This window comes from Natator depressus, chromosome 7, assembly GCF_965152275.1.
Source record: "Natator depressus isolate rNatDep1 chromosome 7, rNatDep2.hap1, whole genome shotgun sequence".
NCBI lineage: Eukaryota > Metazoa > Chordata > Testudines > Cheloniidae > Natator > Natator depressus.
Genome location: NC_134240.1, coordinates 44774392 through 45927824, shown reverse-complemented (window position 1 = coordinate 45927824; position 1153433 = coordinate 44774392). Strand labels below are relative to the sequence as shown.

Below are 1153433 nucleotides of genomic sequence, written 5' to 3'. Positions count from 1 at the left end.
GAAATTGGCCTGTGCCAACACCAGGCCTGCTTCCCATCTTCTCTGCACATATTTCCAGTCTGTGATATCTTGTCTCCCTGTCTCCAGCCCTGCCTCTCTCCTGTCCACTCCCTTGCATGCTCCCTGCCCTCCCTCCTCTTCAGTCTGGTTTCCTCCTTCCTTGCTCTGCTCCTCTCCCATGCTCCCATGCGTGGGCACACTGGACAGTGCTGCTCCTCTTTGCCTCTGCCATGGGGCCAGGTCCTGCACCAGGGCTCCCCCCGCTGGCCTCACTCTGCTTCCAGCAACCCACGTCCCCTCTCAGGGATGGGGAGTGACGCTGCACCTGGAGGAGAAGGCGGGGGCTGAGTGGAGAGCGGACTCCGCAGAGGAGGAGCTGGGGCCAGCAGCTGCAGCAGGATGGCTCCACAGGAATTGACAGTGTGTCCCATGGGAAACATTTAGCTGCAAGAGCTGGGGGAAGGGAAGGCAGCTTAGCGGTGTGCTGTCCTATGCTTCCTACAAGGGTGTCGGAGAATAAAAGCCCCCAAGTCTCTTTCAATGCCAGAAATCCAAGTCACAAGAGAAACCAGTCATACAAAACAGCCACTGTAACTTTCCAAAGTGCCCCCCGATCATCCATGACAAGGAACCCAGGCCTCAGCTGTTATATTTTCCATTTTGGTATCACATCTGCTGGTATCCTATCCAGAATTAGGATGGTGATTTTGCGGTGTGCACCGAGTATTAAGGACAAGTTTTATCTCAGTAAGGAAATTCTTTTCCCTTCCCAACACCTACATCTAAACAAGCCTGGTACATCGATAAATTTAAACCTGGGACATATAAAATCAATGTTTAAATACAGCTATAACAAGGTTTTCATTTCAGGCCAAAATAAGCGAACTCCTCTAACAGCTCTGTCAATATCTTCACGCGTGACAAGCCCTCACACTAAAATCGCTTGTCTTAGATCTTCAAGGCGCTCAACTCAGGCTACTTTTGGGACCTCATTTCCAAAACCTGGCCTCTGTTTGCACACATGCAGCCATTTACATAGTGTCTGTCTGTGAATGATTGAATGAAAGCTCGTTTGTGCTCCCAAAGGCACTGCAAGTGGATTTGGCATCCAGCAGTTCTACTGCGCACGTCCAATCAATTTGGAGCCTACATAGAATTTGCATTCATAGAACTCCCCCAAGACAAACACAGATGAGTTTTGGGCATGCAAAGCCTGTTGCTGCTGCACCTCCCAGTGCCCAAAACGGGCTGTGGGAGTGACTGGCATGTGCAGACCACACAAATATGGAAGCTGGTGAGATGCGGCTTTTAACCAGACCAGAGGTGGACGATCTAAATGACTTGGCCAGTGGAAACTTTTGTTTTCTTCCTATTTATCAAACACACCCAAGTCATTCTCCCTAGGCCTTCCCTGGAGGCTTGTTCTGCAGAGCTTCACGGTCAAAGAAGGGAGAAAGGAACTCTGGATTTTCAAAACCAGGCATGCAGAAGGGAGCATGCCAACCATATGTGCCCGGTTCACTGCTGTGCACCATCTGAGGCAAGAGTGAGTCTGGATATGTGCCCCCACGTACCCATATGTGCCTGCTCACCTGAGCTGTTCTGGGCACTGCAAGCCACTCTAGAGATCTAGGCCTCTGTGAGAGCCATTCAGAGCGTCATATTTGTACTGCTCCACTCACCCTTTGTTCTTAGGACAAGAGGGATGTTGCCAATCCAGAACTGAGCACTGTGGGGTGGTGGTGTTTGGAGAGAGGTATTTGAATCAGCCTGGTCAGAGATGTGGAGACAGGTGCAAAGGAGGGGATCAGGTCTGAACTTCCCCAAAGTCCAGGGGTCTTTGGAGCTCACCGGTTCAGGCCCAGTTCTACTTATGCCACTATCAACCAGGGCATTCTTACACCCACTCCCTTCTCCTCCACCCATGGCTTGCCTGTAGTGCCCTGCACTATCACAGGGGCCCGTTTCAGAAAAGAGCTCGGCTCCAAACTAGGGGCCACCTGAAGGGAGTTCCAAGGACCCCAGTGTGAAAGTGGCAGCTCCCTCCATGGACCTGAGATCCAGTGCCCAGGTCCCTTTCCCAGAGAAAAGGCACAGCGTGGAGCAGGTGGTACCACAGCGACCAGGCCTGACTCTGGGGTGGGTCTGGGCCCCATTTAGGGGAGACTCACCACTGCAGGAGGCGGTGGGGAGAGAGAGGAGAGCCCTTGCAGCTCACCCACTGGGGTTCAACAGAAACAAGCCACCCGCAGGGACAATTTGTTTTGTTCAAAGCTATTTCTGCCAGGGACAAAATTCTTCCTTTATACAAATCCCTTGGCTTCAATAGAGTTACCCCCAGAGGGGCATCTGGCCTCAGGACTTTATTTGTGCTCAGCCTTTGCTGCCTGAAAGTCCAGTGCAACGAGCCCATGTTGGCTGGCTCTGCAATCCCAGATTTTTACCCTGGCCCTGCTTTGCTTCAGGCCCCATTGGTGCTTCAAAGTAGAGCAACACCCACAGTTACAGCCCAGCATTCGCTTCAGTCTGAACTGGGCTCTGGTGTTGCCAAGGGGCCAGGCAGACAGCAATGGCAGAGTCAGGCAGGGTGCCATGACACGTTCCTTACTGCATCTTCCCCCGACAAGCAGCACCCAGGCTCCCATCCGGTTTAGCCTATGCACTTGTGTCTCTCCTAAACAGAGACCAGCCACCGTGGCCAGTTGTGCCTTGGTTATGGCTAAGATGGGTCCAAGCCATTTGGTGTTAGTTGGGGCCCAACCAGAACCAGAGGCCAGAGAGGAAAGGCTTATGCATTAGCTGCTTGTGCACCTAGCTCCCACCTTCCCCACTCCCCATCACCGCAGTCCCCAGAGAAGGAGCTGCCATGCCATGCACAGCACCACCAGACCACCTTAGAGCGAGACTGCAACAAAATGAATTTCCCCGGCTTTTCACAATGCCTTCTCCGCCTCACTCCCCAGCAGGCAGAATGGTGCTCAGGAGCCAGAGGCAGATGTGGCCTGGAGTCATCAGGAGTCATTGCTCACCCCAAGGTCTCCCAGGGACACGCGTTCACAGGGGCTGAGCCACCCATTGCGGGCAGCTGCAGGGAGTTAACAATCCAGACCTGCCATGCAGCAGGGAGGGGTGTGCTCTGGACCCCTGTATTAGACAGAGAGCTGGAGAGTTAGGAGGAATGTGTGGAGCGAATAGCTTTGCACTGGGAATTTACCCCTCTCTAGCCACGTGGAGGCCTCTGGCAGCATGGGAAATGCTATGCTGGGAGGTCACCATGGCAGATCGTTCCAAGGGATGTGAGGATGTACCAGAAGGAGTTCTCTTCCTTTCTTTCCATTCGGACCCAGCGGATCAGGGAGCCATCACTTCCCTCTCCAGGGTGGGGCTGTTAGCACAGACGGCAGTGGTTTTATTAGGGCAGTGTTTTTCAAAGTTCGGGTCGCGACCCAGTACTGGGTTGCGGCATGTAAGGCACTGGGTCGCCTTGCTCAGCACCTAGAGACCCTAGTGGCTCTGGTCAGCACCGCCAACCGTTGGCAGTGCTGCCCAGCTAAGATAGGCTAGTGCCTATCTGTTTTGACACCGCGCTGCACCCTGGAAGCAGTCAGCAGCAGGTCCAACTCCTAGGCAGGGGGGCCATCGGGCTCCATACGTTGGCCAGGAGGTAAGTGGGCCCCAACCCCACGCCCCAATCCCCTGCTGCAGCCCTGAGCCCCCCCAAACCTGGAACCCCTTCCTGTACCCCAAGCCCCTCATTCCGGGCCCCACCCCAGAGCCTGCACCCCCAGCCCAGAGCCCTGACCCCCTCCAGCACTCCAACCCCCTGCTCCAGACCACAGCCCCCTCCCACACCCTGAACCCCTCATTCCCGGCCCCACCCCACAGCCCTCACCCCTGCACCCCAACCCTCTGCCCCAGCCCTGAGCCCCTCCCACACCCCAAACCCCTCATCCCCAGCTCCATTGCGTTGCAGGCATCAACAATTTTCTTCAACTGGGTCCCCAGAAAAAAGTTTGAAAACCACTGAATAAGGGGACTGGCTCTCTCATCCCCTTCAGGTGCCTGCACTCTATCCCAAAAGAGACAGGTTTGCCTGGTCCAGGGGAAGGGGTGGTATTAGGAGGGACTGAGTGTCTCCACCTACCCCTCCTGGCCAGTGGTCTCGGGGGGAAGGCGGTTCAGAGCCAGGGAATGGTGCCTGGAGTCCAGCACAGCGTGGCCCCTCGCTGGGGATAGCTGATGGCTCCACTCATTGGCCTTCGCGTTTTAAACCCCGGTGAAAGCGCTGGGGCTGCAGCAGGAGGGTGGTGACTGTGCCCACTGTCTACAAACGAGTCCTGGAGGCCATGGGCTGCCAGAGGAGAATGCCCCAGGGGCCCATGCCAGCATGCCCCATCTCGCTCATGATCCCCGATACCCTGCAGCAACAGGGCAGCTCCTCTCACGCTGCTCACACGCAGCCTGGCCAAGTGGGAGATGCCTCGGCACAAAGGTTCAGCCCCGCTTTGCCTGACACATGGACCTAGCCACATGGATGGGCAAACACTTATACCCACCTGGACCAATCCAGGCACACACCGAACAGCCCAGACTCATGCACACCCAAACTCCTGGCCACACACACCCACCCATCTACACATACTCAGCCATGCACTCCTACAGCCAGGGACGTGTGTCCATGCCCACACACAGTGCCCTTACACACACACACATACACACAAAGGGGAGTCCTTGCACCCATATGTGCACATGCAGAGTCCATGCATATAGGGAGGGGTGCACACACACATACAGTGTCCGTGCATATAGGGAGAGGTGTGCACAGACACACATACACACAGAGTCCATGCATATAGGGAAGGGTGTACACAGACATACATATACACAGTGTCCATGCAAACAGGAAGGGGCATCTAAACACACACACACAGTGTCCATGCCTATAGGGAAGGATGTACACAGACACACATATACACAGAGTCTGTGCATATAGGGAGGGGTGTTTACACACACACACACACACACACTCACACAGAGTCCATGCATATAGGGAGGGGTGTGTACACACACACAATGGCTATGCATATAGGGAGGGCTGAACACAGACACACACATAGTTTTAAAGCAATAAACTCAAACAACATGGGATTTGTTTTTAAATGGCAAATGGAAAGCCCCAACACTGACAGCTCTTCCCCCCTCACAGCAGGGTTCACAAATAAGCAGCAGATACTGTGAAATGGAGCAAAATTACTTTTTTCTTTAAAAAACAATATAACAGTGCTGCAGAGAGGGGATAATATTTCCATATGTCAGCAAAATCTGGGGGGAAGGACAGTGCATTTTCTATTGACACTCCTGCTGCTCCTTCCTCTGCACACGTACATGCCCCCACAGACCCAGAGAAACAGGTACACATCCCTGCATCCAAGCACACACACATGCACCTATACACACAGACATGCACATACGCCTGCATCCAGGCATCCAGACATGCATGTGTACACCCAGACATGCACACATGCCTGCATACAGGGACCCAGATATACACGTGTACACCCATACATGCACATACACCTGCATACAGGCACTCAGATATACATGTGTACACTCACACATGCACACATGCCTGCATACTGGCACCCAGACATGCACGTGTACACTCAGACATGCACACATACATGCATACAGGAAAAGACAGGTACACACAGATACAAACACACAGCCTTTGGAAACGGCGGATGCTTCATGAGTAAAATCTTCCCTCAGAGCTGGCACCACTGAGGATCTGCTCTTTGATGCCCCAACTGATGCCCAGGGGATGCCACTGCATGCCAAGCAGCAGCAGCTGGTGATGTTCAAGTAAATCCAGGGGCACCATCAGCCACTGCTATGTCACAAGGAACCAACTGAGCACAGCCAGCTGCAGTGAGATCCAGGTGGTCCCATACACCCTAGGACCTGCCACCAATAGCTGGGGCATTGGGCATGGTGATGCCACTTAGGAAAACCCTAACCCCCAACCCAAGGGGTTAATCCCCAGCCAACTGTCTATATTCAGAGGACGTGTCTGCTCCAGCTTCTAGATGCTATGACCTTTGTGGGAGGGGGCAGGCAAAGCGACCTCCCAAAGCAAGGTGCTGCCCACTGCCTGTGTTGAGCACTAGCTCTCATACACACCTCCAGCACTGGGATAGATTTACAGTGGTGCCAAGAGCAGCAACAGCACAGAGGAATCAAGATGCAAAGGGGAGGGCTGGGCGAGGGAGCAGAGCTGCTAGGCAGACCCGCCAGGGCAACGGGGATGGCTCTGATAATTGCATCCCCACTGATTTCCCCCCAGGCTGAGTCGATGCTGAGGAACAAGGCAAGCCTGATGCTCTGCTGAGTGCTGAACTCCATTCACGCAGTATGGATCCAGGTCCATTAACAAATGCGGAGCGAGACATTGATCCAAGACCCCCGCAAGCAGGACGTGAGCAAAAGGAGCAGCAGCACTGTGGGGAAGATCAACCCTTTCAAACCCCCTCCTCTCTCCCTCCCTGTTCTCAGTGCCTTCACTAAGTCACAGCCATAGAGCTCTGAAAACTCACAGCTCTTCTCTCACGGATCCCAGACTCCAAGCCGTCTCCACTGTATCTCCGTGGGCTTCAGGAGGGCTTCCATCCCTTACACCAGGGATGGATCTGGGCCAGAGCTTCATTTTAGATCCTTGAGGCAGATGTGTTAGACCCACCCCAATCTACAGGTTATGTCACCAGCAACAGATGGGCATCATGGAGTCTCCACTCCACCATGAGGACTCTAAGATTTAGGGTTTTGCAGCTAGCACAAGGGCAGAACGAATAGTACAACTCACAGTTGTTAAACACGGTTTCTGCTACAACACAACATCAAGGAAAAGCTAATGAGACCAAAGTAGAGCAATAACAGCATCCAGGAATCTCCAGCACCCAGACACCAGCTCCCCTCAACTACAGCACCTAAGAATCTGCAATACTGGGATATCCCTGCACCCCCTGGGCTGCACCGAATACTTCCCGTCTGTGCCACCAGGCTAAGGCATCTGAGAACCACCAGCACTTAGCCCCAGCTGCACTGACTCTCCTGGCTTCCTGCCCCCAGAACCCTGCCCTTGCACTAGCTCCGATACAGATCCAGCACTGGCATGCTGCCCCCTGAGATTGAAGTAGGTCCAGGTGCCAGAACAGCCGCTCCCAGTTTTGCCAATTAAGGAGGGGACAGCACCTGAGTGCTATAAAGAACGAGGGAGAATCTGAGGGGAGGAGACCTGGTGACAGAAAGACCTGGGAGTGAGGAGACAGGAAGAGGTCTTTGGGGAAAGCCACAGAGAAGCTCCCTGCAGGCTGCCCCTGGAAAGAGTGAAAAATTAGCAGGGAGCCTGTGGAGGGGCTGAGGAGCCAGAGCACCATGGCCAGAGAAGAAAAGAGAGGGCTGAAGATTGAGACCAGTAGCTTGAGATGCCTGCTGTAAGCCAGGCCAGGCTGAGAATGCAGCATGGTGAGGAATACTTGAGCCATACTCAAGAGCCGGGGACTAGCAAGGCATGACAGAGCCGTACCGGAGCGCCAGAGCATGGTGAGGGAGCCGTACTGGAGAGCCAGGGCATGGCAAGAGAGGAGGGAGCTGTATCAGAGAGCCCCGCGGGGCATGGCGAGGGAGAAAAGAGCCGTACCGGAGAGCTGGGACATGGCGAAGGAGCCGTACTGGAGAGCCGGGGCATGGCGAGGGAGGAAGGAGCCGTACCGGAGAGCCAGCGCATGGCGAGGGAGGAAGGAGCCGTACCGGAGAGCTGGGGCATGGTGAGGGAGGAAGGAGCTGTACTGGAGAGCTGGGGAAAGGAAAGGAACACCAGGGCCCTGTTTGATATACTGTCTGAACTATGGTGTTGGGACTGGTTTTGTTAGGGTTTCTGCACACAGGGCTTTCTTTTTTAATCAATTAACCCCACCACAGCCATTAGTCCTCAGAAGACTGTTTGGATATTTCTGGGGATTCTGAAGGAGGGAAACTGAGTCACACTGTGCCTTGACTTGCTGCAGGAGGGCGTCTCATGTGGGAGGCACCTTGTGACAGACGCCATTGCATGACTTCTGCTCTACCACATCCAGCCACCCTTCCTGCACAGACGCTTCTATAACACAGCACAACACCCAGGAATCTGTAACCTAACCCAGGAAAGGACTTTATTCCCCAAATCTATCACAAAGAATAACACGGACCAGCTCCCTGCCCACCCCAATCCCCTCCACAAAGGAATATGTCCATTGAAAATACTCAAGGAGGCTGCAATAGATGATGCAAGAGTGTCTTTAGATATGTCAAGCCTGGGACATGGTCTGGCTGGAAACAGGGCGGGAAAGGAGATGGTGGGAACAGGCAGAGCAGGCAGCTGGCTGGATCAGACTTCATCTTTGGAGACGAGGATTTGAGTGACAAGTTGAGAGGTTTTATTCTAAGTGACTTTTAAGGGGACTGGAGTCAGACCGGCAACCCTAGACCCTGAAGTTCTCTACCATGGCACAGGGGCAGCAATGCTGGCTTCCCTTTGCTGCCTCTGCCAATATGCCTTTCCCCGACCTGGAAGGAGCATTTTGGGCCCTCAGGGAGTTTGGTGTCCATGGCCTTCACTCCTGGCCTCTCTGTTCAAACTGCTATGCAGGAGGCCGAGTTCCAGCAATGATGGTGATTTCAGTGATGGGGACATCTGCTCCCCAAGGTCTGGATGGCGTGGCCCCCACTGCATTTCACACAGCCCAGGCAAGCCGCTAAGAAACTTCAAACTCGGATCAGCTGGGAGCACCACTTTTGTTTCAAAAATCACTTGGAAACAGCGCAAGTGCCAAGCATGTGGCTTGCTCAGCTCTCCAAGGACAGGGGTAACAGACGAGCCCATGTGTTAAAGGACAGAATCACAAAACCCTCCCCTTGAGCCCTCACACCTCAGAGGAAAAGCATTTGCTTTATTACAGATCCCAAAAGCTTAACATCTGTTTCAGGAGGACGATTTTACATTGTATATTTCCACTTCCCATGGAATAAAACCACTGTCGGTTCTTTGGTGCCAGTCAATGTGTCTCTATACAGTGGAGAACCAGGCTGCCTTGAGGAGATGGAGGGATGGAGCAGGGAGACAGGCAGAGGGAGAACATGTGTTACACACACACACATCCACAGCTCATGCAGAGAGCTCACCACGCATTTATACACACGCAGCCTAGAAGAACATTTTACTGCTCATCAAACAGACTGCACCCCCAGCTCTCTGCTACAGCACACAAGTGGGTGGAAGGCTCCTGGGGAACAGCTCCTAGCTACGTTCCCCCTTAGTGTAGCTGTCCTTCTTTATAACAATCGGAACATCTGTCTTCAGAGGAGAAGGGAGCGGGGCTCAATGGGAATCGGTGACTGAAATCTCTTGGCTAGAGAGAAAGAAAACAGGACAGATCAGTTCCTCCCAACTAAAGGGGAGGAAGCTGGAAGGACTCTGGTTTATTCTTCACCCTTCTCTTTCTCCAGAGCAGTGGGCTCCTTAGCCCACTTGGCCTTTGTGGTCTCCGGCTCTTCGGCATAGCTCAGGTCAGAAGGCTGCCCTGCCGACCCATCGCCGTTGCCTTCCAGATCCAGCTCCTCGAAGGAGGAGCCGCTGGCCCCTGACTCGCTGTAGCTGTGCTCGCTGCGATTGTCCGCCTCATCCCGCCCGCGGCCAGCTGTGAAGGGGGACAGGATGGAGGTGGCCACTGAAGTCTCTCTGCTGTCGGTCGTGGCCTCCAGGCTGATGGAGCTCGTCTCGCTCAGGGTGTCAGCCCCTTTTGAAGAGAAGAGGAGCAGGTTAACATGGAGGGGAAGGAGAGAGCAAGGCAGAGCTGGTAGAGTGCAGGGCTGAGCACAGCAGCGAAGAGAAGGCTGTTGCTACATCTCTATCTTTGAAGACCTCATTCACCTTGTTGCTCCATTGCCCATCCCCCCACTGAAGAAACTTCCCAGACAGAGATCCCCATCAGTAAGAGATCTGCCAATCAGATTAACCCCAGAAAAACTATGCGACTCCTCTAGTCTTTCCCCCAGGGAGGGGCAGGGCAAAGGAATCATGCGAAAGGAATCAATAACTGTCTCAGCTGCAGAAAACACCAGAGAGTGTACATTGCTATATTATCACCCCACTCGGCTCCATCCCAAACTCCTGGGGACTGGGTGGTAGGTTATGACTGGTATGTGGCTTCCAGAGGCCATCTCCATTGTATTCTGGTGTTTCTATTGTACTCATTCCAGACTGGACCATTAGGAGAACAAACTAGAGATAAAAGGTTCTAACCCACCTGAACTGTCCCCTGTGAAGTCCTTCGGCCCATCAACACTCACTATAAAGCACCAAAATATAGAGTGTGCATGGTAGTAACCAGCTACAAAGTCCAGTGCTGATGTATGAGCTCACATTCCCAGAGTAGCATTAATTTGCACACAGTGAACATGCTGGACAAGGTACATTTAACCCTTAGAGCTTCAGGAAGAGACCAGTGACCTGTGATAACTTGTTCTAGTCTTTCTCCTTCACTACGTCCTGCTCCAGCCCAAGCTCCATCCCTCCTCCTTCCCTGTTCCAAATGATATCCCCATTCAACATCCTAGCCTCTCCTATGCCCCCTCCTCCCTACCAGCATCAAGAGAGCCCTTCTGCCTCCTTCCCAGGCAAGCAGAGCCTTCTGCTCTTTAGACTCCTTCTTACACAGGCCAGCCTCGGAGCTGGATACTGCTGCCCTGGCTCTAGGCTAGCATGCCCCTGATGTGAGCTCCCTGCCCCATGCAGGTTCCTCAGTGGGATTGAGGCGAGGAAAAGCAGGGCTGGCTAGCATGGACGGGAGGCATCACAGTGTAGGACATGCTCCACCTTAGCGAGTTGAGCAGGCCCCTCCCTTTTCTCAGCCACAGACTCCTCCCCCTCCTTGGCACAGGACCCCTAACACCTCACCTCTCAGGAAACTGGCCACACTGCAGATGCAAAACACCTCAGGACTATCCCATAAGGGTTAACAATCGAATTGGGAAGCCCCAAAACCACGCCAGTGCAGAGCCATGAGTAGGCATTCCTAGGAGAACCTGAACTTTGGCTTTTCTTTGAACCACTCTGTGTTTACATCAGCCATCACAATGTTGCATTAACATAGTTGTTTGCATTTCATTTCCCTGGATTTTTTTAAGCCAAAAAGGAAATGACAACATTGCTGTGGCATTATGGGCGTGCTTTCTAGAGCTCCATTCTCTGCACCCTTAGATGAGATGCACATGACCCACAACTGGGGAGAAGCAACAGTTATGCTTTTCCACATGGTAAGCAACAGCCCTGTCTGCAGAGACAGGGCTAGCCCTCCCTGTGTCCCCATGGATGCTGCAGTGCAGAGTGAAATGACTGCACCGCAGAGGAACACACCTAAATGCCAGCTGAGACACTGTATGCTGCCGGGGCATGAATGCAAATGTGGAACTTCTCAGAACTTCATCCTCTTCAAAATGAGTGAAAGTCACTCTCATTGGATGGCTGGGTGACAGAACAGTGTGAAGAGTGATCTGGATCTCAGGCCTTGTCTACTTGGGGAAACTGACCAGTGTAGCTACTGCAGAATAAGCTAGTCTGGAACAGCTGCCTGTCTGAACACACTAGTCCAGAATAAAAGTGATTTCATAGTTACTCCAGAAGAGCTAAAGCTGGTCAATTTCCCCATATGGACAAGGCCTCAGCCTAGTCCGGAGTAGGCAGGTGCCCACATCACCAAAACCATGGCATTGATTGTTGCTCTTGTAGGAATATCTAAGAGGAGTTAGAACAGCCTCAACACTTCCAACCCTGCAGCATGGACTCTCCCAGGTCCACCCATGACCCAGGCTTTGTAAAATGTCTGCTCCCAAGGACTCATCAAAGGAAAGCATATTTCTATCACCCTCTACTGCCCGGAATGTGTCAGCACAGCTCCCTTCTACTTTCTCACTTCCCTCCCCTAACTGAGGTGATGCAACTGCTTCTTAGATGTCTGTATACTAATGCGAGAAGTAGGGGGAATAAGCAGGAAGAACTCGAAATGCTAGTAAATAACACAGCTATAACATAGTTGGCATCACAGAGACTTGGTGGGATAATATGCATGACTGGAATATTGGTATAGAAGGATACAGCTTGCTCAGGAAGGACAGGCAGGGGGAAAAGGGAGGAGGTGTTGCCTTATATAGTAAAAATGTACACACTTGGACTGAGGTTGAGATAGAAATAAGAGACAGACTTGTTGAAAGTCTCTGGGTAAGGATAAAAGGGGTAAAAGCAAGGGTGATGTCATGGTACGGGTCTACTACAGACCACCAAACCAGGAAGAAGAGGTGGATGAGGCTTTTTTTAAACTACTAACAAAATCACCCAAATCACAAGCCTTGGTGGTGATGGGCAACTTCAACTACCCAGACATCTGTTGGGAAAATAACACAGCAGGGCACAGATTATCCAACAAGTTCTTAGAATGCATTGGAGACAATTTTTTATTTCAGAAGCTGAAGGAAACTACTAGGGGGGAGGCAGTTCTAGATTTGATTTTGACAAATAGGGAGAAACTGGTTGAGAATTTGAAAGGGGAAGGCAACTTGGGCGAAAGTGATCATGAAATGGTAGAGTTCATGATTCTAAGGAATGGTAGGAGAAAGAACATCACAATAAAGACAATGGATTTCAAGAAGGCAGACGTTAGCAAACTCAGAGAGTTGGTAGGTAAAATCCCATGGGAAGCAAGTCTAAAGGGAAAAACAATTGAAGACAGTTGGCAGTTTTTCAAAGAGACATTATTAAGGGCGCAAGATGAAACTATCCCACTGCGTAGGAAAGATAGGAAGTATGACAAGAGACCACCCTGGATTGGCTTAACCAGGAGATCTTCAATGATCTAACACTCAAAAAAGAGCTCTACAAAAAGTGGAAACTCTGTCAAATTACAAAGGATGAATATAAACAAATAACACAAGTATGTAGGGACAAAATTAGAAAAGCCAAGGCACAAAATGAGATCAAACTAGCTAGGGACATAAAAGGAAACAAGAAAACATTCAACAAATACATTAGAAGCAAGAGGAAGACCAAGGATAGAGTAGGCCCATTACTCAATGAGGGGGAAAGACAATAACAGAAAATGTGGAAAAGGCAGAGGTGCTTAATGACTTCTTTGTTTCGGTTTTTACCAAGAAGGTTGGTGGCAATTGGATGTCTAACACAGTGAATGCCAGTGAAAATGAGGCAGGATCATTGTCTAAAATAGGGAAAGAACAAGTCAAATATTACTTAGACAAGTTAGAGATCTTCAAGTCACCAGGGCCTGATGAAATGCATCCCAGAATACTCAAGGAGCTGACTGAGGAGATATCTGAGCCATTAGCAATTATCTTTGAAATGTCATGGAAGACGGGAGACATTCCGGAAGACTGGAAAAGGGCAAATATAGTGCCCATCTATAAAAAGGGAAGTAAGGACAACCTGGGGAATTACAGACCAGTCAGCTTAACTTCTATACCCAGAAAGATAATGGAGCAAATAATTAAGCAATCAATTTGCAAACACCTAGAAGATAATAAGGTGATAAATAATAATTAGCATGGATTCGTCACGAACAAATCGTGTCAAACCAACCTGATAGCTTTCTTTGACAGGGTAACAAGCCTTGTAGATTGGGCGGGGAGTGGTAGATGTGGTATATCTTGACTTTAATAAGGTTTTTGATACTGTCTCTCATGACCTCCTCATAAACAAATTAGGGAAATACAACCTAGATGGAGCTACTATAAGATAGGTGCATAACTTGTTGGAAAATTCTTCCCAGAGAGTAGTTATCAGTGGTTCACAGTCATGCTGGAAGGGCATAATGAGTGGGGTCCCACAGGGATCGGTTCTGTGTCCAGTTCAATATCTCCATCAGTGATTTAGATAATGGTATAGAGAGTACACTTATAAAGTTTGCGGACGATACCAAGCTTGGAGGGGTTGCAAGTGCTTTGGAGGATAGGATTAAAATTCAAAATGATCTGGACAAACTGGAGAAATGGTCTGAAGTAAATAGGATGAAATTCAATAAGGATAAATACAAAGTACTCCACTTAAGAAGGAACAATCAATTGCACACATACAAAATGGGAAACGACTGCCTAGGAAGGAGTACTGCATAAAGGGATCTGGGGGTCATAGTGGACCACAAGCTAAATATGAGTCAAGAGTGTAACGCTGTTGCAAAAATAGCAAACATCATTCTGGGATGTATTAGCAGGAGTATTGTAAGCAAGACACGAGAAGTAATTCTTCCGCTCTACTCCGCACTGATTAGGCCTCAACTGGAGTATTGTGTCCCGTTCTGGGCACCACATTTCAGGAAATATGTGGAGAAATTGGAGAAAGTCCAGAGAAGAGCAACAAAAATTATTAAAAGTCTAGAAAACATGACCTCTGAGGGAAGATTGAAAAAATTGGGTTTGTTTAGTCTGGAGAAGAGAAGACTGAGAGGGGACATGATAGCAGTTTTCAAGTACATAAAAGTTTGTTACAAGGAGGAGGGAGAAAAACTGTTCTTCTTAACCTCTGAGGATAGGACAAGAAGCAATGGGCTTAAATTGCAGCAAGGGTATTTTAGGTTGAACATTAGGAAAAACTTCCTAACTGTCAGAGTGGTTAAACACCGGAATAAATTGCCTATGGAGGTTGTGGAATTTCCATCATTGGGGATTTTTAAGAGCAGGTTTCAAACACCTGTCAGGGATGGTCTAGAGAATACTTAGTCCTGCCTTGAGTGCAGGGGACTGGACTAGATGACCTCTCAAGGTCCCTTCCAGTTCTATGATTCTTCAGCTGACTGGTCAGAGGACTAGTGTTTGAAGCAGCAGATCACAACCAATCAAAAGCACCATAGTTGGCACTGCTATCTAAGGCACTCTGCAAGCTTTAGTTAAACCTCGCAATATCCCGGGGGGTGAGGTGGGGTGTGTGGAGGCACCAAGGGGGGAAATGACTTGCCCAGGACCCTAGAGTAAGTCAGTGGCAGAGCTAGGAGTGGAGTCCAGGCTACCTGGCACCCACTGCTCTGTTCCGCCACAAGACCTTGCTTCTCCCACAAGCTCTGTTCTTGATGCCCCATCTGTGTGACCAGCTGACAAGCCTGGTGCGTGCAAGGTCACTAACTGATGCAGCTGGGCACTGCACAGAGTGTGGAAATATACCCATCACTATGCACTGAGCACGGGGTGAGGCCGGCCAGTCCTCAGGACACAGTGTATTGGCCTGAGTGTGTGTGCCCCACTGCCCTTGACTGGAGGGAATTTGCCTGGCTAAGCTACTGATGCTGCTCCTTGGGCTCTGTTCCCAGAGGTGGGAAGCCCTGTGCTTGGCTCCTCACGTTACATAGGTCGTCTGTGGATCTTGACTGATTTTCTAGGGGAGGCCAGCTGTGCAGCTGGTGTTCAGGGTTGGTTTGAAAGACCGGCACAGGAGGTCACCTCTTCCTTCTCGAAACACAGCTTGAACACCTTAGTGAAATGAACAGTGATCTCACTGAAATCCCTAGCATTCATCCATGCAGCTGCTGCTAGATCTGTCATGGGCTGCCCACACAGCCCTGCCAACGCCCCTCAATCTCACTGCAGCCTCTCCCACCCCAGCTATTCAACCCTGGGGCCCCCCAAGCCAGAAATCTTGGCAGCGCAGACTTAGGCTCCTGTGAGGTGGCAGTAATTCTGAGTTACTGGGCTTGGCAGCTCCCTTCTCCCTCTCCAGCTTGCACAAAGAGACGCTGCTGTAGGAACAGAAAGCTCCCACCTGCCCTGGAGCCGTGAGCACTTTCAAAGGCTCCGTTCATTCCTGGGATGCATATCCGCATTAGGTCCGGCTCCCCGCACTTCCACTAAAGCAGGCTCCCTCCTCTCCCCCGTGCAGGGGACAGCGCCATTTGTATTTCGGTAACCCAGTGTGCCTAATGCTTTCCCCGTCTCTGGGCAGTCCGAAGAGGACAATAACGGTTTCATGGTACTGCTGCCCTCTCCTTTCGCTCCAGTTCTCTAAGTGCAGGCCCTTTCAGCCATGGCGCCGCCCTTGGAGAAGAATCCTGCACGTGCACATCCATGGGGCACTGTGATGCCTGCCCCAGATGGCGTCCTGCCCCCATATCAGGATGCTATGCCTTGCCATACAGAAGGGGCAAAAAGGGAAGGTATAAAGGAATAGATCAGGTGTGTGGGGGGGCACTGCATGACTTCTAGTATTCCAGGGCACATCCGTTAGTGCAGACAGACGTGGGGAGAGTTTTGGGGGGCAGCCGGGGGCATACTCATACTACAGTCTACATACTCATCCGGGCCTTGATGCCCATTGCTGACAGCAATAATTATATACAACAAAACTATGTTCAAAATCTATTATTAAGGTGATAAAGTCAAGCGCTTAAGAGCTGGGAAATAGGAAAGTGTCAGAGTGCCCTCCTTGTGTTGACTTTATGATAGTCTTTAATCACAGGATTACACACACTTTTCCTGCAGGACCTCACCTCCTTTGTTGCAGGTGTTGGAAGGTGTGCAGTGAATGAGGCAAGGGACGGTATCTCAAACTGGGTACCTAACCATCGAGGCACCCCAAATTAGGGGGCATGTCTACAAATTCTAGCCTCAGTCTCTGTGCCTCATTTTCCCAGCTATAAAGGTATGGGGGGGGATGATAATCATACTTTTCTATCACACACATGAGTCGGGAAAATAAATTCATTAATGTTTGCGAGGCCCTCAGATATTAGAGTGCTGAGCTCCAGAGAGAAGCCCATGAGAAATGAATAATCACAGATTGTATGTGGATGGTGTGTAAGAAGGAAGATAAAGGGCCACTCATTGCATGAGGAGGGTAAAAAGAAACTGGGATCCTGTGGAAAAAATAGAATGTGATCAAGTAAGTAAAGACTGTAGTATATGCACAAGGGGCAGAGTTAAGGGTACATGGGCAACCTTAGTTCTGGCAATTCCCTATTTTTGAGTGCTTGATTTTGTAACCTTAACATTCTTTTAACACAATTTTGTTGAATGCTATTTTTTACACACACACCCCCATACACCCATTCCAGAATGTACCAATATGTATATTAGTTTGAGGGGATCTCAGGGCAGAAGCTCAGCATATATAGAGTAAATGTGAAAGTTATAAAAGCAAAGATTGGGTAAAATTGACAACTCTGCCATGTGTCTGGGTCAAGTGGGCTGCTCTCTGCTGGTCTGCTCCTATCAGCATCCACAGCCAGACATAGTCCCACATCCTCTTCTCCCCCTCCAACTCTGCAGCCATGAACCTGCTCAGCCCATCCTGCTGCAGTCACCTAAGAACCCCCAGCCATTTCCCCAGCTAATACTTCCCCCATGACGCCAAGCTAGAAGCATGAGGGCTCTGGCACCAGGAGCAGGAAGAGACATGGATCCTTAAAGAGTCTCCCCAGCCTGGGCCGCTTTCTCTACATTGAGCAGGCACTGTCGATGCAGGATCAATTAAACGAATGGACTCAGAGATCATGGCTTGGTCTGGGGCCACCTGAGGGGCTCGGAGAAATTCAGCCCCTCTCACAGGCCCAATGAGTCTGGACAATGCTTCCCTTTTGTTTCCTTCCTTCAGCTCCACTCACGCCAAGTTCCCCTGGCAGCAGGGAGGCGGGAGACCATGCAACCCCCACTCTATGCTGCTCCTTTGGTCAATTGAGGGGGATGATGTCCTGGGTCACTGGCAAATGGCTAGGTATGTCATGCCACCTGAACTGCCAGAGAGCTGGGGGCTGTGCACAGGATACGCCACCACCAAGGGCTCATTACACCCTCCTCTTTTGACTAAGCATAAAGTTTCCTATTCCCCGTTACTCCTCCCAGTGGGGCTCACGGGACAGCTCTGGCCCCTTCCCAGCACAGATTGCCACTGTTTGCTGGATTCCCGAGCACCCAGCTTGGAGCAAGGCTGGGAATCCAAACAAGGAGGCTGCCCATGAGCCCTCAGCAATTATCAAAATCTTGGTCCTGACTTTTAGCTTAAAACCCCAGAAAAATCTGCAGTAAAATCTCGGGGGTGAGCACACGCCTGCCTCTGAGGCCTGCGGGCATGGCTTGGCACAGGGCACAAAAGAGAAGAAGTGTAGCAGGCTCTAAGTAGAGTCCATATTAAAAAACAACAACAACCACCCTGTGCAATTGGCAGATTCAGTTTAGGGCAGGAATAACAGGGGGGCTGTACGTCAGGATAGAGTGGCACTGGCAGAGCTGTGCGGGGAGCCCAGAACCAGAGCAGCGGGCAGTCGAAGGGCAGGGCTGAGTGGCACTGGCAGAGCTGTGCGGGGAGCCCAGAACCAGAGCAGCGGGCAGTCGAAGGGCAGGGCTGAGGGGCAGGGGCCGAGCTGTGCGGGGAGCCCGGGACCGGAGCAGCAGGCAGGCGAAGGGCAGGGCCTAGGGCCACTGGCAGAGCTGTGTGGGGAGCCCAGGACTGGACCAGCGAGGCTGAGGGTGCAGAGTTCAGGTCAAGACTGCAGTGCATTGACACAGCTGTAGCGGGAAGCTTGCATAGAGCCTGTCTTTTCTTTGCCAGTCTCCAGGCAGAGCTAGTAGCGTCTCACAGCCACAAGCACAGCACCGACTCGTCTTAAAATGCTGTTTTGCTTTGCACGTCTGTCATGTGAAGCCAGCAATGTTCTTTCCAAATGAAATTCCACAGGTAATTGCTGCCCAAGGAGACTGGTGCCCGCTGGAAAACTACAGAGAGGCAAGGGGAGGGAGGGAGCTATTAGGACAGCAGAGTACTGAGCGCAGGAAATACATGTCCCCAATTCCTGGGAGAGAGCTGTGAGCACAAGCAGCAACGTATCTCCTTTCCTGGGGCAGGGGTGTCTGCCAAGCCCTGGAAGTACAAAAATACTTAGCAACAAACACACTCTAGGAGATGGGACCCTGAGAGATTCATGCTTGTAGGACTCTCAAGCAGGCACTTGGAGAGGGGCTGAGACCCAGCAGAACTCATTTCATATGGAAGCCCAGGGCAGTCAGCCAACTAGCCGCTCGGAGATGCGCTGAGAGGCAGTAAAATCCTCGACACAGAAGCGAGCAGTCTGCCAGGAGGAGAAGGGCTGAGACAATGTGGGCAGACGATTAATTTTGCCAATTAATTTTGCCAATTTCCACCAAGAAGAAAAAGTTACAACAAAAATCATCACCACAATCGAGCCCTTATGGGTCCCTTTGCCTCTGAATAGCATGCTGGCTCTAGTCCATTGCCATCAGGCCCCGAATGACACTTGAGAACTCTTAGCCTTCTCTGATTCTGAGCCGCATCCCCAGATTACTGTCTCCACAATCGCGCGGCCTCATCCCCAGATCGCCATCTCTACCATGTGTCCCCTTCCCCAGCCCTCCGTCTCCACCATCTGCATCTCCAGTCCCTCCCACCTCCATCTCCATGATCTGTGTCCCCATCTCCAGGTTGCCACCTCTGCATCCCAAATCCCAGTCCCTGGATCACTTTCTCAGTCGTTTGGACAACACCATTAAAAAGCTGAGAAAGACACAAGTATGTCAGGCTGAAAACAGACTTAGTGCTGTCACCAGGCTGGATGACAAAACCTGTCTGGAAAAAAATCAATCATTGTTAATTATGACATCAGTCTGAGTTGTGACAACAGCATCCAACAGGGGCCTATAGGGAAGGGGCAGACTGCTGTGTACTAGAGCAATCCCGTGTAGATTTCTCCATTTTAGAGTCTATCCCGCTTCTTCACTTTGAGGAACCTTCCTCCAAGGGACTCCTGAACCAACACTGACACTCCATCAACAACCACAAACCTAGAGCTCTTCCTCCAAGCTGGTCTTGTGACTAAGCCTAGGGGCTTTCCCAGCTCTGCCACAGCCTCAACATGTGACCTTGGAGAAGTCATTTTGTCAGCTGCAAAATGGGGATAATAATATACATAACCTAAGAGGGGGCATGAGACTTAATTCATTAATTTTTATAAAGTGCTTTGAGATCCTCAGATGGAAGGCACGAGAGCAGCGCTATGTGTGATCCTAAACTCTCCTTAGACTGTAATGCACAGATCCTCAAAGGTATTTAGGCTCCTAACTCCCTTGGAAATCAATGGAGGTTAGGCACCTAAATCCTTTTGAGGAGCTGCTGGAGCATGGACCATTGGCCCTGACTCTCCTCACGTTTACACCAGTTTTACTCCAATGTAAATCCACCAAGTTCAGTGAAGCTACTCCTGATTTACTTGGCAAGAGAGGAGAACCAGGCCCGTGTGTGTGTGTGTGTCAAGCGCCATGCACATTGATGGTGTTGTCAATAACATTACTGAGGATGGCAATGATCCCTGGCAGTTGTTAACATCCACTCCGGCTCCCTCTTCTCCAAGCAGAGCAAAGAACAGTCCAAGGCGCATGTGTAAACCTCGGTGCATAGCGACTCCAGCAAGGAGGAAGGAAACTAATGGAGATCTCTCTCCCTGTATGCACACTAACCCCCCGGGCTGGAAATGCCGCTGTCGTGATGATCTGATAGATATACAGCCTCTCCCAAGGCTCCCAGTGTTTTACAGGATTACAGTCTATATCCACCCAAGGATCACCGCACATCACCCACCTCCAGGCTGGGATGGAGCAGGTGCTTAGCAGCACCCAGCCACACCACACTGCAATTTAGGGAAAGGAAGGGAAGTAGCTCATCAAATTCAAGTAGCAGAGAGAGTTTAAGGAAGCAGAATGCAGTTACTCAAACTGCAAATGTGCAAGGGGCAAGACTGGAAATATTACTGATCACGACTTATCAGCACTTAGCACCAAAGCAGAGTGCCCCACATGCACTGGCTCAGGAGTGACTAAAAGGGCAGAGCGCCACCTACTGCATTGCCACCACTGCTGCCTGCAGCAGCCTCACTTTCCTTGAGGATCTCCCACCAGCCCCTGCCATGAGCCGGGAGAACCTGCAGTATCTGAAGAGATCGCAGCCCAAGGTGGCCTGGCTGCAGGTGTGGATTTAAAAATAATAATCGAGGGGGGGGGGGGGAGGGGGGAAGAGAACTGGCAGATGGTTCAAAGAAGGGATGAAAATCAGCTGAAATTGATTTTTCTTTTTTCCAGCTGAAAGACAGGGGCTGAGCAGCTGCGGAAGAGGGTGGCGTAATCGAATATTTTTCCAAAAACTCCACTAAACTGTCATACGCTCTTGCAGTTTTCCCTTTCCCATGTCTGCTGATTACCAAGGGAATCACATGGCAGCTTCTGATCAGCCTCCTCCCCATTCATGCAGTGAGGGAAGTGGTGCAGATGGGACTGAGTGCCAGGCCCAGGAGAAGGTTTCCTGACCCAGTTCCGTGCTCAGTCCTGTTCCCGCTAATCAAGAGATTCCTGCTTTGAACAAGGAACTGGCATCACGACTACAGAGCGCTGAGGAGACCTGTGGGACTGGGGTCTCTCTCTTTGCTAACGTGTTCTTGCTGCAGATCTCCTTCCTTTAGTCCATGCTCCCTCCCCATTCAGTGGCCAGCCTGCCAAAGGCATCGTGCCTCTGTCTTCTGGGAGGGGTACGACTGACCTACTGACCTGTGTCGGGTCACTGATATAGCAGAGAGGACCTACGCTTCCCCTATTCTCAGGCCCTGTCTGCTTCGCTCGCCATCCTCCCTCCCCCACAACACACCCACAATCTCCTCCCGTGAGCCAGACGGCGCTGAAGTTGCGAGATTATTTCCTGACGAACAACATGTTTTTTAACTGAGCGGAAATGTAGTTTCTGTGTCGAGATGACTTGATCTTGTAGGAAAAGCATTACACCTGTCTGGGTTTTCCCCCTTGAATGAATGAATGTTTATCAGGCACTTCTCATTCTGGGATCTCTCAGCACTTTGCAGCTTCTGTCTGGCTCAGTGCACATTCACCTGCTGAAATGGAAACACCTCTGAGGTGTTCTACCCCTCTCTTCTGCTTTGGGGAAGGGGGAGGAGGGGAGAGGGGAAGAAGAGTGAGGGCTTCTTTTCCCAGAATTATGCCTGGGATGGGAGATCCAGGCTGAGACCTAGCAGAACTCATTTCACACCAGGTGTTCTGGGCAGCTAAATGCCTAATAGAAAAGAGACTGAGGTCACCACAAACTCATTTCATGCAGAGTTAAAACAAGGATTGATCTAATAGCCCGGGTGTTAAGATGTCCCCATTGCCTCCGTGTGAATTTGTTGCTGGCAGGAATCTTTCTACAGGTCTGAGCACAGAACTGGTTCAAGAAGCTTTCTCCTGGGCCTGGAGCTCATTGTGCAGCCAGGATCAATGAAGGTCACAGCATCTCAGCACCTTGACTTAAAGAGGTCCTTGATGAGGAAACACCACAAATGCCCTAGTCCTGGAATGATCAAACTAGACGGATTGCTCTACTGCAGCGGTTATCACACGCTGGGCCATGTAGCACTGGTGGTAGCAGGCTGCAGGTAGACAGTAGGCAGGTTGGTTTGAAGTACAGGGTCGTGCCCAGAATCCATTCTCACTGCACTGATTACCATGACCAAGGTAGCATGCCAAGGACTTCTAAGTTTTAGGTGAGAGAAATGAGGTCTCTCAGTCTGAGAGCTGCTGCTCTACAGGGTCCTGTGTGGCCGAGCGTCCTGATTCTGGTCTCAGTGAACTTGGGAACCACTTTGTCTGCAGGGCTCCTGATACTGGACTGGCTGGTCAGATTCTTCACCGGCCGTGTGGCCTTCTTCAATTCCAAGAAAGGGAAGAACAATGAAAGGAAAAAGCAAGAAAAAACGTCCTAGTTCTCTGAGGTCAGCAGTGCTGTGTTTCACAGAGTGCTGTAGACTAGCGGAGGGTCAGACCTGCACCCACCGCTCTCTGCACTGAATACCCTGTCACTGCACACCAGGTGCAGGCTCCCTGGAATCACGGATGACAAGTTCCCAAGGGAGAATCTCTCAGAGTCCTCCCTGGGGACCAGCTGGGGCAGCGGGATGAGAGGATGAGCCTGGGCTGGCACATGCAGAATTAACACAGCTCTCCTCTGAAAGGCTCACATCCCAATGTCCGCCTGTTCCCTTTGGCTTTGTGGCTGATTATGAATTTTCATGCTCTCTGTGTGAATGGGCAGGACTTGGAAAGGCCGATTTGGTTACTTTAATAGTATCTGCAAAATGAGCGTGTCCCCACAGGCTTGAGATAGAGAGGGACTGTGCCAGTTTCTCAGCCCAGCAGTCTCCAAATGCACTTCTCTCCTGCCCTCCCAGTCCTGGGCCCCTGCACAGCACTGCCAATGCCCCTCATTCCTGCTCACCCAGTGCTGGGCCTGGCCTTATCAGATAGAGCCAACCACTCAAACTGCTTTATAGGCTTGGGATTTCCACGAATTTCCACTCTGGATTAGCCTGGGGTGCCTGGCTCATTTCACTTGTTAATTTATCCAGATGTCAACCGGGGGGGGCTCTCCCCTGTTGTATGAAATCCATTGCATAACCAAGAGGAGCGTTTACTTTGCTCAGGGAGCGGTTGTGTAAGCAGCCACCATGAACTAAAGGAAGAAAAGAGGAGAGAGAAAGTGCCAGCCTCAGAAGGGAAAAGCATTAATAAAGTTTACCCAAGGTTTCAGGCTCCAATGTGCTGCTCCACCGTTCCGTAACCCCCAGCAGCCGCATCTCTCTGTTCCATACCGAGGGCGACAGGAAATAGCTTCACGTCCCCTATAGCCAGGCATTTACTTTTCCAGCTCTCTATCGCTTCCAATCATGTTTGAACAGACTCAGCCAGCCACTCCGGCAGACTCCTCCCCTTCTGTGGAGGGCTCTACATGTGCCGCCTGCTGCCCCGAGTGAAGAGAGACAGCGACAGAAAAGCCCAAGGGTGGGCAGGGGATGGGCCATTGGGTTGCTGTGGGATCCCCGCAACAGTGGGGCAGTTGCTGTGAACCTGGGCAGGTGACCCCTGGAGGAATCACTCCAGTGGATTTACAGCAGGAGGGTCGGCTAGAACGTAGCTATCACGGAACTAGTGGATGGGGGTTGGTTGAGGCAGGATGACCAGTCTCTTTGGAAGTCCAGGCTTCTTCTGGGAGTGGCAGAATCTTCCCTCATTTCACTGGTACCAAGATTTTAGTGCTCAGCACATCTTCTGCCCAGGGTATTCAATCCCCAGACACCTTCGAATCTGTAACAAACACCCAATCAACTCAGGTACCACCCATGGTACCACCATCTCCTGCTTGAGTCAGACAGCCTCAATCAACAATTCCTCCTAGCCCTGCAAGGACTTTGCTGCAGCCTAACATTCTCTCTACTGCCCTCCTGACTCTCTCTGCCCTCTTTGCTATGCCCCACATACCCGCCCCCCGGCTAGTGCAAGGACACCTCCTCTGCAACTCCAGGCTTGCATCAGCTCTTTGCTTCCTCAACTTTCCATCTCATTTGTGAAGCGTTATTTGCCTCCTACATCACTGCCTGTTAATCTCTCTCCTTCTGTCACTATTGCATTTAACTCCAGAAAGCATACAGAGTTTGCATGAGAGAGGCTGGACCAAATAAAGCCGAGTAGTGTTGTGGTACTGGCACTCGACCCGTGGCAGTTGCTGATCAGCAAGCACTCCAGCCTGGACCTCAGCAGAACACAAGCTCCAAAAGAGACAGGCGGAGGAGGTGGTGAGAAGCACAGAGTAAGGGGATCTTGATGCCCTCGGCTGCTCACTGTAAAGAGCTGATAGTTCCGTACCAGGTCTTCTGGCCAGGCCCCTGGCACAAAAGCCCCTTTCCTACTCCCAAGGTTCCCTCAAGTGCATGCAGTTCCTCTTGGGGAGCCAAGCTTGTCAGCTAACCTCAGAACATCCCAAATGGGAGAGTGGCAATTTTCCTGCCTCCATCTCACCTCCACAAATGATGCCATCAGGTCTCTCAGCTCCTGTCCCCACTAAGTGCAGAAAGGGGCTAACCGGAGAGTGCACCCGCCCAGAGGTACTGACCAGCATTTCATCACCTGGGGCAGGGCTGGAAAACTTCCCCTCATGCCTCAGCCTGAGGCCTAAGCTCACTAGTCAGCATGAAACATTCTAGTGACACTACCGGCCTACAAACACGAAGGCCATCCGCCCACCCCAAACCACACCCCCTGACAATGAAAGGAATAAATAGTTGAGCAGTGTTTATTGTGGATATAACTGGATATAACTGTGATGTTAATCAGCTTTCTAAGAGTCTCAGGTTGGGCACCAATAATGCAGCCACCCACAAACTGTAGCCACTTACCCAAATCTTGGTTAAAATTTTTTTTTAAATGAAAGCTTAAGCTCTGCAGAAGGTGACACCACTCTCCAGGGACCGCTTCCTACTCACTCAGCTGGGGAAGTGTTTGAAGCCCTGACCTGGGTCATCATACTTGGGTCTGACACTGACATCCATGGGAGATGTTTGCTTCCCATGGAAAGTAGCGTATCTATCCCCTAGGTCCCACTAGAGGCTCCCTGAAAAGTGTGTCAGGTACTGTACCACCTTTGAACAACCAACAGACGCTCTCTGACAGCTCCTATAAAATTGCTATATGGAATCCACTCTTAAGAATACTCTAGCCAGCCATTATACTGGGGATACACACACGGATACATCTGCCTATATCTGCAGATGCTGGGATGCACACAGACTGACTTATAGTTACTCTGTATGTGTGTGTGTGTGTGTGTGGTCAGAGTCAAGGAGGAGAGCTGGACACACCCCAGGGTGTTGCTGTCTGAATGTGTCTTGCACAAGATCTCTTCAACCTCGTCTTGTCTAACGTACCTGCCTCCTGACGTGATAGGGTGAATCCCCGTGTGTCTCACTCTTCGGCGCTTTCCCCAGCTCCAGCTGTGACGCAGTCACTGAAGCAGCTACAGGCAGGGTGCGAAAGTTTTATCTGCAAAATGTGGCGGTTTTGGATGTGGAGATGCAACCAAGTGAAAACCAGACACGCTGTTATTTATTCTGCTTCTCCAAAGACAACTGAAACCAGAGATGTGGCATCACACCAACAGGCCACAGTGGTGCCCAGCTGTGCCACTACAGCGGACACACAAACCAAGAACTTGGCACCAAAAGAAGATTTTCTTATTTAAAAAGAGAGAGAGTTTCAGACCAGCTTGGTGTAAACTTAGTGATGGATCTCTTCTGACTACGAAGGGATCTCCAGGCTGTGGTCACTGGGAACCTCGGAGACCCAAGGAGACATGGGTAATTATTATAACAAGTTTATACTACAGTAATATTAGAAGTGGGTCTGAGCCGCAAAGCTTGGATCTGGATCACCACATTTCAGAGATGCCTGGGTTTGATCTGCCCAATGATAAAGATAAGGATCAGCCACGATGTTAGAACCTGGATCTGAACCCTCCAAAGTTAATTTCCAATTTATAGAATTGGATGCCCAAGCTCTTTACAACCCAACGTAGAGGTAATGCTTTGCACAGCCCTAAGCTGCAGTCAGCTCTGGGGTGCAATATGGCAATCACTCTGCACCAGCTACACTCTCCAGCATTTGTTGGCAGAGGAAGTGAAGGATAAGTTCTCTTTTGAAATTATCGAGTGAGTGAGGGTGTTTGGGATGCCAGAGTAATTATTTAATTGCAATTTGGCTAGGACAAAAAAATCAACACTCTTACTCTTGCCAAAAGTGGCATGGATATTTTAATGGGTCTCCAAGTTTTACGTGTCCTCCAAAAGACGACACTCCCCCATCTGCCTGTATCCATCTGTCATCTCTTGTCTTACGCTCAGACTGTAAGCTCCTTGGAACAGGGGCCATCTTTTTGTTCTGTGTTGACACAGTGCCTAGCACAATGGGCTCCTGGTCTGTGTCTAGTAATCCTAGCCACTTCGGTAACACAAACAAACAACGATGCTTCCAGGAGCACGGCACCCCTACCACCACACTGGACGCTAGCTCAGTACAGATCCTGAGGGAAGCATGCTTCCTACCGGGTCACCCTCACTACACCCTGCAGCACCCAAGCTGCAGTTGGTGCTCAGCCATCCAAGTACTGACCAAATCTGTCACATCTCACAGATATAATGGTATCTAAGAATACCCTTAGGAACTGCAGCACATCCCGTGTGTGTGTCCTGCATAGGTACAACAGGGAATCTGCAATGTTTTTAACTCCTGGGCTATCACTGGTTCACCTCCACTAGTGCTAGCAACGGAGGGCATAAACCAGTGTAGAATGGACAAGACAGAGCACAGGTGTTCTTACCAATGTGGGATCATGGTGATGAAATTCCCACACCCTGTTTACACTAGTGCGTCACTACAGCTACCACCACTGGTGCAACGATTGGAAAGTGCTGGAGGAGATGAGGGCTAAGATGCCAGCAGAGAGGATGCCCTATTACTGTGCTCTGCCAGTGCAGCCAATGCTGCAGGTTCCTTTCCCCTGCCTAGGATGTTTGACTATAAGGGGGGTTCTTTCCTGGGATGGAGGATCTCCCCTAAGTAAGCTGTGCTGTGCGGGAGATTTGCACAGCACTGAGTGAAGCAGGTTTGACAGAGAAGCATTTTCCTGAACCTCCCTGGCTGATGTGGGGCTGAGACAGCTCTCAGCAGAAGGAAAACACTGTACGGCTTCTAAAGGGTATGACAAAGCTCTGTCCTTGTCTCCATGGGTCCCGCGTTTCCTGGCTAGCCTCAGAGGCTCACTGTGACCCTCCACGTAACCCTTCTCTCTCTAGAGACAAGGGTCACAGTCTACTGAGTCATTTTAATCATAAGCCAGTGAGGGAGGTGAGGAGAAGCTATCCTCCCTTGCACAGTCTCTGTTGTCTCCCAGTCTCAGTGATTAATCGCGCGGCAGTGGGGGGGGGGGGGGAAGGGGCGGGGGGAGGAGATGGGAGGAGCCCAGGCCCACCCTCTACTCCGGGCTCCAGCCCAGGGACCCTAATAGTATCAGCTATGGTAGCTGACCTTTTAGAAACATGACACGTACAATTCCCTGGGCTACTTCCCCACAGCAGCCCCCACTTCCTCAAGCTCCACTTCACCCTTACCTCAGGGCCGCCTTCCTTGTGCCTGATATGGTGTGTACTGCTCATTCTGTCCAACAGCACAACTTCCTCCCACAGCTCCTAACATCCACGCACACCTGACTAACTGGGAGGTTTTTAACTAGTTTCAGCCAGTCCCTGATTGGCTTCAGATGTCCCAATCAACCTAGCGTTCTCCCTGCCTTCTGGAAAGGTCTTAATTGGCCTCAGGTGTCTTATTTGACCTGGAGCAGCTGCCATTTAACTTATCCTGGTATCAGGGATTTGTTTAGCCTGGAGCTAATATATCTATCTCCCACTACTTTTCTATAGCCATCTGGCCTTGCCCCGTCGCAAAGGGGAAAGGAAAAGGGAACGGCCAGTGTTTTGCCATGGACGCTGTCAGATTCTGACAGGGAGCCACCCCTTGAACACTTCCCTCCAAGAGACACAGGGCCTGGGTTTAGTTCTTAGCAGAGGAGCAGCAGCCCGCAGAAAGCCCTGCTGCAGTGACACTAATTGCCAAGCGAGCAGAGAGGCCAAGGACTGCATGGTCCAGGGAGACTGAACTTCACTGTCAGCAGCACAGGTGGGCCCTTCACGTCAGGACTGAGGCCCGTCGCTGCGGGGAGTTTACACTGTTGTTGCCCAGCCTGTACGTGTCCAGGAGAAAAACAGAGAGCTTCACTTGCTGGGGCCCTCAATCTGGCACCTTCTGCCGGCAAGAAACACTCTCTCTCTCCCGTACATGCACACTAAACAGACAACAACAACGTCCCCCTTGGCAGCAGATTTGGTGCTGATGGACACTATGAAAGCAGTCTACAGGCCAGAACCATCCCACCGTGAAGGTGACGCGGAAGACAGAGATCATTCTAGGGACTGGGGAGACAGAGATCGAGAGCGGGGATAGAAAAAAGGGGAAATGGGCTCCTGGTCTGTGTCTAGTAATCCTAGCCACTTCAGTAACACAAACAAACAACGATGCTTCCAGGAGCACGGCACCCCTACCACCACACTGGATGTTAGCTCAGTACAGATCCCGAGGGAAGAGTGCCTCCTACCGGGTCACCCTCACTACACCCTGTAGCACCCAAGCTGCAGTTGGTGCTCAGCCATCCACGTACTGACCAAATCTGTCATACCTCATAGATATAACGGTACCTAAGAATCCCCTTAGGAACTGCAGCACATCCCGTGTGTGTGTCCTGCATGGGTACAACAGGGAATCTGCAATGTTTTTAACTCCTGGGCTATCACTGGTTCACCTCCACTAGTGCTAGTGGAAACTCTCCTCATTTCTTTGGCTGTTTCGTTAGGAGGAAAGGGGAGCTTGTTATAAGTCATAAACACACCAACATTTGTTATCCGTGCAGAATAAGCAGGCAGAGAAGGGAAAGGTCCAACAGGTCCCATCTCGTCCTTCTCCCTGCCGTGGTCTCTACGGGGATGGAATTAAGATCGACTAGTCTGAGGGAGAGGCAGGAGTCTTGCTGTTGCCACCTAACTGTAACCGCCTCCAGCTGCCATCGCCTCGTGCCTGCGTCACAGGAATCTCTCCCTCTTTTAAGAGCTCACTGGCCCGGAGAGAGGGGACCGCCACTGACTGCACCGAGCAGCTAGAGGGGCATGCAAGTGCCGGAACATCCAAAAGGCCTGTGCCACTCTGAGCAAGCGAGGGTTAAAAAGTGAAGCACAGCTCCGTGCATCCCACCTGGGAGCTGAGAGGATTCACCCAGCTTCAGCGGCCTCCCGCTGTGGCACAAGAACCTAATCCATAATTCTTCCTTTCAGCGAGCTGGCCCTCTCCCCACAGCCAGGCTCTGAGCCCTATGAAATATTCATTGCATCTCGTGCTAAATAATAGATCAATGTAATAACAGGCGAGTCGCAGCTAATCACAGCTTTTCACACCCCGCACAAAAGGCACCAGGAGATGGGCAGGGGCAGGCGGAGCAGCAGGGGTGCCCGCAGCCCAGCCTGTCAGGCTGAAATGGTGGCACACGGTATTGGAAATGGTAGTCCAGGCCTTGCCCGGGCCCCTCCCCAACAGGAGCTGCAGCTGCAGCCCGCCTCTAAAGACGATGTATTGTGACACCGGCGGGGCACCAAGCGGGTTCCTCTGGCACCAGGGGCTGGGTGGAGAGATGCTGGAGAGCTCTCTGGAAAGAGAAAGGGAAGATATAGGAAGGAATGATCCTGAGGGGCTGGGTGGCAGACGTAGTGCCACAGCCAGGGCTGGTGTTCAAACCCTGCCTCGGGTCAAGGAAACACGAGAAGATTTGGCTGGTTCCAGTTTAACTCCCTGGACACACCACGAAGCCTCCAAGCAATCGAGTCTATTGCCAGTCTCTGCTTAAGGGAAGCCAAGGACTGGCATAGCAGGGGGTGCTGCAGGTCAGGACTGGGGAGTAGCAGCAGACAGTGTGGGGGAGCCTAAGACTGGAACAGCAGGGCAGGAGGGGGCAGGTCAGGATTGAGGGGCGTTGGCAGAGCCATGCTGTACCATCACGGCTTCCATCTTAGAAGTGAGTTCCCTGAAAGTGGTGACTCCCCACCAGGGGACATCACAGGATGCCCTGGATCGCCCGTCACTCTGGCTAGATAAGCAGCAGGTATGACTGTAGAGATGCAGCTGGATCACAGGCAGCATCTGAGCTCATCAGCAGAGCCTACCAACAAGAATCAGTCTCTAGTCACTCCAGAAAGCACAGCCTTCCTTTCACCCACAGCAAGGGGGTACTTTTGTTTGCTTTGACCTTCTGTTCATTCCTGTGGCAACAGGCTCACGTCAGAGAGTGTCCCGCTGAAGGCAAGGCTGGAGTGAGGGCTCTGAGGGCCAATAGCTGGTGCTAAAGCCCTTGAAAATAATTAAGCAAAAGCAAAGCTAATTGTGACTGACACTGGCCCCTGGAGAGTCATCAATCTCATTCCGTCTTTCCAATGACCTTGATGACTGCAGAGCAGGGAAGGGAATGGTGCTGAACCACATAGATGCCTGAGCACCCCAATTCCTCCCAGTATGCTCAATGTATATGCTGAGCGCTTCAGTCCTCAGAGAGGAAGGCAGAGTCTTTACCAGTGTGTAGACAGATTAAATAGACACATTGTGCCAAATCCAGTGAGCTCCCAAGCACCCGCCACTGTTATTGATGTCAGTCAGTGTGGAGGGCACTCAGCACCTCAGAGATCAGCTCGATAAGGAGGAAAGATGATAGACAGCTGTGATTTTTTTTTTCAAGGTCACAGGATCACCGCTCAACTTCAAAACCCCAAGCTCTTGCTGCACATCTACAGGTCGTTGGGTTTTGAATGATACCGTTCGCATCAAAAGTCAGTGGGGAAATGGCAGAGCCTTCTGCTGGAAATTCACAAATGAAATCATTAATTCAAACAGACGTGGGAATTTTTAATACAGCTGTTTGTAAAGAGCTAGGAGAACTGAAGACAAAAGGTGCTGTAACAGGGCAGGGTATTATTAAGTATTATTGCTGTTCTGAAATCAAAGTAGGTTTAAAAAAAGATACTCTGCGAATTTCCTTTTGCCTAATTCTGAATGACATGGTTTTTTAAACACCCAGGAGGAGGGTTGGAAGGAGGGTATGTTAAAATCTTGCTGTCTGTTAATTGCTTTGGACCAGATGATCCCATGATCCAGAAGTGACTGGCCTTAGAATCGCAGCTGAATGAGAAGAGGGAAGGGAAGGAGAGGGTGATGAGAAAGGGTCCAACCCTGCTCAGTGCTGAGCACCCTCAATTTCCATTTGCCTCAGTGAGAATAGGAGGGGCACACCACCACTCAGGCAATGCTCAGAATCTCACAGAATTGGGCCCAAAGGAAAGGGCACTGACCGTGCTCATCCTGTGGTCAGCTACCACCTGATATACATACAACACAACCAAGGATAACTAGGTATAAAGCGATATACACACGACAGTTACACTGATTTACACCCACTGAGAATCTGGCCCGAGAAGTGAGGTCCCCTGCAGGGAACAGGCCGCCAGCTGATCCCTTCGACATGCACCGCTCTACAGAGACCTTTACAAAATTAGGCGGATCGAGAGAGCAATCTGAGGGTCAAGTGCTGATCCAACCCATGTGAGTGTGAGAAAACAAAGTTGTGGGTCAGAACTGGGCCACTGTGGCTTCCCCACAACACCCACATGACCAGAATATAGGTAGCAGAAATCAAGAGAAAATGAATAAAGAAACATTGGGAGCTGGTGGTCATTATATTCCTGACCCCTCCAGGGTGTGTGGTTGAAGAAGCCATGACTTGGGATGAACTTGCTCTGAACAGCTTGCGGGGGGGAGGGAGGGAGAACATTTTTTAAAAAAGCAAAAAGAAACCTTTCTATTCAACTCACAGGCGAGGCCTGACTTTAACTCAGCTGTGAGTAGAACAGAGAGAGTGCCAGGGATGTCCCGCTCCCTGGATCCAAATGCAATGTTAATAGCCAGCGGGCAGCGCCACAGGGAGACCTGAGAATTGCCTATTTGGGGTTTATTTCTTTCTATACGTTCATGCTGCTGACAGGTGATGTATTGGCAGCTCAGGTCACTCCATCTCCACAACAGGAACAGCATGGTCAATGGCAGTTTGGGCGCCCCCATGAATGGGCCCCAAACCACACCTGGGGAGACCCCTTCAAGGAGTGAGCTAGTTGTTCAATCCCCATAGCCCATTCAGTCCTTGGGCTCTCTACTGTGACTGCCAACAAGCAGGCCACATGTGCTGGGGGTTGTTTGATGTGGTCACCTGCCCACTAGAAACTGGCCTAAAATCAACAATTCATTTCACACTGGGCACTGAACAGCCATCAACGAGAAACCATTTTTGGTCGCTGCTTACCAGGACTGGATGCCACGCAGCAAGCTAGAGATAAAAGTCTCTCCACGCCACTAGCATTCCTCCCTGAAGAGGTGTTTTCTATCCAGCTGCTACTTGCATGGCCCCATTACTCTAGTAGCTGACTTAAGAGTTTGACTTCAAGGCAGTTATGCTAACATTGGTGAGACGGTGACATCAGAGAGATGTGTGGTGGGGTTATGACCTCGGTGGTAACTCAGCCAACCATCATGCAGTTGGTCTGCTCTTATTCACACACTGAAATCCTACTGGTTAAAATGGTGTCACAGTTGCTTTGGGTTTCTTTGACATTATAGAATCACATGGAACAGGGCTGAAAAGGGCTCGGAATGGGTGTGAAAGGGGCATGGCTACACAGGGCCCCCACAATATAGCACAGCTCCACCCACAGTCCCACTATTGTTTATGATCAAATGATCAGCAGTGAAGTAAACAGTGACATTTACATTCAAGGCAATTTAAACCTCTCAAGGCCGTTGTTTCAGGCTGGCTCTCTGCAGACTTGGGCGGACAGCATTGCATCGTAACTCACATATGGACAATCCAAATGTCTCATGACATGAAATCTGCAAAATAACTTCCTTCTCGCCCAGTCACTAGCCAGCAAGAGGAATTTTAACCATCTCTGGGGAACATTCTCTCTCATTTTCCCTCTCTTTACATAAAGAGATCTCTATTTTTCTATAGCTATATCAAAGCTAGGCCCACCACATATAATACGGATCAAAACCCATGTTAAATTAAAGTCAGGTAATTCAGAGAGAAGGCTCTGAACACCTTAACTCTGCCCCTTGGGTCTATGCATTAGAGTTTTTCTCCACATTATCTCACCAAGTTAATACAGACCCCAATTTTTGAAACTATATTGACAAAAATGCTCACATGTAACCACAGCAAACTTAAATGTGCACAAAAATGTGTCTGTTTATAAAAATCTGACCGGTCCAATGCTGTGCACACGCACCTAAAGTTATAGAAAAGAGTGCCAGTCCAGTGCAACAAAATACTGCATTGGTCCAAACAGCATGTGACATTACAGCGTCATGTGATCAGATCACGGATGAGCCCATTGTAAAGCTACACGAAATGGGGAAGAGTTGAGAGCACTGTGCAAGAGCCAGGACTCTGACCGGCCTGATATTGGTACTGCTGAATGAACAAAGATCTCAGAAAACAGCTTCCCCTTTTCATGTTTACGGTACACGTGATTACAAATGAAAGAAATTCAAAATTAAAGAAGTGCAAAAGAAAAATATCATAAGTCTGTCCATGTGGAAAAGACGTGTATATGACATATACATAAAGAGTATGTCACATTTTTAAATGCTATTACATAAGTATATCTGACCTGAAATGTGCAAAAGGGGCTGCTTTCACAGTATTTCACAAGACAGTGTATCATCTAATGTATGTCCCAGATGTAAAATATTTGCAGCTTATAGAGAGCAATTATGAGTCACATATATTTTGGTTCCACTAAAGTGTGAGCACATGGGGTGAGCAACTAGCATTCTGAGTTATAACAGCAGTAGTGCCATGATAGGAGAGCGTAGCACTGCTGTCACGCCCCTACAATCACTTCCTTTCTAGATACACAGAGACTTCAGCAGATCTCGTTAAGCAGGTGCCATTGGATAATTCAAGTGCTGGCTCTAGAAAGTTGTTGTTTAAATTACTTAGGACTCCAAACACGACAGATGCACAAGAGCTCAAGACAGAGCTATGTGAGGACAAAAAGTGACTACGACTAAGTTGCAGTAATCCAAGTAATGCTATTATAAGTAGGGCAGTAGCACCACAATAGTTCAAATTGAGACTAGCTTACTGTTTATTTGATATTATAAGTATGACCATGTACTATGCAAGATGTGGCCTATACCCCAGGGGTCAAGTGGGTGACAAGATCAACACTTATTTCAATCTAAGGGATAGGAGGTGACTTGTTTGAAATCAGGAGTAATTGTGTTACAGGCTCTGGGCGCTGCTGGAACTTAATGGAAGTTGCTCCTTTAAAGAAACAAGATGCTTCAATTACAGCTGCTCAGTGAATGGAGGGGTAAAATCACCAGCCTCCCCCTCCACTGTGTCTGCTTTGTCCATATAGCATCACTGCCTCAGAGGGGCCTGGGGACACCTGCATCCAGACAACTCTGGAAAGCACTGACTTCAACAGGAAAGCAAGAGAAACATGCATGTGCCCTACGGGTACCTGTGATATCTGTCTGTGCATCGTCTGTCTCTGCTGCTCTGCTCTTCCACTCCATCTCTTTAATTTCCGGCACATAGAAGTCCCCTTGGCGTGCCAGGGGGCACACGAAATAGATGCGGTCTCCTTTGTAGATCTCCAGCCTGGGATGGGCGCACAGCTTCCTCTCCTGAAAGAAAGCACAGGCACAAGTTATCCATGCATCCTATCACTCTGCAAGCACCATGACATCACAGGGCCATCTCTCAGTGTGATTCTCTTGACCAGCAGTTCCCAGTCAGTGGCTTGTAACACTCAAGGGAGCTGTGACTCTACTTCTACCCTTGGTCTCAGGCCAAAATCCAGTCATTTGGACCTTGTCCACCTCAGACACCAGGGCCTGAACCAGTGAGATGCTGAAAGGTGCTGACGCCCCTCAACTTGGCACTTAGATATCACAAGAGGTGCCTTAGAAATACCATGGACAGCACAGGGTAGAGGACAGAGAAGACAGTCAAAGGAATAGAGGATGCTCATCTCATCACAGGACTGGGCTCCTGGAGTTACCACCCAAACCACCGTGCCCATTTCCACATTCTTCTCTCAAACATCACAAGAGCATGCAAAGGACTGTGGGAGTCATCTGAGGAGAAGAATTTCAGTGAGTGGCTGCACAGGGAGGCCATGGTATGAAAAGAGGCTGAGGATCTCTGCTCTGGACCCATGGAGAGGCCGCAAGGTTCAGAGCAGCCTGTTCATCGTATAGTGCCCTACCTGTGTTCTCCTTGGGATGGAATGGGGATGCATTCTACTTTGAACTGACAGTGAGTTGTGGCCCTGCAGCTGTGCAAATTTAACCCCAGAGCATTTCCGGTTAGATGACAAAATCAATCCTCAAAAAGAAAAGGAGTACTTGTGGCACCTTAGAGACTAACCAATTTATTTGAGCATAAGCTTTCGTGAGCTACAGCTCAGTTCATCGGATGCTCAAATAAATTGGTTAGTCTCTAAGGTGCCACAAGTACTCCTTTTCTTTTTGCGAATACAGACTAACACGGCTGTTACTCTGAAAAAAATCAATCCTAGTTTTCAGTACGAGTGTTTCAGAACACACTGATTCCTCAGAGGGTAACCATCCGGGGGGGCTAGTTATGGGACAGGGCCAACCTTCGCTGGCTCAATGTGCTCAGCTGAGCAAAGATAGAGGATGCTGCATTTGGGGAGAATGCTAGATTCCCGTGGGTTGCGCTGCAGATCTTTCAAGTCAATCCCCAAATGACATTAGCTAGGGTTCCATTAGGAGGCTTTCCCCAGAGCTGCCAGTACACTGGGTTATGCTACATCACACCCTGCCAACCTACATCAGCACAGCTTAACACCTGATGAGCTGCTACCAATGTCAATGGAGCCCACCCCACTTACCCCGTTCCGACAGTTACATCTGTCCTATGCACAGAGGCTGTGTCGTCACCAGGAAAAAAGTTGTATTTGTAACCCATGTTAAGCTAGCACATGTTACAATCCCAGTGAGGACAAGGCATGTTAGCTAGTCCAGGTAAACCCTCGGGCTTTAACCTGTGTAGCCTGTCCTGCCATGAAGCCAATGAAATAGACTCTCTCTGCGACAGCCGGCATCCAAAGGGTTAAAGCAATCTTTCCGAGGAAGGGAAGCCAAAGCAAATCAAACCCTCTTCAACAGGACAAGCTGAAACTTGTGCAGAAGCCTCAAGGACTCAGCTCCATGCCTGGCAGAGAATTGGCCTCCTCTCCCACCAGCCTAGAGATGGGGTAAAATTAAATCCTGGTGTGAACCCCGCTGCGTTCAATGGATTTGCCGCAGGGATGAACCTGGGCCAGTGTCTGTGTTTCATTCGCAGGGCCCTGAAAAGCAGATGTTCCTCTGCTGTTGTTACTGAAGCACTTGGTAACTGACACGAGCAAGGGGGGCTCCGCAGAGGCCCGGCTACTGCTCCGGCCAGGGACCTGCTGAGCCTGAAAGCCCACCCCTCAGCACGGCTGTGAGAGTCCTCAGCACATGCTCAGCGCTTCTTGGAGTGATTCAGATAATCCAGAAAAGACAGATCAAGCAGCTCCTTCCAGAAATGCAAGGGAAGGGGAGTTTGAGGCTACTTCATGAGATTTCAGACAACTTTCCCACCCCTGCTACTCCCCTCACCCTTGGCCACAGTCCCCCGTCCCTCCCTCCTCACTAGCCCACTGTAAGGCTTTCAGCGATCCAATGAGTCCAGCTCTGCACCAGCTGCTGGAAGAGGCAGTCTCGCTGAAGCATGCCTTTCTGAACCCGCAGGTGCCAGCTGAGCTGGACTGGGGGCGGGAGGAGGGCACGAACAGGAGAAGACTCACACTGGTACCATGCAGGATCAAACCAGCAAGGCTCAGGGGACTTGAGGGGATGGACTCCACATTGAAAGAACAGCTGGACACTCTGACTAACACCCACACCTCGCCCGCCCAGCAGCTGTGTAGTTTGACATCTCTTACGGTTTGCCTGGCAGAGGGGGCTGACTGTTGATGGCAATGCTGCGATTTGGGGGTGGAGACGGCAGGCGGGTTGTTTTTTCTTTTAAAATAACCGGTAACTTTATTTTGGGATGCGCAGCACAGGCTCAAACCCATGTCCCCAAATAGCCCAATGCCGAGACAGCCTCTGCCAACTCGCTGCAGCATGATCCCTGCTCTGTAGCTGCAGGGCCTGGAAAGCAGAAGGGACGAAGGACACAAGCTGTATTAACAGAACAGCAAGAAAGGGTGACGGTGCTGGAAAGGGGACTTTAAACAGCAAGAGGAGATAAAGGAATGAACAGTGCAAGGGATGGGATACAGACACTCCTACATCACTAGCTCATATCCACTGTAAAGTCCTGATTGACAGCTGTGACCACAGACAGTGTGCAGCCAGTTTGGGGGGTCTCAGTCTAGCAGACAGGTTTCCGTCCTCACTAGCTGCCTCAAGAAGCCTCTCTGCTAAGCAAATGGGCCATGGAGAATAAACTCCCTGAGAGAGTCTCTCTGCAGCACTGTCACTGCCTCTCGTGGCTGGATTTTATCCCTCCCCCTCTGAGGTAGGGAGGTATCAACTCCCATTTTGCTGATGGGGGAAGTGAGGCACGGGGCGGTTAAGTGACTTGCCCAGGGTCCCACGGGGAGCATGTGGTGGAGCAAGGAACTGAACTCCGATCTCCCGAGGCCAGTGCTCTGTCCACAAGTCCATCCCCTCTTCTACTGCTCCGTTAATCCCATGACTATCACAAGCACGAAGGTAACATTTCTGTGTTTGAACGGCAGGGAGCAGAGCGGCACACTAGACAGAGCAGAGAACAGCCCTGCCGGCTCTTGAAAACCTTGGCCTGGCCCGAAATCCCACACCTCCCAGGGAGGGCAGCTCTGGGCGGCCTTGCCCCTGGCACAGCATCATTATGAACAAACACCAATGTTTAAAGCCCGGAAGGTTCACGCCAAGGGGGCCAGACCTGCGTGAGTCTTTAGCCTTCTTGATTCCTGACCCAGAACTGGCTGCTTGGTCTAATAATGAAATGGGGGATACTGTGCAGGGCTCCCCAGCTGAGGAGCAGGTGGCTGAGCCAGGCTAGCAAAACCCAGGTGGTCAATAGCAACAGCAGGGCAACCTTTTTCAAACAATGATTCCTAGAGGAACCACAGTGAAGTGAGGGACAGTGTGTGAAGCTGCTGCACAAAGCCCAGGTAAATGGTTTTTGCCTGGGTGCCAGACACAGGGGTCCTCATCGTGCCCCATGACCTGTACAGCATTTACAGCGCCACTCCCCACCCACAGCTAGAGTGCACAGGCCACATCACTGCCACAGACACCTGGCCCCCCAGTACACACGCCCACATGGCTGCTCATAGAGCTGGCACGAAGCATGTCCCAGGACTGGAGATTCCCCCACACATCCCCTCTACAACTCACCCCACACCATGCAGCGGAACTGCGATATGCATTGCATCTTAGCTTTGCGTGTCTAGGGGAGACGGGCTCTGGGGGAAATGTTTCTTCTCCCCACAAAAGGAGCTTTAGACAGCCTTGGCTGCTGCTATGGGAGCTTTTTCTCCCACAGCTCTGCTGATCCATCTGTCTTGATCTGGAGCACTCCCTGCAATTGCAGTCCTGGGAACCCACATGGTTCTGTCCTCAACCTTGACTGCAGCAGCCCCTGCTACTCAAGTGCAGAGCTCCCCACGCCACTTGATCCTGCCCTGCAACCACCTCTAGTACTGCACAAAAGGAAATGGGAGTGAACGGGGTGTGATATTAGCTCTGCAGGGAAATCTGCCTCTATCTGATTCATAAAACCAAGAGCTGATGAACTTCCCTCGGTGCCTGAGCTAGTGAAATCACGGACAATACCACACAGCAAACGTCAGAAGCCACAGTGCCACTGCTGATGGCCACTGACTGCTGCCTTCCCCCCTTTCACACATGCAGTGGTATGGCAGCAGCCAGCTCCCTGTCACCTCTCACTTAACAGCTGGTGAAAGCTCAACACCCTTCCAGGATGCTCCAAGAAAGCTGCCAGTTCAGACGCTGCATCAAAGCCATGCTAAAAACAGCTCCAAGAGCAGGCTGCTTGCTATATGAGAGGCGGGTGTTATTCCAATTCTACAGAGAGGGAAGCTGAGCCACAAAGAGGTTACGGACAACATTTTTCGGAAAGGGCCACACCCAAGGCCTGATTTGTGGAAGCACCCGAGACTCAAGATGAAATCAGGGGATTCTCCAGGTGCTCAGCACCTCTGAAAAACCAGACCCAAAATATTTCAGGTTGGGCCTCTGAAAATTAATCCAAAATTCAATGGCCACTTCTGGAAATGTTGGTGTTAAGCTTTCCGTGGCTCAATTTCCCCATCAGTGAAATGGAGATAATGGAGGAAATCAATTTCTTGTTCCAGTCTCTTCTTTGTCTGTTGCAGGAGAGCCGAAACCAGTCCCTCTAGCATAACGTTGCTACCCACAGAGCAGGCAATATCTGGCGTGATTCAGTGGAGTGTACCACTGTAAAGAAATCACATTTCTGACAAGGACACTGGTCCCTTCAAGAGGCTAGAGGGAACACGGACAACCTTCCAATCCATTTGAAGCATCTACAGCTCCTACTTGAAGGCAGGTGAAACAATATCATACACAGATCAAAAACGGTATTAAATAAAAAGGGTTAGAGTTGTTTTTAAAGGCAGACCAGAGACAGCTCTCATCTCTCTTGGTTTTTTAAAATTACAAACCAAACAAGAACCCTCCCTGCTGTTGTGTCCCTTGGGCCTTTAACTCAACTCCATCAGGAAACTGAAGGTCAATAAGTTATTTTAGATTATTGCAACAAAGCCCAGAGAATGAACTTTCAAAGCTTTACAGCCTGCAGGAGACATGTCCAACTGGAACTCCAGCACCAAGAGTGGGCATCAAAACAACAAAACGGGATTTCAAACAGGAGGCACCCAACAAGGAGATGTTCCCAGGGCATCTGCATTGGAGAGTCTACGCTCAGGCTCATCATCTGCCCCCAACACATCCAAACTCAATGTTCTGCCCCCCTCCATGATTTGACACTACCCATCCCAGTATTTATACTCTGCCCATCACCATGATATCAGAATGCTTAATGTATATAAAAGATCAACACAAGGTCGTAGTCTTTTCTTCTCTTCACATTCAGAAGAGGATAGGGCTGGCTAGAATTTAGCTTCTCTTGCTGCATATTCTCCCCCACTTGTAAAGAAAGACAGAGTAGAGGAGTTTCTGTATTTTTACGTAGTAATGTACGTCACCACAGTAATGTTTACTGGCAGACTATGAAACAGAGGTGACTCTTGCCTGTGGTCCTGCAGGCAGACAGGTTTGTGGTCATCCTCGTCTCTCGTGGAAGGCCACTGAACAGACATGGCTCTGTCTCCAGCTCCTGCCAGCCTTTCCCGATCCGGTAAGAACTGCATTGCACTTGATGACTGCAGGTCTCTCAGGAGTTTGTGGTCATGAAGGAGAAACAGTCTCTGGGTTGTTATTATGACCTAATAAGAGCTCTGAAGACCAAACCTAGGAATTCAAACTAACTTTGACATCCTATGGAGCCAACTCACGGGTCACTTTGACCAGGTTGTGCTTGACAGGATGGGATGAAGTCTCCTAGCCAGCTTGAGGGGGAAGAGGATAGTTGCTATTTGGCCACCTAGAATCTGGAAGGAGGCCAGGAGAACTCTTAGGTTGCATATTGTGTTGACACTAGTGTGGCAAATGCTTTCTGTTGAGAGTGATGGTTTGGCTTTTGGCTAACTCTCAAGTGCTTCTCTCTACCTAATAGCATCACTTCTTTCTTCCCTGGGTTTAATTTTAGCCAGCTGCTCCTCATCTAAGATCAGACCTCATTCAGGCACCAAGATAGTAGGGTAGTGGTACGGTTTGTTCTTGAGATAAAAGATTTGTAGAGATGGGCATCATCAATGTATTGCTAGCATTTAAAGAGCGCAGGTGAAAAAACAGTTACCTACCTCTTGTAACTGATGTTCTTCAAGATGCGTTACTCATGTCCATTCCAATAGGTGGGCGTGCACTGCGTGCACGATCGTTGGAAGGTTTTTCCCCTAGCTGTACCCGTTGGGTCAGCTGTGGAGACCCCTGATGTGGCGCCTTTATGGCAGTGTATATAGGTCCCTGCCAACTCACCGCCTGCTCAGTTCCTTCTTGCCTGAATACTCTGACAGAGGGGAGGCGGGTGGGATTTGGAATGGACATGAGCAACATTTCTTGAAGAACAACAGTTACGAGAGGTAGGTAACCATTTTTTCTTCTTCAAGTGATTGCTCATGTGCATTCCAATAGGTGACTTCCAAGCAGTTTCCCTGGGGGAGGGGTCGGAGATCACCTGGTTGCTGAGTGCAGGACTGCCCAGCCAAAGACTGCATCGTCCCTTGCCTGCTGGGTAATGGCATAGTGTGACGTGAAGGTGTGGATGGAAGACCACGTTGCTGCCTTGCATATGTCCTGGATAAGGACCTGCGCCAGGAATCCTGCGGACGACGCCTGCGCTCTCGTGGAGTGTGCCGTAAGCAGAGGGGCTGGAATTTTTGCCAGATCGTAGCAAGTCCTGATACAGGATGTGATCCATGACGAAATGCACTGGGATGAGATCAGGAGCCCCCTCATCCTTTCTGTGATTGCAATAGAGCTGTGGTGACTTACGAAATGGCTTTGTGCACTAAATGTAGAATGCTAGGGCACATCTAACGTCCAGGGAATGGAACATGCGCTCTCTGTTATTGGCATGGGGCTTAGGGAAGAACACAGGTAAAAATATGTCTTAGTGCACAGGAAACTGGGAGACTACCTTTGGCAGAAATGCAGGGTGAGGGCGTAGCTGCACCTTTTCTTTATAAAAGGCCATATAGGGGGGCTTGGAAGTCAGAGCTCTGAGCTCGGAGACCCTTCTGGCCAAGGTTATGGCCACCAGAAAGGCCAACTTCCAGGAAAGGTAGGACAGAGGGCAGGTTTCCATGGGCTCGAAAGGGGGCCCCATGAGTGCAGACAGGACCAGACTGAGGTCCCACTGGGGAACAGGCCATCGTACCTGGGGATAAAGTATGTCTAAGCCCTTGAGAAACCTGCCCACCATGGGATTACCAAAGACTGACCCACCCGCTGCCCCCAGGTGAAAGGCCAAAATGGCAGCAAGGTCTACACTGAGAGATGATATTGCTAAACCCTGCTGCTTAAGGTATAACAGGTAGTCCAAAATAAGGGGAATTGGCGCTAGCTGTGGTTCGGTTCCCCTTTGCCGAGACCAAATGGAAAAACACTTCCACTTTGCCAGGTATGTGGCACGAGTAGAGGGTTTCCTACTTCCCAGCAGGACCTCCCTCACTGGGTCCGCACACTGAAGCTCAAGAAGGTTCATCCATGGAGTTTCCATGTCATGAGGTGGAGGGGCTCCAGATTGCGGTGTTGCAGACAGCCGTGGTCCTGTGTGATTAGGGTCGGGCACACAGGAAGCGTCACCAATCTGTCCACTGAGAGGTTCAACAGCATGGTGAACCAGTGCTGGCGGGGCCACACTGGCACTATGAGGATCAAGGAAGCACCGTCCCGGCGAGTCTTGAGGAGGACTTTGTGTATGAGAGGGAAGGGCAGGAACGCATACAGCAGGTGACTCATCCATGAAAGGTGAAAGGCATCTGCAATGGAGCCTGGGCTGTGGTTCAGGAAAGAGCAGAACCTCAGGCACTTCCTGTTGCTCCGCGTCGCGAACAGGTCTATGTGGGGAGAGCCCCACCTCTGGAAAATTGAGTGTGCGATGTCCGGCCTGTGGGACCATTCGTGACAGTGAAATGAGCAGCTGAGGTGATCAGCTAGCTCCTTTTTCGCTCCTGGAAGGTGCGACGCCTCTAAGTGTATCGAGTGGGCAATGCAAAAATCCCACAGCTCGAGGGTTTCCTGGCACAGGGGAGAGGAGCGAGCACCACCCTGTTTGTTTATATAGAACATTGGTGCAGTGTTGTCCATCAGCACCGACACACATGCACCCTGCAGGCGGGCCTGGAACGCTTGGCATGCCAGACAAACAGCCCTCAGCTCCCTTACGTTGATATGCCGCGATAGTTCTGTGTAGGACCACAGGCCTTGGGTTCTGATATTGCCCAGGTGCGCTCCCCAACCGAGCGCTGAGGCATCTGTGACTAGGGATAGCGTAGGCTGGGGTTTGGCAAAGGCACAGACAACTTGTGGTTGCAGCCACAAGTGGAGAGACTCGAGGATGCGAGGGGGGAGGGTAACTATTGTGTCCAGCGGGTCCCTACCCAGCCTGTGCACCTGCGCCAACCATGCCTGGAGGGGCCGAAGGTGTAACCTGGCGGCTGGACCACTTATGTGCAAGCTGCCATATGCCCTAATAGTTTCATGCAATTTCTGGCCGTGGTTGTGGGAAACAAGCGAAAGTTTTCGATAATGTCCTTGAGTGCTTGGAAGTGCAGCTCGGGCAGGAACGCCCTGGCTTGCATGGAGTCCAAGAGAGCCCCTATGAATTCTATTCTCTGCATCTAGGCCAGTGTGGATTTGGGCACATTCAATATGAGGCCCAGCCTGTGGAATATGGCCCTGGCCAGGGACACATGCTCTGCAGCCCGTGCTTGGGACTCGGACTTGATGAGCCAGTCGTCTAGGTACGGGAATACTTGCACCTGACGTTTGCGGAGGAAGGCTGCCACGACCGCCATACGCTTGGTGAATACCCAGGGGGCCGCCGAGAGCTGATAGTGCTGGCCACTGATCACGAATCTCAGGAATCGTCTGTTGGCCGGGATAATGGATATATGGAAGTAGACATCTTTCAAGTCGAGGGCAGCGTACCAGTCCCCCGGATCCAGGGGAGGAATGATGGTGGCCAGAGAGATCATGCGAAACTTCACTTTCCTTATGAATGTTTTGAGGTCTCGCAAATCCAGGATAGGCCGGATCCCACCCTTGGCCTTGGGGATAAGGAAATAGCAGGGGTAGAACCCCTTGCCCCTGAACTCTTGAGGAATCTCCTCTATTGCCCCTAGAGCGAGAAGTGATTGCACCTCCTGCAAGAGGAGTTGTTCATGAGAAGGGTCCCTGAAGAGGGACGGGGAAGGGGGATGGGAGGATGAGCAGGAACAGAATTAGATAGAATATCCCACCCCTACTGTGCTGAGGACCCAGTGATCAGACGTGATCTGGGACCAAGCACAGTAGAAGTGGGAGAGTCGATTCACAAAGGGGGGGTAAGGATCCGAGACTGAAATTGATGCTCCGTCCTCGGGCGCATCTTCAAAAGTTTGGCTTCAGGCCAGGGGGCTGTTTGGCCAAACCCTGGCCTTGGCCTGAGGAAGACTGTGGCGGGTGCCCCCTATTATTTGTGCCCCGTCTCCTTGTCGAGTCTCGCCTAGGAGGCCCAGAGTAGAAGCGGGATGGGGGCTGAGGCTTAAAATGCTTTCTTTGAGGTGCAGGGGTGTGGATACCCGAAGACTTCAAAGTCACCCGTGAGCCCTTAAGGCTGTGCAGGCGTGTATCCGTATTTTGGGCGAACAGGCCCGGACAGTCAAAGGGGAGGTCTTGGATTGCATTCTGCACCTCAGGTGGTATCCCCAACACCTGGAGCCACACACTGCTTCTCATTGTGATGGCGGTGGCTATTATCTGAGCCGCCAAGTCCACCGCATCTAACGTGACCTGGAGGGAGGTTCTGGAGACCACCCTGCCCTCCTCAAGGAGCATGCTAAACTCCTTGCGTGAGTCAGCCGGGAGCAACTCCTGGAACTTTGCAAACGAGCTCCAAGAGTTGAAAGTATACTGGTTGAGTACCGCTTGCTGGTTGGCCATTCGAAGCTGGAGCCCCCTGGTCGAGTAGACCTTCCGGCCAAAAAGGTCCAGCTTCTTAGCGTCCCGTGACTTAGGTGCGGGACCCGACTGACCTTGCCGCTCTTTGTGATTTTCCACATTGACCACCAGAGTCCCCGGTTAGGAGTGGGTGAAAAGGTGTTCATACCCTTTCTGCAGCACAAAATAGCATCTTTCCACCCCTTTAGTGGTGGGTGGTATAGAGGCTGGAGTCTGCCAGACCACCTTAGCGGTGTTTTGGATTGTTCTTATGAGCGGCAAGGCCACCCTAGAAGGACCCTCAGGAGCAAGGATGTCCACCATTGGGTCAGACTCCTCCATGACCTCCTCTGCCTGGAGATTGAGGTTTAGGGCCACCCTCCTATGGAGGTCCTGATGTCCCTTGGTGTCCATTGCTGGTAGGGTGGTGGTGGTGCCCGCCACCGCCTGGTCTGGCGAGGAGGAGGAGGATGCCTGTGGGACAAGGTCTTCCTGCCCTTCTAGCTCTCTGGAGGCCAGGTCAGGTATCTTGGAGCCTCCCGTGACTGGAGGTGGCTCTAGTGTCACTGATGGCGCTGGTTCGGGTTCTGCGCCTGAGCACGACAGCCCAGAGTCCCTGTCTCGAGCGGGGTCCTAAGGAGCCCTTGGGATTTGGCGAGCTAGCGAGGTTGCTGGGGGTGGGGGGCACAGGGTGCAGATGCCACCGATGCCAGCCTGGAGCCCTGACCCTGATGGTAGGCCCAAGGGGTCCAAAAGGGCCATTGGACTGGGCCCTGCCACTGGGACAGCCAGGTGACCGCCGGTGCCAATGATTCCACCAGTCTGTAGTGCTGGGACCAGTGCTGGGACCAGGAGCAGTAGTGGCTGCGTCTAGAGACAGAAGACTCTGCGTCTGACTTGGACGAGTACTCTGTGCCAGACCACGCCAGGGTGGAGCCGGATGGTACCGGGGAGATGGTGAGCGGCACCACAACATCATAGGTTTGCCATGATGATGAACTAGAGGTGGGGCCGCCATAGGTGCCACAGCCCCGTGCTGTGCTGGGATAGAGGCTGTAGCCAGTGCCGTCGCCGGTGCTGCTGATGGTGCCTGGGCCCGCACCTGCAGGGCTGGGGACTGCACCGTCATGGCAATGAGGTCCCGTGCTGCCTCGTAGGTGTCCAGTGTGGAGGGAAGGTCGAGCTCTTCTTCCAAATCCTCCCGAGTCGGGGAGTCCACCAGCACCAGACTCAACGGTGCCAGGCCTTGAGGTGTCCCACCGGAGGACGCATCCCGCTGGAATCCCCTCATGGCTTCTTGACGGGGGAACGATTCCTATCCATCGTCTTTTTCTTATGCGGCACTGGGGACTGTGAGCGGTGCCACCTGGTGGCACTGACCTTACAAGTTGGGGAGCGGCACCAGTCCTCGGTGCCGGGACATCCTCTATGCCGGGAGGCGTCCTTCCGATGCTGGCTGTAGGCGGAGGGCCAACTCCATCAGGAGGAGCTTCAAACGACAGTCCCGCTCTCTCTTAGTCCTAGATCTAAAGCTCCTGCAAATTGGGCACTTATCTGTCTGATGGCCCTCTCCTAAGCACTTGAGACAGGCAGTGGGCAGACTGCATGTGGGCATAGGTTTCACACACCTCTCGCATGCTTTAAACCCCTGCAACCGAGGCATGCCCCGGTGCCTGGGGAAACTAGGGTGGGAGAAGCTCCCCGAAGCAAGTCCAACTAACTACAAACTACTGTATAACGAACTAACAACTTAGAAAAAGGAACCACTAGGTAGGCACTTGCGAATGCAAGAGACTGAGCTGCTCCAATGACCGTTACTGGCAGTAAGAAGGAACCGAGCAGGCGGAGAGTCGGCAGGGACCTATATACACTGCCATAAAGATGCCACTCCAGGGATCTCCACAGCTTACCCGACGAGTACAGCTAGGGGGAAAACCTTCTGATGATCGTGCACACAGTACGCGCACACCTATTGGAATGCACACGAGCAATCACTCGAGGAATTAGTGTTGCGATAGGCCATGCTGCAAAGTTTGAATCCAAACCCGAGAAAGGCCTTTACTTCCATGTACATAGCTTATGTCCGATGTTAGGCATGTGACACATATCTCTAACAGGCCGCTGTCCACACTGTCCCCATTCTACAGATAAATGGAAAACATCAGTCGCCAGCGTGTCCATCCAGCATCTGCCAGTGATGTGAAATTCACTTTAAAGGAAGTTGGAAGACATGACATATGAAATGGACATAGGGCGAATGGCTTTAGGAGGAGAATATTGGTTACAGAGCGTTGGCTACACTTCCTTGGGAATTTTCACACTGCCCCAGAACAGTCGGTACAGACATCAGAGGTACTCGCTATTCACTGGTATTCATGGAATGCCACTGCCTCCTTGAGAATAGCGGTTGGCTTAGTGTCTTCTTCCAGAGTTCCAGAACATACCCTCGAAATATTCACATAATGGGAAGAAACTCTAGAGAAATCAGAGATTGGGAGAGTGGGATTGTTTGTGGAATGCAGTGAGCAAATCACTTAATTTCTCATTGGTTTGATCTCGAGCAAATCATATAAATTGTTCTGTGCTTCAGTTTTCCCTTCAGTAAGGTGGGGATAATAATACTTCCTATCCCATAGTTGGGTTGGGAGTCTCTGTTCACTTGGTCTCCCTGAAGACCCCAGAAGTTCAGGAGCCAAACACAGCTGAGATGAGCCAAGCAGAGGGGATGGAACGGAAGCAGCCAGATACACAGAGTCCTCCCTTGGACTCCTGACAATTTAAACCTTCATATGGACACCAAAGATGTCTTTTAGCCTGGCCAATCAGATGATTAAAGGACAGATGGCTAATTGCACTCAGCCCTATGGCTCACAAAGAGCTGGAGGGAAGTCACCTCCTCAATTGTACTGGCTCGCTAGTAGCAAAAGAGAGGACTCCAGGATTCCCGTCTGATTCCTTTTGGGAAAATACTGACACTCTTGTACACTTGTTGCTCCTGCCTCTCTACTTCGAATATGCCTGGTGTATTTCCTCTGGTGTTTGCAGCCATTCCAAGTATGTGGAGAGTCACGGCCACAACCTTTAGGATGTATCTAAACTAGGAAGAAGAAAAAAACACCCATCTTGACACTGGCGATTCCATGCCACTCAGCTCCTCTCAGGAACAGGGCTGCGAACAAGGTTCCCAAACCTTCTGCAGCAACTGGTTTCTAAATTAGAGGTAAAAGAGGACACCTGCTGGTTGCCACACCAATCGGGTCTGCTTTTAAGCAGCCTCAAATCATCTTCGGAAGATTAGGCCAAATGGGGTCACAACAATATGCCGCATTGTTCAGTCCTTCCCACCAGGGAGCTCCGTTCCTCCTTATGATCTTTGCTCAAAGGGAAGCAGAGCTGCTTTTTGACAACCCAAATGGGGAGAAAGGAAAAACAAGGAGCTTGGGGGCTAGGCCTGCTAGGCTGCTTTCTCAGACCCTGCAGGGGCTGCTCTAGGCACTGGGTAAACCAACACCAATGAACACCCTTTAGCCCTACACATATCCCCCACCTAGGATTTACAGATCTCATAACAGAAGGCGCTAGGAATGCCCCCATAGCAGGATATACAGCATACATAATTTGATAGCCAAGGCATTGGCTACAGAGCCAAAACCATACGGAAAGCCCTCCAGAGACCCACTAGTCAGCTAGCCTCATGTCCATCTCCAATTTATCCCTGCACAGGCTCACATGCAAGCGTTTGCAGCTAAAAGACTGTGCGCGCGCGCACACACCCACACTCAGAGACAGGTATTTAAAATCAGCTCACTATATGCCCAACTACCTAATTAATGCTCATTAATGACTGTGCAAAACAAACATGGGTACAAACTAAAAAGCTGACTATGGATTATCTGGCCCATTGGATATATCCAGAGGGCCGTAACAACACCTTGCTGCAGGACATCCCAAGCAGCATGGGGGGTCAGTAGAGGATTGCTAGACCTAGAAGAACTTTTGGAAATACTGAGCCAAATGCTCAGCTTATGTAAACTGGTGTAGCTCAATGTAGCTGCACCTATTTACATCAACCATAGGGAGGAGGCTGCAGTACTGAAGACAGAGATGAGGAGGACCTGGGTAAGAGTGTTAGTTGCACAGAAAGAGAGAAGAGGTGAGATCTTCAGCATATTCGGAAGGAAGAAACAGCAAGATGCAGACATCACCTGGACATGACAGGAGTGGAAGGAGTTGAGGAAGACCCTCGTGTTTCAGGCTTGAGTGATCGGTGGCAAGTTCAACAGGGAAGAGTGGCAAGAGTTTTGAAAGAAAGATCAGGAGTTCAGTTTTGGCCATGTTAGGTTTTAGCTGATGGCGAGAAACCCAGGAGGAAATGTCCAAGAGATAGCCTGAGAGGTGAGATTGGATGGCAGTAAACAGGTCAAGAATGGAGCAGTAGACACAGGAGTCCTCAGCAAAGAGAAGGTAGCTGAAGTTGTGCGGGTGGGTGAGATCACTCAGAGAGATGACAGAGAGAGAGAAAAGAGAAGGGGCCAAGGACAGAGCCCTGTGCTGGATCCCCAGAAAAAGCTGGAGAGGAAGAGAACAAACCAAGAGATGCTGCAGGAATGGTCAGAAAAGCACAATGGAAAAAGAACCAGGAGAAGACAGTATCAAAGCTGAGGGAGGCCATGATTTCAAGCAGGAGAGTGTGATAAATGATGTCAAAAGCAGCAAGGTTGCAGAGGATGAGGGTGGAGTAGAGGCCCAGTGATTTGGCTAGGAAGAGGCATCTGGAAATCACGGTGAGAGGAATTTCAATGGAGCAGGGAGGAGAATGAGGGAGGTGCAGGAGTGGGGAGTAAGGGGAAGCAGGAGGTGGGAGGGGAGGGGATCACTTGGCCAGGTTGAGGGGTCAGATGAAGGGAGCAGGGGGACAACTTCAGTGTCAGTGCAGAGGGGACAAGGAAAAAAAGAGAGATCAAGAGCCCAGCCCACCAATCTTCTCTGCGAAGAAGCTGGTGAGATCTTGTACAGAGGGAGAGGATTTCAGGAGGGAGTCAAAAGCTGCAAATAAGCCATGTGGATTGTGGGTTTGGAATCCTCTGAGGGTGAAATAATATTGCTTGTCAAGCAACATAGCAGAAGCAAAAGAGGAGAGAATACATTTGTGGTGTCTTTCTCCGGAGAAGCTCAGTGGAGAGGAGAAGAGGAATCAGGGGCTGGAGAAAGTGAGGGTGGGGAGTTAGTGGTACCAATTTTAAAATGGGAGAGAAGGGGGTAAAACAGGGTTGGGAAAACTATGGCCCAGGAGGGGCCGCATCCGGCCCTCCAGATGTTTTAATCCGGCCCTCGAGCTCCCGCTGGGGAGCGGGATCTGGGGCTTGCCCCACTCTGGTGCTCCAGCTGGGGAGTGGGGTAGGGGCTTGCCTCACTCCACGCGGCTCCCAGAAGCAGTGGCATGTCCCCCCTCTGGCTCCTATGCATAGGGGCAGCCAGGGGGCTCCGCATGCTGCCCCCGCCCCAAGCACTGCCCCTGCAGCTCCCATTGGCCAGTAACCGCAGCCAATGGGAGCTGCAGGGGCGGCACCTGCGGACAGGGCAGTTGCGCAGAGCTGCCTGGCTGTGCCTCCACATAGGAGCTGGAGGGAGGACATACCGCTGCTTCTGGGAGCTGCTTGAGGTAAGTGCTGCCCAGAGCCTGCACCCTTGACCCCCTCTTGCGCCCCAACCCCCTGCCCCAGCCCTGATCCCCCTCCTACCCTCCGAACCCCTCGGTCCCAACTCAGAGCACCCTCTTGCACCCCATCACTGATTCATCAGCTTAGAAAAGAGAGCGGAGTAGGGAAGTGAGTAGTAGAGAAATTATGGCTACTGTTGGATTGGAGGTGCAGAGACGGGAAGAAGGGGGCAGGTGGGAAATGTTAGAGGAGAGGAGATGGAACTAAGGCATGGAGAGCCTGAAGAAGGACTAGTGTATGGTGAAGACTAGGCTGCCTGAGGGGCTGTTTTGGTGAATGGGAGATTTGACCCAGCTCTGAAGGCAAATTAAGAGGTGAGGGTGAGAAGGCAGAGACAGGTAAGACATCACCAAGGATCAGAGTTGGGGACTGTACAGTATCTGAGAGTGGGGAGGCCAAAAAGCTAACAAAAAACCTGTCCCCTTTAAGGTCCCCAAACCAAACCCAGCCGGCAGAATTCCTAGTTCTCTTACTGTTCTAGGAGACAACCTGGCTCTTTCCCTTAGTCACCAGGTCGGGGAAAGAGCAGCTTAACCCAGTTCATAAGGCCCAGACCTCAGTTTTGAGTCAGAGCAACCAAACTTATAGTCAGAAATCAAAGTCAGGCTAGTATCCTGGAGCTGAGGTGGCCCACAACCTGTAGCAGCCAGCTTGGCTTCTAGTGCCTTCTCTCTTGCTCAGCTTCCTTTTCCTGTTTATATAGAGACGCCCAGCCCCAAGACAGCACAGGGTGCTCCTTGATTGTGCCCAGACTGTCCCTCAAAGAAGCAGTCCATTCCTTTTTAACGGAGAAAGTAATTAACCATTGGAACAATTTACCAAGGGCCATGGTGGATTCTCCATCACTACCTGTGTTTAAATCAAGACTGGATGTGTTTCTGAAAGCTCTGCTCTAGGAATTATTGTGTGGAAAGTCTCTGGCCTGTGCTATACAGGAGGTTAGACTAGATGATCACAGTGCTCCTTTCTGGCCTTAGGATCTATGAAACCCTGCCACAGAGATTTCAAGGAGATGAGGTGGGGGAGGAGAGCCAGATACTAATATCAGAGAGCAAGGTAGATAGGAAAGAGTCAGAGGGACAGTGGATGACTGCTCTATGGAGGGGCAGAGGAGAACACAGTGTGAGTGTGGCTCAGGGAGAAGAATGAGAGGGAAAGTGATGGTAGAAGGGATTGGAAATGACAGGAGAAACCCAACACTCTCACTAATGCTCTTTGGGGATGATTCAGGGCAAGAAGTGTGAGAGAACGAGAGGTCAATGCAAGACACAGCAGCTGTGAGGCAGTGCCCAATGGAGGGATCCAGGTTTCCTTGCGAGCAGAGCTAGATAGGAGTGAGACATGAAGCAGTCATGGATGGACTAGATGGAATGAGCATTCCAGATGGAGAAGAAGGAGGGGAGGAAGTAAAGGGAATTATGGGAATGGGAGTGCGGTTATGAAGGAACAGGATGGGGGCACGTTGTGGAGTTGGTGTCAGGGAAGGAGGAAACAAGAGTAGAGGAGATAGAACTGATGGGGTGTTCAAGGAGATGAAGGTGATAGAAGATGTGGGAGAGAAGGAGACAACAAGGCAGAAAAAAGGAGCCTAGTGAGCACATTTGGAAGCAGTGGCCAATCATGATCATGGGCAGATAAGCGAACAGTAAGCAACTGAGTGGTAGAGCTGGTTGAGAAGTAAATCAGTGGCAAAGGACACCATGAGTTGATTAGGGAGAGAAACAGTTAGGAGAAAGGGATGCAGTTAATCAGATCAAACTGTAGAGCAGGCTTGAAGGCAAAAAAGTAAATGCACAATGAATTAGCAATGGCTCAATAACACAGTAAATCAATGGGGAAGTTAAGCAAGCCACAGATTTAGCAACAGATTAGTGAGGCCATCAGCTAATTGTGCAGCTAATCAATGAATGGAGTGACAAGGTAGGGGAAGAGTCTGCTAAGCAAGGCACTTGGGTCAATGACTCATTCTGGTGTGAACTCGAGCAACACACAGAAAAGAGCTTAGCAGGATGGATGTGCGGTGATGTCAGCAGGGGGCAGGCTTCAGGCTGTGAAGGGGCAGCAGGAGGAACAGAGGCACAGAGAGCCCAAGGTCACACAGCGTGTCCATGGCAAAGCCAGACAGAGATCCTATAGCAGCCAACTCCCTGCCCTGTGTTTCAGCCACAAGACCATCCTTGCTAAGCAAGGTTGACAGTCCTGCTTATAAGCCGGATGGGATGAAGAGAAGTTGTAGCTCACATCTGCTTGCAGGCTGGCTGATGAGAACAGACATAGATGTCAGCTTTGGAGGAGAGTGGATGATTTGCAAAAGGAAAAGACAGAGCCTATAGATAACTCAGATCTCCAGGATCAGTCAGGCATCCCCACTTAGGAGGTAAGTAGATTCTCCTCAGAGGGCCCTGGGCTGGTGAGGAGCGGACTTCCATGCTCTCCTATCCCCCACTCCCAGTTAATGAGTAAGCTTTGTGGTTCTGTGGCTGCTGCCCAGCTCTGTTTTTCCAGCTGGTTTAAAGGGCAGCTAACAAGGAACACAAGCAAGCAAACTGGCTAGCTGCCCCACAGCTGGTGCCCATGGGTTGGCATAATGGCATTTTCCCTCTTAAAGGCCAAGTGAGTCCCACCAGCCAGCCCACATCATCTGCCTGTTTGTGCCACCCGCTTGCTCCCAGTCAAGACTGCAGCTGTGTTCTACTCCTCAGACTGTAGCCACTTCGGGGCAGGGCCGTCTTCTTCTAGTAACTGAACACAGGTCCCTGGTTGTGGGAGAGTCATTCCAGGTCTTAGTAGGAATGGAGCAGAAAAGGGAGGAGTGCCCCTGGCCTTGTAGAAAGAGCTCATAATTTAAAACCATCACTATAATAGTGAAGTCTGAGAGGGTGCAGTTATGAGCTCTAGCACCAGCCGATAATGTCATAATCACAGTGCCATGCTGCAGGGAACGGGGAGGCTGATACAACGTAAGTGAAGGTACCACCAGGAACGTACCCATGTCAGGGAAGAGCCTTCCTAGAGCACGCCACTGAGTGGGTTAATAGCAGCTCTCTGGGTCTGCAAAAGGACCAATGCACCGAGCGAAAGCAAATCAGGTTTGGTCTGAATAGCAAGAGGCATAAATGATGGATAGATGGGCAGACAGATAACAGATACACCACAGCAGATAGATTGACAGGGACAGCTGATAGATGAATAAATGGACGCTGCAGACTCAAAGGGGGGAGAGGCAGAGACTGACAATTTCCCATCTTCATTCTTGGCAGCAAGAGCTATTTTTTTGAAGACACAAAGCGCCTCTGACAAATCAAACCCCATGCAAGCACGGCTCTTATCCAGCACTTGCCCGACGCTAACAGGCCTCCCTTCAGTCCAAAGGGTGGCGAGTCAGAGCAAAACCAGGAAGTAAACCCCACGCCACCACCCACAGATGCCACGAAGCTCCATACAGCAAGAATGAGCACCTAGCCCACTAACCAAAGAACCTGCCGGGAGCACAAACACTGAAAGGATGGCATAATACGCACGGAGCCCTCAGAGGGCAGAACTGAGACAGCTCATAGGTACCTCCATTGCCACTAGCACTTTGTGCTTGTGTCCTAGCCACCCCAGAGAAAGGCAGTAACCGAAACTGATCCTACCAAGCCTGACTGTCACATACACTGCTCCGGACATGCAAAAGGGCCCTAAGTGGCTGGAAATGCCACTTCAGTGCAAAGAGGCAAAGGAGAATCAGGCCCACAGTCATCAGAACCTCTTCCTCCCCAAAGGGAATAGTCCAGAGCCAAATGGACAGATGGAGACAGGTAGGCAGAGGGACATTACGTTCAGTCATTCAAACACTGGCTGTAAGAGCCACGGAAGGGCGTATTCCCCAAACCCAAAACTTCACCCTGGAGCGCAAAATGCCTCAGCTGCCAAACTCTGCCCCTTGGGGACCAGGGAGGGAAACCTTTTGTCTCTTCAATCCAACTCCATATCACCCCAGGTTTCCCCAGCTCAGCACCTGGTCTGTCTTCACTTCAGAGGCCTTCTTAATTGCTCATACAAGGGACTGATCTAATTAAAATTTAATTTACAGTGCAACCTGAAGTCATTAAAATACAAGTTGAATCCTGTCAAAATTAAAAAAGCAGGAAATGACTTGTTAATGCCGCATGCTGCCCCTTGGAGTTTGTCGGGAAACAGAAAGAGAGCCAGTGCATGCGGGGACGGACTTAGCCACGCTTGTCTGCTTGGAAATTCAAATGCCACCAAATGCATTTGCTTTATCTCCCAGCACTGCAAGAACCCGGCGTTTGTCAGAAGACCAGCAAAGGAAAACCTCATGGCTTGGTTTGCCGCACCAACCTTCAACGACAGGCAGGCCTGCGTTCCCCACGTGCTCAAATGGTCTGTAACTCTGACCCCATCCTATGCCCAGAAGAAAGAGGATTCAGGCTTTATACTTACTCAAGCTTAGATTCCCCCAAACAGCTCCACAAATGGACCCAGCCAAGAGACATCACTTCTGGGCTGAGAGGGGAATTTAGCTTTCCAGATCCAGCCATTTCTAGGCATCTGTTCCTTGGAAGAACGTTTGGTTGATGGTGCAGGATTGTACATGTGCAAGACCTGTTCGATCTCCCACTGAACCAGAACCAGGATCCTAATGTGGCAGGGTTTAAGCACTTGCAGATTTATTCTCCATTCAAGACAGGTTCTTATCCCAACCCATCACCACAGTAGCTGAGCTTCTCTCGTCTCTTATCTTTCATTAAGCTTGAGATGTATACACACCTGGGACTAAACTCTGCAGTCCTTACTTTGAGGGAAACTCCACTGGCTTCAATGGGACGTTGGCCTCAAGAGGAGCAGCCAGATTCAAACCATAAAAAATGAAGGGGAAGGAGGGAAATACAAAAAGGGGAAAAGATGAGCTAAGAGGAGGGGCAGAGATGACAGAAGGTGAGTGAGGGGAAAGTTACAGATTCAGATTCAATGGAACGCTTGTCACTTTCCTCAAGCTGATGGTTCTGGTGCCTTCTGGCCACACGCGTGCTTGTCTATAAAGCTGAAACATTACTGGAAAACCAGCAGGGGAGTGAGAACAATCATCCTGGCAGATGCTCCCTCTACAACCTGGCCCTCAGATACACAGCAAACATCTCTGCTTCCGGACAAGGGCACGCACACGGTGTATCTGCTTTTCCACAGTAGCAGCACGAACAGCACAAGCCTAGGTTTGAAACATTAATGTGCCACAGACCCCTAATGCTTCCCTTTGGACTGATGGCCTCAGGCCACTGCTAGTAACACAAGGAGCCTTTCAGTGCCAGGTCTTCAGTTCAAATCCAGCTAATGTCAGTAGGAGCTGAAATGTGTTACCATCAGATGGCTGTTCTGTCCACTGGCCTGAACCCCTCACAAGCCACCCGTTTCCCCCATCACAAGAACCCTTACCAGCAGTGCAGATACTGCCAACCTTTGCTAGCAGGCTCAGGAGAGAAGCCTGGGACTGAATTCCCTTGTGGCACGCTGGCAATGGGCAGCACAGGGGAGGTTTGCACGCAGCGGCCCATGATGCACCTGTTGCTCAAATAGAGGACTTCAGCCTCCAGCATTGCTCATCTGGCTCTTTCCCCAGCGTTTAATACAACTTTCAAAGCAAACCTGAGACATTTACCTTCCAGAACATATATGGAGGGTAAACCACATGCCAGAATTGTGAGAGATGGTTTCCCAATGCAACCCATCCGCTGAAGCCATGCACCAGACTCCTTTCATATTAGTGGGAATGGAGAGAGATGCATGGCAGAAAACTAGGTACCCCTCCCAGCCCGCACCACACTGAGTAGCCCTCAACAGAACCCTCGCAATACACATCACATAGCCAGTCAGAACCAAGAAACACCACATAATCCTACTGGCTAGAATCTTAACCCCCTCCTCCACCTCTCCCATCACTCCTAATTAGCCAGAGACCCCCGTCCCCCACAGAATATGTTACAGCAAACCACCCATTGTGATGTTATTGACATGAACTGTGACCGTTTAGCTCACTGTTGCAACCAAGGTCCTATAGTTGCACCAAATCTTGTACAAAGGAGGTCAAGTAAGGTGTCTATGAAAAGGTTGTAATTTGGTAGTTATGATTATGCTGTCTGTATGTGTGTATCATTTTTGTATTTGAAGTTATGAATATTGGCTATGTACTTGTAACTCAATGTGTTTGATTCTAAGTAGCATTAGTGAAGCATTTGGTCAGCTTCTTTAGAAAGAATTCTTCAGATTAAGTGCCCAATCAAGAAACACTTAACTGACAATGAACCTTGGGAGACTCCAATCCACATAGGAGGAGCCTTTTCAGGAACGTTCAAGGTAGCATGTGAGCAATGGCTGCTCTACCTGTAAAGAACTGAGTCATGCAGGGACATATGGCTTGCCCATGTGACTCCAAACTCCATCTTACTGCTGTGATTTTCCACAGTAAGAACAAAGGGGTGTCCTTCCACATGGCAGAGGATATAAAAGACTGCAGAAACCACTCTATTTTGTCTTTAATCCCACTTCTTACCTCTGGAGGAACTCTGCTACAAACTGAAGCTCTGAACAATGGACTGAATGACCCATCCAAGCTGTGGATGTACTACAGAGACTTAACTTAAGCCAGCAGTTTATTCCATCCCTGCTACAAGCCTGAACCAAGAACTTTGCCATTACTGTATGTAATTAATTCCATTTAACCAATTTTAACTCTCATCAATATTTCTTTCTTTTTATGGATAAACCTTTAGATTTTAGATTCTAAAGGATTGGCAACAGCGTGATTTGTGGGTGAGATCTAACTGGTATATATACCTGGGTCTGGGGCTCTGTCCTTTGGGATCAGGAGAATTTTTTTTCTTTTACTGGGGTATTGGTTTTCATAACCATTCATCCCCATAAGGAGTAGCGCTGGTGGTGGTACTGGGAAACTGAAGTGTCTGAGGGAATTGCTTGTATGACTTCTGGTTAGCCAGTGGGGTGAAACCAAAGTCCTCTCTGTTGGCTGGTTTGGTGTGCCTTAGTAGTGAAGGAACCCCTTAGTAGTGTGGCCCTCCTCCAATGACCCAGTATGCTTGCATACCCAACCTGAAAAAACTGGAATACGCCAAGGACATGAGATTCTCCTACTAAAGAAGACTTAGCTTGGGCTGTAACTGCCCTGCTCTAAGCAATTTGTCCTGAATTAATACTCTCAGAAGTGTCCCGCCAAAGGCTGCTTCATTACATCCATGAAGACGAATGGTCCAGTGGTCTGGGTGCTAGCCCAGGACTGGGGAGACCCAGGTTAAATTCTCTCCTCTACCACAGACTTCTCGGGTGACCCTGGGCATGTCACTCAGCCTCTCTGTGCCTCAGCTGCCCATCTGTACAATGGGGATCATAGCACAGGAGTGGTCTGAGGGTAAATACATCCAAGTTGGGAGGTGCTCAGATGTTCCAGTGCTGGAGACCAGATGAGGGCCGTAGGTAAACAAAAATTCCAGTACCTCATAGGGCCTTTTCATCACTCACATTCCTTCGCTGCTAGAGTGGCAAATCCTGCCCCCTTGATACTCGCCCTGGGTTCCAGGAGTCAGAGCGCCCCTGGTTAAGGGAGAGAGTGCAACAGGGCTCCTGCAACTTGTGGTATACTGCAGAGTGGGTGAGGAGATTCCTTGCAGCTCCCCTGCTCACAGCCTGATGACACATACCATGCACTGGAGAAGGGGGCTTGGCCCTTACAGAGTAGAAAATGACACCAGGGTCCCAGTGAATGCCCAGAGAGACCTCCAGGTGGAACCCAGCCTGGCAGAGCTGCCACTTTTGCAGTTCCCCAAATCTGAGTTTGGGTCAGCCCCGGCACTAGAGCAGCCTCAGGGCACTCTAATTTACACCCATCCGCCCACAGCCCCAAGAGGCCATTCAAGTAGCCAGGAAGAGCTAGAATGCAGAGGCACTCCAGCCACACCCCTTTTCCACAGCCTTTACCAGGATAGGGTGAGGAAAGGTGAGAGGGTATGGCATGGCTCCTTTATACCAGTTCTATGCTAGCCAGGGACCTTGCCCAGAGGGAATTTCCAGGAGACCCGGTCCACTCAGTTTACGGCCACTATATGCTGGCCGAGCAGCACAAAGGGCCACAGCTGAACCAGGAATCGGGCCTATAATTTGTGTGTTTGCAGCTTTTCCTCCAATAAAGCACGACACTTACTGGAGAAAGGCTGGTCCCCAGAGTCACAGAGAAGCTGTTGTTTGGTTTGAAGTGTGCTGTTTGCATGCTATCTTGTCACTGCCAGGGGCTGGTGCGATCTGCCTTCCCTTTCTCCTAGACAGAGGATCTGACGACACTGCATGTGCCGCAGAGGAGAAAAAGCACTGACTATAAATGGAAACTCTAGGGATCAAACCCGTTTCTCACAGTTTCCACAGTGTAAATCTGGAGTAATGCCACTGACTTGAATGGCTCTGCAAAGCTGTAACCAAGAGCAGAAAATGCCACAGATTTTCTCTCTTCTTTTTAAATACACAGCTTGATTGGAAAAGTCAAACACAGTTATTTTATTAATTAAAATAAACACAGTTCTTGCCCAGTTATCATCGTTTGGAAATCAACTACTTCTCACACAAAGTTATGACTGGGGAATAGAACATTTAATGGCATCACCTTATGGAAGGCATAAATTCAGACAGCGCATTCCATCCATAGAGATCCCAAAGGACTGGACAAATTATCTCCAGGAAGCACCTCATCTGCCAACAAGATGCAGCTGCTTCTAGGGTGGAACATGACTGTCTAGCTGCCAGATTGACTAGTGTCACCACATGCTTTCTCCCTTAACCCAGGCTAGATAAAGCAGCCTTGGAAGGCATTGCTGACTTCAGTGCAGCATGCCTGTCTAATTTAGTCTAATGTAACCATTCAAATTATTGATTGAACACAACATAAGAATGGCCATACTAGGTCAGACCAATGGTCCATCTAGCCCAATATACGGTCTTCCAACAGTGGCCAATGCCAGGTGCCCCAGAGAGAATGAACAGAACAGGCAATCATCAAGCGATCCATTCCATCACCCACTCCCAGGCCCTGGCAAACAGAAGCAAGGGACACCATCTCTGCCCATCCTGGCTAATAGCGAATGATGGACCTATCCTCCATGAATGTATCTAGTTCTTTTTTGAACCCTGTTACAGTCTTGGTCTTCACAACATCCTCTGACAAAGAGTTTCACAAGTTGACTGTGCATTGTATGAAGAAATACTTCCTTTTGTTTGTTTTAAACCTGCTGCCTATTAATTTCATTTGGTGAGCCCTAGTCCATGTGTTATGAGACGGAGTGAATAACACTTCCTTATTTACTTTCACCACACCAGTCATGACTTTAGAGACTTCTATTGTATCCCCCCCTTTGTCGTCTCTTTTCCAAGCTGAAAACTCCCAGTCTTATTAATCTCTTCTCATATTGCAGCTGTCCCAAACCCCTAATCATTTTTGTTGCCCTTTTCTGAACCTTTTCCGAGTCCAATATACCTTTTCTGAGACGGGGTGACTACATCTGCAAGCAGTATTCAAGATGTGGGCATAACAGGGATTTATATAAAGGCAATATGATATATTCTGTCTTATTATCTATCCCTTTCTTAATGATTCCCAACCGTCTGTTAGCTTTTTTTGACTGCTGGAGCACATTGAGTGGATGTTTTAAGAGAACTATCCACAATGACTCTAAGATCTCCTTTGAGTGGTAACAACTAATTTAGACCCCATCATTTTATAGGTATAGTTGGGGATTATGTTTTCCAGTGTGCATTACTTCACATTTATCAACACTGAATTTCATCTGCCATTTTGTTGCCCAGTCACCCAGTTTTGTGAGATCCCTTTGTAGCTCTTTGCAGTCTGCTTTGGACTTCACTATCTTAAGTAGTTTTGTACCATTGCAAATTTTGCCACCTCACTGTTTGCCCCTTTTTCCGGATCATTTATGAATATCTTGCATAGGACTGGGCCCAATACAAACCCCTGGGGGATACCACTATTTACCTTTCTCCATTCTGAAAACTGACCATTTATTCCTACCCTTTGTTTCCTATCTTTTAACCAGTTACTGATCCATGAGAGGATCTTCCCTCTTATCCTATGACAGCTTACTTTGCTTAAGAGCCTTTGGTGAGAGACCTTGTCAAAGGCTTTCTGAAAATCCAAGTACACTATATCCACTAGATCCCCTTTGTTGACCCCCTCAAAGAATTGTAATAGATGGGTAAGGCATGATTTCCCTGTACAAAAAAACATGTTGGCTCTTCCCCAACAAATCGTGGTCATCTATGTGTCAGACAATTTTGTTCTTTACTATAGTTTCAACCACCTCTAGATGCCTTTTTAAAAATTGGTGTCACATTAGCTATCCTCCAGTCATTTGGTACAGAAGCTGATTTAAATGATAGGTTACAAACCACAGTTAGTAGTTCTGCAATTTCACATTTGAGTTCCTTCAGAACTGTTGGGTGAATGCCATCTGGTCCTGGTGGTTTATTACTGTTTAATTTATCAATTTGTTCCAAAACCTCCAACAATGACACCTCAATCTGGGACAGCTCCTCAGATTTGTCACCAAAAACAATGGCTCAGGGTTAGGAATCTTCCTCACATCCTCAGTCATGAAGACCGATGCAAAGAATTCATTTAGTTTCTCCGCAATGGCCTTATCATCCTTTAGCATCTCGATCGTCCAGTGGCCCCACTGGTGGTTTAGGGCTTCCTGCTTCTGATGTACTTAAAGAATTTTTTGCTATTACTTTTTGAGTCTTTGGCTAGCTGTTCTTCAAATTCTTTTTTGGCCTTCCTAATTATATTTTTACACTTCACTTGTTAGAGTTTATGCTCCTTTCTATTTTCCTCACTAGGTTTAACTTCCACATTTTAAAGGATGCCTTTTTGCCTCTCACTGCTTCTTTTAGTCTGTTGTTTAGCCACGGTAGCACTTATTCTCTTACTATGTTTTTAATTTGGGCTATACATTTAAGTTGAGCCTCTATTATGGTGTCTTTAAAAAATTTCCATGCAGCTCGCAGGGATTTCATTTTTGGCACTGTACCTTTTAATTTCTGTTTATCTACTTTTCTCATTTTTGTGCAGTCCCCTTTTCTGAAATTAAATGCTACTGTCTTGGGCTGGTTTGAGGGGTTTTCCCTGCCATAGGGATGTTAAATATAATTATATTATGGTCACTATTACCAAGAGGTACAGCTATATTTACCTCTTGGACCAGATCCTTTGCTCCACTTAGGACTAAATCAAGAATTGCCTCTCCTGTTGTGGGTTCCAGGACTAACTGCTCCAAGAAACAGTCATTTAAGGTGTCTAGAAACTTTATCTCTGCATCCCATCCTGAGACTGCATGTACCGAGTCAATATGGGGATATTTGAAATCCCCCATTATTATTGAAATTTTTATGTTTATAGCCTCTCTAATCTCCCTGAGCATTTCACAGTCACTATCACCATCCTGGTCAGGTGGTCAGTAATATATCCCTACTGCTATTGTGACGTTGCACTCCATATACTCTAGGAAAATATGCTTATAAATGTGAATATGATGTAACTGGAACATGCTTTATGCAAAAGGTCTCTTGTAAGGTATCATTACAAAGCTTATAATTCACTTAGTGTGTTCATCCTATTTGTTTGCACGTATTATTTCTATGTCTGGAGTCATGAGAATAAGATGTAAACTTGTATACTAATGTAAACATATTAAGTGGAAGCCATTAAAGGTGTTGCAGAATCAATGAACTGTAAACGCGTCTGTTTACTTGCAAACCTTCCTGTGTATGTGTGGGTCAGCCCAGGAAGAACGGAGGCTGGGGTCTCACAGGACAAGTGACCAAAGCTATAACAGGGGGTGGAGCAGGACAAAGGTGCCAGTCATGAGAAATCCCCTGCTTACCACCTGAGATGTCTGCTGGAACTCACAAGGACTGTACCAGGGGAAAGGATTGGGCCCAGACTAGGAAGGAGGCTAGTCTGTGAAAGAAGCTTATTGGAACATGTAACTGGGTCCACAACCCACCCATCTTCCTGGGGCCCACTTGTCCTCCCCAATAAGGCTCAGAGAGGCTTCAGGGTGGTGCAACACCCGTGTCTTTATTAACTTAACTTCGTCCCACCATCAGTGTCCATCTATGTACAAGTTTTACAGGATTACTCTCCTCCTTTCCAGGCAGAGCCAGCCTTCAGCTAGGAGACCTCCAGTTCCCTCCCTGACTGACTGACTTACTTCTCCCTGGCTGCCCCTCTAGCCTTCTGGCTCCCTCCCAGCCTTTATAGCCCTTGGCTTGTCAGGCCAGCAGGTGTTGCCAATATTCAGGCCAGCATCAGGCCTTTTCCATCAGCCCTAATCTGTTTCCCCTGATTGGAGCTGACTGGACAGGGGCTAATTAATTGCTTTTGCACCAGCACCCTGCTACAGAACATCTCTGAGGATGAGATATTACCTGTAAACAGTTTTGTAATATATTAGACTTAGACTTGCGTGTTTTTGCTTTATTTTGTTTAGTGACTTACTTTGTTCTGTCTGTTACTACTTAAAACCACTTAAATCCTACTTTTTATACTTAATAAAATCACTTTTGTTTATTAATAGACCCAGAGTAAGTGATTAATACCTGGGGGAGCAAACAGCTGTGCATCTCTCTCTCTATCAGTGTTATAGAGAGTGGACAATTTATGAGTTTACCCTGTACAAGCTTTATACAGAGTAAAACGGATTTATTTGGGGTTTGGATCCCATTGGGAACTTGGTGTCTGGGTGCTGGAGAGGTAATCTGCTCAGCTGTTTTTGGTTAAAGTCTGCAGCTTTGGGGGCGTGGCCCAGACTCTGAGTCTGTGTTGCAGCAGGCTATCATGTCTGGCTCAACAAGGCAGTGTTCTGGAGTCCCAAGCTGGCAGGGAAAACGTGCTCAGAGGTAATTTCAGCACGTCAGGTGACAGTCCCAAGGGGGGTCTCTGTGATCGAATCCGTCACAGCTATATTCTTATTATTCGAGCATGGAATTGCTATCCATAGAGATTCTATGATACAGTTTGGTTCATTTAAGATTTTTACTTCACTTGATTCTACGCTTTCTTTCACATATAGTACCACTCCTCCACCAGCATGACCCGTTCTGTCCATCCGATATATTTTGTACCCTGGTATTACTATGCCCTATTGATTATCCTCATTCCACCAAGTTTCTGTGATGCCTATTATATCAATATCCTCATTTAACACAAGGCATTCTAGTTCACCCATCTTATTATTTAGACTTCTAGCAAGATTACCTCTCTCTGCAAACATTAGCTTTCTCCCCATTTTCCACAGGGCTCACTGGCCAGGGATCACCCAGGTGGGGGGGATGGATATTTGTGAGGTTATTTGCAAACCCTCCAAACCTGCACGAGGCACCTGGTTTTTCAGCAGCGAAGCTAAACGACAGGGCAGTTCTACTTTCAGCACGCCCCAAGTCCCTGCCTGTTATGTACCAGGCCACATATTCCTCGCTCTTTGCATTTGTTATGCTTTTAAACTCACATTGGGCTTGCTCCGATGGGCCTGACAGCCTGCAGGAAGTAGTTGGAGCCCATCACGGGGCGATGCATTTGTACAACGCTTGGGTTGCTGTTTAGAAAGCCGGCACACTCCTCTCCCATTTAGTCTCCCATCTCATTACAAACCAGCCCGCAGAAGGCTCCACGACTTCCCCACACACCCCACTCTCTGACTAACCACTTTGCCTTCATCCATCTGATTTTTTGATCTGGAAATAAACACACCAGGGAGAGATCACAGCACCCCCTCTCTGCAGTCAAGTGCCTTGCGCCTGACTGACAGCTCTCAGAATGGAAGTAATAAAAAGGAGTTAAAGGGAGCAAGCAAGGGTGGGAGAGTTGACAGCGGGGAGGGGAGGAGAGGTAGCATGCGGCGAGATTTCATTTTATTATTTAACCTTTAAACAAAGAGATATGGCACTTAAACTAGATTCACTCTGAGGACACAGTGACAGGAGGATACAGAATGAATGGACAAATGCCTGGACACAGACTAAAGGACATGCAGATAGACACGTGGATGGATAGGGCCGGAAGGACATGCCAATACACACGCAGTTGAATGGATGATGCACCTACAGAAGGAGACAGACAGACGCACAGACACAAATGCTATTCTAACATCAGACCGCAGCCAGGACTGGCTACTCAGCTGCCCTCGCAGTACCTTTATTTCCCCTTCCCTGCCTCGTCTCCACAGCATGCTCCTCTTTAGAGAATAGGGGCTGGCCTGCACTGGCCTGCCCACTTGCCTCCCACTTCTCTGCATTCCTCCACTCAATAAGGTAGACATGCTCAACCCCTGCAGTTGGTGGGGATTGTGGGCCTCCATCCTTCCCTCCTGTTTCCTCCACATCCCCATGTAATCAAGGGAGCTGAAAGTTTGGCTCCCCTTGTTAAAAGGAGTGGCATCATTTTGTACAGCACCTAGTGCAGTGGGGTCCTGTCCATGACTAGGGCTCCTAAATGCTTCGGTGATGCAAATAATGAATAATAATCCTGAGGGTCCTCCTTCCTTTCTGTTGACTAGTCCCTTGGATCCCAGGCAGGTACGCTGCACGCATCAATGCTTTTTTTGCCTCTGTCGTCATGAACAAGGTCAGCTCCCAGACTGCTGCACTGGGCAGCACAGTATGGGGAGAAGGTGGCCAGCCCTCTGTGGAGAAAGAAGTGGTTCAGGACTATTTAGAAAAGCTAGATGAGCACAAGTCCATGTGGCTGGATGCGCTGCATTTAATGGTGCTAAAGGAGTTGGCGGATGTGATTGCAGAGCCGTTGGCCATTATCTTTGAAAACTAATGGCGATCAGGGGAAGTCCTGGATGACTGGAAAAAGGCTAATGTAGTGCCCATCTTTAAAAAAGGGAAAGAGGAGGATCTGGGGAACTACAGGCCAGTCAGCCTCATCTCAGTCCCTGGAAAAATTATGGAGCAGGCCCTTAAGGGATCAATTCTGAAGCACTTAGAGGAAAGGAAAGTGATCAGGAACAGTCAGCATGGATTCACCAAGGGCAAGTCATGCCTGACTAACCTAACTGTCTTCTATGAAGAGATAACTGACTCTGTGGATGAGGGGAAAGCAGTGGATATGTTATTCCTTGACTTTAGCAAAGCTTTTGACACAGTCTCCCACCGTATTCTTGCCAGCAAGTTAAAGAAATATGGGCTGGATGAATGACTATAAGGTGGACAGAAAGTTGGCTAGATTGTTGGGCTCAACGGGTAGTGATCAATGGTTCCATGTCTAGTTGGGAGCCGGTATAAAGCAGAGTGCCCCAAGGGTTGGTCTTGTTCAATATCTTCATAAATGATCTGGAGGATGGTGTGGATTGCACCCTCAGCAAGTGTTCAGATGACACTAAACTGGGAGGAGAGGTAGATACGCTGGAGGGTAGGGATAGGATACAGAGGGACCTAGACAAATTAGAGGTTTAGGCCAAAAGAAATCTGATGAGGTTCAACAAGGAAGAGGACAGAAGAATCCCATGCACCGCTATAGACTAGGGCCGGAATGGCTCGGCAGCAGTTCTGCAGAAAAGGACCTAGGGGTTACAGTGGATGAGAAGCTGGATACGAGTCAACAGTGTGCCCTTGTTTCCAAGAAGGCCAATGGCATTTTGGGATGTATAAGTAGGGGCATTGCCAGCAGATCGAGGGATGTGATCGTTCCCCTCTATTCGACATTGGTGAGGCCTCATCTGAAGTACTGTGTCCAGTTTTGGGCCCCATGCTACAAGAAGGATGTGGACAATTTGGAAAGAGTCCAGCGGAGGGCAACAAAAATGATTAGGGGACTGGAACACATTACTTATGAGGAGAGGCTGAGGGAACTGGGATTGTTTAGTCTGCGGAAGAGAAGAATGAGGGGGATTTGATAGCTGCTTTCAACTACCTGAAAGGGGATTCCAAAGAGGAGGGATCTAGACTGTTCTGTCATCTGTTGCCACTGAGAACAAGGAGAAATGGTCTCAAGGTGCAGTGGGGGAGGTTAGGTTGGATATTAGGAAAAACTTTTTCACTAGGAGGGTGGTGAAACACTGGAATGCGTTACCTAGGGAGGTGGTGGAATCTCCTTCCCTAGAAGTTTTTAAGGTCAGGCTTGACAAAGCCCTGGCTGGGATGATTTAGTTGGGGATTGGTCCTGCTTTGAGCAGGGCATTGGACTAGATGACCTCCTGAGGTCCCTTCCAACCCTGATATTCTATGATTCCGATCCCTGGCAGAGTAAGGCCAAGCCTAGAAAAAGAACTGGAATCTTTTGTAGTTTAAATTGCTAAGCACAATGCCATTACGCTGGCCCAATTAATTGTAATGAGGTTTTGTTTAGCTTAGGAGGTGTTTTATCTGTGAGTTAAGGATGCCTAACGCTCTGGTCCAGATGCAGCATCACTGCTGCCTGCCTGCCGTCAGGGTACAAATATATTATTGAGTGATGGATTGGAGCTGATTCGCTGAGTACCGACGTGGTGGTCTGGCTCGACTACACCTCTGCAGAGTTGCTGTAACTCGCTGTGTGTGTAGCAGTTTGTGTGTGTGTGTGTGTGTGTGTATATATATGAGAGAGAGAGAGAGAGAATAATCCATAAGCCTTGTTTACTATTATTGGTTATTTTTATGGGCTTTGTTGAGTTAAAGGAGAATGGTCCATAGACCGAGAGTTAATATTCACACCATTATTTTCATGTCATTAAAAAGACAGGCAATGGAGAAGTGCCAGGCAATGGAGAAATCTGTGGTCACAGCATGGTGGGAATGGGGGCTAGAGAGCCCTGAGGCAGTTCCCACCCCGATAGTGATGGGCAAAAGGGAGAGCGGTGCTTTGTGGCCGGAAGGGATGGATAATTGGGCTTCAGTACACAATGAGCCAGGGCAACATCTTGGCCTTATGAGAATGGGCTGATGCTGGTGGATAGAGGATGGACACGTACCCTCCGTGCTAATAAAACAGGCTCTGTCTTGGAAGGGGCAGCTCTGGATATTTTCTGAGTTGGCTGACCACAGGGGTGCCGCACCATTTGAGGACGCTGCCAATTCAAGGATTGTCACGCAATCCGTGGCGCCCAATCACCCAGCAGCCATGGAACCAGAAGCCACCCCTTGGATTTCAGCAGCTCTCATCAGCCAACCAGGGTCAGCAGGGGTCAAATCCTTCAAGGAATCTCAGGTAGTTCAGGAGCAGCGGTCCAAGAAGTAGCACTCATCCCTGCGTCAGTACTGAACCAAGGCCTCAGCATAGCACCGAGAGTGCTGGAAGTGCTGCCTTTTGGATAAACCATAAAACTGCAGCCCTAACCATTTGTTGTCATCAAGAGTCACACTTGCCAAGGAAGCTCCTAAACTGTAGACCTAAGATTCGCTCAAACAACAATTTGTATTCTTAAGAGGTAAACACATAAGCACTGTCCTCATTGAATGGTGTTGGTGTGCACCGTTAAACACCTGCTGCATTCCTCCTAAGAGATGGCCGCATTTCAGTGAAGCAATTCCCATATTCCCATACTTTGTAACAAGCTTGCAGATCCTTTGGGGTGAAAGGTGCTATATAAATGTACGATGATATTATTTCACTCGAGAGAATCCATAAGCCTATTTCTCCTTCGCCTAGATGCCAGTCAGCAGGCAAAGCGCAAAATATAAACAGCATCAAGTAATTAAATGCCATGCGGGTTAGAAGATACAGGTAAGGCTAGAATTAAAAATGGAGGCAGGATGGTAAAACCCTCCAGGGTAGCAAAGTGCGTCACTTGGCAATTAACACACCTCCCATGACCAAACACCTCTGCCTGGGACTCTGCGCTAGGAGGACGACACATTTCATTGCCCCTCTGTGTAAGTAGGGACTTAAATATAAATTAAAGAATCAGTCGTTCTGCTAGGGCGCATGAAAGGAGCGCACCATCTCGTGAATCAATAACAGTCCAGACTGCAGGAGAGGCAGGGGGGAAATCAACTCACAAAACGCCCTCTGGAGTAGTGAGCGAGGGGAAGAGAGGAAGAACATTTTGAATCTGGAATCTGAGAATCCCTGGCACAAAAGACGGGAGAGTTTTTCATTTTCACCTTGGCTGAGGCAGCCACCATGCAATTTACACCTCGTCTATCTTCCTCACACTTCCCATTGCTGAAACACTTGGCCATTCCCTCCCAGGCGCATACATATGCACATGCACAGCGGAGCCAGAGGAGCTGGAAAGTGACAGCTGTCAGACACAGCAAAATCAGTAAGTGCAAAAACGGACAGGTGTGAATTCCTCAGCATGAGAGCTTTCCCCCCACCCCAGCTTGGAGACCACTGGCTGACAACAGCACTGGGAGGGGTTACTCGAGTTCACAAACCCCTTCTCCTCTTAGTCCCTCCACTCAATTATCCTCCACACCACGCCACGAAACCAGAGGAAGTGGCTTCTTTTTTAAGTGCGTGGATTGCCTGATGGAGGCTGCCATAAAAGTCACTAAAATATCACTTCTCCTCTGTCCTGTCTCCTAGGAAACAAGTACATATCACCAGGGATTCCTTTTCTCCAGCCCAACCTTAACAACCTTCCCTTCTCCACCCAATCCTAAAAAGACTGCCTGGGATTAGGCAATAATTCAGTGGGAAGGCACCACGCTAGCCGTCAGAACAGATGCCACACATTCATTTCTAAAAGCAGCCCTGGGACAGCTGGAGTTCCAAGGGGAACAGCCGAGAGAGAGGTTGTCATGTTTAGAGGCTGCGGGAGCAAGACTGGAGACTAGCTGTTTGCTAGTGATATAGCGACAAGATACAGAAAGCAGATAACTCAACACAGCTACAGTACTTCCAAAACCCTCTCTGACCCAAAGTCTCTCTCTTTCTCACACACACACAAACAAAAAGCCCCCACTTGCTATGGCTGTGTCCCTCAGTGACCCTACAAAGTAGACCTCTGGCCATTGGACAGCCCATGACAGCCTAAGAACAGTGAATTATTGAAAAATGGGTTTTTATAAAGGCTGGGAAGCAGGTAGGTGATCAAAACAGACACAGTAATATAGGAGCGTCCCTCCTCTAACAACAAGGAGTCTGGTGGCACCTTAAAGACTATCAGATTTATTTGGTCATAAGCTTTCGTGGGTAAAAAACCCACTTCTTCAGATGCATAAACGAAAGTTTATGACCAAATAAATCTTATGACCAAATAAATCTGTTAGTCTTTAAGGTGCCACCAGACTCCTGGTTATTTTTGTGGATACAGACTAACACGGCTGCCCCCGATACCTGCTCCAATAGTCCACTATCCTATCTCCAACAGTGGTCAATTATGGATGCATCAGAGGAGGCTGTAAAGCCACCACAATGTACCCAAATACGCTATACTATATACCACTGGGGAAATTTCTTCCTGACTCCAGTTGATCACTTGCACCTTGAAGCATGAGGATCAGTAGGGTGACCAGATGTCCCATTTTTAAAGGAACAGTTCCATATTAAGCCCTCCTGCAGTTGTCCTGACTATTTCTTAAAAATGGGCAAATTGTCCCGTATTTTCTGTTTCCACCCCAGCAGTACTGGCGGGTCCTGCTGCTGGCTGCATATCCACTCACCAGCTGTCCGCTCACTAGCGGTGAGGTCAAGTGGCCCGACGATGGGGGTGGGTGTGCAAGGCTGGTGGCAGGGCAAAGCTGCAGCACGTGGGGCCAGCCATTCCCTCTGCTGGCCCGTCAGCACAGCCCCTGCTGCATGCTGGCTCTTGGTCAGCAGGGCCGTTTCCGGTTGGCACTGGCTGTGAACTGCAGCGGCCAGCGAGTGCGAGCAGGCGCTAGGCAGTGGCCGGTTACATGTCACCTCTGCTGCCTACGCAGACCCCGCAGGCTCCACAGCAGCCCCCCCGGCAGGGGCTTTGCACCCTTTTCACCTGTCCCCATCCCCCCATCCTGCATCCTGCCCCCAGGGAGTGCAGGGCTGCTCTGTCCCTTAGGCACCCTTCCCTGCTGAGCCTCCTCTCTGGCCAGGTTCACCGCAGTTCCTGCAGTCAGGTTCCCTGGGCCCTGGTGCACAATGCATCCCTATGGCTTAACCCCTTCCTACCAGCACTGTAATCGGGACAGGAGGTAGCTGGCCATGGCCAGTAGCAGCCTGCAGGTGTTAGCTGCCTTTGAACACTGTGTGGGCAGGAAGGAACAAGCTGTTTCCCACCTGGGGGTAGGGGGGGAGGGGAAGGGGGGGAGGTGGAAAGATGACCACTGCGAAGACACGGGCCAGGTCATCCCTTCCCTTCCCCCTCCTCCCCTGCGGCTGGAAGGAGCTCCCATCCCTGGCTCTTGTTGGTCACAAACTGGTGTGAACCCTGGCAGAAATCTATTTTGGGGGGGGCGGTGACCTTGCATGCCCCCTACGCATTGCCTCAGGAAGCAGCGGTGCCAGGTACCAGGAGAGGCAGGTCTGTCCCGGGGCCCAGCCAGGTATGGAGGGCAGAGAGCACAAGGCAGGGAAAGTTGGGTCGATCGGTCACACACACCCCCACCCCATGTGAGAGGTGTGTGTGTGTCACCTCTCCTCGTGTGAACCCTGAAGCCTTAAAGATAAGAATGTAAATAAAAAGACTCCCAGTACACAGTATTTCTTTTTAACAGTCAACTTGATGTTAATTTGAATGTTTTTACTACATAGTTCTGATTGATTGTCGTTGAACTCGCTTGAATACGAGTAATTTTACCAGGTGTCCCGTATTCAGCATAGGGAAATATGGTTACCCTAAGGATCAGTAACTCTTAGCTTTTATCCTTAGTGAAGTACTTGCAGATTCTATTCTTATTTATTGTTTTTAGTCTTTTTTAAAAAATTGCAGACCTACTACATCTCAAATTATTTTTGTTGCTATCCTCTGCAACTTCTCTGCAACTGAAGTTTGTAGTACAACAGCCATACATCAAAGGTACTGTAGCCTTGAGACAAGACACACTTTTGACTGTGGAAGGAGATCAGTACCTCAGCTGCGGAGGGCTGCATCTATTTCAGAGTACAGGTCCCAAGAGACCAACTCCTTCCTTTCAGACCACAGAGGACAGTTTTCCAGCAGCATTCTGCTACCCAGAATTAATCAGGAAGCTGGGGAAGAGGTCAGGGAAATGATCCCTGGCATCATGGATGAATGGAGCAATGCAAAATTGCTTCGCCTGTTCTTGTTGCCTTGATGAGGTTGGCCAGCACTGCAGCTGTGGCAATTTCTCAGCCTCTTGCCAAGAAGAGTCCTTCCATTTCACATCCAAGGCAGCAGAGAGTGGAAAGGAATACTAGCCAAAGATGCTTTAGGTGCTTCCTACTGGTGACAGGTGGCCCACGATATCGACGACTCCAGCGTCCTGCATTACTGGGAAAGCCAGCCCGAGGAGAACCACCTCTGTGAAGCAGCAGCTGGTTTCCCTTCTACAAACTTCTGTCAGCACAGTCCAGTGAGCAAAACAGCAGCCTCGGGATGCCCACACTGTAAACCAGCACATGGAGTTTGGGGGTAAAAATGATCACATACGAAGCTTTTCGTCAGAGCCCATTTCAAAGATGATAGTCATAAGGGCTTGTGAATCTTGTAATCTGGCTGTTCATACCAATGTATTCACCCCAATTCTTGATGTTGTCCCTTTAGATCTCCACTCACCTGTATATTTGTCATTCCAAAACAGGAATACTCGATCTAGATTTCTTGCTTCAAGCTTTCCAATTTATTGCCTTCTTGACAACAGCCTGTGCTACCATCTTCATGCAACTCAACCTGAGCAGTACGCACATTACAGAAATAAACTCACTCCTACTGCATGTGCTCTAGAATGTGCCCTGTTGCCTCAACCAATGACAAGAGACTTTGGGAAACACCTAAGCTGTTGTACTGGCCTCATGTCCTGCACTGTTCTTTCCGTCCTTGATTGCAGAATGTCAGCCCTTTCATAGAAGTTTACTTATCAATCATTGAATAACTCCATAGGCCTTACTTTCTGGAAAGTGTGCTTCTCTAGCCCCTCTTTGTAACCTCTGTGGTATCAGGTCAGCTTCAGAACATGTGCCTGGATGACACGTCTTGGAGGAAAAGTCATGTAATGGTGTATGAAAGCAAGGAAATATACACCATTGGTCCAATTCTGCATAATTATAATAAAACTCTGTCCTTCTACAAGGCCCTTGATCCAACACTCTCATCATATTTTCCAAACAGATTAGAATTAATCCTCACAACAGCCCTGTGAAGTAGCTATCATGAGCCCTACTTTACAGGTGAAGACACAGAGAAATGAAGGACCCAAACCTGCTGACCTTGCTCGGGCAAAACTCCTAGTAACTCAAATAGGAGTTTTGCCTGAGGAGAGCAACAGGATTGGGCCCAGAATGACTTGCTCAAGGTCACACAGCAAGTCTAGAGCAGAGCCAGGTGCAGGATCCAGATCTCCTGATTCCTAGGCCGCTGATTTAGCCCCAAGACAATCCCTTATGCCCTCAATACTGATTTAGATATAAGATCCTGTCGATGAGGATTTTTCTCTCCCGTTCAGCAGGGGGAGAGTGTCGCCAGAGGAGCAAGACCCGAGGAGACTGGGCTATTTATTTTTTTACCGTTTCACCATTTGTTTCAGACAGAGATGGTGCTCCATTTGCCTTTTGTGTTAGGCTTTTGTGTTTTTTAAAGAAATGTCAAGGTCATCTTGAGCCAACGATAAGCACCTTCCTGTACTCTTATCAGCCCATTAAAAACAAACAATAAAGATGCATCTCCCTGCAGGCCTCTAGAAAATCAACATTTAGAGTCCTGGGCTCGAGAATGGATGACCCTTCCAGTAAAACACTGATGATCTTGAGAGGAAAGAGAGAGGCACATAATAGCAAAGAGGCCAGAAATCCTGGCAAGCTCCCACATGAAGAGAACACATTGGGAGCACAGCAAATGAAGTCCCTGGAGTTTACAGCTTCCCAGATACTATATGCCAACTGTGTTAATCATTACCATTAGGAAATCTTAGCTGCAAACTGCAACCCAGGGCAGTGAGTGGCAACAAGATGAAGGTAGGAGTCCAGCTAGGAGATAGCCTAGAACTTATGAGACTGAGCGACAAAAAAACTACAGTTGGAATCAAAGTTGAGTGAAAATTAAGGGAGCTGAAAGAGCAGCATCATATTACAATGCAACTTATCGAAAGGCAGGACAAGCTACTATGAAAACAAACACAGGGAGTGAGAACAAAGGGGAGGGAGAGAATGTTCTAAAAGCAGGTGGAAACATAGGTTGGGAGGGGAAATGAGGAAAGGGCTCACGGAGACCTCATTGATTTCAAGGCTCCAGGATTTGTTCCGACACAACGTAATGTCTTTCGGGTATTCCCAAGACTGGGAGAACAAGTCCAGGTTCCTTCAAGTTGAGAGAGTCATTCCTTCTATGAGGAGCACAGACACAAGCTGCGTTTTCAACTCAGCAAACGGACAAGGGTTTGGGTCTCCGTAGAGCCTCGGTGGAATATTTCAGTCTGGAGGAAGAGCTGGGAGAACGTTTTATAATCCAGGTCCCAGACTGAGTTGGCAGCAATGCCAAATAAAAGAAAGCCACCTTTTGATGTGTAAATGGAGCAAATTTCATCAGGATTCCCAGGGAAAAGAAAAAAAATGACTACCTCCAACCCAATGTTCTTTCTACACAGCCACACACCTCACTCTACTTCACAGAGAGGCAGAGGGAAAATGTTACTGGGCTGCCGCCGGGCACCTACGTCAGAGACTCCCCCACAATCACCTGGACTCATATGAACAATGCAACAAAAGGAAATGCTTTAGCCTTATTTTTCCTTCACTCACTCAAGGACAAGATGTGCCTTCTCAGTATGGACAAAATCCTACACCTTTTTTGGTCATCAGAGACAAAGACAGTGGTTAGAAGCAAAATGAATCAGAGAACCAGTTCTTACTGTCACTGCAGCTTTAAAATGTAATGACACATGGAAGAAAAACTAATGGAGGCTGACAGGTGGGCCTAAAACCCAGCAGAGGTTCTCTTCCTCCTATAGGGGACTACAAGGATCTCTCAGCTTCCCATATTAGTAGGAACTTCACTCCTTTTTTGTATTGACTCACTGTGGTGAACATCTCAGTGCCCAGGGAAAGCATTAGGAGACTGTAAAAATAAACTCATACATTTCAATGTGGAATTTCAAGGCCAGCTGGAATAGGTCAAAAGGAATGAGAAGGTGGTGGGGTGTCAGAGGCTGTGGGAAAAGGAAGCCATTCGGTGGTCCCACTCCCCCTTTGTAATTGCCCTCCCCCTGACACCAAATCAACACAGCTGTGGGCTCATGTGCACTCTCCCGGGGGGTCTCATTACCTCAACCCCGAGAGCTCTCTGCGATGGCGCCAGAGTGGAAGGCAAGGCAATTACCAGCCTGTGCTGACAAGGAGGAGAGAAGCAGACACACAAACAAGCTTCTCATATAGGAACATTTTTTTTATTATTATTAGAAAGCTAAACCCAGGCAGAGACTGAGGGAAGGTTAGCAGCTGCTTTCCACGACCTTTGCAGCCTGGCTGCTTTCCCTTAACAAGCTCAGAATCACACTTTCGACCACGTGGATCAATGAGAAAATCAAATAGAAAAGAATGATGCAAGGAGCCGGGCTCACCTCCCCACTCAACAGCCTTTGTCTGTCCTGCCATCCCTGAATGCTTTGGCAGATGTGGAACAAACAAGAAAAGCTCAAGATGTAAATACTCCTTTCAGCTCCAGGGCCCAGAATTCCTCCCTCTCAGGCAGCCAGCTTCATCCAGACCCCCCAGCACTGTTTCCCCCTGGCCCCCCAAGAATGCAGCTTATACTCTGTGCTTCCAGCAACCCCAGCCTTCCATGTTCCTGTCTAAACCATCAATTCCAACATCCTTCCAATGATCTGCAACCCCATAGCCATGACTACAACCTGAGCTGTCAGTGATATCCTACATGTTCAGCACCCTCCCCACAATACCCACCATGCAAGAGCCCCAAACCAGATTGGTAACCTCCAGCACCGTTCCCACAACACTTATCACTCAATAAATCTCACTTAGATCCTGAATGGCCAGTACAATCCACCAACACCTGCCACCCTCACATCTCAACTACACTCCAAATGGCCAGCAGCACCCCCAAGATCCCAGATGCACCCTGAACTTCTGGCACCATTCCTATTATGGCCCCTAGTAAATATTTATCCACACCCCATCATTCTAACTCCAAAGCCAGCCCACAGCAATGTTCCCCGCATCCTAAGCCCAAGCATGCAGAGTCATAGCTTTGTCCATCTTCCAGTATTCAAACCTTAGGCATTCAGATCCAGCGACATACAACATAACACGGTATGAGGGCAGACCTGGGTGGACGTGCCAACGAGGCGTTTGCATAGGTGAGCAAAAAGCAACCAGTGCAATCAAATGTGGGATCACAAGATGCCAGCGTAAAGCAGAGGAGATTGGGATTGGTGGCCAGGGAGCAGAGAGCAGCATGGGATGGTCCAGCGGTGCAGCGGCAGCACAAGGTTTCGCTGACAAAGAGTGGGAGCATCCTGGAGGTGGAGTGCTCAGCTCTAGGGTGGGGAGCGCCGAGAGAACAAAATCACAACACTCTGTAGCAAACAGTTCTGACTGACCCAAAGAGCTTCTGCCCCCATGGAGAGCTTTTCAGAAGAAAACCAGGGGGAAATGGCTGAAGGGAAATCTCAAGACTCAGAAATGAGTGCTAGGTGAGAGGCACAACAGGAAGTGACAGACTGGGACATCTGGTGGGGGAAGAGAAGAGTATAATTCTCCAATAAGCGCCCAGATCCATATTGCTTGGATGCTCATGCACCATCATCATTTATAACTTATACTTTGATGATCTAGACCACATTAAATGGCCAGTTTCCTAAATTGGTTTTAATATGCCACAATGAAGTATCAGAAAGAATCATTCCTCAGGTCAAACTCAGATTCACTTTAATATTGGACAGATGTTACCACAAACTGTGAATTCGCATGCCACTTACAGAGCAACAGCTGGCTACAAGGTATGATAAATATCCTACTCGTAGATGTCAAGGAACTGACATCCCCTCCTATTTATCCATCAGGCTTGATTGTGCATGGAGGTGAAGTTGCACGCAACTGACCATCTATATGCACAGAGATATTGCCAACATCCATAGGTGGAACGTGACAGCTGTTTATTAGCATCAAGTAATGCTGCACAACAGTACAGAACAGAAAGCGAAGAATATTTAACTGGGGAATTCAGGGATGCAGAATATAATTACCCAAGATGAGTCTGGCAAGGATGCCAGAGCCAACTACCCTACTACTTTTGTATATAGTGGTATGGGATCATCAACAGCTGCAAGGGGCCAAGTCTTTTGTTTTATGTCTCTTCTGATAGGCAGCACCTCCAGCAGCCTCCTAACACCATGACTGATTCAGAGGTCACCAACCCCTTCTGATACTTGTCCTTGGATATATCCAACCAAGTCGTGACCAGATCCACACAACACTTTTGCCTTGGGACACACTCAAAGGAACCATCAAGGATGACACAGAATGGAAACTGGAACTGCCCTCAAAGACACTGGAGAATGTTTTTCTTGATGGAAGGATTTGGGGCAGGGATGGGGAGAAGGAGAGCAGCATTCGCCATTAAGTTGACAAGCACAGGGGCACTGGCTGGTTTCACTAAAATTCAGAGAGAGGGAGTAACAAATAAGTGACACGCAGGAGAGCTGGGAGTCAGAGTCACAAAAGGTTATGCCTCCTGCCACGTGACAAGAGACCATATCTACTGACTACGGTGGCTAATGTTATAGGGGAGTCAGACATAGGGGGGTTGCCATCTTTTTTCATGACATTGTGCTAAAACATGCCATCCTCCGATAACTGGTCATTATGAATTCCTCATATTAATTGGAGATAAACAAGCAGCACAAAACCAGCTGTGGATTTAGCATCTGACAGGAATTGTACAATCTGTCAAAATATCACCTCAGCTACTCCAAAAAAAAAAAAAAAACTCCAGAAAGTCCAAGCCGTTCCAAACTCTCCCTCAAACCCTTTGAAATGTAAAGCTGTGCCGTCTGCGTAATTTAATTTGAAGCTCATCAGCAGCCTCTGCCTTAGATCAGCAAAGGCCTCACCAAGCTTTGGGTGGGGAGAGGGAAAACACACAAAAACACAGAGAGCTAACAGACAGTCAAACTTCAGTGGTTTGGAAGATTCAAACGCACCCCGAGCCTCATTAGTGTTTCTGTTTCTCCTTTACAAAGTCAGGGAGGGCTGGTTGCGATTTTGTCCTTATCTGTCTGCATTCCACTACCTGCCAGGGACCACTTGGTTTCCCCTGCAGGGGACAGAGGACTGCCCTTCAGAGTGGGGTAGGTAGGACATCACCCCTTTCAGGTTCTTCTTTAAACCTAGCAATGTAGTTAAGGCTCTCGCTCACTCCCAAGGCTGCACCCAGAGTCTCTTGCAGGAGGTCTCAAAAATCCAGATCAGGTTCCTCTCCTCCCACAGAGTGCCGAGTCTGTTCCAAATGGACCCAGCTTCAGGTTCTTCCCTCTCTCTCAAGACCTGTCCCCCAGAGTCCATTTCAGATAGGCACATCAATCCCGCTCAGTTTCTCCTCCTCACAGGAGCTGAATGCCCTGTCTGATCCTTGTGGCCACAAGAATCCAGTTCAAATTCTTCTCTGCCTCCAGGAGCTGTACCTGGACTCTACTCCAGGTTGGCATGGAAATCCAGTTCCGTTTTTTGCTCTGCCACCCAGAATAAGCAGTCAGCCTCCTTTTTGTCAGATGTTCACTCCTGTGAGGCAGCCTCACACACAGAATCACCCTGGGGCTGAGACACTGACCAACATCATGGCCCATCAATGAGATCTGAGCCCCAGAGCAGTGGGCCAGGCTTATGCCCTTCATGGAGCTGAGACCATGCTCAAAGCGCCACCTACTGGGCAAAATAGCAATAAGATTTTTCATCATTTTCCAGCACTTTCCCCTTATTTATAGCAGTCCAAAGCCACCTATCAAGCCATTAGGGGAATCACCCATAAAAGGAAGACCGCGTATATGGTGAGAAGTCTGGTTCTGAATATGGATGTTTCCAGGCTGGACAGGATTTCAGGTGTTTCAAGATCCTGCCTTCCCCACCCCAACCCATTGTTTGTTCAGAGCAGGATGCTTCCTGCTGCTGTCAGGGCAGGTTTTGTGGGGTGCATCCTACACACAGCCTCAAGGAGCCAATCAGCAACACAAGCCGAGAAGCTGAACTCTGACCTTCCTCTTCCTCGCCCCTGTGACCCTCCCCTTTAAAGAGAGAAAAAAAAGGCCAAGCCACAGCAATCCAAAGTGGTGAGAAAGCCAAAAGGAAACTCGCTGAGTGGAAGGAAATCCAGGGCAGTACGACAGCGGCACAGGCCCGCTATGCTGTGCTGGGGACTTAGGGACAGGAATGCACTTGAGCTTTCACCCCAGACTTTTGAGGCTCATGGAAGTTGGACATTTTATAGTGAAGATTTAGGGAGCAGAACTGAACCAACAGCTCAGGGAGTGCCTCATGTCAGCATGCAGTATGGCAGATGAAAACCTGCTCAGGAGCCAAACGGCAGTTCTCAGATAACTATCAAGGCTTAAGATCCTACCTAGCTAGATCCTTCCAGGACAATCATCATCATAATCATCCTTACCTCTTCTACAGAATTTTTCATCCATAGATCTCAAAGTGCTTTATGCATCATTTACAGGTGAGGAAACTGAGGCACAGAGCACGGAAGTGACTTGCCCACAATCATCCAGCAGGCCAGTGGCACAGCTTGGAATAGAACCAGGTCTCCTGAGTCTCAGTCCAGTGCTCTACCCACTAGGACACACTGCCATTGAGCGAACCTAAATCCACAAGAAGAAACTACAGAGCTGAATAGTACACCTCTCATGTAGTAATACAACCCCCATGTGCTATGCCCATGGCATGTTTCAGGTAACAGTTATGTCTTTATGCTGTGTTTCAGAACAAATCCCAATTTACCATCACCTGCCAATCACGCTGGCTGTGCCTGCCCCATCAAACTTTACCAAGTTCTGCCCCACCCCCAAGAAATGCTCCTTCCCATGTGGGTCAGAGCAGCTCCCTGGATTTTAGGAAAAGCAGTTCCTGTAGGTTTCTGCTTTGTGGGCCTCAGGTATCCAACATGGTTAAAGGAGTCCAGCAGAGAGCAACAGAAATGATGAAAGATCTAGAAAACACGACCTCTGAGGGAAGATTGAAAAAAATGGGTTTGTTTAGTCTCGAAAAGAGAGGATTGTGGTGGAGGAGGGGAGTGTGAGCGGTTTTTCAAGTACATAAAAGGTTGTTACCAGGAGGACGGTGAAAAATTGTTCTAGTTAACTTCAGAGGCTAGGACAAGAAGCAAAGGGCTTAAATTGCAGCAAGGGAGGTTTAGGTTGGACATTAGGAAAAACTTCCTGTCAGGGTGGAATAAATTGCCCAGGGAGGCTGTGGAATCTCCATCATTTGAGATTTTTAAGAGCAGGTTAAACAAACACCTATCAGGGATGGTCTAGATCAGTGGTCTCCAACCTTTTTATGCACAAGATCACTTTTTGAATTTAAGTGCAACCCAGGATCTACTATGCCCCTTCCCCGAAGCCCCACCCCGCTCACTCCATCTGCCCCTCTCCATCACTCGCTCTCCCCCACCCTCACTCATTTTTACCAGGTTGAGTTGGGGCTCAGGAGGGGGTGCGGGCTCTGGGTGGGGCCGAGGGGTTAGGAGTGTGGGAGGGGGCTCTGGGCTGAGCCTGGGGCGGGGGGTTGGGGTGCAGGAGGGAGTACGGGGTGCTGGCTCTGGGAGGGGGCTCAGGGCTGGGGATTAGAGTGCAGGCTCCAGCCAGGCAGCACTTACTCCCGCCAGGCAGCACTGCTAAGGCAAGTCCCCTGCCTGCCCTGGCCCCATGCCGCTCCCGGAAGGGGCCAACGTACCCCAGCGGGTGGCGGGGGGGGGCACATGGCTCCATGTGCTGCCCCTCTCTGCAAGCACCGCCCCTGCAGCTCCCATTGACTGCAGTTCCCCATTCCCGGCCAATGGGAGCTGCGGGGACTGTGCTTGCAGGCAGGAGCAGCATGCAGAGACCCCTGCCCCCCCTCCCCTGGGGGCGTGCTGGCCGCTTCTGGGAGCAGCATGGGGCTGGGGCCAGCAGGGAGCCTGCCTTAGTGGCAGCCTCACTACACCACCGGACTTTCAGCAGCCGGAGATCATGATCAACTAGGAGAGTCTCCAGGATTGACCAGTTAATCGTGATCAACCGGTTGGTGACCACTGGTCTAGATAATCATAGAATCATAGAACTGGAAGGGACCTCGAGAGGTCATCTAGTCCAGTCCCCTGCACTTGAGGCAGGACTAAGTATTCTCTAGACCATCCCTGACAGGTGTTTGTCGAACCTGCTCTTAAAAATCCCCAATGATGGAGATTCCACAACCTCCATAGGCAATTTATTCCGGTGTTTAACCACCCTGACAGTTAGGAAGTTTTTCCTAATGTTCAACCTCAATCTTGTCGCAATTTCAGCCCATTGCTTCTTGTCCTATCCTCAGAGGTTAAGAAGAACAATTTTTCTCCCTCCTCCTTGTAACAATCTTTTATGTACTTGAAAACTGTTATGTCCCCTCTCAGTCTTCTCTTCTCCAGACTAAACAAACCCAATTTTTTCAATCTTCCCTCAGAGGTCATGTTTTCTAGAACTTTAATCATTTTTTTTTTGCTCTTCTCTGGACTTTCTCCAACTTCTCCACATATTTCCTGAAATGTGGCGCCCAGAACTGGACACAATACTCCAGCTGAGGCCTAATCAGCGCCGAGTAGAGCGGAAGAATTACTTCTCGCGTCTTGCTTACAATACTCCTGCTAATACATCCCAGAATGATGTTTGCTATTTTTGCAACAGCGTTACACTCTTGACTCATATTTAGCTTGTGGTCCACTATGACCCCCAGATCCCTTTCCGCAGTACTCCTTCCTAGGCAGTCGTTTCCCATTTTGTATGTGTGCAATTGATTGTTCCTTCCTAAGTGGAGTACTTTGTATTTGTCCTTATTGAATTTCATCCTATTTACTTCAGACCATTTCTCCAGTTTGTCCAGATCATTTTGAATTTTAATCCTATCCTCCAAAGCACTTGCAACCCCTCCAAGCTTGGTATCGTCCGCAAACTTTATAAGTGTACTCTCTATACCATTATCTAAATCACTGATGGAGATATTGAACCGGACACAGAACCGATCCCTGCGGGACCCCACTCATTATGCCCTTCCAGCATGACTGTGAACCACTGATAACTTCTCTCTGGGAATGATTTTCCAACCAGTTATGCACCTATCTTATAGTAGCTCCATCTAGGTTGTATTTCCCTAGTCTGTTTATGAGAAGGTCATGCAAGACAGTAACAAAAGCTTTACTAAAGTCAAGATATACCACATGTACCACTTCCCCCCATCCACAAGGCTTGTTACCCTGTCAAAGAAAGCTATCAGGTTGGTTTGACATGATTTGTTCTTGACTAGCCCATGCTGACTGTTATTTATCACCTTATTATCTTCTAGATGTTTGCAAATTGATTGCTTAATTATTTGCTCCATTATCTTTCCGGGTACAGAAGTTAAGCTGACCAGTCTGTAATTCCCCGGGTTGTCTTTATTTCCCTTTTTATAGATGGGCACTATATCGTACACACACACACACACACACACACACTATATCCATATATATCCTCCCATGAGTGCAGGGGCCTGGACTAGATGACCTCTCGAGGTCCCTTCCAATCTGGCACTTCTATGATTCTATGGCATCCTTATGATTCCAACACAATCTGGTGTTCAAAATAGCTGTCCTGGTGGCATGGGCAAGGTCAGCTGAGTTCAACACCCTCCACAGCAAAGAGGACGAAGCCTCTGGTAGAACCAACCCTTTGTCTACACATCCCTTTTCTCTCTAAGGTTTCCTATGGTTGCTACCAGAAGTACAGCAATAGGGGAAGCACTAGTGTACACAGGGCTTCTGGTGATTCAAGTGCAGCTGGCCACCTGTCATCCATCCTTCTCCCACCCCAGCCTTCCTGGCTGTGCAGCAGCAGGAAGGGAACATTGCAAACATCAACTCTCTTTCTAGGCATAATTCTCACAAACCTCCACATTGCAGGTGCCTCCCTCTCCTGCTGTACAAATCTGACCCTTCCATTGTTGCTTGTCCCAGAAGTGCAGCTATGTCCCGGTTTAGGGCAGGAGATCCCAGGGCAAGGGAAAGAGACATATACAGGCCTGGTGAAATGAAGTACGACTCCAACAAACTCAATGAAATTGCACCCACTAAAACCGGCTTTGAATTTGGTCCAAGCCTCCAGATCCCCCCAGCTGCTGTAGGATCATGAGGCAGGGAGAACATGAACATACTGGTGTGGTAGGGGCAGAGGGAGATACTGCTGCACTGGCAGAAACAGAGACAGTGTGGGGTAGGAAACACTTCTAAGCACTATGTCAAGTATCAGAGGGGTAGCCGTGTTAGTCTGGATCTGTAAAAGCGGCAAAGAGTCCTGTGGCACCTTATTGACTAACAGACGTATTGGAGCATAAGCTTTCATGGGTGAATACCCACTTCGTTGGATGGTATTCACCCATGAAAGCTTATGCTCCAATACGTCTGTTAGTCTATAAGATGTCACAGGACTCTTTGCCGCTTCTAAGCACTAGTCTCTCTCTGAGCGGATGCGCTGGGGTCTCTATCCTGCCATTGTCCCAAGCATTATCTCATGATTATTTCCCCATTTCAAAGCAGTTTGATTCCCAGATATCAACAGGAGAACATGCCACTCTCCCCATTTCAAGTAGGAGAGGGAAAGTGAAGACAAAGATGAGCACATCTCACATGTCTGGGGGAAAGGAAAGGAGCCAGATGTGGTCCTCTGCTCCTTCGTTACCTGTCAGTTCTCTCTCTTTGACCGAGTGGCGCCACATAACATGGGAAGCCCAGAAATCACCACTCTGCCAAGGGATCTAGGCCGGAAACATCTAACAATTGCATAATACAATAGCCTAAGGCTGCCTCTCATCCTTTTGTACCTCAGGGGCCAGCTCTCACCTGCCAGGATTCTAAGCAGCCCTGCCACAACTGCTGGAGTTAAGAGGCTCTCAGCATGTCTAATAGATGCTCCAATTTTACAGGGGTTCCACTCAGGTGGGGAAATTGGCATTTGAGAACTTAGCAGAATAAGGAATTACAAGGCCTTACCTTACCTTGTGCCTAGCACAAACAGGGATCTGGATAAAATCTAGCCAACCAACAAGACAGAAGAGATGGGTGCTGGCAGGGTCAGTGACTACAATTCTATGGAGGCTGCCTGACTGACCACTACCCAAAGTGGTTGCAATCTTGGGGTCTGCATAGACTTCAGTGCTTCTGGATTCAGTGATGGCAGCAGTTGGCAGAAATGCTTTCTTGACCAAGAGACTCTACCCTTTCTTCTCAGATGCTGACCTCACCACAGTCACACCTTTGTTATCTCAAGGCTAAACTACTGTAACACACTATCTAGACCTTCTCCTGAAGGCCACTCAGATGCTTCAGCTAATGCACCACCCCAATGGGGAAGCAGATCAACAAGAGCTCACCTCATCTGTGTTCTGCATTCTGCACTGTCAGTCGACTTACCTCCAGGTAAACTTCAAGGTACTAATTATGCTCTATAAAGCCCTGACTGATCTAAGTTATTCTTATCTCAAAGACACATCTCCCTTTGCACCCCATCGGTTGTGCACTCAGCAGGTTGACTTTGGTGTTCTGTCCCAAAGGAAGAGCTCAAGAAAGCTGAGAGCAGGGCGTTTTTGGTGATGAGCCTGCACCTTCAGGACTCCATTCCCCCACAAAAATGTCGGACCCTGAATTTGGCCATGTTTGAAAAGCGTTCTGAAATGCTTCTCTCCATTCAATCCTTCCACCTCCCCTGGGCAGGTGACTTTAAAGCCCATATTTCCTCAATTCAGGTAACTGACCCAATACTTATGGGGAACATGGAGTTCATGCGCCTTATTCTTGGAAGAATCTGTTTCTGTTAGCCTAAATGATATTACACACAACAAAACTGTGCTGAAAGACCATTATTAAGGCTAGAGAGTCAAGCAGTCGAAAGTTAGGAGTTGCCACAATGAAAGTTGCTTGTGCAATCTTAATTCGGTCCCCTCATGCATATACATTATGACTTTAATTCCATGCTCACATACTGTTTTTTCTGCAGCGCTGGAGCATGCCCAGTGGGGACAGGATCTTCAGGGAAATTAGTTGTGATGCTCTAAAAATTCTCTACTGAGCATGAGCAAACTGCACTTTTTCATAGGCTTCTTACTTGGCCAAATTTTGGCAGGTTTACACAAGGATGTCAAAAGACACATCCCTGGCTCACAGGCCACCTCCCTGCCAAAGCTTCAAGTCTCTACTGAAAATCATGGGGGTGCTACCGCTTCTCAAAGAAAAGTCCACCAATGGCTGAACTATTTGGGCTGAATTTTTCCACCAAAAAATAAAAAATAAAATAAAATAAAAAATTCAGACTGAGCAAGATACGTGGTCTGTCGCTTCCCAGCAGTACCCAGGCACCTCGCTACCACCTGTCCTTAGAGTGAAGGAGTCTTGTCTGTGCCTGCTGTGGATCAGATCCCTGCCTTCTAGGCCTCCACAAGCTTCGCGCTCACTGTACACATTAGTGATGGGCACATGCCAACCCCCGAGTCCTCCCAGCATCCCAGGGAGTGTTCAGTCCCTGTCCCAGAACTCTCAGACTTGCTGCTCCAACAGGAATAGTAAACACCAGCTTCCAAGACTCAACCCAGGATCACCCTCCATTTAACCCACAGCACTTACAGATAAATAGATAGTGAAAACAAGAATACGTTTATCATCAAAGAACAGAGAGTCAAGTGATAGAAAAAAGAATATTGGAAAGAAATGGTTACATATAAAACAAAATCATAAAACACTTTCTAGAGGCTGAGCTTAATTCAGAAGACGTTCTTCTGTCTCCTACAAGATAGCTTACCCCAAGTCCTTTTCCCAGCATTTTCAACCAGGTTGGCCAATCCCCTTTGCATAAGATCAAGCCCTGTGGCAGCTTGTCTTCACAGACAGAAGGAAGCCAAGATGTCGCTCTGCACCCCCAAATATACCGGAACAGACCTTTGAAGTTCACCTGAAAACAGGGTTCTCCCAACCCGCTGTTTACCTCTACTAGTTAATTTCATTCTTGAGTCTCCGCCAGGTCTTCTTTAACATTTCACTTAGCATGCTAACAAGCTTTTATTGTACAACACACAATACACAATGTTCCAACAGGGAAACAAGTGTCTCCCACCCCCTGTCTGGAAAAGTCTGTCTCAAGATACACCACTTTTGAGTGACATGCTTTTAACTACAGACCCAGGGAACATAATTTTTAGTATATATACACGCAACTCCTCATATTTACTGTACATACATTCCACAATGCTTATGAGGAGCAGTGTGACACAGGCTTTCAGTAGAGACCCTATAAGATCCGTTTTGGTGAACCCAAGGGATCCCTGTATCCCCTAGCATTTGATATCAGGAGGTCCTTAGATCACACACAGCCCAAATGGTTAAAGTTGGGCAAAGTAAAAGGCAACTAGGAAGTGTTGGGCAGTCTTAACAATAGGCAGTACTACCAACCCTGCTTATCATAAAGGCTGCCCAGTTGCTATGGTGATGCATGCCTCACAAATGCCTATCATTAATAATCAGAGATTACACATGCACACAGCACCTACTTGTCAAATGTGGGACAGCCAAGTCCAAATCTCAAATCTGGATGCTTAGATTGGCACCAAATCACACAAACTTAGCATTTATGTACTTGAGCATCAATACAAGCATCCAAGCATGGGACTGAGAGGCCCCAAGCTTAAAAACCCAACTTATTGCCTCTATTATAAGCTCACCCCATACGCAGGTGATAGCCAAGTGCTAAATAAGAGCTGACATTTATCACATACATGTGATTCAATCACCCTCCCACTAGCCCATGTTCCAGGAGTTAGTCTAACATTCCAAGCAGCTGGAATTTTATTTATTTTAATGCCATACTCAACCTGCCAGAGAAACATCTCCTTATTCTCCTCCCCACCACGCAAAAAACAGGGAATTTTCCAAAATATGACACCTGTCTACAACCCAGAAGGTACAAGTTTGCTGTGGTTCAGTGACGGCTTTTCTATATCTAAAAAAGTCACTGCTTTCAAGTTGGTTATCTCAGAGCCCGGCAGGACTCAAAATGGGAACTTTAGAAGACTGGGAAGCAGAGCAGCCAGCACTTCAAGGTACAGAAAGGTGATTTTAGATGTTGTATCACATGTTCATTTTAATTTTGCTCTCCCTCTGAGCACTGCACAGTCGGGGCCTGGCTTTACCAGAGAAGGGATAAAAGAACCATCTCAATAAACACACCTTTACAACACACCTAAAACACAGCAGAGGGGAAATCTTGTAACGTGTGTGAACATATAAATCATATGACAGAGCGGTGAGGCCTAAAGCGTTTATCAGCCTATGTTTGGGCTAGTGCCTTCATTTGTGAGTGATGAACCCTTCCCAAACTCATGCCAGTGAAACCTTTCGACCAGCCCACATCATCAAGTCCTCTCAATAAATACGTCCCCGCAAGCGTACGCTTGAGTAGATAAAGAGCTTAGACAGGCAGGCGTTGCAGCATTTTCTTTCCCTCTTGGCTCAGGGCAAGCCATTTTATTATTGTTTCTTGATGTCCAAGTAAAATACCATTGCTTTTCTCCAAGCTCCTTAATCTTCACTGGAAAGGATGGGGGAGTGGATTTCGTGCCTGAGCAGATACATTTTCATGACAACTTTGCCAGGCTGAATAGTGGCTAAGTTTAAAAAGCAGTTCTTTTAAGAGCCAGCTTGCTTTCTGGGAAGGGTATTACTGATTTGAATGCACAGAAATGGGAGCTGCAGTATAGTCACGGTGATGACAGGCTTTGGCTGCAAGGTCACTGCTAATTGTCAACTCCTGTTGGGAATCCTGCCTCTGGGCCGCTGAAGGGGACTGACCAGCAATTCTGTCCCAAGTTGCCTCCAGAAACACTCCCCAAGGAAGCGCTTGTCCTGAAATGCTGCTCTGCCTCATGCAGACAGGTACCTGACTGCTAGCCACAGCCTGGGGCACAGCTGGAAAAGAGTGAGTTCAGTGCTAGTCATCAGATTTAGCCCTCTCCCCTTTCCGGAGGCTTCAGCAGAGAGGCCAAGCATTGAACGGCCAATGGATCTTGGACTCCCCTCTCCGTGCAAAGTGTGGGCCCCTCCAAGATCAAAGGCTGGGGCTCATGGGTGGGGCGTGAGGGAAACGAGCACTGCTGCTGGCAGGATAAAGAGAAGGCAACAGTCTCTAGGCCCGTCCATCTGGGACCAACACCAACTCCCAACGCATGCTGATATTCCTAACTGCGTATGAATACAACAGCAGGGGCTCAGCCCTGACATCCTGGACAGAGTCACCCCCCCGGCTTTTCCAAAGTGTTCTGCACTGGAGAGGCCCCGCTGAGTGAGGAAGCTGCATCTCCCTGTGTCCAAGGCCCTGCTGGCTTCTAAGTCTGAATGAAATCATGGGTGGGTTTCACTTGCACCTACACATGTACAAATGAGCCCCCTCCAATCCCCTACTCCTTTGACCGCATGTCCCTGCAAGGCTTGCCAAAAGATCCAGAGGAAAGAAACACGGTGGGGTTGCAAACTGGCCCCATTCTTCCTGATCTATGTGCTGCTATAAAGGGATCCGACATTCATTAGCTTGGCCTCAATTTCCATAAAAGTGATAGCAGGCAGCTCACTCTCTCATCCCCACCCCTCCTGCTAAAAGTCTTGCTCAGAGCAACTGCTGCGCTAGAGGGAAATTCACCCCGCTGGAGAAGACCCAGTCAAGGCTCTCAGCGCCTATTAGGCCCCACAAGCAGATATGAGGAGGAGTGCAGAGTAGATGGATTGTCCAGGGAGAGGGCATCAACATCCCCTAGACAACACACAGCAGGTATCCACCCTGGAGCCAAATAGGCTGACATGGAGTGGGGCCACTAGGGCCGGAGATGGATACAGCCCCGCACAGCCCCTGCAGAAGGGGCAGCTGTTATTCCAACCGTCAAGTAAAACAAGTAAAACTGCCTTGGACAACTATGTACACCAGTGGCATGGGAGAGTAAAGTGCCACCACTGTGATTTCACAGGGAACACTGTACACTGATGTTGCACTAGGATACACTGAAAGTGCAGGGGGCATTCAGGAAGGCACGTATAATGCCCTGAGCTATAATCATCCCAGGAGATGTGCTGTAATCAGGGACCTGGTTTTGTGTCTCATCCAAGCCTGCAGCACAGCCTTCTCTAACCCCAAGGTAGGATCTGAGGTCTCCCATCCCAGTTTAACTGGTGAGATCTGAGGCAATCACAGCGCAAGATGGCATGGCAGCAGGTACAAAGCTCATTTGGGCTCAATGCGCCTGAGACACTGGCAGCTGGTACACTGCTCTGCCAGTCACACGCCAGCCGGCATGAGTCATTCATCCCCAACCCCCTCAGCAGAGCTTCCAGCCTCCGGTGCGAGGGGCACTCGGTGGCAAGGCACAGGTCACCTGCCTGTCTGCGAGAATCACGGATGAATTGACAGCTGAAGACGAATAGCTCAGGGCTGCCAAACGTCTCCAGGAGAAGATGGGAAGCAAAGGCAAAGTTAGGAAACCTGCTATGAATGGCAGAAGACCAACAGCGCAGAGAGCCCCAGATCCCAATCTAGTCCATTAGAGAGATGAAAGGAGCAGATTTCTCTTCAAAAACAGGCTAAACACAGAATGCCTAGGAAAGTGACTGCTCCAACAGGCCTGACCAGCCCAGAGGCTTAGAGGCCCCAAGATGCACTGGTCTCACACCAGTTTGATACTAGTGTAACACTATCGATTTCAGCTGCATTCCCCTTGATTTTACCCAATGTGTGTTTCAGTTCAGGACCATCTGGCCTTTGGAGGCCCAATCTAGTCAGTTACCAAATGAGCTGTCCTGCTGATGTACTCTGGTATACTGCTCAGACCACATGCTACAAAATTCTTAAGAGTTTTTGTCTTAAAAAATAACTAAAAGTAGCTGTGAATGCATGGACTGCTACCAACTGACACGCAGCCGGGGGCTGCCAACCATCAACGAACATACAGCCTGGCTGGCCAAAAAAACCCAGAAAACCAGCTGTCTGTAGAAGTCAGTGAAAAACGTAAACATCAGTGAAAGCATTGAGATCGCACAGAGGAAATGCTTCCCGGCCTGCGTATGTCTTAGCTTTACTGGGAGATCGATACAATGGGGGCATTATGCGATCCCTGAGCAGATACACCAAAATCTACAGCAATGGGCTCAAGTGAGCCTTAACAGACTTGCAACTCAGAGTTCCACCACTCAGCCAATTCCCGTTTCGGGCCACGCTAGACCAGCCCTACGCCAGGGCCAGAAGTTCAACAGAACAATGTGGGAAGTGAGTTCCAGGGTGAAGGTCCCTCCCTGAAGAACACCCGCCTGTCAGACTCCATATACTCATATCTAACAACTGTGAGCAACAGCGTCCTAGCTGATGCCAGCCATCACTATTGTACACTGCGAGAGGGACCGTCGCTCAAGCTGTCAAGTTGCCAGCGCCCAAAGCCTATAGTCGCATTGTAGCCTGACTTGCCTCCACATGCACTGGTATAAATCAGGTGTAACTCTACTGCCCTCAGCAGAGTCATACCAGGGTGAGAGAGAAGAAACAGCCTCTTAACATGCAACCTGGGCTGGACTTACCATAGTCATGGTGGAGCCTGTGAAAATATACATGGATGAAAAGGAACAAACACTGCATCAATTGCTCCTGGAAGTTTCCACGCTCTTCCAGTTCTTTTTCACCTCATCAGAAGTTGCCATGTTTAAAATGATCAGTAATAATAATCTGAACATTGTGGGGGATAGGAGAATTGGCCTCTGTGACATGCAAGGCACCAGTGTGTCCCAGTGATTAGAGCACAGCACCGGGAGCCAGGACTCCTGGTCTCTATTCTCTGTTCTGCTGCTAATCAGCATGTGATCTTAGCTCTCAACACCAGGGTAAACTGAGGCACAGAGCAGCCATCATAATGCTTCACCAGGGTATAGGGAGTCTTTGTGATGGTTTATAAGGTGTTTCAGATGGAAAGTGCTATGAAAGTGCAAGGTATTTATTCTGACTGGCTTTAAAAAAAAAAAAACAACCTCAGTCCATACTGCAGCTTACTGCCTTGGGGTATCAGAGAGGTGAAATGGCTTTGACTTCTTGAACTTTATTTTTTTTTAAAAACCAAGAGCCATCTTTGAAGTCTGGAGTTCAGAGGAGGACAATTTCTTCTGAGCTCCAATCCAGGGACCCCTCTGATCTCTAGCCCACAAGATAGCAGCTCTGTCAACGCTCCAGTGCACACGGCACACCAGCAGTCAGCAACATTACAACCAGCGCAGTGCAATGCGATGCCAATGGAGGCAAGGAACACAGAACTGATGTCTAATACGTGTCACAGAAAATGCCATGTTGAAGTGGTTTCCCCTTCAGTGATCTGTGTGCTAGGTCTTTGAGACACATACCATTCCCACCAATCTGCTCCCGTGGCCCCTCACCAACAGGGCTAGCTGGACTGTTTCCTGATAACAATATCAGAGCCATTTTGTAAGGAAAAACAAGGGCCCCTCCCATCTGTCCCTCCACCGTATTAATCTCCAAACTCCATCACTGTACATGATTTTAATTTCTGGTGCAAAAATTAACAGGTTTGAGACAAAACTATTTAAATGACTGTTTTTTCATTCCAAACTATGAGTCTATTTGCAGAAAACAAATGACAAATTGTGAAGGTGCCAAAAACCCTAAATCTGGGGGAATGGGGAAACATCTGATCTATTTCAATTAATGGTGTGAGACTGGCGATGTCAGCACTAAAATAGACGGTGCAAATGAGACAGCCTGCTGAAATACTTACCAGGGGCCAAAATGACTAAAGCTGAGAGGCAGTGAGGTGGGCCCTGAACTGGACCTGGACCTGGATTCTATTTCTGCTTCTGCTGCTTATAATGTAGACCCAGGGAAAGTCACTACACCCCCGTGCCTCAGTTTCCCTTTCTATAAAACGAGTGTAACTATATTTCCCTGTCTTTACAAAGTGCTTTGATCTCCTTCTATGAAAAGAACAATATAGCTGCAGTTATTAACAACATATGACTGTTTCCATGCAGGATGTTTTCCCTGGAAGGTGGGAGATGATCCAATTGTCTGCACTTCTAGACTATCAGAGCTGCATTTGCAAAAGCCTGTGCATGTCATTGCAGCTTTCACTTGCAAAACTTGGGGATGCACTTACAGCGTGCATGTACAAAAGGGCTAGCTAAACATGTAACTGGTGATTTGCACGTGCATTACCACGACAGCATGTGCAATCATGGTAATGGCACGTGCAAATGCATGCACAGACTTCTGAAAGCCTGGTCCCTGCGGTCCACATCGTTATGCTAATTCCCAACCCCTGGGTCTGACAGCTTGTGACGCTGTCAGTACTGGTCTCGTCTCTGCTATCAATGCCTCGTCAGACAAGTCAAATCCTCTTCTACTCTCAAGGGCTTTTTTCCCAGCCTGTATTGATGCGTGAAGATTCTTTATTGACTATAGGGGATTTATCACAGGCACTCGGGGGACAAGTACCCCAGGTCTTTCTAGACATCCTACACTACACTTTGGTAACAGAACTGGCGTTGGAAGAACTACAGAGAAGTACATTTGGGACTAAAACAAGGGCCCCTTGGTTAGCAAGGAACTTTACATGTTCGCAATGGTTTGTGCTTTTCCAGCACTCTGCAGCCAAGGACCTCCAAGTGCTTTCAAACCAGTCAGGAATGGAGCCGAACAACTAGGGCTGGTTGTGAAGCTAGCAATCCGCTTCATGAACAATGCTGAGGTTTCAACATTTGTTTTCTGCCCTCACTGGTTTCGATGAGTCAGCATTTTCCAAAATAAAAATTTTTCAGCAGAAAATCCCCAACCACCTCTCCTCTGAGGCAGGGAAATATTAGCCCCATTCTGCAGATAGGGCAACTAGACCCCTGAGAAGTTAAGTGATCTACCCAAGGTCTCTGGCAGATCCGGATCTCTGGGTAAGGCACTGTAGCCATGAGCTCATCGTTCTCCTCTGCTAAAGAGACACGGATTTCTGCGCAGCCCCAAGAGAGTGCAGCTGGCTCAGTTTAGGGGAGAGACCCTAGATCCCATTGGTGAGGCGAGTGTAAAAACTAGAGACTGATGCTCTAACATAGCGGGGGACAAACTACAGCCCAGGGGCCACATCCGGCCCTTCAGACATTTTAATCTGGCCCTTGAGCTCCCGCTGGGGAGCAGGGTCTGGGGCTTGCCCCACTCCACGTGTACCATGGTTCCGCACGGCTCCCGGAAGCTGAAGCATGTCCCCACTCTGGCTCCTATGCGTAGGGGCAGCCAGGGGCTCTGCACATTGCTCCTGCCACAAGTGCCACCCCCGCAGCTCCCATTCGCCAGGAACCACAGCCAATGGGAGCTGCATGGGCAGCGCCTGTGGATGGGGCAGGACGCAGAGCCACCTGGCCGCGCCTCTCCATAGGAGCCAGAGGGAGGACATGTCACTGCTTCCGGGAGCTGCTTGAGGTAAGCGCCACCCGGAGCCTGCACCCTTGACCCCCACCCGCGCCCCAACCCCCAGCCCTGATCCCCCTCCCACCCTCTGAACCCCTCGGTCCCAGCCCAAAGTACCCTCCTGCACCCCCAACCCCTCATCCCCAGTCCCACCCCAGAGCCCGCACCCCCACCCTCCGCACACACCCCAACCTGCTGCCCCAGCCCGGAGCCCCCTACTGCACGCTACACTTCTAATTTCTGGCCCCACCCCAGAGCCCACACCCCCAGCTGGAGCCCTCACCCCTCCCACATCCCAACCCCCAATTTCGTGAGCATTCATGGCCCAGCATACAATTTACATACCCAGATGTGGCCCCCGGGCCAAAAACTTTGCCCACCCCTGCTCTAGCATCTGGAACAAGCCTATTCCTTAACTATCATAGGGATTCAGGCCAGACCAGTTTAGTTATCGGCCATTTTCATGAGACCTGTGTGCTTTCTGGCCGCATCCAATGCCTGCAGCAGAAGGACTGACACACTCTGCTTGCACCAGAATCACAGCTCAATTTTACAAATCCAAGAGGGGTGGTCCAATTTGGCTAAAGCATGGGATCACCTTGGTGCCTCCCCAGCCCTTTGAAAGTTCCCCTATAATTAGTTATGGTGCTGCTCAATACAGAGCAAGTTCAGCCCTGCTAGGATCTAGCAATATCTCCAATGAATTCAACAGGCATTCCACCCACTTACACCGGGCAAAATTTGACTCCATGCCACCAAATTCCTGAATCAGCTTCCTGGACGAAATAAATTTTCTCTCTGCATTTCTCATGTTGTGCCAAACGACGGTCACCACCATAATCAGCATGTTCCGCTATTCACTGTGAACCCCAGGAGACCCTCAAACAACCACCCTTTAAAAGAGTCTCAGAATAGCTCCTCAAATAATACCAACCCGTTGGATTCAGATGGAGGTGGATTTGTTATGTCAGCCACATACACCTTGCTATCAAGCAGGGTGGACAAAAATCAATGATTTTTTATTTAAATTAGATTGTTTTGATTTTGTTATTTAAATTAATGATTTTTCTTTTTAAAAATAAATCTATTTAAAATGAAATCTGAAGTGAACACAAAATATGTTCAGGATTAAATTTATCAGAATCTCCTAAAACATTTTTATTTAAAACATGCAGAATCCATGAGCCTCTAGCAAAAACTTTGAGTTAAAGGCTGCTTTTCTATATAAAGAAAGAATTGGGAGGGTGGGGGGGGGGAATCTAGCTTTTGATGTCAAGCTTTATAAATATGGCACAAGAGGCCAGGTACTACATTCAAGGTTTGTTTTGTTTAATAAAAATACATTTTATATGCTGTTTTGTGTTTAATTAAATTCCAGTTTACCATCCTAATGCAGCTTTACACAAATCATCAGCAAAATGTTAATTATCTAGTAAAGAAGCGATATATCAGTCACCATTTTAACATACTAAAAATATACAAGTAATTAATAAGACTCTGAAAATATTAAGCTATACAATTTCTTAAATAACTGTATATAATTATAGTGTACCCTTCTAGGTAGGAAAAAGATGTACCAAATCTAGTGCAAAGGTTCTATTTAGTTGTAAATCAACATGGTTCAATGGTTATATTAACCAATGAGAATGCACCTTTCTTTACAAACTAACTGAAGCACAAACGGAAAAGTGGATTCAAATCAACGATTTAAATCAAGGCTTTCCGCTCAGTGATTTAAATCATGATTTAAATTGTCTTGATTTAAATCAATCTACCTTGCTACTAAGAGACGCATGGACCCAAAAGTGATATTCTAGCATGGATTCACTGTACCCAGGGTGCCTGTTGGGTATAGCGCATTCTCACCCCATTTACCTGGGCAGTGAATGTGTTACAATAGAAGTGAAGGGGAATCTGCAGTGCATTTCACTGGAATTCAAGGGTAACGTTTTCAAAAAGGCCTAAATAATTTAAGAGCCCAAAAGCCAGTTTCAGAAGTCCCACTTAGAAACCTCAGTCTCATGGACAGTCAATGGGACTAAAGGTTGTGAGTCACTGATTAAAATGGGACTCTGTGCTTTTGAGACTTTTATCCCGAAGCGTTATACCAGTGGCAGAGAGAGAGGCTCAGGAGGCGGTGCTCTGAGCCCCAGAGCAGGGCTATGGGGAAAGGTGCAAGAACATCAGCCCTGGGAGACTAAAGCCTTCTATACCCACAGCATGAGCATCTCCTACCCCAATTCACCAACGTGCCTCACTTAATCAATTCCGTGCTATCGCATGGACCTGGAGAACCGGTGCACCTCAGTCTCTCCTGGTCTCTACCTGTGGCACACAACAGTTCAGTCTCTTGAGGACTGTAGTACTTGGGTCTAATTGTGGTTGTTGGGCTTGGAGTGCCGGGGCTGGGTGGGGTTGGTGACTGCAATACTAGATGATCTGGTGGTCTCTTCTGGCCTTAAACTCTATGATTCACTCCTGACCTGGAAGGAGCGCAAGTTCTACGGCCCATACCGGCCCAGATCTGGTGAGACTTGCAACAAATGGGGCCAGCTCAAGCCAACTGCTGTAACAGGGACACCTGTCCATGCAAAAGTGGCTGGAAACTAGGGCATTCCCAGCTCAGAGCTGTCCAAGCCAGATGGACTTCCCTGCAAGGATGCAATTAAACACCTTGCAGGCTGCCCGAGAAGCCACAGGAACAGAAGCTGCAGGGCCTCCAGGCCTTTAAATGGCAAGTTTGAATTTGGGGAGACGCTTGTGTGCCCAGCTCACAGGCCTGCGCAAACTGCCATGGAGGGCTAATTAAACCCACGCCAGGAATCAACGCTCCTTGAAATGGCAGGAGGTTACAGTTTAATAACCCGCTCGCAGTGCCATTTGAAATACTCGCCCTGGGAGAGTGTCTTCAGAGGAGCTCTCATTTGCATTCCGTGACCTGCTACTCTGGGGACTTGGCAGCTGGGAATAGAAGAGAGCACAAGCGCACCAGAGCCGCCAGGATCAGCGCATCCCACTCTCTGACTCTCACATCCCCCGGGCCACCTAGACGTCGTCACAGCATCTGTGCATCTCGCGCTGCGTTAACCCTCGCTCTGCTGGACCCAGCCCTGCACTCTGCGTCAATGGCTACATGGAGTACAGTGCAGCAGTGGCAGCATATAGGGAGGGTCCCATTTGATGAGCCTGTGTGTACTGAGGAGTCCGTTTCTGAAGACCAAGAGAACTATAGATGAGGCAGTGCTGCTAATAGTTAGTGCAGAGGGGTGGGAGTCAGCTGGGGTCTGTTCATAGCTCTGCCACTGCATCACTGTGCGGCCATGGGCATGGCATTTCACAGCCCTGCCCCTCAGTTTTCCCATCTGAAAAATGAGGGTAATACCCACCATGCAGGAGGGAGAGCTGTTGTGAGGTGTAACCCATCCACTTCTGTAAGATGCTCTTTGGATGCACAGCACTAAGAGATGCTAAGTGATGGTGCTATTGAAGATGCAGGTGACAAAATACTCCAGCAAGTGGCTGCAGCTGGTCTCAGGGAAATGTGGCTCATGGGCTACCTTAAAGACAATTCAGGCCAGGGACATGACACGCCAGCTGGACGCTGCAGTCCAGCGGAAAGGATTTTCCCACATCCCTGCTTCTCTGGAGACTGGCCCCAAGTGGTCTTTGTCCCTTTCCTCCCGACCTCCATGACTCTCACGCGCCGTTACAGTCAAAGTGCCAAATGCATGGGTACAGGGTGCCAAGAGGAAACTGCCAGGAGGCGTGATGGTGCTGGGGTTCAAATGCTTGCCCTCACCAAGCAACCTGGGTTTGATTCCTGACAGCTTTATCTGAAGCAAGTTCTGCTTGGTCTCTGTCCATCTCTTTACGGATGGATTCCTGCCTACAGGTTATGGGTCCCTCTAAGTCTCTGCCGACCTTCTGCGAGTTTTCTACACGCCCACCTTCCAGACACAGCAATTATATTAATGAGGCTAGACTAACAGAAGCTATTGTGAGGTGCAGTGTAGCCACACAGCAGCCACACCCCACCCTAGAGGCGGCCGTGCTTCAGTGGGTGCCCAGGGACCGAGCCAGGCATCACACCTTGGAGGCATCTTCTACTGGAGTGATGGGAATGGGGGCTGCTGTGATCACACCCAGGACTGCACTGACAGCTCAAAGCCATCGTATCTGCAAGAGGGCTGCAGTCCCAGCATGCCACATTATTGGGTATTTGCAAGCTTTCTGCTGATTCCCAGGCAAATCCGAGCACTGACCGACTCAACATGCCCTCCCAGCTGAACTAGACGTGGCCTCGCCAGGGAAGGGGAAGCTACGAGTGCCCCTCTCCATCTCTCTTCCCCTTGCTGCCTGGGCTCCCTCCCTGCTTTCACCAGTTCCACTTCGCAATCTCTGCCTTAGTTCTTCTTTCATCCCTGGATATGGCTTCACCGTGGGAGCCTGGACTCATCCCCACCCATTCCTATCCTCTCACACTCCTCGCCCCCTCGAGTCCTCTCACACACCGTCACCACCTCCATTTCTGCACGCTGCCTCACCATGACCCAGGGACCCCCGGCACAAGGGGTGCACAGGGCTTTACAGGGATCCCTCGGGTCGAAGGTGGCAGGGGAGGTCTCTATCGAGAGCCAGTAGCCCACTGGCTGTCATAATCTGGAAATGAACTTATGGGTCTCACTTGAAGACGTTCTGTATCTATTCTGATAATTATGTTCTTAAGCCCTAGGAGTTGAGACAGGTCACCAGAAGGTGACACACCTCGGAGATGTTCCATTCAGGCAGGAGGTAACAGACACCTATATCCCTGTTGGGCCATTTATTTATTGCAGATCTAGCTGCATACTGAGCCAGGTGCAAATTAAGACACTGCAAAATATACGGGAGAGGAAATCGACAGGATGAAACAAACAGCAGGGGTGTGTGTCCTGTTTAGGACCAAGGACTGTTCGCGTCTGTCTTGGAGTGCAAAGGAATACACTGAATCCTTGACTTATGAAAGGAGGGTCACAGCCAGCCTGGCTGTAAAGTGTTGCAAGGATTTGGGGTGAACACCACTCTACAAGACATGGGAATAGCTAGACTGTAGAATGCATGTTGTGATTTTATTTTATCTGTAACTGTCTCCACCACTTCTACTTGCTCCGACTTGAGCCCCTCTGCTTTGATAAATGAACTGACGCTTGATTTCACTATAAGCACATTCTCAGCAGAGGGGTGATCTGAGGGGGCGTTTCACAGGGGGCGATCTGAGAGGGAACTGGTATGCTGGGCTATACCGTTTCTTTGGAAACAGTGAACCCATGAACACTGCAAACGTCCAGTTGAGCAGGGGCTTCACACTCCAGGCCAGAGGTCCCCAAACTGTGGGGCGTGCCCCACTGGGGGGGGCACAGAGGAACCTTCGGGGGAGGGGGTGCAGCAGGGCCCGGGCCAGCCACCACAGGACCTCAAGAGGGAGTGCCAACCAGCCCCTTCCCGTCCCCAGCTTTGCTCTGGTCCTGTCCAAAGTCTTGCCCCAAGATTCGGCTCCATTCCCAGCCCAGGGCCAAGGCTGGGGGCGTGGCTGGGAGCAGAGCCGCACCTAGCCCTGGGCCTGGCTGCCGGCCCCCACCAGAGCCCGCTACGGCTCCGATCCCTCCCCCACCGCAGCTCCAGCCCCTCTCCCAGTCTCAGACCCACCTCATCTGTGGCCCCCTTACCCCGTCCACAGTAGTGGCCCTGCTCCCAGCCCCGGGGGCGGGGGGCACAGACAGCAGTAAGGGGGGCATGACCCTCAAAAGTTTGGGGACCACTGCTCCAGGGAAATGCTCAGGAGGCTCGAGGGTTGGGGTGTGCCAACTGCCCACCTGCAGAGTGCTGCACGGCCGAGAGGGCTTGCGTTGTCCAGGGGGTTGGGGAGCTGACCCACGGCAAGCTCAGACAAGCCTTCCTCAAGCTAAGGGCAAGTGATGGCGAGGGGCCTCCCAGCCCTGGGCACTCCCAGGAAGCCTCACACTCACTACGGCTGGCACCTGCGTTCCTCACTTCTCCTGCCTCCCACTCTCTTCATCAGTCCCACTCCCCTCACCTCCCGCTTCCCTCAGTCTCTTTGGCTCCACCTCGTCTCTCTCCCATCTCCCACCCCTCCTCTCCTGACTCCTTCTTCTCATTACTGGGCTGCTAAGTTGGCCCCCCCTCTGAAGGGCTCCGATCCGTTTGCACTAATGCCTTCTCTCCCGAAAGCCAGCGGAGGCTGTATTTCAGCCCTTTGATTCCTCTTCTCTCTGCTAATCCCATTCTCCGGCTCTGCAGCTCCCACAGGGACGGCGCAGCAGAGAGAGGGTCTCCTGCGCTCAGCACGCCTGCCCTCCGACTCTCATTAAAAGAATCTTTTCAAACCTGACATTGCCAAACCCTCTCGCCCGCGCCTCAGGCTCTTCAAGGGAAGGGGGGGGGGGGTTGGGAGCTCTTTGGAGAAGCTGTCTCCATGGCAACACAAATTCCCCTCAGAAATGGTGCACAGGTCACCTGTTTGCATGAAAGTTTCTCTCTTGATTTTTTCCCCCCTGCCTCGCCAACAGGTGTCGGGGGAGCAGATGCCGCTGAAGTGCCAGTGTTGGCATGCCTCCAATTTCAGGGGAAGCACCTGGGGGAACTCTGACTTCCCCCAGCCTCCGAAGCCCACAGACACCTCCTACAGCTTGGGAAAGGGAACAAAGCGAGGGGGCTCGCCATACTGGGGAGGGTGAAGGCAAGAGCCTGACATCTCTGAAGGCTCAGGAGCAAACCTGAGTGAGGTGACAAGTGAAAAGGAGCTGACTGGTGACAAGCCAGCTTCCTAGTCCCTGTTCACATCAAACCACCACACAGTTTACAAGGACAGCAGTTTCTGCTCAACACAAGCCCCGGGGCTGCAGTTCAGGACTGAGGGGCACTGGCAGGGGGGATCAGCGCTGAAATAGCAGGGCCAGGGCTGCAAGCCAAGACTGAGGGGCACTGGCAGAGCTGGGGGAACCTAGGTCTGGAACAGCAAGGGGCTGCAGGTCAGGATCAAGGTGCATTGGCAGGGATGCGTGAGGGTCCCAGGGTTGTGGGAAGCCCAGAACTGGAATAGCAGGGGCCATAGGTCAGGATGAAGAGACACTGGCACTGTCAGAACTGAAATAGTAGGGGCTGGGGAGTTCTGCAGGTTGGAAGTCACGGGCATTGGCACAACTGCCTAAAGAAGCCGTCAGAGTTTTTGCTTATACCATGCCTGGGTCTAGCCAGTGTTACAGTCACAGAGCCCTCGCCCATGAGCGCGGAAACAATTAACAAGGCTGGAGGAGATTTCAGAACTCCTAGCACCACATCCTCTTAGGGCACCACCAGCATAAGACCCCGCCACTGTAACCACTTCTCAGTCCCACTGGCATGCGGGCATCCAGGCAGCGGAGGCCCATCGTGAGTCACAGCTCAGAAGTAAATGCTGGGGAGTTAGGCGGAGAGGAGGGGATCTTGCGGGGGTTCTGAGTGCAAAAAATCTGGGCTCACCCGCAGAAAGCGATGAATAAGTGTGGGGGTTACTGGGAGAGGATTCACAGCAAAGCACCACACATCTGCTTTATCCTGAGATGTACCCTTGAGGGCCAACGAATCCCCTTATGTTTCCCACCCCAGCCCTCCATCTTCTGCCTGGGGGCTTGAACAGGAGAGTGGGAGTCAGGACTCCTGGGTTCTATTCCTACCTCTGCCACTGTAAACTTGGCCTCAGATCCCCCCACCCCCATCAGCATACCAAGGATAATGGTGGGTACATGCTTTTAGAAGGTTGGGCTTCTAGACAGTGCTTAGAGATCTACAGGTGAAAAGTGCCACATATGACCTAAATACTTGCTGCTCCAAACTGGGGGGTGGAACAGGCTCAGACTGATCTTAGATTCTCCTACAAATGAAGCAGGGTTTGATCCTGGCCAATGGCTCATGATCAGGTGCCAGGACAACCCCCGATGTGACCTGCCTTCCCAGTTCTCCAAGAGACAATGACCAATTCCCACCCCTGACAGTCCCAGAGTAGGGGGCTGAGACACAAAAACCCATCTCAACTACTGCTCCCTGCTTCAGATCCTGACAGGGACACACTCCGGTGGCACTATGAGCACATGAGAGCTGGGAGAAATTTGCCTGAACACAACCAGTCCTGCCTTGCCGATTCAAAGGTGACAGTTTTAGTCTAGGATGAGCTCCTATTCTCCATTTGCTTTGAATGCCCAAGATCCCTAGATGTTGGATTTTTTTTAAATAGAAAGGCAGCTCTCATTAAAAAGCTGCCAGGTGTTCCCAGCACAATCTGTGGCTCTTTTTAGCTCTAATGATTTTATCTCTTGTGTGACAGATGCGCTCTCCAGGACCTTTCCTGGAGCAAGAAAACGTCATCTCTGCACCACAAAGCACTGTTTTAACAAACCTGATGCTCTCCGAGCTACCCCACCCACCCTTGTCATCTCGACAACCTGCTCCAGGGCTGGCAGAGTCACTCAGGGGAACTGTTTCCTGGTACGGTCCCATGGCACTGCTACCCCCGGCCCCAAGTAACCCGCCTCCTACCCTGTTATGTGCAGCCCAGGTGGTCATTTCCAACAGCAGCTACCAAGAAGGCAGAGCTACAAGAACAGGAAAAGGGCAGAGAACTAGGAATGGCACAGGTGTTCTCTTCTCCTGATTCCCTGCCACCCTCGAGAGCCCATCCTTCGGGGCCTGAATAGTGCACCCCCTGCTCGCCCGCACCGGAATCTGCCCAAAGACAGAAGAGAAAAGGCTGGTTCTCATGACCCACTGAGTACACACTTTCTGGGGCAGCATCCTGCAGCACAAAGTAGGAGGAAGATATTTTTGTTTCCCACAGGGCTGGGATTCGCGCCAGGAACAGGAGGTTTATAAATAGTTGCTTCCATATGAACGGATGAAAATGTCGGCACTCGATGGGTAGGTGCTACAGCAAGGCAAGTGTGCTGGCCTCTCCCTCCTCCGGACCCAGCTTCAAACCCCAGTGCAGGCCCTTCATGTTCAAAGGAGGCTGGTGCTTCCCTTGGCATCTCCATTTGTCCACATCATTAAGCCACCAACGTAATTAGCCACAACAGACCATCTCTGTTCAAGAGAGGCCTGTACCCTGGCAGAGTCCCCACCCTATGCTTATCCAGTATATACACACTAGGGATAATCTCAACTCACCCCTCCTGGGGTTTGCCTCCATTGTTGCGTTAAATAACAAAACAAAACTCAGCCTAAGTTCCTCTCCCAGCTTGGGTGTTCCTGGGAGCTTCTGGGCAGGGCCCCTACCAGCCCAGACCCCAGTTCTCTCTCCAATCAGCCCAGACCCCACTTCTCTCTCCAACACACACATCCTTTTATACACCTTGATTGGACTTAAGGTGGCCCAACAGGTCTAGCAGCCAGAGAGAGTCAGCAGAATAGCCCTGCATCTACCTGCAGGATCCTACCACCTCACTGCATATCCCAAGACCCAGGTCTGAAATAGCTAGGAAGGTGCACGTCAAAGCTTAGATGCCGCAGGAATGGAAAAGAGGGGGTGCTGCAAATCATGACCAAGACGCAGCCCCAGAGCTATGAGTGTGCACTCTTGCATGGAATCACTCTGTTTCTAGCCAGTCCTATTAGTGAACACAGCCCATTCAAAACTAAATTTAAATATGAAAATTTCTGAACGTTTCCACTCTGCAGACTCAGCGTCCCAGGGGCCTGCACTCCAGTCTCAGCCTACCCTGCAGAGCTCTACTTCCTGAAAACATTTTCCTTGCCAGGTACAAGGTCCCTCTCCCAGGGCGCAGATCCACGCAGCTCTGCTCCCATGTCTGAGATGGGTGCTCCCTGGATGGGGGAATGCTGGAACCCACAGGAGTCTAAAACTGGAAGGGAGCAGCCTGCAGTGGAACCTGCCCACTGAAAGGAACAGCCTTGACAAAGTGCAGAGAGGGGAAGAGCCTTCAGCTGACAGCTAAAAGGAGGCTTTAGCGGAGGAAGTGTAGAACTTGGATAGAACAGGAAGATGAAGCTGGGAGCTTCAGGTGGGGAGATTTGACAATACAGTTTGGCAGGGAGGTATGAAAGAAAATGTAATGGAGCAGGAAATGCCCAGAAGACCTGGGATAAAGGGATACACACACACCCATATCCAGCACACCACCCTCACCCAGGAGGCTGTAGTAAGAAGAACATAAGAACGGCCATAATGGGTCAGACCAATGGTCCATCTAACCCAGTATCCTGTCTATTGACAGTGGCCAATGGCAGGTCCTTCAGAGGGAATGAACAGAACAGGACAATTATTGAGTGTTCCATCCCGTCATCCACTCCCAGCTTCTGGCAATCAGAGGCTAGGGACACCCAGAGCATGGGATTGCATCCCTGCCCATCCTGGCTAAACAGTCATTGATGGAGCGGTTCTCCATAGTGACAACCACCTTCCAGAGAAAGAATGAGCTAAAACTAAAATAATTCCAAAAACGACATGGGGGGCATTATTGGCTTATAGCACCCTGTCACATATACACACAGAGCAGGGCACACCCAGATTGGAGAAATATTTCTAGTACACTCTAATCCAAACTACTCATTAAACCCTAAACCAGCTAGAGATTGCTACCTAGCCCCACTGGAGTAACGAGATTTGAACTGCAGCTCCCTCCACTGCAGGGGAAGGAGGGAATTGAAATGGACTGAGGCACATATGACCAGGGAAGAGTATAAAAATATTGCTCGGGCATGTAGGAAAGATATCAGGAGGGCCAAATCGCACCTGGAGCTGCAGCTAGCAAGAGATGTCAAGAGTAACAAGAAGGGTTTCTTCAGGTATGTTGGCAACAAGAAGAAAGCCAAGGAAAGTGTGGGCCCCTTACTGAATGAGGGAGGCAACCTAGTGACAGAGGATGTGGAAAAAGCTAATGTACTCAATGCTTTTTTTGCCTCTGTTTTCACTAACAAGGTCAGCTCCCAGACTGCTGCGCTGGGCATCACAGAATGGGGAAGAGATGGCCAGCCCTCTGTGGAGATAGAGGTGGTTAGGGACTATTTAGAAAAGCTGGACGTGCACAAGTCCATGGGGCCGGACGAGTTACATCCGAGAGTGCTGAAGGAATTGGCGGCTGTGATTGCAGAGCCCTTGGCCATTATCTTTGAAAACTCGTGGCGAACGGGGGAAGTCCCGGATGACTGGAAAAAGGCTAATGTAGTGCCCATCTTTAAAAAAGGGAAGAAGGAGGATCCTGGGAACTACAGGCCAGTCAGCCTCACCTCAGTCCCTGGAAAAATCATGGAGCAGGTCCTCAAAGAATCAATCCTGAAGCACTTACATGAGAGGAAAGTGATCAGGAACAGTCAGCATGGATTCACCAAGGGAAGGTCATGCCTGACTAATCTAATCGCCTTTTATGATGAGATTACTGGTTCTGTGGATGAAGGGAAAGCAGTGGATGTATTGTTTCTTGACTTTAGCAAAGCTTTTGACACGGTCTCCCACAGTATTCTTGTCAGCAAGTTAAGGAAGTATGGGCTAGATGAATGCACTATAAGGTGGGTAGAAAGCTGGCTAGATTGTCGGGCTCAACGGGTAGTGATAAATGGCTCCATGTCTAGTTGGCAGCCGGTGTCAAGTGGAGTGCCCCAGGGGTCGGTTTTGTTCAATATCTTCATAAATGATCTGGAGGATGGTGTGGATTGCACTCTCAGCAAATTTGCAGATGATACTAAACTGGGAGGAGTGGTAGATACGCTGGAGGGGAGGGATAGGATACAGAAGGACCTAGACAAATTGGAGGATTGGGCCAAAAGAAATCTGATGAGGTTCAATAAGGATAAGTGCAGGGTCCTGCACTTAGGATGGAAGAATCCAATGCACCGCTACAGACTAGGGACCGAATGGCTAGGCAGCAGTTCTGCGGAAAAGGACCTAGGGGTGACAGTGGACGAGAAGCTGGATATGAGTCAACAGTGTGTCCTTGTTGCCAAGAAGGCCAATGGCATTTTGGGATGTATAAGTAGGGGCATAGCGAGCAGATCGAGGGATGTGATCGTTCCCCTCTATTCGACACTGGTGAGGCCTCATCTGGAGTACTGTGTCCAGTTTTGGGCCCCACACTACAAGAAGGATGTGGATAAATTGGAGAGAGTCCAGCGAAGGGCAACAAAAATGATTAGGGGTCTAGAGCACATGACTTATGAGGAGAGGCTGAGGGAGCTGGGATTGTTTAGTCTGCAGAAGAGAAGAATGAGGGGGGATTTGATAGCTGCTTTCAACTACCTGAAAGGGGGTTCCAAAGAGGATGGCTCTAGACTGTTCTCAATGGTAGCAGATGACAGAACGAGGAGTAATGGTCTCAAGTTGCAGTGGGGGAGGTTTAGATTGGATATTAGGAAAAACTTTTTCACTAAGAGGGTGGTGAAACACTGGAATGCGTTACCTAGGGAGGTGGTAGAATCTCCTTCCTTAGAGGTTTTTAAGGTCAGGCTTGACAAAGCCCTGGCTGGGATGATTTAACTGGGAATTGGTCCTGCTTCGAGCAGGGGGTTGGACTAGATGACCTTCTGGGGTCCCTTCCAACCCTGATATTCTATGATTCTATGATTCTATGCATAGGTCTAGTTATGAAACATGGAACGACCACTTACCTGCTAGACTCCTAACCACAGGGCAGTGCTTTTAGCAGGAAACCAACTAATCAATATGTCTGAATGGGGAGAAGACCAGTAAATTATTACAAGATGGCTGTTGTAGATACAATAGGTTAACAGCAAGGGAGGACATGAGGCCAGGTGAGTGAATGGCAGGAACTTATTATGGGTAAATTACCAGCTGCATCCACAACAGCCAGTGGCAGGTGAGGCTCTTAGACCAAGTGACCAAATACGAGGAAGTTATCAGAAGGTAACTCACTGCATCCACAACAGCCAATGGCAGGAGGGCATTTATTGAGGGCTATGAATCTGACACATTCTGCACGCAATGGTCGCTCACCTTGATGTAAGTGTCGAGTGCTGGGTGGACACGGATCACCGCCAGCTGGATGGAGAAGGGTGTGGTGAATGGGAAGGTTGCCATGACCACGTGGCTGGGAGCCGGGAAGGAGAAGATCTTGAAGCCAAACTTCTGGAAGAGTCGGATCAGGTCCTCTGACGGCTTCTCCTCCCCCTCGCTCAGGATGCAGCCCACAATGTAGCGGCATTTCTCAGGTGGCACCTAAAGAAATGAACGAACAACAGGTGGCATCAGGGAAGAAAGAAGGCTGAGAGGGGTCCAGGCTAAGATTTTTATAAGGTTCCACATCCACCAGCCAGGGACAGGTAGGTGCCCTGGAAACCCCACAGCCTGGTACTGGAGTCACCCCCACAGGACAGGAATAACACACCTAGAGGAATTTGGGGGGCAGCTGCCTGGGACACTCCAAAACCCTGCACGTTGGCAAGCTGCACCCTTAAGAACAGGGTGAGGACAAAGCTGGTCAGCTGATGTAACTGCCGATGAATTTGACCCACAAACAATAATCTATTAATCAAACAGGGAAGAGAAAAACACAGACAAATAGTAGGGAATGTGCATGTGTTTTACGTAAATGTTATGTAAAATAGATGCAAATGCATTGGAAATGCAGCCCTCAGTTGGGTAAAGGTGGGACATGCTGAGAACGTGTCCCTGTGGAGCTGGGCCAATTAGAAGATACAGTTTATTTGTTTTTGTATCTTCTCTGGGAAGTGGATAACCTGTGAGTCAGCTTCCCCCCACCCCACACTTCACAAACACAGACAAATGAATGTCTGCCACCTTGTGCCAGGGGAGCAGGATCCCCATTTCACAGATGGGGAAAACAAGGCCAAGAGTGGGAGTGACTGACCCCCCAGCAACCCAGAGAGCGAGTGTCAGAGTTAGAATCAGAACTCAGGAGAGCCCAGCTACTGGTCCTATGTCAGACCACGTTATTCTCTCCGAATATGGAATAGGATTGCAGCTCTACCTCTTGTCGAAAGCAGAGGGCGCAGAATTAAGTGGTCCTATGTCAGACCACATTACTCTCTCCGAATATGGAATAGGATTGCAGCTCTACCTCTTGTCAAAAGCAGAGGACTCAGAATTAAGAGGCCTGGATTCTTTTCCCAGTGCTACCAATGACTCCTCAGCAAGTCACTTAGCTGTTCTGTGCCTCAGTTTCCCCCTTTTACCGCCTGCCCTTCTTGTGAACCTTAACGCCTGCAGAGTGCTTTGAGATCTTCGGAGGGAAAGCAACAGAGATAAGCAGAATATGAATGTTAAAGTCTCTTCTCAACCCTCTGCAGTTGTGGGCAAGAGCCAGACAGACTCAGCTAGGACAGTATTAAACAGGGCCAAATGAGGGAATGCTCCTTATCTAGTGATGCTGGCTATTCATGCTGATGTCAACAAGTGAGCGGCAGCAGCAGACTGCCCTCTCCTTCTCTGCTAGCCGAGGACCATACGGTGCACGCAGGCTTTTTAAAAATCTGCTGGCAGAATATTAAACAAACCCCTGAAGTTCCCGGGGCTGCAGCCCAGAACCAGCGCAGCCATCTCTGCTACATGCAGTGCCTTAGCTGGCCTACTTTATTTTACCCACTGGTTAGCATATTAAATCGGCCTGGGGGATGCGGGAAAAGGTATTTTCAGTACTTCCTAAACAGGCAAATCCAAACACAAAGGGCAGGACATGTTACTTGCTCAGTGATGTTGGTCAGATAATGGGTTTAAGTGGCCAAGTAATGTCGCTTGCACAAATTGGGCATTTGGTAGGGGGGCCCAGTGAGCAGAGCTTATAGTGATTTGGTCTCTACATGGAACTAATTCAACTCACCATAAAGTGGACACTACTCCCAATGCAGTCTATTGGGTGTTCGCCTTCTTATGACAGAGACGGATGGATGGAAGGGGTAGGAAGGACTCCTGTTCATTGCTTTGCCTGCCCCCCTGACTGCCAGATGGGCCTACATGGGAAAGTCACATAGGAGTGTGCACCCTTCCTGACCACCTCTCATCTCAGACACAGACCACACACTATGCAGTCTCCAAACTCACCCTCTTCTTGGGGCTCAGCTTTATTGACAAAGAAATTAACCATACCACAGAAATGATCAGCTCAAACCCTCTCTCCCACTCCCGCCTCAGCTGCTTATAGCGTTCCTCATTCAGCACTGCTCAGCCCACACTCTGGATCCTCCCTCTCTTTCTCTCTAGCCAGTCCCACTTCCCTACTATTCCAGTGGTCTATAGGCACCAGCAGAAGCCACTTCATCCTTTCCCAATAGGATCAACAGCTGCTAACAGGTTGGCACATTTCAGACACACACTTTCAGCCTGATACATAATGTCATGTGCATCAATTTTACAATCAACAGATGTCTGATGGATAAATGAACCTAGCCCATAGCCTTCCTGCTCCCACTTACTCTAGGCTGCGGCTAGCTGAATTTGCCCCCCAGACGCTAACACAGACTACACACAACAACCCCATAGCATTCTGCGGGACTCTAAGAAACAGTCCTCCAATGTGACTAACCAAATAGCAGAACCACTCAATCGATTTACAGACGAGAGAAGGAAAACGGCCATGAAAAGAATGTCCATTAGGTTCCCAAGTCAAGCCCTCAGAAAGAAACAAACTCTGGAATTAGGGTTACCCATAAGTATTATTACACACACACCCCACCCTCTCACCCAGAGTTAACAGATGAGGAAACTGAGGCACGGAGCAGCTGTGGTTTGTCCAGGGCCACAGGGTGAGTCAGTGGTCGAGCTGCGAACACAAGAGCAGCCTTCTGCCACAAACCCAGGCTGCCTCTTCCCAAGGAAGGCTTCCCAACGTGTGGAAAAACAACAAGCGGTTAAGGTATTTGCGATTGAGTCGCACTCGAGGGAACCAGACAAAACAAACCGTTTACTTCTGCCTTCGGTACTTCTCTGGCCCCTCATCACCATATCTAAGCACCTTCCAACCTGGATCGTATTTACCCTCCCCACCCTACTGGGAGGAGGGCATTGAGGTGCAGAGAGGATCTGTGACTTGCACGCAGGAAGGCTGGTGGAGCATGGACTCCTGAGTCTCGTCCTGTAACCACTGGACCAGCTTTCCACTCTTCTGGGATCTTTCTACCACCCCCATAGAACTGCTCAGCAAACCTAGCTCACAACACGCCTGCTGGGGAAGCCAGGCCAGCCTAATCTTCCTCAGCCATGAGAACTGTGGTCACCAACAGAGGGTTTAATGCAGGGCACATTGGAGAGCGGCAGGGGGGGGGGGGGAGGAGAAGAGTTATCAGAGCTGCAGGGGACTCCTAATACAATCATAACCTAGCCAGCCAAAGCTCTAGTTCTCTGCTAGATAAAGCAGGATCCCTGTAAAAGGCTGCAGCCTGAGCCACACAGTAGCATCTTCAAAACAGGAACAGCCAACAGGGTTATTAGTCCCTCTCTGGACCCAGGGGAGAGCGCTCTAGACCCATGCACGCCCATGGGCACCCAGAGTACAGCCATCAAACTCCTTGGGCCCCATCTGAGAGACTCAAAAGCTTGCCTGTCCCACTCCCCCATCTGAACGATTCCCAGCTGGCGGAAGGGTTCAGCTGAGCAGAGCCCTGCTTGGAGCAGACTCCAGAAGAGGAAACCAGAGTGCTGGCTACTGGATGAGAGGGTCAACAGGGACCACCAGGCCAGTTGGGACACTGTGCCCTTCCCCGGTGATCTTGCAACCTATGTGAAGTGAGCTGTAGGTCTCAGTCCAATCTCTCATGCGGAGGCGCCCACATCGCACAAAAGCAACAGGCTAGCTAGCTAGCGGAGCTGGGTAGCAGTGGGGTGCCATCACCATAGCAGCTCCACCCCAGCATGTATTTAAAAATAGAAACAATAACAATCTGCCTCTCTTGCTTCCTTTCCAATCTGTAGAAGAAATCACTTGAGTGACCTGTACGTGTGTGTGTGAGCGTGTGCATGTGCGTGTGCGCGCGCAGAACTCACTGAGGGGAAGCTCGGCCTCAGCAACAGGCTGTGCATTGAGCGTGATGATGCCCAGGCCCATTCTTATCTCGTGCACAGGCTAGTCCCATAACAGAGTTCCCAGCAGAGTTCCACCTCCCATGCCATGAGCCTCACCATTTGTTCAGCAGGACCATTGTTCTGGCAGAACGCAGCCGTCCTGGGAAGTCACTGTCATGGAGGTAGGGATGATCCCTGAGGTAGCCTGGGTCACTCCCCATAGATGGTTTTAACTGGACCTGAAATCAATTAGGGACGGGCACGGGGGCCAGGTGTTTGCACCGACATGTAGGGCTACGTAGCCAGGCTGCTGTGATTTGCACCCCCTGGAGCTTTTTCAGGGGTGTGGCTTCATTCCTAGCCCCAACGAGTTGCACTCATTAGGCTTGGAAGTCACAAATGCACAGTTCACATGGTCAGGCCTGACTCCAATAGGAAGGGCTGAGTTTTCTGGCTCGTCACAGATGAAAGAGGGCATTCTTTGCTGCCATGATTATTTGATCATCCAATAGCACTGAGAGGTCCAAAAGGACCCCAAGGCTGTGACCTACCTAACAAGCTGAGAGCAGATGCCCTTGAGACATTCTTTGGGAGGGTAATTCTCAAAGCACTTCCCTCTTCATACCAGCTTCTCTTCAGTCTCTCCTAGGTACATCTATAGCCAGCTTCCTCTTCAGCCAGGGGCTGATTTCTGGTAGGGCCTGAGAACACTGCGGGATGGCACTGTTTGTGTTGGACACCAAGGAAATGCAGAACTGGGCGTTACCTGCATTTAGTGGCAGTGGAACTGTCCACTGCAAGGGGTATGGTGCTTTGCTCAGGAGACAGCGCTTTCTTGGGGGTTGGTCCAACACTGTGGAACAAACTCATTCCTCCAGGAATGAAGACCCTCCACTACGCTCCACTTCATGGCATGGCACGCTTCTCCTCCAAAAACTTCCAGTGGTGTCCCCGTCATACATTACATTATTTTTAAAAAACAAACTAACCCCTTACACACACAGTTTATCCTTGGAGAGGAGAAGACAGAAAGACAAAACCATGCACAACCGATGGTAACCATGTCTCTCAATGCACTTCTGGCACGCACATAGATACAGCACTGATGAGGGCCTGTCACGGGGTCTCTCACCACACTGGCACCTCCTGCTAGCCATTTCAGGAATTAGCTCTGGTCAGCAGGTGTGCCCTCCGGTCGTGGCAGCTCTCCCATGCTCATCTCGGCCTGCATACCACTGCAGTTCCAGTCGCACTGCCTCCGCTTCCTGGCACAGCCCTCCGGCTGTGTCACAATCCGGGTTCCCCCCTTCTGGGGGACTCCTTCTGCAACAGTCTAGCCGTTCCTTGCAGCAGCTTGGCAGTCCATAGCCTGGCCGCTTCATCAGCGGCGAGTGGGGGGAGGGGTCCCAGGCCTGCCCACTACATTGGGTCCCAGCCCAGGGACTCTGTAAACAACAGCTTCCTGCTGCCTCTTTCTTTTTCCACCAGTCTGTCTCAATTCCCTGGGCCACTTCCCCACAGCCTCAGCACCTTCGGCTCCTGTTTCTGGCTCCTTCCCCCTCTTCCCAGGGCCTCGGGCCTGCAAGCCCTAGCAGCCCTGTTCATGGTGCTAGTCTCTGCAGCCCTCTAGGAAGCCGGTCCCCTCCCTTGGGCTTCCTGCAGCAAACCGTTTGCTCTGGCCTGCAGCTTCCTTTTATGTGGGCCAGCAAGGTCCTGATTGGCTGGTCCAGCTGCCACCCTAATTTGCTGTAGCCACTGTCCTAATTGGCTGTTTCCTTGCAGCCCTCCAGGCTGGGGTTTAACCCTATCAGGGCAAGTACAGGGCTGACGCCCGACTACAGGACCGTATAAGTAACTGACTAGAACAGAATATGCCTCTAACCTGACAAGAGAATCCCAGAGGTTGGAGGTGAGCACTGTCTCTGAGGTCCTCTCAATCCTTGGCCTTTCTGCTGGAGCTGCCAACACGAAGGCCAGATGGCTGCCACCACCATGGACAACTCCTGACTACGCTTGAATTCCAAAACTCACGTTGATAGAGCTGAAGCTACCCAGAAGGCCAAGGAATACAAGAATCAGCGAAGCACAGAACCGCTCCCTATCTACAGCTATTGGCACTCTGGTACCCAAGTTCCCCCTCCCGTCCTGCTGTCCATGCTTCTCATCATGATTCTCAGATGACGTGCAATGGGAGAAACGGGAAGGAAGAAAACGCGAGCAGCAGTGGTGGAAAACATGGTCTGCTAGAGAGAGACTTAGTGGCAAGGGATTTTCTCAAACCATGAAGAAAGCAGAGAGACTGTTTTCCTGTTGTCAGAGAGAGAGCAAAGTCATGCCACTAGAGCAGTGGTTTTCCACCTGTGGTCTGTGGGTCCCTGGAGTCCACAGACTATGGCTAAGAGGTCCGTGAAAGGTTGTCGTTACCATAAAACAGTGGTTCTCAAACTGTGGTCTGTGGACCCCTGGGCGTCTGCAGACTACATCTAAGATTTTCAAAGGGGTCCGCACCTCCATTCTAAATTTTTTCAGGCTCCGCAAATGAAAAAAGGTTGAAAAACACTGCATTAGAGGGTTTCTAGCCCGTTTCCACAAACCCTGACTGCCTCCAAGCAATCCCAGAACATGACACCTCTCAGAACAAGGGGCTGTCAACTTAAAGAGAAGATCGCCATAGCCAGGACGTTCTCAGAGGCCAGAAAAACAGCCAGTCCTAAGCCCAGCATCCTCCTTCCGAGAATGCAGCCCATTTCAGATAAGGGAGGCATTGACCGCAATCAGGGCCACCATCCGTAACCCTGGCCCCTCTCCTTCCTGGGTAGAGAGCACCCGGGTTGAGGCACAATGGTGGGTGAGGGACATGCACTGTTCTCAACTCCAACGATATCGTCTTCAGGAGAAGACTGCACTATATTTGTCTACTTAAGAAGCTGCAATTCTCACGGATTGGTGAATTCCCCCAAGTCCCCTTACCTACACCTGGAGAACTGAGCCAGGAGGCCCCTGAAGAACAATCTACTTAATCATTTTGGGAAAGTGATTCCTAGAAGCTCATCAGTTTGAATCACTGTGTTGACAAATGGCTCTAGCGCGCAGGGGAGAAACAGGGTCCTCAGAGAGAGACAAGGTGGGGGGAAAGACAAGACCGACACAGCAGAAAGATGGGAGGCAGACAGTGCGCATGGATGGGGAGGGGGACAATGAATCGGGGAGATAAGAGCCCAGAGTTCTTACACACCCCAGACAGCTCTCTCTGTCCATGTCCAAGACAGGGGCTTGTCAATTGCACTACAAAGGCATACCGCTGGGGTTATCATACAAGCACCTTAGGCAACCATTGGTCAACTACCTGACATTCAGCCATCAGAAATCAGATATCACAGACAACCTGCAGACCTACAACTAGCTGTTTCCAAACCCTCAGATCTCTGCCTGCTCCCCCACTCAGCATTCTAGCCTCCAATACAGACAGACAGGGCAGCTCAGGCACGGGACATTACACTGTACACAGCCATCATAGCTGCACAATCCCTGACACCGCAGGAGCCCCTGGGAGCACAGATCCTCATGAGTCTCTGGGGAGACAACAGAGCAAAGAACTCAGGGGGATACAGGCTGGCTCACGGTAATGGGAGAGAGAGCCCTTCACTTCTAGATCACCCCATGAAATCCAGCCCAATAGAGACCAAAACTGGGGCATGTTGGTCTGTGGCTCCTACATGAAATGAGTTGGTGGATCTCAGGCTAGCTCCCAGTGCACTGGTATCTGCATCACACAATCACTCAGTGACCCCGTTGCCAAGCTTAGTAGAGGCGTTAAGGACGGACTGGGCCCTGGAGAAAGGTATCCCACTATGCCCCATGGGGGCATGTTGGCAGAGCTGCGTAGCAACGCTTTGCACAGCTGCCACCTTTGCTCTCCCTGCCCTCTAGTGAGAGGACTTCAGGCTCCAGGGCTGGTAACCCCTTTCGGCAGCACTGAATTCACTATGCTTGGGAAGCAGAGATGGCATCTGTGCCTTCTTGGTCCTGGGTTTCTCCTTTAACTACAGTTGGTGAGGGACAGAGAGCTGAGCCCTGCAAACTCATGCCACCTCAGGTGACAAATCTTGCCTGCATCTGCTCAAATCAGCATGTGATTCCATGGTGGGGGTGGCGTGAGTCATAGGGAAGGTGCAAATTACACCAGTGGGTTACAGTGCCCATCTCCAATCCCTCTTTCTACAATACAGAAACTCAGAGACCAGCTGGTCGGGTGGTAATTATGGCAGCTTCACCTGCCTTGGGGACTCTGTGGGACACGGGCCTCCTTCCAAGAAGCATGGGTCAAAAGAGAAGGAGCAGCAGGGCAGGCCTGAGGTGCTCACTTCCTGAGTGATGCTATCAAAGGGGAGGACAGCTGGGATGCAGAGGCTGAGGGCTCAGCAGCACTGGGCCTGCTTCCCCATTCATGTGGCCAACAGGGCCTCCGGAGTGCAGCCCGTGGCCTCCTCCAGTCCCAGGCTCTATTGGAAACATCCCCCAGCTGTTCTGCTCCAAGGAGAAACCAGCTAAGCGGCTCCACCACAAAGCGGCCCAAGTCTGGTCCAGTGGTAGGAGGGTTCCCCCTCCCTCCTTTAGCCAGCCCCCAGACTTTCCAAAGTGATCTGAGCCTGATTCAGCTCGAAATCATGCCTCCAATTATGTGCGCTCTCTCTCAACTGCCTGTGCTGTTCTCCTGTAGCGGATCTGTACCTTGCAGGATTCCTTGCCCTTCCTTCCCCTCACTCCCACACACTCCTAGAGATGCGCTTTGATGCCACAGCATAAGAATATTCTTTTTTTTTTAAAGGCAGCTGCAAATGTACAACGGGACTCTCACAAGCAATGCTAGCTAACAAGCCACGGAGCAAAGATCTGGTTCAAACAGCACACTGCTGCCACCCTGTGCCACATGAGGGACCTGCGTGCAGAGCTCTGCTATGGAAAGACCACCACATTTTCTTCAGACCATATTTTTGGAGCTAAGCAGAGAATGGAGCCCAGTTGTGGAAAAGAAGGATCAGTGAAAAACCAGTCAGTATTGTTATCTGATTCCTGTAATAAAGAGATTCACTATTAAACAGATTCACATGTGGACTGCAGCAATCTCCCGGCAACCTAGGATTTCAGAGCTGTCACTACACTGCAAACCATTTGGAACTTTATGGCAACAGAGGATACAGAACTCATCAGACCTTATTTTCTCCAAATTACCTGCCACTTGACCCAGATGAGACTCCATCAGCAGTGCAGGACCTATGACACGCAGCTGAGCATTCTGGATTCCCTGAAGAGTTACACATTCCAGCATTAGGGGGATGGAACTTGACTCCCCACTTCACAGCCAAAGCTGCTTTTTCAAAGATTGATCTCCAACTGCAGAATGCCAGGGATCTACACTACACCAGCCCACACAGTCTTGACGAGGCTAGGAAAACATACAGAGAACACTCCATCCAGGCAGATGTGACTATTGTTTCTAGAAGGATGTAAAGCCCTGGAAGGAGAGGAATTATTCAATCCCTTAAAGTATAACTAGGAATCACGGCTGAAATTGAGCAAAGGACAATTTAGGCCAGAATAGCAGCGAAAGCTTACTAACAGTGAGATACATACAACTGTGGAACAGTCTCCCAAGGATCATCAGAGAAGCCCCACTGCTTGAATCACTTAAAACTAGACAAAGCTGTGGAGAATAGTCTGCAGCGTCCAATCCTGGACTGATTCCTGGGGACATGGGCTCAATTATTATTAAAGTGCTGATGAGTCTGAAAGATGGAAGAGACGTCTCCCCAAATGCTGTCGGCTGCAGGAATCTCTGTCACAATTCTGAAACTGTTGCTTTAAGAAGTGACTAAAGAGCATTTCAGCAGAGGCCAAGCTCCAGGAAAATGAAACATCCTTTCAATCCCTTTATTTAAGTACTCACAATTCCTGTTTTGAGGCAGATAAAACAAAGATAAATACTGAGTGAAGTAAATTAAGCTGTAAGTAGAGGATTTTATTAAACAAAAAGCAAATTGCTAGCAGCACAGCCTTGGCAGCTCATTAGTTTTTTTTTTAATTTTTAAGTGAATTTAGCAGGCAATCTTCTGTTTACTTTGAATAATACATGCACCAAGATTGCCCTGTGGCTTTGGCACTGCAGTTCAATCCCTTCTCCAGCAGGTGGCGATAGGGACCTATATTTGGGATTAGCATTGTGCATCCCAGGAGACTAGTGGGTGACCTGAAGAAATCAGTGAGAGCACGCAAGTCTGAATCTCTCACCAACAGAAGTTGGCCCAATAAATGATATTCCCTCTTCCACCTTGCCTCTACAACTGGGACTGAAAGTATTCAATTTTAATTTTTTTCTGTTAAATCCCTTCTCCATTATTCTGAAAATATTATGTAGGAGCTACTAAGTGTGTGCATGTCAAAGATTGTTTGATGGTTAGTTAACGTCAGTAGCAAATAATTCAACCTTTCATGAGGCTGTCACAGCCAGGTCACAGGCGTCCAGACCTAATGGTCAGAGCTGCAGTCCACAGTCATGAGACAGAGTCAGCTGGGTCAGGATACCAGGAAGTCAGAACCACACACTGGGACCAGAGTCAGGCTAGGTCAGGATACCAGGGATCACAGGTAGGAGACAAACTGGAGATCAGAATCACGAGCCAGATGCCAGGAGTCACGCCGGCTCAGGATGCCAGGAAATCAAGCCAGAGCTGGAGCCGGAAACACAAGGCACAACAGTCCAGAGCAGGATGGAGCCCAGTTCAAACAGCTTCCTGTTCCAATCCTGCTGCTGGCTTACATAGGGCCAGCAGGCCAATCAGCTGCTCCAGGACTCTGCCAACAGGACCTCGGGGTGGAGCCTCAAACTGGGGCTGAGCTTCATGGGTCCCAGGCTAACAGGTGGAGGGTTGAGAGGGGCCACTCCCTGTTACCCCAGGCTTGAGACCTGAGGGTCATGACAGGCATAACAGTGCAACTATCATATCGTGAAGCAGTGGTGTGATCGAATATTTATTTTTTACTTCAGGTGTCAAAAACAAAAGCACACACACACACAAATTTACGGGTGCCTCACATTTAAACAATCGTACAATGACAGAAATCACTGCCCAGCAACATGAAGTGCTCCTGTACAGGTTTCAGAGCAGCAGCCGTGTTAGTCTGTATCCGCAAAAAGAAAAGGAGTACTTGTGGCACCTTAGAGACTAACAAATTTATTTGAGCATAAGCTTTCGTGAGCTACAGCTCACTTCATCAGATGCATGCAATGGAAAATACAGTGGGGAGATTTTATATACACAGAGAACATGGAACAATGGGTGTTACCATACACACTGTAAGGAGAGTGATCAGGTAAGGTGAGTTATTACCAGCAGGAGAGAAAAAAAAAACCCTTTTGTAGTGATAATCAAGGTGGGCCATTTCCAGGAGTTGACAAGAATGTGTGAGGAACAGTGCGGGGGAGGAACAAAAATGGGGAAATAGTTTTACTTTGTGTAATGACACATCCACTCCCAGTCTTTATTCAAGCCTAAGTTAATGGTGTCCAGTTTGCAAATTAATTCCAATTCAGCAGTCTCTCGTTGGAGTCTGTTTCTGAAGTTTTTTTGTTGAAGAATTGCCACTTTTAGGAGACCTAAAGCTTATGCTCAGATAAATTTGTTAGTCTCTAAGGTGCCACAAGTACTCCTTTTCTTTTTGCTCCTATACAGTTACTGCTTCAACTCGGGCAGCCAGTCAAACAAACAGGTAACAAACTAATTCAGCCATGCAGTAAGTAATTGGCGTAGGAAGTCGGTGAAGCCAAGAACTTACCAAGATTAAAAAAGGGATTGGACATGATTATGGGTAACAAGAAGAACCAGAGCAGTTGTTCTTAAACATGAAAATTTGGGAAGGGATATTAAACCTCGGGCGTCAGGGGCTAAGCCGCATGTCTACACTAGAAATGCAAGTCGACCTATGTTAGGTAATTACTGTGGTGGTTGATGTCCACACCACCCTGCTTCTGTAAATGGTGCGCGTCCTCACCAGGAGCACTTACACTGACTTAAGAGGGGCAGTGGCGGGAGGGGGCTGAGAGCCCAGGGGCAGCTGGGCTCCTGGCAGGGAGCTAAGTACAGAGCGGAGAGAGCCCAGCTCAGAATGGGGAGCCTGGGCAGAGAGCTGGGTTGAGAGTGGGACCCAGAGGGCAGTCAGGCTCTGAGCAGGGCGGCTGCATGTCAACTGGAAGCGGGAAGCCCAGGGGCAGCCAGGCTTTAGCTGGAGCCCCTCCCCTTCCACAGTGACAGCCCAGCTTCTTGTCAATTTCACAGCTCCAGCATGGACCCGTGAAATTGACAAGAATGACAGTTAGCAGCCCATGTAAGCAATGCAGTGTCTACACAGACACTGCATCGCCCTAACTACGCTGACATAGGCCCTATGGAAGTGGAGGTATTATGTTGGTGTAGTAGGGCACTTAAATCAGTGGAAGCAAGGCTGTAGTGCGCACACTGACAACCAGGGTGACGTAAGCTGCCTTACATCGACCTAACTCTGTAGTGTAGACCAGGCCTTAGACACCAGGATGAGACTAATGTGAGGGCAGATTACCCCTATCTGCTACTGCAGGGTTTTTACACCTTCCTCTGCGACACCTGGTGCTGGCCCCTATCAGAAACAGGACAGCAGGCTAGAAGGACCCTGGGTCTGATCCAGCCTGGAATGCCTATGTCTTCGTGTTCCTTCTAAGCCTAAATAGCAAACCAATATTAACAGAGATCCAGAACGGCCATTCCCTCCCCTTCTAAAATCCTGCATGTCTGCACAAACGTCAAGTCACTGAACCAAGAAAACAAGTCGCAAGTTGTTCAGATGGGTGGATGTGTGAGTGCATGAAAATCAGGCTTTGGGGATTGGAGCCATGACTGCAGTGTCTGCGTTTGTCCTATACACTTGGGCAGTGCTCAGAGAATCATCTCATCCACCCATCAGGAGCCTGGGAAGGATCAGTCTCTGCTAGACATTCACTGGAGCTTTATCCAGACCACTCTGAAACACATCAAGCAACGGGGCCTCTCCCCTCTTCCTTGGGGAGACAATTCCACAGCCTAAGAGATCCCCAACCCTAGCAGGACGTTTTTCCTTCTGTTCACTCTTTAGTTAACATTCTTCCCCTTCCTCCTAGTTACACCTTTTGGGACACCCCAAGCAACACCCCACCCGCTTTCTGGGTGTATACACCCCCTCATTTATGGACTGTCCTGACATCTCCTAAGCCCTATGTGCACGAGGTAACTGACCCTTTGTTGCTGCCAATGGTTGGGCCCAACACCTGGTGCTTAACCCGCCCACACCCAACAGGATTGCCTTCTGGGGGTTGGGGAATCTAAACAGCTTAGAACAGAGTACTACTTTAGAGCGCTGGACTCCAGGGCCCTTTTCCCCCATAGCATGGCAGGTGCCACTGTCCTCCCTGCCCCCAGCCGCTCAGAGAGAGTGCATCCTCTGCCCACAGAGCCCCAGGCAGGCAGCCAGCCAGCTATTTCCACTGTCTCATGACAAAGGCGTCTATTTCTGGCCACTGGCCACCATCAGGAACACTGGGCCAGCCCTGAACAGGAGCAGCCTCTATTACCAAGCAGTGGGTTCCTTCTGGGGAGGAGGCTCTGAATTACCCCAGAGGCAGGGAGGAGGGATGAGTGGGAACATAGGAAGGGGGCAGCAGGGTGGGGAAAGATCCCTTCTTTTCTGCAGTCCCAATTTGGAAAAGAATATTTCTGGAGGCTCCCCGGGGCCCTGGCGAGAGGCAGCACCCCCGAGGGGGACAGCTGATCTATTGGGAGCCGGTTGGTCCGGAACTACAGACACATCAGAGATGGATGGTGTCCCTGGAGCACATTTTTAGCCAAGGCCTCTCTCATCCTGCACTGCAAAGCCTGCCTCAGCAGTCAGCAACTGGGCACATCCGGGGGACAAGGACCTCATCTGCACACAACAGGGCAACCTTTCCCTGGGCTGAAATGGGCACTTGAGATAGGGACTGGTTAGGAAGGTGTCATGGGGGCCGAAGGCTGTTCCTCAGCCCTCCCTGCAAGGCAGAATGGCTGGATCCACTGGCCCTGATCCACTTCCCCACTTTCAGAAGCCTGCCCCCCAGAGCCGTGCCACATGATCCGCAAAAGGTGTTCATCCCCTTGCGCTGGCTCATCCCCGCCCATCAGCACCACATTGGCTCCACGGGCCCTGGGGAGCCTTGGCCCCAGGAAGGGGGTGGGGCAGATGTGCCCTGTAAGGCACAAACACAGGTGCCAGCTGAGAGCATGGCCCCAGTCATGCACTCTCGACCTCCAGGAAGGGATCCAGTGAAACGCACTCCATTTTATCAGCTGATATCAGCAGCCTTAGCCCCACCGGACTGTTTGATCACTAAGCACTGCCCAACGTACCAGGTACGTGGGGCCGGACAAACCTCCGCTGCTGCCCCCCCTACCAGGCACGCTCTCCGTGAAGTGATGACGTTCCAGACGTACCTGGTGCAGGGGTGGCACTGAGAAGCACATCTGGGCTGTTTGCTCTGCCGTGCTGGCTCCTGCTTGCCCTTCGGCTGTTGGCAGCGGGAACCTTGCTGCTTCCCAGTTCTAGCGCAGCTCGATGGAGCGGAACTGAGAGATGTAGAGCTAGTTCTGTGTCAGGTACACATAGGGCCCCCAGCTCCACAGCAGCCATCGCAGCGCCTCCTGATCCCAATGTCTGTGTCCTCACAACCCCCAACATACAAATGGGAAACTGAGGCATAGAGCAGCTATGACTTGCCCAAGGTCATCCAGGGACAGGAAAGGAGCAGGTCTCCCAGACTGGCTCTCTAACCACCAGGTCTCCTTCCTCTTTAGGACTAAACCTTCCATTGCTGTTTCCCAAAGAGGTTTTCCAGTGGAATCCGATCTCAGCTGGGCTTTTATTTCAGCGTGAGCCAGGTGCACAGTGTGGCAGGGGCACGCCCAGCTCCTTGCAGAGCTGGGAACCCAAACCCAGCACCCTGCTACTGCATGAGAACCAAGCATTTAGGCAGAAACTCTTACAGCTGATCAGGCAGGCAGTGCTGCGGCAGACCTGAGCTGGCTTTGGGCTAGCAGCTGCCTCAGTTCCCTCCCCCTTGGGCTTCCCAATACCTTTGGCACAGGCTTTCTTTCATATGTTGAGTCACATCCCTTTTTGGGGCCAGGGTTTATTAGCAAAGGTCACAAGGAAACAAGAATTCCCCCAACCTTCCTAGCTGGCTCCCAACCCTCAGCAGCTGCCGAGCCCTGGGCCTGCTGAGGCGTTCCTCTGGCAGGCTTGTTCTCCCCACTCCAGCCTTCTTCACTGGATCCAGCTCCATGCAGGCTGTCCCCCAGCCTCACCTGGGAGCTAAGGCACATCTCTTGCTGTAGAGCAGCTCACAAAGCCCTCCAGTTCCTCCGAGTCCTCCCTGCTCTACATCATGCAGCACCTCCCAGGGTTTCCTATCTGTAATCTCCCTTCCACTACAGCCTTCTCTCATCTCCAATCTGAAGGTGGATTTTAGCCACATGACCTGCCTCTGCTCATTCCCTCCACCTGGGGAGATGATTAAAGGGTATCCCCTGTGGAGCAGGACACATCTCCCCTTAAAGGGCCAGTCACTCTGTGACAGGACCCAGCTCCCCTTTGACTTCAACATGGGGGTTTCCAGGATTGAGCCCAACCCTTCAGTAAATAATAAACCTTCTTTTACACAAGTATTGCTACAAAAAGAGGGACAAGAGAGGACCAAACCCAAGCAACGCTGGCAGGAGCACGCAGAACATATTGCAGAGTTTTCTATATGGTGGCAGCTTCAGGACACAGCTGACGATGGTGCTGAGGATGCACAATGGAATGGCACTTGGAGTGTGGCAGGCTAAGAAACAGCCAAAGGCAAGCAGAAGCGTCTCAGGGCCTCCCCTTTCTGATCAGGGCTGTCTTCCAAGAACACTGCCTGCACACCCACCCTGTGCACTAACACGGAGAGAGACCGGACTACGGCCAGGGGCACGCTCGTTCCTTAGCAAGCTGCTGACGCTCACCTCCAATGGGCCCAACGCGCCAGTCTCCATCACCCACGCGCCTGCTTTCCCTCATGCTGCCCCACATGCTCGGGGGGCACTCACCATAAACATCTGTAAAGCCCCTTCTTTGTTCCACTTCAAAACCCTCCTGAACGCTCTCCTTTGCCCATGTAAAACTGGACCCTGCCTGGGCGGCTGGTGTGCTGAGACCACAGCCTATCACACAGACCAATGTTGGTTCACTGTTTCCATGTTCTCCCCCCTTGTCTGTACCCATCGGTTGTCTCCTGCCTTCTACTCAGATTCTCAGCCCCTTGTGGCAGGGACCATCTTGCTGTGCTGTGTTTGTCCAGTGCCTGACACAATGGGGTCCTGGTCCATGCCTAGGGATCCTAGTGGCTAGCGTAATACAAATAACAATAATGATAATAGTCCAGAGAGGAGGGTTTCAGCACCCAGTGGAATAAGGGACAGGAGCTCTGTAACTGCCCCCAGCTCCCTGCAATTGAAGTTCAGCACTAAGGCCAATAAGAATCATAGAATGATAGAATATCAGGGTTTGAAGGGACCTCAGGAGGTCATCTAGTCCAACCCCCTGCTCAAAGCAGGACCAATCCCCAATCAAATCATCCCAGCCAAGGCTTTGTCAAGCCTGACCTTAAAAACTTCCAAGGAAGGAGATTCTACCACCTCCCTAGGTAACGCATTCCAGTGTTTCACCACCCTCCTAGTGAAAAAGTTTTTCCTAATATCCAATCTAAACCTCCCCCACTGCAACTTGAGACCATTACTCCTTGTCCTGTCCTCTTCTACCACTGAGAATAGTCTAGAACCATCCTCTCTGGAACCACCTCTCAGGTAGTTGAAAGCAGCTATCAAATCCCCCCTCATTCTTCTCTTCTGCAGACTAAACAATCCCAGTTCCCTCAGCCTCTCCTCATAAGTCATGTGTTCCAGACCCCTAATCATTTTTGTTGCCCTTCGCTGGACTCTCTCCAGTTTATCCACATCCTTCTTGTAGTGTGGAGCCCAAAACTGGACACAGTATTCCAGATGAGGCCTCACCAATGTCGAATAGAGGGGAACGATCACGTCCCTCGATCTGCTCGCTATGCCCCTACTTATACAGCCCAAATGGTCCTTTTCCGCAGAACTGCTGCCTAGCCATTCGGTCCCTAGTCTGTAGCTGTGCATTGGGTTCTTCCGTCCTAAGTGCAGGACCCTGCACTTATCCTTATTGAACCTCATCAGGTTTCTTTTGGCCCAATCCTCCAATTTGTCTAGGTCCCTCTGTATCCTATCTCTGCCCTCCAGCATATCTACCACTCCTCCCAGTTTAGTATCATCCGCAAATTTGCTGAGAGTGCAATCCACACCATCCTCCAGATCATTTATGAAGATATTGAACAAAACCGGCCCCAGGACCGACCCCTGGGGCACTCCACTTGACACCAGCTGCCAACTAGACACGGAGCCATTGATCACTACCCGTTGAGCCCGACAATCTAGCCAACTTTCTACCCACCTTATAGTACATTCATCCAGCCCATACTTCTTTAACTTGCTGACAAGAATACTGTGGGAGACCGTGTCAAAAGCTTTGCTAAAGTCAAGAAACAATACATCCACTGCTTTCCCTTCATCCACAGAATCAGTAATCTCATCATAGAAGGCGATTAGATTAGTCAGGCATGACCTTCCCTTGGTGAATCCATGCTGACTGTTCCTGATCACTTTCCTCTCGTGTAAGTGCTTCAGGATTGATTCCTTGAGGACCTGCTCCATGATTTTTCCAGGGACTGAGGTGAGGCTGACTGGCCTGTAGTTCCCAGGATCCTCCTTCTTCCCTTTTTTAAAGATGGGCACTACGTTAGCCTTTTTCCAGTCATCTGGGACTTCCCCCATTCGCCACGAGTTTTCAAAGATAATGGCCAATGGCTCTGCAATCACATCCGCCAATTCCTTTAGCACTCTCGGATGCAACTCCTCCGGCCCCATGGACTTGTGCACGTCCAGCTTTTCTAAATAGTCCCTAACCACCTCTTTCTCCACAGAGGGCTGGCCATCTACTCCCCATGTTGCGATGCCCAGCGCAGCAGTCTGGGAGCTGTCCTTGTTAGTGAAGACAGAGGCAAAAAAAGCATTGAGCACATTAGCTTTTTCCACATCCTCTGTCACTAGGTTGCCTCCCTCATTCAGTAAGGGGCCCACACTTTCCTTGGCTTTCTTCTTGTTGCCAACATACCTGAAGAAACAATTCTGGCCCTCTCCTTTGTTTCTACAGCACCTTCCCTCCAAGGACCTCCAAAGGTCTCACAGCCTGTCCTTCCTGGACAGGCCCGAAAAATCAGCTTAGACTCACGTAGGAGCAACCTCGCTTATTCCCGCCTGGGCCAGGGGAACCCATCCCAGAGGAACAATACCATGGTGAGGAGCAACAGACAGAGAGTGTCTTAGAACCAGCGCTTGGCAATTCGGTCTTTGCTCAGAAGCGGGGCTACTTGAATGAAAACAGCCACCAAGTGAAATGTACAAAGCTGTCTTTATCCCACAGCACCCCCTACGGTTGGAGCTGCTTTGATGTGTTCCAACAGGAAGATCAGCATGTCTTCTTAAAACAAGGCTTGGTGGCCCATGCTGCATTCTAGTCCCGCTGTTCTAAGACCATGACCACACTCTCCTTTGTTCATAAGGAATAAGTGGGGATTAAAAGTCCATGCAAGCACTCATTGTTCTGCCAGATTTTCAGGTTTCCCCAACAGCCAGAGGCCTGCTGGCAAACAGGGACCAGGGGGAGGTGATGGGTCTGCTTCCAGCAGCCCTTCCAGCTGCTGTTTAGAATTCCGGAAAAAAGAAATGGCTTGGGGGTGGCACCTGCCGGGCTCCCAGCCAAGTCTCTGCTGATCTGTAAGCTGGGAAAAGCCAGAGGGGATTGGGCCTGACATTTTCCCCAGCTGGATGGCAGTGGCAGAAGTCTCTCAGTGAAGCACACAAGAGGCCCATGCCTGGGCTGGATGGAGAGAAGCCTCAGAGCTTGGCCTCTCCGACTAACCCATTACAATCAGCTAGGCCCACAGGCAGGAGAGACCTATGCCACCTGAGTCCAGCCTCTTCAGAGTAAAGCACAGACAGATCTCCCATCCCCTACCTGGGCTCTGCTCAGCTTCCCTCCTGCTCCAGTGTCCCACAGGCCGCAGACCTCCCTTCCTTCCTGCTGCCTCTGCGCCCAAGCCTGGCTGCTTTGGAAACAACGGGGAAGGGCGATGGAGCCTCACTGCAGGCGTTAGAGGGGGGTGGAGGAGGGCAGTAAATGGCAGTATTCTACTCAATCTTCACCCACAGCCGCAGACTAGGTTGGTGTTTCTGTTAAAATAATTAGCAGTGGAATAGGTCCCTTTCACTTGCCATCAATAGACTTCAGAGTCAACTCCCCCTCAGATGGATGGGGGCAGCTCACGCCAGCGGAAGGATCAAATATTGAAGTACCTGCACAAAATCCAGGTAATTTTACAGATAGGATTGAAGGGTGGCTGTGAGGAAAACAGTCTTTCCCCAGCCAATGCCAGCTGTTTGACCGAGTGACAGTCTAGACTGTAGCCATTCCACTGCCACAGCTACAGCCATGTGCTTTGCCAGTACCTGGGCACTCTTTGTGCCCTCTGCGAGGGTTTAGCACTGCAGATCCACAGAGTGATGGATTTCCTCACTATTCGTCTGTACTGCCCCCTGCCAGCCACCCGCACCCCTCCATTCCGAGCACCCCCTGCCAGCCACCCGCATCCCTCCATTCTGTGTGCCCCCCATGCCACCCGCACCCCTCCATTCCGAGCGCCCCCCATGCCACCCACACCCCTCCATTCCGAGCGCCCCCCCATGCCACCCACACCCCTCCATTCCGTGCGCCCCCCCATGCCGCCCACACCCCTCCATTCCGTGCGCCCCCCATGCCGCCCACACCCCTCCATTCCGCATGCTCCCATGCCCCTCCATTGCAAGCGCCCCCTGCCAGCCACCTGCACCCCTCCATTCCGAGCGCCCCGTGCCCCTCCATTCCGAGCATACCTGTACCACCTGCATCCCTCCATTCCACGTGCCCCCATGCCTCCCGCACCCCTCCATTCCAAGTGCCCCATGCCACCCACACCCCTCCATTCCGAGCGTCCTCATGCCACCCACACCTCTTCCTAGCAACCACACACACCCTGTCACCTCTTCCTAGCAACCATGGGCACACACACAGACGGTGGAGACCATTTCTGTCTCCCTGAGCCATTCCTCATCTTACTTGCTTGCACTGTTATTTTCGGGACAATCATACCACAAATCAATCTATTTTCCACCTAGATCCCCCTCTTTCTACTGGGGCAGCTTCACGTCCCAACTGCAACACCCTGTTCAAAACCAGTTTCCTTATCCCGTGGAAGAGGGCAAGCAGCTGCCTTTCATCTACAGCCCGGGCACTGGCGAAGGAGTTCGTTCACGCAGGCTGATGCCATGGGGAGTTTTTTGATCATGCTGCAATAGCTTGGCCTGACTTGTCTTTGAAAGTCTGCTGGCAGGCATCTCGGGTGCTGTGCTCCCATCAAGCACTGCACTGTACCTGGCAATGGACCAGGTCTCTCCAGCAGGTTGTTATCCAGTAGCTGGAATAGAGGACTGCGAGTCGGGAGTGCCCGGTTCTATTCCTAGCTCTGCCATTGACTTGCTGTGTGATTTTGGACAAATCACATTGCCCCTCTCTGTCTCAGTTTCCCCTTCAGTAAAACAAGGATCCCACCCCCCTGTTTCACATGGGTGCTTTGATGCACTGTTTGTGTACAACTTGAGTGTTTGAAGGTGTTTGGATGGACGATGCTGTAGAAGTGCAAAGTATTATTAACGATAATATCATGCAACACCAGGCACAACAGGGCCCTGATTCTGCCTGGGGCCTCTGGGCACTACACCAATATAAATCATAATTCCCACAAGCACAACAAGCAGCACTGAAATCAAAGGGGGGTTGTGGTGCTCAGCCCTGCCCAGAATCACATCCTGAACGTCAATGAATGGTGCCAGATGGACAGCGCTGGAGACCAAGGTCTCCCTGTTATTACTCAGCACCCAAAGCACTTGGCATTGCTGCTGGCGATGCCCCATGGGGACACCTCAGACCAAGAAGGAAAACTGATGTGGAGAGGTGGGAGCTCAACCAGCTCACAGAAATGGGGGAAGATCCTCCTAAAGGCCACCCAATGTACATGCCCCACATCCCCCCAGCGGAAGCAGCACTAAGAAGCCAACGTGTTGGGTGGAGCTCTGGGCTCAGTGCGGGGCTGAGCTCAGTCCTTCCAGATTAACAAGGAGACTGGAGAATCGCTCCTCGCTGGGATTAGTTATCCAAGAGCTCTGCTGTGAGTGCACCCCAGAGCCCCTGCATTCCTCTTCCCCCTGGAGAGCCAGTTCACCTCTGTGAAGCATGAAGGGTGCCTTCCCTTTTCCCCAGCTAGGGCATTGCTGGACAAGTGGAGAATGATCTGACATGGCCAGAGCCAAACAGATCCCAAAGCAGTAACGGAGACTGGACCTAGGGACCCTGCAATGCAGCCACCTCTGGGATGGAACAGGGCACCAACCAAGATGACACTGCAACCCATCGAAGCTGGAGGGGGAATTTATGGAGGCAGAATGTCAGCTTACCCAAGGGCAATAAATCCTGTTTGAACCTGGGGTGTAAAACAGAGGTCTGCAAATGCGATGATGCCAGCTGGCAGGGATGGGGCAGAACTGGGTGAACGAGGGACTAGCCAGTGGAACTGTGTTTGCAGAAAGCAGCTTTCAAAGGCACCTTTACAAAACTTTCCTAACAAGATGTGTTGAGTGCTATGTGCAGACCACAAGGGGGGAGGAGGAGGAAGGATGTGTGCAGACCATGGGGGGGCTGGGGAGGTGAGACTTGTGCAGATATGACCAGAGCAGCCCTGTTGAATGAATGTTTCACAGATGCTCAGAAGCTCTTTCCTGGCAAACTCCAGCTAAACAATGGCTCAGTGTAAAGTCCAACAACATTTTGCTGCTTCTTATCCTTAATACACATTGAGATTCCATGTTATTGCAGTAAAAGAGGAGCAGCCTGAGCTAAGCACCTTTCCCAGGGGCAGGGCGCTGCTCTCCCTGGGTATCTGTGGCATGGCGGATGGAATTGTCCCAGCAGTGGTGCAGATACCATGGCTCAGAACCAACAACATCGGCAGGAGAGATTCAGGGTTACCACTATGCTGCCCAGCCTGCCTGTAAAGTCTGCTTTGGCTATTCATGGTGACAGGTTGCAGAGTAGCAGCCGTGTTAGTCTGTATAAGCAAAAAGAACGAGGAGTACTTGTGGCACCTTAGAGACTAACAAATTTATTAGTCTCTAAGGTGCCACAAGTACTCCTCATTCTTTTGGCCATTCAGTAGGTGGAGCTCTCTGCCCCTGGCGTTAACGCTGGCCCCCTGGCCCAGCATGAGGCTGGGGTCTCTGCTGCTGGAGGAACCATATATTTCCCTTAGGTCCTGACCATTTGTAGTCACTAAGGCCCTTGTGGCACTGTTTGAAAGAGGAGGGGTTGTTTGCCCCAAGTCCTGGCCCAATTCCATACAGTATCCTTCTTCGTCTCCTGTACTAAACTGCTGTGTAGCGTTGCTGGGCACTGTTAAAAAGCTGCCACGTTCCACCACAGAGGTGGCTGAAGCAGGGTCTGAGACATCAAATAACCCCACTAAAAGAAATTAAACTGATTCCAAAGATGTCTCCCCAGGAGGCAGCCAGGGAGCCAGCAGGCAGATAATGGGGGGAAACAAGAGGACCCCCAGTATGCCGAGAGAGCAGGGGTTTCTCAACAGCTCCTAGCACATCCATGCTGCTGACCCCAGCGACTGATCCAGAGTCTGTTTCCCTTCCCTGCTCAGACTGAAAGCTGCCAGATATACACTTTGCTGTTTAAAGAGGAACGGCCATGCTGGAGGCGCCTTCCATAGGAAATTTCTCCCAAGAGCAAGCTCCGTGGCTAGTACTTGTGCATGCTCCCATGGCTGTTACTAAAGAGATTCATGTTGGAATAAGGGGTTCATCCTCCCAACAGCTCCTGCTGTGATATTACAACCCTCTAGTTCCTGATGTCATGGGGCGTTGACATGGGAACAAGGACAACGTCAACAATCCCCAACTGCAGAATTAAGTCGGGGAAGCAGAGGGCTGACAGCTGCAGCGAGAAGGGGGAGAGGAAGGGCTGTAAACCTGAAGGCTGATCGACTGGGAAGAGAGGCCCTGTACTGAAAGTCCTGATTTTCCTGCTACCACTTGTGGAATATTCATTCCCCGTAACTCAAGAGGTGCAACTTGTGAATGTGGGCCTGACTCAAGAGCAGACGCTCGGCACCTCGGAACTCAGGGAGGGGAGATTATCCACAAACAACCTATTAATGTCCAGTAGTCAGCGATGGGCCAAAACGATGACAAAGCTTTCCAGCAGCATTTACAATCTGGGAAGAGTCCTTCGGTCACAGCGCAGGGCAGTCAGCCACTCAGATCCCCTGCCAGCACCAAATGTGCCACCACTCTATTCCAGCCCAATCTTGTACCCACTTGGAGTCCCTCTCTCTCTCAGCCCAACTGTGCCACACTTTACAGGTGGCAGAAACAACCACCAACGCACACCCCCTGCCATGTTGGCATAAAGCCAGCATACGGGGTCTTCGTCAGCACCCGTTTCTGCTCCCATCCTGGAGGCATGGAGAGGAAAGTGGCAAGTCTGGGGCAGGAGTCTACTGCATTGTGGCTATTCTCTGCTTCCCACAGCCTGCATGGAGCTACAGGACAATGAGAGTAAAGGGGCCAGGCAAGGGGCAGACATGGGGACTGCTAGAGCGGCTTAGGGCCACCAAGTTGACTCCACGACAAGTGCTGTTAAATGCACAAACTGAACAAACGGGTGCACCCAGAGGCTCTTTTCCTCCCATTTCCTCCAGCAGGAGTGGCTGCAGGGACCCTGGTAACGCTGGATGGTAGAATGTTTGCAAACAGAAGTGTGAGGTGTAAGTGGATGAAGTCCCCTTAACAGGAGAGGAATGTTGACAGTCAGGCTGAGCGACACGTTACGCTTGTCTAAAGGCACCAACAGCCAACAATAAAACAGGGGTAGGCCTCGTACATTCAAGGCAGCTTCCTGCACCACAAGACCGTCGCCCAAGCTCAGCAGGGACCAGAAAAGCCAAGCAGGAGCTATCAGTCTAAGCTCTAAGTCCAACAGCCCAAACTCCCCAGCACACACACACAGAGCTGCTGGCAAGTCTCGCCCAGGATTCTTGACAGGTCACATTGGGTGTTGCTGAATCACTTGTGAGACTGTGTGTCTATCATGGGCAGATGCCATTTAACAAGTCAGTCACTCATCCTACTTATCCCCCTGGGAATTAAGACTCAGGTTGGTTTACTGGCCATCTGGACTAGGTCAATCTCAGAATCTAAGGTACTAACCTGCTGCCTAGCATCCATTAGACAGTGATCTTCTCCCCACCACCTGAAGAGTTTGAGCCAGAGGGAACCATTTTATTCTACAGGGAAGCCCGTATTAGGCTTAGGATCTCATCAGAACTCACCATCTGATCTTGCAATTAGCAAGCACCAGCAGAAAAGTGCAGGCTGAAAGTCTCAAGCACTTCTGGGGATATAAATCTCTTCAAACCTCACCTCGCAAGCCAGAGGTGGGGTAGGTAAGCGAAGGCTCAGAAACCAGGCATAGGCAAGCATGTAGTGGGAGGAAGAGACAATTTGCTTTTAACCACAGAGAATATCAAACAGCGGCCCAGAAGAGAAGGCTGCGCTTCCATCTACAGGGAGATCTGGCATCCAATGCTTTACTCCCATGGTTTAGTACACCAGCCCCACTCCATAGAGAATTATAGGGGTGTTCTACCCAGCAGGGGTCATATGGAGATCTTATTTCTGCTCCCCCACTGAAACAGAACTCCTCAACACTTGCAATTGGTCCTCCTCAGACTCCTGTCCCTACAGTGCCTCCATTGAAACTCCATGAGACCTAGCCCAGAGGATTATAGAACTCATCTATTGGGATGCCTAAAACTAGCCTGAGATCCCCAGCAGCTTGGGGCCTCTCTGCCATATACAGACTTGAGGCCCATATTTCAGAGCTCCGCCCAGTTCCCACAGCTGTATGCCCATCCTGGAGGAGTATTAGCAGCATGGCTTCCAGGCCTGGCCAGCTCCAGAGAGCTCCCATCTGGTTCTTACCGTGTGAGGGTTGTCGTAGTAGACGCCGATGGAGCAGAGCTTTGGAGAGATGCTGCAGCTCTCCATGAAGAGCTTGCCACACTCGCTGTAGGGCCCCACTTTGAACTTGTATGCCAGGGTGATGTTGCGGATGGGGGGCGAGCCAGTACTCACGACCACCTCCGAGAAGAGCCCCGAATAGATGGCAAAGCCAAAGAGAGTCAGCAGCAGGAGTACAAGCAATGCCCCAATCAGTCCAAGGAGCACCCAGTCCGCCATGGCCCCTGGTGCCTCAAACTCCCCTCACAAACTAAAGAGGAGAAAGTGGAGAGTTAAGCCAACTTTAGGAGACAGCGGTCTGCTTCAAAGCTACTTTCCAGCAACATCAGCCACCCTCCTCTTCCAATTCCTCTGCTTTCCACACAGCTGATGAATGCAACTAAGGCCAGCTCAGAAGCACTCAACAAATTAACCCCACACCCTGCTGACCATTCAGTTTTTGTAACCACATGCAAACTGTGCCACCTGAATGCCTCTTGGGAATTAAGAGGTTAAACGGCCAGGGGATTGGAAGACACTGTTTGTTATCACTCAGTTACCAGAAGAGCACTGGTGCTCCACCCCCTTTCCTGAGATGTAACCAGGCGAGATCAACACCTAACCAGGCTGGGAATCCAGGACACTGGAGGATTTATTTATGGTACAATGGACAAGGCAGAAGGTTAAGGACTAAAATGTAAGAGATCATTTGTTTCTCATCTCGCCTATTGGCAAAGAGCGTTGTGGGAAGAGGCCCACTTTTTTTTTTTTTTGTAACTCACAAATAATCACAGGTTTCAGAGTAACAGCCGTGTTAGTCTGTATTCGCAAAAAGAAAAGGAGTACTTGTGGCACCTTAGAGACTAACCAATTTATTTGAGCATAAGCTTTCGTGTATGCATCCGATGAAGTGAGCTGTAGCTCACGAAAGCTTATGCTCAAATAAATTGGTTAGTCTCTAAGGTGCCACAAGTACTCCTTGTCTTTTCACAAATAATCAGTTATTTTTAATGTTTAACTCCATCCTGATGATGGCTATTGTGAACTACACACAATGGACAATGCTACCCTGTTTCTGACCTAGGCTTGATTCTCAATTCACACCATCTTCCTTGATGCCATAAATATGAAGACCCAGCCAGTCTGAGATTGGTATGTGTTGATGACAGGTATCTATACTAGCACCTGGAAGGGAATAGCCTTTATGTGCAGGAGGGATAAGAGGGAATTCTGAGTAATCATGATACATCTTAAGCTACTCAGATGGAGGTGGAGGTGACCCAATCCAAATAACTCAGGAAGAATTCTGGGGTTCCAGTTCTTGTCTCTGCCAGCAGCGGCCCACTTCTTAAAGAGGGCTGGAGTATGATCAACATGACTTTAAACTGTGCTTCACACCCCTCCCAAAACCAGATCACTCTAACCATACCACAGCCAGAAGCGAAAGGCACAATGTAAACGTCCTCATATGTTAAAGAGGCACTGTCAAGGTAGAATTGCTTTATTTCTTCACCTGATTTTTAAATCTGAAAGAGCTTTTAAAATGGTGACTGACTTTCCACCATTTGTGCTGTTTGCTTTCTGTCTTCTCTTCACTTCAGAGCAAAGAGACTAGCGTGGTGAATTTTGCTGGCTGGTTTTCACACACAAGCAGGCTACTGTTGTGTTTAGCTTTCCAATAATCTAGGGGGAAAGTTTCAATCAAATACACTAAAGAAAAGTTTGATTTTATTTTCCCCAAAACCCCATATCTATGCTCATGGGGTTTTGAACAGAAACTAAATTTGGGACCCAAGTTAAAGTTCAGCAGCACCCCTTTAACTACATTGGACAAATTTACTTTCTCTGAAAAAACAATTCCATCTTGGCCATTTCTTTATTCAGCCTCACATTGACCACAAATCCTGCTGCTATCCTCATCAATGCAAGCACAGCCAAGACCAAACACTTCAAAGTCAGCCAGATCCATCCCTGGTCTAAATCCACTCACTGCAGGGGGATTAGACTGGGGTGAATTTGACCCACTGTGTCTTATGTTCCTACTCACCTGAAAGTCAGAAGGCTAGAGACTAGCAACAGCTCATGGTCTCTGCTAGAGTCCTGACCAAGGATCCACGTTCCTAAAACAGGAGGGAGATAGTATCGTTATTTCCTTTATTAATAACTGCAGCATGAAAACCACCCCCCCACACACATACACACTTTAGAAATAAACAGCCACCCCAACCACTTTACACGTGGGTTGTTGTGCTCCCTTTTGGAAAGGAATCAGGATCGCTGATTCCAAACAATGACTCCCAACCCCCTGCCCGCTTGAGATGAATGGCATGTCCCCTTAGTTTGGGATTGTTTAGCCACATCAGAGCTGTCTGAGGAACTCCATTCAGAAAAAGATCACCTTGGAAAGCTGCAGATCTCCCTTCAGGATTGGAGAGGAATTTAAAAAGAAAGATTCAGAGATTTCTTTCCAAAATCTAAGATCAAACATTTCATGACAAGAAAGGCCAGATGGCATGGCTTGAGCTAGCAATAGCACAGAGGGGTGTGATGAAGTGGGGGATTTTCTTGTTTTTTCCTTGTTTTTTCCAATGGTTTGCATGCAGAGGGGGTGGGACTCAGTTTACCTGGTTGTTACTCGTTTAAAGAGGTGATGGGAGAGGGAGTTTGTTGTTACAGAGGACCGGCGATGGAAATTGGGACCCCAGCCAATGTCTTGGAGAATGGATACCCCAGCGACTGGTGACCTGAAGGCCTAGTTCAGGATCCACAGCCAGTTCCGGACAGTGGGAGAACAATGGGCTGTAAAGAGAGGACTCCGGTGACCTGACCACGCGGTTCCAGCCAGAGGACAGAAGAGAGGAGAGGAGGCCCTGTTTACCTGGATAGAAGACAATGGACACAGGCAGGGTTTGGGGCCGGTGATATCAGATGCCCAGCTAGGAAGCAGGGGGGCTCTGGGCTGGAGAGACAGAGCAGGCAGAGCCCACCTGGATGCAGGGGAGACTCAGATGTACTGTTCTGAGGGAGGCCAGACCTGAGGGCCCTGAGAGTTTCGTATGCTGTGTTCAGACACTCAATAAACCCTCCTGTTTTATGCTGGCTGAGAGTCACTCCAGTCTAGAGAACAGGGTTGTATTATTCCCTCTGGGAGTGGAGGCCATGGGGGTCCAGAGCGAGTGGACTCCCTGAGGGGGCCCACAGCGAGAAACAGTCATGTGCAGTTCCAGGAGGTGGAGGGGCTTAACCCCCGAGAACGGCTGTCTCACTGAAAGGGGTTCCCTCCAGGGACTGCATGGGGCTAAGAGTGGGCACGACCCGTGAGTCCATGACAAGGGGTGCTCTGCAAACCTTCCCAGCTCCACCAATGCATCTCAAGATATGTCCACTCTGCAGCTGGGAGCATGCCTCCCAGTGCAGGGGACAGATTCATGCTAACTCTGCTCCAGCTAAAAATAGCAACATGGCTAGGTCGCATAGGCAGCGGCTCAAGCTAGCCACCTGACAACAAGCCTGCTCAGACCTCCTGGGTACATACTTGGGCAGCGAGCAAAGGGGCAAAACTTCAGCCAAATTCTGCTATCAATTAAATCTGGGGCAAATCTGCAGGAACTCCATTGAAATCAATATTTTATTAAGATGATGTTAAAATAAAAAGAAAACCATACAGAGTTTAAGCAAAAAGAAAAGGAGTACTTGTGGCACCTTAGAGACTAACAAATTTATTTGAGCATAAGCTTTCGTGAGCTACAGCTCACTTCAAGCATAGAAGTTTCTGGTTATCAGGGAATAATGTACAGATTATCAAGGGATGCAAAGTTCGGTTTAGGATCTGATGGCGTAAAGAATACATAATCTGCAATATCCCCAATTGAGGGTAGAAGGTTAACGGGTCAAAGTACAGACATTGAGATATGAGGGTATGTTGTTCATATAATGGCTATGTTCAGGCGTTATTCTGGATTTACCCTCAGGTAACAGGGTGCAGAATTTGGTCCTATGTTTTTGTTTGTTTCTAAAGCTTACTCAATACAAATGTTAGTAATCAAATCACACCGATTACACCACACCCGCACACATAAGCCTCACACAAAAGAAAAAGAAGAAAGGAAGCTTGCCACACAGAACAATTGAGACAGGGCTACAATCTGTGCGTGTCAAAAATTAGGAAGAGGAAAGTGAACCAAGCCCCCAGGTAGTTAACCAGCTCATCCACTGCACAGAGGTTACTGATGAGCCCAGCAACTGGAATCTGTTATCAAATCCCATTCACCCCCTTCTCTACTCATACAGCTGTTCAGTTTCTCCCAAGTTCCCAACCTGTCTTGTTTATTTCAGTTGTGTTCTGCTTCCTGGTTCACGTGTACCAGCCTGATGAGGTCACAGTGCTCGTGCACAGTCTGGGAAGCCAACAAGCATTTTTCTTTCCATTCCTTAAAGAGCCACTGATGCTCTATGGAAAACTTTGGAACACATACACTTTGGCAGCAGTGCTGCCTGGGTGTCAATGTTTTAACCAGCAGGAAAGGGGAAGGCAGTTGGGGACTGTTTCTAGGATTCCAGGGATCAAAACAGCTTCTCTGCTCCTTTCAGAGTTTGCCCACTCCAGATTCTTATTCCGTACCTGAGTAGTAATCTCCTGTGACAACTGTTCAGCTAATTGTAATGACACAAACAGAGGATTATGGCTTCAGGTAAGGACTAAGCAACTGGAGTGGAATGAGCCCTTGGGCCCTGATGCCACTGGGATCCAATACTGATTTCAAATCAAGGTGAATCACGTTTGTTGCCAGCCTGCTTTTCCTGACTAGCGTGGACTGGAATTTTTAATTCAAATGAGGTCCAAGCTCATTACAGACTCTTGGGCCTTCGCTTAAATTGGTAAATGTTGGTTATTATCAATTTTTGCTTCCATTCAAAGATTGATAAACAAACACCTGTGTTCACAGCTAGAGAAAATGTGGGTTTGTTTTATTTTAAATACCGTTTGGGTTCTCCTGAAAGTTGCACTGTAAGGAATCTCCCACACCCAGATACCATGGTGATGGGTGCTAGAGAAAAAACACAGAGGAGAGCCCAGGGCATGGGGGAGGGGGAGATTTGGGGGGGATGATCAATGCGGGAGGGGACACTGGTCACCCTCAGAAGAACTTTGGCATACTGTTTGGCTGTTCCTCAAAGATTTTCTCCTCCTCAAACAAAAGAGATGCAGAAATCTTTGGGGCTAGTCAAACACCTGGCCCAGCAAGACTTACCCCACAGCGAGTCCCCTTCCTGGCGCACTGCATGCCACTCCGCCAGAGACCCTGCTGACCCATGGACTCCAACCCTCCTCCTTGGGAAACACTGCTGAAACTCCGGGATTGCCCAGCGCATGTCAGTCTCACGAAAGCTTATGCTCAAATAAATGTGTTCGTCTCTAAGGTGCCCCAAGTCCTCCTTTTCTTTTTCCACACCACACTGGGATCCCCTGCAGGCTGGTCTACAAGGGTTTACAAGCTCTGAGTAAAAAGAAAAGGAGGACTTGGGCCACCATAGAGACGAACAAATGTATCAGTCTCCTCCCGAAGCCAGCAGGGATCCCCCGAGTGCCAGTCTCCCCCTGCACCCCCGCTCGGGGATCCCCTGAGTGCCCGTTTCTCCCCCCGGGATTTGCCGGGCCCGTCTCCCCTTGGGGTCAGTCCCGCGCCCAACTCACCCCGCGGCGGTGGCAGCAGGGCCGGCTCGGGGCCGTGCGCTCCTGGCTCAGTCTCGGGCGCTGCTGAGGCGGCGCTCGGGGGCGCGCCCGGGCGGGCAGGCGGCAAGACGCTCCCCCGCTTCACCACCGCCCCCACACAGGCGCGCGGGCCCCGGCGGGACTGAGCGTGCGCGGGCACGGCCTGCCTGCGGGCGGGCGCCGCGCTGGGCGTGGCGCTGCCCGTCCCTGGGGGGGGGCCTGGGCAGGGCGGCATAGAGGGGCTCCTCGATGGCCCAGCCACAGGCCCGGGGGGGAAGCGTCTCTGGGGTAGCCCCACCCCAGCCAGCAGGGGGCGGAGGTCTCTGGGGTTGGACCATCCCAGCCAAAGGGGGGTCTCTGGAGTGGTGCCATCTCAGCCGCTGGGGGGGAGGGCGTATCCGGGTTGGCCCTACCCTAACCAGCAGGGGAGGGGGGTCTCTGAGGTGCCACTGCCTTGGTCTGGGGGGGTCGCTGGGCTGGCCCCTCCTTGGAACCAGGCCCGTCCATGGGTGAGCCTGAGGTGGCACCGCCAGTCTGTTCTCAAGGCAACGTGCCAATCTTAGGGGGCTCTTCGGTCCCTGGGCTACCTCCCAGCTCTGCTCCCCAGCCAGCCCAAATGAGAGCCGGATGCTGGGGGGCAGAAGAAAATGCTGGGACAGGAGTGACATCCCACACGCTGGCAGCCCGGAGCAGGGCCACCGGGCAAAACGGTGCTGTTAGAGGAGCATCCAAGGCTGGGGCCTTGCAATTTACCGAGCGGCCTTTTACTGTCGTGCTGTGGGAGGAGATCTCCAGCCTTGTGTTGGGCTGTCACAGATGCGTGCCAGGCTGACACGTTGGCATCCGAGGAGAGTACCCTAGTCCTGTAGTATTGGCTGAGTGCTCAGTGCGGACAGTGTTGCCAGAAGAGGGCTCCAGCCGGGCCTGGTCCTATCAAGAAATGGGTGCAGAAGCATCTGTGGAGTCCCCCATTCCCCACCAGGCGAGGGTGGTGTTCTCAGAAGAGTAACCCCAAACTAACACAGAAGAATGGGAGAAGTGTCCCTCTGGCAAGGTGACATCAGAAGAAGGCACCCCAGTGTTATCCCCCAACAACCTAACCTGCACCAACAGTCATTTTTATTTTGGAATATTATTTAAAAGTTGACTAGAAAAGTATGTGAGAGTCCCTATAGCTCCATCACAATAAAGCAGGAAGTGGCAGCAGGACTAACTCGCGTGGATGTCAGTCAGCGATAAGCATCATAGGAATGCCTATAAATAAATATTCTGAAAATGTAATCCAAAACCAACTGATTGTCTACCAGACAGTGTTCATCACTGAAACAGCAGGGGACCTAACAAAATAATATCAGAATATAAAGGCTCACACGTGATCTAGTTTCCTGCCACCTGAGGACTTCAGTGTAAGGAAATGTTATGTTTCTGTGCCACGACTATGGTAGGGGCTGTTAAATTCTTCTCATGCCCTGCTTCATGATGTCCAGATCAGCAAGACTGAGCTATGTGGTGATCAGTCTGGTGAATCCAAATGGACTCCACCCAATAACAGATTTGGTCATTTCCTGTCAGGAGGTGTTTTTCACCCACTTCACAGGTGTTGTATTGAGACTGGTTTGGCTACCCTCTTGAGGACACCATGGGCCTGGACCAACAGAGTCTCACCAGAATTCATGTACAGAGATCCAGAAAGTGCTAGGAGGGCTGTAGACTATGTCCTGTGAAATGTGTGCATAGCTGGTGAAACCCAGAAAGGAGGTTTGGGGGTGCATTATTGATGGGGAATGTTAATGTCTCCCTTCTGGAGAGCAAGATGCTAAATACCCTGAAGGGATGATCAGGACTTTGCTCAAGACATTTATTTGTAATTACCTCAGCCATTACCACTCTGCCTCAAACCTTCCCTTGATTGGACAGGTCAAAGAATGGCTTGATGACAGTCAAGGCAGATATGCTGGAGGGTAGGTATAGGGTCCAGAGTGACCTAGACAAATTGGAGGATTGGGCCAAAATAAATCTGATGAGGTTCAACAAGGACAAGTGTAGAGTCCTGCACTTAGGAAGGAAGAATCCCATGCACCGCTACAGGCTGGGGATCGATTGGCTAAGCAGCAGTTCTGCAGAAAAGGACCTGGGGATTACAGTGGACAAGAAGCTGGATGTGAGTCAGCAGTGTGCCCTTGTTGCCAAGAAGGCCAATGGCATACTGGGCTGTATTAGTAGGAGCATTGCCAGCAGATCGACGGAAGTGATTATTCCCCTCTATTTGTCACTGGTGAGATCACACCTGGAGTATTGCATCCAGTTTTGGTCCCCCCACTATAGAAGGGTTGTGGACAAATTGGAGAGAATCCAGCAGAGGGCAATGAAAATGATCAGGGGGCTGGAGCACATGACTTACAAGGAGAGGCTAAAGGAACTGGAGTTATTTAGTCTACAGAAGAGAAGAGTAAGGGGGGATTTGATAGCAGCCTTCAGTTACCTGAAGGGGGTTCCAAAGGGGATGGAGCTCGGCTGTTCTCAAAGTGGTGGCAAATGACAGAACAAGGAGTAATGGTCTCAAGTTGCAGTGGGGGAGGTTTAGGTTGGATATTAGGAAACACTATTTCACCAGGAGGGTGATGAAGCACTGGAATGGGTTACCTAGGGAGGTGGTGGAATCTCCATCCTTAGAGGTTTTTAAGGCCCGGCTTGGCAAAGCCTTGGCTGGGATGATTTAGTTGGTGTTGGTCCTGCTTTGAGCAGGGGATTGGACTAGATGACCTCCTGAGGTCTCTTCCAACCCTAATAGTCTATGATTCTATCATCTTCAAATATATAACGGGCAGTCATAAAGAGGATGGTGATCAATTGTTCTCCGTGTCTACCAAAGGTAGGACAAGAAGTAATCAGCTTAATCTGCAGCAAGGGGGATTTCGATTAGATATTAGGAAAAACTTGCTAAATTAAAGGATATGTATGAATAGGCTTCTTCCAAGGGAGGTTGTGGAATCTCAATCCTTGGAGGTTTTTAAGAACAAGTTGGACAAACTCCTGTCAGGGATGGTCTAGTCCTGCCTTAGCAAGGGAAGATGAGCGATGACCTGTTGGGGTTCCTTCCAGCCCTACGTTTCTATGATTCTATGGCAGCTCAGGGTTCATCTGGATTCCTCTGTTCCTTGGCTCAGCCAGATCCCTAGCACTATGGTTTCGGACCTGGCTAGGGTAGGGAGGTATCCTTAGTTGATGCTCTTCCTCCTCCAATCATTGGACAAACGTCAGCGGTCATGCTGGTGTTGTTAGCTCTATCAGCAGCCTTTGATATGGTGGAACACAAGATATGGTTGACTCATGGGGTCTGGCACGGTGGACAGGGTTGTTCTTTAATGGCTACACTCCTTCTGTCTGAGAGTTTTCGGAGGGTGGTGCCTGTTTATATGCCATGCCACAGAGCTGCACTCCATCCCACCTCTATTCCAATGTGTATGTGAGAAGCATATGAGACCAGTTTTGGGCTGCAATCACATCCCAGTAATACTCAGTTCAATGCTTCCTTTTCACCAGATCTGGGCAGTGCTTTGCCACTGCCTGGCTAAAAGTGAAAATGGCTCATTAGGGTGGAAAAGACAGACCTTATGCTTGCTGGCAAGGGGAAGTAACACGCACAGTGACTGGCGTGCTCTGTCTGCTGCAGGATTGGGTCTGCTCTTTCTGCTGCGGGGGGGGTGGGGGGGGGTGAGAAAACCTGGATTTGTGCTGGAAATGGCCCAACTTGATTATCATACACATTGTAAGGAGAGTGATCACTTTAGATAAGCTATTGCCAGCAGGAGAGTAGAGTGGGGGGAGGTATTTTTTCATGCTTTGTGTGTATAAAATATCTTCTACACTTTCCACAGTATGCATCCAATGAAGTGAGCTGTAGCTCACGAAAGCTTATGCTCAAATAAATTGGTTAGTCTCTAAGGTGCCACAAGTACTCCTTTTCTTTTTGCGAATACAGACTAACACGGCTGTTACTCTGAAACCTGCTGCAGGACTGTGTCCCGGTTCATGCTTTGTGGGTAATTTTGAGCTTCCAAGTGGCCTTGAATTCTCAGGTAGCACTGATCTCTCATTTTGCTGAAGATTACTAAGAGGCTGCGGTGTTCCTTGCTGCCACAGACTTCACCCAGCCAGCATGGCCCTTATCCCCAAAGGCTGGACTACAACTTTACTATGCTCGAAGACCATTCAGGAGCTTTAGCAATGCACCTGTGTTAGCATTGCATCTGCTTCCAGGGGCAGTTCAAGGTGTTGGTCCTAGGAGCATGGATGGGAGAGTGTGAGGAGGGCAAGAGGCAGGAAAGCCTATGTCAGTATAACTTAGAATAATACTTTACCATGGTTTAGCCCCTTTCTTCCAAGGAGCTCCATTTTCCAAACTTGAATTACATCTCAAAGGCCCTCTTGGAATTAGGTATCATACCTTCTTTACTGGGGGGGAGGGGAACGTTACAGGGAAATTAAGTGCTTTGCCTGAACATACCCAGTGAGTGAGAGCACCCCTGCCCTCCAGCCCTGAAGTTTATTTAGCCCTGGATATGCTTTAGCCTAAAAACCAGAACACACACACAATTTATCTAACTAATCTAGAAAATCCTGAGGGGTTTGGTTAGTTTTGACTCCCTTCATTAGGGGCATGCCAAGCAGAGCTGATGGTTGCATTTGCTACAAAAATACAAAGAAATTTTTTCAGAACAGGTCAGTGCCCCCAGTACGGGCAGCTATCCCCAAGCCTGGGTTGTTGGCTGGTAGGATTGAGAAGCAGCAACTGAGGTTTTGAATATATTTGGCCTTGGACTGTTTGCGGCACGCTCAGCCCTAGGAGAGGCTCTCAGAGGAGTGCTGTGTCTCTCTCAACTGGTATATTGATCATCTTGGAGAGGTTTACGATTATGACTCACCTGGCCTTTCAGCCCATTGTTATTTAAATTCTTTCACATTAGGAGGCAAACAGTGGATGTTGATTGTTGGAAAAGTATTGATTCATCTGTCACACTGGCTCCTGGCCTGTTCTCTGCAATATTTGTGTGTCTGCTTCATCCATCTATGTCTATAGACTCCAGCTTTATCTGGACAGTGGTACGAGGTCCAGTGCAGGTGCCTGTGTGCTGCTAGTTGGACCGGTTAGTCAGCCTCACAGTTACGCAATCGTCACACAGGCATCGGTGAGCTCCATGCCCCTAATAGCCCTCGACTCAGCATCAGACTCCAGTCCCCCTCCCCAGCACAGCACCCTGGCTCTTCACCCTATCCCCATCTGCTGGACATGCTGTGACCCAGGGAGACCCCAATGCCAACTGGCAGAGGGCATGCCCTACCATAACTCACTTCAGGCCTGACACACTCATTGCCCCAACTCGCTGTTGTCAGAATCTGTATTTTAAAGGTGTCATGTAAGGTACCATATGCAAACTGGTAACACACTAGTCATTAATATTATTGAGCAATGCATTTACAGGTGATGTACAAAATATTATAGATGTGTGCTGGAAATATGTTCCTAAAATGTCTTTGGCAGGCAATGACTATGCCTTAGACAAAGGAATGTTGTTTTGCCTGCTTGATTGTGTTTCCAAATGTAAATTAAGCAAAGTGACATCAAAGACAATGAAAGCACATTTACATGGAAGGTAAATAAGGGCCATCAGGCGAGCAAGTGGGGGAGATGGCTACTTAGCAATCACATCAGGGAATGGAAGCTCCACCCCAAGAAGCATTCCTGCCTCTTATAACAGGGTCAATGAGCTTTGGGAGATTTAAGCAGACACAGAAAGCCATTTTGGTATCTTTCACTGGGAAGACAAAAGGGGCCAGAGCTCTTGAAATTGAAGAAAGGTGGATCCTTCAGCCAAGGGTGTTGAAGTTCCTGGGAACTGACTATTGGTGAGAAACCTGCTCAGGCAAAGATATTGTAACTTGCTGAAATTAAGATTTAGTCACTGATCTTTCCTAGCTCTTTCACTCTTACTTGAAGGCACTTAACAAATATTCTCTATTAATAAGCATTCTTGTTTCATTACAAAACAATCTCAGGGTTGTGTAATAAACTACAGGGTGGGTCTCTGGTGTGTGCTCTGTCTCTCTAGATGCAACAAACTTATGAGTGTCCAGCGAGAGGGACATGGCAGGGAGATGTCTCTGGGGAACTTGGGAGGTAGGGTGCACTGATGGTTATCTGCAAGGCAAGGTTTGGACTGGCAGAGTACTCAAGAGAGTTTGCTGGCAGAGCAGTTGAGCGGGTGTATCGGAGAGGGCTCATAGTTGTGAGTGACCTGAGCAAGATGTCACACATGCCATCTCCTGTCACTATCTCCCTTTCCCCAAATTCAGTTACACGGTATGCATTTGAACTGGGAGGGAGGAGACAATGTGCTTTGTAAAAAATCACTTTAGACTCAAAGGGCCAACATAAGCAAGTATCTGTGGGGAGGACATTCACTACACTTTTAACATTTTAGTTGGAACATTGCAAAATACATCCTGCCTTGACAAACCTCAATGTTGGAAATACCATTTAGCAGAGGAAGACAGTAATGCATCTGATGAAGTGAGCTGTAGCTCACGAAAGCTTATGCTCAAATAAATTTGTTAGTCTCTAAGGTGCCACAAGACCTCCTTTTCTCATAGCTGGAGAGAAATTCCATATATTCCATCACTACTACAGTACCGGGAGCAAATCCTGAAATCCTTCCTCAGCTTTTATGCAGTTGTTACACAGGCAAGTTACTGTAACCAAGTGCTGTAGTTAGCATAGGGATGGATAGGAGGGCAGATGGCCCACAGAAGGAAAAGGTTTGAGAGCCATTTGTACTTGAGGAAGTTCTGACCCCTTGTGGCTGAAACTGTATTGACAAACTGAGCTACAGCAAAGACTGGACTGAAGTCAAGCATGGATGTTGTATGGCTGGACGGGTACGAAAGATAGATAATACCTGGATCTGCATCAGAAGCCATGGAGAAGAGAAGGATTACAGTATAAGGAAAAGTGAAGATAGGTTTATCTGTTATAACTTCACTCACTAGAATACTCAGTTACCACCATTTTTTTTTTGGTTTGGAACTGATTTTTCCCAGTGATTGACTGGTGTTCTAGATATAATAATAATTTTCTCTTATGCATATTTATTTCATGGATATCAAAGTACTTTACAAAAACAGCTAAACATTATTATTCCTATTGTACAGGAAGGGAAACTGAGGCAGTGAGCTGGTAAATGACTTGCCCAAGGTCACACCAAGTCAGTGTCAAAGCCAGGACTAGATCCCACCTCTCCTAACTCCACTGTAAGCTGCTCAGTGCACTAGACTGCAGCTGCTCAATTCCATTAGCCCAAGGGAGTCACCAAAAGAGTAAAAAAATATGAGCACAAACTTTACACAGCAATATTTACAAACTAGTCATGATAATATCACAAATATAAATAGTTCCTTTCATCCCAAAAATCCCAGAGTGCTTTATAAACATACAGGAGCATCTTGACCCACCAGCAACATGCAGCCACCTTGGGGAGCAAATGTTGGTAGCTGTTTAATAGCACACACTCATTCTACACACACATTTAGGATAGGAAATGAAGATGCATGATCTAGTTATTTGAAACTATAGGGGCAATTTTGGAAAGCGGAATGCTGTTACCTAAAGTAACATGTACTTGAACGATCTCCCATTTAGATATTGACTATGCCTAACCCTCCTTAGTCTAGGAGAGCTAACAAATTACACCACAAAAGGGAATAAGTCTCTTTCCTGCTTCATAGCAAGATCTAAATGCATGCAACATTTTCTAATAATTTAACTTAATACTGTAAATCACTTAACTTAATTCTGTAAATGCCTTGATCCAATAGCTAGTTAAATATTAGAGGTTGAACCTCTCTAATCTGGCACTCCCTGGTCTGGCAACATCCGTGGTCCTACATAGGTGTCGACTCCCTGGGTGCTCCAGGGCTGGAGCACCCATGGGGAAAAATTAGTGGGTTCCGAGCTCCCCCACGTGGCGCTGTGCTTACCAACTCCTCCTCCTCCCTCCCAGTCCTTCTGGAATGCCGCGAACAGCTGATTCATGGCGTTCAAGCTCTGGGCCGGAGGGGGTGGACCTTGGGCCAGTATCAGAGCTCCCAGGTGGCAGCCAGGCCCCTCGGTGGGGAGGCCATGCTTGGTGCAAAGCCTGGGAGGCTGCAGCACCCCCCACACCCTTACTTCCTGCGCCTGTGGAGACCCGCTGGCATTCTGCATTGACCTCCCATGGTTTCGCAGATTCTCTGGTTCAGCACCGGTCAGGTCCCGAGGGTGCCAGACTAGAGAGGTTTAACCCGTATTAAATGCTGCTAATTTTTGGATGAAAAAGAAAATTTTCTGCTGAACATGCACCCATCAAACCCAAGGGAATAAAAGGTGGGAAGGATTTCTAATAAAGAGTGCATGCACTCACATAAATTGAACAATAGTCTGCTGCAGTATAAGTAAGATGCTTTATCCACCACCCCTTTACCACTAAAATGTGCCCCCTTTTGGGGAAGTTTGTCCCAAGCTCAGAAATGATACAAAGTCACCTAAATCCCTTCTGATTTCAGCTGTTTATCTGAGCTATAACCTGTGGGGATCTAATGGAAGAATTCAGGGTCTAAGTTAATGCTTACTGAAATCAATAAAAGTTCCCACTGAAGTCAAAGGGAGCTGGATTAGGTATTTTGCCCTTAGAGCAGCTGATTTCCTGGGCATTCTGAAGATGAGCTCCCTCCAGGTATTCCTGGCTTTGTTAGTGTGAGGGGCCTCTTAGCTGAAGTCCCTCTGATGTTTTCATTTTCCCAAAATGCTCATTAGGTCTCCCACCTTTGTTCAATGAAAAACAAGCTGCACGTCAGTAAGTAGACCTAGCCGAAGCACATCCTTTCCAACTGCATTCTCCATAGAGATTCCCACACCACCAGGACAGCTGCTCACTTGTCTCCCTTCAAGAGGACAATCCAGTGACTCTTGGACACCCCACTCCTTCTCTCCCGCTCTGGGAACTGAAGCTGGGTCTCACACATCCCAGATGAGTGCTCTAACCACTGAGCACCACCAACCGCCGGTTTGGATGGAGTGAGGCAGACACCTAACTCATTTCTACAGGAAACGCCTTAGGCTCCTAAGCCATCTGACTCCAGGTGGTGGATGCCCGTTCACAGATCACCAAGCAAATCTAGGTGCCACCCTGCTGCCTGGATTAGGCACCCATCTGCAAGAGAGGGGCAGGGTTTAGCATACACCTCTGATTGCCAACTCCTATTGGCTGGCTTCAGCAGTTCCCTGCTAAACGTGCTGGCTTTTGTGGACCCCATTCGTATGCGCCTCTCTCTCCCCATTCATTGTACAGGGAGCCTAGCTGCATAACTTGGCTTTGTGGATCACTGTGTTGTTCCTGGCTTTTCTAGGCACCATGACCCTCAAAATGGCAATGCCTAAGTGCCTTTGTGGATCACACTTTTAAAAATGGTATGTAGCCACCTAAATCACTTAGGCCTCAGTGCCGAGCTGAGCAATGCCTAAATGCCACTGAAAATCTGGGCCTTGGCCTCTTTGTATCTCAGTTCCCGATCTATAAAGGAGGCATAATCACAAAGTGTTTACCTAGTGGGATATTTTGAGTGTTAATTAACCAATCTCCATCAGGTGCACTGAGCTCATCAAGTGAAATGTGCTCTAGAAAAGCAGAGAACACATAATTTAATACAAAAATCTGCACCCACTTCACAACCATGATCAGTGGCCAGTTTGCAATGTTACAATAGGTGCTTGGAAATTATTTGGATCCAAACATCCAGCTCGATAAATACAGACATTTACCACTAGATGTCACCTCTTCGCAGCAAATTTTGTCTGGGCTAAGGAACTGGATTAAGGGTTGAGAATGAAACATAAATAAGTGGAACAGATGGTCTGGTAACAGCTTCTACTATTTTTATGAATGGAGGCTGTCTTTGGATGACATCACTGGCTCTTGACTCCACCCCTACTCTACAGCTTCCTTGTACATTTCAGGTGCTTCTGCTTTGCCAGGGGCTAATGCACTGGAGGCTGTGGAGCTTGAAACAGGAAAGCAGCGTAAACAGACAGCACACTGCTAAAGGGACAGCAGCTCATCATCTGTAAAAGTCAGCAGAGCCTGGAGGTGGTGAGTAGGAAAGAGTTATTAAAGTGCTACTGTTAGTGGCTGGAAAATCTTTGTATTTTTTTCTCCCTGTGGGACCAAAATTGTGTTTCCATTTACATTGGGCCAGATCCAGTGTAACTCCATCAAAGTCAGTGGAGTTATGTCAGGGTTAACCCACTGTAACTGAGCACATAGGTGGCCTCTACATCTGCAAAACAGCTTCTGACTGTGACTTATCCTTTCCTAAATCGAAGAGCAAACAGAGATTACTCTGGCACTCGTGTTCCGTATTACATGATGGGGAAGTCTTTGGTAAGCTTATTTGTCATCATTATAAATGCCTTACTTTGGATTCAGCAGATTTTATTACCAAGATAAGGCTTTGTATATTCCATGCTGGTACTTTCTATGGCTTCTTTACTCTGACCATTTAATTTCCCACCAATAAATTTTAACAATCTGAAATTAGTTTACAGATCACATTTCCACTGAAGGACTGTTCCATTCAGAGGACTGTTCCACTGACCACAGGCTACTCTGTTGGATCCCCCTCTCCCCAAAAAAAGAAAGTAAAAATGACTAAATAAATCTTTAAAAAGAAAAGGAGGACTTGTGGCACCTTAGAGACTAACAAATTTATTTGAGCATAAGCTTTCATGAGCTACAGCTCACTTCATCGGATGTAATTACACTGAATGCATCCGATGAAGTGAGCTGTAGCTCACAAAAGCTTATGCTCAAATAAATTTGTTAGTCTCTAAGGTGCCACAAGTACTCCTTTTCTTTTTGTGAATACAAACTAACACGGCTGCTACTCTGAAACCTGTAAATAAATCTTTGTTTTCCATTTGACTTTGTCTGACAGCACTAATGTTTAAACAAAAAAATTACCACTAAGTCCCCTGAATGAGTTAAACCCTCTCCAGGGCAAAGTTCTGCTCCTTTAAACCAGCTGTCGCGCCCCCCTCTCTGCAACGCCTCTACTCCCAGAAACTCAGGACAAGCAGTGCAGCGGGCAGAAAAAAAACAGACCCTGAGAAATGTAAAGTTCTCTCTGAAAGAATCATTTAACTCGTGCTCTTTCGGTTTCTAAATATTTCAGTACTTGGGTTATTGATGACTGGGGAGCCTGGGGGCAGACAAAACCAATACTGACTTTCGTAAGGGACGGATGTTTCAACATTGTGTTTTTGTAAGATTTAGTTTGATGAATGGACCAATATGATAATAATTAATAATAATAACTTGCACTTATATGTTTATAGATAGATAGAAAAGGACTTTGCAAATTTAGACTAAAACTATGGACATAGAGATTATTTACCCACCCCTGATATGAGACCCCCTGGTGGGGCGGAGCACAGCAGTGGTCTAATGGTACTGTGCACAGAAATGCTACATAGCAGTCTGGGACATTGCTTAAAGGATACCATGTCCAATGGAAACTGTACCGGGATTGTCAGTCAGCAGAATATAGCTGGCCAGAAATCTCAGGTTGTTGCCACGGCTCAGCTTAGTTTGCTGTCTCTCGGTGTTGTATCACTGCATGGGTGTGTGGCTGGGATCTAGCTAGCTGCTGGTGAGCAGATGGAATCTTTGTTGAACTAGAAGCCAGCATAGCCTTGTTGCCAGCTTAGTGTCCAGAGACGTCATGTTATCATGGCCCAGAAAGGACAGCAGGAGTTACACACACAGTTGAGACACAGAAATATAGGCTGGGACATTCAAAGGGGCCCAAATCCCATTAACTAACTCCCTTAGGCCCCTTGCAGTTCCACCCACAGGACTTTAGAGCAGAGATCAGACTTTGTCAGATTTTCCTACAGGCCAGGCTTATCCAATCCATTAAAGAAAGAAATGGTTTCCTCTCTCGCTCGTGCACTGCGCTGCCTCACTCACCATCAGCAACGTTCAGTGTTTGAGATATACTCGGGCTCCTTCCCCTACTGTCCCAGATTGGTCTGATCTGCTGCCTCTTGCTGGGTATCTCACACACCTGCCTGCCACATGAACGGGACACAATCTTTCAGGAGCTTTCCCCAGACCAAGCTGATTCTGTCCAATATCACTAGGCACTGTTCAATAATCCCATCCCAGACTTCACAAACATGGAGGGCTTGGTGGTCCTCATGGGTTGGTGCCCTGATAGATTCTCCAGGCAAAGAGAGAAAGACAGTGTGTGCGTGTGTGAGACAGAGTGTGTATACAGGTTGTAGAGCCTTGCTTATTGTCTGTAGCTATTCCTTGCTAAGCTAACTTCAGTGCAAGCATCACAGAGATACAAACACAGTCACTATTCATAAACTCGAGATGGGGGAATGTGGTGGACCAGCAGTTATCAGTTCCATTAGAAACACTAGGCCAAATACCCCGCTCTAATTTCGTTGCAGCCCGTGGAGACGAGAGAGAGTTGAATTTGATTTGCTTTCTTAAGAAGGGAGTTGAGCAGGGAGCCTGTAAAGACATAAAGCTGTCCTGAAAGCCCTCTCCAAAATGCCACAGCCTGTCCTGTCCATGGAGGTGGCTGAACCATCCCTGTTCTGTACATGAGAGGACTTCAGGCTACAGGGTTGTCCATTGTACTCCTTTCGCCAGCACCAGGCTCACACATAAAGAATAACAGCTGAGCTCATTAGAGCAGGAGCCACAATGGAGCTCCCTAGGAATGGTCTTCTTTGCACAGAAAGCGGGGACGAGAGCCAATGGGACACACTTACTGCCAGACACTAAAGCAGGCGCGTGCTCCTGGCCTCCTCACTTCCATCCGTGCTCCTGTGACACCCTCTCCGGGATTGTTTACAGCGGGAAGGAAGATTTATTGCCAGTCTTGGCTACTGCCCCATGGGAGCTGCCTCTTCCTCTAGAAACAGCCCATCCCACACTCCTGCTGGGATTACAGCAAGGGCCTCTCTGGGGAGTGCAGAGCGAGATCGGCACTTTTAATAAACCTTGGATCCCAGGCATAGACCTGGTGCTGAAAAAATGAGCAAGGCAAAGACAGACAGCTGAGGAATCAGCTGAGTAGCCCCATGCATCCCAGGCTGGAGCTGGAAAGGCTTTTAAACTAGGGTAGGGGAGGGAGAAGAGAAGCTTTGGGAAGTCCTTCCCCACATGCACATATTTAGGGAACACTCTTAACTGGGGTAATGACCTGCTGTGACATACCTCCTGAGTGGAGCAGGACAGAACCCTAGACCAGAAAGGGGGGGAAAGACAGTTTGTTCTGGTCCAGGAATCCAGGCCTAGCCTTGAGCCCTTTCTCCTCTTCAGTTTCCTAAATGACCCACATTTGCTCTCCCACATGCCTTTGTTCTGAGTGCCTTTCATCAGCAGAGTTCACAGGACTTGACAGTATCATTACCCCTCTTCCACAGCTCAGGAAACTGAGGCAAAGTGACTCACCTGAGGTTGCAGAGCTGGGAACAGAACACGGGGTGGGGGGAGGAGGGGTGGCCTGGTTCTCACTCCAGAGCCCTTTCCACTGGGTCACGATGCCTCTCTAAACATCCCCACAGATCATAACAATCGTGAGCACAAACAAACAGACACTGGACCCACTGGTACCTGGATAGCAAGGTGTTAGGGTGGTGTATCAGTAACATAGATGTGATGGCTGCCACACTGGGAACTCAACTGAGGACCTTGAGAACTAAAAGTAGGAGTCTCTACAGGTTGAGTTAAGGAGCCTGGCTCTGTAGCTAGGGGTTGTGACTGATCTATATTCTCTGTAGAGGAGGCAGAGATGAACACACTGACCAGTGGGTTGCATGGACACGTGCTCAGGTGACTGTGCTGTATCCATCCTCAGCCATTCCCTGTATACCCAGACCCAGCAGACATCCTGTGTCCACTCACACCCACTGTGCCACTCACTCACACACGTGCACTGGGCCAACACAATTTTATTTGCATGACATGGGACACAATCGTTGCTCATGTCGAATAAAGTCTAATCGTGTGCCTGCCCAGGATATGGCTTCACAGAAACAATGTGCTTCAAAAACACCTGGCCATCAGCTGTGATTCTTCATGTCTAACTCACTGGCAGGCTGCCACTTATTGTGTGGCTGCTTCGCCACCTCCTTCACGTCTCCCGGCATCAGGCTCAAGTTTATTTCCTCGCTTTCCAAGGGGAGATTTCTGATGTCAGATAACATGAGGAAGTCTCTTTCCCAGAGCTTTTAATGGGGTGAACAGCATAGACAATGGCTTTTGGTTTCAGTCTCTCCTGAGTCATGATGAGAACAGAACTGTACCACATACGATGCACCTGCATAGTGTACCGCTACCTGCATGCTGTAACCACACCCACACCCCAGCCTGTGCCTATCTGCTCTCATTCACACATGCCCACTCACTCGGACGGAAAGGGCCAGAGCCTCCCCTGGCATGCTGAGCTCTTTCAAAAAGGCTGGCCTAGCATGCGCTGTGGAAAGCAAGGATGGTTCAGCGGCTAGAGAGCCAGCGTGGGCTGTGGGAGACCTGATCTTGAATCCCTGCTCCGCCACTGATGCCCGTGTGTTCTTGAGCATATCACCTAGAGTATGTCTACACTGGTACCGGAGGGGTCGTTCCCAGCTGGTGCAGACATTCGGATGGAGTTATTGCACTGAAAACAGCAGCGTAGTCACAGTGAAGCGAGCAGAAGCAAGGGCTAGCTGCCCCGAGGCCAATCTCATCTGAAATCCCAGGGCCATACACGCGGCTAACTCGCCCAGAGTTAGCACTGGTGTGGTGACCCTAGCTGGAAATTACACCTTTAGCTCCAGTGTAGACATACCCCTGGTCTTGATCTCAGTTCCCATCTTTACTAACACTTCCCTACTGCACAGGAGTGTAGTGGGGATAATCAGATACCAAGGCTCCCTGATACTACAATGACAGGGAGACAGAAGCCCCTTAGGTAGATACCACATACACACACCTCAGGTTGGCCCCACACACCTGGCCCTGGCTATGCTATTGCTCACTCCAGTGCAAGTCAGCTGATGCATCATTCGTGTTGGGAGCCTTTATGCGGACATGCCTCCTGCACCTTCAGCACTCTTTGATTAACCCCATCTCTGCTAGATTCATTCAGGTTTGACTGATATGGTGTTAAAGGGCTGGGGCCATGGGATCCTTCTTTTCCTCAAAATGTGGCCGTAGTCAGAAAAGTGACCCTGCAAAGGACACTGAGGGCTCCAGGTTTATTTTCCTCTCATCAGCTCAATTAACCCTCCCCCTGACAAATCTTCCTTGGGTTTCAGCTCATCACCAGAATGACCCGGGTGCAAGGACCCTACATGGGGCTGAACGAATGGCCAGCTGGGGCTAAAGGCATGGTGTGCATCTAGGGTGACCAGATGTGGTTTTATAGTGACAGTCCCAATATTTGGGGCTTTATCTTATATAGGCGCCTATAACCTCCCACCCCCTGTCCTGATTTTTCACACTTGCTGTCTGGTCACCCTATGTGCGTCTGCCTCTCAGCCATTCACTAATCCCCTGGAGATTATACAGGCCAAATCCAGTGCTCCTAGCTCAGGAAAATTCCCATGGCCTTCTATGGCAGGGCTGCTTGCATAAGGACTGCAGGATCAGGCCGAAAGGAACCACCTAAGGCAAAAACCAGGAAAGATCTCTTCCTTAACTTTCTATTAAACTACAGAGCCTCTCCTTCCCTGGCTCAAACCCCAGGGGACACTACTGAGGTTTGTTCAACAGGTGTCTTTCAGAGGTGGCCAGCTGAACGGTACATTTTATCCCCTGGAGTGAGGCCACTTACGGAGTGAGAGAGGCAGGCCTGGATGTGCCAGAGGAAAGAGCAGCTCTTCCAAAAGGCTGTGGGAGCACGGCACTGTACAGGGGTCCTGGGGACTCATCCGAAGAGCCTCCCATCAAATCCAGGCTGCAGTTACAGAGCCATTCCAGCTGACAGCCTCTGAGAAGAAGCAGAGAATAGTGCAGGAACCCCCTACTGCTCATTAAAATGTTTTCTCTGCCAGAGTCCCCCATGCCTGTTTGTTCTATTTTATTCCAATTAGAGCAGGAGACCAGGGGAGGGCAGGGAGTAGGCTTCCTTTGGATTAAAAGAAAATACTGCAAAGCTTTGATGTATCAGGTGGGGGAGGCAGGCGCCCTTGGCTGAGGCAGGGAGCAGCTTCAGGAACGTAAGGCCCAGTAACCTCGGCCCAGGGCACTGGCTGGCATCAGTGAATCCATCTAACTGGGTCACTGAGCAAAGCAGCAGGTGACTCCTGTGGCAGGATGGCCCCAGCTTTAGGGTTAGGCCAAACTGAGGAGCCCTGCAAACTAAGGGCCTTGATCTGAGAGCTGCAGCACACCCACACCAACTCGCTCTGGGGCCAAGGAGGTCTTAGCTTAGTGCAGATTAACTTTAGGCAGGAGAAATCCCTTTGAAATATATTTGTAGGAGAGTTTTCAGTGAGTTGAATGCTAGCTCTAGAAACTGGCTTCTTGATAGCCCTGGATAGTGCCATATCCATGCCGCAAGGCAAGCAGCCCCCTCCACCGCCCCACTTGTGAGCAGCTGAAACTGCGAGCAAAGGGCCCTTTGTGAGGTCAGGCCATGACCACTAGGAACCTGACAGACCACACACGTTTCACAGAGGCCACTGAACAGCCAGCAGTGCCAGTTACTTCTGGTCTCCACTGATCGTGTCCAGATTTGCTCTGGTGGCCTAGAGGCGAAAGTCCCTGTATCCAAATCCTGTGGACCAGACGTCTTCTCTTAAAACCTTCATTCTGCATGAAATGAAGGATCATGAAAAAAATGGGTGGGTAACACTTGCTAGAGTCAGGCAAGTACTTTACAAGTTACCACGCACAGCTCTGCTGCTGCCTCCAGTCCTGAGCTGCTGCCCCCTGCTATGGCAGCCCTGAGCTCCCCCTCACAGCTCTGCCTCTGCCCTCAGTCCTGACCTGGCACCCCTGCTATGCCAGCCCTGAGCTCCCCCTCACAGCTCTGCCTCTGCCCTCAGTCCTGACCTGGCACCCCCTGCTATGCCAGCCCTGAGCTCCCCTCACAGCTCTGCCTCTGCCCCTCAGTCCTGACCTGGCACCCCTGCTATGGCAGCCCTGAGCTCCCCCTCACAGCTCTGCCTCTGCCCTCAGTCCTGACCTGGCATCCCCTGCTATGCCAGCCCTGAGCTCCCCCTCACAGCTCTGCCTCTGCCCTCAGTCCTGACCTGGCACCCCTGCTATGCCAGCCCTGAGCTCCCCCTCACAGCTCTGCCTCTGCCCTCAGTCCTGACCTGGCACCCCCTGCTATGGCAGCCCTGAGCTCCCCCTCACAGCTCTGCCTCTGCCCTCAGTCCTGACCTGGCACCCCTGCTATGGCAGCCCTGAGCTCCCCCTCACAGCTCTGCCTCTTCCCCTCAGTCCTGACCTGGCACCCCCTGCTATGGCAGCCCTGAGCTCCCCCTCACAGCTCTGCCTCTTCCCCTCAGTCCTGACCTGGCACCCCCTGCTATGGCAGCCCTGAGCTCCCCCTCACAGCTCTGCCTCTGCCCTCAGTCCTGACCTGGCACCCCTGCTATGGCAGCCCTGAGCTCCCCCTCACAGCTCTGCCTCTGCCCCTCAGTCCTGACCTGGCACCCCTGCTATGGCAGCCCTGAGCTCCCCCTCACAGCTCTGCCTCTTCCCCTCAGTCCTGACCTGGCACCCCCTGCTATGCCAGCCCTGAGCTCCCCCTCACAGCTCTGCCTCTGCCCTCAGTCCTGACCTGGCACCCCTGCTATGCCAGTCCTGAGCTCCCCCTCACAGCTCTGCCTCTGCCCCTCAGTCCTGACCTGGCACCCCTGCTATGGCAGCCCTGAGCTCCCCCTCACAGCTCTGCCTCTTCCCCTCAGTCCTGACCTGGCACCCCCTGCTATGGCAGCCCTGAGCTCCCCCTCACAGCTCTGCCTCTGCCCTCAGTCCTGACCTGGCACCCCCTGCTATGGCAGCCCTGAGCTCCCCCTCACAGCTCTGCCTCTGCCCCTCAGTCCTGACCTGGCACCCCCTGCTATGCCAGCCCTGAGCTCCCCCTCACAGCTCTGCCTCTGCCCTCAGTCCTGACCTGGCACCCCCTGCTATGCCAGCCCTGAGCTCCCCCTCACAGCTCTGCCTCTGCCCCTCAGTCCTGACCTGGCACCCCTGCTATGGCAGCCCTGAGCTCCCCCTCACAGCTATGCCTCTGCCCTCAGTCCTGACCTGGCACCCCTGCTATGCCAGCCCTGGGCTCCCCTCACAAACCCACCCTTTTCCTGCTCAATAGTAAAAGTGTGACATTGAGACCGTCACATTTATTTTCTGTTTTGACTTGAACAAGGATTTGAACCTATGTTTCCAGGTCTGAGAGGCTGGGACACTGCAGCAACACCCACTTCTCTAGGTATGGAATACATTTAAATTTCTATCCGCTAGGGCATCAAATGATCTTGAGCAGGGCTGATGTAAAAAGCACTAGCAACAGCGCATCATGCCTGGCAATGGCCATCTCTCAAACCCAGCACACCGAGGTCAGGAGCCCCCATCTGAATTTGCTGCATTAACCTACAGATTCAACTCAGAAGGTCTAATGAAGTGAGTGGTAAAGAGGGACAAACTCCATGGGACTCTGACTTCTTGTACTGTGTGAGACCATGTGTTAGACAGGTGACAAGTGTCAGTTTCTTCCCAGCGGAGAGGATTTCAGTGTAAAGAGCTCTCAGGAATGTGTGTGTGTGTGTGTGTCCTGGAATCTGCAGCGCATTAGGGATCAGTCACACTCCATGATGTGGGTGGGATAGAGGCTCTTTGATACACTACGTGGGCACTTTGCCTCCAGCACCCTCCATCAGAGGGTATCAGCACACTTCAGACATTAGGACATTTAAACCTCTTGACACCATTATGAATTAAGTCAGTAGTGTAATGAAGTAACTAGGTGCACCACTGCCTTCTGATGGATGGCTCAACTGCATGGGAAAACTCTATACTGCCATCAGTGACTCTCCTTTCTCTGCAGTGGGAGGGGCCTGGGTTCTTGGAGCCAGAGGTTGCAAGAAGTTCTGATTGATCACAGTGTGCAACATAGAGACACTGATGAAGTTCCTATATGGCCATGTGATGCACACACAAGAGGGGGCAGAGTTAAGGCTATCCACACCTTGAAAGCTCTGTTGGTTTGCAGAAAATTGGCAATAACACACAAGTGCCCTAATCTGAACACCACCAGAATGCCGTCCCGAATGTGGTAGGAGAGTCGTGGGAAGGAATCCCACTCCTCTGCCCTCTGTGTGGTGTGGAGCTCCTATGGTCCATCACAGCAGAACTGCCACTTGTGAGCCTTAAAGAGTAGACAGCAGCCCTACCTCACTCTTTTGCACCTTATGTCCTCCAGAAGGACTAAGCCAAGGGTTCCTCTGATGTCCTTTCCTCAGCCCCTCACTTACCTTTTCCTCTGAGCTGGCCGTGCATGCTTTGTGCAGTGAATGCTTCCCTGGCTGCACATTCTAAGAGCTGGGTGAAAAGTTCTGTGCCAAATGTCTCAGGCATGCAGAGTTCGCTATGCACTGGCTCCCAACTTGCTCATTCTAAACCCATTTCTCACCTGAAGACTCAAAGATACATCTCCTCTGTCAGGGCTATTTCCAGGCCAAATGCCAACTTCTTCCCACCAGTCGTTTCAGCTGTGGTGTTCTCCTCAAAAGGTTGCAGGATGATTTTTTTTTTAAATCATGGGATGAAACATGATTTATTCCTTCTCCTGGTCCTTCAGAATGACTGAATTGGCTCTCCTCAAACTGTAACCAGCAAGCGCTCCATTCATCTGCAAGGAGAGAACTTCGGTCCCAAAGGCAGAAAGTATAGGAGGTTCCAGGATGCTGAAAGAGGGGATTGGGGTGGAAAGCACGGCAGTGCTTGCTGTTGCTATAATTAACACGGAAGCCAAGAAGGCGTACTCTGGGCAGAGGCCTGAGCCTAGTGTGAGGAGCAGGGTACCAGCTGCACACATTTTCTTGCTTTTCAGAGTCAGTGGTTCATCAGAGTGGGGATTCTGGCAAACAGGCAGGAAAGCAGGACCACGTTGCTGGTTCAGCATGAGGTGTGGCTGCCACACACTTGTCCCGCATTTCTGACCCTGGGCTTTGTCTGGAGAGAAGCCCAGCCCTCTTCCTCTCAAACTGTCCAAACGCGGCCCAGCTGCCATCTGGCTTAGTTTGCCTTGTGGCTTACCCCCCACAGAGAAGACCTGCCAGGCTGGTCAAGGAAGCGGGAGCCAGGCCATTTCATGCACCGCTCTTCCAAACAGTGGGCTCTCGATGGCGAGAGATCAAGGGTTGACAGTGTGGAGATGGCAACGGTGCGAACCACCAGATAGGATCTGAACAGGTGGCATTGATAGCTAGGGATGGGTGAATCCCGAGCCACAGTCCCAGAGGCTCTCCACCCTATTGGGGCTCATGTGATACAATATTTTGTCTGGCTTAGATTTTACTCTGAGGCATCATATTCACTGGTCAAGAATCAGTCACTCAATTTGGCCTCAGGGAGGCAGTAGGTCAATCCTATGTTGTAGGTGCAGCCCAGGAGGTCCTCTCCAGTCAGTTGGGACACCTTTTCTCACTGCAGTGACTGCAATGACCACAGGTACTCAGCACCTGGAGGCTCCCTGCAGCTCTTGGGCCAGACCAGACCCACGCTTGTGGGTAGAGGGGAGGTCAGATGGTACCTCCCTATGCCAGCTTGGCCCACTACCTCCTAGCAGGATTTATCTGCCGGAGAAAGAGTGGACAGGTCCTAGAAGGTGGGGATTCGCTCCATGCAGGCAAGTCAACAAAACCCCATGGTCAACACTATCAAAGGCAGACAAGTGATCTGAAAGCATCAGCATTAACACCTCCCCTTGGCCCACTGCCAGCCAGTGAGACAAGTGCAGGCTTTGTGCATTACTCAGGCCTGAAACCAAAGTGGGGAGGGATCAACACTACAACGGCCTTGCTCAAGAATGGAAGGTTAGAGACAGAGAGAGAGAGCTGGTAAGTGCGCCAGCCACAGACAATAGTTTCCAAATTATGGGATTAACAACCACTTGTTAGAGGGAAGCCAGTTCCCTAACCTCTCCTAGGGTGGTATTAACCACCTTGGCCATCAATGGGCTCAGTCATTCCCCATTTGCGTTACAAGCTGTCAGGGGCATGGTGCCACAGATTTGAACCTCAGGGAGCAGAACTCCCAGAGACCTCTCCAGACAGACAAAGATCTGCTCCCTGGAGAGCAGCCTGCCAAGTCCTGATTCCACTGATCCTGTCCATGGAACAGATGGAAAGTTCTTTTCAGTGCAAGAGACAGTTTTGGCAGCTGGGATTTGCCGGGTTCTCAGAGAACTCGGCATAGTTCTGATAGACACAGTTCCATCCACGGAATAGGGGAAGAGAAGAAAGCCAAGGCAACGGCCCAGCATATGGAGTGAAATTGACAAAACAGCTGAACCCTGGAAGGGCTGTGAACTCTTTACATCATGACATAGATAGAATAAAAACTGAAGGAAGAGCTCACAGCCTCATGTGTCAAAACAGCCATAAAGTTCCCCTGATCTGGACAAGACCTGCTGCCCTCTGGCATTGAGTTATCGGGTGGACGGAGCTGTGTCTGCTACAGTCGTTATTACCACATACCTGGGAGCGGTGGGTTCTCCTACCTGGCAGGTATGAAAGGCAGATGGTGAAAAGCTAAAGCAGCTCAACCAAAGGAGGAGCATGGCAGGGGTGTGTGTGCTGAGAGCAGACAGAGCCTGTTCCTTCACGTTCCTGGAACTTAGCACTCTTCCGTGTTGCCACTTTTGGGAGAAATCTGCACAGGGTGATAATTGCGATAACCGCATTGAATCTTGCCAATCAGGACTGAGGGGCATAGGCAAGACTGTGTGAGGGTCGCAGTGCTGGAGTAGCCAGGGGATTACAAGTCAGGATGGAGGGGCCCTGGCAGAGAGTAGGTGTGAGGGAAGCTTGCACAGAATGTGCCTGTTATACCCTGTTAGCATTTCTCCAGTTTGAGCGCTGCTGCAGAATTCCTCCCTTCCTCCTGCTCCCTCCCTCTGTCCGCCTTCAGGACTCTGCACAGGCAGGTTCCTGACTCATCTGTATCACCCCAAACAACTGGAGGTTACGGGCCACTTTTTGTACAGTACATGCATTGGCTGTCTTGCTGTCACATGGGCTCTGGGCCCAGCCTTCACACTCCTGCCTCTTAAAGTCACTTCCACAAGGGATGAGATGTTAAGTACGCGTAAGGCTCACACGAACAGTACGTGCCATCCAGCGACCCATGCACACTCACAGCACGGAGGGCTGTTCCCCTCGCCTGGAAGCACCAGGGGAAACGCAGCAGGGTAGGGAAGTGGGGCAGGGAGGGAAAGGAACTCATTTATTTTTGTCTTTGTCATCTCATTTAGAGAAAGAGGACAGCTGCCTTGCCCTGAGCCCCTGCATTAAGCAGGGAGCAGCCACAGCTGCTGGGGAATCCATCATGCTTCACCATAGGAACTAAAACCTCCGTGGAATTCATGGAGCATAGAGAGATTTCAGCACACGTGTACATGCAGACAAGTGCACACACATCTGTTTTTACAGAGGCACAGGCATGGGCCCACAGACAGAGGTATGTGTCTCTGCACACAGATGTATGCAGAGGAGTATGTGCCCATGCATACTGGTACCACCCCTTACACATAACATGTACGTGGAGATGCAAGTAGCAGCACACTAATACACCACTCGAACGAATACACAGAGAGAGGCCCCTATCCCGATTTAGATCCAGTAAGCACAGCCCCAGAGCGACGCGCTATACAGTAGGGGGGAAGGATGGCCTGGGAATGCCTCCTGCTTATGCCCTGAGCAAGTGTGAGACAGACATAAGCTTTAGGCCACGAAAGCTTATGCTCAAATACATTTGTTATTCTCTAAAGGTGCCACAAGTGCTCCTCATTCTTTTTGTGGGACGGTGGTCATTCATGGCCCTGTCAGTCACCCTTTCTCCAGCAGGCAAGGCCTGACTCAGTGCATGATTCACTTTTGCTCACGGAACTGGGGGGGCTCTCTGGGTGTGCCTACACTGCAATTAGACACCCACGGCTGGCCCATGCCAGCTGACTTAGGCCCAGGGGCTGTTTAATTGCAGTGTAGACATTTGGGTTCAGGCTGGAGCCTGGGCTTTGGGACCCTGCAAGGTGGGAGGGTCGCAGAGTTCAGGCTGCAGCCCGAGCCACCTCAGTTAAACGCCCCGCGAGCCTTAGCCTCACTCAGCCGGCATAGGCCAGCCGCAGGTGTCTAATAGCAGCATAGACATACCATCCAAGTCCCTCTTGCAGCCCTGATGAGCTCGTCCATTCTTGCCCCATCCAGACGCTGCAGTCCATCCTCAGCACGTCCAAAATGGCCACAGGGGGCGTGGCAGCGCATCCCAATGCTCTCCATCCCTTCCAGCACGGGCTGAACCTGTCACTTCGTTAGCGCCCCCGGCTCCAGCTCCTGCTGACTCAGGAGAGCATCTGCAGGTGAAAGCAGGACTGCAGCATCAGGCCCCCCAGGAGCGTGAAGCCTGGATTTAAGCACAGGATCTGCGGCTAATCCACTCGTGCCTAGCTCTCCCACACTGCAGCGCAATGCCAGCCCAGTGCAGCGGGTATCTGGGGGAGGGGGAGTAAAAGGCACTGAGCTCTCCTATCTCAGGCAACCTAAGAGTGAGTCACCCACAACCTGATCTAGCAGGAGGCTCCTCTTCCACCACAGGGATCTTTACCACCCTGTAACGCTCACAGACTGCGTGCAACCCCCTTCTGGCTGTCTCCACTGGCTGCTCCCCTGAGCTGCACCCAGCTGTTGACCCCATCATCCTGGGCATGGCCCATCTAGCTCCAAACAGGAACGTGAGCCAGCAATCTCCTGCAAATGTTGTTTCTGGATCGTTTAGGAAACAATCAAGAACTGCTGAGCAGTGCAGCGCACATGGCAGGCCCCATTGGGCTGGGGGGATGGAGCAGGGAGCATGTTGTCATTGCTGTTGGTGCCATCATACAGCTCAGAAGGCTCAAGCGCAACATACGCTTCCATTTTGGGAGGTGATCCACAGCCTGGATCTCGCTGCCAGGATACAGGTTCCCTGAAATTCAGTCGACAGCTCCTTAGCTCAGTTTCCTCCCATAACTCCTAATTACAGCCCTTGGGAGGAATTCTATGGGGTAACCCATTTGTGGGGTTTATACCCTCCACTACAGTGGTCATCTTCCACCTGTAGATGGGTACAAATCCCTCGATCAGGGATCGGCTCTAATGGAGGCGCATTGAACGATGCTACAGGACGCACAGACAAAGTCACTGAGTCTCAGCCCTGCGATCTGTTGCTCCCAGAGTGCTGTCTGAGCTTGGCGCAATGGGAGCGGCACTTCCCCTGGTAGCCTGGGTGGCCAGTGGGATCGGGAATGCACGACTCCAGTCAATGGCTCAAAGCCAACCCAGGTCAACAGTGATTAAGTTGTAACCATCTGAAGGCTGCTTGGTTGCCTATGTGAAAAGCCTGTCCAGTTTCAGTGCAGCTCATGGTGGACTGGTATCTAGACAACAGCTGGTAGCTGCAGCCCACAGCAGCATAGCTGGGAAGCTGGCACTGTTCTACAGAGGAATCTAATTTTCAGGTTTGAAGGGCCGTGCCATAGTTGTGGGGTGGGTGGCCAGGCCGTAAACACAGGGGGAGTGCTGTAGGTCGAGACTGAGGTGCATCTGGAGAGCTGTGGGGCGGAGGGGGCAGAAGTGCTGCTGGCCGGGCGGCGGATCATTGGCACAGAGGTGAAGGAGCTGCAGGTCAAGCAAGGGGTGTGTACGGCTCATCCTGGGATCATGACTGGCTCTGCCCAGGGACACTGGTCCTTTTTTATGAGAGAGAAAATTCACCAAAACCTTGCCCCCCCTCCCCGACTCCAGAACCCACAAAGACTGGCCCGGCTCCCACTGACAGTATCCAGGTGCGTCTTCCCTGCCACAGTCCTGGCTCTGAAGCCAGACACGCAGAAGTGCCCTTGCCCGGCCGCCTGCACCCACCAGCACGCCCTGCTCCAAACAGAGTGAGAACACACTTGTCGTTCTGGACAGTTGATTACATAAAGCTGTCGGGAGTGTTTAATTTAAGCTTGGATTCATCATCTGCAGCTTGTTTCCATCCACTGGACACCCGCTTCCCCCCCAGAGTACGTATAAACTCTGCCTGGGACAAGCTCCCGCCGAGAGTATATTTGGGAAGAGGTTTATAGCTTGGGGCCGTTATCACTCGTACAGGGGAGCCCTTGCTTGGTTTCTATCCCAGGGTGGAGTGGAGGAGAACCTGCTAGGCCTGCATTGCCAGGATACTGCTGGGAGAAGGATGCCTCTGCTGGAGTCCTCATAGATATGGGCAGGGCACTGCTGCGGGAAGCAGCGCTTGCTGCGGGGCCCCTAGTCAACACGTGCTGGGGAGGGGGGGCACAGAAGCGCCCACAGCTGCATGCCCAGTTGGCTGTGTGGAGAAGCTCAAAGTGCCTCTTTGGCATGGAGTGGATGGACACTGCTGTGTGGGGAAGCCCACCAGGGAGCCGTGCTTCCAGCATAAGGACTGCCAGGGGAGGAGAGAAATCGGTGAGCCAACTTTAGTTGAAAATGATCTTTGACATTCTGTTTCCAGAACTGAAGGAGCCCCTAACAAAGCAAATGCCAAGCTGGGGGAGGACTACCCCACACAGACACCATGGAAGCTAACTTCACTGCACCCCTTAATCGCACAACCTGGAGCTGCCACAACGCCCTGCTCATGCCCCTCAGTCCTGACCTGCTGCACTAATAGTGCCACAAACATAGGCATTGCTGCTCCTGAAGGAACAGTGAAGCCTGGCATCCTGCCTCTGATGCTTCTGAGGAAGGTGCACAGCCCTGGAGCCTTGTAATTTCCCCACCTAGCTAGTGTAATGGTGGGTGCTCCTTTTATTCCTTTAAGTGCCTAGACCCTTTTTGATCCTGGGTATACTGTTTGCCTCAATAACATCCTGCAGCAGGGAGTTCCACAAGTTGCATTAAAAGACTGCTACAGTAGACACTGGGAGCAAAAAAGACAGAACAAGGGCAGTAGAGAGAAAAATGGCTTTCCTAAGCCTTTTGCACTGTAAGAAGGATTTATATCCAACAATACCAAGGCAAAGAAGCATTGGCTTGAAGCTGCCTTGAATTAAGTCCTGGGATAGTATAGAGCACTAGTTCTCAACCAGGAGTACGTGCACCCCCTGGGGGTACTCAGAGGTCTTTGAGGGGGTACATCAACTCATCTAGATATTTGCCTGGTTTTACAACGGGCTACTTAAAAAGCATGAGCGAAATCAGTACAAACTAAAATTTCATACTGACAATGGTTTGTTTATACTGCTCTATATATACACTGAAATGTAAGCACAATATTTATATTCCAATTGATTTATTTTATAATTATATGAAAATGAGAAAGTCAGCAATATTTCAGTAATAGTGTGCTGTGACACTTTTTATGTCTGATTTTGTAAGCAAGTAGTTTTCAAGTGAGGTGAAACTTTGGGGTACACAAGACAAATCAGACTCTTGAAAGGGGCACAGTAGTCTGGAGAGGTTGACAGCCACTGATATAAAGGGAACAGGGAATCCATTTTTGTAACTGTGCTTCCTTTGCCCTGTACCTTTTAGCAATGACTGCCCACCTGCTTTGGGTTAACTATCACTGGCTGTTACCTTTGCCTTTTTGCAGACTTTGGGCCATGTTCACGGCTAGCACAAGTAGGTAAAAGTCTCCTGGACTCGTATCCTTTATAGCAATAGTGAACTGGCCCTCTTGCAGGGGAGGGCAGTTGTCCTCTATTATTTGGATTTCATTTTGAGGCCTGATCCTGATCCCAGCAGGAGTTTCCCCTTGACTTCTGGAGATGCAGGATTGAACCTTGGCACAGGGTATCCACCAGCCCCTTTATTTCATCCCCTGGAGGTGGCGTGTGAAACACACCAGCTCCCCCACCCAACCCACAGGGTTGTCGTTCAGGCGCAATCCTAGGCTGTGGAGGGTCAGGGCTCTGCTCCATCTGCCCCCCCACCCCCAATCCTGCAGCCACCTAGGACCATCTTGGGGCATCAGGTCACTCAGGGCTCCCTCCCACTGCTCAGCGCTGTCCCCAGACAGGCACATTCCATTTATAGCAGCCTGCAATTACCAGCTAGCGTTTTCCCAAGGCTTCCAGCAACCAGTGAACACTGGCAGGAGTCTCAGGCCAGCCCCAGCCCTGGCCTTGTGATGAGCACTGGGTTTGCTCTGCCCAAACCCCTGGGGGGGGGATGTGGGGAGCATTCAGGCTGAGCTCCGCTGTCTCAGCTTCCTGGCCAGGATGCTGGAACATGTGCAGGTTTTAGTCCATCAGGAAAGGGCAGGGTGCACATACACCCAGCTGACAGGAGAGGCAGCTCCAGGCCGAAGAGGGGGAAATGCAAGCATCACTGTATGTAGAGGAGGATATAATATATCACATGAGAGAGAACATCCCTACAATTTACTCTGGGGTGGTGGTGGGGGGAGACTCATCAGGACAGAATGCAGTATGTGCATCTAGCTGCCACCCTCTATGCTGTTACCCAGGGCAACCTCCCTGCCTAGCGGTGCTCCAGGCATTGCCCAGGCCCAGAAGAGCCACTATGGTGGGGATACACCTGTTGCTGCTCCTGCATGGTGCTGGAACAGCACCCCCCCGCCCCCCTCACACTCCCTTTCTTCACTACTGTTGCTCATTTTATTTGTTCCCCCGAGCCTCTCTTCTTCCCCCTTGCAGAGGGGACAGGTGGCCCAAGCAGCAGCCGCTCTGGGGGGATGGCAGGAAGAAATGTGGTCATGAGGGTGGAAAATGGCTCTTTGATGCCAGCCTCTCAAAGCCCCGGCACTGAAGTGGTGAATCAAAGGAGAGAGAACAGTAAGGGTCTGGCTACACTGCAATTAAAACCCCACAGCTGGTGCAGGCCAGCTGACGCAGACTCCAGAGGCTCCAGCTAAGGGGCTGTTTAACTATGGTGTGGTCCTAGAGCCTGAACATCTACATCATCCACCCATGAATTGTGGGAGATGTCCTCTGACCTTTCTGGGTGCGTGGTGGGGAAATTGTGGGAAGGGATTGGAGGACTAGTGTCACTCAAGAAGTATTAGCCTGCATAGAATATCAGGGTTGGAAGGGACCTCAGGAGGTCATCTAGTCCAACCGCCTGCTCAAAGTGGGACCAATCCCCAATTTTTGCCCCAAATCCTTAAATGGCCCCCTCAAGGATTGAACTCACAACAGTATAGCAGGCCAATGCTCAGACCACTGAGCTATCCCTCCCCCCCCTCGACATGACACTGTGAGCATGTTAGCAGCTGTGCGGGGGTGGGGGGGAATTGTGTTCTCTCAGGCTGTACCCATCCACCCCCCAGGCAAGCCAAACCAAGTAAAAAGCACTGGAGTTAAGGGTGGGTGTATGACAGGCCCGTCTGCCCCGCTGTAGCCACTGCCTACACCAATGGGAAGGGATTCTCCTGTTGGCACAGGTAACCCACCTCCCCAAGAGGCGGCAGCTAGGGCAGGGGAAGCATGGTCTACACCAGGGATTAAGTCAGCAGAGATCAGTCTCTCAGGGATGTGGATTTTTCACCCTCCTACTGTAGACCAGGCCCCAGTACTGCAAAAATTGTCACATTGCTTGCACACATGCCAGTGCTGCTGCAATACAAGCCTATCTCTGCAGGACGCTCCCATGCACAGGGTCTGGCTGCCTTGCCATCTGGGCAAGATGCAAGAGGTACCTTTCTGAGCAGGCTTTTCAATAGCTGCAGCCTGCAGGCATTAGATTCCCCGGCTAGTGCACTCTGTGATCTTGGGATTCCTCAAGGACAGAGGTGACTATGCTGAGGGAAGGGGGACACCTGCTCCCCATCCCTTGGAAACTGTTTGGCTCTGCTGTAAAATGACTGAAATCCTATAGGGATGGGCACCTAAACATTCGGGCTATCCTAAAAACATCATTAACGATGCCACAGTGCAGCACTGTGGGCAAGTCCCTTCTCCTTGCACCTGGGTTTACTTAGCCAGCTTGAGCTCTACAGAACAGGGATTGTCTCTGCATAGTGCATAGCACAACAGGGCCCTGATCTTGGCTGAGGTCCTCAAGGTGCTATTTTAATAGCAAATGAATAATGATGAAAAAAGGAAGGAGGAGGGTCCAGGGAACTACAGGCCACTCAGCCTTACCTCAATCCCTGGAAAAATCATGGAGCAGGTCCTCAAGGGATCAATTCTGAAGCACTTAGAAGAAAGGAAAGTGATCAGGAACAGACAGCATGGATTCACCAAGGGCAAGTCATGTCTGAGTAACCTAATTGCCTTCTATGACGAGATGACTGGCTCTGTGGATGAGGGGAAAGCAGTGGATGTGTTATTCCTTAACTTTAGCAAAGCTTTTGATACAGTCTCCCACAGTATTCTTGCCAGCAAGTTAAAGAAGCATGGGCTGGATGAATGGACTATAAGGTGGATAGAAAGCGGGCTAGATCGTCGAGCTCAACGGGTAGTGATCAATGGCTCCATGTCTAGTTGGCAGCCGGTATCTAGCGGAGTGCCCCAAGGGTCAGTCCTGGGGCCGGTTTTGTTCAATATCTTCATTAATGATCTAGAGGATGGCGTGGACTGCACCCTCAGCAAGTTTTCAGATGACACTAAACTGGGAGGAGTGGTAGATACGCTGGAGGGTAGGGATAGGATACAGAGGGACCTAGATAAGTTAGAGGATTGGGCCAAAAGAAATCTGATGAGGTTCAACAAGGACAAGTGCAGAATCCTGCACTTAGGACAGAAGAATCCCATGCACCGCTACAGACTAGGGACCGAATGGTTAGGCAGCAGTTCTGCAGAAAAGGACCTAAGGGTTACAGTGGACGAGAAGCTGGATATGAGTCAACAGTGTGCCCTTGTTGCCAAGAAGGCTAATGGCATTTTGGGCTGTATAAGTAGGGGCATTGCCAGCAGATCGAGGGATGTGATTGTTCCCCTCTATTCAACATTGGTGAGGCCTCATCCGGAGTACTGTGTCCAGTTTTGGGCCCCACGCTACAAGAAGGATGTGGACAAATTGGAAAGAGTCCAGCAGAGGGCATCAGAAATGATTGGGGGACTGGAACACATGACTTATGAGGAGAGGCTGAGGGAACTGGGATTGTTTAGTCTGCGGAAAAGAAGAATGAGGGGGGATTTGATAGCTGCTTTCAGCTACCTGAAAGGGGGTTCCAAAGAGGTTGGAGCTAGACTGTTCTCAGTGGTAGCAGATGACAGAACAAGGAGTAATGGTCTCAAGTTGCAGTGGGGGAGGTTTAGGTTGGATATTAGGAAAAACTTTTTCACTAGGAGGGTGGTGAAGCACTGGAATGGGTTACCTAGGGAGGTGGTGGAATCTCCTTCCTTAGAGGTTTTCAAGGTCAGGCTTGACAAATCCCCTGGCTGGGATGATTTAGTTGGGGATTGGTCCTGCTTTGAGCAGGGGGTTGGACTAGATGACCTCCTGATGTCCCTTCCAACCCTGATATTCTATGCTTATTAAGCAATGATTCTGCCACTGACTTGCTGTGTGGGCTTGGGATTCTTTGTGCCTTTCCATACTGATTGTACCCCCCCATCAGTCCAATGAGCCTGACCCTCAGGTTTAAAGCCCTCTTTACAAGGAGTTCCGTAGTTCAGAATGCTCCTGGTTGGGTGGGGCTGTGAATAGGAATGGGAGGGTGGGATTTCAGCCCCACTCCTACAGGGATCAGCTGTTGGAGAATTGATGGAGCTGGAGAACTGATTCCCTTTAGATATTGCCTGACAGCTTGCCGACAGGGGGGATTTGTGCTGCTCTTCCCACACCGATGCAACACCACACGTGCAAGTGGTTTTTACAAAGGTGCAGCATGCCTGCGCTGGGGTTTGTCCCACGACTCCTCTACTGGTGCCAGAGTTTCTATTGCCACTGATGCAATTAATTCTCAGATGCAATTAATTCTTTGCTGGTCCAAGCCAGCAAAGCCGAGTGGATTTTTTTTTTTTTTAAGATTTTTTTTTTGAAAAAATTTTAAATTAGATTTTTTTATTTAAAATCAGACATTTTTTATTTTGTTACTTACATTATAGCATTTTTCTTTTTAAAAATAAACCTGTTTAAAAGGAAATCTGATTTTAACCCAAAATATGTTAAGGCCGAAACTTATTGGCGTTTAGTTGTAAATGCGAAACATGCTTTGATAAGAGATGTTTATGTGGCCAAAACATTTAAAGTTGTTTTGTTTAATAAAAATAAATTGTATTTGCCGTTATGTGTTTAATTCAATTCCAGTTACCATCCTAATGCAGCTCGGCCCAAATCATGAGCCAAAAGCTAATTCTGTTGTAAATAAGCAATATATCATTCACCATTTCCAAACATACTAAAAGTGTACAAGTAACAAGAATCTGAAAATAATAAGCTACAGAATTGCTTAAATAAATGTTTATAGTTATTGTGTACCCTCCGACGTAGCAAAAAGTTGTAACGTGTCTAGTGCAAAGACTCTAGTTTTAAATCAACATGTTTTAAATGATTACATCAACCAGTGAGAATGCACATTTCTTTAGGAAAAAGAAAAGGTGCGAATACAGACTAACACGGCTGTTACTCTGAAACATTTCTTTAGGAAGTAACTGAAATGCAAATGGAAAAGTTCATTATAATCAATGAGTTAAATCAAGGCTTCCCACCTGATGATTGAAATCATGATTTAAATCACTGACTTCAATCACCTTGACTTAAAACAATCTCCCAGGCAGTAATGAGAACTGCAGGAGCTCAGCACATGCAGGCCAAGAGCCCAGATTGTTCAGCCCTGCTAAATGCATGGCCAAGAGAGATGCAAAATTCCTTCCTTTCTGTTTTCAGCTGGAAGTGGCACCAGAATCTCTCCCAGCAGAACATGCTCCCTGGAGGGAGGAGCAGCTTTCCCTGCTGAGAGAGGAGCCCCCGGCCAGAGAATCCACCAGCATGCCAGCCCTAGTCTTTAGCAGGCGGCACCTCTCCACTGCCCCTGCCCTGCTGATTTGGATTCTCCTGCTGAGCATTGGGAATGGTGGTGCCTGGAAGCAAGATGTCCCTCGCCTTCGCCTCTCGTACAAAGGTAGGGGGGAGCCTGCGGCTGATCAGCCCTGCAGTCAGAGCCAGGATTTCCTTGGGGTTCATGCCCTGTTCAGAATGATCTAGAAGCAGCATCAGGTAGCCAAGCTGACTGGCAGCTAGTGAGGCCAGGGCTGGTGGGAATGGGTGGGGGGAGGAGGATCTGGACTATAGGGTTTGGGTGGGGCCAATATCAGCCCTACAATGGGGCTTCTTGCCCTGCAGTAGTTGTGGCCAGTGAGGCACCAGAACCCGACAGAGGCTGAGCTCAGCTGACTGCAGTATGGCCTGGGGGGACACCAGCATGGCCAGAGAGCTCAGAGAATGCCACCACCCCAAGGGGCTCAGGCAATGCCCGTCTATCTGCTGCTGTCAGGGATGGGGGTTGGAAAGGGAATGGCCCAGAGGGGAAGTCTCGGGCTGCCCTTGGGGCACAGGAGGGGATCTAAAAATACCCCATTTCACCCTGAGACTCAGCGTACATTGCTTTATAATGTTCCATGTACTGTGTAACGCACAGGGGCAGGGCCAGCCCTCGCCACGGGGAAACGTCACACACTGCAGGAGGCCTTGGGCAGCCTCTAGCTACACAGGCCACGCAACAAAACACGTTGTTCAATTGCATGGGGGAAAGCGTATGGACTTCAGTGTGAGGGCGGGAACAGAGTTCACCTGGGAGGAAGCATGTCTAGTGGTTAGAGCAGGTCATTGGGAATCTAGCGAGCCAGCTTCTGCCACTGACTCTGTGCGTCGCCTCAAGCGAGTCACTTAACTCAGCTTTGTGAGGCTCAGTCAACCAAGACCCAATACATGGATGCAGGGAGGCTGTATTCCCTGTCCTCTGTGGTACAGAGCTCTGTGGGGGCTCCCTGCAACCCCAACCCCAGCACTCTTATGGTGGGCCAGGGAGGAACTGGGGGATCTGCAGGCTACACAGCTCCACTGCCCAGCACCCTGCAAGGAAGGGGCGATGGCAGCCCAGAGAGGTGGCAGCAGCTATGCAGCAGTCATTGCTGCACTACGGCCTGCGGCAAGGGTTCCTACTCAGTGCCCAGCCTGTTTATTCCAGCTGTGTGGGAGGGAGTGAGGATTCACCCTTCGTGCTGCCGGAGATTTAGCTCTCATCACAGCCCCAAATTCTTCTCTGTAGGGGTGAGTTCACACACCACAGCGTCAGCCCTCGGCCTCTCTGCTGAGGCTCCCAGCGCAGCGGCAGGTTTGTGAAATGGGCACACATCCACAAGGAACTGGACTGAAACCCTCAGCTGGTCTCACAAAGGGGCCACCAGACAGGCATCATGCTGAGTTCCTTTTAGGGACAAAGGGATTGCCAGACCGGCTCACTCCCGAGGTCCATCTAGCCCAGCGAACTGGAGGCCAGCACCAGATGCTGCAGAGAAAGGTGCAAGAATCTGGTGCTTGGTAGTGAGAGCTTGGCTCAAACCATGGGGGCTAATATCACTTCCAGAAGTTTTGCTCTCATCAGTTATGTTAACTAGCTAGCCTCGTTATCCATATAGACAGTTCTTAACTTCCTGGGGCAAGACAAGCTGATTGTACATTGGGGGAAAGCTTGGGTCAGTTTTGGATTTCCCACCTTTCCATTTCATTGACAGTCCCCTTGTTCACATGTCATGAGGCAGAACAGAAGTTCCCAGTCTCCCTTCTCTATCCCTGTCAAGGTTCCTTCCCCACTCTGAACTCTAGGGTACAGATGTGGGGACCTGCATGAAAGACCCCCTAAGCTTATTCTTACCAGCTTAGGTTAAAAACTTCCCCAAGGTACAAACTTTGCCTTGTCCTTGAACCCTATGCTGCCACCACCAAGCCTTTTAAACAAAGAACAGGGAAAGAGCCCACTTGGAGACATCTTCCCCCCAAATATCCCCCCCAAGCCCTACACCCCCTTTCCTGGGGAAGGCTTGATAAAAATCCTCACCAATTTGTACAGGTGAACACAGACACAAACCCTTGGATCTTAAGAACAATGAAAAATCAATCAGGTTCTTAAAAGAAGAATTTTAATTAAGGAAAAGGTAAGAGAATCACCTCTGTAAAGTCAGGATGGTAAATACCTTACAGGGTAGTCAGATTCAAAACATAGAGAATCCCTCTAGGCAAAAAAACCTTAAGTTACAACAAGACACAAAAACAGGAATATACGTTCCATTCAGCACAGCTATTTTACCAGCCATTAAACAAAAGGAAATCTAACTCATTTCTAGCTAGCTTACTTACTAACAGAAGTTCTGAGACTGCATTCCTGATCTGTTCCCAACAAAAGCATCACGCAGACAGACAGACCCTTTGTTTCCCCCCACCTCCCGATTTGAAAGTATCTTGTCTCCTCATTGGTCATTTTGGTCAGGTGCCAGCGAGGTTACCTTAGCTTCTTAACCCTTTACAGGTAACAGGATGTTGCCTCTGGCCACAAGGGATTTTATAGCACTGCATACAGAAAGGTGGTTACCCTTCCCTTTATATTTATGACAATCCCATTCATGGTTTTATAGCCTTTCATAGACACGTAGGGCTGGAAGGGACCTTGAGAGGTCCTGCACTGTGGCAGGAGCAAGCAAACCTTTATCACATCCCCTCCTATTCATCTCCTTTCTAAGGGGACAATCCCAATCTTTTCAGTCTCTTCTGAGGAGAGCCATTCCAGGCCCCTCCCTGAACCCCTGCTAATTCTGCAACTGGACCACATCTGCCCTTGACCTTCTTTCAGCTAGTGACATAAAGATGATGATTTGTCTAGTTATTTATACTGCACTCATCACCGGGGTATGCAAGCACCCATCCTAATGGTGCGATATTTCGATGCCACAGCTACTGACAACACTCTTACGTTCATGTACCACATAGCCCCTTTCAGCCAAAAGGATTCTGAAGCATTTTACAGACTCTGTGGAGGGCTCCAAGGCCCAGCAATGATATGCAGCCACCTCTGGTATAGAATGCACTAGCTCGTGAACAGCACACAGCAAAACTACACAACAGCTTAGAGGATGGGGGAGTGAAGACTAATCTGCATAGCTTACTCATGAGTTGGGATCCAGACAGGCTGCTGGAATTCAGCATTCCTGCTCTCAGGAAAACCAGCATGGGCTTGTAAGGCAGAGGCCCAACTCACCAGCCAGTGCCTCCGAGACCTTGCAGCCTTCACTGCCTTTCAGTCCCTTTTCTTCAGGACTTGGCTTCTGCTTTTTCCAAGTAAAACAGTTTAACCTCAGCTCCACATGTAAATCAGGACCTTCCCCTGACCCAGGGTCTCCTGTTGGCCGCTCTTCCACACCCCAGGCCTTTTGCCTGGGAATTAAGGCAAGCTGCTCTACTCCCTTCTGCTGGAGATGGCTTTTCACCCTCAGGCCGCCCTTTATACTCCCGCAGGCCTGGCTCTGAGTCACAATCTTCTCCTACGTGACCCCCTTCAGCTGGGAAAGTGGGCTGAGCTCCCACCCCCTTAAAGGCCAGCTCAGCCTGAGACAGGGCTCTTTAATGACAAAGGGGTCGGGACGCTCTCTGATTTTCATCCAGCAGCATCATAGCACACCCTAGCTCCATGCTGGGCCATTGGATCAGTGCAGACACAGATGAGCACCACTTACTGAACTGCCCCACCAGCAATGCTACCATAGCCAGGCTTCCTTGGAGGCCTCCCATCCAAACTCCAGCCAGGCACAAGCCTGCTTAGTTCACACTAGCTGAGGACAGTGGTTCTGCTGCAGGAAGAACTCGGATGACGGTGGTGGCCTCAGGGCAGAGGTGAGGACCACGGGTGGCACGTCAGGGCAGGGCAGGGATGACACCTGTGACCATAGGTCTCCTCTCATTCCCAGAGAAGAGAGCCAGTTGCTTGGCTGTCTAATTGAGGTGCAAGGGGGACTTAGACTGGATGCTCATCAAACACAGAGCTCCCCAAAACTCTGTCTCCTGGACGCCAAGCCTGAGGTAATGGCCCACTGGCTGTGGTCTAGGGGTGATGCACTCTCAGTACAGAACTGACTGGGCAGAGACTGGCACTCAAGCCGGGAGATGCCTTGGGGGTTTGCGGGGAGCCACCAGAACTCAGGCTTGAAACCAAGGACCACAAGGGAGTGGGGGGAGAAGTTGGCCCTGGTCAGGGCTGCCTGCACACACTGTCTGCCATGCAGCATCCGGTGAGGAAGCACAATGCTCCAGAGCAGGTCACCGCTGGGCGATTGCCAGCATCGATAACACGTCTCAGAAATACAATGGCTAGATCTTCCTTTCCTTGGCCAGGCGGGAGCAGAGATTGTTTGGAGGAGAGGACCGAGGAGGGCTTCCTTCTTCAAAGCCAGAGCGGCCCTCGTGCTGTGGGCAGAGCTGGGAGAGGAAGCTCCCAGCCTCAAGCCGGCTTGGGGACAACGCAGACAATGGCAGGAGGTGTGACTCACAGACCACACGTAGCAGGGTCAAGGCCACAACGGCCTGACAAGTCTAGGTTTCAAAAACCCCAGAGGAAAGAAACCTCCCAGACTCCCTCCGCCCCAGAGCCTCTTGGGAGCCGAGCTATCGTCAGAGCCCCGCATGGGGGAGGGGCGTGGGCTGAATGGGGGTGGGGAGAAACACAGACAGGCTTTCGGAAAGGAAATGACAGACCTAAGGCAGGGAGAGCAAAGGAAGGATGGTGCACAGGGGAACACGGCGCAGAACAATAAGGCTAAGCAGCAATATGACCCCTCACACCACAATAACGCCATCGGACGGCTTATAATAGAATGCCGGCCTTCCTGAAAAAATCCACGCAACTGCTCCTGTGACAGACGTGGGAGGGCCTGAACTAGGGACCTCCAGAGCTGAAAACATGAGCTGCTTGAACTCTGGGGCTGCATGCAACACCTCGTATCCCATTGATAGTCACAGAGGGGGACCTGTACCACATGCACATCAGTAAGTTACATTACTGGACGGGAAGCACTACCAGCCTCTTGGTGTTTGGCCTGCGCTGATCGGCATTCAGAAAGTGAATGCTACTTCAATCTGCTTCAGACAGGCCAGCGTTGAAGCCAGCTGAAATCCTGGACTGGGCTGTGTCTTTCTATCTGGGATGGTGTCGTTACTCTGGGCTTACATATCAGCAATGCGGTTACACCTTAACGCTGCGTGATCTGCTCTTAACGTAGAGGGCTGAACGTTCCAGGCGACTGGACGCGGGCTACAGAGCCCTTTGCCTGCAGGTCACTGGTTCACAGATTGTTAGGGGCTGGACGTTGTTACCATTGGCTGGTTGGTTGGTGGTGTAGGCACACAGTGTGTTCATGGGCCTCATTCCTGTTCCCAGCAGGCAGTTATCTGTATCACACACCACTAAGTGGCCCCAATGGACTCCTTTCACACTGGCAGCAAAAGGCAGCAAAAGGCTTGATTCAAATCCAGACTGTCCCCATGCTTTTGGGGTGTTCGGCTCAGGGTTTCAGCGCTGGCCCGTCTGCGATGGGGAGGAGAGAGAACGCTCTCCGAGAAGAGCAACGCTTCAGGCCCGGGAGGCACTCGGATGCCCTCGTGGTGAGCACAGTTCAGAGGAAGGTTGGGCAGAGATGCTCAGCAGGCTGCAGTGGTTATGGGGGACCTGGCCAGGAATGTAAATATGCTTGGGGGGATAATGATGCCTCATCTGCAGATAAGGAGCGGGTACCTGGGCTCTCCCAGCCACACACAGTGGGGATCTCCCTGCTCCACCCCTTTCCCAGCCCCCTCAGACTTCCTGTTTAACTGATCAGTTCCCTGCCCAGGTTTGTTTCATGAGTGGGACAAACTGGGTCAGATTCCCACCCACCTCTTCATGAAGGGAATGGGACAAGCCAAGCTACAGGGAGGAGGATCTGAAACTAGAGATCATGGCGATGGAGTTAATGCTGCAAATGCGGGACAATTCATCCTGCCTGGAGGCCAGATTGAATCTTAGCCCCAAAGAACACAGCGGGCCTGAGTGAACCCCACCATGAATCCTGGCTGACCTCTCCCCTGCCCATGAGGGAGGTCAGAAGGTGAAGCAGTGCTAATGGGAGCGTCCTGGGCTCTATCGCCCTAGGGACCTCATTGCATTACTCTGGTTAATGAAGCAGGGTGGGGGAGTGTATTGGATAAACCTTTGACCTGCCCCTGCCCCTCACTCTGTTCTGTATCCTCAATGGACCTGGCCTACATTTCACTCTGGGTGAGCAGGGTCAGGGGAGGAGCCCTGCCTCCACGGAAACATCCAGCCTTTTCAGAGGCCGGTGAATGCCTTGTGGCTCTGGGTCCTGCCCAGCTCCCGCCTGGGGTCACTCACAGGGCAGTGATCATCAGCTTGGGGGAGGGCGAGTTCCCCACTCTGGCTCATTCGGACTGTGCTCACCTGCCCCGTTCCAACAAACACTGGACTCCAGATTCCCTAGGCAGATTTGAAAAGTTTTGTCCTCGGCATGGGGGTGGGGAAAGCACACAGAGGTCGCCAGGCTGCAGCCAGGTAAACGGCACTGGAGATACAGCTAGCAAGTGATGATGCCAGCCGTAAGAAAGTACACGGTGAAGAATGCCTCCCCTGGCTAGTTATAGGACACTCCCAGCAAGAATGGTTAGTGGCAAGGAACTTCCCTGGCTCGCTGCGTATGAAATGACAGGCCCAGTCATTAGCCAGGCTGAGCTGGGCTGAGCCGGGGAACTGATTTGCCATTGAACTGCCTTGACTGAAGCGCTCTCTTCGTACAGAGACTGAGAACCAGCACCTGCCTGCTGCAAATGCTGCGGCTGCTCTTGCCCTGCTGGGCTGAGCAGATGTCAGTGGAATTTCCAGCTCGCTGCAGTTGTCCTGAAGAAAAAGAGGTCCTGGCTTCCCCTGTCCCCTGGGAATGGGGCGACAGGGAAAGAGAAACAGTCTACAATCCCATGGCCTGTTTTAGCATGTCTCTCCATGCATCCCATCTCAGGCACCCGTGCCCCCACATACACAGATCCACACCTGCACAGACACATGCTGGCATGCTTGCTTCCCAGACAACCAAGTTCATCCCATCTTTGTGGATTTCAAGGTCCTGCACAGATTCTCCCAGACCTAGGACTCGCATCTCATCTCCTACGCATCCCCAGCCCCGTCACTCAGCCAGTAACGCCTGCCTCGTCTCCTCTCTTGTTTCCTTCTTCCACTCCTGTCTTCCGACCTTCCTCCAAGCCCCCTCAGCCTCGCATGACCTTGCAGTGCACTGGGCCAGCACTCTCGCCTCAGTCAGATTCCTCCAAGAGACATAGGAAAGTGATTGGTTAAGGGTTTTAAATGCCCTAAGGTGACTCTTCCCTCTGGGCCTCCCATCACTTCTTGTCTGTTTGCATCAGTCTTCTACTGAGTAACCTCTCCAGGGCAGCGGCTGCTTTGACGTTTGGGTTTTGTACAGCGTGTGGTCAGCACTTAATCAGAGCAAAACTCCATGCACATCCCTGGAACAACAGGGGGGTGGATTTGGCTGTGTCCCCCAGACTGATACATGTCTCGTTAATGCCCACGCAGCCCCCTATCCAGGCTCAGGCTAGACTGGGCAATGTTTCAGGGACGATTAGCCAAGGTGGAAGATTTCCCCCACCCCACCCCAAGCACCCCTGGAACTCAGCCAGGAAGGGGGAGCCAGACACCTGAGGCTCAGAAGTGTCCCCACAGGTGAAGATGAGGTGGTTGTGGGCAAGAGAGAGAGTACGGCCAGATGGCCTCATGTCGCTGCTCCCTATGTGCGTCCATGTCTCCTGATTGCTTTGCAGCCAGACGAGCGATTCCTGCTGTTAGCCAAGGGGGATGTTATAGCAATGGGAGAGCGAGCTGGGTTCCAGTCCAGCTCATGCCTAGGGCACTCAATCACCACTCGGTCCATCGCCTTGGCTGCCGCGTGCAAACAGACCCGGGGGGAAGAGGAGGATCGGGAGCCTGGCAGTGGCTGCCCAGTCCTGCCCCCTCGCCTGAGGGCACTCACCCTGCTAGCACTTTCTCCAAAGCAGCACCGAGTCCGTGGTCCTGTGTCCGCTGGTGGGGTGGCAGGAGGAGTGGGAGGTGGAGGAGTGGGCTTTGCGCTGGCTCCTCTGCTTCGTTCAGCCAATGTTGCTCCCAGGAATCTTGCCATCCGGGGCTTGGCCTGTCAGCAAATGGCTGCTCTAAAAGCTACTTTCTGAGCTGGACTAATCCAGGGCTTAAACTCCCCTACAGTTTCAAGGGGGAGGGGAAGAGCTTCCAGATCCCCGCTGGCTCAGCAGTCTGAAGGCATGTCTGCTGAGGGACACTGAGGCTGAGGAATGGTGCAGGATGGACCAAGCAGCAGTAGGGGGAGGTTAAGAGTGTAAGCTCCCCGGGCAGGGACTGGCTGGCTCTGTGCAGAGCAAAGCATGTGGTCAGTGCTTAGCAAATAAAGGAGAAGACAAGCAGGGGCAAAGTCCTGCCGGTGCGCAGAGAGGCTGGGGACTGGGGAATACTCTCCCTAGAGAAGCGGTGACAGCCCCATCCATTGGGACGTTAGCAGTAGAGCAGAACAGACAAAGTATTGGAACATGCCCCTGCAAACGGATTCCACAGTGCAATGGCGCCAGGAGATCACCTCCTGGGGCCTTGCCACCTCCAGTTTCTGTGCTGCTCTCACCCGCCTGTGCCAAGGGCCCTCTGACATCTCCCCCGAGCCGGCCTGGGCCAGGGCTGGGGAACGCTGCGGTTCCCCAGGAGAGAGAGGGAGATGGACTTAGAAGCTGTCGAGATTCCCCTTGACCCAGGAGGTGGGGCCCAGCTCACCTAGGGAAATGAGTCCTGCAACACCACAAACAATCACCCCGTAAATCAAGCAGCAGCCGCCGGTTTAATACAGCCTTTAATTTCAAGGCTACTTTCACCAGGGGAATGACTGAGGGCTTTTCTATAGAAACTCCACTGAGCCTCTGCTCAGGGATCCCTCCACTAGAAATGCAAAATGGACCCGTCCTGCATTCTCAGCCCGCAGTGCCCGGGGAACAGGACTGGGGAGAATTGGGGATTTGCTGCAATGGTTAAAATTCTTCCAGGCCCCATGGCGCCATTGAACTGCAAGGTCAGTGACACTCGAAGCTGAGCTGCCATGACCCTGGGTGGGCCCAACTATAGCAGCTGCTTGTCTCCTGTGGGGCCAGCCAGCTGTCCTGACCTGTGGGACACTCTGCTCTCTGGGAGGGAACAGCAGGCCAGGACTGCCAGAGGCCACACTGGTTACTGGCCAGACGTGGGCTGGGCCATCTTGCCCTGGTGTCGGGGAAAGGGCAGCTACTAGCAGTGCTTGCTGTCTCCCATGGGTGGGGGCAGGGGTAATGCTTGCTATCCCCTGGGGTAGTGCAGTCCTTCCCCAGGGCGCACGGGTATGGTGTTCATGGTAGCAAGGACTCCTCCGGGGTCGGGGTAAAGAGGACTTTCCCGGGGAGAGTGCGGGACCGGGTGGGATAGTGCTCACTATCTCCTGGGGGAGGGATGTGGTCAGGGCTCCCTCCTGTGTATGGGGGTGACAGATCCCTCCCCCTTTGCTCTGCAGACCTGCTGAGATCCAACAGCTCCCGCCTGTTGCTGGGCTCAGGGGATGGGTTGGCCTTCCAGTCCTTCCTGGTGGATGAGACCAGGGCGTGGCTGATGGTGGGAGCCAAAAACCACATCTTCCTGCTGCATCTGGACAGGCCAAATGAGGAGCCTCAGAAGGTCAGTGCCGGGTGGGCATGGAAACGCGGTCCCAAGGCAGCCTGGCTTAACCCTTCCCAGCAGCCTGGGGAGCCGGGAGCACAGCTCTGTGTGCCGGAGGGGGCACCGGTACTGCAAAGTCAGCGACCAAAGGCCTGTTATACGCTGCCATTACGGGGGGGCATTACACCCAAGAGCATGCAAGCCCTGGTGCACACTGCAGCCCTCAGGGTGGCATTTGCTCATTCACATTGCCCCACGGAGTGGCACCGCTGGCTGGCTGGGCTATGATTGTATGTACTGACATGCACCTGCCCTTGCTTAGCACACGTCAGGGAAGCAGGATGGAGCATGGCGCGCTCTTGGGGAGCAGCTCCAGCCCCTTTGCGCAGCCCCATTGGTGCAGGACCACGGAGGAGGAGGAGAGGAGGCTGGAGTAACACTCCCAGGCCGGTGCTTTCTCTTGCAGGTTTTCTGGCCAGCCCGCAAGGAGCAGGTGGAGCGCTGCCGGCTCGCTGGGAAGAACGCAGAGGTAAAGCAGGACCCCAACATCCTTTGTTCAAAGCTCAGTGAGCCAAGGCCCAGGCAGGAATCTGCCTGACCCACGTGAGTCCACCCTGCCGAGAGCAGGAGGCTCATGGATCTGTAGCCAGTGGGAGCTCAGGCTGCCGGCACAGCTCCCTTCGACCCAATGTAACCTTTAACAATGGGGACAGTAAGCATACAGCTTTGGTCGGGGCCACCAGGCCACTGGCCTTGTCCCCAGGGCTAGTGTTAGCCAGACATTGCCCACTCTTCTGGGCATCAGCAGACCTATGGAGAAGTGTACAGCAAATGGCGCCAGGGTGTTCCCGTGCCCTGGGGTGGGGATATGCTGGAGACCAGTGTTAGAAGAGGTGAGGGGGCTCCAGGGGGAGGATCTGGAGCACAAAGGCCCAGGGCAATGGTGCTGGTGTTTGAAGGAACCTTTTCTTCCCGAGCAGACAGAATGCGCCAATTTCATCCGGCTTCTCCAGCCGTTCAACAGGAGCCACGTGTTTGCCTGCGGGACTGGCTCGTACCAGCCCATCTGCGCCTTCGTCCAGCTCGGATCCAGGGCACAGGTGAGAGAGACCCTGGAGGGTGAATTTGCCTGGGCCAAGGGCAGTGAGAAGATCCCAGGGTGTGCCTTCATCCCCACTGGGCTCCATGATGAATCCCAGGGTACCCACTCTCTCCTCTCTGGTGGGGCATGAGGAATTGCAGGGGAGGGGTGCACAATCTCCTAGGTGGTGCAAGAGGGACCCCAGAACCTGCCCGTGCCAAGCTCTGCACCTAGCGCAAGGAACCTGGTAGCATGTTTTGTGCAGGTGGCATGAAGGACCTCAGGAGGGGGGCAGCGTAGGGGGCCTAGGAGAGGGTGCTCACTCCCCTTTCTCCCCCAGCAGCAGGAGGGAGGCATTCCTGCAGCGGGACCCTGGGGAACACGCATCCCTCGTAAGGGTCAATCCTCTCCAGACATCAGCTGCTCCCAGGCCAACAGCAGCTGAGCGACCCAGGCCAGGCCCTTAGTCTCTCACCAGATGAGCTTAACCCGGCCAGCTTGGGTTGGTGCCCAGCAGCATCCCTGCCTGGTCATACCCCCAAGACCTTCCATGTATTATGAGCTCTTAGGGAACAGGGACCATGTCTGCTTCTGCCCCCGGCCCCGTGAACACACCCATCCGATCCATACTAAGTGCTGCTAATTTGGCAGTGGCCGGCCAAGCGGGCCCAACGTGGCTCAGACCCCAGCATACAAGCATGTGCATCTGACACAATGTGGACTTTGAAATCTGGCAGGACTGCCCCAAAGCCGCTCAGATCAGTTCACTCCCAGCCTCTGCCTGGGCCAAAATCTCCCCTTTAACCCCTGCAGGAGCCGGGGGGCTCCCCTATACAGCTGGTGGCCAACTCTGTGGAATCTGGGAGAGGCAAGTGTCCATTCAGCCCCCACGAACCTTTCACTGGACTACTCATAGGTAAGAGGAATGGGGGGGGGCAGGAAGAGGGGCCTAGATACTGTGGTGATGGGCGCATTAGAAATGAAGAAGGGTTAGACAATCAGCTCCATCCCCTGCCAATGATTCCTAACCCACATCCCGCATTCAGCTGTGGTTTCTGCCAGAGTGGAACCTGCAAGCTCCCTTTCACGGGGGAGCTCAGCCAGATGCCCAGGCAGGTGTGAAAGGCCAAGGCAGGATGTTAGTGCTGACAGGGACTAGGCAAGGAGTGACTGGCTGCACAGCGTCATCACAGCCGAGCTTCTTACCTGGCACGGCTGATCTGGGGCTGGAACTACAAGCTGCCCAAGCTTGTGACTAGCTAGATCTAAGAGTGGAAGGCCCATCTGTCCGACAGCAGTCGAAGGCTGCCAATCTTGGTTCTGGAGCGTGATAGAGGCACTAGATTGTACAGGAGGAGGCTGTAATAAGACCCTCTCCTGGCCCAGGGTGGTAGGTAAGGAAATTGGCATTCCCTGCCGAGCGATGAAGGGAATTGGTTTCATCTGCCCTGTATTTAGTTATTGCTAAGCTGTTGGTTCGTTAGGTGTTCGTTCTTGTTTTAATGCCGGAGAATTTCCAGCCCTCATTGTGTGGAGTGGAATATTTACCTGGGGTTACCGTACTCAGCCAGCCAGTCCAAGATGCTGCCCCTGGCTCCATGGCCACCCACAGTAGCTCGTCAGAGCCGGCACATGTACCTCTCCCCACGCTGGGAATTACGCCTTCAGCCGCAGCATAGTCATACCCTCAGAGCGCCTCAATCTCCCTCCCCAGCGACTGCCTTGCACAGCCTGCCTTCAATTCCCAAAGCATTCACAGGGGAAGGCGGCAGATCCGCAGCAACCTTGGCCCCCTCTGAGACCCGCTCCTGAGCAGGGAATGCACAGGCTGCCTGGAGAAAAACCTACCCTCGTTCAGGGGCTGTGATTCTAGTTTTTATTCAAGCCCCTGCAAGGAAATCTGCCGTTACCTTGTCGCGGTCAGCTCATAGCTCCTCGGGCGAGGCTGACCCATGGCACAGTGCCCCGTAACCCGGTCTGTGCCTCCTTCCCCAGGGGTGGGACTGAGGGAGGAGCTGGCTAAGTCAAAGCACCCGCTGGCTCTGCTAACACGTGCTTGCCTCTCTGAGCTCAGACGGGGAGCTGTATTCGGGCACCTCCAGCGACTTCATGGGCAGCAGCGCCGCCTTCTTCCGGACCCGAGTTCACAAGGCTGCCCAGAACTACATCCGGACAGAACAGAACCAAGATCACTGGCTAAACGGTACAATGGGGGGCTGGGATATAGCCTGGCTGGGGGGGCCGTCCTATCCGGGAACATAATGGACTTAGCACTGCTGGGGAAGAGATTTCCGGTGCTGCTGCAGGGGAGCAGGGGCTTGGTTTTCTCTCCGTGCTGCTTTAAGAGGCCCAGACCCCCTACTGTCACTTGGGCACAGGCCTCTGTTCGAGCACTTCAAACTACCCCTTCTGCTGCTGTCCCCTCCCGTGCCCCCGCCAGTCTCAGCCCTCAGGAGCTGCAGGGAGAAGGGCGGGGAGGTGCCCCCACATGGCAGAGGAAAGACCCGGGTAGAACAGGACAACTCCATGCCCAGCAGCTCCAGCTGCCTTTGGACCAAAGCCCCAGACTCACTACAGGGCACAAGCTCCCTTTGGTGAATAACTCAGCCCAGATTCACTCTGACGTTCTTCAGATCTCCGGCCCCCAAAGATGGAAGGTGCTGTTGAAACCCAGCCCTGAGTGAGATCGGCTTGTGCAACCCACTGCTCTGTGGGTGTGTGACAGGGCCCCTCTATGCCCCATCCACGGAGGGGGCAAGTCAGTTGCAGGCCCAGCTAGGGAACGTTAGCTCAAGTGGAAGCAGCTCAGACTGTTGGCCCTAGAGGCCCAATTTCTCAGCCATCACACCTGCATTGTTCAAGGGAAGTTTTGTGAGACTATCAAAAACCCACAGAGCATTTTGGATCAAACCTTAGGCCACAATGATCTTGTCAGGAAGAAAACTGAGATGGTCTGAGTGGGTAGTGCCGAATTCCAGTCCCACTGGGGAGGACAAGTGCAAAGGTGAGATACTGCCAGCATAGCTTGGTTTGAGCAACACCCTCGCCCTGCGTGACGTCTTGCTGAAATCCAGAGCACTACGCTCAGAACAAGCAATGGCTCCACGTGTGTAAGGATCTTCTCACGTGGCAGCAAAAATGAATGTGACGGGAAGCTAACGGTATTCCCACTCCCCTCCTTGGTTCCAGCATCTCCCTTCACTTTAGTAAAGCCTAGATGGGTCTGGATCAGAGCCCCAGCTCCAAAGCCCAGCAGGGAATTTCAGAGCCAGGTGCCATTGAGACCATTGCATCATTTAAAGCTGGAGCAGAGCCAAGTCTGTCAAAGGAAAAGGGGACATGGCCAGAGGGTATGGGTATGGGTATGGGTCAACCTGCCGGCATGGTGCCATTGGCTGCCTAACTTTCCCTTCTCCCAGAGCCCGTGTTCATCGGTGCCTACGTGATTCCCGACACCCACAACGCCCACGATGACAAGGTGTACGTCTTCCTCCGGGAGACGGCCCTGGAAGCCGGCCAGTGGGAGAGGCGGCGCATCCATGCCCGGGTGGCGCGCGTCTGCAAGGTCAGCTACCCCAGGATCAGGGCACGGCTGCGGAGCGCTACCAAGTGGCAGGGGAGGGGCATGGCACTGTCCTACAGGGAAACGAGGGCTTGTTTCTCTCTCCTTTTGGCAGGGCTCCTTGGGCTCAGCACTGGCCTTTGGGGAGAGGGATGGGAGTGGTTAGAGAAGGGATTGGGAGTAAGGAGACCTGGGTTTTGTTTTGCTTTGTTGCCCGCTCTGCCACTGATTGGGCAAGTCATGTCCCCTGCGTTGCTTTGTGAAGCTGAGATGCTGGGCTGGGGAGAGTGGGGTAATCGCCCATCCCGCCCTCCCTGAGCTGTGGGCATGTCAAGGTTAACAATGCCGGAGGGGGAGGTGACCTGGGGCAGGGAGCGGGCATGGAGGGTTAACACTAGAGGGAGCGGGGGGGGGCGCATCGCAAGCGTCCTCTGAGTGGTGGGTTTGTGGCTGGCAGAACGACGTCGGCGGGAAGCGCAGCCTGATCAATCGCTGGAGCACGTTCCTCAAGGCCCGGCTGGTCTGCTCCATCCCAGGCCCCCAGGCCAGCGAGACACACTTCGACCAGCTTGGTGAGTGGGGCGCGCGGGCCCGCCTAGGGCTGCCGTTCCTCAGGGCCCACGGCGGGGTCATCTGGGCTTGGCTCCTCCCAGAGGCGACCCACTGAGCCGTAGCAGGGACTCCGAGCACCTTGCATCACCACAGCAGCCCTGGCTGCCGACTGAAGGGTGCCGGCTGCTGCTTGCTCTTTCGCCAGAGCGAGTGGGGCATAGTCACTGGCGTGGGAGAGGGGAGGGGGCAAAGGTCACCTGATGAAAGCCCCTCACCCTGCTCCCTGGGCCCAGAGCTGGGTCCCTGAGAGCGTGTGCTCAGGACGCCTCACCCGCTGTCATTGCAGAGGATGTCTTCCTCCTCCGCACCCGGGACCCACAGAGCCCTCTCATCTTCGGCCTCTTCACGGTCTCCAGGTCAGTGTGAGCGGGTAGGCCGAGGGGAGAGGAGGGAAGAGCAGAGCAAAGGGAGCAGCAGGGCAGGATGCTCTCACACAAACGCAGTGAGACCGGTGGCTGGATAGCATGGAGGCTGTTACTAGCCAAGCGCCGGGGCAGGGCAGGGCAGAAGAGGGACACAAGGTCCCCGTGGGAGGATGCACAAAGTCCATGGCAAAAACAGACCCCATTGCAGAGCCTCCTAGCCAATCCCGCTCCCCTGGGACCGTGCCAGCCCCTTCCTGCCTGCCCCCATTAGCTAGCGCTGGTCTCCCGAGGATCGTAGGGCAGTGACTGGTGGGTCAGTGGTAAATGGACGTCAGCCTCTCCCGTGCAAGCAGCAGCTCTCTAGCCCTAGGCTGGGTGGCTCAGCACCAACTGTACCGATTAGTGCTGGTGGATCAAAAAATCATAGAATCTCAGGGTTGGAAAGGACCTCAGGAGGTCATCTAGTCCAACCCCCTGCTCAAAGAAGGACCAATCCCCAACTAAATCATCCCAGCCAGGGCTGTGTCAAGCCTGACCTTAAAAACCTCTAAGGATGGAGATTCCACCACCTCCCTAGGTAATGCTCTCCAGTGCTTCACCATCCTCCTAGTGAAATAGTGTTTCCTAATATCCAACCTAGACCTCCCCCACTGCAACTTGAGACCATTACTCCTTGTTCTGTCATCTGCCACCACTGAGAACAGCCGAGCTCCATCCTCTTTGGAACCCCCCTCAGGTAGTTGAAAGCTGCTATCAAACCCCTCCCCCCCCCACGCTCTTCTCTTCTGCAGACTAAATAACCCCAGTTCCCTCAGTCCCCTAATCATTTTCTTGCCCTCCGCTGGACTCTCTCCAATTTGTCCACATCCTTTCTGTAGTGGGGGGCCCAAAATTGGACGCAATACTCCAGGTGTGGCCTCACCAGTGCCGAATAGAGGAAAATAATCACTTCCCTCGATCTGCTGGCAATGCTCCTACTAATACAGCCCAAATTGCCGTTGGCCTTCTTGGCAACAAGGGCACACAGCTGACTCATATCCAGCTTCTCGTCCACTGTAATCCCCAGGTCCTTTTCTGCAGAACTGCTGCCTAGCCAGTCAGTCCCCAGCCTGTAGCGGTGCATGGGATTCTTCCTTCCTAAGTGCAGGACTCTGCACTTGTCCTTGTTGAACATCATCAGACTTATTTTGGCCCAATCCTCCAATTTGTCTAGGTCACTCTGGACCCTATCCCTACCCTCCAGCTTAACTACCTCTCCCTGCAGCTTAGTGTTCTCTCTGCAGCTTCAGAGCGCTGCTGGCAGAAGCTGGCAGGGAACGGAGGGAAGCTCAGGCAATGGACCCCACTGAAGCTGCAGAAAGGGGCTGCCCTGTCTGAGCCCTGAGTTGGTTAAACCACAGCAGTGTTGCACACAGACCAGGCCTCTCGTGCTGGCTCCCACGGTGGCCGCATTAGAGTCTGATGCTCAGGCCAGTCTGTCTCCTCTCTGGCAGCGGGATCTTCAGCGGCTCTGCCGTGTGTGTCTACTCCATGGCTGCTGTACGAGCTGCTTTCAGCGGGCCCTTTGCACACAAGGAAGGAGCTGACTACCGCTGGGTGGAGTACAAGGGCCGGATCCCCTACCCCCGCCCAGGGACAGTGAGTGTGGGACACAGGGCGGGGTGGAGGGCGGGGCTGAGAGGTTGGTGACGGCAGTGGAAGGGGTTGAGTCACTCTGTGCTTTAAATTCCCCCCTCTGTTTCCCTCTCTCCTCCAGTGCCCCAGCGAAACGTACGACCCTCTTTTCCACTCCACCAAGGACTTCCCTGATGACCTGATAAGCTTCATGCGCAACCACCAGCTGATGTGGAGCCCCGTGTACCCCCTTGGCCGGAAGCCCATCCTGGTGAGGGCCAACGTGCCCTATCGGCTCCGGCAGCTGCTGGTGGACAGGGTGGAGACGGAGTCTGGGCACTACGACATTCTCTTCCTTGGAACAGGTAGAGGCTCTGGGATCTTTACCACCAGCTCTGAATGTACCTTTTCCCCTCTCCTGCTGGACTGCCACTGGTGAGAGCGTGTCCCGCCCCTGCTGGCTCCAGTGAAAACCCCCCACTCTGCCCACACACCAGCCTGCCCCACTGAGCTGTATTAGCACCTCAGCCCCGCCCTAGCAGGGTCCTGTCCTCTCTCTGCACCAGTCTGTGGGACTCTCGGACTGAGCAGCCAGCATACCTCAGCCATGCCCTGGGGACAGTGACTCCCTGTCCTGTGGTGCTAGGGGCTGTACAGATGAACATGACTGTCCCTGCCCCCAGAGAGCTAGCTGTGTACATATCACTTGTACATACACAGGTAACCAGAAGCTGGACCCTTCAGCTTCAAAAGCACAAGGCCCACCCCAGAGCAGGTCAATTATCATATCTAGAGCAGCCACTAGAGGGCATCACTCACTTCCTACTCCATCCTCACTGGGGCCTGACCTTGAGCTCTGTAGGTGGCTATGGGGGAGTTTGCAGATGTTCAGGGCTAGCAAATACTGCAGGCGCTTGCTCCATGCCCCGTCGGCGGCCCCCAGGAGTGGGATCTGCCAGCAAGCTGTAGATAGTCACGATGCAGCCTCTTGCCAAGAAGAGAACTGGGTAAAGGCCAGGCCTTGGTGCAGTCTGGCTTCTGTCTCCCTTGCTACACTTAGCAGGTCTCTGACTCGGTCTCCTGGCACTGATGGCTCTGAGGAGACGGGACAATGAGGAGGAAGGATGAAAGGGCAGGCGGCTAGCAAAACCCACTTCTCACAGGGCTGGTCCTGGCAGGTCAGCTTTGGCTTGCTCAGAAGTCAAGTCTGATCTCTTCTCCTGCTGAATCCGAAAGGAGAAGACAAAGTACATGTGCTGGCTTGGAAAAAGTCCCCCCTGCCTGGGGAGGACACTGAATAATTATCCTTCCCTGAGCTAGTGATGATCTCCTCCCTGGCTGGAGAGAGCATTACTAGCTCAGGGAAGGAAAGAAGCTCCGTAGCAGCTGATAGCTGCGGCACCTCCCCCTCAAGCACTTCCTGAGGGGGCTCTCGCTGGGTATAGTGGGATTGTGATGGCTCCCCCGTTGCTTCCACAGACGAAGGCAAAGTGCTGAAGGTGGGGCTCACCGGCGGGAGAGGCCAGGACAGCGAGGAGATCAGCCTGGAGGAAATCAGTGTCTCTAAGGTACCCATCCCACCCCCTTTGGGTTCTCCGATTGCCCTGAGGGGCTAGACTGGCTCCTGGGGGAACTGATTCCTCTAGAGGCCTCAGCTGCAGGACCTGGGATGCTTGTGCGTGGCCACTGAAAGTGGCTGCAACAGTGCAGCTTCCTCTGCAGCTGGGGTCTGCACTGGGGGAGTGTCTGGCGGGGCCAGCAGCCTCTCCCAGCCTGGCTGCTGTGGCTGAGAGCTGCTCCTCCCTCAGGGCCAGCCAGGCCCTTGCTCTTTCCTGTCCCAGCCCTCAGTTGCAGCAGCCATGGGCAGAGCTCATGCAGAGCTGTGCCACAAATAGCCAAGGGTGTGGGGTGATCGCGTCCTGGAGGCTGCACCCCGGCCCCTCCACCCGGAGGCTCAGAGCCTCAGCACTGTAGTCTCAGAGGGCCTCACCCTCAGTCAGAGGCAGGGGCAGTGCTGTTACCCCCATTGCACAGACAGGAAACTGAGGCACAGGGTAGCGTCAGTGAGTTTCCCAAGATCACACAGAGCCTGGGTCAGAGCCTGGTGCTGGATCCTGACCTCTTGTCTATTTCCTGCTGGAATTTAACCCATTCAAGCACAGGGCTGATCCTAGAATAGCAGGGGCTAGGGTACGTCAGGCTGGAGGTACACTGGCAAAGCAGGGCGGACATGAGGGATCCAGCACTGGACCATCTGGGGCTGCGGTGGCTGAACTCAGCTGGGAAGTTGGGCAAAGATCTACCCAAGCTGCAGTGCGGTCCTTTCTCCTCTAGGTGCCATCTCCCATCCTGGACATGCAGTTCTCACCAAAGCGGGTAAGGCCTCATTAATGACCATTCACAAAGCCCTATGCAGGGCCCAGTCACACCATGCAAGACAAGGATGCGACTCCCAGGCTCTCCAGCCAGGAACCACACACTAATGCAGACATTCACATGCTGCAGCTGTGTGGGACAGGATTCCCCACTCCAGGGCACCAGGTGCCAGGCATGGCGCTGGCCGTTTCCAGCTGTCAGGGTCAGGCCCCCCATTGCATGGCACCAGGTGCAGTGCTGCCCAGTTCCAGCTGGGTCAGGCGCCCCATTGCATGGTGCCAGGAGTGGCATTGCCCGAGTCCATTTGTGTCAAAGTGCCCCAATTGAGTCAGGTGCCTACTCCCTGCACTAATCCATGAAGAGCTAGAATAGCTGGTTCCTTCACTAGCTAGGAACTGAGGTGTGGGTCCAGCCCTGCTCCCAGGCTGCTGCGTGCCACTCCTCCATGGAAGGGGAGCCAGGGGTGCTGACAGCCATTCTGGTTCCATGAGCAGCAGGAGCTGTTTGTGAGCAGCACCCATGGGCTTGTCCAGCTCTCCCTGTACCACTGCGAGCTCTACGGCAAAGACTGCGCTGACTGCTGCCTAGCCAGAGACCCCTACTGCACCTGGGACGGCAAGGGCTGCAGCCCCTACCGGCTGACTGAGAAGAGGTGAGCCCTGCCCTGTTCCCTTCACACAGTATCCACCGTCCCTGGCTGTTTGCATGGAGATGGGAAGGGGGAATTCAGGGCTAGTTACACACCCTGCAGTCTGGAGCCGCTCCCCAGCAGCCATGGACACCACCCACCGTACCAGACATTGCCCTGGCTTCTCACAGTCAACAATCCAGAACCGCAGCAGCCCCTGCCTGTTCTTGTCCAGGGCCTTCCAGACACCCACCTGCCGATGCCCCTCCATCCAGACCTGCAGCCTCCTGCTATTCCAGTCCTGGGCCCCACACAGCCCCACCAGTAAATCTCCATTTGACGCACGCCCTGCAGTAGGCAGCTAGCTCACTGAGCGTGTTATCTCATTGCACTCCACACAGGCGAGCACGCTGCCAGGATGCGCTGAAGGCCGACCCGGTCAGTCAGTGCCAGGACACCACAGCGGGTGAGAATCAGCCACTGTGGCACCCCTCTCCCACAGGCTGCATGCTGCCTAGCGTGGGCTGCTCTCTGCCATGGAGGAGGGAGCAGGGGGGGTGAGTCAGAAACCCCAACCAGCCTCGGGTGCCTCCAGCAGGACTGGCCATGGGTGGGGCAATCCCGCCCCATGATGGAGACATTGCACCAATGCCACATCATGGTGCATCTGCACGCTGTACCACTGCACTGCGCGGTGAGCTGAGCATTGGGGTGCCGATAGCCCCGGGGAGGGCCCCCCCCATGCTGGCAGCAACGTGCAGGAGCAGCTATCCCCAGCAGCCACGCAGGAGCGCCACCCCCAGGCTTGTACAGTCACATTGGACAACACACTTCCCCAGGAAGCGTTGCCTGCAAAACTGAACCCAGCTCAGGTCCAGGGCACAGCGTGTGAGCAAATCTAGTGACAGGCGGCCGTTGACATGGGGCTGGGGTGCGACCGAGTAATTAACCAGCAAACAGTGAGCAGAGGAAAGTATCTTGGGATGGCCAGCTCCGTTTCCATAAACGCTGTCCCCCTTCCAGTCACTCCCCAGCATGCCAGGCCGGGAAGGCCGGGATTTACATGGCTCTGCAAACAGCATGTCCTCCGCCTGTGTTCTGGGCGCTGCCAGCTGCGTGTGTGCAAAGACGAGGTACAGCAAGTCACCTCGCACGCACCCCCAGGCCCCTTTTCATGCAGCAAAAGGTGGTTGTATTGTTGCCAATTACATTTCTGCCCTCCTGCCCCAAAGTGCTCTAGCCAGCTCTAGCCACACGTGTGGTGCCGTGCTCTAGCTAGAGATGGCCCAGCCGGAACGTGGGACTCTCTCAGCAGGGGTGTGGGGCTCCTGGAGCAGGTGGGGCCAGGGCAGGGCTGCTCCAGGGGATTAGAGCAGCAAGGGTTGCGGGGCTGGTTTAGAGAGCTGGGGAAGAGGGGGTGCTGGTTCAGGGCATGGAGAGACTCGATGCACCAGGCCCCAGGGCTCTGCTCCCCCCACATGCACATGTTCTGCTCTCCCCCTTGCAGGGGTCACTGCAGCTGAGGAGAAGCTGGTATTTGGTGTGGAGAACAACTCTACCTTCCTCGAGTGCCTGGCACGCTCTCCCCAGACTGCCATTCGATGGCTCGTGCAGCGCAGCAAGGAGGCAGCCCTGGATGAGGTACTTGGGCAAGGGAAAAGCTAAATCGTGGGGAGTGGTATGGCCAGACTCCCACGCTCTGCCCCGGAGGGGGCATGGCAGTGAAGAGGCACTGCCCAGGCCTCCCTGCTCCACCCTGGTCCCTCAGAGGGGGGACACAGCTCAAGTCTCTGCTCCTCCCCAGTCCCTCAGAGGGGGTAGGGCAGCGGGGTGTGGGGGGGTGCTGCCCAGGCCTGAGCGTGGCCCAGTGCACAAGCAGCTCAGCTGGCACAGTCCCCACACGGGCAATGCCACTGTCCCCGATTGACGAGCAGAGCACGTCGCAAGCTGCAGCCCTGGCTCCCTCGCAACAACCCCTGGGTAGCATCTCAGGGCGCTCTGCTTTTGTCCCCTCCCTGTGTCTGCCGCAGGTGAGGACCGGTGACCGCTTCTCTACCCTGGAGCAAGGGCTCCTGATCCGCCAGCTGGCGAGAGAGGATGCCGGGATCTATCAGTGCCAGGCAATGGAGCGTGCCTTCTCCCGCCCCCTCACACACTACAGCCTTCGTGTCATTGGCCACGAGGCCATGGGGGCCAAACGGAGTAAGGGGGCCGAGGAGGGAGGCAGCCACCTGAGCACCGTGCCCATGCAGCTCCAGTACAAGGGCTACCCGTGGACCCTGGGGGCACCAGGCACCAGCTTGGACGAGTACTGCAATGCGCTCCGGCACCAGGAGAGGCAGCGGCAAAAGGCCTGGAACCCGAAGTGGCAGCAGCATTCCTTGGAGAGCAAGAAAGGCCGAGTGCGGAGGCATCCTAACCCCCTGAAGCCAGCCAGAGCTGGGCTGAGACTAGTCTGATCTCTGCACAGTGCCCTCTGCAGGGGGAGCAGGTCACTGAACCAGTCTCCATTAGCCGGCCACGTCTCCAGAGCCACTCTGAATGCACAGCCCTGCACACAGGTGCCAGCTCAGCTCAGCTGCTGCCAAGCTCTGCCTGCTGAGAGGCCCACAGACTCGCCATGTACTACCTCAGCCGTGACACTGCCCCTCGCCATCTCCTGGAGCAGGCCAGCGGCCAGTGCAGATGCTCTCAGACACCCCCAGACCAATGGGGCTGCTAAGTCCAGGAGGTGCTAGACCAGGGACTTTGCAGCCACGGCCTGGAGCAAACAGTCTGGTTACTAGGCCGGCTGACACAGACTGATGTGACGCGAGAACTTTAAACTATTTACATACCATGAAATATTTATTCTCTGCATTTTCCTTCTGTCATTTTCTTATTATGCCTCTTATTATTGATAAATACTGGAAATTAAACAGAAGGGAAACCCATGTTTCTTACCAGCCTCCCTTGTTATGGGGAATTGATATCCGGTCTCAGTAATACACTTCTCCCTCTGCCCTGGTGGAGCACAGAGCCCCCCGCCCCTTCGGGCAAGCACTGCAAGTCAATTAGGGAGGATGACACATGGGCTAATGGATAGGGCACAAGCTTGAGGAGGGAGGAGTTTGGAGTTCTGGTCCCAGCGCTGCTACTGACTCAGTATTTGGCGTGGGGCAAAATGGGAACAACCATAATTACCTCCCTCACTGCAATGTTTAACTAGTTATATTTTCCCCCTTCCAAGCCATCTGGTCTTGTTGGAGAAACCTTCTGCAGTGCTGCACTGCTCTTGTGAGACCGAGGCAGCTGGAATGAATCTCCTTGCAGAATGGTACCAATCCTGGGAACTCGAAAGGCAGATGTTAGTCTTGGGTACCAGAGCGGCATAGCATTAATCAGGGAGAGTTCCCGCGCTGGGATCCTCTAACCCGGGAGAAAACCAAACGACATACATGTGGGGACACTCATCCAACAGGCCATTTACCATGATGGAGGCAGCGACAGATGATGTGAGGCCATGACAAGGCCATTATACCCTGCAGGCAGGCTCCAGGCTGTCTCTTGCTGACAAAAGGATATTAAACCTGCAGCATGGTATAAAAGTGGGAACAAGCTATAACTGGCCCCATCCCAGGAGGACAACAGTTTTCTGGTATCGTGGGCTGGGACATTAATATACACAGCTTTGCTGGCCAGGCTTGGAGCCTATCTGAACTAATCTGTGCCATAAGACCTTTCTGAGCCCCTCAAGGGCAGGGCAGACAATAGTTACCCCTTCCACTCCTTTCTTCTGAGGCAGAATTTTAGGACCTTGTGAACATCCACCACATGGAGTTGGCATAGCTGAGGCTTGGGACGAAAGGCACACAGGGAATTACATTGGTTCGTGTGAAAGGCAGAGCTGAGTTGACTATCAGAATAAGATTTGAGTCTAATCCCTCAAGGAAAAGTGGAGAAAGGTTCCTTAATGGAAAGGGCCTGGAGTTTGCTAACTGGGCAGGGGAAGGACATACTGGGTTTTGGAAGGAAATATGATGTCTAGCCATCCATTTGAATGAGGCTATAGGGGCCTTGAGAATGAGCGTTAGGTTCAATTGTTCACGGTGCGGGGTTCGTCAGGAACTTGTTGATATGAAGGTGGAGGACCATGTGGCATGTCTGCCTTAGGATGAAAGGGCTCTGAGGGCCCACGCCAGAACTAATTAATTCAGAGGAAAATCAAGGTAGTTGGGACGGGGTGCAGAACAGGTCTATGCTGGAGTCCCCTCCCTGCAGCTTTGCTCTCATTGCCCTCACGCTGGGAGCAAGTACATAAGAGCATGACTGATTCACAGTAACAAAGGGAATAAATCCCTTGCAGTAAGTATTCTGCCCTCTTACTTGTACAAAATAATGGAGTGTTAATACCAAAAGTCCTCACTGCAGCCCGAGGATATTAAACATTTGCTGAAAAGAGGCGTGATTCTGTTGGGATTGTGCATACTTTGAGAACTATCCATTTTCATGTACCACCGATCAAAGTGAAATTTACCACAGCCCCAATTCAGCAAAGCACATGCTTGAAATTAAGTCCCATTGAATTCAATGGGAGTTAAGCACATGCCTATGTGCATTACTGAATCAGAGGCCTGACATCCTAAATGCACCAGGCTTTGTCTCTCTAACTCCAGAACAATCAAACTCACTAAACCTCTTCCCAGCTCCCTGGCTCCATCAGCATGTGCATGCAATAATTTGTGAACATGCAAATCCAAACCAAAGTCATTTCAGACAACAGTCACTGTTGTTTTTTTTTTGATTTTGAAGTTTATTTTACCAAAAAAAAAAAGGAGAGAGAGAGCGCCCATCGGCAGTTATACCAACTTACAATTTATTGATTTTTTAAAAAATGACATGAAACACAAGTAAAAATAAATACATCATATAAACAACAAATTGTTCAAAGTCTCTGTTCTGGGAGATCAGTGAGCACGCTCCATTAGACAGAGAGAAGAGGGAAGCACATGTGTGCAGCCGGCCAACCGACCCACCCTGCTACAGTAACTCCTCTTTCTGATCACAAAAGACAGGCCACAAACTAAGGCGGTATTAAAAACAGAAAAAACAAAATAAAAAACAAACATCAAAGGATTCGCTCACGCTCCCCTATACAAGCAAATCTACCAGAGAGTTTCTGAATGCAAGCTGGATGGCTAACAATACAAGACCCAAGACACAGTGCAGCTTTGGGCAGCTGTTAGTGGTATTGTTTCAGTACAGGGGGAATAGGGTGGAGCATATGGGGATTTCTTCCCTCCACCCTACACAGTTGGTTGATCACCCCCCACTTACAACATCCTCTCCCTTTGCAGACAGGTTTCTTTTCCTTTTCAGCTTGCAAGGAGCCATTCCCAGTGTATCCTAGTTGGACTAAATTCCCCCCACCCTCCTTTCCCCTCAAATTTGGACTACCTGATCTCACTTGAGAGAACAGAGAAGCACATTCATTGTGAATGGAGTTGCTGTATTTTACCACTTTCTCTTCACAGAATGTCCACAGACCATGATTTTCTCTAATTTAGCAATTATTTGAAGTTATTAGCAAACATTTATCTGCTTACTGGTGCAAATGCCCATGGAAAACCAACCTGAATTTGCTTGCCAGAAGTATTCAAATGTGCAAGGTGAAGGGAGCTCTTCCATCAGTATTCACACTAGTGAAATTCAATCACATGATTGTTCCCGGAGAGCAAAACACAAAGTGAATTCTTTCATTCCCAGCAAAGCTTGAGAGAAGCTCGTTTGGCAGTTTTCACCCAGCTTTGTCCCCAGACGGCAGTGGAACTGAATGTGAGATGCTCCATCCTGCAGAACTGCGTGAAAATACATTGCCCAAGACTGGACTGAGATTAGGTACATCCTAGAAAACTCACAGAAACATCACAGTTATGAGGTCACCTCTTCTCCTAATTCTGTCTTAGTGTCTTGTAGTAGTACAGAGTGGAATTTGCCCTGATATCCCTGCTGCTCCATAAACTGCCATCTAAACAGTTCAGCCTAAGTAAGTAAAATCTACTTATTATAGTTAGATACTGACTGAAAGGGGCAGCCAAAGTGCAACCCAAGGATTGCACAAGTCGCCAGGGCTTCTGTGCTCTGCCCAGGAATCTTCCTTAGTGTCCAAGTGCTTATCGGAGAGCCCCTGTTCTACTCTCAGTGTTATCTGCAGCACAAATATGAACTATAAGTTACTTTGGTCAGTCCATTTGGAGTCAGAAAATTTAACAGAGACAGCCCCATCACAGGGGATCAGGAAAGAAAAGAGAGGATCTATGTGTCAGCTAGAGAAAAGATAGGAGTCTGGAAAGGAGAGATCAGGGAAAGAGGGAAGACCGAGGGTTGTGGAACAGGAGCGAGGAGACTAGGGCCTGGTCTACACCTAAAACTTAGGTCCACCTAGCTACGTCGCTCAGGACTGTGAAAAATTTCACACTGTAGTCAGGTCGACCTAATCCCCAGTCAAGACACAGGTAGGTCAATGGAAGGATTCTTTCATCCATCTAGCTTCCCCCTCTCGGAGAGGTAGAATACCTACGGCAATGGAAAAACCCTTCCATCCGTGCAGGAAGAGCCTATACTATGGGGCTACAGCAGCGCAGCTGTGCCACTGTAGTGGCTGTAATGTAGACATACCCTAGGTAAGAAAGTGTTGTGGAACAGGATTCAAAGAGGTCTCCATTGTCAATACCACCTCTGAATTTCCAAGACATTCTTGAAGATTATATCATCATCAGATAAAGGACTTTCTGATCTTCTATGCCAAAGTCATTAAACAATTCTGATTCCTGGTCTCCGTCATTAAACAGCTCTGATCCCGGGTCTCAGTCTGCATTCTCTGCACTTCATGTACTCAGAAGCACGAGAAGCTGCACCTTCCTGGAAGATGTTGCACACCCAGTGGAACTCAGTGGTCAGCATCTGGGTGATGGGGGTTTCTTCAGCACTAACAGAAAACTAAGGGCAGAGGAAATCACCTTCACAAACCTTCCTTCACTCCAGGGGATGAGATCATCTCTCCCAAAGGTTGTGATGCCCCAAATCAATGGGGTTTCATCTTTAATCCACTAGCTAGCATTTGGGAGATGACACATGGAAACTGGGAGGGTCTGTGGGGGAGGAGGTAGTCTGGATTGAGCATTTGTCCGGATGGAGCGGGAGGGAGAGAGGGACCCACCCACCGAGTGCTGGCTGGGGTACAGGATGGGGGTTCAACCCAGGCACTTGTGGGGCTAATTAGTCTCCAGTAGTTTATGGAGGATGTGCACTCTAAGCACTGAATGTACTACGAACAGACAGGAGGAGATAGAAGTTTGCCAGGGACAGAGAAAGGTCCCTGTTTACAAGAGTCAATTTAATGCGGGAATCTGCACAATGCAAAAAGAGCATTAGTTTTCCCCTTGCTTTCTTGACTGAATACAAAAACCAGTGTTCAAAACAAGCCCAATTTTAAACCTACTTGCTTGCAGAAAGTAAATATTCCATGTGAAACAACACTGTCATCCAGTGGCTGGGGAAGTAAATTACAGGGGTCCATTTCCTATGGCTATCAGAGGATCCATCAGTCTCCAGTTCCTATGGCTACAGGGCTTGGTTAAACTAACTCTAGGTGCACCTATTCCTGTGAGCAGAAAAATTCCCATATTCCACCCACCAAAGTGAGGGTGTGCCAGAGGCCTGCCCAATTCAGTACCATCCAAAGTGCCCTCCAGAGGCCTCTGGTGCTTTCCTCATGAGACAATGAGCAAAGTCTCTGTGAAAGCTGCTGCAATTTCAGGTACAGCATCCAGAACCATATGTTAACCTACTGTTTAGAGTCAAATCTGTATGCCTCATCAGAGCAGAGAAAAGACACACAAAATGCCCCCATTACAAAGAACTAGCAGGATCATTCAGATTAAACGTGCCACCCTGGCACAAACAACGAAGGAACCATACTCCATGCCAAGGGACTCTGGTTAAAAGGTCTGCTCTAACCTAAATCAACAATTGCCTTCCACAAGTATTGTTTAGATTTCCCCCAGGTCTGAATCCTCGTTACTCTTGACAAGAAACCCCCTTGCCTAGGTCCGCTTCCCAGATCCACTAGAGCTTTCGAGAGCCTTACAGAGATACAACAGACAGCTGTGATACAATCAGCGTCACAGTATTTTGCATGAGATGGAGACACAAACTGCAAAGGGCATGACTCACAGATGCAGCACTGTCAAGTGTTTGGAGTGGACACCATCAGTTAGTTTGCTTTGTTATTGGGTGAGGGGTGGAGTGGGGGGAAGGGGGAGTTTGTTTATTTCCACGGTACATCCAAAGACAAGTTGTTCAGAAGTTTGCTCAGAACCCCTCGGTTTTCAACTCCTAGGATATGTTAAAGAAGAAAGCACTATTTCAATGTTTGTTTTTAAAATAATTTGCATAGCTAAACTGTAGATCTAAGGCTTCTATGAATGGTGTGGTTACGTCTGACAGACAAGTTCCATTAAAACAGAGAAAGACAGAGAGAAAGCCCCATAACGTCCTACTTTTGTCATGGTACACACACACACACACACACACACGCACTGCACCACCTTCCCTCGATAAAGCAGTTCCCCTTTCTTCACAGCTACCTTACACAATATGCCAGAATGCCTTGTCCCTCCCTCCTGAGCTGGTCTGAGTAGACCTCAATAACCGTACCGAAGCATCAGCCCTGGAGGTTTTCCCATCACAGGTTTGTGCCAACAGCTGTCACTGGTCCAATGGCATGGACCACTTTCCAAGGACATTCATAGTCTCTCTCGTTCCCTGAGGTGGTGACACGTAGGTCCAGATCCTCAAAGGTATTTGAGATTCTAACTTCCATTGAAGTCAACAGGATTTAGGAGCCTACATCCCTTTGAGGACCTGGGCCTTTGAGCAGGCATTGAGTTTCCAAGATTACTCAGCAGTTACCAGTGCATGAGCACGCACACAGTGGACAGGATGTCAGGCCATCTAGCTCAGGTGCCCAAACTCATGCAAATGTGGCATTTCAATGCCAAGAGCATGATTTGCCTGCAGACACCAAGAGCTGAACAGTCAGTGCAATTTACTCTCTGTGCTAGAGGCACGCTCTCGCTTTTTACTCTCATGTGACACCTCTCTAGTTGGGAAGGGCTGGAGCCCAGCAACAGCACTCCACATGTCAGCCAGGGGGTCCGTTAAGCCAATAGGAGCTCAAGCCTGCTGCCATGAGATCCCCAAGCCCACTTGTCATGAGCCGAGACTCCTTATCTCTCTGAGAGATTGGTTAGCATGCTAATTTCTCAGCCGCCCAGCAAACACTGTGCCAGAGTGATCCCAACCCCAGAGGTTTCTCATTACCCCTTGTACTGCACAGACGGACACTGTAACAACTACCCCGCGCTACTGTCACACGCTCCCCCAAAGGGGTGTATATGGCACAGGCAATGCCACGTCACTGTAACAGAACCAAACAAGGGAGCTGGCTACTGGGGAACGTTCGCAGTTGGTCCTGCTTTCAGATTATGCTTTGGTCAAATGGTCATTATGTCTCGTCTCCCCCATACAGACAATCCACCAAGCAACCACTGCATTATGGAGGCCAGCAGGTTTGTTTTTCTTTTAAAAAACAAAATTAATAAAACGTGGAAAGAAACTCCCCAAACAAATAAATATTTGCCTTCATGAAATAAATTAATGTAGAGATTCTGTGAAGGGGGCAGTTGCTCCGATCACAGAGTCAATGGAGACGGGCGCTGAGTCTGCAATGGTATCCCTTTTCAACCTGTCCTGCTGGCTGGGGTTGATAGGAGTCAAACTGATCCACCTGCTCCCACCCAGGCCTCCTCCTGGAGCCTGAGGGCATACCCCTCAATAGCCTGGTGTGGAGGCCATCACTGGAAGAGAGGGAGGAACTGGGAAAGTCCCCAGGATAGCCCTCGAGCCGCTATAAGATTTAAAGGATTCTTAACCCAATCCAGGCTCGAGAAGCCAGCACCAGAACCACAGGATCAACCTATTAGGGTCACTGCCTTCAGAGGGCTTCATAGAGAAGGCCCCCTGGGGGAGCAGACTGGAGAGTCATGCCACAGCTCAGCATTCCCTCCACTCCTCATCTCATCCTCCAGCAGGGGCCTGGTACGAGCTGTCAGATTATTGTGTTTTGAATTTTTAAGAGGATGAAAAACAAATTGGTTTTCACATGGACCCCCCCCCCCACACACACCCCTTGCCCTCCCCCGGTACACACACGACATATAGCCTGCTCCGCCCCTGCCCCAATTGAAAATGCTCATCAAGACCCTCTCCTGGGGCATACTCCCACCCCGTGCCTCCTTGAGCGAGAAAAGTTCACAGATAAGGCAGTTTGTGGGAGAGGGAGCTCTTCCACACACAGAGATCAACCCAGTGTCTCCACGCCTGAGAAGGGGCACTGAATCGCAACGTCAAGGCTCCCTTTTGGACAACACAGACAGACAAACGGAAAATGCAGGAGAGAAAGCAAGGGAGGCACTCCTATGGTTTGCATTGCTGCCCCCCACCCTTGCAAGTCCGTTCAGGTTTTGTTCTCCCCACCCTCCCTCCCCAATACAACGCAGATCCTTGACATCTAAAAACGTCTCCTCCTCTAGCCCTGCTGCCATAACCCAGAGGTGAAATCCTGACTCCAGAAAGGTCCTGAAACTTTTGCCTCCTGGCTAAGCTGAGATCTAACAGGAACTGGGCCCATTATTTCCCTGTGATCTCTATTACATCGTCGTCTTTGTCTTCGTCATCATTGGAGCTGCATCCCACCTCTGAGGCCTCCTGGGATTCAAACTGAGGCACCTGGGACCGCAGGAGGCCCCCGGCTGGGTAGCCCGAATGAGGGGACATGTAGCCAGGGTAGGCAGACGCCATGCTCCTGGGAAGGCTGCTAGGCAAAACTGGGGCTGGGAAAGGAGCAAACATCCTGGGCTCAGGCAGGAGTGACTGCGTGAAGGGAAGAGAATAGCTGGGCAGCATCCCCGTCATAGAGGGGTTTAGCATGAACGAGGGGATGCTGGCGGTGGCTGAGGTAGCAGCAGAGGAGCTGGCGGTGCCGGCTGTCAGCAGAGGGTCAGTAGTCACAGGGAACACCAGCTGAGGGTCTGGTAGTAAATTGGGCAGCTGGTAGTAGGATGAGCCAGTGCCCATGTACAAGGAGTTTCCTGCTTGGGGGGGAAATGGATGGGTTAGGTTGTGGTTTAAAGAGATAGGGGGCATGGTGAACCCACCAGAGACTGGGTACCCGTGTTCGTACGACTGAACAGACGTTGGCAGGTGGCGCTTTTTCTGCTGCCGACGGGCTGGTTCCTCGGGGACAGAGGGTGAGGTCGACTTGCGCTTGTTGCCCCGTAAGTCCAGCACTGAGTGACCATCGACATTCTGGCTGGTGGCTGGCAGGGCTGAAGAAACCGACGGAGCCAAGCAATGGAGGCCCAATCGCTGCTCAGCTCCCCGGGCTGCTAAGGTGGCTGCGTTTTCTGTCCGGGCAGGATGTCCATGCACAGTGTTAGTGCTGGGGGAGTTGTGGCGAGACTCCCGGGCAGCAGCTGCCTCAGCATACTGTTGCAGCTCACTGATGATCTCCGGGCTGTCGGGGGAAATGGGCCGAGTGAGCTCCTCTGTGTTAGGGAGCTTGGGCGACGAGGCACTGTGTCTGCCATTGCTTGTGGATTCCAGAGATGGACCCTGAGAGCCTGGAGGTGACAAGGAGATGGAGTGGGTGAGACAGAGAAGCCTGGAGAAACATCCCGGCGCTGGGAAAAGGGAGGAGAGGGGGGACTGAATAGACTCGGCGTGGGATGGGATTGAGGGTGGGAGGGAAGGGGCTGCCATGGAATCAGCCAGGGAAGAGAGAAAATGTGGAATTTAAAGAAGTGAGAAGAGAGGAAGCTCTTGGGCAGGGATGTAAAGCAAGTCCCCTAAATACAGCCCTGGGGAAGACTGTGCAGTGAAACACCCACCACAGAAACCCAAACAGGGGAGAGCACTTGGGGCCTGTATCCAGTGCAAGGATCTTCAGTCCCTACCTGAGGCAGCCGTTCGACGGTCTTCACTGCCCTTCGGCTTCCCAGTGGTCCGGATAGCAAAAATCCGCCCATCGCTGGTGCGGATGTACGTCCCTGAAACAGACAGGGAGGAAGCAACTGGTCAGACACAGGAACAACTCCATGCCCAGCTGCTGGCTGCCTGCCCCAGGGAAAGGCTGCAGAACTGGCAGGCAGGGAGAGAAAAGGGCAGCAGAGAGGACACACCAGCCCCTAATCCCCAAACACTTTGATCTCTCTCTCCATGTCTGTGAGCATTACCATTGGGCAACGCTAGTGTCACAGTGCTGTGTCAGTGGCCTACAGGTCCATTACGGACAGGCCAGAAGCACCCAAACTGTGCCCACTTGAGTGCTGTGCTGGCAACATGCCAGGAGCCTGCAGCCCACAAGCCATTTACCTAAAACAGAGCAGACTGTAAAACCAGCATGCAGCAGCAACAAGGGCAGCCACGGACTGTGTTCTTGAACACTCTCAGTGCTGGAGTGCCCCTGCAGTCAGGTGCACGCTGGTTCTCTCCTTTAGAGCCTGTTTCCGGTCCGTCCCTGAAAAATCCCTCCCTCTGCTTCTCTCTGTCTCAGGGTTACACACACATGTGGCTCTCTACTGAATTGCTGCAGGACCCGAATCCCCTTCCCATGCTCCCTTTTCTCCCCCAGGGGAGTCAAACACATTTTCAGGTCACCATCTCTGCTAGTGGCAATGGCTGTGGTTCCACTTTTCCTTATGTAGTGCTGTTGGCGAATTTCAACGGCACTCAACTAGGCTCTGTTCAAATGACTGAAACATACAATCCCTGCCCCGAGGGCCCCAACTGATCACTCCTCTAGTGTTACAGCACTGCAAACAGGCCGACCCCTGGCACATCTCTTAGAAACGATGCCTGGCCAGCTGCTCCACCATTGTTGGGAGAAGGCTTGTGTAAAGAGCTAGAGCTTGCAATACTCTTGAAAGGTGACAAGACAGACTCCACTGGAAGGGAGAATGTGCCGCCGCATCTCCTTACAGTCTGACCTGGGGCTCTGTCAGTTGCAACTTCTCCATTGGCTTCAACGGTCTAGTAGGTCAAGAACTATTCATCCCCGAAACATGATAGGAGATTGTGTGTTAACATAATGATGGGCAACTCTGGAGCTTGAAATCGCTTCCATCCTCTTCAGAAGGGAAGGATGGAAGACCATTCCCTTTGGCGCACTGGCAGGAAATTACAGTATCAGTGGCCTGGTCCCCTTCATCTCCCCATCATGGTTAAACCCACAACTAAAGCCTCTGTTTTTTCTGACTCTTCAAGCTTTGACGAAGCCTGTTTATTAAATGCATCTTGCAAATGCAGAGCACTGAAAACAGGAATTTGGGGGGATTTTAGTATATCAGGGCCAGGAGATTAGCGGTTACTTATTTCCCAAGTCAGGGATTTACCTTTAGTCCCTCGGATTATGTGGATGCTCTCACCAGCACTGATTCTCGCCTGCACATCGGTGGATGTGTTTGTGCCTGGAATCACAATATCTGATGGAGAAAGCCAGCATTTGAGAAGTTACATTATGGGCTCAAAAAAGAGCGGGAGAAATCCAGGGCTAAATTCCCTCAGCATCCAGCTAGCTTCCTCAATAAATTCTGCTACAAATGAGATCAGGGTTTAATTATGAGTAACAAAGAAGGCATAGGAAGCAGAAGTGGAATCCCCTGGGACTGAGAGCTCGGGAAGGAGTGGGGGTCAGGGGAAATGAAAGGCAAGGTGCCCCAGTACACAAGCCCCATCAATTAGAACAGAACATGGGACTGGGCAGAGCACTGGAAGCCAGCATACCATACAATGCAGCCAGCATACCTGGCTTTTGAAATATGTTTGGCCTGAAAGCTGCAAAGAGATCAGGGAGCTACAATCAGTATTTGGGGGCAGATTCACTGCTCTGTTTTACTCCCTTAGCACACCTGTGGTGCAAAACCCACTGCTGGGGATTCTCCAGGTATGGAATCCATGACAGGCATAGAGGTGGCATAACTGGCTCCTATGCCTCCCTCCCTGGTAGGCAAAGGTTAGAGGGGGTAGGGAAAGGGAGTGGCTGGAGCCCACTGTACCCTGGCTGTCCCCAGCTGGTGTATGGTCCCTAGCCACTGTTGCCAGCTGGTGCAAGATAGCGCTGCTCTAACCTATGCTGGGGCCAGGACAGAGACTCAGTCAGGCACTAGAACAGCCAGAGTTACTCTCTCCTCCACGCGGCAGGGGAGCTGCTGAGCAGCTGCGGTAGAGAACAGACCGCTCCCAGCCAAGCTGCTGCAGGGGAAGCAGCACCCCTCTTACCTCCAGTCTGCACTAATGGATCTGATTCCAGCACGTCAGTTTAAACACCACAGCACATGCTTCAAGGGACACATTTCAATTCATAATCAGACACTTTCCTTCTTGACACAGTCCCCCTCAAGGGGCTCATCCAGCTTCTTAGGCCACAGATGAGACACCATAGTTGTTTGGGACACTATTCTATCCCCGAGGGATGGACTGCCTGCCTTCCATCTCTGGATCCCAGGACTCTGTCTCAACCAGCTGTGTTCTCAGGGGGACTTGGTTCCAAAGGAACGACTGACCTGTCGTGGTGACAATCTTCTGAACAAGGACACCAGCTCGCTGTAGATAGTTGATGGGGAAGTTGACAGTGGGGTTGGAACCAGATGCCGATCCCATGCCACCCAACGGGACATGCCGAGGCATCATAGGAATGGGGGTGGACTGAACAGGGCGGACACTTGCCACTGGCTTGTCCTCGCCCTTGAAGACTGGTCGCCTAGCGGGAAGAGGGAAAAGGAGAGAGTGTCAAACGGAGTTATGTTCTTTTGGAAGGAAAGTTCCAACTGTATTTGGTTCCACCATTCTCAGTCGTTCACATGGGTAATCGTGAGGCTCTGCACAGAGAAAATTGCTCCTGGAGGCAGAAAAACCCAAAATGCAAAGCCCTGAAACTCTTTGGCTCTGCTCCCAGTTTTGGAGAGAGGCAGTGGGAATCTCACTGCTCCAGGATCACAAAGAGAGAGTGAAGTCGCTAAAGTTTGATCTCTGAGTTAAAGCATAGGACTGGCCGTCAGGACTCCAGCCTCTATTCCTGACTGTCACTGACCTTGGGCAAGTCACTTCACCTCAGTGTCCCCATCTGTAAACTGGGGGTGCTTTCTCACCGATGGCAGAGACATGCAAGCAGCCAGCCAGCATCTGCACAGCACTCCCAGAGCCTCAGATTGGGCAATGCAAAGCGTTACGGGGAATTACACATGTTCCAGGTGAAGTGAAGGCAGATGTTAGACACAGTGACTCTGGCTATTAGCCAGAAAGGTGGTGTGTGGGGATAGGTCTTGACACTTTCACTACCTGTCTGGATTCTGCATCTCTCAGTTTGATACTATGCCCATTCTCTTAGCCACAGCCATTGCAATCAGTGACACCCCACTGAGAAACGCTGCATGTGCCCCCAAGGCTGCAAAGGGAGCCTTCCTCCCTAATCAGCTGTTTTCCCCACCTTCCTTGCTTCATTCCCCTTCTTCGTGGATCCGTATTTATAGCTGGCAGGGGAAGGAGAGGGGGCAACACCCAGCCTCAGTATTCCCGTTTCCTAGGAGCCGAGTGAGAACGCCGAGGGTAACAGGTTAGTCTTCATCTACCCCAGCTGTTTTTCCTGCCCCGCCTCTCCCCTCAACTGAAGTCCTCAGCAGAACAGGGAAAGAAATAAGCACCCACCAATTCCTTTGACTGAAGGCAGGGATGCTTGTCAGGCTCTGGTCACTGGCTGGGTAATACTGTGCATAGGATGGACGGGTATAGGGGACGGATGCTCGTTTCTCTTCCTCATAACTCTTCTTTGCTGCCTTCTTCTCTGCCTTGGTCAACTTGTGCTCCTTTCGGTCAATCAGCAGCGACTCATGCTGGAAAGGCTCCTGTGGTCACAGCACATAAACATATTGAGACACCAACATACCACAAGAGGGCAGTAGACAAACCCAAATGACAGAATTCCCTCCCTGTATCCCAGGCAGAATAACATGGCAATTGGCAGACTCTGGGCAGTATTCTGGGCCCTGGTCTACACTGGGGGGGAGGTCAATCTAAGTTACGCAACTTCAGCTACGTGAATAGCGTAGCTGAAGTCAACGTACTTAAATCGACTTACCGTGGTGTCTTCCCCGCGGAGAGTCCTGCTGCTGCTCCCCTGTCAACTCCGCCTGCGCCTCTCCTGGCACTGGAGTACAGGAGTAGACAGGAGAGCGTTCGGGGGTCGATTTACCACATCTAGACTAGACACGATAAATCGATCCCCGCTGGCTAGATCGCTGCCTGCTGAGCTGGCGGGTAGCGAAGACATACCCTGGGTGGACTCTGGGGGAAGAGTTCAAAACTAGTGCAATGGACACTATTATAGACAATAGACAATATGATTACTACTTATAAATAATCTGTGCACCAACTCCACAACGATCTCACCGCATAACACTCACAGGAACATGCTTATTCACAATACCCACAACACATGCAATACGACAGCACATAAATGGAGCAATTCTGTTACTGCACTAAATGCCCCATAGCAGGCTTTCCTTTTAACCATGAATCTCTGTATAGAGACAGCCAGGCAGACACAGTGCTTCATTTCTCCTCTCCTCCAACAGCCTTAACCAAACCACCCCAAACTATGTTCTTCCTAGATGCTCTACCTACTTCTGAGGGCATTCTGCACCAAAAAATTAAAAATTCTGTGTATAAACATTTTAAAATTCAGCAAAATTCTGCAAATTTTATTTGTCAAATAAATGTGGAGGCGCCAGCATGGCATTGGAGAGCACAGGCCACTGGCTGCACAGAAGTGGTAGATCACTCTGCAGCTCCCCCTGGGGGACAGACTCAGCAGTGAGGCTGCACTCAACCCTGACACAGTGCAAAAAGTGGGCCTGCCCCAGAAACACCCCAGTGTCCTGCCCCTCTGTGCCAGGTTCACCTCGGTGTGGGCAGGCAGGCTCAGCCCAGCAGGATCCAAGTGTGGGGGGGCTTAGTGTGGGGGGATCCAGGCATGGATTGAGAGGGTTCTGTGTGGGATCATTGGGTGTGGGAGGCTCAGTGGGGGATCCAAGTGCGCAGGGGATCTGGATGCACAGAGGCTTGTTGGGGGGTTCTGGATGCAACGGTAATGGGATGCTGCAGTGGGGTCCAGGTGAAGGTGGTTGGGGCTCAGCGAGGAGGGAAGAAAGGCTGGGGAGGTCTGGGTGTGGGAGAGATAGAGCTCAGCAGCAGCTGTGGGGGTCTCAGTGCGGGAGGCAGATGCTGGGGGAGTGGGGCGGCAATCCAGGTGCAGCTGGTTGGGGCTCGGTGGGGTGGGGATCTGGGTGCAGGGGGCTCCTCAGGGGGGTTCTGAGTGCAGGGGGGTGCGGCTCAGCTGAAGGGTCTGGGTATGGATACACAACAGTTGGGCAGATGGGGGAGCAGTTCCCTTTACAGTGATCCCTCCCCCTGCAGCTGAGGAGCGATGGGTGCAGGAAGCGGTGGGGGGAGGGGATCAGAGAGTTTGCAGAGATTCCTACAGCTGAGGGAGAAATCTGGGGGTGGGTCTGATCCAGCACCGGATGCTGTGCATGGGAAGAGAAAGTTCCATCCTCCCCAGCCCATCCGGGACTAGCAGCTGAGCCTGGCGCAGGGTAGGAGCCACCAGCCGGGTCTTCCCCAGTCCCGTCCCCTGCCCTACAGGTGATTTACCTCTGCTGGCTGCCGTGGGCACCCGAAAAATACTGCTTGGGAGGGTCGCATGACCGCTCTTGTGGCTTCCCTTTGCTTTCACATCAGAAAGTCATTTTTTCTTCAGGGAAGCAAAGAAATCTGCGCATAATTCAGTGCATAATTCCCCCAGGAGTATCTACCAAAGGCCTAAGGAAATCTGCACATGAACTTCAGGTCTTGGGTTTGACAATGGAACAACAGTTTTCTTGATACCTGACACTGATCATGGACTTGTCTCAGAGACATGCACAGTCCCTTATAACTAATATTGTTTTGGAACACTCTTATCTTAACCAAGGTATCACAACACAGGCAGCTCCATTTTCTCCTGGGGTAGACCATTATTCACTGAGCTCAGTGTCATCCTTAACTGGCAATGACATCTGGAAGCAGCATTAAGAACAAAGGTACATACCTTGGTGATAAGGTGAGGGTATTTGAGACAGGCTAGCTGTAAGACAGACTCCTTGATCTTGTTTGGGTCCAATGCCAGCTGGGCAGGATCTGACTCCTCTTCTACGAAGTGCAGCAGATTCTCCACCTCCCTCCGGGTGAAGTTCAGCACTGGATTCAGATCATCCACAACACGATCTGGAGAATGGAGGGAATGCATCATTCAGAGAAAGGAGGAAACAGTTTACTGCTCTCTGCTGTACTTGTTACATTCCTGCTTATAGATTTCCCAGCTCTTAATCTGTGCCTTCCACAGCACCCTGCTGTGAATATCTGCAGAGGGACAGGGATCATTCCACTGCAGTTTTGAGACATGACCATGCAGGTATTTGAATATTGACACAAATCAGGCTAGGGAATGCTTTGCTCTCCATATATTACAACAAGGTGATGTGGGCCATTAACATCCTGGCATACACAAACGTGGAAGCTGAAGATACTGTACATACAATATGGTTGAAGAAGTTCCCCATCTCACCCTTGCACATCAGAAGGCTGAAAATATTATGTGGACACTGTGATAAAAAGGCAGCTGCAAGGCGAACATCAGTAACTGACGAGCCAGAACCACTGAGAAAGGCTCAAAAGTTTATAGTGACTAACCAGTGACTCAGGTTTCTAGGAACTACAACCACCAGATTCTGTTAAACTATTTGAAAGTTCGGGATAACATCTGAGATCCCCATTCTCACCTCCATAACTCAAAAGAAGCTGTACTATTTCCCTGGACTTGATTTTTGTGTATGTGTCAAGATGGGAACAAGTGTGTGTGTGGGAGGAGGAGAGAGGGGAGGAGGAGGAGAAGAGGACTCTAGGACCTGGGTGCTAGACAGCACACAGAGTCAGAGCACTGAAGTATCCCCTCTGCACCTGGAGTTAAATTCTGAAACAACCTTTTTGGGCTCATGGTAGTCTCCCACTTGTGCATCTCTCAAAACCACCACAAAATCTGGCACAATTCAGCCTCACTGGCAGTCTTGGTTCCAGACAGGTCAGAACTGCAACGATCAGTGAACCTTAGTACTTAGGTGGCAATAAGGATGTCAACCTGTTTTTTCAAAAGTAGGTATTCCCCATTGTATTGTTGAAAAAGCAGAGCCATGGAGCACTGCAGTAACCTGCCAAATCTAACAGGAGGCACCAGCAGAGCTGGAGACAGAACTTAAATCTCCTAACTCCCAGCCTCCTACTATAAGCAACAGACTATCCAGCCTCTCTGCTGCTTCTGTTCTTGCAGGAGGTGCTACAGGTCAGAACTGAGGTGTGCTGGCAGCTAAGGAGCTGAAGGGGTGAAGCACAGGGAGTGTGTGTTGCACTATGCTGGCTCAAACCGGTACTGCTGAATCCTTCATTTTTACTAGATCTATACTCACTCTTAAATTATAAAAATATCAGAACAACTCCCCAGTCATAAATGCCTTTTTAGTGTCATTTCTTCTAGCAGCAGTTTGTGTCTAACGTTAGACAGACGGACACATCACCAAAGTCATACAGACTCCGTCCATGGACTACAGAGTATAAGGAAAGTAAGCAGGATGACGTATTGGCAAAAGTGTTCAAGCCTACCTGACATCCCCTGCTTGGAGACCTGGCGGTCATAGATTTTCTTCTCCAGGGTGTAATCTGAAACCAGTCGGTAAATGTGGCACGGCTTCCTTTGTCCGTAGCGGTACACCCGGCACACTGCTTGTGCGTCATGGCACGGGTTCCAAGAAGCATCAAACACCACCACTCTGTTTGCTCCAATCAGGTTGACACCCAAACACCCAGCTCTTAAACAAAACAAAAATTAAGTTTCAAAATCATTTTTCTTCCCAGTCTTCAATACCTTTATACTTTAAGGAGTTACCATCCTGTATGGTCTTAAGCAAATCTTGCAAACAGAGCAAGTGCAATAGATTCTGTGGTCTGAACAGCCTCCATCACATCTATGAAACCCACTCTTTCACCCCACCTCACCCCTCCGTTCCAGGCAGGTGGCCAACTCACCGTGTGGACAAAAGGAAGAGCCAAACAGAGCTGTTGCTGGGGTCATTGAACTGGTTAATCAATCGTTCCCTTTCTGAGGCAGAAGTGCTGCCATCCAGTCCTGGTAAGAAAATCAGAGAGGTGTTTAAAAACCCTTTGTATTGTGGAATCCATCAAAACGAAACAGTTCCCGTCTGGCTCTTAGAATACCTGCACTGTGAAGAATGCCATTACCCTGCAGACTCCGTACAGATCCAGCTAGGGAAATGCTTCTGAGCCATTTCAGGCAATTGAACCAGCTTACTACAACAAGCCCTCAGCTGTCCCAGCCAATGCCCACATCCCCCCAGTCAAACATACACAGTGTAGTCAGCCAGGGAGCTCGGGCTGTGTCTAGCTGCAATATCACATGAGTGTAAAACAGGAGTCTAGCATAGCCCAAGTTCCACAGTGGGCTACAATGCATACAGCTAAACCAAAGATGAGCAGTTCTACTGCACTGGGATCCTGCACAGAGGCTCATCATTCAGGTAAGAAGTCTGCAGTACCAGTCACAAAAGCCTGAAATACCAGTATTGGTAACAGGCACCAGTATAAAGTAGATCCAATACGACCACTGAGCTGGGATAGCACAAAAACAACGCAAGCCGCTGGCAAAACCCCACTGGACCCAACATGAGCGTATGCAGAGGAATCGGAGAAAAAGAGTGCAGATGGACAGAGCATGCTTGTGATCATGGGTAGAACTCACTCATGATGAAGAGATGCTGCCACCCACACCTTGAGTCAAAAGAGGAATTAGAGCAGTTTATAGACACCTAGCATGCTTGCCAGGAGCTCCCAGGGACACCATGTCCATCCAGCTACCCTAAACACTCCTGTTGTCCTAGCACAAAAGTCAGCTACTGAAGGGGACAAAGACTAGAACAGGAGGGAAAACTCACGATCACCAAAACAAGCAGTAAAGATTCTAGAATTAGAAAGTGTCCAAGTGGTGGAAAGGAAGAATGAAGATTTTTTTAAAAGTTTTAAGAAGTGATAGTTAAGCTATTCAGAGAGCCATTAAAAAGAAAAGGGGGAACTGGGAAATTATCAGTCAGTCCTGATCAAAACTAAAAACATGCACCCAAGACAACTCAAACAAATCAATCTGAAAATGGCTAAGGAAGAAAACAGATCTGCACGCCCATGGAAAAGCACAGGTAAGTGTGGCGAGAAACTGGAGGAAATCATTGCAACATCAAGAGGTTAGCCCAGCCGCAGAGGATCAAATAGGGTCCCAGATGAAGGAAGGAGGACGGTCTGTACTCACTGTAATAGTTGAGATTTCGGACCCAGTTATGAATGCCTTGCACATCTGAGCCTGGAGGATTGGGCATTGGTCTCTTGGCCAAGAACTCCTCAATGACAGACAATGTGGACAGACTCTGGCTGCAAAAACAAGGTCTCTGCTCAGGAAAGCCCCTAACAGTATAACTAGAACAGCAAACTCCATCTTCCCCTGCTAGCAGTCTGAGGGTGCCACGGGACACCCCCTTACCACTGACAGCTATATGGATGAAGAGATTACAAAACCAATGGACAACAAAAAAGATTAAACCAAACAATGGGGAAAGACCAAATAACACTGCATAGCAGTGGGCAGCTGTCATAGGGGAAGCACCATCAGTCTCATTCTACTACTGTCTAATCTCAAAACACACCACTGCTCAGGGCTCAGAGGAGCAGCCATTGATACTTCCTCTTACCTGAAGACCAAGATCTTGTCTCCGTGCTTCACACTTTCCTCAATCAGATGGAACAGTAACACCATCTTGGGTGAGTTCTCCAAAACTCCCGTCTGGTAATCACACAGGATGTCCTTGGCCTACCCAGAAACAAGAGCCTCGGTTACATGGGGAGGTACTCAGTTAGTTCCATAAAACGTACTTTCCATAAGAGGCTTCAGGCTCATGAACAAAATGTAATAAACCCAATGTGACCCTATACAAAGAGCCAAATCTCCACATAGCCCTCCCAAGTTCCAGACACACACATCCCCATACTGAGAATAACTGGCCATCACCCTGTCATTTAAGTCTGGGGACTGTTAGCTTGAGCGTGAAAACTTCTGTGGCAATTCACAAGAAACAGCAGTCTCCATGTGCCCTTATAGGACTTTGGTCTACAAAGTCAATGCCCTGAATTGCATCTGGAAGTGAACAGGAAACCAGTGCAACTGCTGGAGAACTAGTATAAAAGGTGAAGACAGCCAGTGGAATCCAGCTGATGCATTCTGCCAGCTGTAGCTTCCAAGTGATCTTCAAGGGTAGCCCCTTGTGGAGCACGTTTCAACAATTCAGTCTCAAGGTGACAGAGGAATAAATTACTGTGGCACAGTCTGGATCCAAGAAGAGAGGCCTCAGGCATCCAGCCAGGTCCAGATGAAAGGGGTGTTTTGGCCACCTCTGAATCCCAAAGCCACAGAGGATCCAGGAGTTTCAAACTGCAGATTTCTTGGACAATAAGTGGACAAAAAGTCTTGAGTACAGGAACAGGAATCACTTCTGCTATATCCTCAAGATGCTCCACTAGCATCACCATTGCCTTATTCTGCTTAAGTTTCAGCCATCTCACTCTCATTCAAGTTCTGATCTCAGCTATGCTGGTGAAAAAACACAGACACTGCACCATCCGGGTCTGATGAAAACAAGGTGTAAAGCACAGTGCCAGCTGTACAGTGGTCTCATAATTCCCATTAGAAGCTTTTTATATGCACTGATCAAGACAGAGAGCAAGACAAAGCTTCATAGCAGAGATCATAGACTCATAGGACTGGAAGGGACCTCGAGAGGTCATCTAGTCCAGTCCCCTGCACTCCAGGCAGGACTAAGTATTATCTAGACCATCCCTGACAGGTGTTTGTCTAACCTGCTCTTAAAAATCTCCAATGATGGAGATTCCACAGCTTCCCTAGGCAATTTATTCCACTGTTTAACCACCCTGACAGTTAGGAAGTTTTTCCTAAATGTCCAACCTTAACCTCCCTTGCTGCAATTTAAGCCCATTGCTTCTTGTCCTAGCCTCAGAGGTTAAGGATAACAATTTTTCTCCCTCCTGGTTGTAACAACCTTTTATGTACTTGAAAACTGCTATCATGTCCCCTCTCAGTCTTCTCTTTTCCAGACTAAACAAACCCAATTTTTTCAATCTTCCCTCATAGGTCACATTTTCTAGCCTTTTAATCATTTTTGTTGCTCTTCTCTGGATTTTCTCCAATTTGTCCATATCTTTCCTGAAATGTGGTGCCCGGAACTGGACACAATACTCCAGTTGAGGCCTAATCAGTGCAGAGTAGAGCCGAAGAATTACTTCTCGTGTCTTGCTTACAACACTCCTGCTAATACATCCCAGAATGACGTTCACTTTTTTTGCAACAGTGTTACACTGTTGACTCATATTTAGCTTGTGGTCCACTATGACCCCCAGATCCCTTTCTGCACTACTCCTTCCTCAGCAGTCATTTACCACTTTGTATGTGTGCAATTGATTGTTCCTTCCTAAATGGAGTACTTTGCATTTGTCCTTATTGAATATCATCCTACTTACTTCAGACCACTTCTCCAGTTTGTACAGATCATTTTGAATTATAATCCTATCTTCCAAAGCACGTTGTGGCAGGTGAGAAAGTCTCAGAACTAAAAGCAGGATCCCTGCTACACAAGGGTTTTTTCCACTGCTGTTCCCCAATTTATAACCAGCGCACTGCCCCGACAAAAGGGTCATGGGTCTTTGACCAATTAAGCATTCAGCCCATGTTTGTTGAAAAAAAAAAAAAAAAAAGCCATGAGACTCCTAGCTCTGAGGTTGGTACTCACCCACTCATAAGTAACGACTTGATTTGCTCTCTCCTGAAAGGGGTTGAAGCCAATGCCTTGAAGGAACTTGCTGTTGGTAGCTTCTCCAACTGGTGATGCCAAAGCATTAGTCTCTGTTTTGACTTTTATTCCCTGTGGCTGACAGCGAGAATTAGTTCCAGCTGTGCCAAGGTCATCCACATCCAGGTCCTGCTCATTTGCCAGATTCTCTTTTTGCAGCGCTTCATACAGCACATCTGGGTGATTCCAGATCTGAGAGATGAAGAAAAGGCAAAAGGTAACACTGCACTAGCACAAACCCAACCAAGGCACTTGTGGATTTACAGCACCTCACACGCAGTCAAATGCTAATGCCCCTGCAGAAACGCACCAGCGATTTGTTAATCTAATTATTCCCCTCCAAATTCAGCTGAAAGGGAGTTTGTAAAGTGTCACAAATTAAGCAGATCTCACCGCATTAGAACATTTAATGTCAGGGACTCTGCCTGTTTAGTCCGAAGTCCTCTGTAGTTGACTTGCGTGGACACGCTGAAACTTTGCCTGCTATAGAAGCTAGGCAGATTCCAGTCATCAAGTAAAAAGGAAAGTGCGATTCTGTCACAGCACAAGGTATACACTGTTTCAACCCACGACATGTTACCAATTTTAATTATCTTAAAGCTCCTCTGTTTGGTGACTGATGAATGAACACACACAAGGCACACACTCTGGGAAATGAAGGATTTTCTTGCGGTTAAAGGCTGGGACTTGGATCAGCTGGGTTCAGTTCCTGTCTCTGCCACAGACTTTTTGCATGAATTTGGGCAGGTCAATTAAACACTCTGTGACTCAGTTCCCCATCTTTAATGTGGGAATAATGATACTATCAGGACACCACTTTACATCATGCACAGGAACATGCACACTAATGCTTAAGATGCACCAAGATACTGCACTTGTACTATATCTACATCATTCTTCTTGCCAATATTTGGACATAGACTCCTACCCTTTCCCTGTATACTGCAGGAGAAGCTATTCTCTTGCCAATACCCACCTTACAGCAGACGCAGAAAGCCTTGAGCGGGTTCAATCCCAGCCAGCCACTGTTGCCTGCATCCCGGAACCGGTTCATGAACTCTGTGTAGAGAGCCCGTTGGATTTTTGACAGACGTACCAGGATGACATGTTCTTCTTTATAGGGAAGCTGAGCCTTTAGTACGTTATGGCCTCTCCTACAGAAGCAATCAAGAGAGGAAGATCAGAAGAGAGAAAGAACATTCAGGGCTAGTGTCATAAATATAAAGGGAAGGGTAAACCCCTTTGAAATCCGTCCTGGCCAGAGGAAAAACTCCTCTCACCTGTAAAGGGTTAAGAAGCTAAAGGTAACCTCGCTGGCACCTGACCAAAATGACCAATGAGGAGACAAGATACTTTCAAAAGCTAGGAGGAGGGAGAGAAACAAAGGGTCTGTGTGTCTGTCTTTTATGCTGCTTTGCCAGGGATAGACCAGGAATGGAGTCTTAGAACTTTTAGTAAGTAATCTAGCTAGGTACGTGTTAGATTATGATTTCTTTAAATGGCTGAGAAAAGAATTGTGCTGAATAGAATAACTATTTCTGTCTGTGTATCTTTTTTGTAACTTAAGTTTTTGCCTAGAGGGATTCTCTATGTTTTGAATCTAATTACCCTGTAAGGTATCTACTATCCTGATTTTACAGAGGGGATTTCTTTACTTCTATTTACTCCTATTTCTATTAAAAGTCTTCTTGTAAGAAAACTGAATGCTTTTTCATTGTTCTCAGATCCAAGGGTTTGGCTCTGTGGTCACCTATGCAAATTGGTGAGGCTCTTTATCCAACATTTCCCAAGAAAGGGCGGGGGGCTGCAAGTGTTGGGAGGATTGTTCATTGTTCTTAAGATCCAAGGGTCTGGGTCTGTAGTCACCTAGGCAAATTGGTGAGGCTTTTTACCAAATCTTGTCCAGGAAGTGGGGTGCAAGGTTTTGGGAAGTATTTGGGGGGAAAGACGTTTCCAAACAGCTCTTCCCCAGTAACCAGTCTTTGTTTGGTGGTGGTAGCGGCCAATCCAAGGACAAAGGGTGGAATATTTTGTACCTTGGGGAAGTTTTGACCTAAGCTGGTAAAGATAAGCTTAGGAGGTTTTTCATGCAGGTCCCCACATCTGTACCCTAGCGTTCAGAGTGGGGAAGGAACCTTGACAGCTAGCATCTCAGGGGCTGCCTTCAGGGTAAGATATCTGATGACAGCAAAGAGAAGGAACTCTAGTTGTGAGTGTTTCTATTGCAGGACACTCAGAAGACATTACAACTGAAGCCAAATAAAAAGTACAGTATGCTCTATTACCAAAACAGCAAACATTATAATACCCCAGGATAGTGTTTAGAAAGGGGATGAAGGTCTTGCTAACCGTGGTGCTAAATCAGGAAGGATCCACTTGTGGCCAAAACACTGCACTGGAAATTAAGAGACCTGGTGTCTATTTCTGTCTTTGCCAATGACTTGCTCAGGCCATGTCACTTACTCCTTCTGTGCCTCTGGGTCCTCATCTGTAAAACGGGGAGGATTTCTAGTCCCTCCTCTCCTCCGTAAGAGTACTGTGATGCTTACATTGTTTGGGGTTTGTAAAATGCTTTCAGATCCTTGGATGGAAGATGATACAGAAATGCATCTACCAAACACCTACTAATACTTCTAAAGGAAGTTAGGGAGCACTGTGCTGCCCTCCAATTGCACGTGCTCCCCTCTACCAGTCCCACAGGACGGTACTGGCAGGGTACTGTAACGTTACACCTGCCACTAAGTCAGGGAGAAGCCCCCAAAGATCACTTCTTAACTGACAGGCTAAATTAGACAAAGTGCTTTTGAGAGAAACATGCAGGTGCTAACTCTGGGGTCCCCTCTAAGATTTCTCCTATATGTCTACAATCTCCCTAAAGGACAACAGGGAATCCAGGGTAAAAATCAAGCTCAGGAAGACAACAGGAATCGCTGTAATGAATACACTCCTCAATCGATGTGGCTAAACTATGATCAAGGAGCTGACTGCACAGACTACGTTACTGAACACTTGACGTGGACTCACCTTTGCACAAACCCCTCCAGCAGACTATGCAGGACATGACTGCGGTACCTCATGAGACGGACGTCCTGCGGCGTACTGTCAATACACTGCCCGTTCAGGATGGGGCGTTCAAACATGTTGCTGAACTCCTGCCGGGTACCCAAGAAGTCAGGACGGACGAAGTCTACCATGCACCAGTACTCAATCAGGTTGTTCTGGAGCGGGTAGCCCGTCAGTACCACCCGTCGCCTGGAGCGGATGTTCTTCAGGGCCTGAGATGTGCTGGCATGGCAGTTCTTTATCCGGTGTCCCTCATCACAGATAACTACATCCGGGCCAGGGCGGGATAAAGCCTTCTCGATCCCTGAGGGAAAGGAACATTGAGTTACTTGGTCAGCTGATGTTCCTGCTTCACGTAGCTCTACAGAAGGAAACATGAGTAATTATGAAAGTTGAAAAAAAATACTAGTTGTTTGCAGTGTTACTGCAGCTGTGTTGGTCCCAGGATATGAGAGAGACAAGGTGGGTGAGGTAATATCTTTTGCTAGCCCAGCTTCTGTTGGTGAGAGAGACAACCTTGAAAGCTTACACAGAGCTCTTCTTCAGACCTGAAGGATATTAGAAAGTGGGATAGAGACTGAGGAAGAGCTCTGTGTGAGCTCAAAAGCTTCTCTCTCTCACCAACAGAAGCGACACACAAATAAGCTGTTAGCAAATATAGTGACTGTGTTAAAGATAACCACTTCTGACGTTGGTGCCTATGTACAATAAACTAACTATTCTCTGCTGCCAAGTGACCACTTGCCCATGGAGCCAGCCGGCATTAGTAGAATCTCCCAGCTGCAATTCTGTAGACAGGATGGTATTTCCTAGCAAGACTCGCCTCCCACCTTTCAGAAGCTCTTGCTGCCGGTCCTCCTCATCTAAGTCGATAATGACAGGGCCAGTTTGTTTCTTTGTTTTCTTCTTCCTGCCAGTAGCAAAGGACTTCTTCAGTGAGAGGAGACGGTACATCTCATAGCCCATCAGCAGCACCCCGCCATCCGTCACCCAGTCAGTCACCACCTTTGCACGGGCAGCCGTTGTCCTAAAAAAACCCAAATGCACAAAAAATGAGACCTCTTCCTTGAATACACCTGAACTTGCTGAAACGGATGCCTGCTAAAGGAAAGGACCTTTTCAAATGACTTAAAACATATGCTGGCATCAGACCAAACCAGCAGACAAGCGCAATGAAGCCCTTTTACATGAAGATCTGGGAGAAGCTTCCAGCATACTGAGGGTAACATGGCAGAGAAAGGTGAACCATTATAGGATGTTAGTGGATGCATGAAGAAGTTTGCTTTATATGAACCTAAATCAGATTTCACAGAGCAATGGAATCCTCTTATGGGAAGTGTTAGGAAAGAGACCTATCCAAAGCACACGTTTGCATAAGGTTCTGATGTACGTGGCTATCTTACTCTACTACTTACAGCACACACCTATCCATCAATCTGAGAGTTAGCCGAATTATTTTCTTTCCCTCCCACCAATATTAAGGACAGGCTCAGATATGAAGCGGTCCACTCCACCTTTCCCATACACCAGAGCACGGTAATCCCCAATCCAATATGAGATGCACATAAGAGGCTCTACATAATATCAATTGACTAGGAAGTATATTCCTCTCGTGAGGTGAGGACCTCAGCGGCCAAGTGTGTGTAAATGCCAGATGAACTACGAGTGCCCTGAGATGAATATAAATCTCACCAGATTGCACGAGACAACATGACAAAGAGTCAAGCAGAGCTGCAGCAGCCAAGAATACACACTGTGTAAGATGAAAAGGACAATACTCTGCCTTACATAATCTCTCCCTTCGGTGTAGGAATGCTAACTCATTTAGAAGCCCTCAGGCACAGCAAAACTGAGTAAAAGTTAAAATGTCTGCAAGAAAGAATCAGAGAGGAAAGTGAAAATTCCCAGAAAAGCCAAATATAAGATTCAATAGCAATCATGCATACGGGCTGAGAAATGACATGGCTGGTCTCTGAAGGGTGGAGGAAAGTACCCACCACAGACAAAACAATGCACTCCCCACTGGCCAATCCATACATAGCACAAGATCTGGCATTTGAATTTTCCCATCTCAATTCATGAAGGGAAAAGTGGAGGTGAGTTGACAACCATGATGGAAGAGAGTATAAGTAAGGAATGAGAGAAATCTAACCCCTCGTTAAAAGATGCGCCTTTTCGATGTACCGAAATCCTCACACAAGAACATATACTGCAGACATACAGAGGGAGAGAAACTAAAAGGACAGGGCATGGAATCAGATCAAATAAACAGACTGCAGCAGTGGTAAGGAGACACTGATAATACAACTCCATGAGAAGCAGATTAATTGCTCAGGAGGGGCATTCATGGCACCTACTTGTGTTCATCATTCAGGATATGGACTTTGAAGAAGCGTGGCTGAATTTCTTTTGGGTTATAGTCAGCAGGGAGGTTTTCAGGTGCGGGAAGCCACATGTTGAATTCTGCCAGCCAGTTCTGGAGAGTGTTTACCTGGGGAGGAAAAAAATGCACCCAAAGGACTGAGAAAGTAGTCCTCAGACCACAAAATTCAGTCACCCAGCATTTAGAACTCAAAGCTAAATGGGACCTGGGAATCACATCCAGCTGTCCTCAGCTAGAAAGAAAGGGCCATCATACACAATCTCAAGGATGGAGGGAATGAAAGCAGTGAAAATGGGAGTGAGGGTACCTGAGGGCTCTCTCTAAGGTATGAAGGACCAATCCATCCTCCTCCCCACAACAATAAAAAAAGCAAGTCCTAAATGGTGGACCTGACACTGCTTCACACGGGCTACTTACAGGTACAATGGCAAGGACAGTCTTTGCCTCCGTGTGCCGGAAAAGGACATCCAAGAAAGAGATGACCTGGATGGTCTTGCCCAGCCCCATGCTATGGGCCAAGATACACCCAAACCCACTGCTGCTTTTAAATCTCTCCAGGGATTCCACCAGGTTATCATACAGGAACCGGATCCCACCAATCTAGAGATAATAATGGAAGAGTTGCAAAAGAAGTAGTGGAAAACAACAAAATGGAGATGTAGCTACAGATTGACGTATATACTGTATGAGTTTATATGGCAGATAAATACACAAGGGGAAATTAGAGATTCGTTGCAGTATTTTCAGCTACAAGGACTCAATAGAATTCCTTATAAAAAACTTTCTGAAAAGATGGTCCTGATCATTCTTATGCTTGTGCAGAGCCTACAGTCTTTGGGTTGGTTTTTTGTTCTTAAATAATTTGATGAAAGAATGCTCATCCAAGCATGAGGTAGAGGGGAAAAATCTCTATCAATACAATGTCATAATATCTGGTTTTGAAACTTTTCCAGGCATCACTCTACTCTAGGTTTCAGAGTAGCAGCTGTGTTAGTCTGTATTCGCAAAAAGAAAAGGAGTACTTGTGGCACCTTAGAAACTAACAAATTTATTTGAGCATAAGCTTTCGTGAGCTACAGCTCACTTCATCGGATACATTCAGTGGAAAATATAGTGGGGAGATTTATATACACAGATACCATGAAACAATGGGTGTTATCATACACACTGTAAGGAGAGTGATCACTTAAGATGAGCTAATACCAGCAGGAGAGCCGGGGGGGCGGGGGGGAAAGGACGGGGAAGAAAACCTTTTGTAGTGATAATCAAGGTGGGCCATTTCCAGCAGTTGACAAGAACGTCTGAAGAACAGTTGGGGGGGGGGGGCGGGCGGGGGGGAATAACTAACTTAGGCTTGAATAGAGACTGGGAGTGGATGGGTCATTACACAAAGTAAAACTATTTCCCCATGGTTATCCCCCCCACTGTTCCTCAGACGTCCTGTCCCCCCCGTTCTCCTGCTGGTATTAGCTCATCTTAAGTGATCACTCTCCTTACAGTGTGTATGAGAACACCCATTGTTTCATGTTCTCTGTGTATATAAATCTCCCCACTGTATTTTCCACTGAATGCATCCGAAGAAGTGAGCGGTAGCTCACGAAAGCTTATGCTCAAATAAATTGGTTAGTCTCTAAGGTGCCACAAGTACTCCTTTTCTTTTTATGAAAATATTCGTATTTCTACATATTTTGACAACATAACAGCACAGGCTCTAGGACTAAGACGTCAAGAGCCTGCTTATCAGATAACAATAGTCAAAGAAATATGGGGCTCAGGATCTCCTTTCATTTCTCTCCATCATTTAACTGTCTGCACTGGGCACTGCCACAAATTCTGGCCACAATCTTCAGGGTGGCAGCTCTGCCAATAACATCACTAGAGCAAACCATCAACCCACATGACATCAACAGCATGGATTTCAGCTCCTGGGATAAGAAGGAGGTTTTGCTGAAGTCCTTGTGTGTTCTGAGCCTCAACTTCCTGTACCTGGTGAGGCTTTACTGCCCGTGCAAGCTGTGGAGCCAGGAAAATGTCCTCTTCATTGGGTGGATGGTTGATGTTGACAATGACCTGCCCCAGAGAATCCGACTGATTTAAGGCATCATTCACATGAGAGCCACTGCTCTCTTCAGTACCATCACCATCCTCCCCCTCGTTGGCAGAGTCGCTGCTGTCTACGATCTGGAGGGCCTCATCTTCTCCTGAACTCAATTCGATCACTTCTGTGAAAGAGCCAGAGGGGGGAGGGGGCGTTAACTTTTCACTGGACTTGTAGACAGGAGTCAAATTCTGTTAATTTTCAGCAAAGGACTCAAAAATACCAATTTCAAATGCAGATCTGAATATTCAAATACAGTTTGTAGCCAATGCTTGGCCCAAGGTGCTTCGCCTCATTTTGGAAAGGTTAATTAAGGACAATTTGGTAGTGGGACTACCAGAATCAGCACTACATTTATTTAAAAAAAACTTTAGATACATAACATCTGAAGATGGACAGCTTTGTGGGAGATCTGGCTGGAGGAAACTGCGTAAATGGGACCGTTTGGAAGATACACGGATGTGTGATAGGTTGGTTGTGAGTCTTACCATCTTTAATGCTATGTAGTATGCCTTTCGTGTCATCTTCACTGCCACTGCTGGTGCTATCCAAGCAGATCACTTCCTCAGCTAGGACCTGAGGAGGAAGCTGAGTGGCCTCTGCTGTTCTTAAAACTATTTCTTCTACACAAAAATAGTAAACAATAGTTAGCAATACTAATAATAATCAGGAAAGATACAAAACTGTTCGAAGTTAAGTCAACATTCCCTTCTACACTTGCTCCAGTCAATTAGTCCTGGGATTTTCTATAATCAACTCTTGCTGTTTAACCTACCGCTATGTCTCAGCTTAGCGGGTCATTTCATCTCCTTTTCCCCCACCTCAATGTGCTCAATGATTCTCTCTAAACAAGGTACTCATGGTTGGGAAGCTCCCCATTACAAGCCATGTGTGGAGTATATTCCTCACTGAGACTCCAAAGCCCATTTTGTTCCAAAAGCTGAGAAAAACAGGATAATCTTTTAACCATCCAGTGCCTTACAACAAGGGGGAAAAAGTTCCCTTTTCCTTACTTTGCACTACTTCCTGAGAGAAAGCACAAGTGCTTAGGGGCTAAATGGGGCCAACTTGTGGTCACCGTTTCCCGGCACTGCAATCTTGTGGTTACTCTTACGTCTTTATTTTTGTGAAAAATATTTTTAAAACGTGAAGAGAGTGTAACTAATACAATGTTGTCTCCATGGGTCTGCAGACAGCCTGGAAAAATAGCTCTGAGAGGTGTGAACTGCCTCATTCGTTTCAATCGGTGTTGACTCTGAAGCCTAGCTGTTCTAATTTAAATGTCTACATTGTCAATTATTTCACTACTGGTCAAAACATGGAAGAAAGAAGTGTGAACATTTGCACCAAATACTCAGAGTGATGTTTGGTTTTGACATGCCAAAACACAGACTTTGGTTTGAGTGTGGGGCTAGGGCAGGGGTGGGAAAACTTTTTGGCCTAAGGGCCACATCTGGGTATGGAAATTGTATGGCGGGCCATGAATGTTCATAAAATTGGGGGTTGGGGTGCAGGAGGGGGTGCGGGCTCCGGCTGGGGGTGTGGCCAGAAATGAGGAGTTCAGGTGCGGGAGGGGGCTCCGGGCTGGGACATGGGGTTAGGATGTGGGAGGGGGTGAGGGCTCTGGCTGGAGCAGCGGGCAGGGATGAAGGGCTTGGGGTGCAGGAGCGGGCTGTGGGTGGAGCAGAGGGGTTCCGAGTATGGGAAGGGACTTCAGGCTGAGGCAAGGGATTGGGGTGTGGGAAGGGGTACGGGCTCTGGACTGGGGGTGCGGGTTCCAGGGTGGGGCCGGAAATGAGGGGCTCAGGGTGCATGCAAGAGGGGGCTCTGGGCTGGGGGTTGGGGGTTCCGGCTGGGTGTGCAGGCTCTGGGATGTGGCTGGGGATGAGGGGTTTGGGGTGCAGGAGGGTGCTCTGGGCGCAGGAGGGTGCTCTGGGCTGGGACCGAGGGCGGGAAGGGGATCAGGACTGGGACAGGGGGTTGGGGCGTGGGAGGAGGTCAAGGGTGTAGGCTCCGGGCGGCGCTCACCTCACGCAACTCCCGGAAGAAGCGGCATGTCGCCCTTCTGGCTCCTATGCAGCGGTGCGGCCAGGCAGCTCTGCAATCTGCCCCGTTTGCATGCGCCGCCCCTGTAGCTCCCATAGGCCGCGGTTCCCGGCCAATGGGAGTTGCAGAGCCAGCAGTTGGGGTGGGAGCAGCGTGTGGAGCCTCCTGTCTGCCCCTATGTGCAGGAGCTGGAGAGGGGACACGCCGGCTGCTTCCCGGGAGCTGCATGGAGCCATGGCACACCTGGAGCAGGGCAAGCCCACCGACCCCGCTCCCTGGCTGAAGTGCAGGAGTGGGGCAAGCCCCCAACCCTGCTCCCCAGCGAGAGCTCGAGGGCCATATTAAAAGGTCTGATAGGCCGCATGCAGACCATGGGCTGTAGTTTGCCCACCCCTGGGCTGGGGAGAATACCACTTTCTACTCCTCTTCAGCTGCTATCCTTAAAACTTGCTTTAGTGAATGCCCCTCTCTGCTTACCTGGAAAGAACTCTAGCGGTACAGTGGGGATGGCTGCCGGATAGTCCTTTCGCTGCTGCTCCAGCCGTTTCCTTCTCTCCAACTCTTCCAGCTGGGCTGCTTTTGTCACAGCCTCAAGCTGATCCTCCCGCAGCAGCTTTCTGAGCACATGGGCAAACACAGAAAATATTATTTCATTACACCAAGAAACAGTCTATCCTAAATAACTTGGGTGGTTTCATAGCTGACCCACAAGAGGAATGACAACCTCCAGAAAGAACATAAGCTACACAGACTAAGAACATCATAGCCAAAAGCCATAGCATGACAACTACAATTTTAGGGAAGGCTGCTCGCTTTTTTAACTGCCTGTAACTGCTACTGTTGTATGAGGAAAGGGCTGGTGTTTGACAGGAGCAAAATGCTGGATGGATGGAAAAGGTGAGTGGACAAGCGTGTGTCTATGCTGAGATGCCTAGTAGCAGTAAACTTGAAAGGATCTTTCTGTGAACAACAGAGGATACGTATGTTATTTATTTCTATGGTATTAGAGTCCACGTACAGCAGCAATGGCACAGCATCAGGGAAATCTGTTAGGAGACAAAGCACCTGTCTAAAAGCCTTCAATAGCAAAAGAGGAAATAAGTACTTTCAAATCACTTTCCTGTTCTTCTGGTTCTTTCCAGGAACCATGACACCACCTGCATTCCAAATATGCTTAGGGGTTAATTTAAATACACCACTTTACAGGTAATCCCATGAGTTTTGGAAGGTTCCGTTTTTCCCCTTTCAGATTAATGTGAAAGGTGAGAGATTTGCAGCTCTGAAGACTGAATTCCTCTATCCAGAATATAGGTACAGTCTGATCAGTGGCAGTCCAAGGCTTCCCCACCCTGCGCTGCCAATTCACTCTAGCCCTCAAATGTAGGAACCTCCTCCTCCATGAGTAAGGATATATCTTGGTATCCAGGGCCCACTAAACTATTGTTCCTTGGGTTGAGGCTGCCAACAAGAGGGCTAATTAGTACTAACTGCCATGTGAACCAGACCAAGACCACTAATTCTTTTCACACAAGGGGCATCAAACCGCCATCAGCTGGTGTAAGACTCCACATTCCATTATGACTCCTCTGAGCCATCTAGTTCCCCGTAAATAAATGTTATTGCAAACTTCTTATAGCCCTACATCCTGTCACAGAATATAGGAGGGGACCTAAAAAAATCTCAAATTACTACAATGTAAAATGAAGGAGAAACTGATTTTCAACTTTTTAGTCACTGGCTGCGCCCTGAGCTTTCTTGCAAATAAACACCTAAAGTAGTGCAGGGAAAGGATTTATTTTAGGGAACTTACAATATCATCAGCTCTAACAGAGAGGAGACACACCCTGAACTCAGGTATTGATTAGAATGTAATGGTGGAACTGATTTTCATGTATTTGGTTTTAAAACCTAGATGTGAATTATTTTGCTAATTTCATATATTTGCTGCTCTGGAGCTGAACATGTTAATCTTCTGAGATCTCAAACAGTTTACTTGCCCCCCCCCCAAGTAATATGCTTTGGTTTTAACAGATTGTCTGGTTTTCTACCGAAGCTGGTGGCAAAAGCCTAGAAGCAATATAAATTCAACTGAATAGACTCCACTTTCCCCCATTAAGACTGTGGGACCCTCTGCCCTTCCCAATTCTATTGCTGCCCACCTTATGTTCCTCCTCATGTGAGAAGGTTTCTGAGCCCTCTTCTTTTTGGTGTCCTCAGAGGCCAGGCTCTTGTGCTGATTCTGCAAGAGTCGCTCTGCCCGCTCGCTCTGAGATGAGGTAGTTGAAGTAGAGCGTTGCCATTCCCCATCCTCCCCATGCTGAACATGGTCACTGCTGAACACATCTTCCTGGGGCTGGTCTGAAAAGAAATGGCAAGAACAAATTGTAAACAACCATCCCATGCTGTCAGTCAGTTTTTATACACCTGCTAACCGCAGACCGAGCTCAAAGACCAACTGGAATCATTCATCCCTCTTCTTGTTCATTTGGTTGTATGTTTCTTTGAAGGCCAAAATTATGAACTGACCTTTCTGCACTGAAGATGCTACTAAATACAGTGTTAAAGTTCTCAGGCCAGTGTCTGTCTCCTGTGAAAGAGGAGGCTGCATCACTAAAGACAGAGCCAGAGAGAGAGAAAAAAAAACAAACTCTAGGCCCTAACATGAAAACAAAGTGAACAGATTCTAACTCAGGCACAATGTTTTCTGGCCTGAGACTTTACTTCCTTCTAGTGGCCAGCATTAGTATTGATTAGGAGAGGGAGCTAAAAATAGCCCATAACCATTTATACTGCATTTGGGAACCTACAAGTCTAGATGCACCTAAAGTCAACGTGCATTAGATGCGTGCTACTAAGGGCTATAAGAACATAAGAATGGCCATATTAGGTGGTACATACTAGACCTGTGGTCCATCTAACCCAGTATCCGGTCTTCTGATAGTGGCCAGTGCCAGACACTTCAGATGGAATGAACAGAACAGGACAATTATCGAGTGATCCATCCCATTGTCCAGTGCCAGCATCAGGCAGAGATTTAGGGACACCCAGAGCATGGAGGTTGCATCCCTGATCACCTTGGCTTATAGCCATTGATAGACCTATCCTCCATTAACTTATCTAATTCTTTTTTGTACCCCATTATACATTTAGCCTTCACAGCATCTTCTGGCAATGAGTTCCACTTGGGAGGGAAGTTCCAACAAGCTTTGTAAAAGGAAAATGGTCCAGCATTCCACAAAAACTGCTGTCCAATTTTAACAGCAGAGGGATAACCTGCAACCCCATCTCAGGATCAACTCTGCTCCTCCTATACAAAGAGTTAAATCGGAGAACTACAGTGACTGGGAAAGGGTCTGCCTTTGAAATAGATAAGGGGGGGAAAAGGCTGTGACAAGAAAGAGGAAAACAGGCAATATGTCAGTGATACCAGCATCTCTGGAAACTCGTGGAGTCCCCTCTGAAAGGAGAGATGGCTGCGGTAATGACGGGTACCACAGTGTAACATGTCACGCACACAGGTGCCACTGGAGGCTGCCACACTGACACACCAATTACATTAGTCTTGCCACCGATTTCTCCCCCTCAAAGCTGGGGTCCCAAGAACAGTATTTTGCTAGCTGAGCAAAGTGAATAGCACTGCAAGCTCAGCCCAGCAGAGATTCTGTTAAGACATCTCCCATAACTATTTGCATTTGCCCCCAATCTAAATCAGAATTAATGCAGGACATCTGAACACAACACATCCTGGGCCACAGAATGCGCCGTTTTCTATGCACATCCATACCATTAAGCCCTGTCTATACCAGAAGAATGGTGATCAGCAACAGGTGCCAGCAATAGGTACAACTGACCTTGTGCTGAACAGGGAACACTGTTTTGCTGCAAATGTAGACACAGAAAAACTGATCTCAGTGTTATGAACCTTGTGGGTCTTTAGAGTCTATTACTACAACATGCCTCCCTAAACAAAACAGGCTCACAGACCATGCATTATATTCATTTACAGGGAGAAATCAGTGCTCAGAAAAGAATCCAGTTTCCTGGGCTTCTCAGATAAGAGCTCTGCCATTTGAGCTAAAGATGCAGTTTGGTCACATTACCCACAGATCTTTAACATTGCTTTGTCTTGATTCAGAATTATATAACTAGATCAAAGGATTGGATAAAATAGGGCAAAGGGAAACAGCAACAGCGGCAACGTGACCACATTCTACAGGCTGAGTCATTAACCCAGTAACTTTCCCAGAGCCAAACAAAGCCATTGGTATCCCTGCTACCATCCTACCCTGAGCCCCTGAGACCTGGGCACACTTAGAGAGGAACAAAGTCATGTTCATTTTGGAGAGGGAACCACCTCTCTTTCTGCCCCCTGGCAATTACTGATGCAGCACTGGTTCTTCCCTTTGCACTGACTCTTCTCCAGCAGAGTACCAGCAGAGGGTAGTGCAGGGCAAACACAATTCAGAATCTACACAGCAGGAGGGTGGAGCTGTCTCCAGTACATTTCCCTATCTGTCTTTCAGTCTCTTTGTATATTTACTTTTCTGCATGCATTTTCCTTCCTCTCTTCTGAATTTGCTCCAAACCATATTTAACACATTAGGTGACAAACAGCTGTGCCCAGAATTTAAAAAAAACAACCACTCTTACCCGAGCAAGAATATGAAATTCAACTCTGATAAAATGGTTTGTCCCTGTTCAAACAAAACATAACTCGTCAAGCTAGAACCTTGTTCAACCACAACCATATTTCATTTAATAGTTAAACCCAGCTGTTTGCCCTGTGTATACTATTCCTAAGATAAGGACTGCAGTATGACAACACATATGGTATATACCCATCTGGACAATAACGTCTTCTCCACATTAGGGACTTTATCAAAAAAATCTCATCGGTTCAGCTGAAGTGGTATTAGAACCAGTGGGAGCCATCGTGTAGCAAGGTTCCCATGGGTGGGTGCATTTTTACCACTATGTTAAATAAAGCTCCTTTTCAGTAGGCTTAACACACACGTAAACCACCAGAAGATACTGGAATCTTGTCTAGGCTACAACTCCCAGTGGCTCTAACACCTGTGCAGCTGAGCTGACATTGGAATCAATGGGATTTATTTCCGTTAAATTCCCTACTGTAGAGACAGTTTAAATCTTGTGCTAAACACTGATCTCCCATCAGTCTTGCACTAGTAACACTTTTGCTCTTCGTGACAGAGGGAGTGAGGGAATGTTACAGCAGCACTGCTCCAAGTACACATTCGATTGAACTGCTAATCTGACACAGCTTCAATAAGCAGCTTTTTTCACAATGTAACAATTTGTCAACAATGTTTGCACATCCACAGCTGCCTAACCATGTTTACACCACCAGTGTCCTCTGGGAAAGTCTGGGCAGTTATTCCATACTGCCTCAGCCAAGGGAGTGCCACCAGCAACATGTACAGCACTGCACACTGGATAATCCTACCCACTCAGGGTTCTGGAGGAAGGCCCACCAGCCAAACTGGCTGCACTGGCATAGTTTGGGGGTCCTAGCTAAACAACAGTGTTACAACCTGGATACAGGACAAATGTCATGTGCCAGCCCAGGCAGCTGGCAAGGATAAATCTGGTTTAGCTTCTGTGGTTACTAACCACGTATTCAATGCGCTGCATGTCAACACAAACCGTATTTAGAACCAACTAGACTGTAAACCCTTTGGGACAAGGACCATCTTTTTGTTTCATGTTTGTACAGCATCTGGCACAACGAGGTCCCAGTCTGTGACTGGGGATCCTAAGTGCTATGATGGGGCTGCATCATCCAGCGCCCCGGGGCTGGGGAAGGAAGGAGGATCTGCACGCCACCCGCCCGGTGCTCTGGCGCTGGGGAGGGGCAGTGCGCCGCTCAGTACTCCAGGGCTGGGGAGGGGCTGCACACCATGCGCCCACTTGGCATTCCAGGGCTGGGGGGGGGGGGGGGGAAGAGGCCACATGCTGCTGCCCAGCCCAGTGCTCTGGCTGGGGGGGGGGCATGTGCCGCCTGCCCGGCGCTTTGGGGTTGCGGGCATGCGTGCCACCTGCCCGGTGCTCTGGGGCTGGAGGCACTCGGGCAACCCAGGGCTGGAGGGTACTGGGAGGTGCTGGGCTTGGGGGTGGCAGAAGGGGGTCCTGAGGCAGAAGGGGTGGGCCAGGCCGGGGGCTAGCCTCCCCAAGCCGTGGTTCACCCACGGCCCATGCTGCAACCGCTGCCAGACTGCAGGTAGGCCTCGAGGACACTTCAGGTGATGGTGCTCAATGTGCTCAGGAACTCCATTTTATTCTTTTCCTGGGCATGTTTAGTCTTGACAAAAGAAGACTGAGGGGGACCTGATAACAGTCTTCAAATATATTAAGGGGCATTATAAAGGGGACGGTGATCAATTGTTCTTCATGTCCACTGAAGGAAGGACAGGTAGAAATGGGGTTAATCTGCAGGACGGGAGATTTTGGTTAGATATGAGGGAAAACTTAATAACTATGAAGATATAAAGCACTGGAACGGGCTTCCAAGGGAGGCTGCAGAATCCCCATCACTGGAGGTTTTTGAGAACAGATTGAACACCTGAGAGCAATGGTCTAGGTTTACTTGGTCTTGCCTCACTGAGCACAAGGGGCTGGACTTGATGACTTCCAGAGGTCCCTTCTAGCCCTGCATTTCCATTATTCTATGATAATCCCTGGCTCTACGTGCCCGAACAAATTAATCCACGTCTCTTAGGGAAGGAAAGAAAACAGTCCCCACCAGCTCACAGGGTCCAGAGTCTTTGAAAACCTCTGCAGTTTCTATCAGGCCAGCTAATTAGAGAGCAAAAAGACTTCGTTCTCATTTTAAAATAATCAGCCTCAGCCCCTTCAAGCAACTCAGCAGCTTTAGGTCCCTCCCACCCAGAGCAGGCTAACAAAGAGCTAATTATGTAACCATTACATAAGCTGACACACCCATCCACCCCAGCACACACATACAACCATTCTTGAAAGCTGAAAGCTAGCAGGGCCAAGAGGAATATATAAGAAATCTCCCCCCTCCCTCTTGAATAGATCATCATACTGTATAGACAGCCAGCTCTACAACCAGTATCCATCACAGTTAGCCCTTTCGCCTACGTCTGTGATCCGCTACATTTCATTCTCAGCTTTTGCTATCTTCCTCCTTTCTCTCACTTACATTCTCTTCTCTGTCCTGCATTTTTTGCTTCTCCAGGTACTCAGCTCTTTTCCAGTCACTATACTTCCCCTTTCCTATTTTCCCCACTCAAGTCTACCTTGTGGCAGGGGCAGCAGAGCCTTCCCAAAAAGGGGGGTGGAGGGAGGGACCACTACCCCCTCTGTGGCCCTGCCCCTCCTCTTCCCCCCGAGGCCCCGCCCCAGCCAAGCCAGAGAGCCTGCCCTCCCCAGCCCATGTCCCCACCCCCCGGATCCCCCACCCAGGGCAGGTGGAGGGACCCACGCTCCCCACAGCTGCCTGCGCAGCTCTTACCCCGACCCAGCTCTGGCTGGGGGTCCAGGCCTCGAAGCCGCAACCTGGCCATGGTAAGAGCCACCCAGGCAGCTGTGGGGAGCCACAGACCCTTCACCTGCCCTGTGTGGGAGGTCCAGGGGGCAGGGACGTGGGCCAGGGGCTGCTCCCCCTACTCTCCCAGGCAAATGGAGGGTCTGAAGCTCTCCACAGCTGCTCAAGCTCCCCAGCTGGTCGGGGTCTGGATGGAAGAGGAGGGGTGAGGCGGGTGGCAAAAAGTGGACAGAACAGGCCCCTCCACTTTCAGAAAGTCGGAGGGCCATGGCCCCCTGTCCCGTTTCCCTTCCTCCCCCCTGTTCCAGCAGCCCTGCCTTGTGGGGACTGAATAGAGGACTGGAGAAAACAACTTTCAATATCACTCCACTGGAGAAGTTTGCTAAAGAGCCAAGCGAGGCATCCTCTCGCCCTGTAGGAGTAGCCCAATGCAGCTCAGAAGTCTGCAGTGCATAGTAAAGTCTTTGTTGCAGAGACGCAACTTGCAGAGACTACTGCTCCCAGCAAGCAATGCTTCATCTTGACCTCAGCTGGGCAAAGTCCTCGGTAACCATTGCCTAGGGACGCTAAACTCTGATCCCTTGCAAAGCAGGCAGCACAGCAGCCTCTCTTAATAGCCTACACCTTACCCTCACTGAAGAAATGAAGACTGTATGAAAAGCAATTGTTAGAGGGAACATAACCTAATTCCCACTCACTCCTCAGATTTGTGCACAGTGTAGGCTGCTAAGCTTGTACCTTGCTATGAAGCACGATCACGGCTATACTCTGACGCACAAAAGTGAATCTTCCAGTCTGTACATGCTCCAGCCCCAGAGCTTTCCTTCTGATGACTGATGCTTCCTCTGGCCTGTCACACAGCACACATATCAACTCCGCTGTCCTCATTAGCACTGCTGACTTATCTAGGAGTTAACAACGCCAGGTCTCTCTTTTGTACTGGTCTCAAAAACTAGAGGCAGAGTATGTCGTATGAATATAACAAACAGTTTCACTTGTATTTCTGGTAACACATTTTTCATTTATCTAGATATTTATAAAGTGATCACTCACTGTAGTATAAAGGCAGCATCCTTGGGGCCTGCAGAGAGAGGGAACAAGGCAGCGGTGCTTTTTATAATAGGACCCCCCATCTGGCTCTGGAATGGAGGGATAATATGTTAACAGGCTCTGAAGAAGGTATCACTGAAGACTCTTCAGTTAAGGGGTGAAAGAAAGAAAAGGGAAATCTTGAAGGGAGAGAAGGAGAGTGACCTCCAAATTCCTTCAGGGTGTGAAGGAACCCAGAACTTTGGAAGTTTAAAGAAAAAAAATTCCCTTTCTTTTTCCGAGGTTTTCATAGTGCGTCAGTTGCAGATGATGTATGCTACACAAGAAAACTCATTTCTGGCCCGAAAAAATCATTCACAAGTAAAAAGAACCAATGAAACAGGAAAAAAAAAGGAGCCAGAAAGAAGCAACACAAAAATGGAGAAGGAATGAAAAGGGCCAAGAGTGCTCAGAGGCACACTGGAACATCAAAAGGCCAACTTTGGTGACAAACAATAGATCTTCTAACCCCTGGGATTATGCAAGCAGAACCAGGCCCCAGATATCCAAAAGCTCTTGTTCTGGCCAGGCCTCACTGCTGCACACATTAAAGAGATTCGAGTTACATAAACACTAAAGAGCACTTATATAAGCTTTTGTATGAAACACTTACAAACATCAACACCCCGAGCTGAAGGAGGAAAGCAGGTAGCTGTTCCAGCCAAGTCCAAGCTATGTATAACTACATCGATCCCATAACAGCCCCCTTCTTAGTCTAGGTGCTAGACAACACTACTCCCAACACACAAAATTTGAAATGCATGCCGCTGTTCAAATAACATCCTCTTCCTAATCTATGCCAAGAACCATGGTCTAATGGCTAGAGCCCAGGACTGAGAGCTGCTAGGGAACCTGCTTTCTATGTCTAGCTTTGACACAGATGTACTATCACTCTAACAGGGATGTTGTAAAGCTCAATTAAATATTCACATAGTGCTTTGAGATCCTCAGGTGGAAGGATCCAGAGAAATGCAGGGTATTATCATCCAGCATCCCTATTATAATATCTAGAATGTATCCACCTTTATAACCACTACCCTCAAAATATTAAATGGAACAGCCCTCTCATACACACACAATTCAGGCACTCCTGAATTCAGGCACATCCCAAAATCCCAGAACTGTCCTCCATCATCTAGTATTAACCCATCTGTGATTCACTCACATTTGTCCTTCCGATCATTCTCCTCCACATCCAATTTTGTTAGACAAATTAATGTCTGCATGACTCCAATACTATAAAGCCAGGAAATGTTTCAGTCTCCAGAGCCAAGAAGTTTTCAGCAAGCTGCTACTTCAGTAATTGTATGTAGGAAAGTTCGTGCCCAAATAAATTTGTTAGTCTCTAAGGTGCCACAAGGACTCCTCGTTGTTTTTGTATGTAGGAAGGCACTGAAACCTCGCTTCTGCTTAGCCCAGTTAACCAATATTCTAATAACTTAGGATATATTTTTTAAACTAGGCTGCCAAAAATTAGGTACCAAAATAAAAGTGACCTGATTTTCCACAGAGCACCTACTGATTTCAATGGAAGTTCAGAACCTCTAAAAATAAGACCATTTTCATTTAGGTGCTTAAGTATGGATTTAGGCACCCAAGTTGAAAATTTCAGCCCCAGTGAACAGAAATATTCCTCGGCTTCTCATGTGTCCTGCAAGATGGGTCAAGTCTTGAGACTATCATTTTTTTAGATCCATGTAATTTTCAGGGGCTCGGAAAATAGGATGAGTACAAAAGGTAGGGGAGCAGGCATTTTGCCTTATTCAATGATTACATAAGGATTAGTTTACTGCAGGAGGTTGGGAGTCATGGTATTAGTTTTACACTAGGATAGCCTCAGGGTAATGAGAGATAATAAAGAGGGGATTATTGCTGCCACACGGTTCCAAGGCCACCAAAAAACGGTAAAAAAAGCAACTACAGCAAATTAGACCTTTATGCTAATCTTTGCTCCCAGCCCTCACCACAGCCTCATTCAGGGCTTGTTTAGAAAAAAGGATATTTAATCTTGATCAGTGTTTAAAGAGCTGCATGAAAGATAATCCCTTCACAAAGTATCCTTCAGCGTGTGAGTGTCCCTTTGCCATCACTGATATTGTTTATGGTGGCAATGGTGCAATGGAAGAGTGGAGAAACAATAATACCTGGCACTTACAAAGCATTTTATGTCAAAGGGCTTTAACAAGCACTAATCGATCCTCACAATAGCTATGTGAAATAGTAAATATCGTGTCTACTTTACAGATAGGGAAAATGGGGCAATGAAACTGGGTAGCTTCCCTGAAGCCAGAGTCAGTATCAGAGCTGAGATGAGAACTCCTGAGTTCCTAGCCCTGGTCCTACACTCAGACCACTAGACTAGGCTTCCTTCCTTAAACATAATTTTTACTGAAAAAATTGATATGGTATTTAGAATTAAAAAAAAGCCCACAGACCTCAACTCAATTGCCACTTTCTGCTACAGTCCATAAAATGTCAGGGGAATTCTTAAGGACTTTGTTTAATTAGAAATACTTCACTTGGTGCTGTTCAGCATACTCTGAGACAGCAGCATTGAACCAATCTGACCCAGAACACAAAAGAGCTGCAAAAGTGTTCAGTGATCAGAAGAATCACATCAGTCAAAGCCTGAAGAAGCAACCATGATGTCAAGAGGAGGCACCACTATCTACCCCAGACCCATAACATTTAAGAAAGGAACAACTGGCTCAATAGGTTCCAGAAAGAAAATGGTGTTCCCACAAGCAGCACTGGCCCTGCACTGGGCTCACTGAAGGGAGATATTACAATCAGCGCTGCCATCAGAGAGAAGGGGTTTTGTGGTTTGGTTTTTTCATTAACAGTCAGTCATTTACCTTACATGATGATATACTCAGCTGAAACAGGGTGCAGACAGTGTACAGTAACACCACAAAATTTCACCACATGGTGGTACCATAAAAATTTGGAAAACTTCCAGATCCAAAAACATGTGACAAAATGGAGTGCTGACAACTGGGAACACAAATGCTGTGTGTTCAGCACATACTGGTTGATCTACCCCTAAAGAGCAGTATACTAAATTAGACCAATCAAGAGCCGTTTGAGAGAGAGAAGCACCAACTTGGGCAGAACGAGAGAGTCAGAATATCTGAGTTCTATTCCTAGCTCTGCCACTAACTCATCGTGTGATCTTGTGCAAGTTACCTAACCTCTCTGTGCCTGAGCTTTTCCCCACTATTAAATGGGGGTAAGGGTGATTCCCTACCTCACAGGGGTACTGTAAGGCTGAATTGTTTTCAAGGCACTTTGAGATCCTGAGATGGATGAGTGGCTACAGAACATAAAGTATCACTGATGAGGATTATTAAAATTTAGTAAGTACACAGTACTGATCAGGGCTTTACGCCAATACAAATAAATAAGAATGGGAAACTGTTCTAACTTAACTTTGTGAAGCATCCTAGAATTTTATTCCCCCCCCCCCCTTCCCCTGCCACACACACACACACGATGCAGGACACCCAAGTCCTGAGGATCCTCTAAATGAATCCTTCCCAAATACTTGTACCATTGCAAACATCCTTGCCATTAGAGAGGGACTGCTCCAGAACACACCAGCCAGATAGGGACTGCTGGATAACACAAGCAAAATGCTCCTTCAACCCTCAGAGTTGTCTGTGCTCTGACAGCCTGGAATCTAGGACAGAGCTCAAGCCTCAAACTCCAGTCCCTGTGTAATACACTGCTGTGCAGGACTAATCTTTCATAACTTTCACCAACTAGATCTTTCCATTTATAATTCTTGGGCTTACTCTAACCAGGAACTGCTCTCATCTCTAATCTGTAACCTCAAGTGTATCACCATTGAAACCACCTTCCCTTCTTATTTCTTCCCTATCTTCAGCTCTATTACCCTACATTGGGTTACATAAATCATGTATATGTTCCATATTCCTAGTTTATCCAAGTCATTCTGAATGTAATCCTCTTCCCATCCATGCCCTCCCTTCCAGATTTGGTTTACTCATCCTGCCTCCACAGTCACTCTTCCAGATCAAAGGCATATAAGGTGAACAAAATGGATTCTAATAAGACTTCATGAGGCTGTTTACTGGTCAGACACACACTGAACTGCTTCCTTACACTCCAAACAAGGACCACACACGTCGGGCCCTATGCACGATAGGGAACTTAAAGGCAGACCCTGAACAGTCCATTGTCTTCTTTACATGAGCTTCATGAGATAGAGCAATAGACCCCATAACCTATATCCTTCCGGTAAGGTAAGAAGAAAAGAGCTCCATCTTTGATATAGGGCCCACCTGATACTAAAACCAAAATATAGTACAGTAAGTGTGAATGGCTCAAGGAGAAGTTTCTCTTAAACATTACTTCTTCACATCAGAGACCAATTTTAGAGGCTCCATCTCAATGAGGCAAACTATATGTTGATATTCCCTAGTACATCCCCCTTAATGGGAGTGGGAAAACAAAGGAAAAAAGAGCTGAGCAGTTCTTGGCAGCCAGACACAAATTAGAGACTGCTAGGAAATAGGGAATGGTGGTAGAGAGATCATGTATTGCTTGACCAGAGGCCTGAAGTATTGCAGTTGTCAGCAAGGGTTCAACAAGGAGCAAGTGGCTTCAATATGTTAGCACCATCCTCTCTCAGCAAGTATTTTACAAGCATGTGTTCTTAGAACTCCATCAGGAACAGAGGAAAAGCAAGAAATGCATCAAAACAGGGAAAAGGACAGAGAATACTGAAAATACAACATCCTTGTTCACTAAATAACTACTCCTACAACTCAAAGAGTGGCAGAAACTAGAGCTGTGATCCCGTCAGACAGATACAAAAGATTTTATCACTTCCTTTACTAAAAACGTTAATTTTACCAACAAAACCAGTAATGCAAATAAATAAATATATACAATGCAAGGAACTTCTTTTTTAAATTTGCTCAGTCAGAATTATACAGGCATTGAAAGGCCTGAAATCTGAGCCAAATTCATCACTGTCAGACAAATGCCAAACCAAAAACAGTGCCTCGCAAAACTCTCTTGGATCCCAAGTGAGCGATTCTAGGAGGCGCTCTCCAAGTATCAGCTGCCATATCCCAACATGGAAGTATTAAAATGAATAGTGTCACCATAAAGCAGGAAACAAAAGAGAAGAAAAACCTGCATCTTACCTGGAAACTGCTGAGACTCATTCAAGAGTAACATGCTGCTCAATGTACTCTGCTGATTGAGGCAAGATCTCCGTCAGTGACCAAGTGGCTGGTTCAGCGTTTTAGAGGAGGGTCAATATGGCAACAAATTATCAGCCTCCTCAGCTATTCTAGTCTCAGGGTCCTCAGGCCAAAAGTTTCTAGTCACTCCCAACAGTTTGTATCTCTGCCAGGAGCAAAGTAAGCACTAAAGATGCTCTGCTAGTTTTGTGAATGCGTAACTGGGAAAATGCCCTGTGACAAAGTAGCCCAGGGTGGAACGCAGGCTAAGTAAAATCCTGGTTCTTTGTATTCCTGAAAATAACTTTGGTAAATAGCATTTAGTGCTCTGTTCCACAAGCCCAGTATGTGGGAATTTGTGAGCATATATCCTCCAGAACTCAGCTGTGGCTGAGCGGGGTCACTGTTCTATAACTGATTATATTTGCCTGGTTTCTAGCCTCAGTAGAAGTGTCACTATCTCCCTCCCTTGCTCAGACACTCAAACTGCACAGCCCAGCATAAGGTAGGCGCTAGATAGCTGGGAACCAATCACCAGAGCTGTTCTGTCCTGTTAGCTTGGGATCAGCATATGTGCTAAATCAGAGGCAGTAACTGCAGCCACTCCTGAGAAAGGGGAAGGTTTTAAAAGGCAGAAGAAGAGCATGTAAGTGAGGGGGGGGGAGGGGGCGTGTATGGGGGCAGGTGTCTCTTTTTTCTCTGGTGGCTTGAGCAGCAAAGTTGCACACTGCTCAGATCCGATCCCATTCACTTTGCCTGCAATCCATTTCAACTAACAGCGGCAGACCGGAATAAAACAAAACTCCTTACATAACCATTCAAACTCAACTGGGGCCCCACAGAAGGGGAATTCCAACGGGCAACAGGAAATCTACAGCCAGAGATGCACAGACTCTCAACTATACACCAGAGATTATCAGGGCAAAGGAAAAGGGGGAAATTAGAAAATAAGTAGTTTTTGGCTTTGGGAAGAGTTTTGTTATATGTGATTTTGCTAACTGCCCACATGGTGTTTGCTAACCTAAAACAGGTCACGCAGTGAAACCGGAAAAAAATCACTCAGGAACCTGTAAACTTGTTACACAACAACAGACAACAGAGTAACCTGTTTATTTTTTCCTTACATTAACATGTTTTATAGCATACCCCTAGAAGGATCTGAACACAATGAAAATGCCACTAATGAGATTTGGGGGGTTGTAAGAGACAGACCTTTAGTGTTTTCCCCAGGAATTGAAATTAGCGGGAGGTGTTTGAATATACAGGGGTGGTGAGGACCGACGAGGGTTGAGACGGCAAGGGTGAAGGTGAGCTGTATGGCACCATAATAAAAACTGAAAAATGTTTCACAATCATTTATTAGATTTAACTCATGTTTTATAATAATCCCAGAAATTAAAGTTGGCTACTCAAGCCTACTATGAAGCACGACACATACATCCTTCTTGGTTTCTTGTTGTAATATTTGCACAACTCTTTGGTGTCTTCTTGTGTGTCCGTTACTTCCAGTTCTTCATGATATGCTCATAATCAGGCAGAAGGCGACTTCTTTCAGAATACAAAATTCTATTCAATGAGGAAAAAGAACGCTCAACTGTAGCTATTGTGACTGGGAGTAGCAAGAGATGAATTCCTACTTCTTTCATCCCAGGAAACATAGCACAAAGATTGGGTCAAACCGCTAGTGATGATCAAGAAGTTGAAGTTAAATCTTCATTAGTTCATTGTATGATATTCCACTCTGTGTACAAAATTTTCTATTCTGTCGTGATCACGTAGCAGCCCCATTTCTGGTAGTGCTTCACTCCACTCAACTGTAGGTGTTTTATAAAACAGACATCTCTCATCTTCACGTAGGGAGTCAATATAAGTACTTCATTAGTCAACTTCTGGACTGAAGCCTTTGTTTCTTCCAGTACGTTTTCAATGGATATTTCTGATTGATCCAAGGATAGCTTCTATTGATGGACAGAGATCTATTACTGTTGTAGCAGATGCCTGGATGACATTGTTTAATGACCCAAGGGGTTTCAACAGCAGACTTACAAGAGAGAGAATGGCAATAGTCTTCTCTGAACTTAGTAACAAAAGTAGCCCATCAGCCTCACTACTTAGATCTGTCCTATCTTGTTGGATACTTTCCAAAGCCAGTAATAATCATTGCAGTAATTTTAAGACCACAGCCAAGAATTGCTCATGAGAAAGCCAGAAGGTTTTCCCAGGTTGGTCTAATTTGAACTTCAGTCCCAGTGTATCTTCTTTGTTTCCAAGACGTTCAGTCCTATTGGACTCTTGCTGAAAAGAAGAGTGAGTATAACAAAACCATTACATTTATAGCTTTTAATATCTTTTGAAGATTCTGCAATTCATCCTAGCGCTAGCTAGAGTAGATGGCCTCTGCAGTGTGTATAGGAGAGATTAGGGTTACACTTTTCCCTGAGCAAAGCTTGTGCTCCACCATGTCTTCCAAAGAAGTTTGCAGCTCCATCAAATGCACAAGCAGCCATCTGTTTGGGGTTCAATTTACAAGCATTTAACTCTTCTAAGATGTGACAGATGCAGCTGATGGTGTCTTCTATAACCTGAACATCTAAAATGCATCTACTGGCCTATCACGGACATCAAGATAACATACCCAATGACTTAATACTTGATGCCTATTTGCATTGGTGCAGTCACTAGCCTTATATGCACATTTTTTAAATATGGTGAGAGAGTTCTTCACTTTTTCAACTGCTGAGTCTTTCACTGTTGTACCACATGTTTCTAAAGAGTCAGCTGAGCTTTTTTTCCCCAGAAAGATAGCGAGCATTTGCCAGCCTTGTTCAAAACTAGTGTCCAACTTCAGGATTAACAAGTGACAAGGCACTTAACACTGACCTCCAGTTTGGAGTCCGTGGTATCTCTTGCTTAAAAAGAAAGTATGATGCAATAGCCATGTTGGTTCACATAAACTGTGCTGTGTCTCCAGTATTCTTAACAGCCTCATTAAGTTCTTCTAAAATTGGCTTTGACAGTGACTGGCTAATAAGGCTTTCTGCATGTTGATGCAGTCCAGAGGCACAGTGTTTTCCAGCCTTTTCATATAGTTGTCAGTATTGGCTTAGCTGGCCAGTCTGGCAAACCAACTACTCCAATTTTACTATATAAATCCATGATATGCCCACATCTTAAATACTATGTGCAGTTCTGGTCAACCCTCTCAAAAAAAAAAAAAAAAAAAAAAAAAAAAGATATATTGGAATTGGAAAAGGTGCAGAGAAGGGAAACAAAAATGAGCAGGGGTATGGAACAGCTTCCACATGAGGAGAGATTAAAAAGACTGGGACTGTTCATCTTGGAAAAGAGACAACTAAGGGAGATGTGACAGAGGCTTATAAAATCTTGACTGGTGTGGAGAAAATGAATAAGGAAGTATTATTTACCCTTTCACTTAACACAAGAACCAGGGGTCAATCAACCCAATGAAATTAATAGGCAGCAAGTTTAAAACAAACAAAACTAAGTATTTCTTCACACAACACACAGTCACCCATGGAACTTTTTGTCAGGGATGTTGTGAAGGCCAAAATTATAACAGGGTTCAAAAAAGAACTAGATAAGTTCATGGAAGTTAAGTCAATCAATTGCTATTAGTCAGGATGGACAGGGATGCAACACCATGCTCTGAGTGTCCCTAGCCTCTGTTCACCAGAAGCTGGGAGTGGATGACAGGGGATGGATCGCTCAATGATTCCCTGTTCTGTTCATTCCCTCTGATGCACGTGAAATAGTCACTGTCGAAAGACACGATACTGGGGTAGACAGACTATTGGTCTGACCCAATATGGCCATTCTTACACAAAAATTAATTATAATAAAAAAGTTTAGTACAGAAACTTCCCAAGATAATGACCTCTCGAGATAGCGATGATGTGAGATAACGACCTTGGCAAATAATGCATTTTTAAAATCTTTACCTAGTAGGAAATGTATATTTGTATAAGTTTCCCAGGCAGAAATTTAGCATTCTGGAGTGAAGTCACTAAAACACAGTCCAACAAACAAATGCTCTGGCCACTGTTGTTTGTCGGGCCACCATTCACTCTATCGCTCCATCCCCAATGGTTCTGCACCATAACCTTTTGCTGCCACCTGCCACTGTGACCTCTGCGAGCTCTCAGTGATTTCAGCTCTCAGTGGAGGAACCTTGCTGCTAGTGCAGGTTGGGTTGTTTCTTCCACAGAAACACCATCCCACAGCAGGTCTAAACACTTAGACCAGAGGATCAGTGCTTTCAGCTCTAGTGGTCACTTAACAAACCAAAAGACTCTCTATGGAGCCTAATCAGCTCTCTCTCTAAACAGGAGAGAGTCGCAGTCAAATAGCACCTGTGACTTTTAGGCAAAGCCCACACCACCAAGCAAAATACCTGTGCCCCACCCTCTCTCTCTTCACTAGGATCTGGCATCCAAACCTCCTGCTTAGGGAGTGCAGTTCAGTTGCGGGTGACCAGTGCTTAATTTGTAATGAAAGAGGTACCGGGGCTCAAGCAAGTTTGTTACTTTCATAACTGATGTGGCAAGCCCAGAGGTCACAGGGCTATGAACTGCCAAGCCTAGAGGTGCTGGGGCTCAACCCTGGCAAGCCCTTGCACAAATTAAGCACAGAGGGAGACCCCCTCATTCAGTCAGGCTAAGTAATGTTCTGCTGCACTTTACTCATACAAATAAGGATAACAACATTTCATGACTCCCTCATTTAATACTATAGTGATTTGTAACCCAACACCAGCCAAAATTGATCACTTGGGTGGCACAGCTCTGTCTGCTGGATACCTAGGCAGAGTAGGTGTGCTCAAGTAAATACAGTCTGGTCCTGAAGCCTTTACATCCACTCCTAGCTCATCACTAGCTGTCAGGGGAGAGCTCATTCAGACCTTGCTTACAAATCATAGTTTGAAATTATAAGGTAGGCCAATATAGCCGAAACAAATGCACCGACATTGTCATAAACAACAGCTGTATGAGGAAGCTAGTCTTTGTTCAGACATTTCAAACCCATTATGCTTTCTCAGGTACAAGTATTTTCTCATATACTGTATATGCTTTTAAAATGTGTTTTAATGTTTCAATTTCAATTCAAATTTCCAACCGACTAAACTGGCAACACTGTATGTAACTGGGGGGGGGGGGGGGGGGAGGAGAATGCTCGGGAAATCCCACTTACCTCTTCTCCCCACGCACAAGAAAGTCACTCCTCTGTACTAGCAGGGCTGTCACACCACAACAGTGGTAACAGGAGGGAACAAGTGCTTTCACGGCTATGTTTGACACCCTGTGCAGCTAATGATCATGCATGACTAACCTTGCTACAGACACCTTCTCCATGTCAGATTCCATTCACAGAGAAACTCAATCATTGTAGAAAGCAATGTGCCTGTGGGTGATGGACTGGAATGAAGCATCCACTGACTAGGGAACTCTTAAATTACTATAATACAAACAAAAACCTCATTCACTGAAAAGCTGATCATCTCAGACGTGATGTTATCACAAGAGACAACAGCAAGGCCCTTTTCTGAAAAAAGGTGGGAGTAGGAAAGTATATATATTTCTTCTCCTGTTACTCAACTACAGTTAAGCCCCTTCGCTTTCAGTTTAAACCTATTTGTACTGAAAAAAAATCCCAGGTTTTACAAAAAGTATTATTCAGTTTTTGCTGATTTTCACCCTACTTTTGTATCATTCAAATGTAAGAAAAAAAAAGTTTTATTACAAAAATATAATACATTGCATGAGATATATGTATTACGATAATACATTAGTCTATGTGTATATGCAAAGCTGACTGTTGAAGTAAGGCTTTGTATTAGTCTAGAAGATACACACAATAAACAAACAGGTACGCACATGTGCGCATCTGAATCTCATCCCCATGACATACACATTTCAAGTTGTTAGTAAATAACGGTTTAAAGATGTGATACACTAAAATGGGAAGAAAAGGAAAATCTGGATCAGAATACATTTCAGAACACAAGGAAATTTTTGCAAAAAGAAAAGGAGTACTTGTGGCACCTTAGAGACCAACAAATTTATTTGAGCAAAGTGAGCTGTAGCTCACGAAAGCTTATGCTCAAATAAATTTGTTAGTCTCTAAGGTGCCACAAGTACTCCTTTTCTTTTTGTGAATACAGACTAACACAGCTGCTAAAGGAAATATTTGGAAGTTTTCAAAAAACAAAAACAGGAGAAAAGGATGAAGTTGAATGTAAGCACTGCAAATGGTGTGGTCCCATGTTTTAGTTCTGCAGAAAATCACATTGAATTCCGTTCATCAAAGCATTAATCTACTGAATACTTTTTCCTCCTGTCCTTCCATCAATCAAAATAAACCCTGATATTTACCCAGAAAAAATAATAGTTTTTTCCCCACTGATTTTCACCTGCTTTTGTTGTTGTAGTAATAAACACTGACAAATTTCTGGGAAAAATAAAATAAAAACTGAAAACAAAGGGCCCTAGCTATAGTGAAGAAAAATACTGCGGGGACATAATTTTAAGTATTTAACTCTGTCACCTGAGTGGGGAGCACAAAAAACTAAACACTGCAGCAGTATAATGAAACAATACAACCTCTAGAAAGGTGGCATGTGAAATCAGTTTGACAAAATGTCAACTCTCTCTTACTGAACAACAACAGTCCGCAACATGAAACAACTGGCAGGCAATACTAGGAGAGGACCAGCAAGAGCAGACTGTGACTAAGAAACAGTGGCACAGATATGCGGGGGCTCCAGGAGTGAAATAGTATAATATGATGCATTTATTTAAGGACTGAAGTTCACTCAGAAGTTTGTTTCATAAACTTGGACAGTACCTACTGGCACTATGTGCAACTACAGCCATTGGTATTAGGCATCTTATTTTCAAGGGCATTAGAATTCAGTGAAGGCTTAGAAGCATCAAAATATTTTTACTGCTTTGGAGCATATCACAACTTTGAAACATATTAGGACTGTATAGTAATTAGGGCTTGCCTGTACATATCTTATTGAGAAGAAGTTATCAACTAGGTAAAAGAAGGAATTGGATGGTTCAGAGGCTACGGAATGGGACGCAGAGCCTTTCATCTCCATGTAACTGGTTCAAATCCAGCCCAGTCTCGTACTTCCTCCAGGAAAAACTTGCAAGGGACAAATATCTTAGGAAAATCAAACATGAGGCCGAGACATCTGCAGCAGGCCTTACAATACACGAATTGGTATTGTACATAATGGGGTTGGTACAAGTGATCCAAGCATGAGCAGAAAGTCTGAGCAAACACATTTACGAAACTAGGAAGTAAGATTTAAAGGCAGGCATCTGAGTGACAAGAGGGCCGTTTCCACAACATGTTTGTTATAAGGATGCAACATCAGGAAAATGAAAGACTAGTGCATCAAAGAAATAGGATGACCTACGTCTTTCCTTTTCCATGGTTCAATAAACAGCACATTCTCTTCTGTGTCTTACAATGGAGAATGGAAGAGAACTTTTCCATACAAGGCAAAGATCCAGTGTTGTCATCATCATTTACCATAACAAATATGCACCACATACCATCAGCACACCCAAGTAGAGTTCTTGTGCCAGAAACTGTCAGTTCATAAAATGATCTCTTCATGGGAGGTAATTTATTATAGATAAGCCCATTTATGGAATATCCTTTTGTGAGGCCAGTCTTATCAGAGTAACTAGAAAATTGCTCCTCCACTAATTTCTTTGGATCCAATGTTTTTGTTATATCTCAGCTGTATTACACAGACACACAGTAAGAAAGATCTCCACGACTGGACAATGGCCATGCTACATATTCTCTGCCTCCTTTTCTTTCCTACCACTTCTTACATGCTGTTCACCTTCCAATAAGAACATAAAAGCAGTCATATTAGGTAAGACTAATGGTCCATCTATCCCAGTATCCTGCCTTCTGATAGAACACAAGAGCTGCAGAAGAACAACAGCTACTCTCTGCAAGCCAGACCATTCCTTCTCTTTCCCATCTTAACTACTCTGTGCCATCTGTGCTGCTCCTCCTCATTCCTACAGCTGTCTCGCATGCTGCTGAATTTCTAACAGCTGCTCTCTGCACACCCCATTGCTCATCAACAAGTTGAGGCTGTCTACAAATCTGGATTGCTTGTAAGTCACTGAGGAGAATGGAAGGAGGACATATCAATTAGCATCTAGTACTAGCACAAACAATATTCTATGTGCTAGTACTAGATAATTGGTATGTCCTCCTTCCATTCCCTTGTTCATGGGCAATAAGTAACTTGTATTAAAAAAAGGGATTTTATCTAATATGGAAGTATAAAGCCTGAAGTTGCATTTTTATGTCGATTTTCAGTGTTACTTGTATATGTTTCCTGTCTCTTTCTATTTCATCTCTGAATCTGTGTTTTTTCTATTAAAGAACCTTTTGGTTTATTTTTACCCAAGCAGGTTTCTGGTGTGCAAAACTGTGTGAAGTGTGTATCCCAAAGAAAGCTGGTAACTGGGGGACTGGTTTCACACCTTTGGGGGTGACAAACCAGTGGGGAACAGTCAAAGTACTGGTAATTAAAACTCAGGGAGGATGAATTTGGGGATATTCAGGATGGGGGGGGGAGGGAAGGGGGTCCTGGTGTCACCTTGCAAGGAGTAACTAGCCTGATAAAAGCCAGGGTGAGACCTTGTGCTTGTGGGGTGGCTACTGGTGTCGGGGATCTGAACCACCATGAAGGCCCCCAAGGTCACAGGGCAGTTAATGACAAAACCCCTTACTGGTCTGGGTGGTCCCCAAAACATCACATCCTCTCCGTTACTTCATCACCATCATGGAAAAAAACACGAGAACATAGAATCATAGAATATTAGGGTTGGAAGAGACCTCAGGAGGTCATCTAGTCCAATCTCCTGCTCAAAGCAGGACCAACACTGACTAAATCATCCCAGCCAAGGCTTTGTCAAGCTGGGCCTTAAAAACCTCTAAGGAAGGAGATTCCACCACCTCCCTAGGTAACCCATTCCAGTGCTTCACTACCCTCGTAGTGAAATAGTGTTGCCTAATATCCAACCTAGATCTCCCCCACTGCAACTTGAGACCATTGCTTCTTGTTCTGTTATCTGCCACCACTGAGAACAGCTGAGCTCCATCCTCTTTGGAACTCCCCTTCAGGTAGTAGAAGGCCGCTATCAAATCCCCCCTCACTCTTCTCTTCTGCAGACTAAATAACCCCAGTTCCCTCAGCCTCTCCTCGTAAGTCATGTGCCCCAGCCCCCTAATCATTTTTGTAGCCCTCCGCTGGACTCTCTCCAATTTGTCCGCATCCTTTCCATAGTGGGGAACCCAAAACTAGATGCAATACTCCATGTGTGGCCTCACCAGTGCCGAATAGAGGGGAATAATCACTTCCCTCGATCTGCTGGCAATGCTCTTACTAATACAGCCCAATATGCCGTTGCCCTTCCTGGCAACGAGGGCATACTGATGACTCAGATCCAGCTTCTCGTCCACTGTAATCCCCAGGTCCTTTTCTGCAGAACTGCTGTTTAGCCAGTCGGTCCATCAGTCTGTGCATGGGTCTGTTTAGCCAGTCAGTCCACCAGTCTGTGCGGTGCATGGGATTCTCTCTTCCTAAGTGCAGGACTCTGCACTTGTCCTTGTTGAACCTCATCAGATTTCTTTTGGCCCAATCCTCCAATTTGTCTAGGTCACTCTGGACCCTATCCCTACCCTCCAGCTTATCTACCTCTCCCCCCAGTTTAATGTCATCTGCAAACATGCTGAGGGTGCAATCCATCCCATCATCCAGATCATTGATAAAGATGTTGAACAAAACCGGCCCCAGGACCAACTCCTGGGGCACTCCGCTTGATACCAGCTAACTTCAAGCCGTTGATCACTACCCGTTGAGCCCGACAATCTAGCCAACTTTCTATCCACCTTATAGTCCATTCATCCAATCCATACTTTTTTAACTTGCTTGCAAGAATATTGTGGGAGACCTTATCAAAAGCTTTGCTAAAGTCAAGATATATCACATCCACTGCTTTCCCCATATCCACAGAGCCAGTTATCTCATCATAGAAGGCAATCACGTTGGTCCGGCATGACTTGCCCTTGGTGAATCCATGTTGCCTCCCCCCATTCAGTAAGGGTCCCACACTTTCCCTGACCACCTTCTTGTTGCTAACATACTTGTAGAAACCTTTCTTGTTACCTTTCACATCCCTTGCTAGCTGCAACTCCAATTGTGTCTTGGCCTTCCTGATTACACCCCTGCATGCTCTAACAATATTTTTATACTCCTCCCTAGTCATCTGTCCAAATTTCCACTTCTTGTAAGCTTCCTTTTTGAGTTTAAGCTCACTGACTATTTCACTGTTAAGCCAAGCTGGTTGCCTGCCGCTATTCTTTCTGCACTTCGAGATGGTTTGTTCCTGCGCCCTCAATCAGGCTTCTTTAAAATACAGCCAGCTCTCCTGGACTCCTTGCCCCCGCATATTAGCCTCCCAGGGGATCCTGCCTATCAGTTCCCTAAGGGAGTCTAAGTCTGCTTTTCTGAAGTCCAGGGTCGCTATTTTGCTATTCTCCTTTCTTCCTTTTGTGAGGATCCTGAATTCAACCATCTCATGGTCACTGCTGCCTAGGTATCCCATAGAAGTATCCCACGCCCCCACATGGGGGGATGGATGGTTTAGATGCTGCTAATCAATCTAGAACCTCTGAACTACAACAAATTCTACCTACAAAATATGTTTCAGCAGCAATTATATGTATTTTGGTTTTGGGGTGGTTGGGTTTTTTTTAAAACAGAATTTCATCCAAAGCCCACTGGGAGTCTTTCTACGAACTTTAATGATCTTTGGATCAGGCCACAGGTACAAATTTGATCACCTTTTTTCACTTTATATCTTTGTTCATGTAATTTTGGGATGTTTTCTTTCCCACATTAATTCACTTAGACACTCATTTATAGTATCCATGAGCAATCCAACAATTATAAACCAGAGAGTACATAATGGGAAGCAAAAACACAGTAATGGAACACATTTATCCATACCTACAATGCCTTTTGCAAGCCAGAGAGCACTATCACAACTACAAACTACATACTGTTTCAGATTTCAGCCTCATGCTTCAGAAGGAGAATTTTTAAACTATATTGAGCAAAACAACTTATTCTTAGAATAATGGCATTTAACTAAAAAGATCTTCTTCCAAACGTGCTCTTGCACCCCTGCAACATATAATATAATATAATATAATATAATAATATAAAGTAAAATAAGTACATCTTTGATTTAACCTGAGCTACCATGTTTTGGTGAAACCAGCATATTCTAGTAAAATGCCTGCTGAAATTAAAGAAAAATTAAACCAGGAGCTGATATTTAGTTTACTTCCCCCCATCCCAAGGAAGCGTTTAACTATGTTCATTATACGCTTCAGGTAAAACTATTGGGGGTGTTGTCTAAAAGATAGAGCAGAGGACTGGGAATCAAGATTCATGGATTCTGTTCCCGGCTCCATTACTGACTCAGTAGGGGGAGGGATAGCTCAGTGGTTTGAGCACTGGCCTGCTAAACCCAGGGTTGTAAGTTCAATCCTTGAGGGGGCCATTTAGGGATCTAGGGCAAAAAAAATTGGGGATTGGTCCTGCTTTGAGCAGGGGGTTGGACGAGATGACCTCATGAGGTCCCTTCCAACCCTGATATTCTATGATTCTATGAAGTCATTCCCTCCCCCCCACCTCAGTTTCCTCATCTGTACAACCGAGACAGCACCAATCTCATTGTGTTGTGAAGCTTCTTTCATTCGTGTTCCTGCAGTGTTTTTAAAGTTGCAGATGAAAGATACTATACAAGTGCAAAGAATTATTATTAAAATTGATTGTGAGCTATGGAGAGTTGATTGTGAAGGAGCACATGAAAAATAATACAAATTAGTACAGAAAGGTACTGACAACCTTTAGGCATATTTGTGGAAAAACAACACCACCAGTTTTTCTGGACAATAAGTGACAAACCCTGAGTCTCCTACATAGAAACAAAATAGAAAAGAGAAATAAAGAGATCTTTTTCTTCCTTCAAAGGGCAGCATTCCTTTGATCAGCTAATAAATGGTCTCTATATCTGACCTCTGCTCCCTGTACAACTGTGTTACTCCCCATGTTCAGGGAGGCTTTAGGAAACCCTGGGAAACCCTAGCGGGTAAAAGGAACATTGGAAAGAATCTGCACAGAAAACACAGACCAGTGGATGTGGGCTGCTCTGAAATTACACAGAAGGATTTTCATTTTGTATTTCTTCGTACACAATAGATCCAAAGGAAAAAAAGCCAAGTAGTAGTTACAATTTCACCTTGTTTTACTAGACCAGCAAGACCCAATAGCCCAATCAATGGGTTCGAGGGAAGGAGCGCTCTGGTGACATCACCTCCTTTTAAAGAAGTAAAGCAAGTCATTACTCCAGGTTACATAACATTTCGACTACACCAGACTTTGTACCACTCTCTCAGAAAGGAAGCTGTTGTCAGAAAGCTGGGAAGGATAGGGGGAAAGATGGAGTGGGGGAGGAAAGACCACCACTTTTGTTTGTAACTTTCCTTTATAAAAACCAATGAAGACTAGGAACGAGAGAGTTTGTGTTTTTCGAAAGGCTAAATACAGAAAGAGAGACTGACAGACTGGCCTGAAGCATTGTTAGTCTGCAATACCCTGAAGGGGGGCGGTGTTAGGGAGGGCCTTATCCTTCCTTCCCACATCACTATTCAGGCCACGCCCACTCCAGTGGAAATCTTTTAGGTAACACCAGGTAACCCAGTTCATGGGGTTAGTTAAAATGCTGGAGTCAGCCAGAAAGGCGCCCCCTCATCTTTACTTAAACCCAAAGTATCTTCCCATGTTCCTCCAAGACTTACGAAGGTATATCCTGTACACACTAAAATGCCACCTCCCTCCCTCCTTTACACCCCTGGCAGAATACGCTCGACACAAATAGAACTCAAGACATGAGTTCACAGAGAAAACTAGCAATACAGTCAACTGGCCCATGCCAGATTTACTAGAAAAGAAAAACAGAAATCAAAATGAAGTACAGTGTTCTCCTCAAAACACAGAGAAGAGATTTTCAATGTCACCACTGCAGACTTAGCAAAATGTCTATTTTCAGAGTAGCAGCTGTGTTAGTCTGTATCCGCAAAAAGAAAAGGAGTACTTGTGGCACCTTAGAGACTAACAAATTTATTTGAGCGTAAGCTTTCGTGAGCTACAGCTCACTTCGTCGGATGCATCCGACGAAGTGAGCTGTAGCTCACGAAAGCTTACGCTCAAATAAATTTGTTAGTCTCTAAGGTGCCACAAGTACTCCTTTTCTTTTTGCAAAATGTCTATATACAGGACATGGTCTTACAGGAGGTGGTGAGGTTCTACAGAACATACCCTGTACACAGACATTTTGCTGAGTCTGAAGGGCCTATTCCCTCATCCTGCATGAATTTACGATACTTTTCTCTGACAGAAATGTAAGACTCACTGTATCAAAAGGATACTGGCAGGTCCAAAATAAGGGGCAAAACCTGCAATCCTACTTACTCAAGCAAAGCTCCCATTGAAATGAATGGTGCTTTTGCCTAAATAAGAACCATAGGACTTACCCCATATTTAAAAAGCAAAAACCACACACACCTTTACCTGTATTAATAACTCTTTAGATCGTTAAAATGAAAGCATCAATATCACATATTTTCATCATTAATGCTGCTTATTAATTTATTATTTTGTATTACTGAAGCACCCAGGAGCCCTAATCACAGACCATGACCCCTCTGTGCTAGGTGCTGAAAAGACACAGAGCATTTCACTCATGTTGAATAACTGAAACAGAAAAGACAGTTTCTAGAGATTTTTACTTTCTTGTTCTCATTAAACTAGCATAGTGCTGCAGTGTCTGGGCTGCAGAGACTGATGAGGTAAGTTTAAATACAAGTAAAATATCCCTATTAAACAACTGTGGAAATACTTCTATTAATTCTAGATTATTGGAAAAACTTGTTTTTATAAAACAAATCTGAGGCCTAAATGGACCTGAGAAATGCCTTTTTCTGATACACTACATGCAGTTGAGACTCTGGGCTTGTCTACGTTGGGTCAACCACAACCAGCTGACACAATATTATACACAACAGTCCTAGTCTTCAATTAATGGTATGTCATGTTGAACAGTGTGTTAGTTACTGTGACCCAGCAGGGTTGTGTATTAATATTATCTAATTTCCCAGCGCAGAGAAGCCCACAAGGTTTAAATACATGCCAATACACAGGATGTTAACTAGCAAGTAAATCACCTGGCATGCAGAGGAAATTATTTATACGCCCAAGCTGTAATATACACCTTGCCTCACTCAGAGTTCCCCACCAGCTGACTTAGAAGTAATGCTGATGGGCTCCAAAGGGAGGTACATCCAGTTCTGGTGAGTCTTGCCCACTTGCTCAGGGTTTAGCCGATTGCCATATTTGGGGTCGGGAAGGAATTTTCCTCTAGAGCAGATTCACAGAGGCCCTGGGGGTTTTTCGCCTTCCTCTGCAGCGTGGGGAACGGGTCACTTGCTGGAGGATTCTCTGCACCTTGAAGTCTTTAAACCACGAGTTGAGGACTTCAACAGCTCAGACTTAGGTCAGGGGTTTGTTACAGGAGTGGGTGGGTGAGATTCTGTGGCCTGCGTTGTGCAGGAGGTCAGACTAGATGATCATAGTAGTCCCTTCTGACCTTAAAGTCTATGAGTCTATGAAACCACTAGAGTTTCATACCGTGTATAATCAGCCAAAATAAAAAGGAGCAATGTAGAGTCCTTTAGCAGGGAGAAAAGGGGGAGATTACATACCTAGCCTCCCACCAAAATAAATCCTCCTGCTCTGAAAATAGTATTTTGTTGGGTGAGTTATAGGCTATCGATAATGCTTTCACATTTATTTATATACGTTATTATTTACTAGCATGGATCAGTATGACGTTTGCACAGAGACACAGCAGGGCTTAAAAATACAAACCCTCCTGATCAATTTCAAAACGCTCCTGGGTTAGAGGCAAGTCCTTCCTTTTGTTTCATCCCCACCTCCATAAACAGAAGAGCCTCCTTTCCATGCCAGTTTTATTATGACAGGCTCCACTTTTTCCCTGCCTCACCCCCCAGTTTCCAGTCACACACCAAGAAGGGCCGAACTGTTCAGACTGCTTGCATCAAAGATCTGAGGCTGAATGCAAGGAGCAATAAAGTTTGTTATGCTCCTGTACTATAGCAGATGGAATCATCTAATAAAAATATAGTGTTCCCCAAGGAGCAGCTGCAGTGTCTTATGCTGCCCAGAAGGAGGAGGAAGAAAAAAAAAAAATCCATCGACCCTGGGATCTCTTTTCCCTTAACATTCACCCACACACATGAAATGCTGTTAAATCATTATTCTTAAATCTTCTGGGAAGTAGCAAAAATGATTTGCCCCCTTTCCTCTTGAAACAGCCACCCCCACTAGAACAGGGGTTCTCTGTTAGAGGTTGAAGAGATTGGAAGCCACCCATCTTTCCTCCTTGGAATCACAGTGGCAGTTTAAAGACAGTCCTTCCAGAACTAAAAGGAATTCAGCATAGGTCAAAAGTAGAAGGCAACAGACTAACATCTATCTTCCAGCACTGCAGAAAAAGTGCAAGTAAAATTATATTTTTCCCCTCACCAACAGCACCTTTTTTCAGCAATAAGGCCCTTTCTTGCCTTAGACACAAATATTCCCTGATTAAATGGGATGTTTGATGGGCTAACCATTATAGAGACAAGGCGGGTGAGGCAATATCTTTTATTGGACCAATTTTTGTTGGTGACAGAGACAAGCTTTTGATTTTACACAGAGCTCTTCTGTGTAAGATTGAAAGCTTGTCTCTCTCACCAGCAGAAGTTTGTCCAATAAAAGATATTACCACCTCACCTACCTGGTCTCTCTAATATCCTGGGATTGACATGGCTGCACCTACACTTCATATAACAATTACAGAGGCTATTGCATTCCTCCTCTATCCCTCATTTAGGATTGTACACAGACAGTAACAAGCCCAATTTATAGGATGCTATCAGATTAAGTCAGGGTCCCATGCCCACCTATCTGGGTAACTGTCACATAGAAGACTAGACTCAGCAAATTTTCACTCGTCTTCATTTTTTTATCTGAATCATGGGATTTGCCCTATCTCCCAACCCCACATATGTAACAGGGGGTTCAGCCTACAGAACCCACTGATCCCCCCTGAAGGAGCTGTCCCTTAGCAGCCCACTATTGATGGAGCCTGCCTCAAGTAAGAATGCACAGTGTATTCACAACAAAGAGAGGGAAATTTCTCAAGATAATACTACGCTGCCCCCTCCCCACTTTCCAAAAGCTGGGCTCTCTGGGTTTTGGCACAAGCACCCCTACGCTCACAGAAGCGGAGAGGAGCATGAGTTCACATTTTTGGTCTCCTTATTTGCTTTACAGATAACACATGAGGTTGACAAAACAAATTATTTTGGAAGTCTACTTAGTTTTTCTCTATTTATGTTATGTACTTCTTCCATTTCCCTCAAACTAGACAATGAAAATAGGCTAGTCAGTTTCAAGTCAATTTCACTTTCAATTTCATGCACCATCTTCACAATGCTGCAATTTAGGGGTTGCAAAATAGATGAAGAGGAATGTTTATTTAAAAAAAAAAACCCACACTTTTCCATTGGAATTTTAATAAATAAATTTTAAAATATATTGGTCTGAGGTTTATTTTTAAAAAACTTAAGTTATGGGGCAAAGTTGACCCAACTGTGTCCTTTTAATAGTGTTAGGCATTTCTTTAATAAGGATTCAAGAATATCAAAGTTCTTTACAAACCTGAATTAAGACTACAGATATGTATAGCAAAGTATCATAATGTTACAGATTAGAAAACTGAGACCTGGAAAGATTAAAGACAGGCTCAAGATCACACAGAATCAGCCACAGTCACACATCCATGAATATACTTTGAAGTCCTTATTTTCAGTCCCCTGCTCTAACCACAGGCCCCACTGCTGTAAGTTACACTTCTTCGACACAAAGTCAAACTAAAGCAGGAGTCCTATGACAGTTTCTGTTAGAGACTTAAAAATACAGAACTATATTAGATCAGAGCCAGAACCACTAGATGGACAGCATAGCTGTTCTATTATCTCATTCCACCAGTACTAAATGAAGGTTTTCCAAACCCAGGTTTTAATACAGATATATCCAGAAGCCTTGGAGAACGGCATCTGAATGCCAATACTCACAACTGCATCTGTTACAGTACTCTAGGTTTCATTTCTTATCAGTAGTTCACCCTGAACAGCAAATTTTTGAAATGTGATTAATCCATATCCTTTCTCAGATGCAGAAAACAAGTGACTCTCTGTCAATATTAATAATAGAACAGTACCACCCACAAACAAATGAAGCGGAATTCCAGCCACTGCAATCAGAAATAATCCCAGACATCCAGGAAGGGTGAAGACAGAACACCAAAGAGGGATTCATTCAATAGTTCAAACAGTCTACATTTTTCTTTGGGAAACGTTTGACGCATGAGCAGTCTCTACACTTGAAATGCTCAGCAAAACCCATAACGGAGGTTTGTTTTCTCCCCCTCTCTATTTAGATTTTATTTCCATGGGGCTCCCCAAAGCCATACGTTGAGAATTAGCAGTTCCAGTGATTATGCATGGTAAAGTGTTTGTGTGTTCTCACAACCTCAATCACTCACCATTCTCATCGAGTAAGTCTTCCTCGTCATCCCCGTCATTGTCCTCCTCCATTGCCTCTTCATCTTCCTCCTCCTCCTCTTCCATATCCTCCTGCTCCAAGTCCGGGTCCAGGTCTGGATCACTCCCTGAGATTGACTCGTCTGACATGATTCCCAGTGATGCTCCTTGTGCATTACCTGCTCATGGTCTATTGCAAGGCAGCCCTGCAGGAGCAGGAAGAAAAAATCCATTCAAGAAAAACTCAGTCATGCAGAATTTCAGATATAAAAGCCTCCCAAGTGCAACCCATGACAAGTTTGTGTGGTCCCATAACTACAGTTAATATTTATCCTGGACATCAGAATCCTCTCAGAAGAGAGAATCATGGACACAATCGTTAAAGAGGAGATGAGGAAGGCAGTAACCCGCACCCAATCTATTCACAGATCTTGCATGAGTTATTGCCAGGGCTTGAAAAATTTAGCCAATACTCAAAAATTAAGCAAAGAAGCCATAGTGAAAGATGTCTGTGCTACCGTGACAGAACCTATGCACCAAGGCCAAAACCTGCAGAATGCAAATAAAACATGCGTGCACTGCTTATTGTGTACTGTTATTCCTCTTTATTAATTATTATTATTATTATTATTTTTAATTACTAATCTCTCTTACTTTTGTAAGCTTTCTTCCCCTTGCTGGCTTCACTCCACCTATTCTTTCCTACAGCAGTGGTAATGCTGTCTACTTTCTCTGTGGATTCCTCTTCTGTGTAGGTTTCCTTTTCCCCATCCTTTTTTCTCTCCCTACAGTGTGTTCTCTACCGCCTCCTCTATATTTTCAGTCACTCTATACCACACTTCTCTTTTCTAATTTATATAATCAATCTGACCCTCTCCCTGCCACACACCCAAATCATACCCATCCACTTACATATAAGGTTTGAAAACCTGACTAGACACCCAGGGAATTAAATGTATTAGCCAAAGTATGATATAAAAGACCCCCACACTGTGCCCCTGATCTACCCCCAATGAACTTTTCACATGTGCTTCCTCCTGTGACCCAGAGTGAATAAATACGAAACAAAATTAGCTCTCAACTTCTAAAAGGAAGTCCGCACAACACAGGCAAAGTCATCTGTAGATAGCAGAGTCACTATGCTCACCAGCAATGTACCAAGATGATGGAGGCTCAGAGCTCTGGAACCAGAATCAGAGGCTCAACTGACATGTAACAACTAATCACTCAAGCCAGAACATCTTGCTTGTTATTCTTAGTACATGCAGGCCAGGAGAATCCTCTTGTGAATACTGGCATAAGAAGCTGCTGCTAAAATATTCATATTTTATATAAAAAATTATGCAAACACCTAAAAAAATCCAAGATATTACTATCCAAATGTACAACTATTAAAGACAAAGGTGACCTTTCAATTTGATTTCAGATGTTGCTGTGTGTCTGAAGCTTAGGTTCAAAATGCCAGCTGAAAAAGTCACTTCCAGGAAACAGAAAGTGGATTGAGATGATCATTTGACACCTCTTCATGGTCCAGCAATTCAGTTTCACATACAGACTTTATGTACCATGGGATTTTATACTGCAGCCTATTAATCTGAGTGCCTTCAACTTTTCACAGTGGTCTGTGTATCTTATAGGCAAAGACAACCTTCCCTTAATACAACATGAAGAAAGACTGTGACAAGGGCCCAGGATCCATTGGTTGAACCGTCCCTTTTAAAGGAAGGCAAGGAGAAGAATAAAAGCTCAGGAGGGGATAACAATACATCAGCCCAAAAAAGACAGGTTACAGCTACTTCCTGTAGGGAATGGGACACGAATGGTGGGCTGTAGAGAAACTCTCACCTAGTCCCATCTCAGTTTGTCACAGTCGGAGCCTCTGTATAGAATGAGAAAGTAAACTGGAAATAAAGACCAAGGTGATCATGAAAGCACAGGTTTGTCAGCTCAGACCACCTATTGCCCCAGCATGGATTTCATGACAGATCTTTCTGTCTGGAAGTGTCTCAGCTTTGTTTCAAGGAGAACAGTGTCATATGACAGCTGTACAGGGTTAGGGAATCTTAGTATTGGATAGGGTGGGTGGAAAGCAAAGTGTCAAAGGAGAGAAAATGAAGATAATGGTAGATAACGAATCCATCCTTGGAAAAAAGCTCAAGATGTGTTCAAACTTGACCCTTGAAAGGTCACCATTCAACATAACCAGCATGGCCCTACATGTGCCTTATCAAACATTTTACCTGTTCTTCATGCATTGTCAATCATCTGCTTTTTCCCCTAGCACCGATGCCACTGAAGATTTCAGCAGCAATGTATTTGGGAATTGAAATACATATTTTAAAAGGACATGAGTCTCTAAAACGCTTTTCCAAGCAGTTAAAATAGGCCTGTAGGCAAGCTTTCAATATCTACATAAACTTTTCATAAAATATGCAGAACTTTCATTTTCTGGTATATTATTTGTATTAACACAGTGCACTATAGGCTGGATATCCTGGAAGTTAAGAAACACCTCACAACCCTGTAAAATAAGGCCTGAAAAAATACAAATCTAACAGCTAAGTCTGTTAAAATTATTCCAGTTAAAGTAATCAGACCGAGACAAGAGTAACAGTGAGAATGTGTCAGCAAGACACGAAGGGAAAGCAAGAGAACAAAAGAAAATGAAATCAAGGTAAGACAATGGCTCAGGGCATTGGTATTGTCATACGGAGCCTTTCATCACTGGATTACAGGTTCAATTCTAGTCTTTGGCGGAAGCAACCGAAAGTTCTTACAGTTCAACAGCTGTTTAGTGGACTAAACAGGATAGGTTGGTTGTTGGAGTCCAGCAGAAGGCAGATACAACACAAATCTCAGCTGACTTAAATGGACCCACGGCAATTCACTCCAGCTAAGGATCTGTCCACAGATCCCCAGACTCACTACTATTTGCTCCATGCTCTAGGATCAGTGTTTCTCTACGACTGGTCCATAGACCGATGCTGGTCCCCGAGATCTCCCTGGCACAGTTTAGGAAGGCAGCTAGCCAGTCCCTGGTATCAAAAAGGTTGAGAAACACTGCTCTAGATCACCCACAAATGACCACAGCAGCTACTGAGAAAAAAAAAAAAAAAGAGGGAGCAAGGGAGGAAGCATAAACCAGTCTACTATAAAAAGTTTTTCTTGACAATAAGTGCTGTGCTAAATTCTGATGTTTATTTCAGAGCAGCAATTTATTTGCACCTGTAAGCAACAAAAAACATACCTTCCAACTGATGCACAGGTCTAAAAATATATTTCTATTTTGTTTTAGCTTAAATAGTCAGGTTGCCTTCAGACCTGTAATTGAGAAGCTGCTGGTGTAGCCTGTATAATTCACAGAAAGATTAGAACTGTGGTCTCACTGGATTTTTTTTTTTTGCGGGGGGGGGGAGAGAAGAGGATCACTTGGTGTATGTCTACATTGCAAGTGAAGATGTGATTGTATCATGTGTACGCACACCTGTAATAACTTTAGTCTAGCTTGCAAGGGTCACAGCAACAGTGTAGACATGATGGCATGGATTTCAGAACAGGCTATCAACCAGAGTATGTACTGGACTTGTTCTTTGCTAGCCTGTGTTGAAGTGCATGCCACCACATCTACACTGCTATTGTTACTCATGCTAGCTAGATTATAACTATTATGGGTATGCCCACCCATGAAATGGTCACACCTTCATTTGCAGTGCATCATAGAATCATAGAAATGCTGGGAAGAAAGGGATTTCAAGAGGTCACCTAGTCCATCCATGTGTGCTGAGGCAGGATCAAGCAAACCTAGACCATCCCTGATACCTTTGTCCAACCTGTTCTTAAAAACCTCCAATGACGCAGATTCCACAATCTCCCTTGGAAGCCTATTCCAGAGTTTAACCACCCTTATAGCTAGAAAGTTTTTCCTAATATCTAACCTAAATTTCCTTTCCTGCAGATTAAGCCTATTAGATCTTTGTCCTACCTTCAGTAAACATGCAGAACAATTGATCACATCCTCTTTATAAAGGCCCTTTACATATGTAAAGGTTTATTAGGTTCTCACTCCGTTTCTGTTTTTTTTTTTTTTTGATGCACAACTTATTAAGGTACTTTGAAATCAGTAGCAAGTGCATCTTAACAATCTAACAAACTATTCCACAGTTTGCGTGATATGCAGGGGTAAAACAGAAGCTTTCTAAAGGATTCCAGTGTAATAAAAATATGATAAACTCTTCTGTTCATGTTATCAGGTAGACATCCCTCCTGCCCCACCTCCACCCAAGATCTTGGCAGCTCCCCTAATAATTTTCAATTGCATAAGCTCTGCTTCTCTGGAGAGCTCCCAGCTTGCCTGAAAAAACTGGGATACACAACCTGAACACTGAACAGGCAGGTACGAATTACACAGACACCAGCCTGCCTTTATTTCTCACACAGATATGACCCAGTTCAGAGCCTTCTCGAAAGGGAATTACATAACATATCCAGATTGCATTTGCCTCTATTGTTTTACAGCAGGGTTATTCCAACCTCTCACACACATTTAATCACTGCTGGCAGGGCACTTTGCAAGAGATAAACAGATTATCTTCAACTGACCAAAGTTACTATTCATCTGGACTTTCCAGCTCTCCCACATTAAATCAATCAATCAATCTGTGAACCTCCTAGCCCTAGAATGGAAAGAAACACAAGGAGAGATGGCATCCTGGGTTGTATGCAGGGAGAACAGGAAGAGGGCCAACAGCACCAAGATATATAAACAAAGTCCTCTACATCACAGGATTATATAAAAAGCCTGTGATCCTGGACAAATTTCAAGAAATTGGGAGGCTGCTGAGTAAAGGGGGCAGGAGGCACTAGTAAGTGAGGAAACTCCAAAACATTCCATTTGCTCACACAATAAAAAGAGAGGAGCTTTCATGTTTACCACTGTTCAGAGAGTCAAAGCCTGCATCAACTGAACATCAAAATAATATCCAAGACGGCCTCTATCAGGCACCGTACCCACCCTTCAGGGAAGATAAAAGTAGTTTTTTAGGGGGGGGTGGTCTGTTGTGGGGTTGGTTTGTTTTTTAAAGGTAGAATATTTTAAAGTGTAAACTTCTTAGGGTAATGAGTGTCTCTTACTGTGTGTTAGCACAAGAGAGGCCCAATCCTGGATTAGGGATTTAGGTGCTTCCAAAGCATGAATACGTGTTTAAAGATTAGATTTTTTTTAAAAAAATCTCAACCCTTTGTACACTAAGATCCATAATTTACTGTCCTTTCCAAGATTTTCTCCACACTCCTGAGAGCGAGAAACTCACTTTTTTCTTTTTTTAAATGAGAGCAGGGATTCTTAAGTCGTCACTTGTCCTCAGGAGCTGGGCCTTTAAGTGAAGCAACAAATACCGTGACAGTTGCTGAAACTGTATGCTGTGCACATCATCTCTCTGCAATTTCCATCACAGGACTCACCCACATGTGGTCCATGTCCAAACAACTTATTTAATGAAACATGATAAATATAAACATGATACATTTAATGAAACATGGATAAAGAAAGAAAAGGTGTACTTGTGGCACCTTAGAGACTAACCAATTTATTTGAGCATAAGCTTTCGTGAGCTATAGCTCACTTCATCGGATGCATACTGTGGAAAATACAGAAGATGTTTTTATACACACAAATCATGAAAAAATGGGTGTTTATCACTACAAAAGGTTCTCTCCCCCCCCCCCCCACCCCACTCTTCTGCTGGTAATAGCTTATGTAAAGTGATCACTCTCCTTACAATGTGTATGATAATCAAGGTGGGCCATTTCCAGCACAAATCCAGGGTTTAACAAGAACGTCTAAGGAAGGGGGTGGGGGGGTGGTGGTGGTGGTGGTGGTTAGGAAAACAAAGGGGAAATAGGTTACCGTGCATAATAACTTAGCCACTCCCAGTCTCTATTCAAGCCTAAGTTAATTGTATCCAATAAAGAAAGCTTAGAGCCTGAACTATAGAAGGAACCCCGGTGTTCTCTAAAACTCACTCTTTTTAGGGCAGGATCAAATCCCGTCCACCCATTCAGAGGTGGGAAAGACTTCACTCCATAAGGGATAGCCAGAATACTAAAGCATCTGTGCTTCCCAGGGACTCTCCCTACCACATCAGATCATGCAGGGGGGATTTGGATGTGGAGCCACAACTGCGGACATCTACCATCTAAATACTTGCAGAGAGGATGTAGGTTCAACCCTGCAGCCCTGAGGCAGCACTAGCAGTTGCAATGTAAAATGGGGAAAGAAGATTCCATTCCCTGATCTCACTTGAGCCAAGACCATTATTTGGATTTATGGAAGATTTGTCCCTTAATGCCTGTTTCGTAAGAGATTTTGACTTGGTTGTTGTAATGTCTGGCTATAAACAAAGTGTCAAGAACCCTGGGAAATTCTATAGCCCAAAATATTCCAAACTACCAGTGCATGCTGGGAAGGAAAATTATAGACTGGTTTGATGCAATTTTGGAGCAAAGACATTTGTGTAAACAGAAATTAGGGTGAAAAAGGTAATTCCAATTAGAACTGAACAAATAATTTTTTGGTTCAGTTCAGTGGTTGAACCAAAAAATCTGGAAAAAATGTTTTGTTTTCAATCAAAACTGATTTTTTTCTTCAATTTCTTGTCCAAAAAAAAAAAAAAAATTAATTCAGGTCGATCTGAATTTATGTTTTCTAAATGAGACAGCTCATTTCAAAACAAAATGTCAAAATGAACCATTTTGACTTAAAAAAAATTTCCCCCTTTTTTATTCAATTAAAACTATTTTCCAAATTCAACCCAAATTCATGAATAGTTTCAGTCATCCTGAAACTGAATATTTGGGCAAGCAAAAAAATTTCACTCAGCTCTAATTCCATGGCATTTCTGCAGAAATCGTTAAGTTTCATCTTTACTATATCACTAGTCAGTTATTGTAATCAGTTGAGCGTGGAGTGTGAGGGGATTATTTTGGGCATGAATATTCCAGTTTTGGCCTTCAGGCTGTTAAAAGACTTACATTTGGCACTATATAAATAAATAGCATCCAGTACCTAATGGCATGTGCAAAACATACAAATAGATCATTAGAGAAGAAGTCATTCATTTAAAAAAAAAAAAAAAAAGGAGGACTTGTGGCACCTTAGAGACTAACAAATTTATTTGAGCATACAGCTCACTTCATCGGATGCATACAGTGGAAAATACAGTGGGGAGATTTATATACACAGAGAACATGAAACAATGGGTGTTACCATACACACTGTAAGGAGAGTGTAAGACGGACCTTTTGTAGTGATAATCAAGGTGGGCCACGTCCAGCAGTTGACAAGAACATCTGAGGAACAGCGTGGGGGGGGGGGGGGGGGAGGAGTGGGAAGGGAATAAACATGGAGAAATAGTTTTACTTTGTGTAATGACCCATCCACTACCAGTCTTTATTCAAGCCTAAATTGTCATTCATTAAAGTTGCTCATGGGGAAAAAATATATTGGTAATGTTTGTATAATTTCAAAAGTGACAACGCAATGAACATTCTGCTGTTGAATTTAAAAATGCAATAAGTACAAAATGTCAGGACTAATGGTTTTATTTAATTCTCACAGTTTACCTTACACAATATATTAACATCACCACAAATTATATATAGTCAGTCATTATATGCTGTTGTGTAAAATAAAGACAAGTATTTGTTCAAAAAAGGCACAAGCGTGTTTTCAAACAGCATTCACCTAACAGGTAGTCTGTATTTCTAAATAAAGCAAATACATGAGTCAAAATGCTTTGGCTCTATCACAAATCAATGAGATGGAACTTTTCTTTAGGAAAAATTAAAGTTGTAATATTGTATATAAAAATCCTGATTTAAATCAGATCCTTCTGCTGTACTCACAAATGGGATGGACTCAGTTTGCTGTATCAAACTACTATGAACCTAAAGCAACAGTTCTTCACCTGTGCCTTATGGATAACTGGTGGTGCACAGAGCACACGCTGGAGGTTTGTGAAGAGATGGTTGCTCACATGATGCTGGCTCTTCTTATTTCTACCAATTTAATTACATCAGAAGCAGCTAAGTGCACATTAAAACCTAACCCATCATATTAATCACTATTAACTTTCTCTGGAAGTAATTGATATACTTGCTAATACAGCAAATGGGAAAAGAAGTGGTCTGCATAATTACAAATGGGAGGGGAGGTTTCCACAACCGTCTCTCTGAAAATGTGGTCCTAACTATGAAGAAGTTGGGCAGCCCCTATCCTTAGCATTGACAGTCCTTAGGTGAGACCCATCTGCCACCACATTCACAACCGGAAACAAGCTCTATGTTAAAAGGGCATCTATACACCAAAATGGTACACTGTTGGTTGAAGAAAACAGACTGTAATAGGCTGACAGTGTGTATGTGGAACACCCTACTCCGGAAGCAGGTGTTTATTCTGCTGAGAAATGGTTTACTGGTTTATGTTACTCACAAAGGGCTTGTCTACACTGGCAAGCTTTTTCAATGAAACTAATGTCGCGCGCGGGGGGGGGGGGGGGGGGCGGGGAATCAACAAAAGCAAAGTTGCCAAAGCGTATCTACATTTGCTCCCCCTGTCGACAGATCGTGTCCACCTTTGTCGACAGTGATAGCAATGGACTGTGGGTATGTATTCCACAGTGCCTGGCAACACCATCCGTCGCTCGGTGTTGTGGGAATGCGGAAACTGAGTGCGGCACATCCTGGGATGTGCAAAATGTACCATCATGCACCGCTTTGTGTCCTGCCCCATTTTGCGCCACTTTTCCAATTGTCATTCTTTTGTAGTGCTCGCCAGCATCTGCAGTGAGAGAGGATGGATCCCACACTTCTCTCCTACGAGCTGTTAGCTGTCATGAGGACATTGCACACGGCAGCACAGTTACTCACAGAGTTACTCGCAAAGTTAGCAGAGGATGAATCGCAAGCACCCGAGTGTGATATGGACGGCAGCAACTTATCAGTGCTTTGTGGATTCACAGAGCAGCTGCATACAGTAGACCATCACTTTTGGGCTAGGGAAACAAACACTGATTGGTGGGATTGAATTGTCATGCAGGCGTGGGATGACGACCAGTGGGTACAGAACTTTAGGATGCATAAAGCAACCGTCATGGAGCTACGTGCTGAGCTGTCCTCTGACCTGTGGCGCAAGGACACCAGATTGAGAGCTGTCCTTCCGGTAGAGAAGCATCTTGCAATCGCTGTGTGGAAGATGGCGAATCCAGACTGCTACCGGGTCAGTTGCAAATCAATTTGGAGTAGGAAAGTCCACTGTTGGGGCGGTATTACTCCAAGTGTGCAGGACAATAAATCGCATCCTGCTACACAGGACCGTGAGTCTGGGAAATGTGCATGAAATAGTGGATGGCATTGCAGAGATTAGGTTTCCCTAACTGCGGTGGGATGATTGATGGCACACACATTCCAATTTTAGCCAGACCACCTTGCCTCTGAATACATCAACAGGAAGCGATACTTCTCCATGGTGTTGCAGGTGTTTGTGGATCACCAGGGGCATTTCAAGGACATCAATGAAGGCTGGTCTGGAAAGGTGCATGACGCACGCATCTTGAGGAACAGTGGCCTGTACAAAAAGCTGCAGGCGGAGACTTTCTTTCCAGACCACAAGTTCACAGTGGGGGATGTGGAAATGCCCATAGTAATCCTGGGAGATCCGGCTTACCCCTTACAGCCCTGGCTCATGAAACCTTACATAGGGCACCTGGACAGCAGCAAGGAGCGTTTTAACAAAAGGCTGAGCAGGTGCCACATCGTAGTCGAATGTGCCTTTGGCCATTTGAAAGCTCGCTGGAGGTGTTTAAATGACAGGCTATACCTTACCGAGGATAATATTCCCGTGGTCATAGCCGCATGCTGCACTTTGCATAATCTGTGCGAATCTAAGGGTGAAATGTTTGCTCAGGTGTGGTGCACTGAGGCAGAGCGCTTGGCTGCACAGTTTGAATAACCATATGCTAGGGCTGTCAGAGAAGCCCTATCAGAGGGCTGCTATTAACATCAGAGAGGCTTCGAGGCACCACTTTGACAATGAGGGGCAGTAACATGCCTGCTTTGGAGTTGCTTCCCTGTTGCATCCATGTACGATTTTGGGCCCCAAGACTCAGGCAACACAATGCTTTAGAAGCCTGTTCCTGAGAGTGAATTGATTGCTTTTGTAGAACACAGAATAAAAACGCTGTACCATTGAATACCTTAGCCTTTATTTATTGTAAAAAACGGTAAAACCTCACAACTGTGTCTAGCTCCAGCTATCATTGTGCAAGCTGTGAGAGGGGGTGGAGTGATGGGGAAACTAAGGAGTGAAGTGAAAAGGAATGTGTGGGCATAGAGGGGGGTGGGGTTGGCAAAGAATTGTGCATCCGCTGCAGGGGTGCTCAAACTCGGATCTGCTCAGTCTGCAGCTGTATCAAAAAGACTTGAGCATCTCTGTCTGATCCTCCATAATTTTTATCATCTGCTCTGTCACTTGCCTAGCAAAAGCAGCACTCTTTTCTGTCCTACCTTTTGGGTTCCCACCACTCTTTCTGTTCCCTGGTCTGTCTCTCATCGCACTGTAGAACCTCACGGAACATGTCTTCTTTGCTGCGCCTAGGTTTTTTTCTTATCTGCTGCAGCTGGTCCGCGGGGGTGCATGATGTCTGTGCTGAACAGAAGAGGGATTGTTGTGTTCCATTTTCCTAGTAGAAATCACTTTCTCTCTGAGACTCTAGGCAGGCACACAGCTCCGCGAACACCCCAATCATGGTGAGTTTCGGGAGTGGGGGGGCAAGGCAGTTGTGGGTACGGACAAAAGGTCACAGCTTGCAGGGCAGCTTTGCAGGGAACTCATTCTAAAATTATCCCACACTTTTTCACAGGCGGCCAACCTGCTGGCTGAGATATCGCTGCTGAGGGTGACCAGAGAAACCAGGGCTCAGCTGCTGAATGCTTGCGGCTTTCACCCCAGTCTATATGCAGCTCAGCTATGTGCCACTTTGGTCCCAGCTCCAGTGATTGCGAAATGGCATGGCACAGTTTCCTACAATGGGGGAACTAACAAGGCTACAATCCCTTGGAATCTGCAGCAGAGGATTAACAAGTAACTGCATCGACACCCTGCTTGACCATGCAGATTAGCTACACAGGGCAATGTCCAGCTCACTGAAAACACTACATGCCTCCCACTTTTCGATTCCCTACACAAGCCACAGCAATTTACCCGGAGTCTCATCCGCTTCCTGCTCCCTGTTGAGCACTTCTGGAGTGGAGAAAAGTTCCTGGCTGCCTGCCCCACCGGGCGACCCTGCTGGGAGCATCACATCCTCTTCTAGCTCTACTTCTTCATACACAATTTCAACCTCCGGGTTACCCCCCTTTCAGCTGCATGCGAAGTATCCACGAGGCAATCGACGATGGAGGTGGGGTCACCACTGAGGATAGCATTCATCTCCTTAGAGAAGCGGCAGGTCTTAGGTGCACCACCGGCGCGATGGTTCGCCTCCCGCGCCCTATGGTACACCTGCCTCAGCTCCTTTATCTTCGCTCTGCACTGCTGCGTATCCCGATCATAGCCCTTTTCGCACACACCTCGAGAAATTTACCCATGTGTCCCCCAATTCCTACGGGTCACTCACAGCTGCAACTGAACAGACTCCTCTCCCCATATAGTGATCAGATCAGCAGTCCAAGCAAGAGCGCGTTTCGTGCGATAGCCAGCCATGCTCACCTGGGAAGCTACCTGGGAAGCTCCTCTGGGAAGCCAGCAAGCAGGAAATGAGATTTAAAATTCCCGGGGCTGCAAGGAGGAGGGGCAGGTTGGCTGCAGGGCAGAGGAGCTCAAACCGCTGACCAGAGCGGCAGCATGGAAATTGTGGGATACATTCTGGAGGCCAATAAAAAAAAATTAAAAAACTGATGTCTACACTGGCTGTTTGTTGACAATAAAGGGAAGGGAAAATACAAAAGTCTCTCACAGGGGTGGAAGATTTTTGTCGCCAAAACTAGGCTTTTTTTCCCCCCAAAAAAAGTGACCTTGCAGTGGGTACGCTATCGCTGTTTTGTCGCCAAAAGCCAGTTTTTGGTGACAAAACTTGCAAGCGTAGACAAGCCCACAGGCAGGTGGCTCACTATCCCACGCAAAGTGGGAATGGCTCACTACAAGAATCCAGGGTGTTGTTAAGCAGTCCTGAAATAGGTGCCATTGGAACAGCTAAGCCCAGGAAGAAGTTTTGAGTTGAACCTTATGTTGCTTTATTGTAAAGTTCTGCCTATAGAAAAGGAAGCCACAGGAATGGGATGATTTGAGGCTTTATATAATAAATTTGAATTTGGGAATGCATTTGAATTTGGGAATGGAACTTGTGCCCACTATTCTGAGGAAAGAAAGCAAACTCCTACCAGACACTGTTGAAAAGAATCTGGTCTCATCCCCAACCAGTTGTAAGTTGCAAGCGTTCTCACTGCTGTTGGCCAACATGATTTGTAGGGAGCAGAGGCTAGAGAAAAAACAACATGCCATTTTTTTTAAGAAATTCAGGACCCAGCCCCTTATTATCTTTAGGTACATGGACCATTCAAAAAGACAGCATGACACCAAAGCAGCCTAAAACTGGCTCTTGCCTGGAGAGGTGAAAACAATAAGAATGTGTAAGAGGGGGTGGGGGGAAGAAAAGGAGGACAGCTAATCCTTCCGTGCTAATGTGACAGTGCTGGAACGTAGAGTTTGACAATCAGCATTACATAAAGCCCAGTTCCCACTGTGATTCTGAACAAAAAGAGCTAACGTAAGTCAACAGCAGCATCTGCAGATCATTACACAACACAGGCAGCAGCAGAAGCCTGCTAATCAATCAACTGCTGCATGCCACATAGAAACTTTTGGTGGCAGGGTGTGTACTTTCCCCCTTATGGCCCCCCATTTCATAAGGGACAGAGCCACACTACTCCAAGCAATGTTGATATTTTGTAACTTTTTTTAAAAAAATCCTCTTCTTCATAAGGTATTATAAGTACTGAAATGCTGTTTATTTGTGAATGGAACCAACACAAAGGTGCTGATATATTTTTGCTCTAAACAATGTTGTGTATTTTTTAAATATGATTTCAATTTTAGGCATGTTAAATTGGACATTAGGACAATTTAAAATGTAGGAGCTTATTTGTATTAAATTCTTCTGCAAGTCCTTCCTACCCTGTTATTCTCACCAGGGCCATCTCTACATGCTCCCGAACCTAAACTGTGGCCTAGTGTGCCATTTTGTAGTGCATCAGACTGTGAACTCTTTGGACCAGAAACCATGGGGTCAAGCTATCAATCCAGAGTAATTCCACTGACATTTTTCTGCATGGACACCACTGCAACTCAACAAAATCTGATCCCTTGCCTTATTTACTTTTTAGAATTGCCATGTATATTTTTGGCTCTTGAAATTTTGTCCTTTTAAATACAGTTCATAAGAAAAAGGTGTTAACCCTTTTCTTTGTGAGTACCAATCTCACCCAACCACTGGCAATAGGTGGACTAATTCTAACCAATAGTGGAGGACTACGGAATTAAAAAAGATTCTCCTGGGAGTTTAGGTTGTATGCATGGAAGGATGGCTTGGAATTGATTACTTGCAAGCTATGTAAAACAGAGCCAGTGCAAGGAGCGCACTCCCCATGAGCCCTAAAGGCATGAGGTAGTCTCGGGAGAAAGCCATCTTTGATCAGTAAAGAACTACAAAATTAATCTGTGGCACCAGCAGTTGGGATTTACTGGCATTGTTGCTCATCTCTTTGGCACAAGTGTCTCACAAAGAGACAAGTGCTGCCCGTAGACGATGTTTTCCCCTTTTCGTTATGGGGAAAATGCATCTTTTCTTAACCCTGGAATACCTGGTTAATTCGTCCAGAGCATTCATCATTCCCACACCCATCTCTTTTTACCACTCAGCTAGACAGACCTGATTACTGGTGATTGACTGTCACTTCCTTTCACTCATCTTTGTGCCTAACAAGGGCCAGTCATATGGCACAGAGTCATTGATAAATCATGACCAAGTTGTGGTTATTTGGTCCCTTGGGACATGTTTCTGCATTTCACTATCCAGAATGTTAAGGGGGCGGGGGTTCTGTTTTTGATGCTGCACCTTTCCACCTCCACAGCATTGACTAAAAACTAGTTCTTCCTGGCTTCAAAATTTTGAAGAAAAAAAAAATCAAAATTCCTTCTGTTTCTGGCTAAAGGAAATAAAGAAATGAGGGAATTAACAAAAAACTCCCCCTGCCACCACCTATGACTTGGCAAAGGAAACTTCTGCTCAGGCAAGAAATAGACTTCTCGGTAAGAAACGCACATGACCTTGGGTAGTTGGTCACCATCTGACCAGTTTTGAAAGAAGAAAAACCATCTCTGTCATCTTCATATTATGAGCTTTCATTTACTGTGTGGCACCTCCAAACTGGTTCAGCTGTGCCCAACGATCAGACACACAAGAATTCCCTAAGGAATTCTGCTTCCTGTGACCTTTCCATGATAGCACATGCCTCTCAGGAAGGTTAGTTCAGCTGGTTCCCAACACATGTAGTTACAGCCTGATGGCTAGTCTCTGACGTTTTTCCCACCTTTAAAAGATGAAATAAGAGAAAATATGGATCCTCCACCACCAAGCATACACACAAAGACTAAACACTTATCTGTTCTCTTAACATCCATGTCTTTACTGAAGCTTTGTTCACATGTAAAGCAATGTGGGGAGGGATAGCTCAGTGGTTTGAGCATTGGCCTGCTAAACCCAGGGTTGTGAGTTCAATCCTTGAGGGGGCCATTTGGGATCTGGGGCAAAAACTGGGGATTGGTCCTGCTTTGAGCAGGGGGTTGGACTAGATGACCTCCTGAGGACTAGATGACCTTCCGACCCTGGTATTCTATGATTCTATGATGAGACTGACATAGCTTCCAACATTTTTCTATCCTTAAAAATGAAAGTGCCATCTACTAAGGTGAAGCTTCCTTTTCCCAAGCTCTGAATCTTCCTGACTGGAGAAACACACTTACATTTTTTTTGTCAAGCTTACAAATGAAAGATCCAGCTCATTTCTGCTTATCCTACACTATATACCAGATCTAAAACATTTCTTTAGAGAATCACATGCATACCACAGAAATGGTCTAATCAGAGAAAATACGTAACAGAAACTAAGTTATAGTACCTCTCACAATGTCCCTTTAAAAATGTCAATATTGACTCTGCACACTTGAGTTCTACTTTCAGGCAGAGTTTTAAAAACAGTACAATCCAAGTTGATCAGTAGACTGACACATATTAATATTTTGAAACTATTTTAGGGGGCACCACAGAATTTTCATAGATTCCATGGCCAAAAGGGACCACTATGGTCAACTAGTCTGACCTCCTGTATAATAAAGGCTATAGAACATCCCCCCAAATAATTCCTAGAGCATACGTGGGCCCATTATCTATAGGAGCATCAGGTCCATCTGCAGATAGCTGGTTAAAATCTTTAACAGAGAAAATATCAGTATATGCTGATTTCCATAGACTTTAGGGAAGGGTGGATTTTATTTAAATCAAATTGATTTAATCATGATTTAAACCACTAATCAGGAAGACTCAATTTAATTATGGTTTTCTACATAAAAGGGCATTCTTGTTGGTTGCTATAACCTTAATACATATTCTTCACAACTCAGAGATAGATGTAGGTTTCATTTTTAGAAGGTACACACTATACATTTTTAAACAGTGATTTATCTTGAAAACTTTTCAGATTAGTTTTACAGCTATATCAGAAAATGAATGATTGTTTGGTTATTTCATTTACCAAAAGGTAATTGAAGCAGATATTTATGAAGTCATCGGGAGGTTGAACTATCTCCAATTCAACAGGTTAATCATTAATATTTGGAGGATTTTCTTGCCATTCTGTATTAGGAGGAGACCATCACCAGACAGATATTTAACTAAAACAACAACGTTAAGTATTCTGAATTTTTTTCTTCAACAGCAAACATAATATTTTAACAAAACAAGGATATGTCCCTCACGTCTCACATTTATCTCCAGACTTCTTCTCCTTGTCCAGATCTATTCCACCCCCAACAATCGTCTATTCACTGAACTTTTTGAAAGTTTGCACTTTTAGAGACAGGTAAGGGATTGACTCTGTGTACATAAATTTGCAGAGGGACAATAGGGTTGAGATCTGTTATTTCTCACCTCTATATTTTATTTATTTATTTAAAAACATTTTTGCTGTTAAGAAGCATGTTCCCTCTGGAGACACAAATCCACAGTTTGAGAACTGCAAAAATAAGCATCTCTGATGGTATCTTCCAGACTAAGCACTGAGTCCCCTTGGGTAGATAGAAAGATTAACCCAAATAATCTATACAGAAGCCTGCGGAACCCCATAAAATTGGGTCCCTAATCAATGAACTATTGGAACTCATTTACAAAACTTTTCTTGAACATAACATGAATATATGGTCTCATACTATAGAATTAGAATTTATAGTCCCTATTCCATGAGGAGATATCTTTGAGCTATAATGTGTCTTAATTAAAACCACCTTAAATGGATTTTTTTTATTCAAATCGGATTTTTTTGATAAAATGCTTTTTGAGGAAAAACACAGATTTTTTTTTTTATTTTATTTTTAAATCACGGATTTTTATCCACCCCACTTTAGGGATTTTATATGTTACTGCAGCAGATCATAATGAGTTTTATTTTCATATCAGACATAATCCAAATTTTAACTCCTAAAATGAGTTTTTCTGCTTCTGAATCTTAGAAGTCCACCGCACTATGCTCTTCCCAAGCCACTAATTTGAGTGCAGGGAGGACAGGTGGAAGAAGAACTATGCAGTAGTATGGAAGAATAGATTATAAGTGATCTTCAGTCAACAGCTTTCAAGGGACAACTTTTTTTGTTTTGTTTTGTTTTAAGTCCATTAAGTGTTTGTGAAAGGTGCTGACAGCCCTAGAGAGTTCTCTTTATCCCCAAAGTATAAAATGAGCAGTAGCTATGCAAACTTTCCCACAATACCTCATCTATGTGCCATAATCCTAAACTAGAGCGATCACACATAGTAAGAAAGTATCCCAACACACAGACTCGGACATCTGCTAAAACAAAGGTCAGGGCGGAATTTCCTGTGCCTATCCCCCTCTTCCATGAATTATTAATAACTGGACTGAGGTTGCCAAGTTATTCACCCAGTCCACCTAACATTCATCTAACTGTATGAACTTTTGGCCGTTGTTCACCTGGACTGAATTCAGAGATTTTAATAATAACCATAACTTTTCTTTTCATGGGAGCTCATATATGCTTAACAGCACTCTTCTCTATAAGTAACACCACATTCTATTTCATCCACAGTTTTCTGAGGAAAAAAAAAATCAAGATTTTCTAATGCATATTTTCTGTCTCTCTCTCACATCATAAAAGCAGATTTAAAAATAAGAATATTTCCTACAAGTAGCAGAGACAAACGTCGCCATATCTCATTCTACTCAGATGAGCAGTTTCCTGCCCACCTTTTCTTGGACATAATTTTCAAACTAAGCATTCTTGATAGACTTATTAAATCTGGTTACTATACAGAAATAAAACTGATACCACCTGTATCGCTTTCAAGAAGAAATAATCTAAGTAAGTAATAAACAAAACAGCACAACAAGTAGGGATAAAATATCAACAGGAAATAGAAATCTAAAAAGGCAGAGAATATATCCTGTATCAGTTTCACAAAATACACAGGATTAGGATTTATGCTATTATTTATAGTCAGACCAAAAAACCCCAGCTGAGAGGGAGTTTCTATTTTGCTTGATGTTGTCCACACACAGAGTAAGAGATAGCCCCTACCACAAAGGGTTTCCTACCTAAATAGTCTGCTAATGGTTTAGTAGTAATAAAATCATTCTAACAGTGAGCCAGAATGGTTCTATAGGAGCCAGTTGCCAAGTTATAGTGTTGTGCTCTGCCATGTAGGGAACCCAGTTTGGAATTCTAGTTCTGGTCTCTCCTTACCTTTGCCAGCAAAGGTACCTTGCTCAGGTCTTGGGAGACGAGGGGGTTTCTCATGCTGTTCTACAAGTGCTTCCTTTGATAGTTAAGGAATGAAACTGATGGCTTACAAAGAAAGTCCTCATCCACACTTGAAAATATGGTCACTGTGGCTACTGAAAGGGAGAGGAGGGGACAGTTCTGGGATAAGGAGAAGGGCCAAGGAATCCTCCAAACATTTCAAGGAAAAAAAAAAGAACAGCACTATTCTATGTAGTCTATGAATGTGAGCAATTGAGATTTTTCTCATTTGATTCAACAGTTATCTAGGTCCCATTTCTTTTAAAGTAGGTATTTACTTTGCTAGAACCCTTTGGGTTACACATCATGCTCCAACACAGTGAAAGGACTGAGTTAGTACTACAAGATATGAAAAGCTGCCCTTGGCTTTGTTTTTTGTTTTGGTAAATACTTTTTATTTTATTTTGTTAATATACAGTGCCAGCTAACTATTTTTTGAATAGAAGAGGCAAAGTCAAATCACTTCTCAGACATTTGGAAATAAAACGAACATTTACTGGGACCAAGAACTCAGATACTAGTTCACAGCCTGTGGATCACTAATAACTCTGATGGGAAACCTTTGGGAGATGTTATCAGTGCTGAGTCTATATGCCCAGGTAGTTCAATTGGCAGGGGGGAAGAGATTTAATTAATAGTGTTTTGACCTCGCTAATAAAAATGAGTCATACGTGATGTTGCTCCAGGAAAATCATTAAGCATGACAAAAAGGGGCAATGCCAGAGAGCTTCTTTCTGTTGTGGTGTTAGAAGAGTTAATAAACAGAAAAACACCTGTAGAGAGTCTGGATTAGTTTTGTGATGATTTTACTATCTAGATTATGGTAGGGAAATGCATAAAACAAACCACAATATATAAAGGGCCTCAATTGCCACTGCTTTCCTTGAAGAACAGCATGTACTGTTTCAGTAAGACGGAAGCTTACAGTTGCTGGCAAAGGAAAGTTGTATTGACTATTGTCCCATGATTGCCGGAATGTAACTGAAGACTTCCAAACTGAAGGTCAGTTTCTCCGGGGAATTCTTCTGCAAGGATAACAGGCCCACATGAGATATTTGGAATTTCACAATACAGACCAGATTCTCCTCCGGTATGTTGAATTTCCCCTATGAATACTTCGTGTAAGGGCCCAATCAATCTCTCTCCCTGCAACCCTTCTCTATTATAGGCTACTGACATCTAGTCATCAGATCTTCCTTTAAATTATTTTCTTATGTTAATAGTATCTGAAGCATACTGAAGTCTAAACACCTTCAAATTGAATGATTCCATAGTGTCATTTTCAGTCCAGTTGCCTTGAATTTTAATATCGCTAAGGAAGAAACCTAAAGCTTATCTAGCAGGACCATAGTTATAATATGCTTCCAGTCCAAGACAGATGAACTCATCATTGTTCCTTTCCCCCGGCACCAAGGAAGCTGGTTTTGCAGAGGGGAAGGGATGGGAGGAGAAAGATTTATTTGGACCCAAGTTTTGTATTGCAGGAAGCTTGTCTCCTGTGGTGAGGTATATTCCATCATATAATACAGAATACATAAGCACTCACAATCCTCTACAGGAGGGGCATCAAACTCAGTTCATATAGCAGACCTGATTGATACCCTGCCACTTGGCATGGGCCACATTCAGCAAAAGTTATTAAAATAGAAATCACTCGCCTGAACTGCAGCATAATTTACATGATGAACATTAGTAAACACTGATTGCTGCTTTTTCAACAACTGTGCTATTTCAGAGTACTGTATTTATCTTTGTGTAACTTTCCTGTGTTATCATATTTCTCATCATGGTTTGCTTGATAGTATCTTTGAATGCTGTATTATTTTACCACAGCTAACTTGTTTACAAATCAAGCACACGGGCTTTCCATAAAAGTCCACAATAAATAGAAAATCCTACATTTCTCTTGAAATGCATAACACTCTTGATCTATCTTTCTCTTCTTATTGCTTGTCTACACTGGCAACATTAAAGAGCTGCCACGGCAGCGCTTTAACATGGCTTGTGTAGTCGCGGCACAGCACTGGGAGAGAGCTCTCCCAGCGCTCTAAAAAAACCACCTCCATGAGGGGCGTAGCTCCCAGCGCTGGGGCACTGTCTATACCGGCACATTACAGTGCTGATACTTGCAGTGCTCGGGGGGGGGGGGGGGGGCGGGGGGGTGTTTTTTCATACCCCAGAGCGAGAAAGTTGCGGCATTGTAAAGTGACAGTGTAGACAAGCCCTTAGATAAATGGCCACTTGTCACTTGCTGAAGAAAGAAAGGAAGGAAGAGAAGAGTATCTCCCCGCTTCTTTTCTTTAATTTAAAAGGGAGTCTGCTGGTATATCAGCTGCAAAAGGCATTCACCTTTTGAGTTGTTTGCAGTTTCCTTTTCTTCAACTTTCCAGGTTGGGGTATCTATTCTCCAGCCAGCAAGTAACCGCTCTTCAGTGCCATTTCCCCTCTCCTAGGCACATGCCAGCTTCCATGAGATTTATGCTTCTCTGAAACCTCTTATTTGTGACCAAGAGTTTCTATATGTGTTTTTCTGGATTGCTGCTCAGCAGTCCTGGTTTGTCTTTGAGTACAAAATAATTTTCATTGTGATTTGAACCCACCCTCATGCAAATAGGAGGGGACCATAATGAGTCAACCATAGTCATCCTAATAAAGAAATGAAGGGCTTGTCTACACAGCCCCAGAGTCTGGATTACCAGGGTATAATCTGTAGAGCACACTAGTATGTTGCCTTCTAACTCCCCCGCATGCACTAAAGGACTACATCAGTGCACATCAAAAGGCTTTACAGGGGGGAGTTCTACAAATCACGCCCCCACAGTGTAGTCAAGCCAGAAGATTCCTGAGAAGTCCATGGCCCAGGTGAAACTGTTCCGTGGGCCAGATCCAGCCCGCGGGCCATACGTTTGACACCCCTGCTCTACATGGTTGACAGCTCCTTGGAAGGTGTTGTTTACAGAGGTACCAATGTATACTTGTGTGAAAATGCTGGCATTTCTCTGAGGAAGGAGCATACAACTTTCATGTTGGTCCTGAGGAGGACAAGGAGCATTCTAGGCATTACAATAATGTCATGATGGAGTGGAGAATTTGAAAAGTAATCTGTGTCTGTGGACAGTTTTCGTTAGTCCACAAAAGTGGACTAAGGACAGAAACAACTAAGTGAAAAATGAGTTTCTTTTAGCTAATATATCAAACAAGGTGCAAATTTACACATGTAGGTATAAAAAAAATAAACCATGGAAAGATATCAGGAAAATATAGGCAACACAAGCTATTCTTATTCAAAGATGCAAGAACTCATTAGGAATTTCAGTTCTTTACCTACAAGAAATTGGATCTCTTTTTTATTATTATTAATCTAAGGCAGTAAAAATGTTTGTTATCACAGTAAAAAAAAAAAAAAAAAAAAGCTAGTTTAAACAAACAAAGCTTAGTAGGAATATTACTGATTCAGATGATATGTAATTTTCTGTGAGACAAGTCAGCTAGGAGTTATTTTAGAGATATCAGAAAATCCAAGTTTTTTCTGATACTCAGATTGTAGTTGCTTCATTTTCAGGTCTCATTTGTCTTCTGATTTTTGCAGTACAATGTAGTTTTGGAAAAAAAGGATTTACTTAGGGGAACGTGGTGCACTTTCAGTATATTTAAAGGAGGACTGCAGCCAATAAGACTAAAAAATGTAAACTCTAACAGAAAAATCCACAATACAGAAAATATGAATTATTTGCAGATTTAATAGAGTTTTCCATGTGTTCTACATCACAGTTAGGTACAACAAAAAACTTAAAGCCCGAGTGAAGAGGAAAGGGCTTGATGTGCCTATACGTCACCCTCATGCTCTCCCAATTCTTGACTAATGCAGAGGCCAGAGATGCCCCTGGCATAACAGACAGCCTTAAAGGGCTGCCTAAATTATGGCTATCTGTTATTGCAGACCCGCCTCCTCCAACAATTAAGCCCACCCCTACTGCAGGGCCTTTTGCTGCCTTTCACAAAGATTGTGCCAGGGTGAATTCTCTCCAGACCTGATCCTGGGCTCTGCCAGTCCTTTTCTGATGCCAATGCAGCACACTAGTGTCACAGAGGAGGAGAGAATCCATCCCCAAATTTGTGTTCCTCTAATTTAAGTACTCCTAAAACAGATTCAGCTAAAAGTGATCATAAAGGGGGCTGAAGGGAAAAACACATTTACTTCCTCCATTATTTGGCCCACTTGCAGTGACAGTAAGGACAAGGTGGAAAATTTGTTTACAACACCTCCCTCCCTTCTTTCCCTTCTTGCCTCTTCTTTGGTGGCAAAGTGGTAGAGAGGGAGATAAAAACAAAAGAGAGGGCCCCTTTAAAAAAGAAAATTAGGAGGTGAAATGATAAGTATCTTCCTCCAAATCTCTCTTTGGTGAGCCCGTCTGCAGAGGAAACCTGGGAAAAATACCTGGGTATAGAGAGAATAAAATATTTTCCTCCACTTTATGAACATAAGAACGGCCATACTGGGTCAGACTTAAAGGTCCATCTAGCCCAGTATCCTGTCTTCAGGTGCACCAGAGGGAATGGACAGAGAATCATCAAGTGATCCATCCCCATTGCCCATTCCCAAACAGAGACTAGTGACACCATCCCTGCCCATCGGGGCTAATAGCCACTGATGGCCCTATTCCCTATGAAATAATATCTAGGAGACAAAGGGCAAAGGCGTAGCTCCAGACCTGAGGTGGATAGAGTATTAATGGAAGCAACCTTTAGCTGGTTCCTTGCAGAGGAAGAGGCTTTTAACCTTGCCCTCAATATCCTTTTGGCTTCCAGTAGACAGGACACAATGGCAACAGACCCTAGCTAATTCCTTGCAGTTGCCCAGAAATCTGTTAATTTTACTCTGATGCTGCTTGATAAAGCTATCAGCAGACACAAAGACAACACTGTCTCATTCTACATTTGATTCACATTCACGGGGCTACTCAACAGCATAGGGGCTGGCAACAATTTTTCAGTGAAAGATTAAATTCTGCAGAATTAATTGGCTTAGGCCCCCACACTCTCAACATAAAGCTTCCTACTGACTACTGGTGAGTGGCCTTTGTCAGCATACACATGAGGATTCCTGAGGAAGAGAGGGAGGGTGGGCACTGCAGCTTGTTAAAGAAGTGAGTCAGGGTGGCTGTGATATTCCCTCACTGGAGCACCGCGGAGCCAGTGTGAACGAGGTGTTGCATTACTGCACTCTGATCAGCCCCTTAAGTCAAGGGGTCACTCTTGTCATTGTTTTTGAATCGCTGCAGGAATGCAGATATGACCTTTGAAAGCTCTATTTCTGACAGCCAGCTGCTTATCTGCTCCGAGACAAAGCAAGCCATTAGTGTGGAATGCTGTGTGTGAGAGAGAGAAAGAGAGAGGCAGGGGGGGAGCGAGGGGGGTTTACTGCTGTCTGAACTTACAAGACAGCATGCAAACATGCTCTCAGCCCCCCAAAAACCCACTCTCTCTCCCCCCATATACACACAACACACTCCCTGTCACACTCCACCCACCACCCCCCCCCTTGAAAAGCACACTGCAGTCACTTGCAGGCTGGGATAGCTGCCCACAATGCACCGCTCCAAATGCCGCTGCAAGTGCCGCAAACATGGCCATGCCAGTGCGCTTGAAGCGGTCAGTGTGGACAGACTGCAGCGCTTTCCCTACTGCGCTCTCCGAAGGCTGGTTTAACTCAAAGCGCTCTACATCTGCAGGTGTAGCCATGCCCTTAGTAATTTGTTCCAGTAATTAATCACCCTCACTGTTAAAAATTGTGCCTAATTTCTAATTTGAAATTGTCTGGCTTTAAACTTCCAGTCTTTGGTTCTTATGTCATGTCTTTCTCTGTTAGAATAAAGACCACATAGACACCCAGTATATTCTCCCCATGAAAGTACTTATAAACCGTAACCAAGTCACGTCTCAATTTTCTTTTTGATAAGTTAAACAAATTGAGCTCTTTTAGTCTCTCACTGCAAGGCATTTTTGTTCAGTCCTTTAATCATTTTTCTGGCTCTTTTCTACACCCTTTCCAGTTTTTCCAACACCTTTTTAAAAATGTCAGCACCAGAACTGGACACAGTCTCACCAATTACATTATTTCCCTATTTCTATTCACCACTCCTGTTTCTACATTCAAGGATTACATTAGCTCTTTTTGCCACAATATCAGCACTTGGAGCTCATGTTCAGTTCCTTGTCCACCAAGATTCCTAAATCCTTTTCAAAGATGCTGCTTTCCAGGATCCTGTCCCCCAGCCTGTAGGTATGGCCTGTACCCCTTGTTCCCAGATGTATAACTTTGCATTTGACTGTATTAAAACATATTGTTTGGATCTTCCTCACTTATCAAGCAAACCAGGTCACTCTCTAGGACTGCCCTATTTTCATCGTTCATCACTCCACCAACATTTGTGTCATCCACAAATTTTATCAGCGGTGATTTTATATTTACTTCCAGATCATTGATCAAAATCATGAATAGCATCAGACCTAGTATCAATCCTTGTGGAACCCCATAAAACACATCCCCATTCAATGACAATTCCTCAATGATAATTACTTTTTGAGACCTGTCAGTTAGCCAGTTCTTAATCCACTTAATGAGTGCTTTATTGATACTGTATAGTGCTAATTTTTTAATCCAAATGTTGCACAGTACAAAGTCTATTACATTTACACAGTTACCTTTAGCAACCAAATCTGCGATCTCATTGAATGAAGTCAGGTTTAACAAAACTTATTTTCCATAAAACCATGTTGACTGGCATTAATTATATTTCTATCCTTTAATTCTTTAACAATTGAATCTCATGTGAACCATTCCAGTATTTTGCCTGAGATTGATGTCAGGCTAACCAGCCTTCAGATAGCTAGGTCACCCTGCTTACCCTTTTGGAATATCTGCACAGTATTACTCTCCCAGTTTTCTGAAATTTCCAAAATATTCCAAGATATATTAAAAATTAACATCAGTGGCTAGAGAGTTCCTCAGCTAACTATTTTAGGACTCTTGGGTGCAAGTTATCTGGGCCTCCTGATTTTAAATTGTTTAAAACCCTCCTTAGTTACTAATGGACTGGAAATGATGTCATCATGTGATATAGCACATCCTGCTTCTTTCCAAATATAGAAGAGAATTATGTATTCAACACTTTTGATTTTTATGCAGCATAACAACAATTTTATTATTTCCATCTGGTAATACCATTGCTAGGATTGCTCTGGTTTCTGATATACTGAAACTCCTCCTTACTGTCCTTCAACCTGCTGTCATGGATTTTTTCCTGATGTCTTTAGCTTCCCTTATAAATTTTCTACGCTTCATAACTTCTAATTGATATTGATTGCTATCTACCGCTCCCTTTTTTACCATTGGATAGATATTGCTCTTTATCTCTAATTGCTGCCTTCACTTCACCTCTGAACCAATTTTTTGCCAAAAGTATCCTCTCTCTTGATTGTGTAATTGTGGCTTTTTGGCTATCTAATAAACTCTCTTTAAACAAACCCCAATTTTTATTTACATTTTTTCTGCCTAATTTCCTCCCCTCCCCGCAATCATTTCACTCATATTTTCCTCCGCTTTGGTAAATTAGCCTTTTGAAGCACCAAGTACAGTATACTCCCATTTATCTGAAACCCTATTATCCGAACCGCCACATTATCTGAATTCCTTCCTTGTCCCACAACATGAGAGACATGCTGCAGAGGGCAAGGGAGGGATTTGGATAATAAGGAGGTACAGCAAATAGAGCTCCCTCCCAGCCAGGACTGTGAGGCAGAGGACAAGCCGACTGTGGGAGAGGCCACCCTGCTGCTGAATGGTTCCTGTGGCAGCACAGGGAGCCCTCTGCAGTCCCGTTGTGCAGGGAGGGAGCTGCAGAGGGCTCCTGCACTGCCACTGAGTCACAGACACATGATTCCTGCAGATGGAAGGAAGGCTACAGTCCTGGCAGGGCAGAACTGAGTCCTGGCCAGGGGTCTCTGCTCTGACTGCAGCCTCCTCCTGCCACACCTTGCGCCTGCAGGGACTGGTTTCAGAGTAGCAGCCATGTTAGTCTGTATTCGCAAAAAGAAAAGGAGTACTTATGCTCAAATAAATTTTAGTCTCTAAGGTGCCACAAGCTTTCATGAGCTATAGCTCACTTCATCGGATGCATTCTTCTTTTAAGAAACTGAATGCTTTTTCATTGTTCTTAAGATCCAAACCTTCCCCAGAAAAAAAGGGGGTAAGATTTGGGAGGAGCCTAGGGGGAAAAGACGTTTCCAAACAAACTCTCTCTCAGTAACCGGTGTTAGACGTTTGGTGGTAGCAGCAAAAGTCCAAGGGCAAAAGGTAAAATAGTTTGTACCTTGGGGAAGTTTTAACCTAAGCTGGTAAAAGTAAGCTTAGGAGGTTTTCATGCAGGTCCCCACATCTGTACCCTAGCGTTCAGAGTGGGGAAGGAACACGGGCCCTACAGCAGCACAGGGACCACTCTGCAGCCCTGTCATGCCAGTGGGTGGAGCAAAGAAAAGACCCCTGTCTAGGACTGTGAGGAGGAGAACAAGTCCCCACCCAGCTGCTGAATAGCTCTCATCCTCTCAATTACATGAACTCCTGGTTATCCGAATAAAATCTACTTCCCCCATGCTATTCGGATAATCAGGAGTATACTGTATATACACATTACTTGTTGGAACTGTCTTATGTTTGCCCATACTGAATGTAATCAGGTAACCACCAACATCCAATACAGTGATTAATTCATTTTTATCCATCAGAAAGAGGTCCAAAATAGAGTTACTGTATGTTGGGTGCAATACCTTGTGTGTCAGAAAATCATCTATAATTTTTTAGACGTCTAACAACGTTTTACTATTGGCTGCACGAGACCACCAGCAAGTGTTTCCCAAATTGAAGTTCCCCATAAGAACACAATATTTCTTTCCACACAAAACAGACAGGTGCTTAAAGAGAAACTCATCCTTTTCTCTGGTTTGATTCAGTGGTCTGTAACAGACTGACAATAGTCATCCCTCCTGGCCTTTGTTAGATAGCCCATATGGGCTGATCCAGCTCCCACTCATGGCTGTGGAAAGCTGGATAAGACCCTGCTATACCAACCCATTTTTACCAACTTAATCACATTTTCAACAGGTAGTCTATTTCAGCGTATACTAAACCAGTGCAAACGCACTAGCAACATCCTTACTTGATGCCAAGATGCTGGTCTGGATTACAGGTCTTTTTAAAAAAATTGATAAAATTCTGATTTTAACTGTCCTGCCTTCCGTCACATCACTTCCACTATTTCTCACTATTCTGATGGACTGTGCCAATCTTCACAAACTGAGATTTTAGGTAGAAACCTGGATCTTTGATTTTAAATGCCAGAAGAAAAAGGAACAAACTCAGGATGATGTTACATCAGCCACGTTTCGCCTCTTCTATACTGCATTTAAACTTGACCTTTCTATGTATTTGGGATCAGTCATACTGGCTAAGAAATGGAAGGGTTCTGTAGATTATATGAATGTATTCTGTTCTTGTGTAGTTCCGGTTCTTTATTAGATCAAGCAAGATTTTCACAGAGATTGTGACTGTAGCATTTTTTGCTTGTAATCTGCCAAATTATTACAAAACCTCCTTCAATTTCTTTTATAAATTTAGTACCTCCCTTGTTATGTAAAGCGTGTACTATGTTTTGTGTCTTATGTTCTGATCAAAGTTCTCCTCATATTCAGTGCAAGTTTCAATATACTTTAGTATTTGGATGCAGTTGTAGAAATTTGGGGCTTTTCTACACTTTGCTCCTTTAACTCTGCATAATTAAAGCAACAAAAAAAAAAATCCCAGAATAGATGCAATTGTACTGGTAATTGTATCTTATTTCCATTTAGGAAATGAAATAAGCCATAATTGTGTTTACACTAGGGCTTTTACCAGCATAGTCATGTGAGCAAAGAAAAGAATCACACCCCTTACCAACAGTTATGCCACTAGAACTTTTTACATTTAGACCAGGCCACGATCTTCCTCTGAGTTCCATTAAGCGTTATTGTGAACTACGGGCATCAGTTCTCCTATTTTCAACCAATCAAGAAATTGATGCTAACCGCAGAAGAAATTTTGAACTTCCATCACATGTTTTAGGACTGCAGTAGATGTTCCTTTTTTCCCCTCATCAAATTTTAAATACTGTACTGAACACACAAAATTTAGAATGACTACTCCTAAGATATACTCCCATAGCTTTATATCTGAGCAAGTGGCGAAGACCTTTTTGTTATAATTTTCTCTACATTCTTGAGGGCATCTTCTGCCATTTGCACACAATTATTCAGCAATTTAAGTAGAACACACATTCCCTCCATGGATGCTTGCCACCATTACATAGTCCTCTCTCATGTTTGACCAACCATCTTCCATTAATATCAATGTTGATTCTTCTGGTTCTTCCTTTACCTTTTCCTCTATTTCTTCACTTGCAGCACATAGTGGTGGATGTGCAGGTTTAAGTCTAAGACAAAAGTACATATCCAAGACAAAATGCTTCAAATCACTTCTATGTATTGCTCATTTTGGAAAACAAGGAAGGTGACATTATTAATATAAAAAGATGCAACTTTCTTATCAAGTTCATTTATTTTAATGGCATTATTGCCAATTAATCTTTGACATTTTGAGGCATCAGAGTCACACAGAGACTGGTCCTGAAGTTGATACTCAATAGTTGCTAGAAGATCCTAAACAGGATTTGAATTATCACAGCAACACTGCAATGACACCAAAGGCACTGAATATGTCTCACTTGCAGTATTAAACTCATCAATGTTCTGCTCTTCCACTTCAATAGACAAAATTGCATTCAATGACACATTTGATCTGGAAGCGTTTAAAGAAACCAATTTCTGCACTTTCTAAGATAAGCACAAATCCATTCTAATTTTCTGCTTAAAAATCCTTGATAATGTTTAGTTTACTTTAGAAAATGTTTCCGTTTTCATTATTTCAGTGCATTCAATTGCTTGTTTCCTGACGTTTCCTTCAACTTACTGAATCAAATAGATTCATTCAACAAAGTTTAGTAACCAGTAAATTTTAACTGCCTGTACACAGTACTGATCAACAGCTTTTATACTTATTAGTTAGGATGAGAAAGCACTACCTGAAATATGTATAGATGGGATTATTTCAATATACTCCCCACCTCAGTACCTTAATTAAATATTTTTTAGAAAATATGTTACATGCACAAAATATGCAAACTTATTTCTAAACCAAGTCTCAAGATATCAAAGGTGTTTCCCCTCTTTGAGGATTAAATCTATGGCAAACTTCAAGTTTTTAAAAATTAAACCCCTTTTTGTTAGTTGAGTACAAAATAGAGCATCTGAAACATTTCTTAACTCAAGAATACCCAAAAAGTAATTTTATTAAGTTTTCTACACAGAATTCACATTTAGAATGATGATAGAAAATTTCCCTGCAGAATTATTTCCCAAAAAGTTATAAACTCCTGAAAGTAGCAGAATTAAAACTACAGCATAACTTAACTGCATGATTAGAAAGAACTGCATATTTGGAGGCACTCAAAACAAGATAGAGCAAGACAGAGAGACGTGCAGGATATGGCACCTAACAAATGAGAATACAGGTGAAATGATGGCATAACAATGAGGAAGGGGCAGACAATCATTTGTAGGAAATATTGGTGAAATACGATACACTTACCCACCCACCATAATAAATAATATATTTTATATGTGTATAGAATCCCAAAGGATCCTACAGTGCCTTCAAACTCACCACTAAAATGCAGCTACATCTGGGATGGAACAGAGCCTTTTTTTTTTTTTAAAAGCACACCACCTACATTAATTCCAGTTCTGCAGTTACTCGTTGGAGTCTGTTTTTGAAGTTTTTTTGCTGAAGAATTGCCACTTTTAAGTCTGTTATTGAGTGTCCAGGAAGACTGAAGTGTTCTCCTACTGGTTGAACTGGAATTAATTTGCAAACTGGACACCATCAAATTAGGCCTGAATAAAGACTGGGAGTAGATGGGTCACTACAAAAACTAATTTTCCCCTGCTGATACTCACACCTTCTTGTTAACTGTTTGAAATGGGCCACCTTGATTACATTGGCCTCCTTAGCACTACAAAGGTGATTTCCACCCCTTCTTGTCAACTGTTGAGTATAGCCCACTTCCACCTTAATTGAATTGGCTCATTAGCACTGACCCCCCCCACTTGGTAAGGCAACTCCCATTTTTTCATATGTTGTGTATGTATACCTCTCTACTGTATTTTCCACTGCATGCATCTGATGAAGTGAGTTTTAGCCCATGAAAGCTTATGCCCAAATAAATTTGTTAGTCTTTAAGGTGCCACAAGGACTCCTCCTTGGTTTTGCTGATACAGACTAACACAGCTACAGCTCTGAAAGAAGTTACCCAGTAACTCAGGTTGGAGTCTGGCCAGTACACAATGGCTAAATAATCATATGCTTCATTGAAAAGGTTATTGGATCTTTAAAGATAAGTGGCTCAGTGATTACTGGTGGCACCTCAACCAACAGAACTGGGATATTGGTTCAGTGCTGACTCACACCACATACTGAATCACCAACACCTTTTCTTATAGGAGCACCTGGGTTCTTGATGGACCTCCCATTCAAATAGCTGGGGCCAATAAGGTCAGTACTACTGTTTTCAAAAATTATAGCTTTACATCTGGGAAAGGTACTTTCAAATTACTGGACATAGGCGCATCCCAGTGAATAAGCACATTCTCTGGATATTTCTAATAGGACTACCAACAGCTGAATAGTTATCTTACTTATCACCACTGCATTTGGTTAACGATTAACCACTTAAGATTAAGGGGGGGAAAGTGACATTCTGCCCCTTTTCACTGAAGAGTCTTGACAAGGTAAACCCCTGCTGGCTTGGTGAGTCTGCAGTCAAGATAACTTAAACAATAGCACTAGAGATGTAAACTTTTTTAAAAACAAAAACGTAAATTCTAATAAATTCTGTATAAATCCATGGGAAGACATATGAATGAAATATACAAGTGTCTCACCAATGTGAGCTTCTACTATCTTACATCACAAATAAGAGGCATCAGTGAAAATCAGCTGTACATTACTCAACAAATAAGAAATTATGGATTGGTGAAGAGGAAAATCAAATGAAAAAGTTACAGCACCACAGAATAATGAACAGCCCCCAAAACCCATCCACAAATATCACAAAAGGTCCCCACAGTCCATCCACCAATATCACATCAAAATACTGGAAACCCAAATTGTTGTTTTAAATATCTGTTTACTAATACTACTGAATGTGACTAAACAATGACATTTAAATTATAAAAATGTTTTACATATAGGAATTACCAGACTGAATCAGACCCAAGATCCATCGAGGCAGGTATCCGGCCTCTGACAGCAATCAGTACCAGATGCTTCAAAGGAAGATGTAAGAACCAAACAGTAGGCAAATATGGGATAAGCTGCTCCCCCCACACACACACCTTAGATCTCATCCTGATCACTAACAGTTAGAGATTAGCATAAACCTTGAACCATGAGGTTTAATATCCCTCCCAGAGTTATAATAATAATAATAATAAATAATAATAATAATGATGAATATCCTTGTTATCCATCCTAGCACTTTTTGAATCTTAGTAAATTTTTGGTCTCAGCTCCTTGTGGCAATGAGTTCCACAGTCAAATTACATGTTCTGTGTAAAAGTATTTCCTTTTTTCAATTTTGAATTTGCCACCCTTTAATTTCATTGAATGCCCCTTGTTCCTGTGTTATGAGACAAGGAGAACAAGGGAGCACAAATAATTTCTTACATGCAGATCAGTTTTCTGTCTGAAGAGCAAGAAAGTGTATTCTGTCACATTACTCTCTGTTCACCCTTAGATAATCTCCTTGGGACTGTCCCTGTTCATTTAGGAGCAGGAACCTGATTTTCAAGCTGTTACCTTCCCTGCCTCCAATGTGTACCTCGCCCCGTCTCCAGCCTACTGGTCCAAATTAAAAGTTCTACTTCCTCTGCTTCCACTTCAGTCGGATCGTCCGCAGCTTCTGCTTAACTCAGCAGGGCTTCAACCCACTGCTGGGCTACCAGACCCTCGTTCTGCGGGGGGTTCCACCCGGTGCACGGCTCTTCACTCCCCGAGAAGCCGGTTTCTCCCCTCCTCCAGTATAATCCCAAGGGGCATAATTCACGTTGCCAAGCGCTAGGCTGCCCCTACTTGTGCCCTGCCCCGCCCCCCCCGGACAGTGACACACAACAGGCTCCAGTGTCTCCACGTATTTGTCAGCCCCCAGCCTGCTCCGCTACTGATGGCGCGCGTAAGGCTTGGCCCCCACCTCCCCGGGGTGGGCGCGGCCTGGGCCTCTCCGGGGGCCTCTCCCCCAGGGCCCTGCTCCCCCAGCGCCTCCATGGTGGCACGTCCCCCGCCCCGTGCCTTCAGCGGCAGCCCGGCGCTCACCTCCCCGGCAGGGCTGCGGGCCGGGCCGCGGGGCTCGGCGACTCCTCCCGCTGCAGGTACCGTGCCGGCCCCGGGAGCGGCTCGGCTCAGCCCGCCCGCGCCTCCTCGCTCCGGCCTCGGCTCCGCGCTCAGGCTCCGCTCGGGGTCCGCCTCGGTAAGCGTCCCCCCGGCCAGCGCAGCGAGAGGATCCCCCGGGCGGCAACAGGCGCCTCCGCAGCAAAGGTTCCGTGGGGAGGAGAAAGGTTCCCACATCCCCCGGGGCAGGAGAGACAGCAGCAGGGCCGCGGGGAGGTAGCAGAAACCCCCTGGAGGTTTCTGGGCTTGGTGTCTCAGCGGGGTCCAGCTGAGACTCCTGCCCCCCTCCAGTCCCACAGCCCTTCTCATGGTTGCACCCAAACTTTGCCACAGAAGGGCTGGGTGTCAATCAGGCCTGGAACCAGAGGGCATCACCCACCATGCAGATAAACATCCATCCCCCACCTTGGACCCACACAGGCCAAATACTCTGATCTCCCTTGGTTGTTTATTAGGAAGTGCTGGCTCCTTAAGTTCACGTTGGACTACAAGTACCTGTTGCTCAGATCTGGCCTGAAGCTGCAGGTTCTGAGACAGCAACCGGCTGCATGTGAGAATTGACAGGCCTCACGTGCCCAGGGAGTGTCGCATTTTGAATATCCCTGCTCTGTGAAAACAATTGACCCCATCACATTAGTGCTGGTTCCACAGCCCTGAAGAAGCACTTGACCCCACCACTCAGCTATCATTAGGCGTCAAGTCAACCCCTACAATTACTGAAAGGCAAGACAGAAAGGAAACACGCTGCCACTATTCAGAACCGATGTCCATTAAGTGCAGAACTGAGCATAGGCAACTGTGAAATACAACACTTTAATTCCATCTAGGGGCTGGACCTGGTAATGTCAGACTGCTTATTTCTAGCATTACCAATGTTGCATTACATGGCTCCTGTGAACTACTGTGGCTTAGGTGTCCACTGTCCTCAGTTCTCTGAAGTACAGAGCCCCGTTGATGTCGCATCCCAGAATAGAGGTTGTCTAGTAAGTAAGTATTGCATTTGCGCTGAACCATTGATAAGACTTTATTGTGTTGCTATGGAGTGTGATTGTAGCAAACAGCCAGGTAGTCCTATTATTTAATGAACACCTACTATGTGCCTGTCCCTGTAAAAAATAAACTGGGCCCAAGCTGGAAATCCGAGTAAGCCCACTAGGTTTACTATGGGCCATATTGTATAAACTATGCAGTGGGACTGTCTAGTTTGTATCTTGTACAGTACTAAGCTAGGCTTCCACTAAAAGGAAAAAAATGGCAAAATGAACTGCTTGTTCTGGAAATCAAGTTGGCGGCCCCTCCAATATCAATGTATCTCAACCTCTTCTTCCTTTACAGAGGTCACATACATTCCAGAGATGCAGGAGCCAAGGAAGGAGGAAAAGCAGCCTAAGAACAAGGGTCCTCAGACCACAGAACAGCAGACACAAGAGTGCCTCATAATGGAAATAGTATGTCCCACGAGGCTCTTCAAAAGAATGAATGAGAGGTATTACAAAGAGGCTTTACCCTCTTCCCTGCTAAACACACACAAATCAGAAACAGACCTGTCAAGGATTTATCTCCCATTTTACAGAAATAAGATAGACCCAACACAAAGAGGGATTATGGCCCCTCCCCCCTGCACAATGAGATGCAGAGTGGAGCAGTAAGTTAAATGAGACAGGAAAGCTCCAAACAGAAAGGATGGTGAGGAGCTATTACCTTCACAGTGGAAAAACAATATCACATTTTGTACATTTGTTCCACATTCAGTCCTACACTGGCAGATTACTGTATTATGAAGTATGGCCCAGTGGAGGGGTGGCTTTTTCAGGGAGCCATTCTTGTGAAGCATACAGAGATAGGGACAATACACTGATTTCTGTAAAGCCACCTACGGACTGCAGGTAACACTGCAAGGCTATATCCATCATTACTCTCTAAAAATACAAAAAAGGTGGAAAGTGACTGCCCCATCAGGCTTTCTCCCTACTCACAGCTGCCGAAGCAATATCTTACAGAGTGCTTCATCATAGTCTGATGACAGCAATAGTTGGGAAAGATCTTCCAGAAACAAAGTGTGGGGTTAAGAGAAGAAGGAATCACTGCTTATTTGCTAGTTGTTGTTCAGCCTTTACAGGCAAAAATATAAGGAACAAAACCTGGGACCTGGCAGTGACTACTATAAGGTTGCATACCATTTTCCATTCTAAGCTCCTGTTTTTGCTTGCTCCTGACCTTCACCTTGGGAAGGATGCACTACATGTGCATGTGCAGCTAACTTCACTTTGCAGTGAACTAATCAGTCACCTAAATTGTAGGCAATGACTTTGCTGTCTACTGGGGAACTGCAAGGAGGAAAGGTGTGGAGAAATTCACCTTTGTAAGGCTGTAGAACTACCCTGCAGCTGCTACTCCAGCCTAAGTCCTGAAGTATACTCTGTGGCCCTAGCACATGCAGACCATGCACATGGTTGAGGAGAGGTCCAAAAAGATTTGGGTAGCAATAGATTTTCTCTGGCATTCTCATATTCCAACTACTCACTGATGTGCAGTGGTTCCATGCAGAGATACATTGTTCCGTATGGTGGGAACTGAAACTGTACAATGCACTTGCAAAACTTCCCTTTCTATTTGTAGAAATATCCCTTAAAGCAGTTCTTGCTCCATCCAGAGAGCATTCTGGGAGAGTCATCTGTAGGCCAGGGCGCATCTCATTGGCAAGAAAACTCTTCTTGCACTACACTGACTTAATGTTGCAGGATGCACCTAAATACCACTTGATTTTTCCATCCTTGCTTTGCCAAGATGTCAAGGTAGCTGGCACTCGGTGGTGGCAGATGAGAAAATAAATGGAGAGGATACAGGTTCTCATAAAGTGCAATCCATAAAGACACTCTAAAGGAGTGGCTCAGAGTACTGCTCTATGGCGATGGCAGCTGGGAGTCATCAACTTACTCTCCATTTAAAACAACCAATAAATTGCTAACCCCATCACTGGCACAGCCACATTGGGTTCAGTGGGAGCATAAATCACAGCACTCTATTCCTAAAGTATTCTTGTAACACTGTAGGTATTACAGCACAACTCATAGCTGGTGAATTTGTCCCACCAGTGTTTGAGGAAACGGGCTTGACTATTATTATGCCATGAGCAACTACATCCTCACTTGCATGGTGGGCCACTGGGCCTTGTTGAAGTCGTCTGGAGACTTTGGTTTCTTTCAGGAGTGCAGCCTGCATTCTGCAGCCTTAAGATAGGCTAAATTCCTGCAGTGAAAGCAATGGGAAATTTTGTCTGTGTAATGTCTACAGGCAGGGTCCAGATGTATACCATAATTATATGGCACTGCAGATGACAGCATAATTTACTGTTTAACCCTGTTGCTGCATCACTCCATTTGCTCTGTTTAAGTCTATACAGATCCTGCTTCCTTGAGTACAAAGCTTCTCCACCTACCATTTTGTCTACCTGCCTTCTTCCTCTCTGTCTGTTTCTTTGTTCTGGGGTTCCCCTAGAAGAGGGAATTCAGTTGATTTCCTGTGGCTGCTCCTACACTCCTACCCTTGAAAGGACAGAACGGGAGGCAGCAAAAGGAAGCACCTGCCACTCTGACCTGCTCTCATGGGTGGTCGCAACTGAGCTTTAGCAATCCAGACTGTGAGCAAGGGAAGTTTGCAGTAGCTTCTAAAGGTATGTCTACGTTGCAAAAAACCACCTGCAGTGAGAGGCGTGAATCTCAGAGCCAAAGCTCCAGCAGGAGCAGGAACGGCTACACTTCCATTTTTAGCACGATGGCTTGAGCCCAAGTCTGTAGACCTGGCCTCTGAGATTCGCTGCTGTTTGGTTTTTTGGTTGGTTGGTTTGTTGCGTGTAGACATACCCTAAGTGGTTTCCTTCCTGAGAGGACCGTGAGAGAAGTGCAGATAATGGGATTCATGGCTCATAGCAATGGGGAAAGCCAACATTAGAAAGGGCCACAGTACTTGTAAGGATAGAAGAGGTAGCAACTGCCAAACAACTTCTTTGCCTTGCTGGAGCTGTTGACCTCCACAATCCGCAACCTTGCATGACAGAACATTGTCTCCACTCAGAAGCAGCAGCAGCAACTATGATCTTTCTTCTGCTTTCTGTAGTCACATGGATAAGGTAGCTAACTCATTATCCTATTCATCTCATGCCGCACACAGTAGCCCCTTCACCGCAGTGAAGCATTGACTTCTGAAGTTAAGCCCAGAGCTGCATCAACCACCACTCTGAACTCCTCCCAAGATATAACCCCTGCCTCAAGGAGCTTACAACCTAGATAAGACAAAAGAGCAACAGACAGACAACCTATCAGCAAAATGTCAAACGTCCTCAGAAGTCAAAGGACAAATATCTTGTCCTCCCCGGTTCTATGATTCTATGATCCCTATTACCCAGCCAACCTGCCCCACCTTCACTGATCCAAAGCAACCTCTTTCCACCCAGTGCCCACTACACAGATGAAGACGCTGGCTCAGCCTAAAGGAAGAAATAAGTTACGGACTCACCTGAAGTATCTAGAAGCAGTTTCTGCTGGAATTTCCCGGGGAGCAAGCAGGGGGCCCTCAGAGCTAGTAGCGCTCGCATACAGGGTTCAGCAACAACTTCACATCACTCTCCCACACACAGCTGAATGGATGTCTCCCAGCAGGGCAGGTGTCAGGGTTCCCTCCCCACTCTGAACTCTGGGGTACAGATGTGGGGAACTGCATAAAAGACCCCCTAAGCTTATTTCTACCAACTTAGGTTAAAAACTTCCCCAAGGCACAAATCCTTTCCTTGTCCTTGGACAGTATTGCTGCCACCACCAAGTGACTTAGACAAAGATTCAGGAAAAGGACCACTTGGAGTTCCTATTTCCCCAAAATATCCCCCCAAGCTCCTTTTTTGGGGAGGCTTGAGAATAATATACCAACCAATAGGTTAACAAAGTGAGCACAGACCAGACCCTTGGGGTTTTATGACACTAAAAACCAATCAGGTTCTTAAAAGAAGAACTTTATTATAAAGAAAAAAGTAAAAGAAGCACCTCTGTAAAATCAGGGTGGAAGGTAATTTTACAGGGTAATAAAAAGATTTGAAACACAGAGGATTCCTCTCTAGGCTCAACTTCAAATTTACAAAAACAGGAATAAACCTCCCTCTTAGCACAGGGAAAATTCACAAGCTAAAACAGAAGATAATTTAACGCATTTCCTTGCTATTACTTCCAATTTCTGTAATTTTAGATGTATCATTTCAGTAGGAGCTGGGTTACCTGCTTGGTCTCTCTTTGTCCGGAGACGGAACAATAAAGAGAACAAACAAAACCTTTCCCCCTCTCCCACCCCCATTTGAAAGTATGTTCTTTCTCCATTGGTCCTTCTGGTCAGGTGCCAACTAGGTTAATTGAACTGATTAACTCCTTACAGGTAAGTGATTCTGTACCTCTGACCAGGAGGGATTTGATGTTCCTGCATACAAAAAGGTTGTTACCCTTCCCTTTATATTTATGACAGCAGTCTTGTCCTTCATGCCCATTTCCTGCCTCCAGCAGCTCCAGGCTGCTCTCGGACTCCTGGCATTGTATGAAACTCTTAGCAGGACTCAGCCCATTATTTTAAATTCTCACTTGCCAATGGTTGATTGCCATGATTCCTAATATAACATCAAGCTTCTCATTGAAAGACTTTATGTCAAATAGTTCTTAACTTGTTTCGTCCTGAAATGATACTGGGGTTAAAGTTGTGGCTGTCCAGCTGCAGGAACATTGAATTGCATTGTTATTTTCAGTCTGGATGTCACATCACAATACTCAGCCTGTACCCACAGTGTTTCCAGAAACTTTCATATGATTGTGGCTAAGATGTAGGTATTTATTCTTCTGATGCCTGATTTTATCAGTTGCCTGTAATACCAAGGATCATTTTACAATCCCCTTGAATTGTGGGCTTGTCCTTTATTTAAATGCTTTCCATAGATGACGTGGCATTGTGTTACTTTGGACAGTTGGAGGTTTTATTTGTTGGTCTGAGTTCTGGAATTTTAAATTGTAGATGCCTCTAGTCCAGTGGTGGGCAACCTGCAGCCCGTCAGGGTACTCCGCTGGCAGGCCGCGAGACACTGTTTAAATTGACCATCTGCAGCTCCCAGTGGCCGTGGTTTGCCGTTCCCGGCCAATGGGGGCTGCGGGAAGCCACATTGGTGGCTCTCAGTCAATCTATCATCCACTATAACCTCCATTTCAGCTGTACTACTACCTAGTCAGTTATTCTGGTATTTTATGGTTGTACATTTCATATTTCCTTCCTAAGTGAAGTACTTTGCATTTGTTTTTATTGAATTTCATCTTGTTATATTCAGATCAAATCTCCAATTTGTCAAGATTGTTTTGAATTCTAATCCTGTCCTCCCAAGTGCTTGGAACCCCTCCCAGTTTGGTGTCTGTGACATACCAGGGCACAATCCAGACCAATGGGTGGCTGTGTCACCCCTGCCCTGTAACTGGAGTGCCCTTTACGGTGCCTTGCTGCTGTAACCTCCACCCTGGACTGCTCACAAACAGCCTACAGCATGTAAATCACTCCCAATTATGACTGTTTGTGCTACAGCCAGCCAGCCAGCCAGCCCCACCTTGGCTCTTACCAGCCTTAAAGGTCACCACAGTCTCAGATTTTCCCTCAGAAATGTATGTCCTGTACTGCCCAGCCCTCTCCTGGACAGTACAAATATATTAAGTTTGTTATTCCTTTAAGGAAATAATATGCACTCAACTTGTTACCCCAAATGCAGTTATCCAGACACTTCAACTTGAACACACTGGATTAGATAAGACAATAAAACAAGTTTATTCACTACAAAAAGATAGACTTTAAGTGAGTACAAGTAATGAGGCATGAAAGTCAGAAATGGTTCACAAGAAAAATAAAGATAAAGCATTTACTGGTACCTAATTTACCAAACTACATTAGATTCAAAGCAAAGTTTTCTCACCACATGCTTTCAGAAGTCTTACTGACCATATTCTTTAGGTCAGGACCCCTCCCCCAGAGCCCAATGGCTGCTTCCTTTGTCTTTTCAGGTGCAGCACAAGCAATGGGAAGGCGGGGGGAGGGTATCTTGGGGTGTCTGGCCCTTCTTTTTATCCCTTTTATCTTTACCCAGAGACTCTCAGCTGGCCTGCCTCCCACCACCTTCTGGACATCAGAACAAGTCTATATATTCTTGATGTATAATGTAACACCTCTTCTCTTTTTACCCTCCCTATCCTTCCTGAACAAGCTGTACCCCTCTAGACCAATATTACAGTTATGAAATTTAACCCACCAAGTCTCTCTGATGCCAGTTGACATAATTTGGCTTATGTACAAATACTTCCAGTTCATGTTTATTCCCCAATCTCCTTGCATTTGTATATAGACATCTAAGCTGTTGATCAGATTCCCTTACTCATTTCCCTCTTGTTGCTCCTATAACCTTATTGTAATTTTCCATGTCTAACCCCACCCCAACATCCAACCATCTGTTAAAAAGTTGCCTTTTATTACACGTACCTGTGGAGTTCTGTCTCCTGCCCCTTTTGAACATAATTTAAAGCCCTCCTCAGTAGGCTGATGAGTTGGTGCACAAACATGCTCTTCCCCTATTTGGTCAGGTGGACCCCATCTCTTCCCAGCAGACCTTCTTCTGGAACAGCATCCCATGGTCAAGGAAGCCAAAGCCCTCCCATTGACACCATCTGTGCAGCCATGCATTCATCTCTAGGATGCACATGTCCCTACCTGGGCCCTTAGCTTCAGCTGGGACGATGGACGAGAACACCACCTGCACCCCAGACCCTTTCACCCTCACTCCCAGAGCCCTGTAGTCACTGCTGATCTGCTAAGGGTCAGGCCTGACAGTATCTTTAATGCCCACATGGATGAGCAGCATGGGGTAGTGATCAGAGAGATGGATGAGCCTTGGCAACCTTTCCACAATATCTCTGATGCGGGCTCCAGGCAGGCAGCACACCTCCTGGGACATCAAGTTGGGTTGACTGATGGATGTCTCTGTTCCCCTGCTGAAGGGAATCCCCAGCCACCAGCACTCTACATCTCCTTCTCTCAGGTGCAGTGGCAGTGAGCCTCCCAGCCTTGGAGACAAACAGCTGCTTTTCATCAGCCATTAGAGTCTGCTCCTCACCTCCTGTTGCCAGTATGGCATCCTAGTTCTTCACCTCAGTGGACTGGGGACCTGAGTGGGGGTGGAGCACTGTCGACTGCCCAAGGTGGCCAGCAGCCAGTCTCCTCCTCACAGAGAAGCCAGTTCTCCTTCCTTCTGTGGAGCAGCTGTAGTCATCTGTAGTCAACTAGCCTCCTCCATCCCAGATGTCGCTGTGTGCATCCTGTCGAAGTCCTCACGCTCCTGGATGCTACACAGATAAGCCACCTCCTCTTGCAGCTCTCTTACCAGCTTCCTGAGAGACTCCACCAACAGACACCTCTCACACCTAGTGGTTCCCCCTGCCTGGCTTTTGCTGGCCTCCAATGGCAGTTTGCCTGTCTGGCAGGGGCCTCCCATAGGTGCAGGCAAAGGAATAGGTGCAGCTAGCAGTGGTCTTGGCAACATGCCATTTTCCTCCCATGCTGGGTTCTTCCTGTACCTTCAAGTTAAGGAAACAAAAAGCAACACAAGTCTACCTCCCTGCCTCCTTCCAGTGGCGAACATGGAAAATCTCCAGTGGAAGAACAGAAACAGATAAAATATCGGACTGTTTTTGGAAGAGTCAAGCTGTCTGAACAAGGGGTGCTAGTCCATTGCCACAAACAGAAGACACAGCTGGAGAAGTGGGGACAGAAAGGACTTTTGCCTTTCCCAAAGACCCTGACCAAACCCAAAGACTCTCAGCAGTGGTGAGAACTCCAAAGGGGGATGGCATTTAGGCATTTATAGTTTTGCCTAGATCCGTAACTCTCCTGTGCTGTCTAAGAATTAAATATATATGTTTAAGAAGCTCCTTTGCAAAGTTTGCATTCCTTGCTTTAACTGCCACATGGTCCTCAATGAGTTAAACTGTAAACCAGAGCAACCACAGCTAGATGGGACTCTGGGAGAATGTGCACAGAGGCTGGAAAGATTTGGGAGCTTTGTGGCCTAGAGCAGATGGACTACAGAGTCCTGCATCCCAGGAAAAGGGTCACACAAAATAAAAATAATAATAATGCTTTAGGAGCCCTGCAGTTGGAAGCAGTGATGGACTCTGCCTAGACCCCTCGGGCTTAGACACACATGGGATTCAAAGGTTGGATCCAATTATAAACAGACTGACCATCCACGTTGGGGACTCAGCCAGGACTGTGACACTGCATTACTTTGTTCATTTGAGACCTGTATCTTAGTTTTAGTTTAGACTAATACTTGCTGTTATACTAGTGAGGGTGCCTAAAGATATGAATGCTAAAGTAGGGAGCAACAACATTGGTAGGGAAGTAATTATGAGGAAACAAGCCCTCAGTGAAATGAACAAAAATGGTGAAACGTTTGCAGATTTTTGTGGAATGGACAACATGGTATCATATCGTACTTTATTGACAGCACATCTGTAATTACTTAGGTAACATTCTGGCTGGCATGCTGCAGCTGTGTCATACTTTTTTTACCTTCAGAAGTAAATGCTGTACCCTCAGTGGCATTTCTAAGTTCTTTGTATATTGCAGTCAGTGATTTACGATCTGTTTCAGCTTTTAAGCTATGACTATACAGCCACATGCAAGACCTAGCATCCCTTTTGTGATTTGCACTTACATTTTCTCTGCCACTCTCTTAGCTCTCACTCCCAGTATTCATTACAAGTAGACATTAAGTCCCTTGTCTCTGTAGCACGACAACTCCAAGCCCTCCTTCTGAATCATCTGTGCAGAGCTGGATTTCTTTCAACAGTGCCAAAGAACTTCAATATTCATGTTGAAGTCAGTATTCTTTTCAAATCCTTGACCTCTCTTTCATCTTCTGGCATCCTGGGACACTGTCTTTCTAAAAGAGTTTTCACAGGTAAGTTTTTCAAGGTAGGTATGAACTTACTGCCATAATTCAACTTTCTTTGCAAATCTCTGAGTCCCACCACATTCACTGTCATTTGACTTTTGGAACTTGACATTATTCCTATGTGTGCTCAATTCCTCTCCGAAGTAAGCAATTTCAATTGTTTGAAACTGACACTTGGTTTTCGTTGGTATAAGGTTGGTTCTTTTTTGCAATTTCCAGTGTTCTTCATAATCATTCCTGATGTTCAGTAGGGTGCTGCTGTAGGCTATTATGTTCTTAAGGTACATTTTCACTCCTGCAAGACGTTCGTTGTTTGGTGAAATACTTCTGGGGCTGGGCGTACTCCGAAAGGCAGTCACAAGAAGCAGTATCTTCCTACTGTTGCATTAAAAGAGCAAATATTGGAGTTGTCTGTGTCCATGGGAACCTGCCTATTAATCTAAATGACTGAAGAATTTAGCTCCTGCTATCTCAAACATTTCACTCCTGGTAGTCAAATGGGAAAGCACTTTTAATGTTCTTTTTCAAGTTCTTTGAGCTCAATGTAGAATCTAAATCTACTCTCTTTGTTCTCTATTATTACTAAGGAAGTGAACATGTGATTTCTTTAGACTTCTTGAGATAGGTTAACCTTTTATAGCATAAACGTTTTCTCTAATTCAATTTTTAGTATTCAAGGCATCAGCATTAAAACCCTCCCCCTCCTCTGTGTCTGGGACTTCTAGCTGGTGAATAGTATCATCCCTCTCCCAAGCAGTAACAGATACCCAGTTCCCAAGAAGCATCTCTGATTCAAGAATTGACTAGTTAGAATGAGGGAGAGAGCAACTTCTCTGAGGCTTACCAAAGCTCCCCCCAAAATACCTTGTAGCACAATACTTCTATCGCCACAGCATTTTCTTCCAGGACTAAAAACTTGCTCGTGCCCTAAAGAAAATGGTAAGACTATCATTGTGGCACTGTCTGTTAATTCCTGCCATAATAGTATTATTCAGGAGGGGGCGGGTTTAACTTTGAATTATAGTAGCCCTCCGTGTAGGCGATATTATTGATGGGCCCACCAGTGTAGGTGATATAAAGGCCTTTATTAAGTATACACACAGCATCACTGAAATGCAGACACCCCCAGTGCACCAGCTGGCTGCCACACTGAAACCAACATTCTGCACAACAGAGGGGAGGATTTTGGTGTGCACCTGTGTGTATAGCCCCCACTCCTCGCTGGACTGTCAGACATCTTATGTGACACTCATGCCAGCAGCCCCCACTATGCTTTCCTGCAGCTGTGCCATTCTGTGACACTGCTGGCTTGGCTGCAGGGAAGTTCAGGCAGTTACTTGCATTTTTTCCTCCTGCCTCGGGCTGCTATGCCTATAGAGACTTGTTGAGCAGGCAGCCCATCTCCCTCACTGCTCCCCATGTTGGAGCCAAGTGGAGAAGGGTTTGTTAGTGATTTTTTAGTTTTTTAGCATGTGTAGGGGATCACTTTCTGATTCAGAAAGTTGAGGAAACAAGTAAGGGGTCATCTATTTTGGATCGGGTGTTGACCAACAGGGATGAATTAGTTGCGAAGGTGGTCGGGAACTTGGAAGGAAGTGATTATGATCTGATAGAATTCAAGATCCTAAGGAAAGGAGGAATAAGAACAAAACAAGGACACAACTTCAGAAAGACAGATTTCAACCAACTCAAAGAAATAGTCCCAGGGAAAGACCAATTAGGAACAAAAGGAGTTGAAGGGGGGTGGCAGTCCCTGAAAGATATAATACTAGAGGCTCATCATCAAGCTATTCCTATGCAGAGGAAAGATAAGAAGAGCCACAGGAGGTCACTGTGGCTGCACAAGGAGCTTTTTAGCTATCTAAAAGCCAAAGGGGATACATACAGGGAATGGAAAGATGGGCATGTCACCAAGGAAGTATACATGAGAATAGTGCTAGCATGTAGGGACAAAAATCAGGAAAGCCAAGACAAAGAATGAGTTATAGCTGGCAAGAAATGTTAGCGACAACAAGAAGGGGTTCCACAAATATGTCAGACAAAAAAGAAAGATCACGAATGGTGTGGGCCCACTAATCAATGGAGAAGGAGAGCTGGTAATGGAAGACAGAGCTGCTCAGTGCCTACTTTGCTTCAGTCTTCTCACAAAAAATAATGTGATCGGAAGACTAGCAAAGTTACCATAGACAATTAAGTAGAAGGGATGCAGATCAGGATACGTAAAGAACACATCAGAGATCTCCTGACTAATTTGAATGAATTCAAGTCAGCGAGGCCTGATGCTAGTCACGCCAAGGTGCTGAAGGAATTAGCTGAAGAAATCTCGGCACAATTGGCAATAATATTTGCAAACTCATTGATGATGGAAAGTTTCCAGAAGACTGGAAAAGAGCGAACGTAGTGCCCATCTTTAAAAAGGGGGGAAAGGAGTAGCTGGTGAACTATAGACCAGTCAGCCTGACCTCGATACCTGTGAAGCTACTAGATTAACTAGAAGAATATGTAAAACATTCAGTTTGCAAATACCTAGAGGATGAAGGACTGATCACTAGCAGCCAGCATGGATTTACTAAGAACAAATCATGCCAAACCAGCTTGATTTCCTTCTTTGGACAGTGTAACTGGTTTGGTGGATAGTAGGAATGTGGTGGACATAATATACCTGGACTTTAGCAAGGCTTTTCACACAGTCCCACATGGCATTCTGATAAGTAAGCTGGAGAAATGCAGGCTTAGCGGAACTACTATTAAGTGGATACATAATTGGTTAAACTACAAACTATGAGTAAATATTAATGGAATGATGTCAGATTAGAAGGAGGTCTTGAGTGGGGTTCCACATGGATGTGTTCTGGGTTTGGTCTTATTTAACATCTTTATTAATGACCTGGATGTAGGAATAGAGAGCATGTGACTGGTTTCCACCAGAGTGCCACCTGGAACTGGGGTACCACTGAGCCCCCCCCCCGTCCGACCAGCCTGGGCTCCTTTTCACACTGTACTGCTGTGACAAGCTTCCAATCTCTCTCCAGGCTCCAGCCTGCACTTTCACCAGCACCCATATAGGTAGGGACACCCAGCTGCAGTTACATGCAGCCATTCTGACCAGCTGCTGCATGGGAAGGCTCCAGCTTGGGTATTTCCCAGCTATTCAGGCACACACCCCCTCTTGAGTGTAAACCAGAATTATACCACCTTGCGCTGCACCGGGAACTGTACAGCATAAGTTAATGAAATTTGCCCCTTCCCTCAATGTGGAGAGGAAACATACAACAGCTTTCTGCCTGAGTTATGACTCCCAAACAGTGATTTTAGAAGATAAAGCAAAAACAAGTTATTAACTACAAAAGATAGAGTTTAAATGATAGCAAACAGATTAAAGCAGATTACCTAGCAAATAAACAAAAAACGCAAACTAAGTTTAATACAATACATAGATCAGATATGAATAGCAAATTCTCACCCTAAGTGATAATCCAGGCAGGCTGCAGATTCTTAAGGAGCAAGCTGCACTTGCTTACAGTTTGGAATCCCCAGGTGTTCCATTCACAGGCTAAAAATCCCTTTAGCCTGGGTCCAGCACTTCCCCCAGTTCAGTCTTTGTTCCTCAGGTCTTTCCAGGAGTCTCCTTGGGTGTGGGAGTCAGTGAAGAACCACAATAATGTCACTTCCCTGCCTTATATAGCTTTTGCATATGGCAGGAACCCTTTCTTTCAAAACTTGGTTCCCACGCCAGTCAGTGGAAAAATACTGACATCCCAAGATGGACTCCAGCACCAGGTGACCTGATCACATGTCCCTATAGTGTTACAACAGCCATTACTCAGATACTGTCTGTAGCGTCCTCAGGAAGGCTCCCCAGGTAGGAGATAAGCATCTCCTAAGGCCCATTGTTCTCCTAATGGGCCATTGCACTGAATAGGCTCATCCCCACCCACTGTCTAGAATGAAAACATCTTGTCTAGTGGGCATTACCCAGATGCAACTACATGTGAGATACAGATACATAGTAAATATTCATAACTTCAGCTACAAAAATGTTACATGCATACAAATAGGATAATCATATTCAGCAAATCATAACCTTTCCAATTATACCTTACATCTTGCATAAAATACATAATTATGTCATACTCATATCATAATAATGTCACTGAAGAATATGGGGTGCAGTGTCAAAGCATACTGATCAAATTTGCAGATGACACAAAGCTGGAGAGGGGTTGCAAACACTTTGGAGGACAGAGATAAAATTCAAACAGATCTTGATAAATTTGAGAACCGGGCAATAGACAACAAAATGAAATTCAACAAAGACAAATGTGAGATGCTACATTTAAGGGAGAAAAACCAAATACACAAATACAGAATGGGGGATAACTGGCAGCAGCACTGCTGAGAAGGATCTGGAAGCTGTGGTGGATCACAACCTCAACATGCATAAGCAGTGCGATACTGTTGCAAAAAAAAAAAAAAAAAAACAAAACGCAAATGCAATATTAGGTTGCATTAACAGAAGCATAGCATGCAAGCCGTGGGAGATGATAGTACCACTCTATTCGGGACTTGTTAGGCCTCAGTTGTAGTACTGTGTCCAATTTTGGCCATCAATGTATAGAAAGGATGCAGAGAAACTAGAAAGGATCCAGAGGTGATTAAAGCAATGGAGTGCAAGCCATATAAGCAAAGACTGAAGGAACTGGGCATGTTTAGTTTGGAAAAGAGGAGATTAAAGGAGGACATGATAGCGGTCTTCAAATACTTGAAAGGCTACCATAAAAAAGATGGAGAAAAGTGGTTCTTTCTTGCTATGGAGGGCAGGACAGGAGGCAACGGGTTCAAACTACAGCGTAGCAGATTTAGATTAAACCTCAGGAAAAACTTCCTAACTAAGAACAGTAGGACAAAGGAACAGACTGCCTGGGAAGGTGTGGAAGCTCCTTCACTGGAGGTTTTGAAAAAGAGGTTGAATAGCCATCTGTCTTGGATAGTTTAGACAGAAGAAATCCTGCATCTTGGCAGGGGCTTAGACTAGATGAGCCTTCTGGACCCTTCTAACCCTATGGTTCTACGATTCTATTTAAGGAGCAGGCAGGGCAGAGGCTACCAGCAAGGTAACACGATGAGGGAAGAATAGAATAGTAGGTCTAGGCTTCTCCCTACATAACCAACTTCTGTTCCCCCAGCCACTCGTGCCAGCTAGCCGCTCCAACATACACCAGACCCCCGACTCAACTAGGTACCTCACCATGCACTCACCCTAGGCAGCTACCACAGCCCAGTTATCTCAGGAGCACCCATCTGTTACAATCTGGCCCTGCCCCACTCTCTGGATGGACCCAGTTGGTTGTGACGGGATCCAACTGCTGAATCCTATGTGCTGCCCCCAGGTCTGGGGAGTGACTAGTCACTGTCCCTAGCTCTGGGTCTCTCAGGCACACACCCCAGATTAAACAAAATTAAACAAAAAATTAAACAAAAATTGTAAGAAGACCAAAAAAGTGCCGCCATGGCTAAACAAAGTAAAAGAAGTAGTTAGAGGCAAAAAGGCATCCTTTAAAAATTGGAAGTTAAATCCTACTGAGGAAAGTAGAAGGGAGCATAAACTCTGGCAAATCAAGTATAATTAGGCAGGTCAAAAAAAGAATTTGAAGAGCAACTAGACAAAGACTCAAAAACTAACAGCAATTTTTTAAAAAAATACATCAGAAGCAGGAAGCCTGCCAAACAATCAGTGGGGCTGCTGGATGATCAAGGTGCTGAAGGAGCACTCAAGGAAGACAAGGCCATTGGAAAGAAGCTAAATGAATTTTTTGCATCAGTCCTCACTTCCAGAGGATGTGAGGGAGATTCCCACACCTAAGCCTTTCTTTTTAGGTGACAAATCTGAGGAAATGTCCCAGATTGACGTGTCAATGAAGGAGGTTTGGAACCAATTGATAAATTAAACAGTAATAAGTCACCAGGACCAGATGGTATTCACCCAAGAGTTCTGAAGGAACTCTGATATGAAGTTGCAGAACTACTAACTATGGCATATAACCTATCATTTAAATGATCTTCTGTACCAGATGACTGGAGGAACTCTAATGTGACACCAATTTTTTTTTAAAGGCTCTAAAGGTGATCCTGGCAATTCCAGGCTGCTAAGCCTAACTTGAGTACCAGGCAGATTGGTTGAAACTATAATACAGAACAGAATTATCAAACACGTAGATTAACACAATATGTTGGGGAAGAATCAAAATGGCTTTTGTAAAGGGAAATCGTGCCTCACCAATCTATTAGAATTCTTTGAGGGAGTCAACACACATGTGGACAAAAGTGATCCAGTCAATATAGTGTATTTGGACTTTCAGAAAACCTTTGACAAGGTCCCCTTACTAAAGGCTTTAAAGCAAAGTAACCAATCATGGGATAAGAGCGATGGCCCTCTCATGGATCAGTAACTGGTTTAAAAAACAGGAAACAAAGGGTAAGAATAAATGGTCAGTTTTCACAATGGAGAGAGCTAAATAGCAATGTCCCCCAGGGATCTGTACTGGGACCAGTGCTGTTCAACATATTCGTAAATGGCAGATGAAATTCACTAATGATGGATTCAAAGTAATGCACAGTGGAAAACAATCCCAATTATACATACAAAATTATGGAATCTAAATTAGTTGTTACTTCTTAAGAAAGATCTTGGAGTCATCGTGGATAGTTCTCTGAAAACATTCACTCAGTGTGCAGCAGTAGCCAAAAAAGCTAACAGAATGTTAGGAACCATTAGGAAAGGGATAGATAATAAGATAGAAAATATCATAATGCCAATATATAAATCCATGGTACACCCACACCTTGAATACTGCATGCAGTTCTGGTGATCCCATCTCAAAAAAAGATATATTAAAATTGGAAAAGGTACAGAGATGGGCAACAAAAGTGATTAAAGGTATGGAAGAGCTTCCATATGAGGAGAGGTTAAAGAGACTGGGACTGTTCACCTTAGAAAAGAGATGACTAAGAGGGGATATGAAGGCGGGAGGGGGGGCGTTGATAGGGGGTGGGGGCGGTTAGGGGCAGGGGGTCCTCAGAGGAGGCAGTCAGGGGTCAAGGAGCAGGGAGGGTTGGATGGGTCAGGGGTTCTGAGGGGGGCAGTCAGGGGGTGGAAAGTGGGAGGGGGCGGATAAGGGGTGGGGGCCAGGCTGTTTGGGGAGGCACAGCCTTCCCTACCCGGCCCTCCATACAGTTGTGCAACCCCGATGTGGCCCTCGGGCCAAAAAGTTTGCCCACCCCTTCTCTAGCCTCTACTTGCCGGAAGTTGGGAGTGGATGACAGGGGATGGATCACTATTTCCTGTTCTGTTCATTCCCTCTGAAGCATCTGGCGTTGGCCGTTGTCAAAAGACAGAATACTGGATTAGATGGACCATTGGTCTGAGCCTCTATGGCTGTTCTTATGACACCCTTCCTGGGCAGTGGGAGCCTAGACCCTGGTACCAGTGTCTCAGGCCTCCAGAGCGCCCCAGTTGCTTAGATATTTTCCCCGCACTCTCCATCTGGCTGTGCAAGCTGTGTTTTTCTAAATTAGCCCCTTCAGGGACAAACGTGGCCATAAAGCAAGGAAACACAGGCTTAGCAAAGGAATTTCACACACACACACCTCTTAGAGAGCTCAGGAGAATTACAGATCTATGGAAAATACCACACTCATGCACACTGTCCCCCTTGGTGTCCTCACCACCCCAGGAGAATTTGGGTTTGGTCAGCACCCTGAGCAGAGGTTAAACTGCCTCCTGAACTGAGTCTTCTGGTGATATGACTTTTTTTGCTTAGGGAGCACAGCTCTTTTAAATCAGCCTCTGACCCTCTTTAGTCTAGTGGTGAGACTCCATATCCCAGCCTGTTTAGATCTGGGCATGGGGGAAGAGAGCCAACCCCCTCCCCACAGATAGGGCTCTGTTTCAAGAGACCATTCAGAGTCAAACGCCCTGCTGGCAGAAACCTCTTTGTCCCACCAGGGCAGAGCAATTCATTGTTGATGAGCCTTGACTGTGTCAGGTTCCTGCTACAAAATGGATGCTCTAATCCACAGAGAGCATTACAGTAGCCAAGGGCATTTCCAAAACAAAATGGAATTCAGAAGCTGGCACTGACATATCCTCTGAACTGTCACAACATCCACCCCCGCTGCTGCACTTGGCACCAAACACCCCTTTCCCCAGACACCCCCTCCAGTGCCATTTGCACACCTCCTAGAGATAAGGTCCATGGTAAGGTTCCCCTGTGCTGTGAGGCCATGCACCGAGATAGCTGGCAATTCACTGATCAATGTCTGCAGTGTAGAGAAGGTCCTGCACTATGAGACATCAGCCTCCTGGCTGGCAGAGAGGGCTGGGGGCTACCCTGCCCTCCCCCTGCAGCTTCTCCTGCTCCTCTCTGCTCAAGGCAGGTTCAGGGATACCCCTCCCTCACTCCCTCTGAGGGATGAATGGCTACTGCACTTAAGTTTAAAACCTCCAACTGTCTCTCCCACATCCATTTTCTCCCCTTTGTTTCTTCCCATTCCCCACTCTGCATTGACTCCTCTCTCATACAGTTCACACCAGTGATAACAGGAGTGAAAGGTGAGTCAGGCTCCACATTTTAATTTTTTGGTTGCTTTGCCATGTGCACAGTATTCCAGGCCACATTAGAGACAGTTTTTCAATGGTTTAATTTACTGAGGCTAATTTTGGTTCACTGGAGTGTGGGGGGTTTGTAATTTTGTTTTTAATTGCTTTCCAACTCCTCAAAATCCTTATACAAAAAGTGAAAGTAAATTAAGCAAAGGGTCCAATATGCAGCCAAGCAGCAAGCACCCATCATGGGGGATTGTTACAGATGGCTCAGCTTGGAAACGTTGCATAGCAACAAGAATTATGCAAAGTATGAAGGGAAATTAAAGGAAAACAGGAAAGATGAGAGAGAACAGGACACAAAATGACAGAGACTGGAGTCAAATGGGATTAGAAACAATGAGTCAGATAGGAGAGAGGTAATTCTTGATTTAGTCCTAAATGGAACACAGGATCTGATCCAAGATGTCACTATAGCTGAACCACTTGGTAATAGTGACCATAACATAATTATATTAACATCCTTGTAGGGGGTATAATACCAAAAAACTGCACTATGGTAACGTTTAATTTTTAAGAGAGAACTACACAAGAATAAGGTCACTTGTTAGATGGACATTAATAGGAGCTGTCACAAGGGTTAAATGCCTGGTGGGGACTATTTAAAAACACCATACTAGAGGCTCAGACTAAATACTGTCTATACCCCCAAATCAGAACAGACAAGAAGAGGACCAAAAAAATGCCACTATGACCTGAAGAAAATCTCTGTGTAGTTTGAAAGCTATTCTCTTTCACCACCAGACATTGATCCAATAAGAGATATTACCACACCCACCTTGTCTCTCTACTATGGCTAGACAGCAGAGTATTGGAGGTTGTTAGAGGCAAAAAGTCATCCTTTAAAATTTGGATGGCATGTCCTAATGAGGATAATAAGAAGGTGTAGAAACTCTGGCAGGTTAAGTGTAAAAAGTATAATAAGGCAGGCTAAACATGACTTTGAGGAGCAACTTGCTAAAAACACAAAAAACTAATAGTAAGAATTTTTGTAAGTAGATCAGAAGCAGGAAGTCTGCCAGTCAGTGGGGCCACTAGACAAAGAAGTTAAAGGAGCACTCTAGGAAGACAAGGCCGTTGCAGAGAAGCTAAATGAATTCTTTGCATGAGTCATCACTGCAGAGAATGTGAGGGAGGCCGGGTCTACACTGGGCAGGAAATCGATCTAAGTTACGCAATTTCAGCGATGTGAATAACATAGCTGAAGTCAATGTACTTAGATCTACCTACCACGGTGTCTTCACTGCCGTAAGTCGACAGCTGACGCTCTCCCATCGACTCCGCCTCTCGCCCTGGTGGAGTACCAGAATCAACGGGAGAGTGCTTGGCAGTCGATTTATCGTGTCTAGACTAGACACGATAAATCGACCCCCACTGGATAAATCGCTGCCCTTCGATCCAGCAGGTGATGTAGACAAACCCAGAGATGCCCAAAATGGATAGCTCTGATGTGGATGACAAATCTGAAGTACTGTCCCACACTGATGTGTCAACAGATAAGGTTTTCAAACAAGTTGATAAATTAAACCATAACAACTAACCTGGACCAGATGGTGTTCACCCAAGAATTCTGGAGGAATTCAAAGATGAAACTGCAGAACTACTAAGTGTGGTATGTAACCTATCGCTGAAACAAGCCTCTGATTTGTTTAAAAGGGCTCCAGAGGCGATCCTGACAGTTACAGGCTGGTAAACCCAGCTTCAGTACTAGGCAAATTGGTTGAAACTATAGTAACAAATAGGATTATCAGACACATAGATTAATATGATTTGTTGGGGAAGAGTCAACATGGCTTTGGTAAAGGGAAATCATGTCTCAACACCATCTATAAGAATTCTTTGAGGTAGTCAACAAACATGTGGACAAGGGTGATCCAGACATGGAATTGAGGGAAATTGATTGACACATCAAAGGTAACCCAGAAAGTCTGTAATAGAGCTTGCAAATTGAACCCAGGCTTACTGTAGCCCAGTCTAGAGCAGCCGCCACAAGTCTATCTTTTGTCTCATGGGAAAGGCCCCCTAGGTTTGCACAGATGACAGTCTTTTCACTGAGACAAGGTGGTTGAGGTAAAAGCTTTTATTGGACCAACTTCTGTTGGTGAAAGAGACAAGCTTTCGAGCTACACCAAGCTTGTAGTCTTCAGGTCTGGGAAAGGTACTTTTCCCAGGTGCCTCTCCCAGCCGTGAGGAAGAGCTCTATGTAAGCTCACAAGCTTGTCTCATTCACCAACAGAAGTTGGTCCAAGAAAAGATTTTACCTCACCCACCTTGTCTCTCTAATATCCTGGGACCAACAGGGCTGCAACAATGCTGCAAACGGTCTGTTCATGAAAGTAATAGGAAATGTATCCCATTAGCAGTGTATTTTAAGTTGAAACATCACTGACTACTTCGTGAAGTCATTCAATGCCCATGGCAGGTATTGAGATGCCATGAATAAGTGTAGCTTTTTGTCATTCTTAATCAAACTGTCACATTCACATTCATGATTTTGATTCTCATTAGCAGCATTAATGATATTTTCACATTCATGTTTGACAGGTTTCAGAGTAGCAGCCGTGTTAGTCTGTATCCGCAAAAAGAAAAGGAGTACTTGTGGCACCTTAGAGACTAACAAATGTATTTGAGCGTGAACTACAGCTCACTTCATCGGATGCATCACGAAAGCTTATGCTCAAATAAATTTGTTAGTCTAAGGTGCCACAAGTACTACTTTTCTATTCATGTTTGAGTTTCACATTCATTGGGGATTCCCAAGAACAACTAGACCTGAACACACCTCCACCGCAAATCTACCTTTACAGCACTTTTTAGTTTGTAGGCACTCCTCTGCATCAGCTGTTTTAGAAGGAAAGTATATTCAGGTTTTAGACTCTTTTTTAAACTTTCATGATTTACCTCACGGTGTGGGTGTTGGTTATACGACAGAAACTGACTACTACTGACATCAGGGCTCTAGTTCTGCATCACTAAAATCAATGAAGGTCAATGGGAGCTTTGCCATTGACTTCAATAGGCACTAGGTGTCAAACATGCAACTCCCCGTTTCCTGCTGATTTGAGCTGGCTTTGATATGTTGTCAAACATGGTGGTTTTGGCAGTGTAAACAGGACCCTAAACATGATATTATTGATGTAGTCAGCACTGAAACACAACTGTTGTAAACCATTCAGATAAAAATGAAACTGGAATTCAAGAATGAAACAGTCACATCATTCCCTTGTGCTCAGCTCAAGGCTATGGAATGATAGTCAGTTGAACGTGCAGAAGGAAATGCACAAATACTGCTAAGAATCCATGAACCTTTCCTGGAGAAATCATGTCATAGCTTCTTTATAAGAGCATAGAATGTAAATAGACATTTAGGGCAGGATTTTCAGAGAGAACAGAGTTAAGCCAGTGCTGAACACTTTTGCCCGTTGCCCATTTGCTCCAAAGGCAGCAAAACTAGGCCAGCTCTGAGGAGGATAGAGCTGGTAGGGGTTTTTCGAATAAATATTTGTTGGAAAATGCCAATTCATCAAAATCAAAACTGTTTGCAGGAAAGGGTCAGTTTCAATGAATTATCTGGTTAGAAAAAAAGTTTCAAAACTGTTGAAATATCCTGTTTTAAGGTTTTCAAAATGAAGGTTTTTTGGTTCAAAATGATTTTTTGTTTCTAGATTAAAGTTAATTTATAATTTAAAAATGCAAAAAAAAAGTTGAAATCAAGACAAAGATTTTTGAAATGATGAAAATAAAGCATTCTGATTGACTGAATCTGATTTTTTTTTCAGATTTTTGGTTGGTTTACTTTTTTGGGAGGTGGGGGAGGGATTTGGCCTGATTTGGGATAGGTAAATTGTTTCCCACCCAACTCTAATGTTCAGTGCTGTTGAAAATCCTATCCTTAGTATTATATATAATATCAAAACAACTATTTAAACATTTCAATAATACCTTAAACATTTGGGAGCTTTCAGAAGCCCACACCACACTTTGGCCCGAGTCAGCAGGTACTGGCCAGTCACATGGTTTTCTTTGCTGTGTAGACATACCCTGAGTGCATCTCCTTGGGCGTCAGGCCTTATGCCTTTACCCACACCGATGGGGGTGAGAAAACACAGCCAACCAGCAGGGGGAACCCATTTCAGGTCACAAGCCTTCTCAAAGGCAGTGAGAGATAGACATCAAAATCCCCCACTCCTTACATTGGCTCAACAATTTAGCACCTATACTCCCTGCAGAGTTGGCATTCCATGTTCTATCCCGGACTGCCTGTTTGCTCTGGTGCTGTGCCTCCTGGTGCTGCTGCTGACACTCCAGCTCAGCTCTCTCCTGCTCCGTGTCTGCCAACCTCTGTCGCTCCAGGGGCAGCTTTTCTCTCTCTAGCTGTAGCCTCTTCCACACCAGCCTCTGCTGATTTGAGGAGCTAGGACTGGATGGGGCCTGGTCGCTGCTGCTTGCATTCTCATCATCATCCTCCATGCCTTACTCTGTGAACTCATCCTCTGACTCTCCTGGGCCTGCGGATTGATTCTGGTCTTGGTCTTCTGGGGCATCATCATGCCCTTCAGGAGAACAGGGGCCTTCCTCTATGTACTGGTCTGGGGTTAGTACCTCATTCTGCCTCTGATCAGCTTCCTAGAGCAAAGACACCAGCCCTGACTTTTTAAAGCTTTTTAGAGTTTAGCTTCCTTTCTTTACATAGCTCCCTGTAGCGATGCGATGACTCACCGGCGCATCGCCTCCTGTCGGTCATCCTGGGAGTTAGCTCTGCCACCCTGGAGCACCCTCTGCATGTCAGTGTCTCACCTGCCACTGGCCCCCATGTCCCTCCCAGACCCTGGTGCCCCTCTACAGCAGGGTTCTGCCCCCTGCAGTAACCCCACAGCTCTGGGTCTCCCTTCCCCGGGGAACTCCCAACCCTCTATCCCCACCTTGCCTCAGTCTATGGCCACTGCCAGTCACCATCTAGCCTCTGCTCCCTGGGGCAGACTGCAGTGTACAAGCCATTCATCATTAGCAAAGGGGGGTTTGGACCTGCTGCCTTTGCCTAACCCCTGGGCTGCAGCCTCTGCAACCCCAGTACCTGGTTTGGCCTTTGACAAGGCCTACAGCCTGGGGAGTTGCCAGGTGGGAGCTCCCCTGCTCCTCTCGCCTTTCCCCAGCCCTGCTCGGTTACCTGCACCCTCAGCTCCCAGACAGCTAGGTCCTTCTCCCTCTCAAGCTAGAGGGAGAGTCTCTGAGCCCCTGGCTCACAGCCTTTTTATCAGGGCCAGCTGAGGTCTTCTTCCCCAATCAGCCTAGCTTTTCGCCTGCAGCTCCAGCCCTCTCCCAGGGCTGGCTGTAACCCTTTCCAGACCAGGGAGTGGGTGACCACCCCGCTACACTCCCCCAGCATTGGAAAAGCTGCCACCACCTTTAGCAGACTAACTAAAAGAGCATGGAACAACTCAAAGCTTACCATCAAGGCCAAAATGCTAGAGTACCAAGCCTGCATCCTCAGCACTCCCATGTATGGTGGGGAAACATAGACAACTTAAACTCATCAGGAGAAAAGGTTAAACCATTTCCACCTACATTGTTTACACTGCATACTCAACACCAAATGGCAAGATAAAATCATCACCGCAGAGGTTCTTCAAAGGGCAAATTTACCAAGTGTGACAGCCCTGCTCAAGCAAAGACAACGGCGCTGGCTGGGCCATCTGAATGTTGGAAGACAGACACATACCCAAGGACATGCTATACAAGGAGCTATCAGAGGGAACAAGAACAACAGGATGTCCCAAGCTTCTCTATAAAGACACATGCAAGTGAGATATGAAGGAATTTGGAATTGATCCTGACCAATGGGAAATCTTGACAAGTGAGTGTAACAAGTGGTACCCTTGTCTCCATCAGGGTATCAAAGTCCATGACAGAAGCTGGCTCCTACAGCTTGAAGAGAAAAAGAGTCCAAAGGAAGCAAGCAGCTCCCTACCAAGATACATACATTTGCAATATATGTGTACATTTGCAATAACTGCTAAAGATCATGCAAATCTCGGATTGGACTATACAGTCACATGAGACATTGCAAACCATCTACAGCATAGGCTGCAATTCCCACCGTCTCTCGCAGACGAAAGGATGCCAACAACAAAAAGTGTAACACTGTTGCAAAAAAATCAACCATCATTCTGGGATGTATTAGCAGGAGTGTTGTAAGCAAGACACGAGAAGTAATTCTTCTGCTCTACTCCACGCTGATTAGGCCTCAACTGGAGTATTATGTCCAGTTCTGGGTGCCATATTTCAAGAAAGATGTGGACAAATTGGAGCAAGTCCAGAGAAGAGCAACAAAAATGATTAAAAGTCTAGAAAACATGACCTCTGAGGGAAGATTGAAAAAATTGGGTATGTTTAGTCTGGAGAAGAGAAGACTGAGAGGGGACATGATAACAGTTTTCAAGTACATAAAACATTGTTACAAGGAGGAGAGAGAAAAATTGTTCTTCTTAACCTCTGAGTATAGGACAAGAAGCAATGGGCTTAAATTGCAGCAAGGGAGGTTAAGGTTGGACATCAGGAAAAGCTTCCTAACTATCAGGGGGGTTAAGCACTGGAATAAATTGCCTAGGGAGGTTGAATCTCCATCATTGGAGATTTTTAAGAGCAGGTTAGACAAACACCTGTCAGGGATGATCTAGATCAGTGGTCACCAGCCTGTCAATTGTGATCAACTGGTTGATCCTAGAGACTCTCCCAGTCGATCACAGTCTCTGGGGGTGCAGCAGGGCTGTCGCTAAGGCAGGCTTCCTGCCTGCCCAGGCCCCACACCACTCCTGAAAGCAGCCAGCGTGGCCCCATAGGGGGTGGGAGTGGGCAGGGGTCTCCGCGCGCTGCTCCTGCCTGCAAGCACCACCCCTGCAGTTCCCGTAGGCCAGGAATGGAGAACTGTGGCCAGTGGGAGCTGCAGGGGCTGTGCCTGCAGAGAGGGGCAGTGCAAAGAACCACATGCCCCCCGCCTCCCCACAGGGGCTGCAGGGGCATGTTGGCCCCTTCCGGGAGCGACGTGGGGCCGGGACAGGCAGGGAGCCTGTCTTAGCCTTACTGAGCCGCTGACTGGGAGCTGTCCAAGGTAAGTGCTGCCCTACAGGAGGCCACACCCCAACCCTCAGCCCTAAGCACCCTCCTGGAGCCATCACCCCAATCCCCAGCCCTGAGCCCCCTCCTGGAGCCAGTACCCCATACTCCCTCCTGCATCCTGAACCCCCTCCTGAATCCCAAGCCCCTGCCCAAGCCATGAGCCCCCTCCCAGAGCCAGCACCCCAAACCCTCTCCTGCACCCCAACCCCCTGCTCCAGCTCTGAGCCCCTCCCAGAGCCAGCACCCCATCCCCCCCAACACTCTGCCTCAGCCCAGAGCCCCCTCCTGCACCCAAACTCCCTCTCAGAGCTTGCACCCCTCACCTGCTCCTGCACCCCAACCCCCTGCCCCATGCTCAGCCTGGAGCCCCCTCCTGCACTGCAAACCCCTCATCCCCAGCCCAGAGCCCGCACTCCCTCCTGAACCCCAACCCCTTATCCCAGCCCAGTGAAAGTGAGTGAGGGTGGAGGAGAGCAAGCAACGGGGGAGGGGATGTTGGAGTGAGCGGGGCAGGGCTTCGGGGAAGGGACGGGATAGACCCTGGGTTGCCCTTAAATTCAAAAGGTGATCGTGGGCGTAAAAAGGTTGGAGACCCCTGGTCTAGATAATACATAGTCCTGCCATGAGGGCAGGGGACGGGACTAGATGACCTCTCGAGGTCCCTTCCAGTCCTATGATTCTATGTTCTAAAATCTGTATGAATACTGTGATAGACCCAGGTCAGTTGGGTACAGCAGAGTAGTTTTGGTTTTTTGGTTTTTTTCCTTTATAATTGCGTGGGACAGCTAAGGAACTATCAGGAACGGGAGTGAGGTCACAGGGCTATATGAAGGGAACCGGACGGGGAGACCAAGCAGAGAACCCCGTACAGCGCCCACTGCTCCTTGAAGGCGTCAAGGGAGCCAGCGGACACCACCCAGAGGAACTCTGACCGGATGCATGAACGGACTGAGGAGCAGAAATAGGCCCCACAGTCACACGAAACCCCATTGGCCAACCTCCTCTTGCTGGTTTTATAGATGGCCATTTTGGCTAGGAGGAGGCTGACAAGAAGGTCCCGCGACTTTGTGGGGCCACAGATAGGGAGTGCATAGACGAGAAGGTGAGGGGAAAAGTGCAACCAAAAGCATAATAATATATCTAGGAGGAGCCGGAATAGGGGCTGCAACCTGGCGCACACCAGATATATGTGTGCCAGAGTCTCCCTCACGCTGCAAAAGGGGCAGGTGTCTGGGAGGGGAGTGAACCGTGCCAAGTACACGTCCATGCTGTATAGGGATCCGGGAAGTGGGCGGGCGAAGCCCGCCCACTGCTAAAGGATCCCCCCCCAGCCTAAGGCAGGGGTCCACATGACCTGGAAAATCAAGTAATTACGGAGGACAACTAATGAACAACAGGGATGGGAGTGCAGTCAAAGGGTCAAACAAAGGGAACCGGACGGGGACACCGAGCAGAGGACCCCGGACAGCGCCCACTGCTCCTCAAAGGCGTCAAGGGAGTCGGTGGACGCCGCCCAGAGGAACTCTGCCCGGAGGCGTGAACGGACGGAGGATCGGAAATAGGCCCCGCAGTCACAGGAGACTCCATCGGCCAACCTCCTCACCCTGGTTTTATAGATGGCCACTTTAGCCAGGGCCAGGAGGAGGTTGACTAGGAGGTCCCGCGACTTAGTGGGGCCACGGACAGGGAGTGCGTAGATAAGAAGGTGAGGGGAAAAGTGCAACCAAAACTTTAATAAAATATTGGTGAGGAGCCGGAATAGGGGCTGCAACCTGGCGCACTCCAGGTAGACGTGCGCCAGGGTTTCCCTCACGCCGCAAAAGGGGCAGGTGTCCGGGATTGGGGTGAACCGCGCCAAGTACACGCCCATGATCCTATTGGGATCCAGGAAGTGGGCGGGCAAAGCTCGCCCACTGCTAAAGGATCCCGCCCCAGCCTAAGGGGGGGATCCACAGGACCTGGAAGCCAAATGATTACGTGGGACAACTAATGAAGAACAGGAACGGTAGTGCAGTCAAAGGGTCAAAAGAAAGGAACCGGACGGGGACACTGAGCAGAGGACCCCAGACAGCGCCCACCGCACCTCAAAGGTGTCAAGGGAGTCGGTGGACGCCGCCCAGAGGAACTCTGCCCGGAGGCGTGAACGGACGGAGGATCGGAAATAGGCCCCGCAGTCGCAGGAGACTCCATCGGCCAACCTCCTCACACTGGTCTTATAGATGGCCACTTTAGCCAGGGCCAGGAGGAGATTGACTAGGAGGTCCTGCAACTTAGTGGGGCCACGGACAGGGAGTGCATAGATAAGAAGGTGAGGAGAAAAGTGCAACCAAAACTTTAATAAAATATTGGTGAGGAGCCGGAATAGAGGCTGCAACCTGGCGCACTCCAGGTAGACGTGCGCCAGGGTTTCCCTCACGCCGCAAAAGGGGCAGGTGTCCGGGATTGGGGTAAACCGCGCCAAGTACACGCCCGTGCTCACGGCCCCGTGTAGGAGCCGCCAACTGATATCCCCAGTGGGCCTCAGGACTAAGGTGGAATAGAGGCTGGCCCACCCGGGCTCCTCACCCTCTAGAGGTGGCAGGAGATCCCGCCACTTTGTGTCAGGGCGGGATGCGAGGGTGAGGACATGAAGGGTGTGGAGCATGAGCGTGTAGAGATGTTGTTTTGGCGCCGTCTGGAACTGGACCGGCTGCAGCTCGTGCAGCCGGCTCACGGTGAAGGGGCGGGGGGGTCAGTCGGGTCCACGGGGCAGGGGCCCTATGAAAAGGTCTGGAGGGCCTGGGGTGGAGGGTGGGCGGGGGGTGCCCTCTCGCAGGACCCAGTCGAGGTAAACCCGAGCAGCGGGCGGCAAAGCGGCCCTCACCTCCTGAAGTACGCGCAGGGCAGTACGAGGTCTGGAGAGCCCCATGTGCTGAGCGAGCGTCAGGGGATCCAGCCAGTCTCCCCGGTCGTAGTCCAGGAGGTCTCCAACTTTGGTGACTTCTGCCAGGACCAACCTCTGGCGCATCGAGGGGGACTCCGCCGCCTGCACACGGAGGTAGGGGTTGTGTAGCAGGGGCTCCGCGAGGAGGTCTACCCCCACGGAGGCCGCCACGGACCTGGTCGCTGCAAAGAGTTTCCAGGTCCGGAAGAGGTCCTGGTAGAAGACCGGCAGCCCGGAGAGGTCTCGCGGAAGACCCCTCGGACGGAGATAAAGGAGCTGCCGGTCATATCGGAGCCCTCGGAGGCGGCGCAGGAAGGCGTGCGCCAATATGCTCCATGCCAGACTACCTGCACCATAAAGGAGCCTCTGCAGGGCCTGGAGGCGGAAGACATGGACCTGAGTGCGGAGACACTTCAGGCCCTGCCCTCCCTCCTCCAGGGGCAGATGGAGAACCCCTGCAGAGACCCAGTGCAGTCCTGACCAGAAGAACTCCAGAATCAATTTCTGGAGGTTGGCCAGGAAATCCGGGGCCGGGACCAGGGTGTTGAGCCGGTACTAGAGCATGGACAGGACTAGCTGATTGAGCACCAGTGCCCGCCCTCGAAAGGACAGACACCGGAGCAGTCCTGTCCATCTCCGGAGCCGCTCTGTCACCCTGCCCTCTAAACCTTGCCAGTTCTCCGGCGGAGACGGATGCGTGCCAGAAAGGTAAACGCCGAGATAGAGCAGCGGACCCGCACTCCACCGGATGGCTTGAAGCGCGAGTGGGAGGGAGCTCGCCTGCCGCCAGTCCCCTACCACCAAGCCAGAGCTCTTGACCCAGTTGACCCGGGCGGAGGAGGCTGCCGAGTACACAGCCTGGCAAGCCTCCACCCGCGCCAAGTCACCCGGGTCCTGGACCACGAGGAGTACATCGTGGCGTATGCCGACAGGACCAGCCGCAGCTCCGGCTCCCGTAGCGCCAACCCCGTCAACCTCCTGCGGAGGAGACAGAGGAAGGGCTCGATCGCCAGAGCATACAGCTGGCCCGAGAGAGGGCACCCCTGCCGTACTCCTCGCCCAAAGCTGACCGGTTCGGTCAGGGTCCAGTTGAGCCTAACCAGACACTCTGCGGAGGCGTACAGCACCTGGAGAAAACCCACAAACTGGGGACCCAAGCCAAACGCTCGCAGAGTGCCCAGGTGATACCCGTGATCCACCCTGTCGAACGCCTTCTCCTGATCCAGGGACAGGAGGGCGAACGACAGACCGTCCCTACACCCGAGTTCCAGAAGCTCCCGGACCAGATATAGGTTGTCGAAGATGGTGCGGCCCGGGACGGTGTAGGTCTGGTCTGGGTGGATCACGTCCGCCAGCACGGACCCTAGCCGCAGCGAGATGGCTTTCACTACGACCTTATAGTCCGTGCTGAGGAGCGAGACGGGACGCCAATTTCGTAAATCGCGGAGGTCCCCCTTCTTTGGCAATAAGGCGAGCACGGCTCGCCTGCACGAAAGAGGGAGGACCCTGCTCTGCAAAGAATCGGCCCAGACGGTAACTAAGTCTGGGCCGAGGACGTCCCAGAACGCGCGGTAGAACTCCACGGTCAGCCCGTCCATTCCCGGAGATTTATTGGTGGGCATGCGGCAGAGGGCTTCCGAGAACTCGGCCAGAGTGAGAGGCAGCTCTAGCCGGTCTCGGTCTCCCGCGCTGACCATCGGGAGTTCGTCCCAGAGCACTCTGCAAGCGTTAGGATCGGTCGGATCCGGGGAGAAAAGGCCTGCGTAGAAGGCCCTGGCCCTCCCGCACATCTCCACCGGATCCATGAGGGGGGTGCCGTCCTCTGCGAGGAGGCAAGTGACGTGCTTCTTGGCCCCCCTCTTTTTCTCCAGGGCATAGAAGAAGTGGGAGCTGCGATCCATCTCCCGAAGGAGGCGGATGCGGGATCGAACAAAAGCACCCCGGGCCCGATGGTCCTCAAGGGCCCGGAGCTCCTCCCGCTTCTCCCGGCACGCTCCGCAGAGGGATGGATCCTCGGGGCTGGTGGCCAGATGCCTCTCCAGCTCTAAGACCTCCCGTTCCAACTGCCCTATCGCCGCATCTCTCCATCGGCTGGCGCCCCGGGTGTAGTCACGGCAGAAGAGCCGGGCGCGCACCTTCCCTAGGTCCCACCACCACCGCGCCGAGGGAAAGGCACGCCGCTGCCCTCGCCAGGCCAACCAGAACTCCCGGAAGGACGCCACGAAGCCCACGTCCTCCAACAAGCTGTTATTAAAATGCCAATAGGCCGGCCCCGGCCTCTCTGCACAGAGAGAGACCGTCACGGTGGCCAGGTGATGATCGGAGAATGGGGCCGGCCGGATGCTGGAGGAGTGGGCCTGTGAAAGATGGAAACGTGATAGATAGATGCGGTCCAACCGGGAGTAGCGCGACCGACGGGCCTCCACCCGGACAAAGGTGAACGTCGAGGCGTCGTCCGGGTGGTGGTCGCGCCAGACGTCCACCAGGGAGTGATGGTCGACTATCTCCCGGAGGACGTCCGCGGCAGCCGGGCACTGCTCGGTCCCCGAGCGGTCCTGCTCCTCGAGGGTTGTATTGAAGTCCCCGCCCAGGACCAGGCACTCTTGAGGATCCAAAGTGCCGAGGAAGGCGGACGCCTGCTGAAAGAAACGGAGCTGCTCCGGGCCCGATGTCGGGGCATAGATGTTGACAAGATTGACCACGAGCCCCTCCAAACGGACCCGGAGGTGCAGCAGGCGGCCCGGCACAGCCTCGGCGACCCCCAGCACCTCGGGCCATAGGTCGGGGGAGAACAGGGTCGCCACTCCAGCCGTACGAACTGTGAGATGGCTAAAGTAGACCCTGTCCCCCCATTCCAGCCGCCAGCTAGCTTCAGCAGCTGGATCCGTATGGGTCTCCTGCAGGAAAATCACAGAGTATCCCCCCTCCCGAAGGAAGGAGAGCACCTGGCACCTGCGGAGACCCATCCTACAGCCCCGGGTGTTTAACGTGACGATGGTAAGGGGTTCCATGAGGAGGGCTGGGGGGGATCCTCACCGGCAGGGACGCTCGCGGTTCCCAACGGGCCGCGCAACAATCCGTGACCTACCCCGTAGGTAATTAGGGAGTCACGGAAGAGGCGGACCCGCTGGTAAGTCATGGCAGCCTGCTTCCCGGTCCTTTTACCCTCCCCCATGAGGGCCCTCGCGGCCCGGAGGATGAGATGGAAATCCCCCCATCGCTGCAGGGTGAGCTGCACCTTATTACGGGAGCCCCGGATGTCCTCAAGGAACTCCCGCAGCTCCTCCCGCAGCATATGGGGGGCCGGGGCCACTAGCCCCCGGCTGTCCTCTGGAGGGATTGCCGACACAGCCCCGTGGCCCACCGAAACGGGCAGACAAGGGGCAGACCCCCGACGTGGCGCCCGATGGGCTGGCGCCACGCAGCCCCCCGCAAACCCTGGCTCGAGTGGGGGCGGCGGAGGGAAGGTAGCAGCCCCTAGTGAGTCGGGACTGGGGAATACAGAAGCCGCTCCCTGGGGACTATCCTCTAGGAGCGAGGAGATGACGGCCCCAGGGGCGGCAATGATAGCACGGGAAGTGGGGGGAACAGGGGCGGGGTTGACGTCAGGGGCAGGGCAGGGATCCGGAGTAAGGGCAAGGCAAGGGTTGGGTGCAGAGCCAGGGAGAGGGCAAAGGTGGAATCCAGGGCCCCAGGAGCCAAGCCACTGGAAAAAGGCCCCTCTCGATCAGGCTCTGGGGGGTGGGGGTGGGGCAGGGGACCCTCTATGATGCTGGGCTCCGGCGCCACGGCTGGCATAATGGTCCCAGCACCGTCAGTGGGGTCCTTGCCCGGGGAAGAGATCGGTCGCCCCACGCCCTCAAGGGGCAACCCGTGGGGCTCGGGTCCCAGCCGCAGCGCACCAGCGGTAGCCTCGGTGGGCTCGGCGGCTAACAGCGTGGTGCCACCCACGGCCGGGCAGATGGAGGAGCCCTGGGAACCCTCGGAGGTGGGAGCAAAGGTAGCGGTTAGGGGAAGAGGACATGGGGAAGGCGGGGCCGGGGTGAGGTCGCTCAGATCGAGGCCCGCTAGCAGAGGGTCGTCCTCCCCCTGGGTGACTGGGGTCAGACCCAGGGCCTCGATCTCCTCATAAATGGAGGGGAGCTCTCCTTCCGCCACCCCGGAGGTCTCCCCGCTAGTGCCCGAGGCGACACTCGCCCCGAGGCTCACAGGGGTTGTGGATGGTAAGGGGGCAGGTGGGGCTACATCGGGGTCCTTGGGGGGAAGGGACTCTAAGGGAGGGACGGTACTGCCCTCCCGTGCTGCCACGTCTTCCCCAGCCGGCGCCAGGAGATGGTATGCGCCCGTGGGCAAGGCAGAGGGCTTGGCATCGGCGCCCCCCTTTCTGGTCTTCCGGGGGGCTTCCGCATCGATGGAGAGGGGCGGAGCTCGGGCCTTCCGCTTGCCCCGCTTCCCCTGGACTAGGGCCCAGCCCTCCATGGCATCATCGGGGGGCTGACTAGCAGGGGTCGGGTCAGGGGGCAAGGATGATGGCTCAGGGACCGTGGGAGGCAGCGGTGGGGCGGAAAAAGGGAGGGAAGAGTCCCCCTGGGGCGGGCCCTCTCCCATGCTAGGCGGCGTCCCTGCCGCACCCTCCTCAAGGGGTCCCGCCGAATTGCAGGCAGCAGAGGCGGGGCTCTCCCGCTCGTCTGGGCGTGCTTGGGGGAGCGCCCCTTGGGTCCGAGCGGGAGCAGTGATGGACTGGGTAGGAGGAGGGGCGGCTTCGGGCGCCGGGCAGCCAGGGGCACTGGCGATGACGGGGCCAGCGCCCTGCCGGGGGTCGGGGGTCCCGGATGCCTCTCCTTGCTGGGCCAAGGGGCAGTCCCTCCGGACGTGCCCCGTCGCCCGGCAGAGGTAGCACCGGGCCTCCCCCGTGGAATAATGCACCCGGTATTGGGCCCCCTGGTAGGGGATCAAAAAGGACCCCTCAAGCACCTCTCCGTCACGCACCGCCAGCGGCAGTTGCAGCTGCACTTGCCGGCGGAACGAGAGGACATGACGGAGGGCGGGGTCCTTGCAGCCCAAGGGGAGAGGGCTTAAAACCGAGATGGGCTTCCCCAGGGTAGAGAGGGCAGGTAACAGGGCGGCATTAGGAAGGAAGGGAGGGACGGAAGTCAGGACCAGGCGGACGCCCACTTCATCCAGCGGCTCGAGGGGGACGAACACGCCCCCCACCGCCAGGCCCTTCTCCACCGCCTCCTAGGCGGCGGCCTCCGATGCCAGGAAGAAGACCACCTTCCCGTACATTTTGGAGGCCACCACAATGGCCGTGGGCCCCACCACCCTCGCCAACGCCCGCACGTACATCTCCACATGGGGCGAGGTGGGCACCAAGAGGCAACGGACGCCGTGCTTCCTGGTCATGGTGGGAAAGGGGCCCCGGCCACTATAGATGGTAGCGGAGGCGGCGGGCGGGAGAGATGATGTAACGGTGGGCGGGGGGGCTGCCGCCACCTGGGCGTACGCCCTGGGGGCCGAGGGAGGGACACCCGCAGAGCTGGTGGAACGAGCAGCGGGGTGGGAGGCCGCGGCCGGTGGCGGGGCTGCGGCAGTGAGGGCAGTCCCTACCATGGAGGGCCTGGACTTTTTGGCAGGGCCCTTCCCGTTCTTCCTACCCTGGCCCTTCCCGCCGGCTGGGGGGGCTCCCCCAGAATCTAAGGGTGGGAGGGACGTGGCAGCAACGGAGGTCGCCCCGGTGCCCGCCGCTGCCGGCGCCCCGGCGGGGGCGGTGACAGGTGGTTCGGCAGCGGCGGCTGAGGTAGAGGCTCGGGGGGGTGACGGAGGGGCAGGCGGGGGAGGGGTATCTGGGGCTGCGGGGGGGGCCCCACCCGTCGTATCCCCTGCCATAATGAGCAGGGAAGGAGGAAAAGACACCGGGAAAAGGAGGGGAAAGGGGAGGCAGGTCAACCACTCCTCCCCGCTAGGCTGCAGGCAGGGGAGTAGGGCGCCAAAGGGGATGGGCTGGACAGGGGGCTTTCAAGGGCTTGTGGGGGGCAGTCACCGACTCGGGGTAGAAAACCGGCTCCTCTAGCTGCACTAGGGGAGGGGGGTCATAACAACATTCGGGGAGTGCAGTGAGGTCGGGGCAAACTCAAATGGGGAAGGGCACAAGCGCATGGAAAGGGACATGCGCTCACTGAATGAGGGGCCAATCGGGGTAGGGCTATCACATAGGGAGGGGGAGAACCAGGCTGGAGGCAAAACAAGGAACCTAGGGGCTGGCTTCAGAGGCAAGGGCGGGGCAAACAAACAAGGGCTGCAGAGGGAGAAGGGCGGGGCAGGCAAACAACTGAAGCCAGCGAGGTGCTGGGATAAAGCAGAAAGGCTGCTAGGGGAAAATGGGGCAGGGAGTCAGGGACAAAGCTGGGGGGTGCTGAAGGGGGTCAGTCCAGGATGGGGCGGGGGGCATGTGCGCCCACGTGCGCTTGCCAAAAAAAAGAAAAAGGCAGTGCGGGCTGGCTGCTGCTGCAGGCCCCAAAGGTCGTGAAAGGGGGCAGCAGGCCAAGCAAGCAGCGGAGTCCCAGAAGCAGGAGCTTGAGGCAGATGGTGAGTGTCCGCTGGGGGTGGTGGAGGGGGCAGCGCCGACGGTGGTGGTGGTGGTGGTTGGGGGGTGGGGACACACTGATGGACTAGGGGGCAGGCTCCACGCCACACCCCCTGTGTCCCTGCAAACACAGTCAAAACCCCCACCACAAGAGCACAGTCCAAAAGTCACTCAGCTTTTCTGGCCCCCTCCACAGTGGTCTACAGAGTCCTTGTGCGCTCCCCCAGCAGCAGATGGCCTCGTCCCCTCCTCCTTCGGGGTCCGGCAGCTCTCAGGCAGCAGCAGCTCCAGGCAGCAGCCCGGTGGCCAGGCAGGCAGAGAGGACCCCTCACAGGTGGTGTTGATGGTGGTGGTGGTCTTCACAGCAGTGGTAGCGGCAACGGCTGGGGTAGTGGTCCCTCACTCCCCCCCCGGGGAGCGGGCCAGCAGCCCCCCCTCCCAAGGGGCTGTAGTTGGAAACGAAGCAACAGCACCCAAGGGTGGGTGGGTGGGGGAGTCCAGCAGCTGGCCAGCAACCAGGTAGGGGAGATGGTGTCCGGCCCGGCCAGGGGAGCAGCTGCAGCAGGGGCAGGAGTGGCGGCAGCAAGAAGGGCCCACGGTCCAGCAGCAGCAGCAGGAGCAGGAGCAGCATTCTCCCTCCTACCTCCAGGCCAGTCGGGTTCAGCAGAGTAGTCCTATTGGGATCCAGGAAGGGGGCGGGCAAAGCTCACCCACTGCTAAAGGATCCCCCCCCGCAGCCTAAGGGGGAGATCCACAAGACCTGGAAGCCAAGTAATTACGGGGGACAACTAATGACGAACAGGGACGGGAGTGCGGTCAAAGGGTCAAAAAAAGGGAACCGGACGGGGACACTGAGCAGAGGACCCCGGACAGCGCCCACCGTTCCTCAAAGGCGTCAAGGGAGTCGGTGGACGCCGCCCAGAGGAACTCTGCCTGGAGGCGTGAACGGACTGAGGATCGGAAATAGGCCCCGCAGTCGCAGGAGACTCCATCGGCCAACCTCCTCACCCTGGTTTTATAGATGGCCACTTTAGCCAGGGCCAGGAGGAGGTTGACCAGGAGGTCCCGCGACTTAGTGGGGCCATGGATAGGGAGTGCGTAAATAAGAAGGTGAGGAGAAAAGTGCAGCCAAAACTTTAATAAAATATTGGTGAGGAGCCGGAATAGGGGCTGCAACCTGGCGCACTCCAGGTAGATGTGCGCCAGGGTTTCCCTCACGCCGCAAAAGGGGCAGGTGTCCGGGATTGGGGTGAACCGCGCCAAGTACACGCCCATGATCCTATTGGGATCCAGGAAGTGGGCGGGCAAAGCTCGCCCACTGCTAAAGGATCCCCCCCCAGCCTAAGTGGGGGATCCACAGGACCTAGAAACCAAATGATTACGTGGGACAACTAATGAAGAACAGGAACGGGAGTGTGGTTAAAGGGTTCAAAAAAGGGAACCGGACGGGGACACCGAGCAGAGGACCCCGGACAGCGCCCACCGTTCCTCAAAGGCGTCAAGGGAGTCGGTGGACGCCGCCCAGAGGAACTCTGCCCGGAGGCGTGAACGGACTGAGGATCGGAAATAGGCCCCGCAGTCGCAGGAGACTCCATCGGCCAACCTCCTCACCCTGGTTTTATAGATGGCCACTTTAGCCAGGGCCAGGAGGAGGTTGACCAGGAGGTCCCGCGACTTAGTGGGGCCATGGATAGGGAGTGCGTAAATAAGAAGGTGAGGAGAAAAGTGCAGCCAAAACTTTAATAAAATATTGGTGAGGAGCCGGAATAGGGGCTGCAACCTGGCGCACTCCAGGTAGACGTGCGCCAGGGTTTCCCTCACGCCGCAAAAGGGGCAGGTGTCCGGGATTGGGGTGAACCGCGCCAAGTACACGCCCATGATCCTATTGGGATCCAGGAAGTGGGAGGGCAAAGCTCGCCCACTGCTAAAGGATCCCCCCCCAGCCTAAGTGGGGGATCCACAGGACCTAGAAACCAAATGATTACGTGGGACAACTAATGAAGAACAGGAACGGGAGTGCAGTCAGAGGGTCAAAAAAAGGGAACCGGACGGGGACACTGAGCAGAGGACCCCGGACAGCGCCCACCGTTCCTCAAAGGCGTCAAGGGAGTCGGTGGACGCCGCCCAGAGGAACTCTGCCCGGAGGCGTGAACGGACTGAGGATCGGAAATAGGCCCCGCAGTCGCAGGAGACTCCATCGGCCAACCTCCTCACCCTGGTTTTATAGATGGCCACTTTAGCCAGGGCCAGGAGGAGGTTGACCAGGAGGTCCCGCGACTTAGTGGGGCCATGGATAGGGAGTGCGTAAATAAGAAGGTGAGGAGAAAAGTGCAGCCAAAACTTTAATAAAATATTGGTGAGGAGCCGGAATAGGGGCTGCAACCTGGCGCACTCCAGGTAGACGTGCGCCAGGGTTTCCCTCACGCCGCAAAAGGGGCAGGTGTCCGGGATTGGGGTGAACCACGCCAAGTACACGCCCATGATCCTATTGGGATCCAGGAAGTGGGCGGGCAAAGCTCGCCCACTGCTAAAGGATCCCCCCCCAGCCTAAGGGGGGGATCCACAGGACCTAGAAACCAAATGATTACGTGGGACAACTAATGAAGAACAGGAACGGGAGTGTGGTCAAAGGGTCAAAAAAAGGGAACCGGACGGGGACACCGAGCAGAGGACCCCGGACAGCGCCCACCGCTCCTCAAAGGCGTCAAGGGAGTCGGTGGACGCCGCCCAGAGGAACTCTGCCCGGAGGCGTGAACGGACTGAGGATCGGAAATAGGCCCCGCAGTCGCAGGAGACTCCATTGGCCAACCTCCTCACCCTGGTTTTATAGATGGCCACTTTAGCCAGGGCCAGGAGGAGGTTGACCAGGAGGTCCCGCGACTTAGTGGGGCCACGGACAGGGAGTGCATAAATAAGAAGGTGAGGAGAAAAGTGCAACCAAAACTTTAATAAAATATTGGTGAGGAGCCGGAATAGGGGCTGCAACCTGGCGCACTCCAGGTAGACGTGCGCCAGGGTTTCCCTCACGCCGCAAAAGGGGCAGGTGTCCGGGATTGGGGTGAAGCGCGCCAAGTACACGCCCATGATCCTATTGGGATCCAGGAAGTGGGCGGGCAAAGCTCGCCCACTGCTAAAGGATCCCCCCCCAGCCTAAGGGGGGATCCACAGGACCTAGAAACCAAATGATTACGTGGGACAACTAATGAAGAACAGGAACGGGAGTGTGGTCAAAGGGTCAAAAAAAGAGAACCGGACGGGGACACCGAGCAGAGGACCCCGGACAGCGCCCACCGTTCCTCAAAGGCGTCAAGGGAGTCCGTGGACGCCGCCCAGAGGAATTCTGCCCGGAGGCGTGAACGGACTGGGGATCGGAAATAGGCCCCGCAGTCGCAGGAGACTCCATCGGCCAACCTCCTCACCCTGGTTTTATAGATGGCCACTTTAGCCAGGGCCAGGAGGAGGTTGACCAGGAGGTCCCGCGACTTAGTGGGGCCATGGATAGGGAGTGCGTAAATAAGAAGGTGAGGAGAAAAGTGCAACCAAAACCTTAATAAAATATTGGTGAGGAGCCGGAATAGGGGCTGCAACCTGGCGCACTCCAGGTAGACGTGCGCCAGGGTTTCCCTCACGCCGCAAAAGGGGCAGGTGTCCGGGATTGGGGTGAACCGCGCCAAGTACACGCCCATGATCCTATTGGGATCCAGGAAGTGGGCGGACAAAGCTCGCCCACTGCTAAAGGATCCCCCCCCAGCCTAAGGGGGGGATCCACAGGACCTAGAAACCAAATGATTACGTGGGACAACTAATGAAGAACAGGAACGGGAGTGCAGTCAGAGGGTCAAAAAAAGGGAACTGGACGGGGACACTGAGCAGAGGACCCCGGACAGCGCCCACCGTTCCTCAAAGGCGTCAAGGGAGTTGGTGGACGCCGCCCAGAGGAACTCTGCCCGGAGGCGTGAACGGACTGAGGATCGGAAATAGGCCCCGCAGTCGCAGGAGACTCCATCGGCCAACCTCCTCACCCTGGTTTTATAGATGGCCACTTTAGCCAGGGCCAGGAGGAGGTTGACCAGGAGGTCCCGCGACTTAGTGGGGCCATGGATAGGGAGTGCGTAAATAAGAAGGTGAGGAGAAAAGTGCAGCCAAAACTTTAATAAAATATTGGTGAGGAGCCGGAATAGGGGCTGCAACCTGGCGCACTCCAGGTAGACGTGCGCCAGGGTTTCCCTCACGCCGCAAAAGGGGCAGGTGTCCGGGATTGGGGTGAACGGCGCCAAGTACACGCCCATGATCCTATTGGGATCCAGGAAGTGGGCGGGCAAAGCTCGCCCACTGCTAAAGGATCCCCCCCCAGCCTAAGTGGGGGATCCACAGGACCTAGAAACCAAATGATTACGTGGGACAACTAATGAAGAACAGGAACGGGAGTGTGGTTAAAGGGTCAAAAAAAGGGAACCGGACGGGGACACCGAGCAGAGGACCCCGGACAGCGCCCACCGTTCCTCAAAGGCGTCAAGGGAGTCGGTGGACGCCGCCCAGAGGAACTCTGCCCGGAGGCGTGAACGGACTGAGGATCGGAAATAGGCCCCGCAGTCGCAGGAGACTCCATCGGCCAACCTCCTCACCCTGGTTTTATAGATGGCCACTTTAGCCAGGGCCAGGAGGAGGTTGACCAGGAGGTCCCGCGACTTAGTGGGGCCATGGATAGGGAGTGCGTAAATAAGAAGGTGAGGAGAAAAGTGCAGCCAAAACTTTAATAAAATATTGGTGAGGAGCCGGAATAGGGGCTGCAACCTGGCGCACTCCAGGTAGATGTGCGCCAGGGTTTCCCTCACGCCGCAAAAGGGGCAGGTGTCCGGGATTGGGGTGAACCGCGCCAAGTACACGCCCATGATCCTATTGGGATCCAGGAAGTGGGCGGGCAAAGCTCGCCCACTGCTAAAGGATCCCCCCCCAGCCTAAGTGGGGGGTCCACAGGACCTAGAAACCAAATGATTACGTGGGACAACTAATGAAGAACAGGAACGGGAGTGTGGTTAAAGGGTCAAAAAAAGGGAACCGGACGGGGACACCGAGCAGAGGACCCCGGACAGCGCCCACCGTTCCTCAAAGGCGTCAAGGGAGTCGGTGGACGCCGCCCAGAGGAACTCTGCCCGGAGGCGTGAACGGACTAAGGATCGGAAATAGGCCCCGCAGTCGCAGGAGACTCCATCGGCCAACCTCCTCACCCTGGTTTTATAGATGGCCACTTTAGCCAGGGCCAGGAGGAGGTTGACCAGGAGGTCCCGCGACTTAGTGGGGCCATGGATAGGGAGTGCGTAAATAAGAAGGTGAGGAGAAAAGTGCAACCAAAACTTTAATAAAATATTGGTGAGGAGCCGGAATAGGGGCTGCAACCTGGCGCACTCCAGGTAGACGTGCGCCAGGGTTTCCCTCACGCCGCAAAAGGGGCAGGTGTCCGGGATTGGGGTGAAGCGCGCCAAGTACACGCCCATGATCCTATTGGGATCCAGGAAGTGGGCGGGCAAAGCTCGCCCACTGCTAAAGGATCCCCCCCAGCCTAAGGGGGGATCCACAGGACCTAGAAACCAAATGATTACGTGGGACAACTAATGAAGAACAGGAACGGGAGTGTGGTCAAAGGGTCAAAAAAAGAGAACCGGACGGGGACACCGAGCAGAGGACCCCGGACAGCGCCCACCGTTCCTCAAAGGCGTCAAGGGAGTCCGTGGACGCCGCCCAGAGGAACTCTGCCCGGAGGCGTGAACGGACTGAGGATCGGAAATAGGCCCCGCAGTCGCAGGAGACTCCATCGGCCAACCTCCTCACCCTGGTTTTATAGATGGCCACTTTAGCCAGGGCCAGGAGGAGGTTGACCAGGAGGTCCCGCGACTTAGTGGGGCCATGGATAGGGAGTGCGTAAATAAGAAGGTGAGCAGAAAAGTGCAGCCAAAACTTTAATAAAATATTGGTGAGGAGCCGGAATAGGGGCTGCAACCTGGCGCACTCCAGGTAGACGTGCGCCAGGGTTTCCCTCACGCCGCAAAAGGGGCAGGTGTCCGGGATTGGGGTGAACCGCGCCAAGTACACGCCCATGATAGAAGGCAGGTATACTGGCCACTGGATAAGCAGCTTTCTGTTCCCTGACTGACCAGAACAGGGGCTGCTCCAGGCTAATGAGAACACCTGACTCCAATTAGCCTGCAAAGAGTCAGATGAGGCCATTAAGCTAATGTGAACACCTGACTCTAATTAAGGCCCCTCTGATACTATAAAAGGGCTCACTCCGATCAGGCTGAGGAGAGCCAGGGAACCAGAGGAGAGGAAGTGCAGCTGAAGGGCTGGGTAATGAAGACACCCTTAAGCCACTGGAAAGGGAGCCCTAAGGTAAGGAGTGAAGAAGGCGTTGAGAGAAGTGGGAGAGCTGTGGGGAAGTGGCCCAGGGAAATATAGCAACTCTGGTAGTGAAAGATAGGCTGCCAACAGCTGCTGCCATTCGGGTCCCTGGGCTGGAACCTGGAGTCGAGGGTGGGGCTAGGTTCCCCCCAACCTGACACTACAGAAACACCTCCTGGGAGGGGAAGACAGGCCCCTGTGAGGACAGGAGGCTAAACTGTTTGGGAATAAGTCCATAGGGATAACAGAGACTGTGGGAGTTCTCTCCCCAACCTCCTTGCTGGCTTATGATGAAAAGGGCTCAGTAGACTGTAACCCTGGCACCTAGAGAGAGAAGGGCTACATGGAGGGTCGCAGTGAGCCTCTGAGGCTATCATAAACCGCCTGGAAGCGCAGGACCCTTGGGGACAAGGTCGGAGCTCTGTCACAATACCTAATTTTTATCTATCACCATTAGGAGATAATTGACCAACTAAACCAATGCTGTTTCCATACAATACCCAGCTCAAGGCCAGGATCAAAGAACTCTGAGGAATTGATGGATTTACTTCCAAAGCATTTTCGGTAAGACAAAAGGCCAATGTCCAAAGATGGTTTCTTCAGCAAAGGCTGAAAAATTGCTTAATTTAAAGGCTGGTAGTATTTTAGACCCTTTGCACAGGTATAAATAGCAAGGTATTGAAGAATCAGACCTAATGTGGTTTCGGCTCTGACTTGGTCAAACGATTTCTGGGAATGGGAAGGTACTTCGTTCTCCTTGGCTGTTCCATTTCTTGCCCGCTCTCCTGAGACTGCAAACAAGGGGATCAATTAGTGCTGATTGTCAATGTGGTGTCTGTGAAGTAGGTACTACTTCTCAAACTCATTTCACATGGCAGAGACACCAAACAGTCAGCAAAAGGTAATAATTCTCATCATTATAAAAAGGAGTACTTGTGGCACCTTAGAGACTAACCAATTTATTTGAGCATGAGCTTTCGTGAGCTACAGCTCACTTCATCGGATGCATCCGATGAAGTGAGCTGTAGCTCACGAAAGCTCATGCTCAAATAAATTGGTTAGTCTCTAAGGTGCCACAAGTACTCCTTTTCTTTTTGCGAATACAGACTAACACGGCTGCTACTCCGAAACCTCTCATCATTATGTTTCCATTCCCTGATAACATCCAGACCATCAAGGTTCAAGTGCATGTTTAGGTTATTTAAATTGAAAAATCAGCTTTACAAAATGCTAATGACACGTGAGTGAACAGAGAATGGTTACTTGTCTGAATATATCTGACTTGCTGGGAAAAGCAAAATGGGTTTAACCAATAATGATCATTCTTCTTTTGTCCAAACAATCAAAGCTCTTGATGATTGGCTAACTACACAGGAGTCTAATGAGAAAGCAGGGGAAGGTCAGCAGTAGTAGGCAAAGATCTTGAGGCACAGCTAAGAACGGGGGATAATATTGAATCTCTACAGTACACCAGCAGTATATTGTCTTTATGATCCTCACTTTGCACATGCTGAATTTGAAGCGCCATCATACCTTTCCCCCTTTTGCAAAGTTTTTCTTCTTTAATGTGAGTGAAGCTAATGGTAAGCAACTGGGACAGATTTGCTAATTACTTCCAGGTGAGGGGGAAACTAGTTGAGACAACTGGAAAGAACTGGAACTGAAGGATACAATGGCCTGTTTAGTTTATGTACAATTATCTATATGTATTTTGAAAAGCATTTAGCAGTAGTTATTCAGGTGAATTTACAATGAAGCATGGAAGCCAATATACAAATATGTACAGAGGAAAACATGCAGAAAAATACATGATTAAATACACCCTTTGGATCCAGTGTTAATATATACAGTTTATTATATATGCACAGCTGATGCAACAAAGATGTAGAGGAGTATGCACAATTGCTCACTGTAGAGTAGATATGTTGAGGCAATAGATACATAAAGTGATAGCATATAAACTGTTTGGAGTTAGGTAGTCAGAATAATTTTGCACAAATACTGATATATAAAGGAAAGACTGACATCTTTTCTGGCAGCAGTATAGTGTGATTTGAATTTGGATTACTATTATCTTGTATGCTGAGGTCAGGAAAGCTAAGGCCCAGATCCTCAAAGGTGTTTAGGCTCCTAATTTCCATTGATTTCAAATACGTTTGAGGGCGTGGGCCTAAATTTAAGCAGCCCTCTACCATTTGAGCTGTGATTTGTTCCTAGTGGGTAGGGTACTAGACTAGTACTCAGGAGACCTGGGTTCTAATCCTAACTCTGCCACTGACTTGTTGTGTGACTTTGGGAACACATCACCTTTTGGTTCCAGTTTCCCCACCCCAGGCTTTATCCATTTAGATTACAAGATTTTGGGAGCAGAGGCTGTCTAACTAGGTGTGTACACTACCAAGTACAATGGGGCCCTGATTTCAGTTGGGACCTTTATGTGCTGTTGTAATACAAATACTATCTTGTATTTTTTGTAGCCAGATCTGATTTGTAACTTACAAGTTTCTTTTGTGAGCCATATTATCCGGGACACATTTCTTTGCAGCAGCCCCTGCTGGAACTCTTTTCCCCTAGGCTCATCCTTTGGCTGCTGCCCGCAACCCACACAACTTGGAGGGATTTCATATGGTATGAGGGGAAAATACGAGGTGTAAGTTAACACTAGGCAGCAGTAGAGTGGATACCAAGATAAAATGGTGTGAATTTGTCGGCCGGGAAGGGAAGTGCAAGTCTGCTGAGAGATTGGCTGGGAATGGATCCAGATCAGAAAATTGTTAGAGGCGACATGGCATTAACTGATAAGTGGCAGTCAATTTCAAGAGCCCAGGGGACAAATCTTGGCTCCACTGAAGTCAACTGTAAACTCCCAATGACTTCAGTGAGATCAGGCTTTCACCCCAAAAATCCAAAGACAAACCAAAATAAACCCCATTTCCTATTACATGCACCGTGATTTGGATATGTGTATCATGGAAGCATTGCCAGTAGCAGCACTGTCTGAGAAGGATGGAATGGAAATATCCAGGGCTGAGGATGTGCTTCTCCCGCCCCTTCCTTCCCTGGGTCACGGCCTTTCTAGCAGCCAGATTGCTAAATCCTCTACAAAGATGAGTCCAAACAGCCCCTGAGTCATACAGAGACTTCACCCCTCCCCCACCTCACCTGTTTAACCTCCTCTACAGCAGTTAGCCAAAGACACAGGCTTTTGCTCCCAGATTGCATGAAAATTCATTGTTTAATTCTCATATTTAAAACAACAACAACACATGAATGTTAAAGAAAAAAAAATACAGGGAAAAATCATGTCCCATCATGTGACATCACAATGGAGGCTCATTGATGATAACACTGGTACTTCCGATGGGGGTGGATCTTTGCCAGAGACAGGGGGATTGAAGCAGAGAAAAGTCATATGAAACACCGACAGAGACTCCTACCATCACAAGGGAGCGCATTAGCCCCTTCATGCAGTGGTAAGAGCCAGAAGTCAGTAGTCTAAAATACCAGTTCTTTTTATGGAAGGGTCAATAATAGAAACGTTTGTTTTATAAATAACTGGTTGTATTTTACAGTATTTAACCAGCAAATAGCAATAAACAGATTCAGACTGTGGCCAAGAGTCAGACGTGGTTATCAGGACTGAATTTTGCCTTGCAAATATAATTCACAAACAGTGACGTCCAAAATACCACATATAAACACTCAATAACAAATCACGTAAATATTAGTAAAGGGAAAAATGTGCCCAGATGCTATAAGAATGGGCACATTACAAAAGCTTATAATGTTATAGGAGAGAACGTACATTAAAGTGAATACATTTGAAGACACTTAACACAATTTGGAATGCAGAGATTTCAGTGTATTATAAACAGACAATAAAATCAAACAGTAGGATTATAGTCAATATAAAACTATACTGACATGGCATTTGTTCCTCCTATCCAGAGCAAATGTGTTTATTCCCTAGGTTCCTTTACAGAAGCTATGTTAATTTACTAAAAATCTGATTGGCCATAAAACACAGAAGTCTAAGAAATTCCTTCTGAATCCCAGGCAAAGCACACAAGCAAAACTCCCAAGTCAGGATCCTGAGGTCAAGAAGATAAAGACGAAGCAAGGGTCTTTCAGATCTCTTTTGCATCCAGTTATAGGTGTTCAGTCATACAGATGCATATTGCTTTCTCTGTCTAAGAGAACCAGACATTTCAGCTTTTGGCTTTTTGGTATACAGTTTCTATTGCAAAGTCTCCATGCATTTCATATAACAAGATCATTTTCTCTGCATTCTAGGGTCTATAGAGTGAGCCTATAGAGACACATATCAGAGTTTAGCCATTGTTCTATCCCCTAGGAATGCGAGGAAGATGTGAATTCAAATGTCACAATTTGGGTGTCTAAACAATATCCATCAGATCAGTGTGGACATGCTATGTATTCATAGGGTGTGTACTCTCAGTCCTGGGAGCAATTTGAAAGCCAATAAGCTGAAAGCAAGCCTTATATATGCCGGATATTTGAGCTTTCCCCCAAAACATATTGTGATGGGTTTGGTCACGGAGATCCCCTTAGGACTGTCACCTGATGTGCTGAAATTACCTCTGAACCCGTCTTCCCTGCCAGCTTGGGACTTCCAGAACCCTGCCTTGTTGAGCCAGACACGCTAGCCTGCTGCAACACAGACCCAGGGTCTGGGCCATGCCCCCAAAGCTGCAGGCTTTAAATGAAAACAGCTCTGCAGGTTACCTGACTCCAGCACCCAGACACCCAGCTCCCAATGGGATCCAAATCCCAAATAAATCTGTTTTTACTCTGTATAAAGCTTATACAGGGTAAACTCATAAATTGTCCGCCCTCTATAACACTGATAGAGAGAGATGCACGGCTATTTGCTCCCCCAGGTATTAATCACTTACTCTGGGTTTACTAATAAACAAAAGTGATTTTATTAAGTATAAAAAGTAGGATTTAAGTGATTCCAAGTAATCACAGACAGAACAAAGTAAGTCACCGAGCAAAATAAAGCAAAAACACGCAAGTCTAAGCCTAATACATTAAGAAACTGATTACAGGTAATCTCTCACCCTCAGAGATGTTCCAATAAGCTTCTTTCACAGACTACACTCCTTCCTAGTCTGGGCCCAATTCTTTCCTCTGGTACACTCCTTGTTAGTTCCAGCAGACATCTTTGGTGGAAATCAGGGGCTCTCTCATGACTGGCAGCCTTCTTTGGCCTGCCCCACCCCCTATTATAGCTTTGGCATAAGGCAGGAATCTTTTGTCTCTCTGGGTCCCCACCCCTCCTTCTAAATGGAAAAGTACCAGATTTAAGATGGATTTCATAATCAGGTGACATGGTCATGTGTCCCTGTGAGACCTCATTCTTCATTACCCACAGGCTGGCCCACACGTACACAGGAAGGCTTGCAGGTAAATAAACCATTTACAATCAATTGTCCTAGTCAATGGGAGCCATCAAGATTCTAAACCATCACTAATGGCCCATACTTCGCATAATTACAATAGAATCTCAGAATTATACTTGATATTTCTAGCTTCAGATACAAGAATGATACATGCATACAAATAGGATGAACATACTCAGTAGATTATAAGCTTTGTAATAATACCTTACAAGAGACCTTTTGCATAAAGTATATTCCAGTTACATTATATTCACATTCATAAGCATATTTTCATAAAACATATGGAGTGCAATGTCAAACCTATACCTTGCATTACCCATAGGGAGAGTTGTAGCTAGAATCTTAGACTTGAAACACCTCTCCACCTCCAGATCTGACGAAAATTTGGATGTGGATACAAACACGGTTGGCAGGTACATTTCTGGTTACCATCTATCAATGCTGGTTGATATTTCTAATAGGCAATACTATTATTTCCTTCACACAATTGTTCAGTACAATGAGCGAACCACTATATGAGGAGCCCCTTACACAGAACTGAAAGGAGGTGTGCTAAAATATGAAGATTCCCAGAAGGACAAGGCCTATGGAAAATGCCTCATTGCACTTGCTAGTACAGACTTGGTGGTGCATATGTGCATAGCCCAATAGCAGGCGCTCATTTGCTTTGCATCAGATCAGACTTCTGGAAATTCAGGTCCCCCCGCATCCTCCTTTTTTTTTTTTTTTTTTAATTGAGCAAAGAAGTTTATGAACTTATTCTAGATAAGAAAATGTGCTTGCCTTCCAGTATGAGTATCAAGCACATAGGTTGGTTTTTTTTCCACTATCACCCACCCAATATAATAAACAGAAGATATGGCAAAAGAGAGTTGGGAGAGAGTGAGTGTGCGTGTCCTGGTACACACAGCATCCCAAGGCACTAATAGAACTCATTTGATGGCAGCACTTGTGACCTCATAAGACTAGCTGGCACATCATGAAGTGCACAGTAACCAGGTATATTTTGGCTTATAGTTGTTATCACTTTGGGCTGAGGTCCTCTTATATTTCACAAGCTAAGCTGGGTTGGAGTGACTAGTGCTCGGATGAGAGACCTCCATGAAAATCCTATGTGCTGCAGGAAGTGATGTTTGGGGGCATTCTTCCTTCTGAATCACTGCTGAATGAGAGCATCTAGAATAACAGTAGGAACAGTGGTGGAGGTTGCCTTTCAAGTTAGGAGCCCATGGCATATTTCATGGTAGAAATATGGTAGAAGGGATATTTGGCATACTGTCCCAGGCAAGTTTCAGCTCAGATGATTGCATTCTGCAGCTTCAATTTATTCTTTATTTCCTGTTCGAAGTTTAACACAGAATTGCTGTATGCTGCTAAACAGCTACAATGTTTCATCCCCAGTATGGCTAATTTCAGTGGGGAGTGAAGTCATCTCTCTTATCCCTTACTGCGGTACAGTACCTCAGCCAGGGTAGTGTAAGACATAGTATTGGAAAGTGCTTTGAGACCTAAAGATGAAAAGCACTATATAAGAGCTAGATATTATTATTTGTAAATATTTTAAGTACCTGTATGTGAAAAAGTCTGAATTACTAAGGCCTCTCCAGCCTTAATTTCTGTTTCTCTTTCAATCTCATCATCAGGCACAATACATGTTATCATTGAAGGAAAACCCCACAAAGGTGAAATGACCTTGGAGCTATTGATGATTAAAAAGTTAACTTGTTTATGTGCATCCACAGCACCTGTAAGCACCATGCCCTAGTTTCACTAATCTGTTCATTGTCTTCACATACGTCAAAATTGCCACATACAGGCTATTGACCCATTTAAGCAGAAGCCACGGGAAACAGAAATTATGTACGGGGGCAGATACAAAAATCAACACTAATGCTTGTCTAATAGCTCTTGAGAAGACAGCCATGAGAACTTCTAAAAAGGCCCCATCAACTTAAAAACCACACTGCTGCCTCACTTTTTTTTTTTAAGCTGATGTTGTTACAAGTAACCCCTAAGATCATTGTAACTGGAAAAGAATAGAGGGAATTTGTTTTGTTCCTAGTTTTTTTTACTTTGGGCATTTGAGCACACTTTGTGTATTATCTTTCTTTGTTTGCACCTGAGTAGTCAGTTTCCCTTGTTGTTTGTGTGGGTCTGTCATATGGTACTAGGACAGAGAAAGATCATTTACAAAATCTGGAAAATACTATTGTTAAACCACAGACATCGACAGGGGACTTTGGAGCAGGTGTAGTATCTAAATGAACTTTTAATTCGCTCCTAGTAAGAGAAACAGTGCAAACTGATGAGGATTGAAGCTAGCCAGTTACATTGTATTAACTCTCTTGACCTGAGTGGTTAGCCAAATTCAGGGTGTTGTGGGTTATGCAGTTGGGAGGAGACACTGATGTTAGATCCAGATGTTTGATGCAGTTGTGTTTATTTACAAAGATTATACACTAAATCCTGTGTCCCTGAACATCATAGTAATGCAACAGCAGGGAACAATTCCTTTGCTCAAAGTTCAGAGCCTGCCTTTCTGGCCAGCACCCTGTGCCCAAAAAGCAATGTCTCTTAGCTTTCTCTCAGGCCACTTTACCACCGCTTCTGTCCTTCTCTGCCCCCTGGCGACAAACACAGTTCCATCAGCCAAAGTCCTACCCCCTGTATTTGCTATCAAAACTCTGGGAAACACCTTAGGCCATGTGGTTCATTTTCTGCTTGAGCTTTTCCATGTGCACGTGTTTTGGGTGCTATGGTTATTGTATTTAGGGGCTGAAACGACGCTTGTTTACATTTATCCTGAGTGAAAGGCAGTGGGTATGCCCAGCCCATAACAAGGTTTAACTCAACCCAAAACAATTGCTGTAATGCCCCTCTCTATGTATGTCATAACCAAACAGATAAGGGTAGCATAAAATCCCACCTTTACCTGTAAGGAGTTAAGAAGCTCAAATAACCTGGTTGGCACCTGACCAAAAGGACCAATGAGGGAAGAAGATACTTTCAAATCTGTGGGAGGAGGTTTTGTTGTGCTCTCTTTTGTTTTGTGTTCTCTCGGGACAAAGAGAACGACCAGGCAGAAAAAAACCTCTCCTAAAACCCTACCTGGAATAAGCATCTAGATTACAAAAATTGTAAGTAAAGCAAGGAAATGTGTTAAATTATCTTTTGTTTTAGCTTGTGAATTTTCCCTATGCTAAGAGGGAGGTTTATTTCTGTTTTTTGTAACTTTGAAGTTTTGCCTAGAGAGGAATCCTCTGTGTTTTGAATCTTATTACCCTGCAAAATTACCTTCCATCCTGATTTTACAGAGGTGCTTTTTTTACTTTTTTCTTTATAATAAAGTTCTGTTTTTAAGAATCTGATTGGTTTTTAGTATCCTAAAAACCCAAGGGTCTGGTCTGTGCTTACCTTGTTTATGTATTTGGTTGGTATATTATTCTCAGGCCTCCCCAGGAAAGGGGGTAAAGAGGCTTGGGGGGATATTTTGGGGAAACAGGAACTCCAAGTGGTCCTTTTCCTGAATCTTTGTCTAACTCACTTGGTGGTGGCAGCAATCCCATCCAAGGACAAGGAAGGATTTGTGCCTTGGGGAAGTTTTGAACCTAAGCTGGTAGAAGGGTGTGCTGTCTTCCAGGTGCGAAGATACGGGATGTAGACCTGAGGTTGAAAAGGATCCTAAAGGGAGCAGGAAAGAATCATCTAATTATCCTTCATGTGGGAACAAATGATCGGCTAGATTCTTGCTGGAAAGTATTAAGGGAGGCTATGCTAGGCTGGGGGAGACGCTTAAGGAAATCGAGGCTTAGGTGATCTTTAGTGGGATTCTGCCTGTTCCTAGAGAAGGGCAACAAAGGTGTGACAAGATTATGACTATCAACAGATGGCTTAGGCAGTGGTGCTATAAGGAGGGCTTTGGGATGTATGGCCACTGGGAGGCATTCCTGAACAGAGGACAGTTCTCTTGGGATGGACTTCACCTGAGTAGGGAAGGAAATAGACTTCTAGGATGGAGGCTGGCACAACTGATTAAGAGAGCTTTAAACTAGGAATTTGGGGGAGATGGTTGGGAGATGTCCAGGTAATCTCCATGCCGGATTTTAGCATTGAGAGGGAAGAAAACAAAGTAAGAAAGGATACAGCCGTGGGTAGGAGAATGTATTTAGGGAGGAAGGGCAGTGTGGATACCAGTCTAATAGGTTATACTGGCTGTAGAATGGCTGTGCCTAATAGGGTACAGAATGTGAGCGAGGCTAAACAGCAAAAATTAAGATGTTTGTACACCAATGCGAGGAGCCTAGGTAACAAAATGGAGGAACTAGAGCTACTGGTGCAGGAAGTGAAACCAGATATTATAGGGATAACAGAAACATGGTGGAATAGTAGTCATGACTGTACTACAGCTATTGAATGGTATGTGCTGTTTTGGAAAGACCGAAGTAAAGGTGGTGGAGTAGCATTGTATATCAATGATGAGGTAGAATGTAAAGAAATAAGAAGTGATGGAATGATAAGACAGAGTCCGTCTGGGCAAAAATTACATTGGGGAAGAAAACTATTAGAGCCTCCCCGGGATAGTGCTTGAGGTGTGCTATAGACTGCCGGGATCTAATTTGGATATGAATAGAGCCCTTTTAAATGTTTTTAATAAAGTACATACTAATGGAAACTGCGTGATCATGGGAGACTTTAACTTCCCAGATATAGACTGGAGGACAACTGCTAGTAATAATAATAGGGCTCAGATTTTCCTAGATGCGATAGCTGATGGATTCCTTCATCAAGTAGTTGCTGAACCGACTAGAGGGGCTGCCATTTTAAATTTGGTTTTGGTGAGCAGTGAGGACCTCATAGAAGAAATGGTTGTAGGGGATAATCTTGGTTCAGGTGATCATGAGCTAATTCAGTTCAAACTGAACAGAAGGATTAACAAAAATAAATCTGCAACTAGGGTTTTTGATTTCAAAAGGGCTGACTTTCAAAAATTAAGGAAATTAGTTAGGGAAGTGGATTGGACTGAAGAACTTATGGATCTAAAGGTAGAGGAGGCCTGGGATTACTTTAAATCAAAGCTACAGAAGCTATCGGAAGCCTGCATCCCAAGAAAGGGGAAAAAATTAATAGGCAGGAATTGTAGACCAAGCTGGATGAGCAAGCATCTCAGAGAGGTGATTAAGAAAAAGCAGAAAGCATACAGGGAGTGGAAGATGGGAGGGATCAGCAAGGAAAGCTACCTTATTGAGGGCAGAACATGTAGGGATAAAGTGAGACAGGCTAAAAGTCAAGTAGAGTTGGACCTTGCAAAGGGAATTAAAACCAATAGTAAAAGGTTCTATAGCCATATAAATAAGAAGAAAACAAAGAAAGAAGTGGAACCGCTAAACACTGAGGATGGAGTGGAGGTTAAGGATAATCTAGGCATGGCCCAATTTCTAAACAAATACTTTGCCTCAGTCTTTAATAAGGCTAAAGAGGATCTTAGGGATAATGGTAGCATGACAAATGGGAATGAGGATATGGAGGCAGATATTACCATATCTGAGGTAGTAGCCAAACTCGAACAGTTTAATGGGACTAAATCGGGGGGCCCAGATAATCTTCATCCAAGAATATTAAAGGAATTGGCACCCGAAATTGCAAGCCCATTTGCAAGAATTTTTAATGAATCTGTAAACTCAGGAGTTGTACTGTATGATTGGAGAATTGCTAACATAGTTCCTGTTTTTAAGAAAGGGAAAAAAAGTGATCCAGGTAACTACAGGCCTGTTAGTTTGACATCTGTAGTATGCAAGGTCTTGGAAAAAATTTTGAAGGAGAACGTAGTTAAAGACATTGAAGTCAATGGTAAATGGGACAAAATACAACATGGTTTTACAAAAGGTAGATCGTGCCAAACCAACCTGACCTCCTTCTTTGGGAAAGTAACAGATTTTTTAGACAAAGGAAATGCAGTGGATCTAATTTACCTAGATTTCAGTAAGGTGTTTGATACCGTGCCACATGGGGAATTATTAGTTAAATTGGAAAAGATGGGGATCAATATGAACATTGAAAGGTGGATAAGGAATTAGTTAAAGGGGAGACTACAACGGGTCCTACTGAAAGGTGAACTGTCAGGCTGGAGGGAGGTTACCAGTGGAGTTCCTCAAGGATCAGTTTTGGGACCAATCTTATTTAATCTTTTTATTACTGACCTTGGCACAAAAAGTGGGAGTGTGCTAATAAAGTTTGCGGATGATACAAAGCTGGGAGATATTGCCAATTTAGAGAAGGACCGGGATATCATACAGGAGTATCTGGATGACCTTAAAAAGAAAAGAAAAAAGAAAAGGAGTACTTGTGGCACCTTAGAGACTAACCAGTTTATTTGAGCATGAGCTTTCGTGAGCTACAGCTCGCTTCATCGGATGGTTAGTCTCTAAGGTGCCACAAGTACTCCTTTTCTTTTTTCTTTTTACGAATACAGACTAACACGGCTGTTACTCTGAAACCTGGATGACCTTGTAAACAGGAGTATTAGTAATAGGATGAAATTTAATAGTGAGAACTGTAAGGTTATGCATTTAGGGATTAGTAACAAGAATTTTAGTTATAACCTGGGGACACATCAATTAGAAGTAACGGAGGAAGAGAAGGACCTTGGAGTATTGGTTGATCATAGGATGACTATGAGCCACCAATGTCATATGGCTGTGAAAAAAGCTAATGCGGTCTTGGGATGCATGAGGAGAGGTATTTCCAGTAGGGATAAGGAGGTTTTAGTACCGTTATACAAGGCACTAGTGAGACCTCACCTGGAATACTGTGTGCAGTTCTGGTCTCCCATGTTTAAAAAGGATGAATTCAAACTGGAACAGGTACAGAGAAGGGCTACTGGGATGATCCGAGGAATGGAAAACTTGTCTTATGAAAGGAGACTCAAGGAGCTTGGCTTGTTTAGCCTAACTAAAAGAAGGTTGAGGGGAGATATGATTGCTCTCTATAAATATATCAGAGGGATAAATACCGGAGAGGAAGAGGAATTATTTAAGCTCAGTACCAATGTGGACACAAGAACAAATGGATATAAACTGGCCACCAGGAAGTTTAGACTTGAAATTAGACAAAGGTTTCTAACCATCAGAGGAGTGAAGTTTTGGAATAGCCTTCCAAGGGAAGCAGTGGGGGCAAAAGATCTATCTGGCTTTAAGATTAAACTTGATAAGTTTATGGAGGAGATGGTATGATGGGATAACATGATTTTGGTAATTAATTGATCTTTAAATGTTCATGGTAAATAGGCCTAATGGCCTCTGATGGGAGGTTAGATGGGGTGGGATCTGAGTTACCCAGGAAAGAATTTTCTATAGTATCTGGCTGGTGAATCTTGCCCATATGCTCAGTGTTTAGCTGATCGCCATATTTGGGGTCGGGAAGGAATTTTCCTCCAGGGCAGATTGGAAGAGGCCCTGGAGGTTTTTCGCCTTCCTCTGTAGCATGGGGCACGGGTCACTTGCTGGAGGATTCTCTGCTCCTTGAAGTCTTTAAACCATGATTTGAGGACTTCAGTAGCTCAGACTATTGGTGAGAGGTTTTTCGCGGGAGGGGGTGGGTGAGATTCTGTGGCCTGCGTTGTGCAGGAGGTCAGACTAGATGATCATAATGGTCCCTTCTGACCTTAATATCTATGAATCTATGGTAGAAATAAGCTTAGGGGGTCTTTCATGCAGGTCCCCACATCTGTACCCCAGAGTTCAGAGTGGGGAAGGAACCCTGACATGGTGGCAGTTGTGGGATGATACAGTGTTTGGGGTTTTCCTTGGGATATAGGTGGGGCCTTGGGCTGCCCCCGGTGATAGGGTGTTGTCTCAGGTTGCCCCTTCTGATATCCGCTCCAACTACTACTAGCTTTTTTCTTTTCCACCACCTCCATCCATTTGGTTCCGATTTCCCCGCCTCGATTACAGTTTTGGGCTTCCCGTCTAGGATGTACCTTTCTATTTCAAAACAAAAGAGAGCACAACAAAACCTCCCACCACAGATTTGAAAGGATGTTCTTCCCTTACTGGTCCTTTTGGTCAGGTACCAGCCAGATTATTTGAGCTTCTTAACCCCTTACAGGTAAAGGAGGGATTTTATGCTACCCTTGTTATACCAATAAAATAAAAACCAGCAGGATCTTATTAAAGGGGAAAAGGCAAAATGCCACATTTATTGTGAATACAGAAAGAATCATAGTAAGCAGTTAGTTATAGCTATAACATTCCATTCAATTTCATATTTATTCACACATTCATTCATACACACACACACAGGTTCTGCAAGGTTGTTATCATAGTTACCAGCCTTAGCGTTGCTCATGCCAGGCCACTGGCCAAGTGGCCTGGACATGAGGAGGGAGCAGGGCCTTGTCAGATGCTCATCTGATGCTCCTGGAAGTTGGTTTGCAGAATTAGACCCCAAAGTTCTCACTTTCTAGAGTCCATTTTTATAGGAATTTCCTCCTATGCCAGTCTATGGGAATTGCTTCATCATGCTGTTGCTGAATCAATCAGCAGATGGCACATTCCTGACGGCTCCGTGCTGCCAGATGTTATCTTGTTCTTTGGTTCTCCCATCCTTGAGGCTGTTGGGTGGATTCCAGTCTGCCCTCCGGGGGTCCTCTAGTTATTTCCACTTGACGCCTTCTTCAGCCGATGGACACGGGATTCTTAGGCTGGCACCTCCCTGATCATTCAGTTATTATCCACACCAAGCATCCATCCACATACATCCTCTATCTCTATTTTAATCACAATTGTTAACAAAGCAAGATGAATACAACAAAAGGGCGGGGAGTCTCTGGGTGCTATTTCTGTTGTTACAGAGTATTGCTTTGAGTCTCTCTCTGTGTGAGTAGTTGTTACAAAGAATTGCTTTGAGAACAGACTCTGTCTTAGAATGTACTAACACAATTAGCAGCTTGCAAGTTTCACACATAGCGGGAGAGAAACAGTACCAAAAACCAAGAGACCTCTTAATTAGTAATACCCTGGAATTTAAACTATGGGGAATCAAACTCATTTGTGATCTTAATACAGAACTTCTTTAATATGATCCAACACCCTTACCTGTATGGTTATGACAATGTACTTACCACCTCATTGTTTCTTTATGGTCTCTCTTGAATATTTTATTATTTGAACCCAAAATGTCTATCTTTGCACTTCTATAGTCCCAGACAACCTCAAAGTTCTTTACAACCTTATGCCTGGATTATTGCATCCACTGTTGATAAGTAGCTACCTCTAGAGCAGTGGTGGGCAAACTACAGCCTGGGGGCCACATCCGGCCCTTCAGATATTTTAATCCGGCCCTCAAGCTCCTGCTGGGGAGTGGTGTCTGGGGCTTGCCTGCTCCACATGTGCTGTGGCTCTTCACAGAAGAGCTTAAGCGCTCTTAAGCGCTTAAACGCTTAGAAGAGCTCCCAGAAGCAAAAGCATATCCCCACTCTGGCTCCTATGTGTATGGGCAGCCAGGGGGCTCCACACATTGCCCCCACCTCAAGTGCCACCCCCACAGCTCCTATTGGCCAGGAACTGCAGCCAATGGGAGCTGCAAGGGCAGCACCTGTGGATGGGTCAGCATGCAGAGCCCTGGTCATGCCTCTGTGTAGGAGCCAGAGGCTGGACATGCCACTGCTTCCGTGAGCTGCTTGAGGTAAGCACCACCTGGAGCCTGCACCCCTGACCCCCTCCCACGCCTCAACCCTAATCCCCCTCTCACCCTCTGAACCCCTCGGTCCCAGCCCCGAGTACCCTCCTGCACCCCCAACCCCTCATCCCCAGCCCCACCCCAGAGTCTGCACCCCCAGCTTGAGTCCCCACCCTCCCCACACGCCCCAGCCCAGAACCCCCTCCTGCACCCTGAACTCCTCATTTCTGGCCCCGACCCAGAGCCCACACCCCCAGCTGGAGCCCTCACCCCCTCCCACACCCTAACCCCCAATTTTGTGAGCATTCATATCCCACCATGCAATTTCCATACCCAGATGTGGCCCTCAGGCCAAAACATTTGCCCACCCCTGTTCTAGAGTAAAACACAGCAGTTATCTAACAGCATGGAGTAGTAATGCTATACAGCAGCTTGAAAGGAAGGAAAGAATACCATTTTCACTTGAAACTGCTGGGATAGTATCGGGAAGCAGAATGGAATTATCTGAGCTAGAATTTGACCAGGACACCAGGGTTAACAGCCACTTTGCATCCAGATTGGTTGAATGGCCAGATGCAGCCTTCCTCATGTCCCTGCCCTACCCCCATCTCCTGCACAGTCCTGAGTTCTCCCACCATGTTTATTTAGCTGAGCACTCATCCAGTTTGATCATTGCAATGCAGTAGTTTAGGAATTTAATTAGTCTGGGATTTTCCTATGGTTTTAACTGTACCTGGCAGGCTGCATTTACTTTGGCTCAATAATTGGCAGGGTTGACATTTTCTAGTCCATCAGTTTTTTGGTGGACACAGTATGCCTATGAGGTTTATTCTCTGCACGATATTTAGCGGGCCCTAAAGTTGGGGCACTCCCAGTGTATCTGTATCCATGTCCCTTTTTCAGAGGAGCATTTCCAGCAGGTGTCAGAAGGATGATATTGCTGGTGACCTAAATGGGTTGACATCCACTATATACTATGGGGGAAAAATAGCAGTTGGTTGGGCCTGGAGCCCATCCATCAGAAATTGTGCGCTATTCTGGCAGCGGACAGACCTTTCCCATTGCTGAATAAACTTTTTGCAGCTTGGCCTCCTGGATTTTCTCTTGAGCTACAGCTGCGGTGCTAGCCTTTGGTTTAACTATTTATAGGTACTTGAGGCATAGTGGTGGGAAATGATTCTGAACGGCAAGAAATTCCAGTGTGCATCAGGAAGTGCTTCCTCCTTTAATCTCTGGATGGCTCTCTGGTGACTTCTTAATTGTTCATAGTGCCATATATGGTGGTTTTGCCAAGTCGGATTTGGACCTCATTTCTTGGAAGGTTTTTCAACATCTATGAGCTGGCTGTTTCAGAACCAATCCACCAATGCTATGTAAATTAACCCCTGCAACAGTTTACCAAGAGTCATGGTGGATTCTCCATCACTGGCCATTATTAAAATCAAGATTGGATGTGTTTCTGAAAGATCTGCTCTAGAAAGTATTTTGGGGACATTCTCCGGCCTGTGCTATACAGGAGGTTGGACTAGATGCTCAGAGTGGTCCCTTTGGGCCTTAGGATCTATGAATAAATGGCATTTCAGAAATGAGCAAAAGTAGGTTAAGCAGATCACTGGCACCCTCTAATTTGAAGACTCACTGTATTGAGGCATCAAAGAAGTAGGAATAATCTACCTCATGTTGCATGAGGGTTTTTTGAGGTGGGCGCGAGTGGGCAAGATGATGTTCTAGACAGTTCTGTACAATATCCAAATAGCATTCATCCCTTCAATACACAGCATTCTAAAGACCTCTGTTTCTCATATTTTCCCTGGCTGTTTTCATTAATAAGGTAAACAATTATTTTTGTACACAAGTACACGGGGAAAGGTGCCTTCACTGAGGACCCAGGAGCTCTGAGGAACAGACTATCCCTGTAACCAGTTCTCATGGGTAAAAGAGATAGTTTCCGACCCATGCTGTTCATTAAATGTAAAGGCTAAAATAGTCACTGGGAGGCTAGAGCAATGAAGGAGGAAGAGAGACGCAATGGAGGAGACAGTGACCACAAATAGGTTTTGAAATCTAGATACAAATCTAGTCTCTGAAATGTCACTATTCAGCTAGTGTGCTCAGATTCAGTCCCATTAGAGAGGGTGGAGTTGGAACTGTGAACTATGAGCTAAACTCATATCCAGGGTTCAGATCCAGGATTAGGGCTCAGGACCATCTCTAAAGGAAAAAAGTATATGGGTGACCAGCCTGAATTTATCTTAAGGATGGGCATTCACTTGAATCCCTAATGGTTCTCCCACTCAATCACCCCAGACCCCGATGCTGCCAGAGAGAAGCAGATTATATTGATTATTTGCTTCTTATATCAGAATGGTTCAATAGTTTAAATTGCTTAACCACTTTCCTATTAACATCTACCGCTTAAACTCAGGTACATTATCATCCAAATGCTTAGCTAGGCCAAGTATAAATACACTTGGCATCTGACTTGGAGTCTGAGTGGGGGTTTTAGCACCAGGATATATTTGGAGCAAAGTAATTTGGATATTAGCTTCATGTTCATTAGCATTGGAGCTGATGAACTACATTCTCCTGTGTTTCTAGGAAGAGATCTGGCTCCTCTCTCCAGTCTAGACTAAGTTCTCAACCAACTCTTTGCTTGGCATACCTGGCTGATAAATTCTGTGGCTGAATTGCTGCAAACCCTAGCACTGCCTGAGGTCCATTATCCATCTGATGTCAAGTCCTGCAGATCTTGTGTTTGTCTAGAGGAGTTAATGTAACTGACCATGCTACTACACTGATGTGTTGGATGAGCTGTTACCAGTTCTTTACTGTAGAAGGTAAGTCACCATTGATAGTTGAGTCCCATCTAAGGGCAGGCCTACACTACAGCCGGGATTGGTGCTCTGAGATTGATCCACCAGCGGTCAATTTAATGGGTCTAGTAAAGAGCTGCCAAATCGCTCTCCAGTCGACCCCTGTACTCTACCCCCAACGAGAAGAGTAAGGTAGGTCGACGGGAGATTTTCTCCTTTTGACCCCCTGCGGTGTAACTCGACTTAAGGTACTAAGTAACTCGACTTAAGGTACGTCAACTCCAGCTACGTTATTCACATAGCTGGAGTTGCGTAGTGTAGGTCGATTTACCACGCTAGTATAGACATAGCCTCAGACCTAAAAGTCTCTCCCTATTCCCAAATCCTGATGCTGGTCTTGGTTAGTTCTGCTGTACCAACTCAAGCCCCGGGAAAATGCAGCCCTGGGAAACCTGCTACTCCTTTTCCTTTAATCCCCTTTTCTCTATATTCTCCCCACAAATAATACTATCTGAAATGCCTTCTTCAGCAAAGCCCTTTCTGATATCTCCCTTCTACTGCTTCCCCTCAGTCTGTCTCCATCTGGAGAGTGGAAAGGTTTGATCTGCTGCTGAAAGCTTCTCTCTCTGCTTCGCTGTGACTCTTCTGGTGGAGGAATCACCCCAACATGATCTCTGTTCACATGCACATCCCAATGCAGGAATGACTCTCCCAGGCCACATGGTCCCCAGCTTCTGCATCCACTTTCTTCTGTGCTCAGTCTCTTCACACCCTGCTCCTGAGCTGATCCATCTCCCCTTCCCTGGTCTCCTGCTGCCGCCTGTGATCTTGCTGAACAGCCCAGTGAGCAGAAGATTGGACTTAATTTGCTGGCAGACTCTGGGGCCTTCAACTGCTCCCCCTGCCCCGCCAGGTCTTTTGGATGTGGAGTCCTTTAATTATCAAAGCTTTTGTCTGTCCCCCTTCCTCCTCCTCTCTTTGTTTTGTGTGGCTATTCCTGGCTCTATTAGAATATCAAAGGCTTGGTTGGCATGTTTGTTATTTAGATGTTTTGGTTTGTTTCCCTCTCTTTCCCCTCACACTAAAGGGATGACTCTTGTGTGCCTCCTCCTTGTGATTGAACTGGGGTCTCCACTCTCAATTCACATAGGGTCATCTGGTGTGCAATAATTTTGTCCCATGACAGCTGTCCTATCTAGTTTGTAAGTAATTTGTAGCAGGTACTGTATCTCCTATAGCTTATACAGCTGTATTTAGGTAGGGCAGGTTCATGGTATCATGGCAGCTGTCCCTACCCCACCATTGCTGGTCTAACCCCCCAACCTTCCACTGAAGTCTCTGGCCAGTCAAAAGTGTGCAAAGGCAGGGCAGACACAATGAGGACATCCTGGAAGCTGGCTTCACGGGCTTCTGGTGGCCAGAATCTGATACATCAAGCAATATCCTTGGCACAGTACCTGGAAACCTAGCACCGTTCATGGAAAATTGATACTGTTGGAGGGTCTACACACCATGTAATCCCCCCCTCACCCCCAACAATATTTTGGTGTCACGCCACTGTGACTTGATGAGTCGAGATGGATAGCACCAGGAGTGGGGCTGAGCTTTGCCATTGCAGTATACATTCCACCAGACAACCAAGAATACCTTGCATACACAAAAACAGGGAAAAGCTTTCAAAGTTTTTCTGCCAGAGGGCTGCTCTATTAGCTGGACTGGGGTAGAGGCGGAGTGTCCTCTAGTGGGCAATTAAGAGAAAATCCTCTGCATTTCCCATGGGCAATCCTTCATATTTCCTAGCAAAGAGGCCAATTTGTGCAGTCTGTGGCACCAAAATCTGTAGAATTAGATCCTTTAGGTTGCAAATATGGGATCAGAGTTTAGTCTTTATAGCTCAGCTCCTGATATTGTATCCCTCCTCCAAATGCCAGCATAATCAACCTGGGCATGGCACACTGTAGTAGAGGTTTAACACATATACAAGTGTTAGTAGGAGATTGAACTTTATCTGATCCCCTCTCGCCTGACATAGGGTTGCATAGCAAGGGTCAGTATCCACAGACTCAATAACTACTCTTACATCTTCCCTTACAAATAATAAAATGCAAATAAATAATAATAGTAGCCAAAAATAGCATCTACAGGATATTGTAGTCAGTTAACAAAGCCCTGTGGAAGGGTAGACTCATCCCTAGAGCACCTTCTCCTAGCTGGGCATGGCATAGCAGACTGTCCTCTCCAGTGTCCCCTGCTGACAGTCACTCCAGACCCACAGCAGTCAATGTCATCTTGAAACTCAGCCCATTGGCCCAGTCATACTTTTCCTACCCTTGCTGTGGTACTTCAGTCCCAAGCCCACATAGAACAATACCCAGTCCTTTCAGCCCCTCTTCTCAGGGGTTATTAAGACACAGGTCCTCCCGTGGGATCTTCAAGCTAGACCATTCAAAAAAAAAAAAAACAAACAAAAAACCCACCATGCAACTCCCTGTACTTTACCAAGTAGTCAGGCTCCCTACTACAAAACCCCTTATTGCTCCCTCATTTGCAGCTCCATTTTTAATCCTCTTTTGGGCCCACTGCAGTAAGAATCACCATCTCCTATAAGCGTTGCCTTTTCATTGTCCATACCAAGGATTTTCTCTACCTCTAGTGGCCTTCCTTAACACCCTAGGCTTCCTTGCCATGTCCTACACCCTCTTTTCCCCTAAGGTTTCTTGCTGTAGCTCAGGAAAGTTCTCTCCTGCTCTTATTTCAGAGCATAGCCTCCAGACCTCTCAGCCTTCTACCCCACCCAGCTACCTCTCATCTAGGTCTCCTCCCTGATTTTTCTGCTATAGCCTTGTGCTCCTTCCTTTATGCAGGCCCCCCAGCCCCTCCCCAGCTGGGTTGGATCTCCAGTTATGCCTAACACCCCCTCCAGGTGAGACACACTCTGGTCTAATTGGGCTTAAGCTCCTGTTAACCCATGGTTTCAGAGTAGCAGCCGTGTTAGTCTGTATTCGCAAAAAGAAAAGGAGTACTTGTGGCACCTTAGAGACTAACCAATTTATTTGAGCATAAGCTTTCGTGAGCTACAGCATCCAATGAAGTGAGCTGTAGCTCACGAAAGCTTATGCTCAAATAAATTGGTTAGTCTCTAAGGTGCCACAAGTACTCCTTTTCTTTTGGTTAACCCATGGTTAACCAATGTGGGATTTATACACCACATCACAGCACACAAATGGAGATGTCTAGGTTGGAATTTAGGGTAAGAGACCTGAACTTTCTCAAGAGGTTAAAGGATTATTCTGCTTCTTATTGGACATCTGTCAATAAAATCTCTCGCACCTCAGCGGCTTTCTGAAGACATGATTACTTCTTGTTCTTAAAACAGTCCCTTTTGCGTGGCCTCTTTGGCCACTAAGGTGGATCTGCTGCCTGGAGCCTGTGTTTGCTGCTCTTCATGTTTGTCAGTGACTGTGACTTGGTGAGAAAGGTATTTCTGTCAGAACATGAGCACTGTCAGTAGTATTCTGGATGTTCTTAGGAAACAGAGCCAGTGTATTCCTGGATTCTGTTTAGATGTCTTCTGTTCTTCCTGTTCCTTGAGCCTTTGGCTCAAGAAACTTCTTAAATGCTGGTACTAAGGTTTTTGTCTTCTTGTCTATAAGTGTCTGAACTGGTGATCCCAATCACCAGGTGTGTTGAGGTAGTATAACAATGCTAAATATGGATCTCTTGAACCTACCCTGTTAGCTCTTTTAAATCTAACTCTTTGTTATTTGTATTGACTTTTTTTTGCTATCACGTGACTGTGCATGGTAAAGGCTTGCTTGACAGGGTGTGTTTTCAACTGATATATCAAAAGAATTAATTAAAATAGATCTGCACCAGCCTTGAACCAAAGGTGATCAGGAATCTTATTCCATTTCACCAGATCTTCTTGCATTCTGTATCCTGCAGCACCTGAAGATTTCATGCTTGGATTCAGTATTTTTGGTAGCAGCATTCATGCCTATTCAGAGTAGGCCTATGATGGGGCTTATACTCCAAGGAGGAAGGAAGGGGTTAATTCAGATGTTGGGAAGCAGGAAGTGCTTCAGCTGGAGTTGATTACAGAGCCTATATCCTCAGAAAGGAGAGGCCTGGCTGACAGAGAAATAGTCTCTCTCAGAGCTTGAAGAAAGGAGTGTTGAAGTAAAACAACAAGGGCTGTTTAGAACTATTTATCAGCTACCAGGAGAGAAGGGTTTCCAGGAGAGGTTGGGTAAAGTAAGCTGGCTCTGGAACCTTGTTACTATTTTAGTTTGGACTGAAGCAAAACAAAGGAAACTTATAATAACTGGACCTTTCACTCAAGAGGGGCTCATTCAGCTTCTTAAAGGAATAGTATTACTGGACTGAACAGCTGCCCTGGTTAGAGCTTTCACAACTGGCAGGAAAAGTGGAGCTGTCTGGTGGTGAACCCCCTTGAAAGTTTGCTTTTGAAAGCAGAAGTTGCAGGTGGAACAGAACTAGCAGGAGGTGCAGCTGCTAGCAATAACTAGTCCTGTTGATGAAAATGGCCTTCTTATGCAACCCAAATGCATCAAGCAGGGTGACTATGCAAGAAAGATTTCCATGGCACCAGGCCTTTTCTTAACTAAGATGAGACCAGTTAATGACCCAGAAGCCTTCCTAGAGATCTGTGAATGAATGGCCACAGGCACTTGCAGGTCCTTGAATCTGTGGAGATCTGATCTGCAGCAGCCCTGTCTCAACCCCAAGCCAGCTTACTGGGTCTTGAATAGGCATGTGGCAGTTGGAGTCACAGCAAGTGAAAGCTGTCATCTTCCTCCCACTCAGCCTCTTCCATATTGGGGGACTGCCCTCCCATTGGCTTTTCCATACCAACATTTGCCTTCTGCATTGCAATATGGGAAGAGCTGGGTGATTGCAACCCTTGATGTGCCTATTTATGACACTTACATATCCACATTCCTCTACAGGTTGAAATGCTACGATCTAGAAATCTTAGAGACTTCAGTATCAGTTCCAGGAGGAGAGAGACCAGGCTGGGAGAAGGCCCAAAGCCATAGTTATCAACTGTATGATCTGGGCTAGAAATGGTTAAAGCTGGAATCAGTCTGCCCCTCAGGTGGCTGAACTGATTGTTTTGAAGCAATTAATGCAAATGTTGCCTCTTGGAGTGAAAGAGTGGGTGGGCCAGCATTAGGTTAAGACTCAGCCACAAGTGGAGATGTCAATGGAAGGGTGGTAGATCACCTTGGCTGTAATCTGGGCCTGCTCAAGGGTGAGGTAAAACTGAAGGGACAAATTACATAGAGAGAGAGAGAGCGCCCCTCCACTTTGTCTCCTAAAGGAAATAAAATGTTCCAATACCTTTCAGCTTAGACCGAGCAAGCCCCTTGCTATGCAATGATGAGGCCTATGCTGGATAGGACTCAATCTTACCCCCTTGGCATCTCTGTAGGAGAGAGCGAGGCACTAGAAAATTTGTATTTCTACTGCAGGAAAGAGAAGTGCCCCCTGCTATAGATGATGCCTTCCAGTGGAATGGAAGCATCACTTTGAGAGATGCATCATAGAACAGCCCTAGATGGGGCTCTCTCCCCCACTTACCCCCAATTTGATTCTAGTGCAAGCCAAGAATCTAAGCACTGTTGGACTCTGCCTACAGCTAGACTGTCGTAAAATGGGATTTAATCCCATTGGACCTAAACCCCTCAAGAATTGAATCCCATCTAGTGGGCACTTAAGGGAAGGTTGAAAAAAACCATTCTTTCTGAAAGTCTGTCAGTTGGTTAAGGTGGCCACATGGCATCCATAGCCCTGGACAAGAAAATGACATACCGTGTCACATTACAGGTTCAGTGGGTCCACTCTCAAAGACTGCTGAAGGAAGCAGCGTAGGATCAAGAGGAAATGGAAGAAGGGTCTCATAAAACCTTCCTGATATCACTTCCCCTTGCAAGATTAAGAGCTCTTGGTGGCAGATGTTTGGCCCTACAAACTCATCAGAAGGGAGGTGGACTTGTTTGGGGACTTTGTTTAGTGTCTAAACAGAAAAACAATGGTCACAGAGCTAGTACTGGATGACAGGGAATGGATCACTTGATAATTGCCCTGTTCTGTTCATTCCCTCTGAAGCATCTAGCACCAGCCACTGTCCAAATACAGGATACTGGGGTAGGTGGACCATTGGTCTGACCCAGTATGACCATTCTTATGTTCTTAACAAGCCCTCAAAGGAAGAGTGAACTTCCATTCCTCAAATTCCTGAGGCTGCAGTGCAGAGGTAAACATCAGTCTGGGGAGGTTGGTGGGTTTATCCAATAGTGCTCTAGAACAGAGAAAGGAAGATTCCTTCTGATACCTTTGAGTGGGTATAGCTGTTACAGAAGCTGAGTCTTATTTTGCTTTCTACATTTTGTATTAAAGGATGGTGAAGGGAACAGCCCAAGGCCCAGGAGAGCTTAATCTCCCCTGTAAACATAAAACCCTGAATTAGAGCCCTCCTCCAAGGAGAAGGGACAATCTAGGTGGAAGAATACCTCCTCCAAAACAAAAGAAACTGGTTTTGGATTTGTAGCTTAATTATGTTATGGCCTGTTTGATACAGTTGGCACAGACCAAGCTGATCTGACATGGATCCAGACCTAGGCAGAGTGACAAGGGCAACACACCAGTACCAGCTTTAAAGGTACAGCAGTGAAAAATAATTAGGCAGATGATGAATGTGGGTTTAACTGAGGAATTGCACAGCGAAGCACAGGCCCCAGTTGTACTGATCTAGAAGCAGAATTGCATGGATCCACTTATCATTTGACCTTGGATCTGTGCAGTTCCTAAGTTTAATGCCTACCCCATGCTATGAGTGGACATATTGCTTAACAGCCACCCTGGGCCTGATGAAAAAGTGTTTGCCAATCCTGCTCACTAAGACTTTGTCTACACCAGACTTTCATTGGCAAAACTTCTGTTGTTCAGAGGTGTGAAAAAACACCCCCCACCCCCAAACGACACACATTGTGCAGATGTGAACAGCGCTTTGTTGGCAGGAGAGCTCCCTCCTGCTGACAAACAGTGGCTACGCTGGGCGCCTTTTAGCTGCACAGCTGTAACGGCACAGTGGTGTTGCCAAAAGGTGTGTAGTGTAGACCTAGCCTAAGTTGTTACAGGAGAGATTTACCTTTATCACCCCTTTTGGCCTCTTTCAATTTAGAACTGTGCTTCTTGGTCTCCATGGCCTTTCAGAGGCTGATTGTCAACCAACATGGGGTCTCAGCATTTTGTCCATGTCGTGACATCATTAAATTGGGAGTTGCAACTGTGGTTCTGGAGTCAGTGGGGATGGCTGTGTCTGATGACAAATGCATTATAGGGAAGAACTAAATGTTGCCCACAGGGCTTTCAAAGGGGAAGATGAAACATCCATGTGAACTTTCCTGATGATTGAGATCAGATGAGATGCTACCCTTGGCATCACTAGAGTTGGAATTTGGGGACTAGTGGCAGGGCATTCTGGTTTTACGGTGACCAGATGTCCTGATTTTGGGGTCTTTTTCTTATATAGGCTCCTATTACCCCCCCACCCCCATCCCGATTTTTCACATTTGCTGTCTGGTCACCTTATCTGGTTTGGAACTCTCTCCCCTTCCTGGAAACTGCATGGTTCTGCTGACTCAAGTTTTGCTTGAGGGTAGGTTAGCTCTGAGGGCGTGTTTTCTTTCATTGCCCTGCAGATGTTGTAATCTGTTCTGATCGTAGGGGAGATTGTTGGCTAACCTTGCTGTGTGTGTATATCTAGAGCTACTGTGTACAACCTAAACATGTCATAGATGGAGGAAGGGGCACCCTATAGCACTGTCAAAGTACACGACACTACAAAATGCAGAATAAGTCACTAGCCCTTCCCTGCAGAGTGCACAATCTGACAGACAAGACAAAATGGAGAAGGGGGGGCAATAGTTCAGGTACAGAGAGCAGGTGAGAGGGCCAAGTAAATGTGTATTAAGTGGTGAGCTAATCTGTTTTTTCCAAAGACATGGAGACAAAATCTGTACACTTTGTGCCTTTGGCATAAGGTTAATGAAAAGTAGGCGGAGTTTGAAGTGGTTATGTAGATGAACAAAACGGACACATTCTGGAGTTAAACTGAAAAACACTCTGAGATAACCTCTTGGGTGTTCCAGTGAGTCATCTCTCCTATCCTTTAGGGTGGATGTGCAGAAGAACAGACTACTGCCTAGATGGTAACTCAACACCTCTACTGAATAGCCTGTTCCATTAATTAATCAAGTGTCTCAATCCCCTTGGAAGTGGAGGTTATTTCCCATCTTACAGATCAGAAAGAGAAGGGACAGAGAAGTGAAGTGACCTGCTAACAGTCACAAGTGTGTCATTGGCAAAGCTGGAACAGAACCAGCATCCTGACTCCATTCCCTGCTTTAAGCATTAGATCATGTTTCCTCCCTGTGATTAAAGTAACCATACCCAAGTGATCTGTGCATGGACAGAGTCAGAACTGGAGTAGATTCATCTTCTTAAATCTAATAGTTTTCTATCTAAATGGCTTGCTTGGGGTTCAGTTCCTTTCTGTTCCCTGCCTGGTGAAAAGCTGTCCTGTTGCCAAAGCAAGCTGCTGTTAATGGGTGAAAGTAGCTGGCACTGGGAACAGAGCCAAGGCTAAATTGACCAGTATTCATCAATGTCTTATTTCATGGTTGTGGAGCAAAACAGGCAGGGAAAGAAATTATTGGGATGAATAAAAGGGAGCTCAAAACCAAACAAATGGCATGAGCTAAGGAACAGGTGAAGCTGGTATTGTGAAATGGTGACAATGAGAGAGGATTTCTTATCTGCATTATATAGCCATCCATTGCTTGGTAAAGTACCGACCCCCATCATCCTTATCCCATATGCCTGGACGGGACTTTGGAACAACCAGAGACTGTCCCAGAGAATCCATTCCAAGCTTTATGGTGAATACAACGCATAATGGGGTCTATTCAGCTGTGTGGATCTCCATGTATTACAATATGAGTGCAGTTTATGTACTTAACTTTTGAGAGATTAGTAACGTGCCCTACTGCAGCACTATCAAAGGGTGTCAACCATCTTGGAAGGAATGTACATGCTGCCCCGTTTGCTACTGCCTCTGTACCGTCCTACAATATAGCTTTAATATTCCAAAGTAGATGTGCCCTTGTACACAACTTATTTAACATTTATATTGTGGTAGCTCTTTAGAGCCCAGCCCAGTCTAGGCATTGTACAAATGCAGTAAATGCTATCCTGTGAAATCTGGTCTTGTGTGTGCTTTTATCCTATGCTATACAGATTTCACAAGAGAGATCAGCATTTCTCAAATTGGGGGTCCTGACCCAAAAGGTGGTCCCGAGGTTATTTTAGGGGGGCTGCGGTATTGCCACCCTTACTTCAGTGCTGCCTTCAGAGCTGAGTGGCCAAAGAGTGGCAGCTGTTGGCTGGGCGCCCAGCTCTGAAAGCGGCGCCCCACCAGCAGCAGTGAAGAAGTAAGGGTGGGAATACTATACTATGTCATACTTACTTCTGCGCTACTGCTGGCAGCGGTTCTGCCTTCAGAGCTGGGCTCCTGGCCAGCAGCCGCTGCTCTCCAGCTCGGAGAGCAGTGCTACTGCCAGCAGCAGCGCAGAAGTAAGGGTAGCAGTACCACAACCATCCCTACAATAACCTTGCGACACCTCCCCCCTCCCCCAAATCCTTTTTGGATCAGGATTCCTACAGTTACAACACCATGAAATTTTAGATTTAAATAGCAGAAATCATAAAATTTACTATTTTAAAAATCTTATGACCTTGAAATTGACCAAAATGGACCATGAATTTGGTAGGGTCCTCATAATGTGCCAAGGCCCTCCCTTTTGTAACTTGAGTTACTGATAGAGTTACTCCAGGGATAAATGGGATCCAATGTGATCAGTAATGGAGCAGGTGCAGTTGAATAGTGAATAATAGGGTAATATTAGTCCCAGGTAATTAAAACTTGTATATTATGGCTTACACCTGGCTATATCCATGAGCATGATGTCAAGCTATTATCATGCAGTCCCATAGATGGTAAGTGCAGGGCAGGTAAAACTTGGAAAGAAAATCAAGGGAAAAACAATTATTATTTATGTTCATTTTATTTTCATGCAGGTGGTTCTCAAACAGCAGTTGAGATATTTGCACGAAAAACTGGCTTGTGCCCCTAAAAGGCTGTGTTGGCACTTAGCAGGTAAAGGAGCTGGATGTTCTTCTGCAGGCAATGCCCAACCTAAGCCCCGTTGGTAACTTTGCAGGAGCTAGAGACTATATCTGATATACATAAAATAGATCAGTTCACAGCTGCTCTTGTCTTGTCTCTAATAGAGGTGTGGCCTGTGACCACTACAGGTCTTGGATGGTCTCCATTTTCAGTTGAGTGACCTCTAGTCAAAAAACCAAACCAACTCCCCTGCAGCTGCTGTACTGGTTGTAGAACTCCTTCTGGCCTTTGGGCTGCACATAGATCTCCTGGGGGGGGGGGGGGAAGGTGAAGGGGAAAGGGAAGAGAGTGATGATGGGGTGGGGGAGGCTGGGGGGAGGTTGGCCTTATTGAATTCTGGGAGGCTGTTCCACATGGCTTGGGTCACTGAGGGATGGGGTGCAGGGATTTATCAGAGTATACTGTAGGGTATCTGTTAGCTCTCCTTTCCTGGCTTGGAATCCTGCCTTACTCCTTCCCATGCTGAACCTGCCTAGCCTCTGTGCGGGGGTGCAGTTTTACAAGTGTAGGACTTTGCCTGGTGGGTGGATTTGGCTGGGCACTGGAGGCAGAGGGGCTGGGATGCCAGTGAGGAGGGGGCACTGTGGGGACTGTGTACATGGTGGGCAGGAGCCTAGGATGGGCACAGAAGGAGGAGGCCGCTGCCACATTCGTTTGGAACTGGGGTGGCATGGGGCAGTAACTCCTGTCCCACTACCCTGAAAACGACGAATAGAGCCTACAGCCACGGGGAGAACTACAACTCCCAGCCTCCCTTGGGCCTCCTCCCGCCCATGGAGCAGAGACGCCTGCGCGCTGGAGTCGTTTGATCTCGAACTATGTTTCCCTAGAGGCTGAGCGCAAGCTTCTTCCCTTCGCGCGCCGTGACGGCGCTGCAGCGCGGTGACGCGGAAAGTGTGTGCCCGCCATAGCAATCGCCGCCGCCGCGGTGTGTGCGGGGCCGAGCGCAGGGGCCGGGAGCAGCGGCGGGGAGCCAGCGGGGCATCGGGCAGGTACCGGGGGGAGCGGGCACAGCGCGGCCCCCGGCGCGGCCCCACAGGCCGCTCCTTTGCCCAGTCCCCGGCGCCGGGGGCATTCACCTCAGCCAAAGGCCGGGGGGGCTCGGTTTCCCCCTCCCGCCTCGCACGGGGCCGCCCCCAATCAGTCCCTTCCGCCGCCGGGGGCTTCCCCTATTTCGCTCCCCCACCACCGGGGCGGCGGCGGCTTCCACAGACACGCGGGTGTGTGGGGTGGGGTCTCACTTCCCGCCCCTGCCCCGCGCCGCCGCTCTCGCCCGTGTGTCAGGCTTCGCCTCACCAGGGTCACTGCCCCTCCCACCAGTCAGGTGGGGGGCTTCCCCTCTCCCACTTGTAGGGGGCTACAGGCTTCCCCCGCCCCCATCACCCACCCACCCACGGGGTGGAGCAGGTGTTATTTCTCTCGCCAGTCCCTACGAGGGGATGCTTCATCTCAGCCTCTGGCCAGGGTGATTCTCTGCCGACTGCTAGTGGAGTTTCAGCTCCCCCTATGCACTTAGCCTGTCCATCTGCTGGGAGGGAGGTGTTTCCCCTCCCCATGTATCTCCCCGCCTGCTGTTGTGCGGGGCTTTGCTTTCCCCTGCACCCCTTTTGCCGAGGTGACCTCATGTCTCACCCCTTCTTGTGCCTGTTAATGGGGTGTGTGGTAGTGCCCCACGTATCCCTGAAGCGCTTGCCCTCACCTAATACTTCATCTTCTCCCCACCTGCTTTGGGTGGGGATGTGAATGCCAGCCCCGGCAAAGGGGAGACTCACCTTCTCCAACCACGTTCTTCCCCTCGCTATCTGATGGGTGTGGGGAACTGATTAAGTATTATGCCGTCTCTCTTTGCAGAAAGTATAGTTGTGTTTTGTAGTGGGCATTGGAGCATCTAAGTCCTGGTCTGCACAGTTTCTGTATCAATTTTAACTATTTCAGTTAAGGGTATGATTTTTGTACCAAAATAGTTAAATCAGTACAATTGTTAAATCAGTACAAGTGTGGACTCAGTTGTACCAGTATAAAAGATGTCTACTGATTTAGCTTATTCCTCTTCCCATATGGGAGTAAGCTGTACTGGTATAAGTGTATCCACTCATATAAGTATATTGCACACTCTCTCTGTGTGTACTGCTCTAATTGTACAGGCATAATTAAAGCAGTATAACTTTTGGTTGTAGAGAAGTCCTGAATATTTCTTTTCAGTTATGTATGTAGGAATTAATTTGGAAATCTATGGCCTGAGAAATGGGGCAGCTGAAACTGGAGCTTCGCCTTTTCATTGTGCTTTTTTTTTCTTCTGGGTTTTAATAAAGTTTTGTCATGATTTGGTAACAGCTATTTTGAGTTTTATTTCCTAGAAACTTAAATCTAGACAACTGAATGATTTAATATTTTAGGCGGGCCTTACAAAATCTTCCTTGTGTGAGTGAGTAAACATTCCTTTTTTTGACAGGCAAGTAAAATATTGATAGTTTTTAAAAAATAATTATTGAATGTTTGCAGTAAGTGCAGGCAAATAGAGTTTTGTCTAGTTGGAGTTGAAGTGGAAATAATTGGTGGTGCTCTTTAAGCTCCGCCCACTTATCCCACCACAATGTAATTTAATTCACAGTAAATTGTGCAGCTTCATAAGATTTTCTTCCTTTCTTATATACTTTCGCCAGCAGTAAAATAGTTAGCTTGTGTTGATGTTTACATCATCATCATTAGGCTTCAGTGTTGACCCCCTCTAATATGAGTGGGATAGTAAACAGCTTTTTGGAGCTGTTTCAAGCTCTGTGCAAGTTCAGGCAGATGTAACTGATCTGTTTACCTTGGACTCACTGTTTGAAATATATCCTCTGAACCATTAGAGGTAGAGGCCTATTTTAAAAAACTCCAAAATTATGATTTGAAGCACACAACCTCTAGGAAAAAAACATATAGGTAGGCTGATCTATTGCCATATTCCCAATATGAACCCTATGTCTGGGCAGGTTTTCATGATAGTTTGGTAATGCTGCTTTAGGCTTCGGCTACAGTGAGACTTTGAGAACAGTTCTAAACGCAATTGTCTAAACTAGATTAGAGTGCAGTTGTTTTAATGTGGTATGACCCTATCCATGCTGGATGAACACAGATCTTGTTGTAAGCCCATTTGTCTATTTCAGAATTTAAATATTTATGGTTCTGCTACAGGTTCAATACAAATGATTATGTAAACTTTTTATTTTAAATCGTAATTTCTTTAAAATTTGTTTCTAGTTTTCCACTTCCCATTTTATAATTTTCAGTTACCAAAAGAACGTTTTGTACTTGTTTCCTGATGTTAGTAGAATTTCAGATTGTACACAATTTTTTTCTAAGAAGTTTCACATTTACAATGCTTATCTATGCTGAAAACAACCAATTGAGTGCTTCATTATCATCCTTACTGTGAGAACAACACAAAACTGATAAGCAAATGTCCTGCACTGTTCTTGCAGCCAGTGACACCTTCCAGTGTATTGAAATTCCACAGGTCAAAAAAGTTTTGACCTGACCAGACTATACTTTGTCAGGATTTGCAATTAGAAGTCAGTGGAACTTGTGATCCCAAAGTCCTTTAGGTGCATTAGAAAATCCAAACTTTAGTGCTTAAATATGGGCTTAGGAGCCTAACTTTAGGCTTCAATATTTTGGCCTGTATTCACAATAACTTTGCTAATAAATTGAAAGTCTAAATAACTACTTATCGTTAAAACAGAGCGATTTTGTTTTGAGGTGACAGATTTTTTTTGCCACTAAGACTTAAAACTTTGGTCAACATGGCAGTGGTGCTCAGGGGTGTGAAAAATCCATACCTGAGTGTTGTAGCTATCCCAAACCTGCCTTATGGCTTATGTAGATGCAGCTAGGCCAACAGAAGACTGCTTCCATTGACCTAGCTACTACCACTGAGGTGGTGCCACTCGTACAGTGACGGGAAAACTGTTGCAGAGGGCTCCATCTGCACTGTGGATTACACTGTTGTGCCATGGTGTAGATATGGTTTAATAGAGAAGTTTTTAATAAACAAAAACAAACCATTTTAGCTCTTAACTTTACCCTTAAATTTAAACACATGAATATCACTGAAGTCAGTTACTATTCAGGTTTGTAAAGTTACATGCCTATTTAAGTGTGAGCAGAATCAGGGCCATAATTTTCAATATTTTGTGTATAGCAGCTTCATAAAATTCAAATAAGGTACCCTGCCAGGAATGGCATTAAAAAAACTGCATGTATCATTTAGTTCATTATAAATTTGAATCTGTAGTTGCAATAGCACAAGTTTTCAGATTAGTTTCACAAGTCCTCAACCTGATTTAAATATTGATTTAAAAAAAGTGGTTTAAATTAATGATTAAATCACGCAACCCTGTTCTGGAAAGCAATTTAGGATTGAAATTGTCAACTGGCTTGTTCAAGGGAAAAGATGAGAATTCGGGCTGCTCTAATAAGTATCCTCTCATGTAACCTAGGGGCACTTCTCGACAGTTAGGCCACATCTACACAAGTGATCTTAGAGCAGCATAACTGTACTGAAGCAGCTGCACTGCTTTAAGATCACTCATGAAGCGGCTCTATGCTGATGGGGAGAGAGCTCTCCCATGGACAGAATAAAACCACCTCAATGAGCGGCAGTAGCTGTGATGGTGGAAGAAGCTCTCCCGCCGACATGGTGATGTGCACACTATCACTTATGCCAGCAAAACGTATGTTGCTCAGGGAGGTGGTTTTTTTCACACCCCTGGGCAACATAAGTTTTGCTGGCATTATGCTGGCATAAATGGTAGTGTAGATATGACCTTACAATTTACACAGTTTATGATCTTGCCCTTTCTCTTGAACTCTCCCCTTTGATTTAAAACAGAATACTTGAATGAGGTGACCATAGTTCTGGGAGGAATTGGTTTGGGTACTGTGTCTAACAGTGCCATACACGTGCTGTAAAAATGCGTGTGCTGGGAATACTGCAGTTAATCCTTTGGAATCCAAGCATTGTGTAAATCTTAGTGCTTATAAGTCTACATTTAAAACACTACACTAACTTCAGTGTGGATGCTACCTGCTCTGATGGGAGGGATTCTCCTGTCGGTGTAGGTAATCCCCCATCTAGAGGTGGTAGCTAGGTCTGCAGAAGAATTCTTCAGTCGACCTAGCACTGTCTGCATGGGGACTTAGGTCTGCTTAACTAAGGGCATGGCTACACTTGCAGCTGTAGAGCGCTTTGAGTTAAACCCGCCTTTGGCGCAGTAGGGAAAGCGCTGCAATCTGTCCACACTGACAGCTGCAAGCGCACTGATGTGGCTTGCAGCGGCATTGGGAGTGGTGCATTATGGGCAGCTATCCCACAGAGCACCTCTTCCCATTCTGGCTCTGTGGCTTGTGGGAAGGGGGCGAGGGGTGCGGGGCATTCTAATCCTGTCCCAACGCCCCATGATGCATCGGTTTGTATCCCAGCAATCCCTGTGCTTCTGTCCACAATTGGTGCCATCTTTCAACATTTTTTGTACTGAGCACTCTGTCTTCCCTTTCAGTCTGCGGGAATGGGTAATAGCCACAAGTGTGTCCAAAATCAGGGATGTGCATTTTTCGCACATCTGATAGATGTAGTTATGCTGACCTAATTTTCTAGTGTAGACCAGGCCTAAGTTTTTTCTGATGTATAGTATTTGTTCTGTAGGGTGGGAACTTAGAATGTACTTTTTTTAATAACAGTTTTAAAAAGTGGCATGTACTAGATGCTTTGAATAAAGAGTTAAGTTTAAACTTGTGTGCATGTATGCAGATTGAAAAAAATTCAAGAATATACTAGAGTATGGCTAATTCTGGCATTTAAGTCTGCATTATGACTTAACCAGGTAATGATCCAACTTTCTAGGAAAAGTAGGGATTCCTGGTTTTTTCACTAGATGTCTTGGGTTATATGGCAGTGCTGTATGTCAAGTACAGGCCTGCACAACTTGTAAAGCAGCAAGGGCCATATTACTCCAAAGAAAACAGCTGGGGGCCGAAACACCTCCGCCCCGCCGAAACAACCCCCCTCCCAGCACCACCCCGCCCCGCCGAAATAAACCCTCCTTCCCCAGCGCCACCCCGCCGAAACATCTGTGGGCCGAGAGGAAGGTTGGGGGGGTGTGTGATACTTGATTAAGAATTTTTCAATTAAATCAAATCCATTATGAAGCTCAAGATTTTGTTGAATAAATTCACACACAAGGGAAACACTCATAGTCACACACAAAGAGAAGAGATATCTCACGGCACATGGCACACTAGCAAGGCACTGATGGTGTGTGGAAGCCTGTAAAGAGTGACCATAGGGTTACCAGATCACAGCAGTAAAATAGGACCCACTCCCTCCCTGCTCGGCCCCACCATCACACCCCTATTCAGGGGTCACTATATTACTGCCCACAGCAGTCAATCAATGCAGTTGTAGATAAATCTCTGCATTATGCATTTTTGTATAACTTTTATATGACTTTGTATTGAACCTTGGTAATATGTTATAGTGGGCCCCTAAGGTAGTATAATTAAGGTAAAAGAAAAATGTCTTTTTGCTAGAAGTAGAATAAGATCTTCCCCCCCACTTTGTAATCAATTGCCCTGTTGAATGAATGAGGTGTGAATGAGGAAGGCGTGGAAGGCAGGCACCTCCAGACAGCTACAACCCTTGGAGAGGGGATGGGAGCCAGACCAAGGACAATCAAACTTGTCAAGTGGGCTGACTAGAGAAGAGCAGACATACTGAGGGCCGTGGGGGGGTTAGAAGCAAGCATCTTCCTTTGGGAACACCCTCTTTGCAGCATTGGGACAACCCCCAGCTCAGAGAAAAGCAGCAAAAAGGACCAATGGACACAGTCGCAGATTTTGAATCTGGGAGACTTGCCCCCCTCCAGCCACTGACTTGCTGCTAGCCTCCTCCCCCCCTCCCCCAACCCCAAGTATAAACGCTCATTCAGAGACCCAGTGGGTCACTATATTAATGCACACAGCAGTCAATCACTGCAGTACAAAAATTAAAATACTGAAAATGGATGCCCCTCTCCAGCCACCAACTCGCCGCTCGCCTCCTCACCCCCTGCTTCAAGTATAAAGCCTTGCTGCTACTGTCCGCCCACTCGGCTCGTCATCCCCCCCAGCTCGCCTACTCTCCCCCTGCCGCCCACTCGCCTCCTCAGCCCTCCCCCCCCCCCCACCGGCTCACCTCGTCATTCCTCCCCCACTCTCGCCTCCTCACCCCCCCGCTGCCCATTTGCCTCCTCAGCCCTGCCAGCTCACCTGCCTGTCCGCTGCCGGCTCGCCTGCTCCCCCCACCGCCTGCTCACCTGTCTGCCTGCCGCTGGCCTCTTACCTTCTGCTGCTGCCCCTGCCGCTGGCTCCCCCTCACTCCCCAGCCTGCCACTGGCCTCTTCGCCACCCCGCCCACCCGCCGGCTGGCCAGTCAGCTGGCCGTTGGCTTTTCACCCCCCACCCGCTGTGGGCCACACAGTGAGCCCATCTACTCATCCCCCACAGGCTGCACAGTGAGCCCACGCGGGCCACATGCGGCCCAGGGGCCGTATGTTATGCAGGCCTGGTCTAGTAGGTTAGGGTGAATAATGTACATTCTTACTACTTCCAGACTTGAGCTTTGAGTTTGAGCTTGAGCTTTGCTGATCTGTTGCCAGTATTTCTAGAGCAATCTTTTTGCTGTTCCAGCTGGAACTACTGTGGCTGACAGGGAAGGGCTCCAAAATGAAGTGTAAACTGCTCTTCACAGTTATAGTGAATCAATGACATAGGGACCTGGGAAGGCCTTGTGGGAGTCACTTAGTGCCTTTGTATCCCTGGAGTACAGTACTGGGGTGTGGATGACTGAAAAGATTGGATGCAATTACAAGCCCAGCACTTTGCATTCCCAGTAGTAAAAGAGAGAGTTCTTCTGTGGAAGTAATGGACTGAAATTCTTATTTGTAATGTGCAAAGACTTGAAAATGCATTCATCAGTAGCTAGTGAGGTCAGTGAGTGAGCAGGGAAACTATCAGGAAGGATTGTATATTTACTAAATATCTGCCAAGGCCAGTTAGAGTTGTTTTAGAGGAGAGGGAACTGTCCTAAAGTGGGATCCAGCATTAGAGTCCTGGTGGGAAGTCCAGCCTGTCTTTCCTCCTCGGAGCCAAGAGCTGACTTTCCTAGAAAGGCCACTGTGCCAGGACCCTTTGAGGGGAAGGAGAGTATCTTTTATATCTGCCTCTGGCTAGTATGTATCTGTTATACGCTGAGTCCTGCTGTTCGTCTAAATTTTCATGGGTTTGGACCAGATTTCTTTTCTAATATGTTTCATTTTGTGCAGTCTTAAAAGAGAGCCTCCCTCAAGTGATCTGCATGTTTACATTAAAACCTCCCAGCCTAACTTAATGTGTTGAATGAGTGCTCCACATAATAAAAAGGATAAGAAGAGAATTAATACAGTCATTTGAAATGTGGTATGTCCCCTTTTCTTTATGCTTGTTTGGGACATCCACTAGCAGATACTAACTCTTGTACGGTACCTAGCACAATGGTGCCCCAAGGAGCTACCATAATATATACAACAAATAACCTTTGACTGGGGATTTTGTAATTGTGAGTTTAATCTTCCACTGTCTTTGGGTCTGTGTGGTATTCCTGTGGCCAGATCTATCAGTATAACTACGAATTTTTCACCCCCCTGAACAATGTAGTTATATCAACCTAACCACTGCACCGATGTAGAGTTTTAAGTGTAGACCTGTCCTGAGATTCCTGCCAGTTTCATGCATGACTAGTTTCCCAGTTGATTGTTGCCTTGTCTAATAAGCTAACCAATCAAAATACATTAAACTCAAAAGGACCTATGAGACAGGAGTCTGTGAGTAATAGAACTTACTTCGTTCTGTTCACGAGAAAAATTCCAGGCCAGTTGGAGGTGCCCAGTGGTCCATTTGAATTAAAATACTGACAGTTGACATTCTGAACTTCTAGCTAACCTGCATTATCTGTAATATGGACTAAACTGTGGTTCGCTACATGTTCTTCCCCTCAATTGACTTTCTGTAATGTATATTTGAGGAAGTGGAATGGGCACCGTATGTGTGTGTTCTCCTTTTAGGCGTCTGCATTGTAAATGGCTCAGCAAAGTTCTGTCTATATTCTGCTGTTTAATCATTGTTGATTTGATAGCACTGGCATCTGTTACCCATCGAATACTGGAAGTCTTAAAATATAGTTGAAGGAAAGGGAATGTCTTTTGTAATCACTTTCCTTCTCTTTCACCCTTAAAAGTCACACATCATTGTGACCATCTCTGTAGATTAGGCCTGGGTCCAGCTCCCTGGAGATCTTCTCAGTGTCCTGCAACCATGCCACAAAAGGCTGTAGTCTACCTTCCCAGTAATCCAAGACTTATTAGGTTAGAAAGTGAGGGCAAAAAGAGTGTGGCTGTGTATTGAGCCATCCCCAGCGTTATGAACCATCAGTGGTTTAGGTCCATTTTTACAAGGCTTGAAAATTTTTTGACATTTGCTAGCTGGAGACGAATGCATAAGATGAGAGATGGTACCCTTAGTGAGGTCCAGGGGCAACTGCACCTTGGTATAAAGTCTAATATTGTACCTGAAGCCTTCATAGGGGCAAATCTTTTGTATCAACCTCTGCTTTGCACTAAGTAGGCGTCTAATAATCTTGAAGTTTTTGCTTTCTTGTTTCCTCCCATGAAGCTGTTGGAAAGGAGAACATGTGTCTGTCTCTGTCTCTTCCTCTTTCTCACTAGAGCCACCTGACTTGAAGGGGCAGAGTGGTAGAGATCCTTTCCCTGAACCTCTTTTTGTCTTTAGTCAACTGTGAACAACTGTCAGTGCCTCTCTCTGCTGCTACTTTAAATCTTGTGGGACTGCAGCAGCAATCTAAAGTGAATATGATTCTTGTCACTTTCCCTGATGCCCAGAGGGTGTTGAACAGGAGCAATGAAACTGATCAGAATCTTGTCAGCTTTGCTTTGCAGTTTCTTGGGTAAACCTAGGTGTAACAGCAAAGGGACAGGAGCAGTCTGCCTGTGGAAACATATGTTAACCTGCAAAAAATCCTCTGATTTTGGACACATTTGTGGCTATTACCCATCACAGTTAAGGATTTGCATGCACCAGTCCAGATTTGGGTTTGCAAAGTAGACTTGCATTTGTTTATATACCTGAGGGATGAAAGACAGCCCTCTGCTTTTTTTTATGTCAAATTCTTTAGAATTTGATGGTTTAGCCGCCTCCCTGCCTTTCAGCTAAAGTTTGCTTGCCGCTGCTAAGCGGATTTTTAAACCCTGATTTTTTACTCTTTTTGAGGAGTCAACATAACTGAGTGGGACAATTTGCTAGTTAATCTCACTTTATTTTTTTTCTTCCCATCTCACTTAGGCTAAGCCATGACGTCAGGGTCTGGGCATGTGGACTCCAAGGCTGAACTCACTGCTTTGCTGGAGCAATGGGAGAAAGAACATGGCAGTGGGCAAGACATGGTCCCTATCCTCACCAGGTAAGCTCTGTTAAGTAAGCTCTGAGATGCAAATACCTCTGAGACATGACAGCAGCTTTTGGCATATGGGGACTTATACTTGAAGTTGTTAAAGTAGCTGATCAGTTATTGGTAGCTTACATTCTTTTTGGCCTAAAAATTGAGGAATGTGCAATACTTCACAGTTCTTGTCAAAACAGTATGGTGTTACTTTGTATAGATTTTATATAAACTGTCTCCAAAATATTTGAGTTTAATACACTTAATGTTTCTCTTGTTCTTCTACTATCTGAGAGTTAGACAAGGGAGAAAAGGTAGATCTGCTGCTGACGCTTGTAAAACATAGTCTGAGGTGGAGGGTTACAAGTTTATTCCATCTGGCTGGAGTTACAGAGAGTCTCTCAGTAACAGTGCTCAGATTGTGAGAGACTCGCATAAGATGAATTGATGTGAGTAGACAGAAAAAGTTTGTGAGGTTGGCTTGCCAATTCCAGTGGAGAGTTTTGAAAATGAGCAGTGGCTTCCTTTCCTCCTTTAGCGGGATCCTCTAATGAACAGGGAACCAGTGGCACTTTGTGGCTAGGATGCTGGTCATATGTTGTATGTGTGAAGAGGTGCTCTTTCCCCTGACCATTGCTGCCTTGACTAAAGCTCTTCTTTTGGTGGGAAGAGGTAGTAGCACTGATTGCCTCAAGTAACTCAGGGTAGGAGGAGAGAGGTGTGAGGTGTCTTCCACATCTTCACTAACTTGTGAAAAATAGGGGGCAAGAGCAGAATGGTACTCGTTAAATGAACAGCAGTATTACCATTTTCAGGCCTTTAAAAATCATGAGTTAGCCCCCAAAACATAACAAGTTGTTTTTTTTTAAAAAAATCATGAGATGTTAAAAAAAAAACAAAACATTGAGGGCTTTTATTATTTGTTTTCTGGTTTCCTGGGACTTCGGGTACATTCAGTTCGTGAAATTAGGCTTTTCCCTGCAACCACAAGGGCTAGAAACTTATTCCTTTTTTAACTGTAAGCCAAGACCTCGTGTTCTCTTGCTTTCCAGAGCTACTGTTTTAAGAAAAACACCAGATATTACCAGATGTGCAAAATATTAAGAGTTTGAAACAATAGGATTGCATCTATCTTGGAATCCTTGAGGATTCCTGTCCAAGAACCTCAGACATATCCAGTTGTCCTAGTCCACTTAAAAAAAAAAAAATTCTATATATCTGGGGTGTGTGGAGGGGAGGTCATATCGTTCAGAGCAGTCTTGCATTCCTGCTGCTCCGGAGAAGTATTTGGTCTCTGTGTCCTCGTATCATCAGTGTCAAAGTTAGTTATCCTCAGAGTTTCCCCCGATTCTGCTTATAGGACTCAACATGGTACACTGATTACATATGTTTGGCAGAGAGGATAGAAGCACCAACACTTTCTTGCAGATGCTGAGGCTAATTCCAGTGGTTGTCAAACTTTTTTATGGGTGGGCCCTTTCACATAGCAAGCCTCAGTGTGACCCCTACTTATAAATTAAAAATACGTTTTTATATATTTAACACCATTATAAATGGTGGAGGCAAAGCGGGTTTTGGGTTGAGTTGACAGCTCGCGACCCATCATGTAATAATCTCGCTACCCCCTGAGGGGTCATAGAATCATAGAATATTAGGGTTGGAAGAGACCTCAGGAGGTCATCTAGTCTAATCCCCTGCTCAAAGCAGGACCAACACCAACTAAATCATCCCAGCCAAGGCTTTGTCAAGCTGGGCCTTAAAAACCTCCAAGGATGGAGATTCCACCACCTCCCTAGGTAACCCATTCCAGTGCTTCACCACCCTCCTAGTGAAATAGTGTTTCCTAATACCCAACCTAGATCTCCCCCACTGCAACTTGAGACCACTGCTTCTTGTTCTGTCATCTGCCACCACTGAGAACAGCCGAGCTCCATCCTCTTTGGAATCCCCCTTCAGGTAATTGAAGGCTGCTATCAAATCCCCCCTCACTCTTCTCTTCTGCAGACTAAACAATCCCAGTTCCCTCAGTCCCTCCTTGTAAGTCATGTGCCCCAGCCCCCTAATCATTTTTGTTGCTCTCCGCTGGACCCTCTCCAATTTGTCCACATACATTCTATAGTGGGGGGACCAAAACTGGACGCAGTACTCCAGGTGTGGCCTCATGAGTGCAGAATAGAGGAGAATAATCACTTCCCTCGATCTGCTGGCAATACTCCTCCTAATACAGCCCAATATGTCGTTGGCCTTCTTGGCAACAAGGGCATGCTGCTGACTCATATCCAGCTTCTCGTCCACTGTAATCCCCAGGTCCTTTTCTGTAGACTGCTGCTTAGCCAGTCAGTCCCCAGCTTGTAGCGGTGCATGGGATTGTTCCTTCCTCAGTGCAGAACTCTGCACTTGTCCTTGTTGAACCTCATCAGATTTCTTTTGGCCCAATCCTCCAATTTGTCTAGGTCACTCTGGACCCTGTCCCTAATCTCCATCATATCTACCTCTCCCCCCATCTTAGTGTCATGTGCGAACTTGCTGAGGGGTGCAATTAATCCCATCATCCAGATCATTAATAAAGATGTGGAACAAAACCAGTCCCAGGACCGACCCCTGGGGCACTCCACTTGATATTGGCTGCCAACTAAACAAGGAGCCGTTGATCACCACCCGTTGAGACCAACAATCTAGCCAGCTTTCTATCCACCCTATAGTCCATTCATCCAATCCATACTTTTTTAACTTGCTGTCAAGAATACTGTGGGAGACCGTATCAAAAGCTTTGCTAAAGTCAAGATATATCACATTCACTGCTTTCCCTATATCCACAGAGCCAGTTATCTCATCATAGAAGGCAATCAGGTTGGTCCAGCATGACTTGCCCTTGGTGAATCCATGTTGACTGTTCCTGATCACCTTCCTCTCCTCCAAGTGCTTCAAAATAGATTCGTTGAGGACCTGCTCCATGATTTTGCCAGGGACTGAAGTGAGGCTGACTTATCTGTAGTTCCCCGGGTTCTCTTTTTTCCCTTTTTTTAAATATGGGCACTATATTTTCCTTTTTCCAATCATCTGGGACCTCCTCTGATCGTCAGGAATTTTCAAAGATAATGGCCAGTGGCTCTGCAATCACATCAGCCAGCTCCTTTGGATGCATTAGATCTGGACCCATGGACTTGTGCACGTCCAGCTTTTCTAAATAGTCCTTAACCTGTTCTTTCACCACTGAGGGCTGCTCACCTACTCCCCATGCTGTGTTGCCCATTGCAGCAGTCTGGGAGCTGCCCTTGTCTCTGAAGACGGAGGCAAAAAAAGCGTTGAGTACTTCAGCTTTTTCCACATCATCTGTCACTATGTTGCCTCCCCCATTCAGTAAGGGTCCCACACTTTCCCTGACCTTCTTGTTGTTGCTAACATACCTGTAGAAACCCTTCTTGTTACCTTTTACATCCCTTGCTAGCTGCAACTCCAATTGTGCCTTGGCCTTCCTGATTGCACCCCTGCATGCTCTAGCAATATTTTTATATTCCTCCCTAGTCATCTGTCCAAATTTCCACTTCTTGTAAACTTCCTTTTTGAGTTTAAGCTCACCGAAGATTGCACTGTTAAGCCAGGCTGGTCACCTGCCATATTTGCTGTTCTTTCTGCACTTCGGGGTGGCTTGTTCCTGTGCCCTCAATCAGGCTTCTTTAAAATACAGCCAGCTCTCCTGGACTCCTTGCCCCCGCATATTAGCCTCCCAGGGGATCCTGCCTGTCAGTTCCCTAAGGGAGTCTAAGTCTGCTTTTCTGAAGTCCAGGGTCTGTATTTTGCTATTCTTCTTTCTTCCTTTTTTCAGGATCCTGAACTCAACCATCTCATGGTCACTGCTGCCTAGGTTGCCACCCAGTTCTACTTCCCCAGTCAATTCTTCCCTGTTTGTAAGCAGCAGGGCAAGAGGAGCACGGCCCCTACTCGGTTCCTTCAGCACTTGTACCAGGAAGTTGTCCCCAGCACTCTCCAAAAACGTCCCGACCGCCAGTTTGAGAACCCCTGGATTACACTGATGTTTGGACTGAATGGTTGTGAGGATCTTGGTGTTGTCAGCACATCTTTCACTGAACAGACTGACTATTGGAACTTACCACAAAGAGTACTTTTACTGTGCAGACCGCTCTAATGGATCTCAGCTCCCTGCAAGGCAGCCTCACTGATTCTCTGCTGGACTTGACTAACTCCATGAGCATACACTGCTGCAAACAAGCTCCTCCAAGTTAGTCTGCAGACACTGAGCTTTTTGGGAGGGTGGTTTCCAGAGGTTTCACTGTAGTGCTGTTCGGAGTTGATAGCTTCAGCAGAGTGGTTTTGGAGAGCAGCTGGCTCTTGCTCTTTGTTTTTGTGAAAGTGATGCCAGAGCTCAGTACAGATCTGGCATGTTGACATTTTTGGCTTCAGGCCGATACAGAGATCACTTTAAGGCAACTGGTGAAGAGGATCCATTTGACCGAGCGGTAGCTGAATTTACATTGCTGTAGAAAGCAATAACAGAGTCCCAACTTTCAGGAGCTCAGCAGCATAGCTTTACTCCATGATCTGCTTTGAGGACAGAACATAAAAGTGCTCCAGACTGGCTTCTGCCTAGCTTTAAGGGAGTCTTTTGGGATGTCTCTGCTCTGGATATTAGATGCTCCCCACAAAGATGGATTGTGCTCGGTGATGTTTCAAGGCACATCTGACTCCTTTGTATATTGTTGTAGACTCAAAGACAGAGGAACTTGTGGTCGTGCTGGTCAGTGAGTGACATCTTTTTGCTTCCTTCCTCCTTCCGAGTTGACATAGAGGAAATCTTCCAGGGGCAAAACTGCATGAAATGTGCAGACATTTTCACACACCAAAGTATGGTGTTGAAGGCTGTACTGAAGCATCATGAGAAATGCTCAGAAAAAAATGATTTGTCAGCTATAGGCAAACTCTCATGGTGTCAAGGCTTCGTTGTAATCTGTGGTAACTATTACAAATGGGACAGTAAAATTAAATGACAGTAAATTAAAGTAGTCAGTGATTCACAGAGTGACAAGCTGCATATAAAATCATGTTTCCAAATAGGCTCATATATCCCAGAGTGTCAGAAGGTACAAACACAATACAAGTGAAGAGGCTGATTATAAGGCAACGTCGATCAGCAAGTATTTCTAGAATACTTAGATATGAGAAGATGCAACAGCATTCATTCAAGGTCTGCGTGTAGCTCATATGAACCAGTTCTGTACCTACTGTGGGCCAGATTCTCAAACCCCTTACATAAGGGGTTGCCTAGATGGTGTAAAGCCAGTGGCTCTGTACCCCTCGTCCTGACTGTATCCTCACCCACTTAGAATGGGGCATATTGTGGTGCGAGGGGTAGCTGCAGCACACTGCTACCATGGTCCTGGGCTAGAGGAAAGGGCCCTGGGGGCTGTTGTTATCAGGGAAAGATAAAGCAGCCCTGAGACTACTCTAAGGCTTTGTCTACACTGCTGCCTATATCGGCAAAACTTACGTCATTCAGGGGTGTAAATATTCCACCCCCGAGCGACATAAGTTACACCAACATAAGCCCTAGTATGCACAGCACTATGTTGACAGGAGAGCTTCTCCCACTGACATAGCTTATGCCACTTGTGAGGGTGTTTTTTTTTAACACCACCTATTGAACTAAGCACTTGGGAAGCAAGGGAAGGGAAACTCTTAATTATTCGCCACTCCCACTTCTTCAGTTAAGGGTTGGCAGAGCCACCAATCAAAATTTGATTTATCCAACCAAAAAGGAAAAATGGGACTAAACACTCAAGACATTTTCTAGTCGGGGGAAGGAGGAAAATCAAACAGACTTTCTTGGAGAGTGGTTGTGGGTAAGGCAAGAACTCTTTCAGGCCACTGTCATGCATGCCTATGTGAACGCCGTAACAGTTAACTGTTTAACTGGTAGAATTTTAATAGGTTAAACAGTTACTATTTTTAAACCCTATTTATGTCCCTAGAAAGGCCTAGCTAGTCTATGGCATGGTCTACACTAGGAAATTAGGTCTGTATAACTATGTTGCTCAGGGGTATGAGAAACCCTCCTGTCAGCGTAGGTAAGAGTCTTCTCTGAAGTGCTGCAGCGGTGGTGCTGTAGCGGATTATGTGTAGACAAACCCATAGACCTGACTTCTCAGATCACATCTCCTCCTATTCCTCCCCATGGTCTCTGTGCTCAGCAGGCGCTCTCAAGCTGTTAAGTCCCAAGGAAAAATTGTTAGAGTTGATAGTAGGATGTTCCATATAAAGGTGTACCCAATTTTACAACTTGCTGTTGCTAGAAATCCACCACAGCCCAAATTCGGCAACCTTTTAGTGCAAGATGCAGTTTACTTCTCTTCAAAATCAGGCTGACAAACATGAAATATTGGAACCCCACAGGGCAAAGAGTCTTGTGAAAGTTAATTGTCTCTGGCAAGACAAGGGATTTCCCAGCTCATTACTGATTACAATATTAAACTATTGTTAATATTGTAAAACATGCCCAGATTTGGCAAATCAGTGCAGTTCATGATGAAGGAATGCAACAGATGCTTTTGCTCCTTTCTGCTCTTCCTCAGAAGCATCCGATATATACTGAAAAGTGATGGCGACAGAGTGGAATCCTGCAGCACACTCTAGAGGAAATCCCCAGGAAAATAAAAGTGCATTTGCTCCTCTAGGAATGAACGTAGCTGCTTGAGTGGCCTTGCCTAACCTGTAATAGACCATAGGCTCATCATCAGCACCTGAAATATCAAAATCCTGACAAGGAGGTGTAGGCAGACTCTGTAGCTGCCTCAGTGAGACGTAAATTGAGGGGGGAAGGAAAGACACCATGGGAATAAGATGACTTTGCTGAAGGCTTTGAATTTCAGATCTTGACTTTATCCTAATCCACGTATCCTTCTGCTGGAAAACCTCAGAAAAATAGATACAGTTACGGGAGCATTTAAAGCCAGAAAATGTGTTGGTCTTCCTTCATATGTAAAATAATGATCAGTCTCTCTGATGACTTAGCATTTCCCATTCTCAGGCACCTCTTCTGCTCTTCCTAGAGGAGCAGGAACATAGGATTTCTTATAACTGTTCAGGCTGCTAGTCATTACGTCTGGAATTTTGCCTATAGCTTTAATGTCATGGCTCGGGCAAGGGGAATGCACAGCTTTAAAGCTGCTCCCACAACTCTCCTGCCTGGTACAGATGAGCAGTTAGTCTGGGGTAAGGCTCCAATGGGGGGGTAGGGAGGGTTGCTTGAGTCCTTCCTTACTCCAGCCCCACAACTGCTGACTAATTGTCTGAGGAATTGAGAAGAGCTAGATTCCTCAATGTTATTTCAGGTGGTTGAGGAGGGGGAAGAAATCAGGGTATGCCCCCTACGCCAACAGACTGAGCAGGGACCGGGTGGAAAGCCTTCTCATGTGACATTTAGTCTCCTTTACCTCTTGTAGTAGAGTATGTGGTGGTGAGAAATTCCCTCTTCTTTAACCCTCCCTCCAACCCCCTCCCACAACCCCCGGAGCAAAAATAATAAAGTCCTATGAATTGCAGTGGCTCATCTATATGTCAGGGAGGCAAAAAGCAATCTGAAATGCTGTGCAGGGGAAGCTAGAATGGGCAGGGGTTTCCTACCTGATATCTTGTAGGCCATCTGTGCCAGAGTTCTGAGGTAGCGTGATGGCGGGATGGTTTTTCTCTTTGTGTCCTCACCTTATGCATAGCAGTGAAGCAGTTCAGCTGGATGCACTGCCTCTTTCAGAGGAGGAAAAAGTGCTTTCTCTCCATTGCTGGGACTCAGCAAAGAGAAGCAGACAAGCTACTTTAGTATAGCGTGCTAGCATATCATTAGAACATTGATATGTGATCAGTGTTTTGGGAGGGACAGGCGTCCTCTCTAACTTGCTCTTATATGTATCCAGTGGATGCCTGGAATCTTCTGGTGGTTCACAGAGTACTGTTTGAATGTGACTTGATGGGCTGTTTATAGTATTTTGGCAAATAGACTGTTTAGGAGCTGTCTACTGGGGAAAGAAAATGCATGTGGCATGTTTATTTGATTTTTACTCCCTCCCTAGAATGTCTGAGTTAATTGAGAAGGAGACTGAAGAATACCGCAAGGGGGATCCGGACCCGTTTGACGACAGACACCCTGGTAAGGCCTGGTAAACACAATGCCTTGTGTGTGACCCCACTCTGTTTCAGGAGAAAATTAGTCATTCATATGTTTAAAATATACCCAAAAGACTAGCCTCAAGTGAAGGTCCTCACTGCTGGTTAAGTCCTGGCATCACTACTCAGCTTACTAACCTTGTTTTATAGTTTTGTCACCTGGCATTTCTGACTGTAAGAGGTCTAGGCTCCAGGCACAATTTTGAATGGCTTTTTTGGATGTTGATGTGGGGACTAATTTGGAGATCCTTTTCTTGGGCCCTGTCTATACTACAAGTATGATAGCAGCATAGCTACACTGCCGTAGCTATGTAGGCATAACCCCATAGTGTAGATGCTGCCTACAGCAATGTAAAGTGTTTTTCCATCGCTGTAAATATACCTCCTCCCTGAGCGATGGTAACTAAGTTGATGGAAGCATTCTTCCATTGACCTAGCTGTGTTTACACTGAGGGTTAGGTTGACATAGCCATGGTGCACAGTGGTCTCTGTTTTTCACACCCCTGAGCACCAGAGCTCATGAGAACATAAGAACAAAGAATGGCCATACTGGGTCAGACCAATGGTCCATGTAGCCCAGCTTCCTGTCTTCCAACAGTGGCCAATGCCACATGCTTCAGAGGGATTGAACAGGATAAGTAATCCATCCCCTGTCGCCCATTACCAGCTTCTGGCAGACAGAGGCTAGGGACACGTCAGAGCATGGTTTTGCATCCCTGCCTATCCTGGCTAATAGCCATTGATGGACCTATCCTCCATGAACTTACCTAGTTCTTTTTTGAACCCTGTTAATAGCCTTGGCCTTCACAACATCCTCTGGCAAAGAGTTCCTCAGGTTGACTGTGTTGTTTGAAGAAATTCTTCCTTTTGTTTGTTTTAAACCTGTTGCCTATTAATTTCATTTGGTGACACCTAGTTTTTGTGTTATGAGAAGGAGTAACTAATACTTATTTACTTTTTCCACACCAGTCATGATTTTATAGACCTCTATCATATTCCTCCTTTTTCGTTACTTTTCCAAGCTGAAAAATTCTAGTTTTTTAAATCTCTTCTCATATGGAAGCTGTTCCATACCCCTAATAATTTTTTTTGCCCTTTTCTGTACCTTTTCTAATTCCAATATATCTTTTTGAGATGGGGCAACCAGATCTGCACGCAATATTCAAGATGAGGGTATACCATGGATTTATATAGAGGCAATATGATCTTTTCTGTCTTATTATCTATCCCTTTCCTAATGATTCCCGACATTCTGTTAGCTTTTTTGACTGCTCCTGCACGTGAGTGGATGTTTTCTGAGAACTATCCACAATGACTCCAAGATTTCTTTCTTGAGTGGTAACAGCTAATTTAGATCCCATCATGTAGTATGTACAGTTGGGTTTATGTTTTCCAGTGTGCATTACTTTACATTTATCAACATTGAATGTCATCTGCCATTTTGTTGCCCAGTCACCCAGTTTTGTGAGATCACTTTGGAACTCTTCACAGTTTGCTTTGGACTTAACTATCTTGAGTAGTTTTGTATCATCTGCAGATTTTCCCATCTCACTGTTTAACTCTTTTTCCAGATCCTTTACCTCTGTTGCTCTAAATTTTAAATGTAGACCTGGCCTGGTTCTCCAGATTTCCAATTTGGAAGAGGTTAGAGCAGGGGTTGGCAACCTGCGGCACATGTGCCGATTTTTACTAGCACGCTGCTGCCAGCTGGGTCCTGGCTGCCGGCCCTGCTCAGCCTGCTGCTAGCCTGGGTGAATGGAACCCCAGGCCGGCAGCGGGCTGAGTGGGGCCAGTGGCCAGGAGCTGGCGGATGGAACCCCAGACCGTCAGCAGGCTGAGCCGCTCAGCCCATTGCTGGTCTGGAGTTCTGGCCGCTGGCCCCTTGCCAGCTGGGGTCCCGGCCCGCAGCCCTGCTCAGCCTGCTATCGGCCTCGGTGAACGGAACCCCCGGCTGGCAGCGGGCTGAGCGGGGCTGGCGGCTGGGACCCCAGCTGACAGGAGCCAGCCGAACTCCACACCGGCAGCGGGTGAGCCGCTGCCGGTCCGGGGTTCTGTCCGCCACCCAGCTCAGCCCGCTGATGGTCTGGGGCTCCAGCCGCTGGCCCCTTACCAGCCGGGGTCCCGACCATTGGCCCCACTCAGCCTGCTGCTGGCCTGGCATACCAGCCGCCGGCCCCGCTCACCTCACTGCTGGTCTGGGGTTCCAGCCACCTGGCCCCCTGCCAGCCCAGGTCAGGGCCTCTGGCCCTGCTCAGCCCTTCTGCTGGCTTGGGGTACAGGCAGCCAGCCCAGGGTTCTGCTCCTGGCCTGGGCCCAGCGCTCTGAAGCCCTTATAAAAAATTACACTACAATTAACTGAAAAACTTGAAAACTTAAAAACTTTGTATATTACAGTAATCGTTAAAACATGTATAATGTTAATAAATACATAGGTTTGATGAAACAAAGTAGTTGTACTTATGTGCCTGTGCTTAATTTGTGTTTTCGATGATTTACCTTCTAAAAAAATCTCACCTGTCTCGCACCCCCAGAAAGGGCATCTCGCACCCCCGGTTAAGAACCACGGCACTAAACTGATAAGATCTGCATTTTAATTTAATTTTAAATGAAGCTGCTTAAACATTTTAAAAACCTTGTTTACTTTACATACAACAATAGTTTAGTTATATAATATAGACTTAGAGAGAGAGACCTTCTAAAAACGTTAAAATGTATTACCGGCACACTAAACCTTAAATTAGAGTGAATAAATGAAGACTCAGCACACCACTTCTGAAAGGTTGCTGACCCCTGGGTCAGAGATTGCAGTCTGAATCTCATGCACCCTCTAATGGCTGGACATAGAACAGGTTTCAGAGTAGCAGCCGTGTTAGTCAGTATTCGCAGAAAGAAAAGGAGTACTTGTGGCACCTTAGAGACTAACAAATTTATTTGAGCATAAGCTTTCGTGAGCTACAGCTCACTTCATCGGATGCATTCAGTAACGAGAGTGATCACTTAAGGTGAGCTATTAAGCAGGAGAGCGGGGGGGGACGGGACCTTTTGTAGCGATAATCTCGTTACAGTGTGTATGGTAACACCCATTGTTTCATGTTCTCTATGTATATAAATCTCCCCGCTGTATTTTCAACTGAATGCATCCGATGAAGTGAGCTGTAGCTCACGAAAGCTTATGCTCAAATAAATTTGTTAGTCTCTAAGGTGCCACAAGTACTCCTTTTCTTTTTGCGAATGCAGACTAACACGGCTGCTACTCTGAAACCTATGATTTCTCATGTAAGTCGTCTTTTGTGTAAGATTGATCCTGCTAATTGGGGTGTCCAACAGCCAGTTTTGCTGTGGCATGACCTAGTTTTGTACTTCAGTATTGGCCATGAAGCCTAGAGCTTGTTAAACGACAAGCCATTTAGAGCTGTCAACTTCACCAAGTGACTGTCTCCTTTCTTTGCTCTTCCATTCTTTTTTGGTTGTAATATTTTGTTTAGCTAAGGAGGTTTGAATGATTAGCTCAGCCCCTTCTTTGTGCCTTGCCAGGTCGAGCAGATCCAGAATGTATGCTGGGCCATCTGCTGAGAATACTTTTCAAGAACGACGACTTCATGAACGCGGTAGGTTTTCTATTTGCATTTATCCTAAGAATTATAATTGTCATCATTTGCCACTTCCCTGTTACCTGCAATGGTTTGTCTTTATCTGCCCTGGGCTGGTTAGCCTGAGTGCTTGTGTTTTTTGTTTTTAGTCCAGTCCATGTTGGAATTTTTCTACTGTTAGGAATATTTCTTCCGAATGCTGGTTTTAAAACGGGATTAAAGGTGACTTGCCTCCCTCTATTAAAGTGGAGGGAAGGACGTTTTCTAAATGTAGATCATCATGCGCATACTATATAATATAAAAAACACAAATGGAGTCAAGCCTGGTCCAGATTCGCCAGGTAAATTGTTAAAACAGTCTCGAATACGAGTAATGCAGCTACGCCTGTGGATGCTTTTACATGCTGGACTGGTTGCGGGAGCTGGGGAAGAAAATGAGTTCTAGGGGACTGAGCAGAGGGCTAAGAGTTACTGGCTCTTTTCCTGCACTGCTAACACTTTGTACTTACAACATCTTTTATTTAATATTTAAATTGCAGTAGCACCCAGAGGCCTGAATTGGTATTGGCCCTCTAAAAACTCACATTAAGACATGGACCCTGCCCCAAAGTGCTTGCATATCACTTGTCAGACTATAAAGGGTCAGTAAAAAGGCATACAAGCAACTAAGAAAAACTCTTGTGCATTGAATTTTCTAAACAAAGTAAATGCCAGTTATTTTCCTCTGCCTCAAGCCATCATTGATTAACTGGTTTCGTATAGGCATTGTAGCCTTACAGATTAGTCCAGAGTGGGCAGTATAGAAGAGAGAACTTTATTTGGCTGAGAAAAAAATAAATTGTGCTGTCCTTCCACTTCTTTTCTGATACATCAGAGAGGAAGAGTCACCAGGCAGTTGGCTATGCTCTCTCTGAAGCTATGTCTACACTATAGATTATGTTGCCATCACTTATGTTGCTCAGGGATGTAAATAAACCACGCAGTGCAGCTGCAGTGCTGTATATGTGGACAAGCCCTAAAGTGTAGGTCAAGGATTTACACACTGACAATGCTACTGGTATCTTCCCCTTTGCTCCCATGTTTTGTAAAGCTAGGGGAGTCACTAATGATTTCACTGTGCTGCACTGTTTTGAGTAGGAGTTGAATTTCAGGCCACTCCTATTCCTGATATTCTTCCCCCAGCTGGTGAATGCTTACGTGATGACAAGCAGGGAACCCCCATTAAATACTGCTGCCTGCCGACTCCTTCTGGACATCATGCCAGGACTGGAAACTGCTGTTGTCTTTCAGGAAAAGGTACCATGTATAGCAATACTGGTTATAAATGCTTGGTGTATTCAGCGTTCTAGGAGCTCTCATGCTTGTTTTGGATAAATCTGTACAAATGGAAGTTTAAAATGCAGTTTCTTGGACACAATCTCTACTCAATTTTATTAATGTTTAATTTTAAAAGGGCACTTTAATAGTTGTAGTGTTGTTAAGCTAAATTAATCAAACCCTCAGGCACTTCTAGGCTGCTAATGTGTGTTGAAGGCCAACTTGCATACTCCTACATCAGAGGAACAGGAACCAAAAAGTCGTCTGTTTTGGGAACTCTTGCAGCCATAATGTTCTGGATATAAATTCAATAGACATTAACACAATGCAGCAGTGTGCTAGCAATCAGCTTGTTAAGACTCTCTAGATTTTGTAATCTCATTCCTTGAAATACAAACATTATAGTGGGGCAGTAGCACCACTACAGTTAAGGTAGTGACAAGTTTACTGGTCTAAACTTTAAATCCACATGCTTACCCAGACTGTCTTGAAAATTACTGTGCCTCCTTGGGGATCCCCTTGTGACTGAGTGCCTGAGGTGGACCACATTGAGAACGGTGCCCACAGAGCAAACTGCAAGAAATAGGGCAGACAGTCCCCTCAAACTGGTGATTTATTCTATAATTAGATTCACCAAATCAGTAACAAAGAACTTCTGTATCACCATACTGATAGGCACCAACTCCGTAGGTGCTCCAGCCCTGGAGCACTCCGGCAGCCAGCTCCTCCCCCATCCCCCCAGTGCCTCCCACCCACTGGCAGTTCTGCTGATCAGCTCCTCCCTCTCCGTCCCAGTGCCTCCCCCGGCGTGCAGGAGGCGCTGGGGGGAGGGGGAGGAGTGGGGACAGGGTGTGCTCAGGGGAGGGCTGGAACTGGGCAGGAAGAGGCAGTGAGGGGTGGTGTGGGAAGAGATGGTGTGGGGGTGGGGGCTTGGGGGAAGAGGTGGAGTGGGGGCAGAGCCTGGGGCAGAGTAGGGGTGGGAAGAGGCTGGGCCAGGGTGGGGGTTTGGGGGAAGGGGTGGAGTTGGGGGCAGGGCCTGGGCCAGAGCAGTGGTTGAGCACCCCTGAAGCAAGGAGGAAGCCAGCGCCTGTGACCACACTGGTCGACAAGAAGTCAGAAATGATCCTCTTTAGGCATTCCAGCCCCAGGCTCCCATCCACACAACTAAGTCTGATATAGTGAGAGGTTATTGAAAATCCATTTCACCATATATGAGGTTCTTACTGATCCCAAAGGATCAGACACTTACCCCAGATCAATATGTATCTCAGATCTTACACAAATATCATGCTGTCAGCCAATCCTTAGTAAACTGTCTCAAGATTTAATAATAAAAGAAGAGAGTTATAAATGGTTAATGGATCATATTCACACAAATGATTGCAAAGTCCTTCTATCAGGTTTATAGCAGTGATGGAATAGACTGCAGGCTTGTGAAGTGTCTCTGGTAACTTCCAAAAGGTTGAAGGTCTTCGGTCTATAGTTCAAGATGCTTCTTTTAGTTGTAAATCCACAGTCCAGAGAATTAGAGCAGGAAAGAGGCAAATTAGGGGTGTCAAGGGTCTGGCCCAAGATGGTGTCCAGGGTCACATGAGCATATTACATGCCCTTAATGTTTTGCTGAATCACACGGGGTGGCGGTTGGCATCTGAGGCATCCTCTGGAAGAGCTATCTGGACAGGATGAGTTTCTTCAATGGCCCATTGAGAGAGTGGAGTGTCCTTGATAGGCCATCAACACAAAACTGTCCAGCCCTAATGTAAATTCTCTCTGGGGGGTATCACCCAGGAGTACAACACATATTTAAGATATAAGTACATAGCCAATATTCATAACTTCAGGTACAGAAATGATACATGGATATAAACAAGATAATCATACTTAGCAATTGTAACTTTTCCATTGTCACCTTATATGACATACTTTGTACAAGATTTGTTGCAATTGTGTGACAGTGGTAGCAACAGTGATACAAATGGTACTCCTGGAGGAATTCTGCACCACTGCGTGTGCACAGAATTCATGTCCCCTGCAGATTTCTTTGCTTCCCCTAAGAAAAACGACTTTCTGACAGGGAAGAAAAGGGAAGCTGCAAGAGCAGTCACACACCACTCCCTAGCTGTGCAGGTACATTGTTTCAGGCATCCGGAGCAGCCGGCGGAGAGGTAAATCACTGCGTGGCTGGAGACACCCAAGCCAGTGGCTGGAGACACCCAAGCCCTGAGCCCGGATCAGCTGCTAATCGTGGCTGGGCTGGAGGCAGGAGAGGACAGGACTTCTTCCCCTGCAAGGAGTGGCTGGTCCTGTGTCAGACCCACCCCCAGAAACCTCCCACAGCTGCAGGAAGCTCAACATCCTCCCCTGCTTCCTGCCCCCATGGCTCCTCAGCTGCGGGAGGGAGGGGTCCCTATACGGGGAGCTGCTCCCCCATTCGCCCAACCCCTGTGCATACCCAGACACCCCTGCCAAGCCTCACCCCGTACACCCGGAACCCCCAGAGCTCTCCATACCTGAACCCCACCCCATTGAACTTCAACCCCTGTATCTGGAGCCCCCTGCACCCAGACCTCCAGACCACCACCCCGCACCCAGACCACCCCCCACTGAGCTTCCTGCACTCAAACCCCCACTCTGACGAGCCCCCACATCCAGGCTCCCATGCCACTGACATCCAGTTAGCTGCTGAGCCCCCCAGACCTCTCCGCTGAGCCGCAACCACTTTCACCTAGCAGCCCCTGCAGAGTCCCATTGCCCCTGCATCTGAACCACCCCAAGGAGCCACACCTAGACACCCCACTGAGCTGCCTGCACCCAGATTGTCTCATTCAGAATCCTCTCACCCCACACCAGCCCCTCCACACTTGAATCCTGCCTGGTTGAGCCTGCCTGCCCCACAGCTGGTGCAGAGGGGCAGGGCGCCAGGGTGTTTCTGGGGCAGCCCAGGCCTTGTGCTGTGTCAGAGTCAGATACAGCCTTACCACTGAGTCCGTGTCCCTGGGATGGGGAGGCCGCAGGGTGATCTCCAACCTTCGTGCACTGCCACGCTGGAGCCTCTGCATTTATTTATTGACAAATAAAACTTGCAGAATTTTAAAATATTGTGTGCAGAATTTTTACTTTTTTGGTGCAGAATGCTCTCAGGAGTAAAATGAAAACGAGGAATCCAGTGGCACCTTAAAGACTAAAGTGCACTGGACTCCTTGTTGTTTTTGTGGATACAGACTAACATGGCTATCCCCTGATACTTGACAGGAGTAGAATGGTCATCTTTCTTACACATAGCATCACACCCCTTGTTATCTATATTTGAGATTGTTTGAGCAACGGGCTCCTGACACACAGCCTCCTTAAAAAAAAAATTGAATGACACCAATATTTTATGGGTTTGTAACATACTTTTGCACACACTTGGGGCTCAAACTATCACTGATCCTCCTCAAGCTGATATTACTCATTTAGACTTGAACTTAGCTAGTGTCTGGCATCCCCTGCCCTTTTTGAGAAGCAACGTTTTAAAAGTTCTTTAGGATAAAATTTGGATCTACAATGAAACCAATTTGCTGAGCCAGAGAGAGTTCTGCGCACACGTGCTGCAAGACTGGGGCTCTGTTGCAAGGAAGAATGTTGCAGGCAACTTGACGTTGGAGTAAAGCCTTTTCTACACTTAAAAGGATTTGTAGGTATAGCAGTACGAGTAGAGCTATGCCAGAAACCCCTTCATCCCGCTGCCACTGGAGAGAGAGTTTATATGCCAGTGAAAAGTTCAGTTTAAGTCAGTTGCCTGAATGGAATAAGGACTCTTTTGTTGGTATAATTGCAACTTTACTAGGACTTCGCTGGGATAGCTATGTCAGTTTAGGGGTGTGATTTTTCCCCCTCCTCCTCAGCTGACACAACTATGTCTACGTCTACAGTTAAACAGCTACAGTAGCATAGCTGCAGTGCTGCATCTGCGCTGCTGAAGTACTTCAGTGTAGCCACTCATTACAGTGACAGGAGGAGGTCGTCCGTCATCGTAGTTAATCCACCTCCCTGAGAGGCGGAAGCTAGGTCAATGGAAGAATTATTCCATTGACCTAGCACTGTCTACATCGGGGGTTAGGTCAGCTTAATTACGTTGCTTGTGAGTGTCGATTGTCATATACATGAGTGATGAAGATGGGCGTACTTAAATTTTTTAGTGTAGACCTGGCCTATGCCAGTAAATTTTACAGTGTAGACCAGGTCTACACTTAAAACACTGCATTGGAGCAGCTGCACTCATGCAGCTTTGCCTCTGCAGTGCTTAAGTGAAGATGCTCCTGTACCGATGAGAGAGCTTCTCTTGTTGGTGTAGCTAAACCACCTCCCTGAGAGGCCGCAGCTATGTTGACAGGAGAAGTTCTCCTGTTGCCATAGCTCTGTCTGCACAGAGGGTTAGGTTGGTATAACTATGTCTCTTAATGGTGTGGATTTTTCACACCGTTGAGCGACATGATTACATTGATATAGGTCTGTGGTGTAGACCTGGCCGTAGTGATTTGCTCAAGGTGCCGTGCTGTAGCCGTTGAACCTGAGCAGCACCCATGTACTGTGAGTTTGAGTCTTGCCCTATACAGCTTATTGAGGCCTTGTCTACACTTAAAAATTATGTCGACCTAGCTACCTTGCTTAGGGCTGTAAAAAAATTTAGTGCCCTGAGCGCTGTAGTTAGGTTGCCCTACCCCACCCCCGGTGTAGACATAGCTAGGTTGGCAGAAGAATTCTTTCGTCAATCTAGATACTGGCTCTTGGAGAGATGGATTAACTCCATGACAGAAAAAAAACCAAACCCTTCTGTTGATGTAGGAAGTGTCTATGCTATGGCGCTGTAGCAGCTGTAGTGTAGACCTACCCTGAGAATATGTTCTGAGAATGATTTACTCTCTGAATTTCCTTCTGCAGGGGCTCCTAAAAGTTTTGCCCTTACAGCAGTGTATAAACTACAATTAACATATAAAAATGTTACTCCACTCCAGAAGACAGATTTTTTTAGATCTTTTTCACTTCTTTTAAAATGGAAATTTTGCTGCTACCACCACACCATTTTAATGCTGTGTCACATTAGGATCCAGGATAGAGCTGGTGGTGTAAGTTGGGGTCTTTTGGTTAAAAGGTTTCTCACATACAGGCCTAACCCCTCTCCCTTCAAATAAAGCGTTGATTTTAATATTCAGATTGTTCTAAAATCCATATGCATAGCGAAACTGTCTTGAAAATTGATATTCCACAATAAGGGTTGCGATAGAATTTGGAAGAAGGGGAGGAGAGAACCCATTGATGAATTAGTCAGTTCACTCCTCAGAGCTATTGTGTAAGGCTGTATTACTCTTCATGGGTGTGGTGATTCATTTGAGAACATCCCATTGAGATGAATGAGCCATTTCATGCTTCTGCACTGCTTTTGTGCTGCACTATTTACTGCAGAGGGTTCAGAGCCCTCTGGCTTTCTTCACCCTTTTCTTCTCCCTGTGTTTCTGATGGAGCTTTGACTAATAAGGAAGTTTAATTTCTTGGTTGTGCAGAAATGTTGTCCTTTTCAAAAGCCAGCTGACAAGGCAGAGAGCTTTGCCACACACACGCTATAGTTTGTCTGCTAACAATGTCACATATAGTGTACAGACTTGTTTTTTACTTAAGAATAAACTCATTAAGACGTTTGGGTCCTATGAGAAACAAGTATTACAGGAGTCAGTACTCTGATAGTTTCTAGTTTACATATTGATGTACAAAATAATTTAAAGGTTTTTTTGTCAATATATTGAAAATGCCCAGAAGATTATGCCTGCATAATCTGAGGGTTGTAGTCTCACGTATATCGGGTCACAATTTTTAAAAAGAATACTCCCACATGCATGTGGCGGTGTGGGGGAGGAATGAACAAAAAATTGGGGGGAGTAATAAATAATAAATATTCAGAATATTCTGGATTGCTTGGTAAACTGGGTGTAAGCAAGGAATATACATTTTAATGTGGCTAAATGTAAATGTATACATCTAGGAACAAAGAATGCAGGCCGTACTTACAGGATTGAGGACTCTATCCTGGGAAGCAGTGACTAAAAAAGACTTGAGAGTTGTGGTGGATAATTAGCTGAATATTAGCTCACAGTGTGATACTGTGACCAGAAGAACTAATGTGATCCTGGGCCACATGAACAGCGGAATCTTAAATAGAAGTAGAGAGGTTATTTCACCTTTATATTTGGCACTGGTGTGACCACTGCTGGAACCCTGTGTCCAGTTCTGTGCCCACAATTCAAAGAGAATGTAAATAAATTGTAGAGGGTTCAGAGATGAGCTGCAAGAATGATTAAATGATTAGAAACATGCCTTATAGTGATACTCACAGCTCAATCTCAGAGTAGCAGCCGTGTTAGTCTGTATTCGCAAAAAGAAAAGGAGTACTTGTGGCACCTTAGAGACTAACAAATTTATTTGAGCATAAGCTTTCGTGAGCTACAGCTCACTTCATCCGATGCAAATTTTGAATGTTGTGCTTTTTTCAATACAGGGCTTGTTTTAATAACTTATAATTTCTTCATAAGTAAGGTTCTATTTTTTATCTGAATTTTTACAAAGGTATGAAACCCTTCAGTAAACTTGTTAATTTTTTTGATAATATTTTTCAATCATACAGATTTTTTTTGTAAACTACACTGCATTTCATTCTTTGTATGGTGGTTACTTTTTCCCATTATTTAATAGTTTTGTTTGTTCCTGGAATAATATGGCCCTCTAGTGGTCAAAGTATTTCACATTTCATGGATTTTAAAGATTAATTTAAATGCTCTTAAAACATTATTGAAGAAGAAAATATGAAAGAACTAAAGTTGGCAACATGTGTATATGAGTAATTCACTAAAATAAAAACTAGACGACATTTTAAAAATCTGTTCTACTCAAATCTTGAGAGGTAAACTCAGGGTTCTGATTTCTTTGCAGTAATACATAATCTTCCAGATGCCTAATTATTATTACTCTATTATTTGTATTGTAGTGGTTAGGGTAGGGATTCCAATTATGGATCAGAGCCCCATAGTAGTCAGTGCTAATGAAACTGTGTGTTCTGCTTTGGGGTCAGTGATATTGATTGTTTCAAAAGAAAAGCAGGATCTTGTGCTGTTACTTTTCACTTTTTAATTCTGTCTAGATTGGCTCTTATCTGTTGATATTTTGTGCAAACAGAAGTAGGGTGGCATTCTTACTAAAAAAAAAAATAAATAAAAAAAATAGCTTCTCTTTCTTGGTGAAATGATCTGTACACTTCCACAGGTCGTTGTTGCACCAAACCATTCTGGATTTAGGGCCAGATTAAGGAATTCCTTATTTTCATGGGTGAGCAATTGCTTTCATGAATAGTTCTGTTGGCTCCAAAGGGATTACTTATGTGAATAAGGGGGTTCACAATCTGGCCATAAAGAATAATAAAATGTCTTGTTGAAGCAAAGCACGTTTTGCCAGATCCTGCATCATTATACTAGTGTAAATCCAAAGCAACTCCTCTGAGATCAGTGGAATTACTTCAGGTTTATGCTGGTGTAACTGCGAAGAGAATTAGGCCAGATAGTCAGTGTTAACCTACTGAGTGCTGGTACTTTCTGGGCAATAAGCCAAATGAACACTTAAGTGAATTCTGCATGCATAGAAATCCTGACCCAAAGCATGTAATGTAAATTGTTGGTGTGTAACATGAATAATGGGAAGTAAGGAGAACTGTGCCTCAACACAGTTTGGGTGGGGGGAGGAAGGAAGGGAGGAAAATTGAGTGTCTGAATGGCTTTTTTGTTTTACTTTAGGAAGGCATAGTTGAAAATCTATTTAAGTGGGCCCGAGAGGCGGATCAGCCATTGAGGACGTATGCAACTGGGTTGCTAGGAGGTGCTATGGAAAACCAAGATATTGCTGCCAACTACAGGGATGAGAACTCGCAACTGGTAACGTCCACATGAGATGCTTTCTTTTTTGGGAGGGGGCGCATGAAATTATAAAACCTTTTTTGTTTGCCTGGGGCTGCTGACATTTATGAAAGAGTGCATAAAATAGTATTTCATAAATGTCAGCAGCCCCAGGCTCTAATAGTAAAACTGCAGGAGTAAATGCCTTTTGGTTCATTCACCTTCTCCCCAAGGGTATATTTTTGGATGGTATGTTTTGTGACCCAGTTTCTTGTGTTCTGTGGGTGGCATTTTGAAAAGTGCCTATGGGAGCTAAGAACACAAGTACCATTGACTGTCAATGGGAGTTGTGCTCCTAGCTCCCTTAAGTGCTTTTGAATATTCTACTCAAAGTCCATAGCTATCACATGTCAAAGCTCACATATGGGACACATGCTGTAAAATGAAAGGCAGAACAACAAAGAAAAAACTTAACATGAAATAACATTTTTTTTTTTATATGAAGCCTTTTATCACTTTAGTTTTGTGATGCCTTATGTAAGTTGTGAACACATAAGTGGCATAAATTTAGATCCATATGGGACAGGTGAAATTAGCTCTCAAATGAATATGATACATCAATGTATGAGTGGGATTAAAGTTCATTCTTGCACAACTGAGGCGAAATTGGGGCTTGTGAGTTTTGTAGAACTTCAGTCAAGTTTGATATAATTACTGCTGCAGAGGTAGTGTGCACTTGCCACAGGCTAAGGGGGTAGAGGAAGTGCGCAGGGGACACACAGGATCTTCTAGCATATGTATTCTGGCTATAGCATTTCTGCTGTTGATTACAACTCCCAGGCCACCTCTTCGTCAGTCATAAGGATGTTGGGTACTGTTGGCCTTATTCATACAGGAAGCCATTATGGCTAAAAGTACCTTCCCTTTTGCTTGATTAGAATTCCTTAGGTTTAAATATTGGAGGCAGATTATTTCTGGCCCAAATGCAGACCACAGCATGCATGATACCTTATGCTAAAGAGCCGGATGTATGGTAAGAGTGAGAAGACTTACAAATCTGGTAGCTTTTTTTGGCCAATCTTTGGAGCAGGCTAGATACACTATTCGGTTGCTACATGAAGTCAGTGGATGCATTCTGACCTGTTTCTTTGCATGACAGGTAGCTTTGGTTCTTCGACGGCTACGGGAGCTACAGGGTAATGAAATGACCATGAAACAGGAAAACAAGCGTCCCAGTCCTCGGAAACTGCCTTCGGAACCTCTGTTGCCTCTGGATGAAGAGGCTGTGGATATGGACTATGGGGAGATGGCAGTAGATGGGGAACAGGAGGAAGTTGCTGGGGAAATGGACATCTCTTTTCATCTTGATTCAAGCCACAAGACCAGCAGTCGAGTGAACTCTGCCACAAAACTTGAGGACATGGGACTAAGGAAAAGCAAATCAGGGAAACAGCATGAAAGAGACAGCTTCCGGAAGGCCAAACAAAAACTGGGCTTCTCTTCTTCAGAGCCAGAGCGGATGTTTGTTGAATTATCCAACAGCAGCTGGTCAGAAATGTCCCCTTGGGTAATTGGCACCAACTATACCCTTTACCCATTGACTCCTGCCATAGAGCAGAGACTAATTCTGCAGTACTTGACCCCCTTAGGAGAATACCAAGAGGTGAGTATATAGGGAGAGGAGGAAGCAGACTGAGTTTTAATTCTTTTGATGAGACGTTTGTATGCTTTAGGTTTGGCAAGATTTGCTTTTAATCAATAACTGTCGGTGAAAGTTGATTTCTGTTGACACACTGAAATCGACTAAAACAAAGCAATCGGTGACACTCAGCACGCCTGTAGGGATCAGCTGTCATGGGCCCTGTGAGCGAGTAGGTCTGTGACAGCAGAGGGTTTCCTGTGCTGCCTCAGCAGTGGTGACACCTGATTTTGGGAGTCACAAGATACAGGGAGGGGCTGTGGTCCTGGTAGGAGAGAGCAGAGATCCCTGGCTAGGACTGCAAGGAGGAGGAACATGAGCCCTTGGCCGCTGCTGAATGGCTCCTGTGGCATTGGAGGGTGCCAGCTGCAGTCCTGCTGTCACAGACCCACTCTCTCACTCAGGAGTTGGGAGTGAAGGGGATCTCTGTTTTGCCCTGCCAGAACCGCAGCCTTCCCCACAGAGACTGGCCCTGTGACTATGCAGGGTATCCTTTGCAGCTCAGTGGTCACTGCTTAGCTCCCTCACTCCTGTGCTAGTGGACTGCAGAGGGCAATCTGCATGGATTGCAGGACCAGGGACATCTGATCCCTGCAGGCACAAGGTGCAAGGGAGACTGTGGTCTCCTGGTCCAGAGGAGCGGAGGCCTCTGGTCAGGACTGCAAGGAAGTGGATGAGCCGCTGGCAGTTCCAGCCTGGGGCAGCTTCCACGCTTCTGGCTGGTGTGTGAGTGAGTGGAGTCAGTGACATCCAGTCCCTGCAGGCGCAAGGTGTGGGGAAAACTGCGATCCCGGCCTGGCAGAACAGAGATCCCTGTCCAGTACTGCGAGGAGGAATCATCATTGTCCCTGGCCATAGAGGATGCAACTCCACTTCAGAATGGCTTTATTCCTGGACAGGTGCCATTCAGCTGTGCGGTGTCCACCCCTGCAGATGGGGACTCATTGTTGCCCTCATGGCCCTGGCCAGGGGTCTTTGCTGTATCCCATCAGGACCTGAGCCTTCCCCGTGCCTGCAGGGATCCAGTGTCACCAGTCCTGTGGCCATCAAGGGATCCCTCTTCAGCTCTGCTGTCACGGCCCCACTTACTCATCAGTGAAGAGTGTGGGAGCTGTCCCCGGGCAGGAACTGTTCAGCAGTGGGATGGCCTCCCCCAGGTTGGGGGCTCATTGTCCTCCTCAGTCCTGCCTGTGGATCTCTGTTCCACCAGGCCTGGATGACTGCAGCCACACCCTGAGCCCTGGTGTCTTGGGCCCCTCAGTCGCACAGTTAGCTCCTGCAGCCCCACTGTCAGCACAGCCCTAACATGAACTCCAACCCTATGCCTCACAACTGTAAAAATAAAAATAGTTAAAAATAGAAAATAAAATAAAGTAAAAACGAATAAAAATAATTATCAACATTAGAACAAAAAAATAATCAAATTCTGCCAACCCTACGTAAAGCTCTGAGTGCCATTGTTCCACTTCAGGATGTGTCCTGAATGTGGCAGAGGTCACTATAGAACCCTAAAATGTAAATTATTTTCAGACTAATTGTTCACTTAAAATATGAGACATAAATGGTTAAGGTGAAACTAAGCGGCAGTCCTGGCTAACGGTTATAGAGTACCAGGTCACTGGGAATCAGACTCCTGGATTCTGTTTCTTTTTCTTAACTCTTACTGATTTGTTGTGTGAGATGGGGCAAGTTTCGTAGGGAAATTGTGTATGTTTCAAGATATCTGTAAAATGAAGATTAACACTCTACATTTGTAATGTGCTTTGAGAGAAAAGATGCCATATATGTGTGAAGTGTTAAAGCAAGTGCAAAGCTGGAAAATGGAGCTGTTTGCTTTGTTATATATCTGGACACAAATAGTAGGGGTCAGATCAGTTTCACCAAGGAGCCCTGGTTTAGCACAGGTCTGCTGAGAGGCTGTACCTTTGCTTAGAAAATTTCCCTTGATTAACATGGTGTGAGATGCGACCCAGCAACTCAAAATTGCTTTATGGCATACCTTACATGTGCTTATGCACTCTTTGCTTCTGAGAGAACCAAAGAAACTGTGGGACTGTCATAATAATCCCCATGCATTGCTGCATGGCATGGAGTCTGTCAGCAATAATAAGATATAAAATTCTGAGTTAATACTCAAAAGCTGTTGCACATAGAATTTTATATGAAGGGTTTTTGGTTTTGTTGCCCTGCTCTTCTGTTTTTTGTTCGGTTGTTGGGTAGTTGTCTTTGCACTGTTCCCTGTGTGGACATGTCATATTCTTACTGAAGGAGTGTCTTAAGATTTCCATGTGGCCGCTGTCATGCACCTTGCTTCAGTCAGCAGATGTATTACAAGAGGTCTGTTAACCTTTATTGCTTCCTGTGGATGGAGATGTGTACCTTTGACCTCTCATAACAGGTATCCTCTAATAGGGGAAAATTGGGGTTTGGGAAAAGAGTAAAAAATAAAACAGACCTTTTAAATGCTATGAAACATTGAGCAAGTCTCAATTCTCACTGTTCTCAGCTGCTCCCTATCTTCATGCAACTTGGATCAAGAGAACTGATGATGTTCTACATTGACCTGAAACGGACCAACGATGTGCTGCTCACCTTTGAAGCTCTAAAGGTAAATTACTCTCATGGTGCAAAGAAGTTGTGTGTTGAATTGTGGTGCATTGAACCAGCTATTTGCTCTGCAGGCTCAAGGGCTTCTGAGGTGAATGCTCTTCTCCTTCAGTAGATGGCACCTGTATGTCCTGCAGGCTGGCCTGGGATTGGAAATGGAATCAGTTTGAATCAGATGCTTCCTCGCTCTGCAAAGACAAAGCAAGCAACAAGTGGGAGAGACCACTTCCCATTTGTCACATGAAATAAATGGGGATTGATTTCTAGTGGCGAGAGCAAGTGAATAAATGTCCATTGCAGGTTCTAATCCTGGCACTACTGCTAATTGGCTGTGTAATCTTGAACAAATCTCTGAAGTGCAGTTAGGTTAAGATTCCCTATGTGTAAAATGGGGATTCTTTCCAGCCTTTATAAAGTTCTTTGAGTGTTAAGATTCCTTTCCCTCTGAAGAGACCAGAGGGACTGCATTGGGAGAGAACGGCTTCAAAGGCTAGAGCAGTTAATAGGGATATATGCTTTTAAAGTAGGGCAGATTACCACTATACAGAAAAAAATCTGCATGGGGCAAAGTCCCAAAATGTGCTCTTATGCTACTACAATGACACCCTGGACAGTCCCCCTAACTGTCTGGGGAAGGATTTCATTGTGGGGGGAGCTTATATCTGCTTCCCCGCCACTACTTGCCTATGTTCTCTGCAGAGAAGAGGGGGCATAAAATCCTCTTTCCTCAGAAGCTCTGATGTTTGCTGCTGTTCTGAGATTGCATTACTGGGCTGCTCTATTGAGTCTGAAAGACATGACTGAAGGGTGGTGGCATAAACACCTCCGGGATAGAAGCTCCTATGTTACATCATTGGACTAATGATGTCCTAAGTAACTTTTTATTTTACTTTATGTGGTAGGTATTATGGTGGAGAAGTAGTTACTCCACCGTTAAGGTTGTGTTACAGAGTTCAGTTTTAGCAAGAGCTTTCAACCTTCATTTTGTAAAAAAATCTTTAATTAAATGGGAGAACCTAGCGTATATATATAAACTGAGTATTTACATTTTTCATGGTGGTTTGATGAAAAATAAATTGATACAGAGAGATTACTAAAAGTTATTTTTTAAAAAAAACCCAGAACACACCCCTTTTGGCAATTTTCACTGTATTGTCTCACTTTTCTTTGTATCCCTTTCGCAAGAAATCTTAAACACTCTGGGCGCTCTGTCTTTTGTCCATGTTGTTTTTCCACATATGCTGGGGAGAATAGGAATTAGGAAACCAAATTTCTTTGCTACCTCCTTATACAAGTAGCAGGGCAGAATCTTTCTCAAGTATTGCGGAGCACTGAGAGAAGTATGGGGAATCCCACGCTAACTTGCTTTCTTTTCTTAGCATTTGGCATCGTTGCTGCTCCACAACAAGTTTGCTACGGAGTTTGTTGCTCATGGAGGAGTGCAGAAGCTGCTAGAGATTCCTCGTCCTTCCATGGCAGCTACAGGGGTCTCCATGTGCTTATATTATCTATCCTACAACCAGGATGCCATGGAGAGGGTAAGAGACATTCCCTTACTAGTGTTGTAATGATTCGCACGGTATCGAGAAGCTCTGTGTCAGTCGGTTCAAACAGTGAATGAACAGTTCAATGGTAGAGCTGAAGAGCCAGCTACTGTTTTGAGGTCATGGCCTGTATAGAGAAGGATTGAAGTGAAGGAATATGTACAGTACCACTGAGAGAGTGTTTGACTGACTATGTTTATCCATGGGGGTGTGCAACTCCTTCCAGGGGGTGTAATGGGGGGAATCACAGTACATAAAATCACAGGAAAATTCACCAACTCCCCTCCCCAATTTTGTAATCTGTGTTATGTAGAAGGTCATATGATCATACTGCTCCCTTCTGGCCTTTCAAATCTATGAATTCGTGGCTACTGATTTGCTGGCATTGCTTTTCCACATAAAATCCAAGCTTGGGGCTCCTCTATTGCACTCCAAAACAAGCAGTGAGGCCACCCACACTTCAGTGTATAGTTCACCTGCAACAATGGTTCACTGTTAATCTGGGAGGGTTTATCTAGTGGGATCCTACAGGGATTAGTCCTGGGTCTGGTACTAATCAGTATTTTAATTAATGACTTGGATAACAGAGTGGAGCGAATGTTTATAAAATGTGCCGATGACACCATGCTGGGAGGGGTTGCAAGCACTTGGGAGGATGGGATTAGAATTCAAAATGTGACAAATTGGAGAATTGGTCTGAAATCAACAAGAAGAAATTCAGTAAAGACAACTGCCAGATACTATGCTTAGGAAGGAAAAATCAAGTACACGAGTACAAAATGGTTGTAGGCTATGTAGTATGGCTGAAAAGTATCTGAGGGTTATAGTGGATAACAAATTGAATATGAGTCAGCAATGTGATACAGTTGCAAAAAAGGCTAATATCATTCTGGGGTGTATTAAAAAGAGTGTTTCATTTAAGATAATGGAGGTAATTGTCCCTCTCTGCTTGGCACTGGTGAGGTCTCAGCTGAATTACTTTCTCCAATTCATCTACATCTTTCCTAAAGTGCGGTGCCTAGAACTGGACAGAGTCCAGAGGAGAGCAACAAAAATGATCAAAGGTTTAGAGACCCAGACCTGTAAGGAAAGGTTTAAAAAAAAACTGGGCATGTTTAATCTTGAGAAAAGAAGACTTGAGGTGTGGGGGGAACGGACACTCAATAAGTCTTCAAATTTATTAAAGGCAGTAATAAAGAGGACAGTGATCAACTGTTCTCCATGACCACTGAAGGTAGGACGAGAATTAATTAGCTTAATCTGCAATCAGGGAGAGTTAAGTTAGATATTAGGGAAAACTTTCTAACTCTAATGATATTAAGCTCTGGAATAGGCTTTAAGAGAGGTTGTGGAATCCCCATCAATGGAGGTTTTTAAGAACAGGTTGGACGCTTGTCAAGGATGGTCTAGGTTTTCTTGCTTCTGCCACAGCACAGTGGACTGGACTTGGGACCTCTTGTGTCCCTTCCAGCCCTGCATTTCTCTGATTCTGTGAAAGCATGGACAGCAGCATGGCCTTTGTTATGCAGGAGGTGATCATAATGGTCCCTCCTGGCCTTCAGATCTATGAAGCTATGAGCAGAGTAGCTAAGGAGAGTTATTTCCCTACCTGAATGTTTGTCTTGTATCTACCACTAGGAAGTTTGTCCTTGTCTCCTCCTGTCAAGTTGTTAGCAGATTCTCATAATTTCCCTCCAGTTTTTGTCTGTTTTTAGATTGCTTTAAATAGTATGTTATAGAATGGCCGCTACAAATGCAGTTTTGTGAAATGATTGGTTTCTTCTTAAAATGAGACGGGCTGGATATAATTCTCTCAGAATACAGTAACTAGTTGTTCGGAGTTGCCCAGAGAGGTCACTGCACAGTAACTGAAGCTGTTCACACTGTCGCTCCTGGAAGGAACAAGGAGCCTTGCTATTGTTTCTTCTACGATACTCTGTTGTGCTAGGTACCAAATTGTGGTACTGGAGTGCTGGTCTCGAAAGGGTGTATGGTTAAGAGACTTGACCGTAGATCATATCCTTCATTTAACACTCTGATTGTGGCTACCATCTTTGAGCCCCTTTAGACAGGTTTTGGTGGTACCCTGCATTTAGCCCCACAGGTGTACCACACTTTCAAAGTGACATTAGGCTACATGTTTCAGAGTAACAGCCGTGTTAGTCTGTATTCGCAAAAAGAAAAAGAGTACTTGTGGCACCTTAGAGACTAACCAATTTATTTGAGCATAAGCTTTTGTAAGCTACAGCTCACTTCATCGGATGCATACTGTGGAAAGTACAGAAGATCTTTTTATACACACAAACCATGAAAAAATGGGTGTTTACCACTACAAAAGGTTTTCTCTCCCCCCACCCCACTCTCCTGCTGGTAATAGCTTATCTAAAGTGATCACTCTCCTTACAGTGTGTATGATAATCAAGGTGGGCCATTTCCAGCACAAATCCAGGGTTTAACAAGAACGTCTGAGGAGGGGTGGGGGTGGGGGGTAGGAAAAAACAAGGGGAAATAGGTTACCTTGCATAATGACTTAGCCACTCCCAGTCTCTATTCAAGCCTAAGTTAATTGTATCCAGTTTGCAAATGAATTCCAATTCAACAGTCTCTCGCTGGAGTCTGGTTTTGAAGTTTTTCTGTTGTAATATCGCAACTTTCACGTCTGTAATCGCGTGACCAGAGAGACTGAAGTGTTCTCCGACTGGTTTATGAATGTTATAATTCTTGACATCTGGTTTGTGTCCATTCATGTGACAGCAATGCCCCTCTGCCATGTACATTGGTCAAACTGGACAGTCTCTATGTAAAAGAATAAATGGACACAAATCAGATGTCAAGAATTATAACATTCATAAACCAGTCGGAGAACACTTCAGTCTCTCTGGTCACGCGATTACAGATGTGAAAGTTGCGATATTACAACAGAAAAACTTCAAAACCAGACTCCAGCGAGAGACTGTTGAATTGGAATTCATTTGCAAACTGGATACAATTAACTTAGGCTTGAATAGAGACTGGGAGTGGCTAAGTCATTATGCAAGGTAACCTATTTCCCCTTGTTTTTTCCTACCCCCCACCCCCACCCCTCCTCAGACGTTCTTGTTAAACCCTGGATTTGTGCTGGAAATGGCCCACCTTGATTATCATACACATTGTAAGGAGAGTGATCACTTTAGATAAGCTATTACCAGCAGGAGAGTGGGGTGGGGGGAGAGAAAACCTTTTGTAGTGGTAAACACCCATTTTTTCATGGTTTGTGTGTATAAAAAGATCTTTTGTGCTTTCCACAGTATGCATCCGATGAAGTGAGCTGTAGCTCAGGAAAGCTTATGCTCAAATAAATTGGTTAGGTGCCACAAGTACTCCTTTTCTGTTAGGCTACATGTGGTTCCTGGCCTTATCACTGTAACGTCTTACATTCTTTTTCAACTAAGGACAGTAGCAACTAAACTAGTAGTTAACATAAGAAACTACACTTCTGCCTATTAAATTCCTTCGTGTCTGGCTGTTCCCGAATTTCTGTTTATTTCTTTTCTGTTTGATGCCAACTTCAGTAAACAAGTAGTGTACAGATTTGTGGTTATCCTGCATGATGAGCAGTTAACCTGGAGCTAAAGAGGGATTTCTGCTAGTATAGCATGGTGAACACCATTATTCAAAAGTGGTGGCAGTTACCCAAAATCTCTGGATAATTGGCAGCCAGCACATCAGTATCATCTGATGTGCTAGCCAGGTCCTTCAGCTGTCTGGCAGGGAGCAAAGGGGAGTGGTTCCAGAAAACAGAGCAGGGGATAAAAAACTAGTTAGCTAGCTTGATCTAACTAGAGCACTTCTAGTTACTGGCACTTAGGATCCTCTTGTGTCTGTACACCCCTACCCCCCTCATACGGAGAACCTGTTCGACAGGCTTTTCCAATGATCCAAACCCCACTTTTCTGAAGCTCCTGGTTTATATTCAGATGTAAACTCTGCAGGTCAAAGAACATTTATATTTGTCTAAGCTGCCTCTCCTGTGCTTGATAAATATAAATAATAATCTGAAACAAGGTCATGTTGTCTGACCTTAGCAGGGCTAATGGGCTTTTGGATTTTTTTTAAAAAGTATGGTACATGACTAAAGATTACAGGTTAATAAAACAGCTTGTTAAAAATCCCACTTCCTATCCAGAGAGGTGGGACCATGGTGCAGTCAGCCACTGTGGGCTAAAAGGGGCAAAGTCTTTTGAGCCATGCATATGTTTTCGAGTCGTGTCCTTCGTTCTGGGATTCAGGGGTTGTGATCATTGCTGCTCAGGATAAAAGCAACTGTATTTAGTAATTACTTCACTTCTTATGTAGCCAGTGGTGACTGTCTGAGTGTAAGCATGCACTCAATATGTCTGTCCCCAGGATGGGAGGGTTGTCATTACATCTTTTGCTTTGTAGGTGTGCATGCATCCCCATAACGTGCTGTCGGATGTTGTGAACTACACCCTGTGGTTGATGGAATGTTCCCATGCCTCGGGCTGCTGCCATGCTACCATGTTCTTCTCCATTTGCTTCTCCTTCCGTGCTGTCCTGGAGCTCTTCGACAGGCATGATGGCCTCCGTCGCTTAGTGAACTTGGTAACAATTACAGTCTCCTTTTATGTTTCGAGACATCACTTTAGCGTCAAGTTTTAGAGCTCTGACCTTTATAGCTGTAAAGAGCTCCCCTCCCTCCCGTTGGAATGGATGGAGGTGGGATGTGGGGATTCTGCGTGATGGACGTGAGTAGTCTGCCTCCCCATTTTGGGGGCATTTTTACTCTCTTCTCACACTCAAAGATCCTATGATTATTGTCTTGAAGGCTGAGGACTGGGTGACACTTCCCAAACAGCCTGTTAGTGCTGCTCCTTTGTTGGGCAACGGCCTATTAAATTCTAACTTTGGCTTAGTTCTCAGACCTTTTACCTAATGAGTGATACCATTCCACCAACATGTGTTCTAATCCTCATGTGATTGCTGTAGAAACACCTTCTACAGATCTGCCCTGATGTGGCTTTTGGATTTGCCTTTGGTTTTATGTGTAACGGGGAAGAGGGAACTACTCTTTCCGGAGAATATTGCTATTCACCCAGTCATATATATATATATATATATATCTCTCTCTCTCTCTCTCTCTCTCTCTGCAAAAAGAGGCTTCCATTTAATAGCTGAAAGAGAACACAAATCTACAGTTTCAGCTGTGATATTTGATATCCATCCTGATACTGAGATTAGCTCTATAGGGTAATTTTTCATACAAATGCAGTTGACAGTTGTAGGCATCTTCCTGCTGAAGAATGAGCTGAGTGAAAAGATGCTTCCCCTTTCTTGACTTTGCTTTGTATAGATCAGCACCTTGGAGATCTTAAACCTGGAAGACCAGGGAGCCCTCCTGAGTGACGATGAGATCTTTGCCAGTCGCCAAACTGGGAAGCACACCTGCATGGCCCTGCGCAGGTACTTTGAAGCTCATCTTGCCATCAAACTTGAACAGGTGAAGCAGTCGCTCCAGCGTACTGAAGGTGGCATTCTGGTCCATCCGCAGCCACCATACAAGGTGAGCAGTATGTGTAGGATTTTGATACTGCTCTGGGTATGACATTTTCACATTATTTCATTTCCATGTCTGCAACAATGTCTTCTGAAGTCAGTGGAATCCATACAGGATGCACAACAGACTGTTTAGTTTTTTCCCCAGTGAGGTGTCATGGCAATAGAAAAATGTCTGTAGCAAAGTTTCAGGGGGTATTTGGCTTCCATTTAATTGGGAGCGGACACCTTCTTTCCCATCAGAGAGTTAAGCTAAGAGTGTCTAATCAGAACTTTTTCATCACATATCTACTTCCTGCTCATGTTTTTCACCCCTGAAAGGGCATGATCAGTAAAGTTTTTAAAGGTACTGAAGAGAATTTGGGTCCCGTTGTGAGATTCTGCTCTGGCAACAGGTGGAACAATCCTCTCTGTGCCCAAGGAGGACAATAGTCTTTAGAAATAAGCTAAGAAATCCTTGTGTTACCTTTAGTTCCTATTTTTTCCAGTTGATCTTAAATTGTAAATCCTGAGGGAGCAGTGGTTTCTGTTCTGTTTTTTGCTAGGTTTTTAGATGGGAACTGAAAAGACAACTTCCACTTCTGTGGAGTGACAAAAATTACACGTAAAGTTTCATTCAGAAAAACAAAGGAATTAAAAATGCAGGAATCTTGTGTTTAAAGTCACTTTTCTTTTATGTTTTAAAAATACGTTTATTTAAATGTATGAAAGATGAAGTGCTGAAGATTGAGAAAAAAGACTATTCAGGTTTTTTCTATTTTAAATGGTTTTTATGGTAGGAATTTAGGGACTGTAACTCCATTTTACTGCAGCCTTTTGTGAGTTTGAAACATATTAGTGTAAAATTTTTACTGAACTCTTTCTAAATTGTGTAGTACTGTATATACTCATTCATAAGCCAGATTTTTTTAGTGAAAAAGGGACGCATCAGAGAAGGGGGTCTGCTGAACGGGTATAGAGAAGGGGAGAGGTGAGACACAGCCCCTCCCCCCAACAGAGGGAGCAAGGCGAGGCAGCACAGCCAGCAGAGCCAGAAGGGAAGAGGCTGGGCCAGAATCTCTCCGCTTCTGGCCACCCTGCTCTCCCCGCAGCCTCTGATGCAGCTCTGGGGCTGGCAGGCTGCAGCTGTGCCACTCAGCCCCTCCCCAGACCAGGCTGTGGCTGTGCCGCCCGGCCCACTGGAGCACGCTGCAGCCATGCCCCCGGCCCAGCCTGCTGGAACATGCTGCGGCCGTGCTGCCCGGTCTGGGCCACTGGAGCAGGCTGCGGCCGTGCTGCCCAGCCTGCCGGAGCAGCTCCAGCCAGGCCAGAGACATCCTCGCCTGGCCCTCCCCAGCTAAGGTGGGAAAGGATGGGATGGGGAGAGTGTGGGGGTCCTGGGCTAGAGGTGGGGTCATGTGGGGCGTGGTCACAAGGGTTACTCCCCTGACCCCCGGCTTCTCCCCCACAAAAAATTTCCCCACCAATTGCCCATCAGGGTAAGCAGCTGGCACACCAGGACACTTTGTTTACTTAAGTTTACCTCCATGCCTGCGGATGCCCAAGGTAAACAATCCATCTCAGCCCACCAGCGGCTTATCCTGATGGCCTGGGAGCCAAAGTTTGCTGATCCCACACTTATAGGTCGACTTATGAATAGGTCATAAAAATTTTCCATTTTTACTTATCCACCATCTTGCGGGGGGTCGGCTTATAAATAGTTACTGTATATTAGCCCTGTGAAGCCAGAACTTTATTTTGATACAACCTCTTTCTTAGTTTTCTCAAACTCACTTGTCATTTCTAGGTCTAGTGGGAAACTTGAAGGATATTGTTTTAATAATTTCTCTAGCATTTATTGTAGTGGCAGCTACAGTAGCTAGTATAGTAAGGGAATAAATTGAAAAACAAAAGCAAGTTAACTATAAATGAAATTGTATTTATTTTGGCTTCTTCTCTCCTAAGCTTATAACCTTTGTGATAGCTCTTTAACTCACCCTACCTCCTCTCCCTATAGGCCTGTTCCTACACTCATGAGCAGATTGTGGAGATGATGGAGTTTTTAATAGAGTATGGTCCAGCACAGCTCTACTGGGAGCCAGCAGAAGTCTTTCTCAAATTGTCTTGTGTGCAACTCATGCTCCAGCTTATCTCCATAGCATGCAACTGGAAGACATACTATGCCAGGTGAGACAGTAGATACTATACTGTACTGTTGCATTTCCCAGACTAGGTGCAACTCTGTAGTGGGGCATGAATACTTTAAATAAGAAAATTTTCCATTTTTACATTAAACAGAGCCCCAACATCTAATTAAGGGCACACATGCACAGTGTCTTCTGCTCTGCAGCGAGCCTGTGCTATAGTCTTGTAGTTAGTGTGTATGAAAGGAGGAGTATCATTGACAGCTGAACCACAGTGGAAACATGATGATGTGAATGCCATAAGGGCTCTACAGAGCCAGAATACTCTAGTCTTCAAGAATCGCTGGTAAAATAGAAGCTGAGTAGATTCTAACCACAGTCTTATAGATAGATTCATAGATATTTGGGTCAGAAGGGACCATTATGATCATCTAGTCTGACCTCCTGCACAACGCAGGCCACAGAATTTCACCCACCGCTCCTACAAAAAAACCCCTCACACCTATATCTGTGCTATTGAAGTCCTCAAATCATAGTTTAAAGACTTCAAGGAGCAGAGAATCCTCCAGCAAGTGACCCATGCCCCATGCTACAGAGGAAGGCGAAAAACCTCCAGGGCCTCTTCCAATCTGCCCTGGAGGAAAATTCCTTCCCGACCCCAAATATGGCGATCAGTTAAACCCTGAGCATATGGGCGAGATTCATCAGCCAGATACTACAGAAAATTCTTTCCTGGTAACTTGGATCTCACCCCATCTAATAGCCCATCACAGGCCATTGGGCCTATTTACAATGAATATTTATTTACCAAAACCATGTTATCCCATCATACCATCTCCTCCATAAACTTATCGAGTTTAATCTTAAAACTGATAGATCTTTTGCCCCCACTGCTTCCCTTGGAAGGCTATTCCAAAACTTCACTCCTCTGATGGTTAAAAACCTTCGTCTAATTTCTAGTCTAAATTTGCATTTCCCATCCACCCCAAACTTTGCTTACTTTTCATTGTGTTTGCTTAGTAACAGAAAGCAATAACCAAAGCATTGTTGGAGACTAGAAAACATAATCTTTCATAGCACAGAGAGAAGGGAAAAACCAACTATTTAGGCTGCCCTGCAGAGGGCAAATCTCCATTAGCTGGGTCAAGGAGGGATACTTCTCATTTCTCTTTGTTGACTTTGCTGAATTTGGCCAGGTGTTTTGAAATATGAGCCTGTATCGAGATTATGAATATCTGGCCAGTCAAAAAGGGGGTGTTGGAAGCTGCTGATTTACTGTACTATGCTTAGACTGGAGACCTCAGAGGAAATTCTATAGTGACCAAACTCTAGAGTTGCATAGAACTAACCTAGGAGATGTCGCTCCTAAAGGCCTGTCTGTTGTTTTTGACAACAGGCTCTCTACAGCAGCATGCTGCCAGAGCAAAGCTACTTTCTGGTAAATTCCTGAAACATCTCATCCCCCGGACCTTATCCTACATTGCAGTATCCAACCTGTAGCCAAAGAAAGAATAATCTGCAGGGAGTCCTGTTGAAGTGTTATAAATGCTCCTAGTATTTCCTATTATATATAGGAATTATTATTATATATAGTATATCCTAGTATTTCTAATTATTTCTTTCGCTGTACTCTTCCAGGAATGACACAGTACGCTACGCTTTGGATGTTCTGGCTATTCTTACTGTGGTTCCTAAAATCCAGTTGCAGCTGGCAGAGCCTGTAGATGTGTTGGATGAAGCAGGATCTACTGTCTCCACTGTGGGTAAGCTGAGCTTGGCCTTTAGGCTTTAAGTACTTTAACAGTCATATCTTTAGTTAAATGATATTTAGGTGACTTACTTCATACCCCCCACAGTAAGATAGAGGTCTACAGCACTCCGTTCATAGTCACAGCCAGTGATGCAGATAAATGAGAGGAGCTTGTGATATAGTACTTAAATTGTAAACTCCTGGGGGGCACAGCCTTTGTTGTCTCCTTGTTCTGAAGAACCCAGAGCACATTGTCAGTGCTCAACAAATAATACTGGCAAATCCACATTTCCAATGGGAGAGTGAGGGTCACTCAGCTTCCCGGACTCTTAAAGTGTCCTCATGGGATATGGCATTGGGAGTCGGTAGGAGGGGAGTACTGACCGTTAAATAATTAAACGGCTGATGAGTGTGCCCCTTTTTGATTCAGTGTCTTGGGTCAGTCATGCCACATGCTCACAGCTTGCAAATGAATCAACTCTGGCTGATTTCTGGCCTCTAAATGTTAGGAGGAAGGGGCCTGGCATGTTCTAGAACTGGCGGGGGTGCGGGGCAGTTGGTGTAGCTCTGAGAGGGAATCTTTTATGTGTGAGCATTTTCCACTAGTCCTTCCTGGAATGAAGGTTGGATTTGAAGAACAATTAAAGTAATAGATTCTTTTTGACCAAAAAGCAACTAGCTCCAGCCTTTTTTCTTTGAGTCACTCTGGGGGGTGTGATGTGTATTGTCCTTTTTGTATAAAAAGTTACCCTCTCCTCCACTTTTGCTTTGTTATGTACATAATAGATAGCTGCTTTCTGTGATGTCAATCCCAGAGGCACTCCTCTGTGTCAATCCCCATGTCATAGCTGCAGTCTGGTGAGGTGCCTGGCCTAAAGCTAACATGGACCATGCCTGATCACCTTCTGTGAGAGACCATATTTGACCCGTCACTGAGTATTGCTGTGGTGTGATTCACGGAGCATATCAGTGGGTGGTACTAGTGGAGGGGATTATCTAGCCTGGGGAGATAGAGGAACAGCTGTGGTTGTTAGAGAGAATGAGGTGACTGCAGAGCAATGTCTCATACTCTGATTTTTAGAACAGTGTGTAATGCTTAAGTAGGCTAGCATGGTAACAGAAGTATTTCTCATTAGGTATCAGCATCATCCTGGGAGTTGCTGAGGGTGAATTCTTCATCCATGATGCAGAGATCCAGAAGTCAGCCCTTCAGATCATCATCAACTGTGTGTGTGGCCCAGATAATCGGATCTCCAGTATTGGCAAATTCATCTCGGGAACCCCCCGACGAAAGCTCCCCCAGGCACCCAAAAGCAGTGAGCACACACTGGCCAAGATGTGGAATGTGGTGCAGTCCAACAATGGCATCAAAGTGCTGCTGTCATTGCTGTCTATAAAGATGCCAATTACGGATGCAGATCAGATCCGAGCGTTAGCCTGTAAGGCCTTGGTGGGGCTGTCCCGTAGCAGTACCGTCCGGCAGATCATCAGCAAGCTTCCCCTCTTCAGCAGCTGTCAGATCCAGCAACTGATGAAGGAGCCTGTGCTCCAGGACAAGCGCAGCGACCATGTCAAGTTCTGCAAGTATGCTGCCGAGCTGATAGAGCGTGTCTCAGGGAAGCCATTGCTGATTGGCACAGATGTCTCCTTGGCTCGGTTGCAGAAAGCGGATGTGGTGGCCCAGTCAAGGATCTCATTTCCTGAAAAGGAGCTGCTGCTTTTGATTCGGAACCATCTCATCTCTAAGGGGCTAGGAGAAACTGCTACTGTCCTCACTAAAGAGGCAGATCTACCCATGACTGCGGCATCTCACTCCTCCGCCTTCACCCCTGTTGCAGCCGCTGCCTCCCCTGTGGCTCTGCCTCGCACACCTCGTATAGCTAACGGTATCTCGGCCCGACTGAGTAGCCATGCTTCTGTAGGTTCTACTGCCACCTCTGTCCATGCTCAACCAAGGCCTTCTGTGTCCCAGGGTCCACTTGCCCTTCCAGGTCCTTCTTATGCCAGCAACTCCCCTTTGATTGGCAGGATTAGCTTCATCAGAGAGAGGCCACCACCCTGCAATGGCAGGAAAATCAGAGTGCTGAGACAAAAATCGGACCACGGCGCCTACAGCCAGAGCCCAGCCATCAAAAAGCAGCTGGACAGACACCTCCCTTCCCCACCCACGCTGGACAGTATAATTACAGAGTACCTTAGGGAGCAGCATGCCCGCTGCAAGAACCCTGTTGCCACCTGCCCCCCTTTCTCTCTTTTTACTCCCCACCAGTGCCCTGAGCCAAAACAGAGGCGCCAGGCGCCAACTAACTTTACCTCGCGGTTGACCCGTAGGGCGGCCTTTCCGAAGTATGGAGGGGTGGACGGTGGATGCTTTGATAGACACCTTATATTCAGCAGGTAAGGAAGAAAGGAATGTTTCTCAAATCTTCTTGGGGTGAGGTCTGTGCCAAAAGGTCTTACCTGCTACAAAAGTGGATGCAGGTCCCAGAATCCTCATTCCTTGGACACATAAAAACATTTCCCTTCTATGGTGACAGTTGGGAGAATTTTGCAAATCCAATTTGAGAAGCTGTTCTGTTTCTCTTTGATATTAGCATTTAATATAGCACCTTCAAGCTTCAGATTGTTGCAAAGACACTAATGAAGCCTCATGACCCCAGCCTGGGAGGTAAGTATTGTAATCCCCACTTTGCAGGTGAGGCAATTGAGGCAGAAAGGCTGAGCTACTGAAGGTATGAGGTTATCTGTCAGATCCAGGTCTTTTGGCAAATTAATGAATACAGGATCTCTATTTTGTTCTTGTAGCCTACCCCCCATCTCCTCTTCCTCACAGCCACCAGTAGTGCTGTCCTACCTACACAGAAGTCTGTGACTTCTTCAGATGTGGAATAAATGGGAAGAGCTGATAAGTCTGTAAAATGATCATATGTTGATGCAAATATTTTTTGGTGGCAGTAAAACCACACTACCACCTTCAAAAATTTATGATCCTGAGACACCTGATGTACCCTCTGTCCTTGTTTTACTTGTTCTGTGCTTCTTTCATGAGGTCTTAGCCACCTGGCCAGGTTTTCCCATGTGACCATGCCACAGATTTTCCACCAGTCCAACTTGGAAGGTATTGAATCCAGATTTTACATCTGATAGGATATTATGACTCAAGGATTTCATCTTGCAGGACACAAATCCTGAGATGTTGCAAGCCCCAGTGTCAGCTGTTTTCTTCCTGCTCTGCTGGTGTCATTCTCTCTAATCTTCCCTTAAAAAGAAAGCTAAAGTAATAACTGTAGCTACCTGAGCTTTCAAGCACAGGTTTTAAGATCATCCCACCCTTGTTCATTGCTGCTTTTCTTTCCCCCTTTTTGGGTCACTTTTCTACATTCTTTCCTTCCCCAGGTTTCGTCCAATTTCTGTGTTCCGGGAAGCAAATGAGGATGAAAGTGGCTTTACCTGCTGTGCATTCTCTGCACGGGAGCGATTCCTAATGCTGGGCACTTGCACTGGGCAGCTGAAGCTCTACAATGTTTTCAGTGGGCAGGAGGAGGCCAGTTACAACTGCCATAACTCTGCCATCACGCACCTTGAGCCATCCAGGGTAAGGAGTCAAAGACCTCATCTGAACGTTGAGTTCCTGTGGTTTCAACCTTGTCCTGTTTTTGCCCCATATGGGTTACATGGACCCAAAGCACATCTACTGGCTAGCATGCAACATAGCCTACAAAAGTACTAGCAGAATAATAGTGGAACAGTTTTTGCTCTCCTCCCTTAGAATTGTATAAATCCTTCCTTTTACCTAACAGATAGCACAAGAGGGATGCAATAGCTTTGTGTCTGCATTGATAACCTGTGTTTGTAAGTCTGATGAAGAGGGCTATTGAAGTGGCTTTGTGTATGTATAGGAGAAACACAAGATGCTGTAAAAAAAGAACTGTCCTTTAGAGTGGAAGAAACCTAATGTTCAAGAATCTAGGAAGAAATTAAAAAAAAATAAGAGTTCTCCTCTGCACTCACAGGGCACTGGAGCTTAGTCAAGGATTACCTGCTTCTCATCTGCTGCTGTCATAATGTATAGCTCCTTTTAGTGGTCCATAAAATTTTTGAGGAATATTGTAGAGTGGTATAATTTACCACCTGATCACCATTCCTGAGTAGTGCAGTGAGAAAGGGTCCTTTGAGCATTCCTAAACCCCTATTGTACATGTGAGAAAATACATTTGTGTACCAATAACTCCACTTTGTATTGCTCTGCCGTTTTCTCACACCATTGAACAACAGGATGGATCTTTACTGCTAACATCTGCTACGTGGAGCCAACCATTGTCTGCGCTGTGGGGGATGAAATCGGTCTTTGACATGAAGTACGTACTCTTTGCCCTGGTCTACACTGGGGGGTAGGGGATTGATCTAAGTTACGCAACTTCAGCTACGTGAATAACATAGCTGAAGTCGACATACTTAGATCGACTTACTGTGGTGTCTTCACTGCAGTGAGTCGACTGCTGACACTCCCCCGTTGACTCTGCCTGTGCCTCTCGCGGCACTGGAGTACAGGAGTCGACGGGAGAGCACTCGGTTCGACTTATCACATCTAGATTAGACGTGATAAATCGATCCCTGCCCGCCAATCTGGCGGGTAGTGAAGACATACCCTTTGATAGTCTGAAATGCACAAAGTTAAAGAAGAACCTTTAAATCAGTGGTTCTCAAACTTTTTTACTTGTGACCCCTTTCACATAGCAAGCCTTTGAGTGCGACCCCCCCTTATAAATTAAAAACACTTTTAAATATATGTAACACCATTATAAATGCTGGAGGCAAAGCGGGGTTGGGGTGGAGGTTGACAGCTCATGACCCCCTATGTAATAACCTCACAACCCCCTGAGGGGTTCCGACCCCCAGTTTCAGAACCCCTGCTTTAAATGTACCCAAAAACCCCTGGAATGGCAAACTGCAAAAATGTATTCAAGTACTTGGCAGCTGAGAGCTGCTATGTGCTAGGAAACCTATTCCAACTATGGCTGTCAAACAATTAAAAACAATAATTGCGATTAATCGCACAATTAAAAAAAATCATGATTAAAAAAATCACGATTAATCGCAGTTTTAATCACACCGTTAATAATACCATTTATTTAAATATTTTTGGATGTTTTCTATATTTGCAAATATATTGATTTCAATAACACAGAATACAAAAAGAAAAGGAGTACTTGTGGCACCTTAGAGACTAACAAATCTATTTGAACATAAGCTTTCGTGAGCTACAGCTATATTACCTATACCACAGGTTTTGTAGAAGACAGATCACACAGTAATGACTAGTTTAAAATGATCAAACAAAATTAGAACAATTAAAAGTTATCCGGAAACCAGTTAAATGAAATAACTTCAAAGGGAAAAAATGGGTAGTGTTATATTATGTAAAAGGATAGTGCAATGTAACTATGACCAGAACATTCAAATTGTTAGTGTTTGAATAAAAAAGTCTGGCTCTGTTCCTATGTTGCTGTGTCTTCATCACTTCATTGGATGCAGATAGCCTTACAAAATTCTATTTGCCTGGAGGGTATTTACTTGAGACAGATGAGTAAAATTGTGATTTTGATAAAAAGCAAATAAGTAGCATTTTTTTTGTTTTTTGCTTCATTGGTAAATTATCATGACAATCTTTTAAGGCTAGCTACTGAAAAAGTGTAGCACAGTAATTTGCATGGTAAATTTTGTAGTGTAGATGGATACTGCAAACATGACAAAGTTAAATTCATTTCAATATTAACCGTTCTTTAGTCCCTTTAGAAAATAGAAGGGAGAGATTCCTATCTCTCAAAGGTTTAATCATTGCCTACTAGACTATGGGCAACAGCATTAACTTTTTAATGTGACCATGTTTAAATTAACTGGAAGGCATGTTGTGGACAGGAGATTTGAAGCGCTCAAATTGGTGCATGTGGGAATTCTACATGTTCCCACTGCCCTTCTTTAGCAAATATAATGTCACCTCTGTCTTCTTGAGCAGCTGCAGTTAATGTTCTGAGGTGGCTTTTGATCACAAGTTGCCTTGCTGCTGGTGTGTTTCAGAGCTGTACTGTTTGTGACTGTGGATAGTAAATACTCTTCTGACAAATGGACGACTCCCAGCTGGTGTGCACATTTTAGCACCACCATTTGCTATGGTCAGTGGAGCAGAGAAGGCTCTTTTAGGTTTTATTTCTTGTGTGTTAAAAATTATAACCTCTTCCAGAAGTATTTCCACAGTGTGTATCTGATTCAGAATGGACAGTCTGAATCTGCTGCTCATTGACCTCGTCACTGATTATTATTGTGCAGGCATTCCTTCCCAGACGATCACTACGTGGAGTTCAGCAAGCACTCTCAGGATAGGGTCATTGGCACAAAAGGGGACATTGCCCATGTAAGTACCAGTGGAAATTGATTCTTTGAAGCCATGACAAGGTTATGCCCCTACCCGTACCATCTGTTAACTGATGTGGGTACTGTGGAGCTGTATGTAACTGGCAAATTAAAGGCTTTACAGGTACAGCTTCAAAAGTGTAAATTAGCTTATTCACTGCATTTAAAAGCATTGGGTTAACCTGAAAATTGAGTTAGGCTGTAGAGTTGAATGGTATGCCACCTGCCTTTTAGACATATGTATTTTAGACATAATTGTATTGGGCATATCTAGTATCTGGCCTGATGAGTCATTCATTTGAGAGATGTTCTGCAGAGAATTGTGCTGGAACACACGCAGGTGTGAAGAAGTTATGGCAGCTTTTTATAAATGAAAGGTTTTGCCATAAAGAGTACTTCAGCAGCTGTTGAGGGAAATGGGATATTGGAAGTTTTCCTGCAGGAATGAACAGAATGAGATTGCTTTACAGTGATAAATAAGTTGGTTTAAATTATCTGTGTATTTTGCATAATACTCTTTCAGCATTTTGCACATATCAGGCCATGAAAATCCTGCAATCTGAGGGGTTCCTTTCCTCTCTGAAGGTGCCAGGCTAGACAGAATTAATTACAGGGATTATCTCACTTGAAGCGTTGACAAAAAATGTCACAAAGTCTACTTATTCAAATTGTTCATCATTTTCCATGCCAGTCTTGCTAATTTTCGTGTACATTTTTGTTTAAACAAATGAGTTATCCATCCTTATCCAGCTCTTCCAGTGTTTTGGCACTCCAGGGAAATCAAATCTGAGTTTGCAATGTGATCATCTGGCAACAGATTGATATCCAGAAAACAAAGGCTTATGGCTTCATTGCAGGGTCAGAAGGAAACTAGGCTGTGAGAAATACCTCTGAGAAAATAGTCACAGGCACAAAAAGTATGAAGGTTTTGTCTTTGGTTTTGAAAATCCTTCTCAGGGAAATAGGGGCACAGTTTAGTGAGACCATGTAGTGTAATAATTGCCAGTAACTTGAACTCTTTCTCCTATATTTTAGGGCTTTCTTGACCGTGTCCTAATGGACTCTTTCTTTGGTTGTGGCCTGTAAATATCACCTCCTTTAAAGTTAGTTTAAATATTTCTGTAGCAGACTGGTTAAATGCTGCCTTTGTCTAAAACTTTGCAACCTGTTTTTCAAAACTGGGTTAGTTTTCTAGTACCAACCTCAAGCTTGTTAAACATGTTAGACAGCCCCAGATGCGCTAAGCATTGTCCAAATGTATGGGGAAACACAGACCCTGGCCTGGAGAACTTTGAACGTTTGATGCCTTGGAAGGGAGAGTCTGACATTGGCAAGCTCTCATTTGCGATGCATAAGAAAAGCTAGGGTGAGAGGGATCACCAAAAAATTCTGGAAGGGATGGTAGATAGTGTTCTTGGGCACTGATAGAACTACAAATCTTAACTAATCTTTCTTTTTCTTTTTAATCTAAAAGATCTATGATATTCAGACTGGCAACAAGCTATTGACTCTGTTTAACCCAGATCTTGCCAACAACTACAAGAAGAACTGCGCCACCTTTAACCCCACAGATGACCTTGTCCTAAATGATGGGGTGCTCTGGGATGTCCGCTCTGCACAGGCCATCCACAAGTTTGACAAATTCAACATGACCATCAGTGGTGTTTTTCATCCTAATGGGCTAGAGGTCATAGTCAACACAGAGATTGTATCCTTTTACCTCCGTTGTAACACTAATGCACTGGAAACATAAAACCTTGGACTGACAAACAGGTGGTTTGATTGCAGCAGCCTGTATAACTGTCCGGCTGCGTCATATGATAAGCAGAAATAGAATTTCACAGGCTGTGGTAGTAACAGAAGCTTTAATACATAAGTTAAATAGGGTGAACATAGAAATTATGCAGGTTAGATCAATAGTCCATCTAAACCAGGTGTTCTCAAATTTTTTGGGCTGAGGACCCATTTACAAATGTTTAGCGCCTGTCGCAACCCAGTAAGTAGTCTGGGGGTGGAGGTTCTGGGATGGTTTTGGTTGGATCCTGCCCCTTTGGGGACTTGGGTCCTTCCTAGCACTCACCCCTCAGTGGCAGCTCCTGCATCTCCTGTGTTGCGGGGCTGGCTGGGCTTGGCTCTCTGCTCTGGGCATTGCAACACCGCTCAGGTTTGGCTCCACCCCTGAGTGGACCAAATTTGTGTGAGTGGAGTTGTGACCTGGCTCATGGGGTTGCAGTGCCATTCACTCAAATGGCCTACATGGACTCCTGTCGTCATGATAGCTGGACTAAACCTGTATGGCACTGGGACCCCAGAGGCTGCAGTGCCTGGAGCAGGGAGACAAGCCCAGCCCGCCCCATGGGACAGGAGTCACAGGAGCCATTCCACCTTTTGAAACATTCTGGCAACCCAATTTTGCTTGAAAAACCCTGATCTTAACCCAGTGCCTGATGCTTCAGAAGATGATGTACCCTCTCCCCTCCCCCAGTGGACACTTATGGGCTAGCCTATTCATAGGTGAAACTTTTAACTTCGGGGACATTTATTACCTTTGGATAACTGGACATTTGGATAAAGGTAAATGATGATTTTAGCTGCAGCTTCACATTGAAATTTCTTTCAGTCACTGACCACGATGACAGACTTCACTGGGAGTCATAGCTCTATACCCGGCTAAAGTGATAATGTTCGATACTTTGACTCAGTGCTCTCCCTTAGTCCTGCATTCTTGTTTCCGATCTGACACTTAAAACCTCATTACCACATCATTTTGTTTGCCTTTTTCAAGCTTTTTTTGTTTTGTTTTACTGAATTTTGTGTCTAAATAAAAAGTTCTCTGTCATTTAACACGTGACCCACAAGCTTTACTCCTCTTCACATAATTTATTGGCATAGTGGTGGCTAATAGAGAGTTTTTGTCTGTACTATTATTTACTAGGGCTGTCGATTAATTGCAGTTAACTCACGCAATTAACTCAAAATTTAATCATGATTTAAAATAATTAATCGCACTGTTATACAATAGAATACCAATTGAAATTTATTAAATATTTTTGGATGTTTTTCTACATTTTCAAGTATATTGATTTCTAGTACACAGCACAGAATACAAAGTGTACAGGACTCACTATATAATTATTTTGATTACAAATATTTGTACTGTAAAAATGATAAACAAAAGAAATAGTATTTTTCAAGTCACCTCATACAAGTACTGTAGTGCAGTCTCTGTATCATGAAAGTGTAACTTACAAATGTAGATTATTTTTGTTACATAACTGTTTTGTTTTTGAGTGCAATGTAAAACATTAGAGCCTAGAAGTCCACTCAGTCCTACTTCTTGTTCAGCCAATCGCTAAGACAAACAGGTTCGTTTACATTTACAGGAGATACTGCTGCCTGCTGCTTGTTTACAATGTCACCTGAAAGTGAGAACAGGTGTTCGCATGGCACTTTTGTAGCCAGTGTTGCAAGGTATTTATGTCTCAGATATGCTAAACATTTGTATGCAGCTTTATGCTCTGGCAGCCATTCCAGAGGTTCCATGCCGATGTTGCTCATTAAAAAAATAATGCATTAATTAAATTTGTGACTGAACTCTTTGGGGGAGAATTGTATGTCTCCTGTTCTGTTTTACCCACATTCTGCCATATATTTCATGTTATAGCCGTCTCGGATGATGACCCGGCACATGTTCGTTTTAGAACACTTTCACAGCAGATTTGACAAAACACAAAGAAGGTCCCAATGTGAGATTTCTAAAAATAGCTACAGCACTTGACCCAAGGTTTAAGAATCTGAAGTGCTAATCAAAATCTCAGAGGGACGAGGTGTGGCGCATGCGTTCAGAAGTCTTAAAAGAGCAACACTCAGATGTGGAAACTACAGAACCTGAACCACCAAAAAAGAAAATAAACATTCTGCTGCTGGCATCTGACTCAGATGATGAAAATGAACATGCATTGGTCCGTTCTGCTTTGGATCGTTATGGAGCAGAACCAGTCATCGGCATGGACGCATGTCCTCTGGAATGGTGGTTGAAACATGAAGGGACATACGAATCTTTAGCACATCTGGCACGTAAATGTTTTGCGACGACAGCTACAACAGTGGCATGCGAATGCCTGTTCTCACTTTCAGGTGACATTGTAAACAAGAAGCGGGCAGCATTGTCTCCTGCAAATTGTAACCAAACTTGTTTGCCTGAGCGATTGGCTGAAGTAGGACTGAGTGGACTTATAGGCTCTAAAGGTATGCATTGTTTTATTTTTGAATGCAGTTTTTTTGTACATAATTCTACATTTGTAAGTTAAACTTTCATAATAAAGAGATTGCACCACAGTACTTGCATACTTGCATTAGGTGAACCAAAAATATTACTACTTTTGTTTTTTACAGTGCAAATATTTGTAATCAAAAATAAATGTAAAGTGAGCACTGTACACTGTGTATTCTGTGTTGTAATTGAAATCAATATAATTGAAAATATAGAAAACATCCAAAAATGTTTAAATACGTGGTATTCTATTATTGTTTAACAGCACAATTAATTTTTTTAATTGCTTGGCAGCCCTATTGTTTACCTGTTACTAGTGCACAAAGTGGCACTTCTTCCTCTGTGCTAGCTCGTTTAAGTTTGGCTTCAGTGAAGTGACTGCTATGCAAAGGTAGCTCTCCAGAGACTTGTTTGTGAGCTTGTTTCGAGCATCATTCTTGACTGTGCTTCTGACTACAAATCTGGATTTGTTCATTTATGGTGATCTGAACATTGAGAGTATCAGGAGGGAGAGTTTCTTAAGGTTTGGGTATTTTTCTGTGTCCAGATAATGTGTCCAGGATGTCATGATTTCGGTGTTCTTGAATTCATTCTTCAGCATGTCAGAGGTCTGCAAGTCGACTAGTTCTAGCTGCAGGGCCCCCTCATCTGTTACAGGGAGGACCATGTGGATGGGAGATGAGAAGTCATGCTCAGGTGGTATGGAGAAAAGATCATGTACAAAACCAGTTACATCCTTTGGCATGAAAAAAATCTCTAAATTGGGTGCTGAAGTTGTCCTGTCGCTGTTAAAGGCAGCTTGTCATGAGAGGACTGATCACATCTGTCTTCAGTGCTGATCAATGGTTGTGGAATTAAATAAAATGCAAAAGCTTCCCAGAGCTCAAATTCATGAGAAATATGTCCAACTTCTTCTTCTGAAAAGCTTCTAGCTTCTTGACAAGGTTGCGGATTATCTTCTCCTGGCTTTGCAGCTGTACATTCAGGGTATTCAGATGGCCAAATATGTTGCAAAGAAATACTGTTTTGACCATGAATTCAATATCTCTAGAAGGGCCAGATATTCAGATGCCTCCTTGTGGCTGCTCAACAGCTTGAGCCTACAGCTTGCAGAAGCATGCCAGTGATGTAGCCTCACCAAGCCAGTGAATATCATTCCGGAGAAGATGATCTTCATGGTTTGCAGAGGACCCAGCAGTGAGCTCACAAAATAGTCTCTGCTGCAGACTTGAGAAAGCTCTGATGAAACTGATTATTTTCATCCATCTCCTTATCGTCTTTCAGTTCCCCACTCAACTTGGCACACAGCACACTTTGTGGAGGGCTTTCAGTTGTGATGCTACTTCTGCTGGTTGTGCTGCAAGGCCCTTCCACTTGCCAGCATTGAAGGTTGCCATCTGTTAGCAGAAAGCAAATGTTGCTTAGTGAGAGTCGCTGTTTAGCAAACGCTGCATTGATTTTCTTCAAATACGACATCTCCAGGGAAAAATGTTTCCAGGGCATCAAACTGAAAAGTTCTTCTCGGAAGGTTTGGCCATCAAAGTAGCTCACATTCAAACACAGCTGCGCTATGTCTTTATTGTAATTGATTAGTCAATGGCCACTGACACAAACTCAGCACCTCTCAGACCTTTCAACAATTAATGGAACGCTTTGTCAAAGCCTGGACATGGGTGCATTGCAGTCGTTTCTGACGGGAGCTTGCTTTACAGTGTTCGTGGTGACTGCCTTCATCTTCTCATCAGCTTCCACTTCCTGGAGAACAGCCCGCATACACTCTTCGATGGTTTTGGAATCACTGAAGGGCTTCGTCTTTGATGCTAGAGTCCAGGCCACTCATAGAGAAGCCGTAGCCATCTCCTGTTGTGATGCAGAACTCATGAGCATCTTACTTCCATAATTGTAAGATATGATCAGGAAGTCGACCTTTGATCACCTTGTCTCTGTGTTCAAAGGATAATTGTCATTGAAAGTTGATTGGTTCATATAAAAGTGGTATCTCAGGTTGTATTCCTTATGACAGAAACACACTTTTGCACAACAAGAACATTGGCTTCACTTTGGCTACATTTGGTAGAAAGAACAAATATTCATGATCAGTTCTTCATTAAATGATCAAGGGTGTGTGTGGATTCACTGCAGGAGTCAGGTGCCTCCTTATTAATGCTTGAGTGGGAGGAAGATGGAGGAGTAGAGCAAGGGGTGACTCCCCCCAGAGCCTGTTTCATCCCTGCCTCCATCTACCTGTGTTCCCAGTTGGGGGCTTGGCTGTAAGGACAGAGCCCCTGGCTCTGTCTCCATCCCAGACACCCGGCAGCACCAGCCCCGGTGCTCCCCTTGCTGCAGAGTCCTTGTGCTCACCTGCCTCTGAGTACCACTCCCAGTCACCCACCCATCCCTATGGCCTGACACCTGCTGGCTCAGAAGATGCTCTGCAGCTTGGGAGGGAAAGGGGTTGCCTGGCAAGTGAGTTCAGGGGCCAGAGCTGGAGCCATGTAGTGGGGCCACCTTTACAGTGGAGCCCCCAGTGGGGAGCAGGAGGGAACAGCTTATGCCCTGCAGGCTGGATGTGGCCCGTGGGCTGCCATCTGAACAATGCTGGGTGAGTTCTTGACCCAGGGGTTGTGAACAGGGACAGTTGTTGCAACCCCCCTGGACCTTTCTTAGTGGCTGGATGGGAGAGGGGTCTTCAACTTCTTACTTTTTGTAGTATGGGGTCATAGTAATGAAAAGTTTGAGAACCAGTGCCCTTAAAGTACAGGGTTTTATATCTCCACTTAAAAACAAAAGTGCCCTGTAAAGCAACTGTGGATGTTCTCATTATCCATATAGAAGTCTATACTTTTTGGAATCCCGTTAAACTCTTGCTTTAGTAATGCTTTGGCAGTGAGTTGCAAATATTAGTTAATGCATTATATTAAAAGGTTTCTTTTGTTCACTTTTAAATGTTATTGCCATTCAGTTTCATTGGACGTCCCTTGTTGTACTGTTATGAGAGGGTAAACAGGAGTGCCTGACCAACCTTCTCTGTACCATTCATTATCTTATGTACTTCTGTCATGTTCCCTCTTTGAGACTGTTTAGTGTAGAGAACAATCTTTTCATGCTTGCATTTCTTGACCCTGATTCCCCCTTCTATTTCTGCTATCACCTTTGAGCTAGGGTGGCCCACATTGACCCAGGTAAGGGCAAACAATTGCTTTATATTTGAGGCGTTATGTTGTCACTTTTGTATCCCATTCCTTATACATTCTAACTTTTTGATTGCTTTTTTTTTTTTTAAACACTGCTGTGCATTGAACAGAGGGGTTCTTTTTGTTTGTTTTTTCCATTGAACTGCCATAGTGACACCAGGACTTTCCTGAATGATTGCTCGGTTCTAAATTGTAGGGTATTCCTTCAGATATTATTCAGATATTAGTGTATGAATAATTCAGATTATTCCTTCCAATGTACATTATCTTGCATTTGACAACATTGAATTTTATCTGCCTTTGTGCTGCCTATTTACCTAGCTTTGTTTAGGACCCTCTGAAGCTCATCATTAATCTTGAGTGATCTAAATAATTTTGTCCTCTGCAAATTTTACCACCTCCCATGCCCGCTTTCATTTGCTCATTAATAAATATTTTAAAATCATACCCTAGTATATAACTTTGGGACATCCCCTCTGACTGTTTGGACACACTGAAAATTGACTATTCCTACCATTTCTGTCTGATAGCCAGTTTCTAATCCAAGATGGAATGTTGCCACTTACGCCATGCATTAGATTTCTTAATAATTATTTTTCCCCAAAAGTCTTTTATAAACTCAAATTATGTCAACTGGTTCTCCTTATAGCTCTGTTCACCTCCTCAAACAATTTGAGTAGATTAGAGGCACCATTTTTCTTCAGAGAAGCCATGCTATTTTGTGTATCTCACCATGCTCATTTACGTATTCTATTTTTAGCTGCTGTTCTAGCCAGTTTACTTACCTGTTACTGAAGTAGGGATTACTGGTCTGTAATTCTCACTCCAACACTTTTTTTTTTTTTTTTTTTTAAATATATGCACAACCTTTTCTCCCCTCCAGTCCTTTGGTACTGTAGCGGACTTTAATGACAGATTGTGTATATTTGTTAGTGGTTTAGCCTCTTAATTCTTAAATTCCTTTGGATTCTAGTCCTAGTAACTTCTTGCTCTTTAACTCATCAGTTTGTTCCATTACCTTCTCATTTTGACAGCTCAGTCTGATGTCTGTGATTTGAAAAAAAGTAGGTCTGAGGAGGGTACCCCCCCCCCAACATCTTTTGCAGTGAATTTTGATGCACAGACATAATCTTAGGTTGTGTGCCCTGTCTGTAGTCTCTTTACTTATTTTCTTAACACTGTTAGTTCAGTATATATAGTAGCTCATTTGCAGGCTTTCTGCTTCCAGTTTAAAGAATTTCTTGTTTGTTTTTGGTTTTTTGCACTTCAGATTCCCTCCTAGCCCTTCTAACTTGCATCTTACACTTTACCTGGCTTAGTTTAGTCTCCATCTGGAAGGCAACATGTTCTAATGGATAGGGCACTAAACTGAGAGTCAGGAGACCTGGGTAATATTCCTAGCTCTGCTAGTGACCTGCTGTGAAACATTTCAGCAAGTCCGTTTTACCCCTGTACCTAATCAATTTTTCAATCTAGAGGTAATGATACTGACTCTATTTGGTGAAGTGCTTTGAGTGTCATGGCTGAAAAACACTATTTAAGAGAGGATTATTTATTTATTTCTAATGTCTTCACATTTCTGTTTTCTGAAGGACACCTCTAAAACTGTTGAGCTTTGCCATTTAACTGTACAGTCTGTCATTTGTGTTTTCTTACCTTCTTGATTCTTTTTTGCTTAATGGTATGGTGTGTTTAAATAGCCTACATGCTGACTTCTAGGATTTTAATTTCCTTTTACTTCTGACTAGCTGCTTGCTTTTTATTTAATTTAATTTTTTAAATCCTCCTCAAGTTTATTATTAGATATAGTCTTTGGCATGATTATTTCCCTGAGGCTGTGGAACTTACTTATGTTATAGTGACTGTTGCTTAATGGCTCAACTGTAGTTACTACTTTAATCATCTCCTGTGTATTGCTATTCTTGACTTAGAACTAAGTCTTTCCTCTTATGTGTTCTAGCACTATCTGTTCCAAGAAGCAATCATTTATGGGGTCGAGAAATTGCCTTACCCCTCCTTGTCTTTTTGTGACATTTGACCAATTTATGTATGGGTAGTTGAAGTTACCTATTATAATTTTTTAGACTTAGTTGCTTTGTTGTCCCTCACATTATGTACTTACTACTAGCTTTCACATTAAGAAAAATTATTATTTGTGCTCTTTTGATGTGAGAATTGTGTTGATATATGTTCTGCTGTATGGTCCTCGACACTAAGAAATCTTGTCTTGAGATTCTGTAGTGGTCTTCCTTTCTCATGTAGCCTCTAGCCAGGTCTTACACTATCACGTTAATCGTCGTCATTATATCATGTTTCAATAATGTCTTCTATGTTAAGGCCACTTTCTGTTGTTAGGCATTTTAGTTCACTTGTTTTTTGCTTTTAAGCATATGTACTGGAGTTTTATGTTATTTTATAGTTTATTTTTGGCCTTGTACCTCTTTTAACTCCTTAGTCTGATCCCCTGTTACTCTTCCAGAATTTTGCCTCTGTGATCTCAACCAGTCACTCCTTCAGTACAGCTGTATTCTTATTCTTTATTGATTACAGAATTTCTTTTGTATTTTTCCAGTCTCCTCATCAGATACTGTGGCTTCCCCCCAGCTCCTACTTCAAATAAGACCCCAAAGCCTTGTTAATTTTCTCTGTCCTCAGGCTGGTTCTATTTTTGTTAGTGGAGCCTATTGTTCTGCATAGGCTGTCCCTTCCCTCCAAGTTCCCCAGCATCTAGTAAATGTAAACATCTCCACTATTCTCCATGCTCTCACTTATACACTGAGATTTTGAAATGAGGCCTGCCGAGCTGGCCCAGTTTTTAGAGAGAGATGCTATGGAGGCCAGGGTTCAAAGTGTCCTTCCCCCCTGTCCTTCACCACTAATATTCTAAATTTAACTTCCAGGATGACTTCTCTGTCTCTCTTACCAATATGGCAAATCCCCAGCATTTGCTATAAGTCTGTCTAGATGTCTCACGAGATCTTTTACCTGCACATTCGATAGTCAGATTACCAAATAGATTTCATGGTCACCACGTGCTGAACTGTTGATATTTCTAGTTATTTAATCTGTAACCCCATCTCCTGGAGTGACTGCCATGATGAGTAAGAAATGATAGTGGGTTCCAACTAGGGGAAATTAGTCCTGCTCTTCCACATTGGCCTCACTGGGAGACTGGCTTTCTCAGCTGGAGGATTGGGGCAGCTAGTTCTTAGGTGGGTTCAGCTTTCAGCGTTTTGTCTCTAAATATTTCTATTCGAATAATTCTAGTCTCAGGATGCTGCATTTGGCCATAAGGCAAGCAGTCACATATTCTTCACTCTATGCAGTAAGCTGGGTGCCCCTCATCGTGGTTGATCTGCTGCTGACATTCTACTGCTATAATTTAAGCAGGAGTTTTTCCTCTGTGTATTAGATTGAATGAACTAGTTTAGAAGGGTACCTACCTTAGTACCAGACTTCCACTTGGGCCACTCTTCCTGTGCTAACTCTTAGTCATGCTCTCTACTCAAGTGCAACTCCTTTCTTTTTTAATTGTGAAGGTTCTTACATCTCTGTAGTCTTGGTGGTAAGACACTGGTTATGTTAAAGATTGAGTGAGATGGGGGTGGGGTGGGGAGTTAAGACTTTCAGGAAGGGAGGCAGGAGAGGAGAGGGAAATATGGACCTCTCCAGCAAGGGAGGGAGTTGAGAGGGTTTTCTGTTGATGCCTGTTATATTCTGCCCTTTCAGGTGTCACTCATAGGTGTTTGTAGTTTTACCACTTTCATCTCATTCAGGGGATCACTTCTCTCGTCACCAAAAACTGCATCATAACCACCGTGCTTACAGCTGAGGACTTGGTGCAACATGTTTAATTATATTTTTGTTCATGCTGGAGGGCTTGTGATGGTAGAAGAGAGCTGAACATTTGCCTAACCTGGCAAGTAAGCTTCATTAGTTGGGCACTGTTAATCTGCTGCTCACCATGGAGTTAAAATGGAAAATTTGTCATGGGTTATTCCTTAACTTCTTTCTTCAGTGGGATCTTCGAACGTTCCATTTGCTGCACACGGTACCAGCATTGGATCAGTGCCGTGTAGTCTTCAACTACACTGGCACAGTTATGTATGGAGGTAGGATGTCCCTTAGTATTGCACCATGGCATTGTTGTTCTCCTCAATCTCCTTGGATTTGGCAGTAGAAGCCGAGGGTAGGGATGTTCTTTCACTCATGTTCATGGTAAAGCAGACAAACAAACTTTTCCCAGCCAATGACTGTACTTTGTAACTTACAAGAGGAAAGAGTGCGGTAGTTGTCTTCAGTCATTTTTAAGGAAGGTTGCAACTCATAAAAGCTATGGTGAATCATTGCATGGTGGGGACCTGTAGTGTCCACCAGCTCTGTAAGGTGCTGTTTAGAACTTCACTGGCTACACTTTACCTGTCCCTGTAGTAGTGGTATCTAACTTGACAGTGTGGAACTTTACTATCAGTGCAGCTCCTATTAATCTGACGCTGCTGGATAGAGCAACGTGTTAAGGATACATGGCCGCTGAACTTCAAGGGGAATCTGAACCACTGGTTTTAGCAGTTTCTGGGGATTTTGGAACATAAGGAAATATACTGGCCACTCTTGCAGTTTTGAACCAATCTACGGTCAGATTATGATACAGATTGTTTCCTTTTGGAGTACATTAAGTTCATAGAATATCAGGGTTGGAAGGGACCTCAGGAGGTCATCTAGTCCAACCCCCTGCTCAAAGCAGGACCAATCCCCAATTTTTGCCCCAGATTCCTAAATGGCCCCCTCAAGGATTAAACTCACAACCCTGGGTTTAGCAGGCCAATGCTCAAACCACTGAGCTATCCCTCCCCCCAGAATCCTCTAGAAAGCAGTGACTCTTTGGGCCGTGAGCAAGTTGCTTTAAGGAGCAGAGTGAGTAAACAGTCACTCAACTGCATTAAAAGAACATTAAGTTGCAATGTCAAGTAGTCCAAAGTTAGGAAATGCCACAATTAAGATGCTCTGTGCAATTTTAAATAGGCCTCCTTTGCATATGCATTATGATAGTCTTTAATTACATTCCTTAGACACAAATTCAGAATCCCCTGTTCTAACAACTAGATGTTCTTTTCCCTGCTCATAGGAGACCCAGGGGTCCTGACTCAAAATCCTCGGCTCATAATTTGTAGGGAGAGATTTTTTTAAAAATCTGTTTATTTAGTAAGTTTTAATAGGAGGCACAAAGAACAGTTAGGCACTCTACTCCCACCAAAGGTCAATAGGAGTTGGGCATCAAACTCCATTTGTGCCTTTGAAAATTTTCCTCATAGTTTGTCCTTTGTATTTGTTTTTTTTTTTAAAGTTCATGTTTACTTAGAACTTACCCTTTCTCTTGCCCCTAACATGACATCAGGACTAGTGTACTTCCATGAAATTGCCATATTTTTTCTGCATGACTACTTTTATTGCTGGCAACTAGGAAATTTAATATTTTAGGTAGCTTTCTGTCACCTCAGTGATGCCATGGTCAGTTTGCAAGGTTAAAATTCAGCTCTCTGAAAAGAGAAGGATTTGTAATGCAGAAGTTTGGCTTGTAATAATTTGGGAAAGACTCTGCTTCCATTTATTTGCTAATCTTCGTAACCTTCAATGTTGTGAAAGACAACTTGGGAACAGTACTTGTTGGTTAAATGGGGTTTTGCCAAATTATTAAAAACAAAAACCTAAAAAAAAACCCCCATCATAGTACTGTGTGGACCCTGACAGGATCATAAAATGATTAGAGGTAGCGTTATAAATGGGACATGGACTTGCCTAATAGTCTTTCCCTTGTCAGCTATGTTGCAGGCGGATGATGAAGATGACCTACTGGAGGAGAGGATGAGAAGCCCCTTTGGGTCATCCTTCAGGACATTCAATGCAACGGACTATAAACCTATAGGTGAGGATGAAGGTGCAGTTGTCAGGGGTTGGTTTGTGGGTTTGGTGCAGGTTGACTTAGATTTTTCTTTATTTAACCCCACCTGTTACCTCATCACAATATCTTATGAAAACAAATTCTGCTTAATATACCCTGTTCCAAGCACAAAGTTTGTCTTCAACACTAAATTAGCTTCAATAGAATTTCTGCTCCAGTACATGATTTCTTCTCCTCACGCACTCTGTAGCCTGCAGTCACCGGCTCTGGCTTTCCTCCCACCAAGTCAGAGATGAATCTGAGAAATAGTCAGTGGTATGGTCTAGGCTTTAATTGCGCAGCTTCATGAAAGATCCCATTTTTCTCCCCTACATTCCCCTCTCCCATCAGGATTTGTTCCTATCTCTAGCTCAAATGTCTGTCAGTTCAGCCTCCAGCCCGCAGTGCTCCTGGAGCTGAGCTCAGTGCAGCAGCAACAGGAGTGAGTAAACATGGCCTCTGGCTTTCATGTGCTGAGATGAGAAAAGATGGCCCACACCTCTGTCCATCTCAGTCACTATCTCATTGGAAGTTGAGGGGCCAACTTGGTCTCTCCCCTTCTCAGAAAACCCAGTAGCCATATTTGCACAGAGATGGGGGTGCTATGGAAATCAGTATGAGAACTGACTAGCTTAGTGCATCAGCTTAGAAATATTCTCCATTACTGGTTGAAATTAGATAGATGTGCTAAACATGCTTTTGTTTTAGCTATAGCTGTCCAGGCATATTGGTATATTGTGTATTTGGCAAAGCATTGAATAACCTGCTGGTAACCATTAAGTTCACTTTATGTTGTTTTCTAGCCACCATTGATGTAAAACGGAATATCTTTGATTTGTGCACGGACAGCAAGGATTGCTATTTGGCTGTTATTGAGGTAAAGGATCTGAGATAGTTGGGGAAGAGTAAATACCAGTATTTGTGGCTATGGTCTGAGAGCAATGCTTTAAAAAAATAAACACTTACCTTTATTGGAGCTGGGAGTTCTGGAGCTCCTACTGTCCATCTCAGATGTCTTATGCACTGGTACTTTGATGTGGATAGGGGAGTACTGATCAGATCCCTATACCCCATCCCTTGTGCTTAAATTCAGTGCTGTCTCTGTCTCTCTAGCATATGCAAATTTTTGGGACTTCTTGGAACCCTTCACCTGCATTCCTCAGACATTGTCTTGCTTTAAAAGAAATATACTGCAGAGGGAGGTGTCCTCCTCACAGGCAGGGAGAAATACATTTTTATTCTGATTCTCTAGTCTTTTGTTGTTGAAACTTGCACAAAAACGGAAACTCTCTCTGTCTGGTGCACCCAGAGCTTTTATTTGGGCCTCTCTTACCCTCCCTGTTTCTTCTTGATAAGAAGGAAGCTGTGGACTTCTTGAAGTTAGGGGCTTGATGCAGGAATTTCTGGGTGACATTCTATGGCCTGTGTATGCAGGAGATCAGACTAGATGGTCACAATGGTCCCTTCTGGCCTTAATCAATGCATCTGTAACTTGTAATGATCTGAGTTTCTCCATTAACCTCTAGTGATGGAGTGGCTAACAGGCTTGTATTAGTTGTCTTTTTTTTTTGTTTTGTTTTGTGAGCTATTTATGGATCATTATAAAATCATTTCCGTCCCAACTTAGAAGCAGTTTTAACTTTTGATAAGGCTCTCGCCTCATGCTTCATACAGAGTAGCACCATAATATTAGCCTTGGGATTACTGTGCTGTTCCTGGCACAGAAGCAGGGTTTATGCTTAGGGGCACGATCAACAGTAATGCCATGGTCCTAATGCAAACTATTAGTGTATCAGCAGTTGGCCTATAAGAGTGGAGAGTTCAAATCCCACTTGGGACAAACTGCTTTGTTTCTAAAGCAGTGGTTGTTGGCAAAGTTCAGGTGGGAGAGGAGGGAGAGAATCTAAAGGGAAGCTGGCATGCAGTTTCAGAGAGTGTGAACAAACCCAAAATTGGACACGGGTGTTGAATGGTCAAAATGAAGGTTTATGAGGTATAAAATTCTGTGATAGGAATCTTTGTTGGGAGTGGCATAGATGCTAGAATCTCAAAGCCAAACCTTTTATGCTGCTCCTGAGGTAATTCTTGCAACATAACAGCATAATCATTAGTACTAATTACACTGTGTATGTAAGTAGCAAATAAAAAAGATAAAATGCCTTTTTGTTGTTTGTTCTTGGTCATAACCTCTCTTCTGTAATAGAGATCATGATAGAGTTGAGCTACATAAGAAAGCATAAACAGTTCCACTAGGTACTAACTGCTGTGTTGGGGGTTTTCTTCAGAATCAAGGGAGCATGGATGCCATGAACATGGATACAGTTTGCAGGCTCTATGAGGTAGGCAGGCAGCGTTTGGCAGAAGATGAAGAGGATGAAGAGGAAGATCAGGTGAGTACTGTAGAGTCATTTTGATTGTTGCAGTCCAGTTGTAATCAAACTCTTTTCACTCATAGCTGAAATGCTGGGAGCTGCTGCTTGTTAAAATATTACTATAAAAAAGCAATTCTGTAGGATAGTGTTCTTTTTTTTTCTAGCTGTCTTTAAGTACATATTTCCAAATCTTTAGGTTTAAGATTGGCTTGGTCATTTATGATTTGTAACCCTTGTATAAATAGAATATGGAGCACAGTATTGCATTGTGAAATTGCACAGTGTTTCTGTGTAATAAAGATGTTTATGAAATTTAGTAACATCTATAGGTTTATATTGGGATGCACTAATATCATCTGGCTTAAACTAAGCATTTGACCTCTGGATTCATTGTGTCTGACAATCTATAAAAGAGCGAAGAATTATTATTACTCAGGATACAGTAGGTAATATGATTATCTGCTATGCTACAGCACATTCTATAGTCAGTTTTCAGGAAACCTCTTGGTGCCAGGCTTCATAGAACTGCCAAGCACATTCTGCTTTGGTTGGAGGAGAAAGGAAATAAATATATATATCCCAAAAGACATGGAGTGGTTTATTATCACCTTTTTGGTGTTTGTATTGTGATACATTGATGTCTGCATCATGGAAGCACAGCTGATTTTTCTTTTTTCCTCTGTGTTGGCATGGTGAGGGGGCTGTAAAGAGAAGTTTGATTTCTTCAGACTACACAGAAAGCTGGGGTTTTGGTGTTCATTCCACTTTCTTAATCTCCTTTTGTTAAAATAAAACTGCTTTACTGGCTTTCAGAGGAACATTTGATAATAGCATCCATGGAGACTGGATTTTCAGTCTAATCAGTGGATTTATGCTCTCTATAATATTGGTAGTACCTCATATCACCTACACAAATTAGATTGGGAGAATGCTTTTCTTTTTCATCCCTGATACCACATTGATTCAAATGTTGTGTTATGGGGCAGTGGGTGCTTTATTATGAAGTAGGAATTATCTGCCACTGTTTGAGGCACACCACCAGGCTGGATGGATCTGGTTTAGTAACTCCTATAGAACAGCAAAAATACTGTCTAATAGAAGAAATACTAGTTGTTGTCCTTTCCAAATAATAATCCAAATTTTGACTACCTAATAGCCAGCCAACATCTATCCCGGAGCACATGTATGTGTAAAATAATGGTTTTTGGCTGTAGTCAGTGAATGTGCCTCATGTTCATGTCTGTTTCCTCCTAAATTAATTTAATGTGTTCAGTATCCTTGTGGTAAACTTCGTCATGATTTTGACAAATCTACAAAATAAACTTACTGTAAAACTTTTTTTTGTATAGCTATTTCCATTTTTCACAGACAGCATTTACCAGTTGTTACCAGGCAAATATCACTGTTCTCTTATCCTAAATATTAGGAAAATACTATAGTATCAGATACTAGCACATGGTGATGGCTGGTGGTAGTCATTGACTTTTCAGTGGTGATGTGTGTGTTTGTGTGGTGCCCTAAATGAACTTCTGTTTGTATATCTAGGTCTCAGGCACTGTTTGTGTACTGAAAAGCTATCACAAAACCTCTGAAGTAACAAAGCAGAATTGCTGCTTCTTTTGGTACTGTGGCATCGATTGCAGAATAAGAACATGCAGTTGATGTATGCATTTATTGCTCTTGACTGTCTTTGTCCCTTGACTTTATTAAAATGCAGTCACTTTTACAATGACTTTTTGAGGCTGTCAACATCAGTCTTGGGTATGAGGGAGATTAGTTTTAATGTAAACTACATAAAAGCTACCCAAATTCCAGTCACTGTATATTTAGCAAAATCTAAACCAGAAACATACATCCTTTTTGTTTCTGGTAACCTTTTCTCCATTGCTTCCCTTTGTTTGGTCCAGTAGGTTGACTTGCAGATTTACAGATCCTCAAGATACAGTTTTATATCTTCATAGAAACTTCCTGTATTGAGCTAGGATAGGTGTGAGCAAACTACAGGCTGCGGGCCACATCTGGCCCGTCAGACCTTTTAATCCGGCCCTCGAGCACCTGCTGGGGAGCGGGGTCGGGGGCTTTCTATGCGGTTCCTGGAAGTAGCGGCATGTTCCCCCCTCCGGCTCCTACGCACAGGGGCAGCCAAGACTATGGAGGCTCCACACGCTGCCCCTGCCCCAAGCGCCACCCCCCACAGCTCCGGGAACCATGGCCAATACCCCACCATGCCCCACCATGCCTCCACGTAGGAGCCGAAGGGGTACATGCCGCTGCTTCCGGGAGCTGTGAGGGCGGCGCCTGCGGATAGGGCAGCGCATGGAGCTGCCTGGCCATGCCTCCGTGTAGGAGCTGGAGGGGGGACATGCTGCTGCTTCCGGTAAGCACCTCCTAGAGCCTGCACCCCTGAGCCCGCACCCCGGCTCTAGCCCTGATCCCCCTCCTACCATCCGAACCCCTCGGTCTCAGCTCGGAGCATCCTCCTGCACCCCAAACTCCTCATCCCCTGCCCCAATCCAGAGCCTCCTCCCACACCCTGAACTCCTCATTTCTGGCCCCACCACAGAGCCCTCACCCCCTCCCAATCCCCAATTTCATGGGCATTCATGGCCTGCCATACAATTTTTGTACCCAGATATGGCCCTCAGGCCAAAAAGTTTGCCCACCCCTGAGCTAGAAGGAGCAGAGAGCCGCAGCCCTTTCCCCCACTCACTCTCTCCTTTTCTTTCTCTCTCTCTCTCAGACACACACTCACACACACACACACACTTTTTTCTTCTTCCTGGCTTGTGTGTGTCTGTTAAGGCTGGTCAAAAAAGGTAATTTGTATCTTACTATATCTAACATAGTTTTAAAATTTGGGATGCTTACACCGTTCTACTGCATTGCATAAGCCTTGACAAATCAGAAAGGTACTTCCAGATGTCTCCTTGTTAAGTCTTCTCACTGAGTTCCTCGAAAATTGATGCACAATGTCCTCTCTATAGCATGTGAATCTCATGTCTCCTCTTTTGACCAGAACTCATAGGTCATATGTTCTTAATCTGATTTACTAAATGTTCTAAATGATGCTCTGGTACTAGATCCTTTGCAGCTTGTGGATAGCTCAGATTGTTTGTTGGCTTTCCTTGGTATCCTCGATCTACACCTCCAGGCCTTTTGCTTTCACGTCTATTTCTTCTGTAAATGATCTGCTAGCAAGTTTCTCAATTCTTTGGTTTGAGTCCCCTTAGTGCAGTGAAGGAAGGAATTGAAGGTGTCCTGCTCATTTTGGTAATGGTGTTTGCAGCAAATTATGCATAGCAAGTAATGGAGGTGGGTGGGAACTGTGATAACCTCTTCGCTTCAGAGTATGACATCTCAGCATCAAAGTCACCTAATGGCTCTGTTTTTAGATGTTTCTGAGTAGAGAAGGGCATTGTGGCATCCGTAAAATGAAGCTGCCAGCAGCAGCACTCTTCCCCCCCCCCCCCCAAGGCATCTCTCTGCACCCCTCCCATGATTTGATTGGGAGGGGTGGGAGAAGGTAAAATCAAACTGACTTGCTGCTGCTTAAGCTACCCTCAGACCCAGTGACCAGGATGGATTAGCTGCTTTATGCATAGTTCCACTGCTGTAAATCCTTGAGTGTTTTTGTTATAAAATATTTGAGGTTAATGCTGCTGCAGCTGGTGGGCTTCTGCCTAGGTTACTCGTGCTAGACTTCATATTAGACCTCTGGAAAGCCTTCTTGTCCTAGCTGAGGGGAATATTTCAGAATGTCAAGCCCAGTTAAGCAAATCTGAGGTGAATCTTTTGGTATTGTACCATTAAGATATGTTTCCTGGGAGTTACTACATTAGGTAAGGGGGAGATGAGGAAGAAAGGGGTTTTTGATGGCCAGTAGGGCAATTGTGAAGTGTGGGCTTTTTTTAATTAGGCCTTTATAATGAATGTTTGATGCTAAATATACAAATGAATTCAGTTTCACATCTAACAAGTAGGTGGCATTAACACTTGCTTTATTTAATATGGCTTCCGTTCTAACCTATTTCTCTCAGATTTGGGGGAGCCAGGTAATGTTTTGACTGGCACACTTCCATTCCTTCTTTCTTTCCCTTTGCCTCTTAAGCTGGGAGTTTCAAAAGAGGCCAAGGGAATTAGACACCCAGATCCCACTAAAATTCAATTAAAGTTGGATGCCTGGCATACTTGGGCTCTTTTGAAAATCCTAGCCTTACTGACTGTCTTTGGCCATTAGTATTTAGTGTGTTTCAATGTGAGTTCATCATAATGCCCATCAGAAACCCTGGCAATCTTGCTTGCATAACATTTGCATACTGAGTCTGTAGGCAAATAAAGTTTTAGGTGCAGGTGGCAGGCCCATTTCTGCAGTATTGTCAGGGTCCAGTTCCCCACTCTTTCTTCCCTTTGAGCCCTTTCTCTCCTTCCCCTCTCACTGCAGTTCCCCTGGTCTTGCTCCTTCAGGTTTCCCCACTCCCTGAGGTTTTGACTGCACAAGTGGGCATCTGGTCTACTGATGCAGATGCTGGAACATCTTTTGGCTACTGGCTTGCTAAGGCCCCCTCCTCTCCCTTCACTGGACACTTACTCATTTCATTCATTACCTGTCTTTTGTAATGAGAGAGAAGGCAGGAGCGGTGGAGTAACTGGTACAGAGGGCAGTGAATGCACTGAGAAACCAAGGAGGGAAGGGTGAAGGAGTCTCAGATGCTGCCCACATGCCCCCTGCAGTAGGCAGGAGACAGGGTGGATAAAAATCAAATCTTTTTAAATTTAAATTGGATTTTTTTGATAAAATGCTTTTTGATGAAAAAACCTATCTAAAGATAGTTTTAATTAAATACGTTATAGCTCAAAGATCTCATCATAGAATAGAGATTATACATTCTGATTCTATAGTATGAGACAATATATTCATGTAATATATAAGAAAAGTTTTATAAATGAGTTCCAATAATTCATGGATTAGGGACCCAATCTTATGGGGTTCCAGGGGCATCTGTATAGATTATTTAGGTTAATCTTTCTATCTCCCCAGTGGGACTCAGTGCTCAGTTTAGAAGATATCATCAGAGATGCTTAGTTTTGCAGTTCTCAAACTGTGGATTTGTCTCTCCAGAGATAACATGCTTGTTAACAGAAAAAATGTTTTTAAATAAATAAATATATAGAGGTGAGAAATAACAGACCTCAACCCTATTGTCCCTCTGCAAATTTGTGTACACAAAGTCAATCCCTTACCTCTCTCTAAAAGTGCAAAGTTTCAAAAAGTTGAATGAATAGAAGATTGTTGGGGTTAGAATAGATCTGGACAAGGAGAAGAAGTCTGGAGATAAATGTGAGAAGGGAGGGACAGGCAGTAGAAACAAAAGTGAAACTGTTTGAACAGCATATTCCAGAAGTCTTGAGGTCTTTCTTAGTGTAGCCCTCATTGATTTGAGATCTTCCATACCATTCTCTTACTAGAAGGAAAAACCTATAATGGCAGCAGGCCGTAAAAGAGACCCAGTTTGGGAATATTTTAATGAAGTTCCTCTACCTGTGGGTAAGACAGGCATGCGTGCAAAATGCAAACAGTGCAACAAAGAAATGCAAGGCCTGGTAGCCCGAATGAAACAACATCATGAGAAGTGTTCCTTCTAAAGAGGAAGCTGCATTGAAGATGATGAAGGGAACATTTCTGAACATGCAGGATCTTCAGGTTGGTAAACTTTTTTTATTTCATACTTCTTTCTTAAGGACTGCATGTCTTCTTTCTGGACTATTCTTGAATTCTCATGTTTGAGCACAAAATATAGCTGTTACTCTATGATACTATCATTTTAGATGTAGTTGTGATAAAAAATAAAGAGCTGAAATAGGCAGATCTTCCTTTTACAATATCACCTTTAAAGTAGTACTGAGCGTCAGTGAATGCAATGAGTAACACTAAATGAACAGTATGGTAATAATAATTAAATAACTGCAGTGACTTATTTTCTTTAGGAGAATCCATCCTCAACATACAGGATTCTGAAGATATCCAACTTCAAGATCACCATCATTTTCTATAGTTTCAGAGTTATCTACCAATGACACTGTTTCAGTCACATCATGTATGTCACATAGCCACAGTATATCACCTCTAGCAAAAAGAAAAAAAAATCATCATCCAGAAACAACCATCGATAAATTTGTGATAAGAACCAGCAGATTACAAAAAGAGGTAATTGATGAAAAAATTGCCTGGTTTGTTTATGCAATAAACTCTCCTTTCCGTTTGACTGAGAACCCACACTTCATTAACATGGGTCAATCATTAAGACCAGGATACAGTCCACCCAACAGAGCTGATATCTCAGACGAATTGCTGGATAAAGTGAATGAAAGAGAAATTGAGCAGTGTGCAAAAGGTCTAGATAGAGGGTAAAATTGTTAACCTAAGTCTTGTTGGGTGGAGCAATGTCCACAATGATCCTGTCGTATGTGCTTGTGTGACAACAGAGGGAAGGGAATGTCTTCCTTACAGAAACAATTGATGCATCACAAAATGGGCATACAGCAGAATACTTACAAGAAGTAGCAGTAAAAGCTATAACAAACCGTGAAAAAAAATTCAAATGTCTAGTACGCAGCTGGGTCACAGACAATACTGCAAATGTATTCAAGATGAGAAGAAATTATTTAGAAGAGAGTGAAGAGTCCCAAGCTAATAACATATGGTAGCAGTGCTTATTTGATGCACCTCCTAGCCAAAGGCTTCAGTGTTCCAGAAATAAAGGCTAATGTTGTTGAAATTGCAAAATACTTCCGTAACAACCACTTTGCAGCAGCTGCTCTGAAAACAGTGGGAGGAACCAAGCTAACTCTCCCACAAGACGTGCGATGGAACTCAGGAGTGGACTGTTTTGAGCACTAGATCAAGAACTAGCCTAATCTGATGATTGTTCGTGAACAAAATTGTGAAAAAATAGATGGCACTGTCATAGCCAAAGTTCTCAACATTGTCCTTAAGAGAAATGTTGAACACATGCCGAGTACCCTGAAGCCCATTTCTGTAGCCTTGAACAAAATGCAGGGAAATAGCTGTTTTATTGCTGACGCTGTTGAAATTTGGAAGGAACTGAGTGAGATCTTAAAAAGAGAAATATGCAATGACAGAGTTAAATTACAAGCATTAAAAAAACAAATGGGACAAGCACTATCTCCAGCTCATTTTCTTGCAAAGATTCTCAATACTCGGTACCAGGGTCAAACCTTAACTGCTGAAGAAGAGGAGTTGGCTATGGCATGGACATCCAGCAGTCATCCCTCCATAATGTCAACTATAATAAACTTCAGAGCTAAGGGTGAACCATTCAAGAAATATGTTTGCTGATGACGTTTTAAAGACAGTCACACCAGTGAACTGGTGGAAGTCACGTAAGCACTTGGATTCAGAGACTGTTGAAATGATAATCTCACTTTTAACAGCAGTCGCTTCTTCTGCTGGTGTAGAAAGACTATTTTCTTCCCTTGGACTAATTCATTCCAAATTGAGAAATCGTTTGGGACCTGAAAAAGCAAGAAGGCTTGTTTTTCTTTTCCAGATTATGAACAAACAGGAAAATGAAGGTGAAGACTTAACTGCAGAAGCCAATATTTTAAGTTTCTCATGTTGCCTGGCTGACAGTCTGGTTTTTTTTAATATTCCATTTATTTATTTTAGTTAAAAGCAATTTTAACAAAAACAAACCTGATTTTAAAAAACTTGAATATTAACTAAATTCAAAAATTCATATGCTTGTTTTGTTAAAATATTATGTTTGCTGTTGAAGAAAAAAATCCAGAATATATAACATTGTTTTAGTTAAATAAAACAATTTAAATGTCTGTCTGGTGATGTTCTCCTCCCAATACAGCATGGCAAGAAAACCTCCAAATATTAATGATTAACCTGTTGAATTGGCGATAGTTCACCTCCCAATGACTTCATAAATATCTGCTTCAATTACCTTTGCTAAATGAAATAAAACCAAACAATCATTCATTTTCTGATATAGCTGTAAAACTAATCTGAAAAGTTTTCAAAATAAATCACTTTAAAAATGTATAGTGTGTACCTTCTAAAAATGAAACCTACATCTATCTCTGAGTTGTGAAGAATATGTATTAAGGTTATAACAACCAACAAGAATGCACTTTTATGTAGAAATCCATGATTAAATCGAGTCTTCCTGACTAGTGATTTAAATCAATTTGATTTAAATCAAATCCACCCTGGCAGGAGAGGAAAACTTTTAAAAATATTGGCAAAAAGAACGAGGAGTACTTGTGGTTCCTTAGAGACTAACAGATTTATTTGAGCATAAGCTTTCATTGGCTAAAACCCACTTCTAACCAAAAATATTGGTTTGTCAAAAAGGCCAGAGATGGGGGTGGGGGAGGGATTAAGGGAGAGCAGAGTCAAAATCTACAAGTTAAATAGGTCTGTGGTCTGGACCATTACTGTTTTGTGACTAGTTGTGTAATTTTCAGTCTCCTTATCTAGCATTCCACTTTCTGGGTGTTTTCTCTGAAATGTATTTATTTACAAGTAGAACCGCAAAAAGTTTGGTTTATTATGCTTTTTCATTTTTGTCTATTGAAAACATTATTTTTTTCCCCTCAGTAGTACTCATTGATAACTGTAAGTATTATCACATATAATATTTGGGGTACTCCCACACAGTTGCATGAGTTTTGAGAGTCTCTCCCTACTTACTGTCATGTTCACAGAGACTGAAATCTTGAACGGCAGGTTATAACACTTAGTAGCCTGTTACTGTTCCTAGACTGCTCTTGAAATGTGATGTACTTTTTAATCATCAGTGTTGAAAATCTGTTTTTTCTTAGTCATCCTCCCACATCAGTATGTCTCTAATAGAAGCTTCTCTATGTGGGAGGAGTGCTGTGTCTAATTTGGCTTTTGCTTTTGTGTGGATACCTTCCTCAAATGACATTTCTGAATATTTTTATTCAACTCCTGCAAATTCTGATTGTGTGGACCTACGGAAACAAATATTTGGGGGAAGGATCATTCTTATTGTAATGTCTAGTTTAGCCAAATATGGAACTCTGTATGTCTTCAGTCTTTTTATTTTTGTGTTTTTGTATTTGTGTAGCTCTGTTTTATTTAGCCTTAAAAACATCTCCTGGATACATCCTCTTCCCTCAGTGCCATCATCACCTAAACTTGGCTAGTTTTTCTGATGTTAAAAGGCATGGTCTGTTTTTCTTCTTTTATATCTCTACAGAATAGAGAGATTTGTCATTGCTAGCATAGGTCTCTCTGAGTTGCGGATTGTGGGAAAAGTATCTTGAGTTTAGGGAGATAATGTTTACGTACTTCATTAATATTTCCTAAATTCTGTGGTCTTTATGTATACTCTTGAGTGGAAGCTTAGGGTCAGGGACAAGGAACATCTAAGATGTCCATATTTTGTAGCCCTAGCCAATGGTAATCTATCCAATATCTTCCTCTCTCACCCTTTCATTAATTGCAGTGGAAAAAAGTGGAATCCTCTATTTAAAATTATAGAGAAAATCTATTTATACTCTGTAGTTATATGGATTTGTTCTGAGAGAATTGGTAAATGTCATTCAAGTTAAAATTATATTGGTTTTTGAGACATTCACCTTTTACAGTATAACGCAGAGGTGGGCAAACTACGGCTTGCGGGCCACATCCGGCCCACGGGCCCCTTCTGCCAAGCCCCTGAGCTCCTGGCCTGGGAGGTTAGTCCCCGGCCCCTGTCCTGCTGTTTCCCCTCCCCTGCAGCCTCAGTGCACCGCACCGCTGGCGCAATGCTCTGGGCGGTCGGGCAGCGCAGTTGGAGAGCCGTGGCCTGACCCGGTGCTCTGGGCAGCGTGGCTGTCACACCACCAGCCACCGGTGCTCCGGGCAGTGCAGTAAGGGGGGGTTGGATAGAAGGCAGGGGAGTTCAGGGGTGTGGTCGAGGGTGTGGATAGGGATCGGGGGGGGGGGGTCAGAGGGTGGGGAACAGGGGGTTGGATGGGGCAAAGGTCCCAGGGGGCAGTCAGGAATGAGATGGGGCAGTTGGATGGGGTGGCAGGGGGCAGTCAGGGGTTGGGGGTCCGGGGGTGGTCAGGGAGCAGGGGGTGGTGGATGGGGGTCGGCAGGGGACAGGGAACAGGGCGGGTTGGATGGGGCAGGAGTCCCGGGGGAGCTGTTGGGGCGAGAAGTGGGGGGGTCAGATAGGAGGTGGGGGCCGGGCCACACCTGGCTGTCTGGGGGGAGACAGCCTCCCCTAACCAGCCCTCCATACAATTTTGGAAACCCGATGTGGCCTTCAGGCCAAAAAGTTTGCCCGCCCCTGGTATAACGCAATAGAAATTTTTACAAACTTCTGTAAATCTAGATTAGAGAGAGACTTGTTTTAGTTTGCAGATTGGATCCTGCCAATGAAATGTCTCTTCTGCACTAACTGAAATTGTAGCTGCTGGATTTTCAGTGCTTGTGGTGGTTTCATAGCATTATTTTTTCCATTATCAGCTCACATTCTGCCACTTGTGATTCCGGTTATGTTGTGTGTGTTTATTTAGGACTCTTTCCCCTTTGTCTACAGCAAAAATCCTATGCTAAACCCATTGCTGTTAGAGAGAAGCCTGTAGTTTTCATGTTGATCCTTGCTGAAAAACTTCCATCCAAATCGGCAGACATGTTTAAGAACCCACGAATTCTGCAAGGTGCTGAGTGCCCTCAATTTCTTTTTTAAGTCAGTGGGAGTTGATGGTTCTCAACCCATAATAAGAGGCGCTTATAATCTTGCAAGATAAGGTGTAATGTGAACTCTGGACCTGGATTACAGGACAATAGTTTCTGGGAGAGAGCTTCACTGAATAGAGGCCTCGAACTGACATTATCATACATTGTGATCGTGTATCTTAACAGGGCTGTCTTAAACTGGACTTCAGCCATGAGGCTAGCGATGGGATGGCTTTGATTAAAGATCTCTTTGTGACAGACATGGGCTTAGGGAAGGGCAACCTGTAATGGATTAAAAGGATAGTGTTTAGCAACATGCTCACCTTTGCTACATCTTTGCATGGCAACAAGAATTTCTGTTAGTTCTTGGTATGGGTTGCTAGCGTCCATCTCTGAACTATGCTGTAATTTCAGAAGATGGCAGCCCTCTGGTACAGACAGAGGAAATTACTGTACAATACTTGAGACTCCTTAAATCTCTAGCTCTAATATCATAGAGTGCAGTTTCCCCGCTGAAAACAGAAATGAAGAAAAGAATGTTCTGGCTCTTCAGTCACAAAATCAAAGGTTGATGCCTCCAGATAGCCCAGAGGATATTCCTGCAACTCCAAAGCAGCTGTGATGTAAAACAGGAAAAGCTATAGCAGTTGCAGTAAAAAATTTAAACCAGGAACTAGGAGTGTGGAAATAAGGGAACATGCTTCCATCTATGGTGGGAAAGTCAAACTACTGCCAAATTGACAGTGTTTGCAAATGCTGCTGTTCTGGCATATGGGTACCAGAGGGATGGACATATTTAAGAACATATGGGTAATAATTCAGAGTAGAGCCCTGCACAGGAATATTTTATATCCCGCTCTGACCCTGCAATACCCGCTCTGACCCACTCCTGCTATTAAGGCAGTGGGTCCTGAGGGACCTGCAGGATCCCAATCCCTCTGCAGGACTCTGCACAAGTCCCATGCAGGGCTCCAATTCAGAGGGAGGGAGAGTAATTTAATAGATTATAGAAATTCCAGGGATACAGCAACATCTACCGCTGGACACCTAGTAGTACTTCTGGGCTCTCCAATAAAGGACATCTATGGATATAATAGGCATCTTGTTACCCATTTACCAACTGCAGTACGGTGTGCAATGACTGCCACATGATGCTTCAGATGCATTCTCAGTGAGGACAGTGATTTTCAGAATTGGGAGGAAATCTGTTGTTCCGGGCAATTATCCTACCGTATAAAAATATTTCAGAATAGCAAGGAAATTTGGCAAGAAAACTGGACTTTACTGTACATCTTCACATTTAACCTTACGACACTCATGTTTAAGTTGGAGGTAACTAGCTGATTATAAATGATCGTCCAGAGAGCAGAAGCATTGTTGGATAGTGGTGTTTTGATAAGCCCCACACAACCTGCTTGGTTTCCATCTGAGTTTGTCTTTACTGCATAAGGAGAAATATACTCCACCAGAGGATTCTTAGCTGAGGGAGGGCAGCAGGTAGAGATGCTCTCATTCCCCAATTGGGTAGAGAACCTGTTGCTCTGGTTCAGCTGTCTCTTCAGCACAGATCCACTCAGGGGTCTGTGGCATGCCCTGCCGTTGGTGGAAGCTGCTGCTGGTGGCTCTGAGGTCTGTCTTCTCCCTTCTTCTCCAATTTCTGACTTGTGTGAGAGGAGGGAAATGGAACTAACTGTACAGGGAAAAGGGGTAGAGTAGGAGAGCTAGTCAGAGATGTTCCTGGTAGGGTGGAAACACATCAGGGTGGGATGGATCCTTTTCAAGAGTCTTTCCCCAGATTCTGTTCCTCTCCATCCCCTTCAACAAGAACTTCCTGTGAGCCTCAGCAAACCCCTGGAAACTGGCCAGGCTTGAAAATCGAGAACACTTGCAATCTTAACTCTTAGATCTTAAGGGTTGAAGTCTACCTGGCCAGTTAGCTGCCTTGACCTTTTCTGTAATAAAACCACACAATAGCTGATTATTGTATTGATTATTTTGAGGTGGTACAGTTTTAACCTTTAATAAAGTTTATATATAAAAAACAGCAACAAATACTCTTCCCATTGATGGGAAAATTGCCTTAACTGTACTATTTACAGACAGTTAAGGAAACAATGGTTTCTATTTAAGTTGATTATTCTTAATCCCTTTATTCTTAAAAAAAAATTATGGTATGCAGACAAACTATATGGCCGTGTGTGACCAAACACGTTTCACATGTAAAGTAAATGGTATTGATCATTAAACACTGAGCCATAACAAAGCATGATGCCAATCTCTCTGAGACTGGACTAATATTTCCAAGGTCTTGTCTAGCTGACTTGTTAAAAAGGTGTAATGGTAACCTCTTTATTTACTGTAGATCTGTGGTTATTGTTAAACTGGCTAAGGATGCTCTTACAGAATAAGAGAATAACTGTGTTTTATCTCTTCGCTCCATTTTTGCATCTGTGACATATTGTATGCTGTGTTTGCTGTGCTCCCTGTATTACGTCTGTCCATGTCCTCTCCATCTGCATAGAAGCCTATGGTAAGAATCCTTACTCATTACATGTACTAATACACATAGCCAGAGCTCTGTGACTTTTCCTGAATCACATCATTTACCCCACAAAGAAGTTAAGCTCCAACGCCAAAGTAGCTGTAAAGGTGAAAGCAGGGGTAGCCACATGTTGCGGAGGACTCTGATGCCTAGAGTGAATGTTACGTCATGGAGATAATAGGTATAAGTTCAGATTTGGAATAGGGAGGGAAAAGGGGCGCAAAGTGTAGATGGTTAGGGAAATGTGGTGATGTCATGACATGAATAAGACAGAATGACAATTGCTATCACTAAGCATTCGCCGCTATATAGTGTTTAGGGGGGCTAAAAATGGGGTTGGGGAGGAAATTAGGTAACAGCTCCAACAGCTGAAAACCAGAAGTTCTCTCTCCTTGAGAGACAGTTACAGAGGGACGTGGAGCTGCCTACGGCTTTGGCAGCAGAGTGTTGAGCTGTCAGAAGAATAAAGCATAGCTTGCTTGTGGAGCAAGATAACTTACTAACATGGGGAGAGGTTTCCTCCTCTGGAGTAAAACATTCTTTGTTCAACCCTTTGGATGAGTACGGAAAACAAAATCCTTTGGTATCTGGAAAAGAGGCGGATACCAATAGAATATTGACCTTCTAGAAAGGTTCGCATTGCTGAAAGTGAGCTTGCTTTTCCACAGGAACAATCTGGAGAGAGAAAAACAGTAAGATGTCTGTGTGTAAGAAATGGGTAAACTTACCAAAGTAATTGAGACTGTAGGAAAAAGGAACTTCTTTTAAAAACCGGGGGTGGGGGCCGATAGGGGGGAATATAATGTTCTAGAGGCCTAAAGAGAGGGTGGGCAAAAACCTTTGAAATTGGATCAGAAAAGAAATGTATAGACCCTTCTGAATCAAACATGAATGCATAGAGTAGGTAGTGACTGGCAGATAATTGAAGACTTCCTGAAGTGTGAAATAGGAATAGTGAGATGTGAATTAAATATGAAAGGCAAGATAGAGGCGGGTAGAAGAGTTCCACCGCTATTTTATTCCTCTGGCCTCATGAGGCATAATTTCCAGGATGAGGGACGATTCGTACTTCCAAGTATTAAGACAACAACCCCCAACAGAGGATTCACAACTGAGTAATATAATACAAAATGTGATTTATTCAGACTCCAAATTATTTCCTCACAGAGCAAGGAGAAGTGGACAAAAAAATTACAGATCAGAACTTATTTTGTGGTAACAGCTGAAACTATTTCAAAGCCTAAAACACAGATTTATATACTGTAATCCCCAAAATGAAGTTGTCTGAGGAATGCAAACCCAGCAGCAAGCATACAAAAAGGCTTGAGAGATCTTCTGATTTGATTTCAAAACCAGAATCTAAACATGTAAGCCTGAGAGACTATATCCTCTTCCTCCTCCTCCCACTGAGGAATCTCATTTGGGTTCTGGACATCCAATCGTTGTGAAAGTGTTTCCAGACTTTAAAAGTTCTCACAGGAAAATATAGTACAGAACGTGTTTTTTTAGTGACAGTAAAACAAGCTGGTGTATGTTAGTCCTCATGTACTCTTTACCTTCTGTATGAGCCACTAAGCAACAGACTTGTTTGGTACCACAAGCTCTTTGGAAATGGGATGATGAGGAAAGCCTGACCCATTTTTATAAACGAAAGTACCTATTGTGAAGAAGGGAATTCTAACTGTTGAAGCCTTGTTGTAATGCCATTTAATTTGCTAAAGCTCATTAATGGAGGGAAGAGACACCTTGGAAGGATTCAGAGTGGCAGCCGTGTGAGTCTGTATCAGCAAAAAAAATGCGGAGGACTTGTGGCACCTTAGAGACTAACAAATTGATTTGGGCATAAGCTTTCGTGGGCTAAAACCCACTTCACTGGATGCATGCAGTGGAAAATACAGTAGGAAGATATATATATACACACAGAGAACATGAAAAAATGGGTGTTGCCATATCAGCTGTAATGAGACCAATTAATTAAGGTGGGCTATTAGCATCAGGCGAAAAAAAACCTTTTGTAGTGATAATCAGGATGGCCCATTTCAAACAGTTGACAAGAAGGTGAGAGTAACAATAGGGGGAAAAGAAATTAGCATGGGGAAATAGTTTTACTTTGTGTAATGACCCATCCACTCCCAGTCTTTATTCAAGCCTAATTTAATTGTGTCCAGTTTGTAAATTAATTCCAATTCTGCAGTTTCTCGTTGGAGTCTGTTTTTGAAGTTTTTTTATTGGAGAATTGTGACTTTTAGGTCTGAAACTGAGTGACCAGGGAGATTGAAGTGTTCTCCGACTGGTTTTTGAGTGCTATAATTCTTGATGGATGATTTGTGTCCATTTATTCTTTTGCGTAGAGATTGTCCGGTTTGGCCAATGTACATGGCAGAGGGACATTGTTGGCACATGATGGCATATATCACATTGGTAGATGTGCAGATGAAGTACACGACAGCCCACAGTTTATAAGGGAAGAATGGTAATTATAAATCCCCAAAGACTGAAATCTAACACGTAGACCAAAATATGTCGTTTCTACAATTTCCTATATATTTGGAGATGAACCAATCTTTTGAGTTTAAATTTCTCTTGATAGTTTGTTGTGCTGACCAGACTCCTCATCAGTGCACTGGGGGAATGGGAAGCTCTTTTCTTGACTCAGAAATATCTGTGTCAGATCAAAGCCCATCAAATCGTTGGAAAGAGTTGGTGTCAAAGCAAGCATCTGTAGGTCACTTCTTCTGCTCAACTGCCTTCCAGATAATGAGAATCAGACCCTCGTGTCAATCTGTGTGTAAAGCTGGCTTCCCTGTTCGTGAAAACAATCCTGATAACGGGTCCCCTTTGTTTATTTGATGCCTCTAGAAGAGGAGGGATCAAACAAGTATAACACTCCTTAATGACGTGCAAACCAAAGGGCATTTAGTCCTTCAAGCGTGGGAAGTGCAGAAAACACATTGGGCCAGATCTCCGCTAGTGTAAATCAGGTTAGCTCCACTGAAGTCAGTGGAGCTGTGTTAATTTACACCAGCTTAGGATCTGGTCTGTTCAATGGAAGTCGCTTCTCAATCATTGCTGATCTGTGATGTGCAGCTTTAAGAGATAACAGGGCAACTTCTGCTGCATATGATGGGTTGCTTTACATGCTTATATTCTTTAAAACCTGCAGCAGAGAAATGCTAAAACTCAACTTTACCCTCAGTCTTATAGTGTGTGTGTGTGTGTGTGTGAGAGAGAGAGAGAGTGTGTGTGTGTGTGTTTACACAAAATACATATAGACAATCAGGCGCCATACCAGATCTGGACAAATAGTTGTCTAGAGAGGACGTGGAATACTGTCTTGTATCAAACAGTCAGGTGGTAGTTTCAGAGTAGCAGCCATGTTAGTCTGTATCCGTGAAAAGAAAAGGAGTACTTGTGGCACCTTAGAGACTAACAAATTTATTAGAGCATAAGCTTTCGTTAAATTTGTTAGTCTCTAAGGTGCCACAAGTACTCCTTTTCTTTTTTCAGGTGGTAGTGTCCTCCTGCAGAAACTTTGTTCCATAATTCAACTCATGTCATGATATGGTCCTGAGTTAATCTCTTTCACACAGTATGTATTCCATGGCTCAGAAGGGAAGATATCTGGTTCAGCTATGTCCTCAGTCCAGGAATTTATATAAATGTGATTACAATCTAGTGTGGTCCAGGATAAAGGGGATATTTCCTTAACTGGGTTACACAGGGAAGTTCCATTGATGCAGGTTGACATCCATGTCTTGTCTTGGAGCCATGACTGTTGGTTGTAACTGGGGAAACTTCCTGTGTAAGTGAAGGTTATGTCTACTAATAGGTAAGTCTGAAATAGCACAAAATATATAGATTATGTAGCCTTATAGGTGTTACATCTCTTTGGGTGCATTTGTGTAAACTCCTGGCCCAGGAAAATGAATTAGGATTCACAGTAAGATAATTAATATTGAACAGCCTGGAGGTCTGTTTGAGTAAATTTTCCCTCTCCCCTCTTTCCTATCTTTCCTCTGTTTTAGACTTCGTTATCTGCATTGTTGGTAAGTTTGTGGTTTTTCCAAATCTACTGGCAAAACAAGATCTTTTCTGGAGACTGAGCTCAGGAGACTGATAACATCTGGAAAACTCCTTGACTAGCTTCTTTTATACTGAGGTTTTGTCTACACCGGAAAATATACTGGCATAATTATACTGGTACAACTGTACTGTGACCGTATATCTCCCTGTGTAGACACCTTCATTTTGGATTTAATGCTGGTTTTCTGGTTTAGGTTAAACCACTTTCAGAGCAATGTACACTAAACTTGAAAAACTCACTCTTACTCCAGAATAACAGGGTCTATACAGGGAGCTATATAGGTATAACTGTAGTAGTGTGCTGGTAAATATCCCAGTGTAGGCAAGTCCTAAGTGTGGTTCTCTTGTTACTAAATGCTAGTGTAAAACATTCCTCTTTCTTCCCCAAACTTTGGTTTTCTTAGTGCACATACGTGTTTAACTTTCTATAGTGACCATTTGGTTTGGTAATATCTAAGATGTAGTTTTGTTCTAGTGTATGAATGTATACTATTTTTGATGCTCTTTGTCTGTCTGTCTACCACAGTAAGGCTGCCTAAGTTACGCTATTCTACCTACATGAATAACGTAGCTGGAGTAAACGTAGCTTAGGTCGACTTACTGTGGTGTCTACGCTGCGCTGGGTTGACAGGAGACACTCTTCCGTCAACTTACCTTACTCTTCTCATTTTGGGGTGGAGTACCAGGGTCGACCAGAGAGCGATCTGCAGTTGATTTGGTGGGTCTTCACTAGAGCCACTAAATTGACTCTTGGTACATCAGTCGCCGGAGCATTGATCTGGCTGTAGTGTAGACATAGCCTTTGTGTTCCCTTGCTGTGATAGTTCACTCTCTCCAGAAATCTGTTTTAAGATGATTTTGCCTTGATCCTTTGCAATCCATCCCTTTTTCATCCCAATTTTAAATCTACAGCTTCTCTTGTTTTCTTTATATTCTTTATTCCTTTAAATCTGGCTCTATGCAGTAAATCCCAGATCTCTCCATAATGACATGTAAAAAGCCAATTTATTAGTTGCGGCTCATGTGTTAACTCTCTTAATTCTTATCATAATAGTACATGTGCACAGGAAGAGACTACACTGTTCATGATTGACCATTTTTAGTATAGTGGTTTAAAGTGGTTTGATAGATCAGACAGATTCTCAGATAAGCCTTGGAACCTGGAGAAAGTCTTTGAGACTCAATTAAAAGTTCACTTAAATATCTTAGCCCTCGTTTTTCATTCCATCGTAGTATCTCTTTGGGAGGTCTAAAATATATAGTTAAGAGCACTGCATCTTATTAAGGTTACCCAGCCTTTCCCATTATAAGACCCTGATTTTAATTGTTCATAATTTTGCCAAACATCTCACAGTTTGTGCTGAAACGTTACACGCAGGGTGGGCTGAACATTTTTTGTTGATATTTCAGCCATTTCCAAGAATGGGGCTGAGGAAAAATGTCGTTTTGCCACTTTTTTCTAGCACTCCCGTTTTTGGAGCAGCAACTTGAAATTTGTCAGGGCATGCCCTTTGTATTAGGGATGTGCCTTTTACCATCCCTGTGAAAATCAACTCACATTTGGCCTTTGAAAAAATCAGTTTGTACGTGCTCAGTAAAGTCTTTTTAGATTTTAGCAGCTAAATTCTCTGAAGATTCTGACCACACTGAGTGTGCTGGACCCTGGGACAGAGTAAGACATTTCTGGGCTGCTGCAGGTCTGAGCACCTGAACTGAGAGCACATAAACTGAGACCAGAGGAGAGAAAATGATCGACCAGCTTGCTGGTCCAGGCAGTGCAGAATCATAGAATCATAGAAGAGGAAGCTGCCTTATTTAAATGCAGAGTGGGCAGCAGCCAGACCTTCTGGTGCGGGGAGTGGGAGTAAATTGGGAATAGTTTGACATGGACATGTCCCCCAATCTGTCACAGAGGGGAGGTTGGGACTGGGAGTTGGAGTAAGTCAGGAGAGACAGACTGGCTGTGCAAGGAGACTGGGAGCTGGGACTCTGAGATAGGGGTGGAGGCTGGGTCTGGGAACCAGGGGTAGGAGGAGGCAATGGGTTGGGTCTGATTGGGCAAGGAGACTGGCACTGTGGAACACTGGGATGGGGGGAAGGAGGTGTGGGTGGAGGGAGGGGAGCTGAATCTGATGAGTTGGGGTGTTGGGGGAGAACTGGGACTGGCTGGGCAAAGGGAGTGGTACAGGTAGGAGTAGGAGGTACTGAAATTGAAGAGCCTGGGGAGAGAGATTTGGGGGCAAGGGGATAGTTGAGATGAGGAGGTGGGATGGGAAGCTTGAGGAGTGGAGACCAGGGTGGGCTAGGTGAAAATAACAGGACTGGGACAAGGGATTGGGGTGGGGAAGAAACAGGACCGAAATAGGGATAGTTTCAAGGGACTGGGGCAAAAGGGGTAAAGATTGTGGGAAGAACAGTCAAAAAGAGCCTGTGCCCACTAGAGAATTTTTCCCTCCAGAGCATGGAATGGAACCCAAGTCTCACAAGTATCTGTGGAACCCACTGGCAAAGTGTTCCATCCCCCTCTAGTGCTGGTCCACGTAGAGGATGACAGCCCACCATTGCTATCACTAGCAAAAGTGGTCGATCTAAAGGTTCCATGCCTGCTGGTGAACCATGTGGGTGTCAATATGATGCTACATGATAGAATTAGATTTTTCATTTTGTTTTTTTAAACCTAGGATATTACACAAAAAACTGTTTAAATAACATTATTAAGGAAACAGAGTCAAACACTGAAAAGTTTGGAAATGCCACAATAAAGGATATCCGTGAAAATTTTCTTTGGCCCTCTTGGGAGCATACATTATGACAGTCTTTAATTACATAATTACATACTACTTTTCAATAGTATGCCTGCCTCATTCAGTGCACAGAATGGACGGTGCTTACTTAATGAGCAGCTATTCAATATTTTTTTTTCTCATTGTTCAGTGTATGGCCTTACGCCTTATTTGCTGCACACTGTCCAAACCCTAATCCGAAGACAAAATTGTTAATTTCCTCATGGGCTTTGCTGTGGTGCCCATCACTACAATATCTGAGTGTTTCATAAATATTAATGAATATATTTTCACCCCACCCCTGTGAGATGAGGAGGTATTATCCACATTTTACAGGTGGGGAACTGAGGCACAGAGATTAAGGTCAAAATGATCCACGCATTTTGGCTGCCCAATTTGAGGCACTTAGGACCTGATTTTTCCCAGCACTTAGCATTTTATAGCACTTTATATGTTCAAAACAGATCCAACTGATTTCAGTTGCAGCTTTGAGTGCTCAGCACTTCTGCAGACTAGTTCTCAGGGTGTCAAGTCAGACACCCAGAAAATGCAGAGCATGCAGTTAGTAATAGCGATCACATGTGATGAGTTTGGATTAAGTGACTTGCCTACCATCACATAGGAACTCTGTGGCAGAGGCAGGGATAGTCCAATTCTCCAGAGCAGCATTCAACTGCCTTTATCATGAGACTGTTCTTTTACTTCTTGCAGTCTCTTGCCTCCTTCACTACACACTTTCCAACTTCTGCAACAAGCAAGGCAGCGATTCTACAGACAATAGTCTTGTGCACTACACAACCCTGATTCATCCCCAAAGCAGATGTGAATAGCACTGCTATTCTCCCATCATAATGACAGCAGTACCTGAAATAGAATGAATGAAACTTAAGGTTTTCTTTAAGAAAAAATATATATTTTTTGAGGTTGTACCTGGCATCTTGTGTGATAGTGGGGCAGCTTGCTTTTCATTATCTCCATGTTTGAGTTGGAAATACAGTAGCATCTTGCTAACTTGTACTAATGACTAGGGGACACCTTGTGAATAACTGAATTTTGGGAATTCATGAATCATAGTAGTAGTAATAATAATAATCCCTCTTGGTTCACTTATTTTTGCCATCTAGTTTTCAGGGGTCAGATCGGGTACTAAAAAATAGTAAGATTTTAGTTCACTGCTGATGAAATTGCACAAGAAAAAGAAACAATGTTGGCATTTAAAGTTGCCATCAGGCTTCGTTGTCAATACCCAATTGTGATGAATCGGAACAATAATCCTTCCTATCGACCTCTCATTTCTGGCTGTCTGAGGACTCAGGCAGATATCACCTGTGTCTTTTTACACTCAGGTCACATTTTAAAGGTGGTTCTTTACAACCATAAGGGCTAGAGATTTAATTTTTTTAAATAAAAGGTGAAATTCTGGAGCTGAAGGTGATACCCATCTTGATGAGCTACTCCAGGCCAGCCTGATTGGAGTTGTATTTATGAAGCTTGATGTTGTACTAACATGGGTCAATAAGGGTGTTAAATCATATGGTATCCTATTATTATTATATTTGACTGTAAAGTGAAGTGCACCTTCCATGGGTGTTGCTGGTATGGGATGCTGGACTTCAGGATGGAGGAAATTTCTGTGAGCAAAATTCATGATGCCTTCAGTTTTGTTCTACTCTTGTATCAGCTTGATTACAAACGCTGATCTGCCCTTGCTAAAGGAGAGCTTTGTAAGGAAGCTGGTACTGCCGTTGCAACCTTAGTTTATATGCAGAGTTCACCAATTTAGTTTTAAGATGTGATTGATTTTAAAACATCTTAGTTAAACTGATACAAACTCCTGTGTGGACACTCTTATTTCAGTTGAGCTTTAGTCAGTTAGGAACAGGTTAAACTAACTTGAAATAAGTGTCATAGAATCATAGGACTGGAAGGGCCTTGAGAGGTCATCTAGTCCAGTCCCCTGCACTCATGGCAGGACTAAGTATTACCTAGATCATCCCTGACAAGTGTTTGTCTAACCTGCTCTTAAAAATCTCCAATGATGGATATTCCACAACCTCCCCAGGCAATCTATTCCAGTTCTTAACCATCCTGACAGTTAGGAAGTTTTTCCTAATGTCCAATCTAAACCCCTTGTTTCAATTTAAACCTATTGCTTGTTGTCCTATCCTCAGAGGTTAAGAAGAACAATTTTTCTCCCTCCTCCTTGTAACAATGTTTTACATACTTGAAAACTGTTATCATGTCCCCTCTCAGTCTTCTCTTTTCCAGGCTAAATAAACCCAGTGTTTTCAATCTTCCCTCATAGGTCATGTTTTCTAGACCTTTAATCATTTTTGTCGCTCTTTTCTGGACTCTCTCCAATTTGTCCACATCCTTCCTGAAATGTGATGCCCAGAACTGGACACAATACTCCAGCTGAAGCCTAGCACGGAGTAGAGCAGAAGAATTACTTCTCATGTCTTGCTTACAACACTCCCTGTGTCCACACAGGGGTTTGCACCACTTTCACTAAAACCGTTCAAATCTGTGTGTAGATGCTATTTTTGGTAACGTTGGGCAGGGTCTCTTTTTTTACAATGCCCTTTAATTATTATTTCAGCTTGTTTCCTGTTCACCTTATAACACAGTTAAGGCTAGCAGTGTACACTACAAATCTCCTGCAGGGGCTTTTGTTGAAGCCAGGTAAAGTCAGCACTTTGCTATCAAATGTCAGTAGAAAAGTGGGGCAGGCATTTTATGCATGAATCACAAGGGCCATAGATTAGCGTGGTTCTGTGCATATTTTGATTATCAGGAAGAGCTGATTCCCTATTTCTTTGTGTATTTCAGTGGATTTCCCATGGTAGCCTATGCATGTTAACATATTTATACCACAGGGATGCTGAGGATAAATGTTGGTACAGTGCTATGAAGGTGACATTCAGTAAAAGTGTTCAGCATTCATAAACAGAACCTCTTTCTGATTTTAACTTACTACAGCATTTTTAAGGGAAGCAGCATTGTCTAGTGGCCTGGTGATTGTGACTCCTGGTGTATTCTTATCTCTGTCACTAATGTGGTGTTTTTATTTAGATTTATAGAGCAAAAAGAGGCATCTATGACCTTTGACAAGTCATTTGAAATAGGATTTTCAAAAGCATGTACGTGACTTAGGAGCATAAGTCCCATTGAAAGTCGATGGCATTTGGGCACCTAAGTTACTTAGATGCTGGTAGAGGTCCCAACCTTAGTGCCCGATTATCAAAGTTAAGCACCTAAATCCCCATTTTAGGCATCTGTGTGGTGACCTAGCTGCCTAAACCAGCATGTAACTACCTAAAATGGGTAATTGTAAGGTGCTTAATCCATATTTGAAAATTGGACAACATGCTGATTTGCCCATCCGGTTTCTTCGGAGTGTTGAATTTCTCCTTCCTCAGATGCAGACCCGTTTATACCACAGACACACAAGTTTTGTTAGTTTATTTCCAGTGGAGACAGGTGTGCATTTTGATTCTTCTAGATCTGTTTGCTATCTCCATTGACCATGAGGGTTGGCCAGCTAAATTGGGGACGTTGGCAGGGTTAGATTCTGGCTTTGCTGGTTCTTCTCAGATCCTAGAGGGTAATTTGCTCTTCTGCCCAGAACACCCTCTCTTGCAGAGTTGCACAGAGTTCTGTTCTGTCTGTCACTCCCATCCAGTGTGTATGGTGGTCATTGGGAAGATTGTCACATGGTTGGGGTTGGGGTTTTAATCTGCATATGGATGACAAAGCTTTGTCTTTTCTCTGAGACATGAATGGTCTCACCTGATGAAGATAAGGGCCTGCATTAGAATCAGCTGGTATGAACTCAGACCAAGTAATGGTCTGATAGAGGAGGGGTTCTCAAATTTCATTGCACTGCGCCCCTCTTCTGATGCCAAAAATTACTACAGGACCCCAGGACGGGGGACCGAAGCCTGAGACTGCCCAAGCCCCGCTGCCCCAGGTGGCGGGGCCAAAGCCCGAGCCCCACCACCCTGGGCAGGGGGCCAAAGCTGAAGCCCAAGGGCTTCAGCCCCAAGCAGGGGGCCTCTAAACTGAGCCCTGCCACCCAGGGCTGAAACCCTTGTCCCCGGTTATTTTGGCTAGAAAATTGCAGCCATTTTTACTCTTACTTGTGTATACTGTGCCACAGTTAGCTAGGCCTTTCACTTATGGATTAGATTACTACATTGTCCTGTACAAAGAGTTAGGCTTAAAGACTGCTCAGATATCAACGCAGAATACAGCTGCCTGTTGTTTAGGGGTACCATGTTGCATCTATTCTTCCAAATTGTACTGGCTTCCAGTTTGCTTGTGTGTGCAATTCAGAGTGCTGCTTTTGGATCTTTAAGGCATAGATTTTAATAAGTATTTAGGCATTGCTGCACTCAGTGTTGCAATGCCTAAATCTCATTTTCAAAAGGGATTTAGGCACTTAGGAGCCAAAATCCCATTGGCTGTCAATGTGATTTAGGCTCTCAACTGCCTAAATTCCTTTTGAAAATGAGATTTAAGCTCTTAAATCAGTTAGATGTTTCATCACTGAGCGCAGCAACCCCTGAATACTTTTAACAATCCGGGCCTAAAGCTTTGTATGGTTTGGTTCTGTTACTTGAGGCGCTCCCCTTTGTCAGATCAGATAGGGCACTTTCACTTGGTCCACCTAGACCAGAGATTCTTCAACTGTTCCACCCTTTGCAGCACTCCTTCCATGAATTACCTCCCTTCTCAGCACCCTAGCCCCCTATGGCTTGGGTCTCAAAATGTTTCCTTCTGTGGCCCACCGGCAAGGGTAGATCACAGTTCGAGAATATCTGCTTTCAGATAGACAAGGTACGGGAGGTAATATATTTTATTGGACCAACTTTTGTTGGTGAGAGACAACCTTTCGAGCTTACATGGAGCTCTTCTTCTCTGTGTAAGCTCAAAAGCTTCTCTCCCTCACAAACAGAATTTGGTCCAATAAAAGATATTGCCTCACTCACCTTGTCTCTCTAATATCCTGGGACCAACGTGGTTATAACAATACTGCATATGCTTTCAGATAGTTATTTAGTATCTTCTGGCTGCCCTAAAAAACTTGTACATCTAGGGACTGGATGCAAGGTGTTCTCCATGCAGGCCTCTTGGCTCTGGGGCTTGTTCCTCCATTATTCCATCACAACGAGAATTTGTTGACTTTTGTGGGACAGTGTAAGGCTCATTGCTTTCATCAGGCTGTAGCCTGAATGGGAGACTTGAAAAATGAGTCTGCCTTACTGGGGTTGGGGAGATATCTGTGTAGCTGAGTCAGTATTGTTGTGGTGTGTTAAAATCAGGGTGGACTGATTTAAATCAAAGATTTTAATAATGATTTAAACTGGCAAGCAAGAAACCTTGATTTAAATAATTGATTTTTTAATCTTATTTTGCACTGGTACTTTTTAGTTACTTTCTTTAAAAGTTCATACTCGATAGTTGATATAAACATTAAAATCTGTTGGTTTGCAACTAAATGTAGCCTTTCCATTAAATTTGATGGTTCTTTTTGCTAACCACTAGGATAAACTATATCTATACCCATTGAAGCAATTCTGTTACTCAGTGTACTCTTAATTTTTACCTTTTTTATTGTTAGAAAAGGTTGGGTGACTCATTTCTTATTTACTAGATGATTTTGTTTACTTACGTTTTGTGTCCAGCTGCATTTGGATGGAAATTGGAATTCAATTAAAAATGCACAAAACCAGCATTTTAAAATTGTTTTTTAGTTAAATAAAACAACCTTAAATGTATTGGATACATAAGAAAAAACTAAGTTTATTAAAGCATATTTTGCATTTAAAGCTGATTTATTAAACAATGGAAGTATATACTGTAGTTAGTGAATTGACTGATGGTTTCTCATCACCGTGGGCCAGATATTCAAAAGTATTTTGGTGCCTAAAAGTGCAGATAGATTTCTAGTGAGAGTTTCAAAAATGCTTAAACAGTTTAGGTACCTAACTCCTATTGAAAACAATTGGAATTGAAATCAGTAGGAGTTAGGTGCTTTAGAACTAGGCGCCTGTCTGCATCTAGGTGCCTAAATACCTTTGAAAATCCGGTCTCTTGGTTTTAGAATTAGTAGAGCTCATCTTCTGCTACTTGACTTTTATTCATAGATTTGAAGAGTAAAACAAGCTTTCCTGCTTTTTCAGCTCCCACTTGGTGTCTCAACTTTGAACTAGCTCAAATGAATTAAAAAAAAAAACTGTCCACCTGCCAGCTAAACTGAAACCAAAAGTAATTAAGGTTAATTCTGCACAGCACACTGAAAATACTTTTGGGAAAATGTTAATATTAGCATTCACTCAGTTGTAAAGGCTCACAATAATATAGTACATGACATTCTGACATATTTATAAAACTCAAGTTGACCTAAAAATTAGATTTCCCCCCCCTGATTCTATACATACATATTAAAGCTGCATCTTTTAACTCATTGAAATTGGAGGAGGGCTTATTGATGTAGCATATTGGTTTTTTATTTATTTAAATTATTTTAACAGTTTATAGTAAATTTAGGCCTTTACCTAGATTGTCATTTTGAACTTAAACAGGTTGATTTTGAAAAAGAAAAATGTATTTAATTTAAATAAAAACTGATTTTAAAAAATCCAGTTTTCTTCATTATTAATATCTATTTTTATCCACCCCATTTTAAATTATGTAAATACTTCCAGTGAGTGAGAGACATACTTCGGAGGCCTTTCATGAATCTAAAAATAATAGAGCTCACTGGATGGATAAAATATCAGGGCTTGCTGCTATTCCTAAATTTCCAGCTGTGGACAGTGAGCTCAGTAACCCTTCATGCTGTGGATGCACATGCTTTTGGAGAGCATTTACCTACTGCTTTTAGGTGTAATACCCTTTGTATGTATGTGTATTAGACAGACTTAAAGTGTGGTGTGGGGGCGCAAAGAAGATGGGGCTTCTCTTCCCTTAGCACAGGGGTGGCCAACCTGAGCCTGAGAAGGAGCCAGAATTTACCAGTGTACATTGCCAAAGAGCCACCGTAATAAGTCAGCAGCCCCCCATAGGCCTCTCCCCCCGCTCTCAGCAGCCCTCCATAGGACCCCCCGCAGCCCCGCCAATCAGTGCCTCCTGCTCCCTTCCCAAACCTCCCGATAAACTGTTTCCTGGCATGCAGGAGGCTCAGAGGGGGAAGAGCGAGGGCATGGCAGGCTCAGGGGAGGGGGCAGGAAGGGGTGGAATGGGGGCAGGGCCTGTGGCAGAGCCAGGGGTTGAACACTGAGCACCCCCCAGCACATTGGAAAGTTGGCGCCTATAGCTCCAGCCCTGGAGTCGGTGCCTATACCAGGAGCCACATATTAACTTCCGAAGAGCTGCATGTGGCTCCAGAGCCACAGGTTGGCCACCCCTGCCTTAGCATAACTCTGAAAATGAAACAGTCCCAAATCCGTCAATGCCACAAGAAGAGGCAGGGTTGAATATCTCAGTCGCTGATGGGTTTGTCAAATATTTCCCAACTGCTTTATAATCTTGCACGGTGTGTCCTATATACCCTCTCAGAATCCAGAGGTCAGTTAGGTACTTTTCCTACCATGCGAAAATATTCCATCGGAGAAGAGGTGTGTGGGTGGGTGTGATACAGATGCAAGAATGTTAAAAGGGGACTGAAGTTCAGAGACCTGTTGGTGCAGCTGGTATCCTCTCAGTTGTGTGGAAGGAACACTGAGCGCTACCATCCTCCTCATCCCACTCATAAAACCATGTTTATACCAGAAATGGCTTTCAGGCTGGAAAGGGTTTAATTTATGGCATAAGAAATTCAATCACTACAAACAAACAAAAATTCCCGTGGATTGTTTTCTCCTCTTTAAGCTGTTCATTCAGCACACTGGTAGAACGGAGACCCTGATTCACAGTGTTAATTTCAGTAGTGAGGTTGCTGAGCCACTTTAAAGGCATTTATAATCTGAGGATTGAGTGGCTCGTGGTTTGGTAATGGGATAATAGAGATTTTCACAGGACCTCAAATCTCATCCTGATCAGCAGTGACCAATACCAGTTACTCTGACTGAATTAATGGTCTCAGTCCAGTTGTCAAGAAACAGCTGTCTGTATAAGACTGGCATGAGGCCAGGAATTGTATAGAGCTGGGACTGAACTCATGTCCCTCTGCAGATCCGTGTGAGACATGTTGGCAAGTAACATCGTGGGGTGGAGGCTTGTGATGCTACCACCTTGTATTATACCTGTTTTATGGGTAAAAAGGACTTTTCCAGGGCTGTCAATCTAGCATCTATCGTGATTTAAGGGTGAAGAGGGTAGAGTTTACAAATAATGTTGGGTGACCTTTAGTTTGGGGAGATATACATTTCCCTCATTCCCTGATATACTTTTACATGTCCTAATGGGCTCTTTTGCTGTTGCTGCAGGAGGAGGAAGAACAAGAGGAAGAGGATGATGATGAAGATGATGATGATACAGATGACCTTGATGAACTAGACACTGACCAGTTGCTGGAGGCCGAGCTGGAGGAGGATGAGAACAATGAGAATGCTGGTGAGGATGGAGACAATGATTTCTCTCCCTCTGATGATGAGGAGCTTGCCAACTTGCTGGAAGAGGGGGATGAAGGTGAAGATGAGGATTCTGATGCAGATGAGGAAGTTGAACTGATCCTTGGTGATAGTAAGTATACTTCTATCCTGGTGGTCACAGGTGGTACCATCCTCACAAATATGAAAGAGAGAAATTTTCCCTCTGGAAAAATTGATTTCTCTCCTCCCCTCCCTGGATGAAAGGCACCGGTTCCCACACTCAGTCAGCTTTAGGCCTCCCAAAGTGCGTCACTGGTAAATACCAACCATGGTCTGACGGAACCACCTTTGTTAGATCTAGGAAGGAAACTGTTTCCATCTTTATTCTCAGATACACTTGAGAGAATTTAAAAGCAGGTTTTGCAACTCCTTGTGAAGGATTGTTATATGTATGCTCACAAATCCTGCTCTCCAGAGGGACCCAGACTCTTCTCTTCTCTCCTCTCCTCTGTTTATACCCTCATAGAAATAAAAAGAAAAGAAGTACTTGTGGCACCTTAGAGACTAGAAATGGGAAGCCATTTTCTTCCTTGCTGGTTTGAGCCTCTTCCATTTGGCTGATGTACTTTCACCTTCTGCAGTTACTTGGAGAATAACCCAGCATGGCGTTTCTGAGCTTGCTTCTTCATTGTCCCTGACCGTTCCAATGCTAACCTAGCTCTGCGCATAAGGTTGAAGTTGTTCTCCCTCCTGGTTTGGAGAAACAGAGACTTCATTTAAAAGAAAAATAAATAAATAACAGTTTTGGAGTTTGTCTAGCACTTCAATTTTGAAAACGTTTAATAAATCAAGAGAGGATGACCTTGCGGTTAAGGTGGCACTGGATTGAGACTCAGGAGATCTGAGTTCTGTTGCCATCTCTTCCACAGATTTCCTGTGTGATCTTAAGTATTCACTTAGTGTCTCTATGCTGCAGTTCCCCATCTGTCAAATGGAGGTAGTAGCACTGCCCTACCTTACATGAGCGTTGAAGATAAATGATGTTTGAGGTGCTAAAGTATTGCAGTGATGGGGCTGGATGGGAACCGAGACGGAAACCTGACCTCTTTGGTGGCAGGTTGGAAGGCTTCGAGTGGCAATTCTCAGTTTCTGAGCTGGTGTGGCCTTCCACACTAAGTTCAGAGTCTCTTACTGGCAGACTCATCCATGCTCTTCTTCTGTTTCATTGTAGTGCAGCCCTGCTCCTCTGTGATCAGACTCATGAATTTGGGGATAATGCCCCCTCAGGTCTCCAGAGATTTTCTTATATGTATGTCAGTCAGTCCGCAGTTCTCTTGAAGGTGGTAGGTATTTTGTCCAAACAGGACATTTGTATAGGTCTAATTAAAAATGGATTGCACTTTAACACATACTTAGCAGTATTATTTTGTGAGAGTGGGGTTGACCTATGACAGGGTCCTAAACTGAAACTAAAGGAAACCTCCGTTTAGGAGTCACCAGTGCCAGGAAGAGAAGTCACTAAAACTCGGTCCTGCAGGGCCTTTTCACCACTTTCTGGCCCTTCTGCCAGAGGGGGAGACTGGCATTCTGTGCTGCATCTGCCTCACCCCACTTACTTTACTGTTGGAGGAAAGACAAAGTCCTGTGGGGCTGCCTCTGGCTTGTCCACTAACTTCCTGTTTCCTCTGATGGGGCTACAAGGCTGCTGTGAGCACTCAGCGGCTGGGTGGGGAACACCCAGTAGGAATGGTAAGGAAGCCACAAGAACCTGACATCTCTGCACTTTGGTTTGTAAGGACCCAAGGGGAATGGGTGTTGAGGACAGGTAGGTAGCAGACACTGGTGGGAAGGAGAGGGGAGGTTACACAGAAATGGGTGAAAATTTGTGCACTTTGAAAAGGAGCTTATTTGAACTTGACTGTCTTTAAAAACCTCTGCATTTGCAAGTAAATTGGCTCTTAGTTCCGATAAATAGCTGTAGTGTATACATGTGGCATTTACATCAATCTGTGATTGAGTCTCAGTAGAAGGGGAGGCGGCTGCAGCAGAGAATAAGTGATCATCTGACATCCAGGCAATGTGAGTACATCTTTCCTGCTCAGGACTTTGAATACTGGGTTCACAGACATCCCTAGGTGGCTCCAAAATCTCAAATGGGCGCCAAGCATTTAGACTTGATGCCTAAAGTATTAGGAACTACTCAGTCTAGCGCACTGAGAAGCACATAGAAAACTCCAAGCTTACATGGGAAAGAGAAAGCAGAGGCTTCCATTAGAGAGGCCAGCAGGTAACAGATCTGACACAGGGGCAGTAGTTAAAAGTAATCATCCAACTCTTGATTCTCGAGGGAATTAGACACACCTCACCACTCATTCCTGAGCAGCCTCCGGTTTATAGAAGGGGAAGGGCGTGAATGTAGAGAGGTGAGGGGTGGGGCGTTACTAATATGGCAGTTGGGCATGTGATATCAAGTTTATTCTGGGTTGTTATTATTCAGATCTAGATTTGGACTGGTGGTTTGAGGTTGTCAGCCCTGCAGTGAAATTGCAGCCTGTGAACACTGGTGAGGGGGGTTTGTGAGACCCCTTTCCAATGGGCACATTGAGGGGAAACAGGCTGGCACTCACCTATGCTCCACCAGAGCACTATCCATGACTGGTTCCCACCCCATCGCATGTCCCCTCCCAGCTATCCCCCACCACATCTCCTTGTTACCCACTTCATTTCTTGGTGTAGTAGAAAATAGGGAGGAGGTAGAAAGGAAGCAGAAGAAATGGGGGTCCAGGAGTTGCTGATCCCTTTCCTGTGTATGTGGTGGCCTGGGCCATGGGGAGGGAGCTAGAGCACAGCCTGGCGAGGAGGAGCAGCCGGAGCAGTTGGCTGGTTCTCTTCTTGCTCTGGCTCCCCCTGCTGGCCCTTGTGCTTCTGCAAATACCTGAGTCAGGTGCTTTTTGTGTCTCAATTCAGCATCTGCAGTTTTGAATGGCGCCTCACTAGCCATGCCAGCTAAAGTTGGGGTAGGATGGAAACAGGTTTGGGAGTAGGGGGCATTTTGGCCCTGGACACAGTGCTCCTAAGGACAACTTTGCAGAGATACAGCACTATGGGGTGTTCTTGTTCAGAAGCTAGCCAAAGCGGTTTGTGGGGTAATTCCTTTAGACTTCTTCCCACTGCCATCAGTCACAAGGCCTACATGAGTCACCAGGCAAAAGGGACTTGTCACAGCTCCACCTGGCCCACTGAAGAAGTTCCAGGCCTTGGCCAAAGGGGTCATTTATGAGTAGCATTAGCACCCCTTGCACTGAGTGCACTGCCTGCTCAGAAGTTGCTGAGCAGGTGCCCTGTGATTTTGGGCTACTTGAAGCTCTACTTTGAACTTGTATAGCTGCAGCTAGCCCTCCAAAGATGCAGGGAATCTCAGAGTCTCTAGCTAGGCATGGAACTTCACAGCCATGCTCTGGTCAGGTTGCACTTGTATGGTTAGCTGGGTCCTGTGACGGCTCCTCTTTTTGGACTCAGCTTTGTCAGGCTAGTGTGGTCCAGGTCCAGCATGCATCTTGTACTTACCTAATCAGAATCTTCTCCTCTGCCTTCCCTGAGGCTGCAGTCACGTTTAACAAGTTCCCAGCCATGGGGAGACCAGTGAGCCTCAGAGACTCTGATCCTTGTATTCACTGCTTAAGAGTCCAATCTTGAGATACACTATCCAATGTATAACACTTTGCCTCTTCTCCCCTGCCCCCCAGTGGTACAGGCCCTGTGAAGAGCTTCTGACTGGCCATACTGGTATTTCTTGACAATCCTCCCGAACCTTGGCACAGTTAGTATGCCCGTGTACAGTGTGGGGACATAATAGTTAAAGGAACAATGAAAACAGGGAAGTGAGTGACCCTGGTACTCATGTCATGGGCGGGGAGGAGTCGCCTTTTCAGGAATGACCTGTGAAAACCTTTAAAATGTGCAGATGTTCCTCTCAGCCTCGTGCATCACTTGGGTTGGAGGGGATCTGTTTGAAGCTTGGCCTTTCTGGACCAGGGCAATTTCTGCGCCCACTGGGGTTCTTGCAGAAGCTCGTTTCACTGTCTGAGTCCCTGGGATGTACTTATGAAAACGCTCCTAGAAAATGTGGGGCTATCTCCCCTTTGTAATGCCCTACAGAAAGCAGCTCAGCAGGAATTCGGATCCAGGACCTAGGGAGAAGCCTCTTGCTGGCAGGCTGAACTCTGGTATCTGCAAGAAAAGTGTCTGATTAAAATGGGCATTTCAGTCCCTCTTGCTGGTGACTGGCAACTCGCAGCAGAGTGACTTGTTTTTGAGTGTTTAGCTGAGCTGTGATCTGCTATTCTAACATCTAGAAGGGTGACTGCCAAGCTAGTATGTGAGTTCTTTACAGGCGTATGTATTTGCAGATTTAAGGGTTTGTGTTGAGAACAGCCAGCGTTTGAATGGAAGAGCCCTACAGGACCCAGTGAAGCGTTGTGCTCTCCCTCATGGCAGTTATAAGAGGTCTGTGTGGTCTCACTTGGGCAGTGTGAGAACAGTTGACAAGATAAGTGCTTGCAAACATCTTGAAAGGTTCTGTGCTGTCTGGCCAGTGGAGTGATAGTGGTTTGTTAAGAAGGACTGAGGCATACATTGGGTTGTTAAGAAGAACACGGCTGAATGCTGATCAGCCAAGAAATTCTTTCCCTATGAGATCAGGATGCCCCTCTCTCATTCAATTCCCACCTGCTATTAATAAATAACTTATTTGTCTGCCTCTTTTCCTCTCCATGTTTTCTGGACTCTTCAGATCTGTTGTCCCTCCTTCTTCCCCATGTAACTTAGTTGCTATTTTACAGCAGCACTTTGTGGCTCAGCTCCCATTGCATTGCCATAGCTTCTGCTCTCCTAGGCTTTACAATAAAGGCTGAGACTTGATTGGCTGGTGGGTCACCGCACACATCTGAAAGGGCAGCCAAGCATTTTGGGCAGGAACCCTCTGGAACTTCAGCTTCCCTTCAGCTCCCCTGACTTTTCAGCCCAGCAACTGCTGTCCCTTGCCCAGCCCTGCCCCATGGCAGAACATGCAGATGGGTTGACTTGTACTTTCCCTTGAAACTTCTGAGATGTGTGGCAGCTGGTTCTCCTGAAGTGGTCCGAGATCTTGGCCCAGCCTGGCCACAGAAATCAGCAGCACCAGAGAGTTGCTATAAACATTTCCTCTGGATAAATCGGGACCATGGAAATAGCTCCCAGATCATCTTTTTAAGCAAAAGGAAAAGTTGAAAGGAGTCCCACTGCTTGTGAAGTACTCCAGTTGGGCTGGAGGAGACAACACAGCATTGAGTTGTCTGGGCAGTGAGCTTGTTATATGGGATAGTTCAGAATATAAAACATTTCTGTGACTAAGTTTTGCCAACCCATTTTTCCTACCCATATTAAAGGTACCTACAAAGGGGAAAAAACAGGCTTGTGCCCTGAGCTACTCTCCCTCCCTCCCCCCCTTTTTTTTTTAAAGGCCTAAAAGGTTTGTCCCTGTTTTTATGAGGCTTTGCTTACACTGGAAGGCTCTCCGGAGAGCTCTCGTGAAATGTAAGAGGTCATAAGAGACTGGAAGCTGAGGGGAGAAGTGACTTTTGGTTACTCTTTAAAATTGCTTTTAACACCTAGTTAACTATAGCACTCAACAAATACTTAGGAGAAAGACCGTCTTTGTTAAAGATTCAGTAACCATGTCACTTCAGCTAGGGCCTGAGAACTCATGATATGCATCTCTGCCACTTTATACTCCCCTGCCACATAACTGAGGGAACTGGACTTTCCTGTTTAAAGTTAAAGCAAGTGGTGGTCATGGGGGAGGTGGGACTGTTGGCAAATACTTTCATGTCTTCATTCTGCTTCACAAAGCTAAAAAGGGCAAAAGCCTGGTTTTTAGAAATCCTCTGCAGGTCACCTTTAATGAGTGCTGTGCAGCTAATTCATTGTGAAGTGCTTTGTGGGAGGTGCTACAAATGATGGTATAAATATAATGAATTATTGACTTTCCTCACTAATGAGGTCCCAGCAGTGCACTGCCTGGAAAGGCAACAACTGTTCAATAAGAATGTAGCTTTTGGTGTCCAGTTTGCTACATAATGAACTAGTAACTTCTGCAGAGGCCACACTTCAAAGTGGGATGTAGTTTCTTGAAATGTGTGGGATGACTGTGTGTTGCAAAACCACATCTGTCCTGTCCCAACAACATGAAGTTACATCATTTATATGTTCCCAATAAGTTGTGCAAATATCTTACATATGAGTAACCTCTTGGTGGAAAGTTCCAGCTCCTAATGCTAAGGAGTTCATTGGTCTGGGGTCAGTTTGCTTGAGCAGGTGGTGGTCATCTCTGGTAACTGACTGATGCAGAACAGGCTCCATTATTTAGCTGGCCTGACAGCTGCATTTTTTCACATACACCAAACAAATAACCCATGTGTCCCCTTTCCAGCTGACAGCTCAGATAACTCTGACTTGGAAGACGACATAATCTTGTCTCTGAATGAGTGAGGAGTGACAACCACACAGGGTGTTGGCATCAGGAGAAGTTCCCTTCGCAGAAGACAAGAGACCAACTCGGAAGCAATTTCTGAGCACCCCTTGGGACATCCAAGGAACTCCAGCCCATCAGTTGTGTTTGTTTGGGTCAGATTGAGGCGCTTGAATAAACAGACCAGGGGCTAGGCCTCTTTCTCTCTGCCTTTTTTTTTTTTTTGTTAAGTTTTAATTTTAGGCTGAGATGAGACTCTCCTCTCCACGGAAACGTCTGAAGCTATTTCAGAATATATTTTCTTTGTACAAAGTTCTTTCCTAAAGAACAAAAATAGTTTTATATAAAACCAAAAAAAAGCAAAAAAAAAAAAAAAAAAAGGCAGGTGTTATAGTAAAAAGAGTCTGAACTTTGTATCAATCTAGTACCTTGTTACCACGGGTCAGGCTTTGGGGGAGAAAAATTGTTTAAAATGAACAAAAGGGGCATTTTTACTCAGAGTACTAAATGAATAAGAGGATCATGGTTTCTAAAATTGCTGAGAAGTGAGAATTTTTTTTTTTAAACAGGTGTTGCCATCTGCTGCTAGCTTGTGTATGTGTCACCTGCCTTCAGAGAAAAGCCCAAGGGGGTAACTGAACCTCCAGCCTGCTTTAAGCAGAGGTTCTTGCTGTAATAGCAGCCAGAGGGGGAGGCTGACACCCTGGTATTCATGGAGACAAGGGGCTCTGGGATTGCAGTTTGGACCCTTTCCCCCCCCCCTTGTGATTCAAGGTTTTTTTTAATCTTTTTTTCTCCCTTTCACACCCTCTGTGGAAACTGCAAATTGAAGGTCTTTCTTTAATGTAAAGTGTATTTATTAAAAAAATAAAATACAAGTCCTGTCTCTACGTATGGCTGTGAGCTGTATTCCCCCTCAGACCTGCCCAAATAGTATTTGACAGCACAGTATCTCCCAGGACACACCAAGCAGCCTTCTGTAGGAGAAATGGCTGAGTTGCAACACAAAGAACAAGATAAATCAGGTGGGAGGAAGGAGCAGTGCAGCAATTACAAAGAACTGTTAACTTAAGTTCTGTCACAGAACTGAATATGTTTTGTCCTTCACTCACTTAAGGCTGCCCACTAGAGCTATGCCTTGGACATCCCTGACAACTCTTCCAGATTCCTCTTTTTACCAGGTTAGATCGAAACAAATATTTACTGATTAACAGCATACTTGGTCTTCCTCAGAACAAAACTTTTACTACTGTGATTTAAGATATACCTGAACATTTATTACACTGTTATGGGCCCTACAATATCCCACTGGGCTGTTGCAGAAAACCATTGTGATATTAACACCAGAGAGGAATAGAGATAAGTCAAATGAGGTGTTGCTGTTTACAAGATTGCAAGGGCCCCACCTTAAAAATCACCTAGGTTAGGTGCCTTTTTGGCTTTAAGTTACACAAAATCCAGGCCCTAACAAAACCCACCACATACAGCCTGGTGCTCAAAAAACATGCCACCACTTGGCTGTGGTTGAAAAAGTCTCTCTTCTGAAAACTTTTACAGCTTTCTTAACTTACCCTGGTGAGTCAGAGCAATGCTCTAGCTGGTTTGCTCTCTTGCCTATTCCTAGAATTCAGAATGGGAAGTTTGCACACAAAGAGTGATGTTTAGTAGAGAGCAGGGAGGCCCAGTGAGTTCCTCTCTCCTCCTTAGCTCGAGAGTCAGGCCTGCACTACCCTGAGTAGAGTGTTTTTAACTACAAGGGGAGATGGCCTTTACTCTCTGTCCACCCTCCAACAGTTGCTAATTCACTTTGTCTATCCTAGAGAAATTAACCATTTGGTCCACTTAATCTCTACACAAGACTGTTTCAGACAGGTTACATGCATGCTAAATACCCTCACAGTATGCCTACAGTGCCACTTCAGCTGGGGAGATTGCTGGTAACAATACAAGTAGTACGTAATGCTGCTACTGTTGTCAACAGTGCATCAAGGGCTTTTTGAAATCTCCCACAGGGAGCAGTGCCAGGATATGTACCCTAGGGGGCATGGACATACTGAATGCTTTGTGCTCTATCCTACCAACCCAATTCTCCAGTTGAGCAAGACAGCCTAGAAATCAGTCCAACCAGGTGCTCTTCCCAGGGTACTGTCCCCAAAAATGGCCACTGAACTGCTGCTAAAACCAGTACAAAACCCAAGTGTAGACAAAGCAGAACCATTTTTACCACCATGATGGTGTTAGGCTTTTCAGCACGTTTACTAAAACAGCCAAAACAAAACAAAAAGTTCACTGCTGGAGCTATGTCCACACTACAACTCCCAGTGCTAGTTTCAGAGTTAGTGGAAATTGTTCTGGTGTCTTTTCCCCAGTGCAGAGACGGGCTTGCATTTTCCATTATCATTCCTCCCCCGCCCCCACCACTGTATCAGGCAGGATTCACATTTACCAAGAACCATGCCTGTATGTATCTAAAAGACACCATGGGGCTGGTCTCCTACAGTCAATTAGGTGTTAAGGTCACATGACATTACCGCCTGTCACACCTCCCTAGTGTTGCCATTCTCTCACTGCATCTTCGCTGAGCCCTGCTATGAAGGAAGGGTTCTCATAGCTGGAAAAAAATGTCATAGACCTAACAGCACCCATGTGCTATTACTTGCTTGTCGGTACATTCCTCATGCCTTTTCTGCACCTAGCATACATTTGATGCTAGACAGATAACAGGCACCTGTTTTTATAGTAACTTTATTTTTTAGTTTGGTAGATGTCTGAATACTCATGACAGCAGGGGCACAACCACATCCTGGGAATGATGGACTCCATTCATAAACACTCAGCCATACTGAACAGAAACGCATTCAGGAAGCAATGGCACAAGGCTAACACGCTAATAATCTGAAGTTCTAATTACTATTTACTTGAGCCTTGGCATTGCAGAGCTCAAGTAACATTTTTCTGGCTTTGGCCTCAGGGAATCATCTGTCTCTCGAACCGTCCAATGCAGATTATATAACAAGCAGTCATTGCCACTCCACCACAGAAGCAGTAGCAGCTAGAATTCACAGCAATAAAGAGTCAGTTCACAACTGCGCTTTCCTCCACCTCAATGTGGAGAAGCTGTGACAGAAGCTAGAGTTGCTCTCTAACACTGACCATGTGGAATATTTAATAGCAGTTGGTTTCAAAGTAACACTTCAAGGTGCTGATAGGAACCATCAACACAGTTAAAACACTGAAAGCCCTAGTCAATCCAGCTAGCCTTGAACTTTGGGGGCACGGTATTATTATTGAAGCCTCATTATTAAACTCACCCAGTAACTCTATTTTAATATAATTGCAGTATTAAATAAAAGCAACAAATTGTTTACATTATTGAAACAAGCAACTGACCATGCACCAACAATGCTGTCCCTAGTCTGAAACTGCAGGATAAATGGGCTTTATTAGCGTGAATTAACCTCCCCCCTTACATAGCTTCTGCCACCAGTCATAGCAGCATATTAGCTGACAGCACGGTTTTAAAAGGGTCTTTGGCAACTTTCTGCTACTGAGTGTCTGGCTCACACCCACATGCGCAAAAGAGATTTTTGGGTCCTCCAGCATTGTTGTTTTACAACAAAAAAAGTCTGGAAATTCAAAGGCAAACTTAGGGGTTTTTTTTATTCCTGGAAACGCTTCTCTACGACTGCTAAAGGCTACCAGCGTTATAAAATAATGGTACTGTGTGGATTTTAAATCAAGTTTGGAATGGTTAACCCCCATCATTAAGATACTGAGAAATTAGAGAGGCAAATAATGTAGCTTCTGTCAGACAATCACCTCACAGATTACCAGAAGGAACCACCCTTTCTTCGGTTCCAGTTTTCATTCCTTGTTTATGCTCTTACTGCGGCACGACTTCCCAGGATCTTAGGAAAATTAACACTGTTAATTCTGTTTTTAAACAGCCAAAGCTATTTTTTCCTCCTTTAGAATCCTGCGACCAATTTAACTTTGGCAAAACCATGGCAGTTAAACTCTGCCCTATACAAAAGGGCACCTGCAGTGCAGTAAAAACTAAGCTTGTCCCCTTTATTGTTTATGTATAACAGAGGCCCAAAAGGGTTCTCTCTCCAAAGAGGAAAGGGATGGGTTTTTTCAGTCCTGCTTGATTTTTTTTCCCCACCCTTAAAAATTATCAGGAATGTCAAGCCTTGTCTACCTATATTTTGTTGAAGCTTCTTGGTCAGTGCTTGCGACTGAATGGATAAGGAAATTAACCTTTTACAAGCAGCTTTTTTCTCTTAAAAAAAGATTTAAAACTATGAAGAAGATTCACTTCTATTGATCAGGATTCACTTCCTTGAAACTTATCTACTGGGACACCTCTATCAAATACTGGAGAATTAGCAAAGTGTCAAGACTCAAATTTATAATATACAAAGCAAACAGGCCAAGAACATGAATTGACATTTCAGTGTCTCTCATACATCATAAAGAAGTCTTCCCCCAATCTTCCAGGGCACAGGGAGGGGAAATATAGGTCTGAAAAACTGGAAAGGGAGGAGGCACCATCTTTTAGCTCTTGGGCAGACAGGGAACCAGCCCCTCATAGGGCCATAAAGACCAAGATACTGCACAAGATTAAAAATCCATCAGTGAACAAGGCTTTACTGACAACTTTCCATACAGTTAAAAAATAAAAATACAGAACACAGTGGACAGTGTCACATATTAAAAAACGAATAAAAGTGGATCTATTCAAATGGTATTAAAATTAATTCAAAACTAAAAATCTTACAATTTTGTTTAAGATATACTGGGCTTCCACCAAAATGATCGGCCTTAAAAACAACTGGGCTGTGACACACACAAAGAAAACATGGAATCTGAAGAGACAGTGTGGGCTAGGCAGTGTCTTTGACTATAACTATCACCATATGTTCTTCTTCTAACTTTCCCAATGTCCTTAGTGCTGACTGGAGGTACTGCTGAGAGAATTCACAGGGAGGGAAAGCGTAAAGCATGCCTGTGCTGTCTCTGCACTTCGCCCCTCCCACAGGCAGGCTGATCACCCCAGCAGCCTGCTTCTGTTTCAAGTAGGAGACCAGATTCCTGAGAAGCCTTCGCTGCAAGCCAGGCTCCACAACAGGAAAGGTCCCCTCAGCCCCTACCCCTCCTTGGGTGGCTTGGGTAGCCAGTAGCACAGCATAACCATTAGGACTGCCTTGTTTGATACGGCGAGTTACTTCATCCAGCTTGGGCTGGTCAAGCCGAAGTCTTTGAGCAATCTTGAGCTGTGTTAACTTCCCACCAGATGAATGGTCTTTTAGGAGCCCATTGATGACACCTAGGTCTCCCTCCAGGATGTGCATAGACGTGGGGAAGCAGCTATTTTTTAACACAAGAAGCCCGTTCCAAGCAAGTTGCAGTGTCTGAGCGAATTCTGATAAGTTCTTTACTTTTTTGGTCTCAGATTTTGGTTCCTCGTGAGTTTTTGATTCCGATTCACCAGTTCGATGATTGCGTTCGCTGTCCCTTTTTTTAGGCTGAGGAAGATCAGAAGTTTCACGATGGGGTTTCTCCTCAGACACATGCCGGTTGTTCTGAAGGGAGTTACTCTGGTCTCTCTCTGTTCCAGACTCTGTAGTGTTGTTCTCTTTGCGAACCCTGTCTGGGCTGCGATCTAAAGCTAGCCCACTGGCCTTTGTCCTGCCTCTGTCCTCGTAAGGTGAATGAGCAGTCCTTCCACGGTCACTGGAAAGGCTCCGGCGTTTCCGCCGTTCTTCCCAAGGCTTGGGCACGCTGCGGTCACTGTCACTACCCCAACGTTCTCCGCTGCGGCTACGCACGGATCGGCTGTAGCTCTCCAAGTTATTTCTGCGTTCAGCATTTTTGGCAGGGCTAGCCCAGTCTACCTCTGCAAAGCTCCTGTCTCGGTCTGAGTACAGGAGATGTGGAGGAGTCCTATCTCTCACCCTTAAGTCTTGCTCTAGGCTTCTGTGCCTGCTATATCCATCAGGTAACAGCTCATAGTGCACTGGGAGTGGTGCAGGCTGGTACTGCTGGGGGTATCTTGTCTCTTCAGCTTTGGCAAAATCCACTCTAAGTCTCCTCTCCGGTCCACCCAAGGGGAAGCCCCTCATCTGCGCACAGGCAGCCTGGGCAGCATCCAGGCTTTCATACTGAATATAAGCAAAGCTATCCCCCTTCACATAGTCAATAGTCCTGATGCTACCAAAGCGATCAAACTCCCTAGCAAGGGCAGCCAGGGATGTACTTGGTCCAAGGCCGCCTACCCAGAGTCGAGTAGTAGGGTTGGCTTTACCATAGCCAATTTTGATTGGGTTCCTGCCAACAACCCGGCCAGACATGGCGACCTTTGCCCGATGGGCCATGTCCAAGTTCTGGAACTTGAGGAACGCATAGGCCCCACCTTGGCCTCGAGCAGGGCGCTTGATCACTACCTCCTCAATGATGCCATACTTCTCAAAAGCACGTCTCAGCTCCACCTCTGAGACATTATGATCCAAGTTCCCAATGAACAGGTTCCGGGTGGCTCTCTGGTCATCCTCTGGCATCAGGTCTTCCTCAGCCACTATGGGGTAGCCATAGGGTCGGCCACGCTCATCATACAGCCCATAGTAATCCAGCGCCCTCTCCCGCTCCCGGGAGAGCCCAAGCGCAGCAGCCTCCAAGGCAAAGGCTGCAGCTGCGGCATGAGCATGCCGGGGCCTTGGCTCCCTCAATAAAGGGCTGGCAACAGGCGAGAGCGACCTCTGCTTATACTGGTAAGCGCTGTGGATGGGTGGCAGGTAGCCCAGAGGCTCTGGGGAGGGCACAGGTGGGGGTGTGCGGCTCCTGCGACCCCCACGCAGATACACAGGCTCCACCTTTAGGGGACGATCGTACAGAAGAAGCTGCCGGGCCCGGGCGTGTCTGCGGGCATCGCGGGCATCCCCTGGGTGCCGGAAGTTGACATAGGCGACACGGCCGAGCTCGGGCGTGTGGGAGAGCTTGACACTGATGTCGCCAGCGCCCCCACTCGCGAACCGCTGGAACTGGCGGAAGAGCCCATCCTCCAGCAGCTGGTCAGGCAGCGCTGCACTCAGCCCACTCACCAGCAACGTCTTGTACTCGCAGGAGCCGGGTGGCTCCACCACCAGCCCTGGCGAGCCCCCCAGCGGGGCCAGCAGCAGGGAGGGTGCTGCCCCTGGCGGGGGGGCAGCCAGCAGCAGTGACGGGGTTACCACGGCCCCCGGGAGGGCCTTGGCCTTGGCGGCCCCCAGCGCCCGCGACGACGACGAGGAAGAGGTGGAGGGAGGGGCGGCCTGGCTGCTGCGGGCGCTGGAGGCCGACCCACCTCCCGCCGTGCGGTGGTTGGAGTCGCTGCCCCCGGCCCGCTCGTCACCGCGGTGGCTCCGGGAGCTAGAGGCGCCGCTGCCACCGCCGGGCGGGAGCTTGTCCCGGCTACTGCGGGAGGTGCCCGAGCTCCGGTGCGGGGCCCGCCGGCTGCTGCTTTCCCGTTCTCGCTCCCGGGGCCGCTTGGCGGCGGCGGCTCGGCCTCCCCCCGCCCCGCCCGGGCTGGGGTCCCGTTCGCTGCCCCGCTTCATGGCTCCGGGGCCCGCGACTCAGGAGGCGCCTCCGGCGGCCGGCGCCATCTTGGACAAAAGGGAACGAAGGCGGCTCCGGAGTGCGGCCGCCGCGCCGCGCGGGCCATACGTCATCATTCCGCGCCTCGCCGCATAGTGGCGTCAGGAGTAATGGCGAGCTAGCGCCGAGGCACCCGCCGCCTGACAAGGGACAGCCTCCCCCCACCCGCGCGGCCGGAGTCATGTGACGTACAAGAACCAATGGGATAAGCGACAGTTACATCTTCGCCTCCTGACAGGGGACCAACTGGGAGGGCGCCGGCTTCGAGTGACGGGAGGAACGGGCGGTGGCCCGGCCCCGCACAGCGCCGCAGGAGCGCAGCGGGCCCTGCTACCCGACCTCGGCCAACAGCGCCAGCCTGCTTTGGGGTGGAGGCCAGGCCCGTTCCTGACGAGAGCGGCGTTGGCTCCTGCAAGCAGCCCGGGGGGCGGGGGGGGGGGCGCGACGGCCTCGGCCCAGCGCCTGAAGGGAGGTGCTTCGCCCCAGGCACCCTCCTCCCGCGACCGCGGCCCCGGCCCCCCTGCTGCGCTGGGCAAGGAACACGCACCCCCCCCCATCCCCCCATTAAACACCCTGCAGCAGGCAGGGCTGGGGTAAAGCTGCATTTACACAAGCAGGCTGCAGGCCCAGGTCTAACCCCTCCCCCCGCCTGACACAGCGCTAGAGGCGCAGTCCCTACTCTGCCTGGAGTCTGTGACTCCCAGTGAAGCTTTTGTATGGTCTTGTGTCACAGCAAATCTCTACCACACCCTGAGACCAGCCTTCAGCAAAGAGTCTGACTGCACCTACGCCACAGCTTGGAGGTGTGTATGCCCACAGGGCTAGACAAGCTCAATTTTATGCACTAAAACATCACTACTGCTAGTTTTAGCAGACTAGCTTCAGCTGAACCTGCTCATGACTTCTACTGAACTACTTTCAACTCAGATTTAGTAGAAAAAGAGTAGATTTCTTTTTACTTTAATAAAAAAATCCCATACAGAGTGTGATGTCCTAAACTAAAGCAGAACCAAGAGAAATACGAACTAGGGACATGACACAACAAGGATGTTGAATGAGCATTTCACACCTGCTCCAGCTCCAACTGTGAGAGCCTTAGGAGCCCACTTAAATAAGTTACAGAAAAGGCTTTATAAGAAACAAAATAGAGAGACTAATGTAGTTTGTATGAGGTGCTAGTATGATGGAGGCCACTACATTGGTCAGAGATCCGTCCGTGAACTGGCTGCCTTTGGTGCATATTTAGGCATCAGTTCATTGATTTTTCGAATATAGTCTGATTTTTCTGCACAGCCCTTGCATGTTTCATCCCAGTCATCTAGGATCTTCTTCAGTTCTTTCACTCTCAGTTTCTTCAGGTCCACAGTGCTCAGGTCAATCTGCTTGTCTAAGGAGAGAGAGAGGGAGGAATATCAGTTATTCAAAGTAAGCAACAACAAATTGATAAGAAAGATGTTAATTTTGACAGCTTCTAAGGGCTTGGCTACACTTGCAAGTTACAGCGCAATAAAGGAGCCCCAGGCGCACTAGCTCACTACCCATCCACACTGGCAAGACATGTAGTGCGCTCTGACTCCGCGGCTACAGCGCTGCTGGTACTCCATCTCGGCGAGTGGAATAACGTTTGCTGTGCCCCCGGTGGAGCGCCATAGCACCAGTGTGAACCAGGTGTTGGTTTACTGTGCTCTGATCAGCCTCCGGAAATGTCCCATAATCCCCTTAAGTCAAGTGGCCGCTCTTGTCATTGGTGTGATATTGGCTGCAGGAATGTGGAAATGCCCTTTCAAAGCTCCGAAGCCCGTGAAAAAAAGCAAACATTTACTGTTTGTTTTGAGTGAGTGAGAGAGAGAGTGTGAGTCGGGGGGGAGGGTGTCTGAACTTACAAGACAGTATGCTGACACACCACCCCAAAAACCTCACACTCTCTCTGCCCCACATACACACAAACACACTCCCTGTCACACTCCACCCCCCATTTGAAAAGCATGTAGCAGTCACTTGCATGCTGGGATAGCTGTCCATAATGCACCGCTCCCAATGCCTCTGCAAGTGCCGCAAATGTGGCCACGCCAATGCGCTGTCAGCTGTTCGTGTGGACAGACTGCAGTGCTTTCCCTACTGCGCTCTACGAAGGCGGGTTTAACTCACAGCACTCTACATCTGCAAGTGTAGCCATGCCCTTAAAGACACGTGACTGGCTTGTTACCTTCACTGATTGAGTTGTTTGTGTTTAATGTCTTTCACTGGAGAAGGCCTACTCTTGTAGAGATTAAAGAGAATCCCTGCCTCAGAGAGTTTTATGATCTACACTAAAATGAAATGGAATATAAAAACAGACAAAAGAGGGGGAGGGGGAAAATGGAAATGAGGTTTAAACACATGTACAAAGGATATTTTGTGATGAGGCAGGGCAAGAAGGAGAATCGCAATGGAAGACAAACAAGGCTGAATTTTATGCACAAGGACACATGGAATCAGTGATGAGACTGGCAGTGTCAGACTGATGCAGTCAGAGCAACAGGAAAGGAAAGTTTTTTTTTATTTAAAGGCTCTAGAGGCAATTCTGATAACTATAGCCAGGAAGCCTAACTTCAGTTCCAGGCAAATTGTTTGAAACTATAGCAAAAAACAAAATTATCAGACTCCAAGATAAACATGGTATGTTGGAGAAGAGTCAACACTCCTTTTATCAAGGGAAATCATGCCTCACCAATCTATGAGAATTAGTTGAGAGGGTCAACAAGCATGTGGACAAGGGCAACCCAGTTGATATAGTGGCCTTTCAGAAAGCCTTTGACAAGGTCCCTCACCAAAGGCTCTTAAGCAAATTAAGCAGTCATAGGATACAAAGGAAGGGGCTTTCATGGATCAGTAACTGGTTAAAAGACAGGAAACTAAGGATAGGAATAAATAGTCAGTTTTCATAATGGAGAGACGTAAATAGTAGGGTCCCCCATGGATCTGTACTGGGATATGTGCTGTTCAACATATTCAAAAGTGATCTGAAATAAGGTGTAAACAGTGAGGTGTCAAAATTTGCAGATGATACAAAAATTACACAAAATAGTTAAGTCCAAAGCTGACTGAAAAGAGCTACTAAACCAGGTGACTGGGCATCAAAACAGCAGATGAATTTCAGTGTTGATAAATGCAAAGTAATGCACATTGGAAAACAATCTTAACTATACATACCAAATGATGGGGTCTAAATTAGCTGTTACCAGAAAGAGATCTTGGAATCATTGTGAATAATTCCCTCAAAACATCCTCTAAATGCACAGTGGCAGTCAAAAAAGGTGGTAACGTTAGGAATCATTAGAAAGGGATAGATACTAAGACAGAAAATATCATCATGCCACTATGTAAATCCATGGGTATGTCCATACCTTGAATAGTGCGTGCAGTTCTGTTGCCTCATCTCTAAAAAGATGTATTAGAATTGGAAGAGGAGACCAACAAAAATGATTACGGGTATGGAACAGCTTCCATATCAGGAGAGATTAAAAAGACTGGGACTGTTTCGCTTAGAAAAGAGATGAATGATAGAGGTTTATAAAATCCTGAATGGTGTGAAGAAAGTGAACAAAAGTATTTACCTCTTTCACACAACACAAGAATTAGGGTTCACGCAACAGGTTTAAAAACAAACATAAGGAAGTACTTGTCTACACAATGCAGTCTCAACCCATGGAACTCTTTGCCATGGGATGTTGTGAATGCCAAAAGTGTAACTGGCTTTAAAAAAAAGTTAATTAGGTAAGTTCATGGAGGACAGGTCCATCAATGGCTATTAGACAAGAGGGTTGGGGATACAACCCCATGCTCCAGGTGTCCCTAACCATCCAACTGCCAGAAGCAGGGACAGGATGACAGGAGATGGATCACTCAAAATTGCCCTGTGCTGTTCATTCCCTCTGAAATATCTGGCACTGGCCACTGTCAGACACAGGATACTGGGTTAGATGGACCATTGGTCTGACCCAGTACGGCCATTCTTATATTCAGCTGCTGAAGACTGGACCCAGTGAAGGGGAGAGAGTCTGGGACACCAGAAAGGTGGTGGTGGCTACAAGAGTTCAAATGAGACAGAAACAAGACATGAATTAGGGTTTTGGCAGTGAGCACAGAAAGAAAAGGACAGATTTTTATTTTGATCTATTAGAGAGAAACATAAGGTTTAGTGAAAGCCTGGATGTGAGGATTCAAGGGTAATCCCAAGAGCTGCAAACTCTGATGATAAGAGAGGACAGTGGAATTCTCCATCTCAAGAGGTGAAAGGAGAGGTTTTAGGAGGAAAGATAAGAGAAACATGACAAATGGATCTTCTTAGTAAACAGACAAATATCCATGAGAAGACAGAACAAAACAAAGAGATGTGGCTTGCACAGAAGAGATGGATCTGAGAATCATCAAAATACAGGTGACGAGAGAGTGGATAGGAATACTCAGAGAATTGGCAAAGAAAAATAGAGCCCAAGGACAGACACCTAGAAACTAAAAAGAGATATTTCTGAAAGAGTGGCCAGCAAGGTAGAGATCACTTAGGAGAGGACAATCATGGAGGGCTGCGAGACTGACCATTAATTAGGCTTGGCAAGGAAGACCTCATTAATGGACTGTCATGAGCAGTTTCAGTGGAGCAGAACTGGAAGCCAGACTTTTAGGGAACCAAGGAGGGACCATTTAAAAATGAAAGAGTCTCTTGTAAATGTCTTTGAGAGGGTTTGGTAACAAGAAGCCCAATTGTATGAGAAGAGTTAGGCATCCAAGAAAGAGATTCTCAGAAGCCAGCAACCTGAGCAGGAAGCTGCCTAAGATGGCCAAGAGCAAAATGAAGAGTGTGCTCTAAGCACCTCCTGGATTGGGCCCTGCAGGCAAGAGGTGGGGGCTGCCTTGTTTGAAAATCCTGGCAGGGTTTAGGCATGACCTAAAGCTCCATGTAACTTGATAGCTGTAGGGCAGTATCAGGACTTGCGCAGGGTTAGGCAGCAGCTGAGCACTGGTTTCATGAATGTCAGTGGTGCTTAAATGTTGGACCTAGGCACCTATACAGGTAGTTAGGCACCCTTTAAGAGTCTAGCCGCAAGGGTTTGGGCTAATCCTGGGCATAAGCAATGCTGCACGCTAGACAAACCCATGTCTGTGTAGGAACCCTCAGAGTTGGATTAGTGCCAGACAGCAACTTCCACCTAATCACCCTATGAGGAGCCTCCAGGAACATTTAGTACACATACTTGCACTACTGCCTGACCATTCAAACATCTCTGACAGGGGTCAGCTCAAGTTATCTGTCATAATACTTACTCTGCTGAAGAATTTAAGAGCAAGTAGCTTCACCTCATTAGCTTTCAAAAGAAGCCCACTTAAGCCTGTTTTAGATTAGAAGCAGATCCATACAAGGGATTGGGTGCAAGTACGTTACCTATCAGAACAAAGATCCATACTGCAGAAAAATCCAATCATTTAACCCGATAGCTAACGTCTCCCCAAACTCACCATATTTTAGCTCACAGATCTGGCTGTCTTTCTTCTTCAGTTTCTCACAGACTTTTTCCACAGGGATGTGGTGACTCAGAGGTTTTGATACCTCATTAACCATTTTAGTGGCTGCATCACTGGTGGCTCCAATGTAATAGCACTAGAGCGGTAAAAAGGAAAAAGTATGAAGCGTCTAGTGATGCTGAGGGAAAAGAATCCTTTCAGAAGAATTCAGCTGATTTTCCTGGTTGCTTCCTCCCTCCTCTGTGCCAGAGACCCTGAGCTTTCTGCCATACAAATCTCACAATCTTGCCATGATTTTATCTCAGAATTTGTTTTATCCAGAGGAGAGGACAATACTACTGGCAGAGTCTCTGAAACCATCTGCTTTGGTTTGGATTTCTAGAGCAAGCAAAGTGAAGGGGGAACAGGAACCACAGCCCCACTTTCACTCTTCCTCCTGGAAGCACCTCAGCTCCAGGGGAAGATTTATTTTCACTCATAAGGAACAGAAAGAACATAAGCCATTTCTTGGTGGTATTTGGCCTTTTGTCATATGTATTTTTGACAGACTAAGTTGCATGGTTTTGCAATTTCACATTCACTGGTACAGAATATTTCTCCATGAGTCCTATTAGAGCTATGAGAAAAGCTGATTTCTCATTATGTTGAGGCTGGTTGTCCTGGTTCCCCCAAGTGACATTTTATCTGAACTGGCCCGAAGGCAGAGTTTTCTCAGTTCAAGGACAACTTGTCTGAAGTACAGTATGTCCCTACGTATGTCTGACAAAGTCACTCCTAGTTCTCTTCAAAGATAGGGGAAGTCCTTTCTACTCGGGTCACTTAATTGTGAAAGCATTTTGAACTGCTTTCAATTAGCACTTCCCTTTGGGTTAATTTCCTTTGCCCATTTTTCAGTTCGAGGGTTGATAAGCATTATTATTTAAACATAGTTTGTATGGCAATCTAGATGCATCATGTAATGCTCAAGGGGTACAGTAGAAAGTAAAATTTCGTAAGAATCATAGAATATCAGGGTTGGAAGGGACCTCAGGAGGTCATCTAGTCCAACCCCCTGCTCAAAGCAGGCCCAATCCCCAACTAAATCATCCCAGCCAGGGCTTTGTGAAGCCTGACCTTAAAAACTTCTAAGGGAAGGAGATTCCATCACCTCCCGAGGTAACGCATTCCAGTGTTTCACCACCCTCCTAGTGAAAAAGTTTTTCCTAATATCCAACCTAAACCTCCCCTACTGCAACTTGAGACCATTACTCCTTGTTCTGTCATCTGGTACCACTGAGAACAGTCTAGCTCCATCCTCTTTGGAACCCCCTTTCAGGTAGTTGAAAGCAGCTATCAAATCCCCCCCTCATTCTTCTCTTCCGCAGACTAAACAATCCCAGTGCCCTCAGCCTCTCCTCATAAGTCATGTGTTCCAGTCCCCTAATCATTTTTGTTGCCCCCTGCTGGACGTTTTCCAATTTTTCCACATCCTTCTTAAAGCATGGGGCCCAAAACTGGACACAGTACTCCAGATGAGGCCTCACCAATGTCGAATAGAGGGGAACAATCACGTCCCTAGATCTGCTGGCAATGCCCCTACTTATACATCCCAAAATGCTGTTAGCCTTCTTGGCAACAAGGGCAGACTGTTGACTCATATCCAGCTTCTCGTCCACTGTAACCCCAACGTCCTTTTCTGCAGAACTGCTGCCTAGCCATTCGGTCCCTAGTCTGTAGCGGTGCATGGGATTCTTCCGTCCTAAGTGCAGGACTCTGCACTTGTCCTTGTTGAACCTCATCAGATTTCTTTTGGCCCAATCCTCTAATTTGTCTAGGTCCCTCTGTATCCTATCCCTACCCTCCAGCGTATCTACCTTTCCTCCCAGTTTAGTGTCATCTGCAAACTTGCTGAGGGTGCAATCCACACCATCCTCCAGATCATTAATGAAAAACTCTCTCACTGCAGTTCAGAGACAGGCAGAAATGAGGTCAAGCAATAGGAAAACTGGTACTGATTTATTTTTTTATTTATTTATTTTTATGGTGGAGATGGACTGCACTCCTCCTCAAATCTTCCCTATATAGGCCTATGCTGTATACACAACCATTCAGTGAGAGACTCCCAGTTTCTATCTACCTCCCATGTGTTTTATGAATTATTCTGCAAAAGAAATGGTGATGGGTCATTGTTACTTACCAGTCGGTTCTCTTTGCCTTTTGCTTCTTTGCAGGATTTCAAGAGTTCTTTTTCAACACTAGCTGGTGTGAACTCAACATCCTTGTCATTTAGACTCTGGTAGAACCTTCCCAGGAATGTAACACAAACTAATGGGGAAAAAAGATGGAAAGATTCATTACATTTGCACTAATCTGGAAGTAGCACTTGGGGAAAACTCCTGTATGAAGAGAATGAAGGGGTTTGTGAATGAGGTTAGGACACTGCATTAGTGACCAAGAACCTTTACCCCTTTGAAGCTGCACACATAACAGTTACATCATAGAATATCTTTTAGAGCATGAATGAGGACAGGTGACTCAAATATCACTCATATACTTATACACCTCACCCACCTTGTCTCGCTAATACTTAGAACAGAAACAGATCCACTGAGATCCCATCAATGGCACTCGTACTGTACTGGAAGAGCAGAACAGATTCAGCTGGGGCAGTGGTTCTCAACCTATTTACCATTGTGGACTGCATCCAATACTACCTCTATGGCGCTGCAGATGTCACATGGGTTGCAGCTCTGTGCTGACTGGGCCACAGGTACCAACTGAGAACCACTGAGCCGAGGGAATACAGTGCAGATTTGCTAGCAGCAAGCAATAGAGGGAGCACTATAAGTGGTGGGTGGGAAGAGCCAACTTAATGCCCAGGCTTTCTTATCCTTCCCTCCCAAAACAATAACTCAATGTCAATCCAAGGACTTTAAATATGCAACACTATTCTGAAAATGACAGACTTTAAATATGGCACTGTCAACTCCCTGTTTATGGTCTCTCTGACTACAGATCAAGTCCACTCAGTTTACAAAAGGAAAAAATGCTTTGTTTAAGAGTATCAGCTTTGGAAACTCAACCTTGACCTCAACATCACTAGTATGAAAAATTCTGTGGGCCAAATGAGACCCTCAGCAGCACTCTTGCAATCCTGTTACTTTCAATGATGAGACAAGCTGTCAAACGCTGACCCTATCTCTGGTGGAAAAAATGGCACAGGTTAGGCCTTCCATACATTTTACTGATATCAGGAGAAGGAATCAACCAAGCTCTATGGCCTTCAGCAACTTTTACACTCAATTCTAAAGTCAAGGGAGGGCATAAGGAGTTGAAAAATACAGGATGACCTATTTGAGCCGCACACGACCAAGAAGAAGTTTGCACTTCAAATATGTAACACTGGCAGAAAGCATAACCTGAAGTAAATAGGTAGCTGAACTTTTTCTACATGCACAGCGTCTTTTTTGGCCATTTCACGTTACTTCTCCCACATAGTGCTGTCCGCTGTTCTTGTGCTGTGGTCTGGTATTTGGATTCCAGGTGCTGCAGGGAACGATATTGGTGACTGACTTACTCTTGAACCCGAGTTCCAGCGTGGTGTTACAGGGCACTGGAGATGCCATCTTTCAGATGAGGTGAAAAAATTAATCCCTGATTAAAGAGACTATGGCATTTTTTGCAGCAGTAGTGGTGCAAAATTCCAGAACTGCAGGGAAATTCCAAATTGGATAACTACATCTTTAAAGTTCCCCTTAAAGTTTCATCTGCAGAATCTCTTCACTTAAGAACTGCTGCGTAACTCTTCTGTGCTGTTAAGTAATTTAAACCTAAGAGGCTGATGCATTTCAGTGGTGCACCATGGAAGAGTGGGCCAATGGGAGCTCGATGTGTGAGGGAAGCACCAGGAGCACCCAATGGGGTGGCGGATGGGGTGTATGTGTTGTCAAGGAACGGGGTGCAGTTTGTATTATTAGCTGAACACTGGCACCTTTTAGCATAAAAGGTACCATATATATTACCTGAACCAGAGTATAATGGTGACCAGTCCTATATGATTTCTATTGTGTTAGTCACCATGGTATCATTTATGCTATGTAAGGAGACAAGGTTTTTTAAAATTACGTTTCACTTATGGGGTCAGGCTTGCAATTTACAAATACACTTGAAAACAGTCAAGATTCACTTTCTCCTTTACTGACCTGCCAACATTCAGGTTCAGAATTCACTTCCTTACCTATGGAAGTTCTTCCATATCAGAAAACCTTTAATCAGAATATTCCTCACTCTCCCTACTTTGCTTTATTTGGAGATTATCAGCTATTACAGAGAAAACACCCTAAACATAGGATAGAACAGAGAAGTGAAGAACCGAGTATTAAATGGATCTTTAATGAAGGTGAACTGTGAAAATAGAGAAATTTAAAAAACCAAGGGGGTAGAGTACTAAATATCAGTCTTAGGGACAGATTTTTAAAGGTATTTAGACACTTGAAGACAGTCATCAAAATAGCTTCAAATATTTGGACCCTGGTCTCAAAATTGCTCTTCTCAACTGGGTGCACGTAAGAGAGAGTTGCAGTCCTATGAGGGTCTCCACAGATCTTTGCAAAATCAGGACTCCCTCTTTCTGATATAAACAAGCAAAAGTTTTGGTTAGGTGTTTTAAAACAGGCTGACAGAGACAACAGAAAGCTGCTATGAAGGACAAAGCTTAATTTTTGCTTTGTAGCTCAGTTATGTCTACAGGTGTGTCTGGTTAGTAATTAAAGATCTCAGAGAAGTTTCCCCTTTAGATGTGCTATCTCTTGCCATACCTCCCCTGCATTATTCCTCCTCAGGGCATAGGACCATTCAAACATTTTCTTCAGCCCTTCTCCCCACTTTATAGCAAGCCAGTTACCTACCCCTACCTCACACACGATAACTTCACAGACAAGCCAGACCATGCACCCGCAGTGACGGGGAACCGAGCTAGGCAGGAGACACTCCAGTCCCGACAGACAGTGACAAGAGGCAGCTTCCCATCGCCTTCCTGGGCTGCTCTTCACTAAGGCCTTTTCCCTCGGAGACTGCCCGGCACCTCAGGGAGCCCCCCGGGCAGCTCCCCTCCCGCTCAGGCACACCTTTCCCCCTCCAGGTAGCCCCTCAAGAAGCCCCTTCCGGCCCAGGAGACCCCAGCCAGCTCAAGGAGCCCTCCCCCCACCAGGAGCCCCACTCCTCCCAGCCCCGCGCAGCGGCCGGCAGCCCCCAGCCCACCGAGCCTCCGGTGAAGAGCAGCCCCACGAGGCCAGGGACTCTCCCGAGCCAGCCCCGGCGCAGCCCCTCGCCCCGGGCAGGGACACCCGCCGGCCCCTCGCTCACCCTCGCAGTCCCCCTGCCGCAGGGCCCGGCTGCCGCCCGGGAGCAGGATCAGGGCCAGCGCCGCCCAGAGCCCGTTGGCCACCCACATCTCGCCACGGCGCTCCCGGCTTCCTCAAGCGCACACGCCACTCTGCGAGACCCCGTCTCACCCGGTTCCTTGACAACATGCGCCGCCCATCCCCCACCCCATTGGATGTTCCTGGCGCTTCCCTCACACTTCGAGCTCCCATTCGCCCACCCATCCATAGGCCTACACGCTCCCTTTCCCGATTGGTCGGTCGGCAGCCGAGACGGGAGAGTTGGCGGCCGCAGATTGGATGAGGGGCACGGAACGGCTTCAGCCGCCGGTGTCCAGGAAACGGAACAACCCCCAGGAAACGCCATCTTTGTGCGGAGCATGGTCGCGTAATGGAATTCGTGCAGTCGCCATCTTTGTGCGGGGCAAGTCCCTCATGTGAACAGCTGGAACCCACAAGGAGGCAGAGAGCAGGGGCTGGCGCTTTGCTCTGGGTTTCAGGCACGTCCCCGCTCCCAGGGATACTTCGTGCGGGGCCGGGACCCCCGTCGTTGGCAGGAATCGTCCTGAAGCCAAAAGGGGCTGAGGCTAATAGGGGCCTGGGTAGCACCCTGCGGCGAGGGAGGTGGGTGCTGGAGCCAAAGGGCCTTTGGCCACCCTGGGGCCCAGGCTGGCTGCCTGACCTGGCACCAAGCACTACAGCCCAGGCTGGCTGCATGACAACTCGGCTAGTGCTGTGGACCAGGCTGGCTCCCTGGCCCCAGCTGCCCTGGATCCATGGGCTCACCCCGTGCCATGCTTCACATTCTTTTCAACAAGCAAAGCTTTCATGTGAGGTTGGCTCTTGCAGTGATTGGGGATAGAAGGGATCAAGGGGACCCCAAAGACTTGGTACATGGACTGGATCTCAGCGGGTCAACACAGCAGCGGGGCCTACGATCATGACTTTTAGAAGAAAGCTGTTAAAGTCACAGAACCTGACTAGAGGAAGCAGCCAGGAAAAAGAAGAGGAGAGTTTGTGCCACTCTTCAGAAAGCCCAGGCACTAGATATGCACAAGGACAAGGAATAGAGAGCAAGGCTTCTAACCCCACATGCTCAAAAATTGTCAGCGTTCAAAATCATAAGATTGAAATTTTTATCATAAAAATGAGATTCTTTTAAAAATAGTAATAACTGTTGTGTGTTTTTAGTTGCCATTTGTTTTTGAGACACTGGGATTCACACAGGTCACCATTTCAGACTTTCCTTTGCCACCGTAAAGTGGAACTTACTTAAAAAAAGAAAGTTGAGATTTCCATATAATTATATAAATCCAGGAGTTAAGGCTTCAAGAAAAACACCAAATATTGAGAGAATTGAGATAAAATTGCCAGAATTGGCAAATGCTCCATTTTCTAGTTTAGCTGTATTGCCTTCCACAGGATTTTGGAGTTGGATGAGAAGATTCAGCACAAATATTTACTCAAAGGAAAAAAATGTTGCTTAATAGCCTGTAAACCAATGACCTCAAGTTAAGGCTGCAAAATGGTTTCCATTCTAATTTCATTTTGGCCATTTAAAACTTTCGTTTGCTGTGTTGGTGTAGCTATGTCGGCCCCAGGATATTATAGAAACACAAAGTGGGTAAGGTAATATCTGTTAGTGGACCCGCTTCTTTTGGTGCAAGCTTTCAAGCTTGCACAAACTTTTAAAAACTGTCTACTGACTCTAAGGGCATGGCTACACTTGCAGATGTAGAGCGCTTTGAGTTAAACCAGCCTTCGGAGAGCGCAGTGGGGAAAGCGCTGCAGTCTGTCCATGCTGACAGCTGCAAGCGCGCTGGCGTGGCCACATATGCAGCACTTGCAGCGGAACTGGGAGCGGTGCATTATGGGCAGCTATCCCACAGAGCACCTCTTCCCATTCTGGCGCTGTGGCTTGTGGGAAGGGGGCGAGGGGTGCGGGGCATTGTGGGTCCTGTCCCAACGCCCCATCATGCATCGGTTCGCATCCCAGCAATCCCTGTCCACATTTGGTGCCATCTTTCAACATTTTTTGTACTGTGCACTCTGTCTTCCCTTTCGGTCTGTGGGAATGGAGCCCGAACTGCTGAGGAATATGCTGACGAGTCTCGCCAGCACGTCACGTTTGGCAGTCGGGTTACTCCTTAAGATCCAAACTGACAATGAGGACTCCGACGATGATATTGAGTCGTGTAACGCATACGACATTAGATTGCTTGTGGCATTCATGGACATGCTCACCACAGTGGAACGCCACTTTTGAGCTCGGGAAACAAGCACTGAGTGGTGGGATCACATCGTCATGGAAGTCTGGAATGACGAGCAGTGGCTGCAGAACTTTCAGATGAGAAAAGCCACTTTCATGGGACTGTATAATGAGCTCACGCCCACCCTGTGGCGCAAGGACATGAGATTGAGAGCTGCCCTGCCAGTGGAGAAGCAGGTGGCTATTGCAATCTGGAAGCTGGCAACTCCAGACAGCTACCGATCGGTTGCAAACCAGTTTGGAGTTGGAAAGTTGACCGTTGGAATCATGTTGATGCAAGTTTGCAGGGCCATTAATCGCCTCCTGCTCAAAAGAACTGTGACTCTAGGTAATGTGCATGACATTGTGGCTGGCTTTGCGCAAATGGGTTTCCCTAACTGCGGAGGGGCGATAGATGGGACACATATTCCAATTCTGGTATCAGCCAACCTAGCCTCCGAGTATGTTAATCGGAAGGGGTATTTCTCTATGGTTCTCCAGGCACTTGTGGATCACCGTGGGCATTTCATTGACATTAATGCAGGCTGGCCCAGAAAGGTGCATGACGCATGCATCTTTCAGAAGACTGGCCTCTTCAGGAACCTGCAAGCCTGGATCAAGTCCACTTGGCGCTCCGTGATGCTTATCAGCCAATCCATGCTTTCCTGCTGGAGCTCCATGCGTTTGTCCCAGCGCTCCTCATTCTGCTGGTGGATCCTCCTTTCGCTCTCCCTCCACTCCTGCACTTTTAGATTCTCATTAAGGGACTGCTGCATTACTTCATGCAGCATGTCTTCTTTGCTTCTACATGACCACTTCCTAATTCTTTGGAGTCTTTTGGCTGGTGATAACACGGACGGCTGAGATCTCAAGGTTGCATCTGTAAAGGCAAAATGCAACACTTAACAGACGCAGCATTGTTCTAACCAGTCAAAGCAATAATTCCCCTGTACTTAACGGCAAGCACAGTCTACACAATAGCATAATTTGCCCGTCCCAAAGTGAGTGCACATAACCCACGGGAGCCCCAAAATGGTGAGTAAGCACTGGGTCACGGGGGACTGATTGTTTCATGGCTGTACTGCCCTCTGGGTTTCTGTGCCTTGGGGAGAGCCAACAGCTGCAAGGGGCCCCTATACTGAACACTCGCCCCACATTTTCCACAGGAGTTCGTCCTGGAAGATATCTCGCTGCTGAGGGTGACCTGGGAAGCAAGTGAGGGTCTTCTACTAAAATGCGGCTTCCGCCCTGGCCCATATGCAGCTTGCCTGTGTGCAGCAATGGTCTCCCCAACCCTCATGGCACAGTGTCGCAGACAAGTTAGCCTGACTGGGACAAGGACCACAGGGGCTCTCCCAAGAAACCTGCTCAAGCACATTGCCCAAGTTCTGGATGAGACCTTTGAAAAGATCACTGAGGCCGATTACTGCGATGTGAGAGAGCACATCAACGCCCTATTCTGCATCTAGGCATGCATGCAGCCCTAACCCTCCTCGCCCCAAGAGCCCGCACCGAATAACTTCCTTCCCAAAATAAAAGCCGCTTACTGGGGACCTCCTCTGGTGTTTGTCCTTCCCCAAGCACCAGCCGCTGCGACTGGCTATCTTCCTCCTGGCTTGAGAACAGCTCCTGGCTGCATGCATCTAGGGATTCTGGGGTGTCTTCCTCTTCCTCAGCACCCTCACTCCCACTTTCCTCCTCCTCCCCCTGCCTTGTTGAACTGGGCTCTGAAATGTTCATGGTGATACCAGTCAGCTCTGTGTTCTTCGGGAACCAGGGCACAGTATCTAGCCTGTCTGACTCATGAAAGACACCCCCCCCCCCCCCACAAGCCTCTGCTTAAACCAAAACCCATCAGAGAAAAGACTTGCAGAGAGCAATGAAGGGCGGATGGGAGACTCACCTAGACCCCTCCTGACAAGGGTGACGAGTCAGACATCTCCATTAGCATACAGAATGGAAAACAGAGACAAGTCCCCTAGCCTCATCTGTATGAAAGATGACACAGGGAGACATCTCAATTTGCATACAGAATGGAGAACAGAGAACCGCACTGAACTGTGGGACCAGAAAAGCAGGGAAGCACAGCATCATGTGGGATCTCTGCTCCAGATGTTAATGAACCTACGCCTGCGCACACCCAGCTCAGCAATTATCAGACCAATTCTAGTAATGAATCCTTGATTGATATCCAAAATACTGAAGCAGCCTTGTTACATTGTGAGCTCCCTGGAAGAAAACACCACTCATAGCCAAGAGTGATCAGCTCCTATTGTTTAGCCTAATGAAAAACCTTGAGTCATCAGTTTACCCACAAACAAATCGAGTGTTCTCCCTTGAACCATTGTTGTTTCTCTACAAAAACCCCTACCTATGTTCAAGTAAGTGTTCTGATGCATGGACCCAAACTCTGTATCAGTGCCACTGGGATTCCATCTCCTGACTGATCGTGCTGGGGGCTCTGCCTGTCTCCAATACTCAGGACCCTGAGCTACCACCATCAGGGATGGCAGGTTTGTAGAAATTTTGGTGGTGCCCAGAACCCACCCCCCCAAACTCTGTCCCCCACCTGCCTAAGGCTCTGGGAGGGAGTTTGGGTGGTGGGGGGGAGGAGGTCAGGGGTGCAGGTCCTGGGCGAGGATTAGGGTGCAGGAGGGGTGCAGGGTGCAGGCTCTGGGAGGGAGTTTGGGTGGGAGAGGGGGTCTGGGGTGCAGGCTCTGGGATGGAGTTTGGGTGCGGGGGTGCAGGAGGGGGTGGGGGTGCAGGCTCTGGGCTGGGGGTGGGGTGTAGGAGGAGGTGAGGGGTGCAGGCTCTGGGAGGGAGTTTGGGGATAGGAGGGGGTGCAGGGGTGAGGATGAGAGGTTTGGGGTGTGGGAGGGGTTCAGGGCTGGGACAGAGGATTAGGGTGCAGGGGGATGAGGGCTCGGGCTGGGGTGGAGGGGTTTGGGGCATTGGAGAGGCTCAGGGCTAGGGCAGAAGGTCAGTGTAAGGGCAGCCTGCCCTGCCATTAGTGAATGGGGGGCACTAGGACCCTGCGGCAGCAGTTGATGCGGGGAGCAGGCGGAGCAGAGTCAGCGTGAGCTGCAGGCGCCGGGGGAGGTGAGCGGGGGCAGCAAGTGGGGGCCGGGGGACACTCAGGGGAGGTGTGGGGGGGTCAGCAGGTGGGGCCAGGGGAGAGACCCAGCCCCAAGCATTGGTGGAGCTGGGCCCCTGGGCACCACGAATGAATATTGCTGAGAGAGTAATTTAAAACCCCAGATATGTAAGTAGATCAGGAAATGTCTAGGAAGACGCGATTAGGTTTATTCCTTTTATTTCGTTATGGCTTGTGGATTCTTCTGTGCTAGCCCCAGGTGCTTTTGTTTTGCTTGCAACCTTTAAGATGGACCTCAAGAAAGCTATTCTTCATGCTTATTTCTTGTAATTGTTTTTTTTAAATCTAGCAAAAGCCTAAATTCCCAGATGTATTTTCTTTCTTTTTTATTAATAAAATTTACCTTTTTTAAGAACAGAATTGGATTTTTGTGTCTGAAGAGGTTTGTGCACATGTTGTTTAATTAGCTGGTGGCAACAGCTGATTTCCTTTGTTTTTCTTCCTCAGCTCTTCCCCGGGGGGGGGGGGGGGTAAAGGGCTTGAGGGTACCCCACAGGAAGGAATTCCCAAGTGTGCTTTTCTGAGTTCTCAAAGGGGTTCTGCACTTGGGTGGTGGCAGCATCTATCAATCCAAGGCCAGAGAAAAGGTGTAACCCTGGAAGTTTAATGCAAGCCTGGAGTGGCCAGTATTAATTTTTAGAATCCTTGCGGGCCCCCACCTTCTGCACTCGAAGTGCCAGGGTAGGAAATTAGCCTTGACACCTTCGTCTGCAGCCAGATTAAAAGAGCAGCCATGCAGCAGCCATTAGCTGAGAAGCAGGAAGTCACATCCTCACATTCCATCTAAATTACATTAAAACAATGTGATATCAGGCTGTTAAAACGGAGACCCCATCCTAATGGCACCCACTGTCACCAGATAAAGAAACAGATCTTAAGATAATTAAAGAAAACTTAGTTTGATAGCATCCTGTCTGTCAAGAAATCACTTATCAATAGCTGTGGTTGCAAAATCCTCATTTCTTTATTGTTTTGTCATTATGGTCCCACTTCCCTATTGTTTATCCGTATAGTCTCTGTCCGGTTCTTTAATTGGTTCTGTCTGTTACATAATTAATTTTGCTAGGTGTAAATTAATTAAGGTGGTGGGGTAGGATTGGTTAGAGAATTTTGTTACATGATGTTAGGATTGGTTAGTAAAATTTTAGTATAATGATTGGTTAAGGTATAGCTAAAAAGGACTTAAATTTCACTATATAAACTGGGGTCCAAAAGGAAGTTCTTTGGGAACCAACTCCAGGACAGAGCCCCAAAGATCAGAGCTGCCAGACCTCAACACTGTGCCAATGACACTGTGCAGAAACTGGAGTCCTCCAGGTGGACCTGATCCTGACTGGCCATCAAGAAAAGTTCATCTATCTTATTGGGAGTGGAGAGCACTGTATGTCTAGCATGTGCATTCTGTTTGGGATAATTGTTAATAAATACAGGTTATGTAGTATCTTACTGTGTAAGACTCTTTCACCGATAAAAGGTCCTGCACACCTGCTGAAGTAGTATACATCTGGAGCCCTACGTATTGGGAAAGGGTGTGGGTACTTAAATTGACAAAGTTAATTACACCCTGAGCCCTATGAATTGGGTATGGGCGGCCCTCAGCCCTACGAATTGGGTCAGGGTAGGTGCTTTTCACCTGGAGCCCTATGAATTAGGAAAAGGTGGGGATGCCTAAATTAACCTGTACCTTAATGTGTGCAGGTAACAACCTCAGGCAAGCACTGAAGAGCTCTAGTCAGTCTTCTATGGTATTCAGGAGAGGAACTCCCTTTTCTGCACTTTAGTAGAACTGCCAGTTATGGGATGGCATAAAACCATATGATCTGAAGGGGCCGCAAGGGTCATCTAGTCTAACCCCCTGCCAAGGTGCAGGTAAGTACATCAAGTGGTTGACTTTCGGCTGTGCAGCAACACATCTTTCTCCTCGTCAGAGCAGTCTACCTCTAAGTTATGGAACCAAGACGAAGCCAAGCCTGGAGGCAGAGGACCTGCAGGTTCGGGTGCAGGATCAGCCTGTCACTTTGAGAGAGCAGGTGGGGAATGGGGCGAAATGGAACTGGAGGACATATTGCCATCTGTGTCAAGTAAGAAAACCAGACTTGTTTTGGCCAGGAGGGGGCAATCAGAATAACTCTCGCTTTGTCTTGTAGAATTTTCAACTGGACCTTGGATAGAAGAGGAAATCAGGGGAAGGGCATACAAGAGGTCCCTGTCCCATGGGAGGATGAGGGCATCTCCAAGTGAATGCTTCCTCAGGTCAGCCCTGAAGCAGTAACAAGGACAATTCTTGTTCTGGTAAGTAGTGAAGAGATCTGTAGTTGCATTTCCCCAAAGGACAAATATGTCCTGAAGCACCTCTAAGTTGAGTTCCCATTTATGGTCGTGAGAAAAGTTACGACTGAGACTGTAGACTGTCACGTTCTGTATCCCTGGTAGACAGACAGCTGAACTGAGCGCATTGTGATGGATGCACCAGTTCCAAAATTTGAGTGCTTCCATGCTTACGGAGGGAGATCTGGCACCCCCTGGTGATTATGTAAAATATGTAGGTCAATATTGTCCATTGTGATCTTTGAGTGGGTTTTCTTGGTGAAAGGCAGAAAGTGTGTACAGGTGTTCCTGATGGCCCTTAGCTCCAAAAGATTGATATGGAGGGTCACTTGCCTGGAACCTTGAGTTTCCCAAATTTAATAAAATCATATTTGGCCATGACAGCTTGGTAGTTCGTGACTCTGATGAATACGCCTTTCTCCCAAAGAGATCTAGCCTTTTCCAATCCCAACTGTATGGGGTCGACTTGGCGTGATGTTGCTTGCCTCATGCATTAACTGCATCCACTATGATGGAGTTGGGTTGCGGATGTTGAAATAGAAAGTCTGCTTGGGGAGGGATGTAGTATTTTTTTGTCAGCTCTCTTGCTGGTCGATCTGATAGAGGCTGGTGTCCGCCAGATGACTTTGGCAGGATCTAGAATCGCCTCATTAATTGGGAGGGCAATTCTGGATGAGGAGGTGTGCAGACTATCTACCAGCTTGTGATGTGTAGCTGCCACCTCCTATAGGGAATTTGCGGCTTATTCATCACCTTCTATGTAATGTCTTGGAAGTTCTTGAAATCATCAGCTAGTGATGGGGGGTGGGGGGGGGGAGGAGGGGGCAGGATTATAGCCTTAGCTGGTGAAGATGAGAAGTCTGTTGGAGGGGTAGCTTCCCTTTTGAACCTTTCCTCCTGTTCCTCAAAAGCTTCCGTCTCCTCTGGTTCAGGGGCTCTGGACAGTGATTCCGTGGGAGAGTATCTGGTAGACTCTCTCTGAGAGACACTAAATACCCATGAAGTATGGGATCTGTACATTTCCCAGAAATCCCGATATGGTCATTGTGGGTGAAGGACATGGATGGTGTAGGGTACACAAGGAGGCCTGTACCAAAATCATGGGTTAGCTCAATGGAATTGAGGGGGACCCTTTTATTGTGATGGTGGGCCATGATGAGAAGCCCAGGAAATGACATCCTCTTGGTCACTGTCAGACTCATCACCAGGTAAGGGTAGTGTTGACCGGGGTATTGGTGGTACATGGCCCAGAGCCGAGGGTGATTCCGGGCACCAGAATGTGTTCGGTACCAGGGCCTCGGTTCCAAATAATGGGGATTGTGGTTCTTCCCCATCAGGTCTCTAGGGTACCAGAACTCTTATGGTACCATTGGCAAACTCGGTACCACAGAGATGTGTCCATTGTACGTTGTTGGTACCGATGGCTGTGAAGGTGCAGCGCGTTCCCTAGATGAGAGCTTTGTTGCACCCGGTACCAAAGGTTTTCTCGGTGTTGGTTCATTTGTCTTTGCCCTTAGGGGGCACTACTGCTGTCTCATGGCCTGAACCCCTGCCATCTCTAGGCGGTGCGGCAGACCTCACAGTGATTAATCTCGTAGAATTTTCAACAGGACCTTCTCAAATAAAATAATCTTTTATAATGAAAAGGGTTAGGCAACCGAAATGTAGGGGTCACTACCAGCTCGCTGTACCTCCTGAAAGACACAGCATAGAAGGCTCAGGTCATGGTGAGCAGAAGCGTGTGAGCAAAGATGGATTCGTGCCACCTTTGTGCTCTTTTGAGTCTGCACTGCTGCAAGGGTCAAACAGTTCCTGAAGTAAGATAGAGCCTAGGGCTGCACTAACTTATAGCATCATCTCTAGAACTACCTGTGTGGTGCACTGTAGCCCAGAATTCCTCAATTAGGGCTGTCAAACGATTAAAAAAATTAATTGCGATTAATCGCGCTCTTAAAAAAATTCATTGTGATTAATCGCGCTCTTAATAATAGAATACCATTTATTTAAATATTTTTGGATGTTTTCTACATTTTCAACTATATTGATTTCAATTACAACACAGAATACAGAGTCTACAGTGCTCACCTTATATTTATTTTTGATTACAAATATATTCACAGTAAAAAACAAAAGAATTAGTATTTTTCAGTTCATCTAATACAAGTACTGTAGTGCAATTTCTTTATCATGAGAGTCGAACTTACAAATGTAGAATTATGTACAAAAAAACCCTGCATTCAAAAATAAAACAATGTAAAACTTTAGAGCCTACAAGTCCACTTAATACTACTTCAGTCAATCGCTCAGACAAACAAGTCTGGTTACAATTTGCAGGAAATAATGATGCCCACTTCTTGTTTACAATGTCACCTGAAAGTGAGAACAGGTGTTCACATGGCACTGTTGTAGCTGGCGTCACAAGATATTTACGTGCCACATCTGCTAAAGATTCATATGTCCCTTCATGCTTCAATCACCATTCCAGAGGACATGCGTCCATTCCGATGACAGGTTTTGCTCGATACTGATGCAAAGCAGAGCGGAATGACATATGTTCATTTTCATCATCTGAGTCAGATGCCACCTACAGAGAAGGTTGATTTTCTTTTTTTTGGTGGTTCGGGTTCTGTAGTTTCCGCATCAGAGTGTTTCTCCTTTAAGACTTCTGAAAGCATGCTCCACACCTCGTCCCTCTCAGATTTTGGATGACATTTCAGATTCTTAAACCTTGGGTCGAGTGCTGTAGCTATTTTAAGAAATCTCACATTGGGATCTTCTTTGTGTTTTGTCAAATCTGCTGTGACAGTGTTCTTAAAACAAACATGTGCTGGGTCATCATCCTAGACGGCTATAACATGAAATATATGGCAGAATGTGGGTAAAACAGAACAGGAGATGTACAATTCTCCCCCAAGGAGTTCAGTCACAAATTTAATTAACGCACTTTTTTTTTTTTTTAACGAGCATCATCAGCATGGAAGCATGTCCTCTGGAATGGTGGCCCAAGCATGAAGGGGCATACGAATGTTTAGCATATCTGGCATGTAAATACCTTGCAATGCCGGCTTCAAAAGTGAGAACAGGCCATGCAAACGCCTGTTCCCACTTTCAGGTGACATTGTAAATAAGAAGCAGGCAGCATTATCTCCCGTAAATGTAAGCAAACTTGTTTGTCTTAGCGATTGGCTGAACAAGAAGTAGGACTGAGTGGACTTGTAGGCTCTAAAGTTTTACATTTTTTTGTTTTTGAGTACAGTTATATAACAAAAAAAATCTACATTTGTAAGTTACACTTTCACAATAGATTTCACTACAATACTTTTCAGAGTAACAGCTGTGTTAGTCTGTATTTGCAAAAAGAAAAGGAGTACTTGTGGCACCTTAGAGACTAACCAATTTATTTGAGCATAAGCTTTCGTGAGCTACAGCTCACTTCATCGGATGCATACTGTGGAAAGTATAGAAGATCTTTTTATACACACAAAGCATGAAAAAATGGGTGTTTACCACTACAAAAGGTTTTCTCTCCCCCCACCCCACTCTCCTGCTGGTAATAGCTTATCTAAAGTGATCACTCTCCTTACAATGTGTATGATAATCAAGTTGGGCCATTTCCAGCACAAATCCAGGGTTTAACAAGAACGTCTGCGGGGGAGGGGGGATAGGAAATAGCAAGGGGAAATAGGTTACCTTGCATAATGACTTAGCCACTCCCAGTCTCTATTCAAGCCTAAGTTAATTGTATCCAATTTGCAAATGAATTCCAATTCAACAGTCTCTCGCTGGAGTCTGGTTTTGAAGTTTTTTTGTTGTAATATCGCAACTTTCATGTCTGTAATTGCGTGACCAGAGAAATTGAAGTGTTCTCCGACTGGTTTATGAATGTTATAATTCTTGACATCTGATTTGTGTCCATTTATTCTTTTACGTAGAGACTGTCCAGTTTGACCAATGTACATGGCAGCGGGGCATTGCTGGCACATGATGGCATATATCACATTGGTGGATGTGCAGGTGAACGAGCCTCTGATAGTGTGGCTGATGTTATTAGGCCCTGTGATGGTGTCCCCTGAATAGATATGTGGGCACAGTTGGCAACGGGCTTTGTTGCAAGGATAGGTTCCTGGGTTAGTGGTTCTGTTGTGTGGTGTGTGGTTGCTGGTGAGTATTTGCTTCAGGTTGGGGGGCTGTCTGTAGGCAAGGACTGGCCTGTCTCCCAAGATTTGTGAGAGAGTTGGGTCATCCTTCAGGATAGGTTGTAGATCCTTAATAATGCGTTGGAGGGGTTTTAGTTGGGGGCTGAAGGTGACGGCTAGTGGCGTTCTGTTATTTTCTTTGTTAGGCCTGTCCTGTAGTAGGTGACTTCTGGGAACTCTTCTGGCTCTGTCAATCTGTTTCTTCACTTCCGCAGGTGGGTACTGTAGTTGTAAGAATGCTTGATAGAGATCTTGTAGGTGTTTGTCTCTGTCTGAGGGGTTGGAGCAAATGGGGTTGTATTGCAGAGCTTGGCTGTAGACAATGGATCGCGTGGTGTGGTCAGGGTGAAAGCTGGAGGCATGTAGGTAGGAACAGCGGTCAGTAGGTTTCCGGTATAGGGTGGTGTTTATGTGACCATCATTTATTAGCACTGTAGTGTCCAGGAAGTGGATCTCTTGTGTGGACTGGACCAGGCTGAGGTTGATGGTGGGATGGAAATTGTTGAAATCATGGTGGAATTCCTCAAGGGCTTCTTTTCCATGGGTCCAGATGATGAACATGTCATCAATATAGCACAAGTAGAGTAGGGGCGTTAGGGGACGAGAGCTGAGGAAGCGTTGTTCTAAGTCAGCCATAAAAATGTTCGCATGCTGTGGGGCCATGCGGGTACCCATAGCAGTGTCGCTGATTTGAAGGTATACATTGTCCCCAAATGTGAAATAGTTATGGGTGAGGAAAAAGTCACAAAGTTCAGCCACCAGGTTTGCCGTGACATTATCGGGGATAGTGTTCTTGACGGCTTGTAGTCCATCTTTGTGTGGAATGTTGGTGTAGAGGGCTCCTACATCCATAGTGGCCAGGATGGTGTTATCAGGAAGATCACCGATGGATTGTAGTTTCCTCAGGAAGTCAGTGGTGTCTCGAAGGTAGCTGGGAGTGCTGGTAGCATAGGGCCTGAGGAGGGAGTCTACATAGCCAGACAATCCTGCTGTCAGGGTGCCAATGCCTGAGATGATGGGGTGCCCAGGATTTCCAGGTTTATGGATCTTGGGTAGTAGATAGAATATCCCAGGTCGGGGTTCCAGGGGTGTGTCTGTGCGGATTTGATCTTGTGCTTTTTCAGGGAGTTTCTTGAGCAAATGCTGTAGTTTCTTTTGGTAACTCTCAGTGGGATCAGAGGGTAATGGCTTGTAGAAAGTGGTTTTGGAGAGCTGCCGAGCAGCCTCTTGTTCATATTCCGACCTATTCATGATGACAACAGCACCTCCTTTGTCAGCCTTTTTGATTATGATGTCAGAGTTGTTTCTGAGGCTGTGGATGGCATTGTGTTCTGCACGGCTGAGGTTGTGGGGCAAGTGATGCTGCTTTTCCACAATTTCAGCCCGTGCACGTCGGCGGAAGCACTCTATGTAGAAGTCCAGTCTGCTGTCTCGACCTTCAGGAGGAGTCCACGTAGAATCCTTCTTTTTGTAGTGTTGGTAGGGAGGTCTCTGTGGATTAGTATGTTGTTCAGAGGTGTGTTGGAAATATTCCTTGAGTCGGAGACGTCGAAAATAGGATTCTAGGTCATCACAGAACTGTATCATGTTCGTGGGGGTGGAGGGGCAGAAGGAGAGGCCCCGAGATAGGACAGCTGCTTCTGCTGGGCTAAGAGTATAGTTGGATAGATTAACAATATTGCTGGGTGGGTTGAGGGAACCATTGCTGTGGCCCCTTGTGGCATGTACTAGTTGAGAAAGTTTAATGTCCTTTTTCTTTTGTAGAGAAGCAAAGTGTGTGTTGAAAATGGCTTGTCTAGTTTTAGTAAAGTCCAGCCACGAGGAAGTTTGTGTGGAAGGTTGGTTTTTTATGAGAGTATCCATTTTTGAGAGCTCATTCTTTATCTTTCCCTGTTTGCTGTAGAGGATGTTGATCAGGTGGTTCCGCAGTTTCTTTGAGAGCGTGTGGCACAAGCTGTCAGCATAGTCTGTGTGGTATGTAGATTGTAATGGATTTTTTACCTTCAGTCCTTTTGGTATGATGTCCACCTGTTTGCATTTGGAAAGGAAGATGATGTCTGTCTGTATCTGAAAACCTGGATTTGTGCTGGAAATGGCCCAACTTGATTATCATACACATTGTAAGGAGAGTGATCACTTTAGATAAGCTATTACCAGCAGGAGAGTGGGGGGGGGGGGAGAGAAAACCTTTTGTAGTGGTAAACACCCATTTTTTCATGCTTTGTGTGTATAAAAAGATCTTCTATACTTTCCACAGTATGCATCCGATGAAGTGAGCTGTAGCTCACGAAAGCTTATGCTCAAATAAATTGGTTAGTCTCTAAGGTGCCACAAGTACTCCTTTTCTTTTCACTACAATACTTGTATGAGGTGAATTGAAAAATACTATTTCCTTTGTTTTTCATTTTTACAATGCAAATATTTGTAATAAAAAATAATATAAAGTGAGCACTGTACACTTTGCAATCTGTCTTGTAATAGAAATCAGTATATTTGAAAATGTAGAAAAACATCCAAAAATATTCATTTCAGTTGGTATTCTATTGTTTAACAGTGTGATTAATTGTGATTAATTTTATTAATCGTGATTAATTTTTTTTAGTTAATAGCGTGAGTTAACTACAACTAATCGACAGCCCTACATGCAATTCTATAGGCACACTCCTTTCCACTTCTAGGACTGCCCTCTCTGCTGGGGCTTGCAAATGAGGGGTACATTGGCTATATGCTGCTCCTGCCTAAGGGAAATTCTCCTTGGCTCCTGGGGGCTCTTATGTGGTTCCATATGCTGTTGCAACTGCATACAGGGATAGCAGGGGCCAGAAGTGGCCCTATTCTTATTTTATTACAAAATACATGTTCAGTGTTGCTATATTGGATGTATTGATTTTGCAATAAGTCTGTTGTTTGATCTATGTGCAGTGTTATAGATTTGCTTCACTAATTTTTCTTCCCCCACTACCCCTTGCCTTTTGTAGATGCATGAATACTGAAAACAAACAACTAATTATAGTAATTTAACTGTAGGGAGGTACTTCACCACCACCAAATGGAAGTTTAAGGTGTATCTAACATTAATTTAAACCAACATTGACTGCAGCCCTGTATTGCATTTTCTTTGCTTGGTTGTGAATCCAAAACCTCTAGCTTTTTCTCCTGGTATTTCTTTCTCTCTCTCTTCTTTAGAACACAGGAATTGCCATTCTGGATCTCATCAAGAGTTCATCTAGCCAGTATTCTGTTACAGACAGTGTCCAGCACCAGATGCTTCAGAGGAAGGTGCAAGAAACCCTTCAATAGGCAGTTATGGGATAACTTGCCCTGAGATTCTCCTTTTAACCCCCCAATAATTAGAGATTTGCTTGTGCCCTAAAGTATGTTTATTTTCCTTCCCAAACTATTGTTTATTCTTTTAATATTTGCTATAACAACTCTGAATATTCTTGTTAACCATATACAGGTTGACTTCTTTTTTTTAATCCTAGGGTCTTCGCCACAGTAATGAAATGTGCTACAGCGTTCCACAGGCTAATTGTGTTGTGTGAAGAATAATTTCCCATCATCAGTTTTGAATTTGCCACCTTTCAATTTCATTCAATAGCTCTCAGTTTTTGTGTTATAAGAGTGAATAGAAGTTCCCAGTCTACCCTCTCTAGAGCATTTATCATGGCCTCCTATTCATCTCCTGAGATAACCTCATTCTTTTCAATCATGAGCATTTCCATACCTCTAATAATTTGCATTGTCCATCTCTGAACCCCTTCTTATGCTGCATCATTTGTAGTTGGGATGACTTGAACTGAACACAGCAATCTAGGTGAAAGCATATAATTGACTTATATAATGATATTTCATATTTATCATTCTTCTAAAAAATTTTCCTCAGACATCCTAATATTTTGTTTGTTTTGATGCTGCTGCACATTGAGCAGATATGTTCACACTGAGGCTCAAATGTTTTCCCCGAATTAATAGTTAATTTAGATCCTAGTAAATTGTACAAGTAGTTCAGATTATTTCCTCCACCGTGCATTACTTTGCATTTGTCAGCTTTGCATTTTATCTGGCATAATGTTGTCTATTTACCTTGTGTGGATAAGTCCATCTGAAGTTCCTCAGTCTTCTCCAGTGTTGACCACTCAAGTAATTTTGTGTCATCTGCAGATTTTGCTACTTCATTGCTTTACCCCCTTTTCCAGATAATTAATAAATATATTATACAACACAGGTCCTAGTACAGAATCCCCAGGACACCCCATTGTTACCTTTTGCCATGATGAAAATTGACTATATTCTAAATTCCCAGTGCCTCATGTTCCCAGTGAGGGTTTAGCTGCTGGTCCATAAGTGGGTTTAAGTAGGCTTCCATTCAAGGCACTCTTCAAATATTTCAGTAGGTGGATTCAGAGCTGCTGTACTTACCACTGTGCCAGGTCCAAAGGAGGAAGCAAGTGCAAGCCCCTTGAAGGCACAAACCAGCAGTATGACTGAAAAAGAACCTATGAACTCCAATAACATTTTCCATACAGGACACTGTAACTCGCCTGATACCTAGCAGTGCACCTTCTAGGGACCAGATTCATCCCTGTGCTGACATGGGAACAGAGGGGATGAGGCTTGCAGCTCTCCTATTCAAGGACTGTGGGAGTGTGCTGGGCCCCAGTGCAGGCTACGTCTAACTTGTGCCCCTACTGCAGTGATCACTATGGACTACTGTAGAGATACAGATTCTGCCCTGTCCATGCTCCTTCCTTACCTCTTCCCTGGAACAATTTGTGCCCTGAACTTCGTGGAGGTGGAACAGAACTGGTGGACACAGCTCTGAAACCAGTGCAGGGACCCATGCACCAGCAGGTATTCCCCAGAGGAGTTTTGCCTAAAATACAACCCTTTTGCTACAGCCTCGCTGGTACAAAGGGGTCAGAGGGCCAATGAGGAATCTGGCCCCAGATGTCCAAATCTTAACATTTTTGGTTTTCTGTGGAAAAGCCATAGGATCCATATGCTTTCTTTCATCTCACTGATTATAGCAAAAGCGTATGCTGGAGCCCCTCAGCTCTCCAAAGCAAAGGCTGAGCTTGTTAGTGTTGAGGCATCTAGACTATCAAACCATCCTTTTCATGCTTTCCCCTACTATATAATGTCACCCCCATAGCAAAGACAATATACAACTGTTGTTCTGTGGCTGGGAAGAGTTTCCTCTGTAACTCACGGCTAAGGAGTGAACACTGCATGAAACACCCCATCCAAAAGACGGGAAATGGAACCTCTCATGCTGTTCTTCAACTTCTAATTTCTTACATACTAGGATAAGGGAATCCACAGTCCTTACTTTAGAGAGAGGATTTTGGACATTACCAGGCCTCCAGCTCACTTTCTCTTCAGAGGTTCCTTACTCTTACAGTGGACTGCAACTCTCTTAATTCTCCCTCTTTCATAATATCAATAAGGTGAGGCCCTTATTTTCTATGTGTACCTGGAAGATAAAAAACATCTATATTTACATTTGCACCTTTCAAAGGAGCCCCTCAGCAGCCTGGTAAAGCATCCAGCTCAAGCTGATAGCCCAATCCTGCAAGGTGTTGATCATCTCATATGGTATCTGCATGCCTTCAGTTGGGTACATAAGCAATCATGTAACATAGTAGGCATTTACACCTGGGTTACAGATTGCCTTTTATGCATGGTGAAACATGATGCAGAAGACCAAGTGACTTAACCACCCTCTAAAGTTAAACACCAGGTCTTCTTTTCCTGTATATCCTGACTTCTTGAAGTATGTTATTGCTTGTATAGTAATGTCTCTGTGGCTGGTCGGCGTGGGCATAACCACACTTTCTTGGAACCCTTAGTGAACAGTACTCCATTTCTCTGACTCATTTTAAAACATTGTTTCAACTTCCCAGCAATATTTACAGAACTATTATTCTGTATCAGTATATGTTATTTATTCGGTGCCCATTTACTTTGGCCTGAGAGCAAGGAACAATGAATCAGGGCTTCTGGGTTCTACTCTGGTTCTGCCTTTGCTACATAATACTGTGCAAGTAATTTTAACCTTTCTGTGCCTCAGTTTCCCTATATGTAAAATGGGAATAATGATACCAGTCTCATAGGTAGGGGGAACTGATTTCAATATACATCCTAGGGAAAAATACACAATGAAGTATACTACATACTAATGAAGAACAGTAAAAATCTATTTAAAACTAACTAAAATAATGAGATACAAATCTAAATCAATATAACTGTCTGCTGCCAAATGCCTTTTGAAGTAAAGTATTTATTCCCCACAAGTACAACACCCTTGTTATCTCTCCATGGTGGTGGTTTTTTTGTTTTGTTTTGTTTTTTGAGCTAAGGACTCTGAGAACAGGAGTCAATCTAGTCGCTAGACTGCGGCTCAACAAGTCTATAAGGGCCTGGCTGGCCTTTATTTAGTGACTATACTTTTAGTTAATACTATTATTTGTTCAGTAGCTTATTGTCACATTCAGCATCAGTGAAAAATACCCTCTCCTCTAGGAACACCACCTTTCCACCTTTTAGTTAGTTTTCCTTACTTATAGTCCCTTCATTCATATATCTCCTTTGGATTTCATTTTCTCCAGTAACTCCTATCTCCTACTTCCTTATGGTCTTCACTCCCACCTGTTTCCCCATTCTATCTGCTAATGAATTAGTAATTAAATGCATTATGTTGACACTCAAATGCCATATCTCTCGGTTTTAAAGTTGACGTTCCAATGAGATGAATGGGAGACAATCTATTTCACACTTCTGAGTAATTGTTTCAGGTTGTCCACAGGCTTGGCCAGACAGCATTACATCAGTTACACTCATTTGACAATTGGAAGGTCTTGCTCGTGACCATGAGGGCTAGAAACTTACTTAAACAAAAAAAAAGATCAGGTTATGCACAATCTGATTATATTGTGCTGGCCACATAAACACAACTATCTGGCTGGATTTGGCTCATGGCTGTATGCCTGACATCCCGGCACTAGGTGATTTGAATGTTAAAAAACAAAAACTGTCATCTTAATTCAAACAGCAGCAATCAGCCAATTAGGGAGGCAGTTTGGAATCAGTTCCCTCTCCCCATGTAATGTTCCTGGATTTCCTTTTGTCTCCTCAGTAGTTTCCCACCCCCAAAATGCTGGATTGTGTCTGGTTTCTTTGTTGTGGATTTTGATATCACCTGCAAGAAGAAGGTAGAGCAAGATAAACAGGATTAAAAATACACTATCTGTTTCTGTCTCTAGCACACACAGACCCTGCGAACACCAGGGGCAGCATCTGGACAACCGTCTCAGCAAGACCATAATGAATACACATTAACCCAATGTTTTAATATCAGGTATTAATCTTTAATTCCACATCACAGCAGTCGAGTGAATGGGGAAGGAAAAAAACCCAGCAGCTATTTACATCTAAAATTCACATCACTTATTTGTTGGTTCTGGAAACATGCTATCACAATATATACAATGAAATACCTTTAGGACACTTGTTCAAATTCTTTTTTTTTCTTTTATGTTTGCTTTCCATTATAGTTAAGAGAGCTTTTTTTGATTTTTTTTAAACATGAATACACAAAAGAGAAGTGGTTAGAGGTTTTTGCCTTTTTTAAATAAGCACAGAATGCCAGAGGTTAAAAACACATTTACAGGGCAGAGTACCAGTCAGACAGCACGATCTATACATTTTTTGCTCAATTTCCTGTACAAATACACAGCATTCAAATGGGATATATACAAAAAACACATGAAGGAAAAATTAAATATCACACTTTTTTTTCTGCTTCTGCTCTACAACCTTTCCAATTTGGCTGCCTCCTCTCCCCCGACAGATATGTAGTAACCCCTTCCCCACCCAAAGAGGGAAATAAAGGTTAAACAAACAAAAAAAAAAAAGAGGAAAAAATCCCGTGGTCTTGCACCTGGCAGCACAACCAAAACATTCTTCCAACCAATGAGCAACTAACTGGCAGATGAATGCAATTCTTCTCATTGCTTCATCTCCATCGTTGCCTCTGCCCATTCCTTTTCCTCTAGACAGAGGGTGCAAACACCAATGGTGGAAAGTTTAATAGCCTATGCTTTCAGAAGAGAAGTGGTGGCCCAAGAACCCAAAAGAAGCATTTTCAATTTCAAACTTGGTACATGAGTATGGAATGACCATGTTCCTTGTAAATTATCTCTGTTTACGATAGTTACACAGAGCACAGCAACAAACCCTGGTAGCCAAATTCAGCCCTAACTCAGAAAATGTAGTTGTGCCCGCTTACCCCAGGGCTGAATTTGGCTTTAAGTTTCATGCTGCTATTGGCCAAGCATACTTGCCCCAGAGAGTAGTATGAGTGTTACACTCACCAGATCTTAATTATAATAGAATCTCCCCCACCTCCTTCTCTTCCCACCCAGCACAACCCCCACTGCCCTTTGAAATTAGGCATTTAAAAAAAATACACAGAGTATTTTGCAAAAATTTGACCATGGTTCTGAATAACTCCTTGGAGACTCAAATCTAATATGTTTGTGTTAATTGAATTTGCTCCTTCATGAAACTTGGTGGCTATGGACCTGCTGTAAAATTGGCTGACATCTGTTTATATAAGCTAACTGATCATCTAACTTTTAGAAAAAGCCTTTACCAAAAAGTAAAATAAAATCAAAGCTGGGCGTCGCCATGCCAGACACTGTCCTTCTAATCAGCGCAGCATGATATGCATTAGGAAATCCCTTAGAACTCTGGTTAGCAGTTAGCTCTAGTCAGTCACACTGGCTGGATATTTAGACTAACTCGAATGTTAACTCCAATTTACACACAAAGCTTTATGCGCAGACACCTTATTTTTTGCTGTAAAGGAAAGCTTAATACATTTCCAGATACAATAATGTTTAACCCTTCTACCAAAAAAGGAAAACAAGCATCTTGTTCTAATAAAGTTTCATATGAAGATCCTGGGCCAGATTCTCAGATGGTGTATATCAGAGTATTCCATTCATTTCAATGGAGCTATCCTGATTTACACCAGCTAAGACTCTGGCTCTTAAGAGCTTCACCATTTTTCATTTCTACTCAGACCTGCCTTGGCATTTATGCAAGAGATGAAATGCTCATTGTGGACCAGATTTTAACATCTGTGTTTCAATGGTGAAGGATACAATGATTCCGGGTGTCCTGCTCTAGCAAAAGTAAAGGAAACGGGATACATCTTCTTCTAGCCAGGCAGGCCAATGAAGAAAACAGAACAATATTTCTTTTGCATGGGCTAGAACTTGAGAAAGAATAAATGAATAATCTCAACACCCGCCTCTATACAATGGCCACCTGAGTCCAAACTTGATACAGATTATCATTTTCAGGAGAATTTGGAAATGGTATATTTGTCCCGTCACTTTGTATGGAGGTAGTGCTAAAGGTGGCTTGCAAAGGGAAACGTTTCCTCTTTTGCTTCTTTATAATGTTTATGATATATAGGAAACAGCATGGATGGGGCACAGAATTGGGAGTCTGGATACCTTGGTTCTGTTCCCATTTCTGGCACTAATTTGTGTAGTATTGGGCAAATCCCTTAACTTCTCTGTGCTTCAGTTTTTCCAACTGTAAAGAGGAGGGGCATTGTTACTTATGCTCCTCCTCTGGAATGTGCTTTGCAATCTACAGATGAAAAGTGCTGTACAAGTACTACGGATTATTATAAAATTATAAAGAAGGGCTGAAATAAGGGATTTTATTTTTTGCTTATTTATCTTATAAATATTATGAATATAAAATACTTGATATTTTCTTCCCTATTTTTGCTGGAAGATTTCTCAAAGGACTTGAAAAATGGGAAATTTCTCAGCTCTCAAATAAAATGGCAGTTTTAGTGGATCTTTCACCAACAAAGTTTTTCTCCCGTTTGTCAGGTACTAAGCAGGTATTAAACAAAGAAAACAAAAAACCCTAGAACTTAGAACAGCCTGACTAAAATTCCCTTCCCCACTCCACTGCTCTGGTCTCAATCTCTTGCTTTGTGTCACATCATAATTGCACTAAATTCTACAGTTCTTCATATAGTCTGCCAGCAAAAAAGGGAAGTCAAGACTGGATATTTGTGCAATGTAAAAAACAAAGAGGAAAAAAACCCTTAAAATAAAAGAAGAAAAACTTTTCAAGTCTTCTTTACACACCAATAAGAAGCAAAAAAGGGAATAAACATCTCCCCCCTTCCCTCTTACAGTTAATCTTTAAAATCCCTGAAGCTGGAGTGCACACTACACACTGGGCATTCTTGCAGCTCATAGGGTTTCCTATCTGAAGGGAGAGATGGAGGCATTGTGCAGCAGCAGCAGCGAAATGTATCAGAAGGGCACATAAGATATTACAGTAACAAACACAGTTAATGGATGTTGGTGTGGATTGTGCAGACTTTCAATCCTGAGGCAAGGACCGGATATGATGTATTCAAGCCTTCTCTTCTTACTTGCTGAGTTATCAAGCAGTTGTTGCATGAGCCACTCAACTGGTTCCTTGACTGGAATAAAAGTGCTGGTGACAACCACTTGCCCAGAGCTAAGCATGAGAAAAGGCTCAGAATTGGGTTGCAGCCCTAGAGGCTACATAACCCTCTCTTACCCTGCAGTAAAGGTGGATATGGACTATGACTCCAGTGGAAAAGCAGCTGGCTTACCCAGTAAAAAAATGAAATTAAGGAACAAAAACATGAAAAACCAAAGTACGTGTCCATGAACAACCAAAGGAGGCAGAGTTTGTTTGAAATGATACCTCAAAAATCAATATGGAAGCCTGTCAGCACTGGTTAGATCATTTTATCACAACTGAGTCAATGCAGGAGACTACTGTAAAGCTGTTTATGGTCATAAACCTGGAAGAGCCAGTTTCTTCATAGAACAGCCGAGTTTCCATTGCCTGCAGAGAATGCACCTTCCAGCCTGACAGTTCATGGAATCCCTGAATTCAGCAATGAGCTTTCACTTCTATGCAGCAAAGAAACATGTCCCTAGTGCAACTGCTTCTACTTGTGTGCATCTCAAAACTGGGAGGAAAGCTTTTTAAAACAATTCGCCACATCCCCCCTTCAATATTCCAATTCTTTTCAGTTTCTGCAAGTCTCTATGGCTAACAGCTTACATGCCACTTTGTGTGGTCTGATAAACTGCAGAAGGAATAAAGCACCCACTGCACACAAAAAATAATAATTAAAAATAACATAAAACCAAAAAGTATAAAATACAATAAAAAGGAAAGCAGCAACCTCACATGCCAGCCCAAACTTTGTATGGGCTCCGGACATTAACTCATGGCAGTAGAAAGTAAAGAATTGGATTACTGTTCTCTCCTCTGAGTCCTAAACTTTTACATCTTTCTTCTGGTCAGACCTGGAATTACTATACAAGCTTCTTTCCAGGTAGTCCTGCTTACTGCTCACTGATGCCATGCTCCCATGCTACCCTGGCCTGCTCCTCCTTTCCACCACTAGCTGGTTGGGAGACTTTGCGATGGAGTGGCCGGTGTTTGTCTTCCTCTTCCATCATCAGCATCATTTCCTCTTCATTCTCCATGTTTGGGAGCCGAGCATGATATGGTTTTGGGGGGAGAGCTGGAGGGTCCATAGTGTCCTGAGGAATGACTCCAGATGGAGCAGAGTGGCTTCGACATGGCTGGGACTTGAGTGACTCCAGAACATCAGGTTCAGAGAGACTGTACCTGACAGGGAGGTAGGGTGTCTCTAAGTCTTCATCAGTATTCCAGGCCTGGCTAGGGACAGAATCCATGGTGTCTGTGCGAGGAGGGGGCTCAGATGAGTGTCCAAAGTTACTCTCACTTAAGGAGGACACACCACTGCTGGCACTGCCTGACAGAGTGGAGTTACTTCCATCCAGGCCAGACTGGGGACTTGTGGGTGATGCAGGAATTGGATGAAGAGGAGACTGTTTAAAGAAAAACACATGTTAACATCCGTGATTGGGCAATTGTGCACCTGAGTGGCCATGTTTCATTGTTTACAGCTCATTAGTTACTGCCTAATTGCTTTTGTATTTAAGAAAATAAGAAATCTGAGCCATTTGTACACCCACAACCTGATTTCCATGTACAAATACCTGTTTGTACAGGCAAATGTGTTTTTCCTGTATGCATGATCAAACAGTAAAAAACTAGCAGTCATGGTGGTGACACGCTCTTCTCCAATCCTATTTAACATGTCCTACATCCCAGCATCTTCCATTCACCACACCTGCCTTGCTAGGATCTCCTACATTCCGTAAATATCAGAGTATTTATGTAAAATCTTGCAACACAAATATTACAATAAAAACATTAATAATGTGTTATAAGTTTTTACACATTGATTTATTTTTTCAGTAGTTTTGCTATTTAGAAGTTAGTAATTGCTATTTATTAAAACTGTTTCAGTAGCTATTTCCTTTCCTTAGTTCAAGAGTGCATATTAACTAGCTTCCTTTTGTCTTTTTATTTTAAAAGATTTAATGCCACACTGTGTATCCCTGTCCTCCCTAATGCATGCTGTCTCCCCCCAATTCCTGTAGCTCTCATTGTGGGTATCTCCACATTTATCTTATTTCTGTATTTTCCAATTTTCTCTTCTCTCTCTTCTTTTTTGCTCCTTTTCCCTCTCTCCTCTCTCTCTAATCTTTCTCAGCTGTCTTTTTTCTGAGGTAATGTCTATATTTTTCCTGTTGTTTCTCTATTCTCCATGTCCAATCCTCTCCCAGTCCTGGAAACCAAACTGTCTGCAAGTGAGGTCCAATGGGGTTTGATGGGGAATCAATCAGTTTTGCAAGTGGATCTGCGGCTATCCAGCCCTGTCCCCAATCTTCTCTGAGCCTGTGAGGAAGTAGCTCCACCCAAGCAGGACTTTCCATAGCCATAAAGATTTTTGGTCTGTGACTTTATACTCTCATTTCTCTTTCCTTTCTCCCTCTGCTTCTTTTCCTTGTACTCTGTGCTGCTTTATTCCCCTCTTCTTCTCTTCCCTTTACTGCTTCTCCTCCCAGCCTGCATGCTGCTCTGCTGCCTGGCTCCTCAGAGATGAAGTAAAAGTAGAAAGTTCTCTGAAGCTTAATAGCAGTAAATGTCAGAGAGTTTTGTTAATTTCACACTTGCAATCACCTGTTCTGCTCCTCTCTCTACTCCACTGCTGATGCACACTGAGCAGGGGGTAAGGAAAAAGAACAAAGGGGGAGCAATTTCTAAAGCACTCATCAAATCTTGTTAATTTCAGTTTACTGCTCTGCTGGAAGCAGCACACAGAGAGACAGAAGTTTTAGAAAGCATCAGAATACAGCCTACTGATGTATATTGGCCCAACTGACTCATTTGCCAGCACGTTCATGTAGGTGCACCTGTTGTGTGCATGTCTGAAAATCTGGCCCTAAAGGGAATAGCAATGAATGAATACTCTTAGCAATTTGTTTGCTCTCTAATAAATAACACTCTCTTTGGCAGATTGATTCTAGAGATTTTATTATTTGATGAAAAGGACTGATTGGAGAGACAGCAGGCTAAGCATTAGTTTTACTGTTTTCATTCAAAACAATGAGTTCCAGATGAGGTCATAGACCCTTTGTTTTCTGTATGTATCAGGAAAGAGTAACTAACCCTTGCCTCTTGAGGCACAGAGCGGAAAGCATCTACTTTAAGAAGAGAAAAGATGATCTGCCAAATCACTAACTGATGTTCTGTTCTGGAGGGCAATCTAAAGAGAGCTGACAACTAAACATTTTATCCCCCCATTCCTGTATCAATTTGAATCAAAAGGTATAGTAGGCCAAAAAGATAAAAATGCTGCTAGTCTGCCCTCAACCTCTCTCAAAAATCCCTATGTGAGGGGCATGAGAGTCCCAACTGTGATTAGAACTGGCTATTCAAAGGCTTGTGTTCTTGGATCGAAAACACATATATATATAGTAAAAGAGGGTAAGCCTCCTATGGGCAAAAGAGAGCACAAACATATCTATGGGCTACTTGATTACTGGAACAGCAGCAAACTGTCCATTTAATGGAGATCTTGGTGTAGACAATCACCATGTCAGCCTTCAGTCTGAACTTCTGTTTCTTAGAAATAGATGATGTATTTTCTACTGCTCAGACAATACAGGAATAAGGCAGGCTGGAGAAGGTATATGAGAGCTGGAGATTCTGGAATTGATCATAATTGCTAATGACCAGATTAGCTGGATGCTGTGTTCTGCAACCTTGAGAGGTCATTTTACCTTGCGCAATGTCCGAGCAGGCAGTGCTGGAGGAGCATCACTGAGCTGGTGGTGGAAGGCATCAAAGTGCAGTGAGTAGTGACCTGAAATGAGACAAGGAATAAAATAGTAATAAAGAATTGTAGCTGTGGGCTCACAGATCTGTACAACCTCAAGGCAGTAAGAATTCACTGTTCTAGTCCTCTGTAACATCAGGTAACCAGGTCCAACTGCCGACAGTCCCATCTCCAGTCCAGAGCTTACCATATATCCTGGAAAGCAATCCTTGTAATGGGTAACCCAAAGTGTATCTGTTACAAAGTGCAAATGAGGAGTTCAGTAGCAACAACAGAATTCTACCCACCGCTGTTATCAAGGATTTCATGGCAAGGCAGCAGTCTCTTAAATGCTGAATGTCTGGAAACACAATTAATATCTTTGTAGCCTTAAGCTACTGCTGAGGATCGTCACTGACAAGAAGCCAAGACAGCCAAGACAGCTTACACTACTCATAAACCTAATTCTAGTCCAAAAACACACTTACGACCTTATTGCTGCAGCTGATGAAATTTTAAGTGTTATCTAATGTCAACCAAGCAGACCAAATAGCCTTCTCTCCCTGCACTCCTTACAAAAGGCTCATACAAGTCAATGTTGGCTTTCATGTGACCTAGGTTTATCTGTGCATGAGCACAGGACTTATCAAGTGGACCTCCTGGGGGTTTCCTTACCATGGGGTAGGCTTCGGGGAGGTACTGGTGGGGCCAAGATGCTCCCAACGTGGGCAGACAGGAATGGCAGGGCCTCTCTGGTTCCGCTGTCTAGGCTCCAGCTGCTGGGCGCTGCTGGCACAGCTGAAGGATTGAAACAGATTGAACTTGGGTACATTACATTACAAGTTTTTCTTGGGGATGGAGGCAATGGCATTTCTCCATTCCTCAACTGAGTATGTGGATCTGGCTGCTTGCCATTTGATGTAGTACCTGACCATAAGGTGGACCTGAAGGCAGCAAGCACAAGAGAAGCTGTGCGCTCTTTGGCTGCAAGGATGGGCCAGACTCCAAGGCCAGGGTGAACTAGGGGGCTGCAATCTACAGAAAGGTGATTATTTTAAATGTAAGGGTAAAGAGAAGTAGACTACAAGCATAAGTGGCAGAAACCTCAGTAAACACAACAAAATCTGTTACTGCACCATAATGGCTAGGTGGAGGATGACTAAGCTGATCATATCTAAACATAATGCAACAAAAACATTACCTTTAATGGCATCATTTACTAGGCAAAGAGTTAATCACTAGCTATGATCACTATTTTTCAAAATGTGGTTATAAGGAATCAGAAAACCCTATTTCAGAATTACCATCAGAAGACCTGATTTTCTTTAGCCAAAGAAGACAAGAAATCTTTCCTGTCTTCACAATCATATAATACATACTGGTTACGATCTCTAAATGCCTTCAGTTTTGCATGGAAAAGAACTCAGGCAGAGAAACCTAAAGTAATGCACTCAGATCCGAGAAGCAATAGCTTTTTCCTTCTAGACTGAGTGACATTTGAAATGTCTGGAAAGATCTGAACTCTCGTTATTAAAGAAAATACACCCTTTTTTCTTTCAGACACATTGCATCACTTTCTTGATGACAAGAAGCAGCCAATATACTAATCAATGTGCCAGAACAGCGACTTTATCTATTTACTGCTGTGTTGGTTATTCTAAAACTGTTTAATATCTGAAGGGGGAATCAAAATGATTTGGAGAGTCTAACAAAGACACTGAAACTAGTTTTGATTAAAAATATTAGCCCTTCTTTGCAGGCTCTGGGTGACAGAAAATATGGGTTCTAACAATAGGTCTGACAGTAGAAGATGCGAATACATATAGGGTTACAAAAAGCTGATGATATACCAGTGAGTCCATTATGGCTACTAATGCCAAGTAGCAAGTGGAAAATGCAACAGGGACCATAACGCAATAGATGCCAATGGAATTATAGTTACTTTTTTTTTTCCTAATGGGACCTTATCCTCATTCCTCTGCATCTGTTTTGGGGACATAATTGGACGAAAGTAGTAGGTGCTAAGGGCCTCCACCGGCAAAAAATAATCAAAGAGACACTCAGCTAGCCTAGAATATTTTATAGGCCTTAAACTTAACTAAAGTTAATGGTGGCTGGGGGAGGGGGATGGGGTAGGAAGAGGAGATATGCCCAGGAAACAGCTTGTATCTTGGAGAGGGGAAGAAATGCCCTTCAGTCCCAGGAGTCACTGACCTGTGAATATTTCACTCTTAACATGACAGGGATTGTATATTTTCCATATTTCTGTACTTGGTGAGGGTTTTTTTTTAAAGGGGTGGGGGCTCTACCTCCAAATCCATCAATGTCTAACCTTGGACTACACATGTATGTTCTGGAAGAGGGTTGGTGATCTTGGAGAAGCTTAAAAATTCCCTAATCTTTTCCCCAGAAAACAGTAGAAAATGTTTTACTACTGTATCTCAGAGGACCATCCCATCAAAAGATATCCTCTATTCACATGAGTGTCAGCTCCAGGCACCTGGCCAAATTCCAATCTTCCTTCGTGATTTCACCAGCCATTCAACTGCATGAGCAAATTTTACTTACCTTGTAAATCTGCTTCTCTGAACACATCATCTTGCAGGATTCTCACTCCTGAGTCTCAGCTCCCTAGTATAAACAGGCAAAACTTCCCAAGCTTTGAAGGGTTTTTTAATGGTCCCTAAAGGTCTGTAGTAGTGGATAGGAATAAAGGTCACCCCACAACCAAGGCTGTGTGCCACAACTCTGTTTATATATTGCCCTTGGAGCTTTTTAATTAGTTCCCGATTCAGCAGGAAGCAAAGGCTTCCCAAGAGAAAAAAAAATGAGCCAATTATAAAATCAAAATGATTGCAAAATTAGACCCTCAAACATGAAAGATGTAAAGATAAACACGCATTAAAAACACCAATCCAAAAGTGGAAGGGGACGGGGGAAGAGACCGAGTGAGAATCCTAAAAGAGGGTGGACCAGCTCCAGGGATGCACCTGATCTGTACAGAGTGCAGGTCAGGGTAGTAGGTGCAAAGATGGCATCAAGTTCAGTTCTGCACTCACCTGATCCTGCTGGTTAGAATAGCCTGAGGATTGCTCTAGTTTATACCAGCTGCAAATAGCCCCTGTCAGGGTTCCCTCCCCACTCTGAACTCTAGGGTACAGATGTGGGGACCTGCATGAAAGACCCCCTAAGCTTATTTCTACCCGCTTAGGTTAAAAAATCCCCAGGCACAAATTCTCCTTCGTGCCTTGGGTTTAAGTAACGCTGCCACCGCCAAGTGATTTAACAAAGAACCAGGGAAAAGGACCACTTGGAGTTCCTCTTCCCCCAGAAATCCCCCCAAGCCCTTACACCTCCTTTCCTGGGGAGGCTTGAGAATAATATCCTAACGAATTGATTACAAAATGATCAAAGATCCAACCCCCTGGGTCTTGGAACAATGGAAAAATCAGGCAGGTTCTTAAAAGAAGGATTTTATTTAAAGGAAAGGTAAAAGAATCACCTTTGTAAAATCAGGATGGTAAATACTTTACAAGGTATTCAGATTCAAAACACAGAGGATTCCCCTCTGGGCAAAACCTTAAAGTTACAGAAAACAGGAATAAACCTCCCTCTTAGCACAGGGAAAATTCACAAGCAAAACAAAAGATAAACTAATCCACCTTGCCTGGCTTACCTATACTGGTTGCAATATTGGAGACTTGGATTAGGATGGGTTGGAGAAGATGGATTTCCATCTGGTCCCTCTCAGTCCCAAAACAGAACACACACACACACAAAGAGCACAAAAAAACCCTTCCCCCCGCAATACTTGAAAATATCTTCTTTCCCCATTGGTCCTGTTGGTCAGGTGCTAACCTGGTTATCTGAGCTTCTTAACCCGTTACAGGTAAGGAGGAATTCTAGGCTACCCTTAGCTGTATGTTTATGACAGCCCCAGTGGCCAAAAACACACCCAGGGATTGGCGTAGTGCAGGGTCATCGCAGCTGTGTCCTTTTCTCTGCTACATTGGCATCAGGAAAAAGGAGTTGAAAAAGAACCTCTGTCCTGGCTCTACACCACCAAGACCAGCCATAGGTATTTTTACCAGTTTGGTGCTCTGTAGTATAGGGCAGTGATTCTCAACCAGAGGTACACGTACCCCTTGGAGTACTCAGAGGTCTTCCAGGGGGTATATCAACTCATCTAGATATTTGCCTAGCTTTACAACAGGTTACATAAAAAGTCAGTGCAAACTAAAATTTCATACAATGATTTGTTTATACTGCTCTGTATACTATACGCTGAAATGTAAGTACAATATTTATATTCAAATTCATTTATTTTATAATTATATGGCAAAAATGAAAAAGTCAGCAATTTTTCTGTAATAGTGTGCTGACACTTGTATTTTTATGTTTGATTTTGTAAGCAAGTAGTTTTTAAGTGAGGTGAAACTTGGGGGTGCGCAAGACAAATCAGACTCTTGAAATGGATACCGTAGTGCCACCATTAAAAATAATATGCAACAGTTGTATGCCACAAAATGGTTACCAAGCAACAATGTTGCTACTTGAGAATATAGAGCAAAGGTCAAATGTTGAACCTACAAAACGTTCTACTGATCAACAGTAATCTTTCCCTGATGAGACTAAAATTGACATTCATACCAATGTTCTGTACTAGGATGATAACCACAAGCATTAAACTAGAGTTTATTTCTTTTCCTTTCCTTGAGGCACTTTTGTTAAAAGGGAGAAATCAATAGCACTGATCAGAGGGAATCTGAAAAACAGATGTAAATCTAGTCCACTAGCCCATTACACTACGTGGATCTGCTCCTCAGCCCATATCAGTGCCTAGAACTACTGTACATGATCCTGTTGATGGATGGTTCAGAACCTGGTTTCTGCCTGTTGGAACCAACACTTTATCCAGCTATGCTCCAGGGAGGAAGCTACCATCGAAGCTACTATTGCCCTAGAGCAGCCAAACCATCTGGTGGAGCCGAGTGCACTTGGTGGTCAAGTTCAGCAGTAGGGAAGCTATAGCTGAACAGTTTTTCCCTTCAGCAGCCGGTGTCACTCTGCTGTCAGTGAGAATTAGTGCAGAGGGCTTCTCGCTGGACATGGGCTTGGACAAGTTCACAGGACATGAACATTAACAAAAAACGAGTTGGTTAATGGCACTCTTGACTTACAGACAGTGGTAATGGTTCAAAAGGTTGCACATATGCCTGCAGCTGCATTTATTTACATTCACAACATGGCTCAGGAGCTGGGATTCCCTGATTATCCCCTACAGAGGATTATAAAACATTCCAAAAGAGACTAACCAGTCAACCACCTGACCTTGATATGTGCATGAGGCATTTGTTTTTGCCAACAGGGATTCATGTTTGTAACTTAAAAAAACCACGACAACTTGATTTAACAAAATGTTCGTCTCTACTAATGACGGTGAAATGTCAAAAGCTACCTCACAGGGTAGTTTGGAGAATCTTTTGAAGAAAAAAAGCTCAATACACGTAAGTATTATCTTTGGGCCAACTCCTTCAGCCTTTACTCAGGCAAAACTCCCACTGAACTCAGTGGGAGTTTGTCTGTGTCAGGACTGCAGGATTTGGCCCATTGTCATTAACAAATGGTACAGAGCTTCTTTAGTGGAGGCACTTGTGCATCTCTTTGTAGATCTAAAGCATCAACTTAGCTGTCTTTAGGCTGGCAGAAGCTCTCAGCTTAGTGAAACTCTCAGCCTAAGAATGTGACAGGATGTACAGAGGTGGAAGTCCATAAGTGTACAAGCATGAACAGAGTAACAGTACTACAAGATGCAAGAACATAATTAAGAAAAGGAATACCTTTCTCAGCGACAGATAGATTGGGATCACTGCAAGGTTTGCATGGTCCAACCACTTGCTGGATCAAGGCGCGCTGAAAATTTGGAGGCTAAAGACGAGGGGAGACAGCATAGAAATGTGAAAACAGTTACAGATTTGCCAGTACAGAACCCTGTGATAGCTGAAGAGCTGAGATAAAAATCCATGGAAAGCTCTAGCCTCTGAGCTTTCACACAAATGTCCGTAGGCAAGGGGAGACTGTTTGGAGGCACTGCATTATTAGAAACCATTTTAGCCATTTATTGGTTAAATGCCCCTGGAAATTTTAACTCTTAAAGCCTCATAGGGGTTGGGTTCTGGTTACTCCAGAAACCACTTCTTGACCTCCATGGCCCTGGTATATTCCACGGCAGCCAAGATCAGCTAATGCAACCAACCTCATTGCTCACGAGGTTTATTTCTGAAGGGATGGGTTGTTCTCTGTGAGGTGTATTAACTATGGAAGTTGCTTCCCCCATCATTTGAGAGATCTGATTTTTTGACCTTCATATCATGCTGCCAGTCTCAGCTGTGCTCCCAGCCCTTTCTGGATGGTTTTCATGAGATGCTGAATGATGGGATGATGGTAGTGTTTTGAAGGTATTTTTTGCTCTGAAGAGTTCTGGGTTTTGAATCATGAATTAATTAGTCTTTGATTCTGGGAGACTGGGTCCTATATTTCATTTATCAATTGTGGTGGCACTTTATAAAGTTGATTCAGTTATTTCTATTTCTAAAATTGTGCCCATCCCATGCTCTAGGCTCCATGTACAAATTCAAGTCATGTGATAGTTTATGATGGGTCAGCGTTTGCTGGTCAGGTTTAAAGTAAGAAGAGCCCATTCCCACAATGAGGCCTGCATTGTGCAGGAGGTCAGACTAGATGATCAAAATGGTCCCTTCTGACCTAAATATCTATGAATCAATGAGGACCAACAATTGCAACATACTAGTATGATGCTGATTTTACTGTATCAAAAATAGTGGTTCTGAAAGGAGGAGAGAGACAAGCATAGAAATCTCTGCACAATCTGATGAGCCACTCTGTAAATGTAGTTAAGTCAGTGGTTTCTGGATGCAGGGGAAGGTAAAAAGGGAAGAAGTGAAGATAATTACAAATGACAACAGTGGATCTATATGCTAATCACAAATACACAAATGCCACAGCTGCTGTACTAGGAAAGAATAGTAAGTCTATTACCTGTCCATTTTCCATGATAGCTGCAGGATACATGGCACTGCTTGGTCGGTCCCGGTGGGTTGGCAGCAGCATCATCAGCTCCCGAGTGTGGCGGTACTTATCTGGTAGAGAGGGAGAGCCTGTAAACAAGTGAGAATAATCACGTACACATGACAAACCACAGAAAGATCTCAGCTTGGCCCAGTGATCTAGTCCTCCTTTTTTCCTGGGACTCATGAATTACCCCAACAATTTGGATGATGATCTTACAGGAAGATATGGTGCTGAGCCCATTTAGGAGCTGACTGTAGATAGGTGCAGTAATAATCCACTTGTTGTACAGTTAAGATATGGACACATTGTTAGGTTTAGGATGTACAACTCAGCAAGTCACTAGCTGTACATTACAAGCCACTTACCCCTAAAATAAAAGTGCATCTGTCTGTGTGGAATCAGCAGTGGTTGTGATTTAATATGCCTACTCTTCCCTGGCCTAACAAGATATCAGAAGTATGCATTCAGATGCCATAAAACTGTGTACTTTTTGACTGAATAAGTATGAACGAGATATGAGGTTGGGATACAAATAAAACTGATGCTGGAATTTTCCTTGTGTGTGTCAGAGATGGTACATATAAATGGTGATTCCCGTGCTTGGCTTCCTCTTTATTAATATTAGCCAGATAAAAATGGAATGTTCTTTGACAGTGGTTTTCAACTCTTTTTCATTTGTGGATCCCTAAACATTTTTGAATGGAGGTGAGGTCCACTTGGAAATCTTAGATATAGTCTGCAGACCCTCAGGGGCCACAGACCAGAGGTTGAAAACCACCATTCTGTGAAATTTGAGGGCACTTTGTTTATCACTGTGCTTACGAAGCAGCATGCTGCTATTCTGAGAATACATCAACAGAGGTTTGCCAACATGCTGGTATAGTATGAGGGTATTTGCTCATGTGATCCAGCAATTGTTTGTAATCTGGATAATTGCCAGGAGATACTACATTATGAGAGGGTCTATGTTTTTCATGTTAAATATTTATTGGAGCACAGCATTTTTTACCAGCCTACTTTGTTTTTTTACATTAGGCACCATTAGGTAAGGAGCACACCACACACCAGTGGGCTTGCTGATGTATATAGCTACAATGGTTGTGCCACAAGAAAGATGTGCATTAATGGGATGGCTTGTGGGTGTCTGATACTACAGATACACACACACACTCATGGATACACAATAATATGCAGAAGTTAACATTCTGAAGCTGCAGAAGTGAGCTATAATTTGTACTGATTATTTGTGCCACAAACACACACTTCACAGGCAGCAGCACACAGCGCATTACCCAGCCATGCCTGCTTTTGGGAAAGACATGCCCCCTTTCCACAACCACATGTGCATTACCAGCACTCCAACGTACGAGCAGAGGCATTTTTTTTCTAGTTAATGCGGCTTTTACACCAACAACAGCATAACATGCACCTTTTTGGACTGATATACAGCACAGTGGAGGGAACAATGTGTCCAGCAGAGTGCAGAAGTCCTATACTTGCAGCAATTTCATCAGGGGGTATAAGGCCCAGATAAATCTAAACCCCAGCACTGCATAAGTAAATGCAAAATATTTGCAACCTAACTCCAATCACAATTTCTCCACAGACATAAAACAAATACATTTAGACATTCTTAGTTTTTATACACATTATCTTTAAAAAGACAGTTTTAAACACTATGCTGAGTCTCTTTTACTCACATACACATCACAGATAGTCCTATTTCTGCATGACAAATATAAAAATACTGAACTTATAGGGGTGCCAAGAACTGCATCACAGCACAAACCACATTGCAACTTTTTTCCCTTTTATTTATCATTTGATCCTCATTTTTCTTGTCGTGGGAGCAAATTGCAGCTATATGTGCCATTAGTTTAGAAAGAATCACAAATCCCACAAGGCCCTTGCATTGTATGATCTTCAAAATCCCTTGCTCTATGCTGCTTTATGGTGGCAGAATCTAATTTTTAAAACCAGCCCTCCTTCTTGAGCCCTCAGTTTGGAATTGCAAATAACTGTGGTTAGAAATGTTATTATAAATAGTGTCTCAGCATCTGATTTGCTGGCAAAATTGTGGGTGCAAAAAGAGTGGCTCATTTAAGATCCTGTTAACAATCAGGACTGTTATTTGGACTTGGCTAAGGAGCATCTCAAACTCAAATCTTTTAAAAGCTTCCAGAGCTGCCATAGGGATATCCTTCAGAACAACATTGCAATGCAGTGGCCCTGCAGACTTTACAAAACTCAGCTGCAGGTACCCTTGGTCTCTTATGCTTTTCAGCTTGTAGGCCTTGCAAATGTAATGTGTAAATTGTTTTACACACTGTTTATAGGAAAGCAAAACTTGGTTTGTCAGGGCCTGGGGAGGCTTTTCATTTTACTCCAACATTTTTAACCAAATATTAAAATTGACATAAAAATATTGGTTTTAGCAATGCATATTCAATTAATTGAGGAATCTGTAAATTCCTGCTAAATCCTTCTTGATTTTCCCCTTTATTTTCCCACTTCTATTGGTATTTTGAAACAATTTGCTTCCAGCCCCAAACATGAACTTTTAGCTCTGATGAAGATTTTAATTTACTTCAAATGCCAAGTACAGAAGCTCTTTTACCATGCTGAGTAAGAACCTGGGACCTTTGCTCTCTAAGCCTGAGAAGAAGGCTGTTTGGAGGAAGCATTGAGAATGACTTGACAGCTCCCACAGCTAGTACTCAATATGAGCTGCCTTTAGAGTGTATTGAACATGCTCTACACCAACTTTAAAATGATTCCTTTTAAAACAACATTACATACCTCCTTATAGGACTCCCTGTTATAATTCCTGGTTAAGGAACCTTGGCTCATATCTTCTTTTAACCCCATTAGAATTAGAGCAGTGCCTCATCTGACCGATCTCAAGGGGAATGAATGCAAACTCAAAAATTCTCATTGACCTTGCCTACAACACAGTGCTGCTCTTTTGGGGGCTGGGACGTGGTGCTTCCCAACAGGTAAACAGGAAGTGCTTCACCAGGCTATGTTAGGGGTTGGATCAGGCCAGGCAAAACCAGAGAGGAACATCCTCTTTAAATTGGCAAATAACAGTAATTTGTAATGTGTTTCTCTATCACTACTGCAAGCTAATGGAGTTCTTACTGTATCTTGATTACAACATTTCTTTATAAGATTCAACTCCCTGGATCCTGGCTGGAGGTGATGAGCATTATAACATCACTGTAAGGTCTGCTGTGTACTATTTAATCAGTTCTTTGTGGATAAGATCAGTATCAATCTATTTTCTTGATGACTATCTTCCTGCAAATGAAATGTTAAGTTATTAATACATATTTCTATAACTTAGTTTACTTGGCTTATTGTTGAGTCTCAAACAACTGGTATTTTTCTCCTTCAGTGAACAGTGCCACGTTTTGGGAGTGGGGGATTAGCTCTCCCATCTCCAGGGCTGGGGGATTCAAATTCTAGTTGAACCCTAAGTGCAAGTGACCTGGATGGTCTCTTGGTCCCTGTGGAAATTAATCCACCTCACAAAGCCACCTCTCTGTTCAGATTGATGTTAGTAAGCATGCTGCTGGACAGGACTGCAGCTAACGGGACAAGCTGGTGCAAGGATTAGGGAAATGGGATGCAGTTTTTCACTTCTAGGTTAAGATGTGAACCTAGATATGAAAACTTTTAACAACTGATAAATTCTAGAACTAGAAACAGAAGTAACCAATGTTCAACCTAGGACCAGAGGTGATAAGAACTGTTAAATCTGAGAAATGCTAGGTGGTCATGTGAAATGAGTTGATAGCCTTAGTACAGTTCCTGACTGATGCAGCATCTCAATTGGTAACTTTGTCGGCAGTCTCAGCAGAAAGGCCAAGGATTGAACGGGTCATGGAGACTGAACTATCCTCTCACCTCTAGAGGTGGTCCCTCCAGGACAGAGATGAGGCACATTGGTGGGGGCAGTGTGGGGAAGCTTGCACTGCTGCCGCCCGTGCTGTATCTGTTCTGTGGATAAATAGAGGGCTTCAGCCTCCAGTGTTGTCAATCCAGCACCTTTCACCAGCACTAAATTAAAAAGAATATAAATAAATATAAAAAGGATAGAGGTGCATTGGCAGAGCTGCATGAGAAGTTTGATCGTAATTTGCTCTAGCCAGTGCCATCACTCATTTTAACAAGCATCAAATTCCCCCAATTAAAAAAAACCAAAACAAACAAAAAAGTCTAACAAAGAAACCAAAGCCATGTTAATTTTAACACAGTGGAACTTTTATATAGTGAAGTTGTTTTTTCTGCTGAACAATTTCAATCTAAATGGAGCTTTCATAATAACCAGATTAGAAACTTGCAAATTGTGAAGTATGGAAAAGATCTAGGACTTTCATAATAATTCATTAGATTGTGGAGGTAAACACTGCTTTATGCCTAACTGAAAATGGACAAAACTGGCAGGGAAGAAATGTTTTATCTTGAACTTATCAAAATGTATTAGTAAGAATGGCAAGTAAAACAAAATAAAATAAATAATATCCAAAAATGTCCCTTCAAATAATACACTTTTAAAATCACTGTTTCTCTTGCTGTTTCCTTATTTGTAGTCAGTAGAGTTATCTAGTTCTCATCTATGGGAGGTGCTGTCGACTTAAGCATCAGCCAGACATCCTTTTATATTGTTCATCACTTTGGTTCCTAAGCAACAGCAGAGACCATAGCTGAAACCTGAGGGGGCAGTTGGTGATGCTGGGAAGTCAGACAGCTCAGAATGACTGGCAAAGCCTGGGGCTGCGAATACCAGATTTCTGAACTGGAAAATAGCCTGAAATGCTGCAAGCACCAGAATCTCACACTGTTCCCTCAAAAGATTCAGGCCTCATAGAACTAGCTGGGCAGGTTCATTTACAGAGCCTTCTTGACATGACAGGACCATATTCAGTTCCACCTTCCTTTCCCTGCTATGTCACCTTTATTCTAATTACTTTATTATTTGGTTGTCATTATTTTCCTCCAGCTCTTGATAATTAACAAAGCTATTTTTATTGACATAAAGAATCCCATTCCTCAGCTTTCTATTCACCTGATCCTTCTGCTAAATCATCCTGCTGCACTTCTGATATGGCAACAGACTGTGATTTATGACTTCATTGTAGGATCATGCACAAAGACAGGCTGCACTGAGAAGAAAAAAGCTCTTATTCTAGTTCAGAAGAAACAAATTCTGCTCCCTCTTTTGTGTTTACAGAGACCACTGGCCACAGTGCAGCCAGTGGCATTCTTTTGTGTGGGGAAAAGGAACAAGATCTGAGCAAGTGGAGCCAAGCTCTACAGCCTGTACTATAGAGGCCTTCTGCATGAGCCTGTGGAGGGAGATGTAGTAATGGCTGGGGTGGGGGCAGGTGGCCATGCAACAGAGCTCCCACAAAAGGGGAAGGAAACAACCTGAATGGAGGTTACTAAAGCTCTGAGGCTGCAGTAGCAGACATGGAGTGACTCCACTGCAGTTCTGAGGCCTGGGGAAAAGGGGATTCACTGCACTAAGCGTAGTTACCCTAAGAGGTAAAGGAAAACAAAACATTAAGAGGGAAAGTATTTTGTGTTTTTTTTCTTCTTGTCTTCAAGTATGATCCAGCATGAAAGTCCTCTTTTAATTCTGGTATCTCTCATTCCAAGCCCTTCAATCTTCATTGTATACATGAATGTTAACCCATCTCACAACTTCTTTAGAATGGTCTAATTTCCTTAAAGACACAAGACTGAACTTTGCCTTTTCCTGATGTTCCACTTCTTGCAAGTATTGTAACAAATAACTATTTACACCCTTCAGCAGATTGTTTGCTATAGGGCAGTATGGCATCCTTTCCCTTACAGTGTCTGTGATGCAAGTGGTTGGCTCAATTGTGTGGAAGCACATTCAAAACCATTACATAGTTAAACTGCCTGAAGTCAGCAAGTACCAAAGATATACACTCCACCAAATTTTGCTGAAAAGATGACTGAGACCACTTTGGCGGTTACACAAAACATTTCAGAAGAAGTCACTGTTGAAAAAACAACCCCTAATTCCAAAAGTAAAATAGTAAAATTACTGTATATTTCAAGCATCTCAGCAGCACAATCTATAAACTGATAGGACAAGAGTCAGGGCCATTTGGGTTCCTGAACTCTTCACTCAAAGTCTCTCCATTCTTACCTCGTGCACTGGGAGGGGCAGAGTTAATCATCTGGGATGGTGCAGAGTGGGTAGAACTCAGGCTTGAAGTGGAAGGACTGGCCTGGAATGAAGATAAAACAGAGATGTTGGTGACTGAGCCTTGGTACGTGGAGTTAGGGTAAACAAGCTGCAGGAGGCAGAGAAATCAGCAAGACAGAAAACTGAGCAGACTGGTGCATTATATATTCACCTGCCTCAGATCATCAAATGTGTAGGGAATATGACCTCTGTCTAGGAAATAGTTACAATAAAACTCACTATTAACACTGTACAGTCATTGGGCTGTGGGACCCATTTCGGCCTCTCAGATTGATTGTCATGGATTGAAAGAGATATTACTTAGTAAGATAAGCATCTCAATAAGAAAAACTAACTATTCTGCTCACTAGGTGATAACACACCCCTTATAAAGATGACCTTTACTTTGCTCTGTTCTTAGGCTGCACTAGGAACTTTTAATTTACACCTATAGAAGAGTTAATCATATTTACCTTAGAAAGAAATCACTGGGAGCAATCTCTGTCTCCATGGCATTTCTATCAATCTTTAGGAGATACTGATCTATACACCAGGTCAGACTCCATGGGATTACTGCTATATCTTTTCAGTTCATAGCTATAGATAAATCTAAGACAGAAGAGGTCTAAGTATGGCTATTGTACATGTAAATAATTATTGTCCCAAGTACAGCCTATGGGGCATGTTCAATTATATTCCTAGCAATAGGTCCTTGATGTTGTATGGCAGCTATACCTGCATGTGGTACATGTCCTCAGCGGTTTCCCCTACAGAACTGTCTGTTAGGACAACCAGGTTTCCTGTTTCACTGGAAGTATGGGAGGAAAGAGAGGATGACGAGTGTCGGACTGAACCTAGCAAGTTCAATGGGCTAAAACAAAAATGGAGACAGAGGAAAAACAGGGTGCAAAGGTTAGACGATATTCTTTTCCAAATCTTAGTTTTAAGTAGTGAGGCCTGATCTTCAAAGGTGCTGAATATCTGCTAGTCCCAGAGACTTTTGTGTTGAACACCTTTGAAAAATCAGGCCACAAATGCTTACGCAAATATGCCCATCCCTTACATTTTCATGGCAAATGTAATAAGAAACCAATACTATTACATTTCAGTTAGATACACGCTGACAATATAAAACAAGGTCATTCAAACTTCAATCTGGGGCCAAGCTGGCATCCTTCCAGGAAGCTGAGTGCTACACCTAATTTGCCTCAAACAGAGCAGACTGAAACCACTCTCATTTTTAACGCTGAGATGCAACCTGTGGAGACAGCTCCCAGGAATGTTTCATCGAGCTGCAGCAGAGGCTACTCAGATCAAGATGGAGCATTTCCTGTGTAGTCTGTAGTCTCCTTGGTCCACACCTATGTATTAGAATTGAAGGCAACTGCAGCTGAATGTAGAACTCTATGGCCCAAATGGCCTGCAGGCTGCACTTTGATCTCTCATGATGTAAAATCACGTTGATATATTCTTCTCTTACTCTGAATCACACACACAATATACACAGTAGAATCTTGCTAAATCACACCGACAACATGGAAGCTCTTTACAAGTTGATGACTTTTGAGAAAAGTGCCATCACTTTGACTGAGTGGCAGACTGTGGAATTCTACCACACAATTTAACTTCTTGGATTTACGCACCTGAGAGTGAGTTGCTGCACCCTGTCCTACTGAAAAAAGCTTTAAAATCAGCTACATGGTCTCACTCTTCAAAAGGAAAAAGCAGAGAATAGCAACTGAGACTTCACAACTCCTGTACCATTTTTGTGTTTGTTGTTCTGTCTTGTGAGGTGATAACTCTTTTCAACTAACAGCACATTTTATAGAGGCTAAAAATATTTGTTTGTATCCTGAAGTCCTGCTATCATCAGTGCTAGGGTTGGCGTTAGGAATGGGTGCTCAGTCTGAATCAGAATCAAGAAGTTCAGATGCTTATCTAAACCTTATAAGCCTCTTAAATCTGAAAACTGGCCTGTGTTATTTTATACCATTCTGATCTAATACCTTGAAAGCTTCTCTTATTGTATTTTGGTTCTAGTCTAGGCTGGAAATCAGAATTGTAAACACAACAATCTGAACATCTTTAGAATCTTAAACAAAGATTCAGTTTGAGTTCAGTTCCAAAAATAAGCAACAAGACTTTTTTTTTTTGGTTGTCAAAATATGTGTTTTATTTAACCTGAGCAGGCTGCCAATCCCTCATTTACATGCCAGAAATATTAAAAGTTTGGACTTTCAAAGTCATTGTGAATTTTGGGCTATAAGAAAAATCTAAGTGACAGTTAAGGATATTTTATCTGTTTGTATAAACATTGCGGTGGAGTCGCTATGTGTCAGCTTCCAGCTAACAAGCGCTTAAGATCTCTATTAAATCCCTCGCTTCTCAGTGCAACACAGCTTCCAACCTAGACATGAGAGCGAACAGATGGCTTCACTTCAAAGCTTTCCAATGATGACTCTGAATCAAACATCAGTGGTCATTGCACACAAACAAAAGGGACACTTTTCTACAAAGGCTGATGTTATTGCCTCCACAGTACTTCTAGCCACCTATGAGGCTAGGCTTATTTGGGCCCATAAACTTTATTAAAATCCCTCTCTGCCCTTCCATGGAGTTTTGAGAACTCATGCCAGCACAGGATGGTACATTTAGAACTTTCTGCTTAAACTGTTAGAAATTCTAGAGATTACAGCAGAAAAACAGGTACCTGTGTCGATGCACCAGCTTGATGCTCTCTGGACTCATAGGGCTGTGTGACACAAGAACACTGCTGCGTGGGGTGCTGCTACCAGAACAGGCTGGACTCAACTTATCCAAACCAGGCAACTCCTACATAGGAAACACAAAATCACTTATTTACTTCAGAAATTTTGGGCTTGATCATGGGAAAAGGGGAATAAGCTTTCCCTTTTTATCAAAAGACTGGTGATAAATCTGTGACTATGTTCTTCACGGAGCTATTATGGTTCTGCAATTAGCCCAAGAGCTTTCAGACCCCTTCACTCCCAACCTAATTAGCTTGATACCAACAATTCCCAGGCACCACCTCAACAATTTGCTGGAAGTTTAGGCATACAATGGACCAGATTGTGACTGCCTTCATTTTTAATATGAAGATATGGCATGCAGAGAATACAAATACCAGCATGTAGTGTGGCCCAGCCACTTGTACAAAGATGGGGAACTGCAGGTTGGGTGCTGTAGTCTATGGGGACCACATCTCCATATTAAAGGTGGGCAATATTGTAGAATTCTGGAGGCCTCATTTGTGCCCATCCTCACATAGCACTTAGAAAATGTGGATTTGCCTTTCAGCATATAACATTAAATGCTACCATATGTAATTCAAAATGTTTTCTTAAATCTTTGAAAGCTGCCCCTTCTTTGTTTTTTAAAATGTTTATGAAGGAGTCAAGGTATCTGTGAAAATGACACTGTACTGTGAATAGATAAGTGGTTTGCCATTTCTTAAGATCCATTTGACCCAAACACCTCAAGGAGCTGTCCCAGAGCACTGAAGAATAAAACAGCATAAAGGGACAAGTCGACATCACTCTTAGTGATAGTGGAGTCTATGGCTCCTCTATGATGTCTGACAACATTATTAACAATCGGAGAAGCAGAGAAATTTAGACTTGTCTTGGGTTCACTGACTCTGCATGAACCACTGATTAAAAAAACCCCACAACTTTAACCAGACAGTCAGCACTTACCGAGACACTAATGATTATTCTATGACTGTTCTATTTCTCCTCTCCTCTTCCCTCCCCCCCCAACAGGTGTTGCCTTTTCAGTGATGTGCCTCAGGATACTGAGGATTAGGGTGGGATGTAGGGGGGATAAATTGGCCATAGGGAGGAGATGACCATGAAACTACTATGAGTTCAGATTTCTTCAAACAGAACAGGAGCAGTCTTCTAAATGAGCTTTATCTTACACAGCGTTAACCTTTCTAATTCTGAGTTGTTTGGTTCTACAGCTGCAGCCAAATCTTCGGACACTAGTAACTGAGAGGCAGCACAGTTCGCTTTTTGTATAATTAACTTCTTATTAAGTTTTCAAACAAATTGGCATGAAAAAGCTTCTGATCACACAACTCTTCTGAGTGACAACACGTAAGCATCACATACCTATTTATTATGTGCTATTGAATCATAGAATCATAGAATATCAGGGTTGGAAGGGACCTCAGGAGGTCATCTAGTCCAATCCCCTGCTCAAAGCAGGACCAACACCAACTAAATCATCCCAGCCAGGGATTTGTCAAGCCTGACCTTAAAAACCTCTAAGGAAGGAGATTCCACCACCTCCCTAGGTAACCCATTCCAGTGCTTCACCACCCTCCTAGTGAAAAAGTTTTTCCTAATATCCAACCTAAACCTCCCCCACAGCAACTTGAGACCATTACTCCTTGTTCTGTCATCTGGTACCACTGAGAACAGTCTAGGTCCATCCTCTTTGGAACCCCCTTTCAGGTAGTTGAAAGCAGCTATCAAATCCCCCCTCATTCTTCTCTTCTGCAGACTAAACAATCCCAGTTCCCTAAGCCTCTCCTCATAAATCATGTGTTCCAGTCCCCTAATCATTTTTGTTACCCTCCGCTGGACTCTTTCCAATTTTTCCACATCCTTCTTGCCTAGCCATTCAGTCCCTAGTCTGTAGCAGTGCACGAGATTCTTCCGTCCTAAGTGCAGGTCTCTGCACTTGTTTTTGTTGAACCTCATCAGATTTCTTTTGGCCCAATCCTCTCATTTGTCTAGGTCCCTCTGTATCCTATCCCTACCCTCCAGCGTATCTACCACTCCTCCCAGTTTAGTGTCATCTGCAAACTTGCTGAGGGTGCAGTTCACGCCATCTTCCAGATCATTAACGAAGATACTGAACAAAACCGGCCCCAGGACCAACCCTTGGGGTACTCCGCTTGATACTGGCTGCCAACTATACATGGAGCCATTGATCACTACCCATTGAGCCCGACGATCTAGCCAGCTTTCTTTCCACCTTATAGTCCATTCATCCAGCCCATACTTCTTTAACTTGCTGGCAGAGTATTGTGGGAGACCGTATCAAAAGCTTTGCTAAAGTCAAGGAATAACACGTCCACTGCTTTGAAGCTAACTTTTAGTCTCTATCTTCTTAAATAACTATGGATTCCTTTGCTAGTGAATTTTAAGAAGTGATAATTACATGCAATGGACATGTCTCCCCTCACTAAGGACAGCTGAGTGGCAAATGTGCTAACAAAGTAATGACTTCAGGAGCAGTTCCAAGAGGCAAGCTCTTTTTAAATCTTCCAACAAAACTAAATGCAAATCAACTCATGTACACTTGGTTAAACAACACACTAAACAGGCCCCACTATTTTAACACTGGAGATTAACCCTGAAATTTCCTAAAGCACATTTTAAGTGGAAGGCCCTATTTGTTCTTTCTATTGTTGTAGAATAAAACACACATAAAATATGATGCATATATGTGAAACTGTGACTGCCAATTATCTACCCTGAGCAAATTTCTATGGAGGTAAAAACATCAGCAGCTGTTGGTGCCCTGTTTATATTAGCTCTCCCACCATTGCAGCACTGGACTAATGATAGGACTTGTCAGGCTAAAAAGCCTACAGGAGATAAGGGCATTCTGACTATGGGACTGATTCTCTGCCTTCTACTTCTGTCCTTGTCTGGTGAGAGGACTTCCATCCCCCAGTGCACGGAGCAGGAAAGGACTTCTCCCACAAAAGATGACTAAAAGGCATATCCCATCAACATCCTGGTCTGCAGAGCTTATTGCTGAGTATGATCTGCCAACCAGGGAATGTGTCCAGCCCCGCATCTGGGTGGCACCTATGCTGCATTCAACAGGTTGCAACAGGATGGCTGTTTTGTGAGATGGGCAACTAGTACTGTCTAGTCATCTTTCTCCCCACCTCTGGCACAGCACCCCATGATAAGGGCAAAATTTTGCCCTACGTTATATAAGACAGTGTGAGTATTCAGCTTCACAGACCTTCTGCCACATCAGCAGTGATATAAATTACAGGAGAGGGACCTTGAAAAATCCCAGGGACTGTATTAAGGGCTCAGTTTGCAAATCTTTTTGGGCTTTAATTCTTGCACTGGAAACAAGGTTTCTTGTAAGAGTTAGACAATCCCATAGGTTTAATATACACTACTTTTGTCCAGTTCCTGTGTGCATCTCATTGCAACTGAATTAATTTTTATCATGGCTCTGAACTACTGACAATGACCCGGAAGTGGTGGTGGTGGTGATTAGCTTACATGGTACAGACTAGATCGCATCATTTGGAACTGATCAATCAGTTTCTTATGTAGAGGACGCATCTCTGGATGTACAAATTTCTCATGTACTGCCAGACCCACTCCAAGAACATGGACCTATTAAAAAAAAAAGGAATTATAACATCATGAATCAAGAACATCTTCATTCAGCCTAGACGACACTACATAATTTGTCCTCTAGTTTGGTCAGCGAGTGAGAGATATCTGTAAAATAATCTCTTGTTCATTTGCAAGATTGCTGAAAATTAGTAAACATAAGAAAGCTGATAAGTATGTGTTTAATATACATTTTAAGTGTGAGACAACCACGTTTGTGACATGTTGGATTTACAGTTGCAAGAGAGAACAGTAAAAAATGACAAAATTGATTCACTCTGCAGACAGTGTTGAGTCCTCACTCAGTTAGTTCTTTGTGACACAGGAAATTCCCTTTGTCCATATCTTCACATAATGTCAGACAAGGGATCAAAGTTGCTAATGGAGATTTGTAGGGGGATTTTCTACAATTAATCTGAACAGTGGCAAAGCTGCATGTACACTACTGTCGGCTCTCTATTGGTCATTATTTATTCATAAAGGTCCCATTTTTAAAGGTCATGAATATAATAGAGAGTAGCGTTATATAAACTTTCAGATGAGAGAGCACAGTAATACTTAATAATAACACTTAGCATTTATATAGTTTACATCATGTACAAGTAATATCTAATTGATCCTCACGACTCCCCCTGAGTATTGGTAAAATAAGCATTATCCTTATTTTGCAGATGGAAAATCTGAGATACACACAGTGATTATGTGACCCTCAAAGTCCATGCTACCTCTGCTAAATAATCCCCAAAACTCCATTCAGACTTGGACAGACTTTTTGAATATAGCTTAAGAATGACCATAGCGGGTCAGACCAATGGTGTATCTAGCCCAGTACCCTATCTTCCAACAGGGGCCAATGCCAGATGCTTCAGAGGGAATGAACAGAATAGGGTAATCATTCACTGATCCAACCCCTGTTGTCCACTCCCAGCTGCTGGCAGTTAGAGGCTTAGGACACCCAGAGCACGGGGTTGCATCCCAGACCATCTCGGCTAAGAGCCATTGATGGACTTATCCTCCATGAGCTTATTTAATTATTTTTTGAACCCTTCACAACATCCCCTGGCAATGAGTTCCACAGGTGGATTGTTCATTGTGTGAAGAAGTACTTCCTTTTGTATGCTTTTAATTTGCTGCCTATTAATTTCATTTGGTGACCCCCTAGTTCTTGTGTTATGGGAGGGGATAAATATTTTGCCAATCATTAATTTAACAGTGACATGATTTTTCTTTCTCATCACATCACTGATTTACAACCTATCTGGTGAGATTTTATATGTTTGTGCAAGTGAGACACTGAGAACACTGGACAGAGTCAGGAATAGTGCAAGTAGGCTCTATATATGCTTTCCCACATGGCTCTGCAAACATATCTCAGTTAGGATCTGTACCACCCTTACTATGTCTATCCTGAGACTCCACTGAGAAGAAGTTGCTAATTGTCCTAAAATGATGGGTAGTTTTGTAATGTAGAAAGACATCCATTGCTTAATAAAAGGAGAAGCCATACTCATTTAATTTGTTATCTAAATTAGGCTTCAACTCAGGTGAAAGGCTAGTGCATTATTAATTCATTGGCCTTCTCACTTCCCTATGCTTTAAATACACTGCAAAGCTCCTGTGTTTCTTTGCTTCTGATGAATTATTTAGCTCTGGGTTTGCAAAGTGATTGCTGAGGAATCCACACACTATCACAGCATTCTTCCTTCATCGTTAAAAGCACAGCAGTACCTGTTCCTGCATGAGCTCCTTGAGCTGTGTGATTTTTTCTGCATCTCCAGGGTGCTTGGTGATATAATCTTTATCAAAAAAGGCCTGTGGGAAAAAGACAAATCATCTCCTTATTAGGAAACAATTTATTATGTCCAGTGATGAGCTGTCAAAATCTTAACAACCGGTTCCCTATAAAAAGTTCTGATTTAAGGGATGTGCCCCAGTATGTATTTTTTGTGCCAACAGGGTTACCATACGTCCGTATTTATGTATATGTAAATTTTTAAAATTCCTCCCGGACGGCGATTTAAGAACCAAAAAGCCTGACCTGTCTGGGAAAATACGGATGTATGTTAACCCTGCCTAAAGTTCTTTTTTAAAAAGATGGGCCTGAACTAGAAATGAGCTGTCTCCCATGTGTGGGTCCCCGCCACTCCCTGGGGGTGTGCTAGGGTGACCAGATGTCCCGATTTTATAGGGACAGTCCCGATTTTGGGGTCTTTTTCTTATATAGGCTGCTATTACCCCCCACCCCCTGTCCTGATTTTTCACACTTGCTGTCTGGTCACCCTAGGGTGTGCACATGTGTGGGTCCCAGCTGCTCCCTGCCCCCCTCATTGAAGCAGGTGTGAAGGGTTACTGCCCTGGGAACTGCAGGGCACCAGTGGATGTGGGGCCAGCTGCAGACAGGGGCGTGGGGCAGGGCTAGCTGGAGGCAGCGGGTGCAGGGCTGTCTGCAGACAGGGCAGGGGGTGCGGAGCTGGCTGGAGACAGGAGGGTGCGGGGTTGGCTGGAGGCAAAGGCGTGTGGGGCTGGCTGGAGACAGGGCAGCGGCTGACTGGAGGTAGGGGCTGGCTGCAGGCAGGGCAGGGGGGTGCAGGGCTGGCTGGAGACAGGGGCTGGCTGCGGGCAGGGCAGGGGGTGCAGCAGGGGCTGGCTGCAGGCAGGGGGTGCAGGGGTGGCTGGAGACGGGGCTGGTACGGGCAGGGCAGAGGGTGCGGGGGTGGCTGGAGGCAGGGCAGGGGCTGGCTGCAGGCAGGGGGTGCGGGGGTGGCTGCAGGCAGGGGCTGGCTGCGGGCAGGGCTGCAGGGGGGTGCAGCAGGGGTTGGCTGGAGACGGGAGGTGCGGGGGGCAGGGGCTGGCTGCGGGCAGGGCAGGGGGTGTGGGGCTGGTGGCGGGTAGGGCAGGGGGTGCGGCAGGGGCTGGCTGTGGGCAGGGCAGGAGGTGCGGGGGTGGCTGGAGGCAGGGGCTGGCTGCGGGCAGGGCAGGGGGTGTGGGGCTGGCTGGCTGCGGGCAGGGCTGCAGGGGGGTGCGGCAGGGGTTGGCTGGAGACGGGGGGTGCGGCAGGGGCTGGCTGCGGGCAGGGCGGGGGGTGCGGGCGGCAGGGGCTGGAGACAGGGGCTGGCTGCAGCCAGGGGGTGCAGGGGGTGGCTGGAGGCAGGGGCTGGCTGCGGGCAGGGGGTGCAGCAGGGGCTGGCTGGGGGCAGAGGGTGTGGGGGTGGCTGGAGGTAGGGCAGGGGGTGTGGCAGGGGCTGGCTGCAGGCAGGGGGTGCGGGGGTGCCTGGAGACAGGGGCTGGCTGTGGGCAGGGCAGAGGCTGGCTGCAGGCAAGGGGTGTGGGGGTGGCTGGAGGCAGGGAGTGCGGGGGTGGCTGGAGATGGGGGCTGGCTGCAGGCAGGGCAGGGGGTGCGGCAGGGGCTGGCTGCGGGCAGGGCGTGCGGGGGTGGCTGGAGGCAGGGGCTGGCTGTGGGCAGGGTGGTGGGTGCTCACGGGGAGAGCGGCTCGGAGCAGCCCGAGCAGCAGGACGCAGCCCAGGCCCAGCAGAGCAGCCGGTGACCCACCAGGCAGCAGCGGAAGCCCCAGGGCCAGGGGAGCAGCAGCAGCAACAGGGCTCATGCCCAGGGCCAGGCGGCAGCCCACATGGCTCCCACAGCGCAGCTCCCCCGGTGGAGGAATTACATCACTTCCCGGCCGGAGCCCATCAAAGCCTCAGCGCCCCCTGCAGGGAAGCGGGTTAATAACCGGATCTAAAACTGCTTCAAAATTTAACCACCGGTTCACGCGAACCGGCGCGAACCGGCTCCAGCTCACCACTGATTATGTCCATATGTCAAAGAGGGAGAGAAGAAGGAACAGAAATCCTAGGGGACCCAAGTACACTTAGCAAACTGATAATTCCATTTAACTGATCTCTTCTAGTATTTTGGGACCTAGATGAAGCTAGAGTACCACAATTTTAGCTGCCTAGAAAATTCTGCTCCTCAGTTAGTCAAAGGGATCACTATTGAGTAGCATAAGGTATTCTCTCCCAGCCCCAAAGGATCACGAATCTAATCAAATCTCCCCACATGACAGTGCAGAGCACTATCATTAAGCCCATTACTTGAATTTTATATAGCTTCTTTCATTTAAGTATCTCAAGAAACTGTAGGAAATAAGTGACTAAAGTAGTAAATAATGTAAGGGATGAAGAGCTTTTTCTGTGCTTCTCTGCAGGGCACACACAACCCAAAAATGTGGACCAGCATCATCATTTTTCAGTATGTGTCCCTGTAGCTCCCTTTTGCAACATACATCTTTAACTAACTCCTGGCGAAGGAAGCAGAACATTAGGTCCCCTTAGGACTAAGACTATACTGGACACTGTCTGGCAAAGACAAGTCTTCGGAAGTGCCGGCCAGCAACTTTCCCTCAGCAGGGAGCTCGTCACATTCAGTCTCCATCAGCACAGAGAGCGAGACCCACTGCCTGCTTTGCAAAATGTGCTTACAGTGCAGCAGCACACGAACTGCCTGCTTCACTATTACACCTGCAAGATCAGCTGTGCCGTGTCAATCAGAATTTACACTTGAGAAGCTGCGTTTTCAACTGTGCCATCTAAACAGGACATCCAGAACCCATATCTGGACATTCACATCAACACTTAGCTACATACAACAGGATTATTTGTCCAAGTGCTGATATATAAACAACTAAACATGGGATTTCAGCATCCTGTTTAGATCACAAGTATGAAAACTGGGCACACAGGGGTAATTTCTTATATTTGACTTTTTATTATGTCATGCTATTTTCAACACAGCAGGAGAAATGCTTCTGGGAAAGAGCTGCTAATAGGTTGATACTAAACTCAGAGGTACAGTCCCTACTTACCTCCTGGTACCGTGCTATGCCACCATTCACTGCTGCATCAATCACTCCATTCAGACACATGCTGAGCAGGTTAATGTTGCCATGCATTTGCTTGTGCTGATACTGGCTTATCAATGTCCTCAGTTCCTGGTTTTTGTTCTCAACAACCTGAATGGCATTTTCCAAAGGGCTTACCTCGACCTACAAGGCAACAAAGAATAGTTCAATGCCACGGATACCTCATTGCCACCACGTTCCCTTCCTTACTATGAAACCACTTCCTACTACTGCTGATGAGCATTCAAATTTTCTTCTGATTTGCAGACTAGCTAGCCATTTTGTTATGATGGCTTTTCACAACAGTTTTCCTGTGTGTCAGCAATACATCTCAGTTCACCTCACTGCACACTCATCTTAGCAGTTACAATAGCTGTCACATGTCTCTGAATAACTGACTGAAGATGCTATCAAGATTCAGAATCACACCTCACTGTCATTTACTCTGGCTGCTCTGTTCCCTTCACACTGCTCCTCTTGTTATGTTTAGCAATTATTTTAGCTGAGGGAATGGATTCTGCAATATCCACCAGTGAAACACGAATTTTTTTCAACTGCTAGACCCAGCCAAGAGACTTTAAATTGTCTATCCTTCATTCTGAAGAAACTATCCATTCATATCCCAATTACAAGCATAAGAAATGTTACCAGCTCTCTTCTCTCCACTTCAAACCACCGAGAGATCCCAGGTAAAGTGTGAGTCAGTGTCAGAGTGGTACGTTCAATCCACAAGCTCTGCAAAGAATATAGTAAGTGGGGGACCCAGTGACTCAGAATCTGAACACTCTTATTCTCACTGCAGTTGTTCAGGAGTAGCTGAATAGAAGAGTGCATTAATACTCTGAGCAGATGTTATGTTTTTCACAATGGAATGTAACATGAAACTGAAGTCTGCTTTACATTTAAACACAAAGAAAAAAACTCAGTGTGCTTTAAAGCAATGCACCAAACCCTTCAGTTAGTTTCTAGACCTCAGACCCTAGGTCTGCTATCAATTAGCTGGGAACTAAGAGATCATTTTGGGTAATATGTCAATCAACCAAACAACCCCTATTGCTTCAGAATCCCTCTCCATGGCACTGCCACTTTTAAACAGAGTAGGCTTTACTTATGCCAGGCGTGCAACCATTGGGCTCAACAGTCCTGCATTTTATTTGAATTAAAACAACATCTTGCGGCACCAATTTAGGATTAAGGCCCCATTGTGTGACGCGCTGTACAAATGCAGAAGAGGAAGACATTACTACCTGCCCCGGAAAGATTAAAATTTAGTTACTATTACTGAGTGCTCCTACCTTAAATTCATTCTCTTTGTCCTTTGGACCTTTGTGGAAAGGCCTATCATAGCGGAATTTCCTGATGTTGTTGACGCGATAAAAGCTCTTTATACGATCAGGCACACGTTCCATTTGTAGCACATCAATATTGTCTGGGATGGGAGTCACTGCATATATCTGTAAATCTGCAAAACGAGGAGTCAAAGAAACACACGGAGGCATCAAATAAGAAAACAATGAGACAAAACATGACTCCCTTAGGGATGTCTCATGTTACCAAAAGAAAAACGATGGAGAAAGTGTGAAATCCGTGCTTCCCTTTTCCTTCCATTACACACCTCTCCTTTTCACTGCTGCTTCAAAGGTAGCAGCAACTCATTGGGCTAGCATCTCCAGAGCCAGGGGACTAGAGTGCTGTAGGAACTTCAGGCCAGGTTTTCAAAGGTATTTAGGCAACTGAATATGCACCTAATGGGATTTGCTAAAGTGCCTAAGCAGTTGATTCTCATTGATGATAAAGGAAGTTAGGTGTCTAACTTGCTTCGGCACTTCTGTAAATCCCACTAGGCATCTGGGCTGCATCTTTCAGCACCTAAATACCTTTGAAAATCTGGCCTTAACTTAGGCTTTGTCTACATGCACAGGTTGTACTGATTTAACAAAATCAGTTTAGAAACCGATTTAATTAAACTCGTCCAACTTGTGTGTAGACAAGGCATGAGAAAGCAAAGCAAAGAAAACCCAAACTGTCACAACCCAAAACAAACCCTTGTTATTTGGTGGTTCAGCATCACACAGCAAGGAAAAAGTGGGTTCTGTCAGGGAAGGAAGGCAACAGTGGGAATGGGAAATATTGACCATTCAACTCCTGGTAAATTTAACTTGAGGCTATTAGTCAGTAAAGTCAAAGTACTGTTCATTATGCTAACTGGTGAAATAGGAGCCAGCGGGCAATCTTCCCCTCCCATCTCACCTAAAATGTTCACACTCTCAAACAAATGCCATGTGGGCCAGTCCTCAGACACTGCACAGCAACATTACTTTTGTTGTCTGCATCTAAATTCACAATGCAGATTAGTATCAATGGGATGAAGTCTGATGTACTGCATAAAAGAGCAGACAGTCTGAATGGAAAGGAACGTGCAGCGTACAAGGAAGGTGAAGTGAAAAACAAACAAAATGGAAAGTATATCGAGAATAGGCATGAATCTAATTGCACGGTTCTCTCTTGTGGAATTGCAGAAGGTAGCCAGGTGGATGTCTGGTGAAATGTAATGTTCAATAAGGGAGCGAGTGTCAGTAACGGTTAGAATAAAGCACGGACCAGACTGGGCACGGGGCACGTCTTCCCACACAGTCCTGAGAATGTACATCAGCCATGACCTGAAGTATTCCCTCAGCAAAAATGACAATTATGTCCAACTGGTGTGCAATGATGTAGATAAATATCCACTAAACACAAGTTGGAGATGATGAAAATCATGACACCTATCACTAAAGCCAGATATGAACCAAGAATTTCTAAAATGAAACAGTTTTCTTTTCCCTATACCCTTTGTATCCTACAACAGTTTGATTAACATTAGGCTGCCTTATGAAAGGATACACTGAGCATCACACTGCAAAATGGTGTCATCTGGGTGGTTTGGGTGCTGCATTGCAATGGCTTGTGGGAACTCACTCAGCATTCTTTGTTGGAAGGTCTCCAGCCTTTCGTAGTCATGGCCTCGACATACATACTCCTTGTTCTGCAAAACAAACAGACATGAAAACCACTAAATTCCTAAACCATTCTCTTTGCCTTCCTTGCTGTTTAATTGGAAGAAGTCTTCTTCATACATAACATGCAAAAATCTATATATTTTTAAATTTTTGTTTTATTACATCAAAAATAAAAATTATAAATGATAAAGTTAGGAAAACATCTTAAAAAGATTTAACTACTTAGTTATTAATTATTACTATTAATTATTTACAATGTTTAACTTTATATCTATCTATAATATGGATGCCATCAAACACAGGAATCCACAACTCAGCGTCCAAGATTAAACTTGGAACTTGGACTGAAGCAACTGTTTAGAGTAACTATTGGAAGTAAGACATATGTTACTAGTAATCTAGTTTCCTCTTTTGTCCCATTAAAGATGCAAACTAATCCACAGCAGGTCCAAATATGTTTTAAATTCTTTTAACCAAGCTGACAGAGTAGGAGCAACAGGTTTTGTCCTGAAATGCAGAATCTCTTTTTTGCAAGCAAAATTAATGTATTGTCCTTTTCAAAAATGAATCTAGATAAAGGGATGAATCCTCTGAAGTCAATGGTGAAATGTCAGCATGATTTGATTGGAATCAGGATAGGATCCAGCATCTCTTCTACATCCACCCCAAAAATTTGTCCTCGTTTTCATTTGACAAAATTTTGCAGTGAAGTCCAGAAAATTCCAATTACGAGACACTCCCAGAAACAATGTGCTGACTTTTTTCACCCCATGCTTAAGGAAGTCTGCTAGTATTTCAGCTGTAAAGTGATGGGGCACTGCCACTGAACAAAAGATAAAAACAATTGCATCTACTTACACTGTGTTTGTAACAACTGAAGTAAAGGGGTAAGCCAAGGCTTCAAGCCATGGTTTATTGTGTAAAGGATAGCCTTGCAAATCTCACTGCCATAGATATTTGAGGCCTATGTATTTGAAAACATGATTTATAACAGGGCCATATATTTTAGAAAGATGCTGCTTAGATACCTGTCATGATAGGAGTGACTCTTCCAGAAGATGTTTTTAAAAAGAAAATATAGTTGCTTCTGTCGAATATAGTCAGCTAAACCCATCTCACTTGTAAATACACATAGAAATCTCTGTTGGGTGAATCTTGTTTAGTTTTAAGCTGGTCAAAAATCTTGTTATGCTACTTGGCAAAACAATTTCCCAGATATTTCAGCCTTTTATCTTCTCTTCATTTTTTGTCTGGATCTTTAAAGACAGGAGAGAAGCCTGGAAACTCCCTCAATTGTGCACAGAGGCGCAAATCTTATTCTCATCCCACACACTGAATAATGCACTGAGAAGGTCTGCAGGGACCCAGCATGGTGAAGGAATCCTCCATGCCACACTTGGAGAGCACCTTCAAACACTATACCTTCTTTCATGGAAGGGAATGGCTGTGCCCCAAATCTCTGGACCCAAAATCTCCATTCTTCATAAGAAGTTCAGGTAGCCCCTAAAGAGCTGACTCACTGAATTCTCCTCCTCCATGCAGCAAAACCATACTGGTCACACTGCAGCCATAGCCCTCTATGCCCAGGCAAGTGTGGGCAGAAGCAACGTAATCTAGTCTCAAAATAAATACTGAGCTGTTACCTTGGGAAAAAATCTGCCATAGTCTGAGCCTTCAGTGTGGTATTCATGTTTGGGTTACATTAGAAGAATGCTCCATTACTGTAAGTTAAATTAGGAAAAATGATACGGCAAACAGAACAGGGCTTTGAGGCCCTGGTAATTTGAAGCAGTTCCTTTCATCTCTGCATCTTGTAATCAATCCTAGAGTTAATGCTGCTCAGTTGTAGAATTTCCAGATTGGTAAAAGAAGGCTGACACAATCTTTAGATCTATAAAGCCTCTACGCTTATTTGGGATCTTTCCATTCTGTAAGAAAAACATGATGATTTTTTTTATTGAGCTCTCCTTTCCTAAAACCAGCTGGGCAATTAAATTCTTAGATCTTGAAGCTAATACAATACCCTAGGAAAGATATTTGCATACTGTTAGCATTAATCACAAGAGATACAGGCGGAATGGGCTATGGGTGAAAGCTGCATTTAACATAGACTGTAGAAGGACATTTTGTTCCTTACCTCTACATTATATTTTTGCAAGAAGCTCCTCTAATCCAGAACTAATGGGCTGTTCCACTGTCCTCCCACACATAAGTAGATTGATCCTTCCCACTGAACAACTGCTCAGCAACAAGACCACCCCTAAGAAGTCATCTGAATTGCTTCTTAGCTAAATGATAGATTGCTTTTTTTTTATTAAACTAAACCCAAATAAATATATAGACACACACACACCCCTGACCCCCACATCATCCAGGATTTGTCACAGAACCACCAGATGTGACATTGTGGATTGGGAAAGTCTTTTGTCAAAATGAAATTTACAGGTAAGGGACAAAAGGCTTGATGCTCCCTGACCTGGCACTAAAGATCTCTGTCTAGCATTTTAATAATTATCCACAGGAAGGCCCATAAAAACCTGCTGACAAAAAGACAAAAAATAGTTTTACTATGTTGGAATACGGTATCCAGGACTGGTGATCAGAATGCTGCCAGCAAGGAAGCATTCCCACCCATCCAGTAGTACTGTCAGGAAAAATTATGGACTGAATTCTAAATGGCTGCTTAGCTAACTTCCTCTTCAAATTAGGAAACTGCCATCCCTTTTGCTGAGTGAGCTACAATTCCTAAGGGTCATGATCCATGGAATCCCTGTAGTCAGGTATGCCTCTTTACTGAAGTCATGAATCCACCTGGACAGAGAGTATTTGGATCTTTTATGATCTTTTTTGGAACTTTTGAACAATGTAAAAAGGGAGTCTGACCTTCTAAAGCCCTGAGTCCCATGAAAATTATATTTCAGTTCTCTAACTATAGTCCTATAAACAAAAACTTTGATCAGAATTAAGGTTACTTAAGTGAAACACCTGCCAAAGCAAGGAAACTTCCATTTTAGGTAACCTTTATACATCTTGATATACACATAACACAATAAGCAAAAGCACTGACAGACTTTTCATCTCCACAAAAAGATCCCCTTGTATTTCCAACATATAAACAACCAGAATGCACTCACTGAGCTCCTGTTAATTGCACTCAAATGCAGCCACAAATCCAATCACTCTTAGCCCTGGTCTACACTAGGAGTTGAGGTTGAATTTAGCAGCGTTAAATCGATTTAACCCTGCACCCGTCCACATGACGAAGCCCTTTTTTTCAACTGAAAGGGCTCTTAAAATCGATTTCTTTACTCCACCCCCGACAAGGGGATTAGCACTGAAATCGGCCTTGCCGGGTCGAATTTGGGGTAGTGTGGACGCAATTCGACAGTATTGGCCTCCGGGAGCTATCTCAGAGTGCTCCATTGTGACCGCTCTGGACAGCACTCTCAACTCAGATGGACTGGCAGGTAGACAGGAAAAGGCCCGTGAACTTTTGAATCTCATTTCCTTTTTGGCCAGCGTGGCAAGCTGCAGGTGAGTGCAGAGCTCATCAGCAGAGGTGACTGTGCAGAGCTCATCAGCTGAGTCATGATGGAGTCCCAGAATCGCAAAAGAGCTCGAGCATGGACCAAACGGGAGGTACAGGATCTGATCGCTGTATGGGGAGAGGAATCCGTGCTATCAGAACTCCATTCCAGTTTTCGAAATGCCAAAACATTTGTCAAAATCTCCCTGGGCATGAAGGACAGAGGCCATAACAGGGACCCGAAGCAGTGCCGCGTGAAACTGAAGGAGCTGAGGCAAGCCTACCAGAAAACCAGAGAGGCGAACGGCCGCTCCGGGTCAGAGCCCCAAACATGCTGCTTCTATGATGAGCTGCATGCCATTTTAGGGGGTTCAGCCACCACTACCCCAGCCGTGTGCTTTGACTCCGTCAATGGAGAGGGAGGCAACATGGAGGCAGGTTTTGGGGACGAGGAAGATGATGAGGAGGAGGTTGTAGATAGCTCACAGCAAGCAAGCGGAGAAACTGGTTTTCCCGACAGCCAGGAACTGTTTCTCACCCTGGACCTGGAGCCAGTACCCCTGAACCCACCCAAGGCTGCCTCCCGGACCCGCCAGGTGGAGAAGGGACCTCTGGTGAGTGTACCTTTTTAAATCGTATACATGGTTTAAAAGCAAGCGTGTTTAATGATTAATTTGCCCTGGCATTTGCGGCCAGTACAGCTACTTCAAAAGTCTGTTAATGTATCTGGGGATGGAGCGGAAATCCTCCAGGGACATCTACGTAAAGCTCTCCTGGATGTACTCCCAAAGCCTTTGCAAAAGGTTTCTGGGGAGGGCAGCCTTATTCCGTCCACCATGGTAGGACACTTTACCACACCAGGCCAGTAACATGTAGTTGGGAATCATTGCAGAACAAAGCATTGCAGCGTATGTTTGCTGGCGTTCAAACAACATCAGTTCTTTATCTCTCTGTGTTATCCTCAGGAGAGTGATATCATTCATGGTCACATGGTTGAAATAGGGTGCTTTTCTTAAGGGGACATTCAGAGGTGCCCGTTCCTGCTGGGCTATTTGCCTGTGGCTGAACAGAAATGTTCCCTGCTGTTAGCCACAGCACACATAGACACATTTGCTATATCCATTTTGTACTGGTGTTTTAGGTAGAGCTGTAGAGATGCCCATAATTAAAGTTGCCTAACACCATGAAAAGCCCCTGTTTTTAGTTGATTATAACTACCAAACTTTAAGCACTAGGGTTGAAAAGATTTTTCCTTGTGTTTCAAGCACTGAAATGGGATCCAGGAAAGTTGGATTCTATCCCAAGCTCTGCCATGTACTTTCTATATATTGGATATATAGGAATTGGAAAAGGTACAGAAAAGGGCAACAAAACTGGTGTGGAGAAAGTAAATAAGGAAGTGTTATTTACTCCATCTCATAACACAAGAACTAGGGGTCACCAAATGAAATTAACAGGCAGCAGGTTTAAAACAAACAAAAGGAAGTATTTCTTCGCACAACACACAGTCAACCTGTGGAACTCTTTGCCAGAAGATGTTGTGAAGGTCGTGACTGTAACAGGGATCAAAAAAGAACTAGCTATGTCCATGGAGAATAGGTCCATCAATGGCTATTACCCAGGATGAGCAGGGATGGTGTCCCTAGCCTCTGTTTGCCAGATGCAGGGAATGGGTGACAGGGGATGGATCACTTGATGATTGCCTGTTCTGTTCATTCCCTCTGAAGCACCTGGCACTGGCCACTGTCAGAAGACAGGATACTGGGCTAGATGGACCACTGGTCTCACCCAGTATGGCTGTTCTTAGGTTCTATATCACGTTGGGCAAGACTATAATAATGCACATATGCAATGGAGTCAAAATAAGATTGCACAGGCAATTGTAACAATGACATTTTCTAACTTTCGTGTGCTTTTCTTTGCAATCTTAACATTCATTTAACGTAGTGTCATAGGGCGGGATTCCCTCACCCTGGATTTGTACTGCAGACAGTCCTCATGCATACCAGTGATAAGTTCAATACCTAGTGCTGTAATTATAATGTGCTTTATACATGCTTGTTCCTCACAGCATAAGGCTTTTCCCCAAGCCTTTAACTTCTAACAAGGCGCAGGGAGGAGGGGGAGAGAGAGATCTGACCTCTCTGAGATCTTTGGCTTCTCTGGCCCTTTCTTTCAGCTTTCCCCCTCCCTTCTGTTTCCTCCTGCCTCTCTTAACTGCTTCCAGCTGAAGAGCTGAATGATACCACCAATTAGTTAAGCATTGAGTATTTAAAATAATATCTCATCCATTTGCCCCATGTGGCCATACTTCCAAAGTGCACAGAGTGGGGAGTCAGCCTTAGGCAACTCACATTCTGTCACATGTAGGTTTTGTATGTAATGTTATTGGGACATATGAGATCAGAGACCTTCCTGAGTGCTTGAGAGAGACAAAATGTGGTACTTCTATGGCAGGTGTAACCAGGTATCATTGCTACACTCTTCCAAGTTCTTTTCCTCAAAGTGCGAGAAGATGTTCAGTCTAGGAAAAACATATATGGTGTTGTCCATTTTGTTATGCAAGGTTCTCTGTGGAGGGAGCTGTGCAACCAGCAAGAGTCATTTCTTGAGGCAGAATTGCCCCCTGAGTCAACCCAATTGGTGTTGGGCTGAAAATTCTGATCGAAGGCATTGCCTGCATGCCTTTTGTGACCATCACTGTCCCAGGACTGGTGTTTATTACCCAAAAAAACAACATATTTAGGATATACCCAGATTCTGCTTCACTGATTTCTCTTCTACCTGGAAGCTGAAGTGCAAGGTTCCACCCATCTTTTAGAAGGGCAACAGTATTATTTATTATTTTGTATTACAATAACACCAACAGGCTCCTGCCAAGATCTAAGCCCTATGGTGTCATAAATTGTACAAATAGTTAGTGAGAGCCTCTGCCCCCACAAATTTACAATTTAAATAGACAAAACAAACAAAAGGTGAGTGGGGACACAGACACAGGGAGATGGAGGGACTTGCCCAAGGTCACGCAGCAAATTAATGGGAGAGTTAGGATTTGAACTCAGGTCTCCTGATTTCCAGTCCAGTGCCTCATCCATTTGACCATACTGCTTCTCCCACAGTATTTCAGTTTCTCTAGTCTTTTGGCACACAAACTCAAGAATCAACCCCACTCTTATCAAAAAATTATTTATGTCTGGACAGCCCCATGAACAGACATGTAACTCAGCACTAAATGTGTTAGGGAGTCTATGGTCCCAGTAACTGCAAGATGTCATACGCAGATAGGTGAGAAAAGGTGAGCTGCTAACTTCATGGACTTTTGGATTCACTTCTTAAAGGCAAAAACAAACTGCACACACATGCTGCATTTGCTCTGCCTGTGGGTAAGTGTGCTGTTGAATTAATTACAAGATACTCTTCCACATTCATCAGGAAGCTGACAGAAGAGTTTTAGTCTTCCCCACTACAAAACATACTTTATCCACTGTCAGTGCTCAAACCAACCAGTTGTCAAATTAAAGACTGATATATCACCGGCACAGTGTCATGACCAACGTGATGAAAATCTTAGGGAAGATATTCTGGGTGTCATAAAAAACTGATGGACAGAAATGTCAATGGGCAATGACTCAGACTTAAAAAACTGAAGTTATTTAAAATAGGAGTCAACTTTTGGAATATGAACACAGGCATCTTTAAAATTGATGAATGCAAGGAAATGTTCCAGTTCCATTGCTGCTACATGCTGCTTAGTGTTTTCATCTTGAACTACTTACAGGCTATGAAAAAATTTATCCATTTGAGATCTATAGTCAAGTAGACTACAGGGGTGGGATTTTTAAAAATGCTCAGAATTGGTTTAATTGCTCCCACGGATGTCAGTGATAAAACTCCCACTGACTTAAATGGGTGCAGAGTTAGACAACATTATGCACTTTTGATCTACTGGAGAGGGCAAACAGGATAATCACATTCTTTGGAATCTTTCTAACATTAAAACTTGATTTATTGCTTGAATGTTGACCAGGTGCCTAATGTCTGCCAGCAATATCTTATTTTGTTTTAAGTTTGAAGGAATTGGTAAAGTGATGAAATGCATTCGAGTGGAAGTTGAAAGAATTCTACATACAGCCTATCTGAAACTAGATGGTACACACTAATTGTTGGTGGATTTCTCCCCTGTCTTGTTTGCAGTCATGAATTCTGTCTTTGGGGAGAGAAGGGGATCTGCTGATATCCTGATGTAAGAAGTCTGTTGGAGGCCTCTGTAGTTCTCAGTCTCTGGACAACCTTAATGAGAAGGCCCACTTGAAACAAGAGCTAACCTTGGACTTTGCTGGAGAGCAGCCAAAGTAACAAAATTCTGAGAGGAAGACTAAGAGTGTTTCTTTTCTGGGAGATAGGACTTCTGTTCTGTATTATCTTTTAGGTCCTTGCCTAAGTAGTCCCCAAAGTACTGGCCTGGAAAAGGTAGTACAATAAAATTCTGTTTGGCCTGGACATCCAGTTGCTATGAATAAAGCCATACAGCCCTCATGTCCTTGTTAGTAAGAAGAGCTAATGGCAAAGACTAAGTTGAAGGCAACTTTGTGGATATACTTTGTGGCACACTGGAAAATCTCCAAGTTCTTCCTCATTCTGCATGACTTCTTAGGTATCCCCTGTTCTAGATTTAACATAGAATCATAGAATATTAGGGTTGGAAGAGACCTCAGGAGGTCATCTAGTCCAACCCCCTGCTCAAAGCAGGACCAACCCCAGCTAAATCATCCCAGCCAGGGACTTGTCAAGCCAGGCCTTAAAAACCTCTAACGATGGAGATTCCACCACCTCCCTAGGAAACCCATTCCAGTGCTTCACCACCCTCCTAGTGAAATAGTGTTTCCTAATATCCAACCTAAACCTCCCCCACTGCAACTTGAGACCATTGCTCCTTGTTCTGTTATCTGACTTCTGTTAGTCTGTTTCCTTGGGACCAAATGCTGAGGCTATGCTGACTGAAATACATTTTGAGACAGGTTTCAGAGTAACAGCCGTGTTAGTCTGTATTCGCAAAAAGAAAAGGAGGACTTGTGGCACCTTAGAGACTAACCAATTTATTTGAGCATGAGCTTTCGTGAAGTGAGCTGTAGCTCACGAAAGCTCATGCTCAAATAAATTGGTTAGTCTCTAAGGTGCCACAAGTCCTCCTTTTCATTTTGAGACAAGCTCTTAGTCATTCTTAAAATGGGTATCCACCGGTCTATAACAGATTCTTGATGGCCACTGTTCATGCAAAGCAAATAGAGCTCTCTTTAATACTGAAGGCTGACAAGTGCACATTGGGAATCCATTCTTCAAATGCCTCTTTGGGCAAGATACAGTTTACAGTTTGGAAAAGATGGAGTGCTACTGGGTGAGTCTTCTCTTTAACAAAGTCAAGGAGATTTGGGTGTATGGAGAAACATGTCTTCTTTAGTCTTAAGGTAGAAGAAACATCTGACAGATTTTCCTTTTTTGCTAGTTTCCTTCTCTGATGATAAGTACAGGACCCTGGATACTTCATCAGTCAATAAATGGGTGTTCTCTGTGGTAAAATGGTGGAACCAACTATGCCCCAGAATGTCAGTGTCTCTGACGTCCTTAAGCATTTTTCTTCTTTTCGGGGGCGGGGGGGGGGGCGGGTAGGGGAGCTATGTCTGCCTAGAGCTCTTGATCACTGTTGCCTGCAGGGCTAGGGGAAAGGTGGTGAGAATTTTCTTTATGTTTCATGTTAAAGATGATTACTGTAATGGAAGGAGGAATATAAAGATTTTTATTTTGTCTCTGCATTCTCTTGGAACCTCATCTCTGGTAGTAGGAGGTCTGACTATGACTGCTTTTGGCTAGGCTGCTGTTTGGGTGTTTGGCACTGAGAAATGTATCCCTTGGAGACTTTGTAGGGTAAGGAGAAGACAAATGCCAAGTGGCCACTGGATGAACCTCTGGAAAAATGGCTTCTGGCATGGAGCTACTTGTTCAAAGTAAAGTTGCTGCTTCTGCAGCTCCCTTCACCACAACAGAGCTTGGTGGGAACCTGACTTCAGCATAGCCATGTAGACTGCCTTGATAAATCACGCACAGTGCCCAGGAAAAAGTCATATCAAATAAGGCCTGGTCTTGATCATGGATAGTGGCCAAGAGGGAGTTGGAGCTAGCTCTGTACTCCCAGAATGCCAGCCAAAGCTCTCTGAGTCCCATAACCTTGTTCACAGGGAAAGACTGAGATGGCAGGAGAGACAGGAAGCCCTGGCCACAGCCTGCGAGACCACTGTTCTAATTTCCAAGCATAACATTTCTATCCCTCTGTCCTCTGAAGGGGCCATCACAGTCCTGTGACTGCAGAAGGATGGAGCCATACTCCACTGAGTAGTAGACAGAGAACTGTAACTCTGAGGTGTGAGTTGCTCTGAGGGGAGGTCCTGCAACTAGAATTTTTTTCTCTGTGAAGATCCACCTACCTGTACATGGAAGGACAATTGAGCAGCTATTAGTTCTGGACTAGGGCAGTCATTATTTTTGTCCATTCACTTTGCAGAATCCTGTATAAAGAGATTTAACCTCCATTCCAAGAAGAAGTTTGCAAAGATTTCTAACCTTCATTGTGAAGCGGAGACAAAACTGTTTAGGGTGTCAACACTTACTATCTGTCTGATCAGTCTGAAAAGGACAAAAGGTAATGAAAGAATATTAAGGTCAGACAGAAAAACAGCACTGTTTCACTTGTACATCAGTTGTAGTGGCAAGAGGTACATTTTAATACCCTTGTTTAATGGGTGAGTCTTTCTCTGCCTTCCTCTTGAACTGGAAGCTAAGGTGCTTGTGAATAATTGGTGCGTCTTCCTTAAGTTGGAAGATAATTGGAGCTAAAACAGATCTCCTGTTTGTCTTGACAAAATGTGGCAAGATAAATAAAAGAAATTCTGCTAAAAATTAAATTTTTTCATTGCCTTACAGCATACACCTCTACCCCGATATAACGCTGTCCTCGGGAGCCAAAAAATCTACCACTTTATAGGTGAAACTGCGTTATATCAAACTTGCTTTGATCCACTGGAGCACGCAGCCCCCCCCCGAAAGCTGCTTTACCGCATTATATCCGAATTCGTGTTATATTGGGTCGCGTTATATTGGGGTAGAAGTGTATTTAAACATTGCATGGAATATGAGAAAGTGGATGAGCTTTAGGAAGTACTAAAATTAGAAATGAAAATAATGGATTGTTCTTGGTGGGTTATGATAGATCACCAGCTATTCTGGAAGCACTGTAATACAAGTAGAAGAGCACACTCTAGTTACCTTGAAGCAAAACCACTCCAAGTCCAATGGGCAAAATAAATGCTTATTCCATGGCCTCACACTACATCATTTTGGAACAGATATCAGTTCCATCTGTGACATATCTGACTTACCATACATCAGTCACAGCAACGGTTGAACAGGAAGAAATACTACATGATGGGTCTGGACAGTTTTGTGTGTAATGCACAAAGTTCCCAGCTATTATTAACTTTGTCATGAAGAGATTCACCTTCAAAGTAGAGAACCATTCTACTAATTGTTGTATCTACTTTGTGCCTTTTGACTGTAGCAACCCAGGAAATTGTGAGCCTATGCACCAAATTATTATGGTTCTAACCATAATGCACTAAAAATACCTGAAATCTGCATTTAACACAGATTCTTCCTTGCAGAAGCCAGTGCAAGCTCTCAAAACGTGGTTTGTCAAGCCTTACTTGAACTTCTGTAATGTAGAAGCCAGACAGTTTTTAATTAACTGGCCTTTATATAGCCAGGACAGAAAGAGATTCAGAATTCATAGCAACATGAACAATGACATTTTTAGATAATGTTTGCTACCAAGTGGAAGAGGTGGAAGTGAATATGGTAATTTCCTGTTTTAAAATCTGCAGTAAGGAAACAATAAACCAGAGGAAAGTGTGGGGTGCTTATTTGATCCCTGAGAATTCTGAATACATATTTTATTTTAAATCACTGAAAATCTTACTCTTCTTTAGATTAACATTCATCAACCATGTAACTATATGATCCATGTAGATACGTCAGCTAACGGACTCAGTCTCTGAAATGTCTGTACACTATCAGTCGTTAAGAGAGAAAGAGGGAGTTTATTGAGGTTGTTACACTCTATCAGTTCCCACTCTGCTATCAGAAACACTGCTATGGAATATAATTACAGAATTAATGGGGATTATAATTATATACAGTGTATTTGCTGTTACTGTCACTAGCAGCAATTCCCACACTCTTATACAATTTAATCAAGAGTAATTGTTGTACCACCGAAAACTCATGCATATTCTTAAACATACAGGCCATGTCACTTACTATCCAAGATGCAGCTGTATATCCACAACTGAAAAGCAGGGTAGGTTCACTTATGGAACTACAGACCTTAGGATCAATTCCTCTGCTATACTGACAAGTTTATTGTTCATGTTCTGAAATTTCCACTGCCAGATACAAAAGGTGAAACTGAGATAATTTCCTCTGGAAATCTCCATATGTGTTGATACTGGTTCCTTCTACATTTTGCTTTTCACAGTTGAACTACCGGATGTGGTTATGCTTTTCTGTTTGTTTTTTGACCCTGCAAATCATTTTTATCATGTAAGATTCTGTAGGTTATAAGGGTCTGAGCACCCCTAATATTCTAGTCCTTACTAATTTTTTTTATGTTCACTCTTGTAAGATTTGTCATCTCTTTTGATCCCTTAACCCACTCCCACTCACATTCCATATTAGAATCAAGCTAATTGATACAGGCTTTGCACATCTTAGCTTTGGCTTAACTTTCTACTCTAGTCTGTTTCTGTTTTGCTCCAGCTCCCTTTCCTCCATCCAAACTGTGTGCCTAACTGCCCTTTTGCTTCTTTCATGCTTCTCATGTCTGTCCCTTGTTCTATGCTGTCCTCCACCAGTGGGCACCTCTGTTGCTGACCTGTTCCAACATGCCTCCATCCCCTTCAAGTTTCTCCATAAAACACACTTTTTTCAAATTACCTATACACCAGAGTTTAAATTTTTAAACTCCCTTCAAAGTAATTTAATTTTTTTAAATTGGGAAACCTTAAAAATATATACATTACTAACAAAGCACCCACATGCTCTCACCATTGTAGGCTCTGTCCTCCCTTCCTCCTATGCCCCACAGAATTGGTTACAATCTCGTCATACTTTCCCTTGAAGAAAACCAGAAATCTGGAGTTCTAGTTGTCTCAAGTTAGTTTATCTTGTCAATGTAGCCGGCTAGGGCTCTACCTACACTAGAACTGTCAGACAAGTTTTATATGAGGTGTCAAACGATAATCAGCAACACCCATTTTAGGGACACAGGACTGGAAGGGACCTCCTGGGTCATCAAGTCCAGTCCCCTGCTATGACAGGCAACCCAATCGTATAATCTCATTCATAAGCTTATCAAGTTCCATCTTAAAATCAGTTAGGTTGCTTATCCCCACTATTCCTACTGGGGGCTGTTCTAGATCCCCACTTTTCTGGTGCTTAGAAACCTTCCTCTAATTTCCAGCCTAAATTTATTCACCGTCAGTTTATAAACACTTGTTCTTATAAGAATTAACTTTTAGTTTAAATAGCACGTCTACCTTTCTGGTGTTTACTTCCCAGATATATTTATAGAGCGCAATCATATCCACTCAGAGCCTTCATTTTGCTAAGCTAGGCTTTTAGTGTTGATTCCCTATGAGAAAAAAGGAGTCAACTACAGTTGATCATGTATAGACCAGTGGACAATGAGGATCGACACCAGTTTATGTAGACGAGGGGCTGTGTTTTACAGCTGTGGCTGAACATGTCTGAAAATTCTAGTGTACAAGCAGCCTAGAAGAGTCACCACATTGATATTGGGCTCTGAACATCATTTGAGACCTTGTAAGTATGATGTGATATGAAAAAATGGAAGTTTGTAATGTACTACAGCCAGAATTGCTGCAACAGGGTTCTGTGCTGAATGGAGAGAAAGAAATGCTCTTGAGTCTGGATAAGACTTTTCACATGCACAAATGTGTATGTATCAAAACTCCTGATATGAGTTTGCAAATCTGTGCACCTGAAAATCCGCCCCTCTGTGTCTTCACCATCAGTTATTACCAATGGTCCAGTTCCTTTAGTTTACCCAGTAAGATGGCTTTACAGGAGCAGATATAACAAGCTACCCATTTCTCACTGTAGGGAGCAAGAGAGATTACATGGCAAGACCTGACACATCTCACACCAATCAGTGTGAAACATGGCCAACTTGCACCATGGTTTGATGTTTTCCAGATTGCTGTGTTTATTGCATAACCAAAAATCAGCTCTAAGTTTCCAGAATGGTTGGTGTTGATAAAGCTACCCTTGGTTGTTCCTGATAGTTACAAAACAATACAAAATATTAAAGCACAGAGTTTGAGAGTGGCAAATAGCCCAGTGGAAATGACACAAAGAAGTCTCTGAGCTGGATCAATCAGTTCTATCCCTTTCAAAGAAAAACCTTATTTTTAACATTCAACATTCACAACATTGCTCTCTCCCACAAAAACCCCAGACCTGGTTGATATGTTGCACTTTCTTCTGAACTGCCTTACCCGAAGGAAGAAGGGGAATTTCCGGCCATAAAAACCAACTCTGAAAAACTCAGGTTCCAAGCGCTGCTGTTCCATGATATTATCATAATAGGTAGCTTCCATTTTCTGTGGACGGAAAAAGCAGTTGATATCTAACTCAAAGTTCCTGCTATTGTTTCAGAATCTCAATCAACATTAGAACCTCATAATAATACTTTGCATTTACGTAGTGCCTGTTATGTAAGGATTTCAAAACACTTAAACATTACAGTAATTAAACAAAACTCCTGGGAAAATTTAATTATGGGTAAATTTAATTATCCCCATTTTACACTAAATTAAATTTTATTGGAGTTACTCATACAATTTAAGAAAGTGATTTGTTCAGGGTTTCAGAATTAGTTAGTGGCAAAAATTGGATTAAAATCTAGATCTCCTGAATCCCAATCTCCTGTTTTAACCATATTCTCTCCCACAGATTAAACAGTGAACCAAAGGGCATGAAAGGGCAGGAAGTGGAGATGGTCTAGACTATCTGGAATTCTGGACATCCATAAGTTTAACAAGAAGAAGGAAAAAAATTATTTGGGGGAAGAAAAAGGTACTTTTCTACTGATAGTATGCTGGCCTGTGCCAAAAGCAAGCTCTCAGACCCCATTGTCCAGCTGGGCCACATCAACTCAAAGCTCAAAAAGGCTCACAGGAAGTTCACTATTAACCGTGGTGACTTTTTTGGAGAGAGGAATCCAGTTTGGAGTCCTAGCCTCCAGTGTAGGGGACCTAATCGCAACTTTGGCCCAGACAGACTCTGAGTCAAGTTTCTTGATTCCTGCATACATTAACCCTTCTTCTGAAAAAGGGGCTTTAGCCTCAAAACATTACAGGTAGAATAAACGAACAGACAGAATGATGTGGAAATAGAATGAAGGCGCAAGACAGAAACTGGGGAAAAAAAAGAAGATGGGGAGAAACTCATCAAAGAAACGCATGTCTAATACAGATTTAGGAAACCGGAACAAAAAACAGATTTTTTTTAACAGAAGAGATGAGAATAAGAATCAGGTGAATGGCTGTTACCCACCAGTCAAGATTTTTTCACCTGACTGATTAAATCCAACCAATGAAGAAACAGCAATAACAACTAATTTACTGATGCAGTTTTAGGATAATGATACAATACTGAATTGAGCTTCATCATTAGACAGGTGTGCTCATCAACCTGAGACTCAATTCACAAACACATGGCACTTTTTATTTTAGGATAATACTTGATATTTTATGGACATAAACCAGGATGGATGAACCAGAGAGTTTAAAATTCTTATTAATGCCTTGGTTAAGATTTTTTGATAAAAGCTGCAATGACACAAATTCACCTTGACAATTAATTACTCGCTTTTATGAGAGAATCCACATGATTGGCAGGAATACCATGAACTTCACTGTGCTTTGTATTCTATTTATCTCTCTTTATCTTCTAATAAGCCTAGACTGACATGTTACTCTTGCTGCACTTAGAATACATTTAATATAATACCAGAGCACTGAGGGGGAGACCAATTTGGCCACCAATAAAGAAAATATATAAATAAATAAAATTTAATGCAGCAATACAAATATATATGTATGTATTTGTGCTTGTGCGCATAGTTCATATTTATATATTTAACAGTTGTCCATATATTTATTGGTAATTACAGCTGGCAGGATCAAAAGTTACTTCAATGAGCCTATTTGGGACAGTTATGTCTATTTGTTAGTAAAGGTTGCAGGACCAGATCTGTAATCTTGGCAGAGGGGGGAAAATGACATACTTAGAAAGTAACCATCCTAACTGTGTGAGGAACAGTATGTTTGTTTTTTAATTCAGACTTCTCTGACACTTCAGCAGTAATCACTAAGAAATGGATAAAGAGTTTGGAGGGAGAAGGGCTGGTTTCACTTACCCGAATCCAGCTGAGGCTTTGATAATCATACAGACTTTCATACTGAATGGCCAGCTCTCTGCACAGTGGGATTCCAAACTCCCAGCTCTGCAAAAGCAAACCAGACTCAGACCAACTGGGATTCTCAGCCACAACTAAAGCTCTTAACAGTTAAGAATAGGGAACTGCATTTTTGGGGAATTCATTAGAGATTAAAACCCAAGGAGCAAACACACATGAAAACACAATGCAATACAGGGTTTTCTATGAGGCTTCATATAAATGTCTGATGCAAGACATTTAGCAACTTGGTGCTAACAGATGCCTATGTTTCCATGAGTTTTACATCATTCTTAATTCACTAATCAGATCAGAAACTTCTTCAGAGAAAGATACAAGAGCTAACAAATAGGCTTACTGTAAAAAAAAAAAAAAAAAAAAGGCTCTGCATAGCTACTCCACCTTCTGCCTAAAGCCAAATGGAATAGAGTCAGGTTTAATCATGGGATTGGCCCTAGCTATCTGAAAGATTGCATCTCTCTCCCTGAATATGACTGACCACCCCCACCCCCAGCTATTTTCCACAGGAACAGTGATGTTGTCAAGCACTAGAAAAGACTCTTGAGCACAGAAAAGGAGAGTTTACTTACCTGTACAGTAATTTGAGTTGTTTTAGATTATTTGTTCCTATGGGTGCTCCATTGTAGGATATGTACATGCCTTTGCACTTTTGACTGGAGACTTTTATTAGCAATGTCTGTAGGTCCATGCCTGTGCACTATACACTTTGTGCTCTGGGATCAGGACATTTAGGAAGGGGCAGATCCACTTCCTCTCCAGTACCTTCTCAACCATGAAGCCTTCTAGACTCTGCAGCAGAGGGGAGGAAGGATAGTAGGTGGAGCACCCATAGGGACAATCCATCTCAAAGACTGCAAATTACTGTATAGGTAAGTAACCTCTCCTTCTTTTTTGAGTTACTGTCCTTATGGGTGCTCCACTGTAGGAGACTCCTAAGCAGTAATTTGAGATGGATGAGGGTGCTGAAAAGGTAGATCCAAGATGGTTTGGAGGATAGCATCACTGAGGGCTGTATCAGTCCTGGAAGCAGTTAGGATGGAGTAATGCTTGGAGATGTGAGCTCAGGATCAGATTGTGATCCTGCAGATCTCCATGATGGGAATGCCTTTAAGAAGGGCTACGGACGTGGATTGAGCCCTGATGGAGTTGGCTGTTACTTTAGGTAGGGGATGCAACCCAACAACTTCATAACAGGCTACAATGCAACCTGAAACCACGTTGACAGTCTCTGAATAGAGCTTGGCTGTTCCTTTAATCTTTCAATGAAAGATACAAATAGTTGGGGGAAAGCCTTGAAAGTCTTTGTCCTGTCAAGACAGAAGGCAAGCACCCTTCTAACATCTAAGGCATGTAGGTTAGCCTCCTCTTTCAAGGTTTAGGATAAAACACAGAAATGGCTCTCGATTGATATGGAACTCTGATGAGAACTTTGGCCAACAACAAGGATGGGGGTGTAATGAAGGCTTGTCACAGTAAAAGATGGTGTGGGGCAGGTCGGCCGTGAGTGCTCCTAGTTCCCCTATCCTTCTGGCTGAAGTGATGACTATCAGGAATGACGTCTAGAAGAAGAGGCTAAGTAGCGAACAGCTATCCATTGGTTTAAATGGAAGGTTCCTCATGGCACTAAGGACCAGGTTAAGGTCCCATGGTAGTGTGGAATTTCTGACATAAGGAAACAGATTGGATAAGCCTCTAAGGAGCCTGGATATGGTAGGATGGGTGGAGATTGAAAACTCTTCAATGGGTGAGTGAAAAGTTGTAATAGTGGCCAGGTGCACTCTAATGGAGCTCTAGAGAGTCCTTGCACCTTCAAGTCCAATAGTTAATCAACAACCTTCAAGAGGGGAGATTCCGAAGAGGCTATAAAATGGAAAGAGCACCAGAGGTGGAAGTGTTTCCACTTTTGCAGGCAGGCTTTGCATGTGGCTGGATTTCTAGTGCTCAGGAGCATGGACTGAATTTCTTGAGAACAGCCTGAGGTGGGTTATGGTGCCCACATCCTGTGTCAGGAAATCTGGTATGAGAGGAAGACACTGAGGTATTGTCAGAGAGCGGTGAAGCAGCTCCAGGAACCACACTTGTCTCAGCCACTCAGATGCTTTCAGTATAGCCACTGCTTACTCTTGCTTCAACTTGGCTCCTCGGATGAGGTGGTTGGGACAACCCTGGATAGCTTGTATAAGCCCCGGACAATTGGTATTGAAAGAGTCAAGAGCGTTAAGCTGTCTGATTTGCTGAAATACCTTTGTTCCAGATGTATAAATTCCAAGTGAACGAAGCATTGCCCTGGCATCTTTGAGGTAGTGGATATCAAGGTGTCAGCATCGCCAATGAAGAGCTTAGGCCCTTCAAAGGGGAGATCTTCATCAGTATTCTGAACTTTGTTGGGGAGATCAGAAGATTGTAGCCAGCAGGCTTGCCACATAACTGCTGTGGTTGTCATGGACCGTGAGGCTGTGTTGGCAGCATTGAAGGAGACCAGGAGAGAAGGGAAGCTTTAGTGATTAACTGACCCTCTGAAATGAATGCTCAAAATTGCTATCTTTGGTCCTGTGGTAGGTATTCAATAAAATGAATAAACTTAGAATAACTATTGAAATCATATTTTCCCATCAAGACCTGGTAGTTCGCAACCTGAAACTGAAAAGCAATGGATGAATAGCTCTTCTGACCCAAAAGGTCTAAGTGCTTAGACTCCTTGTCCAAGGGTCAAATTCTGGAGAGAATTTGTTGGTTTCTCTCAATGACTGTGTCCATCAATGATTTGGGAGTGGGGTGAGAGAAAAAATTATTCCATTCCGCTCGCTGGAATGTAAATTTTGTATCTGGCCATTTGCATGTGGGTGCAATGGTGGCAGGTGTCTGCCATACAGTACTGATGGTGACAATAATGCCTCAATAGGTAAGGAGACCTTGTTCTGGAGGGGAGAATGTCTACCAGGGAATGCTGCATCTCCTGAATATCCTTCAGTGGAATTTAGGGGGATTCAGCCAGTTTTTTCATTAGGTTCTGAATAGCCCTGAAATCATCCTGTAGAAGGGTGGTGCTGACATCATCACCTCATGGAAAGAGAAGGATTTTTATGATGGGGGTGTCTCCTCCTCAGCTGCTGGCTCCTGTCCCTCCTGAGTCTCCTCCTGGACAGGGGAAAGGAGCAGTATAGGTGACTGAACTTGTAGAACCAGAGGCCACTGTGATACTGGTGGATACTCTTAGTGAGGTCTCTTATGAGAGGGTACTCTATAAATCTGGTCTCCATAGGGAGTCCAAGGTTTCCCATAGGCCCACTGTGGTGGTGGGTAAGGAGAGGGTCCTGAGAGATGCTCTTGCCAGGAGTGTCCGCTAGGCTCTGGCATGTCCTCCTTGGGAAACAGCTCCAAAGGTGTGGGATGTTATGGAAGGGAGGCAGAGCCCTGCACAGAAATCTCAGAATCTGAGGTGGTATCATTCCCCCCATGTCCAGTAGAGGGGCTCCAGGCATTGATACTGGGAAGTGATACTGGAAGTTGGGTCAGTACTGGAGGTTGGGGTCCTGCTCCAGAGAAAGGAGGGTTGTTCACTGGCTGGTGTAATGGTACTGGGAAAGAACTTCTCTCAGTGCCCCTTAAGAGGGGAGATTCCAGTTCTTCTGAGATGAGAAGATCCTCATAAGACAGGAACCTGGAGAGTAACAGCTGGTTAAGGTCGAGGACAGGAGGAGCCAGGGACATAGCTGGTATCAGGGGCAGACCCAGTCCTGAAGAGACCATTGTCCCTGCAGTCTGAACTGATGCATACCGAGGAGGATGGTACTGAAGACAGACGGAAGCCAGTCTGAACTTTCTGTAACTGTGAGAAGGTAGCGATACTGATGTCACAGAGGCAGCTTTTCTAGAGTTGTGTTTCTCAACAACCGGTCCGTGGACCAGCACTGGTCCCTGAGATCTGCCTGACACAGTTTTGAAAGGCAGCAAGCCAGTCCCTGGTATAAAAAAGATTGAGAAACACTGTTCTAGAGTCCTTAATCTTAGATGAGTTACTGTGCCTGGAGGTTTCTGCTCCCAGTACTGAGGATGGGGCCTCTCATTGCTGTTTACTGGAAGATCTCTTGGAATGGGATGTCTTTTTGGAAGGTGCCGACTCTTGGGTACCAAGGCCCGCAGGCGCTTCAGCAATACCTATAATACAGTGGTGGGCAAACTACGGCCCGCGGGCCACATCCAGCCTGCCCGCTCCTGGCTCCAGCCGGGGGTTGGGGGCTGCTCTGTGCGTGCATGCTGCAGCTCCACACAGCTCCTGGAAGCAGCGGCATGTTCCCCCTCCAGCTCCTATGTTTAGGGGCACCCATTGGGAGCTGCAGGGGCGGTGCCTGCAGACAGGGCAGTGCGCAGAGATGCCTGGCTGCACCTCAGCATAGGAGCCGGAGGGGGGACATGCTGCCGCTTCCAGGAACCTGCACCCCTGAGCCCCTTGTGCGTCCCAATCCCTTGCTCAAGCCCTGATCCCCCTCCTGCCCTCCGAACCCTTCGATCCCAGCCTGGAGCACCCTCCTGCACCCCAAACCCCTCATCCCCAGCCCCACTCCAGAGCCTGCACCCCCAGCCAGAGCCCTCACTCCCCCATACCCCAACCTCTTGCCCCAGCCTGGAGCCCTCTCCTGCATCCTGACCTCCTCATTTCTGGCTCCACCCGAAAGCCCGCACCCCCAGCCAGAGCCCTCACCCCCTCCTGATCCCAACCCCAATTTTGTGAGCATTCATGGCCCGCCATACAATTTCCATACCCAGATGTAGCCTCGGGCCAAAATGTTTGCCCACCTCTGCTATAATAGGAAGCGTGGTCTTCTTGAATCCAGCTTTAAGAGGTGACCTTACCCCTTCTGAAGTCTTTCTTAGGGGAATGGGATTTTCTCTTCTTTGAATGCTTTTTTTCTGAAGCTGCCTTTACAGTTCAGGAAGTCACCGGTGAGGCCTGAGAGGCTAAGCCGATGAATGGAAGAGGATTTGGATCCCCCAGGCCTCAGGGATTGCTCATTAGGAGGAGCATCAATCTATCCTCCGTCAGTTTGCAAGATCTGCTTTTGAACCCTGTGCAGACCTTGCAATTTGATGGGTTATGTGACCCTCCAAGGCACCGGACACAGCTGGAGTGCTCGTCACTGAGGGGGAAAGATCTGTGGCAGGTCTGGCAGGGTTTGAAACCTACAGCCCTTGGCATAAACCAGGTAGAGAGTGCCACAAGCAACAAAGAAAGCTTGAGGTGGGGGAACCGCCCTGAAGCACAAACTTGTACTTCAAAACTAAAACTAAAATAAAAAACTGAAAACAAAACAAGAAAGAAGAACAAATACACCCCAGTGATCCGTCTCTAGCCAATGGCAGTTGAGAAGGAACTGGAGTGGCAATGGCTCTGCCCCTCCCTAGATGCCCTTGCACTGGAGCACCAGGTGTATAGTGCACAGGACAGACCTGTGGACACTGCTGATTAAAGCATCTGGTCAAGAGTGCACAGGTGCATACACATCCTATGGTGGAGCACCCATAGGGACAATAACTTGAAAGCCAGAACTTGCACAGGAATTGGACCTATACTGCTGAACTCATTGCCAAGGGACAGAACTATGACCGCTAACCTCAGTATGTTCAGAACTAAATGCAAAACTCATTTCTTCACCTTAGCCTTCCCTAATTGAGTTTTTCATACAGTATATCCACTGTCTCACAATGAAATTCTGGTGACTATTCAAATTTTTACTCCCACAGGCAGGAAAGAAAAGAGAGAGAAAGATTTTTTTGTTACTTCTTTTAAACTTTGGGAGATGCTCTGATACTACGATGATGAGGGCTTCATAAGCTGATGTCTCTCAGCCCTTGTCTATCTTGCCTATTTAGATGATAAGCTCTTTGGGCAGGGATTGCTTCTCACTACTGGACTAACAACTACAGATAGTTAGATACTTCAATTGTTGCACATAGAAGAATACTACATTGAGAGCAACCTTAATGTAAATATGGCAGTCAGAATCTGACCCTACCATTTTTTTAATAGTTACTAAGGCTATGTCTACACTGCAATAAAACACCTGCAGCTAGCCACTGTCAGGTGACCTGGGCTTGTGGTGCAGGGATATAAAATTGCAGTATTAATATTTGGGTCTGAGTTGGAGCCCAGGCTCTGTGACCCTGCAAGGGGGAAGGGTCTCAGAGCCTGGGCTCCAGCCCGAGCCCAGATGTGTACACTGCAATTTTATAGCCCTTCAGCCTGAGCCCCTTGGGCCCAAGTCTGCTGACATGGGTCAGCCACAGGTGTTTTATTGCAGAGTAGACATGTCCTAAAATACCAGTAGTAATGCATTTGGATAACATTTTTCTTGTTATATGCACCTTTATTTAAAAAATGAACCTCCACACCACTTGATACAGTATATCATATCTCTCTTTATAAGGCTCTCCTAAATGTCTCCTCTACCATTTCTGGTCTCTCACCCTCAATACCATGGAAGACCTCTTTATAATACAACATGACGATTCTCCAAACAGGTCTATAGTAAGGGAGCACTATAGGCACTTATATTTAGTTTCTTTTCAGTTCTCAAATAGATGATACATTATATCTATTTATTTAGGAAGTTTTAACAGGTTTACAAATCATTGTCATGTAAACAACAGAAACAAAACATTAGCTGTCACAAAACTGAGAGATGCTATATCTTTTATATGAAGAAGCTCAAAACATGGTAAGTGAGACCTCAGGAACATTTAGAAAAGACAGCACAAATCTAAGAATTAAAAAAACAAAAATAACCATCCTAAATTTCTCCAGCTTCTGTGAATGGCAAAAACTAATATAAGATTCTTTGCATCAGCTTTTTCAGGGTCTTTTTTGGTTGTTCTGGTAATATCTATAGCTTTAAATGATGAAAATCTTTTGCACTGAGGACATGAGTTATATTTAGATAGTCAAAAACACAACAGGAAACCAGTTGCTTGGGTGCTCAGCATATCACTCAGGCTTTATGATCTCATATTAATAGCATCTTTGCTGTGGGTTTCCAATTCAAATGAACTGATACATTCTTATAGGCCAAAAATTTCTTTTTCAAACATTACATGGTTAAGGGTTTATATTTGCAATCCAAATGGCATTTATTTTTTATTTATCACACAAACATTTTTAACTTCAATGTATGGACCCTTTGCCTCCTCAGATATTCCGGATTTATCTAAAAGAACAGAACAGACAAATGAATTCTAAAGTAGTTGGAAAGGAGTAAGAGTCGTTTTCTGACTCCAGAGATGCAGAGATACAACTGGGATGTTACGATTGAAGCTTATATGAATGTCTAATGTCTACTTTTAGACAGAGGACAGTGAAAAAATGGAAGCTATTCTTTTGACCTGACCCTATAGATGTCTTCCCCTCCTGCTTCCATGTTCCTTTTTTTCCTGTGATCTGAATGCTATTATAATAGTATCTCTGTTTTCATTATTTCTACTAGCTCTGTCAAATGTACTTTGATATTACACCTGTCATCCTAAATCAAGCTCTCTCTTTTGGTTAGATTTCAACACGGATATATTCTACTGTACTGGGTGAACATTTTGTAGCTACAAATTGAGATACAAGGGAGGAAAACTCCAGGATATGACTACTGTCTCCATCTTTTACAGAATAAAGAAAGGGAGAAGGAGAGTGTAGATTTGAAAAGGATAGAGAGAGAATAAACAGACAACTGAAGTGTGGTGCTGTAATTCCAATCAAACATTCCGTCACACATGGAAGTGACCCTTGAAACATTAGATCCCCTTGATTAAAATCTATGATTTAAATGAGACCCATCTGTAATTTTATATAATACATAGATCTGAGTTCTAGCTGTAAGCCCTGTGCAAGTTTCTGTCCTCTCTTTTCCCCTCTCACCATGACTTATTCATCTGTCCCTGATCCTCCACTCACCTTGTGCCTGATCCGTTTTCACCTTCTACAGACTCCTTCACTTGCTGAGCATCTCTCATCTACCCCCTTATTACAACCTTGCTCTACAGTGCCAGCAGTTCTCCACTGATGACACCAAACACGCTCAGGAGGCACTGATAAAAAAAATCTCAAAATTCACAATTGCAACATTTATTTACATGAGCTGTAGTGGATTTATGTGGCAGATTTTCAAAAGTGCTCAGCATGCACAATTGGGGGAAGATTTTCAGAAGACCTCAGAACTCAATATGCTGAGCTCTTTTGGAAACTTGGCTACTTATTTTGGTGCACAAATGTCAGTTGAGCTCCAGTTGTGGGTACTTGGCATTTGAACATGCGCTCTTTTGAAAATCTGGCTTTGTGCACCCCTGCTCAAAACAGTCAGGGAGAAGAATGTACACTGAGATGTCACAAATAGGATGGGCTTCATTAGGCTACTACATATCACTGATGATGGGGGCTAGCAGTGGACTTGATGCAAAATGCTGCTTAATTCTAAATCTCTATCAACCAAGAGAATGAATCAAATTTAGTCTGTTCCATTCACTGTCTTTAAACTAACAAAGTCTCAGTAGCTTCTAAAGTGCCGTCAATGAATATTTGGGTCTGAGAACAGTGAATAAAATCTCTTAAATCTTGATTTCCAGCATAAAGGTTACATTTCTGACCCTGGCTAACAACATACCAATTAACTGTATGTTGTTCTTCCTCAGGGAAGAACAAAAAAGACAGAGAAAAGGACAAAAAATGTCTGCCAGCAAGAAGCTGGTGACTTTACTGAATTCACTTCTTCCTCAAGCTCTGCTGCAACTGGAGAGGTTACAACCTGGAAGCTACTAGAATCATTGTCAAAGAATGCAGATAAGATGCAGTCAAGCCTAGATGAAGTATTTCAATACTGAGAAATAAGGCGGAATCACTAGAATTCTCATTTACTGAGAGCAAGTTGAAATCCTCAAATGTGAAAATGATACACAAGGCGTTTAATAAGACAAAATGGTGACTGAGATCCTTGAGATTTAAAAAAATCTGTTAAAACAAGGTTTTTGCACAAATTACAGATTAGACAAAGAAAATCAAGCCAGTGCCTAAAATCTTAGCACTCCTGGCTTCTTGAGATACAAACCCATTAAGGACAAAGAGGAAGTGATGGAACAAAAAACATCTTTTCTGCAGCCTGGATGGGTGTTAATGTGGCTTTAAGCCACCTTCGTGCCTTTCCAATTCTGGGCAGCTCCATGGGCTGAAGTGGCTCCTGACATAACTTAGACAGTCATGTAGGGGCTGTCTAAATTATGGCAGCCTGTCCTTGGCTGCTTACGGGCAGCAGCACCACCCACAATCACTTAGTGCTATGGCCCTGCCCTGAAACACCCCTTCTGTCCTCAGCCCAGCCCTGGCATGCCCTTCTTGTCAATGGTTGCAAAGGGGTTCTCAGAAAACTGGCCACAGTTCTTGTCTTCCTCAATTTCTGTACTGGAGAAATTCTCCCCCGGCTGTATTCAGGGGTTTTAGATCCCCTTTATGCTACTGCAGACCTTTTACACAGTTTTAAGAGGCTAGAACGGGGTGATAATCTCACCCCAAGAATGCTGCTAAGGAAACCCTTATAAAGGACAGACAGAACAAATTACAGTAAGCAGCACAATAGCAGCCACTGGTTGTAGAGACAGAGAAAGGCTTCTTCTTGCAGCCCAGAAAAAAAGAGCTAACAGAAATTGATAGCTGCAAAATTCTGCTATTCCCTGACCTGAGCCCTGCTACACAGCAATGGAAAAATGTACTGTGTCAAACGTAATGTGTCAAAAGGATTTTGCTGCTCAAGGCATTTCAGTTTTACTCCTGTTTCTAGCAAAACTAAGCTACATACTCAGGAAAAAAATACTTGTTTTGGGAGGCTAATTCAGTGATTCAGTTACTGTCTAAGGTAAAAGGAAGCAAGCATACAGGAGACAACCCCATAAATGTCCATCTGGAAGAACACTAGAAGCCTAATAGTACAAGAACCAGTAGTACTTTTGTTATATTGTCTCATACGATTGATAATGTGTCAAACAAGACCTTACTAACCTTTAATAGTTACAGAATACACTATTTTATATATATGCTCTCTGTATTCTTTGCCTAATCAGGTAGTCCTGAGATACTAGCTGAAGTTGATAAATCTGTGGAATGTAGTTGGCTAAATACTGAGAATATCTGAAGCTTTATAGAGGGGGTGATAGCCAGTTTTACTACACAAGAACACTACCCTGAGAACAAAGTATTTCTTTGTTAATGTAACAAATTCCTTGTAAATACGCCACTCCCTTCCCCCGGTAAATTGAGGATAGATTTTTCCCATTATAGCTACATGCAGTATGTGTCTTTGCCAAAGAACATAGAATCATAGAATATCAGGGTTGGAAGAGATCTCAGGAGGTCACCTAGTCCAACCCCCTGCTCAAAGCAGGACCAACCCCAACTAAATCACCAACAGCTCCTTCATTGACTGTGGCCAACGTGGAATTAATTAAATATTAAGCCCATTCCCTGTATGGTGCAGTGGTGTTTGTGCTTTATGCTGCAGCCACTGCCCTCCTGGGTGAAAAAAAACCCCAGCAACAAAAAATCCTTAAAACTCAGGGAATTCTACTAGTCTTGCCCTATGGAGGAGTTTTTAGAGAATGGAGATAATGTAGACAAGGGGATAATCTGGTCTTTAATTTTTACAAAATTGTATAAATACCTTCTAAATCTAACCTAATGAAATCATCCTGAAGTATCATAACATAAGGGATCATAGCTCATATATCACTACAGTAGTTTTAAAATTTGTTTATTTACTGTGGGAAAGATAAGTCAAATAAGTGACTTTTGCAAGTTGTTGCATTTTGTTCTGAGTCAGTGAATGGATAATGGAGTCCAATTGGAACCCGAAACCTGTGAGTAAAACAGCTGAGGTGAGGAGGATTAGTCTTTATTTTTCAGTGCCACTTAAATTCCGCTGACCATTCATATTGAACCCTGCAGGTCAGAAAACAACCAAATCTTAACATGAATCACAATACATATAAATGAAAATTTTCAGAGCTTTCTACAAAGAGAGACTTTTTAGAAATGAAGCAACCGAAATTCACACAGTTCTTTATCAGTCCAGCTGATTCAGAATTTGGATAGAAGATGCAGGAAGTTGCTGGATTCATTTTTCTGGGTCTAACTCATCTAGTCCTGAGTTTTATGTTTATCCCCACTCATTTTCTCAGCTACTCTCTAGCTACCTGCTGTTTAGTCTACAATGCTGAAAGTCCACTTAGCATAAGATTTTTTAATATACTACTTAATTGAAAAGATGGGTTGAGAGGGAAAAAAGCAAGTCAGGGAAATGGAGGGAAGATGTGGGAGGAGAGCAGTAGTTGGCATACCTTCCCTTTGTTGAAGTAGTGGATAATCTTCCGGCATAGCCCCTCCTTACGTTGCCACTCTGTCTGGGATGGGTAGTGCAGGAACTCTCGCAGAGGTCTGTCCTCCCACTGAAGTAGCTCACAGTACAGAAGCAATGTAAATGCAGCCTCTGTTAGAACAGCAATCAATGAAGACTGAGAAAATTACTACAAATAAATACAATTAATGGGTTTGATTTGCATTTGGATTTGTCAAGCAAATCATGATCCGAAATTCACCTACAGAATAACCCAGTGGGGAACAAAGTGCTTGAAAACCAAGATCCCCTTCTGAAACATCTGAGAGATGGAAGCTACTTGGTCAGTGGATCAACAACTTCATGCTGCAGCATTACAAAGATGACATGTCCTGGGCATTCAGTGGAAAATGTGTTGGACTCCATTCCTGTCATCTGGCCAGGGAGCTAACATGATGGGTTTTCGCAACTGCTGTCTAACTGTAGCGCCAATTACACTTTCCTGGCTTTTTGATGAATGATCTCTGAAGTGGAAAAAGCACCTTACTAATGTTTGTACTTTCCCCTTCAAAGTCATCTTTCTGACTTCCTCCAAGTTCCCCAAAGTTGTGCAGATGTATATAATTTAAAAATAGATTCTCATCTTTCAACTGAGATATAAACATAGCAACATATCAGACTGCTAATGCTTTTATGATTCATTTTTCTATAGGTTTTCTCCCTCTTTTATAAACACTTCCTGAATAGGATACATGACTAACGTGGATTCTGCCAATACCGAATATTAGCAAAGGGCTACCGTCCACAAGGTCCCTTCAACACTCTTCTTCCTTGAAGTATTGTTTCAAAAATCAACCTCTTCACCTGGTTTCTTAATTTACAAACTGGTCTGTTTCTTAAATGGCATCAAAGCAAGTTGATTAGTAATATGAAAAAACAGGGCTTCTAACTCTTCTAACTGCAGTAGCTGATCTTCACAAAAATTCCTAGAAAAATATTTGATGAATATTCAAGGAGAATGCTGGGAGACTCAATACTTCTGGCCTGGATTCTAACAGCAGACCCTGAAGAAAGCCTCCTCATTACTAACCAGTGTAGTTCTCAGCCTGTAAGTGCATGTCACACAGCTTGTGGATGTAGCGGATATACATCTCTTCCTTGTTAATTTCAGATTTATAAAAGTTCTGAAAAAGAGTTGAAAATTAATATTCAGAAACAATCTTGAGATACTCTGTCAGTGTAAAATAACCCCCTACTCCCAGGCAGCTAATAGAAGCTGCATATAATACGAAGGAAGTGCATTAATAATATGAAAGATTGGGCCCAATACTGCATTAATTTAAACGGGTGTAAATGAGGAGTAACTCCACTAACATCAATGAAGTTATGCTGGATTTAACATGAGTGCAAAGGAGAAAAGAGTCAGGCCCATTGTATCCATACAAATATGAGTGTGAGAGAGCAAGGTACAAGAGAGTGAATGCCCAGAAATATGTACTGGTGATTCATTCCCTCTGCACTCTAAAAATACTACTGCCACCTCTAGAATCTACAGAAAAGGAGATGTGAGTGGGGGAGTGTTTGTACAGGAGGAGATTAAAGAGGAGGAATGGAAACGGATAAAATGCCTGTAGAAATATTCTTTGCTAAGAGTCACACTTGCTCATCTGCTGTGCTCTCTTGCCTCCTGTCTCAATGGAACCATTTTACTACACACTACTGTAAATTCAAAATGGAAAAAACCCTAAATTTTCAGCTGCAGGATGCTGAGACTATTAACCCCCTGCAGATCATCATACCTAAACCTTTCCATTCCAGATTAAAATAGTGTGCATAGGATCATGATGTACAGGTCAATAAAATAAAAAAAGAACGTGTTCTTACCATCAGGTTAACAGTGCAGCCAATCTTCTTGTTTTCTGTTTCATCTCCTTTCATGCAGTCCCTGAAAAGAGAAACACTGTTGAGACATTTAGACTGCAAGAGTGTGTTTCTTAACTAAAGATGAAGCTGTTCTAGAATGCCAAAACAATAGTGAAGGCTAAAGTTTATTTTTAAAGCACCCCTCAAAAGAGACTCCATACAGTGTAGATCTAAAGAAGTTATTTAAGAAAGTCAGTCTTCAAATGATCTTTATGTGTAAAGTTAACTTAGTGCCATTAAAAGGTTCTGGACTGAGTGCCTTAGAGACTGAGACCTTCCATTTACGCACACACAAGGTGCAGTATGAGCAGTGGCAGTGCCAGGTTCTTCAAAGTGCACCAACAACGTGCCACAGCCCTGATTTGGAAGAACCAGCTGTAAAGAGAGGAGTTCAATCTTCAGAGTTATTCAGACTTTGTCCTCTGCTGAGATGGTGAGATGGTGTTGTTTACTGGCTCCCATGCTCTAGGAAAGGGACTGGGATTACTTCCTAATTTTAAAGGGAACCCTGAACAGGCATCAGATGATTATGGACTATACTCACTTGAACTAAAGACCTATTGTAGATGTGAAAAGCATGTTGGTGCAACACACTTGACATTTTGCTACCAGATTAATTTAAATTAAAAAATTGAGGATTGTAACTGAATTGAATAAGAAAATTAATACTACAATCAATATAATAGATCCTGTGCTGTTTTAACAGTAAATTCAATTAAAATAGGTGTCCCCATATTTTACATTTTCAGAATTTTGTTTTGATGAGTAACTGCACTGCAGAAGTTGTCAGGGGAGAAAAAAACGGTTACTCACCTCTCATAACTGTTCTTTGAGATGTGTTGCTCACATCCATCCCAATTAGGTGTGTGTGCGCTACGTGCACAGTCGTCTAAAGGGACCTCAGGAGGTCATCTAGTCCAACCCCCTGCTCAAAGCAGGACCAACCCCCAACTAAATCATTCCAGCCAGGGCTTTGTCAAGCCTGACCTTAAAAGCTTCTAAGGAAGGAGAATCCACCACCTCCCTAGGTAACCCATTCCAGTGCTTCACCACCCTCCTAGTGAAAAAGTTTTTCCTAATATCCAACCTAAACCTCCCCCACAGCAACTTGAGACCATTACTCCTTGTTCTGTCATCTGCCACCACTGAGAAAAGCCTAGCTCCATCCTCTTTGGAACCCCCTTTCAGGTAGTTGAAAGCAGCTATCAAATCCCCCCCTCATTCTTCTCTTCCGCAGACTAAACAATCCCAGTGCCCTCAGCCGCTCCTCATAAGTCATGTGTTCCAGACCCCTAATCATTTTTGTTGCCCTCTGCTGGACGTTTTCTCCTTTTTCCACATCCTTCCTGTAGTGTGGGGCCCAAAACTGGACACAGTACTCCAGATGAGGCCTCATCAATGTCGAATAGAGGGGAACGATCACGTCCCTCGATCCGCTGGCAATGTCCCTACTTATACATCCCAAAATGCCATTGGCCTTCTGGGCAATAATGGCACACTGTTGACTCATATCCAGCTTCTCGTCCACTGTAACCCCTAGGTCCTTTTCTGCAGAACTGCTGCCTAGCCATTCGGTCCCTAGTCTGTAGCGGTGCATGGGATTCTTCCATCCTAAGTGCAGGACTCTGCACTTGTCCTTGTTGAACCTCATCAGATTTCTTTTGGCCCAATCCTCTAATTTGTCTAGGGCCCTCTGTATCCTATCCCTACCCTCCAGCATATCTACCTCTCCTCCCAATGTCGACCATTAGGTCCTCCGACTCCACCACCTCCTCGGCCTGCAGACCCATGTTGCACGCCATCCTGCGAAAGAGGTCATGGTGGGCACAGCTGTCTATGGGGGGCGGTCCAGAGACAGAAGTGCTTGCAACGGCCTCATCTGGGGAGGAGGACGAAGAGGCTAATCGGGGAACAGGGTCCTCCTGTCCCTCCTGCTCGTCAGAGACCTCCTGTCCTGTCTCGCTGGCTGGACCACGTAGACCAGGGTCCTGCTCAGGAACTGGAGTTGGTTCTGTGGGCGGGGTGGGGGTTGCGGGCACGGCACCTTCTCTGCACCGCTAGGGGTGGGGCCACTGACAGAAGCCTCCGGCACCTGTGGTTCAGAGGCGGCCAATCGGGATCCTTTAGATTGGGTGCCCTGCGCTTGGTGGTACACCCACGGCATCCAAAATGGCCACTGCGCTGGTCCTTGCCACTGAGTAGGCCATGGCCTTGCCCCCACCTCACAGCATCCATGGCCCAACCAGTGCCAACCCTGATCTGAGTATCTAGATCCCGTCTCCGAGTAGAAGACTGGGATCGGGACCGCAGTGGCCAGGGCAGTGCCGAGCAGAGCTGATCCTGCAAGCAGCGCTACACTGGGGAGCGGTGTTGCAATGCCGGAGAGTGGTGCTGCAAGGCTGGAGAGCAGTGCTGCGAGGCTGCAGAGCAGTGTCACGATCTGGAGCTGTGTGGGGTTGCTGAGTGGCACTGGGACTGGTGCTGGGAGTGGGACCTGCTGCTTGACGCGGATCGACGCATGGATCATCATTGCAAACCGGAGTGCTGGCGTGACCTGGACCGGTGCCGCGAGTCTGAGCGGTGCTGTGATTGCGAGCGGCACCGGGACTCTAAGCAGTGCTGCAATTCTATCAGCGATGCTGAGGGACGGAGCATCGTCAGTTTGCCTCGAGACGGTGCCATTCGATGCGGTACCGGAGGCTTAGCCTTGGGTGTCTGCCAGCGTCCTTCTGCAGTGCCGCTTCAACCACTGTCGCCAAGGTGCTACACACTGATGAACTTGGCGCCAGGTATTGCCGCACTGGTGGAGGCTGTGGTCTAAGTGCTGCCTCCATAAGGAGCTGCTTGAGGTGAAAATCTCACTCCTTTTTGGTTCTGGGGCGAAACCCCTTACAAATCCTGCACCTGTCAGCTTTAGACAAGCGTCGTGGGGTTACTTATTGGCCTGGGCTTGCTGCAGGACTTGCAGGGCTTGAACCCCTCGGACTTGGGGCATGTAAGCCCTCCCAAGGAAAAGCGGTCGGGATAGAGAGTAAACCCCCCAGTCCAAGTGCTAACTACTAACTATCAACCAAGAACTAACTAATAAGTACAGAGAACACAAACAAAGCTAGGGAAATGTGGTAGAACTTGCTGAGCAAGTTCCAAAGACCGTCACTGTCACTAAGAAGGAACTGAGGAGGCGCCACGTTGGCAGGGTCATATATTGAGCTCCATGAAGGCGCCACTCCAGGGGGCTCTACAGACGACCCAACGGGCACTGCCAGGGGAAAAAACTTTCCAACAACTGTGCGCACACACCTAATTGGAATTGATATGAGCAATCACTCGAAGCAGAACTGGAGGTTTTGTCATGTGGGTGGGGACAACTGGGGCTTCTGGCACATGAGCACGGGAAATTATTTGAGATTGTTGAATAAAGTACATTAGCCAAATGTTTCTGTTACAATAATCAGCAGCAAAACAGCTAATTATTAGTTAAACTGTTGTCTTTAAGTTCCAGAGATAACAGTCCACTGAGATGAATGGGACAGTTCACTACTGTTTCATTACATCTGTTTATGTTCTGTTCACACTTTCAAGATTTTCTTTACAACCATTAAGGTTAGAATTTTTTTTTTTAAATAAATGAAAGTTGAGATTCATGAACACGATCTGCTGCAAACTCCATGGTCACTGAGTCATGGAATACATAGGGCCCTGCTTTTAAGAAAGTCTCCCTTAGCTGAGTTAGAAGGTATTGTGTTAGACTTTGATGAATCAGGGCCAAATATTCTAAGAAGAGAGCTAAATTAATAACTTCCAACAGTTCTATAATCCTTTAGCCTCATCATCAAGTAAACTAAACACCAGTTTCTTCATTCTGACAATTTATCAAGAATGAACAAGAAGTAAATGAGAACGTGTGCCTCCACTATCTTAATTCAGAAACCAACAGTTCTGTGTAATGGCTGCTCTCACATTACTCCACAGCACTGAATTAACTGATTGCTTCAAAACCAATACAAAACAGTTCTCTACACAAAAATAATTTGGTGCATTACTAATTCTGTACACCCTTCTTGCAGAATGCTAGAATACTTATACTCAGAACACTTTACTGTGGTAACCAGGTACCTGTAGTCAAGGAGACGCTCCATGAGGCGAGTAACTGATGTAACAAAAGAGACGCCAGTCTCCCGCCACGTCTCTTGTTCAATCTTCTCCAGCAGGCTGTTTGGAAATGAAGAGGCAGCATATGAGGCTTTCCTGGAAACGGTATAGATCCTGGAGAGAGCCAGGGGCAACTTTGTTTCTCTCTCATGCAGAAGACTGACAGAATTACAGTCTTACCTGGGGTAGGGCCCAAAGAGCTGGGTTCTACTCCATGCAGCATGAAGCAAAGACAAGAAAAGATGGAATTGGCAGCAAAAGGTAAAATTTCCCATCACAATGCTGCTTCAAACATAGGAAAGAGAACACTGCACGTAACAAAAATTGGTTCCCAAGCTGCTAATGGTAGCTGCTTATAGCAATGGAAAGCTATGACTGGGAAGGAGCCTAAACCCACTGTAACACATTTTATCCCCTCAGTTAAACTGTTAAATTCTGGTCTCTAATGAGCAATCCCAGTTCAACATCTTGCATCACAACTATTATCACAGATATCATCAACTGCAGCAAGGGAAATACAGAACATTGTTCTTGCCAGGTAAATAAAAAGAAAAACAAATTTTCCATTATTTTCTTTTCAAATGTATTTGCTATTTTTGCATGTACACTGATGGAGCCAAACTTTCAAAAAGTGGTTTCCATTTGTGTGCACTCAAATACAAGTGCATACTTTCTGAGTATTAACATAAAGGTGCACAGGTTATAGATTTACCTGCATACCCAAAATGATGGGTGTGCACAAGTAAATTCTATAATTTCCATGCAGAGGTGTTGATGCACCAAAAATGCATGTAGATGTTTGTATACATCAAGCTGCATGCACATAAATGGAGACTGGATTGAGATCCTTTTGAAAATTTGCCCTGTATTCTGTTACTGATCTCAGAGGGACAACTGGATCAATTAAAGACTCAAGATTTAACTCAGTGGAGATTACAGAGTGGGTCACAATATATGCCTTCAAACCAAGATCAGCTTCCACCAAGGGAGGCATTTGAAAATCAGACTTGGACACAGCTCAGCACCCGAGAACTAACCATGTGGGAGGGACAGATCTTGAGATTTCAGGTTAGCCTCCGACTATCATTATTGTTTCTTGGGTTGGAAGGGACTGGAAATGCTGTGCACTGATAGGCTTTGGAGGGAGCAGTTTCCAGCCTTCAATTAATGTATGACCTTCAAGAGCAAGGTAAGCAAGGGGAGAAAATGGAGGGAAATTTTAAATGCCCCAAAACAGACTTGAACTGCTTGATGGTTTAGCTGGCCCTCTGAACAACCTGAAGACTATGACTTCACACTCTGATGTCACAAAGCTGAGCACTGGCTTGTCTAGTGTGTCTGTGATAGGAACATGGACACCACTTGGCACACTGTATACTGTAACCTATGCAGCATCAATACTAGATTTTATTGCATGAAAGATACAAAAATATATTTTTATATTCTTGTCAGTGTAAAAGGGATGGCAAGCTTTTTCATAGCCCTCTCTCTGATTTGTGGCCAATGTCACGATAACCTGTCAGAAGTCCCTGTTCATTACTCTGTGTTCTGAGGGAGGCCACTTCCATTGCTGGTATTTTACAATGAATCATTACTTTGAAATTTTACCAAGCCTTCTAAAGGTGACCTTGTAACATGCAAGATGAAGGGAGAGTGGCATTGCTTACAGTAGGCTGAAGAGCTCCCTGTAGTTCTCGTCTCCTTTTCCTTCTGACACCAAGCTGTCCAGCTTATCAATCAATTCAGCTTCCACCTGGATCAGGGAGAAATAATGGGTTAGAAATTAACTGTGTTTGCAGAGAAGGTAAATTTCAAAAACGTTAAGAAGGCTGAGATTGTATTTTATGGATAATTTCTTATGTTCTGCAAGTTGCCAGATTTTACGGATGGATGATTTCTTCCCTGATATAAAAAAGCATCTGAAATAAAACAGACCCCTTTCAAATCTACAAAATAATGGCTCAGCGGATTCAGTGAAACAACTGGCCTCATAAGGGTCAGTGGAAGAGGTGGACTACAGAGCTCAATTATCCTCTTGCTGAGCAGAGGGGTAAAATGGGCTTCCCTGTGGAGATAGGCTTTTTGTTTCTTACAGGAGTTCTTGTCATCCATTTTCTTTGTTTTTAGCAATACCTAGATGTGGACTTTCTATAAATGAATGTATCAAGTAGAATCTTACCCTGTCCTACCTGTCAGCAACAGAAAAAAAATGGTTACCTACCTTTCGTAAAAGACAGTTACCTTTTCTGTAACTGGTGTTCTTCGAGATGTATTGCTCATGTCCATTCCATATTAGGTGTGTGTGCTCACCACATGCACTGGTGCTGGAAGTTTTTCCCTCAGTAGTATCCATAGGGGACCAGCTCTGGCACCCTCTGGAGTGGTGTCTGCATGGGGCAGTATAATGGGCACCACCGGCTCCCCCAACCCTCAGTTCCTTCTTGCCGGAAACTCCGACAGTGGGGAAGGAGGGCGGGTCATGGAATGGACATAAGCAACACATTTTGAAGAACACCAGTTACGGATAAGGTAACTTTCTTTTCTTCTTTGAGTGCTTCCTCATGTCCGTTCCACATCAGGTGAATCCCAAGCAGTGCCCCTGGAGATGGGTAGAAGTTCACGGACGTGTAGATTGCAACACAGCTCTGCCAAACCCAGCATCGTCCCTGGCCTGCTGAGTGACGGCATAATGGGTGGTAAACGTGTGAACAGAGGACCACGCTGCAATTCTACAGATGTCCTGGATAGGGATGTGCGCCAGGAAGGCCGCCGAAAATGCCTGCGCTCTCATTGAGTAAGCTCTGACAATCAGGGGCGGCGGAACCCCTGCCAGGTCGTAAGAGGTCCTTATGCATGAGGTAATCCAATTGGAAATCCCCTGCGAGGACACACGGTGACCCTTCATCCTATCTGCTGTAGCAATGAAGAGTTGAGTCAATTTACGGAAAGGCTTGGTACGTTCTAAGTAGAAAACCAAGGCCCTCCGGGCATGAAGATGCCTCTCTTCACTGGTTTTGTGCGGTTTGGGACAGAACCCTGGGAGGAAGATGTCCTGGTTCATATAGGAGGTGGAGACCACCTTTGGCAGGAAGGCTGGGTAGGGCCACAACTGAACTTTATCTTTGTAGAAGACCATGTGTCATAAATATAAAGGGAAGGGTAAACACCTTTAAATCCCTCCTGGCCAGAGGAAAAACCCTTTCACCTGTAAAGGGTTAAGAAGCTAAGACAACCTCGCTGGCACCTGACCAAAATGACCAATGAGGAGACAAGATACTTTCAAAGCTGGAGGGGCGGGGGGAACAAAGGGTTCTCTCTGTCTGTGTGTTGTTTTTGCCGGGACCAGAGCAGGAATGCAGGTCAGAACTCCTGTAAAAAGTCAGTAAGCAATGTAGTTAAATATGCGTTAGATTCTGTTTTGTTTAAATGGCTGATAAAATAAGTTGTGCTGAATGGAATGTAGATTCTTGGTTTGGGTCTGTGTTCACCTGTGCAAATTGGTGAGGATTTTTATCAAGTCTTCCCCAGGAAAGGGGGTGTAGGGCTTGCGGGGATTTTGGGGGGAAAGACGTTTCCAAGTGGGCTCTTTCCCTGTTATATTTGTTAGACGCTTGGTGGTGGAAGAAATAAAGTTCAGGGACAAAAGGTAAAATAGTTTGTACCTTGGGGAAGTTTTAACCTAAGCTCATAAAAATAAGCTAAGGGGGTTTTTCATGCAGGTCCCCACATCTGTACCCTAGAGTTCAGAGTGGGGAAGGAACCTTGACACCACGTATGGAGTTTCTGAGGTCAAGGCTTTAATTTCGAAGACCCGTCTCACTGACATCACCGCCACCAGGCACGCGACCTTCCATGACAAGTGGGAAAAGGAGCAGGAACCCAGCAGCTCAAAGGACGGGCCAATGAGCCTAGAGAGGACCAAGTTAAGTTCCCACTGCTGGACAGGAGCCCGTACTTTCAGGAAGAGTCTCCCAAACCCTCTCAGGAATCTGACCATCATGTTATGGGAAAACACCGACAGTCGTTGGATCGGCAGGTGAAAAGCGGAGATGGCCGCGAGATGCACTCTAATGGAAGAGTGTGCCAGGCCCTGGTTCCTCAAATGGAGAAGGTAGTCCAGGACAGCCTGTATGGAGAAACGTGAGGGAGAGATGCCCCGTTCGGATGCCCAGCGGGAAAATCTTGTCCACTTGGCCAGGTAAGTCAGTCTAGTTGAGGGCTTCCTATTTTTCAGGAGGACCTGTTGGACTCCTTCCAAACAGGTCTGCTCCTCCGGGTTCAGCCACACAGCGTCCATACCAAGAGGTGGAGGGACCAGAGGTTTGGGTACAGGAGTCGACCGTGGTCCTGTGACAGCAGGTCTGGTCGGTTGGGCAGGGGCCAGGGAGGGGCCGCTGACAGGCTCGTGAGCATGCTGAACCAGTGCTGGCGAGGCCATGTCAGGGCGATCATGATGACCTGTGCCTTGTCTCTCTTGATCTTTGCCAGGGCCCTGCTGATGAGTGGAATCAGAGGGAATGCATAGGGAACGCAGCAGGTCAGGCTCCCTGACCACGACAGGAGGAAGGCATTGGAGAGGGAGCCCTTGCTCAAACCTTGCCAAGAACAAAACCAGTGGCATTTCCTGTTCTGTCTGGTAGTGAACAGGTCCACTTGGGGCGTTCCCCACCTTTGGAAGATCATTCAGGCTATCTCTGGATGGAGTGACCACTTGTGGTGAGAGGAGAACTCCCTGTTGAGCTGGTCCGCCAGCGTATTTCTGATGCCGGGAAGGTGACAAGCTTCCAGGTGGATCTCGTGGCCGATGCAGAAGTCCCATAGACAGAGAGCCTCTTGATAGACAGCCAACGAGCGTGCTCCCCCTTTCCTGTTCTAAAGTAGAACATTGAGGGTGTGTTGTCCGTCAGGACTCGTACCAACTTGCCCAACAGGTGGGGCAAGAAGACTCCGCATGCCAACCGGACTGCTCAGAGCTCTTTGATGTTTATGTGTAACCGTGCTTCGTCCAGGGACCACATTCCCTGAGTCTAGAGGACACCAATATGCACTCCCCAGCCGAGGTCTGAGGTCCCAACCCCTTCCAGGACTGTTCTGTGGTTGGTCCACCACCTCAGCGAGGTAAGTATCACCTAGGGAATGGTAACAATCTTTTCCTGGGTGTCTCAGGACGGGGAATAGACCATTGGCAGCTACTGTTGCAGGGGCCGCATCCGGAGCCTGGCATAGCGGACCACGTAAGTGCATGCTGCCATATGGCCCCGCAGGCACAGACAGACCCTGGCTCTAGTCAGAGGGAATGTGGAGACTTCCGCAATGAGGTTCGTCAATGTGTGGAACCTTTCCAGCGGCAGGAACGTCCTGCACAGGTCGAGTCGAGGACCGCGCCAATTAACTCTATCCTCTGCACTGGCACGCACATCAACTTTCTGTCATTTACCAGTAGACCCAGAGAGCGGCACATAGCTTGAAGCACCGTGACATCCCTTTGCACTCGAGACCTGGAGCTGCCCTTGATGAGCCAGTCATCAAGGTCTGGGTAGATCTGGATACCTCGGCGCCTGAGGTAAGCTGCTACCACCGACATGCACTTGGTGAACACCCTCAGTGCTGTAGCCAGGCCGAACGGGAGGACCACAAATTGGTAGTGGTGGGGCCACACCATAAACTGGAGGAAGTGTCTGTGTCCTTGAAAGATCGCCATATGGAAGTATACATCCTTCAAGTTGAGGGCGGCATACCAGTCTCCCGAATCCAGGGAGGGGATAATAGAAGCCAGAGAGACCACGCAGAACTTTAGCTTCTTTAGGTACTTGTTGAGGTCTCGCAGGTCCAAGATGGGCCATAGACCACCCTCAGCCTTTGGGATTAAAAAGTACTGGGAATAGAACCCTTGTTCTAGTGCTCGAGAGGAACTTCTTCCATCGCACCCAGTTGTAGCAACCCCTTTACCTCCTGCGTGAGGAGACTCTCATGAGAGGGGTCCCTGAAGAGGGATGGGGAAGGCGGGTGGGAAGGGGTGGGGGTAGAAAGGAACTGGAGGGTATAACCCTGTTCCACTGTGCTGAGGACCCTTCCATCTGAGGTTATAGCTGTCCAGGCAGGTAGGAAGAGAGAAAGGTGGTTGGAGAACACTGGGAAAGATGGGTCTGGGGAATAATCTGTTAGGTCACCCTCGGACGCAGCCTCAAAATGAGCATTTGGCCCCCTGCTTATTATGGGTCGAGCCCGACTGGGCAGAGGGTGGAGGCGGGTGGCTCGGGCAGCACTTGTAGCTTTTGGCTCATTTATGGGGCTGGTCCTGCTGAGGCTGGCTCCCCTGGCCCTGCGGCTGCTCCAGTTTGAACCCCTTACGCGCCGGGGCTGGGACGTAGAGATCCAGGGTTTTCAGGGTGGTGTGGGAGTCCTTGAGGCCATGCAATTTGCTGTTTGTTTGCTCTGCAAATAGGGTCCGGCCATCGAAGGGTAGGTCCTGCATAGACTGCTGGGCCTCGGTGGACAACCCGAAAGGGACCGTGAGCTACTATGGGCCAGTTGCCGGGAGGATCGTCCTGAGTAGGGCGACCTTCCTTTTGGAGATGGGCCATTATGGCCCGGTGATCGGCAGTATCCCGTGTTTGATCGGTCCTGGGATTGGTAACGAGCCCTTGGAGATAGTTGGGGCTGGTCCCGGAGTTCTTGCTGCGAGGCTTGTGCCTCAGAGGGTCTGAGCCTATCTACCGGCGACGTACGACTCGAGTCCCTCGACCGGTGTCCCCTGTGTGGGGACTGCAGAAGGCTCTGCTGAGCCTGCCTCTCCAGTGCCGAGGCATGGTGGCTGCAGGCGGGCAAACACTAGCGGGATGTCCATCTCGATGGGGAATGGTACCGCTGAGGCAGGGACACGCGGATAGATCCCAACGCGGGTTTTCCCCAAGACCAGGGTACCATGGGAGCTGGTGAGGGTGGCACTGGGAGCATCAGGATCTCCTGAGCTGCTTGAAGGGCTTCAGGTATCGATGTCACCTGATGCTGGCTGGGGCCTGAACTGCTATCTGGAGCCGCAGGCAAAGCATGGGATGGCCTGCACCACTCGACTTGAGCTGGGGCCCGACTTCCCAAGGGGGATGTTGAGTTGCCTGGCACGGATCTTGGCTCGCCCCCTGCCCTTTCCTTTCCCTTGCCAGGGGTAGGAGATCTTCCCCTCACAGTCTTTTTTGGTTTCTTGACTGAAGCCATGGAAGGAGACCGGTGCCAGCTTGTGGACAGCGCCTGGGGAGCACTGCACATGGAGGCCATGGTGCTTGGTGTGGAGTCAGACCGCTGCTCTGGTGCTGGAGTGAGTGTCGACTCCATTAGGAGTGCTCTTAGATGGATATTGCGCTCCTTCTTCGTCCTAGGTTTGAAGGACTTGCAGATACAGCACTTGTCACTTAGGTGCCCTTCACCTAAGCACCTTAGGCAGCTGATATGTGGATTGATGATGGGCATACACTGTTTGCAGCAATCGCAGGGCTTAAAGCCTGGGGACTGTGGCATGTCCTGACCCCTGTCTGGGTCCCATTTGTGACTAACGAAAAGTTTGAGAACTACTACTAAAGGTAACTAAGAAACTACTAACTATATATAACTATTTTACAGGATTTCAAAGTTTGCAAGAACAAAGAACGAAACAACGCTAGCCAAAGCAGCAGATATTCCAGCACCGTCACTGGCGACAAGAAGGAACTGAGGGTGGGAGGCGCCAGCGGCGCCCCTTATACCATGCGATGCGGGTGCCACTCCAGAGGGCTCAAGAGCCGGTCCCCCACGGATACTGCTGAGGGAAAACTTCTGGCACTGGTGCATGTGGCAAGCACACACACCTAATATGGAATGGACATGAGCAAGCACTTGAAGAAGAATTGTTGTTCTTCAAGCTGTATTGCTCACGTCCATTCCATTCTAGATGTGTGCGCATGCACATGCACAGTCGTCAGAGATTTTTGATTTAGCGGTATCCGTAGGGTTGGCTGTGGTGCCCTCTGGAGTGCTGCGCTCATGCGACGGTATATAGGCATTGCCAGCCCTACACCCTCTCAGTTCCTTTTTGCCGGCAACTCCGACAGAGGGGTAGGAAGGCAGATAATGGAATGGACATGAACAATACATCTCAAATAACAACAGTTACGAAAGGTAGGTAACTGTTTTTCTTCTTCAAGTGCTTGCTCATGTCAATTCCATTCTAGGTGACTCACAGGCAGTATCCTTAGAGTTCACAGTCGTGCGGCTTGCAACACTGGTCTACCAAAACCAGCATTGTCATGGACCTGCTGGGGGAGTGCGTAATGAGACGTAAACATGTGGATGGACAACCAGTGGCCCTGCAGATATCTTGACTCGGCACTTAGGCCAGGAAGGCTGTTGCCGAGGCTTGTGCCCTAGTCAAGTGGGCGGTTACAATCGCCGGTGGAAGCACTTTAGCCAGATCATAGCAGAAAAGGATGCAGGTGGTAATCCATGATGAAATTCTCTTGGGCGGACACTGGAAGACTTTTCATCCTGTCCGCCACTACAACGAACAACTGTGTCGACTTACGGAATGGCTTGGTCCTTTCAGTGTAACAGGCTAGTGCGATCCTGACGTCCAGAGAGTGTAATTTTCACTCCTCTTCTGACTTATGAGATTTTGGAAAGAAGACAGGTAAGTATATGTCCAGGCTTGTACGAAACTGAAGCTATCTTGGGCAGGGAAAGCTGGATGCAGTCACAGCTGGACCTTGTCCTTGTAAAACACCGTATAGGGAGGCTCCGAGGTAAGCGCCCTAATCTCAGAGACCTGCGGGCAGAAGTTTTTGTCAGCAGGAATGAAACCTTCTAGGAGAGTAGAAGCTGGGAGCAGGAAGCCAAAGGCTCGGGGTCGGGGGGCGGGGAGGAGAGAAAGATGGTTTATTGTTCACCCAACTGATCACTCTTTTTAATTGTGATGCATAATAATAAGCCAAGTTAGGGAAAACACTAAGCAGTGCTTTTTCTTGCTTTAGCGATCACTAACAAAGATTCTGGAATCATAACTCACTTGACAATTTTGTTGATGGAGCATGAGACAGAATAAAACACATTTGCTCTACCATCATTACAGCACATTGGCTTTCCAGTACTCACAGCAGAAAACATTTATTTGTGCCACTAGCCTAAGCTCCAGAAGAGTCACAGAGAGTAGGTGTGTGTATTAACAAGGTGCACATTTTCAGTTTAGTTTCTGACCATAACGATACACTTTACTATGACATGGGTCAGTTGCCATAAAGAAGAGCAAGGAGGAGAACGTAGCCTTTTGCTAAGTCCCTTTAGAGTGTAAAGTGGCATTTCTTTACATTCAATGCAATGTGCCTTTATTGATTTTTTCCCTCTTCTTTAAAGTGGATGCCTTTTGCTACAAAATGTAGATTTTGTTAGTAAATAGTAATCATAACAATAAGCTAAATCCTGAAAAAATTATTATTATCATTAGTAAACATGTATTAGTAAATTTTGAGATCAACGGGACTACTCATGGGCTTGAATTCAATCATGTGTTTAAGTGTTTGCAAGATATGTGCCACGGATAAGAAAATGCCTGCCTCAGAGGGCTTATAGTTTAAAAGACAAAAAACCAGACATCAGGCTACACTCTCATTGTAGCTAGCATCTGTGGAGATGCACTTTTGATAGGCCAATGGTAGGAAAATTATTAAAAAGTCTCAATGCACATAAAGCCATACAGGGTATTTCATCCAAAGATTTCAAAGCACTCTATGTATTTTTATTAATCACATGGTACTCACTGTACAGATGGGAAAACTAAATACCTTTACAAATCTGGCCCTAGGTGACTAACCCAAGGTCATACAAAAAGTTAGCAGCAGGGCCAGGAATAGGAGTCTTGACTTCTAGTAAAACACTGCAAGCACTAGAATACCTCATCACATATGGTTTAGAAGCATCCATTGTTTTTACCATTAGGAAGGAGAATCCACTTTCCCTTGCTCCCTGTGCAGTGAGTGCAACACTGTGTTCTGTATTAATAGGAGAAAATGCCTTATGGAAATGTTCATATAATGGTGGGACTTTGGTAGCAGTGTTGTAAAGGATGTTACTTTTTAACTAGTATCTATCTATCTATCCATCCATCCATCCACGTCAACTGCTCCCTCACATTCAGAAACAAACTATCAGTACTTCTAGTGCAGTGTTGCAGAAGGGCAGAACAACAGAGAGGATATAGCAAGAGCCTGAAAAACCGTATCACCTGTTTGAAGTTGCCATTTTTCCTCTGCTCCCAGTCCATCATGTCATGAAAGATGGGGATCATGATGTTGCGGACCTCTGTCTGTGGGACCAGTGTGACACCAAGGAAGGGGCCAATCATTCCCGGAATAAAGTGAATTTTATGTTCACCTGGGCAACACAAAGCAATTTACATTTGATGAAAGCCTTCCTTTTTTATTATTCCCTGTTGAGAAGAAGGTGAGACTATATGGTAAAGACACATGCAACTTGTCCCTGCATTAAGCCTAAAGAAGCAAACAGGTTCTTTCTCCAAAAATTATCAAATCAATGGTACTTTAAGTTTTCCATGGTGAAGTCTGCCTGGTTATCTTTACATTAATTAATCTTTACATTTAGCAGAAACTGCAGATCCTACAGGGAAACTCATTCAACATCTGCTTCACCTTTATGTGTCAGATGCATTAATTCTGCCAGAGAAGATGGAGAGATTCCACTGCCGTTTTGGAGGCTCTGGCTCCTAAGGAGAAAGGGATTTTTCAAAGGAACTGTGACAATAGTATTTAATGGATCAGCTACAGGTCCTTTAGACTTTTTAGAGTTGCTTAACCTTAGTGGTATGAAATTTGCAATTGAATGGACAAGGACCTTGACTTTGAACCAAACAGTGTCACCTCTAGGTAGCAGAAATATACAGCATTGTTAGCAATTATTTTTATAGTGTGCTTCCACTGTAAAACTTTAGTAAATAAAACAAAATTATCTGAAAAAAACATTGATAGGGCAATATTGTTTTGAGATATCATTTCTCCACAAAATTATCTTTCAGATTAAATTGAGAATCCAACATACACCTACATATTGGAGGTTTTCCTCTAGTAAATTAATCAGCCTCTTAGGTGGTCCCACAATTGCAAAAAGGCAGGGGTAGGAAAAGAGAAATAAACAAATCAGGAAAAGCAGAAAAGAATGATTTTGATTTAAAGAGATAATAACTTTAATCCCTATGGAGAGCATATGTCATTAACTCTGCAATATTAAAACTCCTATTTCATTTCTCAGGTTTCAGAGTAGCAGCCGTGTTAGTCTGTATTCGCAAAAAGAAAAGGAGTACTTGTGGCACCTTAGAGACTAACAAATTTATTTGAGCATAAGCTTTCGTGAGCTACAGCTCACTTCATCCGGCTGTAGCTCACGAAAGCTTATGCTCAAATAAATTTGTTAGTCTCTAAGGTGCCACAAGTATTCCTTTTCTTATTTCATTTCTGTTATTCTGCATGTGAAGCATAAAGCAGACACTTTGGTATATTCCTCAAAATCGTGATCGGGATGATTACAATTTAGACATACTAGATTTTGTCTTTTAAGCTGCATGTGACATTTGTTTAAGCCTGTTAACAATTTCATGAATATTGCTATCTACTTTTCAGACAAATAATGAGAAGCAAAGTGTGTTTCTAACATAACTAATACAGTGAAGTCAATGTGATACATTCCCTGCCAATGTGATGTGGCACATGTCATCAGATGCTATGCTGCACCCCAGCTCACTTCAACCAAAAGATGTTATTTAGATCAGAAATAAGCACAATTCATAGTTTTGTAGATTATAAGGAGGCCAGAAGGGATCATTGTGATCATCTAATCTAACCTCATGTATAACACAGGCCACAGGATTTCCCTGAATTAATTCCTGTTTGAACTAGACCATATCATTTAGAAAAACATCCAATCTTGATTTTAAAATTGGCAGTGATGGAGAATCCACCACAACCCTTGGTAAATTGTTCCAATGGATAACTACCCTCGCTGTTAAAAATTTATGCCTTATTTTTAGGGTGAATTTATCTAGCTGCAATTTCCAGCCATTAGACCTTGTTATACCTTTGTCTGCCAGACTGAAGAGCCCTCTGTTACCTGTTCCATAAGTAGATTCTTATAGACTGAGATCAAGTCACCCCTTAATATTATCTTTGTTAAGATAACAGATTGAGCTCCTTGAGTCCTTCACTATATAGCATGTTTTCAATCCTTGCATCATTTTTGTGGCTCTTCTCTGAATCCTCTCCAATCAATATCAATGTCTTTCATGAATTTTGGACACCAGAAATGGGCACTATATTCCAGTAGCGGTTGCACCTGTGCCAAATATAGAGGTAAAATAACCCCTCTACTCCTATTCAACACTCCCTGTTTTTTAATAATCAAGAAACACATTAGCGCTTTTGGCCATAGCTTTACTCTGGGAGCTCTTGTTCAGCTGATTATCCACCATGCCCCCCAAGTACTTTTGGAGTCTCTGCTTGCCAGGACAGAATTCCCCCATCCTAGAAGTAAGGCCTACATTCTTTGTTCCTAGATGTAGGATTTACATGTAGCCACATTAAAAGCTTACTTGTTGCTTGCACCCAGTTCACCAAGTGACCCAGATCATTCTGTAGCAGTGACTTATCCTCTTCATTATTTACTACCCAATCTTTGTGTCATCCACAAACTTTACCAGGAATGATTGTATGTTTTCTTCCCAGACAGATAAATGTGTTAAATAGCATAGGGCCAAGAAATGATCTCTGTGGGGCCACACTAAGAACACACTTGCCTGATTATGCTTCCCCATTTACAATCACATTTTGTGAGCTATCAGTTAGCTAGTTTTAGCAGATTCAATATATGCTGTATTGATTTAGTAACATTCCAGTGTCAATCAAAATATCACGTGGTACAAACTCAAATGACTTACAGAAATGTAAAGTCTATTACAACTGGTGTAACAACTATTGGATAATTGTGGCAAACTTTTGTGTTTTTTTAACCAGTAACAGAGAATTTGTTTCAGAGTAGCAGCCATGTTAGTCTGTATTCGCAAAAAGAAAAGGAGTACTTGATGCATTCCGATGAAGTGAGCTGTAGCTCACGAAAGCTTATGCTCAGATAAATTTGTTAGTCTCTAAGGTGCCACAAGTCCTCCTTTTCTTTTTAGAGAATTTGTTATTATACTTATCAGACACATTAATAAAGCACTCATAAATATGCACTTTACTGCATGTCTCTTCTGTACATGATCGCTAGCTGTGCACTTTTAGAATTCTGCATCACCCTGACTTGTTCTGTTGTACCATTTGCAAATGGATGAAATTGGACACAGCTGTAAAGGTTTCGTTTCAGCGATGCAGTCATAGACCAGATTAAAGTCAAGAGTGTACAACCGTATCTCAAGTACTAGACTAGATTGCGGCACAACAGCATGGATTTCCAAATGCTAATGCAGTACATCATCTGGGAATACCAAAGAAAAGCTGTTGAAACCGTCACTATAAGATTTGAGAGTAAAGTATTCAAATTCATAGGAATGAGTTATTTCAAATGAGAAAAATATCCCCATAGAGCTATGCAGAAAGTCATTTTTTTTAGTTGAAAATTCCTGAAGAAACAAGACCCAGCATAAGCTCTGTGGTGTCACAGCACTAAAGCTGAATATTAGTAATGCAATTCTTAAACAACTTTAGTTTTGGTGATTAGGAGGAGAACAGGAGACAAAGAGACATACCCAGGTTCTGCCACATGCTGAACAACTCATATGCCATCATCACTCGCATGTCGCCGTATCTGAAAGAGACGGCATAGACAATCCCTTAATGGGACAAAATACAGCAAGTTGGTGATCTAATGAAATTAAATCAATATTTAAACCAAGGTTATACTTTTTAAGAACACCAGGGGATTCATCAAATTGTTGCATACTTGTCCTATGACCTCTACGTATGATTTTTCTGGGATGATTCCTCTCACTGCCTGTAATGTATGGGGTTTTGTGATAAAAACCTACGTCCTACTTTTGAGGTTATGTCAAAAATCAGAGTTTTGGAGGCAAGGAGATCATATTCTTACTTGTCCAGAATCTTCTTTCTCTTAGCTGGAGTGACAATTTCTAGCTGCAGGCTTGGCTGGTTTATAAACAGAACTGCCAAGCTGAAATAGGAGTTCCACACCTAGAAAACAGGAAGGAAATTAAACACATGACAGTCCAAAGGCAGAACAAGTTCTGAACACAAACATACATGCCATGTTTACATTTTACAGAAGGCATCAGGTTGTTCCACCTTAAGTCAGAGGAAAATAGGTAATTATGTCTCAATAAACCAGATGTAATAATAAACTAAGTTAAATCAGTGCCAGGAATTATACAAATACTGGAGGGAATGACAATTAAAAGAATCCAGCAGCAAGGGAGTGGTGGGGCTTCAGACATAGGCCTTTCACCTCTTGACACCTGAATTCAACTCTGCATTAGGCCAAAAGTGAAATGAGTTTGGCAGTTTCAAATATTCCTAGTGAACACATTTTCATACGCTAAACCACAACATAGAGCGTGCTTTGAATTACATTAGACACTATACATTCTTGACTTTAGCCAATGCAAGCAGTCTCACTTTTCGTACCATTAGAATTCATAACGCTTCTGCTCTTCTGGGATTTTCCAGTTCAGTCAAAGCCTCAGCAGAGTTTGATGACTGTCTCTATCAGCTAGTTTATTTTCTGAGCTAATGAACATAGTGAACATAATCTATTAACATAGAGTAGCCACTGTTCCTGCATTGCTGCTGGTTTTAAAGGCTGTCATAAAATTTTCTAGATCTCAATCCTTACCTTAAAATCAAAGTCTGTTTCTGTGAAGTTCTTGTGCAGGGCAGAAGACAGGTACTGGACTGTGGTAACTATGATACTATAATTAAAAAAAAAGATCCTTTTCAATCTGCAGTACAAATTACATTCAGAGAGTTTTTGAATGGCTCTGAGCACTGGTGCTTTCTGTTATATTTCAAAATGCATTTTGGCACTCTTTCTTTATGCAGTCATTTCTAGATATCACCATAAAGGTCACTGTGGTTTTTTTTTTTTTTAACAAAGACTTCAAATTAAATAATGCAAGGCAGAATTCACAAATATGTTTTTCTGAACTATTGTAGATATTGGAAACCGAAGAGTATCTTTGTAATTGATGAGTTTATTTTGAAAAGTTCAGTACTGCAGTTAATAAATAAAAGAACAAACATAACTTATTTATTTTTGTTTCTGTGCATTTCTTTAATCAAAAATCAGGGAGGCACAATCCTCTACAGTTTTTGGACTTTGCTGTAAATTGATCTCCTCTGTACATTTTGGGTAATATTTTGTAAGCTCTGGGTTCACTGGGAAACGTAAATATTTTTGTAGGTGCTTTGAGCAGGGGGTTGAATTAGATGACCTCCTGAGGTCCCTTCCAATCCTGATATTCTACGAAATGCCTTTAATTAAATGGGAATAAATCATGTAACAACATGCAAGAATTAACGAAGTCTAATTTGCTTTGGTATAAAAAAGAAATAGGCTAAAGCTCAGCATCTCATTCATGTGATACTTTCAGTGACATTGATAAATGCACCTTATTTCAACCTGAAGAGATTTCCAGCTAAGCGGTGCCAGCAGGATGAGGTTATCTAGGTAACCAGGTCTTTTTTACTTTATATGGATTTCTCTTGTCCTGTAGTACAGCATGTAACCTGGGGGTTCACAACATTTATAGCTACTTCTTTCACTTCTCATTAGCACTGTGAACTCACAGAGCATACAACACCACTGTTATAATATAGATATTCAGGCCTGTCTGTAAAGGCCTATACTCTAAGAATTTAAGTGTATTCTTATCACTTGGCTAGTTAGAGGTATAAAAGAAAGAATCAAAATCACTGTCTGCCAGTGTAAGGTCCTTCTCTTACTGTGACAGTCTGAGGCCCTATGCTTAGGCTAAGATCTTTGGCTAAGCAACAGAGGCAGCCATAAGCTGGGAAGCGACGGGTCACCTCCTCCCATTCCAAACTAGTCACATTGAAATAAGGTGCTATTGGGCTGTTAGGAATACACTCCTGTCCTGATAGTGCCTATCGCCTCCAGAGAAAGGGAAGTGCCTAGAAAATGTAAAAGGAAACTTAGTTTGATAGCATCCTGTCTGGCAAGAACTCACTTATCACTAGCTGGGATGTGAAATCCTCACTTCTGTATTGTTTTGTCAATATAGTTCCCACTTTGCTATTGTTTGTCTGTATAATCTCTGTCTGGTTCTGTGATTGTTCCTGTCTGCTGTATAATTAATTTTGCTGGGTGTAAACTAATTGAGGTGGTGGGATGTAATTGGTTACATAATCATGTTACAATATGTTAGGATTGGTTAGTTAAATTTCAGGAAAATGATTGGTTAAGGTATAGCTAAGCAGAACTCAAGTTTTACTATATAGTCTGCAGTCAATCAGGAAGTGGGTGGGTGGGAAATGGGAACAGGGAATGGGGAAAGGGGGTGGGGAAATTGGAATCATGTTTTGTTAAAGGGGGAAATGGGAACAGGGAATGGGGGTGGGGAAATTGGAATCATGTTTAGGCTAAGGGCAGGAATGGGAACAGGGACACAGGTGTAAGGCTCTGTGGTGTCAGAGCTGGGCAGGGGGACAATAAGGAAGGAAACTGGAATCATGCTTGCTGGAAGTTCACCCCAATAAACATCGAATTGTTTGCACCTCTGGACTTTGGGTATTGTTGCTCTCTGTTCATGTGAGAAGGACCAGGGAAGTAAGTGGGTGAAGCAATAAGCCCCCTAACAACAACAGCTGACCAATCAGCCTTCAGGAAGAGGTCCATGACATCATCTTGCAATGTGGACCCCTCCAGTACTTCAGTTAGTCAACTGTGATGCTACAGTTAGGTTAGCTAATAAAATGAGACACTAGTAGGTAACCCCAGCCTCTGGGTATAATCCTGGCTCTCAGCCTGCTGCTGCTACCTCCTAAAAAAAACAGAAAAAGCTTGACAAGGCAAAAATAAAAAACAAAACTAAATAAATTCAAGCCCAAATGACAACTGCATAATCAAGAAATAATGATTTCAATCTGATACTTTGTCATCTGGTGTAAGGACTGTGGTCTGCCCCTCCTTTTCTAAAAAAAATTGAGTCCACCACCAGGGCCGTCTCTAGAGTTTTTGCTGCCCCAAGCAAAAAAATTGCCACCCCAGCAATTGCCGAAGCAAAAAAGAAACAAAAAAAAAAAAAACCAACCGGTGGCCGGAACGCCACCCCTGGAATTGTGCCACCCCAAGCACGTGCTTGCTTTGCTGGTGCCTAGAGCCGGTCCTGTCCACCACTGATCTAAGCTGAGTTGCTCTGGTCTTTCACCCAAAGAGCATGTTTAGAGCCTGTAGGGATGCTGGTTCTGCTAGGAGCAGTAGCCCAAGGCAGTGCACCAGGCACAAACTGCGAGAAAACTCCTTGGTGAGTTTTGTTGCTGTTTTTTAAATTGAGACACAATGAAGAGGTGGGGAAAGGATAGCTCAGTGGTTTGAGCATTGAACTCAGAGCTTTGGGTTTAGCAAGCCAATCTCTGAGGGGGCCATTTAGGGATCTGGAAAATTGGGGATTGGTCCCACTTTGAACAGGGGGTTGGACTAGATGACCTCCTGAGGTCCCTTCCAACCCTGATATTCTATGATTAAGCCAGAGAGGTAACAATGTAGGTAAAAGGAAAATTAAGACCATAAGCACTACATATCCAAGAGCTATGTATACCTCAGCAGCTCCTTCCATTTTAGTAACTTGGCTGAAATGGCAGAGCCAGTCTTTTTGGCTATCCCTCCTTGCAACTCAGACTATTGACGAAGTGCATTTATCACATGGCAAGAGGAAACCATGCCTCCCTCAGTCAGGGAAGGATTTGTGGGGTACTTGTGGATACAGTCATAGATAACTGGAATTGGTGTCTACTCGGCACTTAAAGAGCATTGCCTGTCTTCAAAGCAATGGACCTAAGCAAAGCAATTACCGAAACTTTACAGATGGGAAAACAGACAAAGGGGCAGATGTTCAAAGGGGTAAATAAACTCCATATGTGACCAACTTTGGGCAGATCATTTTAGCTCACTATCACTTGTGTGCATAAGTGATAGAATTTACATACAGGAAGCCTATTTGCACTTGGTTTTCGTGAAAAAAGAGCGATTTATAGTATTAACTCTATAGTATGTGTGCCCACTGGTAGCATGTAAAACTTGTACATGAAAGTGATCATTCATTGACAGAAGCCCTAACTTGGCCCTGATAGCTTAAGTAACTTTGCAGAACCAGGATTAGTACTCAGGAAGAGTTCCTGCCTAGAGTCCCACCCCTCAATCCACTAAAACACACTGTTTCTCTGGGATTGAGAAGCCCTAATGTAGAGTACCCCCAGAGTTCTCATACAAACTTTCAGTGCTTTAAACATGTCCATACTCACTTGCTGGTGAGCAACCTCATCACCATCCAGTCCCGAGGAAAGACACTCATCTTCATTAGATTTCGAAACACACAGAAAATCTTCAGCAGGAACTCCTAATACACAGAAAAAAGACAATAATAAGCAGTGGCAGCTGTAGGCAAATGTACTTTCCTAGCCACAGCCAAGACAATTAAGCTAATTATGTTTTCCTTGCTTGATCCCTGTGTCACTAGGCTACATAGCTCAGGACATGGAAGCAGCATGTATGGGAATGAGACAGATACAGTTGTTTTCAGCAGGGGCACTCTCCTATATTTTAAAGCTTACAGTGCAGCACTTTATTTTACTTTATTCCATATGACATTTCGGTAGTGTCATGCAGAATTCTGGTCTGAGTTCCCAGTGTGCCTTTTGGAGGAATTGTTATTTATTTAATTTATATTAAAAGGGGTATGTTTTCATGGTTCTAGGCACCCCTGTAATAAAATAAAAAAATGAATAAAAATAAATTATTTTATAGGTTATGTAATATGGTAATATAAGATCCCATTTATAATGAAGAAGAAAGGACTTGCTAAAGGCATCCCACCCCGATGTCTGTTTCTAAAAGGACCACTTCAGAGATAGAGAGAGAGAGAGAGAGAGAGAGAGAGTGTATGTGTCTATCATGCAAAGAAACCTAAGGGAGAAAGAAGAGTGGTCTAGCAGTCCTGAGCAAAGGATTGAGGAAAAACTCCTGAGATCAAATCCTGGCTCTGCCAATGACTTACTTTTTGACTCTGAATAAATCACTTAGCAACTCACTATCTGCCTCATTTTTCACTTTTATATAACAGTAATCCTCTCTTAACCCATAAAAGGGGTATACATTATTGTTGTTACACCAGCATAATTCAATCTCTATCTCCATAGCCAATTTAATCACAGATCTTTTTACTGAGACTATCAAGAAGGTTGCCAGCTGTGACAGTGGTATTTGTGATGTCAGGTGAGAACAACTTCAAAACTTTTCTTAAGTGAACTTCTCAGTAGAGCTGGTCAAAACTTGGAATTTCTGGTTTCTGGGAAATTTCAAAACTCCTTTCTTCTGATTCAGGTAGAAAACAAATATTTTTGAAATTTCCTAATTACCCGAAATTCCCCCCAACCCCAAAAAATACAGTTTTGGAAGACATTAATTTTGAAATTTCAATTTGGATTTCTCAGTTTTGTTTTGGAAGCTTGTTTTTTTATTCTTGAATTTCAAAACTTTGTTTCAAATTTGATTTGATTTGATTTTTAAATTTTTATTATATTTAATTATTTCATGACATGTAGATGTAGTAAATATCATTAAAGGCAGCTGCTTCTTAGTACTGACTGAAACATCTTAGTAGCTTCCCTTTAAGATTTTAAAAAATATATTAAAAATAGAATATTTAAACAATTATATAATATTATGAGTCAGTAGCTACAGTGCATAATGTGCAATACTACTGACATAACATAATATAAAAATAATGTACCAATAAAACCAGGTACAAATAAAATAGAATTCAAAATGAAATTTTGAAATTTCAAAGCAAAAATTCAAATTCCAAAGCAAAATTTTGAAACCTGAAATTAAATTTTAAAACAAAGATGTACTGAAATGATATTTGTTTGTTTTGAAATTTGAGAGAATTTTTATCAAAACTGACAACTTTTTCAGAAATATTTCAATTATGATGAAACCAGAATTTTCTGTTAAAAATTCCACAAAAATTTCCAATAAGCTCTACTCCTATGTATATTCCATGTCTACTTAAGACTCAGTATGAGAGTGCCAACTCTTATCATGTGCACTATTGAAAAAGTCATCAAAAGTTAACTTTAGATCACTACCAATTTGTGCTCCATTCAACCTAGCAACCTAGAGGTAAGAGGCTCTGTTATCCCAAAGTCTGTATCTCTGAGCCACCCAGCCTTTCTCAGGATACATTTTCATTGGTATATACAATAATTGGAAGTTGACAACCTCTTCCAAAAGCACTTCAGATCCTGTTCCACCTTGTTTGTTCAGTGTTTTAACAGGTTTCTACCATGGTGTCAGTTTGGTATTACTATTCACTCTATTACTGAGCTGTCACACTAGCCACAAAAACATTTTGTATATAACCCCATCATCATACTGTGAAAGGAAAGTGGCAGCATAACTGTTACTTCCATCAGATTTATGTATTGCTTCTTGAAGTTAATCTGCACTTCAGAGCCATTTACTGTGATCTGAGACATGCTGCCTTCATACTGATGCGAAGGTAACAGATAGGCTTCTCTCCCTTTGAGATGGACGCCTCAAAACAGATAATGGTTGGGAAGCCACCAGTGAGGGTACATAAACTGTGTACTAAGCAACTCTCTCTTCGTAATCTTCATAATAGCTATGATTTAGGTCACCACTCACAAATGGGAATTTGGGGAGCTTGTTGAAGCATACCAGGTAGAGTAGGCTGGCCACTACTCTAACAGACCAAGCTAAAATTTGCTGTTGACTTTTCTCTGCTTGGTATGCAAAAAGTCAGCCTTGGAATATAATTATCTTTTGACATAAGAACAAACTTCAAACCTTTTCTTAAGTGAGCTCCTATGTATATTCCATGCCCTTCAATAGGTTGCAGAATAAACTACTTTGGATTTTCTAGTCTGTACAGACTACTAGTCTGTAGTTCAGGCTATGTTCCACAAAGTACCATAATGATATCTATCCCAGGTACTTATCTGCTCCCTATTATCACATGATCTGAACATCTTGCTATCTTTAATGTATTTATCCTCACACCACTGCCATGAGGTAGGGAAGTGCTATGGGTATGACTAACTGCAGCTGAGAGGTGTTATTCCCAGTGCGGGTGGACAGATTCGTGCTAGCACACTAAAAATTGCAGTGTGAAAGTTGCGGCGCTGGCTCAGGTTAGTCACTTGAGCACAGACCCAGGAGGTTGGGCAGGCTCAGACTTGGGCAGCTATCCTGAGCCACTGCTAGTGCCACAAGAGCCACACTCCACTAACTCAGGGTGAGAGCTTATGCTCAAATACATTTGTTAGTTAGTCTCTAAGGCGCCACAAGTACTCATTTTCTTCTAACCACACTGGGAATCACAACTCCGAGCTGCAGTGTAGACATACCAGGGAGATTCTGGGTATATTTACAATGCAGAGAAAAACCTGCAGCACAGTCTCAGAGCCTGGGTCAACAGACTTGGGCTTGCAGGACTTGGGCTGCTGGGCTTAAAAGAGCAATTTAGATGTTCCTGCTCTGACTGGAGTCCAGGGTCTGAGACCCTCCCCCTCAGCTCCAGCCCAAGCGTGAATGTCTACACTGCTCTTTTTACGCCCGCACTCCGAGTCCCATGAGCACAAGCCAAAGGAACCAGGCTCTGAGATTCGGCACCATGGGTTTTTCTTTGCAATGTAGACATACCTTCCGTGACTTGTTCAAGGTCACACCGGAAGCCTGGGATAAAGGTAGGGACTCCCAACTCCTAGGTTAGTGTCCTAACCACTGGACCATCCTTTTCTCTGATAATAATAAACTAAGTATATGAAACAAATAGTGACTATATCTGTAGTGAATGTGGATGCTCAGTAGAGTAAGTGAAAACACCTTCTGCACTGTCATCTATCTGATTTCTGAGGGTAATATTTAATAGCTGCTTCTAAAAACCATGATGTTACGTCCTACCTTTAGCTCATCCTTGCTCTGGAAGTTGTCCAGTAAATGTTGAAAATGAGTGTCTGACATTTGACGAAGCAGAGACAAGAGACAGGACACATACTCTCCCTGTCAAGTAAATGAAGAATTATTCAGTCCAGACAATCAAAGTATTTTTTAGATGTAAAATTCAACCTGAGGTAGGAGATAAAAGGTGGGGTCTGAAATGGCACCAATGCATATGGAAGAAAAGCTCATGTGCAGAGATTAAAAATACTGTATGACAAATGATCTCTATTTCCTGTTAATACATAGCAAAAAATCTCAGAGGCTCAGCTTTCATAGGACTTATTACAAATATCAGAGTTTAAATGGTCAATACTGACAGTCAAGGGGTCTCTCTCTCTCCTAGTATGTAGGAGAAGTGAAGCTGCTCTGAAATCAAGGTCTTACATAGTAAATAATACTTTGCTGTTATATAGTTCCTTTCACCATAGCCTCTCAAAGCGCTTTACAAAGGTGAGTAAAAATCCCCACTGTAGCAAAGTGGTCACCCGCTCCTGCCTGGAAGGGCTTAAAACAGCCCTGGGAGAGGGCTAGGGCAGCAGAAAAGCTGGGCTGATTGGGAGGCAGCCTCAGCTGTGGCCATGCCCCAAACAGACCCAGCTGGCCCTATAAAAGCCAGTGAAGCCAGGTGCAGAAGGACTCTCTCTCTGGCCTGTTGAGAGGGAGGGACCTGGCTGCTGGGAGTATACCAAGGTACCTGAGGTGGAGCAGGGCTGGGGGAAGGCTAGAGGAGCTGGGGAACTCCGGCCTGGAAACCCCCAGGCTGCACGCCTAGTGGAAGGTTAAATAGATGCTGGGATTGCAGAGGGCAACCCAAGGGGTAGGCAGAGGCAGCAGGTCCAATCTCCCCTTGCCTATGATGAGTGGTGCTTACACTGCAGTTGGCCCCAGGAAATGGGGGCTAGGTGATGACTGGCAGTGGCCATAGACTGAGGTGAGGTGGGGGTAGAGAGTTGGTGGTTCCCTGGGAAGGGGAGACCCAGATCGGTGTGGGGTACTGCAGGTGGCAGCACCCAGGTGTGAAAGGGGGCACTGGGGTCCAGGAGGGACTAGGGGCCCAGCGGCAAGAGGGACACCGGCTTGCAGAGGGAGCTCTGGAGGCTGGAATGCTAATTCCCTGGATGACCAGCAGGAGGCACCACATGGGTGAGTCCCACCCCGCTACACCCACTTGTACACATTTGAAGAGTACAGCATAAAGGGGTGAGGCATTGTGTCCAAGGTAACGTTGCAAGTCAGTAGCAGTCAGGAATGGTATCTGTCTCCACCTTACTAGTTCCCTGCTATGACTACCAAACATGTCTCCTTGTAGCAATTGTGTCTCTAAGCCATTGAAACAATTTATTTTTAAACAATTGCAAAGATTTTATAAGAAGTACCTAATCTTGTGTCACATATTACAGATACTGTGCTAAATATGAATGTTCATGAAGAATGTTTCTGAAGAGATTTTATATCTGGGGGTTTCCTGGGCAAGTTCATTTTTCAGATGGACTCAGGTAGCTGCCCATGTGCTTGGGAATGTTTATAAACTTTTTTGAGCTACTCCACTTAACGTTAATACTTTGTCTTTACTAAGAAAAAGGTGTGTTCTTACAGGTACATGTGTTAGCTAACAGATGTAAGTAAAAGAATGTAAATCATAGTAAGAAAAGACAGTTGTAGTGTTTTTTTCATAGATACTAAGATCAGAAGGGACCATTATGATCATCTAGTCTGACCTCCTGCACAACGCAGGCCACAGAATCTCACCCACCCACTCCTGCAATAAACCTCTCACCAATAGTCTGAGCTACTGAAGTCCTCAAATCATGGTTTAAAGACTTCAAGGAGCAGAGAATCCTCCAGCAAGTGACCTGTGCCCCATGCTACAGAGGAAGGCAAAAAACCTCCAGGGCCTCTTCCAATCTGTCCTGGAGGAAAATTCCTTCCCGACCCCAAATATGGCGATCAGCTTAACCCAGAGCATATGGGCAAGATTCACCAGCCAGATACTATAGAAAATTCTTTCCTGGGTAACTCAGATCCCATCCCATCACAGGCCACTGGGCCTATTTACCATGAATAGTTAAAGATCAATTAATTACCAAAATCATGTTATCCCATCATACCATCTCCTCCATAAACTTATCAAGTTTAATCTTAAAGCCAGATAGATCTTTTGCCCCCACTGCTTCCCTTGGAAGGCTACTCCAAAACTTCACCCCTCTGATGGTTAAACCTTTGTCTAATTTCAAGTCTAAACTTCCTGGTGGCCAGTTTATATCCATTTGTTCTTGTGTCCACATTGGTACTGAGCTTAAATAATTCCTCTCCCTCTCTGGTATTTATCCCTCTGATATATTTAGAGAGAGCAATCATATCTCCCCTCAACCTTCTTTTAGTTAGGCTAAACAAGCCAAGCTCCTTGAGTCTCCTTTCATAAGACAAGTTTTCCATTCCTCGGATCATCCAAGTAGCTCTTCTCTGTACCTGTTCCAGTTTGAATTAATCCTTCTTAAACATGGGAGACCAGAATGGCACACAGTATTCCAGGTGAGGTCTCACCAGTGCCTTGTATAACGGTACTAACACCTCCTTATCCCGACTGGAAATACTTCTCCTGATGCATCCTAAGACAGCATTAGCTTTTTTCACAGCCATATCACATTGGCGGCTCATAGTCATCCTATGATCAACCAATACTCCAAGGTCTTCTCCTCCTCCGTTACTTCTAATTGATGCGTCCCCAGCTTATAACTAAAATTCTTGTTGTTAATCCCTAAATGCATAAACTTACACTTCTCAGTATTAAATTTCATCCTATTACTATTACTCCAGTTTACAAGGTCACCCAGATCCTCCTGTATGATATCCCAGTCCTTCTCTAAATTGGCAATACCTCCCAGCTTTGTATCATCCGCAAACTTTATTAGCACATGTTAGCAAGTGAAGGTAAAACCTAGACTCGCCCCTACAAACTGCCTTGTCTTCATTAGGAATTTACCTCATGTTTTCTTACTGCATTATAGCTAACAAGATGTTAGGAAACATCTTTATTCCTAGTGTGGAGGCACTGACTGTACATCTACCTGCACAACCCACTCAAATTCCCAGCCAATTTGTAAGAAAATTAACACTGGATGGAAAGCGTTTTGGAGAACAGATTGACAACACAAGTGGCGCTGATATCTGCTCAGTGTTTGAATCAAGTAAAAATAGGGTTAGGATAGAATATGTAGTGCAATGAGTCCAGGAAGGGAGAAGGCTGGATGGGATTTTTATCCTTTCCCCCCCTCCTTTTGTGAAAGACCAGGAAGAATTCTCATTCTCTCTTTATCCCATGCTGCTGAATAATTTGGGCCAGCTGTACGCTTATTAGCACCCTTTGAAAAGATCAGGTTTGGTTCTATATTCATCTCTTTGCTCCTTTCCTCCCACCCAGCTCAGCAACACACTCGATTTCCTATCTGTTGTTTCCTTCTCCAGAAGGATGCACCTGTTTCATTTGTGGGAAGTGATAAGTGTGGATCAGTTGAGCAGAATCTCTCCAGGTACTGAAGTGAATGGCACTGGCCTGCTGGTGAGGAATCATGATATTCCCAATGTTGTTTTGGTGCCCATTTAGAGGTGGAGCTCTAAATCATCACCTAATTGGCATATGCCAAAGACTACCAAATGATGATTTGCAATCATAACGTCAAATGTAATCCAAGACAGTAACTATAGCAACCAGGAAAGCTTCCTGGGCCCCATCAGTTGCTGACGTAAACGTGAAGCAGACTGACTAGTGCACTGTGACCAATTTTTTTCAGAGTGGAAGGAATGGTTTCATGAGTGGGAAGGGAAGGAGAGAAAGCTGTGATCGTTCATGCAGGAGAGATGGTAATGAGGTGTAGGTGGTTGTGAGGGAGTGGGATAAAGGGAGCTGAACGTTAGAGAAGCAGGAAATAGAACCTGATTGTTAGTTACTAACAGTGATTTCGGCTGTGCACTGCGGGCAACGCTGCCCTCTTACCGCCTCCTGAGACTGCGATTTACTCATGATAGTAAGCAGAGTCTGTAAAAGTACATCCAGGAGGCTCTCCACCATCATCTCAACCTCCTCCACTACATCTGCCTCCTACAGTGAGCAGTAAGAAAACAGACAATTAGTAGCTGAGGACAGAAATGGCAAGCCAAATGTGCAGCTCCAATCACGCCAGGAACGGCCTTCATGATGGGACTCTGATAACTTTAGAGAAGCTCAGGAAGAATTGTTACTGTCATAACCATAGGAGTAGCCTAAATTCCTCCTTACCTGTAAGGGGTTAAGAAGCTCAAGTAACCTGGTTGGCACCTGACCAAAGGAACCAATGGGGACAAAAGATACTTTCAAATCTGGTGGGGGGAGAAGTTTTGTTTTGGGTTCTTTGTTTCTGTGGCCATTCGCTCTTGGGACTAAGAGGGACCGGACATCAATACATGTTCTCCAAATCTTTCTGAACAAGTCTCTCATATTTCAAACTTGTACGTAACAGCCAGGCAAGGCGTATTAGTTTATCTTTGTTTTCTCAACTTGTGAATTTTCCCTTTGCTAGAGGGAGGTTTATCCCTGTTTTGTTCTAACTTTGAAACTAAGGCTAGAGGGGGTTCCTCTGTGCTCTTTGAATTTTCTACTACTCTGTAAGATTAACTACCAGCCTCAGTTTACAGAGGTGGTTCTTTTACCTTTTTCCTCTTTAAATAAAATCCTTCTTTTTAAGAACCTGACTGATTTTTCCATTGTTCTAAGACCTAGGGGTTTGGGTCTGTAGTCACTTTGTAACCAATTGGTGAGGATATATGCTCAAGCCTTCCCCAGGAAAGGGGGTGTAGGCTTGGGAGAATATTTGGGGGGAACAGGACTCCAAGTGTTCCTTTCCCTGATTGATTGATAAATCACTTGGTGGTGACAGCGATCCCAAGGCAAGAAAGGAATCTGTGCCTTGGGGAAGCTTTAACCTAAGCTGCAGGTCCCCACATCTGTACCCCAGAGTTCAGACTGGGGAAGGAACCCTGACAGTTACCAAAAGAGATTCCTGGAGATGGAGGTTCGGAGGCAGAAAATAAACATCGCCCTACATAGCAGACACTGTCATATGACTGCAATGTTATAATATGTGACTTCTCACCTCTTCCCTCCCTGATAGAAGGATATTGGAACACATCAAAAGATATAAATTAGGGCTGTCGATTAATCAAAGTTAACTCACGCGATTAACTCAAAAAATTGTTTAAAAAATTAATTGTGATTAATTGCACTGTTAGACAATAGAATACCAATTGAAATTTATTAAATATTTTTGGATGTTTTTCTACATTTTCAAGTATATTGATTTCTATTACAGCACAGAATACAAAGTGTACAGTGATCACTTTATATTTTTGATTACAAATATTTGCACTCTAAAAATGATAAACAAAAGAAATAGTATTTTTCAATTCACCTCATACAAGTACTGTAGTGCAATCTCTTCGTTGTGAAAGTGTAACTTACAAATGTAGATTTGTTGTTACATAACTGCATTCAAACAAAACAATGTAAAACTTTAGAGCCTACAAGTGCACTCGGTCCTTCTTGTTCAGCCAATCGCTAAGACAAACAAGTTTGTTTACATTTACAGGAGATACTGCTGCCTGCTTCTTGTTTATGTCATCTGAAAGTGAGAACAGGCATTCGCATGGCACTTTTGTAGCCAGTGTTGCAAGGTATTTACATCTCAGATATACTAAACATTTGTATGCCCCTTTATGCTCTGGCAACCATTCCAGAGGACATGCTTCCATGCCGATGATGCTCATCTAAAAAAAAATCCATTAATTAAATTTGTGACTGAACTCCTTGGGGGAGAATTGTATGTCTCCTGTTCTGTTTTACCCACATTCTGCCATATATTTCAAGTTATATCCACCTCGGATGATGACCCAGCACATGTTCGTTTTAGAACACTTTCACAGCAGATTAGACAAAACGTGAAGAAGGTCCCAATGTGAGATTTCTAAAAATAGCTACAGCACTCGACCCAAGGTTTAAGAATCTGAAGTGCCATCCAAAATCTGAGAGGGACAAGGTGTGGAGCATGCTTTCAGAAGTCTTAAAAGATCTACACTCAGATGTGGAAACTACAGAACCTGAACCACCAAAAAAGGAAATCAACCTTCTGCTTGTGGCATCTGACTCAGATGATGAAAATGAACATGCATTGGTCCATTCTGCTTTGGATCGTTATTGAACAGAACCCATCATTGGCATGGACGCATGTCCGGGAATGGTGGCTGAAGCATGAAAGGACATATGAACCTTTAGCACGTCTGGCACATAAATGTCTTGCAACGACAGCTACAACAGTGCCATGCGAATGCCTGTTCTCACTTTCAGGTGACACTGTAAACAAGAAGCGGGCAGCATTGTCTCCTGCAAATTGTAACCAAACTTGTTTGAGCGATTGGCTGAAGTAGGACTGAGTGGACTTGTAGGCTCTAAAGTTATTCTTTTTTTATATTTTTGAATGTAGTTTTTTTGGACACAATTCTACATTTGTAAGTTCAACTTTCATAATAAAGAGATTGCACTACAGTACTTGTCTTAGATGAATTGAAAAATTTCTTTTATTTTTTACAGTGCAAATATTTTTAATAAAAATAAAGTGAGCATTGTACACTTGTATTCTGTTTTGTAATTGAAATCAATATATTTGAAAATGTAGAAAACATCCAAAGATATTTAAATAAATGTTGTTCTATTGTTTAACAGTGCAATTAAGCACGATTAATTTAATCCTGCAATTAATTGCGATTAATGTTTTTTAGTTGCTTGACAGACCTAATATAAATCCCTACTGAGACACCTGTGTACTCCGTGGCACAGTGGGACCAACTTCTATTCCCCTAAGTTCTGTGGGAACATTGCTTTATTTTATCATTTCTTTCATCCCATTCAAACTTACAGAACTACAGTGCACATTTCAAAATACTCATTGATGTGACTTATTTTAAACACCATAGACTTCCTCCTTTGGAGTAACCTGGGATAGTTCTCTGCCCTGTAGGAAATTGTGAACATTTTAAAAAAACAACTGAGGTGGCATTCAAGATAAGAGTATCCGGAAGATCAAAGCTGGCTGTTTAAATCAGCAGCAATTTCTGAAAATAAGCATGATTTCATTGATAATTTTAGAGTTCTCTTAACATTCACCATAAAGTGCTAGTTACTGTTTCCTACAGAACTGCAAGTGACAGGACTGGGTAGGACTTTTGAGCACCACAGATAAGTGAGTTCCAGGCTAGGGTGAAGAAAATTAAACAGTGTCAGTCTTGCTGGGTTTGTCTGAGGTTTTGTGTGTGTGGGTTTTTTACAGCAAGAACATGCTGTAACCAGAATGCTCTGAGTCATACACACAAAGGCAGCCATTCACTTAAGGAATTCTCTTGCTGCTAATAAAGTTAGCGTTCTGTTATAAAAAGATTCACTGAAAAAGATATAGTTTCTATTGGATATATCTCAGATTGTGCTTCAGTAATTTAGTGTTGGAATGGAGAAGACAGGTGGGCAGATTACCAAGGAGCTGGCCTTGATAATGGAGAAGATACTACTGAGGATCCCAGAGCAGATGAGTAACTCCTTCTGCTGTCTCAGATGAAGGTGAATGTGATGAAGAACCACAGGAAGCAAGATTCGCCGGGATTCTAAAATAGGGAAACAAGACTCAGAATTATTCTAGGACAGACCAGAATTTCAGCAACCTTGATATTATCCAAAAACCTTGTATGTGGAAACCGAGGAATTAGTATTAATATAGGATGCCGATACAGTAGAATTCACTTAATTGCCCCCCTGATTGATTGATTGGGATTGCTACAGAAAAGATTTTCAATGCAATGCATTTTAAAGACACTAAACAATTAATTAATGAATGGTACATCTAAATGGCATGCCTGATGACTACTGTGAATGTGCTTGCAAACAGGTGTGAATTGCCATTTGCTAGAATTAATTTCTAGCTGTGTGGCCCTTTGTTCACTTCATGCTGCTTTCACAGCAGCTTAGTGAGTCAAACTCTGTATATATTTAACTCGTAGGAAATTAGCTTATCTTTGTGGGTTCATCACCTTAAGGACTTAACTGTATTCATTGCACAAAATAGTGGAAAGGGTGCAATGTTGGAAGCAGGGAGGTTTTCTGGCTTTTGGGAGGTAGGGCCACATCAGGATTCTTGCCTGCAGTGAGTTCTGATTGGCCCAGACTCCTCAATGCTAGGATTTCCTCATTCCTTCCTCTAGTATGTCTGGCCAATGGTCTTGCCTTCACCAGCTGCAGGGCCCTGCCCTTCCCTTATTCTGGGAAGCCCCTGTAGAAAGGCTGCAAAAGACTCATGAGTAGGGAGAAAATAGAAATCAGCACCAAAGGCAGCCCCACGTTTGAGTGGATAGGTGCAAGGAAAACAGGCCAGTAGCAAAAGGAACACAGGAAGGAACAATGAGGCTTTCTGCTCATTGGAATGCAATGAGGTTAAGAAGATGTAGGGTCGGCAGGTAAAGGAGGGCTTTGGATGCCGGAATCCCTTGTTAAAGAGAGGAGGAAGAAATGGAGAAGCTAACAGAGAGGAGTCAGGTTTACTTAGCTCTTCCTTTTAGAACCCTAAGGAAAATATATTAACCCATAGGGTTAAAGTATTTAAAGAAACAGAATCCATTGCCTGCCAATCAGACAATATCACTGCCCTCTTCTTTGATCTGCTTCACTTGTTTCCCCCTTGCCACCCACCTTAGTAAAGTTTAATCCTCTCTTCCTCACCTTCAAGGCCCTGGCAGACTCAATCCTGGCTTATTGGATCTCACCTTCTATTGTGTTTCCTCTGTCTTTCTTTGGACAAATATGCCAGCATCTAAAACCTTTTTGTTTTCTTCTTCCACTCCTGTCGTCTTAACTACTTTCAAGAAGACCCTTATACATGGAATGACCTCCCCAACTCAGTGCACCAGGCTCTCACCTTTTCCTCATTCAAATGCCTCCAAAACACCCACTTCTTTTATAAGACCCATAAATGTTGAAAATAAAAATGTTCAGATTATATATTTTTAAAAAATCCTTATCTAAAGTGACTCTTTCCTGGGTCTCTCATTGCAGCTCCTCTTTCAGTGAGTATCTTCCAGGCTGCAAGCTTGCTGGGGCAGGGATTGTCTTCATATCTGTGTCTTGTTCAATGCAGTTGTAATAAATAATACTAGACTTGTAGCACAGTGCATTCCTTTGAGCACTGATAATCATAATAATTGGATCACTTAAGAATGTTTTTAATCAATGGATATGCTAGTTAAGTGTATCGTTCTGTGCCTTAAATCTCATGTTTTCTACACTATCTGAGGTCACACTATTTATGGGGGCATACCACATACCGTACACCACATTCTTCTCTGTAGGAAAAGCTCCATATATGTAGAACAATACATACATACACCATAAGTACAACATAGCTAACAACTCCAAGTTTATTTGTATTCTTCACTGAATGGTTCTCCATAAAGTAGCTGCAAAAAATGCAATACAATCCTACTATCACTTTGCTAGATTTACCAGGGGCATTCAGCTGCAAGCGTTACAAATGGCTGCCACTGTCTTACCTGAGAAAGAAAACAGGCGGCTGTCCACAGTGCGTGCTATAGATTGCAGCTTAACTACATCCATCGACTGTCCGATATGAACTGTACTGGGCATGCTTCCTAGAGTTCCCCTCACAAACTCTGCAACTTCCTGCACAGTGAACATCTGCAATAGCTCATCAAAGATAGCAGGGAAGGAATTCAGTAAAGCAGCCTGAAAAAAGAAAATGAACAAGTTATGACAGTTTTGAGTTCTCTAACTACAGAATAGGGATGGCACATCATAGATATATATGTGTGAAATACAAATAAACAATGGTAAAACAGAGTTAAGGGTCTGAAAAAAGCTATTACATTCAAAATGGTGGCTGATGTTCTATCTTTGTAACACCCTGCAGCTCACAAAAGCAAAGCACTTCCGGTATGTAAGCTTTTTGTTCTCAAAGCTTTGCAATATCAACATATTATATAATAAGTTGAGCACAGAGTGATTTTAAAAAAACACAAAACACTACTGTCTATATTATAGCCTCACGGTTTGTAAAATGGTGTTAAACAGATTCTTTTTTAGTCTCCTGTCAAAAAAAACCAAAAACACCCAAACTGGTCCAAATATTTTTTTCTTGATTTTTATCTTTTAATGAAAAAAAGTGCTTCTGAGTTAAGAACTTCTATAAAGATTTTTGCACTGAAACAACTTAATAAGGCAGAGTTACAAACCATTCTGAAAGGTTGTTCATAAATAAGATACTGAGAGACCCTTAAAAGCACCACCATGTGATACTACTGTACTCTTACAACAGTGAGGCAGAGTATTTTTGCATCAAAATAATGCATCATACCATGCAAATAATAGAGCAAAATTTATTTCTGTGATAAGGGGGTATCTTTCGTACCTTGGAGTTATCCCTGAAGGTATCTCTGGACTGGAGGAAGGACCTCAACATAACACAAACAGAACTCTTCATTTCACACTCCTGTCCTTCCTTCCTATTCACTTCTCCATGATGGTAGATAATTCCATGAGCACTCCCAATCTCCAGGCCCACACGCCTGATGTTATCCTTAACTCCACCCATTTACCCCTCATATTCAGGATGTTTTAAAATCCTCTGTTTCCTCCTTTACAATGCATCCAAAATCCCTGTGTGTGTCTTAATAACATCCCACTTGGACTATTGTAACCTCCTCTCTAGTCTTCCCAACAGCTGCCTCACTCCTATCCAATCTATCCAAAATGTCACCACGAAACTCACTTTTTGATCACATCTTCCCCTTTTATGAATCCCTTAACTGACTCTGCAGTCCTTTGCATAACAATTTCAAAATAACTGAACTCAATTTGTTAGGTTCTTTCCAGCTCTGCTCTTGCCTATGTCTCATCAGTGGCTGTCCACCACTCTCCTCTATTCTGCCAATCTTTCTTCCCTCCACATACTTTTTCTTTTTTCCCAGAAGTACTTCTGTGCCTTCTTTCATGCTGGCCCTTAGACTTGGAATGTCTTCCCTGATCCTATATACCACACAATTTCCCTCTTCAAAACACTTTTATCCACAATCCTTCCAACAAACAATGATCCTCTAGCTAATGTCCTTTACACAATAAAAATAAAAAATGCAATTATGAATAAAATAAAACAAAAGCCTTTTAGAACTAACAATTTGTCCTGTATAGTTCATAACATTCTCTATATTCCTTCACCCCTTCCTCCATCTCTCTTGCCTGTTATCTCCCCCAGCATCTTGATTGATCATGTGATCAATTTAGATTACATAGTGGCCTAGAGCTTACAAGTGCCATCACATGCAACATTATTAGTTTAATTAAACGTGTGTATCAGTTTTTTGAAATATTTCAAAAAAATCTCTTTGGAGGCTATTACAATGGCTGTGAATCTCTACATCAGTTTATCTCTGTGATAATCTGATGATTCTGTAGACTAACTTTGGGAAGTCTGAGACAGCCTTTGGGATAATGGCCTGAGATATCAGTATTATGGCCCTGGGTATTCTTGCAACAGTTTGCCTGAAGCCTGCCTATAAATCTATCTTCTGAGTGGGAGGATTTCTGTAATGATTTAGGAAACCTAGTAATAGTTCAATATTATGCTAGATAACCTGCGGGATCTCTGTGGTGGTTTATTAATTCTTAGAAGGGTATGGCTGCTTTCTGTACAAGTATCTGCAATGGTCTGGTATATTCCTCTTGTCAGATCATTGAACTGGAAAGAGGGCAGAATCAATTTCACTGTGATGGTCGGGAAAGGAGCATGGAGAGAGAGATCTCTAACATCCTGGGTGAAAGAAGTGTGAAGGTTTTTTTTTTTTTTTTTTTGCTAAGGCCTTTTTTTGCTAAGCCTCTGTCATGGTTTAATAGCTTTCCAGTTATCTGGGTTGCTTTTTATTCACTCAAAAGACCTAACTCTGGATCAGTGTATGAAAATATAAACAATGAAACAGGAACAGGGCTGTTCTAAATTACCATCTTCACCATTAGATTTAAGTCTTTGCTAGAACATTACTCGATCAGTATTGATATGAAATATTCAACAGACAAGCACTGGACTAGTGTTACTATCATACAGTGATACATGCACTTAAAGAACCTAATCATTATAACAAAAGGCTTGAACTTGTAAATTGCCATTTGCCACAATCATCCTGGTAGAAGCAGAAAGGATGAGCAAGGTCCAAGTAAGTCTTCTTTCATCATTTGTTTAAAATGTCTTCTCTCCCACCATTGCTTCTCCTGACTATTAATATGTTAAGCATCCTTTATAATGAAGGATGCATAAGATCCAATCTCTCTTCTCTTTCAATATTGGATCTATAACATTTTCTTTCTCATCATTGTTTTTCATGACCATGTAGTTATTAAATATATCTTGTTTACTGAAGGATGAATAAGACCCAATATCCGTTCTCTTTCATGACTGATTGGATATACTTTTTTCCTCTCATCGTTGGTTCTCCTGCACAAGTTGACTCACATGTACTGTATTTTCAGTGTTTGAAATCCTACACATTCAATCCATTATCAGAATATTTCACATCGTGAAAAAACCTGAAGTTGTACACTGCACTCCAAGATTATATGCAGGAAAAGATGGATTTGGGTAGGGAAAGGAGAGTCACGGGGCACATCCATGATGAAAGAGTGGTGCAGGCAAGGTGATTATTACTTACAGAATTAAACGACGGCCTTGAAGTACCACCACACTTTTGTGGGGCACATGTCCCAGCTCCGCTCACCTGTCCTCCAGGCTGAGGGGCCTATGGGGCAATGAGGGTCGAGGGGGCAACACAATGGCAAGTGGGAAACAAAAAGTAAACTTTTCAAATATTAAACAGGACAGGTTTTATAAATATACAAATGCCTGAAGTGAAGACATTTCGAAAGACAGTAGTAACACAGGGCAAAAAAGAGAGAGAGAGAACAAACCTGTCCTCAGTTCAGTTTCCCTTATGTATTTATGACAGCCCAAATGAAAAACAAAAGAATGGTTTCCCCAGACACTATTTTCCCCCAATGTCAGTTTCCTGGTAGAAAGTTGCAGTGATTTCTGATGACCCTGGTCCATACTCTTGCTAAGTGATTAAATCAAAGGCTGCAGCAGTGGTTCTCAAACTTTGTCATAATGTGGACCACTTCTCGAGAGAGAGAGAGAGAGTGTCTTGCTGACCACTTTTCCTCCCACTGGGATAATTAAACTTTATTGTGACAACTACAGCAATTGCTTCCATGGAAAATCCTATTAGGACAATATTAAATGTATCTGTAACTGAGAATGTCAAGAACCAGCACGACATTACCAGTCAGCTCTATGCAAATCACAATTTGAGAGCCTCTGAGCTAGGGTATGTACATACAACAAAAGATCCTACTGTTTAAAATGTTAAGTTTTAAATGTTAGTATAGTGATCCTTACAATAACACAGAGCCAGACTATGACATCCTTACTCACACTGAGGAGCGCCTTACTTATATGAACTCCCACTGAAGTCAATGGAACTGTTTGCAAAGTAAGGCACTACCAAACATGAATAAGGATATCATAATATGATTGTAGTCAATCCACCATTGATTCCGGTAGTGATGGTTAAACTGAGGATGTGAATTTTTCTAGGGTTTGCTAGTTAATTACACATCAATCAAAACTTTTCCACTATGCGCAGCTGCTGTGATCTACTGTATTAACTTGAGCTTTACTTTCCTCTGTGACAAATAAAGGAATTAAAATTCCTCTGTGCCAATTCTGAGACATGCTTATGAATGAGACACTTAACATAAAAACAAAAAGAATATGGAATGTCTACTCTAACCACATAACATGACAATATATGTCTCCATTCACTGTAAAACTGCCCAGCTGTTCTGCATCTGTTCACTGTCTAAACTTACTGTGGAACTATGTCACTCATTTCTGTAAAATCAGCCTGTAAAAGAGGGCAAATTATGCCTCTTAACCATCGGATGAATATGTTGCTTGTGCATAAAATAGCTGCCTCTGCACTTCCAGGTGAATTCAAGCATAGAAAATAGCTAACCTGTGTGAAGATGAGAGTCTCTGAGCTCCTGCTGTCCAAGCTGAGTACAAATCTGATGGACTGGAAAAGCTCTTGGATACTGGAGCGAAATTGTTCCTCCTCCATTCCGCAAGTAGCTCTCGAGTAAAGGATCCGAGATTGGACAATGAACTTGAAAAGATATTCCAAGGCCTTAATGAGTAAGAGAGGAATGAGAGTAACACAGAAAGAGAGAGATAAGGGAGCTTTAAAGAGAGCCAGGAAGATTTTAATAACATTATTAGTAATGGAATTCTTCATTCACAGAGAACAGGGAAAGAAAAACCAGGTTGTGTAAATTAAAACACAGTTATGTACAACCTGCTCACAGCTAATTGTTCCCTCCTCACCAACAATCTTCACTATGGAAATCTCTCACTAGGATAAAAGGTGTGTTCTTAATTCAAGTTAACTGAATTAAGGCAAAATACTAGTGAAGATAATGCAGTAGGTAGTTTTCATGCAAGTTAGCCAGTTGAGCTAAAAACCATGGGGGAGCCTAGTCTTTCAGTAATTTTTCTAACATACATGAGAACTACAAACTACTTTGTTTTCAACAGGTTTTACCCCGAGTTAACTAACTTGAGAATACATTTTTTTGTTCCTAGAAAAGACAGCAGTGATGCTGCGACTCCATAGGCTAGCCACTTGAGTAAATACCAGGGTCATGGGTGGGCTTGGATAGCCCCTGCTGCTGCAGCTTCACTGCTATTGGTATTCAAGCTAGCCAGATCAAAGCTAGCTTAGGTATATCTACATGTGCTGCAGTCACACCACTGATTGCTGTGTAGAGATACCCAAGATGGTATAATATGCTAGGCATGTACTTGGGGTGGCTATCCCCTACTGATGCTTGTGCTGCTGAGCTAGCACAGATATGTCTCCTTGAATTGGAAATTACACTTCCAGTTCCAAATGTTCACATACCCTTAGAGTAACAGAAGAGGGCCTACCTGGGGAAAAAACCCTGCTCTTCACTCTGGACATGATGGCCTGGCCTCTCTTTATTCCCTGCAACTGCATGTAGAAACAGCAGTAGGTGGGTGTGTAAGGAGGCAGGAGCAGGATGTGAGGGTCTCTGGAAGGCCATAACTTCACTACCAGCAAGGAGCAGTTTGTACAGTAGCAAACCAACTTCCCTTTTTTCCCAGCTGAGTACAGTTGCAGGGAGAGAGAGGGATTTTTTTTCTCTCCCCCCATATGGCAACTTCTTTGTCCCTATTTAGCGCAGGCAGAGGGGGAATAATCCCCTTGAAATACAGCATTTAACACTATATAGTGAGTGATAATTACTGCTGTTCCAGAGGATTACCCCAGTGAGTTTTTAACAGTAGAGTGAAACTTCACAATATGGTTTGTATAGACTAGGATAAATGGTGTACTTTAAAAATGTGTTTGTTAAAATACTTTAACATTTTAAAAAACATTGATCTAAACAGGGCGACTAGCTGTATTTTTATGATTCTATAATTCTCCGTATCAAGTGGTAGAGATGGACTCTAGGGGTGAGCTAAGTGTCAGTGTAAGAAAAAAATACTGTCATAGTGCACCCTTTATTATGCTAACCAGCCCAGCATGATCAGCAATAGTAATCACAGGGCTCTCAGCTAGCTGAGAAAATGGGTAGAACTGAGTGCCAGTATCCCATATGAAAACATAGTGCTCTCCATTCTGATCACATGGAGTTCACAAGCAGCAGCAATGAAATGTATTTCAGGCCTGTGCCATTTTGCTTCAGTAGGCACCTCCCCCTTCCCTTCAGTCTTCCATTTTGGCATGGCTGAAGTAGTAGCTGAAGTGCTGTTTGATGCCATCCTCATAGTCTGGGTACCAATAGCTACATTGTCTAAGTAAGCAAAGAATAGGTTGGATCCCCACAGCTGGCACAGAGACATCATTAATGTCCCTATTGGTGAAAACTCTTCCTGCCTGTCACAAACGGAATTCTTTAACATTCTCACATCATGCATCTTGCCTGGTCAGCCAGTGTGAGTTCCAGGACTTGCTCTCTAAGATTTGCCACAGCCAGTAAGACTTTTATATTTGTAGAAATCTGTGAACTGATTTTAAGGACAAAGAATTGGGAAATGAGATTCATTAATAGTCCCAGCACAGCTTGAGAAGTCGGAATGTTCAAAGTCCTCCATCATCTCTGGAACAGTGGTAACCTTGATCACATGGGCCAGTTCAACTTCCTTTTAATTTACACCTCAATACAACATAACCCATTGAGGAATACCTCACACCAAAGAGCTCCACCAGGTGATAATATTCTACTCTTGATCAGTTTTCAGATTGCTATTGCAACTTTTGTCCACAGGAACATCAGCTCTCATACAGTAGTTTTGCATTGTAAGTGTAAGTCTGCTGCCAGGTCCACACACAGAAAGTCAAAATTGGGCTTGGTCATCCACATGGGTCTCAGTCACTCACATTTGGTCCAGACAGCCACAACACTGTCTCATCAGCACATAACATGTGACCTGACCCAGAAACCACTTTTCTCATGATCCAGTTTGGAAATATAACAAACCTCTTCATCTGCATTTTCCTTACACTCAGAGCACTCTGTAAAGATTACAATTTCTGCCCTGCTTTGCTTCCAGGCTGTCAACTACCAAATTCCAGAAGTTGGAGGATGCAGCAATGTGAAGTGACTTGAAATTCTCCATAAAAGGGAAAGGCCACTGTGACCCAAGGAAGAGGATTATAGGATTTGTATATGATGTTCCATAATCCTCTATGAAAAGAGGTTTCGGAGTAGCAGCCGTGTTAGTCTGTATTCGCAAAAAGAAAAGGAGTACTTGTGGCACCTTAGAGACTAACAAATTTATTTGAGCATAAGCTTTCATGATGAAGTGAGCTGTAGCTCATGAAAACTTATGCTCAAATAAATTTGTTAGTCTCTAAGGTGCCACAAGTACTCCTTTTCTTTTTATGAAAAGAGCGGTTCTTAAAAAGACCCATGCTTCTGGGGGCAGGCTGCTATGGCTGCCCAGAATGCCCTCAGGGAGTTAGGCAGAGCACTAGGTGTGCATGCAAACACATGGCTGTGATGGCAGAAAAGCTGGTGCATGGACACCAACAAATTATATTAAACGTTATAGGCTCAGTTGCAGCGTGTAAGGCCCTTAGAGAAGTAGAAATTAATTGAAATGCCCTGAGACCTTCTGTTTTCTTGAACACTATTATTTTGGAGGCATTGTCTGACAATTAACAGAGACAAAAGGGACTTCAGTCCCTAACTGGAAATTAAGTTTCTGCAAGTTTGGTCAAGCCAACAAGCGGCAAAGGCAAAATGAGAGAGAGAGAGAGTGTGTAAAATCAGATCCATAGGCATCAAAGCCCTCTGCTATAGTCTTCAAATACTCAATGAATCTGTCTGTTTTACAGCACAGACACTATGAAGCACAAAAGACTGGAAATCCAGCTTGAAGGAGGTGGTAGGGAACATTTAAAGCAAGGGAAAGACTGTCAGACTAGTACAGAGAAATAAACAAAAAGTAATTTTTCAGGAATAAAGTACATTTTCTTCAAGTCTTATATCAGTCCAGTGATCATAGGGACTTAAAGAAGTAGCAACTCAGAAGTGCAAACTCTTCGTTGGATTATTGCTTGGTGAAACCTTCTACCAAAGGCTACATAGACCATTATTGCTACCTGCATCATTTCAGGTTGCCTATCTCTATACAGATGCTTCACATAGGTCCTGAACTGAAGCTACTGTTCAGGATGTAGACACAGAAATGAACTCTAAAATGTGAAGTCAACAAATGGACCTTGACCTTATAGGCCTTTGACATAAAACTATCCATCCTTCATAAGAAAATGAGGATTCAAAGCCTGATCTATGTCAGAGCCTTAGAAACAACTTGTTTCTCTCTTTCCACAGTTAATGAAACATCTGAGCCTCATTAGCATAAATGTGAAGGTGTATACTAGCTGGAAATGTCATTTATGGGAAAGGAAGACATATTTCTGTTTGCCTGTCCCAGAATCTGTTGAAAAAGGTTGGACCTGCTTAAGATGAAATTATCTATCTGAGGACCTGTCAGCGAAGCCAACTTTCATTCCTCTGGGTTCAGCAAAGGCCAACTGAGAGAATTTTGTGTTTCTCCCCCTAAAGAACAACTGAATTCCAAATTCAATGGTCTTTCTATAGTAAACCTCTTAATCTTGGTGACTTTGAGTTCTTGCTGTTATAATATAATTATAGTAAAAAAAAAGTAGCATTTTATTTGTTTTCTGTGGAACTGAACTAGTGCAAAAACTATTCCTCTGGTTCACACACAGGATGGGAAGCTGTGTCTTCCTTCAAAATCATGCTCTGTTCATTGACAACTGATCCATGCTCTGTGGGATGGTATCTGTCAACACCACGGTCCACTCAAAGGCCCATTTACTATTTTCTTAAAATATTCTAGAGCTTCATCCAGTCTGTGTCACTGCCAGAAATAAAAACCAGAACTTCAGACTCCCAGTCTGTGCTCTAACAACTATAAAAATGTTACTTCTATAAAGGTGAAACTTACTACTGTGCAGAGGGCCAGCACAAGGCCAATGCCCCCACAAAATACCACTTAAATCCACAAAATAGGGTTTTGGTAGGAGTTAAGGAGGCATAGACCTTGTACTAGCCCTCTGCACAAGGGTGAATTTCACTTTAAGATTAGAATTTGGGCAGTTTTTGACAAAGTTGAAATTTGCTCTGGACAAATGAGTACTGGAAATCTGTTCAAGATCAGGTTTCATGTGCCTTAGAGCAGCCTCAGCTGTGTAGAAGCCACAGCCACATTGAACATACATGCATTTACGACAAACACATACCCTCATTGCTTCCTGGATATGATCTTGTCGTACAAGCTCAGCTGACCGGTCCATGTACCACTTCAAACATCGGATCAGTTCTCTAGTAAGAGACACATTGACAGAAACATCAAGCAATTATCTGAAAGTAGCCAACCCTGAAACCTTCTGGGTTTTTTAAATGACTTGGCAGTTGTTTCCTTAAACAGCAAGAAATGAATATGCTTTCTTGTTACACTCACTTTTAATAGTTAGGCATATTAGTCTAAATAACCAAGTTTACAGTAACGACATATACATTAATTTAAATGTAAAAAATTTCTGACACCAAAAAATAACTCTCCCTCCATAACTAACTCAGATGGCAAGAAACAAAGAATCAAAAAGGGGTTATAACAAATCACTTCAAACAAAGAAAATAATCAGTTTACAGAAAATAAAATACATGTAGTATTTCTTTTTGGCTAAGCAATCTGAGTAAGGGTCTTATAGATAAGCAATTTTCAGAAACTGTTTGAAATTGGAAAAGACCAACTTATGTAAAAACATAGAGAAAATACCTTCACCTAATTTCCTAAAGTGCACAAAACTGTTTAGAATGCCCTGAAGTATTACATATGCTTAAGAACAAGTTTTTTTTAGACACCATCTCATCAGAAGAAAGTAGAAGTGCTAACAACATTTTCCTAAGATCAAAGATGACACTGATTATTAAAAATTCTGAAACTGTTTTCTCGTCCTTCTGAACTTCACTGTGCTTTGTGATTCCCATACAGTTTCCAATCTATTTTAAAAGAACATTTTTAATGTAACCTATTTAAGATTTTTTTCAATACACTATAGCTTGAGTCCCCTATAATACCAGGGCCAAGAATGATGGAGCTGGAAGATTGCTGTGTTCACTTTATTTTGACCCAATTTGGGAGCCATTAAATTATGCACAAGAAGCAATCTGGAAGAAAGGTAAAATACAATCCTGTCTGATGATTGCTACTGCTTTCTAAATCTGACTCATGAAGTAACATTTCATTGTAATATATTGGAAAATAAGGCTCACCACTGTTTTGAGTGTTAATGGAAATTAATTTTCTAATTCTCTGTGGAAATGAACTTTCTGCCTTTAATCTCACAGAACAGAATAACTTGATCTAATCTGAATACTTGCCCTCTTCTCTAATGCCTTTTCCTATGGCTAATTTCAAAGAATAGGTGATTTGCCTCCCTAAATGGAGGCTATTGGTCTTATGCCAATGGATGCATTCCTGATAAGAAATGTAAGAATCATTTCCGTGATCCCTGCTTAAGTTTCATGCAGGCCTCAAGTAGCCAGCATCCTTCTAGTATAGGAAGGGTGGATGCTCTGTGGGGCCCATCAACGCAGCTTCTAATTAGTTACTGCTGAGTGACATGAAGTGCTTCCTCACTTCACAGCATTCCGAGCCCCTGCAGGCTAAGACTGGGACTAGGACCAGCATGACATTCAGCAGCTTTTCTCTGGGGTTAAATTTAGAAGTCATGCTACAAAATTTTTCTCCAGAATGTTTGCTTTTGAATACCAGATATACTCTGCTAGTGTAAAAGTTATAACTCTGGTGCCTATACCACTCAAAAGTCTGAGTGTTACTGTACAAAGTGATGACAAAACTCAACCTACTTGTAAGCCAGTGCTCCTGCAAAGTGTTTCTGAATGTACATATCCATAACAGGTCGGAAATGGAAATATTTGCTGTCACGCAGCAGATTTATGATGAACACCTGCAGAAGATAGAGAAGGGAACCCATAACAGAGCAAACTGCACACGTCACCAGGGATTAAATGAACAAGCTAAACAGGCTAACAAACAGGTAGATGATGGTTTTTTTTCATATGCAGACAATGGAAATGCTCCTCTTTGACTTATTGTTTGCCCCTCCCATACTGATGGATGTAATCCTTCTCTCCTCATATTTTGGCTATGGTTATCCTACTCCTTGCACCCAATAAAATTACAGGGGTAGAACCTCCAGCTGAATCTCTCAGACATTTTAAGGTAATAAGATACTAACAATAAGGCATGGTGGTAAGGTAATAAGAGCATGGGAAATACTGACCACCAGGGAAAGAAAAGTACTCATTAATTGGAGTGGGGCTACTTACCAAAGACTGAAAGACCAACAGGCCATACTTTTCTGTATTGTCATCCAAAATCACAAACAAAGTGTCTAGAATGTCTTGCAGGAACTGAAATGGCAGGAAGAGACAGAGAATTTAAATCTACAAATCCTGCTTACATTCAAGAGCACTGCTTTTATTCTCAGATGTGACATACTTTCCTATGCCTTTACCACCATTCTGCAGGAACAGACCACTTTAAGATTTACCCATAGTAGGTGTAAGAAAAATTACTTATTGCCAAGAATGTCTCCCGTCCTTTTACAAAGAACAATTATAAAAGAAAATGACAAACACAAAAATTATTTTATTATAAACTATTTTCATTTAATTTACTAGTGTTTGCCTTTCACTGTCTCTAGGCAGATCAACAGTATTGCCCAAGACTGACAAAACCGTTCACTGTTCTGCAGTCCTAAAAGCATGTGAGATAGCATTCCACATCTGATACAAGCACATCCACTGATTCACAGTAAATAGTAAGTGTTTCAAGACATGGTTAGTACAAAACAGTTGTATTTTACGGGACAGAGATTCAGGGTGGTTGTTGTTGTTTTTATCAAGTATCTGTGCAACAATTTAGCTATACAATGCCAGCCCCTTTTGTCCATGACATGGCAGGTTGCTCAGTGTGCTGATCTCCCACTGCTTTCCATTTCAATAAATAGGACCCACTGGAGAAGAAGATAGCGAAGTGACAGTGCTATAGGGGAAGCTGATAACTGGCATTGTTGGCTAGCTTTGTGCAATCTATTCCATCGGATTCTTTGATGCGGAAAAACAAGAAAAAAAACCCATAATGACTTATGAAGTCCCCCCAATAAGATACAGCTGTCCCTGAATGGCAGTGAATTCCAGAAGGGAGTCAGTCACCACTTCACTTGGAATATGTTAAGTCCACATATTTTTTTAAGCTTTCCTAGAGAAAAATTCTCCCTGTGCAGACCCTAGCTGTACTGCATTGAAGACAAAATTTATTCTCAAAATTATGGAATTTTGTGAAGAAGTCAAATATGGACATGAAGGAGTAGGCTTGTTTTGCTCATAATCATATAAGGCAACATTCAATACGTAGCATTATTCAAAAATGAGTACTTTTAGAGTGGGCAGGTTTTTTGGGTTCACTATCCCAGGGGCCAAACACACCTCCTTCCAATTCTTAAATTCTGCAAAATAAATTGCAGGGAGGGCTCTCTGCATTTCTGGAACTAGTGGAAGGGACAGCCACTGTCTTCATATCTAGCATGGATGTGTCCTTCTCCAGGCTCACAAATGTGTGAATGTATTCTGAAATATCATCTTTGATCTGGAGAAGCCTGGGGCATGTAAGATAACAGAAGAGTTGGAACTCAGCACAACAGAGATTCCCATACAGAACAAAAACAAATTTTGGCAAGGAAAACAAAACCTTTTTCATTTTTTTGCAAAATGAAATTGTGTCTAAACATCTATGTTTGGACTGAAAAGGCCAGGTTTTCAATTTGGGGTTTCTCTCTCTCTCTCTCCGTGGAAATGACAAGAGAGTCCACCCTGAACCTCGCAAATGTTCTTGTTAAAAACTTCATCAAAATACATACATATCTGTGAAACATTTCAGTTTTGGTGAAACAGCTTACTTTGACGAAAAAACATTTTGTCAGAAATGTTCTGACCAGCTCTAATTTTGAGGCCTAAGGAGAGATTTAGAAAAGCGGAGAGAGATAAAGAAGGCCTCCTGTAGATTGTGAAGAAGCAGTTGGAGTCAGGGTAAGGGAGAATGATCTACTTGCTCTGAAGGGAAGGATTTGGGCAAGACATAGAAGAAAAGAAACCTAAAAAGTTGAAATAAATTTGATTAGCCATCTGGCATTTTCTGAGCCTATTCAGGTCCAAATGCTAAAATTTTTGAGGTTTGTCAGTCATAACTAATAGCCACCAGGTTGTTGCTTTGTGAACAAGCAGAGCTGCATATTTAGCTCAGAAATCAACTCGTCAACTGGAGTTTCAGTTCCATCATTGCCTCCACGCAACTAATGAATTTTTGAGTATTCTTGTTTATTTAGGAAGGGAGTTCAGAGACAGCCACCTTTTCAATATTTCCACACAAAAAACATGGTTAATTTAGAGGTAAGGTTGCTTAACTGTACTTTCTCATAACAATGCAAACATTAAAAAACAAGGAAATCATAAGTTAAGGCAACATTCGCCCCAAACACAATAACGGCCAGAGACCCCTTTTACAATTACAGACAGGAATCAAGTTTGTACCCATTCATCCTAAACACACAGGCTGCAGACCCCCAGCAGACTAGACCTGAGAGTTCTCCCATAGCTCCTACAGGCCAGAATGATAGGTGCATGTTATATAATCAGATAACAAAAGACCATCCGGGTTATTTTAATTCATAGATATAACAAGGAAGATTTCCTCTCTTTCATGGTGCAGGAGTAAGAGGGGATAAGGAGGAGTTAATTTCCAGTACAGAAACTGGAGTGCTTCGAGATATTTTGCCCCTACAGGTGCACACGTGCCCATGAGCTTTTGATCAGAGATTTTTCATCCACAGTATCTGTGGGTCCCACCTGCATCATATGCATAGTCATGGTTTGGACTGAGGGAATATAGGAAGGGGCACAAATCAATAAATCAATGACGAGTTAATGATGGAATTATTGCTGCTAGGGATACAATCCTGAATCTCTGCATTTTTTTGTAAGTGTTCAGAGTCCAGGTTCAGTCTCCATCCCCCTTTTCTCTTGGGAACCAGGAAGTAACTGGAGTAGAAGCCTTTTTAGGTGAATCTATGAGGAACCAGTTCAATTGCCCCCCAGCAGCAGGAAAGATTCTACCTCTTGCCCAGGAGACCCTTGTGGGAAGGGTCCCTCAAAAGGGACGAGGAAGAGGGAATGGGGCTGAACTGGATGGTGTAACCCGACTATAATAATTTAAGTAACCATCTGTCTGATCTGATGTATTCTGGGAGAGATGTACATCACAGAGTGGCAATTGGGCAGGGTGGTGCACCACAGGATTCATAGTGAGATGATTTGTTACCCTTGACCAAATGGTCAAAATGAACAAGAGGCTGTACCAGCAGCATCGAGAGAGACCTGCAAAGAAGCTTTGATATCATCTGGCCTTTGGAGATGATGGTTTGAAACTGGTTCTTCTGGTCCTGAGGCAAGTGATCAATAAAATGAGAGAATTTCCTATAATGTGCGTAGTCATATTTTGACAAGGCACGATAGTTGGCAATCCTGAATTGTAGTTCAACGGAAGAGTAACTCTTGCAGCCAAGGAGGTCCAGGTGCTTAAGATCCTGGTCATGAGGAGCTGATTTGAACAGCTCCTGTTTCTCTCATTAACCACGTTGATCACCAGAGAGTTTGGGCAGAGGTGGGAGAAAAAGGTACTCTGAACCCTTGGCCAGCACATAGTACTTTTTGCCAGCACTCCTGCTTGTAGGTGGATGGTAGCCAGTGTTTTTCAAATGGCCATGGTTATCCTGCCTGGAGGAGAAGTATGCAAGATATGCTGGGGTTCCTGTATCCTCTCTAGGGGAATCTGTAAACTCTCAGTCAGCCTCTTTATTTGTTCTTGAAAGACTTTCAAATCAACCATGTAGGATGGGGGAAAGGAGCATAACTGCCACCTCTGGAGGAAAAGGATTTATTGGAAGGTAATGCCTCTTCTGCCCTTGGCTCTTGTTCTTTCAACGGGTCTTCCTGGAGAATAGGGTCCCAGTGCCTGCTTCTCTTGATAGGTCCTCTTCTGTGAGGGCATTCTATAAAATCAGTTAGCATAAGGAGCCCAAGAGCTCCAGAAAGCCCATTGTGGAGGTGTATAAGGAAAGGGGAAGGGAGAGTAAGGGTGCTCCTGCCCACATTGGCAGGTTGGAAGCTGGCTAGTTCCAGGGGTCCTGTCCTTATGGTACACTGCTGGAGAGGGAGGTTGGAATGGAAATGTGGTGGAATCCTGGACAGAAATGTCTGAGTCCAAGGAGGTGTTGCCCCCCTGTATCTAACGGAGAAACTAGGAGTGTTGGTACTGTTGGCCATGTCAGTACTGGTGGTTGTGTTGGTACTGGATTCTGAGTTGGAACCAGTGGCTGACTTTTAGTGTGGAGGTGCACAGAAGCTGGGCAGTATGTCAGGACAGGTGGGTGCATTGGTACCAGTAGGAAATCCCTGTGTACCTCTAAGTACAGCGGATTCAGGCTGTGACTCAGAGAACCTCATGATAGAGGAAACTGGTTGGTATCAGCAATTCTGGACACTGCTCCTCAAGCTGAAGTGAGTTGAAAGGTACTGGATACAGTATGGATGGGCGGTCCATATGCTCCTTATGCACAAAGCCTGGATTGGGGTTGGTGTCATTGGGTTTGGAGGGCTCCAAGAGTACCGACAATCGTGCTGAACAGGGCTGTTGGTCGTAAGACTTCTCAGTATGTGTGCTGGAAGTCTTGTTCATGAGTAGCGACATCTTGATACCAGAGGAGGTAGAAGCCTAGTTGTACCCATACTGCCTTCTCAATCCCTGGCCTTTGGGGTGACTTTCCCCTTCTTTTAGAAGCCACATATGGGCATAGTGATATCTGTTCTTTTTAGAGGACTTTGAACGCTCTGAAACTACCCTTTCTCTGCTCACCGGAGCCAAAGTCGTCACTGGAATGCTCTGAGAGGTTGATGCCAACGTATGCAGGGGGAGTCAGACCCTGAAGTGATGGTGGCTCTCAAGGACTGCTCCATAAGCAGTAACTTCAGTCTGTCCTCCCTCAGCTTCCTGGATCTGCTCCTGAAGCCAGAGCAGACCTTACACTTTGATAGGATGTGGGACTCTCTGAGGCAGCCATAATGCCCGTTGCCAAGGGGAAGGACCCGTGGCAGGTCTGGCAGGGTTTAAAACCCAGGTTTTTGGGCATAGCCCACGGAGGGAGGCTGCAGAAAAAGGACGTCAAAGGGCAGAGGCCCTTGCTGTGAAAAACAAAGGGTGGGGGAACCTCCAAAAGCACAGCTTGTACCAAGAAGAAACAAAAATAATAAAATAAATGGTCAGCTAGGTGTGCTAAGCTAGCAGACACCACAATGCTCCCTCTCTAGCTACAGGTGGTTGAAAAGGAACTGGAGCTGCAGGGGTCTGCTCCTCGCTAATATACCATTGGTCCAGAGCACAAGGATGTGTAGGGAGCAGGCACAGACATGTGGACACTGCTAGCGAAAAATCTCTGATAAAAAGTGTATGGATGTGTGCCCACGTAAAGTGGAGCCCCTTTGGGACAATAACTCCAAGAAGAAGCTGTAGTTGGCAGGGATAATGTCGATTTACTGAGTGTTTCTGGAGTTTAGGATTTTTGAATTACAGTTTTTTTAAACTCCCAGCTTTCATTCATTTATTTTCTTAAACTTGTCTAAATTCAAATATATTAAATAACTGCAACATTCTAATGCTGTTATAGATTAATGCGTAATGTTCAACGTTATCTCAATCTTTAACTTTTTTGGTGAAGGAATAAAGCAGAAACATGACTTTTCCTTATCTACACACTGAAAATATATATACACAAAACCCTGAGCCCCCTAAAAATACCAGGTACATAACCTATCAGATAACAGTCATATTATCTGGGCTTTAAAAATTGACAGCAGAGAGTCAGTCACAGGAAGGCCTCTTCTGGTTTGCTCCCTCGAAGACACCGTTATCATAAAAAATAATTTTCCCATCAGTAAGACTGACCATTAGTTGACTCAGTACCTTAACAATTTCCTCGCCATTGACATGCCTCAGTCTTCCTAGGATATCCATTACACGGTCTGGGTAAGCCTTCCATTTTAAGAGGGCAAGCAAGTCCACTGCAAAATGACACAAGAAAGCAACATGCACTCTGATATACTGTAAAGCACAAGGACACTGAAGAATGTCTAGTACAAGCACTACATGGCTAGGTTACTAAAGTTCAGAATCAGTATGACAACAATAGAGGGCCAGACTGGCCACTAAAAGAAAGAAAGAAATGTTTCAGTTTCCACTGCATGTTTTGATCTTGTCTGTGGTCTCAATCCTGCTTTTCACGCAATATAATGAAAGACTGAAACATGGCATAAGTTTAAGTGAAGCCTCTAAAATACTAACAACAGTTCAAGAATCCTTCCCATAACAAAAGCTTGTGCGTTAGAAACATGCTCAGAACCAGTCAAAATTTATAAACAAGTAAGGTAGGAAGAAAGTCACCCCCAAGATGTGATAGAGATTGAAGAGGCGATACTTGTTCCATGAATTATTCCTCACCTCAAAGAGAAAACCCAAGGAGTAAACCTCAGAAACATATCTTACATTATTGCCAAAGAAATGAATGGTGTTTAAAAAGTAAAGGTTGTATCTCTCCCCATTTTGTCTTGATGTTGCATTGTGGGCAGTCACATTTCACCCTTTGGTGCCTCTGAGGACTTGAAGTAAGCAACATCAAGCCTTGATCACAGAAAACTTCAATATAAAGCCCAACAGAGTTAATTTAGAATTGAGTAAACATGCTAACTTTGAATTTATTATTCTCATGAGTTTAATCAGAATTAACAATGTTTTATCCTAGCCTTTGTGCCTCTATTTACAGAAATATACATACTATCTCTGTTACAAGTTAGTATGCTCATTTCCTTAAAAAACCCTGTCTCTACTCATTCCAGTAGCAATGAAGCTTAGTAAATATAAGCACAGCTAGCATTAAACCATAGAAAAAAGGAACATTATATTGAAAAAACAGAACATGTTTCAATGGCCTTGTTTTCAGAAGGGACAGTTATGGTACCGTTCTGGGTGAGTTTGGTGGAGGAGAGTTGGGTCGAGATCGAGAAGGTCTCTTTGGTACTACGCTGGAAAATGAGGCTAGAAGGGATGTTAGGGCAGCCATTGTAGTCCTCTTTGCAGCAGGGCAGCCCCAGGTACAGAGCATGATTATTAAATGTGCTGTTCTCATCACACTGCAGATACAGAAAGGAAACTAAATTTTACCCAGTTGATTCACTTTATTCCACACATTCATGCCTTGCTAGCAACTGACTAACAATACTCTGAATTATTATCTCTATTATCATAGCACCTAGGAGACCTAGTCATAGATCAGAATCCCATTGTATGATCCTCTGAGTGCACAGAAAATCTATACACAGAAACCTATGCTTGCCATCATCAGGTACACTACATTAAGTCATCTGTGTTTAAGAAAATGTGGTCTCCCACCCACAGATCCCTTCAGAACTTTTAAGGACCTTTCAGATACACTACATATATCTGTTTGAGAGCTATATCTATACACTGAAGGAAAAAACTAGGGTGACCTGGTAAGGACAAAATTACTCTGCTAGAGTATTGTCGAGCAGGATTATGGTGTCTCACATTACTAGTCTAGTCCATAACAGCACGTTTTCAGAGCGTAAAAGCGTATAGTAATAACATACCCTCATAGCATTCGTGGGTGGTTATGAATACTAGTGAGACTGAATTTAAAACCAGAGAGGAGTCACAAAAATCATTATAATTTGAGGGGGGAAATCAATTGTACCTGAAAAATGAAACCCATCTATACCAAGTCCTATAATTTGGGATCTGTTATAAATAGGTTCAGAATCCTGTCACTATTTCCTCATGTAATGAAAAACCGCACTATCAGAAATGCAATGACGATTACTCAAATGTATCTATACTGAAGTAGGGATAAATAGGTGGCAGGTCTGCAGTGCAGCATTAGAAGAGTTGTGAGCTATGGTACCTTATAAACATAAAGCTCATGGATATCATCTGATAGGGTGGTGCCATCATCCCTCATCAGAGGAGTAAATGCAAAGCCAAAGAGCTTTTTTTCTCCTTTGTCTTTAGCTGCAACAGGAAATAAAGAACATAGAGAAACATTTCTGCATATGCTGCAAGTGTATGTGTGTATAATTTTTTCCCCTCACTCTCTATACTTCACACTCACTCCTTAGCCTCTCTGTATTTCTAACAACCAATGCACGACGCCACATCAGGATTCATTTTTATATCTATCTGTAGATTACACACACACACACACACACACACACACACACACAGTACTAGGTCTCAGTTTATGCTATTGACCACACAATTAGTCTCTACAAATGTAAATCACACACACACACACACACACACACACACACACAGTACTAGGTCTCAGTTTATGCTATTGACCACACAATTAGTCTCTACAAATGTAAATCAGACAAGCCTTTATCAAGATTGTGCTGACCGGAGTAAATGATATGCACAACTTGTAAAGATAATATGTCAAAGAACACAGTAGGAAAACAACATGGGAGTCTGTTGTCCTGAACTGCATGTTCTAATCTAGACCCTCTTTTTCTATTCTCTAACAACTCTTGATAGCACCAGGATTCTTAACATTGTACTTATTGTACTTTAAAGTTCCCTCTTCCAGTGACATGGCATTCTAATCCTCTACTTGTAATGGAAAGAAATCAACATTTTTAGATTTGTTTTGGACAAACGATTATGTTGCACTCACTGGAGCAATGCCTGAACTCAAAGCGAAGGTGAGACCCACGAAACCTGTCAATGGGGATGGGTAGCTTGATAATTTCTCCCCAACGAGGGCTGTTACTGTGGTAGAGGACAAAAGAGTGGTATGCACTTCTGTTTGGCTCTCCTGAGCCTAAACTGATACAGTCCTGGAACAAAACACAAAAGAAAGAATAGAAGACATCACCTCTACTACACAAGTAGGTTTCAGAGTAGCAGCCGTGTTAGTCTGTATTTGCAAAAAGAAAAGGAGTACTTGTGGCACCTTAGAGACTAATGAATTTTAAGGTGCCACAAGTATTCCTTTTCTTTTTGTGAATACAGACTAACACGACTGCTACTCTGAAACCTGTCTTTATGCAAAGCACTGAATTTAGCCGTATGGAGTGGAAAAAATTTGTTAGTCTCTAAGGTGCCACAAGTACTCCTTTTCTTTTTACACAAGTAGGGTGACCAGATGTCCCGATTTTTTAGGGACAGTCCCAATTTGGGGGGCTTTTTCTTATATAGGCACCTATTACCTCTCACCCTCGTCCTGATTTTTTACACTAGCTATCTGGACACCATATACACAAGTCATTTTATTACACTGAGAGAGCCTCATGCTGAGGTTACTGAGGTTAGTCTCTTTTTTTCTCTGTATAATTCATCCCCTTCTGCAAACACAAGGACAGAGATAGGAGGAGAATCCTGGATGCAAAGGAATCTGAAGTTTTTTGAAGGGAGATTTTTAGACGGTGCTTTGGATCAGAGGTACAGCTCTGGGACCTGTGTCTCAAGCAGCATTCAAACAGGAGTTGTTTGCTTTCCTTTTTCCTCAGATTATTATTATTAAGTTTTACCTTTGCATCAAGTAAGTGCAGGATATATATTAACAAATGGATCAGAAGGAAAAAATGGGAAGTAACAGATAATTACTCACTTGTAATTAGGCTTCTCTGAAAACATCATTTGGCTAGATTCCTACTTTTGGGTCTCAGCTCACTAATGTAATACAGGGAAGAACTCTCTGAGCTCTCAATTTTTTTTAGCTCTTTGAAGCACTGGCCATACAGCCCTGTTCTCAGATCAAATGCCAGTGCCCCAGTGCCCTTAGATAGAACATTTTATTTCATATTACTGAGTAATGGCAAGCAAAGAACACACAGGTTAATAATTACCACCTAAAGATACCAGAGTGGATTCCCACTCTTGGAGACTAAAAAACTCCGGGGTAGTCTTGACTAATCTATACATTCTCAGCACATGGAGGAACAAAAACTGTACAAGTCAATTTAATTAAGGAGTATCATGGAAACTTCCTGAATCCCCCATTCACAACAGGAGGTAGGACAGTTGGGAGAAATAGTGAGCAGGTGGCGAACAGCTGGAGAAAGAGTGTCTACACTATGAAATTAGGTCGAATTTATAGAAGTTGATTTTTTAGAAAGCAATTTTATTCAGTTGATTGTGTGTGTCCCCACTAAACGCATTAAGTCGGCGGAGTGCGTCCACAGTACCGAGGCTAGCGTTGACTTTCGGAGCGTTGCACTGTGGGTAGCTTTCCCGCAGTCTCCGCCGCCCATTGGAATTCTGGGTTAAGCTCGCAATGCCTGATGGGGCAAAAACATTGTCGCGGGTGGTTTTGGGCACATGTCGTCAGTCGCCCCTCCCTCCGGGAAAGCAACGGCAGACAATCGTTTCACGCCTTTTTTCCGTGCGGGTGCCATACTGCTTTCAGCAGACAGTGCAGTAGGACTGCTAACCGTCGTCATCGAACCACCGCTTCCGCTGCCACTCTGCTCTCCTGATGCTATGAATCCACCTCGCAGGTCCTCTATATGACCGTCGTCATCCACTGCTTCCGCTGCCACTCTGCTCTCCTGGTGGTCTCACAGGGCTGCTTCCACTGCAACTCTGCTCGGCTGCTCTTGTCTCTCCATATCACGGCAAGCGTGCAGCCCACTCAGCTGTTGTGTCCTGGCAGCAGACGGTGCAGTAGGTCTGCAAAACTGGTCATCCAACCACCGCTTCCCCTGCAACTCTGCTCAGCTGCACTCCTGCAGACCCCATACCACGGCAAGCATGAAGCTTGCTCAGATCACCGCGGCAGTTATGAGCATTGTAAACACCTCATGCATTATATGCAGAACCAGAACCTGCAAAAGCAGGTGAGGAGGCAATGGCAGCGCAGTGATGAAAGCAATGAGGACATGGACACAGACTTCTCTCAAAGCACGGGCCCTGGCAATTTGGCCATCCTGGTGGCAATGGGGCAGGCTCATGCCATGGAATGCCGATTCTGGGCACAGGAAACAAGAACAGACTGGTGGGACCGCACAGTGTTACAGGTCTGGGATGATTCCCAGTGGCTGTGAAACTTTCGCTTGCGTAAGGGCACTTTCATGGAACTTTGTGACTTGCTTTCCCCTGCCCTGAAGCGCATGAATACCAAGATGAGAGCAGCCCTCACAGTTCACAAGCGAGTGGCGATAGCCCTCTGGAAGCTTGCAACGCCAGACAGCTACCGGTCAGTCCGGAATCAATTTGGAGTGGGCAAATCTACTGTGGGGGCTGCTGTGATCCAAGTAGCCAACGCAATCACTGAATTGCTGCTATCAAGGGTAGTGACTCTGGGAAATGTGCAGGTCATAGTGGATGGCTTTGCTGCAACGGGATTCCCTAACTGTGGTGGGGCAATAGACAGAACGCATATCCCTATCTTAGGACCGGAGTACCAAGGCAGCCAGTACATAAAACCGAAAGGGGTACTTTTCAATGGTGCTACAAGCACTGGTGGATCACAAGGGACGTTTCACCAACGTCAACGTAGGATGGCCAGGAAAGGTACATGCCGCTCGCATCTTCAGGAACTCTGGTCTGTATGAACAGCTGCAGCAAGGGACTTACTTCCCAGACCAGAAAATAACGGTTGGGGATGTTGAAATGCCTACAGTTATCCTTGGGGACCCAGCCTACCCCTTAATGCCATGGCTCATGAAGCCATACACAGGCACCCTGGACAGTAGTCAGGAGCTGTTCAACTATAGGCTGAGCAAGTGCAGAATGGTGGTAGAATGTGCATTTGGACGTTTAAAAGCGCACTGGCGCAGTTTACTGACTCGGTTAGACCTCAGCGAAACCAATCTTTCCATTGTTATTACTGTTTGCTGTGTGCTTCACAATATCTGTGAGAGTAAGGGGGAGACGTTTATGGCGGGGTGGGAAGTTGAGGCAAATCGTCTGGCTGCTGATTACACGCAGCCAGACACCAGGGTGGCTAGAAGAGCACAGCAGGGCGCACTGCGCATCAGAGAAGCTTTGAAAACCAGTTTCATGGCTGACCAGGCTACGGTGTGACAGTTCTGTTTGTTTCTCCTTGATGAAAACCCGCCCCCTTGGTTCACTCTACTTCCCTGTAAGCCAACCGCCCTCCCGTACACCCTTCGATCACCGCTTGCGGAAGCAATAAAGTCATTGTTGCTTCACAATCATACATTCTTTATTAATTCATCACACAAATAGGGGGATAACTGCCAAGGTAGCCCGGGAGGGGTGGAGGAGGAGGAAAGCACCAGGTGGAGTCGGGAAGGAGGGAAGGACAAGGCCACACTGCACTTCAAAACTTATTGAATGCCAGCCTTCTGTTGCTTGGGCAGCTCTCTGGGGTGGAGTGGTTGGGTGCCCAGAGCAGCCCTCTCCCCCCCCCCCCCCCCGCGCGTTCTTGGGCATCTGGATGAGGAGGCTATGGAACTTGGGGGGGAGGGCGGTTGGTTACACAGGGGCTGCAGTGGCGGTCTGTGCCTTTCCTGCACCTCAACCATTCACCAGAGCATATCCGTTTGATCCTTCAGTAGCCTCAGCATTGCATCCTGCCTCCTTTCATCATGCTGCCGTCACCTTTCCTCTTGATCCCACCACCTCTCCTGTTGCTCCCAACACTTGTCCTCACGTTCATTTTTGCTTTCCTGGACTCTGCCATTGTCTGCATCCAGGCATTCTGCTGTGCTCTTTCAGTTTGGGTGGACTGCATGAGCTCAGAGAACATTTCATTGCGAGTGCGTTTTTTTCACCTTCTTATCTGTGCTAGCCTCTGGGACAGAGATGCTAGTCACAGCTTTGAAACATTTGCAGCTGCGGAAGGAAAAAAGGGAGTTTAAAATTGAAAAAGACACATTGGCCATTTAAAAGGAGAGGCTGATGTTTTCGGGTTAACGTGCAGCACAAACCAACTAACCCCCCCACCCAATTCTCTGGGATGATCGCTTCACCCCTCCCCCCACCACATGGCTAACAGCAGGGATGATTTCTTTTCAGCCACAGGCAAACAGCCCAGCAGCAATAGCCACCTCTGAATGTCCCCTTAATAAAATTCCCCTATTTCAACCAGGTGACCATGAATGATATCACTCTCCTGAGGATAACACAGAGCGATAAAGAATGGATGTTGCTTGAATGCCAGCAAACAGCAGGACCACATGCTGCCATGCTTTCTTATGCAATGATTCCAGACTACGTGCTATTGGCCTGCCGTGGTAAAGTGTCCTACCATGGAGAAACCTTTTACAAAGGCTTTGGGAGTACCTCCAGGGCAGCTTCATTGAGATGTCCCTGGAGGATTTCCGCTCCATCCCCAGACACTTTGACAGACTTTTCCAGTAGCTGTACTGGCTGTGAATGCATCCCAAGTCTTCAAGGCAAGTTAATTATTAAACATGCTTGCTTTTAAACCGTGTATTATATTTACAAAGGTACACTCACCAGAGGTGCCTTCTCCACCTTCAAGGTCCGGGAGCCCAAGTTGGGAGGGTACTGTCTCCAGGGTGATAAACAGTTCCTGGCTGTCAGGGAGAATGGTTTCTCCGCTTGCCTGGTGTGTGCTATCTTCAACCTCCCCCTCCTCATCATCTTCGTCGTCCCCAAAATCCTCATCCCTGTTGAGTGAGACTCCCTTGCAGGAGGCCACGTACAGGTGTGGGGTAGTTGTAGGGGCACCCCCTAGAATTGCATGCAGCTCATCATAGAAGCGGCATGTCTGGGGCTGTGACCCCAAATGGGCATTTGTCTCTTGGGTTTTTTGGTAGGCTTTCCTGAGCTCCTTAAGTCTTTTGGAACGGAGTTCTGATAACACGGATTTGTCTCCCCATACAGCGATCAGATCCAGTACCTCCCATTCGGTCCATGCTGGAGCTCTTTTAAGATTCTGGGACTCCATGGTCACCTCTGCTGATGAGATCTGCACGGTCACCTGTGCTGATCAGCTTGCCATGCTGGCCAAACAGGAAATGAAATTCAAAAGTTTGTGAGACTTTTCCTGTCTACCTGGCCAGTGCATCTGAGTTGAGAGTGCTGTCCATAGCAGTCACAATGGAGCACTGTGGGATAGCTCCTGGAGGCCAATACCGTCGAATTGCGTCCACACTAACCCAAATTCAACCTGGCGATGTCAATTTCAGTGCTAATCCCCCTCGTTGGGGAGGAGTACAGAAATCAATTTTAAGAGCCCATTAAGTCGACAAAAATGGCTTCGTTGTGTGGATGGGTGCAGGGTTAAATCAATCTAACGCTGCTAAATTCGACCTATACTCGTAGTGTAGACCAGGGCCAAGAAGGAGACACTCCATGGTTTGTATTGAAATACAGATATACAAAAAGGTAAAGCACAAATGCATTCACTGGCTGGACACCTGCAAAGCAACCTGGAAGCTCTGACTACACCATACATCTTAAAACAAAGCAGAAAAAGGACAGTTGAAAGAATCTGCAAGTATAACTTCCAAGAAAAATTGATTTTGTTTTTGTTACCCCCACTCCTTCCAGGAAAATAGTAACCCAGGTTTTGGATTATTGATTTTTTATTTTTTGGGTGGGGTAGGTTCCTCCCTTTTAATGTTCTGAACTTCTCTATCAATTTGAAATATTTATATGGAAGGAACATAACAGAATGAATTCAAAATAGAACAGGTGCAGAGAATGGTTACTAGGATGATCCAAGGAATGGAAAACCTACCTTATGAGAGGAGACTCAAAGAGCGTGGCTTATTTAGATTAAGCAAAAGAAGGCTGAGGGGAGATATGATTGCTCTCTATAAATACATCAGAGGGATAAATGCCAGGGAGGGAGAGAAGGTATTTAAGTTATGCACCCATGTGGACACAAGAACAAATGGCTATAAACTGGCCATCAACAAGTTTAGGCTTGAAATTAGACAAAGGTTTCTAACCATCAGAGGACTGAAGTTTTGGAGCAGCCTTCTAAAGGAAGTAGTGGGGGCAAAAAACCTAACTGGCTTCAAGACTGAGCTTGATAAGTTTATGGAGGGGATGGTATGATGAGATTGACAACAATGGCATGAAGCGGATCTGTGACAGCTAGCAGCAAATATTTCCAATGGCTGGTGATGGGACGCTAGATGGGGATGGCTTTGAGTTACTACAGAGAATTCGTTCCCAGGTGTCTGGCTAGTGGTTCTTGCCCACATGCTCCTCAGGGTCTAAACTGATCGCCATATTTGGGGTCGGGTAGGATTTTTTCCCCCCGGATCAGATTGGTAGAGACTCTGGGAGGTTTTTTTGCCTTCCTCTACAGCATGGGGCAAGAGTCACTTGCAGATTTAAAATAGTGTAATTGGTGGATTCTCTGTAACTTGAAGTCTTTAAATCATGATTTGAGGACTTCAGTAACTCAGACAGAGGTTAGGGATCTGTTACAGGAGTGAGTGGGTGAGGTTCTGTGGCCTGCAATGTGCAGGAGGTCAGACTAGAGGATCATTATGGTCTCTTCTGACCTTAAAGTCTATGAGATTATAATGTAACAGAATACTCTGGGGGCACTAGGACTCAAGTGCCCCTCCCCACAGGTAAAACAGCAGAGAGGAACCAGCCAGATGCAGCCAAAGCAGGGACCACTGGACATTCAGAGAACTTTCTACAACTTTGACTGGATTTTCTGTGCCCTATGGTGATTGGTTGTTTGCTTCAACGAGAGCCCTGCGCAGATACAAAATTTGTATCCACATTTGATCCATGATCTGCAAAAATGGTCCATGATATAAGGTGGATATCTGTAGAGTTGCAGGGCTCTAGCTACAACCCTCTCTCTCCTTTGCAGTCTCGTCACCTTAGCTTCACTCCACACCTGCTCCTCTTACCCCCTTCCCTATCAGCCTCACTCTCCTTCTCTGCCCTTTATATTTAGCTTATCTCCTTCTAAGTAACCCCACAATAAATAAATATAATCATGTAACTAACCTGACATTTGCTGCCATTACACTGTTCACTCAGCTTGTGTATTATACCCTCTTCCCCTGCCCTGTGTCTCTCTCGTCTATTTAGACAGTAAACTCTGTGGGGCAGGGACTCCCTAATACTGTGTATATTTACAGTGCCTACAACAATGGGGCCAATTCTTGGTTGGCTCTTAGGCACTACATAATAAATAAAGTTTAATCTCTTTTAATATTGCTAGAAGCTAGGATATAGCAGATAAACTGATCAGCACTATAAGGAGTTTATATCATGGAAGTAGATGCATAGTAAGATTGGATACAGGCCTGGGTGAATGGTTCAATATTGTGACTGGAGTTAGATAAGGGTGTGTGTTATCATCAATCCTCTTTGCATTGGCAGTAGATTGGGTGATGAAGCAGGCAACACAAGGCATCATGGACGGTGTAAAATTGGTTAGCAGAGACTAGTTAACACAACGTTAACTTTGCCAACAACATTGCTTTACTGAGGCCAGGTCTACACTACTGGCTAAATCGGCACTGCTCTGATCCCTGCAGCAGTATCGGTTTAGCAGGTCTGATGAAGACATGCTAAATTGATGGGAGAGCACTTTCTGATCGAATTGTCTACTCCACCTCTCCGCCAAGAAGGGTAAGGGAAGTTGGTGGGAGAGTGTCTCCCATCGACACAGCACAGCGTAGACACTGCGGTAAGCGGATCTAGCTACGTTGACTCCAGTTACGTATTTCAATGAAGTAGCGTAACTTAGATCAATTTACCACCATAGTGTAGACCAGCCCTAAGTATGAATGGAATGGAATTACTGCCCTAACATCAGAGGTAGAACAGGAAGCAGCAAAATTTGGACTGAAAATCAAGGCAGAGAAAAATCAATATTATGAAAGTAGAAAACTGGACAACAGATACAAAGGTGTACATGGATGGAAAAGAAATTTAACAGCTAGCAATGTTCTGATACCTGTGTGTGTGTGATGTCATTCAAAGGTGGCTGTGATAAACATATTCACACAAGAAAAACACCACTTTTGGAAGGATGACCAAATTTGGTCAAACAGATCTTCACACCAAATGATAGGTCAGATTATACCATGTGATTGTACTGAGCATGTTTCTGTACAGAGCAGAGACATGGCCAATGACTGTGGCTAACAAAAAGAGATTGGAGGCTTCCCATCAAAGATGGTGGAGGAAAATACTGAATATTTCATGAAAAGACAAAATTACAAATATAAGAGTAAGGGAGCTGAGAGAGCAGGACAGGTTATAAAATATCATCAAAGAAAGATGGGTCAGCTGCCTAGGACATATATACCATATGGAAGACAAGAGACATGCTAAGCAAGTATTGAAATGGGTATCTGACAACAGAAAAAGAAAGCAAGGAAGGTCAAGGAAGAATTAACTGAAGACAGTGCCAGAGGACACTGATTGATCCGGCATCAGCTGGGATGAAGTACCACAACAACTAGTGAGTGACCATAATCAGTGGAGGAATTAGACTTTCCAATTTGTCAGCAGCTCAGAAGGAAAGAAGACCAAAGGTGAGGTTTCTCTCTTTCTACATGTTCCCTCACCCATACAGCAGATTTCTGTATATGATGTGGCAAGGCATCTTTTTTGCCACGTCAGCCTCAGCATTTCTCTCTGTGGTGGCAGAGGCAGGGCTGGAGTAAGTCAGTCCTACTCTGGAGGTTTTTAAATTCTTAACTTTGGTTTATTTACAATATTTACAAGGTCAGGCTCAGGGTAGGCTAGAGTAGTTCTCTTAAGCAAAAGAACCCCATAATACAAAAGAAATATATCTCCTGGACCCCTGACTAGAGTATTAACTTATTATGCTGGTTTCTGGTTACTAGCCCTTCCCCAAAACAGAAGTAAATTCAATGTTTCCCGTGTACGGAGGAGACCAGCCTTCTCACCTAGGATAACCCTTTTCTTCCTGCTGCCCCTAACCCTGCTGAAGCTTGTTTCTTCTCCTTCCTCCCACTCTCTTACTGGAGGAGGGGCTTTTAAAGGTCATCAGCAGCCCTTAATTGGACTCAAGTGTCTCTAATTAACCTGAGGTAACGTCTTTTCAGTTCATAGGAAAAAGGGTCTTCACCGTTATAGGACTGATACACATGACTTCCACCACTCTCTTATAGCTGTGAGGTTTGACTTTGTCACAATGATCAAGAATTTTGTTAATAAGTGCTTATTGTTATATCACATGCTTCTACATATAGTAGAAAAACAGAGTTTATTTGTAAGGTGCCAGTTCCTGAAGCATTCAAAGCATAGGAATTCATATTAACTAATAACAATTCCATCTCTCCTCTCCTTCCCTCCACTACAATAAAATGGCCTCTGTTTCTCAAAAGAGACTTAACACTGAAGTGCCCATGTATCAAAATCATTGTCACTCAATCTGCTTATTTCAGAGTAGCAGCCGTGTTAGTCTGTATCCGCAAAAAGAAAAGGAGGACTTGTGGCACCTTAAAGACTAACAAATTTATTTGAGCATAAGCTTTCGTGAGCTACCACTCACTTCATTGGATGCATATATATCCATTCTTACTTGTAATTTGGTAAGAAATTAAGTAGATCTCTTGTAAGAAACTGATTTGTGGTCCTGGCTTCTCTGAGGAGGACCCAATGCTCTTTTATTTACTTGGATTTGGGATATCTTTGAAATGAAGTGATATATTTTTAAAATCAGTCACTTATAAAAAAAAAATCTACCTAACAATCTATATGGGTCTAACCTCTCAAATCTGTGATATCTGAACCTTTGTCCTAGTTCCTTACATGACCTCACCATCATCCAACAAAGGAAATACTCTAAAAGGTTTAATTAAGAAAAAGAGAAACTTTAACCATAATTATTATTGAACATGTCAATAATAATAAATATGCCAAATCTATAAAATTAGTCACAATGTAATGTTGGCATGCATAGCTGAACCATGGGCCATACATTGATTCTAAGTAAGATGAACTGAATATATCCCCAGCTCTCTGACCATCCTTATTTCAACAAGATGGGCCATTTTAATACTGACCCATATTTTTGTTATTATTTATATTACAGTAGCAGCGAGAGGCTACAACTGAGATTGGGGCCTCATTGTACTAGGTACTGTACAAACAGATACTATAGCAAGAGACAGTCCTTGCCCAAAAGAATTTACAATCCAAACGGATTAGTTCAAGCGGACACATCCTCAAAATGGAGAAATTGTGTGCTCAATGCACAAAGAAGTTCATGTGTTTTTAAACTTCAGACCAAATATTTAACTGAAACATGTAAGGCCAGATTCTCAACTGGTATCAGTCAACACAGCTTGACTGAAAACAATGGAGATATTTCAATTTACACCAGCTGAGGATCAGACCCAAAATTCAAAAGAATGTTCCCTAACTTATAGAGCATTTCAAATGTTCAAACAGCTGTCCAAAAAGGAACTGATTAACAACAACTGAGGATTCCTAAATGGGATATGACATACCTCATAACAAGTAAGCAAAATATCCAGCCTAGCGCAATAAGAGCCCACAAGAGAAAGCAGAACTCTGCTCCCTTTAATCTGAATATTTGTATAGTTTATTACTTCAGAATAGCAGCATGAAACATATCACATTTAACATCTATTGAATTGAATTTAGACCACTTCAAAAATGCCAGTCGCCAATATGCAGAAATAATCAGTACCACATAACAGAAACACACTATACGGCATTCAATTTGGAGACTAATCCCGTCTCATCTCTTTGCTCACTGTCGAGTTTTCTGCGTGATGTAAAAATTTTGCCAATTCATCTGCCAAAGTAAAAGCAAATGAGACCAGCCATCTGGGATTACTGTTAATTTAGTGGGGTAATTTATCATTCCACATTAATATCCTTGTCCTTGTAGAAGACAGTTGACCTTTTAAGTGTATACTGGTGTTCTAAATCTATAGAAAAACCCTGAAAAACAGAAAACTTCAGCTCCTCAAATGTTAGGTTTCCAGTTTGTGTCAGCCTCCAAAATGCTGTAAAGATTAGACAAAAAGTTTGCTTTCAAGGTCTTCCTCTTAATTTAGGTGAAGATCTCTGAGAATGATGAGATCTATCACTTTAATAGTCTCAGCTCTGTAATGGATTTTAAGATGTCTAGGCATCCATTTGCCAAAAACCTACATGGGTTTATTACCCTAGGTGTTTTCAGTATGATACTAAATTAATATTGTTTTATCTTTTATTTTCAGAATCATTCTGTTTTGTTTCAAACTATTCGCAAAATTTCAAGGTATTTTACTTTACACTTCATACATGTGGTCTAGTTAATCTTCATTTTGGCCATTTAGAGCAAGTGGGCTTTTAATTTTATACTTGTGACGCCCCTGCCATTTCCCATCAGGAGTGAAGCAGATATCATTTAAGGTCAGATAGGATTTTGATATTAAACAGAAGGAGAAGCTGTTGCTGCAAAGACACTGTCAGCTAGAGAACTTCAGCTGCAATAATTCAACATAATAGAAAATGAAAAAGAGTGCATTAAAGATTAATAATTTTTTATTGTAAACATTAATAGTAAGGAGTTTCTGGAAGAGCTGCTTGATCCAATATCTTCAGTGTTTATATTTGTTTTCCCAGAAGGATCACCTGAGTTCCTTGAGGCTGCTTACGTAATGCGATGCAGCCATTTTCTCCCCCAAGTTTCTTTTAATTATAGGGTGAATTTAATAACTTTTAGTGCTTAATAGAGAGGAGAGATTGATAGCAATTCTCTGTTCCAAGCATACAGTAATTGAGCAGAACTGCGCAAGTTTCTCTCACACAGTCAAAGCACCACAATTCCAATTTGAAATATATTTGGCTGTTCCTGGTCTATGGCTTATTCTGAACAGAGATTGCTGGTTGTGATAAGGGGTGCTAAATTACAAAGTAGTGTGAGGAAATTTCCACTAAAATTAGACAGAAATTAGACTAAAACCACCAAACGTGTTGACTTGGGAAATAATTCAAATTTGAATACAATGCCTTCTACAGACTTCAGTGGGACAAGACAATAATTTTAAGGACATCTCAATCTCTCCCTAAAGGCCCAATTCTGTCATCCTTACTCATATTTTTGTATGCAGTATTGTTGTTGTAGCTGTGTTGTTCCCAGATATCAGAGATAAGGTGGGTGAGGTAATATCTTTTATTGGAGCAACTTCTGGTTGGTGAGAGAGATACGCTTTTGAGCTTACACAGAGCTCTTCTATAGGTCTGGGAAACTCACTCAGTGTCACAGCTAAATACAAGGTGGAACAGATTGTTTAGCATAAGTAACTAACACACATTTCAAGGGACCATTCAAGATGAAATGGTCCGTTAATACCCCTCCAGTCATAGGGAGGAAAGGAAAGGGGGGGTTGTCAGTGGGAAATAGATTATTTTAATAAGCCATACATCCAGTGTCTCTATTCAGTCAGGTATAGAGTGACATATTCAGTCCTCATCCTCAAAGGAAACTTGCACAACACTTTCAAGAGACAAGCTGGGAGCTTAACCTCATAACTTTTGCTAGATACTAAAAATTGTGAGCCTGCCCCACACACGCTGCAGCAGTGGCTCCTTCCCCGGAGCTGGGCCTGGTTCCTCATTCTGGGCATTGCGACTTGGTGCACAGGGTTACAGTGCCATTCACATTTGGCCCAGCCACCCCTCATCATTAACAGAGTGGCAGCTGAGCCAAACCTGAGCAGTGCTGTGATCCCACATACCAAAGCACAATGCCATTCACTTAAATTTAGTCAGCCGCACCCTTCTCCCCTCCCATCACTGGCATGGAATTCTTGAGTTTTGATCCACTCTGAGTGAAAAGTTTACTAAATTAGCTTTTCACTTACTGTTTATTAATGTTTTGTCCAAGTGCCCAAATTCAGAGGTTTACCATTATTTCCCCACTAGCAGAATTGCCCTAAATTAATTCAAGCCTGGTAGTTGAATCTCTTTATCATAGTATAGTAGTAAATAAAGAACCCCAAAGGCCCAAAACGTTGAAGGAAATCATTTTATTCAAAACTTTCCAGGGTATTAGAGAAGGCAAGAGAAGATGTGCATGGAACAAGTAGGTTGATATTGATGTAACTCAGCACGGAAACAAACTAATTTGCTTACCTTCAGGATCTCTCCATCTGCATAAAGAACATACATGGTCACTTCGATGTTCTTCTGCACACTCTTCCCGCCTCTCTCAAAATCCCCCTTCTCTAGTGTCAGGTACAAGTCATTACGTATATCACCTGAAATGAGAGATAGAAGTCACATGTTTAAACACCACATCAAAGATATGGTGCCTCTATGGAGGCAACTGACTGACTTTGTTCTTCAAGGTTTTGGCTGGAGCTCAACTCATTCCAAGCAGCAAGTTAATAAAAAAAAAAAAGAATATTTGACCAACAATGAATTAAATCAGAGGGTTGTTAGTAACGTTTGTATTAAATCTGAATTTGGAATCAATAATTGCATTATTACGGGGGGAGTGAAGGGAATGGGAAAATAACCTCACATTCTTTTGCCGGGTCATCTGATTTGGAATGATCCAGGTAAGTTTAACCAATGGTCAATAACACTTAATTAACTGTCTCTAGTATGCTTTAAAAATTGTGATATTTTGTAGCAAGTAAGTTCAAGTAATTCTTTTCACAACAAAACTAATGTTTATTATTACTGTAACAAAAGCAAAAGCTGTTCTTTGTTTTGAAGATCTGTTTGTAATTCAAACCTCTGCTGAGGTGGAGTGGGTGAGAATTAATACATTTCTTTCTGCTGGATTCCTGGCTAGCTTGCAGACTCCATGCAGGAGTGCTAGGGAGAGAGCACTAGAAATGCCTGCCAATTTTTCATCACCTTGTTTTCAAGTGCTTTCAGAGCAGATGATTATATCCAGAAATACAGATGCTAGGGTACTGGGGGTAACAATCTGTCAACCCTTTGTTGCTTTGAATTTGACAGCTTCTAGTCCACTTTTCTAGTATTTACTGCTGGTGTGGGAAAATCAGCTTTCAAATCTAATGTAGTCAACTCTAAAGTGTTTATGTTCTGTAACAAAAGGAGACAAGAGAGCACCCATTTTTCTTTAGGTTTTTCATTTATTTATTTTTAACTGTCACTGGCTTCTAAAGATATACTTTTTCATCTGTGTTGGTTTTCCATATAGCATACTGAAGGATAGCTCATGCTAACACGGTGTGAAAAATGTGTAAGGTTAAAAAACAAAAAATCAAACCCTTTCAGGCAAATATTGTGTTAAGCAGCCCAAAGAAACTAAATAATGAAGTAATGGAATGGCTATCCAGCAATGCAGAGCCTGTTTGGAAGTATGGTTTTTTCCACTTCAGTACTTGGAGAAGCTGATGCATTTAAATCTGTTCATTAACCAGAAGCACAAAGAAAGAGGCAGTGAGGGAAATCCTTCTGTATCTGTCACGGTCTACACCTAAACGGAAATGTTCCTTAACCCCTTTCCTAAATCCACTGTATGGATCAACACTACAAGCTTTCAGCCTTGTCTTTATCTCACTTTTTGCTCGTGACAAGTATAACTCTTTAGCACTTAATATTAGATACAGAGCTATATTATTTTGCCGAGACTTCTGTTGGGAGTTGTTTATGAACAGGAATCTATACAGGGCCTCCTCCTTGCTGCATTATCCCCACTCCCACTGTGTAGCCCCATGAAGTTTGCAGTCTGAAGCATCTCACAATTAGAGATCTGAAAATGCCAAGGCTAATTAATGGGGGAGGGAGGTGGGAATTGTCATATGGAAACTGGTTTCTGAAGACCCTCAAGCATTTTACCTAGCATTTCTTACTAATGTTTAGTGGTCAAACTTAACACCTAGCAAACCACAATGATGGGAAAGTGATAATGCATTTTAATCAGTCTCATTGCTCAAAATGCAGGCTGAGCCATTTATGCACTTGCTATGGGACTATTAAAGAAATGTAACAGTCTGTTGACATGAAAGAGAAATGTAGGTCAGAGTTGATTATTTGCTTTGAAATTTCTCGTGGTCAGTCCTTAGTGAAAACTGCACACATTTTCCTCAGAACACTTCATATGGCGAAAGGAATTAATTTACATCTATAAACTAACTTTCTGGAAATACATTTTACTAATTATAATTGGGTATTTTGGAGCCTCTTGCTGGTGACCCCATCTTGCTGAAGACTGACTCTGGAAATCAGAGTTCTAGTGACAGATTACAAATCAGTCCCTAGCCTGGTTTAATAACAATATTTGATATTGACATAGCATCTTACATTCCAAGATGCTTTACATAGGTATATATAAAGGAAACCCATAAGATACATACAGCTTAGATACCGTGATTGACATCACAATGAAAAATGAGGGGAGAAGGCATTTTAGTCAAGCACACTGATGCAACTGCATTTACAAAAAACAGCTTGGGGTCTGTAATGTTAATGCAGAGCAAACAGGACCTTTTAAAAAATAAAGTGTTTCCCACAGCAAAGGGTACAAGAGCAAATGTATGTACTTTGGCACAGAAAAGGCGTCATAAACATACAGCTAAGGGTATCATAAAATCCCTCCTTACCTGTAAAGGGTTAAGAAGCTCAGGTAACCTGGTTGGCACCTGACCAAAAAGACCAATAAGGGGAGAAGACACTTTCAAATCTGTGGGGGAAGGTTTTTGCTTGTTATCTTTGTTGGTTCTCTCCGGGTCAGTGAGAAATCAGGACAGGGAAAATACATCTCCCAAAGCCCTACTTGAACTAAGTATCTAAATTACAAAAATTGTAAGTAAAGCAAGGAAATGCGTTAGTTTATCTTTTGGTTTAGCTTGTGAATTTTCCCTGTGCTAGAGGGAGGTTTATCCCTGGATTTTTGTAACTTTTAAGTTTTGCCTAGAGGGAAATCCTCTGTGTTTTTAATCTGATTGTCCTGTAAAATTACCTTCCATCCTGATTTTACAGAGGTGCTTCTTTTACTTTTTTCCCCTTTATAATAAAGTTCTGTTTTTTAAGAATCTGATTGGGTTTTTAGTGTCCTACAAACCCAAGGGTCTGGTTTGTGCTCACCTTGTTTATTTTTCAAGCCTCCCCAGGAAAGGGGGTGTAGGCTTGGGGGGATATTTTGTGGGACTAGGAACTCCAAGTATTCCTTTCCCTGATTCTTTGTCTAAATCACTTGGTGGTGGCAGCATACCTCAGTCCAAGGACAAATAGAGATTTGTACCTTGGGGAAGTTTTTAACCTAAGCTGGTAGAAATAAGCTTAGGGGGTCTTTCATGCGGGTCCCCACATCTGTACCCTAGAGTTCAGAGTGGGGAAGGAACCCTGACAGAAGGGGTGAGTTAACTTGATCAGATATTGAACCTATGATTGCAGAGAGTCTAGTTATTCCAAAGTCAGAAGATTGAACTACTGAATTAAGTTCTTCACTTTAACGATGAAGATAATTTTACTGTCTTAAAAATATTTACTTAAATATTACATTGGTTTACCACCTCTGCCACTGGCCCCCATGAGTTGGGGTCACATTTCTCTGAGATGGTAGCTGTCAGCAGGAGGTTTCTAAGCCCAGAGGCACTAAGACCTTGCCTACACTACACAGTTTTGTTGACAAAAGTCAGGTTTCGTTGACAAAACAGTGGAGGTGTACACACTGCAATGCTCTGTCTGCCAACAAAATTCTCCTGCTTTGCTGATAAAATAAAACCACCTTCACGAGAGGCGTAGAGATTTTTGTGGCTAAGTTATATTGACAAAGTGTCAGTGTAGACACTGCGCTTGGTTATGTCACTGTAAATGGCCTTCAGAAGATATCCCACAATGCCCATCCTGACTGCTCTTGTCAGCAATTCAAACTCTGCTGCCCTGCACCCAGGTACACAGGCATCCACTCCTCCCCCTTTAAATGCCCCGGAAGAGGCAGGCATACCAGAAGGCAAGGGAGACAAACCGTCGCTCTGGTGCTGCGCCAAAGACGCGCCACTTCTATATGGAGCTGGATGCCATCCTTGGCGGTAACTCTACCACCACCACCACGAGCCCCGTGGATACTTCGGTGGGGCTGGAGGCAATGGACAGTGAACTCAATGGCAAGGAGAAAGTCGTGGATCAGGAGGTCAAGATGGAAGATGATGTGCAGCACACGGCAGGGTCATCTGGTGGCACAGTGAGTCAGGACCTCTTTTCCATTCCGGAGGGGTCTAGCCAGTCCCAGCAGTCTGTGTCTGGTGTGCATGATACAGGAGAGGAGAGCTCTGGTAAGTGATCTTCTTGAGTAGATGCTGCTTGATTATATGAGGTAGAGCTGTCCTTTGCTCTGTATATTCTCGAAGTGAGTAAAGGGATAGAAATGTACAAGACTAGCTGTGTTTGAGTGTGCTATACATTCCTCTGTGCAGCTAAGCAGAGTGGTGGAACAGTGTGTTAATGTACACCGAGATTTCACGGGAATCCTCCATAGAGATCTCTAGGAAACTTTTGTGTAGGTACTCGCCAATCCTCTGCTGAAGGTTCCCTGGCAGAGCTGCTTTGTTCCTTTAGCCATTGTAGGAAACTTTCCCACGCCAATAGGCAATCACTTGTGCAGGGACCAAAGCAGCACACAGGCGAGCAGCATAGGGACCCAGTCTGAAGCTGCATGCGTGCAAGAGATGCACCCTTGCTTACCCTCAGGAGTGAAATATTGTCTTTGATAACCCACCTGAGGAAAATGGTGGCAGAATTTACAATATTGTCCCTAGTCACCTGCACCGATCCCCTTAAAAAAAATCTACCTAGACCCTCTGCCCGAACCTGAACACCCAACCCCGACCTGGGCCAAACTCACCACGCTTAGGGTGTTTGCCAAGATGTATGCTTGTCAAGGGACAGTGTGAAAGTGATTCGTATGTTAAAAGAGATGTATTTTACTGTAAAGATTCAATGCTGTGTGTGAACTAACCATCATGCTTCTTTGTATTTTTTTCTGTGCTCCTGCAGATGTGGCCTTCAGGGGAACCCCCTACACACCAGCGAAGGGCCACCGCCAGATAGGGAAGCGACCAAGGTGGAGCAAGGAGAACATGTTCCAAGAGGTGCCCCAATCCTCAGAGGCCGAAAAAAGAGAATGCAGTTAGTGGAGAGAGACCCTGAGGGAAAAATTTAAAATAGAAAGGCAGGACAGAAAGGAGACCAAGAAGCGCATTTGTAAAGGACCAGGAGCAGATGATAAAAGTGATGGAGGAGCAAACAGAGGTACTGAAGTCCCCAATCATGCTCCAGACAGAACACATGCATGCTCTCCCTGCTGCCCTGCAACAGATACAGAACTGCTTTCCATGTCCTCCCCAAACTCCTCCCACACATTCCTTGATACTTCCTGGAACATCTCGGTACCCCATTCATTCCACCCCTTCAGACAGCTTCCAAAATGATAGCTGGACTTACACACAGCTATGAGAGCCAACACTGCCCTGCACTCTTATCTCCCTTCCCACCAATCCTTTTGTGTGTGTTGTTAATTGGTATTTAATAAAAACAAACTCTCTGAAAGATAACCAATCTTTATTTGTCTCCTACTCATGGTGGTTGCTGCTGGTAGAAATACATAGCGGCAGTCTGATCATTTGCTGACCTCAAATCCTGCTCAAGAATCATCACAATTTTCATCCAAGGCAGCACATTAACAAAGCATGGCAGAGTGCTGTATAGAAAGACACATTACTGGTGCTCATTATCAAAATCTTGCCTCAAAGCCTCCCTGATTTGAATAGCCCCGTTTTGCCCCTCTAATAACCCTGGTATCTGGCTGCTCAAATTCAGCAGGCAGGCAATCCATCTCCGCACTCCACTCCAGGGGAAAACTTTTTATTCTTAGCCTCACAAATATTATGGAGCATGCAGCAGGCTGCTATGATTATGGGAATGTTTTCCTCATTTAGGCCTAACCTGCCATAAAGGCACTGCCAGCATGCTTTTAATCAGCCAAAGGCACATTCCACAGTCATTCTGCATCTGCTCAGCCTATTCTTGAAGCACTCCTTGCTGTTGTCCAGATTTCCCATGTAAAGCTTCATGAGTCATGGGAATAAGGAGTAGGCTGGGTCTCCCAGGATCACTACAGGCATTTCAACATCCCCCACTGGAATCTCTGTTCTGGAAAGAAAGTCCCTGCTTGGAGCTTTCTGTAGAGGCCAGTGCTCCTGAAGACGCATGCATCATGCACCTTCCGAGACCACCCCACGTTGATGTCAGTGAAACGTCCGCATGATCCACAAGTGCCTGCAATACTATAGAGAAGTACCTCTTTCTATTGATGTACTCCATCACAAGATGGTCTGGGGCCAAAATTGGAATATGCATGCCATCTATTGCCCTTCCGCAGTTAGGGAATCCCATTGCCACAAAGCCATCCACTCTTTCACACATATTGCCAAGAGTCACAGTCCTTTATAACATGATGCAATTAATAGCTCTGCATAATTGCATTAACACAGCCCCAGTGGTCAACTTCCTGACTCCAAAGTGATTTGCGACTGACTGGTAGCTTAACCAGCTTCTACACAGCGATCGTCAGGCATTTCTCCGCTGAGAGGGCAGCTCTCATTTTGGAGTCCTTGTGCCGCAGTACTGGGGCGAGCTCCGCACACAGTTCCTGGAAGGTGGCTTTCCACATCCAAAAGTTCTGTAGCCACTGCTCATCATCCCAGACCTGCATAATGATGCAATCCCATCATTCAGTGCTTGTTTCCCGAGCCCAAAAGCAACTGTCCACCATGTTCAGCTGCTCTGTGAATGTCAAAAGTAATCTGGCATTGTTTCTTTCCATGGCACACAGCAGGTCAGGCAACTCTGATTCCTGTTCAGATTTGGAGCTCATGATATACTGCATGACCATCCACGACATGTTCATAACAGTGACCACAACAGTAGAGAGCGGTGCAGGATCCAGCCTTTCAGACAGAGATGGCGGGTGCACAGTAAACAGGGGCCATTGAAAAATGCTGGGAAATGCAGTCAGAAGCCCATAGAATGCTGGGACAGAAAGACCTGCATCAGGGGACGTTGAGCCTGCACCCATGATGCACTGTGATCCACTCTGCTTTCCCACAACTCCTAGCTGCAGAAGGTGGCAAGTAGCACAGTGGGATGGCTACCCACAGTGCACTGCTCTCACTGTTGATGCTAGAGCACCAAGTATAGATGCACTCTGCTGACAGAAGGAGCATAGTGAGAACACGCACAAGTGGTGTAATTATACCGTTTTTGATCGTCAGCTTAACTTGCATCGACAAAACTCTGTAGTGTAGACAAGGCCTAAGGGTTGCACAGAAACCACAGCAAGTCTTCAGTCCCACATCAGTTCATTAACTGAAATTATCCACGTTCATTAATTACACTTAGAAAGCAAGAGGTGCTATTCCGCAACAAATGTTTAAACGGAAATGAGAGTGCAGCTTTAGGGTGACCAGATGTCCCGATTTTATAGGGACAGTCCTGATTTTTGGGTCTTTTTCTTATATAGGCTCCTGTTACCCCCCACCCCCGTCCCGATTTTTCACATTTGCTGTCTGGTCACCCTATGTAGCTTGCTTGTGACTAAAAAGGTCTTGTCAATGACTTTAGAAAATGATCTAAGTCAGCTTTAATACAGAATGGCAATGACATTTCAAATCAAAAGGCCTGGCTAACAGAATTCCTGCTCTTTAAATCAGATCTTTCACATCATTTATAAAACAAAAATAAACAAACAAAGAAGGACTTTTCTCACATACCAGCTAATCTATTTCCTCTGTGTGGCAAAAGTGTAAATTGCAATGGCTCCCTGAAGCAGCAATAACTGATATTTCTCTATTCATGGTTTTGGGAGAAGAACAGTGTGGCTTGGAAGCCTGGATTGTTTAGGATGTCATATCTTTGTAAGAAGAATATTGCAGATTAGAAAATGGGATTAGTTGTAGCCTCATACCTTTAAGGCAGGAATAATACTGCTATAAGATTCATTTTGGGTGGCTGTCTAGGTTGAAATGAAATATGTAATGGAAATTTTCAATAGCATAGCACGAATGTCTCTGCTTGTGTTACTTCTCTCAACAAAAGTGGGTCTAATTTCCAAAGCCAGGTATTAGCTGTTACTGAGCATATAAAGTTCGTAGAATTCACCTAGTCAGTTACTACAATTTATTTCTCAGTGAAATGCCTTGAAAATGCTTTTGAGTGTGAAAAATGTTACATAAAACCAAATTATATTCTTCTGTATTTTATCAGAAAAATATACCCAATGGGTCCTTCCTCCCTCCACTGGAGTTTTTTCCCCCCTCTCTGTTTATGAAGCCTCAGGTTCAGAAAACAAATCCTGATCAAGCTATAAACCTAGCAAGCTTTGGCAACTTTACTTATATGAAAATGAAATCCTCTATCTTCTAACCTAAAAATGCCATGAAAAGCTGCTATAACTATATATTGGTTTTGTATTTGTATATGTACCAAAAACGGAAAAGTGTACTGCAGAACGTTTGAAAATCGCGAATGCTCATCCTGTGTATTAATGGCTTTAAGCTGAAAATATCTTAAAAAATATGAACTACTCTAGTTTAGTGACAACTTAGTAGCTGGCATCTATTATAGTAAGGAGATTTTTGCTAAAGGGATTTTCATGTTCTCTGTTGAAAGGGTTTACCATGATGTTCTGGCCACAAAGTAATTATACCTTATAGTAACAGTCTGCATTTATAAAAAGAAAAGGAGTACTTGTGGCACCTTAGAGACTAACAAATTTATTTGAGCATAAGCTTTTATGCATTTATGTAGCACTTTTCATTAGAGGATCTCAAAATTTTTTAACTACACTTACAACGACCTTTTGAGGAAAGGAATGATTATTATCCCTATTTTATATATGGGAAAAATGAGGTAAAGAGGTTACATGACTTGTTCAAGGTCACAGAATAAGCTAGAGACAGAACGGTAAATCTTGAAGTCTTGACTCTCAACATCTGTTTACAGAGTGGCCAGCTTTCTCCAGCTTTGCAGCCTTCTGAAATGGACTTAATACATCAATGTCCTTTGGGGAAAAAAGGCAGCTCAGTTCAGTTTGTATTTGTACCCAGCTTTCTGAATAATTGAGGAATATTTCAGTAAAAAGGAGTATTTACCCAGGGAGTCTTTACAGGATTTATTAAGTAAAAGTCCAGTCTCTCATGGCCTGCAAAGCCAGGCGATTAAGGACTATCTGTATATTAAAAACTTAACATGTGCGTCTGTTTATATCCAACTGTCAAAATGGCCCTATTTATGTAGGGCCCAATCCTGTGAGTTACTGAGCCCCCTCTATGCATCTTAAGTCACTGGGGCTCAGCAATAGGAAGTGATAGTATTTTATAGGATTGGGCCCCTATACTCTATAAAAGAATGCCTGGTACTCATGGAGAGACAGTGGGGTAGAATGGGCAATCAAAATATATTTGTTTTTCAGTTCCCTGGTTCTGAAACAAAAACAAAAACCAAACAAAAAACCCAAGAAACAATCAACCCAGACCACACAACACATGTAAAAATTAGGGTTCAGATCCTCAGCTGGTATAAATCAGCATATCTCAGTTTTGATCTTAGGCAGCCTGATCTTGCCACCCTTACAGTGGGTAGTACCTTCATCCATGAATAGTCCAATGGAAATAAATAGAGCTACTTAGTATGGTAATGTTCCAAACACGTAAGGATGACAGAATCAGGGCCGCGGTTAGCAGTATGATCATAAATTCTGTATCTTTTGAGCCTCACTAGATTTTTCTTGTAACAAATCACAATTAACTGTAATCCGTATGATGTATAGGAACCCTTAAGCAAAAGTTTCTCTTATACGGTATCATGCTATATCTGATTTATAACTACTCTCTTGTTCTTCCAATCACCACTGAAAACCTGTAAAGGGTCTACCGGGCCTGATTTGCATTTACACTAAGGACACTTTTCATTGTTTTGGCAGTGAAAGAATCCTTAAAGTTGGTGTAAATAAACTTGTCATAACGTAAATGAGTATCAGGTCCTATTCTTTCCTAAAAATGTGCATGAGACTATATTAATGTTAATAGGAACAATGGGAAAGTAGAAAGGGGACACACAACATCTATTATTATTTATTCTTTCTATTACGGTATCATTATTGGGATTAGTACAATCATTTTAACCCTTGATGATCACTCTGGCTTTTGGTGAAGAAAATGGTCAGGCTGTATTTCGCTCTGCTTCTGAGGGGAACAAGGGAAAGACAGAATGTCACATTAATCTGCTTTCTGATAATAGATTTTTGGACCTGTGGATCCAAAGGAATTAATACAATGTCTTCTATAAATAGATTTATAGAGCCAGCAGGATATACCTACACAAATATTTGTATTTAGTGTCATGGTTTTGCTCCCAGATTAATTTGGAGAAAGTTGACCACTCTCTTTCCTTTCCTTCAACAAGATTTTTTTTCATATTGATAGAATCATGCAATCTTCAGGGTGGGTAAGGCACACTAGTGGATGATTCAGCATATGCCCTTGTGTAAATAAATGACTGGTTTCATTATCCTTCCTGTCTTGGTTAGATAGGTGTCTTTTCTGTCCTTGAATATCAATGATCCAGAAACTTCCTTAACAGACTGTTCCATTTTTTCTCTCTGTTTTTACAAACAGATTCTTCTAATATTTTACCTAAATTTTCCTTGCTCCATCTTAACACTTGCTTATTTTCTTTTTTCTGATTAATGAAAATGATTGGTCTTCATTCTCTTTGTAACACATATTTATGCCTTTTTTATTGTTGTTTAACACATATATGCCTTTTTTTTATTCTTGTTAACCCTCTTCGCATAATTGTGCTCTGAGCAGCTGACAAGCCCTGTCATATCCTGTTATTAATGTTTCTCTTGCCATGACTTAGTGAACATTCAAAGCACTGATGCCCAAAGCTTTCTCAGCAGTGATTCTGATTCATCCTGTTATACTTAGCGACTCTGTCTGGAATACATTAGTGTGAAGAAATACTGATAATACACTGAAAATGCCCATCTGTTACCAAAGCTTCCCCGCAATGCCATTATGGTTTGTTACTTTTACCAATCCCCAACATTCCATGAAAAAAACATGAAGTAAAGATGGGGAAAAATCAAGCAATAAGCAAACATTACATAGAAAAGCAGAAACTTACACCCAACTATCTTCAGCTCTGCATCAGAAACAAAGAGGAGAGAATGAAGCAAAAGTAAAGAGAGGAACCAGGACAATTAGAAAGGAGAGAGAGAGAAAAGAGAAAGAAACGTCACTCACAAGTAAAAGATGAAGCATGCACTTTTCATCAGAGGATCAAAGTAAAAGACAGCATAGGTATCAGCACATGGGGAAGGGAAGGGATGTCCTTCGGGAAACTGACAAACACCATGCCTATGCAACAGATTTCTGATAGCAAATTCTGTATACAAATAAAGTTGCAATCCAAAAGGCAAGCAGCACATGCCTCATTGCATTTGTCTCTGGGGAAAGGTAAAATTATCGTCAGGATTAAATGGACGTTCTTAAATCCAATAGCAATTTAGAAAGAAACTTCATAAGCCTGGTATGACTGAATCCCTTCTGATTCACAAGGACACAGAACAGCATTACATTCATCAGGATGCTCTTCTCAGATCACAACACAATGAAAATCTCAGAACTTCTAAATTTAACATCGAAACAGACATGATTGTCCAAAGAGACTTTAGCAATGCGCTGCACAGCTATGCAGGACATATGCATGACTTGACTGGTTCCAGTAATTCTGTTCCCTAATGATTGCTGGATATTAGTCAAGATTCTTGGTCGATGGGGGAAGAGAGGTTTATTAGAAGAATCCTCACTAGTGCCATTAAAAAAGCCAGGGAGGAAGAGGGGAAACTGGGAGAAAAGTAGTAACCTTACAATTTTAATGTTTGGATGTCTGGGGGCAAAGGGAACTTGCTGACTCCTCATAAAAAAGGAAGAGAAAAGAATGTTAAAGTTCATTTGAAATGGGTTTGAATACATTAAAGTTATTTGCTTTCTTTTGACAGTTTTTGGCTTAACAATCAGATCAGTGTATATGAGCAACATTAGGTGACACAGCCTCTACATGGTTATTAATCCTCTTTTGACCGTCACCTCTTGAAAACATGCACCTAGTTGCAAAGTATAATTCTGATAGAAACCTTTAGGCTCACTGTTAATCGTTTCAGAGAGAAGAAACCTTGTCTTTAATAACACAGCAATAGCTCTGAAGTAAAGCAGGGAGAAAGCAGTCTGAAAGAGAGATTTAACAAATACGTGGACATGCTCAAGAGCTAACAAAAGCACCCAAAAGGTTTTGACTTGGTAACCAGTAAAGTCTTTTCTAAATCACTGAAAATACAAATAAAGTTGTCAGAAAATGAAGACTTTTGAATTTGACAGTGATAACACTGGAACCAAAGATTATGTAATCTTTATTCTCATAGTTCTGCTAATTCAATCCTCATTTATACTATCCCTGGTTCTCTAATACTGGACCTCTTCTAAACAGAGTCTATCAATTGCGTCAAACTGCATCAGATGGATAAATATCTGCTACGGAATGGATGAGATCAAACACGTTTTCACTTGTAAAAACATACATCTCCAGGGGTGAAGGGGAACTAACCTGCATCATTGAAATTCCCTTATTTTTTTTAGTATACTGATTTTGCTGATGGAGAGTTGTCCAGGTAATTAAGTGTTTGCTTTATGCATCACTTCACATATGACTGCTTCTTTCTTCCTACCCACTTACACTGTGGTCATGTGCTCCTTTATACCTACTCTTCGTCTGAGCATGGACTCTTCAAGGAAGGGTACTGGTTGTCAGGGAGTGTCCAATGTGCTTGTCACCATTTCTGACATAACTGAGCCAAATTTTTCAAATGTGAGTGCCTAAAGTTAGGCACCTAATTCCATATTTAGGCACCTAAATAAGAGGCCTAATTTTCAGATATGCAGAACATCTGCAGCCACCATTGGATTTAACAGAGTTCTGGTGTTCAGCACCTCTAAAAAGAAAGAAACAATCATTTACCATGATAACTGTGGTCCTTCAGGATGACTGTCCATGTAGGCCCACACTTTGGGGAGATGCACATCCCTGGTTCACAAGTATGGACTTTCTAGTAATCACTATCTGATGAGGCTTTGGTTGCACCCAACCTCTCTTCACTCACTAATAATTGCCCCAACTGCCCCTCTGCATTCTTCTTTTAATTCAGGAATCCTTAATAAGAGACTCCAAAGAAGTGGCAAGGGGAGTGTGAATCCATATCCACGATCATCTCAAAGAACCACAGTTACTCTGGTATGCTGTTTTTCCTCCTTCAAGGATTGACAGTATGGATTCCCACGCTACTGGGGCAACAGCACGAGGTGTCTCTGGTGAGCATTAGCTGAAAAGAGAGTGCAGGACAGGCTCTCTTGAATTGGGCACCAGATCTAGAGGCCAAGTCAAGGGATTACAGCTGAATATGGAGCTGAAAGTCACAGCCTTGCATATTTCAATGATGGAAACACCATGAAGGCATTCTGTAGAAGCTGCTTTTAGTTTAATATTCCCGATGTCTCCCAGTGGCCAAACACCAGCAAAGTCACAGCAATAATGTACAAATAATCTTACTCATTTGGACAGCTTTTGTGTTGAGATGGACTGACTGCTAGACAAACCCCATATGCCACAGTCTCGAAGATTTGCAGACTAAGTTGATACTATTAGAAGAAACCTCTTAGGCTTAGATTGGGGACAGCCTTTGCATGGGGACTGCTCCCCCTCGATTCCTTTGCAAACAAACTGCCTAAAAGAGGAGAGGCATGGAGGAGGCAGGGCAACCCCCACTTTATGACAGCCCCAAGAGCAGGGCTGGTGTCCCAGGAAGAGCAAAACCAAAGAGGGAAGCATTGAGGCCATTGAGCTATTCATTGAACCTGCTACACCTTTAATGGTCTGAAGGAACCAAGGGGCAGTTCAACATACCCAAGAATGGGGATCCATTGGAGTAATTCATGAAGGAGAATCAGGCCACTTACCCAGGTGTCTAAATATGGATTTAAGCACTGAAATTTCAAAAGTCTGGCCCTGATGTCAACTACAGTAGTCCACTGAGTGGGAGTTGTGATTTTATCCTGATATACAACCTTTTGAATAGCAGACTGCAGAGTGATGTGGTACCATCATGCCATTGGGCCTGGCTTATAGAACACAGGTTTAGAATATAGTTAAATAAATTAAATTCTTTGGCATGCTCTTAGGCCAAAAAATGTCTTTGATAAATTCACTAAAAAGACATTCACATTAAATGTGTGTCAACTAATTGAATTTCTTTAGCTATATTCAGATTTATAAAAAAATTTTTGTGATCAATAAAACACAATTTTAATTTGAAATTGTTTCTTTTTTAATTCCCATGTAATTATCACAATATAGAATTTGGAGGTTAGCATCCCTGTGTCCTCATCCTCCTCTCTCACCCATCTTAATGCAAGAAATCCTGGTACTTTCAAAAGTGTTAAAATATATACGGTTCTAAACTTCTGATCATATCATTTACACTATATTTTCAAAAAATACTTCCCACATAATCCCTGCTGAGCTTTTCGCTATGGTTTCTATAAAGACTGCCTGATAAGACTGAACCAACCAAAGATGTTAATGTGCCAGCACAGTTTTTCCAGTACAGAAATCCAACATTTCTCCCAAACACTGCTCACACAAAATTTCCCAAATCTACAAAATCCTTATTGGTTCTGATTCGTAATGTGAAGTGAGGGAGTGGCATTTCAAATGCTGGCATATCAAGTTTATGTATGGCAGAGAGTTTCTAGGCCAGTTCCTCATTACACTGCATGAATCAGGCTATATGATGCCAACCTTCATGCCCATTGATCATAGGAATGGCCACATGCTAGTTTGGCCCCTAAATCAACTCAGCAGACTCAAGGCTGCTCTAATTTGTGCCCAAATGACAATGGACACAAGAGGCTACTCTGGCAGCCAGGGATAACTAGAATGCTGCAGCGCTGTGGCCAAGACTTCTGTTGGGAGGGGTTGAGTGTGTGTAGAATTAGGGATGCTGGGGGTGGGGGGGAAGGGGAGGGGAAATAGATGGTTTTACATGCACTTTGTGCTGTCAAACAATGAAGAAGGGCTATATTAAACCTGAGAATCAGCTCCACAATGTGGAAACTCTCCTGTTTCCCCAGGCTTTTTATTATGGGGCAGAATGGGTATGATAACTCTCTCTGGTTCTGAAACAGACAACCCTATACTTATTTCTAATTAAAAAAAAGAGCAAAACAGTCTGTTGAATATATGTTACATACGTCAATTTAATGAATTCTAGTACGGTTCTGTACTGTTTCAATGAAAAATACTTCAAATTGGCAATAGGTATTGTGACAGGGTCAGGCCAGATGGCTACAAGAGAGTGGTCGAAGGTAGATACATTAGTTCCAGGTTAAGCAGGTCCCTTTTCTCCTAGTAAGATAACAGGGACTATTCCAGAAACTCAGGAACTTTCTAGAACTAATTAAGGCAGGGAGGCCAATTAGTACACCTGTAGCCAATTGTGAAGCTGCTAGAATTAATTAAGGCTAATCAGGATACCTGGTTTAAAAAGGCTGTCACTCCAGTTAGTGAGGTGTGCGCGTAAGGAGTTGGGAGTGAGAGGACCTGCTGCTGGAGGACTGAGGAGTACAAGCATTAAAAGACAGCAGGAGGAAGGTCCTGTGGTGAGGACAAAGAAGGTGTTGGGAGGAGGCCAAGGGGAAGTAGCCCAGGGAATTGTAGCTGTCGTGCAGCTGTTTCAGAAGGCACTCTAGACAGCTGCAGTCCACAGGGCCCTAGGCTGGAACCCGGGGGAGAGGGCGGGCCTGGGTTCCCCCCAAACCTCCCAACTCCTGACCCAACACAGGAGTTTCCACCAGAGGTGAAGGTCTCTGAGCTGGTCCCCGACCCACATGGTGGATCAGCAGAAACTGCGGGGATTGTTCTTACTCTTTTTTCCCCATGCTGGCCAGTGATGAGGTTATCTGAGAGAATGGCAGATTCGAGCCATGAAAGTGGCCAAACTGAGGGCTGCCGTGAATCTCTGAAGCGAGCAAAATCCACCAATAAGCGCATGACCCAACAAGGTAGAGGAGGAACTTTGTCACAGTATGCTTTACTGCAATCAGGAATTTGTAATCTAGAACGTTTGTAATCTGGGAATGTCTGACATTATTGTCCATCCTTGAGTGAAAAACTATCCCAGTTATCAATGCTTAAGAAAGACTGAACAATAGCTTCTGCATTTTATAGTTAGAGGAGATCTACCTACCTGGCATTATGACATCAGGGAAACCAAGTTTTCTGGTAATAGACACCCCCCTGTTAAAGATCATGGGGTTCTCCCTTCGAATCTGCTCCATGTCCCCACGAAGAAGCTGTAGAGAAATTATAAGTCCTGCAAGAAACAAAGCTGTTTATTTTTCCAGATCTGAGAGTTCTAACTCAGTCCACATCAAACATATGTGGGAAATAATGGCTTGTATTACAGTATGTACAACACAATAATACACATAGCATTTTTTATTTGAATAATATCATGTATCTAAATCTGAAGTAATGCTGGAGAAACCAAACTGTTCTAGAGAACCAGCTAGGAGCGTAATGTAATGTTATACAGGACTGTGAATTTGAAGTAGAAAATTAAACATTGCAGGTTGACTGTAAAACACTTATGAGGCACTATGTTTCTTCCCGGTACACACTAGGCTAGAACCTCTTGGGAATAATAATGTAAACCTTTATCTTAATTGCCACATCAGTACAATGCTATAGGGTTTCCTTGAACTGTCTTCACTCTAACCTAACACCATACAACAATCTTGGAGCTCACTTTCACACTTTGTTTCTTTAACCAACTGATGTGAGAATGTTTGTCTCTAATGGAATTCCCTCCAATACTTAGGACTGTCCCAGCAAAAGCAATGGTCAATTTGAATGCAAGCTCAAGACATAGAAAAGTACAAGCGACCTGGTAACTTGCTGCCCTGTTATGTGGCCCTTTCTATTCTCCATCAACTGAACAGTTGAAGAGGGATCAAATTAATCTCAGCACAAGTGTTTGCATAGATCTTTCTCTAATTGCTTTTTATTTATATTTCATCGTAAAAATTACATTAAAATAACGTTAACATTGCAAAGCCAAGCACTCTCAAGTTAGTAAGTGCCAGAATGTAGGTTGCCTGTGCAACCTTAATTCAGCCTCCCTGTGAGTATGCATTATTAATTGCATGATCATGTGCTATTTTTTTGCCCCACGATCCCTGTCTCATTCAGCTAAGGGTAGTTACTTAATTTTTTTTTTATCCTCCATATTCAATCCCAGGCCTTATTTAACACACACTATCCAAACACTGCATGGAATACAAATTCCTGCATAGGCAACCTTAATTCTGGCATTTCCTAACTTTGGAATGCTTGCCTTTGCAATCTTAACACTTTTTTAAATTGAGGGATTTTTATGTAAAAAAAAGCAAAAAAGAAAAAGCAAAAAATCCATCACATGGAACCATACTGATTTCCAACATGGATGATAAGCAGGGTACAGACCTTTAGATTCACAGCACAGATCACCTGGGGTAATGGAGTAAATGGCAGCAGCAGAAGGCTGTTATCTATGGTGGACCAATCACAAGAGGGGAATGAGACACACACTTTGCAAGTGGGATTCATAGCTATTTGCTGACAGCAGAGGAATAACAGAATCATAGAAGATTAGGGTTGGAAGAGCTCTCAGGAGGTCATCTAGTCCAACCCCCTGCTTAAAGCAGGACCAGAATATAGTAACTCAGGACTGTCTTCAATTTCAGGTTCTGTAGGGGAGTGTTCTCTAGTAGTTATAGACCCTTCTGCTTCAGTGGCCCCTAAGACTGTCTACTCATCCTTGACTTCTGCCCCCAATTCCTACACTGATCTTATCCACAACTCTGACATCCTGGCTCCTCCCACTGGTTTCTGTCCCTTCTATGCCACTCCCAGCTCCTTTTCCTCACAATCTCTGTTCCTATTTAGCCTACAACCACCACCTCTTCTCTGCACTTCTGTCAACTTACCACACCTCTGCTCCCTGTTCCTTTCCAGCCTACTCATGGGTCCTCCCTCTGCTCCTGGAGCAGTCATGATTGGCTGCTCTTTCCCTGTAAATAGGGAAGTGGGGAAGGCAGCCAATCAGAGGAGGCTTTCCCTCAGGTAGGGCTGAAATTTGCATGAGGGCAGGAGAGTCTCTCATTGCCAGACTGGCTCCAGCAGGGGCAAATTTGTGCTATTCGCAATAAAATCATAAGAGGTGGCAGCTCTGCATCCCTAGCACCAGGACAACACTGCTGTCAAATTTAAGTACCTGTTGCAAAGCATGGAGGCACTACAGCTTCTCAACAAGATGGTTAGAAATATTCTTTTAACATGGGCGAACAATATATTTTCCCCTATTCTTGTTCTCAAAAAATTTGGAGCTACTTTCGCTGAAACTTTCAAATAAATAAATAAGCAATCATGCCAGAGGCAGGCACCTGTTATTGAAAATTTCAGTCCAAGTGGTTAAAGTTTAGCAAAGTTATGAGCAACTGTAAACAGAGTCTTACAACAAGAAGTGTTGGGCAACCTTACCTATAGGTGGTATTACAAACTCTACCTATAACATAAGCCTGCTTGCTAGCTGCTTCATTTGCCTTCAGTTGTACTTAGTGCCCTTTATGCTAATGGGAATTATTGCAAATTCAGTGACAGCATATTTGATATGTAAGCAACTGAAATCCAGAAGAGATTAGGATTTAAACCTCAGTGGGGTCCTGCTGAATTCTAAATTTATTTTCCAACAAAAGCAAAACTGCCTGTACCTTTAAATGACTGTACATTAAGGTTTCAGAGGAGCAGCCGTGTTAGTCTGTATTCGCAAAAAGAAAAGGAGTACTTGTGGCACTTTAGAGACTAACAAATTTATTTGAGCATAAGCTTTCGTGAGCTACAGTTCACTTCATCGGATGCACATGTACATTAAGGGTAACACATAGTAGGATTTGGAATGGAATAGCAATTGCATTTCCAAATTAGCTATCTATGTCACTTATAAACTGAGGTGGCTGACAGGATAAGGAGAAAGATTAATTTACTCAACAAATTACAAATTTATCTTTAATTGATTTATTTAATTTAGTAAATCTGGACTCAGAATACAGTAAGAACTCTGCCAAGACAATAACTGCCCATGGCTATTTATGAAGCACTCTGCGCTGCAACTATCAGAGCTAGTGTTCATGATAATTAATCTTCAGGTATAAATGCACTGGTCTCTCTCTGGAAAAATCAGATAAGTATCTTAAAGAAATGCAATATTTATCCCTTCACAAATAGATTCATGGTGTCCTAAGATGAGCATATCTCAGGTATGTGTCACTGCGGGAATCTTCATGGGAATACTTAGGTGGTATGATCCAGAATAATCAAGAGAGATTCTAATTAAATTTTTGACTCCTGTGCAAATCCTTCAGCTCCTGTAGAACTTCCCTCGATTTCTATCTAGGAACCTTAACAAGAAACATTGCTTCAAATGGATATATAAAATATTTTTGCCAGTGCAGTTAGCTGCTGATATTGTACACTTCCCTTGGCTACCGGTTTTCATAAGCAAGGGTAAAATGCCCAACAAAATTAAGAGTAGCCACAAATGAAAACTCAGAGATAGCCACTAGTTGTCTCCACTTTGATCTACAGACAATGGCATTGTACAGATATAATAAAGGAGAGACTTTAACATGCAGAATCTTTAATATTGCCAACAGTGCATAGGCAGGACAGAATCCAGCTTGACTTTCTGTATCCACGGCAAATTTGTAGGAGTAGTCATTAGAGATTTTTTTTAACCTGTAAACTGAATAAATTTTATATGGAAATTATTAAAAACACAAACATGGAACCCCAAAATGCCATTTTCAGAGAGTCATTTATCAGAGTTGTAATGCCCTATAAATCTTTACCTGACGAAATACTAACACCAGCACAAATAAACAAACAACTAGAAAGAATGTATGATGCCTGGCAATGAGCTAGGTGTGACAGCATATCTTGTGGAACTTCTCTGCCCACAAAGAATTCTCAGTTTTATCAAGGTACACTTTAAGGGTTCTCTAGCCAAAAAATAAAAAAAAATTACCATAGTTTGAGCTGGGTGCTGTGTACTTGGTACTGGACTTGCGGATAATGTTTTCATGGATCTGATACCATTCATTTTCATTGTTGCACCTAAAATAAAAGGGACACTAATTAAAGTTACCTGCTCTTTTTTTATCCAAATGATACAAAGAGAGAAAGGTTTACTGCATATGTTGTATGATTCCGTTTTGTGGGAGAAATCCAACACAGGCCTCTTTTTAACAGACAACAATGCACGTGTAATTTAATGAGGTCCTGCAAATACTATTACAGTATTGTATTTATAAAGTCAATATAGCAATATATTTTCAAAAAGTTTCCAGGATAGCAATTACAATATGTTTACTCATCTACCACTAGTACATAAGTTAAGTCTATTTTTTTGATTGATAAAAAAGTCAACTATTGATGTCAGTCCAGATGATGCACTGGTAATTTGTTCTATGAATAAATGTTATTTAACAATATTTGTCTAAGATAGCCAGCTGGACTGATCTTTAATAGTACAAACCATCCAGACACATTTCTTAGCTTGTGTTAGCAGAAATAATGCCTATGAGCAGGGTATGTTCTGAAATATTTTCTAACCAATATATCTTGGTCATGGTATTAGCTGCTTCAGATTTTATTGCAGATTGACTATATAATAATGCACACATCCACAGGATGTGTAAAAGATGATGTCTCCTGTTCTCATTTTTACAGATTGTTGATTTTCCACTTTTTACAGTTCGCTTTTCTAAGTCCCATCCACTTCTGACCTCTTCTTCAACTTTGTTCTCTCAAATATTAACTTAAAAATGTATGTTAATAATGAGTAATTAGAAAGGCAACTAAGAGACATATATAATAAAGAATGGGCTGGATTCTCCACTGTATTACTATATAGCTATGCTGAAGCCACTGGACTCATAGTGGCTTCAAACTGGTGTAATGCAGTGGAGAATCAGGCCCAATCTCTTCTCACTCTTCTGTCCCTCATCCTTTGTCCACAATTATCTGCTCTATGTTACATCTAACACAGATTGTAAGACTCTTTAGGGGCAGAGATTTGTCTATTTAAAAACTGTAAAGCACTATGCCTACCTATGGGCTATATCAACAACCCAATGACTTATTTTTTTGACATAATAAAGTTCCTATGTATAGTAAACAGTTGGTTTTGAGTAACATAAAATAATAATGTATGTTCATTGGTACTTGAGACCTTTCTTCTTACTTCAAATTCTTTCACAAATCTTCCCATGCAGGACAACCCACTATGGGTTTATGCTCTTTTAGTCTGACCCATTAAACTCAACTTTTCTCCAGTGGATGGATTCTTTCAGAGCATTACTTTGTATATGAGTGTTTGTTTATATTGCTCAGCCCTTGATGATATTGTAGCCAGTATTTTTTTCTTAGATTCTTGTATATCAGGGGGTAAATTTAATTATCTGAGATTACTGCAACTCTATTTTACTTACTCTATTTTACTTAGTCTTACAGTTGCTGAAGAACTGAGCAGTAAGTGACTACCCAAGGTCATTTAGTGAGTTGGTGACCCTCAGTCCTTTGCTCTAACTATTGGAACACAATTAATGAGTAAGACAAGCAACCACAATAGCCAGCATAAAATATGCAATAGAAGACTGGGAAAGCAAGGAGATATACAGCTTAGAAAAAGCACGTGGTCTCCCCTCTTTCCTCAGACTCTAGGGAGAACAGAACATTGTCTAAAAAGTGAATACCATCCATTTGCTGAAGTCTCATTAGTAACTGAGTAATGAGAGGCTCTGACAGATTTTATAGTCCCTTAAAGGCTTGACACTTGTAACTTCTTGACTTGCCAGATCAGTCAATACCTTGGAGTGTTACACAGGTGTAAAGATACTAATACCAGACTTGCTTCTTTGTCAGGCTTCCTTGTAGCTTTCTAGGTCTACAAGATTGCAAGAGCCACTTGCTATAAATGTAACATAGCCACAGGGCAGAAAGAACCCATAAGACCTCTGATCTCCACATTCATATAGCAGCTCTACAGCTTTAATGACCAATATGGGTCTCTTCTATAAAGACAATTTAGCAAAGCAGACTAAAGTTAGTGATTTCAATGACCGCTGACATTAATCTTCATAAGAAGAGTAGATTTACCAGTTTTTCACAGATCTTACTAATAAGACACTTTATGATATCTCGGGAGCTTGCAGGGCAGGGGCTGCTGCAACCTTGTACAGTATGTGTTTCACTGTTCCTTCCACTTTCCTGCTGACCTCTTTATTTTCAGAAATTAAGTCACCTAGCATATGCTACATGAAAACAATCCAAAGGGACTAATGTAAAGCAGTCACACACAAAAATTAATTGTAAAATATCCAAGTGAAATGGAGACCACTAATAATGTGTTGAAAACATATATTTTTAATTTCTGATTCAAAATTTTGTCTTCCGGCAGAAATTTAGTCCTGGAATTATGACAGTCTACATTCATGGATAATTTTTTTAGTGCACAAAATTGTGGAATGAAATCTAATTTTGGAACTGACATGTGGGATGACATCTTTGGAAGTTGTATGAAAGCATGTCAAGGATGAGTTATGATATGCTGAGTGTCAGTACATCTTGTTTCATCCTCTAACCATTGGAAAGATGGTAACAGCTCAGAGTTATAGGGTGAATATGTGAGCTGTGCACAGTTCTTTCACTTATGAAAAAAGTCAATTTATTAAATATTACTAAGCATATGTACCTATTTACTTTTTAAAGTGAAATAACTCCTTAATTATTTTTTAATAGAAACATTAGGGACTGATCAAACTTATCCTGTCAAGAACTTAAAATTGATACAAAGGAGAAATTAGTTACTGGATGAGAATTACAGTCTATATTGGGACATGTGGGGGAGAGGAACTGGTTTTCTGCCAATTTTCACATCTTTGATATATATGATATATAAGGAAGGCTCGAAATGTTTTAATCAAACAAAACATCTCAAACAATAAACAACATGTTGTTGATATTGGAAACTCAAGTCTTGTGTGCCTGTGAACCATAGAAAAATAGAGCTGGAAGGGACCACAGAGAATAGTCTATGTTAACTGGAGAATTAGGCCTTAATATACACTAGAAAGAGTTTGCTGGCAAAATTGCTAGTGGAGATGCAGTTTATACCAGTACCCTGAACAGAAGCTATCCTGGCTGTCATGGTTGCGGGGTGAGCCATACCTTCTATCCCTTTTTCTCCCTGAGGTGACAGGGCCAACATCCTTTACTTCTCTCAAGGATAGACCCATGCAGTTCAAACAACCTAGGACAGGATCTCTCGATGACAGCTTCTCTGTTTACCAACTGTGTTAACATGACAGGCCCAGCTGCGTTTGTCATCTGAAAGCCCTTTTCTTCCAGGAGTCTGTGACAGCAGCTGATTAAAGTGACTCAGAAACAGCTTTTTTAAAGCATTTATTCATTCACCCAAATAGATATAGCACACAGAGAAAAGGGTAAAAACAATAAAGGCTGATATACATATACGCTTCCCCTTACGTAAACCTTAATCTTTCCTTGAAATTTCTGGTAAGTTCCATTCAGCCCAGTTATCTCCAGCTCTGGGCTGGAAGAAGTAGGTTGTGCTGCTGTATCATGCTCTGTATATCCCTCTAGGTACATATACACTGCATGTTTCTTTCAGCATTATGCGGAGTACATACATGTATAGTTCCCCTAGCATAAGTATAAATAGCAGCATAGATAGATGGGAGGCACAACATAGGTAAGTAAAGACACGCCTGAAGAGTTATGCGAATACCATACATACTCTCTGCTTGCCCAAGTCATGTTCCCTTGTTTGTGCAGCTATTTTTAGCAGTGTGGTGTCCCACTGCCTCCCCACTGCTGGAGTCTTTACTGTCTGCAGGAAAAGACTCCCCCAGCCAGGAAAGGCTCTGGCATTGGGAGGCAGCAGGGAAAGCCTTGGGCAGCTCCCAGGCTTTCCCTGCCACAGGGCTCAGCCTTTCCCAGCTGCCTCAACCTCCCAGAGCCTTTCCTCACCACAGTGAAAGGTTCTGGCAGCGAGAAGCTGCTGAACCATTTCCATGCTATCTCCCCACACCAGACCCTTTCACCGACCTGCTTTTCACTGCGGCACATAGCTATCACATACCATACATGCTGCCGCCAGTGGCGCGTTGTGTAGATGTAGGCTCATCTCCCCCTTTCTTTTTTCTAGGTCTGGGGTCCTTTAATGATTTAGTATCCCCTTTGATCCTAGGCTCAGGCCTGGGAAGGATAAACCTTGCTAGCAGTGGTGTAGCAAGGCCCGAGAAGGCGCTGGTGCAAGAATAGACAGAGGTCTCCTTTCCGGTTCCAAAATCTAAAATTTTGCTTACCTTTATCATCTTGGAAAATCATAATTTATCTATCATATCCATAAACATGCAGCCTAGATATTGTGTCATCACAGATAAAGCACCCATATACAAAACCTAATTATCATTTTACTAGTAAATTTTATCTAATTGAAAATCTGCACAATAGCAATCATGAGGCTTCACACATTAGTAATAAACACATTGTACCAACATAAAAATGTGTAACTCAGGTTTTGTGTGCCAAACTTTAAACTACGCATAAGGCATGTCCAAAGTATACACGTTGTTTGTCAAAAAGCACAAAGATGTGAGTTACCATTGTGTTACTCCTGTCTCAAGTTGGTGCAATTCTACTGGAACTGAGTGAATAGAGTTACAATGGGTGAGTAATACAATGGGAAATCAAGCCCCAAATCTTTACATATCTGAACGCACAATTTTGTCCATGGCCAAACTTGCAATTTGAGCACACACAGCATTTGCATTCACCAATCATGTGTGGGTAGGCACCAAATGAAAACAAGTATTGTCACAAACATATAGACCACTATAAATGTGGTCTCTGTGTCACAGAAACCAAGCACAAAGACCCATACTGCCATGTCGTCAAAAAACAAAACAGAACTAACTAGTAAAACAACTACATCTTCAGCACTTTTCAAAGATTGTGATACCTAGTCCATTTTACATTACTAAGTCAGGCATTTATTACTCCTATGGGAATTGTGTGCCACTTCACATGTGCAGAATTCATGTCCAGTGCAGAATTTTTTCCCCAGGGTAGGAGAAGTGCTGCAATTCTGCCTTTCACCCACCAGAGGCCACTGTGGCACCACAACAGTCAGCAGCCAGCTGTGTTCATCACAGCATCCTGCCCACAGAGCCAGGTTAGGAGAGACAGAGTGGGGCACATAGGGGTGCTGGGGGGGGTCACAGACTGATTCAGAAGGGCTAGTGGGTGATACAGACTGGGGCACAGGCTGAGGAGCTACTGGGGTGACAGTGTTGAGCCAGGGGCTGAATGGTAGGGCTACATGGGGACAGAGAGTAGGGGACTGCAGGAATTCATGGGGAAGAAGGGCAGATGTGCCTGACTGAATGGGAGAGGCTTGGGGTCAGCCAGGGTCTGCATGCGTGAGACTCCTCAACTCCCTAACAATCCCTCCCCTCCCCCCAAAAAACCCTGTTCCATACTTCTCCCACTCACATCCAACAATCCTTCAGGTTCACTCCCGGGCTCCTTCCCCCTCCCTATGTTACCCAGACTTCCCCAAGCCTTTGCACTGCTTCTGAGAGATGTGGGAAATACATTTCTGTGTTGTAGTTTAAATAAATTACTCAAAGTTCTGTATTAATATGCCTAATAAGGAATCTATTTGTCAAAAAAACATTTCCTGAATCTTTTTTTTTGTCTCTATTGTTACAGAAATACTTGCTGACAGGTATTTTGAAATAAATTACCAAAATAATTGAAATAATTGAAACTGGTATGACAAATTGAAACTGGCGTGACAAATAAAATATGCAGAATTTTACAATATTGTGTGCAGCATTTTTTATTTTTTTGGCGCAGAATTCTCCCAGGAGTAACTTATGGTATGTCTGTTTCCATATCATATCATCTGTCCAACACCCTGACAACCCTGAACTGCCCACTTCATTTTAAGTATTCCCCTACTGCATGTGTGAACCCCTTATGCTTAACAATCTATTCCAACTTGTATTTAGCTCAGACACTCTGTTTACCTTCTCCAGACTAGAAGAAGAGCTCTGTGATGCTGAAAAGCTTGTCCCTTTCAACAATAAAAAAATACTACCTTCTCTTTCTCATATCCTGGGACCAACACGGCTACAACAACACTGCATATATCATAGAAATGTTACCCGACCTAGATAAAAAGCCAGCCCTCACCAACAACTGTAACATCTTCTAAGTACCTCTAAGATATAAACACTTTTTGGATACAGTATGATCCTACCTCATATGGTGCAAGATTCACTGGTATGGCTTCAGCTACTTTTGGGCCACTCCATAAACTCAATTTACCTGGCTGATCAGAGCAGGTTGCCAATAGTTTTCTGTTGTCAAAATGTTGCATAGGAGCCAGAGTGAACCAGTGCATCTAGCCCAGTTAGGAGAAACACATTCTAACATAGTAGAGAGATTAATTCCAATCAGGGGCTGATCCTCACCTGCCTTCTGCAACCTCCTCCTCCATCCCCTGGCCCCATCCCACACAACCCCTCCCCGGAGCCTCTCAGCTCAACCATAACAGGACTCAGCCCCCCCACCCCTCCACACTCTGTACCCCCAGCCTGCACTCCACATCCTCAGACCACCCCAGCCATCATCCACTGCCTGGCCCCACACGCTGTAGACCCCCAGTCCACCTCTTGCACCTTCCTGGATGAGCTCCTCACTGCTGAAGCAGTGGCCACAGTGCAAGTTCAGGTTGGTGGTGGTCAGGGACTGCCTGGGTGGCAGGGCCCATGGGGACCGGGCACAGAATAACAGGTGCAGGTTGGACACCAATTTGAAGTGCCAGCAACTCTGGTGGTGTTGCCAGGAGTAGCCACAAGTTGCCCATTGCCTGAGTTGTGGCCAAAAACTTACTCATACTGGAGGCAGGGCAGTGGCACTTGCTGGACTGAGGCAGCCTGGCTGGGGGCCACTTCTTGCTACTTGGCACACTGGTTGCCTATTCTGCCTATAGGTTGACAGTGGCATAATTACAGTGGTGCCTAGGATAGAGTGGTCTCTGCTGGTTGGCCCCCACAACCGAGTGGGCCCTACAACGACTGCACTGCTTGCACCACTGCAGCTATGACACTACTTGCTAGCCTGGACGGAGCTGGGCAGGAGCCTTTCCCCAGTTAACAGCTCCCCCTCCAGTGTTCCTTAAGGAGCCTCATCTCTGCCACTGTTTCATTTAATCTAATCTAATTGCCTTCTATGATGAGATAACTGGTTCTGTGGATGAAGGGAAAGCAGTGGACGTGTTATTCCTTGACTTTAGCAAAGCTTTTGACACGGTCTCCCACAGTATTCTTGTCAGCAAGTTAAAGAAGTATGGGCTGGATGGATGCACTACAAGATGGGTAGAAAGTTGGCTAGATTGTCGGGCTCAACGGGTAGTGATCAATGGCTCCATGACTAGTTGGCAGCCAGTATCTAGCGGAGTGCCCCAAGGGTCGGTCCTGGGGCCGGTTTTGTTCAATATCTTCATTAATGATCTGGAGGATGGTGTGGATTGCACCCTCAGCAAGTTTGCGGATGACACTAAACTGGGAGGAGTGGTAGATATGCTGGAGGGTAGGGATAGGATAGAGAGGGACCTAGACAAATTGGAGGATTGGGCCAAAAGAAATCTAATGAGGTTCAACAAGGACAAGTGCAGAGTCCTGCACTTAGGACAGAAGAATCCAATGCACCGCTACAGACTAGGGACCGAATGGCTAGGCAGCAGTTCTGCAGAGAAGGACCTAGGGGTGACAGTGGACGAGAAGCGGGACATGAGTCAACAGTGTGCCCTTGTTGCCAAGAAGGCCAATGGCATTTTGGGATGTATAAGTAGGGGCATTGCCAGCAGATCGAGGGACGTGATCATTCCCCTCTATTCGACATTGGTGAGGCCTCATCTGGAGTATTGTGTCCAGTTTTGGGCCCCACACTATAAGAAGGATGTGGAAAAATTGGAGAGAGTCCAGCGAAGGGCAACAAAAATGATTACGGGTCTGGAACACATGACTTATGAGGAGAGGCTGAGGGAATTGGGATTGTTTAGTCTACAGAAGAGAAGAATGAGGGGGGATTTGATAGCTACTTTTAACTACCTGAAAGGTGGATCCAAAGAGGATGGATCTAGACTATTCTCAGTGATAACAGATGACAGGACAAGGAGTAATGGTCTCAAGTTGCAGTGGGGGAGATTTAGGTTGGATATTAGGAAAAACCTTTTCACTAGGAGGGTGGTGAAACACTGGAATGTGTTACCTAGGGAGATGGTGGAATCCCCTTCCTTAGAAGTTTTTAAGGTCAGGCTTGACAAAGCCCTGGCTGGGATGATTTAGTTGGGGATTGGTCCTGCTCTGGGCAGGGGGTTGGACTAGATGACCTCCAGAGGTCCCTTCCAACTCTGATATTCTATGATTCTATGATTTCCAGTTAGTTTCCTCCTTAGCAGCTTCCTTTGATTTAACTCAATGCAGGTAGGTAGGGTAATACCAAAAAGGTAAAATAAGATACACTTATTCATAAAAAATCCCCAAGATATCTTCCTCATTCTCCACACCAACAAAATACTTTTTTGCCACTAGAACTGCATCTACACTAGAGCTTTTGCCAGCATAGCTATGTTGGTTAGGGGTGTCATTTTTCACACTTCTAACTGACATATCTATGCCAATAAAACTTTTAAGTGTAGACCAGGCCCTTGTCGCAAGAGGCTGAAAGGTGAGCAACTGAGAGAGGAGAGGAGTTTTAGTCTGACTGTTTAAGACTATTTGTGTTAACACCTGTTTTATGTCAGACTAATTAACATTTTAGAGAAAATAGAGCTTTGTTAAAGATTTCCCTCCCTTTCCCCCGACCCATTCACTTGAACAATGACAGTAGGGAACACACGTTCTCTGAGACATCTGTGTGGTCCTCCAGCAAAACCAAAGATGATCACAATTGATATGTGACATTTCTAACATTAAAAACAAGTAGAACACCTCCCCAGGTTAAAACAGGATTCCTTTTTAAGCCAGCCCTATACAGCAACCCAATGGCTGTCTTGACCCTGTAAGTTTACTCTCCCCTTGCTTCTGCCCCCTTCCCCTCCAACCCAGTACCCACATCCATCCACACTCACTCAGCCTGGGACTCACATATAACTGAGAGAGAGATTGTCTTTCCAGTCTTTCAGTCCTCAATAAAAATGCACACATTTTCAATAAATTATTACATTAACTAAGTATGTAAATGTAGCATCTAATTAGGAGTTCCAGTTCTCATTAGTACTCTCCTCTTGATGTAAAGCAGTGTTTCTCAAACTTATTTGATCAGGCCCCCCTTCTTTGTGTCTGTAGTCGTTTATGCCCTCCGCTCCCACAAGTACATATACTGCCACTCAGCTCTGAAGACATAGAGGAGAGCAGCAGCTGCTGGCCGGGCGCCCAGCTCTGAAGGCAGTGCCACACCAGCAGCAGCACAGAAGTAAGGGAGGCAATGTGAAAAGTGGGATTTGTAACAACTTTTCACAGAAGACTAAGTGCCCATTGCCACCCTTACTTCTGCACTGCTGCTGCCACCCTGGGGCTGACAGTTAAAGCCTGGCTGCCTGTAGGTGCGTGATTGGGGGATGGAAGAGAGCCTGAGCCTGGGCTGCCTCCTGGTGAGGGACTGGGAATGGGGGGAAGGAGAGTGAAAGCCTGGGTCGTCGGGCTCTGGCTGTCACCCCTGAGTGGCAGAGCTCTGCCTGTTCCCTTTATCCTTGGCTCCCAGGTGCGCATGGTCCTTCTGCACAAGCCCGAGCCACCTGGGGCTGACAGCCATAGTTCTTAACAAAAAAAGGCACACACCTCGCGCCTTCCTTGACACATTCCCTTACCTCCCTTTGGAGACCCGCCCCAGAGTTTGAGAACCACTGATGTAAAGTAAAAACTATGGTTGAACTCCATTTCTACACTTGGCTAAATTATTTATAACTGCAAGTAAAGATAATTCAAAGGATCTTTTCTCTGTAAATACTGATCATGAAACAGACCCAAGAGGTCTCTTTGGGTATGTCTACACTGCAATTAAAAACCTACAGCTGGCCTATGCCAGATGACTTGGGACAATGGGCGGCTTAACCTCATCAGGGCATGTATGGGGCAAATCCAGCCCAGCCTCACAGGAACAAAGGACACTGGCCTAGGCAGCAACAAAGGATCTGTTGGACTCTCAAGTGAGTCACCCCTCTTCCCTTGGTCAATTTGGGACTCCAATGCTCACCTGACTCGGGGTGGGGCAAAGCCAAGAGGGAAGAAAGAATATGATAAAAGGGAGAGACGTTTGCTATGCTCTCTCTCTTCCACCCCCATCTACAGACATCTCCACCAAGCAAATGAAGCGCTGATCAAAGGGGAGAGCCTGGCTGAAGAGCAACCAGCCAGTCTGTGGTGAGAAGCATCTACATTTGTAAGGGCACTGAAAGTGTTAAGATCAGCTTAGAATGCGTTTTGCTTTTATTTCATTTGACCAAATCTGACTTGTTGTGCTTTGACTGATAATCACTTAAAATCTATCTTTTGTAGTTAATAAATTTGTTTGTTTATTCTACCAGAAGCAGTGTGTTTGGTTTGAAGCGTGTCAGAGACTCCCCGTGGGATAACAAGCCTGGTACATGTCAATTTCTTTGTTAAATTGATGAACTCATACAAGCTTATGACTGGGCATAACTGGGCATAACTGGACACTGCAAGACAGAGGTTCCTAGGGTTGGGTCTGGGACCAGAGATATTGGCTAGTGTCATTCGGTTGCACAATCTAAGCAGTGGCTGGCCAAAAGTGCTCACTCATGTAGCTGGGAGCAGCTTACATGCTAGAGGCTGTGCGTGAACAGCCTGGGAGTGGGGGTTCTCACAGCAGAGCAAGGTAAGGCTGGATCCCAGAGTCGAGGATTGGCATGACCTAGCAGATCACTGGTCCAGATAACACCAGGGGAACTTTTCACTTTGGTAAATTCTTCCAATGGTTAATTACCCTCATTGTTAAAAAATTACGCCTTGTTTCCCGTCTGAATTCATCTAACTTCAACTTCCAGCCATTGGATCTTGTTAGACCTTTCTCTGCTAGACTGAAGTCCATTATCAAACATTTGCTCCCCATATAGGTGTTAGTAAACTAATCAAGTCAACCCTTAACTTTCTCTTTATTAGTCTGAGCTCCTTGAGTCCATCATTATAAGGCAAGTTTCCTAATCCTTTAAGAAGCCCTGTGGCTCTTCACAGTTCAAGAATGATGTTGATAACTTGGAGAGGGTTTAGGGGACATCAGAAATGGATACAGTATTACAGCAGTGGTCACAGCAGTGCCAAACACAGAGGTAAAATAACGTCTCTACTCTACTCGAGATTCCCCTTTTTATGCACCTCTGGATCACAATAGTCCTTTTGGCCACTGAGAGCTCATGTTCAGCTGATTAGCCATCACGATTTTTCAGAATCACTGCTTCCCAGGATAGAGTCCCCCATCCTGTTCCCCCATCCTGTATATATGGCCTACAATCTTCGTTTCTAGATGTATATATTTACATTTAGTCATATTTAAAACACACATTGTTTGCTTGCACCCAGCTTACCATGTAATCAGATCTTGCCTGATCTAATAACTAAGCAGGAACTGGGCTTGAGCAGGACCTGGATGGAAGAGTCGCAAAGAAAGGCCAAGGACATGCAGAAATTGACTGTCTGATTCTCTTTCCTCTGAGTCAAAACGAAACCAAAGTACAGTGTTAGGAGATACACTGCTGTGCATGCCTCCACCTTACACAGGCAGAATGACTCTGAACACTTCTTATCAGTAACCACAGCTCCATCCCATCCCATATACGGCTGCAAATCTGAGCAAGGGTACAATACGGAACCACACCAAATATATAGAGACAGATTTTCTGATTGGTTAGGGCTGCTTTAAACTGGCTTTCCAGTGCAAAGGTATTCTAAACCCAGAAGATCTGGCCTATGGAGGATTTGTCCTATATAGGGGAAACTTCCAGTGTTACAGAGCCACTTTAATGCCTTGTATATCACCTCCACTTCTAGTCTGTAATGGGAGAAGGGGGCTGGGCTAGGGCATCCCTATGTGCGATCCCCAACTCCCAGTACAGGCCCTTGGAGTTACTAGCAAACGACACAGTTTAAAGCTGTACTAACCTATACTGGGAAACTAGCTCAGTGCTGAGTCAGCCAAGGATCAGGGACTGCAAAGGTGGCCTAAAGCATTTGTAAAATACCCTGGGGTCCTGCTCTTTAGGATAAAATTCAGTATAGAAATATAAAAACATGAAACCCTTCAGCCAAGGTTTAAAGTAAAATGGGATTGTGTGGGGGATGGGAAGATGCATAACACAACTCTCCCTCTTCTCCTCTGAGTAAACAGCACTCCCCCAGAGCTCCCACTCTTTCTTAAGTAATGAAGTGTGTCACGACCAGGTCGTGGGCAGCCAGACCTAGTGGTCAGAGTGAGAGTTGGGACTCAAGCTGAGTTGGGTACCAGAGGGTCAGAGTCCGAGATAGACCAGAGGGCAAACCAGGAATCCGGCATCAGTAGGCAGGCAGGGTCCAGTTACTGGGAGGTCAGAGACCAAGATAGGCTGGAGGGTAAATTAAGAGTCAGGCATCAGGAGGCAGGCAGAATCAGAAGCTAGAGTCTGGGATCTCTCACACACAGAATGTGAAGCAAGATAGGCAGTATGTACTATTGCTCAGACAACTCCCTGTCATGGCTTCCTGTCTTACATACTGGCAGCCAGTCAGCCAGCCAGCCAATCAGTCAGTGGGCTGCCACTCAGGTCCTGCTGGTTGGTACTTCCTTCTGGGCCCAGCCTCATGGGGTCCTCCTGCAGGAGCTTCCTGTGATAGAGCCCTGCAAATCTGCAGATATCTGCTTTATATCCGTGGACATGTTTGAGGATCATGGATTGGATGTGATACACATTTTGTATCCACGCAGGGATCTACCTGTGTTGATTAGGGTTGCCAATTTTGGTTGGACGGATTCCTGGGGGTTTCATCACATAACATAATCTTTCATTAAAGATTAATCTTTAATTCCTGGAGACTCCAAGACAATGCTGGAGGGTTGGCAACCCCGGAGATGAAAGCAGCCCAGCATCACCATGGTCTCAGGTTCTAGCCCTGCAGGATCAAGCTCCCTCTCCTGTTTCAATCTACGTTTAAATACTGCCTTCAAAAGCAGCAAGTTGAATTGAAAAACCTAACAGCGCTTTAATTACAGCATCAATACTGTGATGCTACACAGCTAATTGAGTTCTTTAAGCTCTCTTTTTTTATAGGTTTTCTTTACATTTTGATACTCACACTTTATAAAACATTTAGAAATGGAACCTTAATATAAAGGGTTAATAAATGCTTAACAGACATTAAAGCATGTCAAAGATTGTTATAAGCACATCATAGAATGTGTTATAGATCAGAGGGTCTCAAACTGTGGTCCGCAGACCACCAGTGGTCCGTGAGCTCCATTCAGGTGATCTGCAGATAGTTCCCTCTAAGGTGCGCGCCTGGGTGGCCGCACATGAGAGAATGAAGGGCCACCCACCTAATTAGTAGAGCCGTGCAGGCATGGCTCTACTAATTAGGTGCCTGGACGCTGGAGCAGATGCACATGTAAGGTGAGGTGGTGGCCTTGGGGGGAATAGAGGGTAGATGGGAGGGGGCAGTAGGGTGAGAAGATGGGGTGGGGGATATTTGGGACATGCAGGGCTGCAGCGGCCAGAAAAAGTGGCGACTTTCCCCAGCTCCAGGGCTGCTGCTGCCTGGGAGAGACAGCCCTCCTTCCCAGCCTCTGCTCTGTGGCTGTTGTGGTTGGGGAGAGACCACTCCCTCCTTCCCAGCCCAGTTCAGGGGCTGCTGCGGTGGGGGAGACCCTCTCCTTTCCAGCCCCAGCTCGAGGGCTGCCATGGCGGAGGAGAGAGGGAAAGACCCCCTTCCTTCTCAGCCCCAGCTTGGGGGCTGCCACGGCGTGGGAGAGAGGGCACATCCATTGCATTAGAAAGGTAAGACTATTGATATTAAAATATGAGTTGTGTGCTTTTATTTGTAGAACAAAAAATGTTAATTATCATTAAGTTTTTTTATATAGCGCTTTAATCCAAAGCGCTTTACAATAGCTAATGGCACAAACAACACTTGGAAAGATCATTAAGTGGTCCGCCAAGACCCTCAGCAATTTTCAAGTGGTCCGTGAAAAAAAAAGTTTGAGATGGTTATAAGTATAAGCCATAGTTATAAGCAACTCTTTGACCTCTTGGACTCTATGGACTTGCTTAATCATTTACTAACCCTTTTAAAGCTACTTTTAAATGGAACCTTAACATAAAGTGTCATTGTTCTGATGATACAGATAAATGATCTGGTCTTGTTCCTTGTCTTGTCTAATTTATATCACTAAGAACTTGTCTTTATATCACTAAAGTTGTCTTGCTTTATCTATACTGATATAGTTAAAGCAGTATGACCTTCCCTAGTGTGGATGAAGTTATACTAGTATAAAAATCCTTATAGTGGTATAGCTTATTCCCGTATTGGAAAGGGAATAAGCTATACTGGTATAAGGCACCACTGCACTGATATAACAGCATTCAAACTAGAGGTTGTACAGGTATATACAGTAGAATCTCAGAGTTACGAACACCTCAGGAATGGAGGTTGTTTGTAACTCTGAAATGTTCATAACTCTAAGCAAAACGATATAGTGGTTCTTTCAAAAGTTTACAACTGAACACTGATTTAATATAGCTTTGAAACTTTACTATGCAGAAGAAAAATGCTGCTTCTAACCATCTTAATTTAAATGAAACAAGCACAAAAATAGTTTCCTTACCTTGTCAAATCTTTTTTTTTTAAACTTTCCCTTTATTTTGTTTAGTAGTTTATGTTAACATAGCACTGTACTGTATTTGCTTTTTTTGATCTCCGCTGGTGCCTGATTGCGTACTTCTGGTTCCAAATGAGGTGTGTGGTTGACCGGTCAGTTCGTAACTCTGAGGTTCTACTGTAGCTACATCAGTAAAAAAACAAAACCACCCCCCTACCCTGATCTTTCAAAACTGATATAGTTCTTCTGGTACAAAAACTTAGACCAGGACTAACATCTTCTCAATTCTGACTACTGGCCAGGTTATTTTGAATATAATACAGCTGCAAGACTTCTTAAGATGCCTTTGAAGTCATGATATTTTTTTCCTCAACAGCAAAGAGTGAGTCCTAGTTATTCTGAAGTAATGTTGGCTTGTTATTAAATTAAACCTCTGCCCTACTGATTTTCCTCATTTGTTCATCTTTACAGACCATAGCTTTCAAATGCTGGAAAGATGCAAAACTTCAGGAAGATAAAACCAGTTTACCCCGAGGCTTTCCTTGTAGGGTCTATTTTCTTGTATGAAGCATGTTAATTCCTCTTTTTTAAAAAGGCACATAATGTTGGCAAAATTAGACAAGAGAAAAACCAGCTGCTGTCAAGACAGACAAAAACATCAGAAATTTTTCAGCATTTATGTTCGGGGAACTTGAGCACTCAATGGCATAAGGAGTAACAGGCTAACTGTAAAGAAGTAACTGGTCATTTTCTACAGCTTTCACATTACAAACCCATGTTCTGTCAGGTAAAATGAGTTACCAGAAGCTCTACTCTAGCCTGACAACCCTTAAGAAAATGCTGAATATTAAAACTGCAAAAAGTTGTGTGGACAACAGGGAATAGGATGCTATATATCAAGCATACCATCTGAGTGTGCAAAAAAGAATTAAAAAGTAAAACTAAATTTTCCCAGAATATGTTCAAAAGGGAATTAAATAACTGAAAAGTTTGGTAGTGGAGTATGTATGGAACCCTTTCACTTGTAGACCACTGGTTTCATCCAGATTTGTAAGGTCTCAATCTAAATCTTAGTTGTACAGGTGTCAATATCCCTCTCCCAAGTCACATCTGGCATATCTGTTGGCTGTCGCAGAATGATAGGTATGGAGAATGAACTACCCTCTCACTCTTAAAGAGGATCTCTGCAAAAAAAAAAAAAAGAAGGTTGAGGTACATAAGGGGAGCAGTGTAGGGAAGCTTGAACTGATGTTATCCATGTTGTTCTGAGGGTACAGGACTTTAGTTTACAGAGATGAACTGTTCCTTTCTCCAGCATTAAATTTACTTTTGAGGAAAAGAGTGGTTTTTTTGTACTTTTTATCTTAAGGTACTGCAGATTTGCATCTCTGCCTCATGTCAGTGTTGATATTTATTGTCTAAATAAATGCTTCTCTTTGTATTGTGTGACACTGTACTGTACTGGTAAATTCAATAATTCAGCAGATTTCATAAGGCCTACACAGTACATTTAGAATTGTTCAATTTAGATACAATTTAAAAGCTTTCCCACCCACTGCATGATGAACAAGAAATCCCTTTGCCATTTCTATGTCCCCAAGCTGTCCAGCAATAGCATAAGGAGACAAAGTACTTTCTTGGAGAACACTCCTGGCCATTTCTTTTCTTTTTTATTGAATGAAAATAGCTGTCTGTCCTGATAAAGCTAGGAACTTCAAATCAACTTTATATTCTCTCATCCTTTAACCTGATAAATTGGATAGTGCTACAATCCTGGGTAACACTGGCTTCCATAAATGGGTCCAACTCCCTCTTGAATTGATTTTTTGGTTTAAATCTATTGCTGATTCTGGCAGCTTGTTCCATATGCCAGCCATCGTTTGTGTTAAGAAACCTGTCCCAAACTGCTTATACTATAATCCCTCGTTAATTTCATTCACAGACCTCTTGTTTTTGAAACAATATTTCTCTCAGTTAACTGGCATTAATCCATTCCTCTCCTTTCAAGAACCTGGAATCCTGTCACAGGTCTCTTTCTTCCTAAACTACTAAAGCCAAATATAGCTGGTCTTTCTTACACCAGAATATCTAATAAATTTGATCTTTAATATACCTTTCTATTCTAAGAAAGATCATCCCTATGATATATGAACAGAATACCAGACAATATTTGCAACATGATACCATTTATATAACACAAGAATACGACTGCCAATTTATGCTCCTCTATCTACATCGCAAGATTTTGTTTGCTTTCTCTGAAACAAGCGAACATTGAGCAGATGGTTTTAACACACTACCCACAAGCAGCCCCATGTCACTTGCCTACCCTGCATTCTGTATTGTGGCTCGTTTTAGGAGAGCACATCCAAGTTAGTGCAGTCCTTAGCCTATTCTACCTTATGCCAGAGGACCTGTCTGAGCCCTGGTCTACACTAGGACTTTAGGTCGAATTTAGCAGCATTAAATCGATGTAAACCTGCACCCGTCCACACGATGAAGCCCTTTATTTCGACTTAAAGGGCTCTTAAAATCGATTTCCTTACTCCACCCCTGACAAGTGGATTAGCGCTTAAATCGGCCTTGCCGGGTCGAATTTGGGGTACTGTGGACACAATTCGACTGTATTGGCCTCCGGGAGCTATCCCAGAGTGCTCCATTTTGACCGCTCTGGACAGCACTCTCAACTCAGATGCACTGGCCAGGTAGACAGGAAAAGAACCGCGAACTTTTGAATCTCATTTCCTGTTTGGCCAGCGTGGCAAGCTGCAGGTGACCATGCAGAGCTCATCAGCAGAGGTGACCATGATGGAGTCTCAGAATCGCAAAAGAGCTCCAGCATGGACCAAACGGGAGGTACGGGATCTGATCGCTGTATGGGGAGAGGAATCCGTGCTATCAGAACTCTGTTCCAGTTTTCGAAATGCCAAAACCTTTGTCAAGATCTCCCAGGGCATGAAGGACAGAGGCCATAACAGGGACCCGAAGCAGTGCCGCGTGAAACTGAAGGAGCTGAGGCAAGCCTACCAGAAAACCAGAGAGGCGAACGGCCGCTCCGGGTCAGAGCCCCAAACATGCCGCTTCTGTGATGAGCTGCATGCCATTTTAGGGGGTTCAGCCACCACTACCCCAGCCGTGTTGTTTGACTCCTTCAATGGAGATGGAGGCAATACGGAAGCAGGTTTTGGGGACGAAGAAGATGATGATGATGACGAGGTTGTAGATAGCTCACAGCAAGCAAGCGGAGAAACCGGTTTTCCCGACAGCCAGGAACTGTTTCTCACCCTGGACCTGGAGCCAGTACCCCCTGAACCCACCCAAGGCTGCCTCCTGGACCCAGCAGGCGGAGAAGGGACCTCCGGTGAGTGTACCTTTTAAAATACTATACATGGTTTAAAAGCAAGCATGTGAAAGGATTACTTTGCCCTGGCATTCGCGGCTCTCCTGGATATACTCCCAAAGCCTTTGCAAAAGGTTTCTGGGGAGGGCAGACTTATTGCGTCCTTCATGGTAGGACACTTTACCACTCCAGGCCAGTAACACGTACTCGGGAATCATTGTACAACAAAGCATTGCAGTGTATGTTTGCTGGCGTTCAAGCAACATCCGTTCTTTATCTCTCTCTGTTATCCTCAGGAGAGTGAGATATAATCCATGGTCACCTGGTTGAAATAGGGTGCTTTTCTTCAGGGGACACTCAGAGGAGCCCATTCCTGCTGGGCTGTTTGCCTGCGGCTGAACAGAAATGTTCCCCGCTGTTAGCCACAGGGAGGGGGGAGGGTTGAGGGGGTAGCCACGCGGTGGGGGGGAGGCAAAATGCGACCTTGTAACGACAGCACATGTGCTATGTATGTAATGTTAACAGCAAGGTTTACCCTGAAAGAGTGTAGCCAGTGTTTTATAAAATGTGTCTTTTTAAATACCGCTGTCCCTTTTCTTTTCTCCACCAGCTGCATGTGTTTCAATGATCACAGGATCTTCTCCTTCCCAGAGGCTAGTGAAGATTAGAAAGAAAAAAAAACGCACTCGAGATGAAATGTTCTCCGAGCTCATGCTGTCCTCCCACACTGACAGAGCACAGACAAATGCGTGGAGGCAAATAATGTCAGACTGCAGGAAAGCACAAAATGACCAGGAGGAGAGGTGGCGGGCTGAAGAGAGTAAGTGGCGGGCTGAAGAGAGTAAGTGGCGGGCTGAAGAGAGGGCTGAAGCTCGAATGTGGCAGCAGCGTGATGAGAGGAGGCAGGATTCAATGCTGAGGCTGCTGGAGGACCAAACCAGTATGCTCCAGTGTATGGTTGAGCTGCAGCAAAGGCAGCTGGAGCACAGACTGCCACTACAGCCCCTGTGTAACCAACCGCCCTCCTCCCCAAGTTCCATAGCCTCCACACCCAGACGCCCAAGAACGCGGTGGGGTGGCCACCGGCCAACCAGCCACTCCACCACAGAGGATTGCCCAAAAAAAAGAAGGCTGTCATTCAATAAATTTTAAAGTTGTAAACTTTTAAAGTGCTGTGTGGCATTTTCCTTCCCTCCTCCACCACCCCTCCTGGGCTACCTTGGTAGTCATCCCCCTATTTGTGTGATGAATGAATAAAGAATGCATGAATGTGAAGCAACAATGACTTTATTGCCTCTGCAAGAGGTGATCAAAGGGAGGAGGGGAGGGTGGTTAGCTTACAAGGAAGTAGAGTGAACCAAGGGGCGGGGGGTTTCATCAAGGAGAAACAAACAGAACTTTCACACCGTAGCCTGGCCAGTCATGAAACTGGTTTTCAAAGCCTCTCTGATGCGTACCGCACCCTCCTGTGCTCTTCTAACCGCCCTGGTGTCTGGCTGCGCGTAACCAGCAGCCAGGCGATTTGCCTCAACCTCCCACCCCGCCATAAACGTCTCCCCCTTACTCTCACAGATATTGTGGAGCACACAGCAAGCAGTAATAACAGTGGGAATATTGGTTTCGCTGAGGTCTAAGCGAGTCAGTAAACTGCGCCAGCGCGTCTTTAAACGTCCAAATGCACATTCTACCACCATTCTGCACTTGCTCAGCCTGTAGTTGAACAGCTCCTGACTGCTGTCCAGGCTGCCTGTGTACGGCTTCATGAGCCATGGCATTAAGGGGTAGGCTGGGTCCCCAAGGATACATATAGGCATTTCAACATCACCAACAGTTATTTTCTGGTCTGGGAATAAAGTCCCTTCTTGAAGCTTTTGAAACAGACCAGAGTTCCTGAAGATGCGAGCGTCATGTACCTTTCCCGGCCATCCCACGTTGATGTTGGTGAAACGTCCCTTGTGATCCACCAGAGCTTGCAGCACTATTGAAAAGTACCCCTTGCGGTTTATGTACTCGCCGGCTTGGTGCTCCGGTGCCAAGATAGGGATATGGGTTCTGTCTATGGCCCCACCACAGTTAGGGAATCCCATTGCAGCAAAGCCATCCACTATGACCTGCACATTTCCCAGGGTCACTACCCTTGATATCAGCAGATCTTTGATTGCGTGGGCTACTTGCATCACAGCAGCCCCCACAGTAGATTTGCCCACTCCAAATTGATTCCCAACTGACCGGTAGCTGTCTGGCGTTGCAAGCTTCCACAGGGCTATCGCCACTCGCTTCTCAACTGTGAGGGCTGCTCTCATCTTGGTATTCATGCGCTTCAGGGCAGGGGAAAGCAAGTCACAAAGTTCCATGAAAGTGCCCTTACGCATGCGAAAGTTTCGCAGCCACTGGGAATCGTCCCAGACCTGCAACACTATGCGGTCCCACCAGTCTGTACTTGTTTCCTGAGCCCAGAATCGGCGTTCCACAGCATGAACCTGCCCCATTAGCACCATTATGCATGCATTGTCAGGGCCCATGCTTTCAGAGAAATCTGTGTCCATGTCCTGATCACTCACGTGACCGCGCTGACGTCGCCTCCTCGCCCGGTAGCGCTTTGCCAGGTTCTGGTGCTGCATATACTGCTGGATAATGCGTGTGGTGTTTAATGTGCTCCTAATTGCCAAAGTGAGCTGAGCGGACTCCATGCTTGCCTTGGTATGGTGTCCGCACAGAAAAAAGGCGCGGAATGATTGTCTGCCGTTGCTCTGACGGAGGGAGGGGCGACTGACGACACGGCTTACAGGGTTGGCTTCAGGAGGCTAAAATCCACAAAGGGGGTGGCTTTACATCAAGGAGTAGTTCAGGCAGGACTTCACGGAGGGTTCCAATAAGAAATGGTGCACCTAAGTTATTGTTCTTATTGGAACAAGGAGGTTAGCCTGGCCTCTGATTGATACATGGCTAGATCTACCTCGCTGCACCTTCTCTGTGCGTGACTGCAGTGTGACCTAGAGGAATGAGTCCCCTAGACAGGGGAGAAGGCAAATGAGTACAAAACAAATCTGGTCTATTTCTTGTTTTGATCCACTCCATCTATCTTTTACATCTTTGGCTGGCAGCAGACGGTGCAGAAGGACTGCATGCCATCCACATCTCATGGCTGCTCGGCAGAAGACGGTGCAATAGGACTGCTAGCAATCCATATTGCCTGCCTGCTCACCATAAGACGGTTCAATAGGACTGACTGCCGGACTAAAAAAAATGACCTGGTCAAGTCACTAAAAATTTAGTCCCTGCGCCCATGTCTGCCCAGGCGCTCCTGATCGACCTCACACAGGCGACCAGGAACACCTCGGACATGACGAGGACGGCTACCAGTCGTACTGTACCGTCTGCTGCCAGAAGGCAATGGGTTGCTGCTACTGTGTAGCAATGCCGTACCGCGTCTGCCAGCACTCAGGAGACATACGGTGGCGGTTACCTGAGCGGGCTCCATGCTTGCGGTGGTATGGCGTCCGCACAGGTAACTCAGGAAAAAAGGCGCGAAACGATTGTCTGCCCTTGCCTTCACGGAGGGAGGGAGGGAACGGGGGCCGGACAATATGTACCCAGAACCACCCGCGACAATGTTTTAGCCCAATCAGAGTGCTCCATTGTGACTGCTCTGGACAGCACTCTCAACTCAGATGCACGATTGTTTGCCGTTGCTCTGACGCAGGGAGGGGCGACTGAGGACACGGCTTACAGGGTTGACTTCACGGAGGGTTCCAATAAGAAATGGTGCACCTAAGTTATTGTTCTTATTGGAACAAGGAGGTTAGCCTGGCCTCTGATTGATACATGGCTAGATCTACCTCGCTGCACCTTCTCTGTGAGTGACTGCAGTGTGACCTAGAGGAATGAGTCCCCTAGACAGGGGAGGAGGCAAATGAGTACAAAAAAAATCTGGTCTATTTCTTGTTTTGATCCACTCCATCTATCTTTTACATCTTTGGCTGGCAGCAGACGGTGCAGAAGGACATATTGCCTGCCTGCTCACCATAAGACGGTTCAATAGGACTGACTGCCGGACTAAAGAGAATGACCTGGTCAAGTCACTAAAAATTTAGTCCCTGCGCCCATGTCTGCCCAGGCGCTCCTGATCGACCTCACACAGGCAACCAGGAGTACCTCGGACATGACGAGGACGGCTACCAGTCGTATTGTACCATCTGCTGCCACAAGGCAATGGGTTGCTGCTACTGTGTAGCAATGCCGTACCGCATCTGCCAGCACCCAGGAGACATACGGTGATGGTTACCTGAGCGGGCTCCATGCTTGCGGTGGTATGGCGTCCGCACAGGTAACTCAGGAAAAAAGGCGCGAAACAATTGTCTGCCCTTGCTTTCACGGAGGGAGGGAGGGAAGGGGGGGACTGACGATATGTACCCAGAACCACCCGCGACAATGTTTCAGCCCCATCAGGCATTGGGATCTCAACCCAGAATTCCAATGGGCAGCGGAGACTGCGGGAACTGTGGGATAGCTACCCACAGTGCAACGCTCCGGAAGTCGACTCTAGCCTCGGTACTGTGGAAGCACTCCGCCGAGTTAATGCACTTAATGCACTTCTGTGGGGGGACACACACTCGAATATATAAAACCGATTTCTAAAAAAACGACTTCTATAAATTCGACCTTATTCCGTAGTGTAGACATACCCTGAGACAAAACTGGCCCAAAACCGAGGTATCACAAATACCTAAAGCCTAAAGCCATTTTTGCACCAACCACCCTTTTAAGTTGCACTGTATACTTTTTGGCCAAAGCCAAGGATCTGGTTCTAGCTGCTTAATATTAGGCATCCAAGTTTGAAAATTTAGACCTAAATACATTCATCATTAATAAACTTTTCATAGTTTTCTTTGGGCATTTTACTAGTGATCAAATATATTTCTATTTAAATAAAAAATTCCTCCTTTGCAGTCCAAATTTCCTTTTTCGCTGGTTGCTTCCATAGTAAATTCACAATGGTGAATGTTTTACACACAACATTAGGCTATAATGTCAAACATTGTGGGGGCAGAAGTAAAATGAAGGCTCTACCCAGCTGGGCAAACAGCAATGAAGGAGTGTTGCAAGAGGAAAAGCATTTAGGCAATATACTTGCAATGAGAGAAAGGAATTTTAAAGCCAAAAGGTTTGGTGTCAGATGAGGAAAAAGGAGGAGAGAGTAATAGGACTGTGGAAGAGAAGACAAAAAGGAAAACTGAAAGCAGGAATAAGAAAAAAAAGTGAGATCATTTTGTAAGCAGAGTCAGGATGAGCTCCACCCTGACATCTGGTGGTGAGGTGTCGCAAGTTGTGGAAAAGAACTTCAGGGGTGATCTCATTTGCATAGGCACACCCACCCCGCCTAGAATGAGGCCATAGCTGCCCATATAGTCACTTTGGCTGCTGTGGGATCCCTAGTGTCTCTGTTATTGGGGCAGGAAGAATAAATTGTTATTACCCTGATTATGGGAATCAAGGACAGTGGAACTGTACTTGTCCTTTTGTTATGATGGAGGGACTCGCCATCAACTAAGTAGCACTCGCTAGGCAAGGGACATGGGTTCCAAAACCCTGTGAATTGAGAGAGGTTGGGGACAGGTATTAATACTTGGTGGTATGGGTCCCCTGGTAAGGGCCTTGCATGCTAATTGCACTTCCTCCTCTCTCCACTGTGGAATATAAGAGCTAATTTTGATTCCATTAAGGAGTCTAATTACAGGCTGCTGAGCTGAATTCACTTTGGGCTAATGGTACACCAGCACTGAGGCTCCCCTGCTACAAGCTGAAATAACAAAAGAGCTAAACATACTAAGAGCTGAAATCACTGAGTGTTAAGTAGTGGGGGAGCCTGAAAATATATGGTGGAGCAGTTTGCGGGACGGCGAGCGGAGCAGAGCGGCTGGTGGAGCGGAGCAGTTTGAGGGACGGCGAGCGGAGCAGAGTGGAGCGGCTGCTGGAGCGGAGCAGTTTGTTGGATGCCTAGAGCAGCTCATGGGGCGGCTGGCAGAGCGGAGCCCCATGGAGAGGTGGAGCCGTCAGCTTTGGACCATGTAAGGTGCCCCTTAACCCCCGCCACCCCAATCTCCACCCAGGTTGGGAAGTAAGACTCTGCAGATAAACTTTTGAACTCTGGGGCTGCCCTGACCAGGGACAGAGACTTTTGGGTCGTTGGACTTTTGGGACTTTGGGTGATTTTGGGTTGCTGGACTCAAGAACCAAAGGGAAGGAATATGCCCCAATTTGCTTGAGGTGGGTTTTTTTTTTGCTCATGGGTTGTGTTATGAATCCTGTTGGTGGTGTTTCCCCAACATAATGCCACATTGTTTCTTTCTGTTATTAAAAGGCTTTTTGCTACACTCAGACTATGTGCTTGTGAGAGGGGAAGTACTGCCTCTTGTAGGCGCCCAGCGGGGGTGGTATATATTTGTCCCAGGTCACTGGGTGCGGGCTCGAGCCGGTTTTGTATTGTGTTATTGGAATGGAACCCCTAGATACTGAACCCGGCCCTTGTTGCTGCCAACTCTGACAGGCAGAAGGGTTACAATTTTAAGGGAAGAGGGAAAAGAAAACCAGTGGAGATAAGGTAAAAGGAGAAAAGAATTAAAGACAAAAAGGCCATACAGAAATATAAAAATACAGGCGACCAGGAAAAGTGAAATAAGAAATGATGTATACATTTAGATTTATTAGTTTTTACTTCATTTTAAAAATAGTTTTATGGGTATATAATTAAAATGTATTATTAATAAAGTAAATCTTTTCATGGTTTATGTAATGAGCTTATAGCTGTGGTATTATATCCTCTTTGCAAGGTTATAACATGACTGCAGGATTAAGAAGCAGGAAAAACTGGATTGTGAGAGGAACTATCTTATTCAGACATAAATCTGTAACAACAAGAAGGCAGGCTCTAAAAGAACGGTAACATAAACTGAATTTTTGTATAATCATTCTGATTTGCACACCTGTAAAATCTCTGTTTAAATGTTATATACCTTTCAGTCTCATTTGAATTTCCTATATTCTTCATCTGAAAAAGCTTATCTGGCCCTACACTGAGTAGCTCAGTTATGGCAATTGTACACTGTGAGGGTATGTCTACAGCAGACTTGGGCTTGCGGAGCTCAGGCTAAGGGACTGTTTAATTGCAGTGTAGGCGTTCGGGCTTGGACTGGATCCTGAGCTCTGGGATACTTCCTCCTTGCAGGGTCCTAGAGCCCAGTCTCCAATCCAAGCCTGAAGATCTACACACTGCAATTAAACAGCCCCTTAGCCTGAGTCCCACAAGTGCGTGTCAGCTGACACGGGCCAGCCATGGGTATTTAATTGCAGTGTAGACATACCCTGAGACTTGCTAAAGCTGTCAGGCTCCAGCCAAACCAGAAGCACAAAACAAACTTTTGCTCTACTCAGGCAACAATTCTTTCCCCTGTGTCTATACACGCTTCTCCTCTGGCTGCAAAGGAAAAGCTTTCTCCCACCCTCAGACCCAGACAACTCCTAAACAGTTTAAGGTGCCCGCACTAGATCTCAACCCAAGTTGCTACTTTTGCCACAAGACTGTTTCCTACACCTACTTTCACCACAAATTCACCTCATTCATTCTTTAATCAAGGGTTTACAAGAAATCCGTTCTTTATCACATAGTCTCTTCCCATTTTCCCACCCACAGCTTCCTCTACACTGGGAGCACCACCCTGACTGCTAGTATGAGGCCTTCAGACTGTTCTAACTTATGCTGAGGGGATCTGTCCATAATACACCAGTTCCAGGATTGGGGAATCCAATGGTGGCTGAGAACACTGCGAATCTTCCATGAAGGCATAAAGAGTATTGTTAAGCCTGAACTTCCTTTAGTATATGAGGAAGAAACGTGCAGCCCAGCTGTCTCGGAGTGGGGAAAAGGTCAAGATCCAGAAACAGAACACTGTTCTATTAAAAGGCCTGCACGGTGTGTGTAACAAAAGAATAAGGTAACATTCAATGAAATAAAAAGTGGAAAATTCAAAACTAATAAGAGGAAATGTTTTTTCACACAACATGTAGTTAAACGGTAGAATTTATCGCTAGACAAAGTTGTTGAGACCAAAAAATCAGCAAAATGCAAAAAGCAATTGGATATTTATATGGATATCAAGAATATCGAGAGATGTTGTTATTAATGAAAATATAACTTTTGGAAGGGATATTAACTTTGTACTTCAGAGCTTAAGACAATCACTAACTAACAGAAATCAGGATGAGACTTATATGTGGGTCAGATTATTCCACATATGCCTGCTGCAAGTTTCTTAACTCTGGTTCTGACCAGTTGTAAACAGAATACAGTACCAGATGGACTGCTTGACTAGATGGACTGCTGGAACACAGAAATTCTATGTCCCTGTGTGTGTTAAGTTAAACTTAAAGGACCTGGGAGGATGCACCCAAAGAGTAATAATGGAGCAAAAGAGGTTGACAAGCTCACTCGTTTAACTCTTTAACTGCAATTAAAAAAAAAGGAGGAACAGATAGATAATGAGATATAGACCTTTCATCTTTAGGTCACAGGACTGAATCCACCCCAAGTTGATAGTGACTGAAAGTTAGTACCATCTAGTGGCATCTATAGCATTTGCAATGGATTGGTAGTGTCAGTCTAACTCTTAGCACACAGATATCCACATCATAAAATCTCCACCAAACTGGCCAGCTTGATAGTCTGGGCAGAGAGACATAAGAATGGCCAGGCTGGGTCAGTTCAAAGGTCCATCTGGCCCAGTATTCTGTCTTCCGACAGTGGCCAATGCCAGGTGCCCCAGAGGGAACGAACAGAACAGGTAATCATCATGTGATCCATCTCCTGTTGCCCATTCCCAGCTTCTGGCAAACAGAGGCTAGGGACATCATCCTTGCCCGTCCTGGCTAATAGCCATTGATGGACCCATCCTCCATGAATTTATCTATCTCTTTTTTGAACCCTGTTACAGTCTTGGCCTTCAGAACATCCTCTGGCAAGGAATTCCACAGGTTGACTATGTTTTGTATGAAAAATTACTTCTTTTGCTTGTTTTAAACCTGCTGCCTATTAATTTCATTTGGTGACCCCTAATTCTTGTGTTATGAGAAGGGGGTAAATAACACTTCCTTATTTACTTTCTCCACACCAGTCATGATTTTATAGACCTCAATCATATCGCCCCTTAGTAGTCTCTTTTCCAAGCTGAAAAGTCCCAGTCTTATTAATCTCTCCTCATATGGCAGCCTCCATACCCTTAATAATTTTTGTTGCCCTTTTCTGAACCTTTTCCAATTCCAATATATCTTTTTTGAGATGGTGTGACCACATCTGCACACAGTATTCAAGATGTGGGCGTACCATGGATTTCTACAGAGGCAATATGATATTTTCTGTCTTCTTATCTATCCCTTTCTTAATGATTCCCAACATTTTGTTTGCTTTTTTGATTGCCGCTGTACATTTATTGGATGTTTTCAAAGAACTATCCACAATGACTCCAAGATCTCTTTCTTGAGCGGTAACAGCTAATTTAGACTCCATGATTTTATATGTATAGTTGGGATTATGTTTTCCAATGTGCATTACTTTGCGTTTATCAACACTGAATTTCATTTGCCATTTTGTTGCTGAGTCACCCAGTTTTGAGAGATCCTTTTGTAGCTCTTCGCAGTCTGCCTGGGACTTAACTATCTTGAGTAGACCAAGAACCATATGACACTTTTGCTCCAGAATGGCCCCTTATGGCCAAGGTTGAAACTGGCTAGTGACCTTAGGGCCATGCAAATGTACACAGCCACTCTTCCTGACCCAGGTGCATATGGCTAATGCAGCACCCAGAGTGCTTATTTCCCAACAGCAGTTCTGTCTGATTCTGCAGTCAATGGGGCCAAATGACTTCCCCTTCTCTCTCCATGGAAAAGTTAACTTTATGCACAACCTTCTGGCTGCCAGGTCCATTCAGGGAATTAATTGAAGCTGTAAAGCTGCAGCCTGAAGGGTGGGGTGATGGTGGCTGTGGAAACAGCATATAGACAAGAATTGGCCATTCTGGGTATGCAAAAGTGTGAGCACCTGGTCATAGGTAGGGAGGATCTGGCTAGGTCACTGCATGTATTACTAGTACTTCACATAGAACTCTGAAAAGAAACTTATGGGAGCTCTGTTGAAGCACAGAAGTAGTTGGCAGTGTAGGGAAGTGCCTAACATGCTTTATCTGATTTGTGGTTAAATAGAGGACTTCAGTTCCCAGCGCTGTCAATTCAACATCTTTCATAAGTAAAAAAATTCATTTAAAATTTAGAAAAGAAATTAAATAATTGTGAGGTCTGAGGGGTAATCTGTACCATGTTAAACAGTGATGTTTATGAGGGTTACTGCAATATGAAAGAAATATAAATATCCTATAATATAGACTATATAAAATGTAGGTCAAAAGAAACAGTATACACCACAAGAGAAATGACAACACTGGATGCTATGACACATACTTCTAGGTACAGTGCAAGCATCAATTCAATTATGGTATGCCAGCCCACATAGGGAGTAGAAAACAATAAAATCCACCAGTAAAATAGTGAGGATTCCATCAGGATACTACATCTGACCCTGCAACTTTTGTATTTTTTACTTTAATATTGTATAGTGCTTTATTAAAAAAAAAAAGCAAACAAACAAAAAAACCAACCAAAGTCTCAATGTACATTTAGGATAAGGCTATGTTTAAACAGAGTGCACAATTCTTCATGTGAAATTTTAAATTCTAAATCCTGATACTTTTGAAGAGAAAGATAGAGCACTTCATCCTGTACTACTGGTGGTGTCTCTGCTAAATGAGGAAGAAGAAATTAGAATTCTTATCTTCAAATCTAGCTTCCTTCTAGCATTCACAACTTTCTAATAGATACATAAACTGCTGATAGACTGAAAGGAAGGTACACAGTTTAAAGTATACAATTATACTATGGTTCCTAAAGTTATATTATGCCATTATAAACGCAGACAATGCTTTAGGGCCAGATTTTCAAAGATATTTAGGTGTCTAAAGATGCAGGTAGGAGCCCAGTGTGATTTTTCAAAGCTGCCTAACTCCCATTGGATGTATGCACCTCGGCACTTTTGAAAGTTCCAGGTGCCTAAGTCCCAATGGGAGTTAGGCAGCTTTGAAAAATCCCACTAGGCTCCTGTGTATACCTTTAGGCACCTAAATATCTTTAAAAATCTGGCCCTTAGTTACTAATACAGATGAATAGCTTTTTGTCCTGAAGTGGGCACAGTGCACAAGAACACAAAACTGAATCTAAACAAAAGGTATTTGAAAAGACAAACATGACTGAAGGAGACGTGCACCATTGACTGAATCTGCTTTAATGGAAGCTGGCATGAGCTACTGCACATTTTATCATTTTCTGTTATTTAAAGAGGTGGTGACTGTGAGAACTGATGAATATTTTCTCACTTGTTTCAGAGAGCAAGTTGTCCAGAAGAAATTTTATGTTTGCCGATTTTCAGCATCCTTACTGAATGCTGCAGGACCATCAGCTGCTAAGCAGTACAAAAGCCTTACTTTGTTTGACACCTAAACCTCTGACCCAACACAACATCCATCTATCATTTCTCCTACAGCTAGTGTTAACAGAGCCCTTCAACAACAAATGCATGGTATAGCTTGTACAGACTGAAAGTACGTGTAGATTTAAATCCCACACAGATCTACTAAAGAATTTCAGAACTGCAAGCAAATCACTTTGAAAATAATCTGAATTTACTGCCATAATTCCCAAACTAAACATATATTTTAATCTCTATTAATGCTCCTAAAACAAGAAAGCACCTTCAACCTCGAAAATCTGAGTATTTTACCTTTTAAAATTAAAAATATTTCAAACTGTAAACCTTTGAAAGCAACAGCTAAAATACTAATCCTTGTTATTGCAAAACAATCTATCAGGGGCAAAAGAACAGTTGCTTTTGCAGCTTTTAATGCATGGTTGCTTTTAAGGTAATTAAACCTGCCAGCATGTTTTCAAAAAGTCTGTCACTCAAACACTAGTATGAAATGGAATTTGAATATTGATGGGAATGTGCAGGTAGAAGGAAGTCTTGGGTCAGGTGTGTGTGAGCATTTATTCACTAATCTGATTAGCATATTTCAAAAGATGAAGGTAAACTACTAGTGGATCTCCTGTGCAAAGTGACAGTCTAAGAACAATCCCAGCACACCGAGGAAATAACTGGCAATGTTCTCTATTTAATTAACCATCAGAAAGCAATATTGATCCAATAAAGCAGCCTCTGTGAGCAGTTGTGAATAGAAGCCAAACAGACAATTTCAGTTTAGCCTGGAGAATCTGATAGATTTATCTTAAGCAGGTCAAAGGCAGATGATGCCACTGAAGTTAAAGCTAGAAGTAAACTGCATATTAAAGGTTCAAAATAAGATGTCAATATACAAACTTGACTGAGCAATAGAAATATGCTTGAACTTTTCATGCTTTTCCATCAGCAAAGTCTTCACTCGTATTATGAAAGACAGTCAACATTTCAGTCTTTAACCCAGTGGTTCCCCGGCTTTTATTTATATGCGATAGACTGGTCTATGGGCTCCATGGAAGCCCCCACAACCCTTTATGGCATGGCAGGATCTCTGCTTTTTTCTGTCCAGTCTCTCTTTTTAACCCTTAATCTCCCTGTTTACATGCTTTTTTTTAACCCCTTCATCTCCCCCCGCCTTTTCTGCTTTCCATTTTCATACATTTTTGCTCTCTTATGTTTTGCTGCCTTTTCCTGGCCACCACCCTCCTGCCTGTTTCTCCCCTTACCAGAAGTGGGGGTGTCCATCAGAAATCTGTAAGCCTGGACACATGCTCCTGAAGACGTACTCTTTTGTGGGAGCAGAGACAAAGCTTCAGCTGATGATGTGCTTCTTAAAACTGTAGTCGGGTATGCATGAGTGGCTCCTATAGCCATGTGCATTAGGAAACAGCCTCAAGTGCAGGGAAGGAATGTAGTTTTTCAAAGAGATGCCAAATGATTTAGTCACAGCAGCACTTTTGCAGCGGACATTCAGAGTGGATCTATGGTCATGCAGCTTTCCCCACCCTTACTGCTCCTTTCCTCTTCCCTGCACCCTCGTGCCCAAACCTAGGCTTCTCTCTCCCTCACCCCCAGATTGCAGAATACCGCTTTAGCCATTCTTTAAGCTTTTAAAATTTACGCTTAGTAGCACTGAGAGCAACATCAGTAAGAAACAGGAAAAAGAACAGTTTATGAATTCTCCCCAGTGATATATATTCAAGGAATATTCCAAAATGTGTCTTCTTGTCATGCAACCTGGCTGAAACATCATATCTTTAAAATGAAGCTGCATGTAGTTTTAGTATATCTCCCTCAGGCTCACTAGCTGTCTTGCAGCTGTAAGAAAAAGCAAGGGTAAGTAGAAACTTCCCTGCTCATGCTCTCCCCCCTCATCCCCAAGTTTGCTTCCCTATGAAAAGAAACATCTAAAAAGTGGGGTACAATGGTTATTCTTTAAAGAGCTCAGCATTAGCATCAGCCAGCTAAGTAAAATGAATTAGAAGGCTGGAGAATTCATCAACGTAAGCATCACACACTTGCACATTTCTGCAAGAGATTTATTTAGATTATTTGTTTGTACGCATAAGAGCAGGTCATGCTAACCTGTCAGGGAGAGGAACTCACAAAAAATTATAAGTCCTTTACATGTCATTTATAGCTCAGTGCTGAATCTCTGGTTTGTGGCACATGCGTATTCATGTAGTATTAAGACACATAAACCTATACTAATCGCTCACGCAATTTCTTTCTCCCTCTGGTGAGTTACTCACGTGTAAACTTTGAGAACAAAATCTTTTTCTTCCTTTAGTTCAGAGATTGATTGAAGTACATCCATGATGCTCAATACTGCACAGCCATAGGGGCGCCGATAATGTAGGTGGGAGGGGCCTTTTTTGGAATCATTTAGCAGCATGCGACCTGAAACAGACAGCTTGGTTAGAAATTAACATGCAGTTGCTCTCTCTGCTCTTATCTTTCTGTTGTCTCTATGTGAGTGTGTATACATACATACAGTACAAACTACAGTATAGAACTGTCTGTGTCCCTCTTTTCATATTCTTATATGTTTGAATTATGCAGTCAATTGTTACATAGAAACTTTTTAACTGGGCCATTTCTGTAGACTGACTATTATTCTGATTAAATTATTGTCCCATTAAGAGATGAGATTTTTAAACAGCCTGAAAAAACTAGAAATAAAATACTGTACATAACACAAATACAAGAAATATTTATCTGGCCTCTTCTCAATTAAAACACCGATATCTTAACACCTTGACATTGGCTAAATGCATCCCCATTAAGCAGGTTTTTTTGCTAAGAGTGTCTCTCAAAAAGCTGCTATTGCCATTTATGGTCATTGGGCACACAACAAAAAAGAGTTCCCTGTATTTATCCATCTGCAAATGATTTATAATTCTGAATGACCAGGTACGTTGACATCCTCTCCAAAAAGTGAGCTTTATCTCCCCCTTTCCTACATCTTGTGTGCAAAGTTTAGAAGGGTGCGCGATAAAACTGATATCTTTTCTTTCCAAAGGGGTATTTACCCAAGTCTTGTGTTCCAGATCAAGAAAATCACTGTCTAGCAATTACTAAAATGTATTAACACTTATCTATAATGCCATGATTTGAAATTCTGTTTCTACAAAGAGGTAGGGTCTGTGATGGAGCTTTCTAACTGGTTAAATTGATCATAGTGTCAATTCAGTATAAGATAGGTTTTAAAAATATTTTTCATTTTGAGCTAATATAAAAAAAATTTAGTTAGCAAACCATACTGTACCTATTCGAATTACATGTGCAACTATGTACAAGTCTCTCTTCGTATCCTTGCTGCTGAGATCCTAACAAATTGGAAAAAAAATAGAAGTTAAAACAAATAACACAACACACTTTTGACCTTAAAGCAGGTCTGCAAAATTACTCGTACAAACACACCCCACAAATAATAATAAATAGTAATATTTTTCACGTATTTAACTCCTTCCATCTTTAAATCTGTTTTACAAAGGTGGGAAGGTTATGGATGAAGAAAAATTAGGCACAGACAGGTTATGTTTTGGCTAGCAGAGTTCTATAAAAGAAAAAACAAAAATCAACTGTCTACCTTGGTGAGGAAACTATGTTGGAATTCTGTCAACAGTCATTTTCAAACATGTATTTAACGCTTTGATCCTAACACACCCTACTTGAGATGAAATCTATGAGCTGCAGTACTACACAATATCAGGAAATTAGACAGCTCTGCCGCACTGCCCCGCACTGTCTGCTAGCCACTTGCCATTTGCGGGGCATCTATATGGAATCCCATGCATGCATTCATGAGGCATTATGTCTTGGTCCAAGACTCCTCCACTGACACATCCTTTGGGGCTGTAGTTTTACAAGCAGCCATACTGTGCATCCTCACACTCTCCTCTTGGACTACTGCTTGTCAAAACCCAGAGTGGAATACACATAGGAACCACCACTTGAAGAAGAAAGGGAAGTTACTTACCTGGTTGTAACTGGAGCTCTTCGAGATGTGTGGCCCCTATCTGTATTCCACTACCCACCCTCCTTCCCCTCTGCTTCAGATAATGATTGGATTCATGGTAGAGAAGGAACTGGAGCGGTGGTCAGTTCACCCTGCCCCTTATATTTTTGGTGCAAAGCATGAGGATGGCAAGGGCACAGGAGCGGACCAACGGACACTGCTTGCAAGAATTCTCTCTCTCTCAGGCACATGGAGCACATGCATACCCACAATGGAATACACACAGGGACCAGTACTCAAAGAAGAAAACAGTGTCTAAGAGTCATTTAAATAGTTGTCATTCATGGAATATTTAGAAAATTATGAGGTTTTGGTTCTGTTACTATATTAAATATAAAAAAGTCATAGTAATACTAAAAGGAGAAAAAGATACCTACAGAGATTCTAAATAAAATTGTAACTTAACTCATCCTTATTGTTCCTAGTAAGAGGGAACAGTCGTCTCACTTCATTTGATGACCCAAGATGAAAAAACCCCAGGCATTTTACAATCACTAGACTTAACAAGATGAGAATAGGATGTTGTAGCAGCCTCAGTTCCAAATCTAACAGCTATGAGGGCTTATGTCTGACCCTTAATGTTATTTTAATATAACAGCTGTGGATTCAAATTTTTCGTGTTTTCTTTCCCTTCAATTAAACTATGGCCTCCATCCTAGTGATGGTGGCATACTCCGAAATGTTTGAGTGAGAGAATGTTATAGCATTATTAGGTTTGCTTATACAATAAGGTGGCTTGTTCTACTACTAAGTTTTGTAAAATATAAAAAAACTCAACTTCATTTCTCAGTAGCAAATTTTCAAAATGAAATCACTCCTAAGTGAAATGACACTAAAGCCATTGTGAAAAGAAAAGAAAAGAAAAGAAAAGAAAAGAAAAGAAAAGAAAAGACACTTTTTAGTAAAGGTGGAGAAATTCTGATTTTGCAATTTTATAACTTAAAATCAATTTAGAGAATTAAAAAAGGGTTGTTTTTTTGTTGAAAAGAAAATATGAATCGTACCTGTCACCTTGCATGGCAGATTTCTGTCCTATGTGATCTGAGAGAGGAAATCTCAAAAATTGAGGTTTATGATAGCAATGCAGACAGACAGTGAAATATAGAAGTACAGCTAAAATAAATGCATATGGACAGCTACACTTCTAACTACAGCAAAGATCATATTTTATAAGCAAAGTTCTAAGAGAAAAATTCTGCCCTTTACATATGTGGCCATGCATGCCGAGTGGGGGGAAAGAGGGACGGGGACAGAGGGAAGGGGAAGATGTCAACCAGAGCTGTATTTCCAGCATTAGTCTCATACTGATAGCACAGTGCAGGATGGTTGAAGGGGAGCTATAACCTGATGGGGATATCCTGCTACTTACTCCTTTGAAAAGAAATAGTGTATTTCCTTGGCTAGAGCATGCTGCTTATTGTAAATATCATGCTGGGGACTGGCCATGTGTATTACTTTAAAGGCCGAGAGGGACCATCACGATCATCTAGTTTGACCTCCCAAACATTGTAGATCACAAAACCTCACCTATCCACCCCTGTAATAGGCCCAAAACCTCTGTCTGAGTTACTGAAGTCCCCATATCTTGATTTAAAGACTTCATATTACAGAGAATCCATTGTTACTCTCGTTTAAATCAACAAGTGACTCGTGACTCATGCCTCATGCTGGAGAGGAAGGCAAAACCCCACCAGGGACTCTGACAATCTGACCTGGAGAAAAATTCCTTCCCGACTCCAAATACGGTGATTGGTTATGCCCTTAGCATATGGGTGAGACCCACCAGCCAGATACCTGGGAAAAAATTCTCTGTAGAAACTCAGAGCCCTCCCCAGCTGGTGTATCATCTCCGGCCAATGAAGATATTTGCTAAAGGCAGTGGAGGCTGGGCCATATGCCATTGTAGGCAATCATACCTTCCCCTCCATAAACTTATCAATCTCAGTCTTAAAGCAAGTTAGGTTTTTTGTCCCTGCTACTCCCCTTGGAAGGCTGTCACGCCTCTGATAGTTAGAAATCTTTGTCTAATTTCAAGCCTAAATTTATTGATAGCCAATTTATATCCATTTGTTTGGAGTTGGGTTTTTTCCCCCCAACACTGGCCTTTAACTTAAATAACTCATCTCCCTCCCTGGCATTCATAGGTGCCAAGTCCGTGGGTGCTCTGGGGCAGGAGCACCCACAGGGAAAAATTAGTGGGTGCTCTGCACCCACCGGCAGCAAAGCTCCCCTCCTGCCCCCCGCTCCCTCTCACCTCACCTCCTCCCCTGAACACGCCTTGTCCCTGCTCCTCTGCCTACCTCCCCTGCTTGCCACCGCAAAACAGCTCTTTCGCAGTGTAACAAGCTCCGGGAGGGAGTGTGGAGGAGGGTGAACAGGGCGCACTCAGGGGAGGAGGCGGGGAAGAGGTGGGGCTGGGGCGGGGATTTGGGGAAGGAGTCCAATAGGGGCAAGGAGGGGGCGGAATTGGGGCAGGGACTTTGGGGAAGGGGTTGGAATGGGGGTGAGGCAGGGGTGGAGTCGGGGCTGGGCCGGGGGCAGAGGGGGGGTCGAGCACCCGCTTGTGCCAGAAGAAGTCGGCACCTATGCTGGCATTTGTCCCTCTGATGTATTTGTAAAGAGCAATCATATATCCATTCAGCCTTCATTTTGTTATGCTAAACAAGTCAAGCTTCTTAAGTCTCCTTTCATAAGGTAAATTCTCCATTCCTCTGATCACCCTAGTAGCCCTTCTCTGCATCTGTTCCAATTTGAATTCATCTCTCAAACATGGGACATCAGAATTGCACACAGTATTCCAGATGAGGTCTCACCAGTGCCTTGTATCATGGTAATAACACTTCTCTATCTCTACTGGAAATACCTCGCCTGATGCATCCTAGGACTGCATTAGCCATTTTTTCATGGCCACCTAACATTGGCAGCTCATCCTGTGATCAACCAATACACCCAAGAATTTCTTCTCCTCTCTCACTTCCAACAGGTAGGTCCCCAAAAATTCTTGTTGTTAATCCCTAAATTCATAACCTTGCACTTTGCACTACTAAATTTCATCCCATTTCTATTACTACAGTTTTCAAAGTTGTCCAGATCTTCTTGTATGATATTCTGTTCCTCCTTTGTATTGGCAGTACTTTCCAACTATGTGTCATCTGCAAATGACTTTCCACTTTTTGTGCAAACATCAGTAATGAAAATGACCAATCTCTGAGGAACTCCACTAGTAATCTCCCTCCAGGCTGACAGTTCATGTTTCAGATTGATCCATTGTATTCTCCCCTTTAACCAGTTCCTTACCCATCTTTTGATTCTCATATTAATCCTAATCTTCTCCAATAGAACTAGTAATTTTCCATGTGGAACTGTATCAAATGCTTTACTGAAATCCAGATAGATTAGATCTAATGCGTTTGCCTTGTCTAGAAAATTAGTTATCTCCTCAAAGAAAGAGATAAGGCTGTATGATACGATTTACCTTTTGGAAAACCATGTTGTGTTTTATCCCAATCACCGTTTACCTCTATGTCCTTAACTATTCTCTCTTTCAAAATTGGTTATCAAACCTTACATACAATTGAGGTCAAACTAATGGGCCTGCAGTTTCCTGGATCACTTTTTCTCCCCTTTCTTAAATATAGATACTATATTTGCTATTCTCCAGTCACAGGATACGATCCCTGAGTTTGCTGATTAATTAAAAAGCCTTGCTATTGGGCTTGCAAATTTCATGTGCCAGTTCCTTTAATATTCTCAGATGGAGATTATTTGGGTGCCCCCATTTGGTCCCATCAAGGTGTTTGAGTTTAGCTTCCACCTCAGATATGGTAATTTCTACTTCCATATCTTTAAGTGTTTTCCCTAGCTAGATGTAGTCTTCCTTGGTGCATTCCTGAGAGAATCTAGCAGTATAGTTTGTTCCCAAGTGAAGGACTATTGGGGGATTCTTTCCTAATTTCATTAGGATTCTCTTCAGCTTTAGGTCCACATCCCGTATCTTAGCTCCTGGCAGACAGTACAACTTTTTGTTCTCTGGATCAGCTCTGGGGACAAGCCTCTTTTTCTTAATAGGGAGTCCATAGTCACTTAGACCTACTTCTTCCTGGTGTTGGTGTGATCCTCTGTCCATCCCCCTTCTGTTTTTAATGGCTGCAAGTCTTCTCATCTTCTGTTCATCATTCCCTATCCTCCTAGGGCTCCAAACTCTGGCTATCTCCACTGTCTTTTCCCCTCTTCTTATAGGGAACCAGCAGTTCTTCTCTTCTTCCTTGCTCTTCCATTTCTGTTACTGCCTGCCTCTCCCTTTCATTTTCCAACTCACCGAACCTGTTCCTCAGCTCTATTTCTCCTTTGGTAGCCAGTCCTTTCCTCTGCTTTGCTCTCATAGCCACAGACTTCTACTGGCCACTCCCCTCATTCAGCAGTCTACCCTCACAGTTCTCTGGTCCATCATGTATCCACAAGTGTTTAGGTTTCCCTTTAGCCTCCTGTCTCCTTCCCTCCATTATTCACTCAAATATTCTTCAATACTCAATCACAGTTTCTAGCGGCATCTCCAAACCACGGATCTTCTCTTCCATCAAACCACTCAGCCGGAACTTCATAAAAACAAAGCACCTTTCAGGTACCCACTCCAGAATAATATACATCCTGCAGATTCTACCTCCAGTCATTTTCAACATCTCTTCCATTTTTCAGTTCAGTAGCAGAACTGCCTCTGTAGCCTCACTTCCTAAGCTCCTGTCAAGAAGGAAAAACACCCCACAAAAATACCACTCATGCCCTCCTCCAAACTCTGCCTTGCAAATTCCCCCTCAAATTCCCGTTTTCAGTTCTGTTTGCTAGGTTCTGTGCTGCCTCTGCTCTCTAGCTAGCAGATCATGCCTCTTTGGGGCTGTGGAGTGTTGGCCAGCATTGAGGCTGCATAAAATTTTCCCAGTATTCTCTCTCTCCTGCTGCATAGATAAGGGGTAAGCTTTCTAGGCTCTCCTTACTGTCTAGTGCACCAGTGCAGCATATGGCAAGATTTAGCCTTGTGTGTCTTGGAAAAAATGAAGCTCAATGATAAGAAGGGATTTTGTGCAGTTTTAATCTTCACAGCTATCATTAGCTCACCTTCAGCCAGTAAGGTTCTTCTATTCCCCAGTGTTCTGGGGATGCTTATCCTGCTAACGCTCTCTCACACCGGGATTAAAAATTATAGACCAACCCTGGTAAGAAGTGTTTGTGTGTTGTTTTTGTTCAGTTGTGCCTCATGCACACAGAGTATTTGTGAAAATGGAGTACAAATGTAAAAGCAAGTTAATTCACCATATTTTAAAATATCAAAATTATGGATAATTATTGTTAGAATATTTAAAGCACAAGCTCCCATGTTTTCACTTGCTAGAAGTACCCACTGCTTAAATACTTTCTTTGCTTTGTAATTCTCCCTTTGAGAAAGCGCATGGTGACATCTTTGACAAGCAAAGAAACTCATAAACAGGCCAGGGACACATAACTGTTCTCAGTCTTCCTAGACAGTAAAGGGCATTTGAGAACATGCATGGTTCCTTAACAAACCCTTTACTTTTCAATGTGATCATAGAATCATCGAAGATTAGGATTGGAAGAGACCTCAGGAGGTCATCTAGTCCAACCCCCTGCTCAAAGCAGGACCAACACCAACTAAATCATCCCAGCCAAGGCTTTGTCAAGCCGGGCCTTAAAAACCTCTAAGGATGGAGATTCCACCACCTCCCTAGGAAACTCATTCCAGTGCTTCACCACCCACCTAGTGAAATAGTGTTTCCTAATATCCAACCTAAACCTCCCCTACTGCAACTTGAGACCATTGCTCCTTGTTCCATCATCTGCCACCACTGAGAACAGCCACGCTCCATCCTCTTTGGAACCCCCCTTCAGGTAGTTGAAGGCTGTTATCAAATCCCCCCTTACTCTTCTCTTCTGCAGACTAAATAACCCCAGTTCCCTCAGCTTCTCCTTGTAAGTCATGTGCCCCAGCCCCCTGATCATTTTTGTTGCCCTCCGCTGGACTCTCTCCAATTTGTCCACATCTTTTCTGTAGTGGGGGGCCCAAAACTGGACACAATACTCCAGATGTGGCCTCACCAGTGCCGAATAGAGGGGAATAATCACTTCCCTCGATCTGCTGGCAGTGCTCCTACTAATGCAGCCCAATATGCCATTAGCTTCGTGGCAACAAGACTGGTTGTATTTTCTAATTTGACCTCGAAAAGTTAACATTACTTGTGTTTAGGTTTTACATATAAGGGGACAAACCCTTTGCCTAATTAAAGTATTATATGGATGATATTCTGAGCAGATACTGTAATAGCTACAGCTGTACACGTTCATTACTCTATTTGGAGAAGTAGGGATTTATAACTTTATTATGGCAAATTGATTTATAGAGGGGACTATTTTTCAAGGGAAAAATGTCAAAATATTGGGGAGGAGTGGGGAAACATACTGTACCCTCTTCAGCTCCACAGAAAATACTAAAAACATTAATACAGCCCCAGGGGCTGCAGGTCACAGCCAGAGGGCATAGGACCTCAGTGCAGATGGCCCTGAGATCTTCCAGGTTTGAGGGTGGCTTTTTTGCAAGGGGAGAAAATACTGCCTCACCCCTGACAGGAGAATGCAAGAATATCTATGAGGAAATCCTCACAGAAATTTCCAGACAAAAAGTCCCCTTCTCCTGGCTTTTAATGTAGGAGGGAACAATCTGAGCCAATTACTTATTTGTGTCCCATGGAACTGAAGTGATTTGTTGAACTGCACTCTCAATATTGCCTCTGCTGTAGGTGTAAACTATTCCTGCTATAGAGCTGACATTTTCAAGTGATGTTGGTTGACAGACAAAAAGAAGTAAACCAAAAGACCATGATAATTTAATGCTTCGTTAGGAACACAGGTTAAAAAAAAGTTAGCCAAATGGAAAAAAAACAAATTTTCATTAAAAAGAATGGTTATTTAACTTTACAATACCAGTGGTTCTTCAAGATGTTGTCATCCCCTCTATGTGATCGATAAGTAGTGCCCCAACTGGAAGGAGGTATTAATATTAAGAATTCCTAACTGCCACTACCTAAATAGTGATGTGATGGGGCACCTGGCCCACACTGGTCTCTAAGGGGTTAATAGAACCCTAGGGAGGCTGCGCAGGAGGCAGCCAATCAGGACCAAGTGGGCCCTTATAAAAAGGGAGCTTCAGGGCAGTGGAGTCCTGTTCTCTGCTGGGAGACCAGGGAGGAAGGAGTGTGTCTCTGGAGGGCTGAGAGAACTGCCAGCACAGAGAAGTGTTGCTAGCAAGGGCCGGGGGAGTGAGAGACTTGAGAGACAAGAAAAGGAGTACTTGTGGCACCTTAGAGACTAACCAATTTATTTGAGCATAAGCTTTCGTGAGCTACAGCTCACTTCATCGGATGCATACTGTGGAAAGTCATGTCCATAACTTGACTGACTCCTGACAGAGTGATAAATGGGCACCTCCTTGCTTGTTTATAAAGTATGTTGTGGATGTGTTGTCTATGATAATCTGCAGAGTGGAATTCTGTAGAATAGGCTGGAATGCTATGCAAGCTAAACTGATTACTTTTAGTTCTAGAATTTATATACCATGAAACAACTTTGCAAGAGAAGGAGCAGAGAAAGGAATCCCTCCAAAATGTTCTTGGGCCAACAGTGTGGATAGAATGCGTACCAAGACCACAACTTGCATGCTCATTTGGTATCTTTGGAGGATGACCTTAATCAGACTTCTTATGAATGTAGGTGAAGTCTGGCTAGCAGTATCACATATGTGCAAACCAACAAGAGGCCAAGAAGTTTGAGGCAGTTTCTTACTATAGTTGACCATTTGTTTTGATATTGGTCATTAGCATTTTGGGAAGTCTCTTCATGTTGTGGAGAGATTGAATGGCACATGGCAGCCTTGTACTGGTAATGATTGGGCCCTATAGGTACTTCCTGTGGGACAGATGGATGGCAATATGGAAGTGTGTGTCTTGCAGCTCAAGAGATATGAGCAAGTCTTAAGCCTGAAAGAAAAAGGACAATCCAAGTAAGCTTTGCCATCCTGAATCTGAGATAGCATATACATTTATTCAGTCTACTCAGGTCTAGGATAGGATGAAGACCACCTTTTTGCTTCAGGATAAAGAAATAAATATAAGGAGTAGAAACCTGTTCCCCTGTACTCCAGAGGTACCATGTCCTCTATGACTCCTTGGCAAAGTGGAAAAGACACTTCTTCCTTTAGCTGATTTTCCTGAGAAGAGTCCCTGAAGAATGATAGGGAAGGGAGGTATGGGTAGGGGGTAAGGACTGAAATTCAATGGAATAGTTATGAGACATAACTTCCAGCACCCATTTGTCTGTTGTTATTGCAGTCCAAGTGTCAAGGAAGAAAGCAAGATGGCATCCAAAAGTAGGGCTTGGGGTGGCTCTTGAGTGATTTGAGTGTGGCTCCTGATCCTTATGTCAAACCTGCTGTCCGGAAGCAAATGAAGGCTGCCTAGCAAGTGGGAAAGATGGTGTCCTTTGAGAGAACCTTAACATCTTCCAGGGTAGCTACTCAGAAGGCTATTGTATAAATAGATGTCTTCTGACTGGATTGCCCTGATATATAGAGGACTTATGATTTGGGGCTGAGATGTAGATGACCAATAAATGAAGTCTGGCTCTGGAATCCTTTAGGAAGTGTAGTGTGTCATCTGTGTGTGACCTGTGCCCTTGAAGGGCAAACTGACAGTTGTACTCTGTACGTCTCTCAGAATGCCAGAGGCTTACAGCCATGTATCTCTGCACACAGCTACCATGGTGGCCACGGATCAGCTGCTGTGTTGATACATCCAGTCTGCAATGAGGTTTTAGCCATTAGTTAACTTGTGGCAATGATGGGATTCAACTTTTCTGTCAAGTCTTGTGGGAGTTTAGCTAGAAAGGGGGATATCCTATGTTAAATAATCGTCTGTGTTCCATGTTGTGAATGATCTCTAGTCTGTTGCAATTGGACCAACCTTTGGATCCCATGTACTTCCAAACTTGGTCACTGTTTAAAACTCTGGGCCTCTCAGGTACAAAACTGGGTGCAGAACTCCTGTTCATCCTCCTTCCTTGGGATGTGGAACTCTGCAGCCCAACTGCCATAGGCCCTGAAACCAGTATTCTGCCTTTATCATGATCAGTGGAACTGGCGTCAGAGTGTCCATGTTTCCTGGAGGGATTATATTGACAGGACACCAATAGAAACAGGGAAGCAAGGAAGTCAGACTGGAAGTAACTCATCCACATGGACAGAACAGTGCACAGGATTTAATAAAGTTTTACTTGTTCAGCTTAACCTTCATTCATTGTGAATGAAACATGGTGGCAGTGTTGGAGCTGTGAGTTCTCTGAAGTGCAGCAGCTAGCAGTGTGAACCATGGAACCTTGGATTTTGCAGATACAAACCTAGCCCAGTGATTGGGCAAGTGGAAGGAGGAGTTTGGGCAGTACACAGACATGCCCACGCAGGATAACAACAATAGCAGACAAGTAAAACTGTTACTTTACCTTACTGGGAATAAGGCAGAGAGGTCTGCTGCACTCTAAAGCTCACCACTGCCTCAAGCCTCACAGCAGTTCTAGGAGCCTGGGGGAACTATTGCTCACAAAAGAATGAAACTCTGGCATGACACAAGTTTTTCACTAGAGACAAATCCGAAGGGGCAGGGATAAACCCATATGGTTACTGCCTTATGCACTCTGGCTGTTCCACGCAATTTTTGGGACTTGACAGACTCCCTAATAACAGATGATCTGCAGCACTTGGGATCAAAACCTGTGGGAGTGGAAGCTCCAGGAAGGCAATCTCACATGAGACAGATGAGGCATGCAGTGAAAATAAAGACAAAGGATGAAAGCCCCAGGCGGTACAACAGCTCCAAAAGTATATGAAGTGAGACAACAGCAAAGAAGAGCAGGTGGCCAGGATTCCATACGCATACTGAAATGCATTTACTGTGGGACACTGCATATGCAGGAAAAGGAGAAGTGCCCCAAACTAGGACAGCATTACAAGGAATGTGGCAAGTTGAACCATTTTAGCAGCATGTACAAGAACAGGAGAAAGTCTCAGAAAGATTCAGTAAGACTTGTACAAGAAAGGGAGGGGATATCAGACTCTTGTGGTGACAGCATGCCTTTCTCCTTGACTCCAAAGACTATTAGGTACAGACTGTTGGGACAGAAAAGCTACTAGCGACAATATCAACCTCCCCCCCGTGGATTTCAGATGGATAGCAGGGCCTCCTGCAACATGATTCCTCAGTGTGAACTGGACTCGAACACACCCATTAGAAAAAGTAGTGCACCCTCCTAATGTACAACGAGAGCATAATACAGCCCATAGTAAAATGTGATTTCATAGTAACTAACATAAAAAACAACAGATGGTACAATTGATGTTTGTTGTGGTGAATGGCAACAACCACAGATCCCTCTTGGGGAATATAGCAATACAAGCTACAGATCTGATAAAAGGGCACTCACCAGAATTTTATAGCTGCAGTGCAAGAAGAAAAAGAGAGTCCCATGGACAATGGAGACAATTTTGAAAGCACATGAGGATTTTTCAAAAGAGACAAGTGCCTCAGAGGAAATCTGTGACCGTAAGTAGACCCTACAGTGAATCGGTGTGCCTACCACTTAGGAAATTTCCAGTGGCATGACATAATCCAGTACGCAAGGAGCTCAAAAGTCTGCAGAGCAGATGTATCATAGAACCTGCAGAGGCAGTGGTATCATAGTACCTGCAGAAGCCGTACAGCCTGGGTAAGCAGCATGGTGGTGGTAATGACGCTTTCAGGGAAATTATGCATCTGCATAAACCCAAAGCCACTGAACTGGGCATTGACAAGATGCCATTGTCCACTGCTCACAATTGATGACATCTTGCCAGAACATTTCAAAGCCAGAATATTTATGATCTGTGATGTGAGGAACAGGTTTTGGCACATAAGCCTGAATAAAGAGTCAGGTGTAACACTTTGGCTGCTACAAATGGCTGTGCATGCTGATGGGCATAAGCTCATTACCAGAGGTGGTCCAGAGAAGACTCACCAAACCACTGGAAGGACTGCTAGTGGTGAAAATAACTGCAGCTGTTATCTTCATTGTAGGTGAAGGGAGAAGTGACACAGAAGCTGAATGAGACTATGGCAGAGAACTACAAGATTTCCTACAGCCATGCAGGGACCAGAAAAAAAACCAATCCAGAAAAAAAAAGTTACTCAAACAGCATGAGATGACATACAATGGACAACTGATCACAGCAGAGGCACTGAAAGCAGATCCCAACAAGATTAAGGCAGTCAGAGACACATCAGCTCCAGTGCATATAGAAGGGGTACGGCACTTCAGAGGAATGATACATTCTCTGTCCACACCTGGCTGCAGTAGTAGAACCCATATGTCAGCTCACAAGGCAGGATGTGGAGTGGGACTAGGAAGGTCACCAACTCCAAGTATTTGACATGCTGAAACTAATAACAGATGCCCCTCTCCTGAAGTACCACCAAGTAGGAGAGCCACTGACCCTCCAGAGTGATGCACCAGAGAAAAGATTGGGCGTAGTTCTTTTGCAGGAGCAGATAGTCACATCCAAACAGAAGAGGTTACTTACCCTTGTGCCTTAACTGGAGTTCTTCAAGGTGTGTATCCCTGTAGTAGCTCCACTTCAGGAGTGCATGTGTCCCTGCACCTTTGGTTGAAAATTATTGGTAGCAGCACCTATTTGGCCTGCACATGCGCCCTACACATCCTCATTCCCCATCTCAAGAACATATAGGGCTGCATGGGCAAACTGCCCTCAGTTCCTTCTCTACCACAGAGTTCCACAGGGGAAACTCCAAGGAGAAGGGAAGGAGGGTGGGCAGTGGAACATCTTGAATAACTCAAGTTACTACAGAAGTTAAGCTCTCCTTCTTTGAGTAGTGTCCCTATGGATGCTCCATTTCAAGTGATTTCCAAGAAGTACCTCCATAAGAAGGAGGGAGCTTTGGAACAGAGTCCAGTACTGAAGAAAAAACTGCATTGCCAATTGCAGCATCTAATCTAGAGGCAAAGCAGCGCATAATGGTTGGAGAAAGTATGTACAGAGGTCCAGGTTGCATCTCTGCAGATTTCAGTAACTGGAACGTCTTTGAGTAATGCCACAGACATAGATTGACCAGTAGAATGAGTTATTACTCTAGAAAGAGGTTGAATATCAGCCAAATCATAACATGTGATAATATATACCCCAAGATCCATCTTGAGAATCTTTGAGAGGAGAGTGCGGATCCCTTGGATATGTCTACAGCTGAAGCAAAGAGTGTAGAAGACCTTCTGAACAGTTTGAGTCTGTCCAGATAGAAGACTAATGCCCTTCTCACATTAAGGATATGGAAGGCAGCTTCTTGTCTAGTCTGATATGCTTTTGAGAAAGTAACTGGGAGATAAATGGTCTGATTAATATTAAATTAAGAAGACATCTTAGGCAGAAACTTGGGATCTGGTCGCAAATTACCTTTTCCTTGAGAAACACTATAAAAGGAGGGTCTGACATTAAAGCCCCCAGTTCTACCCTCTGGGCAGAAGTGCTGGCCACCAAGAAAGCTGTTTTCATGCATAAATAAAGCAACAAACATATTGTAGCTAATGGCACAAAAGGGTGTTATTGTAAGGCAATTAAGAACCAGGTTCAAGTCCCATACTGGAGTAGGTTCTCTAATCTGATGCAAAAGATTCATCAGTCCTCTGAGAAATCCTGAGTTTGCAGAATGAGTAAAGATCAAAAAACCTTCTACTGATGAGTAAAAGGCTGTAATAGCTGCCAAGTCAACCCTGATGAAACTTGCAGTGAGACCTGAATTCTTTAATTGGTCAAGGATGGTGGGAAGAGAAGAGAACAGGAGAAACTTGTTGACAGGTATACCAGTGATAAAATCTCTTCCATTTTTGAAGGTAAGTATTTCTGGTAGATGTTTTCTGCTGTTTAATAATATATGTTGCACCTATCTTGAACAGGAGGTCTCTGTCCCCAAGAACCATTCAGGAGCCATGCCTGGAGTAGAGGAACTTTCAGATTGGGGTGAAGCATCTGATGAGCATGCTGTGACAATAGAATGCCAACTAGCTGGAAGTCTCATCAGTGGACAAGAAGCAAGTTGAATGATGTAAGGTTACCAGACTTGCCTCAATCAGATTGTTGCAATTAAAATGACCCTAGCCTTGTCTTGTTTGATTTTGTTCAGTGCTTTCCAAAGTAATGTTGGAAGGCCTCTCATCCATGAGATGAGGAAGAAATTGAGTGACCGCAGAACCCGGTTGACTAAAGACACTTGCTTGTCCAGACTGTTTGTTTGGTACGTAGAGTGTCCTGAGCCATCCCTGGAGGCATCAAAGATGTAACCTAGTGTTTTGGGTTACAGAAACACGGCTCAATAGTGATTGAGGGTCTAGTCTCCTCTTCAGCAACATTTCTTGCACTTCGTGTTGGCGGCAGTTGCAAAGAGGTCTACCTCTGGAAGCACCCAAGTTAATAATATGTTTTGTGAGAAATGCCTGCTGAGGTCATCAGCCACAGTGTTTTGCACATCTAGAAGGTAAGAAGCTGAGATGACTCCTGGTTGGGTATGCACCAATTCCAGAGTTTTATTGCTTCGGCACAGAATGAGGGGGAACATCCTCTCCCTGACAATTGATATAAAACACACATGCCACGTTGTCTGTCATGATCTTGACTGATTTGGTCTGATCAGAGGAAGAAATTGAAGGCAAGCATTTCTGACCTCTCTCAACTCTAGAAGGTTGATGTGGAGTAACTGCTCTGGATGACCCTTTGCCCTGGATTGTGTGAGGTTCCTATCCCCAACGCAAGAGGAAAGTGTCTGATGTTATCACGATGGTAGTGAAATTGTGAATAAATGGGACTCCTGTACAGACCTTGGAAGGATCCTTCCACCAGTTGAGTGACTGCAGAACCTGGTTGACTACAGACACTTGCTTGTCCAGACTGTTTGTTTGGTATGTAGAGTGTCCTCAGCCATCCCTGGAGGCATCAAAGACATAACCTAGTGTTTGGGGTTACAAAAACATGGCCCAATAGTTGAAGGCAATTCCTCACTCAGGTTTGAGGTTGAACTGAACTGCTAAGATACTTTAGGGTGAGAAATCTATCAGTAGGTAAAAGTAAGCCCTGCCTGTCACTGCATTCAGAGATGTCCCTGTGAAATCTCTTCTGTTCCCCTGGTGTTATCTGGACTGGTGATCTGCTAGGTCATTCCAATCCTTAACTCTGGGAGCCAGCCTTACCCTGCTCTACTGTGAGAACCCCCACTCCTGGGTTTTTCACGCACAGCCTCTGGCATGTAAGCTGCTCCTTGGATTGTGCAACCAAATGACACTAGCCAATATCTCCGGTCCCAGACACAACCCTAGGAACCTCCGTCTTGCAGTGTCCAGTTATGCCTGCTGGACACTGCAAGCTTATATGAGTTTGTCAATTTAACAAAGAAATTGATATGCATCAGGCTTGTTATCCCAGGGGGAGTCTCTCACATGCTTCAAACCAAATGCACTGCTTCAGGTAAAATAAACAAACAAATTTATTAACTACAAAGATAGATTTTAAGTGATGATAAGTCAAAGCACAACAAGTTAGAGTTGGTCAAATGAAATAAAAGCAAAACTCATTCTAAACTAATCTTAACACTTTCAGTATCCTTACAAACTTAGATGCTTCTCACCACAGGCTGCCTGGTTGCCCTTCAACCAGGCTCTCCCCTTCGATCAGCACTTCAGTCGCTTGGTGATGTCTGTAGATGGAGGTGGGAGAGGAAGACATGGCAAACATCTCTCCCTTTTATCATGTTCTTTCTTCCCTCTTGGCTTTGCCCCCCACTTCAGGGTCAGGTGACCATTACCTCATTGTAGTCCCAAACTGACCAAAGGAAGGGGGATGACTAACTCGAGAGTCCAACAGACCCTAGGCCAGTGTCTTTTGTTCCTGTGAGGCTGGGCTGGCTTTGTCCCATACATGCCCTGATGAGATGTGAACTGCCTCTCTGCTCTTGGAGAAGTTTTGCCTGGGCCTGTTTTAAGCCACGAGGACACATTTTCAGCATCATAACTATATACATGAAATTACAACCTATAACATTACTATAACATTACTGTAACAACAATTACTATGACATCATTATAGCAACAATGCTCAGTGCATCATGAGCCTTCAGAAGACACCTGACATGACAAACTTTGCACTGGATGCCACACAATCATTTTATAAGGATGCACATGGGGGTGTAGGGCATTCCCCCGAGGTACAGAGTGTCCCCGTGAAATCTATTCACTGTACTGGTGTCAAAGCAGACCTCTCAAAATTTAGTTGGAAGCCTATTTTGGAGTAACAAGCTTGTTTGTACTGCCAACCATTTCTCTCTTGATAATATCAGCCCCTGAGCAACCAATCCTCCTTTGCCAGCTGCTGTTCTTCCCTGTCTATAGACGGGGTCTGTCAAGGGGATTGAGATCCTCTCCATTTCCTTGAATGATAAGAAGGAGATTGGCTCCTGCATGGTGGTCTCCAGTATGCCCCATAGGGCCAAGGTGTCATTTTGACAATGCTGGTTCTGACAGGGCTGACCAGACCATTACCATGCCAGAAGCAGATGACTTCCAGCTCTAAAGCGAGAGTCCCTGATTTGTAGAGAGAGGTCTTATCTTGACCTGTGTGATCTGAGGAGGAGAAGGTTCTCTGCTGGATAATGGAGAAAAAGTGTCCCCCAAACATTGGTACTGGTCAGAAATATGCACTAGTGCCAAATATAGAGATATAGGTGCCAACAGTGGTACTGGGATGAAGTCACCTCCACCAACATTAAATCAGCTGGTGCTGTTAAGACTTCCATCAACGGGGCTGACGTTGGTTCTGGTGCATATGTTGAGATTAGTGTTATCGCATTTGGTACACATGCCTAAAAGTACTAGTAACAGGCATTGTGCTTCTTCAGTACCTAGCCATAGCTGAACCGACATCACTTGCCTCTGGTGAATGAGCAAGCTTCCCGGGAGAGCAAAGATTTGGGTCTCCTTATGGGAAGAAACAGACTGGTGACAACATGTTGGGTTTTGCATGCTAGCTAGCAGGGTCACTGTCTGACAATGTCTTAGAAGAGGCAGGATCCATGTTAGAAGTTGATCTTCACTCTTCAAGGTCTGAAGTTCTTCTCATTGATGGTTTGAGCAAGTATAACTTCAAACAAGTGTCCTTGGACTTTCTCGTTCTTGTTCTGAAGGAATGACACACTAAGTAGCAGTCTGGCGCACAGCTGTCACTGAGACAAAATAAGCTGTGGCTGTCCATGGGTGGAATAAGAACATCCCAGGACAGCAATTGTTTGAAGCCTGAATCATAGAATCTTAGAATATCAGGGTTGGAAGGGACCTCAGGAGGTCATCTAGTCCAACCCCCTGCTCAAAGCAGGACCAATCCCCAATTTTTGCCCCAGATCCTTAAATGGCCCCCTCAAGGATTGAACTCACAACCCTGGGTTTAGCAGGCCAATGCTCAAATCACTGAGCTATCCCTCCCCCCCATCCATCACTTTGGCCTCGATAGTGGCTTAGAGTGCTAAGACACAAATTAAATTTAGGTTTTTGGAGGGTTTTAAAATTAAAAAAAAAGGGGGGAGGCCAGTAATTTAAAGGGCATTAACACTAACTAGTCACTTAATTTGCAACTGAAGCAGATTGCAGTAAGGGTAGTGGGTGGACACTGCTTGCTCCATCTAACTGCCATGGATGGTAAAAGAGTAACGAGGGATGGCTCTGGCCTTTATGCCAGCGTGGGGGAGAGGGAGGGTACACATGGTACAGGTGTGGCCCTGCAGACACTGCTATTCAAATATTCCTATTTTGTGAACATGAGGTGCATGCACAAATAGAGTGGGATCCACACAAACAGTCAAAAAAGAAATAATTTCCCATCTTCTGTTTTCTAAGTGTATAATAAATGCAATGGGCATTTAAAGATTAAAACTGTGAAAAGTATTTGATGTTCCTTTACTTGAAAAAATCAATTAATCTGGAAGATTATTTCAATTTTCTAATGTTAACATTTCATTAAATTGAGCAGAAATATACAGTTTTCATTTTCCTCAGTATACAGGAAAGAAAGAATTTCTATTTGTTCCCAGAGTGACTGTGTCTACAGTCAAACAATCTTCAAGAGAAGTCTCAGTTCACAGTTAGATAGGGAAAGAGAATGAGTAATTTATACATACTGTGAAAAGGCCACACATCCGTTCTATCTTCTCTGGATTCCTGGGGCCTCCGTTCTTGTTTAATCTCACCAGAAACCGCTCACTAAAAACCAAAGAAAACAAAGGAAACTTACTTGCAACAAACGTAAACAAAAAAGAGTAAATATTTCAAAATGTGTGTTAAACCCTGTCATTTTTGAATTTCTCAAAGCATAAGGAATTGTATTCAGTGACTCAGGTAGAATTACATTGTGAAGCCATGAGTAATTATTGTAGAAGGCTTTGTTTTACAGGAAGTACCTCTTCATGAAAAGCTGCAGTGCTGATACATCTTACTGGCAGATTATCATACTAAAGTAACAGACTTGGGTAAAGGCTATTTTTCAAGTGCATGAAGTCTCATGAAAGCACAGGACTTGAACAAGTGCTGCAGATAAGGACTAAAAAGCATGTGGCAAAGCTCGGTGATCCAAGACTAGAATAGCAGGAATGCTGCAGTGCAGGATTGACGTCTATTGACAGAGCTGTTTGGGGTCAGAAGGTACTTCAGGTAAGAACCCGTGCGCATTTGCAGAGCTGTGTAAAGGAAACTTACATAGCACATGCCTGCATGATGCTTGGTTCAAGTTAGTTCTGTCTGCCTTTCACTTTCATGACCACTGAAATTCACTCAAAAATGTAAGAAATCAAAACAAAAGAAGGATACAGCGATGAGGAAAATGTGTCTGAAAGCTTATTCATTTTAAACAAATCCAATAAAATAATGTAGCAATTCTTGAATCTCAGGACCTGATTTACCAAAATTTTTATCATTCATAAATTGAACAGCCCTACTGCAAAGCGAGGATGGAGTCTAAATCAACAAAATGGGGTTGTAAACCAAATCATTCACCCACTAATGGGGACACAATATGGTAGTTACACAAAAGTCATGACAGAGAAGTTACTTATATAGATACACAAAACCAAGATCAGTAGATTTAATTATTTGCTGGGCTTGTGACTATGCACTTGTATACACATTTAAATAACTCTCAGCCTTCAGCTGTGCACATTAGAATATGTACCCTTGGTAACTTTTCCAACCTTGTGCAATTATTTAATTATTAATGTTCTTAAAGTGAGACATTTATTTGCACTATTAAACTTAAGATATGGGTGGCTCCATGGTTTGGGATGGCATCTGAAACACTTTGTTTCCTAGTCACCATCCCTCTAAAGCAGGGGTGGGCAAACTTTCTGGCCTGAGGGCCACAACTGGGTGGGGAAATTGTATGCAGGGCTGGGGCGGGGGCTGGGGTGAGGGAGGGGGTGCAGTGTGCAGGAAGGGGCTCAGGGCAAGGGATTGGGGCAGAGGAGGGGTGTGGGGTGTATGAGGGGGCTCAGGGAAGGGGGTTGGGGTTGCAGGAGGGGTGCGGACTGCGGGAGGGGGCTCAGGGCAGGGGGTTGGGGTGCAGCAGGAGGCTCAGAGCAGGGGGTTGGGGTGCAGGGGGGATGTGGAGTGCAGGAGCGGTTCGGGCTCTGGCCCGGCGCCATTTACCTAAAGCGGCTCCGGGGTGGCAGCGGTGCGCTCCAGGGCCAGGGCAGGCTCCCTGCATGCCTGCCCTGGCCCCACACTATGCTGCTCTGGGAAGTGGCCGGCACCACGTTCCTGTGAGGCCCCTGGGGGAGGAGAGGGCACAGGACTCCGTGCGCTGCCCTTGCCGCACCTCCAGGTACCTCTCCTGAAGCTCCCATTGGCCGCGGTTCCCCATTCCCGGCCAATGGGAGCTGCGGGGGGTGGTGCTTGGAGGCAAGGGCAACACATGGAGCCCTCTGCACCCCCCTTCCTTGCCCCCCCAGGCCGCAGGGATGTGGTGCTGGCTGCTTCTGAGAGTGGCGCGGGGCCTGCGGCACCACGATGGGTAATTCCTGAGGGGCCGGATCCAGCTCGCAGGCCACAGTTTTCCCACCCCTGCACTAAAATATCCTAGTAAATTATCAATAATTTTTGGCACCAAAAATGATCAACTAGCCAGTCTGTGGCTGAAACAGGATTGTGTGACCCTGTAATATAGAATATGCTGTAAAATTGATGTTCCTGTGAAATAAAATTCTTAAGCCATAAAAAGAGAAGTCTTAGAGCAGGGCCTATGTCATCCTGCTAGATGTTTAGGGTAAAAGACCATGTTTTTCAGATATTAAAACTTATTCCACAGAACATGAAGCATTTTGGGCACATTTCCTGCCTCTTCTGTTTCTTTTTACGCTTGTATCAGCTGCAATATAGGCCACAAACAATGTGGTAAAAATTAAGGTGAATGGTGTAAAAATAAAAGTGACAAAAATGCTTTTAAAATTTTCCAGGGGCACAAGATAGTTCTGTACCCACTAAGCTTCTGAATATATGGGAAGGAAAAATAAGTAGAGAAAATTCTCACTTCCATTTCTCCATGAATGGCTGTTCTTATTTCTGCTGGAGCTTCCTTCTGGCTGATTGGAGTGGAGTGCTCTTACAGCTGGAGCCGATGTAGTAAGAAAGAAGTGAATCTCAAGAACCTTGGAGTTGGATTTTCAAAAGTGTTCAGTGTTGGTGTAACTCTGTTCCCACGGAAGTCAATTGAATTTAATGGAAGCAGAGTTAGGCCAACATTAAGCATTTTAAAAAATCCAACCTTGACACTCAGAAATTTAGCCATGTGCAGGGTTTGGGGGAGCAATGCCCCCCAAGCAGTATATGTTAGTGGAGTGGTGGCTGGTGATGGCCTCCACCCAGGACCAGAGGAGCCCAGTGCCCCCAGTGGGTGGCAGCGGGAGAAGCGGAGCCACTAGGTGGTGGGGGGAGGGCAAGGAGAAGGGGCTGGCCCTGAGGATGGCTGGAGGGTTCATGGCCAGTGCTGCTTTGAGTCACCACACCATGCTTGTTGGGTCCCCTGGAGAATCTGCAGCAGCTGCAGGGATTGGAGCTTGGTGGTGCCGCTCTGCTTCCACCTGGACAATGCCATGACTGGGATCGGGACCAACAAGGTAACGGCCAGGCCTGGCCTGAGTGCCTGCTTCTTCCCGGCACTGACAGCCCCCGAGCCCTTCTCTCGTTCCCTGTTAGGCAAGGCAGGGTGCTGGGTGGGTGACTGGGGCAGGTCTGCCAGGTGAGGAGCACAGGGCCAGCCTTATGGGTGGGTGATCATGCAGGGTACCCTGGTCAGGGGGGTCACTGTGGCCAAGAGGCAAGTAGCAGGGTGAGCCTGGGGTGCGAGACCATGGAAAGGAGCTTGAGGCAATGAGGGGAGAAGGCAGTGGGGTCTGGGGGGGATGGGGTTTGGGAGGCAGTGGAGGCCAGGGGCTATGGGGCGGAAGCCCATGGAGGAAGCAGGGGCCAGGGGCGATAGATGGGGAGCTGGAGGGGTCCTGGGGTGATCAGGGGATGGGTGTAGAGCCTGGGGAGGCAGAGGGGCCCAAGGTAATGGGGAAGCCTGGGGAGACGGGGGCAGGGGCAACAAAATACAAGTTTGCCCAGAGTACCATTTTTCCTAAGGCTGGCCCTGGATGAGCTCAAGGCTCTCACATATCATCTGACCTGTTTTGCCACAACCTTTTCAACAATTTTTCCTGAAAAGGAAGACTAGACAGAAGTCAATAAATAGCAAGATTGTCAGAGCAAAGCCAATGGCTTTCTGAAGGTCTGCTGTTATTCTACCCCCATAGTGACACACACAATCCACAATGGGCCCAGTACTTCTTCGCTGGTCTCCAACAGCCAGGATGGACATAGGTTCAACTCAAGTTGTGGACCTGAGCATTTCCGCAAACTCAGACTCTGGATAAACACAGGAGGCAGAATGTCACATTTTTATATAGTCACTTTTCAGATAAGAATTACACTACAGTGGCTTTAAAGTTCTGCACCAATTTTAAGAGATATGAATGAACTGATAGCTTTCTTAAAGTAGCTGCATTCCCTGAGCCGCAGGAACTATACAAAGGAGACTTTTCCTATGCTCCCAAAAATACTTTTCAGAAAGACTTAAAAAATAGTTATTAGGTCACCTCTGCACAGACTTTGATCTCAACAGATGCAGCTATTTTAATTCTTAAACCAGTTTTATTATGCAGTCTTGCAGTTATATGAGAAAACATTTTTTTCATTTCTCTTGTAATTATAATTCATGTCATGTATCTTCTCCATAATGCTTTGTACCTGGTTGACTAGTTTCATCAAGGAAAACGTGAGTTCCAAAGAAAAGAACAGCAAATCCAAAAAGGCCTAGAATTAACTATCAAGATTGTTGCAGATAGCCATCATGACCCTCAAACACATGACAACTACTTTTGTAGCAGAGGTTCTAAGACTGTGTTTACTCCTCACTAAAACTGAATGTGATGGGGTGAACACACCTCTCCTGAGCACCCACCTGTCAGCCGGGTGTGAACCTGCACTCTCTCAGTTCACAGTGCTCCTGGTCAGCTGTTGCCCTCATCAGTGGCTCAGCCCTCTGGCTAAGTCAAACAGTCTAAAATGGATGAACCCCTTCCACGGTAACAAATGTCCAACAAGGACTATCATTATGCAGTCATTGGTATCTGCAGCCCTGCATCTGGGCTCAGTTCTCAGACCCTTCTGGGCCAATGTTAAGTCTGTCTCTACCCTGTTATAAAGCAGCACCCCCCAGGGCTTTCTCCCTGGAGACTCTTTGCCTTTAGTTGTTCTCTGGTGTCCCAGCTCTCCAGCCATGTCAATCCTTAATTTCAGTCCCCTTCGTGGGGGTGGCGGGGAGGGAAACAAAGTTCAACAAAGGGTTGGCCCCTTCAGGGTCTTCAGCCATGTCCCTGGGCCTATTTTGGGCTTTTAAGAGAGTCTTATCCCCTTCTTGGGGATCAGGCCACTTTTCCGGTGGCTGGGGGGGAGGGGTGTCCCAGGCCCACCCACTACTCCAAGTCCCAACCCAGGGACCCTATAGACAGCAGCCATTTACTGCTTTCGTTTACTTGGTTGCTGCTGCTATTCCCTGGGCCGCTTCCCACTCGGTCCCATCATGTTCACTCTACCTTAAATTATAGTTCTTGGGTTCTATTTGTCTCATTCCTTGTTTGCGCAGGGTTTCTTCCAGGCCTCTCGCCTGGAGAGATTTTCTGTCCTACCCTTGCTTGAGCAGGGCTTCCCCCAAGCCTCCTTGCCTGGAGAATTTCTCCATCTTCCAGGATTTCCTCAGCCTTCTGGTCTCAACCAAGGCCTGAACTGCTCAGGCCCAGCAGCTCCTTTTAACTGAGCCCTAATTGGCTGCTTCCCTGCAGCCTTTCTAGGCAGGCCTGAAGGACCCACCTTCACTGCTCATTTCCTGGGGCGGGATATGGTAGGACCACAAGGCCTCAAAGGACCTGGTACACCCTGTCACACCAAACTATAAAGAGTTCCAATACCTAAAAAAATTAGCCTTTTTTGGGTAAATGCTGGATGCAAATCTTCCACTGCTGTCTAATGCACAGTTGCCAACTTTCACGTGGTAAATACGCACCCCAACTTTCACACTAAGCCAAGAATTAAGTTAATCCTGTTTCAAAACAAGACCAAAACAAGCCAATCCCTAAGAACAAAGACATAAAAGAGAAAACTTAGTTCTTTGTTATTCTTGTTCTATATAGGTTCTTATACAGTGCTCATAGGATCTGAGGGCTAGATCCACAAAGGGGACTTAGGTACCCTGCCACCTAACGGAATCCACAGCTTTGAGTTAGGCACCCAGGCTTCTTATACAATGCATAATGAGAATAGACACCTAAGAATGGAATCTCCAAAAGCCTGCAAGCTGAGTGGAGAGCTGCCTAAGCTAGTCAATAGAAAATGCTGAGGAGAGGGGTTGCGCCTAAGCCTTCCCCTCAAAGCGAGTTAAGTGCCTAAGTCCAGGTTGCAGTGAGTAGCCTGTCTCTGCTTCGGATTCACAGCCATGAATCCTCCCTAGAATTAAGACACTAAGCCCTTTCTCACAAACAAGCCAAACAGGAGGTGGTGTTGGTGCCTTCATATAACCTTTATCCCAAGGTTAGAGCAGTCACAAATATTGTGGGAGACCCACATAAATTTAATTATTTATACAAAGTGGAACAGTTTCAACAGGAGAGATTGAGGGAGACCCACCTCAGAATAGCCTATAGCTCAGCGATTAGGGCACTCTCCTAAGAGATGGGAGATTTGGGTTCAAATTCCTGCTCCAATTTCTTTCCAGAGGGGGAAATTGAACCTGGGTATCTCACATTCTTGGTGAGTGCTCTAACAATTGAGATAAAGGTTATATGGTTATAAAGGGGACGCAGGGACCAACAGCACCATCGATACGGAGACTGATCCAATAAACACGGTTTTAGGAAGCCTCTGAGAACACCTACTAGACCAGGCCCCATAAGCAAGACAGGCTGAGAGGACCAGATATTTCAAGGTATTTAGGTACTTGATTCTCACTGAAATCAATAAGAGCTAGGTGCCTAAATACCTTTCAGGATCTGGGTTGGAATGCCAAGTTTGAGGATCACTCTGGAACTTAGGCATATGAGCTGGGTGCCCAGGTGTTGGGACTTTGGTGGCTGTGTGCATGCTCAATTGCATATTTTTAGGTATCATGGGGAATTTAACAGCAGAAACAAAGGCACCAGGGTATTTAGGTGCCTACAGAGTTAGGCAGCAGCTGCGTAGAGGTTTTGAGGATCTAAATTTTAGACTTCGACTTGTACATGCTAGTGCTTACTTTCATATAACTCAAGTTGTTCAGGGGTGTGGAAAAACCTCCCCCTGAGTGATGCAAGTTAAACGGACAAGCACCAGCGTGGACAGTGCTATGTCAGTGGCAGAAGCTCTCTCTCTTTGGCATAGAGGGTCTGCACTAGCAGCGCTATAGCGGCACAGCTACGTCAGTACAACTGAGCCACTGTAGAGATTCTAGTGTAGACTAGTCCTTGAACGGGGCAACTAAATACCTTTGTGGATCTAGCCCTGGTGCCTTTCAGCAGAGTTTCACATGGGTATGTTCTCTCATCCTCTTCCCAAGGGTGAATTGGGTGTGTAGTTGAATATTTTGTTTTGGATTTTTTTAAACACATACAAACACATACGTAAAGCTATATGTTTATGGTAGAGAAGGCAGAGTCAAAGAAATGCACCTTGCTCTTAGCAGTGAGTTTTGTAACAGTCCCTGGTTCCTGTGGGAGTTCACTCCACAGTTTTGGGTCAGCTCCCAAGAAAGTTCTATCTGCATAGATGAGCTTTACTTTTATTGTAGAAAGTTTCATTGTGCCAGAGGAGCAAAGTTGTTGACATAGTCTTCATCCCAGGGCTTTAGTTGATCATTTAGACACTCTGGGCACAGAGCATTGAGCATCTTGAAGATAAGGACCAAGACCTTGAACTTGATATTCTATGGGAAGCCAGTGTGGGGAAAGAAGGACAGGTCTGATGTGTTTGCAATAGCCAGTATGTTAAGAAGACATGCTGTAGCATTCTGTGCCAGTTGGAGTTTCCCAGGTGCAGAAAGCCTCATGCCCAGGCATGTTGTATTACCATAGTCCAGCTCAGAGGTAGCAAAGCCATGAATAACTGAGGCCTGTCACCATTCGCCATGATGGGGCAGAGACTCCTAGCCAACTGGAGATAGCAGTATCACCAAGTAACGTTTCCACTATGTGAGAGCTTAGCATCAGTGAGGAATCCAGGAGCATGCCAAAAATACAAAATGAATTGATCAATTGTGGGTATGTACCTTCAACCTTCCTGTGGGTAGTATAGACATACCCTTAATTTCCCTTTAATTGATGAGGTGCTATGGCCAACAACTGCCTCAGCCATCAATGGGTTTTGGAGTAAATGGTAACAGAATTATAATATATAAAACAAATATTCCCTAACTGTAGAGAATATGACTGGGAACCTATTATAACCACTATTACCTGTATTTTTTGTTTTCAGAATTTATTGTCAGGTTCCAGAAATTTATTTATAATTGCTAAGTTTTTTACTTCATGACACAAACTATGTAAATTGCAGATGTGTCTCTTTAAGGTAGGTAAATTTAACCTGAAAGTTAATTTGGCTTAAGGTGTAATACTTATGAACCGAGTCTACCATTATGCATCCAGTGGAAATGCAGGGAAGTAGCAGGGTCTTCACTGTAGTTCATCGTTCTGAATAACTGAGGTGTGATGCTTGCTGAGCACGGATGCCTCTGTTCAACTCTGCTGAAACCCAGCCAGCATGGATTATTAAAAAAATAATTTTGTCACATCAGCTCTAGAATCTGTCATGCCTTTTTCCTTATCTGCTTAGTTCCTTCCTGTTTCAGGTTGTGCTATATGGAGTTTGGCTGTGTGTGTATTTCCAGTTGCACTTTCTAGGGTAACTGTCTAATTCTGTACTCTTCCATTCCTGTTCCCCTGTTTCATATACTATCTGTGTAATATGAGTTTGAGAGAAATAAGGTGGGAGAGATAATATCTTTTATTGGACCAACTTCTATTTGTGGAAGGGACAAGCTTTGGAGCTTCACAGAGCTCTTCCTCAGTTCAAAAGCACCCTACCAGCTGTGAACAAACACTTTTCACAAAGCTATCACTCTATATCTGATCTCTCAGTTCTCCTCCTCAAAGGAAACCTGCACAACACCTTCAAAAGACAAGCCTGGGAACTTAAATTCGTAACTCTACTAGATACTTTTTTTTTTAAATTAACAGACAGTGGATTTATGGCTCATTACAAGAATTTGTAACACACCCTGCTGTCTACTAATCTCCTTTGTCCTATGCAGAGGTGTTAATTACTCACTTCATTTTAAGTGGTCTCAATACAACATGTGAACCCCTTATGCTTAGCAATATGCCCCACCTTGTATTTACCTTGAACACTCTGGTTACTATTTCCAGACCTGAGGAAGAGGTCTGTGAAGCTCAAAAGCTTGTCCATTTCACAAAGAGAAGTTGGTCCAATAAAAGATATTACCTCATCCACCTAATCTCTCTCTTTTCCTGGGCCCAATACAGCTATAACCCCACTGCAAATAATATGAATTTATCTTTTACTTATTATGACCATAAGAACCCCTATGTGGCAACTGGACAAGGGCACACCCACCTCACTGTTGTCAGAACATTTAGCCAAACAGTGTCTTGTAAGGTATCATCTAAAAACTGGTGACATGCTGGTCTTTCATATTATTGCATGACGTATGTAAAGTTAGTGTGTAAAGAATTATGTATGTGTGCTGGAAATATACTCCTAAAATATATTCAAACCAATCAATCAATCTGATTAGAGTGGCTAAACAAGTCTGTGGTAGACAAAGGAACGTTGTTTCATAGAATCATAGAATATCAGGGTTGGAAGGGACCTCAGGAGGTCATCTAGTCCAACCCCCTGCCCAGAGCAGGAGCAATCCCCAACTAAATCATCCCAGCCAGGGCTTTGTCAAGCCTGACCTTAAAAACCTCTAATGAAGGAGATTCCACCACCTCCCTAGGTAACGCATTCCAGTGTTTCACCACCCTCCTGGTGAAAAAGTTTTTCCTAATATTGAACCTAAACCTCCCCTACTGCAACTTGAGACCATTACTCCTTGTTCTGTCATCTGCTACCACTGAGAACAGTCTAGATCCATCCTCTTTGGAACCCCCTTTCAGGTAGTTGAAAGCAGCTATCAAATCCCACCTCATTCGTCTCTTCCGCAGACTAAACAATCCCAGTGCCCTCAGCCTCTCCTCATAAGTCATGTGTTCCAGACCCCTAATCATTTTTGTTGCCCTCCGCTGGACTCTTCCCAATTTTTCCACATCCTTCTTGTAGTGTGGGGCCCAAAACTGGACACAGTACTCCAGATGAGGCCTCACCAATGTCGAATAGAGGGGAATGATCACATCCCTCAATCTGCTGGCAATGCCCCTACTTATACAGCCCAAAATGCCGTTAGCCGTCTTGGCAACAAGGGCACACTGTTGACTCATATCCAGCTTCTCGTCCATTGGAAACCCTAGGTCCTTTCCTGCAGAACTGCTGCCTAGCCATTCGGTCCCTAGTCTGTAGCGGTGCATGGGATTCTTCCGTCCTAAGTGCAGGACTCTGCACTTGTCCTTGTTGAACCTCATCAGATTTCTTTTGGCCCAAACCTCTAATTTGTCTAGGTCCCTGTTTCCTATCCCTACACTCCAGCGTATCTACCTCTCCTTCCAGTTTAGTGTCATCTGCAAACTTGCTGAGGGTGCAGTCCACGCCCTCTTCTAGATCATTAATGAAGATACTGAAGAAAACCGGTCCCAGGACTGACCCTTGGGGCACTCCACTTGATACCGGCTGCCAACTAGACATGGAGCCATTGATCACTACCCGTTAAGCCTGACAATCTAGCCAGCTTTCTATCCACCTTATAGTCCATTCATCCAGCCCATACTTCTTTAACTTGCTGGCAAGAATACTCTGGGAGACTGTATCAAAAGCTTTGCTAAAGTCAAGGAATAACATGACCACTGCTTTCCCCTCATCCACAGAGCCAGTTACCTTGTCATAGAAGGCAATTAGATTAGTCAGGCATGACTTGCCCTTGGTGAATCCATGCTGACTGTTCCTGATCACTTTCCTCTCCTCTAAGTGCTTCAGAATTGACTCCTTGAGGACCTGCTCCATGATTTTTCCAGGGACTGAGGTGAGGCTGACTGGTCTGTAGTTCCCCGGATCCTCCTCCTTCCCTTTTTAAAAAATGGGCACTACATTAGCCTTTTTCCAGTTGTCTGGGACCTCCCCGATCCCCAGGAGTTTTCAAAGATAATGGCCAATGGCTCTGCAATCACATCCGCCAACTCCTTTAGCATTCTCGGGTGTAGCGCATCTGGGCCCATGGACTTGTGCGCATCCAGCTTTTCTAAATAGTCCCGAACCACTTCTTTCTCCACAGAGGGCTGGTCACCTCCTCCCCATGCTGTGCTGCCCAGTGCAGTAGTCTGGGAACTGACCTTGTTCGTGAAGACAGAGGCAAAAAAAGCATTAGCTTTTTCCACATCCTCTGTCACTAGATTGCCACCCTCATTCAGTAAGGGGCCAACACTTTCCTTGACTTTCTTCTTGTTGCTAACATACCTGAAGAAACCCTTCTTGTTACTCTTAACATCGCTTGCTAGCTGCAACTCCAAGTGTGATTTGGCCTTCCTGATTTCACTCCTGCATGCCTGAGTAATATTTTTATACTCCTCGCTGGTCATTTGTCCAATCTTCCACTTCTTGTAAGCTTCTTTTTTGTGTTTAAGATCAGCAAGGATTTCACTGCTAAGCCAAGCTGGTCGCCTGCCATATTTACTGTTCTTTCTTTGGGATGGTTTGTTCCTGTAACCTCAATAAGGATTCTTTAAAATACAGCCAGCTCTCCTGGACTCCTTTCCCCCTCATGTTATTCTCCCAGGGGATCCTGCCCATCAGTTTCCTGAGGGAGTCAAAGTCTGCTTTTGTGAAATCAGGGTCTGTATTCTGCTGCTCTCCTTTCTTCCTTGTGTCAGGATCCTGAACTCGACCATCTCATGGTCACTGCCTCCCAGGTTCCCATCCACTTTTGCTTCCCCTACTAATTCTGTTTCACCTGTTTGCCTGTGTCTCCAATGTGAATTGAGCAAGGAGACAATGGAAGTACATTTACATCTAATGTAAACAACATGATTAAGCTAACTGAAAAAAGCAAATTGATAAGAGAATCAGGAAGACAGCATGGTGTCTACACACCAGCAGGGTAGAGGAACTTTGTCTAGGTTTACCTTTCAAAGAATACATTTCAAAGTTTTACGAGACTATAAAAAGAAGGGGAGAGAACCCCTTACTGATCCATCACTAAGGCTGCGTGTCTGCCATGGAGGTCACGGATTCTGTGATTTTCCATGAGTTCTGTAGCAGCTGGTGCTGGCTCAGGGGTTGCTCGAGCTGGGTTTACCTGAGGGAGAGTGGTTCCCGGCTCCCACCGGCATGTCCCTGCAGCTCCTAGGTGGAGGGGCCACGGGGCTCTGCATGCTGCCCGGGCCTGCAGGCGCCGCCCCCACAGCTCCCATTGGCTGTGGTTCCTGGCCAATTGGAACTGCGGAACCGGCACTTGTGGCAGAAGCAGTGCATGGAGCCCCCCTGGTCACCCCTCCCCTTAGGACCTGCAGTGACATGCCTGTCGGAGCTGGGTAGGGAGCCTGCCAGCCCCGCCAACCGCCCCACCCAGCACCAGCAGGGGTCCCGTGCCACGCGCCCCTGCCCGCCCCCTCCTCCCACCAGTGCCAATGGACGTCCCAGGCCGCCGCCCGCCTCCCCTCCAGCACCAGCAGGGGTCCCGGAAAGCCCCCCCTGAGCACCTGCTGCCCTCTGGCCCAAGTTTTAGTTAGGGGTATATAGTAAAAGTCATGGACAGGTCATGGGCTGTGAATTTTTGTTAATGACCCATGACCTCTCAATGACTTTTACTAAAAATACCCGTGACTAAAATGTAGCCTTGTCCATCACTTAGGGAACAAAAAGAGGACAGCAACCTCTGATTCTGTGAACCTTGGATCTTCTGGCCTGGAAGGCTGGAGATGTTGGAAACCTAATGTAAGTGAGAAAACTGCTTAAGCAAAAATGTAACTTGCAAAAGTTAAGTTTTGTTTTGTTTTAACTATATGCATCTCTTTTTCTCTTGCTTAGTATCACTTAAATCTCTGTTCTTTATTAATAAACTTCAGAGACACGTTTCCAGGGAACTCAGGAACTGGGGTTCACTGATTATTACCTGCAAGGCAAGGTTAAGACTGATAGAGGAATTTGCTGTTGAGGCAGACAGACTGGCATGGCAGGGAGATGACACACAGTTTAAGCCTCAGCAAAGTTCTCCCTGGCTGAGGCAGAGGGGTAACATAGTGGCATACAGTTCTGGGTGTCCTTAGGACAGCATCATACTTATACTCCAAAAGAAATAAATGCAAATAAAAGGGAGGCTCAGAATCAGAGGTCTTAAAGTTTCTGCAGAATTCTTATAGCATGCCTCTAAAGTTTCTGATCTAGAAAATCAAGGATAATGTTCATAAAACCAAGAAGTCTAAAATTAGAGAGAGAGTTTCTGGGAGAAGGTAATAAACACTCAAAGAAGCTGTGCATTTTAGGAGTTTTAAATAAAGAAATCAGTCTAAAAAAGTGATAAATCCGGTCCAATTTTATTCTGCTTGAGATTCCAGGCTTGGGCACTGGAGATTTTGCTTAATATTAATATTCTTAATTTTCTTCAGAATGAAGAACTGATAAATCAATACATTATTACAGATACAGGCATATATTATGATCCTATCTTAGGAAAGGAACACAATATAGCAGAGAAATAGTAAAAATTACATTTTTCTTTAAATTAAAATATCATTTAGCAGAATGGACTAATGAAGCCAAAATGCTTCAAAATATTCTGCAATAAGATGCTGTCAGCACATAAAATTACTGGAAAATGCCTCTACCTTCAAAAAACTGACACTCACATTCAAAATTACAGCTAGCATATCAATCATAAATTGTTCTCTTGTGTACATATTTCTTCCAAGACATGCCCTTACATTTTATGCTGGCCAAATTATGGCTGATGGGAGAATTATAACAGCTTTGAAATTCCTGCCTTTTGTCCATTTAAATTCTCAACCATAAAACTCCATTAACGTAGGGGGTTTGTTTTGTTTTGTTGCATTGAAAAATATATATTAGATTGAGGGGCACCATTGTTGATCTTAATGTAAAAGTCAAAAGCCTCACATCTTCACTTGCATTATAATATCTAGTGACAGAGCTAGTCCTCTTTGCACTTAGAAGTAGCCTATAGAGCTAGGCAGTCTGAAAGGGACCACACAGCTCAGTAGTATAGGCTGCGGAGTGGGGAGAGGGGCCACCCAAGCTATTCCCCAACCACTTTTAGATAGGAACATGGTCTTTCTCTGAAGATTTGAGAGAGAGAGAGAGAGATGGGAAGTGGGTGTTTCCTGGAAGAGAGTATCTAATTGTCCGTCTGGATGACTCCCTCTGAATGTGAGGTGGGTGCACGGTGGCAGCAAGTGCACTTGGCCCTAGTGAGGGAGTTGAGGGGTATTGCCTCTGTAAGCATGGGCAGCAGCAGGGTGTCTCCAACTGGAGCTACCCCATGTGCACTGTGCTGTTCACTCCTTGCAGTATGTCTAGCCCTCTGGAGGAGGCTGGTGCACAGAGGGAGAAGGCTGGGGAATTAAGTGTTCCACAGGGTGGCTCTGGCAGGAACTCAGGTGAGGAGCAGAAAGGAAGGGAGCTGGGAGCCTTTCTGTGCCTCTGGGGTACATCCAGTGAATCCTCCCAAGCCTGTGGGTGAGATTTGTTAAGTCACTGTGAAAGGAGAAGCCGACACACCTGCCTGTTCTGTCCAGGATGGGTAAGGAATGGTGTCCCTAACCTCTGTTTTTCAGAGGGTGGAGATGGATGGCAGAAGAGAGATCACTTGATCATTACCTGTTAGGTTCACTCCCTCTGGGGCACCTGGCATTGACCACTGTCGGCAGACAGGATACTGGGCTGGATGGACCTTTGGTCTGACCCAGTATGGCCATTCTTATGTTCTTATGACATAATTGTTTCGTCCAGGGTCGAAGATTAAATATGGGTGGGTGGCAGTGTGTCACCTTCAGGAGCCTCTTCTCGCTCCTCTCCCTCTTCCTCCTGAGCCTCCAATGGTGGTGGGTTCGTGGGTGAAGGGGACCGGGTGGCCCTTGACACTGGTGGGTTGGGGGGGGGTTAAGATTTTGGGCTCTGTAGATTGACCATGGGTCCCAGTACGACCACTTGGGTGGCATAACAATGGGTGGTGGCATCCATGGTTGTGCCTGCCAGCTTTGCCCTTGTATAGGTGGTTGTTGGTGAGAGGGTCCCAGTTTTGAGGAGAAATGATGAGGAATACAAAGACCTGAATCATCCTCATCACTAGATAGTGGAGCATAGAGGAGACTGCCCGGTCCACCTGTCTGGTAAAGGGTTGCGGTACCAGGAAGCTCGATGCCGTAGATGGCAGCATAGTATGCTCTGATGGTGGCGTGGTCTTGTGAGGCTGTGTATATGCAGCAGGTGACGCCATTACACTAGCCGGGGCCGAGACATTCTTTGGCACTGTTGGTGCCGAGCTAGGGAGCTTAGCTTTAGCTTGTGCACCTGAGTGACAGCCTGGCTGCATCGGTGCCTTGGCTCCTCAGGATGCCTCGGTACCGGATGTTCCCAATGCCTCTCAGTCCGAGATTCTCCGTGCCGTCGGTAGCGGGGCAGATTTCTCACCAGGAGACTGCTTCTTCTTAGGGGATCTCTCTGTGGCGATGACTGCGACCGATGTTTGGTTGCCTTCTTAGATGCAGGGTCCTTAGACACAGTTTGTGTGAAGCCCTTGTCTCAGGCTGCTGCTAGAGATTGTTGGCCAGGAGGAAGTCCTGGACTCTGGGTTGGAGGCTGGCCTGAGGGATTTCTCCATCATTAATAATTTTAGTTGAAGGTCCCTGGCTTTCAGTATCCTGGCAGATAATTTCTTGCAATGTGGACACTTCTGTAGTATATGGGTTTCCCCGAGACTGCACATGCACTGAGCATGACCATCCAATACAGGAATTGATAGCCTGCAGGTCAGGCAATGTTTAAAGCTGGGGGAACGAGGCATACCTGAGGAGATCCAGATTTATAGAAAACAGCTGTAGTTCAGTCACGTCAGCGTAGACCTGCCGGTGGTGGGGGGCAAATGAAATCATATTTTTTTAATGGATAAATAAGGACAGGAAAACTGAAGTAAACTTTCAAAAAGGATAAATAAATCTGGGAATATAAGCAATATACGAGATAGACGGGTGCTGCTGTCGTTCCAACCCAAGACAAAGGCAGTAGAGAAGGAACTGAAGGATGGTTGGCTGCACACGCTAAGTGGCCACTGGGAGCAGTGCGAGACGGCTGCCGCGCAATGCGTGGCCAACCGGGGCACTGCTACTACAAATCTTCGATTACAAGTGCAGGGCGCCAAGATACCTAAAGCGGAGCACCCACAGGGACACTCCATGAAGAAGAACCCCTTATTCTAGCTCTAAGTACCCTACCCATAGGAACCCTAACCCAAGGGGGGAAGGCCTACCTATAGGAGCTGTAACATTAGGGTGGGGAGCCCTACCCCACAGGAATCCTAAATCTAGTTCCAAGCACCCTACCCATAGAAACCCTAACTCTAGCTCCGAGCACCCTACCCTTTTCTGGGATGGAGTGTGGCAGGGCAGCGAGGCCTCCAGCAGGCTAGTCATATCCTATCTCAAAGTACCCTACTCATAGGAACCCTCACCCTAGCTCCAAGTAGTCTCTACTTACAGGAATCCTCACCCTAGCTTTAAGTATTTTACACGTATAAACCCTAATCCTTGCTCCAAGTATCCAAGCCAAAAAAACCATAACTCTAGGACGGGAAGCAAAACCCATAGGACCCCTAAACCTATCTCCAAGTACCCCACCCATAAGAAACCAAACCCCAGCTCCAAGCACCCCACCCACTGAAACCCTAAGCCTAGCTCCAAGCATTCTATCCATAGGAACCCTCACCCTAGGCTGGGAAACCCTATCCATTGGAACCCTAACTCTAGGGTAGGAAGTCCTAGTCATAGGAATCCTAACCCTAGAAATCCCTCCTCTCCATTGCCGGGAAGATCCTTGCTCACATCCTTTTAAACCGTCTCCTCCCTCTTGCCAAAAACATCCTTCAGGAATCCCAATGTGGGTTCAGACTGTCTTGGGGCATCACTGACATGATTTTTGTTGCACGACAGATCCAAGAGAAGTGTAGAGAATACCACCAGCCATTGTTTATGGCCTTTATTGACTTAAGGCCTTCGATTCCATCAGCCGTGAAGCATTATGGAAGGTGCTGTCTAGGTTCGGTTGTCCACTGAAGTTCATTCGTGTTCTCAGGATATTTCATGATGAGATGATCGCCACCGTCCTCTGTAATGGGTTGGAGAGGGACACATTCACCATCTGTACTGTTGTTAAGCAGGGCTGTGTTATTGCCACAACCCTTTTTTCCATCTATCTTGCTGTAATCTTGATTCTTATTCGTGACTGACTTTCTTCTGGAACTGGGATTAAGTATCTCATTGATGGCCAGCTCTTCAAGCTTCTGGAGTCTTACTAGGAATTTACTGGTGTCAGTAAATGTTCCTATGGGGTGCACCAACAGTTACTCTCTTGCTAATCTGAATGTATATAAGCAAGTAGAGGCCTAGTGAAAGGAGGACATTTTAGTTTAGAGAAAACTTTCAGATGTAACAAAATAGGGACTAAACTATCACTTTATGGTTTGCCCTAACCAAGGGCAGCATGTAGTTGTGCTGTCCAAGGTACAGTTTGGGAAGCTGACTGTGACTAAGTTTTTCCCTGCCTTTGGGGAGGAAATACACTGAACTAGCACAGTGTATGGTTTCCCAGTGCATTGACATAAATAATTGGGACATTATGAAGTTGGAGGGGCAGAACTAAGGCTCCGTCTTTACTCCCCCTTACTTTCTTGCACACCCATGTAGAGTTAATGATGATCTTGTACTAAATTTTAGACTTATTTATTATTCAGATGCTTTTACTACTTTTTTCTTATCACATTTTCCAGCTAACAAAAATATTTGTGTCTAAAAAGGACTACCTAATTCCACAATAAAATCATAAACTACTTCTGGTGACACCCCAGTCATTTCCTGATGTCATTAATACAGGATTGACGCTGCATAAATGATACGAAAGAAGGAGATGACGAGCAGCAAGTGAACACGTTCTAATGCAAGCACAAATATCTACTATGGCAAAAGATGACAAAGTAAGGCTTCAGTGTTGATGTCCATTCAAAAATTACTGGGGCTCTGCAGAAGGCCATCTCCACACATCTCATTGCAGAATCAGGGAAATAGTTTATTTTCATTTAAAGGTTCCCTTTTGTCAAATATGCTGAAGCGTGAATATATGTTAGATATCCCACTTTAAAAGGCAAAACCTTCACTGGCTCAAAAAATTAGATTTGGAAAAGATATATTAGTCCATTTCTCAGGAGTCAATTTACGACTGTTCCCTATGGTAAATATAATAGTGCATTTTCTATTATTATTTAACTTTTAGATTTGCTATTTTAGGCCACCCTCTTCTAGAAAAGTCTATTCAATTTCTCACAATTGCTGTCTGACATGACCCAATATTACTATCTTCCTCCTCTCCATAGGATGAATGGAACATGATCAAGCCATCCAATCCTCAGCCAGCACAACGTGTGTGTGTGAGAGAGAATAAGTCATGTAGGGCAAAGAGTGTGTTCAGGATGACACTGTGTCTTTATGAAGAGTTCACATTCCATTTACAAACCTACCCAGCCCCTTAACCTAGACTTTATGGTGCCACACTATTCTGAACAATCTTTAGTACTTAGTATTGTCTCTAATAAGCCAACAGAAGTCACTCAAGGAACAGGAGACTCACCTTCCTCCACACATTCACAGCCAGAAGCATCACCTCTGCTGTTCTCCTAGTTTAAAAATTATTTGACTAAATAATGATGACCATTAAAAGGAAATATGATTCACAGAGAGTTGTTATAATCTTCATTTTCACGCAAGTGTTCACATTCTCTTTTTGTCATCAGCTGTCTTGCTAAAATGACCTGCAGTAACCCCAGTTTCAAAAACAAGTCTACATAAGTGATTTGCCTTGGTTTATGGAGTGTACTTTAAAAAGACATCTTGGAGAAAAGAACTCCAAATTTGTGAGGGAAATGAGTTTGGCTATGAAAAACAGCTCCAAGCAACACTGTTTGCTTTCCAACAAATTCAGGCTTAGTGCTCATGAATTATTAAGTTACCACCTTGGCTAGAAGCCACAGAAGGATTACAGAGCATACAGTAATACTGTCACTGGAAATACTGGGTTTCCATAGAAACACAAATTAGTTAAAATAACTACCTGCCATCCCAGATTCAAGCAAAAACAACAAAAAATGCTTGAAAATGTATTAAAGACTGCAGAAGCAATATAACTAAGTACCAATTACAGATTCTCCTTGGATTCTCGTAAGTCTGCCACACAACAACATTTGATGTTCTAATTAGCATTTTTTTGTTATTTGAAATCAGGAAAGGTTCATATTAACGTTCAAGAAAGGCACTGGAAACTGAATCCTCCCCATTAATTGGAAAAGAGTTCAGTCACAAAATGTGATCCCTCACTTCTACCATCCCTGTCAGAGGCCCTCAACTCAGAAGTGGTGAAAAAAGAGTTTGACACAATCCTGCAGGCTTTCCCCAATGTGAAATGTTCTAAACTTGATTGTGGAGAGGACTTCTAAACATTGACTATTGATATTTTAGGGATGATAGGTTTCAGAGTAGCAGCCGTGTTAGTTTGTATCCGTAAAAAGAAAAGGAGGACTTGTGGCACCTTAGAGACTAACAAATTTATCTGAGCATAAGCTTTTGTGAGCTACAGCTCACTTCATTGAATGCATGAAGTGGAAAATACAGTGGGGAGATTTTATATACACAGAGAATATGAAGCTTATGCTCAAATAAATTTGTTAGTCTCTAAGGTGCCACAAGTACTCCTTTTCTTTTTAGGGATGATGGCATTTCAGATTAAAACTAGTGCTTCAATAATTAAAATCCATTGATTAATCTCTAGTTTATTTATATTTTTAAAGTCTTGACTGTTATTGTCTGGTGTTTACACATTTTCTCACCGAGGCCTATCTAGGTAGGCTTTGCATTTTCTTCTACCAAGAAACTACCTCTCTTCTTAGTTATGATAACTGACAGGGAAAAAACCCCCATAGCATTATAATATGATCACTACTCACAATGTCAATGGTCCTGGCATCAGTAGAGAAGCATTATTGGTTCAATGAACAGATTTACATCAGAAGCAACTGCATTTGACTAGACTGCAGAAAATGTTGAAAAATAATCTAAAGGACAGGCATGGTGGTTTGTTTATCTGAAAATCAACCTTCTGCTGACCAGCTTTCTACATACAACAGTATGTGGCACTGAGCCAATTAGAGGCATCAGTATCAACTGTGAAAGCAGCAGACTCCTAGGCCTTCCAAAACGAAGGGCTTGTCTAAGCTACAGATGCTGCAGTGTCATAGTGATTGCGCTGCAGCTGTGTCACTGTAGCGCCGTAGTGTAGACACTTTCTAGAGCAATGGAAGGTGTTTTCCCCTTGCTGTAGTTAATCTACCCCCTCAAGAAGCGGTATTTAGGTCAGAAGACTTCTTCCGTTTCCCTGAGCGATGTAGCTAGATCGACCTAAGTTTTAGATGTAGACCAGAACTAAGGATAAAAGAGTTAGGCCTGGTCTACACTACAGAGCTAGGTTGACGTAAGGCAGATTACATTAACCTAACTATATAAATGTTTACACTGGAATGGTGCTCCCGCCAATGTAAGTCGCTGTAGTGAGGTGGTGTGTTTCCCTGCCGTCCGGGAGAGAGACGAGTCCCTCTGGACACCAGAGTGGGCAGAGCCAGGGAGCTCTGAGCCCGCCCCCCAGAGGGTCAGGCATTGCCCCGGAAGTGTTAAGGCCCGACCTCAGGGCTCACTGGGAGAGCAGCTGCTGGGGAGGCCAGACGCCTCCAGCCTAGCTCGCGATTGGGAAACTCCACCCGCCTGCAGTAAACCTGAGGACTGGCCCAACCTGCCCCGTGGCAGCTACCCGGAGGAGTTGCTGATTCTACCCCTTGCCAGCTATCCCGAGGAACCCATGATACTGAACCCCCCTGAGGACACCACCCTGACCCAGGTACCTCAAGAGGGGGAGTCTAGAAGTAGCCAGGGGGCAGCTGACCCTAGTCTGGCTGCAGCACTGCCAGAACCCATGTCAGTGAGTGGCGGCCAGGATCCACACTGACGCAGCAGCGGGTCTTCTGCTGCTGCTAGGGCCCCAGGCTGGGACGCAGTGGAGTAGGAGGACCTGTGTACCCCCTGCCACACAACTCGCAGGTGGCAGTCTCCCCCTCTCGCAGGCCCTTTGGAACCTAGGGCCTGGGCTTACTGTTTAAATACCGTTGTTGCTCAGCACCTGCCTGAGGGCATGGCTCACCACTGCCCCACCCTGACCTAGGGACTGGGCTTACTGTGTTATTTCTACCTTCACAAAGGCTGCAGAGGACGACTCCTGCGGCTGGACTAATTCCCCGCAAGACCTATTCCCCAATTTAGTGAGGTGGTGTGGTTTCCCACCGCCCCAGAGAGAGACAAGCCCCGGATAACCTCTCTACAGTAGCCCACTACATTGACCTAATAACATCGCCTCTGCAAGACACATAGCTCTTAAGTCAATGTAGCTAGGGCGATGCCCTGTCTGTGTAGACACTGTTATTGACATTGCCTGTTGGCCGTGCATGGGGGCTCACAGCTGGAGCCCCACCATTGGGACTGACACTCTGGAGCCCCACTGCCACCTCTTGGTGACAGATTAGGTGTTGGGAGAAGGAAAGCCTGAGCCCGTCTGCTACCTGGCTTGGGCTCTCCTTTCCTGCCCACTCCCTCACTAGGAGGCGGCCAGGCCTGGCTTCTCCTCTTCCTCTCCAGGAGGCAGTAGTGGGGCTCCCATCAGGAGCCACCGCATCCCCCACCCCAGGGTTCACAGTGGGAGCACCCTACGGCTGACAACAAATTTCGCAGCAGGGAGCCTACCAGCAGTGAAATTTATATTTTTGTCAGTTTCCTGGCTATTATTATTTTACATTTGGTCTCCATCTCCTGCCAGTCAGCCCCAGAACAGGGTGGGGTGGGGGGAGAAGAGATGTTTCCAGCTGTGAGCCCAGCATGGGTTGACAGCAGGAGCTGGAGAAGAAATGTGAAATAGCAGCAGCCAGGAAACTGACAAGAATGCCAAATTCACTGCTGGTAGGCTCCGTGCTGTGAAACTGAGCTGCACCTGGTCTACAGCTGTGGCTGCCAGCTCCAGGGTGGGGGTGTGAGGCTCCGACTGTGAGCCGTGTGGTTGTCAGCTGGAGTGTGTGGCCCTGTCAGTGCCCCACAATGCCCTACTTCAGTCAGGATGCACACCAACAGCAGGAGGGTAGGGTGGACACCAACAGCCAATTTAATTACTGTGGTGGCTGTAGGTTGACCTAACTTAAGTCAACCTAATTTTGTAGTATAGACAAGCCCGTAGCAAAGCAATAGTTGCAGCAACGGGAAATAGAATGGCATTTATTTGTTTACAGATAAATTGTGTAGTTAACTCATTTTGTCAATTAGGTTAAACATTTATGCAGGAATTCCCCTTAGAAAGTTCATACATCAGTAACCCTTACCATACATTTGTAAATGCTACTGATATCCTTGAAAGCTACACAGCATTTTGCTGTGGTACTTAAATCATCCACACCATGGGAATGAAAGAACTGAAGTGGAAATCCCCTCTGTAACTTTCTTCGGCAACAACCTAGTCTTCACGTTTCATTCTGACATTCAGATTGTTCACTTACTTTTCTGTTTCTAAAACCACAGAATGTTCACTGATACCCTGTTTAGGTACTGCTGTTCTATCACGAGCTGTTTATAAATCTTCCCCAGCCTCATAATACTGACCTCTTCTCTTCCCATTTTTTATAACCTTTAAAGCAGTCTTTAAGCCACAAGCCTCTAATTTGCCAACACGTTTTCAGGTGTCGTACACGAGTTGTCATATTTATTTAGTTTTGGCTCTATAAAGGTTTGCTATAAGGTTTGGGTGGCGTGGATTTGAAAGTAACTACAAAGGCCTGTTTTTCTAATATGAGCACCAAAACAGCAGTATCACAAGAATGCAGCACAGTATTAATGACATGTCTTCTTGCAGATTAAGCTGTTCCTTTCTAGTAAATAAACTAATTCAATATTTAAAATCTAGTAGGAAATTGTATACAATTCTGCACTAGTTGAACTATAGTATCTCTTTTTTTAAAATGTAGATGTAATCAGTATCTGATGGAGTAATAATGTTTCCATATAAAATATACTTGTATGGAATGGCAGACGTATAAGAAAACTCCATAACAAAAACAAGCAACACAAGCATAATAAAAGAAGGGGATTGGCTATGACTGTTAATATGTATAAACATGAGCACATCATAAATATCCTTACACTACAACTATCTTTTTTCTTGTGTTTGTTTCGGGTACTGGTACCTGAGATATGTGAGCAAAATATACTAAACAAGTAATGTGTCTCTTTTCTGTGGAACTATACATAAATGTTTATATTCTACTATTTGAAATTCTAATTGGTGAGAAAGTCAGGCCCAGTTCATCACATGTGTCAGAACCACCTTTGTACTTCTCTGATCCCCAAGGGTGCTGGGGACTGGTTTGGTTCCCAATATAAATGAGAACCACCTCAGAGCTACTCTACTATGTGCTGGTGTGTAACAGCCATGGCACACCCCAGATAATGAGTATGAAGAGGCGGTGGTATAAAGCTACTTATTCCAGCTCTACACCAGCCAGGAATTTGTGTGTGCCTGGGGAATCTCCAGCTGCCTGTTTAGCGCAGCTTTACAGTCCCTTTGAATCAATTATAGGCATAAATTAACAACAGCTAAAAGATTGAATATGAATAATTTCTTTTACCAGTAATTTGCTTTTGTAAGATACTAAATTTAAAATGAAAACGTACATTATTATTTAAAAAAATCAAAACCTGGTCAGAGTTATATAGTTAACCAAACAAAAGTACAGTCCTGATAACAGTTTAAGGTTATTAATTTGACCTAAACTTTCCTGGCACCTGAACTGGGCAAGTTAGCTTTAATTCAGATATCTAATTGTACAAGAAGCAGTGTGATTCATTAGATAGTGCACAACACTGAGATTCAGGTGATCTCAGTACCATTCTTAATTTAGCCACTGATTAGGTAAGTAAACCTAAGTCACTTATCCCCTATGCAACATGGATAATAGCACCTACCCATCTTTAGAAAGCACTTTGAGATCTATGAATGAAAAACACTATGTAAGTTCTAAGTAATACTTTAATTGTTAATAATGAACAAATTCTGCACTTACTTATAAACTGTGTAACCCACTGAAGACAACTGGTCATTTGCATATAACTGAGGGCAGATTTGGGTTTAAGCCATTACAAGGTATTTATTTTTCTGCAGCTAAGCATCTCCCACAATTCTGGACTTCTAGGATGCTCTCCTTTCTCTGCATAGGAAAAGCGTGATGTGATAGGTAAGTGGAAATATGCATCTGCTAGATTTACTAGAGTTAAGAAGTCCACCAGGACAGGGATGACATTGTAGAGGCCAGGGTCTCCACCCAAAACATCATTTTTTTCTTTATCCAATTGTTGAACCTTTTGAGGTTGAGAATGACTCTGATACCCCTGGGCGCTTCTGTACAATAAAGAAGATGGAGTAGAACTCTGAGAACCTTTCTTTTGAGGGGACACTATCACTCCCATTTCCAGAAGATGAGATATTTCATTCTGGATCAGATTGTGTTTTACAGGGTCATTGGAGCTGAGTGACTGGATGAAGAATGCATGGGTGGAGCCCCAGTTTTAGGGAGTATCCCTGGCTCACTGTTTCCCTGACCCACTGGTCGGTGGTCGATGAAAATCAATCCTCTAGGAAATGGGAAATCCTGCCCCTAGCTTCAGTTCTAGGCAGAAACCTGTGAGATCTGTATTACAAAGTGGATTGGGGGACCGGAGGTCCCTTTGGACTTTCCCCCTGAACCCTGATTCCACTGTTTTCCCTTGGGGAATCTGTTGTCCCTTTGCAGGTACCTCTGTATTTTTCTCCCATCCTGCTGATTCAAAGCCAGACAGCTCACTTTCTTCAGTGTAGAAGCGGGATGAGGAGTCAGATGACTCATATTTCCTGGATTTTTTGTGCTTTTTCTTTTCTATTTTAGCCTTTTTAGATTTTTTAAACCTTCTTTGCGTGCCTTGGAGTATAGCAGCTCTGCTGTGGCTTTGGTGAGACCTTTTTCACCTTGCCTTCCTAAGGATCAGGAGTGCTGCCCAGAGGTCTTTCTCAGAATCCTCCAGCACTGGGTCCCAATCCCGCTGGGCATGGGAAGAGAGGAACTCATTATCAGGGCCCTCACAGTCAGCTAGAGAAGGAGGAAGGCTGATTAGAAATCCTTTTTCTTTCCCCTAGCTCTCAGGACCCACTTTAAAACTTGGGAGGTTAGGGGGACCCACAAGCCTCCCCTCTTTGTTCTGTGAGGTTCCCCTGGGACTTAGCCCCAACTCCAGTAGTCAGGGTACTCCTTGTTTTTGGAGGCTCTCCCTGCTCTGCACTGGGTTTCCTGGTCCATTTCCCCCCTGCTGGAGTCATGGCTGTCTTGGTGGGTAGAAGACCCCACTGCCTGACTCTTAGCCCTAGGCCTAGCAGGTTCCTTGTCCATGTGGATCCCACTTGTGGCTACTATCAAGCAGTAATCCACACAGGAGAGACTGAGGAGTCTTATATTACTACTTAAGCTAATGTGGTGCCAATATTTAAAAAGGGTAAACAGGCCAATACAGATAATTATAGGCCTGTCAGCTTGACATAGATCCTGGGCAAAATAATGGAACAGCTGATGTGGGACTCAATAAAGAATTAACGGAGAGTAATTAATTAATTACTACTCCCCAATCTTTGTGTTATCGGCAAACTTTACCAGTAGTGATTTTATTTTTTCTCCCAGGTCACTGATAAAATGTTAAATAGCATAGGACCCACAGCCAATACATGCAGGACCCTGATCAATATCATCAGTGCCAAAACCAATGTCATTGGTACTGGACTCAATGGACATCCCGCAGAGGGTACCAGGAATTGTTTGGCATCAATCTGTTCTCATCTCAGTACTGGGGAGTGGGTAGCTGGCCCTGCTCCATCTTGAGCACTTGAAGAATCTTTGTGATGCCCCACACTCCTCTTAGAAGTGGAGGAAGAGTCTCTCTGACCCCTGATTAGTTTCTCTTCTCGGCAAACCAGAGGAAAGAGAACAGACACTTCTCCACGGAGAAAAAATCTGAGGCTGGCAGTCTAAAAAAGACCTGCACTGGCTCTGACATAGTTTGAGGGGCTGGGCAATCTGTGTAAGGTCCCAGGGCTGAAGTGGGTCTCATGTCTTACTCCATGTTGATGCTGCTTCAGGCACAGGTCTCTGGCAAAGTTTTCTTTTTGAATGACCGGCAGATTGTGCAATTTGCTTTAATGTGCTCCTCTCCTGGGTACAACAAGCACTGAATGTATGTGTGTGGGGGTCATTACTTGGGATAGCCACCTCACACAAAGCACAATGCTTAAAACCTGGTGAAGGCATTGCACCAGCTTCACTAACCAACTACTAATTATATGCAGTATTGTAGTTGATTAAATAGTACTACTAAGCTAAAACTAAATATTTACAAAGCACACAGAAATCTTGCTGTGGTGCAGTAACCGTGAGAAAAAAAACACATGGGGAGCTCAGACTTAGGTTGTGAGCTGTGAGAAGTAACTGAGGAGGATTGGGGCAGCCCCACCCTTACACAGCCTCAGGAGGCGGCCATGAGGAGCTGTGGGGGCACATGCACTGCCCTGATCATAGGTGCCGACTCTATGGGTGCTCCGGGCTTGAGCACCCATAGAAAAAATAATGGGTGCTCAGCATCCACCAGCCACCTGCTGATCAGCTGTTCGGCGATGGGCAGGAGGCAGTGGGGAGAGAGGGCAGAGTGGGAAGAGGCATAGTGAGGGCAGGGCGTGGTCACAGGAGGCAGGGGAGTGGGAGCGGGAAGAGGTGGAGAGAGGGCAGGGGTCTGGGGAAAGGGCAGAGTGGGGGCAGGGCCTCCAGGTGGAGCAGGCCACCCACCCGGAAAAATGAAAGTCGGCGTCTGTGGCCCTGATGGGTCCTGCTGCACAAAGTTTTCTGGCTTTATTTTGCTGGGCGCACACACACCTGAGTCGAATACATGTCTGCAACCACCCGAAGAAGAAATGTGCTTTGAATACTGTGACACTCTGTGCCTCGGGGGAACACCCTGCATCCCCATGTTCATCCTTATAAAATGATTGTGTGGTATCCAATGCAAAGTTTGTCATGTTGGGTGTCTTTGGAAGGCTCATGATGCACTTAGCATTGTTGTTATAGTAATGTTATAGGTTGTAATTTCATGTATATAGTTATGAGGCTGAAAATGTGCCCTCATGGCTTAAAACAAGCTCAGGCAAAACTCTCCAGGAGCAGAGGGACAGTTCACACCTCATCAGGGCATGTATGGGAGAAACCCAGCCCAGCCTCACAGGAACAAAGGACACTGGCCTAGGCAGCAACAAAGGATCTGCTGGACTCTCGAGTGAATCACCCCCCTTCCCTTGGTCAGGTTGGGACTATGATGAGGTAATGCTCACCTGACTCTGAAGTGGAGGGGCAAAGCCAAGAGGGAAGAAAGAACATGATAAAAGGCAGAGACACTTGCCATGCTCTCTCTCTTCCAGCTCTATCTACAGACATCACCACCAAGCGACTGAAGCACTGATCAAAGGGGAGAGCCTGGCTGAAGGGCAACCAGCCAGCCTGTGGTGAGAAGCATCTACATTTGTAAGGGCACTGAAAGTGTTAAGATCAGCTTAGAATGCGTTTTGCTTTTATTTCATTTGACCAAATCTGACTTGTTGTGCTTTGACTTATAATCACTTAAAATCTATCTTTTGTAGTTAATAAATTTGTTTGTTTATTCTACCAGAAGCAGTGTGTTTGGTTTGAAGCGTGTCAGAGACTCCCCTTGGGATAACAAGCCTGGTAGATATCAATTTCTTTGTTAAATTGACCAACTCATACAAGCTTGCAGCGTCCAGCGGGCATGACTGGACACTGCAAGACGGAGGTTCCTAGGGTTGTGTCTGGGACCAGAGATATTGGCTAGTATCATTCGGTTGCACAGTCCAGGCAGTGGCAGGCCAAAAGTGCTCACTTACATAGCTGGGAGCAGCTTAGACGCTAGAGGCTGTGCATGAACAGTCCGGGAGTGGGGGTTTTCACAGCGGAGCAGGATAAGGCTGGCTCCCAGCGTCGAGGATTGGAGTGACCTAGCAGAGCACCGGTCCATATAACACCAGGGGAACATCACAAACACATAAAGTGCTATAAAATGTACTGTATAAAATGTTGTACTCTGAAAAAATTAGGTCCTAGGTGTCTCAAATTGAGCAGCTAAAATTAGTGGATATTTTTAACCTGTGTCTCAGTTCTCCATTTGAAAAATGAGGATAATAATATTCCCTCATCCCACTGGGGTGTTATGAAAATAAATGTATTAATATTTGTGAAGCACTCAGCTACTATAGTGATGCATGCCATACAAAAGACCATAAGGCATTTAATAATTCAGTTTTCAGAGCAGGGTTTGAGTAGTAAGCAGTCAATAAGGCATAGGAACACATAATAAGGAGAAAAATATTGAATTCTACTCATTAAGTGAGCACTGTCTATTCTATGCACTGTATGAGATATATTCCTATGGGAAAAATAGTATGTAATCATGTAATTAAAATGTTTATCAATATCCATAAGCAGAAGGTGGCTGAACTAAGGTTGCACAAGCAACCTTTATATTGGCATTTGCTAACTTTTGAGTACTTGGTTTTGCAATTTTAATAATGCACATTTTATGTCTTTCTTGTATAATATATATGTGTACATATGTGTTTGTGTGTGAGCACACACACATTATATATATATATAATTACAAACACGATGCTGTCATTGGCACAGATATTTTCTAGTCTAGCTATTTTGTCATTAAGAATGTTCTTAACTGCCAATCTTCACTGTAATTCTGTATCTAAAAATCAAACAAAGCAAAATTGGTACTACTGCTAAAAACATGTAGGCTAGAAACGTTCAGACATTTAAAATGGCCATTTCTTACTGACATGCCTCATGTTACCCACCACCCAACAATACTGACTCATCATTTCTGGAAGCTGGGAATGTGTAAGGTAATAACAAATAGTATTTCAATATTTAAAAGCCAGACATAGTTTGGAGCTATAGTGGTCAATTGAATGTTGTGAGAAATGTATGGTGGGGCAGATACCCAAACAGTCCTGTCACAACAATCCACACATACATACTCTGGAGGTACATCTGACTCCAATTAAAAGGTACCTGAATCTTCTAGTTGTATTCCCATATCTTATTTTGATCTTCTTTTCATCAATACACACATCTTCATATTAAGTGAAAATTTAAAAATAAATTCTTCAGAGCATGTGTAAAATGTTCTGTCAAGCTTTTCATGGGACTTGGAAGTTTAAAGATGGTTGCTTCAAAACAGGATTAAACAGGGATTTTAACCAGAGTCCTACTCTATTATGTAGTATTCCTGGTTGTCTTGTGTAACCCCAGTATGTTCAATAGAGTTGCAAAGGTGTAAGTGAGGGCATAATTTAGCCATGCCATTGGAATTACTTAAGCAATCAGTTGATGATCTGCGAGAAGAATTAGAATCACTTTCAAATAGCCATGCAGCTCTGCTGTGCCAACAGCAATAAAAAATTATACTTTTTTTTGTTACAGGGACCATATATGTTGAACAAGGGAGTGCCAATTGATAGAGTCACTATTCAGATTAGAAGTACATTTTGGACAATGCTCAAAAGCCTGGTCCAAACCTTTACTTGTTCATTTACAATACTTTCTACAGATTCTTCGAGTTTTTTGATCTTCAGTAAAAACATGTCAGCCTTTTGATCCACAGACTGAATAAGATTATACACCTATTGGAAAAATAGATTTGCATGGGGTGCCTAAATTACCTGCTCCACTAAGTTTTGGAATTAAATTAATTTCAATTGCCTTTATTTCCCTGTGACTTTCTTCTCTGGGGCTGTGTATCCCCAAAAGATCCACACCTCAAAAGTCAGGCCGAAAGGGCAGTCGAGATTCTACATGCACACAAGAACATAACCTCTTAATTAAATACTTGGATCACTAATGACAAAAGAACCGAAAAAATAAACGAAGAATGTCACGATTCTTCAATAAAACCTTAGGGCATGTATGTAAGGTGGGATAATGTTGTCTACGGGGGTATGATTTCTAAAGCACATGAAGACGTTGTGCATTAGTTGGTTTGTGTGGACCCTGCTGGCACACACTAGAAGTTCCGTAGTGTACCATATTAAAGCACAGTAGACAATTTTTGGTGTGCAAAAGTAGGGTCTACACATACCAATTAATGCAAAACATGTTAATGTGCTTTAGAAATCCATCCTTGTAGTAAGCATTACCCCACTGTGTAGACAAGCCCTAAGTGTATGGAACCTACACACATGGTGGAGACATATCAAATGTTCACCCATCCTTCATTACAACTTTATTCCTAACAAATGTATTCAGCAGTCAAGAAAGTGAGAAAAAAACAGCTGAATAGGTTGTTAGTAGTACCTTGCTGTTTACCACCAATAAAAACTTCCTATATTTAAATAAAATGTTCTCTCTCTTTCACAGCACAGCCAGAAAACTGGTAAGTCCCTCCCTTATGCTGTGACGTATGCATGTACGAAGTCAATTCCCCAATTAGCTGAGGCTCTGAGCAGCATCTAGAGTATCTTTTTCATTCTTCTTGTACTCCAAAACTGATGAACAAATTGCATACTATGCACCTGTCCATACTCCAAAGGTGTGAATTGGGAGTTGTTAGGTTGCAGAAAGCCAAGCAAGAATTAAGCATGCAGTTTTGAAAAAGAGGTGCCAAAAAGGAGATGGTCTAATATTCATTGAGATCATACAAGTATTTTTGTGGCAGGAAATAAACCTCACTGATATAATGAATAACCACTAACCCAAATTAGTGGAGGAGTTTTAGGGAAGACAAAGATGTGTTTGCTATAAAGCACAGAAATGCAACCTGGATCATTCAATCCTTGAGACACGCTACATTGAAAGGCTTCCTGGGGACTACACATACCTTTTCAACTGGAAGCAAGGGCTGTAGCTGAGTTACAGGTTTTTGCCTTGCTTAACGCATATTATGTAACTAATTTGGGGGGGTCTGCTTAGAAGCATTTTTCATGACTTATTGAATTAACAATATATGTATAACTAAATTCAATTTCATGGTTCAGTCTCTATTTTCTGCAGTCCACTAAAAATATCTATTTTTACTGAAAGTAACTGGAATTGAACCCAGAAAATAAAAAGATTAGTGTGGTGATGAGATATCACAGTAATGAGTGCAATACCAGAACCTGAATGGAACAGAATACATACACACAAATATAAAAACCTTTTTGTTTGGAAGCAGCTAAGGTTCTTACATAGATTACACACTTGACACAACTCCACAAAAGCAAGGAAGTGAAAAGTTTAGACAAGGCCACTAAAGACAACATCATGTTTAACACTAGCCAGATTAAAAGATGTTTTCTAAAACAATGCATTTTACCCAGTATAGACAAGCCCTATGGATCTGTTTTAGTTTTACATCTCAAAACTGCTATATGTCTAGACCTTCAAGATTTCATCCATTTCCTTTGTAACAGGGTGGTCCCTCCTTGAGCACCCTCCTGCAGCAGACCACAGCACCACCGAAAGTGATGTTCTCACAAATAGACAACCCTGAAAAAAAGAACTCCTGTCTAGCATTCTCCAGTAGCAGCTTTCTGGACATTTCCATGGAGCCCCATAAATTAAAGTCATACTGCCCCAGCAGAGCCTGTTGGTTAGCAATATGGAGCTGTAAACCCTGTGTTGAATAAATCTTTCTTCTAAATAAGTCCAGCCTTTTAGCATTCTTTGATTTGGGGGTGGCAGCTTGGTGCCCTGGATATACTCTTTCACTAGCCACTGTCACAACTAATGAGCCCAGTGGTGGATGAGTGTAGAAGTACTCAAAGCTTGGGGAGGATACATAATATTTTCTTTCTGCTCTTTTTGAGGTGGGAGAAGGCAAACATGGAGTTTTCCATAGAGCTTTTATAGGCTTTAATATCACCTTGTTAATCGGCAGAGCTACCTTGGAAGGACCGACCAATGATAAAATGTCAACCAGATGATGCGAAGACTCCCTGACCTCTTTGTCCTATACACCTAAGCCTGCAGCTGCTCTCTTCAACCAATGTTCCCTCTAATTTTTTCCATCCATGAGTGGAATGAATTTTGTTCTGTGCAGCACCAATATAGAGGTAATATGCAGATGTGTGCCACCAGCAGAAACAAAAAAATGAGATATAATATATATTTTTAAAAAGTTATAACCATAACGAAGCTGAGGCAGCCCAAGAGAGAAAAAGCATCACACTGAAAACCGCTGTGGTGGCAAAATGATGCTAGTGGGAGCTGTGGTCACACAGAGGGATGATTCTTTCACCTACACCGACCTGGGAGGAATAGGTTTCCGGATTTGAAGGGGCACCTCCAACCCCAGGACTGCAGTGGGGAGAGAGGACTCCCCCCAGCCCTTTCTCCCCACCTCAGCCCTGGCTGGAAGAGACAGGCATCTCTCTCTGCCACAGCCCCAGAGCTGGGGGAGTCCTCATCCTCTCTCCCTGCCATAGCCCTGGGGTTGGGGGAGAGGCGTCTCTTCCCAGCCACCTCAGCCCTGCATGCCCAAGCTCCCCACCCCCACCTTACCCCACTGCCCCCACCCACCCCCTATTCCCCCCACCTCACCTTCTCACGTCCTCTCCAGGGTCCAGGCAGACCTATGGCTGTGCGCCTGCTCCACTAATTAGGTGCGCAGCCTTTGATGCCCTCTTGTGTGGCCATGCAGGCACGCACCTTAGAAGTAACACAGTCTTCAGCAACTCCTGATGAACTTTAAAATCAGGATGACGTGAAATCATGCTGGACAAAATGGCTTTGTCTGGTGAAGATGAAGAGGAAGCCAAGACTGGAGGGGATAGAATCTCCTCTACCGGCTGTTGCTTTGGCTCAGGAACTTCCTCCTGATGCTCGGTACGCACCTGGTACTCAACTTGGGGGACAGAGTTGCTCAGTGCGTAGACCTAGCCCTTCTAAATGAGGACACTGAGTACACATAGTGTGGGGAAGATCGGGAAGAATCTCCAAGAGTTCCAAAAGAGCCACTGATATGAGGCAGGGCATTCCCATGGGTCCTACTGAAGGGTTGCCGTGGTAAATAGGAAGAAAGGATCTCTGCATAGACCTATGGGTCTTGCTTCATGGTTGAGATTCATATGACCCAGAGATTCCCTTTCCTCTGACAATGGCAGAGCTGATCCCATCAGTGCCAGGGATTGATGCTGGGAGCCAAGCAATGAGCAGAGCAATGCCATCATAGAAAGCTTCCTCTTAAAGGGTACCAGGAGGTTGCCTATCTAGGAAGCAAGCAACTGCAGTACTGGAGGTTGAATCACTGACCATGGTGCCAGGGGACTGGACTCTTGTAAGGATGGAGACACCAGCGCCAAAATGCAAAGCAGGTTTCTTGCTGCCACAAACGCCACTGCAGTAGTTGGCGTCAAGATGGTCTCTTGTTGCAGTGCAGAAGTTGACAGTGCCTCTCCCAGCATTGGATTTGACGGTGCCCATTGTGGCATGGAGCCGACTGTGCCAACTAAGGCATGGATTTGGAGGAGGAGTGTTTATGTTTCAGATGCTCTCTACTCAATTCCTTCTCAACCCTCTTACCAGACTTAAGAGGTGGAGACCCTCCTCTGGTTTCCTCTCTAGAAGCTTTGTATTTCTTCCTCAGTGTGGACAAGGAAGAACGGTGCTGGGATTCCACTAATTCTGGAGATGTGCTGCAGCACTCAGCACTGACTCAGACTGGCACAGTGGCCAATGCCAGGCGCCCCAGAGGGAATGAACAGAACAAGTAATCATCCAATGATCCATTCCCTGTCGTCCATCCCCAGCCTCTGGCAAACAGAGGTTAGGGACACCATTCCTGCCCATCTCGGCTAATAGCCATCGATGGACCTATCCTCCATGAATTTATCTAGTTCTTTTTTGAACCCTGTTATAGTCTTGGCCTTCAGAACATCCTCTGGCAAGGAGTTCCACAGGTTGATTGACTGTGCGTAGTGTGAAGAAATACTTCCTTTTGTTTGTTTTAAACTGCTGCCTATTAATTTCATTTGGTGACCTCTAGTTATTGTGTTATGAGAAGGAGTAAATAACACTTTCTTATTTACTTTCTCCACACCAGTCATGATTTTATAGACCTCAATCATATCTCCCATTAGTCGTCTCTTTTCCACGCTGAAAAGTCCCAGTCTTATTAATCTCTCCTCATACAGAAGCCATGCCTTACCCCTTATAGTTTTTGTTGCCCTTTTCTGAACCTTTTCCAATTCCAATATATCTTTTTTGAGATGGGGCGACCACATCTGCATGCAGTATTCAAGATATGGGCGTACCATGGATTTATATAGAAGCAATATGATATTTTTGTTCTTATTATCTATCCCTTTCTTAATGATTCCCAACATTCTGTTTGCTTTTTTGATTGCTGCTGCACATTGAGTGGATGTTTTCAGAGAACTATCCACAATGACTCCAAGATCTCTTTCTTGAGTGGTAACAGCTAATTTAGACCCCATCATTTTATATGTATAGTTGGGATTGCTTACTCCAGTCTGTTGCTTCTATTTCCCTGGGCCTCTTCCTACCAGGCCCATTTTATCTTCAGCCCTATCTCAGGGCCAGCGTCCTCAGATTTGTTGCTGTCTCCAAGACAGAAAGAAGCACCCTTCTTCACTCCACTGGTCCCAGCCAGGAACTGACCGGCTAAGGCCCTGCAGCTTCTTTTATCCGAGCACGCTGGGCTCTGATTGGTTGCATCCCTGAGGCCTCTCTAGGCAGGCCTGAAGCACCCACCTTCACTGCTCCTTTCCTGTCACTTTGCTGTTTCCTAGGGCATGGTTTAGTATGACTGTGGGGCCTCCTGTAGGGAGCCACAAAAGCTAAGTACACCATGTCACAATGCCTTAGAGCAGTGCAGCTTATTTCCCCTTCCATTCAGGAATAGGTATAGTACTATAAAGCACCTCTATACTGCATCCACAATGGGGATGGGGGCTGTATTGCTTTAACTATTCTGGTATAGTTGAAGTAGTACAACTTGTGTGTTTTAGATATCCCTAGTGCATAGGTTTCCCTATGTGTGAGATACAGACTAATGATTATGGTTTGTCCTTTGCAATTTTTCTTTATTCAGTGGAGTTGTAGTCTGCAATCTGTATCCTTCAAGTTGCAGATTCTTGGTCATGGTTTGTACTTCATGAGGAAAACCTGGTCACTGTAGTGGCCACAGACCTAGTAATGTCATCTACTGAATCCAGTGTGGCTTGCAGGGCCATTTTCCACACAAGCAGTCCCTCTTTTATGATGTCCTTGCTCTGAGCTCAAGAGGGAGCTTGTTGATCAATGGTATCACTCTTTCCTAAGTTAAAAAGTTGTATTTGTCTAGAAGAGCCTGACAGTCACTTGTAGTTGGAACCATGCTGAAGTATGGGATTTTCTCCCTAACAGATCCAATCATTTGGGAACTTTATCTTTTGATGTGTTTTTGGCAGAATGCAGCTTCTCTTGGACATCGAAGACCACTACAGATCTGGGGTCAGAGTGTGAATAGAAGTACTTGAACCCAGAAAGGGGCACCTGGTATCTTGTCTTGATACACTTTGCCATTAGTGCTGTAGTGGCGAGCGCCTACCACAGAGCTCCTGCTAGGTCTAACAGTCCCTCATTTATGGCTGATCCAGAGGCTGATAAAATATCAAACAGATATCTCATTGACTGCTCCAAGAGAAGGAGCTTCAGTCTTGGATCTTTCAATTTTTGAATAAGAATGCAGGAGAGGCAAATCAAGCAACCGTATAGCATTCACCCACACATAACTTGTCTGTAACAAGAATTAGTCCATCACAGGACGAACAAGACTTGAAGCCTGCAGATTTTCAGTCTGCCATCTTGAGGTCCTTGTACGAGGGGGGAGGGGAATCTGTACAAGGGTGGTCTGATTGAAGAAATCTGATCCAGACAGAGGATTATGCTGTCCAAGATGTTAAAACTAAAGGACTGCAGGGTATTCTGAAAATTTTCAGAAGTTAAACAAAAATAGCTCGTGAGAGAGTGCCAGCAGGTGGTACACCACAAGGTTCTTTCTCACTGCTGTAGGCAGTAAGATGGAACTGAGGGAGGGTCACAGCCACTTTGCCCTTTATGTCCTCGCACAATAACCTGGGCTACGCGCGGCCTCAACATACACTGTTAGCCAAAAAAATCTGATCTTCCTTGCATGAAGCATATGCATACCTACAGTAAGAATCACACATATCAAAAGAACACACTTACTGGTGCGAGTGATTAGCCAATGTTTGGGGTCCTACAGTTTGTTTCCATTAGGACAAGAAACTGATGATAGAGTCTGGTGTTTCTTTGATGCAATCCCATTATTTACAAATCCTGTTTCCCTGAACACAACAGGAATCAAACGACGGGAGACAGGTTTTTTGCTCACTGTTCCAAGCCTCTTTCCAGCCAGCACTCTGTCCAAAAAGCGCTCTCAGAGCCACATTTCCAGTGCTTTTCTTAATGACTCATTGGCTTTTCTGCTTCTGTCTCTGTCTGCTTCTGGCAGCTTCTCACTTACAGACACAGCTTCACCAAACAAAGCAACCATCATGCTCACCAGCTTCAACAAGGTTTGTGACTGCCTATATGCTGAAGACATGCTTGCTGGGAACCATCCCACCTTCAGCCTGGGAATGACTAAGAAAATCAGTCTGTTTTCTTAACTGAGAACTGAATGCACAGAAACTTTGCTTGTCTTTACTTTGACTATTTTCCAATAGAAAATAGGTGTAGTGGCTGAGTGGTTAAGGCACTTGACTAGAATCTTGAAGCGCATGGATTAAAGTCTTGCTCAATCCATACTGAAAGGCCACCTCCAGTTCATTCAGCTGCAAAATGGGTACCTGATCCATCCAGTTAGGGCAGTCAGACATGATGCTGGCTGCATCACCCCCTGGTATACTGTTGGCTATGATATTGACATGCCTTAATCACGTCCACCTAGTGAGCCATTGGCTCGGGAATATTTGACTATTTTCCACGGCATAGTGAGAGGGGGAAAAATTTTTATTGCTCGAAAACTAAAAAGATGTTTTTATATCTACTTTAAAAGAAACATTTATCTTTGTTTTCTTTTCTGGTTTAGGGAAGATAATTTCCTGTCTTCAAGCAGTTAAGTGCAGCTCAGCTTCTCATCCCAGTCTTCCTGCACCTCTTCCTTTGGGAAGTTAGGGCAATATTAAAACTGATATTGTTGTCACTACTGATGCTCACTGGTGCATGCTACAACCCCAAGAGCACGATAACAACTGTTTGCATTTCTGAGGCACTTTTGTATGCATTCAGGTATCTCAGAAGCCATTGTACTTTCCTCTTCATGGTCAGCATTATTTTCAGCTTCTTTTGGTTGCCAGTTATACAAAAAGCCTCTTCAGGTCTTTCCCATTTTCCTTTGTGCACCATTCCCACAGATGCTGCCATTCAGGTCCTGATTCAGCAAAGCGTTTAAGCACATGGTTAACAAAGATTGTGGGTAACTTCATCCCTATTCAGCAAAGCACTTAAGCATGAAGTCACATTTAATTCAAAAGGATTTAAGCATATACTTAAATGTTTTCCTGAACTAGGTCATAGAATAATAGGATCATAGGATTGGGAAGGGACCTCGAGAGGTCTTCTAGTCTAGTCCCCTACACCCAAGGCAGGACTGCATTTTATCTAGACCACCCTGTGATAGGATCCCCAGAGTGCAGCCTGGGACTGTGGGACTGCTCTCTCCAGCCTGGGCTGTCTCTCACAATGCTTTGCTAGTGACAAGCAGAAAGCCCCTCCAGGAGCTGTGATCACTCAGCACAACAGCAAGTGGAGCCCCCACATCCAGCTAGATAGCATGAATGCTCCCAGAGCCACTCATGAATCCCACAGAGAAAGGCATCAGAGCCAAATCCCCCCAGCTCCCAGCACTGTACCTCAGGAATACACCATCTTGCACTGCTCAAGACGAGCAGTGTAAATTTATTAATTGGTTCACCACTTCATCAATGGAAAGTGGATATACACTAGCCTTTGTACCCTGAGCAGTTTTGCCACACACTTCAGACAAACTCACTGGTAAAAGATAAACAGTTAAATTTATTGACCACAAAAGATAGATTTTAAATGATAGGCAAAAAGTCTGCGTTAGTTACCAAAAGAAATAAAATATAAGCACGCAGTCTAAACTCTCAATCCTATTATACTGGGCAACAAATAGATTAAGCAGTTTTTCTCACCCCACTGTATATTTCAGTCCTTAATATACAGGTTTGTCCCATAAACCTGGGCAAATCTCCTCTGTTGGAGTCTTGCCTTCTTCTGAGTGTCTTTGTTGCTTGCAGCATAGGTGGGGGAAGGAGAAAGGCCCAGCATGTGGCCACAGTGTCTGTTTTATACCCTCAGTCCATGTGCTTGGAAAACACAAGTCCAGGCATGTCTGGGTGGCCACTGCTGAGTCTCCAGGCAAGGCTGAGCAATTCCCCTGGTGTGGCCTTAGGCAGGTGAGTCATTTAATTGTAGCTCCCTTGCTGGACAATGGCTGTTGATGGGTTGTTTCACACCCCACCAGGGCATTTGTTACTTTCCTTGCTGTTGCCTCTGGGGAACTAATATCTGGCTGAATCCCCAATTTACAGTATGTTTTAGTGACAACCATACAACATAATTCTCATAACTTCATATGCATTAATGATATACATATATGGATAGAAAAATGACTTTCAGCAGATCATAACTTTTCCCCTGATATATTACAAGGCATGCTTTATACGTAAGATCATGATTATATAAAAATGAGGAATATGGGGGTTCCAGGACGCTCCCCCAAGGTATAGACTGTCACACATTCCTGACAGGTGTTTGTCTAACCTGCTCTTAAAACTCTCCAGTGATGGAGATGCCACAACTTCTCTAGGCAATTTATTCTAGTGCTTAATTACCCTGACCATTAGGAAGTTTTTCTTAATGTCCAAGCTAAATTTCCCTTGCTGCAATTTAAGCCCACTGCTTCTTGTCCTGTCCTCAGTGTATAAGGAGAACATTTTATCACCTTCTGTTTTATAACAACCTTTTATGTACTTGAAGATTATCATCATGTCCCCTTTCACTCTTCTCTTCTCCAGACTAAACAAACCCAGTTTTTTCAATCTTTCTTCATAGGTCATGTTATCTAGACCTTTAATCATTTTTGTTGCTTGCCTCTGGACTTTCTCCAATTTCTCCACATATTTCCTGAAATGTGGTGCCCAGAACTGGACACAACACTACAGTTGAGACCTTATCAGCACAGAGTAGAGCAGAAGAATTACTTCTTGTGTCCTGCTTACCACACTCCTGCTAATACATCCAAGGAATTGATTTTTTGCAACAGTGTTACACTGTTCTCTCATATTTAGCTTGTAAGCCACAATGACCCCAAGATCTTTTTCCGCAGCACTCCTTCCTAGACCGTCCTTTCCCATTTTGTATTTGTGCAACTGATTGTTCCTTCCTAAGTGGAGTACTTTGCTTTCCTCTTTATTGAATTTCATCCTATTTACTTCAGACCATCTCTCCAGTTTTTCCAGATCATTTTGAATTTTAATCCTATCATTCAAAGCACCTGCAACCCCTCCCAGCTCAGTATCGCCCGCAAACTTTATTTGTGTACTCTCTCTGGCATTAGTTAAATCACTAATGAAGATATTGAAGAAAACCAGAACCAGAACCAATCCCTGCGGGACCCCACTTGATATGCCCTTCTAGCTTGACCGTGAACCACTGATAACTACTCTCTGGGAACAGGTTTCCAACCAGTTATGCACCCACCTTATAGTAGCTCCATCTAGGTTGTATTTCCCTCATTTGTTTATGAGAAGGTCATGAGAGACAGTATCAAAAGGCTTACTAAAGTCAAGATATATAACGTCTACTACTTTCCTGCATCCACAAGTCTTGTTACCCTGTCAAAGAAAGCTATTAGATTGGTTTGACACGATTTGTTCTTGACAAATCCACGCTCATTGTTATTTACCTTATTATTCTCCAGGCATTTGTAAATTGATTGCTTAATTATTTGTGCCATTATCTTTCCAGGTACTGAAGTTAAGGTGACTGGTCTGTCATTCCCAGGTTGTCCTTATTCCCCTTTTTATTCATTGGCACTATATTTGCCCTTTTCCAGTCCTCTGAAATCCCATTTTCCTCCCATTTTCCATGATTTTTTGAAGATAATTGCTAATAGCTCAAATATCTTCCCAGTCAGCTCCATGAGTATTCTAGGATGTACTTCATCAGACCCTGGCTACTTGAAGACATCTAACTTGTCTAAGTAATTTTAACTTGTTCTTTGCCTATTTTAGCCTCTGATCCTACCCCATTTTCACTGGCGTTCACTATGTTAGAAGTCCAATCGCAAATACACTTTTTGGAGAAAACTGAAACACCAAAAAGTTACTGTTATTGTCTCCCCCCGCCATTGAGTAACAGGCCTATCCTGTCCTCAGTATTCTTCTTGCTTCTAATATATTTGTAAAATGTTTTCTGGTTACCCTTTATGTCTCTAGCTAGTTTAATCTCATTTCATGCCTGGGCCTTTCTAATTTTATACCTACATGCTTGTGCTGTTTATATCAATCCTTTGTGATTTGACCTAGTTTCCACTTCTTGAGGATTCCTTTTTGAGTTTCAGATAATTAAAGATCTCCTGGTTAAGCCAGGGTGGTCTCTTATGTGACAACTTCTCTCCGTCTGAAGCCATTGGAGGCCTTGTACAAGCTTATTTTCTAGTTGCACATCTGTCTTGCCTGTTTCCGATTGCTGCGCTTGAACTCAACAATTTCTGACACTTCAGTTAATTGTTATAGAAACTGAATAGTTTTGTTTGTTTGAAGTATCTAAATGTGCCATTCTCACTCTAAACTTTTGGTGACAGATATTTTTTGTTCTATTCTCTTGAGGAGGACCATGTCTTTGAGTGCTCTGACCAGACCAAAATAAGTATTTTAATAACTCCTATTTCACCAGGAGGGTGGTGAAGCACTGGAGTGGGTTACCTAGGGAGGTGGTGGAATCTCCATCTGTCAAGGTTCCTTCCCCACTCTGAACTCTAGGGTACAGATGTGGGGACCTGCATGAAAACCTCCTAAGCTTACTTTTACCAGCTTAGGTTAAAACTTCCCCAAAGTACAAACTATTTTACCTTTTGCCCTTGAACTTCCACTGCCACCACCAAACATCTGACCGGGTTTATTTTTGAGAAAGCGTTGTTTGGAAACGTCTTTCCCCCCAAAATCCTCCCAACCCTTGCACCCCACTTCCTGGGGAAGGTTTGGTAAAAATCCTCACCAATTTGCATAGGTGACCATAGACCCAAACCCTTGGATCTCAAGAACAATGAAAAAAGCATTCAGTTCTTACAAGAAGAATTTTAATAGAAGAAACAGTAAAAAAGAATCACCTCTGTAAAATCAGGATGGTAAATACCTTACAGGGTAATTAGATTCAAAACATAGAGAATCCCACTAGGCAAAACCTTAAGTTACAAAAAGACACAAAGACAGGAATATACATTCCATTCAGCACAGCTTATTTTCTCAGCCATTTAAAGAAATCATAATCTAACGCATATCTAGCTAGATTACTTACTAAGTTCTAAGACTCCATTCCTGTTCTGTCCCTGGCAAAAGCATCACACAGACAGACTCTTTGTTTCTCCCTCCCTCCAGCTTTTGAAAGTATCTTGTCTCCTCATTGGTCATTTTGGTCAGGTGCCAGCGAGGTTATCCTAGCTTCTTAACCCTTTACAGGTGAAAGGGTTTTTCCTCTGTCCAGGAGGGATTTAAAGGTGTTTACCCTTCCCTTTATATTTATGACACCATCCTTAGAGGTTTTTAAGGCCCAGCTTGACAAAGCCTTGGCTGGGATGATTTAGTTGGGGATTGGTCCTGCTTTGAGCAGGAGATTGGATTGGATGACCTCCTGAGGTCTCTTCCAACTCTAATATTCTATGATTCTATAGAGGGAATCAAACAGCTGACTCAATATCAGGTCAGACTCCCTCCCTACATTCCTTAACAGTGTTCTTTAAGATGCCCAGCTAATTGGTGGCAGACACATTTGTTTAACTATAAAACTTGACTGATTCATTTAGGGTATTCCAATATTTCTCCTTTTTTTAGTACTCTGGAGAGCCCCAAATATTAGTCGTTCTATCCCACAACTTCTTTGGAAGAATAGTTTTTTTCAAAATGAAGCAAAAGGCAGACAGAGCTCTGAAATCTGTTTTTTCCCAGCTTGGGACACATTTAAATCTGTCAAAATGTACAAGACAGTTTTGATCACAGTGGCACAAAATTCCTTTAGGCAAATGTTAAATATCTCTGTCCATGGACCCAGATATAATTTAATCAAAGCTCAAAAGAATGATTTATAAGTGCTGCTTTTTTCAAATGAATTGCAGATGATAGCTTCCTTTTATCCTATAATTAGAATTTAAAAAAGCTTTAGTCTGGAAATCTTTTGTTGTCTCTCTAACCTGTTTTCATCACTTGTTTTTGCTGTGCAGGAGTAAGATGACATCAATAAGAGTTAAGAGTCAAGGACTCCCGGTGGCACTAGACCTTTTCCTGCAACATTTTCTTCAGCATATGGTGTCTCAATGACTTCTCCTGTTAAAGACATATACTAACTGAACTACTCAGATACAAGGCACTTGATGTGGTCATTTTCTGTTAATTTTCATCCTGATATTTCCAAAGGGCACTTATAAGAAGGAAAAAAATAGGACCTATTTCATATCATATTGAAACCTCTAGTACAGTGGTCCCCAAACTTTTGAGGGTTGTGCTTCCCTGGCCTCCCCTGGAGCCAGTGCCAGGAGCTTGGCTGCGGCTTGGGGGTGGGGGGGGGAGAGGAGGAACATGGATGGGGTAAGGGGGCTGAGGCTGGGGCTGCAGTGGCGGGTGGGTCTAGGGCTGGAGCCTTGCCGGGGGTCAAGGCTGGGGTACGAGCAGAGCCACAGGCGGGCCTGTGGTCGGCTTTAGCTCCGCTCCCATCCCCGGGCTGGGAATGGAGCTGCAGCTAGGCCCGCAGCTGGGTTTGTCTCTGCTCCCTCCCCAGCGAGGGGCTGAGGGCGGGGCTGGAGTGGCAGCTGGGCCCCCAGCTGGGTGCAGAGCTGCACCAAGGCTGGGGACAGGGTCAGACACGGGGCTGGGAATGGGGGACATGGCTGGGGGTGGGGTCAGAGCAGAACTGGGGGTGGGGCTGGCTGGCACTCCCGCCCCACCCCCGCCACAACCCCCCGAACGCTGCTCTGCACACCCCTGGGGGGGCGTGCCCCACAATTTGGGGACCTCTGCTCTGGCGGCTGCCTATAACATAATGTACAGTCAAACTGGCCAGAAGAATGGATACCTTCAGCCATATTTATGTATTTATATCTAACTCAGAGTGAGGAACACAAGCTATTATAGTAATTCTAGCATCTCTCCAATCCACTATGATCCTTCTTAGATCACAAGAGAAAGAGAGCTTGATGATCTCAGCCAAGCACCTAAACAAACAGCTGGGCTCCTTTCAAAACTCTCATGCAACATGGCACAAATCGGCATTATCACTTTTTACGGAGTAACAACTTTCACTCTGCACAAGACCTGGACTACATTAAGGTTAAGCTTTAGGACTGATCTGGAAGTTTGTACAATGACTGCCCATGCTATGCCTACTGTTAGTCAATGCTCTGAGTCACCCACTTTCATGAGAACTATACTTCTCACACAAAAAACACCATACTTCGATATTTTGGTGTATGCATCACAAAACTGCCAGTCACTGAATTCATCTATCAAAATTCCTCATGACAAGGGTGAGAGGAGATAGTTCAGACATTTTTCTCCAAGCTTTGTATTCTTTGAATATTTGTATTCCACATGTGATGAAAAGCAAACAAGAGGTTGATATTGTCCTACCTGATCTGCTTGCCCTCTCGAACATCATACAAAGAAAAGAAGACATCTGTGTCTTCCCCAATAGTATTATAGGTGAAGCTCTTTAGACTGATGAAGAAGTGGTGAGGCACTGGCATACGGCAAGCCTCCCCATGACGCTGACGAATTGTATCCACCTGATTTTTAAAAATCAAAAACAAGTATTATTTTCTTCACAAATAAGGTGTACATAACTCACATGGCAGAGTCATAACTCAGTTCTTCCTTCTCCATGGAGTAGAAGTTTAGCCTCATGAATTAGGTGCTACATCAGAGACATATGGCAGATGTGTTTTCAGTTTTTCTAGTTTTAACTTATATATTTGGTTTTCATTGCAGTGGTTTTGGAAACAGCGATAAGAAGATGTGTGGTGTTACTAATCTGAAATCAACTTATCTAACCATCAAACAGACTACATCAGTTCTGTTTCTCAGCCAGTGCTCCTGATTCCAGAAAGTACAATTCTTGTTGACTCACACTGTTAGCAGGTATTAGAATTCCGAAAAAATTGCTTCAGAAACTGCTTCTTGCTGACTTTTTATAATAGTTGCAGCTCATTAACCACCCTGGAGATGAGAGATGTGGAACTGGTTATGTGAGATTGTGGGGAGGGAGGGATTTGAGGTCTAAAATAGAGAGATCTCTTTTAGGAAACTCTAGGAACAATTTAGGGAGAAAGCTTAGGCTGCGGGGTTTATCTTTTATTATCGATATTTGAGTAACCAAAAGAGCCAAATACCAAGAAGGGTGTACATTTGGGCCTAATACCAATGACATCATTTATACCAGTGGAAAGCATATATAAAATACTACCATTCTGATTTGATAGTGTTTTATTTCTATTTTGCACTGGTGTAAATAAAAACACTATGTGCAGGTCAACAATCAATTTGAGCCAATTCTGATCAGTCAGTCTGTGATTTGCATTATTTCTTTACATTCAGATACATTATCAGAGATTTCAAAGAAAAAAAGACATCATGCTAGGGTTTTGCAGCCATCTTACCTGTGTTGTGCTTTGCTGGACACTGTGCCTACTTGATAAATGCTGTGGAGGAAAAAAGAATAAAAATATAAATTGATTATTACAGGAGAAACGTTTGCATTCACTTTATACAGCATTGGACGACTATTTTTAAAAATTAATTTTCAACCCTAAAATCCTCCTGTCTGTACTCTTTTCTCTCTATGTATTCCTCTAATTGTTACTGTGTCCTTTATCATAAACATGCTAGACATTTCTGAGATCACAGCAAACTGATTTTTCAGTTTACTTTCGTAATTCAGAATGATTTTCTTTTATTTGTGTTATTCATTAAGACATACACCAATACTACTAGCTTTATCTGAAAACCCTTTTATACCTAACCGAGATAATTTACGGGTGGTGTTGCCTTAACTTTGAGTGTAAAAGGCTCTCACAGACTTGATAGCATTTAAAACTGTCTTTGTATGTCATTTAAAAAAGGCCCTTTTTCTTTTTCTTACACTGGGTAATTTAAGGTATCCAAATGCAGGAGTACCCTACTGTTATTAATCCCCATCTAGTATGTGTTATCCTAAGGACAGATACAGTTGTTTAATCATCCACAGAGATGGAAGTCTAGAAAGAAGGTGATTTTGTTTGATACTTTCCGTGTTCAAATTTTGCACAGATCTGGACTATGTGATACAAAATGAAATTCCAGTAAACATCTGAAGACATTTTCACTAATATCAAATAGTCAACACCTGTACAAAAACATTTGTAGTAAGAGCAACATCCGATGAAGTGAGCTGTAGCTCACAAAAGCTTATGCTCAAATAAATTTGTTAGTCTCTAAAGTGCCACAAGTACTCCTTTTCTTTTATCTCTGAAACTGTAACTCAAAGGATGATCCTGTTTTTCATGCTAAACGGTAACATTATAATCAGAAAATGGACGGCAAGTCTCTAACTGTGCCTGTTTAATCTCCAGAGATTTAAATATTAATCTGAATCTAAACTGAGGTTTCAAAGGTTTGTTTTTTTAATGTCTTGTTAATGATTTTGCCATGCCTTGTTATGTACATTCATTTAAACTTTAGTATTTAAAAAATGAAATATCTTGTCAACATGATCAACAGAATAGTTTACGTCCTTTTCCCTCTCTTCTTACCCTACCCTTTTCAGACATGTTTAAGATATTGTTGTTCTGACAAACCCGAACACGCTACCCAGCAGGACCTGCATGATTTGTTGTCAACATGGCAGCAGTTGCAGGAACAGAAATTCAACAAACCAAGAGCTTCAGCAACAGCATCTCCAAACCATGGCATTCTTATGAGTCTTGCAGTCAGAAAAAATGAATAAAAACAGAGGAAAAAGGCCATTTTATTTTGGGGATTGAAATATATTCTATATAAAAGAATAAGCTCTACAAGGGACTGAAATTAAATAATACAACTGGAGGTCAATGAATCTGCATTTTAACAGTAGTGGGCTGAATATCCTTTTTGCATCTTTGGCTGGCCAGGAGACTGGATTTCATGACAGTCCATACTTTTGATGCTTCAGGGCTCCACTAATGCAATACTCTCTACTTTCGGCTGACCCTGACAGGCATCCAGAAACAATACAGATTTAATGTGTGCTTGCCACTGCAAGTGAATGGCTTTAATCCATGGGCAAGGAGATGAGAGTTTTGTTGTTACTTCCTGAAAAAATGGATATACTTCTAAATCTATGCAGTCAGGCAAAGGTACAATGGGGTTATAAGTATAAGCCTCAGATAGCTCTGAGGAAGAACACTGTTCAGCCAGTGGGCCACTGTACTGATGATCTGATAGGACACAGGAATGACCTACAAAAAAAGTGCAAATGACTAAGCCACTGCTGCATGCCTCAGATGCACTAAGAGGCACAAGAGGTTAAATCCATAAAGGGATTTAGGCACCTAAGTGTCTGCTGGTAAAATCCCCTTAAACCTGCCACTGGGCACGTGCACAGCAATCTCAGTCCTGTGCCCAGTTGGGATCCTCAAACTAGGCATTCTCTCTCCTATCTTGCTTGCAGGGACTGATCTGGCAGGCATTCTCAGAGGTCGCCTAACAGATCAGATCCCACGCAAAACTTATCTAGAGGAGGTGGTGGTGGTGATGTTGCTTCCACCTTATAACGTTTGGCCCAATGGTTAGAGCATGCCCCACAGACATAGGAGACCTGGGCTCAACTGCCCCCCCTCCACCCCAGATAGTCTAGGCTGGGTCTCTCTCCAGCTCTCCTATAGAAGCCACTCTACTCTGTATAAATAATTAAGTATTTATTGGGCCAGAGAAAGAGTAAGAATGACTCTTTAACCCAGTGGCTAGGGCATTCACCCAGTATGTGGGAGACCTAAGTTTGAGTCTCCCTTCCAATCTTGTCCCACAACCCAGGTGAATGATTTAACTACTGGGCTAAAAAGGGCAGCCCCACCACCTTCTTTTTGCAAGAAAGGACTTAGGTATCTAACTCCAGGAGAGGGTTCATGGCTGTGAATCTCAAACAAAAATAGGCATTTCCCTCAGACCTGGACTTAGGCGCCTAACTTCCTTTGAGGGGCAGGGCTTAGGTCATACCACTGCTTAGGTCTTCAGCATTTCATATTAGTTCGTTTAGACAGCTCCCCACTCAACTTGCTGGCATTTGTGGATCCCATTCTTAGGTACTTAACTCTCCCCAGGAGTTATACAGGGTACCTGGTTCAGTGTTACAAATTCCATTAGATAGCGGGATGACTAAAATTTAGGCACTGCAATGCTTAGCCGCTTAGCCTAAGTCCTCTTTTAGGATCTAGCCCAAGGCCTTTTATCTTCTTTAACCACCAGAGAATTGAAGCAATAGCCTACTAATGCACACCCACTACTATTTCTGACTCACCATAGCTTACTGCTACATTATAATGACTAATAGGGCTATTAGAGTATTGTTTATTAATCTTATACTTCATTATTTTTGAACACCCTTCCTAAAGTTTTGTGGGGGGTTTTATGCAGTGTATCCTTCAACCGTGAAAAATGATAGTTTCAATCCTCATTTTGAATGTATTTATTGTTTGTTTATTTTTTTAACCCACTCTCTCTTTTAAAAAGTTGTTCTCTGAACTGTTTGTATCCTCTTCTCCTCCTCCCACTCCATCCCTACCCCCAGAAGTAGGGAACAGGTGTTTTCAGTGAGTTTCAATAATGAGGTGTCAATGTGCCTATAGGGAGTTTGGTATACGACTATGGAATCATCAAAAAAGTCCAAACAGCACATTAAAATTTGCATTTGGACTAACAGTGTTCCTACCTATACACTACAAATATTTTGTACTCAGCTGTCAGAACTGTCTCTCCCCACCATCAAACTCACAGATCACCATCGCACACAGATGACCTGCAAAAATTGACATGAAATGGAAGATGGCTAGAATTTGGCACACAATATCCTTATCTGAGTCTCACTTCTATAAAACATTTTTAATCTTATGTTGTGGCTGTGATGGAGGCAAAGATGAGGTTTTTTGCCTCCCTCAGGGCATCTACAAAGCCCCAGTCAGTAGCGTTCTACGTGATGAGCATCCACACTGTGTCTACTTGCATGCAAAGTCAAAATGCTTCACATTGTGGGGAATTTTTAGTGTGTACAAGCCATTTTCATTTCTATTATATATTTACAAATATTTTTTAAAAAGCTTAGAGAGGTTTCCAGTTCTGTATAACAGCTGTATAAAAGCGCCAAGCTCAACTCTCTTTGAACTCCTAATGTATCTTGCTGTTTTGACATCAAATGCTATGTTCGATGCAAGTCTATTTCTAGTTTCTCTCCACTTCAAAACTCCCCTCAAAACTAGTGTATTTGTAAGAAATCCTGATATATTACTTGTCTTAATTTAAAAATAAAATAGTTCAATTTAAAGACAAACAGCTGAGGCCTGGAAGAAACATGGGCAGTAGCTCTGTTGTCTGCCCATCTACAGCACTCACCCTGTAGGCACTTCAGAATGATGCATAAAAAAATGACCAATTAATCAAAAGGAAGGCTAAACAAATGTTTACAGGCTAGATTTAAACCCTTCTAAAGATCTGCAGATATCTCCAGAGAGGTGTGTCCTGTTTATTTCTTTCCTGTGCCCATTCTTGCTAAATAAGTGTCCCACTGTTACTGCTGTGTTGCTGGGCCTATACCACTGACCGATGTGGATTAAATCCAGTGGCAATTCCAACTGCAAGTTGATTTACAGGAAGCCCCGTGGAATAGTTTAACAACTCAGAATACATTTCCGCACAATGTTATACAGGTTAAAAATGATGTACATACCAACAAATACTATTCAACTTATACCATTTTTTAAAAAATCATTCACATTTTCATATGGAAAGGGTAATTTGTTTTTCTTAAAAAACATCATCAATTTTAGATAAATTTTGTTCATGTTAAGGCACATTGTTCAGCTTCATAATCAGTAACCTGAAGGAGAAAAATTCACAAGGCCTAAGATAAAGTGATTCTGACAAGAGAGGAGATGAAAAAGAAAAGTTATTCACCTGTATAATAACTGGAGTTTATTTTCGATGTGGGGTTCCCTATCTGTATTCTATTAGAAGTGTGCATGTACTCCACGTGCCCAAGACTGGAAAATTTCTGCTACTAGACTCCATTGGTCCACAGCTGCACTCTTCTCCTTGTGCTCTGACCTGAGGGCATAAGGGGCAGTGTGGACTGACTGCCTCTCTTGTTCCCTTTCTACTACAAATAACCATAGGCCAGGGCTCTGCAGTAGAGGGGAAGGAAGGTGGATACTGGAATACAGATAGGGACCACGTATCTCAAAGAACTCCAGTTATTGTTCAAGGTAAGTAACCTTTCTTCTTCGAGTGACGGTCCCTATGTGTATCCACTCAAGGTGACTCACAAACAGTATTCGTTGAGGAGGATAGGTTGGTCTGCATCTGCTCTACACCACTTGGAGGACTGCTCTGCTGACTACGTAGAAGATTGTACAAGAGCATAATGGTTCACAAAAGTGTGAACAGAGCTGCTCTACAGATCTCCAGGAGAGGGACATCTTGAAGTGAAGCAACAGATGCACCCTGGGCTCTGGTCAAGTGGGCCCTCATATCTTGCGGCAGATGGGCTGCCATTAACTCGTAACAAAGGATGGTGCAACCCAAAATACATTTGAAAAATCTCTGTGAAGAGACCGCTTGCCCTCTCATATGTACCATAAAAGAGACAACAGTTCAGGAGATTTCCTGAAGGGTTTTGTCTTCTGAAGATAGAATGACAAGGGTCATCATGCATCCAGAGAGTGTAGTTTCTTGTCTTCTCTGGTGGCATGTAGTTTTGGATAGAAGACAGGTAAATGGATGACCTGGTTTAGATAAGGTTACTTTGCCTCATGAAATTGCCATTGTAGTTTTGGATAGAAGACAGGTAAATGGATGACCTGGTTTAGATAAGGTTACAAAGTCTCATGAAATTGCCATCGAGTGGGAGGCTGTATCTGCTGCATCTATTAATGCCTGGGGGCTGATCTACAATTTACTTCATCAATAACTGCTTGGAAATGAGGTCTATCCTCTTGGCGGAATTTGTTGGTGAATTCTGAGAATGTATTGCAATCAATAAAATCATATTTCAACATTAAAGTTTGGTAGTTTGCTATGCAGAACTGTAAGCTTGCCAAAGTGAAGTTCTTTCTCAAAAACAGTCTAAAAATTTGGCCTCCTTATAAGAAGGTGTAGAGTTAGTGTGGTTTTGCTTGTTCCTTTCACTGACAGCTTGCACCATGAAAGAGTTCAGAGCACAGTGTGAGAATAAGTATTCTGCTCCCTTAGAAGGCACAAAGTATTTCTTCTCTGTTCTCTTTGAAGTGGGAGCACAATTGACTGGAGTATGCCAGACCATCTTTAACTGCAAGGCCTCATTAATTGTCACCTTTCTAGGACATGTACTCTGGAAGATGTACAGTAGCTTATGAGGGGTGTCCTGTACTTCCTCCAGGGGGATCTGTAACTGTAACCCTCCTCAGAAGATCCGGGAACTATCTGTAGACGTCAGGCGGTGATGGTGAGCCAGGTGCAACCATCTGGGGATGACGATGATAACCCTGCCAGGACAGGTGGTCCCGCCTGGTCTGGTTGCTCTTCTTCCTTAGATTGATCCTGAGTGGGTTGAGACTCTTCCCTGAGATGGGAAGCCTGTCATGACTCCCCTTATGATTTTATAGTTTTGGGATGTCTCATATGGATGGCAGGAGCTCCAGCAAGGCCAGTGTTAGGAGTCATAGGGAAAATAGGGCAGTCCCATGGAGCAGGATGCCACTGGACCGAAAGTGTGCAGTCCCTACTTTGTGAGAAGGAAGGTGTCCATGAGATCCCAGCACCTCTACTGGGGCTGACCCCTGGTCTTGACAGGGATGGTGAAGATCTCACACTGATACGGGACTTATCAGAGGAAAAGGGGGCTTTTATGTTGATGAGCAGTACCATTGGTATGGGAAGTCAGATGATTGATGGTACTGGTGAGTGGCCAACTGACAGTGTGGGTACTTCCCTGATTAGTAATGGAACTGACAGTACTGGTGATTCCGGATCCATGTCAACAGCAATGTCCTCCACGGAAGCATATATAACCCCTGAAACAAGAGTGGACCAGGCTTTTTTCCCTCAGCAGCACCAGTGGTGCTGCCTTTACTACGGTTCTATTTAGTACTGATGACTCCTTCTCTCTCCACGTTGGTACCAATGGTGTAGGAGGCCTTGCTTTCACATTGGTACCAATAGTGTCCACAGCCTTCTTTCTCTCACTGATACCAAGGATGGCCCTGATTCTTTAGCTAAGGCCAGTTTTGAGATGCTCTTGCCTTTGTTACCGGGAAACCAGTACAGTGCTCATTGTAAGTTCCTGACACTCCCATACTAGGGCATGGAGTCTCACCCAATTTAGACAGTTTTGGAGAGGAGGTCCTCTTTTTGGATAAGGACTTGGAGGGGTTCTCTCACGTTTCTTCTGAGAGTGCTTGCTCTTACCCTCCTCATGCCTTTGTTTGGCAGAGTCCTTAGCCCTGCTCGAGTGATCCCTGGAGCCAGAGATCACTATGCTTTGAGGAACACTTGGTGTTTCTGCCTGATGCACGGGGGGGTCTGACAGGCCACAACTGGACTAGGGCCTCATAGCCTGTATTTATGATCTTGATGGGTTCAGCTCAGAAAGGACCAGTAGGAATATGGGTTTCCCCATGTAATAGAAGCACGTCATGGTTGCTACTGACTAGGAAAGCCCAGCCATTCAGATCTTAAATCCTGGGATCCTGGATATACTGGGCACTGCATACAGGTGAATGTTAGGGTGAGAGAAACTCTCAAGACTACTAAACTACACTAACTATAAAAATGATCTAAAAACAGATTTTAAAAACTATTTACAGTTATCTACAAGTTTTGAATCAGAAAGCTAGCTAACGCTTTGGACACTGAAGAGGTTCCACCTCAAACCATGGGTGATAGAAAGGAACTGAAAGGGACTCCACACTGTCACTTATGCCCTCAGTTCAGAAAACTGCAGGTGCAGACCAACTGACACTGCTAGAAAATGTCTTCTGGTCTCAGACACATGGAGTACATGCGCACCTGGAGTGGAATATACATAGGGACCATCACTGGAAGAAGAACAATGAAACACCATACAGTAACTCCTCACTTAACGTTGTCCTGGTTAACCTTTCATTATTAGGTTGCTGATGTATTAGAGAACATACTCCTTTAAAGTCCTGCAATGTTCTCTTATAATATTGTTTGGCTCTCCCCACTCCACCTTCCCAGCATTCCAGCTGGGGAACGGGCAAGCCCCCGTGTCCCGACCCTGCTACACCTCTGCCTCAACCAAGCTTCACAATCATCATTGGTGAGTGCAATATTAAATTGTTTGTTTAAAATTATTTAAAACTTATACTGTATATGTATATAAAACAATACAGATGTATGAACTGACTAAGGGCCAAGTCCTGATCCCAACACATCACATGAGCTGCAAGCTGTGCTCTGGGAAGTTCCTTCAGAGCCAAGGTGGGAGAAGGAATCATTTACTCTGGACTATTTTGTGGTAGTGGAGTTGCTCTCTGGCTGCTACTCCAGCCTTATGGCTAGAATAAACTATGAGCAATTTGCTACAAATTTAGGTCAAGGGGAATGGCCAATGGATCCACGTACTAGCAGATTCACTGCTCTTTCTCTTAAATACCTGCTGTGCAGGAATGTGCAGGGCATCCTTACAGAATGTGGAGTGCAGAAGGTGCACATCCCCTAACTCAGCGGTCTTCTTTTAAGGGTCGCACCCCACCTTACCCAGGGTCATTCTCCCCGCCCCCCCAGCTTTCCCTGAGCTGGTGCGAGGACGCTGTGGGAGGGGAAGGATGTGGCCAGAGGCAGGAGAGTAGCCACAGCCAGGCTGTGGTGGAGGCCACCAGCTGGGTCCGCAGCCAGGTGCAGATCCATTCCCGACCTTGCCCCCAGCGTCAGCCCCGGGCCAGGAATGGAGCCACGTCCAGCGGCCGGACCAGGGCAGAGCTGGGGGCATAGGAACCGGAACGAGGGGTAATGGGGGTGCTGCCGCACACCCTCACTTGAAATAGTTTCCATTAAATACAGGGTTTACAGTTTGGTGTAATGGGTCTCAGCAGCCCAACTATAAAAATTGTTCCGGCACCCCTGGCTGGGGGCAGAGATGGGCTGAGTGGTGCTCCCTCCCCTTCCCTGTGGGGGCTGGCATGGGGCCCCACTGAAGCCCCCTGGTCGGTCCTCCTTGCCCCCCTAGGGGGACCCGCCCCACACATTGGAGTCCTCTGTCCTAAGTTCTACCCTCTGCGCGGCTGAACCATATTAGTTTTACTACAAGCGTCTTACACTGTCACAAGAGGAGGAGGCAGGCTTTGCCTAAGACGGGTGTAAATAACCTCCAAGTTAATCAGGATATCAAAAAGCTTAATTTATAACCTGAGACACTAGTGTGCTGGAGCAAGGCCACTCAAATTTCACTGTACCAGAAGACTCAAGTGTTGGATTTTTAACCTCGAAAACTCCCACTGGAACTTTCACATTGTAACTGAATCAATGTCTCTGCCAGGACAATAGAACCTTAGTTACATTAATTAATTTAAACATTCATTATGTCACAAATATTCAAATTAAGCAAGATACTTTGAATGAAGTGCAAGGAAATCAAGCAAGTCATAAAGTTAAAATCTGTATGAGGTGTTTTCTGAGTCATGTAAGGTTTGATATGAAGCCTGTACTAATACTTTTTAATACAGGGCACAGAGACCCTGTACAGTCTCTGGCAAATGAGAAGTTAATCGTAAAAAACAGTGATGCATAATGGAAAGCCTCAATATTTCCCTTGCATGGAGAAATGGACTTACAAACTATGACGACACTTTGAAAAGGGTGGCACAGACAAATCTTTACAGATTTTAAGTTTCTGAAAACATATTGTCTTTATTTCTTTCCATGTATGAACAACAATCTACCGTTACATGATGAAATCTCTGTATGACACTTATGCATCCGATGAAGTGAGCTGTAGCTCACGAAAGCTCATGCTCAAATAAATTGGTTAGTCTCTAAGGTGCCACAAGTACTCCTTTTCCAGTTGACAATGTCTTCATTCATAGAATGCTCAGTGGACTATCCCCTCTTCTCCTTTGCTTCTTGCTTTCTTCTTTTCTTGCTGCCAATTCATTCCTTCTTTCTGGGAACTGATCCTCTATTCGTTGGACTAACTGTATATTTTTATAGTTCTAAAATCTAAATTTAAGTACGGTAAATCTAAAAGCCATTGAAAACTTTAAATTGGGAAATAAAAATATTTGCCTGAGATAGCTTATCCCTGGCACTCATAAAAATAGTTATGACAAACATTTACTATTTTCTTTGGAATGTACTCGATTGCATTTTAGGTATTTTCAAATATTTTACTAGGGTGAGGGGCTCCCCTGACAGAGAATATCTTTTGCTTTGTGTTTGTATAGCACCTACTACAATTGAGTCCTGGTCCATGACTAGGGCTTCTAGGTGCTACAGTAATACAAATAATAAATAATAGTAATGTCTTCACCAACCCCCTTTCAAATTACACAAGCAGCTCCTGATATTACAGCTTAGCAAAGGGATATTATTTAGGGGTTCTCCCTTCCAGACCTACTGTTCAACTTGTCATCCTTGGACCGAGGTTGGACCCCACTATTCAGGATATTAACATTTGAGAAGTTTAATTCTCTTATTAGTCACTTTATTTGGGAAGATGGGTATTAAAATGTTGTGGTCCTAGAGAGAGGGGAGAACTTGGGTTCCCTTATTTTAAACTGTGTTATTGAGTCTACAACTCAGTACTTCCATAGTCCACCAAACAGTTATTTAGGCCTGTGAAATTGTAGTTTTACTTCATTGTATGTATCAGTGTATCAATGCCTAAAAATGCTGAAAGTCTGAACTCCTTGAAATGAAGAATTTTTTATAAAACAAATACCTAAGTTCAACATTCTACTATATTATCAATCTACTTTATATCATACTATACCAGGGGTGGGCAAACTACAGCCCGTGAACCGTTTTAAGCTGACCCACGAGCTCACGCTGGGGAGCAGGGTCTGGGGCTTGCCCCGCACCAGCGCTCCAGCGAGGGTGCTGGGTCGGGGGCCACACCACGCAGCTTGGCTCTGCTCCAATGCTCCGGCCAGGGCAGTGGGTCTGGGGCTGCTCCACGTGGCTCCCGGAAGCCGCGGCATGGCCCCGCTCCGGCTCCTACGTGCTCCAATAGCCCCCTCCGGTGCTCCAATGGGAGTGCAGGGGCAGTGCCTGTGGATGGGGCAGCGTGCAGAGCCACCTGGCCGCGCCTCTGCGTAGGACCGGAGAAGGGACATGCCACTGCTTCCGGGAGCTGCTTGAGGTAAATGCCACTCAAGCCCCTGCCCCAGCCCTGGACCCCCTCTCACCCTCCCACCCTCCAAAGCCCTCGGTCCCAGAACGGAGCACCCTCCTGCACCTCTAAATTCCTCATCTCCAGCCCCACCCCAGAACCTGCACCCCCAACCAGGGCCCTCACCCCCTCCCACACCCCAACCCCAATTCTGTGAGCATTCATGGCCCGCCATACAAAAAACGGTTACTTACTTTCTCGTAACTGTTGTTCACGTCCATTCCACATTAGGTGTGCGTGTGCCACGTGCATGAGAGTCAGAAACTTTTCCCCTTAGCAGCTCCCGTAGGGGCCCCCCGAGTAGCACCACTGCGCCATGCATATATACCCCTTTTGGCCCGACCCCCTCCAGTTCTTTCTTGCCGGCGACTCTGACAGAGGGGTAGGAGGGTGGGTGATAGAATGGACGTGAACAACACATCTCGAAGAATAACAGTTACGAGAAAGTAAGTAACCGTTTTTTCTTCTTTGAGTGCTTGTTCACGTCCATTCCACATAAGGTGGATCACAAGCTTACCTCTGGAGGAGGGTAGGAGTCACGGAACAACTGCTTGGAGGACTGCTCTGCCAACCACCGTGTCCTCTCTGGCCTGCTGGTTGACCGCATAGTGGGTCATGAAGGTGTGCAGCAAGGACCAGGTGGCTGCTCTGCAGATCTCCTGGATCGGGACCTGTGCCAGGAACGCTGTGGAAGTCGCTTGCGACCTGGTCGAGTGGGCCGTGACCGCCGGGGCCGGAACACCTGCAAGCTAATAGCACGCCCGGATGCAGCTTTTAATCCAAGACGAAATCCGCTGCGCTGACACTGGTAGACCTTTCATTCTCTCGGCTACAGCCACAAACAGCTGCGTGGATTTGTGAAAGGGCTTGGTGCACTCCAAATAGAATGCCAGCGCTCGATGCACATCCAGGGTGTGCAAGCTGCGGTGACTCGGGTCCGTACGGGGTTTCGGGAAGAACACCGGCAGACAAATGTCCTGGCCCAAATGGAATTGGGAGACCACCTTATGGAGGAACTTGGGGTGCTGCCAGAGCTGTACCTTGTCCTTGTGAAATACTGAATATGGTGGCTCAGAGATGAGGGCCCTCAGTTCGGACACCCTTCTGGCCGAGGTAATGGCAACTAGAAATGCCACCTTCCAAGAAAGGTGGAGGAAAGAACAGGAAGCGAGGGGCTTGAAAGGGGGTCCCATGAGTTTAGAAAGGACCAGGTTAAGGTTCCATGGAGGGACTGGGGGGCGGAAGTACGGAAACACCCTCTCCAACCCTTTAAGGAAACATCCCACCATTGGGTGGGAGAACACCGAGCCCCCCGAGAACCCCGGATGGAAGGCAGAGATGGCCGCCAGGTATACTCTGAATGAGGACAGGGTTAGCCCTTGCTGCTTGAGGTGCAGGAGGTACTCCAGCATGGCCTGCACCGGGCCTGGCATGGCCGCACCTGTCAGGGTTCACACTAACACGAGAACCTTTTCCACTTGGCCATATAGATCACCCTGGTAGAGGCCTTTCTACTGCCAAGCAGAATCTGCTGCATGGGAAGGGAGCACTGGCTCTCCAGGGTGTTTAGCCACAGAGCCTCCACACTGTTAGGTGCAGTGACTGTAGGTGGGGGTGAAGAAGCCGCCCGCCGTCCTGTATAATGAGGTCCCGGTGTAGGGGCAGGACTATTGAGGCCTCCACGGACAGCTCTAGGAGCGATGTGTACCAGTGTTGGCGGGCCCAGGCTGGGGCGATGAGGATCACCGCTGCCCCGTCCCTGCGCACCTTGAGTAGGACCTTGTGTACCAAGGGGAGCAAGGGGAAGGCATACATCAAGGTCCCCTCCATGGGATCACAAACACGTCCGTGAGTGAGCCCGGGCTGCAGCCCTGGAACGAACAGAACCGCGGGCACTGGGCGTTGGCCCTGGTGGCAAACAGGTGTACCCGGGGAAACCCCCACCTGCGGAAGAGCGAAAGCATGACGTCCGCCCTGAGCGTCCACTCGTACATGTGGTACGACCTGCTGAGGGAGTTCGCCAGCTTGTTTTGTACCCCGGGAGATAGGACGTCTCAAGGTGAATTGCGTGGGCTATGCAAAGGTCCCAGAAGAGGAGAGTCTCGCAACAGAGTGGAGAGGAACGAGCCCCGCCCTGTTTGTTTATATAAAACATGGCAGTAGTGTTGTCTGGCAGGCGAGACGAACCGCCCTGAGCTCCTTCACATTGATATGGAGCAACCGCTCTGCTCCAGACCACAATCCCTGTGTCATGAGGTCCCCCAGGTGAGCCCCCCATCCGTGGTCTGACACGTCCGTCACCAGCATCAGGTCCAGTTGTGGGGCGGCAAAGGGGATGCCTTCACAAACCACAGGCTGGGACTGCCACCACAGCAGGGACTCCAGCACATCCCTTGGGGCTGTCACTACCAAGTCCAGGAGGTCCCTGCCTGGGCGGTACACCAGAGCGAGCCACGCCTGCAGAGTCCTGAGTCTCAGTCTGGCATGCCTGACCACGTGTGTGCATGCTGCCATGTGGCCCAGCAACCGCAGGCAGCACCTGGCCATTGTTGGAAACTGGCGCAGGGAGGCCACTGCTTGCTGGATAGCCCAGAATCGGGATACTGGAAGGCTTGCCCTGGCCTGCACCGCGTCCAGGACCCCCTATGAATTCCACTTTCTGCGTGGGTACAAGCGTGGACTCGGGGACGTTGACCAGGAGCCCCAGCTCGTGGAACAATTTCAGGGCCACCTCCACATGGCCCCACACTTCTGCCTTGGATCGGCCCACCAGGAGCCAGTTGTTGAGATATCAGTACACCCTGATTCTCTTCCTCCGTAAGAAGGCTGCCACCACCACCATGCACTTCGTGAATACCTGTGGGGCCGCAGCTAGACCGAACGGGAGAACCACAAACTGGTAATGTTCTTGGCCCACAGTGAAGTGTAGGAACCGCCGATGTGCTGGGTGGATGGCAATATGAAAGTACGCATCCTTCATGTCGAGGGTAATGTACCAGTCCCCCGGATCCAGGGAAGGGATGATGGTGCCCAGAGAAACCATGTGGAACCAGACCTTGACCAGGAACTTGTTGAGCCCACACAGGTCTAGGATGGGGCGAAGGCCCCCTTTGGCCTTGGGGATGAGGAAGTATCGGGAGTAAAACCCCTTCCCCTGTAGGCTGTGCGGCACCGCCTCTACCGCCCCCACCTCTAGCAGCGAGCGGACTTCCTTCTCTAGGAGATGCTCATGAGAGGGGTCCCTGAAGAGGGACGGGGAAGGAGGGTGGCGAACTGCAGTGAGTATCTGTTCCGCACCGTGCGTAAGACCCAACGGTCTGACGTAATGGTGAACCATGCACGGGACAAACGGGACAGGCGGTTCAGGAAACAAAGGGACGGATCCAGTGAGTGGTCTAGTATGCTGTCCTCAAGCGCACCTTCAAAAGCCTGACTTAGTGCCCGGCTGGGGTTTGTGCTGGCCTTGGTTCTGGCCCAGCACATTATTGTTACTGTTGTTGTTGCGCCATCACCTGTTATCCCTGCCTTGCCTACGGTAAGGGTCATGCCTATGGCGAGGCTGGTACTGGTGTTGAGGGGGAGGCTGCAGCTTAAAGGGATTCCTCTGGGTCGCCAGGGTGTGCATACCCAGCGACTTAAGTGTAACTCGAGAGTCCTTAAGGCTGTGCAGCCTTGTGTCTGTCTGGTCCGAGAAGGGCCCAGACCCTTTGAAGGGGAGGTCCTGGAGTGTATTCTGGACCTCAGGCAGCAGGCCTGACTCCTGGAGCACGCTGAGTGCCTCATGACCACCCCTGACATGATTGTTTTAGCTGTCACGTCTGCTGAATCCAGGGAGGCCTGGAGAGAGGTCTTGGCTACTGCCTTGCCCTCGTCCACCAGGGCTGTGAACTCCTGTTGGGAACCTTGCCGGAGGTTGTCCTTAAACGTCCCCACAACCACCCACGAGTTGAAATTGTGCCTGTTGAGGATGGCCTGCTGGTTTGCAATCCTCAACTGAAGGCCCCCAGATGAGTACATCTTTCTGCCAAAAAGGTCCAGGCGTTTTGCCTCCTTGGCCTTAGGGGCCGTTTACTGCTGAGACCACTAGGGAGCATGGACTCGGGTGACAGAACAGGAACTCACAGCCCTTAGATGGGGCAAAGTCCTTTGGCCGTTGGAGCGCTGGAGGCCGGGGTCTGCCATATGGCCTTATAGTTGGACTGAATGGTCTTAATGAGCGGGAGCACTATTCTGGATGGACCTTTGGGGCTCAGAATGTCCACCATGGCGTCCTCAACCGTCTCCTCGGCCTGAAACCGCAAGTTCTGGGTGACCCTGCGCAGCAACTCCTGGTGGGCTCTATGGTCTATTGGTGGAGGGCTGGACACCTCTGTACCCGCCACCGCCTCATCCGGGGATGACAAAGAGGTTAGCTGCTGCTCGACCCCATCGGGTTGGTCCTCCTGCTCCCCTTCTCCCGTGGGAGAGGCCTCTGGCTCGGGCCAGGAGTCCATGGGACGGCACCGGACTCAGTGCCGGTCTCTCCGGTTTATCTTGGGGGGATGCTGGAGGCCTGGATACTGCAGCCTCCAGCACCGTCTGGCATCAGTGTGGGGACCGGGACCGCTGCACTGAGTAACTTGCCCTGGGCGGGGCCCCTTGGCGCTCCTGATAGGCCCAGGGGGTCCAGAAGGGCCAATGGCCTGGTGGCTCCAATTGGGATTGCCAGCCCACCTGAGGGGCCCTGCTGTCTGGGGCCTGGTGCGGGTAGCTATAGTGGCCAAAGTCAGTGCTGGACTGCGGCGACGCCAATCGCGAAGGCCACAGCGGTGCCAATGATCTGTGCCAGCGGGAGAACGAGTGGCTCGTGGCTGAGCGGGAGTGGGAGCGGTACCGGTATACCCGGGACCGGGATCTGGACCGGGACTGGGACCTGTGCTGGCGTTCCCTGGACCGGGACCGTCTGTGGGAGTCCTCTGGCAAGGGCCGTCTCAACTCCTCCTGGTGCCAGTCTCTAGGTAGTGCCGGAGAGCGGTGTGCACTTTCCGGTGCTTCCTCGTGCCTACCCACTCCCGCTGTTGCTACCTCCTTCTGGGCCACTGGCAACTGTGAGTCCACGGAGTCGGAGCTCGACCGGGACCAACTCCAGGAGCGGTGCTGGGACGATGTCCTCAAGTGGCACACCATTGCCGGCTTACCCCTCGACGGCACCCAAAGCGTGGGTGCCAGAGGTTTCTCCCCATATGGGAGGGGGCTTGCCCCTGACAGCTCGATGAGGTCCTTTGCAGCCTCAAAGGTGCCAGGCGTGGAGGGCTGATCCATTATGCCCTCGAGCCCATCGTCCGCACTGAGCTCACTTAGGTCTGGGCTCTGTGGGGCTTGTGCTGCCGGGACCGCCGGTGTCAGCGCCAGTACCACGGCCTTCCCGCTCTTATCGGTGCTCGGGACCTTGGGAGGCGCTGGCCTCCTGTGCGGGGAACGACCGCGCCTTCCTTTCGGCTGCGCCGGGGGCCACACCAGGGAGGACGAGCGGTGCCGGGGCCTAGTCTGGCGCTCTGGGGCAGACAGTTTACGGTGCTTGGCCGGTGCTGGGTCTCTCAACGGCTCCGGGGCACTATGCACCCAGGAAGCCTGAGCTGGCGTTGGGTGCTCTGGGCAAAGTGGCTGCAATGTGGCGTCCATCAACAGCTGCTTTAAATGGAAGTCTCTTTCTTTCCTTGTTCTTGGCTTAAATGCCTTGCTAATCCTACACCATTCAGTTTGATGTCAATCCCCCAGGCAACGTAGACACGAGTTGTGGGGCTCACTACCTGGCATAGGTTTGTGGCACGTGGCACAAGCCTTGAAGCTTTGGCATGTGGCATGCCCCGCGGCCTGGGGCAGGTGCTGGAAGCCTCCAAGCACCTAATCACTTAAGTGTCCACAATAAAGGTATGTTAACTAACTGATAACAAAAAGAAAAGGAGTACTTGTGGCACCTTAGAGACTAACCAATTTATTTGAGCATGAGCTTTCGTGAGCTACAGCTCACTTCATCGGATGCATACTGTGGAAATTGCAGAAGACATTATTATATACACAGACACCATGAAACAATACCTCCTCCCACCCCACTCTCCTGCTGGTAATAGCTTATCTGAAGTGATCATCAAGTTGGGCCATTTCCAGCACAAATCCAGGTTTTCTCACCCTCCGCCCCCCCACAGACAAACTCACTCTCTTGCTGGTAATAGCCCATCCAAAGTGACCACTCTCTTCACAATGTGTATGATAATCAAGGTGGGCCATTTCCTGCACAAATCCAGGTTCTCTCACCCCCTCCAAAAACCACACACACAAACTCACTCTCCTGCTGGTAATAGCCTATCCAAAGTGACCACTCTCCTTACAACGTGCATGAAAATCAAGGTGGGCCATTTCCAGCACAAATCCAGGTTTTCTCACCCCCCCCCCCCACACACACAAACTCACTCTCCTGCTGGCAATAGCTCATCCAAACTGACCACTCTCCCCACAATGTGCATGACAATCAAGGTGGGCCACTTCCAGCATAAATCCAAGTTTAACCAGAAGGCCGGGGGGGGGGGTAGGAAAAAACAAGGGGAAATAGTCTACCTTGCATAATGACTTGGCCACTCCCAGTCTCTATTTAAGCCTAAATTAATAGTATCCAATTTGCAAATGAATTCCAATTCAGCAGTTTCTCGCCGGACTCTGGATTTGAAGTTTTTTTGTTGTAAGATAGCGACCTTCATGTCTCTGATTGCGTGACCAGAGAGACTGAAGTGTTCTCCGACTGGTTTATGAATGTTATAATTCTTGACATCTGATTTGTGTCCATTTATTCTTTTACGTAGAGACTGTCCAGTTTGACCAATGTACATGGCAGAGGGGCATTGCTGGCACATGATGGCATATATCACATTGGTGGATGTGCAGGTGAACGAGCCTCTGATAGTGTGGCTGATGTTATTAGGCCCTGTGATGGTGTCCCCTGAATAGATATGTGGGCACAGTTGGCAACGGGCTTTGTTGCAAGGATAGGTTCCTGGGTTAGTGGTTCTGTTGTGTGGTATGTGGTTGTTGGTGAATATTCGCTTCAGGTTGGGGGCTGTCTGTAGGCAAGGACTGGTCTGTCTCCCAAGATTTGTGAGAGAGTTGGGTCATCCTTCAGGATAGGCTGTAGATCCTTGATAATGCGTTGGAGGGGTTTTAGTTGGGGGCTGAAGGTGACGGCTAGTGGCGTTCTGTTATTTTCTTTGTTAGGCCTGTCCTGTAGTAGGTGACTTCTGGGAACTCTTCTGGCTCTATCAATCTGTTTCTTCACTTCCGCAGGTGGGTATTGTAGTTGTAAGAATGCTTGACAGAGATCTTGTAGGTGTTTTTCTCTCTCTGAGGGGTTGGAGCAAATGCGGTTGTATCGCAGAGCTTGGCTGTAGACGATGGATCGTGTGGTGTGGTCAGGGTGAAAGCTGGAGGCATGTAGGTAGGAATAGCGGTCAGTAGGTTTCCGGTATAGGGTGGTGTCTATGTGACCATTGTTTATTAGCACTGTAGTGTCCAGGAAATGGATCTCTTGTGTGGACTGGACCAGGCTGAGGTTGATGGTGGGATGGAAATTGTTGAAATCATGGTGGAATTCCTCAAGGGCTTCTTTTCCATGGGTCCAGATGATGAAGATGTCATCAATATAGCGCAAGTAGAGTAGGGGCGTTAGGGGACGAGAGTTGAGGAAGCGTTGTTCATTATGCAAGTATGCATCCGATGAAGTGAGCTGTAGCTCACGAAAGCTCATGCTCAAATAAATTGGTTAGTCTCTAAGGTGCCACAAGTAGTCTGTATTCGCAAAAAGAAAAGGAGTAACACGGCTGTTACTCTGATAACTGATAACAGCTACTCTAAAGGCTAAGGGACTGCTCTTCTACAAGAGAGAAAGAGAGGTTGTTCCAGCCGCCACGGATGGTAAGAAGGAACTGGAGTGGGTCGGTCCGGCAGGGGTATATATGCAAGGCGCAGTGGTGCCACTCGGGGGGCCCCACCGGAAACCGCTAAGGGAAAAAGTTTTTGATGCTCGTGCACGCAGTGCGCGCACCTAATGTGGAATGGACGTGAACAAGCACTCGAAGAAGAATTTCTATTCTCCGATGTGGCCCTTAGGCCAAAAAGTTTGCCCACCCCTGTACTATACTATCAGGAAAAGGGTATAAACATTTCCAGTGAAATGCACGGTATTTTTGCTTTGTTTAGTTTAACGATATTGCCTCCATCCTTGATTATGTTCACGATGAAATGGTTTTGTTTAAATTAATGTATTCCATAGTCCCTCATATCCAGCCTCTCTCTGAGTTCAAGTACCTGTAATACGCATCATCTTGCTCAGGCAAAGAGGTATATTTTTAATGTGAGCCCCTTATTAAAAAACTGGCAGCTGACCTGTCACCAAATCCATCATAACATCTCTGTGGCATTTTGTGAATACGAAGAATAGAAATTTGCAATTTCATCAAATAGTAGCTCTCCTGAATGTACTGGACACATGCACAAATTCTTGATGGACTTCTTGCTCCAGAAGGTATATTTACTAGAGGAGGCCTAATGCTAATCAACTCTATATCTTGCTACCAGTGTGATCTTACAACATCCAAAGAATGTCAACTGTTAGTATTTGCATCTAGTGTTTGATGAATACTGTTGCTGATTATTTGGTATTCAATTAAATGGTAAAAAAGTGGTTCTGTCCAATCCACAGCACCTATTAAACAAAATTAATGCCCACTTAAGATGATTTCAGGGACTTGTAATCTTTTGCATGTTCTCAACTGATTAAGGACAGTCTGAGAGAAGCCCATGATATATTCAACAGGACTAACAATGACGTGTGATTTTACATTCCCAAAGTAGGATTTTATTTATTTGTAGAAGGCTATAGAGGTCAACCTGTTTTCCAGTCAGACCATGTTGTTATCGGTCAGTATGGCATTCTGAAACTTCTGCCTGGTGCATGGGGCTTTAAAGTGAGAAAAACAACAATTTGTGAGCAAGATACTAACAAACTGGGTGTTATGACAGATCCTGTAGTACTTCCTCACCTTATAGAACACTAGCAGGTCTTATAGCCACAGCATATAAATGGCAGATTTCTCTATATAATATCTGAAGCATAAATAAATAAAAATAAGAAAATAAATGAGTAGGATGGGAATTGCTGCTGGGTCTGGAGTATTGACATGAGAATGGCGGAGACTGTTGCATTATAATGTTATTGCTATAGCTACGCCTGATTGTTTTGTCTCTCTCTTCATGAAGTCCTAAAAGCCTTAAATTCAGTAGCTCCCCTACTGGTATGGTATGTCTCCACTGTAGCTGAAGGTGTAATTTCCATATCTGTGCTAGCTGCACAGAGTACAAGCCCTTCTGAAAACCTAGGTATGTACTCAGGATGGCTAGCCCATCCCACTACCAGAGAACCTGTGGCTACTGTGCAATTGTTAGCAAGCTAGTTCAATGAGAGCTAATGCAGCTACGTCTACCTAAACTGGAAATTACACCTCCAGTTCCAGTATAGACATACCCTAGTGCTTTTTCCACAGGTGCCCAGATGAATGTGTCAAGCAAACAGATTAAACTGCAGATGGGCTGAAATCACATTCTAAGCCACCAGCTAGGTTTCGAAACCAATGCCAAGTTATTATTGATTCTCCAGAACTGGTTTGTATACTCCATTTATATTTTACTAGAGCTATTCAACATTCTTCTCTTTCCCAGCCCTTCTTTCTCTCCATTTTGCCAAATTTATAGAAAATTATGTCCTTCGAACAAGAAAATATGGGTTGTTTTAACTAACAAGTTAGAGTAATAAAGACAAATAAAGACAGTAACTACCAGAATAATCAATGAGTTAAAGAGATAAAAGAAATGCCAAATTTAATCTACAACGTAGTCAGTGAATCACGAAAATAAAGGGAAAGAATAAAATTAACATAGCTAGTGTAATAAAACCTCATAGAAAAAGCCTCTTTTCCTATTGAAAAGCAGAACTTGATAAATCAAGCATGTTGTGGTACATATATGCCTAGTCTAGTGATCACACAGAGAAAAACACTTATTATAGACCACTCTCAGGAAAGAACCCTGACATCACTATTTACCTGATTTTTCATTTAAAAAAAAGTTCAGATTGAAAACAATGAGACTCTGTGAAGCTGGAAGCTTTATAGAGTGATATGTAACAAACCCAGAAATACCCATCTTTCATAGCATCAGCTAAGGACGAGCACCAATCGCTCGCCTTCTCCCCCACCAATATTAGTAATGTTGGAAACAATATAAAAATGATTTAATTCCCCCTCCCCTCACCCAAACAAGCAACATAAATAAGAAAAGGAAAATCTCTTCCCCGTGCTTATACACAAACAAAGGACTTTCACCTTAGGTTTCTTACCATTTTATAAAGATCTGAAATGCTGATCTGATCTGAATCCACCACCTCAAAGTCCTTCCGAGGAACTAGATCCAGGCCCAAATGTCTATGAAAGAGAAAGGCAGATGGAACAACTGTTAGTACATCTATCTACTCTACATGCACACATAGGAACAATGACACTTGAACCTCTAAGGTGCATGCTATCCTTCAAGTACTGTTGGTTTTCAACATAGATAATCCTTTTAAATATAAAAATGAAAAACAAAAGCAGACAAAAACATAGGGTCAAGCTCCTCATATAGTGTAAATTAGCTGGCTCCACTAACTTCAATGGAGCTATCCCAATGTATATCAGCTGAGGATCTGGGCCACTATGTTGATGCAATGGGATGGGTGAGTTAATTTCACAAAAGTTGGGAAATTTAGAGTTAAGGTTCCCACCCACACAATTTCAGCAGGTTCTTTTGTTACATGATTAAACAACATATATAGAGTAACAAAGAATGTTCATGTATGTATATATATTTTAAAAATAGTATTCAATTCAATTTACTTTTGCAGTCCAATTGGAGGAGGACTAGAAAAAAAATCGCTTTCTTTCCATTTTAAGGTTTGCTTTGCCAACTAGTATATCACATTGTTTCAGTATTGAGTAATCTTTTAATAAAAGGCAGACATGCAAGGAAACAGCATAGGATGCTTTAGGAAATTCATTCTGAACGTCATGACTCTTGTGCAACTAAAACCCAACCTTAACACTGAGTAATTTATTTATTTTGCAAAACAGGGTCCAGTGGTTTCAATGGGCTGAAAAGCTGTCTTACTTGGCAAGCTGAGTCCCCTAGAGTGTAAGGCATTTCTCCGCATAGCTAAGGAAGCAGCATTGCTATGTTTTAGCTATCAGCAGCATCCAGAATGGCCGACTGGGGCATTTGGCTATGAGGCACAAAACTCACTCCCAATGAATCAGGCAGGACTCAAGAGATTTTTTTTTTATGGTCCTAAATTATCTATTCACAGAAGCACTGTACAGCCCTCTTTCATTTATACCATTGGAAGACAGTTGTTAAAAAGTGCTATAATTTTTAAAAAACTACTGCAGATAGGCAAACAACAATTTTCAAACCCTCATATCTTTGCCAGATACAATTAGATTTACACCAGGACATTGAAGGCAATCTTCCTTCCAGGTATTACCTGTCAAATGTCAATTTCTACTCTAAGCACACTTTGGAGCTAATCATTTTAAAAATGGTGGCACAATTTATTTATGCTTTTTAATAATAGGAAATGTATATTTTTCACCACTGTCTTCATTCTCAAAAATGGCTAACCTGTTTTTGCTGAAACTTACCAAATATATTTCACCTTTGTACAGACCAAAAGATGAAAAATGTTGACCTTCATTAGCAACTGAAAATGGGGGTTTATAATAGAACTGTTTAGGCAATCTTAAAATGTGCTGCCACTAGAGTGCCAGATATAATCAACGATATAGTGTTTATATTTTAAGTATAATATGCATTGATGTCAGCATGTAGAAATTATGGTGATTAGTGTTGGGACGGTGCCAAATTATTATTGTGAATTGCTGTGTTTGATATGAATCAATGTAGTAAACATGAGTTTATTATGGCTGGGTACGTCTGAATTTGCTAGAGGATTCTGGGAGCAGGGTACTCTTAGCATCAGATAGTTGATATGGAAATTTACTGAAAGTGCTGGAATTGGTTAATCAAAGGCTCTATCTGTGTGTGTGGGTTTCAACATGGAACTTTGAAACATATCAGCCGATGGCCAGCTCACAAAAGTAAATATGTAGAAGACACGGGATCAGTGAGCTTGGTATAGGCCAATCTGGGTCAAAATGACCCTTTAGGATGGCACCGCGCCAAGAGCTCAAGTGAATGATTAATGAGAGGGTAAACATCAACTGATCTTTGGTCTCTGTCCATTTTGCAGTCCCTTCTTAAATATTAATTTAAAAAAACAGTAATGGAACACCCAACAGGGCATATTTCTGCGACATGTGACTCCTTTGAGAACAAGAGGTATAAATGCTAAGCAGAGTTAGTCAGTTCCCCAATTAACATCTGAAGAGGTCTGTGACGCTGTGAGATAGAGGGTCTCAGGGTAGCCAACACCTTGCTATGAGGGACTTTTGTAGGACTTTGGAACCAGAGGCCCTTGGGGTAACCAAGACCCTGCTTCAGGGGACATTTGACAGACCAACTACCTGAAAGGGGAAGAGAAGAGAAGAAAAGAAGTCTCCATCTAGAACCGGTAGCTCTATCTGCCTTGTTTGCCAGTCAGGATACTGTGTAAGGCCAACATTATTACTGAGGGTTTACGCTTGGGGAATTGAGGCGTATAAGGAAGATGTATTATATAACCTTTTACTGCTTGTGTGATTCTTTCTCAAATAAACTGCTGTGCATTGTGCAAACTGAATGTGAATTTTCATTGGTACAGGTAACAATCTGTCCAGCTGTGGGCCATTAAAGATCTGTTTCAACAATTAGCATCATATAAATACCATAGATTAGAAAGTTTTCCTGAGTCTAAAAGGCCAATGCATACACATGTTAAAATGTATAAGAAGTGATCCCTCCCAAACATGTGGATCTCAGGTGACAAAAAATAAACAGATGCTTTCTAATATTATTATCAAAAGAACAGAATACATAGAACTATCCTTTATGCGGAGTTACAGACTACCATTACGGCATTACAGGAAAGGCTGCCAAAGCTGATGACTGTTTAAAACTGTTCCATTCTCATGATTTCAACTCTCTTTGGAACTGCCAACTCAAACAGTGGCAGGATATGTTATTCAGTATATGACAAAGATGCTGTCAAGGTTCCTTCCCCACTCTGAACTCTAGGGTACAGATGTGGGGACCTGCATGAAAGACCCTTTAAGCTTATTCTTACCAGCTTAGGTTAAAACTTCCTCAAGGTACAAACTTTGCCTTGTCCTTGAATCCCATGCTGCCACCACCAAGCGTTTTAAACAAAGAACAGGGAAAGAGCCCACTTGGAGACGTCTTCCCGCAAAAGATCCCCCTGAGCCCTACACCCCCTTTCCTGGGGAAGGCTTGATAAGAATCCTCACCAATTTGTACAGGTGAACACAGACCCAAACCCTTGGATCTTAAGAACAATGAAAAATCAATCAGGTTCTTAAAAGAAGAATTTTAATTCAAGAAAAGGTTAAAGAAAAGGTAAAAGAATCACCTCTGTAAAATCAGGATTGTAAATACCTTACAGGGTAACAGAAAGGTGGTTACCCTTCCCTTTATATTTATGACAGATCATAGAATCATAGAATATCAGGGTTGGAAGGGACCTCAGGAGGTCATCCAGTCCAACCCCCTGCTCAAAGCAGGACCAATCCCCAATCAAATCATCCCAGCCAAGGCTTTGTCAAGAATCACCTTAAAAACTTCCAAGGAAGGAGATTCTACCACCTCCCTAGGTAACGCATTCCAGTGTTTCACCACCCTCCTAGTGAAAAAGTTTTTCCTAATATCCAACCTAAACCTCCCCCACTGCAACTTGAGACCATTACTCCTTGTCCTGTCCTCTTCTACCACTGAGAATAGTCTAGAACCATCCTCTCTGGAACCACCTCTCAGGTAGTTGAAAGCAGCTATCAAATCCCCCCTCATTCTTCTCTTCTGCAGACTAAACAATCCCAGTTCCCTCAGCCTCTCCTCATAAGTCATGTGTTCCAGACCCCTAATCATTTTTGTTGCCCTTCGCTGGACTCTCTCCAATTTATCCACATCCTTCTTGTAGTGTGGGGCCCAAAACTGGACACACTACTCCAGATGAGGCCTCACCAATGTCGAATAGAGGGGAACGATCACGTCCCTCGATCTGCTCGCTATGCCCCTACTTATACATCCCAAAATGCCATTGACCTTCTTGGCAACAAGGGCACACTGCTGACTCATATCCAGCTTCTCGTCCACTGTAACCCCTAGGTCCTTTTCCGCAGAACTGCTGCCTAGCCATTCGGTCCCTAGTCTGTAGCTGTGCATTGGGTTCTTCCGTCCTAAGTGCAGGACCCTGCACTTATCCTTATTGAACCTCATCAGGTTTCTTTTGGCCCAATCCTCCAATTTGTCTAGGTCCCTCTGTATCCTATCTCTGCCCTCCAGCGTATCTACCACTCCTCCCAGTTTAGTATCATCCGCAAATTTGCTGAGAGTGCAATCCACACCATCCTCCAGATCATTTATGAAGATGTTGAACAAAACCGGCCCCAGGACTGACCCCTGGGGCACTCCACTTGACACCGGCTGCCAACTAGACATGGAGCCATTGATCACTACCCGTTAAGCCCGACAATCTAGCCAACTTTCTACCCACCTTATAGTGCATTCATCCAGCCCATATTTCTTTAACTTGCTGACAAGAATACTGTGGGAGACCGTGTCAAAAGCTTTGCTAAAGTCAAGAAACAATACATCCACTGCTTTCCCTTCATCCACAGAATCAGTAATCTCATCCTAGAAGGCGATTAGATTAGTCAGGCATGACCTTCCCTTGGTGAATCCATGCTGACTGTTCCTGATCACTTTCCTCTCGTGTAAGTGCTTCAGGATTGATTCCTTGAGGACCTGCTCCATGATTTTTCCGGGGACTGAGGTGAGGCTGACTGGCCTATAGTTCCCAGGATCCTCCTTCTTCCCTTTTTTAAAGATTGGCACTACATTAGCCTTTTTCCAGTCATCTGGGACTTCCCCCGTTCGCCACGAGTTTTCAAAGATAATGGCCAATGGCTCTGCAATCACATCCGCCAATTCCTTTAGCACTCTCGGATGCAACTCGTCCGGCCCCATGGACTTGTGCACGTCCAGCTTTTCTAAATAGTCCCTAACCACCTCTTTCTCCACAGAGGGCTGGCCATCTACTCCCCATGTTGCGATGCCCAGCGCAGCAGTCTGGGAGCTGTCCTTGTTAGTGAAGATAGAGGCAAAAAAAGCATTGAGCACATTAGCTTTTTCCACATCCTCTGTCACTAGGTTGCTTCCCTCATTCAGTAAGGGGCCCACACTTTCCTTGGCTTTCTTCTTGTTGCCAACGTACCTGAAGAAACCCTTCTTGTTACTCTTGACATCTCTTGCTAGCTGCAGCTCCAGGTGCGATTTGGCCCTCCTGATTTCATTCCTACATGCCCGAGCAATATTTTTATACTCTTCCCTGGTCATATGTCCAACCTTCCACTTCTTGTAAGCTTCTTTTTTATGTTTAAGATCCGCTAGGATTTCACCATTAAGCCAAGCTGGTCGCCTGCCATATTTACTATTCTTTCGACTCATCGGGATGAGATGCTATCCTCTGGTTAATAACATTTGACACAACAGCCATAGTAGCACGCTGAAACTATTACCTTTGAAACTTATTTGGTACTCTAAATTTAGTAAAATCTTCTAACACCATGGATTTCCAGTCTAGAGGATTCTCATCCTCTAATGCTATGGTAATCCTGCACAGTACCTACTCCCAATGAGCTCATACCTGTGTGCAGTGCCACAGTAACTGAATTAAACCTTTTTCTACTAGCTCTTAAGAGCCTAACATGTTCTTATCTGTAATGCGGGTTGAAGTTCAATCCATATTATGTAAAATGTTTAATTGGGTTGATAAGACCTGCTCTGTGCAGGGTCAGATGACACAATGCTTAAAATGCCAGAAACCATCAATAGGCCATTCACCCTAAAGTTCCCACTGTTGCTAGCAGTGATGGCCCTGAGGCAGATTAATCAACAGAAGGAAATTTTTTGGAAAAGTTCCCTGGTACAGATGAGAATTAGATGACATGGAGCTCCATTTATTGGGCAGTTCCCTCTGCATAGGACTTTCTCTTTCTACTTTTGCCTCATAGTCTGATTATTCTTTGAAGCAGTTCTGTAAGTAAGTCACTTAGGAAAAATTCCTGAGATGACAGACAGCTTCTGTGAATGACATCAGTGTTGGACAAAGTCAGTATTGAATTGGCAGGAGTTTGTGAAAGTCTCTTTTTCCGTGGAGCCAGATTTTGGACCCTGTAAAGGAGAGTTTTAGCTTTCTTTGAAAACAATATTTAAATCTTTGGCCCTTTTCCTTGCAAAGATTATCTCAAAAAAGAAACTGACATAAAGCAGTGCTAAACAATTGCTAAGACTGAAGGGAACTATGCAGCTGGGCTTCATCTTCTGATTTAGCTGGGGTTGGTCCTGCTTTGAGCAGGGGGTTGGACTAGATGCCCTCCTGAGGTCTCTTCCAACTCTAATCTTCTATGATTCTGCAGTAGGAGTTTGAGTGGGAACGTAAAAACCCATCCCCAAAAGATTTTATTAAAACACAAGTCAGTTAAGTTTGCGTTATATTTCAAGATATGACCTCAATAACAATCCCCACAATCTTCATGGATTCATAGATTCCAAGGCCAGAAAGGACCATTAGATTATTTAGTCTGACCTCCTGTAAAACAGAAATCATAGAATTTCATCCAGTTACCCCTGTATTAAGCCTAATAATGTGTGTTTGACTAAAGCCAAAAAGGCAACCCGCACTGGTGTAAAGACAATAAAAGATGGGGAATCCACCACTTCCCTTGGTTGGTTGTTCCTCACTGTTAAAAACGTGTGTTCTAATTTCAATTTTTATTTATTTGGCTAATTTCTAATTTCAATTTATCTGGCTTTAACACCCAGTTATTGATTTTTATTGTGTTAGATTAAAGTGACCTTTAGTACCCAGTACATTCTCACCATGAAGCTACTTAGACACACATCTTAAATTAGCCTATAAAAAGTGGTATGATAATTGGGGAGAGAAACTGATTATATTTAGAGGTAGGCTGCAAAAATTTGTTTGACAACCTTTCCAAAAATGGTTGGCTCTGATTGTTAAAATTTTCAGCCCCAAGTAAGATCATTATTGTTGTGACCATGGAAACTACTGTAAAAGGAATCCCTTCGTGGATGCTGTCAAGGCTGATTCCCCACTCTGGCACTTTGACTGCAGAAGGTGGGGGCCTGCAAGGATTCTAAAAATTAATACTGGCCACTCCAGGCTTGGATTAAACTCCCAAGGTCACAGTTTCTCTCTGACCTTGGATGGGTAGATGCTGCCACCACATAAGTGCAAAAAACCCCAAACTCTTTGGGACCCAGGAAGGCGCACTTGAGAATTCCTCCCTGTGGAGTACCCTCAAGCCCTTTCACACACCCCTCCGGGGAAGAGCTGAGAAAGAAAACGAAGGAAATCAGCTGTTGCCACCACCTTATTAAACAACATATGCACAAACCTCTTAGGACACCAAAAATCCAATTCTGTTCTTTAAAAAAGGTAAATTTTATTAAAAACAAAAAGAAAGCAAATACACCTGGAACTTAGGCTTTTGTTAGATTTAAAAAACCCACTTACAAAAATTAAACATCAAGAATAACTTCCTTCAGGTCCAGCTTAAAGTTTACAAGCAAAACAAAAAGCATTTGGGGTTAGCACAGAGGAGTCCACAAGCCAATAAGAAATAAACAGAAATAAACCTAATCGCATCTTCCTAGACATTCCCTAATTTACTTACATATCTGGGGTTTCAGATATGCAATCTCTGGGTATGATCTGATGGTTTTTCATACCTGGCTTAAAGCTTCTCACAGCATAACTGCTGCCCTGTTCCCCTCTTACCCGGAGAACCACAACACACAGAAAAAAGGAAGTTTTTTCCCCAATTTAAAAAAGTTCTAGCCCTCCCATTGGCTCTTTTGGTCAGGTGCCCACTCCTTTTCTTTTACCTGTTGGCTTGTTAACCCTTTACAGGTAAAGCAAGTAGAGAAAAGCTACTAAGAGGAATTTTATAGCTAACTGGCTGGCTGGGTGTCCCAAAAAGGGAGCTACCCCACTTCATTTATCACAGGTGCCAACCTGCAGTGAATCATACACCATGCATTTCTCACAAACCCTTCCCATCAGCCACACCAGCAGCACACCAGGAAGAAATAGGGCCAAGTTGCCATTATAGTGACTATAGCCACTCTAGCCCACCAGTCTCCCCACTGGTGCCTACCCAGCCCCACTCCTAGCCTAGAGTCTGTGGAGCTCATGCTAGGGAGGAGCCTAAAGCCTCCACTCATAAGACAAGAGAGAATTTTTTCTCCCAGCCCCATTCCCACTCTTTTGCCCCACCTAAGGAAGATCTTCAGTAGTTCAAGGAGAATTGTCTTCTTCATGAACCAAAGGGGACATATTCCTCCAATGACCATGCAGTCCACCATCAAAAGGAACCCATTCCTCACCTGATCATCCACTCCACTCCACAGGCACAGCCCACAGAACAACTTGTCTGCACTGCTATTGCTGCAGTAGGCAAAGGATGTCATATAGGAGAGATGTTTAGAGTGGCCTCACTGAGGCACTGAAGAGAGAGCAGTATGGTGAACTGGCCCAGAGGGTGATGGTGGTAGAAGGACTAATGAATCTGGGAAGTGAGAGAGTATAGAATTCATGGAGTTTTTCTGTTTTGCTTTTAGGGGAGAGGTGGAGAAGGAGAGAATGTAGAACTGATGACTATTTTGCACAGCACGGAAGAGTGTTGTACTGAAGGAATGTAAAGTGTACCACTGAGACACAAGATTTTTAATAGTCAAGGGCTCTGAAATTATACACAATGCTAAGGGATTCCGCTGATGTGGAGCATAGCAAGAAAGGACGAAATAGCAGATGACACCATCCAAACTTATGGTATTTGTTAGTTCAGATAAAACACAGTATAAAGATCTCCCAGAGACACAGAAGATAAAGAGGTAATTTGAATAACTAAGAGTTATGCAGTGACTTATAAAAATTAACAAAATTTTAAAAGTACTAGGTTGCTAAGCTGGCAGCCATCTTAGAATAGGTATAATGTAATAGGACAGTTTATTAGGGAAGTGTGAATTGAATTATTAATTTGCCAAACCATGTAAATATCAGCAATATTTGGTGATCCAAATATTTTAGAATATTTTTGTTTGACGTTTGTGCTAGTCAAACATTCAGCCATATGAGAGTGGCAGGACATAACTAAGAGAGCTGATAGCAACTAGTTTGGCAACTAGATTGGCAGCTGAATATTCAAGCAATACAAGTATTCGTCAACTATAATTGAAAATATATTGCTCCCAGAAACAATGAGGAGTTAGGGGAATGAAGAAGGTAGAATGCAGCCTGTGTTCCAAACCAGAAGATGGTCAAGGGATGTGAGGCAGGGAGATGGCAAAAAAGGAGTAACGGTCACTGAAGAGTTTGGAGCAAAAAAGAGAAAGCAGAAGAAGAAATAGGAAGGTAATGGGAACCATCAATAAATGAAGATGGGGGTGGGAGAGTTGGTGTCAAAGGGAGTACAGAGAAACTGTAGCAAGTAGGGCAGGGGAAGACACATTCAGAAGGAGCTACAGAGAAATCAACTTCAGGTAGAGAAGAAAAACAGCTGCAGCAGAAGGGAGAAAACAGGGGCTGTCAGGAACTCTATGTAGTGGAGAAACTGCCTCAGTGGAAGCCAGAGCTGATTGAGGGATCACATTTATGTATTGTTTAAAATGAATAATTAATTACATATTTTAAGTAAGCATCTAAAGATGTGTGGCATCAAATGATGGGCAATTTCTACACAAAGCAAATTCACTAAGTATGTGTTTACCAGGACAACTGGGGGCTCAGGGAGAGCGAAGACAGTAACTGTTCATGAAGATAAAAAAAGTACTTTTTAAACTAGAATGTATATTATTTCAAGACCTGCACAAAACATTTTAAAAGCATATAAATACACATTATCCCATTGGTTGACATGAGAGTTAAGACAAAAAAAAAAAGGAGGAATTAAAAATGGAAGGTTTTAGGGGGAAATGAAAAGTATGATAATGGAATGCACAGTCCAAGGGGTGCGAAACAGAGGCCAGGGAGCAAATACGAAGTGAGAACCAAAAAATAAAGACACCAGGACCTCTCTGATGAAGTGTTCCTCACACAGGCTTCTCTGGAGTGAGGATGTCTTGCAACATGTCCCAGAATACAGAGAAATTGCTTAGTTTGCCTCTTCAGAATCCTTTCTATTTTACTACTTAGTACTTTTAACCATGAATGTCATTTTAAAAACATAAAACTAATTCACACAATGCTGTTATAAGGCAAGTATGTAGTATTATTATCCTCCCTTGTACAGGAAAATAAATGCAGACAGAGAGAGCAAGTCCCAACCCCACAGAGAAAGGTAAAGTTAGTGCCAGGATTAAAACTTGGGAGTTCTTGGCTCCCAATTATATGCTTAGGTCACTAGATCACATTACCCTTCATTAACTATACAATATTACTCATTTCAATATTCAGTAAGTGCTAGTATTGCAACTGCTAGTGGGTAAAATAATTTTCATATAAGTGAAGAGCAGGGAAAGGCCATGAATTTCAAAGCAGGGTTTAATTTCACTCAGACCACAGTGTAAAAGACTGTACTTTTCCTTAGCAATTCCCGCTGAATTGCAACTGTTGGCCATTTGTGCTCTTTCTAGATGCTTCCAGCTATTTACTGCTATGATGGGAGTGATTTAAGAAATAATTGTAATACATTTTATAAGGAAAAATAACCTTTTACTCTCAAGTAATGCAAACCTGTGGAGCAATCTTTACTTGTTAATTCCTATGGTCCCATTTCAAGTCCCATATTACGGATGGCTCCTCCTTCCCTACTCTGTTTCTAAGTGTAAGGAATAACACTCCTATATTTAAAGGATAAGAAAGTAAGTATCTCTCAGCATTATAATGGGGAGAGTGATTGTACTCAGAAGTGTGGCTGCACAGAGTCCATCACCTGTCCAGATGGGGGGCTGTGCCATTATTGCTATGAGGTCTCTGGCAGCCTCAAAGGTGGCCAGCATGTAGGGGAGGTCTAAATCCTCCTCCCAACACTACCGCACTGGGTAGTCTATTAGAACTGGACTCGACGGACCTCCCTCTGAGGCCAGAGTCAATGGTGCCAGCTGAGTTGGAGCTGGAGCAGCATGTCCCAGGGTGGGACGCACCCCACTGGTGCCCCGGAGAGTGACCTCTGTCGGACCTCTTCTTTTTGTGCAGCACCGGCGAATGGGAGCAGTGCCAGGCGCTCGCACTGCAGGAGATCTTTGGCGCAGCCGAGAAAGGACTCAGGTTCTAGGGACCGTCGGCACCCTAGACCCTGAGTCCTTTCTCAGTGCCATGGCTTCCCTTACCGAGGCCAGTGCACTGTGCACGGAAGTGCTGGGCCTGGGATTGGACGCCACTGGCGCCAGCTGGGGAAGAAGGGCTGACTCCATGAAGAGCAATTTCAGCCTGAAGTCCCTTTCCTTCTTAGTCCTTGGGCGGAAGCCTCTGAAGGTTTAACACTTCTCAGTCTGATGGGCTTCCCCCAAATACTTTAAACAGGAGCTGTATGGGTCTCCCTTTAGAATGGGCTTTAGACAGGACCCGCATGACTTAAACCTTTAACACCAAGGCATGCCCCAGTCCCCAGGATTGGAAACAGTGGGGGAAAACTCGCAACTGAAACTTATCTAAACTAACTAAGAACTACATGACTAACTAATACAAAGTTTTTAACTATTTGTAGGAATAACAAGAAAGTTCACTAGGGGATTGCCTGCCATAGCAACAGAATAGCTGTTCCAACGACTGTCAGGGAGGTAAGAAGGAACTGGAGAGGCGGCGGGACGGCAGGGACCCATATACACTGCAATGAAGGCGGGACTCCAGAGGGCTCCACAGCCAGCCCAACGTGTACCGCTAGGGGAAAAATCTTCCAACAACAGCATGTGGTGCATGCACACCTACTTGGAATCGACATGAGCAAGCACTCGAAGAAGAAGAAATACATTTTGAGGACTGGATGGCCCATGGGCCATATGTTTGACATATGATCTAAACAGGTGATAGTGAAGTCACTTTGTTGTACCAGCCAAAACAATGAGAAGTCCTTGTGGCACCTTAGAGACTACCAAATTTATTTGGGCATCAGCTTTCGTGGGCTAGAACCCACTTCATCAGATGCATGGAGTGGAAAATACAGGAGCAGGTATAAATACATGAAAGGATGGGGGTTACCTTACCAAGTGTGAGGTCAGTCTAACGAGATAAATCAATTCACAGCAGGATACCAAGGGAGGAAAAGTAACTTTTGAAGTGGTAATGAGAGTGGCCCATTACAGACAGTTGACAAGAAGGTGTGAGTAACAGTAGGGAGAAATTAGTATTGGGGAAATTAAGTTTAGGTTTTGTAATGACCCAACCACTCCCAGTCTTTATTCAGGCCTAATCTGATAGTATCCAGTCTGCAAATTAATTCCAGTTCTGCAGCTTCACCTTGGAGTCTGTTTTTGAAGTTATTTTGTTGAAGAACTGCCACTTTTAGGTCTGTTATTGAGTGACCAGAAAGATTGAAGTGTTCTCCTACTGGTTTTTGAATGTTATGATTCCTGATGTCAGATTTGTGTCCATTAATTCTTTTGCATAGAGACTGTCCTGTTTGGCCAACGTACATGGCAGAGGGGCATTGCTGGCACATAATGGCATATATCACATTGGTAGATGTGCAGATGAACAAGCCCTGGATGGTGTGGCTGATGTGGTTAGGTCCTATGATGGTGCCCCTTGAATAGATATGTGGACAGAGTTGGCACCGGGGTTTGTTGCAGGGTTTGGTTCGTGGGTTGGTGTTTTTGTTGTGTGGTGTGTAGTTGCTGGTGAGTATTTGCTTCAGGTTAGGGGGCTGTCTGTAAGCGAGGACTAGCCTGTCTCCCAAGGTCTGTGAGAGTGAGGAATTATCCTTCAGAATAGGTTGTAGATCCTTGATGATGCGCTGGAGAGGTTTTAGTTGGGGGCTCATAGGTGACGGCTAGTGGCATTCTGTTACTTTCTTTGTTGGGCCCGTCTTGTAGTAGGTGACTTCTGGGTACCCCCCTGGCTCTGTCAATCTGTTTTTTCACTTCAGCAGGTGGGTATTGTAGTTTTAAGAACACTTGACAGAGATTCTGTAGGTGTTTGTCTCTGTCTGAGGGATCGGAACAAATGCGGTTGTATCTTAGAGCTTGGCTGTAGACAATGGATCGTGTGGTGTGGTCTGGTCTGGATGAAAGCTGGAGCCATGTAGGTAAGTATAGCGGTCAGTAGGTTTCCGGTATAGGGTGGTGTTTATGTGACCATCGCTTATTAGCACTGTAGTGTCTAGGAAGTGGACCTCGTGTGTGGACTGATCCAGGCTGAGGTTGATGGTGGGGTGGAAATTGTTGAAATCTTGTGGTACCAGTGGTCACGGTGGAGCACCAATACTGGTATCGACTGAATGATTATTTGGACCTGGTATTTCTGTGTGAACTGGCTCATCTGGCAAGCAATCCTTCATTTCCAGGAAAAAAATTCTCAGTTAAAGGCTCAGAGAGGTACAATGAATAGGTTTTATTGGGAGGTAAGTCTAAAGATGTTTACATTGGCATCGTTTACCTTTTTTTTTTTTGAATAGTCACAGGCATGGAACATCTGTTTGTTTGCACAATGTCTAGCAGGCCTCCAGGTATGACTGCAATATAAGTAATCAATGCTAAATAATAATAATGTAAATTATACTAATTTATAACTTGTTTTGACTCTTTCAGATTAGTTTATCTCATGGACTCACATAAGTAATTTTAATGTACCTTGTCTTTTAGCTTTCTGTTAGCTGCTTTTCTTAGTATAAACTTCTATCTTTTGGCTGCTCAATATGGCAGTTACAACAACTTGATCTCCCTTATATTCAGGTTCAGGGGACAAATCCAGAGACAATGTTTAAGAAGGTGTAAGTTGCATATCAATAAGTCTGTCTGAATCTAAGGGCATATTTTTAAGTCAAAGGGAGTGTAGGTTAGTGTAACACACTAAGGAAGCTGGAAGTAATAAGCTATATCACCTTATATTCACTTGGACTTACTTCAGAATTTGACACAATATATTTATGTAATGTAATACCCTGTGTAGTGCTTTTATATGCCCCTTATCTGATTATTGGCTGAAATCAGAAAGCCATCACATAGGGTGACCAGATGTCCCGATATTATCGGGACAGTCCCGATTTTAACCCATTTGTCCCGCGTCCCGACCGCACATCAGTCAGGACACCCTTTGTCCCGATATCAGGGATGGACTGCTCACCATCACCACCAAAGTCCTGGGGGCTGGCGTGGCGGCGCTTCCTGGGGCAGCTCCCGGTGGCCGCCCGCCGGCAGGAGCCTGCAGTACGGGAAGCCCCTGGGCACAGAGGAGGAGAGGGTCTCCACGTGCTACACAGGCTCCCTCCTGCTCAATCAGAGCTGCAGGGGCAGGGCTTGCAGGTGCTGGGAGCGGGCAGAGAGCCCTCCGCCCCCCGACCCCACTCCATCCAACCCGACCTGACCCTACCCTAGGAGCCAGAGGGACCTGGTGGATGCTTCCTGGGAGCCGCCCCAGGTAAGCACCGCTGGGACTCCCCACCTCGTCCCCTGGCAGGTCCCTCTGGCTCTTAGGGTCGGGGCGGGGAGCTCTCTACGCGCTGCTGGTGCCTGCAAGCACCGCTCCGTGGCTCCGGCAGCTCCCATTGGCGCTTTTCCCGGCCAAAGGGAGCCACAGAGCTCGCACTTGTGGTGGGCGCAGCACGTGAAGAGTCTGGAGACCTCCCTTGCCGCTCTGACCCTAGGAGCCAGAGACCTCCCAGCAGGGCTGGTGAGTGCGGCCAGGGAAGGGCGCAGGGTGTGATGGAGTGAGTGTCTGGGAGGTGTGTGTGGGGGGTGCTGGGCTGTGAGGGTGTGGCGGGCGCTAGGCAGTGGGGGAGGTTTCTGTGTTTTGGGGTGCTAGGCAGTGGGGGAGATCTTTGTGTGTCAGGGCACTGGGGGTCTGTGTGGGGCATTGTGTAGTTGTGGTGGTGGGGCTGTGGGGAGGGGCACTGGGAGGGAGGAGAAACCTGTGCCCCTGGCCCTGTGGCTTCTCCTGGGGGCTGGAGCTGGGGCCATGAGTCCTTGAGTCCTTGCCTCGTGGCTTGTGGTGCGGGCTGCAGCAGGGGCTGTACACCCCTATTGCAGCTTCCTAGGACTGTGTGCCCCCTCTCATGGCTCTGGTCGGGGCTGTGCACCTGTGGCTCTCTTCCCACCCCCGTCCCCCTCGTCCAATGTGTCCTGATATTTCACTCTTGCGATCTCGTCATCCTACCATCACATAGCATATTACATTTTAGAATTTCAGTTAACACATATTTATTGAAATGCTCCTAAACTCAATTTTTGAGTTCTTAATTGACACTTTGTCCTTTATCATTTCAGTATGGTATATTTTTTTTACATATGCACATGTCAAAAATAAAAACAATGCTTTCACTGTATTCCCACTGTACAATGTTACCAAGCCTTTCCAAAACTTTATTTTCTATTAATCTGACTTTTTAACAGCACTGTACAGGGAAGTGGATGGAGGGTGGGAGATTTTACTCTCCTGGCTGAAACTATTTAAGAGAAATTTACTAAAATTGCATGTCCCTATTCAAAGTTATTCTGTGCTAAATCAATCTTTAAAGAACTGGTATTAGTTTGTCTGAACCAAAATTGAATTTGCTGCTCTTTGTTCCAGATGATAATGCACAGATTATAGAAGATCAAGTACTTTATTATGGCATCCAAGCTAACTGCTGAGTTATGAATTTACTTTTTAAAAATATTATTTTATTACTGCCAACAATGTCAAAGAGATTAAATTCTCTTTTTGGAGCAAATCTTGTCTACTTACTCTTATAGATATGGAGATTACACTGTGGGGAGACCACACTCCTTGCATGCCATAGATTTCTATAGAGGTTTTCATGACACTTCTTTATAGAGAGGAGACTTTTGTGATGGCTTAGGGTAAAATTCTGTACCACAGGGATCTACTGGCCAACCCCTCCAACAGAGTACTAATGCTTTTTCTGCATGGCTCTCTCATTTTTATTTAGTCTGTTCTATGGTAGATGGACTTGTATCATGTAAAGAAGCTGTGACATTGCTCCCCATATTCTTCATAGTTGTATGATTATGATATAATTATGACATAATTATGATGCAATTCATACAAGATGTGTCTTGTCAGGTGTCTATGGAAAAGTTATGTTTTGCTGAATATGATTATCTTATTTGTATGCACGTATCATTTTTGTATCTGAAGTTATGAAAACTGAGTACGTATCTGTATTTCAAATGTGGTTATACCTGGGTAACACCCACTAAGCAAAAGGCTTCCAGTCTACATAGCTGGTTGTGAAGGGCCTATTCAGGGTAATGGCCCATTAGAGAAAACAATAGGCCTTATGAGAAGCTTATCCTCCACCTGGTGAGCCTGATTGAGAACGCTCCAGACAGCCTGTAAGTAATGGCTACTATGACTCAGCAAGGACATGTAACCAGGTGACATGACACTGAACTCCATTTTGACACCTCTATTTTTCCACAAACTGGGCTGGGAACTGCTTTTAGAACAAAGGCTTACCACCATATGTTAAAGATATATAAGGTTAGTATATAAGATATACATCATCTAGGGGCCTCACTCTCCACACAAGAGAACTCCTGGAATCACCTGAGGAACAAAGACTGAACTCATAAACTCATAGATATTAAGGACAGAAGGGACCATTATGATCATCTAGTCTGACCTCCTGCAAAATGCAGGCCACAGAATCTCACCCACCCACTCCTGCAATAAATCTCTCACCAATAGTCTGAGCTACTGAAGTCCTCAAATCATGGTTTAAAGACTTCAAGGTGCAGAGAATCCTCCAGCAAGTGACCCGTGCCCCATGCTACAGAGGAAGGCAAAAAACCTCCAGGGCCTCTTCCAATCTGCCCTGGAGGAAAATTCCTTCCTGACCCCAAATATGGCGATCAGCTGAACCCTGAGCATGTGGGCAAGATTCACCAGCCAGATACCCAGGAAAGAATTCTCTCTAGTAACTCAGATCCCACACCATCTAACATCCCATCACAGGCCATTGGGCCTATTTACCATGAATAGTTAAAGATCAATTAATTGCCAAAATCATGTTATCCCATCATACCATCTCCTCCATAAACTTATCAAGTTTAATCTTGAAGCCAGATAGGTCTTTTGCCCCCACTGCTTCCCTTGGAAGGCTATTCCAGAACTTCACCCCTCTGATAGTTAAAAACCTTCGTCTAATTTCAAGTCTACACTTCCCGATGGCCAGTTTATATCCATTTGTTCCTGTGTCCACATTGGTACTGGGCTTAAATAATTCCTCTCCCTCTCTGGTATTTATCCCTCTGATATATTTATAGAGAGCAATCATATCTCCCCATAACCTTCTTTTAGTTAGGCTAAACAAGCCAAGCTCCTTGAGTCTCCTTTCATAAGACAGGTTTTCCATTCCTCGAATCATCCTAGTAGCCCTTCTCTGTACCTATTCAAGTTTGAATTCATCCTTCTTAAACATGGGAGACCAGAACTGCACACAGTATTCCAGGTGAAGTCTCACCAGTGCCTTGTATAACGGTACTAACACCTCCTTATCTCTACTGGAAATACCTCGCCTGATGCATCCCAAGACCGCATTAGCTTTTTTCACAGCCATATCACATTGGTGGCTCATCGTCATCCTGTGGTCAACTAATACTCCAAGGTCCTTCTCCTCCTCCGTTACTTCTAATTGATGCATCCCCAGCTCATAACTAAAATTCTTGTTATTAATCCCTAAATGCATGACCTTACACTTCTCACTATTAAATTTCATCCTATTACTATTACTCCTGTTTACAAGGTCATCCAGATCCTCCTGTATGATATCCCGGTCCTTCTCTAAACTGGCAATACCTCACAACTTTGTATCATCCACAAACTTTATTAGCACACTCCCACTTTTTGTGCCGAGGTCAGTAATAAAAAGATTAAATAAGATTGGCCCCAAAACCGATCCCTGAGGAACTCCACTGGTAACCTCCCTCCAGTCTGACAGTTCACCTTTCAGTATGGCCCGCTGTAGTCTCCCTTTTAACCAATTCCTTATCCACCTTTCAGTTTTCATATTGATCCCCATCTTTTCCAATTTAACTAATAATTCCCCATGTGGCACGGTATCAAATGCCTTACTGAAATCTAGGTAAATTAGATCCACTGCGTTTCCTTTGTCTAAAAAATCTGTTACTTTCTCAAAGAAGGAGATCAGGTTGGTTTGGCACAATCTACCTTTTGTAAAACCATGTTGTATTTTGTCCCATTTACCATTGACCTCAATGTCCTTAACTACTTTCTCCTTCAAAATTTTTTCCAAGACCTTGCATACTACAGATGTCAAACTAACAGGCCTGTAGTTACCCAGATCACGTTTTTTTTCCTTTCTTAAAAATAGGAACTATGTTAGCAATTCTCCAGTCATATGGTACAATGTTCTGTCATACGGTACAACATGCGGACCCCTGAGTTTACAGATTCATTAAAAATTCTTGCTAATGGACTTGCAATTTCATGTGCCAATTCCTTTAATATTCTTGGATGAAGATTATCTGGGCCCCCCGATTTAGTCCCATTAAGCTGTTCGAGTTTCGCTTCTACCTCAGATATGTACCATATATGTACAGATATGTTCTACCATATCCCCATTCCTATTTGTCATGCTACCATTATCCCTAAGATCCTCATTAGCCTTATTAAAGACTGAGGCAAAGTGTTTGTTTAGATATTGGGCCATGCCTAGATTATCCTTAACCTCCACTCCATCCTCAGTGTTGGGGGAAGTGCTGGTCCCAGCCTAAAGGAATTTCTAGCCTGTGTGTGGAAACCTGGTGGACTGCTTGTATCATCAGCTAGGGTGAGGAATTGCTAATTCATATCCAGTCTTTCTAGTAATTTAGGCTTAGTTTGCGATTTTGTTCATTTACTAGGTAATCTGCTTTGACCTGTTTGAAAATTCTTATAATCACTTAAAAGCTTTTTGTAGTTAATAAACTTGTTTTTTGCTTTATCTAAACCAGTGTGCCATTGAGCGAAATGTACGGGGAAAAATCTCAGCTTGGTTAACACAGGCTTGTTGCATATTCCTCTTCACATGAAGGAGGGATGAACTATTTATGCGCTTACATTGTAAGATCCCTGTGCTGTGCAAGTTTGTATAATTTTGGGTTTATACTCCAGTGGGGGGTGCGTGCCTGGGAAGTTGGGAAACTGGCTGGTGTCTGCTGTTTGCCCTCAGGTAGCTTAGTTTGGGTGAATGGTGCCACTTGCTGTTGTGTTGGGAGATAACAGAGCCTGGTGAGGCTGGTTGTCTCTCCAACAGAGCAGGAAAAGCAAGACCATCCCAGTTGTGTGTCTTAGAAGGGTGCAGCGGTTCCCCTGGCTCCCAGACTGCACCCCAGGGGTGACAACCTGTCACACAGTCCACTTCACCTTGAATGGTCCCTTGAAATATGTGTTAACTACTTACACTAAACAATATGTTCCACCTTGTATTTAGCTGTGACACTCTGAGTACATTTTGAGAACTGACGAAAAGTCCAGTATACGTTCAAAAGCTTGTCCCTCTCACCCACAGAAGTCAGACCAATGAAAGATATTGCCTCACCAATCATGTCTCATTTGTACTATGTAGATATCCAGGCAATTTGCCTGCAATTTACTGAGCCATACTGATTATCCATCTCCTCAGCCACACTCATTTTGAATGCCAAATTCACATTTCTATTCTTCTGACCTCTCTCCTGAATTATAGGGCTAGACTGGGGTATCCATCCTCAGATTGGGAAAACTTTATACCATGAGTAGCCTCACTGAAATTAGTGGAACTAGTTGTAAGTGAGGTACAACTTAATATAAGGGTATGAATATCCAGCCCATCGTGAGTACTCTGTGATGATCAGTAGCGATCTACAGGTTTCTGCAAAGTTCTTCTATGTAACTCCGGAGTAAGGTCTTTCTAAATTTTTACACAATTTGGGGGTTTGATTTATTTTGAAGCCTCTTCAAATGTTCCTTCCATAGCAATGACACAGAAAATATGGAGTTTATTAACAATATTATAGACATCCACACACAGGCTGCAATCTTGTCAAAACTTACATCTAGATATAGAAGAGCAAATACTGCAGAGGAGATGTAGGTTGCTATACTATAACAGCTAATTAGCTAGACCTAACCACAAATTCTTACTAAGCTGTGAAGTAACTTCCTCTTCTATGCCTATAAAATTGGTAATAGAGATGCCATAGATCAAGCTATACTATTTGATACGGTATGACAAGGTATAATGTTTTTAATAGATAAAGAAATCTAACAGGTATCAATTCAGATTTAAGAAACTATATCAGAAAATTAAAGCTATGCCTACAGGCATTATGTCATAGACTCCTTCAAGTTTGAGGATTTTTCACCCCCTAGTCAACCCCATCATAAAATACTGCAAATAGTTCAGAGCACGCTGTCGATTGGATTTTCTATTTCAAATAAATATATGACTAAAAGCAGAGGTGCAAGTAAGCCAGTACGCCCCGATACGTAAGCTGGAGCCCCGGGCCCTTTAAATTTCCACCAGAGCCCCGCTGCCGGAGCCCTGGAGTAGCGGCGGTGGGGCTCCAGCGGCTATTTAAAGGGGCCACGCTCGGAAGGGGCCCTGGCCGTTCTTCTCCGCCCCCCGCTCTCTCCTATGGGGGCAGAAGCTTGGTGCTGCCTTCTCCCGGGGCTCTGTCCTTCTGCTGCAGGGCAGGCTCCGCTGGCAGCCCAGCTCCTCCCTCCCCTGCCTCTTCCCCCGGTTTGTTGCGTTCCCCCTCCCCCTCTCACTCCCTGCTGCCGATCAGCTGTTTGCTGGCATGAGGAAGCAGAGAAGAGGCGGGGACAGGGCTTGGGGAAGGGGGTGGAATCGGCATACCCCCTCCAGCCCCCTGCTGTGAGCCGCTCAGGGCAGGGAGCTGGGAGCGACCCCAGCCCACACCCCCAGCCCTCTGCCCTGACTCCTGCACCCTCCCACACCCCATGCCCTGACTCCTGCACCCCCCACAGCCCCACCCCCACCCTGAGCACCAAACGGGAGCTCCTGCACCCTCCCCCAGCCCACATACCCACCTGCACCCCTCGCACCAAATGGGAAATGCCCCAGGTAAGCACTCCACACCCCAACCTCCTGCCCCAACCCTGAGCCCCCTCCCTCATTCTAGCTCCTGGACAGACCCTGCACCCCAACCCCCAGCCTGCTCCTGCACCCTAACTCCCTCCCAGACCCTGCATCGCCAGCCCTGTTCTCAGTGCACCCCCACCCTCAGCATGGTGCAGAGAGAGACAAAGAGAATGGGCTAGAACCAGGGAGAAGGTAGGTACCTGCTCTATGTCAGCAGGGGTGTGTGGGGGGGATCCTGTTTACCCCCTCCCCAGCCCTGCTGCACTTGCAGTTTACCCCCAGCCCCTCCCTTGCTCCAAGGACCAACCCTAGCTCCCGCCCCACTCTGTTTTTGCCCCCAGCCCCTGCCTTGCTCCAGTCAGCAGACACTAATTCTCCCCCCATGCCTCACTGTGCTCATCTTGCCCCGGCCCCTGCCTTGCTCCAGCTGGGGAACAATCCTTCCCCCCCACCACCACCACCATGCCCCACTGTGCTCTTGCCCCTGGCCTCTTCTTTCCCCAGGGGGCCCTCAAATATGTTTGGCGCCAGGCCCACAAAAAGTTAATCCGGCCCGGGCCCTTTAAATTGTCCCTGGAGCCTTGTTGCCAGAGCCCTGGGGTAGCAGCAGCAGGGCTCTGGTGGCAAGTTAAAGGGCTGGGGCGGTAGCGGCGGCCCCAAGCCCTTTAAATAGCCCCCTTTAAATCACCCCCAAACCCCAGGGCTCTCAGTTGCCTCTGCAGCTGGGAGCTCAGGGGGTGATTTAAAGGGCCCAGCTGCTGCTCCCACAGCCCTAGCCCCAGGCCCTTTAAATCCTGATTTAAAGTGCCTGGGGAGTTAAAGGCCCCGCCTCTTTCAGTTGAGGCCCAGCCCCCTCATCAGGACTCCGGAGTACCGGTAAGTCCTTTAAGTTACTTTCACCCCTGACTAAAAGTAATAGCTAACAAAATATTCATTTTGTATTAAAGAAGCTGATCCACTCAAGTGATATGTTGAGAATACAAAGTGAAGTGTAAACCTTTTAAGTGAACCAGCCAGAATGTTATAAGGCCCTAAGACCTGATCAAGTGTATGACTGGCAGTTGCACAGAGAGAGTTTCACATAGGAAGTAATCTTACCCTTATCACTGAGGTATATGAAATAATCAAGCACTGGTATAGAGATGTGTACAGCTGTTTTGATTGACTACTGTTGACTGACAAAGCGAATGAGTCAAATGCTTTTATATTGCTGAATAGTGAAAACTACTAACGGGCAGAACCATCATGAATTGTCAATAGACATTCTGCTCTAAATTAAAAATGGACATTGCTGCAGATAGCTAAAAGTGCTGATGGAAAGAGCATGGAGTTGTGCAAAGTTGGCCAAAGGACCAGAGGATGCCCACAGAAAATAATTTGCAGAAATATGTTGATGTCTGAAGCTAAGCCAGCAGGTGTTCACTGTATGGTCCAAAATGTCTTACATAAACTAGTATGGGACAAGATGTTTTGCATGAAGATACTGGAATTTTCCAGACAAAGTAGGTGAGTGGCAAACATTACCTACTGATTGACTTAATATACCCTCTCTAAACACATGGACATCATTTGAAAGCTTATATCTACTTAAAGAGAGAGACATGATATGGAGCTGTCAAGTGGTGCCTTTACCACAGAAATGGAGATGAACAATGACACTGTAGTGGGGTGGTCACCCGCTCCGGACTTAAAGGGCTTAAAACAGCCCAGGAGAGGGTTGTGGTTGGGAACCAGCAGTTCCCAGGCTGATTTGGGGAAGCAGGCTCAGCTGCGGCCCCGCCTCAATCAGGGCTCAGCTGGCCCTTATAAGAGGGCAGTGGGTCAGGAACAGACAGACAGTCTCCGCTAGCTGTGCAGGGAGACGGGCCTGGCTGCTGGGGAGTGTACCAGAGTACCTGAGGTGGCGCAGGGCTGGGGGAAGGCCAAGGGAGCTGGGGTGCCGGCCTGGAAACCCCCAGGCTGCAGGCCTAGTGGAAGGCCAAAAAAGGGTACTGGGGCTGCAGGGGGCAGCCCACGGGTAGGCAGAGGCAGCAGGTCCAAACCCCCCTCACCTGTGATGATTGGCTTATACACCGCAGTCTGCCCCAGTTTGCGGGGGCTCAGTGGTGACTGGCAGTAGCCAAAGACTGAGGTGAGGTGGGGTTCCCCTGGGAGGAGAGACCCAGATCTGTGGGGGTCCTGCCAGGGGGCAGCACCCCAGAGAAAGGGGCACCAGGGTCCAGGAGGGACTCAGGCTCATCGGCAAGCAGGACACTGGCCTGCAGAGGGCTCTCCGGCTCATCGGCAAGCAGGACACTGGCCTGCAGAGGGCTCTCCAGAGGCTGGAAGAGCTAATTCCCTGAGAGATCAGCAGGAGGTGCCACAGGGGTGAGTCTTGCACCGTTACATACACCAACATGCTAAAATGACCACTCTGAAATATTTGCATTCATTTCTGTTTGTTAATGACTCTACATATTATTTCAAGACATAAAATTGGATTTCTTTGTGACCTCAAACCATCACAACAATCTAAAGCGTAAAACAAAATCTAATAATAAAAATTTGTGCCAGTATTATTGAAATGTAATACCACTTGTAACATTTCTAGTTAACATCATCATCATATTATTCATCATTTTAATCTCTGTCAAGAGCACGTGGGTTACCACAGCCTTCATTATCTTGTCATATATACAATTCTCTGCAGGGAAGATTGTTCAGACTACAGATACAGTTGACTGTACAGTGCCCTCCTACCTGTACAGGTACAAATGAGGTCTTGTGAAGCTCAGATGCCATTCAGCCCTTGAAGAATACAGGACTTAGTTCATCAGCCACATTTTTCCATCCATATTGCAATGGTGATCTAATATCTGATTTACCTATGTGCAAAGACATCCAAATCTCTGTTTGTCAAGATGCTTTTTTGATACACTCTTCAAAACTGTTCTCACATGGTGGGAGTTTGCCCTGTGATTTGACCTTTTTGATGGCCAGATTAAGGTACAAGCAATTCTGGTATTTGTTTCAGAGTAACAGCCGTGTTAGTCTGTATTCGCAAAAAGAAAAGGAGTACTTGTGGCACCTTAGAGACTAACCAATTTATTTGAGCATAAGCTTTCGTGAGCTACAGCTCACTTCATCGGGTGCTCACGAAAGCTTATGCTCAAATAAATTGGTTAGTCTCTAAGGTGCCACAAGTACTCCTTTTCTTTCTGGTATTTGTGGTTCTCCTTTTTTCTCTCTCACTCTGGTCATACATCACTGCTACCAACTTCCTTGCTGAAGAAATTGCAGCTTGTCCATCATTCTCTCCCAATTTGGCAAGATCTCTGAGGCAGTAAGCTTCCTTTACTATGACAATATCAAACTCAGATTTTTTCTCTCCAGTACCAAATAGGGATGACACAGAGTCACACCTTGTTAATGCGTGTGCATTGAAACATCATCTCTGCATTTTGCTACGAACAGGGTTCTAGGGAAAACCATTTCAGGACTCAGCTGCTGTAATTGTCCCTCCCTTGACAGACTTAAATTGGGTCTTCTTGGCCAGGTCAGCAAATGTTTTGAAGCCAGATTTCTTGACTAGGTTGAAGAAGCTTCATGTCCCATCCGAATCAAAAGGACCTCTCACAAATCTTTCCATTTCTTCCATACCAACATCTGCTGAAAAAATTCCAGTATTTTTTGTACATCTAATGTTCCCTGAAGTCCAACTGCTAGATTGATAAGCATCTCTGAATATGATTCAGGGTCAACTGGGTTTTTCATATTTTTGATGACATGGTTAGTAAATGCTGTAACACACTCTTCATCCATTTCAGTGCAGAGGCAAGGATTTGTTTGTGGACTTTGTCTTCACTATTTCTTGTTAGGTCACATCTTTCTCTCATATCTTTTGCATATTCACTCAGGACCTGTCTTTTGAGGGTCCACCTGACAAGGGCTAGCTTCTTTCTTGTCAGTCCTACAATCCCATTACTGCCCTTTGAGTCTTCGATGGCACATTCCAATAAAAGAACTAGTAATCTGACACACGGCAAATTCCCTTGATTCAAAGGCACTGTTTATTTTTTCAGAGAGATTTAACATATCACAAAAGTAGATTGAGATCCACCAGGGATAGCTGGGCCTAGCTGTAGTAAAGAATTATGGAATCATGGCACGCTGTTTGCAGGTGAAGTTTCCAATCACCATCACTCTGCAAGGACATTTAGATATGCATAACCTGGAGAAAATGATCCCAGAACTTGAATGTAGAAGACTAGGCATGCCCCCATGTCTGAAATTCCTCCAGTAGTAGTAGCATTTACTCAGTTACATCATCATCAAACTCTTTAAGGAGTCAGTATCTTCAAACTTAAACACCTTTTGAGTGCCAGCCAACATTTAACAGACAAATGCTGGAACTACAAGAGTACCTCTCCCTGCTCACACATTGAACAAATGAATAAAGTTTCAGAGCATTCAGGGCCACGAATGCTAAAGTCAAGCCACATGGAGCACAACACAATTGTTTACCAGCAAGCATTTGAGCTGCAGTACAAAATACATGCATATCAGAATCAACAAGAAAGTCTAGCAAACCTGCATCTCCCCCAAATTTTCCAATACATACAATAAAACAGCAAAGAGTGTGAAAATGACCCACACAATGCAAATCACACTGGCACCACGTTCACTTTGGAGAGTCTACTTCACTTGCTGTGCAACAGCATAAGGTTTCTTATCCATGGTCTAAATAGCATGCTGCAGTCCTAGAGGTCCTGACATTTTCCTTACATTTCAGCAGTGTAGTATACGATGTGGCCATATCAGCTGGTTTGGCACCCAAAATAGTTACATATGTAACTGCTGTGTAGGTCCTCTTCTTTGTTGCAAGCTTTTGGTTGAAACCAGTCCAAAATAGAATCACCTGAGGGTGAACAACAGCAGTGACATTTAGTATTGTTAGGACATCAAAATGCAGCAGTGCTAAAAAGACACCAGGAGTGTTCTTGGACAGCCCTCATTTGCAGGTGACAAGAGTTTATTTTCTCAAGTACTTTTTCATGGTGAATCAGTTCTGGATGTATTCTAGGTTTTTCAAATGGCGCACTACATTAGAGACTCCGATTCCCATGCTTCAGTGATATTTCTTGTGATGCTGGACTATATGCAGATTGTTCATGAAATACCACTCTAGCCATTCAACGGAAGGCATTCTTTCCATAAATGGTCTCTATGTTGATGTCTATATTATCATCTCCTTCATGGATGAGATTTTCACAAGCGTTAAATGGTACAATTCCATTTGGAATGACCATACCTCCCTGGAGTCTTTCTACATCAGTTTTTTCCTGCGCTAGCAAGGAACCGCCTCAGCTAATCATAATTAATGCAGAATCCATGATAGTGTAGTAAGTCAGTTAAATTGTGCGACAAACTCATGGTGTAGCTGTGCAGCAAGACTTATATACAGTGGTGTGATAACTTTGGAACTGTTAAATACCATGGACTCCACAATTGAGAGACACCCTCTTTGAATGCCTTCTGAAGGATGATACTAATTGCTGGATGAATTATATGCCTCTTTGTCTATCAACCAAAGGACAAACTCCTTGTACCAACCGGGGTACAAAAGTAGCTGACCTCTGTAAACTACAATAATCTGGCTTTTGATAATATTCTGAGACTTTCATTTTGGCTATTTCAGAACAAAGGATTGAAGCAGCATGACATAAAACCACTTGTTCATTTGAAAGCTGTTCTTCAGGCTCAGCCACCTGAAGAACACCCTCTAAACGTTTGGATGACTTAAGTTCCTGCTTCAGATTACTAGCAGTTTGAATAGCACCAACTAATGCTTTTGTGCTGCACTGAACAATGATAGACTTGCCTTGTCCATGCTGTGCATGGAATGAAATTGCAGAACCATTGTGTTTTTTAATCTTGCCTATAATTTGCTACTGGAATAGATTACAGTTTCTACGTTTGAGGTAAGTAGTGCTTTGTATCTTTACAGAAGCTTGGTCAGGAGAAGAGCCCTCTTGTGGTACATAAGATCACTAACTATCTCTTCAGTCACCTGATAAAATACGATGCCAAAAGGTGACTGCAGTGTTGCAGTATAAATAAATGTTTTAGCTTTAAGATTTGATTTACTCAAGTAGGAAGAAAGACATAGTGAGAGATTAACTGCATCCTTAGCAAACGAGTCTTCCACAGATATTCTGTGCAACACGTAATCATCTGCTCTTTGAAATGTTGCCTCCCTTAGATTAATTGCTTTCTCAAATGTTCTTATTTTATACAATGTCTTGTCTTTCTTGTGTTTTTCTCAAGCAAACAATGCAACAGGACCAATCACTGGAGCATGTGCCTGCTCTGATGGCTATGGAAGCAGACGAACATGATACTTTCTGATCAGATTCAGTCTGTTTTCTTTCCTGGTTTCAGTACAACTTTGGCATGTCCCAATTTCTAGTTGCTTGTGTATTTCTGAAAGCAACCCCTCTGATAGAGCTTTGGTGGCACATCATATAAACTAGAAAATTCATCCACTAGCTGCCAATACAGTTCATCCCTCCTGGCTTCTGCTAGCTGCATCACAGAATTCTATCTGGCACTGTTGGCTTTTGACAGTTTTGCATTCTTTTGATTTTCTGGACAAATACATTTTTCAACATTTGTGGAGAGTGTTTTTTCCTTTGATGTAAGGTTTAAGAGGCTTGTATCTTCCATGTCTTCTAATATTGTAACATACCTATAGAGGTAAAATTCCCGAAGTATATTGTTAACCTTACCATCATTTTTAATTTTATACAAGTAAACAGACTTGTGCTAAATTAGATACAAACTAGACCTATATTAGTATCAAAATTGTCATTTCTGTTTAATGAGCACATTGACTGAAGCCCAATATGAAGCTGTGTATTATCAGCAAACTATCCCACTGCATAGGAAAGATAGGAAGTATGGCAAGAGATCACCCTGGCTTAACCAGGAGATCTTCAATGATCTAAAAACCAAAAAAAAATCCTATAAAAAGTGGAAACTAGGTCATATTACAAAGGATGAATATAAACAAATAACACAAGTATGTAGGGACAAAATTAGAAAGGCCAAGGCACAAAACGAGATCAAACTAGCTAGAGACATAAAGGGTAACAAGAAAACATTCTACAAATACATTCGAAGCAAGAGGAAGACCAAGGACAGGGCAGACGCATTACTCAATGAGGGCAAAAAAACAATAACAGAAAATGTGGAAATGGCAGAGGTGATTAATGACTTTTGTTTCGGTTTTCACCCAAGAAGGTTGGTGGCGATTGGACGTCTAACATAGTGAATGCCAGTGAAAATGCGGTAGGATCAGAGACTAAAATAGGGAAAGAACAAGTTAAAAATTATTTAGACAAATTAGATGTCTTCAAGTCACCAGGGCCTGATGAAATGCATTCTAGAATACTCAAGGAAAATAAGGACAACCTGGGGAATTACAGACCAGTCACCTTAACTTCTGTACACGGAAAGATAATGGAGCATATAATTAAGCAATCAATTTGCAAACACAATAAGGTGATAAATAAGTCAGCATGGATATGTCAAGAACAAATCGTGTCAAACCAACCTGATAGCTTACTTTGACAGGGTAACAAGCCTTGTGGATGGGGGGGGAAGTGGTAGATGTGGTATATCTTGACGTTAGTAAAGCTTTTGATACTGTCTCGCATGACCTTCTCATAAACAAACTAGGTAAATGCAACCTAGATGGAGCTACTATAAGGTGGGTGCAAACTGGTTGAAAACTGTTCCCAGAGAGTAGTTATAAGTGGTTCACAGTCATGCTGGAAGGGCATAATGAGTGGGGTCCCACAGGGATCAGTTCTGGGTCCAGTTCTGTTCAATATCTTCATCAATGATTTAAATAATGGCATAGAGAGTACACTTACAAAGTTGTGGATGATAACAAGCTGGGAGAAATGGTCTGAAGTAAATAGGATGAAATTCAATAAGGAAAAAGTACTCCGCTTAAGAAGAAACAATCAGTTACACACATACAAAATGGGAAATGACTGCCTAGGAAGGAGTACTGTGGAAAGGGATCTGGGGGTCATAGTGGACCACAAGTTAAATATTAGTGAACAGTGTAACCCTGTTGCAAAAAAAAAAAGCAAACAATTCTAGGATGTATTAGCAGAAGTGTTGTAAGAAAGACACAAGAAGTAATTCTTCCACTCTACTCCTCGCTGATTAGGCCTCAACTGGAGTATTGTGTCCAATTCTGGGCACCACATTTCAGGAAAGATGTGGAGAAAGCCCAGAGAAGAGCAACAAAAATTATTAAAGGTCTAGAAAACATGACCAATGAGGGAAGATTGAAAAAATTGGGTTTGTTTAGTCTGGCAAAGAGAATACAGAGGGGACATGATAACAGTTTTCAAGTAAACAGAAGGTTGTTACAAAGAAGAGGGAGAAAAATTGTTCTTAATCTCTGAGGATAGGACAAGAAGCAATGGTCTTAAATTGCAGCAAGGCAGGTTTAGGTTGGACATTAGGAAAAACTTCCTAACTGTCATGGTGGTTAAGCACTGGAATAAATTACCTAGGGAGGTTGTGGAATTACCATCATTGGAGATTTTAAAGAGCAGGTTAGAAAAACACCTGTCAGGGATGGTTTAGATCAGAAGTGGGCAAACTACGGCCCACCAGCCGATTTAATCTGGCCTTTGAGCTCCTGCTGGGTCTGAGCAGGGTCTGGGGCTTGTCGCGCACCTGCGTTCCAGCCGGGGAGTGGGGTGGGGGGCCGCTCTGCAAGTGCATAGTACAGCTCCACATAGCTCCTGGAAGCAGCGGCATGTCCCCCTCCAGCTTCTACGTTTAGGGGCAGCCAGTGGGCTCCGTGCACTGCCCCCTCCCCAAGCACCGCCCTTACAGCTCCCATTGGCCAGGAACTGCGGCCAATAGGAGCTGCAGGGGCGGCGTCTGTGGATGGATAAGATGTCTGGCCGCACCTCTGTGTAGAAGCCGGAGGGGGGACATACTGCTGCTTCCGGGAGCTGCTTGAGGTAAGCACCACAGAGAGCCTGTACCCTTGAGCCCCTCCCGTACCCTAACCCTTTGCCCCAGCCCTGATCCCCTTCCCGCCCTCCGAACCCTTTGATCCCAGCCCAGAGCACCCTTCTGCACCCCAAACCCCCCATCCCCAGCCCCACCCCACAGCCTGCACCCCCAGCCAGAGTCCTCACCCCTCTGTACCCCAATCTCCTGCCCCAGCCTGGAACCCCACCCCACACCCTGAATTCCTCATTTCTGGCCCCACCCCAGAGCCTGCATACCCAGGCAGAGCCCTCACCCCCTCCTGACCCCAGCCCCAATTTTGTGAGCATTCATGGCCCACCATACAATTTCTATACCCAGATGTGACCCTCGGGCCAAAAAGTTTGCCCATCCCTGGTCTAGATAACACTTAGTCCTGCCGTGAGGATTACCTCTCAAGGTCTCTTCCAGTCCTAAGATTCTATCTCTAACACTAATACTGACCTCTATATAAGTGTCACTGAATTAAACAGCTAGTTTCTAGAATACTTCAAAGGCTAGTACTGCATACATAGGCAATTATAACCTAGAACTAGATGCTACATTGTATGTACAAAAGCTTACAAATAGAGAAGCATTTCATTAGGAATTCACATACATTTTTATCAACCCATTATGCAGCACAAACTATGCAGTCTACTGCTACAGGTGTACAACCTTCAGTGAGAGTGATGTGGTCAGCAAATTTCAAGCGAAAATATAGAAAACTCTTATGATTGAGAGTTACTTTGACAATTAAGAATGAATCATTTCTGAAAAAAATACTTGCCCATGCAAAACCAATAAAAATATTTTCATACATTGCTGTTTGGTAGCTTTGACCAATAAAAAACATATTAAGGTATTGAAATTAATTTAAACAGAAAAAAAATTGTAGTCATAGTCATACTGCAGTGTTTCTGGAACTGTGGAAAAAATTAAACTCTCATTTGGAGAACCATAGTTTAACCTTGTCTACAGATTTACAGCACTGTTTGACAGCTCCACATAAAGTACCATCAAAAAAATACACAAAAGAAGTTTTTAAATGATATATGATGTGGGTTGGCATAGAGCGGGTACATTAAAAGTCCAAAAATATGCCCTTCTTTGGAGACTTGCCACACACCTAAAATTGTAAGAAGACAGGAAGAAGATGCCTCCTTGTCTCACTGGATAAAGAAAAAGGACGCAACTTGTACCCTGGTTGGATATTTAGATTCTTTACCAAAAGCATGGATCAGCCTTCTGATTGGCTCACATCAGCTTTGCCAAGAGGAGAAGCCAGGCTGCGCCACACAACAGAAAGTGCCCTGTGTTGTTAAGCACATTACTCCCTAAAGCCAAAACATCTGGACTGTGGGTGGAACCATCATCGTCTGGGCAGTGAGAGAGCCCCCTGCTTAGCAACAATTGAAGTCTTGTCACTAACAAACACCCTTTTAATGTTCGTTAAAGTCTTATCTAGAGAGTCCTCTCTGAAATCTGAAAAGAGAACAGGAATCCAATTGCCATAAACCTTGAGTGAGTTACCTGAAGGAACTTTCTATCTCCCTCAGGAAACCAGTCATTGCAACTGTGAAGATGAGCTGGAGAGCACATCTTCATGCCAATTCAAACTACTATGTAGCAAAATAACTTCTAGACATAAATTTGTGCACCCAATGGACAATTAGGTTATGCTAAGCTAAATGCTTCTCTGAAAGAATGTACCTGAGTTAAAACCCTCTGAATGACTAAAACGTATGGTGAAACGTAGTGAAATACTTGTATTTCACTAATATAAATAGTCTTGGTTGTCTAGAAATTATGCTGCATCGCTAACTTAGTTGAGAGTATTGAGGCTAGAGAAACTCATTACACAAATAATTTAGTAATTTTTGTCACATTCTGTACCTTGGGGGAGCGTATTGTAACCCCCATATTCTTCATTTTCATATAATCATGATCTTACTTATAAAGCATGCCCTGTAAGGTATCAGGGGAAAGGTTATGATCTGCTGAAAGTAATTTCTCTATCCATATATGTGTATCATTAATGCATATGAAGTTATGAGAATTGTATTGTATGGTGGTCACGAAAGCACGCTGTACATTGGAGAATCAGATAGATATTAGCTCCCCAGAGGCAACAGCAAGGAAAGTAACCAATGCCCAGGCGGGGTGTCAAATAGTCCATCAACAGCCATTGTCCAGCAGGGGAGCTACAATGCAATGACTCACCTGCATGAGGCCGCACCAGGGGGATTGCTCAACCTTGCTTGGAGAGACTCAGCAATGCCACACAGACATGCCTGGGCTTGTGTTCTACAAGCACATGGACTGAGCATATAAAACAGGCAGAGTGGACACACACTGGGCCCATCTCCTGCCCCCACCTATGCTGCAAGCAAGCAAAACACTAAGACGACGACAAGACTCCAGCACAGGAGATTTGTTCCTTAAACCTGGACCAACCTGTACATTAAGGACTGCAATATCCAGTGGAGTGAGAAAAACCACTCCACTTAATACCGGCTGCCAAATAGACACGGAGCCATTGATCACTACCCATTGAGCCTGACAATCTAGCCAGCTTTCTATCCACCTTATAGTCCATTCATCCAGCCCATACTTCTTTAACTTGCTGGCAAGAATACTGGGATAACAAGCCTGGTACATATCAATTTCTTTGTTAAACTGACAAACTCATATAAGCTTGCAGTGTCCAGCAGGCATAACTGGACACTGCAAGACGGAGGTTCCTAGGGTTGTGTCTGGGACCAGAGATATTGGCTAGTGTCATTCGCTTGCAAGTAGCTGGGAACAGCTTACTTGCCAGAGGCCGTGCATGAACAGCCCAGGAATGGGGGTTCTCACAGCAGAGCAGGGTAAGGCTGACTCCTAGAGTCAAGGATTGGCTTGACCTAGCAGATCACTGGTCTGGATAACACCAGAGGGGAATGTCAAAATGTTTGTAACAGGAAACTATCCTTTATTACAACAACAGTTTGTTGTAAGAAATCCTCAGTGTTTCAAAAAGTTCAGTCTAGAAATCACAGATTTTGTGGTCAAGAGAAATGGAGGTTACCTACCTGTAACTGGAAGTTCTTTGAGATATGTGATCCCTATCTGTATTCTGTGAGTGGGATATGCTTATGCACCATGCACCTGAGTTTGGATTTTTTTAGCAAGCAGTATCTATTGTTCTGTACATGTGCCATAGCAATCCTCATCCTCCGCTCCATCACCTCTCCAGTTCCTTCTCTGACTGCAAAGACAGATAATCTGAAGCAGAAGGGACGGAGGACAGATAGTGGAAAACAGATAATGAACGAACATCTCAAAGAACCTCGAGTTACATTAAGTAACCTCCATTTCTTCTTCAATTGATGGACCCTATGTATATTACACAATGTGGGAGATTAACAAGCAATGGTCAAACAGGAGGTCAGTATGAGAACACAGAAGTGGTAGCTGACTGTAATACTGCTGTCTCCATGACTGTATCTGCAGTAGAAGATTAGACCAAACCGCAATGTGTTGTAAAGGTGTGCAAGGAGCTCCAGGTAGCTGCACTAAGTATCACTATTAGAGGTACATCTTTCAGAGATGCAGCAGAGCTGGCTTCCACTCTGGTAGAAGGAGCCCTCATCCCATCTGGGGGAGCGATGTGAGATAGTTGGTAGCAAAGGATAATACAACCAGAGATCCATTTTGAAAGTCTCTGTGCAGATATAGCAGAGAGATCTCCTTGATCTCTCTGCTATAGAAACAAAATGTTTAGGTGTTTTTCTAGTAACTTTTCTTCTTTGTCCATAAAAGGGCAGTATCCAAGAGGGTCCAAGAGGTCCAGATGCCTTGTGCCATATGATCATTCATATGAGCTCCCCAACCTAAGAGCATCAGTAATAGTTGCCTTGGAAGTTGGTATGAGGAAAGGGGTCCCCATCTGAACTTTCTCCAGCTTTGTCCACCAGACAAGGGAGTCCAAAACTTGAAATGCAATTATCACTTAGTCATTGATGTTGCCCCTGTCTGGTGAGTAGATGGACAGAAGCCAAGCCTGCTGATACGGGAGATGAAGGCAGAAAATAGCATCACTTGTGTGTATGAGGCCATGTGGCCAAGGAGGGAAAGGCAAGTTCTGACTGAAGTCTGAGGTGTGAGAATGAGCTGGTCTATGAGAGCGCCCATGGCCTGGAACCTCTTGATAGGTTGATAAGCTCTTGCTGTGGCTGAGTCCAATGTTTCACTATGAAGTTTATGGAGGTCAACGTGGATTTCTCATCATTGACTCAATCACATAGGAAAAGAAATAGATGGAGAAGGAATCAGGTTGCCAATTTTTCAGATGATCTGTCAGGAGCAAGTTAAGTTATGGGAAGTCGGTAAACCCTTCCTTCTCATCAAAGCTGCCACCACTGAAAAAAAAAAAACTTTTTATAAAGAACCTGGGTGCTGTGACTAGTCCAAAGGGGAAGACTCTGAATTGGTAATGGTCTTGACAGAAGAGGAACCAAAGAAACCTCCTGTGGAATGGATGAATGTCTATGTGAAAGTATGCATCTTTCATCTCGAACTGCGAACTATGTGCCCTCTTCCAGGGAGGGAATTATTGATGCCAAAGTGATCTTGTGAATTTTAGTTTTTGGCTGAATATGTTCAGTCATTGTAAGTCAAGAACTGGCCTGCATCCCCCATTCTTTTTGGGGACCAAGTAGTAAGGGGAGTGGAACCCCTTCCCTGGATGTTGAGGTGGGAACTTTTTCTATAGGTCCCTGGTGGAGAGAGGAGTCCACTTTCTGTCAGAGAATCTTCTTGTTTCCCCTTCAGGGACAAGTCTCACAAGAAGGGGATCTGTGGATAGGAGTTGCCAGAAACTCATTCAGATGGCCACCATGAATAACTTCCAGTACCCATCTGTCAGTAGTTAAGTCCATCCAGTTGCAAATTGGGCAAGGTAGCCTCCAAAAAACTGAGGAGGGGAACGATGTGGCATCAATAAATGGATGTGGGTCTCAACAGTCCCATCAAAAGAAACTCTTTGGCTGAGGGTTACAGGGAGATGTGGCCGTGGATGTTGCAGGGCTTGCATTTCTGGGCCTATAAACCCTGTATTTTTAACGTGGTGATTCCTGAGGGTTAAGGAGGTGGTCTGTACCTTTGTCTGCAGTGTTTTCTTGTGGGGGTAAGGTATAGATGCCCAGAGGGATTGACTTTCAGGTGATGCTGCCTAGATGACTTGGAAGCTGCTTGCACCACCAAGGAGTTAGATGATGGGTGTGAGATGGAACAAAGAAGTGCTTCTCTTTGGGATGGGTGCACAAGAAGCAACTGTGTGCTGCACCTCTTTTGCTGGGTCCACAATGTCCTCATTGATCAGGAGGGTCACCAAACTGGGACTGGAGGGCTGCAAAATGTCTCATAATCTGCATTGAGGCTGATTAGAATTCCTCGAGCTAAATATGCAGCTCAGATGCCACCCGGTGCCTGAACTCCTTATATTGCCTGAAGTTGTCAGGCAGAGATGGAAAAGATGGATTCACTGCCTCATCTGGTGAAGATAATGAAACCACCCCCGGAACCATCAGACCCAGTTTGTCTTCCTCCTCCAAATACTCCAACCAGGATGGTTGGTGCTGGCTGGGAGATGGCAAACAGGGTTCATGTACAGATCCTTGGTGTCTAGGATAGGGATCCCAGGGGCCACAAAGCATGCCTGGCTACAGGACAGAACCCTTATATTCTAGGGCTTATGCCCAGAACCATCTCTGCCCATACTGCAGAGACTCCTGAGGAGCTTCTGATTCACTAGAAGCAAAGGCCAAATCTTGGAATACCACCAGTACCAACGGCTGCATATCCAGGCTAGCAGGTGGGAGGTTAGAACGGCTGTGTATTCCTGGACTAGCCTCCTCCTCTGGATGGTCCCTGAATATAGATGGGTCAGAGAGAAAGGGTGAACGAGGACAGGAGGGAGCAAAAATGTCCTATAGGGAGACATAGGTCTCAGACGAACCTGAGGTGTGGGTGAGTACATTGCTAGAACCATCAGATCCAGAGCTTCCCTGGTCACAGTGGAAGTCAGATCCCTCTGGGGCCACATCTGTATAGGCATCATGTCAGCTCTGGGTGTGGAAGAGAGCACCAGAGGATGTTCGTCCTATTCTTTAGATGTCAGAACCAGCAGATCCTTACATGTACATGTCTCTTTCTCTTCCCCAGAAGATTTACTTGGGTCTAAGTCTTTAGCACCTATGCATTCAGGCTCCTGACTTAGATGGGTTCAGGGATGGATCCTCTCTCTTTGGGGCAGCCTTGGGTGAAGATGGTTTGTCCCTATGCTTATGAGAGGAAGCCTTTTCTTTAGGCTTAGAAGCTTCTATTCCTGAGCTCGTGCTCAGAGGGGCGCTGCCTGTTTGGTGAGAATGAAGTATGGAGGGTGGGTCTCCCCAGCCCAGACCTGATTATGGTCTCATTGCCTTCTCCATCAGGTGTTTCTAAAGTCTCAGTTCCTGACCCTCACAAGTTCTCGGGGGAAAGGATCGGCAGATGCTGCACTTGGGCGAGATGTGAGCCTCGCCCAGGCAGTAGAGGCCACTGTGATGTTTGTTGACCACAGAAAAAGGGTGAGGGCAGGAAACTCAATTTTTGAACCCTGGAACACTGGGCATAATCCCAGCCTTCCAAGGGGTGGAGGGAGAAGAGGAGGAAACTAACTACCAGTACACTATACTTGAATCTAAAAAGGAGAAAATACAGAAAGCAAACACTTACAATATATTCACAGAAATGATGCAGTAGCAAAAGAAGCTGAGGACACAAAAGATTCTGACTCAGACCATGCAGCGTTAAGAAGGGACTGGAGAGGCGTTCGTCTGCACCATCCCTTATACCTTCAGTTCGGAGCATGAGGAAAGCTATGGCACGTGTGGACCAATGGACAGCGATTACTAAAAAATTCTGGATTCGGGTCCATGGTGCACATGCATATCCCATGTGTGCAATATACAGGGGGACCATCACCCAAAGAAGTAGTTAAAAGTTTCTTAGACAAAAAGACAAGAAGCTTTGAACTAGCTTGTAGGTTAAATATATTGAATATCAAATATTATATAAACTTTGGTTAAAGTGACAAGAGATTACAGTATTGGTGAAGTTCCAGATAAATTAGAATAGTTTCAAACCCTTAATCTTGCCTTTTTTAGATTGTAAGCTCTTCAAGGCTGACACTGTCTTTTACTATGTGTTTATACAGTGCCTAGAACAATAGACCTGTTCTCTCAGTTTAGGTGATACAGTAATACAAAACCAAATAATATTATCTAAGTAACTGGAGGTCCAACAATCCCCCTCAGAATGTGAATATTAGCACCAAGTGGCAAATATACCCCTCAATTAAAGTGACAACAATAAATCTTCACCATGTCTTCTAGTTGCTTCCCCCAACCTACCTGTATAAACTCAGTCTTATCTAGGTCCACCATCTTATCTATCCAGCTAACCCCTGACCCACCTCTACTAAATAAGGTCTTTAACAGCAGTGGCTGGACTGAATGAAATAAAACAAAACGAGGTGTCATAAGCATACTGAAAACACTAGAGCTCATGTTTCCTCACTAATCCTCTCATCTACTGAACAAGAGAGAGGACAAGAGGACCCCTGAGGAACTCCAAATGAGAGTACCCTTGCAGCAGAAGAGCAACTGTCCAAAATTATCATTTGGGATCTCTCAGAGAGATAAGACCAAAGTCACTGAAGGTCAACCTTTCTACCATTCCCCATATGGGGGTGAGTCAACATCTCATGATCAACAATATCAAAGGTAGTGGATAGATCTCACAATATCAGTATGGACATCTGGTATTTATCTATAGCCAGAAGGTGAATAATGTACCAATGCAGTTTCTGTGCCATACTCAGATTTGTAACCAGACTGACAAGCGTCAAGGAGATCTGAGCCAACCAGATATGTTGAGAGGTGTCCCATTATAACATTAACAATGTTAACTAGAAAGGGAAGATTAGATACTGGACAATAGTTAGCCAGATTGTGAATATCAAACACTTTTTTTTGAGTGATAGTTGTACAACACCTTCCTTAAAGAAGCCAGCAACCTGATCTTCCCTAGGGAGATTTTAACAGTATCCAATTCTTCCCTAATGGCCTTAACCAGCCAGGAAGAATTTGGACCCAAAGCATATGTAGTAATTAAGGCCACAAAATTATGAGTTATTACTATTTAAGAACTGCCCACAGATTAAGGCATTTTAGAAAAAAGGAACAATGGAGGTCTAAAAAGAATAAAAACCAACAAGGTCTAGCTTTCTTCAAGTGTAAGGAAACTCAGAGTTGCTGCAGCCTTTCACAAGTGTGTACTACCTGTGCAGCTAAACAGACTTCCCCTTTTTCCGGTCTGTGAATATGTAAATGAATTAAAAATCATACAAATTAATATCAATATATGATGTGCCACATACAGTAGTAAAATAGGGAATGTGATGGAATCTAATCTGATTAAAATGTATATAAAAACAAAGTGAACTATAAGTGATACAGCTTTGGGCAATATGTTGTAAACGTTATGGGCAGAGCTTACATCATGGGTAATCCTCTTAGGTAAGAAAGGGGTTGCATTCATATTGATTTCTTTTACTTTAAGTGACAAAGTGAAGAAGTAAGACTAATGTTTGCAATCAAGCATGCTTATGGTAGCAAGTTAGTGAAATACAACTATGCCGAAAGAGGCAGTAAATAAAAGGAACTAAAACCAAATAAATAGCGTGTTTTATAAAGACACTAGAACAAAGTGGAATAATCAGATATGTAACTGGTTAATAATGCACAGACTCAGCTCAGCCATGCATACCAAGGTCCCCTACTGTTAAAACAAAGAGAACGGAAAAGGAAGATTTATACACATTTGTTCCAGCCTCCTGGGGAGTAACAGTTCTTGAAGTGACTTTGCATTGTATAATGACTGTTAAAATAAGTTTAAAGAGTATCAAACAACCTGGGCAGACTTTGTGTAAATTATATGAATTTGAAACAGACATTTCTGCACCTAGCAGAGTGTTGATGGAGAAACTAAAGATGTTCATTTTCATCATCTGAGTCAGATGTCTTCAACAGAAGGTTGATTTTCTTCTTTGGTAGTTCGGGTTCTGTAGTTTCCGAATCGGAGTGTTGCTCTTTTAAGATTTCTGAAAGCATGTTCCACACCTTGTCCCTCTCAGATTTTAGAAGGCACTTCAGATTACTAAACCTTGAGTGGAGTGCTGTAGCTATTTTTACAAATCTCATATTGGTACCTTTTTTGCCAAATCTGCACTGAAAGTGATCTTAAATTGAACAACATATGCTGGGTTTTCATCCAAGACTGCCGTTACACAAAATATATGGCAGTATGTGGGTAAAACCGCAGAGCAGGAGACATACAATTCTCCCCCAAGGAGTTCAGTCACAAATTTAATTAACGCTTTTTTTTTAAATGAGTATCATCAGCATGGAAGCATGTCCTTTGGAATGGTGGCCGAAGCATGAAAGGACATATGAATGTTTAGCAAATCTGGCACATAAATACCTAGCAACACCAGCTACAACGGTTGCATGCAAATGCCTGTTCTCACTTTTAGGTGACACTATAAATAAGGAGGCGGCAGCATTATCTTCTGTAAATGTAAACAAACTTGTTTGTCTTAGCGATTGTCTGAACAAGAAGTAGGGCTGAGTGGACATGTGGGCTCTAAAGTTTTATATTGTTTTATTTTTGAGTGAAGTTATGTAACAAAAGAAATCTACATTTGTAAGTTGCAGTTTCATGATGAAGAGATTGCACTACAGTACTTGTAAAAAGGTGAATTGAAAAATACTATTTCTTTTGTTTCTTTTTTACAATGCAAATACTTGTAATCAAAAATAATATAAAGTGAGCACTGTACACTTTGTATTCTGTGTTGTAATTGAAATCAATATATTTGAAAATGTGGAAGACATCCAAAAATATTTAAATAATTGGTACTTTATTATTGATTAACAGTGTGATTAAAACTACAATTAATCTTTTTAATCAAGTTAATTTGTTTTGGCTTAATCGCTTGAGTAAACTGCGATTAATCGTCAGCTCTATTTGTGATATTTATGAGTCATAAACTGATTATCTATACATAGTACATCTTAGAAATATTAAATTACACAATTGATTGTAAAATATTTGCCCCTGGAGTGCCATCCTTCAGCATTGCTTTGGGGAACTAAGGAGCTTTTGCTTAAACTGTGTGCACTGATATTTATTCTTTGTTAATAATTATGTAATTCACATATTAACAACAGTGCCTTTCATTTGATGATCTCAAAGTGCCATACAAACATTAATGAATTAAGCCTCCTAAACCCTTATGAGATGGCATTATTACCGCATTCTACACATGGGAAAACTGAGGCACAGCGTGGTTAAGTTACACACTAAGAAAGTGACAAACCTGAGAATAAAAGAGGAGAATCATGACACTCACTCCTTTGTTCTAGATACCAGACAATATTGCTCAAAAAGGGGTTAAAGAACTTAAAGATTAGTGAGAACTGAAAGTAACTTCCATAACAAGACAGGGAAGAGAGATATAATATTTAAATCACATTTACACTTTGCAATATTTTGAGACAGATTTTGTTTAAAAAAGCAGCTTCTTGACACAGGAAAAAATTCACCCAGACATAGCTGTAATGAATACAGATCTCCAAGTATCAAAACTGTCAAGTCAGTTAACAGACAGTTTCTGAAAAAAGCATGTGTTGCTAAATTATTTTTGCTGATTCTAAAAGTTAATATGCTGACCTCCAAACTACTGTAAGGTTGTCACTATTTCACAGTGAATGTTACTATTTACTATTTTAATAAAAACAACAACAACAAAGTACTACTTCAGTCTTCAAAAGGAATAAGAAACATTTGACTTGGGATAATTAATAAAACAACAATAATAATAATAATAAATAATAATTCTGGGTATAATCATGCCCTCCATGATACAACTGAAAAGGAGATGCTCCAAGAGAAGAAACCTTGGTAAACCCCCTTTCTTGGAATTCCATCTAAATTCTACTACTCTAAGGGTGGAGATTGCAGAAAAAGTTGTAGATGTCGCTCCCAAACACCAGTTCTCATGGTATCTTGGAGACCAAGACTATGTGCACTGATTTCTGAAACCCTTGCAGCTCTTCCCTGTCACCTGGCAGTATAAACAACTTAATAATATTGTGATTACTGTTACTGTTACTATCGTCATTTTTGAACCAACTTCTGAGTGTTTCCAGGGACTAAGTTGAGGATAGCTTCTCCTCTTGTTTGCCATAGAGCTAGCTATTCCCAGAAGCAAATTCTGAAGTTGTTTCTCTAAACTGTCCCCCAACGTGACCTATATGTATGTGGATACTTGAAGGCACGCATTATTACTGTTTTATTTTCTTTAGTTGGCTCTTTGATCTCCCTCAACATTATGTGCTCAACATACCTTTCCTTATCTGGAGACTCATTGTATAACTCTATTAATATATTTGTATTATTGTGACATGGGATTTGAATTTATATGGATTCTACTGTATCATCCTCCCTACTCAGAAACTGTATCTAATTAAATTTTATGGCATCTTTTAGATACAGTGCTATGCTCTTATCTCTATAACCTAATCCATTCTTCCTATATAGTCTACGGCCTGGTATTACAATAGCCCATTGATTTTTTTCATCCAACCATACCTCGGACATGTCTTTTATCCCAGTACAGCTCATTTATTTTTCTATTATGTTTCTCACACAGGTATACAGATTTTTACATACACAGACACACACGCACTATACCATATGCCTACTTTTATCTAATATCCTGTTCTATTTCTGCCTCGGTGATTTCAACCCATCTCTTTCTCTAGCACAGTATAAGTTCTGTCTTTCTCTACCACCATAAACAGAGTACCACTGTATTACTGGTCTACCTAGCAGATGTTACATTTAACCATCATTTACCTCAATTGCTCATTTCTATAAGGTGGTTGGGTAATGGGTGTTATCTTGAAGTTTTACACTTATTTATTGTATTATTTATTTAACAGAACTTCTCCTCTTTGGTCCACTAACAACTAATTGAGCAACCTACTCCCTTCAGTGCTGAACTACCATTTAGTCCAAATTCCTTTCTTCTCAGTACTCCCTCTCTCACTTCCTCTTGCTCACTCTGTCTGCTGCCTCTCTCAGCAAAACTATCTAGGGATAAAGCTCCTGTATGGTTGTGACACAGAGGCCCTTTGGAGGTTCACTATTCTGTGTCAACAACTCTTGTCAGGCCTGACATACCCACAGCACTTAACACACTGTTGTCATGACATATACCCAAAAAGTGGTATGCAATATATCACTGGGAAACTAATAACTCACTGATCATTAATGTTCTTGTGTAAGGTATATACAAGATGTGTACAAAAAGTGTTATGGACGGGGTGAAAGTGGGCCAGTACAGGCCGATATGATGTACCGGTAAGAAGATGGTACCAGCCCGTACGCAGCCGACATTAAAGCGCTGCTGTGGCAGCACTTTAAGGAGGGTCCTTTGCTGTGGCAGAGCTTTAACGTTGCTGCCCCTTTTGCTCCCCCCCCCCCCCCCCCGTGAGCGGCCCTGTTGGTAGCGCTTTAATGTCATTGCCCCTTTTTCTCGCCCTCCCCCCCTAGGCCGCCAACAGCAGGGGCTCAAAAAGAGGCAGCTGCCCCAGGGCCGGCGATTTAAAAGGGCCGTACCAGTAAAAATTTTATATTACTTTCACCCCTCGTTATGGATATATTCTAGAATTATGTTCTTAAAATGTATTTTGCAAGCAATGCATAAGCACAGTATGCCCTAGACAAAGAAATGTGTACTTGTTTGTCTGACCAACCTGATCACCACGCAGAGTCAATGAAATTGCGTTTACATGCAAGGTAAACAAAGCCATCAAACTAGCAAGTGGGGGAGACTATAACTATTAAAGACAGGGGGGCTGAACCTCAAAGATACAATTGAATCAACTGTTTGTATACAATATTACTGTATTATAAAAGTGTATCAAGGTCTTTTATCACACTGGTGATTCATTTCATTGTGAAACATATGCATTAACACTATATGAGGAATTATGGATACTCACTGATGATATGCTTTAAAGTCTGTGACCAAATGCATAGGTTTTCTCCCTAACAGGAGGGAAGACAGCTGCCTACCTGTCTCCAATGTAAATTAAGTATTATGGAATCAAAACAACGGAAGCCCCATTTCCATATGATAGGAAGTCAACAGGCAGGGAAGAACAACAGAAAGCCTTCCTGCCTCTTGAAGTAGGGACAATGAACTTTAGGAAGACATCATGGCATCTACATCCCAGGAGGAGAGAGAAGCTTTGTTTGGGCTTACTTGTCAAATAATACATTTCAAAGGTTTACTGGACTTTAAAAAGAATGGGGAGAGAACCCTCATAATTATCCATCATTTGGGAAATTAAAGGGACCAGAGCTCTTGTAATTATGGAATGTTGGATCCTTCAAACAAGTGGGTTGAAGTCTTTGGGAACTGAGTTTAGGTGAGAAACCTGCTTAGGCAAAGACTGTAATTTGCTGAAATTAAGTTTTAGCCTTAGAAATGTATTTTTACTTTTGTTTGCATTTAACCCTTTTTATCTTTATTCCTTTTAATTGGTATCACTTAATCCTATGTCCTTTTGTTAAATAAACTTGTTTTACTTTTACTAAAAACCAATTCTGTGCTATGATTGAAATAAGAGAGTTGTCAAACTCTAATTAAATTAATGAACTGCAGTGCATAGTTTCTTTAAAGGAGTAGCAAACTTATTAACTTCTGAGAGTGTTCCAGGAGAGGGCTGGGCATGGCATGGAGACATCTCTGGGGAACTCGGGAGCTGGGGATTCACTGTTTGTTACATACAAGACAAGGTGTGTCCTGAAGAGTTTACTGGCAAGACAGACAAGCTGGTCTGTCAGGGAGTTGTCACACAGCTTAGCAGTAGCAAAACTCTCACTTACTGAGGCTGAGAGGAATAACACAGGAGTTCACATTTCTGGGAACCTCAGCAGATTGCCACGTTAGCAGATGATTTTGGGGATATTCGGAACTGCGAGGGTGTTGGGTCACTCTGCAAAAGTAACTGAGCAATGGAAACCAGGGTGTGACCTGCATGCTTGTCTGCTGGCTGTTGTTGTCAGGGCTGTGAGCCACAGCAAGACCATTTAAGGCATCTAGAGTTGCTGGGCAGGTAGTGAAACAACCCTTTACTAGTCTGGGTTGAATCCCAAAGCATCATGATGGTTACTGGGTTCCATTTACATTAGTGGGCGTTAAAATGCAAGACAATCACTTAAGTAATTCTGTTAGTCTACATCTTTCAGAGCCTCTTTTTCAGCTAAGAAGAGACTAATATATTAATTTAAGAAGAGAGGCCAGCTGAGTTTTTGACAGTTCATTCCAGTACTCTTCTCCATGGGAGTCCTGACACAGGTGTTCAAGGAATGTGGACATGATTAGAATAAGTTAGGGAGGAAAATTTGATTTTTTTCTGTTTTTGGTAACTTACACAGAATTTTACTCTGTACTTTAATTATAACTTATTCATCATCCTGGTTGAAGAAAGGTTGTTGTAAGCCTAAGGGGGTGACATTTCCTCTGAAAAGGTCATGTGCATGCCACGTGTAACATATCTGTTCACGGCACTTGGCCTTAGAACTAGGCAAGCCAAGCTTTTTCCTTGCTGTTTTCCAAGAGTCGATTCTGGGATAGGGCTAGTTTTTTTGTTAAGTAATTAATTATAATTCCATATTCAACTCTAAATTACTGTAAATCCCTTTGGCTCCATAAAAAGAAGATTCAAATGGCCACCTCTTTACAACAGGACTGATCATCAGGGCACAAAATCTGAGAAAGCATCAGCAGAGAATTATACAGATTACAAGACCTAAAACAAAATTAAATCTGAATACTATAAGCCTCAGCTCCACAGTGTTAATCATTTGATCAGACAGTGCCAGTTCTGGCTATTCTACAGTGTCACCCAACTGTACAGCTGTTCCACTGACAGTAACAATTTTTCAAATGGCAAAATGGTAATAATAATAATAATGCAGATAAATTACAATGCATAGAATACCTCAGAGTTAATATTCACTGTACAACTTAAACGAAAAGGCCTAAAACACATTGAAAAATACAGACTCCTTCAGAAAGGAATTAATAATAGAAGCAAATCATACATTTTTAGAATTTTTAATTACTGTATGTATATCTATGGGGGAGGAGGTACGCCATAAACTCAGAATGTAAAAAGTGATATTTGATTTCAGTTGCCAACAACCTGAAGATAGTTCAACTGTTTGCAAATTCCATTACACAAAAAACATTCCATTTTAATTAAAACAGATGGCACTTGGATGGTACTTGTACTTACTCATTACCCCAGTCCAGTCGCACTGTAAGGTGTCTCTTGACCTCTCGCACCTGATCTTGTGTCAAGTGACCTGACAGTAGCTGTCTACGCAGGTCAATGAGTTCATTCATCACATGGCGCAGTTTGTAGAAAAGATCTATCTTATGCTTCTGTAAAAGTACATTTTGGTGGTAAGGGGGGGTGGGAGGGGAGAGAGAGATTAAAAAAATCAAATGAGATTTTCATCAATTATCCAAGAAAAAAAAACTCACAAAAGAATCACTCTTTTCCCCATATATTCCTCAATGTCATGATGCTTCCAGAAAATAAATAAAATACAAACTCCTGGTTCCTTTTCCAGGTTGTTACAGTCAGTCCATTCTGTTTTTTCTGCAGTTTGTTTTGCTTCAAAAAGTAAAAAAAACTCTAGAACAACTTCCATTTTAAGTATTATGGCCACAAAAAGGCAATCAACTGTAAATCTTGAAATTGAATTTTATGCTGATTGCTATATTTTAGCAGTACTAGAAAGGTACCTGGACCACAAGGCAGAATTAGGTACTGTTTTCTTACCTGAGGCCTAAATCACACACAGAGAAGGGAAAAAAACATGAATTTATATGTATGTAATTCCATCCTACTCTTGAAAGTGTACCTTTCAGGATGGAGCAATTTAAAACAACCCAATTGAAATCACTTGATTCCCCCCTGCAATAATTGATTTAAATCAGGTTCAGTCTTTCTAAAACTAATTTGAAAAACTGCTCTATAGCATCTTTAGATTAAAATTTATAATATAGACTAAATTATAAATATTGTTTGTTTTAATGCCACTAGTAGGAGGCTGTCTGCAAACACTTAAGTGTGTACATAACTTTAGTTACATGTATCATCCCATTGACTTCAATGGGACTACTTATAAGTAAGCATATGCATCAGGGGATAAAAACTGTATTTTTAGAATTTTGTCTCTTAATGGCATTAACACCTTGATACTAAAATAAATTTTCTTCATTTTTAATAATTAGAAGTTATTTAGACCTTTAGTACATAAACAAAATTACTGTAAACTCTTTTATGCACATAGACCAAAAAGTTCAAGGATAGGAGTCTAAAGTTAGGCTCTTAAGCCCATATTTGGGCACCTAAGGGTGGGATGCACACAGGGTAAGATTTTTAGAAGTATTCAGCATTGGTCTAATGCTGCTCCATTTACAGTCAATGGTAAAACTCCCAGGGTGATATCCTGGCCCTACTGAAGTCAATGGAATTTTGCCATTGACTTCACTGGGAGCAGAGCTCAGCTCATACCAAACATTTTTGAAAGTCCCATCTGTAACTCTTAAGGTACTAAGGTCCAGAATTTAATTGGTGTACCTAGTATAAACTAAAAACACAGGCAAAGGTCCCCAAACTTGTCTATCACAATCAAAAGAATGAAACACATTTAGGTCAATATCAACATAGGCAATAGTAAATCACAACAAAATAATTCTTCACAGTGCCTGCAACAAATACAGGCAACAAATATCAATGGGGCCATATCAACAAAGGGACTTAGGTGTCTCAGTCTCAATGTAAGCACCACTGAGATCCACAAAACTGCCACTCAGCTGCTGCCTGACTAAACTCAACCAACATGTAAATTTTCGGCTGTAAAAATTCCATAGGCTTCTAAGTTTCTGCCTCTGAACATGTGCTGCTTCACTGTAGGCATCATTCTAGACACATATCATGTCTCAGCCCCAGTGCGATCCTCAAACCAGGGTAAGAATACAGGGAAAAAATACTATTAATCCTTTAAAAAATATTTAGAAGTAGTCTAAAACAAAAAACTTTGATCATTTAACTATATGGGAAGTCTGAAGAGTCTGTGTTATTCCACTGTTAAAATAAGGCCATGAAAAAAAGATTTGACACGAGATGCTAAATTTTTTGGCCGAGCTTGTGAAGACCTTACTATCCACTTGATAGCATTTTTCTATCAGTCTGTAATGCAGTAACTTTTGAATGCCCTATCTGATAAATTCAAAAAGTTCAAAGACTGTTCCTGGTATCAGAGGCCAGAATTCTATTGGCTTTTGGGTAAACCAGAAAACAGGGGACACATGGAGTCCCTGCCATCTGATTAGCACAGCCACAGCTTCAAGCACTCAACAATTGTCTATAAGGAATAAACTAATGGCACTCATTAAAGACTTTCAACATAACAATACCTTATCTGATCTCTGCTCATTCTCCCAATTGTTTTTCACATGATGACATCCTAAATGACTTTCACCCAGACAAAACAGGGTGGGATACAAACAGCTCCTGGCATGGGGTGGAGAATGAGAAAGAGAGGGATCTGGGGACACAGAACCCTGACATAATGGAGAGAATGGAGGACGCTGGTATAGGGTGGAGGTGGTAATGTGGGGCACTCAGAACCCCTGGTGGGGGAGAGATTGGGGGACCCTAGTATGGGGGAAAATGGGAATGGGGGAACACAATGCAATGGGGGACCCTGGAATGGGGGAGAGTTAACAGAACCTCCCCGATGGGCAGGGAAATGGGGGGATCCTAGTATGGGTGGGGGAAAAGGAGGAATAGGTAGCATGGGGGGAAATAGGAATGGTGGTGCCTGGAGGGAGAATGGGGATCCTGGTATGGGAGGAGGTGGGAAATGGGAGGCAAACGGAACCCCTGGCAGTGGGGAGATTGGGAGAATTACAGGGAGTCCCTGAAACAGAAGGGGATGGGAGGATGGCACACAGGGAGCTTGTGGAGAGGAATGGAGGAATGCAAGGAGCCCCTGGCATGGGCAATAAGCTCAGCCCACATGAGCTATGAAGTGTGCAATCCCGAATAAAATTAATTATAGCTCAAATTACCTAATAAATTTACTTGACTTTTCTCCCAAAGTTTATGCATTACTGAAATTTTAAGTGGTGTCATTTTGGCCAAGGGAGGATATGCTGTATTTTTTCATGAATAATAAAGAGGTTGAATTCCAACTTTAAGTGCAACACTCAACTCAACATTACCTATGGAACTGTATCCTGTGCATCAATTGACAACGGTAACTCAAAACTAGCAAAAATCATGCAGACTAACACCATCAAATGTAATCAACATATCCCACAAAACAATTATTTAAGTTGACCTATCCATCATTAGTCATTTGAAACAATACATGTCTTAGAGGTACTGAGGCCTGGAAGGAAGCCAGCAGAGAAATATCTATAAATATACTGCAATTAATACAATTTCTCACTAAACTACAATAATATTATTTTAAAGCACTCAAATTTTACTTGGTACTGACCAATAGCCAAAGGAAAAAACAGTCGCTTGCCCAAGGAGCTTACAATCTAAACATACAAGCCACAGAAGAATATTTGGAAGATTTAGAGCAGGGGTCTGAAACATGCAGCCTGCAGGTCACATGCAGCCCGCGAAGTTATTTGCTGTGGCCTGCCAAGATCCTCACCCCCCCGGAGTTAATTCCTGCAGCCGCCAAGCTCCCCTCACCCACTGCCCCACATCCCCCTCAGCGCGCCACATCCCTGCTCCTCTGCGTAACTCCAAGTGCTTCCTGCCGCCAAACAGCTGTTTGGCAGTGATTAGCGCTTTCCGGGGGGGGGGAGGAGGGGAGCAGGGAACCACACGCTCAGGGGAGGAGGCAGAGAAGAGGCGGGGCCGGGATTTGGGGAAGGGTTTGGATTAGGGGCAGGGAGGGGGCAGAGTTGGGGTGGGGACTTGGGGAAGGGGTTGAATGAGGGTGGGGAAGGGGTGGGAAGAGGCAGGGCAGGGGCGGGGCCTCATGGAGTGGGGGCGGGGCCAGGGGCAGAGGGGGGGCTTTTGTATCTTTATATGAAAAGGTGTCAGTGATGCAGCCCTTGGGCCAATGTACAAGTCCTCATGATGCCCTCGTAGTGATTTGAGTTTGAGATCCCTGATTTAGAGGATGATGCTAACTTGAAAATGGGTATTGTTTGCTGAGAAGTGTCAGATTTTATGGCTATGAATCAGCAATGATGCACTTCACATAAGACACTACAGTGACACTAAGGTGAGATTCTGTGCTGTGCCTCAAAGTGATGCAGCACAGAACTCTCCACTCAGGAGGGTGGGGGTATAAGGGGTCTATTAGCAACCTTTGGCTTCCTGATTCTGGGCTGTTCTGGAAGCTGGAAAGGACACCAGCATAATTTAAGAATATTGTTGGGGGCCTGTCTAAATTACAGCAGCTTCCCCAGTCTGCCCTGCAGGATGCAGAGCTGCCTGGAATGTCCACAGTGCTGCATGGTGCATGCCTAATCCCTGACATGTCCCTCATAATCCCAGCCTCACTCCAGCACTCTCCAACACCGGTGCTCACAAGAGGGTCTGCAAGAGGCAGCTTTCTTATCTTTTCCCTTATTTCCCCCTCCCTAAACATGACCAGGACCTTTTAGGGTTACTTTATGCCATTCCAGCATAGTGTAAAGGGGTCGAAGCAGGATTCAGGATCTCACCCAGAATATTCAGGACAACTTTGAATGAAGACACACTTAGAATAGAGAAGATATCCTAAACATACAGTGAAGCATGGAAGGCAGCACAAAAACCAGTGGGAAAAAGGAAACAATAGGAGTGACCAATTTAGCTTCATTAGAAGAGTAAAAGTGTAAGGAGGAATGTGATGTTTTGTCCCTATACAGCAGTGCTCAATTAATATGTTACTATAATAGAGACACTGACAAAGCTCAATTTTATCAAATGGTATTGACAATTTAAGCCATAAAAATGGAGAAATAAGATGGAATATTTTTATATAAAATTTTTGGTCAGTTTTTATATTATCAAAGTGATGCTCTAGTTAGCGTTAACTATTTAAAGATTCATAAATGGCACCCAAGGGTTCCTGGGCACCTCTCACCAGTTAAAATACATATACATTTGCAAAGTAAACTCTAAAACAAAGATGCAGTTAAAAACACCACCTTCTGACCTTAAAGTCTACGATTCTAATCCAACCAAGTTGTTAAAATTAGTTCTATGTTCAACAAAGGACCAAGTCCTGTCCCTTTTTCCTTCACAACTTTTCCATCCAATCAGCTAAATCGCTGCTCTATATCTCAGTCATTTGCCTTACTTGATTACTACATACTATTTGTAACCGGTCTTTCCTATATTAAATAATTTGTCTTTCCCTCCAAATTGTCCACATTACCACTGCCAACTCATCTTTCTCACTCACCTCTTAAAATACCTCACACACCTCCATCTCTTTCTTTCAGAAATTTTACCACCTTCCTTTTGCACTGTGAACTAAGTTCAAACTTCTTGTCCTTGTTTTTAAGGCACTACTGCAGGGGTGGCCAACCTAAGCCTGAGAAGGAGCCAGAATTTACCAATGTACATTACCGAAGAGCCGCAGTAATAATCAGCAGCCCCCGCATCAGCTCTCCCCCCACCCCCCCACTCCCAGTGCCTCCTGCCCACTGGCAGTCCTGCTGATCAGCGCCTCCCCCTCCCTCCCCGCACTTCCCGCTCAGCTGTTTTGTGGTGTGCAGGAGGCTTGGGGGGGGGAGGGGGAGGAGCTAGGGCATAGCAGGCTCAGGGGAGGGGGCAGGAAGAGGTGGAGTGGGGGCAGGGCCTGTGGCAGAGCCAGGGGTTGAGCAGCGAGCACCCCCCAGCACACTGGAAAGTTGGTGCCTGTAGCCCCAGCCCTGGAATCAGTGCCTATATAAGGAGCAGCATATTAACTTCTCCGGAGCCACAGGTTGGCCACCCCTGCGCTACTGCATGCAGCCCTGGCATAAATTGGCACCCTTGTCTTCCCCCAAACCCTCACAAAATAATCCATCCTTGATGCCAGCATCAATATCCATTTCACCTTCTCAGAAAAGTCTCTGTGCTTTCTTTCATCCTCTGCACACCTGGAATGTCTTTCGAAAAATTTTGTGTTTTATTTCTCAATTTTCTACAAAGTCCCTCTTTTATATTGTGAGCACACCTTCAGTTTGCTGTGTTTCTTGTTAAAAACTTTTGAATGTGTAAGAAATAAAAGAAAAGAATAATAGTATTTATACTAATAAAGGAAGGTCTGAGCCTTTGTATCTTATATTGCACCCTGAAGATTGTCAACTTGGGCTCTGAAAGACTGAGAAAGCTAATTCTGGAAAGTTCATGATCCCTATCAGCAAGAGCAACCCAGAAGATCATAACTACCCTGACAGAACAGGGGGAGAAAGGTGATCCTTTAGAAAACATATAATTTAAGTCTTTATCAACTGAAAACCTCACCTCAAGCTGTACTCTCAGAAGCAGATATAGCTAATGCAGAGCTGAACTGGCATTGATAAACAGTATGACTCATTCAAAAGCTGTTATGTTACATGCTAGCTGAATCTTCTGTGTGCTTTTCAAGAACAGTGTATAGTAAAGCACATGGCACTAACTGAGACTTGAGATTATAAAGGCAATTTATTCTGGGGAGAAGCTGTCTGTTGTCTGCATCAGTGAAGAGACACTGAAAAGATCATTCCGCTCTAATCCAATATTTTAAAAAAGATTCTTAATTTTAACAAATATGTACTAAAATGACATTTTTAATGCTTGGTCTCAGCCCTGAACAAAGTCTGTTCAGCTATCTTTAAGTTATGTGAAGATGAAAAAATCCATACTTTTCATTAACAAAAATTTCAGAGATCTGCATTACATAGTTAAAAACAGTTTTACTTTAAAACTTAATTGTCAGCATATTCATAGTACTCAGTGAGGAATGCGATCTTTGCTAAGTTTAAATACACTAGGATTTTGTTTTTGTTTTTTAGTAAATTGGGTACTCCAAATTACTGCCTCCATAGATATGCTTTTGGAATTATGTGCTCATCTGCAAGCAACACTGGAACCAGTAAAAGCTTTAGCTAGCTAGGAAATCTGGACAATGACACATAAGCTGCATATTGCAAAGATTTTGAGCCTAATTCTTAGTTCCTTTATTACTGAAATCAGTGCAGGAATGGAAGGGGCAAAAGGGCCTTTAAACCACCTCTGTGCTTCCTGTATTCTGGGCTTTCCCAGGGACATGTCCACACCTGAGATTAAGTTAGACTGCTCTAATTAATGTTTGACCGGGCCATGGTCTCCTAAGGGCTCCCAGTCATCTGAGCACAGACAGCTGGAATGCAGTAGCCCTCGGGATACACCCCATCCCTATCTCTGCCAGCCATTTGCTGAGAGCCAGAACACAGTCGTTCCGACAGCTTTACATCAGCCAGGAAGCCCCATGTGCTGGGGGTATTTCCACATGTCATTTCCTTTCCTTTTATTATCTCCCCAATGGTGCAGGCCAAAAAACGCTATTTGGGTCCAGGTCATAAGAGAGATTTGGGCCCAAGTGTATAAAAGAGAAGCGAAAGCCTCAACCCTTTATATTTCCTATTTTGTTCCATCTGTCAGTGGGCCTAGGGTTTGATCCTTTGGTATGTCACCTTGATAATATGTGCTAATTACAGTGAGACTCCTTATAAATTAATGCATTTTGTGTATAGATACCCAGCAACCAGAAAGTTGTCCTAGAATCCTACAAGGTGTGAAGGGAGGCATCAATCTTCTTGGCAAAGAGCTTTGTGCCCCCAAATGGGAGGTCTTCCGCAATAGACTGCACCTCCTTTGGGAAGCCCGACAGGTGGAGCCAAAACACCTGTCACACAACCACAGCTGTAGAAATGGAGCTAGCCACTGTGTCAGCTGCATTGATGGCACACTGCACCCATGTCTTTGCCACTAACTGGCCCATTTGGACAATGGGCTTAAATTGGTCAAATTGTGACTCTGGCACCCATTCAATGAAATCATTCAGTTTTGAATAGTTTATGTAGCCATACTTTGCTGTGAGGGCCTGGTAGCTGGTAATACGGAATGAAAGAGTGGCTGAGGAGTACGCTCTCCTTCTGAAAAGGTCCAGGCACTTCCAATCCCTGTCACTGGGAGTAGCCCTCGACTGGTGTTTGCAGCCGCAGGAGTTGATGGCATCCACCACGATGGAGTTGGGTGGTCAATGGAAAAAAAGGAATTCAAATTCCTTGGCAGGCACATAGTATTTTTCATCTGCCTGCTTGCAGGTAGGCGCTACTTACAGTTATGTCAGGGTTCACTGTGGGGACTTCCCACCCATTTATTAGATTATTTATGAGAGGAGTCTGCAGCTTGTTTCTTCGACCCACCGCCCTCAGATGTAGAGGGCTGAGGGGAAGATTCACGTCTGCCAGGTGACTCAGGCCTGAGAGCAGCCACCATGAAGATGATCTTCTGTCAGGCTCTCAGTCTGAGGCAGCGAATGCACTGAGTGCTTGTCTGCAATCACGATGGTCTCATTGCAAGTGAGATATTCCTTAAAGCCCGGGCATACCCCACTGGATGGAAGGGTCCCTGGCAGGGAAAAAAGAGCGGGAAAAGAAATTAAAGTCTTTTTTTTTTAATTTTCATTTTCAAGGATAAAATTAGAAAACAAAACTGTAACTATAAACTAGGAGATTAACTATGGATATGTAAATTAAAGTGATAGTTTTAATGGACTGTGAATTGCTATGTCTCTTGTTAGGAGTGGTTGAGAAGGAATTGAGGGGGTTAGCCTGCTTGCGCTGACTAGCCTCATGGCACAGCATGAGGGGGGTCAGCGCATGTGCAGGCCTAACAAACACTGCTACCTAAGTCCTCCAATCAGCAGCGCAGGGACACAAGCATACCTACAGTGGAGCACCCATAGGGAAGCTATTCGAAGAAGAAATACCTATTATATCTGGAAGAATAAAATGGTGGTTTTGTTGAATGGAGTAACACAAGGACTTGAAAATATACAGGTATAAATTTCCTTTTGGTTATAAAAGCACTATATAGAGAGAATTATGAACTTCCAAAAACACAAACCAGTGAGAAATGTCTCACACAAAATAGAGATGACAACTGCAGTTTATTACTTTAAGTAATGAAAAATGAATTTTATACAGTTTCCACTAAAGAGATACCCTAACAAAGCAAAAACAAACATTAAGAAGGGAGCAAATTTTACATCTCATTCTCAGAACGGGTAAGAAATTACATGAATTCCAGGGCAGATGAATGCCCTAGAGAAGATTTAGTTTTTCATATAGCACACAGCATCTGTTTAGTCATTGCATTCTCTCCCTGGTGACAGTACACAGAAAGAATGACAGAAATGATTCTGCCAGTATAAAAAAAAAAGTGTACTAAATATACATATTGAGCTACTCTAGCCATTCAGCCAGTACAAAGTGATATAAAAACTATTCCTCCCTTTTTTCCTGTACAAGATACATGCTTTGAATACAAAAAGCCAAAGGAAAAACAGAAAAAAAAACAGAAAAGGCAAAGTAATGGTGTTAATGCTTTTAAAATAACATCACATTTATAAATAATTGGGCCACAAGACAGACAGCCCTCTACAAATTGGCAGAGAGAGGGGAAAGGGCTCAAGGCGTCTCCCACCAGCCTTGAATCACTGTTCAGGGGCCAGCATAATCCCATTACTTCCACTCATGTGAGAACAAGGGTTGCATGAGTACAACACTACTGGCAGCACTAGACTCCCCCAAGGAGGCAGGAGGTATGGGCTTGGGCAGGGCTATGACCCTGTTCCCCAAACTAGAGTACATGAGCGGGCACACAGCACAGGAACACATTGCTTCCAGCAAAATAGTGTTCCCCAAAGCGTGGGGCGCACCCTCTTCCCCAGAGGTGTGTGAATTACTAGACAGAATGCCTGGACAGACTTCTCAATTGCTCTCCAGTTTCAGATTTCTTGCAAGTCTCTAACTATTACAATTGTGCAGAAAACCTTGACAACGTGACCCACTTGTAACCAATGAAGTAATGTCTGCCTGAGTTTTGAGAGAGCCTGAAATAAAGGTTATTCACTCATAACAGGAGGTTTTTAGAGATGTGTGGTCCCTATGACCCTGTTTGTACTCCACACGTGTATACACGGGCTCTATGAACCTGAGACTGGTGCTCTGTAAGCAAGCAGCGTCTGTTGCTCCATGCCTAGACAGTTGCTCTCCTTGTGCTCTGATCTGAGGACATAAAAGTGGTGTTGACTGACATCTCCAGTTCCTTTTCTTACTGCAAATCAAACAATATCCACAGCAGAGAGGAAGAAGGGTGGGTAGTGGAATACAGATAGGGTTCACACATCTCTATGAACCTCCAGTTACAGGTGAATAACCTCCATTTCTTCGAGTGCTGGTTCCTATATGTGTTCCACACATTGGTGATTAGTAAGCAGTATTCAGAGAGCAGGAGGGTGCGAGGATACAGCTGGTATAGAAGACTAACACTGCTGTTCCAAATGTTGCATCTGCAGAAGAGGCCTGGACTAAGTGTAATGCTTTCTGAAAGTGTGGATGAAAATCCAGCTAACCACCTTCCAAACATCCAGAATAAGTACAGCTCCAAATGATGCTGCTGAAGTTGCCTATGTTCTAGTGGAATGGGCTCTTACCCATGGGGTGAGATAATCCAACTGATAGCGAAGAAGGATACATCCAGAAATCTACTTAGTGTCTGAGCAAGTAATGCTTATTCCCGTGTTCATTCTGCTATAGCAACAAAAAGCCTAGATGTTTTTTTAATTGGTTTTGTTCTCTGTAGGTAAAAAGCCAAAGTTCGTCTGATATCAAGAGAGTGAAGTCTCCTCTCTTCCCCAGAAGCATGAGGGTTGGTAAAGAAAACCAGTTGATTCATGTGAAACTCAGATCACCTTAGGAATGAATTTTGCATGGAGATGAAAAGAAACCTTCTCCTTAAGAAATATGGTGGGTCTGCCATCAGCTCTCCTAATACGCTAACCCTTCTCATTGATGTGATGGCGACTAGGAAGGTGACTACTTTCATAGAGAGATGGGATCTGGAACAAGTGACAACAGCTCAAAGGGAGCTCTGGTAAGTGTGGAAAGTACAAGACTGAAGTCCCATTGTGGTGCTGGCTTCATAAGGGATGGGAAGGCTCTAATGAGGCCTCTCAGAAATCTGACTAATCTGGGTGAGGGAAAAAAAAGTATATCCTTCAAATGGAGGATTAAAGGCGCTGATTGCTGCTAGGTGGACCCACAGAGTGCTAAAAGAAAGGCCTGGCATCTTAAGAGGAAGGATGTAGTCAAGAACAACAGGAATGACCATAGCCCCTGAACAGAAATGGTTCTGTTGCCCACAGGTGGAGAAGCATCTCCATTTAGCCAGACAGCATTTTGTGGTGGAGCCTTTTCTACTTTGATTGAGAATAGCCAGGATGTTCTCTGAACAGGAAAGTTTCTAGGTCTGATGCCCATCCAAACAATACACTGTGGGGTGCACACTGTCTCGATGGGGATGTCTGCTTGTGCTGTTCTCCTGGGTCAACAGATCTGGGAAGGATCTGATGCTGATGGGAAGATGGGCTGGTATTTGTAGAAGATCTGACAACCAGAACTGTCTGGGCAAGTTGGATGCGATGACAATAATCATGAGAAAACTCGAGTCAATCTTTCTCAGTACCTGTAGTAGTAGTAGAATGGGAAGAAACGTGTACTTCACGTAGTCTGTCCAGGACAGGAGAAGCGCATCGCCCTTAGAACCCCTGGCCGGAGCTGCTCTGGAGCAATAAAGTCTGAATTTATTCTTTGTCTGGGAAGTGAGCAGGTCCCAGGATAGTATTCCACACTGGGTGAATCTCTCATTCAGGATGGCATTGTATAACTCCCATTTATGTTCTGTGGAGAAATGTCCGCTGAGATTGCCTGCCAGAGAATTCTGTGTCCCTGGAAGATATGTTGACATGAGTGCTATGTGGTTCCTGATGCACCTGTTCTATAAGCTGACTCCCTCAACTCACAGAGGAAGCAATCTTGCTCCACTCTGTTTATGTAGAAGACAGTTGTCCAGTGGGAGGAATGCATTACAGGCGAGGCAGACTGCTCCGAAGAGGTCTAGAAGGTTGATATGCATGCTAGCTTCTTGAGGGGTCCAGGTGCCTTGCTCAGCATGAGTTCCCAGGGGGCTTCCCATCCTATGAAGGATGCATCTGTGATAATGGTCACACTGGTTGGGGTATAATGAAAGATACTCCCACACACACTTGCTCTGGTTTTGTCCAGCAAACCAAAGAGGCTGCAATTTGGTGGGAACTGATACCCTAGTTTTCATGTAGTCACTGTCTCAAGAGTAAACAGAGCTGAGCTGGACCTGCAGACAATGGAGGCAGAGTCTAGCAAACAGCATTACATAAGTACATGAGGGCACTGTGCTCAGTACACACAGACAAACAATGACTGTAGTTTGAGGATCAAGACTGACTTTTCTTATCAAAGAGTTCATGGCATGGAATCTCTCCATAGGGAGATAGACCCCTTGCTAAGATTTAATCTAGGGTTGACGCGATAAAATCTATAGTCCTCATGGGAGTCAAAGTAGGATGTTACACAGACTCCCAAGGATGCCAGGAAACTCAGTAAAAAGATGGTTGCTGACTGGACATCCTAACTAGATCTGCCCATAAGCAGCCAATCATCCAGGTATGGGAAGACAGCGTAACCATTTCATCTCATCTGGGTCAACACCACGGATAAGGCCTTTGTGAAGACCCTGGGGGCTGTGGTTAGTCCGAATGGAAAAACTTTCAAGGAGGGGATTATCAAGACCAGTGTAATCATTCTTAATTCTGACATGTGAATACAAACATTTTACTCCAGCCTCCATTTTTCTTGGCAACTAGAAAGTATGGTAAATAGAATGCTTTCCCCTAATGCTGAGGAGGTACTTGTTCTATGGCTCCTCACTGGAGGAGAGAACCCACTGCCTGATAGAGAATCACTTCATAAGAGAGGTCCCTGTAGAGGGGTCAGGATGGGGGTCTGTGAGTGGAAGGAGAGTGGAAATCGATAGTGTAGCCAAAGTGGATGATCTCTAGTAACCACTTGTCTGTTATTGCCCTCCAGTTATATATGAAGAGGGTGAGAGGGCCACCAAATGTTTGGAGAGCAGTATATAATGTCATTGATAGTGGTAAGCAGTTCTTGAGCGTCCTGTCAAAAAAAAAAACAACCTGGTGGGTGAGATTGCGCAGCAGTAGTTGAGGTTGAGAAAGCTGTATATCTGGGTTTATGCATACTCTACCTTTTTACAGGGTGGCCTGTGAGAACATTGGTGATAAAATGCCTGAGGACAGGGTCTGTGTCTGTATATTTGTTTGTGGTGCTTCCTCTTTGAGCATGGTGTATAAATGACCAGGGAGCAGAGGGTTGTCCTAGAGTCCTTGAGGGAATGAAGTGACTCATCTGTCTTCTCACTGAAAAGACTGGTCTCATCAAAGAGTAAGCCCTTTATGGTATTTTGGACCTCCCTAGAGAACCCTGAAGAGTGAAGCAACTGTTTGAATCTCACGACAATGGCTGTGGCAATGGCACTAGACATAATATTGGCTGCATCTACTACTGCTCCCTGTACGAATGTTTTAGCCACCAGACTGCCTTCATCAATGAGTGCTTGGAATTGGGTCCTGTCTTACAGGGGAAGTTTTTCTTTGAATTCCACAAATTTAGTATAATTTGTGAAATCATATTTCACTAACAGGGCCTGGTAGTTCGTGATCCTAAATTGGAAGCTGGCAGATGAGAAAATGTTCCAACCCAGAAGGTCAAGTCATTTATCACCCTTGAATTGACCTGGGGTGCTGTAATCTGGATCACTGTTCCCTCAAGGAAATCGGTGCTGGGTGCGTGAAACACTAAAAATCCCTGTATTCACACCGTACACACTATAGTAATAATCTTTGTAGAAAATATGCCTTGTGAGGTATCACATGAAAACTAATAACTCATTGATCATTACTATTCTTGTGTGATGTTTGTACATGGTGGTTATTAAGAGTTATGGATATATGCTAGAATTATGACTAAAGTGCGTTTAAATCAGGCATGTCAGGGGTAGTTGGTAAACAGGCTTGCCTTAGACAAAAGAATGTGTATTTGATTCTCTGATAAGCCCGAAGTTCAAGCAGAGACAACGAGGGTCCATTTTTACATATTAGGTAAACAAAGCTATTAAGCTAGCACAGAGGTGGGCAAACTATGGCCCGCAGGACCATCCTGCCTGGCCCCTGAGCTCTTGGCCTGGGAGGCTAGCCCCCGGCCCCTCCCCTGCTGTTCCCCCGCCCCACAGCCTCAGCTTACTGCACCACCAGCGCAATGCTCTGGGCTGTGAGCTCCTGGGGCAGCGCAGCTGCAGAGCCCGGCCTGAACTGGTGCTCTGTGCTGCACGGCGTGGCTGCCTGACTTGATGCAGCCGCGCCACCAGCCACCGGTGCTCCAGGCAGCACAGTAAGGGGGGGGTTGGATAGAGGGCAGGGGAGTTTGGGGGATGGTCAGGGGCCGGGGGTGTGGATAGGGGTCGGGGCAGTCAGAGTGCGGGGAACAGGGGGGTTGAATGGGAGCAGGGGTCCCGGGAGGGCAGTCAGGAAGGAGCGGGGGTTGGATGGGGCGGCGGGGGGGGCAGTCAGGGGCAGGGTGTCCAGGGGCAGCCAGGGAGAAGGGGTGGTTGGATGGGGCAGGGGGTCCGGAGGAGGTCAGGGGACAGACAGCGGGGGGTGGGGTGGATGGGGCAGGGGTCGCCGGGGAGTCATCGGGGGGGTCAGATAGGGGTCAGGGGCCGGGCCATGCCTAGCTGTTTGGGGAGGCACAGCCTCTCCTAACTGGCCCTCCATACAATTTCAGAAACCCAATGTGTTTCTGAAAAAGTTTGCCCGCCCCTGAGCTAGCAAGTGGGGGAAGAAAGAGCATGGTACATCCTTCACCACAAGACTCCATCTCACCCTCCTCTCCACTTGAATCAACTTTATTTTGAAGGGTATCCCCTGGAAAAATCCATTCCAAAGGTTTATTGGTCTATAAAGACGAGGGCTGAACCTCAAGTGATAAGCAATTGACAATATTACTGTATTATAAAAGTATATAAATTAAGGTATTTTCTGAAAGCTAATGACACACTGGTGATTAACATAACTGTGAAATGTATGTATTAACACTATATGAGGAAATATGGATACTTAATAATATTACATTTTGAAGTCTGTGGTCAAACGGGGAGGAAGAAGTTCCCTCCCAGACAGGAGAGAAGGCAGCTATTTACCAGTCTCATATGTAAATTACGCATGGTGAAATCAAAACAATGGAAGCCCCATTTTCACATAGGGTGATGGGAAGCCCACAGGAAGGTAAGAACAACAAGAGGTCATCCAGCCTCTTGAAACAAAGTCATTCACTTTTGAAGGATATAACCAAACACAGAAGCCATCTTTGGCATCCATCATTAAACAGACACAAGGGAAGAGAGCTCTTGCAAACTGAGAAAGATGGGTCCTTCAACCAATGAGGGTTGAGGTCTCTAGAAATTGAATACAGGTGATAAACATGCATAGGTAAAGATCTTTCACCTAGGAAGGCAAGGGAAAACAGCCTCTTGTACTTCTGTGGAAGGTCCTGACTGAGTGAAAGTCAGCCTGGCTCAAAGAGACTGTCTTGAACAAAGCCTGTACTTTGCTAGACTTAGTTACAGACTTTTAGATGCTTTTTCACTTTTATTTGCTTGTAACACTTTCTAACTTTATCTCTCATACTTGAAATCACTTAAAATCCTATCTTCTTTTGTTAATAAACTTGTTTTACTATTAATATAAACCAACTGAGGCGTTTGTTTAAATGGAAGGGTATATTTACCCTATTTATGTCAATAAGCAACGATGTGCTTTTGCGTCTTTAGAGGAACAACCAAACATTATTTCTCTGAATTGACCAGGAGAAGGCTGGGTGTTACAGTACACATGATTTTGGGAAAATGTGGGACTGGGAGTGTGTTGAGTTACCCTGCTGGTTGTAACCATGGCTGGTCCAGTTGGGGAAGATGGTCAGTGTGATTCCTGCAGAGATCTGGAACACCTAGGATACAGATCCCAGAGGCCAAAATAAGGTGAATATGATGGGTGAACTGGCTGGGGGGGTATCCTCCAAGGCACTGTCTGATAGGAGAATGATTCCAAAACCTCCTTGATGATCTGTCTAGGCTGGTCTCTCTAGGAGGGAGGGTGAAGGTTCATACCAAATGTCATATTCTTCCAATGAGAAAGTTGGGTCATGTTCTACAGGGGATGACAGCAGTAGAATACTCCCATTTGTATTGAGAGAGAACCTGTTTCTCCCTAAAGTGGTCACCTCTGGTGCAAGAATGTCTCTAATAAGGACCGGACCTGAGAAGAGAAGAGATTGTTGGTATGGGAATGCAAAAATATCCTCCATGGAGGTAAAAGTCTCAGTTCAACCCAGAGTATGTGGAGTACCCGAGGTTGGTACCAACGGATCTGCGACGTCAAGAGAGTAGACCTGTCTTGGCTGAGGTAGTACCATGGAAGGGAAATCCAATATGGAACTCCCAAACAGAGTTGTCGGATGCCAGTCTTTTGGTCAGTGAGATGGAGCCGGTACCAACAGATCCTTCCCCCTTTCACACATTCTCTTCTTGAATGGAAGATTTAAGCAGGCTTAAGTCCTTAGAACTCATGCATGAGGACTCGCCCAACTTGGAAAGGTATCTTTTCTTTCAGAGGCAGATCTGGAAGGGGATCTGTCCTTGTGTCTATGGTCATGCCCCTTTCTCTCTTGAGAGGGTTTTTAATCTTAAAACAGACCCCACCTCAGCCCCAGAGCATGTGGTTGGGGGGAGACTATTCACAGACTGAGGCTACTACACATGGGGATCTCCCTGGTCTGGGTCCAACTGTGGTGTAATGGCCTTCCTTCTCTATGAGATGTTCCTTCAAGCATAGCTCCCTTCCTTTCTGGGTTGAGGGAGAGAAGGAGCAGTAAATGCTGTACTTGGAGGCAACACGAGGCTTTCCAAGACAATAGAGGCAGTGCTGATGTTCATCACTGACAGAGAAGTAATGAGGGCAGATAATACAGTTATTAAGCCCCAGGACCCTGAGCATAGTCTCTCTCTGTGGGGAAAAATTTCCCAGAGCAGAAAGAACTAAACTAACTATGAACTTCTAAAGCTAGAAAACTATAAAAGCTATATAATGATGTACAATATCCACACTACAGATTCAGAAAAGAACAAGGATAGCTGAGGATTCTAACTCAAGCCATGCAGTCGTAAGAAGGAACTGGAGAAGCAACAATCCACACCACCACTTATGCCTTTGGATTAGAGCACAAGGAGAGCATCTGCGGAGACGCGGACCAACAGACACTGCTTGCTGCTATCTCCATCTCTGCATGGAGAGCATGCATATCCATGTGTGCAATACACACAGGGACCAGCACTAGAAGAAACAATAGTTCTGACAACTCTGAGGTGTGAAATGTCCCATTCTTTGTAATGGGTGATTCTTCAGATGTGAATATTATTAACTATGTTAATGCCCATCAAAGCATGTAAGAAAGGAGAGGAATATTTACACCAGTGTTTCCCAGAGCCAAAAAGTGTGTGGACAAATGAAAAGGGGAAGGGGAACACAGAAGATGTATAAATTAAAAATGTAGGCCTTTCGCAACACATGATGAGACTGTAATGGGGTATATAATTGTTTTCATTTTCCTGAAGGAGGGATCAGCTTTCAAAAGTTTAGGAATCCGGGATTAAAAGCTGAGCAGAAATTGCCCAGTCTCTCTTCATCCAGCTCCTCCCGCAGTAGACTGTGGTTCAGAGACACAATGTGTTCTCAAGAAATAGCTTTATCCTAATAAGACATAAAATAACTGGTTCCGTTGTTTGCCCATGGAAGTGACCTCAAAAGACCCAATCAGCCAGATTTCTTACTCCCTATGCACACCTTACTATGTAGCAGAGGCAACACGTTGGGGGGGGGGTCACATTCCCCCCAGATTTGCTGCTTGGCCTGTGAGCATGCTCACACACAATGAGCATGCTCAGTAACACTGCTGAAGCTGGCTGCCCTCACTCTGCCCCCCCACTATTGGCAGGCACGGGTCATCTCTGCTATGTAGTTCTGCAGTGCCAAATGTGGCTGAACTACAAGCATCCTGATGGTCTCCAAAGATACGTTATATCGTACCACTTTGTCAAGAAAGATTACTCTACTGAATACCCTTGGAAGCTGGGGTAGAGGGTTCCCTATACTGAAGAAGAAAATAACTGTGAAAGAGATGTTTGCATAACGCTACACCAATGTCCCCATCCATCTGAGTAGTATGTGAAGATTTTAATTCCTTATCTAAGGTTTGCCCATCCTCTGGAAATGGCACTGTTAAGCTTCTGAAACACTGTAATCTTGTGAAATTAAGTTGTTTGTAATATTGTGCAACCAGAGAACAATTACTGTAGATTTCTGGAATTGAATGCAGTGTTCAGTTGTAGGCCACATTTTCAAGATAAAAACAAATATTATTAATAGCATATCCTGCACAGCTGACAAGAGTTCTGACATGATGAATTTTCCCATTCTGTCCCAAGTACATGCAGTCCCAGGCAATGTCGAAAGACTGATCAAGTTCTGAAGAAGACTGTAAACACCCTGTGTAGCCTGTGGCAAGGTCTCTGGATTCTGCAGCACGGGGGTGGAAATTATGCAACAGCTTCAGATAAATTAAAATACTTGAGGTTTTAAGTAACTCTACTAATAAACAGTGGTCAGCACAATAGCATCTGTTTTATTTATTTTATATTAAATTAAATTTACTTTATATTGTTCCAATATTTTCAGTTTTCAACATGCCATACTTTTTTGTATTTGTAACAGTCAATTGTATCAGCACTTGTCATTGGCAAAACTAGAGCTGTATACAGTTGGGTAGAGGACAGAATTGAAGCTTTTGGTGACACATAGGGAGGAGTGGGAGACAGTTTGGGACTGTGGGATAAGCAAGTTAGCTGCATATTTCTGTGAAAATGATCAGCAGTGAAATAATAGTTAAGAACCATGACATTAAAATTGTCTTATTCAGGTTTCAGAATTAACCTATTGAGATGAATGGGGCACTTCAAAACTCTCATGCAATTGTTTCAAGTTATTGGTAAACTCACTACATTGGTTAAATTAAAACAACATTTTCAATGTTGTCTTCAGAATTATAAGCAAATATATAATTTAAATTAAAGATGAGATTCTGGAGCACAATTCTGCTGCAAGGAGTAATTTCTATTGAAAATTCTGCAGTATAGATTTGGCAAACACACAGAGCTCCAGATGAAGTACTGTAGGAAAAGAAGGGCCTCTTAGTGATCAGCTACTCCAATCCCCTGTCTCTTTTGGCTGCAGCTGCCAATGCTGTTCTTTAGCAGATTACTTCTCAGCCATTGTCAGTAGGAGAGGTAGATGTTGACGGCTAGGGAGCTGAGAAGATTATGCCCGTGTAAGGAAGACAGAAGTTTAATCTCCACCTAAGGGGAGAAGAAAGAGGGGTAGTTGTGGGTGAGGCTCTGTCGGAATAAAAGAATTTATGGTGACAGCCCAGAAGCTATGGAGTACAGCAAAGATTGGGGAGCCATGAAAGTGGAGTAAAGAAGGAGAGCTGTACTGGAGGAGAGAAATCTGGAAGAGTTGAGGTCGTTCTGAAAAGAGGGACTGAGGACAGTAATGTGAGGGTTGAAATAATCAATGTTTTTTTTTTTTAAATAAACCAGGAATCTGGGGATTGCTAGGGTCCATTCAACAGAGGGGTTTACACACATTTTGGTGAATTTCAGTGAATTTTCTCTGCCTTTTTCTCTCAACTTTCTAAGAAGAAACCCCTAAACCCCTAAAAGAAGAAACCCCTAAAATTCACTACCATGCTAGTGAATCTACACTGCACGTGCATGAACAAATTCTGTAAATCTCTCTTGTACCTAGGATATTTTAGTAAACATATACACAAAATTTTTATAATAGTAATAATAATAAAAGCTGGCTAAGGGCTAATTGTACCTGGTCAGACTTGATATCATGTGTTGCAGGATCTCATATCACATGCAGCACAAGTCTATCGTCCACTAAATCTTGTTGCCATGTTTTATGTTCCAGATACAGACCATTTCCTAGGCTTCTATGGCATCATCTATTACTACTGACAACGCACAGCATTAGCACTGCTAAGACTATCTTAAGTGCAGTGATACTCAGAAAAGTTACATTGTGAGGTTCCATCTTAATTCTCTCTCAGTGATTCTATATGAAATCTGTGGAGTTTACAAATCAAAAGACGATTTTTCTAACAGACAGTTTTTTAAAAACTCAAACTTGGTTTCCAAAATCACAATGAGCATTTTCTGCCTCCTACTCAAGCACTCATAATAAAGATTCAAAAATTAGAATTTGGCTGCCAATTGTGTTTATGCATGAAACATCTCACTTTTCCATACCTAGCTTTGCAATGCTAGAAAGGGTCGATACTTGTTTTTTGTCACTAAGATAAACAGATATTGTATGCCATGAAGATACATAGGAAGCAAGTTTATTGTGGAAGTTGACATGTTAATAGTCACTTTTTATCATCATAACTATATTTAAAGGTACTGTAAAGATAACATCTTTGCATTTCTATAGTGCAATCTGAAAAATTCTACTGATACTTATCTAGGGTATAATTTTTTTTAAAAGGTGACTTAAATATACTTTTTTTCTTATCATAATTATTATAAGAATGGATTATTAGATTTTGTCCCTATGCTAATAAATTTTCTGATGTCTAAGTATGGATTTACGTGTCTAACTTTCCTCATTAAAGTCTGAAAAATGATAATGTGAGTGCAAGATAGTAACAGAACTGGGAACAGAATACAGACCTCATGCCTCCATGTTCTCAGTTTTAACCACTAAACAAATCCTCTCTCAATAAAACTCAGTTGGAATATAGAGTGTTGTGCCTTATTTATGGTTTAAAACTTATTGCAAGTCTCTAATGTTATAAATGCAACTGAAACCCTTAAGCACAACAAAAGATATTTTAAAAACTTTATACATAATACTGTGTCTGACTGTTCAACCAACTTCCAAGTAGTAATGTTACCATGAAGCTTCCTGCCATCAACAGAGAATTAATCTCAGATTATGCACAGTAGGACTAAACAATTAAAAGAATATGTTTTAATGCAGAAAGATAAAACACTCTTATAAAGAACAAAGAAGGGTAAATTACTAGCATGTAATTTGGCAATTTTGAATATATCATTTGACTAGATCCCTGCTCTTGAGTTCTGTGCTCTTGTGAACACCTTTAGTTATAGAAGAGATAACTTGGGGTATCAGTAGCTGAGTCTCAGGCTCAGAACTAGGTGCTCAGAAATTACGGGGAAAATTGTGTTCTCATAGTGTATCCAACATACTAGATTTTGTCCATAAACACTGCCCCAAGAGTTTATGATCTAAAAAGAAACAAGCTACATGCAAAGGAGGGAAGAAGGATAAAAGAGTTAATCAAAATCTATTGTATAAATTGTTTAAATAAGTAACAATTATCTGCAACTGCCTCTCTAGCTGGCCATTAGGAGTTAGCTAATTTCTCTGAGGCATCACAACAGAAGTGGGCCTTGAGGAGGAATTTGATGTAGTAAAAGTTAAAGGCTCTACAAATCAATTCAGGGAGATTGTTCCAGGGTTAAGGGAAGGAGCGTAAGAAAGTATAAATCTGACTGGGAGAGAAGCAGACAAATAGGTGATTAAAGGTGGTGTTCTTAGTGAAGCAGAGGGGATGGAGGGAAAGAGAAGAGCAGATAAGTAGGAAAGGGCAGAGGGGTGACGGACCTTGAGGTATGTGTTACAAAGACGCACCAAGTGCCAGTGCCTCAGTTTCCCCAGAATATTTCACCTCAATTCCTGAAAAGCAGGATGCAAAGAGTCCCCAAATTCTAAATATAATTTTCAAACAGGCATATGACCAGATGAACACCAAAAAGGAGTCACTGAAAATCTTTCACTTCCAAACTCTAAGAGTAAGACAGACAGGTAAGCAGGAATCTAGTCAAATAATTTTGAGAGTAGCCAAACCATAGGTAAATCATTTTCTTTTTTTAAAGACCTCACATTGTCTTGATTCCTGCTCCTGGAGATAAATAAGCCCAAGCAGGTCTCCACAAAAATGCACTTTCCAAATACAGAGTGCTAAAAAAGCCATTTTGTATACTCAGAAGAATCCATTAGACTTCACAAAAAGGAAGGTGAACAAGTTCTTTGGTGACCTGTCTACCATTTTGAGGGGCAAAATTTCAGAAGATAGATCAAGGGAAAAAAGGTAGTAACAATGATGTAAAATATATAGATATGGATTTAAAATGGATTGTCAAGTAAGGGCTGAAGGCTCCATAGAAATTACAGAGGCTAATATGTAAAGTATCAAAAAAAACTTATACCCTTTCCCCCCACTCCTTTATATGCTATCTAAATTGATGTTATGCTCTCTGTCTTACTATGCTTATTTACGGTCTTGGGTTAGCATTTTGACACCACAGCTTGTGATACTAACCAATATTGTCTCATTGTATTCCCCCATCAGTGTGTCTATCTATACCAATCTGTTCTCTCTTGTTTCATACTTAAATTTTGAGATTTTTGGGGCAGAGACAGTCTTTTTGTTCTGTATTTGTACAGTGCCTACCACAATGGAGTCCTGGTCCACGACTGGGGCTCCTAAGTTCTACAACAGGGGTCTCAAACTCCCAGCCCACGGGCCATCTGCGACCCGAGAACCTCCCCAATGTGGCCCGCGGGGCTCCAGCAATTTTGGACCCAGGTCTCTCCCTTGGCCCAGCCTGCCGCCCCTGGGCGCTCCCCCCATGCAATTTACAATGGCCCAGGGCCTCACTCACCATCCGCAGTGAAGCAGAACTGAGTGGCTTCTGCCTGCTCGCTCCATGTGGCTGCCGGCCCCTCACTGTGGCCCCAGGGCAGGGCAGGGCAGGGCAGGGCAGGGCAGGGCTGTGCCTCCATTCGCTGCCCCCACCCCAAGCGCCCCTGCAGCCAATGGGAAGCCCCCGGGCCTGCCCCACCCTGGAGACCCAGGTAAGCACCGCCCCCCCTCCCAGAGCCTGCACCCCCACCCTTTCCCCACACACACCCAGCCCCCAAACTCCCACCCAGAGCTTGTACCCCTCCCCCTTTCCACCCCTCCTCCCCTCTCCCAGAGCCTGCACCCCCTCCCCCTTCCCACACACACACCCCCAGCCCCAAACTCCCTCGCAGAGCCTGCACCCACTCCCCCTTCCTTTTGGGGGGCGGGTTCTGGCAGCATGAGTGACATTATTGGTCTGCTGGGAGGATTTGAGGACTGGCACTGGCCCTAAGGTAAATTGAGTTTGACACCCCTGTTATATGATAGATAGATAGATAGATGTTTGTAAAGAGCCTAGAACACATGGGTCAAGATTTTCAGCTAAAGTAAATCAGCAAGCTCTACTGAAATTAATGGTCCTATATAATGGCCTTGCATCCAACAATTTTAAAAGAACTGGATAAGGAGCTCCCTGGACAATTAATGTTGATTTTCAATAAGTTTTCAAATACTGAAGAAGTTTCTGAAGACTGGAAGAAAGCTAACATGACAATTTTTAAAAAAGGGTAAACAGGATGACCTGGGTATATGGAGGTTATTTACCTGTAACTAGAGTTCCTTTGAGATGTGTGGTCCTTACCTGTATTCCACAAGGGGGTATGCATGTGCACCATGTGCCTGCTACAGAGATTTTTAGTAAGCAGTGTCCTTTGGTCTGCTCACGTGCAATTTTTCTCCTTGTCCTCTAAACCGAGGACATAAAGGGCAGTGCAGAACACTTCTCCAGTTCCTTTTTTTAATGCAAATCTAATCATAATCCACACCAAAGGGGATGGAGGAGGGCTAATGGAATACAGATATGGACCGCACATCTTGAAGAACATCCAGTTACAGGTGAGTAACCTCTATTTCTTCTTCGAGTGATGGGCCCTTTGTGTTCTTCTTTATACCCTTAGTCATTTATACCCTTATACTCACTCTCCAGCAGGAGAGTGAGTTTGTATGTGTGTCTGTGTGTGTGTGTGTGTGGGGGGGGAAGAGTGAGAAAACCTTGATTTGTGCTGGAAATGGCCTTCCTTGATGATCACTTTAGATAAGCTGTTAGCAGCAGGACAGTGGGGTGGGAGGAAGTTTTGTTTCATGGTCTCTGTGTGTATATAATGTCTTTTGCAGTTTCCACGATATGCTATGCATCTGATGAAGTGAGCTGTAGCTCACGAAAGCTCATGCTCAAATAAACTGGTTAGTCTCTAAGGTGCCACAAGTACTCCTTTTCTTTTTTCTTTTTACGAATACAGACTAACACGGCTGTTACTCTGAGATCTGCTAAAAGTCACTATTCTAGCTAAATATGTATATCATTAGTGGATATGAAGTTATGAGATTGTATTGTATGGTTGTCACTAAAACATACTGTAAGTTGGGGATTCTGCCAGATATTAGCTCACCAGAAGCAACAGCAAGGAAAGTAACCAACGTCCAGGCGGGGTGTGAAACAACCCATCAACAACCATTGTCCAGCAAGGGACCTACAATTCAATGACTCACCTGCATAAGGCCACACATGGGGAATTGCTGAACCTTGCCTAGGGACTCAGCAATGCCCACCAGACATGCCTGGACTTGTGTGCGCCAAGCACATGGACTAAGGGTATAAAGAAGAACACAAAGGGCCCACTGCTTGGCCTTTCTCCTGCCCCCACCTATGCCGCAAGCAACAAAGACACTCAGAAGACTGAAGACTCGAACAGAGGAGACTTGCCCAGGTTTAAGAGACAAACCTGTATATTAAGGATTGCAATATCCAGTGGGGGGAGAAAAACTGCTTAATTTAGATATTGCCCAGTCTAATAGGGATGAGAGTTTAGACTGCATGCTTATATTTTATTTTGGTAACTAACTCTGACTTTTTGCCTAGCACTTATAAATCACTTAACATCTATCTTTTGGAGTCAATACATTTGTTTAACTGTTTATCTTTACCAGTGAGTTTGCCTGAAGTGTCTGGTGAATCTGCTCAAGTTTGCAAAAGCTGGTGCACATCCACTTTCCATTGTAAACCAATTAATAAATTTGCACTGCTCAGACGGTATATTTCTGAGATACAAGACTGGGACTGGGTGGGCATTTGGCTGGTGTCTTACTCTGATTCATGAGTGGCTCTGGGAACATTCATGCTATCTAGCTGGGCGTGGGGCTCCACATGTGGTTGTGCTGAGTGATAACAGCACCTGGAGGGGTTTGCTGCTTGTCACTAGCAAAGCATTGTGAGAGACATCACAGACTGGAGAGTTAAGGGGGCACAGTTGTCCCACAGTCCCATTAAACATGTAAAGGTGTGTACAGAGCTCCAGAGAGCCACCCTTCGTAATCCTAAGTAGGGTACATCTCGCAGAGATGGTTCAGAGGTCACTTGTGCTGTGGTGGAATGGGTTCTCACCCCATCTGGGTCAGGAATTTGAGTTAGTTGGTAACAAAAGATGATGTAGAGCAAGATCCACTTAGAGTGTCTCCTTGATTGCTCTGCTAGGGTGATAAGAAGAGTAGGTATTTTCCTAATTCTTCTGTTCTCAGTAGGTAAAACACCAGTCCCTGCCAAACATCTAGAGAGCGAAACCTTTTCTCCTCATCAGAGGCATGAGATTTTGGAAAAAATATTAGCAAAGGGATGATTTGATAACTGAAGTCTCCAGATCACAGGCCCTGGTTCTAATGGGGGACTTCAATCACCCTGACATCTGCTGGGAGAGCAATACAGCAGTGCACAGACAATCCAGGAAGTTTTTGGACAGTGATGGGGACAACTTCCTGGTACAAGTCCTGGAGGAACCGACTAGGGGCCGTGCTCCTCTTGACCTGCTGCTTACGAACAGGGAAGAATTGGCAGGGGAAGTAGAAGTGGGTGGCAACCTAGAAAGCAGTGACCATGAGATGGTTGAGTTCAGGATCCTGAAAAAAGGAAGAAAGAGGAGGAAAATAAGGACCTTGGACTTCAGAAAAGCAGACTTAGACTCCCTTAGGGAACTGATAGGCAGGATCCCCTGGGAGGCTAATATGCGGGGGCAAGGAGCCCAGGAGAGCTGGGTGTATTTTAAAGAAGCCTTATTGAGGGTGCAGGAACAAACCATCCCAAAGTGCAGAAAGAACAGCAAATATGGCAGGCGACCAGCTTATCTTAACAGCGAAATCTTCGGTGAGCTTAAACTCAAAAAGGAGGCTTACAAGAAGTGGAAATTTGGACAGATGGATAGGGAGGAGTATAAAAATATTGCTAGAGCATGGAGGGGTGTAATCAGGAAGGCCAAGGCACAACTGGAGTTGCAGCTAGCAAGCGATGTGAAGGATAAAAAGAAGGGTTTCTACAGGTATGTTAGCAACAAGAAGGTGGTCAGGGAAAGTGTGGGACCCTTACTGAATGGGGGAGGCAACACAGTGACAGATGATGTGGAAAAAGTTGAAGTACTCAATGCTTTTTTTGCCTCGGTCTTCACAGACAAGGGCAGCTCCCAGACTGCTGCACTGGGCAACACAGCATGGGGAGTAGGTGAGCAGCCCTCAGTGGTGAAACAGGTTAAGGACTATTTAGAAAAGCTGGACATGCACAAGTCCATGGGTCCAGATCTAATGCATCCAAAGGTACTGAGAGAGTTGGCTGATGTGACTGCAGAGCCATTGGCCATTATCTTTGAAGATTCGTGGTGATCGGGGGAGGTCTCGGACAATTGGAAAAAGGCAAATATACTGCCCATATTTTAAAAAGGGGAAAAAAGAGAACCCATGGAACTACAGACCAGTCAGCCTCACTACAGTCCCCAGCAAAATCACATAGAAGGTCCTCAAGGAATCCATTTTGAAGCACTTGGAGGAGAGGAAGGTGATCAGGAACAGTCAACATGGATTCACCAAGGGCAAGTCATGCCTGACCAACCTGATTGCCTTCTATCATGAAATAACTGGCTCTGTGGATATGGGGAAAGCAGTGGATGTGATATATCTTGGCTTTAGCAAATCTTTTGATAGTCTCCCACAGTATTCTTGCCAGCAAGTTACAGAAGTATGGATTGGATGAATGGACTATAGGGTGGATAGAAAGCTGGCTAGATTATCGGGCCCAGTGTGTAGAGATCAATGGCTCGAAGTCTAGTTGGCAGCCGGTATCAAGCGGAGTGCCCCAGGGGTCAGTCCTGGGGCTGGTTTTGTTCCACATCTTTATTAATGATCTGGATGATGGGATTAATTGCACCCTCAGCAACTTTGCACATGACACTAAGCTGGAGGGAGAGGTAGATATGCTGGAGGGTAGGGAAAGTGTCCAGAGGGACCTAGACAAATTGGAGGACTGGGCCAAAAGAAATCTGATGAGGTTCAACAAGGATAAGTGCAGAGATCTGCACTTAGGAAGGAAGAATCTCATGCACCGCTACAGGCTGGGGACCAACTGGCTAAGCAGCAGTTCTGCAGAAAAGGACCTGGGGATTACAGTGGACGAGAAGCTGGATATGAGTCAGCAGTGTGCCCTTGTTGCCAAGAAGGCCAATGGCACACTGGGCTGTATTAGTAGGAGCATTTCCAGCAGATCAAGGGAAGTGATTATTCCCCTCTATTCAGCACTGGTGAGGCCACACCTGGAGTACTGCATCCAGTTTTGGTCCCCCCACTACAGAAGGGATGTGGACAGATTGGAGAGAGTCCAGCGGAGGGAAACAAAAATAATTAGGGGGCTGGGGCACATGACTTACGAGGAGAGGCTGAGGGAACTGGGATTGTTTAGTCTGCGGACGAGAAGGATGAGGTGGGATTTGATAGTACCTGAAGGGGGGTTCCAAAGAGGATGGAGCTAGGCTATTCTCAGTGGTGGCAGATGACAGAACAAGCAGCAACAATCTCAAGTTGTAGTGGGGGAGGTCTAGGTTGGATATTAGGAAACACTATTTCACTAGGAGGGTGGTAAAGCACTGGAATGGGTTACCTAGGGAGGAGGTGGAATCTCCTTCCTTAGAGGTTTTTAAGGCCCAGTTTGACAAAGCCTTGGCTGGGATGATTTAATTTGTCCTGCTTTGAGTAAGGGATTGGACTAGATGACCTCCTGAAGTCTTTTATAACTCTAATATTCCATGATTCTATGTGAAACTCCGAATATAATAGGCATGAATTTTGGATGGAGGTGTTTCTCTTTATGAAAAATGCTATATGGCGGATCTGTCATGAATGCTCACAGCTTGCTTACCCTCCTGGATGATGTGATGAGGAAGGCAACTTGAATCGAGAGATGGGACCTAGAACAGATAGCTAATGGTTCAAAGGCAGGTTTGATAAGAAGGAAAAGATGAGATTGAGATCTATGGGACAGGTGAATGTCTATGGGAAAGTATCTTTCATGAAAAGAGCCACGAGCCATGTTATGTCTCCTAGATAGGGGATTATAGATGTTAATGTGTCCATGCAGAATTTTAATTTCCAGAGGAATACACTTAGTTGACATAGATCAAGAATCAGTCTCTATCCCTCTTTCTTTTGGGGGACCAAGAAACCGGGGCAATAAAATCCCTTCCCTTTATGCTGGGATGGCACCAATTCTATGTCCCCTTTCTGAAGGAGAGAATTTACCTCTTGACAAAAAGAACGAGGAGTCCTTGAGGCACCTTAGAGATTAACAAATTTATTTGGGCATAAGCTTTTGCGGGCTAAAACCCACTTTATCAGATGCATGCAGTGGAAAATACAGTAGGAAGACACACACACACACACACACACACACACACACAGAACATGAAAAAATGGGTGTTGCCATACCAACTCTAATGAGACTAATCAGTTAAGGTGGGCTATTATCAGCAGGAGAAAAAAAACCTTTTGTAGCGATAATCAGGGTGGCCCATTTCAAACAGTTGACAAGAAGATGTGAGTAACAGTAGGGGAAAAATTAGCATGGACCAGTCCACACAAGAGATCGACTTCCTGGACACTACAGTACTAATAAGCGATGGTCACATAACCACCACCCTATATCAGAAACCTACTGACCGCTATACTTACCTACATGCCTCCAGCTTTCATCCAGACCACACCACACGATCCAGTGTCTACAGCCAAGCTCTAAGATACAACCGAATTTGCTCCGATCCCTCAGACAGAGACAAACTCCTACAGGATCTATCAAGCATTCTTAAAACTACAATACCCATCTGGTGAAGTGAAGAAATAGATTGACAGAGCCAGGGGGGTACCCAGAAGTCACCTACTACAGGACAGGCCCAACAAACAAAGTAACAGAACACCACTAGCCGTCACTTTCAGCCCCCAACTAAAACCTCTCCAGCGCATCATCAAGGACCTAGAACCTATCCTGAAGGACGATCCCTCACTCTCACCGATTCTGGGAGACAGGCCAGTCCTTGCTTACAGACAGCCCCCCAACCTGAAGCAAATACTCACCAGCAACCACACACCACACAACAAAAAACACTATCCCAGGAACCTATCCTTGCAACAAAGCCCGTTGCCAACTGTGTCCACATATCTATTCAAGGGACACCATCATAGGACCTAATCACATCAGCCACATTATCAGGGGCTTGTTCACCTGCACATCTACCAATGTGATATATGCCATCATGTGCCAGCAATGCCCCTTCTGCCATGTACATTGGCCAAACGGGACATTCTCTACGCAAAAGAATAAATGTACACAAATCAGACGTCAAGAATTATAACATTCAAAAACCAGTCGGAGAACACTTTAATCTCCCTGGACACTCAATTACAGACCAAAAAGTCACAATTCTTCAACAAAAAAAACTTCAAAAACAGACTCCAACGAGAAACTGCAGAACTGGAATTAATTTGCAAACTGGATACCATTAAATTAGGCTTAAATAAAGACTGGGAGTGGATGTGTCATTACACAAACTTAAAACTATTTCCCCATGCTAATTTTTCCCCTAATGTTACTCACACCTTCTTGTCAACTGTTTGAAATGGGCCATCCTGATTATCACTATAAAAGGTTTTTGTTGTTTTTTCTCCTGCTGATAATAGCCCACCTCAATTGATTAGTCTCGTTAGAGTTGGTATGGCAACACCCATTGTTTCATGTTCTCTGTATTGTGAGAGGGTCGGGCAGGATGGCTATATGAGAGTAACAGAAGGCAGATATATAAGCCCCAGTCTAAGTAGGTCCCTTTTCCCTGGGTAAGGTAACAGGGAAGGTTTTTTCTTTTTTTTTTTGAAACAGAAAAGAATTTTATTGTAACAGTTACAAGAATTACCAAAGAAACAGACCAAACTATGCAACAAAACAACGCAAACAGAAGGTATAACACAGCAGCTTTCAGGAGGGAGAAGTGTTCAGGCTAGCCTGGGCCCAGAGCGGGGGGGCTTCCTCGACACTCGTGGTCTTCCACCCTCCTGAGTTACCTGGTGGCCTAGAGCGGGGGGGCTTCCTCGACACTCGTGGTCTTCCACCCCCTCGAGTTACCTAGTGCCGCGCCCAGTGTCACCGATTATCCCCCTCCTGAGAGTGCCCGGCAAGATGGGCATGGCTGCGGCGTGGGCGGTTTGGGGGGGGGGTAGACACCCACGTATTATAGGACCCCTCCTAGGTGACAGTAACGATGGTATCCACAGCGGCAACGGCTGGGGCTGGTGTCTCTCGCTCTTCCCCGCAATCAAAGGGTCAGACAGAAGGAACCGGACGGGGTCACCGAGCAGAGAACCCCAGACAGCGCCCACCGCTCTTCGAAGGTGTCAAGGGAGTCTGTGGGGCCTTTTTCCGATCCTCAGTACATTCACGTATCCGGGCGGAGTTCCTCTGGGTGGCGTCCACCATTGCAGGACGTTTCATGGGCCAACCTCCTCTCTCTGGTTTTATAAATGGCTGTTTTAGCCAAGGCTAGGAGGAGGTTAACCAGGAGATCCCGCGATTTTGTGGGGTCACGGATGGGGAGTGTATAGATAAAGAGGTGAGGGGAGAAATGAAGCCAGAAGCGCAATAAAATATGTGTGAGGAGCCGAAAAAGGGGCTGCAATCTGGCACACTCTAAATATACATGCGCCAGGGTTTCCCTCACATTACAAAAAGGGCAAGTATCCGGGATGGGAGTAAACCGTGTTAAAAACACGCCCGTGCTCACAGCTCCGTGAAGGACTCGCCAACTGATGTCCCCGACGGGCCTCGGGACCAAGATGGAGTACAAGCTGGCCCACTGAGGTTGCTCACCCTCCAAAGGTGGCAGGAGGTCCCGCCACTTTGTGTCGGGGCGGGACACCAGGGTGTGGGCGTGAAGGGTATGAAGCGTGAGTGTATACAAATATTTCCGTGATGCAAGTTGAAAACTGACCGGCTGCAGTTCATGCAGCCGGCTCGCAGTGAAAGGGTGAGGGGTTTGTTGGGATCGGCAGGGTAGGGGCCCAATGGAAAGGTCCGACGGGCCTGGGGTAGAGGATGGGCGGGGTGTGCCCTCGCGCAAGGCTCGGTTGACATAAGCCCGAGCAGCGGGGGTCAAGGCGGCCTTCACCTCCTGAAGTACGCGCCGAGGAGTACGAGGACTGGAGAGCCCCATGCGCCGAGCGAGCGTCAGGGGATCCAGCCAGTCTCTCCGGTCGTAGTCCAGGAGGTCTCCGACCCTCGTGACTTCCGCCAGGACCAACCTCTGGCGCACCGAGCGGGACTCCGCCACCTGCACACGGAGTTGGGGGTTGTGTAGCAGGGGCTCCGTGAGGAGATCTGCTCCCACGGTGGCTGCCACGTACCTGGTCTTTAGAAACAGTTTCCAGATCTGGAGGAGGTCCTGGTAGAAGACTGGCAGCCCGGAGAGGTCTCGCGGAAAACCTCTCGGACAAAGATAAAAGAGCTGCCGGTCATATCGGAGCCCTTGGAAGCGGCGCAGGAAGGCGTGCGCCAATATGCTCCACATTGAACTACCTGCACTGTAAAGAACCCTCTGCAGGGCCTGGAGGCGGAAAACGCGGACCTGAGTGTACAGACACTTCAGGCCCTGCCCTCCTTCCTTCAGGGGTAAATGAAGAACTCTGACAGGGGCCCAGTGCATTCCTGACCAAAAGAACTCTAGAATCAATCTCCGGAGGTGGGTCAAGAAACCCGGGGCCGGGGCCAGGTGTTGAGCTGGTACCAGAGCGTGGACAGGACTAGTTGGTTAAGCACCAGTGCTCTCCCTCGGAGGGAGAGACATCGGAGTAGCCTAGTCCATTTCCAGATCCGCTCTATCACCCCGCCCTCTAAATTTTGCCAGTTCTCCGGCGGGGAAGGGTGCATGGTGGAAAGGTAAACGCCGAGATAGAACAGAGGACCCGCGCTCCACCGGATGGTCTGAAGCGCGGGTGGGAGGGAGCTCACCTGCCGCCAGTCCCCCACCGCCAAGCCAGAGCTCTTGACCCAGTTGACTCGGGCGGAGGAGGCTGCCGAATAGATGGCCTGGCATGCCTCCACTCGCGCCAGGTCGCCCGGGTCCTGGACCACGAGAAGTACGTCATCGGCGTACGCCGACAGGACCAGCCGCAGCTCCGGCTCCCGCAGCACCAACCCCGTCAACCTCCTGCGGAGGAGACAGAGGAAAGGCTCGATCGCCACAGCGTACAGCTGGCCCGAGAGGGGGCACCCCTGCCGCACTCCTCGCCCGAAGCTGACCGGTTCGGTCAGGGTCCAGTTGAGCCTAACCAAACACTCCGCGGAGGCATACAGCACCCGGAGAAAACTCACAAACTGAGGTCCGAATCCAAACGCCTGCAGAGTGCTCAGGAGGTACCCATGGTCTACTCTATCGAACGCCTTCTCCTGATCAAGAGACAGGAGGGCGAACAACAGACCATCTCTCCGCCCGAGTTCCAAAAGGTCTCGGACTAGAAATAGGTTGTCAAAAATGCTGCGACCCGGGACAGTATAGGTCTGGTCTGGGTGGATCACGTCCGCCAGCACGGACCCTAGCGGCAGCGAAATTGCTTTCGCTACGATTTTGTAATCCGTGCTAAGGAGTGAGACGGGACGCCAGTTTCGTAAATCGCGGAGGTCCCCGTTCTTCGGCAACAAGGAGAGCACCGCTCGTCTGCACGACAGAGGGAGGACCCCGCTCTGCAAAGACTCAGCCCAGACAGTGACTAGGTCTGGGCCGAGGATGTCCCAGAACACGCGGTAAAACTCCACGGTCAGCCCGTCCATGCCCGGAGATTTATTGGTGGGCATGCGGCGGAGGGCTTCCGAGAACTCGGCCAGGGTGAGAGGCAGCTCTAGCCAGTCTCGGTCACCCACGCTGACCGTGGGGAGTTCCTCCCAGAGCACCCCGCAAGCGCCAGGATCGGTCGGATCCGGGGAGAAAAGGCTTGTGTAGAAGTCGCGGGCCCTCCCACACATCTCCTCCAGATCCGTGAGGGGGGTGCCGTCTTCCGCTAGAAGGCAGGTGACGTGTTTCTTGGCCCCCCTCGTTTTCTCCAGGGCATAGAAGAAGCGGGAGCCGCGGTCCATCTCCCGAAGGAGGCGGATGCGGGACCGGACGAAGGCACCTCGGGCCCGGTGGTCCTCAAGGGCCCGAAGCTCCTCCCACTTCTCCCGGCACGCTCCGCAGAGGGACGGGTCCTCGGGGTTGGCGGCCAGGCGCCTCTCCATCTCTAAGACCTCCCGTTCTAACTGCTCTATCGCCGCATTTCTCCGTCGGCTGGTGCCCCGAGTGTAGTCACGGCAGAAGAGCTTGGCGCGTACCTTCCCTAGATCCCACCATCGCCGCACCGAGGGAAAGGCACGCCACTGCTCTCGCCAGGCCAGCCAAAACTCCCGGAAGGACGTCACAAACCTCTCGTCCTCCAACAGGCTATTGTTAAAGTGCCAATAGGCCAGCCCCGGTCTCTCTGCATGGAGGGAGACCGTTATAGTAACTAAATGATGGTCGGAGAAAGGGGCCGGCCGAATGGTGGAGGAGTGAGCCTGTGAAAGATGGAAACGGGATAAGTAAATACGGTCCAACCGAGAGTGGTGTGACCGATGGGTCTCCACCCGGACAAAAGTGAACGTGGAGGTGTCATCTGGGTGATGGTCACGCCAGACGTCCACTAGGGAGTGATGTTCGACTATTCCTCGGAGGATGTTCGCGGCGGCTGGGCTCGGTTCGGCCCCTGAGCGGTCCTGTTCCTCAAGGGTGGTGTTAAAGTCCCCTCCCAGGACCAGGCACTCGTGCGAATCTACGGTGCCGAGAAAGTCGGACACCCGCTGGTAGAATTGTGGCCGCTTTGGCCTCATTTGCGGGGCATAGATATTAACAAGATTGACCACGAGCCCCTCCATACGGACTCGAAGGTGCAGCAGGTGGCCCGGCACGACCTCAGTGACCCCTAGCACCTCAGGCTGTAGGGTGGGGGAGAACAGGGTCGCCACTCCAGCTTGCCAAGTCGTGAAGTGGCTAAATTAGACCCCGTCCCCCCACTCCAGCCGCCACCTGTCCTCAACGGTCGGGTCCGTATGGGTCTCCTGCAGGAAAACTACAGAGTACCCCCCTTCCCGAAGGTAAGAGAGCACCTGGGACCTGCGGAGAGCCATCCTACAGCCCCTGGTATTCAAGGTTGCAATAATAAGAGGCATCATGCGGAGGGCTGGGGGGGTGGGGGTTTCTCATTGGCGGGGGTGTTCGTGGCCCCCGGCGGGTTGCACAGCAACCCGTGACCCATCCCATAGATGAGTAGATCGTTTCGGAAGCCGCGGGCCCGCTCGTAGGCCGCAGCACCGCGCCTTCCTTGCCCTCTGCCCTCCTTTATAAGGGCCCTTGTGGCCTGAAAAATTTGATCAAAGTCCCCCCATAGCTGAAGAGCTAGCTGTACCCTATTGCGGGCACCACGGGTGTGTTCTAAGAACTTCCGTAGTGCATGCCGCAGCTCATGGGGGGTTGGGGTTACGATTTCCGAGGCATTCCCTGGTGGGGTTCTTAATACAGCCTCGTGGTCCGTTAAGGCGGGTAGGCAAGGTGCGGACCACCGACGGGGCGTCTGAAAGGCTGGGGTTATTAAATCCATTTCGCGCCTTGGGGTGGAAGGGGATGGCGGGGGAAAAATTGCAACTCCTAATGGGTCGCGACTAGAAAGTGCAAAGACTGCTCCCTGGGGGGAATCTGCAAAAGGCGGAAAAAAAACAACCCCAGGGACAGCAAGAGCATTGCAGGAGGAGGTAAACTAGGCGGGGACAGGGGTAGGGCAGGCGTAGAGGTAAGGCTCTGGGGTTCAGGAGGCAAGCAGCTAAAGGAAGGTGCCTCCTGAGCACATTCAAGGGTTAAGGGCTAAGGGAGGGGGCTCCCAGTAATGCTAGGCGCTGGCTCCATGGTGGTCTTGGCGGCCATGGCATCAGGTGGTGGACCACCTTCTGCAAGGTGCTCGCCCGGGAAGGCAATTACGGGGAGGAAGCATGGGGAAAGGGGGGCTGGGGTGAGATTGCCCAGCTCGAGGCCAGCCGGCAGTAAATCATCCTCTCCCTGGGTGACCGGGGTCAAATCTAGGGCCTCAATCTCCGCATACACGGAGGAGAGGCCAACTCCTGCTACCCCGGGGGCTTCTCCTCTAGGGCCCGCCTCAACGGTCGCCTCGGGGTTCGCAGGGGGTTCAGGTGGTATCCGGGCAGAAGGGGCGTCCTCAGGGGTCTCGGAGGGGAGGGTCTCCCGTGGAGGGGGGATTCTGCCCTCCAATGCCAGTCTGTCTTCCCCTCCCGACACCAACGGATGGATCTCACTCGTGGTCGTACCGGAGGGCTCAATGTCGGTGCCTCCCTTCCTGGTCTTCCGGGGGGCTTCCGCGTCGGATGGATGCAGCGGAGCTCGAGCCTTCCGCTTGCCTCGCTTCCCCTGGACTAGGGTCCAGCCCTCCATAGCGTTGTCTGGGGGTTGGTTAGCAGGGGTCGTGTCGGGGGGCGGAGGCAATGGTTCAGGGGTTCGGGGGGGTAGCGGTGAGACAGCATGAGGGGCAGGGGGTTCTCCTTGGGGCAGGCCTTCTCCTGTACCCGGTAATATCTTTGCCACACCCTCCTCCATAGGCTCTGCTGAATTGGTAATAGCAAGGGTGGGACTCCCTTGCTCGCCCGGGCGTTGTAGGGAAGGAGTCTCCTGGGCCCGGACAGGAGCAGTGATGGATTGAGTAGGAGGAGGGTTGGTTTCAGGTGCCAGGCAGCCAGGGGCGTCGGCAACGACGGGGCCGATGTCCTGCCGGGTCTCGGGGGTCTCGGGTGCCCCTCCCCCCCGGGCCAAAGGGCAGTCTCTGCGGACATGCCCGGCTGAGCGGCAGAGGTAGCACCGGGCCTCTCCGGTGGAGTAAAAGACCCTATAGCGGGCTCCCTGGTAGGGGACTAGGAAGGACCCCTCGAGCGCCTCTCCGTCACGCACCCTTGCCAGCGGTAGAAGCTGCACTTGCCGGCGGAAAGAAAGGACGTGACGGAGGGTGGGGTCCTTGCAGCCCAACGGGAGAGGGCTGATGACAGAGGTAAGTTTCCCCAGGGCGGAGAGAGCGGGTAACAGGGCAGCATTGGGTAAAAAGGGAGGAACGGAGGTGAGGACGAGGCAAACGCCCAGGTCTTCTAGCGGCTCTAGGGGGACGAACACCCCCCCCACCGCCAGGCCCCTCTCCACCGCCTCCTGGGCGGCAACCTCCGTAGCTAAGAAAAAAACGACCTTCCCATACATCTTGGAGGCCGCCACAATAGCCGTGGGTCCTACCACCTTCGCCAACGCCTGCATGTATGTCTCCACATGGGGCGAGGCGGGCACCAGGAGGCAACGGACACCGTGCTTCCTGGTCAAGGTGGGGAAAGGGCCCCGGCTGCTGGTGATGGTAGCGGAGGCAGTGGGTGGGCAAGATGACGAGGCGGCAGGCAGGGGGGAGCCTGCCACCGCCCGGGCATAAGTCCTGGGGGCCGGGGGAGGGACAGTCGTAGAGCTGGTGGAGGGAACTGCGGGGAGGGGCGCCACGGTCGATGACGAGGCCACGGCTGTGGGGGCAGCCCCTGCCATGGAGGGCCTAGATGTTTTAGCGGGGCCCTTTCCTTTCTTCCCGCTCTGGCCTTTGCGGCCAGCTGGGGGGGGTTTCCTAGAATCTGGGGGGGCTGTGGGCGCAGCAGCGGCAATAATCACTCTGGTGCCTCCTGCTGCCGGTGCCCCAGCGGTGGCGGTGGCAAGTATTTTAACAATTGTGGTGGGGGGGGGGCGGGTTGGGGGTTGGGGGGGGGAGGAACAGCTGATATTATTAAAGGGGCCTCGCCCCTCTCATTCCCCGCCATTGTGAGCAGGGAGAGACGGGGAGACACCGGAAGGAGAAGGGGGGAGGGGGAAGCAGATTAACCGCTCCTCCCTGCTGGGCTGCAGGCGGGGGGGGGGAGCCAAATGTGTGGACTGGGTGGGGGGGAATAACAGGAATCGGGGTCCGGTAATAGGGGCAAGCCTGTGGGATAAGCAGTCCGGGGGGTGGGGGTGTAGACCCACGCACGTTTGTCCAAAGAGTCTCATTTGGTCGGCTGTTATGTCCGGTCCGAAAGGCAAAGTTCAAAGCAAATAGCTGGATCCGAAGGCAGATGGCAGGTTGCCAGCAGGGACGGACGGCGGGGGGCCGTGACAGTTGTAGTAATGGTGGGGGGGGCACCGATGGATCGGGGGACAGATCGTTGCCACACCCCTTATGCCGCCACAAGCGCAATTAAAACACAGTCAAACTCCCCCCACGAGAGTATAATTCGAAAAATTTCTCAGTCTTACGGCTCCCTTCACGATGATTTATAGCTTTTCGGGGTTATTTCTCCTGTCTTCTGAAATCTTCTTCTCCGGCTGTGTTGGCTTTGTTCCAAGGCTTCCGGCATGCTGAGAATGTTGTAAAGATAAGAAGTAAAATCCGAGCTGCCAGCAAAACGGCTGGGTCTGGGGGTTTCCACTCCCCCCTCCGGATAGCAAAATCGGCAATCTTCCCCCCCTCCTCCGGGGGTTTCAGCTAAGACAAATAGCTGCGCCCAAAAGCAGGCGAGGGGTGGGGGGGTGCTGGCTGCAAGCTGGAGGCCGACCAGCACTCAGAAAAAAAAGCAAAAAACGGCAGAAAATCAAAACAAACCAAAAAAGCGTCTGGCCTGTTCGGGGGGGGGGGGGGGGAACTAATGCAAGGTCCAAAAGTAAGAAAAATCCAGGCCAGGGGGCTTTAGGAAAGAATAGAAAGCAAATAGCTGAGGAGCAAGCTAGGGACGGTCCCGTCTCCCAACAGGGAAGGTTCCAGAACAATCAGGAACTTTCTGGAAACAATTCAGACAGACAGGCTGATTAGAACACCTGCAGCCAATCAAGAAGCTGCTAGAATCAATTAAGGCAGGCTAATCGGGGCACCTGGGTTTTAAAAAGGAGCTCACTTCAGTTTGTGGTGTGCGTGTGAGGAGCTGGGAGCAAGAGGCACTAGGAGCTGAGAGTGAGAACGCGGACTGTTGGAGGACTGATGTGTACAAGCATTATCAGACACCAGGAGGAAGGTCCTTTGGTGAGGATAAAGGTGGTGTTGGAAGGAGGCCATGGGAAAGTAGCCCAGGGAGTTGCAGCTGTCACACAGCTGTTCCAGGAGGCACTCTAGACAGCTGCATTCCACAGGGCCCTGGGCTGGAAGCTGGAGTAGAGGGCGGGCCCGGGTTCCCCCCAAATCCTCCCAACTCCTGATCGGACACAGGAGGAGTCGACCTGGACTGTGAATTCAGTAAAACGGCCAAGCTGAGGGCAGCCATGAAGCTCCAAGGCGAGCAAATCCGCCAATAAGCGCAAGATTCACCAAGGTAGAGCAGGAACTTCGTCACAGTATATCTTCCTACTATATTTTCCACGCATGCATCCGATGAAGTAGGTTTTAGCCCATGAAAGCTTATACCGAAATAAATTTGTTAGGGTCTAAAGTGCCACAAGTACTCCTCGTTCTTTTTGCTGATACAGACTAACACGGCTACGACTCTGAAACCTTTTGACAAAGAATCTATTCATAAGCTGGCCCCTGACAAGGACCCAGGAAGGAGGTTTGTGGCAGGGGAAGTGTGACCCTAGACACTGCTATATTCACATCCTACACACTACTGCAATGATATTTGTACAAAATATGCCAGGAATGAAAAACACGTCACGGACCATGAAATAAACTCTTCCCCATGAAATCTGATGTCCCCTTGTTCTTAGGAGTGGCCCAGTAAAGTGGGCTTCTAGTTCCGGCTGCACTGGGGAGGGACAGGACTTGTCCATGCCCTGCACAGCTGCCCAGGAGGGGTGCGGGAGACTAGACCCAACCCCAGGTGCCTCACCCTACTGCAGGACGCTCTGGGACTAGGTAGTAGCTCCAGAGGTTCCTGCAGCTGGAGTCGAGTTGTGTCCGATCTTCACAGTGCTGCTGGAAACACCCAGCAAAGGGGGTTCCTAGCTGTTAGCCTGGGCAGGGCTGGGGCAGGACTCCTCTTGGGTATCTCTCCCAGCTGCAGATAGCTCTGCACCCCTTCCTCCCTACTCTGTCCAGCTCTGAAGGCAGCACAAAAGTGAGGATGGCAATCCCATGACCGTCCTACAACAGGTTTATGACCCCTCCAACCCCCCGCAATCCTTTTTTGGGTCTAAACCACCACGGTTACAACACCGTGAAATTTAAACATCTGAAAATGTGAAATTTACAACTTTCAAATCCTATGGTTGTGAAATTGACCACAATGGACCATGAATTTGGTAAGGTCCCAGTTATATGTAAAGCTATAAATTCTCTCTGTGTGATGTTACTAAAACATGATGAAAACCAGATGACCTAGCCTAGGCAAAGGTAATAAATAGGTTTGTTCTAGACAAAGGAATGTGGGTTTACCTCAATTTACATATTAGCAGTAAACAATGCCATCCAGCTAAAACAGTGGGGTTATCATGAGAATGAACTTGAGACAGGGAATTAACATGGCTCCTGCACTCCAGAGAGACAAAGGAGACTGAATCCCCAAGGAGGCCTTCCTGACTTTTAGAACAAAGCTCCATGTGTTGGGTTCTGGCCAGAGGGTCTTGTCAGACATTCTGGACAAAGAATGATTGGTGAGAAAACTACGTTGAGTAACATCTGTAGCTCATTAAGTTAGTTCTTAAACATTAGAAAGTGTATTTTTACTTTTGTTTGACTGTAATCCATTCTACTTTAATCCCTTCTATTTGGTATAACTTAACCTATGCCCTTTTGTTAATAACCTGTTTTATTTTTACTATAATCCAACACAGTGATGTGTCTGAATTGAAAGGATTGTTAATTCCAATTAAAGCGATAAACTCTACTTTTGTCTCTTTAAAGGACCAACAAACTTTATTACTTCCTTGAGTGTTCCTGGAGAAGACTGGATACTTCAGGGCAGATGTTTTGGGAGAAATTTTGAGACTGTGGGTCTGTTGGGGTCACCCTGCAAGTAGTAACAAAGCCTGGTGCAGACCATGGTGGGTCTGCTGTGTTATACAAAGGCTGCTGGAGTCCGAGCACTAAACCAGTGCTGCACAGTACACAGACATGCAGGAAACTACATGCTTGTCTGCTGGCTGTTGGTGGCTGGGGTTTGGGCCATGGCGGCAGAGCATTTAAGACACCCCCAGTTACAAGATATGTGGTGACAGCTTCTCACTGGTCTGGGCTGAACCCCAAAACATTACAGGATGTGTGATACCCTTGATTGTGTAGCCAGAGTGGATGATCTCCAGCATCCACTTCTCTGTTATTGCCTCCCAGTTAGGATCAAAGTGGGCAAGACAGCCACCAAAGGTTGTGGGGGCAAAAAAGCATTAATATTGGTATCAGGTCCTTGGGAGTGCCATCAAAAGAACCCATTGGACAACTGGCGAGGTGGGTAGCAGGTGTAGAGGTGAAAAAAGCTGCATATCTGTGTCTTTGAACACTGTCTTTTGCATGTAAGCTTATAAGGACACTGGTGACAGAACACCTGACGGGGAGGTCTGGGCCTGTAGGTTTGCTTATGATGTTTCCTCTCTGAGGCAGAGGTGTAAATGCTCAGAGAGCGGAGGGTTGTCCTAGAGTCTGTAAGAGAGTGTCGAGACTCATTGCTCTTCTTCATTAAAGAAGTTACTCATCAAAGGGAATGTCCTCGATATTCCAGACCTCCCTGGGGGGACCCTGAAGATTGCAACCACAATTCATGTCTCATGACTACAGCTCTAGGGGCAGTATCAGCTCGTCTACTGCCACTTGGACAGCCACCAGACAGCCTTCATCAATGAGGGCTTGGAACAGGTCTCTGCCTTCCTAAGTGAGTTTGTCTTTAATGTCTAGAAATTTTGAACCGTTCAGGAAATCATATTTCATTAGCAGTGTTTGGTAGTTAGGAACTCTGGAGACGAGATGCTGAAAATATTTTCCTCCTTAAGAGTTCGAGGTGTTTAGCACCTTTGTCAATTAACGTAGTCTTGGGGTGCTGTGCCCTGGATCTTTCTGTAGCCACTAGCACCTCTATGGAGTTGGGTGCTCGATGAGTAAATAAAATCTCTGTACCTTTGTCACAAAGTACTATTTTCAGCCCGCTTCAGAATAGGGGCACCGGAGGCAGGGGTATGCTACACAGCTCTGGTGGGTTCCAAAATGTCCCAATTGACTGGAAGGGCCATCCCAGAAGGACCAGAGGGCTGAAGGATGTCCACTAGACCATGTTGTGTGTCCTGGACCTCCTGCAGTGGTATCTGGAGCTCAGTTGCTAACCTCTGTATCCCTGGTATAGTTTGTGGCTGTCGGGCAGTAAGAGAGAATGCAGCGGCCACCTCATGAGGTGAAGAGGATGACATTTGTCAGAACCGGTAGATCCACCTCAACGACTTCTGCAAACTCCCATTGAGCCAGTTAGTATCAGCTAGGAAAGAAGGGCCGGAATGATTCTTGCATGGATCCAGAACATCTTGTTATACAGATCCCACAGGGTCCAATAAAGTCAGTAAGAAGAACTGTCCAGTGGAAGAGGACCCAAGGCATCAGGTACCAGGGGTTCCCTGGTTAGCTAACTTGTCTTATGAAAGGAGACTCAGGGAGCTTGGCTTGTTTAGTCTAACTAAAAGAAGGTTGAGGGGAGATATGATTGCTCTCTATAAATATATCAGAGGTATAAATACCAGAGAGGGAGAGGAATTATTTAAACTCAGTACCAATGTGGACACAAGAACAAATGGATATAAACTGGCCACTAGGAAATTTAGACTAGAAATTAGACGAAGGTTTTTAACCATCAGAGGAGTGAAGTTTTGGAATAGCCCTCCAAGGGAAGCAGTGGGGGCAAAAGATCTATCTGGCTTTAAGATTAAACTCGATAAGTTTATGGAGGAGATGGTATGATGGGATAACATGGTTTTGGTAATTAAATATTCATGGTAAACAGGCCCAATGGCCTGTGATGGGCTATTAGATGGGGTGAGATCCGAGTTACCCAGGAAAGAATTTTCTGTAGTATCTGGCAGATGAATCTTGCCCATATGCCCAGGGTTTAGCTGATTGCCATATCTGGGGTCGGGAAGGAATTTTCCTCCAGGGCAGATTGGAAGAGGCCCTGGAGGTTTTTCGCCTTCCTCTGTAGCATGGGGCACCGGTCACTTGCTGGAGGATTCTCTGCTCCTTGAAGTCTTTAAACTACGATTTGACGACTTCAATAGCACAGATATAGGTGTGAGGTTTTTTTGTAGGAGTGGTGGGTGAAATTCTGTGGCCTGCGTTGTGCAGGAGGTCAGACTAGATGATCATAATGGTCCTTTCTGATCTAAATATCTATGAATCTAGATATATCCTGAAGGCGGTAGAATATTCCAATACCTTTGGTAGGTTCTGTCCAGGTTTTCTTCTGCTGAGGAGAGATTCATCTGGAGCCTCAGATTCGCTCCATGAAATAATAGGCTCCTGCTCTACCTGCCATCGGTTCTGGTGAGAGGATGCTCCGAGTTGTGGACACAGTAGGTGAAGATCCCCTTCTCCTCCAAGTGGTTTCTTCAGGCATAGAGATGCCTCTATGGAGGACCAGGCCCCAATAGAAGAGGAAATTGTGGGTAGGAGAGTGAAAATATTGTGGAAGTAGATAAAGGGAATTTGGATGCAGGCCTCTATATTGAGCAGGAGTCAGGCTAACTCTAGCTTTAATAACGCGAGATTTGTAGAAGCAGGGATAGTGCGAAGCGAGTGGAAAACAACTGTGAAAGAGGCTGTTGTGACCTTGTATTAGATAAGAATAGAATGCAGACTATAAGAGAAATGGTAAGAAAAATAAGATATCATGAAGGAATATGTATAAACAATATGTTGCTTATTACGGTCTGTAATAAAGGTATAAATACTTGCTCTAATTGTTTATCTTGGAGAGACCTGCCTAGCTGGCGGAAACCCTGTGTCCTAGTGCACTCTCTCCCTCTGTGCAATTGCTTGAGGTAATAAAGTGTATCTGATTTGCTGCACCCAACCTGAGAGTGAGAACTGTGTTTTTCTCCGACAATATCCTCCATTGAGGTAAAGTCTGGGGAGCTCTTGAGGAAGGCACTGGCAGATTCTGGGGCATCCGATGGTCTAGTATTTGGAGGATCCCCATAGAGTATGTCAGATCCTCCACTGAATGGGGGGTCCAGTGTGGAGCTCCCAGACAGGACTGGTGTGTACCGATCTTTTGGTTTGTGGGACAGAGCTGGACCTGGTATCAACAAATCCTTCTACGTTTGTGCTTTATCTTCTTGAATGGAAGGTTTATGTGAACCTAACTCCTTAGGATGGGCATGCAAGCACTCAACCGACTTAGACCAAGGTAGATAGGGATCCTTTTTCTTAAAGGCAGATCTGGATGGGGACTTGTCCTTATGCCAACCGTCATGTCTCCATCTCTTGTGACAGGATTTCTTAGGCCTGGTCTACACTACGAGTTTATGTTGGATTTAGCAGAGTTACATTGAATTAACCCTGCACCCATCCACACAACGAAGTCATTTTTTCGATATAAAGGGCTCTTAAAACCGATTTCTGTACTCCTCCCCAACGAGGGGATTAGCGCTGAAATCGACATCACCATTTCGAATTAGGGTTAGTGTGGACGCAATTCGAAGGTATTGGCCTCCAGGAGCTATCCCACAGTGTACCATTGTAACCACGCTGGACAGCGCTCTGAACTCGCATGCACTGGCCAGGTGTACAGGAAAAGCCCCGGGAACTTTTGAATCTCATTTCCTGTTTGGCCAGGCAATCTCATCAGCACAGGTGACCATGCAGTCCCAGAATCGAAAAAGAGCTCCAGCATGGACCGAATGGGAGGTACTGGATCTGATCACTGTATGGGGAGAGGAATCTGTGCTATCAGAACTACGTTCCAAAAGACGAAATGCCAAAACATTTCAAAAAATCTCAGAGGCCATGAGGGACAGAGGCTACAGCAGGGACGCAACACAGTGCTGCATGAAACTTAAAGAGCTCAGACAAGCATACCAGAAAACCAAAGAATCAAACGGACGCTCCGGGACAGACCCCGTGACATGCCGCTTCTATGCTGAGCTGCATGCAATTCTAGGGGGGGCCGCCACCACTACCCCACCGCTGTCCATGGACTCCGATGATGGGGTACTCTCCGCCATGCCTGAGGATTTTGCAGATGGGGAAGATGAGGAGGAGGGAGGGATAGCTCAGTAGTTTGAGCATTGGCCTGCTAAACCCAAGGTTGTGAGTTCAATCCTTGAGGGGGTGTGTCATAAATATAAAGGGAAGAGTAACCACAGAACTATAAAATCCCTCCTGGCCAGAGGCAAAACCTCTTCACCTGTAAAGGGTTAAGAAGCTAAGATAACCTTGCTGGCACCTGACCAAAATGACCAATGAGGAGACAAGATACTTTCAAAGCTGGAGCGGGGGGAACAAACGGTCTGTCTGTCTGTGTAATGTTTTTGTTGGGAACAGAAAAGGAATGGAGTCTTAGAACTTCTTAGTAAGTAATCTAGCTAGAAATGCATTAGATTTCCTTTTGTTTAAATGGCTGGTAAATAAGCTGTGCTGAATGGAATGTATATTCCTGTTTTGGATTTTTTTTGTAACTTAAGATTTTGCCTAGAGGGATTCTCTATGTTTTGAATCTGTTTACCCTGTAAGGTATTTACCATCCTGATTTTACAGAGGTGATTCTTTTACTTTTTCTTTAATTAAAATTCTTCTTTTAAGATCCTGATTGCTTTTTCATTGTTGTTGAGATCCAAGGATTTGGGTCTGTGTTCACCTATGCAAATTGGTGAGGATTTTTATCAAGCCTTCCCCAGGAAAGGGGGTGTAGGGCTTGGGGGGGATTTTCTGGAGGGGAAGATGTCTCCAAGTGGGCTCTTTCCCTGTTCTTTGTTTAACACGCTTGGTGGTGGCAGCATAGGGTTCAAGGACAAAGCAAAGTTTATACCTTGAGGAAGTTTTTAACCTAAGATGGTAAGAATAAGCTTAGGGGGTCTTTCATGCAGGTCCCCACATCTGTACCCTAGAGTTCAGAGTGGGGAAGGAACCTTGACAGGGCCATTTAGGGATCTGGGGCAAAAATTGGGGATTGGCTCTGCTTTGACCAGGGGGTTGGACTAGATGACCTCCTTAGGTTCCTTCCAACCCTGATATTCTATGATTCTAGGAGGAGGAGAACAAGCTTGAAGAGAGCACACAGTACACCATTCTCCCCGACAGCCAGGATCTTTTTATCACCCTGACTGAAATACCCTCCCAACCCAACGAAGCCGGAAAAGGGAACTCTGGTGAGTGTACCTTTTAAAATATAATAAATGTTATAAAAGCAAGCGTTTTTTAATGATTAAGTAGCCCTGAGGATTTGGGATGCATTCTTGGCCAGTACAGCTACTGGAAAAGTCTATTAACATGTCTGGGGATGGAGTGGAAATCCTCCAGGGACATCTCCATGAAGCTCTCCTGGAGGTACTCTAAAAGCCTTTGCAGAAGGTTTCTGGGGACAGTAGCCTTATTCTGTCCTCCATGGGAGGACACTTTACCACAGCAGGCCAGTAGCACGAAGTCTGGAATCATTGCATAAGAAAGCGTGGCAGCATGTGGTCCCCGTGTTTGCTGGCATTCAAGCAACATCCGTTCTTTATCTCTCTGTGTTATCCTCAGGAGAGTGATATCGTTCATGGTAGCCTGGTTGAAATAGGGGAATTTAATTAAATGGACACTCAGAGGTGACCGTTCTTACTGGGCTGTTTGCCTGTGGCTGAAAAGAAATCCTCCCCGCAGTTAGCCACACAGTGGGGGGGGGGCATTGGCGCTGAGCTGTTCGCATTTAGCTAGCAGGGATCTTCCCTGATACCAGCCATGCAGTGGGGGGAGGGGTAAAGCGATCATCCCAGAGAATTGGATGGGGGCGGGGATTAGTTTGGTTTCTGCTGATGCACGTTAACAGGAAAACCGCAGCACTAAATGGCCAACTCAAGGTGCTTTGCTTCGTATGGGAGAGGAGGGCGCTGCTGTTATGAAGGCTGCAGAAGCCGAAAGACTATGGCTTACCATGGCTGCCTGCAAGCCAAATTCTGTTCCCTTGCACTGCGTGTGTGATATCTAACACCAAAGCCGCAGGCACTCAATATAAGATGCAAAATGTGACCTTGTACCAAAATCACATGTACTATGTAATGTGAATAGTGTTGTTCACCGTGAAAGAGTAGAGCCACTGTTCTGTAAAATGTATCTTTTAAAATACTTCACTCTCTTTTTTTCCTCCAGCAGCTGCAAATGTTTCAAACCTCCCTCCTCTGTCCCAAAAGCTATCTCAGATAAGGCGGCAAAAAAAATGCACACACGATGAAATGTTCTCTGAGCTCATGCAGTCGTCCGGCACTGACAGATCTCAGCAGAGTGTGTGGAGGGACACAATAGCAGAGTACAGGAAAGTGGCCGATGAATGTGAGGAGAGGTTGCGGCAGGAAGATCAGAGGAGGCATGAGGCAACGCTGGAGATACTGCGGGATCAAATGGACATGCTCCGGCTTCTGGTGGAGGTTCATGAATGGCAGCAGGATCACAGACTGCCGCTGCAGCCCCTGTTTAACTGCCCTCCCTCCTCCCCAGGTTCCATAGCCTCCTCACCCAGGCACCCAAGAACGTGGGATGGGGGGGAGGCTCCGGGCACCCAACCACTCCACCCCAGTGAACAGCCCAAGCAACAGAAGGCTGGCATTCAACAAGTTTTAAAGTGGCCTTTTCCTTCCCTCCTCCCACACCCCACCCAGGCTATCTTGTGAGTTATCTCCCTATTTTTACAATCAATTAATAAAGAATACATGTTTTTTAAATGATAGTGACTTTATTTCCTTTGCAAACAAGCTGTGATCAAAGTGGGGAGGGCAGGTGGCTTACAGGGAATTTAGAGTCAACCAAGGGGGTGGGTTTTCATTAAGGAGAAACGAACAGAAGTGTCACACAGTACCCTGGCCAGTCATGAAACTGGTTTTCAAAACTTCTCTGATGCACAGCACTTCCTGCTATGCTCTTCTAACCGCCCTGATGTCTGGCTGCGCGTATTCAGCGGCCAGGCGATTTGCCTGAACCTCCCACCCCGCCATAAATGTCTCCCCCTTACTCTCACAGAGATTGTGGAGCACACAGGAAACAGCAATAACAATGGGAATATTGGTTTCGCTGAGGTCTAAGCGAGTCAGTAAACTGCACCAGCGACCCTTTAAATGTCCAAATGCACACTCTACTACCATTCTGCACTTGCTCAGCCTATAGTTGAACAGCTCCTGACTACTGTCCAGGGTGCCTGTGTACGGCTTCATGAGCCAGAGCATTAAGGGGTAGGCTGGGTCCCCAAGGATAACTATAGGCATTTCAACATCCCCAACAGTTATTTTCTGGTCTGGGAAGTAAATCCCTTCCTGCAGCCATTTAAACAGACCAGAGTTCCTGAAGACGCGAGCGTCGTGCACCTTTCCTGGCCATCCCACGTTGATGTTGGTGAAACGTCCCTTGTGATCCATCAATGCTTGCAGCACCATTGAAAAGTACCCCTTGTGGTTTATGTACTGGCTGCCCTGGTGGTCCAGTCCCAAGATAGGGATATGCGTTCCGTCTATAGCCCCACCACAGTTAGGGAATCCCATTGCAGCAAAGCTATCTACTGTGACCTGCACATTTCCCAGAGTCACTTCCTTTGATAGCAGCAGCTCAATGATTGTGTTGGCTACTTGCATCACAGCAACCCCCACAGTAGATTTGCCCACTCCAAATTGATTACCAACTGACCGGTAGCTGTCTGGCGTTGCAAGCTTCCACAGGGCTATTGCCACTCGCTTCTCAACTGTGAGGGCTGCTCTCATCTTGGTATTCTTGTGCTTCAGGGCAGGGGAAAGCAAGTCAAAGTTCCATTAAAGTGCCCTTATACATGCGAAAGTTTCGGAGCCACGGGAATCATCCCAAACCTGCAACACTATACAGTTCCACCACTCTGCTTGTTTCCCCCGCCCAAAATCGGCATTCCACGGCATGAGCCTGCCCCGGTAACACCATGATCTCCAAATTGTTGGGGACCGCGGTTTTAGAGAAATCTGTGTTCGTGTGCTCATCACCGCACTGCCGTTGCCTCCTCGCCTGGTTTTTCAGGTGCTGGTTCTGCATAAACTGCACGATAATGCACAAGGTGTTTACAGTGGTCATAACTGCTGCGGTGAGCTGAACGGGCTCCATGCTTGCTGTGCTATGGCGTCTGCTCGGCCAATCCAGGGAAAAGGGCGCAAAACAATTGTCTGCTGTTGCTCTGACGGAGGGAGGGGCGACTGACAATATGGCTTACAGGGTTGGCTTACAGGGAATTAAAATCTACAAAGGGGGTGGCTTTGCATCAAGGAGAAACAGAATGGCCCCCTCAAGGATAGAACTCAAAACCCTGGGTTTAGCAGGCCGTTGATTTCACAGAGGGAGGGAGAAAATTAATCCAAAACAAATCTGGTCTATTTCTTGTTTTGATCCACTTCATCTGTCTTTTTACATCTTGCTGGCAGCAAACGGTGCAGTACGACTGCTGGCCATTGTCATCTCCTGGGTGCTCGGCAGAAGACGGTGCAGTATGACTGCTGGCCATAGTCGTCTCCTGGCTGCGCATTAGAAGACAGTGCAGTAGGACTGCCGGCAGGACTGAATCACCATGAGACGAAACTTAAAAGGGAAATGACCTGGCTGAATCACTCCCATGTTTGCCTAGGTGCCCCTGACTGACTTCATCCTGGAGTACAGCGACGATGGCTACCAGTCATACTGCACTGTCTGCTGCCAAAAGGCAATGAGTTGTTGCTGTGTAGCAATGCAGTACCGCATCTGCCAGCACCCAGGAGACATACGGTGACTGAGCTGAGCGGGCTCCATGCTTGCTGTGGTATGGTGTCTGCACGGTTAACCCAGGAAAAAAGGCGCGAAACGATTGTCTGCCGTTGCATTCACGGAGGGAGGGAGGGAAGGGGGGGCCTGACAATATGTACCCAGAACCACCCACGACAATGTTTTTGCCCCTTGAGGCATTGGGATTTCTACCCAGAATTCAAATGGGCGGCGGAGATTGCGGGAACTGTGGGATAACTACCCACAGTGCAACGCTCCGGAAGTCGACGGTTGCCTCGGTACTGTGGACGCACTCCACCGACTAAATGCACTTAGAGCATTTGTGTGGGCACACACACAATCGACTGTATAAAAACGCTTTCTACAAAACCAAATTCTATAAATTCGACCTAATTTCATAGTGTAGACATGGCCTTAGACTTAAGTGTTTTAGCCTCTACTTCAGAGCTCATACTCGGAAGGGCGCTGCATGCAGTCTGAGGCTGTTGCATGGCGGTGGGGAGAATCTCTCCAGCCTGGATCCAAATGGGACCTCATAGCCTGCTCCATGAGGTGCTTCTGTAGGTGGGGCCCTTGCCCCTCACACATTCAGGGAAGAAAGGAGTGACAGATAGTGTAATTGATGGCAATGTGAAGCTCCACAAGGCAATAAAGGCTGACAAACAAACATTCCTTAACACGCCAATCCCTTCTCCTGCCGCTGCATCCCACTCACAGTTACTAGCCCTTGGTTAATGAAGGCCCAGAGTTCAGAGGTACATTCATGGGGGTTCACCTCCCACCCCTGGGGAGCATTGAGTAATGTCTTTGCTGCTGCCGCCACCTCTGCAACTGGCTCACAGTTACTGCTGTCTCTCTGCTGTTGCTGACCGCTGATGCCTTTCTGCTGCCTGTCTGCTACCACTGGCCACCACTGACTCTCTACCCCCATCGGCTGCTGCTGTCACTGTTCCTCTGTTTCCATGCACGGCAACATCACATTCTGAGGTTCCACCACTTTACACACTTCTTAGTGATTGCAGCTCTCCTGGATTTCAGGAGGTAGTGGAGAACCTCACTGCCAGCGTAGTTGCTGTGTTGTCTTTTGCTGCAGCACTGTTCCCACACAAAGTCTGAGGCTTAGCCCCTAGACCTGCTCAGCGGTGATATCAGCTCCAGGAATCACCAACCAGAAAAAAGGATTTTCAATTGAGTCTAATCAACTCTGTCTTTAAAAGCTGGGAAGGGGCAGGTTAAGTGGTGTCTAGGACTCTTTAGGCAGTGTTCATACCATCATGCAGAAACACCTTTTCCCACCCACTCTCTCCTTACTGGGAATTGGCATCCCTAATTAGCAAGCAAGGTTCAGTTTAGGATGATCCCCCTCAATCAGGGCATGCTAAGCACAGTTGGCTGTCCTTTACTCGGACAAAAAGTATAGCAAAATTTCACTACTCCTGCATTCAAATACTAGAGTGATTTGTAACCCAAAACCAGACAAAACTGATAATTCTGGCAAAGCAGCTCCATCTGCTGCACACCTAGGCAGACTAGATATGTCTGTGCAAATACAGTCCGCTCCCAAATTATTTCCCCCGACTTCATCACTAGAAGTCAGGGGAGAGCTCATTCAGACCCTTTTTTACATTCTAAATAGTAAAGAAATAGTAGATTAGCTTGAGAGACAGAGGAATCACTTTCACCTCCACTAAAATGCAGTCAGGTCTGATAAAATGCAGTGACTGTTAACACTGCACAGCACCATTAAACAACAGATTTAAAGAGAGGAAGTCAATACTAACTTCTCCAATTTAAAACTATAAGGTGAATTTTACAAGAATTTAAATATCAACTCTGGAATTCAGACATGAGTCCATGGCTGATATCCGATTTCTTAGAAAATGTGTCACTGGATCTTTAGGGTATGCCAAACTGCAAAAAAAAAAAAAAAAAAAAAAAAGTGTTTTGAAATTGGGTCAGCTAAGCTGTGTTAGCTAACTTGGACTGAGATAATTGTGAAAACCTGACAACTCTGTTTAACTCGGTTTAGAAGCTCATGTTAAAATCTATAGGGAAGCCTGGGGTCGACCTTGAACTGCTAACTCAAGTTAAAAGCCAAGTTTCCATGCCTTCACTTCTATTCTGACCTGAGGTAGATAACATGGGTTTGCTAACCTGAATTAAGAACCCCCTCCCTTCCTTTTTCCTTCCAGTGTAGGCATCCATCCCCTTAATAAACACTTGAAAAGGGGGATCATAACTTTGAAATGTCTTTGTTTTTATATGCAACTAGTGAATAAAATGCATTAACCTGCATGCATTTTATTTACTCCTACTGATATATAATTAAGATCTTTTCCTTCAAGAAGGAATTATCAATTTATTGTACTATATATCTGTTGTTTATTTGGTTCTCAACTGTCTTCATAAATAGAGGAGGAGGGCACCTCAGTTTGCAGAGTTTGCATTAAAGCAAGATAAAGTGACAGAAAAAATTATTTCTCATTGCTGATAGTATACTATTAACCAGTGAAAAATGTGTTATGGCAACAACTTGCCTAAGTTTTAAATACTACAGTGTGTGAAATAGGAAAAAACAAACAGATATAAGGAATTTCAGATCATTTTACATTGAAGCAAATGAAAACTGAGTAAAATAGAAAGCAGAGATTTGGTTACATAATTTCCATTTATGTTAATATAAATCATGTGGCTGCATCACTATATTGTTCTTATAAAGTAGTCAGAATAATTACTTACTTCTGAATACATTTGGAACTGCACGGCCAGGAGTTATGAATGCTGCAAATTAGACATATTTCACCCTTGAGGGAGCACCTCATATGTCACTCAAAACCAACGCCTCTGGATAATTAAACAGAATTTTGTGGTGCAAAAATGCAAAAAATATTTATTTGGCTTTCCTTGAGTTATGAGAAAAAATAATGGGATTTCCATCCTATCCTGTCCTTTGATTAAAGAAGTATGATCATTGTGATGTGAAGAAGTCTTGAAATGTGAGGAACAAGAAGTTTTAAAGAACATTGTATGTGGGAATCCTGAAGGATCTATTCTCTATGTGCAAATTCCTCTTTCTCCTCACCACCATCAAAAGCAATTTTCTAAAAATATTTAAGGCCTATATAACTTGCACAAACTTAACTCTTTATGATATTTTAATTTTATATGCTCTGCTCCACAGTAATTTCTCTACAGTGCTATAGCAGCAAATGACTCCTTCCAACATTTTTTCAATTCTCTGAGCATTGCACATTTCTGCACTACACAAAACAAATAAAACCCAATTAAAATTCTATATGACAAATGGAAAATCTTAATTATTTGATGTAAGAATAAATTAGTGTGTTCATCTATATCAAAGCCATCTACCAACAGGATGAATACATCTGGTGATTTAGTGTACCTGCATCACACCAAACCAACCATGTTAAGTTATGACTCGTGGCTGCTATAAATATGATTCAAAAAGCGTTCCTGCTAACGTTATTCCGATACCAAAATTCAAGGAAATTACATAGAATGAGAGCAGAGAGAGAGAGATTCCAAGGTTTTCTAAAAACTAGTAATTCCTTGGAAAGTTTTTTTCCTTCCCTCATTACTATCTGACTACAAAGAACAGTGGGGCAAATGACTAATACTCAAACCCACTATCACAGTACTGCAATTAACAAGTCAACTTAGTCTGAAGTTCATGCTTTTTCACATTATTAGCAAGAGAAATTAAATTACAAGGGATTCATGCCAAGTTGCAGTCTTTCCTCACATGAAAAATGGTAGATTCTTTCGTATTCATGCTTCAAACATCTAAACCACATTTCCCTTACAAATTATTTCATTCAGATCCTTTTTCAAAACTTTTTCAAAATTAAAATGTTATTTACTACTATAATCAAAATGGCACAGGAACAAACCAGATTTTGTTCCATCATGTGTTAACTACACAACTTGTGCTAGTTGTGAGGGACAAGATCCTCATATATGACACTAATAATTAAGGGCATATAGCAGGCCCACATTCCTGAAGTTTATTCATTTTTTCTCATTTAAATATTAATTTTGAAAGGAAACAGCAATAACTTTTCTAGGGTACTAAAAAAGTAAACAAATTGCACATCACAATGTAGTCTGTAAATTGTGAAAGAAGGAGTTCATAAAATTAATAGAGTATTTTTTTTAAAGAAAAAACATGTTGATTTGAAGCAGCATTTCAGTCACAAGGCTTTCCTTGAGCTGTGGGAAAAAAACAAGGGAGATGGCAACTACATAAGCTTGCTCTACTTCTAAAGAAGTCTTTGCATTAGAAACACAGCCTTTAATCTTATTTTGCATATTTTAAAATCAAAATATCAGATGAAAACTGCTCTCAAAGAAGCATAAGGCACAGCATACAAAACCTCAGTATTCTTTCCATTCTTATATAAGCAACTTTTCCCTCTCAAAAACAGTTTTAGCAAATGTGCCAATAATCCCCAAATTACAAAATATTAAACTATCATCAAAGGCTCTATTTTCTCCTTATTTATAACCCCAGGCAGATCAGCTTTCAAGACAGTTTGAAGAAACAAAAATGTATGTAGTTTTCTCACATTAATTACACAAATTTACCAGTCCCAATAATGTCAAAGGCAAAATTCTCTATTGACTTTATGAGGAGCAAGACTGGGCATATAGATGTGCTTTTGAAAATTTTACCCCAAGTGACTTAAGGGCACTTAAGCACTTGAACAAGTTATGTAGAGAGTTTTTAGAATTCCTGGCATTAAAGGTTTTTAAGAACAGGCTAGACAAACATCTTTCATGGTCTAAGCATACTTAAATGTTGACTCAGCACAGAGGAATGGACTAGATAACCCCTCAGGGTTCCTTCCAGCCCTAAATTTCTATGATTCTACATTCCCTGCATTGTTCAATGGAACCAGGCACCAGGGGGCTGTGAATATTTTTATATTCTATATAAGCTCTTATATTGTGCTCATCACCCTGATGTGCCCTGTATCTGAGCACATTGTAGTGCCTCCCCTCAGCAACACAGGCTAGCATGAGCACTCGAACTAGTCTTTTGCTCACTATTCTGGGTCTCTATAGAATATCAAGTCAAATTCAAGATCTTAGTGCTTATCTTCAGGGAATTCAGTGGTCTGGGTCCAGGATACATAAAAGATCTCCTAAAGCACTGGAATGAATGCCATGATTTACAAATGCACTCCTTAGGTATAAAAGGGGGTCCTCCTCATCTGTGCAGGATACAGAGCTTTTCCACATCAGCAACAATCACAGGGCACATCTGATGTATTCCTAGAGCAAGCCACAAAAAGCTACAGTTCCCCAGCTTTTTCACCTTCAGCCCAGACATGCTTCCATTTTAGCTGTGGTGCTGAGCTTGCACAAAGACTGCTGGTGGCTACATGATGGGGAGAAAGGAACATACCACATATAGCTGCCTTCACAGTTCATGTGGGGCTCTATCAAAGATAATGTGGATCAACACTACCCAGAAAACTGATTGTCAGATTTGTTTATTCAAAAGTATTCCCAAACACAACAAAACACAGGCAAACGGAGTGAAGTGCAGCTGTGCTAATTTTCAGTCCTATGTGTTCTGTTATTTTGATGACTGATACAATAAAACCAGCAACTATACAGGTTGAAGTGAGAGAATACAAAAACCAAGACATTCTCTTTGATTCAACAATCAAAAATTGGCACATGGTAATTGGCAAATCTGTTTGTTCTTATGCTAATGAAAATAAATGTAATGTATTTAATAAGTAAAGGATTTGGGACAGGCTTCATTGTACGAGTTGAAACCAGAGAAATGGTCAATAATGACATTAATTTTACTGGTTTCAGAGTAGCAGCCGTGTTAGTCTGTATTCGCAAAAAGAAAAGGAGGACTTGTGGCACCTTAGAGACTAACAAATTTATTTGAGCATAAGCTTTCCTGAGCTACAGCTCACTTCATCGGATGCATTCAGTGGAAAATACAGTGGGGAGATTTATAGACATAGAGAACATGAAACAATGGGTGTTACCATACAAACTGTAATGAGAGTGATCACTTAAGGTGAGCTATTACCAGCGCGGGGGGGGGGGGGACCTATTGTAGTGATAATCAAGGTGGGCCATTTCCAGCAGTTGACAAGAACGGCTGAGGAACAGTGGGGGGTGGGGGGTGGAATAAACATGGGAAAATAGTTTTACTTTGTGTAATGACCCATCCACTCCCAGTCTCTATTCAAGCCTAAGTTAATTGTATCCAGTTTGCTAATTAATTCCAGTTCAGCAGTCTCTCGTTTGTTGGAGTCTGTTTTTGAAGTTTTTTTGTTGAAGAATTGAGACTTTTTGGTCTGCAATCAAGTGACCAAAGAGATTGAAGTGTTCTCCGACTGGTTTTTGAATGTTATAGTTCTTGACATCTGATTTGTGTCCATTTACTCTTTTACGTAGAGATTGTCCAGTTTGACCAATGTACATGGCAGAGGGGCATTGCTGACACATGATGGCATATATCACATTGGTAGATGTGCAGGTGAACAAGCCTCTGATAGTGTGGCTGATGTGATTAGGCCCTGTGATGGTGTCCCCTGAATAGACAGTGTCCCCTGAACAGTTGGCAACGGGCTTTGTTGCAAGGATAGGTTCCTGGGTTAGTGGTTCTGTTGTGTGGTGTGTGGTTGCTGGTGAGTATTTGCTTCAGTTTGGGGGGATGTCTGTAAGCAAGGACTGGCCTGTCTGCCAAGATCTGTGAGAGTGATGGGTCGTCCTTCAGGATAGGCTGTAGATCCTCGATGATGCGCTGGAGAGGTTTTAGTTGGGGGCTGAAGGTGATGGCTAGTGGCGTTCTGTTATTTTCTTTGTTGGGCCTGTCCTGCTGAATCAGAAATTAAGTAAATTTTATGCCCAAGCAACTACCCCCTTCAATTCCATTTCCTCATGTTTTATTAATACTTTATTATGACATTACAAATGGAGGTTAATATTGCTGTTACTTCTTCTAATAATAGATTAACTTCAATTTTGTTTTAATAAAATAGTGTTAAACTGCAATCCACATAGCTACTTTCTCATTGTGCAGATCCCCCTCCACCTCCTAGTCCCCATCCAGCATCAGGATGGCAGTGAGGATTTACAGGGCCTGGGACAACATGTCAACTTAGGGCCCTCTTACAAACCCACTGCTGGAGCAGCCTGGTCTGCATATTGGCTATCTCTGACATCATCCCCTGTAGCCCTTCCCACTCGGAAATACATTCCTTCCTTGTTTTTGCAATCTGTCCTCCTTGATGTTTCAATTCCCCTCTCACCAAGGCAGCTCTCCACTCACCCTACATTCACTTGCAGCCAAGCTCCTAAGTTACTCTGGCATCCCTGCTCACTCACTTTTCTTCTCCTGTTGCTGACGAGCCTAAGGGAACCTAGAGCCTGCTTTATATGTCCATGGAGGGACAGGGTAGGGAGCCTGGGGCTGTAGCCCCAAAGAGGAGCTACTTGCTGCTGCCACAGGAGGATGGAGAAGAGAGTGAGGGGGCTGTAGCTCCCCCGCTGTTCTGTTTTCTGCAGCATGGGAAGGTGGAGAGAGCAGTATTTATTAACTCTGGGGACATTATTGCAAGTGCTGTAATATTTGGTGTTTCTTTATGTCATGATTTTGAAACACTTGGCATTAGCAATACTGAGGTGATACGGGAAAACACAGAAAAGCAGGTAGTCCTACACCTCCTGAAGCACGGGTGAAGCATGGTGCAGTTCTTGCAGATGGCTTGAGAAGACATCCAGCATTGAAAAGAGGCAGAACAGCCAGCCAACTTGGGCAGCAGTACCAGTATTGCAAATCCTAAATATTCTAACATCATAAGTCAGGCCTCCAAAACTCATGATATTGGCTTAAAAATCATGAGATTTTAAAACGTAATAAGTTGTTGATCCTTTCTATTCACCTTCTGGTTGAACCATTATGGTTTGTGTTTTCAAGCTCTTCTCTGCATCAGTGCTTGAATTTTTTTTTTTCAATGAAAGCTTACATTCTCACATAATCACAGGACTCCATGATCTTGGGCTTTAAGAAAAACAACAAATATCATGAAACTCATGATAAAAGCTCAAGAGCTGGCAACACATATCTGTCCCAAAAGTTTCTGCAAGTCCTGGCTTTGGTCATCAAGCTTTGGTCCAATTCTCACCATATTCCTCAGCCCAGTCATAAATGCTATTTTAAACGCTTGTGCATCCTATTTAATTTCAGATAGGCCCACTTCTCTGATAGCTGAGCTTGCATGCACTGTCTGCTTTTCTGCAGCCAGCAACTCTCTCTTTTTAATTATCTATAGTTATGGATTATGTGGGTATCTAAGACTGCATCCCATAATTCATAGGATGGTAGCATTCAAGATTTCAAAGAGAAGGTAAATTGCAATAGAGAAGCCAGTGTCTAAAAAAGAGGAAGCAGAAGAATAAATAATTGAAAACCAGAGTGGAGTTGTGATAATTGTGTCTACAAATTTACCCTAAATATAAACTCAATTGTAAAAAGTATATTAAATTTCATGAAATGAATAACCTATAATAACCTAAAATAACAAATGTTGATTGAAAGTACGTCAAGTTGCTTTCAATAATGAATGTTATCAAAAAGATGCAAGAAAAAAGGATAGACACACTAAATTAGTACAAACAAACAAAAAGCCACACTGATATGATCCAAAACACTATGTTGAAATCATGCTTGGTAAAAACAGAAGATGAGGAACTGGAAATTAACCATTTGTTGGATCAGAAAAAAAGGGTCCTGCATCAGTTTCTACTTAGGTTATTTAACTAAAAGTCTTTTCTTTGTCTATTGGTCCCTGGAGAATCCAGCATACGTGAGCCTCTCTCCAGGTGGTGATACCTATCTGGAGATGCTACAACCTGAGTGAATTTGCCTAAGTACCCCCCACTGCTTTTAGTCCTTGGAAGTCCATGGTCCCTCTCCCCAATGGAATTACACATTCTCTGGTCCACAATATAACGTAAACTCAATTCAATAAGGTTTGTTCAGGATACTGCAAGAAATTGCCCTGTTACAGGCATGACATTGGAGCCAGAAACTCCAAAGAGGAAACAGCCCTTCAGACTTGTGAAGCACTAGACATGGTGATTGCAAACACACTTTCAGAGGAGGAAAAGCGACCTCATAACTTATGTGAGTGGAGGACACAAGTCGCAAATTGATTTATTTTTTAACAAGAAGAAATGATAGATCACAAATTAATTAATTTTAAGACAAAGACCAAACCTGGGGAGAAGGACTGAGCCCAGGCTGGAAGGTTGTCTAGCCTGTGAATAAATATCTGAAGGTTTAAGCTGCAGGCAAGTCCAGCTGGCATTCAAGAATCTCTGCAATCTGCCTAAAACAACATTTAGGGTGAGAAATTGCTACTTGTAACCAGTTTCTTTAGTATCTTAAGCTTAGATTGCAGTTTTGTTTTAATTGCTGGGTAATCTGCTTTGATCTGTTTGCTATCCTTTATAATCACTTAAAATCTATCTTTTGTAGTTAATAAACTTGTTTTTGTTGTGTCTAAAATCCAGTGTGTGGAATTCATAACGGGGGAGGGGAGGGCAAAAAGCTGTAGCATCTCTCTCTCCACATTGAGGGAGGGGACGAATTTCATGAGTTTACACTGTGTAATTCTCTGTGCAGGACAAAAAGGTATAATTTTGGGTTTATCCTCTCGAGGGGTGTGTGCACTTGAGTACTGCGCAATTCCTTAGTTGAGTCTTCCCATGCAGAGCTGATTTCAGTGTCTGTGTGTTTCTGCAGCTGGTTGTGCCCCTACCTGTGTGCTGGTAAAAGTGTGCTACCAGGAGCTTGTCTGCAGCTTGTCACAGCATTACAGGGAGAAAGGGAGCCCAGGCTGGTGGTCAGGTGGGCTCAGTGGTACCCAGTCCCAGTTGGCAACCCGCAGAAGGGGCGGAACCAGTCACAGGTTCAGTATGGATTTATGCAGGGAAGGAGTACATCTGATGCCATATTTGCTTTATGAATCCCTCATGAAGAAGCTCAGAGAAAAGGGACGGTAACTAGATATGGTCTTTGTGGACTTGGAGAAGGCATACAATCATGTGCCAAGAGAATTTGTTTGGTGGAGTTTACAGGTGTGCCAGAAGGATATGTCCATCTTATCCAGGATGATGATGGAGTAACTACCATAATCAAAACCAAATGGTGCTACAGCAGAGAATTTCCAGTAAACAGTGGCCTGCACCTGGAGTCGCAGTTAAGCCCTTTTGTTTGTGGTTGTCTTGGATGTGATAAATGAGAATATCACCCACCTTGAGAAAGCAACCACCTTGGAATATGCTGTTCTCAGATGACTTAGTGATACGGACAGATGACTAAGAGACCCTGCAAACCAACTTTGAACTGCAGGACTTAGAATGAATGTTTGTAAGACTGATGCTATGATAACTGATGGAGGAGGACCCACCATAAAGAACATTACAGGTAGAGAGCTTAGAAGAGTTAAAGAATGTAAATACCTAGAATCAGTGGTTGCTGACAATGGTGCCCTCCTGAGCAATGCCAGTTATGCACCGAAACAGTTTAGTGCAAATATCAGGAGCTGATCCCAGTTCTCTGTAACAAAAAGATGCCAATAAAGTTAAAAGGTAGAGTGTATAAAACTATAATTTGACCAGACCTAATGTACAGAGCAGAGACTGGACCAAGAAAAGAAATCACTATGCTCTCCACCGCAGTAATGAAAATATTGAGGTGGTCAAATGGGTAGACACTCCATGATAGGAAGCAAAATGAAGTTGTGAGGGCCTAATGCAGGTTGCGCCAATTGAAGACAAGTTTGGGGAGGCTAGGCTGTGTTGGTATGCACTTGTATAGTGGAGACATGAGAGTTATATTGGTAGGACAGCCCTTGTAATGATCGTGGATGGAAGATGACCAAGGGGGAGGCCAAAGACTCAATACACAGACTGGATATCAGCAGACCTTAGAGAGACCAATTTGCGTGACAGCCAGTGTACAATCATGAGTTTTGGAAGAAGGCTATAAAAGTCACGGCCCCAGAACAGAGAAATGGCAAGAAAGAAGAGGAAGACAACTGTACTTTGTATTTCTCTAGCCACTTCCATCTAAACACATCAAAGCCGTTTACAAACATCAGTGAATGCAGTCTCACCACTGCTTGTAAAGCAGGTAATTTTCTCAATTTTAGAATAGTAGATACCAGAACAGGTATCATCATACTATGGCTCACAACAGTCTTACTATTAAGATGTGTCTGGACAAAAAACAAGATATGGAACAAATTACAGCCTAAATGAGACCATCCTACGTCCAGTCAAAGAAAGATGAGCCTTAGCAGATCTAGCACTTGCACCACATAAAAGAACATAAATCAACAGACCCCCATCTCAGACCAAAAAGACAATGCAAACATAAAACAACTCCTGCATTCTAAGGAAATGTGACTTTATCTACATATGTTCTGAAAGTGTAACTGTTTACTCAGTTGTGTACTTTCCTGTAATTATGCCTTTGAAACGCAAAACAATTGGAGAAGAAAGATTTATGCTCTACAGTTCCCTATATAATGGAACCCTTGTTCCCAAAACTGTAATCTACATGAAAATTTACCATCACTCAAAACCCATTTAGACACTATGGAACAATTCTGTATTTTGCAATTCTTTAAGCAGAATACATAGAAATTATGCATTTGTACTGCTGTGCTGAAGGCCCGAGGGAAAAAACATAAGCATAAAATGCTGGAAGAGAGCTCTGACTTATATTTTTGAAAATGATTTCACTTAAATGCCATTGAATTGGTAATGTAGTATGCAATGATATGCATTATTTGCTCAGCTAGGATTAAATATGGAAGGATTTCATAACTACAATACATTTCCAGCACTGGCAAGAGCAATAGGCTTTTATACGATGGAGCAATATTAAAGATTTAGTTTCAACAGAGTTTGAAAAGTTCAGCATTGGCAAACACCTGGCCCCCTCAGCAAGGCTGGACACTCAGTGGGTTCCCAATCTAATAACTCAATTTATTTTTTCAGGGCAATAAAACAGATTTCAGTGAGACCTAGAAGGATCGTCCCTCCTTGGAGCCTAAACATGGTGATTAATAGCCTCTGTACATGACCCTTTAAGCTCCTGGCATTAGAATCCTTATTTTGGCTCTCACTAAAAGCAGCCTTTTCCATAACTATTACCTCTTTTTGGAGAGCGAGTGAGCTTGTGGTTCTCTTTTGCTGGCAAATATTTCTAGTTTTCCATTATAGGAATTGGCATATTGGATCAGATCCATGGACCACCTAGTCCAGTCCAGCATCCTGCCACCAACAGGGGCCAGTACCAGGTGCCTTAGAAGGAGGTGCAAGAACCACAAAGCAGGCAAATATGCTATAATCTGACCCATAGAGGTCTCAATATAATCCCTAATAGTTAGATATTAGTTTAAGCCTTGAAACAAGACATTTTTATCCCTTCCAAAATCTTCATTTTGCCTTAATTGTAGTAACTGGATATTTTTGTTATCCTTCTACTGAGAGACAAGATGCATGAGGTAATATCTTTTACTGGACCAACTTCTGTTGATGAAAGAGACAAGCCTTCAAACTTACATAGACCTTTTCTTCAGGTCTGAGACCAACATGGCTACAATAACATTGAAAATAATCCCTCTTGAATGTTTTTTAAGTTATTGGCCTCAGTGACACCCTCTGGCTGTAAATTCTGCAGATCAATTAAGGTTGAGTGGAAAAATATTTCCTTTGCTCAGTTCTGAATCTGTTACCTTTCAAATTAATGAAATGTCTCGTTGTTCTTGTTCTGTAAGACAGGAAGAACAAAAGTTCCTGATCTACCTTTTCTACACTATTAATTATTTTACATACTTCTATCACAGGGTGGAGATTAAAGATAATCTAGTAATGGCCCAACTCCTAAATGAGTATTTTGCTTCTGTTTTCAATAAGAGTAATGAGGAGGTTGGGGACAGCGCAAGGTAGCTCTTGGAAATTAGCATATGGAAGTAGAATTACCATATCTGAGGTTAAGCTTTCGTGAGCTACAGCTCACTTCATTGGATGCATTCAGTGGAAAATACAGTGAGGAGATTTATATACACACAGAACATGAAAAAACGGGTATTACTTACTTAGTAAGTAATCTAGCTAGGTGTGTGTTAGATTATGATTTCTTTAAATGGCTGAGAAAAGAACTGTGCTGAATAGAATGAATATTCCTGTCTGTGTGTCTTTTTTGTCACTTAAGGTTTTTCCTAGAGGGATTCTCTATGTTTTGAATCTAATTACCCTCTAAGGTATCTACCATCCTGATTTTACATAGGTGATTCCTTTTTACTTCTATTAAAAGTCTTCTTGTAAGAAAATTGAATGCTTTTTCATTGTTCTAAGATCCAAGGGTTTGGGTCTGTGGTCACCTATGCAAATTGGTGAGGATTTTTACCATACCTTCCCCAGGAAGTGGGGTGCAAGGGTTGGGAGGATTTTGGGGGGAAAGACGTGTCCAAACTATGTTTTTTCAGGAACCCAGATAAAGTTTGGTGGTGGCAGTGGAAGTCCAGGGGCAAAGGGTAAAATAGTTTGTACCTTGGGGAAGTTTTAACCTAAGCTGGTAAAAGTAAATTTAGGAGGTTTTCATGCAGGTCCCCACATCTGTACCCTAGAGTTCAGAGTGGGGAAGGAACCTTGACATGTGTGGTTGCTGGTGAGTATTTATTTCAGGTTCGGGGGCTGTCTGTAGACAAGGACTGGCCTGTCTCCCAAGATTTGTGAGAGTGATGGGTCGTCCTTCAGGATAGGTTGCAGATCCTTGATGATGCGTTGGAGAGGTTTTAGTTGGGGGCTGAAGGTGATGGCTAGTGGCGTTCTGTTATTTTCTTTATTGGGCCTGTCCTGTAGTAGGTGACTTCTGGGTACTCTTCTGGCTCTGTCAATCTGTTTCTTCACTTCAGCAGGTGGGTATTGTAGTTGTAAGAATGCTTGATAGAGATCTTGTAGGTGTTTCTCTCTGTCTGAGGGGTTGGAGCAAATGCGGTTGTATTATAAAGCTTGGCTGTAGACAATGGATCGTGTGGTGTGGTCTGGGTGAAAGCTGGAGGCATGTAGGTAGGAATAGTGGTCAGTAGGTTTCCGGTATAGGGTGGTGTTTATTTGACCATCACTTATTAGCACTGTAGTGTCCAGGAAGTGGATCTCTTGTGTGGACTGTTAGTCTTTAAGGTGACACAAGTACTCCTTTTCTTTTTGCGAATACAGACTAACATGGCTGCTACTCTGAAACCCTGTCACATCTGAGGTGGAAGCCAAACTCGCACCACTTAAAACGGGATCAAATCAGGGGCACAGATAATCTCCTTCCAAGAATATTAAAGGAATTAGCACATGAATTTGTAAACCAAATAGCAAGGATTTTTAATGAATCTAGAAACTCAGGGATTGTACCCTATGACTGGAAAATTATAAATATCATACCTATATTTAAGAAAGGAAAAAGAGTAATCCAGGAAACTACAGGCTCATTAGTTTGACCTCAGTTGTATGAAAAGTCTTAGAGAGAGTAGTTAAGGACTGTGGCAGAGCTCCGACCTTGTCCCCATGTGTCCCGCACTTCCAGGTGGTTTATGCTAGCCTCAGAGGCTCACTGCTACCCTCCACGTAGCCCTTCTCTCTCTAGGGCCAGGGATACAGTCTACGGAGCCCTTTTCATCATAAGCCAGTAAGGAGATTGGTGAGAGAATTCCCGCAGTCTTTGTTGCTCCTACAGCCTCATACCAAAACAGTTTAGCCTCCTGTCCTGACAGGGGCCTGTTTTCCCCTCCCAGGAGGTGTTTCTTTAGTGGTGGGTTGGGGGGAACCCAGGCCCGCCCTCTACTCTGGGTTCCAGCCCAGGGACCCTAATGGTAGCAGCTGTTGGCAGCCAATCTTTCACTGACAGAGTTGCTACATTTCCCTGGGCCACTTCCCCACAGCTCTCCTGCTTCTCCCTTCTTCACTCTTACCAATGACTTGAGGATGTCTTCATTAACCAGCCCTTCAGCCAGACTTGCTCTCCTTTGCCTGACTGGAGTGAGCCCTTTTATAGTATCAGAGGGGCCTTAATTAGAGTCACGTGGTCACGTTAGCTTAATGGCCTCACCTGACTCTTTGCAGGTTAATTGGAGTCAGGTGTTCTTATTAGCCTGGAGCAGCCCCTGCTCTGGTCAGTCAGAGAACAGAAAACTGTTAATCCAGTGGCCAGTATATCTGCCTTCTGCTACTCTGCTGTACCCAACTGGCCTGGGTATATCACAGGACATAGATGTAAACAGCTTGATTTTACAAGAGGTAGATTGTGCCAGACCAAACTGATCTCTTTTTTGAGAAGATAACTGATTTTCTAGACAAAGGAAATGCAGTAGATTGAATCTATCTGGGTTTCAGTAAACTATTTGATACTGTTCCACAAGAAAAATTATTAGTTCTGTTGGAGAAGATGGGGATTAATACAAGAATCAAAAGGTGGGTAAGAAATTGGTTAAAAGGGAGACTACAAAGGGTCATACTGAAAAGTGAATAAGCTTAGGCTTGAAATTAGATGAAAATTTCTGATGCTCAGAGGAGTGATGTTCTGGAACTGCTTTCCAAGGGGAGTATTGGGGACAAAAAACCTAATTTGTTTTAAGACTGAGCTTGATAAGTTTATGGAGTGAATTGTATGATATGATAGCCTAAAATAGCATATGGTCCATTCATGACTGCAGTAATCAAATTTCTCCAATGACCAAAGATGGGACACCAGATGGGAAGGGCTCTGAGTTACTAAAGAGAATTCTTTCCCAGTATCTGGCTAGTGGGTCTCACCCATATGTTCAGGGCCTAAATGACTGTCAAATTTGGGGTTTGGGAGGAACTTCCCACCCAGTCAAATTAGCAGAAATGTTCCCCTGGATTTGAGGGGTGTGTATACCCCAGAATGTGATCAAGCTAATTACAACCATATTATGTGCATTCAGACACTCTGAAGTAATGAAATAGAACACCACATAGTTAAGGGTTAATTTGGGGACAGGCTTTTAGAAGCAAGGTCATATTTAGCTGGTAATTCTGCTAATCAGAATGGGAGGAGGGGACAAACAAGTAAATAATTGAGACTCAAAATCTTGGTGGTTGGAAAATCTTGAGTCTAGATCCCATTGATATTACAAGTTTATTGAAAGTTAGAAAAGTTATGATACAGTAGGGGTCATTATGACCTGTATGTTTTGTAGAAGATAGTTATAAAAGATTAGCTAATAGAGTGTACTTTTGAGCAGTCCTCTGAAGCCATCTTGAGACACATTTTTCCTGACACCCTTTCTCCCACATGGGTGAGCAACTGGCCACTGCAAACCTGCTGTTAATTACTCAGTACCATCCCAGATGTTAGGTAAATATCTGGGATGTTCTAAACCTATTGCTTATATTTGTATGTGCTTAAATCTAATAAACTGCAGTCTTAGATAGAGCACACTTACTCGCATGAATCTTATCAGACAGAATTACTGAGTTCCTGTTGATTTACTCCTTACACCGCCTGGAGTGAAATAGTTAAATTGCCCCTGCTAGGGGTTCTGAAAACCCTGGGAAACAGAGATCAGGGCATGGGGGGGGAGGGGGTAAAGAGTTCGCTTTCCTCTGAAGCATGGCGCATGCATCACTTGGTGGTTTGAACTAGAGCAAATGGTGGATACTCTGTAACTCAAAGTCTTTAAATTAAGATTTGAGGAATACAGTAATTCAGCCAGAAGTTACGGACCTATTCCATGAGTGGGTGGGTGAGGATCTGTAGCCTGCGATGTGCAAGTGGTCATCTGATGGTCTCTTCTGGATTTACAGTCTAAGAGTCTGTCACCTCTTATTTGTCTCCTTTCTAAACAAACAATTCCAATATTTTCCAAATCTTCTGTATTTTCCTTATCTCTAATAATTTTATTGCCCTTCTCTGAACCCCTTCTAATTTTCCAGTATTATTTTTAAGATAGCTTGACCAGCACTGCACACCATATTCTAGATGAGGGTCTACCATCAGTTTCTATAATGATATTATACTATTTCAGGTATTATTCTTCATTCAATTCCATAGACATCTTAACTTCTTTTTTAATGCAGTTACACATTGATCGAGTCTCCACTGAACTGTCCTCAGTGATGCTCAGGCCCTTTCCTGAGTCAATACAGTTAATTAAAAACCCTGAAAATTGTATAAGTAGTTAAATTTTTTTCAACCAAAATTCATTACTTTGAATTTATTAAAATTGAACTTCATCTATCATCATGTTGCCTATTCACCTAGCATAGTTACATCTCTCTGAACTTCCTCACGATATTATGTGGACTTGACTAACCTAAGTAACTTTTTGTCCTCTTCCAATTTTGCTACCTCACTACTTCCCCTACTTTACAGAACATTAAATAATCTATTAAATATTGGACCCAATATAGAACCTTGAAGCATCCTGTTGTTAACCATTTTCCACATGAAATTTGTCCATTTATTCCTACTTATGGTTTCCTATCTTAGTCCGTTTTTGATCTATAATAATATTTTTCCTCTTACCCCATGACTTCTTGGTTTCTTTAGTAACCTCTTGTGAGGGAGGCTTTATCCACATGACTTATTCAGAATTCTACTGGACTCTGGACAGTCTTCCCCCTCCTTTTGTTCTCATTTGGCCTCAGATACAGAAGAGGTTTGGCATTCCCTAGATTTTTTTTAGAGCTCTGAAATTTTACTTTTACAGAGAGTCGGGTCCTATATTCTGACCCGAAGGAAGGGCAATCTTCTTTCTATTTGGTCATTGCTCAATAAATGAGAGCATGTATTATGGAAGGATTTGGTGCAGAAGGTCTCCCATGTACCATAGGTATTTCAGCTCACTCCATTCATAAAGCAGCCTCCTCCTGGGCAAAGAGAAATATAATCTGCCTCAATAGTGAAAGTCTGAAGTAACCTTTTGTTGCTCCACACATATTTCTATAGAGTCCTTAAATGCACTTTTGGGGCATATGGTCCTGAATGCTGTAGTCCAAGAATCTTCCAGTAAATTCCCTAAATAGGTTCCCCACTGTCTTGGTATTGGTTATTACTAGACAAAATTCACTTTGCAGGTTGTTGAAGCCTCATGAACAGAAAGCAGAATTTTGATTCCTATTGATACTTACAAATTACACTTCTGTGAGAGGCTCTAACAATCTGAAATCCATTCCAGGAATCTTGCTTTTTGTTTTTGATTCTCAGGTTATGTTTCAGAATCTGAGTCTAGCTACGGAAGTTTCAGATGGTTAGTGAGGGAGAGTTTCTATCTGCAGAGAAAAAGGCACCAAAGTCATCTACCCCTCAATTGGTGAAGTTACCTGATTAAGCAAAGGAGGAGAATCAACCTCGATTATTCGGAGCCTCTTGCAGAAAAACAATTTACAGGGTCAAAATTTCCCTTTCCTGCTTAGTTGTTCAGCACTCAAGTAGGTAGACACAATTTTCCCAAGTCTGGATTTAAATTCTTATTATATCCTTTCATTGGGAAATTGACAATGTGGATGATAGTTACAATAGGTCCAAAACCCAGGATCTCTAGGGCAAAGATGGAGACACTAAAATTACTTATGTCATCTCTTATTTTATTCTTCTGAATATCAAGGGAAAATATGTAAAAAACTATTGTCCGTGACTGGAACAACACATACAGCACTTTTACCTCTTGACTGCAATGACTGGAGAATAATCTGTAGGTTTAGATATCCTGCTTGATTGAGAAACATTTCACACTAGTGTTCTGAATATGTGTGTCAGGTAACGGTATAAAGACTCACAAAGAGTTCATTCTGCAGGCTCTTCCATTTGCATGCTCAGAGACAGACTGCAGACTCCCCTTTCTTCTACAAATGTCCTGGCTTTATAATCACCATCTAGCCCCTCCCCAACTTGGCTTCCTTATTTATTAAGCCTGGCTTTCTTTCTCTCACAGGTGCTGCCAGGTATGTGAACTGACCTCTCAAGCCACATTAACCCCTGTAGGACCTATGTGAAGTACACACTCATCACACCATGTCATTAATAACCACCATTTTGTGTAGGCATGATGACTTTGTGTCCCCCCATTTGCTCACATAGGCCACAACCATGGTGTTATTCCTCACCCCAAAATGTGTTGGATACATCATATGTTCTTTCCAGGGTGAAAAGGGCTAGCTCAACTGCTCTGAGCTCTAGCAAATTTATATTTTGCTGAAGCTCAAGGCAATGTTCCAGGTCCTAAAAAAAGCCAAGAAAACTTGAAAACTTGGCTGGAGAAATGAGGCTTGCAACTGACAGCTGCGACTCTCCTGTAGCCATTCAAATACCTTCTGCTAGAATCACTTTGTTCTGGAGCTGCTAGCCTTCTGGTACTGTAGGCAAAGAGGAAGCTATGTTGCTTCTGTCCGAAAAGGCCACCCTTGCTGGAGGATTTGATAGAGACACTCACTTACTGTCCCTTCAGCAGAAGCCAGTGAAGGAATGACTAGTAGAGACTACCTGTCAGAGGAAAAGGAAATAATTTTTTTCCCTCCAAACTAGGCTGAAGTGCAAGCTTCTGGATTTCTTCTTATTTTTGGAGGGCTTCTCCATCATCAGGGAACTGTGTAAAATTGTATGTTAAAACTGTCAGAAGGCAAAACAAACAGGATTTTCCCAGAAATGAAAGCTAAACATCTTTCTTATGATTAAAAGTTATTCCATCTGTGGAGTAAAGGAAAACTCAAATCTGAGAGGCGATCTTGAATATGATGGAGAATTTACTTCACCTCACTTGTCAATTTTTAGAATGTGTCAAGAACTATTTTTGTTTTTACTTTGAGGAAGCATTTCTTTAAGTTCTTACTAAAAATGTGAGGGTAGTGAATTACCCACACATTCCAATAATTCAAATTATCCACTTGAAGTTATACCCTATATGACAAAAAAAGGTCAAAAATTCAGATGGGTTAAAGCAGACGGACGGTTCTGAAATTGCTACAAGGACAATGATTTTTCTTAACACGGCTGATGTGTCAAACACTGATGTCTACAACATAACCAGAGTTCATAGAAAAACATACTCATTTTCAGGAAGAATATCTGCTCTTTGTCAACATTTGATAAACAATGAAGAGTTAGCTCCTCAGATATTACTGAGTTCTGAAGTATGTCCTGACCTTCCTTCCTCCCCTGTTCCAGGTTCCCGCTCTAAGTGGCACACAGTACCTTAAAAATCAAGTGTCTCATTCACATGTCCATCAGTCTAGAGCCAGTACTACCACTCAGAGTCTAATCAACACACTAATAAATCTTAAAAGGAATTCCTAGGCACTCAGCCAGGGCCTATATATTGTGACAGGGTCAGGCCAGATGGCTACAGGAGAGTGATCCTATTGGGATCTGGGAAGTGGGCAGGCAAAGCCCGCCCACTGCTAAAGGATCCTCCCTCAGCCTAAGAGGGGGATCCACAGGACCTGGCAAGCAAGGGGCAAAGCTGTGGGATGGGCAGTCCAGGGGGGGGGGCACATGCGCCCATGTGCGCTTGCACAAAGTCAATGTGGGCTGGCTGCTGCTTCAGGCCCAAATGGTGGAATCAGGGCGTGGCAAGCCAAGCAAGCAGCTGAGTCCAAAGGCAGGAGCTGAGGCAGATGGTAAACAGCCAGTGGGGGTGGTGGAGGAGGCAGCGGTGGTGGTGGGGTTGGGGAGGGTGACACAGATGGATTGGGGGGGCAGGCTCCATGCCACACTCCCTATGTCCCCACAAACATAGTCAAAACCCCCACCACAAGAGCACAGTTTGAAAGTTACTCAGTCCATGATGGCCCCCTCCACGGTGGTCTGCAAAGTCTCTAGGTGCTCCCCCACTGGTAGATGGTGCTCTTCTCCTCCTCCTCGGGGCTTCAGCAGCTCCAGGCAGCGAGCTCCGCAGCAGCAGCTCCAGGAACTCCAGGTGGTGGTCCAGGCAGGCAGAAAGGACCCCTCTCAGGTGGTGGTGGTTCTATCTGCAGGAGTAACGGCTAGGGCTGGGGTCCCTCACTCCCCCCCTTTGAGGAGCAGGCCAGCAGGCCCCCCCCACAAGGGGCTGTAGTTGGAGCAGTAGCAGCCCCGAGGGTGGGGGGGTCCAGCAGCCGGCCAGCAACCAGGTAGCAGAGAAGGAGGGGGTGGTGTCTGGCCCAGCCAGAGGAGCAGCTGGAGCAGCAACAACAGTAGCAGCAGGGAGAGCCCAGGGCCTAGCAGCAACGCCAGCAGGAGCAGCAGGAGCAGCAGCCCTCTCCCTCCTGCCTACCTCCAGGCCAGAGGGCTACAGGAGAGTGATCCTATTGGGATCTGGGAAGCTTTGCCCGCCCACTGCTAAAGGATCCCCTCCCAGCCTAAGAGAGGGATCCACAGGACCTGGACACCAAATAAATATGGGGGACAACTAATGAAATAACAGGGATAGGAATGTGGTCAAAGGGTCAAACGAAGGGAACCGGACGGGGACACCGAGCAGAGAACCCCGGACAGTGCCCACTGCTGCTCAAAGGCGTCAAGGGAGTCAGTGGACGCCGCCCAGAGGAACTCTGCCCGGATACGTGAATGGACCGAGGATCGGAAATAGGCCCCACAGTCACAGGAGACTCCATCGGCCAACCTCCTCACTCTGGTTTTATAGATGGCCATTTTAGCTAGGGCCAGGAGGAGGCTGACCAGGAGATCCTGTGACTTTGTGGGGCCGCGGATAGGGAGTGTATAAATAAGAAGGTGAGGGCAAAAGTGCAACCAAAAGCGTAATAAAATATTCGTGAGGAGCCGGAATAGGGGCTGCAGCCTGGCACACTCCAAATATGTGTGTGCCAGGGTTTCCCTCATGCCGCAAAAGGAGCACCCCCTGGGATAGGGGTGAACCGCACCAAGTACATGCCGGTGCTCATGGCTCCGTGAAGGAGCTGCCAACTGACATCCCCGGCAGGCCTCAGGACCAAGGTGGAATATAGGCTGGCCCACCAGGGCTCCTCACCCTCCAAAAGTGGCAGGAGGTCCCACCATTTTGTATCAGGGCGGGACATGACGGTGAGGGCGTGAAGGGTGTGGAGCACGAGCATGTATAGATGTTTCCTTGGCGCTGTCTGGAAGCAGACCGGCTGCAGCTTGTGCAGCCGGCTCACGGTGAAGGGGTGGGTGGGGGGCGGTTGGGTCCACGGGGCAGGGGCCCAATTAAAAGGTCCGGCGGGCCTGGGGTGGAGGTGGGCGGGGCGTGCCCTCGTGCAGGACCCGGTTGAGGTAAACCCGAGCAGCGGGCGGCAAAGCGGCCCTCACCTCCTGAAGTACGCGCCGGGGAGTATGAGGTCTGGAGAGCCCCATGCGCTGAGCGAGTGTCAGGGGATCCAGCCAGTCTCCCCGGTCGTAGTCCAGGAGGTCTCTGACTCTTGTGACTTCTGCCAGGACCAACCTCTGGTGCACCGAGGGGGACTCCGCCACCTGCACGCGAAGCTGGGGGTTGTGTAGCAGGGGCTCCGTGAGGAGATCTACCCTCTCAGTGGCTGCCACGGACCTGGTCGTTGAAGGCAGTTTCCAGGTCCGGAGGAGATCCTGGTAGAAGACCGGCAGCCCGGAGAGGTCTCACAGAAGACCTCTCAGATGGAGATAAAGGAGCTGCCAGTCGTATCGGAGCCCTCGGAAGCGGCGCAGGAAGGAGTGCGCCAGTATGCTCCACGGGGGACTACCTGCACCATAGAGGAGCCTCTGCAGCGCCTGGAGGTGGAAGACATGGACCTGAGCGTGCAGACACTTCAGGCCCTGCCCTCCCTCCTCCAGGAGAACCCCTGCAGGGACCCAGTGCAGTCCTGACCAAAACAACTCCAGAATCGATGTCCGGAGGTTGGCCAGGAAACCCGGGGCTGGGACCAGGGTGTTAAGCCAGTACCAGAGCATGGACAGGACTAATTGATTAAGCAGCAGCGCTCTCCCTCGAAGGGAGAGGCACCAGAGTAGTCCTGTCCATTTCCGGAGCCACTCTGTCACCCTGCCCTCTAAATCGTGCCAGTTCTCCGGCGGAGAGGGATGCGTGGCAGAAAGGTAAATGCCGAGATAGAGCAGCGGACCTGCGCTCCACCGGATGGCCTGAAGAGCGGGTGGGAGGAAGCTCGCCTGCCAGCTGTCCCTGACCACCAGGCCAGAGCTCTTGACCCAGTTGACTCGGGCGGAGGAGGCTGCTGAACAGATGGCCTGGCAAGCCTCCACTCACACCAAGTCACCCGGGTCCTGGACCACGAGGAGCACGTCGTCGGCGTACGCCGACAGGACCAGCCGCAGCTCCGGCTCCTGCAGCAGCAACCCTGTCAACCTTCTGCGGAGGAGACAGTGGAAGGGCTCGATCACCAGAGTGTACAGCTGGCCCGAAAGGGGACACCCCTGCCGTGCTCCTCGCCCGAAGCTGACCGTTTCGGTCAGGGTCCAGTTGAGCCTGACCAGACACTCTGCGGAAGCGTACAGCACCCGGAGAAAACCCACAAACTGGGGTTCGAAGCCAAACGCTTGCAGAGTGCTCAGGAGATACCCATGGTCCACCCTGTCAAACGCCTTCTCCTGATCCAAGGACAGGAGGGCGAACGACAGACCATCCGTACACCCGAGTTCCAAAAGGTCCCGGACCAGATATAGGTTGTCAAAGACGCTGTGGCCCGGGACGGTGTAGGTCTGGTCTGGGTGGATCACGTCCGCCAGCACGGACCCTAGCCGCAGAGAGATTGCTTTTGCTATGACTTTGTAGTCCGTGCTGAGGAGCGAGACGGGACGCCAATTTCGTAAATCGCGGAGGTCCCCCTTCTTTGGCAATAAGGCGAGCACGGCTTGCCTGCACAAAAGAGGGAGGACCCCGCTCTGCAAAGACTTGGCCCAGATGGTGAGTAGGTCTGGGCCAAGGACGTCCCAGAGCATGCGGTAGAACTCCACGGTCAGCCAGTCCATGCCCGGAGATTTATTGGTGGGTATGCGATGGAGGGCTTCCGAGAACTCGGCCAGAGTGAGAGGCAGCTCTGGCCGGTCTCGGTCACCTGCACTGACCGTAGGGAGCTCCTCCCAGAGCACTCTACAAGTGTTAGGATCAGTCGGATCTGGGGAGAAAAGGCTTGCGTAGAAAGCTCTCGCCCTCCCGCACATCTCCACCGGATCCATGAGGGGGGCGCCATCCTGTGTGAGAAGGCAGGTGACGTGTTTCTTGGCCCCCCTCCTTTTCTCCAGGGTGTAGAAGAAGCGGGAGCCGCAATCCATCTCCCGAAGGAGACAGATGTGGGATCGAACAAAGGCGCCCTGGGCCCGATGATCTTCAAGGGCCCGGAGCTCCTCCTGCTTCTCCCGGCACGCTTCGCAGAGGGGCAGATCCTCGGGGCTGTCGGCCAGACGCCTCTCCAGCTCTAAGACCTCCCGTTCCAACTGCTCTATCGCCGCATCCCTCCGTTGACTGGTGCCCCGGGTGTAGTCACGGTGGAGGAGCTGGGTGCGCACCTTCCCCAGGTCCCACCACTGCCGCGCCAAGGGAAAGGCAGGCCGCTGCCCTCGCCAGGCCAGCCAGAACTCCCGGAAGGATGCCACAAAGCCCACATCCTCCAACAAGCTGTTGTTGAAATGCCAGTAGGCTAGCCCTGGCCTCTCCGCACAGAGGGAGGCCGTCACGGTGGCTAAATGATGGTCAGAGAATGGGGCCGGCTGGATGCTGGAGGAGTGGGCTCGTGAAAGGTGGAAGCGTGATAAATAAATGTGGTCCAACCAGGAGTGGCGTGACCGATGGGACTTGACCTGGACAAAGGTGAACGTGGAAATGTCATTCAGGTGGTGGTCGTGCCAGACGTCCACCAGGGAGTGATGTTCCACTATCTCCCGAAGGACGTCCGCGGCAGCTGGGCACTGCTCGGTCCCCGAGCGGTCCCACTCCTCGAGGGTGGTGTTGAAGTCCCCGCCCAGGACCAGGCACTCGTGAGGATCCAAGGTGCTGAAGAAGGCAGATGCCTGCTGATAGAATTGCAGCCGCTCCGGGCCCGATGTTGGGGCATAGACTTTAATGAGGTTGACCACGAGCCCCTCCGTACGGACCCGGAGGTGCAGCAGGCGGCCTGGCACAGCCTCGACAACCCCCAGCACCTTGGGCTGTAGGTCGGGGGAGGACAGGGTCGCCACTCCAGCCATATGAACTATGAGATGGCTAAAGTAGACCCTGTCCCCCCATTCCAGCTGCCAGCTGTCTTCGGTGGCCGGATCCGTATGGGTCTCCTGCAGGAAAACCACAGAGTAGCCCCCTCCCGAAGGAAGAAGAGCACCTGGGACCTGCGGAGACCCATCCTACAGCCCAGGGTGTTCAATGTTGCAATGATGAGCAGTGCCATGAGGAGGGCTGGGGGGGATCCTCGCTGGCAGGGACGCTTGCAGCCCCCATTGGGCCATGCAGCAAACTGTGACCTACCCCATAGGTGAGTAACGAGTCACGGAAGCCACGGACCCACTGGTAGGCTGCAGCGGCCTGCTTCCCGGTCCTTTTACCCTCCCCTCCTCCACAGGCCCCACCAGATTGCATACAGCGGAGGTGGAGCTCTCCCGCTTGTCTGGGCATCGTGGGGGAGGTGCCCCTCCAGACTGCCAAGGGGCAGTCCCTCCAGACATGCCCCATCGCCCAGCAGAGGTAGCACTGGGCCTCCCCCGTGGAGTACTGCCCCCTGGTAGGGGACCAGGAATGACCCCTCGAGTGCCTCTCCGCCACGTGCCACTGGCGGCAGCTGAAGCTGCACCTGCCGGCGGAATGAGAGGACGTGATGGAGAGCGGGGTCTTTGCAGCCCAGTGGGAGAGGGCTGACAACGGAGATGGGTTTCCCCAGGGTAGAGAGGGTAGGTAACAGGGCGGCATTGGGAAGAAAGGGAGTGACAGAGGTCAGGACCAGCCAGATGCCTAGGTCCTCTAGCGGCTCTAGGGGGACGAACACGCCCCCCACCGCCAGGCCCATCTCCACCGCCTCCTGGGCGGCGGCCTCCGATGCTAAGAAGACGACGACTACCTTTCCGTACATTTTGGAGGCCACCACAATGGCCGTGGGCCCCACCACCCTCGCCAACGCCCGCACGTAGGTTTCTACGTGGGGCGAGGCGGGCACCAGGAGGCAACGGATGCCGTGCTTCCTGGTCAAGGTTGGGAAGGGGCCCCAGCCGCTATAGATGGTAGCAGAGGCGGTGGGCAGGAGAGATGACATAACGGCAGGCGGGGGGCCTGCCACCACCTGGGCGTATGCCCTGGGGGCCGGGGGAGGGACACCCGCAGAGCTGGTGGAGGGAACAGCGGGGAGGGACACCACGGCCGGTGGCGGGGCCGCGGCAGTGGAGGCAGCCCCTGCCATGGAGGGCTTAGTCTTTTTTGCGGGGCCCTTACCCTTCTTTTTACCCTGGCCCTTCCCACCGGGTGGGGGGGGGCGGTTCCCCAGAGTCAGAGGGGGTGCTCCGTGGCAGCAACGGAGTTCATTCCGGTGTCCACCACTGCCGGTGCCTCAGCGGGGATGGTAGCAGGTCGTTCGGCTGTGGCAGCGGAGGTAGAGGCTCGGGGAAGCAACGGGGTGGTAGGTGGGGGAGGGTCGGTGGGGTTTTCTGGAGGGGCCCCACCTGTCTCAGCCCCCGCAATCGTGAGCAGGAGGGAAGGGGAGACACCAGAAGGAGAAGGGGAAAAAGGGGAAGCAGGTCGACCACTCCTCCCCGCTAGGCTGCAGGCAGGGGAGGAGGGTGCCGAAGGGGGTGGGCTGGACGAGGGGGCAATCAGGGGTTAGGGGTCAATGACCAACACTGGGTGGGATTCCGGCTCCTCTAGCTGCACTAGGGGAGGGGGGATACAACAGCATTGGGGGTGCAGTGAAGAGGGTTTAAACTATAAAAGGGGAATGGCACAAGCACACGGGAGGGGGCATGGGCGCACGGAGCAAGGAGCTAAGTGGGCTGGAGTTAGGTCAGGGAAACCAAGGGGCTAGCCTCAGAAGCTGGGGCGGGGCAAACAAACAAAGGCTGCAGAGGGAAATGGGTGGGGCAGGCAAAGAAACTGAAGCTAGTAAGGGGGGCTGGAGTAAAAAGGGGGGGAAAGGCTGCAAGGGGCAAATGGGGCAGGTAGCGAAGGGCAAAGCTGTGGGGAGGGCAGTTTGGGGGAGGGGGGGCACGTGCGCCCACGTGCTCTTGCACAAAGTCAGTTTGGGCTGGCTGCTGCTTCTGGCCCAAATGGTGGAAATAGGGCATAGCAAACCAAGCAAACAGCTGAGTCCAGAGGCAGGATCTGAGGCAGATGGTAAACAGCCAGTGGGGGTGGTGGAGGGGGCAGCGGTGGTGGTAGTGGTGGGGGTTATGGGGGACACAGATGGATCGGGGGGTAGCTCCACGCCACACCCCCTGTGTCCCTACAAACACAGTCAAAACCCCAACCACAAGAGCACAGTTTGAAAGTTACTCAATCCGTGATAGCCCTCTCCACAGTGGTCTGCAGAGTCTCTAGGTGCTCCCCCAATGGCAGATGGTCCTTCTTCTCCTCCTCCTCAGGGCTTCAGCAGCTCCAGGCACAAGAGTCCGCAGCAGCAGCTTCAGGAATTCTAGGTGGTGGTCCAAGCAGTCAGAAAGGACCCCTCTCAATTGGTGGTGGTGGTGTCCACAACAGCAACAGCTGGGGCCCCTCACTCCCCTCCTCTGGGGAGCAGACGAGCAGGCTCCCCCACAAGGGGCTGTAGTTGAAGCAGTAGCGCCCCGAAGGTGGGGGGTCCAGCAGCTGGCTAGCAACCAGGTAGCAGAGAAGGGGTGGTGGTGTCTGGCCTAGCCAGGGGAGCAGCTGGAGCAGCAACAGCAGCAGGGAGAGCCCAGGGCCTAGCAGCAGCACCAGCAGGAGCAGCAGCCCTCTCCCTCCTGCCTACCTCCAGGCCAGAGGGCTACAGGAGAGTGATAGAAGGTAGATATATTAGCCCCAGATTAAGCAGGTCCCTTGTCCCTGAGTAAGATAATGGGCTGTTCCAGAACAATCAGGAAGTTGCTGGAACCAATTAAGGCAGGCTAATTAGGACACCTGGAGCCAATTAAGAAGCTACCAGAATCAATTAGGACAGGCAGGCTAATCAGGGTACCTGGTTTTAAAAAGGACCTCACTTCTGTTACTGAGTTGCATGCGAGGAGCTGGGAGGAAAAGGCGCGCAAGAAGCTAAGAGTGAGAAGGTGTACTTCTGGAGGATTGAGGAGTACAAGCGTTATCAGACATCAGGAGGAAGGTCCTGTGGTGAGGATAAAAAAGGAGTTGGGAGGAGGCCATGAGGAAGTAGCCCAGGGAGTTGTAGCTGTCATGTAGTTGTTTCAGGAGACACTGTAGACAGCTGCAATCCACAGGCCCTGGGCTGGAACCCCAAGTAGAGGATGGGCCCAGGTTCCACCCATTCTCCTCAACTGCCTATTTGATACAAGAGGAGGTGACCTGAACTGTGAGTCCCACCAGAGGGGAAGGTCCCTGGCCCATCCCACAACCTACTAGTGGGTCAGCAGAGATTGCGGGGATTGTTCTCTTCCCTTTCCGCCTGCTGTCCAGCGATGAGGTTAGCTGAGGGAACAGCAGGTTTGAGACACTAGCAAAAGTGGCCAAACTGAGGCAAGCAAATCCGCCAAGTGAATCTCTGAGGCAAGCAAATCCGCCAATAAGCGCAGGACCCACCAAGGCAGAGGAGGAACTTTGTCATAATACATAAGGCTGTCTGGCACCAAAATGTCTCCAATAGTTTTGTATCTCCATTAGTTAAGATGAACACACCCTGCAATTCACTCTCTGAACACACAGATATGTGTTTATGAGATTAGGAAAGGCTAGTCAATAGTTCAGATAATCGACAACAAAAGTCTCAAACACAGTACATTTCTCAGACCCAGTGAATGCAGTCTTTAAAATCCCACACAGCTCATACTACGCTCCAGCATCTTCCACACATTCAGGCTCTTCAGTCATTTCCTGTCCTTTTTCCAGGACAGACACCCTAACTCTTCCAGCTGGAGTGCAACCCTACTTTTCCAAGTACTATACCCAAGTAGAATACTCTCTTGTTGGGAGTTCATTCTCACCAAGGAAGTATAGATCACTCCCACTCAGTGCTCTCCAGCCTTCTGGCTCCAGCTCTCCAACATGGAGATGTCAGCAAGTAAGCCCCTCAGCTGCTCCCCTGCCTTCAGCCCTAGGCTTCAGCTCTCCAGCTCATAAGACAACAGCCAACTCTCTCTGCTGTTCTCTGGCCTTCTGCCCTCTCCAGCCCTCGCTTTCTGGCTTGTGGAGGTCAGTCAGCAAACTCCATTCACTGCTCTCCTCCCTTCAGCCTTTCCCCAGGAACCACCTACAAATTCCTTTTGGGACCTCCTATAGCCTCCTAGTCTCTGGCAGGTCTCAAGTTCCAATCTCTCACTTCCAGGCATGTCTCCTGCCTGTTCTGTTCCTGACTAACTCAGACAACTCTCACCTTCCCCTTTTCCTGACTCCTCCACTGTCTCAGTCCCTCCCTATGGCCTAGGTGCTTTCTTTTAATCCCAGTTGGGAAGCTGATCAGTAATGTGTGCACTGGCCTCTTCCTTCTTCAACAGTCAGTATCACCCTGTGACAGAATGTTTATGCACAAACTGTAAGCATTTATATTTAATTTTAGAGTTTGTAGAATATATAAAAGAATGTCCTTTTTAGCATTTCAATGGATTAAAATTAAAACACATAAAATATGCTCTGCAGAAACAAAATATCTGTAGACCAATAATTAATAATTATTTGTTTTAATTAATGTTTATGGGCATGATGCCTCTATTTTATCACATATATCTGATATAGGTAAGCAAAACAGCTCAGATTTATTATCCACTTATTTCTTTTACAAATAAAAATAGTAAGTAAGTATAAGGAGCAAACTAGGGTCAAGTGAGCTAAATTGCAAGCTTTGTTTCCAGTTGTGCTACTTATGGAAAGCTTCCAGTAGAAATTACTCCTTTTGAAGGAGTGAAACCAACTTATTCAAAGGAGCATACATCTTTGGGGGAAATGAAAAAAACAATTTTCTTATAGTAACTGTAGATTTGAGATGTTTTGTCAATACGGATCCCACATATTGCGCACAGTCTTCTTCCAATATAAAAACTTGCTGTTATACTTCACTCTGGTTCTTACTGGGAGAATATTTCTTCTCACTTCCTTTCTGATTTTGGTTTTAGTAATCATTCAAAACCAACAGAGAAAGTGCTAAATGTGAAAGTATTTATGTTTTTACATGAAGATTTATAGATACGTTTACCACTTCATATAGCCTTATCTGTACTCCATACATTTCAACACAAGAAACTCTTTAAAAATATTTTCCTTAACTGATCATATAAAATGAAATAGTACAATAAGCTGTAATTATAACTCCTACTTTTCCTTCTTTGAAAAATCTTGACACAAGTTTATTGTAATTAGGGTGAAAGAGAAGTTAGCAGAACATTAGTATGTATACAGATTAATAGATGGTACATTTTTTTCAACACCGAGATAAATCATGTGAGTGAATTTCCTCCTGCCTAGAAAAGCACAATTGGTGCTTTAAGGTTCTGCTTCTTTTAATATCACAAGTTTATATGTTAATTTTAAAACGTCAGTAAAAATTATTACCAACTTAAATGCAGAGCTTTTCAGATCTAGACTGCAGTCCTTCCTGCAACTGAATCTAAATTATTGGCTGTACCATTGTCATTTCACTTACATTAGGAACTTCAATTTGAAATCTTGGACAAAAAAGATCAGCCAGTGCTTTATCTACTGAGAATGCCAACCACAAAACACTACTGAATAATCAGGGAGCTCCAGTCTCATGGAGCAACTGAATAATCTTTCAAAACCAAATTAATAAATACCAGTGCACTTAGGGTTGGTCTCTGCATGTCTGAGGCTTAGGGGCCTCAAGACCCAGGCAGAACAATGTGTGGCAGATAAGGAGCAATTTGTGCACAGGGCTCTAATTGGGCCAATTCACGATGGTTTGGCAATCTAGTCTTTTATTGGCCACAAAGCTATAATACTGAGCATGAAGTTTACCAGATAGCATGGAATGTTCGATGTCTAGTTGGCAGCCGGTATCATGCAGAGTCCCTCGGGGTTGGTCCTGGGGCCAGTTTTGTCAACATCTTTATTAATTATCTGGATGATGGGATTAATTGCACCCTCAGCAACTTTGCATATTACACTAAGATGGGAGGAGAGGTAGATATGATGGAGGGTTGGGATAGGATACAGAGGGTCCTAGACAAATTGGAAAATTGGGCCAAAAGAAATCTGATGAGGTTCAACAAGGACAAGTGCAGAGTCCTGCACTTAGGAAGGAAGAATCCCATGCACCGCTACAGGCTGGGGACCAACTGGCTAAGCAGCAGTTCTGCAGAAAAGGACCTGGGGATTACAGTGGACGGGAAGCTGGATATGTGTCAGCAGCGTGCCCTTGTTGCCAAGAAGGCCAATGGCATATTGGACTGTATTAGTAGGAGCATTTCCAGCAGATCGAGGGAAGTGATTATTCCCCTCTATTTGGCACTGGTGAGGCCACACCTGGAGTACTGCATCCAGTTTTGGTCTCCACACTACAGAAGGGATGTGGACAAATTGGAGAGAGTCCAGCGGAGGGCAACGAAAATGATTAGAGGGCTGGGGCACGACTTATGAGGAGAAGCTGAGGGAACTGGGGTTATTTAGTCTGCAGAAGAAAAGAGTGAGGGGGGATTTGATAGCAGCCTTCAACTACCTGAAAGGGGGTTCCAAAGAGGATGGCGCTCGGCTGTTCTCAGTGGTGGCAGATGACGGAACAAGAAGCAATGGTCTCAAGTTGCAGTGGGGGAGGTCTAGGTTGGATATTAGGAAACAATATTTCACTAGGAGGGTGATGAAGCACTGGAATGGGTTAGCTAGGGCGGTGGTAGAATCTCCATCCTTAGAGATTTTTAAGGCCTGGCTTGACAAAGCCGTGGCTGGGATGATTTAGTTGGTGTTGGTCCTGCTCTGAGCAGGGGATTGGACTAGATGACCTTCTGAGTTCTCTTCCAAGCCTAATCTGCTATAATTCTATGACATATAATAAATGTTTGCTACGATTGACAGGATTAGACAGGTTCATCTCATATTCATTTCAAAGAGATTATAGAAACTTTAGACTGCTCTACAGCAGCAGAACAGGGGCAGTTAGTTCCATTGCTCCAAATCTCAGATTCCTATTTCCTCACAGCATATAAATAAATAAAAAACAAACTTTTTTCCACACAATATTAATTTAGATGTTCAAACATGTATAAAAACTAGGGCTGTCAGTTAATTGCAGTTGACTCAAGTGATCAACTCAAAAAATTAACTGTGATAAAAAATTAATCATGATTAATCACACTGTGAAACAATAGAATACCAATTTAAATTTATTAAATATTTTGAATGTTTTTCTACGTTTTCAAATATATTTTCTATTACAACACAGAATACAAAGTGTACAGTGCTCACTTTATATTATTTTTGATTACAAATATTTGCACTGTAAAAATGATAACATAAATAGTATTTTTAATTCACCTCCTAAGTACTGTAGTGCAATCTCTTTATCGTGAAAGTGTAACTTACAAATGTAGATTTTGTTGTTGTTATATAACTGCACTCAAAAACAAAACAATGTAAAACTTTAGAGCCTACAAATCCTACTTCTTGTTCAGCCAATTGCTAAGACTAACACATTTGTTTACATTTACAGGAGATACTGCTGCCTGCTTCTTATTTATAATGTCATCTGAAAGTGAGAACAGGCATTCGCATGGCACTTTTGTAGCTGGTGTTGCAAGGTATATATGTGCCAGATATTCTAAACATTCAAATGTCCCTTCACGCTTCAGCCACCATTCTAGAGGACATGCTTCTATGCTGATGATGCTCGTTAAAAAAATAATGTGTTAATTAAATTTGTAACTGAACTCCTTGGGGGAGAATTGTATGTCTCCTGTTCTGTTTTACCTGCATTCTGCCATATATTTCATGTTATAGTAGTCTTGGATGATGACTCAGTACACGTTTGTTTTAAGAACACTTTCACAGCAGATTTGACAAAATGCAAAGAAGGTACCAATGTGAGATTTCTAAGGATAGATACAGCACTCGACCCAAGGTTTAAGAATCTGAAGTGCCTTCCAAAATCTGAGAGTGACGAGGTATGGAGAATGCTTTCAGAAGTCTTAAAAGAGCAACACTCCGATGCAGAAACTACAGAATCTGAACCACCAAAAAAGAAAATCAACCTTCTGCTGGTAGCATCTGACTCAGATGATGAAAATGAACATGCGTCAATCTGCTCTGCTTTGGACTGTTATCGAGCAGAACCAGTCATCAGCATGGACGCAGGTCTTCTGGAATGGTAGTTGAAGCATGAAGGAACATATGAATCTTTAGCGCATTTGGCACGTAAATGTCTTGCGATGTCGGCTACAACAGTGCCATGAGAATGCCTGTTCTCACTTTCAGGTGACATTGTAAACAAGACATGGGCAGCATTATCTCCTGCAAATTGTAACCAAACTTGTTTGTCTGAGCAATTGGCTGAAGTAGGACTGAGTGGATTTGTAGGTTCTAAAGTTTTACATTGTTTTATTTTTTGTACATAATTCTACATTTGCAAATTCAACTTTCATAATAAAGAGATTGCACTACAGTACTTGTATTAGGTGAATTGAAAAATATTTCTTTTGTTTTTTACAGCGCAAATATTTGTGATAAAAATAAAATGAGCACTGTACACTTTGTATTCTGTGTTGTAATTGAAATTAATATATTTGAAATTGTAGAAAATATCAACAAATATTTAATAAATTTGAATTGGTATTCTATTGTTTCACAGTGTGATTAATTGCGATTAATTTTTTTAATTGCTTGACAGCCCTAATAAAAAGTATGATTTCAGAGAAATTCTCTGGTACTTAGCCCTTCTCCATCCTTTGACATATGTGCTATAGTAAGGACAGCAATCTCTTGTTGGTAGGTAATATCATTTGGAGGTTTAGAAACCTCTGTTGAAGAAAATATTGATTACTTCTGTTTCAATTCTCTTTCACCCTACTTCAGGCAAAGAATGATTATCTGTCCGCTGTCATTTGGTAATAAATAAGCTTTATTCTATTCATGTTGGACAGCTACTGTTGTGCAATTAGTGGTGGAGGAAGTACTGCCAAGGTAGCCTGTCATGAAGCTGAAAAATTAAAGCCCTAGATGATTGGGCTCTAAATCCAAAGCCTCAAACTACCCTGAGCTACCCTGCAAAAGCCTGGTTATTTGACAAAGCCAAAAGAGGAAGCAATGATGTAGATGTATGAGACTGGAAAGGCCTAACTATTTTAGAGGAAATAATCTTCTTTCCCATATGTAAAAACAATTAAGTGAATTCCTTGAAAATCTCTGGCCAGTGTACATATTTCAGAAATCACCATAATGTATGAAATATTAGATCATTCTTTAGTTCTTATTTACACTTCAAACCACAAGCTGTTTTGGTCACAGAATTTCCTATTGAAACAGTGCTATCCCCTCTGATTAAATTGTGATTCCCAAAGCCACAGTAAAGAAATATGACTTTAAACAGAGCTACAATTAAAGATGATCAGAGTGTACGTAGGAGGTAGTTATGTTCAGCAGGCCTATTCCTTCATTTAAATCCAAGTGACCTAACGTCCTCAAAATATTCAACTAGCATCAAAACCGTAAGAAAACATGGAGTAACAATAACATTAAAACTGTACCAACACTAATTATTCTTGTTATGCAAATGTATCAGTGTTTTTTAATTGTACAGTACATGGATTAGCAGCTGAATTAGAATTTCTTGCCTCACAGGCAAAAACCTAGAAATTATGCCTGACAAATGGATATCTTGGGTCTCAAACAAAGAAATAATATCAATATGGCAGCATACCTTAAAGAGCCACATAGAGTGCACTGTGTGGAAAAGTCACAGACCATCATTCATGGGTCAGAAAGTTCAAATTCTGTGTTCTTGAGCTCTTGACCCATGCAGTAATATATTTACCCAATTCAACTATAAGAGAGGCTTGGTCACTGGGGGAGAATGGGGGATATGTTGCTTAGTAGTAAATATATAAATATGCAAGTACAGTAAAAGCTTTGTTATCCTGCATGTTGGGGGAATGGGGAGTGCCAGTTAGTCAAAGGGAGGGAGTTTGGGTGTGGGAGGGGGCTTGGGTCAGGGGATTGGGACACGGCAGGGTTTCGGGGTGCCGAAACCTTGGGTATCTCCCTGGAAGTGGCAGCATGTCCCTGCTGCTCCTATGCGGCGGACACACGGCCCCCACAGCTCCCATTGGCCACAGTTCCCAGCCACTGGGATCTGCGGAGCCAGCACTCGGGGCGGGGGCAGTGTATGGAGTCCCCATGGTCATTCCTCCACATAGGAGCAGCAGGGACATGTGGCCGCTTCCGGCGAACCATGCAGAGCCAGGTAGGAAGCCTGCTGGCCCTGCGCCAACTGGACTTTTAATTTGTATTGGGAGATATCAGAAATGCCGGTTTCTAGAGCTTTCTGGTTGGTAAAATGCTGAACAACACAGCTTTTACTGTAATTATAATTTAGAACATACAATGTTTCTGTCAAAAATAAAAGGCTACTGGGACATCATGAAATGATAGGATTTAAGTTTCAGAGTAGCAGCGGTGTTAGTATCTGTAAAAGAAAAGGAGTACTTGTGCCACCTTAGAGACTAACAAATTTATTTGAGCATAAGCTTTCGTGAGTGATAGCTCACTTCATCGGATAAATGCAGTGGAAAATACAGTGGGGAGATTTTATATACACAGAGAACATGAAACAATGGGTGTTACCATAGACACTGTAACACAAGTGATCAGGTTTCAGAGTAGCAGCTGTGTTAGTCTGTATTCGCAAAAAGAAAAGGAGTACTAGTGGCACCTATTGGTTAGTCTCTAAGGTGCCACTAGTACTCCTTTTCTAAAAGTGATCGGGTAAGGTGAGCTGTTACCAGCAGGAGAGAAAAAGAACCTTTTGTAGTGATAATCAAGGCGGGCCATTTCCAGCAGTTGACAAAAACATGTGAGAAACAGTGGCGGGGCGAGGGGGGGGGAATAAACATGGGGAAACAGTTTTACTTTGTGTAATGACCCATCCACTCCCAGTCTTTATTCAAGCCTAATGTAATGGTGTCCACTTTGCAAATTAATTCCAGTTCCGCAGTCTCTCATTGGAGTCTGTTTTTGAAGTTTTTTTTGTTGAAGAATTGCAACTTTTAGGTCTGTAATCGAGTGACCAGAGAGACTGAAGTGTTCTCCGACTGGTTTTTGAATGTTATAATTCTTGACATCTGATTTGTGTTCATTTATTCTTTTACATAGAGACTGTCCAATTTGGCCAATGTACATGGCAGAGGGGCATTGCTGGCACATGATGGCATACATCACACTGGTAGATGTGCAGGTGAACGAGCCTCTGATAGTGTGGCTGATGTTATTAGGCCCTATGATGGTGTCCCCTGAATAGATATGTGGACACAGTTGGCAACGGGCTTTGTTGCAAGGATAAGTTCGTGGGTTAGTGTGTTTGTTGTGTAGTGTGTGGTTGCTGGTGAGTATTTGCTTCAGGTTGGGGGGCTGTCTGTAGGCAAGGACTGGCCTGTCTGCCAAGATCTGTGAGAGTGATGGGTCATCCTTCAGGATAGGCTGTAGATCCTTGATGATGCGTTGGAGAGGTTTTAGTTGGGGGCTGAAGGTGATGGCTAGTGGCATTCTGTTATTTTCCTTGTTGGGCGTGTCCTGTAGTAGGTGACTTCTGGGAACTCTTCTGGCTCTGTCAATCTGTTTCTTCACTTCCGCAGGTGGGTATTGTAGTTGTAAGAATGCTTGATAGAGGTCTTGTAGGTGTTTGTCTCTGAGAGGTTGGAGCAAATGCGGTTGTATCGTAGAGCTTGGCTGTAGACATGTAGGATCGTGTGGTGTGGTCTGGATGAAAGCTGGATTCATGTAGGTAAGTATAGCGGTCAGTAGGTTTCTGGTATAGAGTGGTGTTTATTTGACCATCGGTTATTAGCACCATAGTGTCCAGGAAGTGGATCTCTTGTGTAGACTGGTCCAGGCTGAGGTTGACGGTGGGATGGAAATTGTTGAAATCATGCTGGAATTCCTCAAGGGCTTCTTTCCCATGGGTCCAGAGGATGAAGATGTCATCAATGTAGCGCAAGTAGAGTAGGGACATTAGGGGATGAGAGCTGAGGAAGCGTTGTTCTAAGTCAGCCATAAAAATGTTGGCATACTGTGGGGCCATGTGGGTACCCACAGCAGTGCTGCTGATTTGAAGGTATACGTTGTCCCCAAATGTGAAATAGTTATGGGTGAGGACAAAGTCACAAAGTTCAGCCACCAGGTTTGCAGTGACATTATCGGGGATACTGTTCCTGATGGCTTGTAGTCCATCTTTGTGTGGAATGTTGGTGTAGAGGGCTTCTACATCCATAGTGGCTAGGATGGTGTTTTCAGGAAGATCACCGATGGATTGTTGTTTCCTCAGGAAGTCAGTGGTGTCTCAAAGATAGCTAGGAGTGCTGGTAATGTAGGGCCTGAGGAGGGAGTCTACATAGCTAGACAATCCTGCTGTCAGGGTGCCAATGCCTGAGATGATGGGGCGTCCGGGATTTCCAGGTTTATGGATCTTGGGTAGTAGATAGAATACCCCTGCTCGGGGTTCTAGGGGTGTGTCTGTGCGGATTTGTTCTTGTGCTTTTTCAGGGCGTTTTCAGGATTTAAGTTGTTTCACAGATAAAGCGTACTATATGAAAAAAAGGCTTAACCTTTATCTGTCCTCTCTAGAACTGTATTTTAATGATGGCATTCTGTGATTTATTTAAAATAGTATTGTTACAATCCTATCATTTCAAAGCTACTATATTTTTTTCAATGTAAATTTAAAATGGCCCTGATACTTACAAGTTATTTCTAATTATTTGAGTATGCTTTTGCCCATATAGCTTTCATCAGTTCCCCCAAAGTAAGCTATTTGGGTAAAAACACATTTTCCCCAGTATAACAGTATCTTCAATAGGCCTTTTGGAAGGTCTTTAAAAAAAAAATCACATCCCTAACTGACATTATTATACTGACAAAAGTTTCTAGTGTAGACCTGGCCTGCAAAACTGACATCCTGATCCCAATTACTGACCGAGCCTCTGAAACTACTGTAGATGATAATGTTGTGTAAATTCTGCTTCAAGTTATGTTCACTAAACTGCAAGGAGCTACCTTGCAGATACCATATTAGGAAAAGGAACTTTGCTAAGGGAAATCTTCTACATTGCCATATTTCTATTAGAATGAGCCTTCAACATTTTCTGTACTAGAACATGAGCCATCTTATTATAGCAAGCTTCATTTCACTGCGCTATCTGCTCAGATCGTTGTTGGATTTCCTCTTGGATTTTATCCTGTAAGCAATATAGAAGAGATGACAAAGCTTTTCATTCTCTCAATGTAAAGATGAAGAACTAATTTCATATCAAACTTCTGTTGAATTGTGCTAGAAGAGTCACATCCCAAGGGAAAAAACTGGAAGGAAGGGCAATAAGGTGAATTAGATGGAACCACTTTAGAAAGAATTTTAGGGTTAAGAACTTCTTTGTCCTTATGGAAAGCAGGGAAAAGAGAATAGGCTATCAGGGATTTTAGGGTAGTACAAGTTACCTTCAAGGAAGAGGAGTAGAATGAACATTTCCTGAACAGTTCAGGAGGAGGATCAAAAATTTAATGAGGTTCAGATTAATGCCCCAAGACCGATTAGAGAATTTCACCAGTGGATAAAGACGAAGGAGCCTTTCATGAAGTGTTTCATCTGAGAGTGAGCAAATGGAATTTTCTGTTCCGGTGACTCAGAAGGCAAAACACTCTTTAGAAAAATCTTAACAGATGTTACTCTACAGAAGTGAATGAGTGAGAAGTCAAGAGGACTTCCAAAGTGATCATTTACAAGATTAAAGAATATTCTGTGCTTCCTCAGACGCAGAAGTGTCATTTGGTCACAGCATCCCAAGAGCCACAAAGCTAAGTAAAGAAAGACTGAATCAAAGCTGTTTGGAAAATGGGAAGAAAGAGGCTGTTCCAAGTGTGTGACACAGGCATTTCACTTAGGGCTTGATTCTGGCTTGCCTTTATGCAGGCACAGAGTGGAATAAAGGGTATGGCAGTAAGGAGCCCTGTCAAGGTTCCTTCCCCACTCTGAACTCTAGAGTACAGATGTGGGAACCTGCATGAAAGACCCCCTAAGCTTATTCTTACCAGCTTAGGTTAAAACTTCCCCGAGGTACAAACTTTGCCTTGTCCTTGAACAGTATGCTGCCACCACCAAGCAATTTAAACAAAGAACAGGGAAAGAGACCACTCGGAGACGTCTTCCCCCAAAATATCCCCCCAAGCCCTTACACCCCCTTTCCTGGGGAGGCTTGAGAATAAACAAGTTAAGACCAGCTTGGGTTTCTTAGGACCCATTAAACTGGCCATCGGGAAGTTTTGACTTGAAATAAGACGAAGGTTTCTAACCATCAGAGGAGTGAAGTTCTGCAACAGCCTTCCAAGGGAAGCAGTGGGGGCAAAAGACCTATCTGGCTTCAAGATTAAACTCGATACATTTATGGAGGAGATGGGATAACATGATTTTGGCAATTAATTGATCTTTAACTATTCATGGTAAATAAGCCCAATGGCCTGTGATGGGATGTTAGATGGGGTGGGATCTGAGTTACTACAGAGAATTCTTTCCTGGGTATCTGACTGGTGAATCTTGCCCACATGCTCAGGGTTCAGCTGATCGCCATATTTGGGGTCGAGAAGGAATTTTCCTCCAGGGCAGATTGGAAGAGGCCCTGGGCGTTTTTTACCTTCCTCTGTAGCATGGGGCATGGGTCACTTGCTGGAGGATTGAAGTGTCCTTGAAGGCTTTAAACCATTATTTGAGGACTTCAATAGTTCAGACATAGGTGAGAGGTTTATTGCAGGAGTGGGTGGGTGAGATTCTGTGGCCTGCATTGTGCAGGAGGTCAGACTAGATGATCATAATGGTCCCTTCTGACCTTAATATCTATGAGTCTATGAGAATGGAAGATAATCTCACAGGCAGGCAGATTCAAAACAGAGAATCCCTCTAGGCAAAACCTTAAGTTACAAAAAGACACAAAAAAAGGAATACACATTCCTCCAGCGCAGCGAATTTTACAAGCCAAAAAACAAAAAAAAAAACTAAGGCATTTTCTAGCTAGATTACTTTACCGGAGGTGGAAGGCTTGCATCCTTGATCTGTTCCTGGCAAAGGTATCACACAGACAGACAAAACCCTTTGTCCCCCACTCCAGATTTGAAAGTATCTTGTCCCCTCATTGGTCATTTTCGTTCAGGTGCCAGTGAGGTTACCTTAGCTTCTTAACTCTTTACAGGTGAAAGGATTTTGCCTCTGGCCAGGAGGGATTTTATAGCACTGTATACAGAAAGGTGGTTACCCTTCCCTTTATATTTATGACACGCCCCCCAAATCACAAATAGGGTGAAACACTGGCTGTGATTTCTTCCTGGAGCTCTAGGAGGAAACAGAGTTAATAAGACACATGCATCTCTAAATATATTATTAACTGTATAAAGACTAACAATATTTTCCACATCTCAAGAACGATTTTAACCAGTTGATTCTGGGAAACTTTCACAGGAGAGTGCATCAGCCACTTTGTTAGAAGCTCCTGAAATGTGTTGTATGTCGAAATCAAAATCTTGGAGAGCTAAACTCCACCGAATAAGTTTTTTGTTATTTCCCGTGGCAGTATGAAGCCACTGTAGCGCAGCCTGGTCGGTTTGCAGGTGGAAACGCCGTCCCCAAATGTATGGGCATAGCTCTTCCAGAGCGTAGACAATGGCGTAACATTCCTTTTCACTGATTGACCAGTGGCTTTCCCTCTCAGGCAGCTTCTTGCTGAGAAAGACAACAGAATGGAATTCTTGATTCAGTCCATCCTGCATTAAGACTGCTCCCACACCACGCTCAGACACATCTGTGGTTACTAGGAACGGTATGTCAAAGTCTGGGGCCCTTAGCACGGGGTCAGACATGAGTGTCGCTTTAAGCTGGTTGAAGGCCTTCTGACATTCTACATATCTTGTATATATAGCTTGGGCAGGAACTGGAAAGAATTGCACTTGCTACACGTGGGGAAATGCAAGGGGTTCTTATTACAAATTTTTCAACTTAGCATAAGTTGGAAGCCTGGAAGACTGGAAAAATCTCACTTTTCAGGTTGTTGGGTTTGTTTTTTTTTTTACCGTTTTTCACCACCATTTTTCTTAAAAATAAAATTAAACAAAACACCCCAAATGTTAGTAAATAAAATGCAAAAACCCACGTTAACACAGTGTTAAAGGTTGCACTGTTAAACCCTCAATTAGTAGGAAATGTCAATGCTAAGGCTGAATGTGCAATCCTAACTTGACTCCCATGTGTGTATGCATTACGATACAGGGCCAGACTACACTTTCAGTTACATCCAGGTATATCCAAAGACACTTCAATGACTTGTAACAACACCTTTCACTGGGTTGCCTGCAGGAACTGAAACTAGGACCTCTGGATCTCAAAGCATAACCTCTGCTACTTTGAGTAATTAACCAAACCCACTGGCCCACACCAAGTAACACTCATACCTTTATAAGCAATCTAGCTCCGGCAGGGGTGGGGGGCGGAACCACACGACAAAGAGCCACACTGTTTTACCATGGGTTATATGCTCCCTATAGCTGAGGAAACTCATTGCACGCTTATTCCAGATATATTCTGATGTGACAGCAGAATTGGGCCCACTGTCATAAACTGCATGATCACATGTTATTTCTCAAATAATACAACACAGCATCATACATTGTTTTTCCTACAACCTTAGATACATTTAAGGTATTTTACAGTGTTTACTATTCAGAGTATGCCAGAGAAACAAAGCTTATTAAAATTCTTTATATGATAAATATACAGTAAAACTATGCTTAGATAATGAATATGTTTTAGCGTACTCTAGGGTTCTGAATGAAATTACCACATTAACCCTTTCCATAATGGCAATATTATCTATGATATTTCATTAATATGTATTACTGTAAAATACTATTGCTGTTCAGTACATTACTTAGCAACTAGAAATACAAACAGGCTAAGATTTTTTAAAGTGGCTACCTAAATTTAGGCACCAAGGTTGAGATTTTTAAAAGCCAACCAGGCAACTCCCATTAACTTCAATCTGGCCATTTATATGGGTGCCTAATATGGATGCACAATCCCAATTTAAGAATATTTCTGAAAACCTTGGCCACATATTTTTGTCATTTTATGGAAAAAAATCAGTTTTTGTTTTATACTTGTATTTGTTTGAAATATATTTCAATGGTACAGAAATATTTCAGATCAATGTATAGAAATATAAATTTTGTACATAATCTCACTCATTAAACAAACTTTTGAATAATATTTAAAATAGTATACTTCCGATAACTTCCAAAAAATTGGAACTTCATTATGGCATTAGGAAGACAGGCCACATGAAAAGTGCTAACTTGCCATTTTAAAAATAGTTGAATTTTCCTAGAACAATTCAGCAGTTTGCCCAGATCTATCTTGAACCAACAATATTTAGCATTATTTATGAATACAATTCTAGAAGAATCAAAAGTAGGACTCCAACTGAATGTCCTACATGTGCCCAAGTATTTAAGGAATCTCAGAACAGTGGGTAATAGTACAGATCAGACAGTGGTAAAATGAATTTGGTATGAGGTTTTTTTCTATGTAACATATTACAGATTAGGCATGTCACAGAGTAAATTATCTGATATGAAGTAACAAGTAACATATTCATGCGTAATATATTAGAAGACATCCCAAAGAAATTCCTAATTTAACTCCTTCACTGGTCCATGGGCTGTTTATAGGCCTATTTTATATCAACGAGGATTACAGACATATGCCCAAGACACAATATCTGGAGTCAAGAGTCCCAAATGGGGTTGCAGGGTTTCTACCGATCCCATCATTTTGAACCACTGTTTCAATCCTGAACCCCTCTACTTTCTATAAAAAGTCCCTAACTCAACACAAGGAGATTCTCTAAATACAACATTCTCAAACCTTAAGAACGTTATTTATCTCTGCAGTTCTCCCAGACTCAGACAGTCCAGGGGGTAAAATCCCATAGTTAAAGAAAAACCTGAGCTCTGTGGACTATCCCCAAATGGACATTTTAATTAGAGGAATTTTTAGAAGGTTTTCATATTGGCATAGCCTCCCACCTCAGTGAAAGACATTAACAGGAATAACATTTATAATGTTTTTTTAGCAGCCCATTTTGATTTTTCACTTTCCTTAGGGACAGATGTTCTGCAGAGACTCCATTCATACTGTGATGAAAATCAAACTGTTTCAAATTAGTGATACTGAAACTGTCATGATGTACAACAAATGACACCTTTTTAAATAGGAATTGTTTCTATCTACCACAATTCATTCTCATAAAGTGCTAAATTGCAGAAGAAACTTTGATGTTTACCTCCATCCCTTTTGGGCACGCAAACATGTTTATTTAAATCAGCAGGAGAAGTGAGTCATCCTACTGCTAAATAATTCAAAGATTTGTAAATGCTGATTCTTTGAAAACCAAGCAAGTGTGTTTAAAAGTCTCCTTCCTTTGAGACCACCACAGCTTCTTCACTTGACTTCTGTCTATCTCAATACCTTAATACTCATACTAGGACAACAAACATTTTATTCAATTGCTGTCATGTTTCCAGCATTGTGACAGGGTGTACCTACCCTGCACTGGTCCCACAGGAGTTAACAACACTGTGTGGGCTGAAGAGGCCATGCCCCCTCATACCTACTGGGCATGCTCAGAACCAGAGTATAAAAGAGAGTGGCTCAGCTCAATCTGGGCTGATCATGGAAGAGACCAAAGGTGTGTTGCAGGCTCCTACCAGGAAGCTGCCAGAGCCCCTGGCCACAGAGGCCAGCCATGCTGAGACCCCAGTGGACACCCAGCCAACCCCAACAGAGAAGAAATCACTGAGGCTGTGAGATTGCTCTTACTGGAAGTAAGAGTAGGAAGCGACCCAGGAAACGGGACTGTAGCAATAGGAGACCAAGACTGATCACAGAAATACTGGTTCCTGAGGGTCCTGGCTCAGGACCTGGTGGAGAAGGGTGGGCCTGGGGCCCCCTTACCCCAAGTGCACACGCCACGAGTTGTAATCACCAGCTGAAGGGGTGGGTTTTACTGTCAAAGGACAGTTTTGTTGACTCTGGCCATTGGACCACATTGCCCGAAGAGAAGGGTAACGGCTTAGATTCTAGCCGTTGGGCCACACTGCCCTGTGCAGAAAGGCAGCTCTATTGACTCTATGGGTCATGCTGCCCTAAAGAAAAGGGCTACCACACAGACTCTGGCCATTGGGCCCTGCTACCATGAAGAGAAGGGTGGCCATATAGACTCTGAAAAATTGGGCTACACTGCCCTGACCAGAAGGGCAGCCCTATTGACTCTGGCCATTGTTTCTGTTCTGTGATTAATTAGATTTATGATTCTATAGATGTTATCAATTATGTCAGTGTGACGGGTTCCCTCCAGGGTGCAACCTGGAACTGGGGTACCACTGAGCCTTCTGACCCACCAGCCTGGGCTCCCTCTCACACCATGCTGCTGTGACAAGCTGAAAAGCCCTCCAAGCTTGCACTTTCACCAGCATTCACACAGGTAGAAACACAGCAAACTGCAGTTACATGCAGGCTCACTAACCACCAGCCTCCCAGCCTAGGACCCCAGAGCAGTACTGTCCTGCCCTGGCCAAATCTGGCCAGTATATGGGTTTAATACCCAGTCTGCCTCTCCCTCAATGTGAAAAGGACCATGCACACTTGTGATAACCAAGCTGAGATTTTCCCCAGACACCTTAGTCAAATGCACACTGGTTTGGATTAAAACATAAAATAAGTTTAACAACTACAAAAATATAGATTTTAAAGAGATTATAAGTAATAGTGAACAGATCAAAGCAGATTACCTAATAAATAAACAAAACAGCAAACTGAGCTTAACATACTAGATAGGAAGGATATAAATTAGCAAATTCTCACCCTGAATGATAAACAGGCTGGCAGATTCTTAAGGCACAAGCTGCCTTTTCTTTGCAGCTTGGGTTTCCCAGGTTTTCATACACAGGCTAGAAATCCCTTTAGCCTGGGGTCATCACTTCCCCCAGTTCAGTCTTCGTTCCTCAGGTGTTTCCAGGTGGGTTGTTGTAGGGAGAGTGAGGTACCATCATGTCATTTCCCCCTTTTATATCCTCTTCCCACTTGCTGGAAAGCTTTTTTGCTGTGACCTGGCTCAAACAGTTCCCATTGTGTAGTGCTATCTCTGAGAGGTTTCTGTTGCACACAGTTCCTAAGGTAACCCTTGTGCTTGTGTGCATTTCCTCAATAAGCCATTAACATTGTTTGGCCTTTTTACTGTTGTACCTGAAAGGCTGCTTGTGGGTGTTTTCAACCTCCCAACATGTTTCAATAATACATACACAGCCAAACTTCATAACTTCACATATGACGATAGCACATAAAATCCAACAAGATATTAATGTCTAGAATACCAAGACTTTTAGAATGATACCCCGCAAGGTATACTTTGTGAAAAACATATCCTGATTACATGACAGTGGTGAATATTGGGGTGCCAGGGTGTCAATCAGATAAAAACCATTAAGACTCACATGTGAAGACCATGAATATTTTCTGCAAAGTCTTCTTGGTGTTTAAATATATTAATATCACTGCACAATAAAAACCAGCAATATTGAGAACTCTCCTTTTGTTGGATACCACTGTCTAAAAATTGGGTCACATAGAAGGATAGTAACATTATGGCAGCTTGCAACATATAATCCTCATTCAGAATTTCTCAGCCATAAGAGTCCGTTAAAAATGATTTCTAGAGGAACTGCTAGCTCCTCTTTCTCAGCAAGCATTTAATTTTCACATGCCTGATTTGTGCACTCCTCTGCTTTGCTACCTAGGTAGCAAATGTTATGCCACTGGAATTCATCAGTTTTTTGTTTCAAAATAGAAGCAAGTAGGTAACTGTGGAACTGGAGCATTTCCCAATTAAAACTGAATACCTAAACAATGCTTTCTCCAAGTTTACCTGCAAATATAAGCTGAGACACAGGCAAAGAGAATTACAATCTAACCTATACTTGAGGCGAACTGCTATATCAATGCCTTGTGACGCTATAGTGAGCAGATGTGGTACCAATACATTAACAAGGGGCTCCAACAAAAATTTCCCACTTACTGTATGAGAAACTCAGATGTATGTATGCTTTCACACAGAAAGGGCAAGTATAGTAAATAAAAACTACCTTCTTATAACATAACTAAGCACAAAGGCAATATCATTGGGCAAACTTATATTAAGCTCAACTGGTGGGAGTGATTACATTTTGTTCCTAAACACTACACTGATTGTACTGATAGTATAGTACTGTGTTCAAACTGTATAATTTGTAACAGATGTGGAGGAAGAGAATGAAGAGTACTCAGATATGAGTGATATGCTCTAATGTCAGAACATAGAGATATAGATCTTCCCATATTTTTTTAAAATACCTGACACTTGTTAAAATCTAGTCCAGAACTGGCAGATCCTACAGAGCAAAATAGGAAGCTTCTAGAATCTCTTCACGGAGGCAACCCTGGGCCAGAAAGAAAACGGTTACTTACCCTATACTAACTCTGCTTCTCTGAGATGTTGTAGACAGTATGGATGCAACTGTGGATTCCACTGTTGGGTGTGCACATGCCTCAGGCAAGTGAGGAGATATAGATATATAGATATTTAAAACAACATGCATATGTCCTGCACCTCCTCATGCTCTCATGTGAGGGCATACAGATGGAGCAACCACATCGTTCTCTTTGTTCCCTCACAACTTGTAGCTGAGGACTTTGAAAAGCAGGGATGGAGGGCAAATCACAGGATTCATACCGACTACCTCTTCTTCAAGAACCAGAGTTACTGTAGGAAAGTAACCATTCTTTCTTTAAGTGTGTGTATTTCTGAGAAAAAAAATCTGACATCTGTGCACAAAGCATGCACACACCTGCAGTGGAAATGACATGTGCAATCACTTGAAGAATTTCTTTTCCCCAGTAATGAGTGGGGCTTCAGGGGGAAACAGATAGGTTGATTGATTGGTTAGATGAAAATCTGAGACCAATTTAGGAATGAACTTTGGATGAGTTCTGAGCACCATCTTTTCGCTATGGAATGTCACAAATTGAGGTTTGGTCGTGAGGGCCCGTAGCTCACTCATCCTCCTGGCTGAAGTGGTAGCCACCAGGAAGACAATCTTCTACATGAAGTAGTCTAAAGCGTATCCTGAGAGAGGATCAAATGGAGGATCAATGAGCCCAAGAAGACTAAACTGAAGCCTCAAGTAGGAGCAGTTTCTCTGATAGGTGAGAAAGCCTGTAACAGCCTCTTGAGAAACTTCAGTACTGTGTGGTAAGAAAAGACTTAGCATGACTGTACAGGTGGATGACAAGCTGAGATCCTGTGATGTGGATCTTTAATACAGCTGAATGAAAGGCCATCTGTTTCAAGTGCAACAAATAGTCGAGGATGTTCGGTATCAAGGCTTGGGCCAGGTCCAGACTATGTCAGGCTGCTCACAAGTGAGAATCTCTGCCACTTAGATTAGTACAATAGAACCTCAAAGTTACAAACACCAGAGTTACAGACCAGCTCGTCAACCGGACACCATATGGAACCAGAAGTAAGCAATAAGGCAGCAGCGGAGACAAAAAAAAAAAAGCAAATACTGTACTGTATTATACCTGTACTGCATCTTAAAGGGAGGCACATCTGGGCTGCCTTGTCCCCACTCCCACCCCCTACTCGCCATGTGTGAGGTAGCCACTTACAGGTAGGAGGTGAAGATGCTGAGTTTCACAGGCCAAGCTGCGATCCCCCGAGCAGGAGCAGTGCAGTGATCTGCATTGCTTTCCTGTAAGACACGGGCACTGTTTCCCTCCCCATCCTCCCCCCGGCTGGGAAGGGAACAAGCTTGCAAGCTTTGTCAGAGCCAGGGAAAGAAGCTTCCCCGCCCAGATGTTGATGGGGAAGGGATAGCTCAGTGGTTTGAGCATTGGCCTGCTAAACCCAGGGTTGTGAGTTCAATCCTTGAGGGGGCCATTTAAGGATCTGGGGCAAAAATTGGGGATTGGTCCTGCTTTGAGCAGGGGGTTGGACTAGATGACCTCCTGAGGTCCCTTCCAACTCTGATATTCTATTAAGAAGCCCTCTATAGCCTAGTGGTGAGGGCTCTCTGCTGGGATGCTGGAGTCCTTGGTTCAATTCACTCCTCCGGCTGTTGAGAGGGGTGCTGGTCAGTTGGGAGTGTGCTCACTTTTCCTCTTGAAGCTGGTCCACTTTAACTCAATAGTAATTGGGCCAAACCAAGACCCAAAAGCAAAAAGCCCTCTATAGCCTAGTGGCGAGGGCTCTCTGCTGGGATGCTGGAGTCCTTGGTTCAATTCACTCCTCTGGCTGTTGAGAGGGGTGCTGGTCAGTTGGGAGTATGCTCACTTTTGGGAGGGAGGCATAGCTCAGTGGTTTGAGCATTGGCCTGCTAAACCCAGGGTTGTGAGTTCAATCCTTGAGGGGGCCATTTAGGGATCTGGGGCAAAAATTGGGGATTGGCCCTGCTTTGAGCAGGGGGTTGGACTAGATGACCTCCTGAGGTCCCTTCCAACCCTGATATTCTATGATTCTATGCTGCAAGGAAGCTGCCCTTGCTGGGGCAGGAGCTGCTGGAGCCAGAGCCTGAGCCCGAGCTCCTGCCTGCACACTGCACTCTGGAAGAGCAGCTCAGTTTTAAAGGGCCACAGCCTGCACCACGCATCCACTGATGCCACAGTGCTCCAGGGTGCCTCACTCATCACCTTTGAAGCCAGGGGGCTAGAACTAGCTGCTTGTCCCCACCCCCACTCACTGGGCAGCCACTCACAGGTAGGAGGTGAAGACGCTGAAGTTCGCAGGCACAGCTGTGAGCCCCCGCTCTAAGCAGTCCGCCCTGAGGAGCATCCCATAAGGTCTTGTTCAGAGTTACGAACATTTCAGAGCTACAGACAACCTCCATTTCTGAGATGTCCGTAACCCTGACGTTCTATGTCCTTCAGTTCCAGAGCCCAAGTCCTGCGAGCCTAAGTCAGCTGCCTTGGGCCAACTACAGGTTTTTATCCCTGTGCAGACATACCCTATGGGTATGTTTACACTGCAATTCAAAACCCATGGCTGGCCTGTGCCAACTGACTGGGACTAAGGAGCTCAGGCTAAGGGGCTATTTAATTGCAGTGCAGACATTCAGGCTCAGGCTGGAGCCCAGGATCTAGGTGGGAGGGTCCTGGAGCTTGGGCTGCAGCCCACGCCTGAACGTCTACACCACAATTAAACAGCCGCTTAGCCTGAGCCTCATGAGCCTGAGTCAGCTGGCATGGGCCTGCTGTGGGTGTTCAAATGCCATGTAGACATACCCTCAATTTCTCTAGCAGTGAGGTTGCCAGAGTCAGCACCAAAGACTGAAGCTGCATTCTCTACCTTTGCTGATCTTTTCTTTCCCCCTTTTGTATGTGTTTGTCTTCTGCGAAATGGGATCAGACTTGAACAGCAATAACAATAGCTCCATCCCTTCTCAACTATTTCTGTCCTTGCCCCCACAAAAAAAAGACAGTCATTACCATCTTTAAACACCATCTAAAGACTGTCAGATAGGGTTTTTCCCCTTTTTTCATATAGCTAAAGGGAAAAGGAATAATGGATATTGTTACAATGAAAATCTTACTTAATACTTTATATTTTAAATGCTTGAACTGTTTTTCTTCCCCCCACCCCATCCCACACTACCCTGTACCTTTAATGAAAGGTTTAAAACATTTTGAATGGTGTTTTGCCATGGTAGTAAGTAAACCAAGGAATCAGCTCCAGCTGGACCCACATACCACCACCACCACCACCACCAGAAGCAGCATATAAGGACTGCATTTCCTTTTCAAAATTTGGAAACAATGAATGAAAAAGTGAGCGATTTGTCTAAAATTTGTAAGTGATACCTCCCATCTTATCTTTGCCCATCCTCCTGAAGCAGTTTAAAAAAGAAAAGGAGAATAAGAATGGCAAGGGGAAGGGGAAGGCATGGGAGGAAAGGTGACTATGGGTTTAATGAAGCTGCTTCTGGTGGGGACACAACTGAGAGTATCAATTCAGAACAAACTGCTTAGAGCAGGGCAGTCACAGCCCAAGGCTGCAGTTCCTCCACTATTGAGGCACACCAAACCAGCCAAACAGAGAAGACTTCGGTTTTACCCTACTGGCTAACCAGAAGTCATACAAGCTATTCCCTCAGATACTCCAGTTCCCTTGTATCACCACCTGCACCAGGCTAATGAGAACACCTGATTCCAATTAATCTGCAAAAAGTCAGGTGAAGCCATTAAGTTAATGTGAACACCTGACTCTAATTAAGGCCCTTCTGATACTATAAAAAGACTCACTCCAGTCAGGCTGAGGGGAGCCAGAGGAGAGGAAGTGTGGCTGAAGGGCTGGTTAATGAAGACACCCTCAAATCATTGGTAAGGAAGCCCTAAGGTAAGGGTGGAGAAGAGGGGGAGAGCTGTGCGGAAGTGGCCTAGGGAAATGCAGCAACTCTGGCAGTGAAAGGTCGGCTGCCAACAGCTGTTGCCATTAGGGTCCCTGGGCCGGAACCCGGAGTAGAGGGCGGGCCCAGGTTCCCCCCAACCCGCCACTACAGAAACACCTCCTGGGAGGGGAAGATAGGCCCCTGTCAGGACAGGAGACTAAACTATTACGGAATAAGCCTGTAGGGACAACAGAGACTGTGGGAGTTCTCTCACCAACCTCCTTGCTGGCTTATGATGAAAAGGGCTCAGTAGACTGTAACCCTGGCCCTAGAGAGAGAAGGGCTACGTGGAGGGTCGCAGTGAGCCTCTGAGGCTAGCAGAAACCGCCTGGAAGCGCGGGACCCACGGGGACAAGGTCGGAGCTCTGCCAAAAAAGGTTCTCCCGATCCCAAAGGACCAAGCCCCAGACGCAGGTCAATATACAAGTCAGATCTTACCCACAAATCACGCTGTTGCCAATCCTTTAGAATCTAAAATCTAAAGGATTATTCATAAAAAGAAAAATATAGATGAGAGTTAAAATTGGTTAAATGGAATCAATTACATACAGTAATGGCAAAGTTCTTGATTCAGGCTTGTAGCAGTGATGGAGTAAACTGCAGGTTCAAATCAAGTCTCTGGAGTACATCCACAGCTTGGATAGGTCATTCAGTCCTTTGTTCAGAGCTTCACTGTAGCAAAGTTCCTCCAGAGGTAAGAAGCAGGATTGAAGACAAAATTGAGGGGTTTCCAGGGCCTTTTATATCCTCTGCCCTGTGGAAGAACAACCCTTTGTTCTTACTGTGGAAAATCACAGCAGCAAGATGGAGTTTGGAGTCATATGGGCAAGTCACATGTCCATGCATGACTCGGCTCTTTGCAGGGAGAGCAGCCATTGTTCACATGCTACCTTGAATGTTCCCAGGAAGACTTTTCATGTGGATTGGAGTTTCCCAAGGTCCACTGTCAGTTAAGTGTTTGGACTAACACAGCTACCCCTCTGATACTTGACACCATGCAAGGCACTGCATTTAGCCATATGGAGTGGAAATCCATCAACCTGAGGAAGAAACTTGCACAGACAGATATCTTCTTCTTTTCCAAATGCAAACGGATGGACATCATACCAAATGGACTGAAGGTGAAAAATCCATTGCTATCGACATACTGCACGGACCACAGTGAGAGATTATGCCACACACTACCAAAGAAACTGAGGAACCATCTGATCAGCATCCTATACAGCAAACAGGAAAAAAGAGCTCTCCAACCTGGAGACTCTCAAAATAACCAACCTTCCATACAAACGGACTTTACTAAAATAAGACAGGAGATCTACATTACACACTTCACCTCTCTACAAAGGAAAAATGACTGTAAGCGGTCTAAAATCCTACCTGCCACATGGGGCCACAATAGTTGTACCCCTAACTCACCCAGCAATATTGTCAATCTATCCAGAAGATTGGCAGAAGAGTCTGTCCTATCTCGGGGACTCTCTTTCTGCCCCACCACAAACATGATACAGTTCTGCGGCGATCTGGAAGCCTACTTTCGCCGTCTCCGACTCAAAGAATACTTTCAAGATAACACTGAACAGCACACTGATACACAGATACCAACACACAAGAAGAACTCCACATGGACTCCTCCTGAGGGTCGAAATGACAGTCTGGCCCTATACATAGGATGCTTCCACTGACGTGCACAGGCAGAAATTGTGGAAAAACAACATAGCTTGCCTCATAACCTAAGTCGTGCAGAACGCAATGCCATCCACAGCCTCAGAAACAACCCTGACACTATAATCAAAGAGGCTGATAAAGGAGATGCTGTTGTCATCATGAACAGGTCTGACTACCAAAAGGAGGCTGCCAGACAACTCTCCAATACCAAATTCTACAGGCCACTTTCCTCAGATCCCACTGAGGAATACACTAAGAAACTGCACCATCTACTCAGGACACTCCCAATACTAACACAGGAACAAATCAACATACCCTTAGAGCCCCGACCAGGGTTATTCTATCTACTACCCAAGATCCACAAACCTGGAAATCCTGGACGCCCCATCATCTCGGGCATTGGCACTCTCACTGAAGGACTGTCCAGATATATGGACTCTCTACTCAGACCCTACGCCACCAGCACTCCCAGCTATCTCCGTGACACCACTAATTTCCTGAGAAAACTACAATGCATTGGTGATCTTCCAGAAAACACCATCCTAGCCACCATGGATGTGTAGAGGCTCTCTACACAAACATCTCACACACAGATGGAATGCAAGCTGTCAGGAACAGTATCCCTGATGATGCCACAGCACAACTGGTTGCTGAGCTCTGTGACTTTATCCTCATGCATAATTATTTCAAATTTGGTGACAATATATACCTTCAGACAAGTGGCATCGCTATGGGCACCTGAATGGCCCCACAATATGCCAAGATTTTTATAGCTGACCTGGAACAACGCTTCCTCAGCTCTTGTCCACTCATACCCCTCTCTACCTACGCTACATTGATGACATCTTCATCATCTGGACCCATGGGAAGGAAACCCTGGAAGAATTCCACCATGATTTCAATAGCTTCCACCCCACCATCAATCTCAGCCTGGACCAATCTACACGGGAGGTCCACTTCCTAGACACCATGGGGCAAATAAGTGACGGTCACGTTAACCCCACCCTATACCGAAAACCCACCAATTGTTATGCATATCTTCATGCCTTCAGCTTCCATGCCGGACAAACCACACGATCCATTGTCTACAGCCAAGCGCCGAGGTACAACCGTATTTGCTCCAACCCCTCAGACAGAAACCAACACCTACAAGATCTTCACCAAGCATTCTCAAAACTACAATACCCACACGAGGAAATAAGGAAACAGATCAGCAGAGCCAGACGTGTACCCAGAAGCCTCCTGCTGCAAGACAAGCCCAAGAAAGAAACCAACAGAACTCCACTGGCCATCACATACAGTCCTCAGCTAAAACCTCTCCAACGCATCATCAGTGATCTACAACCCATCCTGGACAACGATCCCTCACTTTCACAGGCCTTGGGAGGCAGGCCAGTCCTCGCCCACAGACAACCCGCCAACCTGAAGCATATTCTCACCAGCAACTACACACCACACCATAGTAACTAACTCAGGAACCAATCCATGCAACAAACCTCGATGCCAACTCTGCCCACATATCTACACCAGCAACACCATCGCAGGACCTCACCAGATCAGCCACACCATCACCGGTTCATTCACCTGCATGTCCACCAATGTAATATACGCCAGCATGTGCCAGCAATGCCCCTCTGCCATGTACATCGGCCAAACCGGACAGTCTCTACCTAAAAGGATAAATGGACACAAATCAGATATTAGGAATGGCAATATTCAAAAACCTGTAGGAGAACACTTCAACTTCCCTGGACAACAATAGCAGATTTAAAAGTAGCCATCCTGCAGCAAAAAAACTTCAGGACCAGACTTCAGAGAAACTGCTGAGCTTCAGTTCATTTGCAAATTTGACACCATCAACTCAGGATTAAACAAAGACTGTGAATTGCTAGCCAACTACAACAGCAGTTTCTCCTTCCTTGGTGTTCACAGCTCAACTGCTAGAAGAGGGCCTTATCCTCCCTGATTGAACTAACCTAGTTATCCCTAGCCTGATTCTTGCTTGCATATTTATACCTGCCTCTGGAAATTTCCCCTACGTGCATCGATGAAGTGGGTATTCCCCCACGAAAGCTTATGCTCCAATACGTCTGTTAGTCTATAAGGTGCCACAGGACTCTTTGCCACTTTAAGTGTTTGGAGTCTCCCAAGATCCACTGTCAGTTAAGTGTTTCTTGATTGGGCACTTAATCTGCAAATTCCTTTCTCAAGAAGCTGACCAAATGCTTCACTAATGCCACTTTTAGAATCAAACACATTGAGATACAACTACATAGCCAATATTCATAATTTCAACTACAAAATTGATACATGCATACTGATAGCATAATCATAACCAGCAGATCATAACCTTTCCATTGACACCTTACTGGACCTTCTTTGTACAAGATTTGGTGCAACTATAGTACTTTGGTTGCAACAACAATCTATATGGTCACAGATCATGTCAATAACATCACAACGGGGTATATACAGAGCTCCTGGCATGAAGGGAAGAATGGAGGAGTTTGGTATGGGGGGGTGTCATAAATATAAAGGGAAGAGGAAACACCTTTAAAATCCCTCCTGGCCAGAGGAAAAACCCTTTCACCTGTAAAGGGTTAAGAAGCTAGGATACCTCGCTGGCACCTGACCACAATGACCAATGAGGAGACAAGATACTTTCAAAGCTGGGGGGGGGGAAACAAAAGGGACAGAACACAAATGGAGTCTTAGAACTTAGTAAGTAATCTAGCTAGATATGCGTTAGATTCTGTTTTCTTTAAATGGCTGAGAAAATAAGCTGTGCTGAATGGAATGGATATTCCTGTTTTGTGTCTTTTTGTAACTTAAGGTTTTGCCTAGAGGGATTCTCTATGTTTTGAATCTAATTACCCTGTAAGGTATTTACCATCCTGATTTTACAGAGGTGATTCTTTTTACTTCTATTAAAATCCTTCTTTTCACAAACTGAATGCTTTTTCATTGTTCTTAAGATCCAAGGGTGTGGGTCTGTGGTCACCTATGCAAATTGGTGAGGATTTTTATCAAACCTTCCCCAGGAAAAGAGGGTAAGATTTGGGAGGATTTGGGGGGGAAAGACGTTTCCAAACGAACTCTTTCCCAGTAACCGATGTTAGACGTTTGGTGGTGGCAGCGAAAGTCCAAGGGCTAAGGGTAAAATCGTTTGTACCTTGGGGAAGTTTTAACCTAAGCTGGTAAAAGTAAGCTTAGGAGGTTTTCATGCAGGTCCCCACATCTGTATCCTAGAGTTCAGAGTGGGGACGGAACCTTGACAGGGGGAAATGGGGAAGTGGGGGTGACCCAAAATCCTTGGAGGGGAGGGTGAATGGTAGGATCCTGGCATGGGGAAATGGGGGGAATGGAGGAGAGCACAGAAGCTCTAATATGTGTGTGTGTGCGGGGGCGGGGGGGAGGGTGAGAATGGAGAACCCGGTCATGGGGAGCACACAGCATTCTGGTGGGAGGTAGAATGGGAGATGGGGAAGCACACAGAACCTCTGATGCAGAGGACAATGGGGACCTTGGTATGGAGGGAGTAAGGGGGAATTAGGGTACAACACAGAGGCCCTCCCCCCTTGGCACAGGGGAAAGAATGAGACCCACTATCAAACAGGGGAAAGGGTGCACACAGAGCCCCTGGCATGAAGTGTGAGGTGGGGAAGGGCTATGGGGAGTCCATGAAATAAAGGGATGGGAGAGTAACACAAATTAAATCTAAGGGTGAGACTGCAGGGATGCCAGGAGCCTCTGATGTGTGCAATCAGCTTAGCCTAAATAGCCAACAAGTGTTTGTGTCCCTAGTGGACCTGCATCAATAAGAGCATGCTGAATCTTACAAAATGGGTTTTTTCTTCACCTTGCTGTTACATTATTTCCTTTGAAAAGGCAGATATAGATGAATGACTGAACTGAGAAGAGACCTGTAGCAGAGTCAGCCGCCTCCCATGTGGCCCTTTGTGGCCAGGCGTGCCTTTGCAGTGCCCTGGTAACAATTTCTCCCTCACAGGCTTTTTAAAACAAATTCCACAAAGACTTTTCTTGTCCATTCCCCACCCCTTCTCGGATTGGGGCGAGGGGGGAGGGAGGGCCTCTAACTTTATTAATACAAATAAAATTCTACATAAAACTCATAATAAAAGTTGCAAATCACAGTCCATCGTTTTTACCCTCTTGTCAGGTCACTCCCAGGCTTTTCCTGCCTGTAGTCTCAGTAGGGAAGCCTCATGTCGTGGGTCCTTCTCCTGGAGCCTGTTTATTCTCAGCAGTCTCCAGTTCATCCTACCCCCAGGCCGCCCTGTGAGAGGCTTTACCTTCTGTGGTTGGCCACTCCCAGGCCCTACCTGGCTGGACTCTGTTTCTGGTTCTGATTTCCAAACCCCCTCCTAGCAGGCTCTTCTCTCCAGAAGCCTTTCTTGTTGCCTGAGCTTTCCCCTTCACTGCAACCTTTACAGGGCAGTCCCTGATCCAACCCCGGTGTAACTCTTCAATAATCAGGCCCTCCAGCCCTTAAGGAGCAAGCCACTCTATTACAAGGCCTATCTATCTAAGGTTTCAGAATAGCAGCCGTGTTAGTCTGTATTCGCAAAATGAAAAGGAATACTTGTGGCACCTTAGAGACTAACCAATTTATCTGAGCATAAGCTTTTGTGAGCTACAACTCACTTCATCGGATGCATTGGTTAGTCTCTAAGGTGCCACAAGTACTCCTCTTCTTTTATCTATCTAAGGTACTCCTTATGCACCAACTACTGTGGTATCTTAAGACTGCAAATTTGTCTATGCATATTACACACATCTCTACCTACCTCTGATAGTTTTGTAAGGCAAGTGTCATTCCCTCATGCACAAAAGAGTTTAATGTTCTCTTTATCCCTTATTTTATAATGTTGACTTTTTAATTATACCAGGTCAAAGCTCTGTATGGCAATCAAACAACAGCCAATGATATCTGTATGAGTCCACTTTGTATGCTCAAGGAGTACCCTAGTGACATTGGCATTCAGTTGACTATCATACATAGCAACAGGCTGGGAAGACCTTTGGGTTTTGTGGTGGAAGGGGGAAATCGGATCAGCCAAAGAGGGAAACATTCAAAATTCCTGAAGTCTCATCTTGGAAAGTCTACAGTACTGTGTAAGCCAGCAACTGAGAAGAGTTTCTTCCCCAAATGAAGGAAGAGATGAACATTTTAAAAGTATAGAAAACTTATTGCTTCTATGTTTATAGAAGTATTTTCACAGAGAATTCCACTTGGAGTTTGTCACCCAAAAAAAAAAAAAATCTTGTCTAGAGATTTACCAAGGTGGTTATCATTTTCTTGTTCAGATTATATACTCTAGTAAAGGTGTTCCATAGACTCATTTGACTTCCAACAAATGTTAGCTCTCATACATTTAAACTGATAATGAAAAATAATGTAACATCTGTGACACTCAAAACTAATCTCCTTATTTACCAGTAGGGCACATGTATTTATGCTAAACATATAACCATTCCAATTTATTTTTAAAAAGTTTGCTGGATGGCAATGATAATGTAATGTCAACTGTGTGCAAAAAATTATAAAACGTAATTAGCTAAGAGATTGTTTTCTGTACTCATCAATCCTCTTTTCTCTCCATATGCAACAACTGCTCACCTCTCATTTACATATCACAGGAAAGATGCTCAGTTCAAAATGGGCGAATGAGCTATGTATAGTCTTCTAAAGAAATGAAAAGTAGGCTGTCGATTAATCACAGTTAACTATGCGATTAACTCAAAAAAATTAATCGTGATTTAAAAAATTAATTGTGACTAATCGCAGTTTTATCACACTGTTAAACAATTGAATACCAATTGATGTTTATTAAATATTTTGGATGTTTTTCTACATTTTCAAATATATTGATTTCTATTACAACAGAATAAAAAATGTACAGTACTCTTATATTTTTATTAGAAATATTTGCACTGTAAACCAAAGAAACAGTATTTTTCAATTCACCTCATACAAGCACTGGAGTGCAATCTCTTTATCGTGAAAGCGCAACTTACAAAGTAGATTTTTTTCTTTTTTACATAACTACTCTCAGAAACAAAACAATGTAAAACTTTAGAGCCTACAAGTCCACTCAGTCCTATTTCTTGTTCAGCCAGTCGCAAAGACAAACAAGTTTGTTTATATTTACAGGCGATAATGCTGCCCACTTCTTATTTACAATGTCACCTGAAAGTGAGGTTCACATAGCACTTTTGTAGCTGGTATTGCAAGGCATTTATGTGCCAGATATGCTAAACATTCATATGCCCCTTCATGCTTTGGCCACCATTCCAGAGGACATGCTTCCATGCTGATGATGCTCATTAAAAAAATGATGCATTAACCAAATTTGTGACTCAATTCCTTGGGGGAGAATTGTATGTCTCCTGCTTTATGTTTTACCCACATTCTGCCATATATTTCATGTTATTGCAGTCTCAGATGATAACCCAGCATGTTATTCATTTTAAGAACACTTTCACTGCAGTTTTGACAAAATACAAAGAAGGTACCAATGTGAGGTTTCTAAAGATAGCTACAGCACTCGACCCAAGATTTAAGAATCTGAAGTGCCTTCCAAAATTTGATCGGGACGGGGTGTGGAGCGTGCTTTCAGTAGTCCTAAAAGAGCAACACTCCAATGCAGAAACTACAGAACCCGAACCACGAAAAAAGAAAACCATCCTTCTGCTGGTGGCATCTGACTCAGATGATGAACATGAATATGCACCGGTCTGCACTGCTTCGGATCATTATCAAGCAGAACCCGTCATTAGCATGGACGTATGTCCTCTGGAATGCTGGTTGAAGCATCAAGGCACATATGAATCTTTAGCACATCTGGCATGTAAATATCTTACGACGCTGGCTACAACACTGCCATGCGAATGCCTGTTCTCACTTTCAGGTGACACTGTAAACAAGAAGCAGCCAGCATTATCTCCTGCAAATGTAAACAAACTTGTTTGTCTGAGCGACTGGCTGAACAAGAAGTAGGACTGAGTGGACTTGTAGATGCTAAAGTTTTAAATTGTTTTATTTCTGAATGCAGTTTTTTTGTACATAATTCTACATGTGTAAGTTCAACTTTCATGAGAAAGAGATTACACTACAGTACTTGTATTAAGTGAATTGAAAAATACTATTTATTTTATTTTTACAGTGCAAACATTTATAATAAAAAGTAAATATAAAGTGAGCACTGTACACTTTGTATTCTGTGTTGTAATTGAAATCAATATATTTGAAAAGGTGGAAATCATCCAAAAATATTTATATAAATAGTATTTTATTATTGTTTAACAGCGTGATGAATCATGTGATTAATCACGATTAATTTTTTTAATGGCTTGACAGCCCTTAGGAAAAGACTTCTTTGGGGTAGAAGAGGGCACGTGCACGTGTGTAAGCTACTGCAGCAATAGAGCAACTGTAACTTAGATCTTAAAGCTGTGTGAGCATTATGTAATTATTGAAGAAGTGCAGAAATTGTTACTAAAGCAGCTGACATCACTCGGTGCTTAATTTTCTGAAATACAGAAACTGTACTTAGAGAAACGCACCAAATTTACCAAGTTAATTTGTGTGTGCATGGTGGAGGGGACGGTAATGTTACCATCTGCATACTTCTTCCCTCTCCTTGATTTTTAATTGTTAATAATGGTCTACTTTTAGCTCTCCTTCTTTATGCCTCATAGAAATTATTTTATAAAAAGGATATTACAAGAGTGAAATTCATTAAATTCCACATTATCACAAGAAAACTGTAACAGGAATATGACCACCTCTGTTTAGTGGCTCCTGCTTGCTATGACAAAACAACTTCCAGTTGCAAAAAGCAGGCATGACATAGTGTGAATTCACATGCTGTGTCTTAATATTTCATAAGACTACACATTTCCTCATTCTGAACTTCATCTAAGAGAAAAGTAACACGAACACATTGAGCTTGTATGATCAGAAAAATTTCTTAGTCAAAATAACAAAACAGAGTATACTGGTGTTACACAGACGTATGCTCCAAGCAAATCCCAAATACCATCCCTGTGACCCTTAGAATGGTTTCTGAAGACTATATATATTATGGTCCCATAAAACAAAATCTCAGTCCCAAATAAAACAGTCACACAAACCTCAATATATACTGTATATTTATTTAGCAGATATAGTTTGCAAAAGAATTAGAGCCTCGCTCTGAGGTCATTATCCAGTGCCATGAGAGCCTCCATGGGCATCTTTGGTTTCAAACAACATGAAGAAAACTAGTTGTGCAGAAAGATAAATATACTAAACCTTTACTGTGCCATGCTTAGAGACATAAGGTGTGGGGGAGAAGAGAGTGCAGGGACCCTCTTCCTCCCTTCATGGAATCAATAGGTCACGATCCCTCCTTAGCAGAAAAGAGTGTACTAAAAATTAGCCCAATATGCCCTCTTGCTCACCACATCCCCAAAGGGATGTGTAATGTGGCTTAAGAGATGTGACCAGGCACACAAGCCTGCTAGCATGCATTCAGCCACTAGCAGAAAGTGCTGTTTGTGCATGTTGCTTTTTAACAACAAAATACACCACAAATGCAGTGTCAACAGCCTTCATTATGAAATCATGCTATGGTCGGCAAGATCTCTAAAGGCAGAAGGCATAAAGGACTGCATTTCTGTTCTCTTTCACTGAGCCAGCCAGAGGAGATTTTGTCCAAGTGTCTTATTTAGCATAATCCATACTGTGACCATGATTGCTGAACTGTAAAGACAATACTTTTTCAGTAGGAAAATTATTTTAGATTGTCTATGTATTTTCTATGGTTACAGTAGCAGCATACATTACCAAGATACTTCCATATAATATAATTTACAACTAGATGATTTCATAAGACAACAGGAGAGATGTACTTAAATTACCTTCTATCCAGTAAATGTGTGTGTGTGTGTACGTGTACGTCTCTCACACACACACTTTATTCAGGCCATGATGAAGTGCATTATATCCACTTCTCTTGACCATCTTTCCAAAGAACAGGGAGTAAAGGATAATTTTATGCAACTGCAGGCTTCTGACTGCATGAAGCAGCCACTGATTCCATACATTGTTATTAACAATGAAAGAATACAGGCGAAAGCTGCTGAATACAGTATTATGCAGAAAAATGTATTCTTCTCTGTCCTAATTCTATAATAGGGGTTTCTTTAAAGAAGACTTCGAGATGTGTGGTCCTTATCTGTACTCCACTGTGAGCATACACATGCACTCTATGTGCCTGGAGTCAGAGAATTATTGTAAATAGCGTCCACTGGTCTGTGTATGTGCCCCTGCCTTCATCGTGTTTCCAACCGAAGGCATAAAAGGCAGAGCAGACCAACCATCTCTCCAGTTCCTTCTCTGCTGAGAATCCAGTAAAGACCAGAAGCAGAGGGGAACGGGGATGGGGGGAGTAGTGGAATACAGATAAAGACCACTCATCTCAAAGTACCTCCAGTTACCAAGATGTAAGTAGCTTCTGCCTCCTCTTCAAGTGCTGGTCTTGATGTATTTTCCCCTGTGAGTGACTGAGAAGCAGTATTCAAGTAGGAGGAGGGTGAGAGGATGCAGACAGCAGAGACATTTGGAGAACCACTGTCCCAAAGAATGCATCTGTAGAGGAGTTTTGCACTAGATCCAGAGCCCGCACCTCTCACCCCCCTCCCGCACCCAAACTCCCTCCCAGAGCCTGCACCCCCTCCTACACCCCAATCCCCTGCCCAACCTGGAGAAAGTGAATGAGGGTGGGGGAGAGTGAGCAACAGAGGATGGAGTGAGTGGGCGGCAGGAAGAGGTGGGGTGAGGGGGTTGGGGGATCCCTAAAAATTTTTAAATCAAAATGACAGTCCTCAGGTTGCTAAAGTTTGAGAACCGCTACACTAGAGCATTATGTCTTGTGAATGTGTGGATGGAACTCCATGTTGCTGCTCTGCAAATGTCAAGTAAGGATACTTCCTGAAGAAATACTATTGAAATTGTTTGTGCTCTTGCAAAAAGAGCCCTCATCCCATGAGGGGGAAGAAGATGCAACAACTGGTAACATAACAGCATACTGCCCAAGATCCATTAAGAGATCCTTTGGGAGGATATAGCTTGACCTCTGACTTGTTCTGCTATGGAAAGAAACAATCTAGATCAGCGTTTCTCAAATGTGGTCTCTAGGGGCTTTTTGTGCAGTCACAGCCTCCTGGGTGGTGACCGGGGGCACAAAGCAATGTTAACAAACATACAAATATCACTTTTCACAGAAACAGACTTACTAGCTAGCAAATCTAAAAAAAAGCAACCAAAAAAGGAAAAAGAAACAACAAAAAAGACAAGAACGTGCAAAGCACATTATTTTTTCCTGTTCTGTTTAGGTCCAGTAAAGAATAGAGAAAACCGTACATTATTTTTATTACTGAGTCTGCAATAAAAACCTACATAAATAAATTACAATGATTTGGACATGTATATGTGCATATTTATGTTTTTCCTAAAATTAAGTATTTTAGGAAAAATTGTCAGAGCGGTCACCAGCAAAAGTTGGTGGCCACACTCTGAGGCCACCAAAAATTTTCTTTTGAGACCCCCTGATCTAGGTGACTTTTCTAACTGGTTTTGTCCTTTGCAGGCAGAAGGAAAGAGAGCATCTTACATCGAGGGAATGAAGTTGCCTCTCCTCCTCAGATGCATGCAGTTTTGGGAAAAAAAAACAGACACGTGGATTGATTGGTTTACATGTAACTACAAAACTATTTCGGGGGTGAATTCCGGATGTAGTTGTAAATAGCCTTTATCCTTATTGAATATAATGTAAGGCAGATTCACCATTAAAGCTGCCAGCTCACCTACCCTTCTGACTGAGGTGATAGCCACAAGGGATGCTATTTTCTTTCAGAAGTGAGGCATGGAACACGTAGCTAATGGTCTGAAGATATGCTTAGTGAGTGCTAAAAGAACAAAGTTTAAGTCTTAGAGAGGAGTTGGTCTTCTTACTGGTGGGAAAGTGCTGATTAGGCCCTTTAAAAATCTGTTAGTCAGCAGAGGAGTGAAAACTGAATAATTGTCTGATGGTGGATGGTGTGCACTGATTGTTGCCAGGCGGACTCATACAGAACTGAGGGAAAGCCCAACTATTTCGAGAGAATGTAAGATATTCTCCTCACTTTGGATTATTTGCAGATTCAGGAGATATGTATTTCTGCTACGCCCATATAGAAAAATGCTTCCATTTGGCTGAATAGCATTTCCTAGAGCAATGTTTTCTGATATAATTAAGGACATTCTGTATGGCTTAAGAGCAGGAATGTTCTAGTACTAATATCCATCCAAAGACATGGGATGAAATGCTTCACAGCTAGGATGCTTGATCCTGCCCTTCTCCTGGGCCACGAGATCTGGAAAAGTCTGGATGCTGATCAGAGGACAAGATGAAAGCCACAGGAGATCTGGGAACTAAAACTGTCTGGGCCATTCAGGGGAAATGAGGATGACTCATGCCCTGTCCTGACGAATTTTCTGTAAAACCCTAGTAGGAGTGGTAAGGGGAAAAAAGGCATAAATCAGAGTGTCTGACAAAGGGAGGAGGAGAGCATCACCCTGAAAGTGTAATCCAAGAGCTCCTCTGGAACAGTATATGTTGCATTTCTTATTCATTTGGGAGGTGAACAGATCCTGCTTGGGAGTCCCCCATTGAGCAAAGATGTTGTATACTACTGAATCTTGCAATTCTCACTTGTGATTGATGGAAAAATGCCTGCCAACACATTCTGAGTTCCTGGAATCAATGGAGGGGTGTGTAAAATAGTGTAAATCAATAGAAGATGTTTGGATGTGCCCCTCTCCTATAACTATAGAGGAGCAGGATCAATGGCCTATGCAAGGGGTGGACAATTGGGTGTACTGTGTATAAGGTGTTTTGCTGGGAATGTACTTATTACTGGGGGCACAATTACACCAGCCCATAACCAAACTACACATATTTACATGCTGCTATCTGGACTTTGGTGCACAAATGGAACTGTGAATCTTATTGCTGTGAATAATCAAACCAGGGCATACTGCCTGATTCCATACCAAGTGGTCAAGCTGGTTTGTACAATATCCCATTTCTCTGTGAACATTCAATGGACTTATGATATGGACAAAAGCATGCAAAACTTGCAGGAGCAGCTTGTTGCAACTACCAGCAACTGGACACATAAGATCGTGACCCCGTCGAAGGAGGAGAGGCAGTGTTTTGGGGGTCTCTCAGATGTTGGACCATACTGCAGTGGTCAGGACTCGATGTTGCTGTGGATTTTGTATTGTTAACTGTACTTGTGTTATGTTGCATAGGGAGATAACCTATAAGTAATGTAGTAAGCCCTCCAAACCCTACAGTGTACTAGACAACCCGGACCCAACCTTCTTGGGCCCGCTATAATGGGAAGTCTGGAACACTAATTGGAATAGGTGTGGTATGCCCGTACAAGAGAAGGTGCAGGGCACTATACTACACAAGGGGCAGTGGGACAAATAGAATATCGACACCTTCCACCTTGATGCCTGGCCCTATCAGGAAATGTGTCGCCATATGTCCTATGCTTTTCCAGGGATACGTGGGCAGGAGGATCCCAAAAGAAAAAGAAAAAAAAGGGGTCGAGTGTTAGGATATAGATATTCAGGCCTGTCTGCAAAGGCCTGTACTTTAAGAATTTAGGTGTATTCTTATCACTTGGCTAATTAGAGGTATAAAAGAAAGAATCAAAATTACTGTCTGCCAGTGTAAGGTCCTTCTCTTACTGTGACAGTCTGAGGCCCTGTTCTTAGATTAAGGCCTTTGGCTAAGCAACAGAGGCAGCCATAAGCTGGGAAGTGAACGGTCACATCCTCACATTCCAAACTAGTCACATTGAAATCAGGTGCTATTGGGCTGTTAGGAATACAATCCTGTCCTGATAGTGCCTATCACCTCCAGAGAAAGGGAAGTGCCTAGAAGATGTAAAAGGAAACTTAGTTTGATAGCATCCTGTCTGGCAAGAACTCACTTATCAATGCTGGGATGTGAAATCCTCACTTCTGTATTGTTTTGTCATTATAGTTCCCACTTTGCTATTGTTTGTCTGTATAATCTCTGTCTGGTTCTGTGATTGTTCCTGTCTGCTGTATAATTAATTTTGCTGGGTGTAAACTAATTAAGGTGGTGGGATATAATTGGTTACATAATCATGTTACAATATGTTAGGATTGGTTAGTTAAATTTCAGGAAAATGATTGGTTAAGGTATAGCTAAGCCGAACTCAAGTTTTACTATATAGTCTGCAGTCAATCAGGAAATGAGGGGGTGGGTGTGTGGGTGGGGGAAGATGGGAACAGGGAATGGGGGTGGGGAAATTGGAATCATGTTTTGCTAACGAGGGGAAATGGGAACAGGGAATAGGGGTAAGGAAACTGGAATAATGTTTTGCTAAGGGCAGGAATGGGAACAGGGACACAGGTATAAGGCTCTATGGTGTCAGAGCTGGGAAGGAGGATACTAAGGAAGGAAACTGAAATCATGCTTGCTGGAAGTTCACCCCAATAAACATTGAATTGTTTGCACCTTTGGACTTCGAGTATTGTTGCTCTCTGTTCATGCGAGAAGGACCAGGGAAGTAAGTGGGTGAAGGAATAAGCCCCCTAACAGAGAGCATCACCCTTAAAGTGTAGTCCAAGAGATCCTCTGGAACAGTATATGTTGCATTTCTTATTCATTTGGGAGGTGAACAGATCCTGCTTGGGAGTCCCCCATTGAGCATAGATGTTGTTTACTACTGAATCTTGCAATTCTCACTTGTAATTGATGCAAAAATGCCTGCCAACACATTCTGAGTTCCTGGAAAATAAGATAAGGGTGATTCAATTCCTGATATACCAATTGCACAGGTTGACTACTTCTACACATCTTGCCCCTCCCAGTTTGTTGATGTAAAAGATGATTGTTGCACCGTCTGACATCATGAGGACAGGATGGGGCCAGATTAACTGAGGAAAAACCTTGCAAGTGTCTTGGACTGCCCAGAGTTCCTGAAGGTTGATGTGCATCCTGGCCTCTCAGGGTGTTCATGTGCCCTGCACTATATGGCTGTCCATGTGGGCTCCCCAGCCTAAAAGAGAGATGTCTCTAATGATCCTCTTTATCTGGCGAGGATGATAGGAAGGGGACACCCACACATACCTGATGAGGATCCTTCTGTCACAACAGAAAAACATTACTCTGGAAAGAATTGTTACCATGGTATTCATGCTGTGTTTGGTTGGGGGATGTACTGTCTGGAACCTGAAGGCAACTTAGGTGGATTCTGGCAAATAGAGTAATGTAAGTACATGAAGCCATCCATGGTCCCCAGGAGACAAGTACTGACTGGAGATCGAGGGTTATGCATAACCCAATCTATAAGGTCGCTCATGGTGCGAAACCTGTCCTTTGAGAGATAAGCTCTCACCATGACTGAGTCCAGGATGGCCTTATGAAGTCAATAGTCTGCACTGGAGTGAAGATAGGCTTTTCCAAGTTCACACTGACTCCTAGGCAACCAAGCAGTTGAAGCTTTGATGAGGTTGACTCATATGCTTCCTGACATGTCTTAGCAACTAGAAGCCAATCATCGAGACAGGAAAATGATGAAGCTGTTCTCTTTGAAGAGAGCTGCTACTACCAGAAAAATCTTGGTAAAGATGCTGGGAGCAGTGGCAAGACCAAAAGGGAGCACCCTGTATTGGAAATGGCCAGGGCCCTGCATGAAGCTGAGAAAATGCGTGTGGGAGACATGAATGTATGCATCCTTCACACAGAGAGTTGCAAACTGAATGTCTTTTCCCAGTGATTGTTCTTTTCTAGGTAAAAGGCTAGTGCTCTGCGGACATCAAGCACGTGAAGAGAAGCATCCCTGTTGGAATGTGGTTTCGGAAAAAAACACAGGTAAGTATATCGGTTGATTTAGATGAAAGAGCGAGGCTATGAATTTGAGGTGCGGTATGAATTTGAAGTGCAGCTGTAGGTTCACTTTGTCTTTATAGAATGTGGTATAAGGTGGGAGTGCCATTAAGGCACCTAGTTGTTCTACCCTTCTCGCTGACTTGATGACAATGAGGAAGGCCACTTTCATCAATAGATGTAGCAATAAACAAGTTGCTAAGGGTTCAAATGATTTCTCCATGAGGCTATGGAGGACAGAGTTAAGATCCCACATGGGTGTAGGGTCTTTTAGCATTGGGTAAGTATTCATCATGTCTTTTAGAAAACGTAGTCATTGGATGAGCAAAGACAGTGGCTCCATCCACGTTATCATGGAACGAGGTGACTGCGGTAAAATGTACTCTGATGTACCTGCTGGATAGTCCCCATTTTTTAAGACCCAGTATATATTCAAGGACCCTGGGCAGTGGAGCTGACTGTGGAGAAATATGGGTAATCTCGCACCAGGTGTGAAATCATGTCCACTTCTATGTATATGTTTTCCGTGTGCTTAGTCTGCAGCTATTCAAGAGTATGTCTTTAATTTTGTCGGAATATTCTTTGTCAATACCTGTCAGCCATGGAGAACCCAGGCCTTGAGATGGAGAAGAGCTAGGTTGGGGTGACTGACATGTCCTGAATCCTGTATCAAGAGGTGACGTATTAAAGGGAGGGTTCGAGGTGGTTTCACTGCCATCTGTCGAAGGCGTGGGAACCATGTTTGTCTGGGCCATGTAGGGGCAATGAGAATAACCCTGGACTTGTCTTGCCTGATCTTGTGTATAACCCGACTCAGAAGTGGAATTGGAGGGAATGAATACATTAGCGTCACCTCCCATTTCATGAGGAGGGTGTCGCCCAGGGAGTGGCGTCCCAGGCCCGCTTGGGAACAGTATTGAGGGCACTTTGCATTGTGAGCTGTGGCAAATAGGTCTATAGCGGGGAACCCCCAAAGGTTGAAGATGGTGGTGAGGGTTGCATAGTCCATCTCCCACTCATGGATTTGTAAGAAGTCTCTGCTCAATTGGTTTGCTGTGGTGTTCTGGTGTCTTGGCAGGTAGGATGCCGAGATGTCTACATCGTGGGTGATGCACCGATTCCAGAGGCGTATTGCCTCCATGCACAGAGGGTATGATTGGGCTTCCCCTTGGTGGTTTATGTAGAACATGCAAGCTGTGTTGTCTGTAAGGACTTTGATAGCGGTGCTGTGGATTAGAGGAAGGAAATGCTTGCATGCGTTTCTGACTGCTCTTAGTTCTAGTATGTTTATATATGTTTGCTTCCACTGCTGGCCAACGACCCTGGATCGTGTTGTCACCCAGGTGAGCTCCCCATCCCATGAGGATTACTGATGCCAGAGGGACCCTGTGAAATCTCAGCTTGCAAATAAAGTGGTTGAGAATGCACAAATCAAGGATACGTCTCCAACCTCCCTTCTTCTGGGGGACTATGAAGTAGGCAGAGTAAAAACCTTGTCCTTGGTGTTGAAGAGGTATGCGATCTGAGGAAGGTCCAGCTTTGGAGAAAAATGGGGCAGCCCATGTTTAAGCAGTTGTTATTAGCAGAGGCCCACCAGGGGCGCGAGGGGAAAAACTACCTTAAAAAGTTGTGTTTTTTTAAATATGGAAGAAATTAAAAGTAATGGTAACCGAAGTTAACTAGAACAGAGGGGATAAAAGAAAAAGGAAGGAATATAACCTTTCTATGAAGTTGAAGGGGCGTTGCTGTCGCTCCACCTCAAACCAAGGGCAGTAGAGAAGGAACTGGGGCCCAATTGGCTGCGCATGCTAGGTAGCAGCCGTCTCATGCATGTGCAGCCAACCGGGGCACTGCTACTACAAATCTCTGATTATAAGTGCAGGGCACCAAAACACCTAAAGTGGAGCACCAACAGGGACATTCCTCAAAGAAGGAGGAGTGGATCTGAGATATCTAGAGCTCTCTGTGGCAGCCTGGATGACCAGAAAGTTTGATGCAGAGTAGGTAAAGAGAGATTCTACTCCCTTAGCTGGAATGAAACAGCATTTCTCTGCCCTCTTGGGAATAGGGGCACCCGAGGCTGGTGTATGCCAGACTGTGCTTGGAGGTTCCACAACAGCTTCATGAACTGGAATTGTATTTGACTGGATCTAGTGGTTTGTAGGATATCCTGGAGTTTGTGCTGAGGGTCCTAGACCTCCTCTAGGGAGATTTGGAGTCCCTCTGCAACCTTCACAATAAATCCAGAAACGGTTTGTGGTCATCTGGAGGGGACTGAGATGCTGGGGTGACAGCTTCTTTGGGAAATGAAGACAATCTTTTCTGTACTGACAGAACCAGTTCATATTCTTCCTCTTCTGTACGGTCAGGAGGAGGCTCTGACAGTTCCCTCAAAAGGGAATGGTAGAATGAGTCTGGGAGAATGCATGGATTCTATACATCTTGCATACAGAACCCTGTTTCCCATTATGGCCTGTATGATGGTTCAGGAGGGAATCCCCAAAGTGATAAATATTGAGATGGAGGTTGGTACCAGGAGGCTCTGGATCTCCTGTCTGGACTAACACGTCTCAGAGAAGAAGAAAATTGCTCCTTTGGTGTTTCTGATTCTCCCAAGGAAGAGAAGAAAGGGTCCGGATCCAATGGTGGTACCAACAGTTCGAACAGAAGAAAGGCACAGCTGGCAGACAGAAGAGGGGATAGGCTTCTGTCAAAGATAGCATCCCCCAGTGGAGTCAAAATCTCCCTAGTGAGAGAAGGGCCCGATGATGGTGGAAACTGAGGCTTCGGTGTAGCATAAGTCTCTGATATCCCTGGAGTGTGAGGGGTCCAATCCACTCATGTCAAATGGATTGGAGGAGGGGGGCTTCATGAGGCTGGAGTGTTAAGACATGACAATACCATCAGTGGTAGAAGCTCTGATCATGCCAGAACTGACGGATCCTGGCTTTTTGACTTGGACCGTACTGGTGGAGTGGACTTGGCTGGTACGGGGATCTGCTACTGGTGAGCCCTAGTCTTATGGACTTTAAAGTCATGACCCTTGGATGTAGTATGTCCGTATCAGACATCTTCAAAGCAGACTTAGGGAGAGACCTGCTTTTATGCTTGGAAAGGCAGAGTACGCTTGCACAATACGGGGGAGGGATCCATAGGTATGGATTCGACTGAAACAGAGTTGGACCTCATGGCAGGAGGCATGCTCCATATCAATTCAGGCCAACATACTGTGGGAGGGGGGTGGTTTTCGGCCTGGGTCTGATTGCAGCTTCATGGCCTTCTCCATGAGGTGTTTTCTAAGCCAGAGTTCCCTCATCTCACAGGTCTGGCTAGGGAAAAAAAGCGGCAGATATTTCACCTAGCCACGCTCTGTGCCTTCCTGAAACAGTATAAACAGTGCTGGTGATCATCGCTGACCAGGATGGAACAGGGGCAGGACACACAATTTCTGAAGCCTGGAGTTCCGGGCACCATCCAATACCCGTAATAGGGGAGGTGGGCAGACCCCAAGGCAAGGAATCTAACTAACTAGAAAAAACTCTGCTAAATGGCTATAAAAACTATTACAGACTTGCTCATTATAAAGAACTACATACAAGACACTGAGGCAATCTTTGAAATATTTACAGATAGGAGTAATTGAAGGAAAGCTCTGGACACTGTAGGTTCCAACCCAGGTCATGCAGCGGTAAGAAGAAACTGGAGAGGGGGTTGGTCCGCTCTGCACTTCATGCCTTTGGTTGGAAATATGAGGAAAGCAAGGATGTATGCACTGACCAGACATGGTTTGCAAAAATTCTCTAACTCCAAGCACCTGGAACACAGTCACATAGGGACCAGCACTCAAAGAAGAAAATATAGTTTCATTTTATACAAGGATTACTCAACGGATTAGGACCTTTAGCAGTTCATTTTTCTAATGCAAATGTATTCTTTTCACTGGTCTCATAGTTAATTCCTTTAGAGATGAAATGAAAATATTTTATTAAAAAAAAAACTTTGAAAATCCAAAATAAAAAACAAACTACATGTAGGGGAAATGTTACTAATCGATTTACTCTTTAAAACAAAGTATTTGAAAATTTTTATTCGGCCGCCAAGACTTCATTGCAGGATTGTTTCTCTATAACAGGGTGTAGTGGGGCGGACTGGCCGCTCACAGACCTGGAGGAGGAGGAACCCCTCATTGAACCCCAGTGGGCGGAGCCATGCCACGCTTAACCCTCCTGCCGGAAGTCAGTGGGGCGGGACTGGAAGTACAAAAGGCATGCCGGAGAACTCAGTTGGGAGGCAGCCACCGGAGGAGCCAGACGCCTCCTGTGAGCTCCCAAGCTAGGAGGCCGCTGCAGACCCTGAGGGAGCCGAGGACTGGCCAGGACCACTAGGGCCGTTTACGGACCCAAGCACGGAGAAGCTGCAAGCACAGACAGAGGCCTTCTTCGCCAACAACCCAGGATGACCCTCTACAGAGCCAGGTACACCCTGAGGGGGAGTGGGGAAGTGGCCCAATCCCTGTCTGGCGGCAACGCTAACACCAAGCGCGTTAGCGTGTTGCCTTCAGGATCCCCGCTGACCCAGTGGCAGACCGCACTGTCACTGTTAGGGCCCTGGGCCGGGAAGCAGTGGAGTGGGTGGACCTGCATCCTCCCCCTGCCACCCCAATCCATGGGTGGCAGTCTCCCCCTCTCCTAGGTGAGAAGCCTGCACTTCTCGGCCTCCACCAGAGTTAGGAGACCTGACTGTTTGCTGCTCAGCCTGAGTGCAGGCCTGAGCCCTCAGATTCTCTCCTGCCCTGCCCTGATCAAGGGCCTGGGCTAACTGACTGTTTGCTGCCCAGCCTGAGTACAGGCCTGAGCCCGAGACCCTTTGTTGTCCTGTCCTGACCTGGGGCTGGGGCTCCGTAACTGGGTTTGTTGTTTAGCCCTGATCACAGGCCCGAGCTCACATCTCCCGTTGCCCCACTGATTCCCCACGTAAGGCAACCCCCAGAGACACAAGATTGGCCACCCACTGACCCAGAGGCGGAGGAGCCTGTGACGGATTCGGTCACAGAGACCCCCTTGGGACTGTCACCTGATGTGCTGAAACTACCTCTGAGCCCGTTTTCCCTGTCAGCTTGGGACTCCAGAACCCTGTCTTGTTAAGCCTGACACGCAAGCCTGCTGCAACACAGACCTAGGGTCTGAACCACATCCCCAAAGCTAAGGCTTTAACTGAAAACCACTCAGCAGGTACTCCTGTCTCCAGCACCCAGACACCCAGCTCCCAATGGGATCCAAACCCCAAATAAATCCATTTTACTCTGTATAAAGCTTATACAGGGTAAACTCATAAATTGTCCACCCTCTATAACACTGATAGAGAGATGTGCATAGATGTTTGCTCCCCCAGGTATTAATCACTTACTCTGGGTACAATAATAAACAAAAGTGATTTTACTGAGACTAAAAATTAGGATTTAAGTGGTTCCAAGTAATAACAGACAGAACAAAATAAGTCACCAAGTAAAATAAAGCAAAAACACGCAAGTCTAAGCCTAATACATTAAGAAACTGAATACAGGTAAATCTCACCCTCAGAGATGTTCCAATAAGCTTCTTTCACAGACTAGACTCCTTCCTAGTCTGGGCCCAGTCCTTTCCCCTGGTACAGACCTTCTTAGTTCCAGCAGGCATCTCAGGTGAAAAGCAGCGGATTCAACATGACTGGGACCCCCTTTGTTCTGCTCCACCCCCTTTAATAGCTTTGGCACATGGTGGGAATCTTTTGTCTCTCTCTCGGTTCCCACCCCTCCTTCTAAATGGAAAAGCACCAGGTTAAAGATGGATTCCAGTTCAGGTGATATGATCATATGTTCTGTTAGACTTCATTACCCAGTCACTGGCACACATGTATACAGGAAGTCTTACAAGTAAACAGAGCCATTTACAACCAATTGTCCTGGTTAATGGGAGCCATCATGATTCCAAACCACCATTAATGGCCCACACGTTGCATAATGACAATAGGACCTCAGAGTTATATTTCATATTCCTAGTTTCGGATACAAGAATGATACATTCATACAACTAGGATGACCACACTCAGATTATGAGCTTTGTAATGATACCTTACAAGGGATGTTTTGCATAAAGCATATTCCAGTTACATCATTTCCACACTTATAAACATATTTTTATAAAAATATAGAGTGCAATGCCACAGAGCCACTCCCCCTAACGGACTACATAGGGGCAACATTGTGTGTGGGGAAGGGGCACAGGGAAAGAAGAGAACAGTTAAGATTTTATGAAAACAAGTAGAAAATTTCCCTGACTCCATATACTTTGATGGAGAGAGTTTAATAACTGCTTCCATAGATGTTATATGTGTCCCTCTAGCTGTTAAAATTCTTCCGTTGTCAGCAAAGTGGCTAGACATATGGGCTCACTACAAGTTAACAGAGCTGCAGTTAGAAGCTATGAGTTCAAATACACACAGGTGGGGCTGCTTTATGAAGGGAAGCATATTAGTGCACTAAGTACTCTTCAGGATTCACAGCCAAGGTTTATAGAATTCTAAGAAGAATATCAGGAAAATGTTTTGTGAAGGGAGATGATATTTCTATGAGAAGCCATGGCACATTAAATTATGTTATTCAAACACTATTGTTAGAATGGCATGTTTTCAAAGAAGCAAGAGTGAGTTCTCTTAAAACCCAATATCCATTGCTGCTTCTCACAATAGCAAAAGTACTATATCTAGAAAGAAAATTTACCTCACAGTATTTCAAACATTTCAGCCTGATGTTGATTCAAGAAAACAGTCTTTTAACCAAAGAAAATGAAAAAGTACAGATATAATATGCATTATGAGTTATTTAAACAGAGCAGCCACTTAGCTTTTCTATGAAGATTTTTTCCCACCGACCACATAATTAACTCAAAATTTAAGAGTATTTACATATTTCTGCATAAGTAATAATTCATTTTATATATATATATATATAAAAAAAATGAATCAACACATTTGAAGGCAAGCAACTTTGACCGAGAGAATCTTACATGGATGGAAGGTCACATCTTTATTCCTATTGTCTAACTCACAAATCCAGAAGACAGATCCATATCTTACAATGCATCCTAATTGTTCGAGGACTTCTTAAATTAATATGCAGTTGGCCTTTCAAATCAAAATCTATGTAAAGAACACTATTAAAAATGCTGAGCCTATTCATAGAGCCTGAGAGATACTACATATTTTGCTTTGCATGTCTCTAAGAACCACGATCACTATTATCAAGTAATAATTTGCTAATAGTTATCACACACAGGTACATGATACACAACAGTTTTTTCCTCATACTTGGGGGTATGTCTGTACGGCAAGAGCTGCGCATAGGCTAGCCTGTCTGATGTAGACTGAATCCAGCTAGCACAAGTAAAAACATCAGTGAAGACACCACAGCACATGCTTCAACACAGGCATTAAAAATGCAACACAGATCCTGACTCATGAGTAGGGCCCTACCAAATTCACAGCCATGAAAAACGTGTCACGGACCATGAAATCTGGTCTTCCCCCATGAACTCTGGTCTTTTGTGTGCTTTTACCCTATATTATACAGATTTCACAGGGGAAACCAGCGTTTCTCAAATTGGTGGTCCTGACCCAAAGGTAGTTGCAGGGGGGTTGCAAGGTTATTTTAAGGCGGGTCACGATATTACCACCCTTAAGTCTGCCTTCAGAGTTGGGCAACTGGAAAGTGGCAGCTATTGGCCAGACACCCACCTCTGAAGGCAGTGCCTTACCAGCAGCAACACAGAAGTAAGGGTGGCAGTACTACAACCCTCCTACAATAACCTTGTGACACCTCCACACCCACACTCCTTTTTGGGTCAGGATCCTTAAAATTACAAAAGCTGTGGATTTTCAGATTTTTATAGCTGAAATCATGAAATTTACGATTTTATAAATCCTATGATCGTGAAATTGACCAAAATGGACTGTGAATTTGGTAGGGCCCTACTCATGAGCACACTCTGAAGCCCACATTGCAATGTCTTCACTGCTATTATCACCTGCCCTAGCTAGATTCAAGTAGGCTAGCCTGTGCATAGCTTTCATTGTGTAGGCCAGTGATACTCAGACTGAGGCTTGCAAGCCACAAGTGGTTCTTTAATGTGTCTCCTGTGGCTCTCTGCAGCACATGATATTAAAACACTGTGTGATTTAATTTACCCAATCTAAGTTTTTAGCCAATCAGATGCTTTTACTATGTTACTAACCAATTGTAGTTTTGCTGTGAGAATTTTATATTTTTATACATATATACACACACTAAATATTTCCCGTCATACTGTTTAAATAAGAATATATAGTACTATAGTAAATGAAACAATGAATTCACACTACTGTTGCTCTTTTGGATAATGTTGATTGCTAATTTTGGCTCTGAACAACTGACATCTGAGTATCACAGGTGTAGACAAATCCTTAGAATAACTGAATGGTAAACTTAGCTTTTTAATGACACCCACAGTATGGGACTTTCCTACAAGGCTGACTCAGTACAGCAACAATATATCTCATTACTAAGGAAGCTAAATAGTATACTAATTAAATGAGATTTTTTTTAAATGCTCAAGTTACAGTTTTTGTATAATCAAAAATTTCTGCCAGCCCTGCTTAGAGCCAGACCTAATAGCACTCTAGCGTTTACAATGAACATTACAAGATAAATGAGTGCCAATGTGGCCCTGTGGTATGGATGTGGGCCTGAAAGCCAGGAGCTCCTGAATTCTAGTCTTGGCTCTGTCACTGATTCAATGTGTGCCCTCAACCAATTTAGCCATGACTTAACTTCTCCCTGCTTCAGTTTCACCATATGTAAAATGGGGATAATACTCACTTCTGAACCTATACACAAGTGCTGTGCAGCTTTGATAATGCTTCTTACATATATGAAGAGATATAGTGATACATTATTATTAATTTGAAAAGTCTGTCACCTGGCAAGGGAAGGCGGAGTTTGCAAAGCTTCCAGCAGTTGGGGGAAAAATCTGGACGTGGGTCTGACCCGGCCCCAGATGCCATGCAGGTTAAGAGGAAGTCTTGTCAGCAGCTGAGCCCAATGCAGGGAAGGAGCCATCAGCCAGGTCTTCCCCAATCCCGTCCCTTGCCCCACAGTGATTTACCTCTCTGTGGCTGCCCTGGGCACCCATAACATACTGCTGGGGAGGGTCGCATGACTGTTCTTGTGGCTTCCCTTTGCTTTCCCGTCAGAAAGTCATTTTTCTTTGGGAAATCAAAGAAATCTGCGGTGGACATAAATTCTGCACATGCGCAGTGATGCAGAATCCCCCCAAGAATAACACTATGTACTGTAGATGGAAAATAGACTACTAGTATTCAGGCTTAATAAAGGAGCAAAGCCACACCAGCAATACATGGAGAAATTCCTTTTAAGTCAAGGGAAGTTTCATGCATGGCTCACCTGGTGTCTCTGGCCCTAATACAGCAGATACAGTAATCATAGATAGACAATAAAAGAAAAGGAAAAGAAATTTTCAAATATGCAAGCTGCCTTTCTTGCTTTTTGTTCCCTTTGACAATGGGATCAGGCCAGCCATTTCTCAAAATTTTGTGTGGCCAGAAAACTTGAACCAAATGTAGCATCAAATGAAAACAAGAACGTTACCAAGAAAGTTAATTTTAAAAGAAAATCAACTCAAGAAGTCTTCTCTTAATTTATTTAACACATTTTTATTTCTGAAGAGAGACAATGATCTAACTCAGAATTTATTTTGGTAGGGCTCTCTCTGTTTTCGAGCACCAATTAGGTAAGTTTTGAAGAAGCTGATGCTACGCTATAGGAAATATTTACATTTACAAACTGTGTTGAATAATCCTTCAGAGTCATTTATGGAAAAGTTCTTAAAGGTAGTCCTTGAAGTTCATGTGTTATTAAACAGAGTTATTCACACACAGATACCATAAGAATCCTTAAAATGTTGAATGATTAATCTATAAAACTCACCATCAGTTTTTGGCAATGGAAATTTTAGACAACAGAAGAGTTGAGACCGTCCACAATTTCAGATGTAGTCAATAGCAGCCGCAAATGCTTACTACCTCTAAAAGTCACTTCCAGAATAATTTGCTAATATTATTCCACAGGTTCCCAACATGTCACACGTACAACAATCATTTCTTAGATGGAGTAAATGGTGTGAAACACAACACTTGTTTCTACACACGGTGGAATAAAAAACAATGTTCTCACTGTACCTACCACATACAGCTGTTTCCAGAGGATAGCCCATTCCTGGAGCGTTGCTGTGACTTCAGTCACAACAGAATCTTCAAGTGGAACTACTGTTTCATACTGTCTGTAAAACAGAAAAATACTGTTTACAAAGGCTCTCATGAAAAGGTAGAAAACAACAAAAATGACCTGAAATCCATGTAAGCAATATATATAGAAAAGAACAATTATTACAACATGCTCTCCAAAAACTGGCCAATCGGACTGCCTTTCCAGGGGCTCTAAATTGAGCTCTGAAGCCCATAGGAATGTTTACATTGTTTTCTTTTTTTTAATCAAATTTACTTTGTGACACAAAGACATTATTATTATTAATATTACAGCCAATTAAAGAAAAATAGGCACTTTGCATTTCTAATGTCTATAGTCTATTAAATGTTAAACACTTCTAAGAATTTTTAAACACAATATTCTAGCAATAGCCCTCTATTATGCTGAACAACATTACATATCTTCAGGAAGTAGCACAACTGTCACTCCATTATCTCCCTGCAAGGAACCTGCAAAGAGAGGGAGTATTTCCTAATTATATGAGGGCACTATTTAATTATCATTCTAGTAAAGTTCAATATTAGAGTCTTTCTGATTATGATGTGCTAATATCCCTTATGCGCCATCCTATGCCCATCCCACAGCCAAAGTAACCAGGTTGTGCCTGGGGAGTTCCACAGGAATGAGGTTTCTCCTCAAGACTATGCTGATCCTCTCCCCTATGTTCAGCACTCTGACCAACAAATCCATTACTCTATGGATCCACTAGCTATGCACCTTCCTCAGCCCCGAGACCCTTTAATGCAGTGGGTTACAAAGTCTCTGTGTGGGCTTCCTGTCCACCAACTAAGGAGAAGAATCACACTAGTTCCACTGTGTTCAGGGTCTTCCACACCCATAGAAGGAGAAGCAGGATTCCTCCACACCATCTGAGCACACGGTATGGTAATAATATAATGTGATTTAGTGTAATAATCTGCTTTTTATATTATCGGAGCCATCAGTTCCTTTACTTGGCCTTTTAAATGGAACAAATACAAATGCTAGCTATCGTACAACAACTAGCAAGAACTATGGAAGTAAAGTGTATCTCAAGCTTCTAGTATTCTAGCAATTAAAAAACAAAACACAAAAATAATCTGTGACAGGCATCAGTGTTTCTGAAATATCAAGTGCTAGATTGTGGAATTTATTCACAGATCTGAGTAGAGGAGTGATGTAGGAGCTACACTGACTCTAAAGAAGCTCCAGGAGAAACTGCTTCAAGAGGCACAATCCCAGCACTGCAAAGAACACTAGAGGCGTGCACTCACTGCCCTTCCTCTTGGATGATACACATTTCTCCCTGCTCTCTGAACCTAGCCAGCTCTGTGAGCTTTTGTGGCGGGTAGGGCCATGGTTTCACCTACTCCTCACCAAATTTAGGCTACTTGCTGTCCCCCCCTTATGCAGGGTGTGAAAGAGAGAGAAAGAAAGCAGTCATTTCCCCCCTCACCTTCCCCTTGTGTACTCATGCTAGCTCCAAATAAATAACAGAAATTGAAGATTTATTTAAATAAAATAAAATGCATTTTTTACATGTAAAACCAAATTCTCAAAACAAACTTTCATTTGGTTTTCCCACCGTCTTTGCAACATTTAATTTTAATCCATTTATCCAAGAGTTTTATAATTGTGCCTCACTACAAACTAAAGCTAATGTTAGAAAATGGTTACAATATTGAGTCAATATGTATTTCTCTAAATTCTCAGTGTGATGCTCTGTACCTCAGGGGTACACCCTACACCCCCATGTTAATCTTTATAAAATGATTGTGTGGTATCCAATGCAAAGTTTGTCATGTTGGGTGTCTTCAGAAGGCTCATAATGCACTGAGCATGGTTGTTATAGTGATGTTATAGTAATTGTTACAGTAATGTTATAGTAATGTTATAGATTATAATTTCATGTATATAGTTACGAGGCTGAAAATGTATCCTCATGGCTTAAAGCAAGCCCATGCAAAAACTCTCCAAGAACAGAGAGGCAGTTCACACCTTGTCAGGGCATGAATGGTACAAACCCAGGACAGCCTCACAGGAACAATGGACACTGGCTTAGGCAGCAACAAAAGAATCTGTTAAACCCTTGAGGGAGTCACCCCTTTCCTTTGGGCATTTGGCACTGCAATGAGGTAATGCTCCCTGAAGGGGAGGGCGGGAAACAAAGTCAAGAGGAAAGAAAGGACATGATAAAAGGGAGAGACATTTTGCCATGCTCTCTCTCTTCCACCTACATCTACAGACACCACCACGACCAAGTGACTGAACCACTGATCAAAGGGGAGAGCCTGGCTGAAGACCCAGCCTGTGGTGAGATGCATCTAAGTTTTAAGGATACTGGAAGTGTTAAGATCAGCTTAGAATGTGTTTTGCTTTTATTTCATTTGACCAAATCTGACTTGTTATGCTTTGACTTATAATCACTTAAATCTACCTTTATAGTTAATAAATCTGTTTGTTTATTCTATCTGAAGCAGTGCATTTGGTTTGCAGTGTGTCAGAGACTCCCCTTGGGAGAACAAGCCTGGTACATATCAATTTCTCTGTTAAATTGATGAATTTATATAAGCTTGCACCGTCTAGTTGGCATAACTGGACACTGCAAGATGAAGGTTCCTAGGTTGTTTCTGGGACCGGAGATATTGTCCAGTGTCATTCACTTGCAAGTAGCTGGGAGCAGCTTACATGCCAGAGGCTGTGTGTGAACAGCGCAGGAGTAGGGGTTCTCACTGCAGATTTTGCCACCAATGAGCTAAAGGAGGCCGATGTACCTTACAGCAGTGGCTGGTGCACACAGTGATCAACAAATGTCTGCAAAGACTGATACAATTTTTAATGCCAGATGAAGGTGTGAGATGACCAGGTAATCACCTCACAAATTTATGAGGCAGATGCTTATGCCTTACGACCCAAGAAGTTGTCAACATCTTATTTAATGGCATTTAACAATTTTGGATGTGGCCATTTGGCCTAGTCATTATAGTGGAGTGGCAGCTTTCCTACAGTTAAAGTGGAGAGTGGCTTACTGTTTAAAAGATGACTATATTAAGTACTCTAAAATCCACATGCTGGTTCAGTTTGTCTTGCAGTTTGCCGTAAATCATAGGGGGTGCAAGGAGCACAGGGTTAGTGGTACAATTATGAGGTCATTTGAGAGAGGGGTTTTTGAGGTACAACTCCACCTAAAAAAATGTGTTTATAAAACATGGTTCTTATAACTTTTTTTTTTAATAAAACTATGGCTCTGTTCCCCCCAAATTGGTATCATCCCTTGGGATTTATCTCAGCTATTGATCAGCAACGACTGCCCCTTTGAAGAAGTAATAGTGAAAAGATACTGAGGACAGAATCTGTTACTCCAATATGGAGTAAAAGGATTAACTAAAAGAGTGAAATGTACATGGTGACATACTGTGGCCACTGAAACTGAGCTACACTGAAGTACTATAAGTTTGAGCTCTACCCTTGGCAGCTTTTGTGGAATGTGTGTTTTACTTGTTCATTGCCTGCAGGGGCTGCTTTTGGATACTTTGATCTGAGATCAAAAGTTTTGGTTTAAGAGCAATATTTTAAAATGCTCAAAAATCAACATGTACATCCTATTTTAGATTTATTTTATTTTATTTATTTATTTTTACTTTAGTAGTATTATCAAGGAAAATAGCTGTGATTAAATAAAGGGGAGATGAAAGACTAGTAAACAAGGTAATACAATCATGACTCATGTTTAAGGCTAAGATTTTGTCACAGCTATTTTTACTAAAAGTCATGGACAGGTCACAGGCAATAATGAAAAATTCATGGAAGCCTGTGACCTGTCTCTGACTTTTACTAAAAATATCCATGACAAAATGAGGCACCTGGGAAGCTGTGGAAAGGCTGGGAGCTCCAGGGTCCCCCTCCACTGGAAGCTTCAAGCTGTGGGGGTCCCCCCTGCCACTGCGGCGGTGGGGGTATCCCACAGCTCCCTGCCTTCGCAGGCGGCGGAGAACCCTGCAGCTCCCAGCCAGCGCTGACTGAAGTCATGGCGGTCTTTGGAAATCACAAAATCCGTGACTTCCATGACCAAATTGCAGCCTTATTCATGTTCAACCATTTCCTGTGTGACTTAGTGAGATCAAAGCAAAGCAAGTCACTGGGTCAACTGGTCAAGGGGTTAAATTATATCTAGCCCTTCTAACATGAACTGCTCATCACATTTTCAGATTCTCATAACTTTTTGGTGCAGACTTGGAAAAAGAGGGAGAATTTCAGGGGGTGTTGGTGTACAGCACTGCAAATCCATACCTCCTCCATTTCTGTCCCCTTCTTCAAAGCTTGCCCTCACTGACTCCATTTCACACAGTGCACCATTCACGCATCTTCTGCCTATCTCTTGTGAACATATCAGTCCTGGAAGGGGTCATGGAATTCAGCGTGAGAAAAAGACCACACAGTTATCATGACTGCCTCCTCCTAAATCACTGGCACCTCAAAGGAACTCTCCCCATTTTCCTTCTGCTGTGGTGTGGCCTGAAAGAAACTGCCTGTTCTGCAGGGGGAGATGAAGCACGGTGGCATTTTACTTGGCTTTTCCCCCACAGGAGGCTCCATATGGAGAAGACAAAGGAGCAAAATCTCTGTATCTGAGAACTCATGTACAAGGGACCCACAATGGGGGACTAAAGAGTAGACTTTCATCCAGCACAGTGCTTGTAGCTCCCAGCTGGCTTGTCTTTTACCTGTTTTACATTCTGTAGATTAAGGCAGTAGAGGATCCAAAATGGCATTTCAGCATGATACACTAGCTGTTTCTTTGGTCTGAGTCAAGGAATGATGGGGGAGCCTAGAAAGGGAAGAGCTGGGAACAAAAATTCCTGTATCCTAATTGGACACCATGTGTCTGATGGACCAAATACACAAACACCCATCTATCTGTACCAATGGTGATCATGCCCCAGGTAAATAATGTGTATAACTCTTCACTGGCTTTTGTATGAATTCCTTGATTTTAAAGGTTTGCATGGGTATATCTGAAGGAAGAACAGGGACCTGAGAGTCTTGTAATTAATAATCCCATTCTTAATGTGTTTGAAAAGTTCATATTTGCCTCTGCCAAATTATTTTCTATAGTCCATTTATCATTTTAGTGTGCCTTCAGGATCCCTGTTAAAGAAGTTTCTTTATCAGCCTATAAAACACTTAGAATAATGTTGCTTTTTATGTGGAACCGAGATCATAAACAGTAAGTCAAAGATCAGATCAGTGGCTTGCACTGAAAATGTACACCAAATGGAGAATCAAAACGATTGCCTGTTGGCAACAACTTGAGAACTGGGAATCAGGAAAGCTGAAAATCATCTACTTTCTGTTGGGCTCTTCGCAAAATGTCACTGAACTACAAAAGAGGGGTTGAAAAATAACCCAGTATACATTAAAGAAATCTTCTGGAGGTAGAAAAAAACCCAGACAATATTGTCTTATGTGAGAATAGGTAAATAATAATTTCACTGAATCTAAAGAAAACTTTTCCTAAAGATTCTTTTTAGAAAACGGTTTGCAAGCTTCTTTCATTACTGACAAGAAAGTACATTCTGCTAGATTAACTCTAACCTTCGAGTATGTGGTTGAATTTAAAGAGAGTGCATAACAGGATTACAGTTAAACCATTGAAGCATCATGGCTCAGATTCCTATAAGCTTGCATTCTTCTATACACTACATCTACACTTTCAATGAAATGTCATGTTGTGTCTGTCTAAATCTTAAACTGGTCAAATGTCCTGCTGTACAATTTAATAAAGGTCTTTACTGGTCTACTTTATAACATCATAAACATTTTTTTAACCTGTAAATTGCATTTCTTCAATGGACAAGGTCAGACTCTAAATAGATAGGTTTTCACGTACGTCACACTTGAACAAGCATGAGTAACTAATGTTTAAATTCCAATGCAGGTTGTCTTGAGGCTCCCTTTAGCTTCCCCAGCCTTGAATGCCAGAATGTTTCTAAGGAAATACACTTACAAGCTGGGCATTGAAAGAAACTAAGCTAAAATAAAACTGGGTACAAAAAGAAATAGTTCTCACTAAAGATTAGTTAAAGGGAACTTTTATCCAGAAACTGTAAGTTACGATATACTGTGTCTGTCTTTAGATATTGTTGGGATTCCCTCCAAGACCCTTTCTACTCAGTTTACAGATGTTTATCAGAAACAGGGCACTGATAAGTGATAACTATAATTATGGGTATTGGATCAGTTAGTGAGCATATTTTTGGAAGACATTGTTTTAAAAATCCATACTACATTAAATATTATACAAAAAAACGAGAGATATTAAACTGGATGCCTTTTACAGATTTAAAACTAAATTAATAATTTGCAAATAAGCAGTAACAACTAAGGATTATAAGAGACTTGCAGCCCCCCTGAGGAAAAAAACACAGATAGGAATTCAGTGTACTATATACATTATATTCCATCCTAAAAGTACATTAAAAGAACATTAAAATAGCAATATCAAGCCTTCAAAAGTTAGGAAATGCCAGTATTAAGACCACCCTTGCAATCTTAATTCTGCCCCCTTGTAACTATGCATTACAATACAATCTTTAATTACACACTCACATAGGACCCCTGCCTCCTTCAGTGAATGGGTACTTATTCAACACTTCTTTTTAGTCTCCATATTCAGTATAGAGCCCCAGGCCTTATTTAACAGATACTATCCAAATCCTGCACCGAACACAAAATATTAATTTACTAATGGGCATTTCTGTAGTATTCTCATCACAGTAACTGAGTGCTTCTCAAACATTAATGAATTTGTCTTTGCAACACCTCTGTGAGATTAGATAGTATAATCACCTACATTTTACAGATGAGAAACTGAGGCACAAAATGATTAAGGCCAGAACTGTCAAAACTGTCCACTAATATTGGGCGTCCAACTACAGGCAACTAAGGCCTGATTTTCAAAAGCACTTAGCACTTTATATGTTCAAAGCACAGCTCCAATCAACTTCGGGTGCAATTGAGAGTGCTCAGCAATTGTGTAAATCTGGCCCCAGATGTCTCTGTGACACAAAGGCCCATTAGTGGTTTACAGTAACTCCTCACTTAAAGTCGTCCCGGTAAACGTTGTTGCATTGTTACGTTGCTGATCAATTAGAGAACATTCTCATTTAAAGTTGCGCAATGCTCCCTGTTGTTTGGCAGCTGCCTGCTTTGTCCACTGCTTGCTGGAAGAGCAGCCCGTTGCAGCTACTTGGTGGGGACTTGGAACGAGGGTGGACTGGCAGCTCCCCTATCAGCTCCCTGTTTCCCTAAGTTCCCTGTGAGGCAGCCGCCCAGCAGGCTATCAATTGCCAACAGTTCAGCTGCGCCCCCGCCCCCCACCATGTGCTGCTCTTGCCCTCTGCCTTGGAGCTACTCCCCAGAGCCTCCTGCTTGCTGTGCAGGGGGCAGGGGAGGGAGGGGAGACAAGAGGAAGGTTAATGTCAGGGTGTCCCCCTCCCCCCGACTCCTGCACCCTGCTTACCCCATTGCCATAGAGCTGGGGGAGGAGGGGGGCACGACAGGGCTCAGGACGGAGGGAGCTTCCTGGCAGCAGCTTCTTTCTCAACTTGCTGATCTACTTAAAAAGGTAGTGTACTTAGAGTGGGATCAGCGTACTTAAAGGGGCAATGCGCATCTCTCTCTCGGTGTGTGTCTCTGTCTGCCATGTTGTCTCCCCTCCCTCCATTCGTGCTGCCTTGTACAGTGTGAGGCTACATTAACAACAATGGGTTAACCCTTGAGGGCTCAGCTGATTGCTAGTTCATCATTTAGCAGTAAGGCATTCCCTGGGAAATATTCCACCCTCTGAATTCACCACCTCAACAAAGCTTCACAATCATCATCACTGTGTACCAGTATTAAATTGTTTGTTTAAAACTTATAGTGTGTGTGTGTGTGTGGGTGTGTGTGTGTAGTCTTTTGTATGGTGAAAAAAATTTCCCTGGAACCTAACCCCCCCATTTACATTAATTCTTATGGGAAATTGGATTCGCTTAACGTCGTTTCACTTTAAGTCGCATTTTTCAGAAACATAACTACAACATTAAGCAAGGAGTTACTGTACTACTGTGTGTTAGCAACTCGTCAGACCTGACATATTCACTACACCTAACACACTGTTGTCATGATAGATACTCAAAACATGGTACGCAGTATCTCACTGGAAAACTACTAACTCACTGATCATCAATATTCTTGCATGATGTATGTATGGGGCATGTGCAAATTTATAAATATGTGCTAGAATTATGTTATTAAAATGTGTTTGGCAAGCATTGCATAATCCCAGTCTGCTTTAGACAAAAGAATGCGTATATGCTTGTCTGACCATCTTGATCATCAGGAAGAGACAATGCAAATACATTTACATATAAGCTAACAAAACCATCAAGCTAAGAAGTGGAGGGAAGACAGCATGTCATCTATACCCCACTAGGAGAGACCAACTTAATCTGAGAATACATTTCAAAGGTTTACTGGTCTATAAAGACAGGGAGTCTGAACCTCAAATGATAAGCAATTAAATATACTGATTTTATACGAAATAAAAGTGCATCAATTAAGGTCTTTTAAGAAAGCCTATGACACAATGGTGATTCATATCACGGTGAAATGAGGAATTATGGATACTTACTGATATTATGCTTCAAAGTCTGTGACCAAACACAAGGAAAAACTAGTTTTCTCCTACACAGGAAGGATCTGTCTCCAATGTAAATTGAACATTATGGAATCAAAATAATTGAAGCCCTATTTACATAAGAATCAGCAGGGGCATGGGAAGTCAACAGGAAGGGAAGAACAGCAAGAAGCCTTCCTTTCTTCTCTAACAGGCTCAATGAACTTTGGGAGACATCAGCAGAAACAGAAAGCCATTTTGGTATGCATTACTGGGCAGATACGAGAGGCCAGAGTTCTTGTACATCTAAGAAAAGTGAATCCTTCAACTAAGGAGGTTGAAGTCTCTGGGAACTCAATTTAGATGAGAAACCTGCTTAGGCAAAGATTGTAACTTGCTGAAATTAAATTTCAGTCTTAGAAGGGTATTTTTACTTTTTTTGTTGGTAGCCCTTTATTCCTTATACTTGGTATCTCTTAATCCTACATCTTTTTGTTAAATAAACTTTTACTATAAACCAATTCAGTGCACCAGTTAAGTGAACAGGCTGCAGTATATTTTGTCTTTAAAAAAGCAACAAACTTAATAACTATTATGAATGTTTCAGGAAAGCGTTGGACACTGCAGGGAGACATCTCTGGGGGACTCGGGTGTTGGGGTTCACTGTTTGTTACCTGCAAGGTAAGCTTTGAACTGGCAGAATCCTGAAGGATAAGGCCCCATTGTCGTGGAGGGACATGGTGAGAAAGGAACCCGTCACCCACCTTAACCCTAAGTAAACTAGACTTAAGATAACTAAAAGTAAAAATGAAATAACTATTTACAATTATTTAAAGATAAATGTCAAGTGAAAGAAGAGAATACAGACTCAGGAGTATCTCATCCCAGACCATGAGCTGTAGAAAAGGAACTGAAGAGGTAGTTGGTCCACAACGCCATCTATGCCAGTGGTTTTCAACATGAGGAGGCATGTAGGAATACATTAACAGACACTGCTACTGAAGAACTTTTGGTCCCAAGTGAATAGAGTGCATGCATACCCCACAGAGAATACGCAGAGGGACCAGTACCTGAAAAAACAACAGCTGAGCCTTTTAGATGTATTGATGTGAAGCCTCTCTAAATAAGGATTTTGTAGTGCGATGAATTATCAAGACTGATATCAAGCAAGTGAAAGAAGTATGGGCTATAAGGTGGATAGAAAGTTGGCTAGATTGTCGGGCTCAACGGGTAGTGATCAATGGCTCCATGTCTACTTGGCAGCCGGTATCAAGTGGAGTGCCCCAAGGGTCGGTCCTCGGGCCGGTTTTGTTCAATATCTTCATTAATGATCTGGAGGGTGGTGTGGATTGCACCCTCAGCAAGTTTGCAGATGACACTAAACTGGGAGGAGAGGTAGATATGCCAGAGGATAGGGATAGGATACAGAGGAACCTAGACAAATTAGAGGATTGGGCCAAAAGAAATATGATGAGGTTCAACAAGGACAAGTGCAGAGTCCTGCACTTAGGACAGAAGAATCCCATGCACCGCTACAGACTAGGGACCAAATGGCTCGGCAGCAGTTCCGCAGAAAAGGACCTAGAGGTTACAGTGGACGAGAAGCTGGATATGAGTCAACAGTCTGCCCTTGTTGCCAAGAAAGCCAATGGCATTTTGGGATGTATACGTAGGGGCACTGCCAGCAGATCGAGGGACGTGATCGTTCCCCTCTATTCGACATTGGTGAGGCCTCATCTGGAGTACTGTCTCCAGTTTTGGGCCACACACTACAAGAAGGATGTGGAAAAATTGGAAAACGTCCAGCGGAGGGCAACAAAAATTATTAGGGGACTGGAACACATGACTTATGAGGAGAGGCTGAGGGAACTGGGATTGTTTAGTCTGCAGAAGAGAAGAATGAGGGGGGATTTGATAGCTGCTTTCAACTACCTGAAAGGGGGTTCCAAAGAGGATGGAGCTAGACTGTTCTCAGTGGTACCAGATGACAGAACAAGGAGTAATGGTCTCAAGTTGCAGTAGGGGAGGTTTAGGTTGGATATTAGGAAAATCTTTTTCACTAGGAGGGTGGTAAAACACTGGAATGAGTTACCTAGGGAGGTGGTGGAATCTCCTTCCTTAGATATTTTTAAGGTCAGGCTTGACAAAGCTCTGGCTGGGATGATTTAATTGGGGATTGGTCCTGCTTTGAGCAGGGGGCTGGATTAGATGACCTCCTGAGGTCCCTTCCAACCCTGATATTCTATGATTCTATGATGGGAAAGAAGTGAGAACTCATCTTAGAACTGCCTAGCTCCAAACTATACACACAATGAACTAGGACAGCAGTTCTCAAACTTTAGCAACCCGAGGACCCCCATTTTGATTTAAATATTTTTGCGAACCCCCGCTCAGCCCCATGTCCTGTCCCCACTCCACCCCTTCCCCCAAGATCCCACCCCTGCCCCACCTCTTCCTGCTCCTGTCCCACCCGTCCCTCCTCTTCCCCGCCTCTTTCTTCCCCCACCCCCAAGTACGCCCCATCCCCGTGCCTCCTGCACGCTGCCGAACAGCTGTTCCCTGACATGCAGGAGGCACTGGGAGGGAGGGGGAGGAGTTGATCAGCAGGGCTGGCAGTTCCAAACATGATTTCACCCCTTCCCCTGAGAGCACTCCGTCCCTGCTCCTCCTGCAAGCCGCTGAACAGCTGTTCCCTGGCATGCAGGAGGTCCGGGGACGGAGCGGGAGGAATTGAGGGAGGGATGCGGAGTAGTTGATCAGCAGGGCCCGCGGATCCCATGGGGTACCCTCGCAGACCCCAGTTTGAGAACCGCTGAACTAGGATATCAGTGCACTGGTTTGGAATGCAGGAATGGGATCCCTCCCTCTATCAGATCCTTCCTACATCTCCTATAATATCTTCTTGGCTGGCTGGGAGAAATTCTGATGATTAAGGAGTGTGCAATGCAGAGTTATAAATTCAGAAAAATTGCAACTTTCGGTGCCTCAAGATTTTGGTGCTCAATTTGAATCTCTTTTCAGAAAGTGCTGAGCACCTGCCCTCTGAAATCAGGCCCTTTTATGGTGTCTCAAATTGGTCACTGAAAACTTGGAAGCACCCCAAATCACTAGACACTTCCGAAAATCTTGGCCAATATTTCCACAGCACACCTAACACTGAGGCCCAGATCCTCAAAGGCATTTAGGCACCTAATTCCCATTGAAATCAGTGGGAGTTAGGTTCCTAAATATCTTTTGAGGATATCGGCCTCAATCCCTTACATCTCTGCATTACAATAAGGTTTTAGATTATATGATGGCACAATGTCTATACACAATCAAAATGCTACATACAATACAGGCATGTACGTTGACAGAAAAGTGATACCATGGAGCAACCATTCAATCATGATTAAGACATTTTAGTGGTCGTGGTCCTGGATTTGCAATGTTTATTTTGGGGATAGTTACAACATTCTTTGAATTTTTTTTATCCCATGTTACCTGATGTGTACTCTCAACTTTCACTTTAGTTTAATATAGGTTTTTGTCTGTGAATAGTAACTAGATTCCTACTCTTGGATCTCAACTCCCTAGAATAAGAAAGGCTGGAACTCCCCTAGATCTCAACGACCTGAAGTACCAGTAGGCAAGATATTTGGCCTTCTGAAATCACCCGCCAATACCTCAGTGCCTTCTAGAACGTGCTACTTTTATATTCCTTTCTGAACACAGCTAAGAAGCCCCCTTATGCGACTGCAGCCATTTAGGTTAGTTCCAGCTCTCTGTTGCTCTTATTACTGGCTTTGTTTTGGACACTGTTTCTGTATCCCTTGATTGTTTTGCCCTGCACTCATACAGTTCCTCAATATGCCAGAGCAGTTCTTCACAGCAATGATCTCCAGCATTTCTGTAGCTCAGTCTTAGTTGCTAATGCCTCATGGAAGCAAGGAGATGTTGCCTTCAATGGTTCATACGCCGATTTTGCTGCTTTGTGGGTCACTGATCTCATTTCAGAGTGGTAGCCGTGTTAGTCTGTATCAGCAAAAACAATGAGGAGTCCTTGTGGCACATTAGAGACTAACACATTTATTTGGGCTTTTGTGGGCTAGAACCCACTTCATCACGAAAGCTTATGCCCAAATAAATGTGTTAGTCTCTAAGGTGCCACAAGGACTCCTCGTTGTTTTTACTGATCTCATTGTTTCCTTCGGAAGTTTATATTTCTTTGGTACATAACACCACCCAATGCACAGATTTTTTTTCAGCCTGTAATGGTTCAACAGCCTGATACTTACTTTGAAGTGTCAAGTCCCCCTTCTAAGTTATTAGCTTAGTTACTTTCTCTTGAAACATGTAATGTCAACAAAATATTGCATGAAAGGGGTCATAGAACAGCAAGGCCTTCTGTTCCCAAGTTTTGACTGTGTACAGCTGATCAAATTTTTAAAGATGTGCCCTGAGTTATTGTATATTAATATCAAACTCTGCTCCTAGATGACAATACCTAGACTTCATCATCAGGACACTCTTTTACACACACAAAGTAAAATTTTCAAAAGTGTCTGCCTATGTCCCTTTTGAAAAAAGGGGTACTTTGGATCTTTGATGCTTTTGAAAATGATACTCCTAGTTCAATTTTCAAAAGTAACTTAAGCACTTAGGAGGCTAAGAATCATTAGAAGTAACTGAAGGTCTGATCACAGCAAAATAAGAGGTGCTAGCTGCATATCTGTGCTCCCTTAGCATACTATAATCAATCAAAGTGAGCCCATGTAAGTTAGAGAACAGTGAGTAGGGAGTGTGAATGGTTTCTTAAAAGTGTACATATTACTGATGACATCATCCATATGTTACTTTTCTAGTGCACAACCAGAGGAGTGTAAACACAGTCATTTTTGTTCTTCCAATATTAAAAATACAATTGGGACATTGATATATGGAGGACAGAACCCCACAGAATGACATTTGATTTTCAAGGTTCAAAGAGTATCATTAGGACCCTACCAAATTTACAGTCCATTTTGATCAATTTCACTCTCACAGGATTTTTAAAATCATAAATTTCATGATTTCAGCTATTTAAATCTGAAATTTCATGGTGTTGTAATTGTAGGAGTTGTGACCCAAAAAGGAGTTGGGGGTGGGGGCGGTCACAAGGTTATTGTATGGGGGGTTGCGATATGTTACTCTTACTTCTGTGCTGCTGCAGGTGGCGGCAGTGCTGCCTTCACAGCTGGGCAGCTGGAGCGTGGCAGCTGCTAGCTGGGAGCCCAGATCTGAAGGCAGAGCCACCACCAGCAACAGCACAGAAGTAAGGATGGCATGGTATGATATTGACACCCTTACTTCTGTGCTGCTGCCTGCAGAGCTGGGTCCTCAGACAGCAGCCGCCACTCTCCAGCCACCCAGCTCTGAAGGCAGCAAAGCAGAAATGAGGGTGGCATGGTATCGTATTGCCACCCTTACTTCTGCATCGCTCCTGGCGGGGCGCTACCTTCAGAGCTGGGCCCCCTGCAAACAGCCGCTGCTCTCCAGCCACCCAGCTCTGAAGACAGCGCAGAAGAAAGGGTGGCAATACTGCAACCCCCCTAAAATAACCTTCCAACCTCCCTGCAACTCCCTTTTGGGTCAGGACCCCCAATTTGGAAAAGGCTGGTCTCTCCATGAAATCAGTATAGTATAGGGTAAAAGCACACAAAAGACTGGATTTTACGGGGAGAGACCAGATTTCACAGTCTGTGATGCATTTTTCATGGCTGTGAATTTGGTAGAGCCCTAAGTATCATACACAACAAGAAAGAAAAAATAATAAATTTGAGGGGGGGAGTTTTTGACAATATCCCTTCAAAATTCCAACCAGATCATTTCTCAGATTCTCTCCATTTACACAAATGAGGCAACTTCTTAATAATCAAGAAGAATACTCACCCTCTGTTACTGACGATTGCCTTTTTCAAGTGAATATAGTTAGCAGGAAAGATCCCCTGCAAGAGAGAATAATAATTCTACTTGTCAGAAAAATACAATTATAGCTCTGAACAGTTTTCATTCTAACAAAATTAGCAAACATTTGATAATTGCCAACTTTCCAATTTCATCTATAGTGTGAAACAAGCTATCACTGTCAAAATCAATATTCAAATGATAGTAACATCAGATGGCTTCAATTTATCTCAGAATAGGACAGTATGTTGATTTGACAATTATGTAAGTTATATAACCGTTCATTCTTGGAAAAAAAAACTTCATTATGGGGAAGTTTTGTGAATGTATCCAACAAAAATATCACAGCAAACAGATCAAAACATCTGAAAGCACTGTAACTCTAAAAAGTAACTTTTAAAAATTATTAATTTTCTAGTTTGAAATAGAATACTGGGCTCCAACAATACTTTCTATTTTTTCCTCTTTGCTCTTTACAAGAGTTTCAATTTTTGCTGTTGAGTTAATTCAAAGCATATTTATGCTGTTACCTGTTGTGGTTTCTCTGACTGTCAAATTGTGGCCTTAATCCTCAGAATTAAACTGCTTTCCTTCACACTCCACCCCTGAAAATGTATCATCCCTCTTTTTGTCCTCTGATCTTGACAATTCCTAAGTGGAGTACTTTGCATTTGTCCTTATTGAATTCCATCGTATTTACTTCAGACCATTTCTCCAGTTTATCCAGATCATTTTGAATTTTAATCTTATCCTTCAAAGCACTTGCAACCCCTCCCAGCTTGGTATCATCTGCAAACTTTATAAGTGTACTCTCTATGCCAGGGGTGGGCAAACTTTTTTGCCCGAGGGCCACATCTGGGTGGGGAAATTGCATGCAGGGCCATGAATGTAGGGCTGGGGCAGGGGTGTGGGAGAGTGTGTGGGATGTGGTGCGGTGTGCAGGAAGGGGCTCAGGGCAAGGGGTTGGGGCAGAGGAGGGGTGCGGGGCATAAGAGGGGGCTCAGGGAAGAGTGTTCGGGTGCAGGAGGGGGTGCAAGGTGCAGCAGGGGGCTTCGGGCAGGGGGTTGGGGTGCAGGAGGGGTGCAGGGTGTAGCAGGGGGCTCAGGGCAGGGAGTTGGGGAGTAGGGTGCAGGAGGGGTTCGGGGCCCAGGCTCCGGCCCGGTGCCATTTACCTGGAACAGCTCCAGGGTGGCAGTGGCACACACTGGGCTCAGGGCAGGCTCCCTGCCTGCCTGCCCTGGCCCCGTGCCACTCCCAGAAGCAGTCAGCACCACGTCCCTGCGGCCCCTGGGGGAGGGGAAGCAGAGGGCTCCGTGCACTGCCCTTGCCTGTGGATACCTCCCCCGAAGCTCCCGTTGGCTGCTGTTCCCCATTCCTGGCCAAGGGGAGCTGCAGGGGGCGGTGCCTGCAGGCGAGGGCAGCACACTGAGCCCTCTGCCCTCCCCAGGGGCTGCAGGGACGTGGTGCTGGCTGCTTCTGGAAGGGGCGCGAGGCTCTCAGCACTATGGAGGTGTCAATCCTGCGAGCCAGATCCAAAGCCCTGACAGGCCGGATCCGGCCAGCAGCCGTAGTTTGTCCACCTCTGCTCTAGGCCATTAACTAAAGCATTGATGAAGATATTGAACAGAACCAGACCAAGAACTTCCAGCATGACTGTGAACTACTGATAACTACTCTCTGGGAACAGTTTTCTGACCAGTTTTGCACCCATCTTATAGTAGCTCCATCTAGGTTGCATTTACCTAGTTTGTTTATGAGAAGGTCATGCGAGACAGTATCAAAAGCTTTACTAACGTCAAGATATACCACATCTACCACTTCCCCCCCATCCACAAAGCTTATTACCCTGTCAAAGTAAGCTATCAGGTTGGTTTGACACGATTTGTTCTTGACATATCCATGCTGACTTATTTATCACCTTATTATGTTTGCAAATTGATTGCTTAATTATATGCTCCATTATCTTTCCGTGTACAGAAGTTAACGTGACTGGTCTGTAATTCCCCAGGTTGTCCTTATTTCCCTTTTTATAGATTGGCACTATATTTGCCCTTTTCCAGTCTCCTGGAATCTCTCCTGTCTTCCATGACTTTTCAAAAATAATCGCTAATGGCTCAATATCTCCTCAGTCAGTTCCGTAAGTATTCAAGGATGCATTTCATCAGGCCCTGGTGACTTGAAAACATGTAATTTGTCTAAGCAATTTTTAACTTGTTCTTTCCCTATTTTAGCCTCTTCTGATCCTACCTCATTCTCACTGGCATTCACTATGTTAGACATCCAATTACCACCAACATTCTTGGTGAAAACCGAAACAAAAAAGTCATTAAGCACCCCTGCCATTTCCACATTTCCTGTTATTGTTTCCCGCCCCCCCCCCCCCCATTGAGTAATGGGCCTACCCTCTCCTTGGTCTTCCTTTTGCTTCTAATGTATCTGTAGAATGTTTTCTCGTTACCCTTTATGTCTCTAGCTAGTCTGATCTCCTTTTGTGCTTTGGCCTTTCTAATTTTGTCTGTACATACTTGTTATTTTTTTATATTCATCCTTTGTAATGTGACCTAATTTCCACTTTTTGTACCACTCTTTTTTGATTTTTAGATCATTGAAGATCTCCTGGTTAAGCCAGGGTGATCTCTTGCCACACTTCTTATCTTTCCTAAGCAGTGGGATAGTTTTCTCTTTTGCCCTTACTAACAGAGGTACCAACTTTCCTTGGCACCGGTGGGTGCTTGCGCCCCCAGGCCCTGGCCCGACTCCACCCCCTCCCTGCCCCTATTGGACCCCTCCCCAAATTCCTGCTTCAGCCCCGCCTCTTCCCCAAGCATGTCATGTTCCTCCTCCTCACCCCTCCGAGCACTTGCCGCGCAAAACAGCTGTTCTGCAGCGCAAGCGCTGGGAGGGAGGCGGGAGAAGCAGGACGTGGCGGCGTGCTAAGGGGAGGCGGAAGCAAGCTTGGGTGGGGAGGCGGGGCAGGGAGCTGCCGGTGGGTGCAGAGCACCCACCAATTTTTCCCCGTGGGTGCTCCAGCCCCAGAGTACCCACAGAGTCAGTGCCTACACTTAATAATGTCTGTTGGGAAAAACTGCCAACTGTCTTCAATTGTTTTTCCCTTAGACTTGCTTCCAATGGGATCTTACCTACGGAGTTCGCTAAAGTCTGCCTTCTTGAAATCCATTATCTTTATTTCGCTGTTTTCCCTCCTACCATTCCTTAGAATCATGAACTTTACCATTTCATGTCAGTAGGGGAACACTTCAATCTCCCTGGACATTCTATAACAGATTTAAAAGCAGCCATACTTAAAAAAAAAAAAAAAGTCAAAAACAGACTTCAAAGAGAAACTGCAGAGCTACAATTCATTTGCAAATTTAACACCATTAATTTGTGCTTGAATAGGGACTGGAAGTGGCTGGCTCACTACAAAAGCAAATTTTCCCTCCCTTGATACTGACACCTCCTCATCATAGAATATCGGGGTTGGAAGAGACCTCAGGAGGTCATCTAGTCCAACCCCCTGCTCAAAGTAGAATCAATCCCCAACTAAATCATCCCAGCCAGGGCTTTCTCAAGCCTGACCTTAAAAACCTCTACAGAAGGAGATTCCACCACCTCCCTAGGTAACCCATTCCAGTGCTTCACCACCCTCCTAGTGAAAACGTTTTTCCTAATATCCAACCTAAACTCCCGCACTGCAACTTGAGACCATTACTCCTTGTTCTGTCATCTGGTACCACTGAGAACAGTCTAGGTCCATCCTCTTTGGAACCCCCTTTCAGGTAGCTGATAGCAGCTATCAAATCCCCCTCATTCTTCTCTTCTGCAGACTAAACAATCCCAGTTCCCTCAGCCTCTCCTCATAAGTCATCTGCTCCAGGCCCCTAATCACTTTTGTTGCCCTTTGCTGGACTCTTCCCAATTTTTCCACATCCTTCTTGTAGTGAGGGGCCCAAAACTGGACACAGTACTCCAGATGAGGCCTCACCAATGTCGAATAGAGGGGAACGATCACGTCCCTCGATCTGCTGGCAATGCCCCTACGTATACAGCCCAAAATGCTATTAGCCTTCGTGGCAACAAGGGCAGACTGTTGACTCATATCCAGCTTCTCATCCACTATAACCCCTAGGTCCTTTTCTGCAGAACTGCTGCCTAGCCATTCGGTCCCTAGTCTGTAGCGGTGCATGGGATTCTTCTGTCCTAAGTGCAGGACTCTGCACTTGTCCTTGCTGAACCTCATCAGATTGCTTTTGGCCCAATCCTCTAATTTGTCTAGGTCTCTCTGTATCCTACCTACCACTCCTCCCAGTTTAGTGTCATCTGAAAACTTGTTGAGGGTGCAGTCCACGCCATCCTCCAGATCATTAATGAAGTTATTGAACAAAACCAGCCCCAGGACAGACCCTTGGGGTACTCCACTTGATACCGGCTGCCAACTGGACATGGAGCCATTGATCACTACCCGTTGAGCCTGACAATCTAGCCAGCTTTCTATCCACCTTATAGTGCATTCATCCAGCCCATACTTCTTTAACTTGTGGGCAAGAACACTGTGGGAGACCGTATCAAAGTCTTTGCTAAAGTCAAGGAATAACACATCCACTGCCTTCCTCTCATCCACAGAGCCAGTTATCTCATCATAGAAGGCAATTAGATTAGTCACGCATGACTTGCCCTTGGTGAATCCATGTTGACTGTTCCTGATCGCTTTCCTCTCCTCTAAGTGCTTCAGAATTGATTCCTTGAGGACCTGCTCCATGATTTTTCCAGGGACCGAGGTAAGGCTGACTGGCCTGTAGTTCCCCGGATTCTCCTCCTTCAATTTTTTAAAGATGGCACTACATTAGCCTTTTTCTAGTCATCCGGGACCTCCCCCGATCGCCATGAGTTTTCAAAGATAATGGCCAATGGCTCTGCAATCACATCCGCCAACTCCTTTAGCACCTTTGGATGCAGTGCATCCAGCCCCATGGACTTGTGCACGTCCAGCTTTTCTAAATAGTCCTGAACCACTTCTTTCTCCACAGAGGGCTGGTCACCTCCTCCCCATACTGTGCTGCCCAGTGCAGTAGTCTGGGAGCTAACCTTGTTTGTGAAGATGGAGGCAAAAAAAACATTGAGTACATTAGCTTTTTCCACATCCTCTGTCACTAGGTTGCCTCCCTCATTCAGTAAGGGGCCCACACTTTCCTTGACCGTCTTCTTGTTGCTAACATACCTGAAGAAACCCTTCTTGTTACTCTTAACATCCCTTGCTAGCTGCAACTCCAATTATGATTTGGCCTTCCTGATATCACTCCTGCATGCCTGAGCAATATTTTTATACTCCTCCACAGTCATTTGTCCAATCTTCCACTTCTTGTAAGCTTCTTTTTGTGTTTAAGATCAGCAAGGATTTCACTGTGAAGCCAAGCTGGTCGCCTGCCATATTTACTATTCTTTCTACACACTGGAATAGTTTGTTCCTGCAACCTCAATAAGGATTCTTTAAAATACAGCCAGCTCTCCTGGACTCCTTTCCCTTTCCTGTTATTCTCCCAGAGGATCCTGCCCATCAGTTCCCTGAGGGAGTCAAAGTCTGCTTTTCTGAAGTCCGGGGTCTGTATTCTGCTGCTTTCCTTTCTTCCTTGTGTCAGGATCCTGAACTCGACCATCTCATGGTCACTGCCTCCCAGGTTCCCATCCACTTTTGCTTCCCCTACTAATTCTTCCCTGTTTCTGAGCAGCCAGTCAAGAAGAGCTCTGCCCCTAGTGGTTCCTCCAGCACTTGCACCAGGAAATTGTCCCCTATACTTTCCAAAAATTTCCTGGATTGTCTGTGCACTGCTGTATTGCTCTCCCAGCAGATATCAGGGTGATTGATGTCCCCCATGAGAACCAGGGCCTGCGATCTAGTAACTTCTGTTAGTTGCCGGAAGAAAGCCTCGTCCATCACATCCCCCTGGTCTGGTGGTCTATAACAGACTCCCACCACGACATCACCCGTGTTGCTCACACTTCTAAACTTAATCCAGAGACTCTCAGGTTTTTCTGCAGTTTCATACCGGAGCTCCGAGCAGTCATACTGCTCTCTTACATACAGTGCAACTCCCCCACCTTTTCTGCCCTGCCTGTCTTTCCTGAACAGTTTATATCCATCCATGACAGTACTCTAGTCATGTGAGTTATCCCACCAAGTCTCTGTTGTTCCAAACACATCATAATTCCTTGACTGTGCCAGGACTTCCCGTTCTCCCTGCTTGTTTCCCAGGCTTCTTGCATTTGTGTACAGGCACTTAAGATAACGCGCTGATCATCCCACTTTCTCAGTATGAAGCAGGAGTCCTCCCCTCTTGCGCTCTCCTTTTTGTGCTTCCTCCCAGTACCCCACTTCCCCACTTACCTCAGAGTTTTGGTCTCCTTCCCCCAGTGAATCTAGTTTAAAGCCCTCCTTACTCGGTTTATTTATTGGGAGTGAGCCACATCCACCCTGATTGAACTGGCCCTATCAACACTGTTTCTCCACTTGTAAGGTAACTCCCTTCTCTTCATGTTTCAGTATATTTATGCCTGCATCTGTAATTTTCACTCCATCTACCTGAAGAAGTGGGGTTTTTTTTTAACCAATGAAAGCTTATGCCCAAATAAATCTGTTAGTCTTTAAGGTGCCATTTCGTTGTTTTTACCATTTCATGATCACTTTCATCCAAGTCTCCTTCCACTTTCAAATTCTCAACCAGTTCCTTCATATTTGTCAAAACCAAATCTAGAACAGCCTCTCCCCTAGTAGCTTTCTCCACATGCTTAAGTGTTTGCCAGTTTGGGGCCCTAATGACTTGTGGTATCTTTCTCTCTGATATAATATTTTGAGTCCCGGTTTGCTATTGTAGGTCATCAGAAAAGTGGGAAAAAATGTGAAACAGATTTTTTTGAAGACCTATTAGTAACAGTCCATATGTACAATATGCTCCATGTGACTAGGATATCCTTTTCAGAGACATTTCTTTTGAATGCTTCTTCAAGTAATTTTTAAAAGCCTTTAAAGAAGTCATGTTAAGATCTATTTTATTTGTTATATTTTCAGAGAAAATTACCTATATATTTATTGCCATTAGCATTTGTCAGAGTGGCTGGCTCTTGAAGGGAAGTTAGGCCTAGCTTCACCTGTGATTAATCAGCTAAAAGCCAGCAAGTGGCTCAGTTGGAAGTAGGTCTGCAGATTCGAGACTGGCTCTTGTGGCAGGCCCTGAACAAGGGGATAGAAATGAGAGGAAAGAAGTCTCTGGGCCCTGCAGAAGACCCCAGGTTGAGGGGAAAGACAAGGTTTATATGTGGAACTTGTTTTAAACTGGGGGGGGAAGGAGAGGAGGTCTTTCAAAGAATAAACTATGCCCTGAATGAAGGCCTTGAAAAGATTTTGATCTGGAGGAGTCATCTCAATAAGTGAGAGACTTTTGCAGAGAGTATTGCAATTAATTGGGTGATAAATTTTAGGTAACACAATAGCAATAGAGTAAGGCACTACTTAGTGTAGCGAGTAGGTAGTGACTTAAAAGGAGTTACTGTATCAGATATTAACTAATGCAAAGCAGCACAAAGAAAAATAGATGACTGGTGTAAAGAAGTCCAAATTGTAGAACATTGCAATTCTGCAATCACTGTTCAATTAAATATCCCTCTCATTCATACCTCCTAATGATTGGTTACTGCTTGCACATCTTCCAAGAGCCAAAATCTATATAGGAAATACTCAAAAGCAAAAGAAAAGATACACACTTCTGACTGGAATTCACGTAGACGGACAATAGATCTAGACTTCCTCCCCCTCCCGCCTGACTTCTTTGGACTCCATATTAGCCTCTGAGGAAGTAGAAAGAAATTAAAGTACGTGGAGGCCATGCCTCCTTACATAACCTTACCTGAAGGACTCCGCGTCTTCAAACAGGATCCTCATAGGCTGGCAATGATCAGCTTTTTAGAGAGTCCCAGCATTGGGGTGGTAGTGTGCAGGTGAAACCCAAGACCATGAATACATACAAATAATCTATTCAAAGAACTCCAACTATAGGAGAGCAACTCTTCTGTATTACCTTCCAAAAACCTTTCACAGACTCTCACAGGTCTTTTAGCTAGTGGCTCTTAATTTTTCGAAGAACACGTCACCAAAAATTAGGGGAAATGTATCTATGCTTACCTGAAAGCACAGATAAAGAAAAATCTTATTCTTTGAGTAATAAGATCCAGAGATCCATTACAATGGGATTTGTACAACAGTTTGCCCCCAGGATGGGAAGCAGGATCATCCCTTAAATATGAACATCCAACAGGAGGTATATTATAGAAAAGAAAGAAAAAAGAAAATCCGAGAGGTTCAGCAAGGTTCAACAAGGACAAGTGCAGAGTACTGCACTTATGATGGAAGAATCCCATGCACTGCTACAGTCTGGGTACCGACTGGATAAGAGGCAGTTCTACAGAAAAGGACCTGGGGATTGCAGTGGACGAGAAGCTGGATATGAGTCAATAGTGTGCCCTTGTTGCCAAGAAGGCTAACGGCATATTGGGCTGCATTAGTAGCAGCACTGCCAGCAGATCGAGGGAAGTGATTATTCACCTCTATTCGGCACTGGTGAGGCCACATCTGGAGTGCCCCCCCTCCCACTACAGAAAGGATGTGGACAAACTGGAGAGAGTTCAGTGGAGGGCAACGAAAATGATTAGGGGGCTGTGGCACATGACTTACGAGGATAGGCTGAGGGAACTGGGATTATTTAGTCTGCAGAAGAGAAGAATGAGGGAGGATTTCATAGCAACCTTCAACTACTTAAACGGGAGTTCCAAAGAGGATGGAGCTGTTCTCAGTGGCAGCAGATGACAGAACAAGCAGCAATGGTCTCAAGTATCAGCGGGAGAGGTCTAGGTTGGATATCAGGAAAAACTGTTTCACTATCATAGTGAAACTATTTCACTATCATCTTTTCGATATAAGGGATATGTGGTGTCCTTTATTAAATCCTTTAGGCAGAACATTTTGTACTGAATGTTTATGAAGAGATTATAGGAGGGTGGTGAAGCACTGGAATGGGTTACCCAGGGAGATGATGGAATCTCCACCCTTAGAGGTTTCTAAGGCCTGGCTTGACAAAGCCCTGGCTGGAATAATTTAGTTGTGGTTGTTCCTACTTTGAGCAGGGAGTTGGACTAGATGACCTCCTGATGTCTCTTACAACCCTAATCTTCTATGATTCTATATATCCTCCATCTTCACCTAGGCACTAATATGTGGAGAAGTCTTCTGCCAAAAATGGAAGTGGATAAAGACTGGATGACCCATATGTAAAATTTTGATGAATTTATGATCATCATCTGGCTGTTTACCAGGTCTTAATGCAGTAGACAAGACTTCTCTGCCCTGAGACTCTCATGGCTCCTAAGGAGTGGACTTTGCTGCTTAAAAGAATATGTTTTTTAAAAATTTTCTTTGGGAATGAATGCTATGACAGTTGTGACCTCATTTTGACCAAAACTATAGGTAGCCATTTTCTCCCAAACTGAAAGAGTCTAGCACCAATCAGAATTATAACTCTAGACAGGGCTGGTTGAAAATTTTGCAGATAGTGCTGAGGCAACTGTGGGTACCTACTAACCTCATCTCAGTACCGAAGCTATCATTTGAAGAATGGTGTTTTCTCATTTTGTACTTCAGACTCTTTCAACTTCCCATACAACTTGTATTCCTTTCTATAATGTCTGACAGGAGCCAGAGTTGTAAATAAACTTTTGGAGTGACTCTGAATAGCCTCAGATTTCCACAAAGTTTCCCACTGTATCACTAAGACAGATGGAAACTGATTTTCCTGATCATTGGATCTCAAAGATGAAAGCCATATACACCATTGAGAAACAGAATTGTATCTCACTACATTGTTCACAGAATATCCTTCGGGTCATGGGATTTTTAGGCTGAGAGGGACAATATTTCCTCCGACATTATCATTCTTTGTGAATGCATGGAGAGGAACTGAGCATGTCAGATGGCAGCTTTATTTTTGGCAGTGATACAAGGCTGAATTTGAACTTGTGTAAACTAAGGAATTCTCTGGCCTCATGAGGAGGCGGCCAGGGGCTAAGAATTAAACAGTGGGGCAAAAAGATCCCTTTACTGCCTGATTGTTCTTCCCCATCTGGGCTGCAGTCAATCTCGCCACTCCATGGCCAGCTGCTGTGGGGAGGAAGTGGAGATTGTGGGGAGACAGCAGAAGCTGTTGGAAACAATACCCTGGACATTATGACATGGTGACCCACAGTAAGAGATAGGTATGATAGCCCAATAGTCAGGGCAACTGGCAGCAGGATCTGGTGATGACAGCCCAATACTTTCTTAGTCTTTTAGGAGGGTCAAGAAATTTCATCCCTTTATAATCTTCCCACACAAGGAGGCATATAGTCCTATACAACTTGTGTATAGCAGTGGCAGCCCGCCTGAGCATAAATTTCACAGTACTCTGTAATAAGCTATCCTTTGAGGGTTTGCTTGGGTGGTTGTTGGTTTTTTTGGCTATTTTTCAAACATAAATATTTTATTATTTGACCCCTTAGGGCAGCTGTCCAAATCAGAGTTTTCTCCCCCGAGGAGGAAGTGTTCCCTTTTGTGTGTGTGTGTTGGGAGATGTGTGCTCAAGTCCAAAGGAATCAGCACATCTGAGGCACAGCTGCCTCATTATCCTCCTTCAAATCTCACCTTAAAACTCTCCTCTGCCATGCCGCCTACAAAAAAATCAACAACAGTTAGTCCACTGGTGTGCTGAGACCACTGACTATCATGCTGACCAATATTTTTCATTGCTACCCTATCTGTCTGTATGTATCTGCCATCTCATTTTATACTTAGGCCACGTCTATATGAATAGCACTGCAGTGGAGCAGCTGTAGCAATACAACTGCACTGTTGCAGCACATCTGGTAAAGATGCTCTATGCCAATAGGAGAGAGCTCTCCTGTTGGCATAAAAAACACACCTCTGTGAGCGGCATAAGCTATGTCGGGTGGGAAATGCTCTCCTGCTGACATAGCGTTATGCAGGTGATCACTTATGTCGGTGTAACTTAAGTCACTCAGGGGAGCGGAATATTCACATTCCTGAGCTACATATGTTTTGGCAACATAGGCTGCAGTGTAAACATAGCTTAAGATTGTAAACTCTTCAGGGCAGAGACTGTCTTTTTGTTCTATGATCATACAGTGCCTAGCCAATCTGGTTCTTTATCATGACTAGGGCTCCTAGGCTCTACAGTTATGAAAAATAGTAATAATTCCCCTGACTATTCCGATTCTGCTCTGAAGCAGCAAGCTGGCTCAAGTACCCATTGTAACAGATCTGTGTACCACAGCATGATGAAAAAATGGCATATTCTTATCTTCCTCCTTTTGTTTATTCTTAACACAGACTAGATTTACTATGGTGCGAATTCTCCATGCTTTTCAGCCAATGACCTTAGTAGTTGAAACAGCATTCTGTAGACAGAGTACAAGACAATGTTCTTTTTCTGTCTTTCTGTCTTCTTTAAAAAAAAGAAAGCACAAACATATTGTTCTGCCAAGAAGACTACTCAGGAACCTCAGGTCCCCAATAAGGAGAGGTTAAATGCATCACAGAAGTGATGAAGCTGAAGTTCTTCACTCAGCGCACAGTCAACCTGTGGAACTCCTTGCCTGAGGAGGTTGTGAAGGCTAGGACTATAACAGGGTTTAAAAGAGAACTGGATAAATTCATGGAGGTTAAGTCCATTAATGGCTATTAGCCAGGATGGGTAAGGAATGGTGTCCCTAGCCTCTGTTTGTCAGAGGGTGGAGATGGATGGCAGGAGAGAGATCACTTAATTATTACCTGTTAGGTTCACTCCCTCTGGGGCACCTGGCATTGGCCACTGTCGGTAGACAAGATATTGGGCTGGATGGACCTTTGCTCTGACACAGTATGGCCATTCTTATGTTCTTATATGTTCATTCTCCAAGTAGAAGGCTGGCAGAACCTGTGTCCTGCAACGTAAGTCAGACATCAGTGGCTCCAGAGGGCATCTCCCTTACCCCACTTCCTTCCCCTATGCTGTCACCAATAAAATGTAAGATTCTGCTACAGGCAAAAACAATAGTATATTCTGATATCCTTCTCTTAATATTTGAGTTACTTCTTTAAAAGGACTCTAAAAATCAATAATTACTTAATTTCAGAAAGACCCTATTTCAAAAGAATGTTGATAAAAAAATAGCCTAAAAAGATAAAAATACATTCATTAAGTCTGCTCTGTTGCAGAGGGCCAGTGCTGCCAGACACCAATGCCACATCAGGGATCAAAATCAAAGAGATTCTAGATTCTCACTTTTGGAAGAATAGATGTAAGGTAGGCTGAACGTGATCTTAATGGAGGCTATTCCCATTTCATTTCATATAAACATATCAAGAGACAGTATCATTCCACAGAATTTTGTTCCAGCATCAGAAAAGTAGTGTCAAGAAGTTCCATATGAGATAATCTTTAGTGGTAGATCTTAATTATCATCTTTTCAATATAAGGGATATGTGGTGTCCTTTATTAAATCCTCTAGGCAGAACATTTTGTACTGAATGTTTATGAAGAGATTATGCTGTCCCACATAACTCCCAATTACATAACTCCCAATTACCTTAACTCTTAATGAAAACCAACTTATCTATGATTGGCTGAGGATACAGGGATACTTAAAACTGTACTTGATAAAAATGTATGACTATAACAACATCTGAAATGATTATCTGATGGAAAATTAGTCAGGTAATATATTCATGATCTTTAAGAAAAAGGACAAACAGGCCAAAACATCTCCTGATATTATATATTGATTATTTTGTGCCTGATTGGTGTTTCCCACAGGCAACATAAAAAAAGACAAAACCTGATTCCTTGGGCCAAAATCTGTTTGCAGTTAAAGCTAATAGTCACACACTTTCCTATTAAACTACAAATGACATTCTCAAGAAACAGCAATTATAATTACTTATAAAAACGAATGTCGATTGGTAACTGATATTTTCCATTTAATGACACCCCTTAAAATATTTACATAATTAGCTTTATTTCTGTGGGGATCTAATTATCCATTAACACTAGACGTGCAGTCACCCAGGAACTTCACTGGAGAATTCTAAAATGTTCTCGTAAGCTTTGAAGAGACTTTCACTTATCCATTTTACAGCTTTAATTTTTTTTTATTATTACTTATTAACACTTAGTCAGAAAGGCAATGAGATATTTGTGAACACATTAGTCATCATTATTAAAAAGGAAAATATGCTATGTTTTGGAAACAGTCTCACAGGATGGCTGTCCTCTAAGGGGAGTTGGAATCCAGCTATACCTGTGATTTATTAGCTACCTCCCAGCTAAGACTAAGCAGCTAGGTATCACATGATTTTCTAATCAGCAAGTAACCCAGTTGGGAGAGAGAGTTGCAGAGTGCACGAAAAACAAGGAGGAGTCCTTGTGGCACCTCAGAAACTAAAATTCCTGCAGAAGTCCCTGGGGAGAGATACAGGGACTGGGTTGGATCCTGTGGTGGGTCCTGGAGAAGGGCTACTCTCAGGGCAAACTGCCTGTAGGACTACAAAAAGGAACAAGGTGGCTCTGGAAAGAAGCTCCTGTCTCTGGGGGACAAAAAGCACAATTTGTGAATGACTCTCAGACAACTGGCCTGTAGCATAGAAACCTGTAGCCCCCTGCAGAAGATCCTTGGTTTAGGGGGAAGTGACAGCTGATGTGGAATTTGTTACCAGTTGATATGTGGAAGAAATAAAGCCAAAGCCTGAAAAAGAGGCTGAACCAGATTCTGGACATGCCGTCAAACATTCTTGGGCTGGGGAGACAGGCCAACAGCGTACACAGACCTAAGCATATGTCTTTGCTTAATATTCCAGGTATTTCTCATTCAGGTACTCCTGTAAGAATTTTTTATTTGTCAATGTAAATGATACTGTTACATGACACTGTTTTGTCTTATAAAAGGATCACTTTAACCAGCTTAACTTTGCATCAGCATAGGAAAATATAAAATGCTTTACAACATTTAGAAACAATAAAGCTAAATAACTATCATCTGGCACATAAAGCCACAATAAGTTCTTGCATAAATGAAGATGATAAAAGCTTACAGCCTGGTGGTTTTTTACAACCCAAGTATTAAAAGTATTTAAAAACTACTACATAAGTTTACTGAAACAGTACATGACTCAATTACCTTCACCATGGCCAGATCAGTGTTTAGTAAGTTCAAACATTTAAAATGGATATGGAACAACAGGTATTACTGTCAAATATGGAAACAGTCATTAACACACCCTGCTAAAGGCCAATGCTGTAGTGTGTAATTTTTAAGGGACTGAACAGTAAGACAGTGGGTATGTTTAATTTAGGGGATGGAGAGAGGCAATGCTGGGAAATTAAGCTATGTGCATTGAATTTCACATCACTTAAAGAGATAATTCCACCAAAATAACAGAAAAGTAGATGGGAAAACAATATTCCAAATGTATACCGTATATACTCATTCATAAGCTGAATTTTTTTTTAGTAAAACAGGGACGCATCAGAGAAGGGGGTCGGCTTATGAACGGGTATAGAGAGGGAAAGGTGGGACACAGCCCCTCCCCCCAACAGAGGGAGCAAGGAGAGGCAGCACAATCAGCAGAGCCAGAAGGGAAGAGGGGGGCCAGAGTCTCTCCGCTTCTGGCCATGCTGCTCTCCTCCCAGCCTCCGAAGCAGCTGCAGCTCCGGGGCTGGCAGGCTGCAGCCGTGTCACTTGGCCCCGCCCACCAGAGCAGGCTGTGGCTGCACTGCCCAGCCCGCCGCAGCATGCTGTAGCCGTGCCACTCGGCCCAGCCCACTGGAACATGCTGCAGCCACACGGTCCGGTTTCGGCCGCCGGAGCAGCTCCAGCCAGGCCAAAGACATCCTCCCCTGGTCCTCCCCAGATAAGGTGGGAAGGGATGGCATGGGGAGAGAGTGGGAGTCCCAGGCTAGGGGTGGGGTCATGTGGGGAGTGGTCACCGGGGTTAACTCCCCTGATTCCCAGCTTCTTCCCCCGCAAAAATTTCCCCACCAGTTGCTGTCCCAGCCTGTCAGGGTAAGCAGCTGGCGCACCAGGACACTTTGTTTACTTAGGTTTACCTCCGTGCCTGCGGACGCTCGAGGTAAACAAACCATCTCGGCATGCCAGCGGCTTATCCTGATGGCCCAGGAGCCAAAGTTTGCTGACACCTGAATTATAGGGTCAGCTTATGAATGGGTCATAAAAATTTTCCATTTTTACTTATCCATCTTCAGGGGGTCGGCTTATAAACGAACCGGCTTATGATCTAGTATATACGGTACATTTCTTTTAAAAATCACTCTCACTGATGCAAGTTTAGATATCATTCTCTGCAATTCTGGACTACAGTATATAGAATACATAGCTTTTCTACAGGCCTCTCATCAGATTCCAACAGCTAATCAATATTGAAGTAATCAGTGAGGTATTAGAACATAAGAATGGCCATACTGGGTGTGACGTTATCTGATTAAAATACGAGCATATAGATTATTGTTGCAACCACTGTAATATAATTTCAATAAATATTGTACAAAGGTTGGCATTTAAGATGTGTATGGAAAGGTTATGATTTACTGAAGATGATTATGCTATTTCTATGCATGTATCATTTTAGTATTTGAAGTTACGAGTACTGCCACTATACCTGTATTTCAAATGTTTGCTCCTGGGGTAACACCCACAAGGTATTTAGCCTGCACATCTTGAAGGAACTATTCAAGAAGAGTGGCCCCATTAAAGGACACTTAACTTACAATGGAAGATGCCTACCTACTCTTAACGGACTTTCCTGCTGTGACTAGGTGAAATCATGCATGGACATGTGACTTGTCCATGTGACTCCAAACACAATCTTGTTACTGTAATTTTCCACAGAGAACTTTGTTTGAAACAATGGGTTTCCTTCCACAATGCGGCAAATCACAAAGAGCGGCAAGGACAGCCAGGTTCCACGCCTAAGTCAAGGAACACTAAGAAGCTGGACCTTCTTCTTCGAGTACTGTCCCTATGGGTGCTCCACTTTAGGTGCCTATGTGCCCCTGCACCTCTAATCGGAGATTTATGGTAGCAGTGTCCCGTTGAGCCCGCGCATGTGCTCTCCCTCCCTCGTAGTCTGCCTCGAGGCTATTTAGCACTGCACAGGAGAACCCCCCTCACTTCCTTCTCTTCCGCCTTGGGGGTGGAGTGAAAAGGTGTTCATACCCTTTCTGTGGCACAAAATAGCATCTTTCCACCCGTTTAGTGGTGGGTGGTATAGAGGCTGGAGTCTGCCAGAGAACCTTTGGTGTTTTGGATTGTTCGTATGAGGGGCAAGGCCACCCTAGAATGACCCTCAGGGGGAAGGATGTCCACCATCGGGTCAGACTCCTCCATGACCTCCTCTGCCTGGAGATTGAGGTTTAGGGCCACCCTCCTAAGGAGGTCCTGGTGTCCCTTGGTGTCCATCACCTGTAGGGTGGTGGTGGTGCCCGCCACCTCCTCGTCTGGCGAGGAGGAGGCCCGTGGGACAGGGTCTTCCTGCCTTTCTGGCTCTCTGGAGGCTGGGTCAGGTACCTTGGAACCTCCCGTGACTAGAGGTGGCTCTAGTGTCACTTATAGTGCTGGTTCAGGTTCTGCACCTGAGCGTGACAGCCCAGGGTCCCTTATAGTCAAGGTTCAGGAGCCCTGAGTGTGTCGTGAGTCAGCGACATTACTAAGGGGGAGGGCATGGGTTGTAGATGCCACCAATGCTGGCCTGGAGACCTGACCCTGAGCGTAGGCCCACGGTGTCCAAAAGGGCCATTGGACTGGGCCATGCCACTGAGGCAGCCAGGCAACCGCCGGTGCCGATGATTCCACCGATCTGTGGTGCCAGGACCAGGATCGGTAGTGGCTGCGTCTAGAGAGAGAAGACTCAGTGAGTGACTCGGACAAATAGTCTGTGCCCAACCACGGTGGGGCAGAGCCGGACGGTTCCGGGAAGCCGTACTGGGGAGATGGTGAGCCGTGCCGTAACATCATAGGCTTGCCACGATGATGAACCAGAAGCGGTGCCGTCATTGGTGCTGCAAAGGGATCCAGAACCACATGTGGTGCCGGAATAGACGCTGCAGCTGGTGCCGCAGCCGGTGCCTGGTCTTGCGGTGCTGGGGCCTGTGTGGTCATGGCAATGAGGTTCCGCGCTGCCTCGTAGGTGTCCGGCATGGAGGGAAGATTGAGCTCTTCTTCCAAATCCACCCGAGTCAGGGAATCTACCAGCACCTGATTCAATGGGCCTCCTGTTCGGACCAGAGTCAACGGTGCTAGGTCTTGAGGCCCAGACCATGGGTGTCCTGCCTGAGGACACACCCCACTGAAATCCCCTCGCGGCTTCTTGACGGTGGAACGACCCGTCTGCCTTCTTTTTCTTATGTGGCTACCTGAACTAACAGCAAGGATGCTGGCTCTACACAGTTCTCCATGATTCCCTGCTGGGTAGAGACACAGTGGAGGAGTAAGTTGCCTGATCTGAATGCAAAGGGGACAAGAGATAGACATGCAGTGGGGCAGGAGGTATAGATTGGAGCAAGGAGGCCGGGGTGAAGAGACTAGGAGTGGAGGATGGCAAGGGGGGGAAGAGGGAGGAAACTGGCATATGTGGGGGTGGGGAGGGGAGAGATTAGCACTGGGACCCGGGGGGAGATTGGGACTGGGAGCCAATAGGTGGGGGGGAGCCAATAGACTGGATGAAGAGCTAGACGACACTATGATTGAGGGTCAGTGGGTCAGGGAAAGGAGATGGGAGGGGATGTGAGACCAATCTGAAAAAAACCTGACATGTAGGGGGAGACCTGGTACTGCCTGGGCAAAAAGACTAGGACAAAGAGTAGGGGGGGGTAATAGGAGAGACAGGATACTGAGTTTGGATGAGGAGCCCATCGAGGAAGCCAGTGGGGATGGGGAACGTGGGGGGAGACTAGGGCTGGGAGGGGGAGTTTGGAGGGGGGAGACTAAGACTTGCTTGGCAAGGAAACTAGGATTGGTATGAGAAGCCAGGAGACTGGGACTGGCTAGGTGAAAAGGGTGGAACTGGAATGAGGAACCAGCAATAGGGACAAGACAGGATTGGGAAAAGGAGAGGTTGGCAGGGATGGGGCAGAAAGTGTCGCTCTTGGGCGTAAAAGGAAGAACAGACTGTGCCAAATAGAACACACTCCCTTTCAGAGCCTGGAATGGAACCCAATTCCCAAATTTCATCATTTCTCTGCTGTCATATCTCCAAACCCCATTGGCAAAAGGTACCAAGTTCCCTCTGGTGCATGACCACACAGAGAATGACAACCTAAGGCTGCTATCAGTTACTCCTTTAGCTCAAGTGGCAGAGGGTATGATATATTTAACAGTCCCAATCCTGTTAATGACCATGTATGTGAATTCTTTTCCTGCATCCTATATGATGCTAAGCAAGTCACTTAAACCAACCTTTTCACGGGTTGTCACTAACTGAGTATTCCACATTTTCTGAGTGCCTGACTTGAGACCCTGGAGTCTGACTTGTAGAAGCGCTGAGCACTAACTACTGCAACTGAAATCAATCAGAAGCTGAGCTCCAAGCAAATGAAGTGCTATAAAATGCTAAATACTCTGAAAAAATCAGATCCTAGGTGTCTCAAATTGGGCACCCAAAATTAGTGGATACTTTTAGCCTTAATCTCTCTCAGTGCCTCAATTCCCCATCTGCAAAATGGAAATAATAATCCTCCCTCATCTCACAGAGGTGTTGTAAAAATGTATTCATTCATATTGATGAAGCACTCACATATCATACTGATGAGTGCCCTAGAAAAACCTATGTGGAAATTAACAAGTCTGTCTTCAGAGCAGGGTTTCAATAGTGTGAATTGGGAGTGCTTTGTTCCAGGTGAGCCTTGAGTGGGCCTGACTGCTATAAAAAGGCAGTCAGATGAGAACCAGTTGAGCGGCAAACAGTGGAGAGGCTAACAGAGGGAGTTTGACTGGGAGTTCGCCTAGGGAGAGGCCACTGAGGCTTTAGTCTCACAGGCTTCTCTGAATAGTTACTGCAACAGCTGAGGAAGCTCATAGAAGGAAGGTAATATGGACGGTGAGCGATCAGCTGTTGTGACCTGCACAGGATGTGCTATGTCTGTCTTTCTTCCACAGGACAGAAGAGGTTTTGTCTGTACAAAGTGCAAGCTGGTCTCCATATTGGAAGAGAAGGTTCAAGGTCTGGAGAAACAAGTATCAATGCTGCGTTGCATAAGAGAAATTGAAGATTTCCTGGACTGACATCAGGATATGCTTCTACGTGCACAACATTCTGAAGATTCAGAGCAGGCTGCGCAGCAGGGATAAAAGGACGGTGAAGAAAATTGGCAGCATGTGACCTCCAGAAGAAGAAAGAGGCGCATCGATGTACCAGCAATGCAGATACAGGTGAGCGACTGTTTTCATGTTCTCTCCACAGGTACTAATGTGGAGAGTGGACTAGATGATACATCTGAGGGAAGGGAGCAGAAGGAGACTCCACCGATTGGAAGGCATGAGATGCACTGTCCTAGGGATGGGGGTTCCATGACCGCCGCTCCCAAGAAAAGGAGGTGGGTGGTGGTGGTCGGGGACTCCCTCCTACGGGGGACTGACTCATCTATCTGCCGTCCTGACCGGGAAAGCCGAGAAGTGTGCTGCTTGCCAGGAGCTAGGATTCACGATGTGATGGAGAGACTGCCGAGACTCATCAAGCCCTCGGATAGCTACCCCTTCCTGCTTCTCCAGGTGGGCACCAATAATACTGCCAAGAATGACCTTGGCGGATCACTGCACACTATGTAGCTCTGGGAAGAAGGATAAAGGAGTTTGAGGTGCAAGTAGTGTTCTCGTCCATCCTCCCTGTGGAAGGAAAAGGCTCGGGTACAGACCGTTGAATCGTGGAAGTCAATGAATGGCTACGCAGGTGGTGTCGGAGAGAAGGCTTCGGATTGTTTGACCATGGGATGATGTTTCAAGAAGGATTGCTAGGCACAGACGGACTCCACCTAACAAAGAGAGGGAAGAGCATCTTCACAAGCATGTTGGCTAACCTAGTGAGGAGGGTTTAAACTAGGTTCGCTGGGGGGAAAGAGACCAAAGCCCTGAGGTAAGTGGGATACTGGGAGGAAGCACAAAAAGAAGAGTGCAAGAGGGGAGGACTCCTGCCTCATACTGAGAAAGTGGGATGATCAGCACGTTATCTTAAGTGCCTGTACACAAATGCAAGAAGCCTGGGAAACAAGCAGGGAGAACGGGAAGTCCTGGCACAGTCAAGGAATTATGATGTGTTTGGAACAACAGAGACTTGGTGGGATAACTCACATGACTAGAGTACTGTCATGGATGGATATAAACTGTTCAGGAAAGACAGGCAGGGCAGAAAAGGTGGGGGAGTTGCACTGTATGTAAGAGAGCAGTATGACTGCTCGGAGCTCCGGTATGAAACTGCAGAAAAACCTGAGAGTCTCTGGATTAAGTTTAGAAGTGTGAGCAACACGGGTGATGTCGTGGTGGGAGTCTGTTATAGACCACCAGACCAGGGGGATGTGATGGACGAGGCTTTCTTCCGGCAACTAACAGAAGTTACTAGATCGCAGGCCCTGGTTCTCATGGGGGACATCAATCACCCTGATATCTGCTGGGAGAGCAATACAGCAGTGCACAGACAATCCAGGAAATTTTTGGAAAGTATAGGGGACAATTTCCTGGTGCAAGTGCTGGAGGAACCACTAGGGGCAGAGCTCTTCTTGACTGGCTGCTCAGAAACAGGGAAGAATTAGTAGGGGAAGCAAAAGTGGATGGGAACCTGGGAGGCAGTGACCATGAGATGGTCGAGTTCAGGATCCTGACACAAGGAAGAAAGGAAAGCAGCAGAATACAGACCCCGGACTTCAGAAAAGCAGACTTTGACTCCCTCAGGGAACTGATGGGCAGGATCCTCTGGGAGAATAACAGGAAAGGGAAAGGAGTCCAGGAGAGCTGGCTGTATTTTAAAGAATCCTTATTGAGGTTGCAGGAACAAACTATTCCAGTGTGTAGAAAGAATAGTAAATATGGCAGGCGACCAGCTTGGCTTCACAGTGAAATCCTTGCTGATCTTAAACACAAAAAGAAGCTTACAAGAAGTGGAAGATTGGACAAATGACTGTGGAGGAGTATAAAAATATTGCTCAGGCATGCAGGAGTGAAATCAGGAAGGCCAAAACATACTTGGAGTTGCAGCTAGCAAGGGATGTTAAGAGTAACAAGAAGGGTTTCTTCAGGTATGTTAGCAACAAGAAGACGGTCAAGGAAAGTGTGGGCCCCTTACTGAATGAGGGAGGCAACCTAGTGACAGAGGATGTGGAAAAAGCTAATGTACTCAAATGTTTTTTTTGCCTCCATCTTCATAAACAAGGTCAGCTCCCAGACTACTGCACTGGGCAGCACAGTATGGGGAGAAGGGGACCAACCCTCTGTGGAGAAAGAAGTTATTCAGGACTATTTAGAAAAGCTGGATGAGCACAAGTCCATGGGGCTGGATGCACTGCATCCAAAGGTGCTAAAGGAGTTGGCGGATGTGATTGCAGAGCCATTGGCCATTATCTTTGAAAACTCATGGCGATCGGGGGAGGTCCCGGATGACTAGAAAAAGGCTAATGTAGTGCCATCTTTAAAAAATTGAAGGAGGAGAATCCGGGGAACTACAGGCCAGTCAGCCTTACCTCGGTCCCTGGAAAAATCATGGAGCAGGTCCTCAAGGAATCAATTCTGAAGCACTTAGAGGAGAGGAAAGTGATCAGGAACAGTCAGCATGGATTCACCATAGATTCACCATGTCTGACTAATCTAATTGCCTTCTACGATGAGATAACTGGCTCTCTGGATGAGGGGAAAGCAGTGGACGTGTTATTCCTGGACTTTAGCAAAGCTTTTAATATGGTCTCCCACAGTATTCTTGAAAGCAAGCTATAGTCCATTCATCCAGCCCATTCTTCTTTAAGGTGGATAGAAAGCTGGCTACATCGTCGGGCTCAACGGGTAGTGATCAATGGCTCCATGTCTAGTCAGCAGCCGGCATCAAGCGGAGTCCTGGGGCCAGTTTTGTTCAATATCTTCATTAACGATCTGGAGGATGGCATGGATTGCACCTTCAGCAAGTTAGCAGATGACACTAAACTGGGAGGAGTGGTAGATATGCTGGAAGGTAGGGATAGGATACAAAGGGACCTAGACAAATTAGAGGATTGGGCCAAAAGAAATCTGATGAGGTTCAACAAGGACAAGTGCAGAGTCCTGCACTTAGGACGGAAGAATCCCATGCACTGCTACAGAATAGGGACCAAGCGGCTAGGCAGCAGTTCTGCAGAAAAGGACCTAGGGGTTACAGTGGACGAGAAGGTGGATATGAGTCAACAGTGTGCCCTTCTTGTCAAGAAGGCTAACGGCATTTTGGGCTGTATGAGTAGGAGCATTGCCGGCAGATAGAGGGACGTGATCATTCCCCTCTATTTGGCATTGGTGAGGCCTCATCTGGAGTACTGTGTCCAGTTTTGGGCCACACACTACAAGAAGGATGTGGAAAAATTGGAAAGAGTCCAGTGAAGGGCAACAAAAATGATTAGGGGGCTGGAGCAGATGATTTATGAAGAGCGGCTGAGGGAACTGGGATTATTTACTCTGCAGAAGAGAAGAATGAGGGGGGATTTGATAGCTGCTTTCAACTACCTGAAAGGGGGTTCCAAAGAGGAAGGATCTAGACTGTTCTCAGTGGAACCAGATGACAGAACGAGGAGTAATGGTCTCAAGTTGCAGTGGGGGAGGTTTACGTTGGATATTAGGAAAAACGTTTTCACTAGGAGGGTGGTGAAGCACTGGAATGGGTTACCTAGGGAGGTGGTGGAATCTCCTTCCTTAGAGGTTTTTAAAGTCAGGCTTGACAAAGCCCTGGCTGAGATGATTTAGTTGGGGATTGGTCCTGCTTTCAGCAGGGTGCTGGACTAGATGACCTACTGAGGTCCCTTCTAACCCTGATGTTCTATGATTCTATGTGCAGTAAATAAGCCATGGGGCCACACAACAAACAATAGAGAAAACAATATCTAATAGCTGCTCGTTAAGCAGGCACTTTCCATTTTGTTTACTTTGTCCACTCGGGCTCACACAGTCTGTCCCAGTCTGCTCACCTTCTCACTCCCAAACTCCCTTCTTCTGTTCTCTGCTCCTCTCTTTCCCATCTTCACCCCTGCTACTCAACATCCTGACTTCCACATCTCCCCTCTGCTCCTCAGCCTCTACTTTCAAGTCAACTTGCTTTCTCATTCTCTTCCATTCTGCCACTACAGAAGCAGAAGCATTGAGAGCAAAGGAGAGAGTCTCCCTGCTCTTACTTCTGGTGCCTGGTGCCACAGTGTCCCTTTGCTGCCAGCAGGAGCAATTGCAGGCAAAGTCCTGCATGGCTCCTGCAGGCCTAGGATACAGCATGCTCAGTTGCTCTGTCAGGATGGCACAGATAACCTTGCCAGCACATAGGAGCTCTGTAGTGGTGGAGCACATTTTGTACAGACAATCTTCAGAAAATAATGCTGCTAACCTTTAACAAAACTCTACTAATCATGTCCAAACTGTGATTTTCCAGGGACTTATAAACTTGGCCAAATTTGAGAAGATTTTCACTGCGACCAAAGACATCTCTGACACCAGAGTGACCCCTTTGCAAATTTCAAACGTCTGCTGCAAAGCATGGAAGTGCTAGAAGAGCGGTTCTCAAACTGGGGGTCAAGACCCCACAGGGGGTCGTGAGGTTATTACACCGTGGGGGGGGGGTCGCAAGCTGTCAGCTTCCACCCCAAACCCCACTTTGCCTCCAGAATTTATAATGGTGTTAAATATATTTTTAAATGTTTTTAATTTATAAGGGGAGGGTCACACTCAGAAGCTTGCTATGTGAAAGGAGTCTCCAGTACAAAAGTTTGAGAATCCCTGTGCGAGGGTATCTCAAAGAAAGAGTTGAGAATTTTTTTGATGTGAGCAAAACAATGTATTTTTCCTCACCTTGTTGTAAGAAATGGCTGAAACATTTTAGCTGAAACTTTCCAAAAACATTCATCCTGAGAGAAACAACTGACACGGGGAAATTTGAGTCTGAACGGTTTATGTTTGGCAAAGTTATAAGTAACTGAAAACAAGGTCTCATAATGGAAAGCACTGCATCTTTAACGACAAGCACAGCTACCAGCTTTACCTACAATTAGTTGTGTACACACCATTTTAAATACAATCATACCAAAAAAATGGCTACTTTTCCCTACTTTTCACAGTATCCCGAAAAAAAGATGCCAAGATTCAAAATACACAGTTGCTCAGCATCAAGAAAAAATATAAGAGCCATCCACACAGAGATCAAAAGCTAGCAAACAAGCAATATACACAGGAGCTAAACAATAAACTAGTTCAACAATTCTTAAAAACTCACTGAGTACTAAAATGAAGAATTTTCAAGGAACAAAAATAAAGAGGAGGAAAAATCACTTTCCATTGAAATACAAACTTGAAGCAGATTTTTCCATAGGTTTTCCCAACAAGAGTGACTTCACCAAGAAAGTCAATAGCAAACACACACATTTTAACCATACAAAAATACTGGAAAGGTGGAAATACAACTTGGATTTACTTCATCTGATTTACTCCCACTTTATGCCGTCTGTTTCTGAGGCACTGTGTTGGTTACCTAGGAAACTGGTAGGTTTGAATGGCTCTTGTGTCAGAACTGTGAACACAGATTTATGCAGTGTACAATGTAACAATAAATGCACAAATGAATGAAATGCTCAACAACTTAGGGAAGCTTTATTAGAAGAAAAATATAATTAATTGATTATGTAGGGTATAGTTTTGAAAAAACAAAAAATTCGTTAGACACTAGTGTTCATTAATATATTTTTACAAATTACATTGAAAATTACAGTATTTTAAACAAAAGCCAGTTGAATGTTAGAAATAGCTTGTGTCTTTGTATACTTAAGCGTACATGAACACACACAAAAATTCACAGCCAGCATAAAGAGCCCTCCTGGTGCAAAATTTCCTTGATTAGACTATAAAATCTGTAAAATATAAAACATTAACAATATTTTCCCCAATTAGCTTTATTTTAAAAATTCTCATATTTCTATTTTGATAAAGTGAATTATTTAAATTTGTTTTAAAAATCCTGAATTAAGAATTGTACAGGCTTATTTAGGCATTTGGGCTTTTTTGAAAAAAAAAAAAAAAAGTCAAAATGGATACAGCCTACATGTATGCAGGTGGAAAAGGTCTCTGAACCTTTGGGATGATTAAGAAGCAATTCAGAAAAAAATTCAGTACAATTGTGTGTGCCAAAATAATTGTAAAGGGAAGTAGAGTCTTAAGAGTGAGGGAGAACATGGGTTAGGGCTGCAACAGCAAGGTGAAAAGCCCTCATTCTCAAATAATTGTTAAAAATAGAGACTATATTTACACTTACCTTTACATTTGGCTTCTTAATGGAAACTCCTCTGTACCAGCCTAAAACAGGACAAAATATACTGTATTAAATTGTGGCATTGCATTTTTTTATACTGAAATAATCTGACTGCCAATGGCAAAACCGTCCAAATGCTCAGGTCATCTTTTACTCCTGAGGGTATTTTGTGCCAAAAAATTATGCATCAAAAAAATTAAAATTCTCGCACAATATTTTAAAATTCTGCAAAATTCTGCAAATATTATTTGTCAAATAAATGTGGAGGCTCCAGCATAGCATTGGGGAACACAGGCCACTAGCTGCACAGAGGTGGGATATCACTGTACAGCTCCTCCGCCCCGGGACACGGACTCAGCAGGGAGGCTGCACCCTACTCTGACACAGTGCAAGGACTGGGCCTGCGCCTCCATGCTAGGTGCACCAGGTGTGAGCAGGCAGGCTCAGCAAGACAGGATCCAAGTGTGGAGGGGCTTAGTATGTGGGGGGAGGGATCCAGGTGTGGGTTGAGAGGGTTTTGTGTGGGGCAATCTGGGTGCAGGCGGCTCAGTGGGGGATCTGGATGCACAGGGGCTTGTTGCAGGGTTCTGGGTGCAATGGTAATGGGACTCTGCAGGGTGGTCCAGGTGAAGGTGGTTGGGGCTCAGTGGTGGGGAGTTTCTGGGTGTGGGCGTATAGAGCTCGGCAGGGGGGTCTGGGTGTGTGGGGCTCAGTGGTGGGGTCCAGATGCTGGGGGAGTGGAGCTCAGTGGAGTGGGGATCCAGGTGCAACTGGTTGGAGCTCGGTGAGGTGGGGATATGGGTGGCTCATCGGGGTAGTCGGGCCCATCAAGGTGGGTTCTGAGTGCAGGGGGGGTTAGGCTCGGTGAGAGGGTCTGGGTATAAGGGGGTCTGGATTCACAGGGGTTGGGCGGATGGCAGAGCAGCTCCCTGTACAGGGATCCCTCCCCCTGCAGCTGAGGAGCAATGGGTGCAGGAAGCAGGGGGAGAGATGGGGTTTTCAGAGCTTCCTGCAGCCAGGGGAGAAATCTGGGGTGGGTCTGACCCGGTCCCAGATGCCATGCATGGGAAGAGTAAGTCCAGTCCTCCCCAGCCCAGCCCGGACTAGCAACCGAGTCCAGCACAGGATAGGAGACACCAACCAGGACTGCCCCAGTCCCACCTCTTGCCCCACAGTGATTTACCACTCTGCCGGCTGCTCTAGGCATCCAAAACATATTGCTGGGGAAGGTTGTGTGACTGCTCTTGTGAGTTCTCTTTGCTTCCTCAGCAGAAAGTCATTTTTCTGCGGGGAATCAAAGAAATCTGCGGGGGACATAAATTCTGTGCATGCACAGTGGCACAGAATTCCCCCAAGAGTAATCTTTGAAACAGTCACTATAGCTCACATAGGTTATTAACTCTTGAAAGATTTTTACTCTGCAGTGACCACAAGCCATAAGAATCTTGTACTCCTGCTTATTCCCGTGAAGGACAGAAACAGCTTAGTGTTTGTAGTCTCTTTAAACTACTTTGAACCATTGGCAGCTGTGGTGAGTACACATTCAGCACACAGGCAATAATTCAGCCTGAACATCTTTCCTACATGGGAGAAGACATTCCAGTACATTTCTAACATACTTGAATTTTAAAGGTTCAACATTTAATCAGGAAAGCAAACTTGTGGAAAGGACGTATACTGTGTAAACACTGCCCTGTCATGGTTTCTCTGGTGTGGGATCAGTTAAGTTGCATAAACAATGCCAAAGGTCACAATGGGAACACCAGGAGCTGTATCTTGGATGACAGGAGTCAGCAAGGCCCTTCACACTACTTAAACACTGCAGTTGCACTATGCTTGGATGGGGTGCCCAGTGGCAGTGTCTCTAAAGGACAATGATGGAAACAAGTCAAGGAATGGACCTCAGGTTCTACAATTGCACAAATCCAATTATTACTCTTAAATCCCATTCCAGTGTCACACAAGAGCTCCAGATAGTAGTATTCCAACAACAGCCTGCAGTAAGGGCTACAAGGGGTTCAAATTTCATTCTCCACAAGCTACCTGAGCTTCACCAACAGGTGAGAATAATTTCACCTTATGTAAGCTAGCATCAGCAACAAAAACAGGAAAAAATCAAAACTGATGGTGCTGAAAGACCAACAAGGTTGATACTGGAGAGCTGAGTGAGAGAAACAAATGGACAGAGACTATGAGAAAACAGTCAAACCTAGGAAATATATCTAGCCGAGGGGAGTGAAGCACAGATTCCTTTTCTTTTTTCCCTTTTCGTGCCACAAACGTAATATATTTCGGTTATGTTACTATTTATTATTATAGGCAGAGCTGGTAGCTATGCCTACAGTTAAAGTTGTTTAACCTTTTCCATTTTAAAACCCAGTTTTCAGCTGCTTAAATTTTCCCAAACTTCAACATTAAGGCTGAAATTTTATATGCCAGGTGTTTGCCTCAGGGTAATCAACCAAAATGGGTTAGCTGTTTCTGAGAACAAGATTAGAGAAAAATGTGTTTTGCCTATGTAAAAATTTTTCTCAATCACTTCATTGAGAAATTCTAGTATCTCCATGCTCTGGAGCAGAAAACTGGCAACTGAGATTGCACGGGTGTCAGACACATGCCTTTTGTTATCCCAAGGAAAACTGCCCAAATCTGAATGAGTTATAAACCTCTGAATAAAAAGTTTCACATATTTACACATATTCAGAAGAAATTTCTTAGAGTTCAGCAGCTCAATTCTCCAAAGATTCCATCCGCACTGAGCATGCTCCATCCCAGGAAACCTGGGCTGATCAGAACTTTTACTGCAATTACTCATCCTCATTGCTGGGGAACACTGTGGCATCAGACACCAGAACTGAGAACAGGGAGACCTTCTCTCCAGTGTTCTCAATGCTCCTTGCTAGCACACAGGCAGTGTGGAGAAGTATTAAGCAGCTTGACTGACATGCAGAGGCGTGGGGGCTGAGGAAGGGGAAGAGGAGCAGACAGGGGGACGAATTAGGAACAGGAGCCAGGGAGGGATAGGAGCATGGGGGAGGATAGGGACAGAGGATATAGGAGCAGGAACTAAAGAAGGCAGGGATAGGAGCAGAGGATGAGGACAGGAGCCGTGGGAATTGGAGACAAGGTTAAGAGCTCTGAGGCGAGGCAGTGATGGAACCAGATGAGGGAGGGGAGAGACACAGGAGGGTTTGTAAACACGAGAGCACATTCCCCTCCAGAACTCGAATTGAACCCAGGATTCCTGAGTCTCAACTTTTCTCTGCTGTCTAGCAAATAATTATAAAACCCAAAGTTTGTGTCTCATACCCCTCTAGAAGGTAAGTCTATACAGATAACAGTCTTCAACAGCTACTTGTTAACCTGTGGTTTTGTACATATCCATTATGATAAAGTATTTAATTATATGATCATCTACTACTGTTTCCATAAAACCCCTGCCTCATTCAGTGCACAGAATGGACAGTGCTCAGGGAATGAATCAGGGATGTGTAGTGAATAAGGCTGTTGTCTGTAGGACTCATGCCTCAGTGTTTATAAGTCAGAAGGTGTATTGCGAATGAGGTGGTGTAACTGCAGACTATCATAATGGATATGCACAAAGAGTAAATTAATGAATCACAGACAACCTTAATTCTGGCATTTCCTAAATACTGAGGTCTTGACATTGCAACCTTAAGATTCTTTTACTGTTGTTTTTGTATATTATTATTACTATAGTACTGAGGTTTTTTCTTTTTAAAATAATCTCCTCTTATAAAAATGTACACATAGCAATTTTTTCAATAATCAGCAATTCTAACATAATATTACTGTTATTAATCATTTGTATTATGGCTACATGTACAAGCCCCATTCAATATCAGGGCCTAATTATGCTTGGCATTTTACAAACAAACACCAATAAAGAGGAGATCCCTGCCCTGGATTATAACACGTTCCCACTCTCTACTATGATAGTATGTTAAAGAATCAAAAATAAATATTCATACCCAGTTCCTCTGACCAAAAAAAATAAAATATTACAGAACTAATGAGGGCATCAATACTGACTCCATAGTTGAGACTCAATTGATTCTAGCACATAAAGGAGGCATACCACAGGTTTGTTATGGACAGAAAAACAAAGCATATCTTCTTTAAAATTACTGCAGTTGTTAAGGTTCCTTCCCCACTCTGAACTCTAGGGTACAGATGTGGGGACCTGCATGAAAGACCCCCTAAGCTTATTCTTACCAGCTTAGATTAAAAACTTCCTCAAGGTACAAACTTTGCCTTGTCCTTGAACCCTATGCTGCCACCACCAAGCGTATTAAACAAAGAACAGGGAAAGAGCCCACTTGGAGACGTCTTCCCCCAAAAAATATCCCCCCAAGCCCTACACCCCCTTTCCTGTGAAAGGCTTGATAAAAATCCTCACCAATTTGCATAGGTGAACACAGACCCAAACCCTTGGATCTTAAGAACAATGAAAAATCAATCAGGTTCTTAAAAGAAGAATTTTAATTAAGGAAAAAGTAAAAGAATCACCTCTGTAAAATAAGGATGGTAAATACTTTACAGGGTAATCAGATTCAAAATATAGAGAATCCCTCTAGGCAAAACCTTAAGTTACAAAAAGACACAAAAACAGGAATATACATTCCATTCAGCACAGCTATTTTACCAGCCATAAACAAAACAGAATCTAACGCATATCTAGCTAGATTACTTACTAAGTTCTAAGACTCCATTCCTTTTCTGTTCCCGGCAAAAGCATCACACAGACAGACAGACCCTTTTTTCCCCCCCCCCAGCTTTGAAAGTAACTTGTCTCCTCATTGGTCATGTTGGTCAGGTGCCAGCGAGATTATCCTAGCTTCTTAACCCTTTACAGGTGAAAGGGTTTTTGCCTGGCCAGGAGGGATTTTATAGTTCTGTATACAGAAAGGTGGTTACCCTTCCCTTTATATTTATGACAGCAGTTCACATACAGAATGATTTTTGACAGTTTACAATCTTTTAATTACTTTAGGAATGAAAAATAATTAAAAATGGGTCCTTTAAGAAATTGAGTACCCAGTGTCAGACCTTTGCCTCTAACAATCTCAGTAACAGCATAAAAGACTCTTCAAATTTCTCATATAAGTAAAAGTAACTGAAATTATACGTATCGGCCTGCAGCGGGGTCTTATTGGAAAACCCGGGAAGCGGGTGGGTGCAAGCCCACCCACTGCTAAAGGCCCTTCCCCCAGCCTAGAGGGAGGGACCACTGGACCCAGGGACCAACTGATTACAGGGGGCAACTAATGAAAAACAGGGACCGGAGTGAGGGTCAGAGGTTCAAAATGAGGATACCGGAGGAGGACACCGAGCAGAGAACCCCGGACAGCGCCCACTGCTCCTCAAAGCTGTTGAGGGAGCCAGCAGACGCAGCCCAGTGGAACTCTGCCCAGATGCATGAAACTAGGGAGGAACGGAAATAGGCCCCGCAGTCGCAGAGGACCCCCTCGTCCAACATCCTCCTCCTGGTATTGTAGATGGAGACTTTGGCCAGAGCCAGAAGGAGGTTGACAAGGAGGTCTCACGACTTCGTGGGGCCACAGATAGGGTGTGCAAAGAGGAACAAGTGTGGGGAAAAGTGCAGCCAGAACCTCAACAAGAGGTTCTGGAGGAGCCAGAATAGGGGCTGCAACCTGGCGTATTCGAGATAGGCATGCGCCAGGTTCTCCCTCACACCGCAAAAGGGGCAGGCCTCAGGTGTAGGGGTGAACTGCGCCAGGTGCATGCCCGTGCTCATGGCTCCATGAAGGAGCCGCCAACTAATGTCCCCAGTGGGCCGTGGGACCAAGGTGGAATAAAGGCTGGCCCACCGGGGCTCCTCACCCTCTTTAGGTGGAAGATAGTCCCACCATTTGGTGTCAGGGCGGGACATGAGGGTGAAGAAATGTAACGTATGGAGCACGAGCATGTACAGATGGTTTCTGGGCGTGGTTCGAAACCGGACTGGCTGCAGGGAATGCAACCGGCTCAGAGTGTGGGAGCGGGGAGGCCGGGGGGGGCTCATGGAACAGGGGCCCAAGAAAAATGTCCGGAGGGCCAGGAGTGAGGGGTGGGCGGGGAACATTCTCTTACAGGGCTCACCGCAGGAAAGCGAGAGAATCGGGTGACAAGGCGGCCTTCACCTACTGGAGTACGCGCCTGGGGGTCGAAAGGGTGGAAAGCGGAGGCGGCGGAGGAAGGCGTGCACCAACATACTCCACGCCGGACTACCTGCACCATAAAGGAGCCTCTGCAGGGCCTGGAGATGGAAGACATGGACCTGGCTGCGCAAGCAAACTAGACCCTGTCCTCCCTCCTCCAGGGGAAGACTCAGAGCCCCTGCAGAGACCCAGTGCAGCCCCGGCCAGAAGAACTCCAGAGCCATCCTCTGGAGCCTGGCCAGGATCCTCGGGGCCAGGCTCAGGGTGTTGAGTCGGTGCCAAAGCATGGACAGGACCAGTTGGTTCAGCACCAGCACCCTCCCTCACAGGGAGAGACACCGGAACAGTCCTGTCCATCTCTGCAGCCGCTCACCCACCCTGGCCTCCAAATCCTGCCAGTTCTCCGGCGGAGAAGGATGCTTGGCGGAGAGATAAACGCCAAGATAGAGCAGCGGACCCACGCTCCACCGGATGGCTTGAAGCGCGGGTGGGAGGGAGCTCACCTGCCACCCATCCCCAACCACCAGGCCAGAGCTCTTGACCCAGCTGACCCGGGCGGAGGAGGCAGCCAAATAAACCAGGTCGTCCAGGTCCTGGACCACGAGGAGCACGTCATCGGCGTACGCCGACGGGACCAGCCGCAGCTCCGGCTCCCGAAGCGCCAACCCCATCAACCTCCGACGGAGGAAGGGCTCTATCACCAGAGCATACAGCTGGCCCGAAAGGGGGTGCCTCTGCCATACTCCCCGCCCGAAGCTGACCGGTTCAGTCAGGATCCAGTTGAGCCTGACCAGATACTCCGTGTCGGCGTACAGCACCTGGAGAAAGCCCACAAACTGGGGCCCGAAGCCGAACGCCCGCAGGGTGCCCAGGAGATACCCGTGGTCCACCCCGTCGAACGCCTTCTCCTGGTCCAGGGACAGGAGGGCGAACGACAGACCATCCTTACGCCCCAGCTCCAAGACGTCCCGGACCAAATACAAGTTGTCAAAGATGGACCAGCCTGGGACGGTGTAGGTCTGGTTGGGATGGACCACGTCCGCCAGCACGGACCCCAGCCACAGCGAGATGGCCTTCTCTACGACCTTGTAGTCCGTGCTGAGGAGCGAGATGGGACGCCAATTCCGTAAGTCGCGGAGGTCCCCCTTCTTTGGCAATAAGGCGAGCACAGCTCGCCTGCACGAGAGAGGGAGGACCCCGCTTTGCAAGGACTCGGCCCAGATGATGACAAGGTCCGGGCCGAGGACGTCCCAAAACATGCGGTAGAACTCCATGGTCAGCCCATCTATGCCCGGAGATTTGTTAGTGGGCATGCGACAGAGGGCTTCCGAGAGTTCAGCCAGAGAGAGAGGCACCTCCAGCCGGTCTCGGTCGCCCGTACTGACTGTTGGGAATTCGGTCCAGAGCACCCTGCGGGCATCGGCATCAGTCGGATCCGGGGAGAAAAGGTTAGCGTAGAAGACCCTGGCCCTTCCATGCATCTCCTCCGGATCTGTGAGGGGGGTCCCGTCCTCTGCCAGGAGGCAGGTGACGTGCTTTTTGGCCTCCCTCCTTTTCTCCAGGACGTAGAAGAAGCGGGAGCCGCGATCCATCTCCCAAAGGTGGTGGATGTGGGATCGAACAAAAGCTCAATGGTCCTCCAGGGCCCGGAGCTCCTCACGCTTCTCCAAGTACGCTGCGCAGAGAGGTGGATCCTTGGGGACGGAGGCAAGACACCTCTCTAGCTCTAAAATCTCCCGCTCCAACTGCCCTATCACCGCATCCCTCCGCCGGGTGGCGCCCCAGGTGTAGTCGCGGCAGAAGAGCCGTGCGCGCACCTTCCCCACATCCTACCACCGCCTCGCCGAGGGAAGGGCACGCCGCTGCCCCCGCCAGGCCAGCCAGAACTCCCGGAAGGACGCCACGAAGCCCACGTCCGCCAGCAAGCTGTTATTAAAATGCCAATAGGGCCCGGCCTCTCCAGACTGAGAGAGGCTGTCACGGTCACCAAGTGGTGATCCGAGAACCGGGCCAGCCGGATGCCGGAGGCATACACTCGTGCCAGATGGAAACACGAGATATGAATGCAGTCCAACCGGGAGTGGCGCGACTGATCTCCCTCCACCTGGACATAAGTAAAGGTAACATCGTCGTCCAGGTGGTGGTCGCGCCAGACGTCCACCAGGGAGTGATGATCCACGATCTCCCTGAGGACGCCCGCGGCTGCCTGGGATGTCTCGACTCCTGAGAGGTCCCGCTCCTCGAGGGTGGTGTTGAAGTCCCCGCCCAGGACCAGGCACTTGTGAGGATCCAGGGTGCCGAGGAAGGCCGACGCCTGCCGAAAGAAACGCACTCGTTCCGGGCATGCGTTTGGGGCGTAAACGTTGACCAGGTTTAATCTTAGCCCCTCTACGCAGGCCCGGACATGCAACAGGCGACCCAGCACGACCTCGGCTACCCCCAGCACCTCGGGTCGTAGCTCGGGGGAGAACAGGGTAGCCACCCCAGCCGAACAAGCGCCGAGGTGGCTAAAGTAAACGTCGTCCCCCAATTCCAGCCGCCAGCTAGCCTCGACGGCTGGAGCCACGTGGGTCTCCTGCAGGAAGATCACAGAGTACCCCCCTCCCAAAGGAAGGAGAGCACCTGGCTCCTGAAGAGACCCACGGTACAGCCCCTGGCGTTCAACGTAGCAAAGACGGTATCCTTCATAGGGAAGGCTGGGGTGAATCCTCACGGGCAGGGGAATTGACGGCCTCCAGCGGGCCCCGCAACAACCCATGTTCGACCCCAAAGGTCATCAGGGAGTTGCGGAACTTACGGGCCTGCCGGTAGGCTGTGAGGCCCTGCCTCCCGGTCCCTCTCTCCTCCCCCAAAAGGCCCTTCACGGCCCGGAGGACGTGATGGAAGTCCCCCCAGCGCTGGAGGGCGAGATGCACCTTGCCCTTTGAACCACGAGTGTCCAGCAGGAAATGGCGCAGCTCTTCCCTCAGCGCAGAGGGGGACGCGGCAGCCAACCCGCCGCCGCCCTCCGGCAAGGCCCCTAAAAGATCTTCGCGGCCTGCAGAGATGGGGAAGCATGGAGCGGAACCCCGGCGTAGTTGCGCCGGGCAGCCTGTCCCCATCCCCAGCACAGGAGGGGGCGGCAGAGGGAATAGTGCAGCCCCCATGATGTTAGGAAGAGGGGACACGAAAACCGCCCCCTGAGAATTGTCCGTAGACAGAGGAAACGAGACAACCTCAGGGGCGGCAATAACGTGGGCGGTGGCATGGAAGGGGGCGAGCAACTCATCGGGTACGGAAATAGGATCAGGGGCGGGGCGGGGACTGGGCCAGGGGCGAGGACAGAAGAAGGGGCGGGAGCAGGGACAAGGGTTGATATTGGGACCGGGGCAGGAAAGGGGCCGGGAGCAGGGGTAGGAACAGGAACGGGGACACTGATGGATTTACGGTCCCCGGCAACCGGGCTATCGGGGTGCGGCTCCTCTCGGCCAGGAGCGGGGGACAACGGGACCGGGGTCAGAGAGGGGCCTGCGCCGACGCCGGGCACGGGAGCTGTGAGAAACACGTCACCCACAGCCACGGCGTCAGGCACTACGGAAAGTTCAGTGGGGCCCCCCTCCGGAGGGGAAGCCAACCGCTCCATCCGGGCGCTAGAGGGCACGCCCACAGGCTCAGGGCCCGACCGCTCGGCATCAGCCGTCGCCTCTAGGGAGAGCCAGGGGCGCCCCCAGTACCAGAGCGGGGGCTACAGTTGGGAGTGAGGGGCAGGGAGAAGGAGGAGGGGGTGGTGGAACTGAGTCACCACCCAGATCGAGGCCCACTGACTGGGGGTCGTCCTCCCCCTGGGTGACCGGGGTCAGACCCAGAGCCTCGATCTCCTCGAATATGGAGGTAAATCCAGTCCCTGCGGCCCCAGAGTCCTCCCCGTCAGGAGCCAGGGCAGTAATAGCCCCGGTATCGACAACGGCAGGGGGCGCAGATGGCAAAGGGGCCAGGGGAACTCCTACAGAGGCCTCCTTGGGAGGGGACTCAACAAGGGGGGCGGTGACACCTCCGTCTGCTGCCATGGCTGCCATAGCCGGGGTCTCCTGCTGAGCTCCATCCGGAGGCGCGGCAGAAGATGTAACAGCATCAGCCCCCCGCAGCATTTTTCAAGGGGCCTCCTCTCCCTCCTCGTCGGAGGGGAGGGATCGAGCCCGCGATTTACGGGCGCCGCGCTTCCCCCGGATGAGCACCCAGCCCTCTGAAGTGGAGGTGGAGGGCCGGTCAGCAGGGGCAGGACCAGGGGGCAAGGGCGATCATTTTGGGGCTCGGGGCGGCAAGGGTGGGACAATGGGAGGAAGGGAAACCTCCCCTGGGGCGAGCCCTCTCCCTCAGCCAGCAGAGGTCTTGCCACCCTCTCCTCCACGGGAGGAGGGGCAGCAGCAGAGGCAGCCGGGCTGCCAGGGTCGCCGGCGGTGACAGGGCTGGCGCCCTCCCAGGTCTCGGGGGTCCCGGACGCTCCTCCGGGGCAGGCCAGGGGGCAGTCCCTCCGGACGTGCCCCATCGCCTGGCAGAGAAAGCACCGGGCCTCCCCTGTTGAATAATGGGCCTGGTAATGGCCCCCTGATAGGTTACCAAGAAGGACCCCTCGAGAGCCGCCATGCGTCACCTGCAGCACTTGAATCTGCACCTGCCAGCGGAAGGACAGAACGTGATGGAGGGCGGGGTCCTTGCAGCCCAGCGGGAGAGGGCTGATGATTGAGATGGGTTTCCCCAGGGTGGAGAGGGCAGGCAACAGGGCAACGTTGGGCAGGAAGGGTGGGACGGAGGTCAATACCACCCATATGCCCAAGTCCTCCGGGGTTCTAGGGCTACGAACAAGCCCTGCACTGCTACCTGGGCATACGCTCTGGGGGCTAGGGATGGAGCGCCCCCAGAGCTGGTGGAGGGAACGGCTGGGGAGGAAGGAGCTGTGGCAGATGTTGGGGCCACGGCAGGGAGAGCAGCCCCGCCAACAGGAGATTTTGTTTTCCGGGCGGGGCCTTTGCCCTTTTTATTCCCCTGGCCCTTTTTGCCAGTGGAAGGGGCAGCCATGGCAGCAGAGGAGTCTAGGCTAGGGGTGGTCAAGAGGGTAGCCGCTGGGATGGGCAAGGGTGGTGGCAGGGGAGGAACTATGGGAGCAGTGGGGGCAGGAGCAGGGGCAGGGACGGGACCAGGGGCAGAGGCAGGGTCCTCCTCCATGGTGGAAAGAGGCAGGAGGAGGCCCTAAATCGGGGGTGGGACAATGGACAACTGCTCCTCCCCAATAGATGGCAGGCAGGGGAGGAGGGTCCAGCAAACAGGGTATTGGAAATAGGGAAGGTGGGACAGGGCCAACCACTCCTCCCTGCTAGACTGTATACAGGATGGAGGGCACCAGCATGGGCCGGGGGGGGGGGGGGGACTGTAGGGGGGTGCCGGGGGAAGGGAAAAAGCAACCACTCCTCCCCACTAGGCTGCAGGCAGGGGAGGAGGGTGCTAACAACAGGAGGACACGGAGACAACAAAGGAGAGGGGGACAATCACGGGCATAGGGCAGGGCACCGGCTCCTCCAGCCGCACTCGGAAGGGGAAGGACTATAATTGCATCGGGGAGGTGCAGTGATCAGGGTAAACAACTTAAAAAAGGGGGGGGGGCACAAGTGCTCCAAAAGGGGACATGGGCACACCAAACTGCGGGTTGGACGGGGCAGGGGTCAGCGGGAGTCAGGGGGAACAGGAAACAAATGAGGGCGGGGCAAGTAGAGCACAAGGGGGGGGAACCCAACTCCTGGGAAAGGGCGGGGCAGGCAAAGTAACAAACTTGCAAGGGTTGGGGCAGGGCAGGCACACAAACAAACCCAGGAACCTAGGATGGGGTCAGGGTGGGACAGGCAAACAACCCGGGAAAAATCTTCCAGGGAGCTACGGGAGGAAGGGAGGAGAAAAACTGGGCTGGGGGGTAATGGGGAGACCCCCCCCACCCAAATGCAACTGAGGGAGAGGGGCCAAGTCCAAACAAAAGAGGGGGGGAGCGCACCCACGAGTGTTTGTGGGGCTCACTCCAGTCCTTGCTCGCTGCTGGAAACAGTCCCAGATGATGGTGGGTGAAGAAGCAAGCAGCCCCATCGAGGGGCAAGCAGCAGGTGTTGATGGTCAGGTGGGTTGGCGGAGAGGGCAGTGGCAAAAAGGGGTGGTGGTGGTGAAGGAAGATGTGGCGGGGGGCAGCAGGACTGGGGGAGAGCTCCACACCTCTCCCCCAGCAGCAAAAGGCTACCACCACCTGTTAAAGTGACTCAGTCCAATAACCGACCCCGTCCACAATTCTTTGCAGCGGTCTCGACGAGGCAGCAAGCCTAGAAGCTGCAGCAAGCGGGCGGTGACCAGCCAGGTGAGGACCCAGGCAGAAGGGGTGACAACGGTGGTGGTGGTGGTGGTGTCCTCGCTTCTCCTCCCTCCAGAGGGGTGGGGATGGGGGGGCAGGCCGGCAAGGCCCCTCCTCCCCACAGCAGCAACAACAACAGCAGCTCCCAGAAGGGGTCCTAGCCAGCAGCAGCCCTCCAGGGAGGGAGGCAGAGAGCTCCAGCCAGCAGTAACAGCCCAGGGAGGGAGGAAGCTCCAAACAACAACAGCAGCAGCAGCCCAGGAAGGGAGAGAGCTCCAGCCAGCAGGGCAGCCTGAACAGACTGACCTTTCCTTTCTGTAGTGGGGTGGTCACCTGCTCTTGCCTTGAAGGGCTTGAAATCAGCCCTGGGGGAGGGCTGCTGCTAGAGAAAGCAGCAAGCCTCAGCTAATTGGGGAAATGGCCACAGCTGTGGCCACACCCCAGTCAGGGCCCAGCTGGCCATTATAGAAGGGCCATGGGCAAGGAGGACATAGTTTCTCTCTACATGTTAAGAGGGAGGGGCCTGACTGCTGGGAGCTGAGCAGGGTACCTAAAGTGGAGCAGTGCTGGGGAAAGGCCAGAGGAGCTGGGGAGCTCCGGCCCGGGAAACCCCCAGGCTGCAGGCCTTGATGAAGGCCTAGGAAAAGGGTACTGGGGTTGCAGAGGGTAGCCCAAGGGTAGGCAGAAGCAGCAGGTCCAGACCCTCCTTGCCGATCATGAGTGGGAATTATACTGCAGATGGTGACAGGCAGTAACCAAAGACTGAGGCGAGGTGGGGATAGAGGGTGGGGGTTCCCGCAGGGGGAGACCCAGATCTGTGGAGGCACTGCCAGGGGGCACCAACCCGGCGTGAAAGGGGCACCAGGGTCCGGGAGGTACTCGGGGCCCCGCGGCAAGCAGGACACCAGCCTGCAGAGGGCGCCCCAGAGGCTCGAAACACTAATTCCCTGGACAACCAGCGGGAGGTGCCGCAGGGGCGAGTCCTGCCCCGCCACAAGGCCATATTTGATTTTTTCTTATTAATGGTCATTTTTCCCATTACCTTTCATAATTGAAAGTTTTTCTTTCAGCAAAGGCTGATACAATGGTCTGACAGAGAATTTCACAAAGAACAACCCTTTTTCAAAAGAGTTGCCGTTTCTCAGTGTTCTCAACAGTCCAGAAGCTACAATAGCCTTCAGATGGATGACGTCTTGAGAAGGGTTTCTCTTATCATTTTTCTCAATGAAAATTGCCCCACTCCACCGTAAAAGGGATTAAGAGCAGCTCTGAGAGCCTGGCGAGGTAGTTGGCCCCAGGTGTGGCTGACTTAATCAGGCCACAGCTGGCCTGAATAAAAGGGCTGTGGGGCCAGGAGACAGAGGAGTCTCACTCTAGCCCTGGAGTGGGAACTAAGGTACCTGAGTGGGAGAAAACACAGCAGTGCTGGGGAAGGGAAAAGGGAGCTGGGGAGCTCCAGCCTGGTAAACCGCCAGGCTGCAGGCCTTGTTGAAAGCCTACGAAAGGTACTGGAGATGCAGAGGGGGCAGCCCGGGGATAGGCAAAGGCAGCAGGTCTCACTCCCTTGCCAATGATGAGTGGCCATTACAAACTGCAGTCTGCCCCAGTGAAAGGGGCTAGATGATTAGTGGCAGTAGCCACTGAGGCAAGGTGAGGATAGAGGATTGGGGATTCCCCTGGGAGGGGAAACCCAAAGTGTGGGGGTACTGCTGGGGCAGAACCCTGAGGTAAAAGGGGCACTGGGGTCTGGGAGGGACACAGGACCTGAGGCAGGCAAGACACCGGCCAGCAGAGGGTGCCCCGGAGCTGGAATTGAACTAATTCCCAAAATGACCAGCAGGAGGTGTCGCGCTGGTGTCTTGCTTCACTACGCTCTTCCCTTGTACTGAGTGTAAAACCATCAAGGGAAAAGACCCTAAAGATCAGAAAGTTTAAAATGGCCATCTCTCTGAAGGGACACTGACTGATACTTCACTCCAACAACTGCCCCAAGATTGAGCGTTGTAACCTTGCTCAGACTTTTTACAAAAACTCCATATCAGCTATTGCCAACTACATGACATCAAAAATCATGAGATTCAATTTTTTTAAAAAATTAATGGATTTGGGGGCCAAACTGTGTTTTTTAGTCAGCCTTTTGACTTTCCAACTCCCCTCTGCTCTTCTGCCAGGGTGCAAGAGAGAATATCAGATTGAAAAGTCAACGCTTAATTAACACTAAAATTTACTGGCTGCTAGGATGGTGACTCTACTTACTCTCTCCATACCTCTAAGATGGGGAACTGCCATCCATTTCCCATTACAGTCTTGACTCTACCCTCTGAGTTTCCCCTTTTCCATCATATTCCCCTCCTCAGTCTTCCTCTGTGATCTGCCCTTGCATTCATTCTCCTGCTTCCTGTCCAATCACCTGCATGTCCATAAGTCAGGCACAAAAAAAAAATCAAATGAACATCCAAGAAAGGATATTTTCTTGCTACAAAGCACTCTCCCTGTGTATCAAGTTTTCCAAATATTTTTCAATAAAGATTTATGTGAGCTGCAAAGATCTTTACATGCAAAAATGTCTTTAAAACATAACCACCTTGCTAACTGCAGGAAATCTCGAATACAAGCAGAGTTTCCTATAACTCACTCAGTGCATTGGCACCCTGACAGCAGGACTGTCTGGATATGTAGACTCCCTCCTCAGGCCCTACGCTACCAGCACTCCCAGCTATCTTCGAGACACCACTGACTTCCTGAGGAAACTATAATCCATCGGTGATCTCCCTGAAAACATCATCCTAGCCACTATGGATGTAGAAGCCCTCTACACCAACATTCCACACAAAGATGGACTACAAGCCGTCAGGAACAGTATCCCCGATAATGTCACGGCAAACCTGGTGGCTGAACTTTGTGACTTTGACCTCACCCATAACTATTTCACATTCGGGGACAATGTATACCTTCAAATCAGCGGCACTGCTATGGGTACCTGCATGGCCCGACAGTATGCCAACATTTTTATGGATGACTTAGAACAATGCTTCCTCAGCTCTCGTCTCCTAATGCCCCTACTCTACTTGCGCTACGTTGATGACATCTTCATCATCTGGACCCATGGAAAAGAAGCCCTTGAGGAATTCCACCATGATTTCAACTATTTCCATCGCACCATCAACCTCAGCCTGGACCAGTCCACACAAGAGATCCACTTCCTGGACACTACAGTGCTAATAAGCAATGGTCACATAAACACCACCCTATACCGGAAACCTACTGACGCTATACTTACCTACATGAGTCCAGCTTTCATCCAGACCACACCACACGATCCATTGTCTACAGCCAAGCTCTATGATACAAACGCATTTGCTCCAACCCCGCAGACAAACACCTACAAGGTCTCTATCAAGCATTCTTACAACTACAATACCCACCTGCTGAAGTGAAGAAAAAGACTGACAGAGCAAGAAGAGTACCCAGAAGTTACCTACTACAGGACAGGCCCAACAAAGAAAATAACAGAACGCCACTAGCCGTCACCTTCAGCCCCCAACTAAAACCTCTCCAGCACATCATCAAGGATCTACAACCTATACTGAAGGACGACCCATCACTCTCTCAGATCTTGGGAGACAGGCCGGTCCTTGCTTACAGATAGCTCCCCAACCTGAAGCAAATACTCACCAGCAACCACACACCACACAACAAAAACACTAAGCCAGGAACCTATCCTTGCAACAAAGCCCATTGCCAACTGTGTCCACATATCTATTCAGGGACACCATCATAGGGCCTAATCACATCAGCCACACTATTAGAGGCTCGTTCACCTGCACATCTACCAATGTGATATATACCATCATGTGCCAGCAATGCCCCTCTGCCATGTACATTGGCCAAATCAGACAGTCTCTACGTAAAAGAATAAATGGACACAAATCAGACATCAGGAATTATAACATTCAAAAACCAGTCGGAGAACACTTCAATCTCTCTGGTCACTCGATTACAGACTTAAAAGTTGCAATTCTTCAACAAAAAAACTTCAAAAACAGACTCCAAAAAGAGACCGCTGAATTGGAATTAATTTGCAAAGTGGACACCATTACATTAGGCTTGAATAAAGACTGGGAGTGGATGTGTCATTACACAAAGTAAAACTATTTCCTCATGTTTATTACCCCTCCGTCCCTGTTTCTCACATATTCTTGTCAACTGCTGGAAATGGCCCACCTTGATTATCACTACAAAAGGTTTTTTTTGTTTGGTTTTTTTTAACTTCTTCTCTCCTGCTGGTAATAGCTCACCTTACCTGATCACTCTCGTTACAGTGTGTATGGTAACACCTATTGTTTCATGTTCTCTGTGTATATAAAATCTCCCCACTGTATTTTCCACTGCATGCATCCGATGAAGTGAGCTGTAGCTCACGAAAGCTTATGCTCAAATAAATTAGTTAGTCTCTAAGTGCCACAAGTACTCCTTTTCTTTTTGTGGATACAGACTAACATGCCTGCTACTCTGAAACCTACTTTTATTTGTAATCTTAATTTTTTAAAAAATAATTCACTCACATTCAAAGCATTTCAAAAATAATTTAAACCAGTCTACGTTGTTATATAATTTAGATAACTGTGTTAATATATAAATTATGTAGTAATAACAAATTCAGGGTTTTTAAAAACCTCATAATTATTTATCTAAATAACTGTTGGATGAAGTTTAAACACACACTGGCCAAAACACTCAGGTTTATTAATTCAAACATTTTTATGAACCAAAAGCATACCTTACAGTTACAATTACTATAAAAGCAATGAATGGAGGATAGGCAGAAAAAGACAACAGCCATTTATATTTTCCTGGAGGGCAGGCAGGTCACGATGGATTTCTCCTACGATGCCCCTTACCTTCTAGCATCTGTCTTCAAATCAATTTCAAATTACATACCCATAACTATCCTCCAATTAACATTAAGAATGTCTTGTATAACTCATACAATATAAATTCACGAGCTTAGATGTACAGAAAAGGAACACGTTCAGGGGCTGGTTCCAACACAGGACGCATCACCTCCTTCATCAGGTGAACTTTTAGGCAGAAGTCCTCTGCTTCTTTGTACTGGTGGGCAGGAGGTACAAACTGGACATTTGTCCCTCACGTGTCCTTCCCCAGGCAGATTAAGCAGCTTTTGTGCCTGTCCATGACAGGGAAAATCGTCCCACAGGTGGCACACTACTTGAAACCTGTCGATTTTTTTCATAATAAATTCCCAGATCACTACACTAAATACTTACAACAAACTAAACTATCTATAACTATATACGCCAAGCTTTTCAGAAAACGCTGGCTAACCAATGTAAAAAGCTATGGGGAGCTCTGACTCTCACCATGGGTAGTGAAAAGGAACCAAGAAAGAGATATGGCCCTTTTATACTGCCAGCGAAACTCACAAAAAGAGCTGGGGCATGTGCACTGCCTAGATGTACAGCTGTCAAAAGTCTCTGACTCGAGTACATTGGGCGCACATACATCTACAGTGGAACACATATGTACACAATCACTCAAAGGAGAAGCTGCACCACACCAAAGTACATTTAGGATCTTGGAAAAGCTCCCCATCCTCTTAATTCAATGAGCCTTCTTTCCAGACTTCCACTTCCCTATATAACACTGGTTACACCATAAAGCATGCAAAGCTGCTCTCTGATCAACTAACACATTTCTGAACCTCTTACCTATAAAAACTACATTCGACAGTAGTATGTTAAGTTCTGGAATATTTTAATTTATATGCAAGTTATTTATTACTCATGGAGTTCTCACCACTGACATGCCTGCTGATACAATAATTCTGTCTTTTATTAAAATCCCACTAGAAGTTTGGTAATCTCATTTTCCACTCATGCTTCATTAAAATTCTCTTAGATCTTTCACATTTTTTAACAGTTAACGTTCTTTTTTGCAGATCTAACATATTTGATTAAACCAGAACCAACTTTGCTTCAAACAAATCAAATTTAGACTGTAGGGCTTGAATAGCTGGTAGAATTGTTTCTAGCAGGGTGGATAAATATCAATGATTTAAAAAAAAAAATAAAAAAATTGGATTTTTTTAATAAAAAGGTTTTTTTTCCTCAAAAAGCATTTTATCTAAAAATAGATACATTATAGCTCAAAGAGATCTCATCATGGAATAGGGATTATAAATTCTAATTCTATAGTATGAGACAATATATTCATGTAATGTTTAAGAAAAGTTTTGTAAATGAGTTCCAATAGTTCATGGATTAGGGACCCAATCTTATGGGGTTCCAGGCGCTTCTGTATAGATTATTTAGGTTAATCTTTCTATCTACCCAATGGAGCTCAGTGCTCAGTCTAGAAGATACCATCAGAGATGCTTAGCCCTGGTCTGCACTACGAGTTTAGGTCAAATTTAGCAGCATTAGGTCGATTTAACCCTGCACCCGTTCACACGACCAAGCCTGTTTTGTCGACTTAAAGGGCTCTTAAAAACTATTTCTGTACTCCTCTACGCCGGCGAGGGGAGTAGAGCTAAAATCGACCTTGCTGGGTCGAATTTGGGGTAGTGTGGATGCAATTCGACGGTATTGGCCTCCAGGAGCTATCCCAGAGTGCTCCATTGTGACTGCTCTGGACAGCACTCTCAACTCAGATGCGCTGGCCAGGTAGACAGGAAAAGCCCTGGGAACTTTTGAATTTCATTTCCTGTTTGGCCAGTGTGGCGAGCTGATCAGCACAGGTGACCATGCAGAGCTCATCAGCACAGATGACCACGGAGTCCCAGAATCGCAAAAGAGCTCCAGCATGGACCTAACGGGAGTTACTGGATCTGATCGCTGTATAGGGAGAAGAATCCGTGCAGGCAGAATTCCGTTCTGAAAGACGAAATGCCAATATATTTGCCAAAATCTCCAAGGGCATGATGCACAGAGGCTGCAACAGGGACACAAAGCAGTGCCGCGTGAAAGTTAAGGAGCTGAGGCAAGCCTACCAAAAAACAAAGGAAGCAAATGGTCGCTCCGGGTCAGAGCCCCATACATGCTGCTTCTATGATGAGCTGCATGCAATTCTAGTGGGAGCCCCTACCACTTCCCCACCACTGTCCGTGGACACCAGCAAGGGGGCAGTCTCACGCAACAGGGATGAGGATTTTGTGGATGATGATGAGGAGGAGGTTGAGGATAGCACACAGCATGCAAGCGGAGAATCCCTTCTCCCCGGCAGCCAGGAAATGTTCATCACCCTGGAGCCAATACCCTCCCAACCCTCCCAAGGGGGGCTCCCAGACCATGAAACCGGAGAAGGCACCTCTGGTAAGTGTACCTTTGTAAATATAATAAAGGGTTTAAAAGCAAGCGTGTTTAATGATTAATTTGACCTGAAGACTTGGGATGCATTCGTGGCCAGTATAGCTACTGGAAAAGTCTGTTAACGTGTCTGGGGATGAAGCGGAAATCCTCCAGGGACATCTCCATGAAGCTCTCCTGGAGGTACTCTCTGTGTTACCCTCAGGAGAGTGATATCATTCATGGTCACCTGGTTGAAATACAGGAAATTTGTTTAAGGGGACACTCAGAGGTGCCCATTCTTGCTGGGCTGTTTGCCTTTGGCTGAAAAGAAATCATCCCCGCTGTTAGCCACGTGGAGCGGGGAGGCCCGTTCATGCTGAGCTGTTCACATTTGGCTGACAGGTATCTTCCCTGATACTAGCCATGTGGTGGGGCGAGGGGGGTGAAGCAATCATCCCAGAGAATTGGGTGGGAGGCAGGGGTTGGGTTGTGCTGCACATTCACCCTAAAACCACAGCCCCTCCTTTTAAATGGCCAACCCAACAGGCTTTGCTTGGTATGGGAAACGAGGGTGCTGCTGTTTGAAACCGTTCCCACATGTTATGAAGGTTGAAGAAGCCAAAACCCTTTGCCTTACCATGGCTGCCTGCAAGCCGAATTCTGTTGCCCAGCCGAGCATGTGTGATGTCTCACACCAAACCGGCAGGCACTCAATATAAGAGGCAAAATGCGACCGTGTACCAAAAGCACATGTGCTATGTAATATGAATCTCTTGATTCAGTGTGAAATAATCTTTCCTTTGTTCTCTAAAATATATCTTTTTAAATACTCTCCCTTTTTTTCCTCCCACAGCTGAAAATGTTTCTACGCTCCCCCTATCATCTCCGTCCCAGAGACTAGCGCAGATTAGAAGGCCAAAAAAACCCACTCGCGATGAAATGTTCTCAGAGCTCATGCAGTCCTCCCGCACTGAAAGAGCTCAGCAGAATGCATGGAGGCAAACAATGGCAGAGTCCAGGAAAGTGTTAAATTAATGCGATGAGAGGAGGCGGGAGCACAATGAAAGGAGGCAGGAGCGCAATGCAAGGAGGCAGGATGCAATGCTGAGTCTAATGGAGGAGCACACTGACATGCTCAAGTGTCTGGTGGAGCTGCAGGAAAGGCAGCAGTAGCACAGACCGCCGCTGCAGCCCCTGTATAACCGTCTGCCCTCCTCCCCAAGTTCCATATCCTCCTCACCCAGATGCCCAAGAACGTGGGGCGGGGGGAGGCTGCGGGCACCAGCCACTCCACCCCAGAGAACTGCCCAAGCAACAGAAGGCTGGCATTCAGTAAGTTTTGAACTGTAGTGTGGACTTGTCCTTCCCACCTCCCCTCATCCACCACCCCACCCGGTGCTTCCCTCCTCACCCACCCCTCCCGGGCTACCTTGCGAGTTTTCCCCCTATTTGTGTGATGAATTAATAAAGAATGCATGATTTTGAAACAATGACTTTATTGCCTCTGAAAGCGGTGATCGAAGTGGGGATGTTGGTTGGCTTACAGGGAAGTAGAGTCAACCAAGGGGGCGGGTTTTCATCAAGGAGAAACAAACAGAACAGTCATACCGTAGCCTGGCCAGTCATGAAATTGGTTTTCAAAACTTCTCTGATGCGCAGGGCGCCCAGCTGTGCTCTTCTAATCGCCCTGGTGTCTGGCTGTGCGTAATCGGCCGCCAGGCGATTTGCCTCAACCTCCCACCCCGCCATAAACGTCTCCCCCTTACTCTCACAGAGATTGTGGAGCACACAGCAAGCAGCAATAACAATGGGAATATTGGTTTCGCTGAGGTCTAACCGAGTCAGTAAACTGCGCCAGCGACCCTTTAAACATCCAAATGCACACTCTACCACCATTCTATACTTGCTCAGCCTATAGTTGAACAGCTCCTGACTACTGTCCAGGGTGCCTGTGTACGGCTTCATGAGCCAGAGCATTAAGGGGTAGGCTGGGTCCCCAAGGATAACTATAGGCATTTCAACATCCCCAACAGTTATTTTCTGGTCTGGGAAGTAAATCCCTTCCTGCAGCCGTTTAAACAGACCAGAGTTCCTGAAGACGCGAGCGTCATGCACCTTTCCCGGCCATCCCACGTTGATGTTGGTGAAACGTCCCTTGTGATCCACCAATGCTTGCAGCACCATTGAGAAGTACCCCTTGTGGTTTATGTACTGGCTGCCCTGGTGGTCCGGAATGCATATCCCTATCTTGGGACCGTCTATACCCCACCACAGTTAGGGAACCCCATTGCAGCAAAGCCATCCACTATGACCTGCACATTTCCCAGAATCACTACCCTTGATAGCAGAAGCACAGTGATTGCGTTGGCTACTTGGATCACAGCAGCCCCCACAGTAGATTTACCCACTCCAAATTGATTACCGACTGACTGGTAGCTGTCTGGGGTTGCAAGCTTCCACAGGGCTATTGCCACTCGCTTCTCAACTGTGAGGGCTGCTCTCATCTTGGTATTCTTGCGCTTCAGGGCAGGGGAAAGCAAGTCAAAGTTCCATGAAAGTGCCCTTACGCATGCGAAAGTTTCGTGGCCACTGGGAATCATCCCAGACCTGCAACACTATGTGGTCCCACCACTCTGTGCTTGTTTCCCGGGCCCAGAATTGGAGTTCCACAGCATGAACCTGCCCCATTACCACCATGATGTCCAAACTGCCAGGGCCCGTGCTTTGAGAGAAGTCTGTGTCCATGTCCTCATCACTATCGTGATCGCGCTGTCGCCGCCTCCTCGCCTGCTTTTGCAGGTTCTGCACATACTGCAGGATAATGCGCGAGGTGTTTGCAATGCTCACAACAGCAGCAGTGATCTGAGTGGGCTCCATGCTTGCCATGGTATGGCGTCTGCAGGAGAGCAGAGTTGCAGCGGAAGCGGTGGATGATGACGGATGCCACAAGAACAGATATTTATACAGAATGACGAGAGGACCTGCGAGGTGGATTCATGGCACCAGGAGAGCAGAAGAGCAGAGTTTCAGCGGAAGCGGTGAATGACGACGACGGTTAGCAGTCCTACTGCAACATCTACTGACAGCAGTATGGCATCTGCATGCAAAAAAGGTGCAAAACGATTGTCTGCCGTTGCTTTCTCAGAGGGAGGGGCAACTGATGACATGTACCCAAAACTACCCGCAACAATGTTGTTGCCCCATCAGGCATTGGGAGCTCAACCCAGAATTCCTAATGGGCAGCAGAGACTGCGGGAACTATGGGATAGCTACCCACAGTGCAACACTCCAACAGTCGACACTAGCCAAGGTAATGAGGACACACTACGCCAACTTAATGCGCTTAGTGTGGACAAACGCAATCGACTGCATAAAATCGATTTCTAAAAATTGACTTCTATAAGATTGACCTAATTTTATAGTGTAGATATACCCTCAGTTTTGCAGTTCTCAAACTGTGGATTTGTGTTTCCAGAGATAACATGCTTGTTAACAGCAAAAATGTTTTTAAATAAATAAATAAATAGAGGTGAGAAGTAACAGACCTCAACCCCATTGTCCTTCTGCAAATTTGTGTACACAGAGTCAATCCCTTACCACTCTCTAAAAAAAGTACAAAGTTTCAAAAAGTTCAACGAATAGAAGATTGTTTGGGGAGGAACAGATTTGGACAAGGAGAAGAAGTCTGGTGAGAAATGTGAGAAGGGAGGGACAGGCAGTAGAAATAAAAGTGAAACTGTTTGAACAGCATATTCCAGAAGTCTTTGAGGTCTTTCTGAGTGTAGCCTTCATTGATTTGAGATCTACCATACCATTCTCTCACTAGAAGGAAAAACCTATAATGGTAGCAGGCTGTAAAAGAGACCCAGTTTGGGAATATTTTAACGAAGTTCCTCTACGTGTGGCTAAGACAGGCATGTGTGCAAAATGCAAACAGTGCAACAAAGAAATGCAAAGCCTGGTAGCCCGAATGAAACAACATCATGAAAAGTGTTCCTTCTAAAGAGGAAGCTGCGTTGAAGATGATGAAAGGAATCATGTCTGAACATGCAGGATCTTCAGGTTGGTAAACTTTTTTATTTCACGCTTCTTTCTTAAGGACTGCCTCTCTTCCTTCTGGACTATTCTTGAATTCTCGTGTTTGAGCAAAAAATATAGTTGTTACTCTATGGTACTATCATTTTAGATGCAGTCCCTGATGAGCCAGTCATCTAGGTATGGGAAGACTTGCACCTGATGCTTCTGAAGGCAGGCCACCATGACCGCCATGCACTTGATGAACACCTGAGGGGCTGCTGATAGGCCGAAGGGGAGGACCATGAACTGATTGGTGTTGGTGACCACAAATCGCAGAAACCATCTGTGGGACGGGATTATGGAGTTGTGGAAGTACACGTCCTTCAAGTCGAGGATGGCATACCAGTTCCCCAGATCCAGAGAAAGAATGATGGAGGCCAGGGAGACCATGCGGAACTTCAGTTTCTTCATGAATTTGTTGAGGTTTCACGGGTCTAAAAATGGGCCTGAGCGCACCCCCTCCCTCTTGGCCTTGGGGATTAATTAGTAAGGGGAATAGAAACCCCTGCCCCAGAACTCCAGAGGAATCTCCTCTACCCTACTCAGCTGTAGAAGCATTTGCATCTCATGCACTAGAAGTTGCTTGTGAGAAGGGAGGGGGGTAAGAGGATGGGAGGGAATAACCCAATTCTACCATGCTCAGGACCCATAGGTCTGAGGTTATTTGAGCCCAGGCACGGTAGTTCACAAAGGGAGGGGAAGGATCCAGGTATTGAACTGGTACTCCATCCTCGGTCACACCTTCAAAAGTTTGGCTTCGAGCCCGAGGGCTGCTTAGCTGAGTCCTGCCCTTGGCTGGAGGAGGACTGATATGGGCACCTCCTGTTGCTTCTGCCCTGCTTCCTATTGTAAAGTTTTGTCTAGGAAGGGCAGGGTAGAAACGTTGGGCGGCCAGGGGCCTGAATGTCTTTCTTTGCAGGGCTGGTGTATGAAGCCCCAGAGCAGTCGAAGGGCAGGTCCTGAATTGTATTCTGAACCTCATGCAGGAGCCCTGAGATCTCTAGCCAAGAGCTGCGTCTCATGGCTACAACCGGGGCCCTGGTGCAGGTGGTCGAGTCAACTGAGTCCAGAGCGGCCTGAAGAGAGGTCCTGGCCACCACCTTTCCTTCCTCCAGAACCACTCCAAACTCCGAACGGGAGTCCGCTGGAAGCAATTCTTGGAATTTGGCCAGAGAGTTCCAGGAGTTATAAGCACAGAGGCTCCATACTGCTTGCTGATTCACTATGCAAAGCTGGAGCCCCCCAGTGGAGTAGACTTTCCAACCAAAGAGGTCCAGCTTCTTAGCATCCTTTGATTTGGGGAGAGGCCCCTGTTGCCCCCAGCATTCTTTGTGGTTTGCCGCCTCCACCACCACGGTCCCGGGCTGGGGGTGGGTGAAGAGGTGCTCATACCCTTAGAAGGCACAAAGTACTTATGTTCTACTTCCTTGGCTACAAGTGGGATAGAGGCGGGCATGTGCCACAGCACCTTGGTGGTATTTTGTGTAGTTTTGATGAGGGGCAGAGCCACCCTCAAGGGCTCTTCTAGGACCAGAATATCCACCATCTGTGTCCTTAGAGACCTCCTCTGCCTGCAAGTTCAAGTTCTGGGCCACCCTCCTGAGTAGGTCTTGATGGGCCCTGGTGTCCATAGCAGGCAGAGTGATGGTTTCTACTGAGACTTTTTAAGTGACTCATTTTTCCATCTGTACAGGAGTAGGTCTCTGATCCGCTAATTGGATTGCCTCAAAAGCAGTAACAAGTAGTGGGAGAGTGTAAAAAGGATTGGAAGGAGAGAAACAAACATGCTTCACACATCACTAGACCCGCTGTAATAGTAAAGTGTAATAGTAAAGTCAGTTTATACTCATTTTTCTATTATACCTCCCTCAATTTTCTCCCTTTATATTGAGATACAATCAATGACAAGGAGCAAAGAAGTCTTGCGAAAAGGCATAAAACACAAATTTGAGGTTACAATGCTAACAATATAAAGGAAATAAAACCACCTAAATAGAATAGGAAAATTATGGTAGGCCGCACTGGGAAATCCGCTCAATATAAATAAGGAAAAGAATCTGATGTAAATTCAGTAGTGATTTACAATGAAAGATAAAAAACCACTGCAGCAGGAGACAAAGCCCCTAATTTCCTTGAAATCACTTCCAAATTCTCAAATGATAAGACCAATGGGAGTAAAACAACTGCATCACTATATTAAAAAGAAAAGAAAAAAGAAGTCCAAGAGCAACAGCTAGGCACATACCCAAGCAGCAGCATTTTTTACTTCCTCTCCCGGTGATGAGGTCATAATTAGATGGGCCAATGACATTTCATATCTGGAGAAACACTATAAATTCAAACTCAAATTCTGAGTTTTACTGAAAAATGCCTGTTGAAGCCTCAGTCTTTTTCACTTCCATAAAGTGTTGCTTTAATTTAATGTTTTGTTTAAAAAAAAAAAAAAAAAAAAAAAGATCTATTCAGAGGTCTGAAATTGTCATCTGCGTGTCTTACAATAAAATGTTGTGTGCTTTATTAACACTGTTCTAAACTGTAAGGCTAATATACTGGATGTGCTAAACTTACTTTATTGTAAGGGTGATAGTCTATAAACTACAAAAATTGGACCTCTAGGAGCACAAACACAAAATATGAACCAACACTATCCAGCTAATACTATCAGTTACATGATGACTTAACAGAAAAAAATCCTAATATTCCTTGTGACAGAAGTACAAAAATATCACAAGGCTAGAAGATACAGTAATCATTTTACCTGAAGCTGTTTAATTATTTAAATCTAATGACATTTAGATACATTTTCTGTTTGCAGGCATTGCTTGAAAATAGCCATTACGTTCAATAACCTACTATAACAAAAATGACAGGTTTCAGAGTAACAGCCGTGTTAGTCTGTATTCGCAAAAAGAAAAGGAGTACTTGTGGCACCGTAGAGACTAACCAATTTATCTGAACATAAGCTTTCGTGAGCTACAGCTCACTTCATCGGATGCATATTGTGGAAAGTCCACACTTTCCACAGTATGCATCCGAAGAAGTGAGCTGTAGCTCACGAAAGCTTATGCTCAAATAAATTGGTTAGTCTCTAAGGTGCCACAAGTACTCCTTTTCTTATAACAAAAATGTTAATAGTCCATGCAATACGATCTTTATATTTTTCAATTCCAATCCTCTTTCCCTTTTAGCTTTATTTATATTCTATACAAGGGTTTCTTTTTTAAATGCTGTGCATTTTAAGGTTTAATCAAAATTTCAAAGTTTATGGTGTTCTTGCATCTTATTATCACAACTAAATTCCCAAGGAGGTTGAGAAGACCACTTTTAGAGTGCAACAAAAAAACTGCACTATATATTTTAATCAAGATCATAAGTAGCATTAAGGTTACATACAACCCATAATGGCACTAAAATATTCAATAACCAAGTGATGTTGTAAAATAAGTATTTTAATGTTTTAAAAATAAATGGCATAGAAAATATGAAAAATATAAATATATAAATATTTAAATATCAAAAAGATATTTCCTTGCCCATTAAGTCAGTTGTATACAATCCGGCTTCTGAAGCTACAAATTGTGGTTTTTCTCAACCTGAAAAGGGGGGAAGGAAGACTGTTTGTTACTGAAAACTCCCTTTAAAAAAAAAAACAGGCCTCAGAATGATTAGGTTTCATCAAATAACACACAAAAATACACTTCATAAGCATAATTATTCCTCAAACACAAGACAACACACATTTTCCAAAATGTAAAGCTTGCAATTCTTTAAATAAAAAACAAGACCATACTAGTAGATTCCCCAACTTACAATCTACTTAGACCAACCATTAGATACCAAGTACTGCCTAGAATCTCTGCAACAGTGCATGCTGAAACCCTGCTCCCACCAAACCCCATACATCAGGGCTTGTGAGGCAATCCTCAGAAGAAGATACTCACCTTGCACAGTAACGATGATTCTTCAAAATGTGTGCCCCTATGGGTGTTCCAGTGTAAGCGTCCCTGCACTGCTGATCGGAGAATTTCAGTAATAGTGTCTGTTAGGCCCACACATGCGCTGTCACTCTTCATGCTGCGTCAAGAGGCTAGTCAGCACGTGTGGGCTAACCCGACTCAGTCCCTTCTCTATTGCAGAGTTATTGACCTCCAAAGTAGAGGAGAGGAGGACAGGTTGTGAAGCAACCATCGTTACTGCACAAGGTAATTTCTTCTTCTTCAAGCAGTGTCCCTATAGGTGCTCCGCTGTAGGTGACTCCTTCTGGAGGACTGGGACTTCAGAGTCAGGTTAGGCACAGATGACAGCACCATGAAGCCGAAGATGGCATCAGAGGCAGAATCCCCAGTGATTGCATAATGATCTGCGAAAGTGTGAACTGACGCCTATGCTGCCTCTCTCCAGATCTCTGAGAGAGGGACATTCTTGAAGAAGGCGACGAATGAGGAGATCAACCTGGTGGAGTATGTACAAATAGTATGTGGAGGGGTCATACTGCGAACTTGGTAACAATGTCTGATGCAGTTTGAGACCCACTTGGAGAGTCTTTGTGCTGATATTGCTGAGCCCTTGGATCTTTCCGCAAGGGGGAGGAAAACCTTCATCCTGTCCAGGTAAAAGGCTAGGGCACACCTGATATCTAGGGAGTGTAATATAGCCTCTGTTGTCTCAGTGAGGCTTGGAATAGAAGGTTGGAAGATGAATCAATTGGTTCATGTGAAACGGGGAGATTATGTTAGGAATTAATTTCAGATGTGGCTTGAGTGTAACCTTGTCGCAGAAGAATATCATGTCGGGGAGATGTGCCATTAGATCTGTTATTTCTCCTGTTCTTCTAGCCAAGGTGATTGCTATCAGGAAGGTGGTTTTCACTGAGAGGTACATAAGCGAACAGGTGGCCATGGGTTCGAAGAGAGGCCTAGTCAGTCCTTTCAATACCAGGGTTAGGTCCCATGTGGGAGTAGAAGGTCGAGGTTATGGGAAGAGGTTTATTGTACCCTTGAGGAACCTTTTAGTAGTTGGATGTGACAGCACCAAGTATCCCTCTACTGGTAGGTCGATAGCTGTTAACACTGCTAGGTGGACTCACAGAGCTTAGAGGTAGCCCTGATTTTTTTATTACGGAAAGTACGTAGTCTAAAATATGTGGAAGAGTAGAGGATTTCAGGGAGATTTGATGGGAACTACACCAAATCTGAAACCTGGACCATTTTTGCAGATAGGTTTGTTGTGTCGAGGACTTTCTACTGTATAATACCTCCTCTTACACCTCCTTCAAACAGGAGTTTTCTAGGTGTTTGAACCAAGAAGGAGCCATGCCTTGAGGCGTAGAACTCTCAAGTTGGGATGTAGGGTACATCCTCTGTCCTGAGAGAGGAGGTCCAGAGTGACTGGGAGAGAGATGCAACAGGTAAGGGTACCAGATCTGTCATGGACAAGGAGGAGCAATTAGAATGACGTGCTCTCTCTCTTTTTATTTTCAGCAGGACCGTCGATAGCAGGGGAGAAGGAAGAAAGGTGCAAAGGCGGTCCCCCTCCCAGGGGGAGAAGGAAACCATTGCCCAAGAAGTGTTGCCCTATCCCCACTCTGGAGCAGTACTGTGGACATTTCTTGTTCAGGTAAGTACTGTAGTGAACAAATCTCTGGTCAGCGCCCCCGCACTGCCCGAATAGATCATAGGTCTAGCTGGGACTGGGTCTAGCTCCCACTTGTGGTCATGTGGGAATTTGTGACTGAGGCTGTCCGCTATGGAGTTTTGTGTGCCTAGGAGGTAGGCTGCTGACATTGTGATGTCATGGGAGATACACCAGTTCCATAGTCTCATTGATTCTGTACAAAGGGAGGGCGCCATGGCTCCCTCTTGTTGATTTATGTAGTACATGCAGACTATGTTGTCTGTTAGAACTCTCATGTGTGATCCTGTTGGGGCTGACCGCAAGTTACCTTGGCCTGTTACAGAATGGTTCGGGGGGAGCTAGTAGTGAACTGGCTTTAACCAGCCGGGCTGGCTTGCAACTACTCGACTGGATAAACAAGTAAAGATATAAGGAGGGCCTGAGTGTGTTAAGTGTGGGAACAGAAAGCAGTAGTGTTTCCTGCCAGAGCCTGCTTGTGGATGTATACGCCCTCCTTAGAAAGACATGATGATAAAAAACGGCTATGAGAATTGCTTTAGATGAACAGTCTCACCTGCGGACCAAGGCCTTGTGGGTGGCCCAGGAATTCCCCATGCTGGAGCAGCGCCTGCTACGAGCTCTCAAGGACAAGGCTGGAGGGTCCAGGACTGTCCATAGCAGAAGGGGTGTAAGCATTGATTCTTGCTTGCTTGCTGGAAAGCAAGTATTTAGTAACGCGTGAGGGCTGGGAAGCTTATTATACTTTGGCAATAAAACCGGTTATACTTATGCACCTGGTGTGGCTTCATTGAGCGTATCCGAGCCCCCTTTGGCCAGACAGATCCTTTCATCAATGGCAGGAAGTGGGTGCAGGCATTCCTAACTGCTCTGAGCTTAAGAAGATTGATGTGAAGGGACATCTCTATGGGTGACCACTTGCCTTGTGTGGTGAGGTTGTTTAGATGTGCACCCCACTCTGAGTAATGAATCAGTGATGAGAAGCAACAAGAGGTGAAGTTGCGAGAAGGGAATCCCTCTGCAAACATTGTCTGGGTCTTTCCACCAGTCTAAGGAGTTTTTGATCCTGGATGGTAGTGACAGGGGTTTCTCTAACCTGTCCCTGTTTGGTCTGTAAACTGAGCTGAACCACATCTGAAGACATCACACATGAAGCCGGGGATGTGGTATTATTGCTGTGTTCCCTGCCATGTGCCCCAAGAGTTGGAGGCAGTGTCTGGCTGATATTTGTGGGCTCTCTGAGTGTAACCAGGGAGAGAAATCTTTGTTGAGGTAGAAGAGCTCTGGCCTGTAGCGAGTCGAGGTCTGCGCCTATGAATTCCTGGCGCTCTACTGGAACAAGGGTTGAATTCTGGGCATTGATCTGTAGGCCCAATTCTGTAAAAAGGCATATTGTAGCCTTGGTGACTTGCTGAGCCTCCAGGAGCGATGGGGCTCTCAGGAGACAATAGTCTAGATAAGGGTAAATGAGGATTCCTTGGGAGTGTAAGTGCACAGCTACTATTGAAAAAACAATGAGGAGTATTTGTGGCACCTTAGAGATTAACACATTTATTTGGGCATAAGATTTCATGGACTAAAACCCACTTCATCAGATGCATGGAGTGGAAAATACAGTAGGCAGGTATATGTACACAGTACATGAAAAGATGGGAGTTGCCTTACCAAGTGGGGGGGTCAGTGCTAATGAGACAATTAAATTAAGTGGGCTATTCTCTTAAGTGGAAGTGGGCTATTCTCAATGGTAGAATACCAAGAGAGGAAAAATCACTTTTGTAGTGGTAATGAGGACAATGTAATCAGGGTGGCCCATTTCAAACAGTTGACAAGAAGGTGTGAGTAACAGTAGGGGGAAATTAGTATGGGGATATTAGATTTTGTAGTGACCCATCCACTCCCAGTCTTTATTCAGGCCTAAATTTGATGGTGTCCAGTTTTCAAATTAATTCCAGTTCTGCAGTTTCTTGTTGGAGTCTGTTTTTGAAGGCTTTTTGTTGAAGAAATGCCACTTTTAAGTCTGTTATTGAGAGTCCAGGGAGATTGACATGTTCTCCGACTGGTTTTTGAATGTTATAATTCTTGAGAGGATTGAGAGAACCTTGGAAAATACTCTCAGGGCCAATGATAGTCTGAAGGGGAGCACTGTGTATTGGTAGTGCTCTTGTCCTAGAGTGAATCTAAGAAATCACAGCCAATAGGATTGAGATATGAAAGTAGTTATCCTTAAGGTCAAGTGCTGAAAACCAGTCTCCCTGTTCCAACAATGGAATGATTGTTGCTAGAGTGACCGTCTTGAATTTTTGACCTTAGACTTCAGAGCTCTCAACAAGTTTGTCGAACACTGGTCTCCAGCCTCACTTCCTCTTGGGTATTGAGAAATACCAAGAGTAGAACCCTTTCCCTTGTAGATGTTGAACTACCAGTTCTATGGCTCCTAACTGGAAGAGGTGATCTCTTTCTTGTTATAGTAAACTCTCATGAGAAGGGTCCGGGGTATGGAGGTAAAATGGATGGAGTACCCAATGTGAACGATATCTAATACTCATTGATCTGAAGTTATGCATTCCCAGACACTGCAGAACGCTGCCAATCAGTGTCCAAATGGGTGTATAGCATTTTCAGCTGTAGTGGTTGGGGGAAAGTGGTCTATCGACATCTCAATCAGCCTTTCAAAATTGGTTTAGAAGAAGACGGCTGGGATGAGGAAGATTGCTGACCAGATGGTTTACGCCTAAAAAATTTACTTTTCTTTCTCTGCAGCTCGTAGTGGCGTTGAGTCAGATATTGGGATGTGTGTGATCTATGCTGGGATTGGGGACGGAATCTCTTTTTTTATCCTGGTATATAGATGCCCAGAGAACGGAGAGCGGTCCTAGAATTCTTCGGAGCATGAAGGGAAGCATCAGTACTTTCTGAGAAGAGCTTCGTGCGCTCAAAAAGGAAAGTCTTTAACAGCCAACTATACCTCCTTCAGGAAGCCCAACTGATGGAGCCACAATGTTCGTCACACCACCACTACTGTGGAGATGGACCTAGCTGTTGTGTCGGCAGCATTGAGGGCAGACTGAAGTGTGGTCTTTGCCTCTAACTGGTCCTCCTGGATAATGGCCTTAAATTGTTCACGATGTGATTCCAGCAGCCATTCAATAAAATCATTCAGTTCTGAATAATTTATATAATCATATTTTGCCATGAGGGCTTGGTAGTTGGCTATACGTAATTGAAGAGTGGCTGAGGAGTACACTTTTCTTCTGAAGAGGTCCAGGTGCTTCCAGTCCCTTTCGTAGGGAGTGGATCTCATCTGGTGTTGATGGCCGCAGGAGTTGACAGTGTCCATCACGATGGAGTTGGGTGGAGGGTGGGAGAAGAGGAATTCAGATTCCTTAGCTGGGACATAGTATTTTTTGTCCACCTGCTTGCAGGTAGGCACTACCAATGCTGGGATTTGCCAGATGGTTCTTCCCGGGTCCAAGATGGCCTTGTTAATAGGAAGGATGATCTTTGAGGAAGAGGATGAATGGAGAATGCCAAGGAGACAATGCTGGGAGTCCTTGACTACTTCCAGTTGTATCTGGAGAGTGTCTGTAACTCTCTTTACCACATCAGCCAGAAATGGTGGGGACGGCATGATGGCTTTGTCTGGCAAGGAGGAGGATATGGTCCTCAGGGTCACTTCTTCCTTGGCACCGCCCTCATGTTCCTCAATGATGTCTTCTGGATGCTCCGAAGCTCCAGATGCTACAGACAAGGGGGTGTGCCTTAAGAGTTCTCCGGTGACGCATGCTGGCAATATGCCACCCAAGGGTCCCAATATGGCCATTGGGGTTGTGGTGGCCTAGAACCCGGCAGTGGTGCTCATGCCACGATGGTGTTGGTGAGGTCATCTGAGGGCATACTTTAGGGGCCTGTTGATGTTGGTCACCATACGGAGGCTGGGAGGAGTAGTGTGACGCCACCTCCTCTGGCTCACTATCTGAACCCTTGCTAGAGAGCAGGGGAGTGTGGCATGGCAGTGGGGATGACTCCCATGCTACCCAGAGGTTTGGTGTGGAGGTCCCGATACCGAGAAGCAAAGACTCTGGTACATCCAATATGCGGAAGACTCTAGAGTGGTGGAATTCCGCCGGTACCGAATGGCTCAATGCTGATGGTGGTGCCGGGGATCTTGCCTGTTCTGGTTGCTCTGGTGCTGGATGAGGCATCGATGACAGTACCAAAACAGACTCACATAACAGGAGAGCCTTTTTAGTGGACTTTTAGTCAGTGCCAATGACTCGGTGGGCATGTCAACAGGTACCTGCTGCTGTCGGTTTCTGTAAGCCATGGGTACCTGACTGGGAAGGTCTCTGTGCCAACAGTGCCAAAGATACCGTGCACGATGGGGAACTCTTATGGCTATCTCGTGGCTCACTATAGGGGCTTCCCGCTTTCTTCTTTGATGATTTATGAAAAGGGTCAGCAGCTTGCTTCTTCGACTCACAGCCTTTAGCTGTAGAGGACTGTGGAGAAGACTCATGTCTGTCAAGTGACTCATACTGCAGGTCCTGAGAGGGTCTGAGAGCTGCCTCCATGCGGATAATCTTTTGCTAGAGCTCTCTGACCTTACATGAACTTGGCCTGAGCTGCTGGCAGAGACCACACTTCTGCTGGATGTGGCCTTCCACAATGCAGCGAATGCACTGGGAGTGCTTGTCTTCAACCAGGATTGCGTCCTTGCAAGCGAGGCACTTCTTGAAGCCTGGTGAACTGGACATACCCAGTAGGGTAAAGAGTCCCCAGCAACGAAGAAAAAGCAGGGGAGGTGAAGTTCTTTTTCTTTTAAGAGAAAAAAGAGGGTAAAGAAAAAACTACAACTATCCTAATTTAGAGACTGACTAACTATAGAAATGCAAATAGAAAGTAAAGATCCTAATGGACTGCAAACAGCTCCATCTCTAGCCGGTGCAGTTGAGAAGGAACTGAGAGAGGTTAGCACGCGCCACGAGGCAAGTCAGTGCCCAGCATGAGGAGAGACAATGGACACTTACCAAAGTTCTCCGATCAGCAGCACAGGGATGCAAGCACACCTACAGTGGAGCACCCATAGGGACACTATTTGACAACTTTATGGTTGTCTTCCTCATTTCCTGCACTGGGGGAAATCCTTCCCTGGACTGAATTAGGGCTTTAAAGGCCCATATACACCTCTCAGTCTAATTTACTCCAAGTAAAGGAGCCACAGCAGGGATGAGGTTCTCACACTAAAATTTTTTTTTCTTTTTTTTTGTTTAAAATTTCTATCTCATTGTAAAGCATTACCATGAACATAATGTATACTTGGAAAGTCTTTGCTATTGGTCAATAGGTGTGCCAGGCTTTTAAATACTGAAGAAAAAATTAATTCTCCTGTCCTTTCTCCTGCGACTACCACAATTTCCTCCCAACAAAATGTGACAGTCTCCTTCACAAACAAAGATTTGGGAGAGAAGTTGGACTTTTAATTTTAAATAGCAGAATAGAAGACAGCAAAGATGATGAAATGTGTTCCATCAGTCATGTTTCAGCATCTTCTTGTTCTGGGCTCACCAAATGACATTTTTTATGTGGGATCATTCATGTTGGCTACGTAATGGAAAAGTTTCATAATTTCTCTCTTTTTTTATGTTTTTCTTCTGTGGTTCCATTTCTTTATTAATTAAATCAAATCAGATTTCCACTGAGACTGGAACAGTAGTTTCAACTGTATTTCCTAATTTCCCTTTAAATTTCCTGCAATTACTTTTGTAAGTTTTGTGCCTCTTTGTAAAGTTGTTATATACACACTTCACTATATGTGATAAAAAGTCCTCATTATGCTCATTGCACATTTTAACATACATATGGTAGTAATATGCAATTACAAACCTGTCAACATTTGCTAGCAAAAAACTACAGGTTCTGTTTTACATATTTGTATACATATGTGTAAATTTACATAATATTGAATTCTTCAGAAATAGAAAGTAAAATAGTAAACAGGTGAAAAATCCAGAAAATTCAACAAAATGCCCTGGGGTGGTTTTCTCCCATAAAAAAAACAGTTGATTTTTCATGACTGATCATACTAATGATTGAAATCTTCACTGCTTAAAATCTTTGGTTAATCTCAAATAATTTCTTTGGAAAGATCCAGAAAGAGTAAGTGTTTACATAAGTGTCTGCAAAACTCCAACAGAGAAGAAAGGTCTTTTGAAAAGAATTCCACTTTTAAATCTAATAATTATTTGAAATAGCTTTTGAAGTACTTAAACATATAGAGAGGGTGCAATGCTTATTGAGAAATGTTTTCAAGAAAAGCTAAAAGCTGCCAGTGACAATCTTTCCAATAACTGATAACTATCAATGTTTAAAGAACACAGACACATTCAGTGGTCAGCCATAGAAAATTTCTGGATGAACCCAAAATGGGATTCTACAGTTTTACAGATCTCTAAACACACACACATAATCTGTGTCTTTATGTTAAGTGTGGATAAAGCAATTGATATGTACTGTCCTTGTTAATCCAGGATACAAGCCATCAAATTAGGTTAACTGAGTCTAAAGTCTATTTTCTTTATCTGCCTTCATTCCTGGAAAAGTTCCAGAAATAAAATAGAAATAAACTGGCAAGTCCTAAGCAATGAGGATTTGTACTAGATTTGGGAACATAAAAGTCTATAACAACAACTACGGTGGGTGCTTAGCACCCACCAGCAGCCCCTCTATCAATGCCTCTCCCTTCCCCCAGTGTCTCCTGCCCGCTGGCAGGACCTGCCAATCAGTGCCTCCCCTTCCCTCCCAGCACCTACCACCTGCTGCGGCTCAGCTATTTTGTGGCATCTGGAGGCGCTGGCGTGGGGGGAGGAGCGAGGGTGCAGTACGCTCAGGGGAAGGCGAAGAACTGGGTGAGGAAGAGGCGAGGCGGTAGTGGGGCATTGGGGAAGGGATGGAGTGGGGGCAGGGCCAGGGAGGAGCACGCCCCACCCCCAGCAGATTAGAAACTCTGCGCCTATGTCTATTCCTGCAATACACTGACAATTGTGATCAGCAGATGTACTGATACTAGATCCTCCTTGACATAACAAATAGGGGCCAGCTGATATGACTCTAGAATTCCCACCATCTGTGGTACAAAATAGATTAGACTAGTCAACTTTCAAGACATGTTGCAAAACGGCCCATTTGTTTCACCTGGCCTTTGAAGAGAGGTAGATATATACCATGGAATTGGAGTATTAGCTTTTAATTACAAGTCACCGCTTGTTTGAAGTGTTTTTGTAGCCATGCAGGTCCCAGGATATTAGAGAGAGGCAAAGTGGGTCAGATAATGTCTTTTATTGGACCAATTTCTGTTAGTGAAAGAGACAAGCTTTTGAGCTACACAGAGCTCTTCTTCAGGTCTGGGAAGGGTGTTCGGATTTTTTTGCGAGTTTAGTTGCATAGAACAAAGACTCTTAAAACAGGTACCATCATTAATATATGCCATCTCAGGAAAAATTATCTACATTTGAGCAGAGAAATTCCAGTAAGCAACTTTTTCCTTTAAGTCCATAGTGTTAATGGCCTAATAACCTTATATAGCACTTGCAGTATTCAAGAATCTGGTCTACAAAGATGTGCACTGTAACCATTCACAAAATGATAAATATGTACATTATTTTGCCTTCTAGCCCAAGAGCCATGTAGTTTTGGACTAGACACTTTGTGTCACATCAGATAATTAAGATTTATCTCAGCCATCTGACCAGAGTATTTTATTAGTCTTCAAAGCCAGTTCCCAGGAAAAAATGTATGCAGCTTTTGTCAACATGAAATCAGCTTTGGAGTCTACTTACAGAGATCATCTCTGGGAGAAACTTGCGAAGGCTGGCATAGACCCTAGGTTTCTTTGTATGGAAAGCCCATCATAGATAAACAGTAGCCAAGATTAGGATTGGGTGGCAAGATAAATTAACTTACTTATCCATCATAAAAGGCATCCAACAGGACTGCTTGTTGGCCCATTTTCTTCTTAATTTTTACATTAATGAGACTATGACAGCTTTAGAAGCAGCACAACATTTCCCTCCCAAAATTCTGAACCGATTTGTGTTGGTCCTTCTTCATGCAGACAACATGGTTCTGTGGTCCCAAACCCTGCTGGGCTTAAAACATATGTTAAAGCACTTTAGCTCTCTTTGCAAGCAGGAAAACCTGACCATAAACTATGAGAAAACTAAAGTAATTTTCTCTGGCCACAGACCAAGACTGTATAAATGGATGATTGATGGCTATTATATTGAACAGGTCAGGTTTTCCCCCTATTTGGAGATCTGTTTTACACATAATGGCCAATAGGATAAACATATAGAGGAGGTAAAGAAGAAAGCCTGAGGTTCTATGCAAGCAGTGCTGCATTCACTCACGTTTACAAGGGCAATCCAGTCCTTCCAACTCTTAGAGGTTAAAGCTAAAGTGTGTTCCCAAATACTGTAAAATGCAGAAATTTGGGGTTGGAAGAATCATAGCGAATTACAGGATGTATAAAACAAATTTTTAAGGAGAATGCTCAGCCTCCTAAGTTACATCTTAGCTGCTTTACTCAGGGCAAAGGTAGGGGAAGAGAAAGTTACTCACCTTGCAGTAACTGAGGTTCTTCGAGATGTGTCCCCCTGTCGGTGCTTACCTCCAGGTGACGGTGCGTCCCGGTGCTGTTGAGCAGAGATCTTCAGTAGCAGTGCCTCGTCGGGACGCACGCGCTCACCTGCTGTCTCGCGGTGTCATTAGGGTCTGCCTTAGCGCGCGCGTCCAGCACTCCCCTCAGTTCTTTCTCTACCGTAGAGTTGTCTGATTAGTACTCCAAAGTAGAGGGGAGGAGGGTGGGTAGTGGAGCACCCACAGGGACACATATCTCGAAGAACCTCAGTTACTGCAAGGTGAGTAACTTTCTCTTCTTCTTCTGAGTGCTGTCCCTATGGGTGCTCTACTCCAGGTGAATGTGAAGCAGTACCCACTATGTTTGGTGGGATTTTGGAGTTGCGTGAGGCACAACGGTAGACAATACCATATGGCCGACTATGATGTCTGCTGTGGTATCCCATGTGATTGCATAATGTTTGGTAAATGTGTGGTCAGATGTCCACATGGCCACCTTGCATACGTCTGTAGTAGGTACGTTGTGGAGGAAAGCAATGCATGTTGACATTGCTCTAGTAGAGTGAGTCCTAACACTCTGTGGTGGTTGAACATTCTGGGTCTGGTAGCAGGATCTGATGCAGTCTGAGATCCACTTGTAGAATCTTTGCTTAGAGATAGCCTCACCCTTTGATCTCTCGGTAGTAGAAACAAATAACCTAGGGGATTTACAAAATGGTTTAGTTCTGTCAAGATAGAATGCAAGAGCCTGTCAGATGTCAAGGGTATGTAATGCTGCTTCCTGTGGAGTCGTGTGAGGCTTGGGATGGAATACAGTAAGTGTATTGGCTGGTTAAGGTGGAAGGTAGACACCACTTCGGGGAGGAATTTGGGGTGGGGCCTTGTCCTCTGTGATCTTGCGTAGAACCCTGTGTATCAGTAGAATAGTTGGAAAAGCGTACATGAGGGAGTTGTTCCAAGGAATGAGGAATGCATCCCCTAGAGATGCATTTCCGAGTCCCACTCTGGAGCAAAATAGATGGTATTTGCGGTTTTGAGGAGGGCAAACAGGTCTATCGACAGAGTGCCCTAGTGGGAGAAGAGCTGTCGGAGTATCGTGGGATGTAATTCACATTCGTGTTCCTTGGAGAACTGTCTGCTGAGTGTGTCGGCGGTAGTGTGGCATGACACCCAGGCAGGTAGGAAGTGGTGATTTCTATGTGATGTTGTATGCACCAATTCCATAGTCAGATGGCTTCTGTGCATAGGTAGTGAGATCATGCTCCTCCCTGCCTGTTGATGTAAAATATACATGCTATATTGTCCGTCAGAACTCGGATGGACTTGTTCTTTATGGTGGCAAGAAAGTGAAGGCAAGCGTACCTGATGGCTCTGAGTTCTAGAAGATTGATGTGCCGACCCATCTCTGATAGGGACCAGTGGCCCTGTGCCTTGTGGTCTCCTGGGTGTGCTCCCCAACCTGTCAGGGAAGCGTCCATGGTAAGCACGAGTACTGGGGAGTGTGGATGGAAGGGAACACCCGTGCATAGGTTCTCTGGTTTGTCCACCAATGTAGGGAGGCCAATACGTTCGGTGGCAGAGTCAGTTTAATGCAGAAACTGCGTCTGCTGGCTTTGTAGTTGGAGTTGAGCCAACCCTGAAGGCATCTCATGTGCAGCCTGGCGTATTTGACCACGAAGGTGGTGTCTCCCATGTGACCAAGAAGCTGAAGGCAGGTCCATGTCTGTATTCTGGGGCGAACAGAGATTGTGCGTATGAGATGCGTAATTGTGAGGAATCTGCTGTGTGGAAGCGAGGCTCTGGTTTGAATCGAGTCCAGGTGAGCTCCAATGAATTCTATCTGCTGTGTGGGTATTAGAGTGGATTTTTGGAAAGTTATTTGCAAGCCTAGACTGTGGAAAAGGATGATAAAAGGTAAAGTTTGTTGCTTTTAACGTCTCATTATAGGAGCTGGCTTTGATAAGGCGGTCGTCTAAGTAGGGGAAAGTATAATCCTGTGTTTGCGGAGGTGGGCTACAACTACAGCAAGGGTCTTGGAAAATACCCGTGGTGCTGCGGAGAGACTGAATGGAAGTACTCTGTATAGAAAGTGGTCGTGTCCGAGTGTGAATCACAGGAAGCGTCTGTGTGCTGCATGAATGGATATATGGAAATAGGCGTCTTGTAGGTCGAGGGCTGTGAACCAGTCCCCTTGTTCAGGCGTGGGTATTATTGTGCCCAATGTGACCATCCTGAATTTTTGTACACATACAAACTTGTTCAGTCGGCGTAGGTCTAATATAGGTCTCCACCCCCCTGCCTTTCTTTTGGGTTAGAAAGTGGTGGGAGTAGAACCCTTTTCCTCGATGTTGCGTCCGTACATGTTCAACTGCACCTAGGCGGAGACGATGAGCCACCTCCACATGGAGAAGGTGCTCGTGAGAGGGGTTCCTGAAGAGGGATGGGGAAGGGTGGACGGGAAAGATAAGAAAGGGATGGAGTAACCTGACTGAACTATTTCCAGGACCCAGCAGTCCTGCATGATCTGTTGCCAGACATGGTGGAAAGCCTGGAGGCAGTAGCCAAATGGCCAAATGGGCAAATAGGAGGCGGAGTCAAGGGGTGGCCGGGCAGACCCCCAACCAGCACTTCAAAATTGTTGTTTGTTACCTGATGGGTGGGAAGTAGTTGGTTGCACCTGGTTTTGCCTGCGCCTAGGAGGTCTGTTGCAGTTTCTCCTAGTGTCATACGGTCTTGACTGGGGTCGGTGATATTGTTGTGCATGGGGCCTCGGATAGGTTGATACCATGGTCTCCTGAGGATGGATGGGTATATGCCCAATGTGCGCAAAGTCGCTCTAGAGTCTTTCATAGTGTGAAGGACTTCATCGGCTTTTTTGGAAAAGAGTTTATCTTTGTCAAAGGGGAGATCCTTTGGTCTGCAAATCTTTGGGGACACCGGATGCCGAGAGCCAGGAAGACCACATCATCATCACTGCAGTAGCAGTGGTGCAGGCTGCTGTATCAACCATGTCCATGGATGCTTGTAGTACCATCCTAGACACCAACTGACCTTCGAAGAGGACTTCCTTGAAGTCCGCTCTCCTGTCTTCCAGTATATGCGAAGCAAAATCAAAGAGCTTGTTGAAGTTATCATAGTCATAGCTTGCAAGGGCAGAATAATTTGCAATTCTAAATTGTAGAGTAGAAGAGGTATAAACCTTGTGTCCCGGGATGTCAAGGGATTTGAGGTCCTTGTCCTGCAGAGTGGGCCGGTAGTGTGGCTGCTTTGTTCTCTGCATCGCTGCATCCACCAGAAAATTGATTTCTTATTTTCCCACCCACAACCCGACGTCCCTCGCAGGCATGTAGTATTTATGTTCAGCTTTCTTGCATGTTGGTGGGTTGGAGGCAGGGGTCTGCCAGAGAGTATCACCTGGTTCTAGGAGAGCTTCATTTATGGGTAGAGGGATCTTTGAGGGTGCAGAGGGTTGGAGGATTTTGAGCAGTCTATGATGTGTCTCCTGGACTTCCTCCAAAGGGATGTCCTGGCTGAGTGCCACTCTCTTGAAAAGTTCCACTGAAATTGTTTAAAGTCATCCATGTTTTGTGGATGTGGAGGCATGAGGGCATGGTCTGCGGCTGATGGCGATAGCCCACCTCTTCAGGAGGGGGTTCAGGAGCTCTAGATGTTGATGGAGCTGGGGATATAGGCGTAGGACGAGCTTGCGGTCTGGTAGAAGGGGCGCAAGGAGGAGCGGTGGCAGGAGCCAACCACTGAGGCGAGGGCACCAGGTAGGAAAAGTTGGGTCCCAGCCACTGGGGGATAAAATAGGGAAACTGAGGCTGATTCTTATGATGCGCCATGTCTTGGGGTATGTATGGCTCCAGTGGAGGGGGAGACTCAGGCAGGGAGAACTCTGCCTGCTATTGCATGTTGCTCTCACTATCAGTGAAAGTAGCCAGGTCAGACGGTGAGAGCTGCTGTTCAAACAGTGAGTGCTCAATGTCGAGGAGCGGAGAGTCAGGCTCAGGGGCCATAGAGATATCCTGTTGATGCAAGAATTGTTGCTGCTCCCTAGGCTGGTGTGCTGGAGAGCGTGAAGTGTGAGCGGCAGCCCGGAGTGAAATTAGTTTCACTTTTGTAGGAGCTGTGAGACATTTGTGAGAGCCCCGCAGGGAGTCTGAATCTGCTCCGGGGGTGGCAGGCAGGCTCAGTGCTGACGTTTTTGTCAGCACCAGGGTGGAACGTGTTGCTGGCACCGGGTCCATTGTCGGTGCCAGCACCGGGTCCATTGTCGGTGCCGGCAGGACCGGTATCAAGGAGAGCTTTCCACTGTGGGAAGTTGGGTCCCTGCTTTTGCGCCCCGTGTGAGCTGCTGCTGAAGTGCTGGCGCGGTCTGAGTTGCCTGCTCTCAGCTCTGTCAGCACCAAGGGTAAAGACCTTGCGGGAGATCCTTTACCCTTTTGAGTGTCTCTGAGAGGAAACATTAGGGCTCCCTGCCTCTTCACATGAGAGGGTGAAGCTGTGCTCCTGGTTGGTTCTGACTTGGCAGGGAAGCGTGTGGGAGAGAGTTTACCGCCCTTCTCAATAGATGGCTGCAGAGCTTTCTCCATGAGGAGCATTTTTAGCCACAAGTCTCTGTCACGGCGAGCTCTAGTTTTTAAGTTGGTCCAGTGGAGACACTTGGCAGGGACGTGTGTCTCGCCAAGGCATTTAACGCAGAGTGAGTGCCTGTCAGACCGAGGCATAAACTCCTTGCAGGAGCCACATTTCTTAAAGCCTGGTGACCCCGGCATAATGAAAGTATGAGCAGCCGGGGAAGTCTCAACAAAAGACTTAGGCCTGGTCTACACTACGAGTTTATGTTGGATTTAGCAGTGTTAAATCCGAATTAACTCTGCACCCATCCACACAACAAAGCAATTTTTTCAACATAAAGGGCTCTTAAAACCGATTTCTATACTCCTCCCCAAAGAGGGGATTAGAGCTGAAATCGACATCGCCGTTTTGAATTAGGGTTAGTGTGGATGCAAATTGAAGGTATTGGCCTCCGGGAGCTATCCCATAGTGCACCATTGTGACCGCGCTGGACAGCACTCTGAAATCGGATGCACTGGCCAGGTGTACAGGAAAAGCCCCGGGAACTTTTGAATCTCATTTCCTGTTTGGCCCGGCGAGCTCATCAGCACAGGTGACCAGGCAGTCCCAGAATTGAAAAAGAGCTCCAGCATGGACCAAACGGGAGGTACTGGATCTGATCGCTGTATGGGGAGAGGAATCCATACTATCAGAACTACTTTCCAAAAGGCGAAATGCCAAAACATTTCAAAAAATCTCCGAGGCCATGAGGGACAGAGGCTACAGCAGGGACGCAACACAGTGCCGCGTGAAACTAAAGGAGCTCAGACAAGCGTACCAGAAAACCAAAGAATCAAACAGACGCTCCGGGACAGAGCCCCAGACATGCCGCTTCTATGCTGAGCTGCATTCAATTCTAGGGGGGGGCCGCCGCCACCACGACCCCACCCCTGTCCGTGGACTCCGATGATGGAGTACTTTCCACCATGGCCGAGGATTTTGCGGACGGGGAAGATGAGGAGGAGAAAGACAAGCTTGGGGGGAGCACACAGTACACCGTTCTCCCCGACAGCCAGGATCTTTTTATCACCCTGACTGAAACACCCTCCCAACCCAACGAAGCTGGAAAAGGGACCTCTGGTGAGTGTACCTTTTAAAATATAATAAATGTTATAAAAGCAAGCGTTTTTTAATGATTAAGTAGCCCTGAGGACTTGGGATGCATTCGTGGCCAGTACAGCTACTCGAAAAGTCTGTTAACGTGTCTGGGGATGGAGTGGAAATCCTCCAGGGACATCTCCATGAAGCTCTCCTGGAGGTACTCTAAAAGCCTTTGCAGAAGGTTTCTCGGGAGAGCAGCCTTATTCCGTCCTCCATGGGAGGACACTTTACCACACCGTTCTAGTAGCAAGTAATCTGGTATCATTGCAATGACAAAGCCTGACAGCATATGGTCCCGGTGTTTTCTAGCATTCAAGCAACATCCATTTTTTATCTCTCTGTGTTATCCTCAGAAGAGTGATATCGTTCATGGTAACCTGGTTGAAATAGGGGAATTTAATTAAGGGGACATTCAGAGGTGGCCGTTCCTATTGGGCTGTTTGCCTGTGGCTGAAAAGAAATCCTCCCCGCAGTTAGCCACGCGGTGGGGGGGGGGAATTGGCGCTCAGCTATTCATGTTTAACAAGCAGGGATCTTCCCTGCTACCAGCCATGCGGTGGGGGGAGGGGTAAAGCGATCATCCCAGAGAATTGGATGGGAGCGGGGGTTAGTTTGGTTTCTGCTGCTGCACGTTAACTGGAAAACCGCAGCACTAAATGGCCAACTCAAGATGTTTTGCTTCGTATGGGAGAGGAGGGCGCTGCTGTTATGAAGGTTGCAGAAGCCGAAAGACTATAGCTTACCATGGCCGCCTGCAAGCTGAATTCTGTTCCCCGGCACTGCGTGTGTGATATCTAACACCAAAGCTGCAGGCACTCAATATAAGATGCAAAATGTGACCTTGTACCAAAATCAGATGTGCTACGTAATGTGAATAGTGTTGTTCACCATGAAAGAGTATAGCCATTGTTCTGTAAAATGTATCTTTTAAAATACTTCACTCCCTTTTTTTCCTCCAGCAGCTGCAAATGTTTCAAGCCTCCCTCCTCCGTCCCAAAGGCTATCTCAGATAAGGCGGCATAAAAACCCATGCGCAATGACATGTTCGCTGAGCTCACGCAGTCGTCCGGCGCTGACAGAGCTGTGTGGAGGGTCACAATAGCAGAGTACAGGACAGTGGCCGATGAACGTGAGGAGAGGTGGCGGCAGGAAGATCAGAGGAGGCAGGAGGCAACGCGGGGGCTACTGCGGGATCAAACGGACATGCTCCGGCGTCTGGTGGAGGTTCATGAATGGCAGCAGGATCACAGACTGCCACTGCAGCCCCTGCTTAACCGCCCTCCATCCTCCCCAAGTTGCATAGCCTCCTCACCCAGACACCCAAGAACATGGGGTGGGAGGCTCCGGGCACCCAACCACTCCACCCCAGTGGACAGCCCAAGCAACAGAAGGCTGGCATTCAACAAGTTTTAAAGTGGCCTTTTCCTTCCCTCCTACCCTCCTCCCCCACCCCACCCGGGCTACCTTGTGAGTTATCTCCCTATTTTTATAATCAATTAATAAAGAATACACGTTTTTTAAATGATAGTGACTTTATTTCCTTTGCAAGCAAGCTGTGATCAAAGGGGGGAGGGCGGGTGGTTTACAGGGAATTTAGAGGAACCAAGGGGGTGGGTTTTCATCAAGGAGAAACAAACAGAACGGTCATACCGTAGCCTGGCCAGTCATGAAATTGGTTTTCAAAACTTCTCTGATGCGCAGGGCGCCCAGCTGTGCTCTTCTAACTGCCCTGGTGTCTGGCTGTGCATAATCGGCTGCCAGGCGATTTGCCTCAACCTCCCACCCCGCCATAAACGTCTCCCCCTTACTCTCACAGAGATTGTGGAGCACACAGCAAGCAGCAATAACAATGGGAATATTGGTTTCGCTGAGGTCTAACCGAGTCAGTAAACTGCGCCAGCGACCCTTTAAACATCCAAATGCACACTCTACCACCATCCTATACTTGCTCAGCCTATAGTTGAACAGCTCCTGACTACTGTCCAGGGTGCCTGTGTACGGCTTCATGAGCCAGAGCATTAAGGGGTAGGCTGGGTCCCCAAGGATAACTATAGGCATTTCAACATCCCCAACAGTTATTTTCTGGTCTGGGAAGTAAATCCCTTCCTGCAGCCGTTTAAACAGACCAGAGTTCCTGAAGACGCGAGCGTCATGCACCTTTCCCGGCCATCCCACGTTGATGTTGGTGAAACGTCCCTTGTGATCCACCAATGCTTGCAGCACCATTGAGAAGTACCCCTTGTGGTTTATGTACTGGCTGCCCTGGTGGTCCGGAATGCATATCCCTATCTTGGGACCGTCTATACCCCACCACAGTTAGGGAACCCCATTGCAGCAAAGTCATCCACTATGACCTGCACATTTCCCAGAGTCACTACCTTTGATAGCAGCAGCTGAATTATTGTGTTGGCTACTTGCATCACAGCAACCCCCACAGTAGATTTGCCCACTCCAAATTGATTACCGACTGACTGGTAGCTGTCTGGGGTTGCAAGCTTCCACAGGGCTATTGCCACTCGCTTCTCAACTGTGAGGGCTGCTCTCATCTTGGTATTCTTGCGCTTCAGGGCAGGGGAAAGCAAGTCATAAAGTTCCATGAAAGTGCCCTTACGCATGCGAAAGTTTCGCAGCCACTGGGAATCATCCCAGACCTGCAACATTATGCGGTCCCACGACTCTGTGCTTGTTTCCCAGGCCCAGAATCAGCGTTCCATGGCATGAGCCTGCCCCAGTAACACCATGATCTCCAAATTGTGGGGGAACGCAGTTTTAGAGAAATCTGTGTTCATGTCCTCATCACCGCACTGCCGTTGCCTCCTCGCCTACTTTTTCAGGTGCTGGTTCTGCATACACTGCACAATAATGTGCGAGATGTTTACAATGGTCATGACTGCTGCAGTGAGCTGAACGGGCTCCATGCTTGCTGTGCTATGGCGTCTGCTCCTGCTCGGGCAATCAAGGCAAAAGGGCCCGAAACGATTGTCTGCCGTTGCTCTGACGGAGGGAGGGGCGACTGACAACATGGCTTACAGGGTTGGCTTAAGGGAATTAAAATCAACAAAGGGGGTGGCTTTGAGAGAAACAGAATGGCCCCCTCAAGGACAGAACTCAAAACCTCAAGGATAGAACTCAAAACTGGGTTTAGCAGGCCGTTGATTTCACGGAGGGAGGGAGGAGAAATTAATACAAAACAAATCTGGTCTATTTCTTGTTTTGATCCACTTCATCTATCTTTATACATCTTGCTGGCAGCAGACTGCAGTACGACCGCTAGCCATCGTCATCTCCTGGGTGCTCGGCAGAAGACAGTGCAGTATGACTGTTGGCCATCGTCTTCTCCTGGCTGCTGATTACAAGACAGTGCACTGCCGGTAGGTCTGAATTGCCATGAGACGAAACTTAAAAGGGAAATGACCTGGCTGAGTCACTCCCATGTTTGCCCAGGCACCCCTGACCTCTTCGAGGTCAGTTAAAAGAGCACCCTGGACTACGTTGACGATGGCTACCAGTCATACTGCACTGTCTGCTGCCAAAAGGCAATAAGCTGTTGCTGTGTAGCAATGCAGTAGCATGTCTGCCAGGATCCAGAAGACATATGGTGACGGTGAGCTGAGCGGGCTCCATGCTTGCCATGGTATGGCGTCTGTACGGGTAACCCAGGAAAAAAGGCGCGAAACGATCGTCTGCCGTTGCTTTCATGGAGGGAGGGAGGGAACGGGGGCCTGACGATATATACCCAGAACCACCTGCGAAAATGTTTTAGCCCCATCAGGCATTGGGATTTCTACCCAGAATTCAAATGGGCGGCGGAGACTGCGGGAAATGTGGGATAGTTACCCACAGTGCAACACTCCGGAAGTCGACGGTTGCCTCAGTACTGTGGACACACACAACGCCGACTAAATGCACTTAGAGCATTTGTGTGGGGACACACACAATCAACTGTATAAAAACACTTTCTACAAAACCGACTTCTATAAATTCAACCTAATTTCGTAGTGTAGACAAGGCCTAACTTGAGGATTTTTTTTTTTTTTTGGAAACTAACAAACTATGCTAAAGCAAAGGGAGAACTGGGAAATCGCTAGCTATTTCTATTTTTCTCTACTTATTTCCTACAGCAACCAGTTAAGAGATGAGCACTGCCCCGAGTCCCGTCTTCAGCCAAGGACGGTTGAGAAGGAACTGAGGGGGTGCAGGATGCGCACGCTAACAACACCACGAGACAGAAGCTGAGCGCGTGCATCCCAACCAGGCACTGCTACCAAAGATCTCCGATCAACGGCGCCAGGACACACCGTCACCTGGAGTGGAGAACCCACAGGGACAGCACTCGAAGAAGAATACGCTATTTCAACAAAAGACAAATGCCTTAATATTTATTGGCTCTGTATGCAGCATATGAATGGACAGCACCTGCCATAGTTATGTGTGGAGGAAAAGCTCAGCAAGGTATACCTTGCTGACATTCCCTTGGCTTTTGCAAGTTTGCTATTCCCTCCATTCTTTGGGCTTTTTGGAATTTGTCTTGGTTAGCACTGTCGGCAAAAGTGAGAAAACCTTAATAAGCTCAGAGCAGAATATAACTGTAAACAATTGGATGTGGCAGTTGTTCATACAACAAATGTCTCCGTAACTTTCCAACAAAAAATATCTATAGTTATGAGAAATATTTGAGTATTTCAAACTGTATGTTTAGAGGTCTCTGTTCCAAACTTTGCAAAGGGCCTATTTGGAAAGAAGGGAGTTATGCTGGTTTTGAGAGACCATCATCTTTGTCCATGTAGGTTTCGCCAGGCTGCAGACTTAACACACTATTTATAGTCTTAAAAAGAAAAGGAGGACTTATGGCACCTTAGAGACTAATAAATTTATTTGAGCATAAGCTTTCGTGAGCTACAGCTCAGTTCATCAGATGCATTCAGTGGAAAATACAGTGGGGAGATTTATATACACAGAGAACATGAAACAATGGGTGTTACCATACACACTTTAACCAGAGTGATCAGGTGAGGTGAGCTATTACCAGCAGGAGAGCGGGGGGTAGGGGGAACCTTTTGTAGTGATAATCAAGGTGGGCCACTTCCAGCAGTTGACAAGAACATCTGAGGAACAGCGGGGGGGGGAAGTGGGGGGGGGAGGGGAGGGCGAATAAACATGGGGAAATAGTTTTACTTTGTGTAATGACCCATCCACTCCCAGTCTTTATTCAAGCCTCAGTTAATTGTATCCAGTTTGCAAATTAATTCCAATTCAGCAGTCTCTTGTTGGAGTCTGTTTTTGAAGTTTTTTGGTTGAAGAATTGACACATTTAGGTCTGTAATGTGTCAATTCTTCAACCAAAAAACTTCAAAAACAGACTCCAACAAGAGACTGCTGAATTGGAATTAATTTGCAAACTGGATACAATTAACTGAGGCTTGAATAAAGACTGGGAGTGGATGGGTCATTACACAAAGTAAAACTATTTCCCCATGTTTTTTAGCCCTCCCCTCCCCCCCCCCCCCCCGCTGTTCCTCAGACGTTCTTGTCAACTGCTAGAAATGGCCCACCTTGATTATCACTACAAAAGGTTCCCCCTACCCCCCGCTCTCCTGCTGGTAATAGCTCACCTTACCTGATCACTCTGGTTAAAGTGTGTATGGTAACACCCATTGTTTCATGTTCTCTGTGTATATAAATCTCCCCACTGTATTTTCCACTGAATGCATCCGATGAAGTGAGCTGTAGCTCACAAAAGTTTATGCTCAAATAAATTTGTTAGTCTCTAAGGTGCCACAAGTCCTCCTTTTCTTTTTGCGGATACAGACTAACACAGCTGCTACTCTGAAACCTAATTTATAGTCTTGTAACCTATACTGCCACCTGAGAAATAAATGGCTATTTCCATTCTTGGCCTACATGCCTTTTACCGCATCAGCTCAGAAATCAGTATACTTGTTATGCACTGAAAACATTTCAGTTATACAGACTGTTATCTTATTTGCCTGGTTGGCCATAACAAAAGAACAAACATGTGAGAGCCAGGCCACTTAACCAAAATGAAATATTGTACTCCTAATTTTTTTAATCTTATTTTCTTACAATGTTTTAGGAGTAGCGATTTTAAAGGTATAATTGATTTGGGGGAAGGTTAAATCTTGTGTTTTTAATTTGTGTTTTTAAAATTCTAATTTTTTTTGGAGTTATCAATTTAAAATTTGTATTTACTGTAGTATGCTCAGTGGTCTATGGCTAAAATGTTATATTGTTAAACTATGCTAAACTACTGACTGAGTAAATTTTAATGCACTGCAATCTATATTTTTTTTAAAAATCCTAATTGTTCTTTGCTGTGATGGAACATTCACGAATTACATTCCTATTCACGGAAGTTAGAGAGAAAACAAAAGACTGAATGGCCCATGGATCTGCAACTCAGATTCATAACTATAGATCTGGGACCTGGATTAATTTTTTGAAGACATCTTTGGATTAAGAATCTATAATTCCATCTCAAAGGTTTTAGTGAAACATGTCCTCTCATGTTTTATGCTGTCAAAAATATGCCTCAATGGTATTACAAACAAATAATTTACGGTTGCTTGCTTTTTCTGTACGATAGGAGACAAATCCTTTTCACATGTGATTAGCAGCACTGACTTCAACTGGTTTATTCCCATGAGTAAAAAAGCAGCAGGATTGGACCCTATATGTATATATTCAAAGAGAGAGAACAACTGCTATTGCTGTAATGTACTGGAAATGGCATTTACTTTTAAGGGTAAAAAGAAGGTAAAGAAGGTTAACTGTAAAACACTCTCCTACATAAATCAATAACTTCAACAAACTATTCTTTTTCAGTCTTGATCCCAACCAAATCACTAATATATTTCATTAAACACATTTTCAAATACTTATGGAAAATAAGTAACAGTGGTAAGCTCAACTTAATAGGAAGGGGATAAAAACTACAAAATATGATTGGAAATCTATATATTTGTTCAAAAGTCAACATGATGAAAATTTACCACTGAACTCAATAACCATAAAACTCTCAAGTCAGGGTTCGAACATTTTCTGGACAGATGGTTTACTTAAACATGCTGACCTCCTATCAGACCGGATTACTGCCAGTAATGCTCTAGTCTTTCCTATGGAAAGTGGGTCAAATGAGGTTTTATCAGAGTATTTTGATGATCTGATACATCATGGTCCCAAAATGATTAATTAAAATCCTCAACTGTAAATTTATCTATTTCTACTGCAAATAAGATTTATCTTTGGGAAACACACCCACATTCCAATCCATCATACTAACCTTCACATTTTTCCAAGATCTGGACAGTTTCTCCTAGTTCCAAGACTAAGCCTTGTGGTATAGATCCTCGGAAGCTGCATATCACTAGAAAAAACAAAAGATAAAGGTTACATATTGTCTTGTTTTATTCTTAAAACAAAGGAGACTCACATGTTAGCTTAATTTATTTATACACAAAGAGCTGTTACATATCTGCTAAAAAAAACCATCTTTCCCATTTTGCTATTACTTCCTCTTGTACATCCTTCTCCCTCTTACCACAACCTTGGACTCTATTATGTTTAAAAATTATCCATATTTTTGGGGGTGGGGGGAAAATCTAGGTTGAGGAAGACCTCAATCATTTTTAATAATTGATCCCAGATGAACTCATGCTATATACCAAGATTTACTTCATCTATACAACTTACCAAGTGCAAGAAACAGCACTGATTTTATTTGGATCAGGATTATTCTTCTTGAGCATTAATGTACATAAAAAGGGAGGTAGATTGCAGAGATTACTCTTCTCCAACATTTCTATTCATGTTCAAACATGGTCTGGTGCTAATTTAATATAGGAAAGCTGTTATTTTTAGATACTTATGATTTAAGGCTATTAGAGAATGTTTTTTGTTTAGAAATATTGAATAGGTTATACAGCTTTAATAATTTAGAGACGACAGCTTTAATTGTTGTGTCTTTTCTTCCAGGTTTTTTATGGGTTAATTACTGTAGAACTGAATTAAGAAAAATCACTTTATGAAATGTCCTATCTTAAAAATGAACATAGGAAAATATAAATAAAATAAATCACCACTCAGAACCTCAAATCTAACAAGAAAGGAATTATTTGTTGGAAATGCGTAACAGTCTTCCTTACCCATGATACTTGTTAAAACGCCATAGTGGCATGGTTACTGTTTGTTTGGGGGGTTTTTTTGGAAGGGGGGTAGGTTGTATTTTTTATTTTTAACATTAATAGGTCATGTCAACAGTAACCAGGATTACATATAAATATGATCATTCTTTTAAAAACCTTTGTATCTATAAGTGTCATTATGGACACATCAAAGATTTGTTTATTAAAAAATGGAGAAAACAGAAAACCCACTTTCTCCTGGAGAACTAACTTTAAGATGATTTATATATACACGAACAATAAACACATCTTGTATATACATTTTACACACACAAAGCTGAGATTTATAATGGGAAACCATGAGTTGAAATAGTGATCTCCAGTGGGGAATAATGTACTCAGGCTAAAACTTCAGATGTTTGCCCATTAGTAAGGAAATATCTTTTCCTTTAAAATTAAACTCAAGACTATGGGCCTAATTCTCCTATTCAGTTGAGCTGCTTCTCACTTCTTTACTTCATACAGGCATTTTCATATGAGAAAGAGCCAGTGTAGAGAGTCCTGTGTATAAAGCCCATCCATGCAGAAGGCATATTTTTCTCAGGGGCTGGTCTGATACTGTGGAACAAACTCCCACGAGAACTATGGACCATCAAACATCACCATATTCTGCTCCAAGTGCAAATTGCACTTCTTCAAACCTTCTCTAAGATGTAACACTGTGTATATTTTAAAAAACTAAAACCTAAATTCTAGCAAAACAAAAACTTCACTGCCCACACAATTTCCCCCCTGTGGAGAGGATGAGAGAGGAACAAACCACATGATCAGGTTAGTCACACTGCTTAATGCACTAATGCAGTGGTTCCCAAACTGGGGTTCGTGAACCCCTCGGGGTTTGCGAAATGTTACAGGGGGTTCCCAGGGGAAAATTCCCTAATGGTGGACAGTTCCCTAGGAACTCTGGGCAGCATGGGGCCAGCAGCCTGGAGCCCCTGGACTTCCAAGAGCTAAGCAGATCAAAGCAAGCATATCTATCACACTGAAGAGATTTAAACTTCAAAACTCCTTATAAGAAATGGAAAGGGAGATGGATATTTTTTGCTGTTTTTAAAATTAAATAGGCAGCTAGTATTGTTTTTAAAATTATTATAAACAACAAGTTTAAGCTTTGTTGTAACGTGCGTTGTTTGCCTGGACTGCTCAAGACCTCAATGCTTGTGTAGGAGGAACTTTTTGAGTTGGCTTCTTAAATACCTCCATGCTGTTTCACATCTGATACTCCTTGATGAAATATAGGAGCCTTGTCTTATAACAGGTTTATTCAAAGTGATACAAGCTATGAAAGTGAGATCTTGGAAGAGTGTTGCTGTTTTCATAATGTAATAAAAATACTGTAATGATAAATATTAAATAGTGTGTAATAAGCATATCACAAAAACAAATTTTATATTTCCAAGATCACTGCTTTTATAATTTATACGCAGGTAAAGGAAAAAATCCCTGGAAATATTCATTTTAAGGAGGGGATTCGCAAGACTTGACATTTTAGTAAAAGGATTTCACAGGTTGTTAAAGTTTGGGAACCACTGCATTAACGGAAACTGCTCAGATTCTACAGTAATGATGGAAGTATAAGAACCTACATACAATAAAATCTGCGCCTCTTCCTGCTTCCTGAAGATCTCTATGCAGTGTGCACAGACAAGGAAAAAGGGTCATGGTTGGACTTCTCCCCCAAACCCCAGCAATTATAACTGCTCCTTGGGTCTAGTGGCAGCCACCATAGGCTAGAGCAGACTTCACTCTTCTAAATTACGTCAGACAGTACAAGCATCCAGACAGCTCCAGGACTGGAGGAGTCTCAGAGTGACTTAAAGCCTGGCTGGGGCAATAGTGCAAAAATCCTTTAAATCACATTAAAGTATTCTCAATCCATTGGATTCACTTTCAATCACAGGGGAATTATTATAAATAGGTCCTGTTATTGAGGATAACTACCAAAATACTAAGCACCAAAGTAGAATAAAGTTATTGAGACTAGTTACAACATTCTGAAGTTATAGGCTCCGATCAATACGCTATAGCAATGGTTCTCAAACTTCTTTGATCGCACTCCCTTCTTCGTGTCTGTAGTAGTTTACGTCCCCCACCAGGTACCCGGACAGCAACTGCTGCTCTCCAGCCACCCAGTGCTGCAGGCAGAGCAGAGAGCAGAGGTGGCTGGCCAGGAGCCCAGCTCTAAAGGCAGGGCAGCTGCCAGCAACAGCAGAGAAGTAAAGGGGGTATGTTATAGTATTGCCATGCCACCCTTTCTTCTCTGCTGCTGCTGACAGCAGCACTGCCTTCAGAGCTGGGCGCCCAGCCAGCAGCCACCGCTCTCTAGCCTCCCAGCTCTGAATGTGCATAGTAATTTTTTCCCCCTAAAGCTTCTCACTCCCTCACCTCCAGAATACATTCCGCACCTCCCTGCCTCCAGTTGGAGAACCTCTGCTTTACCTTCTAGGTAACTTCTTTTCCTCCAATATTTTACAAAACTGTCTCTCTGAAAAGCTGAAATATTTGTGTGGCTTTTGGGTTTGTTTGTTTGTTTGTTTTTTGTTTTTTTTATACACACTTTGTTGTATGAAAAACTAGATCTATCTCAATTTAGTCTTAAACAGTTTCTTTTAGCCTTTATTATTACATTTTAAGACAATGCTGTTATCACCTAAGAATTACATATACATGCAAAAACAGATATGGCAAGAAAAGTAATTGATCATGTTACCTCACTTGGAAACAGGGTGACTCTTTCATATCTCTGTTCTCTGCTACGTTCAACCCTTCATCTTCTCCATTCTCATTGTTAATTATCTATCTGTCATCCCATTTTGAAACTGTGCAGATTCAGCTTATCACGTGACCTCATCTGTGTGCCTGTGTATTCTAAATCTCTAGTTAAAGCATTCTCATGCACAAATCACAATAACTAAACCTGAACTAACAGACATGGTGACAGCTACACTGCACATAACCTAGACTAATATATTTTTGCTTATTCTGATAAAATTTACTTTAATCTGTTTACTTCCGTCAGCCCATTGCTTCCATTCAGTTGTTTTTAACCATACTGATCTGTTTTTGTGGCCTTGGTTTTTTACTTGTTAGCTTGTCTTGTTTGGGATGGTGGGTAACCTGTAGCTAACAATTCCCTCTTGATACCCTGCTTCACCCTGCTATTTGCATAGGCCAAGTATTTTACACATAAGACACACAAGCCAGTTTCACGGTTTTACTCCTGGGGGAATTCTGTGCCACTGCACGCACATTTTTAATTTTTTTTCCCCAGAAAATAGCAACTGCTGCAAAGTTGCTGCAATTCCATCTTTTGCCCACCAGAGGAGCGCTGTGGTGCTAAAACACAGCAGCCGCTCCTGCCAGCCCCAGCGATGATAGGAAAGAGAAACAGCCTGCCTTCTTCACAGCATCTGTCGGGTCAGGTCAAGATATGGGGAGACAGACCGTGTGGGGCTGCTGTGGGGTTACACATGGTCTCATAAGTAAGGCTACATTTTAGTCATGGGTATTTTTAGTAAAAGTCATGGACAGGTCACGGGCAGTAAACAAAAATTCACGGCCCGTGACCTGTCCATGACTTTTACTATATACCTCTAACTAAAACTTGAGTTGGGGCACTGCAGGTGCTGGGGGGGAGATGGGTGGCAGCGCACGGCCCAGGACCCCTGCTGGCACTGCCGGGGGGGGCAGTGGCATGTGACCTGGGACCAGTGCTGGTGCTGGGGGATGGAGGGTTGGCGGGGCTGGCAGGCTCCCTACCCAGCTCCGACAGGCGTGACCCTGCAGCTCCTAGGGGAGGGGCAGCCAGGGGAGCTCCATGCGCTTCTCCCACCACAAGTGCTGGCTCCACAGCTCCCACTGGCGGGAAACCGCAGCCAATGGGAGCTGCACAGGTGGCACCTGCGGGCGTGGGCAGCATGGAGCCCCCTAGCCCCTCCACCTAGGAGCTGCAGGGATATGCTGTGAGCGTGAGTTGGCTAGCACCAGCCAACTGCGGGTTCTTCTTTGCTGTGCAGACATACCCTAAAGGGCAGCACATCCTTAGGAGTGAAGTTAGGCCATGATCTGGCACAGTCCTTAATTATGTGCATAAAGCACCTAAAATCAATGCTTTGCCAGATTGGGGCCTTCATGAAAGGCATGGCTAATATCTAGTGTAGTCCTTACATCTCACTGTACAGGCACTGGAGAAGAACTGAAATTGTTGAATACAATAGATTAAAAGGGCAAAAGGAATGCAGGCTCCAGCACAGCAATGGCAAGCAGAGGCCACTGGCTGCATGGAGGTGGGGGATCACTCTGCAGCCCTCCCACCCCCAATGTTTGCCCAGGGGGCACAGAGTTGGTGGGGAGGCTGCACCCAACCCTGACACAGCGCAAGAGCGAGGCCTGCCCCAGAAACATCCCGGGGCCCTCCACTCTGCACCAGGTGTACTGCGATAGCAAGCGAGAGGGACAGTGTCTCACATGCATGCCCATCCATGCCCCCCCATCCAGGTGTGGAAGGGCTTAGTGGGGGGGGGGGTTCAGGTATGGGGTGAGAGGGTTCATTGTGGGGCAATCTGGGTGTGGGCAGCTCGGTGGTGGGCCAAGTGAAGAGGGGGATCTGGATGCACAGGGGCTCATTGGGAGGTTCCGAGTGCAGGGGGAATGGGACTCTAGGTGGGGTTCAAGTGAAGGTGGGGTGGGGCTCAGCAGGGGGAGTTGACATGGAGCAGATGGGGCTTGGCAGCGGGGTGCAGGGGGCTCAGTGGAGGGTGGTCTGGGTACAGGGGGTCTGGCTCAGTGGGGGTGTATGTGTGCAGGATGTCCAGATTCATGGAGGTTGGGTAGACAGGGGGAGTGCCCCATACAGTGACCCCTCCCCCAACAGCTGGGGAATAATGGGGGCAGAAAGTGGGAGGGTTGCAGAACTTCCTGCAGCCAAAGGAGGTTCCTGGGAGTGGGTCTGACCTAGCCCTGGCTGCTCCGTGCAGGGGAAGAGGAAGTCCTGTGTCATCCCCGCTCCCCCACACCCAGTCAGAACTAGGAGCTGGAGCCCAGTGCACAAAAGGAGCATCTCCAGTCCTGCCCCTCCCCGGCTTCTGCTGCACCACGATAATGCGCGAGTGGGACAGAGTCTTGCATGCACGCCCAGCCCTGCCCCCTGAGGCAATGATTTACATCTCCCCTGGCTGCTCCCAACACCCAAACCAGATGTACCCACTTGGGACCGCTCCCCTGAAGGGTTGTGTGAATCAGTTATTCTGTGGGGAAACAGTAAAAGTCAATGGGGGGGGACATTAATTCTGTACTTGCGCTGTGGTGCAGAATTCCCCCAGGAGTATTAATCACTGTATCTGAAGCTGAACATGAAGACAATGCACAAGCTCTAGCTGGTACAAAATGCACCTGCCCATCTTTTCTATGGCCTAGGTTGCCATGAACGCATCAGGTTCATGCTTAAATCCATCCACTCAGGTGCTGACTCCTCCTCCGTCCACCAATTTTATTTTTTATCTATTATTCTCTCCACCAAACAAACGATAGTTTAAAGTACTTTTTAAATTAAACTGTAGGTAAATTACTGCAGTTGTAATCATCTGCCTAGATTTCTTCTAATTAATCAAGATTCCAATGCTGTGGTTTTAGCTCTGGTATGTTTAGGCTACATAGTAAAATTTGACCAAGGAAAAGTAATTTCCAGAATTGTGTTTTTCACAAAAACAGACACTTTAGAAGCTCTGATAAAAGGGCTCATAAGATTGCTAATACAGTCCTGTCTCGAGCCTAGCTGACTTTTCTTCACCATACTGGGAATAAAAGATATCGTTCAAGGAAACAATCAGTTGATTGAAAAGGGATTAGCTTTGACCTAAGCATCTGCACACAAACCTGCTTCATTTGAATATTAACCATAGAAATAAAAGTGAAACTATGAACTCATAAGTTAGATATTTTCTTATGACACCAAATACAACAGATGAATCAGATCACATCTTATTTTAAACTATTGCAGCCTAGTAGACCACTTGAGTAATGAACTGTCTTTCATTGGTATTTATCTTCAATCTTGCAAGCTTTGCCTTTCACAATCATGTTACTTTAAGACAGTGGTCTCCAAAGTGGGGCACACGCACCCCAGGGGGTGCGCAAGACCATCCCTAGGGGTGCGCAGAAGGAGTGCTACCGGCATGGCTGCAGCAGCGCTCCTGCACCTTTGATTCTTTGGCAGCATGCCAGCAGCAGCCCAGCTCTCCCTGCTCCGTCTTTGGCGGCATGCCAGCGGCAGCCCTTTTTTTTTTTTGCTTCCCTAGGGCTGGCCCTGGGGATGCACGATCCAAAAAGTTTGGAGACCACTGCTTTAAGAAATAAGTGTTAACTTTTGTAGCAGCATTTCCCAAAGTGTGGGATGAGCCAAGGATTAGCTGGATCTGGGGGAGTGCACAAGATATATAAATTACGGATGAGTAGACCCTTAACACATGATGGGGTTGAACAGAGGTTGAAGAGATCCTAATTGGTTTCATTTTCCTGAAGTGGGAGCTCAGTTTTCAAAAGTCTGAGAAACTCTAGTTTACACTGACGTTTTACTGACTTTCTCAGTGTGCTTTTTTCAATCTAGCCTATGCAAAGAAAAGTGAATCTTTTCCTATTTCTTAAACCTACAATACTCTTTATACAATGTTAATTGAAAACCATTTATAAAATTATTTAAAGTTTCGCAGACAATAATACATGCAGCGTTAAAATTACAACTTTTTTTATCAAAAGAACAAGGAGTACTTGTGGCACCTTACAAGTACTCCTTGTTCTTTTTCCTGATACAGACTAACACGGCTACCACTCTGAAACTTTTTTCATGTCTACCAATACCTTCTTCCTCCTTCATTTAACAACCAAAACTGGAGTCTAAGGGTATGACATGGCAAGCACTTACTAAAATACTTTTCTGTATTCTTTGCACTGCTGTAGGAGCTTGTGGTGTATTCAACTCTTGCAGGGAAACAAACTTTTGAATTCAGCTCCTTTTAAGTAAATGATTACAGTTTCCAATGTTTATTTCAGAATATGAGTGCATTTGTATTCCTTCAAGTTATTAATTTTTGTAAATGTTATCCATTTTGTATTTGTGCTAAAACATTAATTTACCAGACATTAACGGGAATAAGCGTATATTCTGTCAAGAGCTCAATTTCTCTACAACCATTATAATTATTACAGGAAAACCACCACAGAAAAGTGTATCCAATCATTTGAGTCACCACTTCTGGTAAATCCAAACTATGTAATACTTATAGCTTATAAAAACTGTTAGCTCAAATTACGCTGTTGTAGGCAAACCAGATATAATGGACCAGATTCTCTGGTCTGACCAAGCTATGCTTGGTGCATGAATACATTTATTTTCCCCGTGTCCCAGGTATAATCAGGGATCTGTCCAATCCCTGGTATACAAACTGCTCTAATTTAGGCACAGCTCCTCACAGTCCCAATGGGACATTCTAAAAGCAGACCGTAGGGAGCACTGCTCACACCTCCTTTTGCCTGGCCACCACCCTTAAGCCCAGTCAGAAGCACGGTTACACACAAGCTCCTTGGGTGGCTCTATACCATCAGAAGAATCCCCTACCCATAAGACATCATACTGGAGGGAGTTAAACTAGATGTGACTGGAAGACAGGTTGAATAAAAATCAATCATTTAAAAAAAATCGGATTTTTTAATTTAAATCGGATTTTTTTGATAAAACCTGACAGTTTTAATTAAGATACATTATAGCTCAAAGATATATCATGAAAAGGGGATTATAAATTCTAATGCTATAGTATGAGACAATATATTCATGTAATGTTTAAGAAAAGTTTTGTAAATGAGTTCCAATAGTTCATGGATTAGGGACCCAATCTTATGGGGCTTCAGGAGCTTCTGTATAGATTAATTAGGTTAATCTTTCTATCTACCCAATGGGACTCAGTGCTCAGTCTAGAAGATACCATCAGAGATGCTTAGTTTTGCAGTTCTCAAACTGGATTTGTGTCTCCAGAGATAACATGCTTCTTAACGGCAAAAATATTTTTAAATAAATAAATAAATAAATATATAGAGGTGAGAAATAACAGACCTCAACCTATTGTCCCTCTGCAAATTTGTGTACACAGAGTCAATCCCCTACCTCTCTCTAAAAGTGCAAAGTTTCAAAAAGTTCAATGAATAGAAGATTGTTGGGGGCGGAAGAGATCTGGACAAAGAGAAGTCTGGAGATAAATGTGAGAAGGAAGGGACAGGCAGTAGAAACAAAAGTGAAACTGTTTGAACAGCATATTCCAGAAGTCTTGAGGTCTTTCTGAGTGTAGCCTTCATTGATTTGAGATCTACCATATCATTCTCTCACTAGAAGGGAAAACCTATAATGGCAGCAGGCTGTAAAAGAGACCCAGTTTGGGAATATTTTAATGAAGTTCCTCTACCTGTGGGTAAGACAGGCATGGGTGCAAAATGCAAACAGTGCAACAAAGAAATGCAAAGCCTGGTAGCCCGAATGAAACAACATCATGAGAAGTGTTCCTTCTAAAGAGGAAGGAAGATGATGAAAGGAACATGTCTGAACATGCAGGATCTTCAGGTTGGTAAACTTTTTTATTTCATACTTCTTTCTTAAGGACTGCCTCTCTTCCTTCTGGACTATTCTTGAATTCTCATGTTTGAGCAAAAAATATAGTTGTTATTCTACGGTACTATTTTAGATGCAGTTGTGATAAAAAATAAAGAGCTGAAATAGGCCGATCTTCCTTTTACAATTTCACCTTTAAAGTAGTACCGAGTGTCAGTGAATGCAATGAGTTATACTAAATGAACAGTATGGTAATAATAATTAAATAACTGCATTGACTTATTTTGTTTAGGAGAATCCATCCTCAACATACAGGATTCTGAAGACTATCCACCTTCCAGATCATCATCATTTTCTATAGTTTCAGAGTTATCTGCAAATGATAATGTTTCAGTCACATCATGTATATCACATAGCCACAGTATATCACCTGTAGCAAAAAGAAAAAAAAAATCTCCATCATCCAGAAACAACCACTGACAACTTTGTGATAAGAACCAGCAGATTACAAGAAAGAGGTAATTGACGAAAAACTGCCCAGTTTGTTTATGCAACAAACTCTCCTTTCCGTATGATTGAGAACCCACACTTCATTAACATGGTTCAGTCATTAAGACCAGGATACAGTCTACCAAACAGAGCTGATGTCACAGGCACATTTCTGGATAAAGTGTATGAAAGAGAAATTGAGCAGTGTGCAAAAGGTCTAGAGGGTGAAATTGTTAACCTGAGTCTTGATGGGTGGAGCAATGTCCACAATGATCCTGTTGTATGTGCTTGTGTGACAACAGAAGAAGGGAATGTCTTCCTTACAGAAACAATTGATACATCAGGAAATGCACACACAGCAGAATACTTACAAGAAGTAGCAGTAAAAGCTATAACAAACTGTGGAAAAAAATTCATTGGTCTAGTACACACCTTGCTGACAGACAATGCTGCAAATGTATCCAAGATGAGAAGAAATTATTTAGAAGAGAATCCCAAGCTAATAACATACGGTTGCAGTGCTCATTTGATGCACCTCCTTGGCAAAGACTTCAGTGTTCCAAAAACAAAGGCTAATGTTGTTGAAATTGCAAAATACTTCCATAACAACCACTTCAACTATTTTAGTTAAAAACAATTTTTACAACAACAAATCTGATTTTAAAACACTTGAATGTTTAACTACATTTAAAAATTCATATGCTTGTTTTGTTAAAATATTATATGCTTGCTGTTGAAGAAAAAAATCCAGAATACATAACGTTGTTTTAGTTAAATAAAACAATTTAAATGTCTGTCTGGTGATGTTCTTCCCCTAATAGAGCATGGCAAGAAAATCCTCCAAATATTAATGATTAACCTGTTGAATTGGAGATAGTTCACCTCCCAATGACTTCATAAATATCTGCTTCAATTACCTTTGGTAAATGAAATAACCAATCATTCATTTTCTGATATAGCTGTAAAACTAATCTGAACAGTTTTCAAAATGAATCACCCTCAAAATGTATAGTGTGTATTTTCTAAAAATGAAACCTACATCTCTCTCTGAGTTGTGAAGGATATATATTAAGGTTATAACAACCAACAAGAATGCACTTTTATGTAGAAATCCATGATTAAATTGAGTTTTCCTGACTAGTGATTTAAATCAAATCCACCCTGCTGGAAGAGCACAAAGCAGCCCAATCACACCAGTGAATTAGGCCTCACAAGGATATTTATGGGAATATGCTGCCAATAAGCTTGTTAGATATTGTCCCTTGCCCCCAACGTATGTTGTCTAAGCTTCTTGTGGTGGTTCCATCTTGTCCTGCAAATGCACTTAAAGACTTGAGGTCTAAGACCACTTGAGGTCTGCTATGCTTCTGTGGCAATCGCAAATATTAAACAATCTCACAAGAACTCAGACTGAGCAACTGCTCTCTGGTCTTTTTAGGAAAGGTGAAATTGCAATCTATATAGGTTTGTTTCCAACTGCATTTCTGCTAAGCTGGAACATGGCTGATCGCCTCACAACATGTGATTCAGGTACACCAGTCAGCCAATAAAACTAGACTCACCCCTTCACCCAGATCAGCCCTTCACCAACCAGTTTTTGTTTTTCCTTCACAGGATTCAGACCTATAAACAACTCTTACAGTTGTTAAAAGATGGTGGCTGCAGCATCTCTAACAGGTTGGATTGATTGAAATCAAAGTGACTTAAATAACCAATTTTAATTATGATTTAAATCAACAAGCAGGAATCCTTGATTTAAAATGAGTTTTAACTGCATTTTGAATATATTTGGGGTAGGGTTTTTTTTGTTATTTTCTTTAAGAAAGGTTGATCCTTGTTAGTTGGTAACCATTTAAACATGGTTATCTGCAATTAAACACAGTCTTCACACTAAATTTGGTGCTTCTTTTTGCTAACCAAGATATATATACATATTTATTTATGCAATTATATAGCTTTATCTATGTAAGCTATATAGCTTACATCTATTCAAATTCTCAATTTTTATGTTAAAAAATGATGAGTGATGCACTTATATTATACACACACACTTTTCTTTTTTACCTGTGATGGGTGTCAAGCTCTATTTGGATGGAAATTCAAATTCAATTAAAAATATACAAAAATAGCATTTCAATTTTTTAAATGCTGAATAAATAAGGAAAAAGTTTATCAAAACATGTTTTGCACTTAAAACTGATTTATTAAACAAACGAGTATTATCTATAGTTAATCTTCTGTCATATAAGTTGATATCAGACTGCTCAGCCATCTAACTGCTGCATCATCAAGGATAGCAAAATGTTGCAGTCCACCCTCCAATAGCCCAATTGTGAATTCCTACACCACATGCCTGACCATTTACATCACTACCCCACAGTCACACTGTGAAGACTGGGCTAAGCCAAATTTCTGCATTGTGGCAGACACTCTGGTCAGTCCAGTAAGCAGCTTGTTAACTCTAGTCCTGGCCCTGTAACCTAGGTTGCAAACAGGTGGGTGTAAGTTAGGGCTTCTGAGGGTCATCCATATGCCTGTCTCTCTTATTCCAGAGTTGCTGCCAGCCTGTACGGACATAGGTGTTGGCCCTAATATTCTATTATTAATCCAGGATTGGCACTGGACATGAATACATGAACTGCCACTGCAAGCAGATGTGTCAGCCGTCGCAAGTCAGCAGGAAGCAGAAGTGTAGGTGCTTTCTTCTGGAGATGGGCAGATGTCTCATAGGAAGTGCGTGTTGTGTATTTGCACCTATTGAAACGATTGTCAACCTAGTGTGAGGCAGATTGTTCTTATCAGTTATAATCATCTATTCAGTTTTAAGGGTGATAGCATCTCAAAGACAAAGTCAATCTGTAGTTAATGATTATTGACGGTCCTTCAAGACTGTCCTTCAAGATTTTTGAACTAGTAGATCCCACCCCCTCAACATAGTTTTAGTCACAGCCTGGAAAAAGAAAACAAGCTTTCCTTTTCTTTCAACTCCCAGTTGGCTTCTTAACTTTAAATGAACTCGTCATCAAACTGAATTAGTTGAGTAAACTGAAATTAAGAAAATATTCTATTTATACCTGAAAAAGAGGCTACTGCTGTCAAAAGCTGGTTTAGCACTTCAACAAACTCTGGTTCCTGTTGCTTAGCCACTAACTTCCACCAGCTCAGCGGTCTGACTTTCTTTAAAAGTTGTCAGAAGATATGTACTGCTTAATATTATTTTTTGTATTTAATTTATATGATTGTAATAGATTGTAAGTTTAGGGCTTAACATAAGTTATCAATTTCAAATAGGTTTATTTTTAAAATATAAACCTGTATGTAATCCTAAAAAAATCTGATTTAAAAAAATAAAAACAAGTTTTTAAAATTTAAGTCATTGATTTGTATCCACTCAGCTCTCCAAAAAAGGAAACTAAGGTGTAGCCTCACTTGTAGAAGCGAAACCATGCCCATTGTAGCTAGGCCATTCATAACGAATGTACACTCCAAAATACTAGACCTGAACATCAAGCACTGCTTAAAAGCTCTCATGGTACTGTTCAGAAAAAGATCAACCCAAATAATTAGTGACATTGCTGAGTTAGAAAACTCTAAACTGGTGGCATTAGATAACCTCCACATAAATTTGGTTCTGTCCCATACCATGAAATAAGAACAAGAAATCCTGAAGTGTTACATCTCTGCCCCTCTTGGCTGATGAATGCCAGCAGAGAACAAATAAGCCCACTCACAACAGAAATGCTCAATGCCTCATTCCAATCTTCCAATCTCCTTGAAAAATGTTATCTAGCAAATCCTCAAAACCATCAAAATTGATGCAGAAAATGTAAATTAACCATACCAATTCAAGAAAAACACCTGTCATGGTACAGAGCTAAATCAAGTCCTCTACTCAATGTGCAGCAGCAGTCAAAATACAAAGTGTTAGGATGTATATAGAGTGGGATAGAAAATACTACTAAAAATATCTTGCCATTATAAAAATAAATGGTAAATACTCATCTGAAATGCTCTGTTCAGTTATGCTCATCCTACCTAAAAAAGTATATATCAGAAATAGAAGAGGTTCAGAGATAGACAATAAAAACAAGAAAAACTTCCATACAAAGAGACTGAAAAGATTTAGACAGCTTATTTAAGAGCAGACTGATAAAGGCATACAAAATAATGACTTGAATAGGTAAAGTGGATAAGGTGACTAGAAGCATCCATTAGCATAATTCAAGAACAAAACTACATTTGATGGAAGTGAAAGGCAGCACATTTAAAACAGAGAGAAGGAAACAAGTTTTTACAATTGCAATGTAGGACTCGTTGCCAATGAGGCCAAGAATATAGCAGAATTTTTAAAAGGACTGGACAGTTACATGGATAATGAGAACCTCCTGAGTTAAAACAGTAAAGACTTTTTCTAAAGCTTGGAATTCATAAAAATGCTCATACTTCAGAGCATGAGGAAAGTTAGGAAATAATTTGCCATACTAGCTACATAATACTGGCCACTGGCAGAAACATAATTGTGAACCAAATAGACCTCTGATACCAATGTTCCTATCATTCCAACTGCCATCTCATCTCTAAACTCCCAGTTCCTAGCCAAAAATAATTGATAAAGTAGTGGTAACAAAGATAAAACAAACATATTTGCCTGCTGTGACATTCTGTACCTTGGGGGAAACACCCAGCACTCCCATGTTCATTCTTATAATATGATTGTGTGGTATCTAATGAAAAGTTTGTCATGTTGGGTGTCTTCAGAAGGCTCATAATGCACTGAGCATTGTTGTTATAGTAATGTTATAGTAATCATTGTTATAATAATGTTATAGGTTGTAATTTCATGTATATAGTTACGAGGCTGAAAAACGTGTCCTCGTGTCTTAAAGCAAGCCCAGGCAAAACTCTCCAGAAGCAGAGGGGCAGTTCACACCTCATCAGGGCATGTATGGGACAAATCCAGCCCATTCTCACAGGAACAAAGGACACTGGCCTAGGCAACAACAACAGATCTGTTGGACTCTCAAGTGAGTCACCCCCCTTCCTTTGGTCAGTTTGGGACTACAATGAGGTAATGTTCACCTGACCCTGAAGTGGGGGGCAAAGCCAAGAGGGAGGAAAGGACACGATAAAAGGGAGAGATGTTTGCCATGCTCTTCCTCTCTCTTCCACCTCCATCTACAGACATCACCACCAAGCGACTGAAGTGCTGATTAAAGGGGAGAGCCTGGCTGAAGGGCAACCAGCCAGCCTGTGGTGAGAAGCATCTAAGTTTGTAAGGGCACTGGAAGTGTTAAGATCAGCTTAGAATGTGTTTTGCTTTTATTTCATTTGACCAAACCCAACTTGTTATGCTTTGATTTATAATCACTTAAAATCTATCTTTGTAGTTAATAAATCTGTTTGTTTATTCTACCTGAAGCAGTGCGTTTGGTTTGAAGCTGTCATAAATATAAAGGGAAGGGTAAACCCCTTTAAAATCCCTCCTGGCCAGAGGAAAAATCCTCTCCCCTGTAAAGGGTTAAGAAGCTAAAGGTAACCTCGCGGCACCTGACCAAAATGACCAATGAGGAGACAAGATACTTTCAAAAGCTGGGAAGAGGGAGAAAAATAAAAGGTCTGTGTCTGTCTGTATGTTGCTTTTGCCGGGGATAGAACAGGAATGGAATCTTAGAACTTTTAGTAAGTAATCTAACTAGGTATGTGTTAGATTATGATTTCTTTAAATGGCTGAGAAAAGAGTTGTGCTGAATAGAATGACTATTCCTGTCTGTGTGTCTTTTTTGTAACTTTAGGTTTTGCCTAGAGGGATTCTCTATGTTTTGAATCTAATTACCCTCTAAGGTATCTACCATCCTGATTTTACAGAAGTGATTCCTTTACTTCTATTAAAAGTCTTCTTGTAAGAAAACTGAATGCTTTTTCATTGTTCTAAGATCCAAGGGTTTGGGTCTGTGGTCACCTATGCAAATTGGTGAGGATTTTTACCAAATCTTTCCCAGGAAGTGGGGTGCAAGGGTTGGGAGGATTTTGGGGGGAAAAGACGTGTCCAAACTACGTTTCCTAGTAAACCCAGTTAAAGTTTGGTGGTGGCAGTGGAAATTCCAAGGGCAAAGGGTAAAATTAATTTGTACCTTGGGGAAGTTTTAACCTAAGCTGGTAAAAGTAAGCTTAGGAGGTTTTCATGCAGGTCTCCACATCTGTACCCTAGAGTTCAGAATGGGGAAGGAACCTTGACAGAAGCATGTCAGAGACTCCCTTTGGGATAACAAGCCTGGTACATATCAATTTCTTTGTTAAACTGACGAACTCATATAAGCTTGCAACGTCCAGTGGGCATAAATGTAAACTGCAAGACGGAGGTTCCTGGGTTGTGTCTGTGTCCGGAGATATTGGCTAATGTCATTCAGTTGCACAATCCAAGGAACAGCTTACATGCCAGAGGCTGTGCATGAACAGCCTAGGAGTGGGGGTTCTCACAGCAGAGCAGGGTAAGGCTGGCTCCCAGAGTCAAGGATTGAAGTGACCTAGCAGATCACCAGTCCAGATAACACCAGAGGGGAACATCACACCTGCCTACAATGTTGGTCCTTCAGAATTAGGCTTAATGGAGAGTCACAGCATAAAGACAGCTCTAATAATACTAATAAGTAGCCACCTCATGGCAAAAAATTCAAAGAGAGTGGCCATGGGCAACTGTTCCTCATCTATATAACCCTCATTTACAAAGCCCTGAAGCAATCTATTTTGCCCTTCCTCCTTCTACTAAACAGACCATTTAGATGGGTTGTGAGGCATGAGGGTAAACAATAAGATAAGATGACTGCCAGATGTGTATTTCCTTCTCAACATGTGTAACCAATGCTCTCATAAAAGTATCATCATGTCTGCAAAAAAATCAATACCTGGATGAAAATTAACAAGCTCAAACTGAACCTGGAAAACAGCAACAATGTTGATGGGATGGGGCAATAATTTCAAGGAGCTCACCAAAATACTGACTTCCCCTTCCACTGAAAGCACTTGCCCTCAGTTCATGAAAATAGTGCCAGGTCTTGGGGTCCTGCTGGATTCATTAAACCAGATAGCAACAGTGGTGAAAAATGCTTTCCTCAGCTTCTCCTTGCTATGAGACTTTATTCTTTCCTATTTAATGAGGTTCCAGCCACAGTAATCCATATATTAATCACCTCCAGAATGGATCACTGCAAGTCACTGTAGCTGAAGCTCAAAGTGAACACCTCAAGGGTGTTCCAAGTGATCCCCCCTCCTCAGCAGGTAAAGCCCCTAAGAGGGCTTGTAGTGAGGCAAAATGGCCTCCCTCCAGTGTAGCGGGGGTTAACTCCCCTGGTGAGTGCAGATAAGCCCGCCCTGCCCTCCTCATCAAAAGTGCAGGAGCAGGGCAGGAAGTAAAAGAGTAGGGCCCTGCAGCTCAGTTGCAGCCGGACCAGGGAAGGAGGCAGATGTCCCTCACAGAGAGCCAAGGCCTCAGCAGCATCCAGGACTGGCTGTGGAGAGGACTGGCAACCCACTGCCCCAGGGGATGGGGAGAGACCAGAGAAAAGGCCGCCCAACCAGGAGCTTGTGAGCCAGAGCCCAACGGCGACAGAGTAGCAACAATAGGAACAGGTAGGAAGTAGCCCACGGAAACCCAACATTGGTCCGGTTGCACTGCTGGGACATGAGGCAGTGACCTTACCTTTCCTCACTGACCCCATGGCGGGATCACCCGCCACTGCTAGGGCCCCAGTCTGGGAATGCTGGAGTAGGGTGGGCCTGGGTTCCCCTCCCCTCTGCTGCACATACGTGGGGCTGGTTATGCACTCACCTTAGGCCAGAAAGCCTGCACACCACAGACTGTCGTTGCTTGCCCCAGCCAAGAGGCCGAGGGCTACAGACTGCCTAAGTGCTCCACCCTGCCCAGAGGGCCAGAGCCAAAAGACTATTGTTGTTCAGCGCCCTGCCCAGCGCCAGAAGGCCAGGCTACCAGCTAACTGGTGGTATGCTGGGCCTTCTTCCTGGACACCCAAACTGTTATCTGGGCAAATGAATTGCCACAAGTCAGACCATTCAACAGGCTTCCAGAGGGCATTTCAACTTCCTGATGGCACCAGAAGGGGGCACCCTGCCACGAGAGCAAGGAGTATTACAGGACTCCAATTCTATGCTCAAACTCACTGGATTCTAGTTTGTTCCCAACAGCAATTCAAGACCTTAGCCCTGATGTTCAAAACCCTTCAGGTATGTTTACACTATAGCTGGCAACAAATCTCCTAGACCAGGATTAGCATTAGCAGGACTTGAGTTTGTGTGCTAAAAATAACGGTGATATTACTGCTTGGCCCACACCTTAAGCTCCAGAGTTTAGGGGGTTGGGTGGGCTTGAGAGCCTGAGGTGCAGCCGAAGCCACAATGTCCATACTGCTATTTTAGTGTGTAGCTCAAACCCTGCTAGTGCGAATCTGTTTACCCAGGCTGGGAGGCTAGCACCCAGCTGCACTGTAGACATGCCCTAAACAGCTCAGGACTCAACTGTGGGAGAATGTCTCAGACAAAACCCAGGACAAAGTAATGAAAGCTTGTGTCATAAATATAAAGGGAAAGGTAACCACCTTTCTGTATACAGTGCTATAAAATCCCTCTGGGCCAGAGGCAACATCCTGTTACCTGTAAAGGGTTGAGAAGCTCAGCTAACCTGGCTGGCACCTGACCCAAAGGACCAATAAGGGAACAAGATACTTTTAAAACTTGGGGGGTGGGCAGGAAGGCTTTTGTTTGTGCTCTTTGTTTACGTGTTTGTTCTCTCTTGGGACCGAGAGAGGCCAGACAGAAATCCATCTTCTCCAACCCATCGTAATCCAAGTCTCCAATATTGCAACCTGTATAGGTAAACCAGGCAAGGCGGATTAGTTTATCTTCTGTTTTCCCTGTGTTAAGAGGGAGGTTTATTCCTGTTTTCTGTAACTTTAAGGTTTTGCCCAGAGGGGGATCCTCTGTGTTTTGAATCTGAATACCCTGTAAAGTATTTTCCATCCTGATTTTACAGAGGTGATTCTTCTACCTTTTCTTTAATTAAAATTCTTCTTTTAAGAACCTGATTGATTTTTCATTGTTCTTAAGATCCAAGGGTTGGGGTCTGTGTTCACCTGTACAAATTGGTGAGGATTATCATCAAGCCTTTCCCAGAAAAGGGGGTGTAGGGCTTGGGGGAATATTTTGGGGGAAAGACGTCTCCAAGTGGGCTCTTTCTCTGTTCTTTGTTTAAAACGCTTGGTGGTGGCAGCATACTGTTCAAGGACAAGGCAAAGTTTGTACCTTGGGGAAGTTTTTAACCTAAGATGGTAAGAATAAGCTTAGGGGGTCTTTCATGCGGGTCCCCACATCTGTACCCTAGAGTTCAGAGTGGGGAAGGAACCCTGACAGCTTGTGTTAAAGAATTTCTATCAAGGGGCCTCATTAGTAGAAACAAGCTACCAGAGAACATTAGATTATATCAAAATCTGGCTAATTTTAGAGCATGCTGCAAGATCCAACTATTTGCAAAGAAAATTCATTTAAGAAAACAAAACAAAAATATAAACTAATAGAACTTCCAAGAATCTAGAAAGGGTGAACAGTAGAATCCTCTATGAAGTCCATCAAGAGGCAGATCTAATTTACCTGAATAGCATACATAGAAACTTCAACAATGGCTGCTTTATAAAAAAAATACAACAGATAATAAATTGGATAATGGTAAATTAGGTAAATAGTTCATTTATTGACAGACTATTTATAATGTAAGTTCACATCTAAGACACCTAAGAATGCCGTTGGAGCTCATGTTCTGCACATTTTCTTTTCAAACACATCTACAAACACTGTATATAAGAATGAATTAATTCCTTTAAAATGTTTAAAAATCAAATTGTTGAATCAACTGTTTAAAATTACATGCCAAAAAAATGTTTGTCATTTCTAAATTTCAGAGAAATTCTTCTGTTACAATCATTTTTTCCTATGTGGTATAAAAATTTACATTAACCCCAAGCACATAAGGAAAGTCCTTACCAATTACCTACCTTTTTATTACCATAACAAATAACTGGATACAATCATATCCAATTTACAGATAACCTCAAGCTTTATTATTTGACACATTGTGACAAACTGAATATGGATCATCCATGTGCTGCAACTGCAAAAAAGGTTAATATGATCCCGGGGTATATTAACAGGAGTGTTGTATGAAAGACACAAGAGGTAATTTTCCCGATCATTTCACCCTGGTATGACTCCACCTGGAGCACGGTGTCCAATTCTGGGCACCTACAGTTTAGAAAAGATGTGGACAAACTGGAAAGAGTCCAGAGGAGAGCAACAAAAATGATAAAAGATTTAGAAAACCTGACCTATGAGGAAAGGTTAAAACACTGGGCATGCTTAAGTCTTGAGAACAAAAAAAACCCGAGGAGGGACCTGATAACAGTCTTCCAATATGTTAAAGGACTGTCATAAAGAGTATGGTGGTCAGTTGTTCTCCATGTCCACTAAAGGCAGGACAAGGAGTAATGGCCTAATCTGCAGCAAGAGAGATTTAGGTTAGATATTAGCAACAACTTTCTAACTATAAGGGTAGTTAGGATCCGGAATAGGCTTTCAAGGGAGGTCATGGAGTCCCCATCACTGGAAGCTTTTAAAAACAAGTTGGACAAACACCTGTCAGGGATGGTCTAGTTTGACTTGGTCCTGCCACAGCACAGGGGGCTGGACTTGATAACTTCTCAAAGTTGCTTCCAGCCCTACATTTCTATGATCTATGTCCATCTAGCAAAGAAAAAGGCTGTAACAGATTTTTTTCCTAATAAAAAATATGATTAGTAATGAATACCCAGAGTTGATATTATCACACAGAGCTCATTGAAAGGAAAATCATGATAAATTTATTCAGCCATAAAAGGCCTTGTCTCTGAGGCATTAGGTCCCTTTAACAGACACTGAAGAATTTTAACTTGCATATATGCATACACATGGGCTTCAGTACAATCACATTCATCAGTCTGGAAGAAAATACAGTACTTTCACAAGTCTATATCATGTTTCAAAGATTGAATTCTATCTCATTTTTCAAACTACAGATAGTATATAATTTTATATGAAATTAAGTATCTACAAATCTGCAATGCTCTACTTAAGTCAGAAAATTACTTCAGACACATGCTAAAAAGTAGTACAGGAGGAAGTAAGGTAGGATATAGTACTTTGGATCGGTCAAGGAGCAAATCCCTTTAAGAACCTTCAAACTTCAGAAATATGCAATTTGATTTATAATGTTATCTTTAGTCTACAGATTTCAGATATCACCAATTAAAAATATAACGTGCACAAAATTATAAGTAATTTTCAAAATGTTCCATTCTAATGATACTCTACCTTGATGTGTGTATTATATGTTTTTTTTTATTTTCAATTTCATTCCAAACTCTTGATATAAGTCTATTTCATAAAATCACACACAAGTATGTGCATTTAATGGAACTACTCCAGGGAAATATCCCAGGTCAAAACAAACAGAAAAAAATAATTTGTACGTATCTATCTAGGTACTTACACCACTGTGATATCTGTGCCCTTCACAATCACTAATGGATTTTAATCACAATATACCCAAGAGGTAGAGAAGCATTATTAACATTTTATATAGAAGAACTACTGAATCACAGGGTAGGTTAAGTGACTCGCCCAAGGTCACACAGGAAGTCTGTGGCTTAACAAAAAATTAAACGAGTTCTCCCAGGTCTCAACGCCCTATCCATTATCCATCCTATATTGCATACAATAAATAAGCTCCAGAATAATACGTAGTTAGTATTTATATTTCTAATGAAATACATAATGTAACAAATCAGATTTTGATTCTGAAGTAGCCTGAGAATTTGAGAGTGTGCAGAGGCATTACATATACACATAACGGAAGATAAGATATATTTTTTCACAGACACAGATTTCACAAAGACTTCCTCAGACATCTGCATCTAGATTAGCCTTTGGTGCTAAGGTGAATGATTTAGCTTTCTCCTTAGGTGCCTAAGGGGAGTTCATTAATAATAAGAGCAAATTGTTCCAAATCAATGTCTCCCCTTTCTGTTAAAACAAGACTTCAAATTGTAGATGAGTAAAATGGATTGCATTTGGCTTTGTTTCCATCCAGGAACAAACATTTGCATTACGCTAGTCAGGCTCAGCAAATTGTTTCTAGGAAAGTCAAGTAATGTCTCTGAAAGAACAGGTGTGGAGAAATCAGTTGCAGTCGTTATAATTTTCTAGGAGACTGAAATACAGAAATTAAAACCCTATTTCCTTATTTGGCAAATGGGTGCCCCGCTGGGTTACAAAAAAAGACATTAATATATCTGAGGAAAAAATTCTATTCTTTTTTCAATGACAAGGTGTTATTTACCCATGCTAGGAAACTTACTGCTTTGAATGATCCAGAATGATGCTTACCAAAGAATAACCTTAAGAAAAGGAGACTGCCGCATTTTTAGACTTAATAAAACACAGTGGAAGTGACTGACTTGATCTAAGTAATGGAGAAAATTGTAATCTGATTTTGAACATAGGTCTGGATATCTGAAGTTCACTAATTACACTTTTGTCATATTCAGAACCTCTTTGTCCAGCCTGAGTTCTGGGCCTAAACTCATTCCTATCAGAATGCTGTATTGCAGCTCCTGAAATTAATTAATTCTTATGTTCCAGAGTTCTGAGAGGATGCTGAACAACCAATGAAGTGCTATGGTAACTTATATCTGGGTGCACCATTTTCACACTGAAATAATTATATATGTCAGCTAGCCACACCATGAAGTTTGGTTAATGTTTTTAATTAGAATGAACATAATTTGTAGGCCAGAGAAATGTAATAAATCTAATTTAGATGTCCTTCAGTAAAGCATTTGATACAGTGCCACATAGGAAATTATGAGTTAGGATGGAGAAAATGTGGATTAGAAAAACAAATTGCAAGTTATTCTTGAACTCCACTGGTCAATTTTGGGACTAATCTTATGAAAATATTTTCATCGGATGATCTTGACACAAAAATGTATAAAATTTGCTGATGACACAAGTTAGGAGGCATTATCAACACAGAACATCATACAGGAAGAGCTGGATGACCTTAAGGACTGCAGTAACAGAAATGGGATGAAATTTAAAAACACAAAGTGCAAGGTCATGCACTTAGGAACTAATAAGAATTTCTTCTATAAACTGAGGGCTCGTCAGTTGGAAATAACAGAGAAAGAGAGACGCTTTGGTGGCCTATAGTCATCTTGTGATCGACTATTACACCTACATGGTACAGCTATGAAAACCCACATGCCATCCTAGGATGTATCAGGAAAAGCATTTCCAGTAGAGATAGAGAATACAGTAATACCATTGTACAAGGCACTGATAAGACCTTACTTGGAATACAGTGTAAAATTCTGGTCACCAACCTCTAAGAAAGATTAATTCAAACTGGAACAGGTGCAGAAAAGGGTTTACTAGGTTGATCAGGAGACTGAAGAGCTTATCTTATGAGGGAAGACTAAAAAAGAGTTTCGTTTGTTTAGTCTAGCAAAATGAATACGAGGGGGTTGGGGGGAGGAGTATGACAGCTCTTTATAAATACTTTGGGGGGTAAACGCCAAGGAGGGAGAAAAGCTATTTAAGTTAAAGGACAATGTTTGGACAAGAACGAAATGGGTATAAACTGGCCATGAGTAAACTTAGGCTGGAAATTAGAAAAATGTTTCTAACCCTCAGAGGAACGATGTTTTACAACGGCCTTCCAAGTAGCAGTAGTGGGAGCAAGAAGCTGAACTGGTTTCATGATAGAACTCGATAAAGTTTATTAAAGTGATTATGTGACAAGACTGGTTGAAATAACAGTAAATAAATAAATAAATTAAATAAATAAAATTCCCTGACACAGGGAAGAAATGAGAGCAGCACAATATGGACCCTGGACTTCAGAAAAGCAGACTTTGACTCCCTCAGGGAACTGATGGGCAGGATCCCCTGGAGAATAACATGAGGGGGAAAGGAGTCCAGGAGAGCTGGCTGTATTTTAAAGAATCCTTATTGAGGTTACAGGGACAAACCATCCCGATGTGTAAAAAGAATAGTAAATATGGCAGGCGACCAGCTTGGCTTAACAGTGAAATCCTTGCTGATCTTAAACACAAAAAAGAAGCTTACAAGAAGTGGAAGATTGGACAAATGACCAGGGAAGAGTATAAAAATATTGTTCGGGCATGCAGGAGTGAAATCAGGAAGGCCAAATCACACCTGGAGGTGCAGCTAGCAGATGTTAAGAGTAACAAGAAGGGTTTCTTCAGGTATGTTAGCAACAAGAAGAAGGTCAAGGAAAGTGTGGGCCCCTTACTGAATGAGGGAGGCAACCTAGTGACAGAGGATGTGGAAAAAGCTAATGTACTCAATACTTTTTTTGCCTCTGTCTTCACGAACAAGGTCAGCTCCCAGACTACTGCACTGGGCAGCACAGCATGGGGAGGAGGTGACCAGCCCTCTGTGGAGAAAGAAGTGGTTCGGGACTATTTAGAAAAGCTGGATGAGCACAAATCCATGGGGCCAGATGCGCTGCATCCGAGAGTGCTAGAGGAGTTGGCGGATGTGACTGCAGAGCCATTGGCCATCTTTGAAAACTCATGACGCTCGGGGGAAGTCCCGGATGACTGGAAAAAGGCTAATGTAGTGCCCATCTTTAAAAAAGGGAAGGAGGAGGATCCTGGGAACTACAGGCCAGTCAGCCTCACCTCGGTCCCTGGAAAAATCATGGAGCAGGTCCTCAAGGAATCAATTCTGAAGCACTTAGAGGAGAGGAAAGTGATCAGGAACAGTCAGCATGGATTCATCAAGGGCAAGTCATGCCTGACTAATCTAATTGCCTTCTATGATGAGATAACTGGCTCTGTGGATGAGGGGAAAGCGGTGGATGTGTTGTTCCTTGACTTTAGCAAAGCTTTTGATACGGTCTCCCACAGTATTCTTGCCAGCAAGTTAAAGAAGTATGGGATGGATGAATGCACTATAAGGTGAATAGAAAGTTGGCTAGATTGTCAGGCTCCACGGGTAGTGATCAATGGCTCAATGTCTAGTTGGCAGCCGGTATCAAGTGGAGTGCCCCAAGGGTCGGTCCTGGGGCCGGTTTTGTTCAATATCTTCACTAATGATCTGGAGGATGGCGTAGGCTGCACCCTCAGCAAATTTGCAGATGATACCTAACTAGGAGGAGAGGTAGATACGCTGGAGGGTAGGGATAGGATACAGAGGAACCTAGACAAATTAGAGGATTGGGCCAAAAGAAATCTGATGAGGTTCAACAAGGACAAGTGCAGAGTCCTGCACTTAGGATGGAAGAATCCCATGCACTGCTACAGAATAGGGACCGAATGGCTAGGCAGCAGTTCTGCAGAAAAGGACCTAGGGGTTACAGTGGACGAGAAGCTGGATATGAGTCAACAGTCTGCCCTTGTTGCCAATAAGGCTAATGGCATTTTGGGATGTATGTGTAGGGGCATTGCCAACAGATCGAGGGACGTGATCGTTCCCCTCTATTCGACACTGGTGAGGCCTCATCTGGAGTACTGTGTCCAGTTTGGGGCCCCACACTACAAGAAGGATGTGGAAAAATTGGAAAGAGTCCAGCGGAGGGCAACAAAAATGATTAGGGGACTGGAACACATGACTTATGAGGAGACACTGAGGGAACTGGGATTGTTTAGTCTGCGGAAGAGAAGAATGAGGGGGGATTTGATAGCTGCTTTCAACTACCTGAAAGGGGGTTCCAAAGAGGATGGATCTAGACTGTTCTCAGTGGTAGCTGATGATAGAACAAGGAGTAATGGTCTCACGTTGCAGTGGGGGAGGTTTAGGTTGGCTATTAGGAAAAACTTTTTCACTAGGAGGGTGGTGAAGCACTGGAATGGGTTACCTAGGAGGTGGTGGAATCTCCTTCCTTAGAGGTTTTTAAGGTCAGGCTTGACAAAGCCCTGGCTGGGATGATTTAGTTGGGGATTAGTCCTGCTTTGAGCAGGGGGTTGGACTAGATGACCTCCTGAGGTCCCTTCCAACCCTGATATTCTATGTTTCTATGATTCTATGAACAGGGGACTGGACTCTATGTGGATACAGCCAAGAACATCTGCAGTAGCAGGTATGCCTACAACATTCACTCTCCATCTGGATCCCTCCTCCTCCCCACCCCACCCCCAATCTCTGCCAGCACAAAAAACATACCTCTCCATCTTTGAATTTGCCAATTTTGACATCAGCACTCCAAAGAAGAAGAAAATTCCCAGAATGATATAACATCATCTTCAGCTTCTGCAGCTGTTTGTGTGGATTAAGTATAATACTTACATTTGTAAAGGTCCTAACTGACACAAACAGAATATAAATGTAACTTCTGCTAGCATCCTTCCTTTGGATCACCCGTGAGCTTAATGAAGCTAGTCAATCTGCCTGTAGAGACAGGGGTTGGAGGAAGAACTCTTCCCCACATGGATGGGCAACTCTTACAGAGGAGGCTCTGCCTCCCACGGCCGACACTCTGCAGTGAAAGACATTAGCAAATGTGTTTCCAAAGTATTGTCAGATGAAGCACAAAATGGGGTCAAACATAATAAGATATAACAGTTACTCTAGAATGCCCTGAACTTCCTTCTCCACTGTAATCCACATGTTGATTCTCCTCAAGTGGCTACACCACATATTAAGATTCCTGAGTCTGTTCCTGCCTTTAAACTAATGGCCTCTGTCCTTCATTTCAAACAGCAGCAGTTCATGCTTTTAAAACCAGAGGTCCACAGTGCTTTCTTCCACAGATGACCCAACTAGGAGCAATGTTACATATTATCAAGCCATTAGAGGGGTGAAAAAGCCAAATGTTAGTATAAGGTTTCAGGGGGTAGCCGTATTAGTCTGTATCAGCAAAAACAACAAGGAGTCCTTGGGGTGCTTCCAGGACTCCTCGTTGTTAATGTTAGTATAAGTTGCACACTCACCCTGGCCAGGAAACCTTCTCCTACACCTTCTCCTTCTCCCCAGAAATTTAAGTCACCTACATGCATCTGTGGGGGCTGAAATTAGTACCTCTGGATCTAAAACCATGACTCTGTAGGTGCTTAAGATAAAGAACCAGCTCAAAGAAAGGAACATGCTCAAACCATTATCTGTACTCTAGCCCACAGAGGAGGACAAAGAACCACTTCGCGTTAGGGTGAGTTACAATTGCAATGTCTTCAGTCCTGTAGCGTGATAGTAAATAGTGAATCTGACACATTTTGTGTCTAAATAATCTGTCATGTTCAGATGAGGGCAGTGCTATCATCATATCCTGAGTCTTCAATAACATGTCAACAAACACGCAAGCCACCATTATACCTTGTGTCACCAATGTTCACATTCAAACCAGTATCTTTTTATACCTTAAATAACTAAATTATTAGGGCTGTCAATTAATCACAGTTAACTCATGCGATTAACTCAAAAAAATTAACTGCAATTAAAAAAATTAATCACGATTAATCACACTTGAACAATAGAATACCAATTGAAATGTATTAAATATTTTGGATGTCTTTCTACATTTTCAAATATATTGATTTCTATTACAACACTGAATACAAAGTGTACAGTGCTCACTTTATATTATTTTTATTACAAATATTTGCACTGTAAAAATAATAAAAAAATAGTATTTTTAAATTCACCTCATACAAGTACTGTAATGCAATCTCTATTGTGAAAGTGTAACTTACAAATGTAGATTTTTTTCTTACATAACTGCACTCAAAAACAAAGCAATGTACAACTTTAGAGCCTACAAGTCCACTCAGTCCTACTTCTTGTTCAGCCAATCGCTAAGACTAATAAGTTTGTTTACATTTACAGGAGATACTCCTGCCTGCTTCTTATTTACAATGTCACCTGAAAGTGGGAACAGGCATTCGCATAGCACTTTTGTAACCGGCGTTGCAAGGTATTTATGTGCTAGATATGCTAAACATTCATGTGCCCCTTCATGCTTCAGCCACCATTCCAAAGGACATGCTTCCATGCTGCTGATGTTCATTAAAAAAATAGTGAGTTAATTAAATTTGTGACCAGGGTGGATAAAAATCAATGATTTAAAAAAAAATAAAAAAAAAATCAGATTTTTTGATAAAATGCTTTTTGAGGAAAAAACCTATCTAAAGATAGTTTTAATTAATATTCATTATAGCTCAAAGATATCTCATCATGGAATAGGGATTATACATTCTAATTCTATAGTATGAGACAATATATTCATGTAATGTTTAAGAAAAGTTTTATAAATGAGTTCCAATAGTTCATGGATTAGGGACCCAATTTTATGGAGTTTCTGGGGCTTCTCTATAGATTATTTAGGTTAATCTTCCTATCTACCCAGTCTAGAAGATACCAACAGAGATGCTTAGCTATGCAGTTCTCAAACTGTGGATTTGTCTCTCCAGAGATAACATCCTTTTTGACAGCAAAAATGTTTTTAAATAAATAAATATAGAGAGGTGAGAAATAACAGACCTGAACCCCTTTGTCCCTCTACAAATTTGTGTACACAGAGTCAATCCCTTACCTCTCTCTAAAAGTGCAAAGTTTCAAAAAGTTCAATGAATAGAAGATTGTTGGGGGAGGAATAGATCTGGACAAGGAGAAGACGTCTGGAGATAAATGTGAGAAAGGAGGGACAGGCAGTAGAAACAAAAGTGAAACTGTTTGAACAGCATATTCCAGAAGTCTTGAGATCTTTCTGAGTATAGCCTTCATTGATTTGAGATCTACCATACCATCCTCTCATTAGAAGGGAAAACCTATAATGGCAGCAGGCCGTAAAAGAGACCCAGTTTGAGAATAAGAACCATTTAAGAAATATATGTTTGCTGATGATGTTTTAAAGAAAGTCACACTAGTGAACTGATGGAAGTCATGTAAGCACTTGGATTCAGAGACTGTTGAAGGGATAATCTCACTTTTAACAGCAGTAGCTTCTTCTGCTGGTGTAGAAAGAATATTTTCTTCCTTTGGACTAATTCATTCCAAATTGAGAAATCGTTTGGGACCTGAAAAATCAGGAAAGCTTGTTTTTCTTTTCCAGATTATGAACAAACAGGAAAATGAAGGTGAAGATGACTGAGTTAGCGGCAGAAGACAATATTATAAATATCTCATGTTGACCTGGCTGACATAGTCTATTTAATTTCTGTTTTTTTAAAAAATATATTTTATTTAACTATTTTAGTTTAAAACAAACAAAAACAAACCTGATTTTAAAAAACTTGAATGTTTAACTAAATACAAAAATTCATATGCTTGTTTTGTTAAAATATTATGTTTGCTGTTGAAGAAAAAAAAACAATACATAATGTTGTTGTTTTAGTTAAATAAAACAATTTAAATGTCTGTCTGGTGATGTTCTCTCCCAATAGAGCATGGCAAGAAAATCCTCCAAATATTAATGATTAACCTGTTGAATTGGAGACAGTTCACGTCCGAATAACTTCATAAATATCTGCTTTGGGACGGGGAGTGGAGCATGCTTTCAGAAGTCTTAAAAGAGCAACATTCCGATGCGGAAACTATAGAGGAAAAAAAATCAACCTTCTGCTGGTAGCATCTGACTCAGATGATGAAAATGAACATGCATTGTCTGCTCTGCTTTGGATGGTTATCGAGCAAAACCCGTCATCAGCATGGATGCATATCCTCTGGAATAGTGGTTGAAGAATGAAGGGACATATGAACCTTTAGCGCATTTGGCATGTAACTATCTTGCGACACAGGCTTAAACTACAGTGCCATCCGAATGCCTGTTCTCATTTTCAGGTGACACTGTAAACAAGAAGCAGGCATCATTATCTTCTGCAAATGTAACCAAATTTGTCTGTCTGAGCGATTGGCTGAAGTAGGACTGAGTGGACTTGTAGACTCTGAAGTTTTACATGGTTTTATTTTTGAATGCAGTTTTTTTCTATATAATTTTACATTTGTAAGTTCAACTTTCATGATGAAGAGATTGCACTACAGTACTTATATTAGGTGAATTGAAATATCCTTTTTTTATTTTTTACAGTGCAAATATTTGTATTAAAAATAAATAGAAAGTCAGCACTGTACACTTTGTATTCTGTGCTGTAACTGAAATCAATATATTTGAAAATGTAGAAAACATCAAAAAATATTTAAATAAATGGTATTCTATTATTGTTTAAACAGCACGATTAATTTTTAATCATGCGATTAATCACAATTGTTTTAATCGCTTGACAGCCCTAATTTTTAAAGAACACTTCAAACAGTAGAAACATTTTTGTCAGATGGCACTTTTTAAAAACAGTCAACTAATCCTACAATATATTTTATCACCACTATAACAGGGTTCCAAAAAGAACTAGATAAGTTCATGAAGGATAGGTCCATCAATGGTTATTAGCCAGGATGGGCAGGGATGGTACCCCTAGCCTCTGTTTGCCAGAAGCTGGGAATGGGCAACAGGGTATGGATCACTTGATGGATTACCTGTTCTGTTCATTCCCTCTGGCACACCTGGCATTGGCCACTGTAGGAAGACAGGATACTGGGCTAGATGTACCTTTGGTCTGACCCAGTATGGCCATTCTTATGTTCAAACTGTCACAGAAATTTCAAATTCTTCAGAAAGTATAGTAATCATCCTCTAACTCAAAACACAGACTCTTGATAGGTTTTTTCTACAATTCTGAGAAGTTCTATCCTGCTACTGCCATAACCAGTTGCTATTTCCACATTCAATAGGAACTACTGTACACAAAAAACAAAGTTAGAGAGACAAAATATTTTCAAAAATACCCACGTTCATTATTTTCTCAGAGAAAGATAATCCAAAAACAGACTCCCTAATAACCTGTCATCACTGAATGATCTCTCATCAACACAGGGTTTGGATTTTATTTATTAGACATACTACAAGAATATAAATCATAAAATAAGCCAAATCCCTAAATCAGTTTGACACCTTCAAGACTGAATTATTTTCTATGGTGAGGTGCTCAGAAATAATAGTTCATAAACTGGATTCCTGAAGGACTTAAGAACTCGCTCCCAAGGTAAGCTTATACAAAGGTGCATTAGAATTTAAGTGCCAAAATAAGAATTTGCTTTGGGAAAAAAGCTTTTTCCTTGTCTGCCTGTAGTTTCTTATCTCTTTTAAAAGGGATGCGGTCAGCTTGAAATTGAGTATCGCTCAAAAAAGTGTTAAAGTAATGTCAAGAGAGTATCTAGAATACAGGTAGTTAGGAGCTCTGTTCCCCCTATGTCCCTTATATAGCTCCTGATTTTTTGTGCCCATATTTGTGTAGTCTTACAATTATATTTCACTCTCTCTTTTTTCTTTTTTAAACACAAGCAACAAGAGAAAAGCATTTAAAGCCCTACAGAAACATTAACGGAAACTGACAATCCAGAAAGTGCTATCAGATCCACAAAGTGAAAAATACAGAAAAATATTTTCTATCTAGTATTTCCATTTTAGTTACAGTAATTAAAGTGAGAGTCACATATCAAGTAAAATATACTTAATTTTTCACTGACATTTCTGTCAGAAATACTGTTTAAAGTTCAACTATGCATCAAATTATAAAAGGGTAGTTTATGCATTTTTACGCAGAACACAGAATGCCTGTAATTTTACAATATGGAAGTTTATCCCATGTGTTTGTTGGGCAAATGTAATATTGAGTGAATGTGAGGTTGAGTGTGGAATTATTGCAGTTCCAACTTTTATACTTGCGTTGCATTTTTAAGTTTGGGGGTTTTTTTAAAACACTTTTGCAAGTTTGTGCAAGATGATGCAAATCCTGATTACCAAGAAAATCTTATGACAATTTCTCCAAATTGGCAAATTATAAAAATTATTCTCAGACAGTGTGACATTCCCCATGGCACAATCTAGACGGCTGAACAGCTGTGTCCTCTCAATTATCCAACCTGGGGTGACTTGTACACTGCTTCACTGTGAGAGCAACCACTCCTGATCAGCTCACACACAGCCTCCAGCATGTAAATTACTCCCAGCTATATTGTATGAGTGCTTATGGCCAGCCACTCATAGAATCATAGAATATCAGGGTTGGAAGGGACCTCAGGAGGTCATCTAGTCCAACCCCCTGCTCAAAGCAGGACCAATCCCCAAGTTTTGCCCCAGATCCCAAATGGCCCCCTCTAGGATTGAATCACAACCCTGGGTTTAGCAGGCCAATGCTCAAACCACTGAGCTATCCCTCCCCCATTGAATTACACTGCAGAGTAACACCAGCAAATTCCCAGTCCCAGACTTTCACCCAGAAACATGTCTCTTGTACTGCCCAGCCCCCTTTGGGACAACACAAGCTCATATAAAGTCCTTCAATTTATTAATAGAAAATGATATGCACCTCAAATGGAGTTTCCCCAACACTTTTATCTAAACCAGTGTGCTTGGATGGAACAAGTTTATTAATTACAAAAAGACGAATTTTAAGTGATTACAAGTAATGAGGCATAAAAGACAGAATTGGTTACAAAGGAATAAAAGGTAAACCACAACTAGCACCTAATTTAACAAACTAAATTAATTCAAAGCAAAGGTTTCTCTCACCACATGCTTTAGCAATCTTACTGCCTGGGTTCCTATAAGCCAGGACCTCTCCTCCAGTTCAGTGTTATTTTCCTTATCCTTTGTGTGCAGAGAGAAAAGAAGGAGTCTTTTGGGGTGTCTGTTCCCCTTTCTTATATTTTTTTTTCCCTTTGAAAATCACCTCCAGCTGAGGTTCGGAGACAGGAAGTCTGAGGGGCCAGGAACCTTCAGCTGCTTCTTTGCCAAAATGTAGATTTTTCTATCACACCCTTTTTCCTGCCAAAGAATGGCCACTTAACCAGATGATAGTCCATCTGATTTTGCTGACCCTGGCTGAGGCATCAGTATGCCTTTTGTCTTTGAGGAACTGGTTTGTGCCTGCTTTTCTAAACTTGGAACATGTCTCAGTAATGTTATACAGTAGAATATTAACTTTACATACAATGTTGCCACATATATTTTATTGGGACAATAATGATCAGCAAATTATGAGTTTTAAAATGATACTTCACAAGGCATACTTTGTTCAAAAATTATCATAGACCTGTAAAAGGGATGAACATAAGGGTCAAGACTGTCACAGCTAATTTATTTGCTGAGTGATTGTCTCACCATTTATTTGTAAAATGCTGACGCTGCAAAACTTTCCAAGCTAATATTTACTGAAATGAATAAGATGATCTATTTGAACCCCATTGGATGATGCCCTAATCTGGTTTGTCAAGAAATTCTTGAGGCAGCTTGAAAAGAGGGAGGAGCCCGTAAAGTCAACATCTTTAAAAGCTGGATGAAAAGTGAAAATTCTTGCTTCTGGTCATGTATCATCATGGTTGACAAGCAGCCTTTGTTTTCTCCAGAAACTGCTTGGTCATCGAGAAGATTCCAGCAACCTGCAATATCTAAGTCTTCACAAGCAAACAGTCTCTAGCCAACCAGGAAGTCTTTCGACGTGAACTAGCTGAGAAAATAAAAACAACCAACTACTCTTTTCCACAGGTCAGCTTCTTAAAAAGCTGCATGAAACCACAAGAGTCACAAAATAAACTTGTACAGGTATCTAACTTTTCTTTTTGCCAGCAGAGGATGCCTCTGAGTCAGCATTCTTGCTTTTTTTTTTTAATCCCACTAAGTGACAGGTAGTGAGCATGTATGTATGGGCAAGTGCGTGTGGTTAAAACCTTCACTGTATCTGAAAATGACACCAAAAGAATTAGTTTCTCAAACATTTAAGAAAGGTCTAAATTGGATAATGTCACTGTACTAGGAGATTATACAAGTACATTTCACAGGTTAGGGATTATATGCTTAAATCTTAAGAAATTGCCATCTTCACCTAAAAACATTTGCTAAATATAATAAGCTGTATTATCTTGATTTGTATGAAAATGTTTTATATAATTATATATGGAGAACGAAAATTAGCTAGTATCTAACCACTAAAATTTGGGCAGGCAGCTTCAAATGGCATCAAAATGTGGTTTAATTATTGGCTTTATTCAATTATTCAACCCTTCATGCATTAACCATCTGGCTAGAATATAAATTCATATTGATTGACATTGATAATGTGATATTCTTTTCTGGTTAATTATTAGGTAAAGCTTTTGAGGAAACTATTGGCTTATTTGGAATCATTTAATTAACTTGATAAAGTTAAAATCAAATTAATCTAACTTTTATTTAGTTTGATTTGCATTTTTAAGTTAGGAATTTTTATTTTTTTATATATTCATTCATTTTGTAACATGTTTTATGTAGGTTTATTGTTAGTTATTTATATAACATTGGAAATTGACAATGTTTCTTCCCCAGATGTCAGGGCTCTCTAGAACTGAGAACAAGTGATATAAAACAAAAAGAATCTAATAACCCACCTAGGAGTGTGGTTCATATCATCCATTACCATAATTCTCATATTAGGTATTACTCGTAACACTACTTCACAAAAATTTTAAAACAGAATTGTAATTTTTGACTCTACTGTGTCCCTTTGGCACTTCTTCCTTATCCTTAATGTTACAGATAGGAACTTAAAGAGCCAGACAGGCTGTTTTCAAGTGTCATTTGGTGGACTACAGCAGATAGCAACTAGAGCCCCATCATGTGCTTTACCTGTTAGGATTTTGATCCATAAGCATTAAAAATGATCTGCCTCCCAGCTGTCAGCAACTTGGAAACAGATAATGCCATTTTTGACCGTGATATCACCACTTCCCTTTTGTCCACTCAATCCTCCCTTTAAAAAAATGGTTATAACCTATTTAACATTCCAAACATGCAAATCTTCCCATCAGATTTCAGTAATGCCAAGTAGGTCAAATTTATGCTCAGAAATGAGCAACTCCAATTCCTCCACAAACTATGCCATCTGAGACAAGTTGAAAGTGAGACTTGTCATAATCTATTCGTAATTCGCAAGATTAAAATACAGTGCATACAGGCTTGAGGGCTGAGAAAATTTATTGCAAAGAAAGTGCTCTCATGAGCAATTTGTCCAAATATGGATAAACAGGAACTCACTGCTGTCCGAAGAAAGGTATTTCAATCAGTGTAACTCACATGCTTTACAATGCAGCTGTAAGCTGCTGCCAATCTCCCCAGCCCTGGAACGATTGACATTACTCCCAGAGTCTGAATCAGGGCGTTTTCCTCAGGGCTTCATTTATTATTCAAACACTAAACTCACACAGTAAACCAAAACAAAGCTATTCCCCAGTCCTCCTACATGCAGTCTCCCTGGGAGTCCCCCTACTCCAGCTCCTGACACAGAAACCAATTTCCCTCCTCCTGAACTCAGCCACTTGTTGGCTTTAATAATCACTTGGATCAGACTCAGCTGGGAGGTCGAAGAGCAATCACAAGTGAGTCTGGGTCCAACCTCCCAAAAAGGGTCAGCCACTCTAACAGCAGCATTTTTATAGTGCTTTTTAAGTCCAAGAAAGAGAAAAAATAAGTAGGAAAGAGGAATGGATTTGTCTGAATCATCTGTCTCTGCACATGTGCAAAGAGCAGAGTTGGGGACTCAGAAGTGCTCAGAGACATCCAGAAGGAGGATGTGGTAGTTCCTGAATATACTCAGATGCTTTCTGTACAGCTTTAACAAAAACTACCACTTCTGCATGTCCTACACATCCTCAGCAAGAGATGTAAGTGAGCCAGAGTTCAGATGAAATGTTATAAATAAGGCTACATTTTAGTCATGGGTATTTTTAGTAAAAGTCATGGGCAGTAAACAAAAATTCACAGCCCATGACCTGTCCATGATTTGTACTATATCCCTGACTAAACCTTGGGAGTGCCATGGGTGCTCATGGGGGGCATCCCAGGTGCTCGGGCAGGGGGAGTCCAGGGGGCTCTGCAGGTGCTCGGGGGGAGGGGGTGCCCGGGACCACCGTTGGTAGTGCAGCAGGAGGGATGGTGGGGCTGGCAGGCTCCCTACCCGGCTTCTCTGAAGTGGAGACATGTCCCTCCCTCAGCTCCTAGTTCTGTGCGCGGCACCGCCCCCGCAGCTCCCACTGGCCGGGAACCATGGCCAATGGGAGCCCCGGGGGTGGTGCCTGCAGGCAGAGGCAGCACCCAGAGCTAGGAGCTGAGGGAAGGACATGTTGCCACTTTCAGGGAGCCCTCCCAAGGTAAGCGCTGCCCACAGCAACCTCCTCCCGCTCCCCAACCCCCAGACCTGAGCCCCCTTCCACACCCAAAACTCCTCCTACAGCTGCGAGGGGAGGACGGTGGCCCGAGACTGCCCCAGGAGCAGCTGGTGTGACTGGCCCAGGGGATGCCTGAGTTGCTCAGGCAGCTCCAGAGCCAGCTGCACCGGCTGCTGAAGAAGTCACGGAATCCATGACTTCCGTGACCTCCATGACAAACTCACAGCCTTAGTTATAAATGCAGGAACTAGTGAGAGCCCTTGTAGGGTTGGCTGAATAATGACAATGCTGGGCCATCTGTTGATGTTGTGCAGCCATTTGCTGAAGCAGCTGAGCCTATTGTTGTTGTTGCTGGGTAGCCTGCTGCTGGTGGTCCTGTGGTGCAGCCATGGATCCAGACCTCCTGTCAATGCCAGTGATGAGGATGATATCTGGCAGCGGGCGGTCTTCACCAGTGCTGGACGGTTTTGTGTCTTATGAGGAGATGGGGATGATGATACTGATGGAGCCTATGACTGATGATCATAGAGATGGTCGTGGAGATGGTAGAGCCTATTTTTCAGAACTTTCTTGTTATGTTTATGGGACTTAGGACATACAACGTCGTCATGGGTCAAGCCAGTGGGCTTGCTCATAGGCTTGCCCGATATCTTCAGAATGGACTCAGAGGAAGACACAGTTCAGTACCCAAATGCGGTACAGGAGGAATTTGGGGGGAGGGACCCCCATATAGCCTAATCTAAAGCTATTGAAAATTATCAAAACTTTGAAATCTATTAAAACTTCTAAAACTACTATTTACAACTAAAATACTGTTTTTCAGAAATGATGACAGTTACGGGGCTTATTCCTTCACCCACTTACTTCCCTGGTCCTTCTCGCATGAACAGAGAGCAACAATACCCGAAGTCCAAAGGTGCAAACAATTCGATGTTTATTGGGGTGAACTTCCAGCAAGCATGATTCTAGTTTCCTTCCTTAGTGTCCCCCTTCCCAGCTCTGACACCACAGAGCCTTACACCTGTGTCCCTGTTCCCATTCCTGCCCTTAGCAAAACATGATTCCAATTTCCCCACCCCCATTCCCTGTTCCCATTTCCCCCCCACACACACACACTTCCTGATTGACTGCAGACTACATAGTAAAACTTGAGTTCTGCTTAGCTATACCTTAACCAATCATTTTCCTGAAATTTAACTAACCAATCCTAACATATTGTAACATGCTTATGTAACCAATTATATCCCACCACCTTAATTAATTTACGCCCAGCAAAATTAATTATACAGCAGACAAAAACAATCACAGAACCAGACAGAGAGTATACAGACAAACAAACAATACAGAAGTGAGGATTTCACATCCCAGCTATTGACAAGTGAGTTCTTGCCAGACAGGATGCTATCAAACTAAGTTTCCTTTTACATTTTCTAGGCACCTCCCTTTCTCTGGAGGTGATAGGAATACAATCCTGTCCTGATAATGCCTAACAGCCCAATAGCACCTTATTTCAATGTGACTAGGTGACCGGTCGCTTCCCAGCTTATGGCTGCCTCTGTTGCTTAGCCAAAGGCCTTAGCCTAAGAACAGGACATCAGACTGTCACAGTAAAAGAAGGACCTTACACCAGCAGACAGTGATTTTGATTCTTTGTTTTATACCTCTAACTAGCCAAGTGATAAGAATACACCTAAATTCTTAGAGTATAGGCCTTTACAGACAGACCTGAATATCTATATCCTAACAATGACATCAGACCTGAAGGTTCTGACCCAGACCATGCAGCGGTGAGATGAACTTAAGAGGCAGATGGTCTGTCCTGCCCTTTGTCGCCTCGGTTGGGAGCCTGAGGTGAACCAGGGTACATGTACAGACCAACAGAAATTACTTTCAAATTCTCTAAGGGCACATGCATAACCGACAGTGGAATACAATAGGGACCATCACTCAAAGAACAACCCAGGCTTTTATCCAGGTTTTAGTCCAAACTCCTCTATCCTCCACAGGATGGAAGAAATGCCATTTCCCTGGACCATCTCCTTTCCCTACTACATGCAATCCAAGATGGATTCCTAGCAGGACAGAAAAATTAAGCATGCAACTACTAATTTATTCTAGCATGCACTGTTTTAGGTATGCAAAGTAGGGATTATTCGTACAAGCCTAGCAATGCCTGCAGGAGAAGGAATACGTGCACCACAAGAATACCTATATGCTTATTTTATATATATATATATATATATATATATATATATATATATATATACACACACACACACACACACACACACAGAGTTCTTCCTTACACTGATGCTAGCACTAGAGAATTGTCTGAAGCTGCTTAGATTTTAAGTCCCATTGTATGACCTGTAGATGTATAAAGTCCAGAGCACTTGGAAAATCTCTTGGTGCTGCTATCCTGCTATTTGTTTGCCGCAAGTGGAAAAGTGAGGAGGAGGAGGAGGAGGAGGTATTGCAAAGGCACATCTGTTATAAACAGGATGCAGAAGCTTGCTTATGTTTGTCTGAAGTTTAGCCCACTCCTGGATGTTGATGCTTGAGAACTTTTCAGAGACAAGAAACTCCAGACTGTAGCTTACTAGACCTCTCCAGCCATTAATTTACTGCTAAATCACAAGGCAACAAAATATCTCCTTGATATAGACAGCAGGAATTCTATTGCAAGCAAGGAAAAGTTGTTCCCTCTTCCAATTTGGAATCTTGAGAAAATTTACATCTTCCAGTGCCACCACTGCCTGAAATAATGACCCTGGTCTGTTCCCCCTGTCACCCAACATCCCCACCCAGGCCAAAAAATATTTTGGGGTATTTTTAGTAAAATAAATATGAAATATTTATTCCTGTCCTGATGGGCTCGTAACCTAGGCTGCAACAGATTCTGAGCAGGAAAACGTATTGCAAATGTTGGCCTTGTTGTGACACAGAACATTAAAAAGGGAAAGCTTTTTTTCTCTCTTTCTAACAAAAAAACCAAACACATATGATTTTTCATTGCCTTTGCAGTACCTTCTACTTCAGCTGGAAAAAGGCACCTATCCAGGCTTCTTCGGCCAAGGACCCTTAAACAGAGGGCAAAAGAAAGGGTCAGAGGCAACCTACTGCAGCACATGCAAAATGACTTTGCCTAAAGTTCATATCAACTCCTGGAAATGCAGAGGAAGATACAGGACAGGAATAGCTGTGGAGTACATGAAGCATGATAAAGGAGCAGGACTGACAAGAGATGCTTAGCCCAGTGGTTCTCAAAATTTTGTACTGGTGAGCACTTTCACATAGCAAGCCTCTGAGTGCAACCCCGCCTTATAAATATATAAAAATTGTGTTTAATTTAACACCATTATAAATACTGGATGCAAAGCAGGGTTTGGGGTGGAGGCTGACAGCTCACAACCCTCCACGTAATAACCTTGCGACCCCTTAAGGGGTCCTGACCCCCAGTTTGAGAACCACTGATGGCCAGCAGGCAGCAGACCCCAGTTCTAACAGCTGCACCTATGTAAGCCATTACATCATGCCCCACTGTAATAATTTAGACAGACACCCCTTCACACTACTATGTCATGGACTCACTGCAGCTATGGGAGAATTCTGGCTGGGGAATGAGCCAATCAAAGTCCTCCTGGAGGAGAAGTATACGCAGGACCAATCACGGGGGGCGGGGAGGGCAGGAGGGCCATTTGGCCTGGGCCTCAAGCTCAAAGGAGGCTTCAAATTTAGACACTTGTTAATCTTTTTGCATTTGATAAGTTTCGCAACTTGTTTTTATGTGCACGAAAGCTAGATTTTTCCTCAATTAGTGCATTTGCACAGAAAAAGGCTAGAAAACCATTTGTTAAATAAAAAAATATTCAAATTATGTGCCACTCTATTTTTGGTGCCTTATTTTGTTTCCAGGTGTTGTCATTTTTTATTTTTATTATGGCTACGGGCCTCAAAAGCTGGAAGTGGCCCAGTCCTCTCTGGACCTCTGAGAGGGCCTGAGTATACGTGGGCAGACGTATTCTGTTCCTCTATCTCTATGTACCCATGGAGAAAGGAGAACAGGTATACTGGCAATGTGCAATTCCATTTCCCACTATATTGCACTAATTGGCTTTACTGTCAGTTCTGTTTACACCTCACTATAGATTTTGACAACACTTTGCCTAATGCAGTGTCAGCTGGAATATAGTTTTTTTGTTGTTGTTTTGATTTGTTTTTGCTAAATGAAATATATGGTTGCACAATCAATTGGTGTGAGTACCTGGGAAACAAAGACACATGAAATTCAAGGCAAAGCTTTTAATATAGTCAGATTAACAAAAGACAAATTGATATGTATTATTCATATGTACAGTACAGGTGAATCACAACTCCACAGTAGCACAATTCCATGAGCATTTTCTCCCTGCAAAGCAAGGATGTGGGCACACAAACATCCCTTCCTCCCCTCACTCACCTGGTCCCAGCCCCAATTATCAGAGGCACACTTTCTAGTTGCCTGTACCTGGCCTGTATGCCAGCAATATCTGTGAAACACTTCTGGTGAAAGTTCTCCCCCTTATCCTCAAATATGCTGTGCAGCATTTAGAATGCCCCAATAACACAAATGATATTTTATACTCTGGCAACCTCATTGTAGGTGAAGGGTTCGTTCTGGCTTACGCAAGCACGAAGGTCTGGCAGTAGTCCTCTCGTGTACCGGTCGATGACCAGAACCTCTAGTATCTCCTCCGTACTCCAGGACTCAGTTCGCAACCACTTTCATGCGAGATGGATGTGGTCAAACAATTGGGACCGTGGGGTTTTGTTTTCCTGGTACCTCTACTCATGATACCGCTGGGCCCGCACTGCGGTCATTACCCCAGATTTGGCCAGGATCTCTGCTTTCAGCCGGGGGTAGGGTGCTGCAGCTTCTTCAGGCAGATCATAGTAGGCCTTCTGGGCCTCCCCACACAGGAATGGAGCGAGGATGCCAGACCACTGTTCTCGGGGCCAAGCCTCCCGCAGGGCTGTCCTCTCAAAGGCCAGGAGATATGCCTCTATGTCATCCTACCCTGTCATTTTCTGCAGGCAATTGCTGACCCATCTGATCCGCGTCCCATCATGGCTGTGGTTCATCTCCATAAGGGCCTTCACTTGATTTACCAGTTCCCGCAACATAGCACGGTCTTGAGCAGCCTGGTCCATCAGCAGGCGATTAGTCCTCCTGTTGGGCGGCTGCCTAGACACGGGTAGCCTCCTGCTGGGCAGCCGTGGCTTGCATCAGTGCCCGCAGTACCTCCTCCATTGTGGTGGTTGGGGGGGGGGAGGAACCCTCTCTTTTTTTAAAAAAAATAACACCACACTCCTTCTTCCACCGCGCTGTGCACACCAAATCCCACAGCTCACACCAATTGTGACAAAGTTCCTCCTCTGCCTTGGTGGGTCCTGCAGCTTCTTGATTGGCTGCAGGTATTCTAATCAGCCTGTCTGCCTTAATTGTTTCCAGATTTTTCCTGATTGTTCTGAAACCTTCCCTGTTACCTTACCCAGGGAAAAGGACCTACTTAGCCTGGGGCTAATATATCTGCCTTCTATCACTCTCCTGTAACCATCTGGCCCAACCCTGTCACAATAGGTAAAATCCCAAGGGAAGCAAGTCTAAGGGAAAAAACAACTGAAGACAGTTGGCAGTTTTTCAAAGAGACATTATTAAGGGCACAAGACCAAACTATCCCACTGCGTAGGAAAGATAGGAAGTATGGCAAGAGACCATGCTGGCTTAACCAGGAGATCTTCAATGATCTCAAATTCAAAAAAGAGTCCTACAAAAAGTGGAAACTCAGTCAAATTACAAAGGATGAATATAAACAAATAACTCAAGTATGTAGGGACAAAATTAGAAAAGCCAAGGCACAAAACGAGATCAAACTAGCTAGGGACATAAAAGGAACCAAGAAAACATTCTACAAATACATTAGAAGCAAGAGAAAGATCAAGGACAGAGTAGGCCCAATGAGGGAAGAAAGACAGTAACAGAAAATGTGGAAATGGCAGAGGTGCTTAATGACTTCTCTGTTTTGGTTTTTACCAAGAAGGTTGGTGGCAATTGGACATCTAAAATAGTGAATGCCAGTGAAAATGAGGTAGGATCAAAGTCTAAAATAGGGAAAGAACAAGTCAAAAATTACTTAGACAAGTTAGATGTCTTCAGATCACCAGGTTCTGATGAGATGCATCCTAGAATACTCAAAGAGCTGACTGAGGAGATATCTGAGCCATTAGCAATTATCTCTGAAAAGTCATGGAAGATGGGAGACATTCCAGAAGATTGGAAAACAGCAAATATAGTGCCCATCTATAAAAAGGGAAACAAGGACAGCCCAGGGAATTACAGACCGGTCAGCTTAACTTCTGTACCCGGAAAGATAATGGAGCAAATAATTAAGCAAACAATTTGCAAACACCTAGAAGATAATAAGGTGATAATAACAGTCAGCATGGATTTGTCAAGAACAAATCGTGTCAAACCAACCTGATAGCTTTCTTTGACTGGGTAACAAGCCTTGTGGATGAGGGGAAGCGGTAGATGTGGTATATCTTGACTTTAGTAAGGCTTTTGATACTGTCTTGCATGACCTTCTCATAAACAAACTAGGGAAATGCAACCTACATGGAACTACTATAAAGTGGGTGCATAACTGGTTGGAGAACCATTCCCAGAGAGTAGTTATCAGTGGTTCACAGTCATGGTGGAAGGGCATAACGAGTGGGATCCCACAGGGATCGGTTCTGGGTCCGGTTCTGTTCAGTATCTTCATCAATGATTTAGAAAACGGCACAGAGAGTACACTTATAAAGTTTGTGGAGGATACCAAGATGGGAGGGGTTGCAAGTGCTTTGGAAGATAGGATTATAATTCAAAATGATCTGGACAAACTGGAGAAATGGTCTGAAGGAAATAGGATGAAATTCAATAAAGTACTCCACTTAGGAAGGAACAATCAGTTGCACACATACAAAATGGGAAATGACTGCCAAGGAAGGAGTACTGCGGAAAGAGATCTGGGGGTCATAATGGATCACAAGCTAAATATGGGTCAACAGTGTAACGCTGTTGCAAAAAAAAACAAACATAATTCTGGGAAGTATTAACAGGAGCGTTGTAAGCAAGACACAAGTAGTAATTCTTTCACTCTACTCCACACTGATTAAGCTTCATCTGCAGTATTGTGTCCAGTTCTGGGCATCACATTTCAGGAAAGATGTGAAGAAATTGGAGAAAGTCCAGAGAAGCGCAACAAAAATGATTAAAAGGTATAGAAAACATGACCTATGAGGGAAGATTGAACTATTGGGATTGTTTAGTCTAGAGAAGAGAAGACTGGGAGGGCACATAACAGTTTTCAAGTACATAAAAGGTTGTTACGAGAAGGAGGGAGAAAAATTGTTGTTCTTAACCTCTGAGGATAGGACAAGAAGCAATGGTTTCAAATTGCAGCAAGGGCATTTTAGGTTGGACATTAGGAAAAACTTCCTAACTGTCAGAGTGGTTAAGCACTGAATAAATTGCCTACGGAGGTGGTGGAATCTCCATCATTGGCAATTTTTAAGAGCAGGTTGGACAAACATCTGTCAGGGATGGTCTAGATAATACATAGTCGTGCCTTGAGTGCAGTTCTATGGTTCTGTGATCTAGGTAGGGCTTCATAAGCCAGGACAGCAGAGGATAGGCTGGGTCCCCTAAAATAAGTTGGCACAAAAACACCACATTCATAATTGTTATTGGGAAGGAATAAAGTTCCTTGTTGTCCAAATATATAAACACCAGACCTTCAGAATCCCCTGGCATCATACATTGCATCTGTATCCCATGTTGGCATTAATGAACCTCTTTCTGTGTTCAACCAAGGCCCACACAATGAGCAAGTAAGTATCCTTTCCAGCTGACACTAATGTGCATCTTGTGGGGGCAGCTAATGTGCATTTGTGCCATCAATGGCCCCAGCACAGTTCAGGTGCCTCTTTTTCTCAAAGCCAGTTATTTTGGGAACATTAGCAATCTTCACCACCCATAGGTAAAATCACAGCAATAACTGCCTCACAAACCTCCATCACTACAGCACCAGCAATTGACTGACGAATGCCAGATTGGTTAGCCACCAACCTACTGCCGTCTAAGGTAGCCTGCTTCCAGATAGCAATAGCTACCTGCTTCTGGGGAAACGTATGGCCTCTCTCATTTGCATGCCTTGGCACTGAAGGGTCAGGGCAAGCTCCTCACATAGCTTCATGAGGGTGTCCATCAACAGAAATTCTGGAGCCACCGCTGTTCATTCCAGCCTCTCAGGATGACAATGTAGTCCCATTCTGTGCTTCTGCTCCTACTCCAGAATCATAGGTCAGCATAGTGGGATTGCAGCTATTAAAAATGCATCAGCTGTCTCCACTCCATCATATGTGCATGCAGCCTGTATGATCTCATCAAGTCACACACTGCCACCTCCTCAAGGCAACAAGCTGCCTCATCAGGGGATGTGGAGGAAGTATTGAATGGAGGCAGAGGTGTCCTTCTGATCTGATGGGAAATAAACCTCCCTCGTAAGGTCCAACCTCCACTGGTTGCTGGGTACTAACTACAAAAAGATATTTTCTGTCCAACATTAGGAAAACATTTAAATGGGAATTTAAATGCTCAGATTGTAAACTGAGCTCACCTATAACTGTTATATGTCCCATTGGCTTTACACCCTTTGGCCCATCCACCTGTATGCAGGGTTAGAAAGAATACCCATTGCTCAAAAGATCTAATCCAAACAACTGCAGGTTTTTATTCTTCAAAACTGTCAGGTATTTATTCCAGGACAGTTCCAAAAGCAGTTTTATACTTTAACTAGAAAGGGTAGTGCACCTATAGAGTGTAACACTTATATGGACAGAAAAAATAAAAAAAAAATTTTAATCAGGTAATCCCTTTTTGTGTGCTTTTTTATGTGAGTAGGTATCTGGTAGAACCATTTTCTAGCAGAATACAGGCTTTGAAAATGGTTTATATTTTCATGCTATATATCTTACACTTGACAGATTGCATGATTTCATTCACTACATTCTTAATCAGTTTAAATAGTCTCTTCAAGTACCTGTTATTTGTTCCATTTAATTATAGCATTTGATTCAAGGGATTTCAGCACTAAATTTTCATGAGTGTACATTCCTGGCATTCTTTAGTTATTCATGCATTGAAAATTCTGGAAAAATGGAAAGAGATTGTACTGTTCACACAAAATGCACTAAGTCCAGTATTTAGAAAATCAAACTGATAGGTACCAAATTAATGATAATTAGAGTATATTCATTTACATCAGTCCATCTGATCCAATAAAACAAATTACTCCAGCTAGTCTATTCATTTACCATAGTAGTGATTTTAAAATATACACTCCAACTGTAATTTTAACATTTTGAAAAGGCCAAATATCAGAATGCATGAAAAACCGAGGACAAAAAGCTGTTACATATTGTATTCATGTTTAGCCTAAACTGATTCATCTCCTGGAATTAATAATTAAGTGTTCTTAGTGATATGCTTTTATCTGATAATTTATTTTCAACAAATATATGGGTCGAGGAATCGCTTCAAATGAGTTGCTCCAACTTATATAAAACACGAAGACAGTCAGATGGGGGGGGGAAACAAGTGTTGGAGAAACTGTGTAAAAGTGATTTTATGCATACAGGGCAGATGTCAAATTATTGAAGATTAATGGGATGTGATAACCAAATATTACAAACTATTAGACATTTATTCCCAAATCATCCATTGGTAATCCTCCTGGGGATTCCTAGTGAAAACTGTCAGAGTCAAAAAGATAAAGAACTGATCTTTCATCTGTCTCACTGGAGAAGAAAAATTCCCCCAAAATTAAAGGAATAATTTCAAATAATATGAAAGATAATTGTTATGGAAAAATGAACACAGCAGAAAAGACACTGATTTTGGATTACCCATTATTAAATACCCAAAGTGTACTAGCCAACAAAAATGCCATCACATTTGACAGTTAATATTAATAACTATAAAAGATTTACTGTGGTTGGTTAACGAGTAAAGAATTTTTTTTCAGTATAAGGAAATCCTCAAAAAACAGCATGCAGTAAGTATTGTAAAGAAAGTTATCCTGTAAAACGGTAACACACTGCCCAACAGACACTTGACTGTCACTGTATTTTTTAAAACAAAATATACTCATTTGTGTAATTATTAATATTTCATTTTGGTTCCTATCTGATTATTTGTAAAGCTGCTTATATCTTCTAAATAAACAGTTATAAAAAATGAAGGCCAATCAGAGCTGTCAATCTAAGGTTTAGCAAGATGCAGTTGTTCTCCTCTCCAGCCGTCCCACCACATGCTGCATGTCCCAATACTTCCAAAACTAAAATGTAAGCAATGTTACTGTGGTTCTACTTCCTAATAGCACGCTGCAGATTTGGGAACCCCCCTGGGAAGTAAAAGAAATATTTCTGAACTTTTATTTGGAAACAAAACATTTTATTTTAACCCCTTTTCCTCTGTTCCTCCTTAATGTGCATAGGAAATGGAAACCAGCAAAGCCGCAGAAAGTGCTTAGCAGCAACTGAGAAGATGACACCTAGCGCCTCCTCAAAGACTTGGATTCCAAAGGTTGACAAGGCTGAGGAGTTTCTAGATAGAAGAGATGTGCTGATGGCAGCTCCTATAGCCAGTGACCTCTCTTTCTTTCAAGTGCAGGCAGGATGAAGGATAAGAGAAAGGAGGGGGGCTCCTAACCTGATCTGAGGTCAAGAGGGAAAACTGCTGATCAGGACCAAGGGAGTGAAAGCTAGGAAGGGAAACTGCTGAGTGATGCAGATAATTGAGCAATTACCATATTAATCAATAGTTATGATGATGGAGGGCGCAGAAAATTTAAGGCAGACAGACATGGTGGCTACTTTTCCTTCTGTGCTTGATTCATGCTTTACAAAGATTTAAAAAGTAACCAGGCAGCTCTAAACTACTACAACCTCTTTACTGTCATCACTTCATTTGACTAAAATATTTTTTTGTCCACAGAAATCAAAGTAATCATTAATGTGCTAGTTTAGGATTTAGGCCCTGTGGGGAATGCAAGAGGCCTAAAAATTGCAAGCAGAGCTTTCCCTGATCACTAGCTGCTTCCACTTCTGTTCCACAAATTGAATATGAAGTTAAGATTATGATTCTGAATTTCTACAAGCTTAGAAATTTAACACCATTCTAGCAAAATAATTTTAAAAGTGGGCCATCTCTCCATACTCCTATATGTAGTACAAGTAGACAATGTCAACAATCAGGGACAATACCAGAGAAACAAAAAAGTCTCAGTCCTCTACCCAAACTGTATTTTCCCACAAGAGACCAATAAGCTACACTTGATAAGGTATTTCAACAGCACCGACTATATACTGAGGCTAACCAGCAGAGGTGCTGAACATCTTCAGCTCCAAATCAGTTCAGCACATCACAGGATCAGACCCTTATGAGAGATTATGGGCATACTTACCATCAAGATTTACAATTTATTTGAGGAAATTTTTGAAATTGTGTAAATTCACTCTTTACTATTTTACCAGTGTGTTGGTTTCAAGCATAAATGTGTATGCTAACAGCACTGATATTTATGGTAGAAAGGCCTTCAGTATATAGGAACTGCAACTGCCTAATACTATAAATTTTTGAAATAAAGTAACTTCATTTGAATTAGTTATTAATTATTAGAAAGCATTTTGAAGGACTGAAGTGCAGCAGTGTTAATATCATTTTAAACATTAGCCTAAAAATTCTTTCACCGTTCATTCTGAGAGAAAATATTTCTAAAAGTTTTTTCAAATTTTGCCCAAAATTTCCAATTTTCCCATACCAGGCCTCAGGAAAAAAATGAGGGTGAGAAAACAGTTTTTTTTCCTGAAATTTTCCGAGTTCTTTCCAGACCTTCATATTTCTACCCTTAACAGGCCATACACAGTTTTAGGATACTGAGGGACAATTTTCAAAGAGTAAACTTTTCAAAGATGTCTAAGTGACTGAGGACCCTGAGTCCCATTTTCTAAAGTGATTTAAATGCTTAAATAATTTAGATGCTTTTGAAAATTTTATCCATGGTCTTTATGACAGCACAACCACAAAAGATCCATGTGGATATAATCCAGAGAAGTCTAGCCATGTCTATTCCCAATTTCCTGCACTTCTCATCCCATTTTCTCATCTCCTGGGGGGCTGCATATCAGCAGTCTGGGGGGCTGCATTTCAGCCAGTTCATGTCTTTTTGGCTGGTTTAAAGGCAAAATCTTGTTTTTTTCCTGAGCTCCTCCCAATGTTCTGTGCCCAGTTTGGTTGAGTGCCCAACACAGCCCCCCTCACCCCAGTTGGGCGCTTAAAGCTCAAGTGATCCATGACCTCAATAACTTACTTGAATCAAAGAATGATTCACAGATTCTCCTCCCTCCCCACCCGCATAGACAGTTCTGTGTTAACTTACAATGGGTTCAGCTCCTGTTGCTAGTTTCCAAATCAATATGGCAAAAGTTACCATTTATGATTCTCTTAGACTGGGAGATTCTTAGGAGCACACACAGAATGAATACAGTGGACCACAAACAGTTACAAGTAAACTGTCTTGTTTGTATTAAAAGTTATACATTACACTCTGTCATAAAAATAAAGGGAAGGGTAAAACCCCTTTAAAATCCCTCCTGGCCAGAGGAAAAATCCTCTCACCTGTAAAGGGTTAAGAAGCTAAAGGTAACCTCAATGGCACCTGACCAAAATGACCAATGAGGAGACAAGATACTTTCAAAAGCTGGGAGGAGAGAGAAAAACAAAGAGTCTGTGTCTGTCTGTGTGATGCTTTTGCCGGAGACAGAACAGGAATGGAGTCTTAGAACTTAGTAAGTAATCTAGCTAGGTATGTGTTAGATTATGATTTCTTTAAATGGCTGAGAAAATAGCTGTGCTGAATAGAATGAATATTCCTGTCTGTGTGTCTTTTTTGTAACTTAAGGTTTTGCCTAGAGGGATTCTCTATGTTTTGAATCTAATTACCCTGTAAGGTATTCACCATCCTGATTTTACAGAGGTGCTTCTCTTTTTTACTTCTATTAAAAGTCTTCTTGTAAGGAAACTGAATGCTTTTTCATTGTTCTAAGATCCAAGGGTTTGGGTCTGTGGTCACTTATGCAAATTGGTGAGGATTTTTATCAAACCTTCCCCAGGAAGTGGGGTGCAAGGGTTGGGAGGATTTTGGGGGGAAAGACGTGTCCAAACTCTGTTTTTTCAGGAACCCAGATAAAGTTTGGTGGTGGCAGTGGAAATCCAAGGGCAAAGGGTAAAATAATTTGTACCTTGGGGAAGTTTTACCCTAAGCTGGTAAAAGTAAGCTTAGGAGGTTTTCATGCAGGTCCCCACATCTGTACCCTAGAGTTCAGAGTGGGGAAAGAACCTTGACACACTCCCATACACTTCTATCCAACCTGAGAGAGCCCAAGCAATAGCTAACGCTGTACTCATACTCACATCCCCAAAGATATTTGAGAGTTTGGTGAATCTCTCAACAGGTGATCATTGATATAGGGGTGATTCCTGCTGGGGTCTTCCCACTTTTGCCCAATCAGGGAACCTCATATACTGTTGTTCTGATCATGCCTAACTCCTTATTCATATTTCAACCTCTTTTTCCTTATCTATATTTCCACACCCCATAAATTCTGGGGTGCCCCATTCTCTTTGTTGGTACATAGGTTGTACTCTTAGTTCCCCTTTTCCTTATCAGAATCAAAGTAACATTTATGTCAACCTGTTTCCAGGATAACCTGCGATCAGAACAGAACTTTCCGTGATGTTACAATCAGGTGTTTTGTGATCTACTGCAGTCTGTTCTTCCATAATATCAACAATTGGCACATCTTTTACAGAAATCTTGTGGTCTTATTGACATAGGTCAGTCTTAGGTCATCCACTCATGTCAAGTCTCTTTAAGCCCGTGGCCTAGTGTCGTTAAGTTGAAATCTCACAGGTGTTAGCCTGCAGGTCTTGCATTACTGTCTTACCTTAATAATCATAGAATCATAGGACTGGAAGGGACCTCAAGAATTCATCTAGTCCAGTCCCCTGCATTCCTGGCAGGACTAAGTATTATCTAGACCATCCCTGACAGATGTTTGTCCAACCTGCTCTTAAAAATTGCCAATGATGGAGATTCCACCGCCTCCCTAGGCAATTTATTCCAGTGCTTAACCACCCTGACAGTTAGGAAGTTTTTCCTAATGTCCAGCATAAACCTCCCTTGCTGCAATTTAAGCCCATTGCTTCTTGTTCTATCCTCAGACATTAAGAAGAACAATTTTTCTCCCTCCTCCTCGTAACAACTTTTTATATACTTGAAAACTGTTATGTGCGCTCTCAGTCTTCTCTTTTCCAGAATAAAAAACCTAATTTTTTCAATCTCCCTTCATAGGTCATGTTTTCTAAACCAGCGATTCTCAAACTGTGGGTCGGGACCCCAAAGTGGGTCATGACCCCATTTTAATGGGGTCACCAGGGATGGCATCAGACTTGCTGGAGCCAGGGGCCAAAGCCAAAGCCCAAGCCCCACTGCCCAGGACCGAAGCTGAAGCCTTAGGATTTTAACCCAGGGTGGCAGGGCTCAGGTTACAGGCTCCCAGCCTGAAGCTGAACCCCTTGTGCTTCGGCTTCCCTGCCCAGGACAGTGCGGCTCAAGCTTTCGCCCCCCTCGCCCAGGGCAGCGGGGCTTGAGCTTTTGCCCCTCCTCCTAGGGTCATGTAGTAATTTTCACTGTCAGAAGGGTGTCACGGTGCAATGAAGTTTGAGAACGCTGTTCTAGATCTTTAATGATTTTTGTTGCCCTTCTCTGGACTTTCTCCAATTTGTCCACATCTTTCCTGAAATGCGGTGCCCAGAGCTGAACACCAATACCCCAGTTGAGGCCTAATCAACACACAGTAGAGCGGAAGAATTACTTCTCGTGTCTTGCTTACAACACTCCTGCTAATACATCCCTGAACGATGTTTGCTTTTTTGCAACAGTGTTACACTGCTGACTCATATTTAGCTTGTGATCCACTATGACCCCCAGATCCCTTTCCGCAATACTCCTTCCTAGGCAGTCATTTCCCATTTTGTATGTGTGCAACTGATTGTTCCTTCTTAAGTGGAGTACTTTGTTCCTTATTGAATTTCATCCTATTTACTTCAGACCATTTCTCCAGTTTGTCCAGATCATTTTGAATTATAATCCTATCTTCCAAAGCACTTGCAACCCCTCCCATCTTGGTATCCTCCACAAACTTTGTAAATGTACTCTCTTTCCCCCTCTGGGCAAAACCTTAAAGTTACAGAAAATAGGAATAAACCTCCCTCTTAACACAAGGAAAATTCACATAAAACAAAAGAAACTAATCCACCTTGCCTGGCTTACCTATACTGGTTGCAATATTGGAGACTTGGATTAGGATGGGTTGGAGAAGATGGATTTCTGTCTGGCCTCTCTCAGTCCCAAGAGAGAACAAACACGTAAACAAAGAACACAAACAAAAGCCTTCCTGCCCCCCCCCCAAGATTTAAACGTATCTTGTTCCCTTATTGGTCCTTTGGGTCAAGTGCCAGCCAGGTTAGCTGAGCTTCTCAACCCTTTACAGGTAACAGAATGTTGCCTCTGGCCCGGAGGGATTTTATAGCACTGTAAAAGGTGTTTACCCTTCCCTTTATATTTATGATACCTTCCTAGATAGGTGGACCCCATCTCTGCTTAGCAGTCCTCCTTCTTGGAACAGCATCCTGTGGTCAAGGAAGCCAAAGCCCTCCTGGCAACACCATCCTTCCAGCCAGGCATTCATCTCCAGGATGCATCTGTCTCTGCCTGGGCCCCTACCTTTGACGGGAAGGATTGAAGAGAACACCACCTGCGCCCCCAACTCCTTCACCCTTACTCCCAGAGCCCCGTAGTCACTTCTGATCTGCTATGGGTCATACCTTGCAGTATCATTAGTACCCACATGGATGAGTAGCATGGAGTAGTAGTCAGAGGGCTGGATGATCCTCGACAATCCCTCCGTAACATCTCAGCTACAGACCCCAGACAGGTAGCATACCTCCTGGGATGCCATGTCAGCATGACAAATGGGTGCCTCCGTCCCTGTCAAAAGAGAGTCACCAACCACCACTACCCTACATTTCCTCCTGGGAGTGGTGACTGTGATCCTCCCAGCCTTGGGGGCACATAGCTTCTGCTCCTCCACCTTTTGAGGTGATTCGTCATCGCTCGTTGCCAGGGCAGCATAACTGTTTTCCATTACCATGGTGGGTGGGTTGGGAGTAGGGCTGGAGCACTGCCTGCTGCCAGAAGTAACCAGCAGCCAGCGTCCTCCCTGTGCTTGAGCCATATCCTCCTCCTCCAGTGATGTGACAGCAGTCCTCTGTAGCTGGATAGCTTCCTCAGCCTTGGATGTCTCCATATGAATACTCTCGAGGAATTCCTCTTCGGCATGGATGCTTCTAAATCTAGCCACTTCCTCCTGTAGCTCTCCCACCTGCTTCCTGAGAGATTCCACCAGCAGGCACCATTCACACTGGATGGTCCCCCCAGCCTGGCTTTCTGTGAATGGGAAATGCAGGCCACAGTCTCTGCAAATCCACACCAGCATCTGGGTAGAGGCATCCATGGTTAGGTTGTCTGTCTGGATACATGCACGGGTGGAGGAGATAGGAGCAGCATTGGCACTTGCGACACAGCCCTTCCTAACCATAGTGATTATATTACATCTCCCTCCCAAACTCCCTTTTTTGCAGTCCCCTGTTCATTAGCTCCCATTGGTCACTTAGTCTCTGGTATTTAAGGCCTTCTCTCCTAGGTCAGCCCTAACCCCTCGTTAATCACACAGGGAGAGGGTGATCACAAGGCTGACTGAAGCTGATCAAAGATGATCAAGGACGATCCAGGGAACAAAGGCTCAAACAGTCCCCAGACACACAATCCCAACTGACCCTGTAACTGAAATAACCTGAAAGAGAAAGAAAAACCCAAACAGCCAAACAAACTCACTCACCCCATGATTAGTACTCACACCATGTTTGTTCAGCAGGGGAATCTCCTTCTCCCCCTCTCAAATTCCCATTTGCGGTCCCCTGTTCACGAGCTAATATCCTTAATAGACACTTGTCACTCCTAAATACTTGTCAAACTCCTGTAATCCTATTCTACTCATCTATTCATCACACACTGATTACATATGAAATAGCACGTGCGTTAACAACAATTAAATGATAAAATGAACTAATTGGTTACACCCCATCCCCTCCCAAAAAACCTCTAAGATCCAAACACTTCATACACAACATTGTCTGATCCCACAATCCTCTCAGTCATCATGACAGCCAAGCTAAGCGTACACTCCAGTTATGGGTATTTTCATTCTCCTCAGATAGTTTGCTCTGATCCCCTGCAATCTGATCACTACAGGTAGCAAGGTAATTGCTCCCCAAGGCATCCACTTCCAGGGAAGCAAGCCAGCCTTTTCCTTCAAAGGTTCTCCAGATAGCACAGGTAATACTTTCTCATATTTAAGGATGGGGAACTCTTCCCATTCTGAGTCAAACATGTTACTTTTTTTCCTAAATAAGGACATGGAAATCTCAGTTGATCCAAGCAGAATCAATGGTCTATCTTCCCCACTCCCACCCAGATCCCCCTCAAAATGAGACATAGTAAAGGAAAATCTTTGGCAGCGACTGCAGACTCTGAATGGTTCTACAGAAGCAGAAAAGAAATATAAACAAGGGTATCCAGAAACTATATGAAATAAAGGAAACATCTATCAAGTTTTTCTCTGTCCCAAGATTCATCCTTCTTGCACCTGAAGCAAAGCCATGTCATATATTTTTATCAGCCCTCTCTCCCCATCATCTTTGTCATCCTTTTTCCTAATAATTTCCTGACCTAATAAAAAGCAAACTATTCTAGACAGTGTGACAAAACTTCTCTCGCTCAGGGCAATCATTCCAGTATTATCTAATCCAGGTTCCTTCTAATACTCAAAACATCTAGAAATTCTCATCTTATTCTGGACCAGTCTATCCTCAATCTCTCAATATGCAAGATTCATTTAAAGATTAAAACACTGTTCTCTCTGATCCAAGAAAGAGTCCCCCAAGTTCCCCAAGACTTCTTATGTTTCAACAACCTCCAGTAGAGATCTCTATGTGCCAAGGAGCCTGTCAAATGTTTTTATGCTTTCCAGTGGGAGATGGCCACTACTGACTTCAGCTGATGCCCTTTAGCCTGGCATCTGCTCAGAAAATGCGTACAGAACTAGATCCTACAATGACCGTCAGTCTGAAATAACAGGTCATCCAGATTTACCACAACCTACAAGTCACACATCTTAACCCATTTATTTCTAGGCAACTAGCAGTCTAATACTTGCTGTTTTTTAATACCTCATCAAGAGGTTAATAATTACTTAAGCATTGATGGTCTGTTCTTCATTGTTAGAACGGAGGACATTTATAACAGAAATATAATGGCTTTGTGTGTTATGTAGGACCATCATTAATGGATTCTTATTTTAAAAATAAAATTGAGAAGAAACATGACATCAGAGAAGGAAATTTCTGAGCCTATTCTAAGCTTTAATCAAGATGGCTCTGCCATCAACTCCATTATGATTACCACGGAAATCACCCAAGAGCCTTTAAAAACACAGAAGTACAGACCTTTATTTAAAATTAACTATAGTCTATAATTAGCCTTGTTATTAAACTGAAAGATCTTTCTAACACTTCCATCACAGACTCAAACAGAAAATACAGTTCTTCCTCCATTGGCCTCCCACCAAAACGCTAAAGGACAGTAATATCTGATGATGACGTTAGGCTCCAAGAACCCTGCCACGTATGCTCTTGAGAATATTCCATGATTAAAGGATTTTGAGAGGTGTTGCATTGCAGGATTTCCATCATCCACCGAGAGTGTCTCATTCAGGCCCAAGCTATTCAGATTGAGGGCAATTCCAAGGTCTCTAGATCTCAGGTTTATGCAGAACGCTGGTTTATCCATGCCACTAGTAGCTAAAACTAGTGCTGCAGAGAAAAGGTCTCAAATGCCCCCACACATAGATGATAGAGACTGTGAATTTTAAAACCACTTCACTCAGAAGGGGGGAAATAAAAATTTGAGACTCAAAAACATTAGAACGCATATGAATTTTGCTCTTTGATACTGATCAATATCAAAAAGAAAAGGAGTACTTGTGGCACCTTAGAGATTAACAAATTTATTTGAGCATAAGCTTTCGTGAGCTACAGCTCACTTCATCGGATGCATTCAGTGGAATTTCCACTAAATGAATCCGATGAAGTGAGCTGTAGCTCACGAAAGCTTATGCTCAAATAAATTTGTTAGTCTCTAAGGTGCCACAAGTACTCCTCTTCTTTTTGCGAATACAGACTAACACGGCTGCTACTCTGAAACCTGTGATTAACATCAGTGATCAATTGTTATACCTATAAACATCTACATCATGCTACTACTTTTACTGCTTCTCTTTATTCACTGAACACCCTGTGGGATCACTGCTCTCCTGTCACTAGATCATTGTCCCCATGATCACTGACCCAGCATTGCATCCTCTCTGCCTCAGCTTCCCTGACAGAGTTTCCAGCCCACTTTGGGGACTGATGGCTTAGCTGGCTTGCCAGTCACTATAAAAATTCAATCCTCCCTTTTGGGGCAGCAGAGTCCAAAGTCACAATCCAAAAATCTGGCAAAATAAAGAAGACTTTATTCCAGCTGGGCTTATTACTCAGCCTCTCTGAGGTTATTCATCTGCGCACCCTTAGGACCCAGCTCTCCAACCCCCTGCCACGGCATGGCTTAATAATGATCAGCCAGTCCCTGGTAATCCCAAACTGTCCTGTGTCAGGCCTACAGTTCCCTCCAGTAAATAAGCACAACTTCAAAGGCAAGCATTTAGTTGCACTGCTTGAAGGCAAGGCCCTGACCTGGACCTGATGAGCTCCTCTTCTATCCCGGTCTCATCCAGCAATGCTCCTGAGAAGCAAACAAGCCTTTTTAACTGGCCTGCTGGCTCCTGATTGGTCAGTATCTCCTCCTGGCACTTCTATGCCTCTGGAGGACTGAGGGCTTTGTACATACCACCACTTATGTTGGTTTAAATTATGTTGCTCAGGGGTGTGAATAAGCCAGTATGGACAGAGCTATGTCAGCAGGAGAGCTGCTCCCACCAACATAGCATAAACAGAAAGTGTTCTATTACCCTGACTTAAAATGCATCTCTCCTTTATAGGCTTTATTGTTGCATTCCCTGTTCACACTCTCACTAGCCTCTGTTTCTCTGTATATAGATTCTTGTGTATTCTCATATATCTCTTGTATTCTCTAGAAAAATGAAGATTTTTGAAAAGTGCACATTTCTTACAATCTCTTTTAGGTGAATTATCTTTTCAGGTTTGGATTTTTCAGTTTTTTTTTTTTTTTTTTTTTTTTTTTTTACTTTGGCCTTCTTTATTCAATGCCTCCTCTAGTTCCCTTTACTCTCACTTTGTGCCCTTCTCTTTTGGTCATCGTCTCTCTTTTTTTTGTTTTGTTTTGTTTTTTTAAAAGCCTCTCTTCTGTGTTCTGGGACTCCTCCTATCCTTGTTTCCTTCCTTTCTTGGGTTTGTTTGTTTTGCATACTCACCCTTAGAAGGTGCATTGCCTGTTGTGCTTCTACGACAATGAGTTCTGCTGGTTTTGGTACGATTTAAATGTGTTGCCAGGGAGTATCTTTACTATCAAGAAATCAGTAAAGTTTATAAAAACTTAAAAGTTGGCTGTGCTGATATATTTTGAAAATATGAACTTAAACAAATTTCAAGTCCAGTCTAAGGGGCATTCTCCAAGATGATTCAGAAGTGAAGAATAAAAAATAAGATGTTTTTATAATTTGTTACATGGTAAACTACCTTAAACACAGTCTTTTGTAGAACAGATTTATTTTCATCAATACATAACACTGCAAGACAACTTTTGGAAATGATAGTTTGAAAAAAATATTCTGTATAGTATTTGATTACCTAATAAATGTATTGATATAGTTATAATGTAATTTACTTGAGTAATTGGACACTCCATGAAAATATATCACAATGAACATTTCCAAGTATTGTGTATCTTCAGTAAAAGAAATATTGTATGGTTAACTTCAACTGTTGGCTGTACAGTTCACTGCAGTATATGTTCATTACTTCAGTGGTTAATACATAAAACAAAATAGTTATCCTTTTAATAAGGAGGAATTTCCATTTAATAACTTTTATTTCTGCATCAAAACACTACACAGGTAGTTCTTGGGAACCATAATTGTAATTGTTCATACTCCAGTGATGGTTTACTTGCCTTCTAAATGGAGATGTGGATTAGGTCTCTTTGACTGGGGTTCTTTTAAACAGGAAAAAAAAACAAGTTTTTTTAAAAGGACTTTCTAAAGTGTATTGCAATTTATTTTGAATTTTTTTTTATAGGTGCACTGGAAACAAAGAGTAATGTATTACCCTAAGTGTACTACCTAATTTCCATTCAAATGAATATTTTTGCAAGTTTTGGTCCTCCTAAATCTTCATTTGGAAATCTTAATTTGGACATGTCTTGTATTCTTGAGAAAGGGGAAATTCTTTCTGGTATAGATCTTATTTATTTTATTTTTAATTTTTATATATTTATTTTCAAATACACCTTTGATTTTAGATAGGTTTACAGTTGCACAGTCAGTCTAGGGAAGAGGGATTTGAGCTCTCTAGAAAAAAGTAGGAAAGAATTGATAGGAGGAAAGCAGAAGTGAAGTTGTGATGGGAGGGTCTATCAGGCCTTTTCTTTCTTTTTTTTTTTTGGCCCACTGCTGGAGGTGGTTGTGTCCTACACCTCCATGCTCAAGGAAAACCCACTTGAAGCAGGCTTCCAACAAGACTTCGGGCTAATCTACATTAGAAGCTGCACTGATGCAGATGTGCCACTGTAGAGCCTCTGGTGAAGACGGTCTATGCTGATGGGAGAGAGCTCTCTCGTAGGCATAATAAAACCACCTATATGAGAGATAGTAGCCAAGGAAAAGAAGTCCTAGCATCATGTTTAATTTTGCGTATTCAGGTTTTCCAATAAAAATGGTGGCCAGTGTAGCACAAAATTAAATAATTTTATTATTTCAAATTTGTCTTCTCATGGCAAGGAATCTATTCTTCTGGTGAGGACTAATGGGTTGACCATGTCCATCTGTACCCACAGAGGCAGCTCAGTGGTGATGATTTTTGCATCAAAACAAATTTCCTATCTATGTCTGTTCACTGTATCACAGCTCCAGTAGCCATCTTCCAGTGTTCAGAATACTAATTATACACATAATTTACAAGACAGAGAGAAATAATTACACACATATTTTACAAGGGAGAGAGAAATTTCAGATTAATAGATTTCCTGGTATGAGAAATTAACAAAAAAGAACAAGATTGTCTATTCACATACAGTCAAATTAATTTGCGGGGGAAAGGGCCTTTGGGACTTAGGAAGCGGTCCAAACCAAACAAAATAAAAAGGAGTTTTACCAGCCTTCCTTTAATTGCTTTTAAAGCCTTCAGATTTTGGCATCAGACTTCCTGAAGGATACTGTCCTATGACTCTACAAATATTCAGGTAATGCCATCTCACTTCTCTCTGAGACAAATTAAGACAAAAATAAAGGTGAAGTAATTATCTATTCAGACAATATGGAGAGACTACCTTAGACAGGAATTCTTGTGTAGTGTGAAGGACTATTTTGTCAGAGAAAAACTGAAGAGAGGAGTATTAACTAAAAGGGCATTCAAATCACTGACCCTTCTCACAGAGTAATTGCCACAAGAGAGGCCACTTTAACAGAAATAGAAAAACAGATGCTGGAGCCACCAGTTCAAAAAGGCTGCCCCATCAATTATTCCAGGACTAGCTTTAGCTTCCAGCTGGCAATAGGAGTCATTCATAAGTTTTAAATATAAATAAGTTAACAGCCAGTCATGGGGTCTGATTCATGATCTCTGAATGCTGGGGGTAGGCAATACTGCTTTTCTTGGCCTTCCTCGTTCTTCCCTTCCACCCACCACCATAGAATCATAGAATATCAGGGTTGGAAGGGACCTCAGGAGGTCATCTAGTCCAACCCCCTGCTCAAAGCAGGACCAATCCCCAATTAAATCATCCCAGCCAGGCTTTGTCAAGCCGGGCCTTAAAAATCTCTAAGGAAGGAGATTCCACCACCTCCCTAGGTAACCCATTCCAGTGCTTCACCACCCTCCTAGTGAAAAAGTTTTTCCTGATATCCAACCTAGATCTCCCCCACTGCAATTTGAGACCATTGCTCCTTGTTCTGTCATCTGCCACCACTGAGAACAGTCAAGCTCCATCCGCTTTGGAACCCCCCTTCAGGTAGCTGAAAGCTGCTATCAAATCCCCCCTCACATTCTCTTCTGCAGACTGATACAAACATTGAATAGTGCTGTGCCTATAAATGATCTCTGCGGAACACCACTACTACCATACCCCTATTTGATGATTATTTCCCACTGATAGCTACTTTTTGAGATCTGTCATCAGTTCTTAATCCATTTAATTGATGGATCATGTTAAATTAATCAGACAAAGACTGCCATTGTTTTGTGGTTGGAGGAGTTCAAGCACTGGAGAGATGCAATGGTCTATGGAAGTTTTTGGAAAATGTTTTATACAATCCAGGAAGTTTTTGGAAAATGTAAGGGACAATTTCCTGGTGCAAGTGCTGGAGGAACCAACTAGGGGCAGAGCTCTTCTTGACCTGCTGCTCACAAACTGGGAAGAATTAGTAGGGGAAGCAGAAGTGGATGGGAACCTGGGAGGCAGTGACCATGAGATGGTCGAGTTCAGGATCCTGACACAAGGAGGAAAGGAAAGCAGCAGAATACGGACCCTGGACTTCAGAAAAGCAGACTTTGACTCCCTCAGGGAACTGATGGGCAAGATCCCCTGGGAGAACAACATGAAAGGGAAAGGAGTCCAGGAGAGCTGGCTTTATTTTAAAGAATCCTTATTGAGGTTACAGGGACAAACCATCCTGATGTGTAGAAAGAATAGTAAATATGGCAGGCGACCAGCTTGGCTTAACAGTGAAATCCTTCCTGATCTTAAACACAAAAAAGAAGCTTACAAGGAGTGGAAGATTGGACAAATGACCAGGGAGGAGTATAAAGATATTGCTCAGGCATGCAGGAGTGAAATCAGGAAGGCCAAATCACATCTGGAGTTGCAGCTAGCAAGAGCTGTTAAGAGTAACTAGAAGGGTTTCTTCAGGTATGTTGGCAACAAGAAGAAAGTCAAGGAAAGTGTGGGCCCCTTACTGAATGAGGGAGGCAACCTAGTGACAGAGGATGTGGAAAAAGCTAATGTACTCAATGCTTTTTTTTGCGTCTGTCTTCACGAACAAGGTCAGCTCCCAGACTACTGCACTGGGCAGCACAGCATGGGGAGGAGGTGACCAGCCCTCTGTGGAGAAAGAAGTGGTTCGAGACTATTTAGAAAAACTGGACATGCACAAAAGTCCATGGGGCCGGATGCGTTGCACCCGAGAATGCTAAAGGAGTTGGCGGATGTGATTGTGGAGCCATTGTCCATTATCTTTGAAAACTCATGGCGATCCGGGGAAGTCCCGGACGACTGGAAAAAGGCTAATGTAGTGCCCATCTTTAAAAAAGGGAAGGAGGAGGATCCTGGGAACTACAGGCCAGTCAGCCTTACCTCGGTCCCTGGAAAAATCATGGAGCAGGTCCTCAAGGAATCAATTCTGAAGCACTTAGAGGAGAGGAAAGTGATCAGGAACAGTCAGCATGGATTCACCAAGGGCAAGTCATGCCTGACTAATCTAATTGCCTTCTATGACGAGATAACTGGTTCTGTGGATGAAGGGAAAGCAGTGGACGTGTTGTTCCTTCACTTTAGCAAAGCTTTTGACATCGTCTCCCACAGTATTCTTGTCAGCAAGTTAAAGAAGTATGGGCTGGATGAATGCACTATAAGGTGGGTAGAAAGTTGGCCAGATTGTCGGGCTCAACGGGTAGTGATCAATGGCTCCATGTCTAGTTGGCAGCCAGTATCAAGCGGAGTGCCCCAAGGGTCGGTCCTGGGGCCGGTTTTGTTCAATATCTTCATTAATGATCTAGAGGATGACATGGATTGCACCCTCAGCAAGTTTGCAGACGACACTAAACTGGGAGGAGTGGTAGATACGCTGGAGGGTAGGGATAGGATACAGAGTGATCTAGACAAATTGGAGGATTGGGCCAAAAGAAATCTGATGAGATTCAACAAGGACAAGTGCAGAGTCCTGCACTTAGGACGGAAGAATCCCATGTACTGCTACAGACTAGGGACCAAATGGCTACGCAGCAGTTCTGCAGAAAAGGACCTGGGGTTACAGTGGATGAGAAGCTGGATATGAGTCAGCAGTGTGCCCTTGTTGCCAAGGCGGCCAATGGCATTTTGGAATGTATAAGTAGGGGCATTGCCAGCAGATCGAGGGACGTGGTCGTCCCCCTCTATTCGACATTGGTGAGGCCTCATCTGGAGTACTGTGTCCAGTTTTGGGCCCCACACTACAAGAAGGATGTGGAAAAATTGGAAAGAGTCCAGCGGAGGGCAACAAAAATGATTAGGGGACTGGAACACATGACTTATGAGGAGAGGCTGAGGGAACTGGGATTGTTTAGTCTACAGAAGAGAAGAATGAGAGCGCATTTGATAGCTGCTTTCAACTACCTGAAAGGTGGATCCAAAGAGGGTGGTTCTAGACTATTCTCAGTGGTAGTGGATGACAGGACAAGGAGTAATGGTCTCAAGTTGCAGTGAGGGAGATTTAGGTTGGATATTAGGAAAAACTTTTTCACTAGAAGGGTGGTGAAACACTGGAATGCGTTACCTAGGGAGGCGGTGGAATCTCCTTCCTTAGAAGTTTTTAAGGTCAGGCTTGACAAAGCCCTGGCTGGGATGATTTAATTGGGGATCGGTCCTGCTTTGAGCAGGGGGTTGGACTAGATGACCTCCTGAGGTCCCTTCCAACTCTGATATTCTATGATTCTATGGTGGTGGGTGGAAGGGAAGAACGAGGAAGGCCAAGAAAAGGAGTATTGCCTACCCCCAGCATTCAGAGATCATGAATCAGACCCCATGACTGGCTGTTAACTTATTTATATTTAAAACTTCTGAATGACATTTGTGTCTGTCTTCTGATTGTTAAGTTTTTAGGGAGAAACCACTGACACATACCCCCCAATTATTTTGAAATTACTTCAAGTTCAAAATTCAACCATACATGTGAAGGCAAAATATAAGTCTCGAACTAGCTACTTAGAGAAGGGTGCCACTTATCCCCTCTTTACTCCTTCAGATGTGGGAAAGTTGACAGTTCTCTCTCCCCATACCTCTGGGGTGAAGAATGCCATTCTATCACTCTCCCTCCATGCTCAGTAAAAGATAGGTGACAATCAGTGTAACATTTATGAAAAGAGGTTCCAAATAAAAGTGAACATTCTTCCCCAGATTTCACATCAAATACAAAAAGTGTTCTCATATAGATTTAAGACCACATTCTTTGTGGGAAAAACAAAAAAAAAACCCTTGCTCACTTAAAAACAAATCAAATGAAAAAACCATAATACAAAAGCAGGTGGTTAGATACAGGTAAATCAAAGGAGACCTTGGTTTTCCAAATTTTATTTATATTTTTGCTCAGCCCTTATGAAATCTTACTAGATGGACAACAGGAAAACAATTCCACCTGGACTAAAACAGAACAATACTGCACTGGTAAACGTCATCTTAGCAATTAACATTTTTAGCCTAATGAACAAGTACGTGTAAGGACTGCTTCCGATCGTCCTTTGGATTATGTTTAGTAAAACAAAAAAACTGAGACCCAAGGTGTGTGAGGGAATATCTTTTACTGAACCAACTTCTGTTGGTGAGAGACACAAGATTTCAAGCCACACAGCTCTTCTTCGGGTCGCTCTAATATCCTGTGACCAACACAGCTACAACTACACTGCATACAAAAAGTAAACTGGTCGGATAAAATTTACCCACACACTACTTTGAGGATGTCTACAAGTATGGAGAGCCATTTACAAAAGAAAATTTAAGATAAATTTGTTTCATAAGTATCCACTCTAATGATCCCAACTTCCCTACAGGAATGGAAAGTATTTGAGGAATGGACACAGAAGAATTCATTCTTTATAAAGATTTTCTGACAAGGAAAAATATAGCTCCCTTCGCCCCCAACCTATGTCAGTAGAAAAATTAATTAGACCACAACCTGAGAATGCTATTATATAAGCAGCAAAGTATTTTATCAAATAAAATACATACATATAACCAAACCACAAAGAAAAAAGGGTGCAGGAATTGGGGAGAAATTACATTTCATTTTGTTAAAGGATATTAAAAATAGCAATTACTAAGGAATAAACTTTTGACCTGGCTTACACAATCATGCAGCCATGCCTCTTTACAAAGCCTGCTTACTACCTTGTCCCAACTACCCACACCACCACCCATAGCATAGAAGGTGAAGCACTCTCCATATAGCCACTGTGAGCCAACCCTGTCCCCAATCATACAGGTGGGCAGAAAATATGCCAGCAGACATACATTACACCCAATATAGACCTTGCACAGTTTACTCCCTTGTTGGTGCAATGGGTAGACTGGGAAGGAGATTTGTGATTCAGCAAAATAACAATCTCCCTTCTAGACAGCTACATAGACAGCACAACAACATGCTGCTTCCTGTTCAGGGAAAATCATTAACTCGTAATCTAACCCTAAATCAGTTCATAAGCTTAATCAAAAATGGCAAAAAAAAAATCCAATTATATCAAGAATCCAAGACAAGTTGAGCAAAGTCATTGAAACACCCACTTGTAAAATCAAATATGGCAAACATTTAAGATCCATAGGCTATAACATCCATAACTAACATTAAGTTACTTAGACTGTAAAATCAAGGCACTCCAAAATTAGGAAATGGCAGTGTGATGGGGTGTACTCCCCACACTGGCCCTCCAAGACTTGAATTAAGACAAGTAAGCCCAATCAGCCCATGATGCTGGAAAAATAAGACATTTAGGCTGGAGGAAGTTATTTGGAGGGAGGCTCACTTGTAAGGGAACAGGTGGGGCTTAGCTAAAAGGAAATTAGAAGCAGAGGGGGCTCCTGGAAAGTAGTCTGCAGTCACTCCCTGGGAGAAGGGAATTGAGAGGCTGGCAAACCCAGAGGAGTGGGGAGAACCAGGAGGTAGGTAAAAGGCTCAAGAAAAGGCAGCAAAGTGCAAGAAGGAACCACGTCTTGGCTGATCAGGAACTCAGAGTAGAGGGTGGATCTGGGTCCCCCTACCAGCCACTGAGGGAGTGGCACCTGGGGCAGTGAATGGGAGGACTGCCTGAGACAGCTGGTGAGCAGGGACTTCGATACAACACCCTAGAAGAGGAGGGCCAAGTCACTAAGAGGACACTGCAGTTCCTGGAGCAAGAGAGGGGCCGCAGAAGGAGGGAGAGATGGAGTGCTACCACAGGAAGGGGCTTCGGCCACACAGAGCTAATCAGTAGAGCCCCACGTAACCGGCAGATTTACAGTTGCCTGTGCACCCTCAATCCCAACCTCTTGTGTGTCCAACCTATACACTAAACGAGGTAGGGGTCCTGCAGAAAGCACACATTCAGATCTTGTTATTAAAGTCTGTATCATAATGCGTATGCACAAGGTGGCAGAATCAAAGTTACATTGTGTTATCACAAATCTGGCATATCCTATCTTTGGAGTCTTTGCTTTTGCTACCTAAATAACTAACAGTTTTTGTAACTAATTCCCTGTTTTATGTTTTGTTGTTTAAAGAAGAAAGTAAATTATATTATGTAAAACCAACAACCCCACCCTTGACCCCCTCCCCCCAAACAACATAACCGTGGTTTATAATGAACCCTGAAACTTCAATACTGTAGACAATCACTTAACCTACAGGACTAACAGTTAGATGGCAATAGGAGAATACGGATATTCTGAGGTCAGGGAGAATGGGACCAGGTGCTCTGTTCAGAAGATAGACATGGGGAGTGGAGCTCAGACCAGCCCACCCTTCCCCTCCCCCACATAGTGTTCCCAGAGGAAGAGGCGGGCCACGTGCTGGGTGCCTGGCTCTCCCCACATTCTTCAGCTGCTCTGGCTGTTCCCAGGCATTCCCAGTGCAGTGGTGTGAAACCAGCCTTAGAATGTTCATGTTCAGTGGTTACTTTGCTAGGCTCCAAAGTTTTCCTGGGGAATGCAAGTAACAAAAGGGAAATGGCAATTTTCAACAGTTTATAACTCAGCAAAGCCTGAGTGGAATTTCACAGGACAAAGGGGAAAAAAGACACCTTTCTAGCCAGAAGCCAAAATTTTAAATACTTGGTGCAAATGGAGGTATTAAAAAAAGAACACAAGTCTTTTATAATAGAAACTGTTGGAAAACTAAAAAAGGATTGTTATAGGTTCCCCATAATACCTTTATTTAGGCCTTTAATGTTTTCATTGAGCTACACCCAATATATGCAAGAAGGTTAATTCAGATACTAGAACACTCAACCTGGCAGTATCCCAACCCACTTATAGTGATCATAAACAGGAATGAGACTTAGATATATCTTTCACGTGGTTTTTTCCTCAGGGTAAAAAGTTGTGTGTATTTGGGAAGAAACAGGATAAAAAAAGGTATTATCACATGGAAATATGTATTATATTAGCTATTGCAAAAAATGTCCACAATACAGTAAATAAATTTAATAAATAATTGAACCAATACACTTAATAAAATTAACTATGGAACAAATTATGTATAGTTTTTGATATAATAGGAAGTGTAAAGGTAAGTGGACCTTGATGCTAGAATGTTTTTAAAACAAGAACACTACTTTATCTTCCCTTCTACTGAAGATGAATATTGTGCTAATTGTGTACTCAATTACACATAATAAAGACAACAGCATTGTGTGTATTTACAGAACCTATTTATCACAAATGTAACATTTTACTATTGACTGTACTGTTATATACAACAAAGTTAAATAAGTCTGAGTACTACATCTACTAAAGCATGAAACAAAAAAGTTCTGTAACAAGATCACCATGCTTCTCCCCTTATCCAAAAAGATGGCAGACCCTTCCATAGTGTGGTGATTAATACCATTTAAAGGGAGGTCATGTACTAAGATAATGATTTTTCATGATTTTGCAAAATATGTGGTTAAACAGAGATCAGCCTTTAGAAGAACTAGGGATCTTGTCATGCAGCAAGGGTTGAAATGTTTTATGAAGTTTCTAGCTCAATTCCATGTCAGAATTGGTGAGGAAGTGCATGTCTTCCAAAAACCAAAAGAAGCCGAAAATTTAAAAAAAAAAAAAAAAACCAGCCTGCAATTTTCTGAGTACCTTTTCTGCTTTACATCAAAGTTATTTCTGCTCTACTTGCACATAAAAACTTATCTAGTAACTGTGACTAGCTTCCTTTCCCCAACCTAACATCTTCTACAAACTCAGACCTCGAGTACATGGAGTATGACATTTGTACAGAAAATTCACTTGCTGGATTGGATTTGTTTGTGTTCTCTGCTGCAGCAATTTACAGTTTAAAGGGAGCAGTCAGATTTCTTCCCTGTCAGTTATAAGTTCATTTAATATGAGGAAAGGAAACTGAACGTTTGGTTGTAAACAAAAGGGAGGGGGGCATGTGGATCTGGAAAAATAACCCAACATATATCTCACTCAGTGCACCAAGCTATATTACCAATACTCTGGGGTTCAATTTGACAAATTAAACATATTACAATTAAGGAATGATGGTCATGGTCACCTCAATTTCAACGATGACAACACCAACAATCATAGATTGTGTTCATGGGTCTTTGTGTGACTCCATACACCCAATTCAGGAAGAACGTTTACCGCACTGGCCATAGAGCCCATTGCCAAGCTCCGTTGATTGAGCTGCACGTTATTTCTGTGCCCGGCGCTGTTCAACACCATTCTTCTCAAAGTCAGGGACGCCCACACTTACAGAGCGGTACCATGCAATACGATCAATAGCCAGTCATTCAAAGGTCAAGTCAGAAATATTAGTTTTGTGCAGATTTTGCTTCAGGGTGTCTGAAGCATTTAATCTGCCCTCCACATTTACAACTGCCAGTGCTTAATTCGGAATATGACTTGTTTTGTTAAATGGGTCTCAGGCATCCTAATTACATAGCCAGTACATCTCAAGTGGGTGAAGATCAAATCAGACTCAATCCCAATCAAACAAGCTTTCACCAGGACTTCCATGATGCCCAGCAATCATCGTAGGTGTCACAAATGGAAACGGAAGGTTTTTTATGTGCTGTTGATAAAAAAGGTCCATGTTTCACACTCGTAGAGCAATGTCATGAGGACAACAGCATTACAGTCTTTAACTTTTGGCTGTAGAAAAATTCCATGTTGCTTCCAGATTTGGCGATGGAGGCTACCATATGCAGCACTGGCTTTCTTAATTCATGTATCCATGTTTTGGTCAATTGTCACTTCATTGTTCAACATGCTGCTGAGATAACTGAACTGTTTTCAAGCTTGGAGCGTGGTACCTTTCAAGCGAATTGACAGGTCTTAGTAGCATTGTTGAGGAGTGATTTTCATTTGGCTGATAGCGAGGCCAAAGTTTTTAGCCACCACAACAAAGCAGGTTATAAGATCTTGTAGTGCTGCATCAGAGCATGCCATCAAGGCACAATCATCGGAGTAAAGCAGTTCCTGGATCAACACTTGTATCACCTTGGTGTTCACACGTAAATGTAGACTGAAGAGTTCACCGCTGCAGAAGTGCATAAAGACACCATTTGAAGAACCACGAAGGGCTTCCTCTAGCATCGCAGCAAAGAATAGACCAAAAAGGCTAGGAGCGAGGACACATCCTTGTTTCACCCTGTTCATGACTGGAAATGAGTCTGTTAGATCACCATCAACGCTAACTCTTCCAGCCATGCATTCATGGAACTGACAAAAAATGTTAATAAATTTCTCTGATCATCCAAATTTAGCAAGTAATTTCCAGACAACACTGTGTTTGACCACGTTGAAAGGAAGGAGGAGGATCCGGGGAACTACAGACCAGTCAGCCTCACCTGAAAAATCATGGAGCAGGTCCTAAAGGAATCAATTTTGAAGCACTTCGAGGAGAGGAAAGTGATCAGGAACAGTCAGCATGGATTCACCAAAGGCAAGTCATACCTGACTAACCTAATTGCCTTCTATGATGAGACAACTGGCTCTCTGGATGAAGGGAAAGCAGTGGATGTGTTATTCCCTGACTTTAGCAAAGCTTTTGATACGGTCTCCCACAGTATTCTGGCCAGCAAGTTAAAGAAGTATGGGCTGGATGAATGCACTATAAGGTGGATAGAAAGCTGGCTAGATCATCGGGCTCAAAGGGTAGTGATCAATGGCTCCATGTCTAGTTGGCAGCCAGTATCAAGTGGAGTGCCCCAAGGGTCAGTCCTGGGGCTGGTTTTGTTCAATATCTTCATTAATAATCTGAAGGATGGCGTGGATTGCATCCTCAGCAAGTTTGCAGACGACACTAAACTGGGAGGAGATACACTCGAAGGTCGGGACAGGATACAGAGGGACCTAGACAAATTGGAGGATTGGGCCAAAAGAAATCTGATGAGGTTCAACAAGGACAAGTGCAGAGTCCTGCACTTAGGACGGAAGAATCCCATGCACCGCTACAGACTAGGGACTGAATGGCTAGGCAGCAGTTCTGCAGAAAAGGACCTAGGGGTTACAGTGGATGAGAAGCTGGATATGAGTCAACAGTGTGCCCTTGTTGCCAAGAAGGCTAATGGCATTTTGGGCTGTATAAGTAGGAGCATTGCCAGCAGATCGAGGGACGTAATCATTCCCCTCTATTTGGCATTCCCCTCCACATTCAGCTGGAGTACTGTGTCCAGTTTTGGGCCCCACACTACAAGAAGGATGTGGAAAGAGTCCAGCGGAGGGCAACAAAAATGATTAGGGGGCTGGAGCACATGACTTATGAGGAGAGGCTAAGGGAACTGGGATTATTTAGTGTGCAGAAGAGAAGAATGAGGGAGGATTTGATAGCTCCTTTCAACTACCTGAAAGGGAGTTCCAAAGATTGTTCTCCATGGTAGCAGATAACAGAACAAGGAGTAATGGTCTCAAGTTGCAGTGGGAGCGGTTTAGGTTGGATATTAGGAAAAAACTTTTTCACTAGCAGGGTGGTGAAGCACTGGAATGGGTTACCTAGGGAGGTGGTGGAATTTCCTTCCTCAGAGGTTTTTAAGACCCAGCTTGACAAAACCCTGACTGGGATGATTTAGTTGGGTGTTGGTCCTGCTTTGAGCAGGGGGTTCGACTAGACGACCTCCTGAGGTCCCTTCAAGCCCTAATATTCTAGGATTCTATGAATGCTTTGGTTAGCTCGAAAAACATGATGTGCGAAGGTTGGTGCTGTTCACATCATTTTTCCTGTAACTGTTGAATGAAGAAAATAGTGTCAATAGTAATCCTCTGAGCATTAAAGTAGCACTGTGACTCAGATAGAACATTGCTGCTGATGTGGGTCAGGAGTCATTTCAGGCAGATTTGGGCAAGAATCTTGCTGGCCACAGACAGCAAAGAGATACCGCTGTAATTACCACAGTTGCTTTTTGAGCCTTTATGCTCATAGATGTTGCTGAAATTGATATTTTTCAGTTGTTGTGGTATGATTTTTTGAAGCCAGACATGTAAGAAAAATTCAACAAGCCCATCAATAAGAGTTTCTCCATGTTTGAAAGCTTCAGCTGGAATAGAATTGGGACCAGAAGACTTACTATTCTTTCTTACGTGAACCATAGATGACCTGTGCCTACTGACAGTGGAGAGGGGGCACAATCCCATAACAGCTTGAGTTACGCACTCCCCTCCCACTTCTGGAAAGCAGCAGCCCCTCCGTGCAGCTCCAGCTGTTCCTCCGCCTCTCCCAGCAGAGTTAATGTGGCAGCCTCTCCACGTCTGATGCAGCTCCCCAGCTCAGCTGCTCCGCAGGGAGGGGGCCTGGCCACAACACATGACCGAGCAATCTGGGAGGGGGGGCATTTGACCCCACATGCACCCCCGCACACGCATCACCTCTGACTTTGATCACTGTCCAACACCTCGGCTCATGTGGGTGGATTGCCAAGCATCTTAGATGTGGACATTGTCCAGTGATTCATCAGAAACAGTAGATAAACAATTAACATGTTCACACCACCATTGATTGATGACAGTGCAATCTGCGATGAGAGATGCAACATTAGCACTTGTTAGCAGTGACAAGGCAGATCGGGTAGGGCCACACAGCACTGACCCCATCACAGAAACCTTTGGAGTCATGTTTATCAGCAAGAGCCTATGGTTCCATCTGCTTTACAGTCAAACCACATATTTTGCATTTGGCAGAGTGTGCATTGGAGCATGCTACAATATACCCAGTATGTGGCCTTTTCTGACTCAGAAAGGCTCATCTAAGAGCGCAACTGTGCTTATCAAATTGCCTTGATATCAAATGACAGTTCAGGATCACCATTACTGCACCAGTCTGGATAACGGCATTTCATATACCCAACACAGTCCACAACAGCGTTATAGAGTGTGTCAAGCAGGAAAAGCCATTTGGCAGATGCATCATCACTATTCATTGGAAGAGTTTCTAAAACAGCGGTTAGCTGTGTTGAAAGTTGTTCGACGATCACCAAATCTTTCAACCAGGCAGTATTTATGTGCTTAACTGACTTTTCCCCCCATTTTTGGCCAAATAAATAGGGAAAGCTTTGATTGAACAAGATGGTGATGAGTCAAACAATCAGCTCAGTGTAATATCCAAGTTGCAAGCACATTTTGTATGTTAGGCTGTTGGACCAACACACACTTGATCAGATGCTAGTGATGTAAGCAAGAGTGTATCCAGGTAGTTTTATATTTGTCAGGGAGTTGGAAGACAGTGGAGCTCAACGCATCATCAGCAAAAGTAGGCCATTGAGGTTCATTTTGCTGACACCATGTTTGCCAACTATGCCACACCATGTAGAATCATTACAGTCAACATGACCACTAAAGTCACCTAAAATAATCAGCTTTTCATGGGGAGTCAATCAGATCAAGTCATTTAATTCGAACAAAACTTCTCCTTACCCTCAGTTAGTGATTGTCAGTGCTAAGTACTGATTAGTGAAGCATAACGTACATCTCTTGGGGCAGACAGAGCTTCATCTATACTGACGGGTAGGATCTCCAAATGAGACAAGAGTCTTGCTGATAAGGAAGCTGACTCCTGGGACGCACGGCTTGTTTTGTAGGTGTCCCTTCCAGAAAAACCATGTACCCAGCATTCTCCTCAGTTAGTTGACCCTCCTCAGCAAGTTGCATCTCACTCAGCACTGTAATGTCTATACCAGTGGTCACCAACCTGTCGATCGTGATCAACTGGTCGATCCTGGGGACTCTCCCAGTCTATCACAATCTCTGGCTGCGGTGGTGCAACGGGGCTGCCCGCAAGCACCGCCCCCGCAGCTCCCACTGGCTGGGAACGGGGAGCTGTGGCCAATGGGAGCTGCAGTAGCAGTGCCTGCAGAGAGGGGCAGCACATGTTGGCCCCTTCTGGGAGCGGCATGGCCACATGGTGCACTACTGGCTGGCAGAGTGGTGGGGTGGCCCAGCTCATGATGGGGAGTAGATGCCGATGTGCCTGAGTGGGGCCGGGGCAATGCCTTAGTCCCGCTGCACCACCGACCGGGAGCCGCCAAAGGTAAGTGCCCCCCAGTGGGAGCCTGCACCCCAACACCCAGCCCAGAGCCCCCTCTTGCACCCATACTCCCTCCCACACCCCCTCCTGCACCAACACTCTGCCCCAGTCCGGAACTCGCTCCTGCGCCCAAACTCCCTCCGAGAGCTTGCACCCCTCACCCCCTCCTGTACGCCAACCCCCAGCCCCAGCTTAGCCCAGAGTCCCCTCCCACACTGAGAACCCTTCAGCCCCAGCCCAGAGCCCACACCCCCTCCCGAACCCCAACCCCCCAGAAGTGAAAGTGAGTGAGGGAGGGGGAGAGTGAGCGACGGAGAGAGGAGGGGATGGCGTGAGGGGGGGCAGGGTAGATCCTGGGTTGCCTTTAAATTCAAAAAGTGATCTTGGGCGTAAAAAGGTTGGAGACCACTGGTCTATACAATATCTTCCAAACCCTCATACAACTAGAGTAGTCCACCAGGCAAGATGATTGGTTTGGTTGGGAGTTCAAGGAGCGTACAAACATTCCACGTCACAACACTGAAATAAAAGGAAACTTTTCAAGGTTTGATTGAATTTTGACCACATTATGGGACACCCTCCAGCCAGGGTAAGCTGGTCAGGGCTCCTCAGACTGAGATCAGCTGTGTTGTCCCTGAACAGAGCAGCCAAGTTGATCAAGATTCTGTCGGACTTCAGTATCACCCCAGGTCAATGCGGAGTAACCAAAGCCTTGACCTTCCCTTCATGCAGGTTCACATCTATGACTGCCAGCAATATCCACTGCATGTCACTTTCACCACTGTCCCATCACTGCCAGACTTGTTGGATTTTCAAAGGCTGTGTGAGAATTTTTTTTTAAATGGATTAGCAGTTGTGTACCAACTCGCACACTCTCTTGACCAACAAGACCATTTCCAGTGGCAAGGTAAACCAAAACAACTGAAGGACTTACTGGCAGCAGGTTTATTTTCAGAGTGACCTTCTCTTAGACCAGCTGCTCAGCTGCCCAAGCTAATGAGCCTAATCTGCTTGACCAAAGCATGTTAGCCAGGGTGTTTCAGAGTAAATCCCTGTACACCTTCATGGCTACCGTAACAGCCTGGAGAGCAGAGTTCGCCATCATACTTCATCCTACAAAGCAATCCCCTACTTGCCTCATTTCCACTGTCCCACTACTTGGAAAAGGGTTGGACTTTCAGGTGGTACAATATACTCAGGCATATGCTTGACATACCAAATTAAGAAAATTCATGTTTGCGGCGCATGTGATCCCTTTCTATCTCTTTAATGTGTGCTTACTTTGTTGCAGTATGGGAAATACAGAATACCTGTTGGAAAATATAATTTAAATAGTAGGTATTTGGTGAAACTACCAGACTGCATGGGTGTGCCTCGCCAGTCCACCCTCTGGAACTTACAATTGGTTTAGCTTTGTTTATAGTGTTAAGTACTTGACAATTCTTGCTTTTTCACTCAGATTTACCTTTAAAGTGGGCCCATAATGCCCAATACCACATCCCAAAAACAGCGAATCATGCTTTGCAGTATGTCAACTTAGGGTGTTTTTATGTTTTTGTTTTAATGTCTTTTTGTGCTTTTCCCTTCCCCTCTTCAGAGCCCTCTCCTATATTCTCCTTATCACCCCCACTCTTGCCCACCCCTTTCCACCTCTCTCTAGACCAACATCACTCAGGAAAATTGCACCGTACATGACAGTGAATTGCATCAAGCTTCTGCAGGTGACTGCCGCTAAGGCCATATCTACACTTACTGGTAGATTGGCGCTGCTGCAATCGATGCAGCAGGTGTTGATTTAGTGGGTCTAGTGAAGATCCGCTAAATTGATGGCAGAGCGCTCTCCAGTGAACTCCAATACTCCACCCGACTCCAGTACTTCACCGGAATGAGAAAAGTAAGGTAAGTCGACGGGAGAGCATCCCCCGTCAACATCGTACATTGCAGACTCCACAGTAAGTCAACCTAAGATACGTCGACTCCAGTTCTTTTTAGTCACGTAACTAAAGTAGTGTAACTTAGGTCAATTTATTGAGGTAGTGTAGATAACACCTAATGCTGATGCCTCCCCCCATGCTTCTGCACCTACATTATTCTCTGGAGGCCTGGCAAGTGGCAAGCAACAGGCAAGGTAATCCAAAAGTCTGTGGAGTAAGCATCTGAAGGATTTCATTCATAGATGACACTCTGCTCCCCACGGGATTCTATGAGGTGAGTGGGATGGGAGGCAATAGAGCAAATGACACAAACAAACATTCCATCACCCTCATTTATAAGGTCACAGATGACAAAAATTCTTAACATAGCCAATGGTCCTGAATCTCAGTTTTATTTTCTGGAATGTAAAGAGACTCTAAACCAATATTAAAAGAAACAAAGTATACTCATTACTAAAGAACGAAAGGCAGATGTAGTGCTTTTGCAGCAGGCACACTTGACCACAGATCAGGCTGCTCAGTTAGAATGTGACTGGGTAGGAAAAGCAGCGTCTTGCCGCTTCTCATCCAAGTCCATAGAGGTAGCCATTCTGCTCCATAAATCGCTGGTAGTAACAGTCTAAGTCAATTTCACACTATCAGGGCAGATTTTTAATCCTTAAAGTTGCCATAAATAAATCTGAATTAATTACTACTAATAGGCACGAAGCCTTGATGATCCTGAAACCTTTCAGAGGTTTTTTACTAAATTATACAGAGAACCTCATATTCCTGTTGTGATTCCTAAGGCTATGAATGAAGTGCTTGATTCTTTTGTGAATAAATCTCATACTCAGTGTCATAAACCAACTGAAACTAGAATGGCCCCGGAATTGCATACTGAAGGTCTAAGACTATGTGATATTTGGTGGCTCATACATCCATACCCATACTCATTCAGACTTTGACCCAATACATGGGTCCTATTCCTGTGTGGATTTCTTTTTGATCTCCAGAGACTTGGTTAATACTGTAACTGACTCCTCCAATGATACCAATCTAGTCTCTGATCATGACCCCACAACTCTTCAAATCGCAACAGATCCACGTCAGAAACAGCCGTGTTGATGGAGATTGAATTCTTTGCTTTTATTAGATCCTCATTTCAAAACCTGTACTGAAAAAAGAAGTCACCCTCAACATTTTCTAGCAGGCAATTCTCAGATGCGCTAAAGGCCCATTTGAGAGGTAGAATAGTAATATTAGTTTTGCATCTGCCAAGAGGAGGAAACATGGAGAAAATATGATGGCTTTTGAGAAAAAAGTAAAAGCTTGATTTGTCTTATGTCACAGTCCCTCTCCAAAGTCGCTCCAATCCCTGATTAGCTGTAGATAAAAACCCAGCAAACTGCACTCAGCACAGGCTGAATTCACTATTTTGACTCAGGCAGGATCTAATTATCTACATAAAGTATGGAGATCATTTGTTTTGGCTTGCATGTCTCTAAGGATATGAAATAGCTTGCTGATATCATCTGCACAGTCAGTCTGCTTACTTTGTGTGAAAGTCCATTTTATGCCCCTTCATTTTTCTCTCATTACGCCGAATTAACCTCAAATAGTTTAGTTCATAAGTTTTCAAAGTGAGGAGAATACCTCCCTCACGGGGTGATGAGGTTATCAGAGGGTTCATTTCTGTATAAAGGCAGGTTCTCTCAGGGTATTTGGATGGTGAGAGAACCTGCTTCAATACAGAAATAAAATCTTCTGACTGCACACTCACAGTTGTCACCTACCACCTCACGCTAGAACCCATACAAGGTATCAAACAACCACCACCCATACTTGATGGAGACCCCATCCCAAAAGAAATCTTTCCTAAACCCCCTCTTCTGATCTTCAAACACCCCACCAACCTCTCAAAGCTCATAATCAGAAGCAAGCGTAACACCGACAGACCCCTGGCTTCTTCAGCTAACTCAGGCATCTTCACCTTTATTTTCCTGTTTGTTCAAATCTGGAAAAGAAAAACAAGCTTTCCTGATTTTTTTTTCAGGTCCCAAACAATTTCTCAATTTGGAATGAATTAGTCCAAAGGAAGAAAATATTCTTTCTACACCAGCAGAAGAAGCTACTGCTGTTAAAAGTGAGATCATCACTTCAAGAGTTTCTGAATCCAAGTGCTTACGTGACTTCCACCAGCTCACTGATATGACTTTCTTTAAAACATCATCAGCAAACATGTTTCTTGAATGGTTCACTCTTAGCTCTGAAGTTTATTAGAGTTGGCATTATGGAGGGATGATTGCTGGATGTCCATGTCATAGCCAACTCCTCTTCTTCAGCAGTTAAGGTTTGACCCTGGTACCGAGCATTGAGAATGTTTGGTAGAAAATGAGCTGGAGATAGTGCTTGTCCAATTCGTTTTTTTAATGCTTGTAATTTAACTCTGTCATTGCATATTTCTCTTTTTAAGATCTCACTCAGTTCCTTCCAAATTTCAACAGCGTCAGCAATAAAACAGCTATTTCCCTGCATTTTGTTCAAGGCTACAGAAATAGGCTTCAGGGTACTCAGCATGTGTTCAACATTTCTCTTAAGCCCAATGTTGAGAACTTTGGCTGTGACAGTGCCATCTATTTTTTCACAATTTTGTTCACAAAGTGTCATCAGATTAGGCCAATTCTTGATCTAGTGCTCAAAACAGTCCACTCCCGAGTTCCATCACACGTCTTGCGGGAGAGTTAGCTTGGTTCCTCCCACTGTTTTCAGAGCAGCTGCTGCAAAGTGGTTGTTAACGGATGTATTTTGCAATTTCAACAACATTAGCCTTTATTTCTGGAACACTGAAGCCTTTGGCTAGGAGGTGCACCAGATGAGCGCTGCAACTATATCTTATTAGCTTGGGACTCTCTTCACTCTCTTTTAAATAATTTCTTCTCATCTTGGATACATTTGCAGCATTGTCTGTGACCAAGCTGCGTACTACATATTTGAATTTTTTTTCAGAGTTTGTTATAGCTTTTACTGCTACTTCTTGTAAGTATTCTGCTGTGTGTGCATTTCCTGATGTATCAATTGTTTCTGTAAGGAAGACATTCCCTTCTTCTGTTGTCACACAAGCACATACAACAGGATCATTGTGGACATTGCTCCACCCATCAAGACTCAGGTTAACAACTTTACCCTCTAGACCTTTTGCACACTGCTCAATTTCTCTTTCATACACTTTATCCAGAAATTTGCCTGTGACATCTACCACTGTATCCTGGTCTTAATGACTGAACCATGTTAATGAAGTGTGGGTTCTCAATCATACGGAAAGGAGAGTTTGTTGCATAAACAAACCAGGCAATTTTTTCATCAATTACCTCTTTATTGTAATCTGCTGGTTCTTATCACAAACTTATCGATGGTGGTTTCTGGATGATGGAGACTTTTTTTTTCTTTTTGGTACAGGTGATATACTGTGGCTATGTGACATAGAATCATAGAATATCAGGGTTGGAAGGGACCTCAGGAGATCATCTAGTCCAACCCCCTGCTCAAACCAGGACCAATCCCCAATTTTTGCCCCCAGATCCCTAAATGGTCCCCTCAAGGATTGAACTCACAAACATGATGTGACTAAAACACTATCATTGGCAGATAACTCTGAAACTATAGAAAATTATGGTGATCTGGAAGGTGGATAGTCTTCAGAATCCTGTATGTTGAGGATGGATTCTCCTAAAGAAAATAAGTCACTGCAGTTATTTAATTATTATTACCATACTGTTCATTTAGTATTACTCATTGCATTCACCGACACTCGGTACTACTTTAAAGGTGAAATTGTAAAAGGAAGATCGACCTATTTCAGCTCTTTGTTTTTATCACAACTGCATCTAAAATGATAGTACCATAGAGTAACAACTATATTTTGTGCTCAAACATGAGAATTTCAGAATAGTCCAGAAGGAAGAGAGGCAGTCCTTAAGAAAGAAGTATGAAATAAAAAAAGTTTACCAACCTGAAGATCCTGCATGTTCAGAAATAATCCTTTCATCATCTTCAACACAGCTTCCTCCTGAGAAGGAACACTTCTCATGATGTTTTTTCATTCAGGCTACCAGGCCTTGCATTTCTTTGTTTCATGGTTCGCATTTTGCGCACATGCCTGTCTTACCCACAGGTAGAGGAACTTCATTAAAATATTCCCAAACTGGGTCTCTTTTATGGCCTGCTGCCATTATAGGTTTTCCCTTCTAGTGAGAGAATGATATGGTAGATCTCAAATCAATGAAGGCTACACTCAGAAAGACCTCAAGACTTCTGGAATATGCTGCTCAAACAATTTCACTTTTGTTTTTACTGCCTGTCCCTCCCTTCTCACATTTATCTCCAGACTTCTTCTCCTTGTTCACTTGTACACAAATTTGCAGAGGGACAATAGGGTTGAGGTCTGTTATTTCTCACTTCTATATATTATTTATTTATTTTAAAATATTTTTGCTGTTAACAAGCATGTTATCTCTGGAGACACAAATCCACAGTTTGAGACTGCAAAACTAAGCATCTCTGATGGTATCTTCTAGACCGGGGTGGCCAATCTGTGGCTCCGGAGCCACATGCGGCTCTTCAGAAGTTAATATGCGGCTCCTTGTATAGGCACCAACTCCGGGACTAGAGCTACAAGCGCCAACTTTCCAATATGCTGGGGGGTGTTCACTCCTCAACCCCTGGCTCTGCCACAGGCCCTGCCCCAACTCCACCCCTTCCCACCCCCTGCTCTAATCCTGCCATGCCCTCACTCCTCCCCCTGCCCCCTGAACCTCCTGCATGCCATGAAACAACTGATCGGGGTGCAGGGAGAGAGGGGGAATTGCTGATCAGTGGGGCTGCTGCTGGTGGGTGGGAGGCACTGGAAGCAGGGTGGGGCAGCTGATGTGGGGCTGCTGATTGGGTCCCTATTCAATGAACTATTGGAACTCATTTACAAAACTTTTCTTAAATATTACATGACTATATTGTCTCATACTATAGAATTAGAATGTATAATCCCTATTCCATGATGAGATATCTTTAAACTATAACGTATCTTAACTAAAACTATCTTTAGATAGGTTTTTGAGGAAAAAAACATTTTATCAAAAAAATCCGATTTCTTTTAAGTCAACTGATTTTTATCCACCCTGAATGCCATATTCCCTCTGGGTGAACACTTTTCTTAAAACGATCAATCTGTATCTGACCTATCAGTCCTCATCCTCAAAGGAATCCTGCACAACACTTTCAAAAGACAAGCCTGGGAGCTTAAACTGATAATTTTGCTGGACACTAAAAATCACAGTCTAAATAACAATCTATTGACCCCCCTTTTTGTCCTATGACTACAGGAGTGTTAACAGGCCACTTCACCTTGAATGGTCCCATAGATAGAGTATGTGCCAAACTATCTGTGTCATCTTGTATTTAGCTCTGACCCTGGGGCCATATCTACACTACAAAATTATGTCGATCTAATTTACATTACCATTAAATCACTTATGTATATCCACACTACACTCCTTGGGTCGGCGGTGCACATCCTCACCAGAAGTGCTTGTACCAACTGTACTGTCACTGGAGGGCATTGAGGGACAGCTTCTAAAAGCCAGTAACAGTCAACAAAAACAACAGTGTTTACACGAACAACACAACAAGTTATTTGGATGGATACAGGAGCCTTCTTCTCAACTGAAGTTATGCTATACAGTTCATTCACTATTAACATTAAGGTACCTGAAAGCAATCACTGAAAACTGCAATCTTCTGGGGGTTTTTGACTTCCATTTTTATGAATCTGGAGACCCATAGTCCGTGCCAAGGTTCCTTCCCCACTCTGAACTCTAGGGTACAGATGTGGGGACCTGCATGAAGGACCCCCTAAGCTTATTCTTACCAGCTTAGGTTAAAAACTTCCTCAAGGTACAAACTTTGCCTTGTCCTTGAACCCAATGCTGCCACCACCAACCGTTTTAAACAAAGAACAGGGAAAAAGCCCACTTGGAGACGTCTTCCCCCAAAAGATCCCCCTGAGCCCTACACCCCCTTTCCTGGGGAAGGCTTGATAAGAATCCTCACCAATTTGTACAGGTGAACACAGACCCAAACGCTTGGATCTTAAGAACAATGAAAAATCAATCAGGTTCTTAAAAGAAGAATTTTAATTAAAGAAAAGGTTAAAGAAAAGGTAAAAGAATCACCTCTGTAAAATCAGGATGGTAAATACTTTAGAGGGTAATCAGATTCAAAACATAGAGAATCCCTCTAGGCAAAACCTTAAGTTACAAAAAGACACAAAAACGGGAATATACATTCCATCCAGCACAGCTTATTTTACCAGCCATTAAACAAAAGGAACTCTAACACATTTCTAGCTAGATTACTTACTAACTCAACAGGAGTTGTAAGGCTGCATTCCTGATCTGTTCCTGGCAAAAGCATCACACAGACAGACAAACCCTTTGTTCCTCCCCCCCTCCAGATTTGAAAGTATCTTGTCCCCTCATTGGTCATTTTGGGTCAGGTGCCAACGAGGTTATCTTAGCTTCTTAACCCTTTACCGGTGAAAGGGTTTTGCCTCTGGCCAGGAGGGATTTTATAGCACTGTATACAGAAAGGTGGTTACCCTTCCCTTTATATTTATGACAGTCCGCATGGCAAATAACAGGTCTTCAGAATTACATTTGGCCTATTTTGTAGGCCATTGATGGGTTTTTTCTTGGTGAAAAGACCTAGTCTGTCTTCCAGGTTCAGGGATTTCAGCATCAAGAGCAAACTCTTGGCATCTTTCTGTCGTTGCAGTTTACAAATAAGACTACATTGTGGAGAGACCACTTAGTGGACAGATTATTGCAGATACCTTGGTTCAGCTCCCACTTGCCTGCTGCCAGAGCACAACGGAGCCAATGGCTTTGAAGTTTATCTTGTCTTGGACTATGCTCCTCAAATAGACAATCCCCAATTTCCCAATGAGAGGATTCTGAGTAATGCTGTTTATTCCACTCTGGCAATTTGTGTATTTAGAATAATGGAAATTATCTCTCTCTCATAATAGCCATTTTATGGCCCGTATTATGCAGGAGATCAGACTAGATTACCCTAGTATCCCCTTCTGGCCTTGAAGTCTAAGAAGCTCCAGTGGGAGCTCCTTTCACCCTTAAGAAACTAGAAAGGGGTTGATCTTCAAATTTATAAAAGACTTCATAGCCAGAGGCAGATTCAGAATGTTATTGTTTGTATCAGAATCCAAAGACAACACTCTAGTAAAAATCTCAACATCTACTCATTCCCATCAGTTTCCCATACTCATTCCCATCACCCAGGGGCACTGAAAAATAATGAGATATTAATCAGGTAATACATTTGGTGTTTTTTATTTTCCTTCTGCTTTGAGTCTTTGGAGTGCATGTGTCACACTGTAAATATTTTTGCAATCATGAGGGCTTAAAAATAACACAGTTTTAAATAAAAGCTGAGATTTCCACCTCATCACATGCCTCCAGGAGCTAGGGCTTTAAAGAAATGGAGATACAGAATACTGTGAGACTTGAAATACAATCATGAGAGTTCACAGCACTGCATGGGTTGCTTCTGAAAACTGCTGTCCTTCATGTATACTAATATGTAATGGATATTTGGTAAAGTTTTTAAATCATCAATATAATTTCTTTATCAGAGGAGAGAAAGAATAAGAACAATCTCTTTAAATTCTCTAAGGTGCCCTCTTTTATATGACATTTAAAACCTAGCTGCCTGAAGTGGAACCAATCCAGATGGAGAAAAGCAAGTGTTTGTCAGCTCAACAGTTCTTAAATGTAGACAATAGATCAAAGTTACCTTATCCTTTGGAAGGCTGCTTATCCCTAGTCACCACCTACCATCACAGAAAGTCTATATACACATGCAGAATGCACTGCTACTTCAATGGCAGAATGTATCAATCATTTCTGACAAACTGATATTTTCTACTTCTACAAGAAGAAAAGGAGTACTTGTGGCACCTTAGAGACGAACAAATTCATTTGAGCATAAGCTTTCGTGAGCTACAGCTCATTTCACGGCTGCTACTCTGAAACCTTTCTACTTCTAGTAACTATAAGTTGTAACTAAGTTATATATATTAAAAAAATAAATGGTTATAACCTACGTAGGAAGGATTGAATGGGCCAAAGGAGAGGGGGAGTGGCACTTTATGTCAAAAATGGCATAACCTGTTTCTGAGTCTCTGATCATTTGGAAAAAGAATGACACTGAATGCTTATGGATCAATGTGCTAACAGACAAAGCATAAGATCTGGTATTAGTTGGTGTCTGCTACAGACCACCAAATTATACTAAGGAATGGGATGACCGGCTCCTTACACACTATCTGTAATATTTAGGTTAAAAAGACACACGATCATAAGGGGCTTCAATTTGAGTGACATATATTGGAGATCTCATGCTGCCAGTACTAAAACATCCTCAGACTTTCTTAACATTATAGATGACAATTTCCTTACTCAAAAAGTATTTCATCCAACACAGGGGAATTTTATATTAGACCTAGTCTTGACAGATAAAGAGGAACTGACCACAGAAGTAAAAATTAATGGTAGCTTAGGTACAAGTGATACTGAGTTGATCGCATTTATAATGTGCCAACAGAATTAAGTCCAAACCAGTAATAGATATATTTGGTGTTTTAAAAGGGCCAGTTTCACAAAGCTGAAAACCATTATGAACCAAATCAGCTGGGAGGAAGAACTTAATCAGAAAAATGTGAGTAACTGGGAATTGCTTAAAAACATGTTACTAGATGCCAAAAAAGCCACAATCAAGGAAGAGGGAAGTGAAAGCAGCTATAAAAAAATTTATAACAAATGAAAGAAAAGGGAAGCTGATAGTAATGAATATAAGCTAGGAATTGTAGAAAAATGTACATGGGAAGCAAAGGGACACACAGATTTCTCAATGACCTGCAGAGTTAAGAATAAGAGAGAGGATTCTTTTTGTTCCCAATATACTTTTTAAAATTTTTTATTTGTCCATAACTAGATGGACATGGTATAATTATCAATAATAATGCAGAAAAGGTCAAAGTGTTCAATAAATATTTTGTTCGACTTTTGGGAAAATACATGATATTATTATATTATGATGACAACAACTCTTTATTTGCCTAGAAACTTGGGAGGATGTTAAACAGCAGCTACAAAAGTTAGATATCTTTAAATCAGCAGGTCCAGATAACTTTTTCCAAGAGTTTTTACATTGCTGACTCGTGTACTCTCTGGGCTTTTAATACTGATTTTCTAATAAGTCTTCGAACACTAGGGAAGTTCCAGAAGACTGGAAGAAAGTTAATGTTGTGCCAATTTTTAAAAAGGGTAAAAGGAATGATCCAGGTAATTATAGACTTGTCAGTCTGAAATTGATCCTGGACAAGATAATGGAGCAGCTGATATCGGACTCAATTAATAGACAATTCAAGGAGGGTAACATAAATAATGCCAATCAATATGGATTTATGGAAAATAAATCCTGTCAATTAACTTTTGTTTTAAATGAGATTAAATGTTTGGTTGATAAAGCTAATAGTGTTGATGTAATATACTTAGACTTCTGTGGGGCATTTGACTTGGTACCGCACAATATTTTGACTAAAAAACCAGAATGATATAAAATTAACATGGCATTAAATGGATTAAAAACTAGCTAACTGATAGGTCTCAAAATGCAACTACAAATGGGGAAATCATCATTTTAAATCAAGATTGGATGTTTTTGTAAGAGACATGCTCTATAAATTATTTTGGGGAAGTACTATGGCCTGTATTATACAGGAGGTCAGACCAGATTATCACAATGGTTCCTTCTGGTCTTGAAACCTACAAATCTATGGGTTTTTATTTTGCTCTGAAATCCCTCCACTGTGAGACAGTTAGTTGAAAACTCAAATTTTATTTATAAAAGCATCTACTTGATTTGATTTAAGGAGAAAAGCCTCTGATTCTTAAAAGAAATGTAATGCAATCAGATTGGATAACTGACCCGGACCCTAATTTTTTCCAAGGTGAAGGGCTGGTAAAAAGAAGAAAGCCTCACTGCATAGAAGTTGTTGTAAGCATTTGACAGTTATGTCAAATTCTGACTGAAACACCACATCCAAAGATTTGAACATTATTCCTTTGACATATAAGACAAATACACTAGATTTTAAGTACATAATCCTGGTTAATATTAATGGAAATTCACAGGTGCCACTGACAGCAATGATATTGGTTCACATATGCAGTAGAAATATCACAGGAAAAGATTAAATAGAATATAAAAGATAGAGTTCAAAACAATATAGGTTCTCTAGTTCACACCAGAAGCTACGTGCAGAGCTTCACAACTTTACACTCACTAGCCAGATGGCTAATTCAATAGCTGGGACATACTGCCATTATTTCTACTTCCCTCTAATCCATGCTGCAAAGCTTGACTTTTCTCCTGTTAGCTCTTTTCTCTAATTTCCCCTATAACACCATCTCCCTCATCAGCCTCAGTTACGAAACCCCTATCCCAACAGGGACAGGAGCTGCTGCTAAAACAGAGTCTCAGACTTCTCTCTCCTTTGCACCTCTGTGCTGTTCAGCCAGGGAGCATATTACTTTTGCTCCTGCTATCAACTGATAGATTAAAGGCCAGGGAGTTGGTGAAAGGAGAAACAGTGTTGTGAGGCAGCCACATAGGACACTGATTTATTCTTTGAGAAAAATATGAGTTTTCATGTATTTAACTATAAAGCAGGGTCCCTTAAGACAGAGTGTTCATCCACATCAAGGTATGCAATATTCCAGCTCCAAATGTCCATCAGCAGCACTCAGTGTGCAGTACTGACAATGAAAGACAAGTTAAGGAAAACTGACAAAAATGATAGTAAAGTCTGAAGGACAGAATGGCAGAGGTGGGAAGACTGCCATACTCCTGTCACCATTACAAAAGCACTCGCTAGTACCTGTTCAAACTGCACCCCGGAAAGCAGTCACTGACTCTCATTTAAGCAGTGTGTCCAGGCTGAAGGAGGAAGACAGGCAGCATACCACAAATCAGGGATATGGTAAGGGAGAAAATGGCTGTTTGCCTCTCTTCAAACAGCTGCCCATTCTGAGTGGCTCTTCTCTTGGAGAGAACAAAGGTTGCACTAATGGCACCAGTGGCTCTTTCCCATAACTTCCCCAGCATGGATGGCTCTGGAAAATATTAAAAGTATTCTGCAGCACAATGGGACCAAATTCCGTAGCAAGTACCCTACATTCCATAGCAACAAACTATCACATGGCAATGTTATTTTATTGTAGCTCCATGAAACTGTTATGCTGATCTCTACCAACCCATAACAAAACACTATGGATCTCTGTTGTAGAAGAGAAAGCACAGGCATTCTGATATGATGTTCAGCCCCAAAAGAGCTTCCTCTAAGCAAGAAATCATGACTCTGCGACTGGAGGGAAACTTTTAAGAGTAGTAGTTTTTGAAATGCCTTCTAGAAGACTATGCTGGCCCAGCTTTTAGCATGGTAGAAAAGTGAAACTCTGTTTTAAAAGTATTTTCTTCAAGAAGTGAGACAGGGTCTTAAAATGATAATCTCTTTTTCCTCTTGCAAAGGAGGAAATATTAGCCATAATTTTACAGCCAGTTCATCAGATCAGAGAAAAAGCCATGGAGTCTGTTGGGCCACTAAAATGCATGTTATATTTTTAACTAATAGTCTAAAGAAGTTTTGGGTAGCACCATGGACGTTGGCTAATATGAAGAATACTCGTCTAGCATTCTCAAAGCAACCCTGACTCCAGATCTGCTGGAAGAACGGAACTCTCAGTTCTGAATATTAGCATCCCATTCAACAAGGGCTCTGGTTGCTTACAAGGAATGAACCAAAGATTAATTTAGGAAGTCAACATCTTTTCCAAAGCATAGTCAATATTTCTGTTGTGATGACTATTCAAATGAGTACACTGTGTGAAGATTTAAAAGGCCAACTTTCTACAAAAAAATCTTTCTCCCATCCCTTTTTAAAAAAAATAAAAGTATCATTTTAAATAGCTATTTTGATTTCTCCCTGGGTTAGATGAAAATGAAGATAAGTCACTGCTTGAAACAAGAGCCTTGCTCATTTGCTAGCCCTGAGATTAAAGGAAGTAAAATATAAATTGGAGTTTTGAATATTTATAATTAAGCCACAGAATTCAGTTTCAATTTTTTAATTTTAAAACGTTTATTTTTTCTTATTTTAAATTACAGCTTTTATAAAATGCCCACACTTTTTATTGGTCAAGCTTTCATCAAGTTTATGGTCAAAAGATCTTGTGATCCAGTTTCAAGTGACATAATCCATCTAGGCAGATACATATTTTGGAAATCTTAAAGGAAAATGCTGACTTTCAATTGCCTAATTACAGATTAGTTTGAGTCTGCTGGATTTTTCCAGAATACATCCACCCAGTTAGGGGGAAAATATTTTGATTTTAATAAGAGATGGTGGCTTATTCAAGTACTCCAGAGAAGTACCTGTGAATCCTTAAAACTGATAGCAAAAGGTAATTCAATGTCACTGTCCAAAATATCACAGCTCCAGAAGCCATGTGACTTTAAGAAAAGCCTATGATTCCTTGCAATGGGCCATCAACAGGATAATGGAACCCAACACCAAAAAATGAGACCTGTCCAAAAGTGAGTCTGCTGCACAAAGAGGCTGCAAGAACACCTGAGAGAGTTAGCTAATGAAGAAAATTGGCCCCTCTAATCTGGTCAATGGGACCAAATGAGGTAGCTAGGAACAACACAGACACACTTTGGGTTGCAATTCAGACCAGAAAGAGATTGTGCAACCACTTGCCTTGCAATTCTGTGTGTCTTACAATGCTTTGCTGCTATAGCTCCCAGCCTGGCATGCTCACAGCCAGCCTATAACCATGCACGTCACACACTGAGTGTCTGGGTGATAGATGGCCCTGGTTCAGCAGCTCTGATCTCAGCAGCCTGCTTACAGCCCCACAGTCCTACTCTGGCTTCTGCCAGTCTTCACTACAACTAGCAAGGTGACCCCAACATACTTCTAGTCCCAAATGTATTTGAAACAATGTGCCCTAAGTATCCAGACCTCACCTGGATCACTCAGAGAAATAATAAGGTCAGTTGTTCCTTTAAAGAAAGGAAAGCACATTACAGCTTATTAACTTAACTGGGGTAAACATACCCTTCCCTTCAAACACAGCACTAAGTAGGTCTATAGTAAAAATAAAACAAATTTAAGAACAGGATATAGGTTAAGTAAATGGAATAAAGTTAGAAAGGGTTGTAAGCAAATGAAAGTGAAAATGCATCTAAACGTCTAAAACTTAATCTTAACCATGGTACTGGCTTTGTTGCAAATGATTTCTCTTAATCACTCTTCCCAACCATAGCTGACTTTCTCTCAGTCAGGACCTTCCACAGGAGTACAAGATGCTAGCTTCCCTTGTCTTCCAAGGTGAAAGATCTATGCTTAAGCAGGTTTCTCACCTATACTAAGTTCATAGAGACTTCAGTCCCTCCTTGGTTAACGTACACATCTTTTTCAGCTTGCAAGAGCTCTGACCCCTTGTGTACATCTAGTGAAGGATGACAAAAATATATGCAAAGACAAATCTATCTTCCAGAGTTCAATTAACTTGTTAGAATGACCTTCTTCCATTTTTCCCTTCCTGTAGGCTTCCCACCCCCCTCTATGTAAATAGGACTTCCATTGTTTTGATTCCACCATGCTTAATTTACATAGGAGACTGGTAAATTGCTGTGATATTCCTTCCTGTCTGGGAGAGATTTGTTTTTCTCTTTATTTGAGGACAGATTGAAAAGCCTAATATCAATGAGTATCCATAATTCTTTATATAGTGTTAAAACATACATTTTACAGGTTTAATCACCGGTGTGTCACAGGCTTTCATAAAACACCTCACTTGATAAACTTTTATAATTACAGTAATATTGTATACAATCAATTCATTCAATTGCTTATCACTTGAGGTTCATACCCTCTGTCTTTATAGCCCAAATAAGGGAACAGGTGTTACAGGAAGATGACCAAGACTCCAGAAACTTTCATTATATTCCCCCTTGTTCTCACTTACTCATTTCTCACTTTAGGTTGACTTTTCCAGGCTTGTTTAGAGCCCAACAGTGATCCCTCTCTGCCTCAGATTAAGCAAAATCAATACAGTTGCTTTTGAGTTAAGAAGGCAGAACACACATATACTCTTTTTTGCCTAGAACCCTGACCAGGGGTATTCTATCTGCTTCTCAAGATCCATAAACCTGGGAATCCTGGATGCCCCATCATCTCAGGCATTGGCACCCTGACAGCAGGATTGTCTGGCTATGCGGACTCTCTCCTCAGGCCCTACGCTACCAGCACTCCCACCTATCTTCGAGACACCAATGACTTCCTGAGGAAACTACAATCCATCGCTGACCTTCCAGAAAACACCCTCCTCGCCCTATGGATGTAGAAGCCCTCTACACCAACATTCCACGCAAAGATGGACTACAAGCTATCAGGAACAGTATCCCCAATAATGTCACAGCAAACCTGGTGGCTGAGCTTTGTGACTTAGTCCTCACTCACAACTATTTCACATTTGGGGACAATATATACCTTCAAGTCAGCGGTACTGCTATGTGTACCCGCATGGCCCCACAGTATGCTAACATTTTTATGGCTGACTTAGAACAATGCTTCCTTAGCTCTCGTCCCCTAACACCCCTACTCTACTTGCGCTGCACTGATGACATCATCATCATCTGGACCCATGGAAAAGAAGCCCTTGAGGAATTCCACCATGATTTCAACAATTTCCATCCCACCATCAACCTCAGCCTAGACCAATCCACACATGCGGTCCACTTCCTGGACACTACTGTGCTAATAAGTGATAGTCACATAAACACCACCCTATACCAGAAACTACTGACTGCTATACTTACCTACATGCCTCCAGCTTCCATCCAGGATACACCACAGGAGCCACTGTCTACAGCAAAGCTCTAAGATACAACCGCATTTGCTCCAATCCTTCAGACAAAGACAAACACCTAGAAGATCTCTATCAAGCATTCTTAAAACTACAATACCCACCTGCTGAAAAAACAGATTGACAGAGCCAGAAGAGTACCCAGAAGTCACCTACTACAGGACAGGCCCAACAAAGAAAATAACAGAACGCCACTAGCTGTCACCTTCAGCCCCCAACTAAAACCTCTCCAGCGCATCATGAAAGATTTACAACCTATCCTAAAAAATGATCCCTCACTCTCACAGATCTTGGGAGACAGACAAGTCCTCACTTACAGACAGCCCCCCAACCTGAAGCAAATACTCACCAGCCACCACACAACAAAAACACTAATCCAGAAGCCTATCCTTGCAACAAAGCCCGATGCCAACTCTGTCCACATATTTATTCAAGTGACACCATCATAGGACCTAGTCAAATTAGCCATGCCATCAGGGGTTCGTTCACCTGCACATCTACCAATGTGATATATGCCATCATGTGCCAGCAATGCCCCTCTGCCAGGTACACTGGCCAAACCGGACAGTCTCTACACAAAAGAATAAATGGACACAAATCTGACATCAGGAATCATAACATTCAAAAGATGGTAGGAGAACACTTCAACCACTCTGGCCACTCAGTAAAAGACTTAAGGGTGGCAATTCTGCAACAGAAAAGCTTCAAAAACAGACTCCAATGAGAAACTGCTGAGCTTGAATTAATATGCAAACCAGACACCATTAACTTGGGTTTGAATAGAGACTGGGAGAGGCTGGGTCATTACACATATTGAATCTATTTCCTTAAGTATCTTCATATCTTCTTGTCAACTGTCTAAATAGGCCATCTTGATTATCACTACAAAAGTTTTTTTCTCCTGCTGATAATAGCTCATCTTAACTAATTAGCCTCTCACAGTTTGTATGGTAACTTCCAACTTATCTGTATGTGTATATATATATATATCTCTTACTATATGTTCCATTCTATGAATCCGATGAAGTAGGCTGTAGCCCACGAAAGCTTATGCTCTAATAAATTTGTTAGCCTCTAAGGTGCCACAAGTACTCCTGTTCTTTTTGCGGATACAGACTAACATGGCTGCTACTCTGAAACTTTTTTTTTCCAAAGATCACCATGACTAGATACAATGCTCAAAAGAGAAAGTATTAAAACCATCAAACTTCATGTGCTGTTAGTCCACAGTGAGGAAGAATCAGTTTATAAATGGGATAGAATGACAATTCAGGAAAATGATTAAAAATTCACTTTCACATTAGAGTAAGAAAAGGTTTTAGTTACATTATTGCCACATTGTGGAACTTCATAGTTCTGCAGCTGGGATTTTCCTGCATCTACAGTCAATTTAAAGCAAAGTTAAACAGTTACCCAAAAAACATCAACAAACTAACAAACAAACATGGTACCCCTGCTATACAATTTTTATATATAAACTTAAAATACAAAAAGCTTAATTTAATACAACATTACAGTTGCTAATATGAAGTTAAACTTATCAGAAGATTCACTTAAGGTTCTCAACACAAAAACCATATATAATATTACCGATTACAATATAGGCTCTTCTTAGAGGTTAAAATGTGTATTTTACACAGTATACACATTGTGGTAAAAATACTGCTGCAGGTACCTAAACTGAATTTTCCCCTGGGTTTTTTAATTAATTAGTGGTAAATTTACATCCTTATTACATGTATTATCATAGGTTTTTGCATTTAATACATGTATCTCTGGGAGAAACATTCACCAGATTTAATTGCTTTTCTTATAAAACTGCATTCCTTATGTGTCTATACATTAATACATTCTATGATGCTTGTTCTAAGCAAATAAAATTTGTTTTTACCACATGTATAAATCTAGCTGTAATAAAACTACTACACAGCTGCATAACACGATAAATTAACTGAGAATTCTTTGTCATGTTACTGGTCCTCTACACAGCCCAAAAATTGCTCTAAATCACATGGGTGCCAGGTTTATAAATTTTTTGGTGGTGCCCAGAACTGGTCCAAGCAGAGCCATCCCATCCACAGGATGGACCGGGGCAACTGCCCTGGGCCCAGTCCTTTGGGGGGCCCCCACACTTCAGGGGGACGCGGGGTCCAGGGCAGCCTGGGGGGTTAGCGGGGGGCCTGGCACCAGCAAGCGACTCGGTTGCCCCGGTCTGCCCTATGGACGGGATGGCTCTGAAAATATCAGCCCAAACATTGGTGGAGCCAGGCCCATGTTCCTGAATATTGGTGGAGCAGGGGCACCACAGGTCCATATAACTCACCACCTATGCTAAATCATTAACATTTTAACTTTATAATTGAGCAGAAGTGAACTGTCACTTCAGAAGGTGCAGTTTTCCCACATCCTAGAGATACCAATTTTCATGATAAAATATCAAGTGTTGATAAAAAGTATTTAAAATATACCAAGTTTACAAGAAACAAGACATGTTTGTAAAAATATAATGAATGTTGACTATAACAAGTATGTGTTACTCAATGTGCACTTTGGCATCTGACCAAAACTGCATCTACTATTAACAGTGTACAATAAGCTATATCAAACACCCAGGAAAATAATGTTAGCAGAAAGTATGATGTATTTTTACTGACATTTTCAGGAATATTACACAAGATGTGAATTTTTTACAAATTTTGAAATGGAGGAAATGGTCACCTGAGTATATATAGTCCCTTCATATTATACATAACACCATACTACTTAGTTTCACCATTAAAAGGTTGGGGGTTTTTTCGTTCATTTTGGTTTTTTTAGTAGCTCTGGGTTACTAGTGTTAAGTGCTGCCAGAATCCAAAAATGCTCATCAGCTTTCAATGTCATAGCCAGGGCTTAGTACAATACCAGGTTTTAACATTTATCTATATGTTACATCTTGTGTCTCTTTTCCTGGAAGGATACCAGGACTCAGAGCAGGTGCATCGCTGGCGCCCCCTAATGACATACCATCATAATCCTTCCCTTTCTCTAAACTCAACCATATAAACAAGAACACCACAGACCACAGATTAAAATAGAGAGAAAAAGGAATAGCAGATAAATAGATTAAGGTTGAGAGACTCGTTTACTGATTATTTCCGCAAACAGAACCTATAAGTAGACCCTGGAAGCCTACTCCTCTCCTTCCACTCCCTTACCGCCTTAAAAAAACACAAAACCCCCCAAAACCAAACATGCACAGTTCAATTGGACTTCCAATTCATATAAACACTGGACTCCAGGCTCGAAAATCCGAAAGGACTAAAGTCCCAAACAGATGTTTCACCTCACACACAGACGTCATGATATTAATCTTATTTTTAGCGGGCAGCCCTTCAACGCACAAGGGAGATGGGGCCGGCCCCATAACATGGCCCCCTTCGTTCCCTACTGTACCCGCAAGGCGATGGGGGCTGGGGGATGCCTAGGCCTGTGGTGCAGTTGGGAACAGTGGGACGCGAACATTGCTGCACACGTTACTGTTTTCAAAAGGCGGAGAGACGACCGCTGCCATGCAGCAGCAACAACCCCACCCCCGCATCCCTCCACCTGCGGCCCACCACGACCCTTCCCGCTACAGCAACTTTGGGTTCAATGTGTAACGCCCGCCCGCGGCACAAGAGCTGGGGCTGCTCAGAAGAGGGGCAGCCCCATCACCACCCTCGGACCGTAAGAGGTCAGCTCGGGATACAGACCCACACCCAGTGCGGAGCTCCCCAGCCCACTGAGGCAGTAAAGGGGGGCCGCCGTGCTGCCAGTGGCTGGGGGAGCAGGGGAAGGGAAGAGAGGGCTCGGCACCTACCCACGCCGTATTTCTCCTCCTCGGTCGGGGTCCACATGCTGGTGCTGCAGGCGGCCGCGGTTCTCCCCTCACGGAGCGCAGCAGCCGAGCCCTGCTCATGGAGCGGAGGCGGTTTCCCCAACTGATAGCGGAGCCGCGGCTCCGCACAGTCCCCCGGGCACGGCAGCGTCTCCTCCTCGCTCTCACTCAGGCCAGGCGCAGGTGCGGGGGGGAAGCGGGTGCGCAACTCCCCAGGGAGCCGCCGCGCCAGGTGCCGGATCCCTCCGGGCTCGGCAGCACCCAGCACGGAGCTGCGAATGGCCCGCGGTGATGAGAATGGTACCGGCAGCTCTCGGCTTCTCACAGTCCAGCCCCCCGGCTGTAGGGGTCCCCACTTCCCTCCCTCAGGTCACTATCATGAGCTCCAGCCTCCTCACTGGCGCCGTCGTCGCCGAAGGACTGGCGCCGCCGCCGCCCGCCGCCCCCTCCACATCGCGCGCAGACGCAGACACCTCCCCTGCCTTCCAGCGCTCCCGGGGCCGCACGGTACCCGCAGAGGGGAACGAAAAGGGCGGGAAATGGGGGCACACGCGCGAGGTGTTAGTGGTCCTGCGCCACAGCAGATCCTGAGGGGAACTAAGGAAAAATGCCTCCAGGAGCTGGGGCTGCATGGAGAAAAGACACATTCCGAATATCACACCTCTTCTGCTAAAACAAATGGCAAGATCTGGCAACAGCGAAAACTGCAGGTTTGGAGGTGCCAAATGTTATCCCCACCAGCAGCCGCCTTTGTGGACAGCCACCAAACAACTAGAGCTGTGAGTTTTTATTTTTCCTTCTACCTCTTTTGAACCAGGGCTCTGCCAGCTAGTGGAGAGCACGGATATGTCTAGAGATGTCTAGGTTATGTAATTTGAATTTGTGAACTTTAACATTTTGTTTGTAAACAAAGCTATTGTTTAATCCAGAACAGTGTGCGTGTGTGTGTCACTATTACACTGATGTTGTTTGATAATAAGTATTGCGCTTGTCCAGGCTGAGTAGTTAACCTGATCTCTTCCACCAGTACTACCAAGGAGAAGCGGTATACAAGTGTGTACCTCAACTAACAGTGAAGTGATAAACCAACCCTTGCTCTAACCTTCAGTTTATGACACTTTAATAGGCACATACACTGTATGGCCTTTATTAACTCACATTTATATTGCTGATTTCTTCTTAAAGCATCTCAAAGTGCTTCCTAACTAAATCCATAATAAAAGCTCCCTCAGATTGCAGGTATCTGGCAAATGAACAGCAGACAGGACACACAGTGAAGGGAATTTTGGCCACACACACAAGGACAAATGCTTACTTGAAAGAATAAGAGAATAATTTAGAATCTTAGATTTTTGTTTATATCTCATCTGAAAAACTTCACAGTAAACTTCATCATATTCAATGTATCTATTTTAGAAGAATAAACCAAGATGACTACTAGGATTCAAAGTTGTTGCTCCCAGGAGTGTAGGAATTTCAGTCTCCTAAGGTCATATGCTATAGAATGTTTGTGTAGTACAGTGAGTACCATATGAATATTTGTGGTCTAGGAAAGGCATACTCTTTGAGCATGCAGGCATTATAGGAGTTAAGTTCAAATTCATATTCAGTATTTCAGTCCTGGTACAAATGCCTAATGCAGATTATATGAGGGAAAAAACTAACAATTTGGATTATTATTCTCCTGATATGAACTTTAACATTGATATTCCACCCTATTCAGTGGCTTTACAAATTGAAATAGTATTTCCGTTTTGCACTCCTATTCTCAATAAGAGACCTTTCAGGATGGAACTTCAAAGATTTTTAGCCCAGGGGCTAGTGGAAAGTTTTCCAAGTACAGTAAAACCTGCCAAGAGCTACCACGCATGGGAGTTAGCAAAAGTGGTCTCTTGTAAGAGGTGGTCTCTCTTCAAAGGTTTGCAGACCAGAGAGCAGCTGTGTTCTGTGGCCTCTGCAAGTAGTTGGTCGTGACAGGGACCTCTCTTCAGAGGTAGGCTCTAAGGCAGATTTTACTGTAATTTTTGCATTGTTTGATGAGTATTTAGTGAAAATCATTATTTCTCCAGTCTGTTTTTCTTTAAAAAAATAAACATAGTGTTGCACCATTAAGCCTGAGATTGTAGTTGCATTAAAATCGGAAATTTACCTATGCATTACAATAGGGGCTTTCACAATATATTCATCTAACACTATCTAATGTGACACTCTTCTGAAAGTTATGTAATCCTATAAGGTGGAGATTGTGAACAGTTTGACAAGTTTCTAACTAGAAGTAACGGGTGTTTATGCAGATGATTGGAAAAGCAATTATCTATCATTTGTATTGTGTTAGACTTCATCTATGACTTCTACTTTACCTCTGATGTCAAGAGATCAGATATGAATTCTTCACATAGCCTTAGAAGTTGAAGGATGTGTCATTCTAGATGTTTCCTAGGATTTCAGTAAGTTTGGTATTGGATTTATCACTTCAATGTCCTGATAATTTAGCTATTTTTTTCAATACATATTGTCCCTAATATAATTGAAGAGAACTGCTCTTTTTGTATAGCTCTTCCAGAAAATCTATCAATAAGATGTGATATATATACAACTTTATGGTTACATAGTACTTTTGTAATATAACATTCTGTTTTACTAAAGATGTGTTCTGCAATTATGTAATGAAATAATAAAGGTTGCTGAATTGAGCTACTGAGCTGAGGTTGCCATGGAAACCTTTATTATGAATTTTCTGACTTTTGTGCAATTAAATTTTTAACATTGATGATGTACTGACAGCATTTTATAAGAGTACAAATACAAAGGCCAATAGACAGGAAAGTGCTCTTACATTCTTGATTTAGAAAACTACAGTTATTTTATCAAACCTCACTCTACACATAAATGTAAGCATACATATTTTGCATTAGTTTTGTTACTTATTTTCCTAAGAACTCTCATAGCGTACAAGAGTAGCTTTTAGTCATAACAAAAATTGAGAAATCATGAGATTTCTGTTGTTACAGATAGGATGCTACTAGCTTTTAGGATTTTTCTGTTCACTTTAACATTCATAATATAACACTTAATCTCTTATTTTTATCTGTACCAGCTGAATTTTAAATATTAGACATTTTACTGATCCTAAACTTTTTAAAGACAAGAGACAGTCCCTCTGCTATGGCCATCTCTCTATTCTCTGCTCTCGGGGATTCTTCCTAGCCCTCTCCTAGTTGCCCTGTTCTTTACAGAGGTGACAAATGCTTCTCCTCACAGCCCCAGTGCTGCTCCTCTTTGAGGGAGAATTCAGCAGGATGATGATGCTATATGCAGGATGCTTCTGAGCACCCTCACCCTCTGAAGACAAAACAGATTGAGGGTATATAACACCACACAAGATTAGATGAAAACAAACTCTAAAGAGATGGTGGGGCTAGTAATTAGGAGTGGGGACAGACAACGCCTTCAGAGGACCAAAACATTTGTTTTAAAGACAGATTGGTCATTTGTATATCTTGACCATTATATAAAAAGGTGGCATCAGCAGTTCCAGTGATTCTTTAAGTATTGAAACGTTTTAAGATTTATTTGCAATATTCTACAGGTTAGATATTTAATCCCCAATTATCTCCTCAGATACAGTTATCTTGTTAGTTAGTACATTTGTACTTCCCAAAGAGTGACATGAGGGGCAGATATCCTGATTAAGAAATCACTATCCTCTATAGCACAGTAGATGGAATGCAATTTTACATAATTTAAAGCTATCAGATTTATTTACACCTGTTTCATTGATATGCATTCACAAACTGAATGAGTCCTCTACCAGCCCAACACAAATCCTGATTTCTTTAACAAACATTCTTACCCAGAGAATAATGCTAAATAAATATCTTGTCCAGTGAAGGAGCTACAGGAGCTAGTTCTCCGGGGAGGAAGAAGGAGCTCAGGGTCAGCCATATGCAGCAAAGGAAGCCCAGAACAACATATAGTAGCCTTGCAAATAGAGCCACCTTTAGCACTGTTGGGCAGGCCTTCAGAATAAAGTTGTGCCTCCTCTCCTCCCTCCAAATGTAACTGACAGTTTACCATGATGGTCACACCACTGTGCATAGGTATAGCACAATGATTCTTTGTGATACACCCCAAATGTAAGATTTATTTTATATAAGGATTCTGTGCATTTCCAATCTCCTGTTGCAGAATTGGAGCCCAGCTACTTGTTCATTCCATCTCTACTGTCAATGTAGATCTTTACATTTTAGAGAGTCTTGGCAAGAAAAGATTCTGGAAATAGTTATTTTAGAAATCAAAATGAAAGATAAGATTTTCCTTAAATATCTAGGGCCCCTAAACCTAAAGGTTTGAGGGTGGGCTTCGTGGGTTCCAGAGACTGGCTGTACTGGCAGATCATCAGCCTTATCTCCCCTCACAGTGACCCTTTGAGCTATCATGGTCTAGGAAGCAGCATTGCAAGTCTCTTTTCCCAGACCTCTGTCTCACAAACTAAAGAAGGAATGCCAAAGCCCCCACACTGATGCCTATTTACACTGGAAAAACACGTTAGAAAAAAAATGTTTAACAAACACAATGTTAAACATGACAATGGTAGACAGGGATAGTTGTGTTTAAAATGTTCATTGGTCATGTTTAACCTAGGAACTTAACTATTTTAAACACAACTGTCCCTGTCTATACATAGTGTCAAATCATGTTTAATGTTGTTTTAGTTAAAATGCATTAGTTAGCACGTTTTACAGCATAATGCTTTTTCATAGTATACACATAATCTGGGAGATAGGAGGCTGGGAAATGAAAGTCTTGCAAAAATGTCCTCCTGTACGTAGATCAAAGAGCCAGGAGGAGGACAGAGCTGAATGGTCACTTCAGATACTCTACAAAGGACATGTGGGGAATCAGACAGTCAAGGCAGCTGGCACTGAGCTATTCTTGCACAATCCCAGTCAGCTGTCTCCTGACCCTCTCAGTCGTCAGGTATCTTGGGATGTTTATCACTATTGCCCCTTCCACTTCGACATGCCTGGGAAGGGCACATACACTTTTGTCTTTCTCCTCTGTCCCTTCAGTCCTTAGGGTTGGTGGTGATACTAAATGAAGGCATCCGTGATTAAAGTCTGTGTTCAAGACAGGCTGCTACTGGCCTACCCCCGCTAACATAGTAAACAAGGGGTTGATTTTGTTTCTCCCCTATAAGTCAGATCCCAGAATAGGATAAGCTAGTTGTCCGTGCTTCAGTTTCCCACACTCTGCATCTCTGTTTCCCTTCAAGTACACAGTCTCTCCCTATTTGTAGGTTGGTCTGGTCTGTTGAGGCAACTTGGTTCTCCAGCTAAATCATAAATCTCCCCTTCCAGGGAAAATCAAAGGATCTAAGTAAATAAACCAAACAAGTCCACTCTTTTTCACAGCCACAATGGTCATCTTCATGCCCAAAGTATTCTCCTGTTTGTGACAGAGGTCTTCCCCGGGCCACTAAATGCAGAGGCTCTTCAAGTTGAAGCTAGACAAATTCAGATGAAAAAAGGCAGTGGTTCCCAAACTTGTTCCACCGTTTGTGGAGGGAAAGACCCTGGCGGGCCGGGCCGGTTTGTTTAACTGCCGCGTCCACAGGTTTGGCCGATCGCGGCTCCCAGTGGCCGCGGTTCGCTGCTCCAGGCCAATGGGAGCTGCTGGAAGCGGCAGCCAATACGTCCCTCGGCCCGCGCCGCTTCCAGCAGCTCCCATTGCCTGGAGCAGTGAACCGCGGCCACTGGGAGCCGCAATTGGCCAAACCTGCGGACGTGGCAGGTAAACAAACCGGCCCAGCCCGCCAGGGGCTTTCCCTGCACAAGCAGCGGAACAAGTTTGGGAACCACTGAACTAAGGCATACATTTTTAACTGTAAGAGTAATTAACCATTGGAACAACTTGCCGAGGGTTGTTGTAGATTCTCCATCACTGACAATTTTTAAATGAAATGCTCTAGGAATTATTCTGGGGAAGTTCTATGGTATGTGTTTGTCATAAATATAAAAGGAAGGGTAACCACCTTTAAATCCCTCCTGGCCAGAGGCAAAACCCTTTCACCTGTAAGGGTTAAGAAGCTAAGGTAACCTCGCTGGCATCTGACCAAAATGACCAATGAGGAGATGTCATAAATATAAAGGGAAGGGTAACCACCTTTCTGTATACAGAACTATAAAATCCCTCCTGGCCAGAGGCAAAACCCTTTCACCTGTAAAGGGTTAAGAAGCTAAGATAACCTTACTGGCACCTGACCAAAATGACCAATGAGGAGACAAGATACTTTCAAAGCTGGAATGGGGGGAAACAAAGGGTCTCTCTGTCTGTCTGTGATGCTTTTGCCAGGACCAGGTCAGGAATGCTCTTCAGAACTTCTGTTAAGTTGGTAAGTAACCTAGCTAGAAATGTGTTAGATTTCCTTTTGTTAAATGGCTGGTAAAATAGGTTCTGCTGAATGGAATGTATATTCCTGTTTTTGGGTCTTTTTGTAACTTAAGGTTTTGCCTAGAGGGATTCTCTATGTTTTGAATCTGATTACCCTGTAAGGTATTTACCATCCTGATTTTACAGAGGTGATTCTTTTACTTTTTCCTTAATTAAAATTCTTCTTTTAAGATCCTGATTGCTTTTTCATTGTTCTTAAGATCCAAGGGTTTGGGTCTGTGTTCACCTATGCAAATTGGTGAGGATTTTTTATCAAGCCTTCCCCAGGAAAGGGGGTGTAGGGCTTGGGGGGATCTTTTGGGGGAAGACGTCTCCAAGTGGGCTCTTTCCCTGTTCTTTGTTTAACAGGCTTGGTGGTGGCAGCATAGGGTTCAAGGATAAAGCAAAGTTTGTACCTTGAGGAAGTTTTTAACCTAAGCTGGTAAGAATAAGCTTAGGGGGTCTTTCATGCAGGTCCCCACATCTGTACCCTAGAGTTCAGAGTGGGGAAGGAACCTTGACAGTGTTGTACAGGGGGTCAGACTAGATGATCAGAATGGTCCTTTCTGGCCTTGGAATCTATGAATCTGTTAACCTTCTTTCAATGGCTGGGCCCTTGTCCCAGCTTCAGGGAATGCTACTCCCCATAACCCTTCCCTGTGCTGAAGTAAGCCCTTTTCCCCATGTTTAAAAAGAGTTCCTCAGCTCTTATTGCCTCAATCCACAGTAGTCTTTCTCCTCTTATTACAGGTGCTCCTCACAGACTTCTCCCTAGGACTGCAATCAATCCATCACCTTTGGTAAGAGAGTTGTCTACTCATCTCTTAAAATGGACACTACAAAAAGATACAAGGTAGCTCAGACCCTCCCTCTAAGGCTCTAACTAGTGAAATAGCCATCTGCTCTAAGCTCATCCATCCATGTCATTGTTCCATCAGAGCTACTTCTGACATTGCTTAGGTTGCCTTTTATATTAGGTCTTTACCCCAGGACTTCCTTCAGCTCCTCTACACATACCTTCCTAGGCCTTTTCTGGCTAAGACCTTCACAGACAAGCCTTTTCCATGACCTTTCCCCTGTAAGAAGTATACTTGTCAAATATGCCCTGAAAAGATTAACAGCTATAGTTTTCTTTCCTCCCCTTTTTATCAGGAAACTATCTATCTGTGTCAGCCAACATTACAACCACACACCCCTATGCATTATCCAAAACTAGCTTCTTGTTGGAGCTAAAGGCATTGGGAGCCAATATTCACATCCAACAGGTGGGTCATCTTGTCTGGGGAATATCAGTTAAACTGAAGCTGAAGTACACATTCCCCAGGAAGGGAAAGCTTGATAACAAGTCTTCCAACTGTTGTTAGCTCCTCAGACCAAAGACTCATAATTTACTGGTGGATGAATATTCCATCTCTTCCTTGGTCTAGCTACAGGGTGACAGACAATAATAACTGCCCTTTTTTCCTGTGCAGAGTGTATGTGTTAACCAAGCACCAGAGATGAGTAAAGAAACTGTAGGAGTTAATCCAACTAGAAATAACTTACTGTGGGAATTGGAAAATTAAGAAGCCCAAACCAACTAGCTTTCACCCCAAATGTGAAAACTACATGTGTTTGCTTTCTGAATCAAAAGCACCATCTTTCCATAGGTGAATAATCTGTTTTGTTCCTTCAATATGTCTTTCACCCCAAATTAGAAGCTGTAAATTTCTCTTCCTTATGAATCAGATAAACCATCTCTATGTATGTCAATAATGTCTCATGTTATTTAAGCCCTAACCATGTGAAAAGAAAGGTAAGAGATATAACCAAACAATGCACAGACTACATCAACTAAATTGGGAGGAAATTTAAGGGATTTTTGTTTTAATTCTAAATGATTGATGTACTGCAGAAGTGGAATGAATGGTACAGCACAAGGAGGAAAAAGGAATGTTGAAAGATATAAGCACATAACTGGGGTATAACTGGGAAATATTGAAAGAAATTGCTTAAAAAGTGATATTCCAGTTCATAGTCCAGGCTATTACTGAAATACAATCCTTGAAATTAAACAAACAAAAAATCCCTGACTAAGAAAATGATTGAAGATATTTGTTATATACCAACAAGAGCAGCAGAGAGAGAGAGAGAGGAAATCTGAGCTCTGAGTATGATAAAAACAAGAAGGTGGCCCCACTCTGACAAAATCCCAAGCAATGTATGTAAAACTGAAGTTACCATGGGGGACCCCAGAACTAGCTGAACCCCCATGGTTCTCCCCTCCTCCAGGGTAAAATACTAAGAAAAAAGTTAACTAAACACACAAATAAGCTACAGAATCCAGAAGAGCTATCAGACACTTAGACCAGCCTCATGGATAGCTCTCCCCTCTTCCAGGGTTAATAAGACAGAAGAAGCAGCGGAGAAATTTCATTTCAGAGATTGTATTTTTCTTTGTGTTCTTTAATATAAATAACTAAGAGTTATCTTGTTGAGTCTACTCTTTCAAGTGAGACCTCAAGTAACCATACTTTGGATTTTAAACCAACTAATGTATGTTTCTTCTTTATACACGCAAGCAAATTGGCCTAAGAGAGAATTAACCAATAACTTTAAAACATCAAGAGCAATTGCTTAAAGTACTCCCTTTTGTAACATGCCATTAAAATAGACATATGCATCCTTTCTCATTGGAGAATTCCTGGAAGAGTAATAAATGTATTAGAGCAACTAAAGAATTGATATATGATGATTATAAGTAAATGTTATAAGAAATCTTGGAGATTTGTAGTGTTCCTTGGTATAGGTGCTGGGCCCCAGCACTGACCTGTGTTAATTGCTTACAAGACTGTATATTTTCTGTTCAGTACATGCCTAGAGAGTTGGTTGTATCTACATTTGATTGATGAACTGTTGATTGTTCTGGGTGAGTAAGTAATCTGTTGATTCGTTAAGAATAACCAAATGTCTTGATCTGAGAAATACTGTCCAAGGTAAAAGTAGACCTGAAAAGAACCTAGTGCTAAAATTAATAAGCTAGCACTCTCTGGACTCAATAAAAATAAGTTATCCTAATTAAATTTCATTCAAATATTGGTTATAATACTTATCAAATTGACAAATCTAGTTTATTAGGTTTCAGCTTTAAAAATCTAACTGGCACTGTGGCACAGTGATAAAGTTGACTCCTATTCACACTTACATCCCAACCCTGGTCTCTGAAGGTGAGAAAGGCAGCCACTTCTTATAGAAGTCACATGACTCTGCCATCATATGCACCTTCTGATCAGGGGCTTTATGTGGGAGCACCCCAGCCCCATGATTCAAGGGGGGGGAGATACAGCTGGAAATAGCTCAAACTTACCATGTTTCACCAAAATGAAAAAGAAGAGGGGCTCTCAGAAGTCCCCAAAACACCTACATTAAAATAATCATTTTGTAAAAATACCAGTATTTATCTAGCAACACAATTCTCCCTTTTATACCAAGTGAGGGTCAGAATAAAAATGGTTCCAACTGAGGTTTAAAATATCTGAGTGTTTTGTTGGGTTTTTTTGTTTATTTTTTCATTTTTGGGAAAGCACTGTATAGTTGAATTTCAACACTGCATTAGAAGATTAAAAAATAATAAAACTAAGATAACTATATTCAAATATCAAAAATTTCATGTACTATATTTGCAATGTTGTTTTCGTCATAATGTAATAAAATTTATCTCCAATGAAAATAAAATGAGAGAGGATCAGGAGTCAGATAGGAAGAGCTGTTATGGGTCAAGCGTGGGGTGCCTTGGCACAGCTGTTCATGGAAAGTTTGCATGATGCTTGCTTCTCCTATGCCTGGATCAAATGATGGCTATCCACTCTTCACTTTTATAAGCATTACATTAAATTACAAATTTAAAATTATTTCAGTTTAATACTTTAATACAAAGTGAACATCATCAAATGCAAGTATAATAAATTCATAGTATAGCCTAGTATTCTTTAGTCTTTTAGACGTTGATTTGAAAAATATCAAAGATTACACTAAACAAATACATTTTTATGATACTAAGAAATTTAGAATATTTTGTTCTCCAATTACTACCAAAGAAGTTTCCTCCGAATTTTAATGTGTGTTCCATAAATAATGGAGAAATTCTGGGAAATTCTACTCTGGCCTTATTTTTGCTTTTCCTCTGTTAGGAACTCTAGAGTTCTCACTGCAGCAGATTGCATGGTGATAAAAAGAGAAATCATAAAAGATAGATTAGCAATTTTCTGACAAATGGATACTATTTTCTTTTTATTTCTTGTAATGTTTTAGGATATGAGGGATTTTCTGCATTCTGGAGAGATCATGGCAAACTGTTAGCATTTAGTGTTTTTTCAGGTGGCAGGGTTCAGAAATCTTTTTTTGGTTTACTTCTTACCATGTACTTATTTATTTTTTGAAAGGATATATTTCCTTTCATTCCATTAATTTTGTTCCATTTGAAGCAAGCCTTTGAGAGCTGGTTTCATTGCATCTGAAAATACAACCAGGTTAGCATTCCAGAGCTTGTCTTAATTGATGCTAGCAGTCACTTAGCCCATTACTAGCATAACTCTCTACAATTTAACACAGAGTAATTCATTTCTAAAAGTGCTTTCTCTAATGCTATTGCCTTGTTTCATGGAAAATTGAATGGTAGGGGTTTTTTTTCCCTACAGTGAACCAATACACCTCCTGGAACTAGTGGCTGTAGAATAACATTTATTATATACCTTTATTAATGTTCAGCTGTACAACAAGGATACAGCAAATTTATTTCATTTTGCATTGTTTTAAAGGTCAAACAAGAATACCTTCCTATTATTGTGCTGTCACTTATCTCACAGCCTCTTTGTTCCATGGGTTAGTCACAGCACGCTTACTATCAAATTAAATATTCCATGGTAGTTATTTTTAGAAGAATTCTTCCTTACCCTAGCTGGTGCAGTAAATGTTTGGGCACCTTCCATTTTGTAAGACATACAATAGATCAGAACAAAGCTATGTTGCTTGCATAAATCCCTCCAAAATACAGCATACTTTTTCAAAGAGATAGAATAAATGGCAAGGAGCTGTCCATGGTGCTAGTGTGCTCTAGTAAATTATCCCTACATGAAGAACTGTGACATTTATATTATGATGATGTCATGTTTGCACACTGTTCCTTCTCTGTTGTGCTGTTAGCAGTGACCTACTGTATTCAATCAGTTACTATATTTATAGTATTAGTCACAGATTTTATGAGACGTTTTAGACACAAAACAGGACAAGCAAAAAGACCCAGGGTTTAAATTTAAAATCCTCTCAATTTTTTCAAATAGGTGCAGAGATAAGTACTTATCAAAATAAAACCAGACAATACATACCTGATATGAACACATAAAAATGTAATAGAAATAACATTAAGTTTGTAATTTAAAATGAAGAAAATAAGAAAATGTAAGCCCCACTTGGAATCCTACAAGCTAGCCAACACAGGTTGCTGGGCAGTAGTATCCTGCTACAGATGTGAGACTTAATAAGACCCACAAATTGAAAGCTTGACTGAAAAATTGGTCACACATCTTCAATAAGAAGAGCCAATCTAACCTTTACCTTATCTCCTAGTTTTTTTCTCCCAACCTGTCAATACCATTCAGTCTTCTCTGGATTGAGCTTCAGCCAGTTTGCTCTCATCCATGCCCCAATCACCAACAGACACTGAGGAAGAAACTTAGCTGCACCCTTAGAGTCAGTTGAAATGGAAAGATAGCATACAGTGGTATTATATCAAAAGCACCTCCATCTGTGCGTCCTCAGTAACCTTCCTAATGATCCCATGTTCACCAGAGGGAAGATAAGTAGAACCTTGTGGAACATAACACAAAAGAACCCACAGGACACAGCAGCAATTACCTTAAACTATCCTTTGGAATCTGAGAGAAAAAGATGAAGCCTCTAGAAGACAATCTCATCTACTCCTGATCCGCTCTACAAATGAGTCAACACATTGTGACAAACAGCATCAAAGGCACACGAAAAACATTATCAAAGGCAACTGATTGATCTAACAATAATATCATGGACACCTCATCTTCGTCTGTCATCAGGACGAGATAATCAATGAGCGCAGTCTCAATGCTAAAATTTAGTATAAAACCAGATTGACAAGACCATCTAACACATCTAGATACTCAGAACTGTCCCACCATAATTGTCTTCACTCCATGTTCTTAATCAAAAGTACAAGATTATATATATATCTATAGTTGGCCAAATTATAGTCATGAAATGATGTTTTCTTGAGGAAAGCTCATACACATGTGTTCTTAAGAGTGCTCAGTACTCTGCCCTCCTTAAAGAGGTTGTTGACAATCTCCACTAGCTAACAAATCCTGATAGTTTTCTCCAGCCAAGGGGGAGATGGGCTCAAAATATGGGTTGCAGAATTAATTTCTCCCAGAACATTCAGAACCTCAGTGACCAACACTGGTGCAAACTCAAGCAGTTACCTCAATATGCTGCTTGGCTGCCCTGGATGCAGACAGCTCAGTCAAAATTAGAATTATTTCTCTACAAAAATAACAAATTTCTTCATGATGGGAGATGCTTGAATCAATCCCTGGGGGCAAAAACGGGGGGAAAAATCTATTGTCCAAGATATTGCATATGCTGTGTTAAAGGAGAAAAAAAAAACCTTTTTTCTCAAACAGAATCTTCTAATAAAATCTTAAGAATTCTTTATGTGTAGTCAATTACCTTCCGCACTGAATGTCCACCATAGGTTCCAGCAGTTTGCCCTTGTTTCATCTATTGCACATAATCAAAAAGCCAAGAAGACCTGTGACAATGAAACAAAGGAAGAAGATGACAGGGAGCCACCTAATTGATGATGAAAAACAAAAGAAAGAGTACTACACCAATCCATCAATGTAATGGTCCATCAGAAGCAACCAGTTTTCCATGAATCCTTCTGGAAATGCTCCATCACCCTCCAAGAGCAGACCATTAAAAAAGTCCCTTGCCTCAACAGAAGAGGTGCTCCCCAGTCATAAAGTGCAGAAGGCAATGACTGGTACAGTATCTAGCTCTCCAATTCCAATGTAAGCAGCAGATCTGAACACACACACACAAAAATTATAGATGAGATGGGTAGCAATGCCTATAGTTAAGGTAGTTCTCTGCCTTGTATGTTTTCAGTTGCTTATAATTTTGCCAAAATTTAACTGAATTTTTCCATGCCAGATGTTGGGTTTTTTTTTTATTTCAGCACACATATAGTTCAGCCATTTCTGAGAACAAGGATAGGGGAAAATACATTGCCAATGTTAAAAATTTGTACAACCATTTAATTGAAAAGCTCTAGTGTCTCATGCTTTGGAACAGGGACTTGTAATTTGGCACATGGGGTACCTTGGTGTCAAGAATGTGTCTTTTGCATCTCCATCAGAATCTGCACAAAATGGTAAAGTTATAAATATCTGAAAAGTTTTAGTTTACACGTGCTCATTGGAGCCTCCAAAGTTGGCTCTAAATTCTCCAAAGATTCAATCTGCACTGAGCATGTGCCAGCTGAAGGCTTCAGGGGATGAGCAGGACTTTCCCTGTAATGGCAGCTGGGCAGAGCAAAAGGGCCACTCTGGCTCTGACCATGGGGGTGGACAGCAGGGAATCTGTCTCTCCTGTGCTGCCAATAGTCCTAATGCTGGTGCCCTGGCCGTGAGGAGGAGAATGAGGATGCTGCAAGTCTGAAATGCATACGAGTGAAGATCCAAGCTTGCGGAGATCCAGAGGGTGAGGAGGACTGTGATGAGGAAGCAGAGTCAGGGACTGGGATGTGGAACTTGGGATGGGAGGATGGAGATGAGGTATGGGGACTGAGAGTGGAACAAGGAGCCAAGGGGTAGTTGGTGGTGAGGCTGGGACTGTGACAAGAAGCCAAGGGAATCAGGGAAGACTGGGACAAGGAAAAGCTAGATGTGCCTGGGACAGAAGGAGTCAGGCTGGGGAGGGGCGTACAGCACACTCCCCTCAGAACCTGGAATAGAACGCAGGATTGCTGAGTTTCAACATTCCTGTGCTGTCAGCAAATAGCTGTGAAACCCACTAGCAAAATGCCTTATCTTCCACTAGTTGCTGGCCCCTTTAAATTATGACAACCTGCTGTTGCTAACAGTTACTCTGTTATCTCAAGTGGCAGAGGTCTGTGCTGTGGACCTAAAGGTTCTAACCTTCCTGACGGACCATGTGGGAGTCAATGTGTTTCCACATGCTAGAATTTCTTTTTTATTTTTTCCAGTATACTTTTTTTTAAAAATCTGCGAAATTTCATTTTAAAAAACTATGTTAAAAGAACATTGAAACTGAAAAGACCAGCACTCAAACGTTAGGAAATGCCAGTGCATTCTTAATTCACCCCCTTTATGCATATGCATTATGATACACTTTTTAATTACATGTTCACATATTATTTTTTCCACAGCATCATTAATTACTATTCATTCCCAGAGCACTGTCCACTGAATGATGCAGGGGCCCCATAAAAATAGTATTTGATAATAATGTACATTTAATACACATGTTTGTCAAAAGTATTCATTCTTGTGTTTTATTTTGTTAAACTGTACCAGTAGTTTTCCTTTTGTCTGTTAATCCCCTGTATACTTTTAAACATTTAGGGTGAAAGCCTGGCCTCATGCAAGTCAATGGTATAATCTTCATTGACTTCAGTGGGGCCAGGATTTCACGCTCAGCCTATTATAATATAAGAACAGCCATACTGGGTCAGACCAATGGTCCATCTAACCCTGGAGTTCTCACAACAAATTTTTGGTGGCCTCAAAGTGCGGCTACCAACTCTTTCTGGAGGCTGCTCTGACAATTTTTCCTAAAATACTTAATTAACTGTAGGAAAAACAAATAAATATGCACATATACATGTCCAAATCAGTGTAATTTATTTATGTAGGGTTTTTTTCCAGATTCAATCATAAAAATAATGTACAGTTGTCTCTATTCTCTATTGGACCTAAACAGAATAGAAACACAAATAAGGTGCTTTGCACATTCTTATCTCTTTTTGTTGTTTCTTTTGCTTTTTGATTGCTTTTTTTAAAAAGACTTGACAGCTAGTAAGTCTGGTGCTGCCAAAAGTAATATCTGTATATTTGTTAATATCGCTTTTCACAGCCTCCCAGCTAGCTAGTAAGTCTGCTGTGAAAAGTGATATTAACAAACATACAAATATCAATTTCCACAGCAGACTTACTCAGCCCTGACAAACCAGCGGACAAATTAAGCCCTGGATGGGGAGGTGGGTAAGGGAGACAACAGGGGCCAAGGGCGGGTGAGCCGAGGACCTTGGTCCAGGGCCAGAATCCAGAGACCCATGACTGGATCCTGCTGCCTCTCACCCCAGGGCTAACATTGGAAGCCTGCACCTCACCACCCCCAGGAAGGTGGGGAACTCACTGCTGCCTGCTCTTCTGGCGTTTGTGGCTCCAGAAGGGGGCTGGGCCCTGCTCGTGGCCCTGGGGGAGGCTCCACTGCTTTGCTCCTCCCGCCACTCCCAGGAGGCTGTCATGGCCGCAAGAAAAGCCCCTGGTGACCACATGCGGCCACAGTGGCCGCATTTGAGAAACTCTGATCTAGCCCAATATCCTGTCTTCTGACAGTGGTCAATGCCAGGTGCTTCAGAGGGAATGAATATAACAGGCGATCATCGAGCGATTCATCCCCTGTTGTCCACTCCCAGCTTCTGGCAAACAGAGTGTAGGGACACTTAGAGCAGGGGTTCTCAACCTTTTTCTTTCTGAGCCTCCCCCCCTCACCCAACATGCTATAAAAACTCCAGGGCCCAGCGTGGGGGGGCCCCTTGGGGCAGGGGCCTGCGGCATAGGCGTAGTTTGGCTTCTATTTTAGGGGGAGCAGGGGCCAGCGGGGCTTGAGCTAGCTCCGCATGGTGGAGTCCAGGGAGGGAGTGCCACCTCCACCCCCTGACTCACCTTAGCAGGCCATCCAGCCTGTCTCGGTGGGGGTGCAACCAAAAATTATAATTCAAAGGCGGCGGGCTCAGCTCAAAAAGTTTGAAAACAGCTTAGGGTGCAGGAAAGAGGTAGCTAGGGGCTGCATGCAGGAAGGGGGTAGCTCAGGGTGCAGGAAGGGGATAGCTAGGGGCTGTGTGCAGACAGGGAGATAGCTCAGGGAGCTGGAAGAGGAGTGTCTAGGGGCTGTGTGAGGGCAGGGGGGTAGCTCGGGGTGTAGGAAGAAGGTGTGATGCACTCCATATGATTTTATGAAAATGTGCTAATAAGTGTGAATATAATGTAACTGGAATATGCTTCATACAAAAGGTCTCTTGTAAGTTATCATTACAAAGCTTATAATCTACTGAGTGTGGTCATCCTATTTGTATAAATGTATCACTCTTGTATCTGAAACTAGAAATATGAAATATAACTCTGAGATCCTATTGTAATTATGCAAAGTGTGGGCCATTAATGGTGGCTTGGAATCTTGATGGCTCCCATTAACCAGGACAACTGGTTGTAAATGGCTCTGTTTACTTGTAAGTCTTCCTGTATACCTGTGTGCTGGCAAGTGGGTAATGAAGTCTTACAGTGACATGTGCGCTTGTCACCTGGTACTGGAATCCATCTTAAACCTGGTGCTTTTCCATTTAGAAGGAGGGGTGGGAACCCAGAGAGGGACAAAGGATTCCTGCCTTGTGCAAAAGATGTATAAGGGGGTGGAACAGAACAAAGGAGGCTGCAGTCATGAGAAATCCCCTAGCTCCACCTGAGCTGGAACAAGGACTGTACCAAGGGAAAGGATTGTGCCCAGACTAGAAAGGAGTCCAGTTTGTGAAGCAAGCTTATTGAAACATCTCTGAGGGTGAGCTTTAATACCAGGGGGGCAAACAGCTGTGCATATCTCTCTATCAGTGTGATAGAGGGCGAACAATTTATGAGTTTACCCTGTATAAGCTTTATACAGGGGAAAATGGAATTATTTGGGGTTTAGACCCCATTGAGAGCTGGGTATCTGAGTGCTGGAGACAGGAGTACTTCTTAAGCTATTTTCAGTTATCCTGCAGCTTGTGGAGGATGTGGTTCAGACTTGGATCTGTGTTTGCAGTAGGCAAGTGTGTCTGGCTCAAACAAGGCAAGGTAATGAAGTCACTGGCAGGGAAAACAGGCTCAGAGGTAGTCTAGACACATCAGGTGGCAGTCCCAAAGGGGTTTCTGTGATCCAGCCCATCACAGAAGGTTCTAGGGATTGTGTGCTGGGAGGACTCCCCTGCGGTCCATGTTCCCAGAGGACTCTGCCAGCCTCAGAGCAGGATCCCCACACCTCTTATCGGCTGCCTCTGCAAGAGCAAAGGGGGCTGGGAACTGAGCAGCAGCTTCAACCCTGAGCTCCAGCAGCAGCGGGAGTCAAGGGAATACTGTAGCTGCCTGCTCCATGGCACCAGCCAGAGCAGCAGCTGCCCCGCACTGCCCAGCTCCGGCTTCCCACATCTGACCTGGTCAGAGGGCAGGGAGAGAAGGAGATGGGGTGGGGGGTGGAGCTGCCTCTGGGACTGCCCTGCTGTTGTGCTGCAGTTTGGGGGGGGCAACACCCTCCATGCCTCCCAACTCTGCCCATGGGCTCAGGGAGCACCAGGGCTTGGGGCTCCGAGATTCAGCTCCGCTGCTCCCATCTTCAGTGGTTAGCTTGGAGTTCATGTCAATTGTCACAATTTGCAGAGGCACCGTAGAGCAATGTGCCAGCAATGCCCTTCTGCCATGTACATTAGCCAAACCGGACAGTCTCTATGCAAAAGAATAAATGGACACAAATCTGACATCAGGAATCATAACATTCAAAAACCGGTAGGAGAACACTTCAACCTCTCTGGCCACTCAGTAAAAGACTTAAGGGTGGCAATTCTGCAACAGAAAAGCTTCAAAATCAGATTCCAGTGAGAAACTGCTGAGCTTGAATTAATATGCAAACTAGATACCGTTAACTTGGGTTTGAATAGAGACTGGGAGTGGCTGGGTCATTACACATATTGAATCTATTTCCACATGTTAAGTATCCTCACACCTTCTTGTCAACTGTCTAAATGGGCCATCTTGATTATCACTACAAAAGTTTTTTTTTTCTCCTGCTGATAACAGCTCATCTTAATTAATTAGCCTCTTACAGTTTGTATGGCAAATTCGACCTTCTGTGAAGGTATACATATATCTTCTTACTATATGTTCCATTCTGTGCATCCGATGAAGTGGGCTGTAGCCCACGAAAGCTTATGTTCTAATAAATTTGTTAGTCTCTAAGGTGCCACAAGTACTCCTGTTTTTTTTGTAGAAAACAGTTACTTGGTTGAAAACAGTAAAGAAACAGACTGCTGTTAATATCACTACCCACTGCTATAGAGAGTTACAGAAACTGATTATATGGCACTAGAATTTAGTGAATAAAAAGAACTAGGGCTGTCGATTAATTGCAGTTAACTCACTCATGCGATTAACTCAAAAAATTAACCGCGATTAAAAAAATTAATCATGATTAATCTCAGTTTTAATCATACTGTTAAACAATAGAATACCAATTGAAAATTATTAAATATTTTTGGGTGTTTTTCTACATTTTCAAATATATTGATTTCAATTACAACACAGAATACAAAGTGTACAGTGGTCACTTATTATTATTTTTATTACAAATATTTGCACGATAAAAAAGATAAACAAAAGAAATAGTATTTTTCAATTCACCTCATACAAGTACCATAATGCAATCTCTTTATTGTGAAAGTGCAACTTACAAATGTAGATTTTTTTTTTGTTACATAACTGCACTCAAAAACAAAATGATGTAAAACCTTAGAGCCTACAAGTGCATTCAGTCCTACTTCTTGTTCAGCCAATTGCTAAGACAAACAATTTTGTTTACATTTATAGGAGATAATGCTGCCTGCTTCTTATTTACAATGTGAACTAACTGTTTTTGTAGCCGGCATTACAAGGTATTTACGTGCCAGATATGCTAAACATTCGTATGCCACTTCATGCTTTGGCCTCCATTCCTGAGGACACTTAATTAAAAAAAATAATGTGTTAATTAAATTTGCGACAAATCCTTGGGGGAGAATTGTGTGTTTCCCGTTCTGTTTTACCCACATTCTGCCATGTATTTCATGTTATAGCAGTCTCGGATGGTGACCCAGCACATATTTTTTGATTTAAGAACACTTTCACTGCAGATTTGATAATACGCAAAGAAGGTACCAATGTGAGATTTTTAAAGATAGCTACAGCTCTTGACCCAAGGTTTAAGAATCGGAAGTGCTTTCCAAAATCTGAGAAGGATGAGGTATGGGGCATGCTTTTAGAAGTCTTAAAAGAGCAACACTCTGTTGTGGAAACTACAGAACCCAAACCACCAAAAAAGAAAATCAACCTTCTGCTGGTGGCATCTGACTCAGATGACGAAAATGAACATGTGTCAGTCCGCACTGCTTTGGATCTTTATTGAGCATGTCCTCTGGAATGGTGGTTGAAGCATGAAGGGACATATTAATCTTCAGCGCATCTCGCACGTACATATCTTGCGACGCTGGCAACAACAGTTCCATGTGAACACCTGTTCTCACTTTCAGGTGACATAGTAAATAAGAAGCAAGCATCATTATCTTCTGCAAATACAAACAAACTTGTTTGTCTGCGCAATTGGCTGAACAAGAAACAGGACTGAGTGGACTTGTAGGCTCTAAAGTTTTACATTGTTTTATATTTGAATGCAGTTATTTTTTGTACATCATTCTACATTTGTAAGTTCAACTTTCATGAGAAAGAAATTGCACTACAGTACTTGTATTAGGTAAATTGAAAAATACTATTTCTTTTTGTTTTTTACAGTGCAAATATTTGTAATCAAAAATAAATATAAAAAGTGAGCACTGTACACTTTTATTCTGTGTTGTAATTGAAATCAATATATTTGAAAATATAGAAAACATCCAAAAATATTCAAATAAATGGTATTCTATTATTGTTTAACAGAGCAATTAATCATGCAATTAATCAAAAAATTTTAAATCTCTTGACAGCCCTGAAAAGAACATAATACCAACTCTACAGTAGGAACATCACCCTTTTGTGAACTCTGGTGCATTCCTAATGGGGCAAAAAATCTTTTCAGGAGTATCTTTAAAACCCAGGAATAAAAGTCAACCCAAGCCATATTAGTTTAAGTATGGAATGAAATTAACAAACTCAGACACACAAATACGATTATATAAAGAGAGCACTTTGTAAAGAAAGAAAAAATGAAAGAGAATGCAAAATGATATGGTGAGGTAAAAGGGTTTATTGACATGAGTTTGTGAATGCCACATTATTCACAAGTAGTGAACCCACAACTATGCCATGTAATTTAGTCCAAAACAAATTCCAATAAAACCATCTAAACCTAACTTGGCAATTATAATGCTAAATGTTAAGGAAGACCTTGTAAGATGGGGGAGGGGTGGAATCCCTTTCTTATTATGGGTTAAAATGGCTGTAAGAAAAATTAATACTCTGTCCAGGATATTCTCCAGATGTTTTTCTTAATTTAAGTAGAATTATCGTACCTGTCTTATGGAGTGGGAAGAACCCACATATTGCTTTAAACAAACTCAGATGCCCAAAAGAGGAGGGAGGTGTTGACATAGCCGCTTTAAAGTACTTCTGGGCTACCCAACTAGAATACATTATATACTGGCCCCAAGAGCCAATGGGTAGCACTTGGATGTGAATTGAACAATTTGTATCAAAGTCTGTTACTTCAATACTCACTTTATTTGATTAGAGTGAATAGTTTTCTTGCTCACCAATTGACCATTCCATTATAGAAAGTGCATTGTGGTCTAGCACAAGATTAGAAAATATTTCCAAAAATAATATAAAGTTACATGGATACAGTCAATAAGAAGATATCATTATTTTTGACAAGGAGTAACTTGATCCAAAATTCTAAATGTTGGCAAGTTTGGGTCTAAAAAGTTATTGTGATATGCAAAAATGTACATAAAGCAAGTTACCCGTACCTATAACAAATAAGAATTTCAGACAGGCTCTTGCTGCATTCTCTATTTCAGAAGTTACAATTTTAAGCACTTAAATACTAACAAAGATCTATGGAAAATGCATCCTATTGAAAAGTAGATAGTAAGGCCCACTAGGAGCAAAAGAGATATCAGCAGTCTGTAAAATATAAATGCACCCCATACAAGGGAACATTGTAAGCACCATCACCCTTCTAAATAAAGATATTAAAACAGAAAGTAGCCAAAACCAGTGTTCTGAAGCTATAAGATACATCTACTATGTTTACAGAAATAATTATACAAACGCAGATCTTTCTAATCCATAGCTGCATTATTTCTCAAGGATTATTTGACAAAAGATGTAAAAAAAGAACAAAGCATTTACAATAAAATGTAATCACATAGCAAAGGACCTGTTAGAAATTGTTGTTCCTAAAAGGCCACAATTGTGTAGTCTTGGCATTATGGACATTTTAAAAACTTCATTATTGATAACATTGGCTAAGAAAGCAATCCTGACAGTATGAATGAACCCAGCAGGACCATAATAAGCTATACAACTGATCAGAATAAACTTCATAATGGAAAAGGAGTACTTGTGGCACCTTAGAGATGAACAAATTTATTTGAGCATAAGCTTTCGTGAGCTACAGCTCACTTCATCGGATGCATTCAGTGGAAAATACAGCGGGGAGATTTATATACACAGAGAACATGAAACAATGGGTGTTACCATACACACTGTAACGAGAGTGATCCCTTAAGGTGAGCTACTACCAGCAGGAGAGTGGGGTGAGGGGGAAACCTTTTGTAGTGATAATCAAGGTGGGCCATTTCCAGCAGTTGTTCCTCAAGAAGTCTGAGGAACACTGGGGGGTGAGGGGGGCAATAAACATGGGGAAATAGTTTTACTTTGAGTAATGACCCATCCACTCCCAGTCTTTATTCAAGCCTAAGTTAATTGTATCCAGTTTGCTAATTAATTCCAATTCAGCAGTCTCTCATTGGAGTCTGTTTTTGAAGTTTTTTGTTGAAGAATTGCAACTTTTAAGTCTGTAATCGAGTGACCAAAGAGATTGAAGTGTTCTCCGACTGGTTTTTGAATGTTATAATTCTTGATGTCTGATTTGTGTCCATTTATTCTTTTATGTAGAGACTGTCCAGTTTGACCAATGTACATGGCAGAGGGGCATTGCTGGCACATGATGGTGTTAGGTGAAAAAAATTAAATATGAAGCAGTTATGCCAACCGAACCAAAGTCAGGCCAATAAAGGTTGCTGGGAAAGTCCCTGAATGAGATAAATAAAATGAAGGAATATTTGTTTAAGTTACAAAGAGTGAGAAAAAAGGGAGGCCTGCATTCCAGCATTTTTGTACCAAATGTTCTGGGAACAGTTTGTTGAGATAGGAGGCACTGTTTTCCATTCCTTGTTTTTGTGTTATGTCTGTTCTTAACTCCTCATCTCCTGGTTGACACCCATACTGATAAGAAAGTTAGTGAAGCACTATGATTTGCTAAAAGTTATCTACAATAAGGGGGGTAGATGTGCATGCATATAGAGAAAGAGGATTTTAACTAATATGGGGGGGGTGGGCTGCTTTATGAATAAATCTGTGACGCGACGGGACTGTCTATAAAAACCTATGAGTTTTACTTAGAGGCTGGCTGGTTCTCTTTGGAGACGGGCTGCTCTCTATTGTTGTGTGCATTCTTCAATAAAGAGCTTTGAGTTCAGACCTTGCTGGTGTTGCCTGTCTCTCTCCGGTCAGACAACGAACCGTGCCGTCTGGGGTTCGAGTCCTCGACAATTGCATGTATCACATTGGTAGATTTGCAGGTGAACAAGCCTCTGATAGTGTGGCTGATGTGATTAGACCCTATGATGGTGTCCCCTGAATAGACATGTGGACACAGTTGGCAACGGGTTTTGTTGCAAGGATAGGTTGTAACTATTTCTTATTTGGGGACAATGTATACCTTCAAATCAGCGGCACTGCTATGGGTACCCGCATGGCCCCACAGTATGCCAACATTTTTATGGCTGACTTAGAACAACGCTTCCTCAGCTCTCGTTCCCTAATGCCCCTACTCTGCTTGCGCTACATTGATGACATCTTCATCATCTGGACCCATGGAAAAGAAGCCCTTGAGGAATTCCACCATGATTTCAACAATTTCCCACCATCCCACCATCAACCTCAGCCTGGACCAGTCCACACAAGAGTTCCACTTCCTGGACACTACAGTGCTAATAAGCAATGGTCACATAAACACCACCCTGTACCAGAAACCTACTGACCGCTATTCCTACCTACATGCCTCCAGCTTTCATCCAGACCACACCACACGATCCATTGTCTACAGCCAAGCTCTACGATACAAACGCATTTGCTCCAACCCCGCAGACAGAGACAAACACCTACAAGATCTCTATCAAGCATTCTTACAACTACAATACCCACCTGCGGAAGTGAAGAAACAGATTGACAGAGCCAGAAGAGTACCCAGAAGTCACCTACTACAGGACAGGCCTAACAAAGAAAATAACAGAACGCCACTAGCCATCACCTTCAGCCCCCAACTAAAACCTCTCCAACACATCATCAAGGATCTACAACCTATCCTGAAGGACAACCCATCACTCTCACAGATCTTGGGAGACAGGCCAGTCCTTGCTTACAGACATCCCCCCATCCTGAAGCAAATACTCACCAGCAACCACACACCACACAATAGAACCACTAACCCAGGAACCTATCCTTACAACAAAGCCCGTTGCCAACTGTGTCAACATATCTATTCAGGGGACACCATCATAGGGCCGAATCACATCAGCCACACTATCAGAGGCTCGTTCACCTGCACATCTACCAATGTGATATATGCCATCATGTGCCAGCAATGCTCCTCTGCCGTGTACATTGGTCAAACTGGACAGTCTCTACGTAAAAGAATAAATGGACACAAATCAGACATCAAGAATTATAACATTCAAAAACCAGTCGGAGAACACTTCAGTCTCTTTCGTCACTCGATTACTGACCTAAAAGTTGCAATTCTTCAACAAAAAAACTTCAAAAACAGACTCCAACGAGAGACTGCTGAATTGGAATTAATTAGCAAACTGGATACAATTAACTTAGGCTTGAATAAAGACTGGGAGTGGATGGGTCATTACTCAAAGTAAAACTATTTCCCCATGTTTATTCCCCCCACCCCCCACTGTTCCTCAGACTTCTTGTCAACTGCTGGAAATGGCCCACCTTGATTATCACTACAAAAGGTTCCCCGCCCCCCCTGCTGGTGATAGCTCACCTTACCTGATCACTCTGGTTAAAGTGTGTATGGTAACACCCATTGTTTCA

The 1153433-nt window shown here is 45.2% G+C and overlaps 7 protein-coding genes and 1 long non-coding RNA gene across 18 annotated transcripts; 3 read left to right on the top strand and 5 right to left on the bottom strand.

Annotated features, from left to right (window-relative positions):
• Positions 1–8347: 8347 nt before the first annotated feature.
• TEX264 (testis expressed 264, ER-phagy receptor) lies at positions 8348–138167 on the bottom strand. The gene is made up of 6 exons (XM_074959853.1): positions 138088–138167; positions 134440–134512; positions 132375–132663; positions 107017–107238; positions 35124–35289; positions 8348–9830 (listed from the first exon to the last, which is right to left on the bottom strand). Exons 3-6 carry the CDS (start codon positions 132630–132632, stop codon positions 9514–9516), a joined length of 963 nt encoding a protein of 320 aa, XP_074815954.1. The 5' UTR covers positions 132633–132663; positions 134440–134512; positions 138088–138167; the 3' UTR covers positions 8348–9513.
• Positions 138168–148161: 9994 nt separating this feature from the next.
• LOC141990740 (semaphorin-3D-like) lies at positions 148162–193343 on the top strand. The gene is made up of 18 exons (XM_074958303.1): positions 148162–148286; positions 170234–170468; positions 179992–180152; positions 180601–180663; positions 181115–181234; positions 182029–182131; positions 183290–183418; positions 184635–184780; positions 185235–185349; positions 185676–185745; positions 187248–187392; positions 187511–187733; positions 188848–188936; positions 189703–189744; positions 190239–190396; positions 190774–190838; positions 191880–192013; positions 192403–193343. Exons 2-18 carry the CDS (start codon positions 170336–170338, stop codon positions 192829–192831), a joined length of 2325 nt encoding a protein of 774 aa, XP_074814404.1. The 5' UTR covers positions 148162–148286; positions 170234–170335; the 3' UTR covers positions 192832–193343.
• Positions 193344–200983: 7640 nt separating this feature from the next.
• RAD54L2 (RAD54 like 2) lies at positions 200984–288545 on the bottom strand. Of its 2 annotated transcripts, none has more exons than XM_074958301.1 (22): positions 288416–288545; positions 255761–255964; positions 226289–226487; positions 224607–224746; positions 222572–222706; positions 221972–222207; positions 220403–220585; positions 219960–220093; positions 218433–218629; positions 217564–217906; positions 215516–215693; positions 214480–214731; positions 212371–212489; positions 211935–212053; positions 210644–210743; positions 210221–210426; positions 208617–208792; positions 206177–206373; positions 205036–205232; positions 203866–203955; positions 202429–202521; positions 200984–202095 (listed from the first exon to the last, which is right to left on the bottom strand). In XM_074958301.1, exons 2-22 carry the CDS (start codon positions 255906–255908, stop codon positions 201104–201106), a joined length of 4434 nt encoding a protein of 1477 aa, XP_074814402.1. In that variant the 5' UTR covers positions 255909–255964; positions 288416–288545; the 3' UTR covers positions 200984–201103. The 2 variants fall into 2 exon arrangements, with proteins under 2 accessions (XP_074814402.1, XP_074814403.1); XM_074958302.1 differs by lacking the exon at positions 288416–288545 and adding an exon at positions 287903–288135.
• A 70703-nt stretch (positions 288546–359248) lies between these two features.
• DCAF1 (DDB1 and CUL4 associated factor 1) lies at positions 359249–463284 on the top strand. Of its 3 annotated transcripts, none has more exons than XM_074958296.1 (24): positions 359249–359361; positions 368783–368900; positions 376961–377037; positions 380589–380662; positions 381827–381940; positions 389779–389916; positions 391037–391540; positions 394083–394184; positions 395563–395721; positions 400150–400329; positions 401078–401287; positions 403277–403446; positions 405042–405166; positions 406290–407550; positions 408550–408748; positions 409429–409511; positions 411481–411565; positions 413039–413272; positions 423050–423143; positions 424850–424954; positions 425773–425846; positions 427255–427359; positions 455908–456163; positions 462482–463284. In XM_074958296.1, the coding sequence occupies exons 2-24, from the start codon at positions 368791–368793 to the stop codon at positions 462538–462540; spliced, it is 4518 nt and encodes a 1505-aa protein (XP_074814397.1). In that variant the 5' UTR covers positions 359249–359361; positions 368783–368790; the 3' UTR covers positions 462541–463284. The 3 variants fall into 3 exon arrangements, with proteins under 3 accessions (XP_074814397.1, XP_074814399.1, XP_074814398.1); XM_074958297.1 differs by having other exon boundaries at positions 359251–359357; XM_074958298.1 differs by lacking the exons at positions 423050–423143; positions 424850–424954; positions 425773–425846; ... (1 more) ...; positions 455908–456163; positions 462482–463284 and adding an exon at positions 444331–444439.
• A 3698-nt stretch (positions 463285–466982) lies between these two features.
• Positions 466983–470112, bottom strand: RBM15B (RNA binding motif protein 15B). Its single transcript, XM_074958300.1, has one exon. The coding sequence runs from the start codon at positions 470110–470112 to the stop codon at positions 467407–467409; it is 2706 nt and encodes a 901-aa protein (XP_074814401.1). The 3' UTR covers positions 466983–467406.
• Positions 470113–471096: 984 nt separating this feature from the next.
• On the bottom strand, positions 471097–481162 carry MANF (mesencephalic astrocyte derived neurotrophic factor). Its single transcript, XM_074959852.1, has 4 exons — positions 480998–481162; positions 477831–477958; positions 475649–475790; positions 471097–471539 (listed from the first exon to the last, which is right to left on the bottom strand). Exons 1-4 carry the CDS (start codon positions 481083–481085, stop codon positions 471355–471357), a joined length of 543 nt encoding a protein of 180 aa, XP_074815953.1. The 5' UTR covers positions 481086–481162; the 3' UTR covers positions 471097–471354.
• Positions 481163–485637: 4475 nt separating this feature from the next.
• Positions 485638–505246, top strand: LOC141990735 (uncharacterized). 3 transcript variants are annotated; one of them, XR_012640250.1, is made up of 4 exons: positions 485638–485775; positions 488564–488708; positions 496127–496314; positions 496426–505246. It is a non-coding gene; the product is annotated as an uncharacterized LOC141990735 (long non-coding RNA). The 3 variants fall into 3 exon arrangements; XR_012640251.1 differs by having other exon boundaries at positions 496127–498390; positions 500206–505246; XR_012640249.1 differs by having other exon boundaries at positions 496127–505246.
• On the bottom strand, positions 500312–1129032 carry DOCK3 (dedicator of cytokinesis 3). Of its 6 annotated transcripts, none has more exons than XM_074958293.1 (55): positions 1128562–1128926; positions 1035492–1035575; positions 984279–984319; positions 958670–958725; positions 944038–944134; positions 816951–817099; positions 771315–771399; positions 749943–749984; positions 748918–749072; positions 704946–705027; positions 686881–686941; positions 685865–686012; positions 653729–653817; positions 649853–649978; positions 633646–633770; positions 620273–620435; positions 619502–619608; positions 618542–618713; positions 617491–617588; positions 611745–611828; positions 611262–611362; positions 609629–609710; positions 604784–604954; positions 600257–600449; positions 598194–598321; positions 594591–594737; positions 590600–590698; positions 586918–587012; positions 583271–583346; positions 582512–582612; positions 582171–582229; positions 578646–578794; positions 570067–570152; positions 568580–568606; positions 568364–568459; positions 564209–564269; positions 563415–563508; positions 562329–562477; positions 550908–550994; positions 548983–549087; positions 534716–534857; positions 533128–533294; positions 532481–532567; positions 531797–531976; positions 528663–528746; positions 526818–526934; positions 523247–523368; positions 521272–521407; positions 520498–520579; positions 518223–518375; positions 514281–514399; positions 513062–513149; positions 507897–508019; positions 507187–507269; positions 500312–504882 (listed from the first exon to the last, which is right to left on the bottom strand). In XM_074958293.1, the coding sequence occupies exons 1-55, from the start codon at positions 1128596–1128598 to the stop codon at positions 504370–504372; spliced, it is 6303 nt and encodes a 2100-aa protein (XP_074814394.1). In that variant the 5' UTR covers positions 1128599–1128926; the 3' UTR covers positions 500312–504369. The 6 variants fall into 6 exon arrangements, with proteins under 6 accessions (XP_074814394.1, XP_074814391.1, XP_074814390.1 ...); XM_074958288.1 differs by having other exon boundaries at positions 500313–504882; positions 514281–514381; positions 1128562–1129032; XM_074958290.1 differs by lacking the exon at positions 507897–508019 and having other exon boundaries at positions 1128562–1129032.
• Positions 1129033–1153433: the final 24401 nt, after the last annotated feature.

Bases quoted from the DNA above. Each gene is read 5' to 3' on its own strand.
- TEX264 (XM_074959853.1), bottom strand. From the start codon at position 132,632: ATGGCGGACTGGGTGCTCCTTGGACTGATTGGGGCATTGCTTGTACTC. The intron at 107,239-132,374 runs GTAAGAACCAGA...TCATTTCTTTAG, and splicing joins ACTACGACAACCCTCACACG to GTGCCACCTGAGAAATGCCG. The intron at 9,831-35,123 runs GTACCCGTAGGG...TCTCTTCAAAAG, and splicing joins TGCACAGACAGATATCACAG to GGGCTGACACCCTGAGCGAG.
- LOC141990740 (XM_074958303.1), top strand. From the start codon at position 170,336: ATGCCAGCCCTAGTCTTTAGCAGGCGGCACCTCTCCACTGCCCCTGCC. The intron at 170,469-179,991 runs GTAGGGGGGAGC...TTTGCTCTGCAG, and splicing joins CCTTCGCCTCTCGTACAAAG to ACCTGCTGAGATCCAACAGC. The intron at 182,132-183,289 runs GTAAGAGGAATG...CTCTGAGCTCAG, and splicing joins TTTCACTGGACTACTCATAG to ACGGGGAGCTGTATTCGGGC.
- RAD54L2 (XM_074958301.1), bottom strand. From the start codon at position 255,908: ATGTCAGACGAGTCAATCTCAGGGAGTGATCCAGACCTGGACCCGGAC. The intron at 222,707-224,606 runs GTAAGCAGAGAG...ATTTTTGTGTAG, and splicing joins ACCGCTAGAGTTCTTTCCAG to AAGAAATAGTTTTAAGAACA. The intron at 210,744-211,934 runs GTGAGTACAGAC...TTTTCTTACCAG, and splicing joins CCGAAATCTCAACTATTACA to GACTGGATGGCAGCACTTCT.
- DCAF1 (XM_074958296.1), top strand. From the start codon at position 368,791: ATGACGTCAGGGTCTGGGCATGTGGACTCCAAGGCTGAACTCACTGCT. The intron at 380,663-381,826 runs GTAGGTTTTCTA...TTCTTCCCCCAG, and splicing joins ACGACGACTTCATGAACGCG to CTGGTGAATGCTTACGTGAT. The intron at 408,749-409,428 runs GTAAGGAGTCAA...ATTGAACAACAG, and splicing joins CGCACCTTGAGCCATCCAGG to GATGGATCTTTACTGCTAAC.
- RBM15B (XM_074958300.1), bottom strand. From the start codon at position 470,112: ATGAAGCGGGGCAGCGAACGGGACCCCAGCCCGGGCGGGGCGGGGGGA.
- MANF (XM_074959852.1), bottom strand. From the start codon at position 481,085: ATGTGGGTGGCCAACGGGCTCTGGGCGGCGCTGGCCCTGATCCTGCTC. The intron at 477,959-480,997 runs GTGAGCGAGGGG...TTTCCCCATTAG, and splicing joins GCGGCAGGGGGACTGCGAGG to TTTGTGTTACATTCCTGGGA. The intron at 475,791-477,830 runs GTAAGTAACAAT...TTACCGCTCTAG, and splicing joins AAGGCAAAGAGAACCGACTG to TGCTATTACATTGGAGCCAC.
- DOCK3 (XM_074958293.1), bottom strand. From the start codon at position 1,128,598: ATGTGGACCCCGACCGAGGAGGAGAAATACGGCGTGG. The intron at 594,738-598,193 runs GTAATCTGCCCA...TGCTCACTGTAG, and splicing joins TTATCAAGGCCAGCTCCTTG to GAGGCAGATGTAGTGGAGGA. The intron at 583,347-586,917 runs GTGAGTATGGAC...TTTTAATTATAG, and splicing joins ATGAGGTTGCTCACCAGCAA to TATCATAGTTACCACAGTCC.